General features: G+C 42.2%; 49 protein-coding genes, 6 long non-coding RNA genes and 1 other non-coding gene across 144 annotated transcripts; 27 read left to right on the forward strand and 29 right to left on the reverse strand.

Annotated features, from left to right (window-relative positions):
* Positions 1-534: 534 nt before the first annotated feature.
* Positions 535-9,910, forward strand: LOC117153663 (uncharacterized). Of its 2 annotated transcripts, none has more exons than XM_033327929.2 (5): positions 535-725; positions 7,821-7,893; positions 8,014-8,175; positions 8,322-8,475; positions 8,704-9,910. In XM_033327929.2, exons 2-5 carry the CDS (start codon positions 7,822-7,824, stop codon positions 8,817-8,819), a joined length of 504 nt encoding a protein of 167 aa, XP_033183820.2. In that variant the 5' UTR covers positions 535-725; position 7,821; the 3' UTR covers positions 8,820-9,910. The 2 variants fall into 2 exon arrangements, with proteins under 2 accessions (XP_033183820.2, XP_076476512.1); XM_076620397.1 differs by lacking the exon at positions 535-725 and adding an exon at positions 2,652-2,655.
* On the reverse strand, positions 9,778-11,726 carry LOC117153662 (UPF0764 protein C16orf89 homolog). 3 transcript variants are annotated; one of them, XM_033327928.2, is made up of 6 exons: positions 11,474-11,703; positions 11,178-11,276; positions 10,953-11,102; positions 10,578-10,873; positions 10,379-10,508; positions 9,778-10,296 (listed from the first exon to the last, which is right to left on the reverse strand). In XM_033327928.2, the coding sequence occupies exons 1-6, from the start codon at positions 11,568-11,570 to the stop codon at positions 10,049-10,051; spliced, it is 1,020 nt and encodes a 339-aa protein (XP_033183819.1). In that variant the 5' UTR covers positions 11,571-11,703; the 3' UTR covers positions 9,778-10,048. The 3 variants fall into 3 exon arrangements, with proteins under 3 accessions (XP_033183819.1, XP_076476497.1, XP_033183817.1); XM_076620382.1 differs by having other exon boundaries at positions 11,178-11,301; positions 11,474-11,582; XM_033327926.2 differs by having other exon boundaries at positions 10,953-11,276; positions 11,474-11,726.
* An 844-nt stretch (positions 11,727-12,570) lies between these two features.
* LOC143302986 (uncharacterized) lies at positions 12,571-14,899 on the reverse strand. The gene is made up of 2 exons (XR_013058907.1): positions 14,278-14,899; positions 12,571-14,155 (listed from the first exon to the last, which is right to left on the reverse strand). It is a non-coding gene; the product is annotated as an uncharacterized LOC143302986 (long non-coding RNA).
* Positions 14,900-14,977: 78 nt separating this feature from the next.
* On the forward strand, positions 14,978-16,888 carry LOC117153659 (L-xylulose reductase). The gene is made up of 4 exons (XM_033327920.2): positions 14,978-15,135; positions 15,755-16,184; positions 16,509-16,657; positions 16,727-16,888. The coding sequence occupies exons 1-4, from the start codon at positions 15,000-15,002 to the stop codon at positions 16,828-16,830; spliced, it is 819 nt and encodes a 272-aa protein (XP_033183811.1). The 5' UTR covers positions 14,978-14,999; the 3' UTR covers positions 16,831-16,888.
* A 245-nt stretch (positions 16,889-17,133) lies between these two features.
* LOC117153652 (casein kinase I) lies at positions 17,134-41,284 on the reverse strand. Of its 6 annotated transcripts, none has more exons than XM_076620444.1 (9): positions 40,332-41,284; positions 40,008-40,118; positions 38,387-38,535; positions 37,219-37,415; positions 36,929-37,131; positions 36,576-36,837; positions 36,011-36,162; positions 30,098-30,185; positions 17,134-24,170 (listed from the first exon to the last, which is right to left on the reverse strand). In XM_076620444.1, exons 1-9 carry the CDS (start codon positions 40,405-40,407, stop codon positions 24,002-24,004), a joined length of 1,407 nt encoding a protein of 468 aa, XP_076476559.1. In that variant the 5' UTR covers positions 40,408-41,284; the 3' UTR covers positions 17,134-24,001. The 6 variants fall into 6 exon arrangements, with proteins under 6 accessions (XP_076476559.1, XP_033183792.1, XP_076476557.1 ...); XM_033327901.2 differs by having other exon boundaries at positions 17,134-19,023; positions 40,332-41,282; XM_076620442.1 differs by having other exon boundaries at positions 17,134-19,023; positions 30,050-30,185; positions 40,332-41,282.
* LOC117153651 (uncharacterized) lies at positions 34,313-36,004 on the reverse strand. The gene has a single exon (XM_033327897.2). The coding sequence runs from the start codon at positions 35,952-35,954 to the stop codon at positions 34,545-34,547; it is 1,410 nt and encodes a 469-aa protein (XP_033183788.1). The 5' UTR covers positions 35,955-36,004; the 3' UTR covers positions 34,313-34,544.
* Positions 41,285-41,809: 525 nt separating the features above from the next.
* On the reverse strand, positions 41,810-62,864 carry l(2)gl (LLGL domain-containing protein l(2)gl). 11 transcript variants are annotated; one of them, XM_033327873.2, is made up of 16 exons: positions 62,690-62,864; positions 55,642-55,739; positions 53,405-53,495; positions 50,036-50,277; positions 49,460-49,598; positions 48,616-48,803; positions 48,246-48,531; positions 47,404-48,160; positions 47,155-47,311; positions 46,933-47,078; positions 46,344-46,860; positions 45,981-46,261; positions 45,541-45,676; positions 45,099-45,298; positions 44,685-44,767; positions 41,810-43,954 (listed from the first exon to the last, which is right to left on the reverse strand). In XM_033327873.2, the coding sequence occupies exons 1-16, from the start codon at positions 62,771-62,773 to the stop codon at positions 43,853-43,855; spliced, it is 3,507 nt and encodes a 1,168-aa protein (XP_033183764.1). In that variant the 5' UTR covers positions 62,774-62,864; the 3' UTR covers positions 41,810-43,852. The 11 variants fall into 11 exon arrangements, with proteins under 11 accessions (XP_033183764.1, XP_033183761.1, XP_033183758.1 ...); XM_033327870.2 differs by having other exon boundaries at positions 45,099-45,316; XM_033327867.2 differs by having other exon boundaries at positions 45,099-45,316; positions 48,616-48,830.
* A 507-nt stretch (positions 62,865-63,371) lies between these two features.
* Positions 63,372-65,700, reverse strand: LOC117153654 (glutaminyl-peptide cyclotransferase). The gene is made up of 6 exons (XM_033327909.2): positions 65,512-65,700; positions 65,208-65,351; positions 64,738-65,007; positions 64,506-64,667; positions 64,220-64,445; positions 63,372-64,147 (listed from the first exon to the last, which is right to left on the reverse strand). The coding sequence occupies exons 1-6, from the start codon at positions 65,683-65,685 to the stop codon at positions 63,996-63,998; spliced, it is 1,128 nt and encodes a 375-aa protein (XP_033183800.2). The 5' UTR covers positions 65,686-65,700; the 3' UTR covers positions 63,372-63,995.
* Positions 65,701-66,318: 618 nt separating this feature from the next.
* Positions 66,319-89,955, reverse strand: LOC117153657 (uncharacterized). Of its 4 annotated transcripts, none has more exons than XM_033327915.2 (7): positions 89,407-89,954; positions 76,990-77,113; positions 72,006-72,116; positions 71,776-71,913; positions 71,459-71,556; positions 70,352-70,517; positions 66,319-67,759 (listed from the first exon to the last, which is right to left on the reverse strand). In XM_033327915.2, the coding sequence occupies exons 1-7, from the start codon at positions 89,530-89,532 to the stop codon at positions 67,656-67,658; spliced, it is 867 nt and encodes a 288-aa protein (XP_033183806.1). In that variant the 5' UTR covers positions 89,533-89,954; the 3' UTR covers positions 66,319-67,655. The 4 variants fall into 4 exon arrangements, with proteins under 4 accessions (XP_033183806.1, XP_033183807.1, XP_033183805.2 ...); XM_033327916.2 differs by lacking the exon at positions 70,352-70,517 and adding an exon at positions 70,586-70,751; XM_033327914.2 differs by lacking the exons at positions 66,319-67,759; positions 70,352-70,517 and adding an exon at positions 70,758-71,056 and having other exon boundaries at positions 89,407-89,649; positions 89,729-89,955.
* Positions 89,956-91,083: 1,128 nt separating this feature from the next.
* Positions 91,084-92,910, reverse strand: LOC117153655 (nudC domain-containing protein 3). Of its 2 annotated transcripts, none has more exons than XM_076620594.1 (4): positions 92,503-92,910; positions 91,841-92,421; positions 91,365-91,553; positions 91,084-91,279 (listed from the first exon to the last, which is right to left on the reverse strand). In XM_076620594.1, exons 1-4 carry the CDS (start codon positions 92,528-92,530, stop codon positions 91,187-91,189), a joined length of 891 nt encoding a protein of 296 aa, XP_076476709.1. In that variant the 5' UTR covers positions 92,531-92,910; the 3' UTR covers positions 91,084-91,186. The 2 variants fall into 2 exon arrangements, with proteins under 2 accessions (XP_076476709.1, XP_033183801.1); XM_033327910.2 differs by having other exon boundaries at positions 91,841-92,426.
* Positions 92,911-92,999: 89 nt separating this feature from the next.
* LOC117153661 (protein C10) lies at positions 93,000-93,997 on the forward strand. The gene is made up of 3 exons (XM_033327922.2): positions 93,000-93,270; positions 93,348-93,524; positions 93,616-93,997. The coding sequence occupies exons 1-3, from the start codon at positions 93,231-93,233 to the stop codon at positions 93,747-93,749; spliced, it is 351 nt and encodes a 116-aa protein (XP_033183813.1). The 5' UTR covers positions 93,000-93,230; the 3' UTR covers positions 93,750-93,997.
* On the reverse strand, positions 93,991-104,443 carry lqf (epsin homolog lqf). Of its 9 annotated transcripts, XM_076620583.1 has the most exons (17): positions 104,352-104,443; positions 104,108-104,232; positions 103,777-103,871; positions 102,982-103,033; positions 101,768-101,884; positions 100,522-100,614; positions 100,187-100,445; positions 99,898-100,097; positions 99,751-99,805; positions 99,488-99,650; positions 99,271-99,400; positions 98,952-99,039; positions 98,733-98,866; positions 97,302-97,596; positions 97,049-97,225; positions 96,792-96,812; positions 96,300-96,438 (listed from the first exon to the last, which is right to left on the reverse strand). In XM_076620583.1, the coding sequence occupies exons 5-16, from the start codon at positions 101,789-101,791 to the stop codon at positions 96,796-96,798; spliced, it is 1,635 nt and encodes a 544-aa protein (XP_076476698.1). In that variant the 5' UTR covers positions 101,792-101,884; positions 102,982-103,033; positions 103,777-103,871; positions 104,108-104,232; positions 104,352-104,443; the 3' UTR covers positions 96,300-96,438; positions 96,792-96,795. The 9 variants fall into 9 exon arrangements, with proteins under 9 accessions (XP_076476670.1, XP_076476682.1, XP_076476663.1 ...); XM_076620555.1 differs by lacking the exon at positions 96,792-96,812 and having other exon boundaries at positions 93,991-96,438; positions 101,768-101,857; XM_076620567.1 differs by lacking the exon at positions 96,792-96,812 and having other exon boundaries at positions 93,991-96,438; positions 99,757-99,805.
* Positions 104,440-110,474, forward strand: Neos (nuclear receptor coactivator protein neosin). Of its 7 annotated transcripts, none has more exons than XM_076620514.1 (8): positions 104,440-105,140; positions 105,293-106,088; positions 106,163-106,246; positions 106,316-106,515; positions 106,586-107,011; positions 107,835-109,523; positions 109,671-110,267; positions 110,356-110,474. In XM_076620514.1, exons 1-6 carry the CDS (start codon positions 104,906-104,908, stop codon positions 108,035-108,037), a joined length of 1,944 nt encoding a protein of 647 aa, XP_076476629.1. In that variant the 5' UTR covers positions 104,440-104,905; the 3' UTR covers positions 108,038-109,523; positions 109,671-110,267; positions 110,356-110,474. The 7 variants fall into 7 exon arrangements, with proteins under 7 accessions (XP_076476629.1, XP_076476633.1, XP_076476638.1 ...); XM_076620518.1 differs by having other exon boundaries at positions 107,835-109,322; positions 109,405-110,267; XM_076620523.1 differs by having other exon boundaries at positions 107,835-109,322.
* Positions 108,963-111,971, reverse strand: LOC117153648 (protein-lysine N-methyltransferase SMYD4). 2 transcript variants are annotated; one of them, XM_033327878.2, is made up of 7 exons: positions 111,809-111,971; positions 111,457-111,659; positions 110,726-111,383; positions 110,383-110,669; positions 109,944-110,227; positions 109,386-109,863; positions 108,963-109,085 (listed from the first exon to the last, which is right to left on the reverse strand). In XM_033327878.2, exons 2-7 carry the CDS (start codon positions 111,641-111,643, stop codon positions 109,078-109,080), a joined length of 1,902 nt encoding a protein of 633 aa, XP_033183769.2. In that variant the 5' UTR covers positions 111,644-111,659; positions 111,809-111,971; the 3' UTR covers positions 108,963-109,077. The 2 variants fall into 2 exon arrangements, with proteins under 2 accessions (XP_033183769.2, XP_033183767.2); XM_033327876.2 differs by lacking the exon at positions 108,963-109,085 and having other exon boundaries at positions 109,372-109,863.
* Positions 111,972-112,628: 657 nt separating this feature from the next.
* Positions 112,629-113,628, reverse strand: Pfdn4 (prefoldin subunit 4). The gene is made up of 4 exons (XM_033327921.2): positions 113,458-113,628; positions 113,291-113,395; positions 113,080-113,196; positions 112,629-112,970 (listed from the first exon to the last, which is right to left on the reverse strand). The coding sequence occupies exons 1-4, from the start codon at positions 113,494-113,496 to the stop codon at positions 112,818-112,820; spliced, it is 414 nt and encodes a 137-aa protein (XP_033183812.1). The 5' UTR covers positions 113,497-113,628; the 3' UTR covers positions 112,629-112,817.
* Positions 113,629-114,007: 379 nt separating this feature from the next.
* On the reverse strand, positions 114,008-114,079 carry TRNAQ-CUG (transfer RNA glutamine (anticodon CUG)). The gene has a single exon. It is a non-coding gene; the product is annotated as a tRNA-Gln (tRNA).
* Positions 114,080-114,227: 148 nt separating this feature from the next.
* On the reverse strand, positions 114,228-116,004 carry LOC117153656 (THUMP domain-containing protein 1). The gene is made up of 5 exons (XM_033327912.2): positions 115,847-116,004; positions 115,439-115,698; positions 115,206-115,367; positions 114,900-115,144; positions 114,228-114,823 (listed from the first exon to the last, which is right to left on the reverse strand). Exons 2-5 carry the CDS (start codon positions 115,634-115,636, stop codon positions 114,469-114,471), a joined length of 960 nt encoding a protein of 319 aa, XP_033183803.1. The 5' UTR covers positions 115,637-115,698; positions 115,847-116,004; the 3' UTR covers positions 114,228-114,468.
* Positions 116,005-119,470: 3,466 nt separating this feature from the next.
* Positions 119,471-121,777, forward strand: LOC117153339 (uncharacterized). 2 transcript variants are annotated; one of them, XM_033327305.2, is made up of 4 exons: positions 119,471-119,599; positions 119,740-120,016; positions 120,718-121,077; positions 121,274-121,777. In XM_033327305.2, exons 3-4 carry the CDS (start codon positions 120,845-120,847, stop codon positions 121,530-121,532), a joined length of 492 nt encoding a protein of 163 aa, XP_033183196.1. In that variant the 5' UTR covers positions 119,471-119,599; positions 119,740-120,016; positions 120,718-120,844; the 3' UTR covers positions 121,533-121,777. The 2 variants fall into 2 exon arrangements, with proteins under 2 accessions (XP_033183196.1, XP_076476737.1); XM_076620622.1 differs by lacking the exon at positions 119,740-120,016 and having other exon boundaries at positions 119,498-119,694.
* Positions 121,778-121,907: 130 nt separating this feature from the next.
* On the forward strand, positions 121,908-123,039 carry LOC117153342 (uncharacterized). The gene is made up of 5 exons (XM_076620620.1): positions 121,908-122,122; positions 122,181-122,277; positions 122,354-122,438; positions 122,504-122,656; positions 122,737-123,039. Exons 1-5 carry the CDS (start codon positions 121,909-121,911, stop codon positions 122,908-122,910), a joined length of 723 nt encoding a protein of 240 aa, XP_076476735.1. The 5' UTR covers position 121,908; the 3' UTR covers positions 122,911-123,039.
* Positions 123,040-123,242: 203 nt separating this feature from the next.
* On the forward strand, positions 123,243-126,135 carry LOC117153336 (uncharacterized). Of its 3 annotated transcripts, none has more exons than XR_013058974.1 (6): positions 123,243-123,288; positions 123,363-124,599; positions 124,669-124,855; positions 124,935-125,165; positions 125,234-125,332; positions 125,445-125,581. XR_013058974.1 is itself a non-coding variant. In XM_076620691.1 (6 exons), the coding sequence occupies exons 2-6, from the start codon at positions 123,473-123,475 to the stop codon at positions 126,069-126,071; spliced, it is 1,938 nt and encodes a 645-aa protein (XP_076476806.1). In that variant the 5' UTR covers positions 123,243-123,288; positions 123,363-123,472; the 3' UTR covers positions 126,072-126,135. The 3 variants fall into 3 exon arrangements, 2 of the variants coding, with proteins under 2 accessions (XP_076476806.1, XP_033183192.2); XM_076620691.1 differs by adding an exon at positions 126,058-126,135 and having other exon boundaries at positions 124,935-125,332; positions 125,445-125,656; XM_033327301.2 differs by adding an exon at positions 125,716-125,957 and having other exon boundaries at positions 124,935-125,332; positions 125,445-125,656.
* Positions 126,136-126,233: 98 nt separating this feature from the next.
* On the reverse strand, positions 126,234-126,995 carry LOC143303018 (uncharacterized). Of its 2 annotated transcripts, XM_076620728.1 has the most exons (3): positions 126,907-126,995; positions 126,575-126,827; positions 126,234-126,492 (listed from the first exon to the last, which is right to left on the reverse strand). In XM_076620728.1, the coding sequence occupies exons 1-3, from the start codon at positions 126,989-126,991 to the stop codon at positions 126,234-126,236; spliced, it is 597 nt and encodes a 198-aa protein (XP_076476843.1). In that variant the 5' UTR covers positions 126,992-126,995. The 2 variants fall into 2 exon arrangements, with proteins under 2 accessions (XP_076476843.1, XP_076476839.1); XM_076620724.1 differs by having other exon boundaries at positions 126,575-126,942.
* Positions 126,996-127,227: 232 nt separating this feature from the next.
* Positions 127,228-128,504, reverse strand: LOC117153341 (uncharacterized). Its single transcript, XM_076620737.1, has 3 exons — positions 128,203-128,504; positions 127,582-128,074; positions 127,228-127,417 (listed from the first exon to the last, which is right to left on the reverse strand). Exons 2-3 carry the CDS (start codon positions 128,044-128,046, stop codon positions 127,229-127,231), a joined length of 654 nt encoding a protein of 217 aa, XP_076476852.1. The 5' UTR covers positions 128,047-128,074; positions 128,203-128,504; the 3' UTR covers position 127,228.
* Positions 128,505-128,644: 140 nt separating this feature from the next.
* Positions 128,645-131,814, reverse strand: PMP34 (Peroxisomal Membrane Protein 34). 3 transcript variants are annotated; one of them, XM_076620699.1, is made up of 9 exons: positions 131,633-131,814; positions 131,392-131,476; positions 130,773-130,952; positions 130,629-130,689; positions 130,066-130,132; positions 129,667-129,983; positions 129,201-129,445; positions 129,057-129,124; positions 128,645-128,992 (listed from the first exon to the last, which is right to left on the reverse strand). In XM_076620699.1, the coding sequence occupies exons 3-9, from the start codon at positions 130,842-130,844 to the stop codon at positions 128,848-128,850; spliced, it is 975 nt and encodes a 324-aa protein (XP_076476814.1). In that variant the 5' UTR covers positions 130,845-130,952; positions 131,392-131,476; positions 131,633-131,814; the 3' UTR covers positions 128,645-128,847. The 3 variants fall into 3 exon arrangements, with proteins under 3 accessions (XP_076476814.1, XP_033183195.1, XP_076476822.1); XM_033327304.2 differs by lacking the exon at positions 131,633-131,814 and having other exon boundaries at positions 129,667-129,777; positions 129,835-129,983; positions 131,392-131,550; XM_076620707.1 differs by lacking the exon at positions 131,392-131,476.
* A 3,552-nt stretch (positions 131,815-135,366) lies between these two features.
* On the reverse strand, positions 135,367-180,221 carry LOC117153457 (dexamethasone-induced Ras-related protein 1). Its single transcript, XM_033327528.2, has 6 exons — positions 179,678-180,221; positions 150,725-151,011; positions 148,205-148,362; positions 138,015-138,204; positions 137,419-137,629; positions 135,367-136,894 (listed from the first exon to the last, which is right to left on the reverse strand). Exons 2-6 carry the CDS (start codon positions 150,766-150,768, stop codon positions 136,682-136,684), a joined length of 816 nt encoding a protein of 271 aa, XP_033183419.1. The 5' UTR covers positions 150,769-151,011; positions 179,678-180,221; the 3' UTR covers positions 135,367-136,681.
* A 1,971-nt stretch (positions 180,222-182,192) lies between these two features.
* On the reverse strand, positions 182,193-183,054 carry LOC117153392 (uncharacterized). Its single transcript, XM_033327395.2, has 3 exons — positions 182,901-183,054; positions 182,681-182,842; positions 182,193-182,509 (listed from the first exon to the last, which is right to left on the reverse strand). Exons 1-3 carry the CDS (start codon positions 182,965-182,967, stop codon positions 182,403-182,405), a joined length of 336 nt encoding a protein of 111 aa, XP_033183286.1. The 5' UTR covers positions 182,968-183,054; the 3' UTR covers positions 182,193-182,402.
* Positions 183,055-183,449: 395 nt separating this feature from the next.
* Positions 183,450-431,095, forward strand: LOC117153237 (uncharacterized). 9 transcript variants are annotated; one of them, XM_033327080.2, is made up of 17 exons: positions 183,450-183,588; positions 191,655-191,749; positions 323,018-323,128; positions 353,999-354,099; positions 354,197-354,414; positions 356,082-356,269; positions 417,596-417,661; positions 421,704-422,000; positions 422,166-422,539; positions 422,809-423,093; positions 424,638-424,778; positions 425,095-425,281; positions 425,426-425,725; positions 425,865-426,475; positions 426,598-426,858; positions 426,946-427,113; positions 427,193-431,095. In XM_033327080.2, the coding sequence occupies exons 3-17, from the start codon at positions 323,071-323,073 to the stop codon at positions 427,544-427,546; spliced, it is 3,609 nt and encodes a 1,202-aa protein (XP_033182971.1). In that variant the 5' UTR covers positions 183,450-183,588; positions 191,655-191,749; positions 323,018-323,070; the 3' UTR covers positions 427,547-431,095. The 9 variants fall into 9 exon arrangements, with proteins under 9 accessions (XP_033182971.1, XP_076476793.1, XP_033182970.1 ...); XM_076620678.1 differs by lacking the exons at positions 183,450-183,588; positions 323,018-323,128 and having other exon boundaries at positions 426,598-427,113; XM_033327079.2 differs by lacking the exons at positions 183,450-183,588; positions 191,655-191,749; positions 323,018-323,128 and adding an exon at positions 213,256-215,044 and having other exon boundaries at positions 426,598-427,113.
* A 151-nt stretch (positions 431,096-431,246) lies between these two features.
* Positions 431,247-432,796, forward strand: Aptx (aprataxin). 2 transcript variants are annotated; one of them, XM_033327860.2, is made up of 5 exons: positions 431,247-431,561; positions 431,629-431,699; positions 431,778-432,048; positions 432,126-432,259; positions 432,318-432,796. In XM_033327860.2, exons 2-5 carry the CDS (start codon positions 431,654-431,656, stop codon positions 432,476-432,478), a joined length of 612 nt encoding a protein of 203 aa, XP_033183751.1. In that variant the 5' UTR covers positions 431,247-431,561; positions 431,629-431,653; the 3' UTR covers positions 432,479-432,796. The 2 variants fall into 2 exon arrangements, with proteins under 2 accessions (XP_033183751.1, XP_076476943.1); XM_076620828.1 differs by lacking the exon at positions 431,629-431,699 and having other exon boundaries at positions 431,248-431,561; positions 431,720-432,048.
* A 92-nt stretch (positions 432,797-432,888) lies between these two features.
* Pdk1 (Phosphoinositide-dependent kinase 1) lies at positions 432,889-840,583 on the reverse strand. 6 transcript variants are annotated; one of them, XM_033327851.2, is made up of 7 exons: positions 840,461-840,583; positions 774,740-774,766; positions 692,152-692,190; positions 567,047-567,094; positions 438,653-438,898; positions 436,946-438,328; positions 432,889-436,854 (listed from the first exon to the last, which is right to left on the reverse strand). In XM_033327851.2, the coding sequence occupies exons 1-7, from the start codon at positions 840,482-840,484 to the stop codon at positions 436,744-436,746; spliced, it is 1,878 nt and encodes a 625-aa protein (XP_033183742.1). In that variant the 5' UTR covers positions 840,485-840,583; the 3' UTR covers positions 432,889-436,743. The 6 variants fall into 6 exon arrangements, with proteins under 6 accessions (XP_033183742.1, XP_033183747.1, XP_033183746.1 ...); XM_033327856.2 differs by lacking the exons at positions 567,047-567,094; positions 692,152-692,190; positions 774,740-774,766; positions 840,461-840,583 and adding an exon at positions 465,553-465,860; XM_033327855.2 differs by lacking the exons at positions 567,047-567,094; positions 692,152-692,190; positions 774,740-774,766; positions 840,461-840,583 and adding an exon at positions 451,801-451,939.
* On the forward strand, positions 445,854-448,583 carry LOC143303054 (uncharacterized). Its single transcript, XR_013059035.1, has 3 exons — positions 445,854-446,722; positions 447,890-448,062; positions 448,380-448,583. It is a non-coding gene; the product is annotated as an uncharacterized LOC143303054 (long non-coding RNA).
* On the forward strand, positions 478,570-483,499 carry LOC143303025 (uncharacterized). Its single transcript, XR_013058986.1, has 2 exons — positions 478,570-482,074; positions 483,241-483,499. It is a non-coding gene; the product is annotated as an uncharacterized LOC143303025 (long non-coding RNA).
* On the forward strand, positions 533,431-609,520 carry LOC117153639 (uncharacterized). Its single transcript, XR_013059034.1, has 4 exons — positions 533,431-534,599; positions 534,703-535,511; positions 596,280-596,461; positions 608,063-609,520. It is a non-coding gene; the product is annotated as an uncharacterized LOC117153639 (long non-coding RNA).
* LOC143302592 (uncharacterized) lies at positions 632,473-634,770 on the forward strand. The gene is made up of 2 exons (XR_013058210.1): positions 632,473-632,767; positions 632,856-634,770. It is a non-coding gene; the product is annotated as an uncharacterized LOC143302592 (long non-coding RNA).
* On the forward strand, positions 823,255-825,013 carry LOC117153637 (uncharacterized). 3 transcript variants are annotated; one of them, XR_013058346.1, is made up of 5 exons: positions 823,255-823,400; positions 823,495-823,693; positions 823,761-823,853; positions 824,014-824,306; positions 824,379-824,653. XR_013058346.1 is itself a non-coding variant. In XM_033327859.2 (4 exons), exons 1-4 carry the CDS (start codon positions 823,255-823,257, stop codon positions 824,857-824,859), a joined length of 756 nt encoding a protein of 251 aa, XP_033183750.2. In that variant the 3' UTR covers positions 824,860-825,013. The 3 variants fall into 3 exon arrangements, 1 of the variants encoding a protein (XP_033183750.2); XR_004463643.2 differs by having other exon boundaries at positions 824,542-824,650; XM_033327859.2 differs by lacking the exon at positions 824,014-824,306 and having other exon boundaries at positions 824,542-825,013.
* Positions 840,165-842,107, forward strand: LOC143303055 (uncharacterized). Its single transcript, XR_013059036.1, has 3 exons — positions 840,165-840,389; positions 840,512-840,740; positions 840,839-842,107. It is a non-coding gene; the product is annotated as an uncharacterized LOC143303055 (long non-coding RNA).
* An 857-nt stretch (positions 842,108-842,964) lies between these two features.
* Positions 842,965-845,754, forward strand: LOC117153284 (U3 small nucleolar RNA-associated protein 6 homolog). The gene is made up of 9 exons (XM_033327184.2): positions 842,965-843,262; positions 843,338-843,464; positions 843,563-843,703; positions 843,779-843,969; positions 844,048-844,272; positions 844,340-844,688; positions 844,849-845,019; positions 845,093-845,267; positions 845,330-845,754. Exons 1-9 carry the CDS (start codon positions 843,171-843,173, stop codon positions 845,668-845,670), a joined length of 1,812 nt encoding a protein of 603 aa, XP_033183075.1. The 5' UTR covers positions 842,965-843,170; the 3' UTR covers positions 845,671-845,754.
* On the reverse strand, positions 845,611-849,481 carry LOC117153286 (tektin-2). 2 transcript variants are annotated; one of them, XM_033327185.2, is made up of 7 exons: positions 849,412-849,481; positions 847,260-847,422; positions 846,904-847,164; positions 846,666-846,836; positions 846,383-846,605; positions 846,089-846,312; positions 845,611-845,999 (listed from the first exon to the last, which is right to left on the reverse strand). In XM_033327185.2, exons 1-7 carry the CDS (start codon positions 849,464-849,466, stop codon positions 845,798-845,800), a joined length of 1,299 nt encoding a protein of 432 aa, XP_033183076.1. In that variant the 5' UTR covers positions 849,467-849,481; the 3' UTR covers positions 845,611-845,797. The 2 variants fall into 2 exon arrangements, with proteins under 2 accessions (XP_033183076.1, XP_033183077.1); XM_033327186.2 differs by lacking the exon at positions 849,412-849,481 and adding an exon at positions 847,655-847,839.
* LOC117153287 (uncharacterized) lies at positions 848,640-852,446 on the forward strand. The gene is made up of 4 exons (XM_033327189.2): positions 848,640-849,159; positions 849,771-850,047; positions 850,130-850,463; positions 850,538-852,446. The coding sequence occupies exons 1-4, from the start codon at positions 848,797-848,799 to the stop codon at positions 850,563-850,565; spliced, it is 1,002 nt and encodes a 333-aa protein (XP_033183080.1). The 5' UTR covers positions 848,640-848,796; the 3' UTR covers positions 850,566-852,446.
* Positions 852,447-853,303: 857 nt separating this feature from the next.
* Positions 853,304-853,873, forward strand: LOC143303061 (uncharacterized). Its single transcript, XM_076620895.1, has 2 exons — positions 853,304-853,426; positions 853,496-853,873. The coding sequence occupies exons 1-2, from the start codon at positions 853,304-853,306 to the stop codon at positions 853,871-853,873; spliced, it is 501 nt and encodes a 166-aa protein (XP_076477010.1).
* Positions 853,874-853,955: 82 nt separating this feature from the next.
* LOC117153288 (uncharacterized) lies at positions 853,956-854,821 on the forward strand. The gene has a single exon (XM_033327190.2). It carries the CDS (start codon positions 853,956-853,958, stop codon positions 854,676-854,678), a length of 723 nt encoding a protein of 240 aa, XP_033183081.1. The 3' UTR covers positions 854,679-854,821.
* RpL38 (ribosomal protein L38) lies at positions 854,810-855,701 on the reverse strand. 2 transcript variants are annotated; one of them, XM_033327192.2, is made up of 5 exons: positions 855,646-855,701; positions 855,440-855,467; positions 855,163-855,223; positions 854,954-855,076; positions 854,810-854,880 (listed from the first exon to the last, which is right to left on the reverse strand). In XM_033327192.2, the coding sequence occupies exons 2-5, from the start codon at positions 855,440-855,442 to the stop codon at positions 854,840-854,842; spliced, it is 228 nt and encodes a 75-aa protein (XP_033183083.1). In that variant the 5' UTR covers positions 855,443-855,467; positions 855,646-855,701; the 3' UTR covers positions 854,810-854,839. The 2 variants fall into 2 exon arrangements, with proteins under 2 accessions (XP_033183083.1, XP_076477020.1); XM_076620905.1 differs by lacking the exon at positions 855,646-855,701 and adding an exon at positions 855,556-855,580.
* Positions 855,702-856,401: 700 nt separating this feature from the next.
* Positions 856,402-861,471, forward strand: LOC117153289 (BAG family molecular chaperone regulator 2). The gene is made up of 3 exons (XM_033327191.2): positions 856,402-856,771; positions 857,012-857,124; positions 857,211-861,471. The coding sequence occupies exons 1-3, from the start codon at positions 856,561-856,563 to the stop codon at positions 857,442-857,444; spliced, it is 558 nt and encodes a 185-aa protein (XP_033183082.1). The 5' UTR covers positions 856,402-856,560; the 3' UTR covers positions 857,445-861,471.
* Positions 861,078-872,687, reverse strand: Rab23 (RAS oncogene family member Rab23). Of its 2 annotated transcripts, none has more exons than XM_033327346.2 (6): positions 872,366-872,687; positions 867,860-867,981; positions 864,907-865,069; positions 863,501-863,580; positions 863,236-863,429; positions 861,078-861,218 (listed from the first exon to the last, which is right to left on the reverse strand). In XM_033327346.2, the coding sequence occupies exons 1-6, from the start codon at positions 872,396-872,398 to the stop codon at positions 861,088-861,090; spliced, it is 723 nt and encodes a 240-aa protein (XP_033183237.1). In that variant the 5' UTR covers positions 872,399-872,687; the 3' UTR covers positions 861,078-861,087. The 2 variants fall into 2 exon arrangements, with proteins under 2 accessions (XP_033183237.1, XP_076477000.1); XM_076620885.1 differs by lacking the exon at positions 872,366-872,687 and adding an exon at positions 869,475-869,648.
* A 520-nt stretch (positions 872,688-873,207) lies between these two features.
* On the reverse strand, positions 873,208-883,891 carry Src42A (Tyrosine-protein kinase Src42A). Of its 5 annotated transcripts, none has more exons than XM_033327341.2 (7): positions 883,483-883,891; positions 880,517-880,855; positions 879,720-879,841; positions 879,409-879,572; positions 876,471-876,798; positions 876,036-876,371; positions 873,208-875,947 (listed from the first exon to the last, which is right to left on the reverse strand). In XM_033327341.2, exons 1-7 carry the CDS (start codon positions 883,539-883,541, stop codon positions 875,739-875,741), a joined length of 1,557 nt encoding a protein of 518 aa, XP_033183232.1. In that variant the 5' UTR covers positions 883,542-883,891; the 3' UTR covers positions 873,208-875,738. The 5 variants fall into 5 exon arrangements, with proteins under 5 accessions (XP_033183232.1, XP_033183235.1, XP_076477035.1 ...); XM_033327344.2 differs by lacking the exon at positions 883,483-883,891 and adding an exon at positions 882,433-882,568 and having other exon boundaries at positions 880,517-881,232; XM_076620920.1 differs by lacking the exon at positions 883,483-883,891 and adding an exon at positions 882,433-882,560.
* A 450-nt stretch (positions 883,892-884,341) lies between these two features.
* On the reverse strand, positions 884,342-886,851 carry Usp14 (ubiquitin specific protease 14). Of its 2 annotated transcripts, none has more exons than XM_033327515.2 (6): positions 886,677-886,851; positions 886,390-886,568; positions 885,828-886,292; positions 885,442-885,711; positions 885,073-885,361; positions 884,342-884,993 (listed from the first exon to the last, which is right to left on the reverse strand). In XM_033327515.2, exons 1-6 carry the CDS (start codon positions 886,690-886,692, stop codon positions 884,719-884,721), a joined length of 1,494 nt encoding a protein of 497 aa, XP_033183406.1. In that variant the 5' UTR covers positions 886,693-886,851; the 3' UTR covers positions 884,342-884,718. The 2 variants fall into 2 exon arrangements, with proteins under 2 accessions (XP_033183406.1, XP_033183407.1); XM_033327516.2 differs by having other exon boundaries at positions 886,390-886,581; positions 886,677-886,850.
* Positions 886,852-887,025: 174 nt separating this feature from the next.
* Gbeta5 (guanine nucleotide-binding protein subunit beta-5) lies at positions 887,026-889,398 on the reverse strand. Its single transcript, XM_033327517.2, has 6 exons — positions 888,970-889,398; positions 888,692-888,902; positions 888,461-888,597; positions 888,272-888,390; positions 887,834-888,191; positions 887,026-887,729 (listed from the first exon to the last, which is right to left on the reverse strand). The coding sequence occupies exons 2-6, from the start codon at positions 888,795-888,797 to the stop codon at positions 887,400-887,402; spliced, it is 1,050 nt and encodes a 349-aa protein (XP_033183408.1). The 5' UTR covers positions 888,798-888,902; positions 888,970-889,398; the 3' UTR covers positions 887,026-887,399.
* A 546-nt stretch (positions 889,399-889,944) lies between these two features.
* Positions 889,945-892,862, forward strand: blw (ATP synthase subunit alpha blw, mitochondrial). Its single transcript, XM_033327367.2, has 8 exons — positions 889,945-890,132; positions 890,454-890,564; positions 890,657-891,006; positions 891,125-891,481; positions 891,557-891,938; positions 892,023-892,167; positions 892,258-892,375; positions 892,452-892,862. Exons 1-8 carry the CDS (start codon positions 890,067-890,069, stop codon positions 892,564-892,566), a joined length of 1,644 nt encoding a protein of 547 aa, XP_033183258.2. The 5' UTR covers positions 889,945-890,066; the 3' UTR covers positions 892,567-892,862.
* Positions 892,863-893,556: 694 nt separating this feature from the next.
* On the forward strand, positions 893,557-897,315 carry CDC50 (cell cycle control protein 50A). 4 transcript variants are annotated; one of them, XR_004463591.2, is made up of 6 exons: positions 893,557-893,748; positions 894,146-894,964; positions 895,033-895,198; positions 895,778-895,834; positions 896,561-896,665; positions 896,804-897,315. XR_004463591.2 is itself a non-coding variant. In XM_033327370.2 (5 exons), exons 1-4 carry the CDS (start codon positions 893,697-893,699, stop codon positions 895,788-895,790), a joined length of 1,050 nt encoding a protein of 349 aa, XP_033183261.1. In that variant the 5' UTR covers positions 893,557-893,696; the 3' UTR covers positions 895,791-895,834; positions 896,561-897,315. The 4 variants fall into 4 exon arrangements, 2 of the variants coding, with proteins under 2 accessions (XP_033183261.1, XP_033183260.1); XR_004463590.2 differs by lacking the exon at positions 895,778-895,834; XM_033327370.2 differs by having other exon boundaries at positions 896,561-897,315.
* Positions 897,316-897,694: 379 nt separating this feature from the next.
* Rad23 (UV excision repair protein Rad23) lies at positions 897,695-900,910 on the forward strand. Its single transcript, XM_033327773.2, has 6 exons — positions 897,695-897,917; positions 897,990-898,062; positions 898,290-898,452; positions 898,699-898,875; positions 898,975-899,306; positions 899,386-900,910. The coding sequence occupies exons 1-6, from the start codon at positions 897,852-897,854 to the stop codon at positions 899,670-899,672; spliced, it is 1,098 nt and encodes a 365-aa protein (XP_033183664.2). The 5' UTR covers positions 897,695-897,851; the 3' UTR covers positions 899,673-900,910.
* Dpm3 (Dolichyl-phosphate mannosyltransferase subunit 3) lies at positions 900,513-902,503 on the reverse strand. Its single transcript, XM_033327779.2, has 3 exons — positions 902,189-902,503; positions 901,696-901,923; positions 900,513-901,612 (listed from the first exon to the last, which is right to left on the reverse strand). Exons 2-3 carry the CDS (start codon positions 901,921-901,923, stop codon positions 901,553-901,555), a joined length of 288 nt encoding a protein of 95 aa, XP_033183670.1. The 5' UTR covers positions 902,189-902,503; the 3' UTR covers positions 900,513-901,552.
* Positions 902,504-902,665: 162 nt separating this feature from the next.
* On the forward strand, positions 902,666-905,521 carry GatB (glutamyl-tRNA(Gln) amidotransferase subunit B, mitochondrial). 6 transcript variants are annotated; one of them, XM_076620968.1, is made up of 11 exons: positions 902,666-902,898; positions 903,137-903,237; positions 903,314-903,458; positions 903,522-903,635; positions 903,781-903,953; positions 904,043-904,191; positions 904,263-904,516; positions 904,604-904,786; positions 904,865-905,001; positions 905,054-905,177; positions 905,249-905,521. In XM_076620968.1, the coding sequence occupies exons 2-11, from the start codon at positions 903,146-903,148 to the stop codon at positions 905,462-905,464; spliced, it is 1,587 nt and encodes a 528-aa protein (XP_076477083.1). In that variant the 5' UTR covers positions 902,666-902,898; positions 903,137-903,145; the 3' UTR covers positions 905,465-905,521. The 6 variants fall into 6 exon arrangements, with proteins under 6 accessions (XP_076477083.1, XP_076477088.1, XP_076477102.1 ...); XM_076620973.1 differs by having other exon boundaries at positions 902,667-902,898; positions 903,144-903,237; XM_033327764.2 differs by having other exon boundaries at positions 902,684-902,898; positions 904,281-904,516.
* A 196-nt stretch (positions 905,522-905,717) lies between these two features.
* Mbs (Myosin binding subunit) lies at positions 905,718-921,115 on the reverse strand. Of its 10 annotated transcripts, none has more exons than XM_033327760.2 (22): positions 920,493-921,115; positions 918,345-918,475; positions 918,100-918,218; positions 917,851-918,010; positions 917,593-917,737; positions 917,388-917,521; positions 917,170-917,315; positions 916,527-916,667; positions 916,205-916,287; positions 916,018-916,135; positions 915,822-915,930; positions 915,397-915,531; positions 914,770-914,952; positions 914,382-914,495; positions 913,442-913,625; positions 913,050-913,199; positions 912,738-912,936; positions 912,548-912,657; positions 912,358-912,430; positions 910,329-910,819; positions 909,889-910,212; positions 905,718-907,516 (listed from the first exon to the last, which is right to left on the reverse strand). In XM_033327760.2, the coding sequence occupies exons 1-22, from the start codon at positions 920,739-920,741 to the stop codon at positions 907,430-907,432; spliced, it is 3,585 nt and encodes a 1,194-aa protein (XP_033183651.2). In that variant the 5' UTR covers positions 920,742-921,115; the 3' UTR covers positions 905,718-907,429. The 10 variants fall into 10 exon arrangements, with proteins under 10 accessions (XP_033183651.2, XP_033183645.2, XP_033183643.2 ...); XM_033327754.2 differs by lacking the exon at positions 910,329-910,819 and adding an exon at positions 909,190-909,285 and having other exon boundaries at positions 912,359-912,430; positions 920,493-921,113; XM_033327752.2 differs by lacking the exon at positions 910,329-910,819 and adding an exon at positions 909,190-909,285 and having other exon boundaries at positions 912,359-912,430; positions 916,527-916,703; positions 920,493-921,113.
* A 462-nt stretch (positions 921,116-921,577) lies between these two features.
* LOC117153586 (ubiquitin carboxyl-terminal hydrolase 38) lies at positions 921,578-926,076 on the forward strand. Its single transcript, XM_033327762.2, has 3 exons — positions 921,578-923,175; positions 923,365-923,582; positions 923,654-926,076. The coding sequence occupies exons 1-3, from the start codon at positions 921,698-921,700 to the stop codon at positions 924,595-924,597; spliced, it is 2,640 nt and encodes an 879-aa protein (XP_033183653.1). The 5' UTR covers positions 921,578-921,697; the 3' UTR covers positions 924,598-926,076.
* A 187-nt stretch (positions 926,077-926,263) lies between these two features.
* Positions 926,264-931,045, forward strand: LOC117153589 (uncharacterized). Its single transcript, XM_033327770.2, has 7 exons — positions 926,264-926,396; positions 926,532-926,794; positions 927,105-927,529; positions 927,733-928,354; positions 928,721-929,044; positions 929,155-929,687; positions 929,839-931,045. The coding sequence occupies exons 1-7, from the start codon at positions 926,366-926,368 to the stop codon at positions 930,398-930,400; spliced, it is 2,760 nt and encodes a 919-aa protein (XP_033183661.2). The 5' UTR covers positions 926,264-926,365; the 3' UTR covers positions 930,401-931,045.
* LOC117153588 (facilitated trehalose transporter Tret1-like) lies at positions 929,915-933,793 on the forward strand. The gene is made up of 5 exons (XM_033327769.2): positions 929,915-930,016; positions 931,612-931,710; positions 931,806-932,068; positions 932,195-932,618; positions 932,746-933,793. Exons 2-5 carry the CDS (start codon positions 931,674-931,676, stop codon positions 933,387-933,389), a joined length of 1,368 nt encoding a protein of 455 aa, XP_033183660.1. The 5' UTR covers positions 929,915-930,016; positions 931,612-931,673; the 3' UTR covers positions 933,390-933,793.
* Positions 933,497-955,959, reverse strand: LOC117153592 (uncharacterized). Of its 4 annotated transcripts, none has more exons than XM_033327776.2 (8): positions 955,671-955,959; positions 947,899-948,022; positions 947,624-947,709; positions 942,109-942,201; positions 937,639-937,701; positions 937,221-937,304; positions 935,508-935,739; positions 933,497-934,840 (listed from the first exon to the last, which is right to left on the reverse strand). In XM_033327776.2, exons 1-8 carry the CDS (start codon positions 955,743-955,745, stop codon positions 934,701-934,703), a joined length of 897 nt encoding a protein of 298 aa, XP_033183667.1. In that variant the 5' UTR covers positions 955,746-955,959; the 3' UTR covers positions 933,497-934,700. The 4 variants fall into 4 exon arrangements, with proteins under 4 accessions (XP_033183667.1, XP_033183666.1, XP_033183668.1 ...); XM_033327775.2 differs by having other exon boundaries at positions 937,167-937,304; XM_033327777.2 differs by lacking the exon at positions 942,109-942,201 and having other exon boundaries at positions 937,167-937,304.
* A 5,584-nt stretch (positions 955,960-961,543) lies between these two features.
* Galk (N-acetylgalactosamine kinase) lies at positions 961,544-974,197 on the reverse strand. 2 transcript variants are annotated; one of them, XM_033327339.2, is made up of 10 exons: positions 974,108-974,197; positions 971,698-971,860; positions 971,332-971,499; positions 968,676-968,883; positions 965,744-965,852; positions 965,480-965,637; positions 964,778-964,918; positions 964,430-964,544; positions 963,064-963,268; positions 961,544-962,037 (listed from the first exon to the last, which is right to left on the reverse strand). In XM_033327339.2, the coding sequence occupies exons 2-10, from the start codon at positions 971,856-971,858 to the stop codon at positions 961,872-961,874; spliced, it is 1,431 nt and encodes a 476-aa protein (XP_033183230.1). In that variant the 5' UTR covers positions 971,859-971,860; positions 974,108-974,197; the 3' UTR covers positions 961,544-961,871. The 2 variants fall into 2 exon arrangements, with proteins under 2 accessions (XP_033183230.1, XP_033183229.1); XM_033327338.2 differs by lacking the exon at positions 974,108-974,197 and adding an exon at positions 972,955-973,095.
* Between the last annotated feature and the right edge of the window lie 179,236 nt (positions 974,198-1,153,433).

Below are 1,153,433 nucleotides of genomic sequence, written 5' to 3' on the forward strand. Positions count from 1 at the left end.
ACTTAATTAAATACAGTTCCTGTTTGCCCCTGACATCTCTTTACTGACCGCTTAATCGTTCAATTAAGCGTCACCGATTTTCCATTTCTCTGCACCCTTAGATAAATCGTTATACCTTCCTATAACATTCCAACTTTCAAATTTAGTAATCTTCAAACTTTCAAATCCCCCAACCTCCTCCACGAACTTCCAACCATTCTGCTAAAACGTTTTTTCCCTCGCGCGATTCTCTCCTCTTCGCTGTTCCTGTACCCACCGATCGACCACCCTTATCAACTTATCCAAATGTTGCACGATCGCAGCTTCGATTCGCGATTCTTCGCTCGCTACGTTTTACCCACGTTTGTCATTTCCGTGGAAAGAAAAGAAAAAAAGAAAACTGCACGTGACGGCGATCGGTTGGCACGGGGTGAAGCGAAGAGGAGAGAAACCGATCGGCGATCGGCCGCGGCGCGATGTTGTGTTGGTTAGCCACCGGTGTAGATGTAGGTATATGCGTCGTAGGTGTACAACTTCGCGGTCTGCCGCGGCGGCGCGCGTACTGTTCTTGGCACAGTTTCTGACCATCTCCTATTGCGAGCGGACCGCGCTGGACCTAAGCGTAATTTCGTTGCGCCTCGCGGCACCCGACTTTCTTCCTCATTCGCCCCGACGTACCTTTCTTCCGGTCTTCCTTTCGGAACTCGCGCGTTCGATCCTCTCGAGAGAACAGCGATCTTTCAAAAGTGAGTAAATCGAACGAACGTTTCGTTCTTTCTTTTCTTAATTTTTAAACGAGACAGTCAGTGAAAATTCGTTTGTCATCGGCGTTTTTTATGACGTCGAGATGGTTGCACGTTGACGACGTGTAAAAAGCAGGAAGAAGGGGAATTCAAATGTATAGAGAGGAAGAAGACACGTAACGAGAGACGAGCGAGAAGTGAAGGTGAAAAGTTTGGGTTGATTTCGTCGATCTTTTTGGTGAACGGAAGTTGAAGTTCGAAGAGATGATTCCGGATAAAAGTGATCACGCACGAAGCTCTCTTTAGCGTCGTAGATTTGAGTTAGGTTCTTCTCGTTCTGTAAGTGAGTAATACGAGAAGATTTGTAAATGTGTGAAAGGGTTTGAAAGCGGCAGTTGCGGGGGAAGAAAGTAGGAAGCTGAGGATCGTAGGTGGCGGAAAGTGACGTACCGAACGCGAGCAGTTTTTAGTCGATGTTTGATAACCTCGAGTGGTAATTAAAAGCGCTTGAAGCGGTGTAATACTTTTAACAAACGTAACTCGATCCTGAGCTACCGCCGGGTTATTTAAATCCTTGGAAAACAATTTATTATAATAATCGTTTCGTTACTTATTTCTCCTTTCTGCTCGATAATTTCTTTCCTTCTTAATATATTACTGAAAAGTTTAGATTTCTTAAAGAACAAGTTCTTTTTCCTTTGGCGTAAACAAATAAGTGAACAAATGACAACAGACGATTATAAAATCAAAAGAAATACAACGTTCAAGTTTCAAGGTTGCAACGTTTTACGATGCACACTCGATAATTTTTGCTATCGTCGTAGAAACGTGTTTTTAAATTTCGTAAAAATTATTTACAAAGGAACAATTCGTTAGCTCGTAAAAGTTCCACCAAAAACTCGAACGAAGGACAGACAAGCTCGTACGATAAGCGAAAACTACCCATCACCGTGGTAATTGACGATAATCGTGGCGAATTGTATAATCGGCCAAGTGAGCGATTTCTTCAATTTGCTCGTACGATGAAAATGTATGGCGAATACGCGAGCTGCCGCGACAAAAATTGTTACGGGCCTGTGTTTAGCATAGACCGCGAAACATGTGCAAATAACGCACAAAATTCTTCTCGCCTTAGGAAAAGGCACGACTCTTCGTCGAGATAGCAAATCTCCACGGTAAACACACCCGGTAAACTTTCGAATTTTTTCATTTTCATATCACCTGTGTTTTCAACTGTAAGATACATTGTAATCTTGTGATTCACTGAAAACAGACGTTAAGACAGCGTTGAACAATTGAACGAGTTTTCTTTTCCTTCCGTAATGTACGAGCAGATCACAAAGATTAATTTTCGAACGCATTGACAATTTCCAAAATATCCACAACATAGAGACGTCGCCCCAAAACGTATTAATATAGAAGCAAAGAGAAATCAGTGTTTTTTTCTTCTTTTTTTTTTTTTTTAAATATCGTTGTAATCTCGTCTTGATCTAAGTTTCATCGTCAGCAAGCAAACGTTTTAATTCTACCGAACAAAACGAAAGGTCTGCAAAAGACAAGTAACGCTCGGATTACTGAAATCGAGACGAACATCCTGGATGCAGCATCGTCCGGTTCAAACGTATCTCTGTTCTCTCTATTCTCGGGAAAAGCTTGTTTTTATAAAACCATTTACCGTATTGTCGTACGAGTTCCTTCGCGTTATCGCCGTCCAGACAGACATAGTCTGTATAGTTTATCTACATCGGGTTATAGTCGCCACTGGCAGCTGCTGAGATCTCTGAAAATTTTCCTCATTATCGACCAACTCGTCTAATTATCGAAGAATAAGTTGCAAAAAATCACGTGAACTTTGATAACTGAAATAATCCAAACTACGCGAATGTCACGTCGTTGTTTTCGATACTCCCGCGTATTTAACATTCTTTCAAAACAGAAACGTTTCATAACGCGATTCGCTCGCGGCCTCCTTTTCTGTCGTGTTTTATATTCCTCGTTTATCCAATTTGTATTTTCTTTTTCTTTTCGTTAATTCGAGAGTATATTAAACTGTATGCTTTCCAAATAATATTAACGTTAGCGCTATCAATTTATAGTAATGTTTCGATAAATACATGTTGCATACGTCTTATACTGCAGTTACTGCTAAATAGCTATAACTGAAATGGTGTAATGAAAATAAATAAGTATGTATAATTACGTTTTCCATCTCGATAAAAGCATTTCAACAATGCAGAACAAAATATTCAAAATCCATTCAGTGGATTTAACGAATCTACTGCTGATATTATTTTATTAAATCCTATGTTAACGATACTGAAGCTCGATTTTATCGATGTACGTAGTTCGTCACTCGACGAGTCAATTGATAGTGAAGAATAAGCTAAAAACAATAGCGTAGCGCCTCGAGCCTCGCTACACTTACAACCCTTCTATCCATCTGCATTTCTATTTTCTTATCTACTCTGATCGTCCGAGACTATCAACGAAAATAAAGACCAAAGCAAAGGAAGAAAAAGGAACTCGGTTGTGAGTCAGAGAAGCTTGAAGAAATAAACATATTGGTGAAACACGAGGGAAAAAATAGAGTGGCTTAACGGAGGTCTGAAACAAACGGAGGAGTGATTCGCGAATGGACCACGAAAATCGTAGTCAAGAAGCAGGACGATGGTGGCGGCGGCGAGAGAAAAGTAAAAGGAGGCCAATAGTAGCGTTCGCGACTGTGAACCATGAAAACACGTATGCAAAGTGCGCAGCAACTTGTCCAACTATACAGACGTGCATTATGAATATGCGAATAGTACAGATCTTCGTCAACTACTTTGTGAAGCTCTTAACCTGTTGATCGACGAAGACCGAGCCAACTTGTTCGAATTGCCAATTTCTCAAAAGAATGAATTTCGTTACTTAGGAATCGGGTCGTTGACATTTCTCCTGTGGCCTTTATTCGCATTTATTACCACTAAAAATGACGTAACTGAAATCGATGTGTTTTTTATCGATCGCGTTCATTCTTGGTCGAAGGATCCGGTTAAGCATCGAAAGATTCGGTTCGATCGAAATCGAGTAACGAAGAATTTAGTAACGACGCGTGAGAAGGAAACGTTTCCGTTCTTCTCGTGACTAAAGAAATTAGAACGCAACATCGAGCATGAAAGGCGATCATTTTTCTTGCTTCCTTGGCGAACGCGGAAGACGATTGCGAAGGTATCGACACGCGACACACGATATCGGTATTCCGCGAACGACGTTGCACCTGACTTGGAGGCCGCGGTGGATGCTGTACACATAAAGCACCTTTGATAAACATCTGAATGTTAAATTCTAACGACGACATTCAAATGCGAATCGCCGTCGTTACGTCCATTGTGTAACGTTCCAATGCGTAAACGCCCACATAATAAACTTTTTATCGTTGTATTTCTATGTATCGCGATTTTTCTATCGCGAAGAAGCCGCGAATAAAAAGCTGGCGCGATATCGATCCTCTGATATCCGTTTCACGGAGGGACAGCGCCCTGATCGAAGAAAAGGAAGCTCCGCTAAGTAACTGGTGCGCCCTTTCCACGCTTTCGATTAATGTATCTGGGTCAAGAATAATTGAGTAGGCGCCGCGTAAACACGCGTATCAAGTGGTTTTCTATTTCTTTTCGGTCGATTAGCACGCGTGCTCTGCCTAAATTTAACGGGGACCCCACTCGTTCCACACCACCGCAATTTTGTCTTCTGTTCGTTCAACGTGATCAGCATTAGGCACGCTTTGGTAGATAACTGAAGACAATTTCTTCTATATGACACTCTTTTATACTTTCGAAATTACGAAGTTAATCGAGGTAACCTCTGAGAACGGCTGAATTGCGAAAAGCGATTCCAAGAATTTGCTTAATATTGTTCTCGTTGTTATCTCTATTTATAAACTGTATCTTTTTCACCTACGACCCCCTTTCGTGTCTCCGATTTATAAAGTAAACTTCCGTAACGTGTCCATTGTTTTAATACACTTTCTGTATTTTGGCAAAATTTCTGACGCCACTCTTACACGCTTCGAATTCAGAGCAATGCGGTGTCGCCGCTTGACTCAGCAAACCTCGACTTAACACGGCGATCATTAAAACATTCTTTCTTAATTAAATATCAAAGACACCGGATACCGGTGAGCCACATTTCCTAAATCGTACTTGAAAGGAAACGTTGTAACCCGCCTTCGTATCCACGAGCGAACGCCTTCTCGTTGAAAACAGCCTCTCGAGGCCGAGCATGATCTCTCTCACTCGATGATGCAACCGTGTTTTTTTGCAAGGAATACGAAGAACAGACCGACAAAGTCACTCAATGCAAGCGTCAGAATTCGCGATTTAATCTTCCGTAATCGTTTCCTTCTGCATTTCCTTCGCCAAACGGACTCGTAATGGCACGAATGTAATTAAAAGCGATAAACGAGGTCGAGGTATCGCGTCGCGATGAGGTAATAAGTAATGAGCATAATGGCGATTTTACCACAGTTTTGCTTTTTTCGCAGAATGCTCGGTTCACCTCACGCGACCTTATTTCGTGTGTCATCGCTGTTTATAGACTGTGAGCATAGTTGCGTGCAAATGTTATTATTCCGCTAACGAATTTACGCGTTGGCGTTTCTTCCGATCGTTCTCTCTTTTTATTCTTTACGATCTACGTACGCGATAAAACGGAAAATTACGACACGTTTCGATCGAATCTTTATCGGTGATTTGCACTTTTAGCTTGGCGAGAGAATTAAGAAAACAGCTTCTTCGTCAAAAGTTTCGTCCAAGCTACGTCGGATAACGCATAATCGCCGTTTTAATCGTTCAACTTATTCGAACAAACTTATCCAGCGATAGAATAAACGTAACGAGTCAATTCGATGCTGCTGTCAACGCGTGACCGCAGTCACGTTACACGTGGAGGTGTTAAAATTTCATTTGAAATTTGTCACTTCTTTATACCATAGTAAAATGTACAATTGCTAAGTTAAAACAAACAGAATGAAACGAATTGAAAGAAGCGTGAAATTATGTTATTACGCGTTATAAAAGGCCTAAGACTTTGAACAGCACGCCAAGTTCCATTCAGGTCGAGGTCTTCTTTAATCGGGTCTTCGCGTACTAACGTTATGAAATTAGCAAAAAATGGAATCGATCGAAATAGCGCCTGAAAGACTCGTATAATTCATTTATTTATCTATTCTGCTGATAACGTTCCTTCTATCGAGCCGTCCTTATAGCTATTTTCCAGATCGAATTAACTCGTCCATCTCGTTCTCTGTTCCATTGTTCCTGGGACGCGTCCTAGGAATCGTCGATGAAGGAATCGATCGCAGAGACGGCCAGGTCGTGTTCCGTGTCGTTTAATGGTCGAATAAATCACGGATTCGTGCGTTCTGAAACCGAGACAGAAGCGGAGCGAGCGAGGAATCGAACGGTGGCCAATGTCAACCGACTGGTTCTTCATAGACGACGCGTTTCCTTTTTGCACGAGGTGAACCAGAGGAAATACGGGAACAAGGGATCGAGAAGCGTTTCCTTATGGGGCCCGACAGACCTCGACGATGCTTCGTGTTCGCCACGGCCGCTCGTATGACTCGTATCGACCGATCTCACGGCGATCTCCTTTTCCTGTCTCTCCGACTTCTTTTCTTGCTCTTTTAAACGATACCGAGCGTCGTTTGTTAATTACGATTCATCAGTGTCGCATCTTCTTAGTTAAAAAACAAACGTAACGATAAACCGGGTGGTTCTGTCGATGCTAATACGAATTTAACGAACGAAATTTTCCCAATATTTTCCACACTGACGGTTGATCTTTTCCTCTCAGAGAAAAAATTAATTTCATTTCCAAGGAAACGTTAATCGGGCTAAAGAAATACGAAAGAACAGAATTCACAGATATTGGTAATTTATTTGATCGGGGTAGTTCTGAAGAAGCTTCCTATGGTCTGGCGGCCGGATACGACAGCCTGGTGGAATAACAAACGCGGAAAGAAAGGTCAGCACCGGATAGGCCGAAGAGACGAACCGGCGAACAAGCGAAAATAGATCTGGCCACCTATGCCAATGACCCATATTCCCTCTATTCTCGGCGTGCCACGAATTAAACTTCGTCGTTTTAATGCCACATGTTAGAGATCGTGACCATCGTCGTTGGTGTTCTTCGTTTTCCTCTCATTTCTGTCGTTCTCCTTCCATTAAGTTCCGCCGCATAATCCTCTTGCTCACTTCGCTTCTCTCTCACGTTGGCATCTCTTCGGTAAAGTACGGAATAAAGAAAAAGCATCAAAGCTGAATTGTATCGAACGCTAGATACACTCGAAACAAGAATCAGCTACGACTCTACGTTTATTTATAATTCGCGATACATTTCGTACAACAATTCGCGTACGCTATACATCGGCGTTTTGATAAAAATCGTCGTCCCGCGTTTTGACAATGCGACCAACTATCGAGTGTGCCCATTCACACGGACGCAATATTTAGAAATTTCTACGTGACGCTCAGACTGAAATAAAAATGACTAAGGTGAAGTATAATACGGCGTCAAGTTCGACGTAATATCACGGATGTTAATGCGTTGGTCACGCCACGTGGATATGCAAACGTTATAATTGATGCCGAACGGCGCGACTGTTCGCAGAATGGAAAATGAAACGTTCTGTGACATTTAATTCGATAAAAGCAGCTTGTTGGAGGAACTTGAATCCTTGAGTCGTGATCCTCCAAATTTGTTACGTGACTCGATGCCGCGTGACTCAACGGCGGTTGATTGGAGAAAAACTTCGAAATTCCCACCTTTTACCGTTCAAATCCATAATTTTTCTTCCGTTCCACGACTTTCGAATAAAATCTCTTAATATTCAGCTACGCGAAAAAAGCACCGAGACAACAAGAACGAGAAATTGGTTCATCAATCGGCTTTAAAAATACGCGAGCACCAGTCAGATTCTAATTCTACTCGTGATCTAAATTCTATCAGAGTGGTTGCTCGACATTTGCGGCAAACAACAAATCGATAGAATAATAATTAAGAACGCTCTGTGTCCTTTTGCTTTGCAAATATAGTTTAAATTGTTCTGTTCCTTTTCAGAATGCAACTCACGTCGTGTTGCGGATGTTACTCGCTAAAAGCGGGAACATTGTTCACCGGAATATTGGGCATCGTAAGTACTTATCGGAACGAAATACCTAAAATTAGTAATTTCGTAATTCTATTTTGTAATTTTAATTGAACGAAAAAATCGTTTCTATAGGGTTAAATTATTCGTTTCGTTGCTTGTTAGATTCTATCGATCATCTCGTTGATTATGATCTTTACTCTGAACGTCGAATGGAAGACGATACTGATCGACGTGCTGGACCAGAGCATCGTTAAAATCATCTTCGCGATAAACTTGTGCATGACAATTTTGATCTCGATGCTGCTCATAGTTGGCGCTATCAAGGTAAAATCGTTTCTCCATCGATTCTACAAAAATCGTAAATCGTATTCAATTTTTCTGATGTCATTCGTTCGATGCTGTTTCGTCCGATATAATTAATTGTATAAATCGAAAGCGAAGGGAAAAGTGAGAGAATTGTTTTTTTATAGAAAAACACGTTTATGATGCTACCATGGGTAATTCTGGGCTTGATGTTAGCAGTCGGTCTGTTAGTGAGTGTCCTATACACATCCATAATGTTCTTCGTGAATCACGCGGCAATAAATGGAATTCTGTGGCTCGTCATTGGCCTTATAGCTGTCGGTGAGTAGCTAATGAATTATAAATACCTTTGCATTCTACAATCTTGACATTTATAATTCTTTTCAATTTTCTTTGGCATATTCAACAGTTACGAGGATATTTACGAAATGTTAAAAAACTCGTTATGTTAACGCCTCGAGCATTCTTTAAAAAACGTTGTACTGACAACTTTTAAATTCCAGCTGCCCATTTATTTGAAATTGTAATGAATATTTAATATTTTTTCAGTAATCTATGCCTACTTGTGGTTGGTAGTGTACAGTTACTTCCAGTATCTGAGATACGATAAATTGAACAGCAGAATGGGGCCGTACGGAAGGCCGTACAATTATCGGCGACCTTGAAGCGAATCGGTGATTTTACGAAAAAAAAAAAAAGAAAAAAGCAGCGAGAAGTCTCCTTTTCGCGAAAAAATTGTACCGTTCTTTCTTTCAGACGAGAAATTGATTTCGATCGCAAGAAAGAACGGTCTAATTGCTTCGGAAGGAGTTACTTAAAGTTCAATTAGCGTAATCGCACCAAAGCACGAGGCACCGCCTTTTTGTCGATAGAGAATTTATCGAGAACCACGCAATCGTGTTTATAAACCAAAACTAATCGTCGACAGTAGATTAGGACATATTTATGACACCGGGATGTTCCCTCGAACGATAATAATCTTCTGCGTAGGAAATTGGAAGTTCTCAAGATGGTTCGCTGTATTTACGGGCTATATGCTTTACCTATATTGTTCGCCTCTTTATTTTTCTTTCCTTTAAATAAAAGCAAAAAAGCAATAAAAAAGGAGATTTGCTTAGGAAGTACTCCGAGATTTTACTTTTTATAAAATAAAATTATTTTTACGTAAAATATTAAAATTCTCGGTGCATCGTATATTTATAATGGCACGTGAAAGTAATTTGATACTTACCACAGAAAATTATATCACGTGTGTTATATGAAAGTTTTTGAAGTTTCGTCGGAACTTCGGTGTTTTAAAATCTAATAAAAAATTCGCTTCAATGACCTATATAGCCCATGAAAAATCGACTAATACGATCGAATATATCGGATATTGAAGAGAAAAGCGGACGTCGTTCGAGGGTGCAAGCTCCCGGGTTTCGAGAGAAATCACGAGGGAGAGACACGTTTTCTGCTAGGAAACCGACACTGCCGGCTTGCCAGAACGCGATATCAAAAAGGCGAGACTGATGCCCGCCGTGGACGAGAATAGATTCCATTTTCAAGGATGAAGAAAATGTTAAGCATATGCAAAAATATACGTGTTACCACACCGCGAGAACCAGTCTCTCCTACGCAAGGTTAACGACTGACTATTTATTTCCCCTGCTCCCACTTTTACTCTATTCTACTCGTCTTTCCATCGTATGTAGAGATTCTATCATTTGTAACTATTGTTACGGACTATGAGAAATAAATTATTTTTTGTTTGTAACTTGTTCTTCCTCTTCCTTATCTCGTTATCTTCCTTCCCGTCGTTTCCAGATTCTTCTCCCGTTCGTTACGCCTTTATCGATGCGCCGTATCCGCGTACGTGTTATGCAGGCGATCATTCGTCGGGCGGTTCGAGCGTTTACCAGCGAGCGTTTTCCAGATTCTCGCGAATAAATAAAGAAAGCGTGGCAGCGGCTAAACCAGTAGCGTGGCTATCGCAACCAAAGTCCGTTTGCTTCGAGGTTCTTCGCGACACGCGTATCTCGTTATTGGCAAATTTATATCCAAACGAACTGAAACAACCGCTGGGACGAGACCAACGCAGTACTAATCGTTCATAGTGCTTGCCAGTGAATTCCAAGAATCCTTCCATGCCGCATAGAACAACTTCCAAAATAAAGGAGGACGCGTTACTAAAAGAGTAGGACTAGACGAGAAAACAAATTTATATATATGTATTCCGTTTTACCTTGTTCCATCGTTAAATCTGGCGTTTGATAAGGAAATCCAGCTGTTTCGATATCGATCAGATCTTCGAGGATCGCGGAACAGTAAGATAGTATTAATTCCGAAGATGGAAGACCTCGATCGCATTTCAACTAAAAAGAAACGAAATTCGATTAAAGATGAAAGACACATGAAAGAAAAGATATGGTAATGACACTGACTATCTTAGCAATTTGAACAATCAACAATCTATGTGTAAGAGGGTATCCTCTGCTAGATTCTCGATTTGCCAATATCTCCGCGCACAAATCAGGAATTCTATTGCTGGAATTCAATTTGTTCCGAACAATTTCGGCGAGACATCGATCGCTTTCTTCCTCCTTGGGCGGTCCTTGCATTATCAGTTCTCGTATGTCCCGATAATTTAATTTAAAATTGGTCTTCCCCTTTTTTAGAGCGCCACGGCGCCATGATATTTTTTTCAGCCACAAAATTGGATAATTTATGCTTTCGTGCACTACAATTAAAAGACTTCAATTTTGTACATAATAAAAAAGGTTTTCACGGTATCTTCTTTTTTAATGTGATATTCTTACATAACTGGACGTCCTCGTTCTCTGGAATGACTTTATCTAACAAATCTCGTCGAGTAGAATCGCATAATCTTAAAATCGTCAGAAGAATGTTTCGATGTTTCTCCATAAGATGTCGCGCATTTTCATGCAAAAAGATAGCAGCCGCGTTAGCTGTACGAAAGAATAACGGAGGTATTTTGTTTAAGGTTTCAGTACTCGTTAAACTCGTAGATTTCAAATTTTTACCTTCGACGATCGTTAGAGATAACGTAACATCGGCATTCATTTGACGAGGCCTTTGGCGAATGTAATTGACTATCTTAGACAGAACGTCCAATTTTTCTCCTGCAATAACTGCCACTTTAATTCTCTATAACCAGATATATCTCTACTTATGAAGAAAAAGATTACAATTGATTACAATTTCTAATTTCTACAGAAGATACAGAAACTACTAACTATCACAAATAGATTCTTTGATAACGATACAATAATATTGTTAAAAATAAAAAGATAGTCTTAGATCTTTCGTCTAGTCTCACCAAAATCTTTAGAAGGAAAGTTTCCATAGCTGCAAAACGGGACGCCGCAGAAAAACAGAACCGCCCAAATACTAGCGAACCTTCCAAGTGTTTCCATGTAGCTTACAATACTGAAGAAGCTGTATCTCGATTTTCCCAGGATTTTATAGCGGCAGTCCCACCATGCACCCTATACGTCCACGCGACTTTACAGGAATTAAGATTAAACCAGTCCTCTTCGTCACGTTCAGCGGAAATCCGGCCACTTTTCTTCATAAAGATCGAAGCGTCGAATCTCGAAAGGCGAACTTCTGAATGAAATCGACTTCGAGAACGACTCGTGGGTGTTTAATTGATATTCGATAGAATGGAAGGAAATAAGAACGAATAGTGGATTGTAGATCTTGTTTGGTACAAAGAAGAAGTTACTTATTTTGTTGGTAAAGATATTATAATATAAGGTAGCGATTTTCTACATCTTCACGTTTTGTGTGAGAATTCAGAAGCAGTCAGGGCGGAAGCTCCGAACACTTCCCTGCCTTCTTCTTGGTCTGTAATTCAAGTAATAATATATTTCCATTATTGTACCGTTTGCAAAAGCATTAAAATTAATGATGGTAACTTACGACTTGATATTGTATTTGACAAATTCTACCATCCGGATCATCTTGTATTAATTTAATCTGAATTTTGATGCAAACAACAGAACTGAGAAACTGATGATAAAAATTGTTATGTAAAAATAGGGAAGAGATACGGAAAATAAATAGGGTAATATTTTACTAAAGTGGCATAACCTGTACCTAGAAGTTCTTTTCCTTTGAGAAAGGGTTTCGACTCTTGAACTACTGCTGGAAGAGTTGCAATTCTTCTCAGAACATATACAATATTATCATATACCATCATTTCTAATCTACTAAAGGAATAAAAGAACAGTTTGAAACAATAAAAATAAAAATTTGTAGTTAGCGATAAAAACTTGTCAATAACACGACCGTAAAATTTACATTTAAAAATTTTAATTCATTCAAGTTCATAAATTTAAAGCTTGTAAGAAATCCTTCGTATTTATTTATACGCCTTAACAGTCATTTCCTGACAAAGAAATAAAAAAATGGTTTGGAAAAATAATCGCTGATCTATTTATTTGTTTAGCTGTGTTCAGTACAATTGCTTATATTCAGTAAAAAATCTACAAATACTGTGAATGTTTGCAAATCATTCACAATATGAATTTTAACCAAAAAATTGCATGATGTAACGTAATACAATATGCATATTCACAGAGGATTTATTTATAAGTATTTATTATAAATAAATAAATACTTAATCAGTTGCTAATCCTCATTCTTTATCGTGAAAGTATATACATTAACACGTAAAAAAAAAACTATATATATCGAGAGAGAATTAAAATCATGTTAATGCATATATTCACCAGCCTTTTACAATCATTTAAATTTTCCGAATAAACTACTAACATATTTTCAAATATTTCTTACAATGATTTCTTAGAGATTACAATCTCTGAGAGAATTAAAATCATGTTAATGCATATATTCACCAGCCTTTTACAATCATTTAAATTTTCCGAATAAACTACTAACATATTTTCAAATATTTCTTACAATGATTTCTTAGAGATTACAATCTCTGAGAGAATTAAAATCACGTTAATGCATATATTCACCAGCCTTTTACAATTATTTAAATTTTCCGAATAAACTACTAACATATTTTCAAATATTTCTTACAATTCAGTAATTAATAGCAAAAATATACATATATTTTCCCAATAATTTATATAGATGGTCTTAATAATTATATATATAATAGCTAAAATCCTAAAGAATTTGATTATTTACTATACTATCTGAAGCTATTTTATCACATTTACCTTAATCATACCTTAATAAAGAATATTCGTTTAAACGTCAATCTCAGACATATCACTTAATAAAAAACATGTAACAAAATTAAAAGTTACGAGTCTTAACAATATAAACAGACGAATATATAATAATTATGTGTAAAAATTATGTGACAATATAGATCTTATAACAGTAATTATTAATTTAAATATATAATTTACATTCCAATGAATGATTGTGTAAAACCTATATATTACTCTCTTTACAATATGATACATAAATACTTGAAAATATTAACATCAGTAAAAAATTTCCTTAGCCTATATAATTCCAACGCAGTGTCATTCTATACTAATCTGAAACTACAACAGAAATAAATAAAAATATCAACAATATATACCCTTTCATCCTTGAATCTCTTGAAAAATACTTCTCTTATTACCTCCTATGAGCATTTAAAACTTTGTTTAACAATATAATCTAGAAGTGATCTATAAATAACTTAAATCCTTAATCACAAATGATTATGTAGTTCAGGATTAATATCAAATTCAAGTGCTAATTGAAGTCTGTAATCTATTGCAATCAATATAATAATTATAAGCATCGGTAAACGATATCTTGACTGCCAAGTAAATCTCAGCATGAACATTATGGCACCATGAAGTATTCCACCAGTTCCAAAAAAAGTCTCTGATACCATTGTTTCTGTAATAGTAGGGATCATACAAAAACCAATATTTTTTGTTATCAATGTTCCTTTCCAATTATTTGTTGCGAATGAAGTTAAAAATTATAATCTCAAAATGCTGTTTCCATATTCCAATCCAACCTGTACAAAATCATATACGATTAAAATTATTTCGAATTTTAATAATATCTATGTAATTACTAAATAAGATTTATTAAAAACAAATTAACAATTGTCACAAAAAATGTATTTTAAAATATTACCTCTTACGAAGGAAGTTAACCTCCAAAACAGGATAATGATTTACGTTACAGTAATAATTAACAACTTTAGTTTAATTTCTAGCAAATTATATGGAATTCACTATTTTCGAAAATTTTCTCCAGGAATTATTTACGTTTCGTAGAGGTTAAAAACTTATGATGCACTAGTGTTCAACGGGCAACACATTTAAAACTTTCATTGATTATTGATATACTTGTTGAAACTTTGTACTTCATTTATCTGCATTCTTTAAAAGATAAAATAACACACTAGTTGCACAATTTTTGCAAAAATACAGGTTTGGCAGATATGTATTTATAGCGTGAATTACGATTCATTTACAACATCGATACGCAATCGATAATCCAAAACGACTCTTCAACTTTGAAATTTTTAAATATAAGGCGGGAAGTTTTGTTTGAAATATTTTCTACACGAACAGTTAATACCTTTTTTCATATTCTATCATTATTGTATACTAACAAGAAAGGATTGAATTTATGTCTCCCATGTTCCTTGTTTAAATTATACTTAAGAAGTCTTTAGCGATTGGTTGAAATAATGATTATATTGATGACTTGATTATGGAAATAATAGATTATATTGGAGACATACATAATTGTTATAGATTACATTTCGAAAGTGAAGGTTAATAAAATTTAAATTCATTTGAATAAGCGCCGAATGTTCACCCTGCCCTCTGTAGTGCCGATATAAGTGCATGCAGCCGTCATTGGTGGGGGCAGGAAGAATAAATACATTTAACAAGGGACATCTTACGATAGTTGGTACCACATTTGTAGTCATGAACATCAACTTCGAGGGAAAGCGTATTCTTGTAACCGGAGCGGGGCAAGGTATGTTACGTACTTGACATAACATATATAATTTGGTAAATACTTAATCTCTTCGTCTGTTTAATTCTAAATCGTATACTGGAACAATATTAAAGAATTTTAAGTTCCTTCTTGAATTTAGTTCTGACCCATCTTTAATAAAAAATCACTTATTGACAGAGAATTTGAATCGAACCAATCAGGGAAAGCTGTAAATTTTTTATTTGATATTTGTGCATGATGACAATGCTTATCTCAGAATAGAAAAGCTTCCATTGTGAATACCCCATGGTGAATGTAAACAGAAATTTTCGTTAAATTCCTGAAAATATTATAATTGCAATCGTATTGTATATTTCAAAGATTCACACTACAAAGTCCAGTATAAAGATCCAATTATATTTACTCATTTCCCAATGTCTTTCTTGCAAACGTCATTATTATATAATTAAAAGATAGAACAAGTAGAAATATTGGAATGGTTGAAATTGATAAAACAGAAACATTTCGATTACATCATGACGGCTCCCTAAACGTTCATTCACAATTATGTGCGACATAACTACACGCATGATTGCTACTTCACGTGATTCTCCACATAGAGAAAATTATTCGTTTAACAGGTTATATTACATCGTAGGCATCGGCAAGAAGTTGGCTCTTCGTCTATCCAACTATGGAGGTCAAGTAATAGCGCTATCAAAAACAAAACAAAACCTGGACCAGTTATGCGCAGAAGATCCTCGTATTCAGATCGTCTGCGTCGATCTTAACGACTGGAACGCAACCAGGAAGGCGGTCGAAAATGCCTTACCTATTGATCTTCTGGTGAACAATGCCGGTGTTGCGCGTCTTAATCCTTTTTTTAATGCGACGGAAAAAGACTTTGACTTGACTTTCTCTGTAAACGTAAAATCGATGCTAAATGTCTCTCAAGTGGTCGCGAAAAATTTGATCGATAGGAAAGTTGGCGGCAGCATTGTTAATGTTTCTTCGCAAGCGAGCCAGGCAGCGTTACTAGATCATACCGTCTATTGCTCTTCCAAAGCAGCAGTAGATATGTTATCTAAGTAAGAGGCAGAGTTAACTTTTATTTATTTCAAGATTTGTAGTTATATAGATATTTACAATATCCCTTTATAAAAGAAATAGAAAGGAAACTAATCATTGTTATATCCTGCATTTAGTTAGCTGTAAATTAGCAGCCAGGAATTTCTAAAAAGATATATATTTAAAAACTTGGATTATAATTATCAACCGAGTCGCACTCTATGTATCCATTCATAATCTGTTTTACCTACCTTGCTTTAACAACTTCCAATTCATTAAGAAACATTTGAAATCACTTCCGGCAGCAAATAGGAATTCAATCCATTCGTTGGTATTTCTTACAGAACGATGGCTCTCGAACTTGGTCCGCACAATATAAGAGTAAACACCGTAAATCCTACAGTGATCATGACAGAAATGGGTAAACTAGGCTGGAGCGATCCGAAGAAAGCACAAACTATGATAAGCAAAATACCATTAGGTCGATTTGGTGGTGAGTTATAGTTTCATTATGTAAATTAAACTTCCGCTATATTTTACTATTCTATTGTTATATTTGCAGAGGTATCTGAAGTAATCGATGCGATAGTATACCTGTTGAGCGATCGTAGCTCAATGATCAACGGAGTCGCCCTGCCAGTGGATGGTGGATTTTTAGCGATGTAAATTGCAAAAGGATATCTTGAATTTCCTTTATAATAAACTACTAATACTATTATTATAATTTTCAATTCTAAATACAATATTATACGCCATAGACATATGTCAAATAAAAAACTTTTATTAAATAAGAAATATTCTGATCGAGATTGAATTCTCGCTGAAAACGATTAGTTTGAGAACTGTTGTATGCTTCGAGCGTCATCGCTGTTTCATCGAGAAAGAATAGAAATAAAGGGATAATAAAAGGAGGTGTGGATATTCGAAGATAGATTCGGGATAAAGTAAAAGAAAGAAAATCGAACATAGTTATTCGTTTATCTCGTTTAATTTAAAAAACGCTTCGTTTCTTCCTTTTTTATTATTTAACTAGAATTCGGCGAGCAGACGGCAGGGAACGCCGTGAAACGACGAGCGCCTATCACGAAAGAAAACTCGTTTATTTGTCGAAAATATTTGAAACGAGATACGGTATCGTTTCATCGGAGTTCCCCGCCGCTACCATCTCCGGTCTAAAACAAACTTTTCGTTTTTTTCGGCTTTCTCTAATCGGTAATTATTTGAATCCCTACATTGAACATAAAGTGGTGGAGAAAAACGCGAAATCAGACTGCCTGCACGGAAGGAGACGTTCGAAACTGATTAAACACGTTGCATTTTGACTTGACCACGCCTCCTTTCGTAATCAACGTTACGAGCGAAGCATTTCCGCTTAAATTAACCCTTTATGCCAGTAATTCTTAGTTGTTTCGAAACCATTCGATGAAACGAAAAAAAGTGGTGTAAATAAAAAGTAGAGTAAAAAAGAAGGAAAAAGTGAAAATGACAAATAAAACGGACGATCTCGCTTAATTTCTCTTTCTTGCGCTTTCCCTAACCGTTATACCTCTTCTCGGTATTATATAAAAAATTAATTACAGACCACTTCCGTAAACTTCAAAAAATACAAGATTACACGTTGTGGGTTAAGAACCACTATTCTACTATTTGACAAATTACAAGTATTAAAATCGGTTAACACGTAGAAACATTCCGTTTCCACGATAAACCTGCGTTCGTGTTACTCGGGAATCTCCACAATGTTCGGCGGTTATACTAAGTAGCTGCCTATTTTGATTATTATTCTTATCGTTTGAAAAATCACGTGTCCTTATTGTTGACTCGCCGTTTGCGCGGCCGTATTACCATCATACATAAAGGATTAACTTCAAGTCAACATGCGTCCGAATATCAAAAGAAAAAAAGAAAGAAGAAGCAAAAGATGAAAAATGAAAAAAAAGGAGACAAAACTGTACGAAGCAACGGAAAAAGCTCGAACATCTCACGCATTCGTCACATTGTCGTCGACACGTAGTACACGAATTGACGAACAAACAAACGGACAACGACGGTCATCATTTTTTTCTTGTTTTTTTCCTTTTTTTTTTTACAATTGCACTTCAGTTTAGGAGTTAACGGACTCACATCAAGAATGTCGAGTAATGCAAGCATAATTTCCTTAATTCCCGATCGACCCATCAAAACGTCTAGTCTCTGTTCGTTCCAACGGAAGCAGTAAGTAACCGATAGTATCAAGAAAATCGACGCTTTCCCGAGTATAATGATCGCAATTTTCAGGGAAAAGAACAAAGACTAAAACGCTCTAGTGGGTCAAGGTTCTAGCCGCGAGCAATAGATTAAATATCCGCAAATTTATACGTTTTTCTTTTCCTTTCTCGTCGCACTTATACAATAATAATATCGCGCCGATAAATTATTCCTGCTTTTCTTCTGCATTATATTCAAACGCCCAGATTCGATCGATCAATCGATACTCAAAGCGCAGGTCTAAATCTTCTCTGATTCCCATTTTCCTTCTTTTTTCCTTTCTTCCGACCTGTACGCTCTTGCCATCCTCGAAGATTGTACACGCACAATATACAAACACACGACGAGAAACTAAGAAAGAAACGTGTGGCGAAAGCGTCGGTGTTATATTCGGCTTTTTTTCTACAGTGAGAACTCGGTTCCAAGGAGAAAATGGAGAAGATCCTTAGAAATGTAATTGAATGAGACACTTTGACTCTCGTTTACGCTCGCCGTTCCGGCTAAGCGTTTTTCCCCTCAAACTCTCGTCAACGGATTAAACTCGACGACTAAATCCGTGTGGATAGCCTAGACGTTTAGTCGATCAGTTAGCCGCTCGTGCTTTTCATCAACCTACAAAGAAAGAAAACGTGAATGCAAGCAAAGGCCGAGTCTCAAAGATGGCAAGAGTCTTTGTTGTTGTTGTTGTTGTTGTCGTATGCGATGAAGAAAAACGAAAAGACTCGTACTAGAATGCAACGAAAGCCACGAATATCGTGTTTCCCTCCGCGGTTCCTCTCGGCACACGCAAAAGTCACGCATATACACACAAACGAATTATGCGTAAAACTATTTCTTTCTCTCGACTTTTCTCAAGCACACGTTCTTTCTATTCTACCGATCCGTAATCCTGCTCTTACGCCTCTTTTTCTTTTGCAGAAACAAGAGTTGCAACACGCAAGTAAACACAATGATAAGATGGTGAAACAGAATAAGAAGAAGAAGGAAAGCAAGGCTAAAGCAGCTCAACTCTTGACGGCTAGAAACGCTTCACTTTGTTTCTCCTTGCACATATAGTACACAAAGGCAGTTTTATAATACTCTTTGTCGGTGTTGCTTTGTTTCTTCGGACATTTCACCTAATTGTATTCTCCCACTCTTTCTTTCTTATATCGTCCACGCATACTTGTTGCACGCATTATGTAGTACAGTTCGAATAAGTTTCTCGCAATTCATACACGAAGAGAACTTCACCGATCATTCGCAAACATATACTATACACGCATACATACATCGTTCACGATTTATAGTTATTTTCCCTTGAATAGATCATGATAATTGTATATATGTACATATACAAACCATTCGCAATCCATACAATTTCGATTAGTATATTTAAAATACGATTGATCGCGAATTATACCTCAATGCCGTGATCGTCGTGACGCCTCGTCGATGAAGGTCTTCGTAGACGCTTCCCTACTCGTGCCGCAGACCAGTCTACACATGTTCTTTAGTTTGCTCTTGCTTTTCTTTTCCTCTCTTTCCCTTCCTTTCTTTTTCTTTCCGCGGTTCTTCTCCATTTTAAGGAGTCTCGTGTGAATCCAATAGACTCCTTACGCTCGAGAAGAAGAAGAAGAAGAAGAAGGAGAAGAAGTAGAAGAGGAAGGAAAAGAAGGAGAAGAAGGCAAAAAAGAAGAAAAAGAAGAAACTCCGCTAGGCCGAGCGAAATCAAACGCGCACGATTTTTTCTCTTTATCATTTCCTTTCTATTCTACGCTTTTTCTTTCTCATTTCACTTCGATTCAAAGCATCAACGAATTTATTAGCCAGCACGTCGCTTTTAATCGGCTCAATTTGCACCAACGACTATCTTCAGATTCTTTTCATTTCGAGTAAATTGAAATTAAAAATCGTGCTGGAACTTTCTGTTCAATTCGGATACACAGAGAACTGAAAAAACAACGTTTAAACTGCATTTCGTGCGGCGTAAAGGTAATTCATTGTACAATAAAGAGAGGGGGGAGGGGGGAAGGAAATACCGGGCGCTGGCGCTTCTCCTCTCGTTTCTGTTTCTTCTTTTCTGTTTATTTCTTTGCAAAGACTTCGCGTTAATATCGCGACCACGCAATGGTCAAGGAGGAAACGACGAATCGTGACAAGATTAATTCCGTGCGTATCGTTTAGTCATGAGATAGAACTCAAGAATTTCCGCTCGCGCTGGCAGTGTTTGTTCCTTCTGCATTAAAATTCCGAAACGATCCTCGATTCGATGGCCATCATCGGAAATCATCTAAGCCTAACGATCACAAAATTACCTCTAGTTTCGACGCTTTAACTCAATATTTTCTCGCTCGTGAATTTTAACGCTTGATGATTGCACAATTTACAATCTATTTTTAATCATATTCCGAATTCAAGGTCATCGGCCACCTAGTACCAACTAACGCAACATGGATACGATCGAATTATAAACATTTTCTGAGAAACAGAAAGATTACGCGTGTTAATTAAAAAGAAGGAAAAAGAAAAAAAAAAGAAAAAAGATTAAGCAAGACGACGATTGAAGACATCGAAGCGTCAATATCGAACAACAATCGTAAAGATAACGATACAACAAATACACGATGACGACACAACAAATACCACTTCATAAAATTAACAATGCTTTAGAACAGTGTCGCCATACGATATTTCCCGTTAGTGATTATTAATCAGGTTCGTAATAATATCGATGGAAACGTAATTCGATTAAAGCCTGTTCAAGCTTCAACGCCTTCTATCGCTTCCATCACGCAAAATAATAATGGTTTATCCTCTGCGCGCGTGTAAAACGATAACTACGATTAAACATCTAGATAATTGTGTAACAGTCGAGAATTTTACAAACCAAATAAAGATAAATTCCGATATAGAACTAAGATAGTAACAAGATTATACCCATCACATGAGTAGTAATCGTAAAACGTAACAAAATGTAAAACGCAATCATAGCACGATTTAGCGTTGCATAAAGCTATTTTACCTCCCCTTTTACCCCGCTAATAGATAAACGGATCGTAGCTGAATAAACTTGGCTGAAATGTTTAACAAACAAACAAACAAAAATATTCTCGTCCTTCTTCTTATACTACAATTTAACCAGGCGGAACACGAGCGCGGAGGATGCGCGAGATCGAAAGGAACGAAAGGAAACGGTAAAGAAAAGATCGCGATACGCAGAGATCCGTGCGATGGATTCGTCGTTTCCATTTTGAATCGTCGAATGAAGATGCCTTTGCAATTTCATTTCGTTCCCGTCTCGAGAGGATCGTTGCAGAATAAGTCGTCCTTTTTATACAAGTTACAACATAGTAAATTTTGTGTGTGTGTGTGTGTGTGTGTGTGTGTGTGTGTGTGTGTGTGTGTGTGTGTGTGTGTGTGTAAGTGTAATTAGCGATAGCAGCAGCGGTAGTAATGGTAGTACTAGTTGGTAGTAGTTTAATTAGTTAATAGTTAATTAGTAATAGTAATAATAATAGCAGTAGTAGTACCCTATGAAAAAAATACATAGAAAAACACGTGTCGGTATAATATATATTTATATATAACCTTCTTTTTATATCACGTTTTTTTGTTTTTCATCTTTTTTGTATGTAATGCGCCCACGATACTTTATACAAGACAAGGTCGGTCAAGGGAGGAGGAGGGCGGCAACAGGAAGTGACAGAGGCTGATGGAAGGGTAAAAATGGTGAAGTGAGGTTGAAAAGTGGAAGGATAAAAGGGGAGACACGGGCGATTTCACGGAAGGAGTTTCGCTTCGATCTTTACTTCCGTTGACTAAACCGGCTTACCTACAAAAACGAATAAACGGCCGCTAGATCTTTGATTTGATTCAAATTTCGTTAACAATTAACGTATGCTTCTATAATTTTCATCTAGAGTTTAATACCTTCTTATACGATATACAAATAGTCAAGTTTTCATTGAGAATTGGTAGAATAGATTCACCCTAGACTACCATTCTTTAGATTTGAGGCCCTCGCGATGCGATCAATTATTTCTCTTCGGCTTGTTAAATTTAAATTAATCTTTGTCGTGTTCGCATCTGACGAATGTACAGTTATATTACAAAATCGAAGTTATAACGAACGAACGTAATGATATGTATATATGATATAATGAAATCTAACGTAATAAAAAGGAAACGAGTCTATATTCTGATGATTCGATGATGATCGAATTTCAAGCGGATAATCAACGCTGTAGTTTTAAGGGAGTTTCTACATTTCAAATTCGAAATTAGCGTCATAAATAAAAGCTATCCAATACATACATAAAGATGATAGTACCTATCCTTACTTAATACGCATTCTACATGTACATATTGATACATGTATGCGTGTACAAAATTTGAATCAAATCGATTAATCAGCCGTCATACACCTCACAGTAAATAAAACGGTCTCGACGACTTTCGATTTTTTATATCCCAAACAAAAAATGTATTTCTCGCGCGAGAACAATCGGTTATTAAGGATTCTGCATTCTCGCGTTTTTCTCTCGGACACTTTCTCGCGCTTGTCCCTTATCCTCTCTCCCTCTTACTCTAATTCGCTAAAGTCGCACGTTCAACGAAATTTCATCAATCAAGGCAATTATTCGCGCTAAAGAGAAACTCGATTTCCGGTGAATTTCTCAAGGTACCATTTATGGTCATCGAACCTAGCTGTTTGCTTCTCGCTGCGTGTTTCCAACCTCTGACCGTTTTGATTTTCATAAAAAAAATCAATCTTTCAGGATCATTTGCAATTACAAAACGGAGCACAGACGTTGTCACGTTGCGAGAAGAACGATTCAAGAACCATCGTATCCACGAGAAATATACTCATATGCCAACGATCGTTTCTCTCAACGGAAGTTCGAGATCGATCCTTTTTCCCCTCCTCTGTCCGGGTCTCTCCAATTCGAGCACACGCATACACGTAGGTCGAAATGCAACAACATTGCACACTATCGCGAACACAAAAAAAGAAACACGCATACAGGACACACGACTTGCACAACTAAGTTTGATATCGTTTCGTTATCAACAGAATCTTTGATCCATCTTTCGCCATTCTTGGCAGCTCTCTACTATCACGCGAACCTTTCTCTCTTTCTTAATTAATCGTTGGTGTACAAACGATATCAAACTCGTAAAACACATTCGTCTCTCGCAACCAGAAAATCGGCAGAATTGTACAAAAAGGAAAAGAGCGAGAGACTGGACAGGGAGAGGAGAGGTACTCGTCAACGAAAAGCTTAATCGTGTATCTTCGATCGCTCGTTTCTACGGTCGTCTTTTCTGTCCGAACCGATGGATTCGACAATTACGCGTAGGAAAAAGAAAAAAAAAATACAAAAAAAAGAAAGGATCGAAATTCGTACACGAATCGACACGAATTGTACAGTACGCTCGATCGATATATATTGGCGCGTCTTAATCGTTCCTCGATCACCCCCTTAACTGAAACAACCGACTTATTGGATTTACCTTACAGCCACGCTTTAGTCATCCGCTTTTTTCTCTGTATTTCGGCAAACAGTCACGCTATATACAGGTTCTGTGTCACCGGTACAGATCGCGCCTAGCGCAACGGGTCTTGACTTCGAGTTGGTTTCCTCAAGTTCGGCTCAAAGGAAATTGGATTGTGCGACCGGTGTGACTTGACTTTCGCGGGTCTGTCCGGTTGATTGCGCGAGTGCGTGACTTTCGCCGCCCGAGAACCGTCGTCCAGCCGTCGATGCCGATTTTGTCTATGTACAAATCGTGTTTTAATGTTAATGGGATAGGGGAATAATCTACACGTTTATACAATAATGCTCGACCGCCGGTTCTCGCCGTTAGATTGCGGATATTAATGTGATTTACTGACAATTGTAATTATGCAAAGAAATGTACAGAGTGTACTTAATGTGTAAAAATATAGAAAACATTCAGCATAAAATATCTGTATAACGAGCTTGTGATATATAAAGAGCGAAATAGATCTCTATCTACGTTCCGTCCTCTTGGCTGCGTACGTAAGAACGTAAATGTACATAAACATCCGCATTCTACTCGTAATCCTCTTTGATCGATCGTCGAAACGATCACTGCGAATCTGAAAGCTGAAAACTCGAGCCCAATATCGAGGGAATGTTGTTAGGCAGAAAAGATAGTACGGAGATTCTCCCTTTTTGACGGCTTTTTAACACGGACACGCGCATAGTTTCCTATTGGATTTTGAAAAATCACATTCTAAGGATCGTCGATTACGAAGAATTTCATATTCGCCGGACAATTGCAGCTAAGACGAAGATTACAAGTATCATCATCGAAGTCGCGTACTGTACACTCGCCATCTATCCTAAGAATCACGGACCGCGCTCCCACGAAGCGTCCTTAATCGATACAACGCAGAGCTATGTCGTCCCTCTATTTCTAAAAACCAGCAATCCTTCGTGGAAGGATCGTTTCGATATAACGAGTAGTTTCGAGTTCGTTCGCTAAACACAGTGTAATCGTCGCTGTATAAACGCATGTCCACGTACATTTAGGAGCAGTCTAGCTCGCTGACTCGTTTCAATTACGAGTCGAAACACGATTCCATTTCTCGTTGGATGGCCCGCTTTGGCAAAGTTGCGTTTGGACACTTGCATCTTCCTTCGTTTGCACGAGAGAACGTTCGATTTCTTCCATTGTTGCGATCCTAGGAGACACACGATGTACCGTAGATCGTCGATCGCGAAACTCCTGCGACTCGTCCTCGAGAAACTCTTTCTCGCCAGTGAACACGTTCGCGTGTCAGATCGTCAACGATCATCGACGAACCGTACTGGTTCATCGATACGACGAAGATTCGCACACGTTTCGTAGATCGTCTAGGAATACCATTTTTGAATATACAAAGAGTAGACGACATCTTCGACCGATGTCTTCCTTCGATTTTCGAGAAACTCTATCCGTCGTGTCTGTCGTATCGGAAGGTCGAAACTCGTGATTACCGATGACGCTGTTGTTCACGATGACGACGATACTGTCGACTAGATCACTGAGGAAGAGGACGATAACGACGAGGACGAGGACGAGGACGAAGACGAAGATGAAGATGAAGAGAAGTCAGCTATTGCCGTTGTTGTTGATTCACTTGTGTTGAACGCTTGCCAGCCTGCCCAACAGGATGGGTGGGGCCATTGCATTGGCGCTTCCAAAATAAAAGACACACAAAACACGGACATTAGCGCGCTACCGTTCTCGAAGCGTTAAAAAACGACCGAAAAACTTTGCCCTCTCTTTCTCTGCCTCTCCTTCTCTCTAGTTTGTCAGCCCATTTTCATCTCTTTTTCCATCGCTTTGTCGCGTTCGTTCTTTGCACCGCTTAAGGAAATTTTGATTACTCCACGAGCATCGCTTCGTGTTGCTTTTCTATCGTTCTTTTATCGTCCTTTCCTGTCTCAGCGTCAGCGTGCTTTCTTTATACATACATACATCCGCTCCGTTTAATTGTCGCGCGATTGCAACTCACTTTCGCGAGTTTCTTTTTTCTTTCTTTTTTTCTTTCTTTCTTTTCCGTATTTCGTACGAGAGATCGTCGTTAGATTCGTTTCGTTGTTTATCGATTTAAGAGGAAGCCGCGAGTCTCTTTCGACGATCGAAAGGAAATACGTATCCTGTCTTCGAGAGATACTCGTGCACAATCTGGACGACGAAAGGAGCGTACAAGTCGATCGTTTAGAAACAAACGATCGTGGGATCGAGTGTACCAGATCGACCTAAACGTTTCTACGTGACTTCTTTTCTCTCTTTTTTCTTTCTTTTTTTTTTTTTTTTTTGGCTAGAGAGCTTTCTTTTCGAGAAAAGACATGAAAGAAACACGCATTACATGTGTGTATGTGCGAAATGCAGCGACGTGGCAGGATCAAAGGCTTGAAAGCAAGAGACTCGAGAAGCGAGACTTTCGTTTTGACTCGCGACAGGGCTACGAGAGGTCAGAGAGAAGGATCGCAAGGCGAACACGCTGTTTTGTTATCTTTTTTTTTTTTCTTTCTCTTTTCGGTTTCATTTTTAAATGTTCTTAATCCACTATTTCAGTTTTTTCGCCGGTGTCCGCTACCGTGGCACAGGAGATTACTTTCGCCCTCTCTTTGCCTACTTTTGCGATTTAGAATTAGTGTCTTAGCTTTCGGTTACCTGAAAAAAATTCAACGAAAGAACATAAAGCGGAATCCTAGTAAATCGCGATGCCAAATTTCGTATTTGATTTGTCTGTTTTCTTGTCTTTATCTTTCTTTTAAGATTTGTTTCTTTCTACCACATTAAATTATCAAGTATCGTTTTTGTCTCGCGACAAAATATTTAGAGAGAGAGAGAGAGAAGAGAGAGAGAGAGAGAGAATGAAAGAAAAGAGAAAATGAAAGAAACGAATAAGAAAAAAGAAATAAACGTGCGTGCGTGCATGCGCAATCCTCGAACGCCCAGCCAGTGCGTCGGTCTGCCCAATGCGAGGAATTTTGTGATCATCGAACGTGTTTTTCAGCTCTCGCGAAGATATGTTTACGGCGTTAGAAATATGCTGTTATTAAACTGTTTACGGAAACAGTTCTAATCTCTATCAACCTCTATTAGTCTCTATTAATCTCTATCAACTTTCCACGATTTACCTTGAACTTTGTGTATTTACCTTCTTCCGATAAAGTCTCGTACAATTCCGATGAAACATTAATCGCTTTCCAAAGTGTACAACGTTCGAGACGATAATATTAATTAGGTGTATCATTGCTCATGATACTATTCAAGCGTTCGTAATAAAACCAAACAAAAAATCAGCAATGGAATACGTAACTGGAACCATTTAGTCAACTGTAAACACCGAGTTTCATAAAACAGTTTTAAGATTGAACGTTTAAACAAGTCCGATCAACGAACTTTATACTTGTAATCTTCAGACGGTATATACATAACTATTTTCTTTTAATGAAAGACAATTACATAATCTTCTATCTATCGTTATCATGCAGCTATCTATTGAGCAGAGTGCGAAAAGCATTAACGAAAGTTCGACGCGTTTGTTGGTTGAATTGTTTCGACAAGATTACACACAGAGATTCGAATATCTTATCATCGTCGCGAAAGAATAACAATCACCAGTCGAGTTGCAATTTTTCTGTCACTATGATATTCTCAGAATGCTATTGTTCGGAACATATTCTGTTCTCAAAGTTATCGGTCACAGACCTAAGAAATGAAATTTTCGCCTCTGACTTGCGAAAGCCGCGGATACAAAGTGAAATCAGTTTTGGTTACATGTCACCATCTCTCCGTACAAGATCGAATACAACTTGCCTTATCACATCGCTTAATTTACTCTATTATTTATACTATTTGCGATTCTTTCAAATGGCTAAAGGTCGATAGAGAGCAGTGTAGAAAATTGGAAAAATATTTTTTTACTTATTTCTAACGCAGACTATATCTTGCTCGATACGCTTCTAGAGTTTAAACTATGTTTATAATAGATAGCGTTACGCTCAGAAGAGCATTCTGCGTCGAACGATAAAGTGGAGTAAGCAGTTGCCAAGCAGAATTTCATAATCGTTCAGTCGGCGCAGCGATTCGGCTTCCCTCACTTTTCCGTTATGCTTCTATTCGCGACACATGCCGCTGAATAACTTGGAAACTGAGCGCAAAAGTAGACACTTTCGCAATACACGATTCGTGTTTTTCATCACCTTTTCCTGGTCGACATTAGGCATCCCGATCGGCGTGAACGATGCACACGATTCGTGAATTTCTTAACGTATTAGAGAACAAAATTGTATCATACAAGAATTTCTATTACAATACAAGAATTCATCGAAGAAATTGCTCGACTATCGGTGACATCGTTCACGTTGCATCCGAAATTCACGCTATCGGTATATGGTAGAAGAAAGTGAAGGCGAAATTATAAAATGTACAGCGATTCGCGAGCGTGGAGGACAGAAGTTGTCGCGTGGCTGTACGCCGCGTTCGTTTCCGCCTTTTTAGTATGCAAAGTAATGTACACGGGCGTATTTTGAAATGTCACGCAAGGAAAAACCATCCCAGTGCACCCGATGTAGCAGGCAAGTAGATTTCAACGTTGCATTTGGAAAGAATCTTTTTTCTTCGAGGGCAAAAAAAAAAGAAACAAAAGAAAGAAACGATAAGAAAGGAAATCTTGTGATTTTTAATCGAAGAAGTAACATCGTAGCTGCAAATTTACAAGACGATTCTTTCCAAATAACGAAAAGTGCACTCCCTCTCCTCTCTCAACATCTCTCCAGATCTCCATCGATCGAGGAAGAACCATGCCACGGTATCAAGACACCAATCTACCAAAAAGGTGACCTGCCAAATTAGAGCTCAATGCAACTAACACTGACATCCATCGTCGAGATCTAGTTCGCAAGCAAAATAATCTCTTTATTGCGAATAATCACAGTTCGATGAAAAAAAAAACGAGTTGCGCAACTTTTCCCCGAGTTTATATCGATTACGAAATATACTCGGCGCAATCCGTTCTGTTTTTTCTTTTCTTTTTTTTTTTTATCGTTCTTTACAAAACTCTTCCATGGCAAGAAACCGATTTTTATTCTATCCGTAATTTTGTTGTATTTTCATCGTACATCCAGAATCGGACGATATAAACGAAAACGTAAACGAAAGAAGGTAACGTGACGACGCGCGCACGAGCTAGATGATACGAGAGACAAGTGGAGACACTCTAGACGCGATGAGAATTACGTACAACTTCTGGAAATCGTCGCACCCGTTTAAACAACGATTTACGAATGGTGAATCAAAGTGACGAACCGTGACGTGATAGAAGAAACTTGCAGCTTCTATTAAGAGATCTTGTGAAACTTCACTTGCGATGCGATGTTTGCCCGTACTTTGTGCAACGTTCCATGCAATCTCTAATGGCAGCACCAAGTGTAACAAGCTCGATTAATCTTTACAAGTGTACCGAAACCAAATAATATAGAACGCATACAATTATTATTATTATTATACGCGATCGTTTTTGCACGGTGCGATCATTGCGACGGACAAATCTGAACGTTTAATCGTTCACACTTGACCGATGTTTCGCATTAAACCTTTCGAGAGCAATAGGATCATAAGATAACTTTTTAGAAAGATTACTGGGTTGTAATTGTAATTTCTCTAACATCATCGAGACCAATCGAGAAGTTGTCGTTTTTAATTTTGCCAGCAATTATTTTACCAATTAAAGACTCTGTCCCTGGTAGCCACATTTTGTCTCCGAGCTTCTCGATTAGAAACGGATTTCAGAAACGGAGAGATAAATCTGTCTCGAAAGGATTAAGCTACTCTATCGTTCGTTTGCAGAGAGAATAAAGGGTGTTTCATAAAATTGCAAACGAACGATATTAAAATTCGACGAGTTTGAAACGGTGGGATATATCGAATTAAGTGCAAATGGTTAAACGTTCGCTGTGGTATTGACTCGAAAACGGGATGTTAATCGTATAGAGAAGCTCCGCGGACGAAACACCAGAACATCAAGATCGAGTTCGCACACGATCGGTACAATTACGACACGACCGGTTACGAGATAGACTACGACAGTTAAAGACCACTCCCTAAATACTAGTAGAGCGAGTTATACTTAGGTGCTTTATCCGCGGCGACGTTTTGACGTGATATAGCAACTCACTTGGTCTTCGGTTGCATCTCTCCTGCAGCCGCGTCCCTACGGTGCAACCTCATGCTGACTCTTCGTTCCTGGCCACCTGCGCCCGACGCTGTAATACATCAGCAAAAAGCAAACAATGCATGAATATCGGCATTTTTTCCATTTTTCCATTTCTATGGTGCGTCCTTTGCTAGACAAACTTATCGCATACGTATAAACATCCTTTTCTCGTTCTACTTCTACATGTATATAACGATTAAATTTACGTAAATCGTATCCAAGTCCAATGTCTAGGCCATCAGGCTGAAATAAATAAATACATTTAACGTGCATGTAACGCGTTAATTAACTCGTTATCTTATCGCGTCGAATAGCACGATTCATCGATAGAATATTTCACATTTCGGCGTAATACGAAATATTTCAAGAGTCGAGTAAACTGATTCCTGGTACATGCAGTCCCTGGACATTTCATTTTCGAATGGCTTCATTTCTTTCTATTTTTACTTTCTTCTGTTCGCCAGTTTTAAATACAAAAGGAGCTGCCACGGATAAAAGTATAAACCGTTGCATTCTCACAAAGACGAATTTTTAGTCGATTTTTAGTACCGTAAATCCTAAGAAAAAAATCATTCTGACTGAACCATGTAATTCTATAGCAGAATTCCAAGGAAAAAGAATATCGAACTTTGATTTTGACGATTTAATCGGCTTTAAATCTTCGTATACATTATGGTCGTGCAACGTGAAACCAAAGTAAGAAGCAACGAAATAGAAACAACACTGGCGTTGCAAAACTAAACGTGTCTTAAATGACTATAATACGCATGTTATACCTACCATAAGCGAACGTTGCGTCACATACGAGACAAGTTTTGAGACGATATGTCGCTCGTTCGAGGATCCTGACGACTACCGAGCACAGTTCAAGGGAACACTAAGATCTATTCAAACTACTCTATTAACCTATGCAGTAAAAACACGGTAAATTATTTATAGGAAGTTGAATCTGCAAGTTCGGGATAAAAAGCTTGGATATATTTATATCGCGACGCTTCCTTGAACTCTATCGATCACTTCACCAGGTATCGAATTCAGATTGGAAACAATAATAACATGCTCCTTTCTTGGCTAGTTGACGCAGACTAAAGAAAAATCGATCCCCGGGGTATTCAGACATGGTATTGTATAGCCTTTGTCGTGTTTCTTCGGCGAAACATAATTGTAGGAATAACGATCACCGTGAAGATCGAAATTTTCGTAGAAAACCGCCTACTCTATTGTTGGTGAAAGTTTATATTCTCGTAGAAAAAACGCGATGAATTTCTGGATTTTTCTTACAAGATCGATCGTAGAAAGGATCGACCACATGATACAGGGACGACGAACGATATTTCACGCTTGGCAATTGAAATGGAAAAAGTTGTATATTGACAAAAATACGTAATAACGTGAAGACAGATGATGCGATTAGGATTGAAAAAATAAAAAAAAAAAATGAAAAAAAAAGAATGGACATTATCCGCGATCGTGATCGAGTGGAAATGATATTTCTCTCGAGGAACACAGCAAGTTGGTTTTTCCATTCAAGCCAAGTGAGAAGAAAATTTTGACGAGGATTATCGACAATGTCGTGTGGTGAAATAAATAAAGAGACCAGTCCTTGAATGGAAAAACATTTATTTACTACTTTCTCTCCATCATCATCATCATCATCACCATCGTCACTATCAATTAAAAAACAGAATGATTACAAACAGATGCGCAATTGCCGGAGGCTCCTTGGATGAGAAAGAAATACACAGAAGGAAGATAGATGATAGAAGAAAAATAAGGTGAACAAGAAAAATATATGCATAATCAAGGAAAAAACTTAACGACGATGCTCAGGATCCAGCGGTTAGGAAGAAGTCACCGAATCATCGGAGTTTCAGAGGACCTGTCGAACGAAAGAAGCCCTCGAGACTGCGATTCGCGCGGCTAGAAGAAGTAGAAAACTATGCTTTAGCGTCTCTATCTAAGCTTTGGTAACCTTTCTGGGATCTCGAGGGGCTTCTTTTCGTCGGTTCGAGATTGGTCACTGCGAGCAAACGAGTAACGATTCACTGTGAACAGAGGATATATGAAAGGTTTAGATGCGATGGTGAATACTGACTATGCTCTTCAAAAGAAAAAAAAAAGGAAAAAAACAGATAATGCAATTTTTTGTAGAATTCATCAAATGCATAAAAAAGGGGTTACTGCAAAAAAAAACTAATAATCGGGTTTCTAACGAGATGAAATGTTATACGAAATATTGAATGAAACACACACTGATAATAAAGAGAGCAATTTCCTTTTTGCAACAACCCCATAATAAATGATTCGACAAGAATGGAATTTTAGCAAATCTTTTGGCAATTAATCCTCTCGTGTCAAACGATCCTTGCTTCTTCCGTCACGCCGGATTCCCAAAAACGACACGTAACACGTCCGCAGCTACGAAAAGACGAGAATTTGTAATTGTTCAACTTATGAAATCACTAAAGAATCAGAGAAAGAATCTCTCGTCTCCCTCTTTTCCTTCTTAAAAGGAGGGCAACCATTGAATGCGTGAAGAACAGAAGGTGCTGTGGACGATTACAATGTTAGGCGTATCACGACAAAACAATCGGAAAACTGCCAATATAAACGAACGTGACAATATCTGGTAAAGCTATCTTGTTAATTATGATGCGAGTTCGGTGCGAGCAAAATTTTCAGCCTCACAGTTCACATTCAATACCTTCGCTTTTCGCTTCGAATACGTAATTTAGATATACGTAATTCCATACGTTCCTCTCTTCTTCTCTTTCTTATTGGCTCGAACAAAATTTCTCAAGCTTCTGGCGCTAGTAATCGATATTACGATAATTGAAACCGCTAATTTAAGTATTAACACGAACTCTGAGGCTCTGATAATAGTCGGCTCGATGATAAACGATTATTGTGCGTTTCGAGCTTCTCTAACTAGCGACATTAATGCGTAATGAGTAATGATTTAAGAAAAAGAAAAAAAGATACGACGCCTTACAAAACTAACTTTCGACGATATAAAAGTTACGTAGAAATTACTTGTTTACGAGTATCTGCTCGAATTTCTTTTTTGGACAAAAGCGTTTGGATGCGGCGCAAGCTCCATTTATCGTGCGAACTTCCGACGCCCTCGAGCCGCGCTACGAGTCGAAATGCAACGTTCGATAAGCGTGCTTTTCGTTTCTCGCAAATTCCACTTCGAAAGACGAAGCGTCTAAGTTCGCATAAATGCAAACATTTCGCACACGATAGCATAAAACATCAGGCGTATTCAATACGTGAACGTATCAATAGGAGGCGATAGTAAATGTCATGTCATCCGAGTAGATACCGTTGGAACGTTTTAGCCGCAAGTTTACTCGCTATATAAAGATACGTACACCGTGACACGCGAGTAGTATTTGGTAATATTGCGTAACACGATTATATGAAAATATATAAACATGCTGAATGCGTGTCTCGTTAGCTAACAGAGTTATCCTCCTCTTTTCGCCAACTATGATTACACATCGCTCGATCGACCATGTATGTATGCGGTACGTTGTTATGCCATTCGATGGATTATTTGTTTTAGCTCTCTGTACATCCGATGAGGATCGTTCGTCGCTTACATTTAGTCAGTCGTTAGTTTAAAGGCGGTTTTTCTCTTTTTTTTTATAAAGGCATTTATCAGTCAGAATATGTAGGACGGGTCCGCGTATTATTCTTGCCACTCGACGTTTCATAATTCTGAGAATAGAATTTTTTATAGCGAATCAGCAAAAGGACTCGTTGGTAACGGTGGGATGTTTCGTGGCTGGCGGACGAAGAAAATAGAGATATCAAAAAATATCGAGTTTCTTAAGAAGATTCAAAAATGGCAGTGGTATAATAAAAATATATTATCTTAAAGAGTTGTAGAGATGGAAAAATTCACCAGTAAATAGTAGAGAATAACAAATCTAACAAGTACACTTTTTGCGTTCCTGAAAGGTATCCTAATTTGTAAAAAAATATTTGTCGAGTACAATATTGAAAGCTCATATAATTTAGTAGTAGAATACCTTGAAACAGGTTCTACGACACAACCTGACGAGTATAGATATACGAATCGCAATGTCGATGTTTTCAGGTCATGAGAAAAGATGGAGTTGATCCTAATCCTAAACAATAGAAGTGGTATTGGTGCAATAGTAGATTCAGTAATATTTACCCATTGTGATATTTCGTATCATAATTCTCACTTGTTCTAAGTGAAACTAGAAACGTAGAGATTCAATCTTACCGGCCCTGACACGGTAAGGGAAGTGTATAGAAAATTCTTGGCATAACAACATACGAAAAATACCAGTATGAATATTAATATCAATAACAAAGATTGCTTCGTGCGTGATGCAGATTTTTCATAAATATAAAGTGCGTTCAGAACATAAACTTAGATGCATACACAGAGAAATATATCAAAAAGAATTCCCTTTAATATACCAAGTGTACCGTGCAGTATATCATAGCCCACAGTTTCGTTCGAACGGGTAGCATGACTCAAAGCATCTAAATTCGCTATAGTGACTACCCAATCCACGATATGCTCTTTCTTTTCAGACCCAACAACTTCTTGCAACTTTCGTGAAATATCGTTTTCGGTGACCAATGGGGGTTTCTCTGTGTCTTTATCTTCCGGTGGCTTGTTATTGGTATTTTCATCGGGCAATTCGTTTTGCTCATTTATTACACGAACCGTACCTCCATCCTCTAATAAAACTGTAACCTCTTTCTCATCTTTCTGATCGTTCGAAATCAGCTCGACTTTGTTCGTACCGTCTTGCTTAGGCGAAATATCGAGATTCAATTCAGTTTGTAGGCGGTCGAGCAGCAGATTTGAAGTACTCTCGAGAATCTCGTTCTTATATTGTTGGCACAAAAAATACTCGCACTTTTCTCGACCGCTCAGTGGTCGTTCGTATTTATTTCGTTGTTTGATTCTGCGCTGCATGAGTAAAAAATGCCAGCTTCTTCGAACACGTTGAAAGAAATTCGGCCGCTTTCGTGCTTTGTTGGCGGACGAATCCATGGACTTTTTTGACTTCTGGGAAGAATCGAGACTTCTTTGTTTCCCGTGAAAAAATGCTTTCGAACGTTCCTCGAACAACAGATCCAAACTTTTCGAATCTTTCGCCGACAAATCTATGCTCCTTTCCAACGACTCTAAGCTTCTGTGCGTTTTTTCTTTGTTACTGAAAGAAAAATTTCGTTTCTTCTTGGCGGATGCTTCTTGCAACAACTCGCTGCTGCTTATCTTGAATATCTCGCCTTCCTTCTCCAGAAATTCTACGTTTCCGGAATCTCGACGAGCATCGTGAGCCGAGACATGATGTCGGCCACCAAGTGTGGAACCCTTTTGCTTCCTATCATCGTGATCAGTGCCGCCTTTGTCTTTATCTACGCCACCGAAACAGTTCAACGAGCCCCCGGATGCTGCTACATCACCCCCGTGGTCAATCTTTTTCTCGTCGAGCGTAAGACGATCGAACATCATCACTTCGAAATTTATGTCTTTTTCAGCTTTATATGATTGAAAAAAATAAGTCTGTTTGTCTGGTTGACGAAATGATACGCTCGGACTACTATCGGGTAATCTGTTCGCTATATAGTCACGGGACGTGCTACAATTTAAATCGACACGATTCGGGGTTGGTTCGCGGATTCCTAAACTAAGACCCGCAATGTCCAGGGATGCTTCCGGCGCTGTTCTAACCGGCGACGATTTAAACGTACTGAACTGACATGGATTCGCGCGTGGTGTTTCGTTGCCAGTGAGCTGCGGATGTTCGACTACGAGCCGCATTTTTTGCTGAGTTATAACCGGCTTAGGACATAATTTTGGGTAGAACTGTGGTTTACCTTGAAGATCGCTCTCCTGATTGTCCTGATCACGAAGAGCGTCTATCGCCTCGCGTTTTTGCCGCATGCTTCTCAAATTCGTGGTTGTTCCACCCACAGTCGGGCCCACCGTTCCCACTGATATGTTTGCCAAACACTGCCGTGTATAGGGCCTGTAAAGAAAAATATCATCTTAATAATAAACAATTTACACATTCTACCAATTCATTCTGGGGTCCTTTATTTAAATAACTAGCAATTCTTAACATCAAAAAATTGCTTCAGAATGTAATATAAAAGAAAGTACGGAGAAAATACAGAAAAAAACACGATATATTAGAGAGAGAAAAAAAGTGTCGAATCTATTTGATTATTCGTGTTGTTAAACACGACTGTTTCCCGATTCATTGACCCACCCGCTAAAAATAGAACGCACTGGGTAATGAAATGACCATGCTATTTATACGCATGGAAAGACGGCGTGGTAGACAGATGCGATTGCTAGCATTTTCACGTCTAATTTCATATGCAAATGGTTTGCGGTTCGCGAATATACAGCCCGTTCTGTCATGTCCGAAACACCAACCTAGATCGATGTTCCTGATCGTTATTGGTCCCAGAAGGCAGCGCCACGTTCGTGTGTTGTGACTGCATAGGTGTTTGTTGCGTCGAAGATAATGTTTGTTGCCTCACGTTACCAAATTTCAGCATATTCCAATCGAAGACGTAATCGTATGTGAAGCCCTGACCGTGGAACAGCGTCCGGAAGAGTTGTCGAAGATACGAGTAGTCAGGCCTTTCTTCAAATCGTAGTCCTCGACAATACCTTAGGTATGACGCAAACTCTACTACAATAACAAAAAGCGATAACATCCATTCTGATCATGTTTTCATGAATATGATGCAGAATATAATAGTTTATGGGAAAAGAAAATTTACCAGGATAACCCTTGCATAATTCTTCGACAGGCGTAGACATTTTCTTTTCAGAAATACGTTCATACTTTTGTCTTTTAGTCGCCGCTTTCAAACCTTGCCAGGGCAAGCTACCCCTATTGAAGTACATAAGAACATACCCTAAGGATTCAAGGTCGTCTCGTCGTGATTGTTCAATTCCCAGATGTGTATTAATACTCGCATATCTATTAATACGTAAATGAATTTCTTCGTATTAATTAAGGAACGCTACAACGTTAAAACAAATTAAGCTATGTATTATATAAACAAACCTGGCTGTTCCTGTTAAATTCTTGTTTTCTCGATAGGGTATGTGTTTGTGAGTACGGCCATCGCGGTATTTTTTAGCCAATCCGAAATCTATAATATACACGAGATTTCCCTTCTTTCCCAAGCCCATCAAAAAATTATCTGGTTTGATGTCCCGGTGGATAAAATTGCGACTATGAATGTAATCCGTTCTACATATCTGTTGGAATTAGAATACAGAGAAACATTGTGTGGTTTAACGCATTGTTGTCAACGTTTTGATTACATGTAAAAAGAAACATGTACATTCGGAAAGATATCGTAAAAATTAAGTAAAGAATCAATACGCAATAAAGAAAAGAAAGGAAGGAAGTTATATTGCATTCAGTTACGCTTTATGGCCATAGTCGTTATCTCCGATAATAATTATTGCACGTGAATATAATTAATATATAATACAGAACAAACATGCGATTAACCAGGCCATGGAAGTGTTTTACTAAAAATCCCCAATTAATGAGCAATAATGGTTCAACACGAAGAAAAAACTATAGGGGTACACTTGCTTTTCTCTAAATCTGCTCTATCCTTAGACAGATTCCCAATACAATTCTTTCTTAAAAGCATTTTACTTCCAAGTAAAACTTTATAGGCTAGCCTTAGTGCCTCATTAAATAACGTTTTTGTTGAGATCAGAAAAAGCTTTGTTATCACCCGACACAATTGTTGACTGATAAGAAAGTAATTTATATTGTAATTTATTTCAGTAACAGAAAACAGAATGACAAATACTTGCATATAATCACAACGTGAACTTTGAACGTTACTAACATATGTCTTGTAATTACAATGATATTACAGAAACAGATATAAAAGTCCTTGTTTGAACAAAGAAAGATAAAACTACATATATAATTATTTATTTTTTATCAAGTCATGAAACAAATTCACATATTCAAAATGTGTAATACAAAATTATAGGAATAATTGCATATCTGAATAGAAATAGTTTAAAACACAACATAACTTTCTATGAGAAACAAATAGCATAGAAATAACTTGAAAAAGATCACGTAAGTATAGTTAAACTTAACATAGAAATTCTGTACAGACCAAAGCAATAAAAGGGATACACGTTTCTTAAGAAAAATTATGAAATATTTTAGTTTCAACAAAAAAGCTACTATTTACCAATTGATCGGCGAGAAGCAAGACCGTTTTCAAAGAAAAACTTCTTGAACAAAAATTAAAGAGATCCTCCAGTGATGGACCAAGTAGCTCCATTACCATTACATTGTAGTCACCTTCTGAGCCACACCATTTTATAGTTGGTATACCAACTGAAATGTTATAACAAATATGTTTTGACAATGATATAAGTATAATTTAAGTTGTATTAAAGTTTACAAAAGTAGAAAATTCGTTTGGTTATGAATACAAATTTTATTCTTGCATCAAACATGACTGCACGTTAATATTTAATTTTTTTTAAGGAATTAATGTTTAAAGAGTATCGAAAAATACTGAACAAATTAAAAAAAAAAGACAGAATTGAAGTATTTATATGATTAACTTACAAAACAAGATATATATATATATATGTTTTATTAATAGAAACATCGAATGTTATTAACTGTTAAAAAAACAAACAGAGATTGACATTGACGTATGAAAATCAACTTGGACATTAGGTTTTAAACTACGCGATGAAAGCATGATGTATAAAGATTACGTTACAAAAATTATAAATATTATTTTACATTAACGGCTCTCTTTATTTAGAATACGAAATATTTTCATGCACTCGAGGGCTTATTATTCATGCGCATTGCGTGGTATTTTTTAAGACACCTAATGCATGCTTGTTTTAACCAAACACATATCGCAATAATCGCGAATAATATTTTCTACCTTTGTGGAACATATTTTCTATCAGAACTCGCAAAACAATGTTTATTTTTACCGTCGTTATTGTGACTATATCTAATTTAAAATTCTTTCCGCCATTCTAGGAATAGTTCACTAATAATTTTGCGTTCGCCGTAAAAATCACCACGAACACAAAACGAAACAATGGCTTCTTATAATTTGGCTTCCTTAAAATATTTTATATAATCGATAAAAATTAATTGTACACCTTTCTTTCTAACCCCAAAACTAAGAATTTGTCTATTTGTTGAAAATGGCGATTAGGCAGAAGTACGTCATGGAAGGATCAATATTAAGTATTTATAAGAATTACTGTTAATAATAGATAAGATTCGTCCAACGAAAACATCGAAGTCTCCTCAAAACAAAAAACCTCACATAAACGTCACACCAAAAGCAAGCATCGAAGCGTTTACACTTTTGTGCAAAAATTTTAAAATATTGACGGTTTTAGAATATGGTTATTTACCGATAGCTGTTAGCAAAGGATTAATAAACGCATTAGCGACATTTTATTTATATACGTCTCATCATAAAATAGAATAACATAAACAGCTCGTGTATACAAATATCGTATATCGGAATAATTTAGTTTATGAAATTCAAACATAAATATGTAAACGTTGGAACGGTAAAGTTTCTTATTGTCACAAAGAACAGAGAATAAAAGAGAGGAAGAAAGGAGTAATACAAGGGGAAAAGAGAGGGGAGAGGAAAAGAGAGAGAGAGAGAAAGAAAGAGAGTAGGTTCAGTGGCCAGACCAACCAGCTGTCCAACAAACACAAAATTCTGACAGTTCTCGGGTGACGGTGTAAGTTTCAGAACGTTCGATGACACATGAAACCAAGTCAGAGCATTTAATAACGAACAAAAATTTACTTACCACCACCTTGCATCATTCTGTAGAACTTGGATTCTATGTGTAACTGCGGATGCCGCGTTTTTATACATTCTAGCTTGATGGCGACTTCCTCGCCGGTGGAAATATTGGTACCTAAGAACGAGAAAAAGGCCAAAGGCCCGGTCACGCAGTAATAAGAAAAAAGGGAGAAAAAGGTGAAAGAAACGTGTATAGGTGCACGGGGGAGTTGGCGCGTTGATGCGTGTCGTAGGGCAAATATGTAACTGTCGTGTGGGTAGACGGGTGGATAGTGGGGAGGTGGGGGAGATGTAAGTAAAAGGTAAATGTCGAAAGTAAAAGAGTTACCTAGATAAATGTCGCCGAAGGAGCCGCTCCCGATTTTCCGTCCGAGCCGGTACTTATTTCCAACGCGTAGCTCCATCCTCTAGCCTCGCGGGGCTCACGAAGAAAAGTAGCACGGGGCAAAACGCGACTTTAGGCAGCCGACTCGAGGAGCGCTCTCCGTGGCTCCGTTGGTGCGCTTTAAACGAGACTTGGCTGCCGTGTTACAAACTGGACGGGGCCTCCATCTTTGCTCGCGTCACCGATCGCGAACCTACAGGCATTTCTTCTTTCTCTCCTCGAAGGAATACTGTTTCTTCTTGCTGCGATGGCGGTCGCGCTGATGATGGCGCTACTGTCGTCGTTGTCGTTGTCGTCGTGTTGTTGACGGCGCTGCTATTGCTAATGTTGCTGCTAGACCACAGAAATCACACTCACCATTCACCACTACCGAACTGGTGACTCGTACGGCCAAAAGACTTGTCGTCTCCGAGAGGAGGTGGTGGCTGACCGCTCGTCCTTATAGTTTGCGAATTTACCCAATTTGAATATACACTGCGAATAACACTACCGGATCTTGCCAAGTATGTCGATCCGGATAGATCAGTGCGTACCCACCAATGGGAGCACGAACCGCGTAAGGGCATCTGCCCTTTCGCTGCGCGGATCTGCACTGGAGACCGAATGGCGCACAATTATGGCCGTCTAAGATTCACCAATCACGATCCACTTCTTCCAACACCTTTGTCGTGAACGAACCTTTTTATCCAACTTTCAATTACAAGATTCGACTGTCCACTCGGTACTATTTTATCATGACACTCTATCACTTTCGCTCACTTTCTACAACGCGTTACTCAATAAGTTCTATTCTACTGTTGCACGCTCGCTATCTCCCAACCGTGACTATACCACAACGACGAAACACGATGAAGACATACGGACGCAAGCGCGACCAGCATTTCGACACGCCTGAAAAACGTCTGCGCCATCTAGCTAACACTGGTTAAATCATGATCGATAGTATTTCCTGTCTACTCTCCACGATTAATCGATATGTTCTTTTACGGTTTCAATCCTATCAGTGCCTTTCAATTTTTATGTTTCAAATTTCAATCCCCCCCTCTTGTTTCAAAAAAAGACAACTTTTAAAGGGAAATTTGATGGGAAATTTAAAATTAACGATAGTAAACTACGATTAGATAAAAAAAAAAAGACATGTCGAAAAAGCTTATTTATAAGTAATCGAAATACATATATTTTCCTCAATTTTTCCAGAAGCAATTTTTTGTATATGTTTCGCTTCTGAAATGCCAGAAAACCTATAAAACTTATTTACCTGTGGAATTTAAATATATGCTAAATTTACATATATATATATATAATATATAAATATATATATATATTTCAACATCGACTGTTAATGTCATTTGTTGACTTTACATATTTTATAAAGGAAAAAAGTATGAAATGTTTGGGAGCAGTTTTAACAATTCACCATATGCAATACGTAATATTTTATCAAGGTAAAAAACAAATAATTTTACAATAGCAGAAGCACGTCCGTTTTCATACATTTTGTATCTTACTTAGCTCATTAACTTTACCTTGTTAATGTAGTTTACAATTGTAATAAAATTAACGGTACAAGGTGCACCAACAGCACAGAATACTATAGTAGATCTTGAATAATAAAATTCAAGTGGATTCGATAAACAACAAATTTATTCTAATTAATATCCTATTTAAATGTTTAGATCTATGGTTATGGATTAAGGATTTCATTTTCAATAAAAAAAAACTGTGCATAGTCGATGTTTGGAACACCTTGTATAACATTTATTTGTAATAACCGCGTACAAGAAACATACATTTCGCAAAGCGGTTGAATAAAAGAAATAAAAAAGGTCGTAAGAGAAATTATGACATTAGAGGAAGATTAAAATCTATCTACAAAGGCCTCGCATTAATTGCATCAACGAACAGTAAATTGTTATCATTTTTAACACACATGTAGTCTAGAGGAACGATAAAGGATGAAAAACTTTTTATTCGAAATCACGTGAATAGTCGATCGATTAAATAGTTAATGGTTGATTAATTAAATGTAAAAGAAGAAACGAATATGTATCTTTTATGCATCAGTCTGTCACATTCGGTAAAAATATATTAAAATTTTTAGTAGTTTTCATTTTTGTAAAAAATCGTTAGTTATGGTATTATAAAAGATAAATATGAAATTGCCCCGGGAAACGGAGTTGTGTTTGTTTCGAAATTTTATTGAGATCCAAAATCGTGGTATCTTAAATACGATCCGTACTGTCGCAAACACAAATCAAGCTACGTAGTACATCACTATATAACGATAATAATAGTACATTTGTAGCATTTTACGATGTATTCGCGTAAAAAGTAATATGTAGCAATTGTCCTCCACCAAAAATAATTAACAAATAGCTTGTTTATCTAGAAAGATGGGACATACATACGTGTAATGTTAAAACACAATTACATCTGTTTTGTTCGTATAATATCGGAATTGAATTCAGCGAGTTTCAATGCTGCTCGATAGAAATAGTTCGATTGTACCATGATCGTTTCCATCAAAGAAAAAGGAAACTTAACGATTAACAAGTATCAATAAAAAATATATTCGTAACGGCTCTCCTCTTTTACGTCATGGCCATTGATAGTGTCCCTCACTTAATCTCTGTAACTTTTCTTATAACGTAATTCTACTTAAGTAGCTATTTCTTTATTTTGTTAGGCGCATCAATTCAACATACTTACATATTTTTCTTTTTTTGATCCTTTGTCACAAGACGCCTATATAATATTCGAAATACTATATAGATGATTTAAGTCGCCTTTTCACTTTTTACTTTTATTATTTAGAAATATGACGTGACGCAACATATTCGTTGCGTTACAATATGGCTGCCATGTTCACAATTTGTGATGTATCTTGCTTCTTTGTACAAGCTATAATTTTTTAATTATGTTCAGCTACACACCATGAAACGGATCGTATAAATTTTCCTCAATTTTTTTCTTAATGCTGCATTAGAAAATTTTTTAAAATTATATTTTAATAGATTGATCTACAGATGAAACAACATGAAACATTTTAATTTTTCTTTGAGGATTTGTTACGCTTGTATGTAAATAAAATGCATTTTATTAAAATTACCTAGGCCTAGTTCTACTAAACCATCGAAAATTTTGCTCAATCACGAAATTGACTATTAAAAGAAATGCAATGAGAATGTTCAGTTAAAATGTAAAATATATCGACAATCTTGGCAGTTAATATATCTCGATTGGTTCGTCGCTACAATACTCGAAGTTCACTTGTTTATCATTTATAGCTAATGCTAATGCCGCATATAAATCTAGATTTTTTAAAAAATCTACGATATATAAATTCTACCTATCGCCGCTGTGTACACGTGAGTCCATTAAGTAACAAAAAATCTAATTATTGTGTGGCTCTGTGTACAGAGCATAAAATCAGGGAGTAGAGTACAGGACAATTTGGAATATTCCTAAGAACCGACTTCTTCAGGCCTTGCCAATGGAGCTTTTGACTTTTCGGTAGTCACTGTAGTTGTTGTTATCTCCAAGTTTGCCAAGTCAGCTGCACTAATCTGCAATATTAAAAATAATGATGTTACGCATTTATCTAAATGATATTCTGCAAAAACTATCATGTATCCAGTTAAACAAAGCAACTGGACAAAGCAACTTATAACTACGCAAAAAAGATTGTTAATACATCAATAAATTAAGCAGCGATATGTTATAAAATATACCCACAATTTGAAGATTGATAAATCGATTATCCAATTCTTAAACAAACTGAGCTACGTAAATCGTGTTAGTAGATTAGGAGCGGGCGATATGCTAAGCGTTAATTATATAATTTCATGGCAAAATAATTGCATATTCCTAATAAAGATATAAAATATCTCTTCCTTATTAATATAAAATGAGTGGTTACTTCAGACGAATCAAACTGGGAAGAATATTGTAATCACAATCTAGAGCAATTCTAGGATTTCCAGAGAAGGAACGAATGGTTATATATTACTGAAAAAATGAGCATGCCTTATCATCTGACACACCTAATGTTTATGAAAACTGAATTAAAATTCCTAAGAAAATAGTAATATCATTAGCGAGTATTATCTTTTCTTTATATTAGTAAGGACAATATATCTTCTATGCGGACGTTTATAGAATTCTTATATATTGCACTACTTTTGAGAAACTCCAAAAATTTAATGGCATTCTATCATTTTGTCACAAAATATAGGCTTAATATCGAGGTAAGGACCGACACCAATTATCGCAATACATTCAGTGCCGTTTGCTGACCTCGACGTTTGGAGGTAGAGTGATGGTAGCGTGTGTCGTTGTAGTCTCAGTACCGCTGCGTATCTCTCTTTCTACCGTAGTGCCTGCGCAAGAACAAATAGCACAAAACGAAACAATAACAAAAGAATACAAAAAATATCAGAAGAATAAAAAATAAAAAATTACAAAGCGATAAAAGACAAACACAAAATGTTAAGCGATCGATGAATTACGTAGTATATGAAATTATTAAGAATATGATTGTATACAGTCTTCAAATACTATAACATGGGGTGACCTAAAAAATATTCGTTTAAAAAATGTATTTAAGAAGAATTCGATGAATTGTTAAAAATCAGTTTAATATAATGTATTATTGGTCACTTGAATAATTTATAATTCACACTAATTTGAATCAGCAATGATTTCACTCACTATTCATTTGTTGTGTTTCATTTGTCTGACTTGTTTCGATCTCTCCATTAGCAGTAGTATTGTTGGTTGTTTGCGAAACAACGGTTGTTGTTTTCACAACTAGGGATTGATTTTGAGTGGAAATTTCTGAAGTTCGTGAAGTCACTTCCATTTTAAGTCCTGCAAGACGACTATGAAGTTCTTCGGAAGACGTTGCATTTCTGAAAAGTGAACTGTTACTGCCAAACAAGTGGCAAGTGTAAGAGACACAACGATTAGCACAGCAAAATAAACATATTATTAAAGTCAGCTTGTCAAATTAAGATCATCTTTCCTTGAAATTTTTGCTCTTGTCCTTTATCATTTTTATTATCATAAAATTAATTGTAAACAGGTAAGCAAAAGAAGCATGTGAAATAAAACAATAAAAAGCTAGGCATAACATACAAACACGTCCACTTACAGCAAATGGTCTTTCACGCTATCGATCGTTATATCTCCAATAGAACTTAAGTCTTGACGATCGTCCTCTCCGTTCACATCATTGGTACTTGCTGCGGGTTGCAAAGACGATTCTTTCGGAGATTCTTCACCACCGGCTAAAATAGATGTATTCAAGAATGGGTACTAAAGGGTTAGGAGACAGCGTTCCTTGATGATGTTAATCAGCATAAAGTACAATTTAGCAGCTAGCTCGTTTAATAAATCACAAGTAATTATAGCAAAGCAACATTTAGATAAATACACGAGTTACTTGAGATATGCCAAGCGATTACGCATATTTAGTAGTAGCACGTTTAAACATCCTATGACAACATGTAACTTAATGATTACCCGATATATGTTAAATACAAATTAAATACAAATTAAAAAAACTTATGTAGGTGTTCGTGGTATACTCACTAGAACCCACCACACCATTCTCCATAATCATTCTTTGTACCGCATCTGGTTGACTTCCTTGCGTTGTATCACCTTCCGTTTCTGCTGTACCTTCGACCACACCTTGTTCTTGGGTTTCTTCGTTGTTAGTTTCCGGAAATGATCTAGCATTTGGTGGTAAATTTAATGCACAGTGCGCTTTTGTCACTTTACTAGCAGACAATGAAATTCGCTGCAGTTCCGAACTTGAATATAAATATAGGGCTTCGCCAGCTTTTGTGAACGTCAACGAAGAAATTCCACTAGAAAAACAAAGCAATATTCTCACAGATACACTCATATGATATACACAGATAGACACAGATGCAAAAGAGATATACTTACTTAATGTCTTCCTTCTTAATAACAGCGGCATTAAGCTGTCTTCTTAATTCGGGAACACTGAGCACTAAACAATCACCAAGATTACTCAAACACAATAAACAGGTTTCTTCGTGAGTTCCTGCAGGTTCGATTGGGCATGTGAATTTTGCAAAACCCGTTTTTCTAACTCGTGAACCCTCGTTTGCAGTAAGTTTGTATTTACAATATGGTTTCAAGGATGGAAGATTGAAGATTTTGAATTGTTCTTCGCTAGCAATTACAACTCTGTGTGGAGAAGCCATATCAGGACCAGGACTTACGCCTTTCTCAGCTTCGAATGGTTCTGGCAACGGTACGCTAGACCCATCAAGAATTGTAATTGCAATTACAGGTGCTCTGTGCTTTAACTGAATCTCTTTGCCTAATGTACAATTTACATCCTCTTCTGTTCTTCTAACACCAGCAGGAATTGCTAACGTGAAAACATAAACTGTACCGTTATTGGTACCCGCCCAAAGCGTAGGCGTCGTGTTTTGCACTATAATAAAAAAAAAATGTTAATAGAATATTCATAATTTATACTCGATAAAAATGTATTAGGAACACTTACTGCTTATAATGTAACTTCTAGCAAAATATAAACATCGAACCATTGACCCCAGTGCATCATCTACAGGCCTTGCTTCCACTTGTCTCTCCACGGGCTTCAATTCTACCGGCGAAAGGTCACCACTCGGAGAAGAAGCAACACTGGACCTTCGAAAATTAAAAACCAATCATTGTTTAACATATTAACATTAGTTACAGTTTAACAAGCTTAAAAAATACTCACGTTTCTTTCTTCTTTTCTGATGTTGTATTCCTAGTTGGACTAGTGGCATTTGTTCGACGCTGTGATCTTCCTTTTCGTAATCTCCTAAAAGATTCCCTCAATGATTTCTTAAACGACTTTCTTCTAGAAATTGGTGTATCACCTGCTCCAGAAAGATCTAGAATGACATAACAAATCGAAAACTAATTTACTGTCTTTACAAATATACGATTTACAGACATTCGACTAATAAAAAATATGTAAAAATACCATTTGGATTAAGTGTACACTTCACGTTGACAGCTTTCGCTCTTGTATAATCGAAAACAGCTAAACCATGAGCCGTGCCTGCAGCAAGTAATCCCCACTCGCTATGCATAGCCAATGCTGTAACCGCAGCTGGCGGGTATAATTGAAGAAGACTTTGTGGTTGAAAACCGACTGCGAAAGATATACTAGTTGTCCTCGCCGGAAGACGATCATGGCCTTTCCAAACAAATCCATCGCGATCGTTTACGATGTTCATCGTGATGGCTTTGATTTCCTTGTTTACAGGTTCGGATGATATGGTGGTTGTAATTATGTGGCCAGCCGTGCCGGCAACCACTAATGTCGATGACAGCGGACAAAGCAAAACTTTTTTCACAGCAAGTCTGGGATCATCGGAGTACGGATCAAAGGTTCCAACTTTTCTAAATGGTGGCCACTCGTCCTCGTCATCCTCCGGTGGTTGTTCAAGAACATCCAGATGTTCGCCAGTAAACAGAATGGATGAATTGTACTTGTAGAGAGGTGTTAAAGCAACGTCAGACGCATTCCAAAATCTCACGGTTCCATCCTCGTGGCCGGTAAGTAATAATTCTCTGCTTTTTAATTTATCATTTTCCGATTTCTGACAGAGAATAATTCCACCATCTATAGGCCATGGTTTATCCGAGTATAGATGTTCCGTTTGCGCTTTCCCAGCTGCGATAATGTTCTCCCATAATTCCTCAGGAACATTCGGAACGTGTTGCGAACAAGTGACCTGCAAATAAGGACATCACAGACATAACGAGAAGGAACGTATACTTATAAAATGTTATATTACAAATTCCGGGAATGATACCTACCGCACTTGCATGGAGAGATACTAAATACGGTAATGCCATCATCTTCCATTCAGGATTATTCAAATCAATGGCTACTATCTCTTCTTCGGCCAATACTATAAGCGCTTCTGGACTATCAGATGCATCTTTCCCATCCTCTTGTTTAGGAAACACAGTGAAGAAGTCGATCACCTTTGACGTGAAGTCAAAAACAACATGTTTCCCCTTCGCCATAACGGTAATGGTGTGACGATCGCCGTAACTTGCACGTTGCATTCCACCCGAAAATAAAACGAGTTCTCCGAGTCTGCGAAATGTTTTACAAAGACTCATTATCAATCCAATTACAAAAAAGATAATTATCGATGTTGTGGGAAAATCCTGTACTCACTCTGCGGTTGGATAGACGAGAATTTTAGTGACAGCTTTACAGGGAAATGGTCCATAGGGTGTACTCGATTCCAACATGCTGTCGCTGCCTGGACTCCAAAATGCATAGGATCCATCGTTGTGGGAGGAAACAAAACGGGTCTCGGAGACCCAGTGGACAGATTCCAGCTGTTGCGTGGAGACGAATGTCTGCGCACGCGAAAACAAACCCATCAGCTGCACGTACACGTTCGCCAAAACCACCAAAGACACAAACAACAATCAGAACGAGCGGTACCATCTCACAATACGCGCTTAACCCATCGGTGCATATTATTTCATTTTAAACTGAAACGTTTCACGAATCGTTATTCTACATAGAGTTTCTTTCAATTACTTAGATATGCGATTCATTAACACTTTTTAATCCTGTTGCTTTCGGTTCGGTCATTTTCAATCCAATTGTACATTTTAACGTTGCAAAATACTCAAGTTTAAACGAAATATGCAAAAATTCTTGTCGGTATGCATTTCTTTCGTTTTAATCTCATGTCACATATTCTGAAACGTTAGAAATACATTTTGTTTGTGAAAATGAGAGCAAGATTGAAATATAAAAATTCGACGATCGCAACAGGAATGAAGCATTTATTAAATGAGACAATTGATTAAAATTATTCTCTTTTGCGTGGTACTTGAGCTGAATGCACCTCTATGTACCGATGGATTAAGCATTGCCCCACAAATGTAATAAGCGAGTGTGTTGGAACTGTTTTATAAGCGTGTCATTACATCTGCCACACTATAGTCTTGTATACATAGCATGTGTATAAAGAAAGATATGGAATAATAATACGAAGGCTCACCTGTTGGGCTCCCGGAGTCGCTTTGTTCCACAAAACCATTAAACCACGATTGTAACCTATCAGAATATTGTCTGGGTGACCTGGTTGTTCCGCTATCGCCTCGACCGCTCCTGGATTCTTCTTGTAATCGTCTGGCACGCTGTCATAACATCGATACGTTACGGGTACATGAATCTAGCCATTTCAATGCCAACTGCCTCGCAATCGACAATCAAACGCTCCGTTCCATAATGAAAGTTAATTGAAAAAAAAAAAAATACAAAAAGAAAATCGAGGTTCGCATGATTTTGCGCTAAAACTCATTGTTTCGCAAATTCTGGCTCAACTTGTTAGGATCGCTCGTATCTCACGAATTTACGACTAGTCGTTAACGATAATATTTCAAATCGTACGTTTCGCGTAATTTATGTTCATACTGAAACTACCAACGACTGAAGTATAAGATTTGTACCAAAAAGAACAAAATAAAAGATACATCGAAAAATGCATAACGCTAAAGAAGAATCAAGTCAGTTGCTACAGGCATCCAGCATGCGAGTTTCAAAATGCATATAAACACGCAAGAATTACTCTTACTTTTGCATCACGACATCCTGGTAAATGATATTGTCAGGCATTACGAATGTTTTCAAGTTGAGAAGATAGATGTTCCCGCCCTCCGTTCCAAGAAGAAGATGTTCGCCGCTTGATTCGAGACACATCGCCGAAATTTTCTTCAATTTGCCCTCCAACGATAACGACTTGGTCTCCACGACCGAACTTTCGTTGATCTCCCATAAATGAAGAGAGTTGTCGTCGCAGAGAGAAACCACGCGGCCCTGTTACATTTGTAGTAATCAATCATTTTTATCGCGCACTTATTCTTCAACTAATCGTAAAGATTAATACTACACATAATTCTATCTATTTTAATGAATGAAAACGAATACTAATTCGCAATTGTATTGGTGTCTCGTATTTGCTTTGTCATCTCCATACTCGAATGTAAAACTCGTGACTTCGTAATAGCTTCGTATCATAATACAGATAAATAAAATAACGTATTGTAGATAGTTTTCATGACCTCATCGTTTCTCACGGAACAGATCCCGTGTCCTTTTTTTTCCCCCTGGTCACAAAGACGATGCCTTCTTTGTAATAGGCGAAGTGAAAACTCGAGGAAAACGCAAGGTTAAGAAGGTTTACCTCGCGCCTCGCACTTTCACGCGTGTCTACGGTACTTCCAACGTGTTTTTCTCGAGCAGAACGTCGCTCTTTCCGCGTGTTATTAACGTGTGCAGTTGAATAATTGAGATCCCGTACTCGATCATTATACCAGCAAAAGCACGACGTGGGTTATACCTTGCATTTGCTGAAATCGCGTCTTTTCGCGTTTCGTGAACTTTTCAATTTCAAATTGACCCATAATTCGAATTTGATGAATTCCGATTATTGATTCGTGATAATCTGATCGTTTCGATCAACAGAACGATTTAAAGCAACAAAATACGAGAGGAGAAAAAAGAGAAGCCCAAGATCCCATCCGATATCTAGCTACGACGAAGCAATCGTACAGGCGCTATCTTATCGGTTTTAGGATTCGCTTGAAAAATGATCGCGATAACGAGATTTTATGACTCGTAACGAGCAATGTAAGCAACTTGGTGCTCGATCATGCCACGCCTATTCTGTGCATTGCTTCGTATCATATGTTTTATACACAACTTATTACAAAACAATTTACCGGCAAAGGCAAATGAACGTGAATCGACTCATCGTTATTCATGTATATACAGGGTGGTTGGTAACTGGCGGTACAAGCGGAAAGGGGGTGATTCTACGCGAAAAAAGAAGTCAAAAATATAGAATAAAAATTTTTTTTTAATTTCTTTTTTTTTTTAAATTTTTCCATCGAGACAACGATCTACAGCGAGATCCGTTATAACGAGACGCGATAAAGTGCACGCGTACAGGGCGAAAATTCAAAGTCGATTTTCTCGAAAACAAAGCCTCAAACGAAAAATTTGTATTCTATATTTTCGACTTCTTTTTCCGCGTAGAATCACCCCCTTTCCGCTTGTACCACCAGTTACCAACCACCCTGTATATGCTGATTTTCCATATTAGTCTGCTCGTTTTTTCCTCGTATAGGCAATTAATTACATACCTACTGAGTTCTATTCGTTCATGTGTACATGTATCGTATGTTTTTGTCGTCGCCCTTCGACGCTGCTCGCTGTCAGAATTTTTACTTCAATTTTCACAAATACACATATTACTGTGTATTCTAACGTATCATACTATATCCGAAGAAATATAATTATTCTTCCTTCTATAAGCTAATGACGAAGATGACTCGAAGGACGTAGCAGAATAAATGAAAAAGAAAAGGAAAATTGATAATTATTATCGTGTTGGAAATTTTACGATTGCATCATCGGTTGAATTGCAGATGAATTTCATAACGAAATTTTCCCGGCGACGAGGTTTGTATTTAAAAGAAAGGAAACAGGAAAAACATCGTGTACGTACGGTAATACGTTCCCGACCTTTATGGAACGGGCGACAATGGTGTTCGTATATTATTTATTCGAACACGCGTGCAAAAGCGCGTTGCGCGTGTCGCACACAGTTATGCAACTCGGTAACGATGGCCGTATAAGCCGAACACGGTGTCGCGTTACCGGTGCAACGCGTGTGACTTTTAAAACAACCATAACTTCACACCTCCGTCTGGTCCCTTTGATTACAATGTACGCAGAAGATATTACTATCGCGCGCAGTCCTGACACGAAGCACCGTTTCCTTGGCGTTCTCTCTTTTTTTCTTCTTTTTCCTTTTATCGAACTTCTAACAAACATTTAGCTTATAAAAATAGCAACGTCAATATTCAAGCGATTCAAAGTGCGATAAAGTACGCTCTTCTTATCGTCAAGATTTCTATACTCCGTTCTACATATACTTAGATCTCTCGTATTACGCTATGTAATGGTCAGAGGGAACATTAGAAATGGAGACGCTATAAGGGTAATTGGAAAACACAAATTCCAAGAGTGATTTGAAGAGACAAAAATTTCTGGAATTTCTCGTTAGGAGATAACGTAACTCCTTTGGAAGGTTTAAGAACTATTAGCGTGGTCATTAAGAAATCCGAACTAGGATGGTACGTCAGCTGGCATTCGTTTCAAAGTATACGCTATTGCATATTTTAATCCAGTGAAGTTTACACGAACTGAGCTTCCACAGTGTTTCCTTCGTTTCTATTTAATTCAATTGATCGTTTAGCGTTTAATATATGCCCTAATCTCGTCAATTGAAAACTATAGAAATAAATCTAGAAATCGATTCCCACGCAAACGTTAACGTAGCTAAACCACAAAGTTTACAAGATCATAAACCACCAACAATTTAACACACTGTTGAATGGCCACGAGTACATTTGTGTTTACACGTGCGTCAATTCACGCAATTGTTCAGCTATAAAATTGTGTGAATTGTTCATTATAGAATCGTGTTTATCGTGTTTGACGGTACTCGTTAACGTTAAAGCTATCAAACTACAATCAGAATAAAAAAGTTCTTCCAATAAAACGGAAACATAAAACTATTTATTTCCATCTTATCATCGTGGCTATTAGACAGCGGATATTTATGCAAATTCATGTCCTTACAAACATAGTTGAGAGAAACGGTAGTTTCGCTCACTGCATGCTACGGTGAGATTCATATTTTGAACGTTTTGTATATTTTTGTATATTATACGCGTTTTCAAATTTCCCGTGAATGCATAAAAACCGTCAATGTACAGTATATTTAGACGCGTAGGTACCAGCATCAAATTATATACAAGTAAAGTCATTAAAAATTATTCAAGTTTTCCTTGACTTCTGAAAATAGTATTGCATAAGATATCCGTGCAACGATACGTTGATAACACGTTAGTAATGAATAAATAGCGGTGCTTACCTCGTTGGGCAGAGCAACAATCTTTGTGACAGCATTCTCTCCACTTTCGATGGTGTGTTGTCCATAGAATTCCACACCTGGCCTACCGAATCTGTAATCGCACGTCAGTCAAGGGAAACAGAGAAAATTAGATAGCCCTGTTTAACAGTAACAGTAGACCACCTCCGTTCCTACCAAGAAACAGAAGGTGGTTTTGTTTCGAAAATATCAGATTTAACGTTCGCTGACAGGAACGATTGTGCTCGATCCACGAATTGTATACAGGCCTTTTATATCGTCGTCGAATTCTACTTCAATCGCCGACACAGATTCTGCTACAGTTTCGCCTAAAGCCAGCCATCTCTTACGTCGTTGATCAGACACGCCCGTTATCGAAGGTACATATAAGCAATTCCAAAATAAATAGCACAGACAGAGATTCGAGATTTCTAAAGATTTTACAAGCGACTAGCAGCAACTCGTACCTCTCTAATATCAATTGCAAATAGAATTTCCGTCGAGACGGTAAAGACGTCTATCATACGTCTTGCGAAATGATAATGATCATCTACCGATTACGTAGCCATTCGAACATCTGACATCGAGACGCGAATAAAGTAACCGGTATGCAGTCGTACGGTACGCAGCGACGCATTGGGAATCAATCCTTTTGTGCGCTTGTAATTAGCATTTTTCAGACGGTACTCGACGCGTGTACCAAGCGATTGACGAAAGAACAATTATACAAAAATAATGTTTTAATTAACTCTTCGAATGGATCGACTTCGACATCCTTCCGTCTCGAAACGACTTCTCATTGATATTATAATTGCTCCTAATTGTCGAACAATTAATCTAATTATATAAAATAATGAAACGTAAGACAAAGCACAATAAATTTTTACAGATGGATACAGAAAAGATAATATTATTTTGACAAACATCGTAAAAAATATCGGGCATATCTAGACTAGCTTCGACAGATTATAGTCCTTTTGGATCGATGATTGACCTAACACGAAGTGGGTAATCGGGTAACAAAAGCAGGTCTACAATGACTAATTTCTAAACGTTCGTTCGATAATGAGTTTCTTAACGATCTCGAAAGATAGATGCGTAATTTCATGTTAACATAGTACGTGTTCCGGGAATGATTTAATGCCTTTGCGGTACACATCAACCAGACATCAAGAGGAACAAGTGGTTACACTGTCGAGATTTACGCGCTGCTGCAACGACGGCGAAGATCCGACGGAGCAACGGAAGATTTGTGATTCCTGGAAATGATACGAACGAATCTCTACTTAACTGATCAAACTTTCAAACGTACACCATCATCGATTTTGTTCTTTCCGCTGAGACTTTAACATACAATACGACGTAAATTCTTTTCGCTTATTTCCAATGATCTCACATTCTCGACCGCACTATTTCTCCATCTCTACCGAAACATACATACATACGCATAATTATTTTTAATTTTTTCATTGCCATCGGTACATCTTCGATGCATATTCCTGCGTATAAATCACACACTTATTTCGTCTAAATTTATCTAAATTTCGCGATCGATTCGTAACGTACCTAATACAAAACGTAGTACCATGCTCGACGCTTGCACGCTCTTTAATCTTTCGCCAGACGTAACCAAAGTCAGAACACCTCCGCTATTTCATATTCATATGCGCGACTCTGCGATACTTCGATACTTTCACATCCTACGTTCCCAGTCTCACGGGAAACATGACTCCAAATTCAGTTCCGTCGCGTCCAACAAGGAGACCCTCCGGAGAACCTTGCATCGGGGAAAGCAATCTATCGCTCGACAAATGCAATTTTCTCGCGGAAACGACAACGCTGAAACATAAGAATCGTCGCACGATTCGATATAGCTGTCTAAAGAGAAAAAGCAGAGCGTTTTCTGAATGAAATCCGTGACCGTAAAAGCCGGGGCGTGAATCGAGAAACAGCTTTGACGTGATGGCAAAATATCGAGTATCGTTGTATCTAAAATTAGTATTCATGGTGGGGGGAGAAAGAGATGAGAAGAAACCGGCGTCAATCACGTTCCCGTTTCCCTTAGGCCAGTGGCTCTCGAAGTGGCTTTCGACGATTTATCGCTAGATAGGAACGTTATCGAGCATCGAGACGGTGCCTTGTGGTCGGATTATAAATATCGAGAGGAAAAAGCAAAAGAAGAAAACAAAAATAAATGAACTGGTCGAAAGCGAAGGAGCGACGAAATCGAAAAAGGATACACCTTGATGGCGCCGGATGCCGTGCCAATGATCATCAGCCGCAAACTCGGATCCCATGCGAGGGCTGTGGGTTTGTTTGGGAACCCATGCTGCACCGTCTGCAAAGAACAGGAAAAGATTTTTATTAGTCTTAGTTATTACAACTATTAACGGGAATGAGACGACAAATGTAAGGTTATTGTACGGTGCTCGAGTACCTCGAGTGGATTAGGTTTCTTTCAACGAACATTTCCGAATTTAATGATATTTTGCTTTAATGATAGTCGTTCGAGTAGAATCCCGCTAGTTATTAACCGGCGCGATTCATCGTTCTTTATATAATAAGTTAGATAGTGAATGGGTAACACTTCGCGTAATTTATACTGTTTACATTCTCCTTAATTACCTGCATATACTTGATGAATAATTCTCGCAGTTATGTGTTGGAACAGTTTTGTCGAAGTAACAGAGCAAGTGTATAACCATTATGAATTTATGAAATCGAACTACTTTGTTTCAAACTACATAAATGTTTGTCTTAATATTAAATTTTGCTTCACATCGTCGTATTTTTCAGAATTTTTCATGAAAGACTTATAAATCTCCTTTTGTCTCTATTTATAAGATGAAACGATAAATTGAAACCAGACGAGAATAAAAATACGAATCTCCGAACAGCTTCTCCAAAACCTTTCCATTTTCTCACATAACGGAGTAACTCACGTTTTCACTCAATTCGATTCATAAATTGGCATGGTCATTTCGCCTGACCATTCCTTATGATAATTGTACACTGTCAGCAGTAATCGGTACACTATTTATACGAGAAAGTCGCTAAAAATAGTGTACGCTATCTGCACTGTCGCTGATATGCGCACGCTCCATGGCAAAAGTTTGATTCTCGATAAGTATCAATTTATTCGTAGCTTGCATGTAAGACGTAGAATGAATTAACCTGTCAATTACCTGCAGAAAACGTATCGACGATTGTATAAAATTGTCTATGTTTACTGCAAATTAGGACTATAATATAAAACGTTCCTCTATGAACAGAGTAGACGAAGTAGCAGTTCAAGATTCAACTTCCAATACCTGTTTTATCCCATGATTTAGTTATTAATTTCTCAAGGACTAGGTTTTAACTAGAGTTATTAACCTTCCATTTTCAGTTCGGCTGTCTTCTAGCCGCATTAGCCGCTTTTATTACTTTTAAAGTCAATAGAACCGCGCGTGTACAAAAGTAATAGCAAAAGAAGAGAAGAATAAAATTGAAAAGTGTTGACGATGTATAAGCTATACACACAGGTTTCTGTATTTCGTATAATGTATCAAACAAGAAAGAAAAGAAAAGAAATCGTCATAGCCGTGATAACTGGCAAAAATCTTACCAGCCACTTCTCCAGCAACGCGAGTAGCTCACGGATCGGTCCATTTGTGACGCTCGAGCGGTTAAAATGGAAAATAAAAAAAGAAGAAACGCGGACTCTGGCGTAGCAATTAAACAGAATACGAGACAAAGTGAATTAAAGGAAACAACGGTGCTCGGGTTAACGATCGTGTCCTCCCCATTCCGCGACTCGTTTTCAATGCGACTAACGCTAATTATGCTCGACGCTTGTTTCCGACTTTCACGACATAACTCGTAGCCGGTGGAATCAGTTTTTGGTCGAGAGGCGCACCGATTACTCATCGATGAGTCAGATATCGTCAAATCCCCGTTAATCGTGTGATTTTATCGCTCGTGCGTGCGTACTTACCTCCCGCTCCGCGCGCTCAATCACAAAGAATCTCTTTTACAACCAGCAATTAAAACACATTTCTGTAATACACATTGTAACAATGTACATCCTGTCGCGGAGGGCGAATCACTCGAAAACAATCTCTTAAACTGTCTTTGTTATTCTCGATAAGGGAATCTTATCGGACGAGATTTCAGTAATTTTTCGTTACTTCCGAAGAACAAACACGGTAAGATGAGAATTATGTTCCTTCTTATCGATACACGTGGTTTTCAACTAAAAATACAATTTTAGTTGATGATTAATAATATCGAATCTTGGATTAACGTAACAGCGTTAATAGCGGGAGACCTTGGAATCGGTGATTCTTCGATGCTTCTGTTTTGTAATTATAAATCTAACGTAATCAAGCTGTCGATCTTTAGAAATTGTAATCAAGATATACATTATTTCACTTTACGCTCCCTCGATGAAAAAATACGGCCGCTAAATTGAACATAAAATAAATTTACATATTATATTACAACGTTGCAAGACAATTGACAAGTTCCTAAAAATTTAAATAGCTCGGCGAGTTTTAGCATCATACGGCTACGGTACAACCCTCGAGATTTAGGGCTACCCTCGATATCGATTTGAGGCACGTTTCAACGGCACGATTCGAAACAAGGGTGTCCGTCGGTATAACAGAGAGGGAGCGAGACCTTGACCTAGGTAATTTCCATGAGAAAGGGTGTCGCCGTTTTTCAGTTTCGGGAGAGCGTACCGAAAGAATTAAAGTAAGAAGATGGGTAAGAACGAACCGGCACAAGCACAACAGAGGATTCCCTCGTAAGGTTTAATCTGGCCTAATCTCAATGAGCCCAACCTCGATAGAAATTACGTTAACTAAACATGGATGAAACGATGCTCTTGCTTATGTACACAGAGAAGAACAAATTTACAACATCAAAAATTGCTTGTTTTTATCGACACGTATAAAGATAAAAGATCGACTGCTGATAAAGCTTTGAGAGATTTACTGCTCTTGTCGATTTTTGTTAATATGTATGCACTGCCTAGGTTAATGTTAGATCTATAATTAGAAAATTTACAATTCTTCTTGAGAAAAGGAAACATTCGATCAGTTATAGTGTTATAGCGATCTAATCTTATTCTTGGAAACATTAAAAGTTATTGTTCGATCGATAACACGATGTGACATTTCTTCAACAGAAATAGTTCACGTTAGTATAGTTAAGCATTTTTCTAGAATGTTCGGAACATTACAGAATTCGTGGTATATTTCATACTTAACAAACAAATGAACATATTTTGAAAGGAAAATTATTCACATTTTTACGTAATGTATCATTTAAATAATTTACCAGGAACATTTATTAAATATTGCCGAAGAACAACAAATATTTCTCTATTTGTTATACATTATACATTTATGATAAACGTTGGCGAATTTAAATTTTAGATGATAATAATACCACATCTATATTCATTTAATCACTCATCAGTTAGTTCTAATCTACATTAAAAAATTCTCGAAATAATCCACGGATATCAGTTTGTACCTAACCTAGTCAGGTCAGACTAACGGCACATTCGTCTGCGTATATTAAAGTAAACGTAAAAAGGGCTAGGCACCTTATCACGTATTTGTTTGCACAGAAAACCGATAATATCCTTTCCTCGTATCTCTTCTCTACAACGAATACGTGGTATTATTGATAGAATCGATATTAAAAACCAAACGTTGATTGTTTGTCCCTCGAAGTAACTCCTCGATGAGATTAGTAAAATCAATCCACTTCCAAATATATATTAAAAGATCTAAGACAAAATTGACGAAAAATCTATTGCTTCTTCCTTTCTTCAAGATCGTTTGCCAAGTTTTAAAGATTCCAAGGTGATTCCATTTTGTTATCTTGTCGTTCCACGCCTTTTTCCGATTAAGCGATAAAATGGCATCATTCGGTGATGTAATATAATCAGATGTTATTCGAGTTTCGATCGGACCAAACTGCTCCGTAAACGCTGGGTTTGCGTAAATGCGACTGCTTTAATTAAGGCAACAGGCACCCTCCACGCCGCGAGGGCTTTCTACTTTTTTTCCAACTCGTACATCTTACCGCGCAGAGCGCGCTACTTCTACCTGTAATTGCTTAACCGACAGATTAACCTACATTTCCTATTTCATTTCCTGACCGAACGAAAGTAAGCTACACGTAGTAAATACACGCGTTTAGAATGGACGGAACGTTCCTATTGTCTAATTCGAATTCGTACCGTACCCTGCGTCATATAAAAAGCGGAATGAAAGAAACAAGGACTATGTGCAATTTCGATTCTAACCATGGATACGATGGACAAATTGTGTCTAATTTTTATTGGAAATTTTCTGTTATGTATGTTTATTATCTGTCAAAAAAGAGTGACAATTGATACTTAGAACAATGAATTAAGATAAGCGACGAGAACAACAGGGTTAAATGGTGTTTGATACAGCGCGTAATCCATTGTGATTTTTCAAGTTTTTTGGTATTTACACAAAATTATTAATTGACAAAAATTAACAAAACTATTCAAAGGATCATATTGGAGACTAGTACTATTCCCTTTAACTTTTTGTTTCGTCCTGTTAAAGATCTGTTAAATTATAACGAACAAGAAATAATATAACTGACTGGCTGTAAACTTGTTCCTAAAGGTGACCAATCCTGAGTTATCGTTAACCTGAGTTAAGTTGGGTTTTCGAAGAACCTGACCAATGGTGGATGGAAGTTTGACAACACAATGGAAAATTCTGCCAGGTCGAAGAATTGGCATTCTGGATTACTGAGTACCACTAGCGTAGTTCGGTGTTGAGAATGTGAATTCGAAAAAGACTTTCTGGAATATAACTTTATGATACTTTGCTAAAATTAATGGTAAGGAACAATAACCTTACCTATAATAAATGGGATTTTTTTAAATGTGTGTGTTAGCCACAGGCCGACCTGCTAAAAAATTCTTAAATGACGAACAAGTTAATAATTAACGACATTTGACCGTAACATAAAGTCGTTTTATTGTCTTTCCTAACAAATGGTAAACGATACGAGTAACAATTTTCGATAGCGAATAAAATATCGCATAAAAATCATCTTGCATGAAGCATCGATCGGAACCGGTACGAACTGATTGTATTCGTGCGACTATTATCGCCAAACTTCGAATCCAGCAGGCCGAGAATTAAACAGCGATAAGGTTTCGCGACAGTGCACCCGATGGCCAGTGATGATGACAGTCAGTCGAGACAACCGCTAAAGAAACGCATCACACCGCACACATGACCACAATAATCCTGACTCTAGACATCGTATCTCGGCCACCCGTCGTCTTCTAGACTTTCGGTATCGATTACGTTCAGATATCGACCTGTTGATTCTGTACCGTTCATTCTTAAATCACGCTGTATCATATTCTTGGACGAAGACAATTTTAAAATCTTAATATTCCTCCATGAAACCAGCCTTTCAAAGGTGGTAGCCTTCGAATGGTGGTGTGTTGCTGATCAAACGCGTTTCGCAATGCTTCTTTCAAATCAATACAGAGCGACAAGCGCTCTTTATTTCAACAAAATCGATTCAATAATTACATACTTAGAGGGAAGAACGAAGAAGAAAGAAACGAAATTAGTCGAATTTTAAAGTTAATTGCTTCCTTTATGACGTGTCACGATTATAACGCTCGATTCGAAATAACAAACAAACTGTTTATTTAATAATATGGAAGCTGTGTTTTGTTACATATAGCAGCCCTAACCGCCAGTAATAAATAAGAAACGATAAATCTTGGAATGTGATTTATACAATATGATTTGAATATGATATGGATACAAAATCTATTTAGTAACTTTTGAGGTAAATTATAATGCTTGCTCTGAAATATCGTACTTATAAGTTGTTCGTTTAATACATAGGGTGGTATTGGTAGTTGATTGTGTAGCAATCACTCGTAACCGTCAATAACCTATGAGAAACGACAAATCCTGGCGCGCTTTATCGCGTGTTAAACGCGTGCGCTCGATAAACCGAAATTAAAGTCGAATTCATTTGATTCCTCTTTATCGGGTATAAATTCGGAACAAGGTTTTTCTTCCGATTATATACGATTTATATCATGGCACATATATTTATCAATCTTCTCGAGTCGTAATATTCAGCATCTTTTTACCTTTTCTTTTTTCCTTTTTTCTTCAAGACAAGATTTATCTTTAAAACGATTAAGTAGTTTACGCGTAAAAGGAACTTGTGTTCTGAAAAACGCATAACGTATCAATATCGTGCTATCAAGAAACTGGAGATTACTATCTGACATGGTAACAGAATAAACTTTCAATTGCAAACCTGTTGACTTATAAATAATGAATGTGTAAATAAGATGTGAAAAAGATCGGTTTGTTTTAAGAAGATAGATGACTGATAAAATTAACCTTCCTGACGTCGTATATCAAATTCAATTCGTCAACTCATTATTTTCTCTCGATTAAAACCTTAAAAAGCGTATTGAAAAAAAAAGAAAAACGCTTAAACGATTCGCAATGTCTTTTCAAAGTTTTGAAATTAAGCGAATGAAAAGAAGCAATGTAAAAACCATACTCTTTAAATGTAAATGAAAACGAGTTTGACCTAATGTTCACTCATTCACTCTCACTTCTCTCCACTATGAATAAAAAAACGGTGCAAAACACCTTTTCCTCGATGCATCAAAATTCTCTGCTTTCCATTGAAAACGCCAACACGTCGATATGATCGAACCTGAATACCCTATACATAGTAACATTGTTTTGTCGCAAAGGTGAATCTAATGTATTTCAATAATCTCTTTCAGTAACGGATAAAAGTAAGGCCTAAGAAAGTAAGAAAGTGTCGGCGCATTTCGCCGGGTCGGATGTGGGCGAAACTTTGGATCGGGACTCACCTTTCGAAACGCAAAAAGATCCTTTTGCAGTTTCTTTCTCTTGCAGTTTCTGTCGGTAGGTTGTTGGCCTTTGATAAACTTCAACATCTGTCGGCGTTTGTTCCTCGAACGGTGCGCGACACGTCCGTTAAAAACCGTTAATCCTCACGTGTAATGTCACGACGTTTCACTACCGTCGCGAAAGGCTCGGTTAAGACCGCGAGGACCTCCACGTAATTAAAACATTTGTGGCGTCTGGTCACCGCCTTCACCACCGTGCGTTCCGCAGCTCATCGTCTCCGCGCCACTAATATGTACCAACGCCGCCGTCGTTCGATCGATGTATTAAGGAAAATACCGCGAAGTTTAAAAAATGAGGTTTAGAAAAGACTCACCTTTTGAAAAGCAAAAAGATCCTTTTGCAGTTTCTGTCGTTCGACTGTTGTTTGTTGGCTCTTCCCTCTGATGAACTTCAACATTTGTCAGCGTTATTCGTTGTAAACCTCTACGTAATCAAAACATTCTCGAATGAACGGTAAGACGATAACTGAATCCAGTCTCTCTGGTCGATGTGTCAGCCGCTACTCGTTTTTTCGGGTCTATCGTCGTAATGTCGGCTTTCCACCAATCACATATTTCGGTTACGTTCGACCATACTCGGTTAAAATCGGCTGCGTTCGACCGGATTCGGAACGAAAGTCTTCGTCGGGCGCGCCTGCACGAACAATGACCTCGATCAGGCTTGCCAAACCTCATCATGGAATACCTACTTTCACTTTATTCAATTGTTGACCGTTACGCTCGTGAAAATATTTTACAATGCTAATCTACTTCTCAAAATTTTAACTACGATAATGCAGTATTTAACAAGGTAACTTATAATTTGATATTCATTACGCAGATAGTTATAAAATAAAAAATGTAAAGTTAAATCTTAGAACCAGTTACATTTTTCAAAGGAAAGATGAACTAATATTTTCATATATGTTAATGCGAAATGATAATATTTAAAGATATATTACAAACTATACAAATTTTAACAAATCATGCAATATTCGTAACATTAAAAGTTTCAGAAACGATTGAGAATAAAGTTTTATTTTAGCAGTGACATGTTTGAATTCTTATTCCTAACATGTATCCGGAAGTCACGTGTAGAAACACTTCCTCGGCGAGTATATATATATGGATATATATGTATACATGTATATGTATGTATTTGTTGTTTCCATTTTATCGCACTCACATTTAAAATGACATTTGCAATTGTAATTCTATCTATGTCGTACTTGCATTTGTATTAAAATCATTTCACTTATCCAATTTGAACATATTTTATTTAAGATAAAATAATTTATATTCTTCTTTCTGTTCCATAATTTACACGTGTATATGTAATATATACGTTTTGTACATAAGTAGACGCATTAAGTACCATCAAATTACATTGATTCGTTAAGAATAATTTATCCTACAAAAGTCGCGTATAGTACAAAATTCATTTATAGTACAAATTATTAAATCTATGAAAACTAACTCTAAAACAATTTCATTCATTTGTTCCTGTTTAAAATTTATTATAAAATATTGTTATTTTCGTATATGTTAACTAACATTTTATATTATATTTATATAACGTTATTTAATATCGTCATAATAAAAATAAAATTTTCTCTAGCGATATAAATATTTTTCAATTCGTTACATATTAATGTGTAAATATGAAGCTACAAAAACTCTTAGAATTTTATTGATATTTTCTGTTGTTTTTAAATCAATGTTATTCCGATTATCACTTTGTTTATGCCAAACCTTTGGGAAAGGATATGGTATTAGATGAAGAATAGGAGTATCTGAAATACACATGTTATAGAAATTATCTGCAACATATAACATGTATATATGTACATGTAAAAATTATTTACCTCGACGTAAGAAAGGAATATGATCATCCTCTATATAAGCTTCCACAGAATATGGTTGAAAGTATGTTTGTGTAGGTTGTCCATAAGAATAAGATTCAAACTTCTTTAAGGAAGCTAATTTACTTTCAGTCCTCATTAATAAAGAATACCATTTCTCTGTGTTACTAAAGTAATTGTAAAATGTTGGATCTGGTGCTCCTATTAAATCTAACAAAACCAGTAAATCCTACAGGAAAAATAAGTAATGAGTATTTATATAAAGATGTATGCATTTACTAATACTCACAATTTTATCTAATTCAGAGACATTTTCTCCTTGGGTATAATTAATATGATTGTTGTGCCAAACATCAGCTAAATGCCTTGCACCATAAATAGAATCTTTTGGACCCCACTCTTTAAAAGCCTCTTCACCATCAAAAAATATAAGCATTAAACTAATATCATTCTGAAAACACAAAAAAGATCTTAAAAAGTCAAATAAAAATTATGTGTACTTACATCCAATGTATACTTACGTCTTTTATAGATTTTAAATAATCCTTCATAACTTTAGCTAAGTTAATCATTTGAGCACATGGTACTGCACTGTCTGTAGCACCTTCAAAGTTCCTTTCTCTAGTATACTTTGAGTCATAATGGCAAGCTAATGCCAAATACCTCTTTGCATTGGGATTTAATTTTGCAACTATATTTTCAAACTGTAAAGGTCCAAAAGTTGGGGTCTGATCTTCAAAGCTGTCAGATTGAACAGTCCAATTAAGATCATTCATTGATTTCTTGATGTACTATAAGAAAGAAGATACATCCTGTTATCAATAAGAGTAATTTCCTATTAAAAATTGCATCATATATACTATTTATGTATATATGTACTTCTTATTCATGCTTTTTCATTCTCTTGTTCCATTATTTCAATTATTTCTTAATATTATAATTAGTAACTTTGTTTTTACAAGCCTGTGTTACTAATACTATTTCAACTTACATCTTTTACTCTCGTGTGCTCAGGTGTTCCGACGATTCTCACAACGCATATGTTATCTAAAACTTCGTTCATATGATCGACATTTGACAGATCTGACAATGTGATTATTTGATTTCTTGATAGGCTACTTGGCGTGTGATAATACTGGAATCATTTCATGACTGTAACTGATGTATGTTAACGATAGTCAATGACGTGTATTACGAAAGATGATTTTTGCCAATGAATACGCAGAAGATAAAGTGAAAGCATTTGATAAAAATGAACGAGTGTTAAAAATATTCAAGTTCTGTGTATTATATACCTTTTCATTTCGAAAACTTGTTTGTGTTATAATATTTGAGTCGGTGATTAAAACACCCATGGAAATTAAAAAAAAACACAAACCAAGGTAGATCATCGTCGTACTCTGTAGCAAACTTCCAATGAACTGAATGCCGCAAAGCAGCCATTGTGGCAATTTAATTCGTGTCGCCATTTTGAAACCTAGTTCGCGTCACACGTGACTAACGGATGTCTCGATTGCTATTGGTTAACTGTGTCAAGTAGAATGCATATGTATACATATCGGCTAAATCTCTTTCCGTATTTTTTGAATTTTTATAAATACACGATGTAAAACGTCATAAATGTTAAACTAAATGTTATCTATTGAGTATTTTTTTGTACGTTGTGTATTACAGTAAATTAGACTTGTGGTGAAATTTATTTACGGTTTTAGTTTTACAGTTTGAATTTTTAGAATATGCATGCCTTAAAGATATAATGTGTTTTCAAACCGGTTTGATTCTATGGATAACGTCTCGTTTTTAATAAAAAGAGGAACAGAAAAATTAAGCCGGAATTTCATGGGTAAGTAAAAAAAATTATTCATACGTGTTTATAACGTATCAAATATATTAAATAACTTTTAATGATACGTTGCACCTTTTATAATACATAAAGGGTTAGGATTTTTAATAATATTTATTTCTGAGTACAATAAAATGTCCGATTTTGAATGTACATAAACAAACAGTTATGTATACTTACATAATTTAATTTCTTTCTACATTCGTCTAGCTTTTATAATATAATTGCAACAATTGAAAGAAGTTATAATTGGTATAAATCTGATTTAATTTATTTATTCAAAAAAATATGTATGTATAAAGTAATTGAAATATTTTTTACTTCTTAATACCTTACGTAACGATACCGCAACAAGAAATCTTATATGTCGTTATAAAAAAGAGGGAATCTACACATTAAAAGGTCTAGTGAGTTGATGAGGCAAATCATTATTATGAAATGTGATATCTATGAATGATACGATGCACCCATTTTACGCTTTCTGCCATTTATATCGATTTGACTAACGGATATTTCTCTCGCACCATGTTGTCGAATTTTTCTTTCGCCGACATAAATAAACAAAAATTTTGCACAATATTTGTTTGACGTATTCGCCTCTCCACTCGATTTGCTAACTCTAAAGCCGAGTTTACACTGTTTCACTTTAAAGGAACAATGTAGTTTCGGCTTCACTTAACTATATATCGTCGAATATCCTTCCTACAATTAATAAATTTCTCGCCTGAACTGGAACAAAGGTAACGAAGCGTTCGACGATACTGTCGGTGATGATAATGTTCCATACTGTCGGTTTACAGTAAGAATGAAAGGTAATTGAAAGTAAGGCACTATAAGGATTGACGGTTAACCTCATCAGTCGTACGGTACTTTTAGAAATTCGACGTCACGATATTGCGAGATAAATGTTGAACGATATGCCGTTCCTCATTCACCTGAGAAAGATCATGTAGCCAATCAAACTTGTAATCAATGACCAACACTTATGTTACGTATGTCTCTCCCACGCTCATATCTCTTCTCATTATTGTTACTATTACCATTACTATTATTATTGTCCTAGCACGATCAGCACGTACGAAGAGTAATGCAGTAAAGAATGTTAGATTCGAGAAAGAAAAAAGAAGTATTATTGCATATAGGGTCATCCCAGTTCTAAGTAAGTACGCGGATTGTTTTTGAGCAACTGTCTCTCTCGCGAGTCAAACTGATTCCCGTGCGAGCGATCATGTTCCAAACGGACACCTGCCGAAAGAGAAAACGGAGATCGGAGATCGTGGGACCCGCAGGTGTGCACCAGAACGTCCGTAACGTATCGTTTAAAACAAATGATAAATTATACCTAGGGCGGGACCCAAGGTCGTCCTTCTTTGCTTTTTATTTTTCTCCTCGCGCAGGCTCGGTTTGGGATTTACGATCGACCTCTCGGAGTCTTCGTTTTTTGTCTCGTTCGTTTCGTTTTTCTTTTTTTTTTTTATCATTCCCTTTGGGAATCATCGCTTGCCAGGTTACATTTAGGTTCACTACGAGCACGTTTCACGCTCCGCGCTCTAGACTCTTTCTTTCCCCTGTTGATAGAGATGACACGGAATTTCTTCAGTAGTTGTACGGTCCATACTGCGATCCATGATAGTAAGGTCCTGGATATGCTGCCGGTGCTGGGTAGCCTGCATAAGCGTACTGTTGCTTCTGAGGATATACTAAAACCATGAAAAAAATGAAATATTAGTTTCGTTTCTCGTACAGGAAGTGGTTCTTAGCTGCGGATAATCATTCTTCCATCAAGAATATATCGTCATTGAAAACCGCAAATCTATAATTTAAAGAGATAAACATACAAGGTGTCTCATTTTAGGATCAGTTTTGAGCTATCGATAGATGAAAGTGTTAAGATCCTTCAATTTTAATGGATCCTTCTGATGCATATGAAGTTATAAACGCGAATAAAACGTAGTCTTTCCTGATTGCATGCAAAAGACACTGTTACCGAAAGATTTGAATCGCTTAACAGAGAAAGATAGCAACATGCTAAGAACCACGCTTCAATGTTTCAATCGGTATTATATTGGCAGTTTTCGTTTATTATGAGAGGGTAAAACGGGGCTGGACGATGCCATTTCCGATTGATTTAAGAACTCGATTCCTTAACAGACGAATTTGCACTTTAAATTCGCTCGATAATTACAATCCCGTTCTGCTAATAACTTCTTCTGATACGAATATTATTATCGATTATTCGACTTGACAACAAGATGAGATAAAATAGATACGATTTGTATTTCGTGAATGTTGGAGACGATCGATCGAGAAATGACGTTGATTCTGTTTCGTGAGACGAGGCGTACTTTTGATTATTCGTTTTCGCGATAGTGGACGTGAATTAAATTACATTCCGAGGTGACTGTCCACGCCGATGAATACGCAAACGCGGAAATCTTCGAACAGCAGCAGGCGTCAGAGGATCGAGCGTAAAATTAGGCAAGTGTGTCGCTTTCCAAGGGGCTACTTAAAACACACTTATGGATAGCTCGTAGCTTTACGTAGCTTTTCTTCCGGTTTTTAGGATTTTTATCAAGAAAATTACAAGGTTAACGCAAATATCCTGGTCGTAAACAGAACTAGGATTAACAACCGGTTCAACGAAATGTCTTTTTAATATGCAGTTTATGAATAGCTTCTAAGCGATGACTCTCAGTGATATTGCTTTTTATAGTGGAAAGAAAACTTGAAACGATTCGAAGAATGAAACACAAAGTATCGCTTAAATCGGTGATCGATGGAGATCGTTTCATCTAGAAAGTTTTCTTCAGGATCAGAGCATGACAAAATTGCTTTAATCCGCGGTGGAAACAGACCGTGAGCCGAACGAGTAAGAGTTTCACGAAGACGAATATCGAGTATTCTTGTTCTTTCAATGCATGAATGCTTAACAATTGATGGTATCCAAGGATAAACGGGTTTATATTTTAATCAGCAACTTTACCTTGTGTCGATCAGTATTTTATGTACAATATATCATTTTCGTACAGGGGTCAATTTATTTGATTAAAATGTTAAATAAGCGGGCAACGATTTGTCTCATTCTCTGTCAGTACTTTGATTTCCTGAGTATGATTAGTTAGGGATCCATTTGTTAAATCTATAATCACTTGACATTTATACATTATGTTTGTACTTGCAATCATTTGCTCATTCTTATTTCTCCGTGATACGTTCCAAGATGGGATTTATGACCATTTTATTGTAATCATCTTAGAGTTGAAAATATATTGCTGTATTTGTTGATATAGAAGCAATTGATAATTAAACATTTAGACATATTTGAAAGTTTGATGCAGTCTTGTTTTTCTAACGAGATTTTCACGTTTCATTCCAATTAACTTTGTTCCACTCTCTGACGATTTTGATACCACGTAGTATGTTATTTATAGTTTTATCGACAAAATTGAAGAAGTGTCGGTCACACCAACCGTAAATGTCTCTGCTAATTTATATCGCGACCAAACTAAATATAAGTATTCTGTCTACCGTATATCGATTCTTTTTATTCAAGTACATGTTAAGAAATAACTCTTCTTCGTATAACACATCAAATTTTAGTATCTATTCGTACACGTAATAGATAATTAATTTAACACGGCAGTCTCTTGTTTTGTTCTGTTGCGTTCGAGCGCCATAATTCCCTTACATCATGGTCTGGCGATTTCTACTTTACGTAAAATCTTGATTTATTGCTTCTACATCAACTATTTTTTCCGTTAAACTTCTAGTATCATCTGAATCGATTCGAGTTAGTAGAACGACTGTCGTTACTTTCAAACCAAGCAACGTCATTTTCGGGGTCAACCCAGTAATCATGAATCAAAGTTAGTGGTACACGATGCACGCGCAGACTCCTTTCTTATAACTATAAATATTTCAAGACATCTGTCACCACATTCGATTACAACAAAAAAAGAAAAAGAAGGAAAAAGAAAGAAAGAACGTGATACGAAAAGAAAACTGCAAGTCAACGTGATTGTCATAGTCACGTCGCATATTCCCACTCCCACTTTGTAGTGCATTTACATTTTTTCCAATCTAAAACACGCATCATATTCAAGCTAAAAAGCTATTCCATTAATTAATTCCTCGGCTTCCTTTAGTAAACGTTTCAAAGAAAAAATAATTTTCCAACCGAATCGCCACATGTGCGAAGCAACCGCGAATCACGCGAGGGTTCCTCGACCTTAACAGGAGTCCGTGCGAGCTCGTCGTATTCGTGGCAAAAGCAAAAGGTGTTAAATATGTACCAGGCATGAGGTACTGCATGTTCATCGCCTCCTCGCGCATTCTCTCGCCCCTCAAGCAAATCGCCGCAGCGCTAAACAAGATCGCGCTGACCAACGACCAACCGACGCCGACCCAAGCGACCACGTACGACCAGTCGTACGAGATTAGTGAGTTGTCCTTCAGGACCTAGAACCGCATTCCAGAAAAAAAAGATGGGGGAAGTTAGTACGGTCGTTTCAGTGTTTTCGTGTCACCTGGCATGATGTATTGAACGTTCTGTGCCTGCTCGCGGGCATGCTCCCGCCGGAGGCAGGATGCCGCTATGAGGAATAGCGTCATCGTGCCTAAACACGTAGCCACCCCCAGCCAGGCAAGGTAAAACGACCAGCCGTACCACTGCACTGCGTTGTCCCTTAAAACCTGCGGGCAAATTATTTTGTAAACAGTCGTGTTCCTTCTTCGAAAACCCTTCTCCTTTTTCTGGTGCCACTCTTTCTGATCCTTGGTGCCTTCTGGCCGTTTGGGTCGATGCTTCGAATAGTGAAGTATGGCTGTAAGGAATTTTTTATTTGGAACCAGCAAAGTGAACCAATATCTAGTTGTTCGTGAATCTTTTTATCGAATCCTTTTATCGATCTTTTTATCAGCTGGTTGGTTTGGATTTGCGTTTGCAATTCGGTAAAGTTGGATATGAATTGGTTCAACTTACTTGTATGATATAATTGCTGGAAATAGAATAATATGTAAATCGTAGAGATTGTTTTTAACCGCAAAGTTGCATCAGGATTGTTTAAATCTCGTCGAAACGAACATAGAAATATTTTCGTTTGGTAAATATTGAAAGCAACAAGGTACTTTCTATATTACACAAGTCCATTGCGGTAGCGAGTGTTTATCGTATCTTGATGCACACATTAATGGACACGAGACCGACTCCGGAAATCCACGAGCAATTACGTAATTAATTTTCATAGACGATAGTTTGAAAAATGATAGTTCGTACCGAGTGAAAATGTCAATAAATGTTAACAAACTTTGAACATGTGTACACGCGCGATAGCTGTCGTGTTAACCGGTGTCGGACTATACGAAAGTATATATTCATGGGTAGCAAAAACGTTACTTACGTTACTCCATTGTTGATAGTACTCTTCTCCGACGATTTTCTCTTTCTCATAATATTCCACTCCGTGCCAGAGCCCCATGGCGCTAGCACTTAATAGGCCTGTGTCGTCAAACAGTTACCATTTAATATACATAATACTATTCTTTAAATATAATGCTAGCGATCGTCTTTCTTAAGACTTTTGATTTAACTTAACGATAATTTAACGATTAGAAAATATTGTGACATTTTAATAATTGAAAAACATCTACACGTAGGTCTGCCATTAATCATAGAGTGAACGGTTAGAATATGCATTGAATTTACGAAGCCACTAACATGCTAGCAACATCAAGATTGCGGTGGCTGTGATATTTCCTGGTGACCTCTTCCAGCAGCCTACCACTCCCGTCCAGAATGCCGTAAAGATTGCGACGAATCCCACTATAAACAGAGCTATCACAGATCTGCCCATGTCTGAAAACCAATAAAGTACAGCGATGAAAATGTAAATTTAAGGTAATATCATTGAAGCCGTATCGATATTTTATTTAATTCGTTCTACGTACGAAGTCGAGTCATTGCATCGTCCGAGAAGCCCCTTGTTAGGTTTTCTTCGTCAGGGATGAAGTAATTGATGTTCATACAGTGTGTCTCCACAGGACTTAAGTAGGTTTGAACTGCAACAATTAGCCACGACAGAGAAACCATGTTAATCCGACGTTTAATTGACACGTGCACGGATGAATTTACGAAATCCGCGGGAAATTGCGAAAAATCGATGCAGCCTGTTTAAGGAAGTTTCACGGTTGTTGCCGATTAATTCGACGGCCATGGAAATCTGCCTCGGAGACGTTCTAATTACGCACGTGTCTAATGGCTAGTTGCAAAATGAACAGGATCCAAATTCTTCTACTCCTAATATGAATACCAGTTAGCAAACTATTACCTTTCAAACTGAAATTTATCTCTAGTTGAAACGCCATGAAACGAGATTATATTATATTCACGTGCTGATAATCGGTTATCTAGAAGGTAACAGCGAATAAATGTTGCTGTTGTAAGAAACAAAGTGATTTTTAATCACTTGGAGCAACTATGTAACTCGATAGGTGATTCGAATGCTTGTTCGAATCAATCCGAATCGATCGTAGGAATTCTTGAGCTAGAAGGTGTCGAGTTTTTTTGTTACAGCCCTGGCATATCGTGTACACGCGTATCGAAAAGCACGTGACCCAGAATGCAATGCGCTATCACCGGCTGTAAAGAATGTATGTACATGGCATGTGTATACACACATGCTCAAGTTGGTTGGCTCGAGTATACCTCTATCTTGTCTTTCATGGGCAACGGTACTCTTTGGTCATTCCAAATCTACGAAATACTACTTTCGAAAGGCATTTCACGTAGTGAAAAGAAAGAGTCGCGCTCGTATCGCGATGCTTTCACGGTTTCCTGTCTTTCCTAGGAACGTCAAAGAAAAGTGTAATGACATTAATTGCGAATCACCGATCTTTTCGATCCTTTACCTGCTCTTCCTTCTTTCTTATATAGAAGGTGTGTAGAGATCTGTGAAATTTTCTATTCTTTCGAATTTAATTACGTTGAAAAATTATTCACAGATTTTTTAGACTTCCTTTTTCAGAAAGTTATTCTCAAAAAAAAAAAAAAAAAAAAAAAATTAGAAGATAGAAATGTAGAAATAATGTGTACGCGTAATTCGAGGGCTCAATTAAGAGGCGTGAGGGATGCATCGCGCAAACGTGCATACCGTTTGAAATATTTGAAATTCAGCCGGTGACGACCGTTTCCTCGACCTTCTTCGAATCTAGTTTCGCCTAAACGAGGCGCCATGCCAAGATCGTTGACTCTTGGTTAACTGTATACGCGTTAATATAACAGCTCGTCATTCAGAAATATTCGATCGTCGTAGCATCCATTCTGCCCCCCTTCTTTTGTCCGTTCTTACTACGATTTGTCACCTCGAGCAAGACAAAAAATATTCAAATAAAAGAAAAATCTTGGCCGAAACCGGACGATGACCGGCTTCTTCAAACTTTTCACGCGTGTATCGACGATGGTCGCCACGTATGCACCTGACCCCCATTTTGTAGGACGATTCCTGTCCGTGGAAATATCGATAAATATCTTTTTACGGCATTAAACACTGTCAATTTAATTCTGCACCTAACTCATTATAACTACAACACGTATTTCTGACACATTTTCATTATAATTACTTCTTCCAATGAATGCTTTTTTCTTGTTCGCCGAGGTCTACGCACTTACAATGATCACGTACGCTAAGTGAATCAAATACGAGACCGGAAATGGAACGCCGGAAACAAACGGAACGTCTGAACCGATAAGGAACGTACGGTCGAAGAACGGTATAAGACAGTACACGTGATGTATCGATCGTTTGAATTGTTTTCCGCTCAAACGACGAGAACAACATCCATCGTTGTTCTCATTCCTCGAGAATTTCTCAGTACTTTCTATTCACTGGCGTTTCGTTTCTCGGCGCGTTCGCGGTTATAATAAAACTCGATATCGCCTCGAACAGCGATCAAAAATAGCAGTTTGTATGGTAGCTCTACCGAAAGTCCTTTGATTCTCCACGACCGGTAGCGCTCTTCCTCCAAAGGATACAGGTTCTTCATGAAACTCGAGACTTCCGGACAAACTGGAATTACTCCGTTACACTGCGGCAAAGTTTAGAAAATGCCTGCGTTTCTCATCGTGAGAAAATGTGAACCTTTCTCGAATAATGAACTCATAGAATATTCAGGCTTCAACCGGAGGAATGAGTGGACGTACTAAGTGTTGATAGGCGTCGCGAATTAACAGTAGCTAGTTACAATGCTGTATTATAACGCTACCTTACGTTCCTTTACTATAGCAATCTGATTTATGTATTGTTCTCGATACCTTTTTTGGTTATCTCATCAACAAGGCCTAGAATGCTGTCTTGTTTTCTTTCTTTGAGATTTTTGAATTAAAATGCTTAATTTTCTATCGTCATTTATAGAGCCAGCAGCTTAAGGTGTGCGTGTAATATGGGAGAATATAAAATTCCGGCATTCGCTTATCGGCACTCATGCGAATCAGACGGCGTTCCACCTAGTCCCATTACCGTTTTAATATTTTTGCTTTCCGTTATTTTGTTCCTTTTATCTTTATTACTCTATTAAGAAAAACATTGGAGGTTCTTCAGAGGCATAAAAATAAAGAAACGAATTATGTAGAAAGTACGGGATATGAAATTTCGAACGTCACTCGTATAATTTCAGATCTCCGAGTTTGATTATGATAGATATGAGTGCACAACTATGAATAGCAAAGTGTAAGCCGGTGGCAAGTGCCAGGTGCGGCAGGTTAATTCAGTCATAAGATGTTACGTGGCTCGCATAATCCTGTTTGTCATTGTCTCAACGCTCTTAAATCACCATGAATTTTTGTGTATGCTTCCTCTATCGAAGCTACATGGGATCTTGAGTAGCAATCGATCCATGTTGCTACTGTTAATCGCGAAGGCTGCTGTAATCGTCACGAAACTCCTCTCATTGAAAAAGTCGCAGAGAAAGACTTCGCCCTTTCGCGTTTGCTGTTTGCATATGAACAACGATAATCCTAATTGCATGCGCTGTGAAGACTGGGAAATGCGGCTCTTTGTTACGAAGCTGCTGCTCTTGGCTCCCTTTCACGGGCCTGGCTTCTTTTATTATGCAAACGAACTTTCCATTTGTCGAACTCGTGCGATTGGCCATTGTACGAGAATTTCACGCCGAATGGAAAGAAAATTGTTCAATGTGAATTTGAAATTTTGGAAAATTTATTTTCCAAGTGTTGCTTCCTAACTAGGTGAATAAATGTCCACCTGTATATTGTTACCCTTCTGTATTACAATCGAAGGTGAGACATATTTACTATCGATACTTAGTACCTTACTGAATGCAGGTAGATTCGATTTTAACACGCATCATTACCATAGAAAGTTGAAAGGAAGAAAAGGTAGTGCAGTAATTCACGGATATTATGTATCGCGTGAAATTAAGCAGGTATCTTTCACGACAGATTTTGATCATTTGCATTTGCATTTGATATTTACCAGGCGACTGTGAAATTGTTCTCCGTGTGAAATTTTCATTTCACACTGAGCTGAACAATTTCACACCAGTTCCAACTAACTAACGCTTTACTTTATTTTGTATTTGTAAATACACGTTTTCTAAACACGATATAGTAAATACGAAACTATCTTAATCACGAAAATTTTAGTAAAATCATTTGCTAATGAGACTGCAGATTGATATTTCTAAATAGTTTATTACAACGAACGAATCAATATGTAAAAGAATCGAGTGAAAATAACTGCTGGGTATGAAATTATGGTCGCAACAGTCCAGTTATGGATCTAATTCTAACGATCACGAAGATGCGTTGGTTTCGCTGTAGAAAGACATCCAGAAGTACGTTCACAGAAGTACGTACAGAAGAAGTTCACACGAAGCAAACGATCTCGTTGTGAATGAAATAATCTAAAATTTTCATGGTCTAACGATCGTTGGGTCCGAACCAGATCCTAATATCATATTTAAAGTCAGTTAGATACTCGTAAAAAAATTAAATTACCCATGATTACTTTGCAATATAAAAATTCCTGTCATTCGCAAAAACCTAATGCGGTTACCCTACTTTCCATTCATTGCTATGCAAGAAGCGAAAGAACAAAGCTTCGCATATTTTTACAGAATTTGACTAATCAACTTCTTATTGTGCATGTGACTGAGAACTATGTACAGTATCGATAGTATTTCCGTGAAACGCATTCTCCATGCGATAGAAACAGACAGGATAGAAACCAGCCGAGTCAATATTGACCAAGCGACCTCGTAGAAGCTCGAAAGGGACGTCTTTGGACCATCACGTACACATCAGCAATTTCACGAGAGCCGTTTCCTTTCTCCTCGAACTGCGTGCAACCGAATCGGCAGATTATAAACTCTTAACCTATTACGTGGGATCGAATAACCTGCGACATTACGGTATCGTAACGTAGAAAGTCTCTGAAAGGCCGACATCTTTTATAGGAACCAGAACTCGCGAGAGTGAAAAGTCACTTTCGAGCTTTAGTCGCGCTAGGTTTTTCCAAAATTCTCGAATATTTTCTTATTCCCGGAATTTGCCGTTACTATTACAATGTATTCAAGAGATACGAGACCTTGCCAAACAATAGCCAATTTCTGAAAGCGAAATTCCAATGAAAGACAAATTGTACCGGGACTTTCATCAACGTGAAACGTTTGCAGGTGCAGTGGCAATGAAATTCGCGTATAGTATGTTTCACAAATATTTCACATTAGTTTTGATGATTCTTTAACAAATTGATCTTGAGTCGCGATAGATACAGACGTTGCAATAGATACGAGGCTTTCACTTGAAACTATGTACGTGCCAATTTACAACCGGCCAAACTATCACTTAGATAACGCGTTTGCACACATTTTGATAGCGATATATTCGGGAAAGTGCGATTACAATTATGCTTACCAGTCGGTGGCCTTTCTTTGGGATAGCATATCCTGAAGAGACCCTGCGTCCTCGTGTAATAATAGTACTTTGTATTCATTTTCACCACCAAGTGGCTCTGCTCGGCATGCTTGGCTGCATATTGCTGCAACAAAACAATTTGTCCGAATGATTCACGCTATCCAACGATTCCTTCCCTTTGTATTCACACAGGCGTCATTCTATTAGTTAATCACACCGAACAAACGAATCGTAAATGAGTGTAATCGACGAAAATGATCGGGCAGCCGGTGAAAACGATAGCGAGGGAACAAGGAAACATTGCTGCAACGGAAAGTGAACGGTCGTTGGTTTCCGAATGCAGATTAGACGTGGCTGTAGTCGCTTTATGGAAATGTTATGATCGCTAGAAAGTAAGAAAGCAAGAATCGCGATTCCCCGTGAATTCGAAGAGGCCAAACGTCTTTCGATACAATTGGAAAAAGTCCGGTCGAATAAATTACCAGAAATTATTCATGAAACGTCCTCGGTCGATTCTCGTGAAACCACCGTTTCACAACTTGGAAGGAATTTATCGCTGGTAAACGACCTATTCATCGACTGGTGCCTAAGTAAACCGATGATCGGAAGTGGGACATTATCTAATTAGAAAATTACCTAGAATTACTAAAAACGTAGTCGATTCAAAAAGCGAGACCTTTCATTTCAAGAAATTTTAGTTACAATCGCGTTGGTACGCGTTTCGGAAAGGGAAACTTAAGCTTTAGAAAATTGCCTGATCCAGGTACTCATAGCCCGGGAGTCACGCAGACTATCGCGTGGAATGAATTTTCGTCGGAAGTTACGTGTACCAGGTGAGGCTGAACCGGGTCCCGTGGAGGAAATTGCGGAAGGAAAGGAAATCACAGGCGTGTTACAAATTTTCAGTTCCAACGACAGGCACAGGTATCTATTCGTTCACTTCCTGAAGAAACGAAGCCGTGCGTTATCCTAGAAGGAGGCTTAGAGAGCGCGTTTACTCAACCATGTCGGCTCGAGTTCCGGACTTTCTTGCGATCGAGGATGCGCGCCATGCATACCGCCCTCGAAATTAAATGTAATTTTAGATCTTATGACAGCCCGGTGCAGAACCGTTCTTCTGCATCGTCGACCAAGTATGAGAATCCTTTTACAGCTATTCCTCAACATGGAAACGAGTTTCTAGTTTTCCTTTCTTACCACCGTTTCCATTTGCCTTCGTATATTCGCGTACATATTGTTCAAATTGTGTGAGAAAAAGAACGGTACTTTTATTTCTGGTTGCTTGATGGTTCAGTGGTTGTAATTAGGTAGTGTGCAAGTAAATTTAGCTTCCAGTTTCTTTTAAATCTAATTAAGAGAACGTGTTTGGGGAAGAATCGAGGAGAGAGTGAAATACGTGACGGAGAGTTCAGGAAAATGAGCATCGCAGGCAAATTGTATATTTCTTCTACGATATTAAGTATATTTTTCGTGTCAAAGTTATCATTATACAACGAACTTTGATTATTCGTTTTATCCATCGATCCTTAAGCAACGTGCTAATTATTCGCGATTGTTATTTGGAAGATTACTGGATGTAGCGGAACCAGGACAATGACGCTATTTAAATCTATCGTGAATAACTAGTACCCACATCGCTACGAGTGTGCTACATTTTTTAAAGACCTGTTTAAAGACCCATCAGTACGAGCGCCCCAGTAATTTCTACACTTGTGTGTGCAAAAAAAAAAAAAAAAATAACGATAACATCGCGTTCACGTAATATACAATTAAAGAATAATATAATATATATTATCATTGCAGAATCAAACACTATGACCGAATCCTTCGAAACTTTGACACACGAGAAATTACGGGCGAACATTGCTACGTCCTCAACCATAAAAAGGATTTAAATCACTCTTGTTTTACACGAATTCCTTGCAAGGAGATCGATAGGGGCCCCGTCACGGTAATTTCCAGGACATCTCTATCGGGCTCATTTTAGAAAGTACGCTGGCAATTTTCTGATACAGCATCACGTAGAAAGTGTAATAAGGCATGCGGGGTCGCGCGGGAAATCTTTCGAGCGGTGTGAATCGCACGAAACCAGAAAACACTTGTTTTCATAAAGCGTTTAAGATCCGTGTACTTATTCCGCGATATAATGATGGCTCGCTACGCGTGATTCTCATGCGTGTCTCGAGCAATCCTAATTTCCTGGCAAACTACCATCAACATGTTTTCACCATTTCACGGACATCAAAACCTTTTTTCCTCAAGGTTTCATCAGGTATACTAATATACCTATTAAGAACATCGTAGGACGTTGATTATACAAATACTATATATATATATATATATATTGTCTCAAACTTTTGATTGGTCGATCGTTAATTTCTTAATTTCACCATCGCTTTTATTTCTCTGTCGCTTAATTTGTATCGAAACCCATGCAAATGCAACCTTAAGCTAAGAATATCATATATTACAAGTAGATTCGTGCATTTTGTTAGCCTATAATTATCATGTGAAGTAATGTTGGTGTAGTTTAACTCTATCAGACTTTGCTTCGGACATGTGCAAAACGCAGGAAAGAACAACATTCCTGTTTTTTCCCCTATTGGCTTATTTCAAAGCGTATGTACTTCCTCGTGAGCGTAATTCAGAAACGGGTTTCCTCTGAAAATGACGCTTCCCGTTCGTGTTCCGACGTGATTACGCGAGATCATGACTATCGGGACTATCGACTACTGTAATCGTTTGCACAGAAGCTGCAAGGGAGCCTGTGTTTCTAGAGGAAACTTGAGAAATTTCGCATCCCACGTTCATGCTTGAGCATAAGGCGCGGTAATCGGATTCCGAATACTCGCAAGTTGTGAAATCTTCTTAACCTTGAGGAACATCCACGCCTCATGCAACATTTTTCTATGAGAGTGCACGATCGGCGCGATAAGCATTGTTGACGATATATCGCTTTAATTTCGCAACTTTTTCATTCTTCTTACATTCGGTTGTCTTCGTGAACCGATTCTCATAAATCTGATTATGAATGATCGATTGGAAATGCATAATATATTGTAATGATATGGAAATAGTGCTTGTAAAAATAGCAAAATCGCACAACCTGTTTCCCGACGATGAATCACGCGACTTCCTTTCTTTTTCTGCCCACTTTTATGCTCGCTACCAAATAGATTGCATTAGATCCTCACGTAAACTTGGTACTACTGCATTTACTTTCCCGTGTCTATCGCAGACTGCAGATACGAGATTATCAAACTCGGTTTACTGTTTTACAAATCATCCTATTACTACGATATTAGAGAAACACTGGAAGAAAAAGAAAGTCAGTCACGGATAGGGTCGATAATTTCTGAAGATAAACGATTCATCATAGACGCTACAATAGATTTTAGTGTAATATAGTATCCGCTTTCTCAAGAATCTAAGAATCGTCAGCGTCGAAAACGACTTTGAACGCCAGGCAACGATTCGACTTTCCGCAATAATTAGTGAACAGGTGAACACGCACGAGTTGCAACCGATAGTCGGTGGTAAGAGAGGAAGAACGAAGGTATCCCGAGCGCTTGCAAGGTACACGTGAATCAACGGCACGTATAACGGACTCACGGTCCTTAATCGTTTGTCACGTGCGTGAAAAAGAAAAGAAAGAGTCGTAGAGGCCCATCGAGGCTTGTCCAGGTCGTTCCAATCTGCTTTCACATCGTTGTTTCGCCACCGCCACGCCGTGCTGTTTGCCTCGAGCGCGGGAACATCGTCGAGCCTCGGCGATTTCTTTGACATAGAAAGGAAAACGCAGACCCGACGCGCGCCGCTCAATGGGGATCGTTAGACGTTAGAGTTAGACGAGAATCTTCGGCTCGCCACGAGCCAATTGTCGCGATGGCAAACCGTCCAAGACTCGGTTTGAACGCGATTCAACTATCCCGCGGCAATTAAACTGTCTTTTTTGCGGAGAAACTTAATATCGCGATGAAAGTGCGTTAATTAGTCGAGATTTTACTTTTCTTTCGTTTTGGGAGGTTCAACGAGTCGAGAATGCCTCGCGACAATAGAGATCGTTCAAGTAGAGAGAGGATCCGCAAGCATGATTGATCATGGGGATTTGACGTTGCGTTGTCTCAGGTAATTAGCTTTTGTGCGTAGGAAACGAAGCAAAGACCGGGGTCTAGGGTACTGCGTGAATCTCTTGGCCAATCTTCTACGTTGCGTCAACTCTCTATATTCACTCGTATCGAAAGTATATTTCTTTATAAAAATTCCCTGGTGAAAACCTGACGGAACAAATAGGTGAAAACCTAGGAATACAAGATTTCATAAATAAACGAAAAATAGAGATATCGTTGAGTAATAAAAATTGAACTACGCTTATTCGGTTCGATGCAGCGGTTTTCAATTGTATAACACGTCGACAAGCGGAAATGCAACGTGTTAAGTTCAACCGTAGAATCGTGAGCTAACTTATGCACCGGTATCACAGTTAAAGGGACAAGTATGCGCCACATTCGCCAACGTTACGGCAACCTTGCGAATGATAAAGTGCGAAGTATGCCCGTGTGGGCGACAACGCGTAACCTCTGCACGTCAGCGCGTGGGATGATAATAGTTGGCGGGAATTTTCTGAAAAAATTTACCCTAGATACGATCTTGACATAAATCGGAAAACGTCCTGTTTCTAGCGACAGGAGAAAATGTACCAGGTTCCCTTTGTTCCGTCTAGATCGATAAAAAACGCGAATGATATATGGTAATTGTACGATTATATCGAGTGCATTATTAGCTTGTTACATGGTTCATTTATGCGATGTCTTGTTAACCAACCCTATTACCATGCAGGAACTTTCACGGCGGTACGGTCGACATTTTATTTTTTGTCTCAAAGACGCCTTTCCAGAATCAACAAAGTTGCTAGAAAAAATGTTCTAGATTTTATCATCTTTTAACCGGAAGAGGAAATATTACAATAAAAAAGCGTTTGTTTCTACACGTTATGGAAAAACATTCTCCTCGTCAAAGTATAAATTATTCGTTGTTATTGCAAGCAAATCTATCTCGGTAAAAAATCGCGTTTGCTTCTCCTTTTTCAGCAACCAGTAGCGCAAGATATACATGTCCAAAGCAAAAAGGGGATATTGCGAGTTCAATGTCCTTGCGGGTTCGACGCATTAATTAAATGCCCCTTATCGCGGCCCGGATTAGAAAAAAAGAACATCGCGGCTCTGCTCACTGTGAAAACTCGTTCTTCAATAACATTTCGATTTTGCAAATGGAGCAACTTTCATTTCGATTTTTCAACACTGTTACGCGGTGAACCAGCCATCGAGTTTCCACCGATACACGGATAAATTCTCTTCGCTTTGATAACATTAATTTTCTACTGTCGAACGACACCTTCGTCTCTTTATTCGAGCTACGTTACATTTTATCCACCTATAGACATCCCTAGAATTTGATACGTTTCGATCCAGACGATCGAAACTTTATCGTCGTAAAAACTAAATTTACTAAAAACTAAAATTGAGTGCCTTCGAAGAAACGAATAGGAAACGTGATTTTACAGGGAACGCTAGTTTACGATGGATTTTTCGTTTATATTTCTCGGTTACTTCAAGTTTGCGTAATTCGTTTCCCTCGTGCTTCGAGCAATTCATCCAACCAACTATTCGAGACATAAAACGAAGGGTTCCGTTATTTCAGGGAATATAATTCCGTGCACCCAGCAGGGGAACGCGAGGGATGTAATTTCTCAGCTGTTTCTAGCATTCCACTCGTGTAATCACCTGTTATGCGCATTGGAGAATCACGTGGCCGGAAATGTGTGTAATTTCCTAATTTTCCTAGAAAATTTTAATTTCTTCTTATAATCTCTTGCAGCTTCTAATCTCATGCAGCTCGCTCTCAGTTTATTTTTACGATTACTTTTCCTAACAGTAATTAAACGATTAAATCGTTAATGTTTCGCGAGGCGTTCCTGACGAATTTATCTCGAGGGATTATAGCGAGGAGGGAAATATGGCGAGGAAGGAAGAAGAAGGTCGAAGAATCGACTTTGCATTGTAATATAATGCGTCGTATACGTTCGAAGGCAAGGACGTGTCGTTCTTACTACCTGTTCCTTTGTAACTCGTGCCCTGAATCGATGTTCCGATTATGTCACGATTTCTTCAATGGAACCGCAATTATACCTTGCGACCACAGTTCTACCGGTCGCTCATCGACGTAATAAACACATGCGTTCGTACGAATTATGCGAGTCGCAATCATACTTGCGCAACGCCGGGGGATCCTCCTGTCATTAGCCTATTTCTCGATTCGGCGAGTACGATCATTATTACCCCCGAGGGCGATAGACATTGACAGTCGACTTTGTCGTTGAATTTGCGAAAGCCTAGCTACACCAACGTGTAATTTGCCTGCGAAAATATTTCTCAACGTTACTATGATCTCTACTATTCGGCATCGCCTTCTAATGCCACTGGTACGTACTGGTTGCTTGATCGTTGGATTCGCTTTCGGACATTAAAAAAGCGATGAATACGTAAATCATCGAAATATCGATCGTCGTCGTTAAGAATAAAGCAGGGATTTTCCGGCGTAAGCATTCGCCATAAAATGTGAATTCAGCGAACGATTATGAAACTCTTGTTGCTGCTCGCGATTTTCGATTACCCAATGAAGCTCGACGGTAACGTAACGTTGCCCGGGTTCTCACGTTATGCCGTTCGTAGACCGGAATCGTGGCGTACCACCTTCGAACAATGATGCATTGACTTTGCGAACATTGGCCCACGCACCAGATTATTTCCTGACGAGAAATAGGTGATGAATGGACGCAGAGATCGTTCGAGAGACTACCGGCTAATAGACTGTGTCTTATCCCCTACAGCCGGCAGAGACAGGCAGTTTGCGCAACAACGAAAGTACGTCGCAGAGAGGTAAAGGTTTATTGTTGAAAACGACATTCCGATCGTTCCCGCAATAGCTCTGGTATCCTTGCAATGCTCAGTTGATTATTATTGAATGGCCGCTGTTCATTTCAAAATGCAGACGTACAGGTGCGGCTTGCGGTCTTTGAATTGTCCATCTGATAGTTTGATTTTTGATATTCGATTTAAGAAAAGTGACTCTGATTAACATCGATCAGAATATCGTCGATAACAAATTCCAACAGCGATCTTCATCGCGCAATTGAAACGCCGCGCTGATGACATAAGAATCGAACAACACGTTTTTTCCCGAGGTCTTATAGTTTCGTAACAGCGAAATTTGTGTTACAGCGAGCTATAGATATATCAACACGCAACGTGGCAATTCCTGTTTCATGTATCGATTAATGATACTTAAACTGTTAAGTAATGAGGAACAAAAGCGACGATGAACTAATCGCGAGTCGATGTTCTCCGATAAACGGTTCGGGCAACTTCTTGAAAAAAAAAAAAAAGAGAAGAAGAAGAGAAACAAGGAAGAAAAGAAATTGAGTTCTATAAACCGGTGCAAGGACTAGCATCTTGATCGATCAAGTTGGAGTTACCCTAGCGGTCCAGTCACGCTACGATCACGACTTGGTCGCAGAAGCTTCAAACATTATTCGACGCTCTGGAACGTGACAAGCACATGAATGTTGACGAGCACTGGACCATCGAAAAGCAAGGTTTATTCTCAGGATTCAAGGTTTTTAAACGTAGACGTGCGAATTCTGTACGATTCCTTTGTTTCATCCGGTTACAATGCGTGACTTCGTTCGTGCTTCCCGGCAATTCTGATATCTTAGAATCTTGAATATTTCCTTCAAATTGACCTTATTTTATTTATAACAAAACCTGCTTCTGTATTATTTTATCAATTTTTTTCTCGCACTGCGCTTCATTATACGAGCCGTTTAATGCAGAAGCGGCGTAAATCAATTTTTTGCCTTTAACAACGCATCTCGAAAGCGTAACCTTCATCCCGTTTCGTGGAAAAGTGGTGTGAGTATATCTTCGTTATTTTCTCGGTAGATAGATCTCGGAATAAGCGAGAATCGTCAACTCGATCTTTCGCAGAATTTTTACTTTACCCCACATTATCCAATAATCAACATTTTTATTTACACCGCTTTTTGCGTTAAACGGCTCATGCAATTCGAACAATAGCTCGGCATAAAAGTTTCGACATTGACTTGTTTAGTTCGTGTCGTTTGGAAGGTGTGATTAAATTTTATTATAGCACGTGGTTCAATGTGAATCGACCGATACAAAGTCACGTTCGTAGTCGGTTTTGTCTGATCCCAGAAACGAAAACAGTTTGCGAGTAAGCTCTGCTTTGTGTGCAACACGTGCATTGCCAGCTGGTTTCCTGTTAAAACAAGTAGAAACCAATACGAAGAGGAAACAAGATATTACCAGATATTGGCCTTCGAACTCGGTTACTTCATGTTTGCGATAATTGCTCATACTCATTACGAGCCAGTCTTCATTAAGGAAATCCCGTAAAAGTTATTTTTAGCAAATGATACTGTACGTCATTTAAAAACATATCTGGGGCAAATTGGCAATTCGAGTGGCAATTCAACAGGTTAGAGAATATAATCATATCCATCGATATTCACTTTCCTACGGTCAGCGCAACATCGATTAATCTTCTTATTCCACGACGCCAAAAGCAGAACAGAAGTCTCTACGTCTTTCTCGTGTTAACGCTAGAAGATGACTGTCTGAGGCCACGCTAAATTGATCTCGACCAAAGATCTGCCGAATGAGAGAGGCGAAAAGCATGGAACATCGCGAAAGGGAAACGAGCACAAAGGTCGACGGGATTCCTCGGCCAAATAAGTTCTCGAGAAAAGAGGCTCTCCATAGCGCATGGCAGCGTAATTTGCCGATGTTGGAAATTAATGGCAGTCGACGTTGCACGATCGGAAGGCCGTAATCATTTGCACCATTCAGGGGGAGATGGTACAAATAGCATAACTGTATATACCGATCTACCTGGTAGACGGTGACGGGGGAACAAACCAACATTTTTATTCTAATGCGTGCTCATCGACTGCGATAGCCAAGGTAAACGCGCTTAAAACGCTGGCAAAAATAACAGAGCTTGGTACGTCATGCCGCCTCTCTATCGATCACGATCGACCGTTCCGTGAGGAAACTGCAATGATACCCCGACGATCGTTCGCCTAGAACCGACTTTGTGATTAAATTACGGAACGAATTTAGTACCAGAATTAGCAGAATGATCAAGACGATTGACTACAACGGGACACTTAGCGAAAGTTACGAAAGATCTAGTTAAAATGAATTATTAAACATCCTGCCATTTGTGACACTTCGCCAGTGTTTTCTTGAAATATTTTTCGTCTTTTCTGGCAATGAATTACACTTTACTTCCTTGTTGTCTTGTTGATAGTTCTAACATTAACATACATTTTCGAAAAGTATGGATAACATTCAATGCGCTGCATATCTTTTTGGAGATCTAACATTGCTTCCCTGCAGATAGGTATATCTTGATCATTGACAAATGTCGCGAGGAAATGGCAAATAAAATCGTAGATTAGATGAAATTATGAATCGCAACGCCGTGAGTACGAAGCCTGAATTAAGAACAGCGGGATTGCGAATGAATGGACTATTTGAGAAATCCCTCGTGTCATAATGATAAATCGCGACAAGTTTTTCTTCTTGGACGTTGTCCAAGAATGAGTATGCGTTTCCTCTGTCTCTCTGTGCTAAATTACGAGGATATTTGTGTCGATTGATGTCTTTTGACCGTGAGTCTCTTCTTCACGGCTCGGTAAACTGATTCTTATAAAGCAACGATTCGCGACTGGCTCGATTTCTTTTTTCTTTTGATGGACCAGTCTCTGTTCAGGATTGAAGTCTATAATTAATGCAAACCGATGAAAGGAAGTTGGCACAAAGACAACTCTCTGTGTTCCAACGAGTCAATCTTATTCCAATTCCAACAAGTAAATAAAGGATAGATATATAGACAAACTTTAAGAAAGTTCTAATCCTATCGAAGACACTGACCTCCCATCAATCGTATTCGTTAACGCTTTTCCCTTTAATATGCTGTCACTCTGAACATTTTTATGGTGGCAGTGCCAGTGGAGTTCAAACTCAAACAAGACTCGGTCTCGTGGCATTTCTCGGTAGAATTTATCATTAATAACACATCATCCACCGAGTAACTCTCGATGCTCGCTGAATCAGCAAGAAAGCTTCTGAAGAAAATTTACAAAGTCGATTAATTCATTTTTTCTTTGAACGCTAGCTACCAAATAAAGTGTCGAAAGAAAGCTGCGCGTGAACGAAATCGCGGCGTACGTTTAAGAGAAAAATGCCCGTGTCTCGGCATGATCCGCGGCCGATTCCCATAAAGGAGAGTGCATACGATTGCGCCGCTCCGCTGCGTGCTTTCCGATACGGCTAAACGCAAAACTTGTCGAGCCAACGACGACAAGCGCTGAAAATGGGCGCGGTCCGGAATGTCGATCGTTCGAAACACGCTGCGAACTAGAAACACGAGTGGCCAAAATCGAATTGCTCGAGCGATCGCAATCGATCCAACCGTGACATGAAAACCTCATAATTTTTCCATTCTGAACAAGACTGTTCCAACACTATGGGAACAATTCTGGTTTAATAACTAACTGGTTTCTGCTAGAAGGTTACTCTAAAGAGCGTTTCCGTTTACGACGAACGCGGTTGGTACTTTTTAGATTTTACAAAGTTTATCGTAGAGTTTGTCATTTACAGAGTTTTATCATAGTCAATTTGGGTATACGGTGGCTACAAAAACTACTTGCACGCCATTGTACTTAGTATAACATTTACATTCTAACTAATTAGATTCGAGTATATTAAATTTCGTACCATATGGTAGTACATTGATTTCGCAACGAAAATTCTATACCATGACAATGAAATGTAGAACATGATAATAAACGTTTCATCAGAGAATAGGGGTGCATGCACGGATACTTTCTGCCACTACTGTAGTAAGTATATACAACACGCGATGCGAAACTATGTTCCTTTGACGTATCTTCTATTAACACCGTCTAACATTCTATTAATACCGTCAGTTGGAATTCCGTGACACTGAAATCGCTATATGTCGCGGAAGATTGAAAGTTAAGCAATCATAGAATCCATAGAATCGTTTGCTTGGACGTTAACGTGTAACGTGACAAATGAAGAAAACGATTCTTGAAATCTTTTTGTTACTTCGCGCGTAGATGATTGAAGCTAAAGAAAGAGGAAACAGAATTCCTCGTATTATTCATCATCGAACCGTTCGTTAACCGACTGTTGAACTGGAAATACATATAAAAAGTAACACTTTCCAGGATCTTGAGGGGATCGTGACTTTAATGGAGTTCACGTCGAAGCGAGTTGCATGGAAGAACGGTATCGTTCGCTATAAATGTAATACTGCTTCCCGTGGAATATTTCACGAAAGCTTCGTGAGAATTTCTTCCACTCGACAACCACTCAACGCCCTCCAGGATGAACTTGACCTTCCACCCGAACATTCACCTGTGACAAGGACGACGGAAACCGAGGAGATTCCACTTCCGGTCTTGCTTCACGAACAACGAAATCATTTCTTCGTATTTTCGTGATCATAGTATTGCCATCGTGAACAAGTTTGTCAAATATTTTGGAAGAGGAATTAAACGTTTATAAAATCTCATCGAGTCGGAAGCGGTAATCTGTGTTTTTTCTTTTTCTGAGGAACCAGAGGAATTACAAAATATGCGAACAACGGAACACTAACCATGCAATGAACGAACTTTCAAACACGTTTACCGTAATTCTTCTATGTAACGTATTATAAATTAGATCGCGTTTCAAGAACTATGTTTCTTTATTACTGAGAATCAACAGTGCATTTCTAACATCTCTTCCGATGCTAAAAATTCGAGAGTATAAGATGTCATCGATGATTCTCCAGGAGGACGTTCCACGTTGGAATTTATGAAAATTCGCTACGGGCAATGTTGACTGCATCCGGGATGATACAATGAACGATACAAGGAAACCAGTATTTCTGCTATGAAAATATCGTGAAGCATTCCCAGAATGTAACGCTGTTCTCACGTTCGCCGTTCGAGAATCGTATCCTACATACGGGACCGCAAAAATCATCTGCGAAAGAGCGAGATATCGAAACAGTCACGTCGGAATGGATCAAGCAACGAACATTTTCGCACAAATTACTGTTAGTAAAAAGAAAAAGAGGGAACGAAGATGTATCAACTACAAATGATGTCCGATTACGATATTCGGTTATAGGGAAGAAACAGGGTTATCCATAGAACATGTAAGATAGAAATGAGCACGACGTGGCATCCTAAATTTTTTGTTCATAAAAGAACTCGCGACTGCGTCATAGAAAAAATACTTAGAAAGAACGAATTCGAACCTGGATTTGGGCACGCTTGACCTCGGTGTAGAGCCAGTTATCCGTAGAAAAGGCGATCGCCAGAAGACCAGTGGCAATGATACCGGTTATGGTCGCGAGGGACAGCGTCACCGCGGAACAGGGCATCTTGGTATCCTCTTCTTCTTCTTCTTTTTCTTCTCTATTTTCCGTCGATTTTCCTACTAGATTCCACTCTGGTTAGTGTTATGTTCACCTCACACGGCACCACAGCGAGCTAAAATACTGAGCAACAGGTAATCGTCGTCGTCCTCGAGACTGTCGAGCATCCGTGAAAAAGTGAATCACGAAACAGGTCACGAACCGTTCAGAACGAATTGGTCCAGGAGGTGAGATAGCTTTTGATTCGATGGCCGAATTCGATTGTAAGGAATGCCTGATGTAATACACGAAGAGGATACGAGGAAGAAGAAGAGGATCAGTACTCGGCGATCAACGATGACGACGTCCTTCAGGTTGCACGATACTCCGCGATACACATTACTACCATTCTCTCCTACGACAACGACACTAACGGCTCGACTCAGCTTGGAGAAAAGCTGAGAGCCGACCAAGGAGAGAGAACCGGACCGGGTGGGGATGGATGTAGCCCCAGGCAGGTATATTACCTGTGTTTTACCTTCAGCGGTGCTCAACGCGCAGCGTTCTTCCACGATATCTTCGCTTCGCCTTCGAACCGTTTTCCTTCGGACTCAAGGGACTTGTCTTCCGCTACCTTTTCGGGATAATAAAACAGCAGTGGGTGGATACCTGCAAGTAAATTTTTTTTATCGTCAAGTACATTCTAACGATTCGACGCGTTTTCTAGCTTTATTGCATCGACCAAGAGGAACGTGTTTCTCTCTCGGAGTTTTCATGGAGATTTCGATGCCTGCAAACACCAATTTCTTTGTGCTCTATAATGCTACCAAATGATTAACATCATAAAATATTCTGTCGAATACTAGACGAAATTAGTGACTAATTAAAAGTGTCGACATTGAGTTTATTGTGACACTTAAAAATTGATATTTATAATAAAGTATGTTTATATTAAATATGATATTTCAACAAGCAGCGAGATCGATGAATGCTGCAGCTACGAATGCACGAGAGTCGAAAGAATTCAAGAAAATGAGAACAGTTTCGCTGTAGCTATCTGTCTGCTTTCATAAAGCATTCCTTTCTTGTTCCTTTACTAAACAATCTCACCACGGTGAGATAAAGTCGATGCAAACGTCAGGGAAAAGCGTGGAATTCCTTGCATTCTATGAAGAAATCGCGAATCCCTTGTCTCTTGTCATTTTAATTGGCAACCTTGATAACGCAATATTCATTTTTTATCATATTGATTAATTTTGGTTTCCGATTAATGTATAATGGATATCCGTAGATATCCGTGAAGAGGTAGTAAAAATAAATGTGAGAGACATCTGCGTATTTGCGAGTTCATAAAAGCATAGATGTAGACATATCAGAAACTACTTCGCGGATAATAACATGTCACTCCCAATGGCTTTTCTGAATTTTAAAAACATGGACAAATATATTTATTTCTTTATTGTAGAATACATGTTTTTTTTCGTGTACCAGTTCAAATATATCGAACGTATTTTAGCAAACAATTGTTAATAATCAAATTTTTATCCATAATGTGAGGTGTTTGATATACAACTATAATTGAATAAAAACGATCGTATATTTACAGAATTCCTTATCTTAATGTACAATTTTATTTATTATTTTATAACAATTAATAAAATAAAAAAGTACACTACGAGCATCAATTGAAGTTCATTAATGAAGGATCATATGGGGAACCCTCGAAGGGAGATCCTTCTGCATCCCACGCTTTTCTCAATACCCTTTCCATTTTCTACAAACAAAAATTTGTATACTAAAAAAATTGTTATTACTTAATCGTAATGATAAATTAATATTAACTTTTTATATATGCTTACAATCTGTTCAGAAGTTGGTTTACCCATAAGCTTTTGTTGATGATTCCACATCAACTCTTGAACTTTCATCTGTTCTTCTGATCCCATTTCATCTAAATTTCTTGAACAATCTATTTTACTCAAATCAATTTTTGGTTCACCGATTATCAATGCTTCCCACCATCGCTCAGAAGCTTTTTCAAAATGAATCTAAGTGAAACAAAAATTATAACGTGCAACTTATATACATATGTACACATATTTAAGATACAGTAGAACTCCATTTATCTAAACTTGTTGGAGAGCAAACAGTATAATAATTGTAGTTCATATAATAGGAGCTCGCTAACTACCTGTTATTTTTCTCTCACATAACAAGAATTCACATACAGATTCAAAGTTCAACAAGTAAAAATTCAGTTAATCAGACATTAAATAAGGTTTCGTTCAGATAAATGAAGTTCTATTATGCTATTTATTAAGATATATTGACTAACACTAATATATTGTCCAGGTACTATACTCCACATTGATTCATCTTTTCGAATTTTAAAGCGCAATTCTCCTTTGAAAATTGTAGACCATATAAAATAACGACATTCCTCTATTTCTTGATTCTGTTCGACTCTTGATGTTCTTGCTTCTATTTTGATTTCTTTTGAATCAAGCTGAACCCTTAAATCTTTTGCTGTTCTTATGCAACTAGGAAGTTTTACGAGCACATCTATATCACTGATAGTTTGTGACCAAGTGTAATTTTCCCTTACTGCACCATTGTAGCTGTCACATGACCTATCTCTCTCAATTAAATGACCAAGTTGATTCATACTTTCTTTGCATGTTTCAATTTCTACTTCGTGATCAACTTGTGGAATAAGGGAATCTTCTTCAATTGTCATTGTTTCGTCTTGGTCTTTATCATTATTTTGGATAATAATGTCCTGTGTGTCTGGAGGATCTGATCCACTGGAAAATTTATAGATGTTCTTCCATTTTTGAAAACTATGTAAGACAAGCTTTTCTATTGTACCAGTTGGGAATCCAAGTTTTTGATCTGGTCCCGATTCGACATAAAAATCTGTACTATAATTAAATTACATGTGAGATGATAGACTATGTATTATAAAAATAATGCATATTTTTACTACAGTTTACTTACCATCTATACAAAAATCCAAAAAATGCATCTAGAAAATTTGTAATGTCTCTCTCTTCTTGTAAAATTTGTAAAAATGCTTGATCATGAACAGAACACATTGTGGAGTTCTTTTTAAAATTATTGTAATAGAACGTTCTTTAAGCGATATTTTTAATTTCAATAATAGTTTTATTTGTTAATACCTTGTATGTATTATCAATTTACTTCCGTAAGTAGGTTATATCAAGTATTCTATAAGAAAAATCGTATGGAAATTTCGTTTATCGCATACGTCACTAATCTTGGAATTTTTATTTGGCTGTATCTTGTCTTTATCGGATAAATTTCCGTTGTATAGCAACTAAAAGAACTATTGACATTTTCCTTTATAATTTTAGATTCTCCGTTTTTTTGTGTAGGTATGTTATTGAATTGTATGACAAGTGGCATGAATTTATCATAAGCGCCCTCTTTGTTCGATTGAATCAGTATGTTGTTTATCTATTTTGACATGTTCGAAAAATAGTGGTGAACAAAAGTATATATGACATATAGTTTAAATATGAAGAGAAAATCACTATAACAGGATAAATAAACATATATTTACGTTCATAAAATAGAACAATTTCTTAAACTGTACAATTTTAGAGAGCAAACATTTTACAATTTTTAACCTATTCTTTCAAATAAATCAATTTACTCTGAATTTACTTCGGTGTTTATTTAAATTATACAAAATTGTTTCTACGATGACTGATTTACCTGTTTTTACTTCGGAAGTTGCAAAAGGTATTCAAAATTCATAAGATTTATAATTTTAGTATATACTTTTAAAGATTTACAGTAGATAAAATAATGATTTTCAGCTGTTTTAACTGACGTTCTAACAGCATTAAATACTCCAGAAAATACTAAAAAACTTGCAGAAGCTAAGGAAAATTCTGGAAATGAAATGCTGAAAATGATGCAGTTTGTTTTTCCAATTGTAGTACAAATTCAAATGGATGTTATTAAGAACTATGGTTTCTCAGAAGGTCGGGAAGGTATAGGATTTAAGTGTACTTCCATTTCAGTGATAAAAATTAATTACAATGCAGTTTTCATTATAATTTATTCCTTTTCTTTTATCTGTAGGTACAGTTCAATTTGTGCAATTACTCAGAGCTCTAGAAAGGGAAGATCCTGAGATAGCACAATTACATAGTCAAGTTCGATCATATTTTCTTCCGCCTGTTACTATAAGTTCTTCAACTGAAGCATCTCTTTAAGATAAAATAATTTTTATGTGCAAGCACATTATTATTTTACTTTGTACTTTCTTTTTCCCTACATATAAAACATACATAGAGATCTTTTATTGGTATCTAACTTACAATAGCTTTAATTTTATAAATGCATTGAAGTTTAAACAAAGTTTTACAATTACACTCTGATATATTATTAATTAGAATTTACTATACAAAATGATATGTACAAGGGATCTTCAAATTAAATATTTAATCAGAAAAATTAAAAATTTTTACATTTATTTGTATAATAATAATAATATTAATAATAATATAATCTACTAAAATATATAATTTCATTCATAAATGTTCATTAAATTTTCTCTGCACTTACACCAATTCTAAAAACTAAACAGTGTTCCATTGTTCGCGTAAAAATGAAGCTGGTGCATTATACCATATACATATAGAAAAATAAAATATTTTTGTTATTATCTTAAAAAAGATGTGTCTTACTCATTGAAAACACTAAGGTATTACATCCATTAAACATGACAATCAGTGCTTTTTCTATAAAAGCAGTGAATATAGATCATTTAGTCAATCTTTTCTTTTTTGATTTTGAATTAAGTGAGTTTAAATGCTATTATATAATTCTAACTTCATCGTTTCGCGAACATCCGGATAAATATGTATTAAATATACAATTTCAATCATATAAGCAAGTACATTGAAAATGCATAATGAAAGAAAATTAATTTATCAAAGAATAATACAATGGAATTATTTAAGCAATAATTACTTAACAAAATTTTAACCTTGCAGCTCATTTCTAATTTACTTAGGACAAGCAGACAAATATAGTTCCCCTTTGCCAATCATTAAATGTACGAAACTGTTTCTTTGTATAAAATTGTAAAATGCATGGATATCTTTAAAAAGGAAATGCTGAGTTGACATTAAGACTATCAGCAAGGTTGCTCTTTTAAAAGTTATTAATAAATATGTATTGATTATTAATTATTTTCTTAGCAAAGTAATTCGTATTTTTCATGGGGTCACAGTGATAGTCATAAAACATGTGAAAAACATTCACATTATATAAAATGACAAACTCAGCAACAATTTCCTCAAAGATTAAAAAGTAACAGATGTAAAAAAGCAGTTTTAGATTTTGTTTAGAATATCCTACACGTTGAAGGGAAAGACTTGACAATTGGGGAACGATATGCTATAACATATTTACAATCTTTTTCTTTATATAAATCAAGGTACAATTGTAAATTGTTTTGCGTACAAAGAAAGTTAATGCACTTCTTCATTATCAGACCATGTTGCTTCATTAAATTCGACAGTCGAATGAATAAAGACACCGCGTAAGACAATTTCTTTCAAAAATTTCTAAAATACCTATAGAAACCAACATAAGTTTACACGTTCGTAATACATCCCCGTAAAACATTAAAATGCACCGATTTATCATTAATAGGAAATGCATTTTTTTAGCTACGCTCTCTTTTTTAGTTGTGGTTAGCTTTCTGCAGTGCACATAAAGCCTATGAAAATATCTTCGGTAATCGCTCAAACCAAATGCGTAAAATTTCATAACTAAATTGTACATACGTATCTATTTTAACGATATTAGATGATATAATTAATTTTGCAACCATAAAACTGCACAATCATCTCACCTGAAAATAACCCAAGATGTTATCAAACCAAGTAATCAATTAGCAAAAGATTTGTTTACTAGCACACACTCTCTTTTTGCAAGATGAGTATTAGTCAGAAAAGGCATGCTATGACACCAATATTTTTACGAATCACAATCAATGCACGTCACATTAAGCGTATAACACAAATTGAAAAACCCTGTTCGATATAATATACTTCTGTAAATCACGATACAGTCTCACGATCTCGTTAGCTGTAGAAAAGCATGTATATAAATACAAAATAAAGGAAATGATCGTGATATCAATGTTACTTTATAGTCTACAGCGCAATAAAAATCTTGTTCAATGATTTCCTATGACCAATTTGAATTGCACTTAAAAAAATATACTACAAATGGAAAAAGTTCTTATAAAATTTCTTGTACCTTGGGAGCGCTTAAACGTCCGAAATTGAAGTATAATCTGTCTTGTAACTTTTATTTCATTTATTATATGTTACCTTCTGGTTATAGATAGTTCCTCCGTCGTTAGTATGCAATAAAATACAAATAATAGAATTATAGCAGATACGAACATTTTTGTACGGTAAAGAAAAATATGTAGAGAAATGTTTTATAGATTTTTCATTAATCATACGGAAATAAATATTAATGTTAGTTGTGTCTTTAAAGACATAGTTATCTATTGCATTATTTATTATCGGTCCAAATAGATTAACCAGATTATATCAGCGCACCTTTTTCAATCCTTTTCTTGTTACCGATTCGACACTTTGTTATCCCTTTGTTATTTGTATCTTGGAATAAAGCTACTTCATGACGTGCCGAGATACTTATACCGTACAGGGTTAGCGCTAAAAATGTCGAATACTTTTTAGACCACAGTGCTCTTGATTTTCGACTGACACCTTCAACAATAGTCACCAAGCTACGAAAGGAACGGATTCGCTGTAGTAGTTGTATTCGCTGCCCAAGGATCTTGTCGAATCTGATTAATTGTAGGACGGGGTGGTGGTGTTGCCGTCGCAAACGGATTTGCTGAGTATGACATCGTTGCTGTAAATATTTATTAATATTAATTTAAAACGCCAAATTGCAATAACTATAATAAATACAGATACAAACAAATCAGGAATATAAACAAATAATTTTTGTTTCTAGCATATCTATAATACACACGATTTGAATAAAATATGATAGAAATATGAAAATGACGCGGCACGCAAAGTGTTAAACTGTAATCAGAAAATTTCGGTTTTACAATATATACAATGTTATAATTTTCTTAAAATACCATCATTTTTTGCTGAAAATAAAATCCATCCCAATATAACTTTAATACCATACTCGAACACAATATTTGAATCATGCATTCATGCAATATTATTCACCACCTTGAAAGTACTCACGAATTTACTTCCAATGAAACGCTATTTTGCGAACAAAATATATTACAAATAACGTAACCCATTATTTGTTTCAATAAGGCTCGAATTAAAGTCACAGTAATGTAGTCTAATCGAATAATTCTTTTTTTTTTCTTCTTTATTAAACTATTATATATACATACAATAAATTCTATAGGTTTCACCATTTGTATTTTAAAATTAAATCTCTAAATCTTTTGTATGGTATATGAAAGATTATATTCGAAATAAGGCGTTACCTGCAGGAGTAGGCGTTGCTGATTTGATCGCGGAGGTACTGACAAGATTATCAAGATTAACGAGAGCAGAGTTCTCTCCGAGAAATGATTGTGGTGTTTTTTTAACAGCTCCTGTACTAGTGGGAAGAGTTTCTGCTATGCTCCCCAAATCAAACGGATCTGGTGATAGCGTACTTACTGCAATCAATTGAAAAATCAATAAATAAATTATACATATGGTTAATAATAATAAACAAAATTCATTAATAAATACCGTTATTCGCAGTTTGCAGACTAGATCCAGGTTTATTCCTGTTAGTAATTACATCAAATTCATCTAAATCGCTCAGTGGACTGGCTGCAGAACTGGTCTGATTTCCGATGGAAAAGTTGTTAAGACTAGGGCCAGTACCGTTAAAGTCGTTATTAGTTGTATTGAATGTAGCTGTTGAAGTTGTAGGCAGATTAAAGCCCAAGTTTTGTGGCGATTGTGCCGCAAAACCAATGTTTTGCGTTAAGGTAGGATTGTTAAAAGATGGAGATGCAGATGTCATACCTTCTCGAGTAGCCTAAATAATTTGACACAAAAATATTGATATATTATATACATGTATATACGTATATATATGTCGGGTTTACATTAGAATTAGAGTTAGCGACGTGAAACGAATCTCTACTTGGATTACACATTGTCGTTATGCAATAGAGAAGACATTGACTAGTGCAAATGCGATTATCATAGAACTGGACAAGTAACCGTGGTAATTAGATACTCGAGAAACTAATAGCAATGATCCTAGGTTTAATAACGAATTCGCGGTCGACGGGATGATAGATGAACGTGCTCACAAAATCTAAGTCGGACGCGTAATATTCGCTGATCGTAAGGTGTTACTCTATTCGTCGATGGGGTCGCAAGAAGGAATGAGTTTCCATCCCGATGATGCCACAGAGGAAAACTATATGGGGTGTGTCTAAAGACACGAGATCATCGGATTCGTCGAGGATAGCCTTCGTTCAGAAAGTAAGGGAAATTGGCGTTGCTGCTAATTGGTCAATCTCCATATCGGTGGTTAGAAAAAGATGCTAGCCGCCCTCGAGGGGAAGTTGCTAGTGGGAGACGTCGTTCGTTGAAAAATAGGTCTCCTCTATCTTCTCGTAGTGGAAACAAAGACTGTTTGTTTGAAGGACTGTAGTTAGCTAAATCTTAAGATTTATAACGTGCCCTCAGGCTAGCTGAACATGTACTGCGGAGACGCATCAACATCTGGCAATCATCTTACTCGAAAAATAGGATCTGCGTGTGACGAGCTACAGGACAGAGATCGTTGGAATGTTTACTGTCGAGTGTTATAACTATTTCCTTTTTAAGGAGAACTATAGAATTACTCCATGCCTTTGTTAGACAAAGCGTTCATCCCGTGACCGCGGCTACGTTCGACGACTGGCTGTCGCCTCGAGCCCAAGCTCATTATCACAAATCTCAAACAAATACAATCGGATCGAAGGACGACAATTGTTTAATTACGCCTATGATAGAATCTAGATTACGGTGTTAAGGGATTTTCCCGAAGTTCCAAAGGGAAGGCTCCAATGTCCTTTCATCTCCGACATATATATATATATATGTAAATAAATTGATAGAGGTAGTATAGAAATTTAGAGGACTTAGAAGACATGGAAGTTAAAAGAATAAATGTCTTACCGGCTTTTTATTTGTATCCGCTTCAGTAGCAGTAGTAGTAGCAGAAGGTATTGGTGACCAAGGATCTGTACTAGGCGAAGTTGTAACTGTTACAGGTGATGATGGAGGTGCCCGCCAGGAATCAACTGTAGCAGCTAAAATCAAATTAATTATAAAATGATCATAAATTACATTCATACGATTTAGTAAACATTAAAATCCTTTTTCAATAAACTATACTTGGTTTTTGCGATGGAATGGGAGCCCATGGATCTATCGCAGGTGATGTACTGCTTGTCGTAGGAACGCTCCACGGATCGTTTTGTGGCTATATAAAAAAAAGAACACGTAAATTTTTTATGTAACTTTCAATAAACTTTCAATACGATTATGCTATGATTTATCAATACAATGTTTGTTGTGTTAGTCGAACATACCTTATATGGATAGAATTGAGATATATCCAAAGACTGTTGTGTAACATGCAAAAGGTATGCAATGTCGTGTTTATCATGCAATAAGCAAATGTATAAACTTAACTAAATATAGAATAACATACTTGAGGTCTTGGCGGAGGTGGTGTAATTGGTATACCCCAAGGGTCGGTTTTTACATTGTATCCACATGCTTCTTCTAAGTTTACATCCAACAAATCTAGCATATGACTTTGTTTCTCAGTTTGCGGCGCTCTGAAATTAATGTATTTCTTTAGGCAAAACCAAAATGGACTCTGTAATAACTGAAAAAAAGTTAAATCTAATTTAATGTTTACTAACTTAAAATCTTGCTGACTTTGACTAAGAGCTAATTGCAATCTGACGTCATCACTACGTCTTCTTTGTTCTTCTTGCTCTGCTTCCTCTCTCGACATTGCCAAAGCTAATTGTAACTGTAATTCTTCTTCACCTACCGTTTGTGGTCTTGCAGCTTCTAATTCAGCTAAAAAGTGCGCAAATTATAATTAATTATATTATTAAGTTACATATCTGTAAAAATACATATTAGCAGAAAAGATTATAAGCATATAATAAATATTTACTCTTACGTCTAGTTGTAGTTTCAGATCCCAGGCGACATGGCTCCCAATCCTGAAACTGAACATGAAAAAAGAAAAAGAAGGAAATGTTTATTTAAAGAATTTTTGGCATTATTAAACTTTTCTATCTTCATATCAATGTATACTTACATCGCTGCTTACAGGTGACATAGTATCTAAACCATCACTACCAAATCCACTAACTGATTGTGCAAATCTTTCTTTTGCTTTCAATGCTCTAGCTCTTTCATTTCTTAATCTTTCATCATCTTTTAATAAGGCCACTAGTTGTTTTGCTTTTTCTCTTACATTCACTCCTTGATCCTTAGATCCTTCCATGTATTGGAAATCTGAATAAAGACAACTTAACTTTACGGACTATCAATTTGTATTAGTATTTTATATTAGATTTTATATTATAAAGCACAAAATTATATACCTTTCAATGTTTGGATGGCAAAAATATTTTCTTTACATTGCTGTGCAACTTTTTCTGTGCCTGTTTTAATAAGATATTCTAAAAGAACTAAAGCTTTGTACACATGTCGCCAATTTTTACCATGATCATTTAATCTTTTCCATAACATTTGCATAATCTCAGTAAAAGCCACAACATTATACGTTAAATCTGCAATTTCTGCCATAAGAGTACTACTTGGACCCCAAGGATCGTTACTGGTGGCTTTACGTACAGCTTTCTGCATACATAAAAAAATTTTGTTCTTTGATATGTAAAATAGTGTGTTTGTAATATGTAAAATGTTATTTATTTACCTGAGCATTGCTATAGTTATGGGCAAGATTAACAATATCTCGCCTGATACCTGCCAAATTCACCTGCATGACGTCTTGACCTTGTCTTCTCATCTAAAAGATTACCACTTTATATTATAAGCAGGTAGTAATATTCCTATATCTTCTAGAAGCCCATACTTATCATCATATATATACACATTTATGTCAGTTACATTTAATATATGCTAATAATTCCCAATGCAACTGAAATATAAGTTTAGTCATATTTATTTAAAAAAATTATTTTAGACAAAAACTGGTAATAAATATGGGCGATCACTTAATATCAAAGCCATGCGACTAAATATGCATTAGTAAGAAAATAGGAAACTTATTGTAAAGTTCTTACATTACTCTACTTTTACCAAATCAACATTTCTACTTTCTATTTGGTTAGTAGTAAGATGGATGAAAGTAACTAAAGTAAAAGTGTGATTAATACAAAAGTAAAGAAATCCTCTTCAGTGTTGTTCTTTTATCTTAGATATGGCATTACTGTGTAATTTAAAAATTATATACCAAACAAAATGCTATAAGATAATGCAACACAACAAACTGTTAGTCTTATATATATAAAGCTCTAAAGTAAATTAATTTCATTTGAGATGTGCCTATATAAATGTGTACTCAAGATAAACAATTTTTAACTAAATCAGTACATTTTATATTGTATATTTGTGTACATTAATTGTAATTTGTATTATCATAATAATTCTTTTTAAAAGAAAAGTTTTACCACAGCCAGTCAAGCTTCCTTATAAGAAACATTTAAAAATTATTTTCATAATAAACATAACATTAATGATTTTTTTTAAATAATTTGATGCAATACTGACTTGCATAATGTGCAGAACTTATCATCATTACATAATTTTGAAAAAAATAAAACATGAATGATTTCAAGTATGTGCTGTAATTGTATTACTAAATACTATAATCCTTGTATATTTTTACATATACAGGATGTTATATCTTATTACAATTATTTCAAAAATTTCTACATCATAGAAACATGTTAAAGGGTTTTTTAAATAATCAGATTGTAAGTCCTAAAATGTTCATCATTTTTAAATTTTTATCAACACCCTGTATATCACTTATTAATGTAGTTTGCAAAACATTGATCTACTTTATTTGTTCTTTAAACATTTTCTAACAATATAATTGATTAGTAAAGTATTAACAGTTGTTATTTTGTTAACTGTGGCCAGTTAATAAAATTTACCTTCTGCATAGCCATTGTTGGCATATGAAATATGGCTGGGGTCGTTGATGAAGCTAGTTCTTGTCCACAAATATAGAAAACTCCCAAACACTTTTCGAATCACAATAAAATCCTAGACTATTAGATAGTTTAATAAATAAATAAGAAACATTTGTTACATTTACCTGTCAATGATGAATAAATTCTTATTTAATATGACACATAATTAAATGATAATACAATTAACTGAGAGCATTTTGAGTGGGACTTTAATAACATTACTAATTATTATGCAAATAAATATTGCACAGAATACTGCATTCTTTATTTTTCTAATGCAATATATATTATAAGTATATGAAGCTAAATAAAATACATGTATAGTTGTTTGATACACAATACTATTAACTATAAGTTATACTATAAATTTTGTACTGTACATAAAAGAATAGCATATGTAAGAACTGCTTATGAACTAAATAGGCACAACTCATGTTGATCAGTATATAAAATTCATCTTCTTTTAGCTGTAAATGTTTTTTAAGTACTATACAGGGCATATAGCTGAAGTGTTATAGAAATATTTAATTAAAAATAATAACATTTTAGCCTATACGTATTTAACATTGCTATCACTATAATAATGTAAAAATGGAACAATATAATAATAAGATAGACTTAAAGAAAATTTTGATTAGTTAAAGAAGAAAATATCACTATTTATAAAATACTATACCATATATTAACAAATTTAATTTCATATAAAACAGTTTTGTAAAAAAAAAAAAAATACAAGATTAAAAACTTATAGACTTACGTAATTCTTTTACAGACAAATGCAGTTATGAAAAAAACTGAATTAAAAAATTAAATAAAACTTACAAATCTGCATAGTCTGTAGTTTATATTTAGGACTGTCACAGGCTTTTGAATATAAGCCATGCCCTTTTAATAAAGCATTCTGACAATAGATCAGAGTTGCAGTTTTTGTGCAATATTGATATTAAATTATTTTGAAAATATAAAATATTTGATTACATATACATATAATGATTCAAACTACTTTCTTTTTTTTTAATAGTAATACCTCTTGCAAGCATTTTATTAAAGGAAATCAAAATAGAAATCAAAGAAGAAGAATTTCTTATATTGGAAGAAAAAAGAACTTGACCCAAACTACTGTTTTGAAAAATAATAGGCTACATGCAACAGTGAAGAAGAATAAAATTACTTACGTTGATATAGTGGAGGATTCAAATTCTCCTTTAAAAAAGCCGTGTTATTAAACTGAAAAATGAGAAAATATCTTTATCTTTCTATTATGCATCTTATCTTATCACTACATACATAGAATAAATTTTCTACAAAGGAGATGATAATACATTTATTTAACAAATTCTGTATGATTACATCAGACATAGAATTAATTTTGTTCAATACAGGTATTTAAAAAAGACAAATGATTAATAAAATGATATACATGAATAAAGCTATATACTGTGTGTACCTAAGATTATCATCGTATGGTTTCTTTAAGACAGTTAAAACATATTATATCTATTAATGACCATGAAACTATTGATTTCTATTTTCTTTATATCATAATTTCTAATTTTCAACAAATTTAGATAAATAATAATATATATTTTCGTAAAAACTAAAATACGAAAATAAAGATAATATAATAATATTATATTTAAAATATTATTGATATTTGCAATGACTATACTTTTACAAATATTAACTTTAGATATTTAGTACGATAGCTCGATACTTCGTTTTGCCTATTGAAGTCTGAATAAATTATTTCTTTGTCTCACAAAAAAGCTCATTACTGCATTCTTCCTTATATGATTTGAAAGCTTAAATCGACCGAGACATCGACACACATATGTACATTAAAATGACAATCATACGCTACACAAATATCAGGTAATGATTTCTTTGGATAGATTTAAAAGAACAATGTCGTGAAACGTGTATACTATGGGCTATCTTTCAGATATAACTAACACAATAGATATACGTACACTGGCTTAGGTGCAAGACTAATCCATGAAAATGCGTGATATGTCAATTTCGAAACTATCTATGCTTTCTCATGCTCGGGCGTGACTTTGTAATACTGCACTTTTTCCGATCCGTTTCATATACAGGTTAACATAGAATGAAATAGAGGGAACGAATTAACGAAAGAAAACACATTACGATTAGAAGATATCTAAGAACACTATTATGCTGTCGAAATGGAATCAAACTTATACTCTTTTATTCTACGGGCTATACCACTTGTACTAACACATTAATGACAATATGTTTCTGTAAATTTATTTGCAACTCTCTATAGAACTTTGTACTCACCGTAATATATACTGGAAATTTAATGCACTAATTTCAACGGAAATAAGAAACAAAATAACATAAAACTCTTATGACAAGTCCATTCACAGGCACTGACGAATTAGAAGTTACGAGGCAAGATGGCGCTGAAAAATATTTCCTTCTTTACAGTTTCGCACTCTGTGGTAATTTTAGAGAAGATTTAACATTCGATTTGTTTCATGAAACTAAATGTATTTCGATTTGTTTGTCAATAAGTGCATACCTGTATTACAAGAAATGTAATAACAATCCACGTACTACGTGATTTTTATTGAAATAAGAAATTTGTCAATGAAGAGTTGTCTCTCTTTATATAACTCTAAGGACAATTTTCATAACGCGATTTTCTATGCATAGCTATATCAAATGAAAACGTAGCCAGTGTTTAACAATTGAAAACGTTGGAGAAGGTGTAGTAAGTACGAAAACAGAACGTACTTAATGAATAAATCTATGATGTATGCGCATACCATCATATGCGATCCCTTCAAGTTTCAATTGTTGATTGAAATTTCTGTTTTCAAACTGACAATATTTCGTCGATATTACTGTCCTATAACAATTAGGGACAAAACAAGAAGTGAATAAAATCTTGTTACTCTTACGTGATTTTGTTATCGTCACGTTGATTAAAATATATCTAAATGAAGTATATGAAGAAGTAAACGTCAGCATTCGAACATAACCTTAGTCTTTGTTATTTAAGTGGAATTGGTATTACTATTCTAATAATTATTTTCTTTTGAGAATTATTTGTTATAAGTACACCATTCCAAAATGAATATACGATTATTAAAAGATCCTGCTACTGTAAGTAGTCGTATATTTGTGGGTCATCTACAAACTGATGATATGACTAAAATTGAGTTGGAAGAACATTTTTCAAAATATGGGACAGTTGTTGGTTCTTCGATAAACCGAGGTTTTGGCTTTGTTCAATTTGAAGAAGAACAATCTGCTCAAAAAGCTATTCAAAATGAAGATGGAGCAATGTTCAAAGGCAGAAGAATAGGTATTTTCACGAATGATTCCTATTTTGTTTGTTTCCTATTATTCCTATTATTTTATTTTTGTATTTAATAATGCAATTGTCCACTTATTTTTTTGTTGCTATTCTTATAATAATATATATTAACATATTTTATTAAATATTTCTTTAAATAGATGTTAGACCAGCGAAAAAGGATAATCAATCCGGTGGAGGTGGTGGAGGTGGAGGAAAACAATTAGGAGGACCTAATAATCAATTTAATTCTGCCAGTAATCATTTTAATGCTGGAAATGATCCTTTTAATAGTGGAAATCAGAATTATGGAGGAAATTCAAATTTCAATGCTAACCAAAATTTTGGTTGTGATTCACAATTAAGCGATAATCAGAAAGTAAATAATATGCAAATTCGAAGTGGTGGAAATGATCCATTTGGGGATGGAAATCAGAATAGAGATAATATAAATGACCAATTTGGAAATCAAAATAGAAACAATGGAAGTGATCAATTTAACAATATAATGCAAAATAAAGGGAACAGTAATTTTAATCCAAATAATCAGAACAGAAGTGGTAATGATCAATTTAATCAAAACAGAGGTAGTAATCAATTTGGGTTAGGTGGAAACCAAAATAGGCCTGGTGGAAACCAAAACCGAAATGCAAATAATCAGAATCAAAGTGGTGGTGCAGGTGGCATGAATAGCGGTGGGAGTGGTCGACCAAGAGGTAGTAGAGGTGGAAAAAATCGAAATAAAAATAGAGATAATTCAGGCGGAAATAACTTTAGAGATCGCAGTCCTATTAATAGAGGTAATCGTTTAGATGATAAAGGTGGTAGAGATTGGGAACATAAACAAGGAGATAGATTAAGAGGGAACAATTTTGGCAGAGATTCATTCAATGATAGTAATAACCGTTATGAAGATTTTAAAAATTCAGCTCCTAGAGATATGAATATAAGTTTTAAGTAAGTTAAGAATATTTTTATGTTTCCTTCTTGTACAATAATTGTTTATTAATATCAATAGTTTTGTTTAACAGTAGTACAAGTACATCAAATGAATACTCAAATGCAACAACTGAGAAAAATGACTGTGAAATTATTGTTGTTAACAAAGCATTAACGTAAGTATAAAAATAATTTAGTTTGCTTTATAATTGTTGAATGATTTTGTAATTACTTTTTATAAATAGGGAATATGCAGAAAGTATCGAAATGAGGTTGAAAAAAATTGGCTTAACAGTTGATTTGTTATTTCCAAATGAGGATGTACTTCTAAGCAGAGTTTTAGGAAATATTGCCAGTCGGGGATGTTTATATGCAGTCGTAGTTACACCAATAAATCAAGAACATCATTCCCTAACTTTAAACATTCTTCATGGTTTACCCCAGGGTAGGTTTCTTAATAATTTTATTAAAATGTCTAACTCATTGTGTTAATAAAATCTTATTTTTCTGTACAGAACATAGAAATATGCTTGTTGAAGATGCTATTAATCTAATATCACGAGATTTTGTTAATTACAAAGCTGGTGGACGATCGGTTCCATTGAATACACCTTTTGCAAACGAACGGCATCCTGATGCTATTCAGGTTCTTTTAAACATGCTGGCTGATAATCATCAGTTAACAGTATTGCAGTATGATCGTGTTATAAAATATCTCGAAATTAAACGTGAAGAACAAGTACAAGTTGAATTGGGAGATGTAAAAGATTTACCAGCTACGACGACGATAACAGTCAGTGACCCGAAACAAGCAGAATTACAATCTAGGATACTTAATATCCTAAACAGTAATAAAACAACTTCATCTGCACCAACACCTAGTCCAGTACCAGCGCCTACCACAACACCAGTGCCCGTTCCGCCAGCTACTTGGGGAACAGGTAAAATTTTTATAATTTTACTATTTAAGCTTAAACAAAATGTAAATACTATCTTATTATTTTATATCAAATTTCTATTATTATAACATTACTCATTAGCAGAACATACATTTTAAAAGTATAATGGATTTTAAGTTTATAAAGTTAGTTATCAATTTTCATTCCAGTGATTTTCTGAAGTAATTAATTTATTAACAAAAATTCCTTTGGTAAGGTATTGAAAAGATACGCATACTATAAGTGCAATAATATTGTGTTTTACTGCAATATGTACTTCTATTTGTTACAAAAATACTGCTACCGATTTATTCGTTACATAAAAACAGCAGTATTATAAATAGAAACCATATCGCGTTTTTAACCTGAAGAAACAGACCTATTGCAACTTTTTGCATTTTTAAAAAGGTCGTTATGGGTGTATCTTACGGATTTTAGATCACCTATTTCTTATTTTCTTTTCTGGATTTGTTTGTGTATCTTTCATGAACATATCCAAAGAAAACGTTTAAAATTTAAATCGTGTATATAAATTCTTAATAATGGCGTTTGAAAACTATTCAATGTTGACAAAGAAACGTAAAGTTTGTCTAAGAAATTTTTAGACAAATAATTTCAGGTAAAATTTTAATATAAATATTGAGCACGAGTGATCAAAAAACACAAACGAACTTCGTACGCTTTGGGTTTCTGATCAAGTTCTTCGTGCGTGTAGTGCTACTGTGCCGCTTACCATACAATCCAGTGATCAAAGCGAACGAACTTCGAATATATATATTGCTGGTATTACAACTGCTAACTTCATGAGTACATCATATTATGCCAGCAGCATCAACTGCGTCAACAGCATCCACAACTACTACTACTACTACGGGAGTCTCACCGTCACCTCTGCTAAACGATCCGACAGTTCAAAAGGCACTTGACAGTCTGTTGCAAGGCAATTTACTCAAAAGCATTGGCGATCAGCAACCAGCTACAACTTCAACACCTCTGTTTGCTGCTTTTTCGAATATCGGCCGATTTTAATTTATTTCAATTTTATTTATCATATAATAAATAATTGGGGGTTTGGATCTCCTTTATTTTTCTGACATTCATACTCTTTCTGATGAATAGTCACACTTGTTTTAATAACACGGAAGTTTTATGACAGCATTTGATAAAAAATTAGAATACTAACAGGATTACATTCAGGATAATTGTGATATTTGCCTCTGAAAAAATGTTAGCATGCTTTTATATGTATTAAAAAAAGTATATTTTAAATATAGAATTCATAATGCTTTGTAAATTCTATAGATGTTATCTGCATAGTTTACAAATACTTGTTTGTATAATGGTTCAGTCTTTCTACTTTTAGAAAAAAAATATTTTAGTTTACCATACTTCACATGGAGTAAATGACGGAGAAACTAAATATTAAAGAAATTTAATTTTATTTTCTCTCGTAGTAATTATCTTTTCTATTACTATACAACTAGGCTTTGAATACACTTTGAATATATTAACAGGTTTAAGATATAATCAAATATTATATTTTATTGATAATTAAATAGTTTCTTATGATATAGACTATTTCAATATGTAATGTACTGAAGTAGTAATCAACAATTTAACTAGACAATTTATTATCCTTAACTTAATATATAGAATTTATTACATTGTAATTTTAATGAATTGCCATGATTATTTCTATTACTTCTACAGTTTTTAATAATGTAAAGTATTCTTTATATGTGAACATAAAGCATTTGATTTTTATAATGGATTATGTAAGATACACAATATATCAATTTTTCTATTGCGTTATTAGAAATACAGATATTGTGATGAAGATTGTTTAATTTTTACTCATTCATCAATTTCATTATCTCTGTTATATTTTTTCCTTCATATTTATGTTATTACACACATTTCTATTAGTTTGAATATTTAGACAAATGTATTGTGTATAAGAAGCACATTTTCTTAGGAACTAGATAAATATCATGTATAACTTCAATAAAATGTTTTTAGGAATATTTCATGTCTTTCATTAATAATGTAGTATGCTGTTGATGCCTCTCTTATGGGTCTAAAAACAAGAAAATATATTTATGAAATTGAGTTCCAGTTTTAAGTGTCTAATACATTACATTTTTACATACCCTTGCAGCACCAAGCAATTAATAAGTAATTATTATAAAGCAGTTTAAGCCATGGATTTACAAGCAGCCTTATTAGATATATAAGCAAGAAATGAGTGTACAAAGTGAAGTATTTAAATAAAGGTGGTTCGCAGGATATAAAGCATGGAGTTAAGAACTCACAAGTAAGTGAAGCTACAAATATAAACCAGTATAAGCAAGTTCACTGTCTATTTACTTAAATTTACCTAAGTAATAACTCTTCAGGTATTGTTCCGCGTGTACGATTTCTTCACACGGCTGGGATACGTTCTTATATAATATATCAAGGACTGACTTTACTGCATCAATATCATACATATTTTTTACCAATCTTTGCTTATAAGGTTTTAATCTTTCTACAAGCTCTTTATTTTTTTTAATAGAACCAATGTGTTTTTGCAAAATTTCATCGTACATTGGCCAGTCAAATGCACACGCGATACAATCGCATTCAAAGAAATAGTCTTGTATTATTTTTTTTCTTCTTTCAGATTTTGTCATATATGCATATGCAGCACCATAATTTGTGAATATTTGATCTCCAGGATATATTGGTCTTAGAGCGCGAGTAATCATTGTTAGCTCTTCAAAATGACGAAATGTATTTGGTGCGCAAGAATGGTTGTATAAACTATGTGTTACATATAATCCTGAACCTGTTTTAATTCCTGGTTCTTGTTGCACCTAAAAATAAATTAATTATAATATAAAAGTGCTTTAAAATAATTTCCATATATATATATATTATCTTCTAAATAAATTACTGAAAAACAATTTGAAGACATTATAACACAAGCGCGAAACATAAGGCTTCCAGAGAATATGATCTTTGGATAATTGCTAATATCTTTTAATTGGTTCACTTCATATTTATTGCAGAAGAAATTAGTCTGAGTGGCTAGGAGGATAGCTGCAAGAGCTGAGATGCAAGCAAAAGCACTGATTCCAATAAGTGGTCGCGTTGTCATATTGGTAGCGAGACTCAAAGCAGATCGTGCGCTGGTACTGTCTAATATGCCTTCATCTGTAAATCCTGCAGATCTGTTATCTACAAAAGAAAAATATTTCATAAAATCTAGAAATGAACAGTATGTTATGGTTGAATTCTTGTTTTCTCTCTTACAATTATTTTATTGTCTTATAACTGAAGTTTTGTCTCACATTATTTTATTTTAGCTATAAAATATGAATGTTCTTCTTTACCTGGATTAGATTCAGCTAGTTCCATGTCCACTCGCAGTTCATCAAATTTCTTGCCCTTTGATGTTATTACAATGAGAAATCTAATAATTTTGGTAAGCATTCGTATCTTATCTTTATCAACATTAAGTAAGTTTCCTACTAATGCCATAATTGGACATTCTATTTGATGAGCCATTTCCCAAGCTAATTTTCTACACTTTTCTGAACAGTATTGAGCCACAGGGCAGTGTGAGCAAGGAATTAAATTATAGCTTCTTGATAAACAGTGATGACAATGTGTATAATACCTGTAACTTATATAAGTTATATATTATAGTAGATATATTAATATAAATAGATTTACCTTTGTGTATAAATAACATAAGCATATGGATTTTCAATAGTAACTACATCTCCTGGCTTAAATTCTTTTGTAGCTACTAAGTGACGTCCATATTTTTCAGAAAAAGAAATGCTGATACCATCACTAGCAGCAGGAGCCTCTTTACTTGGACCATAAACTAACTTTAAAGGACCTTCATCAGCTAAGTATCTTAGCTGTTTTTCCTTATCATTATCTTTGGATATTCCATTAGAATCATTGATTAAATCTTTCTTTTCATTGATGCTAAAATTTTTACTCATATCTTCTGAAAGTTTAACCTTTCCATTTCTATATCTTACACCTCCAGGTTCCTCATTTATTTTTTCTGATAAACACATATTCTTAAGTGTTTCTATATCAATATGATCATCCTTTGTAAGTTGTAATCTTTTCTTAATTTCTTCGATAGCCTTGGCTCCCCTTTCTTTCAGATTTTTTCTTTTTTCTTCTGGATATCCAAGACTTAAAGCAGCATCAATATCTATCAAACATTCTTTGAACATTTGTTTTCTATATAAAGCAGCAGACCGATTGGCATAAGCATATGACATAAGTTTATTATCATTTGCATATGCTAAACTCATTGTATAATATTTTATAGCTTCATTATCATCACCCATTACAAAATGTTGGTTTCCTAAGATTTTTCAAGTATAATAACTAAACAAATTACTTATATTTATTTATAATACATTGATAATATTTACTACCTTCTTCTCTATAGTGGATAGAATCTTCCTCATTTTTTACTTCAGGAATTAATTCTGGAAATTGAGACTTTACCATGTTTTGTAAAATATGACCAATAAGAGATTCACATTCTTTTTGTAAACCATACCCTGCATGTGATACATTAGTTTGTTTCAAATTTAATACTAATTCCTTTGCTATATCCATATTGCTCTGGAAAAATCTTGTTACATAAAAAATATATATTATAACACATATAAGTATTTTACAAATTAATTAAAATTATACATAGATAAAAAATAAATTTATTATATAAATTTTTTATGTAAATGTATATCATATGTTTCATAAAAAAGAAGAATAAAGAGAAACCTGATTGTTCATATATTACTTGTACACTAGATAAAAAGGTACTGAATGGACTGTAGTGTTAACTATGTACTGGTTGAAGCAAAACTGAGAGGTGAAACTAAAATTACCTCAAGTGAGTTGATAGAGGGAAGCAGAAACTGCATGACTATGTAACCAAGTTTTAAATCATTTGTTAAATTAGACAGATTAGAGATTACTTATATAAAAGTTATAAAGATGCCTAAACCTTTATATTTCATACATAGAATATTTAAATATTCTCTTCATTTTTATCTGTAAAAGGAATTTAAAAATTTGAAACAACTGAATTTTTTAAGTAAGCTAATATGTTATATATTTTGTAATATACATTTCAATTTTTTTATTTCATCATCCTTGGCTGGTATCTTTTAAGTTAATGTCGTTACATTTACATTTATTAAGTACAATTTGCAAAAATAGTTACGTTTAACATAATTAAAATATTACATATTAGCAAGAAAAAACGCAAAAAATCTAAAGTTTACAGTTATTTAAACAATATAGGTGTTAGAAATCGTTTTTTTTTCAGTCATATTGCATGAGCATTTTATAATGAGAACAATTTGGCATCAATCCAGATATGAAGCTGCTAGAGCGTTGAAGTTTAAATACAGTCTTTAATTAGATATACATATATATATATATATACATGAGATATACATGATTATAGTTTATTTATATAAACTAATATTTATATAAACAATAGTTAATGTTTAATATATCTAATAAAATATAATATTTGGACACTATGGCAATGAATTTAATATCATCAGAAAGGTAAAAACAACTTTAAGAAATATTACATGAAAGAATTATGATTAATTTATTAGGAGCTTATCACATAACAACAATTAATCAACATGTATGACATGAAAAATGCATAAATTTATAACATAATATATATTATATTCATTAGAAGACATGAGACCATAATAGTATAAAAAGTTTATTTCACATTATAAAAAAATTATATGGATATTTGACTAGATTAATCCTCCTCTGCTTCTAAATTTATACGGCTACCAAATTTTGCATATAGTTGTGTTTTTAACTCGGTTATAATATTCTTCAAATCGACACATTTACTTTCCAAATTAAAGATTTCCTTTTTCTTCTTTTCTTTAATCTCATCTAAGTAATTCTAAAATCATGAACAACAGGAAGAATATTAAATATTTTATCATTTTGTATGAAAATAATAGCAATACTTGTCTTCAAGAACACTAAGTGCGCTATTGAGAATTATGTACCTGTGTTTTTTCTAAGTCTTCATAAATAAAAACTTCACCAATGTAATATGGAATTTTTGCATCTTCATCCAAAAGAACTATTTCATCACAAGCATCTTCTAAGTTCTTTAATTCATTCTATAAAAGACAGTACAGTATATATAAAATTATACATGTCCAAATAAGGTTACAAGAGGTATGAGGTAAGGACTAGCACTAGATTAGTTAATACCTGTTTAACTTTTAATTCTTCCTTTAAGTCATCCATTTTAGCATTCTGCCTTGCAAATTTATTAATTTTTTGTTGATCTTCGTACGTAATATAAACATCAGAGTCCTATAACGCAAAATAGGTTAGATTTATGTTTGTAAAATAAAATGTAAGTGATTCTTAGGTACCGGTTGGAATCCAGCTTGAACGTTTTTTCGTGCTGACATATTTGTTACTCGTATGCTATAACTGTTTAATTCGCCGTCTAATGGCAATCTAAATAACAATTTTGAAACAAGAATGTCTAGTAGTCACGACTCACAACATTATTTTATGAAGCTAATATCTTCAAAAGCGACTAATGGTTGTTGGAAATGCATCAATAAGTGCATTATTCCTAAAGGCGCCTGTGCAATTTATCTAGCTAAGTAACATAGATACATACATCTTTTAACAAATTAAACTATTTTTTCTTAACTGCATACAAAATTAACTATTAAGATTACAGAAATCAATAATAATAAATATGACTAATTTAATTACATGCATTATTTTGTTAATAAATCTTCAAATGTTCTTTTGCATTAAATCTAATTTGCCATTTTTATATTTTCTGTTATTAATTTTATGTAACATACAATTTATTAATGAATGAAAAAGGTAAGTAGGATGAGTACATTATTGTTTAATGTATAAGAATATGTAAATATACATTCATGACAAAAAAAGGAAATACAAAGGTCCCACCGAGATTTGAACTCGGATCGCTGGATTCAGAGTCCAGAGTGCTAACCATTACACCATGGGACCTTATAAAATTTCTTTTGTTATAAACTATTCATATAGTTATGTAGAATAATTTTTTAACTTAAATTTAAAAATGTTTTTTTCTTTATAGTAATTTTCGCTGTGCACATTTGCATATGTACATGTACATTTAATCATGAAAAATGAAAACTTACTATTCAATGCATTTATTTATATCGATATTACATATTACATATATGTATTTATAAATATATATTATGTATTATTTTTTGATTTATATAAGACATAAACTTATAACTTTTACAAAAAATTACTTACATTTTACAAACAATATAAAATATCACTAATACATACAATGTAGCACTTCCTTTTTATTAGTAGGAATAAGATAATAATAGATTTATAAAGTAATATTAACATTATTTACGTATTTAATTTTTTGATTCTGCGTTGTCATGAATTATTTCTGTTGTTAAATGTTTGTCTTCTGTTATATTTCTTTTATCAGGGTTTGTCATTTTCTTTTCCTCGATGGAAGCATTTTCTTCCTTCTGTTTTATGGTATTTGTGGGTTCTTTGGTGTTACATATTTCTAGTAAATTATATTTTTTAAATTTATAGTAATTTGGAGCAATAGACATAAGACAAAAACCACGTATCATTTCAACAATTATAGCAAGTTCTGGGTTTTTCAAATCTGTTTTATTTCCAGGATTCTTTTTGTTTATTATTTCTGCTAAGTCTTTGACTACTTCATCTCTGTGTATATTATTGTTACTATGGCGTCTATAATAAAATTAGATTGATATTTATATTAAAAGTTCAATAAAATTATAAACAATTTGTAGATTAAAAGACCTACTTGAATACAATACTAAATGTTTTTGGTTCCTGTGCAAAATATTTTTCAAGCATTACATCTGCTTTAGATTTAATGTCATTCATATTTGCTTTACAGATAACTTCAATTGGAAGTAATCTTAATAAAAATCTTGTGCGTTGCTGTTTTGTGTTATCCAATTCACTAATAATTTTAGTAACTAATTCTAATGGATTTGTCAAAGTACTTTTTATAAAAATTACATTCTTCACACCAGTATCAACTACCTAATAAAAAAATTATAAATATCTAAAGTCTTTCGAAGACAAATATATCTGATAAATTCACCTGGAATCTTCTGGCATTTATTGTCTTTGAATATTCTGCTTTTAATTCATTAATTTGTTTGTTTAATGCAACTGAAATATCATCTTCGTTATCAATATTCTTTGTCTCATTCACAGAATCATCTTTCTCGGATTTTTCTTTGGAATTATCATTATCGAAGTCCTTGAATTTAAAAAAGTTTGACACTCTTATATTACTACATGTGTTTATATTATTGCTGAATTTCACTGTACCTTTGTGGTAACTGGTCCATAAATTTCATCAGCAAATTCATTAAGTAATTTATAAGCATCGCGTACACATTCTTTTTCAAAAAAATTGCATGTGCATAAGAAACCTTTTATACCTGGTTCCAAATTAAATTGTTTACGTCTTTTTTGGTTATAATTATGATTATGAAAGTTACTCTCTTTTCGCTTTTGGACGTACATCTTTGTTAGAAACTCCTGTATTATGGATTTTATTTTATTTATTTAGAAGATGAAAAGATTTCCTGAAAAATATATTTTTATTTTGTATAATAGATAATAAAAACAAGCATGTGGTACTATTTACTAATATTTATTGTGGAGAGCTGTGCAAATCTAATAAATTAAATGTAATATTTTTAGTATTAGATTCTATGTATATTAAATACTTACGCTTTTATGTAATAAAATATTTTTACATTAATTATTCAAAATATGAAACTAATTATACTTTTTAAATGATTTAGTTTATTCGTATGTTTGTAATTACATATAAACATAACCAACTTATTCGTATATCATTCGATCTAAGAGCCCTCTTACTGTACCTATATGTCATTTTCAATCATTTTCCAACACTAATTTCTATGTAATTTATATATAGTATGTATAAATATAATGGTAAAATAAATTTACAATAGCATCAGTTATATATTACAATTTTTTATTTTTCTATATAGGTATTAATAATATGTACAATTGTAGAAATAAGTAAAAATATATAAAAAGTATATAAAAAAAACATAAAAATATGTATTATGCTAAAATGTGTGAAATATATTACTATATAGTTACTTAGGTGAGTTATAAATTTCGGCACCTTAACACCAAAATTATATAACAATAATATAACAATAACATAACAACAATAATAGAATATATTACAATTTAAAGGTGTTTCATTTTAACATTTCGGCGAACTGTATTACAAAAATCTTCTTTGGGTTTATATCATAAACAATTTTTTGTTAAAAAGTTAAAAAAAAATGAATTGATCGATTCTTTATTTGATGTGAATTAATTGAGTCTTTATGATCTTTTGTGTTTATATTGATTGTAATAATTCTTTCAAAGAAATTCTTATATCTCTATAATTTTCATTGTTTTTATAATATTTATATTAAAGAAGAATTAAATAATATAAAAGAAAGTTATTACTGTTTCTTTTATTTACATTTGCAGATTTTTGGATTGTTCTGTAACATTAGCTTTGCTAACTGCATCATTGCATGTTTCGACAATAAGATTTAATGTTATTGAATTGGTTGTAACATTATGATTTGTAATATTTTTATTTTTATTTTGAATAGATCTTGTTGACATTTTATGGTATTTTATTAAGGTTTTATAAATAAGGTTTTATAAACTTTTACTATTTACTTCCTGAAAAGCTTTTTCTCCCATAAACTTTCTATTTCTGAATGTAAAATTTAATTTTTTTTTGTTATTAACATAATTTCGATCAAATACTATTTTATCCCAAAATTTTATTCCAATATAAGTATCTATTTAAACTTTCATCTGAAAGTAGCTCTATGTAAGATATAGATCTATGTTTATCAACTTCGTTCATTATTTCTAGCAAATTTTGTAATAAAAAGGCAGGGAGTTTCACAATTGGCACACATTCCATATTATCTACAAAAAGATTTGAAAATCTTATATTACACATTACTTATACATTATTCATATCCTTAAAGTTATCGTAGTATATGTTGAAACAAGAGATAATATGTGTTTTTAAGTCACTTATAATTTTACCACTTTCAGTCTTAGTTTAAGTTGGCTATGTAGTATTGACAATAAACTGAATGTGTATTTGTTTTTATTTTATTCTGTTCATTATTTTTTACTTTCATATAAATACATTGTGCATCATGTGGTCTAATCAGAGCTATAAGATCCCAAGAGTAAACTCTCAATGATATTGAGTCTCTGCTGCTAAATAAAATTATGAAGCAAATAATATGTATCTTTTACTACCTTTAAGTATAAAATTTAGCATATTTTCTTTTAACATCTACTATCATGATGATTTCATCAGATTTATTTCATTGTGGTTTCTTATCTTTTGGTTCTTGGGTATCAGCTATAATTTAAATATAATAATTTATCATACATATGAATGTTTTAATCTACATGAAAATACATATTTAATTCAGTACAATTCCTTTTTTTTGTAATATCTGTATCAAAATTGTCATTGCATTCAATATTTTTCCTAGCAGTGTTATTGGGAATATACATATAATTCATTGTATTTATAGATGTGGAAGTATTTAATTCTTTATATATATATATAATGTCCAAGTATTTTATTTATCTTTTTCTTTCTGTTTTTCTTGTAAATTCTCAGTTTATTGAGACTTTACTTTTTTATTCTTTTCAAGTTCTAAAAGTAATCTAAACTCGTAATCACATTCATTTATTAATTTTATGATTTTAAATAACTTCTTCTGATTACATTAATAAACAAAAATATTACATAACAAGATAGTATTTCATTTATTAATACATTCAACTACTAAACAAAATTTTTTATTTTTGGTAAATAAATTGTTGAATCATTTATATAAATATACGAGTTCATCGCAACGAGGTTATAATTCATATTGCCTCCAATTTCTTTTAAAACTTTTATATACTTGTTCGTGAACTAAATTAAATTCTTCATCAGGATCAGGAAATTCATCAATTCAGGAAATTTACAATTACAAGTATATAATAATTAGCAATATTGTAATTATTATATATTGATATTTTTTAATTTAATCTTTGCTATACATTCCTGTGCTGTGGAATCTGTTGTATTTTCCCGCGTATTTTTCCGCGGCAATTTTGAATTGTAACACATAAGCAAATAAACAATTACGATTTCACAGTACATAAAGATAAGTGATACCAATACATATTTAACCATATTATTATTATTTTATCATTATATGTTATTATCATTATTATTTTTTGACTCTATGGCTTTCCCTTCATACTTTTTTGCTCTTCTTAATGCTTTTTCTTTGATTTCTGTTAGCTTGCATTCTTCTATCAATATATAATTCGGTGTTGTCATATCTAAACCTAAGATCCATTTCACATATCATCTTTGTATTCTATCCAGCCTTTCTTCCATGTTTCATCCCCATACCTCTGCTCCAAACATTTTCATTCTCCTCTTGTAGTCTTGTTTGAAAATTCTTTCTCCCACGCTCCATGTTTTCTCCATTACTATTGTTGCTCTCTTTTTCCTGTTTTGTATGTGTTTCTCATCACTGCCGTTTTTCTGTACTATGTATCCTAGGTATCTTATGTCGTCCACTTCTTCTAATTCTCGCTCTCCCCATTTCCATTTTCTTTGTCTCCTCTTGTTCTCTCTTTTTTCAAAAACTATTATTTTAGTCTTTTCCGTGCTCTGTTCCAATTCGGTTTCTTTTAAAAAATTTTCGAATCTCTTTAGCATTTCCTTTAGCTCCTCCTCTCTATCCGCCTGTAGCATAATATCGTCTGCGTATGGCAATGACCATACCTTCCTTTCTCCTACCACTATGCCCCTCTTTTTCATATAAAAAGATATAGATTAATTTAAACACTATAATAAAAAATTATTTCAACTCAATTTTTACGTAACGCATTTCAAGTATTTGCTGCCGAGTAATGTCGTCAAGTATATGTGTTCTGCATTCAGAATAACGAGTTGTTTCAGAGACAGTGCTTTGAATAACAAAGACCATATCTGGTATGTAGAACGAATTTAGTTAGACATCAGAGCAACGTCGGAACCTTTTATAAATTGTAATATACTTTAATTATATTGACATACATTAGAAAAGTGTAGCACTTACATTTAGATATAAAAGTAATTTTATTTTAATATTAAATATTACTTTTCTTAAAAAAATATATATATATATAAATATAGGAAATATCTGATAAAAATTTTTGCGAGATTTGTGATTAGAAATAACATTATTACTATGTAATATCTTTAATACATTGTATGTATATTTTTACTGTTAGCAGATATATTTAACTTTGACAAGTGTATTTTCGGCATCAGGCAAATCACACGTCAGTCTGTGGCGTGGCGTCACGAGAATAGCATCGTGGGGTAAATTCTCGTCTCGTTCAGAAATAATATCTACCTACGTAGTACGTACTGTTAATGTTACGAATCTGTATATAATTACAAATATTTATTCGCAAATATTTTGAGTGTTCCAACATTCAGACCTCAATTAACTTAGGTAATGTAGTTTTGTTAATAACTATGTGTTAATTCTACTTTTAAGGGAGAAGTATTAATATTGTTATAAGTTTTGGAGTAAACTTGTGTAAACAAATAAGTGAATGAATAAGTGTTACGACAAAGAATTGAGCAATTTGGTTATGAAAGGTTATGAACATCAACTGTAACGTTGTTTCATTCCTTGGAAGCAACCCTTGCGATTAAGACAATCAGCCACTGTGAATCCGGTTTCTTTAAAATTGCGATCAATACTGTTCTGTTTGAGTTCTCCTAAGCGAAGCGAGAGAGCAATACCGCTCTTCGATTATGTTTGTGTACATGTATGTATAACTGAAATGTCATGTGCTTCTTTGTAAATCGAGAATTGAACTGATAATTAATAGTAATACAGACGATAAATATTCATAGTAAATTGACAAATGTTCAAAAATTTGTAGTTTAATGGTAAATTAATAGCGTAGAAATTTTTGAAGCAACTTTATTTATGAATCACAAAATGACATGCTCAAATTTCACGATTAAATATTTACCAATTATTTTGCTACATTAGCCGATTATTTTTAAAGATATTAATTCAACTATTGTACTTCGTCATAGTTAGCGTATTATTTGCTTTCATAAATCCAGCTTTATAAAATACTAAGTTATAGGTATAGTCTATTGTTTATCGTTTTCTTTCCCGTCACTGGGAACTTTTTATTAATCTGCGATAGTTTTGTGTGACGTCGGTTTGTCGGTTTAGATAACAACACACATACTCACGTTTGTTACTGTAATAATGTCCTCGGTGATTTTGTAATTTCTTATTTCTGTGTTATTGTGAAAACGTTTACCCGACACATTCATTAAGCAAAATCTTTTCTTTTGTTACATTTCGTTAAGTCTTATATCTCTCTTTGTTAATTTATTCTTTTCAGATAGTATCTTTCGTAATAAATCTCTGTCTTTTGAATGTTAAGATTATACTCTGAATTTAATTATTTATAAGATTTATAACATAGATTTTTCTCTATACCATTAGGTACGACCTATCGCATATGAGTTAGATAACATGAGTTTGAATTACGTAGAATCACATATAGATGAGTTATATCGAGTTTAGTCACTTGTAACGAAAAGCAAGTGTACATTCACTGGAGGAATGAAGTATGCAGACCTCTTTACCAAGACAAACCATCGGCTGCATCGGAAAATGTACTTCTGGACTAAGTATCGATGAATTAGATCAGATTACAGATAATATACATAAAACTCTGACTCATCCACGTGGAAGGGAGATTTTTAAAAAATTTTTGGAACAACGTGGTCTCAGGGACAACCTTGAGTGTTTGGCATTGTACGAAACATGTATGCAGATTATCACAGAAGAGACAAACTTTTCGTAAGTTTTCTTCCCAAAAATAATAGTAATTGAGTTTTAAGAAATACATATTACTTTTGAAGACTGTCTTTTAAACCATTTTCTTGAGAAAATTATCTTTTAAGCGGTAGCCATTTTTGAAATGTTAGGTTTGGAAGAGAAACGCTTTTACCAGTCGGTAAAACAGTTAACTGACAAGTAAATAATGAATTTCCAGATACTCGAAAAAGGGAACAACACTGGAGTCGTTAATCAAGAGGGTTATGCAAGTGAAAGAAATGGCTGAAGATTTGGACGGTGTACCGCAGATAGACATGGCACTTCTAGAACGTTTCAATGAAACGTTAAATAGCGATTCGAGGACTTCTTTACTCAGCATATTAGCAGATACCAGAGATCGGTGTCGCGATCATTTGAGAAACGTTCATGAAAGTTTCAAACAATATGCATCGGAACCGTGTCCGATAATTAAATAATTAATAAACATATCTTTTTTTTTTTTGTATCTTTGTGCCTTTAAAACTTCATTCGTATAGATGCAGGAAGTTATTCTCCATTTTCTTTAAATGTGTAAAAGTTAGCACGTGAAACATGTTTCACGTAACAATCTCTATATGTGATGACGAATGTCGTATATTTTCTGTATACTTTTACTCATTGAATGTTATACTGTGATTATTTAAATTATGTAATTTAATAAAAAAAAAAGCAAAAATGAAAACTCGATGATTTATATTTTTGATAGTTTAAATGTTATCCCGAATATAACAGCAAGTGTAGCAACATTCAAATGCTTCTTCATTCATGTCGGTATTCAATTAATTGATAGTTGTTAGATATGTTAATTATGAAATGTATCAAGAACATAAGGAAGATTCTCGTGTGCAAACAATGATTGTAAAAATAAATAATATACGCAGTACCATAAAATCTTTGGAGGAAAGTCTCATGATTACCCGGAGCTTAGAAGCGGAGCGATGGCTACGATACTCAAATTTAAAAGCAAAAAGCAAAATAATGATGGACGATCTCAGAAAAGCAAATAAACGCAATAAAAATATGCTCAGTATGTGGGAATGTTTAAGCCGTGAGGAACAATAACGTTATTGACATTATGTTTGTAGATTTATTTCGACAGAGTGTTACTGACATTCGTCTTGGAAGCGATATTACGTTGCCAGATTCTTTGAAAAAGGAAGTACAAAGATCTTGGCATCAGAAGTAACGTTATTTATTATTTACATTATAACACAAATTAATAAACGTTTAAAAAAATTGATGTTAAAATATTTACAAGGTACGATGCTTTATTAACGCGCAACGAGCAATTAAAACGAGAACTTAATTCCCGAAATTTGCTTCTTAAAGAAAAAACGCAGGAGGTACATAGTTTTGTACGTTTTAACATATTTATGTTAATTTTATCGTTAAAATTGATCGATTCTAGATCAGTAGTCTTCAACAAAAATTATTAACACTTGGCGATAGACTCGTTGAACGGAACGAATCCGTGGAAAGTATTTGTAAAAAATACTTGACTTTAAAAAGACGAAAAGATGAACAAGAAATTTTGTTACGTGGTTCTATCGAAACGTTACAGGTTGAAATATTTGAAGAAGCGAACATTAGATAGAAAATATTCAATAAACAGTTTGAGAACTGAAAATAATTATGTATTAGGATACATTGAGGAAATCAAACGACGGGGCTTTTAAAAAAGATTCTGAAATATCCTCGATAGTCAGTAAAGATGCGTTATCAGCTCGAGAAATTCGACGTAGCGATGGGCTAGTTTACGAAAATTCTTTTTTTAAGAGTTCTTCTGCAGAAAGCGAAACGCAGTTACAAAACTAGCGGAAATAGCAGCGCTATTCCTTTTGATTAAACCGTTTAGTCGATTTTCCCGAAATTGTAAGCTCTGTTAATATTTTTCACGAGAGATTTTACGTGCAAACTTTTCAAAGATAAGATCCGTAAAACCATACAGTTGCAGAGTTCGAGCGGGTTAAGAAGAAGATCGTAGGTGGGAACATGAGGGTCACTGTTTAAGAACATCGGAATTATGCAACTCTAAAGGTAATAACCGGATGAAAGAGACACATTAAATTAAGTTAGCGGCGATCGATGACAAGTGCTTCACTATAAAAGCAACAACTTTGTTCAGACTAGTCTTACTTGGTGCTGATCAGCACTGAGAGAACTCAGGGTTATCTGATTGTTATTAGACTTCGTGTAAGTTGATCTTTTTTAAGCGATTAATAAATCTTCGATACTTTAATTTGTTGACCTCTAAATCGTTTTTACAGGTGTAACCGATCAGTGCGATAAAAAATATAACGACAAAACATAGAATCTGGACAAGATTTCGCATTTTCGAAGCAGAAGGATTCAACAAGTGCAAAGTTGATAAAACATCATGACGAAAATATACGAAGCATTCTTCATGCTCTATACCTTTCTTTTCTCTCCGTTAATTATTTTACTATTAATATGCTCGTACTTTTATCGTCGAATCGTAGAGATCGTTCTAAGGATACAATTGAAGGATAAATTCGCTGGTCTTCTTGATGGGACGGATTGCGTTTGGGCTATAGAACAATCATCGGCACTTTCTGTGAACAACATCCTTATGATCTTAGAAAAAGATGCTCGACATTCGAACGCCAACTTCTTGGAGAGTTTTCGAGATTTGGCAAAAAATCGTATAGTGTGCTCGTATTTCGAGAAGTTATTGTATAAGAGAAAGAGAAAGTTCGGCTACTATTTCTGGGAGAGGAGCGAGGAGATCGATCTGAAAGGACGGATCAGATGGTTGGAATATGAGCGTGGGAACTGCGACGGATCCTGTGACAATATTTATAACGGTCACTTGAAAAGGGTTTTGTCGAATGTTTGCAATCAGCCTCTACCGGAGAATCATACAGCATCCTGGGAGATTTTAATTGGGAAATGTTGCCCCAGGTCGAGTCATCATTATCTTCGACGAATGGAGGAACGTTTGACGAGCAAAATCAAGGTTCCTATTTTGTTTCGCGTCCATCATTCCTTAGGCGATGGTATGGCTCTCCTCAAATTCTTTAGGGACATTATTATCGACAAAGAACCGGTCCCAGAAACGTTCTTGCAGTTGGAGCATACGAGTTTTAGAATGAAGAGCGAGAAAACGAAGAAGTCAAATGCGACAGTACCTGTGACGAATCCTGTGAATCCTTGCTTGAACATCGACAACAGCTTAAACAGCACTACAGTTCAAAAGGATGTTATGTCGGCTACCATGCCGTTCATCTATTTAGTGGTGTTTCCACATGTCGTTAAATTATTAAAGAAAAGGTTCAACGAGGGACTAGAGTACCTGCGAAACGTTACTTTGGAAGAATTGAGACAGGAAACGAGACTATTTCTAATGGGAGAACGAGATAAATTAAATACTTTTTTCTCGGAAATTGTTTGGAAGAAGGTACAGAATTATTTAAAAATGACGAAGATTATCATAGATGCTCCTGGTTGCTTGATTCAACAAGCTTTTCGTAGCATGGACAAAAGGTTTGTTTATCCGTTCACTAACTTTTCTTTCCAAACACGTTAAAAATATTGTAAAATGTTTTATCGTAGCGCACTCCATGGAGCAGAATTATCAGGTGAAAAATTGATCTCTTATTGGCTCGAGGATGATTTCAAGAATGCCTGCAATCAGAGGCTCTTTACAAAGATTCAGAACATAAGAAGCATCACAGGCGCAAGATTTGGAGACGTACTATTAGCTGCTCTGTCCGTTAGTTTACACAAGTACTTTCTTCGGGTAAGTGGTTAGGTATTCTTTACCTGTATTTGAATTTTCTTCGCGAATAGTTACTTCTACGAGAATTTAAATTTTACAGATGAACGAACCGGTTCCAACGAAATTAAGCGTCGTCCTACCGATGAAAATCGAGGAATGGAGCGAGAACCTTCCGTTGCAAAATAATTTCTCAGTTGGCATATTGCCGCTTTGTATTTCGCAGATAAACGGCAAACAGCTTGCGGATCCACGTGAAAATTCTCAACTTTTAGAACGCCTTGATGCTATTAAGAGAGCAAATGATTCGCTCAGAAAGAGTCCCGATTACAAAGTGAATTTTTTGGTGATGAAGTATCTCACAGCTGTGTTGCCTGATAAATTTTTACGACCGATTTTTAGGAGTTACAGCACGATGGTGTTTAGCAATTTAGTTGGTCCTCAGGAAGTAAAATTAATGGGCCATCCTTTGAAAAATATCGTTTTTTGGATACCAAACAGGTTACAAGTTTTTTTATGCCATATACTTCCTGTCCTCTTATATGATGTTTTAGTAAAAAAACCATATCTCAAAGATTGGAAGTACCACAGCTTTCAGAGTTATCGTTTTCAGGAGTTACACGGGAATTGGATGTTCGTTGTTAACTTATCGGGGTTACCTGCACTTATCTTTGATCGCTGATAAAGCTTTGGTGCAAAATGAAAAGGCTCTTACAAGAATCTTGGAGAACACTGTAAATGAAATTGATAATCTTTACGACAGGCTAACTTTATCATTTTTTTCGAAAAAACTTCATAGGAGTATATCAACACCCACAAAGAAAGGTAGGTCAATCGAGAAGTACTTAATAAGAAAGTATTGACATAATTTTTTATACTTTCAGCAATCGGTGTGTTGTAAAATCGTGGAAGACATTTGTATCTCTTATTTTTTTGTATTCATTATTCACATTTTTTCATAAAATTTTATTTTATAATACACCGGCAATGTTTTACCATTGTATTTTATCATATAAAATCGTTGTAAATAATTGACTTTTATGCTGATTGTGAGACTCGATGAATTATGCGTATTCTGATTTGTATTTTTATTATACATAATAAAAAATATATTTTCTTAAACATATACGTAAGTGCTCTATTTTAAATGTTTTCTGAAATATTTTGTAAACACTATATGTAGAGTGAAATATATTATTAATTAATAAGATCATACAATTTTTTAGGTCGTAAAAAATAATGCGTATACAATACATAAAATAAATGGTAACTTCGAAGTTTCATATCTATATCTCTACAAAGATATTTAAAGAAATCATGAAACTTTTCAATTATCGATCTATTGTTCATACCATTTCTTCTTAAATATTATCTTCCCAAAAACGAAGAAGAAAGTCAGCTCTCATCGATTCGTTTTCAAAAATAAATAAGGCCAGAAAACAATGTCAAAAAGGGTATTAAAAAAGGAGAAACTAGTTCGTCGACGATTCGTAATTTTTGGTGGTGCGTGTACTATTGAGCTTGTTTTGATACGATGAGTCAAAATATACTTCGCTTTGTGTTGACCTCTCTTTTCTTTTTTACTGTATTCGCTATTGCAATCAGACGAAATATCCACATCCTCTGAGGTCGTCTCGATGTATTTTCGATATTTCAATGACCTGTTGATAATCACATGTAATTATCGTGACAATCATTATACTCTGAGCTTCAAGTAGATAATTTTAAATATATCATTTTAACCATTTTTTCTTTCTAATTTCTTCCGGGGACGAACTCTTTAAATCGCTGTTATCTTCCTGTTGATTTGTGGAAACTGGATTGTGTTCGCTGCACGATTTGCAAGGGCAGTTCAGTTTCAAACTTCGTAGAATTGTTAAAACGCGAGGGTCATCGATACTACTAATAATAGCCGGGGATTCGTCGGCCGATGTTAATCCACGATCCTCCGCTTCTTCATCTGCCTCTAACGTCGAAGTTTCCTCTTTGTTCCAAACTGTTCTAGATAAAATGAATGTTTTTGAGTCAATTAATATTTTCCCTTTGATATAGATTTTAAAAATTATCGCGTGTACTTGTATCCTTTTGTAATTCGTTGAAACGAACCACATCTTGTTTATGAATACTTTGTTCTTCTTTACTGGATGATCTTTTTTTCATACTTTTTTCCGAGATATCGATGCTTTAAATTCATGTTTAATTATTATAATAAATGTTCATTGATAATAGAATGTAATTATCTTTTATCTTATTTTTTAACTAACTTGTCAGTAGGAGAGTTTGTCGTGGAATATTTCAAGTGAGGAGATTCTTTCGTTTTTACTTTTTTCGTCTATCATACAAGTAATTCATTACTGTTTAATCTCTAGCCAAATTTGATTTTTATCTTTACGTGTATTACATTACCGAATGTAGTTCATAAAACGTATGAACTGGAAAAACAGCTATCTTCGCACGAGGAATTTTACTGCCCTTGACTTGAACTGCTGATTTCTTTTTAGCAATTTCATAATCTTCTGACGTCTCGTTTTTCATCTGTTGTGTCATTTGATTATTGTTATCGTTCTCAATCGCCTCTTTCGTATCCTTGTACGAAATGTTTTTAGCGTCCACTACTAAATTTTTCTAAATATAACGAATTTACATGTCACCTTAATGAAGTAAAGTGATTTTCTTAATCAAAATAAGTTTTAAAATTAAGTTCAAGAACAAAATTCTGAACGACCGAGGGAGGAAAGAGATGTACAAACCCTCAACGAGTTCGACAAATGTTCAACGTTATTGGTATCATTGTTGGTAATATTCTCTTTTTCGCCGATATAATTTTCTTTCTCAAAGATACTGGAAGAGGCCATCGTTTTTTGATTAATCCTACTGGGTGATCGTGTATGTGTTTTGATGGGTGAGGCGTTCTTTTGGATCAGCGACTTCGTCTTGATTTCCTGAGATCTTTTCTGAAAATTCTTTCTTGATATAATTCGTCCTTTTAAGCGAGTCTTTAGAGCTTTCTTTCTAAGTGGAACTCCACTAACCATCACACCACGACCGATATTCTTATAATCTAGTAAATTCGGTACATCCGGTTGACTGATAGCAGCATCGTAATCGTATGTTATCTGTGGTTTTGCTGTTCGGTTTCTCACGGTGATCCGCGGGCTTCGAAATCGTTTGGTCGTTGGCGTGTCGTGGGTCCCACGTTGCGATCTAGCGCTCATTGTTTCTTCAACATGACTATAATTCCGTCTGAAGTAAATTAACATTTCTTATTATTTATATCATATTATAGGTTGCTAAAAATGCGGAGGTCAAATTTGCATTTACAAATTATTCAAAAAGTGAGTTTTATTTGATATTTTAACATAGAAACTTACACGGAAGCTAATGATTCATTTGTAATAGGTTCTACTTTCTTTCTCGCGTTTTTGCGATGCTTGAGTTTATTCCAGAATCTTAGAATGGCCTTTGTGGATTTGCGTTCGACTTTTTTCAACGACAAACTCTTCTGATCAACAAGATTTACACATTCAGCCTGTTTATCGCTCCATTTCGACTCTATTTCTCGCGTCTGCGATACAAGCGAGGTGGAGTGATTGGATCGACGACGAAAATGTGACTGAAACCGGAAATGTGTTTTCTTGAGATTCGCCAGTATTCTCGATGGTTGAGTTCACATTTTCCGGATATACGTAGAAGTGTGATGGATATTTTTCTGTTATGTGGTTTGGCGTTTGTGGTTAAACAAAAGAGTTTTGCATAACATTTCAATGCTAACTCGTTGATCGCTAAGGTATATGATAAAATTTCGCAATAAAGTAAATTTTAAAAGTACCTTAAATACTTCTTTCTCTTTTATTTCTAATTGCTATGAAAATTATATTAAATAAGAAAGCATTTTCAATATTTTTTTACAATATAAGTTACATATATGTATTTTATACTATTATTCTATTACAATAAAAGAGGACTTTACATGGAGAACAATATTAAGATTGCTGACTAATATTACTCCAAATTTGTTATCTTAACGTCGGTCTATGTAAAAGAATGCGAAAAACGAGTCTTGAAATCTTTTCGTAAGATAAAAACATTAACGCCGCTGTGAGAATGGTTTGCAATAATTTCGCTTCCATTCCTTTGTATAGTCCTCCTATTCCTTGTTTCCTGAAAATAAGAAGTCGCATTGAATACAATTATACTTGTGTCATTTTATAAAAACATTACTTACTTTAATATATAAAATAGGATTTCTAAGCTCCCAGCGTTTGGTGGCAGGTTTGGATACTTATGACCATGCTAAAAGTTAAAATCATGCTGTATGTACAGTCTTTATGAAAGCTATGAAAATAATTAAAATAATGTAAATACGTACTCTCAGTTTGGTTTGAACTAATTGCAATGGATAAGTTAGTATGGTTGCAACCGCTTTGGCTATAGCACCAATAACAAAGAATGTCCATGCAGGTGGTACACCATGTAGAGATGCGAGAACTTTCCTTTTAATAGTTTCATAAGTCATAAACTGAATGGCTGGATTCATAACTAGCATCAAGCTCGGCACAGTCCCAGCCCAAAGCTTTTTTAAACCTTCGTATTTCCATATATATATAAGACCATCTAAACAGGTAATGTGCCATAGAAATGTATTAATTTAACAACAATTCATTTCTAGTATTTGCAGTCATTTTCTAGATGCATCATTAAGCGTACTATTTACATAGATATAGACTATATCTTTATAAAAAGTAAACAGTATTTATTGTGCACGTGTCAGAAATTGAACTTCATTCAACATTTATTGATACCAATTTATTAATTCTGGTGTCGCAAAAACGTACCATATAAGGTATTGTAAAGGTTATTTCTTTCCTGAGTGTTGTTGATGCCTCTCATTTTCAGTCTAGTATTTACTACCCACAGTGGTGTCGTTGTTAAAACATTAATTACACCTAGAACAACGATTTTTAAGCAAAAACTCTTCAAGTGATTTTTGTTAAATACCATACCTGCAATTGATGCAACTAGTAGATCATTTCCAGCTGATTGATTCTTGCTTGCTCTGAGCATTTTCAAGCCGTGGAATGTGTAGAAATAAACGAAGTTGCTAACACACAGACTTTGAAGAACTGGTACCATTCCCCTGTACAAGGTGGCTCTAGGATGTTACCATAAATGAGACGAAATTTTTATTTCAATAATTATGACTCACTAAACGTATTACAAAACAAAAAACTTACGGTCCTTCCTTTGCGGCGAGATCACGGATTGTAGCAAGTGTACTTTTCGATTCTCGGTCTTCTTCCACTGCAAGAAAAATAAACTTTGATAATAATATGTAAATATATGTATGTAAATATCTATTTTATTTCTAGGTTTACGTTCAGCCTGATCGACGTACCGCGTTTCTCACACGATACTGTATATTAGAAGATTAACTACAAGATTATTCATGACAGTTTGAGATTAATTGTGTAAGTGTTATATTAATCTATCAATTAATTTGAATTCTTTCATGAAGACTTAATGCATTCATTTATGTTACTTCATTTTACTTAATGCATTTTTTGCGCAATATACACAGTCAGTGGTGCGAAAATTAATCTAATTTTTTATGTCACAAACACTTATATCTATTCTAAATCTGTCGTTTTCAAATTTATCGATTGTTTGAAATACATTTAGCCAATGTACACAAACGTACTACTATGACCTTTACAAAGTATGTGATTTTTATCTATTTATGTGATTTATTAACGATTATTATAAGTAGGTCAAATATATAATTTTTTAATATACCTACATTGTAATCTGCTTCGTACTGTATCTAAAGGAAAGAATATTGTCATTGCAACAACGCCGCCCTGTAAAGTATCATAGCCAAAAAGTTAATTTACATACCACTAAAGATTTAACAACTTTTCAAAATTCATTGATGTATACTCACAGCAGCGCCGGATATCGCGTGAACCAACGTTTCATAACTGAAAATGCTTCTGTTGCGTTCTCCGCCACCCATCTTTACAAATCATTCGCTTTCGTAAATTTATTTATTAGAATGAAATTTATCGAGTTACATTAAGTATTCCTTACTGAATCGTGTTATGTTATAACATCAATGATTACTCTGTAAACATATACATATTTGTAAATTTCAATTTCAAAATCAACTAAAATAAAAATATAATTATCATTTTTATACGAAAGACATCGCGATAAGCAGCTCGATTTTAGATTTGAATTATTCATGATATTTATAAATCGAATGATCAATCGAGTCAATCGAAACAATCGATTAAATGATATAATCGATTAATCTACGTATTTCTACGTATCGATATAAGTTATGAATTTGCTTCATAATTCTAACTCGGTTTGAAATAATGTTGTAATGTTTGTAATATATATAATAATTTGTTGAAACTTCGTACAGCGCAATTATCACGGTCGCGTCGGTAAGTAGAATTTAAATCGTGAATTAATCACAAATTCAATTACTACAAAAACAATAATCGAGGAATATTTAAATAATACAATAATTTCATATAATTTCGTATAATCAACACCTTTTACGTTCATAGAGTTGAATAATTTTCACGAGTGGTGGTTGTCGAGAAACTACGTCTTTGTTCTCCGAGCGACATGTTGGCACTGGTGAGAAAACATTCCGGATAAATGATCATTACTATAAGTAACTATGTAAATGAAAGATGCACGTGCCGATTCTGTAAAATCGCTACTCTGAAATGACCACCGTATACTATACATGTATGTATGATATGTCAGTAAGTAAGTACGTGTGCTTGCCTTTCTATATGTGTTCCCTTTACCATGGACGATTCAACATCCCAATCATGAACACGACGAACGTCGCGACACGATCCGATCTGCGGCTTAAAAGCTAAGTTCGATGTAAGATCTCTAGTCGTTTCATCGTCAACTAGATGTTCCCGATAAAATTACTTTGGCCATGATGGACTGTTCCCCTGTGGATAATACGCTTGCGCTTTAGGTTACATCGATGGTTCGAGAGGTCGATTATGTATCGTACGTTGTAAGCATGCGCGGTTATGAATTTCATATCTGAATATTTTTTGGTTCAAATTTACGGTTATTAACTTCATTCAGATTTTATAGGTTATGTACAGGTACATTTCGATTACAATGTATAATATATTTTTTTTTAATTTAATTCGGATATTGAAAACGTAAATGTAAATTATGCATTTAAGGATAAATATTTTTGTCTTCAATCAATAGACATTGTTTATAAAAAATAATCTAATCTTATTAACCTATATATGTAATTGGTACGAAAAAATGAAAGATAAATGACATTGTAAATATCTCGAATTTTTTATTGACATTGCAAGGCACTTAGTAGCCGCAATAAATTTTAATTATGATGCTTTGCTATCTAATATAATTATTTTAATATGCATCGGAATGATATTAAAACGCGTTTTAATACATACCGAGAATACCGAATAAAATACATACCGAGAAGTAGTGAAATGCATGTCATAAGATCTTATGAATATGTTATGAATAAACAAAAGCTGAATTTATGACAAAAAAAAAAAATTTATGACAAAAAAAGTACACGTTTGCAAGAAAAATGAAAAATAGGGGTACAAAAAGGAGACAATTGACGATTATAAATAGCCAACAAGAATTTTTCGTCTTCTTCAACTAATGTAGCAAGAGAAAGATAATTCATTCGAATCCTTGACGCATTATTGTTGCGGAGGAACAGGGAATTTCAGATGGCGGTCATTCGTCGTGCGAAATTTCGCAGCTTGCTCGTGGTTATCGCTGGCGCACCTCAGGATATCTCCTATTTATTTCTCCACCGGGAGTTCCCATGCTGGCTGTTCGTTAGAGCCACCGACTGTTCTCGAATTTTCTTTCCTGTTAGAATGAAATCCTTCTTTTCTGTTTCACCACTGAACGCATTGCACAATTCCCATGAGCGTTCGCCCTGCGATCGCATGAAAAGTGATTTCTATCTCGTTCCTTTCCGTTGCGTTTCTCCAGCGAATAGGAAATACTTCGCAGATTGCTTACACTCCACACAAACATCGCAAAAGACAACTTGAGATAGTCGTTGTTCACGTTCCTTCAAGGAGAAGAAATACACATGTAATATGTATAAAACGAAGAGACGTATGAATACATTGTCTTTGAGGGAAAAGGAATATTTTTCGCTTGGTCTTTATTTATTTAAAATCTTTCTATATAGGGACGATGTTTTGAAATTTGAAATTTAGAATTTGAATTTCTAAATCTGTGGGATTATTAGAAATAATTGGCTTATTTTTTGATCGAAGATCACTTGATCATCTATTAAGATAAGTTTAAATATCCTGCAACCTTCGTTGCTGGACTAGTTGTACGTGAACTAGTTGTACGTCTAATGATATGAATCAAATGGAATTGATCATAGTTGGTAATAATATTACTCTCCGCATACGACTCTTGGATAATACAGTTTCATTTGTCGATCCCGTTAATTTCTTAGCATTTTGTGGATGATAAATCGTCCGTGTTTAATGAAAAACGGCATCGACATCGAACAACTGGACGCCACAAGTGTGTGGAGTTTAACGAGGATGCAGATACAACAGGTTATAAATATGAACACGCATCTTTTCACCGAAGTGGTAGATCTTTAATTAAAACTGCTGGAAAAGCTGTTGTACCTATAGTAGTACAGTCGATATTACTTTTCTGACGATAAAGGAGACACATCGCATGATGCACGAGCTTTGTGATGCCTCGTCCGAAATTCTCTGAGTTCTTGACAGAGTTTAATTAAACATTCCGCGCGTCTGGAATTTTGTGGTCACCACGTTCTCTCTGTAGTGAAACTCCTTTTAATGGGTTCTGCCGCTTGAATCTCGATACGTAAGCCGACCTCGTGTCGTGTCGACATGACTCTCCTTCGATTTCTTTATGCTTGACCATCCAATATCCAATTAAATTGTAACGAACAAAATTGTTGGCTTTAGACAAGTAGCGATACTTGAAGATAAGACACCGCTTATTAAGAAGAAATTTGTTGCTTGAATTCTAGGAATGTAGTTTCGTAACAACACTTTTGTTAGTTTGTTTTTCTTCTCTAGGAACTTTCAAATCAGAACGATATTAATAAATGTAACTTTCTTCGTTGATAATTGCGATAAAATTTCGATGAACCTCTCGAAGAACGCATAGATATTACATGGATTGAATCAATCGGACTGCAACTTGGCCTCGCATATTTTTCCATACATCTTTACTTTGAATGCACCATTGAAATGGAATTACCAGAAAAAAATTCATTTGATGTCATCAGGTGAGCTCTCATAAATGTGTAACGTAGGGAAGGTTAATTAGTAAGCAGTACTTTGAATGCATTAAGCCGGTAAGAGAAGAGGTCTCCGTTTCGAACGAAGTGCAGCTTTCATTGCCGTAAGTCAGGCTCCAACACCGATTAAGTCGGTTAAATCAGGTCCGTTAAAGTGGATTAAAATGTTGTCCTTGGAGAGTGACGCTTACGAGTAATAATTCCTTTATTCGACTGTAATTGCGAACCAGAGATTTAATTTATACTCGAAGGTTGCGTTACGTGTAATTTGGAATGGTCTGGCTGTTCGACGATCATTAAAAATAATCTTTCATTGGGAAAAAAAAAGATAAAAGAAGTGTGACTGAAGACTCGATTTGAATAAATTTCAGTCGTGACATTTTGCCCGTCTGAAATATCACGATAAAAACGACGGATGAATAACCGTTGAATTTAAATCAACTAGCGATCGACGAGTTGAAACGACGAATGATGTAAGTGTCGCAACAAATAGTCTACTTTTTCGAACGAAAAGTTGTGTTCGTATTAGTTTTGGAATTTATATAAATTCGAAGTAAAACTTTGAAGAAGTAGAAAATTCTCCTCTAGGAAATAATATATCTTCGCAGCATTTAATAAGAAATAATGTCGTAACTTGCGAGTGAACCATCTGTAATTCGAAGTTCGTACTGTAAAAACGACCAGAATGGAAGCACTGCGGTCGGAAAATTAATTAACGTATTAATCGAGTAATTGGCCTGAGTCTAGGGTTCGCGGTAGATCTACGGAAAGCTTTCTTTTATAGGGTTAATTAATTCGCCAAGAGCTTCGAACAAAATGTCTTTCCATTGGATTGTCGGGGCGTTGTTTCAAAAATGATGGTCGTGCGACCGCGTAAATGGAAAAACCGACGAGTCTTCTCGAGAGAGGCCGCGTGGCTTCTCGAATACATACTTGCAAGGTTGACAACTCGGAACTGGCACTGGTAATTATGTATGTTTTTTCCTGCTTTCGCTGTCGAACTCCTCCATTCGAGGAATTCTTGTTCTTTAATTCCTAGTTGGTTAAGTTAACTCTTTAACGAACTGAATACCGCCAGGTATTTGTTTCTTTTGATTGCAAAGATGGGATGCGATTAATTATTTAATTAACTGGGACGAAGAAGCACGAGCGTAAAAGGATGTGAGATTTAAGAAAGAAAAGAACGTGTCGATATTGTTTACGTGTTTATTACAAGAGAACGAAACGTTTTTTTGGTCCGAAAATTAGGGGTGAGTTTTACGAAAAGATGCGTCTCTCTTACATATTTTGTTTCTATGCGCTTTGATTATTACGGTTACAATCTTTCAATGTCGAGCAATCACGCGTGTGCGCCGTGTTGCTGTGTCGTCGAATGTTAAACAGCTTCGGAAGCGTATCGAATTTTAATCATTTCCTTCGCTCTTTCTTTCCTCCGTTAAGAAAATTTTGCTTTAGTTTTACTACTGAAAACTTCTAAATTGAATCTCGGCTCAATGTAACTGGACGAAGATAAATGTCGGCAATTGTTCAAATTCGAACGATATTCAAAATGATTCGAAAGTTTGCTATGATTGATCAACGCATCCGATGCTCGTATATGTTCGGTACAATAGTGTGCCATCTCGTTTCATACGAATAAATTAACTATATACACGTATACGGTATTTGGTTCGTGTCGGCTTAACAATCATGCTTAAATAGAATCCAAGTGTCACGATCAGTCGACCATTTCAACAAACTACGAAGGATACATCGATCTTGGGTTTGAAATTCTCGCTATACGATCTTTCATTGGCGATCGTTCGTTTCGATCTACCAACCAAGAATTGCTTAATTCGTTAAGTTCGTCGGTGCGAAGGCTCGATAGGTAAAAGAAGATTTAATTGCTTTGATTAGGAATGTAAATGGTCGACTGTTCCGATAGCGCACCAAAAGATCCAGAGTTATCACGGGAAGGGTCTCCCTTTCGTTTCATCCGCGATTACGCCGAACTCTTTCGTTTCCTGATCGACGCCGGTCGATCGATCCAACGATCGGTCCTCAGCGATCGTATCTTATTTTAGTAATATACGTTATTCCCGGAACGCTATGCTAGAGCTATTTCTTTAATTAATTAAGGCGAGCAGCGTGGTCGGTTTAAACGTTTTCTTCGTTTCGACGATTCTCGCTTACGACTCTTCGTCCATGCCAACTTTGTTACGCGCGATACACCACGGCAGACGCAATAAAAACGCAATGTTTGCTCGCGTTTTCTGGCCGTTCTTTCGAAGGAACGTTAATTTGCCATCGTATAATTTTCCTTGTCCCCCATTCTCCATGGAATCAACAAACATCGTTTAAACGTTTCTTTGTCAAACGAGTGTTAAAAGTGGAACGAACAATTCCTTCTACTCGATATATTATAACGACCGCGTCGTTCGAGAGAATCGTATTCGTTGGCGAGGATCGTCCTTCGAATTCCAGACCCATCGTTTCGAATTCAGTTTCGGGAGGATCTCCGAGAGATATCACTGAATGGAACACGTCTTTCTGGCGTCGGAGGTACGCAGGGTTATCCTCGATCCCGGCGCGTTGTTCTCATTCCCGGCTGCAAGGGAGCACGTTTTCGTTCTCATGATCATTAGATCCGTTCTGATGCTTGGCCGACGCACATTGGGCGCCACGACGCCGCAGGCGTCGCTCAGCCGTCGCTTTATACTCAGGGTGGCTTTATGCCTTGGCTGAAAACAAATTGTCGCTCTTTCAAAAGCTTTTGAAGAAGGTCCACTCGACGACACGCTCTTCGCAGAGGAAACGTAATCGTTTTGACAATTTAACGCGTTTGCCCCGAGTTATAACTCGCCCTGATGCGAGTTTTCACCCTCCCTTTTCCGCGACTTTGCCAATTGTTCAGTTACTACGTTCGAATTCCAGCATTATTTACGATTCCCTGAATACCGCGTCGTCTATCGTTCTCTATCGTTTTATACAATTCCCGCCGCGGAAATTTTCTAAGCGTTTCCCCTCTTCGATGTTTTGAATCGTCGAGTCGATCACCGTGAAACGAGCAAATTTTAGCTTCGTCGTTATTCAACCTTTGGCGCTCGGTTAAATTTCCATCGTTGAAGAGTGTCTGTGAGAATTATTCCACGACACTTTGAGCGTCGAGCTCGCGCACTCGTTTATCGTTTTGACCGATAGCGAGAAATATCGAATGGAAATTTCGAGAGAGCACAAGGTCGCAGAATAATTAGCAAATGTTTACCTGTGACGGTGGTAACATGGTAGGAGAACCGAAAGTGAGTGGGACCTTTCTGTGATGATTCGGTGCCATTTCCAGCGGCAAGCCGGCCACTATGAACAGTTGATAGAAAAGCTCCTCCACGTGGTAGTTTCTCTTTGCGGATGCCTCCACGAAAACACAGCAATCGTCTTGACTGTTGCAGTACTCCTCGGCCTCTTCAATCGTAACTGTTCTGTGGAACGGGCGCAACGCGTTTTTAATTTCGTTTCCACGGTTAGTTAAATATTTGAAACTGTCTTGATTGTGAATACATAAACAAGGGTACTCGAAACGGAAAAAAACATGTAAAATATTGCTGGAGAAAATCGTCGAGTAGCGGGTGATACTTTAAATTAAAAGCGTGGAAACAGGTCAGAATATTTTAACGCGTGATCTATAGATTCGAAGTGGTAGACGCTTTAATGTTTTCTGTTAATGAAACTCTAGTCTACAAAACTAACAATGACGAATGCCCTCAAAAGCCGTGTTCGACAAAGAGTATAATTTTATTTACGTAGCAAATGGTAGTTTCACGTGATCGTTAATTGTACTTTAATTAACGCGTGCGTTGCACGTACTTTGTTTCCTTATCACATTTATTTCCGACGATGACCATAGGAACCTTCAAATTGAAGTGACTTTTGCTCCTGCTCTTGGTCGCGCTTTGGGTCGCGCTCACTTTAGTTTCCAGGATCGATTCACGCAGTCTGATGGCCTCCTCGAAGGATTCTCGACAGTCCAAACTGAACACCACCACGAACAGGTCTCCTGCGTTAGAAACGTGTTCGATGAGCATAAGAATCTACACGTTAGCCGAAGAAAACGTTGAAAAGAATCGTCGACGATTAGCGATAAGAAAGAAAAAAGATTTATCGTTTAAACAGAGTCACAGGAATAACTGTACGCTATCGGTGATTGCATAAATCTTGCTAACGACCATATTTAGGTTCTCGTGTGGAAAATCATCGTTACCTCTGCGACGAAGCTGAGGAGTGAACAAAAATTAGAATTTTAAAGCGGCGCGATTCCGAGGAAAGCGGCACAAAATTTTTGTCAAGTATCGTTTATCTGTTCATGCTCTTCGTTCGCATGCAAATTATTCAGAGTCTTGTTAAAGCTGCAGCCTAGGTTCAGTTCCTACATCGCTGCCTCGAGTGCTGTACGTTGCCCTATCGGGGTGGATGCTATAAATTTTACAGGGTAAGACGATGAGTTAACTTTTTGTCAAACTTTTTACTCAAGTTCTTCGACAAAGCGAAACTGACCGTATCAGACAATGTTCAATTGTTAATGCTACGTACGTCGAGAAAAGAAGGGAGATTTAAATGATCGCGCGAATGTGCGTAATTGATTTCATGTAAATGTTTGCACATTCATTGTGCATAACTATAAACAATAGTTAACATGTTCGAGATTTATGAATATTTATTTCAGCCTGTTTATTTTTATCATACCGAACACAGCTCGCGTACATACACGCATATATTCGTATGGTCTCTCGTTTCGCGATCGAGTTTTAACGAGTTTCCCTTCCGCTTAAAACCCTTGTGGAACAAAAGAACCGGCGCGATGCGGCATCGCGTTGGCAAATCGATCGACTCGTTTGTCAATGGGCCAGGAAAGAGTTTCTGATTCCAGGTTTTTTCGAGTCCGTTGATCGAAAGTTTCCAAGAAGGTTTCTGCAGGTTTTTCGAGGTTGTGACCTCGGCAACAGTGGCATTAAAATGACAAAAACACCCCAGACCTCGCTCTACTTTTTTGCATCACGATGCAACTACTTTCCCCAGCGTTTTTCCAAGCGAACATGCCATCGCGTCTCTTCCAGTGATTTAAACGTACAACGTCCGTCCAGGCGAAAATTTGTAAACTCGTTATTTCGTGTTTCGCAAAAAGAGGTGGTAAAAGCGTGAGTTTGAACAGTGTGTATATCGAAGCACCAGTAGGATAATATCGAACCAGGCGAATACGTAATACTGAACATTCTGTTTCTCCTGACTTTCATTCGTAGAAAATTCGAGGGTCGAAGTTTCCACTAGTGACGGATAACTTTCTGTTTTATTAGGCGATCTGAAAAGTTCGTGTCGCTTCTAACGCGCTGAGTCAATTACGTTTTTCTTCGAACTTTGCCTCGTATGTTTCGCACGTTTCTTTCATGCAAGTTGATAAAAATGTCACAGCACGAGAACGACCACAATTTTCGAATCGAAGGAGAATCGAGAGATTCTATAAAAAATTTGTTCGTATCTCTGTAACGTTCGCTGTGAAGGAAAATCTTGCAGTACGCGGAAACCATTCAGAGACATGGCGATGAATTTTTTTAATAAGAAGAATACAAAAGTTTACAAAAGCGATATGAAAGGACGAGAAGAGTTTGTAAATGGAGGTGGATATTGTGTTCCGCTGTAAGAAAAGATACGGACTTGACGTTATAAAGTATCTAATATTTTATGAACTCTTTAGCAACGTACCGCCTTGTTTATGTTACGATGGAGCAGATGGCCATTTTCCTGCGTTATCTTACGGAAGTTTCTATTATTCGCGGCTAAACACAGCCAGTACGCAACGTTGATTATCGACCACAAATAACGGTAAAAATGAGCCGCGGAAGTGACGTTTAGAAGCTTTTATTTCAGTAGAACTCTCGGCCAGAAATTTGTTGGCCATGAAATCCTGGAATATCCTTCGGCTTTCAAGTACATTTCTCTCTTACGCGTTTTCACGACCACGCAATAGCCAAAGAACGGGCGAAGCCTCGCCCCTGAATTTCATTTCACGTTCCGGATGTTCTTTCCTCGGATGTCAGCTGCCTTGTTCAGCTCTCCTCTTTCGGAAGCGTGGCCCACGGAAAAAATTAACACGTCTAGACGAAAAAGAGGTAGTTACGAACGCGACCCGAATACGTAACGTAGGATTTCCTGGATAAATCTGTTATTCCGTCTCGTCTGAAGCAGACGTTGCTACAGCTACTTTTTGCTTCTGTTTTCTTAGAATCCTACTAATCGGTTTTCTTCAGCAAAAAAATGTTGGTCTTTTTTAACGACCACACGACGCGGTAATGATGGACAGACTATTCTGGGAAATATGATTTAAAAGACGGGATCTGTAATTTTATTACAACGCAAAGAGAGATCCTATTCTATCTTTTTATCTGCAACAAGTGTCCCCTTTTATATCTCTGTCGTGGAGAGGTGTTTGTAGATAGATATTCAATCGATTCGAGCGTCCGTAGTTATAATTTCTTTAAAAAGCACGAGCATCTGCGTATCGTAAATTGATTGACGAAGTATCTGAATAAAATGAACCTAATCTTCTACTCTATATCTTCATCCTTTCTTCGTTCCTTCAATGATTTACCATTTTACTCGTCAACGTACGACAGAACGAACTTATTCTTATTCCTCCATTTCAAAGAGACAATTTTCCATCGAAACTACTAGACGTGGATTACTCCTGAAGTAATACGACACGATACAATAATAACAAATACAATACGACAAAATAATACAATAATCCGGTAACTTGGTCTTCGAGTAACATCGCATCTAGTCAACGATTCATCTTGGTCACCGGTGTTGCAACATTAACTACAGGGACCAAACAACCGCGTCACCGGCGTTGCAACATTAACTACAGGGACCAAACAACCGCGACAGCAAGTTACATCCGTTCTGTACGTGACCGTATTTTCGTCTAAAATAACGTTACCGACGGCCGGATTCGCTAACTTTATGAAAGCTGGATACGAACAGAGGATGAACGTATTTAGCGAATCTTCCTTTGCGAGCCTGGCGCAAATTAATTTTGAAATAATTACGGGAACTATTGCCGCTCTGCATTTGCAATCCTTGTCTTCTTCCATTTTCCTTTCACTCGTAGCTATCGTATTCGCGGATAGGCGAAAGCGAATCTCTTATTTTTATGGTAACACCTATCGAGCTTTTCAACTTTCGTCAAACGTGTACACCATTGCTGGAGCAGGCTGGTCGAGCGAAATCGACGTTAAGCCAATGTTGCGCCCGAATTTACTCGGCGTAGCGATGGTCGTCAATTGAATATCGACGTGGTAGCGTGACGAACGCGAATGGTCGCGAAAGTGATTGCGTCGATATACGATTTCAATGGACCACCGGTTGCGCCGAGAAGGAAATCGTTATCGTTGTCGAATATGACCTCTCCTGTAGGTTGCTCGAAAGTTGGTCGTGGTGTCGCGCCCCTGTGTGATGCTGTGTACAGATTCCTGGCGAACGATAAGCGCCCTCGAGAACTCTTCGAGCTGGCCGTTACAGACGTCTTCTTCTCTTATCTCTTTGCAAATAGCTGCGGAGCTGGCCGGGATGATTTACTGCTCGATACTTTCGCTCGAGTTTCCAATTTCGTGTCGATAGATTCTTTCTAAGGACTAAAAAAAGAACAAAGAGGAAAGAAAAGAAAAAGAAAGAATCACAGAGAGAGAGAGAGAGAGAGAGAGAGAGAACTCTCTCAGGATGAAATAAGAACTCGATTGGAGGAGAAAAGAGTAAAGGGCGAGATGTTGTTTGTCTGACGTCAACAATTTCTTTCGCCAAATTTCACACGGCGATCGACTCTCGACAGACTGAGTGTATCTGGCACCAACGATTCGTAGTGTAATTTATTTACGACATAAAGGCAGTCGAACGACAGAGGGTGGGGTCGAAAGAAATCCGTTTAACGAAACGTCGCGCTCTCCGGTTAATTAAAATGAAATTTTATCGCGATTAATTACAACAAAGACGGACAATTATGATCGACTAAGGACAGGATGGAGCCTGAAGTAGCCTGACAGTACCAAGTGAAACAGTTAACCGTGACAAACAATGATTCTCATCGAGGGATTTCGTTACACCTGAAGTCTACCCTATTCTTTTCTCTTCACCCTGGTCGTTCGCCTCGTCGACGAAAACGGATTCCTTTACTCGTTTTCGCCGTATCGAACTTTCTCCACGTCGGAACGCTCGGTTTGCTCGTGCGAGTAGCACTGTCGCCATTGTTTTCTTCCAGTGAAATATATGTCAGCCATTATGTCGGAAAGACCGCGTCCCGAATCAAAAGGAATTTTCCCCTTTGCTCGTGTCCTGCTGATGTTTAGTTCTTCATCGCTCTTGAATTCGGGTCTCAGTGCCCGCCTTAGAGCCCGTTTCGTGCTTGCAACTGCGTTAGACGCGTTCCATTTTATACGAGCAATTTCTTGCTCGTGACACCTCTTGTTCCATTGAATTTCTTCAAATTCTTGAATTTACGAGCATTTGTTCTTTGACAATGGAGGACCGTTATTATTCCCTGTCGTTTCGATTGTCCAACTATTTTAACTTTAGATTTATTTATCGAACTTTCGACTTCCAAGGAATTTAGCTGGATCAGTGGTGTGTTTAATTTATGGTAAGGTACTACATCGATGAATCAAAGGACTCTGGCTTTAGATACTTGGCTGGGAACACGGTAGAACGTTCGAGGGCTTCCGGCTGAAGCTTATCGAATAAGGTAGGACTGAGTCGAGGATTTCCAGTGTTAGATTATTGAAACACGTAGCGCTATGTTAAGAGCTCTCGATTTCACTTTATACTGGAATGCAACGCTACGTCAAAGACCTGGCTCTATTTCGCTCAAAGATGCAGTACTACGCTATTCTCGGTTTTCTCTGATTCTAACGTAAGTCTGGGATAGTTAAAAATTTTTGCACGCAATACATATGTACGAAAATGAATCATCCCTAAAATATAAATAACGTAATTTACATGCGTATTGTTATAAATCACGGAACGTTAGATCCGTGATCTGATATTGACCGTCTACGGTTTCCAATCGTAGGTTCAAAGCCGACTTTAACAACGGCTTTCGTGCAGCGTAATCTTGATGCCGGCCTGTGTAAGGGACTCGACCAACTTAATAACTACCTCCTTTTTTCTCCTATTTTGCATAGCCAGCGCGCTCGTGCGTCGCTCCGCAAATATTCGCATCGCGGCCATCTCTTGTACGAAAGCCTGCGAGGCACGTAGCGCTCGTATAACTGGTGGAGATCAAATTTTTCAGTGGAAAACTGGAAGCTCCGATACAAAGCATTCGCTCGTTCGTTCAGACAGAATATTTGACAACAGTACACCAATTGCTTTTATCCTGGAATTTACTTCCGTATTTCAAGTTGCCTTTTCTTTTATTTTTTTAAGTTGTTTTTCCTCTTTATCGCAAAAAGGTCTTCAAGACAAGGTCCACAGGTTTTATTTACTTGCACGACGTGCGTTTTGTTTTATCACCTTTGACACGTCGACGCGGCGTGGCGAAGAAATTTGGTTTACAGCGCCTCTCTTCCTGTTTTCCGGTTTGTTGGTTTTCGTTCAGCTAGTTCATAACTCGATATCTTTCCCCTCATCCGATAAAACCGCTGCTCTTCTCCCTCGTCATCCTCAGAGTCGCTATATTTTTACGTTTCTTTTCATTTAGTATTTTCTCTTATCCTCTGCCTTCCAGAATCAGCATTTCCATCTTTACACCACCAGCTCGATTCCTCCGCATCGCATCCTGCCTTATCGTTCATTCCCCCTATACTTTTTGCACTTGTGGCAAAATGTCCCGTACGGTTTACGAAAGAGCCAAATTTTCCGCACGACTTTCGCCGCGATTCTATCTATGAAACCTTCTACTGAAATTGACTTCCTCACGTTATTACCATGCTAGTTCCATGGTCGACGACATTCCCTTATCGTATTGCTCCTTTATGTAAAGTATTGGTCACGTATATAATGCGTTACCCATGGCCTCGATAAAAGTTCATAAGTAATTCCATAAATACCATGGTATAATTTATTTAGAAATAAATAATACCAAACAGATAATAGGAAAAAATGGTACTTGCTGGTAGTCGTGAATTATTATAATACCATCCTATGTAAGAAATATAAAAACATCAGCTATCTAACTTCATTTTCTTTCAATCTTCAGGTAATATTCGGTTCGAGAACGTAAGAGACTATTTTATGTGCAGAAAGGATATTCTCAATAGTAGTAAACAGATTCTAAATCGAAGTCTATAGAATATATAGAGTCACTTGATCGATGCTGTTGTGCTATAGTATAAGTCCTGTAGTACAGGTATTTGGCACGACACATTTTTGTGTTATACATACGACGATATTTTTACGAAATTCTATAAGCACTAATACACGACGTATACTTTATAACAAATCCTAAATGCATGTGCATAAATGACTGCACTTTTAATGTATATAAAATTCCATAAACATTTATGGGCCACATCTTTTCATTCCAATTGTTTCAGAAATGTTCGGAAATGGACTGCAAATGTGGAATTCATGGCCGTTATAATCTGCTACGCGGTCGTTAAAATTTATGTATCGTGCCATTTTCCGTTCATAATAGTTCTTTATGTATTGTCGTCGCCTTAGTTGTAAATGCACGTCGAATTTATTAAACGAAATTAGCTCATAATTTATTAATTGATCGATTCTATCGTGTAGCCTTCAGGAGATCCATTAAATATGATTTAATCCTTCGACAAAGTCTTTTTTACCCAACATCTTTATTTCTGTAAAATATTCGAGCAATTAAACATGTTGAATTCCGCTTGCTAAGGATTATAAGGAACCCTATTTATGTATATTGTCATTCGCAGTCCCCGTTGCTTGATAAACTCTATTGTCACGAAAAATTGCGTGACTGCTAACTAAATATTGGTTTTCCGGAATATTTTGGGTAACTTAGTTTTCTCGAATTTTAATTTTCCGACTTTCTTTCGCGGGAAAATGGATTACGATGCATTAATGCGATATCCATGGAAAAATAGTGGAGCTCAGGGACTCGCTTCGAAATTCAAATCCCAATCTACTTGGCCGTACGGAAAGCGTTACAGTTCAACCTGTTAGCAAGATTTTCGCCAAGACCTTCCGATTTTTGTGGATATTTTCCGTGCGCGGAAACCTTCGGCGAATTTTTCAAAGAAGAAAACGATTTGCAGACGAGAAATAAGTTTTATTCGTACGAGGATCGGATGGCGAATCATGTATATAATCATCGGTGAGACTGTTGCAACGTTATTTGTTGCATGTCCACACACGCTGTACTTTGTAATTAGTTGCGTGCATGATAATTACGCTGGAGTAAATTATTCGGTGCCTTGGGCGATATTTTACGAAGAGATAAACAGGTTACCGTTACGTTTTCATTAATCATATCAAACGAGTGTGGTTAAAAGGGTAAATATCGCGGAATTCGTCGATTTAGAAGCGTAGAATTTAGCCACGAGATCGTGGCAGGTACTCGACCCTATTTTATAATTGTATTTCTCTTTATCTTGTTTTATTTGCATAAAAATCTAAGTTCCTGAAATTAAATTCAAATTTTTCCCTAGAATAGGCGGAAGTCTGTCATAAAGATGTTATAGGAATAAGGTCACGTAGGTTATTTGAGGTCATGTTAAAAATATTTTGTCGGATGTCATTTAAAGCTATATCGAAGTCCGAAAGATCACTTTAGGTCGTATCAAAGCCTGAGAAAGGTCATTTAAGGCCCAATCAAAGTGAGGAAGGTCCTTTCAGGTTGCATCAAAGTTTTAGAAAGGTCATTTTATACCATGTCGACTTTGTTGGAGCTCTGACAAAATTGTGCCGTGATCTGACAAGCATCATCGCCGATCCTACGAACATAGTTCGAACCGTATTTCTTTCGATCGTAAAGGAAATCCACGAACAAATCGAAATACATCGTTCGGTTGATTTAGCGAGCGAAAGTAGCGAGTATTTTGCAGGCTTACCGGAATGGCTTACGTAAATTCGATAATTTCTAGAGCGGATGTTATCGGACGTTCACATGGTGGCCGTACGATGCAAACACGTGACGCGTGCGTGCGGTTTAAAACCGAATGTGATCAATACGCGTACGCACATCTCTAGGTCCGTGTGTACGCTCGTCACGTGCATCATACGTGATGCAGATACATTTTTTTTTGCGAGATCGTAATTGCAGATTTATCGAATCATTCGTATGGGTGCCGCGACCATTTTACACACACAGGATTTCTCGATAACTACGGGTCTGGTTGGTTTCCTCCGACTTGCAGCGAAATTCCGTCAAACCTCGTGCGTGCGTGTCTATTCGGGTCAGAAGTCGCGTGCACGAGGGAACGTCGGATAGCAACGCGAATAGCATGCTAATTAAAAATTAATTAGAACAGGGAAAGAAGGAACGAAGGGAGTGTGCACAGAGCGTTATTAGTTTCTCCTCTGCGATATTTCATGGCAATCGTGACACAATGTATATCACTCTTGTCAGTCCACGTTTCCCTTTTCGTTCTAGTATGGCATATTTCTCGCAAGGCCGCAGCCCCGTGTAAATATCGATTCGGCCAGTTTTACAAAATTGTGGAGGACATCGGTAGAAGCATAGCGCGCATCAACGATCTCGCGTGTGTACTCGAAAACGTCAAGCGGATGTTGCCATGGGGTTTTCGCGCTAGAATAAGCCGAAATCTGTTCGGGTTATATGCGATGATGTGCCGTTCTTTGCGGCTGGCTGTTTATAAGCTACCGATATTTCGGGATTCGATCAAGCGTACATTGAAACTTTGCCGGAACTTCACGTAGTTGCGAACCTGTGCTGGAAGAAACGATACTCAACAAGTTGTCGAGATAACTGCTCCCAGGAAGCGGCTGTATCTAAGATCTACACCTACGGCGATACACATACAAGATTCACGACTATCCTTCAATATTGATTCGCTTGAAGATCAACGAAACATGATCGACCAGCTACGAATAGATGGAAGTTTTATCAGAATTTTCACCGGCTATTTTTCAATTAATATAACGTTGTTGCTACTTGTTCGTTAGCGTTTAAACACGCTGCGCGAATATCATAATTGATATCGCGGTACGATGAATTATTATCATATCTCACATTGTCAGATATATAACTCGATTTATAACGGTTCCTACCATTAAATCTTCCTTATTTACAACGTAACACAGATAGATCCTTATTATTCTACCAAGATAAAGGAAGTAAGACGTGCGTGTATAATTCAATTTCAAAATGAACGGGCTTGAGTTAGAATTATGTTTCAATCTTATGAAAAGATAATACAGTCATCTCAAAACGCTACGTTAAAATTTCGGCCGTTGCAAAAATATAGAAAATGTTGCGTAGTGAAATGAAAAACGAAGCGTAGTTACGTAGCGTGGCTAACGTAGATTAATTTTCCAGGTTTCGCTTGGCAACTTCTCGTCATTCTTCCTCGTTATCTGTCACTCATTTTCCCTAAAATCACCCCTCGCCCTTTCTTTAGTCCCTCGAGAATTGGTCTGCTCTGTCAAGCTGTTCGTAAGCTTGTCGCTGATAAATCGAACGCAATCTTGCAAGTGAAGACCATACGCCACTAACGGTCATCCTTCGGTTCGATCGTAAACCTCACCCTCTCTGGCGGTGAAAGCCGTTTGCTTGCATTTGACGGTTATTGTCACGCGGTTATCATCGCTGTTTCGCATTAATCTGTCTCTATAGACGACAGTGTAACTGCAGGCATTTCAACGGCATGTTTGGAAACGTTCGTCGTCGACTGGTAAAATATTTACTTTTCCTCTTATACCTGGTTACACGCGTCGCCACGATTAAAGTCCGACCGTACGTGTACTCTCAAAGTTCTATCTATTTAATTAGGCAAATGTGAATATATGTATTCCTGGAAAATGATCGAGTCGTCTTTTCTTCGTTCACTTTCGTGGTCGTAGGTTGATCGACTCACCTGTTAGGAAGGATAATCGACGCATCGCGGGAAACGGATGGTTGCCGCTCGTGTCCAGAAGATCGAGCTGATGAACCTCGCCTTTAATCCTGTACAGCTTTCGATGGAAATCCTCGATCGTCGGTGTGTAACTCTCTTCGAACTTGTTGGACAAAAATCTGCAATGAAAATCACTCCGTATTATGCTTTGCTTACCGTGGATTCTGACCAACCGTCATTTTGACGAATATGTTTATTTTGCAGTCAAATATATGTATATTGATTTTCACGAGTGTATGTGTTTTAGTCTTCAAATATTTCATTTGTCAGAACGACGGTTTGTCAAAACATACATCCGCTGTAATCATTGCGTTACGCGAGGTTTTACATAACAACTTTTCTAATGACCCATAAAGTCGGTAAATGTATAAAAATCTATTTACATATTTCTAACAAATTTCATTTCCAATTGAATATTTTCTCTCGGACGCTGTTACATCGCTTTTCACAGCAGCGACAGCAACATGGATTATATTCGAACGGAATTAAATCGTTTGTCCTATTAGCGGCGAGAGCGAGCGCAAAGCGGAGGCTGGCTTTGCTGTTCGATCACGCGGAACATTTCGAATTCGTTTTCACGATTTTCCCTCATCAAGTCTTGTATCGTAGTACGATGTTTTCCGCGTCGTTTATCGTAAAAATTGCACTCTGATGCAATAATGATTTCATCGGAAGAATTATAAAACGTAATAATTGCAATATTAATTCCGTTATGCACGATGCTCGATTTAAAATTAATAATCAGCGGTGTAACTCGAATGCCTTGAATGTTAAACGCGTTACGAAAATATCAGACGACGAACGGTTGATGGAATGATTAGAAATTGGGCGCGAAACTGCAGCTGCGAGGCCATTAAACAACTAGCGTGGAAACGCGTGGAAACTAGAGACAATACGTGCCGCATTATTATCCATTAAGGTTATTCTTGTCGGATTGGGAACTCGATTCGAGTTGAATATGGAGGCATATGGAGCATATAGAAGTCGTTGTTTAGAAACGAATTTCGCTATTATCTGTGAAAGACGTTAACGAGCACATTACAACGCCGCGGTTCAACGTGCGTTGAAAGTACCATGGAATATTTCCGATTTAAACCGAAGAAATTCTAGACGAAATTCAATCGCATGGAAGCTGTCACGGTCTAGTAAATCAGTGACACGTTTTCTGTCAGTGTCCACTTTCTCGCCGCGGGTTAAAAATATCGCCCTGTTAAAAGCTTTCTGGTTTTGGGGCGAAAGCGAGCCGATACGCTTAGATTTCGCTCATGGCAGCCTTGTATCGTCGTCCAACCGATCGGTGCTGTTGCGGTAAAGTGTCAAATATTGTACTTTTTGTGGTGAATATCGATCGTAGATGTTTGTTTCTGCAGTTTTGAAACAGCTTTGTAGATTTATGGCCGTAAGTAAATTACTCGACAGTCTGCTGTAGCCACATTTTCATTTCTAGTAGGACATTTTCAACGAAGGAGTGGTTCCCAACGGTACCTCGTAGAGTGACCATCGTGTTTTAATTTATTTGATGTTAAAATATTTGCCACAGGCTCCAAGCATTTTAATATTTTAAAGCCATAAGACAAACTGTGCGATACTCTCATAAACCTAAAAGAACCTCTAATATGAATTAAATTTTTAATTCTTCATCGTACAACGCTTGAGTCTAGAAACGCGACCGATAAATTAAGACGAGACTTGACAGAACCGGGCATCGGATTTATGTATATTCTCGTTCTCCATGTCGAGTTTCCATCCAGGTGATACTTTTTAACCTGAAAGCGATACACGTTTGCTGTCGCTGATGAAAGATACAAGGCCGTGGTATTCAACGATGGAATTGGCCATCTTTGGATCGCGACACGGAAACTTTGCGTTGTAAAAGATCATTTCCAGCGTCGTATAAATCGTCTTCCCATTACAGAAGTAAAAACGGAAAATATTTGTATTTTTCGCCACGTTGTCTGCGAAATAAAACCTCCTATTCGTACGACAGCCAATTTTAACAATTCTCCGACCCAGTTTTAGCAATTCTTGAAAAAGAGATTCGCGGTAAGACGAACGCTTCTACTAACGTATTTATGCTTTTGCTTAGCAATTTAACGCAAAGAGAATAAGGCTGTAAAAATTCAAATTCCTCATGAAAAAATATTCTTGTAGTAGACGACTGACTTCCAGTTCTCCCTACCACTCCGTTCTCAAGCATCGCATTTTCTACCAAGGGGAAACATTTTCATACATTCATAAGCAACAAAGCTGCTTCCATTTGAATGCTTCACTCCCACGTGGTTACATTGTCTCTGAAGGGTTAATATAAGTCAGCATGGAACAGCATCTCTCTCCATGTTCAAGAGAGAGAGGGAGAGAGAGAGAGAGAGAGAGAGAACTAGAATCGTTTCTGCTTTGTAGTGGGTGAAAAGAAATAAAAGAACCGACCACTTTATCCGGAATCTATGATTATAGTGGCGAAAAGGAAAGGGTAAGAGTTACCGTGCTACAATGGCAGTTTTGCCAACCCTCGCGCTACCGAGCATAACCAAACGGTAGCAATTGCGCGGGGGTGGTTTGCAGGCATCCTCCTGCGAGGACGTAGACGCTGGACTAGGGCTGACTGGGATCGGAAGGATGCCATCCTCCGAGCCTGAGGGCCCCTCCAATTCGGGGCCCGCCTGTGCTCCCCTTCGACCTCGATTGATTCGTTGCTCAGCCTCCTCTGGTGCACTTCCGCTTCTGCACAGCCTCTGCGCGCAGCACACGAATCGGCCGCACGCCTCCAGCTGAAATAAAATGTTCTAAGTGAGTAAATATGTTGGAAGACCCTGTAACGTATAGCGTGAAAGGACGAGGAATATAATAGCGCGTGGTAGAATATTCGAAGAGATTCTGTTGAAGGTGATTCTTCGAATCTCCGCCCATCGAATTAGGATCACGTATGATTTTTAATATCTGTTAGAATTTTTATTGAACGTTTACGTGTTGAATATTCCAATTGAACCGAGATGGTTTTATAAAGAAAAATGGATTACCATAGCGGCGTTATTTTTATTGCGATCAGCGATGTTTCGAGAATGGCATTCCGCGCCTTGCTTTTTATCGTTTGCACAACATTCCACGGGGTTTGCCTTGCGTGCCACGGCAAAGGCCATTCAACAGGGAGGAGTACTGAAAAAGCGATTTTCAAACAGAAAATGAAGTAAAGCATGAAACTGTATAGTCGGCGCGTTTGATCTCGCCTCGCTAACCGAAAAATCCAAATTCGTTTATCGAGCGGTCATGCAATGCGGAACTCGATTTGTTTTTACCTTGTATTGTCTAAACATTTATGTAGATGTATTTAAATTCACAATATTTGTTTAACTTATTTTTAGCAGGTTGTATATAGAGAGAAGAAGGATCGATATTTGCATTAAATTCGAGCGAATACTCTTCTTGCGTTAAAACACACGTGTCGAGAAGTAAACACGTTTTAGTAGGTTCGCAAACATTCCACCGTTAAATCAATGATTTTTCAAATACCACATTCAAATATCACACCCCCTCCCTTATGTGAAATTTCTCCACGCACGGTAAAAATATCGCTGGATATGAATATTTAATTCGAACGTTCATTATTTCTACGTAAAATTCAATGGAAAATTGAGAATATGAAGATAATATGAGACGAAGTTTTATTCAATAATCAGTTCTTTTATCGTCATTGTACAAACGTGACGTGCGTAAAATTTGTTCAAATTGATACAACTAATCAGTTATTTCTTCCTTGTTTTATCAAAACGAAAACAAAAATTTATAAAATTTTTTCTTGCCTACGGGTATAACATTTCAAGAAAATTACGAGTACCGTAAAGATTGAGTTACAAAACGGTTATCACAAAAAAATGAAATAAAATTTTTTTTATCAAAATATATTTTGTCTAATCAGTAGGTTTTGCAGAAATATCGACAAGATCGTATTTCGCGTGTACCGGAAGTGTCGAATTCTCATAGAAGACGTCAACACCAATGGGCAAATGTTAATACGAAACGTGATACGGTTTCTTTTAGTGAACATGATACGATGGAATCGGGTATCCGGAATGTCGAGGTAAATTCGTGTCGTGTATTCTCTTTAGATTTGATGTGACAGATTTTTATGTGTTACCTGCACGCAATTGAGCATGCGTAACCGAAGTTGTGTTTCGCTACTATGTACCGGAAAGTTTGTTAAATTTCACACAACGCTATTTGTGTCCCCAGTTGAATAAAATGACACACATTTATTTTCTGGGATTTAATCGAGATTTTTTTCCCTTATTGATAACTTTTCAAAAGCATTTCACATATATTACGCAAATCCCTTTATTTAAATTTAATTAAAAAATTGCTCAAAATAAATTTAAAAAATTTTCTGTTCGCTCGTTCTTAGATTATTTTAACAAACACGAGTAAAAGAAAAATATTGAAAACAAAAGAGAAGTTTTTCAAAAAAATTGTTTTGAACTCTTTTTCAGTCATTTCATACAACGTAATTTAAAAGAAACTCAGGACTCGAATGGCCTCGCTACTTACTGCAACGTGCATCAATTTCCAAATGTATAACAAGTAATGTTGACATACCGCGAGTACGATATTTGCTCACAGTTTTAATTGTTCTTTTAGATTCTGTGGCATTCATCAACGAATGGCAATCGTTCAACGTAACACTGTTCTCCGATTCACGTTAACGAAGACCATCGCGATCATCGATGTAGTTGTTTAATTGGAAAAGGTTTCACTTACTGTGTATTATCGATTGGAAATGTATGTTTGTTGAAAATGACGTAGGTGAATGTTTTCACGAGTGGTTGTATCGCAAGCATAGCAAGAAATCAACGAAAATGAGAATTTTCAAAAAAAAAAAAAGAAAAAAAAAAATGACCGATAAAAACGCCGAAAATGACATTTTAGAAATATTTCCACTTAGAATGATTATATGAAAAATTATAGAAATATCGGTTTCCGTATAGACGATAATTTGATCATCGTGCCCCGCGTTCCATTGAAACGACGAATAGTTCAACGAAACGATGAATTAGTTCATAACAGAAATAGAAGAATTCTATGACGAATAATGGTTATCGATATTTTATTCGCGTGTAATTAGAGGAATACAGATTTTTATATTATCGAAATTTTTCTTGCAGTGATTTCTTTTTTAACATTTTGTTGAATCGAATTTGTTAGATTCTTTATACATTCACAAAGAAATATTTGGTTCGTCCCACTTTCATGATTTCCATTTGAATTTGCGGCGTTATCGTGCAATATTCTCTAGTAATTCCATTTGATGTATATGTCTATTACTTATTTAGATGGAACGATTAATTCGCATCGATTGCAAAATTGCTATAATTTCGTTTTACTAGCTATCCGATAATCTCGAGACACGATTATCGACGAAGCGACCAAACATCGTTTCCGTTAATTTCAATAATTAACCAAGCCACGATGCCTGACGTAAACCGAATCAAATAATTTGCGACATGACCTATCCTAACACGGTCAACCTGGTCCACTGCTCATCGTTTCAGACGAGCGTCATTCTTACGGTTTCTGAGTACCCCATTTCCTTTGTTAACTGTCAGAATTTTGTAAAATTCGCTGACTTCTACAATGGAATTAAACGAAGAAATAAAGATGAAACGAAAACGACAGGATAAACTTGCACGTGATAGTTCGAGAAAAAAAGGAGAAGGTCGATTCTTCATTTTTGGAAACTTTCCTCCGTTAGGGCCTTTGTCTTTCGTCTCTAAACAGTTGTTCTAATAACCGTAGTGCCGTGGAAAACGTAATTCTGTTGACAGCGTCTCGAAATTCGTTCCAAAAAAGGAAACAGCATCTCTCGAGGCTGGAAACGTTGTATCATCACGGTTAAATGGAATACCAAACATTTTTTTCTACACGGACAAGGAAAAACGAAGAAAAAGTTAGAAGGGCACGAGGGTGTTATTAATCATTTGGCTAAATATCGTAGCCCGTGCTATCGAGCATCTCTGAGAGGAAGTTTTTAAAGGTTTTCCCATCTTGCTTCACAAACATAGAGATCAAGGGAAAAAAGGTCTCCCTTCGATTTTCTTTTCCGCCCTTCCGTGCTATGCCTGGCGTCCGCGTAAAAAATTATAAGTCTTCATCGTCTTTCTCGACACGCCATGTCGCTTTACGTAACGGATTTTCCTGGATCAACTTTCTCTGGCTTTCCTTTTTCCCCTTTCCCGATCGGGTCAAAGTTGAGAAGCTATTCGTCTTTTTAAAAATCGCGCTCGTAGGAACGTGGAATAAATGCAACTCGATATTTCCCAATACGAAACATCCGGTTTAATTCGTCGTGACAGAAACAGGGAAACCACGTTCCGGAATTGCGAGGAGATCCCGTCGAGTGCTCGTTTTGCAAAATTTCGAAAACATTTTTCTTCTTATTTACAGAATCCGTAGAGACCCGTTTTTCGTAACTGTTTTACTAAATTCGATGAATTCGAACGAGAATGTCGGAGGAACGCGGTGCGTCGGGCAGAAAGTTTCGTGAAATGTGGTCGTAACTTCGTGGACGGATACCGTATACGGACATAGTTAAAAGAAAACGGCGTCTATAAATACTTTTCCCTTGCAACCTCTGTTCCTATGTTGTAATCGCGGTTCTACCGGCGAATCAATTAAAATATCGCCTTCGTTGTTTGGAATTTCACGATTAAACGGGACTTCCACTTCCAAGTTTTACTTTCGAGTTCATATTTATCGACAAAACTAACTATACAACTTGTACAATGTTTTCGAAACTTGCAACCACTTTCATAACGGAATGTAGGCAATTTATACCTATTGACCTATGCTCCACAAAATCCAGTATCCATCTCCGTGTCCCTCCATTTCTGGAAACTCTATCATCGCCAATTGCTTCGTTTCTTCCCTTCGTTCATCGATAGGCTTTCGTCGAACTGCATAAGGCGAGAATTTAAAAAAAAAAAGGCGTCATCTGTACTCTGCAACGCAGAAACCCGGCGTTGCAACGCGTTGGTAGATCCGTCCCAGTTTGCTTTAACGAGCGCGATAAAATTGTACACACAGGCTCGTGTAATATGCAAATAACAAAGTGCGGAAATAAAAAGAACGAAAGCGAAAGAAGTTAGGACGAAAAAGAGAGAAGCACCCCAGCGCGATTTTTTATTCGGTCGTAACTCCATTAATTAACGACAAGACGGGCCGAGTTGCGGGGCAAATGGATGGTCCGCAGGCACGAAGAAATTTGATTATGTTCGATTGGCACGGTCTCCAATTACCGCGCGCAAAAAGATCTGTTCGAATAAAGTGTATAATTAAACGTTACGAGCAAAAAAGAATTGGACGAATATTTCCTTCAAGGGAGAAGGTTCCGAGGAGCGAATATTTTCACGTATCGACGCCAGTCCTATTCGACTAAAAGCTTTTACCTGACGTCCATACTTGCGGCAACGAACGAATCGCATCCGTAAATAATTCAAATCGCGCGTGACCCGCTTGGTAAACGTGAAAAAGTAACGAACAATAGCGAAAAGTCACGACTGGTTTACTAAACTTTATTCACGCGCTATTTTGTTTCTCATACTAACCATATTTTTTTGGAATATTTTTCTCTCAGGTATAGCAGAGAGGAGAATAAAGTTCGGAGGGTCGCGGCTGGATATCGATTTATAAGTTTTTTAGAGAAATTTGGTGGTACAGGTTTCAGCTAAGGTGGAAGTTTACGGAACGAAATTTACATATCTAAAAATGTTTAATATTTCTGCTTTAAATGGTGTTGGGAACATCATTCTTTCTTTTATTGTTCCTTTTATTATCAATTACGTTAATGTACTAGCATCCGTAATGACTTTCCAAGTACTTTCGTTCTTTGTTTAACATCGAGACGGCAAACGTTCCACGCAACGTCTCACTTCGGGCGCTGTGTCCCGATAAGTGGTTCGAGATCCTTCGTACAAATGGGTTTCTTCATTTGTATTGTATACACTGTGAGTCGGTTAAGTCGTCACGCAAACGCGAACGCACACTTTATTTTGATTTATACGGTCATTTCGAGCGCGATGCGATCAGGATTGCACGAAACCCTCTTCGAGTATTATTCGATGGACGTCGACGTACATTAACCTATTTTATAAGCGTGTTGAATAATGTCCACGGGAATGACGATTGCGCAAAATCGCGATAAAAAAGATCCTAAATCGTATGAAATCGTAAAATATCCAAGAAACATGTTAAAAGCTGCAATTTAGTTGTTTTTTAGTATCAGAGAGAATTCGGTTATTTCTATCAGTGAACCGAGTGATTCGAGTGGATTAGGTTGGAGCGCAGCAAGGTAGATGTTTGTAAATGTATCCAAGTAGCATAAATGTACACACGGGTTAGGAAAGCTGCAGATTTCGAATGTACATACGTACTGCGGAACCACGGTTAGACGTTCTGATAGAATAGTTAAAAGCGTAATTGAATTAAAACTCGCAGACCCTTTCGTTGGTTAACAACTTCTTTTATTGTAAAATTCACAAAGAAGTCGACTAACTTTTATCTTTTTCTTGTCTTTCTCGAAGCTAAGAGAAAAGAACCGATACAGAAATAAATATATTCACAGTTTCACGCATTCGAAAGAGATATCAGCATAAGCGTACTTCCCTTAGAGTTGTATAATCCCATTGTCTCATTGCGGTTGCAATTATCGCGTGCACAAGATTTTATTTCGAATTCAAACCAGCTCGTTCGACTGGGCGCACAATTGAAGGATTCATTTCCAGGAGAAAAGACACGAACAAAAGCATTATGACGGCCACAATTGCATTTCTTTTGTCCGAATTGTTATTTCAAACGCAGCGGAGCCGCGGGTGCTTGCACGCGCGCTCGCCTACTGCCCCTATTGCAGAGGCGAGAGTTATTACGTAAAACTCGATCGCGTAAATGGTTACCGACACGCGTTTCGTTCAGTTAATTACCTTTTTGTCGTTCGAACATCGCGTACATCGTGGCTTTCATGGCGAAAGAACGTTTATTAATAAACTCGTGGAGCTTTTAATTTGATCGCTCTCGTGCGTCACTGTGAACTGTCTTTTTCGAAAGCTGAACTTCGCTTTAACGCCGTGTGAAATATTCTGAAATAGGAGGGGACATCGACGCGATTTCGAATATCGCATTATATTTTGCCAGTTTGCCAGCTTTTATACGTTGATTACTTTTTATTCGTGACGCAACTTCCTAGATAATAAGGCGAGTTTGTCGAATAAATTAAATTTATTATTCTTTACGTAAGCGTATATCGCCTATTAAATTTTTACGCGCGTTGAATATACGCTACACATATTTATTTTGCTGTTTGAAAGAGAAGGCATTCGTTTATTAAGGTACACGTTGTGAGATTGTCATAAAATATAAAGGACGTTCTTTCACAATTGATCTCATAAATCAGGCCGACGAGCAAAGCATCACACACAAGTGCGTTGAAAAAAACTACAACTCTACCCTCCAAACTTTTGATATCTGATACTTCCTCGAGTAAGTCACGGGCTTCAAGTATTTTACAACGCGTGTATGATCGTTACGAGGGTCGTTCATGAAAGTGCTGCTTGTCGTGCCTTTTATCTATCTCTTTGTCGACTCTGTGCTTTCCGTTCCGTTCAACCAAACACAAACGAGCCTGTGCTCTCTATGTTGTGACCGAGTCGGCACAGTATCGGTCAGGATCGGAATAAATTTCTCCACGATCGTACTTGTAATCGAAGGAAGGAATCTATGAGAAACTCTTGTCAATGCTGCTGTCGAAGTATGGTGCGCGTACGCGCAAAATCGAAGCTTCATCTGGGAAATTTTGCATCATGAAGCGGCAGGAAATTAAGATAATTAGGTAACGATATAAACGAGGCAACTTGGACCGTATTAATTTCCGTTGAACGGGCCAGATTCGTGTAATCGCGTGCAATGATAGAACGATCGGGATCGATCGGTTTGATGAATTGCGCATTCAGCGACAGTTCGTTTCAGTTGCCTTGTTCCCATGTGTAAATGTCGTTGTAACTGGCATTTTCTTTATTTCATTTAACGTACAAAGGATCGTATCTAGCTATCTGATTAGAGTTGATCGGCTAATGGAATTAACAGTTGTTGAATAGCAATTGTACGAGCACGATGATGGAACGAAGTTACGCTACAAGCTTAAGGTGGAACTTATAGCAGTTACTATATTCTGCAAAGTTCACTTCAGGGTCAGATATTCGCGTACATGACCCAGTTGCGTAGATAATAAAACCATTGAAAATTTTCCTTAGTTTCCAATTTCATCGTATCGAATACACGGCTGAAACAATGTCGGACAGGCTTCTCGCCAGATCCAGCCGCGTTCCAGGACTGGAATAATAGCAACTTTAAATTTACGCTGCCGCACCGCGCTGTCTCCACGACTTCCCTTCGCGTTTGGTTCTTCGTATTGTTACCGGGACACAAATCGGCACGGCTTTACCGGAAACAATGGCGAAGTTATTCCTGTTTCGTCCTATACGCTGACGTTATTCCCACGTCCAAAATCAGGTGAATCTTCGAGATCTCTATTTTCATTGCAAGTTGCATCTTAGCTCGGGAGAATTTCTACTTTTTGATCTTGAAACTCTCGTCAGAGTAAGAATAACAAAGTATCGTTTATTTATCATTGGACTGATTTACAATTTCACCAACTTAAATAGATGAATTTAAACCTTCAGGCTTTACTTCTGTTTAGTTCTTTCTTGTATATTCTTTAACTGAACTTACGTAAAGTACAAAGAACGTCGTTCCGTAACTGATTGTTTGCGCAAAAACGAAAATTTCATCGCTGAGAATAGCTAAAGGAAAATACCCAAGGAATAAAAGGGCAATTTTTTCAGCACACTCTTTCCACTCGTTTCTACAACGATCTCTGATTAAATCGATAATCACGTTGCAAGGAGAATCGCAGACCAAAGTTTACGATGTTCTCCGCTCAACGTAAACGAGATTCGTATGCAATCTTACTATACGTAATATCGAAACGAAGAACGCCTGACACAATACGGGAAATGAAAAACTATATTCTGACGTTTTTCTCATCAACGAATTGAACGAAAAAATATACTTCGAGCGATGTTGAATTAAAAATTTACACAAAAATTTAAACAAAACCAAGACTATGCAGTAACTTTTATTGGCTGCGCAGAGAAGTACGAAAACATTCTTCAATCGTCTCTTATGGATAAACCCAGCGGATGTTTCAGAAACTTTCGTCGAGCCGTTTGCATTCGAAACCAACGCGTCACGAAACTCCACCAAGGAAGTTCTTCTTCGTGAAAAACTTCCCCTCTATGGTAAGAAATCTGTTAAATCGTTAATGCGACCAACGCAAGATCGACGCAATAAATTTCGTAGCGCGTGAATAATGAAATGAAACATCTGATGCTGGTCGAGACAATTATTAGAAGTTCCATTAAATCGCTAGGTTACAGCATTTGTTCGAAACAGTCTTTCGTTCCTTCGTATTTTTCTTCTTTCTTTTCTCTCCCCCGTTCTCATTCTCTTCGTCGAAATCGATATTGTAAATGGAACTTAAGTCGCCTCAATCGTCAAATGGAGGTAAATGATACTCTCGCGATCTACATATTTTCTCGCTAAGAAGAATCTCGAACGGCTCGTTGCAAGCGGATAAAAGTTGGTAAATTTATTACCGTTTCGAATGTAATCGGCGGTTATCACGATTTCCAACCGATCGGTGTTTATCTCGGCAATTTCGTTCGTGCAAATTTACGACGCGGTTCAGAGTCGCGGAACGACCCTCAGACGTCCGCCAAATGGGTCTTCGAATTATGTATTTAGAAGCGAAACTTTCCGCAACGTCTCGTATTTTGCGTTTGGCCTTCGCCCGCGATGATAAATCGGCAAACATCGGCCTGATGTTCGAAAGAAATAGTTATTAATGTCAAAGGACAAGAGTAGAATTTCTGCTCTTTGATTGCTAAAGTTTTGCTTACATTTTGCCCTCCATGAAGAAATAGGTAGATAAGAGAAAAGGACTTTCTTTGAGGAAGTAAAACAGACTACGAAAAGTATTGCAGGAATATGTAATTATTTTGAAAGTTCTGGAACGAAGCGGATGATTTTCTTTATGCTTGAAAGTTACGGTTCTTCTATCTTCTTGGGGCGTGTGTTTCATTTTATTCTGCTACATGTACATGTTATTTGAATATTATTACTTGAATTCCTAAGGATATTTTTTTAATTGCCACGGATATCAGTAGCGTATATACCTTGATAGTTCGATAAATTTGAATATTTCAGAATATAAATGTTTGAAAATGTGAATATTTGAAAACATATGATTTGAAGCAATGACGTTTATTTAAAATCCAGACGAACAGAAACAGCGCAGATTATTCGTAGGGAATCACCGGTGTTCCTGATGTCGTTACATAATACATTCAATAAAGGGGAAGGAAAATATATGAAATATTTTCGCGGCAATTTAAGGAAGAATGCCGTTCGGAGAAGGGTCTTCGGCTACCGATGTCAGAGCCAAGTTTCTCTTTCTCTCTCTGTCATTGGATCAACTTTTTCTTCGAAATTTAATCTGAAAGGGTCGTCGACTTAGAGGAGATCCAGGCTTGTTGCCGCGCGTGCTAAGAAAAGACATCCCTTGGAACAGACGGTGACCAAGGAAGACACGTTTGCTTAAAGAGAGCAGAATGAAAGTTTATCGGAGCAGACCGTGCGTCGGGGTTTCCTAAATAAATTTGTTCTTATCTTTCGTCGAGTCTTACGGATCGTTTTTGGCCTTCTACCCCCCCTCCTAGTCCTTCATTTTTCTTCTTTTCTTTGCCACGACCTTTCTTCCGCGGGTTACGTCTGTCTCCTTCGTAAATCCTCCTTGTGACAAGTTGTAATTATTTCGTTCGGGGCTTCTACTTTTTGTTGAGGAAAAAGATAATAAATAGACCGTCGATATAATCTGCTTTGATATAATAAATCACAGTAAATCGCTTTACGACCTTTCTACACGCGCTATCATTGCGAATTTATCAGTATCAATCGCGTTTAATAAAAATCGAATGAAAAGGTATAAAAGTTTCCGGAATTTCACTTTCGTTTCTCTACCTTCATCCACGATATTCGTGCAGATATCACGAGAGAAATCGTACGATAATCGGAGGATAGACGTTCAGGCGAAAGCTAATGGAAAATTTATACTAGAAAATTCGTGAAAATTAGGGGAAAAGTTTATCCAAACAGATCTTTTTCCTAATGTGAAGCGCGTCTATTACGATCGCGTGATATCCGTACCGACGTAAAGCTGTTTGTAACGCGATTCCAGTCAACATTCGCGACGCAACTCGCTTTAATAGCACCTCTACGTGCACTTTATACGACGAAAGTTCAGTACATACAGCACGCGCAGCACGTTCTCTCATCGGGCGTTACGTGCAAGGGATCATCGATGATTAATCGCGTTCGGCTATCCTCGTAGTCTTATCCATTTCAAATTGGCTATATAAATGGCGATCATATAAAGTTTCTTCTTTCGAAGTTAGATACTCGATAATCACAAGTAATCGTCCTCCGCGAACTATTGTTTCATTTTGGAAAATTCGAACGACCCTCGTTTTGCTTCGGCCTCGTAAAACACGCGAGCTACATGCAGTTGTATTTCTGTTGTTTGTACTTTTATTGCCACCCTCCGCTCCCTTTACACCAGCCAACTCGACCAATAAGAGCGAAAGCAGCTTGCTTTCCTCGCTATTCTTGCTGTTGTCCTCGAAATGGTTTTATTCGTTTGGACAAACACGGCACACGTATAGAAAAAGAGAAGAACGCTAATCCAAAAAATTTGATGGAGTCCTTCGCGTTGTACTTAGAAGCTGTTTCGAAGTTTCCGTTTTTTTTCCGAGCTTCATCGCTGGTGCCAAGTGTCCCGTTTCCTGACTGTTATAAAATTCAAAAGTGGAAGAGCGTACAGATTTCTTTGAAGCTGAAAGTAAACTCGTTGGACGCGCGTCTTATCTTCACGACATAGTGAAACTGCTAACGGAATCTTCTATGAACAAGTCAGTGTGGTTTTTCTGGAAGTTTTAACGTAACATGGAGAATGTAAATGCAGTACTTTCTTATGTACAAAGAGCAGTAACATTTTCAATTTCATCCATTATATGGAACAACCGTTTCAATTAACGCGCGAAAAACACGATTACAGCCCGACCACTCGGTTGTAACGATGGCTTTATGTAAGTACTAGACATACGTATCTACGTTACCAGTAGCCACTATGTTACACTATACCGTGTAATCTTACGTTGGAAATGTGAACAGCGAAGCGACGCGTTCAAGGAGCTCGTGTACTCCCCAGCGGCGTGTTCTGTACGGATTTCGTCGAGCCAGTCTGCTTTTCGGATGTTCTTTGTGTAAGAAAAGTCTTTGTATGGAAATTGAATGTCGGCCAATGCAGTTTTGAAGGAGGTGATATCGACTAAGTGTGAAGCAAACAAGTAGCTGAAATGCCTTTCGAAACCGATGATGCTCGACCTTGGATCATAGGGTTGGGGTTATCGCGTAGTGTAACCTTCGAGTACATTTAACGAAAGTACCAAAAGAAAGAACCGAAGGGATTGAAAAGTTCCATCGGGTTACCGCCGTTTTCTAATCGAATGTAATATTTCTGTTGCGTAAAATTTACCAGCATTACCCCATTTAGAATCTTCTTAATACTTTGGAAGATAATACCAAGAAGGTTCCCGTAAATGCGATCATTCCGTGTTGCGAAATTGTAACAATAACCGCCAACTGTACCGCAAATTTTCGTAAATTAACAAGCACAATTGCTCGTTTACACGGCATTTTCCTTCACCTTCTTCCAGCGCATTTTGCAACCGACGAGACGATACGATGATCTTCGTTCCCTGTATCGTCTACGACTAAACTGTAATTAACTCTGATTTATGAAAGAAGAAAGATACTTTGCAAACAATGTCGTCCGGCGTCTATCGTTTCTGCGCGTAGTGATTTTCATGGTTCATCGGTAGAATTTTTCTTTCTCTTCATCCTGCAATCCTTTTGACGTTACCGCAAGATAGAAATCACGAACGCAATTCTCCTAGGATCTTCACCTTTGTGCCTAAATTTCTATTATCGTCGCTGCTTCCTCGGATAAAACAACTGCTCCAGAGTTTCTTTACTTTTTCTCTCAAACAGCAGGCCAAACATCGCCGCTATTTACACGTTTATTTTCGTCTGCAAATTTCCCAACGACGTCGTCGAGAGCCGGTGGAAACGCGTTATCACGCTTCTGTCCGGGACAAAGAAAACTTTCGCTCTGTTCGTCCGAGTCGCATCGTCCCGCGTTTGAAAAGGAGCAATCAGACGAGCAAATCGCGCGAGGAATCTTGTCTCGGTCGTTAAGTCGTTCGCAATGGCAGTGCAAATCCTCGGGGCCGCGATTATCCGTTCACAGAACGTGACCGAGATAAGAGATAACGAACGGTCTGTCGGCTGTTCCAAGGACGAGCACACGTTCCTTTAGTGCAGTTGCCATTTGCCGCTCGTCATTTGCATAGTCGCCACTCAGTCTACGGATCGCCTACCAGCACGCTGCCAAAGGCTGCCCATAATTATCCTTCGCATTCACGAGCGAACCCCCGGAGGTCAAACGTTAAATCATTGTGCATCAGCGATGATGACGAGTTCGTATCTCGTCCGTTACCCTTAAAACCTAAGCTTTGAATTCCCGAGGGTACATTGCCGAACCGATAATTATACAAACATGTATTAGGTTGTCCGAAAAGTTTCCTTTGTTTCATGAGAAAATAATAGACGCACGATGTTTTTTGTTTTATATTATTTTGTCGAATTACGTACGATCCATACTGTTCTGTTGAGATAAACACCGCGACATTTCACAGACTTGGCTTCACGTTTGTATAAAGGCGCACTGTTGTAAAGAACACGTTTGCGAAAGAAAGACACTTTTCGGACAACCTAATGTTACGCACACTGTCGGTTATAAGTGTTGTATTAAAATTTCTGTCGTTATTTAGTACAAATTCAGTGTTTCTCGCTGCTTTTATTTTTTAGTTATTTCATTTACATCATATACGCTTTATAACGTGAAACACTAAATGAGATAAAATTTGATAAAAATTTTCAATAAATTTGATGAGTAGATGTTGCAATACTTATGATTGACAGTGTACGTGTCATTATAGATTGTCGAACGCGTTTGAAAAGGCTGTGTACTGCATGGAGTGGTACGATAAGCACGATCATGATAAATATATTTTGCTCCACTGAACACACTCCACGTAATCTCTAATTGCTCGATTCATACCATAATACGATACTTGATGATGTTTATACAATTTCGTCATTTCATAACCGTGCAACTTTACAAAACAAATAGTAAATAAATATCGCACTACGTTCTACCTAAATACCTTTATACGTAGAAAGACTTGGCCCAACCTTTTTTATTACTTTTGTACCTACTTCGAATGCATCTCTGCTGTACTTTGCACAGAAAACGGGACATCCTACGTAAAAGACGACGTTTCAGTTTCTAGTCCGATTTCTTCGAGAAATTACTTTATCAAGCGGGTCACGGATGCTTCTTGATTTAATTGTCACATCGATTCTCAGATTAACCGGATCACGGCGGACGATCTAGTTAAAAATGTCCACCGAAGAACCGTTCGATTCCCGGCTAATTCGAGATGGTTCGTTTAAAGCGGGACATTCCATCGAATTTTTAACGAGTGTCGTCCAGAGAAATGGAATCGTCCGTTTCGTGTTTTCACGAGTATTTGTCAGTAACCATTTCCCTCCCTACTTGTCGAAAATTTCGGAACATTCGTCGCCTATTCCGAGAGAATTTTGCCGCATCGAGCGATACTTTAATTAATTCGAACGACGATTTTTCGTTCGGGAGACGCGCGGTACTCTTGGGACGATAAAATATAGGACATATCGCAGCATGGATTGAAACGAGAGGCGGGAGTAGACGCGCAATAATACCGACGAGAGCTGTTCTTTCGCTTTTTACCTACCTCTTTTCTATTTTCAAGCTTTAAACCCGTCATTAATATTCTATAAATAACTGGACGAAAAATTGTTCTTTTTTCAACTGGAGCAACATTTGCAGCTTTGCGTATCGTACAAATTAACGTATTTATATGTCTTTTAAATATCCTTTGTCGTTCCTCTGCAAAGTATAAAATGTTTGCCTGTTAATTATCTGCCAATATTATTGGAGTTTACGATAAGTTATCAGTGAAAATAATCCATGGCGGTCTACGAAACGTATGTTTATGATTTGTCCTGAAATGTCCCAGACTTACCGCTTTTAATTAGCAAACGTTTCTTGTTACTTTTTAACGTTTCCAGAGTGTTGAGTCCAGCTATAGTTCGAAAGGAGCGCGTGTCCGAGCTTTGGATCTTCTGGATGCGATATCGTGACGATATTGCGAAATAATTTGCGCTTAGCGGACGCCGTTGACGGTAATTTAAAACTGGCAAAGCGTAGCCTCTCGAAACTGCACAGCTCGCCGTGAAATTGACTTCGCAACTTTCGCCCGGTGACTTATAACTTTGTTAACGGCCGGAAGTTTTCTCCCGTTACTTCGACGCAACTTCGTCGCCCCAACGTAATCCCCTATAAATCCTCGGCCCCGTTGTTCCAATAACTTAAACACATCCTTTGATTCTGTTAACCATGGTTAATTCTCGCCGCAACGTGATCTCGTCACGAACAGCTTTATACATCTTTGATAAACTTCGAGCTTCGAGCAGAAAAGAACAAAAAGAGAAAAATTCGGATTTAGGGATTCAACGCGGATGCAAGTCACATGGGTGATTATTCTTAAATGGGAATATTATGCGAGTCGCGTATTTCATGTCTGTTCCAAGTTACAACGATCTCCGACGAGTTTCTTACTAATTTTCCCTGAAACGAGTTTGACGTCCTTAACTCATCGCCTAAGCTAATCCCGAATTTCTTCGCTCCTCGCAAATCTTTCGGTAAAGGATCCAATTTCAACTTTCCTTACGTTTTACGCATTTCAAATATTCCACGTTCCATTCATACGTGAAATACAACTCGAAATCTTATCTGTGTAAAATTTCTGTGATAAATGGTTATACACGGGAAATGCCATCCAGCAACAACGGTTATTCCAAGTTTGGAAATAACCTTTGATCGAATCTCCGGACAAAACGAACGAAACGATAGCTCGTCGTAATATATCGATAAACCAAAATCAGAGATACGTGAATGCTTGTCGAATCATCGTTAACAACGTGAACGAACGGTTTCTTCGTCGAAATATTTTCTGCATGACGAATTTACGTAGCATTTTCACGAAACACGCTTAAGATCCACTAACAAGTATTAATTATCACTGTAATTTCGCTATATAACTGTACGAGTGGCAATCGTCTCGACTAGGAAGTTTGTTAATTTTCCAAGGAACAGACAGCACGGTATAATCCTTTCGACGGTAATAGCGCTGGATTTTGATTTAACGCCCTATAAATATGTATTTTGCCATATCGTTGCTGCATGTTCAAATAAATTTTGCTCGTTTCAACGTTGCATAAATTTCCACAGCGAAATTCGTTCAATTGGTTTAAACGAAACTTAAATTCGTTGCTCATCTGAATTTACGAATTTACATGATAACGAACGGCGACAAAGATTATTGCTATTGTATGACATGATTGCTATTGCAACAAGCTGTTTTTAGCTTTCACCATTTGGTCGGAAAGTTATTTACTAATCCTGTTATGCTTTCTCCGTAAATGATCATTATGTCATATATCATGAGTTATTTAAATTGCACAAAGTTTTTTAAGATTTATATTCATAGCTGTACGTATAATACGCGAAAAGTAATGACGAGAACGAGAGTAATAGTAGCAAAAAGAAGAAAGCATTCCTTCTTCGACATCTACTTTTAGAAGTCCTATGAAGAGTAAGGAAGCTACATATATAGAGCGTTGCTTTCAAAATTACAACGCGCTTGTGAACCTTGTACCATCGTAATATGTTCTTCCTTGGTGCAGAATTTCTCGGAAACTTCGTAATATTTCCGCCATTCTTGATACTTTCTTTTTACGATGTTTTTCTGGCACAATTATACCGGAGCGTCTGCGAAGATTGAGATTTCACCGTGTAGTTATTAGTTCAACCTTGCGCGAAAGACTCCGAAATTCGTCCCGAAAATAACTGACGTTCCCTAGATTAAAAGAAATAAGATGACCTTCGAATATCCTGAACTCCACCACTTATTGATTTTCCCTTCCATCCAAGTTCCTCTTCGACCTTTCTCAACGCGTTCGGTTTACCCTCGTCGGTGTATTTTTCAAAACACGCTCTCGATCTTGACGTATCATCAGCCCAACCCTTCGTTTCGCAATAAACGAGAAACCAGCAAACGTATATTGCCGCGAAAATAGAATTTTTGTTCTATTTACCGAAGTAAAATTATTTACCAAGAAACCACCTTTAAGAACGTTTCAACGAGAGACAGAGGACTATCAATAATTAATCGACATGGCACGTGTACATGTTTGAAAGAGACCGGAAACGTAGACCGGCTACACGGAAACCAGAGAGGAAGGAAAAACGACAGAATCGCAGTTCCATCGATTGCTGGTCGGTGGGCTATGTTACAACGCGACACACGGCCAAAACCGAATAATAAATAAGAGGTGTTCAGGTTATCGATCTGTAGCGATGACACGGGCGAACGATACGCGGGTTGTCGACACGGTGGTACATCGGAAAAATTATTCTTGTTTTAACATCGTGTACACAGAAAGTGGCGAACCGATACGCAGCGAGACGCGATAGAAATGATAGTGAGAGAGCCTTCCTATGTGTACAACATTGACAATCGGATTATAAGGGCATCAGCGATTGTGCATTCGGTTGCTTCCACGTACAATGCCGGGTTAACCGGCCGAGATTTTTCGTTTTGTTAATTGGATATCGTTATCCCCATTAGTCCTTTGAACTGATTTTGATTCCACTGTTGTCACGTATACGCGTACATACGTAGCATACAAAAATTGTATCGAGCAGTTGTGTCGTAGCTCTCGATCAACAAGGCAAAGGGATCACCGACTTTTCTAGTAGTAGATATATCTTCTTCGATATCTAATCATATAACGATACAAGGTTCCAATTCATGGCCAGTTACGAAAGCATTAGCGTACTTATCCGATACCACTCCACCAGGAGGAGATCTTCGTTGTTCCGGCAGTAGCGCTTGATTCCGTATTCGATCGTCCTGGTGGAAGCCTGTCTAATCTCCGACAGTTCTGTTGAATTCAGTCGAACTCGCAACTTTTGCGGTTCTTTCGGGAAAGGTTGTTGCGGCTCACTGCGCTCCAAGCTATGCGAATCAGACCAATGTAGTTTCCGGTGTTCCGGCGTTCGACGTTTCCGTGGTGTTGATATATTGGAAGGGGAATTTCAGGCTGTATTTGTGTTAGAATTATTTTGAAGAAAGTGGTTGGACGTAGATTAGAAGTTTATCGAATCGATGATCGCACGGATATATTTGTCAACTCATTTAGAATTGCTGTTTGCAAAGAATCGACGATCGTTCGTGGCATTTTTTCCTTTTGCAGCTTTCGATCTCTTTCGAGTTTCAATATTGGTTTTTTGCGCCAGTTCCACGAATGTTCGTCATAAAGCAATATTCCCGAGAAGAAATTTCTGTGATAAACTTTCGCGACGATTCTTTTGAAATGTTTACACTTGGTCATATGAAATAGTAAACACGAATTCCAGCGACTATGATCGAAAAATTAATGTGTCATGTCGACGTCATCTATTTACCGGAAATTCTTGCAATATAGTCAACTATTATTCTCTCAATGTTCACACCGCAATTCCCCTAAGCGGATTCCTTGATTACCGCTTACTAAATGCAGATTGCCGAATGATGATTCGTTTCTCCTGTCCGCTAGCGTTCCCATTATTCTGTTTGTGTTTCGCGTTTAAACTTCGGTTTACTCGAAATCGGCCGATTCTCAAGAACCTTGTTCCTTCACGATATCGATATTAATCTCATTACGATTTCACCGCGTAATTCTATTATTTTCACACACCATCGGCATAACGAATCATCGCATGTAAGTTCCAATTTTTCATCTCCAAGTAACTATCTCAAACTTCCGAATCACTCTGAATAAAGTGTCTTTATCTCAGGAATTTATCCAAAGCAAAACACCGATTCATTCCGACCGAGATATTTCAATTGACCTCGTATCAGTAATTGACTTATCGCGTGAAACAGGGGCAATTCATGGTCAGCTAAGACGAAGTCGAACCACCGGACTAGTTTTTCAGGATTTACTTGCTAAAGGGGCAGGCAGACACGTTTTATCGTAGGCGGCATTAGATTCTGCTATCGCGCTCGAGTACCGTGACTATATAATTACGTCGTTGACGATTACTTTGCCTTGTTTAATCCTAGACCGAACCCTTTTGCCTCGAGCCATTCGTTCTAATATCGTTGTAGGTAGACCGACGGCCAACGCTATCCGGTATTATCCCTCGGGATCGAGGATCCAGCTGCTCGTTTCTTCCGACGAACTTCAGCATCTCAACTGGATGAAACGCCTGCGAGGATTCAGAGTGTACTCGTTGTATATCGTTCACCACGGGGGTTTATCGATTTTCGAAGCGTTATGGGGTAATTTATTCGAACTTTTAACCCTGTAAATATGGCTTCCGTTTCGTCAATAATCGACGAAAATTTCACGGAACACCGATGATATTTGTGAAAACGTATTCGTATTTAAAAGGCTGATCATCGATTACGGAATCGGCGCTTTAAGATGGGAGCATATCGACGAACGACGTTTTAAGATGAAAGATCGTAAGGCTAGAGAATAATAAAAATTCTTTTTATATTTATTTAGTTGTTTGTTTTCGTTGCAAAAGAAGGAACGCATAGTGTAAGATAGGAAGAAGCGTAAATTGCCATGCCACGTAAAATATTTACATCCGGAATGGTTCAAGGAAATTGAAGGAAATAAGGATTTGTTTCGTTTAAGTGGCAGTAATCAACTAATGATGTCAAAGAGTAGAAAGAACGTCATGTTGTTTGTATAAAAAATGATCCCGGTGAAGTTTGAATAATGCATCAGAAGAGGACGAGCTCATCCAAGAATTATCGATCAATCTTGTTAGCCGGAGGTATATTCGTGAAACTTGTATTCATCCGTTACGAAGCGTAGACTAAGTACGCGCATATATTAAAGTTAACGCAGACATTTTTCTTCATACTTTGCAAGTAAATTGTATGAATATCGATGCGCGTTTATCATAAATAGAAGGAAGAATATGCTGTTCGGAGATAATCGTTGGTTGCACGCTTAAAGATCAAAGTCCGATCTTTCCTTCAAATATCGATGTTTAAAAAGAATCAAAAGAACACGATACTCGCGAGGTACAAAATGGAAGAAAATCCGGTAGATTTCCACGAACGCAACGAGTGAAAGCTGCCAGTAAAAAGTTTCAGTACAGTTCGCAGAAACGTCTAATATCTCGAGCGTAGACGAACAAGTAGAAAGAATTATAAACGACATTTTCTCTTGGTTTTTACCCCGTTGAAAATGCCGTCCATCGAAAATTCTCGTATTTCTACACGCTTTACAGGTTGTCAAACGGTCGTTCGATAACTCGTGCTTTCTCGTTTACACGTTTCACGGTCCGCCGGATGCTGGGTTAGCTAATGTCCAAGTCTTTTACTGTTTAATAGCCGGTTGACTACACCGGGCTCTTTATCACTCGTGTTACACACTACTTTATCAGTTAGCTGGTGAACTTTAGCCGACACCTTATTAAGACGCTAGACTGGGCACGGCCGGGACCGGTTGCTCGTTTTGTAATTAGCAGTACCTTAAGAGAACACGATAATTCCCTGTTGACGAGCAGAGGGTTTTCTTTTGCGCTCCCTTTTCCGGGTAACCATGGATGTGAAGCTTTTAGTCGTGCCTGATAGATCGTTGCATGTTGCATATAAACTGCGACGGAATATGCAACTTTAATGTTCCAGCATTCCGTCCGATAAATATTTCGAGAATTATTCAAACCGAGCAGATATTAGTTACTTTAAATTATATACATATAGCTGGCAACAATAAGCTGGCGAATCTGCGATCTTTCGCTCGTGATGAAACTTTCGACAATCATCGATGGAACTTTGCTAAGGTATGTTCGGAAGTAAAGCTGTTGTTCGCCGTTGAAACGGACGATCCGATACATTCCTCGCAAATTGCACCAAGCTGCGATCGAATTTCCTTTCCATATTTTCAAGATTATTGACCGGATAATAACGGCGAGTTCCTTGAACACCAGTTGCATGACATAAAACTTTTCCTATAAATAAAACCGTATGATCGACCGGTGTGTATATTTAACGCGGTTTAATGGCCTGGAAAGCTAGGGGATGTCGTTAACTTTAACGCTAATTAACCGGGTTTTTTTACGTTTTGCACGAATTGTGTTTAACCGAAGTGAAGAAACGATCGAAATGTCCGATCCTCGCACCTCGTCGAATTTCGATCAGACCGCACAGGTGCGCGCATTGCCTACCAGAAATTAACTTGACCGTCAAACTTATCCACCTGGTTTTCCCCGGAATGGACGAGGGCATAGATTCGCTCTGGGAATTAACGATTTAACGGTTCTGCATCTCGAACACGAGACGAATTACGCCTTGCCGGTGCACTTAGGCGAAACAGAACGCGAGTTTTCTTCCCGATGACCGATGAATCCCGCCGGAGACGTGTGCTCCGAGATACGGGCTTGTCGCGGAAAACAAATTACACCGGGGTCTCGGTAGATAACTCGAGTTTCCTACGGTTTGTACTACGATCGAATCGATTCTAGCTCGTTAGATTCGGAAGCAGGTGGATTTCTTGGCAAATGAAATTTAGAAAATAATTTGTAGCAGGTTCTTTATTCTTACGTCTTTATTCCGAACGAGCTTAAATTGAACGCGAAGTTGAAACAGATTGTAATCCTTCGAGGATAAAAGCTGCCAAATGTGAAATCTCCTCCGACGCTACGAAACAACGCTAAATTACTTTTTTCATTATGGTATGATGGCTTGAAACTAAAGGCATTCGTGATATTCGAGTCGAGATAGTTTCTCTTGAGTAACATGAAACGTCAACGTAGCAGCAACGAATCTCTTGGTCACGAGAAAGTAACTCGTTCCTTGATATGTAAACTGTTGAAGATCAATATTATTAATCTGTTGAGTCGCTGATAGACAACGGTAGCAATTTTAAAGGCTGCGCGCTGCTTAGACCGCTCTTCTCGCTGCAATCGTCGTTAAGTGGTTTTTCTTGCCGAAGGGAAACGGCTAACCCGATTACCTTGGTGGCAGCGTCGTTCTTCTGTGCTCGCGAGTCACCTTTCTTCGGTTCTTCTCCGTTGCCCTTTGATTTAAGTAACAATCCCCGAAGCCGGTCGATTTATTAGAGCCCGTCGAAGAGACGAAGAGACGAGCGAACACCGGTGGATAAATTGAATAGACTGGAGAAGGGTGAACGAGAGAAAAGGATTTCGCCGTTTCCGGCAGCTGAATGTTGCGCGTCGCGCCGGATGGTCGGCGATTTTACGCGATTCATTCTACCATGCTGTGTCGTGCTTCGACTCCAGCTGAATTTGTTATCTTCATTTCCGTTTAAAACTCTGGACTAATTAATAGAATGACGGGTTCTTGTTAAACAACCCATGGGAAAAAATATTTGACGTGGTTAATTCGACGAGTGGGTCGAGCTTAATTAAAAGCTCTCCTCTCGAGGTCGAATGTTCACCGAGCTCCTGTTTTCGTTTGCGCTGGCTCAAAGAACGTTCATTCTCAATGTAGTCCGCTCGAATTGTTTCCCCTTTCTGTCTCTCTCTCTCTCTCTTCTCTCTCTGTCCTTTTCTCCTTCGCTCTATATTTTGTCGCGTGCATGTAAGTCTAGAAAAGAGCGCGTTTCGTGTTTCCTCGTCGACGCGAATTCGAAGGTTCCGGACATAGTCTTTCCGACACTTGGCCGTCCGAATCACGGCTCTATCGATCTCGTCGCGCCATTAACGTGACGAAAAGGGAACGTGATTTTAAGGAAAAGACCATAGGGGAGAAAAGGGGACAAGAGACTCCTTTGTGCTCTGTGAGACGCGTGGCCTCAGGGAAAAACGACATGTGGCGGGTTGTTTCTCGCAGCGTGATTTGTAGCGTGGGAGAATTATTGCGATCGAATGACGGGAATTCTCGAGGAGAACGCGTTCTTTGTAAGTCATAACGCTGTAATTGAATATAACTTATCACGGGTCAGTTAACGCATTGGCTGTTACTGACTCGTATGTAGCGTTAATACCATTGTTTTAATAAATAACTTCGACAAATAAATAGACTGCAAGTAAAACAGCGACTGACGTGTTAAAATAAAAATCATTGTTACTTAAAATAAAGATCTTTCTGATGAGAAAGATACGAACGAGTAGCGACGGCAGTACGACTTTCGTTCCATCGAAATCGAAATTATCCGCGTTAGAAACAGGAACCAGCTTCGACGCTGACATAGTTGTCGAGCAACAGGAAAATTCGAGTGCCGAAACGCGTCCGCAATGCATCTCGATCGACGCTGACAATACCAAAACACGAAGGCAGCGGAATTGTGATTCACTCGCGAGAATTCATTTATGTCCTGGCAGAATTCAGTTACAGTTTCGATCTTGATGCAAATTCACGACTCAAAGGTGTTCAACGCCTGGAAACGTGGGTGCCGATCCATTCCAAGATTGAACTCCGGTTGAACGTTAGAAGCGAATCAAACTCAAAATCTGCGGAAACTGTATCCACGCGAACCGTTCTTACCTTCCAGAAGAGATAAAGGAGCTGTATCACTGGCGAGAAACTTTAACTGGATATACGTCTTGCGAGAGGATCTTATTAAATTTCTCCCGAGATCGTACGATTTTCACCGACACACGCTCGTCTCTTTTTTTTCATTCCTACTGCATTGCGGACAGGACTCCTGCGAGAAATTCAACGGTATCGCGAAACGTTTAGACAATTTCTTCAAAGTCTCGCTTGCGCAAAGTAGCTCTCTTCATGCGGAAAATTATATTTGATACATTTTTCCAAGCGACAAGTTCCTCTGGGGGTAGCCATCCACATGTTATTCAGCAATTAAGTTAGAAAAATTTACCAAATGTCCAGCTGGACAAATTGTAAAGTATAAATTAAATAATAAAGGAAAAGAAAAATAAAGTTCTTCGATACTTATAATACGGAAGTGCCATTTTCAGCATAAATATTCGACTAGCAACGGCGATATTTTTACACTTTTTTGGGCAGTAAACAAATCAATTTCAATTTCGCTGTGTCTTAGATCGATTTATTTAAATATCAAAGCAACTCGTCGTAGTTCGTCAAGCGACGAACGCTCTCGTAACAACAGACGCGAACGTTTTGAAGAACCGATCAACGAAAGGACCGTCTGACACCCAATAGGTTTCGGCAATTAAACAGATGATTGTTCCCACTGATTGGCAATTGCAATTAAGCAACCACATCCATCACGTGTTGCGCCGTGTCTGCATTCCCTCGAGCGTGTATGAAAGAGGTCGAATCGCGAAAAAGCGTGTTACGAATTATCGAGAAATGTCGCGAAATTTCCGACCGCTGTCAGATCGGTCGGACGATCAACCCTATTTTTTTCGTTCCTCGTATGTCATTCGCATCGATCGTGGAATACGTAGTTGGTTTCGAACAATTTCATTCGCACGAACGAGCCCGTTTTTACCATTTTTATCATTTTTGGATTTTCTTGGTCGAATAGATACTCTCGCTGGAGACAATAAGACCGAGGGGATGAACAGGATCTGATAATTAGTGGTTGAAAATCGTGCAGGTGTGCGAAGATCGGTTGGACGATCGACTCTAATGACGATGAAACGTTGTGTCGCGAACGGCCAATTCGATCCCTATAATTAAACTCGATTTAACGAGATACGACTTTTTAATACGAGCTCGCACCCGTCCAGGGCAAACTTTGATGACAACGCGGAACATAATGGGCTGCGTTTGATGAGAGCTAATTACCAGTGAACAGAGAAACGGATGCATCGGTATATGTAGCAGGAGAATACTCGTAGTTTCAAAGCTCATAGTTGTTAATTGGAATGTTGTAATACGGCCTTGTGACAACACTAGGACCAACGAGGAACGAATTTTTCGATTTTTAAACCGTTTATAAAGGAAAGTAGGGAGCAGCAAAAAAAAAAAAAAACACGTCTTCTAACTTTTTAATTGCTTCTAACGTTATTACTACATTTAAAATTTATCACAAAAAATCTACAAAAGAAATTGAGAATTTCATTAACAAAAAATTTTGTCGTGATCTTCCAAAGGCGCAACGTCGTTAAAACTTTTTCGCTAAAGAAAGAAGAAACAACGGAAGCACGATGGCGAACAAAAAAGCTGGTCGGGAAGTTCTCGCACCCCGGTTCACAGGGACGAACAGGGAAAAGTCGAGTAACGAGTAACGAGTGACAGAAGTTTAAAGGAGACAGGTATTCGGCGTCTCCTCGAAGGAATAAATGTCGCGACTCATTGAATCTTCGTCATCCGAGCCGCGAACTTATTCTGCGCGAACGCGTTGTCGCGCGATCGAAGTAGTGGCGCATAAAGGCGTTGACCCGCGCCGATGTTCGACGTACCGCGAGAAATTCGATGCCACGATCTATTGATACGGAAATCCGCGCTCCTTCGTGCATCGCGCGCAAATTTCTTTCGAAAGTCCATCTGCAAGGAAACGTCCGAATCAATTTACGTCGAGTGCCAACGACCAGCCGACACGAAACGAATAGGAATGCTGGTTAGTCGGGAAGTACTTCTATAAAAGTACTATGAAAAAATATAAATTGCTTATCTTCGCTACTTTTGCAGCTCTAGCGTTAAATGACAGACACGCGTATTTATTAAATTTTCAACACGCTTGTAACTAATTAAATCTACCAAGTTTATCTTTCCAATTTTTATTAGGGACTCGGATAAAAAATTCAATTATATATTTATATATGAATATTTTTCAATATTTTCGTACACGTCATCAAGTAAACTAATGCTTTTGACTCCTCAAAAGGATTCAAGTCGCTTGGTCCAATTTTAAAGAAGTTATTCTCTTTTAAATAGCGTGCCAATACTTATGTTCCTAGCTGTATGTTCGATTGAATTCGAGAATTGGATACGGAATTGGCAATGGAACTTATGATGTTTCGCGTCTTTTGAGCGTTTCAGCGATTTCCTCGGATTGCGAAGAATCGGGAGAACGAATATAGCTTGACTTGGTTTAGGGGATATCGGTGTATGTGTGCGAAGCTTTTGTCGAAGTGGAACTGAAAACTACCACTCTGTGCTTGGAAAATTTATACCCTTGCGTGTGTACGGCTGGTGGTTTCCCCTCTGAAATCGTTTCAGGCGATAATTTATGGGCTGTTGAATGTTGAAGAATCTGGGACCTAGGGTGTTTCGTTTAAATTCTTTTCTACACATGGATATAGCATTGGTTGATGGCTTATTTCTGCGCCACAGCAGTTTTATTGTCTATTTAAATTCAACATACAATTATTCAGACCATTAGATTATAATTATTTTACTGATTCTTTTTCTACCGATATATTTTGATCTTCAATAGAATTTCTGATTGTCCAACGCGTCTTTCAACGATAAATAATCATTGAAATACGATGAAGTCTGATATCTGGGATATCGTTCGCTCGTTACTCTTGTTACGTTAGGGTCGGTTTCGTTCGGATTATAGCAAGATATCGATATTAAATGTCTTATTAGAAGAAAGCACGCTGGTCCCTGTGTTTATCCTCACTGATGGGAGACCAGCCAATCGTCCTTTTCGTCCGCCACCTAATCAATGAAGAAATAGGAACAGGGAACTTGATAGGTTCGTATTATAGTCTTTATTCTATTAATGTTCTCCGAATGTTTCGCAATTTCGATCGTTCAGCGATATTTCTTTCAAAGTAAATTCATTCAGGATTTATCGTTTCTCGTTTACGAAAGGAGAAAATTCTGCGAAACATCTTTTATAATAGTCGTCTTCTTTTTTTTTTTTTCTAAAATCGATCGACAAAATTTAGAAAGCTTTCGTATAGAACCGCAATCAATTTCAGAGTGCAACATCATTTTTCAAGCATCACATTTTCGACTACAGATTTAAAAAGTTTTTGTAAACCACGAGAAGTAATCGTGTAAACCTGTAAGCTCGAAACATGTATTCTCCGCGTTGATCTGTCAAATTTCTGAAAAATCACGTACAATCGTGAACGAAAAATAAAAAGAACGTTTGTAAAATCATATTTGTCGAATGCTGGAATTACGTACGTTATCAACATAGTAATTCGTATCGTATCGCGCGCGTGCAGGGGCGTGCGTTTACATCGATATTCAAAGCGAGAACAACGAGTAGCGTTCACGATACTTCCGACCCTATCCACCTTGACGAACAATTGTAAATCCAGCCGTTCCTGCTACAGCGCACAAACGCGTTCACATACGCGTCCCGGAAATGCAGATATCTTGCGAATAAACCAAACGCACGAGAACGTATTTTTGATTTTCAATCAGCGCTGCCACGACCTAGAATCAGTTTCGGTTTAAACCTTCGTCGGAAGATTATAAACCTAATCGAGCGAGGAACGAACGAACGAAATATGCACCGGTAGCATCGGAGAAAAACGTCGATTGGATCATTACGACGCTCCAATATCGCTAAGAAGGAGAAAAACTGTTTCCAATAGGTAGTCGAGATTCTATCTTGCAACAAACAGCAAAAAGTCTTGCCAAGATAAATGTAATGAAATCTTCCCGGGATAATCACTCGCAATCTACCATAGAACCCCAGATAAATGGAATATTATACCTAAATCGTTTGATCCATTATTGGCGTAATCTTCTTTTATCGTTTACTTTCCATTAAGCATTTGAAATACAGTGGAGATTTATTTCAGCTATACCTGAATACTTTGACATTTGGTTAATAATTTAAACCGAGGCTTCTCGTCATATTCTAAGAGAACGTGACAGTTGCAAGATAACAGGTACACAAGCGTTTTTTAACCGCGTAGATAATTACCGACAACCGACTTTCCGCAAATATGACAACGGAGAAAATAAAAGATAAATAGACAGGAGAGCTGGGATTACGGGGACCGCACGCGGCGAAGATACGCTGCATCTTGGTGAATAACAAAGAATCGGTGCAACGCAGCGTGCAGAGTGTAGAGCAATAGATTGGAGCGTGGCTGGGTTTGTTCGACGGTGCAACAAGTCGGATTAACAGCTGTTTCTGTTGGCGTGCACGGTTCTGTGTTCATGGTGACCCGACTTGGCCTCGGTCCAACTTCGTTTTTCGAGTGCTTTACCGAACTTGGTCATTGCGCCCGCGAATGCCTGATAAGAAATATCACGCGAGAATAACTGCCGACTGTTTAGATCGGTGCCAAAACACAATTCGTTGACGTTACAAGAGAGTAGTAACACAAAGACGAGAAGACTGTTAAGATCGTCAAAGAATCATTGTTTTCTTCAAAGGATTACTTTTTGCCATGTTAAATTCTTTTCTAAAATCATTTGAAAGAAAGAACGTCGATAGAGATTTGTGGAAGTTAACATTTACGTATGCATTAACGTTTCGTAATGCGGATTACCGATTGTATCATGATTCCGCGAATGGATATGTACGCGATCGGGTTACAGATTGACCCGGGTCTATAATGATCGGTCGATGATCAGATTGCAACGGAACGCGCGATCGATGAATGCTTGTGAAGTCAAGTTATTACTATCGCGAACACGACTGCAGGAGAAATGGTGTATTAAAAATTCGTTCCAGTGAGTATGATTGAGCCGGCGAAGAAATACGTGACTCGCAGGAAATTTTTCCACGAGTAATTAATATGAGCGGTTTATTGGTTCGAGATACCCAATTTACGAAGCAATCGGCAAAAAATGCTCGGATTGACGAAACCTATAGTTTATCCTCTGCCAGGTCGAATAACCTCCGTAATTCAGTCCAGTCACATCTCGTTTAGCACGATTGAATCAAAATGTACCTTGTAGGTGTCGCGTAGATGAACTGACAGAATTTCTATATCTTTTAAATCATTTCTCGCGCGATTGCCCAACGTGGTTCTTCGAATGTGCGAAAATTTGTCTTCGTGCAGCGCCACAACTCGGGAAAAGAATAGTAAAAATGCGGCGAAATAAGTCATTGAAACGCGAACATTCGTGAAAATCCGAGTACCGGTTAGAACATCGGAGGTGTTGTCGAAACCGGGAACGAGAATCGACGAATCGAGATGACACGAAGACGCGAAGAGCGTGCGATGCTTACCTCAGGGACGTAGGCAGAGCTTTGTAAGTTGAAAAACTTGAGAGTGAGGTTTGAGACATGCACAGCGATTGCTGTTTAGGACCCTGTTCAGGTCCTCGTTGCGTTCGCTGTTCTTTTTCTTCGAATCCTGTGTCTTTGGCCCTTCTTCCTTCGCCCGATAACGCGTACGCGAATCACTTGATCAAACACACGCGAGGCGAAGCGGCATCGACGAACAAGCGGCAATTCTTTGTTTGCCCCCAAGTTCAACCGGAAGAGGCTATATCACTTCGTTTTGAATGATGCTGTCGACCCTCCGACTCGGTCGCACCTGCGGCGTTCTCTTTGCTGTCGTTCCTTTTGCGAAGCACACGTCGTTCTCTCATTGATCTTGCGACATCAGCCACGCGATTATCCGCACGAGGCTGTGGCCGAGACGAATCACCGAGCAGCAGAGAAGCGACGCCGGTGCGAAGCGCTGACTGAACCACTGGCAAACCACCGAGGGGTGGTCCGTATCATGCGGAGGTCCCTCTACTCTCTCTGCCGCTCTCCTTCCTCTCTCTCCTCTCCCCTCTCCTGCTCGCAATCTCTCTCCCACTCATCCTCGCCCCTTCCACTCTATTTCCCTCAGTATTTCTGTTTTACTCGTTCATCCCTTTTCCTTCTCACTCCCTTTCGTTTTCTATTCTTCCACTTCCTACGGTCCTCGTTTTTCGTCTACTTCAACCCCGATACATAGCCTTATTCCTTCCGCTCTCTTTCGACTCTAGCCACATCTTACTTCAGTTTGCTCATCCTTTATACAGAGTCTCTCACTAGCTCTTTCCTTCTCTCTGTCTAACTCTTCCTCCAGCTAGCTCTCCTCCTTCCTGTTGCTCCTACACTCCCTTTTGCCCCCTGTCCATCCTTCCATTCCGCTAACTAACCCTCTCCGTTACTCCTGGCTGTTTCATCTCCCTCGACTTCCACTCCTCTTGCTTCTCTACCCTCGTTGCCACTTTCATCCACGTTACACCGTCGGCGTAACGGCGTATATACACGTTACAGAAAGAGGCACAGGTCGTCGTGATCCTACGATCCTGCGCTCTACCATCAGGTGCACCACCAGCTCTCCTGCTACCGACCAGGCTCAGACTACTGCTGCATACTTGATGCGGGCAAATACGTTACCGTTCCATGCTTCTCCGCGTTTTTCGCTCGAACATATGCGTCCCTGTTCGAATTTTGTTATATAAATATGAAACAACATAGAGTTCGGTTTGATAGAACTAAATAATTAGAAACGAAGGATTCTATATTATCTCTTTTTTAATTTCCATTGTTAACGTCAATGAATCACGTGATTATTAATGCACGATGTGTTCTGCAACAACACAGCTCAATTATGAATATATCAAACAATGGAATTCTATTGGAATTTAACACAACATTTAAGTATTGGCAGAAGAAATCTACCTTTTAACAACAAATGTTCCGTTCGATCAATCATTGTTCATCGCATTTCCTTTTTTTATTTTCAGTCGATATAGTAAAAATTATTCGTGCTAATCACGATTCTTTACATTACCCTGTCTTCCTAAAACGTTTTAATAAATACAGTCTTGACATTTGCATGATCAGTATCGGGAACAAATGTCATTGTAAATAACACGTGATGTGACAAATGATTAGTATCCGATCGATAACGGTTACCTTTTCTTAAATTATACATATTTCTCTAGTCGTAACGACATGCATCTTTCTTTAAAGTGTCTTGCATTTCTTAAGTAGAGAATTTTAAATCATATCTAATCCATAAAGTTTTAATTACAATATACATATGTATATATCAATTCCCGATTTCTCCCTTTAATGTAATTTTTTTCCTTTTTTTTTTTTTTGCTGAAATAATGTTTATGTGACGTGATTTTCCTAGCTCTCTTTAACATTTTGATATATACAGGCCTTGTGATTGTAACGTAACGCATATATGCATAAGTAGTCTATTGAAACGCTGTCCCGTGCATTTGACGTAAATAAACGAGGTAAATATAAACCTTTAATATAGTTAATTTTCAGTAACATCTACGTTGCAGCTTTCAATTATTTACACAACATTGGTTCATTGAAATTCACGTGGTTATGCTTCACTTGATCTTGAAGCTTAAGAGCATCTGGCAAAGTAAACATTCTCTGTTTCTATTCTCTACGACTGTTTTTCTGTTCTAAATGGCAGCAATGTGTAATTATTCGAGTAAATATAGTGTAGGAATGAGAGTGATAAATTAATATTTTAAAACTTAAACAAATAAATAGCATAATAGATATTCAATTTTTAACAATAAATTGAAGTGCAGTATGTTTATTCTTTATCGCTTAGAATATATTTAGAATAGTCTCTGAGTATTGGTGTGAGAGAAAGAGAGAAACTTCTTTATAATTCTGACAACTTGTTTCATAATTCATATTATTAAATTTAATTTTTAATGTGATGCAATAATTCGTTTTAATATCTTGCTTGGATTTTAGGAATGTAAAATAACATTCGTAATAATATTAATAAATCTTATTTATTTATACCATTAGATGGATTACATAATAGATACAGTGTTACACGTTGATTAAAGTTATTTAATCTAATCGTGTATTTTAGTTTTCCTGTTTCTCAATAAGATGATTTACGATTGTACAGCAATGTGTGTAGTCTTTATTTGGTAACTACTATAAATATTTATTTACTATATTCCTTCTGTCTGATATAAAATTAGATGGTACCAGGCATATGTATACTGTCAAATATAGTAGATATGGAATATTTTAAAGAATAATCCTTTCTAATATGTGCAACATGTGGATCGTCGGGTCTATAAACTGAAATGTAATAATTCTTAGAGTAAAATATTCTTTTCTAATCATCTAAAAAGTTAGAATAACATGGATTTAAATTTTATTGGTCGATGTTACTAAATATGCTAGGACAATTTTATTTGGATGCTTACATAATAATATAATTTATATAGTTAAAAAAATTTTAGTACTTACTGTTAATATGGTCGTAATATTTTGCAACAGGATTTGCATGAAGTTTCCCATACGAAACTATTATTATTAAAGGTATGCATATTATTGCAGTTAGAGGTGCATATGCTGCCACTGCTTGGTTAGATTCTCGAAACTCAAACCACAAGTGCTTCATTCGTTGCCCTGTAACATTAATTAAATTTGTACTACATATTCATTGTGTATTTATTATATGACGTACAAAAAGGTTTATGATATGCGCCTTTCAAGGCGTCTATAAATGCCAGTTTTCTTACTATTTTCACCATTGTTCTCGATTTATATAACTTGTCCACAGAACCGTAGTAAAACGTAAAACGACCTCTACACTATAGGAGTGTAACGCGGGTAATTCGAACTAATTTGTTCTCACAGGATTGTAGAAAGTAGTGAATTGAAACGATACTAATCCTTAATCTAAAGTTATTAACTTCATTTTCATTTATTCATTACTTTTTCCATGTTTCTAATTCTATTATTTAAAATCACAAACTTATTACATTTCATCAATTTATTCAGAAAAAGATGTTAATACATACTTCATATCTTATTTCATATTTTAAAAATATACATCCATATTGTTTCCTGTTACATTTTTCATACAACTTCTTGTGGAGTACAATCTTATTTGACTGAAAAAGAAAATAATTGCAGAGTCAATGAAAATATAATTTTAGTTGAAAACTCATGAGTATATTTTAGTTGCATCGTTCTGCCATCTTACGACCGGCGTGACAAGTAGAAGCTAAATGGCAGTTATGGCTGCCATCGCGAGGCCTTTAATTAGTGACAAGTGATTCGGAAGGGTGTTTTTCATTTTCAGTGTTAAAGGGATCGAGTATAATTTGTTAAAATTCATAATATAGGCCCTTATGGGCCACGATATTCAGGTAAGCGTGCGAATCTTTTTAAATTAAAACTATTATATCCAAATATTTAACGCTTTACGTGGTTATTGCACACCCTTGTTCCCACGCACGACTTTTTACATTTTTCTTTTGAAAAAATTTCGTTGTTTTTGCAAATGTCATTCGTACATCTGTATTTGTCTGAGTCGATATTCACGGGTATGGCTGGTCATAAGTTCGCTAATTGTAAATAGTCGTATCGAAACTATCCGGAACAAGTATGTAATCGTTTCAATTATGTCATTGGGATTTTCTTCCAACGAGGAGGCTAAAATTTCTTACTCGTATATCGCTTATGTTGCTTTTCATGGAAATTGAACAAGAGTATGGCTAATAAGGTTTTTATTGCAACTTTTAATAAATGTTTACTCTATTTTGGGGTTAAGTTGGGCCTCCCACATTGACGAACGTTACTTCGAGGCATCGATAAGACTCGATACTCTTGTGGTTACTACAGACGCAGACAGATGCCTCTACGTGTAGTAATTTGAAAAAACGTTCCTGTTTTTTTTTTATATATGGTGGTATCCTGCTAAAAAAATCACGAAGCTTTTTCGTTAGATTTTGTAAGTTATTATTATTAATTATTATAGTCTTATCAGAAATTCTATACGAATTTACATGTTTTCAAAAATCAAGAGATATAAGCCGTACTGTATATAGACACTTGTAGAGATATGATTATAGATACGTACTTGTAGATTTGGAAATTAATAACAAAATCTTCTGGACATTTCACACGATCTTTCGTCATGTATCGTTTACCGTACTTATTTCGTTTCTGGAAAAAAGTACTGCTACTACTTCTCCACCAAGCTATCAATTACCAGGAAAAAATTGGACCACTGACAGATCGAACTGGTCGACTCCATTTTCCGTAAATTTCTTAATTTTACTATTACAATACGTTATTCGTGTTTAATTTTTCAAAAACCGAACAATTAATCTCGAACAGTTATCTCTGTGATTTAAACGAAACGAAAAGAAGGGGAAGAAAGGGAAAGTTCATAATCGATAGCGTAAAACATCTAAGCAAGAAGGAGAAGAAAAAGGAAAGAAAATTAAAGAAGGGGAGAAAAGAAGAGGGCCGTATAGCCCGATAAATTGTCTATCGCTTAATTGGCTAGTTTTTTCTCTGCGTTCGATGCGAATAGTTCGACGAAAGAAAGAAGCAAGAATTGACAGTGATCGATTCGGTGGATTCGAGTGGATCGCGGTGGGTGGAGTGGAGAGGGAGGTTCGCGATAATTACAAGCGCGTTTCTTGCTCGGTGCTCGCGCTCGTCGAATTCTGACTCGCGATTCGGCCAACGTGGCTCGCTTTCCGAGTTAGCCAGCGCTGCGGAATTTCGGCGTTCCCCGGGAAAAAGCAAGTAGAGGCTTCTCCGATCGTCCACAAAAACTTACGCTTCCGAACCTGGCGACACGTGCTCCGACAGGACCACACACGTGGCTCCCTAGTTTCCACCCTTTCCCCCTTTATGTCTTCCTTATTTCGTTCAATTTTTGCACGCTTCCGATCGCGCCTCCCTCTTCGAGGAATCGAAAGGGGATCGGCATCGTTGCCCTACTCGTCTTCGATGCAGTTCGAACCAGACGCTTATCGAAAATAAGAAATTCAACCTGTTCCATCATCATTTAATCGAGAAATTCATTTGATCGGCAACTAAGTAAATTCTATTCCGATAAATAGAGTTCTATCGTATTGACATAACTCGATATGTTACCGCGTAGGGACCTGTTGCTTCTTGGTTGGACATTTATGAACGATTTCGTCGCGTCGAAATTATGAAGCTCGCGAATTAGATGGCTAATTCAAGAGTCGTATTTCCGATAACAACACGCATTATCGCCCTGTGTATCGTATTTTATCAACCTGTTACCTATTATCGCGTAGATTTGCCTGATGCAATAACGCCATTCGTTGCATGCTTTATCTTATATGGAAACTATGTTTATTTCAAAGATTAGTAAGCCGTTTTAACGACGCACCACGTTATCCGCTATTTTTAAGCTTAAAGTTTTATCGATCGTCCCTATCTACCACCTCAAAGAGCAAAAGTTGCCTCGAAGATTCTCCATCTGATACGTCCATGGGCTAGTACACGGTACACAGATTTGCGTGTCGAGTCGCACCGATATTTATTCATGGCACTGGTCATGCAGTCGCGTTCGCACCTGCACCGACACCTCCCTGATAAAATCTACTCCTGTTGCTGGACATTCGATTTCCCGATTCACCTTATCTCTTTTTGCTTGACGTCGTTACCGGTTTTTCAAAATTCCCGTGTACCGCTACTAGGGAATTTCCTATACGTATACGGTACACTTCGGGTATTCGTGAGAATAAGTCAAAAGAAAAGCATAATGAAACTCTTTCGATTAATATCTTGCTTTTGATGTACGAGAAACAAGTAACCATTGCATCGTTATTTCGAAATTGTGTTCGCGAGCAATACAATGTAATCGAGTGAGTGGCATGTGCAGCTTGTAAGCTCGCTGCCAAACTTATTGTTTTAATTAATCCGGATTTACGGTGCAAAAAGACGAGTCTAAGGCGGACAAATGGTCGTGGTCTTCGGTGGGTTGGCAAGAGGCGCGGACACATCGGCGGGAAAACGGCGCTGACCTGCGAATGCTGTTGAATTGTTTCTAAAACAGCGACGCGGATAGTTGCTAATGAGTTCCCAGTAATATTTAGGTTGGACTGATTGATGACTCGCGAGGAAATTTGTTTTCTCGTTTTATTTAACCGCTATGGTGACAAGTATCGTCCTTTCGACTATCGGTGCGATCATCGTTTATTATTTTCCACCTTGTAATTACGATTCGCGCCTTTCTAATTGTCCCAGAGAAATACGTTTAATCGAATCTTGGAGAAAATATTTTTTTCTTTCAATGACACAATGTTCTTTGGAGTAACTTTTCATCTTCCGTTTGATTTGTCGATCTTCTCAAGATCCCGCGTGTTTCTATTAAGAAATTCTCGTTTGGTGATTCTGGTATTAAGGGTGACCTGTTACATGGTCAGTCGAATATTCTTATCGAACCAAGTGCATTAACTGTGTCTCTCAGCGAACCGAAGCGTTCTGGAACTCAACCAACCTGCTTATTCTACTCCTAATGCACATACATATATTCGTGACAACTTAAGAACATAATGTAATCAAAGAGGTATTCACCTGTTGAAATTGGATAGAGTCCATTGACGTCGTCACACTTGCTTGCATTTCATTACCAAGTAAGATATGACTCTACTGCTAATCATAGTTCTGCCATCAGTTAGCTTTCCCTCTACGTTAAATTTCCTTTCGGGTCTTCCACTATGTATTATTCCAATTTTATCTATAAATTCTAAATACAATCACACGACAAACAATTGCTATAAACTACAATTTTTTTCGTCCTATTCTTTCAATTTCTTTCCTCTTTTTTTCTTTGTTTTTTTTTTTGCTTGTTATACACATTGTCAATTTCGCGATAGAGCGCAAAACCCTTTTCCTCGTCGCGCGATATTTTGAATCTGGCAGTGGGCAAAGCTGGCACAGATTACGCTTTGGCGTATTATTATGCGAAAGGCGTACAAGACGCGTAGGTCGGCACAGCGACGAGTATTATTGTCGTTTTGGCAGCTCGCGCGATTTTCGTGATTTAATGCACCGGATACCCTCGAGCGGTCGCGTTCGCCAATGCACTCGTCCACTCATTGAATTGTAATTCGCCTTTTTCGCGGTGTCCTACGAACAGTCTCTTTAGAGCTGCTGCGATCAGACTGCGATGCAATGTGGTGCATTAACGAAGGCATGAGGTATGCTCGTTGGTATGAGGAACTAGAGGATTTAAATGAACCTTTCTTGAATCTAATTCTTTGAATGGTAGTTTATTTTTATTCCTTCTACATGATTATATCTACATTCGCTGTTTGACCGTCAACAATGTCATACTAAGTTGCCATATCTGATACCAAGTAACTGTTCGAGCATATTTTACAACATCAAACGAATATTTCCATGGCACTCTTATATTTTATCAGATGATGGACGACAGTGGAATTATTATACACTTATTTGATGTTTAAAGGTTTCTGTGACAGAAATTTAAATGCTGAGCGCTCGTTAATAAAGTCAAGGACACGATATTCATCCTTATGGCCTGGTCGAATATAAATCATATTTTTATCGAAACGTACAGAATGAGCGTCCGGCGGTAATCCAACTTTCTCTCTCGTGAAGTAACCACAACGAGATCGATATCCTCCCGCTGGTAAACAGATCATAATTTCTGTCGTCGAACACGCTCATCGTCTTGTTTTACGATGGCCGTACGTGGCCTGCCATTTCGTTCGAAATGAATTTCCAGCAGGGCTCCGAGTTTATCGGCAAGAGTGTTCGATCGGTAATTTGTATTTGTCGTAAAGGATTTTTATTCAGCCGACTGTCTCTTAGTCGATGATTCAACGGTTGGCCCCCTTGTCACCGCTTTGCCGTGATACCGAGCTCCTCTTTTTATCATAAACAGCTTCTTTTACAACTTACAACATCGAGTCAGGATCGAGCGTCGATGTTATCCATCAACCGTTAAATCGAAGAAAGAATTTTTTCTTCAAGGTAGAATAAGAGAGGCGTGTCGTAAACTCGTCTCGTGTGGCGCCTCTGACCACCAAGTAAAAACCCTTGTCGCGTGTAATAAGCTATCGTCGCTACCGATCTCGAAAATGAAGTTGTACTTCGTGCCAAGTTTCGTCGACTGCCAAATTGAAGCGGCCGTAATAACGCGACCGAAGATTTTGCACTCGTCGCTTTCACATTGCGTCTCTTCTGCATCCATCGTTTCATTTTTCATTATGTCATACGTCCACGAGAATTGTATCGATATCAACGAGCCTGATGACGATCGTCGGTTTCCACGTCAGGTGCGTGCTTTGGCATCGGTTCAACCGATTAAAAAATGTCCGCTGACGGAAGATTATTTTTAAAGCGTCGACCGCGCTACGTGGAAAGTTTCGTTCGCTGTTCGTGCATGGCAGCTGTCTTTGGGATATTAGAGTTGGGAAAGAAGAACAATCCGAGAAACTTGGCTTGACAGTAGAACGAGGAATGTCACGTTCAGACCGTCCGTATAGTTTATAGTCAGACAATCGAACATTTCTTCCGTATTCTATCTCAATCAAACCTGAGACGTTCAGTTAAAAAGCGGAACGTGTTCATGTAATTTTCCATTAAATATTCATGTTGTATTCGTTTCATCGTCTGCTTGAAACTAACTAAACATCGTCTACGTAATTCAGAATGCAGAGATTCGACGAATACGTCTTCTTAAAGAGAGAGAGAGAATTAGCACCGAATGTAGATTTCGTAAACTTGTTTTCTAGCAACAGGATTTATTATCAAAGTGGACACGCAACAGCGTTGTTTAGATATTTAAACAACAGGTGCGACACGGTGTATATCATGTTCATTAGAGCGACGTTGTGTGCGAGTTGTTCGCGATGCAACACACGAGAAACGTTGTAGTGTTTCGGTGAAAAGCTGTTTGGCTGATGACTAGATAGCAGGTAACAAAACGTCGTTATAACGCGTACGAGTGGGCGCAGTTGAGTGCGCTGGTCCGTGTCCCGTTCCTCTTCCACTTTCATGCTTTTGACGCAGGTAATAGCAACCGCGACGTTCACTTTGTACCGTTTCGATCGCGATTTCTTCCCGGATGCGCTAATTTAACCCTTTCGAGTTATTACGCTGGCGAACAAGTTTCGGTCGATGCAAAGCGTGAAATTTCATTCGGCACCTAAGTAAACGCGTTCCATCTAACGACGTTACGGAAGGTGCCTCGAAATTGGATCTTTCATCGTCGCCGTCTATTTAGAATCTAATATTGCGCACATGCACGCTTTTGTGATTCCTTTCAATGGTTTACTAAGCAGGAAAGCTAAATATCGCTTGGCAGGTATGTATTTTTGAGCAGGTATTAATTCATCACAGCTGGTTTTACTTACCGCATCCAGTTAACCATTTTCAACGACGCTTGTATTCATACATTTTGGCATTTTACCATTTATTTGCGATTTTTATGGGGGCAGACTGAAAAGCTTGAACGATTCGAACACGAATCCTTCGCAGCTGATGTTATTCGGCGCATTTTTTTTTCAACCATTTCCAAGGATACCTCGTGCATTTCTTAGCTTTTAGCGTTTTGTAACGTAGGTATTCGAGATTTTAGAAGGACGATTTGAAAAGTTTGAAAGGCGAGCGAATATTTGAGAAACCCTCTCGTCGTGCAAAACGAGAAAACTTTTTCGTACGTCGAATAATAAACAAGGACAATTTCTCCGGATCACCTACACGACGATTTACGCAGGCGTGACGGCTAATAGCCGATAAGATCAACGATCGCGATTACTCTTATCGGTTTCGATCGATGCGGACGGTGGTCACGCGCTGTGAGTAGAATTTTCGTAGCGCGGAATCGGTTCGTTGGCGGAGGAACGAGGCGTGTAGCAATCAGTTGGAATCGAAAGCATCGATAAGCGATAATTCGAAATCATTGATCGTACTGTGGTAGAGTCAAAGCTACCTGCGACGGTAATTTATCGAGATTGTTAATTATTTAATCGGCAGGCTGGCGATCAGTAAATTGTACGTTCGCATGGTGGGCAAATTTATGGGGCGAAACGGTTTACAGCGAATTGCGGTTTTGTTCGTGTTTGGATGTCGGTTTGGGCGTTCGTTTCTAATTCAAGCTTAGTCGGACATCGCGGACTTCGCACCTGTCATCCGCTGCCAAATGTCTCGAATCATTAAAACAGAAAACGTAAACGTTTATGTTAAAAGTATCTGTTGAAGACATAAGACCGCCACTTGGCAGTGATGCTTTTGCCAAATACTTGTGCACCCGTCGGTCTTTCGGTTTACAGTCGCGTTCGCTTAATGACTCGTCAAATCGGCCGGCGCTGCTCCGCTCTGCTACTTGAAAATTGCTCGCCGCAAAAAATAGCCCTCTTTCTGATTACCTGTTTGCTTGTTCCTTGAAACGCACAGCTCCAGGCAGGATTCTACAGACATTTAACACGCAGGGCAATTTTGATATTCGGTTAAGGGAATTTTAACGTAATTGCCAACGTCGTTAATCATACAGAAAATACAATTATTCTATGATTCTATCGCAATAATCGAATTTGTAGTTTCGTCATGGATATTCCAATGAAATTGTGTTACACGAATGAACGCGGTAACGTTTAAAGCGTGATACGTCGAGGAATGCGGCAATTTAGCCGGCTGACATTAGACGAAGGTGCGAGGAATTTTGGTTGTTACGTATTCTGGGTATGGCGTAATCGGATGTTTCATACGTCCGGTCCGGTATGAATTATTTCAGCGTGCTCGAGTTATCACATTCTCGAAATAAAGATCGTCTCGGTCACGAAGCGGGGAATCTCGGGGCGCGGGAACGCATTTCCAAAAATTGAAGAGACCGTTGCCGGGCAACAGCACCTGTCCGACGTCGTCAGGCACAGCTCTGGATTATTAACTTCCGACTGGCTGAGCTCGCGATTTACACCCTGTATGTGGATTTATTGGTTGGTCGGCTGGAATTTGCCCTTTCCGAATCCGTGGCGTTGCCCGATTCGCGTTCCTGTTTTTGTTATACAGCTGAGTTAGCTGCTTTGTCGCGTGACACGCAACAATGTACGCGGAACGGTTTGCTAAGACCGTATCTGTTTCCTATTTCCATGAAATATTATTTCAGAAAGTTATATTTTCGAATATAAATATTAGCATTTCTTCGAAGGTCATCTTTAAAAATAATACAAATCATTTCTCTCTATTAAACGTGTTCCGAAACTGTAAAATTGGTGTCATTAGCGAGAATTAGGCGACCTTCTACATAATGACTGTCGGAGTTAGAGGTCACGTTTGTAGGTTGTATTTTTTAAACAGCTATATTTATCTCCGTTTAAACGATATTGATGCAACGACTGAGTTTTTTTGTATATTCAAGCGACAGTTTTAAATAAAATTTTCAGATAGTTACACGGCATCCTTTTGGTTACAGTTGGAGGAACGTGCGCAAACTTGAAACCGATGTACGAGCTCGATCGTCGGCAAAACCCTCGAGGGACTTTCCGATAGCATTTGTCTGGACAGTTGGTAAGCAAAGGAATTCCTTGTGTTTCGTCGCGGATCGTGTAAAAATCGGTCACGAGATCGTCGTAAACAGGCATCGTCGACACTAGAACCCGAAATAGTTAAGCCGAATTCTCAGACCAGCGTCGGCTTAGACGTTCACCGTTGCCATTTGACAACGCCTACGCGTCAGCCGCGTCTGGATTAGAATTCACTGACAGATTTAGGGCCGGTTTCGTAATACCGATTAAAGTCAGCGTAAAGCCTTAAAACAAATCGCGCGGGTACATCCTTCGAGAAGGATCTACAACGGAAATCTATTTATCCAAACCCATCGGAGAAATCGTGTAACAATCGTTCCCTGATTCTATCACCTATCTATGATTCTTCGTAAAATCGGCCGCGTAAAATATTCGTCCATCGATTTTTTTCAACATATTACGACATCTCGTTCGCTTCGTTGCAATAAATAGAGTTCGGTTAAATAAATTTCATCGTACCGCCAGTGGGAAAAATCAGCGATAAATTCGCTCGAACCATTAAATCGACTCTGCTCGCGAGCCTGTCTTTCGGTTGACATTCTTGTCTATTCGTTGGACAAATAGACGTTGACGATCGTTAACGGGACGATTTACGTTCGCGACTAACCGAGACGGGACGTCGCGTCGGTCAAAACGCGACGAAAGCTCGTTAATTGAACGTTTAATTGAACGGCCGGAGGGAGATAACGTTCAAGGGGGGAGGGGGGAAGATGGAGACAACCGGTAGCGAGAAGTCGTTTGAAAGTCACGAGGTTCGAATAATTCAAGCGACTCGAAAACGATCGAGAGGAGTAAGGAAGGATCGACACGCGGGTAAACCGGATCGGGGCTGGCGATCGAGTTTCCGATTCCTCGAGCCGCGACTCGATCTTTCCCGTTTACGATCGCGGCCACGCTGCCAGAGGGATCGTCGTGTAAACGCATCACGCGGATCGATCCTAATGATTTCCCTTTAGGAAGCGAAACGCCTGGACGCCGATTCACCGAGACCAGTTTGTCTCCTCGGACAATAACGACGATGCTGGTGGCGGCGATCCGCCGCAATGAATTCTAATTACCGCCGCGGTACTCCTCCATGCTATTTATGACGGCCAACTTTATATCTCGCTTTGCCACGGATGCGACTCCTTCCTTTTTGCGCGAACCGACATAGGTAGAATTGGGAGCTCTTAGGCGAGATTGCTTCGATTTCCTTTCCTTCGATTCCTTCGCGTTCCTTTATTTATTTAATCCCGATACTTTGAATGTTACGTATTTAGGCTGTTTGATTTTTTTATTTACGTGCTGCTTATGTCTATACGTATTTTCTATCATACGATGAATGATCTCTGTCCCTGCGCAAAACGTTCTTTCTTTATTTCTGATGGCGAATGAGTCAGAGAATAAAGCATACAGAGTAATAGACACGCGTAACATGAAAACCATAAAGATCATCTAAAGTAGAAGGTTGGAACATACGGAACCGTCAACTTAATTCCTCGCAAAGATAAGTCACCGAACAACCTGCCTAATGTAACGTAAGCACACTTATCTCGTGCGACCGACTATGATCTACGATACTAAAAGGGTGATAAACGTGTTTCTCCTTCAGCAGCATCTTAAATCAGACTCGTGTTCCATCGATCAAACGGAAGGTAAATCCCACCCCAAATGGTTAACAGGGTCCCCAACACTTTAACCCACGGCTTATTCTTGGCGAGGCGGATGAAGCTATACCATGGCAGTCGTAGCCGCAATTAAAAATAACTATGGCAGGGAACTATGTCGCATCTCCGATGCAACGACTCGTTAATGTTGACGAACCGTGGTCGTGATAATTCCTTAGGTAGGATCAAACCAGCTCCTCTTTAAGTCTCTAGGAATCCTTGGTATAGGTAGCTATCCACGGGTGTCCTCGAAGTCGCGGTAACATGGAACGATTGCTTAAAACAGGATTACGAGGCGAACGCACCACGATGACGAGTCGAGTAGTTGGATAATCCGTCCATTCACCGAAAATCATTCTACGCGAGAACGAGTGAATGGAAAGCTGGATCGAGCTTCGGCCTAATCCTCCGATGTCCGTTCATGTTGACGTAAGTGTCACGTGGCGTAAAGGTCTCATCTCTTTTTCCTCTTCTCTTTTCTCCTAGACGTTGGTCTATCGATCGTCTCTCTCGTTCCCCTTTCTTCTTGTATTCGTACACGGATTCGTTGGTAGCTCGAGGTGTTTCTTTTTTTATCCTTGTCTTCGGCCAGTCACAGCTTTGTCTCTCTTTCTCTTGTTCTGACGTTCGTTCTCTTTGCGTAGACTTGGCTCTCCCTTGTCCATCTCTTCGCGGCTTGCCTCGCACCAGGAGGCAAACCAATTACATTATTTATAACTTTGAACTAATTTGATTATACGACGGCGCCACGCGTCGCCTGCCCCATCAACGATGCCGTCGTTCCTTTCGGTTTAAAACGTTTATCGAGATCCACGGCGATACGATTTCGTTTTCTTGCTATTATTCGCGATCACGTTCCTTCCTTTCCATCTTCCTGGGTTCTATTTGGTTTTAGTCGATGCCTCAGGTGTCGTTCGTCCTGCCTAGGATCAGACATTCTTTGGTTAGCTGGAGGTTAGAGGCGATTCGTCGCAGAGGATATAATTGGAATTCGCTTTTACAATTTAATCCATTTCTATTAGAAGAGTTCCGAAATCGTTGCCTACGTCGTATAGTGCGATTAAGTTTTTCGAAGACAGCCTCGCTTCGAACTTTCAAATGGTTTAGCGAATTATTTATTCTCGAGCTAACTAATCCTCTGATGGAAACGCAAAACCTGCGACACGAAACGCTTGTAATCGGAAGACCCGGATAGACAAAAATAATAATCCGACGAGCAGTCGGCGGGCTGCGATTATTAGAAACGACTAGGAACGTCAGAATCCCGTCAAGCACAAAAATAAAAACGGTGGTCCCATCGCGTAAGAAGCACGAAAGAGGAGGAAAGGAGGAAAAAAAGAAGAAATTATCCGAGTTGGCTGTTTGTCCGCGCGATGACGTCAGTGAATCCGTGACTAGATCAAGGTGCCCAGGAGAATCGTAATTGACCGCTGGACCTTCTTTCGTTTTGACCAGATCACGCGTCATACCGAGAGTCGGTTCGTTCTAGCATAGGGGGCAATCGCTTCGCAATGAAATCCAAAGCGGTTACATCAGTCATCGTGTTGTCTTTAAGCGATATTTGTATCCGAAATTCAGTGGAACATCCTCTTCGTTCGCGTTTTCGATAAACAACTACTGTTCAATTTTGTTCGTTCAACTGATTGGTTCGATAATGGGAGTTACATACACCACGTACATCGTTCCGATAAATACACAGATTCATTAAACAGTTAGCTGTTGCGATCTTTTTGAAAACTTTGAAAAGTGTGTACCTAAAATGTGTCGTAAGAAGCAAGAGACGACGAGTATACTCGTGAAACACAGAGTATGTGTGACTGTTATAATACAGAATTAAATTGCAATGAAATGACTGTTTTATTTTTTAATTTTATTACCGACGAGTCTCGTCATAGTACAAAATATTGTCATTTCTTCGTGACGAGTGTGCTCGTCAAAAACAGCCAACGCGTTAACGGAGAAAGAACGAAAACTGAGTAGAAAAACCGTGTTTTGTGTTTTTGTGCTGTCTACCTTGAGTCTGCTACGATCCTTGAATTTTGTTCTAGTTTCAGCAAACTATTTTTATGAGAACTGTATGACGTTATTGAGAGGCAAATCACGCGCGACAACTATCATCCTTTCGTTTCCCTCGAACTTGGGAAATTCTTCGACGACAGAAAAACACATCTGGGTCACAAATGACGAAAGGGCGCAGCTCGAGATAATGCGATTAAAATTTCTTATGAAAAGAATCGATTAACAGAGCACGTACGGCGAAAGAATGGAAAAAAAAAGCGTGGAATCGATCGGAATTCGTTGGAAGCGTACCGTTACGGTGGATTCCCACGAAACAACGAGCGGGAATTCGTAGCTGGACGGGTTGGCTGTGCGCAAATGAAAGTTGGTCCCGGGGAAGCGTGTCGATCCATACATAATTCTGTCCCGTCTTTCTTGTTCGACGGGAGTCCCTTTTCACCCCGTGGTTTCGGCGCACGCTGTAAACATATAAATCCGCCGCGTATAAATGCATCTCCGGGTTTTACGATCGCCGGCTGTAAATTTCCGCCGGCGTTGAAACGGCCATATAAACACGTACTGGCTCGCGGCGTTGTTCCACGCCGGCATCGGGGGTAGCTGCTACTTCCGTGGAACCTCGTTTCGCGGATACTGATCAAACCGGCACCGTAATACGTCCGTTTCATTTCCTACGTGGGGATATCGAAAGACAAATGAAATACGTAGATAGCATAAAAATTATTTATAAAATATCGGCGTTTGTGCGAGCGTCGGTAGCCGATCCTTCGGAGTCACATTCCCAAATGTTCGTTCGATTAGCCTGAGTATTAGCGAGTAGAGACAGTTTCCTTTACTCGGTATCACTTCCATCGCTATTCACGCATTTCGTTTTTTCGAGGTCGTGCTCGCGACTGCGGCAAGGTCTGCACTATTTCGGTTGCCTCAAGGCGAATGAAACATTCTTAGAGAGAATAGACTTGGTGCAAGCTCCGTGGAACAACCAGAATAAAGGAAAGGTTATTTTTTTTTTCGGTAGAACTTTCAGCGGAAGACGAAAACCAGTTTCGTGTGGCTCAAAGCACCCGGAGATTGCGAACGCGTCTTATACGTGTAAAATTAGCTTATATACGATCAATTTTCTTAAATTTAACTAAAATCACTTAAACGCATCTCGACCATCGATAAGCGTTTTATATTCCATCTGTTTTGCAAATACGAATTATTATTCGAAATTTTGTTCGAGTATTTTGCGAATATACGGCACGACGATGCGCTGTTAGTAAATAACGAAAAGAGTCGTTTTCTCGATGACGACATTAGCGGAAATATGGTCGCGTAACTGACGAGAATTCTTGCATTAATCGAACAGTGAACGAGGTCGCGTTACGTTCGATGGGTAACGCGTGGGTGGCAATGTATGAAATCTCGTGTGTGTGCCCACGTTACGCCGCATTATACGATACAAATGTATCGTAACAGACAAACGAGCAATTCGCAGCCAAACGGTCTATGGCGATACAGGTGGATCACCAACCGTTTGCGAATCTTTCGTTTCAATACTGTGCCTAATAATCTCCCTTATCAATCAGACGCGTCGCGAATATCCGCGTACGTTAATGAAACCATTGCTCGCGATCGAGATATTAACGCGAGCCGAAGATCGCTCGTGAAACGATCGTAAAGTGACGTAAGGATTTCGACTCGATACCGCGTGTCTACAATTTCGCAATATGGAAATGGAACGACCAGTCCATGTAACGCGATTCCGCGTGGATAGTTACGCTAATCAGAGAAACTTCCGTTAGAACTACGTTATATATAACAATATACATAATATAATACACGTTGATACTTTAATCTTTATATCTTCGAGATTCTTCGGCGGTTTCACAAAACGAATCTTCGCGAAAATTTCTTTGGGTATACATCGATTTGTCGAGCTCGACGTTATTAGCGTACGAAAACGAATCACACTTTGCTCGTGTTTCTTACTCGCCGTTGGTTAAAAGTGTACAACCCGAACAATTACCTGGTACACGCAAGGCGCTTGAAATACGTTCGCAAGATCGCAAAACCCGCTTCATAATGGGGTCGGCTATTCAAGGTGCACCGGGGAGAAAGCGAAAAGCTGGCGACTAACATTTTTCTTTCACGCAAATTCTCTACGACCCTAACGACCGGTGTAATTGGATTTCATAAAGTTGCTTGAAGCATCGTTGGTGGGTACACGAGATGTGGACACGTGATAACGATAAAGTCGTGTCGCGTTTTAGAGCAGCGATTATTTCTGGATGACGCGATCGTCAGCTTTAATTTCGTAGACATTTTCTCGCCAGCTGAAAACGGATCCTACGAAACGCGCCGACCAATCGGGCAAAAATTAATTTGTACAATTTAACGAGCTTTTAATCGCAGCGAAATTTTTTTCGTGTCGCTTTCTTAACCAGGCGAATGAAATTTAGTTGAAGTTGTTAAGTGAGCCGTCACGCGACCGCAAACGCGTACATTCGTATTACCCGTTTGATTTATCTGGCCGCGTATTAAGTGTATCGCGTTTAATCTCTCCTGGATCGTATTAAAAAGCTGCACGCTGCGCGGAGACTTTCTTGAATTTACAATTACGAAACGACCCGTCGTAAATTTGTCCTCTTATATCTCTCGCGAATGAGCCATGGAAAACGGGCAGTTTTGCATAATTACGTCGCGCGCGCCGTCGCTAAAACACAAACGCGGTTTCGATAGGTGTGGGCACGTAAGAGAAAGCGAACAGTTTAGCGCTGTCAAAGTATCGAATGTCGACGATCGTTTAAATAGTAATTTCAATTATTCTCGCGCTTCGTACGCGATTTTCCATTCTTAGATCGGTTACGTTCGATATTAAATATAGCTATTCGGCGTGCCATTTGCTCGGAATCATAACGACATGGTTGTCCTGCATCCCCGACTGAATGTAAGATATTTTAAACCAGGACGAAGCTTTGAAAAAGACAAACAATATATCCGCGATTCGAGCGGTCGCAATCACAGGGATTTTTTTCACCGCCAAAGCGCCGCTTCAAATATAATTCACGCGATAATGCGAAAGGAAGTAACACGGGCGCAATTTGTCCTCGTCGCGGTGGCGGCGTCGAGCACGTCGCGAAGGGATCAACGTCGTAAATCAGGACTTTATTTTCGAGGGAGAGGGAAAAAAAGAGGCAAATGATATGTACGCGAGTTACCAAGCACAGATTATATTCGCAAGAAACAGATGTTCGGCCCGAGTGCCTTAATTAAGAGGTAATTACTTATTCCGTGGCCAGAGAGAGCCCGAATGACTTTCTTTAATGCGCCCAGCAATTAATGTGCCTGGGCCGATGCGCATCGCGTAACCGGAAGCGCACCCTGGTAATCGCGTTTCTTCGCGATGCAACCTCGCGTGTGTTCACGCGAGAAACAGCTTAGGAGATCCGCGGTTACGTGGGAATTAATTACCGCGCAACCGATTCTCAACGATCGAAATTTTGGACGGTCGGAAATTCAACACTACTACAGCTTGTTCATTCGGCAAATACAAATCATACGCTTTGCTTGTCGAGTACCGCGCATTCGTATTCCTTTTCACGGTTGCCGCCATTATGGTTTGCACCATCTTCTACCCATTTTTCTTTCGGCTTGACAGATTTTGCCCGCGACATTCCGACGTTCGGTAACGAAAACTCCGGAGGCGCCTTGTCGCCATCGTACTTTTATTTCTGACTTGCACGTTGCCGCGTGGTTCGCAATTAATCATTACGAAATCTTCGGCCAAAACAGTCTGTTTATTTAATTACTCGAAAAAATGGGTGCCGAACCGATACGACCTGCGTGCTTTCCATCGTTTCATCTTTCTTCGATACGATTCGCTGTTCGTTTCCTATTGTATATTTACAACTACTTGAATATTCTACTTAGAAATACAAGGGATGTGGCGTGACCACATCGAAGGCGGAGTCGTATAGAGGACATAATACCGCTTGTTATTAATTCAAAGACCGATTATCCCTCGTATTTTGAGCTATGATTCACCGTGCGCCACACCGTAGATTAGCCAACCGCACCGAGGTGCTAATTTAGCGGCGGAATTGTCGCGTGCACCGTAATAAGGTGTCCCTGCGTGGACTATTGTGCTCGAGCCCCCGTGTCTCGAATCGACGCGAAGAATTTGTTTCCGTTTTCTCAGCATTAGCGCACGCGCGAGAAAGAGACGCGGTACAATGGCTGAGAGAGATTAGGAACGACAACGTTTGTGAATTAATGCGCGTCCCAGGTTGATGGGGAGTAACGGGGTTGAACGGCGCGACCTTACCGGTAATTGAACGTCGCAGGTTGCCACTTAACGGTGACTCATCGCACGCTCGCGCGAATTATCTCGCGCAATCTGCTCTCGATGAGACACGCGGTACCGACGATAAATCGCCGCGAAGAAATTGCGGCCCTGGTGGAAATATAGCGTTTCATGGGGTTTAGCCATCGATTAGGTTGGCGCGCGGCCGGTAGCCGTGCAACTTTCGCGAGCCGCTGCTGCGCTATCGCGTAAATTATTTAAATGATACACGCGGATCGAGGAGCTCCGGTTAATGGGTAACATCGTCACGATTTCCCTGTGTTTCGGAGTCGAATAAGGATTATAAATAACCGTGGCGTTCTCTCGAGTACCGGTATCGCGAGTCGTTCGTGACGGGGATGTGGAGTACAAGTTGGGCATACAGGATGAACCGGGAGAGTCGAGCATTCGATAGCTCGCAGCTTTTTGCATCGATTAATTTGAACATAATTGCTACTGGTATTGCAAACTTTTTTACGTCGACAGACTTCGATGTTATCGATAGTCCGTGCAACCATGTTAATGTTGTGTCCCGTGTTTAATTACACGGCATAATATACTTATTATTTATTAGGTGTCTCCGACTTTCAGACACTCGGATTTTCCATACATGCGCTCGCAAATTGCAAACAGTATATTTTTTACCAATCGCCAAACGTAAAGATAAGAAGAAGACGAAGGAGAAATTATTTTTACGTTTTCGTTATCTACATCGATACTCCTTTTTACGCAAATTGTTCGAAGAACTTGCAATTTCGGTAACACGTTTCAACCGAGAACGGGTCCCATTTACCGTCCTTATAATTTGTTACCGAATGGACGATGCGAAAAGATCAGATGCGCATGATCTACTATGCCAGGATTACGTTCACGCGCGTTACGTAATTCGTCACCAGCGGTAGCGGCCTCTAAGCTGTCTCGCATTATCGCGCTGCCGTAAAAATATTAAATACGATCCGTAGTTAACAGCCGCTAGTATTTCGCTCGGTTATTTGCAACCGGGTTATAAACGTTGCACAACGGGATGCCTAAATTTACGATGGTACGAGCTTTTCCAAATCTTTGGTTTCGCCCTGCCGTAACTCGTATTTCGTCCGCGATCTCTCCTCCCTTTGTTTCGTGGCTGTCGGTTTCTCAACCGACGACCAGCGGAGAGGATCGTTTATTCTCGAGCGAGATCGCCGTCGCGAAAATCGATGACGACACGGTCGTGAACCGCGAAAAAACGCGGTGCGAATTGGAGACGCATCGGTGACGTTCGCGTTTGTTGTGCACGCGGGGAAGGTGAACGTGTATTTCTGAAGCGGCTGACTCAGCTGCCACCCACGCTTGTTTCGCGTACGCTCGTCACCAGCACTAACACGCCGAGACGACGACCAAGTTGCGCTCGTGAGCGCGAGAATTCGCGCACGCGGCTCACCTTGCCGCGTCTATACGCCACGAATACGCGTGCGATCCTCTGCACGTGACCTTTTTTCTTTTTTCGAAGGCTGGTTGCGCAACCGGCTCGCGAGCATTATGCCAATATTCGCCGTTCGCGCGGAAAGAAAGTGTTTTACGATCGTGGCCCGAAAGTTGCTCGACATCCTCGCGGACTGCCCGCACGGCTTATCGTAACGAGCCTTCGAGCCGCTCGTCGGCGTGTAGACGGCGCACAATTTTTTCGGGCTCTTCACCTTGATTATGTTGTTCACTTTGTTACCGCGGTAAAAACTCGAGACGATACCGTCCTTCGGTTTTGGTTCGACGAGGCTTGTCCGTGCGGCACATTGTTGCTTTGGACATTGATCATGCCGAGAAATTACAGCATGTCAGCCGTAATTTGTAACGCGGAGCCTGTCTTAAAATAGGTAGAACGCTGTGGGAGGTACGTCCTCGATCGAGGATGTTCGTTAAATTATCGTGACTCGATTGTTTTCTTTGATGTTTCACTCGAAAATAGTTTGATTCGGGACGAAGACACAATGGACCACCTATAACGCGTATCGGTAATATCGCGGTGAAAGGATTACGGACAGAGTTCGTAGGATTCGACCAACACCTTTGTACAACGCCTCAAATAAATTAAATAGAATTTTCAACTTTCTTTTGCGAATGCGATTCTTATTTCTTTGTACACGCTGGCTACTTTTTGTATCCATTGTATAAACTGCACGGGAGAAACTACCGGCTATAAAAGACGTAGAAATTTATCTCTTACGGTCGTAATTCGCGTAAAAACGTGGATTGCATAATAATACACTGTATTCGTTATTCGTAAACAAATGTATTACGCATGACATAGTCTGATATTTTGAATAACGCGCGTGTCAACGTGTTTGTAGCCTAGCTCTATTCCCGACCGCATAATTCCTGAAACGCGCTCGCTCGAGAAGCCCGATCATCGATTGGAAACTAGTTGCGAACGTTCGGTGTCATAACCGGCGACAGGCCGCTATAAATAAACGTTTACGATACATCGATCAACTGGCCAACAGGCGTTAAACGAACTGCACAGCGCGATACCAATTAAAGACGAAAATAAGCGGCGGTGGCGAGCACGGGAGACTCGTTCCTTCGGGAATGTGTTAAAACGTTGCATTTGCATGATACATTTTAATGATCCTGCGTTTTCGTCACTGTACCGTATCTGACGTTTCTCAGGACATTTCGAAATTATTCTGTCCTTCGGTATTAATATTCTGGTTATCAGCACATTGAGCTGTCCAGTGTGTCGCAATATTTTGGATGCAAATATTACGCATTATACATCGAAGAAGGATCACCGTACGTTGCGATATTAGCGCGTTTATATGCGCGAAGATTAATCCAGTTAAACATTAAAGCTAAACCTGCTATCAGCTTGACAGGTTTCAGATTTTTCGTTATCGCAATTACATGCAAATGCATTTGCCAAAATTAATCTTGACAAACTGAATCATTTATGCATAATATGCTCAAATATACAGCCCAGATCGATAAAGATAAATCAATTTGTTAGCTTCGTTTTAGTCCTGGCAAACGTAAATACGATATAATTTTATCTTCGATAAAAATGAAACAACACGCGAAGAACAGGCGATGGCTATGTAAGATTGGCAAACGAACCACGAGTTAATTCGTCTTCTCTGTTTAACAGATTCGACTTCTCCATATCCAGATACGTATACGCCAATTTTTAAACAAATATCTTAGCTGGTCTCGCATCGTTACACCGTTAACCAACACTTTGCGCGGCCGTCTCAGCGATAATTTCGGGTCTCCGTGGACGTTATCAAACGACGGTTTCACGACGCGACATCGTTATTATTTCGGTTTTCGATCGCAGCATTCTCGGCGGGTTCGTCGAACTCGCTGTCGTTTCGCATTTGCGCGGCAGCCGGGTCGTACGGTGCGCTAACTCGACGCACTTAGCGCCGCTAGATTCCCCAGTCAGATATTAAAAACAGCTGGATCCCGGGAGCACGGTCGCGCGCATCGTACGTGTCGTTTACAAGCGACGAATTTATCGCCCCTGCCGCGACTTTAAGTACCACCCCAAGTGGCTTACAGCGAGTCGAACGCCTCGTTGCTTTCGATACGTCGGCCGTCTCGACCCGCGGCACACTCGTTGAAAAATTTCGCCAGATAAGCGTGGAGAAAGGAATGGAACCCGCTGGATCCTGCTACTGGCGTCGCCCGGAAGCTACGTTCGCCGAATATTTATCGCCACTGTTACCCAGTCTCGCGTTATCTCGCAGTTTCTCGCTTATTGTTTCTTAAATTCCGTATAATTGAAATTTATTACGCATTCGCGTGTAATTTGTTTGTGCACGTCCTTACTCGATTTTAGGTTAATTGGTCCGCGACAGGAGAAAGCCATCCGACTTTGCGACATTGTAACGTGTCTACATCTCGAGTTTCAATGACGCGCTCAAGGAAAATATCGCTCGGTCAGTTCGGGAAATTGTTCGATGTCGCTAGGCGAAAAGTTCGCAACTTGGCATTAATTCTGTCATAGGAGCAGCGGCGAGATAGAGCGCGTTCTTTCATCCATGTTGTTTCTATCGTATCGGTGTAGAAGTCGATGCAGGTAGATAGCCCGTGGCCGCCAGTAAATTTGAAGTGAAAGAAGTTTTTGTGTTGGAGATCGAGGACAATGCGGTAGCCGACACGCGCGAATGCGATTCAATTCGTTAATTATCCGAAACAGTTTAAAGCACGGTCCAAGAAAACACGGCGGCGGATATCTGGGTCGATCCAGAAATAACCTGAATGCATCCACCCGCTCCTGGTTCTTCCTCTGTCTCACTCTCAAATCTCACGCAAACACACACTCACGCCCTCTTCGTCTTCTTCATCTTCTGGGATTCGTCGACTCTCAATGAAACATCCTCATCCACTGGTAGGCAGATCGTTCGTTCGTCTCTTTCTCTGCACGGCACCTCTTTCGTGGATCGGTCCACGCGATCTTCTTCTTCGATCGCCGCTCTCCTCCTCGCTCTTTGCTCCCCTTGCCACCACTGTTCAGCCTCGGTCGATTAATTTGCGAGCGGGTTCGCCACGATAGCTTTTAAATTCGCGCGATCGCGACATAAACGTTGCTTCTGGTAATGCACAAGCTGGCTCGACCATTTGTAATGACGCAACTCGCGATTATCTTTTACGAGGGAACCGATTATTTACGAATCGATGGCCGGTTACGTGAATTATGCTGCGCGTTCACGCGAAGATTACTTAATTTCTCGATGCTTCGACGAGAGTTGCACGCGGACTCGACGTTTCATCCAGCTTTTGATTGCAGCCTCGGCTGAAAAAATCTACGATAGAATACTTAAAAGATGAAAGATATTTTGAAAGTTTTAAACGACGACAGATAGGCTGAATTAATTGTTCCTTCTTCTTAAATAAAACCATCCTTTTGTTTTTCTTGCTAAAACTAGATACAACGCTATGTTTACTTAATTTTTGAACCATGAACCGGCCTGACCTAAAACATTTATTTTTACCCAAGTTCCACGAAATTAAATGGATCGTATAACACGTTAAACGTCAAATGAAATACGATAAAAGCGATATCGTGAAAAATAATTACCTATAATAATCGTGGAATAAATTATCGGGTCGTAGTTTCACGCGACCAAGTTTCTTTTCGATGCCAGCTACATCGTTTAAGCAGAGACGGTTATTACGAAAGACAGACGGTTGCTCTGGTGGACAAAGTGGTGCCATATTTTAGGAAGGATTCATGACTAACCACGGTGTGTCAACAGCGCGACTTTTGCCCGCCGGTATACAAGGAGCTTGCACTTTTGTAATGGCTCGACATTTGTTCGCGCACTGACGCTTAATTGACCAATTTTTAATGTCGCGCGTCGCGGTATTTGAGCGACGAATCTTTCGGATTTGTAGCGGGACCGCAAAGTACGAGTACATTAGCGGTTAATACGCTGGAAACGAACATTGAACGGCATGTTTGCTTCTTGAACGTGCGCGACATCGCGTCCCACGATGCGTCATCCCCTCGAAGGTCGGAATGAAAAATGGAACGAAGTTACGATGTGGTCGGTGTTGCAATAAGGAAATCGTTATATTTGTACCGTTTGAAAATGAACGAGATACTTTGTACCACATGCATGTCGAACACGAGATATCATCGATTCGAAACTGTCATTTTTCAGTCGATCGTTTTTTCGTCTTGGAGCAAGGTTGAATTGCAGCCAAATTTTACTCGTTAAGTATTGACTAATAACTGCGCTTAATAATATAATAGAATTTCGTTTATGCGAACTCAAATTATATATCGTACATTATTTGCCTCTCCGCCCCTTTCACTCGATATGTAAAATGAAAAATACAGCGATAACTTACTTTATTTTGGCTCTTTGAACTCCGAGTCTCACTCTCAATTCTCTTCTCGATCAAAATGCGCTCTTAATACATCTTACACGCGCTACAAGTAATCTAAAATAAATAGTCACTCGATCCTCGATCTTTCGTGTCACACGAATTTCCACTCTAGTACTATCGTCAGGATTAATGAGAACAGTTACAGAGGATAGCGACTTTTTATCATCGATACTATTCTTTTCTCTAACACGCGTTCGGATAAATGGATCTTCACTGTATACAGATTCCACTCATCCGTCCTTCTTGCCACTGGCATCGCCTGCGGGCCGAAAGTTCCGCCCCAGACAGTTACGTCCGCTCCATTGCACACGTACGGCCCCCTTTTTTTATTATTACCGGTTTCATTTTTAATTCGCTTGGCGGGCGCAGTTGGCCGCCCGCGGACGGATCGTTTTGCCGTAATTAGTTTGTGGCCCGCGTGCCTCTAAATCGGGCGACGATCGTAAATTCGCGGCGACACTGTGTCCCGCGAACGATCCGCCGCGGAAAATTGGAGCGTATCGCGCGACCGGCTGCCGCTGTACCGGGTGGTCGCGGAAACCAACCCTTTGCCAGTTGTCCTTTTGCTCGTGATCGCCGCGCGAATTTTATTCTGGGAAGACTAATTCCGTGGTCGTCTCGATCATACCGATTCGGTTCCCGGTTCTTTCGCTGCCTCTTTTTGTTTCGCTTCAAATTGTCCGGATTTCTGTCTTGTCTCTCCCGTCCAGACGATGCGTTCTATTAATACGGAGATTTTTATTTATCGTCCATGCTCTCGCTGTTTTGTAGCGTTTCGTTTTGTTTGCATCGAGAATGGTATACGTACGACTCTTTCTCGAAGAGATTGAAAAATTCTGGTAAAAGAATCAATTTCACTGTATAATTATTCGATGAATTAAACGTCTAAAAGTTAAAAACCACGGAAATAAAAATACTTCTGGATGAAGTTCAAGAGTAAAAGTTTACTTCGACCGTCGATAACTCAGTTTGTCTACGGAGGATTAAAAAGTTGATAAAGCGTTCTGCGTCGGATGATGCTCGCAGAACCGAGGCTATCTTTCCTCGCTTATCACGTTTAAAATCGACGTGTAGTAATTGTACGCCGGCCTTCCTGACAGGGTTGCTTCCGAGAAATTAATCTCGGCATTATTACCAGGGTAACTTCTCCGTGTCGCTTTATTTTCGACGTACCGGCCGACCCGCTCGTTACAAGTAAATCCTGCGGTGGCTGTTAACACCTTCCAGCCTCGAGTGTAATCGCCGATCTAACCGTTGCGGAACTCGTGTTATCGACGCAACGTCCTCGAGAGAACCCCCGTTAAATCCTTCGTTCTGACTGATTTACGCGATCGTGATGCTCGTCCGACGAGAGTGGGCCGATTCAATTAGCGGCCATCTCGTTGAGAGCCACTTCGAACCTCGAATTTCCTCGTGTGATTGCCTGTGAGCTTGTTCAATTAAAAAACGCTGATTTATCGCGTCGTACCGCTGACTTTTATGAAGAGTTTAGGAGATTTAGAAGTTTAAATCTTAGAGTTAAACGACGGGGAGGAGACTGTATCGGGTGTTACGAGTTTTAGTGGATATTAACGAAGAATTAGAAGTTTTCACGAGTTAATGAATTCGTGCGTAGCACTCTGTAAATAACATAAAATCCACCCACGTTTCTTTTTATATGTATCTCTCAATTTTGTATCTCTCAATCGCAAGTTGATAGTATTTAACCTTAAGAAAATAATGCAACGTCAAATCGAAGTTTATCAGCAGTAAATACGGCTGAAAGTACGTACAAAGGGAGCAGATTTGTTTGTATTTCTAGATACGTTTCACCGTGCACGCCTGCGCGCCATCTTACCCGAGGCGTGATATTCATTTTCTTCGATACGTTTGACGCTTATGGCCGTCCGATCGACAGCTATTGAGATGTTATCAATGGACGAATAAGCGTTTCACGCCGATTGACTGACGTCCCTCCTAATTACCTAGAAGATGCCCGTCGCTTTGCCAAATGGAATTATTTTCTAGTTGTCAATAGGACATTACGATACTGCGTTGCTTTTTTTCACACGCTCCTTTCTCACGCCCTTTTCTCGCACTTTCAAAATCTCCATATTACAACTTATTTCTGGACATCTCTCTACGCATCGTTCGCAATAGGAATTTTAACGTTACTAGAAATTTTCTTTCCGTTTTCGATATTCTATACTCGTTTGATGTTCTTGCAAGTACTTTCGCTAAACATGGAACGGATGCCTGCAGTTTGCAGAATCTCTCGTAGCAATCATCCAGATATCATCTCGACTCTTTCTTCGCCTCTGTACGATCTTACGGCGAAAGCTGAGAGACGTTTTCTCGCGAGTGCGAGCGCTGTCATGGCAAAAACGAGGAAAAACTGTTAACGAGACAGCGTCAAGATCGTGCCGGAATCTCGCCGCCAGTGGCGACGCTACAAATGCGATAATTTATTAGGTAAGAGCCGCTCTCTTTCGAATAACCGCGGCATGGCAGCGCGGAAGGGATGAGATGAAGTCGTTAGAAAAACATCCCCCGAAACGGCTGTCTCTTTGATTCACCGTTTCCTGCGCTCTCCGCGACCGATTTCGTTGTATTTTCGTCCGCTTCCACAGTTTCGTTCGCCCTACCCTCATAGCGCTTTCCCTCTCGAGCAGCGCAATATCCACCGGGCTGTCTTACTTTCTTATGGCTCTCCCTCGTTTCTGTTTCTTTTTCATAGCCCGACTTGCAACGCACTCCGAGCCTCGTCCACGCGCCCAAGAAAAACATTTCGGTCGTCGCGGCGCGCAAAGGCGGGCGTGCAGTCGAACGCGCGTGCGCTCACGCGGCACGGGCGTGTATTTCACCGTACTTCTTCATGTCCGATGTACCTCCCAGGAGTAGCTCGTGGACCATTCGTAATCCCTACGAAAAATGGTTATAGTTGTTTGGTTTAACATTTTTTCTTGCTGGATGGTGAACAAACAGGAGGATGAGGACGAAACATTTTAAAGTTATAAATTATATCTTAAGATTGTAGTTGATTGGACTAAACAGTTTAACTTTTGTCTGATAACATGTTTGTCATGTTGTCTGATAACATATATTAGGAAGGAAATCCAATTGAATAGAAATAATAAAATAGATAGCGAAGTGTTAAAATTATAATCGACGAACAATTAGGCTACAGTCTCGTTCGTACGAATGTCGAGACGCGACTCTTGGAATTCGATATACTATTTCTCCTGTGCTTAATCTCTCTCGAAGCAGGTATAGCTTAGACTCTTGTCCTCTCTTTCTCCAAGTAGGTATAGTCAGGAACGATCCTAACGATTATAAGCTGAATTTACGCGTTGTCAAACATGTCCGGATACAATAATTCCACGAACCATCGTAATAGCATGCGCGCTAAAAATTACACGGTCCGGACCATATCCAACAAACGAGCACGATAGCTCGGAGAAGTTGCAAATTCACTGTCCATTCTAGATCACGCACGCCTATTTGCGTCGACGACGGCTGCGTGCACGCCCAGGTGCGTACCCGCCCTAAGGTGCACGTGCATTTCTACCCGTAGATTTATGCAGCGAACAGAGGCGAAGGTACGTAGGCTTAACGAGAGCTACTATGACCTACTTACACTGGCCGTGTGTATTAATCAAACTTCCAATGGAAGTTCGACGTTAGAAAATAAAATAACGTTAACACGGAAGAACGTATTACGGGGAACTAATAATCGTAATACCATAAGTCAGCCCGCTGACATTTATCGCGAAACAGAATTTCACGTTTATTACCGTAAAGAATCTTTCCTTTATATCCTTGTTTTGTATCTTTGCTTTACTAGATGCACGATACTTTTTAAGGGTTGAAAGCACGCGATTTACATCGTTATGATTTTTCGCACGCCACGTAGGAAGAAACAGGCGAGAAGTTGGAAAAAGTGAACGAATTTGGCGGGAAGAAGAAGAGAGATCAAGATATTCGGTGGAACGTGAATTTCAGGGAATTTAATTGGGATTCCCTTCCGCGCGACCTGAAAACTGGACCTTGCTCGTTTTAAGCGGTTCTCTGTCGCATACCGCGGGGACACGCGTTACCACGGATCGTCCGGACGTGAAAAAAGAGAAGAGGCGAGGTGACCGACGAGACGAAAAATAAATCCCCGCGGAGAGAGAACAGAGTGGCTCTCCTCGCGCTTTTATCTCTCGTCATCACTTTCTCCTCGCCGCGTGATTTACGCTACTCTTGTCTTCCTTAATTAGGTTAAGGCTCTCTCGTCCCGCTGTTTTGCATCCGGAGACAGGGAGAAAAGGAGTCCCCGCTTCCGATACGACCGCGAAATCCACTCCGACACCCTTGTTAAACATTAATCGAGGCGCTGTTCGCATTGTACCACGCCGGAACGATTTATGCCCCGAACCGTCGAGCTCTTTCAGCCAAACAGCTTTTCAGAGAAATTTATTACATATTTACATCGGTCCTTCCTCGCAATGCCGTTGTAACGACGTTGTTCTTTCTTCACGGCGAATCGTGTTTTTTTACGCGATGACGCTCCAAGAATGGTACCGCTCGAGTTTGAGCAATACACCGCGTGGCGACACGTAGCGAAACATTTCGATCACCTTGGATTCGTAAACAGATCTTTTATCTCTAGAAATTCGACAGAGTTTAGAACGTCGGTCGTTCTAAACACCCACGAACCAGTAATAATAGAAGTCCTATAAATTTTATGCTTTCAGTGGTAGAAGGATTTGGAAATTTTCGATGTGCTCGTTGTTCGATAGCGTAACTAACTTCACCTTCGAAATTTCTATGAATCTTTGTAATATTCGCGTTGTCGCCAAAGCTCGTAAATCTTTCCCCGTCCAGGTGTTTTCTCACAGTATCCACGATGGCCAATAAAAAATATAGCAGGGGGACTGGCATCGTTTTAAGTAGTATACGCCTTCTACGTCGCGGTTGGTCGGCCATTGCGTAGTTGCAGTCGCCGAAGGCCGTTCTAGGTCGTTCGGTAGCTGCCACTAGGCAATGCTTCTCAAGCTGCTTACCTTACGCAGCCGATTCGACGTGACTTTTGTCCTTGCCAGGATTGAGAACGCGATTTGATTCGATCGAATCATGACATGATCGTTTTATCCATTGTACGTAAGCGACGTACGATCGCGTATCACGTGGAAATCGTTTCGTTTCATCGATGATATTAACGCGTTGCTTATTGATACGTTACCGATTAGAATTTTAAAAATAATTCAAATTTCAATCAACTTTTTATTACTATTATTATTATTCTTATTATTATTACTTATTCGTTAATATGGACGAGATAAACCTTCCGTTACAGTAAGCGTACAATTACACGACTGTAACGTGAAATAAAATGTATTGGAACGATATTCATCCTTTTAATCGCGCGATGAACGTTTCATACTTTTAGCGAAAGGTTAAACTCTACATTCTGGGCGTTGGTGTTTGGTTTTCAACGGGAAGAAATATTTCGAACGTAACGCGAAATCGACGTCGTGTGTTTCAGGAGAAACCTCCTCGTGATTACGAAACCGCAAGGCAAGCGGATTGTTTCGGATGCTGCTGACAACGAGGCACACATCCCGGTACGGTCACGAGGAAAACCTCGAAATTTATTAACTTGTAAGGTACGTTCTTGCATGTGCAACGCAGCCACCCAGGACTCGATAAAACGTGCTTTCGTTACTTTCTCGTCGGTCCCCCTTTTTCCTTCCTCTTCATGCAGAGTTACACGCCGCTTGTGCTCGCTCGTTTATTCGTTGGTCGCGCGATAAAACTCGTCCGGGTTAAGGCGGTACGCCTCCCATCGATTCTCGCGAGGAGGCACCCTTTTCATTTAAACTGGCTGCCGCTCGTAAGAAATGACGTTGAAAAAAAATCCGCCCGCAGATACACTTCCCTTTTAACGATCGCACTTAACCGCGACTTTTCTCGCTGACGCTCGCTGTCTGCGAAATTTGCGATCGCGGCCGCGATGCTACGAGTATAAATACGAAACCTTTAACAGCGATGTTTGATCTCTTTCTTTCTTTCTTCGCTTTTCTTTTTTTATAAAACTTTGAAGTTTCTTTGAGCACCGTTATAAATTTCCCGTTATTACGCGTACAGTTTTTTCGTTTTGCTTTCGTTATTTTCATCAATTAGGAAATTGGGCGGTCCTATGTTTTTACGTACTACTCTTCCGAATTCTCGTTTCTTCGGTCGAAAGAGATCCTACGCTTGTTAATCCACGCGAAATTTATTTTCGACTATAGATCCGATCCGATCTAGAATTTTGCTGATGTTGTTTACAAGTCGCATGGCAAAACAATTCCAATATTTCCCGAGAAGTATGTCCAAACTTTTGGCCAACGTTCATAAATCATTCCTGTTATTCGACAGTGACGTTACCGTTTTCACCACGTCACGCGTACGCTGTTCCAAAAATGATCGTTTCGGAGCAGTTGCGTAATTCCATTTAGATCGTAACCAGTCAACGATACATCATTGTGGTATAGCGCGCTCGAATACTTGACCGGTCAGTCCACGACAGAAGCATCTAGCAATGACGTCTATTTTCCGCGATTCCGCGGACATGCGAGCCCCGACACTGTCTATGGTCAACTATAAAGGCCATCTGTTCGCTTTTAGAGTCCCCTTTATACCAGCGGTGACGTCATTACGCGCACAGATAAACAGAGACGAACACCCACTCAGCATCGCTATCGTTGCTCGTTGCTCACCTTTTCCACTTTGGTCACACGTTCCTCTTGGTTCAGACACGTTCGCCAACTGTTTCTCTATCCAAGATCTCCATCATCGAATTTTGTTTTAACCGTAACCGGTCACCGTCGCTTCGTGGCTGTGCTATTATACGACCGGCATTTAACGACTGTTCGTCTAATTTTCGCGAACCGCCTTTCCGAGGAATCTTTCGCGCAGCTGGAGGTGCTTTTTGGCACGGATAACGCGGCTGGATTTATTGTCATTCGTAAATCAATGGTTACGCCAGTTTCCTGCGGCTTTACGAAGCGTTCCCGCGCTCCGCCATGCGTTCACCGACACCGATTCTCTCGCGCTTCCACTAATTGTGTCACTTCTAATGACCTTTCTCTTTTAACTACACGACGTTTAACGTTGCTTTCTTAATTTATGCCGGATAATTGGATCGAATGATCAATTAACGCGATCTTCGAGTATTCCCTTCTTCTGCTTTATCTACGCTTATGTTTCTTGTACAGTATCTTGTACAGAGGATTATTACATTTTGAGAATTTTCCTTGAAAAACGAGGTAGAAATGCTTTCTACCTCGACCGTAACATTTTAATATGAAAATGCAGCGATGTACATGAGCGATATATATCAAAATATTAGACCCTGCATTCTCGGAATTGCTGAGAGTGAAATAAAGCTTTTTAAAAATTCGAAGAAATTCAACTGAAATTTAGCGTAAAAGAAAAACAGCGCAGGGGATCGTGGAGGCACGGAGCTCTAGTCGAAAGCTAGAAAATTAGCGAGCGTGACGCGAACGCCCCTCGGTGGCGTTCCAACGAGTTATCCCGTTTTCACATTGGCCCGTAGCCAGGCGTCCCGACGCTTGCCGAGAGGGTGGACCGAGTCCGGCCGAAGACGGCGTCCCGGCGTCGAGCGTCCGTCAGTGCGTGTGTGACATGGCTGCGAGGCGCTACGGCGACCTAGACGCCCTCCACATCGCGATGTGAACATACCCGCAGCGTCCTCGAACGATCGCTGAACGATCCTTCCACGTTCCTTCTCTGTTGACGATCTTCTCTATTCTGTCGCGTTGTCCTGCTTCGCGACGTTTTTCACGCGATAACACAACACGGTATATCGTGATCGGATCGCGACGACCTACGACCTCGTTCGAAGAAATACTCGAAGAACGTCCTACTGCGAACTTCGAGCGTGAAAGTTGGTCGCAACTTGGTCGACGAACCTGTAAGAAATTTCGAGAACGAACTAGGATACAGCGTCGCTAGGAGCTGGTATTATCGAACACGATCACGTGAATTCTGTTTACGTTTCGAGGACAGTGCGCCTCGGAGTTGTGGGTGGAAACGCAGGTTGCGCAGAGTGACGAGAAACCTCGCGTGGTGTGAGTGAGAAGCGGGTCGAGGAATTGAGGATATTGCATAACTGGTGCGATAGTTGAGAACGCCTGAAATTTCGTCAGGGAAGTTAAAAGAGGGGCTTGGAGAGTTGGAAAGTGAACGTAAGTTAGAAGTGATGTGTAATTGGGGTTGGTGAGATCGTTGCGGTTTCATTGACATGTTGGGGACAGAAAGAACGGTACATCAGACGAAGTGGAGAGTCGAGTGGTTGGTTTTCATTATCGAACCTTAGAATCTTGTGTGGTTGTGTCTCGCGGAAACGAAGCCGAACGTATCATTCCTGCAGCGAGACGATGTTGCATTCCCTGTTGTAAAGAAATCGTCGAGGAGTGAGCTTTTCCTCGACGTTGTACACAAATGCTCACAGATCGTGGACCACAAAGTATACTTCTATTTAATGGACCTTCATAGGTTAAGAACTGTTAATAAACTACTATTATTAAATTACGATCGTTAAGCGAGAACGTTTGCTTCGTGCAAACTTTCGACAGAAAGTGTAAATTAGTGAATCTCAGAAGAAACATTTCTCTCTCTTTCTCTCTCTCTCTCTGAACCAATTTTCGTATTTATATTTTCATTTAAAAAAAGGCGATCCGTGTGGTATCAGTTTTGGAACGGTAGAACCCCGTGGGTCGTCCAATTTCCCTTTCAAATAACTGTGATTCTGATGACTATATAGACGAGGAGGGTGTGATATATCGACGAATCGGGTGACACATACGCGGTGAGATAAACATGTCATTGATGTATTCCGCGGTATTAGCGGTGTTTGAGGATGACCGACGTTATCCAGGATTTTCAGTAATACCGGGCCGTGCGAATGATCGGACCGGCCAGTGCGTGTAATCCGCTGGGGGCGCTTGTCAAGATCGTTTCGGCTGTCGTGGCTTGACAACCGCCTGGACAAGTTATGTCGGGCCAGTGACGCGAGCAAAAGTTTGGAGAGAGGCCGATGCGTCTGTCGACGAAACGGTGGCTTCTACTCCGCTCGAGTGAACAAGAGGAAGACAACGACGAAGAAGCAGAGGAAGAAGAAAAGGAAGAAGACGAAGAAGAAGAAGAAGAAGAAGAAGAGGAAGAAGAGGAAGAAGAAGACGAAGAAGAAGGGGGGCGTGCTTGAGAGGAGCGCGTGCAGCTCGTTCGACCTGCTCTCTCGTCGTTTGCACGCGTGCAGCTCCCTGTGGTGTGCACGTGCGTGGCTGCGTGCGTGTGTATAGTGCAGGAACCGACGATGGAATATCGGTGAGGTCACGAGGTCACCGCAGAATGCCTGAGCCGAGGGCGAAGCGCTGTAAACACTGTGACGGTACGGCACCACTTGGCCTCGACGGGTGTGCGGCTTTCTCCACTGCGCACGGGGAACACTTGCTCCGTTTCTAACTCGAACGTCCAACCCTTCTGACTAATCACATATTAATAAAGTGTCTTTTTTTAATACCAATGTCAGCTTCTTTTAATCTTACGCTCTAACTTTTATTAATCCCTCACCCAGGTTTGTTCGTCAGCTGCTGTATGAAGATGTTTGGCATTGCTCGTTGATGTTTGTCTCGTGTGTTATTGTAACGATGTTGTTATTGATATTTTAACGATGGGTTGGTTTGGTAACGACGCAGTGACACTGTTTATGCATGAAGGTTTCTTCTGTTTGTTTTTTGTTTTTTTTTTCTTTTTAGGAATTACGGCTTTAAAGAGAGATTTGTTTGACACCGAGGATGTTTGAATATACCTTAGAAAGGTCGGGATATTAGGACCTTTGGGAGTTGTAACACGAATGATACCTTCGTTCTTTTATTTACAAAGATAATTTCTTTCGTTAAAGAAACAACGTTTGTTTATGATGCAATCATATCGATTATTACAAACCATACAGATACTTACGTTATATTATAAACAGTCAGAATTTTGTATTTGTTATTATCGCCAACAACACGTACTCTATCGAATAAAACGTATCTCGCCAAAGCTGATGTTAGTGTTCGAAAAAGAGCATCACGAATGTATCGTTAAATTGCTTGTTTCTCGGATTCTATCCTAGGCTGTTGAGAAAAGCCAGATGGCGGGATCGTAAAGCGGACGAAAAGTCGTATTTCCGGCGAAAAATCTGTGTTAATTAGGGACACAGAAGAGACCATTTTATCTGTTCATTTATTCCGCGGCTGTGGCCGGACACTTGGACCAGGCTTGAGGCAGACCAAGGCGAACGCACATAGCGCATTCCGATCGGATGGCAACTACGTCCAACTACATTCCCCTCCGCTTCACCCTCGTCTTTTGCCTTTCCTCTTCTTTCGTCTCTCGCGCTCCGTACCGCCAGTATTTTTATCCTCGGTTATTCACCCTCTTATCTGCGAATAGAGGCGCCCCTTATCCACCTGGATTCATGCCTTCTTTCCGCATGTGTCACTTCTTATCCCTTCTGTTCCCTTCCAATTTCGTATTTTACCAGTAAAATCACCTCCTCGAACCTCCTCAACGATCACTTCGTTTTTCCTTTTTAATTCCTTTCATATTTGATCAAAGACGATGACGCAAGAAGCGTAGATTCGCTGTTTATATTTTCAAAGCAGAATGTAGCAAAGTCGTGGTATTTTCTTGCAGGAAAATGGGAGTTTCGGGGGAAATATTTGCGGAATCGGGCTCGGAGTGTCAAGAGATGTTAGTGGCGGGGCGGTTTATTTGAATTTCTTTCTCGATCGATCGTCTATGCAAACAGCGAAGCGGCCGGGAATGGTAACGATCACTTCGGGTATTGGCCTACATTTTTTCCCAGCGATTTCGCTTCGCCGGTCGTTTCGCTGCCCCGTATCTCTTTTTGTTTTTCGAAACGTCAAAGCGCCGTTCGGCCAGATGGCCGCGATTAAAAAAAGGATCCCGCTCTCTCTCGCGCGCGTCTTACGTTTCCGCTAACCGGACTCGGCACCGTCTGCATCCAGAATTCTTAAACAAAATTTATAAATACGCGATGTCGGCTCTACGTTCTTTTCCGTGCGATGTGCGCTAGGTCTACATCTTGTAAACACATTTTCACGGACGCTTGCAAGCTCTCGTTTCGCGCTTTGCTACACCGATAGCGAAACGAAGGGATGTTATGAGATTCGAATTTTACGTTCCAAATGCCAAGGTCCTGGGTAGGAATTTATTGCACGAAGAACAGATAGATAGTCTCGGCGAGCGTTCTGCAAAAAACGATTTTTCATTCTCCCGCGATCCCGAGCATCATCTAAGCTTCGATCGTCCAGTCATTTCAAACAGATTCTACCTTCTACTTTTTTCTTTCGTTATTCTTATGAGTTACGTACTCGGTGACAGTTGCGTTTTATCTTCTGTTCTTCGTAGGCCTACTATGTTTATTCCTTTACAAATTGCACCATTAACGAAAAACATTCTTTTAAATCGACGATATCTCGCTGTAATTATACCAAAAATCATACGTTTACCACTATAATCATGCCAAGAGGGAGCCTATATTTGCGAGCTACGAGTGTTTAAGTTGGTCAAAGCGTTTTTATTTTTATACAGTCCTTCGTAAGACTAATTACACGTATATATATCTAGTGGCTGCGAAGTGGAGTCGATAATGGGGTCTAACTCGAAAAGACCCAGAATACACGGGACGGATTGTAAAGCGACAGCCAGACGGTGATGTATGGTACAGGGACGAGTCGATGATTACGAGGAATCCATGCCTTCATCTTTTGAGGGCCGCATCGTTAACGAACGTCCGCCCCTTTTAATTACTTTCTTCATTAATCAGCAAGGTGGCCCCGGTGTTATAGGTCGGTGACCTTTCAGGAGGAGCAAACGCCCTGTCACGAGTTAATCGACCATCCCAAGAAACCTTTTCGACGAAAAGAAATCTAGTCAACTGTTTCACTCTATTCTTATCGGTTAGTTCATTTTCAGTTCGATTTCACGTATCTTGTCTTCTTCCACCTTTTTCTCTTTTTTTTTTTATGTATGGACTTTGACGATGATTAGTCTAGTCGGCTTATATATTTCTGAAAGACTTGCGAACGATTTTACAAACGATTCCAGGATATTGAAAGTTACGATTCGCTCGATCGACATTTATTACCAATATTACCATCGATCGGAGCAGGACCGTTGAAACAACGGGCATTAAAAGCACGATACGCGAATTCCACGTCGATGCATCAACGTTTAATAATACGCAATTGGGAATCGTAACGAACTACCGTTGTTAGATCATTGCTTTGATTCGATTTAACGTGGCATTATATTACGAAAATTGAAAAACACAGTAAACGGCAGTTACTTTCGTCCAGAGCCATTGAAAAATGTCATCGCCAGATGTTTTGAACCTTTGGATCGCGTCGAATGCTCGAGAATGATCGTCTATTCCGAGTCTTCTTCTTTCTCTTTCTTTTCTCTTTCTTTACGAGATCGTGCTCGTTCTTCAGGGAGGAAAGTTTACCGAGGGACAGTGAAATATCGTATGTTCTGGGCCGTACACTGTCTTTATTTCCGCGCCTTTTTATTACCCGTTACGTAAGCCCGGAATTATTTCGATCTTTATTTTCTTCTTTCTCGGTTTCTCTTACTTTTCGTTGCTTTTGTGATATTTCTCAAGGCCACGGAATCGTTATAAAATCGCGTGGGCGAGCTGGACAAATGTTCGATCATGCGACACAGGAATGCGTTGAACGTCTATAAATTTCCATCTAAAAATGTCCAGCTTGTTCAGGCGCACATCATGTCTTTCAAACTTTTTGTCTTACCCCTCACTCTTTGCCTCTTCACGCTAATTAAAACTTGCCACGAGGATACTTTGAGTCTAGCGATTAGAACGATCGAGACGATCTGATTCGTTGCGCTGATTTTTCAGTAGAACCAAAGGGAAAACCGGCCTGGCTGGTGTTTGATTTATAGGGACAACTTTCCAGCGCGAATGGCACTTACTTTGCGACAATTTAATAGACTCTTAGATATCGAACATGGTCGAAACGTATATCTAGATCTGTGAAATTTGCTTTATTCTTTGTGAAATGTTTTTTACGCGTCGGAATTAGCCATCATGCAAGAACATATGTGAAACCGAATTAAGCGTATTTTTGCTCCTGAAAGGGTTCAATTAAAGCGTTGTCGACTTGTCGGATGGAGTGGCACTAAACGCGTGTCGTAGGTTCACGAATAACGTCCGTAAATTCAGAGTCCAACAGCTGTCGATGGAAAACTAAATCTAAATTTAATCCTGACCAGTCCGATGAGATTCATTCTGGACAATAGACTTCCAACCTTTCAACGTCTCCGAAATGCCAACGGTTAGAACAATCCATGGTGCGCGTACGCTTCTCCGGAGTTCTTTCAATAAAGTTATAATAAGAAAAGTTATAGCAAGGAAGAAAACGTAGATTCTGTATTTTAAGCTTCCGATCGGGTTTATAACATTTCGCCTTCTATTAAAAAAAAAAAAAAGAAAAAATGAAATGAAAGAAGAGAAAAGAAAAGAAAAGAAAAGAAAGACAATTTTCCCCAAAGTTGACGCTTAGTACCAACTCCAAAAGAAAATCGTCTCTTAGCCAGACTCCTCCAAATTCTCTCAACCTTCGATAATTTATCTCTCTCTCTCTCTCTCTCTCTCTCTCTCTGTAATTGTCATACCGCGAATGGGTCGATTGTTGCTTCCAAGTATTTTCAACCCCAAATCTACCTTTTATCGAGTTCCTCGAATTTGACAAGGATCGTACCTGCGACATGACCTTCGCAGGATTGTCTGGAAGCGAATTTGGCAGGCCGATGGTCTAAGGACGCCTAGTTCGATTATTTATCGGGACGGTATGTACGATGCGTGGGCAGCGGTCGCTCGTGTTCTCGCTGCTTTTCATTCGCTGGCCACTTTCCAAACGGCGACACCCTCACACCTTTTGCTCGAACACATATTCGCGTTTGTGGACGCCGGTCTGTTCGTGTGGCGCATCACTGACACGCGTCTCGTACGCGCACCTCGTGTTACAGTTACGTCGTAGCGATTACGTACGAGCTCGCACGCGCGCTACTCTACCTTTTCCACGTTTTCCCCTCCCCCTTCCGTCTTTCTCTCTTTCTCGCTTGGCTCCATCCCTCTATGCTCGTTTGTCGTCATTCTTATTCTTTCACGAGTTATTATCATTGAAGGTGTGACACTATGTTCGACGAGTTAGAGACGATCTCTAAATTCATGGACGATGGCATTGAGGAGATCATCCACGGATATTGATCGTCTTTCTGGAATTTGGGATATTTTTGAAATTCTGTAACTTTATTCTATAAGAAACTCAGTGAAATCGATGTTTGAACGAATTGTGTGACTCTGGTTTCGAGAGATGCTGTAAGTATTATAAAATCTTTGCCATGTTCACGGAAGTTTTAAATAGAGGAAGGACGTAAAAAAGATGAAATGTTAGTTTTATTTCTTTATCGTTGAACGTTGAAGGAAACAATGTTGAGAATTAAACTGGACTCGGATATTTTAAACTAGAAACTCGTTACTTTTGTTTTACGACAGGTAAATCCTTGACGACAGACACCGGAATATTCTTGGATTCGAATATCATATTCCGGAAGTATAGTCGTCCAATAAGAAAATGCACAATGTATTAATAGATTTCCTTTAAAAATAGTTTCGCTATGCGCCAGACGCGCTGAAACAAATTGTAAAGCTGCTGGCCTTTTCTAGGATTTATCTCGTCAGTCTCTCAATTACTCCACGGGAACGCGGAATCTTCTTTTTCTTCTTTCTCTTTTTCCTGTCTTTCCTTCTTGCTCGCCCGTTTCCATAACAACGAGGAGACGGTACGTCGGTGTTTCTTATCACAGAAGATCGGTCGAGGAAAGAAGAATCAGTCTGCACGACAGAAAAAGAAACTTTCTATTCCTGACCACATGATTAGGCTTATTTATGGCGATGTAGAAAGAGAACCTAGTACGAAGATACGACGATGAATGTTTCCGTTTCCAGAAATCACGAAGTTATTTGACAAGAGCGACGCTACTTGCTACTTTCATCCCTCGTTTACTCTGAGAAACATATCTTGAAATTCTATTATTTCTTCGAACTTCCTCCGAATTATTTTTCACGAACACCAAGTCAAGATCAAGGACAACCGTTACGTCAGACCTTCCTGCTAGCAATTTGCCTGAGAAGTTAGATCTTCGTTTACAATTTATCTACTCTCGGAGAATTTCTTCCGGCTCATTCGAGAGAGACGCATTGCCGGAAAAATAACTAACGAAAAATAAAGTAAATGTGTATCGACGTCGCGTCGCGTTCAGTGGCGCAGAAGCGGATCAGCGATCGTTTTCAAACAATCCGCCCATAAATTGATCCGCCTCTTCGATCAAGCTATCGTGGCGGAAGACAGGGCTCAGAGCAGCGAGAGAGGCTGGAGGAAAAGAGAGTCGTTGACGATGGAGACAGGTGGTGCGGTAGTGCGAGGCGGACGCGACGATGGCCGCCTTTATCGAACGAGATCGAAGATAATCTCGCCATCTTTTCCCTTCCCGTTTCTCGCCTCCTTTCTTTCAATTGCTTTCTTTCCTCTTTGTGTAACCATCCCCCACCCTGTATGTCGCGGCCACAGGCGACCGATCTCCTGTTGCTCTTGGCAGCCATACGCGTGGTTTACGTGGTAACAGCTGTGCTCGCACGCACTTTACTCGCGCAAAACATCGCTAATGGACCGACAACCTCAACCGAGTTAGCCTCGCTTACGCGTAAATATAGTGAAGCGACCAGGTCTCTCTTTCTCCCGTTCTTTCATCGCACCTCCGCTCCCATCTCTTTCTTCTCCTTACCGCCCATCGGATCGCCGTTGTCACCGTCGATGAAATTTATGGCAGCGGGAAAGTTTCTTCGTACACGTTCGGGCGCCTCGTCGTTGGCTCTCTCGGTCTTCGTTAAATTTTCCAATCACAAGTTGTACGATTGTCGTATCGATGGACGCGAAACAACGATGTTGGTGTACAGATCTGGGTAGTAATCAGTTAAGAAATGCTCGATACGAGTGGGAGCACCGTTTATTTGATCGGAATTCTGCTCTACGCATTATTTGGGTCAGTAGATTTCTGCTGGGATTTACTGCTCTTTTGGTGTTTGGAGTTTCCGAGCAGAATGAATGGAACCATAATAAAAGGAAGCGTAGGCACGTCTTTTGATTAAACAGCTAGATTATTCGCAGCTGTAAGTCTTCGATCGAGAGGGTCGTGCTAATACGTATCGATACGTATATATACGATAATACGTATCGATCAACGTGAGAACTTGGAACCCTGAGCCAAACTCGAGTTACTTGAAAACGAAACTCGCGTGACAAGAAATTTGTAACAAGACGATATATACCATTTCCCAAAAAGTATCAATCAAATTGTATTATCTCACGAACAAACTTACGTCCTTTGAACAAAGACAGCAACCCTTTGAACGCCCTTTGAACAAAGACCCATCTGCTATCGTAAAGGATCCTACCTTATACGATTATAGTCGTTACGATGATAAACGATATTAATTTCGTTTGATACAAATGACCTTGCACTTTCGATTGTCATCATATCATAAAGTTTGAGGTGATCGTGGATAATCGTGCGAAGCAAGCAGATTGGTTGGGTGTTCGCGCGCGCACGCCTGCATACGGGCGCGAGATGTGTGCCGAAGCTAAACATTCCGCGGAGCGTTCACCCTGGCATTGCTGTAAAAATAAACGGATTGCCAACGGTGTATATCCACCTCGTCCCCGAAGTCTCCGTTTCATTTACGATACCACTGAACCGAACCCAGCGTTGCTTCTCTTCCTGCAGCCACCTCCTTGGTCGGAGACCTTGCACCTGGTCCTTCCCACAGATAAAAGCGAATCGAGTTCCGGAGAATCGGTACGTTCTACCGAGTTTATCAACGTGACATTGAAATTCTTGTTTTTCTTCTCTCTCTCCTCTTTTTCTTCTTTCTTTCTTTCTTTCTTCCTTTCCTTCGTTTTGTATCATAGTCGAGGAAATCGTAAATCAAACGAAATAATCTACGAGACAGCGATAACTTGGAAATACGAGGATTCTTCGATTGTTGAAAAGTATTTGATCGAGAGATTTTGCTAAACAGTTCTCTTTTTCTTCGCGTTTTTATGGCTGTCTGACCTTGAAACCAGATGAAATAGACGAACGTAGAAATGTGCTATAGAACGAGTCTTACTGTCAGTCGTAAAAGTGATTTAAAAGTGCAGCATAAAAGATTTCGAATAGCGAAAGATAGATGTATATGTGACCTACTAGTTTAGCGCCAGACGATCGCGTCCGAGATTCTAAACTCTAAACTCGCCCGACCGAAGAATAAACATTACCGATTATAACTCCACCTAACTAGCGTTGATTCATTCCTCGGAAAGAAGAATTCCGCGAATAAAGAGGGAATTCGAAGCGGAGATTTCTTCGTGGCGAAATAAACGTGTTAATCGTTTTGACGAGTGATCCGAATCGTCTGACCTTCCTTCGTGTCTCGAGATCAGGCATCTTCCGTGAAAACGACAGCGCGGACGAAAGAATATGCAGGCCGAGACGTGCCAAGTGAGTCAGTGAGTTGGATAGTTCACGAAATTAGATCGCGCGGATTATACAGCGGCCGGCTGTTCGCGTTGCTGCATCGCTGTAACCGGCATTGATTCATCGGCCCATCGTGTGCGCGCAGATGTTGCCGCTGTACAATGAACTGTAGGCAGTTAGTGTGGCGCATAAATCAAAGTTCCCTAAGAATTCTCTGGCAGATTAAAGATTTACAAGTTTTGTCTGTAATTTAGAGGACGCGAATCTTATTGATTTCATTCTGAAAATAGTGACATCTGTATGATACAATTGTTCGATCTGACGAATTTTAAAATAATAAATTCTAGATTTATTAAAAAGTTATCAGTTCTATTGGTTCGTAGACGCCACGCGTAACATTCTCGATAGGGTTCGATAACATTTCGCGAATCGATATACAGTTAGAAAATACTCGATTCGCTACGCGATACCGCGTTTCACGTAGACGTAGACCAAGGGACTATAGTAATTCAGTCGGAGAACGTAAGATCGGATGACACAACACGCGCTTAATAACACAGATTAGAGAACGCGGCTGGAACAAGGGAACAGCAAATGAAAAACGACGATCGGTCAAGATATGACGACGTCTGGCACAGACTTGGCTTCGTGTCTAGGAAGCGACTCCTCTTTGCCGTTGTAGCCCTTAATGAGCCCAACACGAGAGTAGTCCAGCCTCTTTAATTCTGTTCCTTCTGTCAACCGCTTCTCTCTGCTTCTCGCTGTCTTCTACCTCTTCTTCCTCGTCTTCGTCTTGGTCATCTTCTTGGTCTTCTTCTTCCTCTTCTCTGCCTCTCCACCCTCATCTGCATCGCCGGCTCGGAGCATGACCTGGATGGTACCCAAACGAAATACCATTCTCGTCGCTTCCTTTTTCGCACGCCATTTTGGAGAATCGATCGTCGCGTTGCTCCAGTTCGCTCGAATGCCACCACCGTGCTTGTTCGGGTAAACAGCTTTGTGCCTGTCACCGGGAATTAATGAACCACGATCGTCCATGATTCCTAAATTCGTTGGATTTCGAATTTCCTATTTCTTCTCATTTTTCCTTTTTTTCTCTCTTTTGTGCGTTCGTTTATTCGACCGATTGTCAATTCTTCAATTTCACTAGATAAACACATATGGAATTAATATTCGAATTTCAATAAATAAATGACTTATTTCCGTAAGTTAATTTATCATAAGAGGATGATGCCACGTTTATTTTCGATTTATGGAACAGCTCGTTTTAATTTTTGTGTTCTGCAAATATCGGATTACACGTTGTACCGGTTGAACACGTTACGTTGATTTGAATTGTTTTTCTTGGATATCTTTAATTCTCATTAAAGCGAAGAACAAGTTCAATAATCCGGGATCATCGATTAGAAATTATAAGGAACTTGTTGACTCTGGCCGTTAATTTGCGAGTTTTCGTCGCGGTACTGTATCCCATCGGAGACAACAGGCAATTGGACATCAGTCGCGTCGAACGGTCGATAATGGCAGTCGTCGATCAGGAAATGTCACAATGTCACAATGTTAGAGCAACGTTGCGAAATAATCGTCGAATTTCGGAGCTTACGAGATCGCATGAACACCCTGCACATCTTTCGCAACTTGCCAAAAGCATTTCCATTGTACATTTCCTGTTACACTTTCGTGCACGAGCGTCAATGCTGATAGATAAAATTGGCTGCCTTTCGGACGCGTTGTCGATCGTTTCGCCTCTTCGAGAAACACTTTTGGCCAATTTGATCGTTAAACGCGCGTTTATTTATATTTAAACGGGCAACGTCGAAGCGTGTCGCCACTCTCGAAATTATTTGTCAGGGATATCGTATCGATGAATCGAAGAAACTTCTGCCGGCTATTTAGATCGAATTGCAGAACATACAACTTTAGAAAGGTAGATCGAAAGAAGTTGTAGTACCAATATAGCACTGTACAAGAGTATAAGCACTACGAACCGAAGATACTAACTGTGTCATAGGCGATAGCTAGAACGACAGCTCGATATTGCGTGGAAATGGGCGAGTTTATCGAGCCATAACGTCTCAGTATCTCAGTCTCTGAGAAAATTGGAAGCTACTCGCACACTCGGATATTATTGCCGCGATGACAGCCGTCTTTGCGATTCGTACCAGTCGAGGTACTCGCTTTAATGGCTCTATAACTTCTTTATGTATCAAATTGAACTGCGATTACGCTTAGAGTACCTTCATCCATTGAATCGTAGCACTTGCAACGTTTTACTATTATCTCGACTCTTTTTATCTGTCATCGATTTGCCATACTTCAAGAAAAAGGTTCCAACGACTAAAATTATATCCTTTTGTAGGTTATTTTTTAATTACCAAAGGAAAGGGAAAATAGGATTTAACGTAGAATGTTTAGATGTGCGTGTAAAGGATTTGAGAGCATCTTGGAGAACTGGATCTCATTGATCGAGGAATCTCAATGACTAAAAGCCCACGATGAACTGGAACGAATCGGAATCGGCTATTTCTGCCCATCAGAAGAGCGTAAATTGTCGCGTCGCAGAACGACCCGTTTCAACGCTGATATTTACGTTTGCTCTGCTAACTGGTTCGCCGGATTTATCCGCAACCTTGGGAATAACGGGCGCGATTTGTCCCGCTGGTAATATGTATTTGAACCCATTAAAAGCCTGCATGTGCCGGGAGGGGAGCCGGAGTTGGCTGCCGACGACTCTGTTGCCGCAAATCCCGCGATTTCGAAAACTCTTCTAATGGACGGGCGCTACTACCGACGATACGTAGCGAACTCTTTAATTATTATACATCCACTTCTATCCCAATTGAAACGCACGATGCACTTAAATCGAAATAAAAGCACTTTTCAGGTTTAATAAGCCAATCTCCGTGGCGGTTCTTTCGTTCTGATTCAACATTTTTTTACCACGTTCTGTCTTTGGACAAATCGAAGTAAATTTATTTGACAGAAAATCTTTGACACGATAAAAACAAATAAAAATGATAAAGTGTCCGAGTTTCTGTATTGCCAATCTTGTTCTCGTTTAAGTTTGTAATAATAGCTATTTACAATTGGATAGGGACCCAAGAATCGTAGAGAAGTTAAAGCAAAGGAACGTAGACGGAATCAGGTGAGGATCGTCGAATTGATAACCCGTTGTCTCGTCTGGCAGTGTGGACAGAAATAAACCGGTGGCATACGTGTTAGCGGACGAAAATACGAGAATTTGGTATCATTTATTACGCGAGCGTAACGCGTTCGCTAGACATAATTATGAACCAGAGGGCCACGAATGATCGCGATTTTGCGTGCAATTTATAGTATAGATGCGCCTGTAAATGTCAGCAAACGCGTCTCGACGACCGTTCCGCGAAACACGAACCGCGCTCCTCTACAGTGAGTTGCGATTGTTGCTGGCGCTGTAATTCTCTTCGTCACTGTCATCCCATTTTTACGACACATTCGCGTGTCTCTCACCCTTCCTTTGCTAGACTTCTACAAGCCAGATAAATATGCGGATATTCGAAGATTCTAATTGGTTCTTTAAATATTACAAACGCAGAAATTTCTCGGTTATCTGGCAGTTTTCATCGATATTAGAAGAGAAGAAAATAATTAGTGTCGCAATTGAACGTGTTTTTTTTTATCAGAATGTTCAGATTGGTCCACCTATGAGCATTCGTTTCGCTCGAGATCTCGCGAAAAACGGTAAATTGTTTCGGAACCAGTGGTAATTCAATCGTAGACGCGTGATTAATGCGTAGCCGCTTATTCAATTTCACGCACAGACGGCGTATTATTAATCAGTCAGAAAATGTAAACTGTGCACTGCTCTTCAATGTTACGAGTCTCTCGGCTCTAGTCTTTGCAATCGGCGAGATTCGGCGCACGCTGACACCGAGACATCGTTCGCTACTAAAATTACGAACGGTGACAGCTTAATGTTCCGAATTTGTCAGAATCACGGCGTATAACGGCGTTTAATCGGATGGAATACGAGCGTATTGCACGTCCAATGGATAACAGTTTTCCTTGGCCCATCTCCCTTATTCTTCGTCATTGTGCGAGGATCGACCGACGATCCTTCTTGAATCGTAATATTCGTGCGATTTTACAACACACACCAAGTTAACAGACGTTGCTTTCATTGATACTTTGATGTTTGTTATATGAAGCTTTCGGTTTTCTTAATGAATTTCGATATCGTGTTGTTAGACATCGAAATTTCTTCATCCTTTAGTTCGTAGTATTATATTTAGAACTTGGCGTGTAGTCATTTTCTAACGAATAAATTGGTTGGAAATGATGGATTGCTAGAATCATCACAGGTGAACGGTACGACACCGTAGTGTCAGGTTTGCAAAAGATATACGACACTCATAAATCAATACTTTTTTAAAAATAGTCCCCGTTTATTTATCTTCCGGTCCAAGATAACGATAAACGAATATTTTAGTTCTCGTCGCAACGCATATGTTCAAGTCTTCCTTAATTAACCCTGCGGAGCTCGCGATTGATCTGACAGACACACGTACAATCTAATTCTAAACATCTTTAAGTTTGTTTTTTATATCTCAATTGGTAATTACTTAATATATACTTTATATATACTTATTATGTAGTATCTAAATAGTCTAGGGTAAGGACAAGAAAGGATGTTCTATTTGAAGCGAAGTTTAGTTTTATTTTAACAAGCAATACCCAATGCAAAAACTGATTGCAATATCTTCGTACGTCTTATTCTAACACTCGGCTCACAACTTCTGTCTTTTCAGGTCAAAAAATGCTGACCCTCAACCCTCGCACCCTTCTCCCACTCCTTTACTCATTTAACTTTGACGTCACCAAGGCATACACTCTTACTTACACACTCTCTCTCTTTCTCTCTTCTCTAGCACTCTTACGATTCTCAGTTTATACTTTAAATTTACAACTTATACTATCCCTAGAAAACTGGAACTTAAATATATGGTAGACCAAGCGTATACCTCCCCTTTTTTTTGATATTACAATTATAAAATATTTTATATATTTACTGTAAATATGTCCATATATTATATTTTGTATTAATTTTAGTAAAATTAATTTTCACATATTTATACAGTCTTTCCGCAAAAATAAACACCGTAGCGTGAATCTTAAATTACCGTGTCTTTTAGATACCTGTGAAGGAATTTCTACGATCGCCACCTCCGCAGGTGTTAACATCAGCAAACTATTAAAATCTGTTTTTGTCTAAAGGATCGAAGCGTTCGAACTTCCGAATATTCAGAGAGACTTTATTTTTATACTTGTTCGTATGTTTAACAATTTCCTTTTGAATCGCTATTATTATTTGTAAATCATTTCTTAGCCCACGATAATTCTATTCTTAGTTATAGTTTTCGTGGTACGATAATAAAGCGAGCGAAATAAGTCAAAGTGGAGGACGCGTTTCAACCAACGCTATCCTAGGAAGTATTTCAAGCTGCCTTCTTTCCTTACACTCGGCCTTGCAACGGCATCCAACATTCTCAAGCGGTTACGCGTATTGCAGTGCACCAATAAACGACGTTCTCTGTCCTAGAATAGAATTAATTCATCGTTTCTGCCATGACATATAGTAGCGTGCTATGAGTTGGCAAAGTCGGTAAACAGACTCGATGCATTTGCAGCGTGGTCGGACGTCACGGGGTTTCGGTAATCGTGAGGAAGGAAACGCGACCGTTCGACATTTCACCCACGCGATGCCGCGTGTGATGCAGTAAAGTCGGTTTTCTCGGCAAAATACCGTGCACGCGACGACGATACCGTGATCGACTGACTGTCGAGATATTTCCGACACCATGTCCTCGCCTACGATTATTCGAAATTCGTTGGATAACGATCCGCTCAAGTTCAAGAGCGACGTTGGATACGAGAGAAAAAACGCGTTTAAATTTACCCGCCGGTACGTTCTTGAGGTAAATTTTAGTTCTCTACTTTCTTGGGGATAAATGCAGAAAATTTGAAGAACGAAGCACGGTAAGTAATTGAATCATGAATTTGAACGTGTAGGTTTGTACGTGAAAGGTCGAGAGTTTCATTGATGTAGAGTTTTCTATAAATACCTTCTATTCGTTCCATCTTCTATTTTTCAGTTCTCTATCTCGTTGAGTATTTAAGAAAAGCTTCAACATAATAAATATCAAAGAGTAAAGCTTCTTACGTCGATTCAATTTCCAAGTATCAAGCGCATCCAAACAATAATACGCTCGATCTTACATCTTCGCTCTCCTCTTAGGATTTCTGAAATCATTCTCTGGTTAAAGATCTATCGCAGAAGCACGCACGAAATAAACTCTCTTGCGCTCTGAAGATTCAACCTCGCGAGAAACACGAGTTTCAACTTGCACGAAACACGTGCGCAGATTTATTCGCAGCTTTGCGAGGATAATCGCGAGTCGTTGCTCCAAGCTTGGCTGAAATCTGCATTAGGCTATCGGTCGGACCCAGGAGCCCTCGAAAATCTGCGGCTCGACTAGCGAGGCCTGTCCTTGCATTACGGATATTTCCGTCCATAGTATTAGACGGTATAAAGGCAGAACGGTTCCCCTCTGCCATTCCCGGCATGGCCAGACGTTGGCAAACGCTATGTAAAGCGCTCCAACGAACCTTTCTGCCCCTTTTTTGCCTTTAAACGTCGCCTGGTACCGCCTCTCTTTCGTCACCCGACGCATATGCCTTCTGCTCGCGCTCTAAATCACGCTCTCCAATTCCTCTGACGTTCATTTTCTTTTCTTCTGTTCGTTTTCTTTCTTTTAACTATTTATTCGATCGTACTATGCTAGAGATGACTCTAGAAGATATCAAGCAACCAACTTTAACGGGTCTTCGTTCGAACTACAGGAACGATTCGCTCGAACGTTTACGATCAGCGATACCTGTTTGATCTTCCTCTTTGAGAAATTAACTGGCGTCACGTTCCGGTTCCGATCGTTCACTGTGCAACATACACCGTAAACCGGATGGGAAGTAAAGGAGGACCAGAGGTTTGAAAGATCCACGTCGTACATCAAGGAGACTCATCTGCACGCGAAACATCGAGTCTATATTAAGTCTATGTATCTCGTGCGCGAATAGTTGTTTACGTGGCTCGTCAAACGGTATAATTTTCAGCGCCAGACCTGTCAAGTATATTCAGGTACGGGTTACGCTGATTATCCAGCACCGCCTTACGAATTAATAAACTATTAAATCGACTGGAAGTATTTCTTCCCATTGCTTTCTGTCGCAGAGATAAAGTGTAGCGAATTGAGAGGGTCTCGTTATCCAAGGTGGTGTTATCGTTTCTGCTTTTTCGACGATATTTCGTTAGCGGTATCGGTGTCGATATTCGATAACAATCAATTTACTGAACCGTGAGTGACGCACTTGCCACGGCCGATCGGTCGCTGTTATCAAGGCGGGCATTATTTACGATAACTGTTTCTCTGCGAAAGAATTCCGTTAAGCGTTCGATATCGGTCGATGGTCGACAGTGTCGTTAGTGGCCTATTGCGTGGTTATATAGCGATCATTTCGGTCGGATTTTTTCTTGGAAGGTGCAAACTCGAACGGCCCGCGTTCGCCCCCTAAACCTGTTCCAGGCCGCGCAGTTAAGACGTTGAAGATTCGTTTCTTGCCACGAAGATATTCGATCGGCGTGTATGGACGTGCGAGAACCTATAATATCCACGTATATTCGCGTGGCCGTATGCACAACACGGTCAACAGCCAGCTTCTAACGAGCTCGTCGAATGATCGATGCCTCTTTGTCCTTTCTGTTTTTACTCGTCGCTCCTTTTATTAATCGCTTCATCAAGTATATATCGCATGAAGGAAACCTAGTCGATTCTCATAATCCTTAGTCGTTGCAAATACGCGATAAGATATTTGTTTAAAAGTAATTCGAGCATTCGACGATGAACGATACAAATCCCGAAGAACGACGACTGATCAATCCGCAACAGGCAGTGGCAGTGTCCATCGAGAATTCAGCACGCTTTCGTTCCGGGGCCACGGCGGCCATAAAGTTAACGATCGCGATCATCGATGCAGCTGACGTTTACAATTGCGTTTTTTCCAATGGATCGACCGGTGCGACTCGGTCTGCCGGCGATAAAGCGCATTATCGAGCGTTACCGCGACGCTGGAGCGCGGGAACCAGCTCGGATACTAACTGCGTGAAAGCGTGTACGACTCCGGCTACAAGGGAAGAAGAACTGTTAGGTAGTACCGAGACGACGCCGTAATCGTTTCTTTCAACGTTTCTTCTTGCCTGCCAGTCATTTTCTCCGAGGACGTGTAATCTTGCCTGTGAATTTTAACGAATCCATGCACTCGACCGTTTATCTGCAATCACTGGCACAGCGTCTCCAGAAACGGCTCTCCGGGAAATTAATATTTGCCTCTTCTCGGCTAACTCGACCGTCTGCGTTTTTATCGATCACTGGCTATCCACTGCTGTTGGCAATCGCGGTTATTGCTTTAAGCTCGCTTCACATTGTCAAATTACCGAGCAATGGTCGAACGTATCGTGTTTGATTCGTTCGATCAGGGTACAGCGATCGTTCGACGATGAAAATTTAATCGTACTTTACGCTCTAGACATTCTTGAACGATATTAGACTCTGTTCTTCTATTTTTACGTAAGAACTACGAGTACATATTTACATGAACATAGAGCTCCAACGATGTTCCTCCATCTTTAACGAGCTATTTTTGCGCGCAAAGTAAAAGAACGCGAATGAAATCCATCTTCGACAATCGTTAACCAACTTAGGCGCCATTCCTGGTGTTTCTTCCCTTCTTTCGAAGGGCATATTGTGAAGCCAGCTTCATCCGCGTGCGTTTTATCGGATGAGGCGAGGCGGGAAAAAAGAGAGAGGCGATCGGTCTTCCCGTATGTAAATGTTGCGTTTATAGAAAGAGGTGGTGCCCCGTAATCACTGTGGGCCCTCCAGACAGACGGCTTTTTGGTGGAAGGTGTAAACGACTTTACTGGCTACTTAAACTCGTTTCAGATCGATGTGCAAACGACTCGGGCAGTGGCCAGTTAAGACATTATCTTGACGGGACTTTGCAAAAAAATTCGCCGTTACGAAACAGCGCCACGCTGCTCGTCCCTCGTTTTATCGATCACCACAGCCGCTCCCCTTATCGCTGGCCCTTGGCGAATTCAATTTTGCGCTCGTAATTCAGCCTTGCACTCGGTGAAAACAGAAATCGACGCTCGTTTCGAGACAAGAAAGCTTCTGCTCTCTGTAATGCGATTTCAGCGTCCCGTCAAATTGATTTTATTGTACCGTTCGACGTTTGACAAATAGAGCGATAGTGATAGAAGAAGTAAATATCTGCGTGGTAGATCCAGATTGCTTTTCTTCATGCGAGTGATATATTTCACCGCGATATTTTAATCGGTGGTATGTGCAATCTAGATTTACGAGCAGCTGCATAGAGATTCAGGATCTGGTAAATAGTAGTGGTGAATGGGAATCGTATATGTAGTCAAGGCAATCTAGCCACCTTGTCACCCTTTGCCGCGTATCTAATCTGTCTTCGGCGTTGCACCCAAGACAACAACAAGAGTCCATTCGTATACTTTCAACGTTCTAACAAAACTCTCTAATAAAGGAACAACGCGTTCGCGATAAAGAGAAAAAGGAAAATGTCAAGGAAGAGGAAAACAGAGAGAGAGAGAGAGAGAGAGAGAGAGAGAACAAAAGAGGTAATAAGATACACAGAAGAGATATTTCCACCGCGTAAGAAAGGCTTTTGAAATAGATCGACCAAATCGTACGCCGTCCGCTATATATACGCGTGCCGACATAAATTCGTGACTTTATGTTTTCCAACGTGACGCTCGCCGCATCCTGCGTTTCCCGCCATTCTCGAGCGCAAGTAAAAACAAGGCGGATAGCTTTACGAACATACCGTGGTTTACGTAAGAAGAAACTGCGAAGCGTTTCTGTCGAGGACTCGTAGTCGCTCGTTTCCGGGGAACGTGCCTGCTACGCCGTGCAAGAAGAACTTCGCCTAACTGGGCGACGATCACGAAATGTCACTGAATCGCACGTATTCGATGACGTGGACGCGTGAAATTGACAAAAACAGCAAAGAGAAAGTCGACGAAAACACGAACGAATATAAAAAGATCGTCTCTTGCAATTTCAAACTGTTGTAAACGTTTAATTTATTTTTTTCAATGTTTTCTTCCGCTGTGTTTTATCGCGAGAACGCTGAGAAAGTGTCGCGTCACGGTCTCCCGTTTAAAATAAGAAGCGCTAAGTTTCAGCAAGCGGTTAAAATCGTCGGGATATTAATTCTATTTGCGCGGAAAAATATTTTAGACGTTATTTTCGATGCGTGGCGATGGAGATTAATTTTGACGAATCGGTTAAGCGTGGTCTCATTGTAGGCAGAGATTGATCGCTAAATATAAGCGAACGACGAACCAAGGAGTAAACGTCAGTGAAACGCGGAATAGATATTAAAACTAGAAACCAGAGCCGAATGATGTATTACTACGAGGGTCGAAGTGCCAACCGACCTCATCCGCCCTCTTGTCGGCTGGCAGCACTCCACATTTTCTAGAATGACTCACGATAAGCGGGTCGTGCGTTCGGCCAGTCTGTCCTACTGTCTATCGATGTTGGTACCACGCGATCCGGCTACTTTTCCCGCCCGGGAAATTCGCGGCAGTTACAGAACCGGAGAATACGTCTCGCCACGATTTCCGCCGCTTATCGAGCGAAATGACGCGATCGCCTAAGTTTACTTTGGATCAGCGTATTCCAATAAAAGTTCGATCGCAGATCAACTCGATAATTTCAGCTACTTATTCGTTGCATATGTTTCTTCTCTGCATCCAAGTCCGAATATAATCGGGACAGGAAAGCGTTAAAAAGCAGTTTCTCGGAAGAGGCAACGATAGTCCCTCCCTCGAACTGGTTATACTTGGTTGCACTAATTCCAAACGGCCGTAGCATCGATCATATAATAAAAACGTCGTCTTCGATGCTTGGGTTCATTAAGCGCCCCTCCAACGACTCTGCGAATCCTCAGTTTTTTTTTTTTTTCGTGAAAACGATTCGAGCAGATTCCAGGGGATGTTCCCTCGCAGCCGTAACTTTTCAGCGACGCGTATATCGGCGAATAAAGAAATCGTCGAATCGGGAGTGTTCCGTTTCTTTCGCGGCACCTGCCTTCCATAATTCGTCGGGGTGAGCCGCCCTGTGACGCTTCCTATTAATCACTAGCCCCTTGCTCCGCGGCAATTTCGCGTAATCACCGACGGTCGGATCCAGTAAAGAACGCTAACGAGAAAGTTGGCCCGGTAGCCCGAACGGAACACCCAGTCGAAAATTATCGCCACGAATAACGCGGTTTGCGTGGGTGTGAAATTCTCCTGTCACGGGAAACGACGCGTTTCGACTCGCTTGCCACTCTATTACGTTGTTTTCCCGTATAAAAAATCCGTAATCGCGACCGACGATGGAAAACGAGCCACGGGTGAGGACGAGTTGCGCTGGAAAAAGGAATACAACGACATAGACTGCCGGGAAACATATCGTGGCAAAATGTCCTGGATGAAAGCGAACACCTCGGGTAAATCGGGTAAATCGGTGTTTATATGCGCATGTGCCAACGAGACTTCATCTCGCGTGTTTCCTCGCTTCAAGTTTTAATTGTTGCTATATAGCTTCGCGTTTGTCCTATACATGATAAGAAGAAACAACCAGGAACGACAGATATACTTCTATGGTATAAAAATAGAGGAAGGTTATATAAGAATAAAGGTAGATAGTACTGTCATTCGACCAATGACAAAATCGTCTAATTTGTGTATCGAAAGATATGACAAACGTTAATTGAGACAGCGGTATTTCTATAAACGCAATTGTATGAACTTTAGAATACTCGTTAAGAGGCGAGATTAGGGTTATTCACGAATTTGTTCGCGATCTGATCGCCACGTGAAAGGGAAATGCTGGTGTCAACGAGTCGACGTGGTTGGCTGCGGCGATATAAAAATATATTAAAGTGCAGATGCAAAGATCGCGAGTAACCTAGTGGTCTCTTCGTCTACACATCCCCGCGAGACTGCGAAATGTTTGCGCGAGCATCTTTTTTCCCATCTTCCCTGATTTTCCTTTTGCATGGAAACAGGCTTACGCGCTAACGTACTCCTCCAACGAATTCCACGAGTTCGCTTGCGAAGATGAGATCACGTTTCAGGATTACCAGCGATTCGAATACCTTCGCGAACATTAGCTCGAGGGTACGCAGTAGCGATGCTGTAGGAGATGAGGCCAATTGACTTCAAAATCTACGAGAGATCACAGAAACTAGAGATTTCGAAGCTGACTTAGGTATGTTAATCAGCGGGGTAAGCGTCTTAGAAGATTTGTTGCGTGGGCGAATGAGTTAGAAGATAATGTACACTATCGTTCGTAGTATTTGGGTATGCGGTGTAATTTGGTCGAAAGATCGGTATTTTGGTTATATTTTCAAAGTTACGGCAGAAGAACGTTTCTTTGTTGTTAATTCCTCGCTTGCCATAATCGAGATTAAATTTAAGGGAGCAACGCGAGAAAAGTTTCGTTGAATCAATAATTTTCCTCGCTCCCCCTGTCGACTTTCTCTCGTTCGAGGGTCTGTAGAAAAAACTCGGCAACCTCTTGTGGCGCTGATTTCATAAAGCTGTCGTCGACCGACCAGATCCACCATAACAGACGCCACGAACTTGCAGTTGCCCGTCTTGCTTCTTCCCCTTGGCTGCCCGGCGGAAGAGCAAATATTGAATTAAGGAAAGCACCAGAGGAAAGCCTGCTTTCACGCCCTCGTTTGCTGATTCGTCGGCTACTCGTTCCCTTCTTCTACTATTCCGCCGATCCATCTTTTTCACTGATTCCTGATTTCCGAGGTCCAGGAATTCGGGACAGGTGTCGTTATTGCCAAGTTTTTGTTGTTTTAATTCCACTGCGACGATACTCGAATCCGTGACGTTGACCTGAAGTTCCTAAAAATATGCGAAGAGATTCGACGAATCAACGTGTGCTTTATAAACACGCTTAAGATTTTTGTCTCGTAGCTTAACAACGTCCAGAAAGCAGAGAAGAAGATCGTCACGCAAACTAACATCCGGACATTTTACAGCGCTGTACGATCGTAGAACCGAGCTATTCTACGCTAGATCTCGCCAAATCTGCTCAACAAATTCACTGTACCCTGTAACTCGGCTACAAGATAAGTAAACGCGTCTGCTATAACAGGAAACGCGCGATCCACCTATGGTTCACTCGAAAACGAGTTGCCACGTTCCGCGTACTGATCGTTCCCCGACTGGCGTCATCTTCCAGCGTCTTTCCTAAAAGCAAAAGACCAACGATCGCCTCGTTTTATCGATCCGAGTGAAACGTCGAGCGACGACGACGGTTAGAACGCTGGAGAAGCTAGAAACAGGCACGGACGAACGTTAAAGGGTGTCGGGAGGATTCGCAGAGGGAAAGAGGATGAAAGGTACGGTCGAACGAAGAAGTAGACGGTTGGTAAGCATGTGCTTGCTCCAACCCTCCCCTTTCTCTCCTCCTTTCTCAATCCGCCTCTGGCAAGCCCGTTAGGCTAACTTGGGAGTTCTATTTGCGTCTTGACTTCTTACGTCTTGCCCCCTCCATCTTCCTAGCCGGTCCGTTTCCCTCTTCAGCATCCCCCCCGAGGAGAGGTTCGCCGTCTATCTAGCAACGGCCGGTCAGCAACGCGGTCAGACCTAATCCGAATTACCGATGCCACCGTGTGGAAAGCTTGGAAGGATTCCCGAACTTTCTGTCTCTCTGTTTTCCGGTTCGGGATGCGATAACTGATGATACTATCGCTAACTGTTTGCGTAGCTAGAGTCGGGATGGCCAGAGTTGATACGTGAATTTACCAGCTCTCTGCATGGTGACGTCTTGCGGTGGAAATTGGTACAGGCTTACTTTCTAAACAGGGACACGCTTGATAGATCCATCTCGGAGGAAAATGTAGTTTGCAGAACGGCAAAGCAGTGAATAGCCCAGGTGACCTAATCGAGCTCGAGTATAGGGTGATTTAGTTCGGATTTAGTTGCTGATTTCTTCTTTCTCTGTGCCAGATGGAATCGTACAGGTGTTTCTAAAATACATAGACACGTAAATGTTCTTAACACGCGGCCACATTTTACTCGGTTCGAAAAACGAGACGAATTGCATAAGCGGTACATGTTCGCGCCAATGCGAGATGCAAGGATCGTCCATGAAAGAAATTGTTGGAATTCTTTCGAGAACCGTCGAAAATGTTTCAAAATTCCTGTCGCTACTTTGTGAACATGCCAGGTACTCTTGCCACGCTTTACTCGTTTCTCAAAACTTACTTTCATTTTCGAGATGCGGTGCACGAAGCAACAAAGTTTATTTATGAAGCAGATCTTCGGTATATGTTGCCACATCGCCCGACTATATCAGATAGATTACACGTTTAACGCGATACCGATCGTGTCGACACCTCCTTTCCAAGACTACATCGACCATCCGATCGTCCTATTGCTGTAACGTTAAATTCAATCGCCGGCAATTAACGTCGATAACCCGATTTTCCAGCACGGTAAGCGTGAAATAAGAAGTTCCACAAACAGGTGTCTAACATATAATAATATATCAATAAACAGGGAGGCGTGCGATTAAGATGCAGCCCAGGCTGTCGATAAAAATGTCGGTAACGAGTAGACGGTCGCGCGCGCACAAGCGCGATTTTATCTGGAAACCACTTATCGCGAGTATTTCTTGCTGTCTAATAGTGGCGATTATCAGTAGCGCTGCGTGCCAGCCCCGATAATTGCGAGACGAGCCGGCGTACAGCGCCGGTAATGATCTCCGTAACGGCGACCACGCTCCAAGATTTGACGTTCGATTACGGCGACTGGTTTCGATGCTTCGTAGTTTGCTCGAACCGAATTACGCCGAGAAGTATTAACGGATTCAGGTGGGCAGGTTTCAGCTGATTGGGTTGTAGGTCAGGTGTGCGCGATCATTTTATATCGACGAACGAAGATGAGATATTTATCGGCAAGAGATTTAACGTTTGAATTCAAATTCCGTTAGCTTTACAGGAATCGACTTAATGGTAATAAAGTGATCTCAGATTGGCGATATTGACGTGTTTCGTAGGAGGATGATTCGATGTTTGAAATAAAAGAAGGTGTGAATAGAAGGAAGACGGAGTGATTAATACGGCGTAAGCGAATTATTACGAAGCTTGAAGAGTTTCGAATTCCTGGGTACACACAGCCAAATTTTATTGGCTAATGGATGAGTAGAAAATGAGAAAGGAGTACAATCTTGTTCTCATAATTTCGGTTGTACGTTGAAACATTGTCCCGGCTTGCTAAATCCCGCAGTCACGTGAACCGGAATCTGCCGGGTAATTGCGAAACGACCGATCCGAAAGTAGCCTAGGTAGCATAACTTATGCGAAGCAAAGTGAAATGAGAATAGATTCGTTATATAGCGCGTCCAAACGGCCGCGAAACACGGTTGCTGGCTGCCGTTGCTGATGCTTCTACTTCCGCGAAATTGTTACGAGCCTCCAGCTCGGATAACAGAGGTTCTTCGACATTCGAATACAGCGTCCAAGATCATTTTACGCGGTTGTCGTTACGCGATAAATTCTAGACTTGGAAACTTTCTTTAAATAATTTCATTAAGTATATCGACGCTGAATAATCGAACGCGTTTATTTAATCTCGTTGTTTGTCCATCTTTGACTCGAGCACGACATTTCACCGATAAAAAAAAACAATTTTTCTTTTCTACTCTGATATTGGTATCGTCGATAATTACTTGACACTCGCAAAGATCTAACCATTTATCTTCTGAATTTTTCGAGCGGTATCTACAGTTCGAGACCGATATTATTAACAACGTTTCCAAGGCGAGACAAATCCAAGGGTCAATAAATCGCGCGTTCGCCAGCGTTAAACGTTGGTACAAGCAATATAATCGGAGTAACAAGTCGATTTTCGTCAGCCAGTCCCGTTCTTGGGGACATTGGCAGGCATCGCGTTATTATTTTAACGTGAACATTCTGGCGATCCTCACCAAGATAAATAACAATGCTTATGCAATGTCCGCGTAATATCCGTGCTTCAAGGATACCGCGCTCGCGCCCCTCTGCTCGAAATTCCGTAGCCGTGAGTTTTATGCCCTCTTTCCTGTACGATCGCGATCCCATTTCAAACTGATTGGCCCATATACTTAACTACTTTTTCTTCTTTTTGTTTCAGGTAAGCGAACTTCGTACGCTTAAGTTGCGATCGATAGACCGTAAGCAGCGATAAATTGGTCGATTAATCAGAACATGGTATGAAAATGAGCAATAATAGCTAATAAGATGAGAGGACTTTAAAGTAAATGGATAATCGCGGTATTAAATGATTTTCGAGAATATGACTTCCTTTATTTAACCTGTTAACCGGCAGAGACGAGTCATCTCGTCGCTCTGATTTCACATCTCTCGAGCATAATAATTTCCTTATTTATAAGACCTCATTTAGATATCCTGTTTTTACAAGGACTAATATTACCTTAAATACAATTAACTTGTGTTTATTACCTTTTAATTCTAGAGTTATAGGAGCTTTTGATTAAGAAGTGTCACGGTTAAGAGGTTGAGACTGAGGCGCTCGAATTAACCGTAGTTAAAGTTTCAAAATATTTTTGTTCTATCACGAAGTTTCGTTTCTCGTATTCCGAATCGTTCGAAGAGCGTGAAAACTAACCGAGCCAATGGCGAATTATTCGAAAGGCTTATCCTTGGATGCGGTTGGCATACCGGGCGCATCAGAAAACCGCAAGCCGTCCGAGGGAGGAATTTCTTGAAAATTGACGCGATCTTGCCGAAGATCCTTGAGCGTAGAATAGAGAAAAACCGCGACCCTATAATCGTTACGCTAGGAATGTTAATTCCATCGCGTTCTCCCGAACGGAGAAAGAAAATAATCAGGGTCGATTGAGAAATGTCGCCGCGTCGCTTCGATGTTTCTAATCACCGTTCTTATTCTTCGTTTAAGCGTCAGCTGGATCGTTATTTCTCTCGCGTTCTATTTTAGATGCACTGACTTTTCGCAACAAGCAGTGAACTTTTAAACTCACGATCTTAAAAAGTAACGAAGAAAAATACAGGAAATGGGGAGAAATTCTTGTTCCCGCTTTTTCAATTCCGCTCTATTACTGCTGTTCCCCGTGACATTCGATTATATTTTAACGTTGCTTTAAGCCAGAACCGAAGAGAGCATGACGAAAGTTTCAATGGCACGCGAGAGAATAGTTTTCGCAGCGTCGTCACGCTGCCGTAAATACGGTGGAACTCCGTTTAGGCGATCTCCATTTATTTGAACGAAGTTTTAAGTAGGGTCCGATTAAATAAACTTTTGCGATCGAAACTTCTATTGTAGGAACGAAAAGTCATAATTGTTCTCCGACAAGTTCATATAAACGGAGTTATATCGTAGCGCAAAATCAGTATATCGCCAGCCTACCCTTCGTGCATCCAACTTTGTGTCTCTTAGCAAACGTGTTTCCTTTAAGAATAATTTTCCCTGTCGTTGCTCGTGACCGACAGGACGGTGGTGAATGGCAGTCGATAAAACGTACCACATTTCCCTCTTAACGTCAATAGAGAATCGTGTTAAGAGTTGTATTCTAGAGACCTGCTTGACTTATTTTTCATCTTTATTTTCGTGTTACGAGAAGAAAGTTTACACGTGAATACTATCCAGCAGCTATTAACCGGTAACTAGCGGTCCTAAATCCGAGCGACACTTTCTATTTCGGTGCGCGTTACGAGCACAGAGCTCGCTGACAACCGCACGAACGTCATCTCGTTTGAAAGTGGCCACGTGGACGGAAGGGCTTCCGTGTCTAACCTTAAGAACAAGGACCAGTGAACAAGGGTATACGAGGAAACGAGTTTTCTGGCGCATCGATTTCCTGGGTACGTGCTTCTAGGAGAATCCGTCGACCCAATTCTCCACGATGTCAACAACGACGGTTATTTTCGAGCGGCTCTATTCTCCATTAAAAAAAAAAAAAAAAAAAGAGAAAGAGACGATTTATTTTCGAGTCTATTTGTTCTTGATCAAACGTTCGCGTTTTGTCAGGTGATGTGAATTTCGTGTTTTCGTAGTTTGTGTTTTTTTTCATGACAATGATGGAAACTGAGAATAACATTTGCGAAATTAGGAAGAACTATCTCTGTAAGCGCGAAAGATTTCTTTTTCACATCGGGAAGATGTTACTTCTTCTAAATAATGATTTCCTCTTCGTAACTCTGTAAACACGAGAAATTTGCTTTTCATCTTACTGTGAGTATTACTTCTACTAAAGAAAAAAAAAAAAAGAAAAAAAATAGCTTCGTAGGAACGTAGATGCTAGATTCTGTTTGCCACGAATGAGTCACTTCGCCGGAGCGATTCGCATGCGTGAGTTCCGCGCAACGATCCAAGGAAAGCGAAATTGTTGACGCGACGCGTCTAGTGCTGGCACAAATCTTCTCTCTTCCTTTCTATTCGAGTTTCCGTCGAGCGTTATGCAACCAATCCCCAAACGGGGTTTGCACTACCAAACATCCGTGGCATGTTGTCGCTGGTACATTCCTAACACCCGGTATGGCGTACAGCTTTTAAGCTTTGCTCGTCGCAAAGCCCGCGAACGCGCTTCGCCAAAATTCGGGCGGAATACCTCCTCGCGACCGTTCTAATTGTCCATCTAAAATCGTTTGCCCGTTTGCTATAATTAACTTTGCGCCTCGATGAGGAACTCGTGAAAAAGTCGGCTGCCTTGTCTGTCTCGCTGTCTGTCCGTCTTCTATGTCGTAGCCAAGTCGGTTGAAATTAAGAAGAATTATGACAGAGTGTGGTCGATGAGCGTGAAGCTGTTTTCGAACGATGTGCACTTTACTTATCAGTTCCGCGCGGTCGTCTTCGTGAAAGACGTATAAATACGTCGAGATCGTTCCAGGACAGCGTTCGTTTAATCACTAGCGGACGGTTGTTGGCAGAACTTGAGCTTATTAAGCTCTGGCCACGCCTGAACGTTACGGATCAAACTGGCGAACACGGTTTAATAAGGACGGTATTAATACACAGCCTATTTTCTGGCGCGAAATATCATTCTAATGCTTCGTCCCAAGCCTTTTGCAATGACGACTGTATCACGACAACCAACAGAACCAGTTTGCTCGGTGAATCTGGTTCCTAAATAAAGTTGGATCCGCCGACTCCAGGTGTTTTTGAACTGACTAACCCGTTATCTTCTTATTTTTATCGCTATCGTTTCGTCCGTGCCGCTCGAAGATAGAGCACTTGTTCCTGTTATACGGAATATTTCGATAAGTATTGCCGGGCCGAGATTAAAAGCCTGCTCGATCGATTCAAGACCTCGACGAAATCGCCTCGAGCGCAAGATGATAGCAGGATCTCGGTTCTAATTTCGCCTTTTAAGCTTTCGACGCGTTTACGCCTGCGTAATCAACTCTCGCTGCTCATCGAACGAATAAAACCAAAGAAGCTGTTTTGATCTGAAACACGACGGCGGAACAAAGAGCAACCAAAAGTGGGGGAAATGAGAAGCGAAAAGGGGGAAGCGAATGGCAAGAGAGGAAGAAAGAGAGAGAGAGAGAGAGTGAGGATGGAGGATCACCGTTTAATTCTTCAGCGGAGAAAGAGGAGCGGCGGTGTATTACGAGGCTTGCTTGAAATAATGAGCAGCGAGGAGTCAGCGAATTTTCGAGAGAGCTCAATCAACCGGCATAATATCGCTACATGCGCGCCATTAGCCCACCGCTGGAATATTAATTACTTGTTCGGCTAGCGTACCCTTATCTCCTCCCTTTCGCCGGTCATTATCTTCTTACCTTTTTCTCGTTTTCTCTTCCGTTAGACACGATTGACATAATTATTAAACGAACCCGACGAGCCTGACCCGTTCATTCAAGTCCAGCAACTACTTACTCTTCCTTCCAAGTAATTGAATATCCAACCGATCGCGTATCTCGATGACAGTCTTGGTTCTGTGTCTTCCAAAATCTTCCGGGGACTGACGAGCTTCTTTCGAATTACGTATGCGTCACGTGATCCGTGTTTGGACGCGAAAAATGAAAAGATGGAAAAGTTTGATCTGCAGTGTGAAAAAAGCTCGTAGATGACGAATGAATTACTTAAAACAATCAATTAAGAAGAAAGAGAGAATGATTGAAACAGTCGATATCGGGAATAATACTTGCCAGCTTAGTACGATAGCAACTTTACAAGTAGCCTATAACAATTAAAGCGTAACAACGTTCTTTGTACGTAGCAATATTGTAAATCAACATGGCGGTAACGCAGCCAACATAAGTAGAAATTCCAGTGAAAATCGAAGCAGGAATTCTCCGACGTTCTGACGTGTTTAGGAAAAATGCGGTTCCATTGGATACCGGTTCTCGCAGGATTCTGGGTGGTTCATAACGCGCAGTTTTGCTCGATTTTCACTGGTGTCCGCGTTCCTCGCGGAGACAAAGAAACTGTACTCGATAGGACGTATTGTCGCGACAATTATAACGGGAGGTCGTTTATTTCTGTTATTTGCTTTGGGCGTAGCGGACCGCTTGTCGTTACCTCCCACGATTTTGTTTACGCCACGAGGCCATTGTTGGGATTATACGCGCGTGACAAACGAGCCAGCCAGCTCTACGTGTACGTCTCGCGTCCCTGTTCGCCGAGTCAAACCGCCCAGGTTAAAATTACTGCACACCTTCGGAAAATTCTCGTACGGTCTTGCTGGCGATTAGGAGATACAAGGTACTTGGTGTTGCTATTAGGAGAAACAAGTTCAGGATACGCGCGGCAAGAAATTTCCTTATCGATCTTTAAGCGACAATAAATATGCCGTAAATTTAAATGTCGCGGTACTGGCTTTCGGATTTAAATCGTATTTACAAGGTTTTACTTGAATTTGTAATCTAATTGGACTAGTTGCTGGTTCTTTGACAAGTTGGAAAACTTTGACCACGTAAAGGAATTTTCTTTCGTTGTAAGTAAGAATGTTCGATAGCTTCGAATAGAAATCGCATGTCGGAGTTAATGGGATATTAAATTGGAATTTGTAGAAGTTTCGATAAGTCACAGATAATGAAAATAGATTTACCGGAAACGGTATATATTTTAAGATATATTTGCGGTAATTAGCACCGAAACGCTTGGCTTATCCACTTCGTAGATCGCGATACGACCGCGCTAATCGTTTCTTTTTCTTTATCCAGTTCGCTAGGTGGAAATAAATTTCCTCGAACGATTGGCTACGGATAAATGTCGATTCATCGATTGCACTCGCGAACCTACGAATTCATTGACTAATTGGGTCGCGTGAATCAGCGAATTGTTCTTGTTACAATTCTATCTGGTAATTCGCTAATAATACCTCTATCGAAGCTATTAAAAAGCCAGTCACTCATCTCGATCTTTATTTTCGACCAAAGTATTTCCGACCTGATACTTTTGGCTTAATGGAATCTTTTGAAACGAATTAAAAGTACGCTTTTCCCCACAAAGGCATTCTCGTACCAAAGCCAAATTCCATTCCAATCCCAATATCCTCCACAATACCCTTAAAATCTAGCCACAATCGTGGCCTTCCACCTCACAATAAGCCCCTCTATATGTAGCCAAACCGAGCTGTCCGAAAAATGATCAAAAGCGTGATCGAGGCAACACGTTGAAAATTTCCGCAGGTCCTTTCATCGTGTCGGGACGAGCGTGGATAAATAAACGCTCGGTTGTCCGCGGCTTCCTTTCGAGCGATCCGCGTGGGGCGAGACCGGTCAAAGGAGGTGATCGTTCGCGTGGACGGAAAAGAGGAGACGGCGATCCGGCCACAAGATGAACGGAGTTTGCCTGCGATGCAACAATACGCTTAATGAACCCCGCCCGGCTTATTACCGGCATATCTCATGCTCCGTTCCTCGTTTCCCTCTTCTCGCTTCTCATTGTTCGATCCACGAGGAGGATCCAGGGAAGTTCGTCACGGTGAATCAGCCGTGGCTGGTAATAATCGCGCTAACGAGTGGCTTTCGCGAATTCGTCGGCAAATCTTGCGTGGCTTTCGTCGGCCAAAACTATCCTTCCCTTCAGTTACGTCATAGCGTGTATCGATCGTACGATCGTTCTCGCGATTTTCGTTGAGCTTTTAAAATTGCGATACCGCGAATCGCTTTATAACGGCTAGAAAGCGACGATTGATCGAGTAGGAGCGAGTGACGAGAAGCTAGGCGCGAATGGGGATACGAGTGGGTCTGTGAATGGGAAGTAGAGTGGCTGAGAGTGCTTGTGAATTTTTCACGAGGCAAGTGCAGATCGGTAGATCGTTGAAAAGAGGTCCGCTTGGAAAATATCTCGTACGAACATGACAGACCTGCGAGGAAAACGTGATAAGTATATATTCGCTGATTTTCTGATTTTAATATATTCTCGATTCTTCGCACAACCTAATACTTGTAATTATCATCGGGAGTAGGAAGCGCACGTAGTAATTCAAACGCAGTTAAGGTTATTTTCTTTCTTTCGCATGTTGCAAAGTAAATCTTAACGATGCCCGAGAATTTTATGTCGATTACAAGCTTCGCGCGAACGGCTTAGCACGAACGCAAATGAAACGAGAAGATTTTTATTTGCCGCATTGCGAAAGATCGCGCGAGTCGGTTTGGAGGAACTCGTTCCGCGCAACCCATGTGAGTTAATGCTTAATTAAGAGGTTCTTACCATTGCGAGCCCCGCGCGGGTACATCGATTACAAAGCGGTCCAGACAACCGGCAAAAAAATTAATTCTTTAATTATAATTTAATTATTGCTCCCGGTCTGGTGTGTGCGCACTGTACGCAATTACCAGCGGGCACCCTAATTCAAATTCGGAGCGGTTTATAACCCATTGCCCCGTTTGACGTATCAATCTTCGTAATTTAATTTTCTCCGCTGCTTTCGCTTAATTTACAGGAGCATCAATTACACTGCTCCTTGAATGATTATTCATGCTTGCCGTGATTTCTGTTTTATTTCTGCTCCATGGGACGAACGTCCCCTGGTTCGTCAAGTTTTATTTTTTACTTCGATGTAAAAATGACATTTCAAGATGTTCTTACGAATCTTGATGTTCAAACACGTCAACGTATAAAAATATCCCTGTTCAAACAATTCTTTGTCATATTTATTATTTATTAATTAACCGAGAAAAATCTGTACCCTTTGATATCGAAAACTTGCTCCTAAATTACCTCTTTCAAATATTGGTATCCCGAAACATAGCATCCTTTTGTAACGAATAATTCTGATGGGATAGGAAGCCGCAAACGAGCCACATTGGTAAAGGAAAATGGCAAAAAGAAAAAGCACAAGGTGCTTAAAGAACGAGAGGGGAGGCGACGCGAAACTGTGTCAAGCAAGCGAGGAGACTTTCGCCGGGTGAGGATGAGCAGGCGCGTTTTATTTCGTCACGGATGAAGAACGATTCGGGGGCCGTGGTCGCGGCCTAGTGCCAAGACCGAGCGGGATCGTTATTCCGCTTATGCGAACGCAGCCCTCTCGCTCTGTCGTTCGCTCGATAGAATTCCGAGTTCGGCTCGTCGACAGACGCGAGACGGTGTCTGTCTGCTGCTTCCCTTCGATCAGCATTTTAACAGCCAAATTATTGAAATAAACTGCGTTGTACATATATCGCGTCTATTTGTAACAGGAAGCCCAATCAGCTGGTTTCGAATATCCCGTCGCGCCTGTCGACCGCGTTTCTCCTCTCGGCCAGCACCAATCTGTCTGGACGGAGCGTATACAAAAGTTTCCGGACAAATAGATCGTTCCGCCTTACGTAATATTTTTCTGCTCGATTATTTTCGTACAGCACGCCTACGAAATTTCACTGTTAAATCCTAGATCGTTCCCTGTACGAGTTAAAACAAAACCTACAAAACAATTGGCAAAGCTAGATGAAATCTCTCGGCTCGTCTTTGACTCATGCCGTGTACACGCGGAAATCGCAGAGAAGCTAATCTGAATCAGTTAGGAGGATGCGCGATGAAGTTATGGCTCGCCTAGGGGAATAATCGTAAAACGCTTGGTGTGTGCAGGGACGGGCGTCCGTTTCATGCCCGAGAAGATGCAGATGTGCGTGTGTCAGGGCCGGTGTATCCGACTCGACGGGAAATATAACTTTAAACTATCAAAACGTCGGCCCTTAGGTATTTTCCAAGACAGTCGAGTGAATTGAAAACACTATTCTGTTATTTAATACATTTTATCGCGGCACTTGCAGAATCTTGTATTATTCATCGACCATAATGTTCCAGCGAGACAATTTTCGAACACACCATTTTATTACTGTCAATGTCCATAAAAGATAACGTTACTCGTTTGGGTCTCGTTATGTGCTTAAGGTGCTTACTCGTGCTATATAATTTCTTACCAGATATACGTATCTGCTAATCGCGATAGCCGTGTCCCATTACAGCGTTAATCAAGTTTCAAAGTGTTTTATATAGCGCACATAATACACATATAAAAATTTTCTATGGCAGATATTCAAATATTTTCGTGAGTCACCGTAGGTACGTAACTTTCAAATCACACAGCATCGTATGATAGAGGGTGTTAAACTCAGAAACGAGTCGTTGCACCAACAATAAAGACCAGTAACGGAAAAAATATAGACGAAAGTAGACAAACACGAAGGGAAGATAAAGCTGGTCGAGGCGGCCCTGACGCCGGTCCGCTGCACCCGACCGCATTACGCATGCAACCTGCGCGTTATTATGCATGAAACGAGCTAATAAAATTTTTTCGCGTTTGCTCTGGTGCGGCGGGTAGTAGACAGGTTAGCGTTGTTTCCATAGGCCCGTTTTCCGACTTCTTTATTTCCACGTGCAGGCTCGTTTCAACGAGTTTCCGTCGCCGATTTTTCGCCCGCGTCTCGGCTCGGCTCGGCTCGGCTCGCGTGGGCTCGTTTATTCCCCATTATCTTCTTGCAATGCTCTCGCGCGCGTTTTTCGTCGAATCTTGGCGAGCACTTTTGAAACGAGTTTCTCCTGGATCCGGTACTCGACCGCTCATGTAAGAAAAATACCAGCTGGAACACTGCGCGTGTCGTTAACGTTATTTCAGCGAGGGTGACGATCGATGATTGCACCTATCCGGTTCACTGTTTGCATATTTTGAACATAGGGTGGCAGAGTTTATTGGTACAGACGAGGGCGTATCGAGTGATTCGATATCGAGTCGGATACAGGTTGTTGTGAATGAAACTTCGTGCAAATGTAAAGCGATGTACTCGTTTTCTTATTTCCTTCGCTGTTTTTACTCTTTGTAAGTCGTATTAACTTGGAAAGTTTTCGAAAGTTCTAGAGCTAGCTGTGGAGTTTGAAATTCTACGCGAGCAAGTAGAAATGTTCCGTACTTGATCAGACATAGATCGATAGCTTGGTCTGCGAAGTTTCGTGGCGTTCGCGCCAAGATTATCTTATATACAATTTCCACGCGATCTGTATAACATTCGCAAGAAACTTACATGTGTTTTCAACGCCAGTATGTAGTTAAAATCCCAAAAATAAAAGTTCTGCAATCTTCGGTGAACATCTCCCCAGCGACGATCGAAGAAAGTTCGTCGGTAACGAGTTGTTGTTCGGCCAGTTGTTTTTCCAACTTCTCCTTGACTTTTAAGTCTATTTTATCATTGTACCGAAAATTCTTGTATTTTTCTTTTCTTTTTTTTTTTCTTCTTGTTCATCTTCTTCGAAATTTCTTCGAACTGTTCTCAGCCAAACAAAACGTTCGTTCCTTCGGGAAGGACATCTAACGCAAACAGAAGCGGCGAATTCTTTGGTAAACTCGCGATCAACGCGTTTACGATTACGATTGCCGCTCTTCTCGCGATTCCAGCCGAGGATTGGTTGCGTCATCGGGTTCCGTTTAGACCGTAAAGACGTTTTATGCGAAAAGTCCGGAGCACAATGGCGTGGTCGACTGGTTTTAAAGGCTCTTGGCTTTCTCTCCCACCTTTTCTGTCTTTGATAGGGGTATACGTTCGTTTTACTCGTGGCAGCTTCGCGGTCCTGGACACAATGGAGCAATTATAACGAGCAGACGAATACCGGGTAAACGAGGCGTAGTAATGAATTCGGTGTAGCTGCAATAAAAGCGTTTGGTGGCCTGTTCGCAAAACGCTCGCCCTGGCCACGCTCTACTGCTTGCATAAATCTGCGCTGTGCCGACGTAAATGTTAAATAATTCCGCGCTAACGCGGATATCTCTCTTTTTCTCTCGTCTGACCTGCGATCAGTCGCTGGTGAATCGATGTAATTCGTTTAGTGGTTTAATGATTTTCCAATAGTCGAGCGCATATAAGAGCGAGGAAATAAATAGAAGCAACTCTTGATTCCAATCATGGAAACGTCTTCAGCATGATTCCACGTTATCTGTATATTATTATTTATTCGAACAATTTTCTGTGGCGCCTGGTTGGCCGAGCTTTAGCTGCCAGTGCCAAATTTCGTCCTATCATTTGTTCCACTCTTCGTTTCTCTGTTGACGGTGTGGAAACTGTGACTGATGTACTGTTACACTTGCGAGAAACAAGTCGCGTTGTCCGTACGACTGTTCTCAGGAAAATTCCCCAGCTCTTCCACTTTTTTTTTTTACCGTGGTTCGCCTTAGGCAGTTACGAAGAAGTTGGGTCGTCTAAGCCCCATTTATAATTTTATAAGAGAGAAGTGAGTCGGTGAACACAGCGCGTAACGAGCGCGTATGGAAACACGTCAAAAACATTTATTATGCATGTTGGCAAATGAATCGAGCGAAGGGAAAAAAGAAAAGACACGCGTGCAAGAGGAGGTTCTTTCCTTTTCTTTCTTTTTCTTCTTTTGAAACGCGCTTTCTCGTTACAAATGGGGTAATTTAGAGCGCAAACAAGCGCGCATTCTTCCCGCCGTATCTCATCGTTTCATTATGGCCGTTTAAGAGGAGAGGGTAGTCAAACGGTCCTGGATACACAGCGCTGCTCGCACTTCATTCCGCTGCGGTTAATTTATGCGAGAATCGTTCACGTGATCGCTGAAAGGCGTTTCCTTCCTGGCTGTTTATCCGCCGACGAACGGAAGCTTGGTAACTTTCTAAGCGGTTGCAAAGACAATGGTGTCTGCTGAAGCGAAAGCGTGGCTGTGACGAGACGAGAATTCGCGATTAGCTACGTCTTAAAGCTTGCTACTTGGAAACGAAAATTAGTCGAAAGTATAGAGAATTTTAGTGTCTACTTAATAAATCCTCTGTTGTATGTTTTGTTTCCGTCAAAACAGATAGAACGAATTACAATTCAGATACTAGCTTTCGCTGGTATCACAGTTAGAAATTTCAACGTGAAATTTGCTATTTTACCGCATAACGTTGTTCTTGAACTACTCCATTGAGCCAGTCGGAATTGTGCATATTAATACACTACTATTCAGACACGGTTGCTCAATGGGTTCTGTGTACCAGATGTGGCCAGCTTCAAAGTGCGAGCTCGCAATCTATCATAACGGCGTGAAGTGATTCAGCTTCATTAATTTCAAACGGACAGTGGTCACTGTGATGAACGTCGAGCCGTTCGGTCAAACTCTTCGCTGTCTCCGATGATGAGAAACGACTGTGTGAACTTTCATATACATAACGTTCCAGTTTGACAAAATGACATCACCAGCATTTATTTTTTCTTTGTCTTTCGCTATTTTTAATTCGTTTTCTACTCGAAATTAACATCTATCTCTGTAGGTCTCCACTCGATCCTGTCACGAACTTTCACTAGAAACGATCTTCCACCAATGTATTCGTAAACGTAATATTCACGTAAAGCTCTGCTCAATTCCACGTTATTCAACAACTTCCAGACAATACTACTCGGCTTTCTCTCGGTTCGAACCATCAAACCGCGATAGCAGCGCGGAGATAGTATCGAGAGTCGCGCGATATCTTCATAGAAGAGAGAGCGAGGTACGTAGCGTCGGCGTTATGATTCACGGCAGCCGTAAATCAGTAGCCGAGATCTGCGATCGCCTTGCGCGGATAACGCGCGCAGTTGGATGCGATTTCACGCGCAATGTCGGGCCACGTTGCGTGGAATCTCGCGCGGAATGTAGCTTTTCTTTTTGTCAGCGCGATAGCCTCGCCCAGAAAACGTCGTCTCGCGCGTCGTCTATTTCGCGATCGCCGATTGTATCGTCGACTAGATGCAACCCCATCTTTCTATTTTACGCGATTTCGCGCAACCGATGAAAGAATCGCCGATAATCGTATCGTATACTTTACGTATTTACAGCCGACTAAATTTCTATCGACCTTCAGCTTGCTCCAATAGCTCTCGATTCACAGAGGCCGTAAGCAAGCTGAATATTTCAGATTGGTGGAAACGCGAGCAGTAAAGAGAATACGCACGTGGAACGTGGCACGAGATATCCCTGGTCGCGCCCTCGAAGGATTCCTTGGATGGTTCGATGAGCGTGCACGTGCACGGTTGGGTCGCGTGGGCGTAGTGCCGTAATAGCGGCCTGCACGTGACGGAGTTAGATAAACAGGAGGTCGAAGGCTCGCGGTAACCGATGGAAACGGTATTAACTGCTGAGGTCGTTTCCCATGGCCCCGTCGGCGGCTACGTGTGCCGTACAGTGGTTCGTTCGTAGCGCAATTACCACTCGCACCACGAGGAAATCCGGAGCATGCCGGCTAAACCCACGGAGCTACTGGCTACGTGATTCTTCCCACATGGAAATCGTGCACGCTTCGTTCGTTTCTAAGTACCGTGTTTAATGGGATGTAGCATTTCGTTGGATGTTACGGATATAACGAATGATTTTGCGTTTGGAAGATGGCTTGGATTTTGCATAGTTTTACGTGAAATTTTAAATATCACACGGTAAGCTTTAGAGATTGTGTAAATAAAGAAAGAGGTTTTAGTCATAAAACAGCGCTTTTAGAGATATTACTTCAGCTATTATTCCCGTTTCTTGCGTATTTATTTAAGCTGTTATTTTCTTCTTTTTTTTTTGTGCATTTGTGACTCGCTTCCGAGGCATTAAATTACGGGACTCGATTCACGTCCATGACCCGCTTTAATCGACCGGTAAGTAAATTAATTGAAAGTAAGTGGTCGCGTATCCTCGTAACATCAAAGTCCGTGACAGGCTACATGCGACGCAACGACAAATTTTCTCCACGCGCGAAGTCCGTTGTACAATATTGCAATGAAATAAAAAGTTGCAGGTTCACGGCACGCGAATTTACATAATTTAAAAGTCGAATTTTTGAGCCGCTCGTGAATTCGATATTGCGAGCCGATCGTGTTTCTTTCACGAAGTGGAGGAACAGGCCGGACTCTCGATTAATTTCACGAGAACGCAATGGTGCTTGCCATCGATACAATTTACACAATTTTGTCGGGTTTGTGAGTTTCGCTCGAATCGTCGCGAGTCACGCTCACGCGAAAAACAGAGGAAGGGAATTTTAAGAAAGAAAAAGAAAAATAGTGGTGCAACGTTTCGTGTGTTAGTTCAGGTCTGACTACGCATTGGATATTTCCACTGTGCATTTGCTCCACGATATTACCTCTAAACACGTATAGACGTAATTTCTGAAAGTTTCAAGCGACGATACCTCATCGGAATAGAGCAACTGATAGAAACAAAATTTTGGAGTTAAATAATTCGCAACTTTTACAATTTTTAATCCTCGAATAGGCTCGAACTCTTGTCGAAGCATAGTCGCGATGTGATTGCGTCGCTAACGTAAATCACGACTAGCTCGTTTTCGATGGATGTTCTTTTTTTTCTGTGAGGTTTCTGCATGGTTGATGTACCTTAATTAATTCGATTTTACGATGCTAGTTCGTTCGTAATGCGTATCGTTATGCAAATGAGAGGCAAAGCGGATGATGATGCGCGCACAGGCCGCAAATGCCCCAAAGGAAGAGACAAGCCCGCGGCTATACACGGCGTGCATTCCATGTAAATCGAAGCAGCGAAAAACACATAAAATTACGTAATTGGTAATCATTACGTTGATGTTTATAAATGCAGGCATTCGTGAAATTATACGGGTCGCGTTAAAGGTTCCGGGCGTAGCGTTTAAACTTGCCAATCACTTTAATTAGATGTCACGCGCACGTAAAACGCGCGCTCGCGTAATTACGGCCCTCCAACCGATTCTTATCGACGCGGGCATTTTTCATCAACCATTCTCTCTTGCGCTTTTCCTTCCTTGTTAATTTGTCACTACCTCGCGATCGATATTCGATAACGTGTTCTTACCGACACGATATCAATATGTATTATTGAATATTCGAAACGCGATGCTTTATTCTGTCAACCAAAGTGTAATCTTCGATCGGGAATAATAAATTAACAGCGTGTTACGTGTACGTGTTCGAAAGAACAAATTTCCCGACCATTTGTCTAATCGTTACCCGAATTTTCTCAAAACTTGGAAACGTTAATTGGCAGAAGATTACTTGCCGATTGAAAATCAGAGCGTGGTTTGGATCTCGACTAACCGAGTCTCGTAATCGCGGAAACATAAAACCGTACTCCTGATACGAAGGGAACGCGATCGACGCGCCCATTAAGACTTCGAATGCCTGTGATTTCCTCGAACTTAAGCGACTCGTCGAATCGGCGAGACGTAGACTCCACGAGCGAACAGATAACTCGTGTTTCCTTTAGAAAAACGTGTATCTAACAAATCAAGGAGAGCTCGGCGTGTTTCGAAAAGCGTTAAGGACAGATAAGAGGCTCGTATCGAAATCTCAAGCGTGGAAAAACGATGCGCGAGCTATTCGCCTCGTAAATAACGCGGTTCGCGGGGCTCGTTCATCAATTCGACAGCCACCTAACAAATCCGTGAAAAGGAGAGAACCTGAAAAACCAGAACGCTCGAGTCGAGCACGAATATTCCGGCCCCATTAATTGAACGTTCCACCCATTCCCGGAATGGCGCTCGTTAATTTGCGCGAGATAAACACCTGGAGATCCACGGAAGCATGTGCACCGCCGGCGTGGACGTGTTCGCCAAGCCACGTCCGGGAAGAATGGGGTGTGTTAATGATAGCTGCATGCGCTCCATGTTGCAAGTTAGACGCACTGTTTTACTGCCTCGTAGTTCGATCGTTTTTCAATCTGCTTTCCCAGATGTGATTTAGTAGAGAAGAATATTTAAAACGTTTTGAATACTTGAAAAATATCAACAATACTAGTTACGTACAGATTATTTTAATCTCACCAGATAACATCAACGTGAGAAAATCGAGAAATATGGATTTATTATATTTTTCTTGTGCGATCTTCGGACATAAAAATACCTGCTGCAACAATAATGGTCACTACAGGGTGTGTAACGATCGAGTCGACGCACGTGCGTCGAGTCGTGTTTACTTTGTAAACTCGTTGTCTCGAGAAGCATCCCGTGTTTCGCGCTGTCGGCCGTATCGATCGCTCGATCCGTTCCGTGGAATCGATTGTTCGCGAGTTTTCTTGCCGGTTACGAGGAAAGGCCAGGATAGCCAGAGGTATCCATGGCACGACCGTTTCTTTCCAATCGCTTTCCAAGTGGCCTGGCTCGTTCGAGGAAATTATCGAGCATCGTTCGGACGCGACACCGACCGGAAATGGGTCAGAGGATCGACGTAATTTCACGGCTATGCGATTCACTTCGTTCCCGATGTCGCTCATTATTGTTTTTTTATCACGGTCTTTTTAACGATGGAAGCGCGCTTTTTGCCGGGGAATCTCGACTAAGCAGACGAGACTGATCAACTCGAGATACTGTTACGTAGGATAAATCGATCGTCGAGAATCCATCTTCTATACGATAATTCGCCGAAAGCGAACTTTGCCAGATGGCAGATCCCATATTTATTTTCATAGTAAAGTATTAGGTCGTCCAAAAAGTTTCTTTCGTTTTATAAGGAAATAATGGATGACATTTTCTGTTTTGTATTATTTTATCGAATTATGTATGGTCCATTTTGTTCTATCAAAATAAAGATCACAATGTTCGACAGATTAGGTTTCATGTTTGTATAAAGACGCATCGTTCTAAAAGACGTGTCTGTAAAAGAAAGACACTTTCCAGACAACCTAATACATACATGGCCAGCATCCTTCCATCGTATGACAGATTCATCGAAACTGACAGTGTGAATTATTGAGATATGTATAATTTTGTGTACTAGACTAGATTAGCCGCGTAGTAGTGACACGCGTATGTGAGTATGAGTGTATGCAAGTATGTGTGTGCACAGCGTCTCGAAAAACAGATGAATGTAACGTTCCGTTGGCAGTGTGGTGTAGAAGATGGTGAGACAAAGAGAGTGCTGAGACGCGTGCAACTGTAAATCGACGAAGATCCTGGAAATTATTTATTAAAGCGAGTGTTTCGTCCAAGATCTGCTAGTATGGACTCTTCAGTAAGGCTCACCTAACAGACCTATATCTTAGACACAACGAGAGAAGAGAGAAAGTGAGTGTTTCGTCCAAGATCCATTTATTAAATAAATCTAAAACTATTTTAATATGAATTCTGAGTGTAACCGTAGTGTTCCTTTACTCTTATTTCGGCAATTAGGATCCACAATTTTCAACATGAATAAATATCCGTATAAATATAAACAGACCGTAATAATAATTCTAATTTAAAAACTAAACAAACGATGATTCCCAGGATGCAGTTTCCTCAGATACGCTAAAGCACGACGATCGCAAAGAATGACCGAATTGCAACATCGTTCCCGTAATTTGTTGCTGGCGTTATCGTGCCTATCGCAATCACGGCATAATCGACATAGTTCAGGATCCAGTCGCGGGAGAGCAACAATCACGTGAAAGCGCAAACATTACTTTTTATTGTGATACGCGTTAAACGGCATTGCATAGTCGGTCAGGTATTGTACGCGGCTAAGACGGAACGAGCGCCATTAAAATACCAGGTTAATATCGCGAGGACCGGTATACCGGCAGCAATCTGCGTACACGCGCAAGGTGTGTCGCGATATTACTCGACTGCATCGTGAAATCGTCGTACGAATAGTAGACTCGTAATCGGTTGAATGACTACCGTTACGTAACCGCCCTGTCGAATACAGGGTGTCTGGAAATTGAAATTGCACGATGCACGAGTAGATTACATTGAGACGCGGGATTGGTTTGAGCGGATAAGAGGAATAGAAGCATTGTGCATTCAGAAAGAGCGACGCGGAGCTTTGGAAGGTAAATAAGAGACAAATAAGAACGCTTCTTTCGTTATTCACGCATGACAAACTTGGACCGTGTTTTCTCAGAAAATGAAACGTTTTATCTTTAGCAAATATCAAATGGTTTCTATTATCATCGCGTTAATTATCATATACTTCGATCTTGGAAAGTTAACAACGCGTATTGTACGGTTCGACGTCTTTTCCGTTCCACTAATTCTCTTCCATCGTTAATCCAACTCGAAATCCAACGTAAACCCGATCTGGAAAACTCACAGATCGACATTCTGACCATCAAGGACATTCTGGAGAACGGTGGGAAAATTCGTAATTTTACGGTGTTCTCGCGTCTCATTCTGTCGCGATGGCAACCGATCATCGAGTTATTTCGTGGAAAACGGGGATCATCCTCTTCACGAGGATTACTTTTATCGTCTGTTACGTCAGCTCTCGGTATTCAGAATTTGCAGGATCTTCGACATTGAAGTTACTGCCTGTTGTAAATGGTCGTAAATCGTAATTTGCGTCCAATTTGCGCACGTATCTTTCAAACACGGTCTTTTTTATCTGAAAATTCGCGCATTTGTATATTATATTCCTTATATTCCTCGAAATCGAAGGTTGCGGTGACAAATAACGCGACGAATCGATGATACTGCAGTCTGTATTCAGTGTTCATTGGTTTCCAATGACAGTTATCCACGCTTTTATACTTGGCACATATTTTTTAATTCGATAAAATTAATTAGAAGCATCAAATGCAGGAAAAGAAGCATTTTATGAGCCTCAATGTCAAAGCATAATTGAAAAAACGATTCTTCGACAATCTGTTTCTCGATGGTAAAAAATAAAATTTCGATCTGTAGATCTATCCCCGCCAGTCAGTCAAAAGCACTTGGCAGACACCGAAACTGTTTCACGAAACAGCAACGTTGGATCGCTATCAGTTGTTATATAATCACGTAAACAGGATAACTTTCCGGGTAGACATAGTGAGAGGCGAGCATTGACAGGGATCCGATAATATTTGGAGAGATCTCGTAATCGACGAAATTACACGGTCATCGTGCGTGGGCGCCGGCCAGTGGTCTCCAAACAAACCGTACACGCCACCTATGGCGAATCCTCGGGATTATTTTTTCAAACGAATCACGATCGAGCGAAGGAACGCGGCTCCAACGCCTGGCAAATGTTACCGTGCTCCGCCCGATTACATCATTCCCTTGTCTTTCGCGATTGCGTCGATTGTTTTTGCAACGAACCAGCCACCTTGCCCTCGGTCGTTGTTTATGCCAGTTTATGGTTAGCCGGCATCAATTCCAGATCTATTTCCTATCTTTTAAATGCTTCCACCTATTTTGCGCGCGCGGAATAGACATTTCGATCGTTCTCGAGAGAAAGCACGTTTCGTGAACGACAAAATCCTGCTTTTCGAATCTCATCCGGTCTACTCTCGGATATTTCTGAAAATCGAGGCATCGGACTTCGCGTGCTTGCCATAAAAACAAATATACAAGTCGGAATGTGGATTGAGGTACGCGTACAAGTACGGTGACTCGATCGAAATGCGTTAGGAGTTGAGTAGAAGATCGCGAACAAAAATAGAGAAATCGTGGTACAGGTGGTGGAGAGCAATGGGGTAGAAGTAGGAAAAATGAAGTCAAATGAAGTTGTTGATGCTCGTGGAGAAACGCGGTGTTGGCTTATTAACGAGCACCGCGCGACTTGTACCGACAACGCCTTTAACGAGCTTGTACGAACAGCTAAAATCGCCGATATTTAACACCTCGTCCGATCGAACACGCTAACGCGTGGAAACGATGTTATCGGTTTGCCGATGCGAACGGCGATTCCGCGATTTCTGGTTCGTTGATTAAAGCGACATCGGAATTAATGTAGTCTCGTTGCCGTGCAACGCGAGGACGACGCGTTCTCGGGCTCGCGGACACGCGCAGATCGTAGATAAACGCGGCGATCTTTAAAGCACGTTGCGCGTATCCTTCGTGCTTGTTTCGTTCGCGTTTCTGCGACACGATCGACGAGCATTTCCACTTAACACGGATCGAGAATCGTATACCGTAGGAGATCAGCGAGGCGCGTAATTTCGACCAAGTATGGATGGAGGTTTTCGTTATAAAAGCTCGCATGGAACAGCCAAAAATGCGTAATTTCGCGGAGTACATAAATCGAAGGACGGAGGGTCCGAGCGATGCCGGTCGGTGGGCTGCAACAAAAATCGTCTGAGGCGGCTTTGTAATAACGCGCGAAGGTTATATTTTAATCTTTGACGCCTCCTTTTAAATTATTATCCGGCAATTAAAAATCCTCCGTGCGACCTGTCGCGCGAACGCACACGGCAACGCGGACACGAGGCCGCTGGCCTCCCCACGAGTTAAAACGCAATCGCCACGTCTTTATGCATATTCAAATTCCAGGCCGTGGATCCTCCGTGGCACGGCGAGAAGAGACGATTCGGGACTCGGGGATGGGAGACTCTTTTAATTTTCCGCCACACCTTCGTGGACGATCCGGATCTGCCCGTGGCGAGCTTACGAAATCGAAAATCACTGTCGGTGCCTGTCGCCTGGCCGTTCGATCGAACCTCTCTTTGTAGCAGTCCTGAGAGGAAAGGGGCAGGATACCTCCTCTCTTTTAATAACTATACTTTGCGATTCGTTAAGCTGCTTCGTTACAGTGCGCGTTTAAAAGAGCGATCGCGCGGAGCCGACGGGAAGACGAAGACGACGTTAGCGTGGCTTTAGGGAGATCGACGAGGACGACGAGGAGAGAAAAAGATCGGTTTAACGGCGCGGAAGCTAGTTATCTCTCGAGACGAAATATTCCCGTGGCCCTGTGGGAAGCGACCGCATCGATCGGCCACGCTCTCCCGCGATTCATCGTTCGAACGAAGGAACGGAGAGAGGATCGATCGATCGCCGGATCGGCAATTTCGAACGTCCCAGTCATCCGGAGGATCCGGCGACCGACTTTGTCGAAGAGGTTTCTCTGTCTCTCGGCTGCTGTCGTGCCGTTACGAGCGACAAAGGCGATTTACGATCATATTCCCAGTTAATTATAGCGATTGCCGATTCGTTACGACGGCGACCACCGCGGTAGCGCGATGTCGCGACTCGCTACTCGCCTCTCTTACCACTCGCGCCGATCAAAGTGGCCTATTTTATGACCGACCCTCCTTCCTTTCAGTCTACCACTATATTCAATGCGACGTAGGAATTACTTCGCGCATGATGTGGTCAACGAATTGGTCCAAGTATCAAGGCCGTGCAAGGTCAATTTCAAGAACCTTCGCGTCACAGCTGTACCGCGATAGAACATAATTCTTCTTGCCAAATACTTGTGAATTTTAGAAACGTCGCGAGCCTGTTCTATTAAATCTCAGATGTTAAATGCGAAGTGGCGGAGGAAGCGTAGGAGAAGAACCCGGTTCGATCTGGAAGCGAGCGACACGAAATTGACTATAAATGATATCGTCTGGTCGCTGGTGGAATGGCCTCTCCTGCTCTCTCTCCTCCCTAAATTAACGATCACGTCTGAATCGCGGGGAGGTTCTCCGAGCATCGTACGTATATATTTATTCCCGTGTAGGGCGATCGTCGCTCATTGGCTCGGGCCCCTCTCGCGAGAGATATCGGCATCGGCGTGCCGGTTTCCACGGGTGTCCAGTATACTTCTTTCTCGCGCACAATAAGATATTTATCGTCCGCGTGGATGGAAGTCCGAGGCCATGGCCCGAGTCCCCCGAAGTCACCATTGTATCTACCGGGAGTGATGTATGGCCGTGGAATTGGTAGGAATTGAAACTTGTTACCGCCGCGAAGAGGAGATACCGACGAGATTTAAGTCCTGTCCTTGTGCCGCCGCCGTCCAGATAACAGCCCCCTTTTGCGAGCCCGCAATTGCTGCCCGCCAGGAGCACCGGCTGCTGAGCCGATTCCGAGTTCTCCGCCTTCGCCGAGCCGCGTCGATTTTGCCCCCGCCTGGATCGAAAAGTCTACCACACGATAGGGGTGATGTGCAAAAGGTTCAGTCCAGTCCGAGAAATCATCGAGAGTAGTACAGGGTATCTATGAAGTGTATAGCAACGTTACTTTTTTTGTTTTGTTTATCAATGGTTCTATCGTGTGGATACTAAGTACGAGTATACAGCTTTATAGAAAATTCGCTCATCGGTAAACTTTCCTCTATCGTGAAATAGTTTGCATATTTTCGCGCTATTCTATTTACTGGTAGCTACGGCGGAGAACCACGCGGGTTTCGTGTTCGCCATTAAATCGGAAGGGCAGAGATAGTCGATAGCTTGTTATCTGGCAAAGTTTAGACGTCGAACGGACCCCTAGGTTGGACATCGTATCCTACTGCCATGCCGGTATGCACGGTGCAAAAACGCACAGCCGGAAGTGGTGAGATTATCGTGGAATCGATAGAGCCGCGGGAGTGGAGGCGGGTAACGATATCGACTCGGCGGTTCGGGATAGATCGGACTCGGCAAAAGTCGCGCGATAAGCGAAACGTGACCGGTTGACAGAGATAATTGCTACGTAAGCCGGTTGATTCCTATCCAAAATCGTTTCTCTCTTCGCGGCGGAAATAAAATCCGATTGTACACCGCGGAACGGAATAGAGGGTGGAAAGGGGATCCTGACAATTTATTAAGACGATCAGCGCCGATAAGCGGGCCCATTCAATGGACCTGCAGATCCTGCTCGATTTTCTTTTTCGTCCGCTTCGATTCCAAGGATTCGATAACGATCCCTATGCCCCTTCTCTTCTTCTTTCCTCCTTTTCTCTCGTTCACTCTAGGTCCTCGATGCTTCTCGAGTGGCTCGCGGCATTAAGGTCGAACCGAAGGAAATTTGTACGACCGGTCGCCGTTATAGACTCGAAACGAGATCCTTCCTCCCCTCTACTCACCCTTCTCGCTCGCTTTTTCCCCCTTTTTTCGATCTTCGACGACCGTGGCTCCGGCTCACGGATAAAGATGGTCATCCCGTTATCGAGCATCTGGATCACGATGGGAAATTAACATCGTAATTCGTGGCGCGTTTTGTAGGGATAATGGGTTAATCCGCGTGACAGCCCGTCCAGGTTGTCAGGGAGCCAATGTTTCCATCTTTATTCGCGTGTTGTTTTTATGCGCGTAAAAATTCTCCAGTACCTGTCTAGAAACAAACAGAGTTTCTGCTCTGTATCTTCTAGCAATAACCAGAAAAATATTTTTTCTCTTTTTTCTTCTTCTTTGATTTAGTGTTCTTTTTAATATCATCGAGTTTAGAATGTTAGAGGCATTCTTTGAAATGGCACCAGTCCAATTCAAGCAGTCGAGTAAAAAATTTAATTTCGTTTCGAAACTAACGAAATAAATATCAAACGGAGTCATTCGACGAATGTGGCTCTTTCTCTTCTCGCGCTGGAGAAAAACATAATTGGTCGCTGGTTCGTTCGTTACACCATCGTCGTTCCTTTATCTACGGTACAATCGTTGTTCCACAATTCGTACAAAAAAAAAAAAAAAAAAAAGGATTCTACCATGCTGTATTCCTTTCAGTTCGTTATGAAAGTCGAACACCCATACGTTACTAATTTAAATAATAATTTATACGAATCAACCTCGGCCAGAGACATCACCGGTGGGCGTGACGAGATTGTAATAAACAGCCTCGTAAAAATCTCCGTCTCTAATCCGATTACCGGAACGCTTCGCCGCATTTCAAGAATAATCGAAATACATGTAATAGGAGACAAAACCGATCGACGATATAACATTTTATAGCGTAAATTTTCCAAGGGGAAGTATGCCACTTCGCAGCTGCGTGACACAACCAGTTACATGTATCTTTGATTTTTAATCGAGAAATCTTAAACGACGATAGCGAATATGCGAATAGTAATTAAACAAGTGCCTGTTTTATATCCAAATATTTATATCTTTCCCCTTTAATCGAAACCAATTCTACATATTAGTATGTTGGAATTTATATATTTTTTCCCAATATGGCAAAGGTGAAAAGTCACGTACACTTCGCCTGTGTCGTGACTGAAAAGTAATACGAAAAAGTTGTTGCGCAAGAAGATTACAAAAATTCGTTTAAAAAAATCTCTCTCTTCTTTCTTTCGTGCCCAGTAATTTTCGTTTTGAAAGAAACGCGGGGGTAGTATTACACGTTGGTAAGCTACAGAAACCTCTGACCTATAAAAATAAAAACTTTTCGCTACCACAGTGACAGAGAAATTCAGAAATTCACTCGGACAAAACGTTAATCACCCTCGATGCTGTTCCATTTCTCCCAACAAACGATTACGCTCTTGTATGTCCTCACACCCGTGTCCTTATTAATTGCGAACAGTAACGTCGACCTAGTATCTATTTTATTTGTTTACCGGTTGAATAATTAGCGTGGTCGTTGTCCGGTTATGGCAGCAGGGCCTCTGGGTCGCCTTAAAGGCAACAGCAGCAGCAGCAGCGGCTGAAAGGACGGGTAATGTAATCGCGCGTAGGCAGGAGGCGTGGGTTCATCCGCGTGGCGAGTTCTGGCGCCGCGCCGGAACAACCCCCGAGGTGGCAGGTCCGCGATTTACCCACAGTCTCCGTGGCGGTCCGCTTAATTAGTAATAATTAGTAATTATCCGGCATCGGTCGGCCGGTGATCGGTGAGGGCAATTATCGCCGCTAGCCTACCGAACTAATCGGCCGTGCTCCCACCGCAGAGCTGCTACAGTCTCTGCCACCACTGTGTTGCTGCTGCTGCTACCGTCTCTCGATCCTGCTACCGCACACTCTGTCTTAGCCACTGACTAATTAATTAGAAGCCTCCCTCCTTTCGCCGGCAATTAGCGGGCTGCGATTAGTCATCGCGCCGATCAATTTGTCACGGATCGAGCGTGGCCTCCGAGGGCGTTTTTAACTGCCCTTGCCGCCGCTTCTGCCGCCATTGCTGTCCGTGTTCGCGCAATTTGGACAGCCAGTTCGGTAGTTGCTCTTAACGAGGTATGCTGTTCGCTTTTGGCGAGGTTTTATTTCTGTCGAATTCTGGAGCAGAGGTTTCCAGCCAACGTATCTGAGATTATTTTTAGAAACGCGCTTCAAATTATTATCATAGCAAAGAGGCGGCGATAGGTGAAATCTTATTATTCTTCCTTCTACAGCGCTTGCTTATTATTTTTATGCAAACTTCCAGATGCCACGCTGGTCTACCATTAACCAAACTGAGCAATAAACTTCCAGAAACAGACTCTAGCATCACTCGCTCTTTCCAAGTAAGACATCAGCGTCCGAATCGAGTCTCTGGATCGTACACTGTAGTAGAATGTCATAAAGATACAACGGAGGACCTATTAGTCGAATCCAAATAGCTATTCGTTACTGCGGTCGCTTTTTCTACGTGGGTTATTCGTGTATCGCGCATAAATTTATCGAGAAAGCGAACGCGAAAGAAGAGGAAAAGATGAAAAAGAAAAAGAAGAAAAGGGAGGTGGAGGAGGAAGGAAAAAAAAAGAAACGTTTCGCTTATCGAATTCTCGCCCCCGCTTGCGGTGGCATTTTTCCCTGGGCGCGTGTCTCTCCGCAACGGAACGAGCCGAAATTTATGTCTCATCGGGCCCGATTGTAAATAGGAGGAATTTATTCGCGTCCCGAAATTGCCGGGAATATAATATAGACACGGTCAGATATCTTCGGCGTGGGTGGTGACGTTTGTCACGGTTTAAGTGTGCGCCGCCGAGATAGGGGCGTACTGTCGATCTCGAGCCACGGGTACGGGCAACTTTTAAGGTGTCGTAAAATCACGATAAAAACACGTCACGGCGATATTTTACTATTTTACTAGACGCCCTTGCCGGACAGAACCCCCACGTGGAGAGGAAAGGTCGAGCGCGAGAGCATGGCATCGCGTTATCGTGCAAGTTCATCAAACAGTTCTCGGCACTTACGCTCGGACCTGTCTTTTACCACTATTCGTTGGCTATTCGGTTTTTAATCTTGGCAGAGAGCGGCGAAGATCGTGACGCGAGCTGTCGTTCTAGGTTTTCGCTGCCAGGTTGTGTCACAATACATATTACTTGTACTCCGATGCTTCGCTGTATCGCGATACTTTAATGCTATTTTGCTTCGACGCGATGCGACGATTTATCATCGCTTTGAATTTTACATTCTTTGTACTCAGCGCTCTTTCGGAATTGCGCAATAATTTCTCACAGACTTTTAAATTGTCGAATAAGAGACTCAGCCAGTATTTACAAGCAGTTCGTGCATATGTATCGATGATAAGCAGAAGCTTCCTGAGGCCAAAATCAGTGGTCTACAGTGATCTTAAAGCCGATAAAGCCCCTAAGCTAAAGTCGATGTACTTAAAAATAACTTTCACGCTCTTCTTCATCGTTCCAAGCAACGTCGTAAATATTCCGTTGAAGCGGGTCCCACTTCAAGAAAAACTCTACATCTTTTTTCAAATTTAGTTTTCTTAGCCCTGGAAGCCATTGAGTATTGTTTAGCACTAAATCAATTTAAAGGGCCTCTTAGCCTCATAGGTTTCTAGGCACGTGCCTTGCACAGATGATGCAACCGGGTACAGACAGGCCAGTTTTCCGTAATTGTGTAAATATCCATAGACCCATGGCTTCGAAGCTCTCTCCTAAAGTAACGCTGCCAGCGAGCGGATCTGGACTAGCATACACATTGTATTTATACTTAAACTTGCTTAAGTATATTTTTCTATTATATTAGGTTATCCGAAAAGTTTCTTTCGTTTTATAAAGGAATAATAGACGCACAATGTTTTTTGTTTTATATTAGTTTACTGAATTATGCACGAACATAATAATAAAAATATAACGAAATGGATCATTCAATAAAATAATATAAAACGGAAATTGTTGTTCATCTATTATCAACTTATGAAACGAAAGAAACTTTTCGGATAACCTAATACGTTCATCTACGCATTTCCTCTCTCTCTCTCTCTCTCTCTCTCTCTCTCTCCCCCTATTAGGAGATAAAATCTTAATATATTGTCTATGGGAATTTAATCGTGTCTCGTTACGATGCTAGTGACATGAAAATCAAAGAATCGACAAAAATATAATTATCGTGTTTTTCTTCCGCGGTCTTCAAATAAATTCATCGGAATTTGGCTCGCGCTTCAAACTACGCGCCTACCGCGCGAATAACGTAGAATTAAATTTCGAGGAAACCTCGTAAACCGAGTAGAGCAAGAATCTCGGTTGTTCTTGGGACGCGTCACAATGAAGGTGTTCCGTTTACGAAAACTTGTCCAGATAGGATCTGCCGATTCACGAGGGCCGCCACGCCGCGCCAGCACCGCTGTCCTTTTTTCGAGAGAGGCAGGCTGCCTCTCGTTCGACGGATCGGGAGGCGGAGGCGCGGCGTTCGAATCCGGCACACGTTTTACTCGATTCACGAGGGCTTTCTCTCTTTTCGAATCGACCGCGTCGTCCACTTCGCTCGACAGCGTTAATAACTCGCGAACTTTTCGTGCTACCGACAGAACAAATTGGCGGCCGATCGGCGAACGGTTGATCTCAATTAATCAAAACTCGATCGCTGGGACGAGATCACCGTTCATTATTGCAGTTAATTCGCTGTCACGAGCGAATGCATTGAAACCGACCCTGGGCGCACGGAGATCGACTCGAGTCCCGTTCGGTGCCAACTTGATTTCGTTCCATCGACACGTAGACCCGGCTTCTTTACTTCCTTACATTCCTAGGGAATTACGTACATTTTATCTTGTCGCTCTTGCGGAATGTGCATTGGTTGGTTTCGTTACTTTTGAAGGTTGTTCCCGTATTGGTTTACTCTTTTAAATCGTGTTAAAAAGTTTGTTTTTTATTTGGTTCGAAAGCTGGTGCTGTGGACGCACTGTTGCGTAAAGAAACGATTTTTCTATGCTACGTTAAATAATACGTTGAAATTTGTCGAGGATCGAAGCTCTGGCGCCTGGCTAATATCAAAGTGAAACGAAACGTACCCTCAACACCTTTATACCTGCAATTGACCTCTTTCGATGGAGGGTGACGTGAATCGATTATATGCACCTCCGTTAAACTTTACTGGCCTTACCTATTTACGAATTGCATAACGCTCACCTTTGCCGTTTCGAGACACGATTATGGCTGCCAATTTCACAGAGAGGCGGCCGGAAAAGTCAAATGGATTTTTCAAAGTTTCTCGACGTTCGAACTCTCGTCTTCGATCTCGTGGCCCATCTCTAACTCGCGTCTTAATAAAGATTCTATTTTATGCTGTTTAAACGTCAACGATACGTTAAACATCCAGAAATTCAAGCGGCGATTCTTCCAGGTATATCTCTCTGGCGGATAGGAGAATTATCTTCGCGTTTCGCTCGTAAACGAAGGATCGTTTTTCCACCTTCGTGGATCGAGATCCATCGCTGTCCGACCGGCATCTCTTCCACCCACGAGATCTTTCTTTATCTCTTTTTCCACTCGTTGCTCTTGTCCTTCACCGAACCACCGTTCTCGCTCTTTCTTTCTCTCAGTCACGGCGCGTTCATAGTTACTCGAGATCTGATAGCGCAAGAACAAATGTGTTAATAGGCTCGGTTAGGTACCGCGTTATTACCGGCGTGTCTCTATGGATCCATAAAGTAGCTAGAACGGCAGATAGCATCGCAGCGTACGCTTCTGGTGCATCGATGTACGAGCCATAGTAGATTAAATCGCGCGCCGTTGTTACGCTTGGCCGTTCCACGCTTCTGCAACAACAGTTTCTTCGGCTTGTAATTGTAAACTCTGGACACTGTTCCTGTTTCTTGCCAGCGCGGTTTATTATTTTCCGTCTTTGGACTCGAGCCCTGGAGCCGCGGTGGTCTTTCGCTGCATTTGGCAATCGTTTACAATTTTTTAACGGCTATATCGTTTATCGCGTGGGTGTAATAGACAGAGCAAATATTAACATTGCTCTTTCCTGGAAGAAGAATTATTGAAAATTCCTCGAGCATTGCGCGTATCGGCACAATATTCTTGTTGCAAAAACGAAGTTTTAGACGAACAGATTCTGTTACTAAAACATATTTTGTTACAAAATAACCTCGGTGACCTATTACAAGACGATTATCGTGTCTTTTGCGTGGTTGTAATCTCAACGATTACCTGATGCATTGAGCTAGGTGATCGTCCTTTCATTCTAAGGGAATAACAGAATATGGCAAACCGTCTTTTTGAAAGTTTGAGTCATCGTGTCGAAGGTTCGTCATGAGCTCGGACGACGACTATGTATTCGCGACAAGAATCTTACTACGTATAATATAATATTACAATCCCACTTATCCCACTCTGCCCGCCATTAACCGCTCCATTTCGTGAACCCCACTAAATTTTCCAATAAATATTCAACAGCTTGCCGCAAGTGGAACGTCTCACTGGCACATACGTCACGTCAGCGTGGCTGGTTAATTGAACGTGCCGGTCGAAACAATTACCAAGCAGATCTCATCTGGTGGCCGGAACGCGTCTCTTCGGCCGGCGCTAGGCGCGTAAACGCGTCTCGCGAGCGAACGCCCGCCTCCTGGGACGATTACGTTTATTTACAGGCTGCGGTCCCCGGCTTATCGCCGAGATCTTCCACAGGCCTAAACAACTTCTCGCGGGTCTCGCCTGTAAACGTCGTTACCTGCAACTCAATTATCCACCGGCAGAAGACCCTCTCTCTCGCTTTCGGTCTTACGCTCTTACCTCCGGCTGGTTTTTGCGTTATACGCATTGTCTTACGCGCGACCGTCGCCATGGAGTAATTTCGCTCCAAGATACTGACTGATTTACGCAGACACGGTTGTTGGAGAAAATAATTGAGTGCGGCGAACATTGATCGTGCCAGTTCCTTCGTTTGCAGTGTTCAAGTTTTTTATACGGTGGGAGATAGGGTGGCTCGTTGGAACTTTTGACGTTGTCATTCGAAGAAGTTTTGACTTAAACGGGGTTGATATATTTACGATTCGATGCTGATTTCGTATATTTTCTGTATTTTCTCGTGATCCATTTAGAAAAATCTCGGCTGCTACGTGCCCCGCCTGAAAGAAACAATGTCGGACGTATCGAAATTCAAACCGCGCGAGTTTAAAATGATCGGCTGCTTCAGAAACATCGAATAAAATCAGATTGAACGTGTAAACGATCGAAAATTCAGATCGAGAAACGCGATAGCTCGGTACGCAAATTAAGAAACTGCTTTCAACGAATCGTTGTCCAGCCTCGATCTCCTTAATCTCTCATCTATACGCGTGGTGTAGTGTACGCGGGTTGGACCGTTTCAGCGTTTTTTCCACGCCGTGTAAACGGCAATCGCTCAAGTACGAAGCGAAGCCGAAATCCGGCGGTCTTTTGTCGGCACGCTTTCATTTTCGCGCCATTTTTGGCGAGGCCGCTTTCGCCGGTTATTAGTTTAATTCGAGATATAAAGCTGATGTAACTTGCTTGCAATTAGCTACCGGCTTTATCGATTGCTGTTTACGAGTCGCGCGAAGGCCAGCCGCGCGGGACTTTCGAAAACTGATACCACCGCATTCGTCGACGCACTGTCGCGAGGTCGGGGTTAATTGCGCCCGCGACTTCGTAATGAACCTGACAAATTGGATCGCGCAACGGATTATCGGTTTTCTCGCAGTTTTTCTTTTCTTCTCTTTCTCCGCTTCGTAGTCTCGAGTTCCAGCCTCGAAGATTATGGCGGTAAGATACGATAAAACACCACTTACTTTGGACGTAGCTGAAGAGAAAAATATTACAAGTGCGGCATTCCTAGTTCCTTTCGCTGGGATAGTAGGAGCCCAAAAGTCTGTTTAAATCTTTGAAACGGTCGTGGAATATAAACTAACGACGCTTTTAATGAGTTATGTTTCTTTAATAAACTTAGTTCGGAATACGTCTTTAACACATTATAAAACGTGCTGGTACTTCGTTCGGTGGTATTAAGCGACGTAATGACTACCTGTTTCCTTCACTTTTCCATAGCCGCGTATTAACGATATTAGCAACGAGCCGCGCAGCTTGATTTACGAGGTGCTTTCGCAAGGGACCCGAGTGTCGCTGTTCGCTCGCCCAACCAAACGATTTTCGTTGCCTCTGGAAAGCACGTATAACTTGTTTCCACTGGTGCGCGGTTGCAACAAAACGGTTACTTTAATTACGACCAACCACGGACACGGTTCATTAGGAGAATTTAACTCGCCTCGAGTGCCACTGCCGATACGCTCAATGGTCCCGATAGTCCATTAGCATCGACAGTCGCTTTTCAAACATTACTACAGCCGGATCCTTGTTTGTCGATTGAGTATCTCAAAATTCTATCAATTTTTCCTCTCCGGTTACATTTATAGAACTGTAAAATTGGTTCAGCATCGTATCTTATGAGTCAAGCGAAGCTGAAATTCAAAATTCGAACGCCCTCGTCGCTGATCATGATAACTCGATTAAACGTGGCGTACTGAACCTAAACTAACTTTTTTTTTCTAAATGTTCTATGAACGGCCAAGGAAGCGAAGGAATTCCAGAATGTCGGATGATTTGATTTTCACGTGTCTTTCGAAAATTTTTAAATACGAGCTAAGGGCGTACGATCGGTGTCCGATGACGCCAGGGGATGTACGTGTATGTATAACGAGAAAACTCCGTAAAAGACAGAGTGGAACGGAATGGCGTGAAATTGAACGGGCGAGTTATCCGGCGCGAATCGTTATTCACGCGATGTTTATCTACGTCAAAGGAGACGTTTATTTCCATGAGAGCGCGAAGCAGCGTCGCGCGCGATTTCCTAGCGTTTAACGGCTATTCGCCGGTTGCATAACGCGCACCAGCGTAGCCTAATGTGAGGTAACCGTTGGAAGATCGTTATCGAATCCTGTCCGATCCGTTTCGACGACCTGCGTGGCAATTATGCCTGAATCGTAATCGTACATCTACCTCGCTGATGTTTGATTTGTCGCGCTTCGAATTACACGAGACGCGCCGTGCTTTCAACGTTCCCTTCCTTCATTTTCCCCTCTTTTTTTATTAGGTGTAACATGAGAGATGTTGCAAGAAAAATGACGTATAATGACGATGGGAAGGATAAAGAGAAACACGAGAGACTCGAGAAAGTTCTTGGGCCGGTGCGGTGGATCGTAACGAGGCGAACTTTCCGATGGGAAATTTTTTCGTCGGTAACGCTTCGACTGGTAAAGCTGTTATGATTTAAAAAAAAAAAAAAAAAAAGAAAAAGAAAAAAAGAAAAGAAACAAAGACGAAGTTTGACGAAAGACGTAAGTAAGTGTATCGATTCGATGTATGCGCGAACTCCATTTTTCAGCGAGACACCACACACCGAATTATTCATGCTTGTGCAAGACAAAGTCCGCGTACACGTTGACGCAGTCTTTAAAGGTATTAAGGCGAACTGTAAAAAGGTGGGTAAAAAGCGAAACAAGACAGAGTTTGGCCGTTGCAACGATCGGGAACAAAGTGCGAAACGGCGAGCTCGTTCAGCGACAAATTTCGCTCTCTAATTTGCATACGCGCAATTTGCAAACCGTCGTGTTACATCCGCGCCAGCGAACAGCAGAGGAGACCAGGCCTTTTTGCGTTGTTATCGGTTTACTCGCATTAATCTGGCTGCCGTGGCGGAAGCGGAGCTGCGATTATCTGCACGACCGTTATTAAGAGGCGGTTATTAATGAAATGCCCGATTCGCATCGCAACAGCTGATGTAATGGCGGTATTTTCAAGATAATCGCAGCCACTCTAAGCTTCGCGTCTGGAAACCGAGAGCGGGGGACCGAGGGGGCTGTGTAAAGGTGTCGCCGCTGGAATGCAGTATTACCATATCCAAACCTGACGTAACTTTCGTTGGCCAGTGACCTAGAGACGATCCTTTCGCGTGCAATCGTGTCTCGTTTACGACGATCATCGTTGTCTCTCTTTCTCTTTCTTCCACTCTTTCTTACCATCTTCTCTGGTGCTGTCGTTTGCACCTTGCACGACGATCCGTGAACTGGATCGTTTGCACTCGGTAGTTGCTTTTTTAAGGTATAAAAAGAGTGTTCTCTTATATGTAGAAATGGAATAGTAAAAGAAAGAAATACTAGTATGTACTTTTAGAGCAATGTTACGTAGTCTGTTGTACATAGGAACGAGAATGAGCTACTATCTCTTGGGTCAGCCGCTTTCATATCTAGCAAAACGTTACTTTGGTAACTCCCTCCATTTTATATCGACAATTCCAACCAACTTGAGATTTTTCTTTTTTTTTCTTCTTGGCTTCCTTCTTCCTTTTATCTTTAACGTAACGATTTTAACGAAAAAAAAGAAAAAAAAAATATGAAGATCGTAATATGACCAACCGCTATTATTCGATCATCCGAGTAATCTGTTACGTCGTGATTTCGATCTGCAAGATTCTAGTTGATCGATAATGTAGAATTTTATGCGTTCGTTACGCGGTTCGTTTATTATGCAGATACATCCCGCAAAGCATATATCTAACGAAAGCATATATTTAATAATCCGTGTCGTTGACTACACCGCACCAGCGTAAATCCTTGTCTCATCGTATTGCAGACCTTGTTGTCACTAATAATATCAGCGTGCAGCCTATCGTGGATATTGCTTTTTATCCAGCTCGCTAACGAAACAGCTGGTTAGGTGACGTCACCTCACTCCTACGTAAACATCGACATAGCGATGGATTTGATCGCGCTCGTGAGCCTGAAACATTTATCGAACCTCTGTCAAATCGACTTGTCGTTTCTTCTATAAACTTTCCTTTTTGCATCTCGAAGAATTTTGCTTTCAATTATTTTCGTTTGTTTCAATTCAATTTCTAATCGAGAAACACACGATCCTCGCAATATACTTTGCATTTCGAGTGCAATAATCTTCTCTTAAGACTACGCAGTATCTTAGAAAAAATGTATTATTTGAATTTCACTTACAAACAGCTGATTGTAAAAAATAAAGATTCCGAAAACTTGGGCGTTGACGAATCGGTTACAGAATCGAATCGAGGATCTTGCCCGTCACTACCCCCTTCGGCCATCCATATAGGAATTAACATTCGTTTGTTGTTAGAGAACGAGTGTTTGTCAGGCATCTTGGCAGCGAACCGAGTGTTTGCGAAACGTCGAGTGCGCTGGTTAATGCACATGCAGCTCGCAGCTTCGAGTAATTTTCTCGGTGCCTCTCTCGCGAGGCCTCTACCCTTCTTCCATTTTCCTTCGTTCTCCCTTGTTCGTAGAATTAAACGTTGCAACGCGAGGACGCTGATTTATGGGGAAATCGGGCGTGCTCCGTGTTACGCGCTCGCGATCGTTAAGCTCTCCCCGCTCTTGAACTTCCGCGAGCTACACGCGCTCTGAATTTATGATGACTCTTCTGAATGAATCCGTATGCAGCGAGTCTAGAGAGAAAAATAATTCTTCCCTTATCCGTCAATAATCTTTCAACAAGTATGCCGCAACTCGGAGTCAGCGTCTCATCTCACGATGTAATTAAAAAAAGCCAACTAAAACTGAGAAAGATTTGTCAGATAAAGTTTCGGGCTTGGGATAGAAGAAAGAGCAGAACAGAAGCTGGAAATAGATTTTGGAGTCATCACGACCTTTCCTCGATAGATGTAATTCTTTGTCTTTCGATAATCTTTAAATAAAGATGCTGGCATTCAAAACTAACGTTCTTCCATCTCATAAAATGTCCGGGAAGAAAGCCGTAAAAATTGCAAACGATTTGTTAAATAAACTTTCGCTTTAGCCAGCGTGCCCGTAAACACTCGATCGTAATATCGATTCTAGTGGTGGTGTATCGACGCGCGTGCACGTGCCAATTCTTCCTGCGTCCCTTTTCTTCGCTCAAATAATAATTCGCGAGATCCTAATCGCGCGAATCGCTGCCCACTCGACGCGCCAGCGCCTCGGGCTTCCTCTTCGTCTTCTTTATCATCTCATTGTTGTGGCCTTATCCGTGGCCATCTTGGGCGCACGGAGGGCTCCGTAAGTGAAGACGGTCGAAAATATTGGCGCGAGATAAATCGTCGATTGACTCTCGAATTATAAAACAAGCGTAATCTCACGAAGGGGATCGCGACCGTACGTCGATAGAGATCTCGATCGCGCGGCGATCGCTATCGCGCAAGGTCTCCTTGTAAAAGCAAACGCTTCTTTGTCGCCACGTTTTTCGCGTCAGAACGTCGGAAGCAAAGACGAATACGCGATTGATTTACTTTATGACTTCGTCTTGCCGACGTCCCATCGCGTATCTGCCCTTTTTTTATGTTAAATCGTAACTCGAAACTGTCGATATCAATAGAATGAAACTGAGTAGAATCGGAAGATGTACTGGAAAAGACTTTGACTATGAACATCTTAATTTTCTGGATCGAATTGACAAAGAAGGATCAATCTATTTCCTCGACCATCAAAGTTTATTAAACTCGGTATCTTGTCCAATAAAAAAAGAAAAAAAGTTACTCAAGGAATTTCAAGTCATTCTTATTCCCTGGAGTTGATGACGTTCGCGCTACCAAATGCCATGGGTCAGCCCGTTAAACCAATAACGCTCACCGTTAATCCCGATCGAGTACTTGGTCCGTCCGAGTGGTTCCACGAAGCGTGCGTTATCGTGGCCGTTGATCGGTTAGGTCGAAAGGAGGAGGTGGAGGATCGCGTCGATCCCGAAAGACGTTCGCGGATGCTGGCAGGACGCGAGCGTTCGAGCTCTGCTCCCAGTGGTGGGCAATAGTGGGGGCAAAAAGGAACTCGAAGAAACTTCCTCTCTTTCGCGCGTTCCGCTCGCAAAGGCATCAGCCGAGCGATCAGATAGAGCGCCTCGGTCCCGCGGCCGGACTACAAAGTGATATCCGACGTAGATATTGTGTGTGCACACGCTGCTTGGCCGATTACGTAACCCCGCGGCAAGCCGGCGCTGATTCACCGCACGACCCAACGGCGCCTCTCCTTCTGCTCGTAGTCGTCCACTTTTTACCCCGCATGATCGCCCACTGTGTCATTCGTTTCCACCGATCCTCTGCGAGGGGAAAATCCCTTCGCAAACGAAGGTGCTTTCGTGGGCTGATCGTTTTGAACACATAGGCTGTGGTGCACGAGGTACGCTGGGCGTAACTCGCTTTTTAACACAACTTACGCTTTCTTATTATTAAACTATGAAACGCGACATCTATGGTTTTTGTAGTCAAGATTCGCTTCCTTCTTGGATTTGATCAAGCTTTTCGAAGGTGCTGAACATAATCGTCCAAGCTCTTTGCGTTACCGCAATAAAAATCTCTCCTCGAAGCGTACGTTCATTTATAAGAAAATCGTCGAAGGAGGATGGTCAATTTGGGAGACGCCACTTGCGCGTGGCGAGGGTTATTTTTGCAGCTGTATCGCGCGCAAAGAACCCGTCATCTTTCATCGAGAAGGTGAGGCAGCGCCACAGTGAACAACGTCGTAAGTCAACATTTCGCATCGAGAACATTTGAATAATAACTTCTGTACGACATACTCCCAGCGGCTAACAGCGATATTTTATCGAGATCGTAAATCGATACCGCGAAGTCGCAGTAGCCTCGCGACACGTGGGCATCTTGTAGGTTGTAACGAACCCCGTGTCGTCTGTCATCTTTCCTGGCCATGCTGCTGCCGTTTCTTCCAGCCGTGTGTGCAACTCCGCGACCAGATTGTTGCGCCTCGTCCTCGCTTCGCCTGCTGGCGAATTATGTTTTCATGCGGGTTATTCGATCAGATGACCGCGGTGCCTGTGGTCGTTGACCGTTTAATTTGCCACTCTTCATGAATGAAGTTTGCCCTCCGGTTTTCTGTAGATCCTCGAGATATACAGGTGTTTAATAGCGCGTATTTGTTACGCATAACGTAGCACATTATTCAGTGACACCAACCGTAGAATGGAAGAAGTTAAATTTTTTGCTACTGGTTCAATTACGATAACGCTATCGTTCTTCTCTTGGCTCGAGATGATCGACATTGGGATGAAAACGGATCTAAATAATTAGTATGCAAATGTCATAACAAATACAATGATATTCAAATACTTTGTGTAGTCGTTGTAACAGAAATATCGAACTTGCTACCAAGTTTTAACAAAGCGTACATATTCCTTTTTTTTTGCATATTCACGTCAATCATCGAGAGCCAACGATATTCGTTAATAAAATTACACATTCGGGAATATTTCCCGAACCGTCTCATAGATGCACTAGCGAAGGAATCCGAGGACGAGGCATATTTTCGTGCACAAGATCCTTCCGAGTGGCTGCACCCGACGCAGCCCTCCGACCACGAAGCTCGAGCTGGCGAACGGTGATCTTATCTCTAACATATACATGTATATGTATATACGAGTCTGGGTACACGCGATATCTCGATTGTAGCCTCATCTGCATGCCGCGGTAATAATTCGGCTCCGACGCATTATACCGGTCCGCGCGGTCGCTCGGACAGAAACCAGGCCAGAGGATCGATGCTTCTCTCTTTGTCTCTCTAGTTTCCCCTTCGTTCCGATCGTTCTCCTTTCTTCGTTTCAACAGCCACGAACAGATCGCCAGGAATTCAATTACACGGACAAAATCGGCAGGATGCCGCGGGGTAGCGCTTTTACTCGTTTTAATTCGTATCAACGATCTGACGCGTGAATAACGGAAAGTCGAAAGATTGACAGCAAAGGAAATTAGTTCCGTCCGAAATAGGTGTCTTGGTTGGTGGACGATCGGTGACAACGCTTCCCACGCGCGCTTCCATGGATCGCGTTACGTTCGATCTTTTTATCTTCGCTCGAATCTTCGTTTCAAGGATACTTCGTTCGATCGTTCCTCGTTCTGTTCGATGGGGTGTTGGTTCGATCTTGATCCTTTTTTGCATAAGATCTTAACGTTGGATTTCCTCGATCCATCGACGTTGCAAAGGTGTATCCTCGTATGAAATATTCTCCCTTGTGAAAGATGCCATCGAATGGCGCGTCGAAACCGTTCGGAAGCAACGAAAAGTTTGGCCACGCAAAAACTCGTTGCAAAACGAGTAAAACCGACCGGGGGTAGAAAGAACAGAGAGCGTCGTAATGAACAACCAAGGGCCAAAAAATATCCGCGGCGGATGCGCGGCCCAAACGCTTGGTCATCCATCAAACGCCATGGTTTCTTTTAATACCCCGGCGTTAATGATCCTCGTATATTTGAAGGGGGGGAAAGAAAGAGGCTCTCAGAAACGTAACTGTCCAAGATGGTACCGATGTGGCGCCTACTTGTCAACGGTCGTGCAAAAGGTCACGGCCGTCACTACCTTCGGCGTAGCGGTTTGCAGAGGCGGGATTGCAGAATTAATTATGCGCCGGGACATTGGCCTCGCCACGGGAATATGTGTCCGTAATATCGTTTAAGGCGTAGCCAGCCGCGCGTTTACGAGCTTTCTTATGCTTTTAGCTATCGCTTGTCCTTTAATGTCCATTCTCGAGGATTGGATTCGACGGACCTTGTTACGATAATCACGCGCGCCTTGTTTTCGATCGTAGTGACACGCCTGGAGTATTTATGGAGCACCGTATAGAACTAGCGGAAGGTGAATTGCGATTCCAAGCGTTTCCGTGGGTAGGAAAAGAAGTAGAAATTACTTTTGACGTAGTATCGGATGGCAGCCGATTTGTCCCTATCGTTAAATACCTCGGAATCTTTCGCACAAAGTTAAACAAAATTTTGTGTTATATCTCATATCACGTCGCAGTGGAGTAATTTTCTTCGAACAAACGCATCAACGTTTCCGAAAGTAGCCGCATTTTTCTATACGTAAATACATCGTCTCCCTTTTGAGACCAGACGTTTTAACGTTTCAAGGCGTAGGCAGCGGTTCCCAAAACTTTCAACGTATCCACATGGCACGCAACGAGCACTTAACACGTGAACGGTGTTGCGAAATAAAAATCGGTAGTCGAAGTATCAAAGAGAAACAAATTATTCGATCCAACGATCTATCCGCCGTCTCTCCCCGCATCTCGACTCTCACGAGTTAACAAGCTATCCGTTACATCTCCCATTTCCTCGGTTTCTCTCTGCTCGCGGCGGTTTCCACGCGTGGGCGCGGCGGAAGAGGCTTTCCCAGTCGTCGTTTCTCCGTTTCGCTTTACGATCGTCCGCTGCCGAGAGACTCGTAATTGCCAGTCGATTGCCTCTTCGCCGCTCGCCGCCTCGAATGGACTTTGTAAATGAGCCGCAAGAGGGATACTCGTTAGAAGAAGGCGGCGGGGACGGAAAGCGTCGTGGAACAGAGACGGACGGAGAACGTGAGTTATCGATCCTGTGCACGTGGGCGCGTTCATTGATAATCCGATGGCTGACGGCGAGAGCGCGTAACTAAAACGCAGCCTCGCGTAACTGCCTACCGGACTCGACGATGGATTCGACGCGGATCACAGTTGGCCGCCTCGGGCTTTGCGAGCCTCTGTCTCGTCCCGAACACGCTAATGAATTACTTTTTCTTTCCTTTTGCCGAGCTCCCCTGCTTCTTTGTGGGAATGAAAGTTACGTGGAGAAGTAGAATGCGCTGCTTTAGTAGAAACGTACGTAAATGGTCTTGCGAAATAAGAATCTCGAAAGCGGATTATTTATGCGTAATACGAACATAGAAATTCCTAGGTACATGTTGTATGACTTAAATAGCTAGGTAATAACTGGTCTTTAACCGAAGTTTTAACGTAAGTTTTTACAAAAAGACGAAGTTATTGCCTGTCGGTCCTGTCACATATTCTTATCGAGGAGATGACGATGCATCGAATCTCGGATCCGTATGCCGTACTCCATTCACTTTCGCCTTAGCTGCGGTGGCCGCGGTGGTGGCAGTGCCGGTGATGGCGGTGGCGGTGCGGCGATTTGCATTCGTGAAATCTATTTTCTGGAGGCGTGCAGGAATTAAACGACCTTGCGCTGCCGGTCGAGAGGGAAAGGGGGAGAGGCTGTCGATCTCGAGCAGTCGCGCGTGGGCGCATTCATTGATAGGCCGGTAGCCGATGCGTAACTGAGCGCAGCCAAGCGGCACACGACCCTGCCGCTTGTCGAAAGCCGCTTGAATTCCTCCTCGTTCGTACACTGGGTCGCCTTGATTCCATACACCCAATCCGTGTCGCGATTAATTTCCACCCAGAAATCCTTATCGTTATCTGGTCTTTCGTCCTAAGTGTCGTTACACGGCCAATAGCTTTTTACCGATTTCTCGTTTGTTAGGACAGATTTTGTTAGCTTAGATTTTTAGAAGAGGTCGGATGCGTAGGTGTACGGTAAGGTATCGGAGAAAATTTCCATATCGAGGGATTTTGTAAATAGTGAAATTTCTACCAGAAACTAGGAGACGAATATCGCCACGATGATATAAGATACAAGCACATTTATTTTCCATGTAAATCGATTCGCGATTATTCGCGACCTATAAACTGCACAACACAGCACTCTGGAGGGAATATTTTCTCGTGACGTTTACGCAGAACACGCGTACGGGACAGCCCGTCGGATTTTGTACTTTAAACGGTTTTAAACAGGTAGATAAGCGAAACTGGTTCGTAAATCGTGGACGAGCTTCGAGCCGAGATAATGCTTATTAATCTACATTAGCGCGGGCTGGAGTGGACACGCGGTGCACGGCATACTGACATTGCCGGGCACGCTGACATTTTACGCGTTCCCGAGCACGATGGCAAGGGGTTAAGTGGTCAGATAAGAGGAATGCCATCGCGACCGGGCCAGCCGAAGATAATGCTTGTAAATTAAGTCTTAATTACGACGGCGAGCATCGAGGCTCGGCTAAATAGCGCGTTAAATATTGCCGCGTTATCCATTAGCGGAAATGAGGGGAAAGGTGTTGTGGAGCTGGAATAAATATCCTGACGCTTTTGTGCCCGACCTCGAAACTTTCTTCCCTGCTTTCCTTTCCCCTTTATCTTTCGCGTGGTTCTCGTTATTTATTATCTTCGCCGACGTTCTTTCCCTTTTTTTCTTTTTCATGAAAGTCGAGCTGTTTGATATGCCGTGATTATTAAAGCAGTATATAGAGGTATTATTGTGTAAAATATGGTGGAAGTTTTGCAAAGTTTCATCGGTCATGGCTATATATTACAAAGGGACACGACTCGTCCATCTTCAGCGACTCGATTTGCTCAGGATACCAAGAGTGTATTATACAAAGAAAGGAAACAAAGAAGCATCGTTTCGTGATCCAGAAAAATCCAACGCCACGATAAAAACGTAACGCTCTGTGCTTGATCGTACTGTAGTCACGCGCACATTTTACGCATGATTTTACGTAAGAAAGGTTGGATGATGTTGCAACTAAATATTACAAAATAAAAGCCGTACGAGTCGAGGAAAAAAAAGGAAGTGATTCGATTCCCTTTATCGTGCACGCAACATCCTCTTTGTAACAAGATGAAGAAAACGATTATGGAAATAGGAAACGGGGAAAAGAAGCGCGTTGGGAAGAAGAACGAACGTGCAGCAGGAAGAGATATGAAACAGAGAAGCGGCGGATGAAATTGAGAAAGGCAGAGACGGAAAGCAGCCGTGGACAGGTGGTTTGCATACGCGTGCACCGCACGACGTGTACGGACGCGCGCGGGTTGAATGCTAATTTTCACTCAGCCGACGTGATTAAGGGGCGCGTCGCGTTTTATGCGAGATCGTTCCGTTTCCGTGCGTGCTCTACCCTGTTCGGGGATCGAGGATATACGTGGAATCGCGTGCACGCGTAATAAACCGCGGAACGAGGCCCGTTATAAGCACGCGACTTTGCCACGGTTCTCCTCGAGGAATACCAAAAAACCGGAAAGGTCGCCTCCCGGGCCACGTCTTCTTTCGCGTACACGCTCCTTCCGAGACGGTATCACGCGATGGATTTTTACGGCGCGAGTTTCGAACACTATTTCGTACTTTTCAATAATGTTGGTGTCTCTCATTTCAAATCGATCGTGATTTTGGCTAGATATATATAAGAAACGATAGACTCACATAAGGAACGATGATGCGAATAAACGATGGATTAAATCGAAAAATAAGTAGTATAGGTCCACGTATATTCGTGTATATAAGTGATCAACCAGTTACGTAAGCAACACACGAATCAATTAAATGGTATTTACCCACGGTTCGAAGTTTCCCAAAGCTACGTCAATGGATGGTAGCGCAAGGGAAAGGAGCTTGTTGTTTTTCCCCGAAAAAAGATTCGATCGATCTGGACAGACGAGCTACAGATCGGACATCTTAATTGCGCCAGTAAAATTAATTTCCTCCCGCTCGGTCTTCCGAGATATTGCTGTCAGATTAATCTGCGTGCGTCTCCCCCGGGGCCAAAAGAGATTTCGTAATTATTTCTTCTCGATCCTCCCCTTAATCCTGTGGTTGTGACGCGTTGAACAGCCATTTCGCTTCCCCCTTGATCCTTTCTCCTTGACGGACAGCGGCGATCAACGGCGATCAACGATCACGCTGTACTCGGAGGCACTCTCTCAGCAACGATCGAGCAACGCGTGAACAAGCACCCCCTCCGTCTCGAGATAATCGATTTGTATGAAACGAAACGGGTCGAGTGCGGCGGCGCGGATTTTAATGCTGTGCAACAGCGCGGAAGAAATATGTCGAGTGAATTATCGCGGCGCATTTCGAAACGGACGCGTTACTCCTTTACTATTTATAGTATAGCCGACCGAGCTCCGGCCTCTGCACGTATGTACGTACAGCCTCCTCGTACGAGCATCCAGATTTTATGCTTTTGCAGAGGCACTTCGATCTTCCTTTCTTTTTTTTTTTTTTGTTTTTTTTCTTTTCTTTTATAACGTTTGGAAGAAACGACCGTCACTCGGTTCTTTAGGAACTTTCCATCGTAAAATGTAATTTTACGTTTAATACCAGAAGCATCGAGAAGAACGTTTATTTTAGGAAGATAAGGTGCATTGTTCGACAACGAATCGAAGCAACGGCATCTCTGACATCAAAGATAGAAGAAGCACGGTATTACTCGCTCGATCGAACATAACGGGTCGAATCAATCCCTCTGACCTCGAAACCGGAAGCTACCGCACCGAACAGTTTAAATCTCGTTACTACCAGGTCTGTCTAACCTGGGTGTCATTAAACCGCTCCCGCCAAAGCCACCTAATAGTCCCATATTTCAGTCACGGTGACGTTAAGTGTCTTCAATTTTAAGTTTCAGCAATCCATGATAGAATAATGGTGTCGTGAAAGATGGGAATTCATTGAGAATAAAGAAGGACGACGACGACAGCTTTCAAGACGAATTGAACGTACACCATCTCTCGTAACGTTTACTCGTATCTTCGTCCTCCGAAACTAATAAAAGCCTAGCCTCGTTCCCAGCGCAAAAACAACGATTTCTCGTTACATCGAACTATAAGCAGTCTCGAGCAGACTCTTAGAAACGAGCGATCGTTGCGACGATGAAGAAGGCGACCCGATACGCGAATGTCGAAACGCGTGCATCTCTACGCGAGAGGAAGCTCTCGATCCTCGGACGTGTCGGCCTTTCCCAGCTTCTTCTTCTCTTTCGTTCTTTTTCCCCTCTTTTCCTTGCTCTCTTGCTCGCGTATGCGAACGCCTCGTAAAAAGCAACGTCGATCGCCGCCTTTCGAATTATAATTAGCCAGCGGCGTGCATGAATGAAACGGCCGGCTTGCGTAACGCCGGTCTCTACGAATGATTTACCGGCGAGATTGCAAGCGGATCGCCGACAGATTATCGTCCCGCTCTACGGCTGTTTAACGATCGTGAACAGGCGCTGCGATTTTTCGCAGTGATTACAACGATTACTGGCTACTCGTGGGTGACGTCGCTCCCAGAGAAAAACAAGTGTATGCAGTTCTGTTTGCGAAGTAGCCATTCAAATTATTCGCCTTTCTTTTCTTTTTCTCCTTTTACTTTTCCTTTTTTTTTTTCGAAGAATCGATCGCTATTTGCATTTCTGTGTACGAGTTATATAACTTCCTTTCGTAAACCTTTACATTCTTGAATCTTTAAGGTTACATAAAGATTCGCGAAAGATTGGCTACATGCGACAGATCGATTCTCTGTGTATCTTTTATGAAACAATTCCATTGCATTCTCCATACGGAATACTAACTTTTCTGTACAGCTTTTTATCCGCCTATCAATTCGGTACGTAAACACGTTCCGATTCCGGTGACACAGAGTGAGTCGTAAAATCTGACTAAATTAACAAACACCCGCAAAAACGGTGAAATGACCCAATAGAGAATAACTGCGCAATCGAGGGCTATTAATACCAATCACAGGCAAAGTTATCATTAGCCGGCGGTTTCCGCTCGCAAATCGTCAAGGTGGAGCAACAAAAATCGAAGAGAAACGTCAGCTTCGCGTTCCAGTTAGGCACACGCGACTGGTACTAGTCAGGTTCGCTCGATTTGTCGCGTGCCTACCATTATCCGGCGCGTTACGCTCGCGTAAGCCGCGCTATGAATTATGTCTATTCGCAAACAGCCACGCAATGGTCGTTCATTGACACCGCGAACGGACCTCCTCTGTTGATTATCGGCCCTCATCGTGTAGATAATAACGCCATTGTTCTGCCTGATAAATGATCCGTGAGAAGCCTCTCGTTGCCTGGTATCGTTCTTCACCTCTCTGCCTCATCGTGTTCCTCGATTCGATCGATTTGTTGCTGTTTGCATTACCTTATTATCGCGAATGTACCATTGATCTCGCGACGATTAGAGAAAGACTAAAAGAAATCTATAATAGTCACAAAAAGATAGTTCCTACGGCGTGTTCTTGACATTCGTATTTTATTTTAATCGTACTTTGCTATTGTCGTGGGTCATCTGTAACCTTTATAGCTGTACACGATTCGCAGATGTAAGCTGTCAGAACGATTCAACGCTCGGTCATATATGTACGAGCGTCATTCTCGAAACGAGGATCGGCGATAATTTGCAGCGACTGTAGCCGCCATTTTCGATATTTTTCTCAGCGTTCAAAGCGTTTTGGCTGTGGCTGGGCTCGCACCACTGGCTCGACTGTGCCAAATCACCGCGAATACCTCTTTGTACGCATAGAATTTATACGAAGTACAGACGATTGCCAAACAGTGTATTGTTCGCGGACTCGCGAAGATGAATGGCGAGTTGCGTGTCAGCGTTTAAAGCGTGTTTCGTTCACCGACATTGTCCAGGGTCGCGTTTTTAAATAGGAGACAGCTCGGTAAAGAGGTGGCGACCAATCTGGCGAATCGTTGCCCGAAATGTCTGTCATTGGCCAAGTTATCGCATTCCAACGACCGCCTGTTTCGTCTACCGCGAATTTCGATTTTGCAATCGTGTTTTGTCACAGCAAAATATATCTGTGTACCCTTTATGAACCATATGAAAAAACCTGTACGATCACATCATCGATCGAATGACATTCGCCGTTAGTATTATCCTGTCACGATCCTAATTTAAGTGTCAACAGAAATAAAACTGAAGATTTCCCTACACTAAGGACTCGAACAGCTATAAGCTTTACGTAAATATCTCATATAATCTCCTGTAATATAATTAATCGATTCTTCCGATCTATCTTCATACCGTATTTACATATTCCCCCACTATCGCTGACACTTTCTACTTAATAACCCTTACGTTAAAGCCTCGGCTGTTCGTACCAAAAGAGACACTTCTCCGACGAGATTGTCAGCTTCAATCAACGTGTCACGAGTACGAAAAATCATCGTGTTTCACCGTTGTTCGTTGGCCACGCGAGTAGCACGGAGAGCGTGTCTAAAGATCGCGGAACGCGCACACGAAAGTCAGCTGGACATTGGCTAAACGGTGCCCTTTCAATCCGACGCGGCGACACTTGGAGTTCCTACTTAGGATTTGTCGGGTGGATTGACAAATCGAGGCCAACAACGTTGCTTGCTCGCCGCGAGAGAGCCTTTGCTCTCCAGAGGCGGACACGCGTGCTGCCGAGGAAAAAGAAGAAGGAAAGAGAGGCAGGAGAAAGAAGGAGAGAAGTTCGAGGGGAACGAGGGAGATGGATGATAGAGACGCGAGAAAAAGAGGCGTTGAAAACGGCAGTCGTTAGTGGAACGACGCGTAATTAATTCGAACTAACGAATGCTGGGACGGCCGCTTTCGAATTTTTCCGACCCTCTTACGGCGCCTTTTGCGTGCCAGTATTTTAGGAAATTAACGGGAAATTGCGCATAATTTATTTGCTCGTTTGTCCGTGTCCCTTTTTCTCTTTCCTTTCTTTTTCGTTGAAATGACTGAAAGAATAGAGTGAGATAGATGGAACGTGGTGAAACGTTTCCTTATTTCTTAAGTCACGATTAAGTATCGATCTTTGACACCAATTTGAAAGTATATATATAGAAGTCTTTTTTAGGTAGAATATTTCTCTTCTTTTTCTCTGTAGGTCTGTCGTTTAAACAACACAATACGTTTCGTACTTCTATCTACGACAACGGTTGAACAGTGTACCGATTCCGAGAGACAAGAATGGAGCAACTTAAGAGAAATAGAGAAATCGCACAAGTTAAAAAAACGGTTGTGGGTGTATACAACACGCGCTGATAATTATCGACCGTTTGTCTCGTTAATAACCACTACGGGAAACTATCGCAACGTCGTTCCAGTTCTACCGTCGCCTCTGCGAAACGAGCGTCGCGCGTGCGAATTAATTTGCAAGAGGTCTCGTGGCAGAACGACATAAATTTCCCACTCGGTAATTGTTGCTCGTCCCGCCTTCGTGTTACGCGATTATTTACGCGCTCGTCCGAATCCACGGTATACATACTCGTAAGTATAATACTCACATTCGCAGTCACTCGTCTTCATCTCAAACAGTACTGTCGCAATCTTGTCGTCCAGTGTCATCGCCTATTGTTTTATTTTCCTAATGTTACTATTATCGTAAATCTTGGCATATTCTTTGCATTCCTTCACGATGATGATGTATAAAACAGAGAACGTGTAAAGTTCTGTACGGTAAATTTGTACGTATATGTCAAGATGGAAATATTTACACGAATGTTACTTGTCCAAATCATACGATATCTCTCGGGAGTGAAATCGAAGAGTCGGACATCTAGTCGAACTGTCGAACACCTTCGATTGACGGATCGATCGCCGCGATAGTGTAGATGTTTTGGCATTACCTGTCTCATTAGCATCTGTGTGTCGAATTCGTTTACTACTAATCCGTGTACAAAATATCCACGCTACTATCCATTACATATCTGACGCGTTCGACTCGAAGGAGCAAATATCGAAATAACTTTCAACAAACCATCGATCTGTTGAAATAGACATCGTCTTAACGTAATCGTCCGGATAACAAACATACTATAACGATTCTTCGTCAACCTGCGATCCGCAAAATCGAAACGATGGGGGAAAAAAAAAAGAAACGATGGAGAAACGAACGAAACGAGTTTGTTCGCGCGACAGCAGCAAGCCGGTCGTCCCGTCGGTTTCTCGCGCGAACGCGCCGAGGAAAAAGAAGATCAATTGCTCGAAGGTGAGCCCGAAGGTTACGCCTTTCGTTTTTCGCCATAGAGGGACAGATCGTCTTGTCTATTTAAGGTGGAAAATTCACTCGGATCGTTACTATCGGCACCGTGCGCGCCATGTGCGTCGACGCTCGATCCTAGATCGAGAATCGAGGTGTACACCATAGTTGCGCAATCGCACGCGTCTCTCTTTGCCTCCGAGATTGTAACAGTTACATTAACGACGCACGAGCAACGGCATACTCGTTATCTCGATCCGCCGACCGAACCAGCCCCGGTCCACCGTTGATTAATTATTATCATCGTTTTACACGCGTTACGCATAGGTGCGTCGTCGTGTCGCATGTAATTTTTTCCGATGGATTTCACGCGACTCTCTAACGAACTGTGCCACGTCACAGATTAACGTTTTTATCTTTATTTCGAGTACGTGCCTTTGGTATTTTAATTAAACACGAATTTTGATTGGTCTCTTGGGAATTAACACGAGTTCCAGATACCTTGACGTGTCTCGGTGTTTTGATAAATAGATTTATAAAAATAACAGATACAGAAATTGTTGTATCTCGGAGATCGGCAATTCCAGTGACGAGCTTACTCGTCCTTTTCGATTAATAAGTCGAAGAAACTCGCAGTGCAGAACGAAATTGTATCAGGCATTTTCACTAAATCGCAATCTGATATAAGCGTTCTGTCTGATAATTTTTTACGCTGAAAGATAGAAAAGAATAACGTAGACTAGGTGAAAACGGTATCGAAAAGAGGCAACGTGCGACGAAACGTTCTAAACGTCGCGTCCCACGTTCGGTGTCACGTAGATCACACGAAGTGCGTGTCAGCGACACGTGAAACCGTGTGTGGTGTCCGCAAAAAGAAGGGAGTCCGTCTTGCCGGGCAGACATCGTAAATTACCGGGAAGTTTGTACATGCATTAAACGCGCGTTTTGTAGCGGAGCTCTCGAGGAACCGCTTCGACGCCTGCCACGCTATTTCTCGGCACCGGAACGCTGGCGAGCAGGTGAATCCCAGCTGGAAATAGTACGAGCTGCATTAGTGACATACGTTCCGCTGTCGTTGCGCGGCTGTTTAATTTCACATGCCCCGTACGCTGTCTAATAAATATAATTACGCTCTGGTTGCGTAAGCCGGCCGCGGATCGCCAGGTATTCCGCCTCCTATTTTCTTGCCCGACTCGCCCTAAGGCTGCGCTTATGGCCTAATCCACGCCTGTTTGCCACCTAACGGGAGATGACGACGCGTTCCTGTTGCCTTCAGAGACCAGCGCGACCTCGTCCTTCGGACTAACCCGTGAGAAACGTTGCTTTTCACGCGTCAAGGATGTACCACCGAGATAAGTGGTTCATTAGTTGGCGAACTCTGCCGGCAGGTTTGTTTTTGTCCGGTTCTTGTGCGCGGAACATAATGCAAATGTCGGACGTCGCACAGTCTGCGAGCTATTATAAAGGTATATACTGGTAATTGTTTCGTTAGCGAATACTTTTTAAGCGTACAATACTCTGTCTTTACGTACAACTTTATGTCCCTTTTTTCTCAATACTTCCAGTTGAATTTCCACGGATATTCATGGTGTTCACAGAATTGGTATGAAAGATACGAACTTTTTTGTGAAACAAGAAGCAAGCAAATCCATTATTGCTCTATTACGTTATTAGTTCATAGATTTCTTGTTTCAACCACGACGATCCAAAGGAAACAGTTAACTCCGTTTTCCGTGTGTTTCGTCGAAGTTCGTCTGGGATAGCGGTGGATCGTTGGTAATCTGGTCGATCGAGATAACAGCGACTTAAAACGGTAGACGAAGAAAGAAAGAAAGATACCTTCGGTGGTTGTCCGCACAAAGCAGTACGGGGCCGTCCGCGCGCCGCCGCCATTTCGTTTGTGACGGCCGGATCAGCCTGTTTTTCTAACGTAATTGAATTTCGCCCCGCGAGCCGCCATTCTCCTTGTAATTGACCCCCGTCTCCATGGCCGTTCCGTGACGTAGGCAGGCTTACGTGCAGGAATCGACCAGGTGATGAAAAACTTGTTTGCCAAACTTTCCTCCAAAACTTTGCTTTTCAGCGTACTCCACTGCGAGCAAAAAGCGTCACTTGTTGTGACGCTTGCTGGGAGGTCTAACTCGTTCCGAAAAAAGAGGAAACGAAGCAGAAAGACCGCGATCGAATTCACTCTGGTAATCAAGGATACTTTAGAATACTTCAGGATATTCAATTTCCTTCCTTTTTTCCTTTTTTTTTCTCTTTTTATTTGAGTTGTATATGTCGTTGCACCTTTGGGTCAGATTTTTTAATCGTTTATTAGTTGGACAATCGGAAACAGAACAGAACAAAGGTGCCAGTAAATAGAATCGTATAAAAGATTCGTAGCTTGCAAAGTCCTGAAACACGTTCCAACAACACGAAAACATCGCACGTTCGTCGGACAATCTCGCTACTGTATCTACTCCAGATTCCTCTTTTCGCTTTATATACATTCCACTTTACAATTCTTCCGCCCGCTGTATCGAACGTTTCTCGAACGTCGCAAAGAACTTGCTAAAATTCAAATATCCACGTTCCTCGAGTGGCGGACGACGCGCACGGATTAATGGGAACGTGGTGGCGCGCAGAAGAAGCCGGGAACTTTCCCGAGCGCGTAGCAGCAGTGGCCCGAGGCTGCTTTGATGTTAACGCGGCCGTATCATAAAATGATTCGCATTCTGCAAGTGCGAGATCAGATAAGACCGCTGCGATGCGGCAGGGGAGGCCGCGGCCGGCCACGACTACGTTTTTTCCATCGGGATCGGCATCGCCAACCCTGTAATCTCCGGCACCGGATGATGAAGGTTAGCTCCGTGTACTCGCCACTCGCCTGCCATCTTAACTCTTCGCTAGGCGAGTCCGCTAGCCGCTCGAGATGATTGTTTGCGGAAAGAATATACGCGTCTTAAGTAGGTGCTACGTTACGTTCCTGGCGCAAAAGTTCATGTAACAGTCGTGTCGAATCAGACTTATGGGCGTTCGAAATATTGCCAATTTTTTACGCCTATCTCTCACGATAATTCGTTAGTCGAGTAGAGTTCGTTTTTCTATCTTTAATACTATGTTCGGTGATACTATGTTCTGGTCTTCTCTGCTGCTAATAATCACGAAAGTAAATAAGATTGGAATCGATTCTCGTTTCGATCAAACTCTTGTTACCCCTGATTCGACCTAACCCCGATATTACATCGAGTTTTACAAATAACAACGTAGCAGTCGGGGTATTCCTGAAGTAACTGAATTACGCGCGTGTATCTTGTATCAGCTGTTTGTTTTCTTTACTTAGGAGACGAAATTCGATTCGCCGAGATCGAATCTCGGGATATATGGATCGATATAGGAACGTAAATAGATTCCGCGCGATTCGAATTCGTTTGACGAAATTGCTGTGTATCATTCGGCTTCGTTTTTTTCCAAATATCTATGTACATTTTCTTACTAGTCATCGACCAATTTTTAATACCAAGAAGTCGAAAGTCCAAGATCGACATCTTACTTTATCTTGAATAAATTGCAATTACTTTTATTTACTTTAAATTTCTTAAATAATTTCTCGAGCGTAGTAAATTAGAATTCCAGTACTTGTTCGTCGCCCAGCGTAATTCGGCTAAGTTTCCTGCCCAAATCCGACCGCCGGTACGCAGAACGTAAATAGAGCGACAAGCGGTAATTCATTGTTTATCGCCTTCGATTCATTGTTTATTGCCTTCGATTCATTGTTTATTGCCTTCGATTCATTGTAAAGAAAAGATTATTTAGTTCTGAAATGGAGAAAGCGATAAGCTTTCCAGCTAGAGTATTCCGAGGGATCTCATGGCAGATATCTGAGATCTTTCATTTAGTCGAGAAGCATACTTGTGAGACGTACATCAGTGATTCTTTCATCCTCAAAATGTTCAGTAAACAGTGTGAAAATATACAGGGTGGTTGGTAACTGGTGGTACAAGCGGAAAGGGGGTAATTCTACGCGAAAAAGGAAGTCGAAAATATAGAATAACAATTTTTCGTTTGTGGCTTTGTTTTCGAGAAAATCGACTTTGAATTTTCGCTCGGTACGCGTGCGGTACGTTGTAACGGATCTCACTGTAGATCGTTGTCTCGATGGAAAAATTAAAAAAAAAATTTAAATTAAAAAAAAATTAAAAAAAAATTTTTTTTTTAATTTTTATCCTATCTTTTCGACTTCTCTTTTCGCGTAGAATCACCACCTTTCCACTTGTACCAGCAGTTACCAACCACCCTGTATTTGAAAGTGAGGAAAGTAGTGATGACGGAGTCTACAACTATTGGTCGAAATGCCCAAAATCACCCCAAATGTGTTTGGAATGTTTTAACAAATATCATGCGATATAGAATAATATAATATATTATCCAGAATATAAATTAATAAAAAGTATGGTATAATGTATTTTTAATATTTTTATGTTGTATATCCTATATATAATAACATATATTTAATTAACTCGAACAAGAAGAGCGTCACCATACGTTGGTGACGGGGCCTCCACGGAAGTATACCCGTCGCACCGTTATGTGCGACGTGGTGACGTACGTGTTAAAGCAATCAATTGGTTGCAAGCTTCTCTACTAATCATACTTTTCATTTTTTTCTTTTTTTTTTTTCTCGCAATCGAACGTCCAGATATTTCGAAGCAACAACTGTGATACAACGAACCGACGAGTTTAATCGCTGGTTTCTTTCTGTTGCAGGTAAGCATCGAACTTTCATCTGCATCCACTTGTTGCCAGTTCCCGGGAAACCGTAAGTGATTCACTGGATTCCTATGTACGCGTCCTCTCGCGCGTGTTTAGTTTTCGAGAAATCGCTTGGCGCCCTTGTTCCTATCGAGAGAACCTTGGTCGGACTCGTTCGCGACCAGCTGGCCTCTCGATGACGCAATTCCTACCACCTCCTGGTAATTATTACGAGTGGTTCTTCGCCGAGTTCAGCCAGCGATATCTCGAACGGGCGGCTACTTCGATTCGAGATTAGGAAAACGCACTATGCGTCTATTCTTTGTTAAAAAGGTTTCTTGCAACCTTGAGGAATCGTTTAAAGATTCCTTCCGTAACTTCGGAAAGTAGCAACTACAATTCCTTTTTGAACGACAAGAACGTTCTTCTTCGAATTGTATCGATTATAAAAATCTAAAAGATTACTCTGCTCCGTGTCTCGCGACATAATTTGTTAATATCGGCGAGAAAACAATCGCCGAATAGTCGGATGAATTTCCACGCGAGCTCTAAAGAAGAGAACTCGAGAGAACCTGGTAGGTATAATTCACGGACATTCGGGTCGAACCGCTGCTTAAAATACCGGCACTTAATTACGCGGTTTAAAGGGCCCGGCCATTTTTTAACGCCCCCCATAAACCTGTCCCCCGGACCCGTCATCTCTGCGGTTGCATAATGTCCCGTTTCTCCGCGTTCGTTCTCACTCATCTTTCCGGTCGTGGCTGGCTCGGTAGCAGGCAGCCGCTGATTGCGATTTATAATGTCAACCGGTCGCCCTGCTAGCCCATTGTCAGTCCGATCGGTTTCGGTTTCGTCGCAATAAAACATACGCTTCGTCGTATCTTCGATTTCTTTGCTTTCTCCGTTTCATCTGGATCGCTTTCGAAGGAATTAATTTTTACCGATTTCCCGCATCGAAGTTCCAATTTAAATCCGTGGTGCTTAAGAGCGCACGGCATTCAATAATTTATAACCAATTATAAATTGTCAGAGTTGCGAATCGCAGAAATAATCAAAGACGCAAACGAGTTGCGGATTAAGGAGAATCGCGTGGAAAACGTATCTCGGCAGAGGTGGGGCTTCACGGAACGCAGTGAAAGAAGCGCAAAGAGCCAGGATGAAAAATGAAGACCGAACAAGAGCGTAACGACGACGAGAGGAAGGAGAACGAGGGTAAGGGGAGAGCGAGAAGCAGAAGGACACGAAGTACATAGAGAATCGAGGATGAAGAGAAGCGTAACAAGGGGGAAGGAAAAGAGAACGTCGAAGAAAGAGAGAGGTTGCAACAACGGCCGAAGAGGGGCAGGGGAATAAATTAAAGAACGGGTTCTCCCTCACCGCAGGACCTCATTACGTCCAACTTCATTTGTTTCCATTTTAATCGGGCCCCGTCCAGCGGCGGCGGACCAGAATCCAGTACCAGAAACCAGAACCGCAACGGATACCTGGCACCATCGAACGCTCCAGCCGGATTCTCTTGGTGGACAAGCCACGAGGATGTCTCTGGATGCCACCGCGTACAACCATTTCCTTATGAGATCGTTTAGGGGATCGGTGATTTGTGAAATGAAACCCTCTCGTTTCTTTGCCACCGTCTCGTTCGGTGGTCACGGGTGTAAACTAGCTTGGCTGGTATTTCTACGTCTCTCTGTATATCTCTTTTTTTTTACATTTGCAAAAGTTTTACGCGTCGAGCGTTGAGGGGCTTCCAGTTATCCGACCTATTGGTTCTACGACAAGTTCGGAAGAATAAAGTTCTATCGTGAAGTTAGGACGAATACCCCGACAAATGTCGATCATCCCTCGATAGAATGTCCCGGTTCTCCCGCAGGGTTCTCGGAGGCTGGTTTAAAGAACCACGAGCAAGGGCAGACGCATTAAATCGGCGAATGCCACTTTTACGGCCGGTGGGTCGATTCGGTGATCGTTTTACGAACAGGGCCGACTGAACACGCTCTGAAATGACCCTTAACAGTGTCGGTAAACTTTCCCCGCGTGGCACGGGACACAGGATGAACCGCGGGTTCAGAGCGAGAGGGAAACGAACCAGAACGATGGGATAACGAGTCGTGGAGTAACGAAAGAGGGGCGGCAGGACAAGGAAAAAAGTCAGTGCGACTTGAAAAAGAGGAAGAGCAGAGAGAGACAATGAGGCAGAGGCAAAAGTGGAAGCCGCCTTTATTACAGAGTACGGCCGCGTTGGACAGTCAAACGGACACCTTGTGCCTCTCTTTTATCGGTCCGTTTCGTTTTATTACCGTGGCGAAATCGCGGGCCAAATTAAAGCGAACTTCGCGAATTTTCGACCACGGCGAATAGCGGGCGCGCTTAATTAGGGCAACCACACAGTCTGCCGACACTTTCGTAACGCGCTTGAAAGTCGAACTTGGATCCGCTTTCGCAAACTCTGTTTCCCGGTTCAGGAAGCTAGGGGAATTCTCAGCGAACGATTCGTTCGATAACACACAATGGCATTTTCACAGTTGCAAGTGTTTACGTTCGGTGAACTGTACTACGAAACGAAGCGAAGTTTTACGATTAAAGAAACGACTGGCAAGAAATATTATTTGTTGTGAAAGAAAGCAAATTTCGTCGTCGAATCACACAATAGGAAGAAAAGTACTCGTCTCTTTCTCAAAAGTTTCCATGGTTTGGTTCTCGGGAAGGAAAGTAATAATATTTGAAGATGGAGGACAAGCTGCTTAAACTTTGGGTCAATCGATTTATTGAAATTGCAATGTTCAGAAACCTCCGTCCTAAGTTTCATTTCCTTAATCCGTAACTGATATCGCAATCATTTTGTCACATAACATACTGGGACCCACAGAAATATTCGGAGTACGTATAATTAAACGACTCGAAAGAGATAATATCGCAAGTTATGCTGATTGCTTTATTTAAAAACTGGTCCAATTACATCGGTTAATACGCAAAAACATGTACTGTGTATATTTTCCAAATTATTATAATCGTAAAAAAGGCACCCCACCAGTTACGAGATAATCCGCGTATCTTGTTACGAAATGAAATACGAACAAACAACAAATACAATTGGAATCTAAACCATCGGCGAAACGCCCACGAACGTCTTCCGTGCACCAGTGAAACAGATATTCCCAGAATTCAAGAAGAAGCAATATTTCTATCATTTTGGAGCGACAGCCGCGTGTCGGAGCGCAAAAATTTGTCGCGTTGGGAATTGTCGAATACAAAAGCGAAGATTGGACGATAAGGTGGATGAGAGGGACACGGCAGTTCCCCTTGGTTCCACGATCGATCAACAAGATAAATTCGATCCCGTTTTTCTTTGCCGGCTCGTACGTCTTCGCGTGTCCCAAAGCCGTCCACCGTTCCGAAGAGGAGATGCCTCTTACTCACAGCTGAATCACCCGGCGATTGACCTTGCCTACCTTAATCAGCGATTAATTCCGTGCAACGAAAGTGCAGCTCCGTGCACCAATCGGTTGCGCGACGCGCTCCTACCTGGAAATCGCCGTTCGAGAGTCGATCTTATACGTGCGGCGAATTAATCGACCTGTTGCTCGATGAAATCCCGACGAACCTTGGAGCGCGTAGAGTCGAAGAGTATTAGATGGAGAAAAAACGCGTCGAGGAATAATTCGAATCCTTTGTTGGAACGAACACTCGATCTATGAGTTTCTATGGAGCTTGACTTTACGTGAATCATTTGAGATTTGAAATTTACATTTTTCTTTTTACATTACGATCTTCGTGATTAAAAAATCTTTTTCCTGCAAACAAGAACAAATAAATAGACGACAGGTAAATAATTAAAAACTAAAGAAACATAAGAGCTTGCGACCGAGAAAGGAGCTCGTAAAAAGTAAATTCAACATGGGAACAGCTGTCAGTATCTATTATCAGTCTGTTGACTTATCAGTCCTTTCTCAGCAAGTACTATCGTCGAGTCGTGAAATCCCTAACGACGTCTATAGCGATGTAAAAGACAAATAGGCAATTCTCAACGGTCCTCCGGGCTTCCAGTCACGAACAACTACTTTCCGGTAATTTTCCAGCATCGACGATCGAACTTCCCGCAGGGAGACGCGTCTCACCGATTCGAGGCACGTTCCCTTCGCTAAAGCGACATAGTCGATCGAGTCGGCCAGTTTTTCCGTCGTTTAATCGACGTATCAAACATCGTCACGTCATAAGTCGACCTTGTTACGGTCCCATCGGGCATTGTTTGCAACAACGACGATCGTCGCGGGAAAAAGGTCTCTGTTGTTCGAGATCGAATCGATCTGTCGCCTTTTAGCCTTCGTACGAGGCGACAGGTGTACCAAGCCAAACCGTGAAAGCGGCTTCTAAGAAAGTTTTGTCATCGAGCACGAGCCTTTTCGTTTTTCCAGCTAATTTCCCAACATCTACACCTACCAGTATCCCTGGTATGAACGCGGTTCGTAGCCGTGAGATTTGCCAGAGTTTCCTTAATCGCGACTTTCATTGCGCAACGCGGCGCGTTCTGGGAATATTTCCGTCCGATTGTGTTCCTCCAGTCGTTGTTGCTCAATGAATGTTCCTAAAGGAGATTCGTAGGTCTCTTTCGGAGTTCCACCGATTTAATCGTCTTAAAAAATTGCCTGAATAGGAATAGCAGCGTAACGTAAGAATACAAATGAGAAGGTTCGCTAAAAACACGGGTAACTGAGAAAGATGGCTTTTGAACAATATCTACCAACGCAACGACACGGCATTTCAGTCCTTAACCTGCATTTCCAATAAATAAACACGTTCATTCGCGAACCGGCGCAACGATCTCCTTGACACCGGTGCTGGAGTATCTCTTCGACATCGAAACGGAACCCTGACCCGAAACGCCCCGTCCCAATGTGGCATAGCCGCCGATAAATCGCAGCCTCGTAAACAAAGCCTGCCGACCAGGAGTAGTCTGCGGAAGACGTTTCGGAGTGGCAACGAGACGCTCGTAAATATCGCGAAATTTTATTACGCTTGGTAGCTGCCGAGAGAGGAGCGACGAAGAAGAAGTCGAAAAGCGGCGTGCTGGCGTGTCACGCGTGTCTCGAGATACGGATCCAATAAAAGGAAGGAAAAAGAGGGGACCGAGAGATTCGTGGTGGCGCGTACGCGGGTTCTTCGGTTCCTCCGCGAGAGACACGTTACTTTATCGAAGGAGGCCGGCGTTGCTCGCGACAGGCAGTAAAATCAAGTGCTCCAGTTTTATGGTGTCGGATACACCGGCAGGAACACGTGTTTACACTCGCCGCGGTCCACGGTCCGCTGGCCACGTGACCGTACCGTGATAAATCTCGCGAGGCCTCGGCCCTTTTGACTTTTCGCCTGATAACGCGGCGCGAGCCCTCTCGCTAGATACGCGTCGGCAAATTTACCGATACGTACGCAAATTTACAGTCCATGAAACGAACGAGGAAGCATCCGAAATTCGCAGTTGAAAAAGGTCCACACGCTCCACTTACCGTTATCCGGATCGGATCTTAATTCGGAAATAAATCATCGGCGGCTTGTCGAGGGGGGAATTAATACGAGAACGGGATACGAACGGTACGCGATCGGTTTGGCTCGGTGTCGTCGTGGTCGTCGTCGTCGTGGCTCGCGATCCGTGAGAGAGTTGCTCAGGGTAAGGCCATTTTTCACCGGGCCGAAGATACGGATGAGATACGAGGAAGCTCGCTCGAACTCGCCGGGCGTACCACGTGTTTTCTGCCTCCTCTCGATCCGATCGTTAAGTGAAACGCCGCGTCGGCCGAGTAGACCGATCCTAACGTAATCCTCGACGTGGCTTCTTCGCCGTTTCGTCGTTCGGAATGGATCGAGATAATCGCCGGAGATCTCGTAGGGATAGGAAAGCTCAAGATTGCTTCGTCTTCTTCGAAGCGATTCGCGTGGCTGCTGGCATGTAGCGCGCTGAATTATTTCGCAACGAAGGTATTTTCAGATAGGAGAGAGTAAAGCTTCGTGCGAGAATAAATAAAAAAGTTGTGGTTTAAAAAATCGAGAAGGATACGTATCGCCGAATGCTAGTTGTCTTACAAACCTATCCTAGAAAGCCACAGAAAAGATACTAATCGATACAAATTTCACGAATAACCGTCGTTCCCTCTGTTTCTTTTCTCGCTGACACGTTGTATAATCTCTTCGAAGTTCAGCTTTCTATTTGTACAACGACTAATCGAAGCTACGCGTGCTGTACAAAGGAAAAGCGATGGACCCGCATCTATCGTTGATCGTCGATTCGAAATCGAAGGAGTCTTTGGTATACCACGTCATCAACTAGTTTTACACGAGCGGCTCGATTTTTTCCACGGCGCCTTTCCTCCTCCGCGGATCTCGATCCGCTCGCCCACGGCCCGCTAATCGCCGCTTCTAGAGGCTGTCCGATCCTATCCGATCCGGTGGACTACGTCATACAGGTGAATGCGTCGGCGTGCACGAGCTCTCTCGCAGTCAACAACGTGGCCGCGGTTTGCCGCCTTATAGACAGGTATCCTTGCGTCGAGCCACCGCGGCGAAATATTGCTATCTACCGGGTGACGCTCCAATAACGATCGAACTCGTTATTGAAAGATTCGTAGAACGATTACAAGGCATACGAAATAATCGAATTGACGTAGAAAAACGTGTTTGTTGCTCGCTTACGTTAGTGATCGAACGACGTAAGTGATTCTTTTGTTCGATAATTGACGTATGCAGATGGAAGGTAATTTATATAATTGGAGCTCCTATAATAGGAGTTTGTATAATAGGAGTCCGTAGATTCTCTACGTTAACCATGCGTTTTTGTTCATGTAATAGTTCGCGTAATATAATTCAATAATTGACACAAGTGGATTTAATGGACACAGACTAAAATTTCGTTCAAATAAATGGAACTCCATGGTAATCTTCGATCATTCTCGAAACAGGTCCGAAGATTATTCATCTTTCAACGTTCGAATCTATTAAAATCTTCTTTCGCTCGTGTTCTCGATCGCAAATTACATACGTCCTTGACTTTCAAACGACCTTGACTGTTCCAACCACACTCGATCCGATCGCACACCTACCAAGCTTTCTTCCGATGCAAGCTGCAACTTCGATATTTTCCAACGCGTCCGATCGTTTGTCTGAATTCTCGAGTCATTCGATACTCTTGCGTTTCGTTGGATAGGCAAAGCGATCGCGGACATCCGTTAGAAGCGGATTGCGGAGGCAGCGCGCGAAGGCAGCGAGCCGTGGCGTGGGTCGCGGCTAGAGGTTGTCCGCGCCCTTCCCAACATCGAAAGAATCGAGAGTCGCGATCCCTCTCGAGAGGTGCCACGCGATCGACAGTTCCCAACCGTCGATTCCTCTGTCTGTCAGAGTGAGAAAGAGACCAGCGACGAGAACGCGATCGCGTTGCGTTGCTCGCGCGATTCTCTAGCGTCGTCACGGCGCGACGGTTCTTCTCGATCGTTCGTTCGATCGATCGGCCGATCCGTGAAAATCACCGTGAAATCAGAGCAGCCGTGTTTCGCCGTTACACATACGGAGGGAAGAAAAAGAAGAAGAAGAGAGAGAGGGAAGAGAGCACAGTCGATGGTTTACGAAGGATCATCCAATCGAAGGATCGACCAACGCGATCGGTGGAGGGGATCGTTGGCTACCTACACTCAACCTACTGGCGATAGCTTCAAGGTGACAAGGTACCCTTCTCGCTAGCCACCGTCCTCTGTAAACGCACCTTTCGATCTTCGACTCGACCCAATGTTTTTCCTTCGGCTTGCCGCTTTTTTTTATCGGTGGTCGCGCGCGTTGGCGGTTCCGTCCCGGTCGCTTGATCTATCGCCGCGATTCTCGACCTCTTTCGTCCGGCTGTCGGCGTGGAAGTTCGTTAACGAGCACGATCGAACGACGCTCGAGTTTTTCGACAAGATAGATGAAGTTGGTTTAATTGGCTGGCATCGACTAGGGGAGTTGTGGAGGTGAGAGGGAGAGCGAGTCGTGGGTCGATGCTGAATCTCGTGATCGCGAATTAGATCGATCGGATAGATTAAATTCGCGTGATACCATTGGAAAGAATTTGGAAGGCAACTTTTTGATTTCCTGCTACGAATGATTCACGCGACTGGATGGAACACCTGCCCACTAGTTGTCTCAAGGTCTTGAAATCTTTTCTTCGTATAGATACGCTGCTATGTCGCTTCGATCGATCTTAGAATTATTTTGCGTACCGTATGTAAACAGATTTGTGGACGGTTTGGCGTTAGTTTGGCTTTTATGCAATCGTACAATTTTAAATCGAGAAAAGAGATCGTATTCCAATTTAAGTTCCTCGCGCGGTAAGCTTCGTACGCGAGAACACGTTAGAGGATAGGACATCGACAAAAATCAATCAAGATGTTGCCGTGCCTCGTTAAGGAAGATTCCGCGAAAGATAGAGGGTTCGTGGCGGGTTACATCTCAATTCCCGAATCTCCTGTCGGAATCCACGCCCATCGCGTGCCACCGGCTCGTTAAATCATTAGCAACTACGACAGCGTGGCCCACAATCTGAAACTCATTCCGTTAGGTGCGTTAATTTCGCTCTGCTCTAAACATTTTCGTTCCTTGTTCTTCTTCTTTAGCGTAAAGTCCTTAATATAAAAAACGAGAAAAAAGAAATGATTCTAATATCTTACACTGGCGAATATACTTTTGTATATCGCATACTGATTTTGAAAATTGAAATTGTTCGTATAACGGAAGACAAATTTCGTTTGCTATTCGATTGAAGCAAAATCGGCAGAAAGAAGACCGGGAGTATCGGAAATTTAACAATACGGGGACCTCCTGAAGCGTAAATCGAACGGTACAGCAAACCGCGAACGACTACAAACATCTCTCGCGACAATAAAATCCAGCAGGACGGGCTCTCTATTCTGGGCGCGGGAAAAATAAAATCTCTGACAGCTAAAAGGTCGCGCGTAAATAGAAAGAAGAAGCTCGGTTAGCTGCGCGGCGCGGAAAGGTGCAAAAGGGAACGGGGTCCGTGCGCGCGGCACAAAGAGCACTTTGTGTGCAAATTTATTGCACGGCCCACGGCGACGCTTTTATGCGGGAATTATTTAGACACCCGTTAGACGTTCCTCGATTAGGCAACCTGTTCGTGATTTCGAACGAATTGCGACAGGTTATGGTGGCGTCGTCAGGAAAATTTGTTCCCTATGAATTTATCGAGTGACTTCGGCCAGCGTGTGCACTCGAACAAGAGCGATTACATTCGCTGAAATATTATTAGTCAATTGTACTTTAGTCAGGAACGAAGATCATTTCGTTAGATAAGTCGTAATGAAAATTCATGTAATTTGACTAATTTCGAAGAAATGTTGAGATCATAGCCGACAAATGCAAACACAGAGCAGGAATTTAAATATCCCGGTGTTTGTAGCAAACGAATCAGGCTTCTGGCGCGTTAGCAAAGCTCGAACGCGACACGGAATCGGATTTTCGCGATCCAACGCGCGATGCTAATCGATATCGATTCTTCGAATACCTGCCGGCACGTAGAAGGGAACGCAGTCGATAAAATTAGACGGAAGCAGCCGGTTCGGAAAGTGGAATTCCGTTTAGCTCCTAAACTATATGCCGATAAATCGCCGATATAAAATTCTTGTACGCGGCTTGGCTCTCGAATTCTAATCGACTCGTTAAGCGAAATTCCCTCGATTTCCCAGTGAACGCTGCTGCCCCTTAAAGGATACTTTACGCTGGGCAGATTAAAATCCCAAGACGAAACGCGACGCTCGCGTTCGTTCTCGCGATAAAGCCGATAGTTGCGGCACTGATTTCTCGAAAAATCGGCCAAAAAACGAAGCACCGATTGTTATCGATTGCCGATCGTTTCATTCTATTCGCTGTATGAATATTGATACGGGCGCGATTGAACGTAACGAATGGCACCGTAAATCTCACGACGAAATTAATTAAGGGACGGCACTCGGACGAAACGCGGCCTCGAAATCACGCGTGCACGTGATCAAGAGCTCGTACATTTGCACGGGTAATTCCGCAAATCGTAATTGAATTCCAACTGCCCCTCTTCCTGCGTTTCTCCTGGTTGCACGCTCGAAATCATTCGTCAAAGAAATGAATGGACCGAGAAACGGTTTTTGTCCCGTGAGAAATGATTTTCATACGCGGAGAAAGGAGAATTCGTACGGTTAAGTGGGGAAAAAAAGAAAGTTTCGGAAATGATGATTCGATGTTTGTTATGGGATTGGCCGGATTCGTAATAAAGTTCGCGGTAATTCTCGTGTTTGGAAATGTTATTCGAACGAAGATTGGGACACCGTGAAAGCTGCGATAATAATCAACGATTCTACGGAAAGGTTAATTTTATGGTCTATTGTTTTGGGTTCCATTGGCGTTGCGTGTTCATTAAGCAAGCGCCAATGAAGTACCATTATCCGCACCCTACGATCGCGTTTATGGTGAAAATTGCTAGGTGTCTGCGTTCTAAATGCGCGTGAAACTAAATAACGATTTACCAGAATTTAAGGTCGAGCCTCGAAAAAGATATTAAAGGTATTAACCAACGACGTAAACGTATTAATCCACACTATGTATCTACGTGGGAAGTCTCGTGAAATTCGACAAAAATTCATCGCAAGAAAAAAAAAAAAAAGATTGTAATTTTCAATTGTTCACTCTAAACACGAAACTTTGATTTTCCAAAGTTCTATTTATCACGTCCTGCGTACATCTCGTACATCCATGAATCAAGATCTCTATACAAAAAAAAAAGAGGGAGAAGGAAACGAATGTATGGAATTCCTCGACCGTTAATCTCACGCGCAATATCTTACCCTAAAATCTCGAATAGTCGTTCCCTTCTCATTCGACTATCGTTCGCACAATACCACCCGAAGAAATCTCGCGAAGCATCAGCGTCGATTTACCGTCGATCCGTGACGGACTGTCCGCGAATTCGACGAGTAATAAATTCGCGGACGGGCCATTAATTCCATCCGGTGGACGAATTATGCGGCTGCGAAGTTCCGCCGGTCCGCTGTCACTCGAGCGGAGCGGCGCATAAAGCGAAGCCGGGAGCACGGACGAACAGTCGTTGTCAGGCGTCGGTGGCGGGGTCCGAAAAACTTTCATTTGCATCGCTTGAAATTTTAATGGGGCCCGACATATTGTACCCTCGTTGGTAATTCCTGTCGGATTTAAAACGGGAGAAGAGGCCCGTCGCAGGACGATGGGTCCCATTGGCCGGAACATCGGTCTGCCACGAGATAAAGTCAATCTTTCTGGCACCGTTGCCGGTGTTCGCGTCGCTGCCGACCGATACGTTCGCGATTTCATCTCGAAATAAGACGAAATCGACTCCATCCTTTCCTCTTGCACCCTGCACCGCTTTTAAATTACTCGCCTCGTGTGCACTCGTCGTGGATTATTTTTTCCTTCGATGCTGCCTTCTTCCTGTTGTGCCTCGAGGACGATGGAATCGTCGGTCGAGGAATGCATACAACATGGTACCGAGTCGTTCGATACTTTATGTTATTCACGACTGGGTGGTTGACTCGGTTAAAGTGATGCAGGCAAAGTTGCGATTAAGAAGTAACGAGGAAGAATGAGTTGTTGGGTTAGACGCGCTTTCTCGCCGTTTTGTAAATGTTGAAACGCGGTATAGCGTCTAATTCTTTGCTTTGACTTGGCATAGAATTTTCTATTACTCGCGAAGGAGCCTTAAACAACCTGTGCCGTGGGTTCTAAGGAGGAGGAGACGCAGAAGAAGAACGGAGGAGGTTGGTAGACGCGTAGTAGATTCGTTGGCAAAGACTTGGTAGATTCCGCGACATCGACCATACGAAGGTTTGAAAAATCGTTTCGTTCGCGAAAATACAGAAACGGACGTGTTCCACGACCAACGAGAGATCTATTAATCATCGTTAGCCAATGGCTATGGCAATGGTTCGAAGCGACAGATCTTTGCCATAATTTCGCGCGTTTATCCCAGGCTGAGGATTCAAGTACGAGATTCGACGAGAGCCGCGGGTCTCTCGCAGAGCGATATATCTGATGCGCCGTAAATTCAACGGAGTAACGAGGCGACTGTCGAAAGTGACTCGAAATAAAACGACAGCATCGGCTTTTCTCTTTCTGTCGTACGCACGGCCACGTACAGTGTCGCGTTCCTCTCCATTTCCTCCGGAGTCAGCCTTTTCATGCCGTTGCCTCGAAGGTCGGATCGTAAATCAAAAACCGCGAGGCTCTCCCGAAAACTCGCGGCGAAAACGAGAAGAAAAAAGAGTAAGTCACGGGGATAAGAGAGAAAGAGTGGGGGACTGGCGGGCGAGTCGCAGACGGAAGTGACGCTGCCGCGGGATAAATCATGGACGGTGTAAATTAAAGTGACTGCCCGCCTTCGCAACCCTCCACCTACCCCTGTTCCTCGTCGCTGCTTCTCGTCCTGCTTCTTTTCAGCAGACTTATCGAGCAGCCAGGCCTGGCTTCTCGGAAGCGTCCACGGTATGATAAATAAAACGGGCCTCTGGACAAATTGTATCAGGCAATAAAGCAAGGAGTCGTTCGCCAGGAGTTCGCTGTGGCGATGCCGCCCCGTGCGGACACGAGATTACCGCGGGAAATAACGAGGCGACTTAATTCAATTACCGCGCCGAGATAAGGATAAGAGCGGACGATGCGTGGTCCAACTACGGCTCGGTAATCCTATCGCGTTCGTTTCGAATTAACATGATGCCTTTCTTCGGCAAATTTTATTAATTGTCCAACTTCTATTTGCAATCGTTTAAAAAGTTCAGTCGGCAACGGAAACGAACACGCTATTGATTAACAAGTATTGGCTTGTGCGGCTGAGTACTAAGAAACTATAAGATCCACGTGGACAAGCTGATACGTTTTCTACAGTCTACTCTCACGACAGTTTATGCTAAGTTGTCACTTCGCGCGTCGCGATTCCTATTTGGTTTCGCAGATCGACACCTCCGAACTCGTTTCGTAACAGATAATCGTATTGAGACGGGGGAATTTCGATAAAATAGAATAAACCTATCCATGATTCGTCGTGGTCGATGGAGAATGAGAGCGCGATCTTCCCACGCGGCCAGATGTGTCCCTGCGTGGCGTGTTGTACCGCGATCAACACAAACAAAGATCCGCGCACCGTGTACGCCGTGACGCGAGCCTCCGTGTTCGTTGCCTCTGTTCTTTCTTCTTCTACCTGGCTGTCCGTCTCCTTTCTCTGTGTCGTCGATCGCCTACCGGCTAGCTGTCCTCGTTGTCCTCTACTCGCGTCGCTTTTTGTTTGGTCCGCCGGTTCGCGGAGCGTCATCCAGCGAATGGGGGTTCATAGGTGAGATTTTCTTGCCTCTACTCTCTACGTTCAACCGTAGTTAGGATACCGATGTTGAAACTTAAAGGCGCCGAGATATTAAAGAAATATCACCGCCTATCTAACACGATCAATTTGAACAAACAGCCGGATCGATATTCGGTAGCAATGCTTTCTCTCATATTTCACCTATCGTGTCTATCGACAACATGCAAGATAGAAGCTAGACATTCGAATAAGAACGAACAAGAGGCATAAAACTCGCGTCTTTCCCCATTCATCGAATCCAGTTCCTGCTTCAGCGAAGAAATCTTGGTAGATTCCTGAATCGTCCGCGAAACACAGGTGTGTCCGTGAAACAACGCGCGCTTTCGCGGCCAGGATCTCGTCGGAAGACTCTTGGAAACACCAGCGAGTTCGCCTATTAATCAGCATCGCGTTTTTTTCAAAACGTCCACCGGTACAAATGCCAGCTGGTATATATACCTGTCGATACAAAGGACAGCGGCACGAGACCGCGTAAGAATAAAGATCAAAGCGGGAGTCGCGCATCTGCATTCCGCCGGGATATAAGGTTGGTTGTGTTGGACGCGGGAGCACGAACACGCAGGTGTCTCTAATTGGTTATTTATAAGCGATCCTTAACCCGTCTGCTGATTTACTGCGTTTTAGAGACGAGCGCACGCGATAGGTTTTGCACGAGCCAATTACAATCGGCCGATGCCGTGTAATCTTAGTCATCGGTCAGCTGGACGGGACCGCGGCCGATCGACGGGGATCGAGAGGCACCGATCGGGCACAACGCGATCGGAGAAACGCGGCGTCCTCGCCGGCAAGGTCGTGCCGCGATTTTGAAACACACCTCGCGCGGACCCTGCTCTCTGCTCCTTTTAAACCCTCCTTCATCGCTTCTGTCGGCGGAGCGAACTTTCTGGTTTAGGGAGATAGAGAGCTCCGATCCAAAATTGGCATTTCTAGGTTGGATATTTTGCGTGACGGCTAATTTGATTTAATTGATTAACTGGCGAAGGCTTGCCGATTAAAGGAAGAACGCAGCTATCGCGTTTCGTATACGATTGATCCAATTATTTGATCGCCATTCACGATGACATCTAATTTGCATTCGAATATCGCGGCAAGGGAAATTTCGCGGAGATTGTTTATGACGACTGACTAAATTTCGAATGCTACGCGTGATCCGAGAATGGCACAGCAAGATTCCTACGATACCTTATCGCGTCTTGTAACATCGTCTAGTCTTCTTCCCAAGAATAATTTCGTAACACGGACATACTCGACCGTCGTTACACCTTCTACTAAATCAACATCGAAAATCATCGGCGCTCGAGCGCGTCGAACGGGCACCGTACCGTATACAACACGGTATATACCTGTCTTCGAGAAAAATATTCATAAATCAAGCTCGCGACGCCTTCCGTGTCACCGTTCACCGCGTTGGCCAGGCCAGACGCGGAAGATCGATGATCGAAGCGGCGAGCGAACCCCGAAGAAGCATCCTAGAAAGTCCACGACATCCTGACCGAGAATCGTTACCGTGCTTTATGTTCGATTTCGAGGCGCGTTCGACGTCTCGTCTGTGACCGGCAAGAAATCGACCGATTTAATGGAAACGCATTCCCACGCACAACCAACAGCGATGCTCTCTTCGTCCCTTTTCTTCCTCGATGCGCTTGTACAATGTGGAAGTTTTTTGTCTCTGTGTGATATCTGTGCTCTTATGTTGGTTCACGGTGAGATAATTATCGTACGTCTGAGAAAACGCATTCTTCTCAGCGTAAACGTTTTCAAACCCGGCGCTTATTCAAATCGCGCGGTTCGCTGGTGAACGGAACGTATATGGCGATACTGAGTTCGTTTCTAGTGTAAACAGTCTCTAAATGGTAATAGGTGTGCACCGTCGCTCGAACGAGCCTTTATTTGATTGCCCGTTTGCCGAAAGTCTTATCGCGAACACAATCGATTCTTTTATTCGGGAAAGTAGCCATTAGGTGTTTCGAAGACCGTGAAAGAGACTGCAGAATCCGATGCACCGATAGGATGATGCACGTTAGAGCGAATCCTTGACTGGATCGTTGGTTGAGACTCAATTGCGTTCTCACGATTGTCTCATCTACGTTCGGCAGTCGGAACGAGGCCTAATAACGGCGCTTCACCGGCTGTAAACGATAATCGTTGCGTTTCGTCTGCTCAGGAAATCGTAAATCGTTCGTAAAGGGTTTCCTTCGATCGTGGTTCCACCGCGAGTTCATCGTCTTCTTCGTGAATCCCTCGAATTCTATCGATCGTCTTGGTTTCGATGCACGAAGGAATTCTTGAAGAATAAAATCGAAAGTACGAGGAATATTCGCGCAAACGAGCATCTTTTTAACGCTTTAAAGCTTCGTTCGCCAGAAGACCCACGTCGAAGTTGATGATTTCTCGGACGGTAATCGAGCTAGTAAACGATGCAGAACTACGTCGTGGATAACGAACGAGCGAGCCGAGTCTACTTATTACCACCTGTGCGACCTACGACTTTCAACCGTGAAGCAGGTATAAGTTACGCGTCGATAGTTCGTGCGATTGTCAACGATGACAATCTCTTACCTGCGGCTTTGTCGGGGCTTGTACAATCTGGTTATCGATGGTCGAATCATTCATTAAAGTTACGCGCATTACAGTGAAATTCAACGACCTGAAAATTATACGAAATACCACAAAGAGTCTATCGAGTTATTTTCGAGTACCGAAGGCACCTGATCATCTCGATTCTATTGAAAATCTTCAGCCACGTCGATCGAATCGAAGAGTCCCTAGTCACTGTGATTCCCCCTGGAACCCAAACCTTCGGTCGCTTAATTCTACTCTATACCTCGAATACCGTTAAAAATTTCCAGTCACGTTGAATCTACCGAAAATCTCGAGTCACGTCGATTCGACACGAGTCGGAAATTCTCGTTTTTGCATAGCTGAAATCCGCTGGATCGGAGATGCGTTGGAAAATCTCGAGCAGCGTGGGATCGTGAACGGAAACAGAAGCGTTGTAACGGCGGTGCTTGAAATAAATTGTGAACAGCTTTAAAGGGGCAAGCTTGTGCGCAGTCCCTTTCGAATTGCTCGGCCCAAGGATCTGTTGCGCGGTTTCCAGAGCCGTCGGCCACGCTCGGCACAAGAGAGCCGCTGATCAATAGCTATTGGTCGGCGGGGAGCCGTCGTGTCGCCGGCGCGGTGGCGATGTCGTCAATTTTTTTATTACGAACCCGGACACGCACGCAGCCGAGAGCGCACACGCACGCGCGTACTCCGGCGAGCGGACACCGTGAAGAAGAGGCCAGAAAGAGAAGAGAACCGGTGGCTGTGCGGTTCGATCGCATTAGATTTCACGGGTCGCGGGATGTCCTCGCTCGCCGAGAGCTCTCCGCCTTTAATTGGTCCAGGCCATGTCGCCGCCGAAGTAATTGCCACTGTATTTTAGCCTTCGATGTTCTTCTTGCCTGTAGTGCGCATAGGTTTCAGAAATTCCGCGCCGCGCTGATTTCACGCGAATGGCAGTCACCGATCACCGGATACCGTCGGTTCGATGGAAACCTTGTCGGCTGACGTTTAAGGTCGCTTCTTTCCATCTGATCTATCTGAAAGACTATCACATACGTTTAGACACGGTACGTTTGATATGGAACAAACGTGGTATAGTACGAAGAGGAAAATACGATAAGTACACTTGCGTGGATTCTTTGGTTCTCGTGTCGCTCTCGATGAATACAGCGGTGTCTGATCGCGTGTCTAAGAAAAATCTATCCATCGTTAGATAATTGAAATCCGAGTCGTTCGATAGAAACAACCGTTAATCGTCGTAACGTTGATCCATAGGCTCGCCCGTTGACCTCTAAATTGTCATCGTTCCTCCGTAAATACTTGCGCTACCCGTGTGCAATCAGCTATCAAGGAGAGTGCAATGGCGCGATATCCGGGCAAACTGAAACGAACCGAGACCGAGCGCGTTCCTCATCACCGGCATCTCTCTGTTCCGGCAAAGTCACCTTTTAACGAGCGGGTGTATACCTCTGGAGAGATACTCGCGGCCCCCTGCTCGTCCTCGCCTCTTTCTTCGGGGAACAATAGGCCCCGGCAGGGGAGTTAATCTACATACGCAAATTCCAACGATAGATCTTGAGCGGCGAGAGAGAAGGCGGCTGCGTATTGCCGGACGTACACGCGTATGTCTTCAACAATGGGCTACCCCTCGGCTGGCCCTGGCCGGGGCATCCCTGAAGGAAGGACAATAAGCTCCGCTTGATAGTTATTGTGGTGCCTAGTCCAGCTCGCGTCTCTCCCACCGCGAAAGAAGGAAGAGGCCTTCTCTTCCCGGTGAATAAAAGTCACCGTCCAGCGTGGACGCCCCGAGAGTCGAAGGCATGCGTTACTGTTTTGCTAAATGATCGCTCCGATGTGCATGTAATTTAAGCGGATTTAGCTCGTAAGCCCTCTCTCATGGCCGCGACCGCGCCGGGGAAATAATTCCTTTAAAAGTCCGGCACGATATTTATTACCACGGCGAAGCCGGTTAACGCCTCTGAAAGCGCAAAACGACGAAACGGAAGCCAGTCGCCAGAGTCGACCGGGAACGCGTTATTGCGTTATCGACGAAGTAACTCCTTTCAGGCGTCTACTATTTCAGCAAACGTATCTGCGCCCTGTCAGGGTGAAACGGCATCCACTTTGTGGCTAGTTGACGCAGCAACCGGGATGTGGAAAGCCACTCTCGGGCTTCGTCTCGTTAGTAGTCGCGTCGCGATCTTCGAACGCCGGAAGTTGCACCGATGATCGATCGCCGGAAGTTGCGTCGATGTTCTAGATTCTCGACGAAGAATCGCGAATAAGGATAGTCAGGAAATTATCTAAGATTATTAACTAACGGTAGAACCGTATCCACACACGTCCTCTACGACGGTTCTTGTCCCGTTATCCAAAAAGTGGCGACGTTTAGCAAAGCTTGGTCGAGCGTGGCGTTCCCAGAGCACGGCAGGTGTTGGTACACGTGGCGGAAGGGTTACCTTTTTGCGGTACGGGTCCGGCGCGAGCGCAACGGAAGCGGAGGATCGGGCTGCTTTTCCGTCTGGCAGGGATGGCACGACGACCTTTGAGGTCGATGCACCTCGGCCGACTCGGCGTCAAAACAAGACCGGCCGATAGGACGTGTCGGGTTGCCTTCATTCGCCGGGAAAGGTTCCCACCGTCTAGTCACCCTACGGCTTCTCCGATCCCCTCTTCGTCCCGTTCGTCACAGCTCGCGCTTTTCTCCACACCGCGAGGCAAGCGTCTCCTTTCTTCCCGCGCGCACCAATTCCTGGAAGCTCGCGAAGGCGCAGCGCTGTCTGGCCGAGCCGGGACTGCTCGTCTGCACCGAGGCACAAATACCTACAAAGCCGCTGGCGCAACGCGTGGAATGAGAACCAGCGCGAGATCGCTGAGGCCAGTAGCAGCAGCAGCAGCAGCAGCAGCAGCAGCATAGGAGGAGGAGAAGGAGGAGGAAGAAGAAGAAGCACAGCAGCAGCAAAAGCAGAAGCGGTAGAAGGAGGTGGAATAAAGATCGGGCAGGGTAAGAGGGAGAAAGATGCCGGGAGGAGGATGCGGTAGCTGAAGCAGCAGGGACCGAACGAGTAAAACCAGGCTGGCTCACCCGACTACCTTGCCCAGTAGAGATGCCTACGGTATAAAAGCCACGGAGAGAGAAGAGCCGCTTCTAAGTAGCTACGTGATCAGCGATAATAACGCGACTTGGAAACGTGGAAGATCGTTCCTCTTCGCCTCCCCCTTTTTCTATCGGCGACGCGTACAGGCTATATTGTCGGTCGTTTGGGTTACTGCCGCGCGCGCACACTGATCCTGCCGCGCGGCTTTCCAGCAGTTTAGGTACTATTCTAGCCTACCTGGACACATGGACAACCGTTTACCTCGCTCTCTCCTCTCTCTCTCCCTCTCGGTTCCCGGAAACGGGGAGGTAACGGCCGCTGCGAGCTACTACCGTCCACCTGTTCTTCTTCTTCGACGTCGATCATCTAGCTCGTACGACGATTCGTTTACAATATGGTACCCAGCTAGGTGGATGCGTTCGACGCTTGCTTGGACGACGGGCCTGTTCCGTTCTTGCGCCACTCTCCCTCGGGAATCGTGGCCTGCCGTACCGCGAGATTCTACGTGTCTCCTCGTGGGACGTCGATTATTAACCTATAGCCTATTTCTATCGTCGTCAAGAAATAGCAATCGCGCGGGCTTCTTTGCAACTTGTTAGAAAGCCATTCTCGATCGAAGAGGTAGCAATAAATATCCTAAAATCGAAGAGCAGCGTGTTTGCAAGCAGTCACGCTCGACTATTAAACCGTCTGCATTTCTCTTCCGATGTCTTCTCGCAATTACACCAGCCTTCGTACAACCTCTCTGATTAACCTCGAGCAATAGAATCCTAAAACTCGACCAGCCTGACAACGCTGGATGCGCTCGAAAGAGCATCCTCGTGGCAGATCGATAGGCAGCGAGGTCAGGGGTTGCGAGCCGGGTTCACCGGGCTGAAACGACAATAATGGCGCACGATCTGAAAGGCACTCCTTTGCAATCGTTCGTTCTCTTCCTCGCTTTGAATTATTTACGAATAGATTTATTCGCGTCATTCGTTTTCGTCGCCGACGTTTAATAGGCGCGCACCTGCACCCTCCCATAAGCCGCGCGCGCCCCGTTTTCAAGTACTGACAGATGAATTATTCCCAGATCGGGCTAGGCGATTTTTCTTGGCTACCGCTTTAGCGTTAACGACGCGCGCGCGGCCCCAAGCTTTTAATATCGCCGCGTAGACGGGATGAGAGATACCAACGCTCGCATATTAATTCGGACGAATCCGTCGGGGCTGAAGCGGCGCTTTTAGACGAATCATCCGTTGGCCACGTCGCCGTTTCCTTAATGGGGCAACTTGGAAGCTTCACTAATCTCGCCACGGGATACTACTCGCGTTTTCGATCCGCGCTGTTCGCGTGCACGGTGCACAACCACCGATGGATCTTCCTTCTCTTCTTACCTACTAAGCTGTACCTTTAACGCGTCGTTTCTCTTCCTCCTCCTCTTCCTCTGTACCGATGAGATCGCAAGCTTTTTATCTCGAGGGATTTACGGCCTTGAGCGCGATTTGTGTGGTTTCATTAGACGAAGAATTTCAAGTTGTGTTGCGTTCCGTGATCCTGTGTAATCGAAGATACAGTCAAAACATCAATTTGAAACGAGGCTATCGAATAGTATCGCTTTTGCTTAACGTAAACGCAGAAGATTGCAACACAGTTGGCAAGTTCACCGTCCGATGCAAATCCCAAGTTATGGCGAACATTCCGAAGATCAGAAACAGATCTGTTCAATGTCATAATCCATCAGACGCCACAAAACACTGAAATCCGTGCGCGAGTACCATTAAAGCATCGAGTGAGCGTTGGTTTTAGCTAAGCAAAAGCCGCGGATGATTTACTCGGCAGGAAAACGAACTTTGTCTCGACCGCGTCGCCGCTAATGATATAGTGCTTAATTGGCCTCATTCCTCATTCTGTTACATCGCGGCGGAACGAAAGCGCGAAAATAGAAGTCACGGCGCGCGGCTTTTCACGCCACTTCCTCAAAGCGCGGAATAATTGGACCGAACGGGACGCTAATTTGTTTCCTCGAAACTGCTCCTCTTTTGCGTAAGCTCGTAACAAATGTATGATTCGTTTCCAGAACGGTCCTGTGACCAGCCACTCGGATCTTAATTAGACTCGGTGCTCGTCTGAATTTACTCCTCGGTAAATCACTCGCGGCAGCGACCTGTGTCGCTTCGTGCCCTCCTCAGAACCCTCAATAGGAGGATTTTATCACAGGGCCTATTCCGGTTTGAATTATCGATGAAAAGATATCTTGCGTCACAGGCTGGGTGGAGTTGTCGATGTTACGAAACAAAGATTCCACCGTGATGCTATTAAACGAAATTGGATTAGGCTAACTATCCTAATTTCTATATCTTGAACGTATTAATATCGCTTATCATGGATATGGGTGTTTCGTACATCCATGAGAGCAATATTCTGTTACAGTTCAATTTCACAAATTCTACAAAGAAATTCTTCTCGATGACTTCAAAATTTATGAATTTCGCGTGTATCTAATATTCTTCGTAAACGAATTAGACATCGTGTAGCTTTGATACGGTTCTCCAAATACCGACGAAAGTTCGCGCTTGGCGTGTTTGCGCTCGCGAGACGAGCACCAGTGTCAGCATTCTCTGAGGAGGAACCAGTCTTGACAGGAATCCAGGTCCTGATGGATCGAGCGGCGATATCGGTTCGCTGGCCGGTATTTCCAGCTCTATCGAAACGGACCGTGACTGGCTTAGGTGTACAGTGTCCGATACACACAATAGGGGCGGCGATCGTTTGTATCGGGGTCTGACCGGTCCGGGGAATATCTAACCGCGCGTGTTGCCGATTTAAACCGCGATTTTGCTCGTTGCGTGCTCGCGTCCGAGCGGAGTCCCGGGATTCCAGGAGCATCCATCAGGCCTCGTCAAACCAGCCGACGACGCATCAGTGGATCGGCATTCATTGGCCACGGTCGAGGGAAAAAGAGAGAAGGCGAACGAAGAAAAGAGATGAAACTGAGAGAAGAACACTGGGGTCCTCGTTCGTCCTCCTGCGCAAAACCTCCGGTCTACCTTCGGTTGGTCGCCTCGCGTTTTACCCATACATACGTATACGTGTGTCGCCGTGGCGCAACCGGCGCGCGGTATCCCCCCGGCACAAGAAGTGCTCCGGTAAAAATTCGTTGGCGCAATCAGCTGACGGATCTGTCGACGCGGGAAATGTTTTACGACGTTCAGGACGCGCCGCGGCGTCAAGATTAGATATTTTTCTGCCGGTTCCAGCTTTTTCCTCGTCGGCTCGTTAATCGTTTTGCTGCGTGAAATAAGCGTTCGATAAAATACAACATTCAGTCGTAAATAATAGCCGTAGATGGGGTGGCGCGTAACGGTAACGTTCTGTTTTCGGAGGAAAGAGATTCGTTCGTGCTTTGTATCGATCTTTTGCGATCCACTGTTCGAGTAGATTATTCTATTTCTTCCGTTTCTTTCCAGTTTTATTGTATAAAATACATTCTCTCCTGTGCTCTTTTAATTTAATATAAATATATCGGTGTTAATAGTTGTTTACCGAGAATAAACTAATCGGGATGAAAATTCGAATGCAATGGGTTAATAGATGCAGCATTTGCATACGTTACGTCATTTCTCATAGGTCAAGAGATCTCGATCTCTCGTTGGGTATCGTGACATTTTGCTGAAAAAGCGTGTATTCTAGTTGTTAAAAGCGTTTCGTAAGGTCGGACAAGCGAGTTTCACGAAGGAATCGAGCCTGTGCGATCGGTGTAGAGCGGATACACGGCATTAGGGCGCCTTGATGCGATGATAATGGGGCTGCGTCGCTGGGAGCGGTTGGGATCTACGATGACAGGTGGATCCGCTAATCGTTTGATGGGCTGCGCGCGACGAGCACCATTACGACCGGTCGTCCGTCACCCTCGTTTGCTCGAGCGTCGCTGACGAAACCGACTATGATAGCCGTAATCGTTCCTAACTGCTTGATGGCCGGTAAATGGATGATAATTGTGCTAGAGCGCCGAGTGCCTCGTCGAGGACAAGCATTACAGGTGCTTCGTCATTCGCTATGCCTTCTACCTCCACTTGCCCCTCGAACAGAGATCGGTCGAGGAAACGGAAGACTCGATCACTGTTCGCACGACGTTGGCGCCTCGGTCCCTTTTCAAGTTCTACCAAGTACGTCTCTAGAAGGAGCATGACCTTTTGGCTTTCGACGAACGAGGTCTTCGTCGAGCGAAAGGTGAGCTAGGCTGCTACTCGGAGATCGTATCTTATATTTTTCCGACAAACTCAGAAAGATGCAGGCGAAACCTGCCGAACGCACATGCGGTAACTCATAAATAAACACTATTTTCGCACATCGCGCGAGCATAACTAAAGCGGCGACCGTACGAGGACGTTCTCCGATATGCGACAGGGTCGAGCGATGCAACCGTGATTTGCTATCTGCACGTGCAACGGAGAATCATCTTTTTCTGACAGCACGCAGTTGCCTGCCAGTCTGCTGCGAGCAAGGCGACGCGTACGAGACGGAAGAAAACGGAGGAACGAAGCCAGGACACCGAGAGAGCGAGTCAACGAGGAGGAGGAGGAAGAGGAGGAGGAGGAGGAGAAGATACAAAGCGTCATATCGAGGAGGAGCTGGTCCAGACGGCATAGCACTGCCGGTTAGTTGTCTCTCGAGGCACGTCTTAGCCGGCCCTACCAGGAATCGGCCGGACTACCTCGATGACTCGTTCCTCGTCCTCATACCGATACACGAGGTGGCTCCTGGCCTCGGTTGCCCTCGCCGCCACCGGGTCTCCAGGGAGCCCGACCAATGTCGTGCTCTTTTGATGTGCTCTTTCTCTCTTCCTCCCTCTCCCTTTCCGTTTTCCTCCCTTCTTCTCTCGTTACTCCTCCCTCGCTGTTCCCGCGAGATCACCACCGTGTTTCCTCCTGCCCGTTTCGCTTTCTCTCTCTCTTTCTCTCTCTCTCTCTCTTCTTTTCTCCTCTGCTCTCGTTGCAGATAGCCCGTCAAGCAGCTACCAGTAGGGTGGACGCGGCGAAAAGTCGCCGGAGGATTCCGCGCGGTCTTCTTGCGCAACGCGTTATACAATCGAACGTTCCACGACGGACATGATCGGCGTGGGGTTAGCGCGCGTAACGCCACGATCGCGAGATAAATTGCAGCGTCATCGATTAAGAGGATCTGTGAATCTCGTTGCGGTGGCTCGCCATGTCGTTGCACTTTTCGTCTTGCCGTCACGGAACCCGTATCTTATCCCGTCGGCTGGCCTTTATTAATTTGCCGTGATGCCTTTTTGCCGGCGCTCCAGCCGCAACACTCTCTTTCTCCCGATAAGCAAATTAGACCGTGCGACAACCTGCCTGATATCGGACTGATGCGAAATTCAGGCAACCGTTGCGCGACTATCCTGTGCGACCGTCCCTTTGATATCGACGCGTAGCGTGGTGGTATTATTAAGAAAATCGTAAATACGATTACTGTGATAATTGGCGATTTGCGTATTAGGAGTTTGTATAGTTTGCTAATGGACTACTGTACAGAACGACTGTAGTAGCATTTTATCGTGTACACAGTGAGCGATACGATCGACCTTACGTCGTCTTAAGCACCGCTCGATTTAAGGAACCAACTCGGCCTGGAACTCCACCCTTCGTGTCTTTAAATCTGAGAGAACGTCGTCTCGCAGATCTTTCCACGAACCACCGCGTATCTCGTGATCCCTCTCGCAAACCGACTGGTTGCGTCAGTTCGTAAGTCAGTTTCGCGGACGACACCCGTTAGATAGGATCTGGACGTGTATCGGTCGTCGATCCTCGCTGTCTGCCGGCTCGTAAATTCCGAGAGGCTACGACCAAGGGGGCGCCGCGCGGACATCGAGCGAACAGGAGCGCAGACCTTTTTCTTTTGGCTGCGCATAACGACGACCTGCAGCAGTTCTCTTCTATCGAGTTTCCCTTGCAAATCGATGTCTAAACTGCCGTATCCCGGTACTGTACTCTTCTCTCGTGGTCGTCCTTGCGGGGCTCGCGACTCGCGTCCGCCCGATCCCTCGGCATGGCGCATCGCGTTTCGAGCGAGCGGTCATGTTTTACCGGACATTCGTTATGCCACTGCCTGCGGCTGTTCGCGTCGCGGGATCCACGGACGACGTTTCCACTCGATGCTTTACTGCTCTCTAAAGCCTCGGCCTGATACGAGTTCCTGCCTTCGTGCGCCCTGCGGACGCTTTTTTTCGTGCAACACTGGCGTTTTCGTTCGTTCGGTCGACGATGCTTGCTGTGGGAGTTCGCTCGATGGGATAGGAATGCTTCTGCATCGACGACGATTGATTTGTTTTCTAGTCGTCTGTGTGAGTTCCGGTGTACGCAGGATTCCAAAGCTGCGTCCTCGCGCAACCAACAACGAGAAACTTTTTGTCGAGGTTGCATGTTTCCTGAAAAAGCTACCGCTTGTTGCCCAATGTTTCTCTACGTCTTTGTGCTTTTTCGTTGTCGTGAACAAATATCGCTGCTTGCTGCCTGGTAAAAATAACGAGTACGCGGTTACGCGATGCAACAGAAACGAATGTTCCTGCGAAATGTACAGGTTGTCGGTCGTTATGCTATGAATTTGTTGGTAAGAAGAAATATCGCTTTAAAAACGAAACGAAATTCAAGTGCCCCTCTGATTACGTTGCTTCAATGTAGACAAGCTGTTTCTACAAGTTGATATCCGTTGGATACTTTTCAGACCATGCGACAACAACTTTCTCGTTGTTGCTTCAGCGAAGCTTGGAGTAACAGCTGTTGCTACGAGGAAGGGAGAATCTTATTATTAAATACATAGGTTTGTTAAGGAACACGAGATAGATCATTGTCGCTGGTACCAGTCACGTATCTCGAAAAAGAAAGAAAATCTCAGTCAGGCATAAACAAACGGGACACGTTCATCATTCGCGCAGTTAAAGCCAATGACAATTCTTTTAATGTCATCTAGTTTCTATTCAACGATCGTTAACACGTTCGAAATTATTTTCACTGGAAAGCTTTCTGCGGCGTCGACTCGTTTTATCTGCAGATATATCTTATCACCGGGATTTATACCGACAGTTTGTGGTTCTTCTAATTTAACCGTTTCGTTTAATACGCTTCCCGCTAAAAGCCGATGCATAGATATCAACTCGGTAACAAGGTTGCTGAGTTATTGTCGAAAATACCAGAAACGCTATCGTCTAATGGATCTCGCGGACCGGACTTTCCATTAGATACCCAACACCCGTACTCTTTATCTAATTGATAGACCCGGCCTCGATGAAATTATGAAAATGCACGAAGCTCGGCAAGAGACCTCGAACAAGGCGATAAACTGTTGTTAAAAGTATCGCGAACGCTATGAGTTTTCTTTATCGAACTATCGAGGAAAGCTTTTTACGTGGCGCCTGCACTTAGGAAATAAATTTAAAACGCGAGAAGAGTACAATTTCGGAACGCAAATTTATAGAAATTGCGAGATGCAACGCTATTGGAACGCAATGAAAATGGTAAAGAAAAATCGGGCGTGTTCTGTCGAGAGTTTCCGAAACATTCTTTCCTATCGCGAACAAAGTTATTCGACGGTTCGATGAATTTCGCGGCAATTTTTCAGAGAACGCGTTTCTCCTCCCCGTAGGAGATTAATCTTTGTAATCTTGACGTATCTTCGTACATAGTGGTTCGCGATGCGACGTGTACGCCTCGCCGACAGTTTTTCTGATCGAACGCTTTCGTTCGGTATACGCCTTCGCGCGACGAGGAGGGACGGAAGACATGAGCCGAGCGGTCGATTTACTGCCCGCTCGTTCGACAGCAGCAACAGGAACCCGTCAAGGGGAGAAAACTCCCGGAGGTTATTGTACCGCCGATTCATTTTGTCGGCAACTGTCGTTTACTCCTACTAGACAGCTGTAAAAAAAATCTCCAAATTTTCATTCGGAATGGACCATCTTTGAGAGAAAATATTTTTAATGCGTTGCAAGCAAATAAATAACCTTGAATGTCCCATTAAGATACGACCCTGTAAGAAACAAGTGCTACCAATCACGACCAGTAGTCCAGCATTCCACGAAACTTAACGGCGATTGGGAAAAGAAAGGAGTACCGTGAGAGCGGCAGTCGATGGAGGTCCGAATATCGATCGTGACGGTGTTTTGTCGCGCGCGGCGCGTGACGGACGAGCAACGGGCAACGGGCAACGAGGCTGGCACACATTCCGGGACAGCACGGTGGTGGCAGATCGTTATCGAGGCCGTGAAGCGTCGCGTCGCCGTGGTCGGAGAGAAGCCCGGAAGAAGAAGATTCTCGCCGGGGAAGGTCGAGCAGCGATGAAACGAGTTTCTATATCGACGTTGGCCCGGGGAAGAGGAGCCCGTATTTTCGAGGCATTCTGGCCGCCGGCGACTACGGGAATCGCTTACGAATCGTCGTTGGTCGTTCGAGTTCGCATGTAGAAGGTGGAAGACAGAGGTAGCCACCAGGGGAAACTCGTTTGTTGGTTTTTGCTGGGGCTACCCGAGAGCACGAACAGCACGGACCCGCTCGGCGTGCTCGCTCCTCGCCAATCATCGATTTTTGTAATTTTCCGTGTCGGTTCCTCGGCCTCTTGCATCGTTTCAGATTCAGAGTCGAGTTGGTTACTTCCTCGGCGACGCACGATCTGACAATCAGTCACACCGTGTGAGCCGCCTCTTATACGCTAATTAAAGGGGACGTTGTCCCTCGCCAAGATTCATCGAGCGCCGCCGATTCCACGCGTACGCGAGTCTCCCCCTCGATCGAGCGTCGATCACCTTTCCACCGGTGAGCGTGCTGCTGCGCTTCCCTTCATCATCGCTGACCTTTGGTAGTCACGTTTCTGTCACGACGAGGTGTCGCTTTCGACGCTGCATACCACACTGCCGTGTCGCGACGCTAGTAATCACGGCCTGTGGTTAGGAATCCGCGATTTTCCTCTCGGCTTGCTTCTCGAGATCCATCGATCTATCGGCTGCTACGAAATGTTTCTATATTATACGATTTTCAGAAACGTTTTATAAATTGTGATTTTTCGTTTGCTTTGATTAAATATTTCGATCTCCCTGATGATTTCATGCTCGTTTAAATTTGTCGCTAAAAAGTTTGGACATCGAAGAATGCGTCTTACGAAATTCTCCGTGACAAATTTAAGTTTACTCCTGAAGCGAACCATTACTTGCTCAACACCGGTGACATCGTCGAGATATCTCACCAAGTTATTGGTAGAGATTACCAAAGAATGCAGAAACCACGAGGAATTTTTCGACGAACGAGAAGATCTACGTTCAGCCTCAAGGTAGCCTCTCGAAGATAGCGAAATAACCACGGGAGCGCCGCGATATTGGCAATTCGGCTATCGGACTCGTTACACGATCATTCAAACGTGCGATTCCACGTTTTTACTTTCGTCCATGAAACGTACCCTGTGAAACGACCTGTACGCATTCATCGACGGGGACACTGGAATCGAAAGACGACGACGACGTCAGCTCGTTACGTTAATTCGTGGCCCGATGTAATTTCGATAGTGGCGTGTCAGCGCTGTAGGAACGCGCGTCCTCGTTGAACGTCGCATTACGCAGATTTTACGTCCGATAAATTATGCAAATCGCCCCCGGAGAAATTGGAAATTCGACCGTGCAAATTCGATTTGCGACGGAAATTCGCCGCGGCCTTTGCACGGGCTGCGGCTCCCGTGAGTCCTTGCGAGTCCTCTAATTACATACCGAGAGTCTGCGACCGGTCGCGTATAACGGGTCGTCGTCGGCGTGCGCGCGCGCACGAATTTCATCGTTTTTTATTCCCGTGGCTCGGTCGATCCTCGATCTTCCGGCTGTCCCTCGAAGGGAAACAGCAAGGGGGATCCCTCGTGAGTTGGAAGGAAGGTCTTCTCCACTCGGGGCGACGGTTAATTACAATTGGCAAGCGTGGTACTCGGTCACTCTGGCAATTAGTCATGCTCGACAATGGTATTACGCCGCGGTGGAGAATGATCGATAGCGGTGCCATCGGTAGATGCGCGCGGGACCACTAGTAGATTGCACCTCTGCCGTAATAATCCTTCCTTCCGCGAGAAGAAACCGTGATTAATATTATCGCGTTCATATTACTGTGCTCGCGCGCCAGCCTCTTCCTCGTGAACCGAAGCGTTATTTGCCAGCCGCGATATCTTTGCCTTCCTTCGATAACGAGCGAGATTTCTTGGTCGAAAGACACGGTATTCTACGCGCCATACAATTCGTTTGGATCATACCGATCGCTGTTGTTCCTCACGAGATTGCAAAAAAACCTTTCATAGATTAACGCGCGGAATACAAGGTCGAACTATGGAAAAGCAACTTGTACGCGAGGGAGCAGCAGCAGCTTCGTTAAAATAAAAGCGAGTAACCCGAACGAAGCGAGCATTCGGCGATCATTTAGGTCAGACTGCTCGTGAGATGCCGCGTGAGGCCGAGAAAGAAAGTAGTCGGTCGACGAGATCGCGAACCCGGTGGACCGGCTCTCTCGACTGCGAGCTGTTTTGCCAGAGCTCGCTCAGCCTTGTAACCCGCAGTTTTATATCCTGGCCCGGCGCAATAAAGACCCCGTCGTCGTTTCGGCTCCCGTGCCGCCGGATCTTCTCCACGAGATCGTCTCCGCCGCCCTTTTATTAGTTCTGGTCATCTCCCTCGCCATCTCGATTACGCAACCTCTAGGAATTTCACCCAACCGCTCGCCTTTCTCCGTAACTTTGAAAGTTTCGCGATCGTTGCAGCGTAGGTGGATTTTGTACTCGCCACTTGGATCGTTATTTCGAAGACGAGCCGGCAATTTGAATTTCTGGTGGAGTTTGAACCAGGTGCGGTTTGAATTTGTGGGAACCACGAGGATCGAAACGTGGTTCGAAGAAAAAGTAGTACATGGCTTCGTTCTCAAACCTAGTGTCACTTGTTTCAGCGATTTTTCTTCCTTTTTAAAGCGTACAATCGATATTAGGTTGAATAAATATCTTTGACTGTATGAGATCCTTTGCTAAATACTTAACCTTAAAATCCAATGACTACGTGTAGCCATGGAGACACAAATAGAAACTAAAGAATAATTATCTTCTTTTGGTCCTAATAAATTCGCCTTTGAAGAGCTGAAGATTTCTTAACGAGTGCTCTTGCTTTCAAGCTATAGAAATTACGCTCCATAAGTGTCATATAGTCATCGCTGAAGCATCATCGAAGTGGCAGCAAAGTGTTCTTCATCCTCGGGGGTCAAGAATCGCAGTTGGCGTCAAGGTCGACCGAGCTTTCCCCAGAAAACTCAAACTGGTACTGTCTCTCTCTTTCTCTCTCTCTCTCTCTCTCTCTCTCTCTCTCTCTCTCTCTCTCTCTCTCTCTGAAGTCCTTCCAGAGGCGGTCGGCTCGTAAGAGGCAGCGATAAGAATGGGCCGCCGCAAAACGGAATAAAAAATAGGTCAGCCGGCGCGTATCGTCCTGACGAACAAGTCACTCTCACGAACTGTCTCCGAGGCACCTTGGACGGGTCCTCGGTTGCGCGATAGGTGGGTCAGCCTCGGCCAGTGTTCTTCGTCTCGGTGAGTCATTGCTGGGCCCCGCGGCGCTGCGGCCTGGCGCCAGCGTTACGCAACACAACCAGCGGCACCCTCGCGCCGCACCGCACCGAAGACGATGTTCGCGATTACAAGTTCGCCAAGACGTGGACCTAGCCTATTCTGTGGTTTCCGATTTTCGACTTCCAACAATTTTTCTACGAGTGTTTGTTCTGTGATTCGTGCGGTTCTTGGGTGAAAGCAAGTTGACGAAGCGGCAAGTCGATTCGATGACTGGACATCATTTTCAATTGGACGTCTCTTTCGGTGTTTGGAGAATGGGAAGATAAAAATTTCTTGAGCTACTGGTCTATGAGATTTCTAATTTCAGAATGGCAGTTATAGAGTTATAAAGACGAATGAAATGACAGAATATTATTAATATATATATATATGTTCGTGTATTTCGTGTAGTTAAAAGGACAAAATATACTTTCAATTTATACAGCCTATATGTAGTTTCTTTCTTATTAATTACGTATGTACATATTGAAAATAGAACAATGCAAGCGGCTAGGGCATTAACGCGAATTTCAACAAGATCATAAGTCACTTTGAATATTCGCCATTCAAAACGTAAATTCCCTGGCTGACGAGAATAGCTGGAGGCGGCGTATCGCCATGAAGCGGCAGATTTTGCACGCTTTCCTTCTCCGACAGAAGAGTTACCACGTGCGGGGATCGCTTTCATAGGCGCTGTTCCTCGCGATTATGCCGCAAATACGCTGGTTTCACGCGTAAAGGATCACCGTGTTCGCACAGCTGGGAAAGATAGTGATTTGCAGACCTTCGAGAACGCTGCCCTCGTAATAGAGGCTAAGATTACGAACGAGCTGTTTGCCTTCTTCGCAAGATCGATAGCCATCGACGCATAATTTCGCGATCAAACGTGCTATTGCGCCTGATGATCATCGCTATCGAATCGCGAGTCTCGCTCGTAAAAGATCTTCGTTTTTTCTGTCGCCTTACGTACAGCTGTAAATTTCCGAGTCTCTTCGCGATCTTCGTTCAAGGTTCTTTCTCTTCATCGTGTCCATGTCAATGTTTCTGTTTGGCACCGATGTTAATTATTCGTGCGCCGTAATTGCGCTCGAATACCGGCGACGTTAAGAGAGATATTACACGTTGGGTCATGTATTCGAGTCAGCGATATCGAGAAAGATAGAAAGAACAACGCTTGGGGTTTTCACGAGGTCAGATAAAGGAGAGTTCAATGAGAAACGCCTTAATCGGTTCAAGGAACTGTCCCGGGTCTCGAAGGAGACTCGGGATCGATTCGAAGGCTGGCGCGTTACGATCCAGCGTTTTACGATCGAACTCCCCCAACGTCCTGATAATATTCCAGGGGATAAATCTTGATGGCGAGGTTTTAAGGCGTGCTGCACACATGCACGCGCATTTACACGAGGCGATGTTACGGTCAGCGGGAGTTTCAGCTCTCACGCCTCCGCTTTGGCCTCGTGAGATTTCGAGAGCCACGCGAACGCGTCGATGAGCGTGAAGAAACGCGCGTAAATGATACGCAAGCCTCCTGAAGTTTTCTATACCTTTCTGTTCCAGGTAAGACAGTTTTCCCTTTACGTCGTTTCTCTGGACACGTGGTCCGATCGCCGATGAATAGGACAATCGAACCGCTCGGAAACCACGTTGATCAATTTCGTAAATTAAAAGGTACAGAAAAGCGATGTTAGAAATGAAACGAAAGCGATGTCCAGTTTAGCTTCTGAGAGGCTTAATTAATTATCAAGTATCTAAAAGTATCTTAGATTTTATCCAACTTGTCAAAATGCAAATTTGACACGAGTAAATTTTGCACGCGAACCTTGCACGCAAGGTAGATGGAAATCAACGATTTCCGGAAGAAAAATAACTACGTGAAACACATCGAACAGAGGTTCTCGATGATCTCTAGGCTCGTTCTCAATCGTTTATCAGAATTTCGAACGGCGCACTCGGTCACGACCACCCAAGGGCTCGAAACTTCCTGGTGGTAATCGACCGGCTAAATACGTACCTCGCATTTCCTGAAGCATCGTCGCGTAAATACGGACGTTTCGGTGGAACTGGTTGTTTCGAAACAGACCCGCGAGCGTTCGTTTCGTATGTCCGTACGGAAAAATAACCGCGAATTTCGAAGATACCCGCTTGCAATTCACGGTATCGTTAAATAATACTTATTGAAGATCGTATGTCTGTCATGTGCTCCAGAAATCGATCGAATACACGTTAACTATAGGTGCTCGATGGCAATAACTTTTCGATAAGTAGCAGACCAAGAAGAGGATATCTCGCTTCACTTAAGGAGCATTCGATTTTTATTTTAATCGATCTTAAATACTCTTTTTGTTTAATTGTATAATATTCTGTTCTGAAGCTGAAATACATTGCGAACTGTCAATAGCTCCATTTGCCTTCTCAGATCACTCCAGGTGTCTCGTAATTTCTCCTGGGGGATTACTTTTCCACAAATCTCGACGAAAAGTATAATTTACCGGTGTTGATCACAGTGATCCACAGCGATCAGTTGATAAAGATCCCTACTGATCATTGGGCAGAGCGCACGGGTCCACCTGTACCGTAATTTGAATAAAACATATTCCCCCGTCCCGTTTACGATGTCGTAGCCCGCGGCCCCACTCCGACGGCTGATTAATTCGCAGTTCATTCGCTACACGCCAGTTTATCGGTAAACGCGTCAATTTACAACGTCGTTGCGCGCACGGCTTACTCCGCTGGTGGAGAATAGCGATGGCCACCCAAGCAAACGTAACTCAGCTCCCAGAATCCCAGACTATCCTCTCGATATTTGTGATTCGTGTACGTATCGACTCGGAAATCGTTATTATCCTCGTAAATAAGAACGAAGCAGTCGCGTGTTGTCTCATTCGCGCGAATAAGTAGACGCGGCAATGCAGAACTTTTGAGTATGTTTCGAATGCTTATCGATGTGGATGAATTATCTTCTAGGTTTGCCTAGAATAGGAGATTCTTAGAGAGTAATAGTGATGAGAAATTGCGAGAACACACAATTGAGGAGCATCGAAGAGCAACAGGGATCTAACAAAGGATACAAAATTTAGGTAACCAGAAAGAATATATAGAATCATATAGTAACAAGACACATCTGTAATCTAAGCGTTCTAATCTTCCAACCTTCTTAATGTTACTTACGTTTCGATACCAACGATAGGAATGAAGACCGAGTCTCTGTCGTATCTAAGTAGATCGCATAGAGAACAGAAAGTCGACGATCCCCATAAGTTAACTCGGAACAAAGGAGAACTATCCTTAGTTTCCCCAGAGACTATCGGGCTCGTGGTCGCTAACGAGCGAGAGGAGACCGAACCGCCGCGATGGCGCGGCTTTTTCGTTCCTGATAAAGTAGAACGTGTCGAGGCTATCGCAAAACGAAGCTAGGCGTCCCGAAGAATAATCGGTATAGGCTCGGCGGCTGATACGCCCTCGCCCGTGAGAATCGTGTGAGATAAACTAATGACGAATCCGTGCAACGGCACGTAAAAGTACACGAGAATCAGACTTTCCTGAGCACCCGGCTCCCGGTGATACGATAAACGGATGATGCATCGCGCGCGTTGCCTACCGGAGTTTCGATCGTAAGACGATCGCCGCTTGTGCGTTTCTTCGATGCTCGCTCGTGGGTGGACCGGTAGACGTGGATTGATGGCTCGCGTTGCCGCCACGTTGCCCGCTGTTATAGAAATTTCAGAGCGAGTCCGCTTTCTGGTGTTCGTCGTTCGATGAGAGATTCGGCGATAAGCGGTGGTTGCTCCTTTTATGGAAAATTGTTCGAACGATCTTCAAACGGAATTATAGAAAATGAAATAGAAACGATTATCGTTGGATCAGAGATGCTTCTAAAGAATTTCACTTTGTCGATGAAACAAATCAGAACCCGTTTTCGACCAAGAAATCGAATCTCGTTGGTACTCGCGCGTGATTCGAGCGCGGTGTGTGGAGAAGAGGGCCGGTTCGGCCGCGAGCGGCAAAAGAACAACAGAAACAAGGCCCCAGGGTGGCGATCAGGGACTATAGGTGCCCGCAGATGCTCATAAATCTTGTCCTAACGCTCGGTTTATTACTTGTAATCAAGCAACCATGAATTCTGCTGAAATCTCCTACGTTATAGTCAGCCGAGCTGCCTTCTACTTATCCTCCTTTTGCGCTTGCATCAACCCCCGCCTGATACTTTGCTACCGCCTGCAACTACCCCTGTACTTTTCCACCTTTGAAATTTCTATTTCGTTGCAAGGAAAAAATAAGAAATTATTCCTGACGTATTTCTTCGAATCGTATCCTGGTTAAAGTCGACGTACGTCTTCGCTGCTATATTTCTCCAAGTCTTGGCTCTAGAAACTACTTGTATAACTGTGGTATTCAATATTCTCCGTTTGATAAGTAACGGTCGTTAACTAATGATCTTCAAACGGACCGATCTGTTTTTCACCTAATATCCGCTCGAACGTCCGTTGTATGACCGTCGGTGCCTTGCTTGGCCATTATCGACGCTTTACCAGCGTAATGACTTCGAAATGACTCTCGAACCGGTGAGACGGGAAACCGATTCTACCCATTCATTAGTAGCAGTGATTTTTAATGAAACGTAGACCAGAGGGAGATTTCTCTTTGAACGAGACCGTGTTCCTTTCCAATGAACTTGTATCCGTCGTAATTATACGGGGTGTTGAGTAGAGGCGAGAAAAAAGCGTTATGTAAACACCGTTTGAGAAACGACGAGATATTTTCTTAAACAGCGTGCATAGGAGTCTAGTTCTGTAGAAAGACGAGTAACTCGAGTTTATTATTTTTTCTTCGGTACGTACGTCAGATACCATGAACTATTCTATCGATAATTAAACAACGATAGAGTTTTCATTTCTACCATTGTTTCTCATTTTTCATTTTGGATTAAATATTTTGAAGTTAATATTTTAGCGATTCGAAGGTATCCTATCAGCAAGCTACTAGAATAACAATCGACATTTGCAATTTAAAATTCTTTGAAATAACTAGCCTCGAGGGTATTCTAATTTGAAATGCAACTATTCATCGCGTCTATCTTTTTATTACGGCCCTGTTAAACGATAATCGGTCGTCCAAGCCTATTAAATACGATACGACAAACTGTCCCATCCCTCTGTGAAAGAATTCTCTGGAGCTACGATGGAGCTGACGTTGCTAACGGGGATATAAACAATGCTCCTTCCAGGCGGTTTTTATCGTCGAATGGCTGGTCCCGGGTAAAATAAAACCAAGTAACGGGAGCACCTCCCGCGGAGTTTTGGAAATCGCACCAGAGTCGGGCCAAGTTTTTTCCTCTTGGTCCAGGGCCTGGCGTGCTTCCACGGTCATTACCTTTACGATCAATCACACCGCTCATTATCTTTAAGAGCACGGTGTTACACGGCGGTCGTTACACGTTACGACGTATTGGTTGCGCGACCGCGAAAACGCCGCTCCATTATACGCAAACGGCGCGACTCCTTTATTTTGTTATTTCCCGTGCATTACCGGTACTCCTTTCTTTCATCGACATCCTGTCGATCAACGATGAAAATTTCATAACGTCGCGGAGTTCAAATGACGTAGAAATTCGAAAGCTTTCGAACAAGGTTTTCGGCATTATCCTGGTATCGAGTTAGTTAATTGCAGATACGCATAGGTTGGTGACAACTAAGAACAAATTCGAGTCAGCAACGATGGAACGAATACCTCTACCTTTATAATCCCAGGCTCCTCAAGCTCTCACTTTTAGGAGAACGCCATCGAGCGTATTCACGCAACCATTTTCACGTTCCTGTTTCCCATTCCTGTTTCTTATCGGCGATAGTATCTATGACTACTAAGCGTTCGAACATCGCCAACGATGGCTATCTCATCGGAGAAACGTTTCACCTGTCACCCGCAATCAAGCGTAGGAACGAAATCGAGGAAGGAAGGTGAAGGATGAGAGAGCGTGCGCTCGTGGCCGACGTAACGACAAAGCGGTCAGACTACGAAGCGCCAGACGAATTTTCGGCGGCGTTCGTGAAACCGCGGTTACTCGTAAATCACCGAAAACGCGCGTGCTCGGATCGCTTTCAGCCACGATAGAGTCACAATTAGCGGCTGTCCGTGATCAATTAATAACACCTCTGAGCACACACGCTTCTCTTAGCACTCGACGAGCTGTCGCTCATCGGATGCGCTAATTAATCCACGCGTATCCCCCCGACGATTAATCACACCGTCGTCGTTTTGAACGTTCTCTTGAAAATTCGTTTATACGTCGATCGACGGTGCCGTAGCTCGATGCTGCGGCGCCAACAGGATTTATGGGCTGATGAGTCTCGATTTTTGTAATCTGTGAATTGTGGAACCTTTCAAAGCGAATACTTACAGAACCAGAGGAACTAAGTATTCCCTTTTCTTTATATCGATTTCTTTATTACTATTTGGCCAACAATAAGAACCAATTTTATCTTTACACGTTCTATTATACATATACTATGTATCTTTCTTTCTCTCCCAATAAATACAATTTACATATTGGAGCTGGCATCTTATCGTTGCAAACTTTTCACATATCGAAGAACGTTTGAGTCAAGTATTACCTTCGGCCGATCGAAGGAATGTAAGTAACGCAGAAAATAGCTACGAGCCGTTGAATGGTTGGCGTCAGGGTTCCTCCCGATCGAAACCGAACGACCACGATAATTACGGTGTTTCTCACTTCCCATGGCGCGCGCGCCTCTTCCGTCTTTACGTTTAGAAGACCGTGCGCTTGGAAATAATCGTAGGTTGTCACGAGGCTCACCTCGGCTGACCTCCTCCGTCGTATATTTCACTCGATGATAATTGTTGGCGATAATTCATTTCACCTGGCTCACGAATGGCAACGCGCGGATTTTCCTGAAACGTATCAATTAGAATCGTTCGCGAGAAATTTCTGCAGATCCCTTGGACACACCCTCCGAGCAAGTACCAATTTCATGCAAATACGACGGCCAATTAAATTCGACTTAGTCTCCGTGCCGTTTGATTAGATCTTTGAAATCTGTTCGTAACGCGTAGCTCGTACGATGTTTATTCTATTTTGCAAGGCGGCTGTTGCGTAGTCGAAATTATTTACGACGTATTGAACATTATGCGAGAGCCGTCGTTTCTGCGCGCGATCAAAATCAATTTGTATCGTGGAAGAATTCTAATTGACTCTAACCAGCTCCAGCCACTAATTCAATTGCGAGCACGCGCGCCACTTGCGGATGGACACTCACTCACACGTACGCGTTTACAAAGCCACGTTTACGCAGAACCTTGAATCTCTCTCACGTATAAGCCTCTTCGAAGCCAAACTGTTCAACTGCACTTTTTTTTTTTTTATTCGTTCCCTCGTTTACTTCGAAATAATTGGAAAACTAATTAGAATCACTTTATGGTGAACGACTAAATTCATCTTTAATACCAAAAAATCTCCTTTACTTTTCAACCCTTATCAAACTTGATGGATAAGCCGCTGACGCTTGAGAACGCGTTCCTGGCGAGGTCGAGGCGCGATCGAAAGCGTCGCCCGCTGGCTGAATGTTGGTAATGAGAAGGCGAAAGGGAAATAATGGTGGACGGAGCTCGAGGCACGGTACCGTGGCACGTGACGTCCGAGGAGTCACGAGCAGGCATTTCCGCAGCGGTTCCGCAGACGTGACGCGTTCTCCTCCAGCTTGTTTTACGTGGGTTCACAGGCTATCTTTCCCTGTCGCGCGCACGCGACTGTTTTTCTTCCGCTCTCGTCGCACCGCCGCCGCCGTCGCCGCCTCTGCCACCTCCCGACTCCTCGTCGCGAGGTCGGACCACGTGATATTCGGCATTGGAAATGCGCGTCGCGAAACGCTCTCTGCAGGCGACTCACGCTCCATCGGCGACGATTTATAGACGTTAATGGGTTAATATCGCCGGTTCCTGGCGGATCGGAGCCACGGAACGTCCGATCACGTAGACCCCGCCTCGTCGTTCCCCCCGCACAACCCGGGGAAAAAGGTGCAGATTGATGAGCGCAAACGAATAATCTATGGCTTCATATTCATCCCGAGGATCGGGCGTCGACTCTCCGTCTAGTCGTTTTACCATCCACGATCGCTTCGTTACAAGCGCAAAACATGAATTCTTCACCGACCCGACCCGATGTATAAAAGATCACCGGGCATCGATGCGATACGGTGGGAGAGATTTAGGTGGCTTTAATTAGGCTACATCGCGAATTAATGCCCAATCGGTGGTTTCCTTTCGCAGAGTGTGTGTCCCGAACGAAGAACCTCGATATTAGTATTATTTATACCTTTTCTGTAACGTCGTCGATGATACGTGTCTTATTTCGGAATGAGCATACAGCCGAGAAATTAGGTTGCACGATGAAAGAAAAAGGGCTTGACATCTGTAAATAAATACTTCGTCACGGCTCGTGATATTCCTTAACGATCCTCCGGGGAATCTTGACGGTATTCTACCGGCAATTTCCACGTCACGGTCTCTCTATCCATTCGCAATAAGTCTCGCAATTTCCCGGAATCCTCCAGGATGGTTTCTCGGAAACAACAATATTCAATCGCTATCGTAGATGCTCGATCGAGATAGTGGAAGCGCGAGAGTCATCAGGGAGAGTGGACGTCGCTGGCTGTGGAAAAAGGTCGACCGTGAAAAACCCGTGGGAAAGTATCCTCGGGTAATCCGGATGAGCGGGTGCTCGCACTCGCGTTTGTCCGCGACAACCAGGGGAATCGCGTCCGGTGGTCGGGAGACAGGAATCCCGGTACTTTGCTCGAGCTGGCGCGTACCTACGCGCCTCGACAAGCGGATCGATAGGATCGATCGACTGACTCGCGGATTGATGGATCTGCTCGCGTCCATTTCGATGGCGATTTCGTGGCCGAGTCTCGGACTGCCGCGGTGCAACCGTTCGATAGCGGGATTTCATTTGTGAACGTTGCGATGTCGACAAAATCCGACACGCTCGGTCTATGAATTTCGAAGACTGACAGACATTTGGCGGGAAATGTGTTTCTTTTATGTATCACATAGAAAAAGGAGATAATTACACAGTATAATTACAAGCATTTAATTACACAGGATATTTTTCATTCTACGAGGAGAAGTATTTCAGACGACTGAGAAATTCTCGTAATTGTCTTAGGTGATATTTCAAAGGTTGTATCGTCCAAGAAAAAGACAGAGTAGTCGACGTGCAATAAACGATCGCGAGTCGGTTACCAAAAAACGACGAACTATTTAATCTCTTATCGATCGTAGGCATAGCACGAAGATTAATTCTAGCCGTAGCAGCATTATAGATTGTTATAAACTGCGTAACGCAGAGAAAAATTACCGTTCGAGCCCTTGGAGGCCGACAGAACGTGGCAGAGAGAAAAACCGTGGTACGTGACCGGTCGAATTTTATGGCTGTCATATTTATGGCATGCGAGCGCCTTGTCCAAGAAAAACACAGCACCGGGAATTAATAACTGGCGGTGATGAAATTCGTTTTGTCGCGAGTCTCCAGGGACTCTGATTCATTTTAGTACCCCTCGGTTTTGTTGGTTGATTAGCCTCTCTGGAACCTCAGGCATTTAGTATACAAAAGTACATTTGTACTTTCTCGATTTTTCAATTTGCTTTAATCCCTACAATTATTTACAACGTCTGAACGGTTGCAATTGTTCACAAAGGGAACATCTAGGAAAGCAAATAGCGAACGTGATTTGCCACGAGGTATCGCGTGGAGAAGAGCGAAGGAGAAAGGGGACAGCCGTGTTGAACGTTCGGCATAGCGAAGCGAGCGTGCACGCAGGATCGACAGATCGGAGATAAACGCTCGATCCGACAGGAACATCTCCTCGTTTGCGCCGATCACGTCGAACAAACGCGACCGAGGGAGCGTAAGACGCAACTGCATCGGTTACGTGTGATCCATTCAATAGGATGCTTTAACGACGACATTAGCGGTGCACTGGGTGTCATCAACGTATTGACTAAAACGTTTAATTATAAGAGCAAGAGTCGTACCGGCAGACTATTTTTTTAAATTTGAAATTTTTGAAATTTCGATCGACGAGATACGTGGTGAAGGTGGGAAAAAAAATTCCGTTAAACGTATATACGTTGAATCTTTTGCTTATTATCGCGATCGAATTTCCAATAATCGCAGATCATAGAACGTTGGAAGGATGAGTCGGGTCGAAAGGAGTGTACGTGATCTGATCGATGGCCTCGTGTAGTTACAACACGCGACTACACAGGCCCGATCCTTAACTTGTTAGCCGCGATTGCCGACCTGTGATTAAGGTAACGGTAGTCATCAATTCGGCCACGTGATCGTTAGCCTGTCAGTTGACGACCGACATTTAAGAGGTGGCCGCCGTGAAATCGGTCGACGTAATTTGCCACCGTGTGACGGCGGTCTCGATGCGAGAACGACCTTTAAGCTTACCCCGAAATTTCTGCGTTACCTGGCTTTCGTCGATCCACCACAAACGATTACCGCCAACCTTGTATACAGTGTAATACGTATATCGAATCGATGTTCTTCCAGTTTCACACGGTATCGTTGCAAAGCTTGTATCGACTGAAAGTGACTCACTGGTTCGCTACGGTTTATCCGTTCTCTTATCCAATTTTCTTCAGCGAGAACTGCGTTATCGTTTCGCTAACGAGCCGCTAACGAGTCTCGATTTTGCCTATTTTTTGTTCCGCTTCGATCGGCCCCTTTCTGTCTGCAATTTGTTAGGTGTTAATGGGAATTTTTTGCCACCGGTTATCTCCTCCTCGCTCGAGGCGGGGTCGCTGATGTTTCGTGACAAATTGCCGAACGTCGCCACGAAAATTTCACCCGGAGAATCTTAGGTGTCGCGACAAAGTATCCAATTCGGCGATTTTCATTCGGCGCTCGCGACCTTAAAAATCGTTTCTCAACGTCGTCAAAGGAACAAGTTGCTCTCAAAACCTAATTACAGTGAGCAACACTGGTGTCGTTAATATTCAATTAATCATCGACTGGGCGTTACGCGTTTTCTCGATAATTATCGGTCGTCCGCGAACCAACACTCGACGCATCGTCTCGCCCCGTTTCGTCGATTTCTCGTCCGCGATTGGCCGATCCCCACGTCGTCGTCTCTGCGATTCCTATCGTGCCCGCTCGCTTCCGTCGATACACCGTAGAATCTTGTCCCAAGCGCGTACGCGTAATCGAGAAATTTGTCCGTTCGATTTTCATCGGCCGACCGATCTTCCGTGCTTCTCTTGCATCCTTTTTTATTTGCCTCTTTCCTCCGCAGTAAGTAATTATTTTTCTTAACAAATCGTTTCATTACACGGATCGGTATACATGTTGGCTAAATTAGAAAGCAGTTTTGTAATTCCATTTTTCACATAAAATGTCTTTAAAATAGCTACGACACTTTTTCATGTTGTTTTATTAACAACGACCGGTGACAAAATACTCGAGATCCATTTACCGAGTCACGCGTGATCTAATCGAATGGAATTGCAGCGAAAAAGTTTCGTAGAACGACGAGAAAGGATTCGTCGGATGTCGATATCGACGCTGTACTTAATCTTTTAATTTCCATTTTCCACTGTTTCTTGCTCTTTGATACTTCGATTCTCGCGATCTGCAGGAACGTACTGCAGAAACATGAGTAACGCGATCGTTTGCGAACGTCGCTTTTTATAATCGGTTTATAGAGCGAAACGAACGCGCTCCAGTCGATTATTCATCGACCGATCGACAAGGAATATCGGGTTCGCGACTTGTCGTCATTAATCATCGACTGCGATTAATAGCAATTTGCGGAAGTACGAACAATATCTGGAAGTACAATGATGTCACGGGAATGATTAAGATAGCGACGTACCCTTCAACTTCGACGAAGATTTAAATTGAGTCTTCCCAGCGATGCCTTCGAATCCCCTGAAACATACTTCATCACTATCCGTCATGATCGGTAGAAGCGTATTTCACATTAAATGTGAAATTTATATAGGGTGCTATAGAAAAAAACATCTAAGACTTAATGAGTTTACGGTGTTCGCTCAATGATATCTACTAAGAGTATCTGAAAGTTAAACGTGCCCATTGCATAACTAAAAACTTAAGAAAGATCTCGCGGCATTTAACTCGATGACTAAGAGTCAACAAGACGTATTATTTTCAATGTCTCCTAATTGCGTATTAAATGTAAATTTATTATGAATAGCGATCGGCACGTAACAGTAGTGTAACAAGCGATTAACGCGTATGATCCTGATCTCCTGAAAATCTGATCTCATGCAAGAGATTATGATCGGATAAACACACGGTAATCTAGAACGAACAAAACGACCAGCAACGTATAATTTGCCGTGGTTGTAAAGTGGCAAGAAACGAAGGAAGAAACAATTACCCGACAGAGTCGTCAGTCGTTATTTCAGCGTGTCACCGACGCACGGCAAGCTTTCGTTCGTTCGTCACGCGAGGCCCCGGAGCGGTGATAAATCCTCGACCTCGCTTCCATCGTTCCATGGGAAACGACGTTTTTCAGAGTCGAACGCGAGATTCGATCAGCTTGGTTTCAGCGGGGGGCGTGTTCTTCAAGAGCCGCCTTCTTAAATTAACATCCGGCTGCGAGAACGATCGCGTGATCCTCCACGTTGGCCTACGGTAGACGCGTTTAGATGTCACCGCATAATGAGCGCGTTTGCAACCAGCCCGGAGGAATTCGCTTGCAACATTGACTCCTCCATCGTCCATTTAGGCCTCGTTCACAACCGCCCTCTCATTCATATGCTGCCGCGATCAAACGATAATTTTGACGGATGATCGACGAGTAGGACTTGTGATTTTCCAACACTTTGATCTCCTGTTGCAAATTTTAATGGAGAATTGCGCAAAAATTTGAAGTGCCTTAGTGAAGTTCAAAGTGTTGCATGTAATCTTCGAGTCTGCAACCTTTCTATTCGGTAAGATGCTTTTCACTCACATAATATTTCAATCATGCGAATTAAAATTTTCCTTTCGTTAATTATGCACACAAAAAGATAAATTTTCGTGAAAGTTTGCAGTCCGATAACGATCTTCGCTGTCACCTGTTGCTTCGTTAGTTTCAGTTCACGAGCAGATAATTTCCATTGTAACTCATAGGATCGGATATCAATGGATCCAGGTGCCACGTACAAGCATCTTAGTATCTAATTAATCGACATTAACTTCTCGTTATGACGAGCTAATTAGTCAAAGACACGAGCGTAGGAGTCGACTTATCGCGGTACAAGGCATCCTCGCGATTCGAGTAGGTGTGAACCACGCCTAAGTAAAGACGTCGCAACGTCTCGCCACGATTTGTCCCGGGACATCGCCGGCGCGATCATAGATTATAACAGAAGAGAACGGTTATGTCTTATGACAAATGTAATCTTCGCTGTGACAGCTCAATCTATCGCGAGCTCGTCCTCGAGCGAGAACAAACATTGATACTTGGGTTTCTTCGGCCTGTCCGATTCCTTTGATTGACTCCTATCTAAGTGGGTTATCCACCTCTTGGTTCCTGGCCAGTGTTTCCTTTCAATTTGTCACTTCTACCGCGGACCCTGATTTTTCTGTCCGATCTTGCGTGCATCTTTCTTTGACCACCGTTATCCTCGTTAATTATAATGTAACTCTGTTCTCATTGCTGGATCCAAGTTAAGGATCTTTTAAGTTCTTTACTATTTGACTGATTTCTCAAAATAATATTCATTCGTGGCGTTAAATATCGGTAGAGCTTTGAACAATCTATTATCGACGTTCACGTATCGAATATGAATAACGGGTAATAAGAGGTGTGTCTATCGGTGGTTAAGATCGAAGCGGCGAGAAATCTGACGTTGCTTGTCACACGAGATAGGTTCATCGATGAAGATAGGAAAGGTTAAGCCTGTAAGCGACGTCTGGCCGTACCGTGTGAACCAATTTAAGTCAGACAGTTCGCTACTTACGCTTGGTAGCGAAAGTTCGCCGGCTCGATCTGTTCATTCATGTCGCTTCTTCGTTCTCTCCGCGTGTTACAGATGTTTCGTTTACCGTCATCTGTCCATATCATCATCTAATTAAAGTTTATTGCCTCTTTTACCCCAAGATCGTGAATTTCTTCGATTACAGATAAGGTTATAGAAATCGACATGTCGAAGATACGATGTCACCGTTAGATGCAGCATTTCGTTTAACCTTTTTCTGTTCTGTTGCCGACACGTTGCCGACAGAATATCACGCTAGATCGTAGATGTTTTAGTCTCGGAACTGTTTCCGATTTCGAGCGTCGATTATATTTCGCATTTGCGTTATATATTCCCTTTCTAAATATATCTGCTTTTATTGATAAACGGATCAATTTCCGTTATTACATTTGTCGATAGTTTCGGTTTCGACTTTATAGGCAGATTAACTTCGAATGATTGATACGATCGGAAGCGTTCATTAATGAACAATTTATCATCGGTGCCGGGTGAAATTTATCCATTTTCCCGGTATACTGACGCATAATATCCTATTAAATAGTAATAAGTAGTTGAAACTGCGCGGTATCCAGCCCGCGAGAATGATGTTTCATTTAACGAACCTGTAATTTACTCCGCAATATACGAAGCTCGCTGCCAAATTACGCGTTGTATCGCGAACACTGCATCATCAACGAAACCGGAGATGCGCCGTTTCCACCTGTTACGACGCGCATTATCCGTATTTTTCTCCATGCGCCAGCGAAATCGCCCATTTGTAACCACCGCGATAACTATAGCTACCGTTCCTCTCTTTCTTTTTCGTTCGAACGTTATTTTCCCGATGATCTTTGATTTTAGACATTAACATTTCTCATAAGGGAGTAACCAAGCATCTCTGAGAATTGAATACGAAACAATGGAATTCGTCGCTATGGGGGTTGCTCAAAGAGAAACAGAGGAATCAACGGGAAGATGAGAAACAATCGTAGAGAATGGAAGAAAAAAGTGTAAAAACGAAGGGCGCAACAAACACACGAATTTCCGCTACGTTTTAACCTTCGAGCGGATCGTCCCTCGTTTCCTTCAGCCACCTGAACGACATCGTTCGCATCGCTCATCAACAATGCATTAACACGCAGGCCGAACGTGATACTGCAATCGCGGCGAGTCGGCCAATCGTCGGGGTACCGTTAAACCAGGTGCAAACGGAACGAGAGAGAACAAGCGAATGAATTGTCGCGGGCAGCCTTGCGATCCGCATTAACCCTCTTCCTCGACGGCCACGCCCGACTCGTTCGTCGCGAAATGATTTATTCGCGATTGCGTCGACGCGCTGTTTCTCTGCTCGCGCGATGCCGACCTTAATTATCGGGTCACCCCATAAATAACGCGTATCTCCTCTTCTTTTTTACGCCCTTGGCGCGAGTGAAAATACTAGCTGCTGAACATGCATCAGCTTACGATAGGCCAGATGCTCGATTTGTACAAAAGATTTTATAATTGGCGAGAGTTCTCAAATCATATTGGTTTGTTAATACATTTGCTTGCTATATCGCGAGAGAAAGTCGATGGAAAGATCGTTGATCGAGTACGTAGAATGTATTTTCAATTATTAATCAATCAATCGTAGATCGTACGTGTTCTATCGCGAGTCTAACAACCTCTCGATCTGCCTTCAACGAGAACGAAGTATTTTTTCGCGCTCGCTACGCTGCTCGAGGAACGCGTCCCCCGTTACCAAGGAGAAGAAGGATGAAACTGTCGGCAAAGGGCGCAGCGAGCTAATTATGCGTCGTATACGAAGGAAGATTTATCGCGTTTGCATTTTCCACGGTGCGTGCGGTTCACCTACGTGAATACGCGTACCGATGTTTCCCCTGCCGTCCCCTTTCTCCCGGAGGGCGTAGGTGTACCCTGACGACTTAATATTACCACTGAAAAAGATACACGCTTTCGTGGAAGTTTGAACGCTATACCGTGTCGAGGTATTAATATTATCTTGGCGAAAGAAATACGCTTCTAGGCAAAGTTACAAGGGTTGAAATACCTCTCGATCTTTATTCTATTGGGTTGGAAAATTAAAATGAATTATAGGGCATTTTAAATGTTTAATTTGACGTTTAAAATTGTAGGAAATTTTAAATGAATTATTAAGTTGACAATTAAATGATTGCGGATTTTGTCAATACTTACAATCACTTAGTTGTCAATCTAATAATTCATTTTAAATTTCCTACACTCAGGAAATAAATGTCTTCGCCATAGAAAACGCGACGAAAGAGAATCAACGATCTCTGTGTTTCCTAGAGACGAGACTATCGTACACCTTGGCGAGATTTGGGAATATCGTGATGAGATAAACAATCTCTCCCACGGTCACGCCGAGATCACCGATCGACGTTAACGATGGTCCTGGTTTCTCCGAGAATACACATCTTATCTTACAACACGTACTTTTTCCTCTTTTCTCACCGGTGTATCAACGTCTTCTAATTCGATTTTCTCGAAAATCCAACGCAATTTAGCATGTCTTTGACTTCATTCGCACATTACGAATGTATGGTCACGATGTACATGATAACTCGAGCGTTTAAGAGCCAGGCGATATTAATATGCTCAGTGGGACGAAAACTTTTTCGTAGTTGGATAGTCGTTTTAAAACGAGGTTGGCGCGTGCTCATTCTGCGGAGGATTTGCAAATTGAACGGCGCCGTATTAGTCACTTTGAAACTAATCGATGAGCCGCGCGACAATCGATCCTCGAACAAGCCAGCGCAACTAGTCAGGCGCGACCGTGAGAAATCGTTCTCGCTTCCCCGACGTGCATTCTGCGGATATTTCGCCTCGGGATTCTCCGTTCTCCAGCGCGATATTTTTCCCGGCGCCCCGGCATCTACGCAATTCCGCGTAACGCGCGCAGATATTACCTTCTTGTCGAGAACAGACTAGCGTCCAATGAGCCAGGCGGCTGAACGAGCCGTTTTGTTTGGCATTCGGTTTGTCTTGTTAATCGGCTGGCTCATTCTGATATTGGTTTTTTAATACGACCAATTTGTTTGTTGCCGTGCTTAAACACGCCGTAGAAATCTGTCGCTGGTCGTCTTCCAGCATTCGTCAGGGCGAGAGATGCAATTAAGAAAGATCGGATAAATAACAGAGAAATTAAGTTTGGCCTTAGCACACGTAGATACGTAGATAATCGCAAGTAGCGTGATATTTTCTAGTAGGTCAAAATAGAAAAATCTCTTACGATATATTTAGAAGAGGATATGAATTTGCATAGATGACCAGAGTCTAGCGACAGGAGAGAAAAGAAATCCTATATTGGAATTCTTCGAAACTGCCGAAAAGTAAGCGACGAGGCTGGTAGAGAACGCGCGGCACCGCATTTCCCATGTACATTTTAATATAATTTGTGTCGGGGGCCGGCGAGGGAATAATCGGGACAGGATAAGACGCATGCTTCTTCATTGTACTGTACCATAGGAATCTGGCATGAGCTGGGTCGGGCCGCGGCGAGGCGAAGAAGGGAAGGAGAAGGGCTCCTTTGTGAAAGCAGCCTCAGGAAATCAGGATTGATATAGGGCTGCGGTAGGTTCGCTCGTAACTTTGTCCCGCGGTACCCGAGACGCGGCCTCGATCCATTAATCACCCTCGTACGAGGCCTGAACCCTGGGTGATTAGCAGGCGTGAACACCGACTCACCAGGGATATATATGCGATTGCTCGCCATTGTCGACCACCGTGGACGTTCCGCGCCGCCGATTGAGACGTCCGTCTTCTTCGACGATTCGAAAATCCCGAACACGGAATCGCCAGCCGCAGCCGCCGCCGCCGCTTCCGCCTTCTCTTTTGCTCCTGCTTCGGTTCGCGCCGCTATTCTGACTCTCTTTCGTTCGATTTCCCCGTTGCGAAACCGATCCTGCAGAAGTAGACAATGTTAGAGAACAGAAACCTTTCGTCGCGTGGAGTATCGGGCGTTTGATGTCGCCGTTGCTACTTTCCATTTTCATGACGCGAAAGTACAGTGAGCTACAAAAGATATTGGCACTCCATTGTACTTTCTGCAGCATTTACATAGTTGTTTCGACCACTCGCGGAGAGACGCGATCGCGAGAAAGCACGTCAACGGGAGTCGTAAATTCCCGTTACGATTAGATAATCGACGCCACGAAATGATCCATCCCCTATTTCCGTTAGGATAATAGGGGTGGTTCAATTGAGGTTACACTGAATTAACAGGTATAACTTAATGTTTGTTCCAACAACTTTGTAAAGAAGATAATTACATTGATGCGTCTGTACAAGTTAAGTAGGTGATTGATTCAAGTATAGAAGCCCGATAATGACATGTTGACTATTTTAACGACGAAGAATAAGTGAGGTAAAGTGGCGATGCTGTGTCGGAGGAAAGCTAATCGTGGGTGGGTCTAATCTGCAAAAAAAGAGCTGATCCGTCAAGGGCAAGGTTTTATTGGGAGAATGAGGGAAAGACTTCGCTGTCAATTGGTTCATTTTCTAGGTTGGTTGGTGAGGAAGGGTGCTAACCGCTCCGGAGAGAGAGAGTTGCTAGTGGGAAGCATCATACGTGAGAAAACTAACTTTCCCGTAGTAACAATAAGCTTTAGAAATCAGAGCTCAGTAAAGAGATGTTTATTCGGTCTGAAGGACCTTAGCTAGCAAATTCCTGAGATTTATGATGGGTCCTTGAGACTATTGAGGGTACGCAGTAAGGATGAGCGGACATCTGGTTCCCATCTTGTCCGCGGTATGTGACCTGGTCTAGGTAGAGTGTCGCCCGACGTAACAATAGTAATTACCTAGATCGAAGCAAGGATTACAAACGACTAATCGTTTAGTCGAATCAAACCACCCTGTATCGTGACCTGTACTCTTAAAAGTTAATACTTTAAACACTAGGATTTAGCCGTTGAATCGTAACGAGCCACAGAAATTTCTCTGTTTTGTGGGTGTGACTTACGAGGTAATCAACGTAGCTGTAAATTAGCCAGACGGTGGAGAAGACTGGCGCGTCTCCAGGCTTTTCGATGCGCCCCCAAGACTCGGAAGGATTTTCTGCTCGACCGCGTCGCTCTTCTCTGGCACCTTTACGCGCAATAAATAATTAAGTCACGGTACGCGAACGGAGGCACGAAAAGTAAAGCAACGTCTGGCCGTTGGCGCGAATCTTTATGCGTAATAAATAACGGGCACCCTCTATAATACCGCGCGATACGTTCTTTACGATGGCCCAGCTCCCTTTGTTCTCCGCTGTTGTAAATTTGACTACCTTTCTCTTGCTCGGGCTTTTGTCGATTCTCGCATCCTGAGTCTGCGATGACTGCTTGCTTTGAAGAGTCGAGTCACCAAAGGTAATTAAACGCTTTGTGCATTCCGGAAGATGTCAGCTTGCAATGAAAGGACAATTCTATTGGCGCGAGCGACGGACGCCATGTGATTACGATTTCGCAGTGACGATGCTGTATACCATTCGGCACGATTTATCTATTTATAACGACGCTATACACACGAACGTGCAATTATTATTCTTTTCGCTTTTAAATCATCGTAGAATCATGAAGCGTTTCACGGAAAACAGAACAGCTCGGAATAGCTTGTAAAGTAGCAAAATCAATGGCAATCCGGCCTCCATAGTTGAGAACAACTAGGTCGAGCAATGGGGGAATTCGGGTAGTTAGAGCACAGCGCCGGTAGCTTTCAGCTGGCAACGCGTTCATTTTCCCATTGGCTGGCGTGCGGCGCGCTGCTTCGATTGCACGTTGGGAATGATAAATGGCGGGATAGCCGGCGAAGTAGTAAAAGCGGAGGCACCGGTATGCGTGGCAGTATCCAGGAATAATTTGCTACCGGCTCCCGGCTCGCGTTGCCACGTCCTTTTCATTAAACTTCCGAAACGCCGCTAATATTCACAATTATTATCTTGTATTCCTGCGGGATAATTGAGCGGCTCGGTCGACTTCGAGAAATGGACCAGCCGCGAGAACCAGCCGCGAGGGGACGCGAGAAGGGGGAGAAAAACGGGCGAAGGAGGCGAAGCAGCTGCGAGGATACGATGGAAAACGGAGAGAGAAACTCGCGAGAGGAACGCACGAGCGGCGCCGTGGCGCGCGATGATGAACAGTCCTACGACGATTCGCTAATAACCTGCTATCAGTGTTGTAAAGTACTTTTTGCTCTTCTCGTGGTTGCCGATACATCGAGGGTATTCGCACGATTTCCGCGCATTCCAGCCGGGACTATCGCGGCAATTACATGGAAACACGTTGCATCGTCGCGGCAGCAAAACGTTGATCGAGTTTCGCGTAATCAGGGAACATCGCGAAAAAGAACGCACTGTCGATCCTCTAATGATCCGCGACGGGGTGAGCAACCCTGTTCTCACGGCATAAGAATTCTTTCACACGGTGATTCTCGCTGGGACGAAACACGGAGACAAATCGTAGCATTCGCACGACAACTGTAGTATCGTTCGCTTCGCTCATCGCGGTGTCGCGTCGCACAATTTAGAGCTCGAGGAAGATCAAAGAATTTACCGAGATGGCCACGAACTTCTTCAAACGGTGTACGAAAAGATCTGTGTGAAAGAGCCGTCTCATCCACGAGAAATGGTAGAAGGGGTAGATATGATGGAGGAGCTGTAAATTTTCTTCGTCACGTTTTTCGCATGCGTACTTTTACGAGTAGGATGTGTCCTCCTGTTATGTACACGTACTCGGACACTGAATATCGAACTATGACTTTTACGCGCTGCTGTTTATTATTCATAATGAGAAGGAAGTGAATACGTCGAAAGACGTATACAACGTTGGTAATTGGGAGTCGTGCCCTCGTGATATTTACGATTTTAATTTGTCAGCGAGGCTTAGTTATCCAACTAACGATTCGTGTTTCAGCGTGACAGCTCGCGAGGTATTGATTTAGTGGCCTTCGTCATGGCTGGGAGCGAAGAAAATTCATAGCTCAGTGAACGCGAATTTTAAACGTTCGATAAACTTAATAGCCGATTTCGACGGTATTTCCAACTTACGTGCGGGATAATGCAGGTATATTGGACGCGTTCTGGTAAAATTACATCTCTTGATAAAGGTAGTAAGCTGACTGTCTAGATAATCATGAAACACTGTGTCTAGCTGACAGACGAGATGAAGATACCTTCGCTGCCCATATGCGCCTCGACCTCGTTGATTTCAGTCGAATAAACAAGACGTTATGGGACACAAATGCGATACGTTATCAGGGAAACGACCCCATTGGTTTTCGTAATTGTCTCCGAGGGAAATTAGGTCCAACGGAGATCTGCGTCGTTATCGAAGGGCTGATAGCTTCTCAAGGAGAACCGACTTGTATGTAATTGGAATCATTGATATCTGGATAGCTTGCATCGGGAGTTATTTAAATTAAAATGTAAATTAGATCGCATCGAGCGCTACCAGTTATTACATACTTCCAGTATTCCCAACATCCTCTGTAACTCCGTTCACTGGTTACATCGATAGTTACATTCACGGAAGTCTCCTTTGAATATGTATTAAAGTTTACAAGAGATATGGAATCTGATTAATGGCTCAAAAATTGGATCAAACTTTCGATTAAGTTTCCTTGGGACATTCGCTGTGCTTGCTTTTTAATTTAAAAATATTTGTTTCTTCTTCTTCTTAAGAGTGAGAAGTCGCAAACCTTCGGCATGAATGAATACGAAACATTCCTTTTCGTAACAGGTGTCATTATAAATACGGAACTCCGAAAGACACGCAACCGCTTATTTATACCAAAAAAAAAAAAAAAAAAAAAAAGAAAAGAAGAAAGCGTGCATCTCCCTTCGGATATTTATTCCTGGCACGTTCACGACGCGAGATACGGGTGTCCCAGATTTTTGAAGAAACACCCGTTAGATGCGCGTCAAGTCGTTGCACGATGGGCCCTACGGGGGTGGCGTGTATGCTGTTGACCCGGTGTGGACCGGTTCGGGTCACTCCTTTTTTCCCTGGCTGATCGAGGCCTTTTTTCTGACCCCCGCTCCCGCCTCCTCTGGAAGCAACATCGATATAGCCAAGTGTGACGTCACGCGAGGAGGCGTGATAGGTTATACTCTCGTGCGTGTGTGGGCTCACGCGTGGTCCAGGTGTGTACCCGCGAGGCTCATCAGCCACGTTAACAGTTTCCCTCGATTTCGATCTCTCCGCCTGCTTGCGACCAGGGGATTAGGGTACGATTAACGGTTTGGTCGAACGACGCTCAAGCATGCCGCTACTTTATGATCACGAATTGTAAGATCGACCTAACGCGATTGCTATGAACGAAGAATTCCTGGTTATCGTTGAATTTAGTGTTTGTACGTTAACTACCTTGTTGATACCTTCTGTTCCTCGAACGTTAGATTATACGACTATTTCGTTAACAACGTAAATATTACAGTTGCAAAAGTATTATTGGCGTAAATCCGATTCTACGATTAAATATTCTCTATAAATGATATCTCTACGTTCGCTTTTACGAATACACGCTTGCTCGTTCCATCGTAGCTTCTTTGATTTCTTCTGGAAGATGAGCAAGGTATGCGATTCGAACGGAGGTAGCCTGGTTTCCACTGCTCGGACTAATTAAAACGGGCCGCGGAGGGGAGCTAAATAGAAGCGGGCAAAACCTTGGCTCCGCGGACGATATGAAAGCGTCCGGTGGACTGCGAAGAAGTTCGTTAAATAATCGATATCGATGCGAATCCTGGAAGCGCGAGGAATGAAATTGCTAATGTTATATCCCCGAGGATCGGCAACCCTGTAAGAACTGGCTGATTAATAATTCCAGCGTATCCGTCGGTTTCGTCGTTAAAATTGAACGTGACGGTTCTTTCTGCCAGCGCCGTTTCCACGAATCGCTGACCCCGGTTCTAGATCCACCAAAACGTCCATCCGGACACGCTCAAAGAAAGGAAATCGCTCTCTATTCGGACGATCCCTCGAGGATAGAAGAAAGTTAGGAATGCGCAGCGAATGGGCGTTTCAGTTTCGCGGAAACGTGAATTCGTACTCGGTCCTCTGCTCACCGTAGTCCTCCATCGAGATCTTCTCGTGTTTCTGCTCAAAATATACCTAGTTTCATCGCCTTTGCCACCCTTGAACGATTTTAGCCACAGCTGGCGTTTACTTTGAGTCGCAGCTCTTACGACACATACCGATCGAACATTGTTCCATCTCGCAACTATCGGAAGCGAAGAGCAGGATAAATGACCGAATGGTCTTGTAATAAATTCATTTTCAGTTCGGTGAAATACTGGTCGTTAGTAGCCACAGAACAGAGAGAACAGCTTCGCATCGGTTTTCGAAGACCGTCTTAAAAATGCAAGATATCTATTCCGATACGAACGATAGGCGTATCGTTGCAAAGTCCGAAGTTAAAGCAGAGAACGTGCAAGGATACGCGCGCCGGTAGCGAACCATTAGCGAATCGCGGCAAGGTTGTTCGTCATCTCACGCTTGGCTAGCCGTGGCCAGGCATAAGCTTGCTTTGCCGACACGCGACCCACACGCGGCCTGCACTCCCTCTCTCTTTCTCTCTCTCTCTCTCTCTCTGCCCCTTTCGTTGCCTTTTCTCGGCGATCTAACGCTTACTATCTCGTCGTGTTTTTCTCAAATCGTGTCCGTCCGTCCCGCTACCGAATCGACATAACCGAGAGAGAATCATGACACCGAACCAACATGACTGGAAAAGAAAAACGAATTTCATCTCGTGAGATAGTATTGGTGGTTTTTCTCGGTCGTATCGCTTCGGCGAACTGTCCCGCCTGCGCTTCATTTTCTACTACTCTCGGTGCTCGCCACTCTCCAGACCAGGCCAAGACACACAGTGCAGGGGAACAAGACGGAAATAAGATACGACACAGCTGATACGCCTTCGTCCGTCGATTACGCGCTAGGTGTATGCCGGAGATTGCCGGTGATGTCATTTCCAAGTATAAACCGCCGCCAAGTGCAACGCGACTGCCTGCCACTTATGTGTCCGCGACACCATTTTATTGGGGATACCGTAGGATGATAAAGCTCGCCGATAATCGTTTTTCGGCTACTTTTTCGCTGGTCGACACGAACACCGTGGATCGTCAAGCCTATTTTTTTCTCTCTCAGCTCGTATTTTTCTCCGCGATCTTTATGCACGACCCATGCTCGTCCCGATCTACGTGCCAATTATTTATTTTCACATCCCGATAAGCCTCTATTATGGCTTGAACCACGGGTATTCTTTCATGAACACCTCGGTGAATTCGTGGTTTTAAACCGGTACGTCGATATCACGGAACGTTTCGTGCATAATTGACTTTTATCCCTGCTCACCGAACGCGTCGTGTATCAGGCATTGTAGCGTGTCAAGATGCATTGCCAAGCAGTTTATCGGGCTACTTCGAATGGCGACGAACGCGGATAGTTTCGCTAGCTTGGATTCCGATAACGCGAGCGTTAGAGAAATACCGAGGAACATATGTTCGCGATCGGTGTCGAACGAGCTGCGTATTGTAATCTGCATGTTGTAACGTATCTCGTGTATGAATTAGATTCTGATAGAGAAGGCTTAATTCTGGAGCTTCGATCTTGCAGCAAATATCATGAGCTATTAAATATAAAGGAAAATAGGATAATTTACCAAGAATTTATGTATTTTTTCGTCTTAAGATGTCCAAAATTCGTCGAATATTCATCATTTCTGTCGCATTATTTTCTTTTCCGTAGAAAATTCCTCTCGAAATTTGGATTCCTTTAAAGACTATATTTTATTTAAGCGTCTTTTTGTACCGAAATAATTCACGATGCATTTGAACGGTTTCTCATCCTTGTTTCGGATATCGTGCAGGTATTCGATCGGTGGTCGCGCGCGGCTGCTCGTCGATTTTTCCGGCAGCCGATTATTAATATCCCGGAGGCGGCCGCGGATCAGCATTCCCAACGACATTTCTCACGAACCGATTCGCGAGTCAAAAATGCCCGCTATCGACCGCTAGAAATTTATACCACGAGGGGCTCTTGCCCGATAAAACAAGGAATTCGAAGTCAGCGATGAAGTGAAGGGAGGTTTGTCCGGCCTGAGCGAGCTGCGCCCGCGACATCAATCATCCTGGCGGGCAAGACTTTCACCGGCTGTTACGACGACGACGTCCACGTAGCTGCACGAAAGACTCCTGGCAGTCCTGGCTCGAGTGCGTTGCGCTGCGTTGCGTCTCGTTGCATATCGGCTCTTGGACTTCCGTGCCAAGCGCGTCTCAAACTATTTTCCACCATCGAAACGAACATTCCCCTTTAGCTCCTCTTACGATCTTAGCATCGTAGGATTTCGCGTATTGGCATTGTTCATCGGCAAAATTGTACAAACGAAACGACTACGACGAGGGAGAACAATTAGGTGGATTTAAATCTAGATATCGTTTTATTTTTCTCAAACACTTGAGAATATTCTATTTATATCGTAACCACGTTTCACGTTAAACTGTAGCACAGATGACTGCCGCTTGCTCGCTTCATATACCGTTTGAAAGCTCGAAACCGCGAAGAGGAAAGAAAGTCAACGCGAAGGAAGAGTTTTCGAAATCGTCGCCAATATTCCGGTCGTCGAAACGAGAGCAATTGCGTTATGACTTCTCGCCAAAATATCTTGATACGTAGCGATCCGCACGATTTGCAACCCGATTCCTTCTCAATGCCCAGAGTTGCACAGGCACGATTTATGAGCTGGAATCTTTCGACACGGTGAAATCGGTGCTTCGTCTTCCGAAGTTCGACGCTTCCTCTCTGTTTACCAACTTCGTGTGCGAGAAATTGAATCGCGCGCAGGCTAAAGAGAACGAATCGAGTCCGATTTCGACGCATTCAATTACCTTACACTCATAAAATGGCTGTGATTGGCCGATAACTCAGCGTCTCCTTGCGAATTCGAAAAGCAGGACCAAGAGGATACGAGTTTCGTTGGAAGGACCGACCGATTCGGGCCAGTAGCTTCGAAGACGGCCGAGGATGATTCAATCGAGGCGATTCGCGTTCTTTCGGCAACGTCCCGCCCACGGATGATCGTGATCCACCTGGAACGAACGAGACGAACAAAACGAGAGGCAAAGATCCAAGCGCGCTGGTAGGATCGACTGTTCGACGATGATTCAGGCAAATCGATCTGCCGTGCGGTCTCTCTTTCGTCAGCTACATAATGTTCCGCCCACAGAGCATCGTGCTGTAGACCGGAAAAAAATAGAAGTCGTACGATGAAGGGACGCGCCCTGACATCGCATCGGTAGCATCGATCGTCGGTACATGATTTTGTTTCATAACGATGCCCCCACGAACCGACTTTCCCTGGAGCTTCTTCGAGGAACGTTGATCGCACTCGGCGATTCTTCGCCGAAACGAGTATCGATTTGAATTCATCGTCTTATTCCGTTCGAGCTGTCCACCGTAATCCAGGCTGCTTTATTATATGCTCGAGAAATTAGCATTCATTGCGGCCTCTGTGCCTCAAGATTAATGCACGCAAGCATCTTTATACGAGAAATATCGAATATCTACTCGCCGATCACTGATGAAATGAACATCGTGAAGTCTAAGTGAAAACGTCATAGATTTAACTTTATGATCAAAGCACAAGCCGAGTCGAGTGGAAACTCCTCCGCGATTCGATAAAAATCTAGCTATTGCGACCACCGTTGAACAAACCTGGCCACGTGTCAATTACCACTTGGAGAAATTTCAAGCGACTTTAAGAAAATAGGCCTTCGTGTTAAGACGGAGAAGAGATGGTCGGACACCCAGCGCGTCCCACCCACGAGAGACGCGAAGGATGATCCACGAAGAGAGTCAGAACTGTGCGCGGTAAGGAACTAGAGAGACCCGGTGAAAAGTACCATTGATCCAGCGCCATATTTCTCCGGTCGGAGTTTATTGAGGAAGCTCGGTGATGGGGGAGGGTATGGGGTGGAAGTATTGAATTCATCGGTGTACGCATTGTCGACAAGATATACGAAGCTGGAGGTTACGGGTTAAGTGGAGCCTGTACCTCCGGTAAATAAGTCTCCCCGCTCGCTCGGGCTGTTACCCGTGTACGTGTGCGTTGTCTTGGCGGGCGTTACGCGTGTGGAAAGTGCACGCTGCCGGCCGCACATAGGCCAGGCCACGCTTTCACGGGGCAATTTATAATCGTACCGGGTTCAATGGAACCCGGCCGTGTGGGACGGCCGAGAACAAAGGAACACCCCGTGGAAGCTAGGTGGTTGCGCTCCGCGACGACCACCACCTCCGTGTCCGACGCTCGCTTAATCGATGATTAGTTGCTTGGGAGCCCTTTTGATTCCCGAAGCTGATGTATCTTCGCGTTGGCCCAACGTTTCTTTGAATCGTGGATGGATAACGTAGCTAAGCGAATCTGAAACGAAAAGTATCTGCGAGTAGGCGGCGTCGACAGGTGGAGGTAAACTCTTCTTTGCCGGAGTTCTTTTTTTTTTTCTTTTTATCGAGTTTGACCGGTCGAACTGTACACGCTAGATACCGATTGAAAGAAGTATGAAAATTTTAATCAACTTTTTCCTCCTATAATGAACACAGTTTTCGTTCGTTGCACATTGAAAAGATATCTGGCGGAGAATGTGAGAATCGAGAGCCGTAGGAAGATGGAAATACGCCGAATCACTGTAAATTACGCGCAGCTGAGATCCCGGAAACGAATACATATATCGTGGTGCGTCGATCCTCTTGGATACTTTGCTCTCGATTTGGCCACTCGACTACGCCCACAGCGGGGTCAGCCGCTCGACAAAAAAAGCTCCTTCATTAACGCCGCTGACTTTTGGACAAAGGATCGAACACGGTCGGGCTACGTTGGTTCTCGCGTACAGGCAGAAAAGGGGATCCTCCGTGCGTGGACATTGTTTGTACGTGAGTTACAGGAACGAGGGGCACAAAGCGCCGGTTCCAGCCGACCTATGACCCCGTCTCTAATGAGCGGCAAAGCACGGCTATTGTGAGCGAGCCTCCTCCTCCGCGCCTACTGCCTCATTCGTTCTTCTCTTCCTCGCTCGGCAGCCTAACCCTCCGCACTCCACTCCATCCACCAGCACGATTATTTCGAAAGAACACGCCACTCGCGCATCGTATTTTGAATCGCAATAGCGATTAAAAGTTATTGCTGCTGGAAATCTCCTTTGAATCCAGCTGATTTATGCTTATTGAGATTTGGAGGCGATCGTTGTGCATTTCGGCAGATAAAATAAAACAGCCAAATAAAAGCGACGGCTACCGTGTTGCCAGGTAGAACTACGACTACTTCACTGGGAAATTCGTGCATAGAACAGGAGGTGCTGTTGCACAGATTTATTCAGCGAAAAGGCAGTCGTTATAATTAGCCGGGCTGTGCGTCGAACCAATCGAAACAATCGGCAGCGTTTCGACGCGAAACATTGTTTCAACCGAGGGAATAGGCGTGAAAATAACAACACGTATGATCGATGCTCGGTGCAGGCGTAATATGCGCATGCATCGTGGATGCAAGAGCAAGCAGGACGGAGCGAGGTAAGAGGAGAGAGCGGGAAAGAGACGAGGAACGCTGGTCGTTCTCAACTGGGTCGATCTCGATGCTCTATAATCCAGCAATGCCGCCGACAAATGGAGTGCTAAATAATCTCTCGACGAGAGTGGAAAAACGAGCAATAGGCCGCACGAGTCCCGAAGCAGACCGTCGCTCGGGTAATAAGTCATCGAAGAGTATCGAAGAGGATCCTCGGGACACGTATCTCCGGCGAGATCCGGTTCGCAGAGGCAATTTTGGAAATTGCCACGATTAATTCCCAAAATTACGAGCATTTTCTCTTCGAATGGTTCGGTGAATGTCGGTGGACAGCATTTTTCAAGGTTTCTGTCGCGTGATCGCACCCATTCGAATCCAATAACCAATCATCCATAATCGATGTAAAAAGGCTGTAGCTCGAGCAGTCGCTTAATAAACGATAAAAAGCAATGGCACGGAAGAAGGATTTTTCCGCGAAGAAGGAAAGTTTCCGTGGTACAACGATCAGCGAACGAGCTCGACGATAGTAGGAAGAGCCCTGGACTCGCGGCGGTTCTTCGAAAGGGCCGCGAGCTGGGGAAAAAAGGATAGAAGAAAGGGGGAAGCGAAATCCCGAGGCAAACCGTCGCCGTTCTTGTCGGCCAGGCAGACGGCAGCAAAGGGGAACACCCTGTACATGCCAACGACATTCCCGAAGTGCAGCGTGCAGTTTTTCGCGGCTACCAGCGCAGGCCCTGACGAGAGAGTGACTCACGGGCTCTGCAGTCGAATGCAAGGGCGAACACGCACGTGCTCTCTCTTCTACACGCACGTCAGTGAGCACGCACACGTGGCCTGCGGCCTACCTGTGCACGTGTACAATCCGTCTGTACAGGGTGTTTATCGCGAATCGGTTTTGCTTGCAGCGTAGCTTCGATAATCGTCCCCGCGTCACCTAATTTAAAGGCCAAGGGATGATTCAAGGAAAGTTTTAAACGTCCGTCGGGAATAGAAAATTTGAGTATTTGTAAGGAACTAAATTTGAAAGTTTCGAACAAAGATAACGGCACTTGTATCGAAGTATCAGGTTTGCAAGCTGCAAATCCCCGCCAGAGTTAACGTACTACTCCACTTGTGAATATCGAAGTACTGTACCTGATTCGATCGACCTGTAAAATGTACCACGTCTGTGTATAAAGAATCTTACGTTAAACGTCAAGTAAATACCTTTACAGGGCCGAGGTTGTTAAAACCTAATGTACAAAGAATCGATCGAGGTTCGTCCGGTTACACCGTGATAGTTCCACGATCGAAAGCACGTCACCCAGTATAAAACGCGCTAGAATTCGTGTGGACGCGTACACGTGTACGTATACTTGCGAGCATGTTCCTCTGGACGGGTTCGTCAGTGTGCAAGTGGATCAAAGATCGAAGGATCACGAGCGAGAAGGAGGAGAAGAAGAAGACAACGACGACGACTAAGACGACTACGAGGACGGGTGGAACGACGCGAACCAGAGAAGTCCTCTGTAGAAGAGAGGGAGGAACAAAGAAGAGGAGAGAAGCGCGAGATTTATTTGCCCGAATTTCGACTGGCGGCCGATGCCGTAGCCGCTTCCAAGGAATGCATTTCGCATTCGGGGTCTTCCACGGAATATGTTCTGCGACGGGGTTGAGGTTTCTGCTTCGATCGGCTAAACCAGTCACCGAGGTTTGTTATTGTTTTCGGGGGCCACGGACCGTTCTTGCGATACGCTGTCTCTGCCTGCTCTCGTACCTTCTGCGGCCGACTAGTGGATCGTGTCGGCCATGGGTCCAAAGACCGAGCTTCCAGGATCCCGCGGTTCTCCATTTTTTTCTTCTGTCACGAGGAACTAGTCGATCGTTCTTCTTACGGTCTGCGTGAAACCAGTAGTGACAGCTTATTCGGATGATGTATGGGCAACGATGCGCGACGTAATTAGTATTCTATCTGGAAGAGGATCCTGGTAGAGTATCTCCATATTATCGTAATTATGTTGGAAGAGGAGTTGGAAGTATTCTCAGCAGGAACCAGTTGGTTATAAGTAGCTAGAACGGTGTTACATAGTAGCTGGCGCTAACTCAAGCGCCTTTTGCTTTCGTGTCGACCGTCATTTTGCGTCTCCGTATTAATCGAATCGATAAAATCCAGCAGTTCGTGTATAAACGTCGATCAGACACGAAACGAGAAATTCTAAAGGCTCGATCGACACCGTGTACACCGTGGAAAGGTAAGAATCGGTTTCGTTGGATCGCGTGGTGTGCACGATCGAACGTCGAACGAGAGACGATCGGTAGGCTCGCGGATGCAGCATAGCCGTGAAAGGTGTCGTTAACCGAAAGGAACAGTCGAACCGACGAGGCTATTGCGGTGTTATCCGATCGAGGGATCGGCGATCGAACGGTGATGTATCGTTTCCGATGGGGCTCCCCTCGAATCGGCGCTATTAGGCCGTTGGCATCGGTTTTTACGCTCGAACCGAGAGATTCCGAGGCACGGGCGGGCCTCGCGATGCGTGTCCCGTAAACGACGGCATGCACAGCGTTTAACTAATGTGTCCGGGACCGGTCGGGATCGCATTGATCACCGTTCCGAGACTAGATTTATGTCGACGAATGATTCACGGCGTGATTTACAGCGGATTGTCCGGTACGCGCATACTGATTGACCATTTATTCCGCTCTCCCGGCGTACCGGCCCACTAATCACTTATTGGGTTAAGGTGAAATCTTCTCGACGTCTGATCGTCGAAACTGACCTGTTTCGATCCTCACCGACAGCTCGATTCGAGATACCGTGTCGGAGAACTTCCTGGTTCGGTCGAGACGCGAGACGAATCTTTTCGTTGCAGCAAGACGAAAGTATAGGATCCATCTGACCGAAGTCATCTTCCTAGCGACCTCGCGTTTATTCGCTTCAAAGAAACGAAACGATCATCTCTACGAGCTATCAGCTTGAAATAGACCTATGTTCCAGATTCTAGACCCATCTTACACCAATCGAGGATCTCTTCGTTTAACGAAAGTCGGTGCAGAAAACCGCGTTTTTCCCGTAGGTTACTTACGAGTCGGGAACATGGACTGTCTCGAATCCGTGTTTTCTGTCGGCGAGCAGTCCGAAAGTCCCGCAGGACCACTCTTCCTCCTTTTTCCGATCTCTGTCTGCCCGATTCGTGGCTCGATCACGAAGGCAGGGCACGCGTCTCGCCCGTAGAATGTCGTCGTAACGAGGTGTTCCACCCCCCTGTCCCCTCGAGCGTCTCCCCACCTCGTCGGCCAACGAAACCCGGTGCACAGCGACAGATTTCTCGTCCTTCGTCTGGTTCGTGTCCAGAGGTGATCCCTTCCAGCGGCAACCGGCAGGGACGAACGTTTAAATTAGGCAGGGAATCCCGTGGAATCCACGAAAGAAACGGAGCGGCCGGCATTCCGTGAGGTTTTGATACGCCTTCGGGCTATTGGTCGTCGGGGTACCATTAGCCCTTATGCGGTGGGAATGACTCCTTAGAGCTCAACCGGTCAACCTTCGCGCGGTGGGTCGTAACCGCTTGCACGCTCTAAATCCTACATTTAATCGGTCGCGAATTCGATCGGTGATCGATGAGGTCGCCGATTCGCGACTAACCGCGTCCGATAGAATTGCCAGAAAAAGTCGGCTTCGAACGTTCTCGTTGCCCCACGGTGTTTTATCGCTGCGGCCACGATAGCGAAGGATGCGTCGATCGACGTCGTATCGGCGCCGATCGGATTTATATCGTCCACTTTACTCGGAATTGATGTTCTCTCGGATGATTTAATGCCACGAAGTTACAAGAAGTATTTTCTCGGAACGCGTCTCATCGTTCTATTTTACCGGATCATTTTGAAAACTTCGAACTGTTCAGCTGTTTTTATAAAATCGATATCTTTCCCGATATATTCTTTTTTCTCGTAATCGGTAGGAATTATTCTCACGCGAAGAAGGTTTGTAACAGCGTTCGCGTTTATTCGTTGCAGAGTCTGGCCACAGGTTGGACAGCGGCTCCCCATTCTGGAGGATTCAGCTCGATCAGGATCTTCTAGACACCATCAGCGCTATATACCCGGAGTGGTTTAAGGTAAGCTGCTTGTCCTTTCCTGTCCCCCCTGTCGCCATCGGTGGCCCTCGAGCGTCCTTGAACGAATCCCGGATAACGAGGTGCGCTCCTCGTGCAGGACTATACTAACACCCGAGCCTCGACTTCCTCTTCGTCGAGTACTTCCGGTGGTCAGTTGAACACCGAGGGCATCGTGGCCGCCGACACCAGTGCCGTCCTTGATCACAAGGTCGCCAAAGGTGATTCCAAGTCGAAGTCTAAGGCGAAGAAGGTGGACAGTCTGAAGGACAAGGAAAGAGACAGGAAGGAAGCCAGACGCGAATCCAAAGACGAAAGGTGATTACCCTGCAAATGAATTCACTCGGCAATAACCGTCTTTCCAGACTACGATTCCTCGAGTGACTGACCCCGCTATTTTTATATCTTTCGCGATACGAATACTTTTCGTACATCACGTCACACGTTTGTTATACCTAAGACTATGGTTACGATCTGCCTATCTTTTTCGCGCTAGCAGCAGAACGCAATCCCAGTGCGCTCTCTTTTCGACAGTTTATTATTTCTACCAAGTACTTACTCGCGGCCGCGGGAAATTGGTCGCGATAACCGTGTAACTGTTGCGAAGACGGAGTTCCTTTCGACGATTCACGACCGATCTAACTTGTACGATTTAACGTTCCCACGTAATCGTTACGCGAGAACATAAACGTTCTAACCACCTTGCTATCGAGCAGGCTGACGAGCGATCTTCGATCCCGAGGACTTTCTCTTTCGAGTACCTTAAAATATTCCATCGGGCAGCCGCAATTTTAACCCAAGTTTTTTTTTATCCGCGGTTCGGTCCGCTCTTATCTCTTCGCCGGCGTTTTATTCGCGTTCTCGCCTCGAATGACCCGGTTTTATGGGCTCGAACTCTTCGAGATACCGTCCGCGAACGAGCGCGCGTACATCGCGGATCGAGCTGCGTTCCACGCTTTTCCTGGCGCTGAAACGCCGCAAGATAAAGCGTATCGATGTTATATCGCGGTTTATCACGCGCTCTAAATCATCTTGCGGAACACGAGGATACGGCCTCCGAGATTCGCGAGGCTGTACCGCGCGGAGGCAGTAACGTAAATAACGCTTAATAAAGCGGAAGATAACGCGGTGCCGCGGAGATCGTAACAAAGTTGCTCAGACTGTTGAAACTGCCTCCGCGTACGTGCTTTCGGATAAAGTTTAATTGGCTACTTTTGTTACATCGTGTTTCGTGGAAAAATCGATGTTGCAATAGCAAAATTAGATACAGAGTCGATGGTTGTTCGCGGATTGTTTCGTGGTGTTTCGTGGTGTTTCGTGGTGTTTCGAGGTGCCTTACGGATAAGCGAAGAACAACGTGCTAATAAGTGAAATAAATACGAAGCGATCCGAGTGATTTAAATAACCGAAGCAAAGTACCGACAGCTTCGAGTCACAGTGTTGTTAACGCGGTAAACTCTTATTCTCGACTGAAATAGAACGAGCGTTATTCCGGCAAAATACAAAAACGTCCATATTCAAGCTTTTGCGCAAAAACGAGCAGAATCTATTAGAAACTCGAAGAGAACGGAACCGCTCGATACAATAATATCCTGAAAGGGTTTCTTGCTCGGAGCCAAGGGGTCAGTCACTCGCGGTGGATGCGGTGGAAGAGGAGAGGAGAGAGAGAGAGAGAGCGGTTTTCGTCGCTTTCTGATGAAAACGTTCCATTCGGTTGAACCGAGTGTCGATTGATCCGTCATTCCTTCATCATCGGCAAAAACACGACCAAAGGATGGACTCGGAGCCGATTGACACTCGTTTTGCCGGCGAGTTCTCCTCTTCGATCGTTCGTCTCCTCCTTCCCCTCCTGTTCCTGGACACGAAGCGACGGCAACCACGAATCGATGGGTCGATCCGTTGGTCGGTTCGACGTATCGACGTATGAAAGATTAATTCACAAAACGGCACGTTTTGCTCGTTTCGGTCCGCGCTCGGACCCGCAGGGACGCTGGAAACGGTAAGAAAGGCACGAAGCCCTCGCCGCAGCAGGATAAAGCGGCGGACGTGGCAGGAAGGAAGACCGCGGGTGTTCCAGGATCGGGCGCAGAGATGGCCGAGGGTAATCAGTCGCCGCCGAAGGCGGAGGTCGACGACTCGTCGCTTCAACACGCCATGGATCGCAACAAGGAATGTGAGTACATTTACATTTTATTGCTACCTTTTTGTACGACTGCCCCTGTCGTCGCGCTTTATGACCCTTAAACGAGAACGCCGTGCCGGCGTAACCTCCAGTTCTTGTTCAGCAACCGATTCGTGTTTCGTCAACGATCCTTCTCGTCGCGAGTCTCTCGCGATTTTCTGGGCGATCCACCGCCGCCGACCCGATCCGATTCGTCGCCTCTGCAATCGTCTCGGGCACACCGCTATTCACCGGATGTTTTTATCGGGTCGTACGGCCACCGATCTCGGCCTCGTAACCGTGAAAAGGATACATCGTCACCGTATACCGTCGATCGCCACGACGTTGCTCCCCGTTCAGAACGGAGCTACCGATCGTAACGGAAGATCGACGCTCGCGTACCACGAATTTTATCGATCGCGGAATGCCGGTTTATATCCTTTCTGCGAATTAAACTTTTTCTCCAGCCACCGTAACGAGAGGAATCAGGTATCGTTCTTCCTTTCTATTTTAATGAAACGACGATTTTAAACGATACTCTTTCTTCATTTTTTTGCAGCGTGTACTGTTGCTTTACTGTAATTGCGATTTTGTAAGATAAATAGTAGTACTATGTAAAATATTGAAAAAAGATATTCCGCCATTTAAGAAACTTTTATTTCGATCGGTTTATTTATATCTGGAGAACGAATCTCGTTGACAACCGGTAACAATAGAACAACCGGACAAAGCTTCCCGTTGCATCAAGGCACGTCCACGCCCTCGATAACCGTCGATCGATCTTGGCTTCCAGCGCGCGCGGAGGAGGAAGTGTCGTTCTTGACGTCCGGAATAATCGATGAAAACGACTAACGGTTCGCCGTGCGGCGACGTTCGCTTCCGATCGGTTGCCGGTCGCATTGGTCTCGGTTATTATGCGAGACGGCCTGTAATCGCGCAACTGTGTTCCGTGCAACTCCACGTTGCAGTTATCCTGGCTGTTAGCATCCGCGAGCCATGAACGCCTGTAATCCGCGGCCGAAGCTCACCCTCTTTAACGAGGCCCCCGCTATTATGCTCCTGGTGGCAGTGTAATCAGTCGCTCGTTATAACCGACCGATCACCGACTTGGAATCCATAGATATTTCTACGAGTCGCTCTCCTTAGCACTGTGCAACCCATACCTCTGATCCTACTCGTAGCATTTCCGTTGCCGATTGCACGATTCGCGATAACAACATTTCTACCGAGAGCCACTGAATCTGATAATTTTTACTTTTTACGTTATAAAATTTTAATAGGTCACTACGAAAAGTATCAACGCGCTACTGTGGCTGTTATAATATTTACAGGCGGATTAATGAGATGCGAGTATGTACATTAAACTTCGTAGCGTTTAGTGGTACTTTCATACGTCGACAAAGATTTAACGCTATGGAAATACAACGTAGATTTACGTACACTCCGTCAACTCAACAAATTCGCTCTCGTCGTAAGTTCCGTCGGAAGAAAGAGGTTAATATCGAACGACCGGTCGTGGTCGCAAGAAAGTTATACCGACCACCGGCGCGAGTTGGACGTAACATCGTCCCGACATCGGTTCGAGCAACACCGTCGAACAACAATACAGCGAGTGGCCAACGATAACTCATCGCGGCCGGGTTTGCGGCGCTGGACGCCGAGCCACGACGCACGCAACGATCCTGCGGACTGCCGTCATGGCGGCGGAGGCTACGAGACGAGCAGAAGACGCGGCAAAATGTTGCCGGCCGAAAATTGATTTCACCTTCGGCAAACGAGCCGCGGTTGCTTTTTGCCGCGTTCGCATACGTTATCCCCCGCAGCACGTGAGCGAGGCGAGTAGGATCGATCGACGTATAAATACGTCGAGGCGGAGACGCACGGACGACCCCCGCGGTGCGTTTGTTCCGCGTCGGATCCACGTCCTCTCTCTGCCTTGTCTTTCGATCGCTGAACGAATCGTAGCGCGTATGCTCAGGTAGGTCGAGCGGAGAGCCTCATTAAAGCCGCGGACCACCGGCTGCAGTCTTTAGAACGTCATTTTGTCGCGTTTATCGGCCGCCTTTTTCTGCAATTACTTTTTGCCAGTGGACGAACCGAGCCGCGTTCTCCTCACGCACACGCCGAGCTCCGAAACGCGTACGCGCCGCTTGTGAACCGCGTACCTGTCGACAGTGGCGTCGACCTTATTTTTTTCAAGGTATATCGAAATACGGTAGGCTAAGTTTAACTGACCTGTATTAAGAGAAGGACGAAACGGAACCAAGTATTTAACTGACAGCGTTGGGAACTTTCCGATCGCAGCGTTGCTTTACTTCGTTCGCACGTAGCTACCGGTTTCGTCGTTTCAGCGAGCAATCGTTTGCATCACGACGAAGTATTTGGTAAGACGTTCGTTTCCTCGTCCTTCCATTGTCCTCGTATCTCGTCCACGAGAAAGCAACCGGAGTCTCGCCTCCTCAATCTAGAATCGGAGTCGCTATGTGGAATATCCAGAACGCGACGTTCCCGCGAGAAGGTTTTCCCGCGTGAAAATGCCGGTGGGCCGCTGCCCCCGTAATTCCGACGTCACTGTTCGGAGACAAGTTGCGCGCACCTCGACGAGAACGCACCTGTGTACGTGTGCTATGCACGCGCGCGGCATTGCGCTGTCCAGAGAGTAATACCCATGAAAGAAAAAGGAGGGGAAAGAGAAAGAAAGATCGTGCGCGCGAATATTCGTGCGGACAGGTAGGTGTACAGCGTCGCGCGACTGTGTGCAAGTATAAATATACAGGAGACAGGAGGCGTGCCTATTTATAACGGTGATATCATCGACGATTACCTACGCTTTCGCGTGGACAATCGTAAATTCTGCTGGCAGAAGGGTGCGGGCCGATTTGAGACTTTACCGAGTATCCCTCGATCTCTTTCTCGCTCCTGTATCCGTAGAATCGTCGCGTTTCGCTTTGGTCAACCGTTCCAACCGTCTTTCTTCGTGTCTCTAAGTTATCTCTCTTTCTTCGCGCGGCGACGCCATTATCCGTGCGCCTGGACGGCAGGCCGGGTGTGACTCAAAAGTTCGAGACGACTTCGGCTCGGGAATCGCGAGTAATTTAAGGTCGATTCGAACCTCGATACGCCTCGTGTGGGCACGGAATCCTTCGATAAAATTTACTCGGGCATTCTCCGCGTCGGATCTCCTCGGCGAACCTTCTACCATTCGCCGGGGTGTCTCCGTCTTCGTGAATTCGTCGAACGTTGCACGACTACGAGGAGGATGCGATAATATCACGAGGCGTTTTGACTCTAACAAATCAGGTCTCCATAGTAACGTTTTACGTTATTCCGTAGATTGATTTTAATTCGTGTTTAATGCTGTAGTTGAGGTTAGGTTGATGGGGGATGTGTTTAATGTTATACGTCGTTACGAAATATTTGTCTTCTGCCCTCTCGTAATTACGATAAACGTATAAATACCTACGCGGTACTGTACAGTCTCTTGACAGAAGTACGCGGATTGTTTGCCACGTTTGCCAGACATTGTGTCCATGCGGTGCAATAATTTCGGCATTCCTCGCAGTGGAAAACACGTTCCAGCGGTGGGTCGATTAATAAAAAAAACAGGATTTCATCGAGTTCTGCAGGCCGCGGCTGGCGCGACGCTTGGATTCCACAATGCGTCTTGTACACGGAATCGGGCGAGCGTTAGCAGCTATTCGACTATTCTAAAATTCCCTTAAATAGGTTGACCAGCTGAAATCCAGACGTATCGGCCATGGCACCGCACGATTCTTGTGACGCGAATACTGGAATCTTTGTTAATTAATCGATGAACACGATCGCGAGGGTAATCGTACGACACGGATACAAACAGGTCAACGACACCCTAAAAGTACTTTAATGTCACGTAGTGTGCCGCTGGCCGATGCACGATCGTTTCGTAACGAAAAATTATGTCAGAATTATGCTCGGTATGGCTGAGTAGAGGCCTCGTTTCCAGCCAGCAGTTCAAGCCGATAACCTCGGTTTGCCGCGGTCGAACGCTTAATGAGACATCTTCATTAATGAAACGTCCCACGCGACGGGCTGGTTTTCCATTATAACAGCGACGGTGCCGGCGGTGTGCTTGTTTTTGTCTCCGGTCTGTTGCAGCTGGCAGGGGAAACTCGACGAGCAAAGCGGACACATTTTCACCATCTCGCTCCTCTCCTTGACCAAACGAATTTCGTAATGGCCGGCTAATTGGCCGGACCGTCGATTAAAGCGATACCTTCTGGTTTCCTAACGAAAGACGGTCCACCTTCCACGAACCTCTTTCTCGAAAGTTTCATTCCTTTTAGTCTGTGTAAACAGCAACTGCTTGAAGAATCGATCTGTTGTTTCGAGAAATTGTTTCCTGGCTGTAGCGACGATTTGGTGAAAATTTGCCAAAGGGAATTTTACCGACGAAATACTTTTCGAAATATCTTCCGTACACATTCGGTTTGCAAACGAGGTTAACGACAAGTCAACCACCTGTTTGCGGCTCACGTGGACACGTTAAACGATCCGAGCCTCTAGTATGCAAATCAGCGAACTGTCGCAATCGCGCGTGCAGTCGAGTTGGCTCCAATAACAAAAAGTCAGCGAAGATCGTGCGCAGCGCGTCGAGGCGGTTCTGCGTCGATCGCTTGTTCCATCCTCGGTCGGTTTTGTCGGATTCACGGGCCTTTAGACGCGGGCGGCTCCGATTCCAGAGGAATCGACGCGTTCCGTGCATTCGCGCTTTTTCCTCTAAGCGCTAAAAGTCGCCCGGTATACCTTTACCGGACTTAATTATACGGCCGAGTTTGTATACGCTTTGAAAAATCCATTCGACGTCCAATTACCGGGGCGGCGACACGAAAAACACCGTTTTTCTATGCGAGACCGCGGTTGCGTTACACGTACGCCCGACCTTTCGAGGGCGCTTACGGTGAAATTAATTAAATGAAAAGCAGGATCGTAACTTTCGGTTCTACTGGCCGTAAAAGCCGACGTTGGACGCTTTTACGGCCTCGGGCTCGCGCCATCGTCGTACCGTACGAACGCTCGTCTTCTGTCGGAGGACGTCCGCAAGACGGCCATGAGTAGAACACGGCTCCTTCCACCGAGGTTAACCCACTTCGTTCGCCCGAGCTAGCCCTTCGCGCGAATCATTTTGCGAATCATCGGCAGAGCACGTGAAAAACCACGTAGGACGTGGTGGAGCGCGCCAATCGTTTCTTTCCACGCGTCGAAGTCTCCGGACTGCGATAGGCGACAGGCTCTTCGACCATTTCACTCGAACCTTTCTTCGCGAAAGACGTCTCGAAATCTGCGCGTTAGTTTCAATGATTTATAGCATCTATCGCGAGACTTCAAGTACGCTGTTTTCGATCGAATACGGAGTATGATGGATTTTAATGAATCTCTTAACTTATCGCCTTCCATTTCGAGAACGGTCGATACACCACGGCCAGCACCGTAGCGACTCGTGTAAAAATCAATTTTTCCACGACACGAATTCAATCGTACGAACGGAAAGACGATGTCAGCTCGAAAAATCAACGGCACGGCCCGCGGAGATAAGCTTACCAGCGCGAGATAGACGGAGACGAGAGACACCGCTCATAATCCCACACGTGTCGAGCATAAATTACGCGGCGATCGATTTCGCGGATCGAGAATAGTTCCGACAATCTCGTTTACGTTCTATCTAATTTATCGCGTGTCGCGCGCGTGTACTCTCGAATTAACTCGGAACGCAGCGCGGCGCGGACAGAACGTAACGGCGCGCGCTCGCTCGCTTACTCGCCGAGTCGGCCGCTCGCGAGATAACCAATCGCCGAGACTGGTCCACAATTCATACGATAGTGTGTAACCGTGACAAAAATGCGGCGCGAAGGAAAAATCGAAGGCGGACACACGACGCCAGCGTTCCCCGCGCTGTACAGGGTGAACCACTTCGAAGAACTCTTTTATTATTCGTTGCGTTCAAGAGTGATCCAGTTATGTGGAAAAGTTCGAGCGCTCGATGCGGGAACTTGTCGCGCGAGATAGATTTTATTCCAGCGGTCGGTACCGACTTTTTCTCATTTATAAATAGCTTCCTTGTATTATTTACATAAAGTATCGTGCTTCAGAAATGCGAAAAATGGTTGAATGTTTAATTGCCTCTGTCGTGTAACATTACTGTTCGTATGTTTCTTAAATTTTTTCCCTTCCTGATTCATACGGATTAATGTTAGAGATATATTCTTGATGCAGTGAGATATTAAATCTATATATCATTTCATTAGACCATATTAATTCAGAAAGGGTAAAAGCATATCTTTATCTCGATGTTCCAAAGAATCGCTCTCTCGGTACCCTCGTTTTTACGATATTCGTGTAACTCGATTTTCCTGCCTTACAGACCACGCGATAGAACAATGCCCGCCACGGATGATAAGGTTAATCGGATCACCGTATATATTTGCGTTTACGGCGCGTGCTACGGCGCGTTCTCGCGTCAAGCCTGGACGCGCGCAATTTCGAGATAGCGAGGCGCTTTCCATCGGGCGTTTCGTAACATCGCGTTTTGATAATATTATGTCGATTTTTCACGCCTGCCTCCTCGAGGGATCGATCTCCGCGTCATACTTATAAATAAATCGCGCGCGTTATCATTGCATATTCATACACATCGACATGCTCCGGGTTTCCGTGGGCGAACCGGATCGAGATATGTCGAATCGGAGCCGCGGCTGAAAGTATCGCATTGAAATCGCCGCGTATATACACAGGCTGCCGCGTCGTCACCGTAAAAATCCTTGCGCCGCCGTGGCTGTGCGTGCATTCGTGGCGTGCTCGCGCGAAAAAAGGGACGCGCACACCTAGCGATGCTTACATGCCCGGCCCACGCACGTAACACGGTGTTTTATAATGGCCCGGCGACGAGCCACGTGCCAATCCACCGACAATCGCGCCGACTATTTTCTCTTGCAAGTCACCGGCTCCGAGCCCCGTCCCTAGCTCGTTTTCGAACGAACGGCGACGCTTCTGTCGTGGACACGAACGATTTCCTTTGATTTACGACTCGAGGCATCTTCTTTCGCTCCGAGCTGCTCCGAACCTTCGATCGTAATTGATAGTATTTCAAAGTACTTTATGCGTGTACGATGCACGGATCTCTGGTTTGCTGGATTATGCGGGTAGTTGAACGTTTCGAAAAACTTTATCGGTGAACGATATTGACTGGATTCTCGATTTTCTGAAACTTCGATGTTGTCGCGAGTATTTGGTTTACGTATCTACTTTACTGCTCGTTGGTACCCAGATTTGTAATAACAGTATATTTTGTAAATAACGATCGATTTTAGGAACAGCCTCTATTCGAATTGGTCATCTTGGATGTATCCTTTTTCATTGAATACTATATAGAAATAAAAATGACGACTTTCATGTCGCGGTAGGCCGAAGTAGATTAGAATCTGACAAGCGGCAGGAATTCGTACATCGAAACGAGGCGTTGAATTGAAATTCAGTAGCCGGTGCGACGGAAAACATTGACGGGAGGAAGGAAGTGACGATCGTTGGTATTCAAGGCTGTTCGATCGGTCGGCGTATCGCGCGAGGCGGGAAAGGGGCGTCGGAGAGGGATCTCTGAGCCAAAGAACTCCGGTGACCGAGTGCTCACGCCGGCCGACGCTTAGAGTCGTTTCTTAGCCAACACCCACGCGCGACGAATTAAACGGGACATCGTTTCTTCCTTCCGCGAGTGTTCGTGCCCGGAGACGCCTAATTCCAAGCGAAGCCGAGACGACACTTTTACCTTCGCCTGTCCTATGTTGTTTCCTTTCGTTCCATTCCACACCCTCTCGTTTGTCTCGTATCTAGGTTAATTGGATTTTGTCCCAGAAGACAATATCTCGAACACGTTTCAAACGTAAATTTACAGCACCTATTATCATTTTTATATGCCTGGACCGCGCGATATTTCAATTTCCAGACTCTATGTTAAATCACATCGTAAGAAACAATTGCCACGGACATTTATCCACGAATACGCTTCTTCTAGGAGATTTTCCGAGAAACTTTTTCTCGGAATTTTAAATCTCCGCTACTCGTCGTAAGAGTAAGAACCAGTAACGCTTTCTTTACTTCGATCCACCTTCCAACGCAACACCTGGTCAACGAAAATAATCATAAATCACTAAGTACTCCCGCGCAGGATGTTAGAAACAGAGAGATAGGGTCGGGATTGGTTCGATGCGATGCAATTTCTCGCAGAAGTCTCTCACGGGTCGTTTCGCCATCGCGACGATAGACGAGAAGGCAAAAAGGCCGGACGCAGGACAATTCCACGGCCCACGCGTCATTGTGGTCGCGGCAAATCGGTCGGCCACCTGGTCCGATACAACGTGTCACGCCGCGAGCCGCACGCTGGCCTTCTCCTTCCTCCTTTTCCTCTGGTTATCTCTGTCCCGCCGGTCCGTCGCCTTCCATCGTCGCTGTTATTAGACATTATCGTAACTCCGAACACCTGACGAGCTGGCCGCACGGCTACCTGGAAATATTGTCATTCCCAACGCGCGCCCGTAACGAGCCGCCTATCCTTCTAACCAGCGCGGATTCATCTCTCGCAAGGATCTCTTTTATTCGATTTTATCGTGATTTAGTGACTTGGAATGCTGCTTCGTGAGTTTCCCTCGATACCGATGCGATTTTGATGCTGGGAGGTCTGTATCGATTAGAATCTCGCGTCGTACCACGCGATTACTATTAATTCGTAATTGTGTCTTTTCCGATCGTCCTTATCCTACTGCTCCTCAAATAGGTATACTTCCTCGACAGAGTTTCAAGAGCAAGCTATACGAAGCTCAACGTTCAAGGCCACCGACAACCAACAAGCATCGGAACGTCATCGAATCGTGGAACTTTGTAATTGGCCGTTTATACTCGACTTCCCTTAGTGGGCCAGCTAGTCCAAGGACATAATCCTTCGAACGTATCGTCGCGTTGATCCATAATCGTGGATTCGCTATTTCCGGACGATAAACACGCGGAAGTGCGCTGGACCACGATTATGGTCACTGAACAGAGGGAAACAAAAGCCATTGATCCTGCGTACTCCGCTTTAATTCTTCGAAGTCGTTCCGCTCGTCGAGCCTCGCTTTAAACCGTCCATTGTAGATCTTCCAGATAAAATCGGCGTAATGGCTTCGACGTAGAAATTGACTGGTTCGCGGTTCTACGAGCAACCGAGCCGCGTGCCATCGAAGGCTTTCACTGGCTCGCAGCGAAGATCGAAATTTCGCCAGATCGATCCTGACTGGTCGTTCCACGCGTTCAGGTTACCGCGCCGGGGAGACAGTCGCCGATGGATCCCTGTCGTTTTGTCGTTCGTGTTCCACGAGAATACCGAGTTCTTCAAGTTCGATCGGTAATTCCTCGCGACGCCTTCTCGCGTCACCTTCTCGCATCCTCGCGCGTTTCTCTCGAGCCGCCGCGCCGTCCGTTTCAGCAAAGGTCGCCGGTTGACAAGCCTTCGATGGATTCCTGTTGCGAAAGGACGAATGCTCGCATCCCCGAGCCGAGTAGACCGTCGAAGATGATCGAGTATATTCGTTTTCCTCCGTGATTCTGTTTCTTGTGTAGATAGCGTGGAACAAGCTGCTGCGTGGTATGCGGTAAATTGAGATTGCGACAATTGCTACAGCTGCTGTGGGTGATTCCAACGTTATTACGCTGGCTAAGCGTTAAAACGAGAATTGCTATTCGAGCTTCTGTTCCTTCGTTTGCGAAGAAGAAGGAACAGAGATGAGAGAAGGAAAAATTTCGTATCGCTTGATGTTAAATTCTAAAATTAAAATGAACGATGATCGATGATCTGTGGAAATGGAGTACAAAATTGATGAGATGTTCCCTATCGGTGCAACGATGTTTACTGACGTATTTGATTATGTAGATACAATATTTTTGTTGGCATGCGAGAATACCACAGCATTCTTGGCAGAGAACAGCGCTAGCAAACAGTACTCGCAGTGATTCAATTCCGCGTGACATTATTGACGGTAAACAAATCGAAGGACACAATTGGCTATGTCACGATAATGAACAAGCTGAGTAACGTCTGTTTACCGTGAAATTTAGCTTGTATATTAACAAACGCGAATCGAAACGTTCGTATTATTCGTAGTAACGGCATTGGCGAACATTGTTGAGATTGGCCCCTTATCAACCGCATATACACACAGGTCCTTTTGATATTCGAGTAACTTTATTTCATATTATTATCAAAGATAATCTTATCTCGCTCTGTTTCTCTTCCACGATATAAAAAAATGTGACCTCAAAAGCATCTCATACGGCATATATGTATAAATGTAAAAGAGAAATGTTCGTCAAACATGAAACAAACGTAATCTACCAGTGTTGCCAATGATGCGAATAAGGCATGGCAAGGTAGTGCAAAGGCATCGTCTCGCATTCCTTTCGCCAGAAATCGTGGCGAAGATTTAGCGGCGAGACCAGGGCCCGCCTTGCGTGTCCCTTCCCCGTTCGAGCACAATTTCCCACATTAGCGGCGTAATGATGGCCGCCCGAGGCTCGTCCCCGAATCGCAACGTTGTTATTACCATTTCATTACCTCGCGGCGAAAAGGCGGCGAACGACGCGTAAATTACGCCGCGTGACATAAAGTATAGCCAATTTGGCCGGGATGTCGCTGCGGAACGTACACGGCCAGCTGAACGAGTGCGCGTGCGATTTTTCTCGATGGTCGCGCGATTAAACTGGAAAGCGTATATTCGACAGGGCCTCGTCGAACGACGAACTACGTCTCGTCGACGCCAGCGGCTGTTCCATCGCGAGAACAGGCACCGAAAGTAATTACCGTCCTTCCCTCTTGCCTGGCTGTCGTAATTGCTCCGAAAGGATCCGGGTGTTCGTTGCTTTTAACCTAACTCTCTGCCATTTTCTTCCTCTTCCTCTGCTCCTCTCGCTTTTTCCTCTTCGTTCCTCTCTCGCGTTTCGTTCGCCATCTCGAGTTCCGCGCTTGGTTTCAGGAAAGCGAACGAAGGCGAGAAAGGCAGGCTTTTCTCGCGCGGTCTCGCGAATGGGTTCGTGGGTCATTGCGCAACGAAGGGGAAGGGCTTTGATCGAGTCGAGATACAAATTGCTAATTACCTAATTAGACCCAGTGACCCAGTATGCCGACCACCCAGCACGTGGTTGCCTGCTCCGAGCGCAATCCGCCTCTTTCACCTTCCTCCTCGGTAAACATCGTGTAATTTTCGTCAGCTAATATTCTCATTTGGCACAGACCAACGGGATGAAAGAGACTTTATCGCGCTCCATTTCTTTCGACTGAATCAAAAGCAAACGCGTTCCGTTCTCATTCGATTCACAGTTCGAAATTGGTCAGGAAACAAGTTTCCCAGCGTGAAACGCGCGATACATTGCACCTGCGTCCGCGTTGCATCGAAGATCGCGTAAACATCTTCCCAATATTGAATCGCATTCGTTAAGGTCGATTTACCCGTAATATCGGCCTTTAATCTCAGCCTTAACCCGATCGTGAATTACCATTAATCGCGGTCGTTTAATTTCACGGTATGGAGGTTGCACAAGCGGTACCTGGTCTGTCGAGCATCTTCCTTTACACGGCCACGGCTTGAAAGTCGCGTTAATTATACCAACGATTATAATCGTGCTCGCGCGCGACTTTGCGCACCTACGTACCCGAAACATCACCGTGGAATTATCGTTTTGCGCCCATTTCCGGTTTATTAAAATCACTCGCAAGCGTGATTTTTACCAAGAAAACCGGAGGAATGGTCTCTTCGGACGTTGCTCGGTCGAGTTGCTGTTATAGTTTATGGGTAATTGCTTGATCGCGTGTCCCAACACCACGAACCTTTGCAAAAAGAATTCAAGATCTGGACGATGATCTTCATTTTATTAATGCGTTTTTTCTTTCATTGAAATAAGATCTAACAGTGCTTACCAAACGCGACGCATCATTTCGTCTAGAACGTAAAACTGATTAAAAATCGGATGTTTCACGTGGATATTTCTAAAGGAACATTATTTCGATCGTCGCGTCAACGAGACGAATTTGTAGCTCGATGAAAAAGATACAGTCGCTGTTGAGACGCAACGAAGCGCTTTCTCGACGTCGCGAGCGAATTTCACCGAGTAACGACAGATACAGCGAAGGTATGGCGTCATAAACAAGCGATTATCTTAATTAACCGAGGATTGTTTTAGCCCACGCTGCGCGCTGCACCGGAGACTGCCTCGCCAGCCCACGTGCCAAGGCCTCTTAAGCATCCATTTTGAACGCACGATCATACGGGGGAAATTTTCGACGGCTATTTTTCTTCATGCACTCATTCGTCTCGATTATCTCGGCCCGTAGATTTCAATTGAGTAACACGATTTAGCGTCTCGGTGTCACGCACCTATTAGCTGCTCCGGAATTGTAATTGCTTTGACGAGAGTGAAAGGTGGAACGACAGGGTTTTATTGTGGCAGCGATTCGGAAAGGCGGCCGAACTTCCAAACGAACGAACGACAGAGCGTATCACGTTGCGAAATTCTTTCTAAGGACTCGTCAGCCCGAACCTCGGATTCCATAAAAATACATAGGCGCGAAAAATCATCGCCTGACTTTGATTTTAAAATTCGAGAGACTTTGGCGCGAAAGAAAGCGTTTTCGCGTGGGAGCGTTTCCCAGAAACCGGAAAGTTGGCGTAGCCCAGAGGATTCGACCTTTGGTGGATCGAGAAGAAGAGACTGGGGGAAGTACCGTTTTCTCGGCGGATTCGTTTTGCGGCCGGTGTTTTCGCGTCGAAGAGAAACGGGAACGAGCGGAGGAGGACGTTGTTTACCGGGAGGAAAGGTTTACGGTTTGTCAGCGTAGTCTCGAGCGCGCGTGTCCACGCGTTTAGCTGGTATAATGATGGGGCTGTGGCGGCCTTGAAGAGGTGAGCCACACGTAGGTGTACGGGACGCGGAAGATGGAAAAGCCGCTCTCCGATGTCGCGTGGGCGAAATGTATCAAGGCTGAGTTAGGTAGAGTCGTTCTGTCGACACTTGTCGCCGATGCTGACGTTTAAATAGGTGAACCCGACTGACAAACGACCGACGCGAATGAACTCCTTCCAAAGCATCGAGGCTCGGCCTCGTATCTTTCGAGGTTGTCGCGACCCCTGCCATAGAAAGCCAACATGTACGTTTCTAATCGTACGCGCGTGAAGAAGAACGGTCAGGTATTCTCGTCGAGTGATTACGCTTTTTTCCGTAAATACTTCTCCAGGTAAATTACTTCGTATTGCTGTAGAAAAAAGATTGAAACTTCATACATAGTTGGCATGGTTTACGAACACCCTAGCGCTAAAGAAAAAAGGGAACGCGAGGAAGTACGATACAGGAAACGATATGAGCAAAATGGCCAGTAGTGGTGAATCTCATTGCACCCGGAAAAGGTAGTAATCGCCGATAGAAACGATAACGCGGCGTCATCTCCCATCGCCGCGCAGCGCCGCTTCCGACGCGCTCGACAAATTGTCCGAATGAGTAATGCGCTCGGTCCCTTCTTCCTTCGCCGCTTGCCTCGCGTTCCTTTCTAACAGATTGCGATCTGGCTGTGCCACGGATTACAATTATAGCTTCACGATTATACACACGTGTCGTTGACCCACTTATTTTTACGGAAACAAGAAAATCTGAAACACGAGCGTGTCGTCGAATCGTCGTTTCTTTTCCATAGATTCCCCGTAATCCACCGATGCTGCTTTACAGCAGATAGACTTATCTCGAGAGATCTCTTCGACGAAGGTTTTAATTACTCGACAGACAACCGTGACCCGTTTCGAATCTGAATCTACCTGTCTCCTCCGTAGAATTCTTCGAACGAGTATCACCTCGCCAGATCGTCGTTAACACTCTCCTCGTAGACATAAAAAGGTGGTTGAAACACGTTGTCGACACGTGCCGTAATTAATCCGAAATTTCTGCGGCTTGAAATGGTGCAGTAGCGCAGTCTGCGTGTTCAGCCGCGCTGTTCGTTCGCGTTACGATGATCCGTCTTTCGAAATACGAACCTATCTCGCGTCGTAATTGAGATTAATGAAAATCGTGCATAATTATACGAAATCAGTCGCACGTCGTAAACAATCACTGGAGGCATGGAACGAGATGGCCGATGATCCGAGACCTCTTTAAGGAAACACAAGTGGCAAGTTGAGCTCATCAGCTTGTAAACCGTGAACCGGCCAACTGTTTCCCTACTAATGAACATCATTGGACAGAATGTCCCTTAAACGGCGAATACGCCGTAACTCGCATCCAGCGACGTTAAAGACTAATAATTTACGTCGGCGGATCGATTTTGGCCTTTAAGAATGATGGCTCGTGCCCGGTGCTACGGCCAGCCAACCAGAATTGCAAAATTGCATTCTTTCATACTCTTTTCACGCTTTCTCTCTTGTTCTCTCTTCTCGGTTTCTGTTGCTCTTGGTTTCTGTTTGATCGCTGCCGAGAAGCAGCAACGGAACGGAAGGAGTACGAAGCAGGGAACGGTGGCAAGGGGGGTCCAACGTAATGACTGGACGGCGCAAAAATTCGCAATTAACTTGGGCCAGCCATGGTGCCGATGTCGCGTCGGCGTAATTGGTTTTGCAGAAAACTTTTACGTGTTTTCACGGCATTTGCATAATGTGCGAGGTGAACACGGTCGATCGATCGGTTAATTTAAATACCGAACGCGCCGCCGCGGTTGCGCGGTGGCCGCGTGTGCGCATGCGCCTGAGCAATCGAGCATGCGCCGTGAACACGGCCAACGGCCATGCAACCAGCGTCGTTTCCTTGTAATTGCCGTTACTTATTGCCGCTGCTCGACGCAACGCGGCGGCGACCTCGTAAACAACGTTCACGCCGCAGATCCTCCTAATTCGGCGCGTCGATCGACTCTCGTGAATCATCCGACCGACTTTTCGCCGGTTTTTCTTCCATCGGTGCACCTGTCAGCGAACAACAGAGCACCGGCCGATTGGGAAACGCGAATCGTTAGATCGATGATGTTTATGGATAAAACTCGTTGCGCTGTTACTCAACGAATTTCTACTTTTCTCTGTATCAAAGAATATCGCGTTTAAATTCAGACACGGCGATCGAGAAAAAGAGTATGCGATTTCTTGCGACTGAGCTCGATATGTAGCGAGTACTAAAATCGCCCGAAAAAAAACCAAGAAAGACAGAGACGAAATGGTAGTTCGTGGCCCAGAACGGTGAATATCGTGTTTCACGTCCGAGGTTCAAGCACACAGCGTTCTTCGTACACACACAGTTGAGTTTCGTGAGAGGGCCTCAGGGGTACGGTACCGTGTCGGCATGTTTCGCAGTTTGGGACCAGGACCCAAAGGTCCGACTCGACAGGCACCGGCACAAAAACAGCGGGGGTCAGAGGGGTCAGCAGCGGAGCCCTGTGTTCCCGGGGCCTCTCTTGTCATGCGATATGTTGCTCGTACGTTATGATAGTGGCGTCAGTATACCAGCTTTCTGTTCTGTCAGTGACAATGCTCGCAATGCCTTTGTAGCCACTCCGCGAGACCTTCTTTTCTTTCTCTTCTTCTCCTTCTCTTTCTTTCTTCTCTCATCTACTCGTCTCTAACAAGTGGATATCGTTCGACGTCGATGACGTTTCGCGAGGAGAATAGCCATGGGGAATAGGATCGCGCGATAGAATCGATTAACGCGAGTCGTATTCGTAATCGATCCGTTTGTGACTTTCGACTGTCACATAGGATGACGGTGAACCTTCCTTTGGCACGAAGACGAGTCTTAGTTCGTTTTGCTATCCCGCTGTGACATACGTGGGATGATTAGAAAAGGTGTAAAATAAAGGGTCGAATGACTAGGTAAAAGTTGCGCACGAACTAATTATAAGGACATTGTATCGAAAGCTTTCTTTGAACATCGAATCTTGGTCCGCCTTCTCTTCGCTTCTATTTTATCGGAAGTAGGTTAGCATGGTTTGTCGATTAATAAAAAAAAGAAGAAAAAAAGAGAAAAAACTTCCCCTGAAAGCCATTCTCTCACGTACCGCTATAAATAACCGAGCTGGAAGAGGCAATTCGTCGTCGTACAAGAATCAAGCTGTTCTACTAAATCGGTCGAGCTGTTGCCCATCTAACGCAATATCCCATGGACATTTTTATGGATAAGTAAACGCAGCACAGCACGCGTGATCACGCGCGAGAAAAGAGCAGAGATGTCCATGTGGTAACCGAGAGAACACTGGGCGGGGATCGCACTGGTACAAATTTATCTTTGTTCCGAACTTTCACGCACTGACAGCGCCGGCTCTCGGTGTCCACTGAGTTGGTTGGACGTGACACACCGGCGATATCCAGACGATATTTTTCTTACTTTCTTTCTTTCTCCGGCTTTGCCTCCTTTATTGCCTCCCGCGCGTCATATTTTGTTCCCCGCGTGCGAGATATATCCTAGTCTCGTGAGAAGGTCGCCCAGGTGAATCATAAGCGTGCTGCCTCTCAAAGTTCCTTCGTCCTCCTTTTCTATTTTCTCTGTTCCTGTGCGTACGCGTTCTTAAGTCGTCTCGCTTTTGGGCGCGAACCCGCGTGAAAAATGAAGCTGCTACCTTAAGAATCAGCTGGAATAATCGACGACGCGGCAGCGTATCACTCGGGGTCACCAGTGAGTTGACCTTCGATTTATAATCCCTGTCCCCCCTGGTGCTTGGTTCAATTTCTTTTCCTTTACACTTGACGCATGGCGAGCGTGTTGCATGCGAAACGCGATGTTGCGAATTCATTATCGCGGTATTTAACCAGCTTTACAAAGCGGGTTGGCGACCGTGAAATAATAAAGTTAATAAAATACGCAGATATAGTAACGTTGGGAAACTCAGAAACAAAGTGAACGGAACAGCGGAAGATAGTAATGCTAGGGTACAAATTAGAAGAAAGTAACGTTTGAAAGATGTGACATGGAAAGAGGAGGAATAGGAGCAATGGAAAAGAGCGCTAGCGGTAGGCACGAATAATTCCAACAACTTGAGAAAAAAAGGGAGAAGAACGAAACGGCGTTGCAAATGCAGCACTATGCGAGAAGCTTGTTCATACACCTTTGGTAGCCATATAAAGACTGTATACGATATTAACGACACCCTGTAGCAGCAAATAGAGGACGATTCGACGACGTGGCGGAACAATGGACGAACAGACAAAAAGATTCCAGCGAACATTGTCGTAGCTACGACTTTATGAGGCGAGGTATGTACACAGTTACACAGGCACGCCAGTTTGCCCGCGCGATTATGTATCGTTTCTCGTATAATGCGATTTGACGCAGGTGGTCCCTTCCTCGTAAGTCGTGGCCATTTTGAGCACAAGCGCGTGCGCGTTATATATTGGTTCTGGTGGGACCCAACAGCGTAGGCGGAAAAGGACTCGCTTAGGTTCCCTCCTTCCGGCCTCCTCTTCTCTGCATCTTCGTTTCGTCAACTTTCTCGTCCGTTTATACGACACCGACAATTTCGAATATTCCGTGTCTTCTCAATCGATCGTACATCGTGCCCGTTGATGACGAATCGAGCAATTTTCGAAATTACAGAAGATCCAATCTACGTATCGCCGAACGATGGAAGGTGAACGTCGACTCTGCTGCAGAAGCATCGTTGCCTCTTTGCAGGAGATGCAAACGGTATGGCATCGAGATACTCTAGCAGTCGCGGAGCAAAAGGACAGCGAGAAGAGGAGGAAAAGTAATAGCGCTGGTGGAAGAAGAAAAAGGGTTGGAACGGGGTGAAAGGAGGAGTAGAGGGAGAAAGAGAGAGAGAGAAAGAAAAGCAGAAGCGAAGATTCAAGGAACAGTAGGAAAGGACGAGGAAGAGAAGGAGCAAGGAGCACGGTAGAGGGGTTCGTGGGGGCAGGAGGGAGAGGAAAGGGCAGAGAGCGGACAGAGGGATAATAATAAAACGAGATATCTCGTACGTGGGCGGTCGTATTGTTAGCGCAACAAGGCATGCGCGGCGCTTCTGTGTCCCCGCGGTGCGCGCTCGTGCGCTGCGCCCTTAATAAAGGGGACGCGTGTGCGTGAGACGCGCGCGCACGCTTAATAAGAGAGGCCACCGAGTGCCAGTGTGAGTGGAGGAGAGCACGGCCTTATGTAAATCGGACGGGCCCATCTGCGAGGGAACCTCTCTCCGCGCCGACCGGCAACCACGAGAAGCGCAATGCGGAGTGCAGCCGCATCGCGTCGCGTCCTGGAGAAAGAGAAAGAGAGGAAGAAGAAGCAGCACGAGCTGGCTGCCGGCTTCAAAAGCAGTGCCGCCACCGCCACTGCCGCGATAAACACGCATTTATTCCAGAGAGCGCTGTGTGTGCCGGACCGTAGGCGTGGGCGCATGCGCTAAAGCGGTAGCCCCAAGCAATAGCGCATGCGCGCGTGCTCTATGCTCCTGGGGTTCTTCCTTCGTGCTCGCTGATTTCGTTTTCACGCGGCAACCATTATCGTTTTTTCTCCGTACCTTTTTTCCTAAATACGATTTTCGTGTTAGAATCGCTCCTCGGTGGTTTCTAACAATATCGAGAGATCGATAGCGAAATACAAATGGTATCGCGGTCGATTTCACGAGATCTATCTCGAGGGCCGCATCCACGCTTAACATGCACGGTCCGCAGCCACGTTAAGAAACACAAGACACTAGGACCACGTAACACGAGCGCTATCGCGACATTACATTGTGTTTGCACGCATCCTAACCGCTGTAGAAACGCATGCCGATGATTCTTCCACAGTCGGCAGATAAACAGATAGGCAGATGGGTGTACACGTTGGTGCTCTCAGATAAGCGTCTACCGCGAGGCAAGATGAAAGTTGACGTAGGTATATACCTCGCCACAAACCACCGACTCCAGTTCGCTGTCTCCATTTTCATCAAGTAACAATGAATTTCGACGAAGCAACGATATCACCTTCTTACTATTCTATAAAATAGAACGTATAATTCGTCGTTTTCAGTGATCGTTTGCTTCACAGGATAAGTTTGCTAAATAATATTCATTGTCTGAAACGAAACACCGATGCAGGAAGCATCATCCCTTGTGAAATAACGCAACGACTAGCGCGCAAAGTTTAGTCACACGGTAAGATCGCAAACGTGACGAGTGTCGCTTACACAACGACCGCGAGAGCCAGATAACGCGTTATGATATCGCGTTTCAGGCGCAACTTTCCGTCGGGTGTAATCACGTAAAAATGTCCCTACCGACAGCGCGTGCATAATAGCGGAGACGTGCCGTTTAATGGAAATTTATTGTTGCCGCGCGTGGATCAACGCGATTACGCGCGGCCAGGTTCTCTCTCTCTCTCTCTCTTTTCTTTCACAGCTGCGATGCAAATCGAGGACAGACCGGCTGCACTCGACGTTCCGCGAAAGATGAATAGGTCAGTTTCCTTGAGTCGAAGTGTGACTAACGAAAAGCCCGCGGTAACTTCCTTTGATAGTAGGCGCGCGCAAGCCCTTGACCCACATCTCTGGAGCCGCGGGAATTTCGCGAGAGTGTGATAGCTACTGTGGTAATCGTTTTTTAGTACGCGCATGAAATATTCGCGTACTGCGAGATAATTTGGGTGGCGTAATTATCGATTGGAAATGCAGACTTTCAGGTGTCTTCGATATCTGTTCAATGACAATAAGATTTTTCCCGTGCCAAAACGCCAAAGTATTATCGTCAAACTGTTCTGTTCTTCAGAGACGAACGTGAATTATTACAAAGTCGGTGAAAGACCAAGTTGTTGGAACGTTTCCGCATGCTGTAGCAGGCGGTTTTGACACTTCCTGTCGAGAGGATGTTGCGGTCGAAATTAACTTAAAATCAAAAAAGAATCGCGTAATTGACCAGTTTATCTTGTAGCGTATGCAAGGACAGTGCTCGTATATGGAAATTAAAAACAAAGATATCATCTCGGTGTTACGACTCGGTGAAAGTGCGCAGTTTTGCCGGAGTTTTTCCAATATCATTTCGACAGTGCGTGATAAATCTTCGACTCAGGTAACCGCCGCTGTTGTAATTAAGTTTCGCGAGTGTCGATCATCTTCTTCTCTCGCGTTCCTTCTTCTTCATCATTTTTGTAACACTTTACCAATTAAATGTCAAGGGTTGTAAAAAATGGAAATTCTCGAGGAGGATGGTTTAATTTTTCGTAATAAATAACGCAGGCGGTTGGACAGCCCGTTGGTATTGCAGCTATAAATACGACAAAAGCAGGGAAAACGCATAAAACACGTAAGGCGCATTAAGAGCGGCATTAATTTAAATTGGTTACCGCGCGTTTCGTTATTCGCGTCGAAGACGAGTCTGCGTTACCAAGAAAATAATCTTCCTTAATGCATAGTGATTGTTTTCCTGTCTTTGTCGTTCAGGCTCGTGGAATCAATAAATTCTAACATGAGCATCCTTTTCTTTAAAAAACGACGATTCATTTTCGTGTAATTTCTTAGACGATATCAGTGATTAAATCCGGCGTATTTCTGTTTAGAAACATAGATCATGTGACACGGAATCATAATTTTTGGATGTTACACGTTGAGTAAAATACTCGGCTAATCTCTGATCGAAGAAAATATTCGTAATTCAAGCGATCCTGGGATCACGTTACTCCGGATCGTTAAATTCATCTTGATGTCATTCGAGGCATCGTCTTCCACGATTGAAATTTATTCTAAGAAAGTAATTTTCTTGTTCGACCTTACCGATTTTCTTTTTGGCAGCCGTTCCCTTTTAGGGGACTTCCCCCATATAGTCCCAGAATCGCCCGCAATTACGAGAGAAACCAGCGATAAAATTTGTTTATGGCGCCGCACCGCTTCCATAACGATTTCCCCGTACGACACTTTGCAGATAAAAATTTATATCTGAAACTCGTCACGTTGCCGCGTCCCATATTTCTTTATTCATCCTTGCGCCTGAGTCTCTTAGTAACTTCACCTTGGCTTACGGGTCAGCACGATCGAAAATTTGGATTATAATTCTGATGCAAAATCTATGCGAACACCTCCGCTTAATATCTCCAACTTTTTATAAAGTTTCGTAACTTTCTCTAAAATTCTACGAAATTGCTTAGCCGATTCTTCGCTCGGTCGACAAAATTCAAAGCCTTGCGTCTTACGATTACGACAAAGGGGACGATCGACGTTTGGCGGACTGAACCTAAGCAGCCTCGAGAAGTTCGACAGCTTATCGGAGGCATTCGACGATTGGCAGCTAGCCAACTGTTCCGATATCAGGTGCACGTTTCAGAAAGTTATCGCGATAGCCGAAGAATTAATGTTATAGCCACGAAGCAGCTAAATAACCTCCTTGTTAACGTTCGTCCACTACCGAGATGAACACGTTTCTTCTTCCTCGTCGCCTTCCCTCTCCTGTTTTTATTCTATTTGTTCGTTTCCACGCGTCTGCCGTAAAATCGAAAAATTCGAGGTATCCAAGGATCAATTAGATCCACTGGTCGATCCGACCGTGCGTTTCATTGGATCTACCGGACCGACAACGCGACGCTTATCGAAAATAATTGCCGAATAACGAAGTGACCAACACGCGTATGCTGCACACGGCCGCTGATTCGCGATAAAGGGTAATTAACGAGCAATTAACGCGCACTGCTGTGCCGCCGGTGAATAATCTCTTCGTGCGACGTGGCAAGATTTAATGCTCGCTTCTTCTCGCTCGAGCTTCGTCAGAGGGGATTTTGTCGCGGGATGTTTGGCGTTTTGGCGAAGAACGACCGTGAAATCGTAAAGTCTTCTTAAGTAATTGATAAGTATTTCCGTGAGGAGAATCTGAAGAAACTTGAAAGAATTTGTCTCTTAGCATGAAACGCGTAACAAGCAACTGGCGACCTTGACTTTGTACTTGCAGATTTAGGAATAAATGCGCGATGGTTGAATTCGAATTGGAAATGTGTATTTAATTGGAAATAAGGTCTAATACGAGGATCGAATTAGAAAGCTTTCGTTCGTTAAAGGAAAAAGTTATTCGAGTAATATTCATAAAGGAGATGCCGGGTTATTAATCTTTCTTTTCGACTTAGAAAGTGTTTAAACGCGAGAGGAAGTACACACTACTTTACGAGTGGCTTGCGATTGAAATATGTGCAACGCGAATGATTTATTTCGCTGTAAGAACGAAATACGTACTGCGGGATATCATGCAAAGGATATTATTTTAACGCAGCTATTTAGTAATTTGCCTCGCCTTAATTCACTTAACGCATTACACGCTCAATTATTACATTGACTACGATTTATGATTCTTCAATTACGAGGTAACTTTGCAATTACTCCTATTATCTGTATCTTGCTGATTTCAGATAAAACTTCCCTCCATTATCGGGGAAAGCTATTTCAATGGCGGAAAATCATGTACCATACAAGTATCCATTAGATCTTACACAGGCGGCTATTTAATGAAACTTCATATCCCACGTGATTATCTCGCGTAGTAACTCGCGGAATGTGGATCGAGTCTCTATTTAATCTTCATCGAGATATCGACCACGGTAATGGAATTCTCTATGTGAAGATGAAGAGATTCCGCCTTCCCGTTCTCACCGAAAAAAATCCGCGAAATTAATGAGCGTAACTGCATAATGTGTTTCGGAAGTTGAGGAAAGCTTTGAGTGACGCTGCCGCGTCATTTGCATCGGATACTGGGCAGGACTGGATCGTTTATCCAACAGTTCCTAGTCATTTACTCTCCATACACAACCACGCTTTCAGCGGTAACAGATCGATGTTATGATAATTGATATAAAGGAACTGATAGTCGTTTCACATCCGTAATATACCTAAAACAATATGAAAGGAATTATAAAGTAAATAGCCCTTCGATAATTTGACAGAAAACAGACCATCACGCGAAAGTAATGTTTTAAAAATTCTCGAATCTCCCCTTTGGTAAATCTCCGCGTAAGCGGATCACGCGGTTCGTTGGCAAGCGGATCACGCAGGCAAAAATCATCGAAGCACAAACCATCGAACGTCGCGTGTCGATTGCCTCGGTGGCGGGTGTCGAGAGAGCGAGTTTGCACGGTGCTCTATCACGAGGCAGTGTGCCCAGCGCAGCTGTTAGCCTCGTTGCTGGGGACGGACGTCGGCGAAAAGAGGAGCGTGGCGTGCATTAATAAGACGGCAACGCGGCTCGACTTAGAATAGTTCTCGGAATAGTTGTTCGTCCGCAGTAGGCCGATCCAACGGGGCCATTTCGTCGACGGGGCGTCGCTCAACCCAGAATTCGGGGTTGATTTAGACGACCGCGGAATTATCGACCGTATTGTGCACGCGCTTTCATTTTCCGCGGATCGTTACACGCGCTCCTTCCGCGATATTGCCTGTCGTAATTTAACGTTATATGTGCAAGGTATAAGCGCGGATGCAGGCAGTCCGCACGGCGTACTCCCGTAACTTGTCGCGAGGAACGCGCGCGTAGAGCCATGGGAACGCACAGGCGGAAATTATCGCGCGATTCTTGTCGTGACGATACGTTTTCGGCCGCCTTGCCGCACTGAAATGTGTGACATCCCGCGCGGAATTCCCGGTATTCTTCGGACCCGTCCCGAGTCCCCATGCGATAGAGAGATTAAGGGACAATTATGAAACGCTTCTCGTTGCGCAGTTGTTCCGTCTTCAGTATGAAGCGCTTTGATGACCACGGTTTTGCTTCGAGTTCTACAAATTCCTTTATAGATCGTTCGAACGGAGATCTTGTCGAGAGCACTTCTCGTCGTGTGGGAATGTTTCTCTTCGACATTTCTTTTTTTATGTCGCAATTCACCGGACTGACCTATTTCTACGGAGTTTTTTGTTTTCTTGTATTCTTCTTTGAAACTCTACTGTTACGTACAGAATAAACTGTTATCGTCGCCTCTAGGATGTTGCTTGTTTTCTAATAACATTTCTGGTTCCCGTTCTCTCGAAGAGTTTACTCGTCTTCTATTAGCATCGAGCAGCATTGGAAAATTCCGGCTGACAAAAAGTGCAGTGCCACGTGGATCGAGGCTGTGGTTTTTTCTTTTGATGGGGAATCCGGGGCGTCTCGTTCGGTTCATTAAATTCGAAAAAATCGGCCTTTCAGCGCGCGGCCCAATTCGATGGTTGGCCCTGCCGCGCGAGAAAAAGGCGTAATCGAAGTCTAAAGGGACTGCTGCTGGTGAAGAAAGCGACTCAGCTTTCGCCACATATAGTCGGTACCTTTGACGCCTACTAATGAGAGGCCAGTGATTAAGGGACCGCACGGAGAATCGATGCACCGAGCAAAACGGTAAAAAGTGCAAGAGAATACGGTTGCGTCGTAATACTTCGGCAATACTTGTCCATTGCCTGGTCTCCATAGAAGTTTTACTTTTTATTTATAAAAATGCAGAATTTCTTGGAATTCTTTAAAAAAAGCGGTCTCCAATTTTCTTTTTATTTATATCTTGTTTGTCTCGTTTACGTTTTAAATTTATTTCCAATCGTCATTCTTTATTTCATTATTCATTACGGTACAAATTCCGCTTATATGAAATCACCGGCAGACAAGTTGTATACAACTGGAGTTCGTATAGTAGCAGTCTACTCATTTTTCTATTTAATTTCTATATTTCATCTTGATAATTTTTATAACAAACAACTTTTCGTTGTTTCGCCTAACTACCTTAATCTTTACGTCATCATTGAACTGTACACGAGCTTTGACCAACTGTATTCTATCGTACTTTCTTCGATCTCTGTTGCCTTCCTCTCAGAATTAAAATTCAAATGCAACATCCTACGACGAGTATCACCCTTGCTCGAACCATCTGCCGAGCAACGTACTAACAAGAAAGCGCGATAGATCTTCTCCCGAGAGCCACTTGTATTAGCGTCGCCGGAACAAGCCGCGCAAACAGCGGACGGGCGCAGTGCGATCAATCGCGACAATACGTATTCACGATTCACGATATCTCGGGCGACGGTGTCCCGAAGCGGGTACCGGGCATGTGAGCGCGCGATCACCGGAATGCAGGTAAGTACATAGTCGTGTTCGATCGTCGGCGTTACTCGACCAGACGCATTTCTCCCGATAGAGACGAGAAAGAAGAAAACGAACGGAGATTGGAATCGGCACGATTTCAACGCGGATCAATTCACTCGTCGCTGCCGATCCTTTTAATTATAATCTCGATGCGTTAAATCGGTTTCGTTGGTCGAGGTAAACCAGCGCGTGGAAGTTCTTGCGCTAGTAACAACATGCTGAAGAAAATGATGTTTCGATTTCGACCATTCACGTCCCGGCGTTAGTTTTCTATTTTATACTTGGGAATAATTCTTGCGATAAATTTGTAACGAAGAAGTAGACGGAAAGGGAGGAGGAGAATATACTGGAAAGAGAGAAATAGCAATTTAAATTTTACAAACTGGTGGTTCTCGAACCGTGTCTTCTTGTGCCGATCGTCAACGATCGCGATAGATAAAAACGCTTTAAAAGTGCTGCAAACGTGGTATCGTTTCCGGATAGTTGGTTCTCGTTGCATGTATCGGACGTGACATGGCGAAGAACGCCGCGACGACTGGAAACATTACGACCACGACTAATTTATGCAAATCGCGTCATTTCCATCGAAACATGGCGTTCGAAAGTTTTCCAGAACCGCGGTGTATATATATTTCCATCGTGTTCGATGTTCCTCGTTATAGACTTATAAAATAAACCGTTCTAAATGCTTCTTCGTTAACCAGCTTTCGCTTCGAAAACGACATCCTTATAAATGACTTGACAAATTCTGAAACGTTGAAAAGCCGTCCGATCGCACGGTCGATCGGTAACTCGTTCCTCGTTTGAATTTATAACGAAGGAAATCCACGTTGTAGCTCGCTTTTCTCTCTGTATAATTGCCGATCGAACATCCAGCGAACGACGTCGGCGTCGATAATTACGAATATCCGCGGGACGGAAATGGAATCGAACGAGATCGCGGAGAAAAGAGAGATCGGAGGGAACGAGCGCGAGATCCGATCGAGGCCCGCGCACGAAAAAGAAGAAAGAAGAAGAACGAAGAGAGAAGCAGTATCGGCTTTTGTAGCGGTGCGCAAACAAATCCGACGTGGAAGCAAGCTACGGGAGAAAGAGGATTCGCACCGGAAAGAAAGAAGGGAAGAGCGAAGGGAAGGGTGAAGGGAAAGGGGGAGAGAAAAGGAGCGAGAGGAAGCGGAGACAAGAGGGTAGCCGGTAACAAACGACTCGCAAATCCTTCCTGTCAATTTAATCTCGCCTCGAATCCCGGAGAAATGTTAATAAGGGCCTCACTACCATTCCTTCCCTCTTCCTCCCTTCCGACCTCTCTCTGCCCGCTCGTTTCGTTTCTCTTTCCCGTTTCGCGGACTATGCGTCGCGCATGCGCGAGCGCGAGCGCGCGAGCCGGCAACGACACTTTATTTTCGCGCAAAGATACCGCCGCCGCGCCGCCGCGACGACCACGTGGAAATTGTGTGCAAAGCGAGCTGCACCCGTCGTTTTTCTTTCTCCACCGTGTTCTTCCTTTATCCACGTTCTCTCTTCTGCTCGACGACCCCCTTACGTTTTGCGCTGCCCCACCAGCGATCCCTTTCGGCCTTCCACCCTCGTAATTTATCGCGGTTATGCCGTACTCGCGGTGGAATCTGTACCAACGGATAAAGGAACCGGAGGAAAAATACTCCCACTCGAGCCAGCGAACACTCGCAATGCTATCGTCCCGATTCGATCATTCGCTCTCGGTGCCGCGCCGCGTGTTCCGCTGCACCGGTTGCTACTGCCTCTTGCTACTGTTGCTTCTGTTCCCGCTGCTTGGCTACCGATTCCTCTGTCGTCGGACCACGCAGAATACGCGGACAACCGCGCAGCTGATCCGATGAAGAGATCGAACCGCGAGATGCAAAGGCAGTGTACCGCTTGCAACTCTCGCCAACTCGGCCACGTCGATTTTTGGTCGTACCTGTGACGGTCCATGGATATTTTTATTTCGGAGATAAAAAAAATTATGTATTCCTTGGTATCCATGAAGTACAGCCTTTTTAGTTTTAATCGATACAACTCGAGGCTATCAAGATTAAAAAAAGAAAAAGAGTTCTCATTCTAGAACGATGCAACGAATATTAAAGAGACGTTCGCTATTAATAGAAATTTCTCGCGTACCGGATGCATTAAGTCGTTTAACATATATCGTATACTTGGAGTTTCTATTAATAACATGTCTTTTTTCATCATGTGAAACGCAACAGTATCGCATGTGAATTCTCAATCTGAAATGCAAATATCGTGGCACGTGGCGACGTTAGTTCTTCCGAAGAAATTCCTCTGTCCTTTTTTTCACCGCCACTTCCGTATGAAACGCGACTGAACACGGGGTTATAATTCATTCTAAGCTCGTTTGGAAGCAGCAGGCATACCTGGAAATTACACGTTGCCGTGATCCTCCATCTCCTTTCCTAGCCGCTTTGATGGACGTGACGTTTTAATAATCTCATTTTAATTGGCGTTGGATGATGTAATGCTAACGCCGGCCGTCAGGCTTAACGACGTGTAAAGTGTACGGGCCCGTCGAGCAGGTATTAATTTCTTATTTGCTCTTAGAAACGCGTAACAAATTCGGTGTCCTAATGATCCTCTATCCGTTACGCGACCGATAATAATTAACCGTGCCTTCTCTCATTTTTTCTTCCTTCGTTCCCCTGGCGAATTGAAATGTTTTCCTCGTTTAACTATGCTCGAAGGCGAAAAAGGAAAGTGACCCGGCTGTCGATAAATCTCACGGTTCCGTAAGGTTCACGCAAATTCTGCTTCCTTGAAAATCGAAGTAGTTTGGCATTCCGTATAAAGGAAAACGCAGCTCGGTGCCAATTATCGACATCGTTGAAAGCTGTTTTGTTATGACGGGTACCAAATCGCAATGCGAAAAGCAACGCGCCTTCGTAAGAGATACCGTATTTTAGTATTAATTCATCGGCATTTTCCTCAAACAGTCGCATCGTAAACAAACGAATACACTAATAATCTGTGTCAGTTATATTCCACGTAAACAACTTCCCACTCGAATCATCCAGATCTCAGTGATGCCGATGGTTGCCAGCAGTCTGCAAAGAGTTCGCGAATCCATCGTTTCCTGTTATTGTCACGTTCCGCCTCAGTTTCGACCCGATTTATTTTGCACATTTATCTTCGGCCAGAACAAATAAACCTTGAAGATCGTCGTCGCGTAATTGCCTCTAACCAACAGTCTGGTGAATACAGTCCGCTGCGAGCGGCATCGATTCACATATCGAGGAGGCAATTTTATTCAGAGCGCGTGGCATTTCAGCTCGACGACCACGCAACCGGCCTTTATCGGCCGCTGAACGAATTTTTGGCACGCCACCGTGCGCAATATGAATGGACGATCTGTTAGCTAGTATACGAGCGCTGGCTCGTGCGTTTCCGCATGCTTGTCGAGATTTCCTTCGACGTTCGTTCGTTGTTCTCTGGGATTACGATCAATCGGGAGAAAGCTACACGGTGGTACCTTTTGACTTCGTTTTCTCGTAGTTCCCCTGAAGAGGGAAACTCGTTGACCGGCCTACGAACGAATTATTTGGAAGTTAGATCAGTAGTCACGTATATAGTACGCTGTAAATTAAATGACCGTGTCGCATAATGACATAACTTACACAAATTCGCTCACGGGCAATTTACTTTATTAGCTCGTCGCGTCGCTTGCCAAACGGATACAGTCGTCTTTTTCATCGCACCAGCGAATTTTCGTCCAACTCGAACGTGAACTCGCGCGCTTCTTTGCTAAATAAATCTAATCGTTGTTTCTATATAGATCTAAGCAACTATTTCGCCATGCGCCCGAAAAACAAGAGGATTACGGTGCCGTTTGATCTTTAAGACGCTTCCGCGGGTTACATTTGTATGAGTAGTTGGTTCTAATTGTTTCGGCTTTTTTCTATAAATCTCTCAAGAGCGAATAAGATCGGTTCTCTTGCCGGTTTAAATGCAGGCATTGTAAAGTTCTTTCTTCCGTCTTGGTCGACAACTGGGTCACAGTGTTCCTTTGATAGCCCAGTGTGAACAAGGCTTGAAGTGAGCTATGCGAGGCTGAAGCGCGTAAACGCAGCGTCGAGGAGATCTATTGTTAGCCTAGCCAAAATGTAAAGCCAAACATTCTTTCATACCGTATGTGGGTCGCCATCTACGCGATCTGTGCGTGATTTTCTTCCTCTAAACCCGCCTTCGTCCAGTCGTGCAACCCAAACTTTCCACTTTGTTTCGCCTTTTCTTCTCCCCCTTTCCTCTCTGCTCGAGATACCGCGCCCTTGGCTAGTTTTTCTCTCGCGCCCTCGCCAATGTCGCCACGCGAACGAAACACCGTGAGACAAATATCGTTCACCGGCGAAAGGTTATCGCGAAATAAACGGCACTGGCGCCGGCCAGCAGTCCGTGAAATTTATTTCGTCACGAATTAAATTAGTCCCGCGACGGTGGCGGCCGCAATTTGTATAAATTTCTCTCGGTACATACGATAAATCAAGGTTCGTGTCTTTCAGTGTGTCGCGCGTTACTCGCCTCTGTCCATCCCCCGATTTGCCTGCCTACGATCGTCCAATGAAATTTTAATTCAGCAACGACGCGTAATTTTCTTCGACGAAGAGCGTAATTAGTTGGAAACCGATGCTTCGATAATAACGCGGTGGCGCATTTTAAATGCCCTTAGGCAGCTCGAGGTGGTGCGAGTGGATCTCTGTTTAAGCCGACGAATTTATGAACTGCCGATCGGCCTCGGGCGATCTCAAAGACCCAAGACCGAGCATTGTCGCGGAAAGTATTCTCTTTCGATAATAAAGAACTTCATAATGCGCGCCAGTGGACCGCGTGGGCGTAATTGGCCTGCGTAACGCAGCGCGCGCGCCGCTTTATGTCGTAACAACTCTTTGAAATGTGTTGGTCGGCGCACGGCCGCGGAAAGTGTTATAATGTCACGCGACGAGCACGCAACCCGGCAAAACTCTAATTGCCCAATAAACAGAAGAAGCTACGAGGAGACGAGCAGAAGGCCGGAGAGGCAGGGTGAGAAGAAAGGAAAGTCGGATCGACGCGACGGGCTTTATTGAAGACGCATCGGTTTTATGCGACAGCTTTTATTGCACACTACTGTTGCTCTCTCTGCGAACGCGCGAGCGTTCGTCCACCGCATTGAACGCCGAAATATATTGCCGATAAATACAATTTTATCATCGAGGAATTTTAAGTGGTGCCGCTGTACGCTCGCTGCGTTCTCCGATCGGTCCAGCCGAAGCTGCTTGTCTCGTTTCTTCTCGTTCGAGTCTCTTCTTTCCGACCGAACGATATTGGCTGTGATTTCGCGTCGGTTGCGCAACCAATCTCCGATCCTCCGCGTCTTCCCTCCACCGAAGCCCGTCGCCCGAAAATTATTTTACGATCCTTTCGCGCCGCTCTTAATTTCACCGTGGAGAAACGGGAAACTCTAAACGGGAGTGTTTAACGTCCTGCCTCGAGAGCACAAGAAAACATAAATTAACGCGCCAGGACCGAGTAAATCTTCCAACTTCGAGAACTTCGTCTCGGCCAAATTTTCACTCCTTGTCTGTTCCAAGACAACTTGCCTCTTCCACGCAACTCCCGTTGACTCAACGACATTGACTCATGCACGCGAGTTTTCGAGATAAAACTCGTTTGTTTTTTCGAACCTAGTTAACCACTGACAAATTGCTTCGGGACGCTTTCCATCTTTCCCATGTGTAGATAGAATCTCTTGAACGCGTGAAACACCGGGTACCGTTGAAGAACCACCATGAATATTGAAATACGGTAGCTCGATGCTTTTTCAGTTAAATCTCTCGAACCGGGCCTCTTCGCATTCTTGCCGCGTATCCGTGCAGCACCCACGATCAACTAGTTCAGGTGGGTCTGTTTACAGGCCACTTCAGACGATCTACGCGAGACCGCTGCCGCCTGATGCTTATCGCAATACGGAAACCTACCTCTGAAAAATCGGTCAAGTGCTCGTTGAGAAAATTTTCGGCCGTATCCCGTGAGAAATTTTTACTCGAACCTTCGCGTCCTCGAAACACGCTTTTTTCTTAGTGACTTATTCATCAAATAACGACGATTTGGATATTAACAGTTCTTAAACTGGGTCGTTTATATTTTTTACCGTACCACGTTTTCGAAAGATTTAAAAAAATGTTAAGATATTTATGAATATCCTTGTCTCGTTGCACAATGGTTCACGGAGTCGAATGTTCGAAACTTCCATCGACAAAAACGAAAATTCGAAGGAAAGAAATTGAATTTCGCAATCTGTCTAAAGAAGGTTAATTCCACGTTTCCTGCTTATATAATAAATTCGCTTAAATTGCGTTTTAGTTGGTGTAATAAGTTACGTATATCGTGGTAGTTGATTTAAAAATGGGGCTCAGGCGAAAAGAAAAATATCCACTGCGCGGTAACGCGCTCACCGTGCAAACGCTTTTTCCGCTGCCTTTCAAATGGTTGTTGAATTATTGGCTGAAATCGTCGGAAATATTCCAGACGTTCACCTTTGCGGTCGCGGCGAATTTCTTGAAAATCCGGAGCGAGCGAATTAAACGCAATTAATCGTCCCGTCACCGCGTTATTGTCGCTGCCAGTACCATTATGACGTGCAGGCGCGTTAAAGATATCAACAAACTACGCGAATGGTAATACAAATTGCAGATAATTGCAGGTACTGTGCAACACGCTCTGATCGAATTCGGTCTGGTTTTAACAGTTGTTTATGTCGTTGCCGATCGAAGATAAGCATCTAGTGGCTATAGACAACGATTGTTTGGTTACAAGTTCCAGGCGAGGAATTTACGAAAGCGTAGGAAATCTGTGCAAAGTCCTCTGCTTTTACACAGCCTCTTCAATTTCACTCGTCGTTCGTAAACGCGATTATTTACAAAATCTCGCAGCAGCTAAATTTATCTTCGAGTATCTATTACCCGCGTATAAGATTTCAATTCATCATTAAAAATCACGGATAATTGGCGGAGCGTTATCGACGATTACCCGAGTTCGCCAACCGGGAAATATCCCGAAGGAGAAAAAGTAGCGGCATCGATAAAGGCCAATTAAGCCTTTGGAAAATCTTCTCCGTGCTCATTGAAATCGCTCATAAAGCGCAGCCGGACGTGGATCTCGATCGTTGATCCGACATCCCCGTTAGGCCGGTGGAAACGAGCGGCGAAAATTGCGACCAGTCACAGGGCAAAACCTCGTGCGAAACATTCGTTAACATTCCCAACACGCGGTAATGATCGTGGAGTAAGAAGCGACGCGGCGGCATTCGCCGCGATCTCTCGGTCTCTGGCAGTGCGTTAGAAAATTAATAGAACGACCTCGAGCGGACGCGGCGATCGTGCAAAAACCGATCGCCACTCCTCCTCCATCTCGTTGCTGACGGGAACCCGAGCATCACGCCAGTGCATGCGATTATTATTCATAAATTAGGTGGAAGGTCGTCGACTGTCGGTCGAACGCAGCCCGAAGCAGCTAATTAACGTCAACAAGTGATTTTAGATCGGTGCTGGCAAGTGGGAGGAGCCGACTTTAGAGATAATTTCTCGGTTCTCTCGCGAAGTTGGTGTTAGGCGTTCGTTAATAGTTAATTACTTTCGGTACAGTTTAACATGATGCGTATCATGCAAAGTGAAATACTTTCGGAGACGAATTGGCTATATACGTTAAACATGTGGAAGCGGTTGTGGTTTTCGCGGGAACTGTTGCGTTCCAGCAGTTTCGTAACTTCTACTACATTGTTTTAATTAGCGGTCTAACCAACTTCTTTGGTTACATGTTTTCTCGGTAATTACAATTGTTTAGATTTCTTTGCTTTTTCTTTGATTTTCTTTTCTTTGTTTTCGTGGAAGTCACGAGCATCGATGCTAAATCTGGTGTATGTTAAGGCGGAATGATATATTTATTGACCCCCGATAGATTTAGTTAAACCCAACGTGACTTCGACACCGACGAAGGGTCTCTGGAGCTCGAGTCGCGCCACAATTCTCCAAGTGTCATCGTATTTTCAACAGGTCGGGCTTAATATTCGATCCGTGGCCGGATTATCGGGCAGCAAAACAAGAACGTGGATGGCACAGCGGCTCGTTAGACACTAACCGTGTCGTTGCATCGGCCAGTCCCACGGTCTGGGCCTGTGTAATAAGCGGATAAGAAGGGCGACGTTGCAATCGGAATGATTTGTCAAGGAGAATGCTCGTCTGTCGCTGCCTAAGTCCTGTTTTCATAATCCACCGCGACGAAAAACCGACTGTCAATAACGTCCACTCGTCGACTTACCATTCCGCGAGGCTTCTTTCGATTTCACGCCTGTTCCCACTCGGCAGTGCGAAACTCGCAGTCCCTTGACACGTTTTATACACCTTCTTTGTCTCTTTAACGATTTTGTTTTTATCCGTTTCTGGTACGTCGTAGTCGTGTGACTTGTTACTCGAAACTTTCACATTTATTTACGTAAATATTTAACAAATTCTACGCGAAGAGAAATTATCCGTCGCGTCATATGTCGTCAGTCGATTAATCATCCTGCTCTCAAATACCACGAATGTTTGCGAACACTCGTTGCAGATCAAAACAATATTCGGAGTTAGCTTTCGAAGCGCGTTATGAGATCAGGATTCAGAAGTCCGGATGACGCCCTTCTGGCCGTTGAGCCTCAAACGTAGGCGAAGCCGGACGTTGTTTCGGTAACCGCCGAAAATGCTGGCCACGTAGGCGGTAGCGAGCAATTCCGAAATCGACTTTTCGATTTACAAAACACACAGCGGTGGGCGAGCTGAACCCGATCGGCGACGAGCACGCCACGCTTGTTCGCCAACACGCGTATCTGGGGTCCCCACCCCGGCGCCAACTTATCATGGGTGAATCGGTCGCGTGGGCGATCACTTCCGGTCAGACGATCCTGTTCGATCCGGACCCCGATATTCCGAACATACATCGTATCACGCCGGATGATTATCTTTGCAATTTCTCTTACAAAGTTTAGACGATCTTTTAAATAAAACCTCGTTACTTCCCTGCTGCGTTGATCACGCCGATGATCACGCGATAGTGTTTAGAATAACTACATGTAAAGGGTATTTAAAAATATGAAGGAGGCGGCTTTCAACGTCACAGACCATGTGACAAGTCTGAAAGATGCAAACGGGACAGATGATCGCTTAAGATTCCATCGGCGTTTCGCGGAAGTCCGTACTTCCTCGAGGGCTTTTCGGGGCCCCTCCCCAGTTCATCGGGTAATCCTATCACGCGCCGTGTTCTCTTCGCTTTCGTGTACTTTTTACAGCTCGTGTTCACCGGCGGATAATCGTTTCTGCGCGACACTCGCCCCGACCGCGGCACATTGAACAAGGCCTGGATTTATGATCCTCCTTTACGAACCGCTTTTAAAGCGGCCCCGAGGAGTTTTCCTTCCGGTTAAAAAGTTGAGACTGCGCGTGATGCACTATTTATATGACCATTAGCTTACGATCTTCTTCAGTCTTCTATAAATACCGGTCGCGATGCAGTCCTCGTTCCGTCATCTTCCTCGAGCCGACACTCGTCTCGACGTTGTCTCGTCGTTCTATAGAGGAAAATTCGTGATATGGCGATGACGGAATCTAATGTCTCTATGACGACCATCGTTGTGAGCGCGATACGTAAGATTTCGTCGCGCATCGTGCGTTTGCATCAAGCGGAAAATAGACTGGCTTGGCAATATGAATAGACCGTTACTATGAAATCGATTCGTTTCGCGCGCGATGTCTCGTTTGCTGTCGTTTGCTGCAGACAAGAAAACCGTGTACCAACTACTCGAAAAGCGTAAACAATTTGGATCGTGCGCCGCCGTTCTGGCAAAAATAACCAACAAGTCGGTCGGCCGAGCGATCGACGCTGCAACGGATACTCGTCGTCTAAATCTTGATAATTTACGATCCATTCGGGCTGACCTCGTGCAAAACGGCGGCTCTGGTTTTTACGTAAGCGACCGAGAGGCCCGAGTCGGTCAAGGTTCGAGAGCACGGCGCTACCGGGGCCCGAATCGCTGCCGCTGGCCGAACCGAGCGAACGAGCAAACGAGCGCCGCGCAGAAATGAGTTAGGGGTCGTTCGGCGGCCAGCCGAAAAATTCGCAGCAGTAAACCACTGCGGTACGCCACGGCTCGTTATCAATCGTGCGCGGTAGAGCATACGAGCTGACTCGGGGCACGCGCCTGGCGGGGTCGTAGGCCGCCCCACCCCTATTCTTTGCGATCCCCCCGTCCGACAGCGGAGAAAGAGGCCCTGATCAAGAGAGAGAGGGACAGACACGGCACCCCCACTCCGTTGGAACGTGGAACGGGGCCTGCGGGCCCAGTCCTCCCACTCGATGCTGCCCCCTCCTCCCACCAGACCCATGCAACCCCACCACCGTATCGCGGAGCAGTTCTCAACGATTCCCCTCGACCCGCCTCTGCATCGTTTTGCACTCGCTGCACGGGATGCCACGACAGTGGCTCTCTCTTCTTCTCCCTCTTTTCCGTCGTACGAAATCTTGCCCTTTCGTTCGATTTCTCTTTGAAGCTTCTTTCTTGGCGTTTCGAGTGCGTAACCATCGAATGCGGATATGCGAGATTTTCACGACGTCGCTCGTTGCCGCATCGGATGGCGAGAAAAAGGCAGTCGATCCATCCGCGATCACGAAGCATCATCGTGGTGCCGGTTTTGTACGCTTTGGCGGTTCGTTCGGGTCTCGAATCAGAGGAATACGCGTGAATCGCGGCGAAGGTTTCGCGTTTCCACGAGCGCGGAGCGAGAGCAGGGCCTCTCCCTCCGCCGTGGGCTCGGTGTCACGGGCCAGCGGTCGTAATGCGGCCCACACGCGCGCTCCACACTGGCGCGCAAATCGCATAAACACGCGCGCCGACGCATATACGCACGGTGGGGTAGAGACGCTAAGCGACGAAGCGGTCCTACCTCCTGCAGGGGACCGTGTCACGTGGCCCCCAGGCCGTGTAGCAGCACGCAGCGCACGGGCTGTGCTCTCTCGTGAGCGGCGCACACAACACCAGTCAGAGACGAGCCGAGAGACCGGGCGCAGATCGCACTCTCTCCCAGGAAGCGCGTGCTTTCTCCCTCCCTCTCTCCGCCTCTCTCTCTCCTTTTTGTCCCTCTCTGTCCGTCCGTTTGCCACCCGTCTTTCTCTCGCTCTCCCTTTTTCCCCATTTCTATCGCGTGTCGTGCCGCGACACGTCGCGCTCTACCGCGCGACACCAGCCACCGCATCGAGCCACCGATCGATCGACGGATCGCCGATCGATCTCGCCGCATAGCCCACCCCCGCGGCCATCCTCCTCCGGAAGATACTCTTCCTCTTTGCTTGGACAACCGCGAGTGTTTCACCCGCGTCAAGCTGTAGAAGCTGTGTGTCGCGAGTGCGAGTTTCTTCGCCACGTGCGCGCTCGATCGCGCGTTCTAGCGACCCTCGGTGTGTGTATTTATAGTGCGCGAACAGGGTCACCCCGGCGACCGCGCGTGTCACCGTGCCGCGATACCCCGTAGGGTTTCACCGACGAGGAGAGGAAGATTTTTCGTGGGTGACCGAGTAAAACAGAAGAGAGTTTGTTGCACCGGCTGACCGGATTCCCGCGGATCACCAGTGTTTCTGGTTCTTTTGTGAATCCAGCTATATAGAACATCGACCGACGTTCATGTCTCGGAAAGAGACTTCTTCTCGAGAGTGGAGTTGTGTCTTGTGCGTCGATGGTGTGTGTCAACGTGTCGATCCAGTCGCCTGTCTTGTCACCGCCGCACCCGCACCTCGATCAACGAGGCTTCGCCTAACATGCTCGACCGCCGACGCTCCGGCTGCTCTTCGCGGACGAAACTGAATGGTGCGCATCCTGTCGTTATCTCGTCGATAGTCTGCTCTTCTGCGTCGTCTGTGCCTCTGCAGGAGTTGCATCGTGCTAGTGTGTTCGACTCACCTAATCGCAGTGATTTCTCAAACGAGAGAAGAAGTACTTTGCACGCTTTTACGCAAAAGCGAAGGAGTAAAATCATTTGATAATACGATAGCCGCGTACGTTTCGAACGGAGATATCTCAGTGACATACGTCAGCTGATGGCCAAGGCGTCGATGGAAAAATCGTGTCGCGTTCCAGTCGTTTCTTTCCCAAATCGTGTTCTCCCGTTAATCGCGCAACAAATCACCGAGACTCGAAACACCGATAAACCTTTATTAAGACCGTGAAACGTCACGATAAAATCGGACGCGAGACAACGAGCATCGAGTGTCCGTACAGCTGGTCGAACATTTTTACGACGTCGCCTTTCGCAGTAAAAAGACACGTATTAAAGACCACGAGGCTCGTGTAAACTGGTTAAAAGCTCGCGTACGATCGACGTAAGAGCGTGGCAGCCGAGCTGTCACGTCCCGTCGAAATCGCAGATGATTCTTCCCTAACGACAGACTAATGACCCTCGGATAACGAAAGGGTTCGCGCAGGACTCGCTGCTGATCGTTACTACTTCCGTATCTCGGTGCGAATCCACCTCCAATGTGTGTTTGTTGCCGTCTCGGGCTGTTCCACCTTCGTGTTCACACCTCCGTTCCTATCACCGCCTTTTATTGCTATCTATCGCGTGACGTGTTTCAATGAAACAGAGGCTCGTCCATACCTTCTGTTTGATTAAGTGGATTTTGCGCGACGGCAGTCGAGTGGAGTTCCATCGAATCGTCGAAACCGACAGACGATGTTTACAACGATATTTCGGTCTGATTCGCTAGCATCACGCTGAACAACTGCCACTGGAAGGCGTCTGTAGTTCTGTTTGGTTCGAACGCGATTTCGAAACGGAACGGTGCCGTTGTTGGTTCGGGCTATTTTCGAGCGTCAAACCGGACGTCTGAAAACGTGTCCGTGGGCATCATCTCGGGAATAAATCGGTCCCGCTAACGAGTGGCCGGACAGAAATTTATGGCACGGCGAATCCCGATGCGGCGGAAGGCAGTTCGATAAATAACCTCGCGAGGGACGCACCGATGACGAGGGGAGGGCCGCGAGGACGAAGATCGAACACGTGGCTTATGCATCTTCTCCGGGCGGTTCTTTCCCCGCGGATCGCTGGCCTTAATGAAGCGATTCCTATCGGTCAGTCAGAATCTGATAATTAAATCAACCAGCGGTCCGCCGCATCGCGTCGGATATTAATTGAATCGTGATCGGATTCGATCTACCTCGTTTCGCAAACACGTCCGTCCTTATGACTCGGCCGTGCCACCACCAGTTTTAACTTTCTGATCGTCCTTCCGATTTCCTCGTCCACCGGCAGGGGGCTTTTAATCCTTTGCCGCCCGGCTTTCGGGAGTTACGCGTTCGCGGCAGCTCGTTTAATTGGCTGGACATCGTTAACGATGTCTCTCGATGGGACTAAGTTTTTGTCACGATTTGCCTTCCACTCGACTTCTCCAACGTTTAACGATGTCGAGCCTCAGCTGTCCCGGTAGTGTTTGCTAGAATGTATCGGTACCCAGCTTATAAAGTAACTCTTTTCTCTTTGGAGACGTACTCGAAGTAGCGAGACCTGTCAGTGTTTCAACGACTGGAATATTCGCTCGATGAGCTGGATCCGGTTTCGTTGAAAACTCGTGTTGGTTGCCGAACACAGTGAGCATTTTGGTTTAGCCGATTCGCTTTCACCGGTCGCGATGATTTTCTCGGGCAGGTGGATCAACCGCGATCGATCTTCAAACGACGTTCTTCAGTTTGATTTCCTATGAATCGCTGTTCCGAAAATTCGTCGTACTTCGCGGAGTTCTGGACGCGACTTTATTGAGTCGTTGTTAGCAGCGCGTTTCACTCGGCCACTTTCGTGAAATCGTGAATCCTTGATTGTCAGTTGTCGGCCGATAAGATCGAAACGCACGTCGCATAGGAATCGAGCGATAGCGTCCGATCGGAGAGGTATCGAGAACGGTCGTTGGAAGCGTTTCGTATCCAGCACCGGTCCAACAACGTTTCGAGGAGCCGCGAGAATAAATTCGTACGCGAGAGCCGTAGTGAAAGATCATGAGAAGATCGGCACGATCAGATAAGAATCGACGGTACTCGGGGGCTGATGGGTCCGTGACGATGAAAAGAGTCTTTGGAAATGCGTGTCGAGGCCGAGGCAGCCGCCAGGGAACCTCGTGGGAGGGGCCAAGCGATTCCTCTCCGACATCAGGAGGGTCCGCCGTCCGATTTCTCTTTCGCAACCCCCTTTACTTTTTCTCGAGAAATTCGGCTGACGAGCCGCTTTTATCAGGATCGAGCGCGATCTGCCTCGATAATGTCGATTTCTAAGCGAACGTCGTTATCGCTTACGTCATTTTATATGAAACCCTTGTTTCTATAATTTCCAATGTTTATCCAATTTTATATCACAACGTTATAACGGATTAAACAAGAATTTGTTATTTATACTTGAAAGATCCGCGTCACGCTCGCATAATTCTGAACATACAGATTCTTAAAATCATGCAACCTGCCTTAATTTTCCTTGGTCGTACGAATATCGGAAAGGGGAGGAGTCGATAGACAAGATTCTTTGCGCGAGAATCTACCTCAGCCCACGGGATGATTATAACGCTAATAGTGTGCAGTGTGTTAATGTCGTAACTCGATAAGTCATTAAAGTAACAAATTGCGTTATTAACCCGGCTACGGTTAATTAAACGAGGCGAGGTAAACGGCAGAAAAGCGTCGCGGATTAATGGATCGGATTGCCGAGCCGCCGGTTAATAACGATGTCCGGTTGAATATCGTGATAAGTAGGTTGAAAATCGAGACGAAACGATTCGCCGTGTCGCGATCGTGCGTTAACGAACGAACGTATACGCCAGTGTCCCGTTCTCGATCCTCCATCCCGGGGTTATAACAGTGATTACGGTAATCACGTGGCGCACGCTCGATCCACGGCACCAGTAATCTGGTAGAAGTGATTGGCATTGCGTAATCGACCGCGATAACGCGATAATGTTGGTTAATAGCGCGCTGGCCGCGGTAATACGCGCAAACTGATACTTAAGGGAACGTTAACGCGACCGTAGAGCTGCGGCTGCGAATTGGGAGAAACGTGGAATCGGATCGTGCTAAGTATACGTTGGGAAATTGTTGCGATAATAGGCTGAGTCTGGAGGAAACAAGGCATCAAGAAGCTGATATTACGTATCAATTAGTGTAGGAAGCGAATACATCGTCGTTTTCGGTGCTGTAGAACAAGAAATCGATGAAATAAACCAGAGATTATCGAAAACTTTCGAAACTATTGACATACAAATGGCATAAAGTATACGAGCGCCTTGTGGGTGCACGCGACAACAAACTCCAAATCAAAATTCGTCGAAACAGGTAAACATGAAACGTCGACAGATCTTGCAAAAAGTTACGAAACCTTTGATGTAGAATTCGCATAAAGACGACGAACGATCGAACGTAAACGCGAAAATATGCGACTCTGGTGGGCGACGACGAAGCTCTCGGATAATTAAAAATGTACATAATATTCGGGGAGAGGGGAAGAAAATCGCGTGATTACGTGGGCGCTTATTTAGTGCGCGTGACCGCTCGTATCTCCGCGTGATCGCGCTCAGGCTTCAATAATTTCGGTGTTAATTAAACGTCGGTGCGTGGGTGCGCAGCGAACGCACGTCGAGAACGTTCCAGTGTGTTTTGTCAACTTTCACTGTCGCTTTCAGCCTTCTCGTGCGCGCCGCGTTTTAATACTCTCCCGATGATGGTTATTAAGCCCTGTCGACGAAAAGCAACGTCCGGTGGCGAAACTTTTGTCACGTCTTCGCCGTCGCCGCCACTACTGCCGCACGCATACTGCGATTGCGCGCCGCGTGGCGCATCGCTTTGCGGGCATCGATGTCTCCGGACACCGCGTCGGGTGTTAATCGACCAGGAAAGAGTGCATTAACTTTCCTTCTTTTTATTCGCAATTTACTTTTATAGTTGGAATTATGTTCGCATAGATGTCGTAGGGACATTGAATACGTTTCGAGAAATATAAGGTGTTAATTATGTGCGAGACTGATAAATCGATTCGTTGGTAATAGCGCGTAATGTCTTACACGAGCATCTACGAGGTAGGGACTGTTTACGTTTTCCATATAGGATAATTGATTGTCGTCGAGCTCTGACTATAAACGCGGTACTTCAAGGTGGCAAGTTCTAGTCGTATTTTATCTTAATGGTACCGTTTATCGTTCTCGTAAATTACCGATTTAATTATACGATAGCTTCTTCGATATAACGTTTTCAAGATCGATCGATTTTCGACCAAAATTTCGCGTAAACATGGTGAAATCAGCGATTCGCGAGGAAAGCACCGCGAGGATTTTCCATGCGAGCGCCGACATTTTTTACCTTGCTTTCACTCCCCATGATTTTTCTGAATAGGCAGCCGCCGGGCAAGCGTATCTCTCACGTTTTCGAAAGTTCCACGAAGCGCCTCCAACCAGCCGTTTCCCGGCCCGTCGATAATTCACCGTAATTTCGCGGTGTGCAGCGGCGAAACGCCGCCCACGCGTCCAACTGACCCGAGCCAGAAACCAGATGGAAAAAGAAAGATGAAAAAACGAGAAGACAAGCGAACAAGAGCGGAGGCAAAAAGAAAAAGAAGAAACGGAGCTGCCACCCTGAACTCTATTAATTTGAGACGATTAGGCCAGCTGATTCTTGCCCGCCGCTAATTGCTCGCGCGCAGACCAAGGGCCAGAGATCGGGGATTAATTAAATTGAATTAAGCTTAATTAGCCGTGACCACTTGGACCGTGGTAGCGAGGTCGAGAATGCGAGCCAAGGACGCTTCACGGGATGGATGAGACGGAAAGATTTCGATGGACCGAAACGCTACCACGCCTGTCTCTCCTAATCGTCTCTCGGGTATTTCGCTCTTTCATCCTCCTCGTTTTTCTTTGCTCGTTCGTAGTTGACTGTGACAAGCCATGTCGGGGTATGTCATCGACTGGGAAAACGATTTTTCAATCGTTTCTGTCCCCAGTCGATTAACTTTGATTCCGTAGCTGTCACATATCAAATTATAGGTAGTAATTTCTGTTTAATGGGCGGAGCCTACTCGATCCACCGCAATTTTATTGTTCGCGCGGTGAGCGAGCTTACGCGACGCGATTCGTCATCACCGCGTCGATTAGGCGTAGTTATTAGCGAACCGCTTAGTCGAGAGGATCGCGCGAAACGCGACAGTCGCGCGCGGATAACCAGAGATACAGAGGTGAAATCAATTCTCGTGTACGTGCGCGCAACGGGCGAAGAGAAAACGCGCGTGAAATTCAAACCGAACGCCACGTCGCGCTGCAATTAAGAGGAAGCCGGGAGAAAGTGTTATATCACAACGACCGATTGTTTAAATGTTGACGATTAATTAAGCGACCGGCGTTTAAAAATGTAACCGCGTGCACACGCACTTCGTAAAAGTATCGAGGAACAAGCATTCCAGTAGAGGCAACGACGAAGACGAAGAAAAGAGCAGATTACGAGTCCGCCGAGTACTGCGAATTTAAAATCCCCGAAGAAAATTATTTGCAAGTTTAATCCGTGTAACATTTTTATACCCAGTGTTTGAGGATTTCGAAATAACAGCAGTACTCGGACAAAAAGTGTCGATCGTCGACGAGACTCGTCTCGTCGGGGGAATCGATTTTCAAAGTCGATGCTTACAGGAACCGCCAACTATTGGAGCGTCAAGTATAGTGAAGAGAAGCCATGTGAATTTCCGTCAGCGACATCGTTACCGAGACAAAAGGATTCTATCTAGTCAGTGTCCGTGGATAATCAGATCAGTTGTGATAATATGTGAAACTTAGTGCTTGAGTGTTGGAATTATTGGTACGAAGATTCCGGTCTGTGACAGTGCTAAGTCGAAGGAAACACAAACCAACGATCGCGCCTCGATGACCAGAAGACTTATCAGTGAAATTTCGAACGCATAGTAATATAAACATACACACGCGCGCGCGCGCGTGCGCGTAGTATATATTCGTACGTATAGGACAGAAAGAAGAAAGAGTTTATTTATTAAAAAATATCCATCAATCATGGTTACCTTGGACACGGAGCAGAAGCTCGAGAGGCAACATTGCGTGCGTCGCATGTGTGCCATTTGCAGACGCATCAAGCGCGACAAAGGTAACGTTTCACTAGATTTTTTCTTTAAAATAGAAAGAAAGAAATAGGTATTACGTTTATTACGTTATTCTCATATGATCGTAAAAGTTTCCACTTTTAAAACCCAACGCGAAAACAGACGTCGAATCTTAACATTCCACGAGAAATTTCATACGGGGTAGCGAAAGAATTAAACTGTTGACTGACAGAACGTTTCGCACAACTCCCGCAACGAAGGAAACGCTCGCCACTTTTTTTCTACCCGACCGTTGTCTTTCCGCGTTGCAATCCCATCCACCTGTCGGTGGTTGCGATAATTGGTGGCGATAGATGCGTTCCTCGGAACGCGTTGCTCCACATGAGTCCCGGTACGTTCGCGGGAAACCGGGGAAAATCAGTACAACGTCCTGGCAAAAAAAAGCTACAATTCACGGTGAATAGAGAACGTCACGGAAATAAGTCATGAATTAGTAGCATAAACGTTCCGCTGCAGATTAACTCTGAGAAACTACTCATAAACGTTCTTAGATCATCGACGCGGAATTGTTATCTACGTATCTCTTCGTATTAACGTTACATACTATACAATTTAATGGTAACTTCTACCGTTCCTGGAACATTGAATTCGTTTCGCATAGATTTGCTCCGAGTGCTGCGTGCAATTTTGCTGCATCGCGTCAAAGTTCCTGGTTAAACCGGACAAGATGGTATCGAGCGCATGGTGACCGGTGTAATTACGAGATGCCAACGGACGTAGCCGAAGTGAGTTGGTAATGAAACGTCTCGAGACAGAGAAGTAACGTGGCCGTTTCAAACCATAATTAGAGTATTTTCGTTCGAGAATGAGGAACGAGAAACAAAGAAGGATTTCGCGCGAGATCGAGCCTGTCGGATTACGCGCGTTTAAAGAGTTACGAATGTATTCCAGACCGATCCGAAACTGGTTCGCTCCGGTTCCCTGTGGCCGGGCGTCCTCGTTGTTTTATGCAAATCGCTCGTTAGTCGAAACACCTGAAATTCCTGTGTAGGATGCGTACATTGTCCCGAAGCGTGCCCCATGGATTATTCATTTTCCTCGCGTTCAGCCGTCATCTCCAAGTTCCTCGACGAAGAAAATCCGCGGAATAGGATCTGTTGTTGATAATTAAAAATCTTCTTTCCACGGTCCTCCTTCCAGTTTGTAGTTTCGACTCTTCTTCCGCGAAAATCTGACACGTTAGATCGAAGAGCAGGTTCGTTTGCGAACGCATACTCGAAGAGGAGGGTGATTTCGCGACGTATCGCAAGCGATTATCTCGTCGGCGCAATTGAAAGATGGCGGCCCGACCTTCGACGTAAAATTAGACTCGTCCGTACGTAAATCACCGAACACCTACGTGAATATTCAAATGTCGTGCTTTTATGCAGTTTCGGATCGATCGAGTGTGATGCAATTTTGTTGCTCTCTGCATCTTCCACTCTGAATATTCGCTGATTCGATCGTGCCGTATGACACAGTTAAGAGACACCGGAGGACACGGACAACGTTTCGATCTAACGATTTTTAACCAGTTGTTCGTGAAATGTCATTGAGAAACACGACGTTCCGGTTTGTAAAAGGGTCATTCATTGTAGTATCTCGTGCGAGAATTATGAATAGTCGACGACTTGACGTGGATGACACGATTCCGAAGAAAACTGCGTCGCAATAGCCGGATCGGTAGCGCCGATTTCATCAACGAAGCGCATCGTAGGTTGTCACGGCCCACGCGTGCCCTTCGTTCATTCACCAGCGCTTCCTCGCGTCTATCGCAATTACGTTTGCTGTGAAACGAGTCGAAGAAGAGCACGAGCCACGTCTCTGGAGTGGGAGAACTCGACAGAAACGTCCAAACTCCAAACTAACGTGAAGCGTATCAGACGACGACACGCGTCGCGTTGCTCGACCCTCGATCACGAAGCTACACTTCGAACTTTGGAATAAATTAGAATACCAAAGACCAGAGGCGCGCTCCACCGAGAAAGGGTGATTTCGCAATCGCATAACCCGGTGAATGGGTCGCGATTTCATTCATCCATCGCATCGGCTGGAAGCGTTAGGAGCATGCGAGCACTTCACCAGCAACCTTGCTCTATGCCTAGGCAGTTATGGCAGGCGTGACTAGGCCGGAGGTTCCGATTATGATAAAGCGCGTGGGCTCGCCCACGCTCGCCCTTCGCTCGTTCATTCATAAATTCAGCTCTCACCGCGTGCCGCGAGCGCGAGCGAACCGGAGAGAAAGCTGAACGGTAGAAAGAGAGAAGCCGAGTCGCCGTCTACACGACACGCGCGCGTCTTTCGTTGCCTCTCGCGTTCCACCTTCTTGCCTCGCGACGAAGCCGCTTGTCCGCGGATCGTCCGCTCCTTTCGACAACCTCCCCGGCGTTTCTTTCCTCGACCACGTTATACCGTCGACCTTGTAACGTCGTGTCTGACTAAAAGGGTGAGATTCTATAAGTTCGAATCGTACAAGTTGTCTCGTTCGATGTTCGAACTTATTTCTTGAGTGGATAGTTGTTGATCTTCGTATGGACGCGTACATGTATCCAACGATAACAGGATCGAATATATCCGTATCCGTCGACGAAGAAGCTGCACGTCGGTAGCCGACGTTGATGAGAAAAACGAATGGAAAGTAATCGCTCGGACCTCACGCGGCGTGTTTGTACTAGCGACTCCTCTTCCATCTCGCATCCCGCACAATGAAGACGCCATAATTATTACCATTATTATACTCATTCGACAGCGTGTCGGCACGTCGTTTCAACTTACCTCTCGTTCAAACATCAACGCCGCAAGAGAACGAGTACAAATAAACCTCAAGAAAAAGGGATACTTCCCTTGGAGGTGGAAGAGTCGTCACGTTCGTGAATCCTACCGTCGATCCGCTCGATTTCTCGGCTAATAAGAGATCATTATCTCAATGGTCGGCTAATAAACGTCAGCTGGGTGTCGCGTAGACCGCAACGCGTGATATAACGAGCTCGCGTCCCAGCATCACCGGTGTTACGCGGTCTTATCTCGCGAATTCCCTCGCGTAGTCGACAACCGCGTTCGAGTTGGCGCTCGCGTGTGCGCTGGTCTACACATCGACGAGGCCGCGGCGTGTGGTATCACCTCGAGAGCTCGCAAAGCCGCCGGCAGGTTTCCAAAGCGGTCTCGGAATCGGCGGATGATTATGCGGACCGGTCTATTTCTAGAAGCACCGAGTCGACGGACATACTAATTATTTTTTACCGGCTCGTTACCACTCGTCTTTGGCAACCGAGCAATGGCACCGGCCCCGACTCGCGAGGGAGAGAGGATAATAGAAGGGGTAAAGGACGTCGAGCGAGCGGCAAGGAACACCGGATTCGCGATATCCACCGCCAACCGGGTCTCCGACAAAAGAGAGAAACTAAGAGATTCGAGGGACATGGAGAATGTTCGCGATGGCTTTGTGTCGAAGTATAGCAATCGAGGCGTTCCAGGCGAGAGGAACGACGAGTTAAATACAAATAATCGAAGATCGCGTTCGGCAGAATTAGTAGAAATTATCAATTCGGAAAAAAACCGTACGATAAGCGTTACGTATGATCAGCCGTAAGATAATTATTCCCAACGTTCTACGATAACAATTTCGCCAGAAATGCAAGACGAAAGAAGCATCGACGTGAATTTGATATCAGAGTGAGAAGGCAACAACTCCCATTCCCATGACTGTTACGCGGACAGACCTCGCGTCCTTCGAGCCTGCTGAATCCGACAAACTCGCTAACACCGCTCCGTTTTTCACCATTTTCGCCGTTCACTCCCAAACCGTCTCAGCCTTCCTACGATGTCCGATCAGTTGGAAAAGAGAGACGGCGGTGATCGAGAGACACCCGTCACCGCGAACGGGAGTTCTCTACGAGAGAAACAGAGAGCCGGATCGCGCGAAAAACAGACGGGAAAGAAGCGAAGAAAATAAGCAACGGGGGGCGTCGAACAGCTGGGAGGGAGGGGGAGAGAAAGAGAGAGGGCAGAGAGGAACAATTGACATTCTACGCGCACGTTCGATCGAGTCGACTCGCGACGACGGGGTCGAGGAGAAGAGGAAAAGGGTCCACGAAGAAGGGGTGCCTGTTGTGGATGGCTGTGGCCGACGGCGGTGGTGGTGACGGTGGTGAAGGGAGTGGGACCCAGAGGGGGGTAGATGCACGGTGGCATGCACCTGTGCATTGCCGCCATATACGACTCGAAGTTATGGCGTTTTTCTCAACGCTACCGGCGAGGATGTGTGCTCGTACGTATACGATCGTATCTTAACCGGCGAAACCAACTCCATTTCTGGACGGCCGGCCGCAAACTACGCCTGTAAGCTCGCGAGACTCCGGGCTACGCCGTGAGGTAAATTAATTGTCCGCGAAGGTGTGCTCGACGCGGTGGCACGATGGACGAGAGACGAGGTGCGGCCACCGGGGCGGAGACAGTCGAAACTGCCGGTCGAAGAAAACACTAGAGAGAGAAAGAGAGAGAGTGAGAGAGTGAAAAAGAGACGGAGAGGGGCGAAGGAAAAAAAAGGAAACGCGGGTAACGACGGAGTCTGCCTCCTTTATGTTTATTAGACACGCCAGCTTGCCCACGCGGCTCACTGCCAACGCCGTTTTTCTATCCCGGTCGCGCAACACTGACCGGCCGGGTGTCGTTTTCGTGCCGACGCCTTGCTTTTACATTGTCTCGATTCACCGTGGAAATCGGGTTCTTATCGTCTGTCGAATTTCAGACATCACTGCAAAAATCGATTATCAATTTATACAATTATTTGATTTTTTCCGAGAAAAATTTCTCAAAGAGGCGAAGATCGTTGTAGAAACGGTTTTATCGTTGCAAAGATATACAAAGCGTTACAAAGTCGAGCGGAACGTCGACGAGACGCTACGTTTGCTACGACATTACGCGTAGTACGCGAGCAGCAGCGTTCAGTGAAAAAAGACGACGAACGTCAAACTGAACACCGAACCATTCCGGAAAAAACTCCTGTCATTCGATAGAAATCGACGGTTCAGAATACCTAGTACCCCTTCGAAAGGTATCGATATATCGACTCCTTGAGACTTGTTCTCCACACCTATTTTATTAGAATAGAAGTTGACTTATCGTTACAGAGACCAAGAAAGAGAAGATAGAAAGAAAAATCCTATAAATCAACGACTGCCTATAAAGCTCAAACTTGTTAAAACGATGTCGCGGTGGGGCTGGATGCCACGTGTCCGCGGCAAGGGAAGATCGGCCGTGTCAGCGACGACGCGGCGAACGCGCCTACCTGGCGTGTGCCTCTTCCCGATGCGGCGCGACCTGCGCGCTTGTGGGTGTAACCAGTTTCCGTGGGCTTAGCTGTCAAACCCACGTGGGCCGCCCACGCTGGCCAGATATATTACCGCGCTGCAAGAGAAAGAAGACGAGGAGATGCGAGGACGCGGGGCAGAGGGATCGTGGAACGGAGAGAAGGACGAGAAGGAGGGAACAGCCGACAGGGAAGAGGCGAGAGAAATCGTTTCTTCGCGTGTGTCGCAAGGGAAAACGGCCTGGACGCGATAAAGCTGCGTAATTAACGTCCAACTGTGGGATTTTGGCTTGGCGAAATGCTTGTGATGTTGCGTTGCACCCGGATTTCTGACGAAAAGCTAAGAGGAAAGGAGAAGGGAAAACGAAGGCAAAATAGAAATTGCGCGATAACAGAAGAAGGCAAGAAGTGAAAGAGGCGGAAAGTACGACGATTCATTGGAAAATACAATATGCGTAAGTTGTGTATTCTTGGTGGAGACGCCGAAGAGGCTGACGAGAGTCAACAGAGATAACAGAAAGAAGACAAAATGAAAGAAGAAGAAAGAAAAACGATGCGGCGGGAACGTGAGGAGAGACGCTTCTGAAGCGAGAGACGCGGCTTGCGACACAGGAAACAGTTTCACCTGGAGGGATGGCAGCCAGCATCCACGTTGTTGCTGTACGAGCTACGGAGAGGAGGAGAAGAGAGCGAGGTTAAGTAGGCACGTGGGTGTACGGGATGCATACAAAGGCGCTTTTATGAAGCGTGTTTTCCTCAGCTTCGATGGAAGCCTTTCTGTACAATTAAAGGAACCACTCGACTGCGTTTCGCGTTACCGCAAGTTGCATAAACCGAAAACTTCTTTGGGTTTTTTTTCACAACGATGATTCAGAGACGATACGCAACGAGAAGAATCACGCGCAATGGCAATCGTCTTAATGCCAAAATCCCGATCGAAGTAAACAGCATCATTCCCATTTTCACAGAGATGATTCACTCGTGTAGGGTGAAGGATAAAAACGTAAACTTGGTTTTCGTCGCCTCTGATCGCGCGTATATTTTAGCGTCCGTATTGTGTTTCCCCTATAATATACCTGTCGTTTTTACGGTGTTTTTCCAACTCGATGTTCGCTCTAAGAATAAAACGCCTCATTAAGCGGTGCGCGCGGTCGTGTTCGAGAATCAGACGCAACCGAGACACTCCGAACCTCGGGGGTTATTTTCGATGCCCGGACACGCTTGGAAAACATCGGCCATTCTGGAATATTCGTACTTCGTTCGCTATACACGAATGTGACAGTTGCTGGCATTGACGGCGCGCATCAATGGAATCTTTCGTTCCCCTGGTGGAAACTGCAAACTACCTAGGTGGAACGCAACGATTTAACGGTTACGAAAAAGCAGCAGGCGGAAGAGGTCTTGCGGTATTCGAGAAAGATAATCGGCTAATTACCAAAGTGAAAACGTCTGGCTGGCTCGCAAGCCAGCATTTGTTCGCGTCCCGCGTAACATATAGCTACACGAGACGCTTTCCGTCGATTCGTTTCGCGTGACTCGTCGATTAATATGCGTTCAGGCCAACTTTCGCCCGTGAACAGCCCCGTATGCATGAACACACGAACACGTCGGCACGTTAATGGCAGGTGCGTGCTGCGTAAAAACGTTGATTTACCGGCACGATAGTAAACTAACGACAATACGTTTGAAACAATGCCAATGAGCCGAACACCGGCGTCGACCGGTTTACACATGTAGTAATTACCATAACACAGGTAACCAGAGTTTGCTCTGTCTACCAGAGATTATTCGGACTCTCTTAGACGATCCTCCACGAACATCCCACGAAGCGGATCGTTATTTCGATTTAATGGGGCATTAAGATCGGTCGTTCATAAGCCATGGGTTGCGAGCGTCGAACGAATTCTTCGTGGGTGACGATGTTAGCAATTTGGTTGACATCGCGATAGAATTAGAACGTGTTTATCGTCCCATTTTTTACATCGACGAGCGGAAAAGAATTCGAGGAACCAGATACACGGACATTGAACCGTAGCTTTCCGCAACGAGTATCTAATAAAAGACAGCGACAGCTTGCGAGGAAATTACGTTTTAACCTGGTTCGACCGAAATTTTACGTTACAACGTCGCTCACGCGCGACGCATTAAACTCTCGGAAAGCAGTGGCTACAAAGCGACCAATTACCGGCGATCATTTGTAAACGGACGCATAAACGTCAGCCGGCCATCGTCTGCGTGCGTGCGTACTTCTGGAAAAAGTGCGACGTCTTAATCCGTTGTTCCACCACGGGGCAATTAAGGGTGTCGGATCAAGAGCACCCAATGATCCCACCAGTGGCGCGCCATTTTCGAGAATCCATGCTCGTCGTACGAGTCATCGCCGCGGCGTCTGCCGCTCGTAAATTCTCCCCGAAATTCTGAAATATCACGATCCCTCGGTATATCCTTTCTTTTTCTTCCTTCGCTCTTCGTTTTTTCTTTCTCCGATGCATCGACTTTCTCTGTCTCTCTACTCCAGAACCTTTTTCCTTGGTTGCACGCACTCTCGCGCAGCCTCCTCCAGTATTTTTAATCCCTCGCCTCGGTTTCTTTCCGCTCCTCCGACGACCCACAGGACGTTGCACCACACGCGTGCGTGCACGCACGTATGTATATCGGACGCGACGCATGCCGAACGCGGCTGCACGCCACCACACGAGACAGAGTAACACACGAGTTCGTGTGTCCGATGGCTGATCCTCGGCTGTGCCTATCCTCTTCCCACTGGAAACGGGGTTAACAACACCGAAATCTATTTATTTACCGGGATAAATCACCGGGAGCTTTACGAGTGAGCGTATATTACGCAAATCGTAGCGTTATATCAATCGGCGGGTGTCCTCCTCCTCCTCTCCCTTTGCCCCGTTCCTGCCACGCACCTATTGCCAGACTACTCGTTGCTTTCCACTCGACCGCTGTCGTTGCCACTTCTTCTTCTTCGTCGTCGTCGTCTTCTTCTTCTTCTTACGCTTCATTCCTGCTTCTTTCGCGCACGGTTTCGACCAGTGCGTTTTTTGCCTCTTTTCTTCGCAGGAAGTCGCGATGTTTTGCGATCGTCCAACTTCACGCCTCCTTCCCTGCCCCCCTCCTTCCTTACTTCTTTCGAAGTAAGAGACACACGCGTCCGCGACGCGCAATGCCACGTTTAATTAACCCTTCATCGTTGTGACAATTTCGTTCAGGGTGACGCATTTATGGCACGAGAATTGATACTTTTCCGACAGCCACTCGTTCGACGAAATCTTGTTTTTCCTAGTCCAGCGCGGTAAGAGTGTCTCGGTTTTTGCGTGGGTCGCTCGTAACATTCGTAACCAGCGAACAGAGAACGAACGAGTCTCGCAATATTCCAAGTTGCAGTCCGTTTCCTAGGTTAAAGAGAGATGCTTCGTACGAAAAGGCTCGATTAACGTGTATCTACCGAAACGAAGGAAACACAGTTGTGTAACATTCAACGTTATAAAACGCAGAGAAATATTTACATATCTCTGTGCGTTTTTTCAATAATTCGCGGTACATGCACACATGCTAACGAAGTTTTTCGATTAAAATCTACAGAACCGAGTAATGCAACTTAAGACCTGAATCGCTATAAACTCGGTTTGTCAAGTTCTGCGTACTGAAAAACGAGAAAGAAGGTATATATACATATAATCGCCGAATCTACCCTCCGGTACGGAATCACCAGAGTCGAAGCATTTCCTCGGGCCGTTCGCGTAAGGCATAAACGCTTCCCATTTAGCTCACGGGCCCGGGCCACCAGGGTGGAACGCGACGACAAAAAAACCGTGGATGGTGAAACGGTATGAGAGTTTCCCTGGTGCACCGGGGAAAGAAACGCGAAGGAATTCGCCAAGCTGGCGAGACCAGGCAGAAGGAGAAGCGTTACGAAAGACAAGTGCGTACATCGATTAGAAGGCGTATCCAGTAGGCGGAGCGTGCTAACGCCGTGTTAAAGCTCGCGTACCGCTAATGTACACAAGGTTATATCGTTGTGTGCAGCTCGCCTATAAAAGCGATTCACGCTCTCGCGATCGTGCACACTGCTATCTCGCGAGGAATTGGCGACGATCGATAGTTGCGCGATTCACTTTGTTTATCAGAGTCGTCCTGATTAATCTACGATTACGATGAACGTCTGTCCTAAATTATGAATGCACGTATTTCGGTCTTCAGATGTTTCATTCCTCGGAACACACATCCCCTGTAATCGTAACGTTGTATCGACGAATGACGATAAGATCGATCGCCACTCAAAGCGCAATCGCGTTATCGCACGAAGGGAAAAGGAACGTCGAAAGGGTCGTACATTGTTGTAAAACACGCGTCGAGGAACGTTTATCCCTGAAGAATTTGATTGGTGGCTGGGTGTCCTCGCGAGGACTCGTTTCAGATAAGAAGATTCCCCTCTGAAAGATGATTTACCGTCGCTACAGCTTGTTTTTGACCTGGGAATGTGTTTTCCCGAGATTACCGCGAATTACGGTTTCGCCGTATGGTTTGCGATTGTTTGCTATTGTTTCCTTCAGAGTTGTAGTAGAGTCATGGTTATTGAGGATTCGCAGGAAGAACGATCTATTATAGGAGAGGTACGGGGAAGTCGAGCAACTCGGTGTCTTCGAAGCATCATCAATTCTCGTGCCATCGATTCAGATAGCCGACGGTGAAACGGTTGAGCATAACCGGCCGCGGTACCGTGTTATTTATTATCGTTCGTAAGGGAGACGTCTCTTCCTTGATACCGTTCAACGGATGAAGGTTGTACGCGATAGTGAAATGAAAAGCGGTGAATAAACGCTGAGACGTTTTGGAATATCGAGACGTGTCTGCGATGGTTTCCTGGAGTTTGATTTTCAACCTGAAGAGATAAATTATCGATATTCGAAGATATCAGGACTGCCTTTCGAATTTAACTGAATTTTCGACTCGAACTTTTTATTGCGCACAGAAACCAACAACTCGGTTGACGCAAGCACGTGCGCGCGTTCTCCGGCCAGCTGTGCGTCCAACCGGCCGCAGACAATGGCGGGAAATGCGTCGCTGAAAAATTCAGCCGGCCACCGATAAATTCGCGACGCGTCGCCTCGAATTTTAATTAGTCTACTCGTGACGCTAAACCGTTCTCGATACGACGATTCGTGGAACTTTCTCCAAACGAAGTATTTATCGTTTTATCAGGCAGCGTATTTTTGCAATTTCGAAACACGTGAAAGTATTCGAAATCACCGTGTACAACGACGTTCGTTACGTCGTGCGTTGATACTTGCCTTGTTCGTTGGCTTGTACCTTTGATACGTTACGGTGGTGTAGCTGTCTGGTGTCGGCTCGATTAATCGTGGCTTAGAAAAACAAGGGATATGCGTAATTGGCTTCAAAAGCGTTCACCTGTTCCGATGCGCGTGCGCGGGATACCATTCGACGAGGCGATTATTTTCTAAACAAACGTCTCTGTTTTTATTCTCGTCCCTCATTGCCGCATAAATCATATTCCGTCCGTGGGTTAGAGGAGAGCAGGCTCGAGCAGTCAATTTCTTCGGAGGCGTCTCATTTTTTCTCGCTACGCTTGTGACTTCATCGGGAAACTTCCTCGGGCGTGTACGCGCGTGCTTGAAAATTATTTCTTATTTCTCTCTTTGCTTTTTTTAGATCTTAAAGTTATTCGATTATAGCCATCCTTCTTTTTACGCGGCTGCTGGTTGTCTAAGAAAACAGGGCGTCCGTTACCGGCGGCGAATAAATCAAAACTCGCTCGAACGATTCTCCTGCATTCTGCCGAAGAATTATTTTTGTTTTGCGACGCATCGAGATATGGCCGATTTAACGAACGGCTTAGGAGGAAACGAGGCTTTTAAAAAAACATCTAGTCAAATTCATTCCGACGCTCTTTGGATTTGGAAATAGATCGTTTTCGCGTGGTTTATTCGCGACTTGTAGTGTGAGAAAAAAGATCCACTTCGCCATTGAGACGACCGTGAGACAAAACACTCAGAGCTTTGTCGTTCGAACGATTAATTGGTCGCTTTATGGTCCTTTGGTAAACTCTGGACGTTTATTTTTTTTTTCTTTTTTTATATTTCGAAAACAGACGGAATAAGACGAATAACGTTGAAATTTTTATTTTAGAAAAGGACAAGTTTAAGAAGAAAGACGTTAAGAAATATAATTGTTTAAGATCTGTTCGATGAATAGCGCGTAGAGGATTGGGACATTTCCTGTTTCGAATAATCTCTGGAGACGAAACTAAGTCGGCTTTCTAAATCGTCTTCTGTCGAGGCGCACTGGTAAACGAGCATGGTCTATTTTACGGCTAGGAATAGTCGAAACGCGACAACGAGTGGAGACAGATGAGGAAGAACTGTGAAATGCGAAAGGACGAGAAACGGTGGATAGAAGAAACTATGTCGAGAGAAGGGACAAGAGTTCTGTGCCGTGATCTCCGGGCCTAGTGGCTTTATTTATACCCAAAGCTGCCGTATTATTGGATCACCCCCGCGATTCTGGCCAACTTATGCGTATCTTATGCCGCTCACGTGCTCCTCTTTTCGAATCCTCGATGGCCGCCCGACTTCCGTCATGCTGTCTCGAGACGCGTAACCTCCTTCGATATGTCGCATAATAATTTCCAATTTTACTATTCTCCTGTGTAACTCTACTGATTGAAAAGTCAAGCTTTAAAATTAGAAATTTCACACCACTAAATTCATCTGTCGTCTCATCCGCCTTTTCTTCGACGATTTTTTTCTTCGCGTCGACCTCTTAATGGCTTCGACGTAAACGCAAAATAACACGTTATGAAATCGTGATTAATGCACATCTTTTAAATTACACACCAGAGAATAATTCGCCGTGTGGCAATCGACCATCGAATAAATCTGTAAGCAACGCGCTACAATGTGGCCCAAGAGCCTTTAAAATCCGTCACTTGTCACACAAGCGATTTATCGAACCACTAAATCTGCTGCGCGCCAGCTTTCCCAACGCGCAAAGTATTTTTTCCCTACGAGTTCCTGCGAGTGTTCGCGTTCCTCCTCCATCAGGGCTGGCCCCTCCGATGACCCGTAAAACTGTCGCTGGTCATGCAGTCAATTCCCTTTTCACGGTTCCGGCGTGAAGCCGCGAGAAGCGTGGCGGCAATTTGTAAGATTAATCGTTGGAGGACTACCGGCGAAAATCGGGGTCAAAGTGGCGCAAAACCACGATATTTATGGGATCGTCGGGAGAAATCTCGCCTCTTCTGGAACTCCTTAACACTTTAACGCCGTGCTTAGGATTCCTGCCGGTTTGATTTATCTCGTGCTGTATCCCGTCGTAAAACGGGCATACGATGGGAGATCGTAAACCTGGCGACAACGCAGTCTTCAGAAATTACACCTCTGAATGGTTTCAAAAAGTGAGTCGTTCTTCCGGTACACAAATGAAATCTGATGATCCGTCTTACAATTTATAACGTATCTACTTACGACGACACTTTAGTTTGTATAAGCTTTTAGAAGCTCTCAAGATGATTTATCGCATTCGATCCATAGGATATAAAAAAAAATTTGATACTCGAGGAAACTATATCCTCGAATGATATCTTCGTTCGAGGTATTAAAAGGTTATCTGTTACAGATCGACGAAAAAACAGCTAGAAAATACGATACTCGGCGAGAATTAACGAACAAGTATCGAGGAATCAAGTTGTAAATATAAAAGCTCATTTGCCAGTAATCTTTCAAACGTATTGCACTCGGGCAAGGTGGACCCGAGGCGATCGAAAGGCGCCCCTTTCACGAACGAACGTACGAGCCTCGTGGGCATTGAATTTCAACGGGTGCAATACAGTTTATGCGACAGCACGAATTAATTCCCCTGGCAGAAGGTTTAATTCCGATCGACAGCTGTGTCAGCGATCTGCCGGCTCTCTCGCGCGTAATTACTCTTAACCACTCTAATTTACGTCTGGTAATGACGCGGTTAATGATCGTAATCTTTCTCCCTCGTTCGAGGCGACTTATTTGGACGTACCGCTTGAGGCTGCAACAACTTTCATGGACGTTGTTGCAGTTTTCAATTTCAAAAACACCACCATTCTCACTCGAGATTAACCAATCGCATCGCGATGATTGATATCATCAAATAGCAAAAGATGAATTTGCCAGTTAGGCAAACCCAATTCTCATACGTTTTGAAATTCACGTATATTCACCATTTTGCTGGCCGTTGTTTTGTTTCTTTACGTTACTTCACGAATGAACTATATTTAAACCAAAACTTAAGAAAAGCAGGTTTAAACTAAAACTAAACTTAGCGTAGATCATTTTAAGTAGAATGTTCTAATCGAAGCGGACAAACTTGAACGATGAGAATATTTCGCTTGTACAGTTGTAACAGTTACGTACAATTTTCTCTTCCCTTTCTTTTTTCCTACCATCCATCTCCTTTTTACGCTAGGATTCTAGCCATCGATGTAAAAATGAATACCAGTAGTGTCCACCGGAACGGTCACCTCCGTCGAAGGGGAGTAAGGCGTAAGCAACGCGATCGGTAGATTCACTTGGCAGGAATGCAGCAAGCGAATTTGCATTCTATGCATTGCGTAAATGCTTATAGAGTGTAGCTCCCGTAACTTGCAGCTACCTCAAACCCCCTTAAACCGTGCAATTAACGCGACGAACCAACACGGCGACCCCAAGCATCCTTGCAATTCTTGGCACGAAATTCTGGAAAAATGAGCGACTCCCTTTGTTTCCCGATGCGCATTTACAACGAAACGATAATTAAAAGCCGATAGATTAAACCAAAAGCATTGAACGAAACGTATGTACCAGAATGCTCAAGATGAAAAATGAACCGTTATGTCACAAGTAGACGCTAGAAGTGTAAGTATAAGTGTTTCCATTCCTGTTAACGTATTATAATCAGGCGTCAAGTGTTTGTTTCATAATAGAAAAAGTGATTTATGCGATGATTAAATCGTACAATATGTTAACTCGAGATACCACACGAATTATATTGGCATTCAGCCAAAACATCGACGGGCATTTTGCGAGAAATTTTTCTTCCGGAAAGTGGCGCGTGGAGACGAGTACCAATGCTCGATTACGTTTAGTACCGTTGTTCGTGGCGATTCTTCGTCGCAAGGAACAACGATGAAATCTCCGAGAAATGCGAAACATCGCTGGAATCCGCGTGCCACCCTGACAGCCGAAGCCACGAGCCGCTGAGTCGCGAGCTGTCGGTCCACCGGGTACATGGGACAACTATGCACGTGCACCGCGACACCGAGGGAGAGCTGTCCCGTTCCGTTTCGTTCAGGGTATCGTTCGCCAGCCTGTCCACCTCCGCCTCGTCCATCCGCTCGTTAACGTCCATCTTCGCGGTAGAGTCGCATACGCACCGCGTTCTGACTTCCGATGACCTCCCGCGATATTTCATCGACTATACCTCGAGGGCGTGGTTTCTCGAGAACACAAAATCGATTATCCTGTTTCACGATATTTCCTCCCTGATATTTATATTTCTACTCGTAATTTTTCTTCGTCGCTCGAACTTCAAATTCACCGCTAAATAATTGGAGAATCGTCGAAAGGAAGAGGTTGCTTGGTTTCACTTCGTGATAATGTTGGACAAGTTCGTTTATTTCGAAGCACCGCGTGCCATCGACGGGTCGTAACTCTTACCTTTGTTACGATTCTCGACGGCAGCGCGCGACTTAATTAAGAGAAGCATATATGCGGTTCTGGCTTTCTCATAGAGCACCTACCGGGCGAAGATGAAACGCGATACCGAATTAGAAACAACTGTGCCCATATAACGATACAAGAAACGTTGGCTCAGTATTTGGCGCTGTGTATTTTGGCACTTGCATCTAGTAGCCGTTTTGGTCGTTACCATTTGTCTTCTGTGGACCATGATACTTTCAGGACCGTCCCAGTTCCCCGTTTTCTGTATATCTTTTTCCATTTCGTTGATCCATCGCCTATCCACTCGATTATTTATAGCGAACCTCGTCCAATTTTACGCAAACAATTACGACGTACAAACGATTTTATAACGTCTATAAACAGTTAAATACTGGTCGATACACAATCTTTTACATTAAAATCAAACGCTATAGAACGTTTTCTTGATACAAGTTAGAATATATCAGAAATGTTTCGTAATTCAGTGCACGAAGCTTACGGGAGAAGCTAAAATTCGTACGTCTCCAGCATCACGTGACATGGAATTCCAAGCACCGAGATAATTTTTTGGCCGAATTTCCTAGTCGAAAGGCAGACGTCGAAGAATGCGTTGGCTCGCGTGTACAATGACCGATCCGCGAATTTCTCGGCCACCAGAAGAAATATGCAATCGCGCGCATAGTTACGCGCGTTCCACGCATGATTGTCAGGATCGATAGCGAGGATACGATCAGGAATGCTCATTAGGCGATAGGATTATCGCAAATTTTTTTCTGACCAACATCTTACGCCTTAATTGCTATCCTTCCGCGACCATAAATTTCAGTCGTTGTTGATCGGTTAATAAGTGAGAACTTGTTCGCTTAAGGATTCACGCGTAGCGAGATAAACGTAAGAAGTCATTACGTAAAGCTAATGATGATTTTGTAATGGGACTACCAAAACCAGTCGGTCTTCATCCTTAACGTTTCGTCCATCACAATATACCATTCACGCGTACAGCTCGTGCGACCAGATTTGTGATAACGTTATCGAGAAAAATTCCGCGCTACTTTTTCCCAAACCATGCACCGGCGTCTTTAATCATTTTTCGATCGTTACCGTGCACATTTCATTTCGTTCGCGCTCCATTTTAGTTCAACCAAAATGATATTGAAATGAAAGGATTCATGCAGCAAGAAGTCTTCGCTCTTTGAACAGAAACTGCTGAAGAGTACCCAATAGCTTGAGCGCAGCGTTGAAACGCGGCATGAGCAAAGAGTGGACATTATAAACGGTGGATTATTCGCAGTCGGATACGTCGAAGTCAGATATTTGCGGTGGATCGACGAAAAAACTGACCGCGAAGGATCCCCCTGGTGCGGCTATGTCTCGCGACCAATAAACCGAATGGGGTAGACATTTTTCTCCGGGATACAGACTGCTTTGAATTCAGATTGCGCGGCCATGCGGCCCGCGGTTTTGTTCCTCTTACGCCGGCAATTTATGCAATCTGACCCGCGCGTCCTCCGCGTATTTATAACCAGGGGCCCTTTGTGTGTTAATTTGTAGCCGGGCCCGCGATCCACGCCACGCTCGCTCGCTCTCTTCGTGCTCCTCGTCGACCTTTGATCTGCGAACCCAAGCGGCGAACGACCGTCGGCTCCGGATTCCCGAATCACGATCCACCGTGATCGCCCCTTAATTAGCCGACCGCCAAATCGCCGCCGAATCGCAGCCGGACGCTGAACCCATTCGAAACTCGTGTACGTCTCATGGATGACGTCGCGATCCATGATCTGTTCTCGTGACACGTGACTAGTAATAACTGGCGCGAATGGATTTGTTTTTCGTCGAAAATTGTTACATAGGAATATTTGGATGCTGGAAATTGCTTGTTTCCTTAGGTGGAAAAGAGGTGAGGGATACTCTATGTTTAGAACGTGAATTGGTCTTTGCAGGATTATTGGTTAAAGCAAGATATACAAGTAGTTATTCACCTATATTTAAGCGAAGCAAGAACCGTAAAACGAAGTGACTACATGGAATGTTTATGTTAGGGCGATAAGGAAAACCATTGATTCGGTTAGATGTATACTTGTGTCGTAGCCAAATAAACTCCACGAAAGATTCAGCCCAAAACCTCTCGACTTTACGATCGCCATTATGTCTTTTAACTTATCACGCTCAACATGCCATTCTAAACGAAAGAAACTCAAACTGACACTTGTCTTGCCCGTAGCATTCGAGAATCGCCAGTTTCCAGCGAACTTTCCATGTAGCCGTACTTGAAACACAGGTAGCTGCCGACATGAAAAACGCCGCTGCGCCGACAATACGGTACGCAAATCCCGTTACGCCTGGTATCCGGCTGGCGTGTCCGGGCCAGGAGCCACGTATCTCGAATATTCGTGTATCGAGCAGGATGATAACAAAATGAAAGTTCGAGTAATTTATGTAAGCACGCGTGGCGTGGCGCTCTTTAATTATCGAGCCCAAAATTAGCGTCGCGCGGAAGCACGTGAAAAATACACGCGTGCGGTGGTCCAATTAACCACTGGAAAGAAGGGATCCCTCTTTTCCATCTCTCCCCTGTGCTCACTTCTTTTCCTTTTCTTTTTTTTTCCTCCGACCCCACCGAGTCACGCCATATGGAACAGCTTAAATGGCATGCGGAAAGAAAATATTGGCTACCGAGAAATGGCCACGCGGCCATCACCGATCGACTTTGATCATACGATTTTTATAGAACGAGCTGTTGCTTGCCAGTGAAATTCCGCGGCTGTTCCACGGAAATCCTCGCGATCTGAGGTAATCTCGACTGATTTCCGTAAGAGTGCAACGATTCGATCAGATTAAAATGTGCTTGTGTTTTCGAGATAAAATACTATCCGAATAACTCGTTGAAATTGATATAAGCGTTTATGTTGTGACGAAGATTGGTTATTCGTAAGATGGAACGGGTTAATCGGATGTAGGAATCGATAGTTGAATGGTCGAGATAAGCATCGAATTAAGGGAATCGAGCGAACGTACAAGATCGTGGAACAGATAACGTCGTCGAGAGAAGAAACGAATTGTTGAAAGACGCGTTGTTTTCTCTGTTACAGCGCTGAAGGTGAAGCTTACGCTGAGGCGACCCATCAATCAGCTGGTTGCGCAAGGCATCATGCCATGTAAGTAACTCCACCGTAATAAAAATTTTCGCCAACTTTTTGTCGAATCCACGAGGACTCGGCCTTACACCAAATTTACAAGTTTCCCATCGAATTGAATTTTACGAATAATTTCCAACGTCCGTAATTGAAAATTTGTACGCCGATGTTTTTCTGCTCTTCGAATAAAGCAACGAGGCCATAAAGATTTCAAGACCGTAGACGAGTGTTCTCGTCGAATGACTCTCAAAGCAAAATCAATTAGGAGTTTAGAGAGCACGATAAAACTGGACAAAAACGGTAAAGTCAGAGAGTTCGTTGCTGATGGTATTTAGTGGCCAGTAAAAGCAAAGGAAAACGATTCCGTCCGGTCGAACAAATTTATTTGCCCTACTCGAGAGAGGGCTTCGAGTTAGATTTAACAAGTTCGTCACCGTGTCGCGTTTTTTCCCGCGATAACGGCCGATTAATCCACTTACAACTTAATTACCACGCGATTGCCCGTGATGGCTCGGCCAACCGCGTAAAAGGAAGTAACTGGGGCACCAACGACTTCCTAAAGTACCTTAAATTGACGTGCTCACATACAGTGATCAATTGCGCGCTAATATCGCGTGTGATCTTTCCTTTGGTTCGCTAGTAGTTGCCCCCTTCTTGCAAACCATCGCTCTCTACGAGATAATTACTACCAGTTTCAAATTCAAAACAAAAAGTTGAAAATCATTGGCATTAGGTAATTCAAAGCAAATTCGCGATTGAAATTGTTTTATTGGTTATCCGCGATCGCGTTATATCCTGCCATTATCACATCGAATAATCTACTTTATCAATTGCACGATACAGTTCGAGTATTCGATAACGTATAATCTAACGACAGAGCGAACCTACAATCGCGAAATAATCTAATAATCCGACAATCTAGTGGAATCTGTTCATCGACGGAATTTAGCGACTACGGCCTAGATAATCCGACGAGGCAGTACGGTGCTTCGTATATTAAATTTACGTATAATTTGCTCGCACAAACCAAACTACCACTACACAGCAAAGTTCATGCATCGAAATGCAGCCTGTTTATCGCAGGCTGGTAGAAATACGACGTTCGATACCCTCCGTTTCGTCTGGCGTTCGCGCGAACCATCGTGTGCAATTTCGTTCCACGGGATGTAGTCATTTACAGCTTGCAAGAGTCGAAGATATCGCGCATGGCAACGGGATAATGGTTTTTTCGGAGAAGCGACTTGCAATTACGTTGTAGATCCGTTTACGTGACACGATTAATTTCACGTTGCAAAAGCAGCTAATTTTACCGGATAAAGGATTCTAATTTTAACGCGCGAAAAAGAATGCTCGAACCAGTTAAGATGAATCAAAGTTTCACGATCAACGAAGTAGGCTATCAAATCATTCATAGATTTCCTTACTTCGACTTCAATGGCGTTGCAAAAATATTTACACTGCACCAGCACCTACATTTACAATTTAGAAGAAGTATCTTTACATCCGAGTGAAACACGCACGAACGTCGAACAATGACGGACTGAACGGTCCATGCAGCTGCTCGTATCATCGTGTATTCACACGGAAGCGGTTGCATAATCGGCGAAATTTTCCGGACGCGCTCGCTTATTATATTATACAATGCGCCCACGCGCGATCCTCGCCAATGAACCAGCCGCTAAGAAACAACACAAAGCTGCGACTCGCTGCGAGAATCACGGAATCTAAATCGAGCGTTTCGCAAGCCACGCACTCGAGATCGTGTAAATGGCAGCGAATAATTTCCTGTATTCTCGTCGGCCGACGTAAACCGCAAAAATTGAATTCTACCCCGGCGAATCAAGACATTTAATAGATCGTACTAACAACGTTCTTGAGACTATCGTTGCAGCGCGATTAGGACTGATTGCGATTGCAAGTCGCAATTATTTCGATCGCGAGTCGTAAATCCAAAATCTCGATTGCTCATTCCCCTCGTAACAACGACTGGCGCCTGTTGCGTGCAATCGTAAATGATTTAGGGTTGCCGATTGCTTTTGCGCTTCTCCTCGTTTGCGTGATGAGACTCTATCGGTGCACGTGAACTATTTGAACGAAACGATGATTCTAGTAAAATACGATTTTTCTTTACGTTGCGTTAGACATCGAATAGCTAACTTTGAATTACAGCGGTTCTATAAAGAAGAATCTTTGGTATTGAAACGAACTTACGAAAGTGCAACTTTCGTCGATACAAAAAAGAAATAGAAGAAGGCCGTGACGCGTTGTGCACTGTGTGCGCGCTTTCACCCAAACGAAGCGATTACATTTGCATGAAAATTGAGACACTTTCGAGGCCATTCACGAATCTCGACGTAATTGCCTCGGATTTCGCGTAAATATCAGTGGGCCGATCGCGAACACGAGAAACTCGAATATGAGGACGCATCTTAGGCTCACGGATCTCGCGTTCGATACGAATGTAATAAAGTCGCGCGACAACGAGAATTTATCGTACAAAATTAAATTCTCGACGTAGGTATCGTTTATTTTTATGGTCGTTCCCTCGACAGGGTAAAACCTCGAGTCCCATGCACGTCCATCGGCTCGTGATTTACTCGCATCTCGATAGAAACTAGACAATTAGGTCACAGCTGGCTTGTGCGAATATATACGCGTGTATAGCCGATAGTACACCCGCGGCGGGTTTCGCTAACAAACACGCGTGGGTGAGACAAAAGCCGCGAGCCATTGCTCGGGGATGTTGGAAAGGCCTAATTGATTCGAATCGTTCGGTTAATTTTAGCATTTCCTACGCAGTCTCGGCTACGTTCGCCGCTCCCTGTCTTTGCACGCGCTTTCAGATTCGCGGCTCGCCAATTTTCCCGCAGCTAACGAGCTTCTCTTGTGCGTTACGCGGCCAATTCGTACACATAGCTAGAGCAACGATCGAACAAACGATCTCGGCGCCATTGAGTAGCCACGATTTTCACGGATGATTTACGAACGCTATAAAATCTTGCGTCCATCGATGGACAAACGTAACGAACGATTCGTGAAATTATCGCCAACGAAATTATAAACATAGTTGAAAGTGAGGTAAGCCGGAATTTATCGGGCACGAACGAATCCGTTGGTAAGACAGTGGAGCAACGTGTTTCCATATTTTCATTGCCACATCGTCGCACCGTAGGTGGCATGTACCTTTTATTCCACGTAATGATGCGACAGTCGTGTGCGCGTCGCTCGTCCGGAAATAGTGGAGCGATGCTCACGTAGAGTGTAGAGAAAACGGTCCGGGGATCATTTATCCGGGAACTTAATGGCGTGCAGGAATGCGACGAGGCGTTTGACGTTGACACCAAAATGGCGCCACGAGGCCAGTCCTTTGAGGGCCATCGTGCCGGAAATTGATGCGTGCAGCATGCGTCGGAGGACACCCTAAAAGCTTCGAAAGTGCTTTTTCATTCGGCCGGTTCTTTTATTAGATCGCGCCCTTCGTTGCGGAGCACTGCTTCGCTTCTTTCGCTCCTCTCCGCTATCGACGCGCTCGAAGAAAACTCGATGAAAGTATAGTCGCATTCCACCGAGCGTGATTTAAATGTCCCCAGCGGAAGATAAAATCTTCCGAGCGTATGTCGCGGCCGAGATTTCAGTTCTACCACGAGGGAATGACAGTCGAGTTTTTTAACCAGCTGGAAATAGTGACTTCCTCCGTGAGGCAAGGTTACTTGTCTAAAATTACGCTTCGATCGAAACGCTGCTTCCGATAAAACGTAGTTCGTTGTTTAAAATACTCAAACGATAGAATGGTAAACAAATACGTGGAGAACGCGAGATTTCTAAATATGTATTTTCATCCGAGGAACATTGATTTCGGCGTCGAAACGCGCACTATTTTCAACACGTCGGAAACGGTACCTGCGAAGATAAACTCTCGAGATCGCGTACCTTTATCGAGATCCTCATACCGGCACGTCTAGGATATATTTAGTCGGTGTTATCGTGGAACAAATTCGACACGCGTGGTAAACTCTGAGTAGATTTCTCGAAAACTAACGATTATCGATCGGTATTCGCACAGCTCTGAAGACACCGCCGGCGTTTCACGAACAACGGAAGCAATTGGAACGGGCGAAAACCGGTGACCTGCTGAAGGCGAAGATCCAGCAGAGACCAGGTCGGGAGGAGCTGGTTAGACAGCATATCCTCGAAGATGTAGGTCACGTGGATCCGAGCCTGGCCGAAAGGCAACGGATGCTGAAGAAGGCCAGGTTAGCCGACCAGCTGAACGACCAACTCAGTCATCGACCTGGACCGCTCGAGCTCATCCAGAAGAACATTCTCCACACGGAGGAACCTATTGAGAGGGCGGTTAAAGGTGAGCGCATGCATCAACTCGATCTGTCTTCCGCGATCTTGATCGATAACCTTCGGACGTTTGTAAAAAGAGCATCGTTAACGCGTCTTTTGTGTCACGTAAACGCAGCTTGTTTCCTTATATTTTGCTTAAATTTATCCTTTCCTTGTTATCGTTTTCCACCAGAGGGTCACATTTCCTTCAAGGCCACCTGCGAAGGCCAGGTAACCAAGCCTCAGCATCCAGACCATTACATCACCTTCGAGGATGACTCTCAGAGTTCGGAAGGTGCACCGTCGCCCCAACTGGAATCTCGGTCGGACGTTCTGGAAACAGCGGCTGCCTCGGCTGGTATAGTGACCGTTTCCCTTAGTATTCCAACGACTGGCGGTGCCGTGGTAGTCTCGTCCACGTCGCCGGTGTTCCAACAAGCGTCGAACGAGTCGACGATACAAACGTTCGCAGAACTGTGCAATACGGTGGTGGGTTCGCAGCAGCAACAGCAGCAACAGCAATCCCAGCAGCAGGCGCAGCACAATCAACAGCATGCTTCTACGCAGGTGAGCGGCTCGAGAATCGCGTAAATCCCGATCTCCGACGGAAGGTTGATTTATCGGTCGATGTAGATGGACGATAACGGCGTCCCGAAAGAAAGACATTTCGAGACAATAAGCGGGGAACGTCGATAGCGATGGAAAAAGCATCGAAACACGCCGCAAAAATAGATTTACGTCGGACGTTAAGAGCTGCTCATAAATTGGCAGCGTACCGATGTAAGCTGATTAATCGAGGATTCCATAGTGAAAAAAGCAACGATCTCTGTTAACAGGCGAGTCAGACAAACGGTCCATCGACGACCCTCCTTCCACTGGCGCCGGCGCCGAGTCCGATGTCCTTGGGCTCGACCACGTCCAGCCTGAGTCCCCTTTCCAATATCTCGATAGCGTCGCCACCGGCACCACCGCCGGCCGCCATCACCCCCAGGCCGCAACCAAGCCCCATAGCCGCTTCCACGTGTCAGAGGAGCGACGCGCCCGGCAAGGATAAGAACAGGAAGAAGTCGAAGACCAAAAGCCAACCGAAGACTCGTACCATCAAGTTCCATGAGTACAAAGTGAGTCGCTTTGATTACTTCTATTGTCTCTTTGAATGCCCCTATGTTGTCTTTTACTCGCGGTACCGATCCACTCAAGCTTTTCATTGTGTTTCGCTAGATATATGTACACGACTGAGATAGTTCTTGGCAATTATCGATCTTCCCATTGAGTATTATGCGTGTATTATAAATCGATGATACGCGAGCGATGTAACGGTAGAACGTACATAAAAGAAAAGAACAGGAATCGATGTAGCGTTTACTACTTTCACTCTTGATTCTGTTTATATTTCTCGGTGGTGGGCGTGAACGCACGGCTCTCATGCCAGCAAGGTGCAAATATATTACTTAAACGTTAAACCTGGCCGTACGAAAGTAAAAACTCGCGTAACGTTTTATGACTCGCCTCGTACAAAGCGTGGTGTTACGTTGCCGCTAAAATTTGCGAACATTTTCGATTCTCCGTGGCCCCGTAAATGTAAAGCGAAATCGTCCTGTATCGGCTACCGATATTTGGGAAGATAAGAGAAAGAAGAAAAAAGAGGACGAAGTAAAAAAAACTGCGCGAAATAGAAAAAAGATTCGAGGAAGAGACGAAACAGAGATAGGAGACAAGAAGGCAGAGACAAAGAGGAAACAAAAGAAACAAGAAGCTCGAAAAGGAAAAAAAACGACAAACGGGAGAAAAGAAAGCAGACGAGAATGGCGAATGGCCGAAGAAAAAAAAAGTAAGAGCGAGCAGAAGAGAAGGGGTAAAAGCAAAGTAAAAAGGGATACGGACGGCCGGTAAATCTCGGCTCCCGTAGCCCGCGAAGGAGCAATCTCTTTCTCTCTCTTTCCCTCTCTCTCTTTCTATTTGGGCAAAGAGAAAAGAACGAAACGCAGAAGGAGATCGTATCGGGTGATTAACTCTCGCGATCTCTTGAAGGGCCTGGGGCCCGAGGCCCACCTCGTTAGCTCTGAGTAATTCGAGCGCTAATTGCACCTAAGAGCGAGGAAGCCAGGGAGCGGTGAAGAAGCGGTTCCAAGGGGGTCCAGGCAGTTTGGAGCTGGGAGAGAGAGAAAGAGGGATCCAGGGTCCAGCCGAGTTCGCGATAGGTGCCAAAGGCCCAGGCCACGCTCCTGAAACATTCGGGATATGGCGTGGTCGGTGTGAAAGCGAACCGGGAATGGGCGTGCAAATGAGGGCGCAGAAAACATCTTGATGTATCATTTATCACTCGCGCCTTGGCTTCTCCCACGTTGCTGATCCTCCTTGGACCGCTAACTTGATTTTTGCGTTAGCCTTTTCGTTCACGCGTTCCCGCGACGAATACTATGTAAGAATTTTCGACGAAGACTTTTAAAGACAAAGACGATTAAGACGTGGAAAAAGAATCGCGACTGGCAACTTCTGTTATCTGTTTTGTGCCATGAAGAGGAGTATACGGATGTTTGTAGAGTGGAACGATGATTTTGCGATTAAGCAATTAGAGATGATCTAGGAGTGGAGGATACCGAGCCCCTTTTAATTCGTCGGTGGTCATTAATATCGACTGACATTGAACGGTGATTGTTCCCAGGGCCCGCCAAACGCTCAAAAGACCTCAGTGTCGTCTACAACTTCCGGCCTCGGGTCGGCACCGCCTGGCGAGACCAGCTACGAGCTACTCCTTCAGCAGCAACAGCTATTTCTCCAGTGGCAGCTCGAATGGCAGCATAAGGTACGCTTACCTCGACGAAAGCGATCACCGACCAAATAGAAATATTATAAAGCGTCCACTTTCTTCGTCTGTTAGCAACAGGCGAGCGAACGGGCGAATCCAGCCGGATATGTCTCGTTAACGCCGTACTTTCACCCCGACAATTTGCATGGCAATTACATTATTACGTCTAAATTTATAATCGAAAATTGGGCTCAAGTTACGAGACGGCGGGGTTACTCAATTCGAACGTTCGTTTTATGTAATTATCGTGTACCCGGATCCGAAGCTCGCGGTTCACTCGGACGTTACATAATTCGGTTGTTCTGTTGTTTAGTACCCTCAGATCATTCTACCGGCAGCGCAAAAGCCGCCACTGTCTTTGAACAGCAGCGGTGCCAGCGACGCTGGAAGCATCAGCGGAAGCAGCGTGAACGCGCCGAGTCCTGCACCTTCGAATTCCTCGAACAACCCCTCGGAACAACCGCCCTTAAGGCCTTTGGGCAAGCTGGAGGACATGAAAGGTAAGTGTCCTAAGCTCGGTTCGGGACGGATAGCAAAAGAAACTGGTTAATTATATCGCTGAGAATAAACTGTACTCATGAAAAAATAAATAACAAAGCACAGTGTCAGTGATTGGTTGACCGAAATAAATGTAACCCTTTCAGTAAGTGATCTCAAAGTAGAGTTGAAACGTCGAAACTTGCCGGTATCTGGCTCGAAGCCACAGCTGATCGAGAGATTAAAGCCGTTCACGGAATCATCTAGCGGCAACTCGACGTCTAGCTCAAATGGACCGCACGTGACGCACATGGGCCACATATTGATGGATACCCCGGGGCCAGTCACATCCGACGAGTCGAGCTCCCATGCCAAAAGTCCTGGCTCAGCTGTCAAGGACGAACCTAACAGTCCTCGCACGGATTCGCCGCATGGTAGCGAACACGACGATCCGTCGAGTCCCCCAGGTATTTCAGCGCGTTCCTTATTACGTATATTTCCTCCAGATATAAAGTAGAAAATACGATGTACGCTTAAATGAATGATAAAACTTTCGAAAAATGAATTTTTCGGAACGCAACACACGTCCGTGTTTTCACGATGTAGCCCGTGTTTCAGGAGACGACATAATCAAAGAGCAAAGGAAACGGATAGAAGAGTTGCAACGTGAATTATATAAGTCTCAACAGCAACTTCAGCAGATCCGTCAAACTCAACCGTCTACGGTTCACGCTGAGAAGCTGGTGTTGCAGCAACACATCCAGAACAAGATGCAGCAACAGCAACTGGCGTTACATTTGCAGCAGTTGCAGCACCTACAGCAGCAACAGCAGCAACAGCAACAGCAACAACAACAGCAGAATCAACAACAGTCTCAGCAGCAGACGCAACAGCAACACGCTACGTTCCAGCAATTGAACGCAAAAGCCAGCCTCGCTGCGTTCTTGCAGGCGCAGCCAAATAATACTGCTGCCATTCTGGACTCTTCGACTCTGACTGCGATTAATAATAAAAAGAATCAGACCAAGAACAGTGCCACTGTGCAAATACCCGCAGCGATAGTTTTCAACCTGCCCAAGCCTACGAAACTAAATGGCTCGCTGCTGAGCGCTTTGATGGCGCAGGCGCAGGCTCAGCAACAGCAACAACAAACTGTTACTGCCGAAGATGGAAAACCACCGCCTCCTCAGTACGACGAAGCCGCAAAACTTTTAAAGGTAAAGACGTCTGCTTGCTTTGATATATTTGATTTGTAGTAGAAAGAAAAGGAAGAGAAAAGACTATATTCGTGTTCAAATAGAACTTCATCGACTCTATTTCACAATTCTATTCCACTCAGGTTAAAATTGAACCGGTTCAAAAGAGTCACATCAAGAGTCAAGTCGTGGACGATGTGTTGGAGATCCTGATCAAAAATGGCGAATTACCACCGAGCGCCGCGCAGGACCCAGCCACACCAACGACACCGAACAGACAGCTCCAACAAAATTTGGTGTTCACGGCACCAGCGGATAGTCAGACTCATTCGTTGGTTTTCACCGCTGCTAGTCCAATCAGTCCGATCAGTCCGATTGCCATGGAGGTTTCCCAGAGTGATTGCGTGAGTTCACCGGCGCCGGCGCCACCGCCACCGCCTCCTTTGCCTTTGGCAACCTTCTCTATCCAGCTGCCAACCGCGTTACAACAGTTACAGCAGCAGGAAGAGATCTCGTCGTTCAACACAGACCTGCTAACCTCGGAGGGTGACCTGGACGCCGCTATGCTGCTCAGCCCGCAGTCCACCCAGCAAGCATCGCCTGATCCTCAGCCTCCTCAAGAAGTAACTTCTTCGGATAACGCAAATTTAGACCTCAAGGTATATTCGATTACAAAGCGAGGCTTTTCTTCGTTTTCGAAGTCAATGGAAAATATATCGTACCGATTTTTCGTTTCAGGAACTCGAGTTGGACCTCGAAACTCTAGACACGATGGATTTCAGTCAATTGGATTGCGACTTAGGAGTAAAAATGGAAGCACCCCAAGAGTTGATGGACATCGGCGACATGCCCATGGACATGGACGATCCAGACTGGCTGGATTCTCTGATGCCTCAGTCTCCTCCGACTGCTTCCACGGTGTCGAATCATCAGCCAGCCCCACCGACAAGTTTGTCGAGTGGTACAGACATTTACGACCCGTTGCTAGCTAGTAGTCAAGACCCGTTTGATCTCTTCAACATGGAGGACTCCGACTTCAAGATGTCTTCCGATCTGTCACTAACTTGGGACAAAGTCGACTTCGCAACCTAGCCCGAGATTTTTCCTCGGAGCTCGGCCTTGTGTACTTAATCCACGTATCAACGGGAAAACGAAAAGATCCAGCGAGGCACAGAAACAACTTAACAACCTGGCAAAGCCAAGTGCTACACTTGTTGTGATTAATCTGTGACTACTTTTGGTGCATTTTTATGAATCGTTTTGCAGTTGCTTGCCTCTGATACTGTTTTCTAGCGAGTTCGGCGCTGTGCAACTTCCCGTGGACATTCAAACTATTGTACTTACGCGTACAATTTACGCTTCTCGATATCGAGCGAAAAACTTTCTTACGAAAACTGAACTAGGAATAACTAGCTATATAATTTTCATGAAACCGCAATTCTAGGTGAGTAATTTAAACACGTGAAAAAAAGAAAGGTGCATAATTGCGAGAGGATCGTAGCGTGAAAACGCAAGGGTGAGAACAAGACCGCGAAGCAATCGTTTCTAAGGGGTTTTATAATAGAAGATAATTGTCATCAGTGCACGAATACTTTGGTCTTCCTCGGTCAGTATAAGAACCAATGCATAGTACCGTCGTTCTTTCGTTTCGTCGGATCGGTCGCGCATTATCGCGTGGATTTTTTTCTGTAATCATTTGAGATTCGAATGATCGTCCGAGCAGGACGAATGTAGAAAGCGAAGATGAGTTCGTAATGGCGAATGCATCCTGCGATCGGAGATAAGACGACAACGACGATATCTTCAAAATTCTCCAAAGAATCTCCTTACGAACGTTTTAGCTAGTTTTTACTATCCAGTCTACAGTCGTGTGTTGCTTGAGTTTTAATAACTGCGAATAGCATGTGTGTTAAACAGGAAAACGGGAAAGCGGCGTATATGTTTTTCTCGTATGCTTCTCCCTTCCAACCTCATTTCCTTCGAACTACATCCCTCCGAAACAGAACCTTATTCAATTTTAATGGTATAATCGAAATACTTATTTATGAAAATAAGTATATTGTAACGGTTGTAAAACAATTGTATGTATGTATATATGTATATACGCATAGATATACATATATATATGCATATATGTAAAATATAGTGTACGCTGAGTTCGAAAACACAGGTACGTTCGGTAAGACAAAAAGGAAAATGTAATTTAAAAAAAAAAAAAAAAATGAAAGAAGAAGAAAAGGAAAACCAGAAGAAGCAAGATCGACGGCTTTCCCGCACAGCTATATATAATTTTTCTAAGGCAGAGCATGTGATGTTAGAGATTACACATACATATTATAATCAATAATCGCATAGAAATTTTCAGAATGGGTGCAAACAAAAGGTATACCGATGTAAGGGTATCGTGCGGTTCTCCTGTTTCTTCGTTTCCCTTTACGAATCTTTTTTGTTGTTTTTGTGACATTCCATGTTTCCAAATGAGCAAGAGATCGAAGCTACGCGTACCACGAGCCACGCTTTTGTTCATAAATTTGTGCAAGAGTTAAGAAGGATTCGTCTCAGAATTTTGATTGGCCAATCGAAGCTTCTAACCTAACTTTATACGTCGCATTGTACCCAATTCGAAACGATAAATGCAGCTATGTTTATTTAAATTGGACTGTGCCAAGATATTGCTGTATAGGTTATGTTTGTATCGTATGTGTTTCATGTTGTATTCTACTAAACGTACGCAAAATAGAAAGTACCAGGGAAGAAGCCACGCGCCTTCCATTTCTCTGAGACGTTCTTTGCAGAACCAAGTGGCTTCGTACGCCGATGTAACGATAAAGGATCGCACTGCCTAAATCGGTAATAAGGAGCGAAAGTGTTGAATGCGTACAGTGTTACCTAGCGTGATTAATACGTGAAAATGTATGTGAGTGCGTCGAGACGGTATCAGCGTATGAGATCAGCGATGGTGCTAATTGAAACCCCACTTAAAGCTATCAGTTGTCCTCGAGTGGCCGCGATTGAATCACAAAGCAATCTTTTACAGTACGGTGCAATAAAATTTCTGTAATTCAGGATACTTTTGTTAAAGTAAAACAATCTTAATTTTTTTACGATGTGTGAATTCAAATACTAAAGACGAAGAGTGCTTTGTTGATTCGATTAGGCGTAGTCCCTTATTTTCACGATAGAAAGTGGCACTTTGGCAAGCAAATACATACCATCATCGTTCACCCCATATCGCACAAAGAAGCAGCAAAAAGCAACATTCCAAACGTTCTTCACATGCAATAGAGAAACATCGTATCAGCCCCGAGACACCATGCTCCTCGTAGAAACAATGAAGCAATCAGTCGCGATGCACCCTCATTTTACGGTAGTTCCTTTGCAAAGCACTAATTCTCACTTAACGTGTTTCTCAATCAATATAAACGACCCGGATCGTAAATACTTAAATGTCTTAACGAAATTGACGATCGAATGTAATTACAAATACAAGCGGGTGAATAAAACAAGTATATTCGGAGTAAAACTCGAGCGCAACACCTTTCGCGCGCCATAACTCATTCAATTTACAGTGCCCTCTCGTGTTTACGGTCATAATCAATTCAGAATCCGTGCATTTAAATCAAACCTGGTCCCATTTATTCGATTGAATATTAAAAATCGCTTTGTAACTACACTACTAATTTTGCATTTAAGCTCCATAGCGCGGAAAAATATGGAAAAAGAGGAATGTTTCCACGAAAATACAGAAGAGAACATGGTGCGTGATCGGGGTAGAAAATCGTGCCAAAAATCCCCTTGCCACCGCGTATCGCTTCGTCATTACAATTGTACCACCCGTTGCCATGACAATAAAAGTTTGTATCGTGTTGTAAAATATTGTATCATACGTAAATTAGAGTCATGAGTATGCTGACTTGTCATCTATGAAACGGGCTTGCTTGTACAAATATGTTTAGGATAAAACAATTGCGATATTTAATCGCACTTAAGTGATCACAAGCAAGCGGACGACCAGCGCCATCGACCAACATATAGCGTACGATCCCTCATCGTTTTTGTTTCTTTTTTTTAACGTATTGCAGCAAATATCGTTGCTTAGCATTGTAATCCTGTAATTATTTCATTTTCTTCGAATCATGAATCATGAAATCTATCGATGATTGATTGATTGATTTGTCAGGCTGTGCGAATCTGATAGTCTGTCGTGAAACGCGTGAAAGTGTCTTTGTTTGTATAATCGAGCGTATGAGAATATTGTCGGATGAATATATGAACAACAACAAAAAAATAAGCGATTAGATGAAATTCTACGGGACGAGACTCGTCTGTATATAGAGTTTTTGTGAAATATACTTATAACATGCTACGTGCGGTTGTACTGAAAGTAACAAAAGATAATGTAATACGAACATGAGCATGCGTACGCGCGGACACACACCTACATACAATCACACGAACATATTTTGTATGAGCATGCGAAAAAGAAAAAGGTATAAGTTTTGTTAAGTATCTATGAATTTATTGTAATGTACGTTTAAGTAACGATCACGTAATTATTGCTAGAGAGAGTGTTATTTATTTTTATTTGTTGCAAATTTATCGATTGCCTTCCATTTGAGTAAATAAATAAATTTAAAGTTATTATAGGCTGTTTATTCTTTTCCCGTCTCTATTTACTTAGGAAATTCTTTTACTTTTAAAAATGCACACATTTAAATCTTTTTAGAAATTCAAAATTCAAAGCCGCTAAGAACTTGAACGCTTGCGCATGCGTATTATATGATTCGGAATAACGGAGCGTAGATAAATGTCAAATTCAGTTGACGCTGTTCCGTATTCAGAAAGATCGGAAGTGGACAAGATTAATTAAATACAAAGGAAATGAGAATTGATAAACATGCTTAGTGCTAATTACGTACACACTACGTATTTCCAAACAGAATGCAAGCAATCTCTCTATAATTATCTACTTTTCGTACCTTATAACACATATCACATCACAAACATAACCTCTGAGATATTTATACGCTAATTTGTTTTAGTATAAAATTCATAGAAATTGAAGTACTATTTACCAGCAGTTAATCTTATTCGTTGCATTACCCCGGTAAGTATAAAATTACGATATGATTAAAATAATATTAAATTAATTTGGAATTCTTTCTTATTTTTAGTACTTTATTACTATATTATTGCATTATGCTATTTATAACATGGACAAAGTGCCGAAAATTTGTTTCACTGTGTGAGTATATGTTTTGGTAGAAATTACGGTCTGCAAAAGGTGAAAATCAAGAAATAATAATGAAACGAACCTTAAAAGTTACATCGACCGATGTAATAGCTCCAAAGAGGCGTGATTGGGCAACAGGTTTGCTTGTTTCTATGGAAGATCCTCAGTATAAAGTAAAGGAAAATGATAAAGTTGTTGTCATCAAAGATAAATATCCAAAAGCCCAATATCACTATTTAGTTATACCAAAAGCAGACATTCCATCTCTGTGGCACATAAAAAAAGAAAATGAAGATTTATTGTTCCACATGCATAGCGTTGCTGAAGATTTAACTCAAGAACATAAAGAGTCTGAGTTCCTGTATGTATAGATATTGTTTTTATCCCACACCAAAATTAAGTCGCTCTAATATCACGTAAACATATTATTTGATGCAGTATTGGATACCATGCTGTACCAAGCATGCACAGATTACATTTACACGTAATAAGTACAGATTTTAATAGTCCTTGTCTAAAGACCAAGTATCATTGGAATTCGTTTACAACTCCCTTCTTCTTACATTCAGCAGGTAAATATATCTGTGTCTGTTTAATAAAAGAACAGACCTCATTTTTTATAAATTGCAGACATTTGCCACCAGTTACGCGAGAAAGGTGAACTGAAAAAATTGAAATCGGAGGAGAGCGCGCAACACTTGAATACTCCGCTAAAGTGTCACAAATGCCCAACCATTTCAAAGAATATGCCGGATTTAAAAAAGCATTTGTTGGCGCATTTGTCAAATTAATCAGAAAAATCTCTTCCTATACCTGTTTTTACGCAAATAACCATCGCTACTGTAGCACGCAAAATACTTCGAAGAAAATAATCAATTATTCAAATGACTAGATGTGCTTTTTATATGGTAATTCCTTAAGTTACAGGAAAATTCATTAATAAATGTATTCTTATGCAATATGGATTAATGTTAATGGAATTAAGTACTTACGTTCCAATGTCATCAAGACATTTTTAGAGTGCCATATGATGTTAAGTATCTTGTAATTAGTTTATAATGTACAATAATTGTAGTGTAAATATACATTCTGTATATACTTACCAAGAATTTATTGATTCCTTTTAACTTAATATATAGGAATAAAACGGTAATTTTCAAACAGGATAGGAAAGGTTATTGGTAATTAAATAACACATAGATATGCGATATTTCGGAAAATTTACTATAAATAAATTTGATGTTAATATTAATAGGTTGTATCACCTATAATATCAATTACATACTAACTATTTACAGAGTCTTCTTATCCAATGTGAAGTATTTAATGTGTATAAGTAAACCGATGTGTAGGTGTACGCGTGTAAGTGTACTTTAGTCTGCATACATTTAATAATACTGCAATTAATAGTTGAACCGTCCTTGTTACGCCGAAACGGTAGGCATTTGAATAATCGCAAGGCCTTGTTGTTATTGCTTGCGTAGTTTACATTAGTGCATTCGAATGTTTTCTTTTCTTACATACACATATTCTTGCTTGATCTTTTTAAGTATTCGTTCTTCCCTCTCGCGAGCGTATAAATTAAATTAGCTAGATCTTTTGCGTCGAATGACACTCAACAAATACACTAGAAATTTTCTTTAAGTTCAGTTAGAGCAAGTGAACTATAATAAAAAAGGAGGTAAGCGTCGCCCTTTGGGGTTAGGAATCTCAAGACCAGTCTCCAAAACCGACGGAAAACTATTTAATAAGCGACCATCCTTCCCCTCGACAGGAGCCAGCGCTTAGGAAAAATTTACGCATTTCCATCAGAAAGTTTGCAACGTCTACATAAAACGTAGAACCTACAAAGTTTACAACAATGGAAACGCCGGTGTCGCACTCCGTATCAACGACCCATGATTAAAACGATTCTCCGGGTTGATGACAGGGTAGTGAACGCATTCTTTCTTCGGAAAGGAAGCAGCTGGTCGAGGCAACGAGGAACTATAATATCGGACTCGGCCGTGAAACAGCGTCGCCGCGTCGTCTTTGTTAAAGCAACATTTCGCATGCTTTTTAAATTTTGAGAATGTCCTCGACACGTGCTTCGTTTTGACAGAAAGACTGCGTGTGTTGGTGCTTCATTTTACCTAACGCTACCGAAACGCTATTCTGCGGAGTACGAAGAGTATAAGGATTAGGACGGGGATGGGGCGGGGGTGTCAGCGGCAACAATTATCGAATACCTCCTCCTCGCGATCGATTCTCACTAGTTGAAGAGAAAGAAACGACGAGGGTGGACGATCGTCGAGCCTATGCGCCCCGTTTTAGCCCGCAAGCACCGTACGTGGCAAGCCAAAAGCGGTCATTTTGAAAAGCCACTGGGCACGAGGACAATGTTGATCCATAAACGAATCACCATTTTTTCGAGCGTACTCACGCGGCGTCGCAGGCACGACGACCGAACCACCCTCCATCGAATACTTCTCCGAATACCCTGTTTAAGTCTCCCTAAATATCGCGAGGAGAACGTGGGGATTATCATGCGTTTATAGTACAACGTGTAATGAAACGGCGCAATCAAGTCGTGGCAAAGGTAACGTCAACAAAGTATTAAACCTAAGCGCGTATTCGGCCTAAAATCTACAAACGAACGTTTATACACGATTTTCCTAACTACTATTCACAATTCATAAATATTTTATATAATTTTACGCGTCTATGTGTGTATATATATATACCTTTTTATATATATAATTATATATGTATATATAGAATATTTATGTATAGATAATATACAGCTGTATCGTACACAGTCCGGCCATGACTCGATAGCGCCACAAAGTCGAGGAATAGCGTTTCGGCAAGTCGACGCGATAAACGTGGCAGTATTATTTACAAAATACCTAAAATTACGCCTAAAGAGGATAGAGAGTAATAATATAAGTTACAGAACGTATTATAAGCACGTGCATGCGTATATACACGCGACGAGCACGCATTCGTATGCGTGTATCTACGTATGCAACAACGACGCTATGATAGGGATAGTAATAGGTATAGTAATAGTAATAGTAGTAATAGCACTAATAATAATAGTCGCAGTGGTAGTAGCGGTACTAGTACTAAGTCTGTATGTGAACGCCTACACGTAAACGAAGCGTGTGATCCTTACTAACGCGGAAACGTAAACTATAAAAAATAAATAAACGTAGGACAATTACGGCGAATAATAAATTAAGAAAAGATCGCGCGTGAGAAAAAAAAATGAAAAAACAAAATCGTTCAATTAAATACGTCGACAGTTACGAGGGGAGAAAAATACTTATACGTTGGTAATACGATGAAATAATTAATTAATATTGTTAACTATGTTACTAAATATTAGAAACTTAGAATAGTAGTAAGAACGACAACGACGATAGCTTGAACGCAACGAGTGTAGTAGTGTATGTGTTTGTGTGTGTGATTCTCGCAAATCTAAACGGGATACTACTTCTCTTAAAGCTACCCTTTTTAAAGGATTCTATTTCCTAACTACTTAATTTATAATGTTCAAGTGCCAAGTCTTTCACGGGAAAAGAACAAAAAGAACACTCTTCCCATCTCCACCGCTTCTCTTTGTACAACAAACGCTAATCTTCTTCTCTTCTTGCATCTTTTTCTTTTAAACTACTAAACATTACTTCCAATTAAGACCTAAACGATGTTTTTCTAGTTCCCGGCTATACACATTGTTCGATCGCGTCCGCGAGGGCCAGATCGGAGACGAAGAAAATCGGACTAAGAAACGAACGTAAAAACGCCGTGGTTGGACAACGATTTTTGTACTTACAAATATATAGAACTATGTATAGAATTAGTATATGCTTTACGAAGCCTGCTCTTCGTGACATCGCGCTAATATTTACAACGTACCGAGGAGGAAATGGGGTAACGAACAACGAGAAGAATACTGTAATATGAAGAGAGCAAGGGATCCAACGGAATAACGCGCAACATTCCGCAAATCCCTTTCAGGCAACGTAAACTATTTATTAAAGCTGCAAAGCGGCAATGTTGTCCCCCACTGCATTTTTTTATCTTTTTTTGGTTAACTTCGACTATATAAATTGATGTCCTAGATTCGTAAAATCGACAGCGAATACAAAACTATCATACGAATCACACATTGTCACTCCGCCGTCGTTTTAACTTCTAAAAGAACTCGTCTGTATTTTTCTATGTAATTTTGGCTATATTTGGAACAAAATTGCTACATACTGCCACTGCTTTAAACGCGAATAATCGACATACGCCTGGCTTCCGTTTACGTTAGTCTAACGTTAGTTAGTATAACTCTTTTTGTTCCTTTCTTCGTCAACCAGGTACTACCGTTTCTCGTTTCTTCTCCCAAAGAGTTACGAAGCGTCGATTTAACACGATAAAATTTTGATTGTGATGTCCCGATTACGTGTCACGAATTATAAATAACAAAATTCGCGCGGATGAACGACTTTATTTTCCTTTCCCCGTAATGAAAGTAGTGGGCAGCCAGGCGACCTCGATCACGAACGTTATGTCACAGGCAGCGCTTAACATTGTGAATACACACAGCTAAAACCTTGGCTAAAAATTTCGCTATTCCTTGTGTGTTCACGTGCGAGGAACGTCGTGCAGCTTTTTCAAGGTTCCGCGAGTTCGATAATAAATAACAAAACGTAACTAGTGAAAAAACCGGCAATCGCACGATTTCGATAACACTTTTTGTGCCTTTTGTATATCTCTTCATTCCTCTGTATTTCAACAGAAGTCTACTATTATCTAAACATTTTGTATTTTTATCTAGAAAATTTTCCTAATCTGTACACAGTGCTTTGAACGCGTTAGAAAAACGCTAACCTATTCTAGAATGTACCTCTCCTAATGCCAAGTTACACGCTAACAAACGATCTAAATAAACGCCCCCTCTGGCCATAAACAAATTAATAATACATCGATGATCGCACCTCGCGGACATTGTTATTACCGTAATCGGTGAAACGTTCATTTGCTCTGTTCCATCCGAAACGATCTATGTTCATCAGTCTTTTGTTTAAGCGGTGGACTCCTGCAGGCCGTAGTAATGGACTCGCATATTCTCGATCGCTCTACACCACTCCAATGCGAATCCTTCGGGATCTTCGAGATAGTACGTTCTGTTTGGCTGTAACAGGTAACGACAGCAAATTATAGAAACGTCGTAACGAAAATGTCAGTTACAAAGAGAGAAGCGCGACCACGAGAGAGAAACCTACCGTGTGGACGAAGAAGATCTTGAAGCTCTTCGGCTCGACCCTAAGTTCCGGACTCCAGGGTATCTCGCCCTTCAGCACCATGTTTACAGAATCGACGTAATATAGGTGTGGTCCGGTAGTGAGCAGGAGCATCCTTCGTCTAGCAAAGAGACCTTTCCTCTTGTTGACGAAGCCCTGCTTCAGTATCAGGTTGCCCTCGACGAAGCAGTCCCACTGGTTCGAGGCACGTTGCTTCTCTAGCCGGTTTCTGATCTCCTCCGGCGTTAGATCGGCGATGTTACTACCGTCAGCAGTGGTCCTCGTTCTTCTCGGTTTCTCGACGACCGTACTGGGTTGCGCGGGTTTCTCGCGCTCAGTGGTGGTATCTTCATCGTCGTCGTCGTCATCGTCTTCGCCAATGCCCAGACCAAGAAGCCTCGTGAGCTGTTTGTCGTCGAGGCCGGGTTCCAGATGATCGGGAACCCTGTACTGCGACCTAAGCTCCTCGTTCTCAGAGGTACCGGGTAGGTAGGGATAGATCGGCGGTGGTGTCTGCTCGTGGAGGGTTTCAAAGTCGACACCCTCGAAGAACGGATGCGCCCTGATGCTGGGATATCCGGCACCATGTTCGTCCTGGGCACCCAATCTCTGCGATGGCTCGAGCACCAACAGCTGACTGACGAGGGATCTCGCCAGCTCGCAGAATCCGTCAGGGATTTCGTACTCGAGTTTCAGGATCTTTTGGAATATCATGTACTCGCTCCTGGAGCGGAACGGTGGCAGACCAGCGACCATCTGGTAGATTATACAGCCGAGGGCCCAGAGATCGGAGGCTCTGCTCGTCTTGTCGGTTAAGAGCTCCGGAGATACGTATTGGGCGGTACCAACGAACGAACCCCTGCGTTCTCTTCGGTATGGCTGTTGCTGCTGCTGCTGTTGCTGCTGCTGCGAATCGTCCGTTGCGGGGTGCGTTACCACTGTCTCCGGGTCCTTGAGAATCTTCGCGCTACCAAAGTCGGTGATGAGCACGTGCATCTTCTCGTCCAACAATATATTCTCCGGCTTGAGATCGCGATGGATGATGCCGAGCCCGTGAAGGTACTCGAGAGCGCGAAGGATCTCCGCCGAGTAGAACTTGGTACACTCGATGTCGAACGAGCCCACCTTGTTGATATACGGCAGGAGCTCACCGTTTTTCGCGTACGATAGAACGAAATAGAGTCTTTCGACGTCTTGGAAGGTGCAAAACAGGCGCACGAACGAGTGTTTCGCGCCCGCGAGCATGTTTAGCACCTCCTTCTCCCGCTTCACGTACTCCGTTTTCTTCTCCTTGATGATGTGACGCTTATCACACACTTTTATCGCGTACTCCTTCCCAGTATGGATATCTTTGGCGAGGTAAACCTACGGAACAATCGAAACAACGTACTGATTAGATCGATATTCGTAGCGTACGCGACTAAACATAATGGGGAGTAAAAATGGGGAGTAAAAATAGGGAGAGGAGTTGTTGGGTTGCGAAACAGAAAAACTTTCAGGGACAACTGCTACTACTGACGCGCCATACGAGAGAAACTTTCTTCGTAACAAGGGGAAAGTTTGAGAGGAATCACATCGAGAGGGTCCGAGACCGGCGACACTTTTTTCTTGCCCCCTTTTCTGCTCTCTTCTCAGTGTAATTCGGAGCTTTTTAATGATTTAATCGAGTTAACGAGATAATACACTTACGGTGGAGAAGCTTCCTTCGCCGATCGCCTTGCCAAAGATGAAGTCCTTGGGAGTCCGCTTGTGCGTTGGCGGGTTGATGGTGGTAAGGGCCGGGTTCGTGGTCGGCGAAACCCGGGGCGCCAAGGTGTTGGGTGGCGCTACCACGCCATTGGTCACGTCGTTCGTTGGTGGAGACATTTTGGACACCGGCCCCTCCACCGTTACTGCCGGCTGTGGCGAAACGGTAAGCGCCTGGTTCGCCACACGCTGCAACAAAAACGTCAACGACTTGATTACTTAGAGTTCGCTTTTTGGCATCCTACGATTTAGTGATATGTCCAACGTTTGAAACAGATAGTGGCAGCAACTTTGTCCTCAAAAAGTGTCTTATGTACGTCAAATATTTGCAATTACATGGGTTTTTTGACAGGTGTGTAACGTGATCAGTAACCAATCGAGGTAACACTTTCCGTAAAAATACGAAAAGAATTCGATGATAGAGTGATAGTAAGACGTAGAGGCACGAACTCTTGTCCGAACACTTAATTCTGCTCTCATAGGCCAATGGATCAGCCGGTACCAGGAAATCAGGTGCCGGAACTGACATCAGCATTACGGACACGTGGCTATGTCGCGCAGGTCAGGCTTACGGGCTCGTTTAAAAGTCCTACCACCTGACGATCCCGTGCCAAACGAAAGCGTCCAAAATGTCACGCATTGTAGTTCGTATCCGAGGCACGTTGAAAGATCAAGGCTACGTGTGACTCGAGTGATTCGAGCAAAGATTGTGCAATGGCAGACGACTTTCTAACGAATCTACGGCATAATCGGCTTACGGACACGACTGTAACATATTTCCCTTTATTTACGAGCGTGTAACAAGTCAAAGTATCGTCGAACGCGATTTAAACGGCTCTTGCAGTGGGAAAATTGAACAAGACTAGAAAAAGATGGGACAACGAGAAAGAGAAAAAAAGATTCTGCTGCTCACGCACACGAACGTGATTTTTAAGCGGTGATCGCTTCATTTCCGGTCCGAAAGACGATCGCGCCCCTTTCGCTTGCCGCTTCCTTCCTCCCATCACCATTGTGTACTTCCGTCCAAAGACGGATCTCGCGTTATACCGTAGCCGCCACAAAAGAAAGGAACTAGTTCTCATCCTCGAACAAGAGAATCCGGATGATCCTCCGTCGAAATGCTCTCTTTTCTTCTCTGACCTTCCCCCCTCTCTTTCTGCGTCTTCCCGCTCCAGCAGAACGGTCTTTGACCGTTTCCCAAATCTGCACGCCCGTTGACTCCCCAAACAAGCTTTCCGCCAAGCAGAAGACACAGGAAATCCGCGTTGCGAGAAACCTTTTGCTAACGGTGCGGGTAAATATCGACGTCTTAACGAGATGCCATTGCCAAAAATGAGCGATCGAAGATGCAGAGGGAGAGAAGATGGTGCCAACAAAGCGAAGTCGTGACACAATGCATCGCAGATACGATAAATTCCCGTTCTCATTTTTCAGAGATCTTCGTCGATCATTTCGCACGAATAAGGAGGCAACTACATAACGGAAGACCCGCGACGTACCACGTTCGATGCGCGTAAACTCGAAGAACCAACCGACTATTAAATTCCTCGTAAGTTTCGCTACGGATGGTAAACAATCTCCGAGCGCGGTTCTCGGATTACGGTGTTGTTAATAAACCTAACCATGAAAGGTTTCGACGAATTAATCAAGGAATTTGCAGCGGCCGTAGCGTGGACGGCTCCGGGAAGGGAGGGTGAACCAGAGGAAGAGATCGTAAACGAGAGAAGGAGGAATTTATATTTAGACGATGAAAACGCAAGTCGGCAAGGCCCTTTCTTTCATCCTCTTTATCTACCTTTCCTCGTTCTTCTTTCCAGGCCGGTTACGAGGCGGGCCCCATGGCGTCAACCATCCGTGTCAGGACGTCGACCTCGTCGAGCATTTGCCCGAGAGCCACCCAGCGGCCCTACTCCCTCTGCTTGGCTGGCTTTCGCTTCGCCCCGCTAGTTTATTTATTTGCTTATCTATTCCTTGGTCCCCTGACTCTCGTCTACTTCTCATACTCTCTCTTTCTGCCTTCTACTCTCTCTCTGTACACCGAGCAAAGGGGATAACCACCGACCGATACCGCAGGATAGAGAGCAGCGTCGATCGCTAGATATCAAGGAGAGAAGTCTCGAGCAGAGGGGATTCGGATAATCGATATACCGACTAACTTCCACTAGACGACCTCGCAATTTGCTTAGATCATATAGATATATACCGTTTGAGAATATCAGAGAGAGCGCGCCTCGTTTAAAATAAACCGCTCTCGCGTAAGATAAATGTATGTGCGAGCGCACGCTCAATCTCGTTGGACCTTTTTCGCGACGGCGTGATATTTCGATTCGTCGATGACCCTGCGACACTTTTGCGTCACGTCCCTGCCTTGTCTGAAACGGACCTCGAGGACGCGGTCTGTTTCCGTTTGAAAAGAGAATGCAGAGAACGCGTCACACAGCTCGAGATGTATGACCTCGTCGTGATAGAAAACGAAAAAAGGAATCGACGGAGCTACATCGCGGGGAAATTTGCCGGAAAATGAAAGCCAAACCGATTGTAATTCGTAATCGATCTTCTAAAAACGAATAAGTTGGCGCGAGCGTCCGTTAAACTCTTCACCCTCTCGTTCTTTCGCGCGTGTGCTCCTCTCTATCCTCCCGCGATTGCTGAATCACCCTGTACACACAACCCAGCAGCATTCCAACGGACATTCTAATTTTAGCCTTGCTCGTCTCGTCTCCTTCTCTCGCGGACAAGCGCATTCTCTGTCCGCGCGCCTTATAACGTTCCACACCGTTCTCCGCCTCTCTCGCTCTAGGTTCACGAGGTTATGTTTTTCATGCAGCCTGCCGAGTGCTGCCCTCTGCCGATGGTACGCGACACTTTCCTCTCTTTTCTCCTTTCCTTTGGTGTACAGAGACTAGACGAAGCCAGAAAGACGAGCACAAGGGGTGGCAGAAAGAGATGGAGAGCAATGATCGGTGTAACCCCACCCTGTCGCATCGGGCTTTTTGCCGGCTACCAGAAGGGACTACGCCTATTGGCGCAGGCGGCCAGCACTTTTGCCCGTGAATGAGATGTTTTGCATTCGCAGACGCTGAGAAACGTGTCGCGCACGGGCTGTGCGACTAAATTGGAACACGCTACGGCCCGAGCTGCCTCTTCGAGAGAGACTAATAAAAGGGTCCCGCGAGAAACGGCGTCGACTCTCCAGCAAACTCGATTTCTCAACCAAGAAAATTAATGCCCTATAAGAGAGTGTCCTTTGTATCGACTCCCTGTGCACCTGATCTTCGTTTACTCGCACGAGTTCACTCGATCTTAAAGCGCTAATACAGCTACACAGAATACTGCTCTTAAAGCTTCAAGATGCGTTTGTGCTCGAAGCACTTGTCTCGATAGAGAAGGAAATCAACATCGAACAAAAAAGCAACAGTCGTTCTCGAACATTGTATTCCGACTTTGTTGCAAGGCAGAGGATGTAACAATAACGTTTCTAATCTTTGTATTACCGTTATTGTCATCTTGCTTTAAAACATCTGCCTATAAAGGAAAAGCACATTCACAAAAGCAATGCCGTTAGCGTGCAACAAGGTGCAAGCGAATCTTTTATCGTAAAAGAAAACGATTTGCCTTTATAAAATTCATTTAGCGGAAGAGCATGATATACTATTCTGGGATTGTTTACGAGTGTCACGCGAAAAAAATGTTACTACATATTGCACAAGCTTACGAAGGGATATCGTGAAATCGTAAACACCGTCTGTCGAATTGCTCCGGAGCTAGGACAACGTACAGCTAATCGAAATTACGACACGGATGCTACCGAGGGAAATCAATCTTGCGCGCGAATATTTACACGTATCGACGTCTACGGACGTTACATCGTAGCGATTCGAAGAGCATTCGACATAACGTATATTTGAAAAGCATCCTGCGTATCATTAACGCGCGATCGTTCCAGCTTTTTATTTCTTCTGTTCGAATACCGTAGAGAGATAAGCGCGTACCATCGACAAAGATCGAGCTACGTCGTGACCAACACTGCCACAAAATTGTTTGCTTTCACATCCTATCGTATAAACACGCGGTCGATCCAAACATGTTTTTTCGGTCGCGAACCCCGATCAACACTACGAATGATCCCTCTCTCGCTCTCTTCGTCCGCGCTCGAGTGTAGTGGAATTTTGCGATCACACCGAGTTCACGTGTACCAAGCTATAACGGCTCGATCTCGAGACCGATTCTCACCACTTCGATGCTTTCCAGCATTCCCAACGATTTATTCCCATTGCCGAAATACGACGGATACGCGTTATTATCTGCGCGATGCAGTATTTTGACGCACGCCAAAATACATACAATGGAACCGATATAAGTTTCTCCTTGTTTTTCGTTTGTTTTCACATTCCAATTGTTTTTTTTTTCTTATATACGAATATAAATCGCGAATCAAAATTTTTTTTTTAACGTCAAGGTAATTCCAGACTTATATTTCCGCCGATATAACGAGTATTCGTATGGACCGCTCGTTTGCGTTCTTAGCCACAAAAGCAATTGTTTCCGTGTTCGCGACTGTTTGGAACGGCGATATACATATTTTGTAGCTGGTAAATAGACGTGTCACTGAATTCTTTCACTGGATCGCGACCAAGTATCAAAAGTGGGAATCTATCTAAAGCGGGAATATTATTCCTTGGCTGACACGGACAGAGAGAGCACTATTTCTATAGAGAATTCGTATAAAGTTGCGTTCGACAGTGAACGTAAACAACTTTCGAACCGCGTCGTGATTACATCGCCTGTTTTGGAACCGAGAGCTTCGGGCAAATTTATTTAAAATTCGAGCGAACGTAAATTATTCATGCTTCGAGGCAGTGTGTTAACCTCCTCTTTCTATCGCCTCTTTTTCGACACACCAAATCTGCATACACTGTTCTTTTCCGTTTCAGAGGTGACCAAAATCTTATCGAAAAATCTCCGCTTCGATCATCATTTTTCAGTTCGAGGAATTTTAAGAAATTCCGACGACGCGTCGTCTTCTTTCGAAATCGCGCGAGAGAGAGAATTCTAGCGACCTACGGGACGCTTTGACATTTTGACGCGAGATTAACTCCGTGAATTTTCCCGCCAAGGAAAAAAATCAAGGATCGAACAACCGTGATCAGCCGAGTCGAGCATGAAAGAAAGATGAAAATTATCCGATTGCAGCAACGAAATAATTACCGGTCACTGAGAAGACGCGCCTTTTGAGTACAAAGTTACCACACTCTCCTTGTCGGGAATAGTATCGCGATCCGTGGGAACGTTGCTTCGGACGATTCTCAGATATTTGACTGAACGGAAGAATAGAATGATTCTAGGCTTGCTTTGTTCGCGGAGCAGGTCGAACATTTCGGCGGATTTCCACGAACGATAAACAATCGAGTTTCGTTGAGACGCGATTGGCTGAAACGCGCTAGCCCATTGTCACGACGAATAATTCCCTAAGCGACACTTCGCGAGGATCTGATCAAACGATTTGTAAACAGGAACAAACGTTCCTAGAGTTTCCCTCTGTTTCCGCAAGAACAGGCACTTGGACGGGAGTTGCCGCGCGGCGTCACACTCGATCACACCTTTCGCGGACTGGTTCGTTATTTTTCTTCCTTATCTAGCGCGCGCGCTCTCGGTTTACGGGATTGTCGTAGGGGTGTGTTTTCTTCTTACCTTGAATAATTTTTTAAGCCTCCGGTAGCCGCGATGTAATCGCGACACGTACTGCTTGTTGGAATCCAGTTTGAATTGTTAAAGCCACAGTTGCGGAAATAAAATTGAAGAATGGAAAATTGAAGAAACCAAAGAACTGTTTTTGCTAGTGAACTCTCGTAAAACCGGGTATGTGTCGCGACTGTTCGTTACAGTTATGATGCGAATTTTAGACAGCGTCTCGATTATGTTTCTTTCGAATCAGTCTCGGGTACATATATACATACATATATATGCATGCGCGGGAACCGAAGAACGAAAAACACGTTCGTGGCCGTTGAGAGCCGTTCGCTTACTGAATTCTACGCCTGGCGTGTCCCGGCTGCTAACCCGCGCTTTCCCCCCACCATTGACCACTCGTTGGCGGCAAGCCTCCCCCCAACTCGATCAAGCCCCACCATGCGTTTTTCCACCACCCGAACACCAAACCCGCATCCGGGAATGATGGAGGGGAGATCGAGGGGTAGCGATCCGTCCACCTCCAGCATTGATGGTAATCTTACCGCGGATCGTAAAGCACGCTTACCCCTGCGGTCAAGTGCGAAAATTGCAATGAAAGCATCGAGACACCTTCAGTCTTTCTCTTCTTTTCTTGTCCCACTGGTATGATCGTTTTTTTCTTTTTTTTCACAACACCGTGGAACGAAAAACAGAAGACAGCGGACGCAGGGATAATATCATTTTCTTCTGTCGTGGTTCCGTTAAATACCTTCGGGGAGATATTTTCGAAATCTCAAAGATTCGTCTACCTGCTCGAGAGGACTAGTCCTTTGGAGAAGCGAGTTTGTCGATAGTGGCACGACGCAAAGGGAATATTTGAAAAGAATTTCTGTCGCGTGGCATTTCGAATCGAAACGACAAATGCTACGTGAAATTGGAGACAAACGTTTCGATACCGCTGCGATATCGCTGCGACGATTTATGAGCGTATGCTTGAACGAATAGAATCGGTGCAGGGAACGTTAGAATGTTAAGTATTTGACAACACAAAGCATTGCGTCGAAGAAAGCAGCTCTAGACAGAGTCATTACGCATTCCTGGCATACGATTACCCCGAGGCGTCTATTTTCTTTTGCATTAAAAAGATAATGGGACCATGCAACGAACGAGTTTCTCGATAACGGATAAATTCGATTCTTCTCTAAGATTAGTGCACTATCGACAGTAAACACTGCGGATAGTTTGTCATCATAGTCAAACGTTCACAACGACTTTACGTGCGAATTTGACCACCGCCTAAGGAGAAGAGAAAAAGAGGCGCCGTGGTGGGGACTCGGATAGATGACCGGTAGTAGGGGACGGCTGGGGAATCCCGTGGAGTGCGCATGCGCGACGATATTGGTGGGGTTACTCAACCGACGGCGCCAGTATTCTCATCCCCCTCCCAACCCCGTCGAACTTCTGGCTCGTCGCGTCGGTGCTGTTGCCTTGGAAGGGAGGGCATGGATCACACGCGCACAGTGCCCTGTCTCTCTCTCTTGGTGTGTTTGTTTGTTTATAGTCGCGTTCTGGGAAATACCCGATGCGAGTAACGGACTCTTGTGCGCGCGGAGGCTTGCACTCCCATTCTGGCGTTGCATCCGGTCGGTTCTCCGCGAGTATCCCGACGAATGCTTTCCTTAGTTCTTAGTATTCTTCTTTACCCTGCCACTTAGCATTCCCTCTTCCATAGCTGCTTAAACGCTTATCCTTTTAAAGCCTCCTTTACGTTTATTCATTTCGTCTCGAATGTGAAAGAATGAGTTACGCGTTTTTCGCTAACTCGACCATTCTCTAACCATTAGTATCCGTTCGACGTCAATTTCGAGTTACCTGTCGAGTTTTCTACATCTTCGTCTCTTTCTCCCATTTTTCTTCGATTACCTGTACGTGTAAAGGTGGTCATGTGGTCGAACACATTCCGAAGATATTGATACAGTTTACTCTGTGAAGAAACAAGCTTTCGGTATTTTCCCTATCACGTTTGTTGATTATTGGTCTATCGTTTGTTGGCAGTTTTGAAAACACCGCGTGATAACCTAATCACGGCACGCTCGATACAATCGGGCACGCAACAGACCGATAAAAATTTTATCGCAACACATTCTCTCGAAAAGTAGTTCACGCGTAATCTCAAGAATGCAGTACATCAACCACGTTATTTTTCGTTGTGTGCGGCCCTACCTATACGTATACGTGTATCTACAAATCGCATAACAAATATTGTACGTACAATGGAATTGTGTAATGGTTGCTCCGCGGCGCCGCACGACGGAAAATCGTGACGCCTCTCGAACGATAAAGGTAGTTATCAAATTGACAGTGTCATTTTATAGGAAATCAGAACTGCAACTATATTTATCGAGGTTTTAAGAAACAGTTGCACTTCTATTTTCATGTTTGCTGTTATGTCAGATGACAACATACGAGAAAAAGAAAAACATGCAAGAGAGGACACGAGATTATCAATTTAAGCATAGAGTTATCAGCGTTGGCGAGGTTAAACATTTTCGTGCTTCGTTCAACGCCACTTGTTTAATTCGAAGCCATGACGAATGGTTCCGCGCACCGATGACAATGGTCGTTCATTTTGCAAATCTCGGTTCATTTGTTCGTGCAGTCGAACTACGGAATCGTCCCTGTTGCTCGTAAATGCCTGGTCGAGCGATATTTGACGACAGGCTGTCTCTGCTATACCGATTAATATTACTGTCTAGTCCATTTAATAATAAACATATATTGTTGCCCGACGTTCAACCGCTAATATCTTGTTTACTTGCCCCGCGGCGAATCTTCTTGCACACAAAATGGAATGCAACGCAACGACAAAGTCCAGCATACCAGGAATGGTTTCGCAGTTGTTGACTCTTCCGCGAATCAGCGGACATTATCGTTTCTTTAAATGAATAATTGCCTGTTGTTATATCGTCGCAGCAAGAGTCAGCGTCTAGTCATCCGCGGCTAGATGTATATACATATTTTGATCAGCCGGATTTCGGACCGATTTACTCCTCTTCCATTTTGAGTCATCCACCTGCCTACCTTGAATATTGATTTCAAAGGAATCGCGATCAGTTTGCCTTGAATCACGGATCGCGACGTACGTTATCCGCTCTCTTTCGAAAATTTCACTTCGAAGCGTTTCGTAATCGCGCCAACTTGTTCGAAGTAAATATGTACATATGTATAACGGCGTGCGTTAGACACCGATCAAAGTCTTGCGATGCAAGGCGTGGAAAGATTTGATCGGCCGATCTTGGAATACGGAAGAGTCATCGAGACCGAACATGACTTAAGTAAACAAGGAAAACGCGGATGGAAAGCGCAAGCGTGATCGCGCGTCTCGTGCACTCGATCATCTCGCGAAATGACTGGAAAAAGAAAAATTTTTTATCCGGATAGGAGGTTTCCGCTTAATATGTCATGCAGTCATCGAACTTGGAACGCTATTATCGTGATCGTTTGTTCCAGTGCCTCGTCGCAGTGCAAATAATCATCCGCCGCCGACCAACTGGCGGCACACAGAAGGCAAAATACAACATGGCGGAGAGAGAGACGGCAGAGAAGCCTCGTGACGTGTTACCGTTGCTACATAATTAGCGCGCGAAAATAGATTTTTGCGAAACGAGCCGAGCTCCGCTCTGGTATGTCAATGAAAACAAATCCTTGTTCCCCTTTTTTCCCCTCTCCTGCTCCCTTTCTCTTTGTCGAGGCCTGGTAGCTCAGGCGAAGGCCGCCGAATACTGAAATATACACGCCGTTCGGAATAGTCGAATCATTGTTTGCTCGATCGAGTCCTCGGTATCGTTTTGCTTCTCGCCAAACCGACCTAGCTTCCGAAATAACAGGCACGGCTTCCCCGCATCTATCTATATCCTGGTCCTCGAAACCTACGCTCCATCGAAAGAAATTCATTGCAGAAATTGAACAGAAACTTGACAAGCGGTTGTCATTGTTTTAGATACCACCACTAGCGTAGAATTGAAGAAAAATCGTAAGACAGTGATTAGTGGAATTTAACTCTCGAGGATTGCACTGCGAATCGCGGCAATCAAAGCACAACAAGGTTGTATAATATTTTAACAGTTAATATAAATGCTTATATGTACTTATCATCGCTCCCCTACGTGCAGGCGGTGCGTATAAAGCAATAAAGAGACACAATTGTGCAAACATATAAATGTAATTGGAACAGTTGCGACACGTGCGGCCTTGTCTATATAATGCAGAAAATTTGCATCGATATCCGGCAAAGAAAATTTATCCTTTGATCGTTCTAATTTCCCGTTGAACGCCGTCATTTCCATGGGAATATTAAAAAAGCGTTTCTGTGCTCTTTGAAGCAAATATGAAACCGAGGTACGACATTACCTTTGTATCGTTATTACAACAACACTCTTCAGCAAAGCACGGAAAACAAATTTTTTTTTTTCGATCTTACCGTGTTTTGAAATCTAACAACTGAACTGTAACGATTATGTAATGCGTCATTTTTTTCACATGTTCGGTGATAGTCGATAATGGTAGATAATAGTTGCAAGATAGAAATTGCAGGTAAAGTTTAGTGTTCCTGGTAGAATGTCGGTGCGCTTCGATGTGAAAGCCTGTATGGACATGGTGCATCATCTAGTACAATTTTGCGCGACCGATGCTAATATCGGTGGCAGAAAATTGCTGGAAAATCAGCCACGAACCCGCGAGTGACTGACTAATCGTCGAAGAATGGACGTTGTTCCTTGTCCTATCTGTTTCTAGCGAGAGAAACTTTATATGTACTAGCCTCGTAGAAAGATTGATTCGCTATCTCGTGTTCTGAACATGGGGCTGAAATCCAATGCGCTTTTTCAAACTGAAAGGTTATTTTTCATTCTACCTGAATGTAACAGGTTTCATACGCCAAGCTGATATTAATTGGAGACTTCTATTTTACGCGATCATTTTAAAGGTGGTTACATTGAATCGTATTTTGTGTACATACTCGACGATAGAGTTCAAAGAATAGTAAACGCGCTTCTTTGTCTTAGACAAACAGAATAGATTAGACACTCGTGCATGCTATGTAACGCGTGGGTGATTAATGGTTTATCATACAGGCGATCGTTATGCGAATCACTTGCGAACCAATCGCTAAGAAATGATCGCGGCACGACGCTGCGCGGCTTTCTTAAAACGTAATATTGAGATCGGTCGGAGGACGAGTAAGGTGCACGGTGTCGCGTCATTCGACGCGCGTGTCATAATAATAAGCGGTGAAATGATAGCGAGCTTGCCCACCTCGCCTTTGTTGGATCGAACGCAGGACGACGCGGGCAAGAAAAACAGTCAGGTTCGGCAAAATAAATGGTCGACTAATTAATGAATGCACGAGCCTTACGGACGTGGCGCAAATAAAGGAGCGCCACCGGCGTCGCCAATAAAACAATGATTTCAATCGTTGTGGGCTGCAACAGGAAAGCATCGAGATAATCGGTCCGTCCTTTGGCTAAGGCTAAGCCGGCAACATTTCGAGACTAAAAGGTGACTTTTTGGAGAAATCTATAAAGATTCCGTTGAGAAACACCGTCGGTTATTTATCGTTGGTAAAAGAAAGGAAGAAGGAAGGTGCGGTGTAAAAAGATGCAACGAGGCATTAACTGGATAAAAAAAGAGGGATGAAGGGAAGAAGGCGAAACAAAGTTGCTCGCGATCCGCCGAGCAATTATAATTGATAGCGGGTGGGATACGAAGTACTAGTTGCCGGTAGAAAAATTTCATCGTTCCGATGAAGAGCTCGCACCAACGTGAGAAAGAAAGAGAGAGGTGACATTAAATAGCTATTATTAACAGCCGTCCAGACGGTCGTTACGATAGCCAGGACGCTTGAAATTACTCTAATTTCCACGAATCTGCTGTGGAATGAGATGCAAATTCCCCTATTTATTTTGCTGGCGATCTCACTCTTAATAAGGCCACACAATGTTGCCTCGCGCCAGTTCCGGCCGTGTGTAGTGAAGCCTTGTAATTTCCCCTGCTAATATGGAGCCTCGAGTTCTGACAAGGTATACACGCGAGAATGGCCGGTTAGCGAAATTTCAATTTCATAGGTTCGGCCGTTCGTTCGGTTGTCGACGAACGCCTGAACGGGCGCGCGGCGTGAACCTCGATTAATCGGTTTCTCGCCTGGCGCGTTTTCAGCCACGCACAACCGAACGGTATTCGTCTCGTTGTTATCAGCGAACGATCGCGTGGCGAGCAGAGAACAGACCCTGGTCCGACACGGATCGACGTTCGTGGCGCGTGAGCGCAATCGCGTCAGATCTGATCGGTGAATTCCAACCCGATCGCCGATTGCAGGATCTAGCGCTTACGTGACTAATTAGTTGGGAATTCGAGCGAAATCGCCAGCCTGCACTCGATAGTGCGTTACGAAGGTATATCGATAAAGTCCACCGAATGACGTTTTATCGATTACATCGTACGCGAACGGTTTCAGGAGGAGGGGGTGGAGGTGCAGGTAGCGGAAGAAAAAGAACGGAAAAAACGATGCCGGCGGTCCAGAGAAGAAAGAGAGCGAGAGTACGCGACCAGATTAGAGCTAACAACGCCTTCGTGCGCGCTCTGTCTTTTGAACGCGTGCTACTCGCGCGACCGGATAGGTCGTGCTTACACCGGTGACATTAATTTAGAAATCGGACCAACCACCTCTCCAAACGCGTTCCACATTCTTTCAGTCAAAAATCGCATTTATCAATTTTCGTGCTCAGTATTTATCGAATTGGATTACTTAACTCTTCGATAAGACGCGACAACATGCAATAACGATTTTGGGGTCGAAGCTGCGCCGATATACGATATACGAGTATGTACTGCCGCAACGATAGAATTCTTTCGCGTCGAAAAGTAGTACATAGTTCGGCTGCAAAATAATAACTGAGATGCAACGATCCACGAAAGCAATGCATAGCAGAACGATCCTCTTGCCCGTAAAGGGCCTCCGCTCGTAAATGGTCGTCGCAAACGCAGGAACAAAAGTCAATAGACGGGTGCACGCGTGCTGCACGGTAATTTTCCTACTGGAGGCGAGATCGAGACAACGTCTCGTCGCGATCGCATGAATGGAAAAAACAAGGGTGGGGATTAATCGAGGAGAAACCGGATAGTGGACGTGCGGAAGAAATGCAATTAGAAAAAGAGAGCAGCGGGGAAATATGGCAGAGAACAATGCGAATAAAGCGAATCGACCACGAGCGAAGTGCCGCGGCAGCCAGAGAGGAAGAGAGAGAGAGAGAGAAAGAGAGAGCAATGTATCGCGGTGACCGATAATGCGAGGCATGGCCGTCTGGCAATAAATAAAAAAGTATTTGTACCGTTTATCGGCTGTTTACGACGGCCTGTTCACTTACAGCAATATAGTAAATCGCGTAGGCTGCGTGAATCATTGGTGGCTGGGAGTCGGTCGATCTTCGAACCTCATTCATCAGGCAATGTTTCGCTCGACCTGTCGACGAGGGCGCCGATTATAGTTATGGAATTTCAGAAATCACGATTCTTAATTAATCCCCGAAGCGGAGAGCTCGCACTTGGGCCACGCGATCCACCGATATGGTGCACGTAAACGAGCAGGGAACAACCACGCCAGAAATATACGTATAACGTCTGCAAATCGTCTGACCGTATTTCGATTCCCGAAGCGAGACCGTCTTTATCTGGGCCGGCGGAGAACGAGGTTACCTCCAACAGTACACGGCAAATACATACTTGGTTTGTTGCAACCGATTCGCTTCTTTACATTCGGGATAACAGTAGAACGATCGACGACGTTTAACCGCGACACGAGTTGCAAGCGCCCGGTACTTGGTATCCCGGTAAGAGCATCGTTAGACCGCTGAAATTATAACATTCCACCGCGTGTTATCTCGCTTATCGTCGCTGTTGGATGCGAAAAGAAAGAACCAATACCGATACTCGACCACGAACATCCGTTAATATCACTTTTAGACGAAAATATATCGTTTATCGAACGCCTAATCGTCCTGCGTGTATCGTACGTTCCTTTATATACATACATATAAATCCGCAAGCAAGGAAAGATAGTGCTCGCGTAACAATCTGTTATGTCGTTCTTAATCGGGAAACAAACAACAATCCGTTTGTGCGGTTGTTGCCACGTTCGAGTAAACAGCCGAGGCCAGGAAAAAAATGTACACGTGCGCAAAGTCCATTTATAACATAGAGCACCGTATCTACGGCTCGCGGTCGATACTACGATTGCGGTAAATAAGTTTACGACCCACCACCAACTCCCCTTACACCGTTCTATCGTTCCCGAACGCGTTTGCGAACAATATACAGAACTTGGTTCGCAAATTAATCAGTCAGTCAACGACGAGCGAATTCTCCTTCTCGCGAGTCACCGTCGACGAGCATGTTCGTGATCATTTACGGTATCGTCGCGATCTCTTACCGAACAAAACTATCCACTGTCACCTGATACTAATAATAGCGTAATAACGGGGTCCTTTTATTTATGACACTATTACACAACGAGATCAGCTTGAGCGGCCTACGACCGAGGCGCCATCGCATCTGGCTACTTTTGAAATTTGTGTGGTCGTCTTGTTTCGCAAATTAATGTCACGGTCACTCGTGACGAAACACATATTGCGATAGATACGTTTCTTGGTGCACACTTTGACAACTGTCGGAAAATTCCGTTTACGTGTAGCAGCATCCTATTTACGAGAAAATCACCGAGCACAGGAGAGACTCGAAGTCACGATGTTGCAAGTGATGGAAATCAAGAACGTTCGACCGATAAGTTCAAACGACAAATTATCATCGTGGTAAAGTCGGTCAAGCCAAATCCTTGTAATCTGCTTAAGTTCATCTCACGGTCCAGAGTCGTTCATCGTTCGTCGTACACTTTTATCGAATCACTCGATTCGTTCGTTCTGTCTTTACGGCCGATCGTAGTTTTTAAAAACCGCGGAGCTCTCGCACGAACGAAGGGATAGACGACGCGGAATGATCGCGCTTGCGACTGTCGGGTCGTTTCGATGCGTTCGCATAACATGGTCGTCTCAATGGCACGTGTTTACTGTCGCGATGCCAAGCGAATTTTGGCCGCGGCATAGTGGGCCGAAGGCTCGTTTGTCGTCGAAGCTTTCTACCTGACAGCTAATGGCCGCGTGGATGATTAACGTGATCGGATTAAGGGTAATTAGAAAATGAAGCTTGTATCCGTTCAGCTGCAGCCTCGCCGCTTTTCCTTTTCAAGTTCTAGCGGACAGGTTACGAATAATATCTTAGTTTCCTTTCACGGACCGTGTATCTCTTTCCCGAGGGAGCGGTGAATGATTATGATTAGCGAATGTGTCTCTATTATTTGAGAGACAGTAATTATGAGAAAATGTAAATGGCTTTCTAATCAGACGATTCTAGAACTAATTTCGAATCACGTGCCTAATGATCGATGGTCATTGGAACACGAGTGTCTTGACCTTCTTGTCGATGATTAATGAAAAACTGGTTTTATATATGCTTATGCACGTAGCAGTCGAATAGTTACACTTGCCGCATACCTTGTTTACACGATCAAACCAGGAAACGAGACGTCCCATTTCTTTGCTCGACACGTTTCCCTCGAAAGCATTTGCAAACTTCGAGAAAGAAAAATTCTTGCCTCTCCGAATGTAACCAAATTTATCACGTGTAAAATCAAACTTTCGGTATTGCTAACTTTTAAAACAAAAAAGGAGCGATAAAAATGTACTTGTTCGAAGCAATATTCAAGGCCGCATTTCCGAAGGCGCAGAGGTTAACGCAGCGTGTCAACACGGTAACTTATTGGTACAACGGTGGAATCTTTGATCGATCGTAGGTGGCCGTCTATTCTTTGGGCCGACTTCCGTCCCGGCGCCCCGTCCTACGGTCCGTGGACAGAAACGGACAGGTACACAGGGAGGGGAGGTCGTGTGGGTGTGCCACCGCGCAGGGGATGACCTGATTTGTATTCGCCGACAGAACGTCGTTTGCTAACTCGATGAAAACCCACATTTTCCGAGTTTCGTCGATTCCGTGTAGCTCACGCTTTGAATGCGCAAGAGAGCGAATTGTTTTAACGCGAACAAAGGAACGTGTAATTTTCCCCCAAGTTGCCCGTCGTCGCACGAAACGTCACGATCGAGCTGTGAACTCTGTGCGCGAATTGGGAAGCAAAAGTAAGAAAACAGTTACTCCTACGAACCATTTGGATGTACCAAGGATCCAAAGCAATCGATCCGTGTCACTGGAAAGACTGTCTCGCTCGATAGTCAAAATCGTCGGAGATCGAGTTGGAGTTCGAATTACCTTCTGACAAAAGCACATCTGCAACCATGTTATTCGGACGGTTCCACAGGATCCAATCGGAAATATTTGCTTCACCATGACTTTGTTCGTCAGCAACACTTTCTCCAGACAAATTCCTGTTCGTGATCCAAGTTTTCCCAAACAAACCTCGAACGTAGTATTGCGGCACTGACTAATCTTCCACGATAAAACGATACGTCGTGTATGTTTGTTTGGTCCGATAATGACAACGCGTCCACGGTATTCGAGAGGTTTAAATTCGCGCGTACTCGATGTGCAACGTCGTAGCCGCGAAATGAAAATATTTTTTCTTTTCGAACAATATTCCACTCGAGGACTTGCAGTCGAATCAACGTTACTGCACGTGCAGCGACGTGCGTCATCGCGAGCGCGCTTCGTCGATAATAATGAGCCGCCAAATCGGCAGAACGCGACACAATAGCGCTCGGCTACGTCACGCGGATTAATACGGGATCGAACCACCTGCGAAGCGCGACTGATTAACGATCGAAGCACGATCCGTTACACGTCTGAGGCAAGCCGTAGCCCGTTATCACCCTGCCGCTTGTCGTAATCGTCTTTTTTTCCCTCTCGTAAACAGTCAAACTCGGAAGCTAAGCAACGCTTTGGAAAAGTTTGAGAGAATCAGTGTCAAAGGGTATCGAAGATCGACTGATCGCGAACCTCGCCGATTGTCGCCTCTCGTGCGAGTCCGATTAACGAGCGTAGAAGATGAAACTGTAACGATCTCGAGTTCGGAGAATTCTTAATCCGGCGTTCGATCCTCTAACTCTTTGGATATAATTTGACCTACTTTCCTCGAGTAGCGTTCAATGACTTTGCAAGTTTCGCTAGGAAGTTACTGATCGAATTTGATGGCTACATGTGTGTAGAATGTACAAAAAAGAGAAAAGAGTCCGACGATTTAATCCAACAAGTTTGCGACGCGTCCAACACGGTGCAATCTTTCACCGATCGATTCGCAAAAGAAGAAGAGAAATTACAGGACGATTTTCGTACGGGACGTAGAGGCACGAATTTGGGCGGATGGATGTGCGTTACGCTGGCGAGGGTGTTGCTCGTAAAGGAGGCCATAAAAGACGGTTATAAATGAAGTCGCTTGGCACACAAATATTAATAGCGTAGATTAGTTAAAGGAAAAATAGGAACACGTGTTTACATTCGCAGATCGCATTTACGACGTGCGTTCGCGTTCGCGGATTCCTATGACGTAACTGACGTGAGCGTATGCACGACCAGCTGAAAAATATTTGCTCTCTCAACGAGACGGTCGATCTTTTTCGTCAATCATCCTGAGATAGAGGCACGCCCGTGTATACTCGCTCGTGTTGCTCGAATTCAACGTCACGAGCGAGGAAAATTTGCGAACGAAACGCCCCAAGGTAACTACGATAAGTGGATGACCAAACGACGGATCGGCATTTGCCCATGTCATCGATGACCTCGGGTAATCGATGCAAGAAGAAGTATCTCCCTTGTCGGAAAAGGCCATTCTCGAAATTTGTCTCGATAACGGTCGGTAGACTTATCTTGAACGAGCTTAAACGAAACAACGATTAAGAGAGTTACAGGAAGAACGAAAACTGTACGAACGGGGAAGCGACGACGAAGAGGGCGAAGAACACGGGGTTCGTTCGTTTTAACGAGGTTGATTCGTTTTATTACCGGCTGATTGCGCGGAGCGGCGAATCGCGAGTTTCGGCTCCGGCCCGGCGCGATGGATTTGTAAACAAGGCCACGCGATGAGAAAAAAAATGTATTTTTAACGAGGCTGATTGAGAAAGGTGCGTGAAACGAGCGTGCGGTTTTTATTCGCGCCGCGACGATGCGTCGCCGCGAGAAACATCGGTATCCAAGCAAAATCGGCGGATCGGCACGACCTCTGAAAAATACGATTCTACGTAACAACACCGACAATAAGGACATTGGCTTTGCCGCACTGTCTGCTCAAGGTGGTTCGCGCATAATAACGCGCGATTCGTCGAGAGGTGCGTGGGCCTTACGAATACCATATTCCTTTTTAATTATAAAGAGAAGCGGCGTGTTTTTAAAAGCTTTGCTTTTAACACCAAGTTGTTTGCACGAGCCGTAATCGTTTTTACTGTGGGTCATTCATTTATTGCGCAGCATACGTTTCTATCGTAAGCAAAAAATCACGGTGGCCTTGTTATAATAGCATTGCACTTTTTTCCTTCTAATTATTTCGCAAACATCGAAAGTGCTTGAAACCAGATAAAACCAAGGTAGCCGAAAGAACCGTAGAATCAAATAGAATTCAGCAGAAGCCTCGAACCTCGAACGTAGCCACGAGTTGTTCGAAGTAATCGCGGCGTGATCGCGCGAAAATTGGCCCATTAATTGCCGCGATTCAGCCAGCTGCTAATTAAAAGTACACAGCGGCATTTCGCAAACGTTTCTCGGGGAGATTCTCTTTTTCGAAGGACAGTTCTGTGACCGGTTTTCTTCTCGTATCAACGAGGCACTGGTGCGCAACTGGTAAACAGCGCTCGTCAACACAATGCACCAAGTACCTAAACGGCCCTCCGCTCGAATCCCGATGAAATTTCTTGGCGCTTCCTTCTTCGCTTCACCGAGACTACATCGATGGCAGTTCTTCGAAGGCCGTCGATCGACGAGAAATATATTGAAATTTATTTTTGTCAGGTATCGCGCGTCGGAGAAGCCGAGATCGTTCGTGCAACGAAACCAAGTGGCCAGTATGCGAGCAAAGGATAACGACCGTTGTACGAAAAATATGGTAAAAATCTTTGCGGCGGTGTAAATATTTTTTTACGTTGGCGAAATAAATGCCTCGATTAAGGAGAAATCGAAGGCAAGTTCGCCTCGTTCGTTTCTTCTAGCTTCTTATCTCTCGGTTAACGAGCGAATCGACGATGCGTTGTCGATGCTGAACCGAGTTTCGGCTCAAGAAGTTTCGCCACGAACGAAAACAAGATTACGCAGCGACACTGTTTCGTCGAATTGCGCGAATGAAAATATTACGTGTTCGATGGCCGGCCAGCGGAGATTGCAGGTGAGATTGCCGGTAAATAAACGATCGCTAAATGAAAACAATCCTTGACTGACCATGCTAGGGTATCTCTGGTGACGCACTTCCAGCGTCGATGCATCTTATCTGTGATCTCGTTCACACGTTTCCACCCAAGATCACGCACGTATCTTAAAATCGAAGGTGAATCGCGACATTTTCCTTACGCGTGGCACACTTCGGCAGTTGCAAAGTTCGAGCAACACTTCGATTAATTCGTTAAGTAGCCATCGAGGTGTGTATCGCATTGCACGTTGGTGTGGAGTAACAAGTACTTTGCCTCGCAGTTGACGATCCAATGATTCTTTTGCACACGACGTTTCTCAAAAATAACAAGACGCACACCAAGCGAGTCGATTTCCTCGCTCGTTTCGCAATATTTGTTCATCTGCTTTTCGTATTTATCAGTTCATCTGCAGTTATTTTTGCCCACGCGAAGTTTAAATAACAATCGGTATTGATATCCATGCTCGGCAGTTGCTCGCTTGTTTTCACATCGATTTGCTTGTACAACAGAATCGCGGGTAATGGTCGAAATAACACACGGGCAAACATATGAAAAAAAGGAAAGCTGTCCGCGCCATTCTCGCAACAACGGCAGATGCTTCGCATACCAGTAGAAATTCAACTCGCTTCTAACGTTATATTATGCCATAAAGTGCGGTCTGTATTATGCACACGCACAGGACGTGCATGCGAGCCGGTACGGGCGAGAAAGGCGAATAACGACAATCGTAAACAATGCCCCCGGAAAGTCCGTAAGCGAAACAGTGATCGAGTCCGAAGAAATGGCGTTCCTCTTGTGTTTCCGTAACGACGAGATGCGATCGACGGAATTCGTCCTACGCGAGAATGACTTCGAAGAGTTTCATTAACTTGATGCAAATGCCTCTGTAACGTCACGGAAAAAAGCTGCTATTGGAGGTGTACGTTTGCACATACATTTAATCGAAGCACATTTTCACTTCGATCTTCCTCGCAACGAGCGAGAGTGGAGAACGTCGAAGACAATAATAAATTTAAATATCAAATGACGCAACTCTCGATTTGTTTGTTTAATTCGTTATCGACGGTGTCACGAGGCAGTCACTTGTACCGTATGTACAATTCGTGGGCCGATTTGTCCACGATCACGCGAATGCCAACATAGCCGTTTATCGCCAGCCTCTAACGTAAAAAAGCTACAATGTGTCTTCGCGGCGTCTAAAGACAGGCTCGCTTTTGGTTCGCTGCCGACCGATTAAGTCCGACCAAATTTAAATACTCGCACGATCGTGAGCGTTTTTTTTCGGAACGATAAAACCACGTGCCGTTTTATCGGCAATCGTTATCAGTTTCGTTAACATTCTCCACAAATAGCGGGACTATGCGTTCACCGTCGGTCAACGTTGCTCGCCAACGTTGCGGAAAACGTCCGCACGGTTCGCGATAATTTCCCGCTACTGATTTTCCCTTTGGAACGTTCTCAGAAATCAGCGGACACTTCGAAACGCGATACTCGTGACATCCGGAAGGAAATATTTATGCCGGCGACGTCGCTACGGATTGATAAGGATGCCGTGCTACTCCGAAACGAAATTCGCCGTTGCTCGATAACGTCGCTTACTTTTTCACGATCATAGAGATTCGCGTCGCGCCGTACCTTGTCGCTTGAGTCTCGTATATGCATACGCGGACACACTCACACGGACGCGCAATTGCCACGCTTACACGCGCGAATGGACGATATCGCCAAATGTTTCTGTTCGTAATCCACGGCAACCACGCTGGAAGCCTGTCAAAACGTAATATCGGATTTCCACGTAACATTTTCCATTAGTCTGGCCAGTGTGCGACGTCAAGTCGGCAAACCTACTCATCAGGATTGGAGAGGTTATCGGGTAAAACCGCCTGGTACCTGGCAAAATCTCTGTAATTTCGACGACACCGTTAGACACCGTCCGACAACGAGTCTGACCTTTGAACTATGACGTTGCGCGCGTCTTTCGCTTTGTTCGCGTAAACTTCCATTCGGCGGCTGGCCGTCGAAGCGTCGAATAGCCGGAAATCGCGATATACTCGGGTTTCTAATCGAGCGTTTAATTTCCTTCGAGGGAATCCTGATTGCCAATAAATTGATACACTTTAAAATTAATATCCGCGTGCGTGGCGTTCTTCGATGCTCGCGAAATTACGCGATGTATCGATTAATGGCACGCGAATTATCGCATTGAAACCATCACGGAGATTGCGATTTCTCATTAGAGACCTTGGATCGTTTGATATAAGGAGTGCGAGTTCGTTCCTTTCGATGCGAAAACTGGCTTTGTGTCGAGAGAAACCTGTTATTCGGTCGAATATTAGCTATGTGCATCCAGTGACGTCGGAAAAAGTAACGAGCGTGGAAAACGGGAAGAGCGGCGAATCGTCTGAAAGTACGTGAGGAATTTAGCTTCTCCGGCAACGTTCGTCTCGTTGAAACGCCTCGTCACCGATGGAACAAAGATCGTTCACACCTCTGTTTCCCCTGTAAGCGGCCGCCGACGATTGTTCGTTGCTTTGTGTAACGACCGTTATTGGATTCCGGAAGAAAGTCGCAAGGAATAATCCGTTGGCACTCGTTTGTGTTTCGCGGTTAATACATTCACCATGGCAAGCATCCATCATTTCTAGCTTTCTACTACTTTTCAAAGTAATTAATCACACGGCCATTGTGCTCGCCCTTCTATCTTTTGCTCTTTCTCCCTTTGTCTTTCCCGCTCGCCCTTCTGCACTCACCAAGCTGATAACGCGTTATCGTAATCCAAGGGTGAGTCCACGTCGAACGCGCCCACGTATAAATACACGTCGATAGTATCACGGAAGTTCACTTGCCACGATCGATCGACCTTTCGTTCCTGGAAGTTGTTCGCTCTCTCTAGCGTACGCCCCCTATAAATTTATTTCGATGCGAAACGCGCGGGCCTCCTATTGCCAGCCGACTAAATGGCCGTCGGATAACGGACACTCGAGGAGCGCGTGTATCGCGAGCCTTTGCCATGGCCCGAGATACCAAAGCTTTTTCGCCGTCGATCGCATAGTACGCTCCAACGATTCGAGCCGCGGAATTCTCTCGCAAACGTCGATAGAAGGGATTGGTCAGTATTTAGGAGCAACGTGATATACGACAGGTCGAGACAATGGTCGCCTCGAGACTACCTTGTCTCGCCTCGTGAACCGTGCCTATGCAAAATACTAATACGATCGAATCTTTCTCTGCAGGTCTGCAAAGTGGTCTGCGTGAAATTTCACGATAGGGGTTCGTTTCTGACTTTATTATTCCAAGCCTGGTAAACTTATTGACGCGGCACAGCCATTATTGTATAGATATATCTAACGTTCCACGTAACGGACGAGCCATTCTGATTTCTCGAGCAAGACGATTTAACATTTGCCGCTTATCCTCGATTCGTGTCCCATTTAAAAACGCCACGAGGAAAACACCGAGCGTATCGACAGTTTCGGTTAAATTTAGACGAGTGGACAAGTCACTTGGCAGCGTGGAATTGTTCCTTAATTATCCTACGACGAGAAGATGGTCGCGGAAGACGGACGAAACACAGGGCCTCTATTAAAAGCGGCAACAACGATGTAAATTAATCCAGATGCACGAAAAACGGTGGCGCGCTGACTATATTTAGTTCGTCAAATGGAAGCCATTGGAAATAGAACAAAAGCGGACCGCTTTGTTATTCTCGAGTGTCCGTGATCGTGTGTAACCACGTGGACGTCCCGTATAATAAAGTCGAATCGCTGAAAAATAGACAAACAGCGCGTGCAACCTTTTCAAACACCCCTAACGCCCCGTCTCTTTTCCTCTGTCCTGGAATTTACACAGTCTCGACCGGTTCACCGTGGATTATTTTTGGAACCGATTTTCCTCTTCGAGCGACGAGTCGCGATCGTGTCTTTTCTCGGCGCTCCTGCACGTCCTGTCTCGTTACGTTCGCGATGAAAATAGACCGTGTCGTTTCTACTTCTGTTTCTGCCTTTCTCGTGTCAGTCACACGAGTCGATCGTGAAAATAAAGACGTGCTCGTTGTGATGCCCTTTGCCGATCCGATGACACGGTATAATAACAGCCATACAACGATAAATACAACGAGCGTTATCTATCATTTTACAACAGTTTGTAATTAGGAATTAACCGACGAACAGTTATCAAGAAGCTTTCGCTAAGCTAGTTGGTGTGCGACACGTAACGAACGCAACACGGAAGTGGAAATTCATGGGCGAGCTAGTTCGATAATTCAGGAAACAAATGTTCGTTCTTTCGCTTGTTTTCCGATATCGTATGGGAACGGCTCGTGTTCTCCGCTTTACGGCAATATCTAGCATAAATTACGCGCACCATGCACGCGTATCGTACGCTTAATGCTCGCAAGTAGGAGCGGACACACGTGCAGTGGACGCGCGGGGGTAGATGTTTGAACGTCGAGGGGATGGAGAAAGCTTTCCGGCGCCTATTCACGACGTTTGCTTGGCGCAAACGTTTGGTAACCTCGAGTAAACTTACGAATCGTCTTTATACCGCCTACGCATACTCTTACTATGAATTTAGCGGGCCACATCGCGATCCTGGATGAATTATGCATCCTTTTCACGAGGAGAGGTGAGCGGAAAATGTGGAACGACGTTACGACTGATATTTGCTATTATTTCACGATAGATTCGAAAATTTTGTCCTCGTGTACGAAACAGGGAGGCACAGAAAATTTCCAACCAATTGAATTTTAACGATCTCGCAACACGTTATTCTGTAGCAAAAATTTGTGCTAATGGACGACACAAAATTTCTCAAAGTATATTCGATCTAGCTTGACCTAATTTCTAAAAAGATCTGCAAACCAGGCGGTAGGTACCTAATTCAAGAACCGCGAATGCGTATCTGTTCACGTTTCGTACAATTACAGTTACATAATTTTCGAGCTGCGTATATCCTTCATGCGCCGTGAATGATCGTTCGTAATATACTCGATGTATAATTACGATAGTAATCGCGTGTCCGAGTACGTTCTACATGATTTGCAAAACAAGCTCGAATTCTTTGCTTCGAGATCGATGCTATCAGGGTATAGATTTAAGAAAATAAGTCTAATCGCCAAGCAATTCGCGAATGATAAAACGTTCTTGCGCGTTGGTGTTACGAGTGGCTAGCAAATCCACCTGAAAACACAGCTGCGCGCATTCACACCTGCGAGACGTCGCGACTTTTTGTTAATTTCCAAATGAACGCGCACACGTGTAGCCTCGACCGTGGACGTAATCGGACCGAATGAAAGTGAAACAATTCCGAGCGTTCCATCAACGACGTAACCCGCTGGAAACTGTGTACTTACTTTGAATGACGTCTGGTAAATAATTGTCTACGATGTTTACGTAAATGACGAGTTGAATAATGCCATTCAACACAATGAACCTACGTAAAACCTACTACTATATGGTATCTCTGTTTGAATTTGTTTGTAGCATACTGTCGTAACGTTCGTTGGACACTTAAATTAAAAACTTAAATTTCGAGCGATTTAAATAACCGACCTGCATCGACCGAATTCTACGAATAATTTTATTCGTCAAGAGTGTCAGATTTGTATCAATCATGCGATAGACGCAACCAAGACGTACCGAGGTTTTTTCGCGTGCCGTTACATAATCTAACATCTTAATTTCGCGATTAAGAGTCTTCCTTGTGTAACATTGCTGTTAGTGTTTTTCTCGATCGCTGGGACGATTAACGGCGTATTGCTGTGTTCGGCGTAATCGTCGATCGATCAACGATATCGCGCGAGCCGTAGTTTACGTTGACGACGCAACGATGAGTCGAATGACCACTCTTCAAAGACGCAATAATTCATCGAACGACTCCCTTCTCGCAAAACTACATTATTATTATTACTTTTCTTTACTGGGCGGCGCCATTCTTTGATATCAGAAAAAAGAGTTCGGACGAAGATCTCGACTACGATCTCGTATAATTATACGTATTTTCTTAAAGCACTTACGTATTCAAAATGCCTAATAAACATCGGTAATTATATTGTTCGCACAGATAGACGACGATTTCCAGCAATTAGAAGCGCTGTCAACGCATATTCTTAATAACCGTCATCTCGTTGGCCTTGAAAGACCAAGATCGTCGTAATTGTCAGCCGGATAGCTGTACGATCGGCGATTATCATGGGAAATTAAGCGGCGCCTAATAAAATCCGCGGCTGGTGGTCATCGTTGAGATGATCATCGCTTGTGTCGCGTTCCCTTCGATCGGAAAAACAACGCGTCCGCGGAAGGTTAAATGGAGGGAATACGTGAAATGGCAGGGTAATCGTAAAAGCTGCGAATCGATCAACGTAACGTCTGGCTCGTGTAACGTCGCGTCGCTGCGTCACGGGACCGAAATTCGAGAATGGATCTGGTGTGTCTATATTTGCGAGACTTGCTGCCGATTACCATTGCTCGTCAGAATATACTTGCCTACGTTAGCCGTGACGTCACGTGGCAGCTCGTCACGTGAAGAAACGACACGCGGCTGATTTATTCGGCTACGTTGTATATCACGCATCGGGCCGTGTGCCAATGACAAAAGAGGAAGAGATCGTCCGTGTGTTACCGGTTTCGGAGTTGCTCACAAACGACTTTGGGCGCCACGTATATCCTCGAGAATCGATTAAGCGTTAAATCCACCGGAGCCACACGACGATTCCACGAATAACTAACAGCGATTATCAACGATATTTGTTTGCTGATAATGCGTTGGTTAAATAGATAAAGGTTACCGGAATAAAGTAAGTAAGTAGTAAAGATAGTAAGACACTTAGATTTTGTGACCGATAGCAAACAACGTGGGTTTGACTTAACCGTAATTCTAGAGTACAGCAGGGCAATAGGCAAAATATATACATTTCATGTGTTTCCGTTACCCTGTTGTTTTATCGAACTTTCAAGAAATATCGTATCTCCGAGATTAACGGCAGTGATGTTTTGCTTGTCGTGTTTTATTGTTTATCATCGTATCGACGCTTTAGATTTCAGTACAATCACGTGCTACGCACGATCGAATTAACTTCATTTGCACCAGTTGAAGGTTAATCCGATGGCTCGTGATAAAATAAACCGGCTAATTCAGTTCGGCGTCCCTTCGTATCAACATTGCTGCACTAACGCAAAACCTATCTTCTAATCTACTAACTATCGTCGCAGTAGAAAAGTTGAACTATGAATTTCACGATGTTACCTTCAAGATATTGAACGGGCTTTCTATTGCTGTGAAGAAACAGTTAAACAGAGCGGATTAAATACAAAGTTGCAGGCGGATTGTTTAGACTGCACAGCCTGAATCTTTCTCATTGTTTCGCATGTTAGGATTATATGCGAGTGTTGCGTCATTGGCGCAGCATCACGCGAAGAAAAGACACGCGTCATTCGTTTGCCGATGTACATTAGTAACTCGGCCAATTGCCAACGGTCGAGAAAGAGGATACATATATGGACGTATGTATATCTGCGTTCCTTCGCTATGTCATGCCAAGGAACGCGAACAAACAGAGGAAATGTTCGAAGAGGGCAATAAAAATGAATCAATTGTCCGTTTCGAAGTTGGGTCGTTGGATAAATCGGTTGAGGTGCCGCCGAAAATTCTAGAAAGGATCTCCGGATTTTATACAGGAAGCTTCTTAAAATTTCTTTCTCTCGCATAGAATTTTGAAAAATGCTCGCTTACCGAGATCAGTCTTCTGGTTATCCTTAAGAAATGCGAAGTTACGCTATGTTGTTTTCTGCAGGACATCGTTTCAGGGTCGTGGATACCGTGAGTCCTTTTGACGTTGATCGTTGATCTTTCTTCGAGGACGACACCTCGATTCTCGTCACATCGTACACTTTGTCCTACACTATGTAAATTGCCATGAACGACACGAGTCACCGTAAATTCGCTTGTTCGCAAAGACTAAACGCGAAGAGAGAAAGAGCTCGTTGCTCCGCTCGACGTTTTGTCGCGAAAGTGGTTCAAAACTCTGTAATTACGATACACCGGGAGAAGAGTTGGCGACTACCCAGTGTCCGATTTACAAAGTATAGAGAAGTTTCCAACACTGCGACAAATTACCGCGACACAGGCAAGAGTCTTTGTCTTAACCGGCAGCCGGATTTGCCAAAAATTGTTTCCGCGATCGTAGCGGGAGGAAAAAGACTGACTTCGTAGTACATCCTCGGAATTAAATATACACGCGACATTTCAACTGGAAGCCTACGTCACAATGAACGGCGTCATTATCGCGGTGGTCATAAACGACTTTATTCTTTCCCTTTTATTCGACTCATAATTCTCAGGTGATTCGATACGCGTCAAGGAATTATTTCTCCCCCCCGGGCGGAGGAGTGACTGTCGAAGGTCTCGCGACGTAACGACAAATGGGAACAGAAATTAAGTTCACCGCGAACGAGCGAATGATAACGGCGATCGGTCTTCGCCCCCGTGAACGTTCAACGTGCGCTCACAAAGTAGCCGTTTTGCGCGACAATGAGAGCGTCCAGCGTAGAAAATAAACGGAGAATCGAAGGAGAAGGAGAAGAGAAACCAACCAGCTCTATAAATGTTTACGAGCGTGTGATACGACCACTCGTAGGCGAACGAACTGCAGCTATGCCGGTGGCCGCGATCGCGTATATGCGTTTCGTTTCACACGCACACCATCTCGTCTCATTTATGTCGCGATCGTTGCGACGTATTTTGTGACGACACCGATCGTCACGGATGCAAATACGTCAACGCATTACGTTCGGCTTCAGATCCGCCCGTGAAAATTATTATCGGCGACGGCTACCATACTTTGATGCACGTCAGATTTTACTGTGGGCGGATGCTTCCGATTACACAGCCGCGCGTCGTCCATTGACGATACTATTGACGTATCTTTCTGCGAATTACGACATTCGCCCGCAATGATCACGAAAATTCCACGTGAAATTATACTCGTACACGCGTCGAGCGAAATTTCGAGTAGATTGCGCTCGATCGTTCTTGGATTGTTGGTTGGTGCCTGGCACAGACAAGTACTAGATTGTTTATTGGCCTACGAGCAGCGTTGATTCGTTTTACGCGGCTATATGTCGACTTATCGGAGGGAACGCGGGGAGCGTACGAAGAGATGCAAATTTTTGGTAGCTGCCAAGGTTGTTGCGCGGCTCGTGAAGTCGCAAGGTACGAACGCGACGAGCAACTAACGGTTCAAGGGGAACAGCAAGCTGCATGAACATTCTTATCGCTAGGTAACATCCCGGTCACTACAGCGATATGATTTCCGTGATAATGAAACGCAAAAAATATCCGGATGGTAAGCCCTTCGATAAATATTGAATGCGCCCATCACATTTGTTCAACGTCACGATTCAACGTGTATCGATAAAAATACGTCAAATTCGAGGTAACGCGCGTCGACTAAGCGCCTTATTACCGCGGCATTACGAGCTGCGTTCTTTTTGGCACGCTGGACGTTCTTGTCCCAAGCAACGTCTAACTTTATCTTTCGATCGTGGCGTTCAGCCTTAGCAAAAATGTTTTCGCGCAAGATTGACAGAAGGTAGTCCAAAACTGAAAGCAGAGAAACGATTTAAAACGCATAATCACACGGTATGATATCGACCAAACGCCACTTTGACCGTGTTATCGCGTGGATCAACGCTGACAGACAGCGTCTGGTTGCTTTTTCAGCTTTGTAGCACACGTTTCGTTTCGATCAAAAACTTTTAATCATCGAAGAATTCGATCGCCGTACCGAGACGGAAGTCGGAGGGAAACCTTGTGGGCTGAAAGTATTATCGCCAAGAGTTACGCGCTTTAGTAGGCGAACCAACGTGGCCAGGGTGGGTGTCGTAGCTTGTCGCGAAAGCAGTGAGACAGCAACTCGGTTTAATCAACATTCTGCATCATTCACACACAAGGCACGTTTAATGCGGCCTGAAATTGCTGCGTTACACAGCAAAATCGATTCTTTCTGGATGCAACAAAGTCGACGGGATTAATTAGCAATTTCGCGCCATTCGGAGAGTGGACCGCTAAAAAATGGCCACGGCGTCACGGTGCATCGTATCGAATCTGTGGTAGCCTCGACGTGTCCTACGGGTGGTCGTGAATTATACACAGTTTCCTCCTTATCTCCTTTTCTCTTCTTATTTGGTATTTTTCCTTTTCTCTATCGGCTTTAATGTTTTTACGCCAGCGCTCGATTTCAATATTGTTTCGATCGATCTGTGTGTTCGAATCGAGGCGGCTCGGGACAGAATGCACAGGCTGCGAGCGCGCGAAAAATAGCCACAGCGTGAGCAAGCTCGCGTTCTCCGCCACGAGAAAGGGCCGCGATTCCGCGCGGCCGGAATGCGCTGAGAAATTCTGTGTCACCGTGCAGGAATGCAGCTGCGCTCAGACGGTGGATAAAGAGATAAGAGAGGCTGGAGAGAGAGACTGTTTCAAGCTCGCAACTGCTCGCGCGTTAAATCAGACGGCGATTAATGTTTCTTAATTAAACGAGATAAAAGGGAGATCCAGCGATTTTCGTAGATACAGATCGTGTCTGTAGATTTAATCTCATAATCCAAAAATAGAAATTCCACGCCGTTCGACTCGTATCGACTCGATTAGCCGTTTTCATTGTCTTTCCACGTACGTACGTACGTACGTATATTGTACGTATTATCAACGTGGACAAATAACGAGAACAAATATAATGTCTTGACAGTTGCTATCGTATCAGCTACCGAACCTTTTAAAAATTTGCAATGTTGCAGGCCATTTTACGTAAGATGTACGAATAAGGTACAAAGATATCGAAGCTATAATAAATCTGTTAAATGGTCCCACCTATCCAGGATCCAGAATTCCCCTTCACCCTGGCCAATGCTGTCGTCCTTTCGCGTAGCCTGGCATCGACTGCCGAACGGCGTGAGTGTACCGAGAGCGGCCGCTATATTTATCTTCGGAAAAGTCACTCTGTCAAGTCGAGTAAGGTGTCACGAGTATAGTAGCCGGTGCACCGAGAGCGCCGGATAAATCCGGTTCGACGCCAGAAGACGACATGGCATAAACATAGACGAGACAAACGTCGAAAAGCGTTGCTCACACCGGCCCCAATGACCGACATCCAGAAGCAGCCCAGCTGGCCGATACCGCCTCTCAAGGGGTGACAGATGGCCAACTGCTCGAGTGACTCGACTATTAGCTTTAACTATGCTTTTGATATTAGGCTCGCTAGCCAAACCCTCGTTGTAAATAGGAAAAGTAGAGAAAAGATAGGCGCTGGCTACTAAGTTGCATACTTGGGTGAAAGTTAAATCTCATCGTAGCAATACTTTCTGCATTTATTCGCGCTCGAGAGTAGATTCTCTTCTCAACAGAGATTGATATGCCAATATTGCGAGAGTATTTATAGAAAAGGACGATTATTTTGTAACCAGTGGAGTCTATAATTATTTTCCTTCTGTCTTGTTTGCTACTTGTCGAGCGTTTTTTAACGACCATCGCAAAATGAACGAGTAAATCCTGTTCTAATCGGAGACTCCAGCTGAGAACGGTTTTCCTCGAGCGGCCAAGCCAGTTGGAGCAATTCGCAGCCGCGACAGTGATTTTTTCCTTACCCGTGGGTTCGTGTGAATGGGACTTAACAGTGTTCGTCGACTCGTCAACCAGTGGGGGAAAAAGAGTAAAGATAGTATCACGGGTACATCTCTCGAGTTAGTTTCGCGGTGCTAAGAGAGTTAGGTCGGTTATTTCCGTCATCTCTCGCGGGGTTCACGACCTGCGGCCTGAACGTCGTGCCCTGACGTAACAGATCTCGTCGCGCCTGCCAGGTGAGCGCACGAGCTGGAAAAAGTCACGCAGTCGCGTGATTCTGTTATCTTCGTTGAGAAACCAAGTTTCCAATAGATTAATGGACTTTAAACTCCGATGCACAAGTAGCTCTACGTTTAGATTTTAACGAAAGATAGGTCGTTTGATTTTTTTTCTTTTTATTTAAATGCCAATTGTGCATTCTGTCGTCAAAGTTAAAAAACTTGGGCGAAACTCCGAGAAGGCATAATCAATTTTGACAGGTATTTCTACGAATCCGGCAACTACAGAAAGGAGCTCGAGCAGGCGCCTGGTCGAACGATAATTAATACATCGTACGCTCGGCGGAGTGACGTACAATCTTCGGAGATAATCCTTATTATCCGGGAATTTCTTTGAAGGGAACATCAGTGGCGCTGGAATCCCGGCGTAAGCAGCATAACAATCGCGATACGTAACGCTGGTACAAGCGGCTCCGAAGAACGCAACGACGCAGCAGGCATCCGAACATTTCCTGCTAGCCTGCCGGAGTAAACATACCTCGAGGGTTCTCCTCGCTGGAATTTATCTGGATACCTGTTGAACACGTAAGATGAATCGTTATGCGCTTTCCCGACTTTCGCCCGGTTTCTCAGTTAATTATCGGCCGTCAACGTACCGTCCTCATTGTTAGCCGATCCTGTGACTCCGGTCGCTCTCGAAACCGAACGGTATTCGCGATTAGCGCGTGTCTCGCCTCGACCCATCCATCGATCCGCCACTCTCTTTCGCGCGGTTACGTATCGTCTTGCCTCGTCTTGAAACGAGGACGCGCGGAGCCTCGTCCTTCCATTCGTATTATCGGTGTGGTATCTCGGATACGAAGGTTCGTTGAAGATGGTTCTGACGAGGCCTGATCTGGACTTTGAAGATGTACACGCGCGTTATTTGGAGCACGCTCGTTAATCTTTTGGGGGCCAGGTTTTAACTCGTACGATTAAATCTCTGAACTAGATTCTCGTTGGCTCAACTAAGGGCAAGTTATACGAAAGGAGAGATAGACACCGGTTTGAATCTAGTTATGACAGTATGCTCGGTAGGAAAATTGGATAGCTACGAGCACGAAAGCGAGTTTCTTTACGAGGGAAGCGACAAGGGTAGTGAAAAATTTTCATTAGTGAAAATGTAGAAGATATGGTACGTACCTATGTACGCGCACCATACCGGAACGTTTCAAGACACCTCCGATAATATATATACGTTCGATCTGAACGCTTCGCTGGAAATACCTTCGAAGGAATTTTCATTCACAATTTCGATAACCACAGAGCATCGATGGGGCTGCCAGCCACGTTGCATCCTCGACATCGCGATTCCATAAACACGCACGATATTGCCGCGGGAAACCCGTGCGGCGACGTTTCCCCTCGTTTCTAAGCATCGATGGAGAAACGACTTACCAGTGGTCGCCTCTGGGCCGCGAATTTCCCGCATTCCAGCGTTCGTTCTGGGCCGTTGTCGAAGCCGTTGTCTTCGACAGGAATTCCGGCGGGGGATCGACTCTACCTGCGGCGCAACTGGCAGCTAAGTGGTTAAATTAAATCCACCGACTTGTCGTTGAGCCGGAAAGTGGATAACTTCGCCAGGGTTTTTCTCCCGTCAAATCGGATCTGTTTTATCGCAGGGAAAGTTTCTAGCGTCGAAGTGATATTTTTGCGATTGTTTAGACAGCGTATTGGTTCCGCGTGATTAGTTAGATCGTTAGATCAGTTCAACGAATTTATTATAGTTCATGCAGTCTCTTGTTTCCTAAAATAGATCTAATACTATTTTCCAGTATCACAATACCGATACTCGATGCATCATGGACGTTGACATGGATTTTTTACGAGAACCGATAACTCTTGGTAACCACGAACCGCATACACGTTCGTTGTTCTCCGTTATTCAGTTAAAATATTTTTTCCTATTTGTTACGCGTGATTGTGGATACGTTTATGGTATTTTTTACTCACCGCGTGGATCGTAACGATCGTTCGATTTAGCCTTTCAATTATGGACGGTGTCGTTTTATGGCATTCCTGTGTCGCGCAATTACTTGGATTCAGAGTTAATCAACACGCTGCGTAAACCCAACCTCCAGTCTAGCTTTGGACCATTACGCTATCGAAAAAATTCGATCATACCGTTATCGTTGCAGTTACCACTCTGTCACTGTTTTTTACGATACGACGTTGTTATTGTTTCGGCCAGGGGTTAGTCAACGAAATCGACACCGCCGAGGATGATTAAGCACTCGATTACTCGAACGTATTTTGATAAATACTCGAGTATATTACGCGGTTTTCCTTATCTCTGATGTTTTATACAAGTGAACGCCAGAACTCGACGAGGAGATCGCTTGACGAGAAAACGCCGGCTAAGAAATGCCGTTTCTCCTCTAGCCACTATCTATTACGTCTAATTGCGCTTCGATTTTACGATATCCGTGAGCATGCGAATCTACGAAACACGAATTAGTGACGCAAATATAAAGATAGGAATAGCTGTGCATACGTTCGCGTTAGATGAGACACGGCCACAGCGTACGCTGTTGTCACATAAATCAGTTCTTCGGATAGCGTCGCTCACATCCTATAACCCAGAAGTTTGAGTTTTTTTTTTTTCAGACTTCCGAGTTAAATGCGAAACCTATAGCTAAGGTGTTTTTGAGAGCGGAGCTTTCAGCGTGTATACCTCGTGCAGATGTTCCCAACGTTTTACGGTTCTTAAAACGCGTCGACTCGAGCAGAAGGTTTCTACCGTCGATGAATTACATACACGACTTGTCGCTGGAAAAAGCAAACACCGTTTATCTGCTGCTCGCGATCCGTAACCGGAAAACGGAGTACCTAAAGACTGAGATATATAGAAGCTCGCGTTGGGAGAGATCGTATACGTTTTCGGTAGTATGTTACGTCCAGAATTTCCTAAACTCGTGGAATTCGTCCACGACGAAAAACTAGTCGCGTGATGGTACATTTGTCCGGGCTAAGGCGCGACAGGTGCCCGCGTTATGCTCATTTACGATAATTTATCGGTGTTGCAAGAAGATCGTCGTGTTTCATAACGCGACAAAACCCACGGAGCTTCACGCTCGTGAGCGATTGCATGCGCGCGTTATAAACACGTCTGACCGTTTTTCTACGGAATTCGAAGTTAGCGGACCCCATACGCGTCAATGTCCACACAATTGTACGCGATATGACACCTTGGTGCTTCAGCGATCGTTTGCAAACCGAAGGATTTCAATTTTTCCAAGAGAGCTTTTTCGGCTGCCTTCCGTCCCTCTTCCTTTCTCCATTTCGCTATTCTCTTTATTTCTTTCAGCCTTGTTCTTCCCTTTTCCTTTTCCATATACCTGTATTATCTATACAAAAAGTGCACGACCATCGCTGTCCTTTGGTTCTGCTGAGAAGTAACAAAAAGGGACTTGGTGTAAGTCTGGCTCTCAGGTACAGCGTCGACCTCAGCAAAACACATCCGCTTTATCAGTTCATCGATTTTCCGCGCAAGAACTTTCGACTCGGATTTTTGCGGATATCGTCGAAGTGGAATCGCGTTGCGTATGGTTAATATTTGGACGAGGGTGGTTACATAGCGTCGGCAAAAAATTGTCGGAGATAGACAAGGAAGTTCGACATCGGTGCGTTGCTCGCAGCTCGTCGTACAGCTATTCGAGCGTTCAGCTAACTAGCTCGTTCCAAAACGGCCAACTGTCGTATCCTTGATTGTATAACGTCATCTCCTGATGTCTTGCTACAGCCTCTAGGATATCTATTCTTCTTATGGTCACATGTCGTCAACTCGTTAATTGCGTCGACAGCCTCGTGCCGACATAATACCGGCAACGGTGTACCAATTACTACTACACCGATCATATGGTCTACCGAATCTTTCGTTCCTTCAGCAGCCGATCTAGTTTCCCTTCTGTTCGCGGATTTCTTCTCTGCTTCAAGGCTCTATCAATACAGTGGATGCGTGTTCTGAATGTGAATCGAATGTGTCAATGCAGACAGATATGTATGTAGACCTTTATGAGTATGTATCTTAGTTTTCAGATGTTTCATTGATCAGTACACGTATCCACTGTAACCATAGTCTAACTCTAACAAGCGAACACCTATCGCTAGCGAGAAATCACTTCCATAGAAGAAGGACATGTTTTCTCGCCACGAACGTTCGCGGATTCGCATCGATGGTGTTCGCGAAACTGGTACAGGGCTACAGTCGCGAACCATGTTGCCTCTGCAAGCCGCATCCGGTACAGGAGAGCGTTTCTGTCGCAGGCTCGTTCCAGATAAGTAACACCAACAACCACGGTGGTTTCTCATACGTAGATAAATCAGTCTGGACGCTGGCGAGACGCTCTTACTGAAATCTAACACGCGGACGAACGTCACTCTCGCACGAGCTCGTCAGCTTTTGCTGCTTTTTCCTATTCTATGACGAGACCGAAGTACGTTAAACCCGACGTTACACTGGACAGTATGAAATGCTACCATTTTACGTCCCCTACCGTCTAACCGTTTTTTACGAGGTATTCTGTTTTGCTCGGTTACTTTGCAAGCCCGACTCTCGGTCACACAGCGGTCGTTGTACAGTTAGGGCGCGTGACGTCGCTGCTTTTACCTAGCTCGTCGTACAACATTCTAATTTTACACAGGGCTGATTGTATCATCGTACTGTCGGCTTATTCTAACCTTTGGTTAACCTTTGTCAATCAGATGGCTTAATAATCGACTTCAAGTTGAAAAGATTTCCTTTTTCCTGCTACCAGTTTATGGTTAAGGTTTCCCTGGTTTATGGTTTTCACAGATTGTTACTCGTATAGATGGTTCGAGTTTCGGGATTTCTGGTCGCTGAGTGGATTATTAACAGTTTTAGATTTCTGCTTGATTACACTTTTGTCTGAACTCTGCTGAGTATCGACGTACTTACGCGAATACGGTAAACACGTAAGGTAAACAGGTTTCATTGAACATAGCTGTCCAGAATATTTTAGCGAACAATGATTGAGTGGCCTATTTTCATGTTTTTATCCCATTCGCACAGAAACATAACTGGTTACACGATGAAACTACACTTTTACTTAAATGATATTTTATGACCTGATAATTTGTATTTAGTCGACCGTAGGTCAATTTTGTTATCCAGAATTCTCAAACTTTTCAGTTTCTCCTTTTGATTATATACTATAAAAAATTTCCACCATCTCGTAAAAAAAGTCCAGGCCAGATTATTGTATACAACGTCTAATTAGTTATAACGTAATATATCTTTGCATACAATTACGTATATCCGCTTCACTTTGCGTCTTACTCGTGACACGACTTTCGGAACTTTTGTAATTTCTATATCTATTTCTCTCCATTGTATTATGGAGCTAATACCCGTTAGATAATTAACGATAATAATAAAAAATCAAATGAAATGTACACTCAAAGAAACGAGAAGATGAACTTTCTATATTTTTACGAAGTTTCACAGTTTGCCAAGTAAGGACATCCGGTGAAACGGTGATAGCGCAGAATCGAGGGAATTTAGAGCAAAAATTTAAAAAATGAATACTCAGGAAATGATTACCAAAGAAAAGAAAAGCAAATCGCACTCCGTCAGATCGCAAGCCGTGTTCCGCGAAGAATTTCAGGGGAACGTAATACGATATCGATCAAGCAGTTCGAAAATCGTCTTTTTCTTTATCGCAGTTGCGCAAATAGCGGCCATGGTTGGAGTATTCAAGGTGGAATCGAAGATTTGCTGGGCAATACCATTCGTTGCGTTTTCCTCGAGCTGTTCCTATTTTGCGTTGCGGTCGCGGTCGGGTTATACAGCCGGCTCTCGATACGCCGTGTATTACGAAGATATATAGGACTTTTATCGACTATTACCGATGCCGGCAGCAGGAATACGCGGCGGTTCTGCATTTTAATACCGGCGTATTTCCGACGACGCGATGCGACGCGTGAATGCTCGTTGCAAGGAAACTGGTTTTCCAGCGACGAATGCTCGAGAAAGGAGCCGTGAAAGCCGACAAATTTTCGAACGGTTTTGAACAATCTACAACCAAAGTCGTGCAGATTAAGAGAAAGTTTCCCTTGTTTTTGCTTGCCATTTACGTACGAATTACTTTTGTCGGGAATAATTAAGCGTACAGGTACTTTGAAAGTTCAGCGAGAAAGCTTCGTAAGAAATTGAAGAGACACGCGGTCGCGTGTTTTGTATCGACATTTATCAATTATATTTATAGATTCTGGAGCATGTTATCGTGTGAAAAGAGAGTAAAGGGTATACCATCGAGGTGGCATCAAATACGCTCGTGGAAATCGGGCCGGAGGAGGGTAAGGGGAAACTCCTGGTGGAAACGCGACGTCCACGGACCCGTTCCTTGGCTGCTCGATCGTTGGCCTCGAATAACTGTCAGGGAATGCCGCAAAAGGCCCGCGGGCATTCCGTGCGAGCACCACGGCAGAACAGATGTAGGCCCGGTAATTATTTGCATCGATTTCGGATGAAAGAGCCATTAGACTTCTTCCACTCGTTCATTTTTCCATTAACTTCGATGTTAATTACGCTCGGTCGTTGTTTGGTACACGGTATCGTTTCCCAACGATTTAGCCTCGGCCAAGAGCATAATGCAAAAACAATCTAAAGTGTTTTTCCAATGCATTCGCTACAGTAGACGTTTTTTTACTCGGTCGTACACTTCACTTAGTTTGTCGATTTTGGCGAAGTGCGAAACACTCAACCTGCCAAAACTCGCATCCATTCATTCGCCAACTTGCTATCGACAAGCTATCAAGCGTTTCTATTACTTAGTAGAACTATAATAGTAGAAATATAATAAAATAGTAGTGAAACGTAGGAGGAGGAGCGGATTTTTTTGGAATTCGACGCGAACGAAAGACTCACAGTGATAAGGAGACAAAGCTATCGAAAAAGGTGCAAAAGTTTATCCCTACGTACATTACTAACATGATTTTGAGTTTATTTGAAAAAGATAGGCGTATACCGTATTCCACTCGCGCTAGTCTGTCGGAACACGCTTCTAACTACGAAATAAATGGTTTGGTTTGGTGGAGCATTTTCACGAGTGGCAACTTGATGCGCGGGGCCAGTAAGGTTAGACCAATTGGAGTTCGATTAGGGCTCTGGCCAGGAAGGCGAGCGGACGCGCGTGTAGCCGGCGAGAAGCGTATCGCTTCCGCGTTCCAGCAATTAAAATATTGCATGGCACGGTGGCAGGATCAGCAGAAAAGAAGAAACCGACGCCTGCGGATCTTGTTACCGGAGCCGCGTGTGAGCACGCTCTCGGCATTTGCGTTTCTCGAGCCACGCGTCGCGATCCATCGCGACGACCTCGATTCCTCGAAAAACGTTGACCGACGATGTTACGTCAGGGCGAGCGTCGTTTGCACCGTGCAATTAGTGCGGGGCTGGAGCGTGAAAAACCGCGCGCACGAACACGCTGGTACGCGTGCACCTGGTCGCCTGCTAATTGACACGAATAGCACGGATTGTTCATCGAGGACGACGTTCCTCCTTCGAGTAGCAACCGGCCGGATTATCCGCTTGTAAACACCGTTTAGGTAAACGATGAATAGCTAGGGACGTCGGATTTATTGCGCATCGAAACCCGGATTGAAACACAGACTTCGCGGTCCTGTGGCATTTGCCTCGTATTTACATAGAGCGCTGTATTGACCTGGCCTAATGTTTCATTATTGATCTCTGTTGTTCCTTGGAATACCGATGGAATATTCTTCTGGTTTAATACCCTCGTCAAATACCTGTGTTCTAATTCCAAAATTTGCTTATACAATAGAATCCTTGTAACGTTTGCACTGTAAACAGGAACAAACTGTTCCTCATAATGAACCACCCAATTAAGCTCTTACGTAGCTAAGCTTCAATAAAATTGTTCATAATAATCTAAGTATCAAAGGGCAGAAAATCATTGGAAAGATAGAAGGCGCCACAAATCAAGAAATATTTCGTAGCTATTGTAAAAGATTATATAGGGATTATAAAGAGATTTCGCCAAGTATATAGTATTGTAAAAGGGATGGTTCCGATAGAACGTATGCTGCACGCGCAGCAATCCTCTGCTGAAGCAGCGATGTTTCATCAGGAGGGTGGTATGGCTCGTTACACGGCCGATATTATTTTTCTGGTTCGGTTGCGTGCTTCTTTTCCTCTTACGTGTCGTTCGTGGAATATATACCTTTGCATTTTGATACTTCCTTCTTCCCTGCCAACGATCCAAATCGACTTTGTTATAAGTAAGTTTACCTTGAGTTAAAGCGATAACGACGACTATTAATATCGTTGGAGGTGTGGACTGTCGTCATTCGCCGCGGGGCGTTTATTTCGTCGCTCGATAATAACGCACCGAGTAACAGTTGGTTATTGAGAATTTGCCGATTTCGACGATAATGTATCGAGGCCAGTACGGTAACTAGCTCGAATAATGGCCAGATGTCTCGTCCGTGGAACGAGATTTGTAGCAGCTTGCTCCTTGTGCTCCGTGTCGAAGCGAGTAATGCCGCGAGCCTCGCGGCTACTGCCCGCCATCTCATTCGTTATGCGCATTTTACGCGCATATTTTACTACGATGTGTAATTACCTTAATTATAACTAATTCTTACTTGTGCTGTTTACCTATCGATGTTTCGGTATATTCGGGCAAATTACCATTTTTCGCATTTTAAAATTTATGAAGAAGCTTCGTCTGCCCCATTCACCTTTCATTCTAACTAATTCAAAACGAACCAAATGTTATAAATAATTGAAGGGATTGCAGTAATAAAGAGGTAGTTCAAGATAGTCTCCACTTTTCGATAGTTTAAGCGCCTAAATCAATAGAAACGCACTGAAACCCGTGTTGTACGTTTATACTCGACTAACACTCGTGGAAATAAATTTTCGCACTTTTGGATGTGAAAGCTATGCTTTCTTTCTGTTCCGACAGATACCATTAAAATACTCGTTCGCGATTCCTTATTCATTCGATTCCCCGATCGCAACGGGGTCGTGCAGGCGCAGAAATTCCAAGGCTGATTCGCAAATGACGTTACACTCAACCAAGCATTTAAACTGGCGCACTGGAGGCTGAGTCTCGTCTTCATCTCACGCGTATCCAAGTAAGCGCGCGATCGGCACCTCGAGCGGATCGGCATTCGTCCGCGAGGCGTCACGCGGCCTCCGGATCGAAGCGTTCAAGAAAGGTTTTGCCTTCCACGTCGTAGGCTCGCCCTCGAATTCCCGGCCCGTTTTCGCTGGATCGCGGCAGTCTGAAAGTCACTCGATACCGCGCGCGTGGCGGACATTCGATCGAGCGGATAGGATTCGCGCCGTTTCCTCCGCTCGCTCCACCTATTGCGTAGATAGAACACGTTCTACTTACACGGGAGGATTGAAATATCCTCGCGTGTAAGGTCTGTGAAGGAAGATCACGACGATTCCGGTATGCTGCTGGGATGATGGTTTCCTTCGCTGGAATAACGGAATCGCGGTTGAATTTGGATCGAAATTTTCTAGCCTCTATAGATTCCGTGGTTTTGTCCGCTTCCTACCAGCTACTCGCTACTCATTCCGGTGAATTGGGAAAGGATTCTAAGATCGAGAAGCAAGCAGCGTTCGCGTAGAATTACGTTGTTCGTTCGAGGGACTTTCGATCGCCACAGATGTTTCAGTTTTAATACGATTTACATTGTAAAGGGAGTAACGCGTTCGTTTCGTCGAAGGTAAAAGAACGATTGGCGTGGAGAAGTGCGGTTTGGAAAAATAGCGAAGGGAGGAGGAGAAACGCTTGGCTCGAAAGGGAGTCCGACAAGATACTACGTCGGTGCATATCTCGCGTGCACTTTCGTCATCGACGTGCCCCCACACGCGAGAACCACGGTTTCGCTGGAAGCAAAAGCGAAGAAAACGCCTGGTATCCGGAGAATGCCGGCTAGGTAGGAGCGGCCGTTGCCTGCCAGGACACGCGAGGATCCTCTTAGCCGAGGAGCCATTCCTCCAGCGAACAAGGACGGACCATCTGCCTCGCAGAAATGAATTCGACGCCTCGTTCTTCGAGTGGCTCACTTCGAACATCAACAATCTTCGCGCGCTGAAGATCGCCGACCAACCATCTTCGATGAAGATCGAGCACACTGGAGAATGTTTGCTTCGCGAATATGCGTTCGTTGGACTTTGAGCTTGTGGAATTTTCCTAAGTTATCGTCGATAGTTGAGTTTACATCGCGAAGTCCGACCAAGTCGAGTATCCCGTACTTCTAGATGGAACGTAAAGTAGACATTTAAAAGATTCCTGCTGGCTCTCTCCGTAGGAAACGTCTACTTTCGCCGAACGTCGAGCAGGAACTTTGCTCAAACGCCACGTTCTCGACCCGTCATTACGTATCGTGTCTAACGTCGATTATATCGCGAGGGGGGGAGGAGCGGCCCGCTAAATTGGCCCGGTATCATCTCGCGAAAGAGTCGCGTTTCGCTTTGCGCGAGATCGTCTCTATTTAATAACCGTCGAAGCCCGCAAGCGCGGATCGCCAACGTTATTACTATCATTACCGATGAATGACTCAATTGGCGAAAAGTATGCGTTTACTATGTTGGGAGAGAAAGAAAGAGAGAGAGAGAGAGAGTTTTATCCTTTGAAGATTTCGCGCTTCGATCGTACGTGATTGCCGATTAACAAGCGGAATCTTTTGAACGGCGTACATTTTCCTTTGATACGTTAATATACGGTTTAGGAGGAAGATTGATTTTTGTAGCTGCGAGATAATTCCTTGTAATTTCAGTAAAAGCTTGTACTCGAAACTCCGATGAAGCACTCAATCGTACTACGCGTTTCTTATTAAACCGTTAAACTACAAAGTTTACAACATGTAAGCGGAGATAGCAAAGTTCGTATCGTTGTATTCGTTTCGCAATTCTTAGATACCGAATTCATTTGTACACTATGTAACAGTTATCGGATGTGATATCGACGACGATACCGATTTGTTAGCGCAACCTCGAGCAATCGGAAAACGTAACGGTCGATTTCTCCGTGGAACGGGCAAACTGGCGTGATACAGACCAGGCTATAGGACACCCTTTCGGCGTTCACCAAGGAGAAAGCACTTTGAATCCGCGGAGAGAAACTCGCGCGTGCACGTTTCAAGTTCAGACGTTCTCGAAGAAAATCCACCGATCGTCGACAATTATTCGATAATGAATAGTTTCCGCCGACTTGTACGTCAATCATTGGCAATAACCGTCACGTTGAACGCGTCGATGCGTCGTAAATGGCAAACGTACTCGAAACGGACTCCAAACGGAGCCGAACGACCGGGTAACACGCGAAACTCCGCCGAGGACTCGATGACACGATTTGCCATGGGAAAATCACAGTGATCATGGAACGATTCGCTCGGAATTCCGCTTGTAAAATACCTTTCACAAAGTAAAGATCGCATACCAGTTACGATATTTCCCGAGAAATTTCAGTTCGAGTCGAACGATCGAACTTCGATCGAAGCGAACAAAACACGGTGAAACTCGATCGTGATTCGAAATTCTGTTAACGCGTTTGTAGTTTCTAGTCTAGATCGCGTCTGCAGTATTTTCAAGCATCCGAAGGATGATGGAAAAACAACGACGTCATCGGTCATAATTGTGCACGCTTACGCAACGATAGGAGACGCGGCGGATAGAATCACCTTTTATCTGACAGATAGGGGGAACGCGATATTTTCCAAGCGATAATTCGATCGATGACGCTAGACCAGTATACCGCCACTACCCTAGTAATAATCGACGGCAATAAGAATAGAAATATAAAACGTCGCCTGGTCGTTGTCAAATTTATGCTCCTGCGAATGATACGTCATCGTCTCACCGATAGCTTGAAATAAAGGCGCGTTAATGATATCGTTGATGCCAATTTTCCCATCGTATTCCTTCTCTCGATCGTACTTCCTTCGCACTATCCAAGGATTCGTCGTAAATTTCACGACTGACAGTTCGAGCGTTTCCCGTAGGAAACCGAATCTTCTTGGGTTTACAGATGTCGGAAGATCTGTAGCTTCACGATTGAGCATAGAGCAGAGCAAAACGTTACACGGATTTGGCGGACACAAGTATACGATGATCGGGTGGAATCGCTCGGGTCACGATAAAATTGAGAATGTAACGTCATCGAGGAGGCCGAGATACCGTCCTAAGGTGACTTATTTCAGTGGCGTGCGGCATTTATCGATCGATACATTGATTCTGATGGATCACGGCAATAACAAAGCTATCGCTATTTAATGAATTTCACGGCCGACCAGTAACCTTCGATGGAAGAAACTCGCCTGAAACTCTAACAACCGCCGGGTTATCTGTGCATTGGCTATCGGTGGAAGCACTGAAAACGGTAAGATTGATCGATAACGATAGCAATAAGAATGCCGCGTCACCGTAGTTAATCGTGCACGGTTTACGTCGTGCGCGCGTTCATGTCGCTGTTTTCGTTGCGAATCTCAGTAACCCTGGCCGTGAAGGTTACGCCGGGTATATTTCTTCTTCGTTTACCATTTCTTTCGATCTTCGGCAGGTCGTCGATCGAAATCGAAGGGAAAGGACTGCGATTGATATATTGCCTCGTAACGCCGACGATAAAATCGTTGGAATTATTTCCGATAAATCGGCGAAGCGAATCTGCCGTGGAAAGAATCGGTGACACGAGATAGGCACGTCGGGAATTAAATTCAACCTTGCTCTCGCGGCGTGTCGTGTGCGCGATGTGCACGCGCCGATCGATAATGATGGTAATAAAGTTTCTAAGTGAACGGTCACCGAGAAAAGTGGCGCGAGAAAGAACCGCGAGGTGTTTACACGAAACGCGGCATAAATCGTTGGAGATCATCGGAGAATTGTAATGTTTCGAGGATTTCATCGAAAATTTGGATACAGTTGTATCTCCGAATATTATCGATCGTAGAATGCGGACACCGATCGTTGTTTCAATACTAATTTATCGTTTCAAGAACGAGCATACGATCGACTATACAGGGTGGTTGGTAACTGGTGGTACAAGCGGAAAGGGGGTGATTCTACGCGAAAAAACAAGTCGAAAATATAGAATAAAAATTTTTCGTTCGAGGCTTTGCTTTCGAGAAAATCGACTTTGAATTTTCGCTCGGTACGCGTGCACTTATCGCGTCTCGTTATAACGGATCTCACTGTAGATCGTTGTCTCGATGAAAAAATTAAAAAAAAAAAAAAATTGAACTTACTTCTTTTTTCTCGTAGAATCACCCTCTTTCCGCTTGTACCATCAGTTACCAACCACCCTGTATAACTGCTCGCTGATTTTATTACGTTGACATGTGCACTCGTGCACATGTACGTTATCTCGAATATCAGTGTCGCCTTCAGGGTGGTCCCTTCCATTATAAAAATATACCGGTCCGAAATGCAAACTATTTTCACGCTTGTAATATACTTTAATTAACCTCTAATTATGGTACATCGCAAACATGCTAGGTAGTTTTATTGAAATCCACTGGAAAATTTTAATTTAATGTCAATATCTTTCAGCGCGATATGTGATAAGCGTGGGTCAGATCGTGCCATAGTCTGTGTGGCAGAGTGAGCGACCTTATGGATGCGGTATGCATGACGACTGCTTGAGCTCCGAATGAAGAAGATCGGATGTTGGGTGTCAGTTGCGAGCGAGAAGCGATTCCGAGAATGCACGTGGAAGTCTGGACGCACCGTGCCACGAGAAAATTCGGTGGAACGTGGCAAAAGTTTGTTTCTCGTGTATGAAATAACAATAAAAGTATATCATCAGCAAGCATCGAGCGTTTATTTAAAACTGCATATATTACTCGCTCTTCGATCGCTCGTTCCACATAAATTTCGATTTAACGCGTGAAAGAGAATGTTAAATTTTTTCATCGAAGCCGTAAAATATAGGGAAAATGTCCGATATTCTTGTAACCTCCTTCGCTCGATAGACAAGGAATAATCGCGGAACGCAGAAGGCATAAAAGGCAGCGCGTGGCGCGTGGTACACGGCGAATCTGGAATTTCGCTCACGTTATCGGCAAACGTGGATACGTTTCTTGAAAGCGGTGGTAGCGGATAAAAATGCATCCGCGTTGCAATCACCTTTCACACTGGTTCACCTTGTACGTCCAACGTAACGGAATATTATTAAACGTTCGTTCCTGGAATGCTTGGCGGCGAGCCGCCGCTAATCTTTGCCGATAAGACCGCGTTAATTCTAATTACGCGCGCATTTCATTACGTTCGCTCACTTTTACTTTCCACCTTTTTCGCTCTTGCATGCCGATTCACGCATTGTTGCTTGCTGGCCTTGTTTCCCTCGTACCCGATCTCGAGGATCGTTTCACCGACCACGCGGTAAATTTCTTCCCTTTTTTCCACATTCACCGACAGGCTTTCATTCCGCTCTAAGAAACCACTCTTTTTCGTCGCGTAGACCGTCTCCGTTCCAATCTCGATCCGCGAAATACTAGATGCCGGTTCGTTTTACGTTCGTATCATCGTCAAGAAGCCGAATCACGAATGCACGCGCATTTGTCGAATATACATTTGATTTATATCTACTATGAGCAGTCTCGCTCGCCACTTCCTTCATCCTCCGATTCAGCTTATTCAGTTTTATTCAAAATTCCGGTTTCGCGTTCTCGAAATCCTCCGATACTTCGGATTTGTCGTGGTACCGTCCTACGAAAGAAAGCAGGGGGGAAAGGGAGGAAGACGGAAAAAGCCATCTCGACGTAGCGTACTCGGACTCGAAATACTAGAAAGAAGCATATCCAGGCTGGAGGAACGAGGTGGAGCGTGGAGGAGAGGAAAAAGGACACTCGGCGAGAGGAAGAGAAACTGATCGCAATTGGCTGTTCGAACAGTCTAGCCGATGGAAAGAGGATCCGCGGGATGAAGCTTTCCGTGTTTCCATCGTTTGCGGCCAATGGGCTCGATGCCTTTCATCGTCAACGAGGTAAGAAATGTCTAGCCGAAGAGAGTAGGCGACGCGGAGGAGAGGAGAGGAAAGGAGAGGAGAGGAGATCGAGATTGAAGCGAGTACGGGAACGAGAGAAAAAAGCCGAAGAGAGTGGCGAGCATTCGCTCGACGCGGCCTTAGAAGGTCGCTAGCTCGAGCTAGCCTTCTTTAGCATCCTGCATCCACGTTTCCTCCGTCTTCGTTTATTCGGCTGGTCGTCTCGTTTCTCCTCTCGTTTTCTCAGCTCTGTTTTTCTCTTTCTCGCGATGTAGCCTCGATCTCGCGACGCCTATGTATCTGTATCGCAAGCTAGCCAGGTGAACTGGCCGCGATGAGCGCGTACCAACGAAACGACCTCGGTCTTCGCTCCGTGAGCTCGACTCCTGTCTCGTCTTCGTTATCCTCTTCTTCTGCCGCTTCTTTCCCGCTCGTTCGCGGCCACCAACCAGAAGATGCACCTGCGTCCACAGGAATTCTGTAACGCGTGCTTCACCGTCGGTTGCCCGGTACTTGCCAGTTGCAGCGTCGAGGACGAGTACAGAAGTCGAGCATCGTGTCGCGCATTTTGAAAGGAACAGCGTATCGACATTAGGAAACAGATGGTTCCCGGAATTTGGGAAACTAAAGGCAGAGATCTTACGACCATTGGCAACTCGTATCTCGCGTGTAATCGATTGGCACATACTTCGAAAGACAAGTTCGAAAGTATGAATTCCGCGGATAGAAATAAGATCGAGATTATCAATCCATCTCGCCAATACAACACCCCTATAACGTACGCTTCCGATGCCTGCGCTCGACACATAAATTGCCTCGTGCTTCGATTCGTCTGAGAAATTCTATAGATCCTATGGGGACACCGAAAGATTGCGATCTTCCGTGAAAGCGTCTTCCGACTGCAGACTAGTCCCAGCAAAGAAGAGGAGGAATCGCGATACACCCATCATATCCGGAGGGGGTTGGTTATTTCATGTTTCATCGGACGAAGATACAATGCGTGTTTACGCCCTCCCACGCAGCCACACGCGATCCCACGAAATTCGCCTACACGCGGCAAGAAGCTCACTGCACACGGAGCAGACGCGGATTGACGCGTCAGCATGTCGATGGAACAGCCTGGAACCTCCTTCTTGATTCAAAGGAAAAAATATCTCGTCTCGTGTTTCTCTCTTCGAGACGCTATTCATGGTTTTGTCTATTGTCCGATACGTTCTCGGGACATCTTCTCTCTTTTTTCTCTCGATAAAGGACTAGGGTCAACCTTTGTTACGTCCGGTAACTCTTTACATAAACCAGAATCCATCCCTCGGTCAAGACGGCCACTAGCTGTGCGAATATAATTAGTCGGACCGCAATAATCCTAAGCAACTGTCAGAAAACTAAGCAGTTTTATTCTACCGTCGAGGTCCTTAATTGTTGTAGAATATCTTCAAGTCCAGATGTTCCTTATGGTTATTGTTCAATCAAGTAAGAAATTGGTGTTTCCCATGCTCAGCGGTTACTTAACTCGCAAGAGACCGGTGGTGGGGGCGACCAACCCCCAGCAATAGATTTCCTCTGCGACAGCATCGTCATCGAACTTCACTAGTTTATCAGCCTTAGATCAGCCAATGTCTTGACTGATTTTTCGTTCATTGATCAGTCGTCAGCTGTAACTTACTATTTGCACATGTCTGAGAAGTCTATACGCACGACGCGTAACTATTTATATCTACAAAGTTGTTGGAATAAAGTGTATATTTTAATTTGTTAACCAAGCGTTATCGCCAGTTCAACCTATTATCCTAATAGAAATAGGGGATCGACTGATTCGTAGCGTCGATTATCAAATCGTAACGAGAATTTACGACTCTCGTTGGCGCGTCTCTCCGCGAACGATCGAACAACCTTCAAGAATTCTTTCGCAACTTCGACAAAGTTATTTTATTACGAAGAACTAGTTCTATTTGAAGGAAAGAGATCTGGAGAAAGGCATGGTATTAACAGTGGCAAGATCACTCTCAAATTTCTGATAGCGCCAGATTGGTAGAAAAACTGGTCACGCTACACCAACGATTCCAACATTCACGCCAAAACGAGGCATTAGAATTACTTCCTCCCTTTCCATCTTCCAATTTCACGCGAAGCTTTTTCGTTTTTCCCGCCTTTTCGTCGGCAACTTTTTCTTTCCTTTCACCCCCGGCTTTCCTTTCACCCTGTTTCTTTTTTGTCAGCTCTTTATCCCGTTGCCAGCTTCTTTCAGCGCGGGTTAACGCGTCCATTTGCGATCGTGGACAATAACGGGAGAATGGAGGGTTGAAAATCCGCAGATAGTGGCTGTTCAGGATTTGGAATGGCCGTCTGTTTATGACTCGTACAATACATCTTTTTTTGGGAAAATACGAATTTCCTAAACTCTACGATGCGGACCTCGTCAAGAGGCTAATTAACACCCTAAGGGCTCGATGTGTCCGCTCTATAGTAAACATCTGGTATCAGTCAGCAACGTCAGACGATATGCGCTCACGAGGGTACTCAGTTACAAGACTGGAAGGAATGGATTCCCATCCCATAAAAATCAGTTGCAAGAAGGAAAATCCGGGAGACAGGGAGTTAGTATTAGCTTGTCCGGAAAATGTCTTTCTTTCGCAAATGTATTTTTTAAAACAGTGCACCTTCATACAAACGTGAAACCAAGTCTGTGAAATGTCACGGTGTTTATCTCAACAAAATAAAATGGATCGCACGTAATTCGATAAAATAATATAAAACAAAAGACATTGTACGTTTATTATTTCCTCATAAAACGAAAGAAACTTTTCATATAACCTAATATATAAGGATCAGGCGAAGCTTCTTCAAGAAGACTTAAAACAGTCTTCATCAGGTCAGACTCTTCGTGTTACACTAAACAGTGCAAATAGATCAATTATACATAACATTACTCGACGTTTTTAATCTACCTCCACCTTGAGCGTTAATAGCGTTCACGGTTGGCGATGTCAACCGATCAGTTGCAACCTGACTGATCGTCACCTAGTCAAGAAGTCGCAACAGCAGCGAGCATTCGCGTTTCCACGCGACGTGCAACTCATTCGTACGAAGTTTCGAATCGCGGCCGCTATTGTTCGATTTCGGTGATCCTTCGAGAGTTTCAGAAAAATTTGCGTTTATAAATTTCAAAGTTCTTTGACTATAAAGATTTAAAAGATAGGAAATAAGATGAAACTTTCTCGTTAATGAATCAAAACGATAGTTCTCTCTCTATACACGAATCGACTAAGAAGCAATATTGACGGATAAAATCGCTGCTAACTCTTCTCGTTGAAAGTTCATACGTGCGTCGAAGGGATGAACCCGTGAATCACGTTGCGTATCGGCGAAAGAACCTATGCGTCACTGGTTATTAAGCAAGGAGCGGCACGGGATGACTTCTAGAAACGATTCTTCTGGCTGTTTCGAAGAGGATTTTCTCGGATCCAATTCGAGCGAATTAAGTCGACGGGGGTTGACGACGTGCTTGACTCAGCTTCTTCGTTTTTGGGAACGCGTGCGGTGAGTCAGACTATGTTTGCTCTGCACACCGTAATTAAAAGGGGTCGACTTCCATCAAGATTTATCGGTGTTTCCCGTGTTATTCCAGCTAAGAATTTATTTTCTCGTTCTCGCGAACAAATCAAATTCTAGGGAAGACGTTTGACCGATCGTTATTAATTCAACACGTTCAAAATGTACAATTTCTTCCTGTTGATTCTTAAAGATATACTGCATATCGTAGAAAGAAAAATGCCAGAATATTCTACTTCTTTAGAATAATCTCAAGTGTCGATGGTCTTGCAATTCTCGATGAAGCGTTGCAGCGATGAAAAGGTGCACGTCTCGCGATTTGTCTCGCAATCGAGCAACAATCACAGGCTCACGAGTGGTCAGTTGGCAGAAATTGATCGTCGACTGGAAATTCCTTCACTTTCCCTGGTGGGTATCCGCAACAGTCTAATTATCGACCGATCAATGGCAATCTACGATCCGTATCGATCCATTAAGATCGTCCCCTCGCTGTCTCCTCTCGGTGTATTCGCGAAGGTTCGACCAGTAACGGTCGTCCTTTGTTTCCTCGCGTCTCGATACACATCCGATCCAGTTTCGTGGATCGTGCGAACCTTTCGCGATCGAGTTTCGCACAAATCACGGGCTAATTTCGTGCTCGATCACCGAGGGAACTAGCGACACTCTCTTCTCCTCTGTTTCGTTCACCGCTATGTCATCGCGAACTTTCGCGGTTTTATTCACTCTCTGAGAATTGATTGTAAACTACTTCCGAATAAAAAAAAAATTAACTCTTGTAGAGGATACAATTTGAGAGTATCTAGAATATCTACATCTTCCTGCAAAGGAACTTGATTAAGAGGATGGAATTGCAAAGTTCGTTGCAAACAGAGTCAGATCGGCTGAGCCTTGTGCATCGACAAGTTATTCGTTATCGAACTACCGATGTTTACGCAAATGAACACGATCGAAGGAGCTATGTGCATTCTGTGCATTTATACATTTTTAAGCGACGTGGATGTCACGTAAACTTAAGCGTTGCTTGATGAAATAAAATAGCTGAGTCGTAACACAACTATTAATTTTGTTTTAATTAAACTTTATTATGAATGCAGCAATCACAATGTAACACACACTGAATTAACATAAATCACAATTCACTCCAACCACGTTATGTAAGACAGTTACACTGATACGTTAAGTACGCGACTGTTATAAAGGTAGAGTAAAGTGTGTGGCCTGGTCTCTGATGTGAATTGACGTTACATGGACAACGTGACGATAGCGGTGCATTTACAAATTCGCAGAGTTTGATGTGCTTTTGTTAATGTTAAGGTTTTATCTCGTAGTAGAGAGACAGAGAGAGAGAGAGAGAGAGAGAGAGAGAGGAGATGCGTGGATGAATGTATAATAGAAAAATATATATGTCGGAGATGAAAGAACATCGGGATTTCCCGTCCGGAATGTTGGGAAAAGTCCCAATAGCCTAGTTTAGATTTTTACTATAGCTACACTTAAATAATAAAAATAAGAAATAGTTCTAATGTTCCAATCTGGCTTTATAACGATGGGTTCGGGTTCAAGGTGACATAGCTGATCATTAGACGTAGCCACGGTCACGGGAGGGACGCGTACCTGAAAACAAAAATTGACCCGAGAAGCGGGGATAGGAATATATAAGGGCAGTTTCATTTGGATTACGAGTTAGTTAGTTAGTTAGTCGTTGGTTGAATTGCCGATTGAATTATCGAGTAAGTTACCCGAATCGTGTATTACGTTTGCACTCGTCATCCCGTGGACCGTGGATTCGTTATCGAACCTGAACTCGTTGTCATCATCATCTCGACCATCCTATCACCGCTATTACTCATAGCATCTTGTAGTGTCCACATTTGTACCGATAAATATTAGCTACATCCGCGACGGTAAAGTAAGTAAAGGTTCATCGAACGCCCCAAAATTCCAACCTGACTCCGACATATATATAAGTATATAAATAAATATATAAATAAATACATATATAAGTTTAAGTATACGTAGTTATACTTATCTATAATAAGTATATAACTTATTATAAATAATCAGCCATGTCACTGCGCCACGCCAGAAAAATTACTGAAAATTCTCAACGCGAGAATTGATTGTAATTTTAGTAAATAAAAAAAAAAAAAAAAAAAGTATACGTAGCGTTACTGTACGAGAAAGTTTCGAAAGTCATGGGTCTATGGGTATTCATACAATTGTGGAAAACTGACCTGCCTGTACCCCGTTGTATCATCTGTGCAAGGCATGTTCCGAGAAAACTATGAGGCTAAGAGGCCCTTCGAATTGATTTAGTGCTAAACAATACTCAACGGCTTCCAGGGCTAAGAAAACTAAACTTTAGAAAAGATTCTTTTTTTTTTTATTTATTTGTTGAAATTACAATCAATTCTCGCGTTGAGAATCTTTAGAAAAGATGTGGAGTTTTCCTTGAAGCGGGACCCACTTCAACAGTTAATTATTATCTCTTTTATGTTCGCAGAGCAGATGGCACATGGTTTCAAAAGAAATGGTAATTGTACTTCGAGAACTAATCCACGACAAGGTAGACGTGGATACGATGCGAAAGGACCTTGCCAGCAATTCTTTCCGGCAAGCAGGACCCGTCAAAGGGATCAACTTTCTCCGTGACCAAACTTTTGTTCAAACTTTTCTTCCAGCTGTTTGAGAACATTCCATCAGAACCGGGAACAAATACACCGAACGATTTATCCAGTGTGCTTTTCGGTTCAACGTATCTCACCCAGGAACAGGATGCTACACGAAAACGTAATCTTCACGGGTGGAATAAAAGCAGGAAGTTCTCGAATGGCACGTAGGCTGAGAGATCGTGTCGAGCCTCGGGTCTTCCTTTCACCGACGGGATTCGTTCCCGCGATCTTCTTGATCGAATCCGAAAACAGTCAGCGCACCCTCTCTCGATCTTCCAGCGGATGGAACCCGATCGCGAGGGCGTAAACGCTAATCGAGAAGGAATCGTCCGGTAACGGAACGTAAATAGCAACAAAACGTTGCTCTTCATACGACGCGTACGATCGACGACGAAGAAGCGGAGGTTGGCGGGTGACTTTCTCGAAGCTTTCTCGGTACCGATTCGTCGGTTGCCCGTGGCAGGAAAAAGACTGCCATGGAAAGTAGCGACGAGATGCGAGGTCACTAAGAAGGATGAACAGGCACGGCCGTGTAACTTTGAAATCTTTTCGTCCCTAGTGAACGGCCACTTTCACGAAGCTCTCTCGCGCGACGAAAGCTCCTTCGTTGGGCTCGCGAGAACCATTCTCTGGACTAGCCATCGTTATTTCCGTTGCTGTTTCAGAAACACGAGATGCGACGATTTCGTCACGACGGTTTCCTCGCGACGATGGAGCGTTTCGTATAGCGATCCACCGTAAACAGCGTGGCCACGATACAGCTCTGTTAAAATCCAGCTCGTAAAGTTATCGCTGGTAGTTACCGTTGCGACACGCTAAAGACGTTAGTCCGATAATTGAGCACGATGTTAAGTGGACACGTTTATTGTCTGCGCTGCGTCTTCGAGCCTGTCAGCGCCTCTCGGAGCATACCGTAAAATGAAAATTTACAACTGCGGCTTGCCTATCTCTAACCGCAACTACGACTTTTCTAGTGGAAACGAGATAACGAGGCAACGGACGAGCCAGGGAACAGGATAAGAGGAAAGAGCTACGCGGAAAAATGTCTTCGACCGCGTAGGTCGCTCCTCCGACTCGGAGAAAGACGTCTCCTTCCACTTCCTCTCGCTAGAAGATTCGCAAATTCACGGTACGAGATCTCGAATACGCGCACAAAGTGGAATGATACGAGTTTTGCCCCGCGGTGGGACGATAATAAATACACGTATAATAAATTTACAGGTGATAATCTGTAAATATAGTTCCATGGAGGATGGAGGCTGCATTATGGGCGGTGGCGTTGCAGCGATCGAGGGGTTGGTCGGTAAAAATCCGGTCGGATTCCTCCGATCGGCCGATACCGATCGGCCGAGCCTCGTTGAGGAACAAATGCGCGTGGCAATGGCGGCGGTCGCGAGGATCAGTGCGATCGGGAAAGAACAAAAGGCCCGGCACTCTCGACAGCAGAATCGCTTAAGAGGACGTAGAAAGGATGCGATCGACGATGTCCGGAATGGCCGACTTTCCCAAAACGTTCGCCGATTGGGTTTTAACGCTTTGCCAGTGCTAAGTGCACCGTCCACGCCGTGTATCAGCGAATCAGCCTTTCGTTTATCTGCCGCGTTGATCGCCGATTTCTGGTATCGCTGGCTGTCGCGTCGATAAAGAGCCAGAGAGAAAGGGGCAGAAACAGAGAGGCCGAGAGATCGAGCGAACCAAGAGAGAGGAGAGAGAAGCCAGACACGTTCGCGCGCACTGCCAACCGGATAGAGGGACAGGCAGTGCGTAGGATCTCGAATCGTGATCGTATCTACTCGGTATTTAGATCAACCAGCCTCCAGACTCAGTCTGCCGCTCCACCGGAGTCAAAGACCTCCTCTTCCTCTTCCTCCATTGGAATCCGATCAGAAAATCAGCGGAGGCGTTCGTGCGCTCATTCAACCGCCTCCTTCCACCCTTGCTCTGCCGCCTTTCTGCCTGTTTGCCTGCTGGCTCGCCACCGTCTACTCTTCGTCCACTTTGTTTCTTCGGGCTCTGCGTGCCTCGCGGTATACCCTAACGTTCCGCGTGACTTACAGTCTAGTCTGGATTCGAACGTGACAATAAACCGCCCACTTTCGACGCGTTAAATGTCTTCGATTCTGGTAGTCGAACGTGAAAGTTACGGTGTACGATAGCGTAGTAGCGCGATCTGCGAGTTCTCGAACGTGAGAAGGGGTCGCGCGATTACCGTTTTCACCAGAGCAGGACGCCGATTCAATTTTCACTTCAGCGTAAACTGAAACCTAAATGTCGCGGACTGAATGCGCGATAACGACAAGAGGGAACGTCACGGGTGACGTACGGAGTTTCGCGGTGATAAATAAATCGACCACTTTCCGGTTATCAACTAACACCGATAGTATAGCGACGAAGTTACGACCGGTTCCAAATCCTGTTTACTCTTGATGGTCAGAAAATTCTACGGCCGTGGCTCGTCGTTCTCATCTTCCGTTACGAGCGCTAGATCGCCGAGTTCCTTTTGTCTGCGTGCATTACCGAACGCTTCGCCGTCAACGTTCAAAACGCTTCCCTGGTCGTTCGATTATATTTATCGCGTAATTACGGAGAGAACTTGGACCGGTGTTCCACCACGATCTAAATTGTTATACTCTTTGAATGGAAGTATCGTAATTCCATTTCTTTAATCGTTTTGGATATCCTAGGCATCGACTTGCCTGAAGGAGGAAATTACAGAACGGAAGATTACGATACCTATGACGAATTTACAGATGGATAATAAACTTGAAAAGTACTTCGACTTTAGTTAAAAGAGCGAAATAGAACGAATTTAGCGGAATTCGAGGGAACTGTTTACCCCCTCTGTAGCTTCGTGCGATTCCTTTTGTTTCGCCCGATCCAAAGGAACAAGATATTACTAAAACTGGTCGACCTGGTTCGCGAGTCAGTCAGTTAACTGCAATGGGCTACGCGGCCATTGACCGTGCCGGTATTATTTAACTAATGAATCGGACTACGGACTGCGACAGCCGCCCCTGCAGCCAGCTGACATTGCTTAATGCTTTCACGATCGACGAGAAATTACGCTCCTTCTGTCTTGCCCTCCGTTCGCCGCCATCGCCACCGAGTACATTCCAGATTATCTGTTATATCTCAGTGACTCTCCCTTTACCCTTACGCTCCCCGATTCGTCGACGTTCCGCCATCCTAGCCTTGTTTCCGGGTCGTAAATCGCGCGTCGTCGTCTAGCCGTGTCGAAGAACGAGCTGTGATTTCGCGGAGACGCGGCCATCGGGAAACTCTCAAGGTCCGCTAACTGTTCCTCCGCGCGGGAACGCGGTCTTCAGAGGGTCCCTTGATCTCGGTGCGGACCGATCGAGTCGCTAGAACGAGATACCGGTCGATAGAGCATCGATCCCCGATGTTCAGGCTTCGATAACTGTTTCTCGGCAGGCGGCGCGATTGTTGTTTTTCGTGGGCATTCCGATGGAAATACCGCGGCACAAGTAATTAATGAGATCGCGCGGAGAAACGATCGGGTTAACGCGATCGAGCGCGGCGAACGATCGGAAGCCACGGAGGAGAGGACGATCGGTCGCGAAAGGCGAAGAGGTTTCGTCGAAAGTCGCCAAATCGTGACAACAATGTTGATTTACGACTGCAACCGCGAACCTGTCCCCTCTCGACGCTCGGGCCTCGGAACATCGAAATGGAATTTTAATGAACATCAACGCGGCATCGTTAAATCTGTGCATACTCGTGGCTATTCGCCCTTCTCCGGTTCGTGTGCAGCCAGGGTCCTTTCCGTGCGTCGGCGTAGCAACAGCAGCGTAACCTGATACTTGCAAATTTCTCGATGACTCTACGCTTCTCGTCAACGATCCTTCGTTTGGGGTCACTTTGCGGGGGATCTGTCGCGACGCGTTGAGCTTTCCTTCGCGCTATTCCAAGACAGAACGAGGGTAGAGTTTGTCGTCGACGATTCTATCTTCTATTTGGAGAGAGCGGATCCTAAACCACCACCGAAACTAAAGAAGTACTTTAACTAAAAGGAGACGAGAAACAGCAACGATGGACAAGCGGCGTTCCAGCGATCGAGTCGACACTTTTCTCGTTTTCGAGTTTCTGGAACGCGGAGAGAAAGAGAGACTAGGGTACGTGGAGGGCAGCTTCGACGATCTATCGTGCACGTGCAGGGTCGCGCGCTCGCTCGTTTGCCATCACGCACACACAACGGCGAGTGGAAACGACGCTGCTCCAGACTCCAAAGAGGATGCCCGTGGTAGAAGAGGAACGAGCGAAGAGGGGCCCACGGAGGCGAGACAGGCCTTATACGAGCTCGGTGGCCGTCGGGGTTCCCTCTAATGTTTGATAGTTGTGTGTGGGCTGGCTACGGCCGGCGCAGCGTGAGAGAGGAATGCGAGGTTGCATAGTCGACTCGTGTTGCTGTTCTTTGGTGCAGCGCGCGACGTCCACTTCGGACAATCGACGTCGTTCGAACGCTGTTCCAGAACCAGACAGTCTCACAGCTCTGAAACAGACGCATGAATCATTCTGTCCATTGACCCCGCGACCATCGACAAGAGTCTTCTTCTCGGCGAACGTTAGTTTCGGTGCTTGCGTCGTTTCGAGACGCTTTTCGCGGTTTGATTAGCAGAGGGTGACTTGTTTCAGCCATCGACCTTGCGCTCGATATCTTCAGGAATGTCGCCGGACGATAGGAGAGGGTCTTGCTACGTTGGGTAATCGAAAGTACGAAGAAGGCGATAAAATTCCGAAACCGATAGCTTGGCTTTCCGAGATAGAGTTGCCCGCACACTGATATGTTTTCTTGAAACAGTACAAACAGAATGTCTTTCCTCCCAAAGTCCATTAAGCATCGGTCAGAATCTTGTTACTCGTTGATAAACTTAAATGAATGACGAATGTCAATTCGTAGCCTATCTCCTCGAAGCAACGAGGATCTCATTAATCATCTGGAACGTTTTCTAAACACGGCTACGATTCGTGCGTCAGAACCGTGTAACAGGACTTTGAATATTTTCGACTCTGTTGAATATTTTTCTCTGTTTCATCACGAGATCATGCAAGTTCGTCGTTAACATATTCGAACGACGATATTCCGAAATTTCGAAAGATGTTTATTCGTTTTATACGGTGAAGAATCGGATCTCCGAAACGAAGGAGAATCGAAGCAGGAAACGGACAATGTTCGGCTAATACGCGATCACGTGGTGGCGCTCGACAAATCGACAAGAAAGCATCGTTTCCGGCGACTGCTGTCAGCTTGATAATAATCGAACGAGCTCGATAGAGGAGAGAATATGGCCGGGGTTTTCGGTTGTTGGCCGACATTTCCAAAGGGTGCGCCCGGCCATCGATCCGCTATTTCAGAGCAGTGAAGCAGCCAAGGGGGATGATTACTTCCTTACGATGTCGTTGCTTGTTGCCCGATCACCGGTTAGCTTCCTTCCTCCTTCGAAACGACCGATAAGATTGCGATCGTTGCGAATCGAATATCATTGCAATCCGTTGCACACGGACTCGGCTAAATTGGGCGCAAAATGGTCACACGGGGAAACTGCTAGGAAACAAATTGCGTGTTGACCCTGCCCGACTGTTTCTGATTAGGGGCGCGTTTATTTATTTATGTAGCTGGAATAGAATCGAATGAACAAAACGGCAAGTTCCTGTATTTAACAAGCAAATACTAGATACGAAGGATTCGACGCAGCAAATAAAAGTAAAATTCGCGAAGAATCTTCTTCCAACGAATTTCTGGCAAACGATTCGATCTGAAATTAGGTAGATGGAACCATTGGAGAAGACGGTAGTTTTGTTATTTTTCGAGATTGTAGCTCGCGTTCGGCTAACCTGTCGCTGCTTGATGGTCGAAAGAAAAGAATTTTTAATCTACTTGTCCAGTCGCGAAATATCTTCGGCTGAAATCGGCTTAGTTCAAGGCGGATCCAAGAAGATACTCGAAACGAGAGCCCAAACGAGAAATATCCGATAGCCCCGCTGCCAAGCGGCTTCGTCTCTTCCTCCTTGTCTTTTTCCTATGTAGGTTGTATTATTTCGCCTAGGAAGACTGTTAGAGAGACAGAGCAGGACTAGCCCGATGCGTCTGCCACTTAAAATCGCCGTTTCACACTGGCAAGCTTTCTTATCTATGTCCACCTTTTTATTCCGCCGAAATGAAACCTTTGTGCGATCGTCCAAAGACCGTAAATTCTTTCCCGCTCGCTTTCCCATTTCCTTCCGCTTCCGTTCTGTAATTGGCCGTGTGGTTGTTGCCAATTCTATTATTACTAAATGTGTATACGTTTGTACATATTCTATTAGAGCGCCCGTTCGTCGCCGATCCGTTCGACTTCCTTCATGGTAGCCATTTTGAACGGTCCGCTGGCCAAGCGAGCTATGGTCGAGATGGAAATCGTTCAACCACTGTCCGTGCGTCTCGACGACGACACGCTGGAACGATCGCCGTTCGAACACCAGCGATATTCCTTTTTCTCGATGAAACAGTCTAGTTATCGGGTGCTTGGGGGAAAAAAACACGCGAGACACCTAAGCGAATCGTCGAACGTGGTTAAATTTACACGCATATCGGCGAATGGTGCGCAAAAGCACGTCCTTGACGACAATCGTTTCACGAATGTCTGTCTCACGAGTAGAGCAGTCGAAAGATCCGGCTTCGAATCCTCGTTCAGCTACTCGATCGATCGACTGTTTTTTTCCCCAAGACCGAAATACACCCGATCCGTCAGGTTTCCGTGGACGACAGGGACAAGCGTTTCTCGCCAGACGGTTGAATTAATACATTAGCTTCCCAATAAGACGTCGTAAATTAAGCCGGACGCAATAGCTGCGATGGCCTCGTGCGCGTTTGCACCGCGATTAATCACGTCATGCAACGGAGATGGCAAAATCCATATGTGTTGTACGAATGGCTCCCCTAGAATCGGTTTCGGTCGACAGACGGTCAACCAGTGTTGGCGTGTCCACTCGATGGTTGATTATTTAAAGAAGTCTCGTGATACTTTCTCACGCAGGTGCTACCTGGCAACAGCTGATTATGTACTCATTAACCTTGTCGCGACGGCGATCTGGCCTAATAGCTCGTTGGGCTATTAACAGCGTTATCGAAGCGGCAGCGCGATCATCAAAGCGCTCGCTCATTTACACCGAATCTCAATCGATACGCGATCCTCCGCGCGATTAACCATCGAACTGCATACAAATCAGCCGAGTCACCTTCCTTCTCATTCCCGGAAGCTTTGTTTCCTCGTTGTTCGACGAACTTGGTTTTTCCTATAATTCCGAAGGTGACCGTATGCGTCCTAGACGATATTCGAATTGATATGTACTTAATATACATTGGGTTGGCAACTAAGTGATTGTGAATGTTGTCATTATCACCTAATGACAGAATTTGTCATTACCATCTAATCACTCAGTTGTCAATCCAATATGTATCGACGTATCCAGTTCTTTAATATTAAAATACAATAAAAAAAAATCTTCTCATCGGAAGAATTTGAAGGCGGCAGGGGCAAGCTAATTCGATAAGAGTACGAATTTCTAAATGGTGAATTTTGATAAGCTTTTACCCAACTATTAACACCGTTTCGCGAATCGACCGCTTTCGAAATTTCTACTTCCTCTTGGTAGATAAACACACCGTCTGGAATGTGCGGTCGGTTTGATCGTGTGTCGCAGACGATTCGCTTTAACGGCTATTAATATTAACGTAATCTTTCGTACTATAATTCTGGCCCCGCGAGCTATAAATACCCAGCGAATGACCATAAAATTTCAACCACGCAAGTCCCCTAGAATCGCCGCTAAGATCTCAAGGGTAATAAATCGCGAATTCTAGAGAGCCTTCGGTGAATTCAACGGATCCGAGTGTTACCGGCGCAACAACTGGTCGAATACGTAATCCTGCTCCGTATAAATGATCACCGAGTATAGAACGGTAAATAAATCGTAGCGTCCTAGTGGCGATTACGAGCACGATTTGTGCTACAACGAGCGTCTTTTTTCGTGCGATCGTCACGCATGTTCCTTACGTTTTCTTGCCGCGTAAAGTTACCTGGAATTTTCCAGATTACAAAAAGAAAAAAACCATTAAACGCTACAACGCGCCTCTAATATCTCGACAAACAACAATCTCACTGCAGACGATTAGTATTTCGAGGATTCGCGGCTGCGCTGTTTATCCGTTGCAAGAAACGTATTTACACATCGTTGGTTACGTTCTTCTCTGTTGTTACGACGATTATATTCCTCCATTTCTACCAGTTACGTAGAATCGCGGCAAGTTCCACGACATTCAACCGTCCGACCACCGACTGACTCCACGTATGTACCTCAAGAATAATTCCGCGCTAAAAAGGTCAGTATCTTCATTCCTGGAGATCGTCACTCGGCCATCCACACCGGCCGAAATTAAAATTCCGTGCCACCCGTCGAACGTCCGAAGAATAGTCTGGCGCACGAAATCCGAAAAGTCATAGCACGGCGCGCCGTGACGGTCAGGTACTCATGGCAACAGCTGATTCCATCGACCTTCGTCGTACCAGGCAAAAAAAAAAAAAAAAAATAAAAAAAAAGAAAAAAAGAAGAGAAGGAAAGAAATCGTGTACGATCTAGCAATATCGATAAATTTTCAGTGATAGTTTAAATATCGTTTGTAATCATTAGCGCGGCTAACGAAGAACCATTCCTGAAGATCAAGGCTATCGACTATGGCGAGATTGAAGATGCGGGCCTCGCGAATTGTACATTCGCGTGTATCGGGACACGTGGAACAGACATTAATGAAGTTTCTTAGTTGACGCTCGTGACTCTATAATATACGACGCTGACAAATTTTATCGAGGAGCATGCGCGAGATTGCCTCTTTTAATAGCACGAAGAAACACCTTGAAGGTTTGGCGCGTGGCCTGGTCGAAGTAGAGATTCGTTACCGCGTCGAGGAGGGCACTAAATGCACGTCGATTACCATTTGAACGAAGATTTATGCGAACTGTGGGCGACGGGGAGCGAACGCGGCTGTGCGACAGTTTAGAAAATTGTTTGCGTTGCTAGTATTCGAATGAAAATTTATGCGAATTACGTCGACCGCTAACGCGGAAGTGACCGCACGCGCGAGAAACTCACCAAGGTCAAACTGTTTGCCACGCCGCGCTGCGCCGCGCCGGACGAAAACTTCGCGCTCGATCTCGTACCGAGTTGATAGCTGTTCCGCGCTGTCAATGACTCTACTACACTCTACGTTCCATTTGCATTCTTTTTTATCGTTGCAACCTTTTCCCGTCTTGTTGATTATTAGCTAATTTCCAGGGGGAAAGGTCGTGTCTTTGTCAAAGCGTTTGAAATAACTCCACGTGTATTCTTACAATTGATCGAACGATTGATCCGTTCGCGTCATCGCTGACGTTCTGCATTCAAGATTCAATCACTTCAACAACTACATTATTATTTATTTATTCCACCTGTTTACGTAGTGCATTTGCTTCATCTTGTGTTTATTTTTTCGTTTAGGAACAATCGGACAGCCGAGGAGATGTACCAGAGGGGACAAAATATCAATCGATGTGACGAAACACCGAAGCATGTCTTTTTACGTAATCCTTATCCATATTTTATCGGCGACTTTCAACGTAAACAGGCGGGTTTACTCGGCGACTGTTCTTTACCGACTTTCCAACACATTTTTATCGTTGCTGGTCGCACGAATTTTCCGCGCGTTGCTTCCATCTCGTCCAACTTTCCTCTCCGTTAAAAAGCATCAGACGACTCCGAAGAATCGCGACTACCTTTCCTCTTTACTTGTCTGTACGAACGATCGAGTAACCTATCCGCGTAAAATTGGCGATACTTTCTCCGACAAGTGAAACTAAACGAAAACGTTCCTGAAAGGTCGAACACCTAATGAACGATCGGGGATTCCCTAATTTCATCGCGTAAGAATGCGAATCAGAGACGACGGACGCAACGAAAACTTTATCAAGGACGAGTACGAAATTTCAACGAATCAATGTGTTCATCGAAAGAATATCAAGTTGGTCCAAAATCATAACGCGGAATGTTGATGAAACGCGACCGTATTTGGAATGCTAACGCGATTTGCCCACACTGTAGTGTGCCCGCTCGTTAGTTTGGCCAAGAATGAGAGAAACAGACGGGACGATGTGATCGCTTTCGCGTGTCGAATCGGTCGGTTAATTGCAGCATGAACCCGTTCGTTCCAATGCCGTTTTCCACCATTCTCCACCATGACGAGATCTTTAGTCGCGTCAATTTCGTCGTTTTAGCGGGGAACACGAGCGGCAGACCAGAAACGTTCTACGCTAATTATCGGACGAGATTAACCGTTTGACACGCATAGACTTGGCGGTTTAAAAATAACCGCTCAGTCACGAAACCGTCGTAAACGTGGACTTCCATAAAGATAATCGCGATGGTGTCCGCGCTTTGAAAAATTCTGCCAACATTCAGATTCGCTTGGATTAGGCTTCCGTGTCTCGTTGCAAATGAAATGAAATATGTGTTCTAATGAAATATGAAAATGTTTTACATATACAACCCCCGTATGTACAAGTTGCGTATCGACTAACTCTAAAATATTCGTTGTAGCCTTCCGTGACAAGCTTCGAATATGTTTCCGCTTTTCATACGAGCTTCGTAACGTGACCGCGAACGTTTCTAAACACTGGTTCGTAAGCCTCTTCTATTGTGATTTTTCTATTACGTCTTTCATTACAACTTCTATCGACTTCGATCGTCCTTCGACGTAATACACGTTGTCATTATGAACCGAGTGACACAAAGATTACCATAGTGTTCGAAGTAGTCTTAAAGGTAGTCCGCTCGACACGATGCCTACGATCTTTCCAGAAAGACGATGCATCATTGCACATTTAATGTCATTCTCTCCTTTGAATGGCTGGGTCTATCTTTTATTTCATGCTGTTGCAATGTTTTGAATTCTGTCGAACGAAATATAGTAGCAGATATTCTACCATTATCGAATATCGATCTTCACCCACGTTTCCAGAACGAAGGTTCGACAAGGTTCCCAGCTTTCCTGACGACTATCGGCCGTAAGCCAGACGGTTCGTCAGTCTAGCTTGTCTTTATCGCGACGGGTTCGCGGTGCTGACACCAGCGATCGCCGAATACACGTGGAGATACTTACACGACGTGGTACGATTCGCGACGCTAGTAACAATATACAGGCACGATAACGTTGCCCTCGACTCGTACATACACACGAGGCGAATAAAGCGTGCGCGCGCCTCGTGACACGTGTCGGTTACGATAAATCCACGATCCTCCGCTCGGGAACGACGCGACGGCTCAACGGATCAGCCGGGAAATTCGGTGCCAGGCGATTCCATGGGCGTCGATCGTCCAACGTCCAACCGATTAGGCGATTAAGATTAGCAATGGAACGCGTGAGAATGGCCGAGTATGCTTATGCGGCTCGATTGTGCGCGTAATTGCCGTCAGTGCGACAGTATTATTGCTCTGGTTAATGGATGACGACGAAGATTCGCGATGTAAGCTCGTTAGAGGGTAGAAATTATTGTGTCGAGAATGGAAGTCGTGTATTTGCAAAAGGAGATGGATTAGGACGGTTACAGTTGGTGGAAAGTTAACTGACGAGGTCGCGCGAGAAGGAAGCCGTACGTGTCGCGTGCCTTGCAACTTTGCTGTTTTTATATCGTGTATGCTTTGCTTTACTGGTTCTTTCGAAGCTGCAATGCCCCAATCGGATTATGAACGACCAGGTTATACGCGACGTTCTATGGAGTTGGGAAAGCAATCTGGAGAGGTTGGCTAATTTTCAAAGGATCTTGGATAAGCAGGTCGGGCACTCGAACGAAATTAAACCGTACTCCATTTCGACGGTTCATCCGTTACTTAAGATCGAGCCAACTAATTAAATAGCCGAAACTATGCGTAACGTTTGTACTCGACCGGATACCGATGGAATCTTCCAGCTTGCGATACCCAGGATTCCGATTTAACATTTTAAAACGTGTCTGCATGCCAAATAATATCATTACAAACCAAATGGTCAATATTGCGCAATTAAACGTAGGTAAACGAAGTTTACGACCGAGTCTGACATTTCACGTGTTAATTCTTATGTAATTTGCCAGCCAAAAATCCGGCTGTGTTCATGATTATTTGTATACGATAGTTGGTTCGAGTTGTTGCTATTCTCAATTATCGTTCGCCCTGAGGACCTTCCGCACAATAGAGCGGCAGATCGGCATTTCGATGGTCGGGTTCGAACGTTATTTTCGCATTAGCATTACACGGTGTATATTTAGAATCTACGACGCCTGGGACGTTAACTCCGACACGCTTGCCGCGTTCGCATATTTCAGATTTTTCCGATCGCGAGGAACGCCGGAGCGGAGAAATACCTGCAAAGGTCAGCCCTAAGGAGAGAAAGAGAGAGACTCCGGTCGCGCTCCCATCTGCGAAGAGTATAGAGCGCGGCAAAATGCAGGACGGACGGATCGCGGATATAGCGACGAGTAGATATCGCTACTTCATGAAATATTTATCGTCGATATTTTTCGCGTTGCTTATTCAAAATCAGACGCGCGCGTTCTCGGCTCGTTCATCTGCTTTTCGAATTCTCGAAGGCGGGAGAGTCGATCGGGAAGAAACAGGATCGCAAAGGAAGAAATAACGAGAGATGGATGACCACGACTCCGCGTTACTTTTGATAGGCAAAACTTTCACGTTTGCTCTCGTCGATATTTCGTGCTCTTATCGACGCTCTCACCCGTCTATATCGAGAGATCCACTTTTGTAAAACTGTTCGCCGAACCGACTCTCTGATAAAAACGATACTTTTGACTCAGCGCGACTATCGACACCTTGACAGATTAATTCGTCGAGCGATCGTATTCGAATTATTGTAAACGCAGCGGAAAGTAGGCAAAGCGATTCGGTAAGGTGTCGTTAGAGCAGCGATAGCTTGGTCCAGAAGTTCAGGGGGCCAAAAGATCGATGGTCAAAGATCGGCGTGCTCTAGGTGGAAGATGCTGCGCGTTCCAAGGAGGAACGACGAGAGTACGCGTGGAAAAAGAGGATAGAAGAAAGAGAAGAGCGAAGAGAAGCGGAGGCTGGTGGAACAGAAAGCAGTGGAAAAGAAGAGGAGGAGAAGGAGGTAGGAGAGAAGATGATGGCGGAGGCTCGAAGGATGCTTGGAGTGGGCAAGACAGGAGAACGAACGGAGGACATCGAACTGAAATGGCCTCTGGGAGCGCATTCCAGTATTCCACTCTCGCTACCTTAGGCCATCCTCTCCTTCTCCTCTCTCTCTCTAGTTGCTTCCTTCTCTTTCCGTCTGTCTGTCCATTCTCTTTCCCGCTCTTTTGAGTCCTCTTCTCCTTCTTCGACGTCGTTGTCGTTGTCGTCGTCGTCGTCGTCGTCGTCGTCGTCGTCGCCGCCGCCGCCGCCGCCGCTGCCGTAGTCGTTGTCCCTTTCTCTCCTTCCCTCTGGTCCTTCGCGCTCCTCGACTCTTTCCGTCGGTTTGTCCTGCTTCACCTCGCGGTCTCATCCCCCTCGCCGATGCTCAGCATCCTCCTTTGGACTCGGAGTCCTTTTATTTCGCTCTCCGCATTCTTGAGTTTCCGCTTGCCGCCAGCGCGACGGACTTTTCTCCGCGCGGTCGCCACCAATGAGTCTATTTCGCCAACTTCGATCATACGTCTCGTTGTTTTACGGTTGATCTAACCGATCCGGAATCCATTTGATCGCTTAAAAATCTTCCGATTTTCCTCGACGAACACCAGCGCTGTATCCGTTCGACGTTCGATCAAACTTGTTCGAAGTAGGTACGATCGCGCTCTGTTCGAGCTCCTTTCGAAAGGAATCTCCTCGGTGGATAAGTTTTTTACCGATATTAGCACGTTCCTGCCAATGCGGCCGCCGCTTGCGTAAGGATTCTCGAATTCCTTCCGTTTATTAGTATGTCTATGTTTATTTTATCACGAGCCGCGATAGGCAGTGCTGGCGGCGCACGCTTTCGCACGTAGAATCCTGGCACCTGTCCTCGCTACCGGGCCTCTTTTATTTCGTTCCCTGCATTCTTCCGTTTCCGTTCGCCGCGGCACGTCGTGCCAACTCGGATTTCCTTTGTCCCACGACCCTCTCACACGAATTTCTTTTGCATACCTCGTTTAACGCGATCCACCGAGACTCGCGGCTCTCACGACCTTCAATTTTTGTGTGCAGTCGAACGTCTCCGAACGTACGTACGCCCGTGAAATTTTAACATCTTCAGCGATGCAAATGGAATGCGATTCTGTAATGCGAATGTGTAACGAAAATAAAATGTATCGAAACGTATTGTTCGATTCGCGATGTCAATGCTCGAGAGAATTGAAATTTAAACGCTTAAAATGCTCGATTTGGAACAGCGTCGTAAAAATTTCTAGACGATCTTTGCGTCTTCATAAATTTACGAGGACGTACATTTTCCACTATACGGCATTAAAACGTACAACTTCGTCGTCAAATGGAGGAGGGAGCCGATGGTCTCTCTTGCCCGCGATTTCCTTAAATCACGCGCCATTGTCGCCGTTAGGTCTTTTCTTGTCTCCTCCGTCCTCCGCTGGCTCAGTGGCCCAGGGAATGCGACGCTCTTACGAAAAACGCCCGGAAGCGAACGCGTTCTGCTCCGTGGTCCGGAAGATGCGCGTAATTTTTTTTTTTTTATTGCGTTGCCATTACCCGCTGAATTACGGACAGCCTTGGCACGCGAGCCAATGGCCACTACGGGGCATAAGCTCTCGAACAATACTTCTGTCCCATAGAAGAGAACTCAATGACCCTGAAAAGTCGGCTTAGCTGTCCGGCAAAGAGTTTCATCGGGAAGGTTCCAAAAATTTCAGATCTCCTCGAACGCTTCTCTCGACAATTCCTAAGCTGATTTTCAATTCGTCCTTCGATCGATCGTGACCATTGAGATTTTCGTACACTCGCATTCTACGAAATCCTTTCCTCGGAGTGAGACACAAGTTGCACACGTTGATAAGTGTTTTATCGTGTCTCGACTAGAAGCTATTTCTAACAGATTGCCATTCTACGAAGAATCGTGAAAGAACCGAATCAAAAATCATACAGCAACGATATTAAAATTCTAGAACACAAATTTCAGACGATAAGTGACAGAAGAATAATGTTGGATATGACGTTCGTAACTAAAGTAGACAAAAGTACTATATACAGTTGTCATTGAATTATTCTATTTAAAGCATCAAAATCCCTTCAATTCACGATCTCTCTACTTTCTATCAAACTTCGGTGAATCGCTCGACTGATGTACGAGGGAAAACCGAGAAAAAGCGAAATCTACGAAGAATAATTCCCATCGATCGACGGCGTGCCGCAGTTTCGACCGGTTTCCTACAGGGCGGAAAGTTGAGAGATCTCGAACGGAGTTTTGGTAACTGGGGGATGGGATTTCGCGGCGTTAGAATTTAATGGCGGTGTCAAAAGTTGGCCGTTAACGAGATGGAGCGAGCCGAAAGATAAATCGAAGCCGGCGCTTTTGTTCTCCATCCAGTCCGAGCCGAATCTAAGTTCGAGCCTGCAGCGTGAGCCGCACGGTGATTCGGGGATAATCGTGATCGACGTTGTCGGGGTTGATTCGCCCTCTGCTTACCTCGACCCGACGTTTACATCGATACCGTCGCATTTCATTTTTAATGTTCGACACGTAACCGAAGCGTATCGCCGAATTAATCCGAATAATGGATGCGAAACGTCGAATCTCGGCTATGTGCGCAGCCTCGGTTTCACCGATCGCCGTTTCGTGAACGTGCAAAGATTTGACTTTTCTCTACGAACTGCCCGACTTCTCTGCTTAAGGGTAACTACATATAACGAAGTTGATATCGCGATTCCAAGGGGAAAGGATATACGTTCTGCCCGTTTGGTTATGATCCCGACGGTGTTCGACGATTTGTAGCACGAAATTTTGACAAAGTTGTCGATGTGTTTGCTCGAATGGAAGTCGCGAAGTTTAAGCGTTACGAGTTCGATTGCTGTTGCGATTTAGATGCTGCCAAGTGTTCCGTTCGAATGTTATTGAGAAACTGACGCAGACAGAAATGGTAACCTAATTTGAATGTCGAGTCGCCCTGCTCGTGCATAACTGAATTGAAAAATACCAAATACGCACGGCAGCATATGAATTTTGGTTCTGAAAAACAGCGGGGAAGTCACGTCTGCGCCATAAATTTAGTCTACGAACTAATCGTCGACCGAGAGTTTGGGCCTGTTGTTTCCATATTTATGTCATTTTTATTGCTTTCTGACGTTGCGTTCAAATTTATGTGGAACCTAGAATCTTCCAAGTATGCATAAAAAGAAAAAAAGGACAAACGAAACGTTTGTTAGATCGAATATATTTGGCTAATCGTCTATCGACGGACGATTCGCGCGTACAAAGTGGCGCTTAAAAAATCTCTGCTCTTTGATCTTCTTTCTTTCCTTCGGTTCTTCGATGGAGATAACCGCGATAGGAAAAAGAAGAAGTACGCAAAATTGAAAAAGGTGCAATCAGCAATGTTCGGAGCTGGTCTCGAACTGGGAATTGCGGCGGAAAGTAAACGGCGAGCCCTTTAATCCGTTGGCTCGTTAACGTTGCCCTGATCGAAACTCTAATTTGCGAGCGGCGCAAAGAAAACAGAACGCGGCCACGGTCAGATAAGGCGGCGGGAAGGGATCGCAGATAAGCGCGAGCCAAACGAGCCAACTTCTAAAGAACTTAATAGGGAAAACGGAAACATATTCGAGCGAACGAAGGTGGGTTCGATAATCGCGGCCGAGACGGCTAGGGACGCTTTCCCGTGGTTGAAAAGGGCAGCCGCGCTCATTTTATAGAACGTTGGTTCTCTCATGGCGTTACACCTTGAAAGTAGCGGGCCGCATTTCCAGGAATTCCACCGTTAGTTCGGCCATTACCATTCGCTACATGTCGAGGGTCACATTTTAGCGTGTTTACGGCACTTTTCGAGGAAACTGTTACTTCGAGCACCGTCTTAGCGAAGCGACGCGTCGCGACTCAGACAAATATGCTCAAGTAGCCGCGACACGCTTTCATTATCTCGACCGCTTTCGCGACATCGCGAAGAACCTCGCGAATTCAAGGTTCTTTTCCGAGTCGACGATGCCGTAGAAGAGAGAAACTGTTTAAATTGAGCGCGCGTTTGCGACCACGCTGCTGAGGACGATGGGAAAGGTACTTACGAAGAACAGTTCGAGGTTGTTAACCCCTCCGCTGATGGAACGTCAAAGGACCACTCGTGTCGTATGACTCTGGAGAGACGCCGACGTCTTTCAGCCGTGCAGTTTTTTTACGGTTTAAATCGAAGGTTAAACGAGAGGTGTAAACTATTCGTGAACGAATAAGTGGCCAATTACGAGAGGCTATTACACCTGCGTTAAAGGATCAAGGAGCCATTTCGTAAACGTAAGCTGGCATTGCTCGAGAGGCGTGAGTCGCGATGAAATGCCAACGAGAGGACGTTGCTCGGTTCAATATTTATACGCTCCAAATTCCAGGGCTTAGAATATTGACACCCGAAATATTTCCCTCGGAGCAAGGTCTCTTTGAAGCTGTCTTTGAACTCGTCTGTCTACTCGTTCTAAGCAAATTATACAAACCGAAATTTCTTGGTATTTGGAAAATAGGGAGAAACGAATGGAAGAAGCGATAAGAAACGGCATCGATAACGTCCTTGTACTTGAAACGTTGAAATAATTCCAACGAAAATCACTTGCACAGTGCTAATTAATTGATAATGGCCAGGGAATTACCATCGGCGATTAATCGATACTAAACGTCGAAATATCCCCGCCAATTAGTCGATTTAGAATGTCGTACTACCGTCGGCTATAAAACGGACGATATTTATACCTACTATATGTCACTATGGCGACGACTGGTATTTTGCCACGTGTACTTATGGCCATGATTTGTAAATTCCAGTTTCCCTGAACGAATGGAATAGCGAGTTTCTCTTTTTTATTTAACGATGAAGCGGTTTACGTGCCACAGCCTGCTCCGAACAGGTGCTACATGCTGATTTTACACGGAATTTGGATATCGATACAATCGTGAAACCTGATTTCAAAATCGTATCTTTTCAGATTCTTAAATATAAGCCCGCTTATTGTAGCGAAGGAACGAGTTCCCCTTTTTACGACACGCTCTCACTGGAATTCCCTTATATAACGTATGTAGTTTACATAATTGGCAACACGCAATGTTGTTATTGCTGGGTAGAAATTCGGTTCAACATTCTGCCGGAAAGACACCGAAAGATTCCGAATTCATTTCAATCGATAAATAAACTCTAGTTGTAAATCGATCGCTTCCTGGTCTCTATAGAAATAAGAGTCTTACGAGACTCGTATTTTTTACACACCGATCATCTACGATACCGACTAGCTGTTTCCATTTAGAAAATCTTCACAATTGGCTAAATTTGCAAGACGATATATCAGGTTTTACGTCAAGATGTAGATAGCCATATTCTTGTTTCTATTTCGATTCCATAGGAAGAAGATAAAGAGCAGCCATAAGGATGAGACGCGGTTGAGAAGTTTTAACGAGCTCTGATTGTTGCCGCTCGTCATCAGCATGTTTACGGACAGCCGAAATAAAGTGGAGCGGCAACGTTCCTTCTCGCTCGAGAGCACCTGGCCGCCTCGACTTCGTGTTGTTCGATGTCACGACACCGAGATCATCTACCGATCAAGTAGAATGTGGCTTCGCATTCCGTCGTTCGTCTCCTTCGTGTTATATCTAAGGCGTATTTCGCGGTGATCGCCGTTTACAACTCTTCTTACTAACAACAAGTTACAGTGCAATCTCGTACCCGAGATATGATTAGAGACATCATCTTCGGCGATACGTAAATACGTTTTTTCACTAATGTTCTTATATAAATCGAACGTACCTACGAGTACTTATACACTACGATGATTTCGACATAGAACAGAACGGAACGCAGCAAAACAAATTACGTCAGAAGCGATGCTACTCAAGAACCGTGGAAAGATTGGAAACACGCGAAAGCGGATTTTCCTTCCGGCGTGGAGGCATCCCGAAGCGAGGTTGCGTCGCAATGGCATCGGTACGGCATCGAACTCGGTTGCGGAGTGGAGGCGGTTTCGCGAAAAAGGCCCTGAACTGGCGGTGGGAGCGAGAGAGCGCGCGAAATGATTGCGCGCAATAAGGCTCCGCGTTTCGTGGCAGACACCGTGGCTAACGGATGTGCCGTTACGGGGCCGCATTCCACGGAGCCACGCATGCGCGACGCGACACATTCCATTGTCTTTTACATTCTTCCCGGCCGTTTCTCTCCTCCTTGGTATTCTTAGCACGCTCACCCGCCAACAACCGCCCCTGGCGCAACGGCGTAGGGCACCGAGGGCCTTATCCCGCCACGTTCTTCGCCCTTTTCCCCACCTCCGTTCTACCTTTCCCCACCATGCTGCCGTTCTTTCTCGTCCTCCTGCCGGTTTTAGCGTTCCCTTTCTTCTCTTTGCATTCCGTGCTTCTTCCTTTGCTCTTTGTATTTTTTCGTCGTTATACCCGACTTTGCGCTTCTTCTTGTTCTTCGCTCTTCTCGTTCTTCGCTCTTCTCGTTCAAAGGCCTTTATACCTGCGATCTTCGCGGAGTCACTACCATCCAATTGGCTCTCTTCGCGGCCTTTGTTCTCCTCCATCTAGATCCAACGTCTCTTCATCTTCCTTTTCCCGCTGTGCTATTTTCTACTTCGACTCGTGGCTTGTTTTGATTCCCGTCTAGTTCGAGCGTGTATCTCGACGCGTTCCTCGACTTCTTCCTGTGAAATGTTTTCCTCGCCGACCTTCGCGGTTCTGCTTTATTTCTCTTTTTTCTCGGTCCACGCGTTCCTCTTGATCCTTCTCGCTCTGCCAGCTGTCTTCTTCCGTTTCCTTGTGTCCACGCGTTCAGCATCTCTCTTCAGCCTCCGCTCGATTCTCACGCTTCTTTAACGTAGTCGCGTTATCTCCTTCTTGTTTCGCCGTTCGTTCGCGGTCGCCAATCTCGATGCCTCCCGCCTCGACCCCCGATGAGAAGAAACGAGTCTGGAACCCCGCTGGAATTGTTAATGCTCCCTGGTTCTCTCGCGAGCCTCGTGTTCTCCTGTTAACCGCCTAATATCGCCGGCAAAATGAATGGTTCAATTAATACGTCGTTTCGAGGGACCACCGTGGATGCCGCCCAATTTCGCGGCTCCACTTCGTTCCTTCGTTGATAAGTCGAACGAGTTGATTAAGCTGCTTTCACGACGTTACACGCATCGCTTATTGCGTCTCCTTTCTTTTATTTTCAATCGCAGGAATTAATCGAAAGTCTTTCGAACAGAGTCGCCGTTTGACATTTACGTTCACCCAGATATAAGCGATTAAAATTCAAGTCATTTTTTTGGCCACTTTTGCGTATAAAATTCTCCTTGCGCGATGGTGGAAAAAGAGAGAAAAAAGAAAGAGGAAAAGAAAAAACGAGAAATACGTGGTCCGTGGAACGGAATAGTCGAAGCGTTCCGCAATTTCAGAGGCGGAATTCCGTTCGGCTTGGTCTACGAACTGCGCAACGGGCCGTGCGCTCATCGTGCTCCTCTTCGCGATTACACCACACGGCTACATGACGAGATAAATACTTGCACGCGCGTTAGCGCTCGCGCATGCGTGGATGCACACCAGTATTCGCGAGTAATGTTCCAGGAAATTACTAGCAACGCGATATTCTATTCATTCAAACGTCTTTACACGCCTCTTTCCTCTTGCCGCCACGATCACCAAGAAAAAGTTCATCCGCTTCTTTTGGACGGCTTATCGCAATACATTTCGATGTCGTTCTCTCCAGAAACAACAAAGTAACGTTTTTTTTTTTCTAGAAAATGTAACTCGACGAAGTATTCGACGAAGTATTTGACTTAATGTAAAAATATGGTAGAAACAGAAATAACGATAAGTGTTTACGGCAGAATTCTTTCTGAAGCGCGTTAGGCAAAGAGCCTAATTCCCGCTTTGAAATAAGGTATCGTAATTGGTAGGTAGCAGGTTGCTAGCTGTAAGGATTAACGCTCGTCGATCCTTCGCTAACTGTATTCCTTTGGAGAACGTTATTCGCCTGAATCATACGCGCGCGAGCGTTCGCGTGCGCCTTCAGCGCAACAACGTACACAATGCATAATTCTTACATAATAGGGAGGTCGATGGTTGGCCGAGTCGTTCAGAGGCAGGATGCGTTAATGACCGAACATCGGTTCGTGCGAATCGACCGCCGTTTCCGGGATCCTTACGAAAATTGGCCGCATTACCTTCCAAATAATCTGCAATTTTACCGGCCGCCTTCCGCTTCTCGTTTCTGCTCCGATCCTACGAAAATCTTTCCTTTTTTTTCTTTTTTTTTTCTAGGTAAGAACAGTGACCAGGAGTTTGCGTCTTTTGAACTGATGCGAAACGCGCTATGATTGCAGTCACGTCTGCGATCGCGAGGATGGAGAAAAAGTACGGCAAAGCGGGGGGTACCGAGCAGTCGACTCGCACCGATCGAAGTCGGAAATCGAACGAAAACGCGCAACACCACAATCGTGATCGGTGACAAGAGACAAGCTGTTCCCGGTATTACCGCCATAAGAAGCGGTTTTGCTCGTCATAAGAATATTTCAGCCGTTGTTGTCCGAGGAGTCACACGGGTTTCGGCAGTTTCGTGACCTTTTATGGTCATCGAGCGGTGTACGGTCGCCTGGATCGCCGCGCAAGGATTTGCTGACCCGAAACGCACAAGTACAATCACAATCCTACGTCGCTTCGTTAAATCGTCGCCGCTTCTGACTCATCGGTAGTCTGCGTTCCTCGATTAGGGAAGGACGGTTCATTCGCGCATTGATAGAATCGCGAGACCCGCTAGTCGGCCTAATCGAGAGCAGCCGACAACGAATTGGAAATCGATTCCCGCGCGAACCGATAGTCGCGAGCCTCTATTGCTCGCTTCTATCTCCGTTCCCTTCATCGAAATCGTGTTCGAAATTTTCTTGTAAAAGTCTCGCTATGATCTCGGCACAGAGACCTCGTCGAACAATACACCGTGCTCGCGCTGATTGCGATTCACGCGTCCCGGGGATAGAGCATCTGGTAACCGACGTCATCGAGAACCTTCCACGCGATCGCATTGACCCGTTTTCGATTCCGTTTCCCATGGAACGTTCGCGCTGTCGAACGACATCGAACTGCTCTTGACAACCTCACGAAACTCCTCGATATCTCCTCCTGCGTCCGTTGCAACGTCGTTCTCGTTCGATCGACGTACGAAGGGAGGAGGGAGATTGTTAAGAAGGTAAGAACAATTTTGACAGGTAGGCCGCAACCTTTTACGGTGCTCCTGTCCGCGAGTTTGACAGGCAAAGATTCTCTGACCCGGCATCGGCGTCGACGTGTATATACACGCGAATGGCCTAAACCCACTTCATTAGGTGGTTGGAAAGGCTGTGCCACTGTGGCCTGTCCGTGAGTCAGTCTGATCTTGATTAGGCGAGCGACTGCGTCACGTCGCGCTTTTGCTTCGGACAGTCCAGCACCGGGGGCACGGTGTGTGATTCACGTTGGAATCTTGGAGTGGCACAATGGCCTTTACGCGCACATACGAACAGTACGTGCAACGATACGGTACGCCTTGCCTAACCTGTCTTGAAAACTAATATAATTCATGGGCGTATTTACGCGTACTAGCCTAGACTGGCCGTGAGCGAGCTAGATCCCACGATATATCGAGATCCTAAATTAAAGAATCAAGAACAGGCCCTGATTGCAGGCTAGGAACCGAGATCGATAAAGATCTCGTGCCATCGTACGTATTTATGGGCCTTATTTAGAAATTGTCGATTCGAGTGTGAAGTGGGAAGACGATGGGACACTTGTCGGAAACTAGATTGAAATTAGGTTGATTCCGCCTATTTTCTAAATTCCCCACAGGCGGACGATGATTCTGAGGACAAGCGGAAATACTTGCGAATGTACCAAGCGATGGCGAGCCGATCGCTTTCGAACTTGCTTCTGTGGAATCGTTGCGCGAGCCAACGCGTGCGCGCGCCAGGCCGATCGAAATTCGCGGGAAAAACAAACATAGTGGCAAGGCGGGAGAGGGGCGGATGGTTTTTATTGGATTTGAAGTGCGCGCGAGAGCGAGCGAACGGCGTGCTCCTTTCTAGAGAAACGACTGGCCCGAATTCCAGCGTTAAGACGGCCTTGCGGGACTCGCGGCTATTGCTCGGCAAGGCTTCGCGGATTTCCGCAAACGTGGCCGTCGATGGTTCTCCCTGTAAATTTCAAAGTCGACGTTCACTGGCGAACGCTCGCTGTACGTAACCTAAGCTCTATATGCTGTCACCTTTCATTCTTTGTTAATCGGCAATTTATTATTCGAAAAGATTTAGTTTCATTATATCATCTACGACACTTAGTTGGAAGGTATTCGATAATATGAAAAACTTTAAACTATACTTGGTCCTACGAACTATCTTCGTATTTCAAATTCGCCATATTTTATGTGCACGTAGCAGCCAGCGCTGCATCCTTGAGTCATTAATTTAATCGCATAAACGAGTGCCAAAATGCTCGGTGGTATGTTGCGCCGATAAGTCTGACTAAGTTATGCCCCCGCACTAGCTAAGATCGAGAGCAACTGCGATGATTCTGTCGTTATTTCTTCCGAAATCTCTCCTTGAAATTTTTGGAGAGCCAGAGTTTGAGCCGAGAGAAGCCCGAAGATTTATAGGCGCGCGAAACAAAAGGACGAACAATTGATCGAAATGCGCTTCGTTTTTATCGACTGGAAGTTTGGTTGGTAGACAGACTCGGACGAATGCCAAGTATGTTGCCAATAACGCATTATTTTCTTTTTCCATTTAAGGACGGCGTCGGAATGCTGTCTCTAAAAGATTTACCCAATATCGAATCGGTGTTAGGTCGTAATATACAGAGTTCGTGGTATAACCGACGTATTATTCAAGAAGCTCTCTATATGCGAATTCGTTGTTTGTTTAAAAAAAAAAAAAAAAAGAAAAAAAGGAAAGTGAGACGCGTAAGGCGTAAGCGATAGATCAACTCTTGAATAGTTCCTCTCGAAACCTATAATCCATGACGTTCCGAGAGAAATGCCGGTATCATCGAGCAGCGTGCTCTTTATCGGACCGGGTCGAATGTTCGGAGAACAAATAACGCGCGAGTGTCGATCGAATTCCCATATATTTTATAGCGACGAGGAAAATTCCCGGGTCCTCGACGCTAATCTTCGTCCTTCTCCTATCAAAATAAACAAAAAGGAAAAATATAGGTAAATAAAATGGGAGGAAAACAGCACACGACAGATCTTTCGATAAATCATCGAGTCGGGAGAGAGAGAACGGGATCGTCGATTTTCATGGAAATCCTTGTCGACTGGTTATGGAGCCGAACTAGGCACGCTCGTTTCTGCTTGAGTTTCGAGTTCGTTACCGATCGAGCGTTGGCAAATAGTCGCGAGTTTTAAAGAGAACACCGGCGTCTCACAGACACACGCAAGATATTTATCTTGCCTGGGAGAAAGTGTACCACATACAGGCCACCGCGTGGCGGCGAATAGATTCTTGCAGTTTCATAACTTAGTGACCGACATTCCGTGGAATTGCACCACTAATAATGACTATGACATCATTGGTCTGCAATTGACTCCGTCGATTGGAAACATCGGAGTTTCCCCGATGGGTAGCTATGCCACGAATTTCACGCTTCTGGTTCGTTATCGCTGCCTCTGCTCAAAAACCAGGCCGAACAACTTCCAACTCTTCTTGTTTTTCCTCTTTTATCGATGGTGTAGCTTCGAGAAAAACGAATTTCGAAGGGAGAAATCGAGAAGCAAAGTATCGAATAACTACGACAAATCTGTCTGTACCTCTCCCTTCTTCGATAAGTTCTGTTGCGTAACTTGCTAACCGTACTTGCTAACCAAGTATGGTTACAGTTTCGGAGAACTCGGTGTATAGACGATGCAAGGAAGAGGATACTCGAGGCGAGCTTGGTTTCGCGGTAAACACGGCGAAATGATACGCAACAGTCTGTCAGAACCGCGATTCCGTTTCGAACGAAGTAGCTATTTTACCGGTCCGACTTCAGACCCGTCAAAAATATCATTTGCCCCGTATCGACGTTCCGATCGGTGGGAGGAGAAATCCCTGGTGGATTTACGGGATCGTTCGACAAATGTCGGTGTGCGTCCACGGCCCCTGCGAGAAGAGGTAGACATCAATCGAATCGGTGCCATTAATCGAAGCGGTTCTCCTTCCGCGATCGTTCGTTCTTTTGTAATGTCTTCATACGATCGTGGACCAGCGCTAACGAACCGGATACCGTTAGATTTTCAAGAGTAACGAGTGGTTCCTGCGAGATACGGATCTCGGCAGGAAAGGTCGATCCGTCTATAGCGTATACTATTAGCGGCAGCTTAATAGCCTTCCTAATACCTGTGGACGTTGCACGAGAGACAAGAGAACGACGAAAGGAAAGATCTCGGGGGAAAAAAAAGCAATAATTTCGATGACGTTTTAATGGCCGATGAATAATTCCTTTTGGACAATGGGCCTCGCTGAAACGGACGCACGTGCGTGAAACGCACGGTGTTCTGCTATTTTGAAAGTCGAACCGCCGACGGAATTCACTTTCGCTGCGTCGGTTCGCACGCTCGCAGCCCTCTTTTTGTCAATCGTTTCTCGATCTCGATCGGCGCGACCCTCGTGAACGTTGCTCGCGGGGAAAGCGTCGTCTAAATGTGATACGCGTTCATTTGGAAATTCGCGAGATATCAGTGACTTTATAACGCTTGCAACGCCTGTCGCAAGATAGTTGTTCCGTCCTCGACGATTAATTTGTTTACGTGCCGTTGCAACGTAGCGTCCACGAAGGAAAACGAAACGTATCCTTTGGTTTGGCAGATATCGTTGGGTAATCTTAGCGCGTTAAACGAGGCGGATAGACAGCAACGTCGATCTGCATATGGGAACGAAACGGTGATACGCGGATGTCTCCAAGGAATCAGCAGATTCCGCAAAGAACTTGACTCTGACAGATTTCTTGGCCGAGGTAGCTCGATCGAACGGGCCAAAAATTTCCTTCGATCTATTGGCTGGCCTAGCAAGATTCGTGGACGATGTAATTAGTTTCACTGACAGTTATATTGAAAGATAAATATCGATCGTTGAGTGATGCACGTTTGACCTTAGTATTTCCAAAATTAGGTGAACCGACGCGGCGCCATAGAACGAGGACGCCCGAAATCTGAAAATAATGCGCGAGAAGACGACGAGACACGAAATGGTAACGTTTATCGGCGCCTCGCGTGGATGGTTGTTTATCGTGGTTTTATTCGCGGTAGAATCGTAGTTGGTCTTCCCACGATTCTCACAACCGCATCGTCTCGTCTTCGTAATAACTGGCTATTGGCCAATTAAGCAAATCGAAACTTAATTTGCGGCCACAAAAGGATGAGCCATCGATTCGTCTCTCTTCCCGATTTAATCGCTTACCGATAATCATTTTAATTACACCGATACGTTCGGCTGATTGCATTTAATGAACTGTACGAATAGGACCCAGTGGGCTTCGTTAATATTTTTGCGTCCACGACTGGGAATAGAAAGCGAGTGTAATTGATCGGTCCGAGCCACGTTTCTGTCTCGATATCGTATGCAACGATCGCGAATCGATTTTACATAAGTCGATTCGGTTGTCGCGAACTGTCGATCGATGACCTTAAGAATCTCGTTCCCTTTAATCGCGATTTCATATATTTCTACGTATGAATAATAATCTTACTCGATAACGTAGAACGATTATCGTCGAACTGAGCAAGAATGCATCGACGATTTGCAACAGCGCGTAATTACGAAAAGGTAGAGAAGAAAATGACGAAAATAAATCCGCATGTTATAAAAAGGCATGTTTACTTGTTGTTACCTTTTTTTCTTTGCAATGCGCGATAAAAACGGACAGCACGAACGAGCCGCGGACGATAAAAGATTATTAGCCAATATCGACGGAACAGGTCTTCGATTCCCCCGGCAAATTGTAGTCGTTGCTACAACACGGGGCTCGATTCGGATCGGGAAGCAAAATACGTGGCATAAATTGCGCTTCGGGATACGGCGCTGAAACTCCGGTGACCGAAGATCCGCGGCTTTTCAACACCAACGTACGCGACAATGGATTTCGACAGAATCCGAAATCCGAAAGTAAATTCGATCGGAAGCTTCCATGGAAAAAATCGACGTTCTGTCTCCTCTGCTGTACCGCGTTTGCTCTTCATCCTCTGGTCATCTATACCGACAGCTTTACTGGTAGATCTGGCGTTAACGAATCCGATGGAATTGAGAAAAGAGAGAAAATGTCGGAGAAAACATAATCGAAGAGCGCCGCACATAAGAGATCCGAAAGGGGAGAGCTCGTAGGAAATTTCATTATTATTTACGAGCTGGCTCAAAAGTATTAAACAACGCGATCGTCTCTTTCGAGGCGGCAACGTTTATGGCGTATCCTCTTAGCGCGTAAACCGTATCCTCGCGATCGAATAATATTTAGGGGCGGACACGAGCGTTTATTTCGTTCGATAACGACCAATTTATTACTCTGCTTTATTAAATGTGCGCTACTATTCTGAGCCTATACTTTCTATAAGAGGAGTTATGAAAGAAACGTTGGAGATCTTCTTTCTTTTGGCAAATATGAAAAATCGTTGGAGAATTGACGCGTCGACGCGAGCAACGTTTCGGTTGAAAGTTAGAAAGACCGCCTATAAACGTTCCTCGTAGTTTCCGATTAACGAAGCCTGGTTATGTTTGAAAAGATTGTCCTGGAAAGGATCGAGGGGTCATGGTTCAAAGTCAAAAAGGGACATAGTTCGAGAGCTTTGCATAAGACTGCGTTTCAGTTTAAAAAGATCGCCGTTCGAAAGCTCGGCCCACTGTCTCGTAGACTACACTTTGAAAGCTTAATGAAGACTTTCGCTCGGAAAGGTCGAACTTCAGCGCAGCATTTTATTGTCGGTGACTACCTTTCCAGAGGAACCTGGATCTGCGCTTTACCCGACGAGGTTGCAGCGAAAAAGCTCTGTTTAGCACGAACTTTCAGCAAAGTCTAAAAAGGACATTCTTCGATAACAAGTGCAGTCAGATGCTGCTTAATCTCAAAAGAGTCGTATTTCAAGAGCTTCGTTCGATTGTACCCTTCGGACGATGTATTCGTACAAATCCTTTCGATGTTGCGTTCCAAATTCGTAAGTCTTTCAAAAAGAAAGAAAAGAAAGAAAAAGAAGCAGGAAAGAAAAGAAGAAATATATCATTTAAGATTCTCTGTTCATAGACTGGTTCAGCAACGCGTGTCATTACTATGTCTCATGAATATATATGAATATTCCAGTTGACAGATAAACAGGAAATCTCGAGAAATAGACTGTCAGGTGTAGAAAATTGACAACTAATCGTGGAAAATAGTTAATTACGTTTACAGATAATCGCAAATCATGGAACTGTGTAGCGAAGGAAGAGATTGGACGGAAAAAGGAATTTACGATTCCATCGTGGAGCACGAAAGCAGCTTGCGAGCTGGCCTATTGAAACGGTCGCAGAGCCGTGCGCGCGGTGCATGACACAGTTTCGCTGCCCCAGTTTTCAGCCATTCTGCAAGCTCACGGATCATTCATGAAAAAAATAAGGGAGAAGAGCGGTGGGGAAAAAGAGGGACGAAAATAGCACACCGCGGAACAACCCAGATAGATAAACAGCCGGAGCACAATGGGATTAAGCGACGCGCAAGCTTCTTTGGAAATTTTAATAACGTCGTCCACGTGACCCACGTGACCCACGTTTTCCTTCCTGCGCATTACGTCCCGTACACGTTCGATCGTTTCGTTGCAGATGAACTGGTCTATCGAGCGTTCCTGGCTGATTTTTTCCTCTTCTTCTGACATCCAATCGAACGAACGACTGACTAAAACAATGAGAAATAGCGTAGCAAATAGAAGATTCGAAGCTGGATTTAAGTTTATCGAGTTCTTTATACGTAATGTATCGAGATACTTCGATTCGGAATTGGTGTTATATCGGGATTGGATGGGTACATCGGAAGAAACGAAGGTGGCTGCAAGATCAGCGTATGGAGATTGACGATTTAAACAATTGCATGATTAATTTCACAATTACATGACGCAGCTTTGGCTGTTTCTGCGGCGTATTTCTACGGATGTTTACGCAGACGCGACGGTATACGAAGCGCATCAGATAAAAGAAGAAAAGTCTGAAGAAACGAGAGATCTTTCTGATACGTTCTCGGCGTGGAATATTTTACGATAGATTTCATTTGAATCGCAGATCTCCGCGTAACATGGCTGCGTCATGAAATCAGTTTCGCGATTAAACTGTTGCATAATAACTACAAGTCGCTAGATAAACATCTATTTTATCTTATCGTTATCATTGACGTTGCTTGTGTATTCGCCGGTATAGTCAAACGATTCTCCGAAGACGTAAATGACAACAACCGTACGAATATCGTACGGTGCTCGAGAAAAAGTCGCCGCGCAATTCCAAGCAAGCACTTAAGTTTTTATACCTGATATAATGAAATAATTTAATCGACAAATTTTCTCGTTATTCGGTTTTATACGACACGTAAACATCGGGCAATAACAATCTTACTCATAACTCATCGAGTATTTCATCACTTTACTCCTGGAATGTCCCAAATACCTTCGACAAAATCAACAGCTGCCAGACGCTAACCAGGAAAAAAACATGGGTATTAAGACGAGAACAACATATTTTCCTCGGATATCTTTTACACACCAACTATCCACGATGAGCTCATCGATAAATCTTTCGGTCTATTGCTTCACCCCCAGATGTCAAGCGTTCGAACCCGATCTTCGATCAAATCAATTCGTTCCCGAAATTAGTAACAAGGATAACAGCGTCGGGAATCATCCACTCGATCGTTTCCAGTTATATCCGCCACGGGGATGGCACGTGCCGTGACTCGTCAGCTTCCAAAAACGGTGAGACGGTCGCGACACACGAGTATCCCGAGACTCGCGTGTAAAAGCATCCCCCTTGGAGTCCTAGACCGCGTAAACAAGCAGCTGGCAGTCAATAAGCAGGGCTTAGACGTCTCTCTAAATTTACGCGCGAGTGTTTATAACGCCGTTTCTAATTCCGTCTTCGACTCGCTCGACCCGCAGACGGTTTTATTTGAGCCGGAAGCGGGCCCCCTTGGGCCTCCACTTTCCGGGATCAACGAGTTCTCTTGACCCCGCTGCCGCTGCGGGACTTATGTTAACGATCACGTTTTCAAAATAGTACCACTTCTCCGGAGGATTTTTCCATGTTAGAGGATAGCGCTTCTTATTTACGGCGACATTTGTCGTTGAGAACGAGTCCGTTTATTCTGGAAAGGAGGAAAGTTGGAATGGAAGTGGTGACGAGCGACGGACTATGTGCGTTTGGAGTATTTGAGGATCATAAGGCAGCAGCGTTCTTTTTGTTCGTTTGAAAATGTTAACATACGGCAGTTGACCGAGCCCACATATTAATCCGGCTAATTTGGATGGCTCGAGCGAGTCAGACGGTCGACAAATTCGATCGGGCAACTTGAAAAGATTGGGACAATTTATCGAACGCCCTGTCGTTGCGGACTAACGTCGACAAAATATCGCAACGACGGCAGACGAAGTCGCGACAATTCGTAGCTGTAATTGCCAATAATTCTGATTGATCGATCCCCCGGAAATACAGTTTTTCTTTTTTGTGGTCGTATTTTAAACCAGCTTTCATTGTTCGTGAATAAATGGCTGAAAAAACTCGGTAATCCCCTCGCCTTTGGTTACCTCGCGGAGAGAAAACTGTTTAACAATAGACGTTGGCGAAAGGGCCTCGAAAGTGTCCTCGAGTGTCGAGAGTTAATTGCTGGGCTTTTAGCTCGTTTATGGCTAAGAATTCCCAAATGGTAACCTAAGGTTCCAAAACAATTGAACAGCTCTACAGACTTCTTATGGTAATTGTTTCAAAGCACATCGTTTCCATTATGTTACGAAGCAGACGCGACGTTTCTTACTTCTCGGTTATTTTAATCAACAGAGCATATTAATTTCCTAGATGAATATTTAACAGCCACAATCATACAGATTAGAATAATTTTATATATCCAGTTATATACAGAGATCAATTTTCTACTAAATCTGTATAAAACGTGATCGCATCTGTAATCTAATGCAATCTAAAAGCCTTCGATGTCGTTTTAATTGAATACCGTGATTGCTCCTAACACCCTAATTCGTCGCATGGGAAAGATTCTTCCTCTGGACGCGTTTCCGTTTCCTCTTCAAGCGTATGATTTTACACGAAGAATTGACTCAGTCAATTCAGAAGGAACGCTCGTTTTCCAGGAGGTTAAGAAGGGTTGCGTGTGAGGTTCGCGGCTGCGTTATCAACCAGTAAGATTAATGATCGACCGCGGCGTGCTTTGCGTTCAGGACGTACGCTTCTGGACGAACGATCGCTCGGCCTTGCATCTCGCGGATCTGCCTCCGCTAATTGACTACGACCTCTCTCGCTGGATGCCCGCCGGTTCGTAGCTCGAGCGTGACGCGTGAAACCACAAAAATCAGACGAGCACGCCATCGACCAGGGAAAATTCGATTTCGCGGCTGTCTTTACTCTCGCTGTCCTATCCATCCGCGTGCTTTTTACTATGGTTTACGTTCCGTATTACCTTGAAAAGATTTGGATAACTTTCGAGTTTTATCTACAAAATAGTTGCGGACTGTGGTTCTCGTTATCGTTGCCCGATTGATGTTTTAGCGTCGTAAAGTGAAATGCATACTGATAGCGAGGGCATGGCGCCAATAATACACACACGCTGACAGAAATTCTAGCGCAAGATATCCAAGATTTAGTCAGCGAGAGTTATTTATGATAATAACTTAACCTCTTACCTTAAAACATCGAGTGACACTCGTGCCGTGCATTAAGCATAAAATAAGATATAACGCTTCAATGTTTCATTTCGCAGGTAGTGTCGAATAGTAAATTACTAAAGTTCGCGTATGTGCCTCGGGAAAAAGTTACAAGGACAGGTGTTAAATCAGGCACAAAAACGTGTTTGATTGTCGAATAAAGTGCAATAGCAATTTCCTGTCTTACGCTTAAAATATATCTCCATTTACTAGATAACAAGGCATAAATCAACACGTAAAATTTCATTAATGAAACGAAAACTACCATGCCGTCGGTCTTCCTGATCTCCTCGTTCGTAAATCGTTGGAATCTCTATGAGCCAGACGCGGCCAGCTATCAAAACGACAGGAATACCAGTAATAAAGCTATCAAACGAATTCTCTACGATCCGAGCGAAGCATCAGGACGGTCGGCGGCACTTTGCGGGGTGTGGTGGAAGGAGATCCAGCTGGCCAGGCAGCCAGACACAATCGGCCGCGGTTCGTACGCCAAGCAAAAGAAAAGAAAAGCTGCGAGTATGCGGCGTTCTATTTATATAACGCGCCTATACGCCGATCTACATAAATAGCCAGTGGTATTATGCAACCGGCGAGAGAGCACGGCGGCCTCTTGTGTAAGCGGCATCCCTAACGATCTCGCGCGAAAACGCGCCGCGAGATCTCTAGCCGCAACACGAAGGTACATCGTGATCAGATGGTTGCCGTGAATCCGCGGGAATGACGATCCGAGTGATTTGTTGCCGCCGCGTCGTGGAATGCCGCTTGAATTCAGGGGAGCCGGTTTTCTGAAAGCGGACAACCTCCGCGTTTGTCCGCGCCACGGTCTCTCGGAGCGCGCGCGCTACCGCCGCGCCGCAACCGCTGTATATTTTCTGGGGGGTTCCAGCGGAATCCTCCAATCTGCTCAACGCGCGTGAATATCGTTTGTCGGTTGACGATTGTTTGTTTGAACATAGAATATAATGTTCGAAATTTTGTCAGTATCGTGGCTAACTGCGTTAGAGATCGAACGCTGCATTTGAAAATTTAAATATTTGAAAATTTGAGCATCGAAATATGTATATTTAAATTTCTAAGAATAAAAGAGAGTGAGAGAGAGAGAGAGAGAGAGTTAGAAAAGGTGCGTGCTTATATATGTGAATAGAAAGATGAGCCTGAACGAAAGGCGACACGTGTAATTCCGAAATCGCTCTTAATAAAAGAAATTTTACCACCCAGTCTTTTCCACGAATTGATGAATTGAAAATCGATTCTAAAAATTCTTCAGAGAGAGAGAGAGAGAGAGAGAGAGAGAGAGAGAGTTATAAAATATTCATCCATAAAACATGTCTAAATCTCTAATGGGATATTGAAATTTTTATGAGAGATTGTATTTGATACGTGCCAGATAAATGTCGGTAACACGTATGGTTCACTCCCAGCGAACCGTCACGCGATTAAATCATCGAGAAGTCATTATATGATTCACGCGAATGCATTATTTATTGTTTACATCGTGCGACAACAACTTCCTTCGAAATTAAAGAAATAATTTCATGAATCAGTGATCGACTAATTACATCGATTCAATTAAACTATTTCCTCGGTATTACAAGACATCGATAATAATTCGAGGTGACACCGGTGAACCGGCTGGTCGCACCTTCCGCATTCCTCGAGAGCGTTCGCTCGTCTCGAACCTCGCGCTTCTATGCAAGGACGTTATCAGAAATAATTCTATTCGTAAGAAATTCCGAATCGCGACGAGCAAGGATCTTAATTAACATATCGACAGCCACGTCATTCTGACTAACTCTCGATTCATTTAGAACGTTACGTTAACCAAAGATGAATGAGTAACGCAAAGATATAATTTTATCTAATGACGGAGGGCATGATTGGTTGAAAACGAATCATAGAAAAATTGTGGGAACGGCGAATCATCAAATTGCAATGCATAAAAATTATGAAACATAAGCGACTTAAACGAAGGATCGAAGTGAAATTTTAGGAGAACAAGTGGCTCTTTCATTATGGATATACCTAAAGGATATAAAGTGATAATGGATATAAAGTATAGCCGAGTCTGTCCAGGTCTGTTGGATCCGGTTTACTTTTCGGATCCAGGAAATCGACGGAGATACGCTTCGAAAAATTTCGACGGCTGCCGAAGCGTTCGAGAAATATTTGCTGAACACACCATTCGTTCGATACCAGTGGCGTACGGTGACCGATGCTGTAACGTTGACATCGACGTTAGATAAATCTTGCGTCTAACTAGTCTCTCGATGCACTTGATTTTCGATTTTCTCTTTTACATTTTCTTATCAATAATTATTATTTGTAGCTTTCCGATCAATTAAAAAAAAAAAAAAACAGAGTTCTATGATAAAAATCACCAATAAAATTGCAGCAAGAATGTGCGACCTGTGCCTCATTAACGAAATGCAATGCACAATATTTTGAACTTCGACATATTTTTCGTAGTACCGAAAATTCAAACCAAATCGAACGAGACACAGGAGTTATATAGTTCGGCGCCAATGCGAAAGAGCGCAGCTAAGCACACAAGAGGAAAGCAGCGTGCATATCCGATCGTGGTGACGCGAGCTTCCGTGTGTTACCTGCGTGCACGGCGGTTATCGCGTCTGCGATATTGGTCTTCCGTTGGAAATAAAAACGTTGATCCCACGGCTACGTCGTGTCGGCGACGATGGCGGTGGCGTTTCCATGAATGAAACGCGACAAGCGTGCAGTTTACACGATCGCGAACCTTTTATCAGCCGTAACGAACTCAACGAACTCGACCAACGTTCAGCTACGACAACGACGCCTCGTCTCCACACGATAACGCCGACGCGGTTATCGCGTTCCGCCTCGAAAGCCAGCTGGCACTCTTTTACAATTTCCGCTTTGCTCCCTCGACATATTTCAATGGAGGAAGAATTTCGAAAGGAACCAATGGAAAAGATGCGACATCGAGATCTTTCCGTTTATGGGCAGCCGAATAATTACGATCGAACGATTCGTGGATAAAGCGAAGGGTAATGGAGAGCGGCCGAGATTTTATTGAATAGGTTCGAAGAGGGAAATAAGAACGAAGAAACGCATTGACCGAAGCCCGCCGTTCTTTCTGGTTTGGTTTGTGTTTCCTTCGAAGCCGACGATTAACATTCCTCGCCGGGTGCTTCCTTTATCGCCACTGCTTACTCCAGTCTGAATAGCTGATTTAAGAAGAAGCGGATAGTTACCACGCTGTAAGTAATTGATGAGATACCTTTGGCAAAAACAAGTAACGATCTAAAATCAGTGGAAATGTTATCACAATGGAGGCAAATGAACCCTTAAGCGCTATTCTTAGCAATCGTTCCTCATTTTCTACTTCTTACTACTTGTAATAACGAACCTATCCAAGTAACAAAAGTCGTGCGTTTAATATTGATCAAAAGTGTTTATCTACTACTAAACGATCGAACGTAAAGACCTTAGACCGATTGTCAGGGGACATTCGTGTCGATTCGGAAACGTTTAATCCGATGGGGAGCTGACTAACTCGGCTAGCGAGTATTTGATTCAGCGCGGAAGTGTTCCGCTCGATGACGGAGGGACAGTGGTCCGCTGCGGAAGTAGTCAGTTTAACAAGGAGGAAACTGGTGCAACACAGAAGCGTTCTATTTAATAATAATCATTTTATTCTCGAACTATCGAGTAGTCGAACGATTGCGCAACGTTCCTCGGAACATTTCAATGACTCGACTCGACTGTCGAGAAGAACGGCGGATTCATATTTATTTTTTCCGCGGCATTCGTCATTCGTTGTGGTGGGCGTCGAGGAACGAACGATTCACGCGTGGCGACATCGTCGGACCTAGATACGATCATCTCTAATAAATACGCCTCGTATTTTTCGAATTACGTTACGACGCGTACACGCGTTGCCGCGTCGCGTTCTTGACCTAGACGCAAACGGGAACGCGAAAACACGCAACAGTTATGTTCATCGGTGTGAACGGTCGTATACGATCGCGCGGCTAGGCGCGCGAACGTCATGCTGGCCTAGCTTCTTCGTTTTCATTCCGAACACATCGTCTCACCGGCGGTTATGTTAATGTTCCAGCGTTTGATGCATTGGTTAGAGTGTCAGTGTGTCGCTAGACGTCTGACGAAGCATTAGGACATTCGAAAAAAAAAGTACGAGTCAAATATGAGAAATGGGAACGTTCGTGGGATACATTTTTCATAGCCACATTTGATAAACAAAAGAAACTGAACGATCACGATTGAAAATGTAAATTCAAGGTAGTCGCGATTGTTCTTCTCGGAAGGATAAATTTCATGTTATTCTAAAAGCGACGGTAATTCTAACTAACTCGCTTTTCCTCTGAAAACAATTCATTCAAATGAATTCCTAGACACATCGACGACCACGTAAAAGTGAATTTCTGGTTCTCGTCTTGGAAACGTAAATTCCACCCAGCCAATCGTACTCCGCATCGACCTACATATAGAAAACGAAGCAGAATTCGTAGAAGGCGATAAACGATGATCGATTTTGAGTCGGTAAACATGGTTACGGTTTGCAGTCGCGTTGTTAAAGAGATGATGCGATTCCTCGTCGTTTGAGACGCAGAAGAATCTTACCGAGGCGCAGAAAAATCAGCTCGCATTCCGATCAATATTTATCGCGGTGGAATTTCGTCGAGGTGAATTCGTGGCGTGCATCTTTTTGACGCACGCTCACGGAAGGCACTCTGACATTTCACGTTCAGCTGATACGTTATTGCGCAAACAGTCACTGGGCACCGTACCAAGTGGCATGACTAAACCGCCCCGAGTCAATGGATCGGCCAAAAATATAGATCCCTCCAGACGAGCCGCTCTTTAATAGGAAAACGCAAACGCAAGGAGTACGCGCCAGAATTACAGCCTTCGCGCTGTTTTCCGATCGAGCGGTGAACTTCACGTGGCAAGTTCTCGTTCAGAGATACCTTTATCGTGTATTTATTTTTAATTAATAATAGACGATCGAAAGAATTATAACTAACCAATTTATCTATACTAAACGTTCTTATGTAAAGTTTGTACAGATTTAGTTTCCTTTCGAGATTCAAAGGTGAAGAGCTGGATAATCGTACTTTGCGACACGCGCAGTTCGTGGCAGACCGATTACCTGGAATTCTCTGCCAAGTCGGGAAGAACCGTACGCGCAAAAGGTGCAAACTCGTTTCGTACGTTACGCACGTTCGCGCGGCCACCAATCGCCGCTAGGCAGATAAGCTTCCGGGAATAAGGAGAGGACATCGATGGTTCGCCTATTTACCCTCGCGTTCGTCAATCTATACCGGTTTTTTCCTGTTTTTCCCTCGCCCTGTTGATCGTCAATGTCGGTCTTTATCTACGCGCGCGTCGAGAACTTTTACGGGAAATCAGTGTTTCTCGTTATTACTCGGCGTACGAAGAAACAAAATGACTATACGCGTATCAAGAACTGACAAATCTATATCAGATCCGATAATTCTCTTGCGTTGAACGATTAATCTATTTTTCATTATTCTTCGTTTTGCGACAGTTTACTTTCTCGTAAAATGCTCGAAAATTCATACGCGCGTCTATTGGATTCTACAAACATCTTTAATCATTAAGCGATATTCGCGTGATTATTCACACATTGTTTGCTAATATTTGTAAGCGCTTAACCATGTTTTCGCCTGTTTGACGGCTTCGTAATACCTAGAAACATCTGAGCAAATACCGAATGTTCCCGGTAGAAACGTGACATTCCCGGGTGGGAATGTTCCCGCGCAGCTCCTCCCTCGTAAACATTCTTTCGCGCGCCGATTCCCGGTAGCGTTGGCTTGCGAGCTCTTGCGTTCGACGGTTCGCGTTCTGGACTCTGACCGACGATGTTCTTCGTTCTGTTACGCCCTGATGCCAACGGTTAAGACAATTAAGTGGTTAAAGCGTGCTTATTGTCACGCTCTGTACCACGTGACAAGATGATCTCGAGACACGAAGCGTCCGCCTTGGAACACGTGGACAACGAGTGCACGAATATAGCACACGTAAATGGACAAAAAGTGATAAACTATGGAATTACATATCGAGATATGTTTGTTTGGGAATTAATCGTCACGAAGTTACTACTAGACTGGATCGATTATCGTAGCTGGAATTGTTCCAGGCTTCCGGGTGTGCTCTCTTAGAAGTGTGTTCCAGTGTTTGGTCAGCATTGCAACCTCATTGGAGTTCCAAGAATGTATTGTGTTCATTCGGAGGCAGCTATTTGTTTAAGTAATTCGTGGTCGTGACATGGATGAATCAATGGCTCTAGACGAGAATAGGAATTGCAGAGACGCGTAACGAGCGTGGGAGGCAGCGTCACGGGGCACTTATAGATCGGAACGAATTCCGTGCCTAAACATCGCTTAGCTAGAAATATTTTAAACAGTTCGATTCTTCGAAAGGAGTGTTGCGATCGAGACTCGAATTCGAAATAATTATATCACTCGCGGCGATTCTAAAACATTATTTCGCCTTTCACTTCCTCGTCTACTTGTATAACTTTTAAACGCATTTGCTTTTTACTATATTTTTCGAAGGTCGACAAACGAACAGGCCAAATACGATACATTACGATGCTGTTTAAGATACCAATTTCCGTTACCATTTCTGCAGACGTGTTCTCCTAGAGGTTAAACATTCCCTCATTTGAAGTCTACCTGATTTTTATGGATAGAAAGTACGTATTTGCATCGCGTGTCGGCCGAGGATACGTCGAATTCGTTGTTTTCACTTTCTAATTGCCGATAAAGCTACTACTTAGGTACTCGCGAAACAATCGACGTAGATCGATCGATTTATCGATGGTTTCCTCGACTGGACATGCCTCGAGTTGAAAATCTTATCGATTAAAGATACGTCGGAATTCGAACGGCTAATTTTTCACGGTAATACACTAAACTATGTTCAAATATTGAAGAATTATCATACGTTTTCCTATACGTTGTTAATCGCATTTTCTCAGATTTCCGCATCGACGAGAATGTTTCCTCGGAAATAACTCGAGCGAGGTTGTAAAGCACACCGAGCGACGTTTAGCTGTTCGCAGCAAAAAAACAGTCGCCTTCATCGCGGAAGTTTTATAGCGAACCAGCGTATAAACAGTCAAACCGCGAAATTTTCGTTTTCCTCGCCGATTTTACGACGGCTTTTCATGGTTGGGAGTTCTTTTTTTCGCGCGACCCCGAGAGAGCTATGCTCATAACAAATTCTCGCGCGGGTTATCTTTCTTTGTCGCGGCGTTCTTCGCACGATTTATGTGCTTTTTTAAACCAACTTATAACTGTCATCGTGTCGATTTCGTCGCGAATAAAATTTCTTCCTCCGGCGGAATTGCCGTGAAAAAGCGACCACTGTTCTTGGAAAGTTTGTTCTAGCTAAGGGGTAACTGGAATAACGGTTGTTCAAAAATAAATAATATCCTATGATATATTACAGAGGATTATTGCGATATTGACACAAGCAATCTTCTCGATATAATTTTCCTCCGAACTGATGATTAGCGTGTGTTTACCTTCGTTCTACACGAATTAAATACATATATCGATGAATAATATGCATGTTATGCCGATCAGTATCTCTGTAGCAGATTCGTCTTGATCGAAGCACAAAGGAGGAATTTGCGAGCAAGCGAGTCGGTGGTATCAGCGCGAAAGATTTCGACACATTTTCGCGGATACGTCACGTTGGCACGTATCGTGCATGACAGATAGTTGCCCGAAGCGTATGTGTCATTAGTTCGCGAGAAGAAGCGTGAGAAATCGCTGGTATTTTCTCTAAAACGTACCGCGTTTCTCATCACTCCTAATATGTACGCATAGACGTAATCAGGGAGGTATCGAAGTTTACTGCTTGAAATCTCTTTTCGCTTTCACTCGAGCTTGCACAATACGCGTGCAAAAGATAAGATTTCAAACGGCAGCCTAAAAGTATCGATTAGTTCTACTTCAACTACACTTGTTGACCATTTTTACGAAGAATTTCCTTTAAAAATATCCAAGTACTCGAAAACGTGAAAACTGTCAAGGTGCGTTAACGATAGACGATGTTTAATCAGCATCGATGACAGCCGTTCGCGGAACACGGGATAAAGCGTGCGAGATTCCGCGAACCGGTCGTAGGAAAATCAAATATTGGCCGTCGATAATCGGCGTCGATTCTATTCCCGCGCTTCGCGGAAAGTAATTCCGCAGTTATTCGTCCGACTTTTGCCCATCGCCGGAAACCAGGCCGTCGGGGAATCCGGACTTTCGACCGATCGCGTCACACCAGCAACTTGCCCTCGTTGTTGTTGTTGCCATTGTTATTCCCATCGGTCGTGACACTTCAGCCTGTCTGCACATCGACGATAGCGTGCACGCGGCGTGATCGTGACTCCTTCTGCATGCAACGACGCATTGCTTCGTTTTTTTTTACTTCTCCTTATACGTGTTTTCGTTAGATTGCGCTTCGAGGACGCTTCTTTATATTTTTCAATGTTTGGTAAAAAAAAAAAAAAGTGGAGTCGATCGAGAAAAGAGACGATAAAAAGTTGCGTGAACGTGGTGTGAGTTTCTTTGCCCTAGAGGTAAGAGGAAGTAGTGGCAAGAAGATAGATAAAACTCGAAACCTGCGATGTCTCCATCGGCGAGATATCAGTTTTCCAAACGACGAACAGGTGTAGATTCACGTGCACCTAGTGTACACATTCTCGACGCACGCGCTCCTAGATTAGGCGTTTTTCCGGCCAGGTATTAGATATCGCGCGATTTACTGCCGAGTAACGCGTATCATGTGCTAACAATGACATGCATTTATATTCGCGCAATTATGGTTTATCTTACGGCGATGGCGCGTGCTCATCCCTATGGCCGTATTGCGCGTCTACGCATCGGCTGCGATAATAAAAGCGTCATGTGTCGCTCCGTTCTGTCGTCCCTTTTTTCACTGGCCGACGCTCGTGTTACGACGCCACTGACTTTTATGTAATCGATGCTTGGAAAGCCTTACGATTCAGCCGAGTTTTTCTCACAAGAGTTTATTAAACGATTCTTAGCACGAGGAAAGCTGTTGGAGACGAGATTTCGAAAGAATAATTTTGGAGGCGGTGGAAAACAGACAGCGATGGAGACGCCCACGCCGCTGTTGCGGCATCTCTAATCTTTTTTCACGCGTAGATAAACGCTCTTTGCCCGTGGACCTCATTGAAAAAAAGCAACGTTCTTTGGCAAATTATCGACCGAAGAGAAACAAACACTCGTAAAATTGTAGTTTATGCGAGGGATATTTTGTAGGGGAACGGCGAAAGTAGGGATAGGCTTGCCTGTTGTCAGAAGCAATAGCTGGCTAGGAAAAAGCTCGGGTAATGATGCGGTAACGATATCGATCGTAGGATCTCGAACAACAGCGTTCGGTTATCGCCGTTTGAAACGTATCCAGTGCTTCTATTTTTGCATGCAAACAATTCTTATGTAAGTTGTTTGTAAATAAACGATATTTCAAAGTTTATTGGATCATTAGCACAAGGTAAACGCGTAGAAAGGACCGCGCACGAAGGACGCTCACGCGATCTATGGTTAAACTCGTTCTTCTACTATTTACGACGTTACAGCGATGAAGAACTAGTGGTTTCGCTGAGGAAATAATTCGTGACCTTGACACAACCTCGAAGAAAAATATGTTTTCTTTTAGCGGTAAAAAAAGGTTCTCTTTTTTGCCAGCAAGATGGTTGTAAAAACAACTACGTGCGTATCGCAGAAAAAAAGTTTGGCAAACAAGAAGGCAGTGAAAACGAGGTAAAAAAAACATGCATTTGCTTATTTCCTAAAATACGATGACTTCACTTTTGTACTGCGCGCAATACAAATTTCCCGCACTTGAACGATTTCGCATCAATTTATTTATGTACACCGATACCTATTAAAGTAAAACTACCCTTAAAGAAATCGATCAAAATATTTTGCACAAGCTATATTCGCAAACATCTTGCAAAAATCTTGCAAACATTCCGTTCGTACACAAGCTCTCGAATCGAAGGTCGAGATAGATTCTCGCGCTTCCTCTCGACGGAAGGTCGATGGGCGGCTTGAGCGAGCAAGATATCGCGCGATAAAGAAACGTTGCTCCGACCTATCCTTCCGACCGTCACTCATAATAAACGTGGACGGTGCCACGAGAGGAATGCGAATAAGTGTTCCCATCCTGCGTTATTTGCGACCTCGGGAAGCAATGTACAGCCGTGGGCAGGTGCTCGCGACTTTCGCGAATCGACGCCTGTAAGCTCACCCGTGTCACGAGTTAAAGCGCAACATCGTTAATAATTAGAATTTTTTGCTCAAACTCCATTCAAATGTGCGTGACTGTCTCACGCTGTTTTTACGGAGATTAAGCCTCGGGCGTTTGATCGATCGATCAACAATATGTATTTACGACTTACGTTTATTCTGATTTTTTGTTAAATCAACACGTACCGTCTATAACGGCTCTCGCCTTTCCTCGAACGAAGACGCGTAACAGTAACAACAGCGCGATTAGATTTCATCGTATCGCGTAGAATAAGATAAAGCGAGGAACGGAAATAGTTGTCGCTCGTATGTAATTGCAATTGAATAGCCGTGCATGCGCGGCGTGTGTCCTTATAAAGTCTGACCTTCGACGCGGTACAAAAATTACCGTATAAAGACGATAAATGTTGGAGGGAGAAAAAATTGAAGTGTCGGTAAGACGAACGTGAGAACGGATGAAAATATGGTAGATGGATCGATTCAATTGGACAGAAGATAAAACGCGAGTGGAACGTGACACGTTCCGGCAATCTGACCGCTTTTGGCGCACGCGACGCGTCGTTTACGCAATTTATCGTAACGTTATAAACGCGGGGTTTAACTCCGCGTTCTTTGGTATCGCGTGCACGACCAACGACGCAGTAAATTCTCCGATCCTTCGTTTTAATCGTTCTTCGAAAACACGGCTGCCCCTGGGAACGGCATACAAACGACTTTCCACCCTCTGGCTTCGTACGCCGCGACGCCGACGCGTTTACTCTCGTGTTCGTCCCCGCGGCCAGATTCGGTATTCGTTGCATTAATTTGCAGGACCGAACGCAACTTTATCGCTACAGTTTCATAAAATCTGGTGTACTCACAGTGCTCGTTAGCCGATAACCTAGAGGCTGGCCTCGCGCGCCCGGAATGTGAATCAGCCGCACGCGCGGCTCCCACGGCCGCTGTTGTTTACAACGGCACGGCGGCGCGTGTGCATGCACCTTTAAGTCGGGATGCGCGGCCAGGTATGCGGCGTTCACACCTGTGCGCGACACCATCGAGCTAAATATAGAGAGTCACTCGGTATACTAGCGACGTTCTCGATGCTCGCCGATAGAGACGACTATTAATAGCGTGCGACAATCGGACGCGCTCGCCATCGAACTAAAGAGGGAATCGCGTGTGTGGTCCGGACAATTAGTGGCCACTGATTTGCGCCCGATACTTCAGCGACAATTTTTCTGGACGATGTTGTATAGCAAATGTATCGCAGAATGCAATATCTGGGTCGTGTTACGTCGTATTTCAGAAAGAGAATTGCACGGTAAAATTGTTCGATATGGATGATCTTTATCGCTAAATATAAATAACTATGATACATGCGTATTATTTCGCATACACAAGTTTACCGTTTGTGCTTTCTTTAGCTGCAGCCAACGAACCTTGCAAGCAAGTCGAACGAAAGCGAGTCAAAGCGGCCGCAGAAGCCGCCTGTTCCCGAACCAGCAGGAAAGTTAACCAATGGTCGCCCCCGGGACGTAAACAATAAACAAAAGTCCCGATGAATCAGCGCTAAGGCACGTTGAAACGAGCCAGCTCTAAAGATGCTCTATTATTAGCCGTGTGAGGCAATTACGGGCACGCCGGTAACGATTAACCAGCCGCTTTTAAATCGGCCAGTTATTCCTGCCGATGTGTCATGGTGAAGCGGCTGTTCCAGTGGAATCGGCGACATTGACGACGTGTGGCCATTCGCGTGTCTATTCGCGCGCCAACGCGGCCACGAAGAAATAGGATCGTGAAAATAAGCTTCTATGTTCGTCGATGATTTATAAATAAAATAACGAGATTGTTAAGCGGCGCCAACAGAGAATAAATATGCGCGCGACGTACTGTTCTCCGGGCCCCAACGAACTTTTCCAGCGTATTTTCCCGTTTCCCCGTTTCTTCGAACGAACGTGAATGAAGGTAGACTCGGGACAAGCCTTTGTCGCCAGACGATTCACACACGTTCGCCGAGATGCGCGACCAGCATGCGAATAGCGGCACGTTCGCGATTAGAACACCCGCTACAGCCTACGTTCCCGTTGGTAGGCTGGTGTAAACAGGAAGCTCGCTATCGCCTTCACGCTGAATCTTCCATTGTCTCTGCGACAACGGGCGAAATCGCTCGGCGATTCTCCGTACCCGAAGACTGGCAGTTGGACAAAAGATTTCTTCTTTCGGAAATACATATGTAAGTACTTTTATCTCTTTCGTTTCCACGAATTCCTTCTTGACAATTAGATTTCTGGATGGACTAGTTTCTCGTCGAACGCTAATCGGTTGCTCAAAGAGCGCATCCATCGCAAGTTTTTGCATATGATCTGTTTTAGCAAGAGAAACCATCTCCGCATGAGAAACACGAGGCGCCGCCGTCTCGCTGCCTACTTTTCAGAATATTCGAGATTTCTACTCTCACGGACGATTTTCTACCGTCCCGGAACTACGCGGCTCTGATGCATTATGTCCGCGCCACGTTGACGCGTTCCCTGGCGAAAGACTTTTGTTCTTTCCCACTCTATGGATTATTCATGTATACTCGGTGTTTAAAGTGACAATATAATTACATCTCTGGCTCGGCCTGTCATGGAAGTCCCTGCTGACTTCATCCTTCCTTTTTCAACACGCGAACATCAAAAACTCCAGGGGCTTCTCTTCCGTCTTTCGGGAACTCGGTTTTCCTTCGATTATCGCGCTCAGTCGGTACACAATAACATCGTCACTTTCTAAAAAGCGTGTCGTTCACATTGCCAAGCGTATATCCCGTCGGCGAACGTGTGAACGCGCTCAGAGGCCTAATCACACGCGCGCGGTGTCGTTCGGCCGCGATCCAGAAACGATGTCGAACAAAGAAGATCACGGTGAAGTTTGCGTGGAGAACGCGTTCGATGGTTGCACTCGACCTAGGTCAAGGTGAACGAGCGACCATCGTTCGTAGGGTCGTCGTTGCGAGGGAATAGCGTTCGACAAGCGAACGGCAGACAACGCAGGACTTCCGAGACGCGTCGTGAGAAGTATCGAAGAACCGAGGTCGTAGGACCGGCTGGCCACGTGACTTCCCAGGAACGTGGCTTCCGTTCCATACCTCGTTGATTGCGTTGTATAACGCGTGCGGGCCGGAAGGCGGATTACGAGCAACGCTCGGAAATTGTCTTCATCCTCCGTGATCGCGTTTGTTTTCACTACCATCGACTCAACGTGTTCGAATCCGGCGCGCGGTGGAATTCGCGTATAAACAAAGCGATTAAATCATTGTTGTTTAAGTCTTTATCGCTCGTAGGATGTGCCAGTTCCCTTTGGTTCTCTTAGTCACATCCTTATCTCTTCTATTTAGAATCTTCCGTTCTAGATATTCCAAATATTTGATCGTTCGTTGTTTCGATGATCGCTTGCCTTTAGCCAAACGATTCTAATTTCGCGGCCAGCCAAATTCGAATTTCGATATTTGTATCGCACGTGGTATTTAACATTCGTAACTACCGTTAGTAATCAGTTACGCGGAGTATGACATTTGGCGGATCTACTTTCATTCCTGACGCAACACGTACTAAGTTTCACGTCAGGTTCCGCCGGTCAGATATTCTACGGCATTGTGTTATGTAAATACAGTTGCGCATTTTCTAATTTTTCGATACATAGAAATTTCCATGGAATACCGTGTATTATTCTTACATTAGCCGCAAAACTCGCGAATAATTAACAGCGGTCGTAACTGGGTAACAACGAGGAACCATCTGGTCCGAAACTTCAGACGTCGAAGACGCTATTCGATCCAGTCCTTTCAACCTGGCGAAGCTTACGCAACGTCGAAAGACAAAACTATCGCATCGCGTTCGACGTTGCCCGCCAGCTTCACAAGCCAGTCGTGGCACGCACTGATGTTTATTTGTTTTATCCGGTGGCGAATTGCACGCGATCGGTTTTCGGCCGCGTGATTCGAGGAGGACCGAGTGCGCGCCACATAAGGGCAGTAGGTCACTCCCGAAATGATCAGACCGACGCCGTTCGTGTCTGTCGGCCGCGACTACTATTCCTGGCAAATTATTCCGGCCTCTCGCGAATAAATTGGCCCGGACCGACGCCGACCGCGACCATTATCGTACGTGTTCGAGACTGCGTTATTAATTTAACGAACCTGCTGTCGTCTCCGCCATTACGATCCGTTTTATCGACTCGGAGCGTGATATTCCAACGAATAATAATAAATTTGTCGCCGATAGAGTGTACGGTATTTTTGTTTGAGTCGTTTCTTCGTTTGATGAGGCATCAAACTCGAATTATGTATATTTAGATATAATCAAGAGCGGGAAACGTTTTCGTAACGATTCGATCTTTCGTATCTTGGCAAACAAAGAGTCGGAGGAAATGTGCTCGTAAACAGTGACGTTCACGAAGGAAAAGAATTCACAGTGCAAGAATTACGAGGTTATTTGGACGGCGTTTCGCCGGCCGTGGAGGACGATTTTCCGAAACGAATCATCCCTCCACGCGTCCCGAAACTTTGTTCGCCATATATAAGTACGAATTTGGCAATGCGTCGTGTCTATTTTTGCGGATTTACTAGCCGAAATGGGTCGCTCGTGGCTACTTATGGTACAGAAGCGAATATACCGAGTTCCTATCTCTCCAAAGTTTGTGTTGCATGGTAGCGTTGTAATTTCGTTTTGTCTGTTAAAGAGAAGTAATCTTCTTCCATGCTTAGACGAAATACTCTTTATGTGCTACATTCAGGTAGAGATCATATGTAACAAAACTTAAGAAATTTTATCGAGAGAGAATTGGGAAATATTTTCGGCCGACGCATTTCTCAACGACGCGCAACTTGGAAAGAAAGACGCGGACGTAATTCGTCGAGGGCGGTAATTACTATTCGACTATTTTCGTTCCGCGTTGGTGTCGCGGTATCGTCTATAATCCACCGGCACTGGTTTGGCAACGATCTCCGTCTATTTATGGATTACAAACATCGAGACCGGACACGACTCGTTCCGGTCTCTCTCGAGTGGGTCGAGCACAGAGCGAAGTCGCTCGTGGCGACCCGTTTCCAACCAGCTACGCTCGCTGATGGATGAATCGAGTCGCTTGAAAATTTGCGAATCCGTCGCGACGTCGCCACGGAGGCGTCCAGGTGCTCCAATTAAATGGAAACGTCTGCACGACGGCATTAGTGGATGGAAATTAATTGGTCGGCCAAGAGCGGAATCAATCTCGGTTAACTCGCTCGCTTCTGATCGGTAATTTGCGTTTGGAAACGATTGGCTGACTTGTTACAAGGCAACGATCGGCACGCGAGCAAGTAGGTTCAGAACCAAAGTAGCGGTAAACTGTGCGCTCGTCTTTTCTCGACCAGTAACAAACAAAGCAGGAGGAATCTCGAAGATACTCTCGAATACTACTATTATTATTAACATCTCTTAAGAGACAAAATTTTAAGCGAATTAAATCGATTACAATTTGAATCCGTTTTTGTTAAGAGTCGAGGGATTTTTGTCGTTGATAAAGATGCAACGTGTTTTCAACGTTGCTCCCTTCGACCAACGATATCAACGTAAACGTCTTTAGAAGAATCGAATGCCTGGAAGGACTAAAATATTTTCATCGTGGGTGCTGGATTCACGGGTCGTTTATTTAAGGATTCGTGGCAGATGGACCGGACGTGGCTCGTTCGGATCTCGAGTGGGTCGAGTGCAGCGGTCGAGCGTAGCGACCCGAATTGCACTTGGTGCGCTCCGATGGAATGGATCAAATAGGTCACGCTCGAACGTGTTCTCTAATTTTTCCAGTTGGTTTGCAAACCTGCATCCTCGAAAGAGTCAGGCATCTCGGCCGAACAGCGGGGATTCCGCGTAAATTTAATCGCGATAAAATTGTCTATCAACCGCGTGGCCGTGTTTTGCGTTGGAAGGCTTCCGTCGATGCTACAATCCCATCCTAGATTCTGATACCGGGAACGTGTGATTGCGATAGAGGAAAGTGCGGTTATTTGTCCAGAAAGTTTCTCTTTTTGTAACCGGCTCACGTCGATCAGCTGCTTTTGAAAGGGCATCTAAAGACAGATCTGGACGTCGCTTTCCGAAAAACTGAAAAGATGTTGGTCACGGACGTGCGTTTACCGCCGGAGAGACTCGACGTAGCAAATATTGATATTATACTCGACAAATATTCGTCTAATATTCGGCTAATGACATCAAATATCCAATGACTCGATCCGTTAGACGAACCATCGAATTTTCTCTTTGGAGTGTTCGCAGCAATGGAACGTATCCGTGTATATTGGAGAAACGGCGGCGCTCAAGGTAGCCGCGAAACGTCTCGGGGACAAGCGTTTGTCGATATGTGGTAATTTGCCGAAATTGCGGTCTATGAAACGCGACCGAATGGAGAGCTAGAGAGGATAGAGGAGAGGAGAAAGGCACGGTCGTGTTCGTTGGTTGGCTCGCGATCGTTGGACACGACCCTCGTGTTCCGGTCTGCGTGGAACGGGTCGAGTGCATTGCAGCGATGGTCGCGAGAGCCGATCCCCGATCTCCGATCCCCTTGGCTCGATCCGCGAGGCCACGCTTAGGGACAGTGGGTCAAGTAGGTCGGTCCCGCAACGCTCAGACAGCCGACAGGCGCGCGCTCAGGTTACGTAACCCTCGGAGGGAGAAAGTCTCCCCTCCTGCCCCGTGCCGGCGTCCTTCCAGCGTTCCCCCTGCGTTCAAACGTTCCCACCTCCACATCCGTGCGCGCGATCTGCAACTCGACTTGCCACGGACTGTTTACAAACAAATCCTCCCACCTTTCGAAGCGGCAGACCCTGCCTGCCACCCGGCGCGGACGTACATCGTCCGGCGACGACAGCGCCGTCTGGATCCCCCTGAATCGACCTGAGTCGACCTGGTCCGGTCTCCGACGAGAGCTAACCACGTACCGAGCCGTACCGAGAGTGCGGCGGCTGCTGTGTGCGCCGTGAATCCCACCAGACTGCATTGCGCAAAATTGCACCACCACCGACCGAAGAAAGCAGCTTGTGGAGAAATTGCCTTCCACTCGTTACAGTCAACCTCTACCCCTCTCTTCCTTTCTTTCTCTCTTTTGCCCTTCCTTCTTTTCCCAACCGATTGCCCCCTTCCAATCTTCATTTTACCCTGTTCGGTTTTCCTACTTCCTGTGTCCTTCTTCGAGTCACGCAGGCTCTCTTCATCTTCCGCGTCGAAGCGCCTTCTTTCGCACGATTTTTCCTCGATTTCTCCTTCTCTTGTTTCGCGAGCTACGTCTCGCTACTAGATCCGAGTCGTTCGAGATCATCGCCGTCACGAACGACACCGTTGTAAACTGGAATCGACTGCGGAACTCCATCGCATTGTGGCGAGGCAGAGGGAACGAGTGAAAGGAAGAGGGAGCGAAAGAGAGGAGAATCGGGAAAGGAGACGACGGCGACGGCGACGACGAGCACGGGACCGGCCGTGGAGAGAGAAACGCCGTTTACTTTGCTTTTTACAGTCGCGTTCCAGATTCCCTGGAATCCGGCGCACTCGTAACTGTAGTTAATTGTTGTTTAGATCGAGCGATGGCCGTCGCGCCACCGCATCGTACGTTACACGGTGTCCTCCACCGGACGCGAACAAAGGAAGACCACGCGATTGGAACGTGCTCGTCTTCCGGTACCCGGTCGACCTCTCGGGAATTCGGTCGCCGCTAGAAACTTCACAATTTTCAAACGCCTCGATCGAAACGACTGCCTCCAGTTACACACCACGTAATCGTTTCCAACGAGGCTATCGCATTTTTCAGGTGTACTGGGTCAGCGGGTTTCCGTGCGACCAGATCGTTTAGCCAGACGGTTAATCGTTCGATTTTTCAACGACGAATGCGCGAAGCTTCTAACTCTCGAGCTATTGTTTCGTAAAGTCGTAAATTACGAACGAATGCATTCCGGAATATTTAGGGGTAATTTACTTTCGAAGCGGCGATTGCCACGACGAATACTGCCGGGTCGAGATCTTCTCACGAAGTTGCGCCTTGCGAAGCTGTCCGTTTAGACGCCGTTCTCCTATCGCGCTTATTTTTCTCCCCGTCGATTTGTTCGACTGTGAACATCCGCTTCGCCCGATATCTGTCGAAGGTTCGCAGTTCGGCGCGCTAATTTCTCGCTCGAGGAAATACACGACTACGTATGTCCAGCTAGACGAGCACCATCGAACTTCGTCCAGACTAGTTCGCTGTTCCTAACCAACTTCTATGACGATTTCGGAAGGCACCTATCGATCCGTTTCAATTTGCTGCCTTCCCAAATTAATCCTGACTACTTGGTTAGATAGAAACTTGGTCGCCTTTCTCACAAACGTCGAATAATTCATTTCATAACCATAAAGCGAACAGTTAAACAAAGAAGAATTTTTCTACTGATATGAAAAGACACAAAATTGAAATTAGACAGGTAAGATAATAAAATTGAAAATTTAGAAATATTAGATATCTGTATGAATCAGAATTCGAATATCGAGGATCGATCGAACGATGCTGTTCGTTTAAAATCAAGCATCTTCGTGAATGTCGATACTCGCGAAGTAAGAGAAGCGTGTCAGGCATGTTTCTAAACACGCAGGACTCGAAGAGGATGCTCGCGATTATTTCGCGAGACGCATCCGCCTCGTCGAGGATCGACGATCGCCTGGAATCTAGCAGGAAAGTGTACGTGCGGCTAGCGAGCGAGCGAGCGATTCCGCATCGCGCGGCAGACGCGAATTTCGTACAAAACATAAGCCGTACATAGAAACGCAGATACAGTGGCCTAGACAAGTAGGTCGCGGCGCAGTTCTCGCGGCGCGAGCTCGCGTGCGCGAGACCGCGACGCTCGTGTCCGTGTGCGCAGCTAGGCGAGCAGACGCGGAGCGAAGCGTGTCGGTGCGCGTGTGACCGCGCTCGCACACCGTCGCACGTGGACAGGTATATCTACAATATTACATAAACTGGGTGCTTAGCTCTCTGCACCATACGTTATACCGGTTGTTTCACAAGAAGCATATCCGGCATTTTTGGGGAGTAGAGATTTTCGACTCTTTGAAATAAGAAAGACACATACTAAGAAAGATACGTTTGACAGGCATTTAGTGGTTTCTTTCATTTCATGGAGTTGCTTAAGAGGAACGTAACGAGGTTGCGTGATTTTGTGAAATACATATTCTACGTTGCGCTCGTTTCATCGATTAATTATATAAAAGAGACGAGATGTACTTGGAAAAAATAAACGTGGCAATTAACTACATAGATAATAGATTCTATAAAAATTATGTATTTAGAAGGATAAGAGATTGAATCTTTCAAGTTAGCAAAACGGTAATCATATATGTACTTTCATTTAGTAACTTATCAGTAACTTAGCCGAGAAACCAATTACGCCATAGAACAAAGTTATCCAATTACTAAGTATTCGTAACTTTACGATATACGATCGTTAAAGGCTTCTTAGTTACTCGAGCAGAGCGATACTCCGTTTCACTGAAACGGCCTGTACAGCCATTAATGGCAATCAAGGAGTTGAAAACACGCTGCAATCGCTTTTCAGACGGTTCCTTTGAACGTTTGCTCCTTTGTTCCGTTCTTTCGGGGATCAGGCGTGCTTTGCATACTTCCACGATCCGCCCAAGCGCCATTCCAGGCTCCTTCCTTCTGGAAGGATTTATAGAATCCTTATGGCAGTTGGCAAAACGTCGCTCCAGGACGTCCGACCGTTTCTGCGAATTCCCGAGGAGAATACAAAACGAATCGCGTCACCGATGTTGCGCAGAAAATCGTCGGGTTTCCACACCGGAAATTAGCGCCAGCATCTCGACGCCGCGCTGCGAATTCGTCAGATCGTTTCGTCGTGACGTTCGAACGCGACCCGTTGTTTACACGTGTCAATTACCTTCTGTGGCTTCCCGTTTGCCCCATTAGCAGGGCAATCAGATTGCAAGTTACGTAGACGTTAGTGCGCAGTAAGGGCGACTGCTCGCCTAGATCCGTTCGTGATCGATAAGCCACATTTTAATCGTATTTCATTCGAATTTCTTTAATACTCTGTCTCATCCGTACGATCTTTATCCTCGTTTATTCGTCCAATTTATTTATCTTCAAAATCGTTCCCTTTTAATTGTACGCATAGGCGTGATCGACGTACATGTCATGCAATATGTCGTAAGAAAGTTCGTTAAGCGATTCGATGGAACGAAACTTTGAATGATTTTCGTCGCGATTCCCAGTTAATTGTCCGCAATTTCGTGTAACTCGCGCGTTGCGTAATCTCCGGATAAGTCAAACGTTTTTCCACGAACCTCCTCCCTCTCGCTCTCTTCTCCACGTGCGTCCCGACAAATTTTGCGCTCTTGTTCGCAACTCTGACGCCAGTTCGAATAAATTATGCGCATTTTCCGCGGTTACGAGCATCTAGAAATTGAAAATGAGAGCTTATGACGTTCGTGTTCCTCGCGTGACAATTCTAAGAATAGATTCTATGTGCGCATTGAATATTTTTTAAATGCAAACTCGGAGTCTTCTAAGCCTTAAGAGATAATCAAACTTTACACGTGTAATGCTTAAGTATGTAAGGTGACTGATAAAAAAAAAAGAACCATGAATTAATCAAACGAAACGAAACAAAGGAAAAAATTCCACTCAACAGCGTGGGAACAGACTGTTCAAATGATCTGTTATCACGCGACACGCGAAGGATTGCGGTTCACGTTCGAGTCTCGCGTTCGATTTTCCTCGAACCGTTCCCGTTAAAGCGGTGAGAAAAATTTATGGATCCGTCGTTGCGGGCAGCGTTCTTGCGCGGTCAGAGAATAAATTAACGAAGAGCGTCTTGGCATGGTTCGGCTCCTTTTGATATGCGGCCACGCTGAAATCTCGTGGCGCCAACGGCGATGATCAATTAAATTTAATTAACATCAACGAGCTCGGATTTCGCGACGACAAAGGACCACGGAAATTTCGATGTACCGCCGGGATTAATTGGCCGTTCGCTTGTGCAACAAGTTCCAATTCCTCTCGCCGTGTGGAATTCAAACGTTCCAACGGGATTATCGGTAAAACGTTCGAAGCGGCGATATCGTTGTTCGCGGAGAACGATCAAAGACGCGTAACGGGGACCGAAAGTTTGCCCCGTGATCGCGTATAATCGGCTAGTCGATCCCGTTTAATTTCCCTCCCACGCACGCGAGGCAAAGAAACGCGCGCCAAAAATTCCCGTCGACTTTCTCTTGCCCAGCCGAGCGTGCACGTTCACAATGGAACGCTCGGTCGTTCTTAACCCTCGGAATATTAAAATGATTGCTCGCGGAGCGTTGAATCCGAGGATCGAGCCGAGCAAAATTCGCGGTATCCGTTAGCTGGATCTCGTCGGCTTTCTCGTCACTTCGAACGCTACGCAAATTTTGACAAGATCCGTTTCAAGAATACAACGTATCATGGTACCAAACGCACGAAACAAAATCGCGCAATGTTTCACTGTTTACCAGCTACGACGAGTCCCGGAGGCCTAGAAAAACACTTCCACTCTCTCGACTTTCTATTAATTCTTACAACACTCGGAGGCAGCCTATTACCATCACCACCTTCTGAGGACGTTATTCGTACTTGAAACCGACACCGAACCGTCGCAACTTCTCCCGACTGGCCGGTAAACGGTAGATCCGTTGTGGAGGGAAAGACAATCTCGCGATGGCCGGTGGTGAAAGGGGTTGGGCGCGGAGGAGAGCGGGGCACCGCGCAGCCAACACAAAGCCGGAGAACGCAAGAAGGAACGGCGGCGAATCGTGGCTGCATGTCGAAAGTTTACGGTGAATTATTGCGTCGCAGTATCTAGACGGGGCCTGGTTCGCTGACTATCTGGCCTACTTGCATGTTTTTGCCCGGTGATTCGGAGCAACCGCGTCGTCGCGTCTACCTGGAGGTCGCCTGGTGGCTCCGCGACGCGTCGCATCGTGCCAACGACTCCGCGTACCTACGCGTAAATAATCGTTGACTAGAAACCGAGGTGGAACACGGGGAAACGGTTACATGGATCGAAAACACGCGTAACGCCATTGCGAGGCGAGTATTTTCTTGGCTTCGGCTCGACGATGCCCGATGTATGCTGTCGATAGCTAAAAATAGACACGAGAAAGCCGTTTCTCTTATCGACGCGCGCCTTTATCTACGGTTTATCGGATAGGATAGGCTCGATGTTCGAAGCGGAGGCCCTTCGTGCCTCTCGACACGGGGTTGACCGTGTAGGATGTCGGAATGCGGACACGCGGTATCGGATTGCCGGCGATTGAGGGCGATCGGTTACGTGGGTGGAAGCGATTTAGCGAAATTCTGAGGTTGTTTGCGGATTCGATGCGGAGGCTGGATGATGTTATACCAGGAACGGTAAACTGTCAGGGAATGGGACCGATGATGATGTAATAGCTGACATCGATCGATCGGCATATATCGAAATCGAAAGGCTAAGACGTTCGTCGAGACAAGGTTAAAATCGATCATGTTTCGTAAGTATTTATCTAGGTACAGCAAAGTCTCGTTTAATCGGTTCTCGTGAGACCGAGCCTCAGATTGATTAGTTAAAAAATGTATATCAATTATTGTTTACCGGCTGTTGATGACACGCATCTGTGATTTAAGATTCTAATTGGAATTATATATGAACTATAACGATCTATCATTGTTATATATAAAATATAATACATTTATGCCTGTAATAAATAGGATCGCGATACTTCTGGTGGCGTCGTCGATTTCCAGTCTACGAAACGAACTCGTGAAACTGATATTTCGATCGAGCCCAAGGAACACCATAAAATGGCAAGTACTCGATAGAGAAATATCAGCAAGGCCGATGTACACGCCTCGAGCTAGGTGAAAATAAACGAGGTCCACGTTATCGTTGGATGGAAGTAGAACGACGAGGGGTCGCGGGTCGCGTACCGATAGATCATTCGATGGACGTTCACCGTTTTTCCACCTGAATGCGAAATCAATGTGCATAGAGTGGCCGCGCCGTTTAAGGAACGTCTGAAAAACGGAACGCGGTGACATAACATGGCGTAAGCGTAGCCCCGTGAATGTCGTTGTCGCAGCGACCTATTGATTCGACGATCGCGGATCAATTACGCCATCGTGACCCTTGTCGGGAATGACCAGATGAACATCGCTACACGCTGTCACAATTTTCTTATCGAATCGTTTGCTTGGTTTGTTCGACTTATTAAAAAAACGAATCAATAATGTTTTTTGAATAAAGGCGAAAAATAAAGTCGAAGGTTTTGTTGTAACGCGAACGATTGATAAAATATCAGGGGAATCAACCCTTGTCGCATCAGCTTGTCGCGTCACCACGACGAAAATACTGCGCGTGAGCCAGAATGTCTCGTTTAAGATTGGGATGCGCCACGAGCGAGTACGGTTACGCGACATTGTGTAATATTGGTCGAAACGCTATCGTTCCAACGGTGATTGCCAGCCATTGCGTCGAACGGGTGGGTCCGTTGATATACACGAGGCGAAAGCCCATCGGTGATCTCGATATCACCTTTTTAACCGAGCATTAATACCGGTAATAGCTGGTTGTCTCGTTGCATCCGGAAATCTTATCTGCGGATCCGTGCAGCGATTATTACGAGCAGCCGGCAATCAACAGCAATAACCAGCCAACGTTCTTACGAACTACGATTATATTTATCTAGCCGTTCGACCGCTGGCTTGTCTGTCGATACGAGACAAGAGATCAAAATCGTTAGTTAATTGTCATGACGCAAGAGGTTTCGACGAGGTACCGCGTTCAAGGACCACCGTAGTCGATGAAAATGTTTATTCCGTCTTACACAGACAGGAGCCGATATCTTACTTCGGTAAATCGATTTTCGTGATGTAACCACGTGTATAGATATGCAAAACAGTCGTCTGCGATCATATGTTTCCCGAGACAGAAAAAAACGATCGATTAGACTCACAAATCAGTGGGGTACGGATTCTGGCATCCGATACCGACAATTTCCGCAAGGAATGCGTGATTTCTGGTCACGCAACTTTATAATCGTTCCGCACATCCTGGTACAACTACACCGATTTTCGCCGGCTAACGAGTTATCGATATCGGCTGTGACGCCGTTTGCCGCGCATGGATTATCACGCGTACAGCCTCGCGATTCTCGATTACACAATCACTGCGCAGCTCGTTGTAGTCGCGAGTCATTGTTGTCGAAACTCAGCGAAGTCGGGGCATTGCGCGTGAATGTCAACAGACAAGGCAAGTCTCGTTCCACACCGAGAAAAAGCGGACGCCTGACGTGGTTGAAGTTCAGGCGGCCATCAATCCGGTTATAGTCTAGTTCTGACCGATACGTGGCAAATGGAACGGCTACGACGTTCAGAGAGCGGATACGCGGCCCGATTCTTCGGTTCACGAGGTTGGTTCATGAACTGCGAACCGAAGTTGGCGGAGAAAATAGGAATCGGTGATGGAGCGAACTCTGGCGTGACGAAGGCTATCGAGGCTATCGGGGTCCTTCTTTTGTCATTTTTCCATATGCTTCTAACACTTTGCGACCATTCTCTTTACGACTATATTTAGTGAGAAGAAAATGTTAGAGAGATATCGCTTTTAATTATAAGATCGAGTCTTATAATACACAAGATCAGGTCTTATGTTATACTTACTGTTAGATACTTAACGGTAAATCGCCTAAGATTTTATCGTCTTTCGATTTATTTGTACCTTTGTCCATCCCAAGACGTTATTTTCTTTTCTTCCGCCGTTATACCGGATCATTAAATAATAATAGTAATAAAACATTAATATATTCCATGCTTCGGAATAATGTTCCATAGGTCGAGGATATGAGACTACTTTCGTTCAGATATATTTTCCAGCTCCACCTGTCAATAAGTAGGAACAAGCAAGTCGCTCATCAGACTCGTGGTTCGAAAGTCGAAGCCGCCGCCAGTATAAACAGCTTGGTACAGATCCCGCGGCGGAATGTTACGCAAGATCGTGTAACGGCGAACGATATCGTCGGTGTTATCAGCGGGGTTCTCAAAGCGAGCACGATAGTCGGCCTGTCGTGTCTGTCACCGTGAATAGTCACGGCACACCTATCGGCGGTGGACGTGAAATATGGGCGAAAGTATTTTCTTCCAGGTGGGATCGCGTAATATCACTGGCGCAACGTTGCGCCCCGTTGTTCCTCGGGAACGAGAGCGGAAGATAATTGGAGTACCGGCCGTCGGAGCTCAGTGATTCTGCGATTGTTTCGCCGGTCGTAAACATTTACGTAACGCTACACTCTCGTGAGTATATCGTTTAAGAATGAATTTTGGTTAAAGATGTCTTGAAGAAATAATGACATAGATATAGAAAAACGCAGATACAGTAGATCACTAAAGTATCCATACACTTAGGAAAACCTTTCATGAATATATTATGCTTCTGGTCTCCGAGGAAAAAATTAATTCGGTGGTTTCAAAATTTCAAGCAACTATGCAACTACTACTACCCTCTACTACTTCCCTCTAAGATTCTCCTATCAGATACAACGCGTCTCGTAAGAAACCACGAGTCAATCACGACCAACTTAGACATTTATGTGGAGCAGATCGGTGAATCTCAAACGAGGCACCGGAGCCTCGATTCCGCTCAGCAGAATCAAACGGCTTATTACGAAGGCTCGATAGCAGCTTGTTGGAATCGAGTTTGCGACTGTTGAGCCGTCAGGAATTTCGTCGATGATCGCGTGTATCCGGCGAAATGCGTCGCCTGGTATCTGCGCTGGAAATCAGAACGGCAGCTGACGTTGTTGCGCGGAGAGTCCGGTACCGGTAAGCCCGACGTGTCAGCCGCGGAGAATTACTCGCAGGGGATAAATGCGAATAGAGTGGCTCTCGCTCGAAACATTGTGAAACGCGTTACGCTACGATTGCGAGCATTAACGCTGGCCGGCTTAAGCCCCGTTGGCAATGAATTCCCAGCTGTTGATTGCCGCTTATGTCACGGTGAAAGCTAAACGGGTCAAAAAGCGTAATTAACGTAAACGTAACGTTGTTTACGGGAGGAGATAGATCGGCATCGTTCCGTGCGAAATTTTGCCGTTTTAACGCGATTCCTAAGAACAAACGAGCCGACCGCGCACGCTCCGTTCCGTTTCTCTCAGTTCCCCATTGTCTTATCCTGTTTCGACCAAGCGAATAGGAAATTGCTTCGTTCTCAAGCGAGACATCGTGTGTACGTACATACACTTTCAAATTTGACGAAAATAATCGCCGTAGTCGAGTCTCGTAACAATACAAATAAAATCGTTAAATATTCGATGCTATACACGTTCGTATATTTATAAGAGGTGTCCAGAAATGTTCGAATATTTTCGCGAGCCTGTGTGTAACGCATCACTGAACGTAAATGCGCTTAAATGCAACGCCGCTGTATTTTGAAATAGCAACTTTAGACATCTATCGGTTCTATACAAAGGAATCTGTTGAATCTTATCTAGAAAGGAAACGCGGCCAATTGAATTTCTCGGTTTAACCAGGATGGCAAGGCCGTGCTCGTGGTCGATGACCGATAACCCGAGTCGGTCTCCGATAGAAGATCACGGCGACAGGTGAATACAAGAAGAGACGACGCGCCGCCTGTGCGTCGAACAATGCTCGATTCCTCTCCGCAGACTGTATGCGAATTACTATGCCAGCGCATAAATATACAACAAGGTAACGGAAGCGAGCAGGAGGCTTGAACGTCGCCTTAAGTATTCCCTGTTTAATTGCTACGCGTTACACCGTCGTGCGCCGTGGCGCGCGATTTCGACTTTCGTTTAATTGGCGTCCATTCCGCCGTGTTTTCCTCTAATCTCATCGCAGCGATGCGGACATGGAATCACGGTTTTACGAGCACAACGCTAAATTCGCGGTTGTGCATCCGGTTCTTACGTCGCGCTATGAAAACGCACCGGTGAAGAGAGTTCAGTTCGAAGAACGCCTTCGATCTGATATTGCCGATTTGCTGTAGAAAAATTATTTCTCATCTCGATTTTGTCTTACATGTAACTTCCATTGTCGCGCGTCACGACATCGTATTTCAATGACGGATTTTTCGCAACCGCGTGCTCTAGAACGAAAGCAACGTGGTTGAAAAGTTAGAAAAACTTGAGAACTTAGCGAAGCGTAAATTTTTCCAGATAACAAAAAATCGACCTTCGCGACGATTATACGTAGACGTTCACCGATATTGGATGTTACGTAAAGCGAATTACCATCGATCGGAGGCAGTCGACAGAGCAAACGAAATGCCAGAGACCGGAAATGCCAGCATGCTATCATGTAACGTATTCTTCGAGAGTCTGGACGACGTTCTAATCGTTGTGAGTATCCTCGCCGCAATTGAATAGAGACGCGACCCGGTGGTAATTCCACTAATAATAAAGCGTTGACGCGTTCGTTGCTTGACGTTGTTAGTGTATTATGGCGCTAAGACTTCTCGGAAGAAAGGCGCTCGTATCTGATTGGCGGCGATGTAAATAACACGTGGTGACGCACAAGAAATTCCATAGGAGTCGCTATTTATAGAAGAGTGATATTGCAGATATCCTGGACGCAGGTACGACTCCAATCCAGGTGGCATAGTCGAAGGTCGGAATAGAAATCTCTTTGACTTCTCTGTGAAGTTATCTTCATTTCATCGCTTTGCATCTTAAAATGTTCTTTATATTCTTTTTTAAAATCCTATTGTTATACCACAAGAATCTTCACAGTGGCTGGAATTGAAATGGCTGATGATCGTAAAAAGTGGAAGAACCCTCTTAACGTTGCGATAAATTTAAGTCGGCTTTCTCCTTAGTTATATCCCTAGAAAATGCCAAGTATATTGAAAAAAAAGAGCATTCTACGTCATTCGAGTTAGTCTTGGTCATAGGTTGTAATAACGACGATAATCTCTTGCATGCTGTTCCGTGTTTACGCGAACAATAACAATGTTACTGGCAAATCCTAATTACATAACTGTGTCACGTAACTGTTTCGCCTTGCTCGCCGGCCAGTGAATACTTTCGACGAGACGTCGAAGGCTTTCTTTCTACGCTGCAACGTCATGTGGAAAGAGGAACGCCGACTGTTCGACGACCGCTGGCCGTTAGGAAACCAATACGATTCGAACGATAAAATCGATAAGACCGGAAACGGTCGAACGTCATAGTCGAGACGCGACATTTGGTCTCGCTAATCAGCCCGATGCTTGGTCGCTTTTGTATTTCGAAGTTGTCGGTCAGGTTGATTGTTAGAGCACACTGAGTGTCCCCTATACCATGTATAATGACGATATTATTAAATGATTATGTAAAATTTGAATTTTCCGCCGGCGCCAACTCGGTGCATTAGGTAAGCGCCATAATTATAGACAAACCTCGACAAGAATGCGTCGTTTGCTACGGGCACATAGTTATTACGATAAATTGCATTCGAGGAAACGCCAACAGAGTCCTAGAAATCGTGTCGAGTCGTATTTTATTGTCGATCGTCGAGAAATTCTTCGTCAGACGATCGAAGAAGCGTATCTATCAAATTCTGAATTCCAAAGTTATTAGCGACGTTTCAAAGTTTGACAATAGCAGACTGAGCGACTCAATTAGAAGGGAGAATTTCAAAACAATGCGCGAGTTTCGAAACGTTATACGAACGATAATAATTACCTTCAGAGTGACAGTGAGGAATGACAATTTCAAGGTGATCTTTGTCTTAACACGAGAAGCTTTATGTCCTCCGTTCCATGGAATGACGCTTGTCCGTAAGTTTAACGACCTATAACGCAAGGTCATTCAAGGTCACGAACATCGAATTTAAAAGAACCGTAAAAAAGACGATAAAACGTCTTCAGGGTCATTCCTCTCTCTTTACAAAGCAAAAAGCACACCATTCTCTTGAACGAACGGAATTTGACCTTGAGATCTGTTAGATACAAATGAAAAACAGTTGTTCAAAGTTAGACGTCGGTCGCATCGATCGATCGGAAAGAAGAATCGTCCTACGTGTGTATTTTTTCGCCGTTCATCAGTCGCATGCAGGAAGGAGGAGCTATATATAGGAGCGTAACGTCACGCGGGAAACCGAAAAAAGGTCGTCGACTCTTTTAACGGCAGCCGGTGTTCATTCATATTTATAGCGATGAATGAAAACTCCGTGCCGAGTAGTTTTGATCGATTCGGAGGCGCGCCGATTCGCGTTCGTTGTTCCAACGATGTAGAAAATCCATCGTTACCCTCTTCGACAAATTGTTCAGAACTAGAAAAAAGAAGATTTTGCAATTCATGCAAACGTGTGTCGAAAATACATTCGTCATTATGAATCAAATATTCGAAGATGGTATCCCACTGGGGGTAGCCATCCACATGTTATATTATTATACCACTAAGCTATAATATTTTACCAAATGTCCTACTGGACAAATTGTAAAATGTAAATAAATAAATAAATAAAAAAAAAATGAATCAAACAGGGTAGACGTAGAGAGATACAAGTTTCCAGAATTTGGTTAATTACGAGCTGGCTTCGAGTTTTCGGAACTCGTGTCCCAAACGATACAATTACACGGACGCTGTTTTCTTTCGCTTCTTTTTTTTTTTTTTTTTTTTGTCCATCACACGTATGTTTCTCTACAGCATTTGTCAGCGTAAAGACGATTTACACTCGCATCACGAATAAGACGGTTGTAAAATCGGAAGATTGAACTTCACAGGATGACAGGAAGGCTTCCAGGAAGACTATCCCGAAACACGAACTATCATTTAGTTCTATTTGACTCAGCAACGACGCTCTTTCCACAGATGGGTGTTTCCAATTGGCATTTTTCCGGCTGGTCCGTCGATTACCACGGCGTTTTTTCGCGTACGCCGCAACGACGAAATAAGATTACCGGTGAACGACGATCAACGCGGTCCGATACGTGACTGGCCAACGATGGTGCAACGTGTTTTCGATTTTGCCTGTCCTGTCACCGGCTAATGTCTACGCCGTACGTGCTACGAGCTTCGTTAAAGCGACGCCAGACTTCTCGCCCCCGTGGAAACCTCGTTAACAGAGCAAATAAGTAATCGCCGTGGCTCTAGCACGACTCGATTCGCTCCAGGTATTTCTCGTACATGCTACTGATCAGTATTCCGTTCGTGGAAAACACTTTCTTCTTGTTCGAGGAATTTTTTTTCATTCTTACTTCCGTTTTCTTCGTCCGGTATTTGTAGTTTACATGGGAATTTATTTTCGAAATTCAGAGGAAATAGACGTGGTAGAAATTCGTATTTATTCTACTTTGCACTGAGTAGAAATTATATTTCACGATAATAATTTTAATTTCGGTCGAATAAATAGCCGGCCGTCGATCGATACGAATGAAAACTCGATAGCGTAGGAACGTCGCGATAATAATGGAAAAAGTGGTCGACGTTTGACGGGGTTGGCACGAAAATAAGAAATAATCCTGGTGAAAAGCGTCCGGGGTTCGACGATATCGTTATCTAACCCTTCCAGTTCACAAATTTGTGGAAAAGCAGTGGCGTATGGCTCACTTCCTGGAGATAATGCACGCACCGCGAGTGAAATAAGGTCGATTATTTACACGCGACACCGTATGGGAACCGTATGCGCGTCGATTCTAGTAACGCACGTCGCATTTCAAGTCGTCTTTGTCAAACCTCGTGGCTGGTGAGTGGTAACACTAGCTTATCTGATCGTTTTCCTCGCATGAGAAACTCTGAAATGTTTAAGCCTTATTTGTAACGCGATATTTTCTGTCACTTCAAATTTTTTATTACACGCGCAAGAATTATTCCATCGTGTTTAAATGCGTAAAAGATTACACGCAACTAATCCTATCCTTTTGATCTGTAATGAAAAGAAATATTTATGTAACTATCTGTTACTTTCTTATTTGGATTTCCTTCTTCTTCTTTAGATCTTTGTCTAGATTTCCCTTTAAAATTTATTCTCATTTAAAAGCATCCCTTTCCTACTAGAGTATCTATTATAGTGACTTTTCCCCTCGATACTTTTATCGTTCAATGCAAACACCCCTCGGTCTCATCAAGAAACCGCAGCTATCGTTAAGTTTCATTTGTACGAACGATGTATTCAAGAAAATATTTTGTTTAAGAAGTTTAACCCTCGCTGAGACCATCCTGAACGAAAGGAGGCAAAAACCAGGAAAATGGAAGAAGATCGGATATAAAACAGGTCTCACGAACTTTGAGAAACACGGTCGCGTAGTTCGCTTCCTGAACATAATGTACACACGACGGGTGAAACGGGGTCAATTGTTTGCGCATAACGCCTAATAGAAACGAGTACACACGGTGGACTGAATGACACGCGCTGCGTGTCAAGGTTCTTTCGCGTCATTTATTGCACGCCACGCGCCTCGAGTTTAATTAAACCTCGTCTTAATGATATGTAATATGTACATATAATCAAACGTACGTGGAGAGAATTGCCTCATGCTTCGCCGATTTATTACATGCGCCCAACTAATAAATTTGCTCGATTAGATAATTTCAAATCGTACACGAGGCACGAGCATTTCTCTTCTTCTTCATAGCGTCACCCTGTGCTTCTCTTTGCTTCTCTGCGTTCTCCTTTTCAACGAATTCGTAGTTTAATGCTTATAATACATTAATCTTGAGATTTCCTCGGGAATTACATGCGCTCTTAATGATAGAACTATTCTTAGATTTATCCTGTTAAAGGTTTAGTAATATTAAAACTATCAGAGTTGGCAAAACAACTGCAGCAGATATTCGTCTTTCTGGATTTCTTACGAGTTTGCTTGTTTATTTTTCCGGATAGATTCAATTTTACTTACTGTTCGGTAGAAGTTTCTATAAGTATTTCGGTAGTTTGTTAACGACACGTTGCTCGGTCGGTTCGTATAGGTGCAATTATCGAGTAAGCAGCGCGGTTTCGTTATATCCTTCTGTTTGTAAATGAAACGTCACCGCTGCTTAAATTCCCATCGTGCCGCAGGGTTAATATTAACAGCGACGCTAATGCACACGTATCCATTAGCGGCGTCGTGGAAGGCGCACGTAAATGAATCCTTGCTCTACTGTGGCATTACGTGCTCTATGCTATTATTTTATCGTTCAGGAAACATTATCTAATTTGCTCGTTACTTTGCATAGATCGTGCTATCCTATCTGATCGAATGAACGGGTATGATTTTTTCGAAATGGATCGATTATTACGTTACGACGACGAAGAAAATCGGACAACGCGCTCGGGAGAAACGAAAGTCCGCGTGAAAATCTGGAAGAACGAGGAAATGTAATTCGCGGCTTCCGTTTGCGTAAACGGATATCCGGAAATCGAGAATCGAGAGAATTCGAACAACCTAGCCGACGAAACGATCGGTAATGAGCATCGATCGGATCGCTCGTCGAAATAGCTGGCAAGGACAGCCTCTGAAGCGGAAATTCTCTTACGAAACAGAATTTCTTGTGGAACGCAAGAATTCTGTTACGCGATTCGTATACACGATGCTGCGTAGTACGTTTCGAATCGGAAACAATAATTTCCGCGCTGATGTAATCGTTTCGGTGAACGTATAACATTCGCAATGAAACAGACAGCAGTATCGTCTGCGTATTTCTGACTGGTCATCCTGTCGGAACGTTCAACAGGCGCCTTGTTTTTATTCGCTCCCTTTTTTCTTCCATCGTGCTCGATGAAACTAATGACGCGATGACGCGAAGAACGCACACAATTGATAGTCAAGAGTCGATCATTGACGTTTCTAGCTTTTAAAATAGCCCACGCTACTCCTCACCGAACGTTTGCATAGCTCTTCGAATTTCCTATTGGCTAATTGGGACGAACACAAATTTCAAGATACCAAACAGTGGAGCAACAAACAGTCGGCTGACCAAAAGGAATCGCCCGCGGGAAATCACAAAAAACATTCTTCTTCCTTTATCTGTTCTCTCCAACCACGCCAACCTAGATGTCTCGTTATCAGCAGGAGAAGTGGCACGATTTTCTCCGTCGATTTACGTTCGAAAGTTTTTTGCCCTGCTACCGGCTCGGTTGTTCGCTAAACGCGGCCCCATAAATTATTCCCTGAAGAAAAACAAGCAGCGCGATCCGAAACGAGGAGTTTCCCTTTCATCTGGCCAGGGGGATTTAGTTAGGACCGGTGCTAGACGGGATTCGAAGGACGAGAGAGAATCGAGTCCCTCTCGTCGATAGGCCTGCCCTCTTGTCACGATGTCCCTCGGGAATCCGGGCCTCTCGTCCATCCAGTCCGGTAATTACACCGACGCCACTCTCCTTTTTGAAGTTGGCACGCCCGCGGAATAAGTTTACCGGCTCGAAAGTCAACTCGCCGAGGCTCCTTGGCCTTCGTCGCTGATTAACCCTCCTGAGATTAGCTTCCTGATGGAGCTGGAATTATTTTATCCCAGGTTATCGACGCCACGAGCCCGTTTCCCTTCGACGCTTCCATTATCCTTTGGTGTCCGTGCGTTCACGTGGATCGGCTTAAGAAAGAAGAAAGTTCTGTATACGTACTGAAGAGACACGCTTTCCATCTTATATCCTCTGTGATATCGTAAGCTCTGCAATTTATGAAGGTGTACGAAGAAAAATCATCGGATGCAAACTATTTCCGAGTAAATGTGAAATATAATGTATGAATAATATTACGAAAGATTTGTTATACCGAAGTGACAGCTTTATCGCTTTAACCGGACATCGTAAACACCTCGAGTCAACCAATAATATAAACTACATACATATAATCTACCTATTATTGGTCCAAAAAAAAGTATAATCGTACTGTACTCGCGGTAAACAACATGACATTTCACTTTTTTAGTGTCACTAACGTAAGAACCTTCGTGTCGATATTGAAATTTTAGCCCACGTGCCGTTTCGAGCAGCCAGCCAAGGACGAAGAAGAAACACTTAGAGTAGCTAACGAAGGACAACAGAATCGCAGTTACACCGATCTGTTTGCGTCTCCTTAGCATCCGCCAAATTATAAATTTTTCACCGATAAGATCCATCGGGGCGAGCTAATATTGGCACACCGAGTGATTTTAATTTTACACTTAAGGGAATCGATGTTATCGAGTTTGCTCAAGGGGTGCGGGATTTCAACGTCTAATCTCACCTCATTTTCTTCGACACCCCATTCGCCTCTTTTCTCCTTTGCTTTTCCTCCCTCGTTTTACCTTCGCGCGAAAAGTCATCGAGCGTCCGAGTAATCAATTTTGTTTCGCTGAAATCTTCCACGGAAGAAGAAACACATGATCGATTCTCCTTGAAGTTGTCAGCGATCGATTGTATCGCCGCGATTAACCGCTACTCTCTATGTTTCTCTCTCGGTTTCTTTCCTGGGAAATCGACGCCAGCCATAACAAATTGATGTGAGATCGCGTTGACAAGCCTTCGCGTTCATCTTCCTGCGATTAAATCACGATGACTGTTTTGATAGAGAAGGTAACGACAGTATGACGACTAAAACAAGATAATCGTTTTCATCTTTGCAGTTTTCTGAGCTTGAAAACCACTCATTAGTCGTACTTCACCTTCTGAAGATTAAGTTATTTATAATTTGTTGCAACCGATAATTTTCTTTATTTTAATTTATCATTGATAATTTATTGTTCGTTGATCGAGATAGAAATAAAGGCGAGAAAAATTTAACGAAATCAAACTGGAATTTCGATCGATCGTGGGGAGACGCGATCGCGAGGAAGCGCGTCAACGGGAGTCGTAAATTCCCGTTACGATTCTAAGAATCGACATCGCGAATCGATCGATCCCCTGATTTCCGTTAAGACAATAGGGGTGGTTGTTGTGGTATAACGCTGCGATTAACAATGTTATAAAATATACAGGGTGGTTGGTAACTGGTGGTACAAGCGGAAAGGGGGTGATTCTACGCGAAAAAACAAGTCGAAAATATAGAATAAAAATTTTTTGTTTGAGGCTTTGTTTTCGAGAAAATCGACTTTGAATTTTCGCTCGGTACGCGCACACTTTATCACGTCTTCTTATAACGGATCTCACTGTAGATCGTCGTCTCGATGGAAAAATTTAAAAAGAAAACAAAAATTTAAAAAAAAATTTTATTCTATATTTTTGACTTCTTTTTTCGCGTAGAATCATCCCCTTTCCGCTTGTACCACCAGTTACCAGCCACCCTGTATATTTCCAACAACTTTGCACAATAACACAAGTTCGTAATTCCGCTGCTTACGATATAGGTGACGAAGAAATGGATTGCTCTGATATTAGAGAATCCGGGTAGAGATGTAGTCTGATCTGAATCACGCGACGTAACACAAAGCGTTTCCTCGTTGAAAGAACGTTGAAGAGCTCAATTGAAGAACTCTGAAAATATGAAACAAAAACTAATGAACTGAAAAAGAAAATGAAATCGCGTCAAGGAGAGTCGAAAATTCTCGTTACGATTAGATATTCGATGCCACGAATTGGTTAATCTCCTATTTCGATTAGGATAATAGAGGTGGTTGACTGATTATAATACTGAAGTAACAGGTTATAATATACACTTTAATCCAACGGTTTCGTAGATATAAATAGTCACGCGTCGTGCGTATAAACGTATTCTCAGAGACGTGTAAATAGTAAGTTACAACTGATGACTAATCAACGAACGAAAAACCAATGAAGATATTGACTGGTCTAAGGCTAATAAACTAGCGAAGTTCGGTGACGATGTTGTCACAGAGGAAAACTATTGCTGGGGGTTGGTCGCCCCACCACCGGTCAATTGCGGGTTAAGTAACCGCTGAGCATGGGAAACACCAATTTTTTACTTGATTGAACAATAACTATAAGGAACATCTGGACTTGAAGATATTCTACAACAAGTAAGGGCCTCGACGGTATAGAATAAAACTGCTTAGTTTTGAGACAATTGCTTAGGATTATTGCGGCCCGACTAATTATATTTGCACAGCTAGTGGCCGTCTTGACCGAGGGATGGATTCTGGTTTATGTAAAGAATTATCGGATTTATTAATCATAATAAAACTGTCATTTGACAATTTCAATATAAAATCCGCTTTTGAAAATATTTGCAGACAGAAATTTTGAAAAAGTTCACAGACATTTATTCTACCCAGTGACATAGAATATCCCCAATTTTCTTCACAATTTTTCATTAAACACAACAAGAGGAATGGAGCTTAAACTGTAAATTGTGTTTGTAATTGCCTTCCTACCTTTGTAGGTAGAGGTAGTGGCATGATACTTTACTGAATGGGGTTTTCTTTGAGAGATCTGTCGAACGATATACGATCAGATCAAATTGGTTTGGCAGCACTTTTAACATGCTTATTCGGCTATACCCCTTAACGAGGACGTAACGAAACTGAAATTACTTTGTTGGGAAGATGCGATACCGTAAAAGTTTACGACATTCGATGGTACGATAAGCGTCATGCACTTGCATAGCTTAACAGGCCTCGTAAAATTCGACCATACCGGATGTCACCGCGATTTCCGAGAGAATCGTTATGTTTCTCAATTTCCTGCGATGTCAGTTGATAAAACCTACTCCGTTACTCGTGGCATATTTCGCGATAGTAAACACCGTTCTGTTGGCTTTTAACTATTTCGAGGGTGTATTTAACGAGAATACAGAAAGACGAGTTGATAGTTTCTTTACTTTTGAAAAATCCTTAACGACGATACGTTGAGAAAATAATTAAGAATAAAGAACGAGTTACTTCCATTTTGTTTTCTAAAGATTTTAACGTTAGGAGATAGTTCTATTTTGTTGGATAGTTCGCGTGTCTAGAATTATGCGTAGTCGTGATTGTTACGTTCTACGAGGTGACAAAGTGCGGTCACTCGAGTTGCTTGCATTACCATCCGAGATTCTGCGATTGTCTGCGCATCGTTTCCGATCAAGATTATGCGGAGAACGAGAAGAGACCTTAGCAACACAAAAACGGGAAGAGCGCTTCCTGTTGCTCCTCTGTCCCACGACCGTGACTCAATGACATTGTTCGTTATGAGTACGAATGTTCGAAAGAGCAGAATAACGAGTGCGCAAGAAACTACAACTCGTCGTTTCTTTTTTACGCGCTCTCGACTCGTGTACGATTCGTTCGATAAAATTCGATCGAGAGTCGTTTGGCTGGAAACCGACGCGACAGACTGTCTGTCCGGTAAAAGTCCAAATTGATCGTATACGACGGGGATAGCACATTAGCATAATCCAATGACTGGAGAATATATTCTCGGTTTCCTCTTATAAGCTTCAATCACGGAAATGGTTGACATACTTGCACGAGCTACGATGAATAATGAAAGATACAATATTGACAGCGCGCACGACAAACCATTTAATTATTCAAACTTAGCCTTTGCAGCAGATCTTCGCTTCGTTATTTAACAAACGCCGTCAAGGATATACCGAAACAATCACGAAGTCTCGTTAGAAAAAATTATTGTATCATTCATGAACTAGGAAACCTGGTGATTCTCAATGGTACAATTTACCTTGTCGAACGAAAATCAACGTTCAAATTCATTCAGGCTGATACTTTGATTCTTTTACGGTATGCGGGATTTTCATTAGATTTTTCTATTGTCATTTCCCTTCTAATATTTAATCTGTTAGTTCTATTTTTTACTTTAACCACGATTTTTATCTGAATCGTACGTATGGAGGAGAAAACGGTGGAGATCTATTATTCTTAGCAGAATCGGACATCTTCCGCGTTTATACGGAATTGCACAACCGTTTCCCGGTATCCTAGAGCTATTCGCGCCGTCTACGTCGTATTTTTATTCCTTTTTTCTTTTTTTTTTCGCCGTGTTGGGGTTCTTCGGTTGGCGGAACGATACGTTTTTCTTAGAAATCTACGAAGATGGACGCGACAAGGTCGTCCCTTTTCTTGTGCATCCATCTTCGCGCATTTAGGCCTATTTATAGCAGTACTAGGTAGAAATCTTTATGTAACGCCGCTAACGGAACTTTCTGCACGAAGCTTGATCCACTTTTCTTTCCACACTGCCTCGACTAGAGCCGATTTCGGTTAATTAGCCGGCTGGCTCGCGCATTCGGTTATTATCTACGAGAAATTCCACGCGTGCCTCTTCTTATGTCGTATTAGGAGCTTGAACTTGTTGCGATCTAGCAATGGGAACACGATTGTTTGAACAAACAATATTACGCGATACTCGTTTCTTATTCTGTTTCTATTGAGTGAGAATCAGTATTTGACTGCTCTCTGTTCGTTGCCAGTAAATTTAAACGATTAACAATTTTTCATACAGAATCATACCCAAACATCTACCAACAAATAAGATAATAAAGTTTGCAGAACCACTATAGCAGAAAATGTGATATATCTATCGTTATTTAAAAAGTTCATCTTCGAAATATTTTGGATAGAAGAAGAGGAGCAACAAGTCAGACATTCTAGCCACTTGCATAAAAAGATGGTATCCCACTGGGGGTAGCCATCCACATGCTATATTGCTATATCACTAAGCTATAATATTTTACCAAATGTCCTACTGGACAAATTGTAAAATGTAAATAAATAAATAATAAAAAAAAACTTGTATAAAATATTCTACCAAATATCCAAATCGGACAAATTGTGGATATAAACAACTAAATAAAAAAAGAAAACTTGCATAAAGTAACCATATTACATTCACACCGCGAAAACAGATACCACCAAACGGTTCTTTCTGAACGGCACGCACATAATACAAACAAGACAAGTCAAATACCTAGGACTCCACATATATACAAACTCACATGGAAACAGCGTATCAAATCAATAACAGACAAAATGCAGACAGCAAGGAGACAAATGCATTGGCTAACAAGTCGAAAATCCAAACTAAGTATAGAAAATAAATTACAAATATACAAAGCGATCATAAAACCAATCTGGACGTACGAAATACCGCTATGGGGAACGGCAATAATGAGCCATATAACCAAAATACAGGCAATGCAAGCTAAAATTCTTAGAACAATAGTAAACGACCCATGGTACGTTAGAAACGAGGACATTCGGAAAGACCTGGGAATACCAACGGTCAAGGAGGAGATTAGCAAATGTGTAATAAGGTACAGAGAGAAAGAATAGCAACGCACACGAACCGGCTGGTACCGGAAACAATCAACACATCAAGCATAGAAAGAAGATTAAGAAGGAAATACCCAACAGATCTCACAAAGGACATAATCTGACATACAAACACTCACCACACTAAAGAAATAAATCAATCAAATAATAAGAAGGGTAACCATCCACATGTTATACCACTAAGCTATAGATCTATTGTGTCTGTATATTGTTAATACTGTAATAAAACGTTGCGAGGACAAGAAAAGTGTGAAGCAAGACAAATGAAAAGAATCATTTAGTTTAAATGGTGAACAAATACCCCCTACCTAATATCTACCAGTACTACCCCTATATAAGGGCAGTCCGAGTTCCTGTCAGGTCCAAAGCCTTGTCTTCCCTTAGAAGTGACTAGACGATCGAGTACAGTTGAACACCGACAATTGAAATTTTTCGAAATCTCGAAACGAATCTGGTGAAACATGAACATTCTACACTTGACGCACAAGAAGTTCCGAGATGGGGTTCGTGTTAAAGTGGCACGAGTCGAGACGGCTACTACGATGTGGGTACGGATAGAAGGCAGATGTAAGATAAACGAAGAACTCACTTCGACGTTGAACGCGCATCCCAGGGCGTACTGGCCGTTCAGGATGCATTTGGTACCAGGAGCACTCGCTGCAGTGCAATTAAGTTTTCAAGGTGCTGCAATGTGGGTGAGAGCTGTCTTACTTCAAGAAACCGAGACGGGCTTCAATATTCTGTTAATCGACTTCGGAACAGAAATCCACCGACACGTCACAATGATTAGATTGTTGCCGCGGAAGTTCCAGAAGATGGCACCATGGGCCAGGAAGATCCGCCTGTTAGGTGTACGTGAACAAGCGAACCAAAGGACGATACATCATGTGATCCAAATCACTATGAAAGGACGGTCAGGAATCTTGACGAGCATCGACTCTTCGCCAGGAGAAGTAATGCCTGCGAAGTTGCTGTTGAATTTGAACTGGACAGAACCCCCGAAAGACATGGCAATACACTGGTTGAATTTGGGATACGTCGATCCGGAATAATTAGTATCTCTTGCGAGACTTTTATGTACATATTTGTATTTTGGTATATATATTAGTATTGTAACTGTATAAATATGAATAAAAGCTTAAAAATTGTAAACGCTCTTTTATCTTTCCTTGTCATTCATACGACAAGTCTTACGATATTAAATTTAAGATATCTCTTAAACTATTCATTTTTCAAATCAAGTAACTGTATACTCTTCTGTAGAGAATTAAAAACTGCATCGAATAGCGTCTAAAAATGTATCCTACTATTTAGAAAAACAAAGACCACACTCAAGTCTCGGAAATGCGACCACCTAGATATGATCTGCGACCGTCGTCAGATGTTCCTCACGAAATAAGACAAGTTCTATCTGAAACACCTCCTCCGAATAATGTATAGTTTGTATTTTACGAGATTATTTATTGTAATTTCATGTTATTTTTATACCATATTATTTTATATTTAGATATTCGGTAAAAATTCGGTAAAATTTAAATTGTGAAATATAAAGCTATTAAGATCTGGACTTTGATTAATGAAAAACTTCTTTTAGATTGTTATCGAGTAGTTAATTGTTTGTGACAAGAACATTTAAACAGATTCATGAAGGTCTCCAACGAAGATTCACATAACTTATTGCTTGCTGATGAATATGTCAATTTTTATCATTTGAACAGGTATGTAGCCACTGTCGTAAAACGGTATTTGTTCGGAAAGGTTTCTGGGTAAATTAATGTATTACCTGCGTTAATCGGATTTAACGGAGACGTCTAATGGAACTTGTTGTAGCAGGTAGAAAATGAAGTAAGGTAATGGAAGGTCATTAGAAATGCGATGTATGCATTTGAAACTCGTGAGAAATTGAGCATCATTGTTCAAAGAAATAAAGATGCGAAAAATAGGTTATAGAAAGAAACATAATGAGTTTACAGAAAAAAAATTTCGATTGATTGTGCTTTAATAAAAATTATAAAATTCTGGTATAAGAAGGACGTAGATACAGCTGCGGAGTGGGGGTAATGACCGCATGTGGTGACGCCTTACGAACAGGTCAAAAATTGAAATTACGTCTTAAAACTGCTAGCACCTACACTATCTCAGCAGTAGTTTTTTAAATTAATGCAGTACGATGATTTTTTGTTAAATCTAAGGTATCTTGACGAGACATTAACAAATATCATAATCAATTCTGTAAAAAATAATATTCAAGCCCAAAATTTTCAATTTCTTAATTTTATATTTTGTATATTATAGTGATCCGAGCCTGTTCCTGAATTGTAGCAAATTGCTCTTCGTTTTCTATCTTGTAGCGACATTTTCAGGTTGAAGATTCTAAAAAATTATAAGGATACGGATCGGTATGTTAAAAAGAGCATCTAATAACGGAAAGCAACAATTGATATTTGACACTGGTGTATCAAAAACAAAGACTATATATTCTACCTGTATATCGTCAACACTGTTATAAAACATTGCGAGGACAAAAAAAGTGTGAAGTAAAACAAATGAAAAAAATCATTTAGTTTAAACGATGAGCGAACAAGTCAGTGGAGTGAGCCACTATAGTGGCGCGTCGTAATATAAGATGACATTTGCATCGTACCTAAGAGGTTAAGGAACAATTTTCTACTTAATTTCCCGCCCTTGAGTCGACGCTTCGAAATCTATGTAGCTGTATTATATGTCTCTGGCGTGGAAATGGGACAAGGAGGGGAGGAGCGCGAGAGCAGGGGGTTGAAATACGAGAAACGTATCGCGTCTTCGTATCCCGTCGACGTGGTTCCACGTGGCTGAAAGAGAAGTTGCGAGCGCGAGGGCTGTGCACGGAGCGTAAAGGGAGCCGGTCCCGGTGCAACAAGTACGCAATTCAGGAAAGTTGCGCCGCGTCGATAAGGCAATTATTCGGTTGCGCCGCCTCGCAAGAACAATGCCTTTTGTCGGATGAGGCAACAACGGGTTTATGGAAGACGGGCAACGGGGAGAAGACCGTCTTTATGCGAAACGTAGCTAGATACCGGTATATCGAGAGGCGGAGGAGCTTTCTTCAGCCGGTGGCCGCCATTTGTCGACGCTACACCAGCCGAGTTTGGCGCAACATTTTTGTCGCAGTCGCATGCAATTCAATTTACCTCCCTTTCTCTTGAATAACTTTGAATAGCACACTGATATTATATAACGTGAATTTTGGTAATTCTGTGAGGCAATTCTGTCGATCGAGAAGCTCGTTAAGCATCGTACATTTTCGTTGACTTTCCCATTTTAATGTCATTTTATAATTAGACGCGAGGACTTCAATATGACGTAATTGGAAAGACTCAAGGGTCCTTTAAATATAACTAATTAAAAGGACTAAGTGTTTATTTTGAGAGAAATTGTGCGAGGTTTCTAGAAAGCTTTGTTCGAACGAATTGATAAAATGCTTAAAACGAGGTCATGAATGTAAGAAGTTAACTTATGGGTGGCACCTATTTTTAAGGAGAACGATAATTCGTGGTAATTTATTAGGAACTGTTGGTATTTCTTTCACAAATTGTTGTTCAATTTCGTGTCAACGCTATAAAGTTATAATTTGGAATTCTCTGTAGATGATGTATTCCTCTTGTTCGAAGAACTCCCCTCCCCTCCATCCTGTTGTTTCTGTTTGATGTTGGATTTATCATTCATGAATCAGTCGATACACGATTATTATCGGTGTCACGGTGTTGTTTAACAGGAAACGGAAATTTAACTTTCGACTCTCGTCGACTCGTGTCCAGATTAAATTTGTTTACAAAATAAGCCGTGATAAACATTAGAGTTTCGCGAACACGGTTTATCGAGTTCAATTATTCGTTCGCTATAATTAGGGAAAACAGTGGAATAATATTTACTCGGTAATAACAGGAACGTTTTAAAATAACTACCGCTGATGTGATGTTGGAGAATTACGATTACAACGCTAGTCTTCCGTCAGACTAAACTTTAGTCACTAAACGAGAAAAAACAAACGATCTTCAGACTTTTATGTTTCTAACTGTAGCAGTTGAACTTCAAATATGTAGGTTATCGAGAGGCCTGCTCTTTGTCGCGTGCTCGCCAACAAAATCACTGATGCGTGATAAATACATTAAAAAATAATTTATGTGATAGAAATTCCCGAATTCTTTCTCTATAAGGTGCTATTAATTTTTTTAATAATTTTATGTTCGTATAAAAAAACACCTTATCGCCGTCGCCTTATTCGTGCAATAAGCTCGTAGACTTTGTAGAATTTGCAAAAATCACTTAGTAAAATCTTGGAGGACGAGGTAAAGAATAAACGCGATACCTTGGAATTTGTCCTCTTGGCGACACGTGCGTTCATTTTGCGGCTTTCGAGAAGCCACGTTTTTCAATATCGACGCACACGATTGTACAATAAAGGTAAATAAGTAATCCCTATACAGTCTGCTCGAGCAAACGTGACTAGTTTTCTCGCGTTCGCTCTTTTGTCTAGCACGTTTGCCCGAACCGATCCTCGGGAAAACGTTCGACATTTACCTCGGAAGGGACAACGCGGAAATGAAGTAGCCTGGGCTCTACTTACGATCACGGAATTACATGCAACGCTAGAATCGCTGTCCGCGTCGGAATCCTGAAAGGAAGAACAGAAGAACGTGATAAATTAGATATTACTGTGTTAGGAAAGAAAGGAAAGGAAATTGAAAGAAAATCGAACAGAGATTCTGATTGAGAAGCGTGAACGAATTCTGTTTATTTGGGGTTAGTCGATGAACTTACGCTGTGGTTTATGATTGTGGTTTAAGTGGGAGATGGTGAAACTTACCTTTCGTTTAAGAAAATTCATTATAGCTTCGAAGAGACCATAGCGGTAAATTTAAGTGTGAATGGTAGAACGGGTATATTTTAACTAGGATCTTCAGTACCAAATAACTTAACAAATACAGTAGGCTAAAATCAAGGGACTTAATCTAAGTCCATCACTTCTAAAGATTCCTATCTTATCATGCGTAAACGTAGTAGAAGTCTTATTAAATAAAGTTATCATAGAAATTGAAGTAGTGGGCTTTGTGACGCGCTACTGTTTCAAGACAATAAAAAGTGATGAAAATTTGCTTTTGCCCTGACCATAGTAGTCTACACTGTAAATACCTATCCTTTCAGCAAAGCGTTTAGTCGTATTCCATCGAGTCGCAACTAGACACCCGCGGAGGATCCGTGAGTGCGTGCAAATAAGGATCGCGGCGGACGCAAGCGCGGCGCAATTCGACGCAACTGAACGCGATTCAAAGTGGTAAGGAATGGCCTGGAATGTATTTTCGGTGCGGCTGTGTGGGCAGATAATAAGGCGAGGCAACGCGCAATAAACGGATTTACGGTGGTTCGCGGAACGCTAAGATTTCGGGAACCGATTTCGCGGACCGGTTCGCGGATCTCAAACAGGAACGGCTTGGACAAATCGGCTCGAAATCGTTTCCAGCTTCGTTGAAATGATCTGAAACTTCTTGAATAACGTGTCAATGACTCAATGGTGTAAGCATCGAGGAAGAAAATAAGGCGTTGGAGCCATTTAGAAAACGTTTTTCTGTTAGAGATCGGTATTTATTTCTTCTGTTTTTCTGGATACAATTTTCAAAAGATTTCATTTTATCCGTAGCTACAATTCCACGGAAAAGACAAGATTTTTTCAAGGAATAACTGCCGCTTTTGCGACGCGGTAAAATGTGGCCGCGTCTAAAAATTGATTTGCATCGGCAAACGATGTGGCCGCGCGCGTTTAACCGCCCGCCGTGTGGCTTTCGTAAATCACCGCGCGAATGACTTCCCGGAAAAAATTGGCCGCTCGTTTGTCGGACGCGAGATTGCGTAAATTGAGTGGCTCTCGATGAACGCCACTCTAAAGTCTTGACCTCGTTGTAAAAGATCGCACCGCTTTCGGGGAACACGAATTCGCGGAAAGAAAACACAACTGTGCGCGTTTTCCTCTGATTTTAGACACCTTCCCGACCTCGGTTCGATGTATATCCGAAACTTCCTCGTTTGCTTACTCTCCACGTCTGTGTTTTCACTGCTTGACCCTCTTTACATTCCAAACATATAACTTTTAAGGCTACGAGCTGATGACGTAATTCTTAGAAATCTAATTACAGTGTTATCACGGTACATTAAACGACAGAGATGAATTTACTTATTCCGTAGGCGAAAGCTCGAGAAACTTTCGTATTCAAAAAAGAAAAATTTCTCGTTAGTTCTTTGTCTCAGATCACGCGTTACTTTCTTTTTTTTTTTTTTTTTTTATTTGGAAGAATTTTACAATCAATTCTCATTGAGAATTATAAGTAAATCATTCTGGCGTGATACTATAACTTGAATAATAAGTGTTTATCGTACGTTTGATTCTACGCGTTACTGTTTCAAATTTTTTCGAATCTGAAGAACGATAGGTGAATCGCTCATCCCTATTTACGAGACTATGTTTACGAGACTCTATTCGTCAGCCATTGTCGTGAAAAAAGTTTGAAACGAGACCTGGCGTGTTCCTCGAATGCGACACGGACACCGATTCCTAGATGTACCCTTGCGCGTTATCTTTCGCAACTGGTTTCACTTATGCAAATAATTCTACGGTAGAGAAGCGGGTTGCGAACGTGTCGAGGATCCGATTGCAAGAAAATTAATTATCGCTGCCGGCTTTATCCGATGATCGGCTCCGTCGATAGATTTATTCGTCCTCGAGCGGAGAAAATAGGTGTTTATTTTACGAGTTGCAAACACGGGCGCCACGGCGGCGAATTTTTCGACGGTTGCAATTTACCGGATGACAAACGACTCGTGGAAGACTCGTTCATTCCTTTGCATTTTTAATGATTCTGCAGAAGCATTGTTACTTTAATGTTACAACGAAAAACGTCTAGTGTACATCGGTGGAAGAAGAAGTTGCAGCCATTTCTTCGAAAACTATCAATCTTCTCGAGCGAAAGCTGAAACAATGGCAAGAATCGCGGACGATAAATCAATCTTATCGAAAACAAATTCTACTAGAAACGAAAGCTGCTACACGTTATTGAAGTCGACTTCGGTTCTACGGATAAAACAATTTTGCAACTCATCAACGGCACTTCGAGCCGCGGTATTGGCCAGCGGTAGAACAGAACTTCGGTAACGACGTTGCACCAGAAAATATCAGGCCACGATAAAAATGCAGAAAACGCGCAAAAGAATCGACCTCGTTAAAACTACTCGCTATCCAAAGCAACCGGAGAAAGAAAGATGGATACCTTAATTACCATACGGTTCATTAAAATTCGCAACAAACACAAAACATTCTACAAGCGTCGCGATAATAAATCAATCTTGATACACATCAAATACTAGAAAAAATTAAACACGAGCTTAACGACGAACCAGAGTTCGATGAATTCTCCACTAATCTTGGCTGCTAATGAAACCATCCTACGAAGGAACCCGATGATCTATGCGGTAGATTCTGGAGAACCTTAGCGAATACACGTAAACGCCTCTGGAGGGAGCTAACAACGCACGTGCGCGCGCGGTGGAGAAAGCGGACACGGTCGAAATAAAGATCGAGGCCCGCGGATCCGGATAATCGGATGAAGCCGTCTGGCCGTGCTCGGAGGCCGGCGCGGCGGTGGAGACGTGATGGATGAAAGGTGTTCCACTTATGTGGATTCCGTTGCGCGGGATGATGAATGAACCGCGGCAGCCGGAGGCACTCGAATTTCAGCATCGGACCACGAGCAAAGAGCAAAGAGAGCGTGGATCTACGAGACAACGACCGCCGTGATTTCCAGCGAAGACCAGAACGGAGAACAGCTTTCTGCGTGTTGGTCAGGATCAACTTCTAACTGAACAGACACGTTTTGATAGGTAAAGGGGAGAAAAAGCGATGGACTATTTTTACCCAGACATTTAGAAATTTGGCAAAATTAATTTCCGATCTGCTAATGGAAATTCCGCGGTTCAATAATTTGTCGTTTCAATGGATGATGTGTTAGTTTGAATGTTAGTCAATTTTGAAAGAACCTATGCAGATAAATATAAATAGTTTCGACAGAGAGGTTTGTGAAAGGTTCTGACGAAAGTGACGAATTGTTAGTACACCAAGTACGAGATCGAAATTAATCAACTCACGCAATTTCATTTCCAAGATTCGATGTACCAACGTTCCTCGGAGGGCCAACTTTGTTGTCACGAGTCGCACTTCAACTGAAAGCTGTCGCAAAAAGTATTTGATTATATGTTATCGTTATACAAAGACAACAAAGTCGCGAAACAACGATAGAAGAACGATGCTCATTCATTTACAATCGCTACGCTTTACGAAAACTCGCGTCTAATCTTTGAGTAAATGCAATTACGCAACCAACCCCTATTCCTCGCTAGAATCCCACCCCGAATAATCAACGAAAAATCGCAACAGACTACGTTCAGCCTACGTATCCATCATCGCCATAGTGACTAGTTTGTGTGCAGTAAATTATTTTCCGCAATCGTCGAATCTATTTCGACGAAAACTACCCTCGCGTGAGGTTTCGCTGCGCGAAAACGATCCGTCAAATTATTCGCCATAACGAACGGATCGCTACGGTGTCTAACAGTATCCCTCCTTTGATGGCGAAGGAACTACGAGCAAGGCTTCCCCATTATTGCCGGAAATTCAGCATTGGCTTGACAGATTGGTTGTTCACGCAACTTAGCATAGCTGAGGTGTACTACAGGCTGCGGAACATGTCGTCGCGACCCGCTAAGGTTTCAGTATTATTGGCTAACCGATAGGTTACCGTGTCAATCTGTCTAGACTGACGCGTGTCGCGTGATCGATAACCAACTGCTCGCACTAGTCCGCCTTGGATCAACTTCATGACGAGGAAAAAAAATCTTGGGGCCGAAGATTCTGCGGATTATGTTTAGCATTCTCGATTCTTAAATCGAAATAAAAATGTCTACCTACTGTTTGAAGTAAATTGTGGAGCAACGTTTAGAATCGAAGGACTGAGGTTGATCGAGTACTCCTGATCATTGTCTTATTATGTTTTTGGATAGGTAGAATTCAAAAGTACATTGATTTATTTTATGCTAATGGCAGTTTTTGCCAGCATTAATACTTCAAGACGGACAAAGTTTATTTTCGACTGGTTCTTTGTAAAACGCCAGAACAATGAAGGCCAAACATGTTGTTTTCCATCCTCTGTTTGCTGCAATGACGCACGTCGGTAAAGACACTTCGGAGAAACGCGAGATGAAACGCGTTTGGAACTTTGGAACACTAAGATCAAACGAGTCGCAGCGACAATGTTGCTTTCACCTTGGCGAATGAAACAAACGTCGATTCTTAGCGCGACGAAAAGTCTTTAACGATACAAAAGGAGAAACCGATGGAAATACTTAACAGAGAAGATATTATTTGAAACTTATGATTCAGTTAGAGCTTTTAGGGATGATTTACGAGCGAGGCATTTAAATTACGCCGTCCATTTCCGACAGTAAACGAAAAAGGGGCGGATATATTTCAGGCGATAAGGCAAAAAATTTTATCATAGTTGGCCAGATTATCGGCCAGTCATACGCAGGGCGAAGATTGAAAAACATTTAACTGGCCGAACGAGACGGAGATAAGTTTAAATACCGACGAGCATGCTATTCAAACAGAAGGCAATGTCGGCAGGCGCAAATGCCTCGTTAAACATTTTTGACAAGCCAGCTATCGGTCCGCTTAAAGTATACCCAAATATTTTAGACACACTTAAGCGCGTCAAAATATCAAGAAATGAACGCGTCACAACGTACTCGATATTCAAGAATATTCCGTAAACGAGCAGACGAGGTGAAAACACGACAGAAGGGGTCGTGGATGGTGTGCCAAAAATAGAAAGCCGAGATTTTTGCTCGATTCGTGGCCCGGTCGCGAAAACAAACATCCGTGTACGAGCACGTTAAAAAGAGACGAAAAGGAACCGTTAGAGCAGATGTAAAAAAGAAAAAGAAATATAGAAAACAAGGAAAAGCGAATGTGGAAAAATACAAAGAAATCGAGAGATTTAAGTTCAGAGAACTGGAGGAACGTTAAGAGGCGACGCGTCGTGTTTTTTTTCTACCAGTTTTTCCGGATAGAACGTGGTCCTTGACGGGATCGTTGACTGAGAGTCATTGGAACGATACATCACATGGTTGGAAAGCCACCGATGACGTAATTCATAAATATTCCCCGATAATTGGCATCCTCCATTGGGATCCGCTTTCTCCCCTCTGACCGCGTCCGGCGTCCGGGAAGCGCTTAAGAGATTAAACCGGACGGTTCAAAGTTCTTGTCTCCGTGTAAACACTTTAATGGAGGCCAGAAGCGGGTGTGCACCTGTTGCGTCGACCGCCGTGACCGAAAAATATTTCAAGCCCATCGGCCGTCCTACCGCCTCGCACGGAGTCTTGCTTTTTACCGTGGCTGGCTATCTGTTCGGTCTGTCGGTAAAATTTTCTCGAAATCGCATGTTCGCTTCGGTTGCAGCACACCCTTCGAATATCTTTTTACGGGGTTGCACCGAAAGATACAGAAATTCGTGGTGATCGCGGATAAAGAGGTGGAAAATAAAGTCACAAAGGAAGCTATAAATTCACGTGTTTCCCACATTCGTCGTAGTACGGGGAATTCGGTAATCCAGAGATATCGATTTCTCGAATCACAGCTAATTCCTAGATAGATTCGTAGATAGAGATATCAAATGTCTCTTATTTTCAGCACGATTGCGGTAATCGACGTTTCGAGTCGTAAATAATTCATGTGACATCGATTACTTTCGAGGAAGCGTCCAAGGAGCAGAATTTCTGGCGATTCTCATCGACGATGTTCGATCGCGCCGTAAATTTCCTCGTTATTAGCTTTCATTATCTACTGCGCGAGATCTCCGATGTTTATTCGCCAGGATATTTGAAGAGCGAGGAAAAAGGAGGGAACGCAGATGTCCGATCCGTGTGTACATATATCCGATCGCGCGACAAAATTGTAAACGCAGAAATTATGCAAACGGAGAGGCAGATAATTCTTGTATATTTATAGACGTAATTACACGAAGTGCTTTTTCCCCTCTGGCGGAATAATTTACGATGATTCTTGTGAAACCGCGATCCGCGGTCAAACGTAAATCACGCTCTTTTCGATCCGTCCTTTGTTCGTTGCGGCCGCCGTTATGTATATTTCTTCTACGGTAACAATGCGAATGATGCAGCAATAACTGTAGATATATTATTTATCACTAGCATCTTGCTTATGAATAATTACGTAATTAATTAGCCGTAATACGAACGAGGTACATAATTTCAATGGTCAAAGCGGAAAACGCGTGCGTAATTCGCCATCTTCCGGAACCAGCAAAACCGTTCTCCTTCGAGAAATGAATTGCACCTTCGAGAAATGGTAAAGTAGAAACGAAACGGTGAGAGAAAATAAAAAAAAATGCGGGGGGGGGAGGGGAATCGCAAAGGATGAAAAAAGCGATTCGCGTTGTCACGTGAAGAACAACAACGCGAGAGTTTGGCGATGATGTAACCGCGAGCATTTCTCGATTCTCGAGCTAATCGCTTTTTCGACATTCGTCGTTCTAGTAATTGGAGGCATTAGCCCGGCTGATAAATCGATCAGTCACCGTGCAAAAACAAAAACAACCGAGACTTTCAGATTAGAAGCGAATATTTGAAAGGAGAATCATGATCTAAATTTGTTGCGACGATCGAGTTGTTTTCGGACTAAGAAATGTTATGCCAGTGGGCTTACCAACGTCACGGTCGAGGATTGATCTTCGATCCAACAAGAAAACTGTCAGAGATGTATGAAGACATAGGAAGAAGAGAAGTGAAAATTAAGAGGGATCCAACGATTATTTCGAAATGATAAATCATCCAACAACGAAACCGGTTCCAGTCGATTTATTGACGATTACAATACGGTATTTCCAATCAATGAATTTCAGAGTACGGTGAATCGTAATCTCGTAGACAAATCATCTGCGTTGCATGCCCAACTCCTGATTTTGATACTTCATGGAACGCGTTGCACGTTCCTCGTGTGCATGTCGTATCGTGTGCTTGTTGATACCTAAGTGTTAATCGCAGATTGTGGTTACTAGCGTTTAGTAGGATGACTCTGGAACTTTTGACAAGTCCCTGAAAAATTATCCACAGTCAAGTATTTTTATTTGTAGCTCATAGACTAGAGAAATTTATATACTGTTGCACAATGATGACTAAGATTTGATCCAGAGCATTGGTTTATCGCGTTCCAAGGTAATTTCTTTGAAAGCGTATGACAATAATCTGAATCTGGAATCTCACGACGATTTCAATCTCCTTTCCTGCCAGTCATCGTAATTTAACGTAGTAATTTCGTCGCTATGCGTATAGATAAGACGAACATAGTGGTCTTGCTGGTTACGACTTTGCTGATATTCCGCTACAGCTATCGATAGAGAGCGAACGTCATGGCAAACGTTGATGACAAACGCTCATCGTCGAGCGGCAATTATCGTGCAAAATCGCTCGGGAAATTAATTTCGTTGAAGCCGTTCGTGCTCGTGCCTCTCGATAATACATCAACTAATAGACCAACAAAGCCGCTATCGCCGCGAGATATCGCTGGCCATGATCGTCATGAAAAGTGACGTGTCGGGATCAACGCGATAAGATCTTTATTGTTCGACGACCACCGGTGCACTTTGCCCGATACCAGCCAGTTAGAAAGCACCGTATAAAATGCGAGATTAAAGTGTTTTGATCGCGACGCGTGCTACGCAAATATTCGCGCAAATATTTTGACCACTGAGTCAACTACTGAGACCCTTCTTCTTTCTTCTGTCTCTCAGCTTTGACCCTATATTTCATAAATATGATGTTTCGCGTGGATTCCGTATTTTTTCACCTGATCTCTATTGACTCGATTTATCATACCGATATAATTCATGTCGCGATACGATCGATCTTATCCACTCTATTTATATCGATAAGATGCGTTTGTTTTGCGCGTAAAAGTACCTAAAGTCGTATATTTTTGTTTCGATTAGCAGGTCTAGAGACGCAGTAGGATTCTTTGTTTCAGAACCCGGCGATATTTCCGATATCATTATTAAAATATGCCTGAAAATATTCAAGACGTTCGTAGCCTGATTTGCAATTCACGCGTCATCGAAATAATATCCGAGGATTCGTGACGCGATCAACGACGAACGTCAACGGAACTTAATTACTTATGATTCCTTTCGATTAACATCTGGATTACGGAATTTTCCAATAGGACGTCAAGCCGATGATCCCAGAATGATATTCCTCCATTGGTAGCAGTTGTCGTCGGGTGTGCAGGATTAGTACAACCAACGAACGAACCACCATAGGTAACAATCGATGGAATATGACGCAAACCTTTGTACGGCTTTCAGTTGGAAAATCTTCCGGAAGTTCTGTTATAAACGATCGAGCGACATTTCGAGACTTCGGCTAGAAAGAAATCTATTATGTATGAACGATTTCAAAGAATTAATTAGTAACGAATTCCACGATAATTTATGCAAACGTATTCCGGGACCGAAGTTGGCCATGCTTCTGCTATGCAACATTCCTGCATAATGATATCCAGAAAAGCAGAACCGATTGACGCTTATTACATAACGTTCAACTGGAATTCCGGATCGCAACAAGTAGCGTGATAGCGCGACTGTTAAATCGGCAAATTAACTTGAAACGCACGCGCGATTTCTGTAATCGAACATCGCGTTCTTCGACTTTAAATATTCACAGAAATTACAGAATTCCATTACTCGAATATCCAAATGTTATTAAATTTCCTTTCTTCTTTTACCAATTAATCGGGACCTCGATCTTAGCAGCAAAACAACAACATCGAAGACTCGAAAAGCGGGAAACGCGCGTACGCGTAAAAGTTACTAGCCGTAAATTTCCGCAATTGTTTTTACAGAGCAGCGTTTGCGGGTTGCCGAGGATCGACAGACAGGTCGATCGTTCGCGCTATTGGCTCGTTTCAGTCGGCCATTCGGGGATTCGACTCGTTTAATTTCAGGACTGAGTTCGCGGCTCGTTAGCACGCCCGGAAAATCTGCAAACAACCACGCTGGAACTTTTCAGCCGCGATTAATTCTCTGGAACCCGACTCTTCCACTTTCTTGCTCTCCTTTTACGATGTATCGATCGCTGACACCGCGAGAAACGTCTGCCACTGAAACTCTTCTTGGTGGACCTTCCGAGTCATTTTATTCGACCAACTTCTCTTCCTTCTATAAAACTCTGCTAAACGAATAGATCGGACGTATACGATTGGATATCGATGCGTTAATGAGATCGATCGTTGATTTTAAATGATAACTCCGACATAGCTAACTGCTGACGCTCTGTTGATATATAAACGAAGTTTCATTATTTCACCGTGGAACCGATAAGGATGGAATCGGTGGTAGATTACAGAACTGGATAAATGTTTACCGATGTTTGTCTACACGACACTGTTAAGAAACAATTTTATTGACAAATTACTGACATTCCTCTGTACAAATAAGATTCGGTAAACAAGTAACAAATAACAAAGGAATTTAATATGAATGTAAATATTTTCTGTTTCAATTTTCAACCCATCTCACTATTCCCATTCAGCCAAAGTTTAAAGTAGAAGTAGACGAACAATTTCCACTCCGTTTTCTCCTTGATTCTCGACCACCGTTCTACTCCAGGGGACGACGAGTAAACATCTACACCGGTGCGCTAACAAACGTTAAATTCTCCACGGAAAACGGTAATTTGGAATCGACTGGCGCATAGGAACCAACGAGGCGAAAAATTAGATCGAAGGCTAAAGAGTGGGTAATTTTCATAGATTTTCACGGTGAATCCTCCGGTGCTATTTTGCCTCTCGCAAACATGTCTTGCAGCATGAGTAGCGTTCACGGCGACATCCATTATAAAATAATCTAGCCAACCGGTCGCCGTGTAATGCCTGCCCTAAACGCCATGAAAAATGAGTTACGACAAGAGAATTGTGTAAGCTTGCAATTATGTAAATAGACTAACGAGGACAGAGATATGCGCGCCCTCTTCCACTCTTTTATCGGACCTCCCGCGTTTTTCTCGCTTTCTTCCTCGTCCTTTCTGATCCCCTGATGCATTTTTACGCGTGGTGCGTATCGTCGTTAAAATAGTAGAGAAAGAGTGAGATTTATGGGGGCGTATAAGCAACAACCGGGAGCCGTAGGTGACGTAGACCGTAGAAGGTTGAAAGAGCATTGAGAGACAATAAGGTTGGCTGCGAGTAGGTGGCCAAGCGAGAAGACGTAGGCGACTACTAAAGCAAGGACGTTTCTAACTATTGCGGTTTCGTTGCTAGATTGTCGTATGTACGTACGTATGTTCTACGCGTTAGGTGTATAATATAGGATAGTGTAGAATACTCGGTTTTATCGTCGAAGAATAGATTTGTTCAGTGACGCAAAGCACGATACTTGGAAACAATCGTTTCAAATTCCTGTCTTTGTCCTATCGTAGAAATCAGAGACTCTATTTTAAACTTTTCGTGAAATTGTCTATCGAAAGTATGTTAATATCCAGCATTGGATAATTTCTATCATTCCTATTCTCGTTGACGTTCTCGGTCAAACTTCATCAGCAACGTTCTAACATCTACAATTCTACGTGTCTTTCAATAGCATTTGGATAATCATTTACGTAATCGTTCTCGGCCACAAGTCTTTCATAGCTTAACTTCATCGAGAAACGACGAGTTTCGAAGTGAGTTGACCGCCACTTGTCGAACATTCGTCGAGTACGTGAATCGAGCATCGGTGAACTGTGAGTCGAAGTTCGGAGACCGGAATCACGAAAATCCAACGGAGTTTGGATGACGGTAAGTCGAATATCGGTGAGGCTGACATCCGGTGCCAAGTTCGTTCGACGATCGGATCGAAGAGAATCCGATCGGGCGTCGCTGTCAGAATCCGATCGCATTTGCATACAATCGACCGTTATCCGGCTGCTGGCAGGCCAACTAATTTGCATGGTACGTCGCGCTATCGTCACCGTGGCGTGTTGATGACCGATGGAATGCGCGCTCTTGGAAAACGTTGTTCTCTGGAAAAACGGCGCCCACGCTCGATCTCCACGCATCGTGCTGTGTGACTCGATCAGCCACTGTTTTTCTGGTAGTTTTTCGAGCTCGTTGCATATTCAAAATCAATTGGCAATTCAAGGTCGACCACGAATGAAGCCAAAACAGTGTTTTGCATTCTTCGTCCTTAAAACAAAATCATATGGCGAAGTAAAGATAAGGGGCAAGGTGACAGAGTGTGCAGTTAAATGATATTGCAGAATTTTCCCCTCCATGGGCTCGAGTGGTCGATTGGTTTTACACGCACGTTTGTTCGTGGAAACATGGATGCAACGAGAATAGAAGTTTTATTTTCGACGATAACGGTGCGTTTATTTCTGTCCGGGAATAATAATGATTAACGAGCGGAATTACTCGGCCAATTTTCTGAATTAATAGCTCGTAATTTATTTTATTTTTAAATTCATAATAAACAACGTCGCGTATAAGCTCGCCTCGTTTCGTTCTGGATCCATGTAACTTGCAACTTTCTTCCACACTCGAAAGAGCAACCGGTTTATCCAGTCCGTCGAAAAAGGTTGAAAGGAATATTTAGCTTCAACGAGAACTTCGCATTCCACGAGATTCAAAAGTATTGGATATTTCTGACTACGAGTCGTGTATATCGGGCGTCGTGTTCGCAGTGCCTTTCACGAAACGTGAACCATCGAACGGGAAACGATATTATTGTTCGGTAATTAAGAATAGAAACCGGTGAAATTCGTTCGAGATGCCGTTTAATCGACGTCGGATCGACGATTAACCGCGGTTTCGTTTCGGTCGCGAACGATTGGAAACCAAGTGGAGAAATTCGCGACGAAACTGGAGTAACGCTTGCTCGTGCTCGCTCTTGTGTTCGCGCGCGCGCGCCTGTAAATACGTAGAGAAGTGAAAGTAGAAATGCGCGGGTCTATAGAAAGTGACATTATGCAGTTATGCGGGAACGAATACAAATCATAAAAGTAAACGAAGCCCGCAATCGCGTTTCGCGTGGTTTCCCATTCTATAAACAAAACACGAAACGACTGCTTAGCTTTGGGTTAATCTTATCAGCCGGAACGTCTCAGTACCGTGCGTACGCGTTGATAACGTATCATACGCTCGTTTATATGCACTTGGGTTGACAAAAATGAGTGAGAACGCGTTCGCTATTCAGCTGGATCATCCTGGAAAACCTGGTTGTTGTTGTTTGCGTTCGTTCGAGACACTAGACAACAAAGAAGAAAAAGAAAAGCCAGAAAATGAATTCGCGAGATAAACGAATCAGAATGGCTGTGACATCGATAGCGTGATAATTTCAAACGATCTCGACAATAATTCCGTATCGAGCATCTCTAATACCATTTACCTCGACCATCGACTATGGAGGAGAACTTTAGAAGAAAGTTTCGCGAGCGCAAGTTTCCCTATTTTCATTCCATTCATCCTCTTTCCCTGCCATTTCTCTGTCCCTCGCCATCCATTTTTCTTTCTCTGCTGAAATTATTCGGTCATTCGTCCCATCTTTTCGCAATGCCCGTGTTTTCCCACTTTCGTGAATGCACCTCACGCGATTCTCTAATTTTTCCTCGATCATCCCTGCCATTTTCTCGTCGTACGATCGCTACGAGAATCCACCGCTCCTTTTTAGTGGATCTTGTGTCCAATTGGAAATCATTTCTCCGGAGAAGCATGTCGAGGAAGGTCGATCGTAGAAAGTAGAAGATTTACAGAATGCGTAAAGGAATTTGATTTCTAGGAAGGGACGATCGATGGTCGAAAATTTGATCGGGAGTCGAAGAAACGAAGTTAGACCTTCCTGAAAAGGTCTAGATTCGTTTTGGAGTCGGTGAACCAAACTGAGTCTTCCGCCCTTGCAATCAAGTTTGCACGACGTTACAGGATATGCATGAGATTTTCCAATATTTTATTTCGTTTATCGGTCCCGTGGGCGCAAAGATTGCGTTTGTTGCATTGCTTGAACGTGGCCCCTTCGCCTGAACGATGTAAACGAAATTATCAAGAATTCTATGGAATCAAGGACTTTGCGCAAGCAATACGCGAACGTTTACCGATACGTTACGATTGAAATATACCAGAACACGCGAATAGGAAAACCATCGTGAGTGAAATATCTCTTTACGAAGACTAATTGTCGATGCCAGTTTTTGTAATGCCTGGTCGATATCTATAACAATGAATAAAGCTATCGAGCCGAGAGATCGCCTCGAGCGATAAAACGGTAAAAACCCGCGCTCATTTTAATTTTCAACGACGCGGCGTACCAATAATTCATTAATATCGATACTAATTGCAAATGTGGAAACCGCGAAGCTTATCGACGGTGGGTAATAAATTTGCATCGTGATTATACCATGACCCCGTAAATATTTCATTAATAATGCTCTCTTATTGCAGAGGAGCTTCCCGAACGTACAATACGGTTGACATTAGATAACTTAATTTCTTTTTTTCGAGGTAACACATCGTCAACGACGTATCTACCTATTCAGCTGGACGATTCGTATCTCTCAAAAGTGTTATTTATCGTATTTTCTGTATTCTATAAACATATTCCAAGAAAATAGCTCACGTAGAAAAAACAAGGAAAATATCATCGAGCGATAATTAGCTAATATAACAACTAAAATAAGGAAACTGACGCACCACGATAAAACATTCGAAGAAAATCATTAATGTATTAAGCGGTTGTTTACGTCTGGTCGAAATTAGCAGTTCGCTGCAGCGGAGAAGAAATCGGGAGGAAAACGACGAACCACGGCGGGAAGGGGAAGAGGTCTGGACTTGAATTCAAATCGTGGAACATTCCGTTGGAACGGATCCTCGCCGAGACAACGAGATTGGTGGCTTTTTCTTGTAAATTTCAACGACGTTACGTCACAGTCTGGATTTAGCTTCTGGATAATTTGTCCTAATGGAGCCATCGTTCCTTTCTCTCATACAGTTTCAACTCGCGGATGGATCGGGTGTCACTGTCAGCCGTTGAAATTAATTTTAGTTTTTATATAAATACCTTTTCCTGTTACGGAAATTGCTCGATCATAGAGAAGCAGAATGTTGAAAATTTCTTCTTAATTTCCATATTTTGTTATCGCAGTACCACACCTTTAACTATAAAAGTTTGAAGATGTTAATGTCGACAATGTCTTTGTTCGCCGTACTACAGGAAACTTTGAATATGAACTTTGTTCAGACACTAGATGTGAAGGAGCAGAATTTGATAAATTGAACCGTAAAGTTTAGTTTTAAACGAGATATGTCTCTCCGTAGGCTCAAAACTTGCATACAAACTTCCAACACGATATCTTGACATAGTTCACGAATATGAAAGAACGTTAAACAGAAAAACATCCGACAAAATTTACATTTTTAAATTACATATTTCTCAACAACGCTAAGGTTACGCGAAACCTTGAAAACACTCGATTCGCCAAAATTAAACGGACCGTTGATTTTTCCAAGATGTCGACCAGACGGGTCGCGTTGATGGAACTTACGGTTGGTTTTCTTCGACGATCTTCCAACGACAAACTGGTTCGCGAGGCGATTACGTAGCTTCCGAAAGCCCTTTTCGTTCGTGATGACAATTACCGGACGAGCTTATCGCGAGGCACGGAGAGAAACGGCGAGTGAGATTCTCTTCCCCGGGGCGGCGACTCTTCAAAGGGATACGCAAAAGGGGTGAAAAAAAAGGAGAAATAAGAAACAGACGTTTTCTTTGTTTACCAAGGAACGTTTTGTTCCTGCCCTCGGGCCAACGCAACGGAGGGAGGTGTTGTTTAATTTTTCGCACGCGAACCCGCTGCAGTCATCCGTACCACGTTCGAAATTGTCGTGACAATGGTGTTTGCTCGGGTTTACGGCGAGCATTGCGAGCTACTCCTGATCGATTTGCTTCATTCATTTCAGAAAACAAACGAGCGTAGGGGTTAATTATCGCGGTGAAAGAATAGCGTTCTGTTGTGGTCGGAATGAGAAATGTATTGGTTTAACTCGATAATATATCTGTCACCCATTATTGAAATAAAAGAATGATCGGGTGAATAGAATAAAGTGGGTGATTGAAAGTAGTAACAACATTTTTTAAGAGTTGCTTGAAAGTTGAGTATCTCTCGATCAGATAATTATTCGCATTGCAACAGCGTAACGCGTGTTTCTTTATCATTACACGAATCCTTCATTAATCCAACCATCATCCGTGAAGGAAATGTAGATACAAATCATCGAAAAATCAATAATCTCGCTGTCAAAGAGAAGTTACAGAAACAAGCAATGTACGATGTAATTGCATCGCGATGAAAACTCTTCGGTGCATCCCCGATGTTGATTATCTTTGTACAACAGAATCAAAGCTCGAATGCTGTATCAATGATTAATCCTTCAGGGGCTAAGCCACGTTTCCGTTGGCACATATTTCTTTCCTCGTACTTTTCTCCATAACTTTTTAGACAAGAATAAGAAAGACATTCATTAACGATCTTTGACAATAATCGGTACGAGATAACTCGAATCTCTGTAGAGATATGAAAGGTCATAATGGATTCCTTTGTAGCACGTTTCTCTATGTAACATGTCAGATACACCCTGAAAAGCTAGAAAAGTGGAAGTCTACGAGCTTGACTTCTGTTATCTTTATCAGCCCTTTTGTAAGCAACAGAATTCTCATTATCAGTATTGTTTCTTTGATTTCATTTGAAATGACTGTTTCTTTCAAAACCTCGCAACCAGGACTATTATCAAATACAATCAACACAAAGACCGTACGCTCGTATCTAGTCTTACGCTTGGGTCATGCTTATCAGTGCATGTTCGAATGAATATGTCATCCATCGAGAAAGATAAAAAGGTATCTATCTATTCCGATATTCTTTCGATTAGCTACATTGTATCGAGACTTTTAGCTCCTCGATCGTTTCACAGTTCATAGCCATCTGTCTCTCTCGTCTTATGTCTCTCCTTGGTTCACATCAACCGTGGAAAGAAAGTAAAATTTCCCCGAGGAATATTTAACGTATTTCACTGGAGGCAGTCAGTCCTGGGCGAAATCCTTCGTATCGTGGTCCGATTGCTTTCGATTTCGCGACGATTTCGAGGGTGGAGCCGGCGGCGAACAGCAGCCACGAGTACCGTCCAGGCATTTCGGGAATTTTGCCAATTAAAATCGACGAACGAGAGTGTAGGGGGGTTGGCCGATCGGTGGCCCGAGGCCCTCTCGATGTAAACGGTACTCGGAGGAATGTCCTTGGGTACGGCAGTTTCGCTAATTGAAATCGATTACCGGGCCCGGGGGCATCGTTTTTCCGTGGCACGCTCCCTGTTCCCCCAAGGAGGAAGCCGGCTCACAATTACCGGGCCACTCGCTCCGTTGCTTCCCGGGTATTCCCATTTTCCGCGGAAAGTGCTCTCGCGCGCGTTACGTCCGATCCACGCGGTCGAATTAACTCGTGTTTTTCCACCTTCGAGTCAGCCCCGCGAGACATCTGTCGCCACCACCTTCTCGCTGCCGGCTTTTTTTCTTTTTCCAAGACTCGTCGCCTTTCGATTAACCTCGAAACTCGTTCGAGAGGAAAAGTCGTCTGGTGTGCTAGAAGGAATAAATATTATCTCGAAGAAGTTATTCGACGATGGATGGATAACGTGATCGGCAATAAATTGAGCGTAACTTCGATTGTAATAAACGAAAGTGTGTTTACTAATTAAATCGTAAATTGGGTCCATCTAACTTTAATAACGATCGATAGCGTGACTTCGTAAGATTTCGTGCAAAGATCATCGATTCATTTCAAAATGAATACCTTCTGTCTTAGTGTACGAGTAATACTAATATTGCTCGTGGTATCTAATACAAAGATCGTTTTACGGCGCGCAAGCCAAGTATGCCACAGTACACGAAGAGCGTTTCGTGGCAAGCGACCATAGTCGTTCGCAATAGCGAAAGGGTTAATAAGTCTAAACCGTCCATTAAAGGTTTCCTTTACGAGAAGTGGTTCCCTAATTAGGTGGCGTTAGGACCAGCATCAATTAGAAATGGTCTTTAACGAGAATTTAAATGTCCACTCGTCTCATCGTTTTCCTACAATGTTCAACGATATGTGGGCAAACGGTGTAATTTAGGCATCGACACAAAATCAATAACCCTCCTCCACTACTGAACAAATAATCGTACTTAAGAATTGGCTTAAAAATATTCCGTGTGTAGCCGAATCTCTCTTCGAGCCAATGACGAAACAATTGAACGTAGAAACGAAGATTCGCGGTATTCGAAATTCGAAAAGACGAGAGTATCGAGCGCGAAGGCGAGGTTAAGCGAGGCAATTATGCGGAGAGGTCGGTGGCATCCTTGAACGCTTTTGCTTTATCCCGCGATCTTAGCTAGAGCGCGGGGCTTTGCCGGCGTTGACGATGTGCTTCGAGCAACTGGTGTCCAATGACGGGGCGCAAAGGCAAGGACCTCTTGAATGTACTTACATTTTGAACCTTACATATGCTCACCTTCTCGAGCAACCCATCGTCGCGGTAAGCTCCCTGCCTGCCGCTTCCTGTACACCGATAGCTCGGCTCGCATTCGTGTGCCTGACAAATAGGCGAACCTGAATGTGTGCGTGCTCCTGCTCCGTGTCTACGTAAACCGTATCGCTGGAAAGAGAGGCGAGCTACAGAGATGAAGAAAAAGAGGGAGAGAGAGAGAGAGAGAGAGGCAGAGGAGCTGGTTAATCCGCACATGTGTGATGACAATCGTGAACCACCTGTTGAACGGCACCGATACCCAAGGCACCTCTTTACCTGGCCTCCGTTACAAAAGGAAGCCTCGAATTTCGATCGGACACGATCGAGTACTTTACTTTGCCCGACTTCTCTCGATTCGCATCGGTTCGATGACTCGCCCATTTCCTTCTCCAATCAATTAATCTCTGGCTCTCCTCGACAAATCGGATTCAATCTGGATCGATTCGACAAAACTCTTTGATCATCCGCTTTGTACCTGCTTGAAGGAACTGATTTGTATCGATCGTTATCTTTCGTTCGTTTATCGAAATTGAGATATTTTAAGGAAATAATTATAATTCCGAGAGTTTTCTTCGATTAGCACAGCTGAATGCTTAAGTGGAGGAAACTACCATTTCCATTCAGAGGACGAACTTTAATTACAGTTTCCAAGCTTGTTACGTACTGTTCTACGTAAAACGCAAACACTCGGCACGAAACATTTACGAAAATTAATACACATTGTGCTACTCGATTTCCGTCTAAATAGAACGAGTCCACAGACTCGTGACAATTTTGAATATTAGCCGTTGTACGGGTCAAACGTTGTAACTTTGGTCAAATTCGACGTTACTGAGTGTTGCAACCTTCGATATATTCTTAAAGGTCCTCCGACTACTTAAAATAGATCGTATCGTATACAAAACGAAAATAGATTGTTAAATGGAAAGTAGTGGAAGTCCTAAACATTACAAGGCTAAGCAGCAAACTTATTAGCTTCAATTTCTCGTTCGCGAATGATGCGTGATTAATGAGCGATTCAGCGATGAAGGCACACGCCATCGAGGAATTGAAAATGGACGTTATCTAAATTCAAGGTATAAATCCGCGAAGATTTACGATCCGATGGAAGTCGACGCAAGATATCACAGCAATTTCGGTGCGACTCACGTACAGATTGAGGAAACGTATTAAACGAGCGAGATATAAATCTAACCAGGTATTCCCTGTCTGCGATCGTTTGAATCTCATTAACACGGTGAATGTGAAGGTCGAACCGAAGGTTCAGCAATCTCCGCGAAGTTCTGCGACGATGACGTTATGTAATTGACAGCGAGGGTAACTGGGTGATTAATGGGTGAATTTGTTCTAAGATCGATTGCACGTGTGTCGAACAAAATGTCAACCGAATCAGCGAAAGTCGCAGATTTCTTCATGTTAGTTTCGTAATGGAACATTGCGTGTGAGTTCTAGATCCGACGTTCGTTCGATTACCGATTATTATGACCTCACACGCTGGAAAATTTTATTCTTTACGATTCATTTGGCCTTGTGAAATAATAGTCTCCTTAGCAAACAGCGCGATCGATTTAAAAGCATGTTAACGACTCGTACGTTTCATATAATTTTCAACGGAGAAAATACATGAGACCGGTTGTGATATTTTGAACGTTAGAAGACGTATCCTAGTGGCGATTATGAATCCGTTCTTCGAACGCGATTTTCAGACAGCCGCGAAATCGCGATTAAAATGCAGAATTCGCCGTGCATGCATATACATGAGACACATAACAGGTCGGTGGAATTACACGAAGAATTGACGCACGTTCGCGGTTAAACAAACGACACAATGGGCGAGAAGAGCGTAGAACACGAGGATTGTGGAAATTTTCGAGAGGCTTTGGTAGAGCGGCCGAAATACGCGCGCATTGCCTCGTTTACAGGACAACAGATGAAATCTTGCGTGTTCAATGTATCTTGCTTGATGTTGGCATTTACGCGCGACTAAAAATGAACTGCTCTGTTTTTCAAGTAAATGTTGGTTAAAAACTTTACATCCAGATATCAAGTTTAAACTTAATTTACGGTTAAAAATTCAAATTCTAACCAATCTCCAGCCGACCAGAGATTACGCAAGCTTCGATCACAAGGGACATGGACGATGACAGAAACCGCGCTTATTGTCGATATAATGACGTAAAGCGTTGTAATGTCTCGATTAGGTGGACGAGGACAAAAAGCAGTGCGTTTTGTTGGGCATTCGCGTATCATCGGCCGCATATCAGTAGGCATACGCTCGTATGTACGCAGAGGTGCATCACTAAACACGCGCAACGGCGCGTTGCTATTATCACCGTTTTCTCACGACGCGTACGCGCGTATTCCGTTATCGAATGCGCACCGTGGCCTAAAGCCTTTTATGTCAAATGAGAATGAACCGACACATTTTAGCGTGTCGTGTCACGACGTCCACCTCGACGACAGCTGACGAAGCACGCGAATACCGTTGCTGTTATCGTCGACCATGCCATTATGTGTTGAACTTTTCACGCCAACAATTTCAACTTTCGATTCTTAGTTGCTTCTTGTGTTGTAAAGTATATCCTTATATACTTATATTAAGTTTTGCTAATGTCACAGGTAAATTTACTAGACGTTGTAGATTCGAATCTGTTATGTGTTTTCAAAGATAATGATGGCTTATAAGAATTTACAGGCTTTCAATCACACTGCATTTAATAGTTTATATCTTAAAGAACGACTAAAAAATGTAAGACCAGTTAGATGCTGTGTACTTCATTGCTACTAAAGGTTGAAAACAGGACACAATTTAGAAATTAGAAAAAATTGTAATATAAGCATTTGAATGAAGTAGGGCGCTGATGGTATAATAGAAGCGAAATAACAGAAATAAAGAGTATAACGGCGTGTGTGAGGGTGGTAGGTCGCTGAAAGTTACAGACACGCGATCCGGAAGTTTCGCTCCGAGTAAATTACAGGCTGCCGTTCGTTACATGTTACCATGTAAGCGAGATTTTTGTCGAAAATATTTGTAATCTCAACATAGGAGGGAACATGGCACTGAGGAATCGACATATTCTCAGAACTCGATTGCTAATGACGCAAATCGCGTTTTTTAGTCCTTGAGAGAAAACAAATACGAAAAAGAAAATAAAAGTAGAAGAAAATGAAACTTCATGCGATGACGCAAAAGGAAAGAAAAACAACGATAATCTAGAGATAAAGCGAGTACCTGTACGATATCAATCGCAACAATCGCGCTGGAATTTAATAAATCGTCTTGCCCGCTATCGGTTCTGCGAAGATTAAACGCAACGGTGCCCCGGCATCGAAACGAAACGACGCAGTATTGTATCGCAGTATCGAGATGGCTTTCAAGATTTCTTACGTCCAGCACAGAGTTTGTAAATGCACGAAGATTTCTGTAAACTCCCATTACCGAAAGGAGGAAACGAATCGCATTCCAGAAACCACTTGCCCGATTGATCACTTTGTATCGTGCTACGACGTCAAACAGCCCGCACGGGTTCTTTTACTAAAATATACGCCGCTACGATCGCGGTAATGGTGCAAAATTACTGTATCGCGTTGTAAATTGCGCTTACCGGCGAAATCTGGCAATTTCGGATCGATCGGCAAGCCACCAGCCTCGTCCGTTCGCTATACTTGGAAACGAGGCTGTTTACCTCGAAATTGAAAACTTTGGAAATACTTATGCTGGTTTTTTTCATCGGTCGAACGGTCCACGGTGATAAAAAGCAACAATGTGACCAATGGTGATAAATTCATTTTAAACATTTACAACAAGCATAATTTAACTCTGTCAGGAATTTTATCTTACTTTCGTTAAAACATTGTCGAGTTTACAGAAAATATAAAAGGTCATTGTTGATATGTAAGATATCTCGTTTGAAGTTTGATGTTTTTCTTAAAACAAGTTAAAAGTCTGTTTTGTATGTTCAAACTGGAGCGACATTTAGGTATAAATATTCGACGGGAATTCCAACGAAAGGTAAACGTCTCACAGAATTCGAAGCTAACATTTTTTTGGAAACCCATTAGGTACCTGCTTCTCAAACTTCGAAACACCAAACGCACGCAAAGGGGCCAAAGTGGTGAAAAGCCGTGGAATTAAAGATATATCGGAGCGCGACACGGGCTCCGTGAAAATTCCTAAGTGGCATGTGTGTGCATGTGCGCGAGTGTCGTAATCAGTCCCTTAAAGGGGCCCAAACACAGCGAGTCAATATTGGTGCAGCCTCGTTTTCCAGCTCCACTCTCTATCGCGTTGCTGCCGCTCGACCTGTTTAATCAGACCAAACGAGCGCGCACCTTAATCGTCGCAGGAATGCGCGACCGCGCTCGTTTCTTCCGTTTGTTTTTCATTTAGCCAGGCCACACGCGAACACCACCCTTACTTCACGCGCGTTCTTCTCTTTGGAAACCGCCCTGCCGATTTTTCAGAATGTTTTAAGGAGTTAAGACGATCTTGGAGTTATTCGATCGTGGCGAATGAGTGGAGCAAAACTCAAAGAAAGGATATTTATCTACTTAAGGAAGAATAAAGTTGGAAAAGTTTGATTGGAATATGAATTCGATAATTTGGTAATGCTCGGTATGCTGCAGGAACAGCTGATATTTATCAAAGCAGGGGCGACGAGGCGTATTATACCGCGCACGCGAAGAGGAAAATAAAGCAAAAATTCGCGATAACGAATGCGTCGCAACGCGACGCACGCCCGGTAAATCTTTAGCGCGAGCAGATTATTCAAACTTTCCTTAATGGCCTCTTACAAAATGCCACGACCTTAATCACCGCCGTATAATTGCGCGACCTCCGTGTTCAACGCAAACACCTTGCCATCTGTGAGCTGGGTTTCAAAAAGTATTTGCATCCTTGTTCCCTTTCCTCGCTTTCTCCTTTTCTTCGCACTTTTTTCTCTCCTCTTTGACTTTTCTTCTGCCTTGAACTAACGCGATATTCTCTTCAACTTTCCTCGTTGATTTAATTTGTTCGTGGTGGAACGATTCGAAGCGGTACGACGCGTGGAACGTTCGGAACGAAGCAAAGCGAGTCGAAGCCGGTTGAAATGAGACGACGCGAGTCAATCATCGGTTTGGCGTCACTCCCCGATCGCAAGACAATCGTAATTACAGATAGCGTTTCGCAGAAGATGGCTTGATTAGATTTTAAATAGCAAACATCATCGCTTCCTGCTTCTTTGCTTTACGTATCGCGCGCTAACGACGCTTTAATAACACGATAATGGCGTATCGGTACGCTTGCTATCCCTGCTTCGTGACAGTTCTGACAATCCTCGTGTTTCTCTTATTTCTTCCTTTCGCTTCCCTTCGTTTCTCTTTCTCTGAGTAAATGGCTCGATTACTCATCGATAGAATGTCATTCTTATCGGCTATTCTTCCAGATTTCTCGTTTTCTCTCTGCAGATATCTTCCACTTTCGAACTGAATGATTATTTCTATCTTTGCATATTCCTAAAGTTATCTTGATGGTGCGCTTATTTTCTTTTTAAGAAATCTTCTTTTTACTCCATCTTTATTTAAATAAACGGATGAAATATTTTCTGTCCATATTTCTTCTGCATTCTTCCTGTCCCATTTTTCACTCTCGAAGGGAGCCGCGCGTTTTCCACCATTCTACCCCTTTGCGAGCAAGTTGACACGAATTCAAGGCACGATTAGCGTGACTTCGGACGTCAGAGAACTGTTATTGGATTACCGCACGACGTAATTAAGGACACCGATGGAAATAAATCTTTTGTCTTAGCCAGTTGGTAATTTGCGACAGATGCACGAGGATAATCCGTAGGTAACATCGTTGATTCCGTTTATTACGGACTGCCGTGTCGTGATATTTATTTTCGGATTCGTTTAGGTTATATTTCTCTGTCTATTTAGCTCGATGGTTGACGGCGATTTTAATAGGTTAGGGAAACATTTGCTCGGAATTTAATTTTTCTCTTTTATGAGATTTAATTTATTTTACTGAAACTCTAACAAAGTGTTCGAACGCTTTCGCGCGCCTCTGTACAAAACCAAATACCTCGATTTATCCTTGCAAGCAGACGATGAAAAGTTCTCAAAGCCCGTCTCGGGCTTACTACCAGAGATTTACTCGCAAACGAACCACAAACTTCGTTCAACCCCGTTTTCAAGAGTCACGAGGCAAAACAGAGCGGCAGTTGGCGTAAATTGGGGAAATATTTACAATAATCCGGACGAATTGCGAGTTCTACCTGGTCATTTCGTCTCAGAGGAGTACGTGTTGCCGGATCTGGTGGTTTATGGAATTTCCAACGGGACGAGAAATCCGGCCAGTGCATTCTCTTCTTTATCGCTCGCACTTATCGCGTCGCCGCAGAACGTGGCCCCGGCTCATTTTGAAAGGAACAGAAGGCCACACGAAACGCAGTTCCATTCAGAAATTCCGGTCACGCTCGCAAAACCGCGCGTTTTTCAAAACCACAGCCGGTAGACCGTGAACGCCCGATGCAAGGATTAACTCAATGTCTGACTTATTCTCTTCGATACGAGCTTCCAGCTTATTATTTCTGTTAATTAGGACCTGTCGGCTGTGTATATGAAATGTTTACAATCGATTCTACGCAAACCGTGAAAGTAGGCTTCTTGAGAAATTCGTATGTAGTGGCTCAAGGATCTACAGTTAATCAAATACGCTTTGTAGCGAAAATTCCATGTGTACCTTCGACTTTTCACTCGAAGGTAACCAGGAAAAGTAATCAGAAAATTCCGATGGTTATCTCGCAGAAACATACAAAAATTTAGAGAAAAGGAACACAGCGTCGATAAAAGAAATCGTTTACCCGTTCGGTAGGCATAGTGTATCGAACGCAAACTAGTTGAAACGGTGAATAAAAAAGAAAATAGAAAAGAGGCTGTCAGTTAGAGAGACGCTGTTTCCTGTCTGGCCGCGTATATCGAGGAATCCGCGTTCGCGGGGACCTTGAAAGGCACGCGCGGAATCCGGCTTCGCTCCGTGGCGTGCTCGCTGTTCGCGCGCGTTCTCCGCGGCCGAGCGGTTTCCTGCTCTCGCGAAACGATACGTACCGGCTGGCCCGCTCGTGATTAGCTGCCGTTTCGAATTAACCGGCCGCCTATCCGCTCGTTAAAGTCTCGCCACTCGAAATAGCTGCAGGAGATTCCTTCACGCCCGCGGTTACGCAATCGCTGTCCCATCTCGAGGGAAACGAAGAAATTCCCGCGTTATCGCACCGGGAACATCTCTTGGATTCTCGTTCTATTAAGCTGTTCTTTCCAACGGGACAGAATTAGGCGTAGTCTCTTAAGGTATTTCTATGCTCCTTCTTGCTTGTCGTGAAACGAAGCTTTCGAAAGCTTGGAGCAGGTTTCGTTGGTAGGTAAACGGCTGACTTTTAAAACGATCGTGAGGCGTGGAACAAGTGATCAAACAAGTCTTTACGATTTCGATCGATCACTTTGCGGAAGTATTTACGTGCAAATTTCAAAAATACGCGTTGCATCGAAGGAATTTCTTCATCCTTATACTGTGCTGAAACATATCGTGCCTTTCAAAATACCCGCATAAAACGAGCTATCGATACGCATTACGTTTACGCTCTTACGTAGAGAACATCGAAGTTGCGTTTGTATGACGTTTTCGCTTGCGAAGATAAAAAAATAAATAACGCTTTCCGCCGTGTGACAATTATTATTTATGGAGCCTCATTGTCAGCGTGTCTTTATCATATAGGTAATAAAGAAACGAGGAAAGTTTTTTCAGGTTAGGTAGATGTGTATAAATAAACGACACGGTACGTTGTAAAAGCTGTGTCTGAACGTATATAAATTTACACGAGATGCTTTCATACTGATCTCTGGAAACCGAAATAATTAGCATTAGCGAAAGATTTTCCAAGAAACATCATCACAGGGGATATTTGCGGAATCGTAATTGGCCAGAACGATCTCGTGGAAACCGCGTTTCCTTCGCGGAAGTCTTTCTTATCTCGGGCATATTATTAGTTTTGAGGAAAGTACATCTTTTTCCTCCTTCACGGTCTAATCTTTAGACGTTCTGTATCGCGAAACTAGTTACGGACTTTCCTCGTAACATATCTTCCTTCCTCCTAACACGATTTCTGAACGATCTACATACAAATCTTTTAAAGACTTTTAGATTTTGCCCGTTCTTCGTACCATTTGTAAACTTGGAATATCGTGTAATGTTAAACCACTTTTCTAGGATAAAAGTTTGGAATTTTAAAAAGTTTCAAGGATCAAAAATTAGCGCTTCGTAGATGATATTCGACGAAAACGCTGCCTGTCAAAAAAGACATTCGTCCTTCATAAAACAACGAATTTCATGTAACGTCCGACTGACGAACGGTTTTCTCGCCGGTCGTAAACCTTGACAAATTGCGAAATCACTTGCCACGAGTATAATCTATGAAAACAACGTAACATACTTGAGTAAAAGAGGCAAGATCCGATAGGTACGTTTTCGATAACGACGAAGGATGCGATAAACGCGAACCATTTTCGTTAATTACCTTTCTGGGAACTTTGTTTGAAGCGCGCGTATCTATTCGACAAACAAGATGCATATTTATAAGCGCGTTTTGCGCGCTATTCGTATACAAATTTTTGTCACGGTGGAAAGGAAGGTTGCTTCGTTCACACAAACAGAAACTCATTTTTCTCTTGGATTGTTCAATGCCGGCATTGGTGATCCTGAGGAATGATATTTAACCTGTTTGCTTTGTCGGCTCTTCAATGACTTTACCGGATTAATGACTTTATTCTAACAGGTGTTCGTCATCGCGCTTTCTATTTCAAAGTCCAAACTCTCACAAAAGACTAAATTCAAAGAGGATTAACTTGTGTTACAAGTTTATCGAGCACTTCGTCCTTCTTTGAGAAATCCTTTATACCTTGTGATCAGATAATAAAACTGCTAGTAGATAAATATTCAAATATTCCGACATCTGTCAATTACTCTTGCGATTCGCGGAAAGCGGCCGTACAAGGTGCCAGTGTTCTCGAGCCAAGTTGCTCGATCGTGTTCGTAGAAATTCGCGAAGGCAAATTAGCTACCTGCGAATCAACGATTTCTCCCTGTTGTTCTCGTCCGATCTCGACGATTTTGTAACAGTGACAAATACGTAAATCCCAGAATCCACCGAATGACGCCGCCAGCTCATCGTGCTTTCTCGAGGTTGAAGCTGAACTCACGCGTTCCTGGTCACGTTATGAAACGATCGATACCATCGTTTGAAAATGCCAAACTTCCTCGATCATTGGTTCTTCGAAGGAACGTCCATTATAATTTCAGATGTAAATCTAAAGTGAGCTCGTGCTTGCGAGTATTTCGCGACTTTTTCCTCGTTCGATTGCGTCACTCCGCTACGTCAAAACGTGCGCTACCAGTTTCGTTATTGTCGCCAAGCTACTGGTTGGTATTATCGTGGCTACTAACGACAATACGCTTTAGAGTTTTCGGTCGGCCAGCGAAAATCTCTACGTCTATTTACGATCACTGTAATACGCAAATATCGCGGAAGCCAACTTTTACCTCCGTCGATTTACGCAACTACAGGTTTCACCTGCGTTTTTGCGCGTTAATAGTGACAGAATAAATTTATAAGGTTAGAGGCTCTAGATTACGAAACTACGGTTTCTGAAGGTTCGTCAGTGTCAGTGACTCCATACAGAACGTCCTTTCACAATGATCAGTAGATCAAAATGATCGACTATTTCGTGGCCACGATACGAAAAATCTGTTTTCTAAAATAGTCGCGTAACTGGTACATTTTATAGAATCGTAGATGGAGACGAACATCCAGAAAATTTAACGATGATAAAAAACGTTAAGATGAATGATCAAAGCGTGAAGCTGAAGCGTAAAAATCTGATTAGGACGAAGAAACTAAAAGGATCGCTTCGGAAATTATTTTTAGCTCTTACGGTACTGTTGCTTTTTTTAAGGAAAGAAATCATTACTTGGGTTATCCGATTAGTGGAAGTACCGTTATCGGCCGCGAATTATCGCCAGGCTCGGGAATTAACCGGTTAATTGTTATCGCGAGCACGATAAGTGTTGACGTCGAAGTCTCTTCGTTTTCGTTTCCTTCGTTCGGTGAGCCGATATCAGGAAACCGATGCGACGCCGCGCTGGGCTGTGGCAATTAAAGCTGTCAGCGAGCGCGGCGTACAACTGCGAATGCAGATAGCGCGTTTTGCCAAGTGAATTCACAGGAAACGAATTATCATGGTTCGTCGAGATACTTAATATTGTAGCATCTAATTTTTTACCATAGCGTTGCTCGTCAGTCAAGAGATGAATAATTAATTGGAAAGTCAAGCGGCACTGTCGAACCATTGATCCTGTCGATTTTAAACCATGGATGTTCATCTAGCTTTTAATAGAATCTTCTTATCCGTTATCACTATTTTAACGCTTGTACAAGGAAGTTATCTTTCAACTAAGGTTTTGACATTAGACCCAGCAATCTTTAACACGGACTTTTAGATATTTTATAGGAAGATCACAGGAGAAAATGAACTTGAGTATTAATTAGAACGAAAGCGATACTGCAACACTTGCATGTTAATTGCAAAAATAAAAAAGTCTAGCCTGTGTTGGAACAAAAGGATATTTTTTTTTATTCTTATTTAATTTATACTTTGCAATTTGTTCAGCTGGACATTTGGTAAATTTTTCTAACTTAATTGCTAAATAACATATGGATGACTACCCCCAGCCGGATACCATCTTCGAGTTTGACTATTTTATTTCTTTAGTCAGGTCAGTGGGGTGTTTTCTTTTTAGTCTTCAAAAGGTTAAATGGTTAAGAATTTTTAATAAGGAACGTAAGAACGCTTAATAGTGGCAATGAAGATAAATTCGCAGTGTTATTCATTAGATTGTATCAGTGGGTGAAGTACGCGAGGCAATTGGTCGCGTTCGCAGCGCGCGTTCACCTTTTTGCGCGTGCTATTTCGAGCGCGGTGTTGACAAGAAGCGACGCGATACGCGAGCCTCGGCATTTAGCTGGCCGTTTTCTTCTCGAGCTGACCAACAAAACAGGAAAACGACTGTGTCCAACAGGTGTCGTTAAGCCGGTTCCCTCTACCCGTAATGAACATTCTCTTTTATTTACAGTTCAGCCGGCTTCGCGCGCTCCGCCCGATGACGTGCCTATTAACATCCGCGGTTGCGTGTATACATTGGACACAGACCTTTCTTATCCGGCCAACACGGATCTCTCTATTTTTATTTGGCCCTCTAACGTTTGCTGTTTTGAAACGCCACACGCTCAACGGTGCAATGCTGATACGATATATGTAAGTCCATTTATCCGAACCCTTGGGGAGCGAACACTTCATATAACCGAAGTTCATGTAGTCGGTGTTTACTGATTCTCCTTGTTGTCCACGATTTCTCGCTGCCATAACAGAAATTCACGTTTAGAAGTTTAGATAAGCGGCCGCTAATTAACATTTTGTTCGCATTAATGCCTCGAGTAAATATAGTCCTATCTACAATTTAAATTACTGCATACTTTTCGCTTGGCAGAAACGTTAGCTATTTTGTAAAGAAAAATCTGAGTAAAAATATAGAACAATGACTCTATCGAAGTATAATAGCAACTCAAAGCCATTAAGAAAAAAGCCTAAGTCACGGAGGAATTGGATTTAAAACGGGTTTCGAAGATTCTCTAGTCTTGAACCTGGAGTGTATATTAAATGTAATATTCATCGATGATCATTATCAAACTTTTCAAGGATCTTCCACTTCGTATCAATGTTATTTAGATAATTATCGTTTTAAAGCGTCAGACGGCTTCCAACATCTAACATTTGTAACGATGCTAATTATTGTGAATCTTTTTTCACGATCGTTCTAACATTAACGAGGAACTCTTAAAGGTCGTTCTTCTTATCGGCTGCACGATAAAAACTACGACTGGAATCAGGCGTAGCTGTCCATAACACGCCTGTAATCGGCTAAATGACGACGCAAAATGCAATTTACACTTCGGTGCAGTATGATCTAACTTTTTGCTAATCTACGCGATGGCGCCATGAAAAGTCCTTCGACTTTTGTTTTCTTTATTGTCGTAGTTTTCCTTGTTAGTGTCGAGGATATCTATAATAAATACAACAACGAGGAACATAAGAACTATTTTCGTCGGCGTTTCACGTATCACTCTGGTCATTGGTGATCTACGATACTACCAAAAATAACTCACATTTTACGGGGCAGTAAAATAAAGTAGATAGATGAAAGTATAATTTAGTTTCTGTAAATGCCACTTACATTTCATTGCTACGCTGCTGATTTATTACTAATGGGAATTCCGTTCAAGATGCTAAAAGAAAACAATAACAATACTATCTATCTACTAGCGAATAAGATATTAAATCGAAGATAGGTATAATTGACGAGCTAAAAATCAGGTGCCTCGTCTCTTAATTTCATTCTCTGTCGCGGTAGCTTCTTAGAGTTTGAAAGAACAAAATGAATTTTTTGCAATAGTAAACGCAGAACACTACCGCACGAAACACAGCAATGATTTGTTTCATATTACTATGATTTTTATCCCTGCAATTTCAAGAATCCGTGGTCAAAACTTAGCACCTTATCAAATCCAATTCACGTTTCAAATTGGAAAATTCCTGAAAAAGAAGCTCTCCAACCGGATTGGAAGAACGAACAACTCGTGGGTTGCGGCATCGTTTAATCTGGCGGATCCGTTTTTAAGAATCATCGTCTAACGTTGTATCTTCGCGCGCGTTTCCCGGGCGATTTTCCGAGCTTAAGGACAACGATGGTTTCGGAAAACGAGATGGAAAAACGCTTTGTTGCTGGAATAATCCTGTGACGAGAGGGCGGGATACGGTGTGAGAATAGATAGCAAAAGGACAAGCCAAAAGGGACAAAGCAGACTTTGGGGAAAAAATGCAGGCAAATACGGAGGCGGCGTTCTTTTCTAATCTATTGACATAAAAGACTAATGACAGAACCTTCCTAGAAGTACAAGCTACCACTTTGGAAATTTGAAAGAGGAATTTACGTTATTGGACCTCCGTGAGACACACGGTTGTACATTATTGGCAGAAAACGGAGTGTTGTTTTAGGTTCGAATTTTTGCTAGACCAAGACTTTCTATTCGAGATAAGAAGTCCTTGTTACGGTCGTCGAAGCTACTCCCTGATTTCTTTTGTGAAGGCAGAAAGGATCGTGAATTGAATCCTAATGGACAAATTGTGAATGTAAACAACTAAATAAAATAAAAAAAAAGCAAAAAAAAATTGAATCCTGTAGCGACATGAATTGTTCCTTGAAGCGCTGCAGGCAGAGATCCTACGCCTCTGGAACAACAGTTCGAAGAATTCTTCGAACAATAAGTTCGTTCGTCGCTTTAAAAGCATACGGACTTGAAAACACCGGTCGAAAGCATCATAATCAAGAATCTGATCCTAATTTCATAAGATACTGCGCAATATTCGAAAACAACAGAACTCTCTCATAATATCTGAACGCGCGTTCTCCCATCAACAGGTTTCTCCCATCGCGGCGAGTTCACGAGCATCATCGCTGGAACCTCGAATCCCCTTCGATCCCGGTGCAACATCTGCTCGATCATGAGTACATAAAGGCAAGAAACCGTGAGAAAAGACCGAATCGCGCGCGAACACGGGACTGCTACGCGGCAATTAAGAGATCGGCGATCGATCGGGGAATCCACCGTTTCCCGGAAACGGCGCACGGAGGAAAACGCCGGCTGGGAATGGAGGTTTGAGGCCGATCCACGAGGAACGCGTTCCTCCGGTCGGCCACGGTCGACGGAGGAAACGAGCCTCTGCCCGGAATACACGTTTCACCACTTAATTATCGTTCATCGCTTAATTATTTTCCTCTCATTGTCGGCCTGGCACCGCGCCGGGCATGATAATCAGCCGCGATTCCGACGCGGAAATTGCGGAAAGAAGCAGGAAGCTACGTCGTCTTCTTTCCTCTGTTTTTTTCCTCTCCTTCTTTTTCTTTCTTTTTCTTCTCTTCCCTCTCTCTCTCTCTCTCTCTCCCTCTCTGTCTCTTTCTCTTTCTCTCTGCCTTTCGCTTCTGCAACGGCGTACGTGTAATACCGTTAGCCGTTGACAAGCCGATGCATCCTGGCCGCGAATCACCTGAGGAAAGGAAGAAAACAGAAGAGAAGAAGCGACCGGACGAACGCACAGGAGAAACAAAGAAGGGAATACGGAGGTAACTGGTAATATCGCCGCGAATAATAGCATTCTCGTTACGTCACATCCTGTAAACAACGTTTACGATTTGACGATTCGGTGGAAACGCCGGGAATAATCGTAATTTGCGGTGGCCACTGGTAACGCTTCAGCGATTCACATTTTCCTACATCCTGTTGCTCCGACGTCCCGTTTCGAACTAAGGGACGCAGGGAATGAAGGAACGAGGTGTTATGGAAAATCTGGTTGCACGTGTTGGACGTATTATACTTATCTATAATAAGTATTAACTTATTATAAATAATTAGCCATGTTACTGCGCCACGCCAGAAAAATTAATGAAAATTATCAACGCGAGAATTGATTGCAATTTTATTAAATATTAAAAAAAAAAAACGTGTTGGACGAAATACTCGAAACGTCTTGGTGAACTTCCGTCTACTCGTTTGAAAAAATTTCTGTGGCTGGCTAAACATCAAATTTTTAAAGTTAGCGCAGTTATTTTGTACTTATGTCCTACTGGACAAATTGTAAAATGTAAATAAATAAATAAAAAAAAAAAAATTTGTACTTTAATCGTTCCACCATGATATTTTATGCATCTTGGTTAATAACGTGTACAACAAACTTGGAAAGTTCTTCTTTTCTACAGCGTCGATTAATTTTCAACGTATAACGTTGCTTTTGTTTCCCTAAAAAAATCATGTTTGTATTCAATTCCTCTTAAAGAACAACCAACTAAAATTTCGTGGCAGCTTTTTCGTTAAAAGTTTCTTGCAACGGCTATCCGTCTCGACCGGCCAAAAGTTGTTCGATCTTTCCACAATTTCCAACCCAGAGAAAAAGGGAAAAGAATTCGCACCGTGCATGATTTATGCTGGCTCGATAGTCCTCGAGTTCAATCTCGAGATCTGACAGCAAGGCAAACAAAATTTTTGCAGGGAGGAGAATTCGACGTGATGGTCGTGCGCTCTGGGGCGGGCAAGTTAAATAAAATAGTTGTTTGCATCGTTGAACTAAGCTAAGCTACGATGTGACAGATTATGCACGTCGGAGCTGATCAGAAACCGCAATATTTTTTTTTTTTATTATTATTTAATTTGTACTTTACAATTTGTCCAATTGGACATTTGGTAGAATCTTCGAGTTTGGCTATTTTATTTCTTCAGTCAGGTCAGTAGGGTGTTTTCTTTTTAGTCTTCTTTCTATGAGAATTTTACTCGCTTCAGCAACCAGCTGGTTTGCATGTATTGCCGTTCTTTCCTTGTATTTTTCTGCGTACCTGCCGATTTCTTCTTTGACCGTTGGTATTTTTAAATCTGCGTATATCCTCGTTTCTGACATACCATGGATCGTTGGCTATTGTTCTCAGTATCTTCGATTGTGGTAACTTTAGTTTATTTATGTGGCTCATGGCTGCTGTCCCCCATAGCGGTATTCTGTACGTCCAAATTGGTTTTATTATCGTTTTGTTTTTAGTTTATTTTCTATGCTGAGTTTAGAGTTTCGACTGGTTAGCCAGTACCAAACCGTAACATGGAACGTCCTTTTTTGAAAGACTATTTGGAAAAGTGTTTGATATTTCTTTGGAGCAACGTAGCTTTGTTGTTACTAGGTAACGAACTAATAAAATCGTAGAATCCTGACATTCTTTAGCTTACGGTAGATACATCGAGGGAGCTGTTTATAAGAAACTGTACGAAGAAACATTTGTATATTTGCGTATCAACGAGCGTATAAGTTGGTTGAGATTGTTCAATGTGAGTATTCCATCCATCAGTTAATATCATAAATATCGACTGTAACCAATTTCAATGTACGATTCATAATTGTTGTCTCTTATGCAATATTTAATACCACAAGATGGTTAACAGAGCTCGTCGAAGGAAATACAGCGTTCTTAATTGACAACTGTCTCGGAAACATTCTGTACTTCTACTTGTAAGTCATTAATTCTTAGCAGGACCTCGCATGTACAACAACCGACATCTTGAGAGTCGAGCGTGTCAGTAATAGGCGATATCGGAACGTGTCTACTTATACATTTGTTCTGTCATCGCTTCAATAGATTTTTCATAGCAAATAACTCCCGTTGTTAGATTTATACTTGCGAACTCGAATATTCTCGTTAATAATCATTAACTTCTAACTGTTTGTTGACGATGTCTTCATTTATTCCTCAATGACTTATGTTAGACCACAATTTACATTCTGTTTATTTTCCTGCTACTTTCGATTATTCCCATTCTCTTTGAAAATATTTCTCTCCTATAGCTTGCACAGATATCGAGGCTATCGAAGGATGGAATGATCTCAGCATACGTTCGTGAGAAATGATCGGTTCATGCACCATCGAGTGAAACGTTCGTTCTTTTCGACGACTGCCCTTTCGACGAGACAACTTTTAGCCTACTGGAAATTCGACTTACTCGCGCCACTTCTTTCTCAGCAGCCAAATAGCAGCCACTTCCACATAGCAAAGATTCGGGATGACGAAACGGGCCACAGAGACTCGCGAGTCATTTTTCAAGCTTATCGACTTCCGCGACGCTCGTGTCACTGCTACAGGAAACAATATTTTCTGAATCGGCCGTATAAACCCGCCATACATTTTCCTCCACCGTCTAGAAACTTTCCAAATACCAGTAGCCTACTGTTGGGTTCCTTAAATACCGCCAGAGACATTTCAACGACTCTTAAATCATAACCATAATTGTAAACAATGTCTAATAGATTCTTCCCATTCTTCGACCCTTGGAAGAGAAAAATATTTTCTCCATATTAACCACTGACAACAACATTTGTATTTTCGACTAATCGCGGGAGAGACGTCAACGGGAGTCGTAAATTCCCGTTACGATTATAATAATCGACACCACGAGTTGATCGATCCCCTGATTTCCGTTAAGATAATAGGGGTGATTAAGTTGATATAACACTGTGATTTACAGGGTTATAAGGTTTTTATTTCCAACACTTATGAGGTACACTGTTGAGTAGGTATAAATCGTAGATGACAATTTGTCGCACGAAGATAAGATAGATATGAACAATAGAACAAGGCTCTTATAGTTGAATTTAGTACGTTAGTGGACGTAGCACTAGAGGATACTTAATAGAGGAAGTGAATGTTCGATAATCCCGAGAGCCGACTTAGATAGATGATGTGAGTTAGACTTTGTAGAATAAGTAAAGTTGACTTTTCTGGCGGTGTAGAAGAAGTAAAGTATAGTGATCCTGTGTCGGAGGAAAGCTAGCGATGGGTGTGTTTAGCGCACGGGACCATCGGATTTGTCCATGACATTTTTGGTCAGGAAAGTAAGGGCAGTATACATTGCTTCTGATTGGATAACGAAGATTGGTGAACTAGGAAAGATCTTAGTCGCCCTCGATAGAAAGTTGCTAGTGGGAAGCATCGTACGTGAGAAAAACTAACTTTCCCGTGTCAAGACGTAGTAGACAATCGTCTTTAGAAAATAATTTGGGAAAACGATATTTGTTCGATCTGAAGGACCTTAGCTAGCAAATTACTGGGATTCATGATGGGTCTTTAAGACTATCGAGGGTACGCAGTAAGGATGAGCGGACATCTGGTTCCCGTCTGGCCCGCGGTGTCTGGCCTGGTCTAGGTAGAGGGTCGCCCGACATAACAACAATAATGGCGACGAGCATAGTAAATAGGAGGTATCGATAAACGTAAAATAAAAAAAAATTTGCATTTAATTTTTAATTTTCAAGCAGCTGAATAAGAAGATTCGTATAAGATTCGTCGTTGGTGGCAAAGTATACCGAAGGAAGAAAAAAGGTATCGACCGGGAAATGTTTGACAATGAACAACGCTACTCGAAGGAGTAACGGTTCTTAAGGGGTGAAAGAGGCATGAGAAGACCCGGTAATTTGAAGTTTCGCTTCAAAGTCGGTGTACGTGGTAGCAATTATCTGGAATTAAACGTCCAGAATTCTACTCAACGAGTATCCTCGGTTGATGCTGTTTCCAGCCGCGTCGGCGAAGAAATTTTAATAAGACCCCTCGAGCTCGTTTAATAAGATCGCGAGTTCACGGAAGATCGTTAAAATACCTCGATGGAAACTTTTCACTACTGACTGGCCACCCCGTGATATTGATTAACATCGTTGCATTGCGAATGATCTCGGTCCGACGATTGCCAATTATCGGAAATAAAACGTCTTCCGGTCTTTTGAATCGCGAACCTCGTACCTGCCGAGACGCGGATGAATAGTCATACGCTATGCCCGGGAAAAATACGTGTAACGGTTGTATTATTCTGCGCTTTCCAGCTGTTCAAAGTTTCTCTCGATATCTAGAAATCATTATAATAAACGGAACATCGACGCGAGGAAAGATAAAATTCTAGAACGAACGATTTTCCTCGGGCGCATCGACACGCAGGAGTTTCGATTCGGTCGATTCCTCCAACGGCGTCCTCTTTAACGAAAAATCTACGTGTTCTCTAAACAAATTGGAAAGGGATGCCCGCCTCTCGACGAAAATCCATCGTCTCGAGCGAACGAGAGTCGGAGAGAGTTTCGATTTCAACCCTGACGGAAATACACGGCCGGCACTGGCGACGGATTTCTCAACGGGACACGGAGAGTTTTCTGTTTTTCAAGGGTTCAACAAGTGGCAGGTGCCTCTTACACAGATCGAACAATGACGTGGAATAGTCCGGGGGTGAAGTCGGGATGCAGCGGTAAGCGCGATTGAACCCGAAGATAAATCGTCGTCGATTACCATTTAGTTAGGTCCGCGTGCAACGCGCCGGTGTGTATGTAGCAGCTTTTCGTGCCGGTCCATAATTCACGATCTTGAAAAGAACACGCCGGTTGACGCTGGAAAATGGAGATTAGGTCGCTGCTCCATCGGGTAACATGGTTTGAAAAGAGAGCAAAGAAAGAAGAAAGAGAGAACAGAAGGGAAGATGGAATGAACAAGAGAGTACGGGCAGCCGATTGCCAAACAGTTCCTTACTATGTCGGAGCGAGGAAAAACTGGTGTCTTTCCTTTTGGGTCGATTTGCATTTTTTTTCAACAGTGCTCGGCGATGCGTTTCAACGGTAGTCCCGCGCAAACAAACGGCCACGATGCGACGCGACGTTCCTTTCTAGCCCGTGAAACGCTTGTTTTTCCAGGATAGGGGCTCGACGTGAAATGCAAACGACTTCTCTTGCACGTGCACCGGACATCTCGACGGATTATGCGATCACTGGCGCATAATTTCTGTGAAAACGGGGCAAGCGAGACACGCCGTGGAAATTCGACGCTCATTAATTTCCTTTCGAACAAGCGTCCGCGACATCGAACTGGAAACAGGAGAGGATGGTGGTGGTAACTGGAAACGATGGAAAAGTCTCTTTAATCTCAGCCCCATTTGCCGGAAACTTCGCGTCGTTCGCTAGTCCAATTTGCCATCGACTCTCTCTCTCTCTTTCGTTTTTCTCGAGATTCGCGTTTCCTTCCGTTTTTTCTCGGAGGGAAAATTAATTTCTGTTTCGTGGCAGGGAGCAAATGGATGAAATACGCGACAGTGGCAAGCAGGAAACGGAAACACGAGTAATGTTTGAGGTTCGAATGAATTTCGCAAGGGACAAACGGACACGAAAGAAAGAAAACACGGGTCAGAAATCGGAAATTCCAGAGAAAATTTAAAAATAACCGAACACAAATCACCGGCGATACAATAACAGCGGTCGAGAAACGTTTACGCCGGACAGATTTACGAGAAACTGCGACGACCACCAACAGGTGTCTTCTATAATCTTCACCAGGCTCCGTTCACACGTTTCCACTGATTCGCAACCCACGCAGCCTCTTTGACGAGCCTCCGGTCTCGCCGTTCGTCGGCTGTACCATCAAATACCAAGAAGTCTGATGGGAAACAGGCTTAAGAAAGGGAACGAGCCAAAGGAATTTCGGCTTGACCGATCCCCGTTGTTGTACAAGTGTAGAATGTCGATGGACCGATCGTTTATCTCGAAAAGCTCGATCCCTTGTGCAAGAGATTGTTCGTTATTTTGGAGTTCGAAGCTGATACGAAGTACGACGACTTAATTCGTTATCATAGATACTGATAGCTTAGTTTGAAAATAAGATAACTGCCTACGATGTTTACTTTAGGATAGGCGAAATCGGTAAATGGGGAAACTATTTCATTCAGTGATATTCCATTAACAGTTACACGATTCATAAAATGGAAGGCGCGTTAAGCCGAGCTCGAAAGAGCATCGGGTGCCGGTTCGTGTTCACACGTTCTACCCACGCAGGCGTTTCTCCCTCGCAGGCCCATCTTCGCTTTCGATCACCTTTACAACGAAATTCCACGAACAACGAGTGGCTGAGAAATGCCGCGCGGGAAGAGACGACCGACGAAGCGGAGAGATGGGTCGAGCAGACAGAGAAAGCACCAAAAAGACGAGGAAAGAGACCGAGAAAGAAAGAAAGAAAGAAGGAAAGAAACAAAAGAAGAAAAAGAAGGAAAAGAGAATTCCAGGTTGAAATCGGAGTGCAGACCAAAAGCACCGCCGTGTCGAGCGACGAAGCAAGAGGAAGGGGCAGGTAGATTCATTCACAAGACCCCCACGGTTTCGTTCCCTTCCCCGAGTCGGAGTGGCTCGAATGGGAACCGTTCGGGCCCGCTGCCTCCCTCCACCTGACCCGTTTGAGACTCCCACCTTTCTCTCCATCGCGGCAAACGGACCCACGATTCCCGCATACCATTCGTCTCTTCGTGAGGGACCACCAACCGACAGCAGAGTCGAGAAACTCTGTCGGCCTGCTAGCACGTCGTTTCTTATCCGTCTGTTGCAACGGAGCGTAGACCAAACAAAGGAATCCGAGAGCCAAGCCGACGACTTCAGAATTTCTCTCTTCCTTTCTCTCTTTCCCACGATAATACGCTTCAGCTTTCTGCTTTCTACTTCTTTCATCCCTCTTCTCGTTTTTCCAGGAATCTTCGAATTTTCCTTCGATTCCTATTTTCCATATTTTTGTTGACGAGTTCTATTTACAAGCGTAAGTCTTCTTTATAATTTGAGGATCTTTGTTTTCAATAAAAGAAACATATAATAACTATTAATTATGTTACAAAAAATGTGTCTGATATAGTAGCTTAACGAAATGTCTACAAATTTTCGAGATAAATTCTACCAAATGTCCAAACTGGACAAATTGTGAACGTAAAGAATTAAATGAAAAAAAATTTTCGAGACTACCGTTTCAAGGTAAATACCAATATTTGCAGTCGATGAACAAAGAAAGCCACAGGAAACTACATCCGTTAAAGTTAAAAGCCCGTTATGACATGCGAAACGCTTCTCTCGCTTTGCATCCCGAAATGTACCAGCCAATTTAAAAGAACTATGATAAATCGTTCGAAATCTTTTACAAGTTTTTCCACGAACGAACTAGAAAAACAGAGTACAATGACGGGTTCCGAAAGGCCTTCGGACCGTCATTGAGCTTCCAGGCCAGTCGATTGAAGAAACGCTTCTCTCGGAAGATCGTGCGATAACGATATCCCATAGTGGGATATCGGCTGATTTAGGACCCTGTTTACCCGTGTCCCGAGCTGCTCCATTCTCTCATAGGTCCTGTTTGCCATCCGAGAGAGTAGCCACTAGGAGCTGGCGGGCCTCATTAAGATACCAAAGCGAACCGACAGTATCTCACAAGTACGCAGCCCCTATTCACCTTTTTTTTTTTTTACGCCTCTAGCCTCTCTTCTATCCTTCTATTTAATTTACCATCCGATAAAACCTCGTAGCTTGCACAAACGCACAAACGATGTCGTACAAATAGGCTGGAAGAATTTTAGCCTCTAGTAGGAATATCTTTGACCACCTTTGTAAGATTATGATCACGATGGATGCTGACGAACTGCCGATCTGACGGACGAAACAACCGCAGACCGGAATGCACACAGTCGTAAGGATCTATACGAAGATCAGAGTTTTATCACCATGACAAGTAATATTTTTTAAACAGACAATATTTGAAAATTGAACGTAATGAATTTTAAAATTGCTGTCCAGTAAAAAATCAAAAGTATAACTTGTCGTGTTGTTTCCTGCAGTCTTCGCATATATACGTATTCGTGTTTGTCAGAACATCCACTGTAACCATAACTTAACAAGTAAGATTCTTGCAAGATGTTTTATGGAAGAAGTGCTCCAAAAGGAACTTGCTGGAAAAAAGTACGGAACAAATCCAACGATAGTTTTTATCGAACATACTCGAGCGACTAGCCAACCACCTTTCGAAGATTCATCTGCGACATCAAACCGAGACGCGTTTTTCCCGCGGCGCGCAAAATTGCGTTCGACCACAGCTCCGGATCGTCCGCGAAGCGTTACACCGCGTTCACGCGGAACGTGATCGAGGACACGCGTATTCACGAGACTCTGATCAAGAAGCAACATCAGGATACGTGACTTGAGCCATAGACTCAATGAAAAAAGGGGCCGTCGTCGATGAATTTTCATGGTGTTGTACGTGCGTGGCCCAACATGGTTGGACAGGTTGTTCACGCGTAGTATTGTAGCATCCTGCTCCGAAGTGGCCCAAGCGCCATTTAGAAGGGAACCCTTTCAGAAATTTAGGCGCCGACATCGTGATTCATCGGCTTCGAGTTACGAGCTAGACACTCAGCCTCTCCTGACCAGTCATTCTGCTTTTTTCAGAATGAAGTCCCGCGTTTGATCTCTGAACCGCCGTGCTCCAGGGTTGCTTGATTTGTTGAACGAAACGGCGGACCTGGTCCTTGTGTTTCGACTTTGTTCCTGGAAATTGGGATCGAGGTAGCTCTACGAGTGTCTGTGGATATTGTTAGGGAAAACAACGGTTTCTTGGCTGGGACGAAGGTTATTGGGACTCGTCGGAATTTCTTAAAACAGAGCGCGACACACGATGGTTAAACGAGAGTATTATTATACCACTAAGCTATAATATTTTACCAAATGTCCTACTGGACAAATTGTAAAATGTAAATAAATAAATAAAAAAAAAAACGAGAATAAACGTTATTGATTCGTAAAAATCGTATTATAAAGTGTAGTACAAAGTGTGGAAAATTAACGACCAATCGTCGAAGGATAGAGATATGTATGATAAATAGGAGATTGGCATGGAAACACGTCAACAAATAAAACAAGTTCCACGTAAATCCACCGTAACAACAGACATTCACCGAAAAATTACTGTCAATCGCTACCTATGACGAAACTAATTTCTCTTCTGCTCGAAACATTAAAACTCTTTAAATTTCTCGTTAACACGAATTACGTATAATTATCTACCGTTTGGAATTTCTTCTTCGTTCCGAAGAAGGCAACGCCTTTGAACATCCTCTGCATCTACTGTATCCGGACAGTTAGATATTTATCGTGCATCTCCCAAAATGTTAGTGACGAGGAAACAGCGACGAATGTCGCAACGTACAAGACACGCCGTGAGAGGAACGAAGTCGGCCCTCTCGTGTTACAGGGTGGTAGTGATGCCGGACAGACGTCGATGTCATCCGAAGCCGAAGCGAGATACGGAGAAAAACGGGGCTTGGAGGCGTGGAACGAAGGACAGAGGCGAATATAACTTCAAGCATGACTATAAACTTCTCGCAATCTCGTCTAGACGACACACGTGGTGTCTACGGCTGTTCTTACTCTTTTCCGCTCGTTGCTGAATTCTATCTTACCCCGTCAAGGGCACGCCAAGTCGAAAGACTCACAATCAGCTAAAAATCTTTCGTTTTCATTTCTGATATGTGCTGCGGGAGATTAGCTGGTTGATAACTGTGCAAAGGAAGAACGAGGCTTGCACAGTGCATAGTTCCACCACGTGTCTCCGATTCGCAGGAATTCAGTGTTCTACGTGCTTGTTTCACGGTTTGCCGATGGTACGTTATGGAAATTTGAGCATTTGCGTGGAATCGTTCAAATACATCGACGCAGTACCGTTAAAGGAGAGCGTTAAAATACAGTAGAATTTCGTTTATCCAAACCGGTGTCATCGCAATTCCCGATTTACCGAATATATTCCTGAATTTTTATTATCCGGCAGTTGTACGAAAATTAATTCCGATTGTACAAATGATAAACAACGAAGGAAAGAAAAGCTAGTGGGTTGCTGCTATCCGATCGATCCAATTTTCCCACACGTCTTGTATCCCATTCGTATCGAATAAATAAAATTTTACTGTACAAAGTGTTGGCAAATCTTGACCTTGTTACATTACCTCCGACTCAAAGGAATCTTATGGAAGAAGGGACGGAAGAACACAGTTGGATTGCAATTACACGTCATCTATTAGAAATTTGTTTTTCGTTTTTACATGTGTAAAGTTCACTTCATTTGGTGTGTGATTACGACAACTTAATACTTGATCACGTTCTGTAATAAAATCTACGGAGTCTTCCGCAACGGTCGACAAATAACAACAACAATTTGGAAAACAGTCATGAGAACATTTGTTTCGAGATTCGGGTAGATTGGTAGATTGGTTCCCGTTAAAACGACGCAGTAAACAAGTTACGTGCGCGAGTCATGCGAGCAGGTAAAATCGGGACTAGCTGTTCGACGAGAAACTTACGCACTTCACGTAAACAAGCAGAAATTACGACTTTTTGTGAGCAACGTGTTATTGTTATAGAGTCGCATACTAAGTAGTGAGAAATGGTCTACATGAAATTTTGCACCAGAGTTCTCTACCAAAGCTTGTTGACAGAGGAACGTCCGGGAAAAGAAACGACGATGAAGTTTTGTGATTTTGTTATCGATGAACCCGGAAAGTATCGACAAAGTCGTAATCAGCTGCGTTAATGAGCGATATTTCATAGCTTGATAAATGAATACGTAATAAAGTCACGATTACCGGGAAATTGAGTATTTTTCCAGAAATCGATCGATACAATGGTCGTTCTTTTTATAGACGATGAATTTCACTTTCGACGAGAGTCAGTGAACCGTACGCACTACGACAGAGATACAATAGCGAAGTATAATGCCTCGAATTACGATTTCGATCGTGGTGAATAGATTCGAGAAACATCGTTGGAATCGTAATTAGTCACGTGACGAATTAATTAAAACGATTATCGAATGGAACACAGAATAGAATCGTCGGTGAATACGTAATAGAAGCTATTATGCATATAGCTAGTGATCGTCTGGGAGTTTTCGGAAGATTTATCCATAAATCACATTTTACTTTCGATTAAGCTGAATAAATCGCGATCGTAGAGGCTCCCATTTTAAGCTTAAAAACTCCGTTAGACGCCAAAACTTTTCGTTACACACGCTGTCCAAACTGGACAAATTGTGAATGTAAAGAATTAAAAAAAAAAGAAAAAAAAAAGGTTTGCGAAACAAGGTTAGATTTCTTCGTAAATCGAAACACAGGTAACTGATTAACAAAATTTGCTAATTTCTACCTGTTAATGTATAGAAATCTATTTCTTTAGTTTTGTTTTATCTTAGCCGGATAAGTCGCGATCGAAATCGGTTTGGTCTCGGTCGAAACACTGCGTGGTTTTTAATTTAAAGTCACGCGAGATAAACATTTGTATCGAAGACTTCGATCGATCAATGCCGGTCGATGGCGTTTTTTTTTTACCAACAAACTTTCGAAACTATCCGCGTGAATCGCGTCGGATATCGCGTTTACTCCGACATAAAATTGAATTTTACGCCACGCTATTAGAAAAGCCTGGCTCTCCTTACCCTTCCTCGGCCTCTGGTATTAGTATATCGTAATTGGAAGCTGCGGAAAGTTTTACTGTCCGCCGTTATAACCGACCTCGCACCGTTACGACGACGTTGCCGTCGTCATAATTAAATTTTTCCGGCCAGACGGACAGCAATTACAACGAAGGTGATTTCGTGCGCGCCTCTCCGTCTCATGGATGAAGAATCGACGCGAAATTTCAGCCGAAGAACCCAATCGAAATTTACTGTTTCTCTGCAAGATTTCCTTCCGAGTGTTTAGCTCTAATGCAAGAATAATGTTTATTATATTAGGTTGCCCGAAAAGTGTCTTTCTTTTACAGACACGTCTTTTACAACAACGCATCTTTATACAAACATGAAACCTAATCTGTCGAACGTTGTGATCTTTATTTGGATAGAACAAAATGGATCATACGTAATTCGATAGAATAATAATTTTTTTTTTTTCATTTGGTAGAATTTTTACAATCAATTCACATTGAGAATTACAAGTAAATTATTTTGGCGTGGTACTGTAACTTGGATTGTTTATAGTATGTTTGATTCTAGGTGGCGGTTAAGTAGTAGTAAATTCGTGTAGCCCAAATTTCTTAGTTTCCTCTTTTCTTCAAAAGTGGCATATCTTTTTTAAATTAAACATCTCAAGATGATTATAGATGAAACGGTAAGCAAACTTCCAACGCAGGGTTTCCGGTTCAATTAAAAGTGATGGATCATCGATGAGGTGCTTAAAGGCTGCAAAGAAGAAAGAAAAAGAAAACGTGTCACCAGGACGAAGACGATAGAAGAAGCGGCGCGTCGATAGCGGTTCTAATGCGGGGCTCATTAATCTTGCTCTCTACAGGAGGCCAACAATAACTGCGTGCATTACGATTACAATCAACCGTGCCGGTAAAAGCGACTCCTCGTAAGGGCGATCGTGGTGTTAATAAATCACGATTAAATCTGTCGCGAGGCGGCCTCTCGAAGGCCGCGTTACGCCGCGAAATTTATCCTGTAGTTAATTAATTTTACGGCGTGAAAACGAGCGACGATTACGCGTGCTGGCTGCTAGAAATTAAATTCATTAGCGAAACACGTGTCGACATAATGGATGCATGCTCTTCGACCCTTTTATGGATCGGTGTGTTCTTGATCACGATACCGCTGGCTTAAGGTCTATAAAGTGGTTCGTGAAACCTTCCACCTGATTCACATAAGCTTTGAATTAATATCCTGACGCTTAGGATTTACCACTTGATTTCGTGTAACGGTTATCTTATGGCTACCCTTACAACGCACATTTCACGAAATTATTAGTATCTGAATAACAATTCTTCGAATAATATATCGACAATCGAATGGAATGGTGTAATAAACGGGCAGCTCTATTTTCTTATAAAATCTGTGATATTTTTTTAGAGTTGATGGCGTATCGCAGAAAGAAACGAAAACCGGACGAGACGACTATATGACGGTGGAAGGAAGGTCGAGAAAGGGCAAGCGGTGGCGCGAATTAATTAAAGGTAGAATTTATCAGAAACGGTATACAGAGGCGAGCGTGACCCAAGGCGCAATTATCGTTAACGTTCAGTTGCTTTACGAGCCGCTAGCTCGTAAGTTACGAGTCGTAAATGTAAATGCGAGATTTGTAAAACGGTACACCAGCCACCCCTTGTCTTGGTGTTATTAGTACACTTCGAGGGGGGGGGGGAGACAGAGTAGCGTGGATGTAATTAGAGAGCCGCGTAAATTATTATTCGCGAATTACATATGAATCAGCCAAGCGATTTGTATCGGCAACGTATGTACTTTCTCGTGCAAAGCGTTTTGCCACCTTGTCATTTGCCTCGCTTTTAATAATCGAGATCGATCCCTCCAGACTTTGCAATCATTTTTTGCACAGAATACGGTGTAAGTAACGAAAAGTGAAATATTACAACGGTACGACTATACGATCTTATAATAAACTGATAAACAGAGAAACTAGAAGAGAAGGTAGGACAAGCGACAAGTATGATATCGCGAAAATGGCATTGAACATTCAAGATTAAATATTTGCTAGAAACTTTTCTTGAGGTCTACATCCTTCGTTATGAATGAAAACACGTATCGATAACATCTCATTGAAGTTCCTTGCTACAGATAATACCTAGAGAAACTTGTAGGTCGTTCTGACCGCAGACATGAAACTATTTATTGTTCCGGTCGAAGTATTCGGAATTAGAGATCGATCAGCTCCCGGTGACGCAAGAATTTTCGTTCTGAATGAAAACTACCTTTAATCAGCCGTCGTCCTTGCTATCTACACGATCGCTAGTGAGCCGATTGTCCGTCAGCCGCAGGAATGTCAACTCGATCCGATTAAAAACTGACAGCAAAGTAGCGGCGACGGGTACGATGTGTGAACGTGCGACGCGACACGGAATGCGACGCGTGACGCTTGTCCCGAGGAATTCTAAACGCCCTGACGCGGCTTGCTTTCATTTGAACAGGTGTGAATCGCATAATATTTCTCTATTCGGACTTAACATTCCTACTTGGAACCGCTGCCTCAGGTTACTGCCACGCGATCGTTCGTCGCGTATTGTTTAACGTATGAAGAAATAGATTGTAGTAATTGGAATTATTGTTTCATAAACACCGCGTTCAATAGCTCCACATCTTTTTCGTTTCCATATTATCCGCCGTTACACATGTTCTTTTCTAGTATCTCTGTTAGCTTTTCGATATTTTCCTTGTTTATCCAACGATCAATTTTAACATTTTTCTATGCCGCATGACCGCCCTAATCAAATGCGGGTAAGACAAAAGTATATATTTTATACAAAAGTATATGTTTTACTCATAAAATACTATCTACCATACTTTTGTCTCGCTTAAATCACTATCGTAGACTTTAATTACGAGGTAATTGCTTAACGAGACGTAATTTCGACTTGAAGCTGTTAATCCTATCTAAGGATTTCTCAAGTCTCTGGAAACGGTCGATTTCATTGATAATTAGAAGATACGATGTCGAAATGGTCGTTCAGAAACGGAAGATCGAGCGCTAATCCAAAGAGCCGATTACGATGCATCAGATTCTTACGTCAATGTTCCCGACGAGCCGTGGCTGACGCGGAGCACGAAGGAATGCGAGCCGATTGTAAACGTAGCACGATCGGAATTTTCCTGGAAGGTAGACGCACTGACCGAATCTATTATTCGAATAGAAAGCCCACGCGTCGCTCCGGACCGAGGAATTTGTTATTAAAATACGCCCTCTTATTCGCCACTGGAATTGACTGGAATTCGCGATTAGACACCGAGCACGACGAGAAGTTTGTTTTATGGACATGTTTATAGGCAAAGTATAGACTGAACGTCAAGGTCTTGGAGTTATCGAGTCGATTCTATTCTTTCGTTTCTCTTTTAACCACAAGTCAAGGTGGAAGGACTAAAAATAGAAGAAGATGAAGTATTTCTGGAAATAGAAAAGAAGCCCAGAGAGGTTCGGTTCAAGAGGTTCGAGTTAAGTATCAGAAGATCTGCCATTCGATCCTTCGAAGAATTTGAAATTTAAATAACAAAGTGAGTAACTTTAGAATAACATTCCAAAGGGACGTGCCTTATACCTAAGACCTTCGATCCCCATTGTGCTGAAAAACTTGTATAAATACCGTTCATTGAAACGATTTGGGACTTAAGTTGGAGCAAAGTCGAGAATGTATATATATAACACAAAGAAAGCTCCGCGTCTAATCGTGGATGTTTGCATACACGCGTCTAACGATGATCATCATTTGGAATTTTGTCGCGATGTCGGACAAGTGTACACAAAGCAGCGCTAAAATCTAATGAAACGGTATAGCGGAGAATGGCAAGATTAATGGCCTCTTTGTCCCAGTTAGCGCATTTCTATCCCATCGCAGTTACCACGGAAAGCACCGGGGGGAAAACAGAGAAAGAAAGGTGAAATCCTTCGGCTAAGTCCGGATAACGGTTTTCGCGGTGCTAAACCGTCGTCGAATTACAAAGTAACCAACACTCGTTATCCGTATTAGCATTAATTAACAGGAACGGACGCACCTGTGCGCGGTTGGTTCGCTTTTGCCGACACCTTGCTCGTGAAACGCAAAAATACGCGTGCAACTAGCATCGTATCCGGCAAAATGTCGCGAAGAATTTCAAGATACGGAGTTTCGGGAGGGAATGGAGTCGTTAAGGAAACTCTCTTGTATCCATTTTCTCGGCCCGTTGTACCAAGTTCAAATTGTTGAAATATGCAGGGATTACCGCATCACGGAAACACGCCTCGAGGAACTTTTACGCGTTTTAGGGCGTGCAACTCGCCTCTGGATTAATTTATTTAATGGCGGATGGATGTTTAAGCGAGCTCCACCGACTGTTATGAGCTTCATTTCGGAGAGGCAAATGGAGGTCGTTAAGGAAATCAGATGGGAACCTCGGCTCTATCAAAGACAATGAAACGCCTGTGCGTCCTTTCTTGCACCTTTTTTACATTTCTCAGTTTCATTAACCAGGTGCATTTCTCAATTTCACGATCCAGCTGCATAATTAGTTCTCAGTTTCTTACAAAGCGAGAGATGTCATAAATAATTGTAAATTCCAACATAGAATTTAGAACTGTAATATCTCGCTTTCCTCAATTTATAAAATCGATCGCAGTAACTTTTGAGCAGTTCATTTCAAAATCTAATTCGAGATAGTAACGTTAGACGCTAATACGTATCATTACGTGTATCTCAGAGTGAGACATGGATACGCGTGTTTAGGCTAAAAAAGTGTACTCGATTCGCGGTGTCATTAGGTCCGGCATCCAATTCAGGCATGCAGCGTGAGAAAGCAATTGCGGACCGACGACGGTTTAGATTGAACGGGTGGGCAATGAGCAACCGGACAATTTCGGTACACACGAATCTCGTCGGGTCGCGTCGATTAACCCTTTAACAGTCGCGCTCGTTCGTCGACTATGACTTTGCTGTGCTCATTTTCAGCAACGCGCTATCGAGTGCGTCGCGTTGGATTAAGAGTCAAACGGTCAAACGTTTGAGCTCGTTATTCCAAAGACCTTTGTTCCATTCGTTTCGCGTAATATTTGTATGGAAACGTTCAATGCCTTAAAAGTAACTCGATATGAATTAGCAGAAGGAAATTGGAATCCAACGATCGTGAATGTTGTTCGGCGAGTCAAACAGAAAGCGACCATTGCCACTTACTCAGCGTGGGAAACTCTGTTTCTTGTCAACATTCTACGTTCTACAGTTTGTTTGAGAAACATACGACGAGTATCTGCTGCGAAACTCGCACGACTCGCGTACTTTATTCTTTTCTACCAATCTTCATTATCAAACATAAGAAATTTAATGCAAACGTAGTAGCTATGTTCTTCGCTATGTTGATAAACGAGCGATGCTCTACGATCCGGCATACTCAGTCAATAAAGAAACTTCGTCTGCTTTATCTTTACGATTGTGTAAGAGAATTATATCCTTTCCACTATTAGACACCATCGAGTGACATAATAGTAAATTTACATAAGAATATCAACATCGATCATTACGATCTCAGATTATCACAAAGAAAAAAAAAACAGAAAAATATGAAAAGAAGTTTCCCAAACTTCTTTCAATAAAGAGACCCTTAAACAAACCTGCAGCCACAAAAAGTGTCCCAATCGATCAGGTTACATTACAACTCCGAGTTACCATATGCTCAAATCCAGAATACACGCAACGACATCGTATATGTACGTATATGTACATAAGCCACCAAACCGATGAAGTCACCTTTCGCGTGGACTCTGTTGGTAAACATATCCGTCACTTTCGAACCGCCTTACAAGGAATTACGTGGAACCGATAGTCGGTCTCGTAATCGGGTCGAGAGGCGCGCGGTGTCACCATCGAAAGCACGGGATTTCCATCGAAAAGCGTGAACCACGATGGCACGCGACGCCTCGAGGTTGCATCGCGTCGCTCACTTGGGAACCGGGCCAAGAGCGTCGGACAGTCTAGTCAGCCCGTGACATCAATCTCTATCATTGTGTTTGTGGCGTGCATCGCGCTCATACAACGCCGCGGGCCCGCGAATTGCGCAGCGTACGCTCGAAGAAAAGAAAGCCGATAATTTTCGCCGCGATTTTCGCAACCATCGCGCGCGAAACGCGATCGTCCCTCTAATCCCGTTACCTCTTTCTCGAAGAGAGCCCACTAGAAACCGTGTCAAGGCGAAATTTTAATACGCCGCTATCACTGCCACCTCTCCTTTTTTGTTTTTCTTCTTCTTACACGTAACGTAACGCTGTATTGGTTGTGCGAAGAATAAGAGACGTAGAATGATATTTTGAGCGACGTTCGGATATTCGAAGAATATCCTGAAAAAGAAAGTTCGAGAATTCGCAAGAGTCCCTGACTTATAGACGGGTATGTACATCGAAAATGTAATTTTCGAAAGTATTCGTCTGATGACCTTTTCTCGGCGTCTATAGTAAGCGATTCATCGAACGTTCTCTTCCTTCCCACAATCATCAAATGTATTAAAAAAATGGACGGGCCTGAAGAAAAGGGTAATTATTTAGAAAGCTGCCAATATCTTAGGTTTTGATGATTTTCGTTCGATTTCAGTTCCCGACATATTTGCAAAAAAAAAAACTGTCGACACTACTACAGTGAATTCTGCCTATAATTATATGTCCGCGACAGTGTACGATGGCCTCACAGCAGTCTGATATTTTTCGTTATATTATTATTATTTTTCGTTTATAGTTTATATAAATATGGATTAGGCGTGATTTTATCCAGAGTGGGGCAACCGACCAATACTAACGCATACGCGGTAACGGACGTACAATTATAGACAGAATTCACTGTAGTGGTACCGACAGTATTTTGCAAATACCTCGAAAACTAAAAGAATCCGGCAGTGATATGCAAAGGAAAAAGTTGTTCAAAGCGTTGACTTTTACGACATAAGAAGGTAATGGGAATTCATGAAAGCGGCAGCTTTCTAAATAATTACTTCTAATAATTAAAACAAAAAGAAAAGGATTGTGTGAAGAAAAAGAAACGTGTAATAAATATATCATTTGTTAAAGAGCTTCGGAAAGCAGAGGAGAAATAGAAAAATTCGACCCCCTCGATGATCTTCGGTGGGGTGGTCTGAACATATGGTGGCGGAGGATCGAACATTTTGGAAAATAACTTAGAAAGCCGAAAGTCAGTTGAGAGGGTGGACCGATAATCTGGTACCGATAAGATCGATGCTCGGTGAACTTCGGCTCCATTCGATCAACAGAACAATTTTTCATGGCTCTTAAGCAGTAATCGGAGCCGATGGGGCGGAAGAATCGTTAAAGTGTACCTAGTCGGCCCTCTTCGCGTGCATTTCTAGGAGCACGATGTTCTTATCTCTTGTCCGATAACTTCGACGATAGGTCCACGAACACCCTGATAAGAGGAATTATTGGGAGAAAATTCGTCGAATGTTCCGTCCATACACAGCTGCGTTCCTGAACCTCGAAAACACCACAGCCCACAGCTGCGTAGATTTTTCCTCTTCTCTATGAATATACAGGGTGTCACTCAAATAAGTTTATTTTAGTCCCTTATTTTGATCTATGTGTAAACGAAGACGAAGAAATGCTTTTCCTTTTTATACAGAGATAGGTACGTTTTTGTGTAGAAAAATGCGAAACTCGGAACGCTTGGAACGGTTGGCTGATTTTCGTTAACCCGAATTCTAGGAAGAGGAATTGAAAATATACGAGCGTTTCATAAATTAAGCCCCCTCCCCTACTGCGTCGTGAATACTTTTTTTTTATTATTTAATTTGTACTTTACAATTTGTCCAGCTGGACATTCGGTAAATTTTTCTAGCTTAATTGCTAAATAACATGTGGATGGCTAACCCCAGCGGGATACCATCTTCGAGTTTGTCTATTTTATTTCTTTAGTGAGGTCAGTGGGGTGTTTTCTCTTTAGTAAACACTTTGTGAATTCGTTAGCATGGACAAACATTCAAGGAGTACCTTACGCATACATTTTTCTTAACCAGATCTTGATGATTCTTGATTCGTGCGGACTCTAGACTTTGTTTCTTTCGTTTTTACTTGTATCTGTTTACAACGTTCACGTTATAACACCAGAAAAACATCTTACATAGAATAACAAGCATTATTCTCACTTTTTATCTGCGTATATTCAGAGTAACACGTAATAGTAGTTTACCCATAGCTGAGCAAGTCATCGTGACACTGAAATTACTATGTCGTGGAAAACATTCTCTATCCAAGCGTCTGATAGTTAAGATAGCATTGTCAGAATGACATATACTGATTTCGAGTGGACAGATATTTGCTTCGTTTACGGACGAGCGAATTGAAATTGCATCGATTTGAAAAGAAATCATTTTCAATAACTTTCTTCGCTAATTGTAAATTTCAAGTACTCTACAAATATCTGGCCATAAATAAATCAAAATTTCCAAATCCACAATTGTACGTCTTCTGTTCGTCTTGTATTGTATTAAAATCCAGCATTCAGGCTCAATTTCTATTTCGCTTGTTCGCGTTCCGGTAAAAGAGGGCAAACCCTTTGATCCTCGAACGAAGTTAAACGAAATCAAAAGATGAACGTAGCTAGATTTCTCCGTGAAAATTGCAGGACATTCTATCACGTGGTCCGCTTGTCGAAAGTTCATGATAGCGTGACGAAACGGCGCTGCGCAACACTTTCGATGCAATCGTAAAATTTAATGGAAATTAAATTGCGACGTTTCGCGGCACGCCGCCCCTTGGTCGAGCGAACGGCGTAGAAGAAGAGCAAGAAGACACCGGTAAAGCGAACGGGGAACCAACAGAGGGGCTTACGAAACGCGAAGAAACAATTATTGCCGCGCCATAACTTGCCGTAGGCATGCCCATTATGAGGCGCCAGTCGTTGCGATTGTACCTAGTTTTTACGCTCCTGCCGCAGCCTTGCATAACTGGGCTTCAATAGCTTCCGTAATTCTTTGCTTAATCGTGCTTCTCTATCTCTCTTTCGCTTTCCTCTATTTTCCTTTTTGCTTTTTCTCCTTACTCTCACTGCTTCCATCGAGTTCTCTGTACCGTTTCTTTTAACGCCAGTCAATATTTTATAATCGTAGCAAGGCAAAAAGAGACAATAACTCGTAGAAGTCAGAAGCAATTAACCAAGCACGCGGCCGTCCTCGTAATCGTGGCAAGAACTCGCCAGCTACTTGCGAGAATCGTCAACGAATCGTTCAGCTTGTGGAACGTCGCGTAAGAACGTAATTAAATCGGCGAAACGACCGAACGTACGATTACCGTGGAAGGCAGAAGTTGTTCTGGAACGTTGTTATTGGATGGAAGAATTCGTTTCATCTTATTACGGAAAGAATTATAGGATACGACAAGAAGGTGACCGAGGAACTTTTATGCTCGACACATTCGATGAGCTTGTAATTTCTCATTGACCGTTGCAGACAGTGGATCGTGTACGGTTAGTGAATACGAACGAGTTGGTGGTATCCAATCCGTGATTGGATACGTTGCAAAAAAATTAATAAAGAAGTTATATCCTTCTAGATATCTAAAATGAGAAGGATATTGATGTCACTTGTGATGGCGCTAAACCGTCGAGCTATAATCTATAATTTATAAATACCAGGCGAGCTACTTTAATCCGACAAGATAGCTCGGCGGACAAAATCTTTCTCCGCGGAACCCTAGCGAGAGCGTGAATCTTATTTTTACCACGCGTAGCAGAACGGTGCCGTAAAAATAGAAGAGAAAAGCTTTTCTCCCCGGCCTACTCGTGCGGGATTAATGATTCCTTCCCTTTTTATGTTTTTTTATAAATATAATCCTTGGATGGCGCAGGGGATAGGCGGGCGATCCCGCATAAAAAGCTCGCGCCACCCTCCGGTAGACCCTCGCCTCGGCTCGATTAATCACGCTCGCGCGTTTATCCGCGCGCGCCTTCACCGTCCCGGTTTCGAAAGATTCTCTGCCCCCGTGGAAACGAGACGCGACCGTTTTTAATTGCATCGTTGTGACGGCGAGGCGGCGTCCTTGAAAAACGAGAAAAAAATCGAATGTACCGCGCGCGAACGCTTGCGTAACCCAAATGTCCCTCCATCCGTTCGATCGGTTTATTACGTTCGCCCCAGCGAGCCGTGCGATAAACAAAGCCATCGTGATCACGGTGACGAGCACCGTAGCCCGAAGCGTTCTTCGGCCTGCACACGTGATTGCTAATCAGCTTCACACGTGTTCCATGCTGTCGTTGTTTTCTCTGTTGACAGGGTACGTCGTCAGGAAATACAGGCTGCGATTAAAAAAGGAAAAGTGTCTCACGATAAAGCGAGAACACGATTGCTTCGTGCGAAGTACATAATCGCGATAAGAAAGTTTTCTATCACTCGTGTGTTTGATAAAATGATTTTCAAAACGTTGATTGGTTCATAACGGCTTCTACACACTTTTATAACCAATGACGTATTTAAGTACTTATGTTTTTATCTTCTTTTAAGTTACAATTTCAAAGTAGTCAACCTTGAAGCAGTTTCTTTTCAACTTTAGTTAAAAATCAGAGAAAATCAAACGTGTATTGAAATTGAGAAAAATCGAAGCTCGGATTGTACGCTTTAGAAAATATCCTGTCTTTGGAAAGTTTTAAATATTTTTTGGAAATTAAACTTTTTTAATCAGATGAAAAGTCTCTCTGGAGCATCGAATCGAAGCACAAATAAAGTTGGAAATAAGTTTTCGGTTACAGATAGAAGCTCTGCTGCTTGCAGAAACGCCACGTTATCCTTTGTTCGCGCGGAAATTGTAAGCTCAGCGTCCGGAGGACCCGGCCAACCCAGGTTGAATTCTGTAGATCCGAGGAGAGAAGAGATGGAATCCTTTTTCACGCAGCGGCAGCTGCCGAATCCACGTTTGCACCTGCTCAGCCAGCCACGTTCACCTCAGATACGCAAGGATATCCGACAACGTTCATTGTTTATTGAACGCGTTCGAGTGGCAGCCAGATGCGAACAGTTCCGAATGATCCAGATGACTCGAACGATTTTCTCGAGCAGAAAAGATATTGATTTTTCAAAAGATGAAAAAATATGAAATGAATATTCTTTATACGAAGCATCGCCCTAAACCACTCGACAAATTCACCCCTTCTGTATTCTTGAGAGCCAGCCTCTTATTCATTTCGTTCTGCAAGCTAACGAAATGCAGCCACTACGAATAAAAAGCGGACTTTCCAAACGACTTTCCAAAAGAGCGACCTTTATGCGAACATGGCTTAACGGAAGAATCGACCATTTCGTTCCGTATACGGCGATTTGAATATATTTTGCGTCGAATTAAGAGCAGCTCGAATGCACAATTAAGAGATAGGCAGGTGGCAAATACAAAGCGTCCTGTGTCGCTGTCGGCGTACTTTTGGCGGAGTTAAGAAGCTTTTAAAAGAAAAATCCTACAACATGGGCGATGCATTATCGTTCTGTGAAATCCTCCACGAACCGGATAAAGACCTTTTATGGAAAACCTTCTATCGAAATGGTCATACGACGTCAAATAATATTATGTTATCTTTTAAATATACGCTAATTTATACAAGAAATGACGCAGGACGTTTCAGAAAATTAGATTAATCCGGAAAAGCTTCTTCGCACAATACAGTCTCTTATGCTGTTACAGGCTCATAGTTAAAAACGTCTTAAAACTCCGAAATGAAGAGTTTATTCTCCCATAAAAGTCCAATCTACTGTTGAAAATACAGTGTTCTAGGAATTTTACATGATTCTTTCTTGTAAAACACTTCTGCACACTAGTATCCGATCAAAAGAAACTACATCGACCTGTCAATTAGGAAGTGAGTAGCAAAGCGAAACAGCTGTTCGAAGCGCCTCCTAGCCGGTCATAATCCATGCATCTCCTATTCATCAGTCTAAGGATCGAGTGTCGAGAAACAAGGTAGACAGGTGCGTGAGCGATCGATCTTCGATCGTTGATGTTAATGAACGACATAATGGGAGATTCAATCTATATCAGCGGGCAGGGGCCAGCTGCGGCGATAATAGCCAAAGACTAAATATCTCCGAGTGGAGATCTCTAATTGGCCGTAATCGACGCCGATAATTGCACGCGTCGAGTCCTTCTATACGGCACCGAGGCGACTCCGCGAGATAATTCCCGCGGCACGATGACACAAACGTTGAGCTATCTCAATCTGCGATGCGGCAGGTGTGCGTTTTACGCCGCACCGCACGATCATCATGCTCAAGAGGCGCTACTTACAGCGACAACGAAGGAGAATGAAGTGCACTCTCCAAAAATTGAATTTGGAGTTTCTGATATCATTTTCTAGAAAGGTATTATCTTTATCTGGAGACTTCTAACGGCTTGAACCGTGGAAATATCGACAGGACATAAAAGTTTCAAGTGCCTCCTTTTTCTCTCGTTCTTTTATTACTCTGATAATCTTTCTGATTTAGCGTAATATCGTTTAGAAACGATGGCGTATCGCGATCATACGGCATATAATATTCCTCCAGTTCATAACGTACGAACTAATTACGCGCAGGCTTATACTTTTCAAGATTTCAAGCAATTTAACCGAATTGTCGATTTAACCGATACATGTCGGAGATGAAAGGACACCGGAGCCTTCCCTCTGGAACTTCGGGAAAATCCGTAAAATTGTAATTAAAGTTTAGCATCATTGGGACGAAAGTTCTTTCTTTCTTGAGATCCCACCGACGAAGGGAGCAGCGCCTGACGATCAGTGAGTTTGAGTTAGAGCAAGTATATCTTTCATCCCGTTGACCGTGGATTCGTCATCGAACCTAAGACCAACGTCACTAACATCGTAAGTGCCCAACCACCGCTGTTGATTGTCGAATCGGTAGTGTCCACACTCGTAGCATCAGTCCGTATCTTCGTTATCACACAACGATGACCAACTCCAAGGGAGGTCTATCAAACGCCCACAACCCTGTTCCTGACTCTTCTTCGACATACATATACATATTAATCGTTTCGTCGATATCAAAATGCAGATACGAGCCCCTTCGATGATCGTATACGACAATGAATCACAAACGGGGGTCTGTTTCCAGCAGAGGGTACAAACACAAAGGTTCGGAAGTTTTCTAGGAATCAAAAAGGCCAGGTGCAAAGGACAGCACGAGACTGGGCCGGATCATCGCCATTAGAAAAATGTCGACAGCACGATCGCAGTAGGGGAGAAAGCTAGACAGGTGCAAGGTGTCGGTTTCGTTCGATTGGCCAGGGCAAAAAATGCCCACGACTCGAAGCGTGTTCCTTGAACGGCCAATGAGTTGCAATGTTTTTCTGTCGGTGTCAAAGAACCCCAAAAATCGAGCTGGAACACACCTGTTCCATGGCACGACCCTCGCAATTAGGTAGGAAAGAAAACGAATCCGAACGATCTGCACGGCTGTTCGTCCGCGGAGAAGCGTAAACACCGAAGCATTTTAATCTGGCACGCCAGCTGCTTGTCCCTGGCACGAGGCAAAGCTCGATTATCGACGCTAAAAAGTGTATCAGCCGGCTGATCGCGGCCTCGAACGCGAACAGGTGCACGCCACCACGAACACCATCGTTAACCGGCGACTCGTGGCGCTGATCCGTGTCTCGTTTGAAAGTTAAACACACTTGAGGTCAGAGGGAACAAGGGAAGGGAACATTGGCGAAGGAGAGCCGTAAAGTTTCCTCCGAGGAAGAGGCTCCGTGGTTCGAGGCATTAAAAAGCAAGGGCGATCCGAGGCGAAAAGGTAGCCCGAACAGCCACTAAACCTTCGTTCGCGTGAATTTGTAGGTCGAGCCGGGGTAAATGCTCTTCTATAGTCTATGTCTATAACATCGCGCTCTCATTTGGCCACCGCTGGTGTTCCAGCAGCGTAGCGATGGGAACGAGGATAACTCGAACTTTGAGAAAATCCTTGGATGTTCTTGAGAATGGTTAAAAAACGACACGAACTTTCTTACTAACAATTGCCAGCTAATCTTTGAGTTAAGGAAATCTATAGTATACGAAATATGATTAGACAAATTATGAGCGTGAGAGTCAAGTTACAACGTAATTTTCTTTACGTCCAAAATTTCTATGGGACTATAATAACACTACACAACATCTGAAAGTACGAACCGAATCAACGAACGAATATGGAAAACTGGTGATCGATGGACGATACCAAGGCTGCATCAGATGCATCGAGTGGGCATCCGTGACTGCTAACGAAGGGGGCTTGATCCGAAAGAAGGACGAAAGGAGAAAGGAGAAAGGAAGGTGTAGTTTTACCGACTGCCTGCTGGCTTCCTGCGGCCGAACCAGCGCACCGGGCCGCTTTCGGCAGGTGGCACTTTGCAACCTTTGTGCATCCCGGCGCGCTGCATTTACCTGCATGTGCTGCACTCACCCAAGGCGACTGCTCAGGATCGTGCCACGAACAGGTGCGCCAGAGCTGATTTTCAGGGTTCCTTGACTCGATTCTTCGGAAAAACAGTGACTTGCAAACTGACCAATATTTTTGTCCACGAGATTTTGATTATCCGAAATGTCGTCTTTTTATAGCTTTATACAACTCTGTTTGTTTATGTCACCTTCCACTCTAAGCAAATTTCTTATAGCTATATGCTACAGGCTTTCTGTAAACATTGAAGACGTTCTTATTTGTTGAATGTATATGTCAGCGAGATTCAAACGTAAACAAGTTCGATGATCGACTAACTTAAGTGTATATATTTTATAGCAATATTAATATTTTGAATTATCTGCGAGTTGATAGCGGTTAAATAGTTATTTTAGTTATCGGTGATGTTTTAATTACAGTCGCAAAAACAAGTGTTGTTATCGAATGTTCGTAGAATCTCATGACATAGCATTTTTAGGTGTCAACAAGAATAACCGGAACCATTAAGGATTCCCCGACAAACTCAATATTTTCCCCGTCTATTTAATGAACACATTAGTAATGCTAGCTAAAGTTCTTCAGCTATATGTCGCCACATCCTTTCTTTAATTGTAGATCGTTTGCTAAACACGAGTCAACAATCAGACAATGTTGTTTGTCACGCTTACGAAACCTTGTACATGCTATTCGTTACTTCGTACGTTTTCAACGTCGCTCGAGTCGAGAAATCAATTTCCGTATAGAACGAACTTTTATAAATCACAGATCTTTTTGCTGCCATGAAATTTTAACTGATAACAAGCTCTTCACGCAGATAAAATCGATCATGTTCCCGTTACGTGACGTTTTGATGCAATAACTTCATTGCGAAATCATCACCAGATATACATACTTTCTTTTCATCATTCCTAAATGTTGTTTATCTTGTATTACGCGAATAGCTTTGACATTCGAGGTCACGTTTCAAGCAATAAAATTGATTTATTAAAGATAATTGCATGGCCGTGACACTGTGAGATAAGTACAAACACTTGAAACATCACGGTCACGAGGACGCGTTTCGATCAAAAAGCTTGAAATAACGTCATACTTCGTCTTGTTGATTTCGCGAATGATACGAGAGTCATAGAATCAATCGGGCAAGGGATTACGCTTAGAAGAAAAAATTATAATTCATGCGGAGACAAATGATTCATTGCGTTACAGGTTGTGCGTAAAACGTGACAGAGCGTTACTGGTATAACTGGGCCAAGTGATTCTGGATGCTCAAGGATTCTCGAGAATTACTTTGAGACGTAGAGCAGAAGAATAACAAGACCGAGGGCAAGTCGGTCGAGTTACAAAGGAAGATTGATTATGGAACGGAAGATTATAAATCTGCCGGCTTTGTCGTCGACCAATCAATTTTTACGTGTACGTTGTTCGAACAGAAAGCGAATAAAAGATGTGAAAAAAGATGAAAGAGAAAAGCGTAAACTTTGTGTGAAAAGATCGATAAAGTATTTGTAATATCTCGGCAGTAAAATTAATACAGAATCTTTAAAACTTTTCAGTCCCATAAAAGGCATGTTAAACGATCCTCGTGAAATCTCGTAAAAAGACCTGTTATTGAACTGAACGTCCACTTTCTCTGTACTCAGTTGTTAAAAAGTTAATGAGACGCGGAAAGAATTAAACAAACATCGGTTACAGAATGGCGAGAACGATAGATGGGCTATGGAGAATTCTATACGACTATACGAGTGCAGAACCAGCTTGACCACCTCGAGTTTACCGTTGATCGCTTGATAAACTTCCGCAAACGAGAAATTAACGTCCCATTCGACTTTAACGGCGGATCTTCCGCCGCGCCGTGTCGAACTTCAGGGATCGGCGCTTCCTGATAAATTGTCGTCGATGATAGCATTTAGGAGATTCCTAGTCGTTTTCAATCCATGTAATTGGTGACTGGCAATTTGTTTCTTTATTCTCTACAATCGAGAAGTTTTTGTTTGAATCTTTTAAGATTTAGCTCCCCGCAGAAGTACGAGAAAATTAAGGACAAAAACTTAAATTTTCTGCTACGCTAATCCTTCTGCAAAAATCACAGGAGATGATCCTCAGCATCGGCGATACGCGCAAGAATTCAGCGCGCGATCGAGCTGCGCCAGCGGCACCATCCCACCAAATACATATAATCTCCGGCAAAGATATAATGTCCATTAATAAAAGAGCATGCACTGGCGGTCGGATCGGCTCGTATCTAACCTACGCACGGGAGACTTCTCGATGATCCTTTGCAGGGTCTAATCGGACCCGATTGGCCATAATCGTACGCGTGTGCACGCCACCGGCCGATCTTCGCTGCAAAGATCTTCGGTGCAACGCGTTCGCGCGGTAATAATCAATGGTAGAGGGTAGAGGGAGAGTTCGGTAATAAACGAGGCAAAGTGGTTAATGCCAGGCTGGCGGTTAACCCGAGGTGCAATATGCAAGTTAGCGTCTCTCTCAGCCGGTGATATTAGAGCCTGGCTGCGCCGTGGCTTGGTCCTGTTTTCGGATATTAAGCCAAGCTTTGCTGGCCTTCGTGCGTCCTGTAATAATTGTCTTCATTCGACAGCCGGCGCACTTTGTGCGCCAAAGTAAATTCACGGTCGCAGTCGGGTGCACGGAATTAACGCGGCAGCGATGTTGCTTTTTGGACCGACACGTTGGACCGTTCACTTTCGAATATTACGTGAATGAGCTCTCAGTGCTGGCTACGAACCGGTGCCCTTTCGTTAACAATCCAATTTCCTTGTCAATCGTGGTTGACATTGGTATTGGTATTGTTATTGTCGAAACACGTAAAGGACAAAATATCAGAGGGAAATCTTGCAAATATTTAAGCAAGCTTTGTTGTTGGTTTTCGAGATCGAAGATTTAGTACGGTTTTCACTTTTCTCGGGACTATGCAAAATAGGAGACAAATTTTTCTTTGAGTGAATATAAGAAGAAATAATTATTATTCGTTTCAGTTTTTCGTTCTAGAGAAGGGAATGTCTTGATGTACGATCAAACATCGATTCATTCGATTTGCTCGAAATTCGTGGGGATTATAGCGGCAAAAACAGCGGGAGGAGCGTGCGCGCGCGGAGGATCTCGGTCACGAGACGGTGTTCCTGAAGGGTAGGGGCGGAGAGACGAAAGCGTTGGGCAGCTAGGCCCTACGAGGCCTTTTATCTTGGGATCTCGGGGTTAAGAACCAGCCGACAGGAGGATCGTTGTGGCAGCAGCAAGGAGCAAGGAGCAAGGAGCAAGGAACAGCGGCAGCAGCCGGCGTTGAGGCGGCTGCACTCGAACGAGTCACGTGCATTGCGTGCGCGCCAACTGGGCTAGGTCGATGCACGCGGATGCACAAAGGGCTCAAGCCACGGAGCATGTCCGAGACGAGCCACCTGCCGACAGATGTTGAGTCTAGCAGCCAAGATCCGAGCTTGCATTATTCTCCAGCCGGCCTTTGCTGCGTCTCTCCTCACCTTCCCGTACCTTCCTCTTCTCCTCTTCGTTGATGGAGCACGATTCGGAACCAACGACGTGGACCTTTGTTCGTTTTCTTACGAAAGTCGCAACGCAATACCCTGCGCACGCTGGTTTCCGCACCTGCCCGCCACGACCACCTCCGGATCACCTCGAATTTATTGACCCTGCTGCTCCTCGACTCGTCTGCCGAATAATAGCCCCTGCCAACGCGTTGCTCGTTGCTTTAGCATTCACCCCGATATTAATAACAGCGATCTTAGCAACGATACCAGTGACACTAGCTATTATTTCGATAATTTTACGTCTTTTCTTTCGAAGATCTCCTTTCACCCTCGATCGTCATGATATTTAAACTCGATAACGTCGGGTTACGAGTCCCGCATGCGACGCGATTTCTACCGGTATGCTAATAACGTTTCGTTACAGCGTTGTATTTTCATTGAAGAAGCCCCGGCACGACGACACGAGCACCGGAAACAGCTGAATTCATTGTCACCGTCGAAGAAGAATACCAGGAAAAAGGAGAATCATCGACGCGGCGAGGAGAACTACGGGGAATGGCCCGAGTCACGCGACCGGCTCGCGCACATCCTGATGCTCCTTCTGTCCCTTTAACCGAGGGAGTCGTTTGCAAGATGTCATTCCGCGATCTTATCTTCGGCTGGTTGTCGTGTACTTGGATCTCTGGTTCACCGGCCCCGAACGCGTAGGTTGTTGCGAACAATGAGTTCTTCTTTACGACTGATAACGATCGTCCGAAAGCGGCGATCAAATTCTGTACTTTCGTCACGGTTACGTTTTCCGATCTTTTAACGCATTTTATCGTTTCGCCGTGGCCTTTTGTCCTATTTTTCTTGCAGGAGGATCGACGCTAGCCTCGAGCCTGACGTAACGATCCATCGTAAGAAAAACACGCGATGCGACTGCTAACGCGACACAACGGAAAAGACGATTTTTTTCATTGAGCATAAACAGACCACCTGTGGAAATAAGTGTTACGAAAAAACACGTTTTAAGCGAGTAGCGAGGGCGAACAAAGGAAACAGGAAGAGAGACATACGCGGTCGCGTGACTCGAACTACTTTGGACGTGATCCATCGATGCTGACGATTATTGTTTGTTGCGCCATGTGACGTGCAATTTAGAATTGAAAAAGAATCGACCGTTCCCGCGACACGTTGAAGGTTGCATCGCATTGGATGGTATTTTGTAAGTGTTTACTTAATTTCATTTTCTGTTATTGTCGCGAGAGAAGTTATACAATTACCAGGAACAAAGGATCTTTTCTGATGTATCAAAGATATCAAAGGGTCTTGTATTTATGTACGCATTTATGCTGAATAACCTTGTTTTAAAATACAATAGCATCTTTTATTATGTTTCGCTAATTCTCATTGCGAATCGAGCTAGTGTACTTATGTAATGTAAACTAATTTCACAAGTTGTTAACCATTAAAACTCATATTGTATCGTGCCTTAGTGTTTAACATACAATCTCTAAAAATTTTCATAACGATCCACGAATATTTATAACATTGACGTGTTAACGAGCTAACAGAACATTAAAACAATGTCACGTTGTAAATAACGTATTCCATAAAAATTCATAAATTTCGGATCGACAAGTTAGTTATGGCAAGGTTGTAGAAAATGATGACGTCGACCGAGATCTGATCTGTTTATGTGACACAGAGAATATCGGTGAGGTTGTATAATACGCAGCTAATTTCGGCACGGTGTGATTTTGTTGCGGTTCGATGTATATTATTTATGCAACTCCAAGGTCCACACAAGGCGAGGGAAATAAAGCTGTCGGACATAGAAGCGTGTTGGAAAATGAGTCAGGTCATGTAATAACGCGTTTGTCCAGCGTTTCCCGGCCACCGAGTACCGCGAGTCGTTTGCAAGATGTCGCAATTTCCGCCCTGTGACAGCTGTCCCTCGAGTTGTCATCGATAGAAGAAGACTGAGGTCGCACCTCCGTATCTCGGGTTTCTTTCCACAAGAATCGCCAATTTGACCGCCGACTCATCCATGCTAATTCAATTAGAAGACTTTCAGTCTTACATTTGGTTAACAAATGACTTGGTCAACAGACGTGTAAACATCGAGTTGTATTTTCTGATAGTCTCCAGGTACAAAATAATGATTAACGAGATTGTTTACAAGGAAGGGCACCAGTCACTGAGACGTCCGTAATAAAATCGTCATCAAGGAAAGCAACGACCGACCCGCATCTATAATTGTTCTTTTATTTACCGTTCTCTTACCGGGACTTTCGCTGGCATTCTGGCTCAAACACAAGCTCATCGTGGAGCGCGACGCGTTACTCGAGCCACAGGAATAAACGAGTGCTCTGGTGGTCCGCTTTCACGATGGCCGTCGCGGCCACGAAGAATCCTCGATCTCAATTCGATCGCCTCTCACCGTGGCGTATTTCGAGCGCGAGCTCGAATCGTTCGCGAAACGCCGTCTCGTCTTCCTGGTGGGAGCGAGAACGTCTGGAGGACACGGGGAACAAGATCTTTTCCTCACCGTTACACTTTCACTTTCACTTCTGGCAGCCTCCTTCGCCGTGTTTTCTATTCTCCGTCTCTTTTCCTTCGTCTATTGCCCCACTCTGTCTCTCTTTCTCTTCGCGTCTGCCTACGCTCTCCTCGATCCCCCACGCCTCTCGTACCTGCGAGATTCACCGTGGTGGGTTTCCGTGCGACGCAGTCTCTCCGGCGTCTAGCCTCGAACCCAGGTATTATCTAGACTTTCACCGGCCGGAAATGCCCTCCTTCTCTTCGCCGTTATTTGTTGTTCGTCCGTCTTCGTTCCTCTCGACGCGACGAGTCTCGCCACGCGCGCTACCCGTCCCGGCATTTCTGTTCCACGAGAAACGGAGCTCTATCGTAACAGTCGCTGGATGCGTAGATTCTTCTTGAATTGCCACTGTATTAACGAAAGACGAGCGATCGGCTTCTTCAAATTTCAGCTAATTTCCAGCTGCATCTTAGAAAGTTAAAGCTAGAATCTGTGTTCCTTAATCAACGATGCTTGTTTTCAATTTTCGCTTCTATCGATTGTTCGGTTGTGCCATGCATCCTGCCACACCCAATATTCGCACTGTGTATTTCAAACTCGATAAATACAAACGTATATATACAAAGCTTTCTCTGTGACTTGAGATATTAAACACGTAAGATCTTCATTATTCTTTTCGTTTCACCGGTATTCCAGCTATCTGCGTTATTTTGATCGGGATATTAACGTAAAAGAAATATGACAGACGGCAAGGACGTCGCGCTGCTGGCACGTCCGCGTCCCATTAGCGATTCACATGCGCGACCAGAAAATATTTCGAGATCGCGGAAGCACTTTCTAATCTGCAGCCGAGTAAGGCCGTTCGCTCGGGATTAATAGAGCGTGGTAGAAGGAAAGGATCTTCGAGGATCGATAGTCTTCGTCTGGTGAGGCCAGACAATGCGAGTGTGGTCGCGGCGGTTAGAAAACCGGCTGATCCCCTGCCAGCCAGGCGGCTAGGCAATTTTATGCTCTCCTCGACATTTCCATTTACGACGAATTATTCCATCGCCCGAATTTCTCTTCTCGATTCTCTAATTAAACATCGAACGGAATTTTCTCCTTCTAGCGTTTAATTCTGCTATCTCAATCATCTGTATCTGGGCAGAAAAGAATTATTTCTGTGCGATATACGTAAGTGACGAAACTGCAGATCTAAAGATAGATCGAAGGTTAGTATTCTTAGTAATTTTTATATTTGTCAAAAATTTTCGTACTTTCTTTACCTATGCATCATTTACGTTTGTATGTCCATCACAGAACCATCTACAACAATTCTTACAAACAGAGCGTCGAAGCAGGACTTGTACAACGTAACTGGCACAGCGTGAACGACGCGACGAGGAGTCGCGCGAGGTTACGCGAAACAAAAGATTGTTTGTCAGTCGATTCGAAGAAGATAAGGGAACGTCGATGATCTGTAACGTCGCTAATTGGCCGTTTCGATGATGGGGGACCAAGTGAAAGGCATCGACGCAACGGAGGAATCGTTAAAATCTCGGCCGAGACGCAACCATGCAAAAAAACATTGGAAGCAGGAAAAAGTAGCGGTGGTCTCCGCTCAAGACACAGAGGAGTAAGTAAGCCGTAAGGAGAGTGTGGACGCAAGTAAAAGGGAAGTTCTTTAAGGGGCGCGCACACGAACGATCGGGCCACGTGCCAGGCAGGTGCAACCATACCGAAGAAGCTTTCTCGAACAACGCCGTTTATCTTCTCCTTCTTTTGCTTCTCTCTAAACCGCCCCTCGGCACGAGGGCCTTCTACTATGCCCCATCGTTCGAGTTCATCGTGCGGGAAAAAGCTAGACAAATAACGGCGGCTTCTCTTTCTCGCTGAAAGAAAATTAACGAGCCGGATTGGTGTGTCTGTCAAAGGCCTGGATCCTTTTATGGATCCTTTTTCGAGGATGGAGCCTGCTAACGAACGAGGGTCGACCGTTCCTTTCTAATTTCTTACGCGACCGCCTCCCGCCTCCCATTCTATACCGAACGAGTCGATGATCTCGAGGTCGTACGAGAACTACGCGTCTCTTGAAATTCTTATTCCTTGTGGCGTTTTCCACCCGAGTACGTTCTAAGGTTGTCGCGTATCTAACAGCACAACGACCGAACGACATCATAATCGCCTAAGAACTCACAATAGAAGAACCACCACGTTGGAGAAGAAACTGTCTGACACCGCAAATCCTCGCGGTTTCGATCCAATAGATTCAGATTCAGAATGTAGCCTCGAGGTCGTAAATTTGTCCGTGATAATGCAGTGGCAAATATAGAGGAAGTTGTGCGCAGTTCTATCATGATCTAAAGAGGGATTGGTCCCTGGTCGAGCGGTTTGGCCGGCACGACAAAGCCGCGAGGAATAACCAGGCGTAGATTTACGAGAAAAGAGGCAGGTTTCGGTGGCGGCCCCCCGACGCTGACGCATTATCTTCGTAATGGCCATAAAAGCGTTACAGGACGCGTGCTCCGCTCGATCGTACGGCCATTGTCGCATTCAACGACGGAAGTTACAAGGCGAATCGTTCGAACGTATAAGAAGCTGCATTAAGAGGGGCCCGTCTTTATGGGCAATTCATACATATGTTTAGCCTGTATCTGGCACGAATGCTTGTATGGCTGGTCGTCATAAAAATTCCATTATTGTCGTTCAAACAGAAATATGCCCGCGGATAGCTATTGACATATTTACGTAAATGTAACGGCTTCGCATAAACGAGCAATAATATAATTCTTACGACGTAGTGAAAATCTCGATCGACCGTTTCTAAACCTACACACTGGCAACGGGTTAACAACCATGCCCAATAACCATCGGCAAACTTCGGCTTTCCTTTTGGAAAACATTCTGACCACGATGAGCAATGGATCTTTTACGGCACTTTCCAAGACTCTCGATTGCGTGATAGAAGAAAAAAACTAGTGGCTGAAGAACCAGCGGAAAAATCGAGCGACGAGCTTCCTTTTGTACGCGTTTCGTACTTGCGAGGAAGTTCGAGCCGGTTACAAGAATTCTAGAAGTAATCGGACCTCTTCTCCGGGCAAGTTAACGGAGAAGAGAAAAACGAGACGCCACAGAGTATAAAAGACTGTGGAAATGGTTTATGTTTACTTGTTTCACATAGTAGCTATATACCTATACCTACGTACCTTTGCAAAATAAATATTCTTCGTACGTATTCTTCGCTAGGATAAAATATTAACTAAATAATAACAAGATTTACCAGTTATACGTTGGTCAACCTCATTCAGATTGCTTTCTTCGGTATATCGACATTAAGATTAAGAAATCTGCATTGAAATTGATTGCCTGTTTTCGGCTCGTATCATCCGTCTACCGAAACCTGTATTCAGACCAGCTATTCCAAGATCCCGCTGCATCGAGCCATCCAGGTGACACGAGCCTCGGAAACTCGACCCCGTCCCACCGCCGTGACTCTCAAAACACACATTCTCGAACGAAGACGCGCATCGTGCCTCGATCATCATATTTACGTTAAAAAAACTAAAAAAAAAGAAAAAGATGTCGACAACCGGCGTGTAAATGTTACCGTCTTGATAGGGCTGTCATGGAAGCAACGAATCGATGGGATGACACGAAGCATTGGGAATTTCTCGGTCGATTCCGGGAGAACTGTTGTTCGAGGGCGATGAGGAAGGGATTGCGCGAAGAAAGAGGGAACGACGCACCGGGTGGCTGGTCTCGAGAGGAAGAGGAGCGAGACTTAAAGGAAGAAGAAGAACGCGAGAAAGAAGGTTAGGATGGCGGGACAACATCTGCCGGGTGCAACAATCTCGAACACCTGCCGTCTGGTAGTCGCGTGCTCTCGCACCCCGGGAAACACGGTGGAAGAATAAGACGGTCGGTCGGTGCCCTCGTAACTTACGGGAACGACTAAAGCTCTCGCGTGTATGTAACAATAGATCGAAATCAGGACCGATTTTTCCAAGGCTAAAAACGGGCGTTCCATGGCGAACTATGAAAAGCGCAGATTCTCGTGCCATTTCTTTGAGCGAAAGTCGTTTCACGTATTGACCACGACGATCCTTCTTTAAATGCTTTAGGTCGTGGGGCCGGGACAAATTGTAAGATGTTCAGGCAGATGTTTATAATGCGTTCGGACTGGACCCTGCACGAGAGGATGGCGATGTTTCATCTTCGTATTGTGGGATAGATATTTTGTTCGTGATCAATAAATTGATTTATGTAGCACAAGGAAACAGTACAAATAATTTCAAGGTAGAGGTTTTAAAAAAGCTCGTGACATCGCTGCTTTCCTTGTCGTTTCAATTTATGGGATAGGTCAGTATGGATTTCGAACCATTGCAGTAACAATATTTGCGTAATATAAAGTGAAGTAAACAAAATTTACAATGTCGATTTGTCGCATTATGTTGACAGAATTTGCATGACACTTTATCTAGACCTCTAACCAATACGACTGCACCTTTCGATCAGCTCAGCTGATGTGTTCAATCATCATATGCCTAATCACCAATCATATTCTATTTACACAGACGACTTTTCTCGTTTATAAAACTACTGATGATCAACATTCATGGTAAATTTTTATCGAACGATCTTCATTCACGCCACGATATCTATCGTTCGATGCAAATTATTTATAGAATCGAGTATTAACTCGATCGAATCATTAATTATCGCTAAAAAAATATTTTCTTCGATGCGCAACAAGTTACCAAGTAGTGGCATCATGGACATTTTTTTCGTGACCCCGTATCCAAAGTTCAGGAAACAGAAACTTTCCGTGGATATTAGTTGGCCGTTCACCGTAATCTGACCACACGGGAGAAAGAATCAACGGTGTAGCGAATAATCGGTAGCGCTGACATTCTCGCGGCGTGCTTTCTTGTCCTAATAACGCTCGAAAGCGGCCTGATCTCTGACCTCGAAATGCACGAAACGTCTTACGATTGCGTGCATTTAGCACCGACAGTTTCTTGCGAATCGGGAGAAAGCGCGATGAGATCAGTCGACTTTGGATAAGGAAATCGTGCCGTGAAATTGATAGGCGAATTTCATGATCTTGAGATGCTTTAGATCCTGTGAACATCTAAAGATACTTATCTAACTAAAATACTTTCCTACACTCAGGCTCACGATCGTAACTGCATTTATTGGCACGAGAAGATCGTTCTTTTAAAAAGTCTACCAGATCCTGTCAATCCAGGAGTGCGATGCTTGGAGAACACAAAGTTTTAGATCAGCTTAACTCGATTCGCAACTATGGTGAAACTGGAGCAAGCGAAGAATCGATCGTTCCACTTTTCTGATAGCGGTGAACTGCGTAATAACCTGCGAGCGCGTTTAGATAAAGTTCGTAGCCATGACGAAGGTTATTAGTTTATTAACAAGCGTCTTAGGAGACGCGACTTGTTGCCGATCGTTTCAAGGTCAGCTCAAGGCCTTTCATTAGTCGGTTAATCGGGCAGCGTATCGGAAGGTCATTGGGTGGCCCGAACCTAACGAGAGACCCCTAACATTTTGACCTGGAAAACGTTTGAATCTAATTGCATTGAGTCGACTTTGCCATCGGATGTACCATTCTCACTGCATATTACGTTGCTTTTTCTCAACGAATCGAACGTTCGAGACTAAGTGAAAAGCAAATCCGATGAGGATCGCTTCTTGTTTTAGAGCAATTAAATGGTGATCCAGAGAAAAGCGAGCGGAGAAACGTTCTGGCGATTTAGCATGGATCATCATGATGGAATTACTCGAATGCATAAATAATTCATACTCTCGTTTCTCGCGTATTGTTACTTAATCGATTAATCGATATTTTCGTATAATGAAGGACGGAACAGGTATTCTTGACTGAGGATTGTTTGTCCAAGAATCGGAAGGAGCAATTGCCTCGATTGAATTCGAGATACATTTAGGAATTTCATCTAGCCGTGAAACCTGTTGGCGAAAGTACTTATTAATTTCGTTGGGACGAAGGATACACGAAGGATGGTCAGGGTTTTGCAGTGAGAGGACTTCCACCAACAGTTTCAACGTTTAATCGTTTCTCGATACGCCGGTTCATAGAGAAAGAAACCGGTTGAAAACGGCGTAAGAGCATGCGATATTGATTTCCCCGTTTGCCATTGTACCATCAGGAAGGACAAGTCTATATTAGCGGCCTTCCTTGCAGCCATAGTAGCTGTTAACACGGCGCGGTTTAATTTTAAAACAAACGTTTTTTACACTAGAGTATAATTGATCTACTATTCGACTAATCGACATCTGTATTATACCACTTTCAAAATAAATAAGGCGAAAGAATCTATAATGATTTCAAATCATCGTATCGAATGTGTCAAACGCGAAAAATATCGTCTACGATTTCTCGATACAAGCAAAATTGGCGCGTTGTCACGATTATCAAAGCGTCACAATTCGTCAATGTTTTACGTGGCTTCTAAAATTTCCTACACGACGTCCATAGTTCAAACCAGACTGCAAACGATTCAACGTTCCACTAACAGAGACAGCAGGAAATTCATCGAGGTGTTTCCCAAGCGAGACTTCCCGAAATGCCATTAAATTCCGAAGCGACGTTGGAGAAACGTTGGCCGCGGGTCAGACGAGAAGGCGCGCGTTCGTCAACGACGAACAAAACGGTCGACACCGACGGTATGCGTCCACCGACGAGCAGTTCGGGCTTCCTGCTCGTCCCGAAGCCGGGTTCACGTATTTTTAGAGGCATTATTCGGGCCAGGTAGCACCGATTTAGCAGGCGGCCATGTATTATTGATGGGCGCCGTCGACGAGCCTGCATGCGGCCCGCGTTAACTCATCGCTCGACGACGTTCTAATTTCTCGGGTCCGCATTATTCATCGCTCCGTTTCCGTGCGAAATGTTCTCGCCGGAATTGCGGTAAAAAGCACGCGAGCAAAAGAGCTTGGCAAATTTTTATTTCGTGACGATTCTTCGAGTATGATTAAGGTAATCTTCATTTTTTACTTTTTTGAAAAAGGAAACTAGATTATTTTGCAGCAGTTTAAGTAATCCGACAGAACTACTCGATCAAAATCCATGAATTGGCGAGAAGAGTAGCATAAGATTGAGGTTTAGCGAGATTGAGAAAAGCGATTAGCGAGATTGTGTACAGTTACGAGTACATTATAGTATACGTTATAAACAGCTTAACAATTTGGTGTCTTAGATTAGACTCGTACTATATATATATATATTCACGTATTATAGTTCTACAAATATTTCTATGGTACTGGCATAATTAGAACTCTAAATATATTCGCCAGTAACTCAGCCCACCCAGTCGAGTACATTTGTCATCACTCCTCAATCGTATCTTCCACCTCAGGCTTTACTTCTTGTCGTATTAAAGTTCGTAAGAAAGACAGCGATACAATCTCAGAACATAATATTAAACATAGCAGCAGTACTTCGATAACTCTTAACTATCATTACGTCGATAATGCTACAATTATGTACGATAAACCATAAACTCTAGCGTCACATACAAATCACTTAGTGACTAACGGCCCTATAAACTTTACCTCTCAATATAAAACATTCTGACACGGTAGCCGTGAATTTTCTGAAATAGGAAAAGCATTCGTTGAGAAAGCGCGATCCGATCGATTTCTACGTGCTCGGAGCTCCCTGTTTACGTATGTTTGCCGCGCGTGCGGTATGTGTGTCGTATCCTTGCACCACTCGCGGCGGAAAACTAGTTCAGTGAAACCTCGAGCACCGTGGCCGCCGTAAATATCGTCGGAATCAAAGGCTGCGTTCGTTGCCTAACGCCGCGAATACCTCTTTCGGGTTAAGTGCTTTCGCACCGGCCTTCTCTGACCGTTTCGTAACGGCGTCGCGCGGATTTTTCCTCGTGCGAGTGCAGCACCTGTCGGCACGACTCGCCTTCCCCACCAGGAAGCAGGAAAAAATAGCCAGAATATTCTCTTCATTTTTTTCCTCCTCCCTTGTTCCATTTTTATTCCGTATGAAGCTGTGAATTTACATTCATGGCTTTTCTCAAATTTATTCATATTTTTCGGCTTAGCGTAGAAACCTAGTCCAATTTAGAATATTTTAACTCGGTTCCGAATAAATCCGGGTAAGAAACTTGTTTATGCGCAAGTTCACGAATATGTGTATATTTCTGCGTTTACTGCACACAGTCTCGTATAGAGGTGAAATAAACCTCCATCGAGGCTTCGAATGCTCGATAAAAAAGAAAGTTACAGCACTGCCATCGACATCGCAGGGAAATAAAAGTCGGAAAAATGGCAATGAACGCGACATTAAAAATCCGTCAGCACGTTGACGAGTGGTAGCGTCGGATTAGGCGGATCAACAGGTCGAACCGAGGTGGGCAAACAAACGCGATGTTACGATTTTAACGAGAGCCATACCGGTTCAACCTCGTTCATTTTTCCTCGTTCTTTCGCTGGATTAAACATCGACGGCTACAAATTCGCGACTATAGCAGCACGCGACCAGGATCGAGTACAGAAAAACAGAAAAAGGAACTCGTTCGATCGACGAAGACGATATACACAGAGTTACTAGCTTCTACCGGAGGAACCGGAACAAAGTGGATAGAGAGAAAGAAGAGGGCGCAGCGAAACGTTCCGTTCGTTTTCCCAAAGGAAAAGTCGAAGCGGGGTTACTTGTCGCAGGACTGGCTGGATCCTCGAGAACACGCTCGAGAGTCCTCTGGCCGCTCGTTTTCACAAGCGCCTTCGAACCGCAGACAACGTCCGAAAATTAAGTTCTCGACCACCCGCAGGACAACTAATGTAACCCCAGCGCCAACGCCCTCGTAAAAATAACAGTCGCACCGTGGAAATCCGAATTGAAAAATGATTCTTTCATCGTGTCTCTGGAAATTCGGGAATTAAAGACGATCGAAATCCAGTCGCTCGTGCTATGAAGTATTTACCAAAATATACAGGGTGGTTGGTAACTGGTGGTACAAGCGGAAAGGGGGTGATTCTACGCGAAAAAAGAAGTCGAAAATATAGAATAAAAATTTTTTTTAATTTTTTTTTTTAATTTTTCCATCGAGACAACGATCTACAGTGAGATTTCGTTATAACGAGTTAGACCTAAACACTAGATTTAATTAGATATTTTTATTAAGTAATATTTACTTATTTACAACATTTACTTATTAAATTATACTTATCTATAATAAGTATTAATTTATTATAAATATTTAGCCATGTCACTGTGCCACGCCAGAAAAATTACTGAAAATTCTCAATGCGAGAATTGATTGTAGATATTAATAAATAAAAAAAAAGGTCCTTCAGACCGAACAAATAACTTTTTACTTAAATTGTTTTCTAAATTCATTGTCTATTCCAGGAAGATATGGAAAATCTGGGTTTTCTCACGTATGATGCTTCCTACTAGCAACTTTCTCTCGGGGGCGGTTAGCACCCTTCCATACCCACCAACCTGGTAAATTATCCAATTGACAGCGAAACCTATTTCCCTCACTCTCCTAACGAAAACTTGTCCTTAACGAATCAGCTTATCTCGTGCTCTTAGACCCATCCATCACAGCAGCATCACCTTCACTGAAAGTTCAGTTGTTCTACATTTTTTGACCCATCACCATCTAAACCTATGTTACGTGTTGTCTATCAATCGAGATCTTAATTATTTTCACTAACTTCTATCTATCTGGTCTACAAGTTGTTGGAATAAACTGTAATTTATAACCTGTTAACTCAGTGTATACTCAATTCGACCACCTCTATTATCCTAACCGAAATAGGGGACCGATCATTTCGTGGCGTCGATTGTCTAATCGTAAAGAGAATTTACGACCCCGGTTGACGTGCTTCCTCGAGATCGCGTCTCTTCGCGAACGATCGGAACACCTCTTTTGAGAAGGTAAATAAATTTCTACGCGGGTTTCATTTTTTTTAGTTGCAAATATTTGTAAAAATAGGAACTCGCATGAGCGACCTTAGTCCTTACTCTAATTACTATTAAATATAATAATAGACCGATTTACGAGCTTCTGTTTGCTTAGATTTATTTACAAAATTTCGTCGTAGAGCGTGCAATGAGCATACCTGCGTAAAACCTACAACACCGATACGCTACTGACAATTACACCTTGTATAGGAAATGGCGCCCAATGGATTCCAACGTCCCGACAATTCCCATTGATAAACTCCACTCTGAATGACGGTGACGTTCAATGAAATCCCTACACAATGTATGTAAATATCACGATACAACCGTCGTATCTGCTTCCAACCAAGTGTAGGTCGATCACTCCAGCGGTCCATGTCGACGCTATTGAAGGACCAGCGGAAGTTACGACATCTCCAATAGCGTTTGATCGTCTCGCCTGCATGAGAACGTCGAAACGAGATTTTTCAGTGGGCGAAACAGTCTCGCGGCCTTGGTGGCCAGTCATTAGACAAACGGTGCCGCTTCGTTCGGCCACGAGAATTCCCTCGTCGAGGTCCCCTCTTCGGGTCGTTCTGTTTAACGAACGTTTATTGTCGTCCAGCCGCTTCTATAAATACGTCGCCGTGGATGAGACGCGTGTCGCGATCGTCGAGGAAACGAGCGTGCAGGAAGTCCCAAAAGAGAAACCGCGGAGAACGGGACGAATGTGAAATTACGCTCGGACGTGACGTTAGATACGAGATAATTAGCCGGAGCTTCACGGCGACTGGACAAATTGCGCGCCTGTATCCCGGTTTTACCCTACAGCCGACGAAAATCTAGATGGTTATACACGTGGGACGTTCGTTCGAGCGAAACTTGTTTCTCCGACAATGGTATATAATACGAATGGTTGCTATATTCAAACGCAGTTGCAGTTGAATATAGTTGAAGTGGAATATCGTACATTCTAGCTGCGAAAGATTCGAAAACTTCGCCCGATTAAACATTTTTCCTACGGACCGTATTAACGCATTCTCGAGGGAGAACGAGAAATTTTCTTTCCAAGCACGCTTGCAAATTTTTCTTCGTAATTGCGGATTTTAATTCAGAAAAGTACTCGTAAACATAAAATATTTGAGTTTTCTGAGACATAGCCATATAATATTAAATTACTGGAAAACGTCGATACAGCCGGTTACGTACATAGTTTTTGTGAAATTACCAGTCGACGATATATTATAATAGCGCATTGTCCAAGAGTTACGAGGTTAATCGCGACGTCCAAACTATTAAAATCCATACTATGTAATGTGGCTTCGTTGGAAATCAAAATTTTCAGCGATTCTCCGCCAATTAATCGAATCAGCGGCAGAGTTAAACTGGTGTAAAATGACTGAATCAATAAGAGAGCAGGGATCGTTGGAAAGGCAGTGGAATTGGAATGTCGGAAAGTAGAGATCGCGAAGGGGGTAGAAATTGGTTCGACCCGAGGCAGAGAAACGAGTTCCGCGAATCGCGTTACTCCCATTATGTTATCCGTACGAAACGACCGATAAGAGCCGAGACCAGTCGTCAGTTGCCACGTCTATCACACGCTTCCATCCAGAAGTTCCCGTTCAAAAATTAACATAGTGCCGGCTGATAGGCTAGCCGCGATACATAATTCATAGGGGAGGCAGCATGCATCCCACAGGCGCAATAATCGTCGTTCCTTTTTCATGTTGAGTACCCATATGCGGAAATCAGCCGGTTTCGAATGAATGCGCATGGGTGATGGCCCGTAATAACGCGTCGTTAATTATTCTTAATTGGAGACGTTTCGAAAGCGGTCTGTGTACGCGTCGATCACACGCGTTTTCACGCGCCGTCACCCATGAAATCTTCAGGAAACCTACTGCCGGGATAATACTCGCGGGAAATTAAACGTTCTCGCGTTTTTCCACGCCCTCGAGAAACACACGTGTTCAAAAGCTTTAGTTTAAAGTGGAGCTACTGTATTGCGATTTAAGCTATGCCGCCGTGGTATGGCGTGGCTCGCTCGAAGCAAAATTTTTGGTTCTTCAAAAACACTTTTCCCCATTACGAAATGTTGCGGAAACACCACTCAGTGTTACGAGTTTCTTCGGGTTATATGTACAAATATCATTAATTGCTAGTTTTGATTCTTATACAGAGATTTACTAGGTCAATGGTTTTTAAAGAAATTGATCGAATTTGCGAGGAAAAGACCGATTTATCGTTGCTCCATGACGCAATCGAAAACTCGACAAGTCTGTGGATCGCGACTTGATCTCTTTTCACCGCGTACAGCGGCTGAGCTAGAAAGGTATTTGCGACGTTTACACGAACGGTTGAGTCATGCCCCCATCGTCGCGGATAAACCACTTTCTAAATGCATCGCCGACGAGACCGTAAACGGCTTACAATGGCTCTATCTGCGCCGCAGCGAGAATCGAGACGCCATTTCGAGCGTGACACTTTAATTTCACCATTCTGTTTGCTCTCAAATTCACCAAATTATACGGAACTTACGACACCAAACGTTAAAATAGAAGACGAAGAGTAGAAGAAAAGAAACAAAAGGCATATCTGGAATACCAACAAAGATATAATTTTCAACGTTCCTTGATTTAATTACGGAGCAGAAGTATACCCCAATTAAATTCGTGGTGACGAACGAAGGATGGTTCAATGGCAGTTTCGATGGTTTCTGGAGCAACGACGACAAGGAAAACGTGGGTTTGCGTAAGAGGAAACTCAATTAAGCGGGTCCGGTACGAGCTGGCCGTGGTGGACGTTAAAGGGAAACGGCTGGCGGCGAGCGTGTGCCGCGTGAAACTCCACTTATCAGTCCACTCGTAAATAACCGTTGCGTTTTTTGCTCGTACGAGCGAATTTTTGTTTCGCGCTCACGATAATATTTTACGCGCGTCGCTCACGTAAGGCGGCCGAGGAAATACGCGCTGCGTTTTATGCCGAAATTACCGCCAGTTATAGCTCGCGAACGCTGTAAACTTCACCGATGCTCACGCGACTTTACGCGGTTCTTTTTTTAGCGAGTCTGCACCGGTGCGTGCAGCGTCTTATTTCAATTGTTAATCAAGTAAAACCGAGTTTATACCTCGCAACGAAAAATATTACGAAGCACTCGTAAAAGTTTCTTCTAAAGCTAATTCGAATTAATCTCCCATAAGTAAACTGCTTTATATTTTTTTTATAAATTTAGGGAAAATTCAGTCGTTTATGACAGACGGTTAAAACTGTATAAAATTTTTCTATGGTAAGTGTTCAAATACTTTTGGGAGCTAGCGTATATTAACGTTTAAGGTGTATCGTAAACCCAACTCGTTCGTCGCCGCCTCGCAAGGAACCAAAACGCAGTAAAACTCGCGTGATCCACGAAAATGGTGCCTAAGGGTGGAGTTTAGTCGGATGGTGTAAATAACGCGTAAGCAAGGCGACGCAGGCGCGGCGACGGACGAAAAATGGGCGCGCGAGCGCGTGAATCGCACACGTGGCCAGGCAACGTACGCACGCGGCCACGCACACACGCGGCCGGTCCGCGTGAGTCACTCATTCATGCCTGGCCGGCCGCGGGCGTCGCACGATTACGTAACGCACGTGTGTTACGTATGATGGACAAAGAGACGGAATGTCGAGCGAGAATGGGCGAAACAGAGAGAAAGAGAGAGAGAACTTAAATAACCGAGCGAGAACGTCGATTTCTGAATACACCGACGAGCGAAACGGAATGAAAAATAATTGGTCTTTCGGTATGGATGGAAAGCGTTTACTGGAACGTATCCGCGAGACACGGTGATCTCGATAATTGAGAGGTTTAGCGGCTGACCTGCAGGCTCATCGACCGTTTTGCAACTCATTCATGTTGACATTTCGTGGAACGAGTTTGTAGGCCATGATTTGAATCGCTTTATGGTTCGATCAATGTGGTTCGGATTTTGATGGAAGTATACGGACGCTTTAAGATTTATGAGTACAGTAAACCAGAATTACTTGAACCTGTCTCATTGGAACGAGCAAGTATTATATAAAAATACCATAATTTATATTTGTATTGAAAAGAATTGTCCGACTAGTAATATCGAAGTTTAATGCAAATAACACACCAGCTTGTCGTGAAATTCTATCGAAGCGAATTATTTTCCATGTCATTCACACGTTCGTGACATCGTTTCCCTGACGGATCAATGGAACAAAGATGACGAGGTGCAAAGAAGCAGGGACTAGTAAAGAACCTCGCACGAAAAGCCTTCGGATGGATTAAGGCGTCACGTCAGCCTGGCTGGTATGCTTTCATTTCAGGCAATTTTATGCGGCCACGAATAGGTATCAAGAACCAGTAACGGGCAATCATGTCGTGATTATGGCAGTAAAACCGGCCACACACCGAGCGACCAACATGCCACGATGTCGAGTGTTCTTCGAATCGATGGAACGACATTTATACGAGATCGATCGTTTTGCAGCGGTCTCTGATACAGATGTTATTCGGGAAAGTTGTATCGGGACGATAAATCGCTCGGTAACGGTCCAATGCAGTTTCGTACACGATGAGTAATTGCTACGACGATTAGTCTTCAGCTTGTTCTTTGCTTTGTGCTGGACATGGCTAAGATAACTCGGCTGATTCATGTATTAAGCTGTTCGTCGTACTCCGATATTCTCAACTTTTTGTCTATATTATTTATTGCTGTTATGACATTTATCTAAGTCACAGCCACAAAACATCTGTATTTAATTTGAAGATAGAAACAGACTAATTTTTGGTGAAGTAATTAAGACTAAAAATAATAACGAAATTCGAGGCAGCCTTTAATGATCTTTCTTTGATTTATGTCCTCTTAAAACGCGATATTACTCTGGCAAAATCATTACGCTCGAGGGAAATTACACCTGAGCAAATACATTAATTCTAGTTTCCAGACACGGTACTGCACCGATTTACCCTCCGAAACAAATAGGTATACTCGGTGTCTCCATTCAACGCCCCTTCAATCCCGGTTTAAGACAAAGGAGGGGACGCGTCGAAAGAACGACGGATGCAACCAGCTTGAAACGCGCGATGTTTCTGCTCTAATGAGATTCACGCGTCCGCGAATGCGTCGCGCGAATTTTCGTCGCGGGATTCATACACGAAGGGATGTGTACAGGCGCGCTCATCAGGTTGCGGATCGCTCATCTGTGAGAAAACACCGCTAGTCCAGGTTGCTGCGATTCCCATAAATGGGAAGAACATGTACAAGAGAACAAACCAGAAATGTAAGGAACGAACTGCTCGCAAATATACAGGAACACAAGAATCGAAATAAATATTATACTAAAAAGAAACAAAAAAGAATTCGAATTAGAATTAAACTACATGTACGTACTTGTCTTATTGCAAATCAATCTTTATTTTCAGTAATTGATGTACTTGAAAGGGAAATTCTGTAAAGCGAATTGGATTCGTTCTTATTATTCTTCCATTATTAGCGTAAAGGTAGATTCGTCGCGACACCTAAAGGCCTTTATTATCGCAAACAACGGAGAACAAGTTTCACAAGAGCGCGAAATGTAGTCGAAAGCGTAGAGAGTCGCGTTGCCTGTAGTCATACTAGCCAGCTATAGCGCCGACAGAAGTCACTATGTGTATTTTCCGTGTCCATTATCATACGATTATTGTGTACATTTGCTAGAACGTGCACGTATACGTATGAAACAAAGTTCTCTGGAGACAGTCTCTACTCCCACGCGTTTCCGCAAAACCCTTCCCAGTCTCAGCGGCTTATTATTGTATAAATGTTTCATAAGTCTGATAATCTGAGCATGTCGTAACCGTTGTTGGTACGCAACGATCAAATTATCTTCCATTCTATTCTCGTTAAAAGCGTGTATACGAAGAAAAAAAGAATATGATTTAAAACGATCGTTTATTTGCGTTATACCGGAATATATTGTTACATATTTATGACTGGTTTGCGAATAACCAATTTGTTATCGCGTTGAAATAGCGCCGAGCGATACGCTTGCGATCGAATCTAGCGATTTTTTCCGCGAATGATACCATCACGAACACATTAGAAATTGCAATTAGATAAATTGTCAAGGACAACGATGACATTATGGCCTGTGCTATATGTTTTTACCAGATAACACAGTGTTCGTTACTCGATTATTTTCTTTCGTTATCGGTCGACCACTAGCTGAGCGGTTATCAATCGCAAATTTCCTCGAAAAACGCGTCAAGTTCATGGGACAAATCTTCCTCGATACTGTCCGCGAAAAATGTAGGAAAATTAGATACGATAATAAAGTCTGATCTAACAGTGCTTACACGGAACGGGAAACGGAGAAAAAGTTGTTCGAACTTCCGACACGAACCCTATGTTTCGCAATTTCGCCGAACACGGAAATTCGTAGACGGAGAAGAGGAAGCTATCGCTATAATTCCCAACTAGGAGAAGTTTAATCAAACTTTCGAGAATTTGACTTCTCCGACCCAAAACCATAAATCCACGTATCTTTGCGAAAGTGGCAGCTGACTGATTAAGGAAGCTGCGCGGCGAATTCTAAATCCGAAGTTTACCCGATTATTCCCGACTTCGCCAGCGAGTTACAATTTTCCGACTTCCGGTCCCGAAATATTTCTTACCGCGGATAAAACGAGACTTTCTCGAATTCTTCGTCAAATCGAGTCTAACGTTGTTCGGCAACGCGAGCTGAGTTATATTTCGATCCGCGACGGACGAATCCATCGCCAAGTAGCGAAGCACGCGTTATTTTCGTGAGCTGCACCGACACCGCAAAGGAATCCGCCTAGTCGGCGAGGAGGACGCGTGCGAGAACAGCGGTCGAAAAGTCAGCCGGACTTAAACGAAACAATCGGTCGTGCGCGCCAGTTCGTCCCGGTTATTTTTGGACCGCGCCAGGCTGAGAATAAATCCAATGGAATCCAGCTGGTAAATTAAGAGCAATTAAAGCGGCCGAGGGGCTGGCTCGGACTTGTACGCCGTTCACGGCTTTTGTCCCCAAGATTCCTACTCGTTTTCAATGAGAAACGGGACGAGTCTCGGTGACTGGTTGCGTCGCGTTACCTAATAAACGCGGGAAACGCGAGCGTGCGGGGTCAGAGGCGGCTCGTTACGACGTCCTCCTCCTCTGCTGAGCTGCGTTGCTGTTGCGTTGCTGTTCCACGCTCTCGTTCCATATTTCAGCCGCGTTTTACACCGTCATCGTTTATTTTCGCGCGATGCTCATCGACTCGAGAGAACTCGTGCCACTTACGCAGGAGTACCGGCAGGGAGGAAAATGAACGCAAGGATCCAGCCGCGTTTCGATTATCCCGGCTATTCTATAAGCTTCATTTTCCTTCATTTTCTTCCCAGGAAGCAGAAATTACCATCGAAATGTAAATAATTATATAACGAAATTTTCTGTAATTTGCTACGTTGCCTTTTGTCTCCCTTAGAAAAATCATTCCCGCTCATAACTTTTCTCTAAACCATAGAGTCTTGGTCTTTTTCCTATCTTGCGTAGCAGATTTGAATTTTGTACATGGAACTCTGAAGAACAAACTGTGCAAGCTGTAAAACACAGTATTGATGAATTGCGCGTTGCATAGACGAATCAGTTGTCTAAACTAATCGGTACAGCGTCGATCTTCCAGTAAACTATCTTCCTATTTACATATTAGGAAAGATTAGAAAATGTTCGACTGATATTCAACGAAACGCCTTCACAGCTATACGAGCAAACAGACTATCCTCAGAGGGCCGTCCATCTTGTTCTCTAGCACGCAACGAAGCGCCGACAGTTATGTTCACCGTGTTCAGCGTCGTTCGAGCGTCGGAAGACGGTCCGGTCCGTTGCGATAAATTACCTCATCCGTCTGCGCTTCTTTTCCCCGCACATAGTCGACTTGTCGGCTGTCGTTGGCTGCACGGCTAAGCGGTCGCGCGTGCGATACCTAATCGAGCTGTCGTCCGCTTTCCCGCTGTCGTAAACATTAATCAGGCTCGCGTCGGTGCATGAAATTTCGCCAGATGCCATGACGTGCTTTCGTCCGTCCGAGACAGTTCGAATTCTGTCGCGTCCCAACAAACGACGAGCATAAAGACGAAAGAATTATTTCTATTTTCTGACCGCGGCCCCTCAGACCCGAGTCAACGATCGTGACAGAACTTACATTAATATATCGCTAATTACGCTGCATTTCTCTACAAACATCTACCGTAACTCCACATCGTTTAATATTTAATCAATCACATTTGTCTTTAAAGTTCGTGGCTACCTATATGTGGTGTCTTGGACAATAGAATAGATCTTGTGAAAATAATACTTTTAACGCGTTAACACTCGTATCTCTGACATGCGAGTCTGCTAAAAGCCAGCATAATCAACTCCACGTTTTGTCAATTTCACAGTGATATTTTATTACGATTTCATATTGTTCAATTCTGAGAAAACATATGACTTCTACAAGTTAATTTACTGCAAGATCGCACGAACAATAGCGCAGTTATAACGTTATTTATCCGGTCTACGTGTTGGGTACAGCGTATTCGCAAGCCCTCGACGTTGACCCACCCGATTAATACACTTCCGCGGGAAGAAAAACCGCGGTCGATGGGTTACTCTATTCCGGCCTCGATTCGACGTTTATCGAACGTCAACGTTCGAACATCTGTTGCCGTCACCTACTCCCCACATCCTGTATCCACGTTCCCCTTGATCGTGCTGCTACGTCGAGGGGCAGACAGGTGCCCGTGGCCGGTCTCCTCACCCTTCCAAGTTCCAGATCGAAGCACCTAAATTTTCCTTCTATTGCCTAACGAGCCGAGCCCACGTTCGGATTAGGGGCACGAAGTCGACCGAATTATCGAGGGGTACCGTGAAAAATCATCCCCAATTTCTTCGCCAGTTGCGCGTACGTCCATGAAGTTGCCCTTCTTTCGAGGGTTGGACCTCCTTTCAGCGAAGCAAGGGCATGTCGATCGATTTTATTGCTTTTCGATATTAGCACTGTTCAATCGCTCGGTCGTTTGGCCAGAGAACTTGCGGTTGTTGTTGGTAATCCAGGGGAGAAAATCGGTGATAGATGCGGCTCTTTTAGTTAGGACGATTTTGGGGATATGGCGCGTTAATGTTTGGAGAAATTGGTGGCGAGGTGGACAGACACGGGGACGATCCAGATGCTGGAGGTAGTCTTGAAGGTTTAATCGTCGTGAAATCGAAAGCATTTATCGAGGTATACATTGTTGATTGATTTATACGATAGGCTTGAAATATAATGTAATTTCACACAAGCTACTTTTATAAGCCAAAACTTTCTTAATTTCAGTACCAGTAGCAGAATAATATTTTTACGTTAAATTCAAAGAATCTCCAAGTAACAAGAATGTCTGATCTGTTTTTCTTTCTCGTACAAAATACTTCATCGAAACGAAAGCTTCTCGAATACAAGGAGCTTACGAGAAGTATGAGAAGCTGAGCTCGCGCGAGGATAAAACTAGAGAACCGAAATCCAATGAAACAGCGAGACCAGTGTTTCGATTCCGCCGTGGCTGAAGGGAAACATTCGGTTGGCCAGAGCTTACGTTATTTTTGATTTTTCTCCGCGTGGCGTCGCTCGTCAAATGGATTCTCGGTAACGAGTTTTCTCGAGTGGCTTATCGATCGTCATAAAGAATTTTATGTTGGTTAATACCGTTTGATTTAATTCAGCACACGCCGTGAATGGCGGGGACTCCGTGATGAAACAGGGAGACCAGTTTCCCGATCATTCCGTATAGCTTGCTTTTATTCCAAAACAAACAAACGACTGAAAGTTTCAGGGAAACGCGAACCGGGCTTTATGAACCTTTCGCTTGGTCGTTCGGAAACTTCGAATCAGTCGGATCTCGACACGGACCTCTGCTTTTATTATTAAACGAAAGCGCGAACGATGCCATCGAACAACGACAAATACACAAGCAAATATTTTCATATCGTAAAATATTTCACGGCATTGTAATATTACGCTCTTTTTTCTTCGCTAAAACACAGCCAGATAGACGAATTATCGATTTAAAGAGAGAAAAACTTTTCGTATTCATTTGAAGTAGACTGTAGATTTTTACGTAATCTTATCGCGGCAAGCTATTACTAGTGTCGGGAAAGAGGAAGCAAACCAGGCTATTAATCGCGCGCGATAAATGCAATAAGGAAATTCAATCATACGGACATTCAGGAACCGAGTAGCTGGCTGCGTTTGTCAGGAACGAATAAATAGCAACAAACTTGATAATTAATCGTGACGTGCATTAATCATGACGTTGTTTAGCTACTGGTAAATCGGGCGCACGCGCGAAAATGTTCAACCGCGAACTTTGATAAATCCGGCTGTGAAACTTTGATAAAACTAAAAGCGTAATTAATCGTTTCTAAACCGCTATCTCGCTTCTGCGCTTTTCGTGCAATGATTTGTTTAACAGTCAACTCCTGATCAACAATTCGTGGCCTTGATCAAATGTGAAAGCTAATTGCCTTGCGGTCATGAAAATTGATTTACGAATGCGCACAATTGAAAATGATATTTTTTACCTTGAAAGCACACTTAGAATATTTTACTTAGGAAGGTCCTTACTCTGACATCTCTGAAAGTTAAAATTCCCAAAAATAAAACCAGTTTGAAGCCGATTGCGAGCGTACGCCGAGCGTTCCATATTTTGTCACGGCTGAGCGTATTTTTCTCGACGATATCTGGAAGGACTAAAGCGAGTAAAAACAATCGAATTGGGTCAAAGAAAGCCGTGTGGCGAGGCTGAATGAAGTTGTAGCGTGCGTAGAATCGTGGCGCGAAACGATGCAACCACCGAAGAATGAATATTCACGTGCGCGCGCGAGGAAGGACAAAGGCGGCTCTCTGCGGAGCGAAGCGCAGAAACTAGACGCGTCTGCCACGGCTGCAGAGGAAGTTGCACCGATGAAGAAGGACTACGAGTAAATGAAGGTGTTCCACGACACAAAGGCGTCGCGTGTACGCACGCGTGCACCAAGGAGTTGAATAATGGGAAGCACAGGCATTCACTGTCTCCTCGCGGTCCATTGTGAGCTCGCTGGAAACGAAAAATGCGGCTTTGTGCAACCATAGATATTTCGAGAATGGTATATTCCAACTTGTACTCGCTGGTTTCTGTTAAAATAGCCTGTATTTTAGCAATGAACGAGGCATTTCGAATATTAGAATTTTAATACGAATGTATATTTTGTGCGAGGTGTTTTAGAAGAATCGTATTAAGAATGCATGCGAGGGGAAAGCGGTAGAATCGTATTAAGAACAAAAGTAAGGGGAAACGTAGAACAGTATAAGCTGTATAATTCGAGATACGATGCTGGCTACGAAACCCAGGATTTCACGGAGCAACCGAATTCATTAACGAGACTCATTCTTGGCGCCTTCTGTCGGAAATATCCTTGTCTTACCCTCTTCAACCTGCTGTCCGTTTGTGTATACGCAACCGGCGCGGATTAAAACATCGCAATTTTCATCCCTTCAAATAAAATTTCTGCCGCATGTGTTTCGCCACATCTCCACGCCAGTCGAAATGTTATATCCCTGGGTCCCTCTCAGCTTTCTCTGTCCACGGCAGTTCATACATTTTCATTTCTCCGATTGTTCGCGCATACGACTGGTTTCCTACCTTAAGAAATTACATTTCTTTAGCTCAAGGGTCAATGACCTGTTTGAAATTGTACGCCTCTTATTCTCTTTTCTTTCATTAAAGATTGTATCGTGCGTTTGGAATATTTATGTATTCGAAAAGAAATTCACGATTTCGCAAGGTTCTGGAAACGTAAAGCGTAATAAAAAGAGGAAGTTTACACGGCTGCAAACAATTTCGCGTTCAGCTTTAGTAGCAACGCGTAAAACAGGGCATAACCCGAGCAGAGAACAAGTCGGAAGCGCGTGGGCAATATCCGCGTGGGCAGACTCGAGGAAAGTTGTCCACTACTTTACTTACTTCAGTTACCGTCTCACGGAACGCTTTAACTTCATGACTATGCAGCGAGAATATTAAATTAAGCAGTTTATAATGGAGTTTCGACTATGGCGAAAAGTCGTTCGTTTCCTTTCGCCGTCGTTTTGTTGACAATCTGGCATTTCGCGCGTTCATTCTTTTTTCTCAGCAAAAGGTCACAAAAAATTCCTCTAAGAGAACAGGAAATAGAGTGGTTTTGGCTTAAAGGTCTGATACAGCAACTGAAACTATTATTCGATTGAAAGTTAAAGAAGAACCAATAAGTTCCAAGTCATAACCATTTAGATCATGGTATGGCTGTGACTAGAGTGGATGCGTGTTTTCATGGCTTATCGTCCTGACGAATACGTCGAAGCAAACAAATATGAAAACTACAGAGGAAGAACATGATAAGTAATATTTCCTATTTTTTTTTTTTTTTTTTTTTTTTTTTACAAGAAAATGTAACATGTAATACCATTATATTTATATGACGTATGATCCAATGATCTATGACATATACGATATGCAATACGACACGTGACATACAACGCATGATCTATGTAAAGTAAATATCTAACATTTGAGAATGTGTATTTCGATCTTTAAACGTTTCATTCTCCAAAACACACAAAACGCATTCGCCGGAACGCGTATCTACCATAAACTCGGCGCCATTCGAACGAAGCTTCTTTACCTACGCTAATCAACGACCAGAAGCCTCTCTGTTTTCATCCAATATAACACAATATAACAGACGGCGAAGTTTAAGGCGCCGTTCACCGCCCACTTTGGCAGCTCCTACCTTCGTGAATCATCGAACTCACGCCTCCTCGATTTTCCCGCTTTCAGACGTTCCGGTACCGCCAAGACTGCAGGCACCCTTTGCCTCGCCACCTACCGATACCACCTACCCACCGTGTTCCAGGCAAGGCCGCTCGGTTTCACCGGAGATTCCGGAGCCCGCGTGTGCAGTTCGGCCGGAAATGCGAAAAACCACTTCGGCTCGGTACAAATAAGGCTACGCGGACACCTACACGCACGCGGCTCCCACACGGATGCCACGCGATCACACACACGTGCGTCCGTTTCCTCTCACGATCCGCGGATCCATGAATGGTTCGTGGGCTATCAATGGGCTTACGCTTGTCTACCCACACGCGTGCACCCGCTCGACTCGGTCACGTGCACGAGCCGCGGCGCGACTCTCTCTCACGCGATAGCCGCTCGTCGCGTCGTCGAAATCGCCGCGAGAGTTCATGTTCTTCTTTTTCTCACGACGAAGGTCGCGGCGCTCCCTCGATGTCTCGACCCTTTTCCACGCGAGCCACGGATGGGAAAAATTGCCGAGGCTTGGAAAAATGCGCGCGCTTGGGAATACGCTTGTGGAATTGTTACGACGGGGGATTTTAATGGCCAGGATACGGGGAACTTGAAGTCGGTAATTGGTCGTTAGTCGTAAGGCCAATGAGTGTTTAAACGAAGTACCTACCGTTTGATAGATTCGGGCGAGAGATTGTGCGGCGATGCTAATTGAGTATTTGTGAGAAACAACAGAAGGGTTAAATATGTAGTTTGACATAGGCTGTTTTCACTGTATTGTTAAATAGGTGCGGTTTCTTATAAGCGTCAGAGGTACGCGTGTGAACGCATACATCCATCACACACGGGGATTTTCTACCAATGCTAGATGCCTGTATTGCAATCTCGCGTATTAAGGAAGTATGTTTCTAAATGATTCTCAACTGTCACGCTCGATTATAGAAAATCTTATCTCGAGCTAAACTGGTCAATGAAGTTTATTCCTCGAGAGATAAATATCACTGTACAATTTATTATTCGCGTTACATACTTTATCATTCGCTGAGACAATAATACGGCATAAAAACCTTAATCTCTATCGTAGAAACTTGCACAGATCGATACATTTTGACTATTTGTTGCAGTTATAACATAGTAAGTTATTGATTGAATTTATGCAGAGAAGATAGGAATATCGAATGGTAATCGAGTTTCCGTTCCGTAAGCGTGATTTTATTCACGTTCGTTAATTCGCTATAGCGATCGTAGGAATGAAAAATGATCGACACGGCAATCGCTATAGTGTCATTAAGCCGTTCGATATAATTGAATAAAGACACGAAATCGAATGTAGATTTCATTCGTCGTCTTAAACGGTGATATATGAGACGGTCGAAGTTGTGGAAAACGGTTAATTAAACTCGTTCCTTATCGCGGCTAGCGCAAACCGGTTGATTATTAATGACATTTGCCTGTATCGGGTGTATCTAAATGTGCTATTAGAAACTCGCGACGTACACCTTCCTCGCGTCATACCCGCCGCCAGAAAAACCAGTCGGCAAAATCATTTCGTTGGTTACGCAGGTAGGTGTGGAACTTGCCATTATGAACGAAGCCTGTTTACTATTCTGCCTCGTTCGTAATTAAACGTGTTACCTTGTGAAATATCGCGTTGAATACCAATGATTTGTAAAATCGATCAACGACGAAACTCTGGACAAGATTGAAATTCCAGCTTAAAGATATTCGAGTTTGTGATATAATTATTCAAAAATCTATTTAAAATAGTCGACTATAATAATTCGTCGATTATAAGTGCACTGTTAAATACGCATATGCAAATTAACCAGATCGGTTAGTCAATGGCTATTTTCATAAATTCCAATCGGCGGAAACTCGGCGGCGAGTTTTCTCCAGGGAATCCGCCGCGAATTGAAGCATAGCCAGGCTGGCGTAGCAGTGAGAAGTAGCTGCTCCCGAGGGAATTTATGGTTTCGACGTTTCTCACAGCAGTCACCGCAGACGCGGTCTCGCACCTGCGCGCGCGCGTTCCTCGCTCGCGAGATGCGTGCACGCAAACTCGTCCGATGAAACTGGTAAGAACAAGATATTCCATAGACCCGCAAAGACATTTTCTGCGTCTCTTCTCAAATCTTTTCCCAGTAATTTATCAACTTGCAAATATCTAACGAAAGGATCTGAATAATTCTTTTACCATAACTAATGTTCCGTTAAAACTGACCGCTCCAAATAATAGAAAATTCGTTATGCTAACGAAGTCAAATGTTAGTCTCATTGTAGTCGGGAATATTGTCGGATAGAGATTCGTGTCATGACAAGCAAGTACGTAATTCTACTTTGCAGAAAAGTTCAAGGGTCTCGTTCAATAGTCTTATTACCGGCAAACCGATTTTCAAGGCGTCAAAGTATTCGTGACCATCGTGACTGATCTATCTAACGAATCTCGGCCGTGACATTTCCACGACGATCATCGGCCAAACGCTATCGCCGTGTCGAGGACGACGATCGTTAAAGGCGACGCCGCCGTCGCGAATTCAAACAAACTGCGGAATAGCGAAACGTTTTGGGGACATTGTGTGGCTCAGTTCGAATGCAGGCTGTCGCCAAGTAAACCAACTGAAAAACGTACGAACGACTTTTTGTCGCGCGGCGTTACGAATGGTATTTTCTGCGTCTCGACGAGGACACGCTGCCTCTATTTGTCTATTCGCTATAACGATTCTGGTTGGAGTGTTGCGGCGTTTTGGGGATCCTTGGGTCATTGGCGAAATTCGGAAGTGGTAATTCACAGAAAGTATCTCGTCATTTGACTTTGTATCCCGAAAACCTGCGATTTTTCGTTGCAAAAAGTTAACGCGATGTTAAATAAGAAGCGAGGAAAGAAAAGGAAAAGATGGGAATTTCGAAACATGGTATCTTCTACTTTTAGAAACGTTCGGGACAATAGGAAAAAGAGCGCAGTGTTTGAAATCATTACCGCGTTTAACGCCTCTGAAAACAGCCGGCTCCGCAATAATTCAACAATGGCCGCACGAGGCTCGTGCGTTTTAATGGAATCGTCAGCGAGCCGTTTAGCCGTATTTCGTGTCTTTCACGATTAACCGTACGCGTGTCGTCGCCTCGTGAAATGGCAATTACTCAAACGGTCGTACAGGTGTGCACGCACGTAAGTGAACGCAGAAGTCTCCAAGGGGTAATTAACCCATTTGCATCCACGAACGTTCTAGCGCGCGCATTAAACTGTCCATTATCACTCGCGGTCGTGCATTCCGCGATAAATGGAACGAAACGTTACCTCATCGAATCGATCTCGCAGTGAAACACGTTTTCATAACTTTCGTCGTCAAAATTCCCATTCAAGCTTTAAACCAAACTTTGCGTAGGACAAAAAGTCTAACAGGAACGAAATGTGACTGTCTCGTGTACAAGAAGCGGAACAAAGTAAATAACGAATAAAGCCATTGTATGCGATAGTAAAATGGAAAAATGACGTTGGTTGGCACGCACGGTTCACCACGATGGATGCGTGCGTTACTTCAAAAAATCGACCAGTCCATTTATCATGCTATGACGTAGCTGAGGCGTCGCGTCACGCCGTGCCACGGATCCCCATAAAAGCATGTGGTATACGGAGACGTGGACGTCTAGGACCCATACCATAGAAGATCGTAAAACCGCGAAACAAACGCGCAACGCGGGAACCAGATGGATCGTACAAAGCCGACCGCAGACGTCTTGAATGTCTACTGCGAGTGGATCTAGTTTATTCGCTTAATAAAAATGAAAGTTCTTCTATATTTAGGAGCATGGCAGTATAAAGCCGGGTAATATCCGCTGATGGAATACCGCCACGAACTCTGATCTTCCTGTTGCGCTTTATATTTGATCGTTTGTGCTTTATTGATCTCTCCTCGATCGTAAATTATCGTGTTCATGCTCATCTGCTTATTTCAACTGTTCTTTGCGATACGATCGATAATATTAAAAAGCGTAGATCGCGAATTAAAACGAAAATGAGGGATGATAGGTGGGTACAAAAGGTTTCGAAAACAGACGGTAGTATTGAAATGTGTATTATCCGATGCGTAAGACGCATCTTAGGCGCCAGCAGTCGAGAATGCCGCATTCTAGAAATTGCGTTGTATTACGAACAATCTTCTCGATAGTTGCAATCACGTCGTATAAAGAATAAATGACGTGAGCCGGTATTTGATTGAAAATCGATACTCCAAAATTGATTCTCATTTCTCTCAATATGGAGGGTGTCAGAGCGAGGTTCGTTGTTGCCGCAGGATTTCCCGGGGAAATAAACACGCGCAAATCTGTTTGCACTCGGTCTACTAAAATTTACACTGATATAAATTTGCATATTTTATCGATGAAGCCACGAAACGAATAAATCAATTTCACGCCACATATTGTTCGGCTTACTTCGCGTTCACCGGCGGAAACAACGCATCCATAAAACAATACAACGCGATTAAAGAAAATTCTTGCGCGATGAAACTTTCTATTTTCTGATGCGCGGATCAACGAGTCGCTACAATGCTTATTACTTAATAAAATCGCGCGTGTCACTAGAGAGGACGGAGTACGGGTTAATTTCGATCGGAGCCGGACAGAATAGAGCTGGAAATTCTCGTTAACGCGGCGTAACAATAAAATAATGCCAATCATTCGACGCGCCTATTAATTTGCTTTGAAACGAAACGAACCGTGAGCTTTTCTTGGACACAGTTCTGCCACTGCTTTCTATGTGTATAAATCTCGTTTTAAAACACAATACGAGGACCGAAAGTGGGAATGACCTTTGACGATTGCTTTTCAAAGCGTACATTTGAAATACCAGAGGTCTATCCCGAGCTTGTTTTTAAGTCGAATTAAAGTGGATCGAATAAATACGTACATACTTAAGCAAGTACGGAAATAGCCGCGAAACCTTGTGCAGTTAAACTTATCGACTTTGACGAGACTTATTCTGGGACATCATTGATCATGACTGAAATAGAAACGCTACGCGACAATTTCTATTTCCGTATCTTATCGATATCGATGTAAGAATAGTGGAAATGCGTGGAACAATAGCATTTTCGTACTATGTAGAAGTAGACAACGAGCGAACGCTCGAATTTAGTTGCATGGAATGTCGGTGAAAATATTTTGCAAGCGCATTTAGCAAAATTTGTAAAATATGTACCAGGGAATTTACGAATAAAAAGGTTTGCTCGAAATTAATTTCTCTCGTTGTTAGTAAAACACAACGAAACCGGAATATTTAATCCACGGAAAGAACCAGCCGTATCGAATAGAAATGACGAAAGAACTATCGGCGACGAGTCATCCCCGGGGGAAAGATGGAAGGCCAAATCGAGGCGACCGGGCTGCAAGATTCGATCGTAAATTATCGACAAGCATCGCGCCGATACAATCGTTCTATTCCCATATGGCGCGACGGTGGCACAGCAAGGGGTCAGGCCTGCACTAACTTTCCAATTTTCATGAAGTTCGCCTTGACGTTTCTGCTATCCCACGATCTATCCCACACTGCGAAACGCGTTTCGTTCTGTGTCGTAGAGTTTTCGCCCCTTCGTGCGCGTAAACGCCGATTCCCCTTTCCGAATATTCGTCATCGGGTCAAAGGAGAGGAATAGAAGGAAAAAGAAAGAACCGCGCCGGATAAGAGTAAAAAAGGGAAAAGTGTAGTGGAAAAAGAAGGTTACGACAGAGATATCGATGGCAGCTGTCGAACAACGAGTCCTGGACGTCAGTCGGGCGCCTTGACACGAGTGGAAACCTCGATCGGCTTCGATGTTCCAGCAATTTTATGGAATATGATGGTTCGTCGTGTCGGATCCTGCATAGGAAACATAATAGCGCTCAGACTTGATGGATAAAATAGGCATGACTGCGTGAGGACGAAGCGAAGTTTCGTGTTCTATAAAAGGCTGGCGAAAACGGCACGTTCCATTCCGCGTGAATCATCGCCGACCGAAAGCGGATGCTCGAAAGTTTCGCTACTGAAATCATCCTCGCGCGAGTATTCGCGAGATCGAATCGTCTACGATACGCAACATGAACCGAACTGTAGCGTGTCGAGAGGAGACACAATAAATTCAACAATTAAGCTTGTAGATAATCTGCAACAGGCGGATCCAGGATCGAATCCTCGCGTATTTTATCCGATTGCGACCCATTAAAGACAGGGAGATTCGTCGATTTACAATACGACGGAGAAAATTCCTCTGAAAGCTTCCGAAAAAAGTCAACGATGGATCATCGAAGGTTTCATAGAAGCAGCGACGCAGCCCCACGCAAAATCGACATGCAACCTCGGATTTAGCGAAGGAATCGTACACGAGGAACCAGAGAGAGAAGCCCTTGCTGACGAAAGGTGTACCGATGTGGGGGAACGATAAATCGGCCGGTTGAATGCCAGCTACGGGGGCGGCACGACTGCCATTATTATCGTTTCTCGTTGCGGTGTCGGTGAATATGGTGGTAGGCCTGTGGCGGCTGGCTGTCCGCCGGCCACGAATGTACCCGGGGGCCGGTGCACAATGCATCGCCGAGGACAAGATGCCGACTTCGAGATAGGCAAATGTAAGGTGCCGGTGCAACGAACCAAGGGACGCCGGTCCAATCGATTTTTGCGATAGAAGCGAGACCGCGTGGAGAGAAATCGCGGAGAAATCGCGCGCGCCCGTGTCTATACGCGATCGCAGAGAGAACGAGAGTACGAACGCTGTGATCGCTCTACCAACCAGCAATTAACGGAACCAATTTCCGAACGTTTCTCCAAAACAATCGGTACACGCTTTATACGCGTATTCGAGGGCGAGCATTTCGGATATACGTAACAAAAGAAAGGATGTCGTTATCGAGGTATAAAATGTGACTCGTAAGTTGCTCAATTATCCCACTTCACCTTAAATTTCCTCCAAAACGATATTCATCTCAAAATATTAGAGAGTTGGTGAAAAATAAGTACGTACGACTGAGACGTAGGCAGGGTAGATTAACTGGCCTAAAATGGCCAAAGACTCGGTAAGGCGTAGCCGAGTGTGGGTAGGAATAAACGCGGTCGCTGGTGTTTACAACGCGACGAAACGCATTCGAAACGATCCCATCGAACGTGTGGGAGAAACATCCTGTGGCTTTGTACAGTCGATACGTACTTGACTCCAGGCAGCTTGAAACGGTAGTTTTTCGATGCGGTTTCGCGCGAAAAAGTCGCAGCAAGTTACGTGCCAAGCGTCGAGTGGGAGGTATAGAAAGAGAGAAACGGATCGTCGCGACAATGCCACCGGAAATTGACGTTTCCATTGCATAATGGCGGACTTCCGCTTCCTCGCGAGGAATGACTCCGTCCGGCTTGTCACTTTTATAATGGCCTTTAAAAACATGAATGGAGTCCGGAGCCGCGCGAGTACGCGCGCGTTTGGGCGGACGTGGTCACTAACACACCGCGTGTCCCCTTAACGTTTCAACGTTACCGACACGTTTCTGTCAGCGATCAGAAGGAGGAACGTTGATCACACACGGTGGGCGATCGACTTCTACGTCGATCGTTACAGGACACGACACGTAGAATCTGGATTTTTCGTTTCGAAAGCCATGATGCAACCGACTTGCGTGTGTACAATGGCTAATCACGGCACGTGTCTAACTTTAGACGTGATGCTTTTAGAGTTGTGAATGGCATACAGGCGGACGAAATGTCATTCGAGACAAATCAAGTGTTTCGTTTAATATGCTGTAAATGAAGATGTTACGTAGCCAGGTAGAGACACGATTCAAACATGGATACGATTCGATGTAACGTAATGAACGAGGCAAAACGAATTGTATTAACTTTACATATCTTTCTTATCTGTCATAATTCGCAAACAATCGATAAGCTAACCTTAACATTCGTATCTGTAAAGAATCGTACAGAATCTTAACATTAATCACGATCGTCCTTTCATCTTCTTTGAAAAACTATTAGGATTCGCTTAAAACGACATTCTAGTTGGCTGCTAATAAAAATGTTGAAAGTTTTACGTATCTTATCCATTATGTTCACTATTCTATAGCATTCTATGGCATTCTTACTGCATCAGAATACCGGTACGTACATATACTTCACTGTATCTAGCGGTCGACCCGAACCGTCCATCGGACCGAGACGCTTCGACGAGAACTTCCGCGTAGGCGATTGAGTGGAGCGCGTGGGAAACGCAGTATGCTTTTCGAGGAAAGTCGAGGTCGAGCCCCTTGGGGAAAAGTCGACTCGATTCTAGGTCAATCGCAGCCTGCATGTGTATACTGGTCGACCTGACGACACGATGCTCTTTGTGTAGTCTCTCGTACCACTTATATCGTATATGATCGTTCTATAAAATAGGGAAACAAAGAGTACGGTGTAATACAGCATATTGTATAAAACGAGATATTTCCTCTATTTTATATCGTTTCTCATAGGACGCAAGGATCTATCGATTGAAAATATTCGTAAATAGGATTTCTTTTCAAGAGAATGTTTCGAATAGAAGATCATGCAGGAAGCTATCGTATCAATGTAACGAGATATTTGTCAGAGGAATTTCCGTTCTAACGTAGAAACGCGAAAAGTATATCTTGCTCGTGAGAAGTCGCCATCTGTTTTTTTCCCTGAACCGTTTCGGCGAACTTTGATACGAACCGTGTGAATGTTAGTAAAATGGCTTCTCTCCTATCGCACGATCTAATAGATCCACTTCGGTAACATGCGGGCGAGGAGTCGTACAAACAACAGTGATCCTTCGTGTATTCTCTTCACTGTGTACTCTTGTAAAGGGCGTCTATGGCGGCAATTATTTTTCGTTCAAATCGCTCCATCTTCCACTAGGACAACCTTTCAAAAAGAACTCGGTTGTGTCGAATCCATATACAAACTGTCGGACAATGGATGAATCGTACGAAGAGTACGCAATACACAGGAAATAATATCTGACGTTTATAATTTAGGATGTTTTCAAAGAGAAACGAATATCTACCCCTGCTATTTTCATTTGGAATACGATTCTTTATGTAATCGTATTTTTCCATCATTCCATCATTGAAAAATTTCGTAAGTTTAAAGAAACTACACGTAAGAAATTGCTGTTTTTGAAAGTTCAGTGTCTCGATTTGTTTCCGGAGGTTCGCCAAAGATCTCAATGCAAGCGCTACACGACGATGAGAACCGTATTAAGTACGAGGAGTGGCACGACGCAACGCAAGGGCTAAACGAGAGCAGTTTAGGCGATTGGTTTGTGCTCGAAGCGGGATAAATTGAGAGCAGGGCATCAGGAGACCGGGAGATTTCTTCTAGACTGGGTGGCGTGATGGTTTCCAGGGTGTCACCGAGCCATTCATAGGCCGTCGTGCCGCCTCAAGTGATATACAAAAGCAACCGCCGCGACTCTCCACTACTGGCCACTCATAATAAGGAAGTACTAACAATGCTAGGAACTTTTTTCGTCACCGCGTCGCCGTGCCGATTCTCAAGCTGTTGCGCGATACTTCGTGCCTGTATCTTTCTCTCTTTCTCCTCTCAGTCTCTTCGCACGACTGTTTAAACCGACGCGCACGCCTGGCTACGATCGCAGAGAAATTGCCGGAGAAAGCGGCTGATGCTTTTTTGCGGATCGCGCGTGATCCCGCTCTGCGTAGGATGACGGAACTATCGATCGATGAATGAAACGGCTTCGAGGAACAATTAAATCGTCGATGATAGCTAGGAACGTTCGATTCTTTTCTTTTTTTTTTTTAGAGTAACGCGAGAACTCTATGGGGACAAAGTCGAAGATGACAGATACGTAGAACCCGGAAAGTCACTATCGTGGAAGCAAAAAGTTACTAGATGGTTGAAATATAAATTGTTGAGGATCCATAGCGATACAACGGTCGAATATGATGATTAATCACGGGATGTGTATCTACAGTGTGTTACGCGGAAAATTGGTTCTACTTCTGACAATATGTAAAAAGAAATGCCGTCTACGGTCCGACTTTCCTCGCTAACAAAATACAAGAAAACGATCCAATCTTCAACAAGCATAGAAGAGCCATTGCACTGGATGTCTGGTTCTTCAAAACGAACGAGTCGATCCGGAGTCCAGTGAACTTAGTCCGAATATAAGAGTTGATCATGCGAGGCAAATGGTAAACGAGTTTCCTCGAAATTGATTGGGAGGATAGGCGCGATGTGTGCTTGGAATTCGGTTTGGTTTGATGGTGGAAAAACAACGTGGAATGCTGCTACGCGAGACGACGCGACGTAGGCGTCGCTGTTCGGCGCCCACTTCTGCCTAACCCCCTTGACGGCACGTTGCTGATATTAGAGCGTGAAAACCGATACCGGTTCAGCCAGTCGCGAATTTACAATCCAAAGATTGTGTGCTCGCGTGCGCACGCAACACGATCCACCGTATTTTCCCGCCAATCATGGGGAAACTGTTCATGTGGCGGTTTCAGTGTTGCGATAGTGAAACATTCTGTATTCTATAGCGTCAGAATTAGTCTTCCTTTTCGTAGAATAAGAATCTGACTCATAAACTGGCCAGGTTTATAAACGTAAATTGCAATTTGAATTTGAATCTTGAATTTGGCTTTTAGTGGTAGAAAATTTATTTCTAGATGTTTAAACGTATTTTTAAATGTTGTTCGCCAAGATCAATTTAACTGCCGATGAAAGAATTGCACAAACATTTTGATGCTGATGCCCTCGAATTTCCAACGAATACAGTTACGTTCCATAATGAAACGTAGGTATTTATTTCAGTCAAAAAAGTCAATCGAAAATAAACACTTTTGATGTAAAAACACGTCCATTTAGTAAAAGTAAGATATAATCGTTCAAGAAACATCAACGAATCAATCCAGCTTCCGCAAATACACGTATCGCAACAGACGGTTTCATGCAAGACGAAGACCGTAGTTTATTTCCATGTTGCAGAAATTAAAGATCGTTAGAACAGTAGTTCGCCACGAGCAAATTTCCTGCGTGAGATGTACGCGTGATTATTTGATTAAAGCCAGTGCACCTAAACGAGCCAAAACACGAAGATAGTCGATAGTCTAACATCGTGAAAACGAACTTTGGAATTTCAACTGTAATTACAGTTAAGTTCAGACGAAAGAACTACGCGCTCTCGTATCCTCCCTTAGGAAAGACTGGTTGTGAATGAAGCTTTATGAGAAGCCGGAGGAGAGCGCTGTGTGTGGTGCGACGCATTCCTGGCCGCATTCTCCATCTTCTCTCTCTCTTTCGTTCTTTTTCGCCGTTTTTCTCCCTTCGACTCAGACCCACCAACGACCCAATCCTTTTCCCCCGACAGAAACGCGCGACAGCGTAGAAGAGAAAGAGGAAGAAGGAGATGGAGAAGCGCGTCGCGGCGAGGCGAGGGCCTGTCCGAAGGCAGCAATTTCTTTTTTTCACCGGCAAGGATTCCTGGAACAGGCTGCTTCGCGCTGGACCCCACCGGGTTTCGGCAATGTTTCAATTAGGGATTCCACTGGTCGCTGGACAGGGATGCCAAAGGAAAGGAGAGACGGAGATAGAGAGGGAGCGGGCTCGTTCTGTGAACAGGCCCTCGCCTCGATCCTCTCTCCGCCTTTAACCGTTCACCGAAGACGGTTAACCGACGCGAGTTCAAATTTAAAACTGATTCCGCCGAGATTCCGGACCCGGCACCGTCGTTATGCTCTAGAGAGCGCCTCCATCCGAGCCTCCCGGGTATCTCTGGAATCCGTCTCGCACCTTCGGACCTGCTTGCGCGCGCCTATCTTCGAGTACGTTGCATCGTATTCGTATATTTCGACCCAGAAATTTCCCTCAGCTGTTCAGTTTTAATCGTTTATTTTAACGAATAAGAATCTGTCGGTTTCACGGCAAAAGTTGTCACGACGACACAAGCTGCAACAAATTATCAAATAAACGTCAACCTACAAGTAGGTGCCGATTACGTTCAAATTGATATTTCTACTATACGATGCAGTATACGTATCTTTTTGTAACAAAACTAAACATTGAAACGAGAAAGAAGTTCGTGATATTCACTATATTTGATGAAAATAAGAGAAAAATATTCGTTAACATTCAAATATTCCAATATCAAATCCTCTCTGTGTTTAATTCTAAATTCCAAAAAATTGTTCCGGAGGTGTTTTTCCGGCGGAAACAAGGGCTTTGTCGTGCCGATCCGCAACAAGGCTCGCCTTGTTCCGCGGCTGTCAAGGTTTTTCGTGTCCAAACAGCGATCGTGTAAACAGGCTTCTTGGCTTGGTTCGGGTTTAGCGCGGCCGGTCTGTTCGCGGTGCAAGCCTGTTTGCACGTTCGCCGGGCCCGAGGGCAGCCGGTGCGCCGGTACACAAAGGTGTCGAGCAACCGATAGGGCCACCGCGAGATCAAAGCTCGTTACGACGGAGCCGGAGCAACACGCAGGGAAGAGGAGGGTTCGATACAAGCGGCCTCGCCGGCAGATTGTATTCCAGCCGGCGGCGGCGGGGAAACGCCGCGTATCTGGCTTGTCCAGTCCGGTGGCGGGCTCACGAAAGGCCCCGACAAGCGCAATCTTCCATCGTGCATTCACGCCTCCGAGGCTGGTCGTCCGCCTCTCCGTCGGGACCTCTGCGCATTGTTTCCGGTCCCGCGCGGCCACGAGAGATCATTTCGCCAAGGAGAATAATGCCGGGGAATAACCTAGGCAACGGGGCTGAAACCAAGTACGTATGTACGTGGAGTCGAACCTGCGATGGTACTCCGTTGTTAGATAGAGAGAACTTTCAACGAGATTCACGAGAAAGGTGTAATTATTGGAAGTAACTGACCAATGGAATGATTGTTAACGAATGCTTTAATAATAAGCTACGCTATAACGGGGTGATATCGGTGACCCATTTCGAGATTGCCGTGTAATTCAACTGATATCGTAAACAACATTAGGCCAACCATTGTTTTCTAATAATAGAACCGAGCAAACAACAAGCTGCACAAGATCTAATCAACCTAACGATTCCTCCTCTGCACTACTCGTTCCAATGCACTTCGCATTCATTTCCACGAAGCTACCGCGTAGGATCGCAATCTTTGATCTAGAAACAGCTGTAAGTAAGTTCAGTTTCTCTTTATACCTATAATCGAACGAAGTTCGACTCACGTCGAGATGGATACTCTGTAGTTTTCGTCGGATTACCAGCACGGTACGAATGGTTTCCATTAGCGCACGAATCCCACGATGCACGCTGCTCCAGATTGGACACGTTGCTCGAAACTGGCGAAAAATCGAGGGGGAAGGGGCGAGAAAATGAAAACGGGCAAACGATTACGTTGGAACAACCGGTGGCCGCGTCGAATAGCCGATTCGATTCGGATCAAAATCGTGGAACGTCGATGCAAGAGCGTCAGTGGCGTCTGTATCGGCTCGAATGGACCATTATTTTGGAAATCGAGGGATCTTTCGGGTTTAGAACCAGATAAACGTCGATGCCATGGTGATCCGGGCCGAGGCTGCGGCTACGTTTACGTTCGCGATAAGGATCGGGAATCCGGGCCAAGAGTCCAGCTTCTCACCGCGTTTCACCGAGCTTGATGTGCTCTTGGAGTACTCGTCGTTGATCCACCCTAGGTCTTCCGTTTCGGGGATTATAATCGGGGTGGAACGAAATGACTCGGAAGCTGAATCTCGGCGTCATTGTAACCGAAGTAAGATAGTCGATTTTTGCAGAGAAAAATTATTTTCTTATCGGCTAACATTTTAGAATGCCACTTTATTCGTTCTAATCGCCTCAGCTTAGCTACGTCGATTTCGTGAAATTGAAAAATTATTCTCTTAGCTTCATCATCGAAACCGAAGAATTACGACTATAGCCAAAATTCGAAAAACACGCTGCTTCTTAATTATACTGGAAACTATATACTATCTGTTAAACTAATTTATAGCAGATTCATATACAGAGGCTATGAAAAGTGTTAGCTCTATCTCCTCCAGAATCTGCCCGATATTTAATTAAACAAACGGCATTTGCGGATCATGCTTTGTCAATGTTATCACGAAACTCCTGCCGTGTAGTTCGTAAATCTCGAAGGACCGGTTCCGCTGATGCGATTCTTCAAAGCGGTCGAATGTCCCCGGTCGTGGGTGTAGAGGGCGAGGGTCGCATCGATAACATCCGGGCAATTCTAAAAGTCACTTTGTATGTAGCGACTCGGAGAAAATCCAGACCGAGTCGCACACAATTTCCTCGATACACGAAAACGAAAAGAGGGATGCTTCGGCCGTGTATATCGCGTGTTTCACTGAATAGAGAGATGAATCCTCTGATGCAGTCGACCGTTTCAAAAGCTTCGGTACCGTCGCCGGACGAAGATGGACAGCGATAAGAGACGGAGCTCACAAAGAAATCCCAATTCGGAATAGCGATATCTCGGTCGATCGGCGACCAGCCACGTTTCGTCCTGCCGAAGACAGAGACCGAAGTCCATCCGGCCCGACGCCTGCCAAAAAATTCGTCGAAATAACGGGAACGCTTCCTTTCTTCCTTCATCCCGCCAATAGAAAACGGATTATCGGCCAGCTTATCGAGTCTTCGAGGTAATCTGCATCGTGGCTGACTTTCTTTCAGACGTTCGATACAATGGACGTTTTGTTGACTTGAGGGTTGTTTCGAGAACCGCTTAACGTAATAATAGGAATGTAAATTCTCCGGTCTATGCGCAAAATCGAATTTTTGAGCATTGTCGCTTAATCCACCCCTATCTCGCGTACTTATTTCTGACGTTATTGGGTGCTGTATTGTAAAGCGGAATGCCAAATATAGCCATATACATATAGATGGCAGGAAACAAGTAACGATATAGCATATTACTGCAAATAACAACAAGCTTTATCGTTCACTGATAATAAACATATTGTTGATTTTATAGGAGAATACTGTAACTATGAATAGTAGGTTTTCTAAGAAAACCAGTTTGGAATAGAAAGTTTGAAAAATGATTAATTATCCATTTACAATATTATTAATAACGTTTGTATCTTGAAGCTCTCTGTACGGTAAAAAGTATTATTTACTCGACTTATTTACTAATTCTCCTTTGGAAAATTTATTCTAAGCGATTAGCAACAGCTCTGTTGCAATCTTATAGTTCTCGATAACCTCGATTGCCTGTACACACTTCGAAGCTCGTAAATAAGTGATAAACCACCACGTAAATACAAATATTTGCCATAGAAGCGGGAGTTTCCGGTCAGTGGAATTAGATAACGTCGTCGGTTTCACCGATGAGATGCATCGGAATCTACGGGACTTTCGCAAGATTTGTACATTCGTATCGAAACAACGTAATGGAAAGAAGAATTGCAAAAGAACGATGCAACGCGTTGATCCAGCAATGACGAATGAAAATATGAATTTTACGAACAAAAACAAAATTATGCTATGTAATTTGTATATCGAGTAAAATTTTTGCAGTGGCAATGTGAGTTTGTTATCGTTTACAGCTTATCGCGACACAGTTCTTACATACTGTTCCTCTCTATTCACCAGTCCGATGGAAAGCCAGTGAAAGACAGACTTCAGTTTTCACGGAACAGACTTATCGCAACGTCCACGGTGTTATCAACCTCTCGCCTGACCTATTCCGCACTCGCTAATATTTTGCATCAATAATGTTTCGTTGACGACGGCTACGAGCGACGCGAATCGTCCCATGGTTTTCTGAAAAGTTACGATATAAGAAAATGCTCGTATTTTACAGTTACGAGACATTGCATGATAAGTTTAATTGTTATTAGCGTGTGACGAGCACAACGTTCTAGTTATGTCGAAGCAACGATAAGAACGAGCCAATTAAAGCTACGAATTGCGGCACGTTTGAAACGATATCTGGCAACATTAATGCAACTTTGTGACCGCATAGCGCATAGATAGTTTTCCTCGGGGAAAACGTGCATGCTCCTATTATTTTCAGCTTATCGTGGAGTGCAATTTCGTTACGACCTAATGTGTCGTTTGACGTTCTACGTAAATATTATCTTCTCGCATCCCAAGAAACCTAATCTCGAAACAGGACTTCCTTCGAATACAGGATTGTCTCAATGCTATCTTCCAGATTTTCAGGATGTCATTCCTGGTGTCGGGAGAGAGAAAGAGCAGGAGAACGAGCGAAAGGTTTAGCTCGTGTACAGTTGGTGTTTCTGCTTAAGTGAAAGGTTCTAAGTTTAATGAGAATAACTTTCAAGAAGTATGAAGTTTACATTTGACTGAAAGCTGATGGGGAGGAAAGCGAATACGATTTTTCCCTTGATAGTCACTTTCTGTAAAATTATTAAGACAGACCAATATGTGTAATGCTTCTTTCGTCAAATTTAAAGTAATATTTCTTGAGGACTTGAACATCGTTCGACATTTTTATTTCTCCGAAAATCCTGCAAGAACGTCCAACTGACGTATGGTTGAATTTTTTAAACTAACTAAATTCTGGTACGAACGATCCTGGCATGATTTTCTCGGTAGAAACGGTTGACAAATGGAGTCCTATCCGTGAAGCGACAGGACATCGACGGGGACAGAGTATGCACCAATTATCGGAAAGATATGGTCTCCCGTTTCACAAAGCGAGACCGTAAAATCGATTCTGCAAATCGTCAAATGTATTTCTGCGTGTGATTTTTCCTCGTAATTGATAGCGAGCCAACATCGGCTACTTGGACTTTCACGCATCACAGACTGACTGGCACAAAGAGATCGTCTCCTTCTCAACCGATTATGCAACGTTTGTTTATGCTGCACGGAATCACCAACTTATCGCGTGCAATCCAATTGCGCCGAGGAGAAAGAGGCGGATACCATTCGAACATCGAAGACTCGTGATTTCTTGCAATTTTTCTTCGATGACACGCGATCGACTTTGGTGTTATTCTTGGAAAATTGCCTTCTCCTTTATCACACGTTCTATTCTCAGGAGTTCACGTTGTTTCTATCGAAGCAAGTTGCGTTCACGAGCATTGCCTTTCGGCGACGTGTAACGAAGAGAACGAGCGAGAAGTTTGTCAAACAAGTCTTGCGTTAATTTTGATATTTAATATTTATTGAAATATAGATGAGATCAACACTTTACCGACCAATAGCCGATTAATCGGTTTTTTGTCGCCGACGCTTACCGACCGATAGCCTATTCATCGGCTTTTTGTCGCCGACAATCTTTCTCATTATTTGAGCAGTAATTTGTTATTTAGTACTAAGATACCTTGCTCGGTTGCGTCAGTTGTGTTGCTTTGTAAGCTCCCACAGTTTTATACCAATTTGAAAAATGTACCGTTCGCGATGAACGAAAAGAATGGTATTGGTGAGTCTATACCGAAACGGAGCCGGTCTGCGCCTGAGCTGCCGGTCAGACGTGCGTACGCTGTTGAACCGTTAGCGGTTGGTAAAGTGTTAAATGAAAACTACAGCGTTGACGCAGAAGCGACACCGTGGTCGAAAAAAAGAAGACACAAATGACGATTTTCAGGTAGTGTGCGTCGCATTTCTTGACTGGCTTTTAATCCACTGCGCTGCCACCAGATTTCTTCGTACGCAATAATAACGATCGAACGCGTCGCGAGCTCGTTATGCCATAGCATAGGAGATTAAGCTAAATCTCGGTTCCTCGTTGCTGCAGAAGGCAAAATATCGCAAGGCAAACTTGCTCGCGTAGCTAACATTCTTCCCTCTCATTCTCGAGAATTCACGCTGTATACCGCCCTCTCGTTCTCGTAGCCATCGCGTTGCTCGTTACCTAAGCACTAACAAATGATTCTTCCTTCCTTTCAGCCTAAGGCTGTTCCAGGTCGACAGCCATGTTTACATTGTGCGAAACGGCAATGCGTGCACGTACTTCGTTTTCGTCGCGTATATCTTCTTCGGGGACAATGATCGCTGAGAAGTACCGTGGTCACCCTGGAGTGAGCACATTCTTTTGAAGCACATCTCGAGGATGTTGTATAACGTTTGCCTTACACGCGGTACGAGCAGGAATATAAACCTTCAGTTTAAGATAATTGTGATAAAACGAAACAATTAATTATCGAAGCAAGTACACGTGTATTTGTAACAAATGTAAACGTATGCACTAGAACTTGTTACGTATCAGTATATTCGTCTTTGCGTTTAGAAACGCTGATTAATCGCATTCACTATTTCGCTATCTCTGCCAAGTCACTGCGATGTAAAGGTAAAACAACCGAGAGCATTAGTAGCCTTAACGATATGGCGAGGTTCAGCATTAAACACGATTGATGTAGTGACATCCAGGGCCGCATGCAGTATTCTTGGTTAATAATAAAACAAGATTAAGATATACTTCATGCAACCTTAATTGAAGTTTCGAAGCTCTCAGTTTCGTGAGTTTTTCCTTCTTGAAGAAATTCGAGCATAACATTTTTAACGCCAGGCCGATTTATAAATTATTCATTACTAATTATATTCTTAATATTAGATAAACCAAGTGGTCAGCGACATATGCAATGATTAGTGCGCCGTGTACGTAGATATCAGGATTCGGAATCACCAAGAACTTCACTACCACATGCTAATGTACGTTGTTGAAAAATAGTCGACTCCAACGCGAGTCTCCAATACATACTACACACGTTGAACGAAAGCAGGTGAAAAATTAGCCTGCAGAGCAGCTTTGCTGGACGGCGAATCAGTCACCGGCGAGCAAGCAATTCACGAGTCCCCGGCTTAATACTTCCTCCGTAGTGCCACGTGCAAGCATACGCGTTGCTTACCGTCGTCGACTTCCATCGAACTACTGCATCATGCAAATTGAGTAATTCCGTCCATGCTTTATACGCCGATTATTCGCCGTAAACTTTCGTCGACGCTCCGTAACGGCCGCCGGGTAGGCTATGGCGTCGCGCGTCGAAGGAAAAGATGGTTTCCGTTCAAAAACACTATAACGCACACTGCCAACGACCTCTCGTTCGAGTGTGATCGTTCTGGACGATAAAAAATGAGACACGATCGTCAAATTGTTTCTTGTACCTCGTTTCGTTTCATTTTCTTTTCCTTTCTCCTTCTATGAGACGAATAGAATTAATCTGATAGAATTTGCATTTTGCACCGTTCTTGGCGAATGAAGCTGATAAAAGTAGAGAACGAAACGACGTTCAATTAAGGAAAGATTAGAAGGGCATATGGGAGGCTGTAATACATCGAGGTCGAATTGATTTATTTCTATACGGTTCTTTATAGATACCATCCCGTATCTAATGGGGTGGACAAATTGAGTGAACAGAGCAAATGGGACGCGCTAAATATTCCAAACAGAAGATGTGCGTTAATGTGCATACTACAAATCTGGTCGTGCGTTACGATAGACGTTGCTCCGTCGTTCCGTGGGGAAAAATACAATGAAAGCATAACGAATTGTAGCATTTCCCCCATGGCAGTTTCTAAGAGCGTTTCCTGTTTCCTCCCCTCCCTCCCTCACCGATTTATGACGCTGTATTATTTTCCGGTGTGATTTGCGATGATAATCTCCTGGATCAATAAGCGTAAATTGTTCCTGCGAAACCGAGCATAGATTTCGATTATCAAACAACGAAACAACGCTACAGTCTGTTTGTTACTGGAATAAAAAGCTGGAGATATTAGGCTGGCTGTGGTTTTCGGCCATATTTTTTCTCGTTATCCTTAGGAGCTCGTAATATTTGTAGCAGCGTGTACACGGTCGACTAACAAAAAGTGTACACGACGCAAAATAAGCCGCGCGTATTACCGTGGCCAGCAATTCGTTACCTCTCTCAACATAAATACGGCATGAAGTATCGTGGCCGTAGTTTAGTTGCAAAAAAGCACAAAGGAAAGAAAAAAACGGCCAGTTTAGTTCCTTTTATCAAGGTAGAAAACGTTTTCGTGCACGAATACCGTGATTCTGGGGAATTTTTATAAGGGACAATAATCTCGTTTCGCACGCGTCTTTCCAGTCTAATTAATTCTTGTTTGCACTGAGATTCAGAAAGATTACGATTAACCATAAACTCTAGCACGTATAAACTAAAGCTGGCATGTTCAATTATCACGTTTATCAGTCTCCATCTAAAATACTTCATTTGGAGGAGGATCGAGAAATGGAATTTACGTTCTCTTCATCGCATCGCGTGGAGGAAGCTGGCATGGCGAACCGAGCACGGGAAAGATGTCGAGTATGACGAGCAGCGAAGGAGGTGCACGGTACTGGACTGACTAACGAGCCGGAAACCGGAAGTACTGCGTAGGAATCGCGTAGGAATCGCGTTTAACGGACGGTCCCGAACTTGTCCAAGCGGTTCAACTTCCGTTTGCAACGCGAGACGCTACGTCTTTTCCCCCTCTTTCTGTCTCGTGATTCTCCGACGCCTTCTTCAGGTTGCCTCCTCGCCGCCGGAAACCGGAAGCCCGTGTATACGCATTCGCGATTACCGGCTTCGCGTACGCTCGGTTAAATTAATACTTGCGCGCTCTCGTGCTCCACCTCGAGATCGAGCAAGTTAACCATCTTTTTATTTTTTCTTTTTTTTTTTACTCTTCTCCTTTTTCCTTAACGTGCTCCGCTTAACGACCAAGCGTTCCTCTTAATTCCGAGTCTCGCTCGGATAATTAATCCAGTTCCGCGATGAATCGACCGCCGTTGCGTGTTTCAATTATCGGCCACACCGAACGTGCCAAACTTTGAGGTTATGTAAAGACGAAAACAAAATGGCGAGTACGAGTGGAATGGATTATTGATGTAGAGATATCGTTGGATAGAGGAACAGCATGGTCACGATATGCTGTTATATGCTATATACGTGATATATAGAACATGATACACTATATCATGGAAGAGAGAGCGACCTTGGTTCAAGAGTTTGCTCGTGTTAAGCTATTTGTTATAATTTGGTTACGACCGATTCTTCATTGTACTCGGTTCATCGTGTTTCAAGAAAAACGCGTCACGCTGAAGACAGAAAACACAATTTTTACATCCGATAACATCGTCGAAATGTTGTTCTCCAATGTTCCACATACATTCCGATACTGCACGTATATTGCTGACCCGGTAACCTTTTAAAGCAGTGAGCAACACACAACGTGGTTCTATTTAACCGTATCGGCTTGTTCCCAATAAGACTGAATATTTCTCAAAACACTTTGCATCAAGGGAAATATTCGCAAAGTGAATTGCAAATTATCGTGACGGGATCAATTTAATACGTTCTCTGCTATGAAAAAGGGAAATAACTTTCAGATGGAAGAAGGGACGATATTTCTGCCATAAACTCAACCAGCCAGCGCATTGCGATTCGGTGTCGGTAATTAGACGTTTCAGCAGTCGTGCAATCAAACTGAAAGCAATTCCATGCTTCTATCAATTTTACTGTGAACTTTATATCCTGCAGCTTCAAAGAATTCGTGGCCACAGAGATGGCCGTTCAATTACGGAAATTCGATGTTTACGCGGAACGAGCGAGTGTGATAAATTCGAGCTCAGAAGAACCGCCATTTTGATCGTAAATATCGCCCGCCTCTATATTAAGATCATGAATCTTCGTGGAGTTCGCGAACGCAATAATTGCGTCGACCTCTGCGAAGATTCGCGACCTACATCGTGCGATTCGTTTTCGCTCTTCGTGCAAACGATCGTTCGCGTACGTGGCGTGGTCCTCGTTCGAAAGATAAAGAAAGAACGATGAATGGAAAGAATGATTTATTGGCCTGAGACAGAGTCGATGGTAATTGAAGAGGACTACGAAGCAATAGGTTAATAATGTGGATAGGAAATGCTTAATTGGTAATAATTACACTTGCCCGAGGGTGATGCACATCGTTCTGAAGAACAATAAACACGTGGGGTCTTATAGACGTAGAAATTGAGATTTAACTTTCATTTATCTTCTGAGAAAGAATTATTAAAGTCAATGAGGAATTAAATCGAATATGTTACGTTATCGAAGACTTTAAATTCTAACGATACGAAAAGATTTGACGGATTCAGCATCGGATTAAGTTAGCACGACGAAACACACTTTATTAGCAAAAGTCATGATACGATAAAACGAAATCTGTCGAGTCTCGTCGCGTGAGGGGATCGTTCGTGATTCGACTGATCGACGAGACACGTTCGAACGAAGGAAAAGAACAAATAGGAAGGAGGAAAACGGACGAACGCTTGATGCGTTCGAATTCAATACGTACTTACGAATCCAAATCGATTCGACGACCGCGTATCATATCGCTGAAATGAGTAGGGCTGGCAAATATTGCCAGTTGATGCGCTGCCAGTGGTTGGAAAAATGAGGCTGATATCGAAATTCAGGGGGTTTCTGGTCACGTACCGGCTTCGCAAACACGAGCATTTTGAAAGCAAACTGACCCTGTCCGGACAATGCCAGCAAAGAGATAATAATCTGAACGAGCAGGTTGTACTGTTCAATCTGTGCGTTCCTACTCCTAAGTAGCATCCTTGTTTCTCTGGATATGCGCAAGAAGCTTTCAAATATGCACTCTGATAAGATAAAGATACAATATCGTGAAAGTCAGTGGTCCTGACTAAACGTCATCTTGAATTCTCAGCCTGAATTGGTATCAGTCAGCCAGAAGCAGGAAAATTCTCTTTCCTTCACATTTCCTAGGCATCGTAGGGATTTACTAAGTACAACCAGCTAAACAATGTTATTATTCCGCTTAGTTTCTTATCCAGTGGGCCATCATCGTGCTTCCCCTCTACGTAGACGAGTTTATTCCATTCATGTCACTCTCCATTGTACTCCGTGCCTCTCTCTTTTCCGGACTTGACTTGCTCCCCCGTTGCACCCCGACATTACACACCGAGAATTTCAACGCTGTGCCTATTTCAATTTCCATTGAATCGAATTTCTTTCACAAGGACGTAGTGAACGTCGTAGTACAACGACGATGTTGACGTGGCTCTATCGACGAATGGGTGAACGCGGCAAGTTGCTAGCGATCGTTTGCTAGTGATTGCGCGGTTTCGTCGCTTTGGACCAATGGCTAGTAGCTGCCCTTATCTCGGCCGACAACGCCCAGTCTCTGCCAATCTGTATACGTTCGACGATGCACACAGGGTAAACTTGTTTGCTGTCGCAAGGTGCGCCTCTTGTTTCGCTGGTTGGACGCGGGCCAGCCTCACGTACGTCTCTCTGACCATGATTAACTTGATGCAATGGTAAACAGAGCACTTGACGATTGCTGTCGAACGCAGATTTCGGATGATGAAACACTGCTGGCTTGTTTTCCTGTTTTCCTGCCTTGATAGTTGGTAGGTCGTACGACAAAGAGAAAGAGGGAAGCGAAGAGGATTTGGCATGGTCCTTAATTCGTGCTTAATCAAATACGTATTACGTTCGTTTTCATTGTACTAGATGAGAATAGAAGATGTTGAATCGAAGTATCGAATCGATGGAATGCGAATTACGAATCTGTTAATCGCAACGATAAAGCTTTCGAGATTTTAGTTGGACGTGAAACACAGTTGTCGTTGGGGCCGAAAAATGCTAATGAAGAAGCTAGACCTCGATGGAAACTCGATTCTGGTGTAGTTTGTCGACCGCAGGGGGTTAAATGAAACGTCGACTGCGCGTAGACGACCGGTAACGAGATTCGACCAAGTTTCCACGAGATTCGTTCGTATCCCGAATTGTAACTTACAATTGCAAATTTACGGAAATAGCATCCGCTGGCCACGAACACGATTAAGCGTATTTCCTTGTGTTTCGATAGGAAACTTTTTGCTAGCCGTTGCACGGCTGAGTGGATTTTGTTTCGTCGAACGTAGAGTGTTTGAGTTGCGCAACAGATTTCTTCTCTTCTATTTTAAAGCATCTTCAAAGTTCTTGCGATTGTGAACTGTTCGTTTCAAGGAAGAATGTAATTACACCGAGACTGAACTTTCTAATTCGAAGATCGTTAAAGGTAATTTTAGGGTTATTTTAAGGTTATGTATAGATTATAAAAGGTTAGATCATAGAAGGTCAAGGATCATACAAGTCGTGTTTAAGATCAAGGTTTCTTGGTTGTATAGCTCTGTTACTTATCGCACACTTCTATTAATATGCAATCGTACGAAGAAAGACATTCCAAAAGTTACAGGAATGCAATACACTCACTGCGGGATATGAAAAATACGATTCTTCTCATAAAGTAATAAAAGAACGCAAGAAACTCCACGAAAATATCCAGTGCAATAATAACGAAATGCAAATCTTCTCCGTAGGGAATTCCAATCGCACATCCCATCGCTCCAGATGGACGATAACTTTGGTCAGACGGGTGCATACTACTGAATCCTACCGTCCTATGCATCGGCGAGAGTCGTTTCGTCGTAGCGCGAAATTCTCGGAATCCAAGCGGATACTCCCTCGATCGCGCCTATCGATCGGCATATTTGACAACGTGCCGCGTTGACATTTCGTAGCATCGTAAACAACGCGCATGACATCGTATGTTAGCAACTACGCGCATGCACGGACTTCTCTGGCGAATGGTGTTCCAACGTGAAGATCGAACTTTCTACATTTACTTTCGGATACCGAATACATAAAATCAATAATAATTCCATACAAAACAAAACACATCATTTTTAAACAGTTTGAAATCTCCTTTGAAAGGATCTTTTAAAGTCACAGCCGTCTTAAAGATGCTAGTTGTTATTACCAGCGAATCGTACGCGATTCACAAGCAAAAGTCTGGTATAGGTTCTCGCTTATAGTAACTTTACCATGTAGTCAAAGAGCCAAAAGGAAGAAAAATTAATTTCTGGATCGAACGAGCAGTCTGGGGGATAGCGTCTGACAAACACTATGTCATTCCACTTTCGGTCGATCAACGGCGCAGTGGCGCGCAGTTGCATGCGTGGCGCACGTCACGAAACATCCGTATTATTTAACGAGGCCGAGCGGGACAAGAATTAGGACACAACACACGGCCGTCGCGTTTTAATACACAGCGAAGATCAATTGTTTCCCCTGCGGACACTGGCACGCGTTTCGAGGACCGTGTCCATCGGTGGCAGGTCTTCCCTTTCCCTTCTTCCTCGCCTTTCCACCACCTCCGCCATCGCTGTATCAGCCACCGCCACGTGGTACCATTTTCACGGATGGTTCCCCTGAATTTGCATTTATCGCGTGTCGCCAGAGTCACGCACCGTTAATGCGTACGCACTTGTCGCTATTTCCTCTCTCCCTCACAGCCCTCCCTGTCTCTTCCTCTTTGTCGCTTCCTGTTTCACCGAGGGTCCTCTCTCCTTCCTTGCAATAAAAGCTCGGCATATTTATTAGAGGAGAGGCAACGGGGCCCGGTGTCGACATAAATCTAGCGACACGCGGGAAAAGGAGACAACCGCCGCTCGAGTGACGAGGAAACGAAGATACGCGACTCCTCGACCGGGAAAGGAACCGTACCTATCTCCTGTGGTACACGCGAGCTCGTTAATTTTTCGCGACCATGTACCCTGGGTGGAATGAACGTCCGGAATCCGAACAAACCGATCACGTTGCGGGCAACCAGACAAGAAAGTGAAAATTCTCGAAGACGTTGTCTTACTCTCTGCCAACTATATCGGGCCTTCCGGGAATTAGGTTGTGCAAAGAGCGACTCCTGTATCTCGCAGATTTCCTCGTTAAACAGATGTGTCTTCGCTGTTTTCCTTATTTCTCGAATGGCAAATATTATTTTGTTTTAAAGGAAAATGTCTTCATATGGTAGTAAGGCCAAATACGGTAGATTAACATCTGTCTTACGATCGAATAACCATGTGCACGTATTTAACGTAACGTGTGTTATAGGATACGCAATTAAGGTGTAAGAATAATCTCACATATTAATTATAATTGTACACGTACAACACCGTACCTAATTAATACGCGGTGTCGATCCATCTGCTTCTTCGATGCACATGCTCCCATTAATCGTGTCTTCTTTAACCGCTTCGACCTAACCGTGGGAACCGTTTTTGCTCGCAATCGTTCAGCATCTGTCTTGGAAGTCGAGCTACGATCGAAAGATTCACGAGGCGAGAGAGGCAGCGATGATGACGATACACGAGTTCAACGAGATTGCTTGACCCGAGCTGGAGAGGAGACGATCACATGCTCGTGAATCAGTCTATGGAACTGACCGATCGACGATCGAAATTAATTCCATTTGCAGGGGGTATGACGGCGCCAGGAAACAGATAGAAGGCAGAGAAGCATAACTTTAGTGCCAGAACGTGCTAGGCAGAGCGACACGACGCTTCTCTGTCTGCGTTTTCGCCGGTGCCACGGTGCGGCGTTCGCTCTCTCGACGCTGACCTCGCTTCTGCTTACTCTCTTTCCCTCTTTCCCTCCATGGTTCGACGTTAGTCGGTCGCGATGCGTCCAGTCAAACCGAGTCGCGACACGAGCTAATGAATTGAGTGCTTGAGTGGCGTCCTAATGATGAAATCACGAGAAACATAACAACATCCTCCGTGGGCCTCCGCCTCGACCCTAAGTGACAATGATTTGCCTCGTGACTCGTTGGTTCTTCGTCTTCCTCCGTGGCGAGCTACGCGGCCACGTGATCTATGTTTCTATCGGACAAATTGTTTCTCGAGGACGCCTGAATTTTCTGCTTACCCCACCTCCATACGATTCGCAGCGATTCGCGCCGATAAATTCGATCGTTTTGTCTTTTCTTTCGAGGGAACGGGCATTAAGAGATTACACGGTACTAAAGAGAGGACGATGGTAATTAGGAAAATGTGCGCTATGTTTGCTATTTCATCGGCTATCCGGGGAATAAAGATGAAACGAATATGATAGCGAGGGAACCGACGAACAAGAGACCGTGAAGTTCGTCGCGTCGTTTCCGTATTCCGGGGAGAGAGTTGTCTCGCAGTCAAAGTATACCGACGGTTTTGGCCGGCTTTGGACCGCGACTCGTTCAAAGAAATTCAAATCGAGTTAAAATTAGCAAGGCAAAGTCACTTCGATGGGATGGTCCCTTCTGATCTTCAATATTCCGCTCATAACATCGGTTTCTATTCACCGATCGTCTAGCTGATCGTTCTTGCCAACGAAATTCATGCCGAAATCGGCGTATCTGCATGTGTATCCGATGACTGGCTAGGTGAGATCAGCGAAATACTTTTTATGCTTTTATGCCAGCCTCGAACAGCAAAAAAATTAATCGACCAGACGATACAGACTGTTACGAATCGTTACATCATCGTTTTTTCCTGCTTCTCAATTTATGCAGCTGACCAGTGTATCTATCTCTTAAGTAGCTCAATTATCGAATGGAGATTATTCAGAGATAGGGGATCAGTTCGTAATGCAGAGCGAACTAAATGGTGTGACAGTAATACGTTTCGTCTCGCGACACAGAGTAATCAGTTCATTCGTTTTCCGCTCAGCTGTTCGTAAACGAAAGCCAGCCTCGACCAGTGCGGATTAATTGGCTTGCATGTTTACAGATTAATTGGCAATTTCATTGGAATCGTGTTTACACGCAAGACGTTTCGCAGTGCTATCTTTCGATTGTGATCGCTACTTTTTCTACGCATCGTTTCGAGTAACGAACTCTGTTAACGCGCCATTTTCCCTGGCACGAGGAAACTCGCCAGCGCGTAATGTTACTGTTAGGCTATTTCATATTTCCGGCTGTTTTCATCGCCGCAATGCCGTCAGATACCACCGCGATACCACTCCGTTTGGACGCGAGGATCGTGCTCGCGTGCACCTGCAATCGAGAACCGTATCTCGTCCGTTTACTTTCTGCGGTAATTGTAATTAATTTAGCAAGTTTCGTATAGTAAATTGGACGAATTAAAAAAGCACAGGAGCGTGACGATCGAGAATTAGAAGATATTTATCGCGCAAAATTTTGCAACTCGACATTTTTGCGCAACAAAAACGCACGGGTCACGATCGATATATGTAGTAATTTCATTAATCAAATTCCATCAAGTTTCGAGCGATATTCGAGCGATATTCAAATCGACCAACAGAGAGCGCGGAAATCAAGGGGTTACGAGTAGCGCGGCAAGAGCTCCTCCCTCTCTGTGTTGCTCGCCGCAGAGAAACGTTTGTAACCAGTGGCGCGCATTAAAATTGATCAGAGACAGTCGAGAGAGGTTTTCGAGTGGTCAATGCGGGTGGAGTTCGAAATCAATTTTAATCATGTAACCATGTGCACTATTGTCAGGGTAAAGTCGGAGCTCGATGCGCAATCGTCGATACTACTGCAAACAAATCGAAGAATAATAATTAAATCGTGCGCCACGGTAGGTTCGCGTGGCCCACGAAAAATGACCAGGCATCAAAGTCGACCGTTAACTTTCCCAGCCAGAGCATAGCATTATGTAATTAACGGATCGACTATTATACGAAAATTCATCAACAAATTGGCCGTGATCGAGGCTATCATTGAACGCCGGCCGCTGCTCAAGTACTAAGAGCAAATTGCGGTTACTCTCGCTAATTGAAGTCCCGTTCGTACACCCATGTACGCTCGCTATAAATAGGTCCGTTTCGCCGCCAGTTTCGCGCGCAATGCGTGCAGACACGCGTGTTTTCTTGCCTCTCTGAATTACGTATGACGTTGTTCTGTATCACGTATACATGCCGCGACAGAGTGTTAACTATATGGGCAGGAAGTCTGACGTCACTGGTAGCGAATTTGGGTAGCTTCAATCGGAGCCAGTCGATGCTAATGGACTCTGTCAAAGGGATCGGTAATTCGGTTTCTATCGCGTACACGGCCGATTTTCCGCGTCGCTTTGTCGTTGTCTGGCTGGCCATTGACAGATATGAACGCGCGCCCCGTTCACGGATGAGGATTTGATCACGCGAAATTGTCTTTCGCGATCGCTCGCTCGCTTCGATCAACTTACCCGGAGATAAATGGTACTCCGTTGTTGACGATGTTACACGATATTAGAAGGGAGCTTTTGAGATAGGATAGTGGAGTAGCTTGTGCGATTAACAGCGAACTTTTAACTCGGTAATCGAATGAAATCACGAAAGGACATTTTGTCATGGTGGGACCGCGACGAGCGTTCGTAAAATCGCCGCTTCGCTACGAAAGTAATAATTTTATACGCCATTTACTGGTGTTCCGTCAGGATAGTGTCGTAAAATGCGATTCTTAGTTATGTTCAGGGACACTTTCGGAACGCAGAAAGTCATTCGAAATTTTTATTCAATTGCCTATACGTCTGAGCAACATGGCAACAAAATTTTCCACGCTTGCCATTGCCAATCTGCGAGCAACGTGCGTACATTTTACACGATTCAATCTTATGAAAAAAAAGAGAAAAGACGGGATAAAACACTGGCGGTGCCGAGTGTTTCCATAAAAATTCAAAGTCCAATCTCGGAGACGAGTTCGTGAAAAAAGCAACAGGGGTGAACAGAGAGGTAGAGGGAGGAATTAGACAGGGCCAATCGACGCGGGAACGAAAGGTGAATATTTCAGAAAGAGTCGCCGTGACGATCTACGGGAACGAATATACGCGCCGCTGGCGTGTGGCTCGCGTGCGCCTCACGGGGATGGCGGATCGATTGTCCTTGCCTCTCAAGGATGCTCTCGGGGTTGGTTTGAAATAGAATTTATAGCACGCGCTTCTAGCATATTAATAGACCGAGCAACGCGCGATGCTGGAGTTGCCGATCCAATTGTCGCGTTGCATCGCGAGCGTGCTACAGGATTTGTCTCGCGACACGAAACTTTAGCTTTCCAAGTAAAAGGCTGAATTCTTGAGCTGATATGACAGCTTCGTATTGATTTTCCTTTGAGATATTACCTTTGTCCGCCTCATACACGTCCTACAACAGTGATACAGCTTAAAAAAGTTTTCCAAAAAGGCGAGAAGCTACTTGGAGGCTTACAAATTATTATCTTGCCAAAGAACGATAGTTGAATATTATTTTTGTAATTTGTCAGTTTTAGCCTTTGAAATCTTCTCTGATGGTGTTGATGCTTTTCTAATAAAAGACTAAATTATTTTAAGTAGTAACTTAGCTTTGAGAAGAAACGATACGCGTGCTAATATATTTCACAATATCGAATAAAAATATTACACAAATTAATCGGAGATTATTTTATGAATTTATTTTATGAAAAATTTCTACGTAACGGCAATAAAGAATTACAATTTTATGGGCCATTTCTTGATAAACAGACTGAACTATGTTGCTGAAAATACAATGCTGTTTGCTGACCATTGAAATTCGAATCCCATGAGACAGACTAGCATTTACGTCAGAACGGTGTCCTCGCGAGTCTCCGCGCGAAATTAGGCCAAAAAAGAAGATTAAACAGGGGTACAGTGACGCCAGTTACCAACTTAACGTTTCCCATGGGAAAGTCAACGTGTGTCTACAATAATACTAAAACACACCGCAGCGCTCTTCGCGAAGCGTATTGGTTAACAAGCATTGCGTGAAACATGTAGAGGAGAAATATCTAGATCTCTATGCGTTTCTTTAATACTGTACCACATAGATCTCTACAGTATGATCGTTCCTCCATAGGAATTTCTATTCTTCTCAAATTTCGAGAATGGTGGACAGTGGATGCCGATTCACGGTATTACCCTCCCGTCCAGCCACGGAATTAATTCTATGTGTTAATAAAATCGTAAATATATACACTGTAGTATTCATTGTACGAGGAGTTCTAAACATGCTGTGCATTGTTTTGTTAATGTTGAATTTGTTGGTGTTAAAAGTTGCAGTAGCTAGCACTGAAATTCAACTTGTACACTAATGCAAGTATCTGTGTTTTAGTTGTGACACTGTTGGCGTCTTATATACATTAGGATTTATCCAAGCAAAATATATTCTAATCAACAACAAGCTTCACAATTGTATAGTGTTCTGTTAAGGTCAAGTTAGTGTTAACATCAAAAAGGAGGCGGATTATACTGTGCCATCGAGTTTCGTACAGTAACAAGGAACATGGTGCGCACAAGTTTTCACACGTGTCTGTATCGTTCTACACGTGGCAGGTTATTTTTTCTTCTGCGACACTGTGCCCCTATTGATGTTTGCAATGCATTTTCTCGCTCACGTGGACACCGCGCGTCTCGAGTAACAGACTCGGTTGCATTTACGCGTGGACTTCGCTCGCAGCAATATCGAATCGAAATTCATTCTCGCTACTCCTCGATCTTCCCTGCTATCCTCGTTGATATCCGATCTTGATGGTCATCTCGTTTTTCAATCGCATTCGCGACTCTAGAAAGCGTCGCGAGCTCAACGTCGTACACAACAAATGATCACTCGATTTCTTTTGTGTCGTTCTAAATACAGATCGTTCGTGTAATCACGACACAGAACGAGAACGTAAACCGCAATTTCGACTCGATTTATCGTTGCAATCTGTCGAGATAATCGAGTAAACTCGTTTCCGCAAACTACGGTGTTCCTGCAATTTTCCGCGTGATAAGCGTTCGCGAATCGCTCGACAACGTATTTGCGCATCAATACGAAATTATGCTGCTTCGAGTTAGAAATCTCCGTCACGCCGTTTGATCGTTCAATATTCCACTTTCGAGCAATGTTTGACCACCGTGATATCGCAATATAAACATTTGGTCTGTATCTGGCGGACGCCTAAATTATTCTAAGCTATTTGTCGTCGTAACCAGGGGAGAACAGCACGATAGGTATATATATATACGTATATTCTCCCTCTGTCTTTTCCTTGTCGTTCTGCTTCCTCGCTGTGATCTGAACGACCCTAATAACTATACTTTACGCTAAGTTTCCGTGTATTAGCATATTTAACGAGCAACGACGCCGCGTTATTTCGCGAAACGGCAAAGCATTAATGGCCGCTTGACTATGCGCCGTTCGTTCCATTGTGTCGGGATCGTCTTTACATTCCGCATAAAAATTATTCTATCTATTCGATATGATTCCCAGTGAAATAAGATTATCACACGATCTTCGATACTAATGAAACTATCGGATGAAAATTCAGTTCGATATTGAAAATATCAGACTAAATAATTCAAATCGCTCAAAAGTCAAATTGATTAACTCTATTTTTGTAAATTTTGCTGCTACAAAATACGTGATTAGTTTCTTCTGTAATTAACATTTTAGAAGCCAAACAGCCATGTAGATATGTATGCTTACAGATAGCATCTTTCGTAGACACGAACCTTTTCCGCCAAAAACCGATAACACTAACGATTGTACGATCGAGTTTCAACAATTACACGTAGGAAGTTTCAGGAGCGTGTTCCATACGGTTCTAATAATGGCCATTAAAGCGACGTATCGCGCGAACCTTCTCGCGGGGTAGGAGAGAATGGCAGAGGGTGGGCAATAATTGCGCGAGCAAGCCGCGAAATTAGATTACGCCGTGCCAGCAGGAAATCACGGCGCATTTAATGGCGGCGATGAAATAAAGAAAGCCACTCGCGGCAGGACCATTTTCATGCATTACGCTACGCTGGCTACGATGCATTATTATACATTATGACGCATTACGACGCGTTACGCCGCGGTTATGTCAACCAACTTCGCCGCAAGTCTTTCCATGAATTATGTATGCGAGGACTCTCTTTCTCTAACTCTCTCTTGGCGTGGCCCCGATCGAAAAAAAAAAAAACTCCGACCAAACTAGAAAAAAGCATATCGTGGTATCATTTTATTTTAGAGCGTGGAAGATGATTACGGAAGTTTATTCGTAGTTTGGAGACGTTTGGATTGAAAGAAGAAAGTTCTTTTCTACTTGGTTACAGCTCATTTAGATCGAGCATCTTTCCAGTTTTATGCGACTGTTCCACGTAATGGAGGTAGATCCACGACATCTTGCCACTGCATTCCCAGCAATTCCATTCGTACTGAAGATCTGTCAAGTCTGTTTATGCAAAGGCAAACTTCATTCTATGGGTCTACGTCGCAAACATCCATTATCGAGTCGAAGCTTGAATCACGCTATGCACTTAATCCCTGACAGAGAATCAGCCAGTGAAAAGTTAAACAAATGCATCTACGTCACACCTGAACGTACTGCACGTCACAAACAGCGACTATTGGAAAAAGAAGTTGGACTAGTAGACCTCGGCTATTTATAAAACAGCTCGTTTCAATGATCCATCAAACGCGGTAATGGAAATGGGAAATATGGTAATAGTAGAAGAAGTTTCCTGATGTTCGAATTCTGACAGTCTGATCTACCACGTAAAAAACGAATAACAATCTACATTTTGGCCAACAAGTTTAGTCGATTACGAGAAAAGTCACAGCTTGTACGTTTACGATAAGTTCATTAAAAATTCTCATCTATAATAGTCAGCGTCGACTAAAACTAATATTGAAAATTTTCAAAGGAAATTCTATATGCACGTCGAAGAAGTTGAAATCCTATTACTCGAGCTAGCAAGAAGAGCTGGAGAGGACTTTGTTATCGGAACTGGTCGCACTTATCCGAACTGCCTGATCCTCCGATCTGTTCGGATAAACGAGGTTCCAATGTTCGAAGGTTCGTTCAGAAGCTAAAGGGCCGGAGAAAGAACGCAGGCTGGGACTTAGCCACGCGTGTATACAGGAAAAGGGGGACAAGATCGAGCATACGAGGTGCAGAAGAAGGGAAGTCGGTGGCTTCCCTCCGGAAACGACGTCTGAAGGCTAACGTTAGCTCCGCACAGTTTACGTGCCTAACCTGGAGGAAGTATCTCGAGCTGGGCTCACCGGTCGTTTTCAGTTCCACTTCTTCCCCCTTGCGGAATAGATCTCGGCGTCCTCCCTTCCTTTCCCTCGTCCTTGCTAGACCACTGCGAATCGTGTTATAGCGTCTGATGTTATTTACAAGCTCGGCCGACCGCGCCCCAACGCAATTAAACCGGCTATTCTTTCGTCTCGAAGAAATTACTCGCGCCGCTAACCTCGCCGTCGCACCGCCGCTAAATTGAACGACGTTCTGGATCAGAGATTCGCCGGTGATGCTTTTTTTCCAGATGCGGCTCTTTATGACCAGAACGAACGTGTCCCGACTCTTATTTGCTCGAAACGTTGCTGAAAATGCGGTGGAACAGCGGGAGACAAAGTCACGAGGCGACTCCTGCTGTTAGATTACCGGGTCTTCCAGTCGAGGTCGGAATTTTAATCTTTTTTTCGCTGCTTCAAGAGGAACAGGTGGAAGACAAAATTTAACGAAAGTACCCGACAACCGCGGTTAGGTCTTTGACACAGTTTATAGAGTCGATTCTCTTGGAACGATCCAAGTTAGCGGATGTTTATGTTTCTTTCGCGAGTTCGTTCTACACAGTTTAACGAACGTTAAATTCTTGAAGAAGAACGTCGAACGAATTCTGAGAGTTATTGATCTGCGTTAAGTTCAATGACAGAAAAGTGGTACAAATCGTGCCTTTAGACTAACAGATTATTATCGTTATTAATAATAATATTGAAACTCGTAATTCTGTTAGAATATCGGATAATAACACGTACGAGCTTCACAGCTGTGGCAGGTACAGCGACGATGATGACGCGTCGAAATTTCAGTAATGAGCTATCGTCAATTATGGATGTTACATTATTAGCTTGCTTTCGTAGTAAATGATACACGGGTCCCAGCAATTTCTATAACAATATAATCACGTAGACTCTTCACGGTTAAAAGTTTCAACGACGATCACGCGAGAGCCAAAAGACAATCGTTTCGGCCGCCGTAATTCGAATTTAGAGCTCCACACGCGTGCCCTCGTGTACACATTTGTGGCTACGAAATTTCCACTCCGTGAATCTCTGAACAGAAAGCGTTCGATTTGCCTGTCAAAAGCTACAGCGATCGCGGGAACTGCTGATAACGCGAAGAATCGAGTGGGCAGCGCGCTAATTACAGCCAATTAGCCGAGCCGATTCAGCGATGACGAAGAAGCGTGTTAGTCGAGTCGTGAACCATGCCGTTTTAAGGGACGATCCTTCAATTAATCATTAATTACCTAGACGGATAACTTTAACCAACGAACATGCCTCGTCGTTAATTGACATCGATAGCTCACGCGCGATTCTTCGAATGGCTGGATTTTTAGAACAAAGAGTATCGTGAAGACGAAGCGTGGGATGACTTCAAGGGAAAAGCATACGCGATCCATCATGGAACTTTAGTAAGTAATTACCATAATTTTGAGGATTAGTAGATTTTAACTTGGCAAAATTCAAATCTAGTTGACTCAAAGTTAAGATTCGTGCGGGCCAGTGCCTTACGAATTAACAACCGCGTCGAACACGGGAGAAATCGTCTCTGGAAACGGGCGTAGATATTGATGCCAGAGAGGATGGGAAGAGTAACGTGTTATACGGCGGACGGCACTGCAATTAATTAATAATTTAGAGGTAATTGCGACAATTGTCGGGCATTAATGGAAACGTAGGTAGGCGCGTCCCGCGAAGGTAATGTCGTCACGCGGTGTGGTCACCGTGTCACGTCACGGGACTCCGGCGCGGCGCGGCGTGGTCCGTCACGGTCCGCGGGAGGATCGTTATATTAATTTAGGGCTAGCGCTCATTAAAACTTAACGATAGCGCTCGTTATCCTCGCCCGATAACGACGCACGTACCGATTATTATTCAGCGATTATATCGTGCAGCGTTTTGTTTCGCCTTCGTTACCGTAGTCCAAAGCAGAGCAATTATTACGGGGCTCCGCTCTTTTCCCGGCCACGGTGTCGTCCCCTTTAATTCGCCTTCGTACTCTTGTCGAACCTCGTATCTACAGTTGCGTGTACCACATCCTAGTCCTTCAACAACGGTTGAGAACGGGAATATTAAACATACAGACTATATTCAGGGTAACTGTCTTATAACTCCGAAATCAATGATATTTTGTAGAACAAGGAGAACTTTCTCGCTTGTTTCGACGAAAGGATTCTGAAGTTTGCCATCAACATTCTGAAACACCTTGTATATGTCGTATAACGCCATGCGTTATTATTTGGAAGGAAGGTGAGAAACAATTCCAACAGCTAAACATTACCAAAAGGGAAAGTGACGAATTCACACATTAGCTTTGGTCATCTCAATTTGAATAACGACAGAATCATCAGGCGCAACGATCCACGTGGGCTCGTTCGCCACATTTCCTTCTATACCACGGTTTGACGCAAAGGATAACGATAAGGAAGGATAACGAAAAATCTAGAACGACAATCAACGATTAGTCGTCAGACTGAACGAAACTAACGGGCGGCTCCATTATTCGAAAGTAGAGTGGAAGAAGAGGTGAAGAACTCTGGCGGAAAGTTCGCCAGGACTTTGCCAGAGAACGACTCGCTTCGGAGATTATCACGTCCTCTCTGAGCTGTTCCCTCGGTTCTCCATCGCCCTTGCTCTCCTTTAATCCCCGTCCCTTAGCGTGCAGCTCATCTTGCATTCTACGAGGATTAAGGCTGACGGCATTCCCGGGTTTAATAAGTGTCGCCCGAATGACGTGAATTAGTCCAATATGTCTGAAGCTGCTGGTAGCAACAATTCAGGCCTGCTGCATCGCGTAATTAAAATTACTCCGCGCGTCATACTTTACGTCAGGCCCGCGCTACCTGTCGCGAAGAGGCAAGGAGAGGGTGTCGCGTCGTCCCTGCAGTAATTGAAGGCCCACGATAGGGTGGTGAGAACGTCTTACCGAGACTTCCTTACGACGGAGGATGCACGCGCCAAAAATCGCCCCAGATACCAGACGTTTATGGTTCGTAACCCATTTCGATAAATGTGAAACCTACGTGATTCAGAAAATCCATAGCATTCGTTTATTATACTCTGACAATAGACAACTTGAGCTTGATCCATCGTATTTTCTTCTCACTGAACTTAAACAGCAAGCTTTAAATATTGTTCTGTAATCATTGTTTAATTGCAAATTCTAACATCGACGCAAAGTCCCTCTTATTCCAATTTTTATATCTATAAAGAAGAGAAAGAGAAATACACCAGTTATTATATCAATTCATTCGTCGTATCAAAAGGCATGGTTTAATCTGTTCTTCGTTGAAAAGTGCAACGCTATTCATCCCCTAGTTAGGTCCAACCGATTGGCAAGCCTGCACCCTCGCAGGGAGAATGGCACTCTTAGGGGCTGGCCTAGTTTCGGCATCGATGCGCTGGTAATTGCATTCGCCGCTCGGTGCCGAACGTGCGCGAGTCCTCGTCGAGATCGAGCACAGTCGGATATTTAATATAAATCGGGCGAACGGCGATATTGCGGAAGAGGAAAGGACGGGAGCAATGGCGTATTCCTGCGCTGCGGATGCAATCTCGACGCATCAACGGGCAAAAGTGGGTCGTCGTGGAAGATATTTTTATGCGGCCAATTTTTAACCACTTCTCGGAACTGAAACTGATAGCCGATCGATGGAAGTCGACTCTCCAGCCAACAAATCGATTACGATTGTTAACGATTATCATTTCAATTTAAAGGAAGTGATTTTTCTCTTTCAGCTGCCATAATAATCACTTCTCTCGAATATCAAGTGAATCGTTCGAGGCACAAACCATGGCTTGTTCATTTTTCATCTGTTAATATCGAATAATAATATAAATTGCATCTTTCTGATCTGATTCTTCTAAATACGAGAACGTTACTTTTCAAGTGAAAAGCATATTCTGGAATGAAATTTCATCCACGATACCGTTAATACGATCCCCTTTATAAAACGACAGCTTTTTTAAATGTTAAGAATTCAGCACTTAAATGTTCGAATACCGAGACAATTAACAATACTCGATCATTGAACTTCAGATTGCACGATATAATAAACTGAGCATCATTCGTACCTGTGAACCCGAACGTCATAAAAAAAGAGATACTCGTAACGGAAGATTGTTCATTTTGTACTTACCTTGACCGGCGAATCGTCCGGCGTCTCGCATTCCTCCAACTGAAACGAAAAAAATGGAGAAAGACACGAGTTAATTGGTGTTGCTTAACGGTGGAGGGCGCGTTAAATTTAGCGGCACGCATCGCGTTCAGATCCGGTTACGAAAACTTTCCGACGCGTCCGCCCGGTTTTTTTCGTGGTCATCGTTTTTATTTTCAACCGTCGAGAAGGACGCTGCGTCAAACGTTGAACAGGCGATCGACCTTTTGGAAACGAGAGCGGCACGTTCTCGGGGAACGACTCGACGATCGCATGACGATCGATTGAATGTCGAAAACGGTCGAGCACATGCTTTACTACGCAGTATTCTGGCGAAACACGAAGTCGATATCGCGTATTCACGTTGTTGCTGATACACATCACCGAGAATCCTGTGATATACGCACATACAATGATAAAGAGAAAAAACATGATAACCGATAGTTCACCATCTCCAAGAATTTAATATAACAGAAATTTAATATCAAGGATATTATTAGTTGAGATTCTGATTATAATATCGCGTGACATTGAACAAAGGTTTGTCAGTTTTTCATTTCGACGTTGTTATCGCTCTATCGTCTTTTTTTACTAAGGAACATGTATACAGCAATTTCTCGTGATTCTCAATAAATTACCCGGCTAAGTATATCAGGCTACGACTCATCGAGTTGATTCATCGCACGAACGACTCTGAAAAGTAGAGAACTCCTACCTTGCTAAGATCTTTTTCCATAGGGAAAACAAAATCGACCGAATTTTCGATTCAACAACCGTCGCTCTGCTCGAGGTGGACGAAAAGCGAGAAAAGGATGGGGGAAAAAAAGAGATCGGAACACGACGTAATATTTGCCGGCGGTGAAAGAATTTGATGAGCATGAATTCTCCCGTCGCGGCGCAACAGTCACGTGCAAACGTCGGAAAGAATTCTTTCTTACACGTCCCTTGATCCCGCGTCTCTTTCATCGTTTACGACGCGGCGCGGCGTGACGCGCCAACTCGCGCCTTCGGCGCCAGCGTGCAACGGCCCTGGCCATTGGCGCGTGGCGGTGCTAATGAACTTCGAGCTCACGTTTTGCGCAAAACACGTGGCATCCTCACGATGCATCGGACACGCGCACACTGTTTTCGCCGTATCGCCAACTTCGCAATATTCGAAGAATTTCGAACGACTCCTAAGAAGAAACTCGCAGAATTTTGTCGACGCGATGACAAGAGAAACGAGATGTCTTGAACCGGAGCTTCATCTGTAAATCTAGTCGATTTCGATTTTGTTCGTGAAACGCTAACTGCGGTTGCGACGATTACTTCGATCTCAAAAACTACCATCAAAAGGAAACAACGTTGATACTATCACGGGTGAAATTTTACACTGATAAGGATAAGAGAATGAAGAAATTAAAGAACACGATAAGAGAACTATTTGCTCGAATAATACTCGTGTGCTTGGAAGATGATCGACAGTGGCATTTAGGGAACGCGATTTTCGATTAAAAGGTTTCGTTGATTCATCGAATTTTTCGTGCCACGCAAAGGATTTGGAAACAAATCTCCACCTTTTCTGTATGTCCAGTCGTTGCTGGACAATTGTCAAATTAACATCGAATCGCATGATGTTGCATTTCTCCCCTTTCATGGGAGAAGTACGTAGTTAGGTACAAGCTCGCTCGTTCCTGACGGGATTGGATAAATCCTCCGAGAAAATTTCACGTTGAATAGCCTTGGAAGTCGACAGCTGAATATGGCGGTGACAAATGCCCACAAAGAGAACCTGTATACATTCTTCGCGTAATTTCCAGACTCTCTGGAAAAATGAACTCGATCTTTTTCATTCCAGGCATTCTCCCGTTCAGGTGACTTAAAGTTAGCCATTCGTAGGACCATAATCCAGCATGTATCACGCTTAATGCAGAAGATTTCTGAATATTATGCCGACCGAGCCGAACGTATTACTGTTACAGAAAGTCACAGATATTTATTAACACTTTAGGTCATTCCAAGATTACGAGAGGGTCATCGAAGTTGCGTCGCTGATGGTCAAGGTTGTTTGTTATTACCACAGTCGTGTTATTGGTAATGATGAATCATAATAATTCGAATAAAATCTCATGTTTATCTCGCCCTGCCCCCAAAAATGGAACGATTTCGAATATCCACCCGAGTTTATAAAAAGCAAGTTAAGAAAGACAGGAAGAAAAAACGAAAAAAAAGGGTTTCATTCGATGGATTTGCATATTCTGATGGTCAGATCGCAGACGATCTTGTTTAATTTTACACGAAGGAGGTTTAAAAGAGGGTAATCGAAATGGGTCGACGGATTTCCGCTTCCCTGCCATGTTCTCCTCCCTTTTTTTTCTTTTTTTTTTTAATTAGTGAAACCACTTTTTACGATTCAAACGATCGGCGGTCGAAACAGGAGCGTTTGCTTTAATTCTGATCGCTATCTTCGCGTAATATTTTTATTACAATTTAGACGCAGGTACTCGGGTGAAAAGGGCTTGATCGCATGCGAAATCTTTAATTTGGTCGTTGGTTCTGCGTTCATTTCGTTTCGTTGATCGTTCCAGTGGTTACTTTATTGACTCGGCGAAATCCAGCGTAGAAATTCGAAATTTTCGAGGTAAGGACAACCGTGACAAGACGATAATGCAAATTAAATTGACGCGAGTCCTTGACGAGAGCCAACCCGATGACGGCCTGGCTGTCGTTAAACAGTAAATTACCTGTAAACGCGTAATCGACGTAGCGCGACGGGGGAACGTCACGGGACTCCCGTTGAACGTGAAATCGCTCCAAATTGTCGGGAAATCGAGGCAAAAGCAACTTTGTAACCTTTTTCCGTATTCTTCGTGATTATCCTCTGATCACCGGATGTGACCACGCCGGTGAAAAAGAAGCAAACGATGTAAAAAGTGTTCTGATGTATCTACGGTAGCTTGCTTTTGAAAAAAAAAGAACCGTCCCTTCGGCTACACGGTGCTACTTTCTGATTTAAAAACACGATTTGCGCGGTAAATACTTTTATAATAATAACGAGTTGAGCATATCAATTCAATTCAGACCGCTCAAAAAATAATACGTCGTGCAATTTGAGCTATAAATCTTTAGCAAATGTGTTTATTGGTCTGTGTTTTGTGCTCGTTTCTGAAGAAAACAATCGGAGTAGCCAAAATGACGCATAGGCGAGCATCAACAAAATGCGGACATAACAACATCGAAATTATGTCGCATCATACGTTCTCCTGTCGGCGCTTTGAACAACGACGTAGTTTCTCCATGCGGCGCGTGGCGGGATGCTAATGAACCCGTCGTGAGTCACGTTCGAAAACACAAAAGAATGGATCCACACGAGCGTTGAATTCTGACTCGAAACAGCGATTTGCAAATTGTCGCGGCATTCGCTATGACTGTTCTTTCGAACGCGAGCACGTGCGCCGTTTTTCGCTTTTTCAGCCTCTCTCCACACGGTTCCACTTCTTCCACGTCTGGTTTACTTGATATCGTCGTTGGCTGATACGTTCGCGTGGCTCATCGATCACCGCTCGATCGTTTCGCGATCTTGCGAAATCAGTTCATCGAATTGATGAAATAAACCGAACGCAAATTGTCAAATAGATGCAAGGGATATGTTACCGTTCGCATAATAATTTTCTCATGGTAATCGTGCATTTATCTATCGTTTTATTTAACGAAATTCTATAATCAAGTTGAAATCAAAGCTAAAAGGATACTTAGAGCGTAGCTTCAAATTTTTCCGCTACGTCCTTCTCAACTTGGTTTCTACCTTGTTTAAATTTTAAAACACGAAGTCGCAAGTATAAATATCACTCATTTACCATGCGGAAATTGCTACGTGAAGACACGACATAGCGAACTGTCTGGCAGCTGACTCTGTACTAACCGACTCATTCCCCTTATACAGCTATCGGACGACTACGTACACGGATATTCCTTAATTTATCGAAACTTAGCCTTGCCGCGTTTCTTTTAATTTGAATTACAAACATTATGATTTCGATCTGGTTCTTGAATATCCAACCGCAAATTATCGTATTATCCCTTGGTTTTTTTCTTCCGCCATTAGCAGGAAGAGGGATGAAGAAACAAAAGGACAAGAACGTAGGATAGGAGGGGACACACGTGTGGCAGGTAGGTAAAATAATCACTCGATCGAGTCGAATTAAAGAGAATAGCTGGAGCGGGCATCGATCTCGGTTCGGTTAGCAGCCGTGGCCAGCCGGTGGTAATTAATCAGCGCGCGCGCGGTGCACGCCGGTAATTAGAGGTACCGATCGACGGGGCAATTAATACGCCTCTTAACCGCGATCGGCGATCGATCATCGAAATGTTATTCGCCGCCGCGTGCGCCGCAAGGGAAGAATGCCGCATACCGAACGTAACGGTATCGGATTAGTGCGAATTAAGCGGAACGACGCGTTGGTGTCTCTTTCTCGAAGAGGCCATCAGGTGGTTTTCTCGTTAGTGATTTATCGGTCGCGTACGCACCACCAGCAATAATTTCGCGGTAATATCACGGTGATCCATGGCCGGGACGTGAGCCTCGCGAGCATACTCCGATCGCCCGAGATTTCTCCTGCTCGTCTCTGCTTGCCTTCGAACGTGTAAGAAGGAAATTGAATATCTAACCAACGAATGTGCCAAGTGTTTATGGCTGTTTGGATGGATGAATAATTTCCTGGTTGGAATTCGCTTTTTCGGATTAAAGGTAATAGTTTGACGATGGTAATTGGAAATTTATAGCTGCGTAAATTAAACGTTCGAACTTCTTCTCCCTACAAAAGGACATACTGCAGCAACTTTTACTTTATTGCCTGTGGTAGAGCGAAGATTACGAGTGTAAAAGGGTATAAGATAGTTTCCATACGAAAGATTCAGTAGATTATAAATCTACAGAGATATTCTCAGGACATATTGAGTTACTTCCACCTAAAATGACACTGCACTCTTCCTTCATCTCCTAATTTCGAACACTCGACCCTTTCACGCAACTCTAGTACTCGAAATTCAATTACCCGCGATAATCAATCGTGCGAAATTCCAAATTCGAAAGTCCTGACAACGTGTTCGTATCGCCAAATATATCTGTCATTCAAACCGAAACCTCGGAATTATTTTGTACATTATGTACATAGGATTCATGTAAATTATGTACATAGGACTCATTCGACTTAGCACTATCTTTCTGGTTCTGATTTAGCATGGAGAGCTCTGAAATTAACCCAGAGCGTCTCCTGAAGCGACGGAACGGCCGATTAAACGATCTAAAATTCCATCGCGTTAATCGCCGTCGAAATACTAGCAGGTGGCCCGAAACGAGTCGAGGGAGCCGGAGAAACGGTGATTTGGGCGGAGGAGAAGGTTACATCTAGATGGCGTTAACGCGACAATTTTCGGGCAAAACGAGTAACACGATCGACGCGAAACTCCATGGACGGTGCGTCAAAAACGTCGGGTCGCTTTTGATAATCGCATTCACCGGAGACGAAATCGTCGTGTCATCGTGGCACCTGGCGTTTTCCAGGCATCTCCTCGTCACGTCGTTCCACCACGTTCCACAGAAATAATTAATTTCAATCTTGGAATGCCTGGTCGGAACGGACAAAAGCTCTTAGCTTGTCGCGAACTTTAGTCGCAGCCACTTCCGACGAATGACCAGACCAGCCGTGAAAGAGAGAAGAAGAAACTCCTTGCATCGCCCAACGTCGTCTCTTCTTTTTTCTTCCATTCTTCGCTTCGTTTTGTTTTAATCTTTCTTATACTTTCTTTTGCCGTTGGTTGCATCCGGTGAAAATTCAACGGATACACCGTTTAACCAGTTTAGGATCGACGTTGCGTTGACGCAACATTTCATTTGCGATCTATTTTCGATCTACGTTGTCGAATTGTGTTTTTTAACACCGCAGCTAAACGAATACTCGACGATTATTAATTCAGGCAAACTTATTCTTCGACTACCGAGACAAATTCCGAGGACGAGTTTACGAAGACCAACGAACTCCACTTCATCCTCTCACGATCCAGTTCTTCTTTTTCAATGACGTCATTGACAAGCCCACGCGATGTCAAGCCCAAGGCATAACGAACACGTTCATTCAGCAACAAAAGTCAGCCGTTTCTTTACGAACCACGAAGTAAAAAGTGCGCGGTATTCAAAGGTCAAAACATTCCACCGATTCTGAAAGCGATCGAACGATAAATTTCGCGAATCCTTCCACGTCAGCCACAAAAGGCTATTGTCCTGTGGCATTTATCCTTGGTTGGTGTATTCGCGACTGGAAAGCCGAGGGGATAGCGGGCCCCGGTTGTTTTCTAAAAAAATAACGGAAACTACCGGAGGAATGTGCGAAAGGAAACGCCGAAACGTCTTTATCGCGCCTTTCTCTTATTCCGTCTTATCTGTCTCTTTCCCTCCTTGTCCTCCCGATCTTCTTATTTCTCGTTCCTGCCACGTTCCTTCACCGGCTTCCTCTCCATCTTCCTCTCTTTCTCTCTCTCTCTCTCTCGACGCGTCTGGTTTGCTCGCGCATAACGCGCGCGCGAGATTCTTTTGGTCGCGAGTTCAAAAACCTCGGCGCGCGTGCGGCTTCCTCCGGAATGGCCGCGTGAACCACCAATTACCAGCAACAGAGAGAGAAGGGACGTGGATGACGCGTTGCAGCTGCACCACCGTGGCTCTCGTTACGGCAATTTCGCGCGATAAGTTCACGGCAACGAGAACGCACGAAAACGCACGAAAATACTCGTGACTCGCGATTTACCGTACATCGGTTGCCCGGCCGCCAGGAATTCGAACGGCACGCGGTCATTTAATAGCCTCGATCCACTGGCTTCCTGCTATTTCCTGTCGGTGCCAATTGTAACTTTGCTCTTTGTTTTGAATTAATATAATAGCTACGCGCCGCAACGCTTTGCCGATCCGGTCGTATAATAGTTTTGAAAGCTACACCTCAATTATCCTTCCACCACTTTCTTCTTTTATAACCTAAACATTCTCCAAACTGCGCAGAATTCAGTACTTTCTGCACTTTCATTTGGAAGTCATCGTCATCGCCCGATCAAGCCTTAATAATCGACAGTGATTTACAAAATCGTATCGTACGAACGATCTCTAATTGGAGATTGAGAAATAAAAGTAGATGCACTATAGCGTAGTTTTCAATTGTAAGTGAGAAAAAGGAATCAGGGGCATCGGAGTTTTAAATTAATTCATCTCGAAATTGCAGGAAATCAGCGTGGAATAAATGGCGAGAAGCGCTAGCTGACACTGATTCCGCGTAACACGATTCTCTAATTTACTCACTAGAGAAAAGAGAGAGAAAAGAGAGAGAGGGAGAGAGCGGTTCTCGCAGGGACCGATGAGAAATTACGCCGCCATTCGGTGAACTCTCTCGATTCGAGCGAGATATTAAAGGAAATTCGTTTGTAGCCAGGCGGGTCTGTTCATCCGGATTTATCAATCACGTCTAAATCCGCAGTAAGATATTCCAGGGCTCGGAATATAAAACGAACCACCTGATTTCACGGCGATCCGTTATCTCGGTGTTATTCGCGCACCACGACGTCACGTGCGCCCGCGCGATATTTCTATCCGACCTAAATGTCAATCGGTATATTTCGTTGAAAAGGACGCGAGATCGAGCGCGTCGCAGCTACGTATGTCAATCAATGGCACCGAAATAAAACCGTAACACGTACCACCGGCCACTCTCTGACGTTGAAGAGCCGATTGATAGATACGCTGAATTATTTATCGGCGCGGAGTTATCGCTACTCTGACTCGTTGAATTATGAAGCCGCTCGGACGTGTGTTGTAAAGGATCGGCACAGAGTAAATTTCTAATTTGATCCATTTGCGATACCGTCAGGATCGTCGTGGTTATTCTTAAAGAGATCATACGCAGAGAGAAGCATCATCGATCGTCCGATTGACAAAGCTAAATGGATACGAAGTCGAAAAATATTTGATTCGCGATAGCGATTCATTGTACGTACGTAAATATATACGATGCCTACGCGTTAGAAACTCGAATCAACGATAGAAATTGAAATCGAAGTAAAACGTTCGACTACAAGTTCCATCGAGACCGCTAGATCGTCTGACAATGGCAGTCATAATTTACCGTGCTACGAGTCGCGCAGCACCGACGTTTGACGTCTGTAGAAAGATCACGATTTATCAACGTCGATGCGTACCGATTCGTAAAACTTCCAAGTAATTTCCATTGTCACTACACAATACTACGGCCAGTTAACAAGGGAAATAGAAACGACACAAACGCGTTGAACTCGTGTAACCGAGTATACAGGACGAACTGAAGTTGTGGAATACAGGAAACGCGTCGATCTCGGTATAAATAAAATAAATACTGGAAACAACAGAAGCAAGCGAATTCATAGCTTGGTGTGTGGGAAAGAGCGATGTTTGACGGAGCGACAGGAAGATTTATTAGATCATTACGACGGCGCTAGGTGTTAAGCGTGTAGCCGCGTCAGTGGAGTTTCGCGATTCTCGTAGAAACGTACAATTAGCGCAAGATTGCTAGCCGTTTTGTCAGAGATTTATGAATCACTACCGATCGGTTCTCGCGACTCGTGCCACGAGGTAACGATCCCTATACCATCACGCGGCTCGTAAATAATTGTTTCTCGAACGCCACCGTATGCATTTTAACGCGGTAATTAACTGGAAAGAGTTAATTGGTCAGGCCTGTAGTTTATCGTCGCGTTTCTCCTCGCCAATGAAACATCGACGAATTCTTAGACGACCGAGGGGAGATTGGACGGAGGGAAAAAAGAAGAGGAAAAGCGGAAAAATAGAGGGGAACGTTGTTGAAAGCGCGTATACGTATCGCGAGGGAAACGTCGTTCTATTGGAAACATGTCTCCAGACGTCGTGAGCGTATCTCAAGACGCGCCGATAAGAAACCGACTGCCGAGAGGAGAAAATAGGTGTATTTAATTGGAAACTGAGGGACGAGAAACGGGGACGATGATCCACGGTTGGGAGATCGTGAAAGGGAGGGTATTTATCGAGGTTCTGCAACCGACTTGTTTTAAAAAGACGTTTGCAGATCTTCGACGATATTTTTTGTTAATAATATTATACAAGCAATGAAACTATGAAACTTACAAAAAAAAAAAAAAAAAAAAGAAAAAAGAGGAGGTAGTTGATCGCCTCTCGACTTTTGAAAGGCTCATATATCAGAACTTTTTCGCAGTTCTTTGAAACGTTTCAACGAACAATGCGAACAAAGTAGACGAGCCTAATGCCTGGTATCTCAAGGAAATCCGTGGAAAAGGATCAGAAAGCTCGCAGATCCCAGCAAGGAGCATAAAACCCTCCTCGACTGTAAGATTCAGAATCGGGAGAAAAAAATGCGAAGCAGGAAGGTAGGGTATTTTAAATGGGGAGGCAAAACGCGTAAGACGATAAGCGACGTTTAAAAGTCGAGGACGGAGATTTATTCGCGGCATCGACGTCGGGAACGCGGAAAAGAAAATCCACTTTTGCCGGTGCACGCGAAATCCCCCGTATCGTAGGGAATCAGCCCGACGAATATCGCTGAAGTCCATGTACGGACGCCGGCGGAAACAAGGATCAGACATACGAAGGAAATAAAGGAAAAATGCAGGGGAAGGGTGAAGAAGAAGAAGAAGAAGAGGGCCGATGAATACACGTATCCTTCGAGCGTGGATACGTGTTTGATAGCAATCCCCGAACGTTCCTCCATAGACGTCTCAAGAGCTCGACAAAGGAATAAGCTGCTCGTCGAAGGAACGGACTCGCGATTAATAACGGACAAATAAAAAGGAATAGAAGTATCCTCGTAGCTCCAAGCTACATGCTGACGTATTGGATCAGTCTGGTCGATCTTAATATTTTAGTATGGTCTTCTTCTTATCCGTTTTCGATATTATTAGAGAAAAGTATGTTCCGTCGTCGAAGAACGTAGATGAATACACTAACACCGCGCCGATACTCTTATCGGCTATAAGTGATAAATATAAAATTAGTCGATTAACGTTAAATTAATTTAACCATCTGCCCTAATCCAAAATTTGTATCTCTATGCAAGTTGATACATTCAGTGTTACGCTGTCATTTCCTCCAGTTTTTTATTCGATGAATCTCAGAGTCCAGCTTGCAAACACACGGATACCGACGTAGACACGAATTAGACGCGAGCTGGGAACGAAGGAAATAAAAGAAAAGGATAGACGGGGGTGAGAAAGAAAAGGCTGCGGTGAGGAGAGGCAGAAGGAAAGCAGGAAACGTGCAGCCACACAGTAAGGTCGATCTATTCGAAAGGCAGTCCGCGAATGTGTTTCCAAGCTTGGTGGACGTATCTCGAGGAGTTGGCTGAGAGGGTGGCCACGACAGCAGAGAAGAAGTAGAAGAAGGGAAAGACGAGGAGGAAGAGGTGAAGGAGAAAGAAGTAGAAGAAAGGGGTGGTCGTCGAGATGAGGGTCGAGGAGGGGATGATAGACTCGGTTCTCGAAGCAGTTACCGATACGATGGTCGATGCGGCAGGAAGGGGGACAGTTTTTTTCATTTTTATCGGAAGAAAAGAGTGGTTCTAGGCTGTAATGGAGTCCAGGCACGTATTCGTCGCGCACACGCCAGCAGAGCCCGCGGCATTTCCAGCCAACCACCACCGCCACCCTCTAACCTCGACCCACCCCTTCTCTTTCCTTGGTCTTTCCAACTCTTCGCCGCGTTGCAGCTTGACAGACCGACGTTAGATCCCCTTAGCTTCGAACACAGGCGATGCCAACGCTCGTCCGTGTTACTCGATTTGCCTATCTGGGTATGCCAGGAAAAAACATTTGTCCCTCGATTTGACGTTTGTGTTTTTAAATTTGACGTTCATCGAGGTACAATATTTAAATGTTGATTGTTGAAGAGAAATATGACGATTTAGCTAGGAAGATCGAATTTTGACAATAGTTTGGAGATTAATAAGAAGGAAAATGGAAGAAGCTAATTCTTGTTGATGAAATTGTTCTTCAGCACAGTTGACAAGGAGCGTTTAATTTGTTTAATTCGGTCGTGAGACCGGCGAAGATTTTGCCTAGCGCAAGAATCGTATAACAGTTGGCCGCTAATTAATGCATTCTGATTACTTTTGTTTTGATGAATTATGTACTTAATGCCGCGCCGAAAACTTTGGATTATTACCCAGACGCGAACTTCGTTTTAGAGAGCGCGGTAGGTATACGCTTCTGTTGGTTAACTACTTAAAATTTCGTTTACACCGGGCAAATTATAATGTAACAACGTCACTGCTTGGAGAGTCGATGCGATTACGCAAAGCTGTTGCAACTCGACGAGGAGAAGTCTTGTAATATTTAAACAAAATTACAGTAGCTTTCAATCTTCCGAACAATTGCATGTTCTTTTTCGTCAGTTAGAAAAAATTTATTTTTGGAAAAGCGTGGAATTTCGTAAAACATCATTGCCAAGAAAAAGTCATGAAACGCATGAAAATGTCAAGAGTTATTGTGGAGGAAAGCGTGAACGAAAAATTCATTGATCAGTCGATAAATCGTAGAAAAGGACGAGACAAAAGAGTGGAGACAAAATAGGAACCGAAACAGTGGAAGATAGAAAAAGGAAAAAGCGGAGTCGAGAGGTTATCGTGCACCGGGTCATGTTTGAAAACATGAATGGAAATGCATGAGAGATTTACAGAGGCATCTACCAGCTTGAATAGCAGAAGAAAGCGCCGCTATCTCCGTACTGGCCTCTGTATCGCGTGACAAAAATATTCGTGTTTCACGAGGACCGTACTTTTTTAATTAAGCTCTCTTTGAATTGGATGTTTTCCCGGACTTTCACGGCCTCGTGGTCGTGACACATTGTGACTGATATGTTAATCACGCATCCATCGTAGAATATCCAGATTAAAAGCTTTTCATTTAAACGAGTATGTATATATAAGTAAACCAAAGAAGAATGACAAAGGATAACATCGGTTTCATCGCACAAGTACATGATTAGTGTTCAATCTTAAAAAAAAAAAAAAAAGAGAGAACTGATTTTTTCTATAAGTGAATGAGTTAATAACAGCTAAAACGCTATGTTCCATTCGTGAAATTATAAAGAAGGAGTGGAAGAACGCGAATAAAAGCGACGAGTGGAAAGGTGAATGGTGGCGCAAAGGTGAATAAAGCGAGAAAAATAGCGTGTTACGGATGAATATTAAGCGCATACTGGCGAACGTACGTCCGACGAGGCTTATCCGTGGACTGTATCGTGGCTACACTCGCCATAATAAGTGTCAAACGCACAGTGATTACGTGATGTACGACCGGCAGCCAGGTTATCGTTGCACTGCTGCTCACCGTCTAATTACCGGATCGGTAGCTCGAAGAAACAATGCGAAGGAATTTAATCTTGCACCGATTAATTGCCGGCGATACGGGAAAAGTGACACGGCTACGGTTACATGGCTAGGATGGAATCGAAATCGCGGTATAGTAGATCTGATTGTTTAAAATTTGCTATTGTTTCAACAACTTTAACGCTTAATAATTAAAGTAACTAAAGCTTAAACCAAATAGCGAATTAATCATATATATTTTTCTCGTTCGATTTTAACGATGGCAAATGTTTCAATAAAGGCGTTTAATCTGTACAAAATACGATATTGGCACGTACATTGTTACTATTATGTTAGATACTCTGTATAAAAAATGTTTTCGCGCAAATTGTAGCTACAAATTTACCGTACACGGCACATGCCTCGCGGTGAAACGGTGAAAGGGTTAAATCTGCGCGGTTTACGAGCTCGTCGTTCATAAGAAACACACGGGATCTTCGTGTACGGTGTACGAGGAACGTGACCCGTTAGATGGCTCCCTACTAATCTCAACCGAACAACGCAGATCCTTTAGATTCTAAGTAATGCGCATATTAAAAGATACGATAGGGTATATAGCGAGATACGATCAGTCGGTACAACTGGAGCGCGAGGGGCACAGCAAGGGGAAACGGATCGTGCATTGTCAGACGTAGTTTGCAAGCAATGGGAACCGCTTCTTTGTGACTTTTCGTGCGTGTACCGCTTCGATAACTGTTTCAAGTAAAAGTTGTATAAATTGATGGGAACTTTTCTTGGATCTTAAAGCGTAGCACCGTTCACGATGACTAAAGCGTTCTTTTCTACACTAAATACAATACTATAGATTACATTTTGATCGATATCAACGTTTAGTGACTTTAGGATATCTGATATTTCTAAACGTGTAATGTAATATTGGAAGTTTCGACGTGGACAGGATATTTTTCAAATACTTCGATGACAGTACTCTTGTTTTATTGGACCATACATTCGTTGAAGTCAATTTTCAAGAGGAACGTCGATTCAATCGCATAATCTGTCCATTAATTGTCGATGATTTTCAAAGATCATACTCGATGTGAATAATGGCGAAAACTCATCCGTGTCAAGCTGAATTATTTATCTTTTACTTCTTTATCTTTTATCTGTACACCATAAAATAATCGTGCGATATTAAAGACAAAATCAGAGAATATCGAACGAAGAACCGGCCTGAATCGCTTTTAAATATTCAAAATACTCCCGTCAATCTTTTACATTTTTTTTCGTAAGACGATTCAGCAAAGTGAAACGTTTAAATATTTACTACGTAATTTATTTCTAGCTTTCCACGCATAGAACGTAGAAGAACACGCAGTAATATCGTGGATAGCAAACAATTTGCTGCTTTAATCGTTATTGCCCGCACGCCCGATGTGTACGCGTTAGAAGCGTAGAAATCAGTAGGTCGTTGATCCAACTAAGAAAACGTGTCAATGAACGTTGAGTGAATTACAAGATGCGAGAGCGCACAGATCGCAAAGTTCATTCTACCGAACATTTATTCTCGACACTGTTGCAACATTTCCAACGATAGAAATACTCTTCTTGCTTCTTTTTAAATTACAGCAAGAATAAAATTGACCAGCTTGTATCTTGAAACTTAAAAGTTCTTACTGTATCTCCTTCGGAATGTTAAAATAAAACGCTTAAAGTAAAATCTCATTCCGATGTAGAACGTGAATCTGTAGGGCCATTATCGATAATATTAACTTTACAAATTGGTCACCGCAAGCCATAAAGTATCATTTACATCGATCACTTTTGCGGCAGTAGATGAACGAAACCCCCAAGATGAATACTAACAGAGGAACTACGACCAATTAATTCATTCTTCCTACCATAATCCTTGTGGCTATCCGAGGCCATTATCAACATTACTCTTGTACCAATCATTTTCCTTTCAAACGCACGATCGTACAACTGGAATCAGCGTATAGCCCAGCAGTAGGTCGATTTTATTCAGCCGCGAGGGCGGTTCGTAGATCGTTAAAAAGGCAATCCCGGCGTTCTGGCGCGGCACGTTGCGCCGACATTAAGTTCGAGGAGCTGTAAGGAGTACATAATGTTGCGTTAACTCAACACCAAGGGGAGATGGATGGTCGGTACGCGTTGCATCTTTAATTTTTTCCTCGTCGACAGCTCTCCTGTCCTTCTGCTCACCTGCATGCCTCTTCCTTTCTCCTTTTTCTTTGGTGTCTCGTCCTCGTTCGTTCGTACAAGGGTAGTAGTCGTGGACGGTTCGCGAGAAGAGGAAAAAACGGGGAAAAAAGACGAGTAACCTGTAAGTTTTTAAAACGCACGGTCGAAGGTGGTGTCAAAGAGCGAGAGGAGACGAGCCCGAGACAAACGGTCGAGAAGGAAAGAAGGAAGACGGTACGTCGACGAAGAAGGGTGGGACGATACGTGCGCGACATCGTGAAGCTCGTTATAATGCTCTTCGAGACTCGCTTCATTTCTTATTGCCGGGAACGGCGCGGGACTGCGGATTTTGACGAACAAGGTTGCAGAGCAAGCAGCGGTACCTAATGGTCGTCCGCGAAAATTGGACGACAATGGCTGTTCTTGGTCGGGATACTCGTCGGCTGAGAGGAGAAAACGGACGAGGGCCGTGCCTCCAAGACGATTCGGTGATTAAAGTAACGAAGAAGCGATAGCCTGACCCTCGATCACGATGCCGGCCGCGTCGCGACATCGGTCAACGAAAATAACAGTGTTCTACGGTGCTACCGCTTCCATGTGATTCCAAATCGTTCAGTTATCTCGAACGAATGTAATTTGACAGCTTCGAGAGGGTGAATTTTCGAAGAAGATAGATCAAATTGGATTTTGCTTTATTGGAATTCGAGAGACGATCGCTTTTTACGCGTTGAAGTTTCAAATTCTCGGAAAAGTTAGAATCGACCAAAGTGTCTTTGGTGGCAGTTTCACGTGAAAAGAGACGAGCCGAAAAAGAAGCGGGATAATTCCGGAACGTAGCTGAAAGCCTTATGCCGCGCCTAATTAAAATTCTTCGACGGACCAAATGATTTGGCATAACGCAATGCGTGGAAAGGAGACGAAGAAGGAACGAAACAAGGGTCGAAGGATAAAAAGAGAGGAAAAAGGTAGAGCTTAAAAAGAGGAGCACGCGAGGCCGTTAGTCGGAGCATTCCGCAGATTTATAGGTAAAGGGGCACGCTCGCGGTTGGCCTTGAAACGAAAGGGAACGCGGTAGATCTTCTCGTTTAGCTGGTGAATGAAACGACCCTTTGACTAAACACCGCCATCGATATTAGGGATCTTCCGTCTGTAACCTCTCCTGTTAACCCTTTGTGTCCTTCTTCTGTTTCGTGTCCGCTCTGCTCGCTCGCTTCAAGACCGGGTTTTGTTCCCGCCACACCGCGTCGTTCGCACGCACACGATCCTCCTTTTTTAGCGTTCATTCGTTCGTTTGTTCGACCGACCGACAACGAGGGTTTCTCACAGGTCGTGCATGCGTACTCGAAATACGAGCCAGGCTCATTCAAAAAGAAGCAGCGTACGCGCGCGCACGGGCGCCGCAGATGTGTTCCTCATCAACGCGGTGTTCCTCATCGACGTACAGACATAGACGTCGGGGTCGTCGTACTTGATGAATCACACAGTCGATCGCTTTAATTACTTCGATATTAAATTACGTAGCCGCCACACTTGACAGTAGAATGGAAATTTTTAATTTACCGGCTCGGCACGCCACGATCTCTTGTTTACATGATAACAAGCGTCGTTAATTAAAGCGTAGCTTAATGAAGATCTTACGATTCCAGACGACGTCTCGACACGTCGTCGATTGTTTTCATTCAGAACGTAAAGCAGTGCGTGCTGATCATTGCTATGCGATGAGATTTCGCGCGCGCGCACGCGCTCCGATCGGACAACTTGTCGGGATACAATTCCTAAGTAAGTAGCAATATTCTTGGAATATTTGCAAGCAGATAATTACGACAATTTCTTAAGCGTTAAATGACAAAGGTAGATACACAGTGATTCACAAAAAGCGCGCGGTAGAAGCACCGACATTTCACTAAGGATCGATCGAACTAACAACACCCTAATTTCATCTATCCGTCATCCTCGATTTTCGTCCCTTCGAGCCAAAAAATCTACATTCACCAACCTTGTCCCCCATGTCGATTAATCATTGTCAATCGGTTGATCTCATCGCCGAAAATCTTCCATGGTTCCCCGAAAGTCTTTGTAAACACCACAATTGGATAGTTTGTTCTGTTCTGAATCATATTTACGCACTTAAGTGGTACAAAAGTCGTTTCTCGACAAAATAAATTACCTAATTAAAATGTCAATCAAACTGCTGATGCGTCTGAAACAGGATAAAAAAGAGGAAAGAAAAAGAAAATGAATTAAGAAGGGAATGATCAAAGTTATCGAAGAAGCCGCTGTAAACAGACGAGACGCAGAATCCCCCGGATTCTCGCGTTGATCCACGCCTACGTCCAGCGAACTCCACCTGCGGCTGTCTGCGTGCGGCCAAGGGATACGCACACGCGATCGGGTCCAAGGTCCCCGAAGAAATCCCTACGCGCAGTCGGAAGTTTGTTGCCCCATTTGCCAGTGGTGGGGAAGGCCCATGAGGGGAGGTAGCGTGCCTGTGACGAGAGAGATGGCCAAATGGAGGGGTGATGGCAGTTTAAACCATGGTGGGGAATATTCTGCGCGCGCATTGTGGCGGGAAACAATGAGGGCCAACAACCGACGAGAAGAATTCGCTTGGCGGGAACCTGGAAGGTGATGGTACTCAACCTCCCTGCGTTTCACAGGCAGCAGCCTGAATATATTAAAGCGAAGCCTGGCCATCGATTACCATCGATAAAAAATTAAACGTAAATATCGGAGCTTGATGGAATTTCCGGAGGAGTAGCAGGCGGAGATAAGGCAATCACCTTTTGAAGTGATCGAGGTTCAGGTGCACCGATTAGATTGCTAGGAAAATTAACGCTTGGACGGATTTTCTTTCTTCTTTTTTCTTTTCTTTTCCTGCATGTTTAAGTCGTTTCTCAGGACTAAGGCTGTAGCTACGGTAAATGGATATATGGTTAGAGCAGACGCGTATGAAATATATTAACGTATAGATTCTTCTGAGTGCATGTATTTCGGTCTTCAAACGTTCGTACGTGAACAACGGCATCCAATGTATACCACATAACCTAAGTTGTCTCGTCAACGACCACGAAAGTTAGGGAAAGAAAATGGAATAGAAGCACGTGAAACGATACCGATCAACAAAACGACGGTTTCGTAATAATTCGATATTCGTCGCGTGAGAACTTGGTTCTTTGTCTTGGAAGCAATTAACGAGCGTGGGCGAAATTTCAGGTAAAAATATTCATTCAGGGAAAAAAATTTGGGGGTGGTATCGCGTATTCGACGGCACGACAAAAAACGGCATTCCGTGGGGAGCGATAAAACGGCGGGCAGCAGGCCGGGAGCGTTGGTAAACCAGCAAGAATGTAGTTGCCATTCACTGACGTTCTGTAGTTGGCACGGAACAGAGCAAACGGTCCCGGCAGTTCGACGGATCAGGATAAACCCCCGAACGGTTGTGCACACCGCGAACTTCGCGTCTAGACGCGTTTTTTTGCCAGCCGGTTCTGGGGTCGAGAGCAAACAAAGACTTGGAACCGTTCGATCGTTCCACTTCACTTTCGAGCTAATCCGACGCAACGTTCTTTAGAAACTCGCGTAGCGATTTCGTCAAATCCTCTCCTTTCTTTCCTTCTGTCGAACGATCACAATCGAAGATGGTTTCTTATCTCAAATTCGTTTTTTAAAGGAAATACGGAAATTGTCATTAACACTGTTAAAATGATTTGGAATACAGGTTGAGGCTCATATGAAAGCATTATCAAATCACACAAAATTTAATGTATTATGTACTTCGATCTAATTAATCAGCATATAAATGATACAATATGTACAATGTACAAATATTTCGTGCAGCCATTGTACATACCAAACAGCTTTGTAGATAGTAGAGTATGGTAGAATTGAATGAATATCGCGAATAGTAAATTAATTTAATTAAATTTTTTTTAATTAAATTAATTAAAACCTAAAAACTGGTATGAAAACGCACAACAAACTGCAACCACCAAGCTAAAAGATTCAGATCTCTGACGTTGAACCTGCGTCATCGACACACGTGAATTATCGGCGAAAAAATCGGTAGAGAAGAAGAAACAAAAAAGGAACGTAGGGGCCGGGTACGCGAAATTATGAATCGCGGGTACAACGGGCAAACGAAAACGACCTTTGGCATCGGTCGTGGCGTTGGCACGAGGTCATCCGGGCCGGTAGTTTTCCAGGTTAGCCCATAGGAATCCAGGAGCGGCGCGGCCCCTCGGAGGTATTTGAACCCGGCGAGCGTCGTCCCTCCGTCCGCCGTCTGTAGTGGCTCCCCTGCCTCCCCTGTTCCCCTTCCTCGACCCTACACGCAGACAGAAACCGCTCGGAAGGGGCGGCCGGTGGGGAACCGAGGGCTCCGATGTGTATCGCGAACTTCGTCCCCACCGGTGGACTTTCGACGTAGATGAAGTTCGTTCAGATACAAAACCCGCAGACCCGTCCATGCTTCTTTCCCTCTCTCCTGGTTTTCAATATGCCTGTGAAAAATGGACAACGATATTTCCCTAGCCTATTGGCTCTTGAGATTGTCGCAGTACAGCAGAATAGCGTCGATGCCGTGATCGAACGACTATTTAATAATTCGAAGATAGAACGCGAAATGGCGTTACTAGAGGTTAGTTACTTAGGTTGTTTGTTTGTTTATAGGAGTAGCCTGAATTGAAGAGGTATGCAACGAGAATTTGCTAGGAACGATTCGAAAGAGGGAACGTATATTTTCGCGGTAGGAGAGTCCTGATCCGTGTGTCCTCCGGAAGGTGGGGCAACGTCGACGGAATTTTTAGCACGGAACGAAGCTCTCCCCACATTCTTGGTTCCTCGGAAAGAAAAAAGCAAAAAAAAAAAAAAAGAAGAAAAGGGAAAGAGGGAAAGGGAAAAGCGATCCTAAAAACTCTTTGAAGCGTAAGCTTCGCAGACATTCGCGAACCCATGAAAAAAGCTACGGGAGTAATTTTCCCCGGTTGTGATTTTGAAGAATCAGCCAACTATACGATATACTCACTACAGAAGCGTCCTATTATGGATAAGAGGGAGCGAGCGAGCCCGGAGAGGCAACGTTCGTTCATTGCAGACGGAGAAAGAAACAGCAGTCACACTCTCTCTCTCTCTCTCTCTTTCTCTCTCTCTCTCTCTCTCTCGATAGACGGCGAACTCGTTTTGAATCCGACGGCACACGGCACACGGGCATCTCTGTCCCTTCTGCCCGGTCGTTCCTCGGCGACGCGGCAGACAAGGAGACTCGAGTACGTTGTACCAGGTCGGAGGGAACGGAAGAAGGGAACTAAGGGAAGTCACGCGGTCAGGCACGCCGGTTAGATGCTCACCTCTCTCCTCTTCACCCTATCCATTTAGTACTCTCATTCCCTCTCCGATCTGCTCCTTCTCCATCGCTCCCTTATGTCTCATTCTTCCTCTTCCACCTATTCCCCGTTTCTCTTCCCCTCTCGTGCCTTTGACCCTCGTTCCCTCGTTCCTCGATCCTCTTCCTGCCTGTCATCCATCTTTATCTTTTCCACGTCGCGACTCTACCCTCTTCTACCCTCTTTCAACCTCGTTCTTTCTCTACCCTCCTCCACAGCCCGTTCACCCTTTTCCTCGATCATCCTCCTTCGTTTCTCCATGAAGGTGTACTCTTTCCAGCCAGTACCGCGTCTCACGTTTCCCTGCCCCGCCGTGGGCGGCCGTACTCGCCCGCCGACTTGGCGGGAAATCAGACACGTGGTTCTCATGGCGTCCATTCTCGAACAAAGAACTGCCTGAGTTCCTGAACCACCGTGCCGTAGCGTAGTAATACTAGTAATAGTAATACTACTACGTGTCCCACGCTGTTGTGTCGGCAGCGCGCTCCAGCTCCCGCGCGCGACCGCGACGCTCCAAACGCACAGATAACGGCCACCACTAGAGAGCGGACCAGCAAAGCTTGTTCAGATTGTTATCTCGCGTTGTTCGTGGTTATCGATTTGGCCGGACGAGCCGCTGGTAATGGCTTCCCTATGAATCAAGCATAAGCCCACCGTTGTATCGCGAATCGCGACGTAGCGTAAGCACTGGCAAATCGTGGGATCGGCCGTGGATCTTGCAGCTTGTTTCCATAGAGAGCCGAATGCTACGCGTTCAGTCGATGATTCTTCTAATTTTCTAGACAGTAGAATCAAAGCACGTATATTTGTATATTTTTGCGATTTTTGCGAAATTTGCAACTAAAGCCACGTGTACCATGTCTTACATAGATATATTCAATATCAATGATTCGATAATTTTAATTAACGATCATAAAATTTTCATCGTGATCAAGAAAGTAATTGAATATGATACAACCGATGCATCCTTTTCGTTCGCACAGCTCCAAGAAAGAACACTTTCAGGAGAGATCCATCAGGGTGTCGAATCGAAGAAGCGGAGTGTTTTGGCGGGTAACGCGTCCGTTCTGTTGCCGGTTAACGTCGGCGTGGTGCTTTCAACGGAAATTCAATTAAGGTATAAATAGCCTGGGAGCCCCATTAAAATGGCCGGCGCTCCGGCAATAAGAAGGCATATCTGGCGCTTTGTCTGGCCTCGGTCGTCGTGTTCCTCTCGCACGTCCGTTCGTCGCCGCGTAGCATGGGGCTGGCCGGCTGGTTGGCTCCGTGCGAGCCGTGCAAACTCGCCACGGAGTGTTGCATTACGTTCCCGGGTTCCAGACCTACCGCAATCCCGAACCTTTGGTCTGGACTCGTCCACCGAGCGGCGGTCACACGTCGGTCATTCACACGTGTGCGACTCGTCGCCGCGCCGCGCCGTTCGGCTGTTACGATGCGACGACAGCCTGCGCGCCGCGGATCATGCCCGATCGCCGGATTACCAGGCTTTTAGTCCTATCGATTACCTCGATTCTCGACGCTCGATGCCACTCCGTTATCGATGCGCCACCACCGTTTCCACTTCCGTGCATCAGAATTCGCGAAACGGGAAGCGGATTGGTTTTGCTTGTTTGTTTCGTAAGCAAGTAAAATGCCTATCCTGTTTTTTTCTTTTCTCTCGTTTCTCCTCTCGAGTTTGATTAATCTTTGAAGGATATAACGATCGTTGTTAGGATACTTTGTCGAAATTATATCGCAATAATTCGAAACGAGTACAACTAGTTTGTTTCGTAAGCGAGTAAATTGTTAATCCCTTTTTCTATTTTTTGATCGAGGATAACGTTGGTACGAAACGCTGGACCTAAAGTTTCGTTGATGTTTGCAGGATATATAACGATCGTGGATAGAACGTTTTGCAGAAAATTGTATTGTAATAAATTGAAGTGGGCGCAGCGTAATATGGGATAGGGAAAAAGTTGCTGACCGTCAAAGCCGATATAACTGCCGATTATATTACGCGTTGTTAATGGAAGTCCTTAATTTATCCTGGAATTCCATGAATTTTAATATCGAACACCGTAGCCGCGTAAAATCCTGAAAAATCTGCTCTAAATCCAATTAAGCTCGAATGAACTATAATGCGGGCCGCCCGTTGGAACGCGTACAACTTTTTCAGCTGGGTAATTTTCGAAAAATGAGCCGCAGGGAGTTTCTGCGATATTAGAGGGTTCGCGTCGATCCCGAAGCATCCGGTTTCCTTGTTCCTCGAACAAATCCTGGACAGGACGACGATCAAACGAGAGACGAATGCCTTGTACACCGGATTAGACATCTAATTCCGTCCTTGAATTTCTTGGGATCATCGTGCACTTATAATGCGGCCAGCAGATACACCAAGTATCGATTCTCAGAAAGCCTGTCGAAAACGCGTCGTCTCGATGGTGGGCGTGTCGTGGCTGCGTCTCGAAGGTCGAAGCCTTTACGTGGAAGAGGAGCCCTCGAACCATTGTTGACCCTGACCGCCAGACTGGGTCAAGTGAGATCATTTTCCGCGAAAATGATGAGAGGGAACGACCACGCCTTGCCTGTAGTTTGTGTTTTATTGTAATACCTCGCGCAAAATGGAATTCCGATATCATTCGTTTAATTAAGAATTCATATCATTTATATCAAGCAAATTTATACTAAAACCGTTGTACCGGAACCATTATAGAAAGATTATGATAACGTTAGTTAATGAATTTTCAGATCTTCAAAAATTCATAGATATTCTTAAAACCTTGGGCCGAGTTCTCGGTAACGTCGACTCACACCAAGCACAGCGTTTGTTCCCACCGTCTGGCACAGGGTGTCGAGATGAAAGAAAGACGCGGGGTCGGAGTCGAGCGAATTCGTGCAAACCGGACGAAAAGGAAGTCTTAGAAGCCGATACACCGTGGAAGCTTGATCGTGATCGTGGCTAGGCGGGGAGGGACACGAGCCAGGTTCCTCTCTCGGGCCGAGAGGCGCAACCGGTTCTGGTTTCACGATCCTCGTCACCTGCGACCTTCTGTCACCGACGGGCCAACGACACTGCACCGGTTCAAAGGAAGTCTGGTGCCATTTTAGCGACCTGCGGCTTTTACCAAGAAGGCTCAGGGTCAGAGGCCAGACGGGCCACCAACACGCATGCGACCATGCCGTGGTGGCGTGCACAGGACGAGGACACGCACACGGCAGTTCTCTATAGATGTGCGTGCTTCCATACAGGTCCGCGCTTCACCGAACAAAAACGCTACACACGTTCGTCGTTGTCGTCGTCGTCGTCGTCGTCGCCGCCGCTGTTGTTGTTCGGCTACTGCGTCTCGATTTTCATCGCAGCTACCCACGCGAGAATCGCGCGAATCATCGTGTATTTCGAACGAACGTGTTAAAGAAAGGAAGCTCGGCTATTTTCTTTTTCCGCCATCTGGCCGTGAATGGTCCACCATTTTCTTTCTCTCTCTCTCTCTCTCTCTCCGGTTCACACGTTTTATGAATTAATCGTGTCGCCATGAATATTAAGCGATGCTCCGCAGTATTTAAGTCGGCTAATAAAGTATGCGGGAATTATTTACTCCCCTTTTTGTCTCTCTCCTTTTTCCCTTGTTCGCCTTCAATGTCTATATTTCTTCTCTTTCTTTCGCTTTCGTCCTCACTTTTTTCGCGTACGCTGATCGACGGCGCTCGCGTTCGTCTGAAATTTTAATTCGCCGTTGATAACCCGCCGTTCCGTCGACGATTATTTTCATGGTACCGTTGCGTTACCGCTAGATCCTCCGTTTAATCAGGCTAGAACAACTTCTATCTCCTTTTTATCTAATCTTTTTCTTCTTTCTTTTACTAGGAAATGAATTTCATTTTCAACAGCTTATCAACGTACTCATTCGTTTCTCGCATGTATGCGTCGAGTGGAAACGGACCGCTGCAGCGAAGAAAAAATGTGGAGGGTGTTAGCACGAGCCCCGTGATGAAAATAAAAGGAACCAACGAATGGCCTAGTTACGGCCCTGGCCACGCAACTACGAATACGAATGAGTTATCCCTGGTCGGCCGTTGGCCTGTCGGCTACGCACACTCGTTCGCCCATGGGAAAGATTTTTGGCGCATAAAAGGGGCTCCGACGTGTCTTCCACCGGCCTACGGGGGTTTTATTAGGATTTGGGGTGCGTGGCAATTCGACCGGCCATAATGGATCCGCGAACCACTGTCTGACCTTGCTGACGAATTCAACGAAACAAACGGGGCCAACCAGGAAAACGTTATATTTTAGAATTTTCTGCTGAACTGGTTCTCGTTCGCATTTGCAAACAAACGGCTTCGATATCCAGGAATGAAAAGTGGATCTTCGGCGACGAAAGCGTTCCTCGAAGAAATTAGTCTATATCTGGTTAGGGAAGAAATGAATTTATTGCAACTGGAATATTTCAGTATCTTATCGATAGAACCTTCTTACTTTGAGCAGAGACATGTACTTTTACAAAATCACAAAGAAACGTTTGATCAGTTTTTTCAAATTGCGGTTCAGTTCAAATTAATCGAAATGTTATATCAATATCATGTAATAATTCTTATACCTGTAAGATAAAGTAAATTATGCGTTATCCGTTGTCAGTAATTTTGAATAATCTTCAATTATAGGTAGCTTTATTACAAGAAGCTGTACTGGTAAAAAGAATGAAAATATATAGATGAATTCTATCGCACATACAAGTGGAAAATATGTAAACGGTATGCTTCAAGGTTACAACAATGGAATCTGATTCTCAAAGAAACAACACCTTCAAGCAACACACGCTTCTAAACTATGTAACATTCACCCGAACCAATTTTCCTCAAAACCAATATTTGCAAAATTACCGAAGCTGCTCTGTCGTGTGTATCTTGCTACGTACAATCTCGCCTCGTGTTACGTATCGTGCAAAAACAGCTACAGCCTCGAGCACCTAACCTCCGTCACTTAACCCGAACGTAAACGCGTCGCCTCTCGTGCAAATAACCTTAACATGCCTACTCCTCGCACCTGTACGCCGCGTTACTGTTCTCCCGAAAAATCATTGAAAACACCGATCCGATTATCACGAGCGATGGGTACGTAGCTATAGACAGCGTACAGCAATATCAGCGTGCGATCGCGTGGAAGCACGATCGTTTTAAAACCGTCTAGCCAGGGGGCGGCGGGGGGGGGCTCTAGATCGGACGTTGTGACGCTGCGGTAGCTTTATATTTTCAATATAATCGCACAATCGTGTGCATTTTACCGTTAAAAGTATAGCAGCTATATAGCGCAAATGAGCGTCATATTATGAGCGTTTTTCAAGCAATGACGTCATATTATTTGGAAGATTTAAATCGAATACAGACAAGCGGCGCAACGTCATTAGGATTTCGTATCGCTTTGCAATTCGACCGATCTGTATCTTACGTAGATCCATTACACGCTTGAACGTATCGCGTCATTAAAAATACAGACCTACGATATACAAGTAGAGCGTCATAGCCGCAAGATGGCAACGATGTCCGCAACAGGTTTTACACCGTCGCGACTGCTACGCAGCTCTGTATAATAATAGAGCGAAATCGAAGGTTTCGACTCGTCGTAGACATCGACGCGGAATTTATTTCGTCGTCGGCGGCTACGAACCGAGTCACCGGGGCAGAGACCTTCGCGCGTCTGTTCTCCACCGTCCTTCTCCGTGTCGCAACGGTGAAACAGCAAGCTGTTCTCGCTGCTAGAAATAGATAGCCTAGTTAGGTAGTATACGTTCCCGCTCTATTCTCGGTGCAGACTAACTTTTTCCCCCCCGTTAGCTCGCTTACCTGGCCATACGAGAGTTTGCGCGCGCGAGTGCGAATATCCAGCCTCTCTTTCCTTGTATAAGCGCGCCTAGGTCTTTCTAGCGCGTAACTGCGCCGCGATTGCTTCACCCGCGAGTGCTGCCTCGTTCCATTATATGTGCACGTGCGACGTTACGCCGTTCCAATTTCCTCTTTTGATCCCGGTGAACAGAAACGCCCATGGTAGTTGAATGACAAACGAAGAACTCTAAAGAAGGGGAAATTTAACGGTGTGATTTTGACGCCAGGTATTCCAGGATCGTCATTCGAATTGGGAGTGTCCTTCAATTCGTTGTTTTTTCTTGCGCATGGTAAGCTGAGAATCGAAGGGCGAAGGTGCCTACGTCGTTTTCCAATTTAATCCTTTACATTTAGAAAGTTATTTTAAATTTAAAATTCTGCTACGAAACAAATCTGCTTGTAAACTATGACACTATCCACAAATAAGAAAGGAATTAAGAAAAGCGACGACACTCATCGTCTAATGGTACTCCTTGTAACGTTATAATCAAAATATCACTCACGTATCGACACCAAAATTAAAGTCCCGGTTCTTTTTCGTCGCTTCTCTATCATCGAACGGAAATGTCAACAATAACGACAGAGAGTTACAAAGAGTCCATGGAAAAATTCTGCTCATTAATTCACTGGTCACACGTGCCCAGACGCTGGATGACCTCTGTTCTACGACGCATTTTCCCCGCATTTCGTTCGACGAGGTTCAACGATCTGTTGCTCCATGCTACGAGCATTGTAACGTTCGAAAAACAAAACGTCGTTTTAAACGACATGGAAGCACGTGGCCATCGACTCTCGTTTTCGCATTGGAGCGGGCCAGCCGTGGCCATGAGGTGTCCTCTTTTTTTTCGTCGCGGCATCGAAGGAACGCACGCTGGGCCCGCAGATTACGCTCTTTGTCCCGGCCCGGATTCCGAGAATATACTTCACATCGTCCGAAATTAAGGATATTTATTGGTCTGACGCTACTAGTGGAATCCGAGAGAGGTCCACGGAACCAGAAGAAAAAAGTCTAGCCACGGAATGTCCCTTTCTCCTTCGGTAGTACACGTTGCTCTGGCTGTGAGTCCCCGCTCTATGGAAATGAAGAAGACCGTTCGTTTGGCGAGCCATGGGAAGCTGAATCCTCGGTGAAATTAAGGTCGGCGAAGCTTTCTGAAAAAGTGAGTCCCGGTTTCCACGCAATTACCACGGTCACGTAGAGAGTGTTATTTAAGCGCGTGTCCCCTCGGACTTGTCTCCTACGGAGAAGCGGATTTTTTTCGAATCGCAACTATGGAAAATTGAACCAGGAAAATTGGAAATCGATCCGAGAAACAAAAAAGGAGGAAGGTGGCGAACGAATTGGATCGTGAAGTGGTCTAGCAACGAATTGGTCTAGGAAAGTCGATTCGAGGATGATAGGGGTCTTCGAAAGGCAGAGCTACGCTACGTATTTACCGACAGAGAAATTGGTAGTGGACTCGCAGAGGTCTTGGAGGGCAGAAGCAAATTGATTTAATCACTCAAGTTCTTCGTTGGGTCCTTCTCGCGGGTCAGACACCTTTGAGGTGTGACGCGTCTGATGGCGTTCCGCCAAAGAGACTCTCAGCGGCGTCGGGAGCGTTTTCTAAAAGGTGTCTAATATACCTAAGGAGCAAGTCCATGTCAAAGGGCAAGGAATATTACGCGACAACGCGGGGACATCGTTAGCGAGGAAGAGGAGGAATCAAAGCGCGAGAAATAAGAGAGAGAGGGAGAGAGAGAGAGAGAGAACGGAGCCATCTAGACTAAGTGGCGGGCCATGGATATCGGAGTCGCGTCGGGACGGTTCATTTGACGTGCGGACAAAGAAGACCAAGAAGAGCGTTCCTATTATTGACGGCCATTGTACTTGAAAACGCATCTTGATCTTTCTCACCCTTCCCATTTTTCTCCCGCCGGTCGATGCACAGATGAAATAACGTCGTTCGCAGAATGTCGATTCGCGTCGATTCGATATGGCGAACAACGTGTACGTCTAGAAATCGCGTTCGTCTTCGATACGAGGAAGTGGTCGAACCTTGAGGGAAACGTACCACGCCCTTCGTAACGTCTACGACTTGCACGCGAGTTACCAAGTTTCAGGATAATGCTTCGTAATTCGACGAATTCTCTCTCTTCTTCTATTCTAGGGGAGCAACCTTTCTTCCAAGCAAAGGTTATTTGGTGAATCGACGATGCCCACATCGAATCTTCACTAGACTCCGGGCCGACTAAGCCGGTAATGATCGGTATCGAGACGAAGTCAGCCCGAAGATTGCAATTTTTGCGTCTTAACTGCGGTGTACTTGGAACGCTTGGAGGATCCTGTGGGAAGCCGACGGTGAAGCGAGAAAAGAAAAGTGGAAGAAAAAATAAGAAGAGAAAGAAAGGGGAAGGAGGAGGGAACAGGTAGGGGGAATATGCACGAACTTCGTAGTCTTCCATGTAACAGAGGGGACCGAACGATGGTGAGGAAAGAAAAGCAGGGGTTCCATCCCTTGGTAGTCAGACGCAGGCGTCTGCCGCTCCGAAGGCCTGATGCGTAGCGATGGGAACGATCCCTCGCAAGAGAAACGCGCACTTCAGGATAATATTTGTTCTTCGAATTAAGTACCACGGAGTATGTACAAGTACCGTGTTTCGTAATTAAAATATATAGAAAGTTCGAAGTTGATGCTTAATTGACCATGTTGAAAAGATGTTTAATTAAGGAACATTCGATTTTGAATTTTGTATGAAATAATATTGATTAGTATCCCGTAACGTATCAGCTAGAATGACAGTAATATAATAAAAAAAAAAAAAGAAAAAATTCGATCGTTTGATCAAATCGAATTATTGAGTCGTTTCTTCAGTATACATATGTTTCACCTTTTCCACTTGTCCAACGATAGACATTTTATTTTCCATCTTTCTTAAAGGTCAAGATATGTGTTTACGAATAAACACAATTTTTCGTTAATTAAAATAATTATTTGTTACAACTGTTTACATTATTAGTTGGCACGATAGTTTTATTAAAGAAACAAATTAAAGCGTTCGAACCAATAACAGAAGAAAAGTTCAAACATTTGTACCTTATATCGTCCCTTCTTTTCAAACGATTACACTTTCTTTACTTTCCTCTTAATACTTTTAAGCGCCGATGGAATTAGTCCCATCGCTACTGATGTGCTTGTATTTCCGTTCAACCCCCATCCGCACCCCCTATTCGTACATCTGTCTGTCTGTCTGGCCCCATACCGAACATCTTAACCCTGTGGACCTTCCTCCCTTGCCTTCTTCCTACCTCTCTTCTCGTCCCTTTTGTATCTTCCGACCTGTCTTACGTACTACCGCGACAATTGGCGCGCGCGTCCGTTGAATTTTGAACTTAGTTCCCCATCCTGAAATCCCAACCCCTCGCTCCACTAACGAAGATAAAGAAACAGGAAGACAAAAGGATGCTTCGACTTCAGGACCGAGGAGCGCGAATTTTTTCTCAGAGGGGAGAGGGTGAGGTGGCCAGAGAAAGTTTTCTTTCCAAGCAGCAGAATGATTTCCATTTCGTTTAACAGTCTCTCGGTTCTTTCAATCGTCCTGATTCTTCGTCCCGTTGCGATTCCTCAAACAACGAACGGCCTGCTTTCACCTCATTGTTTATTTACTGTTAAATCTGCGATGAAAACTAAGGGTCTGTCCTTTTGAGGAGAATAATCTACGACCTGCTCGCCTTATGCTCTTTCTAAAGTTAGTTTGAAAGTTAAGCATACGCCAGGCTATCGGAAAGAAACTGTATCAGTTACTTGGTAGTGGTAATAGAGTCTTATGGCTTTGTGGATCACTTCTCTAGATTCCCGTGAAGTCAGTCAGCCAAGAAAACTTTTGGTAATCGCAGTGGATGGCATTGCTGGAAAGATAGCCGTGCTTATCGGGAGGCAACATGTAAATCATGACGTTAAGGATCACGGAAGACCGACTAAGGGGCAGGAGAATAGGATCGTGTAATAGAGAGCTAAACCGATTTGTACGAGGTCAGGGGTCGAAGCGTGAAAAGGTCCTAAATCAGAGTTTATACAGGCTCCAAGGTTTTCTGAATTTATGGTCGCGAGAGAGAAAGAGAGAAAGAGAGAAGGCTGAGTGGTCACAGGGGATCGTGGGCAACAGGTATAATCTAGCATGTTTATCTCGGCTCTAAGTTTCCTCGTTCTTTCGCCGATATCGCGCGGCAAGCTACGTGGCTAAATTAATCTCTCGGAACGAACGGCCAACGAAACGGCGGAGCTAGTGGTCTACTTAGCGCATGTTCAACTACCTGTGCTCGTCAATTGCCTCGTTTCTTCGACGATATCGCGCATGAAGACGTTGGAGCGTAGCTGCTTTCTTCTACGTCCCTTCGACGAAATTTCAAAGTAGCAAATTTTTGAAGTTCGAACTTTCGCAAGAAGGAAACGCCGCGAACAAGATAAAAATTGTTGCCACGTATCGCTCGAAGGATATTTGAGTCGAGTCAAATAATTTATATTGCAATTCGTCAAATTCGATTACGAACGATCTTTGAGCGGTCTTCGTTTAAAAACAAACTATTTAACTCGTCACGAGCGTAGGAGTTTCTCTCGGGTGGCAATTTCTAATATTTAAAAGACCTGGTATATTCAGGTAACTTTTTAATGAAGCGGCCACAAGAAATGGCATAACTCTAGAATTTCTACGTATTTTTTTCCTTTCTTGTCTGAATCGCGATATCGCCGAGAACCCTTTGCGTGGGAGTAACGAAGTTCGAAAATAAACGGTTCGTTTTACGCGGCATCGTCGCGAAACTTTCGACGATAAATCGACTTCCGTGCGATTCAACAACGTCTCTCGACCCCTTCTGTCTGCTCTTTCGTCGCGTAATCTTCGGAACATAATACTCGCGAAACGCAGGATCTATCCCTGATCGAATGGTGCACACTGCATAGGAATCGTTATTCTCTGCTTTCACGCAGTAACAAGACACTCCTGATCCTCGATTCGCTGAGTTAATCACCTGAACTCTGTCACCAATGGCATTAGTGGCTGGTACCGTCGAACTCTAAACTGTAATTCCTGTCTGCGTCTGGAGAAAAGCGGCTTTAGTGGAGCGCCATAGGAAGCAGCGCTCGTATCTGTTTATACGCAATCGAGCGAAGATGAATTTCTGCGCAGAGCGCACCACAATAATCGTGCTATCTAATTACCGTTCTCCCATCCCCTATTTCTCTCTCTCCCTCTCTCTCTCTCTCTCTCTCTTTGTCCCTTTCTAGTCTCGCGGCCGTGTCTGTTTGTACCGGAAAAGTATACATTTAATCATATTCAAATCTCACGAATGTAGACTTGAAATCGTGTACTTAGACTTACAGTTCTCAATTAGATTGTGGATAAAATAATGTGGATATATGTGGAAAATAAAGTGGATAAAAATATGGTTGCAGTACCAACGCTTTTTGTGTAAAATCGAAGAGTTCTCTAAAACTATAAAAGCTTCCTATTATTTTCTATTAAAATCCGTTTCTCTAAAAAAAGGAAATCCTTCGGAACCTATCGAACCACTAGCTCGCAGTATTAACTCCTATAAACCATATCCGATCGATTTATCGGAAAGGGTGGGACGAGAATCGATCCAAGGGCTGGGGAGCAATATTAATTTGCCTGAAATATTCATACGGGGGATGATCGGATCGAGGTGCAGCTCGTTTCGGCACCGAGGAAATATTTGTCTACACGCCTGTTAGAACGTAGGGGGTGCGAAGACGCAGGGTCAGTTATTAATTTTACATTTGCCGCGTGGTTGGCCGTATGCGCACCATCGTACGCCGGTTTGCCAGTTCCCGGAAAACGAACCGATGTCAGTTATTCTTATTCGTGGTGAAATTTTCGCAAGAAACGCAGGAGTGGATATTTCCCACGGCACCGCTAATTATGGCGAGCCCCTAATTACATTGCTAATTACCGTGCGACGTAGCAATATTTGCATCACGCGACGCCGCGCCCAAGCTTCCAGCGTTATTCAAGGTCGAGTACTCTTCTCCTTATCCTATCAGCTTTTACAATTTTACGATAAACATTCATTTGTCCTGGCTTATGGACACCTATTCGTCGAACGAACAATTGCTGCTACGACAACATTACTCGTAAATTCGAGATATTATGCTTTGTATGATAAAATACGTACATGATCTTTTACAAAGAGCGAGAAATTAGTTGAATCTGAATCTAAGTATGTTGGAACATTTGCGCGTTTCAAAAATCAAATTGACTAATTTCAGTTTACATGTAACATATCGTAACGAAAGTGCCTCTAATAGGTTACACGGACACGCGTCCCGACACGCCACTTAATTACTCAATTGACGAAGACGATAAAGGAAGAAAGCGGTCGTTCACGCTCGGTTGGGGTTGTCACCCTCTGCGGGCTGGCTGGCTTCGCGGCTTGGAATAATCGTCGTTACCCCGAAAAAAGTTGCCAGTTTTTTCCGTCGGTTCCACCCTCCCACACCTTCTCCGCTGGCCGTCTGGTTCGTTGGTTTCTCGCCGCGTAAACTACCCTAGTAGCAGAAGTGTCGCGAGCTGCGTGGGTGGTTGGCTGGTCCCGTGGGGGTTGGCGACGCTTGAAACCGCGGCGGGGAGCGGCACAAATGCCGTAGGCTTTGTTTTAATTGCGACGTTTGTTCGCTCGCGCTTTATAAATGCCTCTCGACGAGGGCCCGCCCCAGGTCCCGCGACCTTTTCCTTCTTCCGCTCCCCTTTTCCCGAAAACCGCCACCTTCTGCCACCCGGGGCCTACTTCAAGCCATTCCCTTCTCTACGAGTTACACTGCTGCTACAGATAAGGGAGCTGGGAATGAAAGGAACAGAGAGAAGAGCTCGTTCAAGCAAGCGCAAGGGCTAATCTTCCTTTCGTTTGCGGAAATTTCGCGGGCTTTCGTATCTCCTTCTCTCGCTGCCCTTCACGGAAAATTGAATCCGATGGAGAGGCTTCTTTGAACAGGAATAACTGTGATTGGTTTAAGATTGTTTTTTAACTGCGATATTTTTTCAATTTCGTAGTGAACAAATGAAAGTTGAAATTGATGCTTGCGTACGTGAGTATTAATATCGTTTATCATTGTACGTATATGCTGCTGCACATACGTATCTTTCAATTTAGGTATTATTTAAAAAAAATGTTATCGTTAAGATAGAAGCGTAAAAAAGAGTTTACTTTGGAAATCTATATGGATTATTGTGAAATGTAATTTTTACAAACAACAGTGGATCAAATTATCACACGCGAGCCGAGAATCGGAAGACATCGGGGCTGGGACAATATACGAACGAAAGGTTCTCGCACCTTTCACAAAGCCTCTTTCACCGGCTTGGCTGCGCATTAAAAATCGAAACACAGGCGGCGCCGGCTATTCGAAAATTTTCCCGGTCTCGCCCCTCTTTTCCTACAATTCAGACGCAACGAATGAAAGGATTACCTCGACAAAGAGTCGTCGGGTGTGAAGCAAAGCGCTCTGCGAACGCCACCGGGAAAAATAGCATTTATTACCGTTCGTTAACCACGGACAATAGCTCAGCCGCAAAACGTCTTTCGGCGAGCGTTAATCGGTAACTCGGAATACTATGTTGCCTCTAGTTACAATCGAATTTAGGATGACTTACTGTCTCTCTCTCTCTCTCTCTCTCTCTCTCTCTCTCTCTCCCCGCGGTTGTTATTAATCACTCGACGCGATCCTCGGTCCGCATTATGACTCTCGGCCATCAATTAAAACGCTCGTCGGCTAACAACCAGGCAACGTTGTATCTCCATAAATGCAGGGGTGGAAAGACGGAAGCTCTATACGGTGTCTCGTAAAAATTGAGTTACCGCGTACCAAGAGGATATCTTTGCTTCCTGTCGCGTTATGTTCCTGTGCTATCAATTAAAATGCTCTCCGCATCGACTATTAACGCAGTAACTTTGCATCCTTGTAAACTGAGAGTGGGAGGAAAGACGGAAGCTCTACTACACAGGGTCTCGTAAAAATTGACTCATCGTGTAACGAATCCTGCGAAGGGGTCGAGTAAAACGTGGGGTAAAGGAAAAAAAAAAGAGAACGGTCGCGCCACGTCGACTCCTGGCCCCGCTCTTAGTCATCTACCGGTGAAATGACAACCGTTGTGATTAATTACCTTCCACGAAACGAGCAACGTGGCCGGTCGCGATTTAGAGCCACGATACCGTGTGCCGGAGACAACGACAAACATTATACGTCGAGTATATCGGCACAATCAGCGTAATGAAATTATTATGTCAACCATGAACGCGAGTCGACTGAGGGGTCGAGTATGAACCACCGAACGCTTTGTAATAACGTTACCACCAGCACGCTTCATTTCGCGCGAAACCACCCTCTACGTTTGTTCATCCAGAAAAGGAAGAAACGTGTGTTTTCGATGAAACTCGTGTGACGATTCCGCGACCACGCAAATTAGCGAACAGTAGTCGAGATAAATCCACGATTGCATTTATCCCGCTTTATATCGTATCGTATTTCGTCGCCACTAATTTATCGTTCGTGACTCGTTCTAGTTTTGATGAACTTTCAAATGGACAAACAGGATCATTTTAATCATCGTAAATTCTCCATTTACTATTATACGACTCGCTACGAAACGCTTGCTGTGAGTCCCGGTTGACTGAAAATACGAATTTGTTTTTGCGATATAGCGCTGCTTGGTGATTCATAAAACGAACAGAGAAATCGAATTTCAGATTGGCCACGTATCGTGTACCCCTAATTCGTAATCGAAACGAGTCGATCAATCAGGGTACACTAAACGTAGACTACACGTTGTGCGTCGACTTGCTTTCTCGACTCGCAGGCGTCTTGACGGAACACGATAGAGGTTCCATCGAGTTAACTCAGTGAAATTAGCTTCGGGGTAAATCACCTCTGTGCCGAATAGAGCAGCTGCTCCTCGACATCTTCTCCGTGCGATTCGATCGTCGGAACCACCCTCGTGGATGCACGTGCGTAGGATTGCTCGCATATTCCATCGCAGCGTATACTGCATTATTGAGCCAAGGGGTGATTCGATCGTAGCGGGTCAAATTAAAGAAAGCATTGGAACTTGATGAATATATCAGGAACGAATAACCCCTAGAGAGGGTTGGCTGACCATCGCTATCCTCGCCCAGTTCTTGAAATTAATTTTATGTTACAGAAGAAGAACGCGATAAATAGTTGCGTAATTAAATCAAACTATTAACAGAATGTGAAAGTGGACAGTTTGCTCTCTCACAGCTTATATATAAATATATTTCCTTCGATAAATGATCGGACAAAGTTTCACCACCATTGTGGCGTACTCTTGCCATCCCTTAAACCAACTCCTGTAACGTCGAAATCGAAGTCGCCAGGGGGTCGATGAACGGATCGTTCGACCCGATACACCTGAGAAACTGGCCTCTGCCCCGACTTAACGCCGCGTGGCCGTTGCAAAGCAGGATTTATGAACAGCGGTACACGATTTACGTACACCTCCGCGTTTAGAATAGGGGTAAATTATAGCTGGGCCAAAGTTGCCACAGCAAAGACGAGGAGGCCCCGTGGCCTTCGTGTTCCACGTCTAGCTGGGGGTGGCGAATGGAACCGTGCGGGGAGCGTTAATCCAGTTGCTTTATTGCCAAGAGAATCCCTTCGGAGAGAGGCGCCATCTTAGTTCGTTCGTTCGCGCAGTTGTTTCTCTCCCCTTTGCGAAAACGCATCTCACACGCGAACCCGTGTGTTTCGTGTGGCTCAGAGGGTTAAGTTCGTTTTCACATAGTTCGACGACCGAGTCGTCGGAGACTGGTCGACTCCCTCCGGAGCCAGCAGCCCTCTCTTCGTGCCATGGTCCGTCGTGCGCGTACACGTCCGACCCTCCAGCTTGGCCGACCGGCTTATTACGGCGCTGGCATTATTACCGTTCCACAGCACATTTCTCGAATGGAAATTCCGCAAATCGTCGGGGACGCGACGACAGGAGACGTCGACACGGACGTCCATCGGTGCTGCCGGATTGCACCGCAATGCCGTGTGCACGCCGCACGTTGGGACCTCGATGCGGACTCGTCGGAACGCGTACCGTTAACCCCGACGCAATCTTTAATCGATGCCTTCGATCTTCCAGCGTTCTTGGTGGTGTACGAGGATGTCGATCGTACGAGTTTCTCTGTAATTCTTGATGTTCCGTCGGTTTCAGACGAAGAAGTTTTGTACGAAGGGTTCCCCCTTCGATATAGTTCGTGATGGTTTAAGATGATTGATGCAAAGCATTGCGTATTTAGGTTACAGTTTCTTATGAGATTAATACATCATCGTAACATGACATTTTATCGTCAAAGTGGATAAAATATTTACCGACGAATGATTATATTTTATTGGATAATTAATTCTTACAGAAAAATATCTGATTACGAACTTCCAACAACCTTTAATCGTCGAATGAAACACACGTGTCATTGGATTTCCGAAAAGCTAATTGCCAGCGTACCGCGTGAGCACCGTGTCGACGTGCAATTTTTTCAAGAAACCCGTCACTGGCGGAACGCTCCCAGTCCACTTGACACGTACAACGTTAACCGGCGCAAAACTTGAGAGCTCGATTGTTAATTTTGAGCGTGTAACAAGCGCCGACACTAACGAATTTTAATAAAGCAAGTTACTCGTAACTTTTTGATTGAGAGCGTAGGGAGCGGTAATGAACCGAGCGCTTTTACCACCAACTACCCTTCCCCTAGCCACCTTCCCCTCCCCCCTATACCCTTCAGTCCTAGTGGTCATCGCGAAATTCGGACCGATGTGAATGTCGTGCGATGGAAAGCAGGATAACGAGAGTTATTTGGAAACTCGTTACATTTTGCTTACGGCTCGTTACGGTTCAGTACATTCTCGTGTTGTTCCACTAGATAGAGCCGCTTGCTCTCCGGTTCCTCGGAATTCTCTCTCCTCCTCTCTTTCTCTCTTCCTCCCTCACGATTCGGTCCACCCCTCTAAGCACCATCTGTCGTTGTCCTAATTAGGCAGCTTATCATGCCCCAGCAAATTACGGGTCGCGTATACCGTGCGTTTGGCCGCAGACTTGAAAAATAGGAACGACTAGATGTCGTGACTGAAATCATTTGAGTCAGAAAATTCGATAATGCTGGCCCGTAGGCTTCGCATGTGTCAGATTAAACTTCGTTCCCGAATGTTGGATATTTCACGAAATACGGCTGTACTTCAATTTATTCTGCTTATTATTCGATGATTATCTGCGGCAACATTAAGGGAAGAACTTGTGCCTGGAAATGCAGATTCGCATTCGTCACCGTGGGTGGCTATTTAGCCGAATGAAACGACCAATTTCTGACCAACGTTCCGACGTTAACTTTTCATTGCAGCTCTGGGTCCACTTCAAAGACATTCCGCTTGTGAATATCTTTGCCCGGTTTTGCTCAAACCCAACGGTTCTCATTGGGGATTTATTAAAAGCCCTGAACATATTATTTCGTTATTCTATTATGATATACACAGAATACAGTTTAAAAGTTTATCCGCGTAAGCACAAGAATCAGACGTGTGCAGACTATGAATATACTTTATCTTCCTGTAACGTTTCCAGACGTTGTGAATGCGTATCGTATCTTTGGGGAGCCAAGCACGAACCTGGTAACTTTTTCTCATTCCGTAATTAGGAAACGATGCCTGCCTACGCCCTCGTCGTTCCGCGCGATGCGTATAAATCGCGCGAGGGTTGAACGAACAGAAGAGGAAAAAAAGGGAGCAAGAGAGAAGGAGGGAGGATGAACGACGAGATAAATACGGATAAGATGATTTTCGGAGATAATTCGTGAAGGGAATCGTCCGAAGGTTTAGTCGTCGCGAGAATGAAAATTTCATGGGGACGATGAAGGCGGAATTTTGTTCAGAGGAGTGGAAGAATACGCGAAACCCCAAGCTGCTCTTGTAATAGACATTATTGGATCTCGAGCGAGTATAGCGTCGATTTTATGTCGATTTTATGCTTATTTTATATCAATTTTATTCCGCAAACATTATGGCATGCTTCGTTCAGGCACCAGCCATTGGTGCCAGGTCCTTTCACAGAATACAACTTCTTTTTTATTAAATAAAATGTCCTCTAACTAAGACCCGAGAATTTTTAACGTTATATTATTCTCCTCTTCCTGCACGAAGTTTCAATCAATAGCGATTCATTCTCCATTCTTTCGAAATATTAACTCTGCTTCCTTCATCGAAAAATAATCCTGAATGGCTGTTGGAATGCGGTACTACCGCGAAAGCGCGAGGAAAACCGTACGAGTAAATAACCGGAGTCTCGCGAGTCGATCGTAAAAGTACCGTAATAAAATATCGGGCCATAGGACCGTCGCTTTCTTGTACTCGTTTCAATGTACTTGGCCATACGATTATTTGTATTTTGTTACGATCCACCGCCGCCGCCAACGCGTGGGAGGAGGCACGAGGACACGAACGCGCGTCTCAACGACACACGTTCCATCGGGACTTTCTTGCTCGCGAGAACTTTCGTCCTGAATCCCGCTACCGCCGAACAGGACGTTTAAAACGTTGATTTACGGTCGTAGGGAGAACTTTCGACAAAAATGTCCACGCTCGTCCACGCGACCTGCCTACCATCGTTCGATGCTCGTTTTACGAGCGCGCGCTTTTCGCCATTGCTGCGTAACAATAATCGCTTTTCTGTATGCCGACCCGGGATACCGTTCGATTTTGTGAATGGTCGATGATATGGAACCTGTCTATTTTCTACAATCAGCGAAGATACTTGTTTTGCAGTTCACTGAGTTTATGGAGTTTAAGAAACAAGCAACGTGCTGTCATAGTTCGTATGTCATTTCTTGCATATTACTGACGGCAATCCAATTTTTTATTATAATTAACACCGCTGCGATCTTTGAAATTCTATGCTATTTATGCATTCAATCGTGAATAGAGAAAAAGCGAATAAATACGAAAGATGATTAATGGAACAGGGATTTTGATAGAGTTGAAGGGAGTTCGATCGAGTTGAGCAGGCTGCCAAGAAACAAAGGGAAACGAAGCGGTCGCAACGATTCCCTTTGTCGTCCTGTTAATTCGCGGGGCTATTTAACTTGGCTCGTCAATAATGAATAAAACAGCAGCAGGCGCGAGTTGCATTCTCTGTCGAAAAGCAACAAGAAGCGATCTCGTGTCTTTCATTAAGGCTTCGTGGTGATTCCCTTCGGCCTATCAATGCGCGATACTCTTTCACTTTGCTCGAAATCAATCAAAAAGATAAAAGTCCCTTAAAACGAACTCTCCATTTATCGTTGAGGAAATTGTCGTGATATAGATGACAAAGAGCGTTATTCGACTCGAAGCTACAGATCTTTTCTTCTGCGAATAGAACGAGGGACGAAAAATCTAACTTAACCTACTAATTTTTCTAAGCAGAAATTTTAAAAGTCACTTCAAGTAGAACAGAGCCACACCTCTCACGAGGTGATTTCGTGTCGCATAAATGGCGATAAATTTCGTTCTTCCGGACGACTCGGGTGGCCCGAAACATTCAAACAGTCGAAGAGCAAAGATCGTTGCTGTTAATCTTCGAGTAAGCTGCGGAAGGTGGGATCCGGAAACTGGCCTGAGACGAGACAAAAGAATTCGTAGCTCGGTAACGCGTTCGAGTGCGCCGGAAGAGGCAGTTAAGAGAGAACGAAACGGGGAAAAATGTACACGAAGAGGAGGGGATACCACTCGCGTTTCGAGTGTATACTCCGTTACAATGAGCCGCAAGGAAACAAGATGAAGAAGGAGGAACGACGACGAGAGGATGAGGGACAGGGAAAACAAGAAAACGGTTTAATGTTCGCTCTTGCCGGCAGCTATGGTAATCCACTTACGCGAACGTATAAAATATAATTACAGTTTTCACAGGCGCATACGCGCAGCTCGTTAACCTCACGGTTGACCCGCAACGTTTCGAAAAAACAAGCCAGCCGGGTTGGGAAACAAATTGTGAAACGATGGTATCGTGGGCTTCACGTTTGAAAGTATCGTTTCGTCGGTCGAAACGATAAAGGTGGTCGTAATATGTTAATGAAACCGGCGGAGCTCTAGAAAGCAGGCAGTTGACTACATTCGATAGAACTCTCCAAGGAACAAAGTCTACGCGATTAACACTTCAACTTTTTCACGTTCCGCTCCTCGATGGCGAAGGGTGTATACAAGACGCCCCTTTCGTTCGTGTCTGCATATAGTAGAAACGAATTCGAAGAATCAGCCAGTGTTCCCCAACGTCGACGCCCATTACGAACTTTTCTTCGCCTCGTTTCTAATACCCGTGCACTTGCGCCTGCGAACCGCTTTCCAGGCCTGCAGGTGAGGGTCGCAAGTGGCAACAAGACTCTGAGAGGAGCCAAAGCGCGCGTAAGCTCCGCTGGAAATCAACGAGCTTCGCTTTAACTCGACTCGGCGCTGCACATCTTCGATGTTTATGGAAAGGTTCTATCTTCCGTGAGGGTTGCTGCGAGAGGGAAGAGAAGGACGAGTTTCCAATAGTGGAAATAGGAAATTGTTATTTCTGTTCTACAATTTCGAACGTTTTTATTATTTGTTTACTACGCGCCACGTTACTGTGCTCCACATTTTTCACACGCCGCGACGCATTAAATTGTAACTATTTTTTGGAATTTTGAACGAATATTTATATTACAGATAAAATAAAACGGACATCGATAAACGGTGCTTCCATCGACTGGTGTTCATGAAAAATTCGCCAACGACAACGGAGATAGAAATTGAAGGTTTGAAAATCGATGTCCCCTGGTATGCGTTCTAGGTGGCGAACGATCGACGATCGGCGGCATACAGAAGTCACGGGGGTGCGCGTGAGTCATTGTTGCGCCAGACAGGGTGGTTACGGGGTGGTCCCCACACTCGTTAGGGGATATTTTAATGGGCCGCCGCTTTGGATTTGCCGGTGTTTAATTACAGGGGTTCTCAACTCCGTTCGTGTATCTCTGTCGCCGGCGCGCCAAATCTCACGGAGAATCCGCTGACTCGATGAAACGTTACGGCAAAGTTTCGTTGGTGCTTTCATTTGGGATGGGATCCGGATTATGCGAGGACCTATGTGAAACAAAAAATATATAGCGAAAGCTCTGAATCTTATTAAGTCAGGATAACAAAGAGAGGGAAGAAATTTGGGATATTTATCTAAAATATTTCTATTCGCGTGAGCGAAATGAAACGTCGCAATTGCAATGGAATTTTCAATCAAATTTCCCCGCGCAATCCACTATCCATCCAACGCTTCGAAGAAGAAAGTATTTTACTCGGCGTCCAGACACTGTGTTCGTGGGAAAGGTTTCTATGGTTAGGTACGGCAGATCAGAAGGAATGACTGGCATAGATAGGGGGCGAAGGAGAAGAGTATCGGCAGAGTGGGAGATAGACAAAAAGAGGCTCCGCCGTTATAAAGACGAAGAAGAAAAAAAGCGGCGAAGACAGAGAACGAGGCACGCTTTTGTGCGTGTGCCACGCAACGAAACGAAATAACACACGGCGCAACGTAAACGCACGTACTCCACCCTCCTGGCGTTCGATGGAAGGGATGAAGAGGGGCGAACCGCGCGGGAGGAGAAGCAGGGCCGAAGAAGGAGAAGGGACAGAGAGCGAGAGCAAGGAGAGAGGGGCACTTTACCACCCCATAAAAAGGGGGGTGTGAGTGTTGTGTCTGGAGCTGGACCCACCCTTGGGTGAACGCCCTGGAACCCTTGCGCGCAGACGATTTTTCATCTCTTTCCCTCTCCCCCTCTCTCTCTCTCTCTTTCTCTCTCTCTTCTTCATCCCTCGCCCGCACGCTTTTCTCCGTTCGTCCTCGTTCGTCCTCTCCATTTCTCTACACCGGCTCTCGTCCCCTTTCTCGTTTTCTCGCCACATCTCTGTCGAACCACCGCAAGCGTGTTCACGACTTTCGTCCCTCTGTTTCTGCAGCTCCACAGCACCAGACTCCACAAGGTGTCTACGCTCCTGGACATAAATGGAACGCCGCCACGCCGGCCTGTAGGCCCGTTCTACGGGGATTTTCTATTCCCACAGGCACGTCTGCGATGTGGCTTAGGGCCGTTGCCTTCCTTTACCACCTGTCCCTCTTCCTTCTTCCCCTTCCTCCACGCTCGGTTTGTCCTTGTTCTTTGTTTCTCCGCTAACGCAATATGTTTAGATTTACTAGCTCGTTCTTTCTCCTTCGCCCTTCGTCGTGCCAATGGCCCTTTCAGGGACGCCGCGTTTCCAGCGAACTCGCGATTAAGGGCGCGGATACAGTAAACGGACAGGGAAAGAGCTACGAAAAACGTGTAAAAAATCACCGAATTTTGGGGGATGTAAAATGGGGAGTAATCTAGTTTCCTATCTGTATTCATGCGCTCTTGGTCCCTTTTTTTCTTTTTTTTTTTTTTTTTTTTTTTTGACGCGTTCGCTCCTAGGCCTTGAGAATTATACCGATTTCCTCGTAAATTCTAGAGGGTGAGTGTAATCGAAAAAGATATGGTACTTTTTTATTCTCGCTTTTTATGGTACGAGAATGAAAGCGTGAGGTGAAATTTCTATCGGACTACATTAAAAATTTGTCCGATGATCCTTATATTCATGGATTTAACGTGGAACAACCGCAGGGGTAGTAACTTGTTTCGCGGTCGATAGTTTTTATTCGCACAGATACGTTCGGCCAAAGCCAACCCCTTTGTAGACCTGCTCGCCCACTTTATTCGGCTTCGAATTTATACGTTTGAATTTATTCGCGTTTTCGAGTCAATGGCACCTCTTCGGGCCACGCTGTTCCCGCCACCGGTGCGATTAAGGGCACGCGCTCAGACGAATTTCCTATAAGGAACTGTTTCAACGCTGAAACTTCGTGTGGATATTTCGTGTTTCGCGAACTTCGAATACGTGTTGCATAAATATATTACCGACAACGGCAACGGCTTATGAACGTGACTACGTTCGTAATTGAAGAATTTCAATTATTCTAGAAATACCTAACGTTTTAATAAAGCGAGGATTACGGGTGGAAAATACGATAAGTCGCGTTTCTTATTTTTTTCAAAGGAATAACTTGAAAATTCTTTATGAAACTTTCTTCGTATTTAATCGAAGAATATTGAATAAGACTGTTCGACTAACCATTTATTATTAGGTTGTCCGGAAAGTGTCTTTCTTTTACAGACACGTATTTTACAACAACGCATCTTTATACAAACATGAAACCTAATCTGTCGAACGTTATGATCTTTATTTTGATAATCATACGTAATTCGATAAAATAATATAAAACGGAAGATGTTGCGTATCCATTATTTCCTTATAAAACGAAAGAAACTTTTCGGACGACCTAATACGATAATAAAATTTGGTCACATCGTGTCGCAAATAATTACGAAAAGTACCGCAAAAGATCGATGTTCCCGACGTTCACTGCCAGCTTGAGATCGCGGCCTGAAAGAAACTTGTCCCTCCCCCCTCCGGATGTAACCGCTTCGTCGACCCTTCGTTGTCCCGTTAAATTCCGTGGAGCGAGCTTCGAGCGCAAAAGTCCCTTCGCTGGAAATTCCTCGCACGATGCAGATAATCTGTAAGAATCGCATGGCGCGAACGGGAAACCGACTCGAATCGGAGGACGGTGCGCTCGACGGAGAAGCGAAAAGAGGAAGAGGGACGTGAGGAGGGAGAGAGAGAAAAGTTTCAAACACGGCGGAGTGTTCTTCCGTGTTACAGAAACCAGATCCCGGAAGAAAGAGTTTCCACGTAGCTCGGCGAGAAAAGAAGCGGAGTAGCAACGGCTGCAATGTAAGAGCGTGTAATCGTGATCCTAGGGAAAAGTCGCCAGGAACTGCTAATTAACGGCGCGTACGAGCCGGAGCAAGAACAGAGGAAAATCCAGAGGCGAAAAGTTTCGCCCGTGCCGCGATTTATGAAAACTGCTCCTAATAACGTGAACGCGAGAGGCCACTACGAGACGGTGAAGTTTCGTCGGCGCTCGTAAGCCGAATGAATAACCCCCATAAATATCGCGGAATTCCAGCCGGGTCGCGGCCTGAAAGCTTCGATTTATCGTTCCACGCGTGTCGTCGACTCACTTTCCCCGCGTTTTTAATCGTTGTCCTTTAGCGAATCGATATATCACCGGAGACCGGGCGTGGCGGAAATGCCGACGCACCTTGTAGCTGGCCGCGATTCCACCCTTGTTTCTCTTTCGAATTTCGCTTCAGGTAAAACCTGTAGTAAAGATATCTTTTTATATAGCGCACGATACTTTTCGTGGCATAGATAATTAGGAAAAATTTGGAAATCGTAGAAAATTTAATTTCGGAACCAAAGTTCGGAGTGAGATTTTGAAAGAAGTTTTTTTTAATAAAATACGCTGTAATACATAGGAAGTTTAACAAAATTGTAAAACCGTAGGAAATCGAATTTCTAAATGAAATTTCGTGAGTGAAATTTTCAATAAAAAATGTGTAATTTTAAAGGAACGTCCAACTGAGAAGTGCTTCAAAATTTGATTATATTCCGTGAGTGGTTACATCAAGATTACGTGCGTAGCAACGGCATTATTAAGATTTATCAGGATTCTATTTTTTTTTAATAGCGTTAAAACGATAGAGGGGAGCGCACGGTGCAGCTTCACGAGAGGTCAGGAATCGGGTACACTGAGGACGCAATATATAGAACATAAAAGGGCAGACAGATAGATGGTCCAGGAGGGTTGACAGAAAGGGTCTAGGGACAATCACCCCTGTTTGCAACGACGTGTGTAAACGAAAAACGGCCGCATACTTGCACAAAGGACGGCTTCTAGTATCGATTGCGCGGTAATAAAATAAAGAACAAATTAAGTTGTAGAAAATACGATACTAACCCACTGATATCTCGAATCCAATAGAACTATTAATTAGATTTCAACGGTTCAGCTTCATCGAAAAAAGCTATCAAATGTGATTAAACAGAAGCAGATTTCCAATCGTATTTGTTCTACCTGTCACTTAGCGGCGAATAAAGAGATGCCTCTTGAAATTTCTATCTTCGAATAATCAGATTTTTTTTAATAAAATCTAAAATCTCGTCGTCTCTTCAACGTTGATCTATCGCACGTCAAGAGGCAGATGATTTCTCACGAAGTAAAATACGCCGACTTTAGTCAGACTCGGATATTGCAGTTTCGAAGGATAAGTAATACGAGCGCGTAACTCTCGGCAAATTAAAATTCAATATTGCAAACGGCATCAGTTTGGCTCTTAATCTCGTTGAATAAGCGTCAAACGTGAGAAAAAATGTGCGTCTGAGAAAGAGTGTCCGCTTTCTATTTTCCCATGCTATCTTGCCTCGTTCATTCTCCATCGGTTATAGGTAACTTGAGGCACAGGTGCATCGTAGCCATCGGTAACAAATCGGTAGATTAGCCTGCCAGGCGAGACTGGTTTTCTGTGTACATCTAAGCCGAACGCGCGGCAAGGCCATAAGTCGATTTAATAATTCAAACGTGCTGTTAAGAGGGTGCATAAGAGAAGCTGTATTAGCGCGGGAGGTCAACGATACTTTGCGGACACGCGGCGTAAACCATCGATTTTACGGTGAATTACTTTTCGACGCCAGCCCGGAAGCTTGTCGCATAAAAATCATGCTTTACGCAAATTGCTATCCTCCCTATCGAATCGAAGACGAGGTGCACCGATGCGCGTAATAATACCCAATATACGCGAACAAACGCGAGCACAACGCAAACCGCAAAGCGTCGTGCGAACAAAATCAAATTAACGTACTGCTGTATAAATATTTTAAATATTATAGAATAATCTATGTGCGAGGAGACAAAGAACGATCGTTCATCCGTTTAACCCGGATTTTTAATGGATCGAATCCCATGCTGGCATCGATTCGCACTGATGGCACCGTACATTTTGGCAGCTTTATATTCCTCACAGCAGGATCTCACACTCGTGTGCATTACATCATTAGAAGTATAAGCTGTCAAATCACGTAGCATTACCGATGCAAAATTCCTAATGACGCGACGTTTCAAAGCGTTCAATCTTGCTATTAGGAATATGAATTTGAAAAATTGTACAGTGTCATCGCTACGGAATCGCAACCGCGTCGTATCATTCATCTCTATCAAGCTCAGAATGCATCGATGTACGTTTTGAGGGAAACAGCAGATTTACAGGGGGCGAGAGTTTAAATTTGGCGCCCTGAACGCTGCGGGTAGCCCGTGCAAAGGGTTTTAATGTGGCGCGTCGGCGAAGAACGGGACAATAAACGATACATACGACTGTGCGTAGGCCGTAGAACCCGGCGGGCTTTTACACTCCCCTCGGTTCTCCCTTTCCGGTGCCCCTCACCCAGCTCTTTACTGTTTGTAAACACAGCCGTGCTACTTTCCAATGCGCCTCCATTTCAGTGCGCACAAACTGCGTACACGACGCGTATAACTCGGCTACGATGCGTGCATGCACGGATGCCGCCTTTGCGCGTTGTAGCGCTGTGAGACGCGCATAGTGCAGCGGCTAGATGCAACGATCAACACCACGTGAATGTTAATTCTATGCAAAAATTCGAATATACGAAATTTATCGCGTCACTTGCAAATTGTTTCATTAGAAATGAAACGTACAAATATTCAGAATAGAGATTAATTTTTTGTTAACAAATAAGAGAATTGTTAGAAGAGATATGGAAATGAGTGGTTATATGTTATATGGAAATGTTATAGTCAATAATACTTAACGTTTAGGTTAGTTTATTACGATGACGTTATCTTTATTTGCTCGCTCTTTAAATGAATAATTCGTCGAGTCCAAGTTCGTAGTTTTCACGTGATCGACGCGTGCTTCGTTCGTCCGCGGTTTCATCGAATTACGGCAACAACGCGTGGAAAAAAGCCAATTAAAAAGTTTCAGCACCGCGAATAACCGGTGACTTAAATCGGCAAGTTTACTTTGATAAGTCTACTGTTTCGAGACGCAGTAACCGCGCCAAGAGTTGTGTAATTTATACCTTCCTTAATGGAGACAAGTCATCGCAATTCGCGGTAAAAACTTCGACGTCTTTCCGCTTCTCCTGTCGTTCTTATTGCCCAGTCTCGAGGCACGGCTACACCTCATTGAAAAAGCACTAAGGCAATTAAGCACAGCTTCGTCCCGGCAAATAATTCAACGAAACGCTCGTAATCTCGCGCTGGTAAATAGAATGCTTGCTACGTTCAATGCGAGCATACTGGAATATTTTCGACGTGGGGTCATGCGTGGCGTCATCGAAACACCGTCATCATTCGTGTTAATAAATTTGCACGTTTTGTTCCGTGTTGACAGTAAATTACAAACGACGAGCCGAAAGAAATTGCGATATAAGTGGCATATGAGTACAGTTAAACGTTAATAGATAGAAATACGCTCCCCTCTAGACTCCCAAACATCCAAATCGTTGATATTTTTATAATTTTTCTCCTAGTATTAATATTACTAAATAACATTTAAATATATCTACGTATATGAAAAATCGGTAATTCTAGCGTTAGATCGTTACCTGTACTTATTTCGTTTTCGCGAAAAGAACGCACTTGTACTTGTTTTCCATTCGGCACACCAACTACGACATAACTCGAGAGCTATTTCGCAACGCGTAACAACTCGAACAATACAATGACGCAAAGACTACAGTTAAGGTCGCAACGCAGAAAGAAACATCGTCGACATAAGGAGTTGGTATACAAAATTCCCGAGGCCGTGACCAATTCTCTGGCCAATATTTCCTTCATGTTCCGTCACCACGATTCACGCTGAATAATAAATTCATTGGCCTGGCACCGTTTCTTAGCTTCAATACCTATCGTGTTAGCACTCGCCAACGATGCACCGGACTCTGGAGTTGAACGTATTCGCGCCACAACTCGCCTTGAACTTTACGTCGAGTCGTGCCACGAACCCCGCCACCGAGAGAATCAAAAGGTTCCGAGACGCGACCGATCGAAGGTCGAGAGACGCGTTGCCATACCGTGATCGATTCGAAAATTTCCACGGTGCTATCGGTTGGAAAAGTCGGCAGCCACGACTCGGTTACCGCGAATCAGCTAATCTCGTCTCTGGTTCGTTTGCCAGCCGCGAGCATTAACACGCGGCGTTCTATCTCCCGCGGCAACGGACGAAACGAGGAAAAGTTCAAGACGTGTATCGACCGTTCGTTTGCGTTCAAGAAAATCGCGGCACGCTCGAGCTGCTCGCGAGCAAATAACTACGAATCGATGCGCAAAAGGATTCCCTTTGAATATAAACGAAATGTATGTTTTAAACAACGATCGCGAACAACCGGCGCGGCGGATTTTTATTTGAAATATCTGTCAACTGTCTCGACCCTGGCGTATTGAGAATACGCGTTAACTTTGAAGTAACAAAGGCTTTCAGAGATCCGTGTGCCAAATAAAATGGCATTCTTTATCTAAACCGAGAAATCTGATTCGTTGTCGTGCAATGAAAATTCTATAACTTGGAGGGATGCGACGATAATTACTTTGTTTTATTCGAAAAGCTGGGTAATACAAAGAAAACGCTATCGAAAGTAGAATTTGGATGGGCCCGTAAAACTTCGATTAAAATCGAATCCCGGTAGATCGACGGGTAAAGAAAACGCGTTAAAGAGCAGGGAGAAGGGGCATCGGTAAACCCAGGTTAAAAATCCCCTGGTATTCCATCGCATCCCCGCTTCAACGGGCAAATCTCTCGCAAATAAGTTCGAACAGTCAGCGCGACGTTCCTCGTCGGGCGTTATCAACTTGGATTACAAAACACTCTCAGGATATCTAGAGACTCGTAGTCTCTCCGTAGCACAGCCCTTCGAGAAAGAGAAACTCGGGTGTGTTTGCGCACTCGCGCACGGCTGTGCTCGTTCTTCCGTTCAACCATCACGACGACCGCTTTTCCTTTCTTTCCATTTCCTGGGCGTGCCTTTGATCTCTATTTCGTGGGATTTTCATCGGATCGAAGGACGGGATCCGCGAAAGTTCGCCGAATTCGGCTGACTCGGCGCGGCGTGATTCGAGCTTAAGGCATCGGCCTCTATCGAACGGCGCTCGAGGGGGCGGCGAGGGCTGGCGACCGCTACACGGCCGTCAGAGAAGACGAACGTCGGTCGCGGTGTGGAACGGTGCGACCGGGACGGAAAAACGGAGAAACGAAACGGAAAGAGGACGCGAACGAGAACGAGTCGGAGGGAGGAAGAGCGTGCGCCGCCGCGCCGCCGCGTCGCGCCCATACGAACGGAAACGGAGCCGTTGGTGAACGGGGCAGAGCGCGGTGCCGAGAGGAACGGAGAGACGCGCCGGCGAACAGGGACGGAGAGAGAATTACGCGTAAATGGAGGAAGCGAGAAGGGCTGAGAGAATGGGACGCGAAGCAAGACAGGAACGAAGCCTCGGGGAGGTGTAGAGAAATATGAAGCGAACAAGGGAAAGAAAGAAAGGCCTGGCATAAATGCCAGGGACAAGGAGCAAGTCGATGTACGCAAGAGAGAGGAACGTATCGATAGAGACAGGAACGAAGGGTCCGTTAAAACGAGGGAAAGAGATTGAGGCTCGAAGCGAAAGAGAAAAACGCGCGAAGAGAAAGAGAGGGAGAAGGACACGGGAGACGTACGTACGCGAAGCAAAGGGAGAAAGCTAGAGAGCAAGAGGTAACGAGAGAGGGGAACGAGACGGAACGAGACGGGGGAACGAGAGAGAAGGTTTAACGCGAGCGACGAAGAGAGTCCGGGGGATCAATGGACGCAACCCCGCGGGGCGCTACACTCTCTCGGATACTACGTAGTATCTCGCCGCTGCGTAGTAATACTATGCCCGCGCTACGTACTACGCCCGCCACTATTCCACTCGCCACGTTTCCCCTCCGCGCTACATCGACGCTTCCCCACGCCGCTACTCTACGTACGACACGACTCATCGTCGCTCGCTCCCTCCCTTCTCCTACTTCCCCTACGACGCTTCCCCTTCGTCGCACAACCACGACGCTACTTCCCCTTCGATCCCCCGTGCCCAACCCGCCGCGCGCCCTCGCAAACCCCACCGACTGGCCCTGCCGCCCCTCCACAACCACGAGGGCTAACGGCCTCCCGCGCTAACTTCGATCCGCCAATCGCGCCGCGACGTCGGTTGCCGCGCGCGGGAAAACTCATCCACGCATACACGCAGCGAAACTTCTCGTAAGATAGGACGCGAACCCGGCGTATACAGGGTGTGTCCGATGCACCGGGGATCGCGTGGGAAACCGGGAGGATGCTACTGACACGGGCTTTTTCGAGAATCGGCAGCGGTCGCGGGATTTTATTTAATTTTTCTTTCTTTTCCTCTTTTTCTTTTTTAGTATCCCCTTCTACCTTGCATTTTTCTTTTTGTCGTTTTGGTTTATTTCTCGCTCGGTTTTTGCTTCTCGTCGTGTCGGATTCGACGCGCCGAGCAAGGATAGAGTTATATGACCGGAGGATGGGGTTTACGCGGTGGTTTGAATATCTATTCTTGTTTTTTCCCTTCTTTTCCTGATACGCGAGGAAATGAGTGTAGATGCGAGATCGAGAGGCGACCGTTGTTTTGCTCGCGCACAGAGAAGCGTCTCGAGTTCTCGTTGACTTATCTATCTGATTTTTATCGATGAGTATTTGCCATCGAGAAAATTTTTTCTTCTTTCTTTTTCTTAATTATAGAACGTAGTATTGTGGCTCGTGATAAAAAGTCGACGACTTCATAAAAGTTCCCGTTCGTAGCGCACGATGAATCGGATAGACGTTCGCGTACATCCCTCCAGCGGGGAAATTTGTGCACGAAGATTATTGCGTAATGACGTTTGAAACCTAATTGTTCGCCGGAAGGCTACGTTTGTTTAGAGATTAATTTATCACGGAGTAAATGGTGGCGGAGGAAAGTGGTCGAGAATCGCACCGGCTGGTTCCGCGGGAATAGCTAAAGCAGGGCGTGGTTCGCATAATTCTCCAACGAATTTGCGATCGGTTTACGTTCTTGCTCTTACCTATTTTTCATAATCCTCTCTCTCTCTCTCTCTCTCCCTTTTTCTTTTATCTTTCTTATTACTGTTTAAACGTCGACAACCGAATACAACTTTCGAGTATATTTCGTAAATTTTGCAGCCTAGAAAAACATATTATCGGTGCATTCGTCGAATTTTCTAAATTCGCTTATCGATTTTTCTAAAAGCGGAATGGAAATGTTTCTATTTCGCTCGTTCACGTTCAAAAAAGCTTTGACGAATAAAAAATAGGGGACAGCTTATATTAATCGTACAAAGTTGTTGACACTTGCGGCAAAATGCATCGCAGCGGTCTGTGTACAGAGGCAAATCGACTAGAGCAACAAAAGCTATTCCGAAAATGGAAATTCGTATCTTAAATATGCTTGCCTAGCGGTGGCGTTTAATCGAATTGCTCGATTATCGAGTAACGTGAACTTTTTCATGAAATTTCACCTTTCCGATTGACTGGAATTTCATTTCACACGGAAAACTTTTTCTTCTACCCTTCTTCCTATATCCTATGACATTCTACACCATTTTTACACCGTTAATCTCGCAGAGCCGTTCCCGTTACTCGAACGACAATTATAAATTGAAAAATATTACGTATCGTATTCTAGTTCCGTAAATTCGAGATAGAGTCAATGCCGCCAATTACCACAGACAATTTACCATCTTCCTCCGTCAGACGGTAATGTATGAATTTCGTGCAAGCTTTGCAACCATCTCGATTACTGGTAAGTACTTCAGGAGCATTATGGGCGATGTATATAGGCTGGCATAGATACATAACGATGCACATTGGTAGTTCCAAGCTCAAGACAAACGATACGTTCCGCAAGTGCACTCGTGTAACAGGTCGTTAATCGGATTATCGTATTACCTTGGCTAGCATTCTTCTCGCGAAATGTAATTTCATCGATGCGGACAACACCGCGTTAACAATAACTTCTGTTCTATAGGAAAAATGTTATTATAGGAAATATAATCGTTAATATAGGAAAAAAATTATTTCGGGACGAGGATTTTAATTTCAAAATGTAATTTAATCGTGGATTTTAATACGAAGAGAAAAAAAAACACGCACGATCCACGCGCAGAAATTTCGATCGAAAATGAATGACATCAAAGATCGAGCGCGTTTGCGGCGTTGCGTTTGCATCGCCCGATTATTCGCTACTCTTCCTTTCGAGAGGAGGCTCGAAACGACGATCTGCCGCACGACTTTTCCTCCGTACGGCACACACAGCGTGCACTGTACGCTGTACACGCACTCGTCTCGACGATGCGTGCGAGTCGAGTGCACGCGCCGCGGCACTTCGCATCGAAAACGCGCGTATTCTTCTTAAAAATATATATATATATATATATACACGAAGCAAGACGGGGGTAGGGCAGATGCCGTATAATGACATTTTCAGTGCGGTTCGTGCTTTTGTCGGCGCGTATACTCGCACGCAGACTGCTAGCGCATAGGACAGAGAAAGGGAAAAGGAATCGAGATAGGGTGAGAGCGAGCGAGTCGAGTGCTCCGGGTTTTATGTCCTTCGGCCCTTAATTCTGTAAAGCGACACGACCCCCTCCTTCTTCCTCCTCTGGCATCCTTTACCTCCGCTGACTTTCCGCTACTCCTTCGCCCTCCTCCTTTCTATGCTCTTTTCTACCCCTTTCTCCGCCTTCCCTCTGCCCTTCTCTTCTCCCATCTCTTTCGCTCCATCGTGTTTTTCTTTTTTCTTTTTTCAAGTTTTCTTCTTTTTTTTCACGTATATCCAAGCGTACGGCTTGGTTAAATGTACAGAAATTTCCGCCAGCGGCGTAACTCTCGATAAGAAGACGCAATTAGGCGGACATATACCTGCGTTTCTCGTTACGCAGAAGGAAGTAAGAGGAACGAGCAGCCCCCATCCTCCACGGCCGGAAGCTTTTCCTGCTTCTTTCAAGGAGCAACCAACCCTTTTGTACATACACGGCGAATCTGCGAAGACTTCGACCGTTCCCATGGGAGTTGATTAAACTCACGTGACCCCTCCTTTCATCTTCTTCCTTGTTTGCGCTTTTCCTGCTCGCGTGCTGCCGAGTCACGCATTTTCCGCGCGTAATCTCTGACACGTAGCTTCCGTCTTTCGAGACGGCTGGGGGATACGAGATAGGGACGGAACTGGATAATTCGTATCTCTCCTGATTCTGCTTCTATTTTCTTCGAATCGAACAAGAAAATGCTGCAACTTTCTCTACGTTCTAACGGTAACGCGATCTCTTTTTTCCTTCCTATGTTTGTACTATACAGATATTTTTACTAGTGCAGCAACATCCGCGTACATATTTGTTCGTTTATATACAAACGTAACATATTTTACTTTCCAAATAGTATCTTTTTATAAGAAGCGAGATTCGCTTCGTGTTACGTTTGATAGTAGAAGTGGAAGAAGGAAAAAGAATACGATCGATAGGCGGTATGCATCTCGTAAAGTGGGTTCTTTCGCCGCAAACGAATGTTTATTACTTATAACCTGGTGGATCGCATTTACGCTTCTCAACCACTAATTCCGGAAAACGTGACCATCCACTTCCTGCTGGCTCTGGTTCTCGCTCGTCTCCGGTTGGTCTGTGGTTTTTTTTTCACGCAGTTTTTGCGGGTTAGTTTCTCGTCATGGCGCGGTCACGGGGCTGTCCCGGCGAAGCTACGACCTCGGCACAGAAATTAACGAAGCGGCGATAATTAAGAAAAGAAAGTTTATGCCTGCCGTGCGCGCACGGCCACGACATTTTATTACGCGGACGGAACGGAGCGAGCAGAACGAATAAAGTCGGACGTTTCCCCCTCTGGCTACGTTTTTCCATTCGTTTTCGGCTCGAGACTTGGCACCGAGCGTAACACGCTCCGAATCGTCGTTAAAAGCGAACGAAAGAAGGGACGGGGAATCGTCGCGAAATAAAACGTTTGTCTTTCGTTCTCAGAAACTTACGATCCTTCCCACGTTTCCAACGTTCTCGATCCCTCCCTGTATTCCTTCTAGTTAAGCGAGGGGTTGTAAACGAGCGACAGAAAGCAAAACGTTCCGAAGGCAAAAGGAAAGCGAGATTGCGTTCGCGCGGAATATGCAGCACGGAAATAAACGATTCTCGATGGTACAAAGGCGTCACCCTCTATCGCGTTCATAATCGTGGAAAACGCTCGCAGGTCCGACTAAATTGTGGCCAATCGCGATCAAAATCCGGCAAACGAGCCCCGTCCCGAATCGCCTTGCGAATCGGGAAGCTTTAACCCAACGTCGATTTCCTGCGAAAAGGCAATCAGGAACAAATCCTCTTCCCTTCGTAGACTTCCAACTCTCCTCACCCTTCCCTCACCCTCGTTCGCCCACCTGCCCCTTGTCGGATCTCCTCCGTCGGCATTTACCCTCTCAACAACCACTTATCGAAACCAAACGCGAGCCACTTCCGGCCGAGCGACTGTGTCTCGAGCATCGATGAAATTTCTTTGACGTTCTCCTCGGATATCTAGGGGATTCCTCGACCGATCTTCCATTCAGCGTGGAAGCTTTATCAGCCTGCTGATGGTCAGCGAAGGACGAGAAAGGGCAAAGATATATCAATTCTAGTAACTACCCGTCCGTTTTAATTAATTTTGTTACAGGCCGAGGGTCGAATTTCGATCGTCCGAACGCTGACGCGATAAAAGCTGACTCACACGAAGGGCAACGCTCTGAGAGTCGGCTTTGATAATCGAGATTCAATTGCGGAATCCTTCGTGGTGATCACGGGAACGCCAGATCGCTCCGATATACTCGAACGAACTACCCCGGGGGATATTTTTCTCTGTTTTTCTTTTAAAGAGTTTTATCCTTTGAACTTGCTATCTTCTTTTCCGGTCTAATCGAATCTCTTCTAAATACTGCTGTATCGGCCTCGTCGCTATAAATTGGCCGTAGTTTCATCGCTACTGTACATCACGAGACAATCGACAAACGTAATATCGTAATTCTAACGGCCTTAAAAACGCTCTAAGCTGAAAGTTTCGCCGTAGACGAACAAATGGAAAGCCGAAGACTCGACGCGCGTACGGTTCATTTCCATAGCGTTAAAATTCTTAGATAAAAGTGGCAGATCGAATGCGCGATCGGTGTTATGATAATGAGTAGCTTCCCCGGCGAAGTAGTGCCTTCGCCGTTCGCCGAGGTACGCGCTACTTCGAGAAGTAGCATCGGTTCTCAACCGGCTACCCCGGTGAATCTTTCGTGTTGGAACGTAAATCGCCCGAGACATCGCCAACGACGTACGATTTTGCTGCAAGACGACGAACAGTATCTTCCTGGAAACCGTGAAACGACGCGAATGTCAAGGAGGGGTTGGCGGGAATTCAAGGGACTTTCATTATCATAAATTCCCTGGAACATCGGTTATTCCGGCGCATCGATTAAACGAGAGACACGGTCAGGCACGATTCAACGGCGGCCTCTCTCCGGCAGATCGTGAGAAAATGGTCTTCGAAGATGCAGTGGAACCACGAAGAGAGAAGTGGAACGACGATGAGCGGGGAAGAAAGGGCGCAAATTGTCTAGAGATAGGAGTCAGGTCGACCTCTTAGAAAATAAGCGAGAGGAACAGCGTTAGACAATAAGAGATAGGTGAAAATATGGGTAGGGGTGTGCAGAAGGAGGAAGAGCGAGAGAGACTGGGGGGTTAGGCGAGACCTCGACTTCCTCTATTACCAATTCATGCCCCTCCACGAGCTGCCGATATATTCAAACCTCGCCGAGAAAAGGCCAGTCATTGTGTCGGCCTCTTTGTCGTCCTGCTGCCTTTCCTACTCCTCTCGTTATCCTCCTCCTCTCTAGTTCCACCCCCGTTACCATCGCTGTGTCTCCTCCTTTACACCTCCTTGCCTCCTTGGTCTCGTTTCTCTTCCGTGGAAAAGAGGGAGGGCCGCATACCTTTGTCAATAGGGGACCGAGGAGTCAGGAGCAGGCAAGGAAGAAGAAGACGAAGTGGAAGAAGAAGGACGACTGGCCAGGTTGGATAAGAAAAAGGTGGAAAAAGAGGAGAAGGTGGAGAGAAGGAGGCGGTGACGAGGGGTTGGGTGACGAGGGAGCGAAAGACAGAATGAGCGAAGAGTCTGTTATGAGGTCTTTGAATACCAACGCAGCACGACCAACGGGGTTGGGGGTGGTGGCTTGAGAAAGAAGATCGAGCGAAGAGAGGCAACGAAGATAAGTGAGACGAAAAAGAACAGAAGTGAAAAGACGACGAAGGAGCCCGAGAGGTGGAGAGAAGTTCAATGGATCGGAGAAGGTAAGAGGCTGCAAGGAGTTCTCGACTCGGAAGGAATTAGCGATCGGACCGTCCCATCGACGATTCGTTTCCTGCCACGCGAGAATCTTGAATTTCCATCCCCATCCAGCCAAACTCGCGAACAGGTCATTAGCTGAGCGCGAGGGAAATACGTTGACCCGCTTGTTTATTTCTTAAAGAATCCTCTTTTCTTTTGTCCTTTTTTCTTTTCTATCTTCTTCGTTCCTGATGGAATATTTTCGGACCTATTTCACGACGGATGCTTCTTTTGCAAGCAACAAAATGAAAATAACGATTCTTTTAATGTTTATTTTTTATACTATAATTGCTTGCAAAGAATCGAGATTCGACGTATTCGATAAAGCCTCGAACTTCGATTCCAAAATGCCACAAAACATCGATCTAGCTAAACCAAAGCAGACATCGCCTTTTGAGGATCGACGGCGGTCGCGACATTGTGGAACATTTGGAACGTCTCCTGGTGAATTCGCCGTGCAAAGGCCGGGTCTGAACAGCAACAAAGGATTATTCCCGTCGCTTTGACGGGTCCTATTCGAACTTATTAACTGGCGCGTCAGTCGCAGGAAATTTATCTAGGACAGGAAACAACAATTGGAATCCCGTAATTACACGTGTCCCCATCGAATGGAAACGCAGAAGACGCGGCGACGGCTGGCTTGGTTGCGCCTCCGTCGCGAATTTCGTCGACAATATTCTCCCGTCGTCGACTGACAGCCGACAAAGAGAGACAGACAGAAACAGAAATAGAGGGTGGGGGATCCAACGTGTGAAATCATCGTCTGGCCTCTCGAAACGCATGGCACGGCTGACAAAAGGAAACATAGGGATAAGACTGCGAGTGAATCAGTGGCAGTAGACGCGCCAGGTCATGAACTCGATGCAATTCAGCCGAGCCCTGTTTCAGAAATCGTTTCTTCTTCGACGACAGGAGCGGATACTCGGCTGTTCTGCTGCTGCTACTAAGAACGACACTGTGGAAAGAGGCACGGGACGTGGTGACGAGAGAGACGTCCACGAAACATTCCGTTCGCTAGATTCTTGGTCTTTGGGTAATTCGAGTTTCCGCCTCGACCCTTGTCCCACTTTGCGCTATAAATATTTTCCAGCCATTCCGTTTACCGTCTTATCTTTCTGTTTATACGCAAGAACGTTGAAACGGCGTATTACACGCGGCGCCAAGAGATCGATCACGGATGAGCGTTTAATCCTTTTTCTGGAGGCCGTTACGAGGCCATCAGCCACGAATTTTAGCAAGAGCACGCAAACGTAGCTATGTGTTGCCGTGGATGTATCTGTGTGTTTTACGCGTCGTCTTCCCGACCGGAGGGTTAATGGAACGATAAAGTCTGTCGTTGAGAGCGTATTTAAAAACTGCCAGCCGTGGACGCCACCCTCTTTTACTTCTGCTTACTTTCTACCCTAACTCCCTTAATCTTCGAAATTGTGGAATAAAAGCATCCAAAAGTACTAAGTAAAACGTAAACACCCAGACCTCCAGTCGACACTTGCGATTGTGCCAATTAAATCTGTCGTTGGCCGCTTGCTACTATTCTCCCCAAGAGGGTAGTCGAGAAAGCGACGCGAAAACGCGCATGAGTGTCTGACAGGCGCGAGTTTCAAGCCGAAGAAGCTGAAAACGAAGGGCAACAGGACCGAGACTCGGCGAGGGGAGTTATCGCGAAAGAATTCGAAATCATAATACGAAACTTGGTTCGCGCGAGCTGGAGGTCGCGGAGGAAGAACGCTCGGCGTCTAAAGTTAGATGCTGGCCGGTCTCGCTGCGGTGGCATCTCCCGCGACGAGCCAACAATCCTCTCTAGTTTCCTCTCTTTCCGTTTATAGGCTAGGAAGCTCGTTTCTTTGACGAGGGTATGCGGACGACCCGCAATAACAAACCCGACCGGCAGGTTTTAATCGTGGTAATTCATCTCGCAGGATCGACTAATTAAGTGGAATATGCAGCCACAACGTAACCAAACGTTGCCGCTACAACCGATCGTCGGTTTGATCGATCGCCTCTAATGCGCCGCATTCCAACTGCATAGACAGAAGAAATTCGTCACTGATAGGATTTGATGAAGGTAACGATAAATTCGAAAAGTATCAAGAACATGCTTGAAATAATAGAACGGCGCGAACATTCGAAGCTATAGTAAATTTCGTTTTGGTTTCTGTAACTATGGAAATTTAAAAAAAAATCTTACAGGAAAACTTTTCTATTTCTCTGTAATTGAAATTTGAAGTTAGTCTGAAAATATATATAGAAATTAAAAGATAGATAGATATGCGGACGAATATTTATACGGCCAACTATACTTTCTATTCGAACAACGTTTTTATAAGCGTACGATCGAACCATAGGATCTTTCACGGAATCGGAACGAATCTTTCCCGGTTTAATTCCACGCACTTCCAGGTATCATCGCAATAAACGTCGTCCTTACAAATGGCAACGGCTGACGGTACGTTCGGCGAACTGCAGACGGCGCTATAATAATTTTTCGTTGCTCGCCGGCACGAAAGCACACAATCACTACCCCAAGTATACGTACAGCGAACTAAAACGAACGAAGGCAAGCGATTCCCGGAAATCGCGTAGCGGCTTGATGCACGATGACAATTAACAACCATTTTCCTCGTTATCTGTGCTTCTTTTTCCTGACTACGTGACAATTTCAGGCGATTATTCGTCAGGGACCTACCACTGATGCGACCTCACGATTGCAGTCATTCCAGCTTGATATCAATCTCGAGTTCCCGCGGTCACGATGACTACGCACGGGCCTTGATGAACACCCTTCTCCTTCCTATCCTTTTCCAACGCTTGTAAACATCTGGCTACGGGGGCATTAGAGACTCGTGAAAAATTTAGAAGATCCCTCGCGTCGTTGGCGTCGGCTGGCGCCCCGACGACGCGAGCCCGTCGTCGATCGCTCGTCGTATGCATACACCACGTACAAATTTTTACTGTGACGATACGACGCTTTAAATTTCAGAATCGTAAATTTTCCACGAGAATTCGGTATTTTCAACGCTGCGCTCTTTTTCGATTCCTCTACCGATGTACGACATCACTTTTCGATGAAAACACTTTGCAAAACGCAACTTTCAGCCGATGCTCTTTTCCCGTTTCTTTGCTCTTCATTCGCACAAAATAGTTGCCTATTTGGAACACACAAAACGTCATTGTGAGATCGACGTTAATCCAAAGTAAACGATCGATTACAGGAGAATGAAATTTTACCAAGACTACAACAAGACGCAGGTGATTATGCACCTAACGGCGTGATAATTAAAAAATTACGAATTCTACCCCAATGAAGTATTCTGTTCAATCACCTCGATATGAGAAACATACAGAAATCCTGTAATATGAAAAAAGAGACAAACACTGGAACAGAATGTATGTTCTCGATGTATGTGCTCTTCCTCGAACGACAATCTCACGGTCGCTGAAAAAAATGACCGACATCTTAGAACTACGTGGACACTTGCTAAAACAAGATCGTAAAGACAACCATGCCAGCCAGCCATTTGCCGAGGTTAACAGCGAAGAAGGACGAGATCGAGGTGCGATATTGCGCGAAAACGAGTGAATAAAACGACGCGACGCGACGATTCAAACGAAGCACTGCACTTGATATTCGTCAAGGAGGGTGCAGGCGAGGCGGTGCTGCAAGAAGCGGTCAGTTGGCTATTCGCGGAGACTCTGATGCCCGCCGAATCGCAATACTCGTGAAATAATATCCTTCTTTGTTCCTTCCGTGTCACGACAGCCAGGCATAAAGAGTAGCCCGCATAAAGGCGACGCGGAACAGTAAAACGTGACGCTCGCTCAAAGATTTTATTCCGCGTGCACCTACATGTATATCTTAATATCAAGAAAGCTCAACTCGACAAAGCCGCGACATCTCGCTCGTCGATGACATTTTGTATGTCTGTTTTTCCCCCTGGTTCACCTCGTGTTTCGTGTTTTTATTCTTTACGCATTTAGCAGGTTGGTAATGCATCCGGCGGGATCATCGTATGCACAATTCGAATGCTGATGGATGAAAAATTTTGTGGAGCGAATATCGTCGAAAGACACGGTGTCTGAGTGGTCGCGCAATAGTCGCATAAAGTCCCCTGATCGCGTTTCTCACCTGTGATCTTCGTTCGTTTCGGGGGCAAAAGGCGAATTTATTTCTGGAACTTCTGCCAATTTCAGGATTCAGGTCCTCGCTCAAAGTTCAATCGAGGTTATAGCCCCGGATTTCGGCTGCACAGAGTGAGCTATATTAAGAATTGATTAATACGAGAAACGTTGAGTCAAATTGAATGACGTAAAACGACGTGAACTACAAAGCCAAAGTGTCATGTACGAAAATACGTTTGTAAATCGATCGTTTCGGTTCTGGATTTTACGAGGAAATCCGAAAGAGGTTCCATCCATTATCTCGTACGAGTCTGTAAATAAATGAAACAAGTCGAGCGCTTCCAAATCGAGTCACCTAGTCCGAGAATACCAGTGTCGGAGAAACATCTGTCAATCCTCGTAAAATGGCCCGTGGAAGCTGGAAATGCGCTACTCGGGAGAACATGTCGGATGTCTGTTATATCGATTCGTCGTTTGACACGAAACGAAAGTGTTTGAATGACACTTCCTCTGTTTTGTACTCTCTCGACCTATTTCCTATTATTACGCTAACTTCCCCTCATATTTTTTAATAGCACTGCTTTCTTTGCTACATCGACGTCCGTGTAATTCGAGAATACTCTACTGAATCTTATCGACCGTATCTGCGTAATTTCTCAGCCCAGTTTCAACGTGATTTTGGATGAGAAATGAATATTAGCTATTAAACATAGATAACGATAAAACGTCTATTTCACGATATATTAAATTAACCTGGACAGACTGGACTTCATTTTCAATGTTCTCTTCTCAAAAGAGAATATATATATAAATTCGATATGATGGAATATCATAAATTTGTCGTTTATCTTATTACGATATTTGTCGTTGAACCGGCGAAATCCACGACAACTGGAGCACGCGACCGAGGAAGAAGAAACAGGAAGAAGACGAGCCGTGGGAATTTGTATCGAGTTCTGTCTTGCTCCGAAGGAAAATTAGATTCAGACAGTGGCGACCGAGCGCGACCAGGCCCATAATTAAAAGGCTCCGACCGTGTTAATTCGTTCGTTCTTATTCAACCCTTTAAATCTCGCTTACAGCTAAGAAAACCGTCGCGTCCCTCGTGTTACCGTGAATTAAAGGAGCAAATCCATTATTTGGCCCAAGTGAGTTATCACTGGCATCTGCTGGCTGAATTTCACCAGCTTGCCTTGGAAAGTCGCGGCGTGGGATTCGTCACATGCTATTACAAAGGAACCGGCGATTCCCTGGCTCGAACGATTCTTCTACTGTCGCGTGTTATTTCGTTCTCACAGATTTTGTTTCGTTTAAAGCGGATTTCGATACAATGGAATAGCGTTGTTGACATAAGTGTAACGATTCGAAGAAGATTCGTCGAATTAGATTCGTCGTTGCCTGATTTAAAGGATATTTGTATTCCACCGTGTATCCTTTTAACCCAATTCCATTCTTCCCTGGATTATCGTTGGCAAATACAAGAAATAGATTAGAACGGAGGATACTTTTGCTACCCGTTTCTGGCTTCTCCTTCAACCTTTTTCTTACCATCAAACTTCGAACACTCTATTACCTTCGATTATCTATATTTCTACCAACATCTGTTCCTCGACTTCGCATCAATCTCAACGTTGACAAACTCAGCAGAGAAAATAAGGCGCAACCAATGAAGTTATAAAAATATATTCAAGAAAGGTTCGGTTAAATCATAACGGACGATGTTCGCAGATTAATCAAATAAGACGATCACGTCGCGCATAACAAATCTCCCGTCTGATCTTCGAAGGGGAAGCTGATTTGTCATTTATATCAAGACGTCTAACTCAATGCGCGTACGGTCGATCCGAATCTTCTTACGCGTAATCCTATTTCCGGCAGAAGCAATCGAATCTGGAACGCACACGTCGCGCGAATTCGCCTCGAGTCTCGAAGCGCATTAATCGCGACGACAACGTGCACGACTTCCAACGACGAATTCTTCATGCATATTTTATGCGCGCGTCGAAGATTCGCCGCCGCGAGTGGATCGGGATCGAGCGATTTTTCCATAAGTCTGCATCGTAAATGGAGCAACGTGGCGGATCCGAAGATGCATGTCCGCGGCGAACGAGTGATTTACAGCGGGTGTCAGTTTCGCTAGACGAGGCGGAACCCTTGGTAAAAATTGCGCCGCAACAGGTTGCCCGTATGTACCTGCCCTGCTATGAAACCACTCACACAACCGAGCCAAGAATCTAGAGCATTCGCTGCGGAATATGTGGACGCGGGCCGTAATGCTCGCTTAACTGTGTGGATAAGCACGGAAACGATATTGACGCGATTTAATTCCGTGCCGGCGATAGAATACTTGTGAATGACGAATGGATCGAGGACAAAGCAAATGTTTATGCTAGTTTCATAGCGAGCGAACAGATTTACAGAGTGCATGTGGATATTTGGATGTACGCTCTCGTACACAAGTAGGATAACAAGTTTGATTACTTCGTGCAAAGTTCAAGATTGCATTTCAATTTTCATTATCTTATTTAGCATGTGACGAGCGAAAACCTATGCGCAATTCAACAGATTCCTTTGCGATTTTCATCGATAATTATGCGGCTTGATAGGACGCCGCGATGGTAAGAATTTACCACATAGGCGAATTATTACGTCAAGGTATTAAAATCACTTAGGTAAATTATATGCAACGTGTTTAAATCTTTTTTTTACTATACATCAAGCTATCGTGGATGAACTGGTCGTAAAAAAATACGCTAAGGACGAATTGCGGCAAGTCATCGCTGCTTACGCTGAATCATTAATCTGTTTTTATCATGCTCGACGCCGGTTTACGCAATCTTTGTGAATCAAAGGCCGTTTCCGTGAAATTTCGAAAATGTGCGACACGTGTTATTTCTGCAAAAACAGTCGCATTACGCAGTCCGTTTTTATCAACGTTCTGCTGCGCGATAGGAACGTTATTTCTAGAAACGACCGCCTATATTTGTCATACTCTGTGACGCTCTTGCTAAAGACATCGTAGGTGTAACTCTGAACGAACATTCCATCGTTAATTCTACCCATTTTGTTTCGCCATCTTACGAAGAACATATTCCTATGTTGATTTTACTGAAAAACTCTGCCGAGAGAATAGGAAAATTCTCAGATGTACCAGAGAACAAACGATGACAGGCTACCATTCTTTGGAAAGAAAGAAACGCACAAAGGAAACAAAGTTATAAGCCACGAAGCAACAATAAACATTGCGATTTTCGATCGAACAACACCCGTCTGAGTCAACGATAGCCGTCATTTCTGCGCGATCGTATCAGCAGACCGGATGAAAATACGATGCCTTTTTTATCTTCGCGTTCAAACTGGCGGGTACGTAATCCCACCGGCGAGAAACTGCGTACTTGGTCGTTCTTCGGTGGCCGGTGATATCACGCCGCAAACGTGTCACGTGCCAGGGGACGTTCGCCGTGTCGAACGGAAGCTCGAGGAACGGCTATTCACGTGCAGCGTAATAACTCTGGCTGCCGTTCATTCACGGCGAACGTGCATTCATTCAGAAATGAATGACACACATAGCAACTGCCACGGCCGGATATCAACTTCCTCGTAAAATCATTATCGGAGCCGGGAGATAAAATTAATCGCGAATTCAACGTACACGCACACGAATCCAAAAAGTTGTTCGGCGCCACGTGATATCTCGAGCGCACAGAAATCGCGCGATTACGTGTCTTCCGGTTCATCCAGTCACGCGCCGCGATGCTAATCTAATCGATGCTGCAGTACAGCGAAGATGCGTTTTAGAAATTAATCGTGAATTAAACTTTCTTGGAAAACCATTTGGGATCGTTTCGCGCGAAGCCACGCGTCGTTTCAGCGTAACAGCTCAATTTTCTCAAATGGTTCATTTTACTTCTTGGAATATTTTTCTAATCTTTCCTCATTTTTCTAAATCCAATCTGACCCCTTCCTCTTTGGACAAGTTATCGTCTTCGAACGATATTACCGATTTCGTTCGTTCTTCTTCGTACTATCTATCTTCTATCTGGTATTTTATTGGAAACAATTTCTAACGCGATAGTGTCGCGGAAGGCGAGCTTCGATAAAACTTCATTCGTCAAAAACATGCGTCGTAAACGATAAAGTGTGATTTCAAAACGCTCGTAATCTAATTCGTACAAAGTTACGAAGACGTTAAACAGAGCTTCGCGATTAGAAATGTCAAGCAATCGACTCATGATCCATAACACTACAATTAGTCGATCAAATCGCTTTTCTGCAACGACCTTAAGCTAGATTTTAGCCGATCGATTTCACGTACGACCGATATTAACTGGGTGTTTACCAGCCGCGTGGAAACTCGGAGGTTAAATTGCTACGTCCGCAGGAAGCGGTCATTTTATCGAGAGAGAGAGAGAGAGAGAGAGAGAGAGAGATTCCGAAGTCTGATCGGATAGCGAGCTGGCAAGCGTGTTATGAGATCAGACGGCTGAAATAAAGCGCGTCACCGTGCGATTCGCAGAAATGTAGCTCGAGTTGATTCCGTATTAGTCGGTCGTGATTGCGGTCGTAAAAGATTCATTATCGTGTGGAAAAGAAGACTTTTAAAAAGGCTGATTAATAATAAACAAGTCTCTTGATTCAACATATTCAGAAATAGTCAGTGTGTAAAATGTTGCACAATACCTCGACTGACTCATCAAACGCGTTGATTCGATTCACAAAGAATTCCGTGAATCTTCTTACGGTAACGAGAATAATCGTTTCTTTGACTACTCTGGGGACGTATGATCGTTGATCAGCGTGGTACAGATTGGAGAATTGCTCTATATCTTTTAATTGAAGGATATTGAAGTAATGATTATGAAATACAGCATAATAAAAAGAAACAGTTTGTCAAGAAGGAACAAGCGTAAAGCAAATTTTAGTACAAAGAAGATAGTGCAAACTACTAGAATTTCGATAACTAAAGCTGAGACGTATAGTTTCATAAATGTTTTTATACGAAAGAGACTTTTCAATTTCTAAGGTACACTAGAACAGTCTAAGAGCCATGAACCTCTGACGATATACGCGAACTACGCATCAGCTGTATGTGACTGTCAATATATACAAATTCTCCGCAGCCCTTTTCAGTCTTTCAGACGAGTGTACAACTCGGAAAAAGAACAAGGATCAACGTAAACGTGTGGCGCAGAAATGCGTAAGTCCCGTCGAAGTTTCCGGCGAGAAAAAACCCAGCAGAGATCCATGGGGACGCGAGAAAGGAACGAGACAAAACGGGAGTGTACGGTTTTCTCCTTGCTTCCTTTTTTTTTTTTTTCTTTCTTATCAGACATGCGATTCACGTTCCTAGCCTCCAGCACCCCCGATTCAATCTAGGCGAGGTCGAAGGGTGGATTCTGGAAGGACCCGGGTTGCTTTGTGTTCGTGTGTCGAACAGTAAGAACGTGTCCAGAGTCGTGGAGGAGACAAGCTGTAGGGGAGGATTGAGCGAAAATTGGAGTGAGGGGTGCTCCTCTTGGAAAGAGAAAGTGCGAAAAAAAAAGAATAAAAGGACAGGGCGAGCTGAAAGTTTTCGAGCAAGGAACGCTTTATGAGCGAAATTGATGGCGAGATGCACGGACGGGCGAGTAAAACGTTCGCCACGTGACATCGCTGCCCTCTTCGAACCGCTCGTATCCGGTCGTGGTTCCTCTCGAAGCGTCAGCTGCGGTCCAGAAATCTCGCTCTCGTAATCTCATTCACGGCCGCCCTTGCGGTGATCGAGTCGTAACCTCTGATCTAAATTCGACACGACCGATCGAGTTGATCGAGCCGGACAAGAGAACGACCGATTTACCAGATCTCCAGTTCCGCGCGTGGTATCGCTATCTTCCACCCCTTTTCACCTATCTTTTTCTGCGAAAGTATCGTGGATCGGATTAGGTTAGAAGGAAACGGAACTTACCTACTTCTTCCGATGCCACAATTTATGAGACCTCGAGAATTAAGTTCGATCTACTTTTCTATATGCAGTTAGCCCTCTTTTTACAACCATCGTGAATTTTTCAACATTATTTCCGATATGTATAGATACCACGCTATCGTATGTGGAACGACAGAAATACAAAATGCTCTTTTTGGATCGCGACTGACCGAGTTCCCTGTGGAAACTAAGTACGATCTTTCACTTATCAGTTTGCTCTCCTATTCCGATTCCTATTATTCGCTATGCATTTAGAGGTAGATTGGGAGAGGGGAAGGAGGAGAAGGTTTAGGTTATTATGTCGAGTGTAGTACGCTGTTCGACCCATGCGATGGTACCGTATTACCATCCTGGAACGCTCAATTCGGAATGGAAATTACAATCGATTTCGTTCGTCGTCGCAGTCGCTCGAAACAGAATTGGCACGGCTTCTCGTGTTTTTCTATTTCGATCGCGTATATCGAACGAGCCAAATCGCTCCACTTAAAGTAATTAAGTACGTATGTATATGAAAAATTGATGTTACCTTCTCGCTACTAGAAGATTCTAGCAATCGAGCGGAAAACACAGCGGAGGTTAACGATGAATCGATTCAACAAAGTGGACATTCCCACGATCGTGATCGAGCGTTTGCAATGCAAATTTGCTCACTATGTTGCTATCAATTATTTCCTCGTAATCTCGTCCGTGGACAATATCGAAGACGAGTTTCCGTTAAAAAAACTATCGAAGTACAATCGAAGTTGTAGATTTGAATGGCAAGCTCTGGCGGAATGTAAGAAGTCGTGGAAAATCTTTAACGGTTTTAAAACGCGACTAGGACGCTTTCGAAGATACGACAGCGAAGCTTCGAGATAAACGCGGCAGGGAAAAAAGTAGCAGGCATCTGGTCGCGAATTCTTTTTCATTAAGACCAGATGCAGAGCAGTCGCGAGTTCATTCACAAGTAGACGTTTACGAGCGGTTCTTTCCCTCCGGGCCGCTCTGGAACTTCGACAAAGTCAAGTTCACGCTTCAGCAGCGGTAAAAACCGAGTCCCTCCGTAGACCGCCGGATGTCCTGTGCAATAAATTCCGTGGCGTGGCGGCGGCGAAAAGAAGATTGGATTCAACGAGCTTGAACTTTTTAATTCGCGTAACGCGAATTAAAGTAGAAGATTCGTGTGTCTTCTCGCGTCTTTACACGGTGGAACGATAATGATTCCTGTAACGAGAGCTAATTGCAAGCGAAGGCTTTTTCACTACGGTTGGAAGTAGAAAAAGTAGACGCTGTAAGCTACGCGAACTTTACTCCAGCCAATAACTCGCTGTCTCAAAGTTTGCCGCACCGTTCCTTCGCTTTACAAAATGGTACTAATTTTTTCCGCGAGTTTGAGTAAACTTTCGAGAAGTTCTTTAAAAGGAAGACAAACTTAGTATTTTTACGAAAATATACAAAATCGATTCCATGAAACGAAGTGGTTGTTACTCGTGGTCGTTAGGATAAAATAGAATAAAATCCCTCAGGAACGTACGCTATCGACTGTAAATATTTAAACATCCGGGATGTAGTTCGATCAAAGGATTAATATTTTTCTTATATTTTCTGAGTTATGATTGAACAATGTTCCACGATTGTTAATTCTCTACCCGAGCTGTAATTGGAATCAAACGCGGACGTAAAAGTTCTCCACGGTAAGTGAGTTAACGTATATTAGCAATAATTAGGAGATGTCCAAATACATACTTACGGATGATAGTATAAACGGCGCCAATGGTTGTCATGCGTTTTGTGTTTGCTCGCAAGAAACACACCGTAGACGGATGCCATATACGTATGAATAGCAACAGGCCGCAACACGTGTGCAACACCAACGCGTTTCCGGCGATTTTAAAAAGACGGAGATACTGTTTCGCGCGCCGTTTCATAAATTAGGATCCGGAGGATTTACCAGATGAATTACAGCTGGCTCGATAACGCGTCAGCCGACTGCTCTCTTTTCCCGTTTCGCGGCGGAAAGCTCGTGCTGCCGGTTCATAAATTCCTTTGCGTGTTTTTATTCGTTCGAACGCCTAAACAGAAAACGCCGTTTGCATGATAAAGCCGGCGACGTTCAGCGTCGCCTACAATCTGAAATTCATGTTTGCCTCGATCGATACGGATAACATCGCAAAATTGAAAATTATACTTCACTTTACTACCCCCGCTCACAGTGGTAGGTTAGTTCGCTTTTCTTTTTTACCGCGCGTCAAACGAGATCGTTGAAAAAACGAAAGAAATGATTCCGTGAGTATCGGCACGCCATCTCGGCGCGTTAATAATTATCACTGACGATTAATGCGTTGGGGACTAGTTTATTCCACAAAACTAATTGTACGAGGTATATTGTGTGGCTCTGATTGATGAACGTGTAATTATCACGAAATTATCCGATCTCTGTGCTGCGCATTTTGCGACGACGTGACGCCTAATGTCACTCACTTATGTTAATTAACGGTGTTCTGGAAAACCTAATCGAGAGTCAATTCCGCATCTACACGTTTTGCGCAGGAAATATTTTTTCTAACTTGAATCTTTTAAATTTCTTTTTGACTATATAGAAGCTACATTTCCTTGCAATTAGTAAGTGATACTTTACGAATATTATTTCTACAGTCCTGGAATCATCGCGCGAAAGAACAAATTGGCAAACACGCGTTCAAATTCGATGGAACGGGACGGGCGCCATGGAAAACGGCGAAATTGTGAGCGCAAAAACGGCGCACGACGTCGATTAACGCAAGATCCACGCGTACATTGTTTTCGCTTGTATTTCACCTAAATGATCACGGGCACACCGGTCGCGAGGACACCCTTTGACAATCGCAGCGGAATCAATCGCAAATTGTTTTGTCCCGGCTGTCCGCTCGCCGAGGAAATATGTACTTGACGCGACAGAAATTAATTTTGCAAAAACCCTGGCGCCCCGACGACTGTCCCGTAAATAAGCTCTCGCAGTTTTCGTTTCCCCTTTTCCTTTTTTGAATACTAAAGGTAATCTTTTTAATTTATGTCAGAGTGTGCTTAAATTTATGATGAGACCGGAATTGAACTTTTTTTTAGGAAGGCTAACTTACGTTATACAGTGGTTCAGTGGAAAGTATTCGGACAGTTATCGTAAAAAACTTTCATGCGTTAAAATTTTAATAGTAGAATAGCATCACCTATTTACACGCATATAATATAAAGCTCGAACGACACAAAACAACAACATCTTCTCCGTTTGCTGTAAGACGTCAGGACCTTTTAGCGAATAGGAGAATTCAGCCTTCTTATAAACAGTATTTTCAGGCAACGAGCGAATTTATCCAACAAAATACTTTGTTCCGCAAGAGTTACGGACAGTATGGATTCAAGGATTACCAGAGACCCTTCGATGCTCTTCTCGAAGAGTTGCACCATTTATGAAAAGGAAAAGCCGTGATACAGTCGTAGCTAAAAGCTTCATTGAAATAAACGCAAGTGCGGTGTCGCGCAGCAGTCAGTTTCAAAGGACTCCCGTTGCCCTTCTGTAGAAGTGATTCTCCTTCTTCATCCCTAACTCGGTCCTGCCACTTATGCATATATGTATGTATATTATGTGTCATGCATATATGCATGATTCGCGTACATACACGGAAGCATGCACGGCCACATAGCACGTGCGTATATCCTCGATCCCCGTGGACGACGCTGGCTTACAAATTGCCAAACTTCTTAGCAAACCGGGAGGAGGAAAGCATGACTGACGGTAAGGAGAGAGCCGGGTTCAAAGGAATCGGGAAAGGACGCGTTGACAAGACGAGGAGAACAGGAAAAAGGAAGAGGCACTTGTTGTGCCGATCGAACATCCTACGAGTATGTCGAAACACGTCCAGCGAATTTCCCTTCTAAAATGCAGGATGTGTCGTGGCACGTGGCTATCGAAGGGCTGTTGAACTGGCGACTCGGAAAACAATAAAAAATGGTCCCTGCATACTTGAGACTTCCATTTGGCGCGCACGATAATTCAGATAACGTATCTTTTAGAAGATCTACAGTGTAACGATCACAGAAGAAAAACGCGACAGGTACATTTTTAATGTACATTCTCCGATTATAATTCTGATGAATCTAAACGATCGTAATCATTCTATGATTAAGCAGAAGAATTTTAATATAGTAGCCACTGTACAAAGTCGAGTTATTATATACCTAACTACTTGTTTCTATCCCTAGATTATTACATATAGAAAACGTACTCGCGATCTTGATTTTCGTGATAATGCAAAGTTAATGAAAGCACTGAAAGTGGAGGACAGCGTAAACGCTGTTTGTATCAATTTTACAGATTATTTATCTTGCGCAGGCAGAGTCTATAAACGAAGCAACGGGGACACGTTACGAGAACGTGGACAAAGGACGGTACACAATAGGCCCGCGATTAATTTCGCCGATCGTCGTTGGATGACCGTATCGCAGTTATTTTATTAATATCCAATCGTATTTCGAAAACGTACAACTCGAAATCGAAGGGCTGCAATAACCATCCATCCAATTTGCACGTGATCGCAGAAATGGACGCAAGGTGGCTCTTTATTAAATCAATTCCAATGGTAGCACAGGATGGACGAGGGCGAGGAAGGGGGCCGATGCGTGACTGGGAGAGGGCTAATTACGAAAATATTTGATCTCTGTGAAAGATCGTATGTCGGTGCACGCGTTCGCTCACGTATTACGTTTTACGTTGGTTTCGCTACAAATCATCCTTTCGTTCCTGACTGTCCGAAATTCCTTGTTTCTCCGAGTTATACGCCATTGTTTTGAGAAAAATTTGGCCCATGTTCTCTATTGAGATATGTATAATTTTGTGTGCTAGACTAGATTAGCCGCGTAGTAGTGACACACGTATGTGAATATGAATGTATGGAAGTATGTGTGTGCACAGCGTCTGGAAAAACAGATGAATGTAACTGTTCCGTCGGCAGTGTGATATAAAAGATGGTGAGACAAAGAGAATGCCGAGACGCGTGCAAATGTATATCGACGAAGATCCTGGAAATCGTTTATTAAATAAATCTAAAACTATTTTAATATGAATTCTAAGTGAAACCTTAGTGTTCCTTTACTTTTATTTCGGCAATTAAGATCCACAATTCTCAACATTCTCGTCAATGCTTTTAAGCCGAACTAACTGGATATTCGTACGGAGAGACAATAGATAGGAACTGCATCTAATTCACGAAATATCGATTATATAAATTCAAAACTTAACAGTTAACCTTAGCTAAATTTTCTTGGCACTTCGTGCACGAGACGAAAAAATCACGAGAGAAGATCAAATATTCGCTTGTACGTCGCTTATCACGACTAACTAATAGCAGGTTGTCATTAAACTCGTCGATCAACTTTTTCGTTCAAATCTCGCGAAACTGCAGAACATCGAAGGAAACCTTTGGCTTTCATAGCGGCAAAGAGAAGTAAGTTGAGTGTAATCGTAATGAGTGAAGTACGGAAGAGAGGGAAGAGAATGGCGGGAAAACAAATTCATCGAACCACTCGAAAGGCACGATTTCCCAAAGAACGTCTCCCGACGCTCGTAACCGCCGACCTCGTTCTTGCTTTCAACGCGAGCTTTCGTTTTCCTTCTGCCTCGTTGAGCGAACATGGCTCTCTACCACCTCTTAACCCGCAACGAAAATGTCGAAGCCGTTTCGTCCTGCATAATCGTGTCGCGACGCGGGGGAGAAGATAAATCGTTCTTCCGTTGTCCTCTTACGTCATTCTTGGCAATTAACCGTTGATGAAAAATAGTTGTTTCTTTTTGCACGAGACGGTTGCGAGTGCGTGAGTAATTGATGAGTGAGGAAACCATTAAAGCTCCGAAGGAACGCTTTAAACTTTTCAGCATCGATTTTATACAAAGAATGAAATATATTTTTGGTAGATGGATCAATGTCGAGTTCGTGACAGAAAATAATTTGTAAATTTTTAGTTCTCCAACCAGTGGTCGCGAGATTTTTATTATTAGTTATCAAACCTGCTTCGATATTGAAATCTCGATAAATTTGATCGCTACAATTTCCCACTGAATTTAATCTGTGTGCGCTCCAAGCTAAAAGAACGAAAATGAAAAAAAGCACTTGGACCAGCATATAATTAGATTCAGCGAATCCGACAGGGAGAATGATCTGGATAATAACGAAAGTGGTCGCGCATTTCAGCGAACGGTCCCGATTACAGAAGTAAAAATTCCCATTGAAGGACTCCCATGGGGAGAGACAGAATGCGCGTCCGCGTGCTGCCAGAAATATAATTAAAAAGTGGTAGTTCGATATCGTGTCGCGGACTGAATAAAACCGCGTAATGGATTTTTTCCATTTACTTGGTCCCCTCGAACTTTCTCCGAGCGTCATGAATCTTCACAACGTCTCGGCAACACCCTAACGTGTGCGCATACGTGAAATGGCGGTCTCCTGTATGGTATACAGGATCGTGTGTTCCCAACGACACGGAGACCCGACGGGAAAACGACTTCGGGTCGTTTCCACACCTCCGACCAAGGGTAGGCGCGCGACGATCCTACGTTATAGACTCGCTTCTCCTGCTTCCAGGTCTTTTACCCTCGTCCTGCTTTACGACTTCATCCGATGCCCGTGCATTCCGCCTTCTTTACGGATGTCCTCGCACACGTTGCTGATTTTATGCCCTTGAAATCTCTATACACGATGTAGTTTGTACCGCAAGTTTAACGAAGCACCGGTACTGTTTCTTCTAGTTTCTACCAAAGGTTAATTACTCGAGTAAGATCTGCAGAAGGATTGGAGAAAATTGTATTTCTAATTCGTGATTCTACAAAGAACGGACAACGTCTGGATTATCTAAATTCGATCCTCATTCAGCTTCATCTACGATTACGATTCGTTCAGTAATCCAAGACCGAAGCAATAGCGCACGTACCCGGAAGAAGAATTACGAAAATGGCGTTAAGTTTGTCCAAGTCGTTACCTTAACGGCCGTGTAACACGTAACGCGATAATGTGGCGAGCAAGACAGAAGAAGGCATCCCTTACGAACATCCTTTATACTCGTATCCCACGATACATCCAGTCAGCCAGCCAACCAGCCAAGCAACCAGTCAGCCATGGAGTTAATGGAAATGCTGGGAGCATGGGAGCGCATACTAAACGGCCTGACCTCTCCCCCCTGTGCAACCGATGACTTTTCGACTTTTCCTCGCGTTTCTGCCGCTTCCTAGGGACACGCAGCGACGATCCTCCTTCTCATAACTTCGTTCGTCCGCGAACCCATAAATTTACCGCGACAACGCATAAATCAGACGTGCGTGCCCGAACGTACGCAGGTCAGATAGACGACTCGAGGAGAAGCGATCAGCATTCCAACCGCGGAGAGACCTTCGATATATACCGACGGCGCAGAGTAAACACGATCAGCGTACAACGGGAACGATCTTTCCTCCTTCTCGGATCGACAACGTTGGAAGAAGCGCGCGATACCTTGTTACGATGTTCGAAGCTGGTCGATGTAACCTCCAGTCTATTTATCACGACCGCGGCGGAATTACGCGCGCGTTCTGCTACATCCACGGGCGACCGCGTCGAAACTCACATATACGTGGTTATCGTATGTTTTTTTTCGTCCTTCTCCTTTTTTTTTCATTTATACGCCTATCTCTGAAAAGGGTAGCTACCTACAGAAGAAGAAAAGCGATAGAGCACGAGAATTTGCATCGCTCTTCACATTTCGCGGCGTTTCGATTAATTTACGTGAAAGCGCTCTTTCACTGGCAAAAAAGAAAAAGTCACCGCCTCGACGATTCGAAACGCCTGCACGAACGAACGATCCATTTGCGGATCCCTTGGCTTTTTTCTCCGAAACTTTCGTCGATGAGCAAGAAACAAAAAACGGAGGAAAGAAAGAGAAAAAATACAAAAACAAGGAGATCGACCAGACATGCATCGTTGCGACTACATACCGTCCCAAATCGGTGGCCTCGAATGGGTGGTACTCAGAGAAGAAGTTCGAAATGATCGATGACCGGCCGATATTGGTAGCGACATATGGAGTAGCGTATCCGCCAGCTTGCTCCTATAATGGGCGCCGCCACAACCTTTTTCCACGCGCTGGAGATGTCACGCCTCTGATGCCACTCGAGAGCAAATTTCTACTTAACGACTCACGGATATATACGAAGAATGTATATACGACTGCTCGCGAACGTTTACTTCTCACGCAGCGGCCTTTTTACGGGGACTTTCGACGCATCAATCAGGGCCTCGTGACGCGAGAGACGTCCAGAAAAGAAAATAGAGAGGCGGACGTACTAGTGAAACGGATAAACGAGCGAAACAGGAGAGGTGCTCCATTCGGTTTCACGGTTCCTACGTTGTTTCAAACGTCAGTGAAATCGTGCTACTCTTCTTTCGTCTGGGTCGTTATGGGCGGAATGGCATTCGTGCAAAGGGTACTTTTAATCTTTTCTATATTTATATCATACACCGTATTCCGTGCGCGATACGAAAAACGCAAACCTTTTTGCATAAAATACAAATGTAAAATTTATTTTGTAGAAAAACAAATTGAATTATCATCAACAGTTTGTATATATTAATACGCTTGGCTCTAATCATTGATAGCGTACACGCTATAATTTCGTAGCCACTCTAAGTTGATATATATGAATACGTATAAGAGTATCATCCTTGACGGAATAACGACTCTTCATCTTGGTCTTCAAAGATTTCCAAGAATTCTAGGACAAATCCAGGAACATTTACAAGAATTTTACGTTCGATGTCACTCGACTGATCCTTCTAATATTAATTAATCATAGAATCAGCGAGTGTTTCTCCGCGTAGAACTTTCCAAGTTTACTCTAGCACTCTCGTCGTAATGAAAATTTCGCGACTCATAAACGAGTCCATAGATAATGAGAAGAGGGTAACGTCAAGAAGAAAAGGGAGAAGGAAAGAGGTCGCTATCGAGCGTCGAAGAAAAAATAACGAAGGTAGCCTGGTTCCCTATCCGTGCCCTCGCATCTCTTAATCAATTATTGTTAGACTCGTCCACACCTCCCCCGCCACTGCCAGGCGATTTCTCTTGAAAAATTGATCGGGGCCTGTCTTTTGCCGACCCTTCTATTCCTTGGCGAGCATACGCCGGAGATGAGAGAAATGTAGGTCGAGGGAAAAAAGTCGAAAGTTGGCTAAAACGGCGCAACGATGTTTAATTCGAACGCGTAAAATCAGGAGTCGCAATCTTCGTCGAATTAAGATCAAAAATCCACAGGGTCGATCGGCTTCATTAGGCGGCCGAGATCAAACGAATAGCGCGTGAGCGTCGAAATGAAAAATGTTGGAATTATCTCGCTCCCTCCGCGCCGAGTCTTGCGACTTCTCGCGCCTAGGGGTGGCTGCTCCCGGAGTCCTTCCTGATGCTGAGTCCCTAGGAAAACTCATTACTCTGTCAGGGATATTCATCAAGCTTTGATTATTTGCATGTCACACATTGAAGCTCGTCTAGATCTCGCGTCTTAAAAGCTCCCGACGCGACGCTTCCTTGTTTATACGTTGTTTCGCTACGATTGCGATTTTGGCTTTGGTATTATTGTGCGTCAGAGATAACGATAGGAATAGATGGAAGATTCTTAGGGTAGATTGGTACAGTGACGAATGGTTCGAATATTGGGTTATCGTGACAATGTTTAAGTTGAGGATCGGGGCTTGACACAGTTGATATAAGACCTTCGAAACATTTTCTTCTCCGGGAAAAAGAAACTTCCTATATTTGGTAGTTCTCTCGACTTCGTATATCCAATTCGTACCACGACTCCCCCAAACTACAATTCTCCCAAACATGAAAATAATTCTATATACGCAAATCGTCCTTATCGCTTCTAATCTGTCCGTGTCCTGGAAAGAAGCTCGTGACGCGGAGAATTCAAATATTTAGGAACACGTTCGATCGAGTCGAGCTAAATATTTACCTAAGACAAAATGAAAAGAACGAGAGAAGCTTGGACGGAACCGATTCGGGGGATGAAATGAGCGTCCAGTCGGGAAACATATTCGAGGATCTCGACTCGGTGGTCTTCGACTCCGTCGATTCGAAACTCACCCTTCCGCCTATCAATTCCCAATAGGTTGGCGCTCCGCTCGAGAGCGTACTCGACTGTCCGACAGGAGAACAGGAAGAGAGACGGAGAAAGAGGGAGGAACGTAAGGGCCCCGTGTCTCGCGGCGGCGGCGGCACGTCGAATTCTTCAGTCGTTAGGCGCGCAGGCTGTAATTGACGTGGTCGAATAATGGAGTGCTGCCAATGGGCACAAAGGGCGAATGCTGGATGCGGTGGTGCCGCATGAAAAGCCCGAAGGGTGGCAGAGGGAGAGGGTGGCGAACGGTCAGAGCAAAGTTCCTTGCGATCCAAAAGGAGACAGAACGTTTTTATCCCGTTTCCGACCCCTATCTGATCAGGAATGCCTCTCACGACTCGAGTGATTTATTCCCTCCATTTCTGGGGATTATTTTATATATAGATCCGGGCCAGAGCCACTCTGGACGCCGTGCCGCGCTGCGTCGCGTCGCGTCGCATCAGCATCACGTCTCCTCTCTTCTTCCTTGGTCGAAACTCAGGGCAAAGACTTCCAGGATCACCCACCCAACGTCTCTGTTCCGCGTTTCCGGCGTCGCCACCAGCCTTTTCGAAAGTACCAGTCCTTTCGAATTCCTGACTCGGCAGCTCCCTCTGCGCGTACCCACAAAGGGAGTTATTTCTTGAATTCTTTCGCCACGCGAATTCCCGCCGGCTAGGGTGTCACGGTTATAAATCGCTCCACCCCCGATCAAGATCCCCGATTTTTATTCGGGAGACCGAGTTGCGATTCGACACACCATGTACCGGATCAATTTTCAAATTCTGTTAACAACTGTATCTATGTTATACATATCTATACGTACATCGCGTCTGCTTTTTGAATTACCGAATGACACGATATCATAAGAGGATGGAGGGAAGAAAAGCAACATCCAACCCTCTTTTCTCACGTCGAAGAAGCGCCAGGACTTCGAAAATATCATTCCGTGTAATGGACGAATGGAAAGGGGAGAATCGTTGGAACGAACTGAGCAGACAGACGGTACCGCCAAAACTTTTTTCCAGCCGACGAATCTCTTGGAACACAGGCGCGGCGAGAATCCGGTGTCGACTTTTCGCGAAATGCTGCGAACACCACGGCAGCGCCATAACTTTCGAGATTTGAGAGATATCAGTCGGGCTCCGGTAAATCACCGGCAATCATTCACAAGATTTCACGGGATAAGAAACGTGAAACGTATTCCCTCTGCCAACTTCTTTGTTTCTCTGTCCCTCTTCCCCTCTACCGTAGCCCAGCACTTTCGACCTCCTTTTTCCACGACCACGTTAGCTGCTCGACACTTGGCGAACCACGTAGGGCCACGTCCTACGAGAATTCCATTAACGAACAGAGAATAGCTTGTAGCTAGAAGAGGATTCTTCGCTGGATTAACACCAATGTATCGCGTTTTACGGATTGGCTCGATCGATTAGTCGACTTTTATTTGGTCGACACTCGTCCAAATCGGATTCGATCATACGTAGTATCGGTATCGAGCTACGTTACGCGCCTTCAAGGGGCAATCTCGTTAACATCTTCAACGTGTCCTTCGACAGGGGTGATTCGGTAGTCTTTCGCGTTGATGTTTGCTCGTTTAGGTACTTTGAAAAATCCCTCCAAATCCCTTGGTTTTCGCTTATCCTTTTATTATCGCGTGTTGGAATATACCGATGTGTCGTCAGAGTTTAATTAAAGAAAATCCAACATCGTTGCTTTACGAACGATGCTTTTTATTCGAATGGACAGCATGTAGACAGTTAAAGAAACGTTTCTCGGTTTCCTCGATGGCCGTTTAGTGCAGGGACGCGTAAAAGTTTATCTCAACGTCGATAAAGTGTGGAACGAATTCGTACAAAAATGCGTTGTGAACGTACGTGAAAATATTTAATTCATGGACGCATTTCATATGATTTATAACAGCGATACGGCAGTCGATGCCCGCCTATATGCTTTTATAGTATTGCTCCGTGTCTCCTCTTCCGAGGGAACGTAACTTTCTTGTATCTTCAATAACGGGGGGGGAAATAACTGCTGGCGAATATGCGGGAAGTACCCGACGCTAATTTTGATAAAAGTTTGTGGGTTTATAAAAGGAATACAACTTTGTTTTCCAGTAATAGCAATAAAAGTCCATTTGCTACGAACAGTTTCCTTCTTACAGATAACATCTAAGAGGTTATATAGACGAATATTCAAGAGATATATCGTGCTTCTACCGAACGTTGTGGAAAATTCTCGTTATCCTTCACCCAGTTTCGCAGTTCCCTACGGTTAATCGATTATAAATCTTCCAACACGAAAGAATTTCGTTAAGGAATGGCGGAAAAGGCGACGAAAGCGTGACGACGATTCTGAAAAACTACGCAGCGGTATAGCCGAACATTTTCAAAATAGCCGCGCGCTGGTAAAATACTGCGCCGTGTAAATCAATCGGCTGAGCGATCGCGAGACGCGACGCTCTTAAATTTCCCTCGAACTGACGGCCGCCAACGAAGGTGCGCGAAGTGCTGGACTGTCGGTTATAGGATGTCCAGACTCGTCAACTCGCCCTATTGGCCGTTACGTCCGCGCTCGCCGTAACGTTTGTTTGATGGAACGCGCGTTACGTTTAAGGTGAAACTCTCGAAGTGATTGACGAAGGCTATTAGGGATAGTTCGATCTCGATGGCAATGTGCAGATTTTCGAAGAGGTGATTCTGGAGTAACTTTGAATTAGGATAGACGACGACGATATGGAACCTTGGAACCTTACGCTGTTTTTACCCGATAATTTATTCGCGCATTTGTTATTTTTCAACATTCGAAATTTCGAATCTTATCGTCGATATCGAAATTCATCCGGCCGCGCGATAGTAACTAAAAAAAATGCACACATAAAAATGTCTGCAAAAGCCAGTCTCCTAAATAAAAATAAGTCTGCTAAAAAAAGAGCCGCGTGAAAAACGCGGACGGTTCCCTGAAATATCGAAATTCGCAGTTTCATATCGAGCAACCGAAAGTTTAAGTACCTGCCATTTCTGCGTAAAAATCACACGCTTTTCTCGTTCTGGTTTAGACATTGCCCACGACTATTCCCTTTCGACTGGCAGACACGCAACAACCAGCGTTTATATATTATTCCGCTGGAAATAATAATATTGCAAGTGAGGAGGGGTGGCAGATCGACGGCATTGCGTGGCGGCGCCATTACCGTGCCTAAAGCACCGAAATTATCGGTGTATCGCGTGGCGAACGGGGGTGGCCGGTTCTCTTGCGAGTGTCCCGGCGAAAAAGAGAGCGAATCGCAACAAATCACTCGATATCTCGGAAGCCACGCGCCGAGAAAGCCGGCGAACAGCCCCGAGGAGGAGACAGAACCGAAGGAAAGAGAGAGACGAAGAGGAAAGGGAGACCGGAACAACCACAGAGACGCAAGAACTTTTCTTATTTACGAGCGAGCTTATTTCCTCGGGCTACTGCATATGGATATCAGAGCGAAGCGATGGCACGCGGCGCGGCGAGCCGAGGTGGATGCGAGAATCGGCCGAGCACACCGCCTGGAACTTTAATGCTACCTTCCAAGCCCTCCTTCCGCCTCGCTGGTCAATTCTCTTCTTTCTCCACTTCAGGGACTGCTCGTGTCAACCGCCCACTCCACACACCTTGACACACGCTCGAATCAGCTCGCTTTCTCGCGCGGAAAGCCGAAGAAACTTCAAGCTAAAGGATTAGAAAAGGCGCGGTTGGCTTCCCAGCAAGAGAATCTCGATGCAAATGAATGGAATAAGTCGTAGAGTTAATGTAATCTAGTTAATCGTAATGACGGCTAATGGAATACCAGACGTTTTAGAAAATTGTTTTCAAGAGAATTTTAATGAAACAAACAGGGTTCGTGGTGAGATCGGTGGGGAGATTCTATTTGAAGTAATTTGAACTCGTTCCGCCGTTCGCACGAGAAGATTTAATGGGATACCTATACCCTAATGTATCGCGTTATCTGGTAAATAACATTAATCGGATTAATCGTTAAAATGAACTTCTGTCGATATTTGTTGACTCGAGCCGCCATGTCGGTGAATATTTAGGCAGAACTCGGTGTTCACTTTGCAGCGATCTGTGCGTATCGATTTACTCGGGTTTATTTACCTGATCATTTCGACTAACCGTTGATTCGTGATATACAATAAACGGTTCAAATATGTAAAATAATCGACTCGATTGAAATAACATTTTACAGGAGTTAAACTTTGAAATTTGTTTGCTCCTACGAAAAATAAAAAGAGAAAACATAGTCGGAATCCGTTCTCAGGTATAAACTTTATAATCGACCATTTCGCATGTAGCGAAGCGGAGAAGACGATAGAAACGCGATTCTATTTTCCAGAGAGTTCGTCGCGCACACGACATAGTATACGGAATTCAAAAGAATTTGTGCGTTAGTCGCTGTTTAAGACACCGTTAAACCAGCTCACAGTACACTTATTTTTACGACTAGAAGACTTACTTTGTAGTTATGAAAAGTTTACCCGTCCAAAAGTCGTTCAGTAAAGTGAACCTTCGTACTTTAAGGCTGTTGCCACGTGCATGTTCGCAGCGTCGACAGAAATTATGTTAAGGAAATTACCCCGCCCCAAAACTACCACGAAACATTAGTCTTCGAGGACCACATTCTTTGCAACACTGTAACTGCTTTCACTTCGACAAAAACTCCCGACGCCTCACGTTGCAACATTGCTCGACAAAAAGAAGAAAACTTGCGGCAGAGAGAACCGACAAGTATTTACAGGTTGATCAAGATACCTGAAGTTTAACCGGGCTGGTTTGACTTTGTGTAAGTCCGATTTCCAGGATATGGAAGTCACCGGTTTCTTCGTGTCCTTAATTACACTGGTTTGCCGTAAAAGGCTCGCTTGGATCCGGAAAAGAATTTGGATCTGAAAGGATCTTCTCGTTGAAGTAGCCGAATTATCGGACCCACGTATCGACTCCTTTTCGAGTATGCCGGTTACGTCGTGCGATTCAGCACGTAAGAAGATTAAGAATACAGAGAACAAGCAGGCAGCAGCGGCAAAAATGTTGTCGGAAACGTTGCAAAAATGTCAAGGAAACGAAAAAATACGTTTATCGATTTTATTGTAGTTTCGAAGAACAAGTGATACGTGAAATATTAAGAGATACCGTTGTTGCCGACGAAGGAAATAGCACAACATCGCATCAAAAATTGATGGTGGAACGACAATGCGGAAATAGTAGTAGAATAATTTTTCAGAAATCAGCAGAAAGTTCGATTTCTCCGCCGTTATCATTCTTTCTCGAGAAAACATTAGGACTATCAGCGATAAAGGTAAGAAAGCGACTGGATTTCGCTCACGTCCGAAGAAAAAGTGAATCTGTCGTCCGAGAGGGAATCACGTCGCCGGAAACGTACTACCTACTCTGTCACAGTAGCACGTCACTGACTGTTTCTTGATTCGAGCACAGAGATCGACGACGGAGCCCTGATCTCCCGACAGGGTCCAGAAATTCGTTTCGTACGGTTAGTGATGGACAAGATTTGTTTGAATTCTGTCACGACCTCCCCGATCGTTCTCCGTAAGGCAAAAGGGACAGGTCGTGGTCCCTGGTTTACAGAAATTGGATGCAGGATTTATTCGTGAAATCGGAACGTATTATCGAAGCAACGTGACCATTCAAAACCAAACGAAATATATGAAAATCATACTAAAGGAAACCAGACAGTAGCAATCTGTATAATAAACGATCCTTGTCTTAAAATATCTTGACCACTAGAAAATTTTGCGTGACACATTTGTCGCGTAATGAATCAGTAAGCGGAACAATTACACGCAGATGTTTGTACTTGTTAGATAATTTGAGTTAATTCGTCAGAATAGAACAGAGGTAAAGGAAAAGTGAGAATTCCTAAGTGCCTTGAATATCGGTATTTAGATGACGCGAGATAACTCTACCTATTCTGCACACGAACCGCATGCAGAAACGGGTTCAACTACATACCTCCGCGTGTTTGCGCCGGAATTCTCCGAAGGAGAATTTCCTTACCTTCAATTACGTGTTAAGGTTCAGTGTATAATTTTCACCGCGTATAATTTAAAACAACCATAATTATGTTATTTAGCCTTTCGATCGTCTTGGTATTACGCAGTATTTTTCGGTTTTCCAATAGAATACTAGAGTAATTTTGTATTTACCTTCTCCTTCTGCGGATCATCCTCGATCTGAAATAAGACAAAACGCAGCAATTACCATTTAATTCTCTATTATGAGACCAGAACTTATTTACAAATGAAACGAAATCACTTCCTAGGTCGTCATTGAAAAATTGTGTCGAAATGTTTCAAAATTGTCAAAAATTATCCGAAATACGAAAAAAAAAAGAAAGGCGCGGCGAATATCGGATATTTGTTTCGGATATTTGCTTTCGAATCCCTGAATACGCAACGGAAACATTATCGATATCCGTACGCTATTTCTGTGGCTACAATTTATATTTAACCATTATCTCGAGCAGGATCCGCGTTTGTAAACATCCTCGAAATGGACCATCGATAGATAAAAAGCGGTCACTGGTCGGGCGATTAAACGGCGTCAGGATAAGAGTTCATTGCAATCCAATTACCTCCGCCACTCGACAGGGGGTAATTAATCGTACGGACGATGGCTCGCGAGTATCGACCTAGTAATTGTTAAGCCAAGACACGGATTACCGATATCTCCGAGTTGAATTTCGCGATGTTTTGCACGAAGGTTATCGAGTCGATTCCGACGTCACATGAAACAGAAATGAGAAGTATGAAATTTTTGCCGATTTCATACTTTGGATCGTTTAAAGAAAAAATCATGGAAATTATTGGAAATTGCGAAGAGTGACGAATACAAATGAACTGAATAGAAAAACTTGTACTAAGAATATATTTATTAAATGATCTTTATGTTACATGGTACGGTTAATCTTTAAAATTATGGGACAGTTTACCGAACGATAAAGCCTTCGTTATAATTACAATAAATACTTGAGTTTAAAGTTGCAACAACTACGATATCGATCTCGTGCACGCAATTTATCGTCTGATAAATTTCATACATTTTATTCCACAGACGGTAGACACCTATATTTCGATCACGATTACAAGCTCGATCGTCTATTTCCTCGACGCATGAGTTACGCGCAATAACGTCGAGTGACCTGTGGAAAATGCAAAGGGAAAATTAAAAAAAAAAAGGATGTGAAGGGGATACCAGAAGGAAAACGATAATAAATAACTATGGAGACGCGCGTGACTTCACGTTCGAGATGTCGCAACAAATCATTGATCTTCACGGAAATTAAATCCGTGCACCGTGAAATAAAAATAAAACTTGTACGCAACATAAGTCGAAGATGTAAATAAACAACGTACAAAAATAGTCATACCAAAACGTAAACGACTAAATATACAATGTAGGTAGATAAATCCGAAATGTAAACAAATAATCTAAAAATATACGTAAATTGAAGGAAGATGTAAACAAGCAAACAGAAGGTGTACAATAGGTAAACAAAGTCACAACGTAAATAATCAGATTGAAAGTATAAATAGATAAGTAAAACATACGAATAAACCAAATTCTCTTGGTGAATGAATTTAACGTTCGAATTTATAGCAATTCAGTTTTTTCAACAGTTTAATTTCACTGGTACAAACCGCGAAAATTATATACAAAAGTTCCCACCCCATTCTGCTGCGCAATTTTCTATTCCAATAACGAATATTTATGGAAAATTGTGTCTCATAGGTTCAATATAGATAAATCATTGCGAGCTCGTTAAAAGAGACACGACAAGAAAAATTCTTTATTATCTCGACCGCGAGATGTTGTTGGTTCATGCGATCGGAGGGAAGGGAAGAAAATATAAATGCACGGGCCGGTGTTTATGGCAGCTCGTTACCACCGATGGTTTTTAATTTCAACCGCACCGGTTTTTTTCCTTCTTTCCTTCCATTCAAACCCTTAAGTATGTTTACATGCACTACTTAACCCATTGTATCCGAAAGGGGTACGAGAGGGAAAGAAAATGGTTGGGCAACGGGGCCCGTGCTTCTCCGGCATCCACGAGGGGTGATATGAATATTAATAATAATACTCCTGCGTCTTCTGAAAAGCAAATTTTAGAATAACAATAGCTTGGTCCGCCTTTCCTCTTTGTTCCAACGTCTTCGTATCGCGACATTGAACGCGTACGACTACGCGGTATTAGCGTCGACGGGACGCAATTTCATAAATCTTCACGGGAATTACATTCAGGTATTGCAATCGTGTCCTGACTGCGACATTAACAAACCAACATGGCGACAATACCGATCATTTATCATCGTTAATCGACACGTTGGACAACGAGGAAAACAATATCTCGAGCCGGAGGATCGGCGAGTGAAAAACAAAAAAGAATGTAAGATATCGATGACGATGAATCGTTTAAAAGTTTTCTCTATATCTCGCGTGAGTATCGTACAATGCGTGGCTAGGTTAAATGGCTAATAAAGACGCAATTTACCGGCCGACGATACAAATCGCGCAACGCGTAACCGATACAGAAACAAATGCTTTTTAATCCAGTGAACGCTATGTTCTATCTGTATCAGCGACGCTTAAGTACGTTTACATGGTCTGGCTAACCCCATTACCATCCGCCAACGTGTCCAGGGGGATGCAAAAGGAATAAAGAGGAGAAAGAGAGAGAGAAAAAAAGGGGAGGAAAAAAGGAGGCGTGTTGGAGGTGGCGAGGAAGAAGGCTGTTAGAGAGGAGAAGCGAAAACAAGAGAGCAGCAGAGGAAGATAGAAATAGAGGACATAAGGGAGCAAGAAGGAAGTTGGTGCGGTGTAAAAGCGGCTTCCTCGACGTGTAAGGTACGAGTGTAAGGCTCTTAAATGGTTATTGGATTGAGACCCTGCTCGAACGAGCGGGAACTTACTTGGCGATATCCTATCGTGGTAGCGGTGTTCATGGTCGAGGGAATGTTCGGGGAAGGGAGAAGAGTAGACAGGGGTGGAAAGGAGGAGAGAAGGAAGATGGCGTGGAAAGGCGAGAAACGGGGCGAAGAGGAGAAGCAGAAGAGGAGAAGCAGAAGAGGAGCTGGAACGTGTAAAAGAACGGGTTGCATCGTAGGCCACACACGTATCGTGTAAATAGAGATAGCGGAAGAAAAGGTGGTGGTAAGGTGAGAAGGGAAGAGAAAGAGAGAAAGGGCGAAGAGGACACACAAACAGGCCGAGTTGATGTGGATATTCGTATGCTCAAGGTGTGCCGACCACCGTGGTAGTCTCTCTGTTGTGTCCCGTCAGCCGGCCAAGTTTTCTTAACACTTTATTGCGGCCTATTGTAGCGTTACCTCGGTGAAACGGTACAAGTGCCATATGAAACATTTAGTCGTAAGGGAAACACTTAATTTAACCGAGGCCAGGCCGCCTCGTTCTTTCAATATTCTTTCGCCGCTTCAACGCAGCCCTCTCTCGTTAGATACGCGGCACACGTGACCGTCGTAACTATTGCTACCAAGCTGCGCTTCGTTAATGGCACCGCTGTTAATTATACGCGATTACGTTGCACCGCCGAACGTCTTACCGGACCGTCTGTATAACGTTTCCTCTAACGAACTTAAGGTACTGCACGGGAGAATCATCCGCATGGTAAATCGAGCGAAACGCGTAATCGATTTCAATGAAACTATCTGGATGCAGACGAGGAATCTGTGATACGTTTGAGTAGGCATTTCGTTCTAACACGGCGCACAACGACGACACGATTCTTCCAATTGAAGATAGTAACGCGGTCCCCTTATTTTGTTTTTTTCCCCGAGCGTGCAATTTAAAACGTAGCGTGGTATGTCGCAACTCGCAAATGAACGTCGCTTTATTTACCATTCTATCGCAAGATTAACAGCTGTCACGATGATAGAAGGAAAACGAAGAAAAGCAACTACTTCGCCGTATACGCAGAGGAAGATTTAGAGTTCACGGGTCAATGAAAGCTTCGTGAGATGCGTAATGAAAACAAATTGCGAGACATCTGGTGAGACTCGAACGATAAGGCGAATTAAATGTACGTCCGTGTATACACTTGTATCCCCTTTACGCGCTCTTCAAATCGTAAATTAGTGGAACCAATTTAAGATCGCGTGGATGTTAAAAATTCCAGGATAATTTCACCGTTATCCCTGGTAAACGCGAGGGAACCACGTACCTTCCTGGCTGGGACCGGAAGTCGGAACGAACGAACCGCCGCGCCGCACAAAGAAGAGTTTTACGCTGATCGTTAGCCTCGTCCCTACTCCGCCTTCTTCCCAACAACTTCCGCTCGTGTATGCAATAGCAGCGTCGCAAACAGCAACAAGCTCCTGTGGCAAACTGTTACCGATATTACCCTGCCACTTAGTTACCAATTTACTTGGCTAGTTGAGGGGCGATGGCGGGTTGGCTGTGAGGTAGTTTCCGCGATTCACGCACGTTTACATGTAAATCCAGATATAAACCGAGGTCCTAGTTATTGCCCCGGTATTACGAGGCCGCGCCACAATGTCGTCATTGGAAGAACGTTTTTAAGGGTTCTACCGTTTTCACGTTTAGCACACGCCAGATAACGATGGAAATTGACCTGACCGAGGGGAGCTTGCTTCACCGTCGATATCGTTGAACCTCGTCGATTGAATTCGTATCGCGCTTGTTCTACCCGGTCACGACTTAATGACGTGATTTAACGAATATTTAAGTAAAATTTAAACAGACAAAAATAGACGACGCGTTCGATCGAATAATCGTCAGGAACGTTATTAATATCTTTGAAAGCGTGAGACAATCGAAAGTAATCGTATAGAATGTCCCCTCTTATTCATCGATGTCCCAGATGGTCCCAGATGGAACGAACGAATTCGCGTACTTAACTTGCCGGATTAAATATGTCCTCGTTTAACTTCCCAACGACTGATCGAAGTAGAAGCGTAAACACGGTTAACGAGGTTAAATCTCGCTTCTACAGATTCGTTACCGAGATCGAGTCAAGGTTTCACACGGCCACACAGACTGCACGAAGTTTTCACGGGAAGGGAAGAAATCCGTCTATTAACTCTCCGAACTTCCTCCTCGACTTCTTTTCAACGGATCTGTCGATTCAAACTTCCTGAAAGAATTTCTGCGCCGTTTTTAATTAGCGAACGTTTCACGCGTACCACGCGACATCAGTGCAATGCGCCGATTGAAATCGCACGTTCGTCGACTTTGGATCTTATCAAACGTAACTTGTTCGCGTGTCGACCGTCATTCAAACTGACGAGCGACGAAGAAAAGCGACAACTTTGAAAAAATCTTCGAAACGAAACCCACCGAAAACCGTCTCGCCGAGTTCTCAATGCTCGTTGCACGCGTGAATCGCGCTATTTAGGTTCCGACCGAGTATGGGAGGAATAGAGGTTCGCGAACGCACGCTGTCTGCCGCGTTTTACACGCGAAGATACTCTTCCCCAGCGTTGAAATTGAAACACGAACTCGCTTCATCAAATCCGACTAGCAGCCACTCTAGATTCTCTTTCTGTAAATAAGCAGAAGCCGAAGAAACAAAAGAAGACGAACAAAAAGAAAAAGATTGGATTGAAAATCGCAAACAGGTACGCTTACGCGGGAACTTTCGCCGCAAGGACTCGCAAGCTCGCCAATTAATTCGAGTGGCGTGGCGCAATTAATTTGTTTCGGGCTGCGGATGCCGCTCGTAAAACGTGCGGATGAAATTAATGAAACGGGGATAGAAGGAGATCTGAGTCGGCGCTGCGGTCGCTGAAGGGAAGCCAAAGCGCGGAGAAACGAGCGAAGAACTAGAAAGAGTCGGTGGAACGAAGATAGAGGGAATTATAACGACGAAAAAGGGGATGGAAGGCGGCGCGATGCAACGACAGAAGCCAGGAGGAAACCCAACGACCGAGAATTATATCAGAAATAATATTCCATGGCTGCTTCGATGAGATAAACCGTTCTGAAGGACGCGGAGGGTAAGTAGAGAGGCAAAGGATAGAGAACGGAATGTTTTTTAGGAACGACGATTTAACCACGATCTCGCTCTCTGGCCCGCTTTGTGCTCGTTTCGAGACACTTTGTCAACGATAACGTTTTCAAAGATGAACCTGGAAAATATGAGAACGAAGCTACACGGATATTTGTCGCTTTAGTTGCGAGCAATTTTCTGATGCAGCCTGGTGGGACTCTCCCGAATTCTGAAGTTTCGCGAACTCGTTTTCGCCAAGAAAAAAATATTTTACTGTTCTGGGAATTTTATTTCTACCGGGATTGAGAGCATCTGGGAACAGTGTCGTTTCTTCTAAGATCGTTATCGATCAGGGACAAAGAATAAAAATTCGTCGTTGAAGTGATTTAAAGATCCGCGTACGAAATGAACGCATCAAGGGAACCGGTTAATTGCGACGCACACTCGACAGAGACAATTAATTCGTTTTACGCGGCACACTGTAAGCCGATAAAAGCGTGTCCTAGGCCGTCAAAGGCAGAGCGGGGCCGAGACTACGTACGGAAACCGAAGGAAAACGTCGAGCCGCCCTCGAACGGGACGAGTATACACTCGATTCCAATTGTTTTATCGTTGTACGCGAAATGATAAAATCGCTACGATTGCGGGCACCAGGCTCGTCTCGGTGAAAGTAAAGGGTGCACGAGTGTCCTTGTACGCTGGTAGCGAGTTTAAGAGAGAGGAACCAACCGCGTGCTCGAGGGAAGTCGATGGAATCTCTTTTGTTTTTCGATGACAACCGGCACAAGGGTGAACGAGAAGGAAGAAAAGTAAAAGAAAAAGAAGAGGGCAGGGTTAGGCCGAGGTGCTTCGAGGGTAAGCTAGGGATGGTGGTGGTGGCGTTTATTCCGATACCGTGCCGCGCGAGACCACCGTCTGTAAACGATCCAATTAAATTTCGCGCTATTGTAATTCGAATGGACCAAGTTGTATTGCATAAATAAATTTATAACGTTATATCTGCGCCTTTCCGCGGATCTCATTTCCTTTGTCCCCTGCACAATTCCCTCTCGGCGTTTCTCTCTTTGTCTCTTGCCTCTTTTCTCCCCCTCTCTCTTCCTCTTTATTGCGCTCGTTGGTGTAATTTATTTATCTCTCGGCGTGTTCTTCTCTCGCAGTCCTGCGATGGAAAGGCCACTTCGAATTTCTTCGGCCCTTCGAACGAAGGGTTGCCAGTTGCCACCGCGAAGGAGGACCGTTTCGCGGGAGCACGGACCGAAATATATGTTGCATCGATGACGACGCGAAAAATATCAAAAGCCAAGTGATTTATGAATAAAGAATTTATGCGAGCTGTCGGAGCTCGGTAATGGTGGAACAGGAGACCAGTATCGCTCGAGGGATCGAGGAAAGGGAGGGAAAATTAGTATGGACGAATCTTCGAGTAAGATACGATGAAAGAAAAGGATACTCTGTGGAAACGAGGAAACGCGTGGTTTTAATCAATATATTTAATCGATACACCGCAAAACTAAATACGCGAAGGATGGAAAGTGTGGTTATTTAGAAGAAATACTGTGACAAATATTTTACATTATTAATTCGTAATTTCATACAAGCAACATCTAAAAATTAATGAGTCAACAGATGTCTCGGAAAGGATCGAAAGGAAAAGAATGGAACGTCTTATTAGAATTCATCGCGACTTTTTATGTTCCCTCCGTGAATTGTATTTCATCGGGGAGGAAGGACACTATTATTCGAGGTTTCGAATATTTCCAAACCCCTATCCGAGTCGACCTACCCGCTGGATACGCCTTAACCCAAGTAGTTCAATAAAATGTTTTACAACTATGACGTGCCGTGCACCATCGTGGAGACGGAAAATTAAATTCAAGAAAACCAGTGAATAGATATACCGTGCGACTTAGAGCCATCGTTCGATTTTCCTTCGATCCAATTTTCCCCGAAATATTTAGCCAGGCATCGAGCGTCGGGCGTCGACTGTAATCGCGTTAGATCGCCCGAGCGGCCATTAATGAGCTACGCGATACCATTATTTCCATTCGCATTTACACGTGTTACGAATTTACGAGCGTTTACTAATGGCGCACACATTCGATCTGTAAACGTATTAGCGCGGTCAGCCCTTCGTAAAATTCGCGCCAGCGCGTATGATACTATCAAAGGGTTTACTAAAATACAACCGACTTAGCGCTATGCGTGTACACGATTTGATAGGCAAATTAGTAAGCAATACATATACAGGTAGAATTTTCCGTTTGGCGTATAATTCGTTCTATAGAACGCGTTAAAGATTCTGTTCGTAAATAATTCCCGCTACCAGAATATACAAAAATTCTACGCTTACATCTGTGACGAAAATGAAACGTGAGAAAATTATGTCTGTTGCGTGGAAACAATGTGTCAACGATCACGTTTATTACGAGGCACAGATGCCGCACGAACGCATGGTGTCCTTTTTTCTAAGGGAATATGAAAAAATATCTTGAAACAGAGAATCTCGAAAACGACGTTTACCCTTTCCTCCATCGAGCAGAGTAGTAATCACCACCGCGATGCATGCCAACGTATCGACAACTCTTTTCAATTTAATCTTCCTTTGATTCTTTAAAACATTTACCTTTAACGGCCGCGCTGAAGCATCGGTGTTTTTATATTACTACTATCGAAATAAATGTAATTGGAAAGGAAATGGAAATATCGAAAGGGGTAGGTTATAGATAAACGTAGATAAAAGAAACGTAAACGTACGAGGGTAAAAACAAACACAGTCGTCGCTTTCATTTCTATCCAATTTGCCCGAAGTGGCGAATTTTGGAGGAAGGAACGCGAAAACCTATCTGCGGGCAAAATAATGCGCATCAACGTGTATTCGTGCGCGGATGCTCATTCGAGTGATAAACGAGCGAGTCGAAATTGAAACCGCTAATGAATATTAATGAAATCGATGGTACCCGTTTTTTTTTCAACCCGGTCCGTTGATCGGCCACGTATACTGCGAATAAATCTCGATCAACGCATAAAACTGTCTATGAACTTCGTTGGAATTACACGTTGCGGGTTCAATTAAACGTCGAGGGTGCGTGGAAACGAGCATCGAGGATTCGAAATCAAAAATAGTCTCCTTTAAGGAGGATTAACTACAGATGTTTCATAGAATTATCGAGATGTGACTATCGACGTATTTCTTATGTTAGTTTAAACCTAAAATTGCAGTGAATCATTAAAATTTTACAGTAGAAGATCGGTCAAGTACCACGTTTGATGAAAACCTTCATTTTATATCTTATAATTTTTCAAGCGAAAAATCCGAGCAATAACTTTCTCCTCGATTATCCCATCGAATATATCTTTTCCATACCTACACCCTCTCTCTCTCTCTCTCTCTCTCTCTCTCTCTCCTACGCTTCTCAATCACGCTCCTCGATCAAAAACGAAGAAAAAGAAAATAAAGACGGGTGGAACAGAAACAGGTTGTCCTGAAGCGCTTTTCCTCGAGAATGAAAGTTTCCGTGTCGGCTAGACAGGGCCATTTTAAGAACCACCTGATCCGTTAGGAACGCCTAGAGAAAATTGAATCGGCTCCCCGGACAGTTATTTATGCAAAACAGCCGCTCTTTAGGCGATATACCGCAGGCAACGGACCGTATCTCACAGAATGCTCGTTACTGACTGCGGAACAGAAAAATATGTGTGTGTGCACCGCTAAACGGCCGGCGGCTGTTATTTTTATTTTCTTGTTGAATCTCCGAGTAAAACTCAGACTTGCGTTCGTCATGCAAATTCCATTTGAACACCTCAAGTGCCTGCGCTCTGCCGTCCCCGTGAAAGACGATCCAGACGACATTGCCGACCATTTCTGAACTCGAAAAAGTTAGAACCGCGGGACAAACCGTTTCCGCTAAAATTACGTTAAATAATTTCATTAAACAAATGAAACATTCTTACTTTTACGCTATTGTAGTTATCTGTAGGTTTAGTTTTATGTTCATAAATTATGTAAAACCAAGTTCAGCTTGCAGGCAATCAGGCTGAAACAGATACAATACAATACAATTTCGTTGCTTCTCTCTCTTCTCTTTCGTTAGCGTCGGTCCTCGCATTATCGTCCGACTTCTCACGCAAGGGGCGCAACTCCGGAAATTTGAGAAAACTGCAGGAGCCAGAAAAATGGGATAATTTTCCCGACACACAAGCAATGTCTGTTGTGCGATATATGTTATTTGAAATATTATTGTTATAGTGGTATTCCAACATACGGAGTTCCATACTACCATTTTCTTCTCTACTAGCGATTTTGTTACTTTCAATGGAAGTTGCGCAATTTGTATGAATTTAGCGTAGAGAAATCAACGTAGAGAATGGAAGGTTTGAAAATTGAAGTTTAAAGAGGAAACGCCTAATACGAAAATGATGAAATCCCTAATAACGCGCTTGATAATTCCTGTAGGTATATCGGTCTAGAAATTTTGTACGAGTAATTTAATTACGTAGCCTGACGTGTAGAAATATCGTTTCTCTTCATTCCCTGTTAGAAATTTATTAAATTTTACACTGTGTACGAACTTGTTAATTCCCACGACAAAGAACCAGAAAATGTGTATTTCACCAACGATAACAACATCTGTAACCACTATCGTGTTACACCAGATTAAGTTACTCCTTCGTTATAAAACTTTTATGGTAATTATTGCATCACTAATTGCGGCCATTATAATAAGAGACGTTCATCTACGTAACGAACCGCCCTTGACCTTAAGTCAGAGATTACGTGGCCCAACACGCTCTTCTTTGATTTACAGATGCGTACGAGCACACGATCAAAAGTATAGATAGCCCTGATACAGAAAAATAAATTTATTCGTGTCATAAAGTCAGATTACATCTACATGTAGTCAAACGATGTCCGCTAGGTTGAGTAAAAAAGGGGTAGCGTGCTCGATTTGCATAGCAGTTGTTTCTAAGCATACGGATACCTTACCCAGAATTACCTTACGCAGAATTTCACCGCGGGAAGGTTCTAAAACCAACTCAAAATATTTTTATAATCCCTCATGTTCGTACGCTCTTGCCTCCTTCTTCGGCCGACGCGTTTTCATCTGACTCGAAACATTTTTTCACGAATTATCCGAACGATATATTTACTCTTTATATCTTTCGGAAACATTCTCTCTCTCTCTCTCTCTCTCTCTCTTAAATTCTACATTTTTCCTCGGCATTACCGTACTTATGAAATTCTTTTAGAAAACAGAGAGAAAAGAAAGATAAACGTTTTCTCCAATTGCAGATGTGCAACGCGATAGGGAACGAACGCATGTAAGAATCCTCGTACGAAGGGCACGTTTTACGAAAGAGAGCCCTTCGAAACGTTTTCAACGTAACCGTGCATATACGCGGACGCTTGCTCGCGCCCGTGTGTGGGTCGACGATTCAAACCGAGCCTATCCCACTAACGTGGGTTGGTAGGTGGATCCTGGTGGATCAATAGCCTCTGTCTGGCCTCACCCTCTGCCGCCAGCCTCAGTGCCCTCATTCGCCGACAACTCAACTCCAAACTCACCCATCCTTCTTCCCTCCCTTTCCTCTCTGTTTCTTTCTCGCTTTCTCCCTCCCTCTGCTCTAGCTTTTCTCTCCTCCGCTGACTGGCTGGCTGACACGATCCCTCTCTCGCTCTTTCGACTCTCCCTACGTCCCTTTCTCTCTCGCTCACCCTCGTAGCAATCCGATTCACCGTCTCCGTTTCACTCGTGAGCACTCGAAGCAGCCACCCCCGTACGCAATCCCCCGGTAGGTGAGCGCACACACGCGCACCGGGTCGCGCGTCAAGCACAAGCGGACGTATGTTCAAATGTTGCGCGCGCGAGTGTGCGAGCTGATCTTGCGCGTGGGCAAGAGAGTAAGCCGTGGGGCAAGGGTGAGCGCGCGGCAAGGCGGGCTGACCCATTTTTTAGCGTTTCACCTGTTTTATCTTCCCACCCCTTTTTACGCCAGAGCCCTACTTTGTTAATGCCTCGAGCGGCCCGCTAGACGACGCCAGACGGCTTCCTCCGATCCGAGAGTAATGGCCGTCGCGCGTTTTTCAGACGCGTACGTGTTACGGGAGACCGTACAACGACGGCATGTGCGTGTCGCGCGGCCACCGCCTCCAAACCGCTCACAGTCCCCACAGCTCGCGACTAGATGAAAGTAGATACGCTACGCCGCGTGTGCGTCCCGGCGAGTTTCATTAATATTCTGTATCATCGAGTCACTTCCGGATGCGACGTTTGTCGAACACGGAACGCGAGAGGGAGGGCAGAAGTGGGTGGCTGCCTCCTCCGCTTCGATTTTTCCCATCCTCCCGACCTTTTTTCTTCTCGCTCAAGATCACAAACGATAACGTTCTAGGTTGGAATTGTACGAATGACGACTGTCGAAAGAGGGGCTTTCGTCTCGCTTTTCGAGCAACGAAAGTCTCTTTGCGCTTGCGATTACACGCGCTGCCACCTCATTATCATCCGTGGAAATTAATTCGGATGAACCGAGAGGAATGGAGTTGAGATTGTAAGGGATATAACGACAGTAGTAAGGAGTACGATTAACGATACGCGTTACTCGTCGATGGAAATCATCGACGGGGATGCTTTGTGCCATGGAAATTTGAAATTAACCATATCCGCTTCCTCGTACTAGGTTGTTTTATATGCAAATTCGCTCAGGTAATGAAGCACACTATGAAAATGGCGTACTAGTAACAGTAAAACGTAAAAATAGTGCCTCTTGACCGCATAACTGCACGAACGTTTTGCAGTCGGCGATCGTAATTGCTTCTTTCATGTTTCGAGCTCGTCGACATAAAACTGCGCCGTTTTAAACTTTTATTTCTTAATTTCATGTCGCGAGAATCGAAACGACGAAAGTGATCGATGTATCCTCACAAATTTCCCATAATTTTCAAACTTTCCGTTTAGGCATGAAATAAAGATTTATATTCTTCGTGTCGTATTTGTTTTCAACAATTACTCATATTATTGCACAACGTTCTACCATCGAATCCGGACTAGTTTCTACCAAAAAGTCAGCCGAGCAGAAAAATAGGGGATCTAGCTGAAATACCGTGGACATAGCGTTGCGTTTGCATCCGTTTTACATCCGAAACTTCGGGATTGGTCGACAATAAGGCGTGCGGTATAATTAACCACAAAACACGTCGAGCTCCGGGACGAGAGCCGAGTCTAACTGCTTGATTATAACCTTATCCGAGGGTTGGCGCGTCACGCTGCGATCACGTACCGCTACGTGAGCAATTTTTGCAGCTAAATACGTGGCCGACGAGCAGACAGCGCAGCGCGTCTCCTAACTCGCTCGATCAGCGTGCACGCCGTTGCAATACGGTACCTCGGGAAGAGAGATACCGAACCGTAAACTTTTTACTGTACGCGTCCTCCGAACTTTTGCCTCGAAATCAAGGCGAGACTGGGTGCTTCAAGTACAAAACGCAAAAGTAGAGAGGAAGGGGAAGATACGAACGTTTATTTAGATCCTGCGCGCCGATGAACTTGTCGTTGTAGTCACTGTCGTCGACGGTTCACCAGAGTAACTGACGGATAACGAAGTCGGGGAAAGAATACTCTTTGTATAGGTAGTATTATCTTGTCGCTGTCAATAATTTTTATTATTTTATTTTTTTATTATTTTTTTATTATTTTATTTTAATTTTTTTTGTCACTAATTTTGTTTTTCGAAGGATTTCGAAAATTAGACTAACGTTGCCTAATAATTGTTCTTTAACTCGATAGCCGGAATAGTTCATAAGATGGAAACACAGTTCTCGTTCGAAAAAACAATCAAAAAGGCGATGGAAGAATAACGGAAGGGAAATGGAAGAAGACAGAAACCGGTGGGAGATGGAACGACTTCCACTTTGGAAGCTCTAGCAACGGGATCGCGGTAACTTGCTGCACAGATTGCAACGGCCAACAGTGACGATCAAATCGTAAAGTTCAGTGTTGCGGTAATATTATATGGTAATAACTGGGCGCAATAACACGTAGCTATCCCAGGTCGAACGTACGATATGCCGAACAAAGCAAAGGAAGGAAATGTAGACGCGGTGAACGTAAAACTGCCAGAAACGTCTCCTCCACTTCCCCGTTTTTACCTTTTCTTCGGTTACATTCTCACGTCGCTGCGTTCGCAACGACTGGTCTCATCGACGCCACTGGAAGAACCACGCGCATAACAAACGACGATCTTAATCAAGATACTCCATGACCTCGTCCGATGCACCTGCATTGAGATTAAAAAGCACTTTGCGTCGCCTCCTGAGAAAAAAGACTACCGGCGAACAAATTATTAAACCAATCCCTTGGACAATTTCCGTCAACTTCGTTCTTCGTGATCTTCCCTAATTCTTTCAAAGTGTATAAAAAAGGAAATTATGCACGATTATTTTGAAGACGAAATGACGCACAACGCGTCGCGTCTATATACTTTCTACCCAGGAAGAACACTCGAAGGAAGGACACGAATAATTAGAACAGCAGTCGGATTTCTTCTTTTTCCATTCCGGTGTCGGAAATTCGGGGCGTGCCACGACAGCGCGAAGATTCTTCGTGTCCCCAGTGACAACGCAATTCGCTTTCGCGAGTAAGACCCGATTTAAAACCCGCGTCGCGCCAAACCCTGCCGCACCGATACCACGAAAATAAGGTGTTTCGTACGTATACGAAACGCAAGGGACAAAGGTACTAAAGTACGAGAAGAAACAAGACACCTCGTTAATCTCAATTCTCCTGCGAAGATATAAATCAAGAGGAACGGACCGGGCGCGATTCGTTGCGTGTTCCTCGCTCTCGTTTTTCTTTTTTTTTTCTACTCCCCCTTTCCCCTGGCCGATGTTCTCCCTTTGGCATCGCCGCAGCGGTCGCCGCCGCTCTACAGTGTTTTCAGAACTCTACGGACGACTATCGAGGTTACGAGGCGAGACGACAAAAAACGCGGGAGAAGTAATGAATGACTTGAAACGCGCGGCTAATATTCGGTTTCACCTGGACTCGCGCCGGAAATGGGCAGTACGTGTAACCGGCTGCCCGGTTTAACCGCCGCCCGGATTCATTGTTGCAAATTTTAATTTAGTGCTTTTTAAAGCCCATGACGGGTTACGGCGCTCGACTTTGCTCCTCTTATATATTCTGCTCATCTGTCTCATCGACTTCGTCGAACCGTTGTCCGTGTTCCATGTTCGACGGTATGTATAAACGCGTATTATGCAAATTACAAGTTACGCGATTTCGTGCGTACGCGAACTTTATATGGGAACGTGGACTCGTGTGATTTTTTTCGTATGGCCACGAGTTACGTGGTTACGAGCCGCGTCCTCTGCTCTGTGAACATGATTTACGCCTCCGACAAACCGGACACTCTCGAACGACACCAAACTTTAATATATTGCTTGGTAATCACAATGAGACTCGCGGCTTCGTCGTTGACTTCTATACAATCGAAATGCGACTGAGTTTCCCCGTGGAACACCGATTAACAGCTGTCAACTATAATGCGAATGATAAATGGAGTTGTATCGACGATGCAGATAACCGCCGACTGGAGAACTTCGTGTCACTTCGTCTTCAATTTAGCGTCTGCCGACTCTCGTTTTGCTACATGACCGACCTATCGAGCAAGATTAATGCTCGAAAGATGCAATCTCGTGAAAGCGTAAGAATTTCTATAATGCATGAAATCGAGAATGTAAAATCTCCCATATAACCAATTTCGTTTGCGATCGAAGAGATTGAAAAAGAAACATTCGAAAGAAAAGACAACACCGACATATGTTTCGAAACGATCCGTTAATCTTAGCAAATCTAATTCTCCCGTAAATTCGGAACGAGCCTCAAGAAGGATTGGTTAACCCAAATGTGCCAACTACTTGGCGACTTTTTGGGCAGCTTCCAGAGGATGACATATCGCAATAAATTCTCCAGACTGGACACAATAAACGTCCCTATTGGACGCGTAGCGCGTTTCTCAAACTGTCCTCGCATCCGTCACGCGATTTCGACCCCGAACGCCGTATTCACAACCGAGCAATCCGAACCGTGTTAGAGCCTATTCCCTCGGGATCTCCTTTTTTACACACCTTCATCGACCGTTCAGGTGGAATCTCGAAACTCTATCCATCGATCACTCTCGTCTTCGTCTTTTTTGCACAGATTTCCTCCCTTTCCCAAATTTTTTGTGGAAAGTGCGATATTAGAAAGTTTCGCCCCTTAATAAATAATTATTGCTATCGAACAATTGTTCTGTTAAATTTTTTCTTTCCTCTCCGAGTAAAAAAAGGATAGTAGGATTCGCGAAAGAATGCATGGAACGAACTGCAATGACTCGAAAGCGCATGCACGTGGAAATAAAATTCAAACAAGCATGACGCTGCACGCTGGTTTATCACGAAGAACGCCAGAACGAATGCGGCAACGTGAATAAGCAACAATTCAAACTTTCTTTATGCGATCACGGTGCAACAACTTCATAAATCTCATAACAGAATAATGGTCTAAACGATGATGTTGTATCTTTTCTAACGCGTGTGTATAGGCACGTGTGCTGGCTAACGTTACGAATTAGATTCGTTCGTGCTTTGATGTTCCAGAACGGTGACCTGGAACGAGACGTTCCGGTCCTTTACCGCGTTTCTGTAGCACGCAAATTCCTGAAAATTCGAACGCGTCCTCTAACCGTGCTCCTGTTGTAATTCGAATCTCGAATCTGGAAACGGATCCCTGTCCCGCAGCGACAGAAGGAAAACAACATTTCCTTTAATTATACCTAACAACTACGTATTTCTCAAACTAAAATTTCGCCGAGTTAAGGTCAAATAAAAAAAAAAAGGAATTTCCGAAGGTGACACGCAAACTACCTTGGTTTTAATTATATTCACGGGGACTCCCTATTTTGTGAGCGGGGGATCGGAGTCGCAACGTCATGCAGAAATAAGAGTTCACGGCGTGATACTGCAAATTGCGTTTAGACCCAGTCAGAAATTAGGCAGTTCCGGGTGGGGATCAAGGAAGGGGAACGCAGAGATGAAGTCTCGATTACGTTAGTTGAGCACCAACCCACCGCGTATTACGTATTATGTACATAGATACACCCGGTATGTGTATGTCTGGTATGCATTGGAAAACCAATGCGCAACGATCATGCTGTAGCGAGACGAACGAAAACAGAGAAAAGCGCGTACACAAGGGGTAAGGTAGAGAAGGACAAAAACGGGTTGAGGTTGGCGGTAACGGGTCAGAATGAGGATAGAAGGGTTGGCAAAACCAAGAGAGAAACGATCGGCTGGATTCCAATCAACATTTTACTGCCTGTAAAACTGCCCCATTTCGTAATATTGCTTCGTCGCTACCAACGCCCTTAAACTCCGCGTAAGTTCTAGTCTATTACCGTGCTAGCCCGGATTACGTGTTCCAGTCTCGACCCTTCTTTCTTCGGCCTTTTTTCCTTCGAATCGGCGAGGAGGAGCACGACGACGAACCTGCAGGAAATAGAGTATGCGCCGGATGATTTTTCAAAGAGAGCCGCGCGACAGTCTCGCTTAAAGCGAATACGGTGCCCAGAAGTCTGGCCACGTAAGATGCTCCCCCTTCGTCTAATCGATTCTAACGAACCGCTCGTTTCACCGATGTTGGCCTCCGAACGAGTCCAAGAAACGTTCCTTGAAAGGAAATCCCGGTCCCCTCGCTTGTTTCGCGTGGGTAATTGGACCCTGGTAGACGTGTATCATCGGTTCCACATAGGGAACCGTATCGTGGCTCTAATACACGATGCTTTCGAAGAAGCCTCGAATTGCGGCTAACACGGAAATCGTTAGAAGGTTACAACCAGGTGGACCGTTAAAAAAAAAATTGGAATTTGAACGATTCCAGCGAACGTAGTTGAAATCGTTGATGGTAATGACTTGCGTCAAAGTCTTGGACAGATGTTCTGATTACCAATGTCCGGCGCTAACTTCAAAGCCCGGCCAGAAGGCAGTATCTTTTCGAAGGAGGGCGAATATTCTCGTGGGACTCGTAGCTCGGTGGATCCCATGGAACGCTGTTCGTTTCGTGCGATGCAGTACTACGCGATAGCCGTGAACTCTCTCTCTCTTTCTCTCTCTAATGCGCATTGTTCCCGTTACTCGCCATTATCTGTAGGGCGTTTTCATATACCTATGGACGAAGAACAGCATCGGTCGGGGTAAAAATGTCTTTCAACCCTCGACCAGCGCGAATCGGCCAGACTCGTTTAGATCCCTTCAGCCGTATAAATTCTTGATCCCGTAAGTGGAAAAAGAAATAGCTTGTATGGAGCCTAGCCGACTTCCGCTACTTTAATAAACATGAGTGATTCCTTTATTCCATCAGCTATGGTATCGACATACATGCCTTGTATAAATCAATTTGCATTTCGACTCTCCTGATGATCACCGAGAATTAAGGATTTGCGAATTCTTATTGAAATCGAGAGGGGTACGTAACGATGGAATAGCGAATTCTCGTTCTTCCATTCTTTATACGTACCATCTTTCGGAATCTCGGATTAAATCCATCGCCTTCTTTACCAATTCCATCTTTCAACCGCTTCGACTTCTACTTCTCTGCAACGTCAAACATTCCCTTATTTACCATAATTTCACGCTTAAAGTAGTAGATAAGAAGTGTTACAGGTGGCAGGTAATAAACTAACACGTGTCCACGAAAAATGGCAGGATCGATTTCGAGGCAAGGTTGAGTCATTCGGATAGCGGTTCGTTGAACACTCGAGAATTAGTAGTTGCCGTGAGAGAGTCTATAAGGTTCACGGCCCTTGTTACGGCCCCCTTTATGGGCCGTACGTGCTCGTCGGCCCTCCACGTAGAACCAATACGATCGCTGGCGCACGGACACATCGGTCCTGTTTATTATTTCAAACACACGGTATAAAAGGGCTGTAGGTGGCTGTCGCCCTAGCTAGAGGTAAGTCATTCCGCGTGGGGTAATATATTTTTTTATTGTTAATCTACGGTGATTTATGTCGGACGCGTCTCCATAACATGCCTTTACTGCACTTCTCTTTTCTCTTTTTTCGTGCACTCTGTTGACCCCGAACTATGAAAGAAGCCACTCCGCGCGACCACCCTGTAGGCAACCTATAAACATCTCGCGGATTAAGGGCAGCCCAGAAGGGATTTTCCCGTTTCGCCACGGATAAACGCGGCTGGCCGTACGTTACAGGAAATATCCTTAACTCGGATTGGATGAAAAGAATAAGCGAGAAGCTGCGACGTGCTATTCCATCTCTAAAAAGTCTTTAATCCTTAATAACATAAGTGATCTTCCATTTGTTTCAATAATATTCGATGATAACTTTTTAAGAGTTGTTACGTATATAATTATTTCTCGCATATTTCTCTCGGGTTAAATGACTTACTATTTTATTTAATTCAATTGATCCCTTACCTCGAACAACTAGAATATATACACAGCACACGGTATATCTGTCAATTAAATTTTTCTTGTAAATTCAGCAACGATCCTCCGTTCCATCCTCGTCTATCTTTTATTTCGCGCGATCATAAATCTCGCCGTCTACTAAAGGCATTAAAACCCGGCTTGTATTTCTCACCCGGAGATTTACTTATCGTCACGTGTCGCTTACTTCATCGCTGACTCCCTTTCATTTTTTCGAAATCGTTACCCTCGAGACGCTTCTCGAGCCCTATTTTTCCGCGGTCAGTCCTCCAGGAAAATCCAGAAAATCCAATCAGCAACAGCGGGGCTTCGTTTTACTCGTCGTCGTCGTCGAGTGCGAAAGGGATGGAACTGAGAGGGGTTGGCGGGGGTTGCTTGTTTTAGAGGTAGAAGAAAAAAAACAGTAGGCAGGTTTACGAGTAGTCGGCAGTCATGAGCGTAACTCAAAGCATTTTCTACGTTTCTTACGTCTGGTGTAAAGTCCGTCGGCCGCCAACGCTTGGAAGTACGACTTTAATCCACTAACAGCAATGGCGCAGTTCGTTTGCGTTTTCTTGATTTAAAAGAGCAAGCTTGCGCGCATCTATGTATACCACGCGGGTACGACTGTATCGCACGCACACGTTTCCGTGTATGTATACGCGTAGTAACGCGGAGGGAAGAAAAAGCACCGTGGAAGGAACGTGGTCACATCGGCGAAGAAACAACGTAAAAGGAAAGAAAGAGCCATGGTCCGACGTCACTGAATGGGATTTAGATTTCGATATTTAAGCGCAGGATGCATGTCGACTGGCTGGAAGATTGAAACCGAGTCACCACAACGAGAAATAAATAGAGGGAATACAAAATGCTATTTCTTTGGCTACCGTTACTGTTTCTTGCATCCTGACATTCGTAATTTATTCGTCGCTTTATTTTTTGTCTTTTTTTATTTACATTTATTCTCGTTTCCTAACTTCTTTTCACGTAGACGTATATCTCTTTCTCGATCTATATCGAACGTCGGAATTACGAGACAGGACACTGCTCGCATAGTTTCATATTTTTGGAGATACCGAAAGAAGTTTAATTCGATCGATCGATGTTCGTTTCGTTTACGAACAATTTACGTTTGGAAGCGTTTAACCGTGAAACTTTACCGTCAGAATTCTCTGCGGAATCGGCAATAGCACTCGTCAGAACGTCGGTACACGGGAGGGTCAGCGGGCAACCAGCTTGCCGGAAGTTACATGGATATTAAATAAGGATCCATCAACTATTCGTCCCTCGTAGAATCATCCCGATGCCATTTATACACCTCGAGAGCTATGTTTCAGCTGGAAACGGATGAAACAGACAGATAGGCCGCATAATCCGATCGCTAATTTCGAATTATTACCCATATTTTGTATAGTCACGACTACTTAATTCTACATATTATTATTGGTAAGAGTTAATAATTTTACGATAAACTTCACCGTTACACCTTCTGGAAATGAAGCACGTTTAACCATCGACCAAACTCGATCGCTAAGTACTTTTTAAGCGTACGAGTTGCAAAGAAAGTTGGAAAGAAATGGAATAAAAAAAGATACGGTTTCGAACATTGTTCATACACGTGCGTGGAAAAAAGCTAGATCGTCGAAACAAGTGAAAACTCCCGACGAATCTCGCGCGAAACTTTCCCAACTTTTATCTCCTCGATAGTTCCGCAGCGGAAGGAATGAGACGGCGATCGATGGACCATCGTGCGTGGAGATTTCCTAAGATCCCCAACCAAGGGGGATGAGGACAATAGTAAAGGAGCTAAAACGGGTGCTAAATTTGATCGGGCAAGAAAACGACGGGCGAGTTGAAACAGCCTCGAGGGTGAATCAAAACGGAAGCCTCGGCATGCCAACTATCTGCTTGCAAGCTTTCTTATCGCTGATAGTTTGCCAATACGATTCATCCCGTAGCTCCCTTTCTTTCCCCGCTTTTTCACCCGCACCACTTATTATTCCGTCGATATACGAGGCCGTTTTTCCGCACGGCACACTGCTGCGTCACCCCCTTACGATAGAGCGAGCAAATCGTCGTCGATGCAACGCTTTTAGAACCGACGGCCCCGATGAAAGCAATTAACGCCAACCGAGTATCGTTCGGAAAGAACTGGATTAATCCAGACGACGTTCAAACGACACCGTGCCCCGATAATAAGCCTGCTCCAACCTGGTAATTCGGTCAATTAATCGACACGATGAAACACGAAGTCAAGATAACAAAAGTGTACCGAATTATATATCTTCGTATCAAATTATCATCGAATTAATATATCTTTGCGCATTTCAGCTTGTAGGAAGAACATGTGTGTGCTCGAGCTAATGCTAGTAACCGCAATTGGTTTCCCAGCAATTCGTAAACCCACATCGCGTTACCCTTCTTCACGATGAACATGCAAACAGCTCGTGAACTTTCCGCGAACAATTCTGGTCAACGTGAAAATACGTCACTGAGGAACGATCTCGTTTCTGAAAACCGATTCGCCTACTCGGTCTATCTGTGAATGACATCACGCCTAAAATCTCGCCTTTAAAGGTCACGGAGAGTTAAATACGTACCATGGAAAGCGGCTTTAGACGAGTTGCAACATCGACCGTGTAATGTTCTGTAGAAGAAATGGCCTGACCCAAGCTACAGAGAAGATTGAAATTCCATTGACATAGGTTTTCCTCGTAATCAGCTACCCTCTTTGTCTGAAAGGGTGTAATGGTGTCATGCGTAGGCGACACGTGGAAGAGACGGACACGACCTTCTGGCGCAGCTGCGTAGGCATTTAAGCGAACCATTTGAAGGCACGTCCGACGCAAAACGCATCGCGTGGGTGGTAGGTAAAATTTTCCACTGCTTATCGAGGATCGAGGCTGCTTTCTATCTATGATATTCAACGGGCAAACGCGTTAAATTGGAGAACTTTCGACGCTACATCCAGACATTTTAATTGGAAATTGTTTTCGCGCTTTTCGCTAATAATTATGGTCTGCAAGGTGGCATGAATCCCATGCCCGGCTGCCATCTTTCAGCGAACCTTCGCACATTAGCCGTGAGAATACCTCGTAACAGCTTGTAATTATTTTCCGACGCTGCACCGAGAATGTTTCAAAAGAATTTTCCCAAATTTTCATCAAAATGGGGGGGGGCGGAAGTGAAGCCGTGTGCTATTTCGTACGTAGAAACGTATTTTACAAGACTTTGCAAAAGCATCGATCAAAAATGTTTCGATCTGTGCACGTTTGTAAATCTTCGAAACTCTGGTATCTAAGGATGATTACCAATAATTCTGTATATCATAGAAAACAAGTAAAACAGAAGAGGGAGGAAGAGAAAGAGAGAGAGAGAGAGAGAGACTTGTCGCAAAAGTTTACGAGCCGAGCGAATCCTTGGAGTAATATAGAAGCAGTTTCGGCTTTGAAACCCCATAGCTGTAATTTTCCGTGGCTTACTGCCACTTTGATGTAACTAAAGCACCACCGACCGCCCACAGTGAGATTAAGGTTCGTATTCAGGACTAGAGCTGGCAGGCGCACACATTCGCAGTCTAAACACGCGGTGCAAACGCGGCCAAAGCTGGCAGAATCCAGAATTTTGTATACAGACTACGTAATCGTTCCTCAGACGATATAAATTCTTGGCACGCAACGGGATATACGGCCGCGGATAACGTTGATAATAAAGGATAATTGAATAATAAAAGGGTACACCGTGGTATCCTGCATGGCACGTGTAAACACTGGTACGCTGCAACATCGGTGCCGAAAAAGCGAAAGAAGAGTGTTGAAAGCGAAACTTTTCGTCCGAGTACGAACTCGAACATCATCATCTTTCGAATAAAATCCAAACAAATTTTCACGTGCGAAACTTTGCTTATTCCACCGTCGAATCGCGAGTAGTCGATCGAAGCATTCTCGACTGTTAAGTTTAACGATCACCGAACGGGTTAGGCGAGACAACGAAATTTGTTCGAGGTACCCCGTGGAACGTGAGGCTTCGTTCGATCCGCACATAATGTGACGGAACTAAATATTCCTCAAGTTTTATTATTCGATTCTCTGGACAGACGTACGGTTTTCAATGCTACTACCTTCGAAGCGTATCGATATGGATCGTAAAACGCGATCCAGATTCTGGTACTCTCTTTTCTTTCTTTCATTCCTTTTCTATTTTCCTATTTTTCTCCCTCTCTCTTTCCCTTTCCCTCTGGTCTGGATACATTTGCGAAAGTATCCGCACTCAACGATACTCTAAAATTCGAAGCACATCCTGCACCGTGTCCGACAACTTCGTCGGCACAGTGAACTTTGAACTTCCGCCCTGTTACACGACGAATCGTTCCCGATGACCCGTGAACTTTTGGGTTCGCCGTTTTCCAACCCCCGTCCCGTTCGATTCCCTTGCACGAATCATCCTTCCCAGCTGTGTTTTCAATTATCGGAGAAATTCGTTTCAGATCTCTCCACCCTTCCCATCGTCGCTGTTCATCCTCGTTGATCGTTAAACGTAAAAAGAACGAATAACCTTCGCCATTGTCCACATCTGTAATTTACACACCACCGTCGTTCTTCCATCGAGTAATTCCCGTTCTGATCCTGAATTCTCTAGTATTATTTTTTTAGAAGCATGATAAATCAGATAATCGAGCACCATTTGTCAACCATGAGTTATTCCCTCCTGTAACTGATCTCGTGCAACGAAATACGATACGATTCGTCAGGAATAAATTGTTACGGAATGAGATTGATAAACGAACTGGTTTTCCCCCACAGAAAACAGATGTAGCTGTTATATGCTGCTACGTATGTTTTAATGTTTAAACTAAAGCATTAATCGTGACATCTTACAGTACTTTTACAGCCACTAATTTATATCAAATTACTACCAGGTGGATAATTTTTTTCCTCCAGGTAATAATGGTGCAACGCGATATATTTCATTATACGTTTCAGGGAATCAATAAAAACGCGGTTAAAACAAGAAAGTTATCATTACGTGAATTAGTAGTGACATATCTGGAGAACGATTAAACCGAGCGCGAATTACTATAACGTAGATCGTAGATAGGCGAGTGGTACGCTACGTGTGCGTATCGATTAAAATGCAACGGACATTGCCATCTTGGGCTACGTATTTTTTTTTTTTTTTCGTGATTTCAAGGTCGGTACACGTCGTTTCAAACGTAATTGCAAATTGTAATTACGAACAGCGCGATTGAAACAATCCCACGTGTCTTTATCTACGTAGGAATCAGCTCCTGACATTTCTATGTCGTCTCTTGAATCAAACATGTAAATTGTACGTGTTCCAAAGGAAATCAGGTCGGTTGATTTAATATTTCAACGTGCTAATCCTAAGCATTAAAGCGTATTAATCGATCTGTTCGTGGAACTACCCTAAGCACGCGTTAATAGACATATTCGAAGTATAGTACAAACGAATATACTCGAAAAGAATTCAAGAGAAAAGAGAATAATTTGTAAAACTACCTGTGTTAAGGTAAAGAATCAAAAAATTATAACAAAAACACATCAAATTTATTCAGAAAACCAACGTTTCAAATTACGTCGATCTTAAGGCGACTAAATTAATAATAACGAATAAATAAAATTCCTTTTATATATATCGTTCAATTGTATATCTGAAAAATGTCGCGTCCCCATGAGCCGAAAGCGCAAAGATTTGCAATTTCGGGATACCCGCGAGCTATGACGCAAGGTTTTCTCTGCAAGGTGTCGAATCGCCCGCATCTAATCCGATACGATAATAATGCGCCGTATTATTTCCATGTCGCGACGTAGAACCTGCAACGAAGAGAGAATGAGAGATCGCTAAGGGCAGGGGAGACAGAGGGGGGCTGTAGAAAGCACGCGATGACCCAGACAGGATGGCGACTCAGCGAACCCCTTTTATACCCTGCCAAGTCGACCTGTACAGAACCCCTACGAGATGCACACAACCGCATGCATACATCCGTACATCTATATACACGTCACACTTATGCACCTCTTGTTCCTGGAATCGTAATAACCGGAAGCGCACGTAATCTTTCCTGTTGGCGCAGAAAATCGTTACGAATCGCCGCGCGACGAGTCGTCGCCTGCATTGTCGCTTCGAAATATTTATAATCATTCCATGACATTCCATTGAAGCTTGTAATCGAAAGAATACCATCGCTCTACTACAGAAACAGCCCAATGAGAATACGATAAAAGTAAACAACGAGTAATTTTCTGTTGAAGGTAGAAAAGAAGGTAGAAAAGAAGAAGGTAGAAAAAGTGAATACGAAAATGACACGTTTAGATACAGAACGTAAAGGCTGAAGCTGTTTTATATAGCAAGCTTTAAGGTATCGGCAAAGCTAAGACATCTTTTCCGATACTTGTAAAACGTATCGGTTATAGAGCCAACGGATACCAAAGAATGTACTGCATCGTTAATATCCGTGGAATCACTAGATTTCCTAGTGAAAGTATCGTCGCGTCTGTCGTCGATGGGTCTACGATGGGGTCGAAGGAAAATGACTTTACACGTATAACTTGTCACGTAACTCGTTACAAACTTTCCTAATAAACCGCTATAAAGCATACCGAGAGGACGTGTACGAACACACGCGCGATATCTTTCGGCCCCTTTAGTAGATCTATAGATATTCTAGAGTTAGATTAAAACTCTAATTCTTTTGTAAAACTGCGTTATATATCATCTTACTGTTTCTTTAGTTTTAAAATATTTACACACACACACCCTTATTTTCCAATGAAGCGTTCTTCGTTAGGTTCCAATTCATGCAAACGTTACAATACTTTTTGTAGTCACTGTATTCGCGTTACGGTTAAAAATATGCTTCTATAGAAGATAAGTAAATAGCAGAAACGATGGTCACATTAGTCATTCCATCGACCGACATATGTATATCGACGTATCATTTTCTTATAACCCTAGCACACCGTATGCCTACGAGATTCGTAATCTGGAAATCATAGCAGTCCGATTTCCTTCTCGTTGCCTGTCCTGTCGACCTGCCGCTGTGGTATATTATTTTCACGTGAATTTATAATGCGATTACTAGTTCGTTTCGCGTGAACGTGACCGCTGACTGTTATCGAGAATTGCTCCTGCGTGTCATGCTAATGCATCTCGCAATTTAGTCGTTGCTCTCGATACCAGCCTATTCCTTGCGTATATTCGTTATACGTTTTTCAATTAACCCCGTCACCGCTCCAGGTACGATAAACTACGTGAAAGATATAAAATACGTGGGTTCGATCACGAACCAGGAGCCATCTTACGGAACGCCACGACCATCGACGTGTACATTCTCCGGTATTATCTTCGCAATTAATCGAGACAGAAAATTGGCGAACGATACTGGAAAGGGTGGTTCCAGGAAGGAACCCCGAAGAATCGTATCGTTGATTTGCTCATCCCCGCTTTCAAACGCAGCCTCTCTCCCACTCCCTCGCGAGTTCTTCGACGACTTCGAAGATTCGTATCTACCGCGACGCCGGATACGATGGAAATTCACCTAACTTGGACCATTAACAGGCCATAGGATGAATCGTTATGGTGAGTTCTCGAAGGAACCACAACGCGTTATCCGCAAACGGAAGTCCATGCCGTTACTGCGCGTCCTCGACTCTTTCTGTCTCTTCCTCTGCTCTTGTCTAAGTTTCTACAATTTCTGTCATGGAACCGACCCAGTGACATCGATGGAAAGCCAGTCTTGGCACGTGTACCGCTTAAAACTATCTTGGCAATAGCCCTTCAATTTTAATTTTCTCTTCCCCTTTCCAACCGCACCCTCTTCATTTTGTTGTCTTCTACTTTGTCTTTTTTCACTGCTTTATCGTGGTCCGATCGAGTTAGCGGTTACAGGGGTAACCGAAAACTTGGTGCTTTCTTTTATTACATCCTGCTACAGGAAATTTCGCGGGGACAGGGATTTACGACGGAGGAACCTTCCGCTTCCACTTCACTTTGCAGTTTTTCGTCGATACGTGTTTTTTTAATTCTGATCTCGGATAAATTTGACTAGTTGTTAACCAAACGCGATTACTTTTACGCAGTAAACAATATTAAACAGTAACATTCTAAGCACCCTTGCAACATAACCGAACCGAAGTTAAGATATACGTGTAATTGAAGTTTCAGACTCTTATCTTCTCAAGTTTCTGGGAACCTACTCGTCGTGTTATGTTATAATATTAATAAGAATTCTGCTCGGAGCTGTTCTATATTACCACATAATCTATCCTTTAGACAACTATTTACCACGGCGTTCATCCAAAATCGTCCTTACATCACTTGTGACCATTTGTGGAGGATTCTTCTACGATTCCAACTGGCTTCGTGGATAGAGTCCATCCCCGATCTCTAGAGGAAAATAATCTATCACCGAGTGGATTCTTCTTCCCTTTGCAATGCCATTCCAGGACATACACTCTATCTTGATGAAATTGAGACTTAGAAAAATGCCCACATTCGGATAAGTAATTTTATCGCGAAAGAATGCCAAGAAGAATTCTAGTAACGAGAGAAACCATTTTCTTCGGAGAAAAGAGAATTACAACAATAAGAAAACCTATCCAAGGAAATAAAGAATTCTTGCAATAAAAAGTGCAGCAAAGGGAAAGGTCATTTTTACAATGAACGGGACAGCAACAGAATGTAAAAAATTAAACAACAAAAAAAACGACATAAAGATATGAAAGAAGCTACGACCGATAGAAGTAACAAGCAACACCCGTCTAAAGCAGAGGAAATAATATCACGATGTCCAAAAGGTTGAAACCTTCATAAATGAAAATGTGAACACGAATTCCAAACTGATCTGCTTCTTAAGATGCCTAAAGTTTCTAACTGTAAATCAGTACAGTATGAGTATCAAGTTATTATGTAAAAATATAACACGATGTCAATTTTGCAAACTCCTTTTCCTTTGCAAAACTCTATACTTCTATCCAATCTTCCGCGAAAAACTTAGATGTACGATTGCACGAATAACGTCCCTTTTAAAAAAGAATATTGCGACATAATTAAACCAGACATACCGTACACAGTGCCGTTACACCAAACGACTAAAGCTATCGATCTGTCCGAGGAAAATTGTACAGTTTCATTGGTAAATTGGAGAGAGAAGCTATAATTTCTATGGTAGAGAAGTGGTTGTTGTTAGCGGTATTATCGAGAATCTCATCCTAGTCGCGAAATCATATTCCCCGCGATACTCTTGAAATTCAAATGAGCCGTTCTGCCGTGCATTCTATCTATGGTGCTGATTACCGTAAATCAAAAGTTGTTCAGAAAATTGCACCGGGGTACGAAAATATGTCGACGAAAGACCGGCACTGGGCGTGATGTCACGTCATTTCTCTACAGAAGGGGGCGAACAAGGGAGAGAGAGACCCGTGCCGTGACCCGCTTACGGTGCGGTACGACGCTCGTAATTGGACACCGATTCCCATTTGGCTTCTAGGAGAGACGGGGCTCGATTTAATACGATTCAACCCGGCCAGTGGTTGCCCTAATTTCGCCGCGTTCATGCAAATCCGACGTACGCCAGGGACCGTGTTTCTTAATCCCGTTGCGTCACCGTCTTCCGCACCCTCTCACTCCGATTCTGTTGGATGTTTTCAAATCAAAAGAGAGCCGGGATTACGAGATTATCGCTATCCAGATCTTTTATCCTTCATTTCGGAATACGAAACGATAAAATAGGCAGAATGTAAATACATTTTCTTCCGATCGTTATTACTCGAAACTCTCAGGAACCAAACGTATCAACTATATTTTTTATTAATTTTGTTTTACAATAATATCTTTATTGGATAATAAAGATGATTTCGATATCTTGTCCAGATCGAGTTTGTAAATTTCGCTTATAAAATTTTAATAATAATATCAATGTAATTATAGAAGAGAAGCCAAGGTTTCATTGAGAAGACGTTCGCTAGTCACCGATCGGTATCACGTTGGTCAACGTATTAATATTTCCTCCGCGAGTAAATACCTACTTGCCTTTAACGATCAAGATCAAAGGATCGAAACCTCAACTCTTTTTCTGGAATTACAACGAAATCACGATAGAAGGGGCAAATCGCGATAACGGGAGACAATTGAAATTTCAGAGGTGGATTTGTTTCGGACAGCCGCGCCACGCACAGGCTAATTTCGCATTGGTTATATGAAAGTCAGCGGGAAACCACGGGCATCCGCATTCCCACAGGCCCGTAACGCATGACAGAGATGTCACGCAGTCCGCACGCACATACGCGTGTACCGTGAACGCGGTTCGAGGTCGACGGTATGTCGTGTCCACGTTAGTGCGTTCGCTAACAGTAACGGCACGGGGACGAAACGCCAAGCAACAAAAGAGAGAGAAAGAGAGACACCGAAAAAAAGAAGCAAAATGTGTAGAGAGAATAAGCGAGCTTTTACAGTCCGATCCGCGTCACCGGCGACCTCCAGGCACGATACCTATCGTAATTGCCGGTAATGTCAGCTCGAAACGCCACAGATAAGGGATCGAACGATTACCATTTAACACGGTTTATATTGCCGGATAATTAGCCGGAATAACGCGACCGAGACTCGATCGACCGCGACAAGCGTTCCGCGAGCCTAGCCTCGCTAATGGAAAGAAAAAAGATAGCAATGATCGTTTTAGTGGAAACGGAACGACCCGATTCAACCATTCAATGGCCGAATTTCTCTCCTAATATTTCCCCGTATTTGCGATTTCTCTGGAATAATTCGGGGAATAATTTAACAAAAGTGTTCTATGGATTAAAAGCTCACCGATCGATTGGAATCTCGGATATTTCTATCTTTAAATAAATTAATTTCGCAAAAATATTTGTAATATGGGGTTTCTTTCGAACGTTATAGAATATATGGGACGTTAATCGCTGGAACGCGATATCTCCTAAATCGCGTCGAAATCCAGAAAACCAATTGCGGCAATAATGTGATCATAACCAAACGCGAAAGCACGACCATACTCAAAGGTAGCGAGCGATAAAACACCGTTTGCCCAGGACCTCGGAAATGAAACTGGCAGAGCATCGACATTTTTCCACGTGGTGTTTCTGATCGTGCAGGAAAGGATCGCCGGGCCACCGAAAACGGAACATTCCCGACATGGTCGTGTGTCAATTTACTGGGTAGTTTCGACTCGTAAACACGAATCTCCGTCTCGTAACTATATACCATCGTCGGCGGTTACCCGCGTGTCACGTTGCAATAAAATTCTAACAATATCGCCGCATCGATTTCTCGGTTCCTAGTTTCTACCAATCTACCCAGTTTCTACAAATTTGTATCCCTCGAAAATGAGAATTGCAACACCGCCGCCACTTTTATGATTGAAATTTCGCGCATCCGTGTGTACGAACCGGCGACGGTATTTCTCGCGAACGCGTGATGTTTGCCAATGGTGTAACGCAGCTCGCACATCGCTTGGCACAAAGAAAATAAAGCGAACACCGCGACGAGATGCGACGATGGAAATTTACACGCGACCGGTACACATATTATTCCCTTTTCTGGCGAAGGCCCCTTCTGTCGGCTCCCAAAGGGGAATGTCCCGGAAAATCTTGTCTTCCGGAGCAGCAACTGTTTTCAAGAAGATGACGACTTCCACCCCCCGAGAGAGACCCGCCGAATAAGTAGACAAGAACCAGGTCAAACGCGACGACGCCGCTTTAATATCTCCGTTTCCTTTCTCTCTTTCTGTTCTACCAACGATATAAAAGGTTCCTCTTTGTCGCCCTCTGCCTCCCTCGAAAATATTCCCATCCCGCAACGAGGATTTCTCGAATCCATGGCTCGATTACACTGTGCGATGGTTTTCACACGATCAGGAGTAACGAACCGTGGACTGTTTACTGGCGAATTCTTATGTTCCAGCTAGAGTAAGGTTGTCATTACGTACGTAGACATGCACGAGAATAACCGCGAATAAAACATTATTATATTTTATTACTATATTTTAATTCACTCTATTCTACTCATTCCATAATTATCTGTAATACAATCGTGTTTCCCTATCAGACAAATCCGAGATTAAAAGACAAAAATTCGAGGGTCGTGGCGAGGTTAATGTCCTATGAAAGCTACACCTGTCGCAAAAAAGCAACACGACTGCACCGTGGCAAGTCAGGTGACATTTTTTATCGAATTAGAAAAAGCACGATGATCCTTGTCCAGCTAGTTAATTGCTACGTCCAGCACGAGGTTTACGATACAACGAACATTTCTCCGGAACGTTTACAGAAGTGTCGGTCAGGACATGAGTGAGAGGCTAATCCTTCAGCGGAAGATCCGAGGAAGGGCCATGTGTTTTTGGGATGGACGCCAGGTGCGGGAACGGGCGAAGAGGGTAAGAACCACAACGGTTCTAGGTTCGTAAGATGGTTGCAAGGGCAGCAGCCAGCAGAGGGGCGTTACAGGGTGTGCAAGCCTCTGTTTGACGTGAAATTGCGTGACTGGCCCATTCGTCTCCGGCTTATCCTCTGCCACGTGCCCCCTTTTGCTTTTCTTATCTGGCCTTGCACGCACTTTATCCGATATCGTGGGGAGCCTCAAATCCGTCACTTTCCAGCGAACGCGGTCGTCCCTGCGTGCCAGTGGAACCTTTGCGGGGAAAAAAGGGTCCGTGGAAAAAAAGAGCTGCCCCGGTCGCTCGGCGAATATACTCCAGAGGAGAAGCAAGGAAATTGGAAAACATGAAATATGACCCTTCGGACAGTTTCGACCGCTAATGCGTCTCTGTACCCCGTCTCCCAGGAAAATATTTATAATATCAGCGTTACGACGCGTCCACCTTCTCGCAGTCCGAGAGGAAGGGAGCGAAATATCTCGACGAAATTATAACGATGCGTCTCTGTTTATTAGAAATGCTCTCGACGTACTATTATCGACTCGCTCTCGCGATGACTTTGAAGCTTCGTCGAGGCCACTGTTCTATTATTACCACGTGCTATCGACGAAGGAAAGAATAACGACAAGGTCACGAGTTAGAACACGAAGATGGAATGTGGAGAGAGGGAGAGAGCTAACGATGAAATTGGGACGACGAACGAGAAAATGAGACGTGAAAGGGGGACGTCGAAAACATTAGGAATGTACCATGGCTCGGAAGGAAATCAAATTTGGTTATGAATGGCAGTGATTAGGACTAATGCCCGCTGATTGTCGTGCCTCGCCCGTACAGGCAATTACGATCGAACGACCGAACGACCCTCGATCGAATGGTGACACTACTGAAAAAACGTTGATGAAAAAAAGTTGATCGATTGGAACGATAATGCGCGTAGTAAAGTACCATTAATCGTTGACGAAGATAGATTCACGTCTTACGTATGTCGTGTGTACTCACAATAGGTGATTATTGGTTGCGCTAATCATCACATAATGAGTATTCATCGACTAATAGCAAGATTCGAATTAGATAGTATGATCTTAATGAACTTGAAACTGTGGCAAATTATAAGCTATCGGGATAAAAACGTAACTGGAGTTTAAATGTAGATGAAGGTAACTGCGTGCGCTACAAGACTTGTATACATATATAATTACGGAAGCTCGTTATGAAAACACAGACTCGGATCTGTCCACGTGCGAGATAAATCTACCCAAATATCCTTTGCAGGATTATATCGAAACGAGATCGAATCAAGACGCGGTTAAAGAGGAACCATTCGAATTCATCGAAGGCTACATCGGTTCGTCAACCGCTCTTTTTCTCATCATCGAAGGACAACCGTTCGCTACGTGATTTATTTGAATAGGCAAATCTGCGTTCAATGAAAGATTACGGGCTAGATTAAGCCAAAATTATCATTCCCAATAGGTGAATATAGGGTCGAGCCTTTGAAGGAAGCGTAAGATACAAATAGCAAATAAAATATGCAAGCACGCGTGCCACGTGTTTCCGAGACTGCAACCCCAGTTGCTTCGATCCGCGCAGGATAAATTTTATTTACCCACTATCCTGCCTGACCAACGAGTTACGTGTAATTTACATACATTTCCAAGTCGAGGCAAAGACTGCGATACAACTGTTTGAAAATTCGCCCACGCAATAAATCCACCGCGAATGATACAATTAAAAAACGACCACTTGGTTCGATTCCTCGCAAACGAAATCGATATACGTCGTTAAGCGTACTCAAATTTTTACTTTCATTGTCAGTCTCGCCGATATTTTCCATCTATTATCTATCGTTTCTCTGATAAATTAACACGCTCGGCGTTTATCCAGGCTCGAATAAATCCATAACGTTCGGATGAACTCAAAGAGTAATCAACTAATCAGTCCTAGAGTACAATAGATGCTTTTAACCCCCTCTTATTTGTCCCAGCCCCATGGCTGCATCCCGCATTTAATTTCCCTTTCTTCCAGCACGAATTATTATCATTATCGAGCCAGTATCATTTTTCGCCGCCCACGATATCATTGCCCTCCACTTTCTCTACCCTCCTATCTAAATCGTCCCTCCGCCCAATTCCAGACGCGCGCGAGAGTCGGGATAGAATCCCAGACTGCAATAACCGAGTTGACTCGGCGACAATACGATAATTTGTACGAATACTTATACGTTACTCAATCCGAACTGGCAATAATATACTCTTGAACCCTATCGAATTTATCAACGCTAGATTTCTTCTCGACCACCCGTAATAACTTTGCTAATATTCTCCCTTTTCTCGATTTCGTATCCGGCCCGTTTCTCCTGCGCGCCAACGATCCGAAATTTATCGAAGAGGCAACCGAAACAAGGGGAGAAGGGAACTCGTTGTTCGAGAAAAGCATTAAACAGGTCGCTGCTCCTTAGACGAGCGGATGACACCTCCGAACGACGGAAGCTGCGAGCGATGATAGCGAAATCTCAGTGGGTAATCTATCTTCGCGAGTCGACGCACGGCCTCGAAAAACCGCGTCACTAAGGGTCTAACGAGCTTCCATCAGGAGCAAAAAATTCCCACAATTATTTCCAACCGATCTATCTATTCCAACTACTCTAATGAGAATCATTTACACGATCTTATACAATGTAACTCTCTAATCTATTCTTTGACTCGAATTAGAAGCAACCTTAACGGATAACAAAGCCCGCTACGGAGTCGTTCCGATTTTTATTCCCATCGATCGTCGCGCCGATTCGTACCGCGTGTCGAATTTTATTGTCCCTCGGAAGATAGTAAGATTGTAAAAGGGAGTCGTGTAAAATGTAACTCGAAGAAAATTGGGGATTGTCTTCCTCGTACGCATATTTATACGATCGTTTCTATTTCTTTCGCCGTTTCGACGGTCAAAATCGTTACACGCTTCATAACCGAGCTTACAAGGCTTCGCGATTCAGCCACCTATTTCCGAAGGAGGGGAGATCGTTAAATCGTTATTCTTGATTACCGCATCGTTAAATTATCAGACACCGAAGTAACGAAATGCTCCCTCTGGAAGACAAGCGAGTCCGAGTGAAAAGAGAAAACGGAGCACGGGACATCGCGCTAGGTAAAACCTCGTTAAAACTGTCCTCTAACCTTAGACCTTTCACACTCTCGAAGAAACCAACACAGGCCAGACGAAAAGAAAAATTAGAGCGTTCGGCGAGATGAAATTAGAAGTAGAAGTTCGCCTCTACGAGATCTGGGAACGGCTCGATTAATTGACGTTTTATCGCTACGTGACGGCCGAAGCCGGCAATAACGTTCGGTCAATCATGAAAAACAGATTTTACGTCTTATCGGTAGAAGGTTCGGTGACGTAGTGCGTCAGACTGAATCGCAGTAAACACGAGATCGATGTTGAGCATATTCGTTGATCGTCTAGTGGATCCTAAAAATTCCGATGCGAATTTTACAAACTTCCAATGAATTTGTAGATTGCTGACTAGCGCCACGATCGCCGAGCTTTTCGCCGAAATTCGAGGGGATGAAACGTAGCCGCAACAACATCGTAGTGGAAAGTTACGATCGCTCTCTTTCGCATTTCCAAGTTACTAGATCGATAAGGACGAAGGATCTTACCAAGCACGTGTTTATATGCTTTTTTTATACCGCTGGTAATACCAATGAAATTGCTCGAAGCAGTAAAAAGAAAAAAGAAAGATGAAATCTCTCTAGCAGCGTTCGCGCGCGTTACTCAAGTTTTATAGTTTATTTAAAGGCGAAAATTGCGATCTCATTAATGTAATCGGAGAGCCGGTTCTCGAGCAAAGCGGACAATGAAAATCGTGTCTCGAAGAACTCTGAGCGATATCAACCTTAAATCTATGCCCTACGAGCGAGTTAACTGGGTTACAGACCTTGGTTACGATTACTAGAACTAATTTCATCCGCTCCCCTCTACGGGAGTACGAAACCGTACAATTCCCAGCAATTTTCGGTCCTACGAACTACGTAAAAACGTTTCCTTCTTGTTTCCTCCGCCAACCGTGTCCCTCGTCCCTACCCTTCCGTGACACTCGAGCTGTAATAACGAAGTCTACCTTCCCCGTGAAAATTGCGGAATGCAAGTAGCTGGGGCCATTCACGGACTCGTATTGCGGCAGAATAGGCGGCGAACACCTCGAAACCACCCACGCTGCCGAAGCGAAAACCAGCTACCCTCCTACCGGCCCGTCGACGAGGCTAGAAAGGGGTGGCGTAGTACTCGAGGAGGAGAACCGTGTGTATCGACCACTGACGTCATCCATCCCCACTAAACTACGTCACGTATACGTTTCACCGTAGAAGAGAAGGGTGTCGCAGTGCCGTAGTGATTTTGTGGCGCATCAACGGGCTCCTGAAACCACCGCTTCCTTCCCCTATCGTCCTTCTATCGCCAGACAAATCTTCCACTGGCTTGACCAGCACATGATCCCAGCAACGATTTTATTACCCTGCTTTACCACAGCTATCTTGTAAATTCGATTATCCGTGTGATTCGTAGACTATCAATTTTTGCGGAAGTTTTACGAGCGGAAGAGCATCGGAGCTGGAAAAGCCAGCTTTCTCGTACCATTCAAGCTTTCGACGACCGGGTCAGTCTACGTTAAACCTTTCCAACAGCTGCATGGTCATATAAGCAGGATATTTGCACGTGCATACATATGTACATTCCGTGCAAACGTTTCGAAAACTTTATTACGGTCGAACAATTTCGTTCCGTTGCCGCGAATTTTTATGGGACTACGTGTCGGTTCTAAAACATCGAGAACTATACCGCGCACCGCGCCGCTTTCGATCATGTTTCCCTGAGCTTTTTCGAGGCTCGTGAATCCGCCGCGAAACGTGCGTGCACCCTCGTGGCGGGAAATCTTGTTTATATACAACGGCATGCTACCTCTATTACGATCGTTCGATTGTAGATTTTTTGGAAATTTACAAACAGAATACGCGAACGTATTGAAGGTTTAATGTATCGTTGTACTTTATCGTTGTAAATAATGATATTTTCGGTACGTCTTTAAATATGCAAACGCTCTTCATGTTCGATTGGGCAATTTTGTAATTCGCAGTTGCATTGCGACGTTAATAATGAAACGCGTTATATAACAGCGAAAATATTAACGCGATTCATCGTGCGTCGGTGTGTTTATTTCAACGCGATCGCGTTATCGTCGCGTCGCCACGTTAAGAACTTTTCGAGGTATTACAAGTTTCATCGGGCACAAGCGTATACCGGGAAACATTAAATTTCATCAGCGGAGTTCTGCTCTTAATAAGCAATTATCTTCTTGAATCCAAGTTTACCGCGGCGCGCGTAAACTTGCTCGCACGAGTAGGCGGCTTTCCAACGATCGCACGCTAAACATCGTTCACGCGAACGATAATAACGCGTGCGGAAAAACATAAGCATACTCGCGTTAACTCGCGTATGATCGTGAAAACAACGAAATTACCAAAACTAAAAAGCTAATCTGGTTGACTGTTCGTTTAACGTTTCAAGGATGATAAAGAGTCGCATGGAAAAGCATGTTTAAAGGCGTTGGTGTAAATCGAAAAGGCGGGAGTATGCGGGGCCTGTCCGCGCCAAAATTTCACAGCCCTGAACCCGTGGGAGCCTGAGTACAAAAGTATTGATTCGTTTCATCCCCACCTGATACTCTACGCTACCCCTACTATTCCGTCGTCGCCGTCGTCGTCGTCGTCGCCGTAGTCGTCGTCGTCGTCGTCGTGCTACCTTCTCGTAGTCTCCCTCCTCTCTCGCTCACCCTTCGTTGCCCTTTCCCGCCCTTTCTGGAGCGTTGAGAAGGATAGAGACACGAAGGGCGGACGAAGACACGACTAAAGAGGGTACGAAGTGTAAAGAAAGAGAGGCACGAAGGCGGAAAAAAGACGGGACGAGGAGTCAAAGGAAGAGAGAGCGCGGGAAAATTCGCCCTCCATTTTTCTCGCGAGACAGTAACGCCATCGGGGACCCTCCTTCGGCTGTTAGATGCTGGTGCGAGAGAAAAAAGCTTGGTCTCTCTCTTTGTTTTTCCTTGGCCCGTTTGTTTTGCTCATTATCCATCGCTACAGGTCGTCGATATTCCATTACGGAGCACGTTCACCGAAAGAAAACAATTAAGACACGGCCTCTCGGTGTATGCATCTTCCCGCCTTCCACTCTGTAAATTGTTAAACGCCAGCCGCGCCACTGTGTTTTTCGCCCTCGAACAGCCAACCCTGTTCTCGCTCTCCGGTTGCCTGCCGCTTTGAAGCTTGCGGACGAAGACAGCGCGTACGGCCAATATACCGGCCAAAGCTGAGTAAATTAATCCGTAGTTCGCAATAACGCGGCGACCTCGTTCGCGGAAAGAATCGCAAAACGCCGCTGACCCGACGACATTGTAAATTTTCGCTCGATTGTCCGTTAGCACAGAGAATGGAAGGGTGCGCCAGCTTTCTTTTCCTTTTCCTTTTTTTCCTTTTTTCTTCTCATTCTCCTTCGAACGCGTCGCCACTCCTTTCCAAGGAGACGCGCCCTCGAGTCGATTAAAGAAAGCCAACGAGGATACGGTGTACCGGCTAATTGTGGCTGCACGACAATTACTAATTACTTTCAAAAGTCCAAACTTCCCTCGAACTTTAAGTCAACTACCAAATATTAATCCCTCTTCTCCACCGCGACGACATCGAGTTTCTTCCTTTTCTTCTCTCGAGGACGCGCTGGCAGTAACATTACCGTACAAAGTGGTTTTAAACTAAGCAAACGTACCTCGATTATTTCCAAATTACATACGTATGGAACGAAACAATGTTTGTCGCGAGTAAAAACGTTCTAACGACGAATTAATTTCTCGAAGGAATTACGTCGGTCGTAAAAATGTTAAACACCTATAGGATATAACGCACGCGAACGGAAGAAAGGCAGTCTAAAAAATTTCCTTCCGTCTGAAACTCATTAGAAAGGGCAGAAAGCACGATACGATGGCGATAGGGCATTGTTTTGCGAACTTACTTCCTTCGAGACACGTGGTCTTAGTGACACGTGTCGTGATGCCGTGACGCTGTGTTTCCGGTTGATTTCCCTCGTTTCTGGCCTATCCTTTTTTCCTCCTCCCTAATTACCGCGATTTAAGCGTTCTCGAGTCACGCGACAGCCTGCGTGCATCTAACCTGTGTGTATGCACGCCGCCAATGCAGCTGCACGTTCGTTTCCTATCCTCGGGTCAGACGCACGCCACGAATCACGAAGGGGAAAGCGAGATTTTCATTCACGCGAGCTTATTAGGTTACCCGTACGTGTCACTTCTAATTATCGATTGCGTCCGTTCTAGCTGAAACTCGCATCCTTAATGTTTCCTGTGCTAATATTTCCTATTTTCTTAGGCAAATCTATTCGTTTTCCGTTTCGTAGTATTTTTTAATCTCTCCAATCGATATGTTACTGGATACAACGAGTGCAGACTTACGGAGTTCTCCGTTGACATAAAAATAATTAATATGCCCGAATATTTATTGCGGTGTTACATACAGGTACCGAGAGTATATATCCAACGATAGACGTAAAAAAATGTAAATTTATGAGCAAGCGAACACGGCATTATCCGTAATGATACGCTGCAACGTATAGCGTCATAAGGAACAGAAATGGAATAACTGGCCCTCATAGCGTATTTTTATGAAGACGAATCCTTTCATCAAGCGCCGTACGTTACGCTCTTAATCAAGGAGTCGCGAAAGAAATCACAAGGTTCGCAAATGTCACGTTACGCCAGAAACTCTAATGCGTTGCGACGCGATAATTGCGTCTCGTTATCTAGCCATTTTCCATTACTAATTTCTTCTGTTTGCTTGGAACTGCAAACACGTAACCATTTCTCATCACGTCGATTACAAGCGTCGACTTCCATTACCGTCTAACTTACGAGGGTGGAAAGGAATCGAAGAATGTCCTAGCTAAATCAGCTACTCGATCGCGTGTCCTTTCCGGGGATCCAGCTTGGACGATACTCGTAACGCATGTTGAAACCACGTTTTACACGAAAATTTATCCCTTCCTCTAGAAACGGAAATGACAGTTTTTTAGAGATTTGTATCTTTCTACTTGCGAATACCACGTTTACAGCGAAAGCGGCAGATGTTCCAACTGCGCAACAATGTCGCGGTATTCACCGTGACATTGCAACCACGTTATTCAAAAGTGCTGGTTGCATAAAGCACGGATATTCGACGCTGGCAGCTTTCGTACACCATATGCACTTATGTTACATTTTACAAGACATCGCCTTATTATTTATTGCGTTACATTATATTACATTATATCATGTTACATCCTCAGTTCATTATTAATCTTCAAGAATGTCACGTTGCATTCTCTGAAAATAAAGACACAGTCAGAACACGAGGAGAAAGGAGGACAAAGAGGGAAAACGTGAAGAATCGCAAAACTGTCCAGCAATTTTTCAAGTTAAGGGCTGTTTGTGCTTTAATATCTGGAAAATGGAAAGGACAAGAGAGAGAGAGAGAGAGAGAAAGACAGACAGACAGACAGAGGGGGAAGCGTCGAAGAACACGAGCGGGAGCACGCGAGGCGATTTTGTGTAAAATTTACTTTGCTGCGAACAATCGCTGCCACCTTACCGCGTCTGAAGCAATTATTTGTCCCTTCGCTGGGACCTCGCGGAGCACTTGCTTCGGTAAACGCGATTATTTCGACGCGAGCGAATTAACAGCGTTTTCGTCGACATAAATTGCGTCGCATCTCGAGGTCGAGAGGGTGCACGACACTCGACGCGATCTGCTCCGACTGATCGAGCGAGTGGCGAAGCGAGCGTGCTGACAGAGAGGCAGCGATAACAAGAGGGTCAATAGATGAGGCAACGAAATGCATTTTTTCTTTCCTGCACCTCCAACTCCCAGGCTCGAACATCCGAAATTTACCGAAGGTGTTCGAGGAAAAAAGAAAACGAAGGGACGAAGCTGGGCGATGAGCTTGATGAGACTCTAAGTGCATAAAGAGGGTAAACACGATCTTCGTGCACCCTCGAAATCAAATGACGAAACTCGAGAAAGACAGAGAGGAAGAGGGTAAAGTCGAAACGAGAGGGGAGAGGGCGTAGTACGGTCGCACGCCTGTCGCCATCCCTCTGACAAAATATTCTCGATGACTCGTGCGAAAGTGGCGGCTCGAAGCAAAATGGCACTTCATTCTCGCTGGATGGATCTCCGAAAACATAACAGTAACCATAACAATGGAACCTGAGGGGCAACGGGACCGCGATTTCAGGTATCGTACTTCCACGAGCTTCTCGCAGGATCGATGGAAGAAAACCGACACATGTTTTCTGTTCAAAAGTGCCTCCGAGTGAATCATCGACAGATGGCATTTCGACAAGCTGTATCGTTTTCCAAAGGTTCCAGGAATCTGAATAAATTTTTGAAGAATCACGGATTAGAAAAATAAATTTATTATGCCTTTCATTTCCTTTTTGTGGACGAGACTCAACGAGAAATGAACGAAAAAACGAATTTAAAAAATTACCAAAGATTTTCGGACACAATTTGTGAAAGAAATACACGTACGTACGCGTTAAAGCAAAATTTCAACGGGTTTTGCAATTCGCGATAAAGTTGGGTACCTACTACTGATCACTTCAGATTTCGGTCGAAACGTTTCACGGTAGACACAATCATCATGGACATTCTGCACACTGCTGAACAGGTTTAATTTCGTTAAGAGCACTCGAGAGGCGACCACGATAAATTCCTGTGGCAGCCTGTGAACTTTTAAAGCGAATTTTTGGGGTCTGACCCCGCCGTGAATCGGCGACCGCTGATGTACAGAACGTCGCGTAAACTCGTTTTTACATCATTCGCTTTACGCTGCTTTTCGAAAATAAAAGAAAAAATAGGCGTTTCACGATGAGTGAAACTGTAAGTAGAACGACACAAAAAGAGAAATTGGGATAAACGAGATTATACTGTAATTATTTCTTAAAATAAAAAACTGAATCTTCCGTGAAATCAGAACTAAAAAACCGGTGTGTCTTAGGGAACGGGCAACTAGATGACCTAAAATATTTGGAACGACGTTTGACGAACAACCGTTCGTAGAGATCGGTACCCAGTTCGCTATTTCACGGCGCCACTATTCTATTCACGTGCGGGGCTACAAACCAATCAAATCAAAATGCGAAACGTATACAACGGAGTAAAGTGCAAGCGAAAATGAGGAGGCAGAGGCGTCGGTGGCAGGGACTATGGCGAAGCGCCACACCAGGGGTATATGCCATCGTCGATTCGATGGGATCGTTAAAATTAACGAGCGTATTCCACCTCCTCGAAAATGTCGCGAGCTTCTATTTTTCTCGCGCGTCGACCGACGATTTGCAGTGGCGGGGACGCGTTTTTCTGAAACCATGCGTCATCCCGAGCACGACGCGGCCGAGTGCCGTGTGCGAAAGTGGCGACCGCACTCGTATTGCCACATTATCAAAGTCGAGAGAGAGAAATCGGTTAAAAATATTCGGTAGACGTTCCGAGAATTTTACTCTCTTAACTTTCGCGGGATTCGGTTTCGTAATGGCTATTAATGCCGAACCACACCCCGTTCACCATTTTAGTTTATTGTTCGCCATCCGTTATTTATTATGTATCAGATTGGTAATATTATTCTGCGGGGTAGCAAACGTAATAATGACAAATTTCGCCGAACCTGTTTGTAATTACGGTTACAAATTAATAATGAAGTTGGTCAAAATTTACATTCGGCAAATACGTGATTTATATTTCTTGAATTTTTATCATGCAAATGCTTTACAGCTTAAATAATTTAGCTTCACAGCTTTCGTTAATGAGTTACCACCTTTCTCCTAACATAATCCAGTTACGTAAAAGCTAGGCTTCCTACGATATTCTAAATAAATTCGCATTCGTATCTAGCGCAATAACAACTACGCGAATTGTTCACGCGACAAAGCAACAATGATTGTCCGAACCGTGGACACACGACACGAAAAAAGAGCATTCCGGTTCAGCGGCTAGGAACATTTACGTCATCGTGCTCGTCGGTGCACGATGAGGAGGAGCACGAAATGCTCAGGGTGCACGATTTACAGGCGGCAATAATCGTTAAAAGATGTTTACAATGTGTAGAGGTAGGCTGTTACGCGAGTGAATTCAGCGCGACAACGAGCCACACGGAATCTAGACACGCGAGACGAGTGATATCAATGAAAGTATCTGTCGGGGATAACGATAATGCGACGGGGTTATTACACCCTCGAGGCCGATCCCTAGACGCCCTTTCGCGTGGCCAACTGATTTTTATCAACGCGCGCGTTACGCCACCAATTTCTTATAATACTCATCGACGGTAAGAGACTGGAACGGTAAAGAGAGCATACTCTCGAAAACCTAACGACCCGTGGAGAACACAGCAGAGAATCGTGTGCTATCTCGGCGATGCACGGATTAGGGGTAGAAAATGATATCCACATATGTGAGTCCGGATGTCTGTCGGACCACGGTGACGAATGCGCTCGCAATGGGAAAAGGGCAGCTCCGCTAAGAGACCACACGTCTTTCGTCCCAAATGGCGCTCTGATGTTTCACTACCTCTGAGTCTTTCGGGATTCCTTCCTGCTTCCTCCTACCATAGCGAGCGATACCCATTAAATGGTTTAGCTTTTGACGAATTTATTATCAACAATTTCTATATATCACGTACGCTTTATTTTTGTTTACATTCGCTTTAATAATCCTACGTACTGTTAAAAGTACTCGGATGATACTGTTTCCTATAACCTGTTATGACTACCGAATTTAATGATACTAGATATAAGAAAACAAAAAATAAAGCGAACACACAGAAAAAAATATCCTTTTCATCGTAGACTTAAAGTGAACCGTTTGACGATGATATTCACCGGGAGAGCTAAAAGCATTCCTCGACGCGTGTATGTAGGTTAAAATCTGTTGATATACAGCACGCACGTGGACTTCCTTTCGACCGGGCCACGTAAGCTTGGCTTCCTGTTCTTTTTTGACGACGACCCCTCGGCTTCGCGTCTGAAACGATAAGAACCGAATGGTGGTGGGGTTAATGTGCGTACACACCACGGGATGTCTACCAATTTCCGGGTTCACCTAATGCACTTATCAACCGGCTAGAAAGGATCGGAGAGAAAGGCTGCGAGATGGGAAAATAATTGAGACGCGGAGACCGCGTTGGGGAGGATCGACGGAAGTCGGCAAAGCCTCGTGTAAACCGGAACGAATCATAAAAGCGTGGAGAAATTAATGAGAACGAGGCGATTTCAAAAGAGAAACGAATCGGGCGAAAAATTATCTTGACCCCGAAATACGTCGCGAGGAATACAACACGAAATCATCATGTGAAATGAACAACGATAAAAATGTTACGTCATTGATTATTCGAACAAACGTGTTTTTAGCTTAACTGACTCCTTTTCATCTAACGACTGATCGAACAATTCCTACCTACGGTAAATAGTAATAGCGAACGTATCGTTGTTTCGTTTTCGTCGATTTAGACTCGCGCAATTATGCATGAATTCCATCGTAACGCTAATCGCCTTCAAACTCACCGTGTAACATTAGAAACAACGCTGAAATATTCAGGCCGATTCATTAAGCTGAAGACAAAGTTAGCCGTGTTTAATAATTCCCCGTCATATTTAAATAACAGCCGTTCAGAACTTGCGAGCTTTCGACGTTACACGCTTTAACCTCAAGCGAGAGATAGATAGAGGGACAAATTGCGTCGATACGCATCTCCAGTCTCAAAAATTGAATTTATTCGACATCGCTTCACTCTCAATTATGCACCAGGTAATTTCGACGCGACGCGTCTATCACGGTTCTCGATACTAACTTCGTAACACGAGGCTAACTTCCTCCGGCTTTTCTTTGGCAATTAAGAATCTTAATTTGAAATACGCGTGGTCTACGCTCTGTCGTAGGCCGCTCGCTGCGACCCCTAATCCAATAAGGAGCACCAAAGCACGAATTACCTACGAATCAACGAACCTACGAAATCTTGTCGCCGTAATTGGAAAGTATCCAGTGGCGATGACACCCCTAAACACGGGTCTACGAATCTTCTTGCGTTCCGGTGAAAGGATCTCGGAGATGAGCGCACCACCGAGTTTCTGACAACACTGATTTTATTTCTAACATCGTGAAAGATACCGTGGCCCTTACGTTCTGTTTGTAAGGCAAAGGTTTAACTGTTTCACCGGGATATCTCTCGAAGACTATAGTTGTTTAGTAAGGTATAGGAAAAGATTCAAACTGCAAAAGATATAAGATAAACTGATACGAATACACTTATTACTTTATAGACCCACGTATTTTAAATTAGCCGATATACTTTCTTTCGTTTCTTTGAATTCATAGAATGCTAGCGGTCCTAACCGTAGTAAATTAGACGAGAGAAATTTGTCAACGAGAGGAACACGTTTACACTTAAATTACTGAGCGCAAAGTTGCCAGTCAATGTGTTAACGCGTAACGAAATATAAATGCACATAGTTTATCTTTACATAGAGTCGGTTACAAACGATTCTCGGCATTGGAATTACAAGTACAGTTCAGCGTGCGATTAAATTATTCCGACTCGGTGAACGTTTCCACGATCCGGGGGATGGAAACGCTTATTTATTCGGTAAATCCGGGAACGAGCGACGGCGAGAATAAACGTCGCTGACAAAAACAGCGTGCCAGAGCGCGTGTACGCTTCGTGAAATTAAGTTACCACTGCCTCGTTATTCTCGTGAGACTCGAAATAAAGTGGTGGGGACATCCGCAAGGATTGAGTTACCGTCCACTTAATTGACCGCCCGCAGAAACGAGAAGAGGACACTGATTGACAGTGAGATGCAGCTGTCATCGAGGTCCGACCTCGAAGAAGGGTGTCCGCAAACGATTTAATTGGTCTTTAACAGCGAAATCCTAAAGCTCCATGATTCGGTTAGGAAAGAAGTAGGATAGAAAAAATAGAAAGAGAATGCAACTATCGGCTCGCGTTGCCACGTGTCAACTTCTTTAGGATATCGTAACTGGATACTAACTGAACTGAAATCAATTTATCAGTAAAAGTTCTTTACAGAGGAAGATGCGATGAAAATCATGCAGAAACGACACTACGTAGAGATACATTTGACAATCATTCAGGCAATTCCAGGCAATATGGAAATCTACTTTAGGCATCATAAATGCAACGTGATACCATGATCCTCGTACTTGTACGAGGCAACCAATAACTCGGTCGATTCAGCGGCAACGTCATCATTCGCCGTCGTCGAATTTCTCGGATTACATAAACCCAAATAATCCCATGAGTCATTCTAATTCTGGTTCCATCGGGATTGCACCGTTTCCTTCCCCCAGTTTTCTGTGTCGCATCCGATCGTTCTTTTGCCTTCATTCGTGCATGTCCTAAACGTCGCCTCTTTCCTACTCGACCGTCTACCGTATAAATAGCCATGGCACGTGTATCGTCTCGGACGCACACGGTGGCCCACTTTTCCCCTTAGCCTCACTCGAAATTAGAGAACTTTGACGATCGCGCTTTTTCATTTTCCACCACACGGATAACCATCTCTCGTTCGCGCGGTTTTACACCCTCGATTTCTTGGTTTTATCGTTTCCAACGATTCTAGGACGTCTACAATAAGGAAAATGGCACTTTTCCTCGAAAATAAACAAGAATTACGTCATCAAGAGGCATGTTCGTTACAGAATATCTTAGAACCGACGATAGACGTGACGACAGTCGTTTTGTTCACATATAAAAGCACGGTTTAAAAATAAATATAGGGTCGGCATATAGGATACGGTAGTTTGCTACAGATAAGATCACAAAAAATTATACGGCCCAGGTGTAACATATTTATTGCTCTAATTGCAACGTAGTAGTAAGGTAACATTTTAACTTGGATACTCAACAAGGGAGCCAGTTCAGGAAGGACTGTAACGCGTTTCATAACGACAGCTGCACTCCCAGGGATATAAATAATGCAAATGGTTGAAAAGATCGTGGTAATCAAATGCGCAATTATAAACGTACCACGGGATGATTTTGTTTTAACACGTTGACTGCCACGCGTGTTTTCAAGGAAATCTCCGTCAGGCCACGCGTACAGCAGTACCAAGCGTTCTCTGCTAGGTGCTCCCATCGATATTTTAGTAATGCGAATCACTCAAGTGGTGGTCTCAAGAATGATCTTTCGTTTCATTTGTTCGCAACATTAAAACCAGTAGCTGTTGTTGAATATAATGAAGGAAAGTGTGGTATAGATTACTCCGACCAAATGGTTTCTTATGCCACCACGATTAGAAAAGGAATCAAATGGTACAGAAAACTTGGTATTCAATTCTTTCTGGGAATTTTTGTTGTAAACGCTTTGACGGTTTACAAAATTGCAACAAGAAAAAAGATAAATATTAGAATATTTAGACAATTATTAGTTGCAAAATTATTAGGGTTGTCTGAAAATACAAAAAAGAATCAAGGATCAAGCGAAACATTAATTTTCGTCTTCTCGAATATCATTTAAAACAGCCTGCATATTTTTCATCATAAAAGAATCTCATTTACCCAAAAGAAAATAAAATTTTCAAAGTTTGATGCCAAATAAAAATTCCAACGCCGAAAAATAAATAAACTGGTTGATATCTCGACACGGCACGTCACGTGAAAAGCATTCCATAGAGGTCCAATAGTTCTCCACGTTGAATACAACTGCGTTTCCAACCCGACACGAAGTTCCCTCATATCGCCACGTAATAATGGTGTCAGACAGATCTGATCTGACGGATCACATCCGCGAAACCGGCCGATTTCGCTGGTACCGCGATCGAGCTGTCGCTCGTCACCGACTTCCACCGTCCCAGATCTCTCGTTCACGATTCATTTTTACAGGACAACGACATCCAACGGCATGGTCGTCGACGTGCTTGTACACGGTCACAGAGGTAATGAGAATTGTTGCACTTCCACCGCGCGATTGTCATCCAGGACGGCACAAAGTTGAGGTGCCGCGAGATACGAAATACATTCTGTCGTTGGAAATTGAAAGGAGGACGAACATTTCGGAAAAATAATTCAATTTAAGCCGTGGTATGTTTTTAGTAATTTTCTAGACGTTATTCCTTTGAATCATTCTCGGCTTAATCGTGTGTTTGTATCGTTGAACAATTTCTTAAGTTCCTTCTCGTCTCGTCTCTTTTATGCTAAAATTTTTCTTAAAACATTGAAATATTTTTTATTTATTGAAACAAGAACAAGATTACGGCATAAAAAGATGGAAACATAGTAAGATTAAAACGTGTCTGAAAATAGAAGCATAAGAAGTAATTCTGTTAGTTAGCCTGCTTGCAGTAGATTGTACCGTTTATGGTCAGACAAGAATATTTTACTGGCTATAACCAGACGTGTTTTTTACTACTGATTCTTGCATTTCTATCGTATTTTTGATCACGTAATTGATCTGTAGAAGCAAATATTATTACGCGAACTTTGATACAAAGCAAAATTTACTATTACGTACTTAGATAGAAAATCTTCTACTTAAATGATTACAATTTGTAATAACATTAAAATTACTGTAGCCACAAAACAATACAAACATCATAGAACATCGAAACAATATTTTCTCTAAAAATAGAGATCCTGAGGCTCTTTTACCGGAAGTTATACGTTCCTGGGTTCTCTTATCAGATCCATCTATGGGTATAAAGCAGCTAGTACGAACGTATACCCATTCAAATGACCAACGAGTATCGCGCAACGATGGTGAAACTACGTGTATCTCCTGTATTAATATTGTTCGCAATTTGCGGTGTCAACTTGGTGGAACCATTAGTAAAGGAAAGCTTGTCCACATTTTTAGGGTCCTTGGCGGGCGTTAAACAGTACCTTTCTCCTTAATTGATTTATTTACGTCGATTCATTTGAATATCGCTAGTAAATAGGCATATATATGTATATTTATAATTATTGTCGCAGAGTGAGGATTCCGGAATTGTTAAACCAATTGTGCAATGAATCGCAAGGCTCAGATACAGTTCGTCGAGATGCGTGTTACGGATGCTTCTTCCGGGCCTCTAGTCAAACCGTTGGATATCCTTTATTGGTGGCAATGTCTAATTGTGCTTATATTTATCTCAATAATACCGATTATGGTCACTGTCAACAGTACTTGAGCGTAAGTTTTTGAACGTAGCTTTATTTAGAGCGTAAAATTGATTAAACTTCTTGTACCTTTGTAATAGAACGCTACTGGTACAGCAAATTCAAGAACGAATCCTACGACGATATACTGCACGTTCCTCGAGTGCGTTCGACAAGTGAACAAGGATAATTTAGTGAGTAGATCGTTCAATTTCACCCTTGAGATGCTTTAGAATTTCTTTGCATGCTTTTGTACAGTAAACAATAAGACAACTGCACCTGGCTACTTCGGTTCGATAATTTATAAATTCTATTACTGCACATAAAAATATAAAAAGAAGCAATTGTAAACAGGAAGCACGAATCAAACTGAGAACGTCACCAAGCTTCAAGATGATTTCCAGACGAGTGCCATTATTTTATTTACAATTATACAAGAAATTATCGAAAGCTGTTTGCGTCATCCGAGAACAGAATTCAGATTCGAACACCGTGAGGCCTGGAGCGGAACCTATCGATCCGAGACAGCAAAAAATTAAATCACAAAAATTTATTATTTCAGAGCAATCAAATTGTACATAGAAACCTATAGTGAAAATTTTGTACATATCATCCGACTTTTCAAAACGTCTACACAACGAAATCTAGTAAGTAGACGTATCCAATTCTGTACATATGCGTATTACAATTTCATAATACGTGCTTCCGCTTTATACAAGGATTGCATTCGGCTTTAAAGACCACTGCTGTAAATATAGCAACGCTTCAATTTCAATCCATGAAGAAGTCAAATTTTTCGCCAAAAAATTTGCAAAGAGACTTCGTTATCGCGAGAAATTGATCTCTAACAGATAATCGTTCAACCACAAACGTTCTGCACAGCTCAGAGAATGCGTCGGCGAAGCCATACGAATGTTCCCCAATTTCAACCTCACAGATGTCAAACTAGCTCAATTATACGTGAATACCACTGCGTGTGTGCTGGCGAAAACTCGTTGCTCTCAAATGAACCCAATAACAGGGGAATTTCAAGAAGACGATCTCGCTAATAAGCTGCATATACCTACGGTCAATGCGTTGCTGGTCAACACGGATTACAACATGAACATCGTGCAGCTGCCATTTCATTCCACTTCTATCGACCTTTGCGCGAAATATAGGAACTACGAACAAGCCAGCTGGTCAAACGTCGTGTGCTGATCGAAAATTGTTCACCTAGCATGCTCCAGAAACTTGGTGCTACCGTGACCAATTTTAATTTACGATTAAAGAAATTTACCACGAACATTGTAATCCAATTCGATTGATAGAAACGAATAAAACGATAAAATAAATTTATATAGAAATAAAGAAATCATTCTGTTAGTATGTAAATCGCAGCTAACTATTTTCATAATTTATTAGCATGAACTTAGAGCGAGCAAAGTATGTATGTGACTGGCTAAAAGAGCCTTCTTGTGACGTTCGATCCAAGAATAGCTGCAAAAGAAAGGCTTCCTTGTTAAGAGTTTTATGGCTGACTTGGTCAAGTCTATAATTAGCATTTTCTGGAAGCCGGTCGTTTAATTTTTGCCTTTAAGTAATCATCCTTGAAACCAGTTCACTGTCAGAATTAATCACGCCTATGACGAAACCGACACAGCTCGCCATACATCTCGACCAACGTCTCGTGTCAAGGAATTTTTCTGACGACTTTAACGATTTCTACTTAGGCTTGTCGATAAACTGGATCGAAGCTAGATTTAAGTATCGGTTACCACGGTGCCATACACAACGGACACAGAACGGTCCGATGCAATTTCCATTTTATGAGTTAAGTTAATAACAGTTACACAGCGAGCCGCGATGACACGGAAAGATAGAGTATAATAGAGATTGAAAATGACACGAGTCATCTAAGTGCAAATCGTGGCAAACCGTGGCGGTTGTGAATCATCGCTTAAAACAACCGTCTAACAGGAATGCATAAATCTATCATCAACGATCTTGTATCCCCGTAAATTCCTTTCCTCTTTTTCTGCCGTAAGAAAAGCTCGACGGTGATTCTTGATGATTTCTGTCGCAAAGCCATTTCCATTAGCTTTCATCATCGATTATTATAGAACACCGATGAAACATACAAGGAACCGTGTCAATCGTAGAAAATTGTCTGCACAAATACACTTGACAAATATTATAGACAATTTTTGCGAATTAGAAATATTTTGAATTTTATTTCAAATTTTACCAATATAATCATTACAGTCGAGTCTCGTAACAGTGATAATAAAATTTCAAAACGTTTCGTATAACACACATAATACATTCATAAAAGGTACCTACAAGTGTTTGAATACTTTTGTGAATCTGTGTAGCTTCGTCCGTCGTTACGATTTCAGTCAACGGTCGTGCAAATTCGCAAACACGCCGGAGCAACGTTTCTCCAGGTTGTCGTCGAGTCTTTATTTACCTTTTCGCCAAAAGTGGCGGACCAGACGAAAGAGAGGTGCACTAGGCGAGCAAAAAATTCGAAAAAAGATTTTTCTCTTCGTTCGAATGAGCACCGACGAAGTTGTGGGTGTAGAGATTTAAAGCAAGCAGGAGCAACCGAATCGTCGCAACGAAAAATAGACACTTTCGAACAAATGTCGCTATCTTTCTGGTATCATGGCTAATGTAATCTCGAGAGAGTCGTAATAGCAACGAAAGAATGTACGAATAGCGGCGTAAATGGGCAAACGTATCCCAGCCGATTCATCGGCGCCGAGTACCAGATACGAACGCTAAAAGAACGTTTACGATATTACTTATCCCGTAAAGTGATCGTAACGAAGCGGCCAATAAACAACCTTACGACAAATTATATAGTAAAAGAACGAGAAACGACTATGTAAACTCGGATATATCCGCTAGACTTGCACGAGCCAAGTTATCGCGGTTAAAGTTTTTTAAAGGTTTCCTACAATAGGTTCGATTTTTGCCAGAAGCATTCGTCAGAATTTGCATCCATTATCATCGTAGTATAACACGCAAAAAGAATATTCCTGCGTTATAAAATTCTCCTAAAAAAACAATCCTAATAATATTTCAATAGATTTGGACAGAGTAATCGACTGAATGAAACCGATATTTTGCAAACAGCGTCATTCACCGACAACGTTTAGCTCGTAGCGATATTTACATTTCCGTGCGCGACAGCCGCGTTATACTCGCCAACAAATATCCGGATATTCGACGGTAATCGGATATTAAAGAATCCGGGTATCATCGTCGGCTCAAAGGAAAGGGCTTAAAAGGAACAGCGCACGGACGTTTCCCTATCGCTTCTGTTTGCCAAGGTGAAACTCTCTGGTTAATTCTTTCGAGACAGGGAGAACACAGGGAGGACACAGTCGGAGAAATCGAGGGATCGATTCCGCGACATCGGTGTGCACTCATGTACTTATAAAAAGGGACGAGCAAAACGACGCCAAAAGAACGAGCAATGTGGAGAAGGAGGTGTGGTGGATGGAGAACGAAGAAAAGAAGCGACGAAGATGAAGGGAAGATCGGTCCATTGCACAGAAGCGACGCTCCACTTAGCATCTTCCTCGAAATAATTTGAAATATGCAAATACCATGGGTGCACACGCGCTCGCGTGTCGGCACACGGGTCTAGCCGTGTGCGTGCGCTGTACCGCGGCCGTATTTGTGCACTCTGTGTGTATCACGAAAGAGAAGAGACCAAGATGCGAGGGAGAAGACAACGTATATTCCAGTGGCTTACGGTTCAGTTCTCTCGAAGCCAATCTAACTTAACATGCAGATGCAGTACGTGGAATCGTAGAGGCGACAGAGAGAGATTTCTGCTGAAGAGTTGTTGTCTGTCTCTCTATGAGTCATTCGTGGCGATAGTACCTTTTCCGTATGATCATTCACCGTTACTGCCTTTAATGTCTTCGCGATTCGAAGGGTTCTTTTAAGACAGGACGTGATTTTAATGAATAAACCATTCGACCGCCGACACGGACACGGATCGATAAAAATTACACGAACGAATCCTCGAGCCAGATCGTCGACTCGTGTTACTAGAGAAAGTAAAACGACCGGATCTTATTACGGAAAAATAAAAGAAAAATAAAGAAAAAGAAAAAGGAAGAAGCTGGCCGCTTTCCTCCCTGGAAAGGAACAAGACATATCATCCGATATTTCGCGAAATTCCTGAGCAGCAGCAATCGATCCCGACACGAGGCGAACTCGCGGAAGTGCATCGTTGATTAAATTTACAAGACCGTGAGGTTCTACAGCCATAAGTAATATAATCTGATCTTGTAAAGAGGTCGGGGCTGACTACCCTCGCTGGATTCAGAAACACACTTGATACGTGCTGGCTTGATAAAGCGTGTACCTTCGAAATTAAAGAATCCTTTCTCATCCATCTTGCGCTTACCATGAAATTTCAAACCAGCTCTGATACGGAAACTTTAACATTCAACAAAAATCTTGTTATTTCTCAAATGTTGGATCAGTGGAATTATATTAAAAGCTTCGTTTCTTGCGTTTCTGCCTTTTAAAATTTGTATTTTCTTTACGATCGGAGAGATGAAACGCGTTACGAAGCAAGAAAGATCCCATAAGTTTCCGTACGGATACTGTAGCAATCTTTTCGGTATATTCTGGCTAAACCATTTTACAGACTGTTGCTGTACACACGCGGACAAGGAAACGTGACTCTCGTTTACGAGCGCAGTTCCAGCAGATTATAAATTTATATTGAGTCGTAAACTCTTTCGCGCAAGCTTTAACAAAGTGTCTATTTAATAAACAGGGGTTACTTTCCACGGTTGACCGGTAGAAATTCCATGCGCCGCATCCGCCGCCACGTAGAATATTCATTTTGGAAAGGTACACCAATAAACTGTACAAATAGCAATTCCATTACACGAACAAAGCTCTAACATCATCAGCTAAAACCTCGCCGCGTAAGTACATTTCTCATCAGTCACACAAGATTAAGTTTGCGTGCGACGCGGAGGTTGCTGCACCTACGCACCAGGAAGCCCGAGCATCGTTTCTTCCGCTGTTTCTGAAGATTATCTCAGACGATAGCATAACGGATGACCGTTCTATGAAATATCAACACCAAAAGAAACAATCATACGCGTTAAGATCTCTAAACTCAGGGATCTCCAAAAGAACTGTTTATATCAAAATGGCAATTATCTCGTATCAATTAATATCTTTCGAGGCAATCGTAGGACTAATTGAATGGCTAAACTACGTTTATCCTAAATTCTACATAACATCAAATCCTACCTATAAAGGTGTCATTACCATCCTTTGTTATAATATGTAATCCTTTGTTTCTCAAACATGCAACTGCTACGAACGTAACAATTTCGTTTATTATTTAAGATAACAAAGATACTTCGAGCGAACAAAGTTGACAAGACACCGTATATAATAAAATTTTTGCTCCAAAAAAGGAACGAAGGTTCCAAGCTCAAAGAAATTGTCACGATCTTGCAATTTTCTCATTGCGCGTTAAAAGTCCCATTGCAAGAGTAGTAGCGCCACCGCCACCCATTGCTATTTACTTTAAACTTCCGAATGCTGGAGCTTCCGGGCTACTCGAAACCAAGTACACGCGTGGTAAACAAACTGGATCGGTTTACAGGGCAAAGCGAGGAAGAGCGTGAAGCAAGAAGAGGGCAGCGCGCCGCGTCGCGTCGTTTGCGCGTGAATCATGCGGGTTGCGATCGGCGTATGTTGCGCAAGCAACGAGAGCTTCATCGCGGGCTGCGGAGGCGTTGCATAAAGCGTGCCGCGGCGCTGAGCCGCGCGACGGCCGGCGGAAAACAAAAACAAGGAGACGAGTCAGCGCGTGGACACGTCATCGAGGCGCGGCACACGCGAAACCAGGACACGCTGCGTGCCTCTCTCGCCGTGATTCCATCTGGCCCGGTTTCTTACACCATCCTGGACATTCTCTCATCCTTAACGAGAACGCCATTGCCGTCAACCGTTCATGAAACGGGAAACGATGCCTGCAAAGTTGCATTTAAGCTTCAGCACGTGGTGGTAGTCGTTCTTGATTTTTGTATTACAATCGTAAGATCCAAAAGGTTGTAACGTATTTCGATAGATCATGATATGAAAGATACTGGATGAATGAAGGTACAGAATACGAACAAGCCAATGCTCAGATGTACGAAATCGTAGCTGAGCCTTCGATATCCGAACTATTATGGAGCATACTAAGAGCCTCTCAGAAGGCGAATTGATCAACTTTGCTTTCGATGTTTAGCTTGGATTATGGCTAAATTATTTACGTAATAAACGATGGTCTTTATCGTGTGAAACATAGAATTCAGAATGAAACCAAACGCCTTAGAGTTATGTAATTACGGTAACTGCAACTCCTAACATCGAGTACTACCTATAATCTAATGATACCAGTAGAGAATTAATTAATCGACCACGAGTCTAGTGCTCCTTTCTTGGGATCAAGAGAAGACAAAATTAAGGAGTGTGTCAAGGATACGAAAAACAGTATAAGCTTGATACGGTAATATTCTTGTTGCAAATATCCAACGTATCGAGTAATTCCAAGGCATTCGGAGTCAGTGAAATCGAAGATTTCATCTCTTGTCCCTACGTTTAAGTTGTCGTGTCACTGAATGTACATGCGTTGCAAAGAAGAAAACGGAGTATTTATTACAGAAACAGCGGTAAAATCAATTATTAACACGAAACAGAAGGAACGGTACCGTGTGGCATGCATAAGCTGATGGAAACGCTGGTTTCCAACGCTGCGGTTCAACCTCTTTAGTCATGCCCCATGTGTTGCATGTAATACTGTTACATATCAGCATGGTGTCTAAAGAACAGTTGTACGTCGCTGCATGACACACCGTGTCACAAAAACTGTCCCGCGGCGAACGCGTTTGCATTAAAACAGCATGCAACATTTTCGAAATTCCACGCTTACGCCATGCGTGTACGTAACGCGTAGTCCTTAAACTTTCTCTCAATGAATTTCTTCGATTAACACAACAACCCACGTGCGAATCTTTCCTTCGCAACCGGTTCAAGTTGTTATTGACCAAGATTTCGGATCAAAGGTCGAAATAGAGACAGTCGACTTGGAGCCACCCAGATTGCGAACAGCGTTTTGTTCTGTTTGGTTTGGCTATCGAAGAATTTTATTCCGATCATATACAGTGGCGAGCCAATGCAGTCGAGCGACTTTACGGTGCTGCGTTCTTGCTGCGTCACGCGTTTTCCTTTGTTGTTTTCACAATTAAAAACGACGAAGCGAGAACGCAGTGTGAAAAAGTCGCTCGTCTACACGGGGCCGAAAAAAGCTTAAAAGTATCACTCGATATTTGTATATTAGTAATTCTTGTAATAATCGTGTTTTACCACGTTAGCAACAGTCATGTGCCGAGACACGCAAACCACATTAGAGAACAAAGTGATCAACTTTATCGAGATTAGTGGTTCGATTTCTGAAAAAATTAAATACCGATACGAAAATCAAGAAATTTTCAGAAAACTCAATCGATCAAGTTGATTTCAACACGACTTACATCTGTCTGTTGTTCTTGCTAAATACGTTGAAAGACATCTCTTTACGAAACCTCTTATCTACGGAATTGAACGATTTTTTGTCCTCCGTTAGAAAAATTTTAATAAATTTAGCTCGATTCGACGAGTAACATTTGTTTGCTCGCGTATCGTATATTCGGAGAATAAACAAGTGTAAACCCAACGATATTTTGTCACGAGCCAAGGATTGACGCGTATTTAGGAACTGTTCGAAATACATAGCAACGAGTAGCATGCGAACGCGAGCGTACGGCTATTGTGACGTTTGGGAAACATGCAACGTGACTACAAAGTACTACACAATGCGCCATCCGGCAAAAACGATATAACGACACGGCATACTGTGTACGCATATTTCCACGTGATTCACGCGACGTTTTTGCTGTATTTTATTTGAACCGTACCGCGGGGTCTTGTCGAGCGCTCTCTCTCTCTCTCTCTTCTTCCTCTCCCTTTCACTCTTTTTGTATTCCATTCCGTTTGTCCACATTCCGTTTCACGTTTTGTTTAATCCACCATTTAATTAATACGCCCGCTTCACCCCCCCCCCCGCCGATCGATCGTGTTTATCGTCCTAGAAGGAATCAATTTCTTCTGAACAGTCTCCACTGTTTTACGCTCGATTGTTACGAACGAGTATTACGCAGAGAACCGAGTGAATAATTCCAGGAAAAATGAGACTTGAAGGACCGAACTCGAGGATACTTAATTGGAAGTACTTAACGACGTACTCGCTTGTACTGTGCGAATCGTTAAGAAATCTTTGTTGTTGAATTAGCAGTATCGCCTAGAAACCCTACGAGCCTATTTTTTAATGATAAAACCCTATTTTTCTCTAATAATTATAACGAAACGCACTTAAAATTTGAAATCTTTAATTTCCAACCTTCTGTTTGAAATTTGAAAACCGACCTGTATCTGAACCTTTGAATTTCAATCTCGATACGAATCTCCCGACATCCCTACATTTTTACGATACGATCAATCGTCGATTCAAATATACTTTACGGTAAAACTTTTGCAAGCCGAGACTTTTGTTTCGAAAAGAAAATGGTTACGAATGTTTGTAAATTTATTCATACATTGGCCTCCTTCTCTTTTCCACCTTTCGTCAATAGTGGATATAACGGTTTATCGTACGAGGATTCGTATAATTTCGAACTATCGATTTTGACGACAGCAATCACGAGGAAAGCAGCTCTGTCTATCGAAATGATGTCACGCTGGAAGCTGGCGTTTCCTCACTGACTCTGCTATTCCGAGCACGATGATACTTACGAAATACCGACTAGTGTACGTAATAACGCGCGGTAAGAAGAGGATCACGCTTGTCACACGCATTTATATCGGTTGAATTCGCGGTCAAACGATGATCCCCAAGGATCACACGTGCCGCACGCAACTCGCCAACTCGTTAACCTTTACCTTTACCTTCCCTTCGTGCCTTCAACACGCGCCAGCGATTAACACATTTGTATTGCACTTTTAATGCAGTTCGTCTCATTGATAAATAATCGTACTTGTGTTTTTTTACCCTGAATAATAATAATAAATAACACTTTAAGAAAGATATCTTGCTCCCAGTAGCTAACTTCGACTAATTTTAATGGCAAAATCAGGTGTATTCCCTGAAATCAAAATATCTTGCTTCCAGTAGCTAACTTCGACTAATTTTAATGGTAAAATCAGGTGTATTCCCTGAAATCAAAATATCTTGCTTCCAGTAGCTAACTTCGACTAATTTTAATCGTAAAATCAGGTGTATTCCCTGAAATCAAAATATCTTGCTTCCAGTAGCTAACTTCGACTAATTTTAATGGTAAAATCAGGTGTATTCCCTGAAATCAAAATATCTTGCTTCCAGTAGCTAACTTCGACTAATTTTAACGGTAAAATCAGGTGTATTCCCTGAAATCAAAATATCTTGCTTCCAGTAGCTAACTTCGACTAATTTTAATGGTAAAATCAGGTGTATTCCCTGAAATCAAAATATCTTGCTTCCAGTAGCTAACTTCGACTAATTTTAATGGTAAAATCAGGTGTATTCCCTGAAATCAAAATATCTTGCTTCCAGTAGCTAACTTCGACTAATTTTAATCGTAAAATCAGGTGTATTCCCTGAAATCAAAATATCTTGCTTCCAGTAGCTAACTTCGACTAATTTTAATGGTAAAATCAGGTGTATTCCCTGAAATCAAAATATCTTGCTTCCAGTAGCTAACTTCGACTAATTTTAATGGTAAAATCAGGTGTATTCCCTGAAATCAAAATATCTTGCTTCCAGTAGCTAACTTCGACTAATTTTAATCGTAAAATCAGGTGTATTCCCTGAAATCAAAATATCTTGCTTCCAGTAGCTAACTTCGACTAATTTTAATGGTAAAATCAGGTGTATTCCCTGAAATCAAAATATCTTGCTTCCAGTAGCTAACTTCGACTAATTTTAATCGTAAAATCAGGTACATTCCTTGAAATCAAGAGTAACCGATACCAAACTAAGAACTACACGCTATATATAAGATTCGCGCAATTGAACGTCAATTTTTTGTATCATTATTGTGTTGGAGATACACTGATCAAAGCTATAAATCAAGACGGATCTCATTTTTATTATATGGCAAACGTGAGCACGTAGGAGAGTAAACGCGGTATTATTCAGCGAAATAGCGAACGAAAAGTCGGCCACGGACAAATAGAGAGACAGACGTCTCGGGTAATGATTTCATTGGACTTTGTGCCGCGCCGATGTAAATATTATCCAGCAGACACTGGTTACAGACCAGCACGCTAAATGAGGAAAATATTTGTACACTCGATAGGAGAGTTTAATCGAAACGTCACGGCTAAATAGCGGATAATATCGATTTTACGATTGCGGAACATCGATGAAATTGGCCTTTTGTCAACCGGTTAAAATAGCTCTATCTTTCGGCGTAAAACCTCCGTTAATGAAATTAAATTTTCCGATACTTGCTATCGCCTCTACGAATATGCGATACGTGACTCTACAAATTCCTTGTTACTAAATCCCAGATTAACGAAGAAAGAGGCACGAATGAAGAATGATTATTTTATCGTATTATACATAATCGATCGTGACAACTCGAAGCTTCGATCTGTTTTTAAAGCCCATTGGTCAACACGTAGCGAGTTTCGGACAATCACAGTTAAGAATTTTCGTACAATATTTAAGCTTATAAATCGAAAAGTTTCGAAAACAAATCTCGTAATTGTTTATTTCGGTATTTGGCAATATACATGAATTGAAATTTTTACGATGAAACATAAGAAAAAATAAACGCTATGATAATAATTTCCAAAATAAATAACAGACGAGAGTATCGTGTTATTTGTTTATTGTCACGAAACAAGAAAATTCGGTCATTGTGCTGCCACCTGGCGGCAAGTAGAGGAACCCGAAGACGCGAACTCTGCTGAAAAATACAGTAAAACCGCGAGATCGAAACTGGTTCGAAACAGGTTCTTCGAACGGAAGTCTTGGCCGCGATCGCTCAGGGACATTCGTCTAATCCAGTCGTGCAATTTGTCTCTCGACGACGACGCGGAACCACCCGGTATCTTTCACCGAAGGAAAACTAAGTGCAGTTTCTAATTCAGCCACGAAACGATGCTTCAGATAGTAAGAGAATCTACCAGCGTAAAAGACGCTGCTTCTTTTCGTTACCCTCGAGTGGACACCGTGGCAAACCGAACGATCTATGCGCTCGTTTCTCGGAAGTTCCTTTAATTGCGCACGGTATCGTTTTGTCACGACCGTTATCTAACGTAGAGCGCGCGAAAATACGAGCCACGTCCATACGGATAATGCGACCGGTTATGCAAATGAAATTGTAACGCGGCTTCGCTTAAATTAAATAATACAAATCGTTGCGAAAATCGTGTACAGGATCATATACATAGGAGGAGCGATTCGAAACGTAAGTGCACGTATCTACGAGATTCTATCGTGATCGAGAATCTTGTTAAGAAAGATGACGAAGCGGATAATCGAAGAGGTGGATTACGATTTAACAATGAGTCGAGAATTTTAAGATGAAGGAGGATTTAGCGTGTTGGTAGATCGTTTTTCTCTGAGATTAGCATTAGTTTCTTGGTACATTGGGCATTGGACCATGAAAGGGAAACGAGTGATCGAAGGAGTGAGTGAGTATCCGATGATGAACTGAGAATTTTAACCTTGATGGGATTGAGTTTAATTGGAAATTTTGTTGATAAATTCTTGTTTGGATTAGCGTGAGTATACATGTGATTTTATAGGAAAATTAAGGAATTCGTAAGCTTGTAACAAAAAACGTACTGCAACTATAGAGATTCGAAAGAAATTTTATTGATCTGCAGCCAAAGACATTAAAAATTTCGTAGTACCGATATAAAATTTCGAAATGAACATTAGCAGAAGTAGCGACATTTCGTAAGTAATGATATCATTGCGGAATTATTCGTCGCTAATAAGTGTCTGTCAACGACATTAATAAAACAAACGCAGAATGTTTCTTTAGCCTGATCTTTGATAAATACACACGATATACTCGTCGCTTAAGAATATTTTAGATCGTGACGAGGAAATTTCTGCACCCACTCAGTTAAAAAAGCTACAATATCGAGCGGATAAAAATATTTTATAAATAAAGAAAGGACACGAATACTTTGCAAATATATCTACGACTCGGTCATCGAAATCCTCGGACAGAAAACGAGGAGAAAAATTCTGCAGTTGAATTATTTTTTGCTACCGATCTTTCCATGGTTCCTGCGTGGGCGCAAGATGGAAATACTTTTAAAAATGCAACCGACCCGTAATTCAATGGACCGGGACAACAAATTTCACGCAGCTGTCTTTACTCATCGGACAATCGGAGAACCGATAAATAAGTTCTCGAAGGAAAACACAATTTCTTGGTCAGTTGCTAACCGAGAGAGACCGTTCGAACTTTGCAGCCTATAATATTTACACGGCGATAGATTCAAATCCCACGCCTGTCCAAAAATTATAACATCATAAATAATTGTAACTTGCTAGAAACTCGATATTCGTAACATGATTCGGCAGTTCCATATATTTCGGGATCTGTTAAAAAAGAAATAACGTTGCTAAGGATCCTCCGCGCAACGCATAGCATAACCAATTGCATCAAGAATTTTCCTGATACTTTGATAGATTTACGATCGTTTACATTATCGTTTCTTCCTCGAAAGCATGCGACGCTTTTATTTTAAACAAAGCATTTCGACCCTTCACCCTTTTGTCAGCCAATTGCGTTCTCAATTATTCCAACCATATTTTTCTAATTCTGATCAAATCAATGAAACTATTTTTACAAAGTATAAATTTTCATACTTTCCTTACAGTTTGACAATTTTTCAAAGCAAAAAGAACGCAATTGGATAACAAATTCCTACATATTCCTTATCAACGTTGTTTACTGCGATTTCTATTTCTATGCGTCATTCTATACCATACATCTATCGCAACTTAATTCATCGGTACATCATTTCTAAGACTGTATCTCACTACGACAACTGTATATTTTCATAACTAATCCCTTCATCGTCCTCCTGATTACATTCAGTTTAGGAAGCATCATCCCGCGCGTGAGGTCTATAAAAAGTTGCTTAATTTTTTTCCAGGCTGATAGCAGTCCGATAATGGTGGTTCCTAATTATTCGTATGGCAAGCGATTGGTCGTTACTCTCAAATTAATTAGTGGGCCAATTGATCTGAATTAAGGCGCCGCCCAGTAGATTCAAATTAAGATCAATATCTCGGCATGTGAATCGGAATATGGCTGCGAGCGTAGCTCGTAATCATAAATTTCTGGTGTCCAAACAATGGGAAGTCGCCCGTAATTTTGCCAAAACACGCTGCTCAGCCACCATCGATGATGAAACGCGTTGCTCCTTGCTCGACAAACCCCCTACTTGCTGCTAAAAACCCCTTCGGACGAACCAATAACCACGGGGGTCAATATGGTTAGCTACTCCCTGAAAAATTTCTCTGCCGCTTCGAGAAAGAAATCTGTATTCAGTCTCGAGTCTCTTCTCATCTCGGAACGAACGTGTTGCTGGATTCTCAGAAAAATTTATTTCACGTTCTCAGAATATTCGGTTCGTGCGAATATTTATAAAAGTTCGAAGAATTAGAACTGCGTAGGTAGGGAACGCCCATGACGTTTAAGCCAGTGTATTCTGTTTCCGAAATAGTTACATACTATGCCACTGTACATACTTAGTATCTAATAGTAGTATCTTAGTATCTAGAGTCTGAACATTATTACTAGAAGAGTTCGAGAAAATGGGAGATTAACGTCAGTCTTTCAAGAAAAGTGGCGACAAAAAGGAAAAACTTATTCTACTCTAATAACACCTTATTATAATCCATTTAAGCTGTCCATCGTTCAATTAAATATATCTCCGAGGACATTAGAGAATTACATGGAGAAACGCACATATTTATAATACCTAACTAATAGCAGTCTGTAAAGAGGAGTAAAACGAGGGAAAAAAAAAAGGAAACTGAAGGGAGGTCGTGGAACAATCGTAATAGAGGGAAATCACGAATGTCGTGGGACGAGTGAACGCGGGTGAACGACGATATACGAGGTGTCTCGTTAACATTATTGGTATACATGTACCTACACCAATAATCGTTACTGAACTGCAGCTGCACAATTGCAGCCATTCAATGCGACGCACGCCGCTACATGATCCTATCTCGCCACGGGATTGAAACGGCTTCTCCTCGTGCAGGGATAAAACAGATATTAGATCACATTGGCTGTTTCTGCTAAGGCAAACACCGTAAACAAATAAACTAATAATTACATCGATTTCGTCTTGCCTTCGTGGTCCACGTTTTGTTCCTCGTTACCATTACGAAATCGTGTCAAGAAAACTACACGCGTCAATTCTGCCCCGTGTATTTTTTAACAGTTTGTTAACTTTGTCAAAAGAATTTGTTAATATGTTCTACGCGAGCAACTGCATCGGCTCGGATTTATATGAAAAGACTCAATTTTTTTTTTTTAAATATCCAACTTCTGCATCTTTAAATATATTTATAAAACTATGAATTTACATAAAAGTCTGCAGTCTAATCATAAGCCACGTGTCAAAAATGGATTCGGAATGAATAAGTTACTTCGATCGCGAACTATTCGATTATAAACAATCGAGAAAGATATTACGTATGCTTGCTATACTTTGGAACTGGCTAGCCAACGCATAGTTTGAAAGCTTATCGCGCTGATGGATAACAGGGGAGGAGAAAGACGAAACATTCAAAATTAAAGCCACGATCTAGACTCTAGTGCCAGTGGAATATGTGTTGCTATACTTTTCGAGCTAGCCTGATGCGCGCGATGGAGTAGAATAAATAGCGCGAACTGTATACAAAATTAAATACTCCGCTGAAACGGTGTTTGCACTTCCGGCTTTTCCTGGCCATTTAATTCGACGATAAAAGCATTCTAACCTGGTAACATCGCTGTCGGTCTTACCAAACCCATTTCCGCTTTTATTTCTAACTACACCACCGCACGCTGTGAATAAACCTTTTAGAAATGTATACCATTTATATAAAAAGTTTTCCAATGAAAAGGCAATAACTGTAATTGATATTCTAATTGAAATATTTATTGAAAATGATGAATACGTTCACTACCAATATTCTAAATATTTCAAATAGATATATACGATGCAAATTAAGCGTTAAATTGGACGAACGTTAATGATTATCAGATTATAATAGTTTTCTCAAATGTTTATTCTAAGACGACTGAATTTGTCTCCTTTCCTTTTCATCGGTGATAAATTTCTTCATTTTCTTTGATTCGACCAATTACATTGGAAAGGGTCTTATAGCGAGAATAAAATTTATTTTGCTTTTTATAATGCTGATTTAACGATTTAAAGAAGTCAAACGAAGGGGAGAATCTTGGAAATTCGCATCGAAACATTTCTCGATTTGAAGCATTGATTGAAAAACAAATATGGAGGCGAAGTGCGGCTAGCCCAATTTCGTGCGGACTTGGAACAAATGACAAGGGAAAAGGCTGCCTCTAAAATGCCACTTTGCGTGACTTGTTTATTCGTTTGTTTCCTCGTGTCGACTGGCATCGAGCGCTATGGCCATTACTCGAAAATCAGCAACTATGTTTAGATAGACTTGGAGACACTGACGTAAACGGATTTCAGAGGGAATAATCGTTTCCCTGTAACAAGATGTTAGATCATAGTCATCTTAGGTCGTCTTTTCAAACGCAAATTCTATTAAATGCAACTGAAATTGCTTTTAAGAATGTACTACGTTCTTATCATATACATGAGCGTCATAAATACGAATGGGGTTTGATTCACTGGACTGTAATTCGAGATATTTGTCTTTCGTTTTCATTTCGCAATTTCTTTAGTTTAGTCTTGAAGTATTACGTAATCATAAAGTACCTCGAGAAACTTGGCAGCGGTACAATTAGATAATTTGAGAAAATTATTCAGAAAATAATTTAATAATATATACGTAAATTTATTAGAGATAGAAAACTGAAACAAATGAATAAACGTAGATAACAATGATAATAACAGATGTTCATAACTGTGGTACAATAAGTGCCTCATAAACACAATTTACAGCAGGTGTCTAAGCGCGAAATCAATATGGAGGACTAACATAATATCGTGAAACGTGGTAGTATCGTCACGAACGTCTATTGGAACGATGTCAGTGGAGCAGTAGTAAAATTAGAATAAATATAGGCGTCAAAGTATTATTTATGCGTTGGAGTAAGTTATCTAACGTATCTTATCATACGTTAGGGTAAACAAAGCCGCTATCGATTTTTACGGTTACGTCACAACTACTGGTGACGTCACTGCCGTCAGAAACAGGTGACAACCACTATTAGCTGGTGACGTCAAACGAGAACGGACAACGAACCTCTGTCCTGCGTTTGCGCGTTACAACATATCGGACGTGTACTGCACCGACTACACGTCCCCATCGTGATCAGTTCTTTCAGATGCTCCTACCTACTGTTCGAGTTAAGAAAGAGGTGAAATAGCAGCAAGCAACGAATTCGATCATTGCTCGATCACCGATGCATAAACGCGAACGAAGCCCTAGATGTGCGCATGTTCTTCGATGGGTAACCTAACGGACATCGAGGGTCCCAAATACTTCACTCTAGAAAATTTAATAGACAGTGACAACACTTACGAGTGCCGCTGGACTGTCTGTCATTCTTTCCGGAATCCTTTTGTCTTGCAGATGAGCCTCACTAGCGATTAAACGTGCGATAAAGAGAACACGTACTCACGACACCGTGCTCGAAATCTCGGAAACTGTCTCAGCCATCATGGATGGCACAACCGTGTCGATCGCCGACTCGTTTGCGCCGCAGCCATAGCTGCCGCCATCTTACATTCAATGTCGAAACTCTTCGATAATTAAGGGTAGCGTAATCGCAGTGCACTGAATCCTGAAATAAAGTATATATGTATGTATCATTTTTTCTCTTTTATTATAGATAAAAGTAACTTTAAAGATCTGTTAAATGAGATATTTCAATAATTGCATATGCTATTTTAAATTTAGAGAGAGAAAAGCAGAGGAAAATTCTTATAGCTATGACACTTATTATGGACATTTACCGTTTACAAAAACTGAGATATATGTTATTGAGTTTATAAATATAAACGTACGTGTACATGTATTTTAGTATGTAATATTAAAATTTAAATTTAGAGGGAGAAAAAGAGAGAGGACTTCTTATAAGTATGACACTTATTATAGATATTTACCATTTACTGTAAAACTGAGATATTTATTGTTAAGTATATAAATGTAGACGTATGTGTATTTTAATATGCAGTACTAATTCACACAGTACTTAACTATTTCAGCTAACTTAATTTTACATGCAATGTTATGTTTCGTCAATAATAAATTGCATACCACGTACCGGAATTTTTTGATAACTTACTACTTGTGCATTGATATATTTCATTACGATGGGAAATTATTACACCCACTAACGTATTTAAATATCTATTTATATGCACAAACTTTAATAAAACTAATTGATTCACTTTGTCAAAACTCCTGTTACTATGTAATAAACATCTCAGCAAGATATATTCAGTAATTTTAAATTACGTTTACAGAACGACTGAAGAAAACGCGCCAAACCACAGCAAGATATAGGATAGACCTAACACCCCCATGCATTTCTTGTCTCTCATCTCAGGATTACTAGAGACACTTTAAGTGGTACCACGGTACCAATGTCTATACTTTATCTGTACTATTATTTCCAAAATTACCGATTCAGCAAAGAATAAGATTACAATCACCGACGAAGTATAGAGCGCGGTACAGAACTCTTGTATTGTGATGATACTGTAATCTTATTTTACACTGAATCGGTAACGGATGACCACAGTCGAGAATGACACCACAGACGAGATACAGGAATAGACGTGACATTACAGACAAGGTTCAAGAATAAACGCGATATTCAATGCTCTTTCGAGTTCTACGTTTTACGGGTTACCTAACCATTTTCATGTCGCATGCGACGTTATCGATTCAGTACAGTACTTGTTTGAATTAAAACAAATGTCTTACATGAAATTATAAATAAAATATAGAACAGGATATCCTATAATCGCAACAAAGTGTATAGAATTCTATCCCGCTGAAATACTGCGAAAATCATTACACATTATTAAAATAATAAATGAATATACAACAATAGTTAAATAATTCTTTTAATTAATTTCAAATAAAATTCTAGTTTCATATATCTGAAACATAAAAATGTGTATTCTTTAATTTTTTCTATTATGATGTTTGTATTTTCAAATCAATTATTAATTATATATTATCAAATATAGGTAGTCCGATTCAAAATTGGAAACTCGCAACACAATTTATCGATAACTCAAGCAGACAAATTACGCTCAATAGAAAAAGCAAAAAACTGACGAAAAGAGCAAAAGATCACCAAAATTTTACTTCTATGGATAGATACATATATTAATGATCAAACGGTCCATCTTCACAAATATACTGAAATTAAGGATTAAAACAAACGATGCAACTTAAAATTAAAACTTGACTGTAGTATTTAAAACTAACGAAACAACTTAAAATTAAGATTTAAAAGTAAGACATAACAATAACAACGCAATTAAAAACTGAAAATAAGTAACTTAAAAGTAAAACATAAAACTAAGATTTGAGAAAAATAACTATACTATAATAGACAAACAGTTGACTAGTAGTCAGACTATTGCCCATTTCAAAAGGAGAAGAATTCATATAATATTTCAATTTATAATAATTATAGATTTTTGGAAATTTTTTTACAAAATTTTTAATTTTTACAGCTCATCAACCCATATCTTATAGCAAGCTCTACGTTTTCTTAACTTAATTCTCAGCATATACTATTGTTTAACGATTAATTATTAAATATATAAATCTAGTATAGTAGCACACACAAAACGCTATTTTACTTTCTAGTATAAGCTTAAAGTACTGTTTTAATTCGATTACAATATCAATTTAATTACGCTATTTTATTTTATAATGTCTGTAGTTACTAATGTCTTGGATTAATAACATCTCCAACAACGTTAAAAACTCTGTGATTTTTCGAGGTCGGTATTTCAGAACATGAGTAAACCGCAGAGGGCGTAAGACGGACCACTTCGTTCGATATTTCAGGACACGAAACACAAAGTATCATAAGAAGTCATATCTACTTTGTATCCTTGTCTGTGGTTCACTGTGGAATACGTATTGCTGGATGGTGTGGTTTTAGTTATTAGTACGCATTGGAGGATTGTGGTTATTAGTGTACATGTGCTAAGGATCTTTCTATTATATTACATTATATTTCGTCAATTAAAAAGAAGTAACAATGGCAGAATTTGTAGAAAAAAGATGCGAGGATATGATTCCTCAATTAGAACAGATGGAAAGCATTAAACTTTTCGACAAAAACGAAATTCGGTGAGTGAAATAGGTTATATTTTGTAACACATTCTTTACTTTAACCAACTATTTATGTTGCTATAAATTATATAGAGGAATTGCAAAGAAACTTAAAGAATACGAATATAAAATTCAACGCCACACAAAAACTAAAGAAGACTATTTGAGATACATACAGTATGAAACGGACCTGCTTAAATTAATTAAACAACGTAGAAGTGTATGTTATTACTTATTAATAAATAGTTGATTATATAGTAATAACTATAAATGCACATTAATTATATATATATATACGTGTATTACTTTATTCAACAGAAATTTGGTATTATTCAAAAAACATCAGATATTGACCATGCTGTTACAAATAAAATTAATCATTTATATAAAGAAGCAATATTTAAATTTCAAGATGATATTCGTTTTTGGATTGCTTACATAAAATTTTGTAAACATGTTGTGAGTATTTGAATTATATTTTTTATTAAAGCTACTAACTTTTCATCTTTTAAATATTAATATAAAATGTGACAGCATTTTCACAACAATGTTAGTCATATGTTAGGTAAAATGTTGCAAGTTCATCAAGATAAACCCAAATGTTGGCATATTGCTGCAATTTGGGAACTAGAAGAAAATAAAAATAAAGACACTGCTCGTCAGTTTCTTCTTCGTGGTTTACATATACATCCAACTTCTCAGTTATTATTTATTGATGCTTTCAAGTAAGTCACATATTATAAATTTTTCATATATTATTAATGTTTTCATTTATATTTTTAATCATTAATTATATGATACAGATTAGAATTAGATGATGCATCAGCTAATGATCAGAAAAGTGAAAATAATGGTGACAATGCAGTACCAACAGAAACTGATGATGACATGTCTATTGGAATAAAAAGGGCATATATCATATATCAACAAGCATCAAAACGCATTAGAGATATCAAATTCGTAATAGAATTGTTAAATATTACAAAGGATCATAATAACACAGAAAAATTACAAAATAAAATTGTTAGGTAAAAGTAATAAAAATATGTTAAAATTATTGATTATCTTTAGTTTGAATATTTAAATTATTTTTAGTAATATGATAGAAGAGTATACTCATGAACCCCTGATGTGGGATACGATGGCACGACGAGAATTAGAAGGACTTATTCAACCTTCTTTTAGTGATACAGCGATGCAGGTTGATAATTCAGAACAAACTTCATTAAGAGATCGTATAACATCTTGTAATAAAGTTTATCAAACAGCAGTCAAAAAAATTAAGACTGAAGAAATGTGGTCTTTGTATATAGACTGTTTAATAGAAATAAATCAACAAGCCAGATCTTTAGCTTTACCAAATTTTAAAAGAAAATTATTAAAAACTGCATTATCTCAGGCACATCAAGCAAAAAAGTTAAAAGAAAAATATTATTTACATTGGGTTAGTAATGTACCTGATAAGTATTCATTACATGCATAAAGTAAGAATTAAAAACTTTAATATTAATAATTTCACTATAGATCAACATGTACCTGATAAGTATTCATTACATGTATAAAGTAGGGAATTAAAGACTTTAATATTAATAATTTCACTGTAGATCAACATGTTAAATGCTGAAAAAAAAGATAAAACTACAGAAAAAAAATTTGAAGAAATTCTGAGCATTGCGACTGAAACTATACCAAGTAGCATAAGTCTTTGGCATGCTAGGTTACGATATTTGTTTGCCTCAGGAGAGGAAAAAGAAGCTGAAGCTGTATTTTTAAAGGTACAAAAATACTAGTAATTATTTTTAATTATATCAATGATATTACATACATATAAGCATGATCATTTTTTAGGCAACACAAATTCTTGCAGAAAAGTCATTACCTTTATGGAAGATGAAAATATTACATGTGCAAGCAAAGTGTCCTGAGAAAACTGAACAAGTTTTCCAAACAGCTTTACAAGCACATCCAAATATTGCTCAACACATAAAAATTATTTACATTGAATGGCTAGTTTTGACAAAAAGTATGTAGTCGTAAATTGTAAAATTGTATTTGGTAGTATGTCACGACTGTTGTTTATTTTAGGTATACAAGCGGCAAGGAAAGTTTATGATAATCTCTGTTTACAACCTCCTCTCGTTCTTGAATTACACAAAAAGATGATAGAGTTAGAACTTATGCAACCTGAAATATCATTAAAACATGTAAGAAAGTATAATGAAATGTCAACTTTACAGTTTGGCAAAAATGATATAAGTATTTGGATAGATTATATTACGTTTGAAATGAAATATGGCGATCCCAAAAAAGTTGGAGAATTACATGGAAGAGCAGTAAAAACTTTAGAACCAAAATTGACAGACTCGTTTATTTCAGAATACAGTTTAATTAAAGCCAAACCAGATATTATTAATACTGGCACATAAGCATATGCAAATAATAAGTTTATTGTGTATAATGAAAACTACTACTGAAAAGTACTACAATAAATAGACATTTTATATATTGAATGAATGTTTTTTCTAATGGATTTGTGTAAATATTACAATTCATTCATGATTCAAGCGGTATCTCTTTTTCCATACGTGTAAGAACAATATTACGATCTGTTTCGTTTGGCAATCGTGTTCTATCTCCTGTTTTTAATGTTGCCCTCATATCTAAACACATCACATCTGTTGCCAAAGAATGTTGTTTATCATCTAAATTTCTATCAACTTCCAAAAGTAAGCTTTCCAAATTATTATATGCCCCTCTAGAAAATAATACATACATTAAATAAAATAATTACATTTCACGATGATAGAATATATCATTATGTAAATTATGCATTATTGTACATACTTTGAATTTTTCAATACACTTTTTAAGTCTTTTTCAGTTTGTCGCAAATGTAAAATTTCGTCTTTCAAACCTAATTCAGCTTCATCACGACAGAGTTCAAAACCAGGACGATAAGTACGATTTTCTAATCTTGTCTCTGCACATTTTATTGAATCAATTTTATGCATTAATGCGTCTTCTAGTCTAACTATTTCTTTTTGTAAAATTTCCATTTCCTTTTGGATCTGAAAATATTATGTTTAAAGCTAACATGTATTAAATATTAATGATCATTTTACTTTCAAATGTTGTTACTTTAAGCTTTTGCCATTCTAATTCATTCCTAGCTTTTTGTGTCTGATAAATTCTTTTCCGTAAACTAAAATCTGTTACGTCTTGCTGAGCTTTAATATCATTTCTGGCACGTTCACGCATTATATTTATAGCTTCTCGTAAATTATATACATCGCTTAATTCATTATCAGCTAACATTTTAATATAACGGCAATGTTCCAACCAAGCTTCATAAGGTATTGAACTGCAATAAAATAGATTTATGTATTTATTTCATACATTGCATGCAGATATTTATTCTTACCCTTTTGGAGTTCTTAATGCATTTGGTTTATAGCTAATATTTGCACATGTTCGATCTAAATTAAGATTTTCTTTCTCTATTTTAATAGTTTCATCTTTATCTTCCACTTCTAATTGGATTTGAAATCTAACTTCTTCTAAACGATTTAATTTTTCCCACGCAGCTTGCACCCTACACAAAATGTATCATCAAAAACATATATTTAAATAGGCACAGATTTTTTGTATTCATGTTATACCTATCAGTTAATGATTTCTTAATATTTTCAATGACACAAAGTTCTTTTTTCAATTCTGTATCAGCTTCATCATAAGTAAGTTCTGTTCCTCTACGGCAATCCCTCATGGAAATACATTCTGCTGTTAATTGTAGTGGATAATTTAAAGTTTCTAATTCTTTCTCTGTATCGACTTTCTCATCTTGTAAGAACTTTAACTCTGCAATTAATTTATCTAGCAAATTCTGTAGTAACTCTCTCCAACGTGATAATTCTGTTACTCTACAAATATATATGATATAAAATTTTAGATTTTTATTAGATGTGATTTAAATTATTCATCTACATTTCATCATTATACTGTTCGTCATTATTACCTATCTGCAAGGCGAGTATTATTCATATATGTATCCCATATTGTTTTTACCATTGTCTCTGAACGAACAATTTTTCCTGTATTTCTTAATTCAAATGCCTCTGCACTTCTGAAAGCTGCATTTTCCTGGAGTTTCCATTGTTTAGCATACCAATCTGCTAAATCTATTATAAAGAGATTGTATGTCATGCATATAAATAATTAAAAATTATAATTTATTCCTACCTAAAATATAACATTTTAATGCAATATATATATAATTATATATATGCAATATATATTTATTCCTATCTAAAATATAACATTTTAATGCAATATATAAATAAAGAAGAACATATTGTGAACAAAATTAAATATCAATATTTGTGACATGACAAAATTCTAAATTACACTTACTTATGTGTGGTAAAGGTTTTTCATATGTAGTTACAGACTTAGCCATAATTTAAACAATTAACAGAGATGTTAATGTTTATATATCAAAGTTACACAAAAAATATTAGCTTAATATTATCAGAAATAAGAAACTGATGTTTGGTCACCAAAGTAACAAAATATTGATTTAATAATATTTTATCCTACGCAATTATTCTATAATTATAAATCATTTTTTAAATAGTTATTGGGGAAAATAGGGAAAAATTAATCCAGTATATAAAAAGTTGAATAGATCTACATTATTAAACTATAATTTTTAATGAACGTACAATGTTTCTATTTCATAATTAAAAGTATAAACGATAATTTTGTAAAAGCGTAGTTTGCATCTTTTTGTCAATCTAGTAGAAATCTCTCAATATCCGTTATCTATCCGAAGTATTACTATAATGTTTTCGAATTCTCATTTATAAATAACTTTTATTTTTGCGAAAAGGGCCAATAATTTTTAAAATCATCTTGCTTTTTATTAAATGTGAAAGTATACAAAGTACAATACATTATAAGTAGAACACAATTAATCGATTCATATTTATAAATCATAAAAATGCATTTTAAATTTAAATATAATTTTTTATCTGCTAAAACTATGAAAAATAAACAAAAATAATAAACTGATACCTATATCTTAAATTAAAGACTTTCCGTTACAAAATCTTATTTCTGGTAAACGAGGTTTGTCGTTTTAAAAAATGGACTAATGAACTATACAATAAAAGTTACAAGGGGTTAAAATGAGATTGCTTCTTTAAAATAAAATTCTACCATTACATGGTATTTTTATTAAAAGATTTGATTATTCGAAGATTCAAACTTCGATAGCTTCATATGCATGAAAACTTAATTGATACTTCTTTAAATAAATTAAAAAATGCATATAGTTATATTCGAACAATTCGTTAAATCAAAATCTTTGCTTCGATATGGTGCTTAAGAACTTCCTGTGTAGCGCGCCAAACTATTTCTGAGTTGTTTGTGGCAACTCGATATAAAATCATCCGGTTCTGATAGATAAGAGCATTCATATAATGCGCGACTTATAAGTTTTGAACAAACATTATCGAAAATATAAAAATTTTATTGTCTACTGTGAAAATAGTATGCGTAGATTGAGTATGAAAACCAAGCGTAGCAAATCTGAAACTAGTGATAGCAGTATCGAGGAAAATGGCGTCCGACGTTTAAGCATATCCGACAACAACGACGAAATGAAAAAGGGAAAGGAGAATAAGAATACAGAATCGTCACGCAGAAGTACAGCGAAAAAACGTTCATCTCGCAGTCGTCATAGTCAAAAAGAAACAACTGAGGATTCTGCTGTGAAGCCTGAAGTAGAAGATACTCAAGCTGTAGATACAGAAGAAGAAAATAAGAATGTCGGGAAGGCTGGACCTAGTAAGAGACTTAAAAAAGAGGGATCTTCCTTAACAAAACAGGAAGGAAACAATGAAAAAGAGTATGAGGTAAGTCAGACATCATATTTAGTGTGTTTATTGTACATGTTACAACTATGTTTACACGGCAACAAGAACGCGCCTCCTAGGTATGCAATGTTGACTAGCAGCTATTCAACTGAATGACAAAATTTCTGCTATAAAAAACAATAAAACAAGAATGATCTTCAGTATAGAAGATGAATGCTAAATAATCCATCTTGTAAAGAAAATTGTTTCTACGAAACTTTAAAATTTACTTAATATTTTACGTGTACTCACGATATATCGCCGCATTAGTAATCGTGCAACGCCATTTATGATACAGTTTAGTCATAGGTAACTTGATTTATTATCATACTTCGCATAATACGTAAAAAATGTGAAATAAAATGTCATATATAAAATCATAATATTTGTACTTCTTATGATAAAATTGAGTATTAGAAAAGTTTTTAATTAATATTGCTAAACTATCTTACTTCTTTCTTTCATAACATAATTTTTCTGCATTTCATCTTTTATTTAAACAGTTGAAAAAGCATATGTAAAAAAGGAGTTTTTATATAAAATTTAATTTAGCATACAATATGTAGTAAATGCATTGTTTGAATATAATAGTTAATATTTCAATTACCTAGGTAGAAAAAATTGTGGGTCAACGTACAATCAAAGGTCGGCGTCAATTTTTAGTCAGATGGAAGGGATATAATGCAGATTCTGATACATGGGAACAAGAAAAAGATCTAAACTGTTTAGAATTAATAGAAGAGTTTTTAGCTGAAAATGCTGAAAATGAAGAAGACCCTAAATCTAAGCAATTAGATAATTCTACAAAGTCACCTAAAGTTAAAGCTGTAAAAGTGGACAAAAAATCTAAAAAACTTAAAAATAATGTTAAAAAACAAACAGAAAATGGTATTATTTTGCAAATGTTACCCATAAATTTATAAAAATTATTTCATATTGTGCAGACACTTAATTTCTTAATTAAATATAGGTAAACAAATAGTAACCTCAGATGAAGAAAAAAGTGGGAAAGATGATCAAAAAGAATTTGAGGTGGAAAAGATTATAGAAGTACATTTTAAAAAGAATAAAACAAGGGAATTTTTAATTCGTTGGAAAGGATTTACATCAGCAGATGATACATGGGAACCAGAAGAAAACTTAAATTGTCCAGAACTAATTACTAAGTTTATGCAAAAAGTAGAAAAAGCCAAAACTACAGAAGCACGTGAACTTAGAGCAAATCGTCCTCATACAAAAAGATATACACTGACTACACATGAGCCTGGAAGAAGACTATCTCGACGAAATATGGACAAACAAAGGTTTTTGCATTTATAATTTCAAAAGTATTTAAAGTTCTCCTATATTAAACTTAATAACATTCTTTCTTCTCCAGAGCTACTTATCACGAGTGTGATGAATAAATGATTGCAGAACAGCATGATTACATACATATATGTGATTTGCTTTTTCAAGAAATATCAAGATAATATAACAATTAACAGTATAATGACATGATGAGGAATAATTAAAAAATATATATCTTTTGCTTTCTCAGTTTTCGATTCGCGATAATAAATAAGAGTAAATTGTCCGTTCATTTATTATGTTGTATTATTATGTCTGTTTCATTTATTTTACATACAATAAATTGTAATAACGACGTGCGTCGCTCATGTGCTAACGCAATTTAATATTTGGCAGTTTTTCTGCAATCTTGTTTATTTTATGCTTTGAGAGGATTAAAAACTACTAATGTATGCATTAGATTTGCATTAGGAGTGTACAATGCTGTCCGCGAAAGTATATATTGCTCTATCAGCCTTGGATAGAGGGCTCACGGAGTACTGTCGATATTGGGTTATTATCGATGGTTATACAGGTATTGAATAAAATAATGGAAGGACCTCTTACATGTTGTATGCATATATGGAATATATGACATATAAGAGGTGTTTCCATTATTTTGTGTAACCTTTTTAGTTATCTATACTCGTATTGAGTCTCTGTATTTCACCCACTTTCGTTGTATTTTTTTCGCTCGCTTGAATGCTTGTCTGGACATCTATCTGTCCCGATAAGTGTCTAGATAGAATTCTGAAATATAAATATACTGACGGATGGTATTATACTATGTAAATGTATTATGTATTATATGAAGATTATGTTATCAGAAAGCAAAAGATTTTTTCAGTCTCTAAAAAGTTAACAGAACCTAAAACACGTATGACAAACATGTATGTTATATGAATTTAATATCAAACATCATTAATGCCACAATTGTTTTGTATTTCGCTCAATACATTATATATATATTAATAAATTCATTAATATTCTTTGTTACGTACATAAGAATAAAATATTTTAAGATTATGACGAAATTAAGAAAAATATATTAGTAATGAATGATATTTTATCCATTTTGTATGAAATTCATTATTTTGTTTTATTATGTATACAATATAATTATGAATCAAGATATATAGATATAAAGTTCATCCATAATTTGTAGTTTAGAATAGGTATAGTGTATGGGCCAAGATTAGCTAGGTCGAAAATTAATCCATCCATTAATCCAATCCAAGATCTTTGACTATTTAAGGTCGTACGCAATAAGTAGTAAGTACATGCTTACATTATGCAGTATTGTCTCGTTAATATCTTGATGCATTTCTTGCTTTCCGATAGTAGACACAGAGCCCCACTCTTCCATCATTTCCTAAAACTTTGTTATCGCTTATTCTCCATCAGCGATATTTTAGCGAACAATGAGTTATCAAAATTAAAGAAATAGAATTTTTGTATCTTTTTCTTTGCAATTAGTATTTCCCATATTAGTGCGCGACATGATTCCGAATATACATGTGCTAACGAGCCAATACTGCATTCTGTTTTATGTATGTTCCCCATAATAAAAAAATTTGTATTCAGTGGAATCAAGAACGAAATTACATTTACAAATCTAAGATTTGTATTTCAATATTGTACAAAAAGAACATTAACTTTGCATTAAAAGTTTTCTAGTACGACCTTGCTCGAATGTATTTCTATTAATTCATTTGTCTCAACATCCGCGTTTCAATAATTTCATTCATAATTGATATTTAATGACCTCGCTATCGTGTTCCTCCTATACCAAAAAATCATTATGATTTATGAACTGTAATTATAAAAAGTATTAATCCTACTATTGTAGATATTGTATTTGATAAATTTTATTATTTTTAGATGTTTTCATAACATACTCGTAGCCCATGCCACATCTGTAAACAAAACAGAAAGTAAACTCATGTAATAGATTCAAATGTTTTATTTTGCATTTTCGATATTCTTGTCAATAAATAACAAATGAACCTTTTTTAATACATGTATGAATTTTACTTTTAAAAATACAGTGACTTTGTACTATAACCAATTCATTTCATAATCTTCTAGTTTCTGTCGTAATTATCATAACAGAAAGCATGCAAGTTAAAAAAATGTTGAGAATAACTGATACCGAGAAAAGGTATTATAATAGTATTGATCAAACCGAAACAGGTTCCAACAATTTTTGGAAAATATTTCTCATCTTATTTACCATTTTGGTTCTAACAATTTTATTTATAACGTGCTATCGTTATATACACAGACGAGTCATTTCCATTTTAAAAAGGTTCATTATATTTTTGCTCTTATAATGTAATATGTGTAATAATATATATAGTATGTGTGTAGCATACGCATATAATGTTTAGTTGTTGATAATGTATCAATATTTCGTTCATAAAGCTTAATTCGACAAGATGAAGATAACGGTGATGACAGATTTTCTATAATAAAAGAAAGGGAAAGCGATTCTTATGCAAAACGACGATTTTTAGGGTCTAATATATGTAATTTTTCAAAATTTCATGTAAAATATAACGGCCACAGAAACAAACAATATGAAAAAAAATGTAAATTAAAGACCCTTTTACAGGTATTAAAAGTAAAATATTATATTAAAAATGATCATATTCAAATAATCATGATAGTTTAGTTTTTATAACTTATGTATGTCTATGTGTAGATATATATGTATGCAAAAATTTATGATTAGGAAAAGAAAAAGCTGCTTGCTCCATGTGCAAGTAAAATAGAGACCTCTACTAACAATCTAACAAAGCAATTGCCCTTGAAAATGTTTTTCCCATCTTTTTCATCAGCTCATACTAAGTACAAAAATATATCTAAAACAATATCAAATGAATGGAACATTAAAGATCTCGAAGATTATGAAAATATTTGTAAAAACTCACATCAGGTACCAACCAATTAATATCAAATTTCACAATAAACATAACTTTTTAATTGTATGTTCTTTTCTTTTTAGAATAACAAAAACATTTGTTTCTCAGATACAGATCTCAAATTTTTAGTAATACCATTATCTCCAACAAAATCTGATATACAGAATGACGAACTGTTATTGTGCAAATGGAATTCAGGAAATATTAACAATTCTAAAAAACAAAATAATGTCAGTTCTAAATTGATAGACCTTAAATTTGAAAACACTGATTCATTTAGTGATAGTACACAAAAATACAAAATTTCCACTTCTAAGTCAAGTTATTCACCTTATCATTTATTCACAAAAAATTTAACTGATTCAAAATATTTCTCAGATTCTGCAGCTGATATGTCGAATATTTTATCAAATGCATTTAACAAATTAAAAAGGTTTTCAATAATTAACAGATGTTATTAAACTTTATTTGATTTAATACACTAATCATTGTAAACATTTGTATAGGTCAACTAATTCTTACACTAGTTCTACACTATCTGATATGTCTAATGCAATTAAAATAGAAATTGATCAAATATTACAAGTTAACTCAAAAATAAAAAATAGTTCTATATGTAATTCAGATAAGATTAATACAGTTAATAGAGATAACTTAAAAGAATTGAAATCACAAATAAACTTAAATGAACATAATGTATATCTTAAAGAAATGCAGAAAAGAATGAAGTCATCCGTAGATATACTAAGATATGAAATAAAAGAAGCTAGAGAAAAAATATTGAAAACAGATAAGAATTTCATTGGTATATCATTGATGAAAAATAATTGTAAAAATTCAATTATAGAACAAACTGTACCAGAACGATTAATTAGTAATAATCATATTTGTATTTCATCAGATAATACATCAGAAATATCTGAAACCTATGATGAATTGGGAATATTGTTCTCACAATATATCAAACTTCAAACTCAGCTATGTCAAAGAAAGTATTGTCCTTTAAAGAGATATTTGAGACACAAAGTACAACACACTACAAGAAAATGTCAAACAAAATTTAATTATTCTCGCATATATCCTTATGACCAGAGACCAACATGCAATAATGGAAATATATGTATAGACACATATGATGAACTAAAGTTGATGTGTACTACTCCAACAAAAAGAAAGGATATTTACCGATGCATGTTTAAAAGGCGGAAATACATTTTAAATCAACCATGCATCATATCTAATCAAAATTTTGCAACAGTTGAATAAAGTTACAACCAAAATTGATTCAAAATAAATTTAGAACGTGAAATTTTAATTTAAACAATTACTTTCTTTTAGATTATTATTTTAACCCCTATTAAACATACTTTTATGTAATGGCAGAAAAATAAACAACATATGTTTAAAAATTCAGTTTATTCTATCAATTACATACGTTCACTTCTTTTTACTTCCTTTACTTGAAGACCTAAAATATGTAATAATACAATTATATATTTTTGTAATTCTTTATTAATATTTTTGTTTAAGCAAATAAATACCTGGAGGTAAAGATTGCTTCAATTTTTCTGCCTTTTCTTTGTCTGTAATGACAAGAGTGTACAGAAATCTTGAACAGCGAACTTTGAACTTAACATTGTCAGCATTCTTCTTAATTTTCACAGCTGTATCGTTGTGATAAAAAAGATAAATTAATATATGTATGTTACATTATATCACAATAATAATGGAAAAAATCGTAAATACTCACATTTTGCATCTTTCCTTCTGGCTTTTAAGAGAAAATCTTTGATTTCTTTGATTTCTCGGGGCTAAAAAAGTATTATATGTTATTCATTGCACCAATCACGTTTATGTTACATTGAGGTTATGTAAATCTAATTTAACACATTTCTAATACATCTAATGAGATATGTAATGTACTACATTACATATAATACATTATTATACACATAATACAAGAAATTAGATTAATTGCAACTAAAATTATACTACATCTATGTTAACAATAAATATTTAATACTTACCATTGTAGACAGAAACTGTTAGAACCACCTGGAACAAATTAGAAAGACGTTTATTCTATTAATTTCTAGAAATTCCTCCACTTAAAATATGAGATACATAGAACATTTATATTTACATCATACACAAATAATATAGAATTAAAGAAAAAGGAGATTTATAATGAAAAATTAGATTTTAAACAATCATACAGAAAAATACTACGAACCTTGTTAAGTTATAACCGGAAGAAGAGGATATTTTAGCATGAAACTATGTCAAATCAGCAACAAAAATATAAAGTTGTGTACAATTGAAACTAGAAATATAATAAATATCAATAATCAAAATAATTAATTAATTTTATGTTATGCATAATTTTTAATATGCATTATAATATTTTATAACCGCATATTAGAAATTATGAATATCGTTATGACACGCATTTAATTTAAAAATATATTTACGTAAAAAATTTAACAATTATTTCTTAAAAAGAAATCTGGTCCCTTAAATGAAATTGTCATTTTATTAAATTAATAATTTTATTAAATTAAATGTTAAATTTGATTATTTAATAATACAAAATTTCTTTTTATAATATAGATATATACCTATATAAATATTAATATCGATCATAGTTTCAATAAGTTTCTACTTAAATGCATAGATACGAACATAGCAACTAACAATATTAAATAAATAGGATAAATTAAAACAAAAATTAATTAGTTAAAATTAATAAAAAGATTAAAACAAAAATTGATAAAACATTAATTATTAATTTCGAAAAGAAACAGATACATAATTTATCACTCTTTACTAGAACATATTGATGAATTTGCTTTATTTTATATTATCGTTTATTACAAACTATTACAATTGTCTAAACTACCACGAGAAAAGTACTTTTTATATTTAGCGCCTTTCGATTGATAATTTAGTTGTCAAATGTTCGTGTGTGTTCGTAAGTAAGTACATGTTCCGTTAGTCATCTTTTCGCACCACGATACAAACACATCTGTAAATTTGTCCGCGAGCCGGACGTTTGTGTTGTACCTCGCGCTTAAATGTAATTACTAGTTTTGTTATTACGCGAAGACCAAGCCGTCAGAGAGCAATTTTGAAAATTTTTGAGAAAAGAATGGATAATCCATTACCACATATTATGGAAAGCGTGGATTGTGATGGTTCAACAAAGCCGAAAGACAGGTTAGTCAGCCTTCTTGATCAGATCGAAGTGCATGTAGAACAACTGAGGAAAGATGCTTGGAGACTCGAAGAAGAAAGAGATACACTCCTGACTACCTTAGACACACTTAGAAACAATGAAATTTTAAGTGGATTAAATGAAAGTAAGTATTTGTCTTACTAATCTTGAAAATGCAAGGTCAATACTTTATGTATCTAGAAACATCTAAAAAAGATTTTCGAAATTTTTATCTAAAATTCATATCGCTATAATATTACGTAACTGTATTTATTGTATTTGTATGGTAGCAATGGTTTTATATGATACTGCTTTTGTTTTATTGAACATAACCTACAAAGGATTATACACAATAATTATTATTAAATATTATTTTTGAAAATAGCTGACAAGGACGATGTGCTGAGGTATGCTGAAAGATTGTCTATGCGATGTTTAACAGTTGATGTGTTGGTTAAAATTCAGCGTGATCAAATTCAAGAAGAAGCACTACATCAGGTTCATACATCATATTATATATTTTATATTAATTTATTACTACTTTTTTAAATGAAATCCTTAATAATACAAATTGGTTCATTCAGGTAAATGGTTTGATAGATAGTTTAGTTGTTGGCCTCCGTGATGATCCAGCTGGAACTCGGCAGCGTTGTGCATCTTTTATGAATGCTTGTACTTCACAAAGTGTTGGCCATTCTGATAAAACCTTTGAAACAGCAATTCTTGGGTGTACTATGGATGATCAGAAACGAATAAAAAAGAGACTGCAGGGACTATTAGATTATATTGACAAAATGCACACAATTAAATTACTGTGAAGCTTTATTTGGAATAACTGATTTTTAAAGAAGTCAGATAAGTAACTCTTTAAATCAGTAATTAATACGACCTAGTTATCTGAAAAGAGATTTGAGAAAAACTGATTATAGCAGGGTGCTTGATAATTCAATAATGTTTATGGTAAATGTACAAAAAGTATCATATATTGTGAGTTTTTTCTCTACATGTACTATTTCTACGCCTTGCTATCTGGGCAAATAAGCTTTTATGCATATTACACTTGTATATGCGTGTTAATTATGATAGGAGATTATTATAAAATTACTATAACAAATAATACATATTTCCGTACTTAAAAGATTCTGAGAATTAAAATTGTTTATTTTCGAAATAAATGATTATAACATACAGAAAGTCCTGTGTAATGCGACTCGCTATTTCTTTGCCATTTGCAGCCATGTAACAAAAAATGTTTTGAACCATACTTTGATGGTGTCGAGCGTACTACAAATGATAGAAAGAATCCCGAAAATACTTCGTTTTCATAACGAAACTAGTGTCACCTTAGTTAACACAAATAGAATTATATGTTGCTTCTTCCATGAAATTGTGGAGGATTTTATAAGAAATTTTATAGTGGAAGTAATATTTCACTTGCTGATACATTTCAGAATTATTTACATTTCATAAGGAAGGAATTACTACATCATGTAGAGTTGTACATCCAGCCACTCTAATAACAAAATAATAACTTTCTACAAAAGAGCAAAATGTCATATTGCAGAAGTCATTATGCTATTTGAATAAGTGATAAAATAAAGTGTGCTGTAGGTCGGTTGTAGGTGCAGTAAATGACATCCAAATTCTTCATGGAGTTTATCGAAAATTTACTGTTCAAAACGATTGGTAGACAATGTTACTTCGCAAACATCGCATCTTACATTCCTTATAACAGAGGAAAAAAGAAAAAATTATTTATTTTAAAAAAAATAAGAAATAAGAAATTAAATCATATTATTTCTCGTGGAATTCTTAAAAATGGCCAATACAATAAACTGATATAGGCGAGATGCTGACAAACGGGACAAACGTGATCTCTCACATCTGAAGAATACTTAGCGACTGAAATAAAAAGAAGTCGCAGCGCGCGTAATAATCCGCGCTTGGTGATAGAAGACAGTCGCAGCGCGTGGATTAATCCGCGCTTGGATGCAAATGGGTTAAAGAACGGTTCAAAACAGTTTTTGTTACATGGCCGCAAATGGCAAAAAAATAATGAGTAGCGTTACGCGGGGCCCCCTGTATATGATATTGAAGCATAATATGTTGAGCGTAATAACTTCACTAGAATCTATATTTGAAAAGAAGTAAAACGAATAATATATATATATGCAAAGCTTGATATTTTGATTGTGGATAAATAAAAACAAGAAGTCATTAAAATTAAAAACATTTTGTTATGTACAGGGTGTACAAAGAAGTTGGGGGAAAACTTTAGGGCATATAGTATTCATTAAAATAAGAAAAAGAATCTTAATAAACATCTATCTAAAAATCATTAGTTTCCGAGTTACGAGATGTTTAGTGTATGAAAATATAGTGTATAGTAAACCAGTTGCTTTGTTAAATGAATTGATATAACAAATCGATAACTGCTGCCAAGAAATAAGGGAAGGGCATCTTTCATTGTGTGCGTGATTCTATCAAAAGAACGAAACTATCGATTCTATCAAAGAACCAAAATATGTGTTAAAATGAATAATGAACGGGAATCATATTAAATATATGCTGCAGAGTAAATATGTTATTGACAAAAACATTTAGTAATTCAAAAACTAACTATTTTTAGGCTCAAGTTTATTTACTTACCTTTTTTTTTACTTTACTTACTTCTTACGTTTTTGTACACCTTGTATATGCGATAGAACAGAATGTATATATATACACATTATTAAAATTTTGTGCGATTTAATCTTTGTGTGGATATTATATGTATATATGTGATTGCTTTTAGTCATTATAATATGTCTATCCTACAATAACTTATTATATTGACCACTTAAAAATAATAGTGCTTCCTACTATAAAAAAAACTACTATGAAATGTTAGTAAAAATTACATATAAATTTTAATTATATTAGAAATGTGAGTTTAAATTTTCGTATTTTAAATATTTTAATTTTACTATTGTAGACAGAATTATCGCATTTACTACAAAATTTATGCAATTTCTTTCATATTCGTTATAATATAAATAAGAAATTTATATACAGTTTGGTATTTTTAAAAGTTGTTCAATTTAGCTGAGAATTAATTATTTTTTTATTTTATATTATTTACGTAATTATCTTACCATTAAAAATATCACTAATATTTATAATATGCTAGCATACTGCCAGGCTATTTTAATCGCGTATGATTATTATTTACTTTTTTTTTTATAGGTTTAATTAAATTATGCTTTAAACCTAGTGCATTTTAGTTTTAATATGAACTTGAAATTCTGAAGCATTGTACAGTTTATAATAAAAACATTCGGATAGGAATTCAATTTTTGCTAATATCTATTTTTTTACACAATGAAATTACTTACAATAGTATAATACATATAATTTAAATAGAGCAAAATAGATTAAAATTTAAATAGTACACTTTTTGTACGCTTTCTGATATTTATTTTCCTTTTTAAATTTATCACAATTTTTTTAGGGTATTAATTAAAATAGATTCCTTAAAAATTATTTTTATGATATTTAATAATTATAATTCACAAAAAGGTATTGTTTATCAACATAATATTTTCTTCCTTATAAACTAAAATATTTGGTTAACATTATTTGTTTACATATAAATTAATGTCACTAATATTTTCTAAGAATTTGTGTGGAGTGATTTAATTCTTTTAATTATAGACTTATAGTTTAGTAATTTACTATATGACTCATAAAAAAACACTATGTTCATCTCCAGCGTTCATACGAATAATATATTTACAGAAACATAAAAGATATTCCATGTTCTTAACACAAATATAAAAAGTACTTAATACAGGAAACATTTAAAACAATAAAGTGCTTAAAAATTGACGTATTTACACATGATCGTAATAGTATCGAAGATAATAGAAAAATTGATAATATTCAATAATAAAAAGTGAATCTATAAAAAAATATATTGTCCTTTCGGTATAAAAAATTATTCAATTACATTCGGTTATTACTTTAAACAAATTATACTCTTCTTTTTATCTCGTACTTTATATACCTTCTATATTTTTCACATTTTATTTAATAAAAGTATCTAACTAAGCAGTATTTAGTTAAACTGATATTTTTTTCATTCATAATTAACAAACACTGCGTAATAATAATGCATAATTGAAATAAGTTAAAGCGAACTATGAAGTGGCAGCTCTTCTATAATCGTTTGTCGAAGGAAATGTGTATCACAAATTAATACACGCAATACTGTTCAAAATTAATCGCATTCAATTTTTCTCGTTATATCTTTGATACTCTGCGTAAAATACTGTGCGTATTTCATAACAATCCTAAAACCAATTTTATAGGCGTCGAAACAATCGTACAAAAGCTATTTATATCTTCATAAATATGAATATATCAGTCTGTACATGGTTGAAGTATTCGTTACAATTTATCGCGTATTTATCCACGCAAAGACTAAAGTAGCCTACAAGCGTTTTTTACAAAATTTTTTTTCTTATGATTCTTTGCCTTGGTTCCTGGTCGCAAAACTATGGTACCATTCCCTGTACTCCGACCACACGTGGACCCATTCGGACTAAATGCACCTATAACAAATACATACATATATTTTCATAAATTGTGAAATTTGTAACTTAGAAGTAGCTAATAATAATTGCATTTATAGTACAATTTCTTACACTCCGTTTCGTAATTTTACACGTTAACATGTTATATTAAATACATGTAACGTGCATGTTAATTTTATAAACTTTAATTAATATATTCTGTAAATAATCTATATGCTGTAAACAGTTACTTGTACAATTTATGTTAACAAATAAACTAATTAATATCGTATTGTTTTCTTTCATTTCTGTTCAGTGATTACGCTCAAAGAAAACTCATTCGCGTAAAATAATTATTAGGAAAGATTAAAGACCGATTCGGTGTTGTAAGTGAGATTCACGCTCCGTTCCCACACTTTTACCGTGTATACTCGCGAAACAGTTTGAAAATTATGCTCTAAACATTTTCGTGGCCGAAGTGTGATTGTTTCTTTCGTCCCATGTGAAACTAGATCATTCTAATTGTTATACTTTCTTATATTGCACATACAATTAAATCGTCACACAAGAGTTTCGCCTCTAATTTGAACATATATAATTCTTTCTTAAATTTCAATCATTTCAATCTCTATTTCATTAAAGTTAATTCATTTCAAAAAGTTCCCCTAAAGCTATCGATACGAGAGGAGAAAAAGTTTAAACAATGTCTAACAGCACGTGAAAAATATGCGGGCCTATGTGTACGTATAAGTACATTATGTACGTACACTTGCGTGTTATTCAAGAATCAAGATCGATGCTTACAGTCACGCGATCTGAAGATGTATTTACATTCTACAGGAACTCGCTTAAAGTTCTCGACACTAACAATAAGTCAGCATCAATGAATATTTATTTTTCATAGTATCCATATGTAACAAAACTCTTCCTGATTATATTACTTCAAATAATCACGATAAAACATTACACGTTGAATATGATCTCTCCTTTTTGTCTTTTCTTTCAGAACAAAAAGAAATTTTAATTAATTAAAAAACTTGATATTATATTTTTTATTTAGATGATCATCTCGATTTCATTTAGTTATCAAGAAAGCTACATCGAGCTTATTAATCTGTATTGTACTTTACCGAAAGACGTTATTACATGCGTCCTTGAAAAATTTCGACTGATATACATACATATGCATATATAGTCAAATCTGTTGACCATATACAGATCACAGTAGGCCACCTACTAAATCTGTACAAACATTCAATCTATCCTTCGTCTTAATACTTCGAAATACTTCGAATGCTTCGAGCCAAGAAAATAATAAGGAGAAAAGACGAGGCAAAAGAATGGCAAAAATCTATTTCGAATCTGGCTTGATACATCTGTCTCCTCACGAGCCACGAACGTGATGACGATATACTTAAAGAGGCAGAATCAACTCGACCCGTAAATACAAGCGTGCGTATCCGGTACAGTTAATACATTATGCATCTTCTCGAGGAGTTTCCAAGAAAGCGCACTGTTCTTTTCACACAGCTATTACCGGCTAAAACAACTGGACAGCGTCTATATCAAATCGGCCACGTGTGAATCGACGATACTCCATTGTTCTCTTTCGTACAAATTTGTGCGTTTAATAGCTGATAGGAGCCGCGATCAATGATACCATTCATTACCAATTTTCCACGTTCTTTGCGCCTGAAACGAACGAATCCTTGGTATACATGAAGTTATGAGATCGATTTGAAACACTTTCTAACTTTAATTTACAGAATTCGGGGTAAAAGTAGATATATTAAAGTTAAGAACGATTAAGAACAGTTGTAGATTTTATAATGAGAAACTTATATAAACGGAGCCGTTAACTCTATCATCTGTGTTTTTGAAGTATTACGGATGCGTAATCTTACTCTACAGTATCTACTAGATTCCTTCAAATGAAACATAAATATATTTTCCATTTATCAATGGTTGTATAATATTAACGATACTTGATAATTCCTATTATGAAATAATTCACTCTGTCGGCGAAGAGAAAACAGAGGCAAAAGAATTAACTCACTTATTACGGAAGGAGATCTAGGTCCGGCCGAGTATAATCTCAGGTCGTCCTGATAATCGTCGTCACAGCGACGCATCTCATGGAGACATCTTGATGCCAAGTGCCGGAAGACGCTCATGACTCCGACGTCCTCTTTCACGGATGTTCTTAAAAGCTTACAGCCGAGGGCACGACCAAGTCTCTCAGCTTCGTCCCTGAAACAATGCTATGCTCGAGATTACTCGAAATTGCGCCGCTAATTAAGCAAACTAGGCGTTACGCTTACGGATCAATGACGCACTGATCAACGAGGTCCATTTTGTTTTGTACAAGAACCGTGGGAATTTCGCCGCACTCGTTCTCCACCTGCAAAGCAAAATAGATCACCGCTTTTATCAGTCTGTGAACTACAATTCAAAGCCTTTTTTTTTTCTAATTAACGCTAACAGAGTAGCTACTGTTTGCGAAAATGTCGAATAATCAGGAAATGATTTTATAAGTTAGAAGTCGGGCTTTAAACAAATTCTAATCGAGTCCCCATTTAAACCTCGTACGAACAGCTTCGTTTAATTTGCTAACTTAGCAAGAAAATAGATATAAAATACGGTAGAAGTGCTTTATCGAAACAAAATATGATTCACAGTGATAACTATTCGCGCCGATTTGTATCTGTTCGAGACTCAGTTACACCTTTCTCGACTGTGTTTCTCCGCAACGAAAGAAAAAAGCGAACGTACAAGTTTCTACGAAAGGAATTCGAGAGCGTATCCGATGATCTCGAACGATGTTCGGAGTCGTTTGCCACTAACATGCTTTTTGTCAATATTAGCCATGGCTTACTGATGAACATGTTTATATCATCATTATTAATCTTGTATATAAACTTATATTACTCTGCTGTAATATTTTGTAGCAGTCTTCGTCGAAATAATTAAAGATCTTCGTCGCTGTTCTTTATACAATTCTATAACACTGATTAACTTCCAATTATACGTGTTGTTGAAATACCATATTGTTCCGTTGACTGTGTGCGAAAAAAGGACCATTGAGGAACACTGTATAAAACTACGATTCTCTAAGTGAATACCTTTAAGGTATTATCTCCGGTACGTATCGCAAGAATCGCATGCATTCTTTACTTAAACTCGTTTTACATGGAGGGAAGTCAAAAAGTGTATCGATGAGAGATTCAGTTTTTCTCCGTTCGCTTAACTTGTTTCGAAGATTCTGCATACTCATTACAAATTGCATCAGATAAAATATTAAAGAGAACTAGAAATTTTCTAAATCATTCAAGATCATACGGTTTCTAATTTCATTGAGATAATATTACGTTTTAGAAAATTATTTGCACAATATTTACATACAGCTTAGTAGAATAACTAAAGTTTACACTATAACGATTTCAATGAAAAAATAACATTAGATTATTATCTTTTACGCTAATAAGAGGACTCAAACATCAGTCAATACTTATATATGACCGTATAACGGATTCCCTTAGAGCGAGCATGATTCTATGAAATGCATCTTGGCAAAACTATCTAAGATCGATGTGCTGCTATCTATGGAAACATTCAGCCGTAGAGCGACTTAAAATCAGCCCCCTGCATTAATGGCACCTTCACTTTCACATTCCACCATCCGTCGTGACTACCTACGGAAACGTGCTCGTGTGCACAAGAGTCGTACCTTCAATTTCCACGAAGGAATGGCGTCGAAGGAATCTCTGTCCGTGGCTGAATAAGCGAGGACGCAGGCATGGGCGCCGCGATAATAAGCCGCAGTGATTGCGTCGAATTCCTCCTGACCGGCAGTATCCCACAGCATCAGTCTTACGTCCTCGCCATCCACCCTGTGCAACAATAAGGCAAACTTCTTAGAAAACTTGGAATGCTTTTACAAAATAATGGTTTACTTAAGAAAGTAGAGTAAATGAGTGCCTAGTGAAAAATTCATTCAATTGTTTCACTCTGGGCTTCCCGCTGTTCAGAGGACGTTCTAGTTCTCTATTTTCTCGCCATTTCGTGAACAGGAAACGAGTAAAATGATTTACGACACGTTCGATCTTTAGCAAATGTAGTGGATGTAATTTTGCTTCGTAAATCAATACGAACGATGGAATGATTTATACGCGTTATGGCTTTTCAGATAACGTTCTTGTCGTATCGTAGCTTACTGGTGAGTTTCTGTTGGCTAGGTTCGATTCGATCGCCGACCATCGCTGTCCTGGAATGTATTTCGATTCTTGTGCTACATAGTTTTGTACAATATCGTTGACAACGATTAAGATATCTCGGATAATTAGATGCTCGACTGGTTTCGTTTGGTTTCGTTTCGGCATAGTAAAAACTTTATTCCTATCGGTAATAAGTTACCATATTAGATAAAAATGTATCTAAAAAAAAAAACGTTAGATTAAACTTTTCAGATAAGGTCTGGTTTACACAAGTAATAAGAAAACGACAAAAGGACGTGGATTTTCTTCTTTTGTGATATTACCAACTCGACAGGTCCGGCGCAAAATACTGTAAAATCACGCGATCGAGGACGTGCACGGAACTTTCGGCCGTAAAATATTTCTCGACCAACGTATGTAGATATACGCACGTGCAAATTAAATAAAGTCGGATGAAAGGCTGTCGTGACGAAGGTCACCGGTAGCGGGACATTGTACTTAAAACACCGATGCATATGCATGAACCTGCAATGCTCCTTTTCTCCTTTTTCTTAAAAAAAAGAGACTGTTAAGACGTATCGATGGAAAGCTTTCTTGAGCCACGTTGATATTTACAACGAAATGCCGTAAAACACCGATTTGTCTTAAATTCCTCGATCTACTTAAGGCGCGTGAAAAGGGAAAAGAGAAAACTCGACCGCGTTTCTTCCAAACAAATCCATAAATTTGCACGAGATCGAGCATCGTAGAACATTCCGTTATTCGATTTAACGAAGTCTCCATTCATTACTCGAAAGGTGTACAGTTATCGGTGTCTTCATTGACTTGAGCCAAGATCAATGATTTAAAATTACTATTCGTTCAAGCCTGCCGACTATAAAATGTTCGCTTATTAAATCGTGCTACGCTTCGTTGTAGCTGGTCTCTTAGGCAATTTACCGATTTTTTACAGGCTACGTCTTTTGTTTTGTTGCAACGCGTTGGAAGAAAGGAGGCGTAAAAAGGACTTCCCTTCTTAAAAAGGCGACTACGATTATCGCGGGGCAAATGTGCATCAGGAAGTATCCCACGATAGCTCGTGTCGAGACGTATAACACGCGCATTTCTCAGGGACCTAGAAACGCACACTTGCTTCTAGAAAAACGTCTTGACGAACATCTGTATAACCGTACGCGAAATATTTGGCGCTTAAAAGGCAACGAACGCTGTTTCGTTGCTTAAGCGTGCAAAAATTTACGAAGATTTCATCCAGATATGTATATTCATCCTATCGATGAATCTATAGACTATAGACCGACGATTCGTAATCAAATCATTTTAAGGAAACGAGTTAAAGAGTGTAGAGCGTACATTTTTGTATTATGTAATCGTACAAGAAGAAAAAACGTCGTATAAAGTACTATAAAGAAGATACGTGAAAGCAACAGCCAGTTTCTTTTTAATTAGCAATCGAATGGACTAACGAACGCATACTATGAACGTTATTAAACAGATTTAATAACGAAGATTTAATTTGATACTGTGTTTTAAAATCGAAATCGAATTTAAAGAGCAATTGGATATTGTTTGGTCGGCCTTCCAGAAAATAATGAAACGATGACTAACAATAAGAGTAGAACGTTCTCCCGTAGAACGTAATTAACTTGGAGAATGTATCTGTTCGGGTCAGAATACAGTCTATTATACATCCTTTTTTAACATAGTCTTTAATTATCGACCGACGGCTTACAACTTCTTCCTCATCTTCCTATATTTTTAGCAGTATGAAAACAAATTTTTACCTCCCCTCCCGGATATTAATATTCCCACCGTTCGTGAGATATTCTTTTCCAATCTTGACGGCAACACGAAATTCTGCCGCCTTAGAAACCACAATCGGAACCCTCTTTATGATTTTTCGCCCCGATATCGCGTGTTCCTATGTAGTGTAATTATTTCGATTATACTCGCAGGTACACGTTTTCTGAAACAACAATCGCTTCAAGGTCTTCGATAAGCTGCACGAGCAAATAAATGAAATCGAGTTTCTCGGTTGATCGAAGGGACTTCGAGAGGGTTTCATTATGCGCTTCACGTACCAACAATGTTTTATGCGCAAAAGGACCCCATCGAAGTGTAGAGAAATAACACGATGAATTTTCTCGTCGAGGCTAGCAAGATTGGGTGAAACGATCCTTTTTTTATCAGTCGAACAGCTCCGCTCCATCGTAATCGACCAGATCGAAGCTTATTCAAACGGATTTTTCTCGGTTGACCAATAAAGATTTCGTGATAATCCGATTATGGTAAGAAAAAAGACTTTTTGTACATCGTAGGCTACTTTTAAGGTATTAAATGGCATCGTCATCGATCGTTATTTCGTTTGTAGTATTAAAGTCTCATCGGGGAAAATAATAATAAAGAACGTTTTACTACGAACTACTTTTATCCTTTTCCTTTAATCTCCATTTTTTCACCTTTACTTACTCTATCTCCCGTTCCAGAAAATCGACACCGATGGTCTTCTTATAGTCTCTCGTGTAAGTGCCCTTGCAAAACCTTTGGATCATCGACGATTTCCCCACAGCACCATTACCGACTATCACCACCTGTAAATAAAGATTTCTATATGCACTCGATGATCTGATCAATGGAAACTCGTATCACCGACTTCGTCGAATTGTTTCGTTGCGAACGTTGCATCGATATTATCTGTCATTAGGGACAATTTCAAATTGTCCAGAGATAGCGTACGTACATACATGTAGGATTATCTGGAAGGTAGACTTTCTAAAACCTGTAGGTCGAGACGAGCAAAAAACAGCATAGATCCTGTAGCTAATTTCTCGCGCAACTTTCTTGCCAGCAAATTATGAGGCGATTGAATAAAATCGGTCGCCTCTTTATTCGATAACGCGAATATCAAACCGTGTCGGTTTCATTTTGCAGAGTAAGGTGCAACATTTTAAAATTTATTTTTTAATTCTTAGAAATATTTAATATAATTAGAATAATAGAATTTATGTACGTATAAACACAACGATACTAGTTGGTGCAATTAACACATTAGCAACGATCCTAATAATTGAAATATGTATATTGCGACTAACGCATACCTAACACACCTGTGACAATTCTTATTCAGAAGGGTACGAGAATGATTCACTTGCTTCGAAATTGCATTTCGTCGATCAATAATGACCAAACATATTCGATCGCAGAAATAAGAACGTTTGAACATGGAAGAAGCAATCGATAAGAGCGTCATAAAGAGGTGTTGCTTTTCAATCTGAGCGTGTACAACTTATATTCGCGATATCGTCGAATATTCTAGTCCATTACACAGCACATACGTACAACTGTTTCGCTTTTCACAGCGATGTGGTCGATCACTTTAAACATAGACTGGCATTTAACTATTAATACCGAAAACCAATCGAATAGTTATGATAAATGACGATAATACTGGTAAGAATCGACACTATCATATAGCTGCAATTTATTTTCATGATTGATACCCCTTTTGTGGACGCGTTTTAAAGTATTGGAACCATGGGGGCAAAGACTTGTTCACCTATTAACGCGAGTATAATGTACAATGGAATGATCGATAGGGCAAGGATCGTTTGGCCTTCGAGTCCGGAAATATAAAAGCATGAAATAACAAGGAAGGAAATCTAGTTAAGTTGTATGTGAATACTTTTATAATTTCAGGTTGATTAACAGTTTTTCATGTACAGTTACTACGCTACATAATTTGAAGTAAAGAAAAAGAGGAAGTGCTTAATTATGAAGTGCATTCTCACCGATATCAAAGGTGTGCCATCATTTTTCGTCGATGATGCAAGGTACCACTGTCGTCGCTAAATCAGACAGCTTTGTATGTTTTCGCAATGTCTGTATGAATGATTTTAATGAGCAAAATAACATTTAAAATGTAAATTCCGACGTATTCTTCTCAGCAATTTTATAGAACCGATGAAACATAAATATTTCGAACATAACGATTCATCTTGCTTAGATCTAATATATTTTATAGCGTGTTGAAATATATTTAAAATCCCGAGAAATGTCCCGAACCGTGTCCACTGGGACATCGTACCTTAAATAATTCTGCCAAAATCGAGATAACGGTTCGTCCAAAGGAAGAAGTAGGTTAAATCGATAAGGGCCCGAGTCCACGTGAACCGGTCTTCGAGATCGAGCTTCTGTTGAAACTTATGTATATGTATGAGGAGTCCGATATATCCTAATAAACGTACAGGGTACCCCTAAAATTAGGTACTAGTCACTGAAAGTCAATTATCAAATATAAAAAATATATTTAAAATATTGACAACAACATTAAGACTATTTATCAAATAATTTAGGGGACTTCAGAAATATTTATAGAACCTAAACATTGAAAACAAATAACGTAATTTATATTGATAATGTTAAATATCTGATTTTTCAAACACCTTGTAGACATCTAGATATCTCACGTTAATCTACGAATGGTCATTAGAATATTACGAAGAAAACAACATGGCGAGGGGCTACCAAAGCACATTCCAAGGTCGTTCGTTTTTTAACGAAACATTATAACTTATCTCAGTCTATTAACAATTAACTTCTGTATTTGAATTATTATATATTCGTAACTCAAGTAATTTAAGAAATATAATATGTAAGCCCAGCAAAACAGATTCCTGCGAAGAAAAATAAAAAATGAAATGATCGTCCATACGACATGATTAATAACGTATCACTTTACCCTTCAAGAAATAATACTAGATATTTACAAAATATATTTCTTACCTATTACAAGTATCGCGTAAAAATGAAACATACACATACATTGAAAATTATAAAATATGTATTAAATTAATAAATAAAATTAATTATAAATTAATAAATTTTACGTGTAATCAATTCATCGATATTATCGGGCTGTAAACTATACGACTGGATTTTATATTGTACTATTATGTAAATATTTTTAGAACTTTTTATAAACTCGTGAACTATGAGCTTTCACAGAAAATATTCCGATGGAGAATACTGTTTTTCATATTAACGTTGTGTAAATAAATAGAATTCGCGATTATTAATCGAGATGTGCATCGATTTTCTCCCTGTTTTTTGGTATTCTTTATAAATAATCCGACTGATTTAGTATATTATCTCATTGAAGTAACGTTAGAATCAAACAGTATACTAATTAAAGCCGTGTATATTAATCCTGCGAATTTCTCGAGGAACCTAATCCTCACTTTCTAATTTTATAGTTTTATCTTTCGAAATTAAAGAAATGTTAAAGTAAACTTAAGTATTATCAGCAAAGTGTGTAATATAAAAATTGAATTAGAAATATTAAATTATCATTAGTCGTAAAAGGAGATATATAAAGGTAGACAGCAGATAAATTGCTTAATCATATAATCGTTAATCCTTTTCGAAGTATGAACAATTTTTCTAATGCAAAAATTATTCATTTTATAACTGCTTTAAGCATTCCATTAAAAGACTAGAACAAGTTAGTCGAACATTAAGATAGATCTTCAAATGATCAAATCACCGTTAAAATTTCTCTTCTACTTAAATAAGAAATATCACTATAAAGCGTCGCATTCCAAGCAAATGAATACTACGGTTGAATACTTAACGGAAGCGGAAAACTAAGTGAATACATATCTATGTATGCTTACGAAATGATTACTTGTAATAACCATAGAAGAAACATTAACATTCATATTCACGTCAATCTTATCATTAGTAAATACTAATGAAAACAACCGGTTATGAATGGCACTGAATTATAATCTGTAATATAATGTTTGAAAACATTTCTAAACGATTAATTTCAAGTAGGAATTATTTAATAAACGAAATGCAGTCATTATATGTAGTTAACTCTAAAGGCAGTGTTAATGAAAAATAATCCGAAAGACGCGGGAACGCTCTATTCAGAAAGGGATTAGTTTTGTTACATATTTCTATACGGCGAAATAAGATGTAATGACGCACGCATGCACGCACTGGTTGTTCCAAGTAAGTACAGACAATAAGAATAGTAAAAGTAATACATGGTCTTATATAGAAGCATATGCCTATGAAAATGTCAGTATGTACCGTTATAACAATCGAAAGATAAACCGTATTCGTTGAAGCAGGACCACAAATGATGTATAAATTTTTGCATATATCACATATGTACATATTTTTTTCGCAATTGCTATGAGACAAGAATATTTTAAGAAAATAAGAATATTTTTTATTCTGTCTTATTCACATATACATTAATATATATGTATATATATATAATATATATTATATATATATATTATAGGGATCTTATTTAATTTAGATTATTAAACTTATTTAAAAATAATCTTAATCTTGAAGTACCACAAACTTTAAAAAAATTATAGGTGAAAATGCTTACGCTTTTGAAAAAACATATCATATACAATAATTATATTATTTCTCTATCTCGACATTTATAATTGTTTCTCTTATCCATTCTCTTTTGTTTGAAAAAATAGTTGAAACGGAAAGATCATTCCTAACCTATAGTATATTAAGCCGGTTCACTTGTGTGTGTATTATGTATATACATATATATATGTATATATATGTATATATATATATGTTCACATGATACTGCAGATTTGTCACTGCGCATACGCATTTCGAAAAGTTGATTTCAAATTCAATATAAACTTCAATGAAACAATATCGCTTAAATACTAATTGGCATTCGAGACTTTTAAATATAATTACCTTGCTGTCATTTTAAATATTGGTATAAAAAATATAGATATAAATAAAAGTGGTTACGCTTGGTGTAAACAAGTAATCTGCTTTTTCTGTATAGAGAATATATTAATGTGTTCTAACACATTTAAAAGCGCGCCAATTAAAATTATGTTTTTGGAAAGTATAAAATGATAATATGTATTATCGGTAGAAAAGTATAAAAAAGGAAAATAAAATTAAATTTTTGATTACCTTGAGTGATATCTCAAGTTCTTCCTCCCGCATTCTGACCGTAATGTGATTAGCATAATATCCAACTGCAATATAACCCGCGATGTCGGCCGCCAATCTTTCGTGTGAAAATTTTACTCTTAGCAATAATCACCTTTCACGATATTTCGAATCTATCACTTCACACCATGGTCGAGACATTTTTATGGATTTGAAATAAAAATTTCACGCACTTTTTTTTATATATTTATTCAACATCGGTAAAATACTTTATCGTGCCGAGAGAATAGCGTATATACCGGACACGCGAATACGCGCCACTAGCCGACTGAACACCTGTACAAGACACCTGCTGAGACTTACCGGTTAGTAACTTTCCCTAGTAATATTTCTATTTTGTATCAAGATCAATTGCCAACTACTGAAAGAAAGTAAAAACTGAAATAAAATGAAATTATGTGTGTTTGACAAAGTTAATAAGTTGTAATGCATTGAAATCTAAGTTTTATGCTACATAAATTAAGTAAAATGTAAATGATTTATTTTTAAAGTTATTATACAACCACAGATCAAGTTACAACTAATTTTAATTCAATTTTAATGTATATATAGTAAATATATTTTATATGAAATATTTACAACAAATCATCTACAGTAGAGTATTATTATCAAGTAATACATATATGTATTTAGATAGCATTCGAAATAACTCATAACACTGAAATAGTATATTTGAGACAATTTAATTAATAACATATGATTAAAAAGTAAATTAGTTTATAGAAAGAGACATATCTATGTATATTACAGATGCTCGAGAAGTAGGAAAAGGTGGTAAGGAACAAAAGAAATTATGAAACAAGTTAAAATTGCTTTTGTAATATTTTTTAACATGCGATGTATGTACTATATGTATACATATATACACATTTATATATATACATACATGTATGTACACACAAACACACACTCACGCGCACGATATGAATATGTATGTACTATACGCAATTATATAATATTTATGTATACTGTATATATCTATGCATACATACAAAATTATAAAGTCGTATATAATATAATAATTATGACATAATACAATTATATATGAACAATTTTATTAACGATAATACTATTTCGTTAACGATGTCATAGGTGTTATGTTTATTTTTAAAAATTATATGCATCATTATATTTCACACAATTAATACTTATATACCACTGTATTCTTCGCTCCTTTAATTAAAAGATCAGTGAAAAAATTATTGAGCTTACTGTATAAAAATCATGCAGACATTTTACGCTTTAATGAAATTTTCATATATATATAAAAAGCATTTCATTATATTCAAATAAAACTGTACAAAATATAAATATATATGCTTATATAAAAATTTACTTTTGTACAAAGTGCCTGATATCCTACATAAATGATTTTTTAAATTCTTACTATCATCAGTTTTAATACTATTTAATACCAGCAATATAATTTCTTAAAATAATAGTACACAAAAATGCTTTAAATTAATTATCAGATGACCACAGAAACATAATTAAACATTCTTTTACTTAAGTTTAAGTAATGTTCTGTTTTTATTTTAATTCTTAGTATAATATTGTGTCATTATACAGTTTCATTTCCTTTTTCGTTTTATAACAATAGCATGATAGCTGTTTCTTTATATTTATTTGGCAGTATGTCTTATGTTCATGAAAAGAATGGTGTAAACGTATTTAACACCATAAATGTTCACAATAGAATAGTGGTCTCTGACTAGACAAATTTTGTTTATTTTTGATCATTATTTTGTATATCCATCTATATAAAAGGCATAAAATGAAACATATTACAAATTCTGTGTGTTCACACATATCTAACATCTTAATGTCTTTTTATAAACGAAATAAACTTGTTTTCATACAATTTTGAGAAGTATACATTATGTAGAAATAATGGAAATTTTTCCAAAAAGAAAGTAAATATTAATAAATACGGCATCAAATGCAAATATAGATAATCTAAGACATGTATAATATGTTTACTCTATTTACTCTAAAGACTCTTAATAAAGCCAAAATGAAACAAACAGTTCTAATATATTCCCAAAAATTGTATTGCTTCATTTAGAGATTATAATTTTCAGAAGTATTGATAAAAGATGACATCTATCAACCTAAGAAATTAAAAACATAAGTTATAGTGTACAAATATGTAAAAATGAAAAATTTGAGTTTGGAAGTTAGAAATAGCGATAATAAACTGAAGTAATACGAAAAAATAATCAACTGAATAATTAATAGCAACGAATACTAATTTGAAATTCTAAGATTATAACCTATTTTATACTATTAAATAAAAAATTCAAATATAATAGTTTACATGCTTCTCTAGTAATGTTAATACCCTTGTATACTTTCTTATGTTATCTTACACACGTATTATATTTTTTATGAACAGTTAGGAATAATTTTTAGATTAAATACATTGCTTTTAGTTAATATGTGTTTTTTCAAGAATAACTGAGAGTTAACATATGCAAAAAAAAAAGAGAAAAGAAAACAGTGAAAAGTAATAATAAATATTCATAAAATTTATCTTACATGTATGTTGGCTTAACAGGCCACTTATGAGTTTTCAACAGATTATATCTGATAAATTTTGAACACAAAATGCGTCATACTTGCGAATTCTTAATAATAAATTAACAATTATAATAATAATAAAAGTATGTGAGTATATATATAAATAAATAAGAAGGAATGATAAATCAAGACAGACAATAATCCTTCTTACTGCTACATAATAGATGCTTGAAATTGTAATGTAAACAATCTTCCAAAAACATTGGCTTAAATTGGCTGTGCAGTATCTAAATATTTTGTTACATCAAATTTGTAATACATCTGACAATCGTATTATCTCGTCAAGGTTAATAAACAACAAATTTTTAATTAAAAATTGTTAACTCCCATAAATACTGTCCAACAGATGCTATTAATACCGACGTTTACACGTTCAGAATATAATTTTCCAAAATAAAATCTAAACTATGTCATTGCTTTTAAAAGCCACTAATTAACAATTCAATGTTCGTTCGTGTGTAATCATTCATGAATTGACAAAATTGTTCTATAATTTTATGGCAGCCAGAATATATAACAAAAGCAATTGGCGTGATCATATTGCTAAAAAAATAAACCGTATTTATAGTTTATAGAAAGAAGACTATTCTTCAGTATAAAGTATACTCTCTCAAATATCACAAACATCCGTATTCTGAATTTAACTGTTAATTATAATAATCTGCATTTATCGTTCATACAGAATATCTATTATATCTTGCTGATAGAAATCATAACGAAATATGTTATAAGAACTATAAACTGTTTTAATATTTTAATATGCAGATGCTTCCTTATACTCAGAACCTTCCATGGTGAAGAAATCTTCCAGTTTCCATTGTAATGTTTCGAAAGTTGGCCTCTTCATTGGATCTTTGTTCCAACACTCTAACATGATATCATACAATGCAGTTGGACAACCAGGTGGACATGGCATTCTGTATCCATGTTCTACTTGATGAAGAACTTCAGCATTTGTCATACCTATAAAATTAAAAATAATTAGATACTCTTTTTTTAAATCTTTATTACTAAAAATCACTACAAAATTTAAATTTGAAGATATATTTACCAGGATATGGTATTCTACCATAAGTAACCAATTCAGTCAGAAGAATACCAAATGACCACACATCAGATTTAATACTGAATTTGCTATAATTTGCAGCCTCAGGTGCAGTCCATTTAATGGGGAAGCGTGCACCTATTCGGGCTTCATACTCATCTTCTTTAATAAGCCTAGCTAAACCAAAGTCTGCAATCTTCACAACATTTAATTCTGCTACTAATACATTTCGAGCAGCTAAATCTCGATGGATATAATTTTGTGACTCAAGATACGCCATACCTGCTGCAATTTGTGCAGCCATATCAATTAATCGTTGTAAATTTAATGTTTTTCCTTTCCCTGTTGGAAAAGTTATAACATGTGTAAAAATGAACAAACAGATAAATAAATATTGAATAGATTACAGATTGAAATAATTAAAAAGTACAATTTTGTTACCTTGCAAATATTCTAACAAACTACCATTCCTCATTAATTCTGTGATGATGTAAATAGGTTCCTCCAAAGTACAAACAGCATATAATTGAATTAACTTTGCATGACGAAGTTTCTTCATAATTTGTGCTTCTGCTAAGAAATCTTTAGGATCCATAGTTCCTGGTTTTAGTGTCTTTATTGCTACTGCAGTTGTATTATTCCAAGATCCTTCCCACACTTCTCCAAATTGACCCTGGCCTAATTTTCTCACAAATTTGAGAGATGAACGGTCAATCTCCCATTGATCTCTTGTACGATGACTAAGACCCTCAGTTACAGGTTTCTCAACCTATCAACAAAATTAAGTATATGCCAGTCAATGACTGTTAAACTTTTTAGTTGTTTTAAATGAATATATTTCTATGGCATTAATAGCAAATATTCCTTTGCAAGTTGTACACTAATAAATAAGATAGAGAAACTTAAATCATATATTAACTGAAGTTCTAAAATTCCTTGAAGAAATTCGGAGAATTGTTCTTACTTTCTATTAATACAAACCTAAATAGAAGCCCTTTAAGGATGTTGCTTAGGCTGCATAACTGCTTATTAAGTTTTTAATGATTTTATTATAAGATGTAACAAATAACAAGTGTTGCTTAAATTAAAATATCTAATCTAATGGTAATACCATAAAAAATAAAAGAAATAGTGGCTATTATGCAAGATGCAAGTGATTAAAAGCAAATTTCAAATTATTTAATTTCATGCCTTTTGACATTTGAGTGATTTTATAAAGAAGATTATTTTAGATCTCAATAAATATAGTAGCTAAGGTATGTGAAATATAATTTTAAAATAATGTTTTGTTGTAGATGAATATTTATTCTTGACATATAATGTTTCTCAAAAGTCATTAATACTTATTTTTATAGATAAGAATATAAAGTCGTCAAATATAATTTCAGGAACTTAGTAATTGAACACTTATGCACGGTCCAAGACATAAATGTATACACTATAGTTTATTTATTGTAAAGTATGTACATTATCAACAAGAATATAGCACCATATTTGAACTGTTTTAACACAAAATGCCCTCAATGCCTCAAAGTTGAGTTAAAAGAAAGTATAAAAAAATATAGAAGATAATTTCAATCACTGAGAGCATTAAACCATATAATTTAATAAGACAAAAGCGTCTTTTTAATTATTTTATGAACTTTTCTTGCTTCATTTCATTAAAAATTGTTCAGAAAATATATAAGGTTCATTAGATAGGAAGGAAATCTGTTTTAAAATTCTTTGATGTGTATATAAACACAAAAGAGAATTTTAAAATTTAAATTTTAAAAACTGATCTATGAATTTAAATTCCACATACAGGATATCTCGAACACCAGTAAAAAATATATTACTTATTTTTCCTTTAATATATTATTTATATAATATTATTTAATATAATACAGTACAATATAATACAGCATAATAACAGTCTTTCTTCATTTGTATAATCAATACTAAATGATGTGGATAATTTAGTAGGAAAGTTAAGAATTTATTTGAGATATCCTGTATATTAGATAGATTTAAGCACACAAATATTGATACTAGAATATGATCATCTGTTGTAGATTGCATAAAAAAATTTGTGTTGAATATTGTCATAATTAACAATACATCAAAGTAGCACATACAGACACATAGACGCAAATTTATCTTATTTTTTAATGTGTGCTTTCAATCCTATTGTTTCTAAGAAAGAGCTATAGAATTTAGCAATGTTATGCCAGATTATGAAAGAAAGTGAATTTTCTAGATGAAGAATGATCTAATGTCTTTGAAACATGATTCCATATAGGACGGGCTTGTGCTGTATGTACAGGCCAAAGATATAGTGGAAAGCATTTATGTTACAAAGAAAATTAACATGTTATGTCATATTGGGACATTCAATTTACCAAGAAAATCCAGCGGGAGGTAAGGTAAGCAATAACAGAGAAACAAACATAGTCTATTCAGAGATCAAACTTTGCAAGATTATTTATCAAACTAAAAGCTGTTTTCAAACCATAACTTTTTTTTAAATAAATAGCGGAAATATATATGATACAATATACAAATGTATATATATATATATGATTTTCCATTAAAAGTAACAATGTATGTTCTTAAAGATTAATTAAAAGTTAAAGAAAACAATTGTTTTACACATACTTATAAATACAAAAATTCCTTATTACATCTTGATTAACATTCAAATTAGTGCTCCTTTTTATTAATATATTTAAATACATTTCCTAACAATGTTGTAAATAAAAAATATAAAATAAGAATTTAGTAAAGTATATATAAAACTTCATTCTGTATCTTGAACTGTGATTTTTGTGCAATATATTATTTTCGAATATTTTTCCAATAACATTTATTAAAAAATATATATGCAATTATTATTATAGCTACTAAATATATAATTTTATAGAGCAAAGTCTAACTGGAGTTTAGACAGTGCTATTAATATGTAATAAATATAATATGTAAATGTAATTTGAATAGTTGTTAAAATGATTGAATCTAATTTATTTATACCATTTTATTTATTCTCTGTACAAACTTAATCACATTGTAGATTCGTGTACAATAAAGGTCAAAAATCATGCATTTGTGTTTTTACTTTAAGTCTCATATTATATATGGGTTATATTTAACATCAAGGGATTTCTGCAAAGTTAATAAATATTAGAACAGAAACTTTAAAACAAATTTTTGTTAAATCACTGAAGAAATCCCTTGATAAATATTGAAAAAAATTTAATAATTAAGCAATACATTATATTCTTTAGTAAAATGGTGGTATATCATTAAAAACCAATTTTATACATGCAGCAAGCTGTCTAAACTCCATTTATGTGACATAGGATTGCAAGAAATATTGATTTAACTAAGAATTTCATCTTACCTGTACACAGGGCTTGCAGAGATTTACACACAGCCCATCAGCATCTTTACTATAATGTTCGACAAGATCTTGAAGGTTCCTGAATGTAGTTCTTCTAGCAATGAAGAAACCACCTTCATCCAGTTGTCTAATGCGGTAGTGTTTAACTGTATCACCATCGCGTACTACAAAAAATTTTTATCATATTATTATTCTTAAAAGTACATCTGCAATATATTGAAAATATAGTAAATATTTATTGTGAGCATGTGCTTCACTGTAGTGATTAAATTTTATATTTTTGATACGTATTCAAATATGTATTAACTTACCCGAAAGAGAATAATCATTGTGTCGACTTTCAGAATCTCTAATTAAGAATGCACCATGATCATTTTCAGGAAGCAATAACTTCTTCTCTGCCTCAATTCGTTTAATTTTTCTGAAGTACCATCTACAAAAAGTAAAAGTAATTAAAATATTAAATAAAATAAGAAATATTTTAACATATATAAAAATAATAATTTAATATTTGATTGGTCAATATAAAAAAAAGGATAAAACTATTTTTTTCTTTAATATTTTTACATTCATATAGAAATAAAAAGAAGGGAAATACTGCTTATTTAAACTGATTGATAATCAGAACTGTCCACCCATATTAATAAAACCTAAGAGGCAATACATGTACTGTTAGTGAAAGCAAGGTCGCATTGACTAGTTGACTATATAGAGAGAAATTTATTAGGTGAAAATATAATAAAGGAAAGTCAACAAACTAAGGTTTAGTACATGTTTCCAATCATTATCATGTCTGCAGTATATTCCATGTATATATTTCTTATATATAATAAATTTGAAATATTTTTTAAATGAATGCATAACTGTAAAGTTTCATGTGATATGCATTCCAAATACAAGCATGTTAATCCTATATCATCATTCATCAAGATATAGCTATTAATCTATATTTATTGCAATAAAAATATATATTTTTTTAAGTTATTATTATAGAATTACACAAAACAAATATTTTTACTGTACACGTAAATTTTTTAGTATGTACATATATCAAACAAAAAATATTTAGAAAAAAATTAATGTAGATGTCGGTAAAAATATAACTTACGGTTCTGCTTCTATAGATTTTAACTTTGCAACATAATTGCTGGGAATATATCCTTCTTGTCGAGTTCTTTTACTTCTAGCTAACCACCAATCTCCTTGAGTATCATTTAAGATTTCTAAATGTTCACCTTTTCTGAAGCTTAAATCTTCATCTGTACGTGCATCATAATCATAAAGTGCAACAAAAATTTTTGCAGTTGGCACATCCGCATCTGGGATTTGTGGCATAGGCCTAATAGGATCTGGAGGTGGTGTTGGCACTGGACTAGCTTGAGATGCAACTGCCTCTATATTAGGGTTGCCTATTCTATCAGGCTTTTCTTTTTCTGTATCTGTTGGACTGCTGAAACAATTACCCATTTTTTGTATGTAGTTTCAACTTGTCCACTATTTGAATTCACTGCCACTGAGTCATGAAATATAAAAATTTTTTTTGCAAATGTTCTTGCAATGTTCTTATGTTTGATTCTTTTGCATGAATATTGAGCTATGATTATGTGAATATAAAATTTTCATAATACACATTTCGTGATGCAAATGTGCAAAGTAAACACTAAAATACACTTTGGTTTTTAAAACGTTTGGATAAAGCCCACTAAGAAACACGGAAAAATGCATATGAGTTTTCAAAATCAGACATAATTTGTAAAATCGGCAACTTTTTTCTCGAAGCTTCTCTTCTTCTTCTCAAGAAACTTGCAATTCTTTCGTCGATATCTATTGTGATAAACATTGAACACTTGTAATTATTTAAAGGTTTTAATAAAGGCTACATATAATAAATACGAATGTTTATTCGAATAGTCACTGATAACGATGACACTTCATCGCGTCACTATATAACCGTAACACAAACCAGAGATATGCTCTATTAGTATACGCATTTTCGTCGAGTTCGCGCTGATCCAAGCTTGACGTCATAATATGGCACTTTTGCGATTTAGGTTAGGATGCAAATCACCAATTTCTTTGCTATTTATTATTATTATTATTTAATGCCATTTCTAACAAATAAATATGAATGTTTTAATTTTATTAATGCCAATAATATATTTCCGCTGAATGTTTATTCATTGTCAAAATCATTTTATCGAACTGATCTTTTTAAATAAAAAAGTAATAAAAGCAACAAAATATTAAAAAATAATAAAGCGTGCTATAAATTTTCTCGTTTTATAATATTAGAATATAGTATTTTGTGTATTTTACCAAATAGAAAATAACAAACAAATTAATTCAGAAACTTGAACCAAGATAATATGAAAAATATTAATATAAGCATTTCATTACACTTACATCAGTTTTGCTCTTTATTTACGCAAATATATAAAAATATTTCGTTGTTCCGAAAAAAAATAAATAATGTAAAAACATCATTTTAAAAAATCTGATGAATATAGAATTAAAAAAGGTATATGATTTAAGGGTATAAAGACTAACAGATACATCCAATTTTCGATTTCCCAAATTCATACTCCTAACATTTCTCTTTTGATAACAACTAATAGTCAGTAATACTATTTGAAAAAAATATATAAAAATTTTGATGAAATTCAACGAAAATCAAAGGAGAAAAGATTTCTATACGGATAACAGAGCCCGCTCGATTTGAACTTGTTCCACCGGTTCATTACAATATCCAGGAACGATGTAAATTCTCTTACACCGGAAGAAGATCATTCTTTTCCTATCGTTGATTTTTTAGCACTGGCATTGCATAGTTGCAAGAATTTTCAGAAGCATGGCGATAACCAATGGTTAGAAGAAACGTGGACAACATAATGGAAAGTAACGTCGCCATTGCATTAAATCAGATCCGTCAAAATCCTAATTTTCACATGTGCGATACCGAAAACAGCGAAGAATAAAACACACATCAAATTTATCGTAAAAAATACAATTATGAAATGAACGTACTTCGTGTAGTACTTTAAGACACATCTAAGATTATTTATCTCGAGAACAAACGCGACAAGCGAACAAACTTTTCATGAGAAACCGACGGAGAGGTGAAAACACCCATGGTGAAGGTAGCCAACGACATATAGATTTCGGATGAGTTCGGCTATGAATCCGAAGTTAACCGAACCTTTACCATCCCCCAATCAAAGATGCAAGTGGATTGCTACATAATCTTGTATTTAATACATAGAAGATATTATGGGATGCTTATTACATTCTTATAATTAAAAAAATAAGTTTAAATATTTTAATAATTGTTAAAACTGAATAATAAAGAAAATTTTGGGAAAGATATCATTGATCGATTTAGCAGAAATAAAAGGACAATCAAATATCCTTTTAACGAAAAAAAATAGTGTTACATGCTCAATTACTTCATACGTAATTATAAAAGATACTAAAGCGATATCTTCGAATATTTTTTATATTCCATGATCCTAAGATAGTAACGAGAAAAATTGTATTTTTGAATATTTTTTGAAAACTGAATTTATGCATTTATTACATAATCATATATTTTTTAATTTTAATTATTAATATTAAAATTTAGAAAAATAACTATTAATATACCTGATGGTAATAACATTATTATAGTTCCCATTATAAATAATTAATAAAAATTATTGAAATAAAAGACGATTGTGAACGAAACTATAAATCAGTTATTTATATACATATACATATGTTCTACGTGAATGACCTATTTATTTCTTTCACATTATTAATTAATTATATTTATGCATTTCACTATCAGATGAGAAGAAATAGATACCTTAAATACTTTCCAAAATTATTAAATGCTCAAATATAGTGAAATATTTAATAGAATTGATATTTAATATATTTAATATACAAGAATGACATTAAATTCAAGATATATTAATTATTATAATATTATAGTATAATATAATTATTTTATATTATACATTAATAATCAAATAAATATAATAAACATAAACAATGCACATTATCATCACTTAATTCATATACATAAAATGTAATTACCTGAAAAATCTACTGAAGAAATGTTCAAATGTTTTATTACGAAATGTTTTAGAATGCATTTTTGCGAACAATTTGGTTTATACATCCACGTAATCGTAATTTTCTAATTGTACTACGCGATATTTTTTGGTAAATTATGCGATAAAAGTAAAACTGAGAACCGCAACGAATGATATCTGTAACAGCACTGCTTAGTTATTTCAAACTATCTATCTTATTTTTTTCATATATACATACACATGTACGTATATACAAGAATATATCGTATCGTGCTTTTATACATACATACATATGTGTGTGTATTAGATCCATTTATTACATTATCAGATTGTATCGTTTTATCCAGTTACGTCTTGGTAGATATAGATAAATCAATAGTTATACTAAATATATCTCATCAAATTTGATATTATTTTACTATTGGAATTTAATCCAAATATATATTGAAATACCCCAATAGTTTAAAGTAATTATTTATAATATACTGTAGAAAATATTTTAAAAAGTCAATAATATTTTTTGGAAATGCTTTCATAAAAACATATCCGAGGAAGGTGATAAAAGTAATAAAAAAGTAGAAATTCCAATTTTCAATAAATCTGAACTAAGTCAAATAGAATAAAATTTAGTCTTACTCATATAATAACTTTTTAAAAATGTTGTCTTAAATATTTAAATTTTCAACTTCTTTCATTTTTTGCAGTAGTGAATAATACAAAATTATAATGGTAGTTAAAAATATAAATATCTCTTGAATATATGATAGTTCATTTATATTTACATTGTATATCATAAGGATACTATACATGTTCATATATTTTCAATATATTTTCTAAAGTTAAATTAAATATGGATGAAATTAATTTTAATTGCAATTTTATTGTAATGTTATAAAAGAACACTTTAATGGTTTACAATTATCTATTTTTATGTAATTCAAAGATTCGTTATCACCACGTTTTTTTAAGCGTATAAAATCAATGAATGTACATAGATCTTGCGTATTCACATTATGCAAAAATTATATACGTAATGCATCGTTATTAGATTTCTATAATTCAGTAGAAAATAACTGCCATTGATTTTACGAATGGTATTCTATAGACCTTAATATTGAAATTATATTGATGACCGTTTGTATAAAAAAAAATGCATTTTTATCGAATAGATGCAAGTTGGAACTGTGTTCCATTTGTCTTAATCTTTATGGAAATTTGTTGGTTATATATATAAGAATTATTTAGTAAGTGAATCCTCATTGTCATCTGAATCAGGTACTTCTAAAATTTTTGGACCATATAAAAGAACATATGCGCAATGCCAATCGCCACCACCGCTAAGTTTTAGTACTTCTTCACTAGTTACAGCGGTAACGTTCTCATCGTCACATTTTAACCATGTATCACTTTTCTGTCTAACCCAAGCTACATAATGGCCACTACTACTTGATCGTCCCCTGTGTGTTAGGACTGCTTGTAATGTATAATAACCGCTGTTATTTGATCCTATATCTGTAATTATAACAATATATATAACAATACAAACATATTAGTTTACTATTGATTTCTAATCTCTGTATAACTTTATTACCATCTGGAAACCAAAACGGTTCTTGTTTAACTTTCTTTTTACTTTCTGTTTTATCTTTCCTATTGATTATGTTACGCGATTCTTCCACTAAACGATCTTCGTATTCTTTAAATTTTTCTCGCATTGGTGTAAGTTTAGTTTGAAGTTCACTGCTACACAATTCAAAAACATCGAATTCAAGAGGAAATTTAACATCTTTGAGAATTTTTGCATTAATTGCTTCTTTCTCTTTATAATAAAAGCGTACAAATTGGATTGTTAAATATGCTGGCAATCTGCTAATTTTTGACTGTAAAATATATTATCTTCATTAAATGGAAATATTAATGGATTAAAACATGAAAGTTTGTATTGTATAATATTTTTTACCGTTTTCGTATACACTGCATCTCTGCCAAGAGTTGGTGACATTTTTGTAATTTGCTCCTGCATTTTATTTCTAAGTCCAGAATGCATGTATTTAACCTCTGTAGAAATAAAACAACTCAATTGTAAAAATTCTTCTTTTCCCTTAGTAGGAGGTTCATCCTCAGATTCTATACATTTTAACTCTGTATTAAATGTTCCTCCAAAATACTGTTCAATTAATGAACGTGGCTTGTAACTTTGTCCATTATTTTCTAAGGCAACAGGATTTTCCTACGATTAATTACCACATATGAATAAAATTTTTCTATATAGGTATAATATTTAAAATATATTATTAGTTATATATATAGTTTAAAACGTAATGTTGGGTCACTTAGTTGGGTCACCTTCGCTGGTAATTTTTGTTGCAACATTCTAATAAGTTCAGTCCAACATTCATTAGCATCCTGTTGCTGAAATCCACCATGCTCAGATTTTTCAGCAAATCTTGGAAATGCTAGATGCATCATTTGGACAAGGACAACAGGTGGCAACGATGATCCTTTGTCCATACTATCATACAAATCTCTTAACGCAGCCGTTATACTTTGTGCAGGTACAAGCGATGAACTACCAGCAGCTGCAAGCCCTCCTGAAAAATTCTTTAGAGCATCTCTCAACTCTGGAACAGTTTTTAGGCACTGTACAGTTGCATTAAGATAACAAGTATTTCCTAAGTTTGTCAAGCCAGCTGGTAAATCTAAAGCAGTAGCTAATGCAGATTCATTCATATCTTCTAAAAATAATGGTTTTTCAGTTGGCTCTGCTGGTACATCTTCTTCCTTAGAGCCCATCATTAAAACAGTAATACCCTATAAAAAAATTAAAATGATAAAAGATTTATTCTTTGATTTTAAGTCGTAAAATATATTTATTATTCATAGAAACATTAGTCCTATTATTCCTTACATCTTTCAACTTGATATTGCCCCAATCATCATCCTTTAATGTCATTCCTTTTAACATAACTTTTTGCCTTTCAGGCTGTACTCCTGTCAGTGCAAAAAGTTGTGCTTTAAACAACATTGGTTCTTCATCTGTATTAACTTCTACATTAGGAAAGTGTTCTTTTCCCCATTTTACTTTAACTAAAACAGAATACTTTACATATCAAATACTGAAAACCGTTCGATATAAAATTAAATAAAAAAATTTAAGGTTAGTCTTTCAATATCTCGAATTTTTCCAATACATACTCGAATATTGAGGCATTTCTTCTCTTTTATTTAAGTATGTTTGGTTTTTCTTTAATTTATACCACTTAATTTACAAAATATTTTTTACTGGTGATTATTAACATGCATAAACTGCACCGTCAGGCATTCACGTACTATACATACGTATGTACATCTACACTCCCATTCACATATACATATGTATGCAAGATACAAGCATTCATATATAGTATATGGATCTAAGAGCGCAGAACTTGTACTTGGTAGCTGGCCAGCTGATTGAAAAATTAAGAAATTTATATCATATCTCATATAATTGTATTTTTTATGTAATTTAAATTGAATAATGCATGAAAAAAGTGGCAAATAATATTAAATATGCATGAATTAAATTTTTATTAAGTTTCATACAAGATAATACTGTATTTGATTAAATAGATATTCTATTTGCAGAATTTCCTATAAATTAGGACCAGCCTAAAAATTATTAATTTTAAGCTATCACATTGTTATGATCGTGATAATCACGATTTTTAATTTCACTTATTTTCTACAATGTATGTATAATAATTATAACAATATTTTTTATGTTACAATATTGATGTATCTTATCAGTTTAAAACACTTTAATTAAAAACAAAATGTAACGTCATCATACAATTTCTAAAATTTATATCTTGCACAGAAAAAATTATAACTTTTATTTAACAATATGGCAAGATAATAGATGTGATTTTATTAAAATTAAGCCCAAACTCGTAGAGTTGAATCCCAGCTTCCAGTTGAAAGAGCAGTTCCATCTGGAGAAACTCGTAAACAAGATACTCGATTTTCATGTCCATATAAAAACGCAACTCGTTGACATTTTAGAGTATCCCATATATTTACAGTATAATCATTATAACCAGCAAACAGTAAACGTCCACTAACGCTTAGATCGACTGCATTTGCTCCAAATATTATACTTTCTTTTGCATAAACTGCTATTTCTCTATCTGCACGTAGATCAAAAAGACGGCAAGTTGCATCATCAGAACCTGTTGCCACTGCATCACCACCTGGATGAAATTTTACCTAAACTCAACATAACATGATGCAAATCATTTTCTTATAATAGCATTAGCTTAATCTTGTAACATTATCTATTTCACAAGTAATAAAGATAAATTTTTACATACAGAATTAACATCAGATTGATGTCCTTCAAAACTTTGAACACATTGACCAGTCCGCATATCCCATATCAAAACCATTTTATCACAACTACCAGAAACAAATGTATTACCAATTTCACTTGGTGCTAAATCAATAGACATAACATCACTTGAGTGACCAAGAAAATTTTGTAACAGTTGTCCACTTTCTACATCCCATAAAGAACAAGTACTATCTCCACAACCCGTTAGAATTTGTTGATCACTATTAGGAAATACACAACAAGACATATAAGATGTATGTGTAGCAACAGTTTTTTTACGAGTTGATACATCATCTTCTTGACTCAAAGGATATACAGTTACTTTATTATCTAACCCCCTACAAAAAAAATGAATATAACATTTAACATGTTACTAAAAAATTATTGTTATTTCATAAATCTTAAATACATTTAATACCCGCAAGCAACAAGAGTACCACTTGGAGCATAAGCACAAGCCATAACCCAGATAGTTGGCATAGTAAGAGCATGTTCTTTATTTGTTGTAAAAGCATCCCATATTATCATTTTGCCATCCTGAAGCCATTTTTATATTAAGAAATATTTTAAAAGTTTAAATAAAAAATAATTTTAGGTATATCCTGACCTGTGAGGAAGATACGATATGACGTTTATCTGGTGACCAATCAGAGCAAAGAACTTTTGCTTGATGACCTTTTAATACACGACGTGGTTTTACATTAATGCAACTAATTATTTCAAGTCTATCTGCTACACTAGCAACTGAAATATAATATTAATTATTATATTTTACTATAATTGATTTTCCTATAAATTTTTATTACATCATGATGCAAAGATTAAAAGTTAATATTACGGGTAATATCGTTCAATTTCTGTCGTTCATCTTCTAAACGTATTTTTAGGCTTTCAGCTTCTTTTATTAATTTCTCTATATGTTCTGACTCAGTAACAGAATCCATATTTCTGTTTATAGAATACTAAATATTTCTTAACAGAAAGTATACTATTCCACTAAACAAGGTAACATTTTTGTATAAATGCTGCTACAAAAAATTTTCCTTTATCTAAAATGTGACTTTTAATTAAAACAATTTCTATATTGTTAAGTATAAAGTATAAACAATGAATTACCTGTCCTGTCACCTATAGACCTCGGAAAATAACTGCAGTGCAAATGTAGTTATTAATAAAGCAATAGATATTTTTCCACATGAATATACTTTCTCTGTTCTTCTCACTTCTTTTTGTATAATTTTCTCATTTGCTATTGCATAAAAAATTTGTTAACATATACTCCATAGGCAGTTGCGTCCAATAATCAATACGATACAACAATAACAAACTTTAGCGCCGGTGCAATGACGCTTTCATATTTAATCAACTTAACCTGAACATGACATTTCATAAAAGTAATAAAATTGCTTAATTTTTATACAAACTGAAAGCTACACGCCTAAATTTTGCATCCTAATTTCTTCTAATAAAATTTATTATTAGAAAAAATATTTTATTATTACAATATTATGCTGGTCTTACACTACCGAATGTAAGGAATATCAAGCGATATATACATATACTACCTATTGCATTTTAGGTAGTAAATTATTTACTTCTTAATTTATAGACAATTATAAAATTTTCAACATGTTGAAAATCTAAATACGATATTAAATATATATATATATTTTTTTATGACAAAATGTATCACAGTTATAGATAAAAGTAGCATTTCGTATTATGTTATTTGTTTATATCTATATCATAAATATTAATTATATATTTATATATGTGAAAATAGACGCTCTAATGTAACGTTATTTTCATAATAAACATGAAATTATTGCATGATATCTATTTTAAATCTAAAATTTGGCGCCAATTGTTTTTAGTAGCATCGTGTAATTGCAGGTAACCTCGTACCCAAAATCTATTGTATTCAAATTTATACACGATGAAGTTAATTAATTATATATATGCTTTAAAAAATTTTTTTGAAATATAGCTTATGTAATATACTTTTCATGCATTATAAAACACGAAAACATTAGATTTATGAATTAGTATATGTATCTGAATACGAGGTTACGCGCAGGTCGATGGATATCGACTTCCTGTCGGTAGGAATATTGGAGTGGGGCTGCATGAGACGTTTCTTCGGCTCGGTCTTGTCTTGTTCACTTTTCTTTTTGAAACCCGTAGTCCGGTAAACGGGCTTGTAATATACCAAAATGGCTCTTCAATCCTTACGTTTGGCTCCTTCGATCGCAAGACAATTGTCGAATACTACGGTTCAGGTAATATAAGATACATAATTTCTTTTTTCTAATTTGTCTATGAAAGAATATTTAAATGGATCATGCCGACATTTTTCACTTTGCAATAACCACATGCACCCGTACGTTTCTTATATTAACTTTCATTTTTAAGGAAATGAAACATCTTTCATTAATTACAACTACTTTTATCGAAATTTTGTGACAGTTGAAATATACGTCACAAATTTTGCTCTTTGCGACAGATTACATAAACAGAATAGTATCAAGTTATGTAATAAGTATATGAGTAATATATTTTTATAGTATGTAATAACAATATGTTTTAATTTTACATTGTAGGTCAAATGGCGCCTTGCTATACCCTCTTCCAAATTCCATGTATCTAGCAGTCGGCGCTCTGCTGAAATTTCTTCCATTTTGGAAGAACGTATTCTTGGCGCAACCGCTAAGGTAAAGTAATAAAGCTTATTAATATTTATAGTGCAATAACTTACGTATATATAAATAACACAAATTTCAATCAAATGTTACATAATCTATAGGCTAATCTTGAAGAAACTGGAAGAGTGCTTAGCATTGGTGATGGTATTGCCCGTGTTTATGGTTTAAAAAATATTCAAGCAGATGAGATGGTGGAATTTAGTTCAGGATTAAAAGGCATGGCTTTGAACTTGGAGCCTGATAATGTTGGTGTTGTCGTTTTTGGCAATGATAGACACATTAAGGAAGGTGACATTGTCAAACGTACTGGAGCTATTGTTGATGTTCCGGTTGGAGAGGAATTGCTGGGACGTGTTGTAGATGCGTTAGGTAATCCTATAGATGGTAAAGGACCACTTAATAGTAAATTGAGATTCCGTATTGGTACGAAAGCACCTGGCATCATTCCTAGGTATTTATGTATCTCTTTATATAGATGCTATTACCTCTGCATTGTGCTTCCAATAACTTTCTATTATACATACTTTATATATATATATATACACATATATGTACATATATTTTATCAGGGTGTCTGTAAGAGAACCTATGCAGACTGGAATCAAAGCTGTAGATTCCCTAGTACCTATTGGTCGTGGTCAACGTGAATTAATCATTGGAGACAGACAAACTGGAAAAACTGCTCTTGCTATTGATACAATTATTAATCAAAAACGATTTAATGATGCTGGAGATGAGAAGAAAAAGTTGTACTGTATTTATGTTGCTATTGGCCAAAAAAGATCCACTGTTGCACAAATAGTAAAACGTTTGACAGACAGTGGTGCTATTAATTATACTATCATTGTTTCTGCAACTGCTTCTGATGCAGCACCTCTTCAGTATTTGGCTCCATACTCTGGATGTGCAATGGGAGAATTTTTCAGGTATATTTATATAAAATAATTTTTTTCTTTTATATAAACATGATACTGGAACAATTTATAATGATTTCCTTACAGAGATAATGGAAAGCATGCTTTAATTATTTATGACGATTTGTCGAAACAAGCTGTTGCTTATCGACAAATGTCTTTACTGTTGAGACGACCACCAGGTCGGGAAGCCTATCCTGGTGATGTATTCTATCTCCACTCTCGTCTTCTTGAGCGAGCGGCTAAAATGAATGAAAGTTTGGGAGGTGGTTCATTAACAGCTTTGCCTGTTATCGAGACACAAGCTGGTGATGTGTCTGCTTATATTCCCACAAATGTTATTTCTATTACCGACGGACAAATTTTCTTAGAAACGGAATTGTTCTATAAGGGTATTCGTCCTGCAATTAATGTAGGTTTATCAGTATCTCGTGTCGGCTCTGCTGCTCAGACTAAGGCTATGAAACAAGTATTGTACATCTCGTATAAATTTATAAATGCATACACATTTAGTAAAGAACATTTTAAATAACTTTTATATTTTATTTAATAGGTCGCTGGATCCATGAAATTGGAGTTGGCTCAATATCGTGAAGTAGCAGCTTTTGCACAATTTGGTTCTGATTTGGATGCTGCAACTCAGCAATTGCTGAATCGTGGTGTTAGATTGACAGAACTTCTAAAACAGGGACAATATGGTACAAATTGATAATATATACAATGAATTTAAATTACAAAAGACTAACAAAATTTTGAATAAAATGGAAAATATTTATTAATGCTTTCAGTACCCATGGCTATTGAAGAACAAGTAGCTGTTATCTATTGTGGTGTCCGCGGGTATCTTGATAAGATGGAACCTTCTAAAATCACAGCTTTTGAAAAAGAATTCCTCGCCCATATTAGGTATTTAATTTACATACGCATTTTGTTTAAATATATTTTACTATATTTGTATTTACTTAATCTTATATTCTTTCAGAACCACTCAACGAGATCTTTTAAACACTATTGCTAAAGACAACACAATTAGTGAAGCTTCTGATGCTAAATTAAAGCAAGTTGTTACTGACTTCCTTGCTTCCTTCTCAGGCTAAAGTGTCAATATGAAATAACTAATAATTCTCTGCTATGCAAGAGCTATGTGCAAATAATATTCATTATCATAAGCATTTTTAGTGTATGCTATTTGCACATTATAAATATCATTACAAAGAATTCCATATTTAAACATTATATCACAATAGTTACACACACATTACATGTTGACTGTTGACAAAATTGAGAATATGATTTTGGTAATTAAACAGATACTTCTCCTGAAAAATGTTTTAAACATAGCAGATATGGGGAAGTTAACAAATGAGTAATAAAGTTCTAGAATTTTTTCAAATCTGTGTCGTTTATTTCTCTTGTGTAATTATAATGTATGATTACATTTTATTTTTACAATAAATTATATTTTTAGCCAACATTTGAGAACATTTTTCCTACGATATTTTACTTTAATGTGTATCATAATTATGTCATTTTAAACATTGTGTCCCTAGTTAATAAATACATGGATAAAAGAAACATATTTTTAAGAAATAGAAAAGTACTTATTTATTTCAAATTTTGATCCACCTCCGATTAAAGTAAGTAATGTCATGATCTCTAAAAATTAATTTAATAGTATATATATATTTAAAACTAAAAGTTACTAGCGTATATTAATAAGTAGGGACGAGTAGGACACATTATTAAAGATATATGTTTTTATATATTATAAAAATTTTCATCATAGAAATATTTAACTAGCTTTAACAGGATGAGCACAACTAAAAAAAGTCCCTTGATAAGCAAGGATCAACATCAAGTAACAATTATCTAAGTCAATAAATGTTACGAATCTATAATGAGTAAATATATAAAAACTTTGAAACTGAAGTAACTACTAATTATTTAAGGAACATTTTCTGCAGATAATAAAATTAACACGATTGAAAAAAAACGTTTAATTCAAAAAGTGTGTGTTTAATTTTTAACGTGTTATCTGTGTTGACTATGTTCATTATTGTTCTATGCTCTGTCGTCATATAGGAGTCATGTCATGTTATATATGTAATTAATGTAAGTAGGAGTAGGAGTTTCACAAATAATTGATATTCTCTCAGTTTTACAAATGTTCGTATTCAATTGTTGAAACTCTTGATAAAAAAATAGATTATTTCTTTAACAAATAAGTATGACTTCTATTAACGAAGTTAGTTCGTTACCTAAAACAAAGAAACCTTCTGGTAAGTTTGTTATACGAAAATTTCAGTTTCTTGTTAGGTTATATTTGATATCTATATATGAAGATTTTATAAAAAACTTAATGTAGTAGTAGAAATAACAAGTGTTTCATTATCTATATTAAAATATAAAATTCTTATTGTAAAATCAAATATTTATTGTACATCTCCCATACATGTATTATTTAAATGCCCACTCAATTTCTCTCTATTCATTTTCTGTTACGATATAAGTAGTGTCTGTATAGTATGTAAGTTTAATATATTAGGTTGTAACATTAAGTAAGTTAAAGTTAAACTCAATATTTTTCTTTATCTGACTAAACTTATTTATATTACAATCCAATATATATTTATATTAAATTAATGTTTTAAATAAAGATATGTTTTATTTATACAGACAGTGCATTTAAGCAGCAACGTTTACCTGCTTGGCAACCAATACTTACAGCTGGGACTGTTTTACCAACATTTTTTGTGATTGGGATTGCTTTTATACCAGTTGGAGTTGGATTGCTTTATTTTTCTGATCAAGTTAAAGAATACATTTTAGATTATACAGATTGTAATTCTACAAATATCTTTCGTGCAAAAGGAATGCCTGTTAAATGTGCGGATATTATAGCAGAAGGTCATAGTCAACCTTGTTATTGTAAAATAAATTTTACTTTGCCTTCTGACTTCAATGGAAAAATTTATATGTATTATGGTTTGACTAATTTTTATCAGAATCACAGACGATATGTAAAATCAAGAGATGATAATCAACTGTTAGGAAAATTGAGTCCTGATGTCTCTGGGGATTGTGAACCATTTGCTTATGTTGGAGAAACACCTATTGTACCATGTGGTGCTATTGCTAACTCATTATTTAGTGATGATTTAACATTATTTTCTTTAAAACACAAAGCTCCTGTACCATTATTAAAGACTGGTATAGCTTGGCCCTCAGATAAAAATATTAAATTTAGAAATCCAGAGGGTAACTTAAGAGAAGTATTTAAGAATTTTACAAAACCAAAAAATTGGGATAAATATATTTATGAGTTAGATAATGAAAATGAAAGCAATAATGGTTTTCAAAATGAAGACTTGATTGTTTGGATGAGAACTGCTGCTTTGCCTACTTTTAGAAAACTTTACCGCAGAGTAAATCATACAGTAGATGGCTTCACTGAAGGTCTAGTAGCAGGGAATTATACACTTACTGTTAATTATAGTAAGTAAAAGTTATCAATATATATTACTTATTGAAAATGACTTTATAAATGAATATTTTTTTTGTAGCATATCCTGTGTCTGCCTTTGATGGCAGAAAAAGAATGATTTTAAGCACTACTTCTCTTCTTGGTGGAAAGAATCCTTTTCTTGGCATTGCTTATATAGTTGTAGGATGTATTTGTTTGTTGTTAGGCATTACATTATTAATAATACACATCAAATGTTCTAAAAGGTAAACATTAATATATATATTACATTATATTTTCTCTTCTTCACTTTTTACTAAATGGTGTTGTGCTTAAAAGGGGCTTCAATTAAAAAAAATTAAAAAATGCAGTTGCTCTATAAATGAATTCTTTTTTTAACAAAAGTATTATAATATAAATAGAAAAGAGATATACTTTTTCATCTACATTCATCATATTGTATTTACTATCAAGCTATCTTAAAAAGTTAGTAAAACATTTGTCTAAGTGTTAGTAAGCAACAAATTTATTTGACTGTACATTAAACTTAAATTCATCATATGTACTTTTTTGAGAAAATAGTTGGTAATTAATCGGTAAGCTTGATAGTTATTGCATACATTAATCACTATAATATAGTAAGGTTTTACCAATTTTGAAAATACTATAAATTTATATTATGTGTTATTTTAAACAATGAATTGGAAGAGGTTGAGAATATTTAAATAAAAATGGAAAATACTCTTGTTCTAATTAATTTTTGTATTAATGTTGATATTCTTATATATTTTAAATTTAAATTTGATAATAAACTTATATAACGTTATATAATGTATGTTATACAGCAAACTAATGTAAAGATGACTGCAACAAAGTATGCTTAGGGCACCGTAATTGTTCTTGTAAGTGTTTGTGATATTGTGTTATGTCTATCCTGCAAGAATGTTAATTAATGTTTTATACATAACATGGCTTGAAGTATATCTTTTAAATACTAAATTTAGACAATTTTTCATGAGTACTCTTGTATTTAATTGTATTTAATTATTTTATGAGTTAAGCCCAATTATGTGCATGTAGTTATGTATTTATTATACCTGTTGTCCTTTATTTTTGGCTTTTCAGAATTTCTGTATAACTATGACTGACTATATTGATATGACTGATATCTTTTTATTAATAATTCATATTATTCATTGTATATTATTCATTTTTATACATTGCACAATATATATTTGTTAATGTCATATCATTTTAAAGTAATGTAGAAAAAAAATTAATTAATATAGCATCATTCTACATATGTATTTTATCATACATTGTTATATTTAAGTAAATTACTTCAAATAAATCTATATTTTTGTATTTAAATATATAATATATAAAAATAGTTAGAAATATAGCATGTAATTGTTTAGAAGGTAAGGCATAGAACATTTATCACGTTGTATGAGATATTTTGTTAAGAATTAATCAAAATGTTTTGTTTGTATTGAATTATTAAATTTTTTTGCCTCTTTTTATAGAATTAAGCTTGCAATTTAATGAATAATTTAATAGTTCGATATTAATATTTCATCCTTAATTTCATGTCATTTCATTATATAATTTTGATATATATTTTTTAGTGTAACAGAGATGATAAATGTGACTCCAAATACACCATATCAAGAATAATTATACATAGTTGTTATAAAAATTGAAGAACATTCTGGATATCCTGCATTTAATTTGTAAGTGTCAATATAAAATAATTCAGTTTAACTATAAGATGTATATTTAATAAAAATTGTTTATTAATTCATGTATTTTTTTAGTAGATATCTCAATCTATTTTTTCTGTTATACTTATATTAATTGTTATTTTATAGAAGGAACATTATAATTCTCTGTTGTTATGAAGAATATAAAAAATCAATATGTAATGTCAACATAGTATTTATGTATGATAAAATATATATTATAACATAAGATTATAACATTTATTAGAACATAGAACGTAAGATTGTAAGTATTTATATATATTTTATGTACATGTATTGAGATACTCAAAGTATAAATCACTTTAGAATGATGTAAAAACATCAAAAAAGGTAACATACAAATTTTCTATATTTTTGAAACTCTAACAAATTAAATAATTTCACTGAAAAATCAACCTGGTTAGAAACAAATAAAAGTTATAAATATGATTTACCACAATATTAGAATAGAAACAATATGATTTTTGTGTATCTTAATACATTTTAAATTTTTATGTGTAATACATTATTATATAGTACATTTTCAAGTTATAACTTATTGTGAACTATTTTTAGTTTTATTCTAGTCATTCGCAAATGTATAAATATATGTATAAATAAAAGAATCATAATAACTTTCATTCATGTACTTACACATTTATTTCTAAAATTAAATTACTTGTGGATATATATATATATATATATATATATACACATACACATATGTATTAATTTGTAAATATGTTAGTTACTATATTTTGCTTTTATATTTTTGTTGTTTCAGTAATTTTATCATCGAAATCAATTAAATATAATAATGTTAAAAACTAAACTTTAGACTTTTGGTTAGTAATAAATATAACTATTTGTATATATATGTGTTTAATATTTATTGATACAAATTAGATTAATCAAATTATTTTGAATTGATGCAGCCTTATTTTAGTACATACCTTACGTATTCAACTGTCTTCAGTAATGGAAATACAGCTTTATGTCATCATATGTTTTCAGCTGCATACTAGTCTGAGTTAAGCATTTTGTAAGTTGCTTTAAGCAGTGCCGACTCATCGCTGAAAAGATCTTTACCAAAACATCTTTACACCCTTACTACTCCAGATACTTCAAAGTTTCCTTTATTAATCAACGACGTATCAGTAATTCTTCATTTAACAATATGATTATAACACTAAAAAACTTGCAGCAGCAGACGTTTACAGTAGAAATTGATCCATCGCAAACAGTACGTGAATATAGTAAATTTATTTATATAGTGAATTTCAAGTACAATAGATTTTAATTATGTCTTTTTTAGGTAAAAGATTTGAAACAAAAGATTGAGACTCAAAAAGGTTTTCCTGCTAAATATCAAAAGTTAATATATGCTGGTGAGGGATATGACTTACATAACCTTATTTTCACACAATTGCAAATTTATTAATATATTTACGTATCTATAAACCAATTCATTTTTGGATTAAATTTATTCTGATATCCATTATTTATACAAACTTAAATAAAAAAATTATAAGACATTGGAATCATTTTCATTTTTATTAACGTTATTGTTATCGTACAATGATAGCTATACATTAATGTAACATTATTTTTATAGGAAAAATATTAACAGATGATCACCCATTAGCAGAATATAATATAGACGAAAAGAAGTTTATAGTTGTTATGGTGACAAAACTAAAAACTGGTAATGGACATACAACGACTGAAGAGGAACATACTACAAATACAGATAATAAAGAAGAAAGTAGTACAACCAGGTATTAATTTAAAGTATTATGACAGAAATACATTTAAAGAATATTTTCCAGCTTTAATAATAAAAATTTAAATGTTATTTGAATATGTTACACTAAAAAAATTAAAAATATGTCATAATAATATTCTTCATTGATTATGAAGATTTATCTTTTGTATAATTCAATTCCTTAGATTAATTTATCAGAAAAAGTCTGTTTAGTCATGCTATATAGAGTTATTCTTAATATGTATGTTTTTTGTCATAGCTCAGTAGCACAACCTAGTTCAAACCCTACTGTTCAGGGAGCATCAAATCCTACTAATACTGTACAAGAGCAATCTGAAGCAAGTACTACTGCTGGATGTGTTGGAGGTCAAGCTGAAAGTGCCTTGTTAATGGGTGAAGATTATAATACTATGGTGAACAATATTGTGGATATGGGGTAGATATATGTTCAATAAAAAAAGAAGTTATAATCATTTAATTACTATATTTTTCTTAAGTTACAGTTTATTTATTTAATGCAATTTATATATATTAGATACGAACGTGAACAAGTTGAACAAGCATTGAGAGCAAGTTTCAACAATCCTGATAGGGCTGTTGAATACCTTTTAACAGGAATACCAGCTCAGCTTTTTGAAGATTTACCAGAAGATCAACTTGAAGCACAAGAACAACTTCAAGATCATGGTCAGCATCCACTAGCGTTTTTGCGAATGCAACCTCAATTTCAACAAATGCGTCAAGTCATTCAACAAAATCCTCAGTTATTAAATGCTGTTCTACAACAAATTGGACAAACTAACCCTGCACTGTTACAACTTATTTCACAAAATCAAGAAGCATTTGTGCGTATGCTTAATGAGCCTGGTGAGTTTCTGCTAAAATCAAAATATTTTCATTTACTTGTTTATGAATATTCTTATGTTATATACCTCTTTTGGAGTAGTAGAAACTACTGGTGGTACAGGAGGGAGAACTACACCTGTATCCGCAGCTAATGTTACACCACCAACTGCTCCTGGTGGTATAAGTGGAGGTCTTGGCGCTGGTATAGGAGCAGGATCGGATGTAGAAGCTTCTGTAATTCAGGTAACACCTCAGGATAAAGAAGCTATTGAGAGGCTGAAGGCACTAGGATTTCCGGAGCATTTAGTTGTACAAGCCTATTTTGCGTGTGAAAAAAATGAAAATCTGGCTGCTAACTTTTTGCTGTCACAAAGTCTTGATGACTGAAGTAACGTACTTTATTGATTTCATAATAAGGAGTTAAAGGACTGATATAGGGTGGGTAATTACACAGGCGTCTTTTTATTTTGGACTGGTCATCTTTACTTTGTATATAAGTGTGCACATATATTTATGTTACATTAATCCTTTAGCTAGGTGCTAATCTTACATTGGCATATTTGATAAATCATACAAGTTTACTGAGACTATATACCAAAATACTTTATGCGTTAAATTCTTGATAGTTTTAAATTATCAATTTCAAAATATATAATTTTACACTTTTTTAAATATTTTGAGATTGAAATTTGATATTTTGCACAAGTGTCATAATCCATCCTTGCAGTCTGAAAATTACTCTTTGGCGAAACTTTTTGTTTTATGAATATATGAAACAGTGTAATTACATTTTTATATAAGAAAGCCTGCTTGTTTAAAGAATTGATATACAAAAATATAAATACTTTGTAGTATTTATATGATGGAGCTATTGTACAATTACACATACATATAAATCTGCATAAATGAACAAGGATATATGTGTATTTAAAACATATGTATGTACATGACAAGCACATTTTGTACATTTGATAGGCTTTCTAATATAAAAATTATGTAAGTGCATCCGTATATGTATGATTGCATATGTATATATGTGTGTACTTGCGTATAACTTGCGCCTATGTATGTATGTATAAAAAAAGTCTCGTATTTTTTAAACAAAAATGGTGAAGATAGTTATTCATTAATAACACATTATAAGTCATTTCATTTGTCACCAAATAACGAAATGTAAGAAATTCTCAAGTGAAAAGAAAGAAAATTTAAATAACATATACACATATATTGTTTTAAATTTGCTTTGACCTCGATATCTCAATCCATTCTTCATCTGAAAAAAGCTCGATTAACTTATGACTAGTTAGTTAATAAGAAATAATCATATATGAAATATCTTAAATAGATAAATACAAGTTGACATACAAGAACTATGAATCTAAAAAAAAATTTACAATTAACTTTCTATAAAAGTGAAGGCAATGAGATTATTAATATTATGAAACTGCATTCAATAGGTTGTAGCCTTAACATAGTAATATGTAACTTATTAGGAATCGTTCGAATTTTTAAGATACTAGTACTGATATTAAAATTTTATTAGAAATATAGCACAATGTAAAACAAATACTATTGCAAAATTGCATATTTAATAAATAAAAATGATGAGTCTAGGCACAAATGAATATATTAGTTTCCCTTTTTGGTATATACATATAAGCAGATATAAGTATAATTAAGGCAAGTTAAATTTTGAAGATTAGAATATAGTTTCATTTTATTATACATACATATGTATGTAAAAAAATACAAATCTACATAAATAAACTATACGTTTCAATGTTTTGTCGTAAGATTGAATGTTTATTATTATGCAATAACAATTGATAATTGCCTTAAAGATTCTTCTGTTATAAAGAGTAAAACTATATAAATCTTATGTCATAAAAATATCTTAATTTAGTTTTCCTTATGTCAAATACCAAAAATAATAAAGCATTATAAATAAAAATATTATTGAACAAGATCAGATTATTTGTTATTATGCTTGTAATAAATAAGTACATTAGAATTTACGTAGAAGTTAAAAAATAGCTATTCATATTAATATCCATTATTTCTTATCTAATAAGCACAATGAGCTTATTAATGTACATAAATTACATGCAAGAAACACTTGTTTGTGTTATAATTCTTAAATTTCTATAATTTAACAATTTTATTATTATAAAAAATATATATAAATATGACATCCATAAATAGAATAATCATATATTAATTACTTAATATGCATTACTGGATTACATATTATATAAAAATAAGTTAATTCACTTGCACTTTAAGACCACACCTTTATTCTGAAGATCTTTCTTAGCTTCCTCTATTTGCTAAAAAAATTTATGAAATGGTTGTTTCTAAATTTTTATGTAATGATACTAATAAAATGGATTATATCCATTTTTAAACTTACTTCCTGCAATTCAATAGCTGCATGTTCACAGTTGTTAAATGTAAGAACTCTATATAAAATAATAGTAGCTGCATATAGACTGCATACAAATAAAGCAATGGGTGGAAGAAGGAGGACAAATTGTTTCCATTCTTTGATAAATGATAAATTAACACTTTCAGTAATTGCAGCAATCCATATACTAAAAAATAAAACAGCAAATAAAAGCCACTCCATTAGTTTTGTCATCTGCAATTTAAAGTATATTTATATAAATTTATTAGTTCATCAATACTCATTAAAAATCAATAAATAATTAAAATTGTATAGTTTTGTGATATAGTTTTTATAGTTATTTATTATTTTTTAAAGGTCGTAAAAAATATGTATGTTGAGATTAATGAGGTTAAATTTTTGAGAACATTCATCAAATTGAGGATGAATTATTTAATATCTTAAAATCAATAGAAAGAGTAATAAAATGTGAGGAATAAGATTACTTTAAATTACATACCTTAATTTTCAAATTTTGTAATAGCAAATGGGTAATGCTGTATATATTTCTTATATATGTTAATCACGCTTTGATTTAATTTCAAGACTAATTGCTCACTATTTTTTAAACATTATTTCAACAAAAACACCGTGTAAATATGTATCATTATGTGATGAACCAAACATGTGACGTGTATTGAGTAATCTATCTGATTTCAAACTTCCTACCTTACCATATGATAGCGCCACAATAGCACTGTTGTTGTATCTTAATTCAACGGCTTTTGTTTTTATAATATCTATTATAATTTCAATCTATAGAATAATACAAATTGTATGAATTTATAGTTAAAGGTATACTTTAAAATAGTAGCACAAAAAATGAATTTGCAAAATTATATATTGTCAAGTTTCACTAATTTATTGGAGGTTTACATTCTATATTTTATTTACTTTCCATTTCATTTATTTATAATTTAAGCAATAAATAAATTTGTAATAAAGAATAAAGATTTGAAAATACAATCTATTTCTTGAAAATATAAAATTTGTATATTATACTACTCATATACAATTTGAAATTTCGATGTTTCGATAATTTAATACCCAAGTAGAATAATAGATACACGTATGTTTGATAACAGATGTTTATTGCGATTAAAATTACGTAAGATTTGAATGAACATGTATGTATAATAATAGACAAAAACTACTATCTTCATTTTAAAGGTGAGTTATGTATATAAACTTTGTTATTCAGTAAGTTAACATTCATATCTATGTAGTAAACATAGTATTGTGTTGGCAACTAAGTGATTGCGGATTTTGTCAATACCACTTAGTGACAAAATCCGCAATCACTTAGTTGCCAACACAATATTATATAAATCCATTTTGTTTAATTACTTATTACAGTCATATTTTTAAGTGTAAAAAACATATTCTATTTTTGTATTTATAAAATAAGTTTTCAGAAATGTTAATATATAGAAGAATTAGTAATTTCATAAAAAAGTATTATAAAAATACATACAGGAAATTTTGTGTACGATTTATTTCTACAAATCTGTAAGTATGTTAAAAAATTACTTGAAAAATACATCACATTACATATGGAAACAATAAAATGTTTTTTATATGCTAGAGAATGGAAACCTTCAGTTGGTTTGGAAATACATGCACAAATTTCAACAGAATCAAAATTATTTTCTGGGAGTCCCACAAGTTTTAATCATTCAGTTAATTCCTGTGTATCATTGTTTGATTGTGCAGTACCTGGGACGATGCCAGTAAAGTATAGTAAATATTTTTGAAAAGTAATTCAGTAATTTCTCATTGTATTGTTTTTATAGGTATTAAATAAAAAATGTGTAGAAGCTGGAGTGTTAACTGCTTTGGCTCTTTCTTGTGAAGTAAATGCTGTTTCAATGTTTGAAAGAAAGCATTATTTTTATTCTGATTTGCCTGTAAATATATCTAAATATACTTTATAATAACTTCATTATTTAAAACATAATTATTGAAAGTAAATTAAAGTAATATAAAATATATACACATCTATTTAGTGTTCATTTTATTTTACATATATTTTATTAATAATGTTTTGTATAGGCTGGCTTTCAAATCACACAACAAAGGAAGCCCTTAGCTGTTAATGGAGAAATTAAATTTAATGTATTCAAATCTGGATTGCACAAGAAATCTTATTCAAAGTCATCAAAAATCAAACAAATACAATTGGAACAAGATAGTGGGAGAAGTCTTCATAATGAAGTTTTTGGAAGGCATTATTAAGTTTTTTGTTATAATAATTAAAATATATTTTGTAAAATAATACGATAAATTATATGTTGCTTTGTTTCATTTGTGACAGAAGTTTAATTGATCTTAATCGAGCTGGAATACCTTTGATGGAATTTGTGTTTGAGCCAGATTTAACAAATGGAGAAGAAGCAGCAGCTCTTGTACAGGAACTGTGTCTCATTTTACAATTGTTAGGCACATGTTCTTGCAAAATGCAAGGTTTGGTAAACTGGATTTTATTCTCACATGCAATGTTTATCTATGAATAATTATTAATTAGAAATAAATAGATTGTTTTGCATTTATAGAAGGGGCTTTAAGGGTTGATGCAAATGTTTCTGTAAGTAAACCTAATGCACCTTTAGGCGTTCGAACAGAATTGAAAAACATTGGAAGTATAAGTGCTCTCAACCATGCTGTAGAATATGAGATAAAAAGACAAATTTCAATTCTACAAAAAGGAGGACAAGTTATTAATGAGACTCGTGCATGGAATCCAATAAACAAAAATACAATTCTCATGCGTGAAAAAGAAGATAAACATGTAATCACAAACTAAAATAGTTTATATTTACTTAATTTTTGTAATAATTTTTAACATAAGGAACATTATATATTTATTACCTTTTAGGATTATCGTTTTATGCCTGAACCTAATTTACCTCCCTTATATTTACACATTAAGAGAAATGTACAAAATAAGTATAATTTAATTGATGTACCATCTTTAAAAGAGCAATTACCAGAGTTGCCAGAACAAATACGTAAAAATTTACTCCAGGGTCTTACACCAGACACGCTTGTAGCAGTAACAGTATGTTTAATATCTGAACTGTTAAATTAAATTATAATTAAGCATACATTATGTGTATTAAATAACTTTTACTTTTAGAGTAATTTTGATTTGTTTCTACTGTTTTGCGACATCTTAAAGAATGGTAAACATCGTGATCCTCAGTTGGTGGCTAAACTTTTTATTTCTGACGTCTTATCATTTATGGATGACTATAATTTGAATCTTACATTTTGGTAAGTTTATTGTAATAAATTAAAAAGATGTATTAATACATAGAATTTTTAGTGTTAATAATCAGGAGTATATAGAGGAATTGATGGACTTAATACAAGCTGAAGTAATAAATAGACGGACATTAAGAAAGTTATTAAATGAATTAGTCAACAAACCAAATAAAATGCCAAAACAGGTGAAAAGAACTTAAATTACTTTATATTTTTTACATATTAATGAATTCTAATAATGTTTTATCATATATAGATTGTTGAAGAAAATAAATGGTTTATAATATCGGATGAAAAGGAATTGGAACTGATATGTTCAGAAATACTTAAAGCAAACCCTGAATTGGTAAAAAAGTACAAAGCAGGAAAGAGAAAGATATATAAGAAGTTTCTACACAAGGCAGCTATACTTACTGAGGATCGTGCAGATATGGCCAAAGTGTCAAAAATCATGACAAGATTATTGAGTTAATTTCAAATGTTATTTTTATAATAGAAGCATTTTAATAATAACTTATAAATAATTAAATGTGCCTATTTTTTAACATATTTACATATCACCGCATTAAGACTGTTATACGAAATATATAAGCAATCGTTCTAGCAATCTTTCTAAAAAAATTTATTTTTTATAAATTGTAAATCACAAATATAAAACCAAATATGAAATAAATATTTCAGATTTAACAAACTGGAGATTGTTAGGCTCCTATGTAACTTCAAAATTTAATTTGAACCAGCACAAAATTTTATTTTTAACAGTGTTAATTATATTATAAAATATTTCACAAAAACGTCAGACCACATTCACTGACTTTCATCTACGTGATACCTGAGGGTAGGACATGTTTATTATAATCGTGCAAGATATCATAGCAGAATCAATCTTTATCAAATGAATGAATTTGCAAAGATTCAATCATTTTGTGTTGTTTATGTGAAATATTGAATGTGGTTTTATAAATGTTATGAAGATACATTGATATAAAATGAATGACAAGAACGCAAACAAAAATTTACAAATAATTATTAGGATCATTTGAATAATATTGTATACATATACAGTACAATCATATATATGTATAGCTATAGATAATTATATTTACAAAAAATACATAATATGAAACATCTCAATCAAGCCGAAAAATATTTGATAAAGATTGAACTACTTATCACAAATTGTACAAATGGACTTTTGTTTATATTTATACAATAATGAGCATTGTATACTGTGATGCTAGTTTCATTCAAACAATTTTCAAGTACAATAAGCACGTAGCTATATAATATAATGGAAGTACGTGTATATACTAAACAGTTACGCAGAATTGTTATTTAATAACAAACATCATTATGAAATAACTATTTCAACTTATCTTTGTACAATTTTTTACAATAACATTGTTAAAAAACATGTCACCCATACATTGTCATTTTTCCTTTTCTCATTACTTATAAATTTATAATTTTTATCAAAATTAAAATTTCATTACAAATATTTCTATTTAAAAAGTAAAGTCCTTTCTTTCAATCGAATACATTAAATTAGTTGTTAAATGTAACAACACAATTTGTTTGTTGATACCAATTAACTACATTATCTTTAACCTTTTTTATGTATTAAAAAATTTTAGTTGTTTGAATTATATTTCAATAACAACGAATTGTAAAATAATATTAAAACATACATTATTTACTGCATGAATTTTCTGCATTCTGTAAAATATGGCAATGATGGAAGGATTATAAATTGCAGTCTTCCAGGAAAGGCCACTTGAATAGCATGAAAATCATTATCTTAATTCACTTTTTTTTTTATTGTTCTACTTAATCTTGTAATACGCTACGAATGTATTCGCCTGCATTACAATTATGGAAACAAGTTTATACAATAAATTTGATATATATTTCTTACGTGTTTTTTGAAAGTAAAAAATTTTCTTATTTAATTCTAAAATGCCACGTTATTATTACCTATTACATATTTACAAAATATCCTTATAAAGAGTCAACATTAATAACGTGAATTCTTTAAAAAAAATTGTCATAAAGAACGTTTGTTTTTTATCAATTCGAACGAAGTACATTTTGCTTTACAAGCGCCGGCTCTAAAATGAACCATGAAATTTATCTTCGACAGGAAGAGTTACATGTGAGAAAGTAAAAATTCTAAGTCCTTTATAGTCGACTATTCACAATTCTAAGAATAGGAGCAATGTCTCTCTTCGCTCTTGGCACAGCCACGCGAGTGATTTGTTTGATAATAAATTAAATTACTAGCATTAAGAATAAATTCATCAATAATGTGATGATGTAATATACATTGTAAGAATACTAGCAATAATGATCATGATGCTTTATAGCTAAAACAATTCATTCAATCAATTGTAATGCAACATAAGAAACGCTAGACAGCCCTTTTTTAAGACCATTGGAGTTATTTGGATAATTTGCTGATTACTCTTATCAAGGCACCGTTTTCATCTTTTAGCCTCTGGTTTTCACATTTCAATTGGTCCATCACCTAGAAAAGAAGAAGGTAAAACTATTTTGTGTCATATTTAATTGTATTCCTTACTAAAAAGAAATTTTTAAAAAATAAAGAATGAAATACAAAGGCAATGCCATTATAGAGTGGGTCAAATAAATGCTCACAAAATAAGAAAAACAACTCAAACAAAACATGGGACACAAGCAAGTACCATTGCAACTGGAAATTTAGAAATGAAAACAATAAAACAATTAAGTGCATTAAAATCAAAGGAGTAGTATATATAAAATATAACAAGCGGATATAATTTTAATGCTATGTAAAAATTTTACACACATATAAGGAATAACATAATTAAATTAAAATATTGAATTATATTTTATCAATATCTTTTGAACCTTTTTAGAATTTATGTATTTATAATTTTAATAAACTGTTATATTTTAAGATCATGTGCAGAAATAAAAAGTAAAAGCGAAAGTAATTATTGCATGTAAAGCAATTTCTAATATATACCCCAATATCTTGGCTTGTTTAATACATATTTTTTATCTCCTGTTTCTAAGTTAATGCTCTTCCAATTGGATTTCTGGTTCTTATTGCATTCATAAATAACATTTATACCATTTTATTATGATTTTTAAAATAAATTATATCTTTAAAATAATGTAGAAAATATAAATATAGATTGTTTTTTATTGTTTGATGCAATCTTATATTTTAATTATTCAATTTTTTTCATGCATCTTACAAAATCTATTATTACAAATTTACTAGTAGACAATATATGAAGAGTGATATGTATAATATAAATCGGGCAATGAAATGTGAGTATCAAACAATACATAGTGCAATAAAATGTAACTTTACTCTGAACATGCTTTCTTAGGAAAAATGATACAGTTATGTATATAAATTTTTAAATATTCTTAAATGTTTATATTTCCACAAAGTTCAAAAATAGTACTCAAAAGTTACAAAAATATAGCCGAAATAAAAGTATTTGTAAGTTTTTTTTTTAAATTAAACTGAAATTTTAAAACAGTCCATGTTCTATGGATTAGAACTATAAGAATTTCATATTTCTTAAAAGTTTTACTATTTTAAAACATCTTAAATTATATAATTAAAAAATTTTGAAATTAGATTGCTTATAAGAGCTGTTTTTAGAACTAAAATAAAGGACAGGCTGCGTTCTTTAATTTTGGGAAATAATCTGATTATGTATTTGATATTTTAATTTCTATTGATGTAACATTTGTATTGGTACAAATGATTTAACAATAATAAGATATCTGTAAATTTTATTAAACGTTATTTTTGTAAGAATTTAGAAATATAAAAAAAATATATATATATGGAAATCAATAAAGATGCACATACTGTAAGTATCATTAGTAAAATAGAGAAAAACGTAGTCTTATATAATTATAGCATAATATCTATTAAAAAGATTTATACAAGCTTTAAATTTTTGTACCATAAGCTGTTATAGATTCTTAAAATGAAACTATTTTAATGATCACAATTACGCGTAGTATATTTTGCGAAGCTGTATTGTAAGATAAGTCAGTGAGCGACATCGTTTCAACATTTTAATATTGCGATCAGAACGTAAAAATCGTAAGTAATCAATTAATTAATTAATATTGTACATGGAATACGATGTACACTGTTAACGCAGATGCTGTCATTATGTCCTTTACCTATTTAGTAGTATTGGTGAGTTTGGATACGACGCGGGTAAGTGCCCGATTTTCGGCTTTCAATCTCTCATTTTCAGCTTTGAGCTTTTGTAATTGCTGTAAACAGTGAAACAATTAGCCTAAAATTCGCTTGTCTTATAAAAGCCCCACCAGACAATACTATGTACTCTACCATCATTTATACATTAATAATATCATTTTCAATTATTAGCCAAATGTATAGATAATGTAAACCACACAGACTATAAATAAAAAAATAAAGTAAGAAAAAAATACAAAGTGCCAATTAAAATCATTATATTGCGTAAATAATAAGCGTGATTATTTGATAAGAAGTACTAAAAATAGAAGCACCAAGAAATGGCAAATAAAGAAAAGCAATGCATTAAAAGCTGCTTATACTTCTTCAATTTCTCTCAAATTAACCACTCCAGAAATGCTGGCACCTTCCTCTGTATTTAGTTATAACAATCAAAACGTAATTGTCAAAAAATTGTAACGTGCATTTTAACTAAGATCATGTATGTAATCGAAAAATGTATAGAAATATAATGATACATAATAATTAATGTTAAAATGTTTCAAATAATTGTTTAATTAAAATAATTTCTTGATATATAATAATATCTGAAGATTATTTTTAGAGAACAATGTACAAAACAGTAATTAAAATGTAAAATAAAAGTCTTTAATTCTTACCTTCAATTCTTCTTCCATTTCTGACAATTTCCTTTCCATTGCTCTCCTTTCCCTTTTCTCAGTTTCAGATAGAACTGTTTTATTTTGAGCACTTTGTGCTTTGTCCAATAAATTTCTGGCTTCCTTTAATTGTTCATCTGACCGCCTAAGCTTTTCTTTAAGTCTTTCATTTTCTGCTTGAGATTCTTCATACAATTTTTTATAATCTAATTCACCATTTTCAGAAGTTGTAGACTTTAGTCTTACTGACATAGAAGGTGCTTCTGATGATAGTGATGATATAGATCCTAGCCTGTTAGATCTCCCAGTACGGTCATTTCCACTCTGTAAAATAAATCCAAACAAAGGAGATGTATATAATTAAGTTAAAATAACTTTTACAAATTTCATAAAAAAATATAATACATTTCTTTTTATAATATTTTAATATATTTTCTTACAATGTATCCTTCAGAACTGGCTAAGCTTTGCAAACTAGAACTTCTAGATCCAATATGAAGATCTAGTTTTGTTTTTGTTTTATTAAAGCTTTTTGTTCTCTGTGCTTGTAAATGATTATTTGGATTAAGATTTAAATAATTATAACTCGTAGAAGGTGGTAAACGCAAAGAGTTAATATTTATTGGAAGAGTTATACTTCCATATCCTGATGATGTTCCACCATATGTGGTGTATGGATTTTGATAATTCAAATTACTTGTAGAATTTGAATAAGGAGTTTTTCTAAATGATTCATTACTTTTTGTAGTTTTATTAAAAAAATTTGGTAATCCAATAGGATTTTCGTTAATACCTAGCAGACCTGAATAACTATTTTGATTTAAAGGAAATAATCCACTAATACTTCGTGATCTGTTTCCAAAAATTGAGTTTCCATTTGCTGATGCTTGAGCTCTTAATCCTGCAGCTGTTGTTGGTTTTCCTTGAGATCTTTTTCTATAGGATGACATTGTTTATAAAACTGATAAAATAGCTTTAAAAATCGTATTACTTTAAACTATTTTTATTCTTTAATTAAATATAACTTCTTTACATAGTATTTTTTAAAGAAAGATTGAAATTTTTTAATAATTTTATAATTTAATGTTAGATCACTTTGTCACAATATATTCAGATATAAAACGATCTAGTTCTAATGACAGCAAGTATTTGACTGACGTAGACTGGGTGGAGGAACTTAAGACATCAGCCAGTTTACTCTAAAGCATCAGTTTGGTATGCTATTTATAGGTCACAGGCATAAACCTACACTGTTATAAAGATTGTGTTTTTTAGAATAAATATATTTCACGTTTTACTTTTGAGATATTTTATAAATAATTAAATATTGTGAAATATGTATATAATTACTTTATAATTCCTATAGCTTTAATTATAATACATCAAATTATATTAGAAAAAATAATTTATCTATGCAATAATTTGTAAATATATACAAATTTTGCAAATATACTTTTGATGTTATTCATATCATAAATATAATGCAAACTATGTAATTAAAATAATTATATTTTTGTGTTAAAAAATTTCGTATGTTATACAATATATATTACCATAAAATTAAACAAATTTGTTTCCTTTTATAAACAAATGTGTCCAGGACCATGCAAACAATAAATACATTCTTTCTCATCTATTCTAAATGTCAAAGTGCCATACTGTTGCAAATGTCAATAGAATATTTTTAGGTACTCTCAGGCTATGTTCATGATCAATTTTTTTACTTCTGTTTCTTATTTCGTTACTTCAAACAAAAAGACTGCTTATTTATATATTATGAAATATGTTGAAACATTTATATAAACAAATACTTAATTTATTGCTATCTGTGTGCATTTAATATACGTCATGAATTATATAAATTATTATATACTATGTATACTACTGTAATAATTTCAATAAATTTTGATATATTTTAAAGATTATCTATTTATAAGAGGCATAGTGTGCAATGGAATAAATGATGCAAAATTATACAAAATAGTACGAAAATAATATATGATTATAAACATGATTTTAAATATAAAATTGAGAAATCAATAAAGTTAGAGTACTTCTATATGTGCAATTGATCTTAATGCACAGTCTGACGAGATATAGGAGGATAAGAAATGGGAAACTATTTTTAACGAAGCATGCACGAATAGAGGTTAATCTTCCCAGAGACTAATCCCAAAATAACTCAAAACGTCTGTGCTTCATGAAATTGCGTTCATATTATAATAGTTATATATAATGCTTACTAATTCAAACATAGAAACAATGTTAAAGTAAAAATATCTTATTACATATAAGAATTCGTTTATTCTAATGATGAAGTAATAAAAATAGATAATTAAATGTTTTTTCATTCTTTTTGGTTAATATAAATAATTTTTAATTCAGATTTATAAAAGTAGAAAACTTGTCAAAATTTTTAAATGTTATTTATAATTCTAAAAAAATAATAAGGTAAAATTAATTTATTTACCTCATTGTGGTTAATTTTGGACTCATCATAATCTCCTCCAGCAGTTAAGTCTTGTTTCTCTGGATCGATTTCCTATAAAATATTCAGTTACTTGATTAACCTGCTTTATGTTAAACACATAATTTAAAAATATATAAAAAATGATAAACTCAAATAATTGAAATTAATGAAATAATAATTAATACTAACGTCCATATCAACATGGACAACGCCAGTAGATCTCCTTTTAGGTCTTCGTCTCCTTTGTATAACAGCTTGTGTAGCTTGTGCATTTCTACTATCATTTTCCTTATCTTGTTCTAAAACATATCAGCAGAAGTAGTATAAAAATTTTTATTTATATACTTAAACCTATATATGTAAGTATCAACGTGCATACCTTTATCTTCAGGTTGTTTTAACGATCGTCTAAGTGGTAATGTCACTGTTGTTTCTGCACTACTCGTTGCGATAGTTTCAACCGGAGCTGATGATGGTCTAGGTACACTTGTACCCGCTGAAGGTCTTCTCATATATGCTGTAGTAGTATCTGTATTAGATAGCGTAGTAGCTCTGTTATTAGCATCTTCTAGCTGGAACTAAGTAATACATTTTTTTCAATAATATAAAACTATATTACTACGGTATAAGTGTAATATGGATTATATCAAAATGTGAAAAAATTATTCATTAAATGATATAAACCACAAACCTTGCTTCCATTATCCACTTTCAATCTCCAGGAAGGTCGTCTTTCAGGTAAATTAAGTTCTTCAGAAGGTTTATTTGAAATTACAGTAGTAGGAGTTGCTGTTGTTATTGTAGCTGTAATCGAGGCTGTATTGCTGGTAGTGGTTGCAGGCTGAGTTATTTAAAAAAATATGAGTAAACAATTATAAAGCTTCCATTATTATTAAGAAATTTAGTATTTCATAAGTATTGCAGGTGTGCAAAATAAAACGTACACAATTATACATATGTTTATAAATTTACATAATAGTTACATATGGGATTAAAAAATTCTAGCACAATATGTACATCTTATAATAATTTAGTAGGATTTAGACATATTTCAAAGCCAAGGTAATGTATAAAGAGATTTACCTGTGTAGAAGATATTGTGGAAGGAATTTCATTGTTTTGTTGTTTCTTTTTTACTAATTGTTCTGCACTTTTGATTTCGTCCAATGTCACTCCTTGAGTCGAACGTCGAGTTTCTCTTACTCTTTTCGCGTGTGCTTTTCTTTGTGTTTCACTTTCCTCATCACGAACAGGAGGAACAAATGATCTAGACAGAAATTTACATTATATTGATAATTTACATTTTAATTATCTATACAATGTTTTCAAGTTTTACTTTAAATATAACAAAAATTTAAAAAGCATTAAATATTACAATAAACATAATTTACAAGCAACACTTACAAATATCACATAAAACAATTATGCCTTTATTTTAACTTAAAACAACTATTTTGTTATTAATTATATCAATCACAACCATCTGTAAATATTACAGTCCTAAATATAATAGTTAGAAAATAATATTGTTTAATTGTACTTATGTTACGTGGATAAAATATATTTTGAAATATTCAACATGCCAAAATTTTATGTTTTTGTAAAATTAAGAAACAGTATGTCAATGAGGCACATGTTTCTTTTTTCTTTTTATGTCATACATGGTACTTTCGTGCACTTGAAGCTATGATCTTGTGTCACATCGGTAAATTTGCTGAGAAATAGATTTTATACAAAAAGAATGTACATTGAAAAATGTGATGCTACTTAAATGGCTGAGAAAATTAACTCTTATGTCTCAGTGGCAGTGTTTTTGAGTTTGAAATATTATCTTCACCAACAAAGACAAGGCAGTGGTTATTGGGACAAGTAATATTTTAGGATAAATATATGCAACTCAAATAAATAATTACACTGTAAAGCAAATTTTCATGCCACTGCCAATAATTTAATAATATATTATAAAATATGCAAAATCACACATTTCAAGAGAATCTTCTCAGGTCAAACATTAAGTACCCACTTGAAGAAATTCTTGAAGATATTTCCTGGACTTAGTTTGCTCCCTCCTGGTGTAGTGGGAGTTCCAGGAACTGCTACTGAATTGTTTGTAGCTGTAGCTTCCACTGGTTGAACACTACTCAGCCATATTAACAATGCACGTTGCAAATATGAATATATAAACTACGGTTTTAAATGTATTTTGAACATATTCTAGATCTCCAATAAGTGTTTGCAGTAATTAAGCTTTTAAAAACCTATCTTAGTTCTCTTGCATTTAGCAGATTCATTTACTGAGTTTCTAAATCTATTACTTTAGCTTAGAAATTATAGAAAAATACTTTATAAATGGCAGTTGCTTCCCTACATGAATTTGTTTAGAATAAATTTTTACTTTGTTTAATATTTACCTGCGTATTTGATTAGTTGGAATAGGACTTGTAGTAGTTGTTATTGTTGTGGCAGTCGTAGCTGTAGCTGTAGTAGTTGGCAGTGTACTTGACACTATTGTTTTGGATGTAGTTGTTGGTGAAAGTGTATTGCTTCCCTGTGGCAGTCTTGAGAGTTCCAAGTTTAATTTTGCTTCTTTTCTTCTAAAGTCAAAACAGTATAGTTGTTATATAATAGAAAAATACAATCTCATCTCAGTTATGTGAATTTTATAAAATCAGAATAAAGTTTAATATTACACTGTTTAAAAATTGTATACTGTGAAATACATAATACTGTGAGGTATACAATAAGATGGTTAATTGACGTTTAAGCCGTGCAAAAGCAGAGAATGCAAAAAGCTTACTTCGTACATTAATGATTGTAATATAATATGTTTATTATATGTTTATTATAATATTATAATATATTATTATAATATATACTGTTTATATATACTGTTAATATATTAATATAATATATACTGTTATAATATGTTTATTATAACAGTATATGGTACAACAAATACACAGAAATTTTGATGCAATCTTATGAAAAATTATACATATCGAAAGCATTAATATATATGATGTACGAAATATGCGCACCTGTGGGTTTCGCGTAGAGATGCAGAACGGGTCGTAGTATTCGTGTGAGTAGGAGTAGCTGCGTTGCAGCAATGGAGAGTAGGGCAAGAAAACGCCTTGATTCGAGCTCGTAATGCCAAGTACTGCTCATAAAACCTGCATAACATGCATCATGCCATGCACACAACTACTCTAATTTTCTATATGCATAAAGCTCAGAAGCTACTATATTTAATTTCTGACGTGAATAATTTGTTAAATGCTTGCAGATTCTGATATACAAAATAATAAACATAAATATAAATATGCAGAATTATAAATGATTATAATATGAATAATGTATATATGATAAAAAATGTATGTATATGTTAACGAAATTTGAATAATACAAGAAATTCCAAAATTGTAATATCACAAACAATGTATGTTAAATTCATCTAACTTACTTTTCATCCGTTTCAAAGCTATGCGTTCTTGTCAATACGACATCAGGTTCCGTATTAAGTTTGTTTGACATGGTTGGCGATTTAATAGTTTTATCCTTATCTTCAAGCCCTACGTATACATAAAATAGAAGATAGTAATAGTATATTATAATGATGTAAAACAATATAAAGTATTTTTATAATATTCATAACTTACTCGAAGACAAAGTTGCTTCTGTATTTTGTACCCTATTTCTGAAAGAGCCTGATCGCCGCCAAGATGGTATAACTCCTTCTTCATTATCAGTCTGTTGTTTTGGAGGCATTATTGGAGCCTAAAAGAATCAAATTGTAAAAATTGATAACCAAAAAAATATATTGTTCAATTCGTATATAAATATTACCTGATTAGGAACTTTATTAGCATCAATAGGAGGCGAAATATTACGCGGGGCTGTTTCTTCTCTATTTGCTCTATTTTTCTTTTCTGTAAAGTTAAATTAAAATGAATATAATGTAAATCAAATTAATTTTACATTATCTCTTTAAGAAGGAAGGACATCAATGGAATGTGCATCCATTTATTTCAATGGAATAGTATTTGTAATAATCAAATCTTAAAGTATTATTTTCATTATGAAAAGGAACAAGAGAGATCTTATAATATGTACATGCAACAGAATGTAATTTTAAGAGTATAAAAACAGTCTTACAGACAAAACTCACCATCATCTGTAAGACATGGAGAGTGGTTTGATTCGTTAGACTTATCAGATTGATTGGAGTAAGTGGAAGAATGTGAGTCTGAGCTAGTCTCAGATTCACCTTCACCATCACTCTCTTCCATATCTGTTTCACGTGTCGCTTCTGTCCATGCAGCATTGTTACAAGAAATACAAATTGCTGTTAAGGTAAGTAAAATAGACTTGCAAAACTGAATAGTGCGTAATATATTCTTCATAAGAAACTATTCCTACCTACATCAGCACTTCTCAATCATTTGTAAATAAATTTAAATAAATCTCTGAATTTCTCAAAAAAGAAAATGTCTAAAAATTTAATAAAATTCTTATTTTATCAAAACATCTGTATATACAAAATGATTGAGAAATACTAGGTTTATTTGCTTTAATTCACAGAGTGCTCTGGTAGTATTACTCTGCCACACATTTTTAAATGAAATTGTAAGTAACAAATTACAAAACATCTTTTTAAATACATCTTTTCTACACAATAATATCCATAGAATATCTAAGTTTAGAAAATCATCACCATTTAGTAACAAAATCAAATAATTTGCCAAAATGTTTAAATATAGACATGCAAATTAGCAAACCCATATAAGTAATATAAAGGGAACAAAACATACCAACATCACTATTTGTTCCAGTACTAGAATCTTCTTTATCAGACTGAATTTCTAATTCGACCTTTTTAACTTTATTTGGCGTCTCTTCTTCAAATGTTTCTACCGATTCTTGCATAGTTATAGTATTTTCGTTATTTGTTGATACACTGCAATATAATAATTCATACAATAAATGAATTTTTTTTTGTACATGATTATTAATTGTTTATAGTACAAACCGTTTCTTTGGTATAGTTGGCTGTTTCTTATTAATAATTTGTGGATGGTCTTTCATTAATAACTGTTGTTTTGCTTTTAATTTCTCCAGGGCTGATAATATAGATGAATCAGCAATGTCAAATGCAGTTTGATCCTATCAATGTAATGTTATGAAAGAGACAATTTTGGTTATTTAAAATATAAAACAATTTTAATATATCTTACAGCATAATTCTTAATGTCCATATTACAAAAATTTTCCACTAGAAGTTCACAGGCTTCTAATTGTCCCCAATGTGCTGCAGCATGCAAAGGTGTCCAACCATCAAAATCTTGAGCATTAACATCACACCTAGCTTGCAGTAATATTCTGAAATATCAGTGCTAAATTCAGTATATAACAAATAATAACTTTATCTAACATTTTTCTTTAAATATTTTTTTCTCTAATAGTTTATTCTAATAGAATCTGGAGACTCTTACTCCATAACGTCAATGTAGCCTTTAGCAGCAGCAACATGAAGAGCAGTGGCTCCTGATTTAGGATGGATTGAATCCTTGCCAGCTGCTCCTGATTGCCATGCTCTAGCATCATTTAACATTGATCTTTCTTCTTCACTTCTGGCTTGATCACAGTCTATGCCTATAAACCAAATTACAAAATATATAATTTTATAATAGTACTTGAATGATTACTATGTTTTTTTATAGAAGGTAATTATAAATACAAACCAGCTTTACTTATATGTTGTTGCAGCATATCTTCCATTTCAACACTTTCAGCAATATCAAGAGCTAGTTGACCATCATAGTTAACTGCTGCTAAATTACATCCTTTCTCTATTAAATATCTGTAAAATTATATTCTTTTATTTAAACAAATTTCTGAAATTTATTACTATATTATAATTATTAAAATGTTTAAATCATTAATAAATCATTAGTATTTTCAATATCAAAGTAAAAGCAATACTAACTTAGCAATAGATATAAATCCACAAGATGCAGTTGCATGCAATGGTGTCCAGCCTTCATTATCTCCACAATTGATATCAGCTCCTTTTTCTACTAAAAATTCGACCATATCCAGATCATCATTGATACATGCCTATAATTAAAATATTGTGACTTCTTTTAGTTAAATAAATTATAATTATAGAAATGGTAAAATATCTTAAAGTATAATATTTAACACTAACAACAGGATATGTAAAAAGTTACATAAATATTAATAAATACAGCTTCCAATAATATATTTACAAATACTTTTAAAGGTTAAACAGAAAAAGCAGGGAAAAAGGAAAGACAAAAATTTATTATTAATTTAGCCATAAGTTTTATAATATTTAAGTATTTCATATAATTGAATTCTGTGTTACATCTAATAGTTATAAATAATAAATTGTCTAATTGAAATTTAATGAAAATTAGAGGATGATGTCATATGTAGATTAAAAAGGACATTATGTATCATAACATTTTAAGACAGAGGACATAGAATACAGATGCTGCAGCCTCTGACTTCTAACAGAGAACTATAAATAGCATTTGATGCCTGATGTATTTTCACATTCTATTTTCGCAAATCCATGAAATGCCTAAACTTCCTCTTACTATCAGACTTAAATAATAGTAATAAATGTGATATATTTCATCTAAAATAATTTATTATATATGTATGTATATATATGTACTTTTTAAGGTTAAATCATGTTTGTTATAAGTATATATAAATGCTTTATGAATGATTCTGGCTGAGTTTAGTAATTACATAACTTTGATACAATTCATTCAGTGAAACTTATAAACTGAATTTAATTCAGCAATAATATGAACAATAATCAAAGAACTTCTAAATAGTTATAATAATTTTGTTATAATATAAGTACTATTTGTCTAATAGAAATTTTATTTCTTATTGACATTATATTTAAGTGACAGAATACATTCTCACTCAGAAATATGATATTAATCATTTTTTCAGTACGTGATATTTATCTATTTAAATCATTAGAAAAAGATTTGAATTTCATACATACCTTTATTATAATTCGAGATTTTAAGTTTGTAATAAGATTTTAATAAATTAACTTTTTCTCTATTTTTTACACTGTGTATACATAATAAAAATTCACACACATATATATATAAAACATTACTTTTTTATAATATTAATATTAAACATTTTTGTTCATTGTAGGAATATATTTATTTTATTTTCCACAAAGTTATTTTTAACTTTATCTTAATTTCAATATATTTTAGCAATCTTGATAGTTTATAGTTGCACCTTGATATATTATTAATAACTTATAAACTAATATGTTCAAGTTACTTGATTAACAAAATAAATTAGATATGAACAGCACAATATTTACATTATTAATCAATATTTTTAAAAGAAACATTCCCAATTTGTGATTTATAAAATATCTAAGATTAAATTTTAGCATGCATTCTTCTTTGTGGTTTTAAATTTTATTTACATAGAACTAATTTTTTATTTGGTATTTGTGATATTAGATTAACTGTTACGTGTATAATTGTTATAAATTAAAAATGAAGATTAAATATAACAGAAATAATTTTATATATATTATATACATTCGTTAAAGATAAGATAAGATATTTTTCAGTTGTATTTACTTTCTTAACTAACTTTTTACTTAATTAACTTTTATCAATGAAATATTTAGATAAATCCAAGCGCAATAATTTTGTTGATTTTTAAATTCATTTTCTATATACATAAACAATAGTCGTATAAGGGTGGGGATGAACAGTTTTGTCGAGTGTTATCAGAGGGAGTAGTTGTATGGCTTGAATTGCAAGAGATAGCGGAAGCACATACTTTGTGGTAGAACTACATCTGCATTTTTATCCTATTATTAAATGTGACATTGTAGGTATGAAAGAAAATTTGATCGATTACGCTTAAATTAGACAGCTGGAACATGTAGTAGCCATCTTGCATTAAGAATTAAGATTGAGGGGGGAAAACATGAGGAGAAAGCAAAACTGGGAGAACTCATTGTCAGTCGAGTTTGTTGTTGTGGACGTAATCGTATCGGAATGAAATCGTGCCATATAAACAAAAGTGTAAAAGAGTAATCGAAGAATTTTACTTGATGTAATGCTGTGAGACCATCAACATTTCCGGTGTTGATATCCGCCCCCTTTTGGAGTAAACGTACGACCTCTTCCTTGTCGCCTGCCGCGCATGCTGCCAAGAACACACAATCCGCTGAGAATTTAATTTTTCGTGCGACCTGACGTGGTTGAGTCGGTTCACGATTTGTTTCGGACTGTTCCCAGCGTTTGAGCTGTTCAGCCCTTTTAAATAGGGCTGAGCTCGAACGACTTTCGAGAGACATTGCCCGAAAACACGCACGACTGCACTCAAGAATCTTATAACCACTTCGCACACAGTCTTTTCTTCTCTTTCTTTCTCTTCTTCTCACTCTCTCCTTCTCTACTGCTTTTAGATCTCCACTTCGCCGAGGCCACTTCACTTCAGTTCACTTTGCGTGATTCGACACGCTGAAATGATCGTTTTCCACTTCTTACCTCCATATACAACTTAATCGCGGATCGCGTGTTTTTCCACTAAGAAAAATATACGTTCAAATTCGTTCTGACGGACTACGAAGGGAGCGGTCGGTCGCCTTCACCAGACTCAGTTACAGGACGGCTAGATTCGCGTGCTCTTTGCTATTCTTGGCCGTCCCGTACCGTGCGAGCTGTGTCGAAACCAGCGAAACAACCTGTAGTGTAGCCAACATTTTACGCTCTCATGTTTCTAGCGTTTCTTTTATTCTTCTATTACATGTAATTTATCATTAATATTTTCAATAATAATAGTATACTAAGAACAGCACTGTAAAATGTATTTCTACATGTAAATGGAACTATATACAATTACAAAATTGTAAACATAATGGTACTATGTATAAAATGTTTTCATATATTTTATTGATTGTTTAGTCTTTAATATTAAAATCTATCTTAATAGAACAAAACAAACAAAAGAATATTTAAATTTATAAATCTATAGCATCATATAGATAAATAATCGTTTAAATAAATCATGCAAATAAATAGTTTTAAAATAAAAAGTAAACATTAATCAGGTACGTTGCTTTGATTTTGTGTCGTAGGCATAGTTACTTTTCCTGTTTTGAAGTTGACATTTGCTTTTTTATCTTTCTAGGGCCATGAAATCATTTAGATTTTCGTGAAAGTCATTCTTGGTTGAGGTTAATAATAGTTCTTGCTAAAAATTATAAGCGAAACAGCTTAAAGTGGTGTTAAAATAAATAATTTGTGAACAATGAATACCGAACAAATCCTCGAATACGACATTAAACAATGTTTAAAATTGATAACAGTTGGTAAAGATATAGACGTTACTGAAGGATGGACCAGACTTAAAAAATTAGAAAGTGAGCCCATATATGAACAGTTAAATAATTATGAGACTATTTTACGAGAGATACTCAACGATGAGATAAGAAATGTACAAGAAATTCCAAAGATCATGATTTGGTTTTCAAAATATTTAATGGAAAAACCATTTTCTATTCATCCAATATCAAATGATGTTGCAACAATGTTAAGGAATACAGATATCAGTGATATGTCTCATCTGACAACGATACTTCAAGTATTATTAGAGCACAGTATCTATTTACCAGACTCTGTGAGTCATTCGAAACTCTGTGAAACAGTTGTTATTAGTTTATCTACTTTTGTAATGCCATGTGATCCAAAAAAAATTTCTGAATTCAATGACAATGCTACTAAAGTACAAAACTTCCTAAAAGTAGTAAGGTCAAAGTCTAAGAATATTGAAAATGATAACTTAATTTTCATATGTTTGCAAACATTGTATAGAATAATATCTGATACAAAACAAAAACAAGATCCTGGGCCTGGTTTGGCTGCTGTATTACAAGTGGTAGAACCTTCTATTATACCACAAGCTGTTAATTGGATTCTTTCAGAATCTCAGTCTGATGCCCAACTAGCTCAAGCTTTAAAAGTTTTATGTAGTTGGCTTCCAAAATGGATAGGTGATCGACTTAGTATTTGGATTATGGAGTTTATACTTGGCTTAGAAAAACGGCACAAATATTCCATACTTATTGAAGTCACAAAAGCAAAACTTGATGTAATGTTTCGTGCTTTATCAGTACCTGTATTTCGTCAAAATGCTTCCATAATTATATTTTATATATTAAAAAGACAAGGATCTCCATCCTTGTTTCAAAATATAGTAAGAAACACACAAATGGTGATATCTTTTTTTCTAATGAAAGAAGATTCTGAATCAAGTAAAGAATGCATACAAAATTTGGTTGATATCATGAAGATACTTACATTAAGATTTTCAAATCAGCGTGTCTGTAATAATTTGGAAAGTAGTTTTCCAGTACAGCCACGAATGCATATTGTTAAAGAAGTATGGAATGAACATGTTTGGGTAGATGAGATGGAAGAGATTGAACCAATAATTGAATCACCAAAAACACATTTGGGGAAAGTTGGACTTTCTAATCTTGGAAATACATGTTATATGAATAGTGTATTACAAGCATTGTTAATGACTAAACAATTTTGTTACGAAGTATTAATGTATAAACCTATGAGCAAAGCTGATGATCAAGTTGTACTTAAAAAGTTGCAAAATTTATTTGCTTTGTTACTATATTCAAAGAGGATTTCCTTGGCACCAACTGAAATTTTATTGGCTTCACGTCCTGCTTATTTTCTACCAGGCCAACAACAAGATAGTTCAGAATTTCTCTGGTTAATATGTTGCTACTAATTTAATGTTTATTTTTTATATTAAAATAATATTTTATAATTATTATTTTGATAATATATATTACTAGCAAATTATTCCAATTATAATGTTATAAGCAAATTTTTCATATTAAATAATATATTTATGATGAAATATGTTTAATTAAAATACTATATTGTGTTTTTTAACAGTCATCTTTTAGATCTTTTACATGAGCAAGAAAAGTCAACTACCATAAATGTTGAAGCTAATAATTCTAATCTTAAATACAAGGATGATAGAGAGATAAATGATATTTCATCAATAAGCGAAGAAGGAGCTAGTATTAAGCGCTGGACAACTGAAGAAGATTTAAGTGGAAGTATTGTATTAGAAAGAAAAACACAATCATTAGCAGATTTTACTCAAGGTAATCTTTTTTAAAGTAACGATATTATTCTAAGATTTAGTATTAACTTTATATTTTTGTTTTTATTGCAGGAGAAGATTTGGCACAAGTACAACAACTTAGTGATTCACATTCAGATTCCACAGATAGTGGAATACAATCTGTAGGTGGGGAAGATACAAATACACAAGTAGCTCTTGTACATAGAGTATTAGGTGGAAAATGTAAAATCACGTATCAGTGTGCTCAGTGTGATACTAGTTCTCATAATACAGATAAATTTCGTGATTTACAATTGTGCTTCCCAGAAGAGATTCAAGAGAATCAGGAAGTTTCTGTACAAGATCTCATCAATTATTATCTTACACCAGAGAAATTGACTGGTGAAAATAAATATCGTTGCGATAAATGTATGAAATTATGCGATGCACAAAGAATCATAAAAATTTTACATGCACCAACATATTTAATTTTAATATTAAAACATTTTCGTTATGATTTCGATACCAGATTAAGAACGAAATTACGCCATAAAGTGATGTATAATGAAACTATACAAATGCCAGTATCTACACCACTGTGCACATCTACAGAAAGTTATCAGTTGTATGCCGCTGTTGTTCATTCAGGTTATAGTATGGACTATGGCCATTATTTTACTTATGCTCGCGATTCTAAACAAAACTGGTATAAATTTAATGATAGTTATGTTTCACAAACGACGTTTAATGATTTTAAAGATCTGAAACCACCAGACACACCGTATATATTATTTTATGAAAAAAGTGTGCCGTTTGAAGGACTTTATGACGAAGATAAACCTGAATTATCGACATTAAGTAAACATTTACAAGAATTGGTGGCAAACGATACTACAGCTTATATCGAAGAATTGAGGCATCAAGCCGAAAAACCTCAACGCGGACGACATAATTCAATGTTATTTCGGAAGAACGAGAATTCCGATGATGAAAACCCTCCACCTAGTAACTGTCGGGGTGCAATTGATATGCCTGCGAGTCGTTTCCTTTATTAAGTTATTTTAACATTTAAATATTATATTCTTTTATAAAATTAATTGAATATTCCAGGTAAATTTGTAATACATTTTCCTTATGTTAGTAAGAAAAACAGAGTTCCTTTATAAGTACAGTGCTATTATACCAATTGGTGTAAACTCATTCAAGAACGGTATTGTATTGAGAAAATTTCTACATATTTGTTTGCTGTCGTTCAAACTTTCTCAACAAACTTTCTGATATACGTTGTTGCTGTATATGTCTATATGTTTAGGACAAATTTGTATATGATTGTATATTTCGCAATTGTTTTTAATATTTAAATAATATATCGAAAAAAATTGTTAACATTAATATTGCAATATTAAAACATTGTAAAGTATATATAATGAGTATTCGCGAATAGTACTTAGCACTTGTTTCTTACAAGTTTGAAACAGTCTTTTTAAAAAAACAAAATGTCAATGAATCAGTTCATAAAATTACGAAAAGAAGAATTATTACATTGTTATTATTGGAAAGTGTATTATAAAATTGTGATGGAAAGAGAATACAAACTCAGTATTTTATAAGAAGTTTAATGTAATTGGCTGTGTTTTTACATAGTGTATGCATACAGGAAACAGTATTTACGTAATATTCGAAATACTATCAATTTTATAATCATACTTTTGTCACGTTTTCGCACACAATGATTTGATATCAACTTGAACAAATGCCTTTTGTCATGTAAAAAACACACGTGTTATGTGTTAAACAATTTTATATTAACATTCATTCTGGCTTCTAACATTCATTATTCGTAAATTGCTAAATATATTGTACATACATTTATAACAGACTTGACAAATGGTAGTTGTATTTACATAATTGTTATAAAATTAGTCAATGGGTTTGAATTTCTGTTAGTTGTGGTTAGAATTGTAAAATTAAAAGAAAAGTATAAGAATAATAGCAGCTATATCATTGTAAATATATATATTTTAATTGTAATTATCTTAAAGAGAAAAACTCCAAGCATTACAAATCTGTGATAAATTTATACTGTCAAATTGATATATTAATTTCTTAGCTCAGTATTCAACAGATAAAAAATACACTATCTATCTTAATTTATAATTGACATACTGTAGTGTACAATATCTACTAGGTTTTATGTATTTATAAATTTCTTTAGACTGGGCATGAATAAATTATTCAAAAATATCCTTTTGTTGTAGACTTAATAAGTTGTATTTATTGCTCATTTAATATCTGTTGTTCTAGAAAACAACGTAAAGAGAATACATGAATATTATGTCTACTTACAGGGTAAAAAATAAACATTCGATTAACATTTTATCGCATAATTATATTGTAATTATTAATGAGATTATTTGCGTGTGGTGCAGCCATTTTCTGTTCATTAGTTTAATAATATAGTAATGTAAATTACGTGTGAAAGACTCACTAAACTATAGTTAGAAATAATAAAACGATAACCTACGATCAACTGAGGCACATGATTTTTTATTATCCTACTACGTATTTTTATTTTACTGATATTAGAAAACGCATAAATTGTCAATATTTAATTTACCGTAATATTGGCATTGCAATGATTTTATCTCGACGCGCCGCGTCATAATTGAAGATATATCCTGCTTGATAACAACGTACTCATTCAGTGATTAAGAATACATTACACGGATTTCACAAGAAACCATCATCTGCAACATTCTAATTGTTCAACCGATCTTTTAATGCTGAATTATCCATTTGTTTTGTGAATATCTAATTGAAACCATGAAGAAAGTGTACTTAGCTGTCTTTGCTAGTAAGTTGTGTCAAATATGTATATTATTATATTGTTTTTTTATCTTTATTCAGTGAGATTAACTTGTTAAAACATTAGAGAAAAAGTAAAAATATAGAATTTCATACAGAAATATTTCTAATCGATGATTACTAGGTAATCTAGGCATGATATCGTTTGGTCTATTCTTTGGCTGGTCATCACCTTCATTGTCTCTTCTATTGCAAGACGACAGTCCTATACCATTGACCGTGCAGCAGGCTGCATGGGTATCATCTATTTACACTCTGGCTTCAGCTGTGGGATCGGTGCTTTGTAGTTACGTTGTAAATGTAATTGGCAGGAAGACGACTCTAGCTTTCGCTGCGATACCAGGGGTGATAGGATGGATGATGATAGCTCTCGCGACATCGGCATGGGTAACTTATTAATATATTTCTACTACACACAGAAGCAACAGTGAAAAAGAAAATAAGGGATACGATTTTCAATGTTACGTTCAATGTAATCTTTTAATTGATATAACTCCACAATTATTTTGCGAATTCACTGTTTGATTTCTGTCAGATATGGCTAATGCTTTAAGCCATGCAAACAGATATGTGTCGACTACCGGTTTCAATCTGCAACACTAGAACCGATATAGGCTCGATACCTTTCTTATCAAATATTTTAAAGTACGTATATAAAACTGTCATTATTGACAAAGAACTCATTTTTATTCTCCAGGAATTGATTGCAGGCAGATTCGTTTGCGGGTTAAGTAACGGATTTGGATATATATGCGCTACTATGTATATAGGTGAAATTTCACCAGCTAATATAAGGGGAACATTAACGTCCACGTTAACTGTAGCTGCGAAATTTGGTCTGTTCGTTGAGTGGGCAATAGGCCCGTTTCTCTCTATAAGAAATCTTGCACTCGCATCATCATTGATACCGATCCTTTTCTTTGTCTCTTTGATATCGTTACCAGAATCTCCGTATCACTTGATGCGTCGTGGGAGAAATCAGGAAGCAGTAACGTGTCTTATGCAATTAAGAGGAGCCACGGATGTTTCTAAAGAAATGGAGATGATCGAGAAATCCATTAAATACGACCTATCTAATAACACCGGATTATGGGAATTGGTCAGCGTCTCGGGAAATCGGAAGTGCGTTTTTATTTCATAATTGGCAAAGTTGTAACAAATTTTCAGGGAAAAATAATTATTGAACCTTTGTGAGATCTGGTAGTATACGTAATAAGAAAATAAATCTTTAAGATATTGAATCATTTTGAAAGTTTCTGTAGAAACAATTAGGATATAGCTCGATGAGCTAAAACTAAATGGCTCAAATTTCTCTTGTTTTGTAGAGCGTTGATAGTTGTGTTGGGTCTTTTTGTAATTCAACAGTGGAGCGGAAGCTTGGCAATACTTTCGTACGCCGAATTAATTTTTAACGCGACGAAAAACCAGCTTCAAGGTAAATACTTGACCATGATATTGGGTGGCGTACAAGTGATGTGCGCTGTGATGAGCGCGTCTATAGTGGATCGGTACAGCAGAAGGACTTTGCTTCTAATTTCTACATCCGGCGTTACCATCTCCACCTATCTCATTGGTTTATTTTTTTGCCTTCAATACATCGAAATGGATATTAGTGAGATCACCTGGTTGCCAGCTGCTGGATCGATACTTTATATCGTCACGTATGCTTTCGGCCTGGCCGCACTTCCGTTCACTATGATGAGCGAAGTTTTCCCTACGAACGTTAAAGCGCTGGGCAGTACGATTGGAATGCTGTGCTGCAATTGTTGCGCTTTTGCCGTAACCTTATCTTATCAAAGTATCGTGGAACAAAACGGCATATACGTCGCGTTTTGGCTTTTTTCTTCGATCACTGCTTTAGGCACCATTTTTATATATTATTGCGTCCCGGAGACGAAGAGGAAAACATTGCAGGAGATACAAGAGCAGTTGCATGGATATAAATTGTAATAAAAGTTGTAAACATTTTTTTTATTGTACATTGAAATTATCATGGAAATATAAATGCAATTAGGATAAAAAAATCATGCATACAAATTTTTTAATCCATACACAAGATTCTTGTAACTCGAAATAATGAAGAAGATACATTAATGCTATATTATAAAAATTTAGTTATATGACAAAATGTCAGTGAGGATTAGAACAATTATGATTCAGTGAGGTAGTTAGGAACATTTTGTTATCTCTTGAAAAACAGTAATTATTTTTTTTTTCTTTATTTGTTCGATTCACGTTAGGGAATCCGCAGTTTATATTTCAGAAAACATGGCGAGCGGAACATATATTCGATCGATAATAGTAGGTACGTAGTTCTATTCTATATTTGACGTATCATACATGTGGTTCGATATATCCAATCATTTTCTTGCAGTGAATATACTTACGCTTAATCTGGGCATTCATCTTGGATGGACGCCCTGGTTGATAGAAAATTTGGAGAATGCAAATTCGTCACTGAATGTAACGATCGACCAAATAACCTGGATCGCCTCAATCCCACAAATTGGGGATTTAATTGGTGGATTCATAGTATTTCTTGTGGGAAACCACATAGGCAGGAGATCCATGCTATTCTGCTCTCTAATACTGCTTCTCTTTAGTTGGATGATGCTTCTTCTGTATGACACAGTTTTGGTATAACTATCGAACAAGACACTTTTTCATTGAACGTATAATAATTATTTCTTCAAGATAAATTTTTTTTTCATATTTTATCGATAAATTTAAATAATCATTATTTTCAGGCAATTTATACAATACGAGCAGTCATGGGTATTAGTGCAGGAATGTGTTTCCCATTAATATTGATATATTTTTCCGAGATAGCGCTAGTGAATCATCGTGGTATGGTTACTTCCAGTCAGGCTTTTTCAATGAAACTTGGAGTTTTATTAATGTACATACACAGTGCTTTCGTGCCGTCAAAAAACACATTTATTTTTCCAACCACGCTAGTTGTTCTTTCGGGACTACTTTTGCTGACTGTGCCAGAAACGCCATATTATTTGGTGCTCCATAAAAATTACAAAGAAGCAAAGAAATCTTTGACGCGACTTCGGCAAACTTTTGAAGAGAAGGAAATACAAATGATCGTAAACGATACGGAGAACTGCGTGGCGAAATGCAAATGGAAGGACTTATTTCTCGTGTCAAACAATCGAAAAGTGCTTCTCGTTGTTACTTCCATCGTCGTCACGTCTCAATTTTCTGGCAATGCTATAATCTTGGCTTATATTAACGACATCTTCATTGCGTTCGGAAAAAAATCAAGCATGAAGTACGTATACTTTTAAGTTTAATCATCTGACGTGTCTTTGTCGAATATGCGATTTAAATATTATTTTATAATCATGGAGAATGTATAAATATATTCCCGTTAATAATTAGAGTCCATGATCTAAGAATTATGTTTTATTTATGTTGTACAGACTCTTAACTAGCTGTACAGGAACAATCGGATGTGTGAGTACCGTGTGCACCATGTTGCTAGTAGATCGTATGGGTCGCAAAACTATCTTTCTTGTATCGGTTATTGGAGGTGGGATATCTAGCTTCATCATAGGGACATGTAGTTTTCTTTTGGAGAAAAATTATCACGTGGACGTTGTAAGTAGTATCGCAGTAATCGGTATTTTTCTCTTCGCATTCATGACATCTTTGGGTCAACCGTCCATCATGTATGTTCTTACTTCCGAACTTTTCGCCCCGAATGTGAAAATGTTTGGTGCTGCGTATCAATCATGCTTGAGTACTATTTGTCTGTTCATAGTCAGTAAAATGTTTGGCATTGTAATGAAGGAGATCGGTATGTACGTGATGTTCTTTGTATTTGTGGGTTTTACCATTATAAATGTTTTGATTATCGCGTTTCTACTACCTGAAACGAAGCGAAAGACTTTCAGGGAGATTCAAGACATTTTAGGGAATAAAAAGTCTGCCTCTGTGTATGTAATTCAATTTCGTAATAATACTTCGTTAAGTACAGAATAATGTCTTATTCGGCGCTTACAATTTCATCTTTAAAAATATTTTTCAAGATCCCAGGTTGTAACATAATAAAGGGAAGGTGTTCTAAGGGAAGGCTTGTTTCACAGAGTAGTGCAACGTTACATGCCTGAAACATGTTTTGCATACACGGCTAGCACAAGCCACTTTGTTACCGTGTTCCCTTGCAATTAAATTTCATCATATAAGCAACTTCCGCTTCTCTTTAGTTTCTAACCTTAATAAAGTCTATTAAAAGTTTCGCGAACATCGTTCACTGAACATAATGGATTGAAGATTACGTACAGTTCATTAAAAAGAAATATTTCCAATATTCATACTTGATCTTTATTTGATAATTAAACGAATTGAATAATTGATACACAAATATAATTTAATGCCTGACTTTATCACGTACATCTTGCAACCTAGCTAGGTTATTAGATTGCATAAATTGCAGTCTGATCCATACAGCTTGTTACTACTGAGGCTTAGCGTATATAAACCATTACTACTGATAGTGATCTCGGACAATGGTCAGACGTAATACGTATCTCACGTGTAATTATGTAATCTACAACCAACTGTTACACCGTGATTTCATGAAAATATTTGATTATTTATAAATAAATTACTTTATATATTGATAAACATCGTAGTTATTATACATGCATGGAAGTAATTTTCTGCTTGATAACAAATGTTTATTTTGACAGAGTTTTCTGTTTATTCACAAAAAGAGGAACACCAAGTAATGCAGGAAGATACATACGTTGTTTCATAAAACTCCATGAAAAAATTAACAATAAACTAAATAAATGTAATGAGATTAATGTTCAACGTTTGGTTACCCGTGCCGCACATTAATTAACATTCAAGTAGTTAATTTCGTTATCTGTGTTGTAGATTGCGAATACATACCGGTACATATGATGGTTATTGCTTGTGCATGTACAAGATGATTGTACTATAGATATGAAATGGAAACTGTTTAGAATTTCCGCACGGATGTTATTTACGTATCTAATATATCTCGTAAAATAAGCATCACTTATTTTATGCACACACTTCCATCTATTGTAGTTGCTTTCGAAGCACGCTTACGTGGAATCATGATAATTAAAACACCTTGCTGGAACAATCGTTATCGCGGCTTGTTCACCTTCGAAATAGTTACGAAGGAAAGACTAATAGAAAACTCTTATCGATGTAATTAGGTATATCCGTCGTGAAACCTAAATTTTCCTAGCGAACAGTGTATCACGTAGCAGTTGCGAACATGTCGAATGCAAGAATTTATTTGATAACTTTCGTAGGTAAGGGAAATTCTATAAATAGTATTATCTATTTTGTATGTAAGTGAATTATTAATTTACAAATTATGATATCGATAATTGTTGCATTAAGACAGTGTGTTTGGCCCAATTAAATGCGGACCTGTTTTTGGAATGGACGTCACCGATGATAACAAAATCCTCAGTCAACGACTTTCCTTTCGAAATCGCTATCGACGAAGCCTCCTGGATAGTATCTTCATTAAAACTTGGAACAGCGTTCGGTTGCTTTCTTTCGATATTCATAGTTGACTTTCTAGGCAGAAAAATTTCGATATTGCTTACTGTTATTCCAACTTGCTTAAGTTGGTTATTAAGAATATGGAATCCATCGATTCTGGTAAATATGAAATCTGAACTTTCAGAATGTTTATTTATCAAATAATCACTATCGAATTTTTGTAACACATTTTAAAAGCATAATGAACTTGTGATATTTTTCAAACGTGATTTTTCCTATTTTTAGAATCTGTACGTGGCCAGTTTCATAGGCGGGATTGTGAGTGGCATAATTTTCACGAGTGGCTCAATGTTCGTGACAGAGACCTCTCCTGCGCACATTCGCGGTGCCTTGTGCAGTTGCTTCGTATTAATGCATTATTGCAGTAATCTTTTGGGCTGTGTAGTCGGCTCATTTAGCACCGTGTACCAATATTCTTACGTGGCAATATCATTGGCAATGCTGCAATTCCTGATATTCATTTGGTGCCCTGAAACTCCTTATTATTTGCTGCGCCGAAAAAAATTCGCAGCTGCCATGGATTCTTTGATATTCTTGCGCGGTTCGGGTGACGTTGCCGAGGAAATGGATTCTATTATTAGAGCGGTCGAATCCAATCCTCGATGCAATGGGATATTGTCTTCTATCTTACACTTAATTTCTGAGTCAGGTAAATAAAATCTTCGAAAAAATCCTTGTCAAATTCAAAAATTTATAAATTTCCGTAGTATCGAACATAAAACGAACCTTGTCGCCAATTTCATAGCTTACAACGTATTAAGTATTCAACTTTTTAGGAGGAAAAGCTGCGATCTTAATCGGCGCAGGTGTAATGACGGTGCAAGCGTTCTCAAGTTCGATTATTCTTATCAGTTACGCCCAAACGATCTTCGAGAAGATCCACGACGTTCAACTGCAGGGGGTCTACACCAGCATCGTCTTAGCAACGGTGTATCTGATCTCGTATCTTATGTGCATTAGCTTGGTGGATCGTTTAGGAAGACGACCTCTAATGGTTATATCCACCATAGGCGTTTCTAGTTGCAGTTTCCTTTTGGCTGTCTACTTCTGCATGCAAGAGAACGCCGTAGATACCACGAATCTTCGGCTGTTGTCCTTCGTAGCAGTATTATTTTACACGATAAGCTGCTCTTTAGGATTGGCCAGTGTACCTTTCGTTGTTGTAAACGAAATATTTCCAATCTACGCGAAAGCAACGTGTATCAGCTTCTGTTTTTGCATAAATTTCGTATGGTCGTTTATCGCGTTGCGTGTCTGGAGTGAGATCATGTTCGAACACAACGCATATTCCCTTATCTTTTGGTTTATTTCCGGTCTGAACACGTTCAGTATCTTCTTTCTAGTGTTTTACTTTCCGGAAACGAAAAGAGAATCGTTATTGCAAATTAGGAAGAATTTTATCGAGGGAATGAAAAAGTGATTAATCAGGCCATTATTTTGGTTGAAAGGTGTAATGAGTCAAGAAGCTTGAAATTTCACGATTAATTATGAGAAGATGTCGTTGTCGAAAAATAAAAATAGCATCTATTAAAAAACCACATAAATTATTTATTGAAAATGTTAGAACAACCTCTTAAAAGTCCATTTTGGAACCTATGTAAACAGGTACTGCGACACATATTGTAATTTACAGTAATATGTACATTTAAGGATACGAACAGTCTGGAAATCGCCGAGTTCATATCGAAATTTGGAATCGTACATACTTTACTTCGCAGCGGGTGAATTTCGAGCAGCGTAATCCGTAATAGAAACTAGGGAACAAGCATTGTAACTCGACAATGGTGTAGTCGAATCGATACGAAATAAATAATTTTCCAAAAATTGCATTGTAAACGAGAAAGAATGTTCTCTTTCCGCCCGAAAATACAAATTTGTCTAAAAATGTATAATACAAAAATACGATTGGTCAGCTTGATTGCACAATTTTACTCGCGTTTAATGTACATTCTGTTAAAGACAGGGATGTTCGTTCATTTCGAAACAGTATCGGACATTGGATTAAGCTGATCGATTTCTGAAGTAGTTGGAGTATTGTTTGAAGCGCTAATCTTCAATTGGAAGATCAAAGTTCGTTATCGTGACAACAGAATCGTCACAGAATGACGTCAATATTGATCGACAGTTGCGCAAACGTTTGTCCTTACATTCAACTCTATCGCCTCTGATTCTGCACCTGTACACTTTACGGCTTCCGCGATAACCCAAAGAACCTAGCGCGTATGGCATACCTAGCGCAATAAATGAAATTAAGACATTAATTTTGCGCGAACGTTTTAAATTTCTTCGAATGACAGTGGAGTATATTTCGCGAGATGACGCTTCTCTTGTGACAATTTTAATTGACTTCTAACGATAATATAGCACGAAATGTAATACTATCGCAAATTTAGTAAATATATCGCAAGAAAACCAAAGAGTCCGATATGCGGGTACTATCAGTTGAAAATAACCGACAGAGCAGAGGTGGCAATCGATCAAAATGCTGATATAAAGAATAGACAATCGCGTTGAGTGAACTAGCATAGCGATGGTGTTCAACCGTCGGTTTCTTGTCTCACAGCTTAGCTTGTACTCGAGGATGTCTTTTACGAGGATAAATTATTCATTGGTGGTGTGAAACCATTCGTAAGCCGCATGAATTTCTCAGAGAGCTAAGAGAACCGGCAGTAAATGGCAAGAAAATTTTGTTGTTAGCTTTCACGTCGATGGTACAAGCAGAGTCTAAACTTCAGGTGTGTTGACTATAGCTATTTTTCTGAGACAGAAGAACCTGATCGATCGTGGCTTCCTCGAGCTTCAACGAGGTCGACGATGTCGCGTGTTCGTTCTCTGCTTCCATTTGAAGTACCAACATCGTGATTGGAACTTCTGGAACATATATACGTAGACATACATGCATAGTGAGAATGTGATGTTTCGAAATTGTCGTTGATTCGTTTAGCATGGCGACAGGAAAGCACAGATCAAGGTAAGTGATAGTTGCGACATAAAGAGAAAGTATAGAAGCACGTGTTACATACAGACGAATCTAATTAATGAAAAAGATCAAAAACATATTTTCCTAGAATCTTGTTTGAATAAGCGACAAAGTGAATTCCATCAATGTTAACTCGCACGTACAAGTGATCCCTATAATTTATTCACCACTACTCTTCACCACTACACTTCGTAAGTAACAACTCAAACTCTGTGTGTCCTAGCCTTCAACTGAAACAACCGCTCTTCTCTACGATCAATTTAAGATGGAGCAAAGCTATAAACTAGGTCGACGATATAATTATCCGTTTGAACGTTTGATAATACAATAAATTGGAAATTTCATATTGCTTGCTTCTGAAGTTAATTTGTCTCATCTATCAGGCTTGTAAATGTCACTGAAATCTTATTCTAGCATTCTAGTTTGAGTTGTTAAATTTTACATGATTTAATTTCAGAAAAAATGAAGTTAAGTTAATCTGTTTCTTTGAATACAGAATAGAAATGCAGAATGGAATGGAGGTGTGCATATGCATGTAGAAAGCGGGCGTGCACTTACCGGATTTTCCATTCTGACTGTCGGGAGCCGTGTCAGGGAACTGGACGTGTTTCCTGGATGGTCGTGCCGTGACAGGACTTTTTTCCAAGGAGAGAGTGTTCTGGCCGGTCGTAGGACTCTGCGTCGGTGTTGCAGTCGCTTTGGTTTCATTGTTGGTCGGCGCCCTTCGAGAACTCAAACAAGACGTTGCAGTCGTAGTCGGCGGCTGAATGGCATACCTCACTGCTGGAACCTTCAAAGGTCACTTCATAAGACCCATTTTATAATTGAATTTCGATGCAATCGACTTCTTTTCGAAAGATAACGAGTAAACGGAGTTTTTTCAGTTTTTCTTTGAAACTGCAGCGTGAGTGCAAGATAACTGAGTTTCGTGTACGAGAGCTGGCGCGAGAGGAGTTTAATCGAAATTGAAGATCGTCCGAGATAATCTGGTTCGTGCTAGTACGAAGGTTGCGAACGAACTTTTTGTTTTATGGTGTTTGAATTAATCTTGATTGTCGCGATTCGTATTGGGATATTTTTAAGGAAACGTTTTATTACATAGTATTTTATCGAGTGGACGAACGTATATCAGAGACGAGATTGGTGCTACCCTGAATTTTCCGGATGTCAGTCATTCTGAATGACGCTTATTCGAGCAACCTTCGCTACGAGGGATGTCGCGACGTCAAACACTGTTCGAAGAGAGCTAATAATACGAGCTCGATCTGTATACCGACGTGCATGTATAACGTCATCAATAACACAATCTACATTAATCAATGTCGGAAGATACCATCAGGTTAGCCTCTTTGCTTCGGTGTGTGATCTATTGCATATAAGTACCCCTTCATATTATCGTGATAAATAATTTTAATTCGAAGAAGCCAATATGCCATACTGCTCACAGTCTTCAATTATTTAATATCAAGCGCAATTGTTTATGATTGCTTCGGATTGTTGCGTACTATTATCGTTCTTCTATGGAGTAATAAAATATTGATCGTGCGACTTATCTGTGTTAATAACACGTCATGCGATAAAATATTTCGCAATAATCTTCTTTTTTTTGCATTATACATTATGGTTCTTTATTGTTATTTTTACCGTGTACGACTTTATTGTGAATTAGTGGAATGCGTAAGCATTTGAAGAAACCATGTGAATAGCATGAAAAAGGAAACGACGATGATGGATAAGAATTCAGATTAAGCAACAAGAAAGTTTCTATTTGGATAATAAGATTGCCCGATATCGATGCTTTCGAGACCTTTTCACAGCCTTGGAGTACTAATTTTTTTAGAATAGCAGAATTTCCGGAATGGTGAGACATAATTGGATTTCCTTCGAAGAAGTTCTTGCTTGTTGTTCTTTATAACTTTCACTATAAACATAATGGGAACAATAATTTTGTGGACAGACACTCGTTATTTAAATGTCGTTCTGAAATATATTTATCACCGCAATTTAATAATATAGTTTAATAATAGTACCCGATTTCTCGGGACAAGAAAAAATTGTCTTGGGGTTCGTATATGAAATTCATATATCATATGTTGACTAAATAATAAACTTCAATGTTTTATCAGACGTTACTCTCGAACCTATCCATAATTTTCACGATTAGTTTCGTCGACAACAATACGCTAACTATTCGACAATACAGTTAGTACACTTAACTTTTCGTCCCTTATTCCGTTCCTCTTTCCGTTGAGAGACTCTCAGAATACTGACCCTGTATTCGTAGTCATCCGCGATGGTGCCTCGACCGGCCATATATTCTTGATACTGGGAGATCACGCACAACACGGAATATATCTGAAGTAAAGGATACGTGGGATATAGCCCATAAGCCGGCGCCTGGTCATCTGATAACGTAACACATTCTTTCTACCTATGTTTTATAATTGAAAATAAAAATCAAGGTCAGGAACGAAAAACAAAAGTCGATGCAAGTGAGGCGTATCGATGGTACATTATGCTGTTGTGCTTCAATAAAGTTGCATTATATGGAAGGAAGCGTATTTTAGAAATTAATTAAAAGCATACATGTTTTATAGATGAATGATTTTAATTAAAGAAAAAATTGGAATATCTCTGGAATGTGATTATTTTTTATACAAATTGATTCCTGAAATGTATATATACTCACGTTCAGGCAGAGAAGGAAGAAGTTCAATGTGTATAACATCACTTTCGTCGGGTCAAAAGTGGACTGAAACAAGATCGGGATAAAATTAAATTACTCGATTCGACGAACATCTTGTGAATGTAATATAATTAATGTAATATAACACTTCACAGTATATTATTTTTTCTTCTACAATTCTTCCTAACCATCATCGTAGTTCCTGTTTATGTTTATAGTTACCCTAAAGAATGCACTGTAATAACACAGATTTTGTCGAACAATTGAGGAATCGTTGCAATTCCTGAAATCGATTACAGGGAGGCAGTAAAAGGTTGATGTTTGCTATTATTCGCATCGAGTTTATGTATTGAGCGTAGACCGGCTGTAAAATGCTATTCGATTCCCTGCGGCGAGTACGTGGTGGTTAATACAAAAGCCTTTCATGAGGAGTAAATTTACATTGAACGTTGTTTGCATGCTGTGCTGTCTGACTTTTTAACAAGGAATCATATTATGTAGAAAAGACATATTTTAAAATTCTGACGTTGTAGGTACTATAAAACAAATAAGACTCTTGATTTTTCTTCATTATGAATAGGATAACAGCACCGCTGAATATAATAACATTGATCAATTTCGGTTCGAATTGTTTATTGGAACAATCGGGGAATTCGCTCACAGATTCCGCAAATCGGTCATGATGCGAAGAAAATCGGAAATATCTCTGTCGATCCTTGATAGTTCACTGGAAATTTTATTGCGCTCGGATAAATCGGTGCAAAAGCAATACAATAAGAAAGAAATAAAATCGGCACGTGTTTTCGGTCGAAGATAGAATGAAAACGTTTTGCGTTAGACAACGCTACTCAGTTACGACTTTTTAAACGCTAATGTCCGAATATTTGAGTTTCTGGTATGGCTATTTGTTTAATTAGATAATTACTGTTTAATTAGTGATAATCCGATTGTAATTATATTAAACTCGTAATATTGTTCGATTACATGTTAGATTATTTATAATTAACCGATTCCGCATATCAAGAAAATAAAAAATGTATACATTTTAACAGAAAAATGTACACGTTCTAATTGACAAACTTTGACCACCAAAGAAACTTCGCGAACAGATTTCGCTTTGTTTTATGTAGCTGCATCGTAACAGAGCCACGAAATGTATCGTTAACTTAGAGGACGAGTGCATCAGTTCATAGTAGTTCGTGTAATTACGAGCGATATCTTGCATCGATGTTACCGGTTCTCGTTAACGTTTCCGATAGGGAAAAGGCCATTAAAACGGGGAACGCGTTTACGAGTAAAAAAATGCCCGACTTCTTGACTTAATAATGATATGATAATTTGATATTCGTACATGAAAGGAAGAAAGAGGAAAAGAATGAAGAATACTTTGTCGCCGTTGTTTTTGCTTTACGAGAAAAAAGCTCGACGCGCAAACAGTAAGAACGTTAATGAAGATTGCGCGTACCGGCGCAGCGTGCAATACCGTTAGATGCGCTGTTATTTCAGAATGAACTTTTGCATCTGGCCGCCTGGTGCACGGAATACACTTGGCATGCGACTCCAGTCACGTGCATTTTCCCCTGTGTATTATCGTTTACATGACTATACTCTTATATTCTCGTTTATATCGTTGCATATTTATCCGTTTCGCACATTTTCATGCATTTGTAATTCGTGTGCTTTTAGGATATATTTTGCTTCACTGTTCTACCACTCTTGTATTTCTCCTTCCAAACAGAGCGACATATGAGAACCATTTCACTGAAAAATTGAGATCTCCCCGCAATAACAGTAGGTACTTTTTAACTTGTTCTTAGAATTTTGTTTATCTTGGTATTTGTCATTATTTCGACGTCAACTTCTGTGTCTATTAACTTGGTCACGAAAGGAATTATACCTATTATTCGGCTGTTGCTTATTGATCCGATTTGAATAGGTCAATGATGTTATCACATTCCATTGTATACACGAAGTGATATAATACGATTTAACCAAGAATTGATCTTCATCACACACAGGTGGCTACAGAAATCTCAATTAAGTAGATAAGATAAGATACCGTGGTTAACGCAATTACAATACCACAGTATGCCTGATATTAACTTCGTGGAAATTCAATTATGATCGAAATTCTGTTTGTGAACGTTTTTCTATCCTAAACGGTAAAATTCGATTCGCTAAATTAATTACTTTCAACTAACGTAATTTGCGAAGGGTCGGCTTCAGTTTCCAAAGATCACGATAAACAGTCATCTCGATTGACATTTTAATCAGCATTTGGCACTTTTAGAACTTGTCAGCTCAAACTCGTGAAGCGTCGTTTTCGTTCAACAAAATTCCAGTCCCGATGATTAAATCAACAAAACTTTTCGACGCACTAATTGCGCGGTCGAAGTACTTCGAAATCTCTCGTATCCCCATGTCGAAAGTGTTTCATATATAGTTTATTAGTAGTTTCATGCTAGTGTTTCAGTGCATATCTTAGATAATCACCATGATATTTCGACTGGGCCAATTTATTTCAAATGTTTGCGCTTTCAAAATAAAAAAGAAAAAAATAATTGGTGAATTAAAATTATCAAATTACCAGAACTATATGTAAAAAGATTCACCTGTGCAAAGAAGGCACATCCGATTCATTAAAAACGTCCAAATGTTTTGATTTCATGAATCTAGATCAGTATTACTGTGGAGTGGATATATAAATGCAAAACACGTTGGCTATTTACGTGTAAGTATCAAAACATCATGACAGCACGACTGTTGAATAGATAGACTCTTTAACGACGTCAAAACATTTTGCATTCGTGAATTTAAAATAAATTCGTTCGAGTTCTTTAACACACTACAAACATACAGAATAATTAGTTTCGCTACTAACGTTGAAATACCACGACTAAACAAGTTTTAAATAGTCTTGTTCGTTTAAATGTGTTGTAACCTTTCAAACTCGTTGATCCAGAACATCTGCATTTCCCGAGGAAGTATTTTGAAAGCTTTCAAACGTACGAATGCATAGGTAAGTTATTTGTCGTACGTTACAGCGTTACGAACCAGAAGACGCAAAGTAGGTTTTCTCTTTAAAGACATCAAAATGGGGCAGATGCGCGAATGCGCAATAAGTTGGTGCCTGAAATACATGAAAATCACGAGACAAAAGCACTCGACGCTCTCGAATCACACGGTTGAACGACAGTCTAACCCCTTTAGCACCGACTGCGGAGAAAAACGTCGCAGCTGTGGGAAACGTGCCCATGAAACGACGAAAGAGCGACAGAGGAAGAGTAAAGGAGAAAAGTCTGAAAGAGAGTTTGGATTGCTGCCCGGTAAACAGTTCATGTTCCTTTCTTATGTCATACTACGAATTCTTCGAGACAAAAAGCGCCGGACAACGGTAATTGCGTGGCTGTGTGCCGTATGAGGAAGTGCTCGATATAATCCACGAATGGCATTAAATGTCTTCACTTGTGTGCCCGTTCGAAACTCGCTGTATAAAAGTTGTAAGCTGTCGAGGGATACAATTTTAAAAATAGGCGAAAGTTTCTTATGGGCGAGTAAAGAACTTTGAGTAAAAAACGAACAAAGTTTCCCAGAGACGTACGGACCATGATTTTATCGATCGATTCGGATATCGGGCTTGTTGGGGACAGATTAGAGAGTAGTTGAACCGATTCTTCGAAAGTTCAACTTGGTTGTTAAAAAACATGCCAGAGTCGAGATTCTATGATGTAATGCGAGTTCGCTTGGGCTCGGTCCAAAATTTCTTGTTCCAATGAAGCGACTGGATAGAACGAACCTTTTTTCTCCGAATGAAAGAGCGCTTTTTTCATATTCAACGTTCCAATGTTTGAAGAAGGTCTCATTACCCAGAGGTCGTAACTTAAAAGCGTGAACCTAAAAATGAAGCTTCCGAAACTGGGTCGAAGAATTCGTAATCGAAAGCTTCTGCGAAGAATCGCATCGGCAAATTGCGGGTTAGCGAAGCGCGAGAATGCTTACCCGTGCCTTCGAAATATGATCTCTTTTGAAATTACATTTTTAGTTTTTATTCCCAATCGTGCTGCCTCCCGTGAGAGACCTCCCGTGGTTTGTGTTTTGTTCGGCGAAAGAAACATCGACGTATCATTCTTTTGGATAGATGTTCTCACCGACTGACGCAAGCCCGCAATTATCACAGGCGTATTCTCTTTCCACGAAAACCAGAAATCATATGGTTTGTTCTCACGAAAAGAGGAAAAAATATCGTAGATGGACCAAACGAAAATATTATAGAAATTTCGTCATGACTTTCACTGCTAGATCCATTTCTTTTATATGAAACACGTAATGAGTTTTTTCAGGCTATTTATTTTGTAAATGTACGTAATATATCGAGTATTTTTAGAAATTCCGATATTTTTTATACATATTTTATTCTAATATAAAACCATCTAAAGTTATTTTCTTAGTATATCTAAAGAAAATTGTACTTACCGCAGCGATGAACAGGTACAGGGAATGCCCCACATCGATAAAACAAATCGTGACGATGACGATGATCCAGGGTATGAGAAAGACACGTTGATCCTAAAAGACGTCGATCAAAAGTGAACACAGATGAATGGAAAAGAAGAAGGCTGGTTTCGAGGGAGTAGTTTCATAGTCCCTCTTTAACTTTAATATCTTTTTTCCCCCTTGTTTATCTGGCGTCCTCTGGAAACATTCGATCCGACTCGTTGCATCTCGCCAAGGTAAAACGAGGAACACTGTCGAAGTAAAGTCTACTCAGAGGGTTAAGAGTTTAGACGAGCTCTCGACGGAAAAGGGTGGAAAGTTTCTCTTCCATGGAGTAGGAAGACAATTGTGTCGTCTTTTCTTAGAGTCGCGAGTTGTTACGTTAGACTAAAGAAACGGTGCAATTATGCACAAGGCCGTAATAATTTACCGCTGTTACGCTTATGGACTTAACTCCATTGCAAAGCCTTGAAACGACTATTATCTAAGTCATTTCTTCTCATTTTACAAAATAATCGATGTATATTTTAGGACGAAGCTTTCTGAAATTAAGTAAATTTTCTTATGCTTCGTTATTAATCCTTTGACGCATACTTACATCATGCTATAAAAATTCATAATATTAGATCTTTTGGTTAATTTTTAGCGGAAAGTGAAAATTCATTCTATTCCTCAATTTATTATGCTGCAATGCTGTCGTCTGATTTGTCATTAAATGTAATTTGATATTTCGTACGAAGACAAAGGAGATCTTAAATGTTGATAAGTACTAGACGAAACAATGACTTGCAAAGAAGGTTCGAGTATTGAGAAACATTGAGTATCGTTTTAGAAGCCAAACGAGCTACTTTTGTGGCTCCTTTTATAAACTCCCGTAAAAATGCAGCACGTGAGACAGCACTATGCTTACGTAAACTCACAGAGAAACAATTTTCCGTCTTCAACTGTATTCCCGAAACCAGGCTGCTTTGAAATGCGATTCAAACAGACTAAACCTCGTTTGAAGTTTCGTTACGTTTGCCAGCATATTTAAGCCTGCGAATATCTTGTGCGAAAAAAACTGATTTGCATATCAATATACAACATATATTTTGAGTACGGTGGTTTATAATTGAAACTGTGTATTCTCATGTGAGTTTTTGTTATAGAACACACGTCAGCTCGTATCATTTTTTCCGTAGCATGCGTACACACAGGAACGAACAAACGTACTATAATTTGTTTCAGAGTATTCTATATCTAAAAACTGCGTTACCCATTGCGAGGATGTTAAAATATAAAAAATTCTAAAAGTGTGTTGTTTCGATAGACCTCGCAAAAAAAAAAACAAAAATATTAATGTTTTCGTAGAATATGTGTTTTTAGAGAACACAATAGATTGTGGGTATCTCATACGTGTACACACTTGTTTTTGGAAATTCCAACTAAAATATCGTGATACGCAACGTGTTAAAAATGATGGATGCCGGATGACAAATAGCCGAGCGAAGAGGGTGAAACCGTGAAACCCTGAATTCGAGATCTTGGCGAAATGTGGCCATGGTTATTCATCGCCGGTTACTATCACGAAATAAACGCGGTAGTTTTGCCACAGAATGATTAATGGACGTGTAGATCGATACGAAGAAGAAATGTCAAGTCGACTCTGTGAATTTAGTGTCGGAAATCGCGAATTTGGATCTATCAATAATTTTTCTCGATATCGATAAGGCAAACAACAGCTTCTTTTTAATAAATATCTCAATTACAGCCAAGTAATTAGAAAATTAAGCGACGGATAGGAACCATATAAGGTATCTGTTAAATTCATTTACTTCTTTTTTCGTATACAAAGACAATATTGAATCTTGTTTAGCAATATAAATATAATTTATTTTCTCTAAATTCAACTTCTAAATAGGTAGAATTAAAAAAGCATGTTTCAAATTTCCAGATGTTATTTTCAACTTTCATGCATTTAACTTAATGACTGCAGAGAATTGTTTGTAAGACGTATTGAACTTCAAAAATATTACAGGATCTTTAAACTACCAAGTAAGATAAGTTGAATTTATTACATAGAAAGAGAGAGAGAGAAAGGAAGAGAAAATAAAAGATAAGAAATGTTTTAACAAGATATAGATTTCATTTATATTTTATAAGTTCGCTGTAATTCAAATAAAGCGAGTTTCTATTTATGATAGAGAAGAACAATAAATATTTCTTGTAAAAGGAAATACTACCAAGGAGACGAATCTTTTTCCTCTCTTTATCGTTGTCCTCGATGGACGTGTAGACACGAACGAAGGGGCACTTCAAACCAATCACGTTGTGCTTGTGTTTTACGTAAGAGAACTGTTCGCAACGTGAGTGATAGTCGTGTCGATTGCATGCGAAAAGTGTCGATAAATCAGCGTCGTGACGAAAATTGATATTTCTACTCGGGTTTACGGACGTTTTTCCATGCTCAAAGGAGCATTCACTTGGTGAACGTGTACGATTCTGACGACTGATGGATGCGCCATCGAGGCAACATCGAGATTAACTCGCCGAGCTTAATTGCGTTAACGTATCACGGATTCGACGGAATCCACTTTGAAAAGTTAGTCTCTCTCCGGGGTTAACAGAAGCGTTTCATCGCTGCTCTGTAAATCCCTTGCTAATGTTCACCACGGATTGGTTTCTAAGTTTCATGCGCGCTGATGTGGCAACAAAGTAACCGAGCTGCGTGAAATCCTTCGAAAGTACAAGTAAAGTAACCTGCTTTTTCTCTACTTATATTTTCTTCGACAGAATCCCCGAGGTATAGATCGTTCACAAGCTTGGTAAAAGTTTTTCAAAGACCGCAAAGTTTGTGAGGCGTTAATGACGTCCATTTTTCAGCATGAAAGTGTAATTAAATATGGTCTCTTACTTTGTGTAAAAAAAAGATTTAAGAAAGCTTTAAAAGTATAAGTAATTTGATCTTGTTTCTGCGATAATCTATGAAGAGGTCATTACGTGCAAAATGAGCTTGTTGAATTGTACTTATTACCTATGATACGACGTTTCTTATCTAATCAATTATTAAGGTATTAGTTCAAGAGGTACATAACGAGCTATTTGTCCGTTGTGAACGATCAGTGAAAGATGTTAAGGATGTTTCATCGAATTATTTCTATGAATATTTAACGAAGAAACGTTCGATTTTGTATGACGTCTTGTTTTGAAAGATAGGTAACGAAAATTCAATTGCGGGGCAAAACTGCGGAAGGAATTTCGCGGTTGGTTGATGCCAGCCCGGGGATGTTGTCTTATCTCGCTCGTAAATTTTCTGTACCCTCGTTGACTAGATACTACGTCAAGTATCTCTCCTCTGTCCTTCCCCTTCCTTCCTGATTTCAAAGGTTGTTATAACGAATGTTTTGAAATAACTATACACTTTAATTATCCTTGTCCTTTGTATTTCTTTCTCATAAATGACACGTTTCTATCATTTTGTAGGCGACAATGCGTAAATTATAACCATAATCTTAAAAATATGTTGTTCTTATTATTGCTTTTCGTATTTGTCGCTTCCTAAATTAAATACGAGTACCAAAAAACAAACCGTGTACGAATGTGTGTAAAATGCAGGAACGAAATAGAAAAGGATTTCGGCATCGAGAGATATTTCTGAAAACGATATTTTTCTCGATTCGACAAGCTGGAACTTCATTTCCGATTTGCCTTGATCCTTTCGTATCAGGAGATTCGTGCTTCTACTTTCTCCAAGATGATGATAAAAATTGCATCGCTCTGCCTTGAAGGTCGGGTTTGTCTGTCATTTGAGATGAACTAATAGCAAGATCGATACGAGGGCGATAAGACGATTGAAGGACAAAATCCCAGCTACACACTGAGTGCACTGATACTTGCATTTTCTTAAAAAGTAAAAAAAGAAAATGGAAGATTATGTAGAAACGAATTCCTTGGTTAATAAACTCATTTGTGTAATTTATAGTGTGAAATTAATTTGAAATTAATTCGAACGTTAGTTTCCGAAGTTGTTGTAATTTAAAAATCAAAATGCGTCACCTTATAGTGGGTGACAGAAGTAAAGCGTCCGTGCCGAAAGTAATTTCAATTTATCGAAAATTATTCAGATTTATTTCCACAGGTGCTGCTTTAAATTCAATCCCCGGCTCCCCCTTTCTTTCTTATAATCGATTTTAGGAAAAACAATTTCCAACTACCCGCGTTTCTCCATCTGCGACTAAATCTGATACAAGAGGATCGGAAATCCCGCACTTTTCCCTTAGTCGCGTTTTTATTTCCGTGATTTCTTTCCACTTACGTTATCGCGGTATCCTCTTTTGATGTTAGACATAACGATCGAGGGATCGCGCGCAATTCTACATTTTTGAATGCGGAGTTAATCTTATCCCTGCTAACAACTTCCATTTCGCGCAAGAATCACGTGCCACGGGAATGAATACTACGGTTTAATACTGGTGTGCGTGCAAAATACATCTTTCTAGTGTAAAATTAGGCGAATGAAATACTGGAGAAACACGAAACTGGTAGATTCTAGAAATTTAATTAAACAGAGCCATTTGTATCTAAGAATAATCGATTTTGTAAGAATGATATAAACGAAAAAAAAAGTATTTACTTATTGTTTGGTAATCTTTTCTGAATAACTTACTAATTAATTATATATTTAAGAGATTATAATAAATTGATATTATATTCCATTTCAAGTCTAAGTTTGGGACGATGGAATTTTCAAATTATACGAAACAGTATTCATCGAGCTTCTTTGATAAAGCAGGGTTCTCTATTGGTACCAAACATGTACGTGCGTACATATGTTCGAAATGTTGTACGACTATATGGCCTATACACCACTGTCGCTAGCGATGCTAATTTGCTTCGACCAGTGACCACCCAAGAAACTCGTCGATATTTCAATATGAATTTCCTCCATTTGAAGTAAAATGCTACATTGAGGTTTAGTATTAATATGTAAGTTTGTTATTAAATATGTTCTAAATCGAATATCCAGAAATATATTTTTATTTTCTATTTTCTTATAAAAGTTAATTAAAACGAATGTACGATCTCTTTTACGGTTCATATGTTACTTTGAAATAAATTTTTCACTCTTAATCTTCCTGTTTGAAATGTGCTTTGCAAATGACATTATCCGGGGCTTTAATCCGAACTTCTACTTAAGCTTTACCGCGAATTTAAACCGACAAGGAACTTTGAACTTCTCTGATTCAAAAGAACGCGATGTGCATCGGGAAATTTCAGACAATATCTGTCGTAAAGAAATCTAAACGACGAGGGCTTTACAACTGTCGTTCTAAATTCATCTGTCTACAATTTAACTGCAAATCTTTCAACGAACGAGAGCTCGACAAAAGTTTTCATTCAAAGTGAAAATGCATATTTACGTTACAATATGTTACAGTACGTACAACACATACAATACGTTGTGGCACAAAACGCGATGGGATTGTGTTAAAGCGTTATGTTTGGAGCATCTTACCTTACAGAGGCCATAGAGCAGCAGGATACTGCAAATCACACCGCAGCACGAGCATATAAGTAGCGTCACGTTAAACCGCACTGTCGCTGAAGGAATAGAATCATGTTAAACGTGAGATTTCGTTGCTTTCAATTTGCAACTCGAGAATAATTTCAGGCAATTACGCGTGATGAATTCGGTTGTACCACTTAGTGACTTATATTACGGGAATAGAATTGGAGAATTCTCTCCCGGTGCATCTACCGTGAGCATTGTTGTTACAGCCAAATACTCACTAGGAGATATGGTGTCTGGTTCTAGGAAGCTGGTGGATTCGGGTAACGAACGATTCCCCCGCAGATATTGACTCTCCCCCTGGAGCACTTTACCCGTGGTTAGCGCCAATACGGTAAAGTAAATCTGAAACAGAACAAATAACGGCCGAACCATTCGTCATGAATTATTCTGATTACGAGTTTACCGAGAAAGGTACATTGGTTGAAACAACTTGGGGATCGAGCTCCTCAGGAATACCGAAGCGCTAATTGAATATCGGAAATGAAACAGATATTGTGTACTTAATGTAGTAATATCGGTATCGAGTATTTAATCTTCTTTTTATCCAGCGTTAAGTAATTATACGATGTCATTTTAACTTCCACTCGCTTCGTGCTTGAAACTGTTACTATTTTACTATCGAGAATCAGTTCGTTTGAGTTCCTACTCGTTCAAAGTAAAAGTTCGGTATCGTGTTCTGTCTCTGGCCAAATATCAAATCGTGGTTTATCTTTGACTTCATTAATTAATTAGCCTAAATCCGTTGAAATTTCTGTGTAACGTGTAAAGGTACGTAAAACGTCATTTAGCGCGTTCAATTGGCATTAACTTTTCAAAAATTATCTATCTCTAATTACGTTTTGATCGAAAATTGAATTTGAAATTTTTTCCACGAAAAGGGGTAAGTTTTGTTCGAGGATTGCCTTTCTTTCTGCTCCATCCACTTCAGTCGGATTGCAATCGGATCCTTGTCGATTGATCCACTTTTGTTCCTTTACTTTTTATGCTCGAACCTCCTCCATGGAAACAGGGTATTGTTTTGAAATTGGAATCTTCAACTCTTCAGATTGCATCCCTCACGAGTATCCACTTCATAATACAGAACAAAATATTTATAACTTTATGATCCCAAGATCTTACGTCCCCATATTGTGCCTGATTTATCTCACATATTTCGTATATTTCGTACATTAATAACACGAACATAAGTTACATAACACGGCTCTAAGTCCCTTTTACATTTTGTAGTTTAATCATCTCAGACCTCGAAACTCATTTTCAGCCTTAATTAGTCCATTTCATAAATCCGTGCTCATAAGCACGCAACTTGCACGTTCTTTGATAGAACTTACGTAATTCTCTTAGAAAGTAAGAATACAAACATTACTTCACCTCGTTAAATCGATGTGTTCGCTATAGTTGTATTAAAACAACAGGTAAACAAAGTTTCGCCGCAATCCAACGTCTTTAGGGCACGATAAAAAATGTAGCCATCGATCAACATTCCCAATGACTTTTGTTCGATATCTACGCTCTCGAGGGAAGAAAAGTCGCTTTCATTTAAAAAGCACGACTTTACTAAATGTACTTCGGTATTTCGCGCATTTGTCAACATTTATCATTCGTTGGTCGATTTGACGCGCGTTATGAATCTTGCGTTGGTACGCGTATATACGCGTGGTACACAGGCACGAACCAGCTGAAAAGGATGAGTAAGTGGTAAAAGGCGTGCTTCTTGAAGGGTGCGTCGCGTCACTCTTCTCTGTTCTCCGGACGAACGATCGATCCAACGTGACAGAGGTTATTGAAATTGCTTTCCCCCTCTCATTGTCTCTTGTTGGGTAGTTTCGCCGTCCTTGGACCAATTTTGTCATTTTTTACGCTTCTAACGTGTTGTCAAGTTTGCGAACGTCTAAAAACGTGCAAAGAAAGCGTTCGGTCGCGTTTCTTTGATCTTGTACAGTTGCGTGCTTCACACTTCGACAACCTAACTGTACGTAGGTTCTGTCCTAATTTAGAAATAATAATTTCTAGAAATTATACCTTACATACGTGGTTTACTTTTGTTAAAAATATGCCAGCTGTATTGCATGTAAAATTACATAAGAATATTACGATATATTTTAAGCGCCTCGTAGAATTCCATGTTTAATGAAAACACGTGTTACGAGCTTACGTAAAACTTGGCGTAGTTCGTGACATAAAGGATCGCTTTCAATGACACGGACAGAGTCGCTTATTCTGGTACGTTCAAAACACGTTCGGCTTAATTCAACTATAAGCGGATGATAATATAAAATGGCAACTAAACATCATCAACTAACGGGCGAACTCTATGGTCCAGAATTAATGAAGGTTAAACCAACGAAGTCTAGTAAGACCTTCTGCCCCCTTTCTGTATGTAATAGCAAATGGAAGGGAGATTATCATTCATGGTACTAAAGATAAAAGCACCCTTTCAGTATTTCACCATTAAAGCTAAGCATATGAAACGTCATTTATTCGTACCCTGATGCAGAGATGAATTATCGCATTCGTATTTCCATCCTCGTATCCCGTATGACGGTATTTGCATTTTTCAGGTTTCGATCGATACAAATCGGGCATACAAAAAATTTTCATGTCAAAATGAAACAAGAAATATAAAACGGTACTGACGTTTTGGTAGCGTAACGAATAATCGATTGGGGCAAGAATGCGTAGAATATTTGTTCTATTGTATCCGATGTTATATCCTGCGAAAAACATAGAACTTCATATATAAATGTTTTCGACAATTCATCAAAGATATTTTTATTTCTATTTTACTCCGTGTTATTAAAAATACAACTGGAAACGCTGTTCTACGATATTTCCTTGTATCGCGAAATAAACTGTAATCAAAGCAATATCCATGGAACCGCGCTCCTTCCATCGAATTCAATAAGCCATCGAAACTGGAGCTATACCCGTCATTCGAGAGGAAATAGGGAGCGAAGCTGGTGTAAAAAAGACGATCTACGAGGAGCTGATAGCCCATTTGAAAGGACGAGAGGTGAATTGTTGGCTTTTCTACTAGGACCGACCGATATGACTTTTTAGCTAGAGGAACTTGATAGAGAATTTCTATAACGATACAAGTATAACGATATTGGATGTCGAATATAAGTGGTATCCGTGAGAGTTCGAATTTTTTATTCCCTCTATTTTCTATACACATGCAATAACTTGCTTCTAAAATTCGGAACTTAAGAACATCGTGTTGTTTTTCTGGAAATATTAGTTTGCTTTTTTATCCTACTCTATTTTCTCCTAACATTTTTGTTTCCTTTTCGTTAAATGCTATCGAGAGATAGGGAAATAGAGATTTTGCGCTATGACGCAAATGCAGGAACAGCTTCTCTCGAAGATAGGTGGAATTCTTTTCTTTCCGCAGTTGATATTTCTTCTAAGAAAATTGTCTTCGCTATTTTTGATAGAAATATTATTATTAGAAATGATACAATTCAAATTTATCACAATAATCTATCTATGAATAGAAAATTAATTTGTACCAGTAAAAGGATGTTTTTTTGATAATGCTTCGTGTAATCAAAATACCTGATCGTCCAAATTTCGTATTTCTCGCCTCCGATTCTATTAAATTCCGATCTTAATTAATTTAACATAACTTTAATCATTCTACAAATGCAACAATATTAAATTACCAATCAGGGAAAGTGTCAGATCTCGCGGTTGTTGTACGAATTAAAACGACCATGCGATTTGCTGTGTTTCAATTAAATCGTGCCGTTTATACGTTGAAGCGTCTGATTACTCGATACTTTAATCCCTTTTGCACGTTACTTTGGATGATACTTTAATCCCCAGGCTCGATACAATTTATAATTAAACAGACATTAAACTCTCTATATGCCTTTTAAAATATCCATAAGTATCACGAATGCAAAAGCCTTTTGTTGTTCGTTAACAATCGAACACCACAGAGAAATTTGCGAATTTTTTTGTTCAAGATTATGCTTAAAATCCCTTTTACTCCTAGTCGGATCACGCTTCGTGCAGTATGAAATTCTCTAGAATAATAATAGAAAATCTCTCGAATAGTATTTGAGGTGGGTATTAACGCTTGTATAACGCGTGATTCTTGTTGTTCCAGAAACGTTTCATAGAAATGGATTAGTACATGTAAAAATATCAGAGTAGATAAATTTGCATCTTTGTGAAGACATTTTCGACAATGATACGTAGAAACGTCTGGGGTGGATCAAAGTTATAATGGAATGTTACCCGTAGTTATTCTGTATCAAGTTAGATAACTTTCTAGACACGGTACATGTTTCATTAAAAGTGAAGCTCTTCGGTTTGAGTTAATTATTCTATTACGAACTCTTGCAAAAACTCTTAATTCAAGAAATTTTCATTCTTGACCAGCAGAGTGAAAGGAAGCTCGAAAGCAAATTTTAATTTACTTAGGTAGGTACATTTATTGCCTGGCGTTTATGATTTATGGAGAAGTTCCCTCTTCCCTTAAAAATATTTCATCTTTCTTTTCATAAGTTTATACGAATTGGTCAAGAAAATAACAAATATTATGCGTAGTGTCACGTCATAATTACTTAATGTATTCGAAGTTAGTGTATCTCACAAGTTTGACTTAACTGAAATAAATTGCACTTTGCAACCTGATCCACGCAACGTCGGACATCGGGTTCCTTCATCAAAACTTTTTTAATTCTTATCTCCCTTTTTCTCTCCCCCTCCTTCCCATTCGAAACTTCAACCCCGTAACAAAAAAATGTCAAGTAATAAAGGTTCAAAGGAGCTTCTTTTTCCTGGTATTCCGCTGCAATCCAGTCGATTTGGTCACGTCTTTATGAGGCATCAAATATTGCCGATACAGCTGTTCCACCCTCTTCCCGTAATTCCAGTCTAAATTAAATTTCGTTACTCGATATCTTCCATTTCATTTTAAAATCGACGAGGTCGTCGCGTGAGTTTAATTCGTTCGTTATTCCGGGAATTATCGTACGTTTAGATAAAACTACTAATTCTCATTTAAAATCTTTTAATTTTTTTTTTATATTTTATCATATCTTTTCTTCAGGGAATGTGTTGCTAATTGGGTGTTTTTAAAACTTTGTACAATCACACGAAAAGCCATAATATTTTTCTATTGTAGTCGTGTGTATTCAGCATTTATCTTTCGTTTACTTTTCCACGTAGATTCTATCGAAATTTGATCAGCGAACTAGGGCAACTGAATTTTCGTCCTCTTCCAGAGGAACGAAAAATTTGCAATTAAACTTATTCGCCACATGTCTTAATTTAAATCGATTCGGTATGCGACCTCGCTACTTGATGTCGTGATTAAGAATACATCGACCTCTATATTTCCTATCACGACACAATAGAAAATAAATAGTAGCTGGTATGGTCCTTCTATGTTGCACGGGTCAATGTAAATGTAGCCCGGGAAATATAAATTTATTATATTCATTTTTATCAGATATAGGTACGTATACACATATATTTTTTTTATCGGAAAGTTTGACGATAAATGTACATATTTGAAGCTATCTGACGTAGAAGGCAATATCGTAAATATATGATGTCGAAGGTGTTAAAACTAGCCCGACAGGGACATATGGGTTCGAAATTTCAAGAAGTTAATTCTATTTCAAGCCACTCGAAGCAATTAATTCTGTTGCCGAGTTACGCCTGTCGTATGTGTGAGAAACTTCCCGATATAGGATACCTTTAATTTAATCCGATCGATGGAAACTATATTTATATCCATTCGAAGCTATAATTAGGTATACCGAAACACCGAGTTCGGTGTTCGTGTGTTGTTTGTAAAAAATAAAATTTATAAAGTTATCTTCTTTGAAATAAAGTTGCGAATTCTGAAAGGATGTATTGTTATTGAAATTTCGGTGATATTTATGAGTTTAATAAAGGGAAATCATGGAGGTATGTTCCTCGATGCATTGTCTATCTAAATGAAGTTAGTAAAATCTGAATGCATGTCAAAGTTTTTTATCGTGAACTCTACGTCGAACAGAGCCTTGCAAGCTTAGAGGAGTCAGTGTAGCAGAATGGTGAACTATTAATTTTGTACACAGTGTGATATATAAGTTTACCTGTTATAAATTGTGTACTCATTGTCAGCGTTAAACTGATAATGTTTCAGATAGGCATTAAAAGTAATGTATACTGCTACGAAACGTTTGCAAATTAATTTCGAATAAATAATTATTATAATTTTTTATTACGCAAAATTAATTAAATTTTTCACTATTTGCACAGAGATTGAAAATTCATATTCAATCGAGAAAATTCAACGAATAATTTACCTAGTTTTCCAAAATCCAATCTTTCGAATCACGCTTCGCGCCCGTAAACTACAGTGAATGAATTTCCAAAATTTTGGTTCAAGTCAAATTCGCGTTGAACGTTATTGATTTTCTGTCATGTTTTGCAGACTGTGAAAGAACCTTTAATCTTTTAATTATTTCCACAGAATTGAAACATTTCAATTGTAAATTTTACGAACCTAATTAAAGAATTTCAATGCGATTGGCAATTAACTGGCCACTGTTTTAAATGTATTTCGTAAGAATGAAAAATGTTCGGTAGTGTTTCTATGTTTGATTCTTTCGAGGATGATTCGTGACTAGAGCATGTAACGTTTAGGCAATAATAGAAATAGGCGTCTGTCTACTTTTTACGATCTTCTGCGTAAGTGCTTACAAGCATGCAATACACTTTATTACGGTACACTTGTTTACAATTATTTACGATTCGTCCAAGCAATAAAATACATTAATTCTAACGAATGCATATATTTTTCTGTTATTAGGTACTATATTTATGACAGTAAAAATAAAACGAATCAGAAATGTCCTGGTTATTAACATTTTTCTTTCTCTTCTTTAATTTTTTGTTGATAAAAATATATGTATATTATTAGAGCGGAAAACGCTAGGAAAGAAACAAATCTTGCTCGTTTTACCATTGCGCATTTATACATTTTCTTTCAATTAATGCAGCAGCTTGATACGGTTTAATAAATTTCTTGTTACTACTATATAGCGCAAAGCTTTTACATTTTAGCCTAAATACATTAGAAACATAACTACAATAATTCCTCGTTTAATTATATTTAATTTTCCCCTTGCATACGGTAGAAAACTTTGGACATTTACCTATTTATTTCCTTTGAAAGGAAGCTGGGTTCCTTTCCTGAGATTGTAATTGAATGTTTTTCCGCTACCACTGCATATTTTTAATGAAATGATGCTTGATGGGTACGAATTTTTGAAAACGTATATCCTTGTTATACACTACTTTGACTACTTAAGGAAAATTGCGTTTAAATGAGAAAATATGAGGAAACAAACAAATAAGTAATTAAAAATTGCTACTTATATTTAATGTAATGCTTTCATTTAAGAATTTCATTTCAAGCAATTAATACTTTTTCGTAGTCCCCATCGTTCAAATTTGAAAGATAGACGAGTTTCAATTGTATATTACACCAACAGACAACAACAACAGATAAATTGTATCAATTGTGTGTGTTAATGCAACCGTAAATGTATCATTTGTCGTAATGAGTCCTTATTATGAAGGAAAAAATATTTTATTGCCGCGATAAGAGTATAAATCCTCGAAATACGTTTATTCTTTTCACTGTGCACGCCAATATATCGTACTTACTTGTTTACATTTTTTTAATACCGTGTATTACATACTGGCAATAAAACACGTACTTTTATCGCGTGTACGTACCAGCGTTTATCATGCTACTGTTTCACGATCAAATATTTACATTTCGATTGCTCTCTCAGTTGACAACGTAGTTACGTTTTCAACGAAAATATGTCACGTTTATGGTATTGTATATTTTGCCTCTAAATACATATTGCTTGAGAAACATTATCTTGAAAAAATGTAGACAACTTGTCAATAAGAAAGATATCTAGGGAATGTTTCGGGTAGGATAAGATAGAAATAATAATACGATACTTACTCCGGAATAAATAGCACAGGCGAAGCTACCCCTCCTGACTGAACGCCAGCAGCAACAGGATTGCATGATAGCCATGCTTTAAACGCGTGAGTGATCGCACATTACACATACATCCAATAGAAAAATTATTTCGTGACACGTAAACTGGCGTCTGCTACATGATCATATATATAACTCATGCTGTACGGAAATAGCAAGACGCAAAAGAGGTGAGCAACGACACCAAAACATTGTTGTTCGATCGTAAGGACCGGCACGTGTGGTAGTTCGACTCTCACTGCCGGCCTTTACGATGTTCGCGGCGCGAAAACTCCAGCAGGCGCATGCGCACTCGCCGTCGTCGGTCAGTTTGTACTTTTTCAGCTGAATAACGTGCTTCGTATTAGTTGACACCAGCTGAATAACATGCTTCGTATTAGTTGACACACATAGAATTACGCATAGCAGGCACAGCGTTGTACTCACGTAGAAAGCACGTAGATGAGATCATACTCTCATGGGACATGCATAGAAATTTATATGTATAGAAATTCTGAATGCTAATGGAAAAAGTTAACCCCTGAGATACGAATTTCAACAGCATTCGAATTCGTCGAATCACTTGCTAGAGTAAACAGAGATTGATTTTAAATCAGGGACTCCAGTGTATGAGGTGTAATGGATGGAAACTGTCGTATGGTTAAAAAGATAGTTGTTCGGACAAGATGTAATATTTTAAGGGAACTCGAAAATAAAACGTACATTTTGTGTAACTTGTTATAAAAAGTTTTTAGTGAAAAACGACATTTTTATGATATATGGACTTTGATTTCTTTTTAAGACAAATGTAAATTTGCTTCGATAATCATAAACTTTCACGAATGATCTTACCGTTTCGCTAGTGCGGAGATAAAGTTGTGATTTCCTTTTCTTGTTGCATGACAAGAAATTTTTCGCGAATTTGCCCTCTAAAAAATGGGTTTCCGTGACAAGGTCGGCATTTCGCTCAAGCGGACGAAGGAAACGATCGACCGTTTCGCGAGCCTCCTTACATTTTATGCCAAGCTCAACTGCATTCCGCCTTATGCATATTTAATCAACTCGGTTTCCAGCATTTTGTGTATTTTAACATTCGGCATTTCTAACCGGTAGTTTGGACAAATTAAAAAATGAATTACTCTGTCTGAACGTATCCTGAACTACTTTTACCTCCCACACTTTCTTTCCGTTTCAGAATTCACGATTCCCCGCGTTTCGTGGCAAATTATACATTTTATTGGCCGACGAGCATCAAAGCTTTATGCACAAGTCGTAACATTTTCATGCTTACTAGTGATGTTTAGATTATAACGTCCATACCTACTGGTGATCCCTTTTAAAGTCACTAACAGCGGTTAATGATATTCTGGAACATCCAACATTTATAGGACAACGCTCATAACGTTTCGAGTTTCGCTCCCGTACCTTCCACAATTACAATGGATGAAGAAGGTTCCGAGGTTTTCGCTGCTCTGTATAAATCAGGACACCTGTAGACAACAGAACCTATTTTGTAGAATTTATATCGCGAACATTGACGTAGAGGAGAATTCGTTTTCACGAAGAAAGGTTATCTCACCGTAGACAATAGTGTTCTCCATCGCATAGACATGTGAACGCGGTATAAATTGCGGTACTGGTAGCAGTGCGAGCGAAAAGTGGCGACATGGATACGACGAGAATAAAAGTAGAATGCTTAATTTTACATTTAATGCGTTTTATCTTATTAAACACCATTTCCTTCTTCCCATTTAACTTTATGATTAATTAAAATGCGCATTAATAAATGCAATTTTCGCCCATTATTCAAACTTCGCATTAACTGTAAATTTTTCATCGGAATAATTGTACCAGTAATTGTTCCATGAATTTTACGAATGAGAATGTACGAAGCGCGTGCAGGACAAATTAGTATGGAGTTTGCGCTTTTGCTTCCCGAATGTTTCGGAGCGAGCCCGCTTTTCTACCTGCATTTCAGAGAATTTGGCAACACATAAAATAAGAATTTTCCTGCTACGCTATAAATCTCGTTCTCGTTTTAGGTTTACGTAAAATTCGTTTCCATTTTTTAAAGGAGAGAAAATGCTTTTTATATGCGCCTTTCTAATAACCTATCATGTTAAGCGTTTTTTGTTAAACATAAAGTCAAAGCGAAACGTTCGTTTACTAAAATTGAATTCTCAGTACTATTTAATTATAAATATCATATTTTTGATTGCAGATTTAAATCGAATTATTCCCCAATGGGAGAGTCATAATTTATGTTCTGCCCAATGCAGAATAATAAATAGGTAAGTGGAATAATAATTGCAAACAGTTTAGCATTTTCAAAAATAAAAGTCTTTTTGCGTTCATTTTGGCTGACATTTGTGTGCATGCAATGGGATGAAGGTATCCTGTGTTTTTACCATACGTGTACCAATATGAGAGGATCTGAATAAATTCCAGACTCACTCCCTCTTGACCTGCCATAGGGTCTACCCCAATAACATCTTATCACGTCATTTGTGTGGAATAAATAAACGAAGGCTCCCGTCGGGTTTGTGGAATAAGTGCGATATTTATAACCTGAGCTATTTGTTATCGTTTAAATACCAATTACAGAAGTTAAAACAACAATGAAAACATTTCACATTTCGCGGGTTTATAATATAAATCTTTTCCATCGTTTAAAGGAAAAAACTAGACTTCGGCTTTAATGTAAAAATATGAAAGACATGTTACTTTGAAATCGTGCCAAAGCTTGAGTAGCATTCACTTAAAGCTTATTTGTTACATCCTCAGGGAAATAAAGACTAATAAAACGCATAAAGAAACGTGACATCTTTTCTTCTTGATACCTACAGAGTTTTGCTTTTCTGTAACTTTTTAATTTTTTCCTTTTCCAGTAACGCGCTTTGCTTTTAAGCGAAATGGGAAAAGGAATGGAAATTCACGTCGAGAAACATTTAGTGAGCCACAATGCCCTTCCATTTTGTTTAGTACACATTTTACCTAGAAACACATTTAGCCTTGAGGACAGCGAAATTTATATACTACGTCGCATAATTAATGATTCTCAAGAGCTTTTGAATAACATAGTATAGAGAGCTCTAATAATTATTAAAAAAAAAAACATGAAGTAAATTTAGTTTTTATAAGCGACGTGTACGTAAAGTAGGTTGCAGCAAAATTGTTACACAATTCAAGATAGAAGTTTTCCTCATAGAATACTTCCCATACAGTTAGTTATAATATTTTTTGCAATATACATTGTACATATCTGTCGATGTCATAAACTTATTCAAGAGATAGCCACGTTGAATTGGTGTATATCTTGGCATATTTTTACATCGGTAACTTCAATTAGTTCAATTTCACTTAAAACAACAATTCTGAGATATTCGATATACATTCTTTAATTTAAAAATTCTAAATCGCTCGAGAGAATCTTGGAATCTGTCCGTCGTATGTTCATCTATAGAAACTTTACGTGTTTTATATTTTGGTATTGTTCCCTCTTTGTTGATATCTCGTGCTACTTTTTATTGTTGGACTTCTTTCTTTGAAATCGTTTCGCTACATTATTTTACTACTAGAATTTTTCTTCAGCTGTTACTATGATTTCGTCCTTACATTGATTTTCATTGTTAGAATTTCTTTTTCTTGGAAAGCTAGCTTTTGTCCTCGTGGTGTTATTGTTTTCCTGAATGTGGAAATTTTTCAAACTTTCAATTCCATCACAGTAGGGTGCACCCTAGGAACATACTATCAAGGGGATCGTATGGTGACAGATCTCTTTCCATCATCGATCTGGGATGGACATTGTTGGGAAAAGTACTTGAAATCAGAAACGTCCATAATAGACAGTTAATCAGCAAGAACAATTTTAGAGAAATTACTACTGAATAAACATAGGATAGACGTCAAAATGTATATTAACTTGATATGATAAGGGTTGAAAACTTTAGCTGGGATTACATGGATAGTTTTAGATTAGATAGTTTAGATTAGATTTACATATACCGTGGATTTAGTTTAGTAGTATCAAAATGAAGAATGCTGAATATAGTTTTAAATATTTATTGATCGATACAACGATGAGTACGAAGGTGTCGGAGTCGTTGTCCACACAACCGCAGCGTAAATAAATTTCGAGGATTCTAATAAGGCTCTCGGTTTCACGTATTTTCTCGGTTTGTCGGTCTTTTCTACTCTGTTAATATATACTGATTTGTTTTACACGGTTCACTGCTGTTTACAGAACCGGAGGAATTTCCACGTCTATTTCCATGTCTATTTCCATGTCTATTTTCACGATTATTTCCATGACACTGATGGCTGTCCAACAGAAGTTCTGCATCTCAACAAATTGTGCACCGTCATTGCATTGTATTTTCAGTTTCACAAAGAACAATCGATATCATGAATAGGTACGAAATAAATTAAACGTAGCTAAGGACAGAGACTAAAACAATCGCGAGGTAAGTTCGTTGTCGAGACTGGTACTGAGATGAAGAAGAATGTGATAATAATAAGTCAGCTTGTAGCAGAAAAAGATGCCATGTAATAAGACAATATTCAGATTCTTCGCAATTTTTTGAATCTGCATTTGTATGTTTTCGTAAGATTATTCTTGCGTGTATGTATCGCAATATTGTATAGTTTTAGACTTATTATCTGAGATATTTTACGATTATTGTTGTTCCATGCGAAATTCATGAGCTATTTCACGCTTGGTTGCGAAAATAACCTGTCTAGTTTACGACTGGCAAAGAAGATTCGATAAACTGAATATTGAATGTAATTTAAAGTTTCGGAGTAATAAATTTTAAACTATACTACACTAGAGATATTTAAATCAAAAGTAAAACGTACTGTTAGAAGTTTACGATAAAAGAAACTACAGTACAAGTTGAATTCAATCTTTTTTTCATTATGCTAGAAAACTAAATCGACAGGACGTAGCAGCTGATCCCAACGATAAAGCTAGTTTTCGGTGACTGGTACGTTTTTCTCTTATCGAGAAATTTATTAGCATTGACTGACGGTAGAAAATCAATATCAATGTCCACTTAAGCTATCAAGCGACATATCCCACGAAGAAAAGTACTTTCACGTGTGAATTCTCGATTTGCAATTTTGTCCTTCTTATTTTCTTAAATATTTTCTACGGAACAATCTAGAAAGAAAGGAAAAGGAAGTATAAATATAAAGAAGGTATAAATATTTTCTGGAAAATTTAAGTATCTTTCAATGAAGACCATCCCTCGATGGGCTTCGTGGCACTTCAAATTTAATACCGTTTCTCGCACTAACACAATGAACCATGTACCACGGAGAAACTTGAACAAATTCGCAATCAGTTACACCTGACTTCCTTGTACACCCGCTGTCCTTCTCTAATTTCCATGTCTGTGATAGAATTCCCAAGACCGAAGTACATAAGAACGTCTTTAGGCGAAAATCTGGGTCGAATGGAAATTTTCTCTTGACAAATTCCATTTATTCACCGCTTTATCCTTTCGAATTCAACTTTGATAAAGTTTTAGAATGGCTGACGCAGACGATCCATTTGCTACGTAGTTCCGGTGTTGATCGTTAATGACTATCAGATCTCCCGACCAACGAGACTAGTCCTAGAAAATAGAGAAGCTTCTGCGGAAAGCCTACCAAATCCTTAATTTTCTGCTTCATCCCTTTCATCTTACCGGTCGTAAATCAGTTTGGGATGACACGAAATATTCCGTCGCTGCTAATGCATTTAATCATGAGGAATTGAGGGAAAGGCTTCAGGATTACGGACAAATTGCATCTTGTTGCATATATATTGGCACTGCTTTTTAAGGGGAAGCTTTTTTAAAGACACATTTAAATATTTGTATAATCTTCCGTTTGTATATTTCATATTATTTCTTATAAACTTATAAAATATTAAAATTTCATATATCTGTCATATAAATTTCGTTAACTATAGGTGTACCATTAGCCGCGAGAAGGCATCATGGATCATAATCGACAGATAGTAAGCACTGTTCATATACGATACACAGGATACAGATTATCCTGACACTGAATTTATCCATTCCTTGTTCATGTACTATTACATGATCGCAGAGATAATTAGGAGAACGTTTGGTAAATAGATAGTCAACGACTTATGGAATGTAAGAAGAATGTGGAAAAAAAAATAGGAAAAGACAACTAGGTTGTATAAATTGCAGCACCCTGATTCGGTTCCGTTGGAAAGACCAGATCGCCCAGCTTGAACTCGTCTTTTATCTCATATCGGCCGATCTCCTTTTTCAGCTTATCCACAAATTGAGAAACCTTGTTTTTCGTTGTGATGGCCACTATGCAACCACCCCACCTATGTAAAATCAAATTACACGATCGTGTCATTTTATTAATCTCACCATGTATTTTACAATATGTGCGATGAAATTGATGTAAAATGAAATTGCAACGTGAAACTCGTTCTCAATAATCAACGAATTTGTACGTCAAAATATTGTCAATAACATTGGATGTTCCATAATTTGCGCTCGGGTTGCGTGCCATCGCGTTGTTAAAGTAATTTCTTTGAAACACACTACATTGGCAAACACACCCATGAATCGATTTTTTTTATCGAGGTGTATATTCGACACCGTAAGTTTATGTCATTTCATCAAAAGTTAATGTCATCAAGACCTTATATCCTTTTTTTCTTAAAAAAGAATTTAAAAAAAATATTAGGAAAAGAAGTTTGATGTAGATAAAATGCACGCGAAAGAGAATTTGCTTTTATTCTGCACAAAAATGTAATAGTCTTTTAAAGTCATTTAAGTGCTCTCCGATATAGAGAAATTCATTAGATTTTCATTGCAAAACGATTAACCCATTCTTCCGAGTCGGTTTCTGGACTCATTTTCTTTTATTTGGTTGCGTTCCCATTTCAATTGGCAAAAGTGTGGTTATCGTGGATGGAACTCGTGGGTTATAATGAAGTTCAGAACTGATAGAGTTTTAAGGTGTGCCACGAACTTTTAATGGTCATCACTCAGTTGAAAAATCGAGCAAGCAGGAACGGAGAATATTAAATAAAAGAACCCCAAAATTGGTACTAAAATTATGAAGTTTCAATGAAAATTCAATATCTATTTATAGATCCACAATCTCTTCAATTTAAAGTCATGAAAAATAATTCTCGACTCCTATCTGATGTTATCCGAGCTCATAAATTCGACATGTAACTTTGAACTGTCTTCTTGGTTTCATTTTCTTTGATCATCCAATTTAACCGCCATGAATAGTACATATAAGACGTATCGTATCTACCATTCTATATGCTAAAATTTCATTTACAACTGGTACACATGACGCGACTGTTATCCGAGTTCAAAGTTCCTCTTACCCAGCTCCCGTGAGTCTTGCTCCGAATGCATCGCATGCCATAGCTTTGTCGACGAGCGAATCAACGTTGGGATGGCTGCACTCGTATAGTTTGCGCAGGCTGGCGTGGCTGTTGGACATTAGGTTGCCTAACTGTCGTAGCTTCTCGTCTTCTGTAATGGCACTTTCCTCACTGATACGCTGGAATTTGACCACTCTGGCTGCCTCTAAAATGCGTACGAAATCATATGGTGGTTCAATTGATTGAAATTTAATAATCGTGCCAATAATGAATACAAATGGATGATAGTCCAGATGATAGATAGGCTATGCATGTGTATTCGTAGTCGAGAATACACGTTACTAGAGCGTGTTATATTGTGTGCTTCGTGAGCACAAGTTGTTTAGGGAAACATAATGAGACTGGTGTGTCGTATCGGCATTGCTTCCATTATTATATTCGCGGTGAACGTATGAAATTCAATCGTTCGAAATATCACGATAAAGAGCAACGCCATTATTCATCCGAGAGTAACGAGCGACGTAACGAGTCTAATTCCAGTGGAAATACCCTGGAATTTTCATGAAAATTTTCTACTGGAAGCAAGACGACTTAATTTTTGACTTAATTTTAGTCATTCAATTTAGTACGGTACGATGTTTCGTGATATTTGGTTTTGTTTTTGATCGTGCTTTCTATCTGTTTGTTTGTTGGCATTCAAAAAGAAATTTGCCCCTCAGCTAGCGGCAGCTAACGTTGATCGTTGGATGAACGAAATCTGTGGGCAAAAAATCTGGACGGATACTGCGAAAGGTTTTCCGCGTGGTTTTCGTTGGGTTTCCAGGCCAATAAATTCTATGGCTTGAGCCGAATACGGTTGGTTGCAAATAAATGGCGGTCACAATCGATAAACTGTCGTTGTGAAAATTTATCGCTTCAGCAAGAAATGCATACGAGTGATACTGTTTCTCCCAGCTGGACTAAAAATTTTTTGATCCCTTGGTAAGCGCAAGCAGTGTAATCTCACTGTTTGCTGTTTGTTTGTTTTCACTAACTTCGCAAAAACTAAAGGCTGACAGAGTTTTCTAGATTTGAGCGAGATCTAATATTTGAAACTCTTTCATCATTTATGAGCAATGTTAAATTATTTCCTCGATAAATAAGCGGAATTTGCATGTATGAATTATTCCGCTGAAAATGCAGTTGAAATTGAGCGAGAATTTTCCTAAGAAATATTATGGTATAAATAAGGCGTTGTTTGCCAAGAGAAAGTTCTTTTGGAATCTTTTCAAATTAATAAATATGAGTTTCATCAGGAAGCGGAAAGGAAAAATATTCTATATATTTTCTAACCAGCACGCAACAATTTTATCATAGACTTTGTCACCTTGATACACATGGAGGGCACGCTGCTTCAGTTTAAAAGGTTGCGCATCGCCAAAGGATTGCACCAACGATATTTCTCGGAGCCTCTCGTTTGTCGTGTCGAGGTTCTTGCTGATCTAGAAAAGCAACGTATATGGCTATCAATACTGAACTAAAAAATCGCTGATTTGGAAAATATTTGTCTTAACCGTCATAAAAAGTTTAATGAATTTTAAAAGAATAAGAAGCAATCGATATGATATCTTATGTCTACTATATTTTTTTTTAGCGCCGGTAAAGTTGTTCTAATGGCATAACGTTTAAACATCGATTCGATATTATCATTATCTCTGTTATGTCAATTGCATACCTCGTTCAAAGTATATGGCTCTTCGTGGAGGTCGGTTGTTACAACAGAGACCATTTCATCTTCACTCATACCAAGACTTTCTTGAACATCGATTAATCTTTGTACACGTTCCCAAGGTTTGTTCCGTTTCTTTGCTATCATCTATAAAACGTATGTGATAGCTTTGCTTAGAAGAAAGTCAGATCTCTCAAAATTTTTTAAGTAGAAATATCAGAAACTTTTTCACAAACTGAGAGAGAGAGAAAGAGAGAGAGAGAGATACATAAAGGATTAATATAAAAATATAAAAACAATTTAGACTGTTCTTGTAATTTTGATATTATCACTGACGAAAAGACAAGTCACGCGTAGCACATCGCTTGAAGTTGCTTAACAATTATAAATCTTGATTGAGACGAAATCTTATTAATTCCTTTGAAACTATGTTCGAACGGATCTTCGAGTGTTTATTGTCATCCGAAATCAATAAATATATCAACCGAATGCATTTTCAAATGCCTCTGTATTCCCTCTATAATCATTCATTATTACCACTGTATTAATTACTTTATTTTTAACATCAAAATATTGATTATTTCTATAGCATTCAATTCGTGGCAATTTAATCGGTTTCGTCATTAATTAATAACATGTAAATCTGTCTGTTTCAACAAAGCGATAATTAATCATTATTCAAATCCACAACTGTAGATGGCACGTTACCTGCGCTGCCAATCGACATTCCGCAACTCTTAGATTATAATCCGTTGTGGAGGCTTTGTTGTGACAAGCCTGACTGTGCGCTATTACGAACACTGCGGTTTTCGGTAACGTGACGTCGGTACCACGCAAGGGGTTGAACTCGATTAGCATTGCAGAACCTTCGTGGGTATTAATAGGTATTAGTATAAATATATTCATAGCTGTAAATTACACAATAACAATCAAGCTATCAACGATTTCCTCTGGAAATGAAGAAACAATTACCTGCCTTTCCGAGGAACGCGATCGCTTGATCCATTCCGCCACCCTGAGTGCCGATATATCTCTCAGCGCTGGCGCTGATGGTAGCCAACTCGCGCTTCGGCAATTGGTACTGTAATAGAAACGATTTTGTTGTTTGAAAGTCGTTATGTTGTTTTTAATTCGCACCCATTGCACGAAGAACACGAAAGTAAATATCTCTGAACTTTGAAAATATTTCCTAAACCAGTGCTACTTAATCATTGTCCGTACGGGTAGGTATTAGGCTTAGGTATTGGGTTTTTAATAACAACCGTGTATCTTAAAAAGGAGAATTGTGTTTCGGAAGGAAACGGTTAACAACAATCGCTAAACGACTAGCCTATAGCCCTACCGCAAGTGTCTATCTCCTACTCTGCTTTAATGTATGTGACATCGTTAGATTGCCGAGATTGCCCTCAGCTCTGCCCGCGGGCATCGGCGGGTGCCCGCGTGAAAGCCTGTTGAACTGCACTGCGGCCTAAATACACCTTGTAATTGCGGAAATGACAGAGAAATCCAGGACTGTTTCGACTGAAAGAGCAAACTTGTCCTATTCTTGCCGGTTGAAATTTGCACGGCGGATCGCTAATTAAGTTTGCTTTCACCTTTAAGATAAGATCCACGAGTATTCAGGAAAATAAAAAAGAATAATATCATGGAAATATCAAGATAAATAATAATACAGAGATTTTCGTGTTTGATTCTACTTTTTTACGAGTTTCTATCGTCTGGGTAATCGACGCTGAAACAGAGAACGAATCGAATCTGTAGTTGTCAGTGGCACTTTCAATTTCCAACCATTCAAAGGAGAACCTTTTTTCAGTGATGAAAGAACGAAACGAAATTCCTTTCATTGAACGAACTTTTCAACACCGTGAAATTTTTTTTTTGCGGACTTTTTTATAGTCGCTGTTACAGTCATCATATATGGTGAAACACGTACGGGAGAAATCAAAGGAATTCCGTATAAAAACTACTCAATTTTCTAAATCCTCTTTGACGGAAATCAAAGCCTATTCCATTTATTGGCAACGCAGAGCCCTAGCAATTCAGTTTGCTCACATTCGCAATATCCACCGGCGGTATCGGCAATATCGTTCAAATATGATGGTATGTATTAGGGAATCGATTTCGTAGCGCAGAGTTCTAGTAGTCATATGTAAAACAATCCGTAAATACGACATGCGTTTGTGGCAACGGAAGCGCGGGTAATGGGCCAGAAGATACCAGACATTCTTGAGACATTCCTTTCGGAGACACTGCACGCATAATCTTGGAGGTCAGTGAGCGCCTCGCGCTCATGACTTCGTTGAAAGAGACATTAGGGTCCAGAGAAGTTTTCTCATCGATCTTGCAAGTCTGGAGACATAGAGGAAGGAAGAGCAAGTAGGAAAGAGAAAGACTAAGGGAAAAGAATGATGTTCCTCTTGGCAACGAGGGAGTAGAACAATGAGATTTTACTTATCTCTTGTACAAAGGCGGACCGAAATGTCCTCTTTTTCCACCATGTCTATAAGCAAAACCATTGCAGCGACAACGCGTCGGGATAACTTTGCGCGCATGTATACGTGATTTAATCATAACGAACCGGCTGCATCCGGAACGTAACACTGATACCCCGTGCAGCCTGTTAATCACGTAGCTTTACAAATTGCGATTCTCGGCTTCGAAGCACTCAGGCTCAACGTTCTTTACTTTTTCGCTAAACATCCCTCGCTCTGAAGGCTTTTCCTTTTGTCATATTTATATTTCATGGATATTTTTTCCTGTACTATATAAATATTTATTATTTGTTTCGCCTCTTACTTACTTTTGATGCATTCCAGAATTAAAGGATTTGTTAATATAAATCTTTTCTATAAATCATCTATTATCTGCATTTTGCATTTTCGGATGTGAAACATCGATTATAATTGTTCCTCTTCTCTGCGTAAATTTCATACACGAGCTATCCCTAGAGACGTGTAATTATCGTCTGTTTCATATCAACGTTTGAATTGTTCTAACAAGAATGCAGATTAGATATTTATGTATAACAAACATGGTTTATATTCTCGTTATGTCCACACAATTTCGTGTTAGCTAACAAGTGTTTATTAATTCTGAATGCAGACTATAAAACGTTAAGTAAATCATCTCCTACATTTATCGTGTTGTTTACTTTTGGATCGGATAAAAATTTTACACGGATATTTCCGATATAAAGCGAAACAGATTGTCTACCTCTATAAATCTTTCATAAAGGATATTTTGGATGCATGATATTGAACGCAACTTAGGTCATCCTAAAAGTGGATTACTCCACTGTGAGATGTGAGAAATATTTTTAGCATTTTCTAAATTGATATCAACGTCAGGATTAAATTTAGAGGAACAAAATTATTCGAAGAATTATTATTATGGACGAAGATGAAAATGTTGATAGCACTATTCTTTAGTTAAGGTTATTACGTAATTAACCAGAGTCTTGAATTATTTGTACAGATAAATGAGAATTTTAGTAGTGACGTATGCTATAGTTAGTAGAAAAAAATATACAAAACTTTCGAAATATATTCTCCAGTATTGGAATAAAATTGTTATGAAAGCAATAATACGTTTTGTCTATTATTGCGCTAAGTATTATTGGAAAGAATCGACAGGATAAGCTTGAGATATAACTTTTTCCTACAAATTCCGCCAAAATCTTTTCCAGCCATTTCATTTCGAAACTTACTTAGAATATACTCTTCTTTACAAAGTTTCAACGATGTTCGTTCCAATTTATACAAGTTAAACGTACTTTCATTGTACCTATATTACAAATATATTTTTAACTTTTTAGTGGTTCTCGTTCGAATGAAATAAAAGAACGTAATTTGTAAATATATAGAAATATCACACAAAAATTGGAATAGCTGAAAAGAGCACTCACCTGGCTTATATGCACAGTCACAAGAACAGCGGCAGAAACTAGCGCGCTAGAGCTCGAGAGCCCTGAATTAGGAGGAATGTTACCCCAAACTGCAGCCAAGATTCCCGAAGGTGCACATTCCTCTGGGATCACTTCAAGAGCTCCTTTCACACCGCAGAGGAAATATTTGTACCAGTCTGGACCACTGCCGGCGTCCTTGATGCAAACACTACGCAGAAAATGTGAATTTATTTCTCTTCTCACAGTTATCTTATAGCTTCACCCATTTCTAAGGTATTTTCTTCTTTGGATAAATTAGATAAAAAATGCTGCAGTATAAAAAACATGGAAAGTTTTTTTTACAAAATCAATATTAAAAAATTTATATCGGAAACCTTACAGATAACAAATGAAATATATTTAAAACATTGTTGTTTAATAATATTTCGTGCTAGATTTTTTAATGCTAATTTTACTGTAATAATTCTCTACTGCAGGATGAAATACGTTTAGATATTTTCCCGGTGCTTTTTACTGCTACTTTTGCACTGCCAAATTTTACATTTATTTTTTTCGCGAGGATTAGTTCCTTTTACAGCAATGTTTGCAAATCTCACGGATTTCTGCATACATATTTCCATGACATATTCATAAGGGTTGAAAAAGATAATAAAGGATAACAAAATCTGCACCATAAAAATGAGAGAATTTCTCAGCTTCATGTTATTATCCTCTTTTTGTTTACATTACGACGAACTTCATCTTTTTCCTTTGGCTCGGAAAACCGTGGTTATTATATGCGAAAGGTGCTTTTCCTGGATGCTTAACGGTGACACAAAGATTAATCAAAGACTACAACAAGTTGCGGTCGGTTGCTTCCTTTTTCTAAATCTCATTACATACATTCAAATTTCATGTCATCACAGTGAAATATACGACGTTGCGTTAACAGAAAAGATATTTTCTCCTGTTACGAACCGCAGAAACAATTTCCACGAATGATTTATGTTCTTTAATTCGCGTAGAAGTATGTTTTTATGTCAACACAATTTTGTAACCATTCTTAAGTTATAATAATATAATAATAAAACTAATAAAACTAATATTTTATTTTATAATGATCGTAAAACAAATTGTGCTCTTATGCGACTTAGAAGACCTAAAATTTAAAATATCGGCCCCATCGTTGATGAGTTACAAGGACTTCAATTTGCTCAAACAATTGTATTTTCACGGGTAATACAGAGAAACAACTACAGATAACCGGCAACAATTCCTACATATGTAATACATAACAGCCTTGAACCCTTTCGACCGTTTTATGGAACTCGTCATATTTCACAAATATTTCCCTCTTGATATTTACGGATGCAAACATATATATCGCTCACCGCTTTTTAGAAATAAATTGCTAAGAGAAATAAAATGCTAAGAGATGTTTCTCACAATTTTTACTTTTTAACCTTGTGTATAAAATGTTTGGTTTCATTTACCAAGCACTTTCATTATTGTAAATACAAAAATAAAGATACGACCTTAATATTCTACAAAGTCATGATTTTCGTTCAAGAGAGCCGAATAAAACTGGAAATTTTATTCGGGTATCGCTTTACGATTCATCCATTTGTGCATTTCTGGTCTTTCACCGTTCGTTCCAATAGCACCTTGGCGGTCCACCGAATCTATTCGGATCGTATTCCGTTTAATAATTTCGCTGATCGATCAGCGATCGAAGACATGTCCTGCGAGCTTGTCTAACCGTCGCGATTATCCGGAAACATCTTCGAGGGCAGCGGAGATTTTCAATTGACGGTCGCTAAACACGATGCAGCTAATGAAATTACGTGGTCGGCTTTATCGTCCTACCTTTCATTTTATTGCGGCCTCTTTAATCCAACGTAGCCACGTTCTCTACCTTTCCGGCAAATTAGTTTCACGTCCGACCGAATGCCATTTATTTTTGTCCTCGCGAGAAATACCCCGCGGAAATTTCTTACGATGAAATTCCATTCTGAAGCTGTGTACGGAATTTTGTATTACACCGTGGCAAGTATTCATTCGGCAATTCGCAAAGCAATAGCGGAATGAGAGTGCGTAATTGATATTTCGATCTGTGCTTAGAATAATTTGAAATTTTTTTTTGTTACCCCGGTAATGTTTCTAGCTCTTAGTTTATAAAATCGTGATACCAGACACAGTAATCGATTTGAGTGAACATTTTGTCAGAAGTCGGTGTTTCTTTTATGTATATCCCCACTTAAAGTATTCTTTACGTGTTCACATTAAGTAGGAAACTCAGGGGGAAAGCCGGTAAATTTGCAACTCGACCCTAAATCGTGTTTCCGGAAGCGGAATATATAGCAAAACACTTCAATTACTTACAGCCTTGAAAGCTTGCGATATAATAAGTTTGTCTTTCGTAGTAGAGAATCGCGATATTTCTTGCTAATGGATCCATGTGTATACAAATTGCACTTTGAGATTACACGTTGCGATATATCAGGTTGTTCACTTGCAGTAAAAATAGAAAATACAGGGAAACTCAAGAAACTTGCGTCACTTATTACAATATTCTAAGTAAAATAAGATAGACCTTCAAAACTTTTATGGTACATAATATTTTTTTAGACTTTCAATTGAAATTTCTTTTGATGGATACATCACGATTTTTACTCACCTAACGTCTTTGAAATTGCACTGGAAATATTTGTATTTCGGGTCTATATTTGTAAGACGAATGTCATTGCCCTTCGAGAGTGCTACAGCAACGAGTATATCTTGTTCAATGGCCATCGGGCAAACAGCATATCCACAGTAATCGATGTGTTCGCCAATTAAATTAACTCTACGGCAGATGATCAAAATAACCGCAATTACTTGGAGAAATGGAAGTTCGATATCTCTGCAATTATCTATTGAAACGACAGAGAAAATAACTTTGCTTCGCCGTTAATAAATTGCTTACAACGTATATTTTACAATTTGCAGATAACTTCATCTTAATTAACATATAAACTATTGATTGTAAAATTACAAAATTTACCTTCCCGGAACTCTGACGAAAAACGAAGGTTTGACATTGTACGTCGACTGAAAATGATCAGTCAAAATATTCAGTCTGTTCGATAGTTTCTCATCTGGTTGCAAAATGGGAACTCGTTCTTCCGATTCCACGCTGCATTCCCTACTCGTATTGTGCGACATGTCTGGAACAAATTCATAGAATGATTTCACAATATGAACTATATATGGAACGACGCACACGTGTTTGCTAAAAAGTGTTTCGTTTCCGGTGAAGTTTCATTGCTTTGTTGCCGAGAGACGCTGGAGGAAAACTGGGAATAGGAGTTTTATGATCGCAGCAAAAAAGTCGATTTGTCGACTACTCGATCGAGCATCGGTCGTATGAACAAATCCGAAATTTCATGTGAAAATTTCTACCGAAACGGATTGCATCCTGAACAATATCATCACGGATGAAAATGGTGAACGAGGTCACTCCGCCATTAATGTAATTACGCTGTCGCAGAAGATGGCGAGCTCGTTGCGCTACTCTATCTGTCCTCCTAAGCAGTGAAAACATGACACCAAAAGCCATCATAATCCGTTGGCGAAGGTTTATTTTATCGAGGTTAAATTATGTAAACATTTGGAAAATTCAACGTGATCTATCAGTTTCAAACATAAAGTGGATATTTGGATCCTTCATACATATTCATAATTTTCCGTACATTATGTCGAAATATTGAAGAAACGTGTAAATTTGTTAAAAATGATGTTCATAATTTCTTTCTATTGCCAACTACAAGCTATGGAGGAGAACAATTTATTTATAATTTAATCATCCACGTACTCGGTTAACAATAACTACGTTCCCAACTTACTAGAGCAAAGTAATCGTTACTGCAGAAGCATTTTAGAAGCATAAACGTATGCAAATATCTCCGTGTCTCTTCTTTATCGAACAGAAATTACAAAATGCGTTCAATTTTTGAACCACTCTGTTCTGTCAATCTATTTAATGAATCGACTTTAAAATTTATATAGCTTATTTTTAATATCCACTTTCCGTATGAGTTATCCGATTTGATAACATTGAAACTCAGTATACGATGTTCTACGTCAATTGAATGACTAACTGCTAATGCTTACAGTTTTTGCACAAAACATTTGTTGGAATATTTTTGTGATTCTATTTCGGTACATCATTGTAATCAATGTTTCATAATTTCTACAAACATTATCCGATTTACTTAAAATTTTATACATATCCATGAAAAAATTGATAAAATTAAATTACCTAAATTATCGTGTCCTGCATAGCAAGCTTCAATGTTTTTCTAATTGCATATGGCGTGGCACCAGATATCGAAGGAAGTCTAAAAGATCGAGTCACGAGAGTTCGATATATTTAACCTGTTCGAACATCAAGGGATCTGATCGACGCAAGCACAGTACTACGTCAAAAGTTAAATGATAAATTTAAAGCGAGCGATCGACAGGATTCGGCTTGCTTCGTGTGTTTTCGTGTAGCGTAAGATCAGCGTTATTGCATGTGTGACGTTATTCAGTTATCTACGTTTCAAATCTATGAATAGTACAGTAAAAGATTGTATGTACGATATTTTACGAAGTAGCTGATATGTGTGGCGATCTAGCGATAAATTAATTAATTGATACTTCAACGCGTAATGTAAGTAGTGCACTTTTCTCTGAGAGGTTTACAGAAATTTGCCTTATATTTTAATGTACGCCATCTCCACCACTTTTTTGAAGTGCTTGGTGAAACAGAGTTTCCGCGCTACGTATTTATCATAACCAATTTCGTTGGTATATCAATGTTTATTCACAGCAGTAAAATATTCCTGATTCAAGCCATCTTTTATATTTAATCCGCAGCCAATATGCAAGAGATTTATTATTAATTCTCAGTAAATGTTGTTATTAATTAATATGATGCTACTAAAATTTCTGTGATATTTATGTTCGACGATAAAATTGTTGAATATGAATCTAATGAATCTATAATTGATCTTCATTATCGGTTTAACTTTGATTAACCGTAGGACGTTGATAGTAGTTTTCGCTTATTCTACGAAAGGCACCACTATCCAGTATCTAGTGCGTTGACCGAAACACATAGCATTATAAAATAATTCATTATTCCGCGTAGATGTAATATGTAACGTTGGCAAAATAATTATTATATGCTGATTTAAAAATCACCCGATGTATTTTTTTCAGTGTTTGCATTAAGAAAGCATTAAGAAGAGCGTATGTATGTATCTGTAGATATCATACATATGCTTCTACGTATTTGTAAATGATATAGTGCCGGTCGCTGCTGCATCAGCTTTTCGTAGAATGATGTAAGCAGAATGGTACAATATGTTCTTATAACAGAATTCCAAATGAAAATACCGATATGAATGGGAATAATAAAACACACGTACCTGTTATTATACCCACTGTTTTAGTTTCCAAAACGGCAATTTGTCATGTATCGTAGTGGCTTAATCGTTGGTTGATTAAGGTACAAAGTGTTGCCGTAAGTGTCGCTACTAGCATGTGACCACAGGCACTACCATGATCATGTGACCACAAATAACTGTACGTGGTGCATGGTGTCATGGCGGGTAATTCAAATCTGTTTTTAAATCGAATACTGTAATACTATGGTATACTATTAGTACTATTAGATTTTCGAAACAAAAGCTGTTCATCAACATAATTGTTAGAGTTATAGATTAATAGTAGTTCACTGGTTTATGTAACATTAAAAGTTAACGGTATAATAAATACATACAAGTACATTTTTGTAAGATGAAAATAAATATGGATGAATCGTAGCATAAAATTAAGGTTCTACATTTTTCTCAGTTTTACATCATTTTTGACGTTACCGACTTGGCATAGAATTACATCACAACGCTACTAACGGATGGAATTAAAACTAGATGAATAGAAAGTTACTGCATGGTAATGAGTATGAGATAGTATATAAGATGGTAATAAGTATCAACCGAGTTAAAATCGGTAAACTTATCGGTATGGTAGGAATAGAATATGTAGTAGGAATGGCCTGGTACAATAGGAATGGTCTTTACCATACTTCCATTTAGATATTTCTTCCACCTTTTTATAGATGTCCGGTTTTATTTTTCAAATTCTGTATCACGTATCATTCGTCACATCGTACTTAGAAAACAAAAAATATTGTTTCCTTTATCGCATCTGTTTACAGATATCTCCTAGTACCTTACGATATCGCACTAAATAATTATTTTTCCGTTACAAATTTTTGATGAAATTCTATGGTAATTATAACACGAGAAAATGTAACCTTCTCATTCTGCAGTTTTATTCTATAAAATTTTTCTCGCTATGTACTCTTCTTTCTCGAGGCTACTTACACCATCGTTTTTCAATCTCGTGAGTTTTTCCCAACGTTTATCTCGCGCACACATACTCAGAAAAGGGTACAGGAACAAACGTCAGTTTAATTCGTATTACTTTCCTCATAAATCTGTCGGGATTCGCGAGCATAGAAGGGGAAGGGGAGCAGAGAGTCCACAGGGGTAAACGATATAGTGTCGCATATACCGCGAAAGGTCTAGCTATATACGTCTATGTACACGGTTAGCTTCGTTCCACCGGTGGCAAGGGGATTGAAGATAGAAGCAGAAAACGAGAGAGGTCTCTTTTCTTTCTCCGGTCCGTTTCATTCTCTGCCCCCTTTCCTCGGTTCTCCTTGAGCCGTGGCTGTACCGATTCCAGGCAGTTTTTGCTGAAACATCGCGCCGTTGATCCGGCATTTTCCAGGCCGCTTGGTTTATCGCTCGGCCTGATCCCTCTGTTCGTACCGCGGTGTTACAAGCCCCTGCAATCGATGTTTTCATCCCATCTTCCTTACTCGACTTCGTCTCCCCGTGTCCTACCCTCTTACTTATCCACCTTCTTCCAACTCCCCCCCCCCCCCCGCAGCCGGCACCCGTTTTCCAGCAGCGATTCCACAGTCTCTCCTCTCTCCGTATTTCTCTTTATCTTTCCCTTTTCTCCCGCCGCTCCGTCGGCCCTTCCAAGATAACCGCCGCCATTTGTCTCTCGGTGGCGGCCTGTACCGAAGCTACACGCGGCGATGTAAAGCTACCTACGATCTCCTGACCGTACACCAGAGACCTGGATCCGTTACTGGTTCTGGAAAAGGGGTCGATTCTTCGTCGCAATCGTGACTCCATCCCGGATAAAAATAACGAGTTTGGGATATCTATGTCGCGTTAGGAGAATTTCATTGAGGAGAATTGGATTGGTATGTTGGTCGATCAGACGAATTTATGTCTTTTTGGTGTGAGATTCTCTTTTCCGCTAGATTTTCGTTATTCGTACGAAACCAGCGATTACGTGGTCAATAGTAAACGTTACTATTCTCTAGGGAGATCCAACTTTCTATATCGTCGTCTCTACTTTTCTCCTCTCTTCTATTTCTTCCAAAATTACCCGTGTGTGGATATATCATTCAATCTTTTGCTGTTACGCAACATCGATAAACTTTCTAGCTTATAGTAACGTCCCTACGTTACCTTTTTCTATATCGATCAAGAGTAGCGGCCGTGTTTTTGATTTCTATTTTATCGCATTATATGTTGGGTCGGTAACTAAGTGATTGGAGATTTTGTCATTAGATGGCATTGGCAAAATCCGCAATCACTTAGTTGCCAACCCAATGCATACGCGCGTATGTTGTGCGTTCATTGATTTACTTATACGTATGTTTGTATGACTATACGAAGCGTACCACTTCGAGGCTCGAAAAAGGCTTACAGCTGAAACTGCGAGATAAGTTCTACGATCTTCGCTCGCACAGAAAGTTGCAGTTTTATCGTACTAATACGTGTAACGACTACACTCGATCTAAGCAACCGTTTCGATCGTTTACATGCTGGTCCTAAGAACTGAATCTATAAAGGAAAGTAAAATAGTCCTGTCATAGAAACACAACGAGACACGATGAAAAAGGGTGCTGCTTCATGCTCGAAGGAGGGTACCGAAAAACAAGCGTCGACTTTGTACATCTATTTTCAATCACGTTCAGAGACGATAAAAGACTTTGGCGCGCGCAATCGTGTACTATCTTTCGGGCACAGGATTTTGTTTCCTGTGCCGCGCGCGGGTTCACCGCTGCGCGAATAAACACGCCGGGGACACGCGATCTGATATTCAATATCCTCGGCTTTCCCCTCGGGAGAGTTTGCCGGGATCTCGAACTAGCATACGTCGTATCCAGTTTCCGCGTGTCTCCAGCCCGTCGGATATAATAGGTACATTTTTCGATCTCTCAATATCGTCTGCTTGAGAAATCCATGGCCGCGATTCAATCTATCCGATTGTTAGAAGAGAAGTTCCACTTCGCGTGTATGTCTTATTCGACCTTGTACCTTTCGTTCTTTGCGAATCACAGGAATTAGTAAACGTAATTAGTAGAATAATTAGTAGAACGTAAATAGTCCAAGTACGTCGATTCAAACGAAAGATTTTAACATTTACCGACCGAAGCTTGGAATTGCGAATCGCGGTGTGGCGAGATTTTTTACGCTCGAAAAACACCTACGTATTTCCCGCTCTAACAAAGTTCTGAAAAGATCCAATCCCTGGTTGCCGTCCGAAAAAAAGGTTCACGTCAATGTTCGGATGACTTTCTTTCATACGGTGCGCAAACGAGGTGTCCATCATCGTTGTTCTCCGCGACGTATGCCGGCAATTCCTTCGGGAACAACGGGTGCAGATAGAAAGTGGTCGATCCGGTGGATCCCAGTTGTCCATTAACTCGCCGCCCTTTAATGCATCGTCCAGACTGGCGGTAAGCTCCACGGTGTTTTGACACTCGTCGACGCGTGACGCTGCCCGTTGTACGTTGCCTGATCCATTTTGCAGCGCGATTTATTTGCGTCACCCCTCTTCTACCTCCCTTCCTCCTTCCCCCCGCCCCCCTCTATATGTTCACTGTGGCGTAGAATCGTGGTGCGATAGAGAGACGTGCTCGTATTTCATCGAAGATACTGGAAAAGAACAGCAGAGGAGGAAAGACGATTCCGGAAACGGACGAAGTGCTGCCATCCCGCAAGATGTGTGGCTAGAACCGGAAACGCGCGTCCAGAGGGTATAAATTGAATCGGGGCTGCGCATCCGACGCGTAAATGCGACTTCGCACCCGCCCTTTAAATTCCCGATGCTGCACGCTCCTTTCCGTCGTTCAACGCGGCGATCTGGACAACCATTACGGACCGGAAAATGCCAATAATTTCGACCGACAATCGAGAATCATCGAGTTCCCTGCCCTTCGGTCACTCTGTTATTTCTGCTCTCTAAATCAAATAACTTCGATCGTCGAGGTCAGGGTTTGATCTTTGCGAACAAGCAGTTATCAGTAATAATTACGTAGAGCATTTCGACTTAACTTGGATCGAGGGATTCGTGTCTCGTTCCATCGGTGCAAACGTGTATTTCATTAATATCTGAACATTTTCGATCAAATATCTGTGGCGGCACGGGCCACGGAACTTTTCAACGGCTCCGGATACAAAGCGCGACGCCGCCAAAGCGCAACACCGACGTGCCCAATGTATCATCGATATCTTCACACTCTTTCCGCCGAATTCTCGGAAGAGCATACACGTGCCAGCACAGGCGGCACATCTAATGAATGCACGCTAGTGGGGATATCGATGGGCTACGAAGGGAAGGATCTGCGCGATCCAAAACAAAAGCAGAGTGAGTCTGCTTGCGCCATTAAAAGTGTAACTCCTCGGTCCTTTTTGATAGCAACGCGTCGAACGACATCTCGGTGTCTATCGTTATTTGTTAGTTGTTACCTGTTGTCCGTTAAGTGTTATTGTTGATCGTTAATTGTTAACTCTGATTGTCGATTAGTTCTAATAAACTGTTATTCGTTAAAAACACCAAGATTAGTTCCTTACGCACCTATCACCATACCACCTCATATCTTTTAATCGGAATAACGTTCAATGCTGAGTTTCGCATCTCGTACATTTCCCGCCGGGATACCCAATATCGAATACAGACCAAGAACACGGCTATTGGAATTTCCTCAGCAAGTCCCTGATACAGACATCGGAGGACAATGCGGAAAAGCACGAAGAGCAAGGATCGTTCGGACGTTTATCGGACACGGTGGTCCACGGGATCAGGCCTCAAATATTCTCGTCCGGGTTGCGGTAACCTGTGGCTAGCTCTCGGCTTAGATACACGGAGCTTAGATCCGCCTTGGCTTTGGTTCGGGACCCTCGCGAAGGCGATACGTCAACGTCATAATGGGGGTCATAAATCCGGCTCGCACGCGCCCAAACCTTGCATACGGAGACCGCACGAGGACCACGGCCGCAACCGTCCATAATCCGTCCGCGTGTCCCCGCTGCCTCTGTATGCGCCTCCAACTTAGTTTGCACGCTGACTTTGTTAGATACCGTTGTGTTCATCCATCACCGACGTCACCGATCGCCTATGGATATTCAGGAAACCTGACGCGTAACGTGGGAATGTTTCGAATCCTACGTATATCTGTGTAGTTTCCACGTTTATGCTTGCTTATGACTATCCTGCTTTCCGTTGGCAACATTAGTTATGTGGTAAAATGTACGTGTAGCTTTTCCTCTTCACTTCGCAGAAGTTCAGCTAACATTCGACACAAATGTGGAAAGTACTAGTTGATTGGATCGATCTAAAATTAAACGATTAAATAGTAACCATCGGAAGAAATTGAGAATTAATTTAAACTTTAATAAAGATCTCCGTCAACTTTGCATTATCGTAAACGTCGAGATAGTATACGGAAAAATTAGGAAAGTACAATGTATGGTATATCCCCTGTATTTTCACCCTATTTTTCTTCGTAAAAGGCTACAGATCTTGATCTCGATCGCGATACACTTTACGTGACATTAACGGATCCTATCCTTTACGATTCAAATCACTTAATAACTAACTTTAGTCCCTTAATTATTAAATCCGCGACCCTTTACGACCCCTTATCGTTTCCTCTAGTCGCTCGATACAAAAAAGGAAAACCGCTCTGCACGCCTCGATCTTGTCAAAGGGAAAAATTCTTTGAAAGTGCTCGTAACATCGCGTCGAATAATCTCGAGTTCGAGCACGCACGAGCGTCGTATATTTCGCGGTCGTATCGCGATTCATTACACCGTGTTTAGATAATTAATAAAGCGCGGTCTACGTAAATAACGTGGCGGGTATCGCGAAGATCGGTCGAGTCGGCAAAAGTAATTTCGTCTGGTGCGGCACGGCGTGGCGCGGCGTTTCCTTGGCCGTTTTATCGTCCGGCGTGGCGACGGGGTTGCGAGCGTGTTCCGTGTTTCATTCGCAATCAGCAACGGTAGCCAGCGGGCCGAACGGTGTGTCGTTGATGGCGGAGCGTAAGCGGTGGCAGTAACCTGAAAGTTATCGCGCGGCCAACAGGGTCGTAACGAGCACACCGCGTAGAATGCAGCTTACCGGTCGAAGGGACGACATTCTGCCGCGCTGTTATGGCCACTAAGGCTTGTTTACACTGACGTTGTCCATCGTGATAATGCCAGCGCTGCGATCGCGCCCAGATACTCACCCTGCCTCCAACTCGCCGCGATTTCCTCCCGTTTCTTCCTTTTTTCGTAGTTCCGCTTTCATTTGCTGATAATCGTCGACTAACAGGTATAAATTACTCCATTAAGCACCGTGTTTCAGAAAGAGCTAATCTAAAATGCTCGCAATTTTTAGAGACGTTTATTGATTATACAAGTTGACTATAAGAAAAGAATTTCAGGTACATTAAATATCAAAGATCATACGTTAAAGTTAAATATTACAATATTTAGATGGTAGCAACGGAGCGTAACGTCAATTTCTCCTTCGGGAAATTTGTTTTCTTCAACGATCGTAAGTAAATTTGTTGCATTACTTCCATGGTTCTGTCGGTTCTTCCTCGTTGATTTCAGCCCTTCTACCCTGGGAAACAATATATCTATTTAATATCGTTTGGAATCTCTCGTATAATTTCTAACTACCAACAAGAGGAATTTTGTTCTCATTATTTAAAAACTTTTTCGTCGAAGTAATTATGGTAGGAAACAAAGATATCGAAGAGTGGAGAATGAAGAAGCGTATTTTAAAACGCTGTGCAACCACTGATACGTCAGCTTGGTACGATCAGGGATGCCGTACGCGTCGCTCGTAATCGTGTGAATATTATTTTTGTCCCGGGAGTTTTAAACCTTTTTAGTATGCAAACAGACGGTTCTCGAGGCAATATAACAGTGACGTTGAGGGTTGAAAGTCGCGGAGAATGTAGATGCCGACCGACCGCGTACACAGTAACACGGGGCGTCGCTTTTTACACGCGGCCGTTTAAATAAAATCGTATTAGTTACGACGCTCACAATTTTCACCTGTTCACACGATCATTTTTCCCGTTTTCTTTTTACTTCCCTGATACAAGTCGTTTAATTATTCACGTTAGATACGAAAGATTTGTTGGTTTGATCGGTCTTCGATCATTGCCACGTAACCGAACGAAGAGAAGCCTTTCCTAGTACGAAGAAAATTAAACGTAACTTCTGTAGCTTTATCGGATCTGTTGAGTTCGTATGAGATGTTATTTAATGCATCGATGTTCGATATTCCAATAACGGAATAAATCCACGATTGTTACTTATTTCCCCTAGTTTATAATTTAAACATAGCCAGGTAGGTATAGCCTTAATTTCATTATAGCGAAATTGAATCTAACGAATACGGTCGTACATTTATACCATTATAAACCGTTTCTAGTGTCGTATAAAAATCACAAGCCGTTGCACGTTATATTTATTCTTTTCAAAAATGAATAACCACCTTCGAAAGATTAGCATGTCTGGTTCGTCGCAACATATACCTATTTCTCAAATTAAAAAGTGAATAAAGTTAAACAAGTGGAATTAAATGTTCCATTGTTACTCGTGACTAGATAAGGAGCAAAACATTATTATTTGCAGTGATTAAAAGTAACAGAACTAATACAGGATGGTAGTATCGAAACAAAATTCGGATAGAGTAAAACTCCAGTTATTGTAGCATCTAAGGGATAAAATTAAAAAGGCACGTCAATTTTCTTTATTTTATAGTCGATCAACTTGACATCCATTTCAGTCACTGGCAAAAGAGATACAGATATGCGATATATCGAAAAAGCTGGAAAAATTGCGATTCCGCAGATTTGTCATTTCGTTACCATTAGCACCGTGTCGGCGACGTGGAGCGTCGCAGCGTCGGCGCTGACAGATGCATGGAATTTTTCTGGAGTCCTTCCGCGTCTCCAGGATGCGAGTAACGGACGTCATGATTTCCCAGGGGTCGCGGGCTTCCCGTACATTTTCATACGAATGCGTGGCGGTTCGCCCATCCCGCTGTCGAGAACGGTGTAACTAGGCGACTGACCGCGGAATTTAAATGCCATTATGAATATTTTTCGCCAGGGCTGACTGGTGTCTTGCGAACGAGAACGGAAGATACGCCAGTTGTTCTCGATTTTCATACGAATTCGCGCCTTTATGCGCCGGAACATCGTTCGCGTGGTCGTGAAATATGCATTCGATGCAAAGGGGACGTGTAACCGGCTGCTATTTTTTCAACAAATATACACGGGTTCGTGAAAAATACAGTTTCTCGTTTTGTTACAATTTAAAAGAATTCTATTTGATCGCCGAATTAAAATTGTTCGAAAGTCGCAACGTTTATGAAAAATGAAAAAGTTTCCTCTGTAACGATTCCCGGATAACCCAATTACTTCAATTACTCCGAAATCGACGCGAATAAATAGTCGATCGCGGTGGTCGAAATCAATCAGAAGACACGGCGAGTAAGGGGGATAGCGAGTAGGGTGATGCGAAGGACGTGAGAGGAGCGTGCAGGGGAGTGTCGTCTCCTCAAAGACGACGACAACGTCGACGACGAGGACGACACTTGCTGGTCGCCAAGAGCAACGTAGCAACAACCCCGTTTAGTACTCTCGGCGTGTCTGCGCCGTAGAGAGTACAGAAACGCCGAGATGGTAACGACGACGACGACGACGACGACGACGACGACGACGATGTTAGTAGTAGTGGTGGTGGGACAAGGAAACATCGACGACGACGATGGTGATGGTGGTGGTGGTGGTGGTGGTCGCGATGGTGGTGGACGAGATCCAAGCGTGAGGCGCGCGAGAGAGGGTGGAAGAAGGGTGGCTAAAAGGTGAAGAGTGGGGTGGCAGGATGCGGGACGGCTGGTTACGGTGGTGTTGCGGGGTGTCGAGGGGGTGGTCGAAACGGAGGGGCGCAGGAGGCAGACTCGAAGGACGGGAGGGAGGGCAAGGAGGTGGAGGAGGGTTGTCTGGGTGGTTGGTTGGTGATGCATTGCGCGAACTCCCCGCGGCGAGGTCACGTGACTCGTACCCCCGGCCTATCATTGATCGCTCCCCGGAGAAACGTCGGACACACTGTGCCCACCAAGCATTGTACCTTGCACCTTACCAGCTTTCCTACCGGCACATCTTCGGCGGCGGGGATGCGGCGGAGGGATTCCAGCCGTTCCATCAGGAGCTCCCTCCGGCTATCTAGCTGCTCTCCGTGATCTTACGCTTTGTCCTTCCTTCGTTCCCCGTGGCCTCGGTAATGCTGCTGCTTTTTCGTCGAGTCCGTTACGGACACTGGCCAACCTATCGCTGCAAAAAGGGGATGATTCGCCTTTTCTATGGAGTGCTCGTTCGACAACCTTCTAGAGCAGTTGGTGGAAAGAGGAAACTTTAAGTCGGGAGGTTTGTTGAATGGGGATACAGGCAGATTCGGAGATATTTTGCCAACAAAAATTGAAATTGTACTTTTATTTGTTGTAGATCAGGAGGCATGTATTTGACGTACGTTAAGATGCAAATGTAATATAATCTGCTGTTCGCTCCACTATGCCTGCAACTGTTTTACAACCTCCTTGTTAGAAGATCAAGTCATAATGCGTCATGATGAATTACGAGCCGTATTATAACCGGAACATTTAGATATACGGGCATTGCAGAGTGTCACTGACGCATTACCCACTAATATCTACGTACCCTTACTTAATCGAAGATTTTCAAATTTCTTTTCGCGATAAAATATCTTAGAACCATTGACACGGCGATCTGATATTTTTAAAAACTTTTCAAAAAACCTAAGGAATCTTCGGATCGAAGTCTCGAGACAACGAGAAAGGAATTACTTGGTCGATAGTTCGCGGTACAATTACCAAGATCTCTCGTAACGAAACAGGTGCTACACGCAGCAAGAAATGCACCATATTAATTCCTCCGGTAGAGCAGCCTGTCTTTACACTGGAGTCCCGTGTTCGATCGTGTTCAGCGGTAGGAAAAAGTGGTACACGTGCGAACGGTTCGCAAAACCGTCGATCCGTCAGTTCGTACGCGCGTTCCTTTTAATTGAACCGCGGATTCGAGGAAACGCGAGACGCCGGCACGTCACGGCATTACTCGTGTAACCCTTTTCAAGGAAGACGATGGAGCCAGTTGCGACTAGGATGGGAATTTCTCGATGTTGGTAACTCGACAAGAAGACTCGTTGCTGGAAGGAGTAATCTCGTGTCTCTTCTTGCCGGCGACTAGCATCTCGCTTTCATATTTTCGCCGTTGGGAACGTTGCCCGCGATCGTTTCCGGCACTTTCTTACTTGAATGCGATAAAAACGTAAAAGACGAGCAATAAAAATTATATGAAATGCCGCAAGAAAATTGCAACGTTCGCTTCGAATTGCTTCGTGTCACGACACACGTCGTTTCCTTCTAATTAGCAACTCTGTCGAAATACTTCTGAAAAAAGGATAAGGTGATTTAGAAGAGATGCAATTAAAAACAGGTACAATCGAAGGTAATCCGGTAGGCTGTTTGCTATTAAAACGTAATAACACGAGTACAAGGGATAATATTCTCGTAACACTCTCGTGTAACAACCTCGAGGCTTTGATCGTCGTGCGAGTAGTTGAAAGTAGTCGACGCGACTCAATCTTCCAGACTAATTAGTAAACGATATTTAACGGGTCGTAATAACGATCTCGCGTGTCTAGTGGCCGACGTGTACCGCGTTTTCGCGTTTGTTCAACGTGTAATTATGAAAATTGCGTTTGCTTTACGGCTGCCGGTGGTCGTTACACGTGTGAACGCCGCGGTCAGATTCCAGCCGTGATTGCGCGCGCTTTATCGACGTAAACGCTACGATAACGGTGCTGGCCGTTGTTAAATAACGCGTCGGTTCGTCTGTTTCTCGAACACGAAGAAAAAGAAGCGAAGCGGCTGGAGAAAGCATGGAGAATAAGCGGCTGTGTGAGAACGAGGAGGAAGAAGAAGGAGGAGGACGAACAATATGCTCGACTACTGGCAATTTTTTCGCAACATACGCGTTTACTCTCGCGTTTCCGCGTTCGATTCATCGTCTTGGCTAAGGAAAACGTTTTATATGCGAGGGCAGCTAATTCACAGACTCGAGTTCGACCGTAGAAAACGAAGTCACGTGATCCTCTTCGAGTTACGGCCGAGCGAGATAATTAAATCTGTCAGATAATTAATAGTTTCTTCTCGTCCCGCCCCTGGCTGAAATACACCTTCGAGTTATACGCGAAGCGAGAAATGAAAATTTATAAGAGTGTTATTTCATCGAGATTCCCGATGATGTTCCGCTGCTACGGCCAGCGAAATACTTTCTGAAAAGGTGTACAGTTCGTTGCCCAGACATCGTCCGATTCTCAACGTATCAATTAGAGATTGAAGAAATTGCACGGATTGCGTTCCAGTGGGAAATTATTGCTACCGTCTCGGCTGGCAACGCGATTACAAAGTTTATAGTTGATGAAACGATATCAAGCAAAGCGTATCACTCATTTTATTTCCATATATAACTAGAGAAATATCATGACCGAAGTATTTTCCCTTGGAAATGCTTCTTTGTCCTACATAGAAATTTATATTCTCCCGTAAAAAATTAAGAACATAAATGTTTTAACAATCAAGCAAAACTACAAAGATCAAGTAACTTCTGGAAATTACTAAAAAAAAAAAAAAACAAATTACAAGAACGTTATCTGATAAAAAAAAGAAGAAAATGGAGAAAAAACCGAGGTGTTCTCGATGGTTCTGCGATGTCGGTTGACGAGAATCGGAATTTCCTGCGGTTCCTTTGTGATGCAAAGGCGAGGGAGAGAAAGAGGCGGCGAGGAAAATCCTCGGCGACGAGGCGAGTAAGGCGTCGTCGTGGTGTCCTTTGAAATTAAGTAGTTACGCCGCCCTCAAAGGGTGGTTCTGCTCGGACCCGTCGCTCGCAGCTTGCTTCTTTCCCGCGAAAACTCTTTAAATCGTGCCGGCTTCACCGCCTCCGGCGGCAGTTTATTAAAAGGGTGAAATTCGTAGGACGGACACCCCAGAGGCGGACCTTGCTTTTAATATATTTTGATTGATAGGATTAGCAGCCACTTAACGCGGCACCCTTGGAAACTCGTGTCCGAAGACGAAAAGAAAGAAATCAGATTGGAAGTTTTGGGAGGGCTGTTTGATATAGGCTGTCTAATTAAATTATTAATTCCTTGTCGATGAAATTGCATACTGTGACTCGAAAAAATTTACTTTTAGTTTTATAATTGAACAGCACTCGCATTACGTAAAAAAAGCTTTACAGGTGAATTCTACGCGTACTGAAAGATCCGTCAACGAGACTATAACGATTTAAAAAAATTGATTATAGTTTTATTATCGCGTTCTAGTACATTCCCATCTCGTCCTAGAATCTTCCGAATCCCACAGACCGATTCAATTAATCCGATCTCCCTACGAAGCGTCATCCGCGTCGAGTTTCTCCAGATACCGCGTTTCCGTGTGTACATATATACACGTCGCATTTATATACGTTTTTCAGGGATGCAAATGAATTCCGCCTTGCCTTTCGTAATTCCATAAATTCGTTGTTCGTCTGAACTGGCTGACAGACGGAAAGACGGGTAAAGTGGGGCGGTAGAGGAGAAAGGGGTGGAGGAGGGTAGAAACGGGGGTGGCGGAAGAGCGAACCGTCTGGTGGCGACGCGGCGAGTGAGACGAAGAGATGGAAGAACTCGCGAGGGGAACGGTGGGGATGCAAGAATAATTGAAGACGAGTTTCCTTCGGTTCGCGGGGTGGCGTCAGGGGTGGGTTGTTGATGGAGGCAGCACCAGATGTTATCTTCCTCCTTGGGGTGACGCCATCAACTTTTAGACAATGCGAGGACTTTTCGGCGAAATATCAAACTTCGGTCTCGTCTTGTCGTTGCCAACCCCCCATCCAACCCTCTTTCACCGCCTCCCCAGCTCGCCACCTTCCATCGTACTCGACACAGCGCGGTGAATTCGCCACGGCGAGCGATTGTTATTAAAATGTAAATTTTCACGGAAAATTTGCTCCCATCCGCGAAATGGGGCACGATATTAGTATCGACGTCGAAGGTATCGTGTTTCTATTAGAATTGACTTCTGCTGTCTTCTTTTTTCGCCTCTTTCACCTTTTAGGCTAACGATCGCGATTTTTTACATTGAACTTCTTAATCGAAGTTTACTCTTTACACCGTATCTTCGACGAGTCTGATCGCCGCGCCGCACCGACCTGACATCGACGCGAACGTAACAAGCTCTCCTAGTGGTCGTTCAGGCGCGAGTTAAAAGAGCCATCCGATTCATCGTGCCAAGAGGGAGAGATTGGAGGCGCGGAGATAGGAGCGGCGACCCTCTTTTTCTCCTCGAAGTGAAGGTAGTACGGGCCGGCGATTATGGCCGTTCGAGTCGTGGAAAGGAATCGAATGATTTGATCTCGGCGCGATAAAAGGCCGAAGGTAAGCCTGCACGAGAACTGGAAGAGGAAAGAACGAGGCGAACTAGGGGAAGGCCGGTGAAACACGACCACCTTCAAGAGGAAGTTGGATCCAGGTAGTTCTCGACTGTTGGGAAAAGGAGACGCGGACATTTCCGATGCAGAGGCAAAACAGTTGGAATCATGGTGGAAAGAAAGAGCACGAGAAAGGGGTGGATTTCACGTAGAGGGGTCAGGAGGTCTGGTACCTTTATCGACGCCCATTCTTACTCGTAAATTGAATCAAAAGGAGCGAAATGAGCAACCGGCCCCCAAAGAGAGGAGGAGGGGGTGGTGAAGAAGTTGACTGGGAGACAGAGCAACGAGCAACGACGATGGCTACCACGGCGGGGGTATTTTAGCCGGAGTTAAAATGGCCCTTTAATCAATGTCCCTTCTTAACTACAAGCCATGAGATAAACGACCGGAAATGACGGCCCGATAAGAAAATTGCTTACCCGACGTCTCCCGAGAATTGCCTCGATTTTCCAGCATCCAACGACGCGTACGTTCGCCCTGACTTCGTAAATCGTTATCAAAATGGATGTCCCCCTCCCCTCAGTGTCCTGTCGCCACTTCGTTTCACGATTTCCAGTTCCCCAGAATTCACGCCTGTCTCGTGTGCCGTTCGTCGCACGCAAACGAGATTTCCTGAAGAGTACGATAGTCTTATCGCGTAACCGTCGTTAAATCTCGACTGGCCGATTTTCGACGAACAGGAAGAAATCGTCGCTTGTTTTTCCATCTCTCGTGCCTTTCACCCTCCGTTCTCCAAGGGAAAGCACGAACCGCGAATATATCCCGTGACACGTAAAAGCGTGCTCCTTGGGTCGGGAATAGCTTGTTAACCGTGCAGCAGGTTACACCCTCGTTTAACCGCGGCGACTTATTGCAGATATCAATCTCTGGTATGCGAACGGACCTCGCATTTGCATGCACGCTGGTCCGTTTCAGTTGCCGCGACAGGTGCAGCCACCGCTAAGATAACTCGGCATTTTTGCGCCAATTATTGGCATTTCGCAAAGTTTCGCCGGGTTGGATAAAGCGGTGGCCTTAACGAGCATCGTGGCATAATGCGTTCTCTTTGTTCGAGCGCGTCCTCCACTTTTGCGGGCGCAGCTGCCGCGCTAAAGGTTCTCCGGAAGACACGTAGCGAACGTCGAATTCGACACGGTGGGCGATAATTCACGGGTGAAGGGTCAACTCCTGTACTCATTTAACTTATTTCGTGGCGAAACCACTTTATAACGCACGAACGGCCTTCTCTCGTAAATCAAACGTAGACAATGCGTGTTCCTATATCTCGAACACGTTGTTCCCTTTACTTGGACTATCGTCGAAGTAAACCATCGACCTCGAAATTGAAACGACAAGGGGTCTGGTGGCGCTCGGCGTATAGCCGTGTATCGTCATTGATATTCATCCGGTTCGTGCAGCCGCCTATCGACACACGCATCGAAACCGCTAACCGTGAGAAGAGCGCGCGTGCGGTCGCCGCAGCAAACGAACGAACGGGCGAGCGCGTTCCGCCATGGGACGGCCGCGCCTATCTAATCTGTTACAAGTGGTAGAAACGTTGTTTGTTGCGTATCTGGAGCAGCGTGGCGGGCGATCCAAGCTAGACCGCACTGCAATTATCATGCAAATAGCCGGCCGTTTCGCAGCCACGAAATCGTGAGGAATTGAAATTCGTTGCTGCGAGCTGTGGAACGCTCGAACGCCGGAACGACCGCGAGGGTTGTCGGCATTTTAATGCACATTCAAACGGAGAAAGAGAAAGAGAAAGAGGGAGGCGCGCGGGTAGCTGGGACGCTCCGTGGTCGAGAAAAGGGTAGAACCGGAGGACGAAGAAAGAAAGAGGAAAGAAGCGAAGCAGAGGAAGTGGAAGAGGACGGAGTTGAAAGGAAACGATGGAGGTTGGAATGGAGGAGCGTGGAAGGAGAAAGAGGACACGGTGCAGCGAGAACGAGCGGCTCGACACGCTGTTAAGTATGGGTTTACGGCAGATACATATCGCGACGTATATATCGCGTCTCAGCCGAGGAACTATGCGCCGCTGTCGAGGAGGTGTTGGCAGCCGACCGGGTACCGCGCCGAAAGATGCCTTCGGTCGCTTGCACGCCGATGATTTATATAATTACTAGCCAAGAAGTATCGATATCTCTCGGCTAGGCAGTGACGGGCGAGTTACAACGATTGTTTGTTTCAAGACTTTTACTTTGTCAATAAGGGAATGATACGTATTTCGTCTTCTAGCTCGTGTTATCGGATTTAGCAGTTGTTCAGCCGAGTCGTTCATTTTCTTTTAAAATTCTGACATATTATTGGCGTTGGCAAACCCTTATCCTTGGAGCAAATGTAAAGAATAAAAACCGGACAACGGACTGGCTCATAATACTAAAAACATTTTCGCTCAACAAATAAAACACATCACTCATTCACCGCTCGATTGACAATTTCTCCAAAAATTTAAAATATCGAAAATGTTCCTAAGCGAGTTGTATCAGTTTGCTACAGGTACCAAAGAGATCACTGGCAAGAGTCAGGTCTGTCGCGCAGGTAAACCACTCGTTGCATTCCCTCGAGATTTATACTCCGAAGAATGCCGTGGAGAGCAGCTCGGGAGAGGCCTGCACCGTGGATCGAGAGGAACCATGGCACGAGGAAGGGAGATCGGGGTAAGGAGAGGATAAGGGTGAAGGGTTGCGTCTCCGTATATATACAGCGAGCATGCGGCAGGAACAGCGACAAATATATCGAGGTATTTCAGAGGAATTGAGCCGCGCAGCTCGCGCTGCTGCGCTTTTACCGCGGGGTCACGCGAAATATGCTCGTTCCTTCTTCGACAATTTGATCCCACCGCAGAGATAGCATTGTGGTCCTGGTGGACGCGCGCGAGCGCACGCTACTTCGATGCCTGTGAATCTCGCTACGACGATGTAGAGACGGTGACCAACGCGATCCTTCTATCTCTTTTGTTGCCTGCCTTCGGTTCTATTTGTTTCTCCGTTCTTTGCGGATATATTTATATACCACGACCGAGACCCATCGATAGTACCGTGTGCTTTTCGAAGTCCGTACTTAGTCGTCGGCATTCGAGCTTCCATGTTTCTATGTAGTACCATTGCTGTACGCTTCGCCCGTCTCTTTCTTCTTTCTTTCTTTTCTCTTCAAAACTTGTATATTTATTTCATTTGAGAAGGGCAGGCCAGTTCAAATTATTCGGTTCAAGTAAGCATTAAATACTAGACAAATATTATAAATTATTTAATTTAACCTAGTTAAATTTTTGATCCGATTATAAAAGGAATTATTTCCAAATCCAAATATTCCGTTAAATATCGTCCTTAAAAACGCCGTTAAAACGCGTCATTAGAGTAGCCGTTACACGAGTTGACCGGAACGTTACCTCAGCCTTTCGGATCTTCGCTTGATTCCTTGGGTTTCGAAACGACTTTCGGCGTTCACCGTGGTGCTCGATTTGCCGTGCAATCTACGTGACGTTCGCGCATGTTTTAACACGTGTTTCACGCAAAAATTCACACCGCGATCCGGCGATAAGCGAGACCGATCTTGCGGCTCAGGGGGCACGCGGTGCCATTATACTCCCGTCGCGATTTTTCGATCCTCTTCGCTGTAAATATTCCCCTGGCACGGCCGTGCCACGATCCTGCTGGCCGGGAGATTCCAATAGTTTCCTTCCCTTTCGCCGCGCCGTTTCGGGAATGTCGTTTTCAGATCGCTATCGCACACCTCACTTCTGCGTGAACCAAGCCTTTGGCTCCGTGGTTTCGCCAGTCTGCCGTTTCTGATTCCACGATCACGGTAAAATTAGCTTTTCACGAGCCCCATAATTACTGGTCATCGCAATATCGGTAATTGGGTTTTGACGAACGTTTCGAGGTGTAAACGGTTGAATTTCTCGGATTCTTGTATCTTTCTGTTTAATGTTTGGGTGGCTGCAAGTTTGAAATATCAAGTCGTGGACGAGTGTATACTTAAATTTTTGTATCTTTGCATTTGTTCGGAAGCGACTACATTTCAAAAGTTCTTAATCTTCGAACTCGCGAATGTTCGAATCCTCAAATATTTAGATCCTCAGATTTTGTAATAGAAAATTCTCAACTTGAGACATTTTTACCATTCAACGCCTCGAGTCGCTTAAAGTAAAAATGCTTAAACGCATAAAAAACAGAATTATCGGAATCCTTACCTTACATGGTTCGCAATTTTGGGGATTTTTAAACGGAATCGTTCCCGCCGTTCTTCTATGTGCCACTGAGATTTTTGCTGCTAACGTAGCGAGCGACGGAATTCGCGTTACCGTAATTCAAACGGCGACAATCCCGATCTCTGGCACGACGCTTTATCATAGGCGCGTTACGCCATTTATTTCGTGGCAGGGCTTTTTTTAAATTCCGTTTCGTGTTTCTGCGGTTATTTTTGCGAGCCACGAGCATATTCAGTGCTCGCTGCTAGAGACACGTCATAAAATACACGCGTGTCGCCGTTTCAAGTGAACTCGAGCGTACAGAATCCATAAAAGTGACGAAGACACAGATTGCCAGACGGATACGTATTACCTGGCGTGGTGTAACGCGTCGCGCCCTCTTTTCCCCGTGATTTTCATGCTTTTTTCCCCCCCGGTCGATTCATTCGCTGTAAACACCGTCAAGTTTCAACATCAATTACGCAACCGTTCCGGCCAAACTTTTTTTCACTTGACCGCTCACTCGTCGCCTGTTAGCCGCCAGAAAATTTCCATGAATTTATCCAATTCATCTTCGCTTTTATACCCGATATGCGACCAACTGCTAAAACACGAATTTTGCGTTATAGGGCGTTACGAACGAAAGTAGGTGGTGTGCATTTTTTAGTACCAGGTTTAAAATTACCGTTTGATCGGCAGTTTAATGTATTCTATACGAAGAACACACGAGAAGGTTATTTATCATATTTATTATTTGTATCATTATCATTGAAAAACCAGACCTAAAATTTTCGACCCTTGAATTAAGAATTTCCCCACTTTTACGATCTTTTCGCGTCTCTCTTGTCTACTCGATTATTTTCTTCGTCCGAGACTCCAATAATCGTCATAACGAAATCTTTCCAATTCCATGAACTTCTATTAAGAGCTTCATTAACAATTTCAACATTCGTCCGTGGATTCTCCTCCAAATATACTCAGCAAGCACGTGGATTGCGGACTGGGACATAAACAGCGCCGCGTGGGCGCGTCTGCGTGATATAATGTTACGTAGGGACGCTACCGACCGGGATAATACAGCTACACGAAGGCATTATACGTAGGCAAGCGTACGATCGCGCCTCGATGAGAAGTGGGTTGTTAGGTGCATACAGGCTACCCGCCATAATTCACGACGACCCGCGAATTATGGAGTGGTTTGCACCGGCGTTGCAAGCTGAACGGCTCGCACCTGGAAAACGGCGACCTGCTCGTTCAGATTCGAGATTCAGCCTCGATCATTTCTCATCGTGGTACTTAGCTCGTCCAAGAAATATCGTCTGTCTCTTAGACTACTTTATTAGCTATCCTCGACGATACGACGAGCGAGCGTCGTTGAAAACGTTCGCGAAACGTGTTCTTGTTTGATCTTACAGATTCTCAAGAATATCGTTCAGATATTGTAAACGATGCGATTAAACTTGTTGATTCTACAATTCTGTGTGACATTCCGTGTAATTCAACTACAGACCGTTATTTCGTACACGGTAAAAGTTTCATGCTCGTACTTTAATTTTATGTACCGCATTTTATGGGCAGATGTCGAAGAATGTTTCATGAAATTAGTATTCACGGTGTTCTCTATATGCTCCCGTATCGTTCTCGTATCTTCATCCCTACTCGACCAGTCCTTCGATAAGTATCGGGTATTAGTACACGCCAGGCCATTTGCCTGACAAGTTCTCACATAAACCAGTAATAAACGAAGAGTATAGGAAAGTAATTCGATGTTTTTGATCGATCGACGTCTGTAACTGCAGCTATAATTCAACCTGATTTCTATATCTTATCGAATTTTCGATATATTTATGACGTAAATATCTTTTGTCAGTTGATATTGATCAAAGTATCATTCGATATTTCTAACAACCACATAGCCATATTCGCCACACTCGTTTCGCCTTCTTTCCTAGATCAATGATCAACAATCGTGGAACGTCTCCGTCTTCCTATCGCACACGTACGCTCGCGCGTGGTCACGCGTACGCTAATTGAAAACGGACGATCCTGGCGAAGTCGCGCATACGCACGTGGGCGTGCGCAGGATCTCGAGTCGACTCGCAGCTGCAAGAAGTTCGCGCCGTAATTCACGCCTCGTGGTGCCGCGACGTTCGTGCACGGCGACCGCATTCGCTCACGTCGACGGAGCCGCGTAGCTTTCGCCTTTTTCGACGCGGCCTCTGCCTTGATCGGCTGGCTAATAGTCTAATTAGTCGCGGCGGTCATTGCCTTATACAGTCGACCGCTTCAAGGTGGCCTGTTGCGAAACTTTGCCGATCATGCGTTGCGCGGCGATGCGACGTGCGCGTATTCCCTGTACTCGCTCCCCCTCACGAATTTTCTCTCCTCCTTCGCGAGTGTCCGTCAATGTCGCTAATTGGGCCTTGGAGTTCGCTGCATTCGAAGTTCTTTATCGAAATTCATTCGTACTGATCGCTGATTGAGGCTTCGTTATTTTCGGAAGAATCGTTGTCAGAATACAATTTTACGCTATTTTCGATATTTTCTCAATGTGAACGTGGGTTTCGATATGCAACTTTTAACTCATTTTTTTTTCTATCGCTCTTGTAGACAACTTTTGCAAATCATTTCACGTATTTTAAATCCTTATCTCGAGCGAATACTTTTAACCGCTTAATCCTTCCTTCGATAATTTAGGTTCATAATTACACGAGATCAGCAAGTATCCTAATATCCATAAGCGGAGGTGTATATCTTCTGTAGCGTCTCGTCGATGAACGAAGAGGTGGAGATTCCAATCGTTAATATTCATAATAAGTATTTCGCGCGCTTCTTTGTCCGAATATCTAGCAGGGAGATGGGTTCAGCGAGAGAAGCAAGTCATTTGATTAAATTGAATTTATACTCGACTAGACGCGCAACCTGATTTATCGATATTATTTTGTGCCGCGTCACTTACGATGTATTTCGCCGTCATTCCAGACAGCTTCGATGATCGAATCAACAAACATACAAGATACATGCTGCTTTTAAAGCAGCAACCACGAAACAGCCTCTGTTTTTGTCGCTTACCAAGCAGCCTGCTTCTGGGACACTGATTCTTGGACGAATTAGAGGAACACAGTACTAACGAATAAACGAATTTCTTCAGGATTTCGGGGGGGGACGTACACCGGTCTCATGCTCGTCGCGCACAGTGCCTTCCTCTCGAATCACTTTTCGGCAAAAAAGGCCGATCAATTTCAAATTGATGGTCCGGTTACGTTAATTAGTAAGTGGAGGCCCGCCACGGCGAGAAAAAAAGACGCGGCCTGGCCCGACGTTGTTGGTGAATTCACGAGGCGGCAAGTTGCCGGTTTTATATTCGAGGGAACCGAGGTTCGGACGGTAATAGGTGTAGTTACGATGCTTTGAAGTTTTTACATCGCCGGAATCGAACGCTTAAGCGAGACGTTCGCGTTTAACCAGAGGGTTCGTTCCTCTTGAGTTTACATCGTATATAGAGTGTATCTTCGAAACTCGAGATGTTGGATAAATCCCATTCATACAGGGGACCTGTTTTAAAAATGCGAGATTTTTGGTTTTACGAAATTCGACAATTGCAAATTATTAGAAACATGTAAAATAAATTAGTGAAAAAAATTGTAAATCGATTTTTCGTCCCTGGTCTTATCTCGATAATAAAGTTAATTTATACCAGGTGCCCAAATATTTATGCATGATAGGGGATACATACTGTATAGAATGTGTGAATAGAGCGTAGATAAGAATATACGATGCACGGGTTTCCTAACGTCCGTACGAACAACTTGTTGACCGTGGTAATTATGTATTAGCGCGTATATATGCCCTGTAACAATGTAATAATTGTTCCGGCCTACCCTCCGGTTTAGTTATTTTCTAGTATGCTTGTATCATAATTTGATACTATTCGCCTCTATACAATGTTGCAGATAGATACTATAATTGGTTGTTGGGAGTAAATCGAGATTGAATACTCCGCGAGCTGGGCTACACGGCTCTTGATCGATGCACCACTCTTGTAACGCGTTACAGATAGGAAATTAACGGTTCAGAACTTCATTACTCATTACTTATGTACTATAATATATATTAATTTATCAGAGACGGAAATCAACATCCTTGGAATCGTAGTATAACTACGTGAAAAGATAATAAAACTGAAGGTCTGAGTCTCACCTTCCACATTTTCCAATGAGCAATTTCGTATAAAAAGTCTGTCAGCGAAGCGTGAAAAAGGTTAGTTAAATTATAGGAAAATATTCCTCAGCTTATTACTTTAAATCCTCCTATATGCTCTAATTAGTAATAATACAAATTAGATTGGGAAATTACTCACAGTACTTTCTAAATAATTACGAAATCACGTAAGTAGATTACCAAGGAATCATATAGATAAGGGAAATATTTTCTCTGCTCTCGAATATTATTAGCAGAGCTAGTATATCTCGTGCAGTCAGCAGATAACGTATTCAGTTTTTCTTCTTCTTTCCCGTCGTTTGCTGATAAAATCACCATGTATCGCACAAATTTTTTAATTATGAAATACCGTATATCTAAACTTTCAACTCCATAACCGTAATTATCTTCAAACTCTTATCATGGTGTCTTATCGTGGTTGCAGCAGTCTGATCTTAATCTTAAGGTATTTAATTGTAATTTGTATTCTATGTTTTACGCGTTGTTGTTGATACTTCATCATATGTGTGAATACAGAACATAAATAATAAAATAAATACAGTAGAATTTTATTTATCCGAACGAAATTTTTATTAACATTCAATTTTCCAACGAAAAAGGTTTTCTCCTGAAGTTTTCTTGAGTAAGTGGAATCATATTGCACTTTAAAATTATTTCATTTATCTATAACTCTCATGGATCACTATCCAACTGAAGACGCGTATCCAAACCTATTTCTTGTACGTTCCGTTGTTGGAAAAGCTAGGACGGGCGTCGCACGCGCTACTACGGTCCAATAAAACCATAAACGGAGCTACGCTGCTGTGAAATAAGACAAAGGCCCGGTGCTACGTGCTCGGTGAACCGTTATTTCCTCAGTGGCTGGGTACATCGTACGCTGATACAGATAGAAGGAATTTCGAGGCGAGAGCAACTTAGTTAGCGACACTTCCCCTAGTATACCCTGATGTCGCCGGACAGGTGTGTGGCGTGTGTGCACGCGCGTTCTACACGCGACCGCGTGAAACAGACGTGTTAACACGCGCGCGAATCCGCTGCTCGCAGCGGGGTGTGGTATCTCCTCGTGATTCCATCCTTCGTCTACTCTCTTCCGAGTTTATAATGGAACCGCCTTACCAGCGAACGTGTCTTGTTTCTCCAGTTGCTTAGGTTAGAGTTAATTTTATGGTCGTTGCTCTTATCCGAGGCAGATTTCAATTTTTTCAAGCAATTTAATGTGTCGACTATAATTTTCTTGATATCGTAATTATCTGAGACTATAGCTATGATTAGTCTTAGGCTGAGACAGTTACAACGAGGACGACTACTCCGGAACAATTAAGTATATGCATAGATTCTTATGAACATGCGTTCACTGTAACCATAATCCAAAAGATGTTAATTTTATTTAGGGTTCTGTTGATTGAAAGTGGTCTCGGTTTTGGGAAACTGCGTGTAGTTTTACAAGAACGCGGGTAATTGTGTTCTTGGGAGAAATGGTTGTGGCGCTATCCGTTCGAGAAAAAAGGTCAGTTTAAAGTTCAGTTGCGTCGTCAGTTGCATCGTGTAAAAAGAAGTTGAGGAATGTGATCTGCACGTAGTAGTGGAGCGAGCTAAGGTGGAAATTGACGTTTTATGCAACAGTTTCATTCGCCTACTACCGTCGATAAATTATGAAATGTATATTTTACCGTGATTTCATTACGAGCATACGTGCGAGGTAACGGGAGAAATCCGATAACGTGTTATTACAAAACCTGATCTTTCAATTTCGATACATATATAATCGTCGAAATAAATCTTTAGTGAAAAAACGGAGCACCGTGTATAACGTTTCTCTAATAAATACTAAAAATTAATACACCTTTCGAGGAATATCGTTACCTAAATTCAAGAAAATTACCATAATAAACGTTGCTTGTGAAACATCTAGAATCTAGACGCATGTACGGGCTGTCGATGGTATCGTTCGACGGTCAGGTATCAGGCAGACTTCCTGCCGACGGAGAGCACCAAGCGAAACGACGGCCTGCTCGAAACATCGCGTCCTCGATGGCGGCTTCGTATCTCACCCTCGTTTCAAGGGACGAGCACGTGTGTGCGTGTCCTCGTTTCCTCCGTCTCCGCCCCCGCGGACGCCATCCTTCGAAATGCGCCCCGTGCGTCGGGACACCTGTGCACACCGCACCTTAAGCCTTATCCTCTGTCTCGATAGCGTATCATTTTAGGATCGAATTCTGGAAAACGCGTAAGTCGATCGTATGTGAAAATCTGGATAACGCGTCCTGTGTTTCTTGTTGTTAGCTTGAGATTTTGGACAAAGTAGATTTTTTGATGATATCTATCGACATGATCTACGTCTTTTCGATCAAGGAGGGTAATACTGTGAAAAGAAAGGTTTAAATAAAGTATAGAATTCTATTTTGCAAATACATCTCGTACATCATTCCTCGTATCTTGCTCTAAAAAATATTTTTTCTCAAATGCCATTAGGTTACCGGATCGCGTTAGGTTCACGATCCTTTTACGTTCTTTTGTTTCTCAGCTGAAAGTATACTCCACATCGACACGACATATACAATTTCGGACCCCCCCTGGCGAATCCTTTGGATCAATTCGTCACAGTGATAAATTCCTCGTGACGTTAGACAAGCAAAACGACTAACGAGCGAAAGCGCGAGACATCGTTGAATCTCGCGCGAGGATCTCATCGGACCACCGCTGTCCAGGACAGAGTCGTTCTCGCGGTGGACAAATTTCCAGTCGCGAGCAACAGCCCCGTAATCTGTTGGTCGCGAAGATCGGGTGAAAACTGGCGTGGCTGAAGGACGACAGTGCCTTTCGTCTCACCCTGTTGGGCCACAGGGGACATAATCCCCAAAAGTTGCACAGCCTGCAGCCACGGGATCGCGCCGTTCACGAACATGTGTCTGACATTTTTAATCGTCGGATTAAAATAACTGATGCCAAGGTGTAGCCCTGGAATCCATTATCCGGCGGATGAGCGAACGGCCACCCAAAGTGTCGCGTGTCCCCCGAGACCTGCCAACCAAAGTGGACCCAGCTCTAAGCCCCAGTGTGTCTCTTTTTGATTTTGTCTGGGGGTAGCCCGGCCAGAAACGCTCTTCCTCTCTCCTCGTTTCTCGGAAACAAAAGAATCGAGAGAACAGCCGGAGAGGTAAGCTGCTTCCTCGAATATTAAGTGGTATAATCGATGATATACAGCCCCGATAGCTGGACTAAAGCTCCTCTCGCGTTTTTTTTAGTCTTTTTCCTCTTTCTATTTGTTTTGGCGATGCTGAGATTTCGCAGTCTTGGTGTCTCGTTAATTTCTCACGAAGATCATTCATAACGAAGATCATGGAATGGAAATCTCCGTTTCGCCCCTCGTAAAATTTATACTAATTAAATTAATAAAACTTTCCCGATATAGATCCTTGAATTCAAACGCTGTGATTTCAAAGTGGAGCGTGTACAAGGTCTATTACGTTATGATAGACAAAGGATGTTAGCAGTAGCAAGAACCTTTTCTTTTTTTGCGCGTGTGTAGGTCGGAAACGAGGAACTCGCCCACGGCAACACTGCGGTCGAGAGATTTCTTTACTGCGGAGATAATAATGATCAGACCCTCGGCCGACTTAAGAGTTGCCGGAGGCCTCAGTTTACTGGCAAATTACTCGGCATCCTGCACCCACCGGTGTAACAGTCATAAAACTATTTTAAATAACCACCGGCCGCCTTGTTAGCTCGTGATCCAACCATACTTCCCTTGCCTAAAACTCATGTAAAACGTGAAATTTCTTCTTTCCTTGCTGAATAATTCTATCGGCGGTTTCTCAACAAAAAGCCAGTGCTTTTAAATAAGTCATTTCCACGGACATCTTATTTAACAGATACAACCATAAAGCTGATGGTATGCCGTATTTAAAAAACAGTGTAAGTACTATAATCCCAGTTCGTAAACGTGCAAAATTGCAATCGTTATCGTTCCATCGATCGTTATTGATGAAATCAAAATAATGTCTGTTCATCAGCGATAACATCAAGAATTCTATACGTAATTGTTTAGAGCTACGTTTTACACTCCGAAAATTAGCATCGTCCTTTCTCAAGACACTGATACAACACGTTACTTCCTCTGTATCTTGAAAAATAATGTGAGCGAGGAGATCGTGAGAAAATCAGATGTCCCTTGCGAGCGACAACATCGAGCGAGAATCTACAGTGTAGAGCGTGTTGATTCTACATGTTCACCGAAAAGAAGATCATTATCCAGAAGATGGGCACGGCTCGCCGACTCGATCTTTCCCGGCCTATTAGTAACTAAACGTTGATCTTTTAACTGGTAGCCACAGCCACGGAGTTTAATTACGACGGTGAAACGCGGTTGGCACCTTGGGAATTGTAGCTGATATTCATTACTCTAGCAAAGCACGGTCACGCAAGAGCATTTGTCATTGATAGATGTGTACACACGACCGCGTGTGTTCGCTTTTGCAAAACGAGAGAGTGAACGAGTCGTTGACGAAGTCGGATAAAGGGAGCCAAAAGGGAAGGGAAGAGAGGGTGAGACAGGGCCGTACTTCCGGAGGGCGGTACCTCAACGAGGCACCTCACAGAGGCAGTCCGCACGACCAATTGACCGTGTGTGTACGTGCGTGGCTTACCTGCATGCACAAGTGTTCCAAGTAAACCCTATCGTCGGCGGCCATGTTTCTTGCACTTTTGTCGCACTTTCTGCAACTTGCACGTATTCACTGTCGCTGCCGCTGTTTGGCCGTCGGAAGAAGGATCCGGAAGGTCGAATGAAGTCTTTAAAGTACCGCGTTGATCTTTTTTAGTTTTTTATAATTTCAATGGTTCTCTATGGATTGAAATTTATGAATTGAAATTTTGATAAGGTGTTGACAGCATGTTTTTCCTTGCTCCTTTTTCTAATTGAGTGGAATGTCGAGATAATAGATATTATTACAATAGGAAGGTCGAACGAAGACTCTCGAGTATCTCGTTGATCTTTTAGTCTGTTATGATGTTTGTGGATCGTTTATGGATTGAAATTTATGAATTAGAATTTTGACATGCCCGATGTTTTTCTTCGTTATTTCCTTTGATCGAGAAGAATGTTGAAATAATAGATGTTATTACGAGAAGCGAAGCGTTAAAATAAATATTCGCCATAACCGGCAAGTCGATTTGAACGCGGCGACATGTTGGAACTTTCGTCACGGGAAAATAAGTACAAATAGAGAGTAAAGGTAAACGGCGGCTAGTGTCGACGAATGCCTATTTTGCAAGCTGGTAGCCGTGTTCTTCCTTCCAAGAAACCACTTGGATGTTTACCATGAGCACACTTTTGCCCTGTAGGGTACTCGGAGGCATGGTTCTTGCCAAAGAGAAGGAACGGGTGCGCGCCAAAGCCGGCGCGCCGACTGTGTAAGTGCGTCGAAAATTAGCCCGGGAAATTCTGCGAAGGTCGCTTCGTCGTCGCACCTTAGATTTTCTTTGCTAATATATTACGGTACTTCACTCACCACGATTTAAAAAATTTAGTTTCGATTCATACAATTTTCTACAATTTGTGAAATTGATTTCTTTGTTAATTCTTAATTCCATGTTTGTAGAAGTTTTTTTCGAAGAAAGGTTACGATTAACAGATTAAACTTCCATCAGAACAAATCGCAGATCGGTGATTGAGAAAGAAATGAACATTACACTTTGCAGGGAACAATTCCATACTTAGCGATATAATAGCAATCACCAGCGATTATCTCTCCCCGGGGAGCAGCGCGTGAGCGCTAAAGTGCTAACAGTATTTCACAATCCATAAGTTCTTGGGCAATTATCGCGTTCGATTACAAAGCCGCGATACCACGTAATTGCGAAAATGCGAGCGTAACTGGTTGACGGTACGCTTTCCCGGTTACGCTGGAAAATTTGCTCTCGGTCGGATCGGTTTGGCTATCGTTTTAAAATAAACCGTGGGAGGCCGTGCTCTGTATTCCCATAAATATGGTTTCATCGTCGGCGTCGTCTGGTGAATTCGGCAAACAGCGAGGCGGCGCCTCGCGTCGCGCTTTTTGTCGGTTAATCAAAATTAAAATTCAGTTGGAAACGCGAGAGTACGCGCGCGCGCGCGCGCGGGTACGGGACGCGGACGCGGAGCGACCGCTCTGCGGCCGGGCGTATCCAATTAAAAAAATGAAGTGCTTTTTCATATTCATCTCTACCGTTCCGTCTCTCTTCGCTCCACCCATTTGTTCGTAAATAATAATTAAAAATACTCGTCTACGGTTCTGCGGCCGCTCGCTCGCTCTCGCCATCGTGCTAATATTAGTCTAAAGAGAGCGTAGAGTAAGAAAGAAAGAGAGTAACCGGTGCTCGAATATCCACATTTCCATCGCTTTTCCATCCCTTAGCCCCGCGGCCAGCCAACCAAATCCCTTCAACTTCCGCCAAACGTACCTATCCTCGTCATTCTCCTCTTTTGCATTCGGGACAGCTCGCGCTCGCGACGAATTTGCAAGCTTTTAATATAAACGCGACGCATATACCGTCGAATCCGAGTGTTGTTGCCTGTCGCTGCTTCTCTTCTCTCCCTCTATCCGTCTTCTTCCCTGTCTCTGCCTATCTCTGTCTACCCGCCAGTTTATCCCAGTCGGGGGCTTTCTCGTCAGAGTCCCTTTATGAATAAATCCGGCGCGAGTCGTTCTCACCTGCAATCGCCGCGGTAACGCGATATCCTGTCTCGCGACTGGATGATATCTTTCGAGCTCGGAGCGAGAACGACGTCCGATGTCATATAGGAAACTCACCTTCCCTGTACGTATACGGAGCATTTAATATTATATGGCCGGAAACGTTGAGGCGTTAGGCTCACGATGTGTGCTCGTGTTCGTCCTTGCAAGAGGGACAAGCTGACGCGTCTCGTCCACTGAAATATTCGCTCCCTTTCACGCTCTCGCATTCCGCGTGTCCGTAAGGGCGTAATTGAACGAACGCGTTTCGACAGAGATACCGCTTTAACGTCTGGTCCGCAAATTCATTTGTTCTGACTGTTTGATCTCGATGCTATCGCGATAAAGTGAAAATAATTAACTATTCATAGACGGTAGCGGGTAGAACTGATTATTAAATTATAGTTTGTTAATTTCAGGACTTCTTCGTGTTACCAATATCTCCTTTTTTATTGTTTTGTCAAATTCTGAGAAATCCGCATCTGAATGCAGCGAAGCTGCAAGCTTTTACGAGGAGGATATTAAGCCAACCATGTACATACTGTCTCGACTTGTCAAATCTTTAAACGTAGTTGGTTACTGTGTGTACTGAACTTTGAAATACAAGCAATCAAATACGAATACTACGTAATCATAGTCTTCCACGTTACGGTAGAGATATAGTTGCAGTAATCTTCTCCTCGCTTCGATATTTCATGCACCGCGCCATGTACTTGAAACGTAGCTTTATATTAACATCCAGCTTCTTTTAGCTATACGTGAAAAATACGTGGAAGGGACGGAGTAGAAGGGAGTGAAGATTGATTATTTCAGGACATGTGTACGCGGCTTCGACGAGCCGGAAATGCGAGCATATTTTGCCCACGGGCCGTCCTAATGAACGGAACGACGAACGAAACGAGCAATTGGGGCGCGTGTACGCGGATTCGATGGCTCTTAAACTGGATGGGCGGATGGGGCCACGTGCCGAAAGAAAACTCGACAATGGGTCGAACACCGTGCTCCGTTGACCCACGTGGCCAGCCACTTTTCGGTTTCTCTTCCTCCACGTCGACGTGATTGATATGCGGGGCCGCTGGATCCGCCGGAGAAAAGCAACATCGTGTAACCCCAGTTTTAAACCGCTTGGAAAATATTGAACTTTTAGTTTCAATTGATACGCAACTGTGTACAATCGTTGAAACATTACTGCGAATCGTTGATTTATAAAATTTTTCTTTCGAAGAAAGTTTATCCTTTTGATATTAGAATATACGTAATTAATACATTTGAATAATTTTCCCAAGTATGTACATATATCGAACCGGAGCCTTCAATTACGCCTTTTATTAATGTTTCAAAAGAATATTTCAACGCGGTAACACATTCGGTCTCTCGAGAACAACCCTCATCTCGTCAACACGATTTCTCTTCGGATTCCATTGGGCTTAAAAAAGTGGAAACCAGCTAAAATCGGAGGTATACGAGGTAGTCGGGTCGGAAAGGGTCAGAACAATCGTCTGTTTCTCGCTATTCGGGGGAAGACTCTGGCTAGAATCCGGGCAAAGTCTAGGGTCGAGGGTTTAGTGTGCGCCTCTCCTCGTTGGCACACGACATCTTTGCTCCGACTGCTCGTAAGCACCCTAAACAAAGGGATATTGAGAGACTCTCGAGAGAGATAGGACTAAGAGGAGGATAAGACGGGGCCGAAGAGGTGGCGCCGCGACGCGGGGGAATAAAAGGGTAGGGAAGACGAGCTACCACCTTAGGATCGGGCTGACTCCGCCACAATGGTGCGTCGTCGGGAATCCAAGGGGTTTATTAAAGCCGCGGTTGGCGATACAGCTCACGTTCCCTGCTCTTCCACCGAGGCACCCTTGCCGTCCTCTTTCGTCGTTCACCTTCTCCGCTTCTTACTCCTACTCTTGCCTCGCCTGGATCTCATCTTTCCCTTCCAAGCTCGACCGTGGATACGCTCTTAAGCGAGGGTGTCCGAAGTCGGGTCACCTACGTCCTACATCTACTCGGAGTTTAGAGAAGACCGCTTTAAGCTTGATCCTCCCAGCTCTTTCTACGAGAACTGTTCGAAACTAAATTTGAATTCACACGACTACCTCTGCGATTGCTGGCTGCATAATGTAACTCATGTTGTTTCTTTTTTTTTTGTGTTTAAATATTTGATAACCATCTTGATTTGCCATATACTCATTAGGTTAGTGTTACGGTGCACAGTTGCTCTGACGACCCATAGCCTTATTATTCAGTTTCCTCGTAACGATACAATGTTGTTAATCAAAAGGTTCGTATGAAAAAGTTCGAAGCAGCGAACGCGGGGTCGTATTCATATTTCACCGTTGCATAAATCAGAAACAGCGTCGTGGTGACATCCGGGGGCTTTTATCGACGTGGGGACATTACGCTAGCAGAGCGACGTACGCGTGTAAGAAGGCGACGCTGGGTAATCGGCACCCTAGAAACACGTGTCTCGCGTCCCCCAACCCGGACCAACGAGAAGCGTAGCCCGTTGAAGGAGAAGGTCTCGCTCGTCGATGAACGCTTCCTTTTCCGTCGCAATACCAGCCACCCCGGCGACACGGAACGCGCATTAGGCGCGACTGCATCCTCACGCCCCGCAGCTACTTCCATGGAGCCGAGGACACGGACCCTGAGACGTTTGCCATTGGTGAAGTACGCGTTATGACGGCTCTGATGTACACGAACGATTCCGTCGCCTCGACATTTGTCTTTTGCTTGTACGAACTAGGCGATTCGAGAGGATACAGCTGGCTGGCTTTACGATGGATTTGTCAGAGAATCGCTTTGCGGTTTCCGGACGTGGATCGTTTCTCTTTGCGAGACTTTTATATTAATGACATACAGATTGTTCTGAGTGGAAGGCGAATAACTTTATCAGTATGTTTGGTAGATCATTATCGAATTTAACTTTGACTTACTTTTTTGAGGGATACATGAAATAAAAGATGTATAGCAATGTGTCTTTAGTATATACGACTAATAACGAAAGAATATTTAGAAAAAAAGGGGGAAATTAATTGCCAAAGCTACGAATATTTTAAATAAGCAAAATCTCGATATTCGCTTGGTATTTTCAAGATCTTTGCTTCAAAAATTCATCGCAATCACTTCAAATCCTGGACCAGCAGCGAAAGGAGCTAACCTGGGTGTACTTTTCCGATCCAAGAGGACATCCGTGCCTTTCTTACGACGAGTACTTCTTCAGGTTCGTAAGATCGAGTGGTCGGTTCCTTTGAAATAAGAACACCCCACCTCCGGGATCCTCGTTCTCGAGGATGGTGTCTTTATTAAAGGATCCCGAACAGCCTATTTCGTCGTCCACGTTCTCCTAACTCCAGTGTCGGCCAGTTATGGCGCAGCAACCGCTGCAACAGCAGCCAGCCAGGTCGTTCGAACTTTTTATCGACGCTTCATTGGTTCAGCACCGGCATAATTAACGATATTCGTCGGAGCTATCGAGAGTGGCAAGGACGTTGGCTTTATGTTGCTCATCCTGGCCAACTACTCAAGAATGAAACTTTCCTAGAAAGAAGTTTGTCCCACGAACTCGCGTTCTGGATATTCGTGTGGCTTTCACCTTGAATTTATTCTCACATGATTTCGCAAACCGCTTTTTTCTCTCGGAAACTCTATTACGTTAGATAATTCGTTGTTTATTTATTTGCATTTTTAAATTATTCTATCGTCCGAATTTCAATTTGTAATTGAACTTTCGTACTTCGCCCGCGTTCGTAATTTGTCTAACGAAATTCGTGGAGAATTACGGCGTCGAACACGAAAATTAGAAAATTCAGCTTCTCTTATCCGACTACAATGACCGACATTACAAGGAATTTATTCCGCTCGTCAGTACGACGCGATTCACCTCGTGCGAGAAAGCTACGGATCGCAATTGAGCAGGCTGGAAGTAATTGCGGAAGCGAGTCGTTTGAATATCGTTACTGCGATTTATATTAAGCCGGCGGAGTCCATTGTGTTCCAGCCGCGAGGCTGTCTCGCTCGGTCCTATTCCACTTTCGCGATCTTTGTCCTCTTCTATCTATCCGGAGATATCTACGTAGGGTGGAATTAGACGAGTACGTCTATACGCCGTCACTCGTGGCACATAAACAATAAAACCAGAGAATTATCTTTACCTGAAATCATTACAATATTGTCATTACTGGTTTTTTAATTGCTTTCGTTTTGCGAATTTCTCTTCCGCAATAAGATCTTTCTTCTTTGAATCTCTGCATATAGTTTCCACTATTCGACCTTACAATTTTTTGAAAATCATTTAGAAAATTTTATAATATTCGATAGTAGGTACGTAAAAATAAAAGATCGTTTCTAAGATGTACGTATGTGAATGTGAAGGCATAATTTTCAGTAGATTGTATAGGAACAGGCTGTAAAACTATTCCTAATACATGCTGTATATCCCCGCCCCGTTTCCTCGAGGTTCGCCGGAAGTTGCATTAGCGTCTCGTGGCTGAAACCAACGGGGTGGGGAAGCGGTGGTGCTATGCTTCCTGGACAAAGTAACCGCGCCATTGTCGCAACAAGCCAACCGCTATCGCCCTCGCCTCCTTTTCAACCAGGACCAGGGTATGCGTCCATTGTACTCGCATCGTGTTAACTTATTTGCACGATATACGACGCGATGCCGGTTGGAAACGCGCCCAGCATTCCTTCGTTAGAATCGGTTACGTGCCACAAACAGTTACCATCCTGAGGACAAGATCCATGAGGAGACTTGTATCTTTCTTCGTGGTACACGATACATCTCGCAGTTGCTAACATTTTTTTTACAATTTTTGATCGAAAATTTCCTTAAGATCGTATTAAAATTTTTCTTCAAGTATCGAATCTGTTTGTTTTTCAGGGCGAGAGTGACATCAAGGTTAAATTCATAGGTATCTGATTTAAAATACTTCATTTATATCGATATCCGGTATCTTTAGATTTTTCTCTAGAATTAATACGTCTTCTTGAAAATTATTTCTTGTCCGATCCGCGAATTTTTCAACCGCAGAAGTCAGATTTGCCAGGTGAATAAATGATTAACGTCGAAGTCTGCTCGATAATATGAAGAACTTGAGATGACAGTTGTGTTATTTTGGGAAAGCATTGAAGCGCAGTGGTTCCGCGAGTGAGAATATAGCGACAACGATACGTCGAACGAAGTAAAAATAAAACAAAGAACAAAAAAACAGCAAAAACACGAAATTACTCTCGCGGTATAAATTTGGATGTTAAAAGGTGCAACGCACCTGGCCGCGTCACGATCGTTCGATTCTGGCGTTGCCCGCGGGACGGAGGGATATATTTATTGCTTAATTCGCGCTTCTTTGTTTCATAAAAGTGAGAAACAGCTTTAATAACTGGCTACGATGGGAATATAATGAGGGGTTGCTCGAACATCGGAGATGCTACACCACGCGAAAGAAAGCGCCATCTTATAACCCGTTTCGGTTTCACGAAATTGCCGGAGCAGCGGTTCTTTATCAAGAATACTTAAGTGCCCCGATTATAATTCAATAGCGCCGCATTTCTGCAATGGAATACTAATTCCATCCAGGTAGAAATCCGTTCCGCTACGGTGTACGTCGAATCTTGATTAATTATCTTCGTACATCTGCAAGTCCGACAGAGAAGAAGAAACACTATCGATATCCTGTCCTCGAGAAGGATTTCAATCTTGTTGCGATTAAAATTTATTAAAATTTCGCAAGGTTGTTCTATCGAAAGAAATCGCTGTCCCTTGAAGCTTTCCGCTACGTCGCGGCTGGTTCCGTACGCGATTCGGTAGTTGTAATTTCGATGGATACTTTGAAAAACGCGACGATAGCTCGTTTTCAGGCGACGTTCGCCGCTCGTCGACGGAACGACGCGGTGAGGAACGGTTTGGGACGGGTGGCGAAGGAAGAGGGTGAGAAAGAAGAGGAAGCGGCAGCGAGGCGATTGTTCGAGGCGTGGAAGCGCGCCTTAGATGCGACAATTGAGGTTCCAGACTGTGAACCTGCAATCAATGCTTCGTCGCCGTGGAAAGAGAGCCGCGGCGGAAAGGGAGAATACGGGGGTGCAGGGGTAGACGAAGGAGAGAGGACGAGAGAGGAGCGGTTCGAAAGAAGGAGCAAGACATAGATGGGGGTGGCGATGGTAAGGAACAGAGAGGGAGAACGCGGAGGGTGTGAAGACCGGCGGAAAGGGCTGGCTTTGTCTGGCTGTGAAAGCTCCCGGAGGGTGCGCGAGAGGGAGGGTTCCTCGAGGAATACGCCTCGAAGGAAGCCGGCTAGCATATCGAGCTCTCGCATCGCGCATCCTTATTTTACGAACGGAGCCTGGGGAGGATCGGCTAGCCACAAATCTGCCGATGTTCGAGGAAAAAAAGCGGCACGAGGGCAACGAGAAAGGAACGGGAGAGTAGCGTAGCTCGGAGTGCCGCGTTTCCACCCTCCTACCGTGTTTTGCTCCCACCCGGAAGAGATATAGCGTGTGTTGCCAATGAAAGTTATGGTAAATAATGCGGCGACCGAGTGTTACTGACGACGGAGTGTATCGTTGAAACCATTGGTTTTCTCCGCTTCTTAACTTGAGAATTTTTACATGCTCGCGACTACGTATCGATGTACGCCTCCGCTAAATTTCGGTTTCGTTGATCTCGAAGAGCGATCGTTTTCGTGATCCCAACGTAAATACAGGAGAAGGGAAAGAAAGAAAAGTGGCTGTTGTTCGAAGAAGTCTTTGAACCCGCGTATACTGGAACGTCGGTAGAGACTCATCTTTTGCCGTAACCTTCGCCAATAATAGCCGATAATAATCTACCGATCGATTCTTCCGCGTTATTGTAACTCTTAGTTGCGCGTGCAAGTGGATTCAGGCCAACCGATCCTCTTGATTATATGGAGCACCGCGTAATTACCGTTTCTTGTACACGCGAAAGCGAGTACAAACGATTATCCGATCGCACCCATGTCGAAAGAGTATCTCGACCAATTATATGTATGCAACAGCAACAATCTCGAGAAGCACCTGCCCCACCGATCCGATGGAGGATTCGATGCAGGATTTGGACGAATATATTACGCATACATTTTATTGCGTAAATATTATTTACTACGAAATGATAATACTGTTTAATAACCTGTACGTTGGAATTTGTCCGATAATCGATGAAAATACTCGTATTATAGTTATTAATATCCAATTACATTCGTTTCGGTTTTATGACCGATTTACTGTTATTAAGCGACAAATTTGTCCAAAGGTAATTGTATAATACGATTGCTGCGATCTAACCATATAACCATCGTCAGTCGTAGAAGAATCAAATCTCACAACTTTAAAGTGTCAAATTCATTTACTATCGGGCCGCGCTTCAACTTTCACGATTCGTATCGACATATTCCAACAATTACTAACTAATTCAGCTTCTACTATGCGATACAACGACGTCCACACATTGAACAATTTCGACATAAAAGAGACGGTGTGTGTGTGTGAGTGAGAGAGAGAGAGAGAGAGAGAGGAACGGTGATCACGCGGTGGGATTACCTGTGCACCACGAGCCATTAGCCAGGCGTGTGTGCAGTGTACTCGAGCGGACTTGTAGTCGCTTCTGGGTGGGAGGAAACGCGATTGTGTGTGCACGCGGGTCGGATAAACGCAGAAACACGCCGGGGAGGATCCTCTGCCGAAAGGCTTTCCCTTCGATAGCCGATCGCCGGCCAAACAGCCGCGAGTTACACGAGCTCGAAGACGCTGAAACCGCCTGTACGTTTATGCACGTACGCGCCATATTAAGCGTAAATGAAGCGGCCGCGTATACCAGTCGCATTAAGCGGCTTGCAGCCTAATGGAGGTAGCGCTGCCGATGTTGGCCGAGCAATTAAGCCAGTCAGCGGTCGAACAGAGAATAAATAACGGATATACAGGTGGTTGCGTCGAGGAGACGCGAGGAGCAGGCGATTGTTGTTCCTCCGTTCAGCCGCTTCGTCCGTTATTCTAGTATCAGGATGTAGACTTATCTGGACGAAGATCGAGGAGAAGTTTTGGTCTCTTTCTGTTGGATTTTGCATATTTATGTAAAGCAATTGGAGTGGTAAAAGAATTTTTTTTCAAGAGCTCCTGGATAGTAAATAATTCTTGGAATGATGGAACACGATAGAAACTGCACAGTTCATTATCATTGCAAATTGTTATGGAAACTATTAGCGTTCTTACATTGAATTTTATTCGGTATCTTCACGGTTATTGTTACGGTTATGTTGTTGCTTGTCAAGATCATAAAATATCGCACAAATTTTGGTGCATATATTATCTGTATAAGCAAAGACGTTAATACACCGATTTCCTCCATTCAAAAGCGATTACCTGGCGTTAAGCTAGTCTCGTGTAAGTTCATAGAAACCCGAGGAGAAGGAAAATCGAGGCGGATTTTCCTCGGCGATTTAACGTCTCATCGGAGCGCCGCGAGTAAACAGATAGTAGAGAACCGTCGTGTTAACGGTAGCAGGGTCAATCGTCGGGAGAGCCGGACCTTCCGCGAGTTTACGACGCTTCAAGGCCCCGCTCGTTTCATAATCGATGTTCTGAGTCGAATACACCACTCGATGACCGGCCGAAAATGTGCATCTCTCCCTCCGCCTTCGACACGGCTCGTCGACAATTTCCGATTTGATCCACGTGCCTCGCTTTTATGGCATCGAAAGTGTACTTTCCTTTACGACTATCCACCAGCAATTTTGAGGCTTGTTGCTCACGAGCTGTACGACTAAGCGCGTACTCTACCGTGATCAACGTCTTCATCGTCTCTAATACGAAGCAATGTTTCAATATCACGACGAGCAATATTTCGAAAAGCTTGAACGCATGGCAGCATCATCGTCAATTAACCACATCACAATTTTGACGTTTTAAAAAGATTATTAATCAAAGATGACATAGACAACAGCATAGAGCGTTACATTCTAGCGAAATACGTTTAATTTCCTCTATAGTGGTAACAAATCGTCCAGACAAAGATCATTCGTCATCAGGAAACGACAGTGGAACCCCAACGATAGCGACGATCTAGCGCCACGCGTCGCTAACAACCACCCGTCGCTAACTTCTCATCAATCGAACTTCTTCAATTTCCAGTTCCGTTCGAGGCGATTGAAAAACGCGACACGCACGAAACGACGCGAGAGCGGAGAGAAAAACGACTCGACTGGAGGGGTTGGGGGTTCGATTCCAGTAGACGAGGAGCAAGTATATAAAAAGGTGGGGAGGGGAAGAAGCGGAGAGACGCGTGGGCCCGAGGCCGGCATTAATGACGGTAGGTTCACGGCACTCGTTCGCCTCGTTACCGTCGCCCTGGGGCAGCCTGACTGTGCCTCCCTCATCCTCTTCTACCACCCTCTCTCCCGTCGGTTCTCCATCGGCTCGTTCGCGTAATGCGGCCAGGATATTATTTGTTTCCACTTGTTTGTGCGCGCACCAGAAGCTCCCGACAAACAAACAATCTGCCTTTCCAGCGCGGAGCATCGCCACCGTCGACGTCGACCGACTGGCTCGCGCTTCCCTCTTCTTTTCTCTCTGTTCTTCCTTTTCGTCTTTCGGCCTTTCTTCCATGGCTCGCGATGAGACGTCCTTTGTATCGTAAATAGATCATGGAGAAAAAGAGAGAGGAGAAGGCGGAGAGAAAAGGAACAAGAGCCAAGCTCCAACGACACACGAGGCTGGATGTGTAGCCGGCAATGAGGCATTCGCCAGTCAGCCAGCCAGCCAGCCAACGCCCTTTTGTGTCAATGCTACGATAATTATTTCTGTAGACCGGCCCGTAATGGCTCATTCAGACGGTGTCGCCAGCTTTTTTTAATGGTAAATCGCGCCATTAAGCGGCCATAATGAACGCCATCGCCAGCAGCGCGCCGCCGATCATATTTGTCTCTCGCCACCGTAAAGAACTCCGGTCACCACACCTATCTGCTGTTTCTCTCTGCCGCGCGAATGCCAGCCGAAAGAAGGGCTGTCGACCCCTTCCGAACGCTTTCCCAGACGATGCCAAAGCAGCTTTGATACCGATCTCGTGAAAGGTGCGATCACAGCGAATCAAAGGATTTCGTTAAAGGCTCGTGTTTTGGGTGAATGAAAATTAAAGACACTTTGTGACTATCGTTAGGCTCTCTGTTAACGACCGAATTTTGTGAATTTGAGAATACGCGAGTCGTTACTAAATTTGACAAAATACATTTGATAAATAAGAAATATTTAAAATCACGGTGTCTACGTTGGGAGTATTAAATTCTGGTAGAACGAAGAGCGGTTGCTTTGAACTCGGCGTCATAAAGCAGCTAGAGCACGTAGCGTCTTGCAAATGGGCGATAACCGTGCGGCGGACGAGCTTCGAACAAACTACCCGATGCTCGCCGTTTCCGTTCCGTGATAATTGTATAAATCCATTCTAAGCGTGATAGAACATATTTTACGGTGGTTAGTCGTCGTTGCGACGGCTTGTAAAATTATCGTACGCATGTTACACGCGTGTGGCTAGAATGAAAAAAGGGAACACCAAGCAACAAAAGACGAAGAGCAGAAAAAGAAGGCCGAAGTGGAACAGGATTACACCGTGATCCTCGTCTTTATACCTGCGTGATATCTAATGAAAGCGGCGAGATTTAACTGCGACAAAGCAACAATTTAATAAACACGGTAGCTTAAACTGCATCGTTTTTACGATTCGATAGGGACATGCGATAAAACGACCGCATTCATTCTTTGGAGTTGTTTTGAACAACGAAAGATATTCAACAACGACAGCCGAGTTTCTGTATTACTTATCTTGCGAATCCCCTGTTAATTAACTCGTTTTGTTTAGCACGTCATAGACCGTATCATCGACACGGAACATGGGACGTGATCTCTTTTTCGATTCCGAAGGAAACACGAAACAAAAAAGAAAAAAATGAGAGGGAAAATCGGAGGGAAAAATCGGTGGTAGAACGTAGCAGGTACACACGTATACACGTTGCACCGCACCAGTTGCAACGTTTAAAATTCCGCCTACTCGTTACTCAAGGTTGCTAATTAGAAATCGCGGTAAGCATCGCGGTTTATTGTTACAATCGGACGAGGAGAGGATAGAGTGGCGGTTGCTGCTGTGTTCTCTGTTAGGAAATCTAACCGCGGGATCTGAGCGCGATCTAAAGCGCGCGGTTATTACAAAGAGAATGAATCGAAACTTCAATTTTCTTGTCGTGCGTGCGGCGTGCCACGCCAACAGAGAGATTTCTTTTCGATAACGACGTCGATACTAAAAATCTAATTAGCGTGGTTGAGCAAGGTAAACGGGTAATAGAACGAAAGGAGGAGGGAGAAGGGGTTGAGTGAAAACAGAGAAGCACGTAAAGTAGGAGAAATAAATTTCCATCTCTTTTCGACCCTGCCGTATTAATTTACGAAATGGGTGAATCTCGAGAGTCAGCTTCGTGGAACGCGAGCTAGCCTTTACGTCCGGACATTTTACAAGTTAATTTTATCGTACAGGTTTGACGACTAAGCCTCGAGGCCTGTTTAAACTCAAAGGAAACTACGCGCCGGATGGGAAAAGTACCTTTAATATCGTTCAAAGTAATCTTGAGAAATTGCAGCCTGTCTGCGTTTACCACCTTGTCGCATTGCGCTTTAATATCTTCTGTTCATTATCTCATATCCTTCTTACGCGCTTCCCGCGTGTTTTATTTCAAGTACGCAACGTCGATTGAAAACAAATAGATTGTAACATAGTACTTAGGATACCCAAATTTCAACGCTATTAATTTATTCTTAATCCTAGGAAGATTAATCTGAAAATCGTGATCTGGCGCGGAAGATAGTCCTAGGAAATTCTAAGCAATTGGTATAAAAGTAGGATCTTTCAATATTATCAATTCATAACTTAATGAGCTGAAATGGAAATCTAAGTTTTGTCTCATTTTCAGAATCTCCAAACGTAATATGTATTTCTAAAAACTGTCGATATTACGATGATCCAGGCAAACCACAAATCTTCATAAACGCTGATACATTTCCGTTACAACTTCTGGTGTTAACGATTCGACGTTCGATGACACCGTCAGAATTCGTCGATTTCTTGGAACGAAAAAGCCTGCGGCAAGAAGGTGGCGAGATTCAGCACGGTGGAATTATAGGATTGACGTTTTCGCCTCTCGATCCGATTAGTCGTCGGAGCAAAGTCACGCCGCTTATTCGAAACTGCCAAGGCGGCTGCGAGTAGCCCGATAAGGGGACGACGACAGGGCGTCGTATCGCTGGAGAACGTGACGTTCAGCCGCCGAATCTGAGACGACATCCGGAACAATGGTGTCTCCGGTGTCTCTCACCCGGAATCGAGATGTTACGTTGGCCATGGCGCTGACAAAGGGCCAGCATCATCTCTGACTATGAGCCTACTGATTATCATCGTACCTGTCTGTTTCATGCTTTAATTTACTTTCAGGTAACCGTATTGTATCTTGACGCGATATAGTCCGTCTATATCGTCCATGTCGTTACAGATAATAGCTGTTATTTTGTATAGTATATCTAACAATGGTGCTCGAGTATGTTCGTAAAAATTGTTCGATGATATCTAAACTACCTGTGAATCGCGAGTTCATTATGACAAAGGCGAACAACAATGAAAGAGCAATAAGGCGCGGGAACGACAGTTAGAGCGTCGTTATACGTACGATTGTGATTCTAATTTTTCAATTTTTTTACATTTATTAATTCGAAATATTTTCCCGGGATAGTAACACGTTAACGCTTTCCCCTTATCGTCTAATCATTTCGAACTATTACAACATCGCCATTCACATCGAAGAAGATTCGATAAGGCGTCAGGTGTTTGCTGATTGCTCGTTGCTTGTAAAGGAAAAGGTCGGAATTTCAAGCATTCGTGAAACAAGCCCACACAATGCGTATCGTTCGAACGGGACGCGAACTCACGTATCATTGCCGAGTGATCGATGATTGGGCACACGAAGGATTCGAGGAGAAATCGTACGATCGATCAGCCATGGAGTCGAGGTTCGAATTCCTGGCTGTCATATTAAGGGAACGAGTTTTCGGTATGGATTGGGAGCCGTGGTTCCACGAGGAAACACTCGAGAGGGCTGCTGATTGGGCGGTCGGCCGTATCGAATCGCACGGTTGCTTAACGTCCGTTAATTAGTCCAATTAGAGTGACGGCGATTGCCCGCTAATTAATTCAGCTATACGTAAGAACGGGTTGATCGCGTATGTATCTACCGGCTGATCAGCCGGCCGGATGTCAGCGGATGTCACACGTACGGAGGCGCACACGCGCGTCCTCTTGTTGTACGCCACTTGCCGCTTTGTATGTCGCGGGGAATACTCCAGTCACCGAATTGTTCCGCTGCTATGCGATCGAGTCGGTCCTCTGGGAAACGCTAGTGTACGCGTTCGACGTATACACGGTGTATCGAAAAACTATAGCGTACAGTATCAAGTTAAAGTAGGATTATTTGAATCAGGAGGATACTTGGATTAATCTTAAATACGCAATTCCATCGATAAAATTCTCTTACTCGTTTGATTTAACTGCCTGTAGTTTTAACAGTATGTACACATATATGAATGTTAACAAACCGAGACTAACATGGCGTTTCCACGATAACGCAACAAACTATGGGGAGGCGTAGCGTTAAGGAGTAGGCAGACGGTAAATTACAGTGCCGAGGTTCAATAACGATCTCACGGGCAAGATCGACGAGGTGGCTAGTGGCGCGAGACAATAAAGCTTCGCGACCGTAAAGCTGTCGGTCGGACACGTTTTCGCGCAGGTGTATCGCGATATAATTAATTTGCGTGATTCACGACACACCCTATAGACCCGTATAATTTTATACACGTAGATATCGGCCCGTACAGTACCCTTTTTTAAAAGAGTGTCCCGTAGCTCGTGCGGCGAAATGGCGAAGGAACAGGGCGTGATACACCTGTGGCCAGTCCAGTCCAGTTCAGAACGCGACACACGAACTAACGAGCGCCATGGTTTCCGGAAATAACGAGCTTTTACAATCGCCAGCTGCCCATTACGTTTCCACTTGACGATTCCGCCCGGCGCGGCGCTGCGTCTTCGCATATAGAAAACCGTATTCGTTACCAGAATGCACTTCTAATCATCAACAAATCTCGTTATCGAGACGATCAGAAGAATTGTTCCTCATTACACTTTATTGCCATGTTGTAAAATGCGACGAGGTAAAGAAGATCCCGTACGTCCGTTTCGAAACCGTAACTTCTTCTTCGCTACGCGATCACGCTGGATAGTTTGATAAAAATTACCGGCAATTAGCGCGCTAACTCGGGAGCCATGCAAAAATTTACGATAAACCAAGCCTGATACGATCCGACGCGATACCGATACACGCCTACCGTTTCGCCGACAATTTGTTTGGTTCGCTGATGAGAGATTCCAAAGTCGCTTCTGGTTCCAGGATTTATGGACTGAAACTTGAGTTCGGATTTTGCCTTTTCCTAAGCAGCTAACCAATTAATGAAATTTGTACACGACTGCGAACATACCTGGCTTTTAACATGTATAATTGGATTGCTTAAACATTATGAATGCATGGAATCTGCGAGCGAGGAATAACAAGCGTTTGGGGTAAGTATTTTCTAAGAATCATCAGGTCTGAGACACGATCGCTTAAGGTCGTTCGATTAAAAATCTCCCAGCCAGTTAATGCAGGCTTATTGTCATAAAATATATCCGAACATGTCACTCGTGTAACATCAATTTCAAAGGTCACCATCGAGAAAATATCTCATTTTCACGCCTAGGGGTTGCTGTATCTATGTCGCCCGTGATCTACGTCGATGTTTCAGCTTGTTCTGCAACTTAATCGTACGAACGAAATAACCTTTCGAGATTGTATCGACGAGGATATGACCGACAACTAATTACCACCTCGTTATCTAAACTCGTAAATTTCTGCCAGCGACTGAACGGCTACCTTCCTATCGCCGTGCGCGAACACAATACCCAAGAGCGTGCATCTTGCATCTTGCAGAAAACAGTTTCTGCATAGTGTTTTAACGTTTCACGCTGTTTTATATAAACCATATGGTTCGTTGTCAAGGAACTAGCCTCTACGCTGACTGAGCGGAAGTTGAGGCACATATCTGGCATTCATGAACTATACATTGTTGGCTATCGGTGTAAATGGATGTATGAGAATCAGACAGATACAAGACGATTTTAAATGATTTCCTTTGAGACCAACATACAACACCGGTTTTAATAGTGTTTAAGGATGTTATGGAGACTAATTTTATGTTCCATTTCCGCCATAAAGAATAACAACTTTTCTACGTACGATCTCGTATTACATTCTCCTGGTTTCCCTGCTCGTTTTCCCTAACCGAGTTGATAATTGACTCGAATGTGATATTCATGAAATGCGTTTAACAATCATCAGCGTTTAGATTCGCGGAGAAGATAATGGCAGGTTTATTAAACTCTGGGACGATGGATAAATAGAGTGTACAATGTACATGATTAAATACTATATGATGTATTAACATAGATATTTTCAACGATGAGTTGACCGATCACCGCCTCGTTTATATGACCTACTTGGTATCAATCGTGGCGAATAATTCTTCTCTGTCAGCCTTGAGAACTCATCCTTTCTCTTTCGTTCACAATTCGCGTGCGATTTGCCCCAATAGCCACTTACGGTTAACACGTTATTATATAGTACCATAAGTTCATTCGTTTCTAGAGCCAACGATACCTACCAACGATAAATTCCAGCAATCTACCATTCATCATACAGGATGTTTCAGTAAAGACTCTTATACTGTTACAGGTCTCCGAACGAAAACGTCTTATATCCCAGAAACTAATGTAATTCGGTCACACGTTCGTTCAGAGCCTTTTACTTGTTTGACAAGAACTACATGCCGCTGAAGTTTGACATCCAACGAATCTGGAAACATCCTTAATTTATACGTTATTAATAACCCATGCTCGTGTTTACGCTTCAGCAATGCCATCAACCCGCATTCAGCAATCCTATCTTTACATCGCTATTAATTCACGAACAAATTTAGATACAAGCAGCATCCATACGAAAAACGACCGAACAAATTGTGGCACCGCGTACCAAGAAATACGACGTATCGCGCGAAGAATCTCGAGCGAACGCCAATTACAGCATATTAAAGTCTTATCGAGCGAGCGCGGTTTTTCTTGCTGTCCCGCGGCGGCATTAAATTCAGGAATCTAGTCGCGGAATGTCGTCACTCGATTCTACCAGAGGGGAGCGGTTACGCGAGAGATCGGCATAAGTAGACGATACTATTCATGGCAGGACATGCGCGACATTCTTCTGCCCGTTAAGATCGGGCGTTCTCGTTGCCGATCGAACCAGAGGATCGATCGCGATTCCGCGATCGGTCTGGCAAACGTTTCGTTGATTCCATGTTGCTCGACGATGCGAAGGAATGGTCCCTCCCCCCTGCCCCCTTAGCGTTTATGGGGGATGAGGACGCCACCAGATTAAGGCGCTCCTTTATACGGTGAAGTTATTTGTTAAGAGGTTCGCGGTGGCTGGATGCCAGCTGCGTGTGAACTCTTATCTGGAACTCATAATGCACCTCTTTGGAACTCGATGCGGTCGCAAAACACGCCAGCATAGCGACGCCATTACGCTGTCGTCGTCTACCTCAGCTCGAGGGGAAAAAAGGTACCGTGAATTCTGTTTGTAACCGGGTAAGTTACGCAGTCTGGGAAAGAGTATTTAGCTCTGTTCCGTGTCTTTACGATCCGGGTTTATGCGACTCGGAAGAGGGAGGAACAAGGAAAACTTGCTAACTTAATGTCTGTTCGTAATATAGAGACAGAGTTGAAGTCTCTATGGAGAGGAAAGATGGGGCTCTCCTGGAGAGCTGGATTGCTGGTAAACGGAGATCGAAGAACTGCTCGATCGACAGATACCTTTGAAATATCAGAATTCCTTAAAAATGTTATAGACAGGAAAAATTGGTATACTGAAAAATAAATTGAAGTCTCTTAGATACGAAGGATTCAGTAGTCAGCCGGTGTAAATATTCACTTACCATATTCGGTATAAAAGTACAAATGGAAGGCTGACTTATTGGCTTTTGAGTTCTCTATATATCGAAACTTCCTCATGATCAGGCTACAGTTACTAGGTACGTGTTCCGACGAATGAAACTTCTAAAGACCAAAACACGTATATCCATTCGAGAGTCTATATTATATACGTGTATTTCATTGCCTTGACTTCTCGAGTTCGTCAGTACCCGCATCCACTTTAGCCATATCCTTGTGGAACATATTCCATTTTACATCACGTGAACTTTCCAAATTTCTGCACGAACTTTTTCAAACCACTTACACGTTCCATCCTGACCGGTCACGATTCCTCTCGCAGATAATTGGATTATTACGCGTTCACCTTACGGTGGCCGGCCTATAGAAATTAACCACTTCATTCGTATCGTTACCATCGACCGTCTACATACATTACTCGTTTTCCGATAAACGCGTGTATACAGAAATTATCGTTGAACTCCGACGAGCTGAGTGGCGGCTTCTCGATCGGCGGAATCGGCACTGGCGCGACCAGCCGAAAAAGTAGAATGCTGTGATGCACGGGCCAGAGCTCGGCCACATATTACCCGCTCGTACATTACGTTTAATGGCCCGCTCGTAATGGCGAGCTCTTCTCCTACGTCCGAGCAATTTTACGCGATACTCGCTCGCGTAATCGCCACGATCGCCGCGGTTGTACGCGGATCAATCGCGGAGGCCGCTACTGCGTAACGGGAAACCGAAATTGCCTCGGTACGCAAACTCAAGGACCGGATATCGTCGGAGGAGTCGACAGTATGGTCGATGGTTAACGATAATTCGCGAAGATACGCTACATCGATTTCCGTTCGTATTAGGTTGTCCTAAAAGTTTCTTTCGTCTTAGAAGAAAATAATAGATGCGCAACATTTCTTGTTTTCAGCTAGAAGACAACGGCAAGAAGACGATCGAAGATAAAAACCACAACATTTGACAGATTAAGTTTCATGTTTGTATCAACGTAGCCAGATAAAGTAGCTACATACAGATAGCGAAAGACATTTTTAGAACAACGTAATAATTAAATTAGTGAGTTGTTCGTGGACGGTGGAAAGAGAAATACTTGTGCGAAATAAGCGTGAACCATATGAAATATTATACAACATTTCCGGATTGCGAAAAGTTGGAAATTTAAATATTTTTTATTATTTATTTATTTTTATATTTATATAAGGTAGTATGTAGCGACGAGAAGATATGCAGTGTTACTTTTGTGATGATAAAAATAGCGAATATTAATACTCTGGAGAATGTACCTGAACATAATTTTAAAGATACAGTATTTAGATATTGGTTTTATCTGTATTCTCTGGTATGGGTATGGGTAAACGATCGTCTTGTACGAGTATCGATTGCCTTATAAAAAGAACTTTCTTATAAACCGATCAATTTTCGAGACCGTGCAGCTGTACCGTCATATTGACTTCATGTCTGTATTTCAGAAACGCGGACGCCTCTTTTATTCCCAATGTTTGATACATTCTATTGAATTATTCTCGAAGTGTCAAATATCTTAATTGTTGTCTTAATTGTAAAAATGTCTTAACTGTTTTCACCGCTGTATTTTTATATGTATACATATTTCAAATATAATGTTTTATTTTAAAGTCCCCTCATTTAAATTCCTCCACATACCATAGGCTTTTCGATTATTCATCTTTCGTCAGAGCTTCTATTAGCGCTCATTATCGTCTATCAGATTTGACTTTAAAGGAAACTGAATCGAACTTCAAATAAACTATGAACGCGTGTATATCCCGAAAAATTTGGAAACCGGTTTCGTATATTACTTACAGATACGTATATTTATGTATGTATTTTTATATCGTCGATATCACCCCTTCTCACGTCCAATTTTCGTTTATTCGTGGACGCATGGCTCCGTGAAAGGGTCCATTACCCTTTGCCATTACGTATTAATTTTTATTTTTGGGAGGAGCGTGGCCGAATCGCCCCAATTAACCGGTCGTTCCGATGCTCGACGAAATGCATTTAACGCGGTAATTTCTGCCGTTGCTTTTTCATTATTTTTACGAATGATCCAGTCCGTGTCGTCGACAATATTAAACACGAAAAATGGAAAAATGCCGCGATCACCGGTTAAACGGTTCTCATAGATAATGATCCGCGATCGTGCTTCTACAATTATTGATTGTATCGGTTGATCAATTTTTATTCACCCATTATTACCATAATTTGCATATGTAATTATAATGCACCAATCGCGGAACGACGTATCGAAAATTGCCCCCAGCTCGTAAAAGCGAAATCGCGCGCGGTCGCAACACAATCACTGTCGTCGTGTATCAATGATAATGAACTAAATGTGCAAAACGTAAGCGGCCTGCCCTGCTACCTCGTTCACTCGATGAAGAAATAATTGCCGTATCAAGCGGACGGAGAGTGTACACACATCGTGTATACACGATACAACTCTTTAGAAGCTAATTAGACCCATCAATTTCTCGACGGACGATCAACACGCGACATAACGCGACCGTGTACGATACTTTACATTCTAATAAAGTCATTCTTTAGTGAATTTGCTTGGGACATCATACGTCAAAGCGTTACTGTCTACGTCACTTCCTTTCCATAGAAGATACATACAGTAAATTTAATATTATTAACCGTTAGATATGAAATCGTCCGTAATAAGTGCCTACGATATCGGATGCGGATGAATTTACGACTTTGCGCACTTCGCACGTCAGCAATAACGATAACAGTCTCGTGCACGATATATGGTGTGCATGTTATTTCTCTAATTCCCCTAACCTTCATTTTAAAATCCCCGCGTTTATAAAAAATGATGCGAATCTTCGAATAAAAAATTGAGTAAACAATCCTGCGAATGAGTAGAGAAGTGACCTGTAGGTAGAATCAGCCGATCTTTATAAAACGGGGGATCTTTTTCGCGGGCTAATCAGCTCAGTGTCGTTTAATGGAAGCAAATGGAACGTAGGAGCGGCAATTAAGTCGCGAAAACGTTGAACGTTGGACGCATCCTGAAAAGGATCGATCCTCGGGTCGGGTTGGAACTAGTTCTGTCTAGGTATGGCCGCGCTATCCCTCGTCATCGAACGATGGCGTCGGCAGTTTGATAATCGATCCGGGCCAGACGCGTTAATTATTTATCAGGTGGCACGCGCGATTGCCGATCGTCCAATTAAATTAAAGCAGGAAGCCGGATCGGAGGATATCGGCACTTGAGCGACCCTCTGTGTCCGCGCGTTTCGCCGCCACTATCTGATTGACGCGACCTGCCAAAGCGCCACTCCGCCACGCCACCATTCGGACCGAGTCCATTAAAACTCGTTAGTGTCCGAGCACGTACCCCCTCTAATTGGATGTCGCCAGGCTCTGACGTTTTCCTTCCGCCCTGGCTTGACTAATCTCCTTTACAGCCGTTGGCAATTTTCGACTATTTCCTTTGTCCATGGGTCACTCCGATCGACCGATTCCGATTTCCATCTGATTTTATGTACAGGTACCGATGGAGACATCAAGAATTTTCACTCAAAGTGGTTTATTATCTTTTCCGAAATTATTATAAATATTCAATGTACTGGTCGATGTCAAGTATAAAAAATACAGGTGATGTATGCGAAAATGAAATTCATTGATACAGACTTTGATATTCGGTGTATTAACGTTCTTTAATAATTATAGAATATGTGACAAGGAAAACGAGACTGAAAGACTGGGCTTGACTCGTAAACTCACTGGTAATGACTGCTAACGTACCCATAACAAAATCGAGATAACGAAGATGACTATGACTATATTTCAATGGTTCACGCAGCGAAGCAATTCTGGACCGAAGATTATCTTCGACGTTGAATATACCTCCTTTCTTCTCACAATGAGGATCATTAAGTGGTATCGCAATTATAAGATAAGAAGAACGACATGTTCGGCAAACCAGTCATAGACTTAAAAATACAGATCTGTTCCAAAGAGGAGAGTAAAAATCAAGTAAGAGGATGTGTTTACACAAAAAGGGTTATTACAAGAAAACTTGTTAGTGGAAGTGCCAACATAAAAGTGGTGATTACCGAGAGATAAACGTGAACAAATTCGTGGCACTACAAAGTCAAGATAATTAAACGGTTAATTTCTACGACAGCTATAAAATCCAAAACAAATTCACTTGTTCCACTCGTAAATCTCGTTGGTAGTAATTAACATGGTCGATCGCGAACGAAGAACGGTTCGAAAAGCAATGAACCAGCCAGCGGGTTGGTAGCCAATGTAGCCGGGAGGCAATCGTAAATTCTTGTACGACAGAACGAAGTCAGGCTTCCAGCAGTTTTCGTCTGGCCTCACGACACGGTCTTCCGGTGGAGAACGATCGTCGCGTCGGTGTGTGCTCGCGTGCACCAATTCCAAACGCGAATCGAAGAAAGTGGGCCCTTTCGTGTCGTTCGTCGTTTCTCGCAAACTTTACCCGAACGAAAGAAACGCGCTTCGGGGAACGCAGGACGCGATGCATATTAAGTATTCCGTCTCCTCTTTTTGCTGGCCAGCGCGGAGCAGCGAGCGGGTTTTTCGATCCGGTTGATCCACCTCCGGACGAACCGCTTCGCGCTTTTTACGGAAATTTTTCGCTTCTTTCTCTCTTGTTGCGGTGAGATTGAATCTAGATTGGCAGCTGGATGGAGGCACGAACAGGACCGGCCCGGTCTAATCTTTTAAATTGTTCGTGTTATTGATGTGGATGGATTAGTAGATTAACATTGGATGGGTCTCGAGTAGGTTGGTAATGAAGTGGCAGTCTCCAATAATATAGAGTCATATGTATGCAAATGGTCGTAGATATTCGCATAATGTCAACGATACCTGGAGAAACTCCTTAAAAAGACTCGTCCTGTTACCGATTGAATTTGTTGTCCGTTTTTTGGCTAGAAATATCCTTGCACGAGGAGATACTTTTAATATCCAGACGCTCGTCCCGGTGTAGTCGTTTATCGGCAACCTTTCCCTAGCGATATTTTCGACGTATCGCTTACGACACCTGACGGAGAAGTCGGCGCGTGCTACGCGTCCGAAATTAAAACTTTGCTCGCGACATCGCGTCGACCGGTGCCCCGATATTAAACCTCGCGTTGCTCCATGATTCTTCGATAACCTAATCGAAACCATCCAACGCTCGAATCGTACAAAATTTCTCGATGTCGTGTCGCTATGAAACTAATGACTTTTAATCCATCAATTAAATACAATGATACGAGAAATTGAACGTTAAAAGCTGTGAGGAGAAAAAAACGACTGCATAGAAACGAATGTAGAACGCGAATTCGTGCGATTTCAGGTGAACTCTCTGAGGAGGAGACGCGTGGTGCTGGAAGAAGAGGTCGATGGAAGTCCCCGCTGCAACACGAAGCGTTCTACACCCCCGCAAACATACGGGCCCCATTGTGTACCCTTAGGGGCTGGCACCCCGTGGCGGTTTCACCGGAGCCGTGGAGATACGAGCCGAGATACGGCAGCGTTTATAGAACGTACACCATGTTTCTTCAGTGAAAAGCTGCGTATACGAGGTAGCCTGAAAACCGTTGGCTTGCTTGCAAGCTGTCGGGGAAAAGCGAGATGGAAAAGGGGTGGAGAGAGTGAAAGCGGCCGGTATGTATGCGGTGTATGTGATTCGACAAGGAAGGTCGAATGTCGCGAGTTCCGCGAATACGCGCCGACTGAATAGATTTGCACAAATGAAGTCGGAGCTCTAACAGTCAGCCGACGATTCAGCAAGCTTACGCCCTCTCGTTATTTTTTACACTTATTTCCCTCCCCTTCGCTCGTGTTGCACGATCCATGCGTTCTGTCTCTCGTTTCAAGCTCCTCTCATTCACCTTTGAACGCGACCGCGTTAGAGATAGTACAACGATGTTTGCTTTATTACGAGCATTGGGATAATCAAGCCTTCAAACAGGCTTGTGCGAATCTCTCTTTTTCGTTGAAAGATACTCCGCTTGTTCCACGGTGGATATATTACTGCGAGAATGAAAATTTCCATATGAAATTTTTCTTCCTTCTACCCAATTACATTACGAAAAGAATGGCAATTGAAGACAACTCAGCCGCTCAGCAATTCGAGTAAGCGAACAAAAGACAACTCTTGCAATTTCTATATGCGCGTATTTCGTAACAGTGCTAATAAAATTTCAAAATCTAAGAGAAAGATATCTCAATTAATCGAAATCGCTGTAGTTAGTTTAGCTATAGCAGAGCAACGAAACATCACCGCAAGCTCGATCTTTAACAACGAATCGATAAGGTTGTAGAACAACTCGGTGGAGTCACCGCGGAGTCCAGTTTGAGCAGTGCGGATATAAAAAGAGAGGAAGTCAACGATGACTATCGTTCATCGCTCTCGTCCCCGGGGAGAGAAAGATATATCCCGGGGGCTGGAGAGCCGTGGTAACGTGGGGTAAAGACCGTCGAGGGAAGAGAAGTCAGGCTACCACCGCCGTTCCACCTTATCACCTACCAAATAATAGAGGCATATTGAATAGATAGGCGAGGCCAACCGATGTGTATCCGATCCACGACGTCTCCGGGGGATATTAAGGAATCGGCCCTTTTCCACGCCCCTCGAGTATCGCGTGGAACGCTATCGCGAAGTAGAGAAGAAGTGTTTTCGAATAAATCCGCAGTCCTCTCACGTTCGACGTGCCACCCTCGTGGCGAGGAAAAGGTTTCCTTTCCCGGCCTCTCTTTCTTCGGATACAAACAAATTCCGTGTTGCCGTGAAATCGATCCGTGACACGGATTGATTTCCATGCGGAGAATGCCGCTTCCTCCGCTCTGGACAGACGCGGTGACGCGAAACACGAGCACCTTCGTGTTACCCGTTTTGCCACTGGCATTGAGATTTCTGAAGGTGGCATGGTATTTTTCGGATAATATTTTTACGGTTTATTTGCAAAATGACAAAAGTAAATCTTAATCTATTCAAATTCATTAACGATCGTTTATAAGTCGAATCTAGCAAGTCTCAGGAATCGAAATTAATTCCTACTCTCTTAACATTCAGATTCTTCAATTTTATATTCTTCACTGTTACCACTCCTGTTTCCACCGACCATTGCTTACAGCATACTGTACATTTTCCGCGGGGTACTCTTTAAATCCGACAACGAACCACGCGATTCTCTTGTGCAAGGGTTGCATACGAGCAACATACGTTCGCAAAACAACACAGGAGCACGATCTCGTGCGTACCCCACGCGTAAACTGTTCGTACAATTCCCGGAAAGTGAAAGAAAATCAGGCAGAGAAAAGAGGAAAGGCGATCAAGTTGAACGAGAGAATAAGGGAGAAACGAAATCCGTGTGTTCGGTGGCTGGCAGCGTATTGGATTTGTTGGCGGTGTGTTGAACAAATGATTGCGCAGCTACCGCCATGGAAAAACTTGGCTGGAAACGGCTCCATTCGACTATTCCTACGGTTTCTCTTGGTTTCCTTCGCCTCGAGACCGACCGAGGGTTGTCGAACCAAGAAAGTTTACGGGCTACAAAGCGCTGCTGGAGAAAGAGCCACGAGAGAAAGACGGAGAGACTACAATCGTCTCTCGAACCTTGCCCAACCCCTCTTTTCCTTCGACCGCCCTCTTTTCCACTCGATCCACGCGCGTACGCGTACGTTCTACGTGACTGGGCTATGGTAGTGGTGGCTGAAAATTCACAGTCTCGCGTTCGATCGAGAGTCGGCTGGCTGTTAGCATTTTCCACGACAAGTTGGTTACCGTGTCGCGTGTAAAGGAAAACCAGACGAACCTAGAACCCGAATTGTTCCTTCGTTTTCGCGTTGCTTCTATTCCATCTTTAAACTGGATGGAAGCAAAACAACGTACAAAAAGAATTTATTAGGAAATTCGACTATAGAATTAAGAAGAAGCACGACCCTCCTGTACAACAATTTGCCAATTAACGATATCTGTGTATTGACAAGTTACAAGTTATAACTTATAGACTTTGTTTTTATGATTCTACAATTTTTCGTCAAATCGGATTTCTGTTAAAAGTATTAGCTTAATTGCGTGCAAGAAGAATCAGATCGATGGTAGGAAAGTACCAGTCTGTCTGATGAAAAACGAGACGCGGGACCAAGCTACTTGCGAGCACGAGAACGAGGAACCGCGCGGAGCGACGCGATGTTCGGCGTAAACGCAAACGACGACAACCGGGGGCTCCTCTTTTACGCAACGAACGGGGCCGAAATATGATGTTTCGGCAAACAGACGAAAGTAGAATACAAATATGTAAAGTCTGCACTCGAAAAGCCGGGCCTTTGCCAACCGTAGGCCGGCACCCCTCCCGCTCAGACGGACATGCCGGATTTGTCCTTCTGCCTCTTGACGTGTTGACGTTTTCAATCTCTTGCCCCGGCCGCGGCACACGTAAATCTAGACATCTCTTTCTCCCGGTGAACCGTGTAAATTGCGCAAAAGAGGATCCGTCTCGACTTTACTTCGTTGCAAAATTTTCTCAGGGACCCTTGTGTACTTCTCTCCCGCCGAGACAGACGTTGTTTCTGATCTCGGGGAAGTTTCGCTGATCTTGCGCTCCTATGTATCAAACTGTATTACGTGTTATGGAAGAAATTATTCAACGTATAGGATCATTTTTCTGGGCGTTCTAAGCGTAAGAAGATTTCTAAACTTATGGATATTGATCTGTCGGTCGAAATTAAAGTGGGTGACAAAGGATATTCGCTACTTTAAAAGCATTTCCTACTAGAAACAATATTCGTAACTACAAACCCGAAAATCGGACAAACATGACAATTCTTATCGAATATAACACGAAAAATTCCACGAAAGCAAAGACAGAGGGAAAAAGAAGCCATAGACCTGCGAGGAGCCTATTAAAACGTTGGCTGGCGAACGAAACGAGTCGAGTTTACCAGGTAGCCGTAACGTTAGCAAAAATTTATCGTTCCTCTCGTCGACGCGGTTCATTCATAACGCGTGCGAACGCGAGATCGTAATGAAGAGATACGTGATCGTGTCGCGGATGTTCTCCGAGTTGAATCAACCCGAAAATTCCGCGATAATCGCTTCTTGATAATTGCCTGCAGCCAGTTATTTAATGAGAGTCGTTGTCGGTCTGAACTGCAAGAGCGAACTTTTATAAGCTGATGCACCACACGTTCGGTGCGTGCCGGAATCGACGATAAAAAGAAACAGACGAAGCGGAACAACAGCGTTCGACAATTTTAATTGATCACAGAGGCGGAGAGAGAGGGAGAATCTGGAGAGAGAGGGAGAATCTGGAGAGACAGCGATGCAACTCGCGGCAGCCATGCGATTTTATGACGCGAGTGACTTTACGAACGCTTGGAAGCCTCGAGAATCGGCCACCCGCCACGCCAAGTAATTAAGCCTCGGCGGTTTGTTTCGCTAATGAGGAGTTTATCTTACGTGGTCGGTTACGCCGTTGCCTCTGGTTAGCGTCTATTACGGATGCTCGTAGCTACCATTTTACGCGTAAAAAAGAGCCAGAGAAGAACGCCAGCCACCCTGATCCTTTTGTATAATAAACAAAGATGTGTGTGATTATTAAGAACGTGGGGTAATGTTACTTGCAGGTAATTTTCGAGAAGGCTTGTTCGAAAATGCAGGAAGCTTGGTGTAAATTACACCTTTGAATATTAGCGTCTAATTGTAATTGAAAATCTGAGCAACAATTTGAGAGTTAATTAAAAGATGAAAACACGTGAAACTGCAAATATCTTAACATATTTTGGAAGATGGGAAGATGTTAGATAGGATTGAATTATATTTAGATCGAACGCATTAGATTTTAGCAAGGAGAGCAATGTAGATATCCGATAAACGATACCGCAACAGAAAACCTAACGATAACGAAAACCTAACAAACACTGAACACGAAATTCGTCTATTCTACTCAACTCGTAACCGCATCACAGTGCCTTTATTCGCCAATCGTACTCTCAGAGTGTAATCAGCTTGGACGGCAATTCGAGCGTCGCAAAATGGAAGGAAAGCGTCTGCACGGAAAATCGGGCGATCAAGATGCGACACGGGATCTCGGCGAGGTATTTCGAAGGACGACGAGGCAATCGGATTGCTCGCACGGCACGCATACCCGATGAACTCAGTGGTGCCGTCGGGGGATGGTCTGGCGTCGTTTATATTAATTTGCGGCGTCGTAGGCGTCGCGGTGCCCGGCGTAGTCGATGCCCGATATTCCGCACGTGCCCCCGCTTTTTGCCAAGTCGCGTTATTAAGTTTGATCCACTCGCATTCCGCTCGCGGTACACCGATCGAATAATACGGCCAGATTTTATTCGTCGTGGCCCAGACCAGCGGGAATCTTGTCTGCGATCTCTCTATAGAGGCTGCTCGCCCGTGCACGCGAGCGTGTATCGCTCGTGCGCGCGTGTTTCGTTCAAGTTTGTTGGTGTGCGTGGGCAGCTGGACCGAGTAAAACAACGGCCGCCCGCTGAATATCGAATCGCGACGCCGATCCACCTCGAGTCGTCTCGCGAATCGAGCTGAGTGTTCGTTGGTTTAGGGATGTATGGCGAAAATAAGTGGGGACTACAAGAGAAAAATATGATGAGTTGATTCTGGTTGATTTTCTCGTTTTAATGTCACCTTATGACTAAAGAATGGTATGTTATTACGCCATAGTTGCAAATGAAAACAATCTGTTCGTTTCGAAGAAGTAGGCTTCTTAAAAATAGCCTTTAAATCGACGAAATTTCGTAAGAACCAGGCGAAACTTTGCAGGAAATCTATACGGACCTTCCAGCGAGAATTCTCGCCAGTCTTCTTTAACAGGTTGAGGAATTTGGGGAAGAAGGGTCTGAGGGCAGGTGTAGATGAAATTTAGTTTGTCGTGATTTAATTTGGAATTTTTTCGGAATTTTTGCTTCTCTTCGCACGATGTCTTTAGATAATATATGGATGGGTACGTCGAAGTCTAACATAACGGGGTTTTAAATTAGAATTCTGTGAATTTAACGAAGACGGTGAAAGGTAAAAATAGAATGTAAGAAATGAGAAACGAGATATCGAAAGGACTGATGCCAATTCGCAGGTCTGTGGCAAACGGTTGGTCCGACAATCGATTTCAATTATACATGACATAGCTACAACGTGTTCTACAGCGAGCGTAATATGGACTGCCGTACAGTGGCGCCATCGTTCCAACAAGAACACACTTTCACCCTCGGTTTCAAAAAGGAAAAACGACATTTACTCGTACAGTGAGTTTACGAGCGACATTCTACCACTACTTGATTTACTAGTTCACTTAAACGAAAACAGCCATAAGTTATTAAAATATACCACAATAAACCTTCTTGAATCTCTTCTGCCTGTCGATTCATCTATTTCTCATTGTCACTCAAATTAGCGTTCATTCATGAAATTCGTTCAATCTGAAAAACATCTCAACATCCTTGATTCCTCAATACACATATAGTGGCTCCAAGAAGTATTTGGAGGTTCTATATTGTGTTATCAAGTTTTTAATCATATGACAGGACTCCTGAATGATACGAAATCTAATATATTAGAAACGAATCGTTGACATTTGATTGGGACGTTTTACCTTATCCTCCGTACTCTTCGGATATTGCCTCGTGTGATTATTATCTGTTCCATTCGGTAAAAATTTCTCTTCGCGGTAAAAGATCCAGTCGAATAAATGACATAAAAATGCGCCTATGCAGAACAATATCTTGTTAGCAAACCAGAACCCAGAAATTTAGGAAAAATAGCGTTGCTCCCAGAGAGACAGGGGAAGATAATAGACCAGAACGGATCGTACATAACTCAATAATACGACATAAAACATAAAATATCGGACATTTGTCGTTTATTAATAAAGCGGAAGAAACTTCTAGGACAACGTAATACTCGATTAGCATGTAAATACAATAATAAATACGATGATGAGCGAATACTTTTTGTAGCCACTGTACCTTCGTTTTCAACTGCAAATAAATCCATTCTAGTCGGACGATCTTTTACACTCACCTCCTGATCATCTCGTGACTCGTCTAAACACCTCTTGGCAGTTTCCGCTCCAAGTTCCCATCTTATCAGGCGAAAAATCTCAACGTGGAAAAAGATCGCGAAGGAGGAACAGGCGCGAGATCGTGTCGACAGAAATTCGGGGACGGATGCGAGTGAGTAGCACGCGTGTTGGTTGCGGCAGGTAGCATCTGGGCACTGAAACCGCGGCGGATCGGGCGCTCGAAGGTAGAACAAGTTGCGAGAACGGGTAGAGGAAAGAAGGCGAGCAGGAAGGAAGGCGAGCGAGAGAGAGTCCTTTATGGTGGATGCACGGGGCTGGCCAGGTTCTTCGGCTTCTCCTCCGCTTCTTCTTCTTCTTTCGGCCGCGATATACACGCCGGAATGTTAATGAGTCGTCGCATCGGCACAACGACCGAGCGATCGAATTATTCGCTTCTGACTGGATCCGATCAGATAAATCTTTCATAGAGAAAGAGAGAGAAAGAACGGAAAGATGGTTTTTCTGGTGAAATTTGAACACCGGCCACCGTGAAACGCATATTTCGTCCGCGGTATCATCCGTAGACAGATCACGCGAATTATGTCGAACGATCGAGAGTATGATAGAGAGGATCGTTAACGGAATTCGTCGATGCCAGGGAAATCGTTATTCGCTTCGACAGCCGTCTTTTTGGCGCTCTGTCGGCGCTGATTTCACGTCCCGATAGTACGCGGCCCCAAGGTTTCTTTCGACTTGAAGACAAGTCCGAAATTAAAGATTTCCACTCGATATTACAACATGCTGTCCCGAAGCATTCGCCTCGAAGGAGTCGTTTGGTATTCCGAACTCCTTGCTCCAACGTTTTTCCTTCCCTTCCAATGGACTAGCGATGAATTTTAAATGATCCCGATTGACGAACGAAGATCGTCCAGCGTAACATATTTTCTTGCAGTATGCCGAAGTAAAATATGTCTCTTTCGAGAGCTATTACATCATTGAAGATACACGAAGACCACACGGATAAAACAAGATAAGACTATTTTTGTATGTTATATCACTAACCCATATTTTATATCACTAACCCATTAAGGAGCAAGCAATGATGTAACGTGTAGAAACTGCGCAAACGCAGTGTTGTCAAACGTGATATACGAAATCGATGTTTCCAGTGCTCACGTAATCGTCAGAATGCGAATATACGTAAATAAACATATCTGTCATGCGACGTTTCCCATCGATTCTCCCTGTGTCTGTGCGTGCTCGAAATTGAGTAACGTTCGGTAAGCACGTTCGGCCGCTCTTAACAACCCGGCAGAAACCTGTTCTCGGCGTTAAGCGTTCCCGATAAAACGGTACAGGAAATTCGAGCCAAAATCGACAGAAACGTCGCGTGGAACGCCTTTAATCCTGACAACGTTCCCCTTTTCCGACTCTGATCCTCGGACTCGTGCTCGTGATTCCAGGCTGGAACAGGGAGGCGTTACCAATTTCTCTTTCACGTATTTGCTCGCAAATACCTGATAAGTGACGACGTTCACAACAGGCATTAATATCAAAGTGGTCAACTGTAAATCGAGTAACCCGATGTCTCGTGGGTAGGGCCATTTACATACTAGCCTGGAGCAAGCGGCAACGAGTCGGTTCTCACGTGAGGACACGCGTTTCGGTTCGCTTGCTCGTCTTCAGGATGACGGACGTATGCGATCGAGCGGCTTTTCTTCCTCTGCCTCGTTCCAGCTTGCATTAATTATCCGTTAGCGGGACGACAGGATCAAGGAACGAGTAACAGCGAGAGAAAAGAAACGAAGAATATTTAAATAGAGGATTGGGAAGAAGCAAGGAATATCTTTGTGTTTCAAACGGATATTTCGGTATGATAAAATATTCGCGATAGTTCGGTAATCGGATTTGCTTGTACAAAACTTATAGGATTAAAAGTAATATGTACGTCGATGTGTTCGTAGTAAATATTATTTAATGATAATTCGAAGGATATATTTATTTATATAGCGTGTTATAGGGTGATCAGTGGGTGAACGAGTATTCATAGGACAACGGTGCGTACTATCGAACTCTAATGGGGGAAATCCGTGGTGAAATAGTACGATATTACCGTCGCGACTAATTACGGATATCATAGATACCCGCATTATTGACATTACCTGCGGTTGTAGACGGGGTCGTTACATCTATCTTGTTCGCCTGCGATTAGTTTAACTCGTAGCTGGCAGTTGGTATCCACCGGGTACGCGTGTTTGCGTTACAGCGGCGTTAAGTACACGCGTTACTCCGCTTTCGCTAATGGAACAAATCGAGTCGATCTGCCGCGGGACGCAGGGAAATTAGAAAGTCGCGGTCAGACTAATCGTGTAATCGCGCGCTTGTACTTGCTTGTTCCAACTATAACTCGCGTATACATGCGATCTCGCGACTGAAGAAAAATCATAAAAATAATGACAGCTGATTTATAAGCGTGTGTGGTATACTTTCCAAACCTAATTTAACCTATTACATGCTATCGGAAGAACACGTTACAAAAGATCATCTCGTCCCTTCAAAACAGAACAAACTGAAAATACACTTGGAAACATACTACCGAGCGTTCAACGATCAATCACGATAAGTACCATCAAGCTCGGGCGATACGTTCCATAATGGCCCGAAGAACGATCGGAAAGACGAGCAGAAAGATCGGTTCCTCGAGTCGAACGAGGCGCACGTACGCAGGCGGGAACACGTGTAACGCATGATCGCGAACGAGGAACGAGAGAATGCGAAAGATGCCGAGGTGCGGTCGGTTTTGCAGCGACGATTCGCCGACGTCGCGGCCGTGCTTGTCGTCGCTGGCATCGTCGCGAGCGGGACACGCGGCCACGGGGAATGTTATCGCGCCTGTATCGTCCGCCGGTTTTCATTACCATTCGTGCTTCGGACCGGCCGTTGCTCTGAAAAACACTATTTGATTTATTGCCAGCCGCATAGCCGACGTCTCGCGACGTTGCCTGCCCATTCTCTGCGTTTCCAACGCAAAATACACCACCACCAGATTTAGGATGCAATTCGCCGACCACCGCTGCTACCTCTAGAATTTTGCCCGATGCGATCGCCAGGGACCTGACGATGTACAATCGCGTTTCTTGCCGCTCACGTGTATGTATGGAATATAAGAATATGTATTTGCTAGTAGAATTCTGTAATGAAGAGTGTGATGAGATGTCGGTGGAAAAGGTTGGAAAAAAGGGACGATGTTCGAAGGCGCTAGGGGAATTAATTTACTTGAACATGGTTAATTATTACTCCAAAAATCCTTAAGTATTACAAGCAAGAAAACGGCTAATATAAAATTTGCAAAATCATAATTTATCAATGCAAACAATCGAATCACTTTCGCAATACCAATAAACGCCTCAGACGTACCAAACCGCCTTGCGGTTCCGTTTGCCTATTATTACACGAAATCTCTGATCGAAGGTCTACGAGGGATACTCGATAAAAGTAGACCAGGTGGCCGCTGGCCAGCTGATTGATGGCCGGTGAGGGAAGTTTAACGCGTCCGAAGTGCCGATAATTCTAGCTCAGATCCTGCTCTCGTTATTTAAGAGAACGATCTGATACGGTTCCCGTTTGGAACGGGCCGTATCAACGGATTTATCGATTCACCATGAAACAAGGGGGCTCAGGTCGAACGAAATTTTTGCGGAATCCAAGAATTTCAGAATAGCTCCGTTACCTCGACGAACCTATTTCTTTGTGAAGCAGGTTGCAACTGCCTCCCTCTCCATATATAATTCCCTCGCGTCTATCTACCCCGATATCTTACATAAGAATATAAATATAGACTCATGCCGGATCGTTCGAAACGCTGCGAGCAGTTAAACGATCAATTTCCTGGCGAACGTGAATGGCATCGAGCAAGCCTCTTTTGGATGGTCCCAACGGAAGAAGTTTTCTCTTCGGTAGAAGGAAACAGGTTGGATCATTAACGATCGCTTGATTTTAAGTGATTTTATGGATAACAAAAGTATAGCTAAAATAAAAGACTCGCGGATTGATCGGTGTGTCGATATTTAGAATTAGTCATTAAAGAGATTGATAGAATTAAAGATTTTCATTTGGTTACAATTTAAGATTTTATTGGTTCATTAATTTCCTCTCGTTTCATTTCTTATTTCAGAGTATATCTATTCAGTGGCTGAAAATTAGTATCATCTTCTTCGTAATACAAATCTCATTCTAAAGAGAAAACTAAACTAATGGTTTATCATACTGACCAATTATATGGAGAAAGGTAGTAACTACAAAAAGTGTAAAACAAGTTTTTCTTGTCCCTTTGAGTAGTTGTGAATATTTTGCGCCTTGATTCAGTGCGAAATTTCAGTAAAAGGTGATGTAACTATTGCTTTTATAAATTCACACTTTAACTCCTTCATCTAGACACTGAACACAATTTCACACTGAAATATTTAATTTCGACAAACGACCCATCTCTCGCAATTAAAAATGCACGAGGCCAAAGAGCGGTAGCCCCGGATGCTCGATTAAGTCCTTCGTTCGATACCTTTTTTCAAGCGGGAAACAGGCTGCTGCTGGGCAAGGGGTGGCGACCCTGGCATCGCTAACTCTTACATTTGTCACTTTGTTAATCCCTATTAGATCAGGCCGGATTTGAAACCCAGCCTACCCCCCGGCTACGTGCTCTTGCGTGGCGAAGAGTAAGCTCGTTTGAAAAGTGAGCACGCCCCGCGGTGTCGTGTCGAACATTCGCCGGAAGAGAGAAGGAGCAACACGGACGATCGCGGGACGAGCGAAAGAGAATCGACACCCTCGGGCCCCGCTTTGCATCGAAAACTACTGGAGATCCATCGAGCTTTTCTGCCGCCTCGCCCTGTTCTGGCTGATGTGTGCGACGAGTCGTGTGATCGCTTGAAAAAGCTCGTCGAGAGACGATCAAGTGGATGCGCAAGTGGAGATTAATCTTATAAACAATCTACGCTAAACCGATTATACGAAGAGGAGAATGCTATTAGGATCGTTTCCTTCAAAATTTTGGAAATTCAAGTTCCTTAATATTTAAATTCTCAAATTTTCATATGTTCAGATTTTTAAATATTCTTATCGCGTGTCTTTTCGTACGGAGATTTTCCCAATTCTCGAACCATGTTAGAGCGAAATTGTATCGTACGGGGGTTTTACTAATTCTCGAGGCGAGTTGAAAAGCTACCGCGTTATACGAGAAATGATCGTACGTTTAACTACAAAATCGAAGAAAAGGCGTTTTCAATTGATCTTTCATTAAAAGTATCATATTATGTATATATTATTCGAAGTGTTTTTACTCGTTGAAGCAAAAGGTTAAATATAAGCTTCTCGTTCTTCATAAAATACGGATGAAAAACCAAGTATACACGCGAAACGCGATATTATCTGATGACTGCGACTCACGCGTATTTGCGACAAATTATTCGAAGATGCAGGGCCACCAACCTCGTCGGCCGGATCGGAGAATACACAGCATCGAGAAGAGCGTATCCATCGACGTGGCCGGGATCGTGTCCTTCGGCTTGTCCGTGCGAAACGGACAAGCTGCAGGCGGACCAGCGACACGTCCTAATACCCATCGTGAGTTACTAATCCTTTAAACGGATTACCAATTAAACGTGTCGCCCTGTTTCGTAGGCTGAGAGACGCGCAACAGGGGGAGGAAGCAAAGAGAAATCGAGGGTTCGAGGTAAGTTTCGCCTTTGGGATGGGGAGGGGAGATGGGGGTTGATAGTTTTTGGCGGGAGAGGAGAAACGAAGTTGCCGGCGCCAGAGCGAAATCTCTCGTTCCCCATGTAACGGGTCTAACGTTTCAAATCTCAACAGAGCTTAACACGCTTAGACGCACTCATGTACGAGACGTTTGCCAAGTGGCGAGCGTGTCACATCGCGAAACTCGACACGACTCATCCTATTTTCCTCTTCGTCTAGTGGATGGAGTAGTTCCTTGAGTGATTTTTCGTTATTTTGAAACTCGCGTTTTGCGTTAACGAGATTCGTTCGTGCTCGTGACAGTTCTTCCGCTTGCGATTCAAGGGGAGATGTAAATGGACGCGTCGGTGGATTTAGAGCGACGTTGGTCCATCTGCCGTTACGTTGATCACCATGTGACGCGTATGCAACATGGCACGAAGTGTGTCCTCCGCTTTTAGAGGATACCGGAGATTGGATTTTGACAAGTAACTTAATTGGAATATTGTGCAATCAACGACAGATTGGGTACTTAAAGACGATTCGGGAGATTGGTTTACAGATCAATCGTTTTTAATATAACAAAAATTCGTTGAAAATTACATCTGAAACCTAGAAAAATCTTCTCGATCATACTTCCAATGAGGTCTCCAAAGAAAATCGTTCCAAAGTTTCAACAAAATTCTACGATACCGGGAATCTATTGAAAAACATTTTTGGCTGCATTTGTATATAAAAGCTTCTACACCGCTCGTGGCAGATTCCTAGCGGCGAATCGTAAAATGCCGTTGCGTGGATCGGGTCGATCTCGGTGAGATCGTCGGATTACGTGGAACGCGAGAGGGTGGCCCCTGGCAAATTGGTCGAGGATGAAACTCGGCAACGTTTCTTTCCAAACGAAATAGCAGGGAGAAGGAAAGAGACTGGCCACGGTAAGAGCTTTATACGAATATCCGATCTGGTCGGTCTTTGCGATGCTCCCGAGAGTCGGGATGAATTCACCGCGGAAAATATGTCAATCACTTGGTGCGACCCTAACGCGTGCATGCTCTGATTGACATCGTTTCGCATCTGTTGCCGAATGTGTACGGCCTGGCTTTGTTAACGAGATACAGCTCAACGCTTTCTCTCGATTCCCCTCTCTTTCTCGTTCTGTCGCATTAGCCGTTTCTCCCCGTCTTCGTCGACCCGTCGTTGCATCGCATCGCATATAATGCCGTTGACACGATTATTCGAGTTGCTACTAGAACCGCAACAGAGCAGTTCGGTTATTGTCGAGCTTGTCTCGTGAAGCTGCTCGACTCGACACTACCGAAATGGAGACGGCTTTCAGAGACGAGAGTCCGTGGTTTACTGCCGCGTACGACGCCCGCAGTGAATGCAAAGCGATCGTAAAAGACTGCACGAGGTGAATCGACACGCGACGCTGGAAAATTAACTACGTGAAAAAGAGTACGTTTGTGCAGCGACGGTCTTTCAGCGAAGTAATATTACTTCGAGAATATACACAGGCTCGCGCAAATATTCGAATACTTATGGACACGTTTTACGAATATGTTATGCTTGTTATACGAAACACTTTAAAAACTCATTTGTCTCGTTATCGATATTAAAAACTAACGATATCACTCAACAGGTTTGATCATCCAGTGCAAAGTTTAAAATTGAATTTTAAGGTGTTGATATTCGAATAATCCTGCCTCGTTGCAAGGAATATTTCATACGAATAAACGCGATACAAGATGCTGAAACGTTTCGACCAACTGTACAAACTCCAGCGAAAGAATCTTATCATCCCGTTACCTGAACATCGCTTCTTCCAAGGTACGAACAGTTGTGCGAACGTACTCGTGGCTTGTTCGGTCGATGTAGACGTCAGGCGATGGAGGATGAAGGAGGCAAACGAGCGACGCGTGGACCACGCTGGAAAGTCACGTTGAATGACGAGCAATACGCTCCTTATCGTCTTGGTGCGGGCTTTTTCTCTGTGAACAATGCGCCACGGTAATCGCGATGAGTCATTGCGTGTCAGCGATCAATCACCTAACGCTGATCGGTCCTGCGTTCGCCGCTACAAAACCGCACACGTGTACGACGCGCGCGGCTCCGTGTTTTGTATATCGGCATTTATTCCGTGAATTTATCGCGCCGCTCGTTCGTCCCGAGAACCGACGTGACTCGCAACATACTGAACCTGACCATACCGTTCGACCCGACCGGTTAGCTTTGGCCCCTTCTCCTCTTCTTTCGCGTACTATAAGCGAAACGCGTCGAATTTCATGGATATTTCCTTCATTATGCTCGTAGTAGATATTTTAATTCCACGGTGATTCGCGAATGGCTTTGGTCATTTTAATTTTATGTTGTAGGATGAAGAAAGTAGGGAAAAAGAAGGTGTATATTATTGACAAGAATTTAGAAGAATGCGTTAAAAGAAAGACTTGATCCAACAATTTTCAATCAGTTTCACAATCTTGGATACCAAAGAAAATTGACCCAAGTAAGCACATTTTTATCCTCATCGCCACACCTACGGTTACCCGGTTAAAGCCACGATTCAAGCGAGTTCCATCGAGAATCGAGAATCCTAAGACCCGAAACAAAAAAGAAACCTAGCTCACGTACAGTGTCAAAATTTCTCACCCTGCTTAGCATTTCAACAATAAGAGTTTCGATGAAAACAGTAGCTTCGTCACGGTGCATTCTCGTCGCGTTAACTCCTATACGAGTTTCTACTTCCATAAAAGAAGATAGTCAGACGAAGACGTATATCTCTACCTACTCTGGCGTACGTTCACGCCAGTGGATGTCCACAGGGAATCACGGGATGATAGATGGTTGGTTCACCGATATTATCTCAGGTGACGAAGTCACGCATGCACGGGCTCACGCAGTCACGCGTGCCGATGTCGTAACGAGGTGGACTCTCGGGGTAGAGGGCCGAGTGTAGGTGGGCCGTACAACGAGGAGGTTAGTTATCTCGAGGCTCGCACCTCTCTCCTGCTCGATCGGGTGGAGGTGAGACGCGAGAGAGAGCAGCTCTGAAAGAAGCGCTTAACGAACTGACGACGACATTATTGTTGTTGCTCGGTCCCGGACGCATTCGGTCGACTACCCGTTCCTTTTATCGGATGAGACCAGGAGGTACCCAGACCCTGTCCGATGTCCCGGCGATTTTCTCTCTGTCCCTTCGTTCGCCTGGACGAAAGGGGAAGAAAGGGTGTGCAAGAGAAGCGAACGGGGCGAAGAATACCGAAGGGGTGGGGCGAGGGCCAGAGTACAGGGGGTCAGAGCCACGATTTCGCTCTAATGCCGACGAGAGTGTTTTAATTAACTCGCGCTCCTATCTACCCTTGCTTTCATCCTGGTATTTACGTGTGTCAGCGGCTTTCGTTCTCGCCACCTTGCCGACTCTCGCAGAAGCGAGGAAAAAGAGTCAAAGTTTCTGAGGCATTCGGACGAGGGACTGATCCTGCTGACGAATCACGGTTTGACGTTTGGATCTCTCGTGATCCAAGACGATTACCAGAGGTAGTAATTAACGGCTCCCGATCTTAACTTCGAGTAATTTTTCCTGGGGATCGACAGCAGCTCTACGGTTCGTGTGCTTGGCGAGTTCTCTTCGAGTATCTCGAAGAAATCTGAAGAAAAACGAGTTAATACGAAGGTGCAGATAACAGATCAAATCTTTTGTCTGCAGTGAGCATTGCGCAACTTGCCAGACGCTTGTGCCTCGTTTCCACCTGTTTACCTATTCTCATGAATATCTAGGATAGTCATCGCCCATGAGTTATCGACAGTCTCGAGTATTTTGAGATTCAACGATTGGAACCCGTATAATTGATGGAAATTCGTTGCGTTATGATACGCGAGTATACGTATCGTCTGGGGCTTTTCATTGCCTTTAACATTCTAAATATTCTTTAAAACGTTTGTATTCCGTATCAAATATCTGAAGACAGATTCGGTAGCAAATTTTAACAGACCGAAAAGCCAATCTAATGGGTATTAAATCGTGACACGAAAGGCGAAAGAGCATGAAGGAAGCCGTGAAATTATTTATTAAACCGTTGCATTATAAAGAGGTTGTCAAAACGCCCGTGTATATCGATAAGTATGTATCGAGTATAAGCGGATAGAGGATATCGGCATGAGGCACGCAGAAGGAGTGCTATCGCGGTTGTGCCGGGACCCATCTTCCTCTCGGATTCATTAAAGACTTTTATCGGGAGAACACAGCGCCGCCTATGTACCAATTCACTTAACGTAACCAATCTAAAAATGCTCATCAGCAATTTAAAGCGTCGAGGGCTCCTCGAAGGACAGCCGCGAGGGCTCTCTCCCTCGAGTTGAAACGACGAACGAGTGGCTTCCACGCGGATACGAGGGAAACAGACAATGACAGAAGGATCGACTAAGAGGTTGGCAAAAAGATACGACACGGCGGAGTAGAAGTACAGGAACGCCAAAGAGGAAGAAAGACGTACAAATGGAAAGAGAAGCGATAAGAATGCAGAGGAGAGTATAGAAAAAAAAGGAAGAGAGCGAGAGTAAAAGGAGAGACATCGGTGGTGAACCGCTTCTACCGCGACGCGGACAGGAAAAAAAGAAGAGAAAAAAGGCACGAGACGAGAGAAAGAGAGAGAGGCGAAGGAAGAAGTGGAAAGCTGGAAGGAGGGGGAAACAGAGACAGATCCATTTGCGAAATGCTCATCGACCGTCTTTGGCCCTTTACTCGATGCTATAACCCGCCCTTCGCCCTTCTCGGTGACTCCGATAGAGGAACAGAGAGGCAGTTTTTCGAGAACGCGTCGAGGAGAATTACTCTGATTCGTTTTGGCTTGCAGATTTCGCCTTTCTCGACCGCCTCTTTCGCGTCGCTACATCCTCGCCCTATGATACGCACATAGGGAAAATGAAAGCAACGACTGAACGAACAGAAGAACAATACGAGGAGGAAAATTTGCAATAACCGTCGCCCGAAATCACACGCGTTCGATAGAATAGCATTCCTAGAATTTCATAATTATTATAGAACAGTAAAAGATTGAATGAAATATCATCGCGTGCTGAAACAGTTGACAGCGATAGGTGGACGAATACCTATGCAACTGACTGTACGTATGTCCTGATCGGTTTGATTGGAGTAAACTACCTGATTCCAAGATAACAAGTTCGAATTATAATATTAAGATTGAATATTTCGTCCATATAATCATTTGTATTACTTATCGATATTTAGATACTCGGTTATCGTGAATTTCCCATCACAAAGATTCCATATGAACAACATCCGATAACCAGTCTAAATGAAATTGCCCTCCATCTGGTCGGTTCGATCGCGATCGTATCGTGGGTACGACTTTATCCAGTGATCGCTGGGGGATGAAGCCGTAAAGAGGATCTCTCTTTCCCTCTACATCCCGAATCAAGACGTAATGCGATTCGTCACGACGAAGCTGAGAGATAAAACCGTTGTCGTGGCTACGGTTATCGGGTCTTCGTCAAGCAAAGACTGGCCTGTAATGCATCCGCGTGTCCGTAAATCATGGTGTTTGCATAAAATATTAATAAGTGACACGAGTCAATCCGGGATTAAGCAAAGGCGAACGAGGGGTAGTTGAAGCCAGTGGTGGCCACCCCTCGAAGCGAACGATCGAAGCGCCACTTTATCTATCTCTATTTTATTTTGTTTGTGTTGGCTTTTCCCACGAAGGGTCGCGCTGTCCCTTTCTCCGTCGTCGACGATGCGACGACGCTCTTCGACAAATAGTAATAATGCGAATTGACACGTGACGCCGTTGTCGCAACAACGGCAAACACTCGGACAAGGGGGACAACGCGCGAAAGGGGGCAATACGCTTCGAGAGAACCTCGTTTACAAACCAAATGCTCGACCAACTACGCGTTTTCTCGTCGCACGTCATTTCTTCGCCGATCTGACCGCCTCGGTGATCCTCGACAAACAATCGATTAGAGCGGGAACGCTGCTATTTCCATTTTGCTCGGATACTTACAGTGAGAAAGTTACTCTCTTATTCGATATAATTTATATCCAATTTGAAATTGTCAATTGAAAAATCCAAAGCAATTTTATAGTTTGAAACAGCTACCAGAATCTTTGCTCGACAAGCTCGCTATTAATAAAAGATCTACTTAGGTCGTTAATTTATGCATAAAGTATATATACAAAGGATCTGGTCCTTCGTTTAAATCGATGCAACTCTTTCTGTTTGCTCAATATCGATGTCGTAGAGGTGTCTGTCGTGCAACGATGACCGGGTAACGTGTACAACCTTGGACGATGGTAATTAAGGAACCACCTAATTCTGATCGTGGTAGAACTGGCGAAGGTTATCGTCCCGATTGTTGTGTGTAGGATAATTGCGAACGGCTGTATCAGTGACCCGCAGCCCATTCGACACGTGTCGACTCGTGCGCGTTCCTCTTATCTCGCAACTGCTTTACGTCGAACTCGTTGTTTCCATTATCCATAATAATATATTCTTCTTATAAGTTTGGCCCGCCCTTGGTCGCCTGCAGGCTATGAAGGAGGAAAGGAGAAACAGGGAGAGAAACAAAAAGGGGTCCGGAAGAGGGAAAGAGACGGATTGAGTGGTGGCCACGCAAGAGGGGAGACAAAGTGGCTGCTGCACACGCGTTTGTCAATGTTTGCCGGTGTCGACACCCACCTACTTATGCAAATCATTTAATTTAACCCCTCCATATCGTTGATCCCGAGAGAGATCGTATCTCGAAACCTATTCGTATTCATTGCCCGGGCGATGGGGAGAGCAGCGCCGCCCGATCCGCAGAGCAGCCATACGATCGCGTTTCCCTTGTCCCGATGCTACTACCAACCACTTTTATATTCGCGTAAACCTCATAGCTCTAGCCCACGCTTTCATTTTTTTTTCTAACAACTGACCGTTGAAGTTGCTCCGGAGAATTCGTCTATTCATCATCTGATGATTACTCGATGCTACATTGAGAACACGTTGCGCGATATCTCGTAACCGTTAGCTTTGGAAAATATTCTACCACGCGAACACAGTCTTTCGAAAATTTCGGTATATAGGAATCGTGTGATTAGTGCTTAAAGCTGTTCGAAAGATTACTAAGAGTGATGCCTGAATATTGTTGGATTCGCTGGCATGTGCTATAAGATTCTTTGCATTTGATTTGCAACGATAGGTATATTTAGCAGAATAGCGTTCGCTTAAGTGAAGGGAAGACGCGAGATTTCAAAAGAATTATGTATTTTCACAGTGAGTGATTCAAATACAATCTTCCGAATATCTGATCAGAATGTAATTTTTTCTTGCCGAGTCTACCACTGGAAAATATTGCCCCTACGGGAACATGCAGTATAACACACGAAGCGCGAAATTTAATTGAAAAGAGAACACACTGAAATGTTTATTTCATCGAGTGCCGGGCATAATAAACGTTTCACTCAGTTTTTGCATAAACGGTCGATCGCACGAGGTGGGATAACGAAAAACTGTACGATCCACTAATGGAATTTATTACGCGCGTCAGGCTGCGTTAATGCATAGCGGCGCAGACACAATGATTGCCAGCGCGGGACAATGCGATTTCCAGCCACTGGACAGGGAAACGGGATCGAGCATTTAGATTTTGATGCTCGATGTCGACACCCACTGACGGTCGTGAAACGACGCGTTTTAACGGTTTTCACAGCAAGTGGGCAACCAGTGTCGAAACCGATTTCCATGATCGATCAAGATTGATGTACCATATGATACACGCAGAATTTATAAAAGCGTATTTCAATGCGTCGCATCAGATGAACGACTCGATGATTCGCTGTTCAATGGTATTTCAAATGAAAAATCACTTTAGGTGCTCCACTTCTCTCTCTCTCTCTCTCTCTTTCTCTCGAGTATTTTAATTATTGTCTCTATGATATCTCGACACAGAAATTCTAGTCCTATTGCACTCTAAATTTGCACTCTAAAACTATAGTAATCACGTCGTTCTGAAATTTCACAAACCCCGACAATTACCCAAAACCGACCAAAAAAGAATAACAAAAGCCTACTCGTTACGAACAACAAGGAAAGAATCATACGCATCAAGAGCCGTCATTGAAAATATAGAGCAGCGGCGAAATCCGAAGCAACGGATCAAGCCGAAACACGGAGCATATCAAATAGACGCGTTGATCGGGGGAACAAGGCCGATCGACCGGCCGCCGGGGATTGCAGTTTCATTACGGCGTGGAAATCGGGAGTCAGCGATTACGATTTAGTCGGTGGTGATCGTGTCGGCAGCCCGTTTTCGATGCACGGCGGTCGTGAACATCGCGGAATGACGTATCGGTCGTGTGGTCGTTTTAACCGTTTTAACGGCCAGCGGAAAACGAGTGTCGGCAGCCACGCCGAAAGCCGTGTACACACAGGGAGAGCCGCCGGAGAGAGAGCTCGCGAGATCGCTGTTCGTCGCTGCAGCGTTACGATATCGATTCCAATTCACGCCCTGCGAATCGTCAGGGAGCACAGAGTGAAACAGAGAGAGTCAACGTGTGCAAAGTAAAGAAAGAGAGAGAGAGAGAGAAAGAGTGGGTATGTGTGTGAAGCGGGGATACGGTATACTGAATTAGTAGCATTGTTAATGTAGTAATCGAGTGTTTCATCGTTCGATGATTCGCGCGGGGTTGAGCGCAGCTCGATGGCGAGAGAGGAACAGCGAAAGAGAGAGAATAGGAGATAGGAGTAGCGAGGCTGGTAAAACCCACCGGATGACGAGAGGGCGCAGGTGTGTGTATTCAGCATGTGATACAACGTGTTGTCATTCGGCCAAACGTGTATATTGATGCCGCGCAACGAAATTTTTGTCGTCGCTCTTCGAGTGTAATTGGCCCGCCGATGGAAATTTCGCGCGCGCGTTATTGCGTGTGAACGCAAATACGCATACGCGTGCGGGCCGATCACTAGCAAGCGGAGAAACGGTGCATTGCGCGGAACGATGTAAAATGTTAATGTCCCGGTGTTATTATTTAGCCCGGGCACCAGCGAGGCGGAATTTCGCGAAGGGTAATCGTAATATAAATCCAACGCGGAAGGCGAGAAACGCGGATATTAAAATTTCATAGCACGCCGCTTTAAAGCCAGTAAAAAATGAACGCACTCCGCTCGCAGCTGGAGCGGATCCGCCATGCGGCCTCTGCTGGAATTATCTGTCGCAGAACGATGATTTGTTTAAACGCTCGCGTGGACCACTTTCCTGCGAGAAACGGAAACAACCTACTAAAATGTTTAACTGCCCGCGTACTCGACGTAATCATTCGTCGTCTCGAATGGAATTGACTTGCCCTTTTTCTTTTTCTTTTTTTCTTTTCTGATCTGGATCGAACAAACTATTCACCGTTCCCTTTTGAACGCTTTTCCTAATAGTACCAGAGTATAACAGGTGGACGTAACACGCTGACCGATGTGGGAGAATGATTTGTACGAAAAATATTCGATTCAAAGGAGGACGCCATATGGTGAAAACGATTGATATTTCACGAGAAGACGTTAGGGTGATATCGAAATCTACTTGGTTGGATTTAAGAATAGGGATACTCGTAACAAAAATTCAAGAACGCTAAATTATGGTTATAGTAGATACATACGTGTTCTGACGAACTATGGAACGATAGACAAGCTGGAAGAACCTCGTTCTTCCGATATCTACAATATCTACATATCTATGAATCGATAAAGTCTCGACAGATTCCTCGATTGGCCCGTGTTTTTGCTGGCCGACGTATCGCTTGGCATCTCCAGGCAATGAATTATTTTGGTCATTCCGCGCGAATAAAACGCACAAACGACTGGTCTCGCGTATTCGTGTAGCCGACGTGTACTCGCCGTTTGTCGACGGGAGCGACGTTCATTCGTTTTTCCGAGGCAAATGAAAAAGCCTGGCGATGCATGGCGGCGCGCGGCCTGCACCACCCCGCCCGTCTCCACCCCCGTTTGTCAAAACTCTTTATTGCCGTTCCACGGACGCTGTATTCAAAGCGAGGACTCGAATATACACCGCGGCCAGAAAAGTGCGCCGCTTCAGTTTTATATATAACGCGGCTGGTTTCGGTTTTATTATTACGCCGCCCCGTCCCGCGTCCCGACGCTGGAAAAATATGCGACGATGCGCCACTACCGCGCGCTGCCTCGACCCTCTCCTCGAATCGGTCGAGCTTGTTCCCTTCTGATAAAGCGCGATGAAAGCCGACGCAAGCACCACCCAATGCCGAGGAACGCCAAGCTATGGATAGTTCGGATGACAAAGGCAATTTTACCACCTTTTATCACGTAATAAACGTATCCTAAAGTGATTTTAATTAACGCTTGTTCCTTACTTTTACATAGTAGAGATCAATTTTCTGCGTTAACTTTTTTGAAATTAAATAGCGTCCTGCATTTTGAAAATTTCATTATCTACTTGAAGAGTATTGTTCACTTCTTCGTAAGTTATCTATTTCTTTCCACTGAGACAATATTGCAGCGATCAAAAGACGAGTCAATAGAAGTCAGATAGTTTCAGATCGGAAACCGAATTCGATAAATTTTGAGGGATGCTCTATAATTTGTCTCTTTCCTAAAATTTAGATCAAAATTACTTCTATATCAATATGAAACAACACAGGGGAATGAGATATAACGAAAACTATGCGGCTGACCTAATATAATAATAGATTATTATAACAATAGGAGGCAATAATTTAGAGAATTCGATCGGATGAAAAGTATAATTCAGAGTAAATCTCATCGAATAATACGATATGAACTGTTACTTGATGTATATCGAGCAGATTCATCCACGATACAGCTGAATCATCGAATCATGATAATCGAACAACATCCAAGTTCTTATCCTTGCTATTCATTAACGCCAATGGTGTTCTATGGCTGGCAGAATGCAGTATGCAGCAACGTGTACCTATACGTGGGTAGCAGCAGCGCCTCGGGTGCTCATGAATAAAAGCGCGAGTAGACGGACAGAGCACGAGGCATTAGCGGAATAAAACGGCCGTAATACCGACTATGTTGAACACGCTCACCGGTTGTGCGGAATTTCGTTTCTACAGCGGTCAGTTAGGGGCCGTGGTAAATTTTCATTTTTCTCTCTCTCTCTCTCTCTCTCTCTCTCCGCCCCTACAACTGCCACCCTTCTCGCCCTACCCTGTACCTTGCAGCGCTTTTTCGCTGCAAATAACGCGCGTTCGTAACCCCGTGACAGCCAAGTGCTTTAAATAATTCGCGATATCCGTCGAAGAATAGCCACTAAGTACAGGTGAAGACCGATTAGAGGATTCTTTTCCTTTCTCGTAATTCCAGTGTGCAGAGCTAAACGCGTTTCGTCGACTTATCACTGGAAATCTCTTCGTTAGGTACGTAAAGAATATTTCTTTCCTATATTCGTAAAATTCCACGGTCTTTAGTTGGTAATTCGAAATCATAACTATCGTATATCGCGGATGTTTATGTAAATTTTTATGAACACTAAAGAAATTGAACTTATGCGAAGACCTGTCTTACCCACTAAGTATCATAACGATCGTTATGCGCAATTTTGTACCTTCAAATTTCCCATAAATGCATAAACGTCCGTGTTGTAACATAATAACCAAGAGTTAATTAAAGTTATATCCGTTTTTCATGCCTCGAAAAAGGATGGTATAATCTGACGACAAAGGGACAGAGGGAATCTCATCTACGGTAAAACGTCACGCACGAAACCACAGTGTTTCCGCTGACACGCGCTTCCGTGCGTGGGAGGCTGACAGCTAAGATGGGGAGAACCGTTAAGTGCAGCACGACATAAATTAGCAGGCCGATAGTACGGTCGAGACACAAGAAAATATTATTGCAGCGTGTCAACCGAGGAGTTTCGCGCAAGCTCGAGCCGGGGATAGTGGCACTCGATAATAAAATGGTCCCTTTGTCCTCGCCACTCGGACGGTCGTATAACTTCTGTGACGGACCGCTTCGTCCTCTCCAACCCCCTCGTTTTTCATCCCCCATTTCGCTTCTTCCTTTTGCGAGCTACGTGTGCGTACGCGTGTACATATCGAAAGGATTTGGACAAGAAGCCTTACTACGTTCGCGAAAGGAAAGGGGAATCGACGAAAGGAAAAGGAATGGAACTGGACCGACGACGACAAAATCACCAGCCGTGACGTGCCCCTGAATACGGATGTGTGTCGCGTCCACGACGATTCCAGTTCGAGTGTCAATATTGTTCGATCCGTCGTTCTCGAGACCCTTTCGTAAAAAATGACAGAGAAATTGGTACTCCATTTAGGGTACTATATCTCCTGAGACAGTTCGAGCAGTATGAATTTATTTGACTGAACGTGTGTGTTAGTGTGTTGAAATACGGCGGAAAGAATGCTTGAGAACTTTTGTTAGATTATATAGAATTATTGATAGAAAGAGTAGAATTTTAAAGACATTGTATGTAAAAATATATATGTTTAAATTCGCCTAAACTTCTTCAAGCATTACTCGGTATCTGTACGCTCCGATCGAACTTCCTCCGTAACTCGACGCTAATTATCTCCATTAATCTTCATCCGAAACGATTACAACAATTATCCCATCCTGACGATGAAATCGGAAGAAATTAGCATCTCATGCAACAAATCGCAATAGACTGGCAAACGGTACTAGGGAAAGTGATATAAAGCGATGGAACAACGCGGCGTAACGTCCCTGGAAGTGCAGAGAACCGAGGCAGAAACTGCGCTCGCGATCCTCCGGCATTGGGGTCGGTGCACACAATGGGCATGAAATCCGAAAAAGGGGGAGACTGCAGATAATTGGCCGGTGCGTTTGCACAGCGTCAAATCGCGAGGTCAATCCGCTCGCACGGCAATCTCACCCTGCTGCTTGCCGTCGTTTCCCTCCTGCTCCCTTCGAATTCACAGGGATGAAAATCGAGGTCGAATACCGGGAATGGACGACTGCGCTCGCGAGCCAGCTCCTCTTCGTCCCTCTGCACGAGCATACACGTGCTTTTGTGTGTAGCCAGATCGACGAAAAACCATTTTTTTATTTCCGCTTTGTTTCCTTAGTTCGTTTGCCATTGTTATCTTTTATTGAAAAGCATACTGAAATTTTCCTCCGTTCGAAACTCGGTATTTCGAATCATTTTTGTTTTTGTTAGTATATCCCTTTCTTCTTAATATTCGATAATAAAATTACCTATATTAAAAATTAGGTTGTTCGCGTGAGATTTAAAAAAGTGTTTGCGCGTATTTTTAGCCGCTTACAAGTTTTTAATTCTCTGAAATGCAATTTTCAAATTTCATGTCCGTGTGGCGAATGATATCGGCGCGAGCGAGGCGGAGTTAAAGCAGGTAAACGAATGTCTGGTTTTCATAGGTGGCGGACGAAAGCGGATCGCACGTAGTCCACGCATTATTTATGAGATTAGCGGAGATTATGGGAAACGTGATTCTGATGCCGAGTGGCTCGCTCCCAAGAGCGATTACTATGCCGCACATAATAATGCACGCGCGTACACGTCGTATTAATGGTCGAACGCTGTTACGTTCGACTTTGTAGAATGGAAATCAAATCAGTTAGCTGAATAACATTACCTCGAGTATCACGAGACTCTGTTTATTAATTATTCAACGAACAGATATCAGCTTTCAATTACACGTTAAATCGTTCTTCGAAGTTGGAGATTCTTCCCAAAGACGTTTCTCGAAAATAGGCGATAAATCTATAAAATTTTGTAAACAGTCAAACAAAAAATCATTTCTGGAATGTTTAGTAGCACGCAAAAATACCAATTTAATACCACAGCCAACTAAAAGAACTGATTTTAGTAACACAAAATTGATTAATGAATTTTAACATTGCGCATCATATATTTTGCCTCTGTAATTCATAACGAGACTCGCCCGCCAGCAAACGAATAAAACAAACTAATAAACGGCGCCGATCAACGTCGCGAAAAATTCATTTCCCTTTTCGAATGTGGTGAAATAATACTCGTATAGCACTGGCGGGCTATATACTAACCGTATACATACCAACAACCGAAAGTATACGTGTCAAGCTTGTATAAGCAAATATTAACAGAAACGTACCCTCGACGATATGTCGACGTGGTTGCACATTCGTCACTTCTTCGGCATTACAGCGAGAGCGGGCCGCTCGCAATTCTCCTCTACGTGACACACGCGGAGTCGTTCTCTCGTCTATCACGCGTGTCTATTATGCGCCTATAGAGCCGCGAGAAAGATACACACAGGGGCTCCGCTAATCTGGCATGCTCTTAGGGTGGATTCGTCGTGGTATTGCCACTCCGATAAATAAATCAACTCGTAAGCAGCCACCATTAGGGTCCTGCGGTGTGTACGCAACTCACGCCCTACGCACTCTTCTTCCATTCCCTTTTTCTCTTACTCTTTTCCTTTTCTCGACTCCGCTGTTTTCTCCGTCCACGGAATCTATGCTCTCGCTTTCGATTCGCACGAGCCTCGTCTCTCTGTGGTTTAACGACGTCGGTTTATGCACGCGTAAAAATCACCAAGGGGAAACGTATTCGCGTCTTTACTTACTCGGTGCCGCTCGATGCGTTTACGGCTATAGACTGCTAGCCGGGAAATAGACGGTGGCGTGTCGAGGGAAGTAAAACGTTAAGTGGCGCTAACGAGTGGCGAACTCGATACGTTTACGTTGACATTTAAAAGAACCTCTTGAAGGAAAAATGTCCAACCGTTAGAATCTTTGCGAGCTAATTACGAAGAAATCTTTCAAGATACAGAAAGAATTTATCGCAAAATCGTTTGGTATGCCCTAAACTCGATGGATAGCAGACGTTCTTTAGACGAAGAAGCTAGTTTTAAAACTTATCTGTAAGTAACTGGAATTACTCGGATAGAATCGAAGAAGAAGCATAAAGGTAAAAGGCGAGGAGAAAGAGCGAGGAAGAGATTCGTAAGCAGAAGATTTGTTACACGGAGAAAAGGAAGATTTCAAGACGGTTCAAGCAGAATAATCCCCGTCACCGTGCCGTCTAGCATCGTCGACAAGGGTGGAAAAAGTGGATAACCCTGCTAGAAGCTGCTCGGCTAAGATGATGAATCTAGCGCGGAAGCACTTATGACGTACGACTCGGAAAAGCTTGGTAGGGTGACTCGTCGCACCCCGCAGCTTTGTTTTCCGCATCAGTGGCGCCGCCCCTGCCCGGATTACCCGGGGTGATCAGCTATGAAATTAACTCGCTCGCCGTTTCTCCCTTTATCTTGCTATCTTGATCTTCCCCTTCCGCTATCTCTCGCCGAATTTTACATTCTTTGTCCCGATTAATCGGATCGGCCTGCTTGTGAATTAAGATCGCGCGATCGTACGAGCCAGCCACTGAATTTCGCACACGTCTAGAGAAAATTTACCATTTAGAAAAGAAAAATGTATTACTCCCCGTGAAAAGATTGCAATAGAATTGCGTTAGACTTGCAATGCTTGGTAATAATTTGACGCGATAGTTTTATTTGCAAAATTAGCAGCTGCAACTCTACAAAACCGTGGGAACCGAAAATTATGAAAATCTCAAGGGTCGCAGATATGAATAAAGACTGTACAAAGATCTATATCGAACGATTGCTGCCGAGGAAAGCATCGATGAAAGGTGAAGGAACGAAGATTCGCAAAGAAAGGCACAACAATCGGTTGGACGGTATCCACGCGGATTCTGTGTTCCATTATCGATGGTCGTGTAGCAATCGCGTCCGTCAGGATTCTTCTTCGCGGCGCCTCGTTACGCCGCGTTCGATCGATTCATCCGTCGAGTAGCGGCCGAGTATTGTGCGCGTTTAAGCAAATAAGCCAGGAAACATTCTCGACGTCGAATTCCGTTGAATGGCCGCTTAATTTATCGGGCAGCGCGTTCATGCTCTTCACGAGGGTGGAAAGAGAGATCAGAAACGAGGATGTGGACGAAGGAACGAAATAACGCGGTTAGAACGAAACGAAACGAAACGAAATAGAAGGGGGACGAGAGAGAAGAACGAATATATCCGGCCGGTCCTTCGGGGATAGAAAAAGGTCCCGTCATTCTCGAGAAGAGGGCCTCCTCGATCATCCCGTACGTCGGCTGTATAAATATCTCTTTCCTGCCTATAAAAGATACCCGTAATTACGGCGCCTTCGGCCAGAAACACGTCCGACACTTCTGCCGAGTCGATACGTCCCACTGGACATGGCCGTTGCCCGGACGAACGGGGTGTCGAGGGGTGTGCATCCTTCGACTGGCAACACCAGGGGGATGTTTCACCGCCAATCTCGTTCGAACGGTTCGAAAGCCACTGCTGCGGTTGCGTCACGCGGTAAGATCCGCAGATCAGAGTCCGCGGCACGTTCACGACGCAAAAACCCACGAGAGAACGATGGAATAATGATCCATCGACGAACGATTTGAAAAGGAACGTGACGTGGTCGGAAGCGACACGTTAGACAAGTAACGCTTCACGTTACACGAGTCTGAGGGATTCGTTGTTAATTCGGCACGGTGGGATTAACTGCGTGACGATGTTCATCGCGAGAATCGCGCCTCGAGCGAGAATTCCGTATTTATGGCTACCATTTCTGGCAAATGACCTGGCATTATCGACGAGGAGGCTGCTGTTACGAGGGGAAGTCGTTTCACTGAAATCGCCCGATTCCATAAATATTGATTTCGCTATAAATTGTTGCGTCCGGAAGTTGCAGTGTTCGTAGAGGGCTGTGAGATTTGTGAGGTGTTTAAACGGTTTCCTTGAGCTTTGTATTTCGTCTTAAATAGCTTTTTGCTTCGAATAATAACACGTTGTATTTTTATCATACGTTGTAAGATATTTCGACAATATTCATGCGACAGTATGTCAGTATCGTGCATGGGCGAGCTAATTGAGCGGCAAAACGGCACAATGGATGGTGGTTTGTGTTCCGTCACGTTTTTGTGTGGGGCGGTAGGACCTGTATTTATTCAGATCGTTCCGCAAAATCGGTAGATTCATGCAGCTGGCCGACCCTGTCTTAGGGACGTGGTGTATTATACGAACGCCATCTGCATCTTTTCCGTACGGATATACATTTGTGTGTGAAAGCGGAATTGAAGTCGTAGGTATATACCTATACGACACCGGTATCAAAAGTTTCACGATGGCATCTCAGGTGCGGAACACGCGAAGAGAGTGTCGTTTTCCTCGAGATCGTCGCGCAATTTGGAGAACTTCTTTAAAATCTCTTCTTCACCCTCGCCTGACCCGCCCGCCACGAGAGGCAATCGAGCCAACTTTCAAGCTGAATCCCTTGAAAAGCCAATTTTGCGGTTCCGCCAACCTGAAAAACTTTCCGATCTGCCATTTTTTGAGGATTTCACAGGATCTTGGAAATTGATCCACGCTATCCAAGGAGTAACAAAGGAGAGACGATGCTCGCGTTTCAACAAACTCTAAAATATACTTTATCCCTGCTCGAATTTTTTAAAATATTCAACAGCGAGTTTGACTCGACTACGAAATACAGTGTAGAAGTAGTATCTGATAAAAAACGTTTCATTGGAAAATAAGTGCCTGCGTCAATACTTTTTGTAGCCACCGCATATATTAGGAGATAAATAATAATGAATAAATTGAAAATGTAAAGTGGAAAACTAATAATGCAAAAAAATAGGTTATGAATAAATATAAACACGCTGAAGTCTTAAACCGGTTGAAAATCGCTCGAGAATGTTATAGAATGTGCTAATTGCTAACATTGGTCGAGTAGGTCTAGCATAGATGCGCGAGCAAACTTTTTGCGCCTTCTTGACGCTCGCAAGTCTACGACTGGCCGTTAAATCGGGAGAGACGTTACTTACGACGCAGGTAAGTAGCGATGTAAGTGGTTGTAGACAACCGGGACCCGGTGTCATAAGCAGCAGCCGCTGCCTAATGAAACTACAAATCTCTCCGCCCTTTAGGCACCACCTGTTCTTAGCGCAGCCAACACATTCGCTGCCGCAACAACACGCTTGCATGTGACACGTTGCTTATGAGCACCGGAGATTATTTCTCGGCCCGTTTCGCGCACTGACGCGACGGCACGGCGTCTTCAAGAACGGCTTTCTTCCCTTGTCCAATCTTGTGATCACGAGCTGATCGAGAACTTATTTGCCAAATTTGAGCTGAAAATTTGTAATGAAATTTCGGCAAGTACCAGCGCGTTATGAAAATGATACATGTTTTTAAATCAGAAAAGTTCTTAATCGTGAAGTTTCTCGAAGCTCGAGTTCGTGAGAAACGAAAACGAATTCAAAACGGTGAAAGAGGTTGCAAGCGTTAAAAGGTCGATAACGAAGAACAGTAAACCACCTGCAAAACCGCATACACGAGAATTCCAGCAACGTCCGCAATTTAACCCTGCATACAGAGAGAGAGAGAGAGAAGCAAAGAAACAAAAAGCTGGCCATAAATCCTGTATGAAAACCGAAGACAACAATCGGCGAGAATACGTACACACGAGGGAGCATCTGTTGTTGGTTCCCGGGGTGCATCGGAACCGCGTTTCCCAGCGACCTTTCGATTCTCACGCAATCGTTCCGCGTCGCTGCAACGCGTAGCCCAGTGCATATCTCGTAAACAACCGGTTCAATGCGTCGGACAATAATAATTATTCGCGAATGATCGCATTCCCTCCACCTACGCCTCCACCTCCGCCATATCACCCGTTCTTTCTCTCAAACCATCCACCTCTTTCTTCTCTCTCTTTCTCTCTCTCTCTCTCTCTCTTACCCCGCATCCCTCTCTTTTTGCTATTCATTGGAAAAGGCTGTGTAGGCGTGCACACACGCAGCTGGTCGCTGTTCGAGAGCGGTTTTACGTAGCCGCATACCTCTCTATCGGCAACGACGCCGTTGTAAAACAATTATACGGTGTCGTCGGGCCACGCAATCGATATATCATCAATTCCATTGTCATTGCCGGCCAATCCGACGTGTCATGATTATTGTTTGCAGTCCGCGTGTACAATGAAAGCGCCCTACGCGCCCCATCCCGTTTTCACTACCCCCTTCCCCCTACCATCAATGGTAACGGCGTTCTCCGCGGAAAATTGTGGGTGGATTTTACTCTGGATAGATCAGAGACCAGCGAGGGGGTAAGGGGTTGATAAACTGCACCCATTATCAACCGACGATTTCGTACTTTTCACGAACACGCTCGTTTCGCGTTTGTTCTATTCCCCTATCCCTCCGCTTCGTTCTATTTGTCTCTGTCCGGTTGTTTTCCTCGTTGTCTGATCTCTGTCTCGATTGCTCGATGTATATGATTCTTTGTTAAAAAGAACCCCTTCGTCGATACGTACACACATTCGTACAAACGCGGCGATGTTACCCTGGACGTTTCTGTTCTCCGTGAATAAACGCGACGAAGTGAATAACCGCGTATCCTCGCATTAATATGCATTTACATCAAGCAAGCTATAAACGGATCATTGCCAGTCACGAACGCGTTTCGCCCTTTCACCGTTGATTCCTCGTCGAAGAACGTTAATACAGGCTGCTCGTAATCTTCGCTAGCTATCACGGATGTCCACTGCAAATTCCAAATCGGCACTTGTTCGGTTCCTATTCTTTCGTAAACTTGGTGATGGAATTCTGTGTCGAGTAAGTGGTCGGACAACGCGGCGCGAATATAAATCAATAGCTGCGAGAGCAGAATGGAGCAAGCTTGTTTTCATACTTCATTCTCGGAAAGACGGTGGAGGAACGAGGAGAATGAATGCGACTGGTGGGCGTGGCAGGGCCGAGAAAAACCCGATGGATCGTAAAATGATTAATTGGATGAGTTCCGAAACGAGTGAGACGCACCGCGCGAGTTCTGTTTGCCGGAGGGTAGTAAAAGTCTGTTAGCACCATTCCGAAATGAACGTCGGGAATGATCCCGTGGCTACGTCAATGGACTGGATCTTTGCTTTTAAGACGCTTAATTCGATCGTTCACCACGATTCTGGTCTGTATCCTGAGAACCAGGGATGAATTCCAGCCCTGAACACACACGTCGTAAAAATCGTCGCTCGCGCGACTGCTATCGACAGTCCCCCGCAAATGACTCATAACGCGGAATCGTGGTACGAAAATGTCGCTTCGAAAATTATGTTTCATCCATCGTCAAAAGATATTTAATTTCTAAAATCGTATGTAACTTTCATGTATGAAAAACGAAGCTAAATTGACAAGACGAAGGAAATTGAAAAAATTGCAACTTCGAAGCATCGAATATCATAGAACGTGAACGCGTTTGCGTTATATAATTGGGTTTCGTACCCATGGTTCTACGCTACTTTATAAATAAATCCAATTTCATGAAATCTCGATTCCAGCCGCAAGCTCGAGAAGCTCGAACGTCAGTCGCGCTTAAATTCTTGAATAATACCATCGAGAGGAACACGATAACGAATAATGTAGACGAAAGGTAGCAAGGGCGACGCGAATCCTACATCCGCAGACGCGATTTCTCCTTGAGAGCAGCTGATGAGACTTCCGCGTGCACGACGTTGAAAGCCATGGGCTCTCTTTATCTCGTCGTCGTCTATGTAGCCGGTAGCTGCGACGACGAGACGCGGGACATCAAATATTCAAGATTTCGCCGATGGCGTCAGCCACGCCTGTCACACCTCGCGTTACACAGGTTTCCAACCCTCTGGCTGCCAGCCATTTAGCTGATTTAGCGACTGCGAGAGTGGAACACCCTCCACTTTTCCGGCTCTCAGCGTGTTCCGCGTACCGTGACACGCGAATCGAATTTGTCAAAGATGCCGTCTCTGCCTACTTATACCGTTCTTCTCTTTCTTCTCCGACTTGCGTCTTTCTTTCGTGCTCTTTCGATCGTTCGTCTCGATGTTTTCTCTCTTCTGCTACTTCTTTATCTCTCTCTCTCTCTCTCTCTCTCTCTCTCTTGCTAGTACTATCCGAGCGCTTTCATCCAACTTCTCGATGGAATCCGAGGAATAAAGCAGCTGTCGACGTCGTACACTCGTCGAGACGGTGAACCATCGAGTTTCACGGGATTCTGTTCGTGGTGCTGCCGAGCAACGACGAATAGCACGCGGGAGAAATAGAGAGGGAAGTTCATTAGCATCGGACACGTAAAGACTCTTCCGAAAGAAAGAAGACACGCGTGTCTGGCTACCAGACTAAAGTTGATAACCGTAGTTCAACTCGACGTTTAACCTTATACCATTCTCACACAGTCATGTTCCACTTCGAATGCTATATACCTACGAGAAAGGTAGAACGTTAGGTAGAGTCGAACGTTAAACTCTTCTGTGAATTTTCCTAATTGACATATTATTTTTCTCGTTCGATACGAAGTCGAGGAGTAACGAACGATATAAACAGCAATCCGATAGAATATCCTGCTGAAACGACGATGGCTATATTTGTCGCGTATTATTGTAAAATCAAGATGGAACGGATATATGAGTATCAATTTATAACGATACCAGAAAAATAAAATTTTCTCGTCTATAATTGGACCAGCCATTTAACTAATGATGAAGACAGGAATACGTAACGAAAGAGACGGTGCCCGAATTAGAAACGGTTAAATTGTTTCTTCCGTAATACGCGTGGATCGATCGAGAATAGCAGCATGTCGAGAAATTTGCATTCACCGCGTCGACGATGATTCCTACTAGCGGGCATATTGTACGGATAAAATCGTCCAGTCACGATCCTTAACTGGAATAATTGGATGAATGTAATCCGTGATAGGCGTAAAATCGAGAATACCGTCTGTGACCATTATATTTTGAGAGGCTACACACGTAAGATCGGTCTCGAGTCGACGACACTAGCCGACCTTCTGGATCCTGCTGCCTGTTCGGCGCGACTAAATACCCTTAATCGCGATCTTCGCTCTGAAATATGCGTCGTCGAGCGTTAGCTGGGTTCTATCTCTCCATGTACCCGCGATCGGCTTTTCTTCCTTGGAGCCTGTCCATGGAACGACTCGACAGATGAGATTAACGTTCGAAGGATTTCTCGATCGGTGCACGATATAATCGGATCACCTAGCCAGTGACAAGTGATCTTGCCAATATTAGCAATGAATTAAAAACAACCATGAATACGAGCAACGTATAGTTAATAATTTTAGAACAAAATCGTCAACATTTTAATATCATAACGATCAGTACTTCTACAATTTTGAGGAGCACGAAAGAACACAATGAATATTTGAACTATTTTACTTAGCGTGTTTTTTCTTCTCCTATAGTTCCATTCTTTATATATTCTATAAAGCTATATAACGATAGAACTCAAATAACGTCTATTCGAATAATCGTCGAGTCTATCGATCCAAACAAGATGTCGTGGTCCACTTAAAAATCGACTCGACGCTAATTCATCTCCCTCGACGCGTCACGAAACACGCGCACCCTAGACCCGTCTTTTCTAGCCGATCAGCCCAATGATATTTGTATGCACTTGCGCTCACGGGTGAAAACGAGTTCTAAACGATGGGTAATTTGAGAAGAGACTGATCCTGCGAGGCAACGCCACCCTCATACGCGCTGCCTTATAGCAGAAAGGAGTATTATACGCGGGACTCTCTGCGTACATAAAAGGGGGCGAGAGGGCGGGCTACGTAAGTAATATAGGGTGGCCGCGACCCTTCCGCACAGGGGTTGTATTCTAAGAGGGCATGAATTTGGTCGAGTCTAGATTCCCCCTTCCCTAGCCGCTGATCCCCACGTCACGTCGCCTCTCTTCTTCCACCGGGCCGTTTTGCGTTGCATAAGTAACGCCATGAACCCCTCGTCTCTCCACTATAAACCGTGTGCTTATTTGCCCCGGCATAGCAGAGCGAAAGAGCTCGGCCTGAAAATAGGCGGTCGACCATTTGTCGGGCGTACGTCACTTGCTCCGCTGGTAACTCGCGTTGAAAAATGCCCGGAACCACGGGCTAATTGTCGATGTACGGGCATTTCCGAGAAGCATAGAGAAAATATAAAAAAACAGCGAGTGCTAGGTAATGTTAGCGAGTTCGGAGGTAACGGGAAGCTATAAATCGAGACATTGCGTTACCCAGGAATCTTAATCGCAACGAAACCGGAGGTCGATAAGTGAACAGTCTTTTTTTTTTTCATTTTTCCCTAGGAAGACCGTTAAAAGAAGAACGCCGTTAATTAGTATACACCTGTTAAGGCGAGCACTTAAGGCGGCGAGCATTTTAAACTCCGCGCCAAAGTCACAGGGAGGATTGATACATGAAGAAAAGAGGAAAGCACGAATGCGAAACTGGTTCGGGATCGTGGAACGGGGAAAATATCGTCGGCCAGTTAATAACGACCTGAGGAGATTTAAACGATGATTCGATCCCAAGCCGATCGATTCCTGGTAATTAGACGTTTTTTGAGCGGTTAATGAGAAACGATCGGATATACCGTTGTGCCTCGGCCCACCATTGCGAGCCGGATCGTGGATGAAACTGAACGCGACAAGATAAACTACAGGATGCATTACTTCAAGACGATTACGACAACGAATAAACGACGAAAATTTAATCATGTCTGGGGATGTTTACGAGTTATGTGATAATTCAACGCGACGAAATACAAAACTAATCATTCGACAAGAAAATCAAATGGACTGCCTGGCAATTCCGGCACACAGTTACGATCCATCGAACTAACATGCCCGACGTCTCCCGATATTAAATAATTCGTATTCGTATAAATAATTGCAATAATTCGTGCATACCATTTTAAGACTTTTCGAAATCATACACAACGAGAACGAGCTTCGAGGAAGCAAGGATGAATCGAATGAGCGAAACACAGAGAAATCGACATTCCTTCGTAATTCGACATCCAATTACGGCTGCAGAAGCAGCAGCCGTATTACGAGTCTAATTACCTTACTTTTCAATCGCCTATTATGTATATTCGCAGCTATCGATGAAAGCGAACAAACAAGCAGGTAGGGAGGAAAGGTTAATTCCGAGATTCGGATGCTCGTTTGAAAGAGCAAATAGTCAACGAGCTTGCCAGTCCAATTTCGTTGGTCACGAACTATGCTATAGGCTTTATAGTATAGAGTGTAGAGCGTAGGGGAACGAAATCGTGAAACACGGGTGTCGAGAAAAAAAGAATGAAAGAAAAAGAAAGTATCGGCGAGATCGTAGAGGCGGGAGGTGATGCGAGACGAAAGGTAGAGACGAGGTGAAAAGCGAGGTGGTAGCGTGTAAACATGTTTTTAACAGATCGATCCACGGGGCCCAACCCAACGTAGCGTATACCTCTGACAGTCAGACAGTCTCTCAGGTTTCTGAGTGACAGTCCGCCTTCTCCTTGACAAGCTAATACCAACCTACGTCCGTACGCACAATAAAAGAGAAAGAGAAGGGAGGAGTAGAGAGGGGGATTGCCTTTTGCGTTTCGCGAGCCGGTCTGCCTCCTCGTCTTTCTGGCAGGGACGTGTTAATCAAAATGTTAGACAAGCCACTTACACGGGCACCGTGACGTTCCCATTTAGTCCGCAGGATATGCCTGGCTCCTCCGTAAACGTGCACGGGAATTCCGTGAGTGACGGAAAGATAACGTCACGAACGCCTGCTAATTAATAGTTATTACAATAGCGGCGCGCGATTCTCCTCTATTTTCCTGTCCGAGAGGAATAAGCTCGTGCACGATCAACACTCCGGCGCGGCGAGGAACGTTCAACCCTTCTATTTTTAACGCGAACTCGTGCTCGCCACGATCCGGATATCGTATCGCGCGTAATTGATCTACACCTGTGTACCGCTCCTTAAATTTTAATTTTCGTGGCTGGAAACTGGTTTCCTTGGGTCTCGTTGCTCTTACGATGTAAATTTAATCGCGAGTCCTTGACCGAAGATTGTCGATGCATATTCTGTTTCGTCGCTTCTTATTAGCACGGAATATATACCTTCATTTCGTTGACACTGAGAAATTATAACTCATTTAACCTTTTATACGTATATTCCCTTATCTTACTCGCATTTTAATTGTATTAACAAAATTTACAATTTGACAGGTAGGTACTCGATGACTCGTAACGTAAAGCATCTTCATCATAAGCGACTAGAATGAAAAGCAATGAATATCACGATACGAATCGATGCACGCACGACGTAACCTTATCGAAAGACATCCCTCTCTATTCGGCAAACAACAGGAAGCGTGGCCTGGTAGCGAATAAATAGAATCCAACGCGCGACCAAGGGGAAATATAACGCACAGGTGAACGATAAACAGTGGTTGGACGACGCTGCGAGAGCTGAGTAGGGTGAAGATCGGGCAATAACTACATCAGAGCCACACGGGGCAGCCGAGAAAAAGAATGGACGACACAAAGCGCGTAAAGAGAGGAAACTGGCATGGCATGGGGGAAAGGGGTTGGAAAAAGAGCGAAGCTCGGTAAAGAGGTCGACGAGGCGAACGAACGCCCCAAGGTATGCAACCCAACGAACTTCGGTGCACGGATAGTAGCAAAACAAGCATCCCCGAGTCCATCTCTTTTCCTCTTTTTCTCCGGGCGTCTCGGTTTCGCTGTTGTTTGCCGAAGCGACAGAGTTGTTTCGGCCGAGGCAGACGGCAGAACGAGCCCGACCGGGACAACGAGTGTTTGTCAAATGTTTGAACAAAATGTTTGTCGTTTCCTGTGGACGCCGCCAGGGCCAAATTAAATGCGATGCCCCCGATTGCCAATATTCGGAATGTGTATGCAACCGGCGCCGTTATTTGCAACGCCGGAGACAAAGTCCGGGAGTGCTTGTGACAGCAACCGGCCCGGATATAAATGCGACGTCATAATCATGCTCGAGTATCGCGCCAAACGCGTACCACCGCATTTCAAATACCGCGAGTCCCCTTTTTGCGACTTACGTAGAATTACACCGCCTTATTTAACTTCCATTAACATCGGGATAGTTTCGAGGATACAAAATATTCTTTTCTTTCTTCGTCGATGAAGTTTTGCAAATTGTACAAAGTTGCATCGTCATCCTTAACGAGACCTCTTTCACGGATATAAATATCCCAAAGAATTTTCTATATACTGTAGAACGAAGTCCCTAATCAGCATCGAAAGGAGCGTCACCGTACCCCCAAACGAACGAAAAAAAATATTTTCCATAGATTGTAAACTCCGTCGAAATTAGCAAGTCATCCTGAAGTTGGAGTCACCGTGACAACGTCGAAATCAACCTATCATTGGTATCCGTTCCAGCTCACTGTATATCGTCCGCGAGTCGATCCTATTCCCGGGCCAAATTCACGGGCCTGAGGCTCTCTGTTCGAGAGGTCGAGACTGAACCAGCGCTGTCAGACGATAATGAAGACGTTTCGACGAGACGAAACGTCGGTCGTGTATAGGTTTGGCCCTATAACCCTCGCGCCACTATCGCTCCCTATTCTTCGTAATCAGGTGTATGCATGTATGTATACCGTTATTACTCGTGGCAGCCAGCCACTGAAACGTTCAATTATCTACGCTGGCTGCGTCACGGCCCTTGGTCGGCTTATTCTGCCGTTGAAAAGAGGCTGCCTCGGAAGGTTAGCCTGAATGAACGTCAAACGTCGCTGCTCCGAGATCAAGACCGAGAACGAGCACCGTCTCCTCCTACCTGTCCGCCTGCGAAAGCCTCCTCGCCCTGTCCCGTCCCTTTCCACCTTTCAGGAGCTTCAAAACGATCGAACGGCTTCGAAACGATCCACGCGTCGCTAATCAGATCCTTCAGAAGCCCTCTCCACTGTCCTTTTGTAAACTTTCTATCCCGACCCGAGTGTATTTTGACGCGATCGAAGAATGACGGACCAATTACGTGGCGCCGCGGTGCGCCGTGACCATGCCTGAGTGCGCGCATTCCTTTTACAATCATTATGCTCGCTTCGAAGAGAGAACGAGAAAGTCCTCGGTTAGATTCTGGACACTTAAACAGCTATAAATCGCAAGAACCGGAAGCTTCCTCGGCGTACAAGCTCGCCGCGCGTGTCGTCCTTCCATCGTGTGCACGATGAAACGCGGTTACGTAGACCGGACGTGCCCGCGATCGAGATCTCGTCGATCGCGAATGCCATACACGCGCACTCGTTGCGGTAATGCGTCTTCGATGGACGTGAGATCGGTAATTGGCCGTAATTGAAGAAGACCTGTCATCTGCCGACTCGATGCCGAGATTGAAAACGCCGCTTCCGGGTACTCGATACTCCTCTCACGAGTGAACAGACAGAATACACGAGCGAAATTGAAACTAACAGAGATTGGAATCTATACTCGAAAGACACGTAGGATATATAAAAAGGTATAGAATGGCAAGCTCTTTATAACTGCAGGCTACAACGAAGCTATTTATGAGAAACGTTATTTATCAATGACGTAATTGTACATATGGCAGATATACTATCCTCATTTCCGTGAATACGTTATGGATTCTCATATACAAAGTTTAATCAAATATCACGTACGATCCAGATCTTTTTCAACTGCGTACTTGTGACCCCGAACGACCACGCGAGCACCGTTTGACAAGGCAAAAGCGCAGCAAGTACGGTCGGTGGAAATATTGCGCAGTTCAAGGGCTAATATCTACTCGCACCGACGGCGAACACACTTTTAAGATGGCAATAAACGCAACATGCGCGTATAACCACGCCAGATTCTTCGTCTCCAGTGTTCCTAGCCGCGATATGCTCTCGCCAGAGTCCGCTCCTTCTCCTTTAGATAGACCGCGGACGCCCGGCAAAGTTACGTGAATGAAAAAAGTTGGTGGGAGCCCTCAAGGGAGCTCGCCGAGTAGTTAGCAGACTTCGGAATAATCTTCATTGAAAAAGTTTGTCTAAACCTTAGAACGTTCTGGCCTGTGTGCTTGGCCGGATATGAAGGGGCCAGGCAACCGAGGGGATCTTTCCGGTGGAACGCGACAACCTAACTTCCGAAACATCTCGACCACGAAACCGTTTACCTCGAAAAATTTCTATGAAATCGAAGGAAGAGCGAAAACGAGCAGAGATTACCTACTCTCGATGGAATTTCATGATCAACACAGCTGCGCCATTTGCATTTCGCCTAATCTCTAAATCCATTGTATGAAACACAATCTTAGGGCAGCGTTCCAGGCTTAATATCCTGGCCAAGTTTGGAGAGGCTTGTTTTTCAAGGGGTGATTTTTCGGTTAAGTTCCTTCGTGTCGCTTTCCTTCAGGTAGAAAATACTCTTCGCTACGGAGAGCTTTCCTTCCCTTCGGCGAGAACAAAGAGAAATTCCGCTCCACTTATAGACACGTTTCACCAGTACCTTCGTAAACAAATACACGAGCGTCCGCTGAAAACCGTGCCGCGGAATACGGAGTTAGGGCATCTGGATTCTCTACCTTCGACTGCAGGTGCGAGAACATTCATCTCACAAAATAATATTGACAAAATCCATGTATTTTTCGCCAAGTGTACATTTTAAAATTCAAATTTCTAAACTAACCGTCGATATTGAAAATTGCAAAATTAAAAGATTCAGTTTACTAATATCAGTTATTCGTATTAGTTTAGTTATTCGAATAGCTTTATTGCTCTAATAAAATATTTATTTAATTGCCAATAATTGAATCGTTCGGTCGTTCCGAAATTTTTCAATCAACCAGGCAGCGATCTTCGCGTTGAATATTGAAAATCAGAATGACTGAATGATCGATGCCTTTAAAATCCGTGCATAATCGTTCACGGTTCTGTCTCGTTAGGACGGCGATTGTCTGAGACAAATAACTGCTGGATGATTGACAGGCATTATATGAAATTTCGAGTGGCTGACTAATAGCTAAAACACGATATACGAGGCTACATGCGTCGTTGGCCGCGTGCATTCACATCTGCTTCTACATTAATGAGAGAGCGGTTAAGTGTTTGATCCGACCCCGTTAAAGTCAAGGTCGTAGAACGTAAGTACAAGCAACCACGTAGTCAAGAATAACGCCAAGGATGTATACACTTTCGCGTAACTGCTGCTTTTTTCCGACTACGCTACAAGAAATGGACGTTTATAATTGGCGCAAAGAAACTGACATTTAATTAAAATTAATCGTTAAAAACAAGCATCGTCGTTTTCCAAGATCGCAAAAGTAAAGGGGTTGCTGAAACTCGATAAGTTCGCCAAAGAAGCGGGAAGAATTTAACAACAATCCCTGCCTCGAAGTGGGGCGCGCAACTTACGACATTTAATAATTTGGTTGACGCCACGAACATCTGCCGCTCTCCCGACAACCCTTTGCGAGTCCCTGAACCTTCAACCATCGTCTCCCACACTTCACCACCACCCCCTCTCACGGTATTGTTTAATTAATCATGTTGTATTAATAAAAGCTCGCCTAATTGAATTCGCTGATTTCACACCGTTAATACGAGTTTCATTTAAATTGAATGAAGTATCGTTTCACCCCGCCCTGCGTCTCCTACTACCCCTATTTTGTCCACCCTTCCCCATCGCCACCCACCGACCCTGCCATCGTCGCCTTGAAACCGGAGCCACCCTCAAATCGTTCTTTTTCTCTCGCTGTTTTATTGATCTTCATTCCCTCCGGCTACAGTACTATAAAACGGTTTACTAAAAGGTAACCTATTTTTCATTAGAGCTACGACCGGCATACTGAACGTTCCCATCGTCCGAACGGTCGTTCACGATCTACGAAGCTGAATCTCAATTCCGGTCGGATATCGATACACCTTGTACTATACCGCTTCGTTTCACCGTGAGCCGAATTCTGTCTCCTTTTTTTTTTTTTTACTATTTCTTTCCCATTATAGCTTCGAACAAATATAACCAACACAGCCGTATCTTTATAGAATAACGACGTGATAAAATTTCTAGATACTCTCCATTAAAAAAAGTATTTAATTACTTTTTTACTAAAGAAAAGAAAAATGTTATAACGGCTGCGTAATGGTCGAGTAACACATGTAAGTTGATTCAGTGGCGCTGAACGCAATCCACCGAGAATCAAGAGGGAGCGCTGGGTAAGATTAATAATAGGCTAAGATGGCGAAGTCCTTAATTAGCGTGATTAAGTTGCAGGTGGTAGTCGGCATCTATCATGGTCGAAGCGCCTAACTGTTTATAAGTGGAAAATGTAAGACATTGGGAACGGGTCTGGTTACCGGAACGGTAGAAAATCAATGCAAGCAATTGTACGTAATAAATGACCGGGACTATATATTATAATTCGCGTTGTATTCGTTACAAACCGAGTAATTACATTCTCATAAAAACGACGTTGATGTAAACAGGGTCGGGAAAAAAAGGCATACATGTACACATGAATCTCGTGTTTCACGGTACGATACGTGTATCAACAATGCGCAATTTCAAGCATATTAATTCGTTTAATTTGGAACAATGCTTTTTATCGTTTGTCACTGTCGTTTGCCAATTAAGCAACGTTTTTATATGGGACCCTTCGACGCGAAAAAATGTAATAAATAAAACATTGGAAAAAGATAAATACCAGCAATGGGACAGTTGGTACGATAGGAATTTGAGAATGTTGACGATACTTGCAATGTTTCTACATTTAAATGTGTATTTACATTTTTCGCACTGCTACGTCTATTGAGACATAATATTCGTATGGAATATTTACGGAACTTGTAACACTTTGTAGTAACTTCCCAATAATTTATCTTTTCCAAAAAGCTACTTTTTCAATAGGAATTAAAAGCATATATTATATAGGCATATAAATATTTTCGCAGCTGCTTCGACAGCAGCGCCACCGAATCTCTTACGTCATATTATTTTGCAACGTAAATAACATTATCGAATACTATACCTCCAGGCATAACCTCCGAAAACTGCCGGGACATCGTGAAGCATACCTCAAACATTCGATGGCAACAGCATCATGGAACCTCCAGCATCTTCCTAATAAAATCCTTAACGATGAATCAATAAGCGAAAACCGTGAACACTCCGTTCACTCATAGGTTAGCCGTGAAAAAAGAAATCGAGAACGAATCGGTACTGAACGACGACAGGTCCGCGGCTCTCGGCTCTTGCTAGTGGAATACTTGCCGGTTCGTTTGCAGAGCTCGTCGCCAGGGCGCGCTACGGTCTCCCGTCGTCGTCGTGCAAGCTTCTGAGATCCATAGGCACCGTTCGACTGTACCGTGGGTAGCTTTCGAGCTCATGGGAGGAGCATGCGAGGAGAAGCCGCACCTCGAACTCCGCCTCTATCGAATTTTCCTTGTGCTCCAGGCGGCGCTACGATCGCGACAACCGCCGATATCGCGTTCCACTCAACGCCGACCTTCCGCCACGGTGTCCTCTCGTACGAATCTTCTTACGATTGCCTTTTTACGACATCCGATTTGATTGACTCCTTCTTCGACTCGACTATGGGGACAAATTGTACGAGTGTGTAAATGAAAGAATCGACGGCGTTTCAATTTTATCGAATAACGAGTATGACGAAAGTAAGGTTAACTGAATTTTTACGCGCCTAAAAGAGAAGAAAATTATGATCGCGATAGACGTTACGTTAAAACACTGAAAACGATGAATATGTTGGACGTTTGAAAAGCTATTTCGTTTTGTTGCCGTTTGGGGTAGAAAGAGGTATAACATTGCGTTATTACGTCAAATCCAATACGAATATCGTAGCTAGTATATCGTGTATCGACGGTTGTCGCTTCGCTAGTACTCCACGTAGTTACTCTTACAATCTATTCATAACGATATTTCCTGTCTACGGTCTGTGACAACGGTTTACTGTGCAATTTTTTACCCGTAATCCCGGCCTTCCGTATACGTACTTAGTTCGGTGAGTTTGGTTCTGATCTATCGGAATATGGTACGCCGCCTTCGAAAATACTTTTCTCCTATAACCTAAAAACTTCACGGATAACAGGTAGGGCAGGGGGGGGGGGGAGAAGGCTCTTAAAAAGTAGAGAAAACGGCGCAAGGCTTGCCTGTCTTGTAAAAGGCGGAAAGTATCGAACGTTAATACGAGATATCAAGAGAACTTTACTTTCGACCGTGGAACAAACAGCCTCGACTCTGGTTTTCATCGCGTCGAACGGACGTGGCCGCAACGGTGGGGTAATGTTAGCCGAGGTGGAGGAATGGTGGCGCAAAAGAGCTCATGAAGTATCAGACTGGCCGCGGCTCGTCTCTCCGTTCCCTTTCATTTCCGGGCCGACCGAGGCTTTTCACTCCGGCTTGTCCGGTTTTTCCAAGTTCTCGGAGGGTCGGCCGCCAAGTTTATTCAGTCCGCCAAACTTTGTAGTACAGCGTGTCGACCGCCAGAGGGCAGTACGCCGACGGACAAGAGGTGGGAACCGGAACTGAACGGCTGGCTCCGGACATAACCACCTCCACCAACCTTCTCCTTGCACACCGGCTTCTCCGCCGGTGGTGAGCGCGCTCGCGCGCACACATACACGAGTCGCGCTTTGTCCGGTCTCTCGGACGCAATTAGGGTGGGTCTCGGCCTTCAACCCCCTTGGGGGTGTCCGTTCGCTAAGTAGAAAAGCGTGTATCCACCTCCGACCTCGAAAGGCGGTGGGGTTTGTGTCTGGCTGTAACGGACTGCGGACCACGACCGACCAAGCCAGAACAGACGGACGGACGGACGGACGGATGGACTGGACTGACAGCAGCTGACTACCACCTCGACCAACCTACTATTCTCCCCACCCACCCTACCACCTACCACATCCGGTTTGCTCTCCTCTGTCGTCCAGTCCCACTTCCTGGACTTAGCCGCGTTCTCCTACATCGGTTCCAAGACAAACATCCTCCTAGAGAACTCTTTGAGTCTACCTTCTCTCTCTCTCCTCCTCTTTCTCTCTGGACGATTTACGTCGGTCTTTCTCGGGTCTTTCAGTATCGTTACATTCGACCGTTGTAACGTTTTCACGGTACGCTTGGGGAATGTGTACCGGTAGTTGGAGATGCTTGGTTGAGCTGAGAAGTTAAGTATGTTAATCGGTTGACCCGACCCTGTCCTCGTATTAGCGGCTCAGGGGTAATTGAAAAATTTCGATGGACAATTGAGAAATTTAATTTATTACAAAGACGTTTGCGACGTGGTATTTTTCAATGTACGTAGACCGAGAAAAGATTCTTGCGTTTTACGGAGCAATGATTATACGTAATGGCAGGAAAATATTCGAATATATAGGATGGTAGACTCGTTGAAGGGGGTCTTACCGCGCGCCGTTGCAGTCTCGTAGTCGAATTGAACGTGTAATGGAGGTAACTCTCGCTCGTCATTTCCTCCGCCGACCTAACGGCATAGAAACTGCAAGCGCTGCGTAATATTACGAAATACCTACATACCATTACACGTTCCGGGTTATATAAAGTGGCGAGCTCGAAGAACCAGAGGTGTTCCCTTCCCGTTCGCGGCCGTAACCCGTTTATAGGTACAAAAGAATGAAATTGAAGCTTAATGAATATATTGTATGATTTAACCTGATTATTTTTTATTTCAATTATTGATTAAATAAACTAGTAACACGACTGAGGGAGAAAGAGAAAAACACATTACTTGGCCAGTTATATAAGAAACATTATCGACGAGACGTAACGAGTTACCGTATTATAAAATATTATATATAGTTGGACGAACGTACTTTATTCTATTCCTGTCATTTCTATCTCTGAATATTTCTTTTAATAACCGCGTAAACGAGACGTACGCGATTTTCAGCCCTTGTTCAACAACCGTGTTAGATCAACCCCAAAATTGAACGAATAATGGAAGTAACACTCGCTAATCATTCCCCCGCGCGAATAACCGGGCTGACAAACTGCGAGGGAGCTCTAATATTACGCGAGTACGTACATACTATTACACATCCTGCAGGCAATGGCCAGGCAGCGACGATACGCTCGGTTGGTAGGATATCCTTTGGAACACCCCGCAAGGGGCTCGTTTGTCTAACTAGACCCCCTCCCTGCTCTCGACTGCCAGCGTATCCACGAGCACGCGGTTATGCCCACTTCGTCATCGGCCACGGAAGGCACGAATGAAAGAGAAAGAGGGGTTGTAGTCCGTGCTACCAGGCCACAAGCCACCCCTACGAGTTACCACCACCGGGCGGCAACGCTATCTTCTCGGTGGCCCATTCCGTCCCTAAATTGTGAGTAATGCTGATTATGTAAAAAGACTTTACGAGACGTTATTACCGTCGTTGCGATTACGATGTTATACGAGCCGCAGAGCGCGCTTAGCCCCGTGGTGCTCGTAACTCCGCCACCCCCTAACGTTGGCTACCTTTGCGTTTACCTTTGCGCTTCGTGTCTCTTCTCTACGTGTGCGTTTCACCTTCGAGCCAGACTTCGCGAACGCGCTACCTTAGATTCGATCGAACATATTCGCGTTTCTCCGCCAATCGTTTGTTATCGAGCACCCGCTCGAAGTATTCACGCACAGAGGAATTTTGTTCCAAGGTTATTTAAACACGCGAGAATAGACGAGTGTGTTGATATTATGATTCGAGCATAATGGATATCGTATTCACTTTATCGAGGTATTAATTTTGATAAAAGAAAGGAATGGCTCGACGAGAGATCTAAAATTGAATTTACCGCCAAGTAACGTCACTAAAGTCCTCGAAGTGACGATAAGCTATCGATCGACGCAGCGGACAGTGGTCAATCTTGTCCGCACAAATATACATCGATGGTGAAAGCCAGTCTACTAGGATACCGTTCTACCGTCAATCCGGACTTCGGCCGACACAACGAGGACGACCACGACGACTCGTCGGCAATTACATTCTGCGCGCGATAGATAGAGGCCGAACGAAAATGTCCAATTACACGCAACCTTACCACCTACCGCGGCGATCGCCACCGGTGAAGTTTCGTTATCGATCCTGGGGCCCGACATAGTCGCGCGTTAATGAGGAAATCTGTGTGCGCGCGCGCTGAGATCGTGGGAGTAAAGCGTTGTTGACGGTTCGACGCGTTTCTACAGATGAAACAGAGAGAAAGGAGGGACAACGCGGAGGGCGGATTGGCCGAAAAGAGAAGGAACCTTCGAAACAGGAAGAAGAGAGGATCGAGGCGGTGGTCGAATCGTTCGGTCGGAGGGGAAGACTCGACCGGTACACACATACTCTCTCTCTCTCTCTCTTTCCCTCCCTTTCTCACTCTCTCTTCTTCCTTCCCTCTCTCCCTCTCTCTCTTGCTCCTGGTACAGCACTGGCTGGAGTTGTGGACGATGATGCGCCAGCGAGATAGGGTAGATTGCAGGCCTGCCGCGCGTCCTGTTGGTATCCGTTGGTATCCATGCGCCTGGCCAGAGCTGATACGGTCAGCCCCAGGATAAAGTAGATATTAACACGAGATGATCCGTTAATGAAGCGTATGTTCTACGCCGCGCACACGCCTAGTTCTCTCTCTCCTCGTTCGCTCTTCCGTTCTCTTCTCGCGCTCTCTATTCCACGTCGCGAACCAACGATCCCTCTTTCCACCGTGCACCTCGTTTTCCCGCCAAACCGTAGCGTCGATATACGCGTAACTCCCTCTCTTTCTGCCTCGCATCGCTAGTCGACTACCTACCACCTATTACCAACAGCCTTTCCTGTTATCTTATCCGAACACCGGCGACCCGGCCGCGAATTATTATTAACCCGCGGCCGCGTCACACGCCCTGTCTCTATCGCTGGCCTCGTCGACGCTTTCGTTCCCATGTACCTGCCTATTTCTCGGTCGTGTTCCCGCCACGAACGATCCAAGGTGAACCCTTGTCACGCGATCGTCGATACCGGACGAGCAACAGCCAGCATTTCTGTAAATTTTGGAAGAGCTTTTGGGAGATCGCTAAAGTTTCCATACGATCGTAAATTCTAATCGAGAAATATTGCTCGTTTATCATTATGATATTACCAACCAGCTGTTCCCGGAAATTAGGATTGCACTGGCAAGACGAGCGTATCAACTCGTTCTACCGATACTCGGTAACCCTGTTACCTTAATAGACTATTAATACGAATCGTCGTTTACAGGCTTGACTGGTTTCAACACGATCTTGGATGCTGCTCAACCATCACCTGCCAACTATTTGAAAGGTAACAGTTCCCTCCGTCCTTACTTATATCATCGTACACCACCGTCCGACATCGTGACAACACTTATTCAACGAAATTGGGTCGAAACCGAGGCAAACACGATTGCAGCGAAATCTTACCTAATAACTGGAATTCGCGAGTAAGGGAATCGTTTGGAAAAATCAGCACCGGTATCCGGGTAGAGCTATTAATAATTGGATCGGTGAGAGTCACGTCGGTAACATCAAAACGAGCGTCTAACGAGCTGCTAGAGAAGCGAAACCTTTCGCGGCAAGAACATCGCGAGCTGATTAGACGAGAACTCACGAACAAGCGTATCTACACGACTCGAGGAACGTTAGTTGGATGATAAATCGGGACCGCCTTTTGCGAAACGTTTGGCTAAGTTCCTTAGCATGATTCAAGATTTGGCATCGAACCTCGCTATCCAATTTTATTTCGAATGGTAATTTGTTGGATCGCGATGTCGGGCAACGTGTACACGTAAAAAAAAAGGGGAAAAAAAGGAAAAAGGTAAAAAGAGCGTGACGGGAAAAATATCAACGAGAGATTCGAAACGTTTTTGCGCCCGGTTTACACTGGTCAGTAGTGAGTAAACGTTTCGAACGACAACGCAGCCATTTGTGTAAAACTGTTTGCCGATGTTGAAATAATTTTTTAAGCGTGCCGGCAAACAGCGAATAAATTTGCATCGAACATGTTACGATATCGAACATGTTTTTTATCTGGCGTAATGATCGCGTGTTTGATGGCCGAACGGTGTATCGTGTCAGTGCAATCAAAACGATTGAAGAATCAATAATTTACCTTGGACGCGTAATTTTGTTAAATGACAGGTTTGCGTCGTAAATTCCTCCGCATGAGCCGAATTTCATCGATACGCGCGCACCCCCTCCCCCTTTCCCGCGTATATAGTTGATCGTCGATTTTTATCCGGTGCGGTAAAAATTGAAAACCGTTGTGTTCGACATTATCGATTGATTTTCCCTGTATTTCGGTCGCTTTATGCCTCGATCTTACACGCGACCGTTTTATTTGCCCCTAATCGGTTTTCTTATCGGCGGCGTTTATCACTTGCCGCACGTTCTGCTCGAATTCATAAATGGCCGGAACAATAAATGGTTTTTGCCAGAGCATCGAAGCTCGGGTCATTCGGATATTCCCGTGTAAGCTGATAACGACCTACATAAACGAGTCATCGAACACTGGACTCATTCACACAACTGTCCTCCGCTGTTGACCACCCACGACATCGATCATTCAACCGTTCTCGAACTAGCCGCGGCTGAACAGACTGAATGGAGATTTCGAAACTCATTGAACAAATATAGAACAAATAGGTGCCGTGTACAGTCCATCGATTTAGCTTCGATACAGTCGGATACGCTGCCAACGATACAAATATCCGACTGATTCGTTCACTACGCGTCAAATGTAAAACCATCCCTTTTTCGATTTACTGTTTGACATGCTTAGCTTCGTTATCTTTCAACTCTTCTGGATACAAGTACTTTTTTCCTTCGTTATCGTTCTTATACTCGATTAGGCAGAAGATCGGTGGACGAGAAGATGCTCGAGTCGATCGATCGAACGTAAAACTCGATTTCTCTCGGAGTAAAAAGTCAGTAAGAGCAGAAGGAGAGGAAAAAAGGAGAAGGACGAAGGTGAGAGAGCGGCCACGGGCCGACTGGAACTTTTCAGACGCGATATCAAAGCGGACATCTCGAACGGCGCCAAGGCCATAGTTAACGAGGTCCTCGTCTGGCCATTCAGCAGCAGGGTTCCCTTGTTGTCGTCGTCGTTGTCGTCGTCGTCGTCGTTGTCGATTCGGTACGTACCTGTACGGTTACCTGGGGTCCGTTCATTGCATCCTGGCCTGGCCAAAAACGACATACGGTGTAAATCGGCGGGTCTCGTCGGAACAAAACCGCCCACTCGACGACCACCGTGCTACGCTTTCTCGTTCTTTCTCGTTCGACCACGCTCCAGACGTGTAACACGCCCGAGGGAAAAAACGAACAGGCTACGCGTCGTGTCGCGTCAATGTTCTCTGCCGTTCGAGCACCTCGACGACTTTGAACCGGCCGTTCATTCTTTCTTCGATGACCATTCGAATAATCTCCAAGATCGCGTAATACAACAGAATTTATCGAAAAAAAAAGATCCAACTTTCGATGTGTTCGGAGGAACGCAACGTATGAGAAAGAACAAAGTTCTCACTGAGTATACAAAAACCAAGTAGAACCGGAGGAAGACGGTCTCGAGGGAACTCGAAAAGAACGAAGGTAGCAGGGAGACAACGATCACAGCGAAGAAATCGGAGAGCGTGAGGAAGAAGGAGAGAGAAAAGAGGCAGAAAGAGAGTCACTAAACCTACCATTCACACGAGGCCGCAGGCCCTCGGAGTACCTGGAAACGGTGCTAATGATATGCCCGGGCCCAGCCTGGTGAATGGAACCTTTCGGGAATTCTTGGACGGTTTCGTAGAATTAGGAATTCCGAGGTCGGGTCCTCGCCGCGCGGCGTTTTCTCCCTCGATCCTCTCGGCTCGCCCTTTCTTTCTGATTCCCGCGTCTCGCGGATCAGAGCTGACTCCATAAAGAGATGGTTTGCAGCGGCGAAGAGGCGGGTGGAGCGCTTTGTGGGAATCGCTTCTCCCTTTCCTCTCACGCGCGTCTTCTTTCTCACCTACCCCGTTCTCCCTCTGTGTCACCTCTCTTTCTCTCTCTCCTCTCTTTCTCTCTCTCTCTCTCTCTCTCTCTCTTCCGTACGTACGTCTCTTCTTCCTCCACGACGTCACCGCTCCGGGCTGAGATTTATAAGCGCGAACGAGCCTTTCAGGGACGAACCACCGGCTCATCCTCGAATGGGAACAATTTAGAGAATAAGGACGCGCCAGCGCGGAAGCCACGAGGGAAGCGAAAAGAGGAGCCGTCAAACCGTCGCAAAAATTGCTCGACGCGATTGTGTTTGCCCCCGGCCGACTGAATCACCGGAGAAATCGCAACGAGCTGGCTGAGTTTATGAGATCCGACTCCTCCGAGAGACGACTCCTTTGTAACGACACGTATCTCCCGGCTGCCATTGCGGTTACCTTTATCCCCCTTATTTCGCCCAATAAGCATCGTATTTTCCATTCCTCGTGATCCACCACCGAGTCCCTTTGGTTGGATTTATTTTATTAATTTCCACGGAGAACATAGAGTTCCTCGGTGTCTTTGTACAGAAAGCATTGAGATCGGAAACGAAGTTTCGTGAAGGAGGTCCTTTCATTCAGTTCTTGGAGTAGCTTGGTAGAAGAAGGATTTCGATGGTGGCTGGCGGAGTAGAAAACAGGTTTATCGAGTAACTCCTTGATTCCCCGCGCGCGTCAATTGTTTTATAGGATGTTCCCTCTTTCCACATCCCTCTCCGGATCGTGTCTCCTTGCCAGGCCCACCGACACTCTCGATTTCGTCGCTTTTTACACGGTTGTTCGCTGCTACCGCCGCCAAGGTGGCGCCACGCTGTACCATCGCCTCAACCAACAACAACCAAAAGAAAACTTTCCCCTGCCGGTTGATCATTTTACGTACCACTGTTGGACCGCTTTTGCGGCGGCGGCGGTCCAATCAAAACCGAAGAAAGAACCTTGCTGCTTCGTTCCCATTCCTGCGAGATTTAAGAGTTCCGATCTTGATTTGTACTCGAATCGAATCTGGAGCTAGAGGAACTTGGGTGCTCTTGGTCTAAAGAAACTGTGCTTCTGGCTATATCCAGATTTCATTAGCTGCGCAGTCGGCAGGGTATCTAAAATCGTTAGCGTTCACGGCATTTTCATCTAATGAGAGTAATCGCTATCAAAATGTCGGCCCAAAATAAAACCACGAATAACTTCTCGATACTATGGCGATTACCTGCGATAGTTGCCGAAAGCTATCTGTCACGCATAGCACGTGCTCAGAATACAACGTTGGTCTGGCTTCCTCGAACGGAAGTGGCCGGTAAACGTGCGGTTTCGTTTGATCGGCGACATTCTGCAAGGGAATCAGAGACGCGGTTCACGGAAAGGGAAAAAGAGCAGCGTCGGTTCTAGGAGATCTCGCAGCTTTTCGCTGGTTCTTTCATTTCCTTTCCTCCGACTAACGAACCTATAAATATACATCGCTTTGAAGCGGCGTGTGACTGGCGCGCACGCGATTAAATAACCGGAAAGGCCTTGCGAACCGGTCCGCTTCTGTACTCTGAGCGATGTACCGATAATTATAGAGGTGCGGAGGGCCGGTAATGAGCACGCTTGTTCCATGGACATTAATTGAATGGGCCACGCCTCACAAAAGTAAAGTCTTAACACGAACCTTTTTATTGTACGCTCTTAACGAGATCGAAATGAAGACACTTTCTCGTGAACTTTTTATATCCAACCATTTCGTATCCTGGCTTTCTTTATAATTTTTATATGAAGCGGTTTAAACGCGCAATATGCGCTTTGGAAGATATTCATCTAGAACTTGAGCGAGCCAGGAACGATGTTAACGAAACGTCAGTTTCATTTTCAGTTTAATGATATACCCGCGAGTATTCCGAGTTACTTCATACATGACGTTTACATGGATTCCACTTGACAGTGAACAACAGCAATTGCAATTGGAAGATAGCGGCCTCGTTAGCAAGCCCATTCTCCCGGAAAGTAGCGGTCCCTATTCTTTGTACAACCTTTTTCGCCTATCTATCGGTTGAATCAAATTAGTCTTTCCTGTTATACAAGGGAACGTCTTCAAGCCAGCATGGAATTAAATCTAGCATTTCATAAATTTCACTTATATATTGTATATTTCTATTTCAACAAACTTCTACCTGTTCCACTACGCTATGACTTTGTCAAAAGCCATATCTACCGTAATCACATTGTAATGCGATTAGTCAAATCTTGCTGAAATTGAAATATACGATAAGTGATAAACGACTGTATAGAGTTAATCACGCAATCATCTTCTTCAGTCGTCCTCTTGCTCTCGTCGAAACTTCTACGTCAGCGACGATTATACGAGCGAAGAAAGAGTGTTCCAATTTCAGGCAAATTTTCCAACATTCGATATTTGGGGAAAAAGGCTCGGTGATGCAAAACCCTCTTCGTAACGCGATGGCGCGTGTTTACCACCCTTGTTCTCCGCTCGTTGGCGCCCAGCTAAAGGAGAGAGGCGCAGGGTCCGTTTTATTTTATCAGAAGCGATGGGAACAGCGTGAGAATTCGTTTACCTTTTTCCCATTAAGGAGCGACGGTGTCGAGGCAGGGTCGGGCTTTGCGGAACCGGGCTTGCCGTGTCATCAACGTTTTATTTCCACCACCGCCCCCTCTCAACCTCTTGGCCGTCGGTCCCGGGAACGAACGCAAAAGTTTAATTAATTTCGAGCCGCGGCATTAAGTGGCGGTATCGGTTACTCCCCGCGCGTTCCTTTCCTCTTGCCAGCTTCCAAAGAAGAACGTCTCTCCTCGAGAACTTTCTCTCTCTTCCTCTCGGCCGCGGTCTTGCTCGATTAAAAATTAGCCCATTCGCTGGCCGTACGACTGTGATAAACTCGGATCGTTCGTCATAGTCCGTGACGAAGCTACACGCAAGCTACACGCCGTGGAATACTATAAATACGATAGACGTGCTTGGATCTGGAGATTCAGAGGGAAATAGGTATATCGAGAGCTCTTGTTTCGCGATGTTTATACCTACAATCGTGGTAGAAAATGGAAATAAAATTCCTCTCCAGCTTCTTCCTCTTCTACTCGATCTCTTCCCTGTGTAGAAGTAATAATATCGGCATGAATATCTTCCAAATGTTTACCATTACCCTCGAAACGAAAACGTGTTTCCGTATCGTATTCGTCAAAGCTTCGACACATCGTTTGCGATCCCCGCCACCTTCGCCCCACGGTCAAGCCTACTCGGTAAGTTTGTTTACTCTGGAGCCGGATCGGAGGGTGGCACCAGTGACTGATCACCTCCGAAACCGAGAAGGGTTTTCGCGGCAAATCCTCGAGGACAGGGGTCGTCGCGGTCGTGGCTTACGTGGCATCGTGGTCAAATACCACCCTTATAGGTCGACGACAGGCCCTCTTAGGCGTCAACCAAACTCGCGTTAGCTTCGAAGAAGCTACCAAATATAAATCTGTATCCATGTCGTTCTATTACGCAACGTCGACACATTGTATATATAGCTGAGCAATATCTTCTGCATTTCGTCTGCCTTATCCTTTTCTCCGATAACTATTTCCAACGACAAAAGGTCCAACTTTTCGACTTCAACTTGCTAGCTATTCGAACATCAAAGAATGCTTCGTGAAACAGTGTATACGTTCGTGAAAGCTCGCGACGAAAATGCGCGCCGCGCCCAAAGAGAATCGTCATTCGTAAAATGCAAGTACTAGGAGCTTGGAACACGTGTCCGAATCGTGACGCTTTTTCAACGAGTGTCTGCGAAACACGAATGGCACGGGAAAACGACGAGGGCCGTCCCCGAGAGTTTCACCTTCGTCGAAGAGGCTAGCCGCGTGCTTTTCGCCCGTAGATCGAGCGTACGACGCGCTCACGCCTCCGTGACACGCCTCGATAACAAATCATCGACGATCTGTCGCGGAGGCGCGTGTTTGAGTGCTGCGACGTTTCGAAAAGCGTGAGGTTCGGGCTGACGGGTAAGACGGTGGAAAAGATTCATGGGACCAACGGACGGGAATAGTTTCGTTGACGTGGCGGCTTCGACGACCATGACTGCGAGAACCGCCTCTCGGTCTCTTCGGAAGACGCGGAATGCGCGCGTCCCGACTTGTGAATTTCCAACTAGCGATGGGCTTGATGCCGGGATTCAATCACCAAGTTATGATATACTCTTCGGTTAAGCTACGTAATTTGATGAATAATGAGACTGATGTGGATTTTTAATGACCGTGATTTCGAACGAATGGATAGATTATCGTTTGTCTCTTGAAAGTCGAATATTAATCACGTTCTTACATATGAAATTGAGAAATTGATAAAAAATAGAGTCGATCAGTTTTGCTTCAGGAAAACTGGTATCATCGATTAAAATATTGAGAGAAGATTTTCAACTCGGCGAACGACGAACATCCTTTAATCATGCTTGATGTCATCACTACCAAGCACTTTTCTTTCGACACTCGAGCGCGTAAACTAGCACCGCTACGCTCGAGTGAGCTCTCCTCTCAGCCGACGCGAACGCGCGTATATTTTACGCGACGTCGCGTCGGTCCATCCATCAAGCCGCCGGGCTTTGGCTTGCACGGCAGAGGTTAGAAGTCAGGTAAAGGAACGAGCACGGGAACGAGGCGTCGACGAATTGCCGTCTCCACAGACTAGGATTAGGATACTCGAAGATCAAACGGCGTTGCTTGAAAAACCCATGAAATTTGTCTAACTTCCGACTCTTGCGACCTGATAAAGACTAATCGCGGGATTTAATCGCGCTTTATCGAAGCTATAAATGAGCGAACTTAAAACCTTGGATGTTCCTTTTTGCGGATAAACGTCGATGGAATGCGAAGAGATAATCGTGTTTTCTAGGCATTTCATTGACCAAATCGGCAGTGACTTAAAGTTTCTTATTGACGAAGGCGACCTCCGCGCGGGCGATTTTTCACTATCATCCATCGAAGATTGTAACTAATAGCGTGTATCGATAAAACGAATCCTTCCATCACGCAGATAGTAAAGTGTTAATCCAATACTTTGCTTCCTGCTTACATCACGATCATTAATCTTCGACTATCTTTACGGTGTGGCAAAAAAGATTCCTGCATGTAACAAAGACGAGTCTTCTATCGTATGTTATACATACCTCGTGGTCCCGTGAGCAGGTCGACGAACACGAAAGCAGCGCCACGCAAAGATGCCCCCTATCGTTATTAGTCCGCCAGAAGCGAGCATCGTTCGCAACGATCCCCTACAAGCGGCCGGTACATTTCCTGCAGCGTGTCCGGTCCATTAAACGGCCCAGAAATATCTGGATGACTGATGAAAAGAATCTTTGTTACAAGTTGCGCGCAGAAACAAGCTCTGGCACGCCGGACGACGCTAATCCGAGTACATTTCGCGGTCGTTCATTAATCATCCCGTGTTGGGACCTGGACGCGCCTCTCACGGTGATGGCTCGTTGTAAGGGCAGAGGTCTCGATGAGTTATCGGTGCTCGCCGGTGTGTAGCGGGCACGCGGGGCCCTTCCTAGGAGAACAGGCCGCGCGTTCTGCGATCACTTTGAAGCGGCGACGAGATCACGGCGTCGCTTGCAACGCCGCTGACAACTTCGTTCGCCGCGAGTGCTCGCGATCCATTAGGCCGAGAATACCAAACGAACCGTGTACAGCAGCGCACGCCGCGATACAAATGAATTTCCAGATCCTTTGTGAGCTAGATCGAAGCCCCTCAACCAACATCTTTGGATGTGTTTAGTTAGTGGACGATTTAGAGAGTTATCTTTGACGATGATGGAATTTAATGCACGTCGAGAATATAGGTCTGTTTGTGAGAATTTCCTAGAAGGATTCTATATGTACACGGAATGATTCTTTCGCTAGTGGAAGCTTAACATGTTTAATAAGTCGCAGCCCAAAATAATTCAGTCTTGCGTTGGAAGGACATCGAACGTTCGTCTTGTTTTCTTAAAACGTCATCTAGACGATATATCTCCATTTATAAGATCGTCGAAAGAAGAAACCGCAGCAAACGGATGGTAACGTCGTCGTCGCGAATTTTCCTTTGCGAATTTTAACTGTTCGCGGTGGCGAATACACGGAAATCATACCAAAGGCTTCGAGGAGAGGGCAAAGACGATCGGCGTCGAACGCGGAAGAGGACCCCTTTCGCGCCGTGTTGCCACGACGGGAATTATTTAAATGGATTACCGCGGCAACTCCGTAGCGAAGTTTTCCAGGGGATTCGCTGATCCGCTCTTAAAATTTAGATGGATTATAAGGTGGGTGGAGGGGGTGGGAAAGAGGGGACCAACCTGTGAAAAGACGAGGGGGAGGAGAAGAGCCGGGTAGGCGGCAGACTTCGTACTTATTATACTTAACGGAGGACGGCGTCTTTTTAAAGGAGCTAACAATGAGGGATGGTGGCCGCAACCCCCTCCCGCCCCATGACCCACCTCCTGCCACCCGTCCACCCGTCTTCAAGAAAATGTTTAATGCCGCGGAAAGTAAGACGCGGTAATTAATATCCATTATCTCCTACGCTGGCGACCTCCATCCAATTAGCTTCACGAATTCTCCGACGCGGAAACCGAGACGCATTAGCTACGGGTTACACGGGGATGAGGAGATCACTGAGACGATCGACGTGATTTTTTATGTCTTATGGGTGACGTCACTAATCCCTAGAGTGATCCTCTCGCTAGTTAATCCTACGTTCATTCGATTATTTTTGATCTACGAATTGTATATTTCTCGCATTAAAAAATATGTTAAATTTGAAAGAAAAGTTCTTATTGGTACAGGACATGATTTCCTGTTCCAGGGGACATAAATATTTATAAATATCTTAAAACATCTATTTTCGTTTCTCTACCACGGTGTGTTACCAGCGCAGTGACATTTTCTTTTACTCAACGAAAGAATAATTCTGTCATTTTCATATTAAAATTTACGGACATCGAATCGATCCGCCTGGATGTCAATAAAGTTTCAAACACGTGTCGTGTTCAAACGTTGAAACTATGTATTATATATTCTTGACATAGAACGCCGAGAATTAATCTATACAAGGAAGACGCGTTCGCGACAAAATCCCGCAACAATACGACAGAACCGACGATCAGCAGTTTCCTCCGGTGTGCTGGCAGACAGCGTGTGTTCGCGGTTAAACGCAGTTGTAATCTTAGAAATTGCCGTGACAGGGATCCATCGTTGCGTCGTGTAAAACACGCTTGTATGCCTGTTTAAATGATATACCCACGCATTCCTGCGGGAGGACCTGTATTCATAGATATAACATTGCGGTTTCGCGTAAAAATTCGTTGTTCTAAAACCTAAGTGTCTTCAAAATTACATCATACACCACGACTCGCGTGAGGAAAAATTAGATATTAAATTTGAACGACGTACGGAGATCGAAGAGCTCGATCGTATCATTGCCACTAATTAACGCTACTTCCTTGCTGGTGCACGACCCATTCATCGCCGTATTGCTATTGCCTATCTGTTCCTTACGAGTTCGAAGGAAAGTATGTAACGATTTCCAAACGGGAACGAGGGAAGATTAAAGCAGTTACCTCGATCGGAAAACAGAAACGGGTCGATGTTATAATTAGTGTAACAAGCTGGATGTTTGCGGTATTTAAAGGAGTCCGGCAAGAGCCAAGTTGGCACGCGGTGGTCAGTAAACGATTTTCATGCTCGCGTCCCGTCGCGTGATTTGTACGCGTGCCCACCGCTATACTTTCCTCGCTTTGATGTGCATCATACGTTAAAACGACGAAATGACACGAATGAAAGTCGACTGCGTTCTGCTGTCATAAACGAGGGCGTTACGCGTAATAAGTTTGACACATTCGCCTATTAGAGTCGACGCTGAATAATTACAAGCTCGTGAACCAAGTTGGCTCGCCATTTTTCTGGCAGCCGATACCGGCGGCCCAGCCCTATATTTCTCTCTCTTTTTTATGCGAATATTTTCAATGCTTTGGCTGTATTCAAAACTATAACGTGTACTCCCTAATAAGGTTAACGAGAGTTCTACGAGGCAACGTTTCGCCGGAAACCGAAAACAATACGTTAATTCCGAGCCGGTACCGAACGGCGGCTATCGAAGCTCGGTCACGCGCAAACGATTCGAAAGATAATTTAGCACGCGACACAGCTCGGCTCTGGTACACGGGCCATAATTAAGAGTAGCGACAATTAAACCGTAAACACGGTCTCGTCGAATTAACGTAGGAAGGCGGCGTGGCACGAGTCGCCGATATAACAATAACGCGAACGACACGAGGAAATGCGACGATAAAGAGGGTGGTCTGGTCTGATGGTGCCCGGGACGCGGAAGGGTACAGGTAGAGCGCGCTATGATAATAACACCGATTATCGCGGTATTCGGGAAATTACTGGTAAGCGGCGGGCCCGGTACATAATTGAACACTGGCCAGATACTACTCCGTGGGCGAAGTGCGTGTGAGCGCATAACGAGAGACAGCAACAGCGTTTTGGTTCGCGCTCGCGTGCACCGTTCGCGCGGGCGTAGAAACGTTTCTGCTTGTATTCGTATGGCTCTATGCGTTTTAGACGTGTATGTGTATGGACCGACACGCGGAAACAGCGGGCCGCGCACACACGAACGTGGGAATACACTAGTCGGTCTGCGTAGCTCACTTCTACATCGGTACGGAGGAAACACGGCTATCTATCCGGCGGAGGTTTATACGCGTGTTGCCGCTGTAAACTCGCGCCCGGGTACCGGCTACGTAATCGTACGAGATCCCATTGCATGAATATAATTTGCATACAAGTTGGTTATATGGCAGGGGCCGGCATCAGCTGGCTCGCCCGTATAAACGATTATATGGAGCCAACAGATGTAGGCGGACCCGCGACCCCGCGTACTCCGCGATTGGCGTTGTACCTTTTACGCCCTCCCACCCCCTTCACGCTTGCGTTATCACTAAATGCCCTGCTAATGGCAACGGCCTACAATTTATGGCGCCCCCTTTCGCACGCCACCCTAGTACCCCCGCTTCCTGCGTTGCCATCATCACATCGTTACCACTGCTCTTCGCGATTCTTTTCTGTAGGTCGTAAGGCCAGATATATTCCGTTGCATAGATGGTTTATCGCGTTTGCTTCGTTCGCCTCAACCATGTCACTTTGCAAGTGTATATTCTTACGTGCAATGCTTATAAGTATGTACGTTCAAATCTTAATCGACAGAACTGGAAATTAATCGTGGATTGATCGCGAAAAGGACGATCGACGCAGCTTTCGTGGGGATGGTAGATATACGCGGATCGCTAGCGCGGCACATCATTAAGCGAGAGTAGTGCCGTCGAGGAGGTCGGCTCGTCCTTTTTTTCCACGACCGCTTGTCGATGGTTTCGCGTTCGTGTCGAGTTAGGCGAGCCTCTTTTTCGTGCGCCGCGGCATCTCACATCGAGCGTCTAATCTAATGGGAGAGCCTCGCCGGACAGAGGTGTGGGCATTTTAGGAGAAAATACCATGGCGCGGCGACCCGATTGTCACCCGTTCGTACGGGCAACGGAGATAGAAGTAGAGGAGAGAGACAGAGTGCACGAAGCAGAGGCGAAAGAGCAAGGTGGAAAGATCCTTTGAAGGTGCCGCCACCACTTGTTGGTCGATCAGCGGCCCCCTTTAAATCCGATCGCCACTCACCCGCCCCTCCCCTGGCACGTTGCTGCTGCTTCTTCTTCTCCATCGACAGGATAGGCGCCCTTTTAGGGGAGGACACTGAGTTCCCGTGCACGCCTCGCCGACCACGACGGGCGTTACAGATTTTCGTTTACATTTAGAAGGCCGAAACGCGCCGGACGCGCCAATAAATTCCACGGCGCCCCGCGTCGGCCCTTTAGCGCCGTGCAGCGCCACGCACCACACCGAAGATATCCTCTCTCTTGTCTTCCGACCGCCGTTCAAAGGAAACGGACCGCCCGTGTGCTCGTCCAACGGAATGCATTCTCTCGTCCAAACCAAATCGACGAACGATGGTTAATTGTTCTTGCCGATCACGGTGCTAGCCTGTGAGAATCTTTTATAATTTATAACGTACAATCCGTAGGTTTCTAAGTTGCGTTGGGTTACTTTTGTCCGGTGTATCGATTGCTGATTCCTCGTTACGCTGGTCAGTCAGAACCGAGGTACAATCTCGAAAGACGGTAACAGCTTGACTTCAAACTTCAAACATAAAAGTAGCAACTCGTGTATTCTCACCAAAATCTCATTACTTTCCTGAAAAATACAAAAGAGCAGATTACGTGATTTGTAAGATGTCTGATCCCAGAGAAACGATTCTTGCGCATTGATCGGCGGAGCTGAAGTCTGATCGAATGGCGCGAAGCGATATGAAGACACGGGTGGAGTTGTATCAGGATCATAAAGCACAAGACTGTCTGTCGTTTCTGGCACGCTTGTGTATAACTGGCCTGCCGCCTAGTATTCTTCGCAAGCGACCGTGTGTCCTTGCTTGTATGAAGCAATTTACATGAGGATCCACGCGTGCCCAACCCACGTGGATCCTGGAGCCACGCTCGGGCGTGAGCCAGAAGTTGTCGCCGCGCCAGAGGACATTTGCCTTTGAAAAGAAAGGATCTGGAATTGGGAAATGCCGCTGTACTACAAATACGTTTAATTCGACCGCATACTGCGGCTATTCGCCGAATGAATTTGAAAAATTATTGCCCGCTTCACAGTGATGTAACGGTACCCCTGGCGATTTTTTTGAAAGAAAGACTGACAGAGATATTTGTTATCAGAAATTTTACTTGAAAGAATACTATAGTTTATTTAACTGGAGCTGATATACATTGCCTGTTAAGTAATTTTTACCGCTTGAATGTTAATAGCAACATTAGACGCAGAGTATCTATCATTCACGAAACGAAATTGTTAACTTCTAGCTATACATATCTAATTGAGAATTACGGTACGCCAGATGATAGCGATGATAAATTCATTCTGCGACGTCGTAGGCGAAAGCGATAATTTCCTTTCTCAATTACGTTGAATGGGGAGGCGTACAAGCAACCCCTGTAGTAATCTCGACTGATCGGCGAGTTTCGCGTCGACGAAACGTTCCCGACTGGAATTCCCTTCTCTGTCTCTCTCTCTCCTACTCTCTCTTTCTGCTTACTCTTTCCTTCTCTTTATTAGCGAATAAAATCGCATGCCAACATTCCTAGATGTTGTACGCCGTGGCCATTAAGTGGAAACCGAGGCTAAGATTACAGGCACCCTAATCTCTTCCACGTCCGCGTTCTGCAAGCCGATACAGATATCGTGACCCACTTATAAATGTCTAGATGTCGTGTTTCTCAACCTTTAAACCTATCATGTAATCAGTACAACGTTCACACGCGACTGGCCGCCGCCTGATAATTCGTATCAGGTAACTAAGCCACCCGATATTCGCCCAGTGCAAAAATATCGCGGGGAACGACGTGAGTATCAATAACGACACGAATGGAATATTTTCCCGCGGCGGCGGTCTGGAATGGCGACGAGACAAATGGCGACCGCGGTACCCACGTCGACTTAACCACCCTATGTCCGCAAACTTATGAACTTTTCAAGATCTCGATCTCGTAGTCCCTTTTATGTTCGGTTTAAGAAGATCGTTACTAAATTCCGAGTAGTAGATTCTCAATTCTCTCCGAGTAGTCAATTACAAAGTAGACGGCAGTTATTTTAGTACTTTTTTTATATCCGAAGAAAGATGATATCCGAAGAGATAGGAATTTGAAGAAGAAACGAAGAGAGTGGTAAAGTTAATTCGTAAATTTTCTATTTCTCAATCGTTCGAAGCGATAAGGTAAAATCTTTCAACGCCATCGGACGTCGTGGTCTACCCACGAAGGATCTCTGAACAACGATGACGATCGCGGAAGCCGTATCGTAAGGAGAAGCTATCTATAAGCGACGTGTACTCGATAATGTCGGGACAAAGTGTTGTCGGCTTGGGCCGATTACACGAATGTTCGAAAAGAGCGGCGCGGTGCAAGAAGAAGCGGCGCGACGAAAGGACGAACGAGAGGCAGGAAGCGGGTAAAAGGAGCGACAACGGTGGCTAGAAGGTCGGCGAAAGGGTGAGGGAAGTCAGCCATATTGAAAGAGGGTGGACATAGAGAGAGAGGAAGAGGAGAGGAAAAGGAGAGAGGCGCCGGTCGGTCGCGTCCTCGAAGGAAAGAGAGACCACGAAGGAGACCTTGCTCCCCGTGAGCACGCCGCACGGTGTCGAGAGTGAGCACCATCTTGTTAACAGTCGAGTTCTTTTTCCATCGGCGTCGACTCCGATAGGCCTACGAGGCTATGGTGGGCGTTCTTCCTCGTCTTCCTATTTTGTCCACTCGTTCATGCTCCGCCTCGTGTGGTAGCCTCGGTTCTCCTGCACGTGATCGGTTGCTATATACGCCGAGCATCGGTTCCCTTATACGCTCTGCTGACCGATCCGCGAGGATACCGAATCGCCGACCAGTCACCTCGTAACGACTTTGACCACGTCCTTGCGCGCTCGAACCGACCGACACGAGTCCCCGCTGCTACCACCTGTCCGGCCAGTAACGAGCTTTGTTAATTCCTCGATCGCATACCCAAGTAGAAGAAATTCTGTTGTTCGAAACGGTTCGATAGAAATTGTACTAGCGCAATAAGCCGCGGTAAGCTTCGAGTAGAATAAACCGCGGTACGTTGTAAGTAGAATAAGCCCCGATACGTTGTAAGTAGAAGAAGCAACGAACTGTCGTTAGAGGAGAATGAGATATTTTGTATCGTAACAAAAGCTCGAATTTTCAAAGAGTATCGAGGAGGACTCTGGGAGTCGAGTATCGAGAACGATCGGACACGGCGCCTAAACCGATTCCACGTCGGATTAACTCGATTTCCATAATTTCATTACGCCCCGAGTGGTCACTGGGGCCCAATTTTAGAGCCTTAATCGCTCGATCCCGACACATTAAAGTATCGTATATCAAAAACTCGTCATCCCCGGCGCCAGGTACTAAGGATGACATCCCAATTATATATGGAAAGAAACGGGCGAACATTCGGAGCCTGTCACGCGATCGTCAGAAACGTCCAACATCGTGCAACGATCCGCGTCGACCATGCACGATCCTGTTTCGGGCTTTTTATCGAAAAACCAGGCTTTCGAGGGACAGGTGCGACTAACCTTGAGATAAGGCGCCCGACCAGCTGCGTTCGCCGCGAACGAGTCGTCCTTAACGCGAGAACGAGCGCGGCGAATAGAAAGCAGGCGGCGACAAAACCAGAGGAATAGGGGAAGATACACATCCATTACCATCAGCATGCAAATTAGATCGAGGATTACCGCAAATCCTTTCGTAACAATCCTCCTGCGGAGCGGCTACTACGGAAAGAGTGGGCGCGAGGGAGAAAACAGGGAGGAAGAGAAAGCAGGAGGGGGTGGTGGGATGCTGTCGAGAGATAAAGATTCGAAAGAGAGAGGAACTCGCCGCAAGCTCCTCGCCGGAACTTAATTATCGTCTGGCATCGCTGTTGGGGATGCTTTACGAGCGGTGTACCACTCTGGAGGCTAGCGACCGGCTAGCGTCTCTTTTAAAATCACCGGAATAAATATTCGACTTCGAAACGGACGCGTTCGTAATTGGCGCGAACGAAGTCCCCATCGAGTCGGGAATTTTCCATCGATTAGAACGATTAGATTAACGCACTCGATTTTTCCACGATTTTTTATTTGCTTTTATTTGGAAACGTTTTATCTGGTCACGTGGCCGTCACGGATGAACAAGCTTCCTCGATTATGTGCGATCGAACGCAAAATGCTGCTGAATAATCCACGCAACGTCGCCTGGAAAAACTTTCGTTGCGACGATCCATTGATCGTCACAATAAACGCATTGTTCTCGTTTCCCAACCAATTCTTTTCAACCACCGCGGAATCGACATTGACATAATTTCCTTGGCCATGTTACCGACACAAGCTTTCTCTGTTCTTCGAAGAGCTCTAATCAATGACCGATCGGCAGGATCGAGGAAGTAGCGACATAAATTTCGGAGTTTAGCCATGTTCCCAGGAACAACGACGAGCATTCATTTACTGGTACCACTGATAGTCTCTAAACCGATCGAATCGAAAGCAGCGTTTCGTGGAAAAGACTTCCATTCATTCGGTGATTTAATTTATTCCTCGGTACTTCATTCAATGATGCGGTTCATTCGTTGTGATTTCTGAACAGTCTTTGAAACTTCCTCTTTCGTTTCTCAGTCTTGCAACGTCTTTATATCTTCGCTTGATTATCGACAAGCTTTATGATTATTGTCTCCCCGTTGATGTACACGGTTGTCGAACAGCATTAACAGCAGCAGCAAAGGAACGAGTATACGTTTGGGAAGTCGACCGCTTTAATGGGCCTGTTCAATTTGCATTGACTAAAGATACACGGAAAACCGGAATCACGCGTGCATCATCGGACGAGGTAATACTTTGCGAAGTTGGCGGACAGGTATCGGGGATTTTGATATTGATATGTGACCTGATACGTGGACGAGAAACTAAATGGATATGATACTACGCATGTGAACAATTTTTTATATGGGAAGAATGTATCCATTTTGTCATATAGATTAAGAAAGCAAATTGCTCAATCTTCAAACATCTTTGGATTACCCAGTTTTGGAATAGTTTCCGATACAAGTGTCAAAACGCATCAGACGATTTCAATTTCATTGAACTTAAATCTCAGAGTCTACGTCCGAAGACAAGAACTCATAGCCGGTGTATCGAAGTCGAAAACGTCGAAGAGATTAACCTACAAACGAAACTAGAAGTATCAGCGAGCTCGCATTAGCTTCGATTTCAATTTGTTGGCGAGTTCTTCGCGTTGGAAATAGCAAATTTTTTCCAAGACTCTTGCATCCAGACAAATGGCATAATTAACAGCTACTCTTCGATATGATGCTTTAAGCATAAGCGTGGTGGATACGTATCCAGAAACGGGGAAGTAGAAAATACCGTGTATTCAGACTGGCCAAGATGCCGAACAAATCGCGTAATTAGCGACGGCGACGGTTAAACCGAGCGGAACTAAGAAATCGTATCTCGTTACGCGAGCAATAAACGATAACGTGCGACTCCTGTCATTTTCCCGCGGATAGACCGCGCTAGTAACGATGAGAAACTTTCAGTCAGAATAATTTGCGGAGATAATACTATTAGGGTTTATCACTTTCTTCGGACATTTCCCACGATATAACTGCTTGAATGAAAGAACGTCTTGTAACGTAGATTAAGTTTCGCTACCAATAAAGTTCTTGTGTTGAGCAAGGAAGAATAGTATCTGATAACCAAAGTCGATAGGAATTTTAATATCCGACATGGCAGAAGTCACTTAATATGAAAGTTACAAACATTCATCGAACACGTAACGTGACACGTGAAACAGGCGGACGTACAAATTGATAGTCGATGAAGTTTATTTTCGTACGCACAAGGCGAGATGCGATGGAGCGATGGTTGACGAAGAAACTATGATAAGGTTGATAAAACGCGTCAATTTAAAAAAACTTTCGTTATACAGAGTGCTTGATGAGAACGAAAAAAGGGTGAATAAAATCGAATTTTGCGTAAATAATGGACGTTTGAGCGATCGCCGTTGCGTATCGATGGGAACGACGTGAAGGAGCCGCGAGGAAAGTATAACGCAGTTCGGAGGGTGAGCTTTCATTAGGAACAGCCTTGTCAACGACACACCCTCGGTGAAGGGAAGAAACAGAGTGCGGTAAGGGTTGTGGCTCGTGCGCGATAAATAACCCAGCCTGTGACTTAATGCCTTCGCCGAACTTCTTTCTCGATTCTTACCGACAGACGTACCCCTTGCTTCGCCACGAACTTCGCTTTGATTCGCCTAAACGCCACTTTGCAGGGCGTCGTGAAATATGGCTTTCCAATGAGGCCTAATCTTTTTCTATAGTCTTTCCTATACTCCAGCCAAGAAAGGAGAAGTGTCCCTATGATCGTTCAAAAGTAGAAAATGAGAGACGTATGAACGAAAAGGCGAGGATGCGAGCGGAAGTTAATGATTCTCGAGGATTTTCGTTTGTCAAAGGGTTAGAAAAGGGTGCTAGAAAACACGAACGAGTGGAGCGGACGTTGGACCAAGTCCAAACGATTCTGCGAGCTATAAAGTACCGCGGAGGTCCTTGAGGTGTATCCATTAAGCCGCGGGCAAACAAACTCGAAGTGAGCGTCAACGACCGCCACTTTGCCCGTAATATATTACCACGTGACTAACGCACGAGACTAAATCGCGGCCGCTCGACTTTGCTATATCCGCACTCGTCAGATTGTATTTTATAAGTAAACAGATCGGCAAGATTTATTCGCGCGCCGGTACGTCTTATCCTCGATATCGTAAATTCATCGGGCTTAATTTATCGAGTTAACGTAGGGTTCTTTCCGCTGGCTTTCTAACGGTGCACATCGTTGCTTAGGTGTTTGGATAGTATTCCGCTTCGGATATAAAATTTTGTACGATCAATACGGCTTATTGAAATAAATTAATGTCATAGACTTGCATTTAGAAAAAGATGTAACTTCATCTATTTTTGCTCTCACTGACTTAACCCATTGTTTCCGATGTTTATTCATCTAAGGTTTGCCTAAAATATCTAAGTTCGAATTGTACGGCTAACAGTAAGAACCACACTTGTTCGTTTCTTTATCGTTACGCGTGTTCTTAATTTATGTTAAAAAATAATCCGACTTGCCACGCTTGAAACATCGTTGCAGATGTTAAGGAGCAAAAATCAGCTGATGATGAAACAATGTTTCCAATTTCCGTTATCGTGTAATTATACGGCATTTTTAATAACATTAAGCAAGACGCTCCTCGTTTTACTTGTAAAAAAGAATACATTTTAATATTGCTTCTACGTCATCGTGGGAAAACGATGACATACGAGACGCGAACAATATTTAATGACGGTCGGTGCCTATTATTTGATAGGTTGCAACATGTTACGAACAAGGGTTAATCTAAAGAACGATGAAATATTCATCGTGGGAAATGTATCGGTCAAAGATCAATTTTTGAATCAATTTTTCTTATTTTCATTTGCCTTGCTTATTCATGGATATGACGATTGCAAAAATGTACTCTCGTTTTTAATGCGGACTATTTTCAAAATAATGTAACGATTGCAACTAGGAGTACATCAAATGAAACTTCCCGCCAGATTTATGTTCTTTCAATGAAGCTACTGAATATTTTAATACAAAGTACGTATCGTTTTACATTTCAATGCAACAATGATAATAACCTCGTCGAATGATCAACGTTTCTACATTGCAAACTGCTACTTTTCAATAATTGATAACCTTTGTACTTTGAATATATATCTTCGCAAGGCGGACGTTTTTACGATGTCACCTCAATCATAATCGAGAGAAATCTTGAGAAAAGTTTTTCTCTTTTCATTTACGCAAACTTTATACATCACCTTAAAATCTCAAACCGTTTTTTTACATCTGTAAACTTTAGCTGTATCGTAATTACTGTTCGACGAGAACATCAACGCAACATCACGTTTCATCGCGTCGAGAAAGCAAATCGTGCACTATATCCGTTAAACTACTATCCTACGCTGAGATCGTGTAACGTATGCTAATTTGACAAATTGTGAAGAGTACGCGTGTGCGCGAGTACGAGTATGACGTAGTCAATGATAAACGCGCGTTATCGATCGTCTTCCTCGATCGTGCGTCGCGGTCACAGCCAGAAGAATCCAAGACGCACGCGCTGCTGGAAGCTGCTTCGGACATGTACGTGACACCGGCCATCTCTCATCCGGTCGTCGAATATATCTGTACGCTTGATATCGATCGTTGTGCACGCACGCAATCAGATATCGCACCCACGCGTTTGTTCGCCGCGTGTGACACGCAGCTCGCGAGCGTTCCTCGAACTAGGCGCGATCCCAGGGAATTACGACTTCTCGTTGATGGAAATTCCAGAAAAGATCCAAGCTATCCCTGTGGAATAGATCGTCGATATTTATTCTTGAGACGCGTGGATGTTTAACTGTCATTTAATTTTAAGATTGAAAAATAAATCGTTATCGATGCATCATACACATCTATTGTGCTAACTCCAAGTGGATATGCGTTTTTCGTTTATTTATTTAGATTTTTTCAACTTGTGTTAGACTAAACTAAATGTATAAAAGAGCGAGTACAATAATCTATCCGTGACATCGCATCGTCGATTAGTAGTCAATTACTAACTACTGGAGAGCTGTGTTCATTCGTTAGCGAGGGACACGCTTCTTGAGGGCCTGCTGCAAATTTTTACGATGTACCTATACGACGTTGAGGTCGCGGGATCCGCTGCACATGATCGCTTTTAGTGCCGCGATAAACGAATTGAGATTCTTCCAGAGACAAAGCAAATTTCTCTTACTTATACATACTTGTTTATTTATACTATTAATTTAACATTTACAATTCGTTCATTGTATTTCTGACTTAATACTTGTGAAGCTATATTGGAGAAGTTATAAGTGTAGTAGATTACACATGCTTAGATTTTGTAGCTTTGCAAGTAGTCTTCTAACATAGGTTTAATCTGGTATGTGTCAAGTGGTTCGACCACAATAACATCGCTATTCACGATCACGAACCTCCTAAGTGCCTGTCCGTAATGCGCGCGACATAAACACTATATGTACATCCTAAGTGCTTACACGTTTACAACGGCTCTGGAAGTTGGATTTGAAGTTAGTCTAAATATACTCAACAATCTCAACATAGAATAGTCGTAAAATTAATCATTCTCCGATTCTTGAAAAAAAAAAAAATACATAGAAATTCAGAAGAGTCGTTAAAAAAGGTAAGATTCGAGAAGTTGGTCTGAAAAACGTGGAGAACGAGGGAGAGAAGAGAGACAAATTCTTCGAGCGAAACTGTCTTCTTCAGTGTTCTGGTTTTCGCGTCTGGTTAGTGTCGTCGGAACTCTCGTGGTCGACTTATCGGTGTTTATGTTAAACCGACGCATTTAACAGCCGGAACGGTTTATCTGGTCGATAAATAACACTGAAAGGAGAGCCTGAGAAGAGAAGAGAAGAGAGAGAGAGAGAGAGAGAGAAAGCTTGTGTTCACCACTCCGAATGGGAGGCCGCGCTTCTCGCATCGTTATTGTTTCTACGGCCGATCCTGAAGGACTTTTCTTCGCTGGAAAGTCCGTTCCTCCACGGTATCTCGATGGACCGTATCGATGAGAAATACTTCCTTTTAATCTGTACTCTGACCCAACATTCTACCCTTTGACCTTTCAGCCTTTGTTCCGCTATCTCGTCCAATGATTTTCAGCTTCCTAGAGACAGCCGATCGTTGCTTCGTTCGATTTCTCTGAAATCGTATATTATTTCACGCCTCCTCATTGACCCTTTCCCCGTTTCAAGTGTCTCCAGCGAGGTCGTAAATTCGATAGCGGAAGGGTTAGGGGGTTAAACGTCGGATGCTAATCGTCCATGAACATGACGCCTTCGAGCTTGTACATTTACATATCGTACCGTCTTTCCTACTTCTCTATCTTGGATACCTACTAGCGCCACTTTGTTTAGTCGATATTTCGATATAGAAATATCTTCAGGTTTCAATATAATTTCCAATTTAGCGCTGATCGATAAATCTTAGAGAATAGGAACTTCGAACTTTCCATTCGCGCTAATTACCGAAACTGTCTTTAGAAAATAACCGCTATTGTACGGTATGCGTAAAATAACGTTGGAAATTAACGTTGAAAACGAGTCAAGCATACGAGGAATTTATAAATAATACCGACGATCATTGGGAAACGGGTCGAAAAAGAAAGGGTAGTTTAGAATAATGTCGGATGCGGAGTTCCCAGACACGGCGTCGAGATGCAATTTCCTTGTAAATCGTGACAAACCGACCGGGAGAACGACAAGGAGATAACATTAGATGTCCACGTGTACACGTGTATCGGTATACACGCTGGCACGTCTCCCCCGACGCGAGTATTTTCAGACGCGCGAGCGAGAAACGTGCGAGCTATTCGTTTGACGGCGGAACATAAATTCGGAACGTGGCATGATTTTCTCGCCTTGTCACCTTTGTCATTTGCTGCTTAGAAATACCGAGAGGTTCATTCCCATCTCCAGACTGATATCTTTTTTTCAAACAAAATTGCGGACGAATCCACGAGCTAGAGTTGTAACTTAACGCTTCAGAATCATCTCTCTGAGTATTTTTTTCTTTCTTTTTTTTTTTTTTATTAATAAGTGGTATAGTATCAAGCTGATGAAGAATCAGAGCTAATTAATCGTAGCAAATGGTTAACGAAATTGAGGTATATGCGAGAATTTCCACGATAGGATGCTTGATGCTACATTGTAATTCTTGCGAATTCTCCCCGGCTCTATAAACGTCAAGGTGATAAACTTAGATGGCGAAGTTGTATTTAAACTCGTTAGATATACGTTTGTTTGACGTTTCTTAACACACTAGACTGCTCTAACATATTTGTTGGCACTTTGTAAAAATGGGACATCATATGACATTCCTTTCTCATACATATCGTATAGAAACACCTCACCGACCTCGCTAAAGAAATAAAATAGTCAAACTCGAAGACGGTATTTCGCTGGGGGTAGCCATCCAGTTGTTATTTAGCAATTAAACTAGAAAAATTTTCCGAATGTCCAGCTGGACAAATTGTAAAGTACTAATTAAATAATAATAAAAAAGAAATATCGTGTAGGAACCAACATCCCTTGAATTTATCGTCAGAAATTGCAGGAGCTCTTCGAACAAGCTCTTGAAAGTGAAACCATCAGCCATGCACGAATGCTATAAGAATTGTATTCGAAACCTCGACAAGCTCTGCCCTAAACAAGAGAACGACATTCGTTACAAAAGAAAACAAATCGTCACGAGAGGAACCGTAGGAAACACGGTTCCCAAATTCGAAGAAGCATAAAGGGAAACCATCGTTCGTAAAATCAGACCATTTCACGGCTCAACGAAAACATAGTTCTTTCAGAAAACGTCGTTTCGCGTTTTATCGCTTATTTAGCGAAGAAACCATGGACACGACACAATTCGGTCGCGGTGAAATCAGCCGCGAGAGGACCAGCGAGCGCTGACAGACACGGAACATGCGCTCACGAGAGTTGCCGCTTTTTGTCACTTTTTACGGCCCACAGACCCCAAAAATATGGCCATTAGCTCCGCGAAGAAAAACACGCTTGTCGGAAAAGACCCGTAAACACGACACGAGAGACCCGGTCAGGGGCCACGGATTCGTATTACACGAGTTTCTTGCGACGAACCATCGTCAGGCGGACCTTCTTCGTCTTATTCTCTCGATACTTGGACACGCGCTATGAGTAGACGGAACAGCACTCGCTAGCACTTCCGTTAACTATTCATTAGTGGAAGTTAGTGCTTAAGTAGCGAAATAATTACGCTAATCTTCTCCAACAGTCAAGAACTTCAAATTAAAAGTCAGCAGCGAAGATATTAATCGCTTCTCTAGCTGAGTTTTCGCTTACGATCGTGAACTATGTATTTCAGTTATTACGATGACAGAGCATAACAAAGGTTCTCAGGGGTCATTTAACTGTGATGCATTGAATCGAAGGAAGAGAATACATACAATGTAACAAACGTGTTAATGAGTTTGAACTGGTTGAAGTCGCGGTGGAAGTTCTACTTGGTCCCGGGTCATCTGAATGTTCCGTTGTTTCTGTGAATTTCCCAGCGTTACGCAACACACAAATAATTCGTTTGCTGGTAATTGCAAAGCAGCCATTTATATTTGACTATTTCATATAAATTAGCAGGTTTTTATAGATTCATCAAATATTTAATAAATAATGACCTAATTACGTACCAAATTCTGAGCAATACAATTCCATTTAGAGATCGATTTCCTCGCAAGAACTTTGCGATTTTCCGATGTTTATTCCATCGCCACGAGATCGTTTTGTCTACATACGGAGCGCGTAGGTTGAGAGAGAAGTTGTTGTAGCTCGAGTAGGGTCTAAGGGCGAAACAACACACTCGGCCAGGTCTCGTACGGTTTACACGTTACGCGCGATGTTTCCAGCTTTTATCAGCCGGTACACTTGACTCGAGTTTAAATCTGCCGGTCCTCGCTCGAACAGCAGATGAGCCCTGTCACGGCTCGCAAATAAGCCTTCTTGCCGATGCGGCAGAGACAACACACCGTGGATTTTTCCGGTTGCTTTTCGTCCCGAATATACGTGTGACCGGCTGTTTGTCCAAGGATCAAGATATTTACGTGTCAACTTCGTCAACCTTCTTTCGAGCTTGTGTGTCTCGCGGACAGAACAAACATTCGAACTTCTTCAGCTTTTTCGGGAAAGTCACGCTGAAAAATTCTGAGAATTTCGCTTGGCCTGGAAAAATCTGTATTTCATAAAATTAATGGCAATTTTCGTGTCCATACCATCGCGCGTTTCGTTATTGAATGTGTTCCCTCTAGCAGAAGGATTTTGTTGGAATTGCATTCGCAAAATTCAACGCAATATTTTGTAGCTGTAGAATAAAATACTGCATTTTCCACGTAATTTATTGTCAATTTCAAAGAAAACAGAGCACGTTCGATAAACGGAGAACGCGACGTTTTCAAATCGACGTCGCGTCAACGAGAGTGTCCATCTTCGACGAATGGATCGCGATTATCAGTGGCTCATCGGAATCAATTATCGAGAAGAGGTCCATGGTGGCATGATTCCGTAGCAAATGCAGGCTGGATGCGGCTCGTGCAATACGTGAAATATCAGACAGAATCTACTGTCACGCTGCGCGGTAAATCAAGCCGGGGTTACCAGGCGACCGCGACCGGCGATACAGAAATACAAAGCACGCGCATTCTGATTCAGACCGCCCGTAATCGTCGAGAACAAAACTTACAGCCAGATGGAGGAACGTATAGCGAGACTAGGTACAGGACGATTCAGGGAAATCGATATGCTTGAGGGAAAAATGATCTCCAGCTTCTCCTAAAGGGGAAAATGTTCGAAACTTTGTTATGTTTAAGGGAGAGAAAAATTATCTAGTAATACGAAGTAGCAGAGATTTGGTAAAAAAATGAAAATGGATAATGTGGTGACATATATATGTATACAGGATGATTGGAAGCAAACACCGCGTCGTGTCGAAAGGCAAGTTTATATTTGGAAGTTTGAAATTTGTTACTAATGGCTAACTTTATATAGGACGATTTAAAATTAATGATTGAAAAGTTTTCGAAAAATTGGTCAAACGAATGTTTCTGAAACAATAATTATACGATATTGTTGCAAAATTCACACTATCGTAATTTGCGTAAATCTTGGCGGAGCTACTTTTGACGAGGCCTGTAGATACGCATGAATTTCACGGTGGAACGAGTCAGGAGGGAGACTGTCTCCAGTTTGCGAATATCTGGCGACTATCTCCTGGCTATCGGAGGGTCATCGGCTAGGTTGCCCATATAGGTATACATCAACGTATATATCGAAGAGGAACAAGCAGACGAAGGAAAGGATCGAGATGACCATAGAAGAAAACGAGACGATCGGACGGAGCAGTAAGAAAAGACGGGTCAACAGATTGCGTGGAAGGGAAAGGAAAGGAAAAGTCGTGGCGTGGATAGGAGAGAGGAGCAAGGAACGCGAAGGAACAACGGTGTACATGGACTAGGGTAAAAGGAAGGGAGGTTAGGATAGCGGAGAAGGTGGGAGGCAGAGGCGAAGAAGCCGGTGCAAGAAGGGTAGAAAGAGAGAAGGTAGAGGATGAGAGGCCAGACCGGGCTACAAGCTGTCGGGCGACGATAGCATCGCCTATCGACCCCTAGGATCGCCCGAAGAGGTTTTCCATGTTCTTCTTCGTTATACGATCTTGTACGAGGAACGTTGGTACGAGGGTGTGCAGGTAACAAACACCCCCAATTATGTCAGCCTGAATTAGTAGTGGTCCAACTATTTCGAACCTAACGAGTTGCCTCTGTCCGTACACCAGCGGCATCCTACGAGAATATCCCGGTGTATCCGGCTAGACGTCCCCCGATGCGACGCCATTCACCCTGGCCTCGTCAAACGATTTTTCATTTGTTCGAGAGGCGCCACCGGTAGCCGTGCCACGGCCAAATAAATTTTTACCCTCGACAACGAACGTCGCTTACGAGCTGACACAGGATTGGCCACGATTACGCCAGACACGAGACCTCGCTTGTTTCTTTAAGTAGCTGTTGCAATGACTAACGATCTCTCTTAGAAGTCGTTCCAGTCTTTGCGAGGAATCGTTTGAGTTTTTCGTGACGATGGTACGATCTGATTGGGAGTTGGACGTATCGATGAATTTAATTTTATAGACACTGGAAGAAAAAAAAAAGGTAATAGATAAGAGTTTATCTCTTGAGAAGACAAGCGGTCGTTTGTGAAGAATCTTCTATATATTCTACATTATATTCTAGCTATATATTTTACGATAATTAAATGTCTTTGATAACTATTCCAAGTAAGGTCGAAAGGAAACACGATTCACGGTGAAAAGTTTCCGAAGAATGTAGACGTTGCGGGTACGGAGAATTGGAGGCGACAGCTCTTTAGGCACGGTACGCCGGGAGAACACGACTTTTCCTTTTCAGGAGGACGATACTATTTTACTCCGTACTGCGAGCGACTACGGTGTAAACCCAGAAAAGTCTGCTCGCCAATTTGTTGGCCGCCAGCGGTGGACACTTTTTGAAGGCCACGACCCCATTCCTCTGCATATCTTTACTTTGCCAGCACGCCGAGTGACAAGCACATCCCGTATTCTCGTGTGTCGAAGAAAGGACTAAAAGGTTTTGCCTGCGGGAGGTGATCCCGAAGCAAAGTAGGCGGTTGGTTCTGCTTTCATTGTGCAATCGGGACACCGACCCGTTGTATCGGCCTCTGTTCGGGCTCGTTCACGGACAGTCTCTTTCCGCTTTACACGCGTCCATTATCTGTTGCCATTGTCGTCGTGTTCAACCTTCGCAGCTTTCTTAGTTGAAAAGTTGGGAAAGCACCGTAAAACACGGGTCTTTCTGTGTTTGATGAGCTCGAGTCTGATCCTCGTAGAAACTTTTTGTTGCGATGATAGAAACTTTTATCCCGTGTTGCGCTGTTTGCTAGTTAAACGTTACATATTCGGAGATATCAGACTCTAACGTGACCACCATACAAATTCTTCTTAACACATCTGTATTAATTTCTACTAGCGTACGAACAAAGCTAACTACATATGTAAATTTGACAAATCTCTCAAACATTTGTATCTCGATTACGTTCGTCAAAAAACAGAGAAACTCAGAATTTCTTAGAGATGTACCACCCGCGGTAATTGACTAAATAAAGTTACCTAGTTAATTACCTAAAGTTACCTATGTTAAGTTAGTTAAGTTACGCTAAGTTAGTTAATTTATGCTCAGTTAGTTAAAGTTACCTAAAGTTATCTATGGCCAGTTAGAAAAGTATCGTACCGAGTTACGCTTCGATCTAACTGAAAAGTCATCGAGTCCAAGAAACACGCACGATCCCTTGCAACTTCGAGGCAGGGCCCGACGAAACGGTCGTCCCGCCAAAAACAGGCTCCTCGAGCGGTGCTGCCATCGGAATGACCGACGGTCACCTGTGTAACGACCGTCCGGTCCGCCCACGCGAACCTGTTCGCTAGCCGAGATCCCCGTGCATCTTGCACGAGACAATGCGACGCGCGCGCTCGACGAACGCGATCGTAGTGGTGCGCGCATCGTAAGTCGAAGGGGGGCAATCTTAAGTGCGCTGCTTTACAAGATAAGGAATTAAGTACGAATACCCAGTCGGTGACCGGCAACCAGCACGTCGGATAAGATAAGCTTCGCGCGTACGTAGCGCCGCGCATACCAGAATCGGCTCCGACCGGTACCGAGGTGAAATCGCACGTGGAAACGCGCTCTTGCTTTCTCCATCTTTCAGCCATCCTCGTGGCTGGTCTTTTATATCGATTTTAATTCGATTTCGCGCGTGACACGCTTCGCTCTTTATCGTTCGCCTCGAGCGTTTCGATAAAATGATCGGTGCCAAGTATCGGATAAAAATGGCGGGGGTGAGCACCTTGTTTTTGGATAAGACCGATGTAAATTATGAGACGGTTTAACGACAGACGATTCTTGATGAATGTATATTGGTTATTCGTGTACTCTTGGCTTGTTCTCGAGATTTTTTGATAAGGAGACGGGTCGTTTTAGTTGGGTTGCGTGATCGCAGGTATTACTCGCATTCTGAAAATTAGTTGATTAGGTAAAATGTAGGGCTCTCGTGGCTTGGAAAGGGTAGTATTATGGCTAAGAGACATTCGGCGTGGTTTAAGCAAATGTCAAAGGACCTAGAGATAGTATCGATAAAGTAAATTAGATTCGTGGAAATTTATGGTTCATATGTGGCGGCACGGGCCACGGAACTTTTCAACGGCTCCGGATACAAAGCGCGACGCCGCCAAAGCGCAACACTGACGTGCCCAACGTACCATCGATATCTTCACACTCTTTCCGCCGAATTCTCGGAAGAGCATACACGTGCCAGCACAGGCGGCACATCTAATGAATGCACGCTAGTGGGGATATCGATGGGCTACGAAGGGAAGAATCTGCGCGATCCGAAACAAAAGCAGAGTGAGTCTGTCTTGCGCCATTAAATGTGTAACTCCTTGGTACTATTTGATAGCAACGCGTCGAACGACATCTCGGTGTCTATCGTTATTTGTTAGTTGTTACCTGTTGTCTGTTAAGTGTAATTGTTGATTATTAATTGTTAACTCTGATTGTTGATTAGTTCTAATAAACTGTTGTTCGTAAAAACACCAAGAGTAGTTCCTTACGCACCTATCACCATACCACCTCACATAGTATCCTTACATCGATTAAGTACATCGATAATTACTCACATGTATCTTATCTTTCCACGGTTCGTCAGAAAACTAACTTTACATTCCGCACTCGCTCGTATCGTACACGATCGTTGTAAGACCGCGAAATGGAGAAACGCGATCGGTTCCCAACAAGCTGATCGCAAAGTAAGTAAATCGCTCGCAGAAACGCAGTCGTTGAAACGCGTAATGGTCTCGCGGATAGCGGAGCAGCTGTAAACAAATCGTAAAAAGAGCGGAAAGCTGCGACCCGTTTCGCTCCGCATCTCGCTATTCAGCCCTGGTAATAGTCTCGAACGCTGTTGGAGACCCTTATAAAGTCGCTCTTCGTTTCGGTGACTACTCCTTTTTAACGCGACCCGCGATCGTTACAGCCGTAAAAGTCGAGTCGTTTCGGGAATAAGAATTCCTGTTCGGAGCCGACGCCCTTGCCACTCGCTTAGGATAGCAATGGACAACCATCGGTAAAACGTTGGTTTTGCTCGAAATTGAAGCGAGATGGGTATTCCCGGTTATTCGATAGATCTGACGATTTTACTCGGGCAAATGTGTTACTTTATACAATGCGAATGAAATAACAGATTTACGACGAAGTGATTAGAAAATGAAAACAATGGTATCAAATATCAGCAAGCTTATGATATCGTGCTTCGTCGTCCGTGACCTCGATCGAACCGAAATTAATTCTCAGTGACCACGTTAAGAGAATACATTTTCGCACGTATATCGCCCGGCGTAATCGTCGACCAAGAATTTCCGTCTCCTCGAAGGAGAAATGAAAACCGACGCACGCGTGACTGAAATATCTGATCCGCGGCTCTTTCTAAGCCAATATCAACAGAGCTCCGCTTTCGTAGTAATAATGAAAGTTAAATATCGTCTCGTCAGTCGATCGCGAGCGAGCCGAGTGGTCGAATCAATGTTTCACGGATGTTCGTGCCACGAAGCGTCCTCCTAGGATTAATTAAGCATCGTTCTCACGAACAGAGGCATGCTGGTAAACACCTGTCGTGTATTTTAAGCACGAATCGCAAATAACTGACTCTCGCGTTTCAATACGATGTCGATTTAAGGGACAAATTACGTTGTAATTCGAAAATAATCAACTAGATCGTCGTTTCGTGTATCATCGAGCGCAAATGAAATAGAAGAGGTCCTAAATTGTCACCGCACCACCAAACATAATTCTATACGTAAGTTATAAGCCTAGTCTATCGAGGTACGATACAAAAGGCTATTCAACGAATGGAACTAGCACGATCATCGATATCCAACTATTGTCCACTCTAAGCACAATATCTGCGAAACTCGAACGGAACGAAACAGATGCTCGGATGGCTTTCAGACTGTCCACGTATAATTGATATCCCTTTTCTTACATGGCGATTAATCATTTTCCGAGTGTCGCTAACACCATGAGCTAGGGGTAAACGACGCCCATAAACAGCCACAACGTTGACAAACGCTGTATCAAAATATTTGTACACATTGGTTCCTCTGTAAAAGCAGTACAGGATCGCGTTAAGCGAGTGTTGTGTTGGCCTCTTAAATCTGCAGCGAAAGAAAACCGAAAGAGAAGAGGTCCAAGCCTTTTGGGGCTCGATTATCTCGTAAAATACGTCTGACAGCCGGAGTCCTTAGTTATTGCCGGAAGCAGAGGACGATCGTCGAGAAACAGGCCAGCTTATAGTGGCTCACAGAGGTGGCTATAGAGGGCCGCGTGTATGCAGAGGAAAAGCCAGTGCGTGGGTAAACACGCGTTAGTTACGTGACCGGTCTTTATCTAGAGGCTGGAGCCCTGTAAAGACGCGACGCGGAGGCCAGGAGCTGATTCGAAATAAATCGAGGAGGCCGGGTTCCTTTCCGGTCATCCGTTAAGCCTATTACGTTCTCTCCCCTGGTTTTCATCCCTCCGACTAGTCCCGGGAACTGAGGACGGTCATTCAGTAACACTGGCGCGAGTCGCGAGCATCCGTAATCCTCGAGCGTGTGTATTTACAAGTTACGAAAAGGTTGGCGCATAATACCAGCTACGATGCTCTTCTCGGCCCACCGCAGCCGTGGAAGATGGCTTTTCTCTTTTCTCGCGAGGCTGTCGTGATTTTTTTCCCCTCTCCTTCGTTCTTCTATCAGACGAAGACAGAGAGCAACAAGAACGAAGAAGGAGGATGAAAAAGAAGATACGAGAGAAAGAGAGCGAAGCAGGTCCAAGTTCCGGGAATGGAAGGACTCCTTCTTCATTCAGGATATCCAGGACGTGGCTCCTGCAGACTGGCCGAGCTCCGCTACCTGTTCCTTAGACCGAACTTCCCTTCTTTTCTCTTGCTGCCCGGAGAAGATGGCCTTGCCGTGGTCATCAGTCATCCCGGATCGCTTTTCTCGTACATCATGCTGCGTTGAATCCTGGAACGAACCGTCCAGGAGGGCCCCATTATTCGTCATTACACGGTCACTCGTGAAAACACATTTCGAATGACTCCCCACCCCTGTCACGCTGGGAATATAGCCCCTTTCTCCGTCACTCTTATTCGGTCCAGGACTCGTAGAGGTAACTGCGCTCGTGTTTCACATTCACACGCTGTATTCACGGCCTCGTCTTTCGAGGAAGTTTCGACTAGATTGCGGTGGGCCCAAGCGTCAATATTTGGAATCCGCTTGTCTGCGAGATGATCGAACGAAGATCCTTCTCTGCATCGTCGTTCGTGGGATCTTGAAACGGGAGACGAATACGGATCGATCAACGATGAGAATGTTTGATGCTAATTGTAGAGTAGTCGCAATCGATAATACACGACATTTGACGTGTTTTACGGGTTAATGGAAGAAGCAGATCGTTATAAGGATCTCGACTGAAAATATTGAATCGAGATTCTTAACAATGAAGCAACGAGATTCGATTCTTTATTGGATGCATAAATTAGTACGTTGTTGCTCCGATCAACTATAGCGCTATTCTAGAGTAATTCTAAGACAGAGTAACTTAGTTACGACTTAATGCCAGGAATAACGTTGACGTCGATTCGACTTTCAAACCACTCTCCACTTCTACCCTCTTTCATAATTCACCATCCTTCTCAAACCAATTCCTTTTATCGTATTCATTAACTCTTCATCGCGTCTATCAAGATCTAAATTAATATCCCGGTTAAGCCAATCGAGTATACGACCTCGTCGTTTAGGCGATGATGTCGCGACATTATACCTAGCAATGTGCGTCCAAAGGATCTCCAGGCGTAATTGAAGCGTGGCAAGGTCCGGCCAAGTTTCAGAATCGTCGGCAGTCAATGCCCAGTCTAATCACAAGTTGCCACAGAGGGCACGCGTCGAGCTGATGGGTTCATTAGGCGTCGGGACGCCGGTCGCATCCAGATCTCACTTTTCTACGGGTAACGGTACCTCATTCGTCGCTATCCTCGCGGGATTGCTTCGACTTGTACGCGACCGGATTGCTTATCGCCTCCGCACCACCGATCGAATCAGAGGAAGAGGAAACGTTCCCGCAACATGATCGAGCCTGATTGGCGTAGAGTATAATTCTTTGATACTGCAGCTGTGGGAGTGTACCTTTCGATGTGCGATGGGATCGGTATTTTTATAACTTTTGGGTGTGACAGAAAGAATGTTATAATTTAACGAATCAAGGTTTGACGATTTACTCTCATAAAGGTATTATTTTACAAGGAAATGGTAGTGACATTTCTTTTTTATATTTCACGGACTGCGAAGCTTTCTCTTCGATTGCATAGCGTTTCAACTATTTGATTAGAAAATACTCTCAGAATTTACATTCTTACAATTATTCGTTCCTGCGTTAGGTAATATCGACTTTGTATCGTGCGATATATTTGCGACGTCGCCTAAAATATTCTCCATAGCAAAAAGTAAGAGATCTCACGTCGATCGCAGATCCGGCTAACGCTTAGATGCCAGTCAGCGGCGAAATTGTCGTAATTCGATCGGACAACGAGCAGGTAGCGGACGTTTAAAAAGGGTGAACGGCTAAACGGGTTACTTTCCGAGGGTAGATTCGTCCGATAATGGGTTATCTTCCCTTAATCGCTTCCCATCGATAGCAGACAACGTTTCCACTATGGGTTTTTTCGACTCGCCTCCGGTAGAGAGTGACCGCCGCACGGTCGCGAGATTGGCAAGCCAATAATTGCGCTATTTTTCGCACTAATTTATTTCATTACGGCTAGAACAGGTTTGGCACTCGCCATTCGTCGACTTCGTCCCGTAATTGAGAAAACCATTAAGGGTTTCTCTCTTTCTTTCTTTCTCCGAACGTTTTCTCCCCGCCCTTTAAACTCCTTAATGAATTGAGCCTAACTGCGATTATACCATCTCGCTGGTAACGCCTCTCTCCTTTGAAGGGACGCGAACCCCTCCGAGATTCGACATTTAATTTTCTCGCGCCTCGTCCTCGTTGTCTTCTTCTTTTCACGGCCGTAAAAGTGCCCTCTTCGGTGGCCTATCGACGATTTACTGCCATCCATGAAAATATGTATATTCGTCGAAACAGTTTTTCTACGATTCTGTCTATTCTTATTATTTCTACGGCGATCGTTCGCCACTTAGCTGCCGAAGTCGGCGAATGGAACGCATATCGGCTGTTTATGCGACAGAGGAAGAAGAATGTTCGAAATAAAAATAAGACCGGCCAAATGAAACCAACAAAAAGAAAAAAAAAGCAGAGATCGAAAAAGAAAAGAGGGAAAAGCCGCCTGGAACAGAAAAGAAAAAGGGAAAAAAATAGCGGAAAAAGAGCGGTACGAGGGAAGAGTGGTCGGAAAAAAGAGGGGAAAAAGGGCAGAAAACAAAGGTGTATGTACGGTCGGCCGTGCCGAAAATCGGTCGGACGATCGGGTCTGGTAGCCGTCGGAGCGGCAAGCGACGCCCCGGCGGAATAAATAATTCGCTGGTATGCACGTATGGGCCGTACGGTATAGACGAAGAGAAAAAGAGAAAAGGAGAGAGAACTAGTCGGTTGCCTCGTTCGAACCCCGAGCCTCTGCTCTCCTCTCATCTGTGTACACATAGACACGTATAATACGGTAGGTGAACGAACGTAGAGAACGTATAGCGATTTCATTGCCGGCATGGAGTGGCGTTTGACCGACGTGTGATATGCAGCGACGAGCCGTGATGGAGGCGGCGGTTCCAGGCGAGGCACAGGTGGTGCGAGCGGGGGTGACGGGGTTGGTTGGCTCTGGAAGCGTGTGTGACGCCAGCCAGCGTTACACCCTAACCCCCTGGCCCATGTGCGTTCTCTCTTTTTCGTTCTATGCTTGGTCCCGGTTGCACCGAGCCACCCGATTCCCTCATACCATTCTCCTCCGCCTCCTCCTCCTCCTACAGCTCCACCTCCTCGTTCCCTCTACTCCGCGGCCGTTCTCTCTCACCGTTGCAGCAGCCCTTTCAAACGGCCGATGCAATATTCAGCGGCTCTTGGCAGTCACCCGTGGGGGAGGCTCGTTGGGGTGGTTGCTGCTGGCCGGTTCTCGTTGCCTCCCCCCGAAAAAAAAGAGCCCCACGTGGCCGGAGCCTCGGACCGTCAAATTGGCGCCGCTGTCCATCAACCGGTGCGCGAGCAATCGCCTCTCTTTCGCTCTTCTCACTTGTTCCTCCTTCCTTCCGTCTCCGTCCTCCGACGCGAGCTTGTCTCTTTCCTTTTTGCACCCTTTTCCGCGGCGGCCATTCGACCACCGAGCTTTCATGCGAACCTCCGCCGACTAGCTGCTAACTTCGCTTCCCACATAGGAGATTCACGTTTTTTTTTGCATTCTCTGCGGCATCGTGCGGCGGTAGAGAGTATACGGATTGCAGGAATTAGTGAAGATGATAGATATTTGATGGTTGGTGATACCACTTAATTCGCGCAACTAGGGATTTTAATATTATTTTCTAACGTTTCGCGAAATATACCCCGGCAATGTAAGATCCTGTCTTTCGAATCGATGTATCTACACGACAAATTGTATTTCGCAGCTGGTGGCATAACTTGGCCAAATTTTGGAAACAATATTGTACCCTGGTCGGAGATGATTACACGAATGAAACAATGTCGCGGCTGGCCGGTTGCCAATCGTTCTGTCTGCTCCGAATTCTCCAAGCGAGCAAAGTCAATTTTGTAACAACGACGTCGAAGAGTCGACGACAAGGGAAGCATGACGGGCCCCGGGCCGCGAGCAAGTATCTACGGTCTCGAACGACACCAAGGAACGACGAAATAAGAAGAGATCGCGGTCGTACGGGCGAGAACCCGTGGACTCCTGTCTACCGACAAAGCCGAGTAAGAGCGCGCCTCGTGTATATTACCACCTCGAGGAGAGCGCGAGTAAGGCGACGAAAGAGGAAACCGTGAAGAAAGAAAAAGAGAAAGAGGGTTCGGGGTGGCGGAGGGAGCATAAAAGACTCGACACTCCGTTATAATAAAGTCCACCCTTGGAAGCCTTCCGCTCGCCCTGCGCCGTTCGCCCTCCTCCGCTTGGCAGCAGCAGCATTACGCCATTCAACTTACTTTGTTCCTCAACTTTATTAATTTTTCCCTCGGTCTTGGGGGACCTAGAACGTCTCCTACCCCCGTTCTCTACCCCTCAACCAAGCAGGTCGGTTATATCGAGAACCTAGCCGCTGGTGTTGGGGACTGAACGGGGAAAGGAAGGAACGGAGTTGAGCGCAAGGGAAAAAGAAGGAAGGAGGAAAGGGTGAAAGAAGGGAAGAGGCTTTGCCGGGCTTTCTTGTGACGGGAAATTTAAAAATCTGTCTACGCGTTGTCGAACCACCCGAGGAAACTTTATTATTAGCGCCCACCCTGCGCACCCCCGCTTCCTCTTTCTCTTCGATCTTCTACCCGTTCGCTCGAGGAGGGAAGGGAACAACGACGAAGACGACGACAACGACGACGACGACGACGACGACGAGGAGGATGGCGCGGTTCGACGAACTACACCACGAACGAAGATATTGCTTTTATAAACTCATTTGCAGCCGCGACCCGGGATGGAACGGAGAAGTTTTGACCCCAGCGAAGCAGCGCGACCTCCACTTTCCCGGACAGGATTTGCACCGTCCGTTGACAAGCTTCTGGTGATTGATGCGTCCCATGGACTAAAGACTCTCGCTGATGCCGAATAATTAGGGGGTGATTCTTCGACACTTCGCCGGAGGTGTTAGCTTTTTTTACTCCGCCTCCTGCCCTTTTACCACCCACCCCGTTCGCCAGTCTCGGCAGACTTTAGAAGGGCAAGGCGCGTGAATGTCGTGAAAACGACGCTACACAATGGCGATTAAGTTGCGATTTCTCGGCGGTCCGAAGTGAACTCGGTTGAATAGGGCAAAAATACGTTTACTAAGTTCCGGAAGAAACCTGGCCGCCATTCTTTTTGCGTATACGTTTAAAAAAAGAAACATTCACCGAAAATGTCTCTACGAACTCTGTTGATTGGTAAGTAGCGAGCGATTTTCGAACATTCTCAAGAAGAACACGGAAGATTCGGCAGGAAATCTAGATCGGCATTTTCCTCGAGAGGGCTCGATCGAAACGAAAGGTCGGCAAAGGAAAGGATCCAATTGTAACGACATCCGTGAACCGATTAGCGGTGGACGCGCTTCCATGCGGCTCTCTGGCTGCAACATAAATATTTACGACTCATTCACGAAGCTAATATAAATGCGATTTAGGCGTTTGCTCTTTTTAGTGCACGCTCTAATCCGATTAGGCCCAGACTGGTACAATGCGTCGTGGCTGCTCGCGCATTGTGCGAGCCCACCTTACCCCCTCTGCGAAAGAAAAGCTTCTACCCTTCGAGCGTTCAGGACTATACGCTTCCCCTTTCCTCGTCTCCCTTGCTATTTTTGACCAGTGACGCGGATTTAGTCGCTTTACGACTGCTCTATACACACCGAAACATAAGTTGACGTGCGTTGCTTCTGCGTCCGCCACCGATGCTCTTTTCGTGAGACGCGGTCCGAGTCTGTCGCTTTAGGGACGTCCATTGTTAACCCCCTTACGCTTAAACACCCTGTTCCCGCTGCACGCGTTTCAACTGTTCACGCTGTGGAGCCTGTGTCGTGCTTTTTTGTGTCGCTGATGATGATTGATTCGCGTCGAGGCTTTGAATTGGATGTAGCGTTCGTGACACGGGAACGTGATTTGTTTGGACGGTTAATGCGGTTGTTAAACAATTGCCCATAGTTATTTTCCGATATCCTTACATCGTCCGTGTTCTCTACTACACGACGATCAATTCCGTGTTACTAAACTTCTTCTTTCAATTGGTCGTGGAATTGGCTGTATTTTGTATTCGGTCGTTTCTTAGCGAGGGACAGGTACGGTGCGTTTCAAACTGCAATGGAATGTGTACGTCGTTTAAATAAATATCAAGATAGCGCCGATCACGACAACCTGCGGTATAATTTTCTTTCGCAACCGAGTCCGTAGTTAGAAGCTGGCGCAACTTGCTCGTTTCGACAGTCCTCTGAAAGTCGAGACACGGTGTTGTCGTTGGTCCGCGAAAAAGAGAAAACAACACGATGCCTGCGATAGCGTTTTCATAAACGAGCGCAACGAGTCCGTTAATTCTAGCTCTCGAGTCCAGTTGTTGGTTGCTGCTTTTCGCGGAGCGACGAGCGAGTAGAGTAGCGAGGAGAAGCAGCGGAACACGGGCATTCTCATTACACGAGTGTGCGCGCGTTCTTCAGATGAAGAGATGGAGGAAAACGCGAGGGACGAGGCCGGTGTAAGCGACTCTCCACCCCATTGTCAGCCAGAGCCTTTTCAGAGACGCATTTGTTATCCTTTGAATGAGGAGCAAGCTATTATTTATTCCATTCTTATTTTTTGTCAGCCGCCCGTTGTGTAGTAAATGGATATAAGTCAGCGCGGGCGAGCAGTGGCTCTGTCATTTTTATCGCCTCTCCCTGAATTAAGAAGGTGGAGCCCGCGACTTCCTCCTCCTCGTCCCTGTCTCTTTCGTTTCTAGTTCCTCCGCTCCGCTCCCTTTCCTCCCTATCTCGCCACTCACCCGCCGTCGACTTCTCGCTCTTTCCATGCTTTTCTCTTCCTCTTTCGCCCTCTTCCTATCTCTCGACTAACCGACGAGCTGAATCGAGCAGGAGGACCGCCATATTTCTGCCTTGCCGGTAGGGTACACTCTCCGTGTCATTGTTCCGATTGTGACCAGGCCGAAACGAGCTGGGCGTTACTACTTGCTGAACGCACGATTTATAGGATCGAGTTAGCTCGAGAGCCGGGAAGAGTTGCAAAACTGCTGGCTTGTCCGCTATTGGCTCTGGTCCGCTACCGTTTTTCTTTGACATCGAAGAGACGGCCGGGAAACGGTCGAGCTGCGTCGCAACCCGATCACCGTGCCATCCGCTCGTTTCCATTGCTTCCTTTCCAAGCGCTACCTAACCTCGTATTTCTCCCAGAGATTTATCTACGAATCTATCCATCGTCCTTCTTCGTCAACGATAAAATATGATATGTAAAACTCGAACTCGATAGGAATCGTTCGCACGAATACCGTACATACGGTGGACGGAGGATCTGAGACAGGTTTACGACAAGACTCTCCAATTTCCTATGAAATTTGCATGGGACTGGCTCTCGAGCGGACGTCTTCCCATCGCAGAAAGTTGGCCAAGGGTCCGAGGAAACGGCTGACCAAAGACTTACAGCGATCTCCACTCCGTATTGTCAATAATAGATCGCGCTTCTCATATCGCAGTCCACGTAGAAAGTGGCTACGCTTTGGAACGGTGTCCGAGATATCGTTGGCCGTCGCTAAGCCTCCTTTTTCCTCCGGAACACACCCCTATGGTTCCGGATCCCGTGTCCAGACGCGACGCTCGCTTTTGCTAGAGCTTCGATATCACATCGCTCGATCCTATAACATATTTGACGGCCGATGGAGGGTCGGTGAAATCGGATTGACCAGTGTCCATATTGGCTTTTCTCTTCCTGGACCGCTACTTCCTTTCACCCTCCACGTGGATAAGGATTACCGCGGCGGACAGACGTGGCACGATCGTCGCGAGAAATATGGCATCGATACGGCATCGAAGCGTTGAAATTTATTGCAGCTACGGCTATTTCTCGTTCCAATTCGATACCCGTTGTCTTCCTGTAAACTCCCAACAAGATCCGCTCGAGCAAACCCAATTTATTCGTACGCGTTCGAAACCAACCCCTGAGAGTCTCGCGAAATGAGCCTGGTAAAGCGACCGCGCTTTAAGTGGCAACTTGATCGTCTGGTTGAACGACGAAAAGATATTCTCCTCCGGTTAACTACACTGGAAGCTCGGCGAAAGGCGAGAGCAGCGAAAGAAAAGGGATAGCAGGGAGAGAAAGGAGGGAAGAGAGAGAATCGAGCGAACGAGCTCGGGATTAGCCGGTGGTAATAACCGTCTCCGCGGTTTCGAAAGCTCGCCAACCAGCAGCCACAAGCACTCGTCTGTTTCAGAGGGCCGAGGGAAAGAGAAACGCTTGCGGGAGAAAGTGGCGAAAGCGTACCAAGGGTGGATCGAAGGGAAAAGCGCGCGCGGAGGGTAGAGGTTCACGGGGATGATTTTACGTGGCGAGGCACAACGTGGGCCTACACGGTAGTCGGTGGCCGTGTCGGTAGGCGGTCTGAGGCAATCCTGTTGATTAAAAGGTGGGGCATCGACCCAAATAAACTCACCATTAAACCAGATGAGTCTCCGCGCGATCGCGCTTCAACCACGTTCTACGTTTCCACAAATGTTTCTGTGTATGTACGCGACTACCAATGTATACGAGCTTCTACCGTATTTGTATATGTACCTGTGTGTGTACGTGCGCGTGTACGTGTGTATGTCCACCACTCTGTTTCGACCTACCCTCTTTTTCCCTTCCACCGTGGCGCTCGACGAGCCATGGGAGCAAAGGAGAACCAAAGAGGGGTGGTGCCGACCGCGGGGAGGGGAGAATAAATTGATTTCGTTGACTCAACCAGCCGTAACGCCCCCTCAGCATGATATCAACCCTAAGCCTCGGTTATCTTTATTTAAGCTTTACGAGAGTCTATGCCGGCGAATCGGGGCAACTTCTGGGTGGCTTCTTCTTCTTCCCCTTGCTTCTTCCTACCTCTCGCTGCTGCCGTTCGTGGGTTATAAGCAGACGTATACCGGAGAGAGGAAAAAATCGCTTGAATTCCTTTGCGGTTCTCCTCCGAGCAACGCTGGCGAAGATCCTACGAACGACTCTTTCGAAGTAACGCGTTCGACGAAGGATAACGAGCACAGGATATTATCAACGTAATGACTCTCGTTATACTCCCTTGTAATCGTAGAATTTTGAAATCGAACATAGCAGCAATAAATTCCATTTCCATTTTTTTCAGGCAAATTTCTTTGATTAATGTTACCGATCTTCTTTCGATCAAAATCGATTCTAACCAGCACGGCACCTACAACTCAATGCTTCAACTGTTCCTTCTCCGTTTTCTAAATCCAACATCGCCTAGAAAAATAGACAAAGCACCACACCAAGCGTCAATTAATTCGCGTTTCAAATTTTGTTGCATCGTATCGTTGCTTAAACGACTCTCTTCCGTTTCACGCCGAAAACGTTCTCCTCTCGAGCCCTTCTAAACAAGAATCGTTAAACGCGAGGCGGATTCACCATCTACGGTAACACATTCGATGCGGTCTCCCGTCAACGGGTCCTGGAATGGATTCTGGAACACGGGAATTCACGTGGCGGATGTTTGCTAATGAACGCGATACGCGAAACGTCGTGTGTACACACCTGGTCGATGTAACGCGTGGGTACCGATGACACCTCGCGGTGTAAGTATGCCGATGGGTATCACGCGGCCGACGTACACGCCCGCTACGAGTGTATTCAGGTATTACATCTAGTAGACGAGTGTTCGCCGCTGGCTTATACGATCTCTCTCCCTCGCGCCCGGCAAATCCCGCTGACTAGCGTCCCTTTCGCCCTATCCGGCTCTCGCGCGCGATCTCTCGCTCGCAGTCGGCCCGACACGCTTCGAACACAGCTTTAATTAATCGTGACCCCGTACGCCCGCCACCGTTTACCGTAATCTGCTGCTTACTTATCGACGTCTCTGTCTCGACTCTCGTTCTGTTATTGAATCATGGGATTTGTCTTAGCTTTGCTAACGATTATAGAAGCTTCGTTGATTAAGAAGAAAATGCAATTAAAATGAATGACAAAGTGTTGTGAAATTATTTATATATGTATATAAAAGTCAAAATATATACGTATGTTAAAAGGTTCTATACCGTTCAACGTAAAACTCCGGAGAAAGGAATTCTGGAATATATTTTCCGAATGACGCAATTTTCGACTTGTACAATTTCCAAATGTCGGAAATTTCGATATAATTGTCAAATCGTGGCAACTTGAACTCATATTAATTTCAAATTGTGAAAAATTCTGTGCATTGGTTTCTAGAACGAACCATTTAAGACCCATATCGATTCGCTTCGTCCAAAGAACATCACGCAAATTACCCAACTGACACGTCCACATACGCTTCGGAACGAACATTGGTAATAAAACCATATATTCTCGTATGGATATTACGCAACAACGAGACGAGTCATTTCTCAGAGTGTCAACTGCATTGAATCGAAGGATAGTCGGTCGTGTCCAGGGAAGAGCGATGCCGCGTCTAACATTCCCGAGGGTGTCGTGAGGCCCTGTTGGGGGATGCCGCGTAGCTTCATCAACGGATATTAAAGGATTTGCATGAAGTATTATTATCGTTATTGCGAACGTATCCAATAGAACGGAAGGGGCTAGCGACTACGTGTGGGGTGAGACGAAACGATAATTTTATTCGACACTCGATCCTCTTGTCGGCTTTCCACCAGCCGAGAGTGCGATTCCGTGTTAGCCGCTGCTAATTTTCACAATATTTAATTGTCCTGGCATTATGATTGATTCGACGATATATTTTCGACCGATCGCGTTTTCCTGTCCACGATCGTTTTACTGTAAGAACAGGTCGGACATCGCGAGATACACACTGTTCGCAACGAAACGAACGAGGTTGATTAAATGATATATCGACGCGTTTATGAACAAGAAGTGACGAAATTCCGCATAATTTTTTTTTAATTCCTCTTTACGCTACCACATTATAGCAACGGCAATTTTTGTTACACGATATTTTATCGTGATAAGAACCTGATGTAAGAACGCTTCATTGGAAAATAAGGATATCTTATACCAATAACTTTCGCAGCCGTTCTATGTATCCCACCATAAATGATACACCAGTTTCCCTTAACCAAACTTTCTCCCTAGTACCGAGGAATTAATTAAATTAGAAACCCGCAATCGCTCGACTGGATTTCCTTCAGTATATGGGCGGCATTTTTACCGGATTTTAATACAAGCAGCGCATTATAGGCGATCCGGATGGATGACATTAAATTATATAGGGGTGATGTATACAGTAAGGAAACGCGAGGGGGGTCGCGAATAGCAATTCGCATCTGTGGCCCCGCAGAGGGTGTAACTGTTATAAGGAACGAGGGCGCCGACTCGCCACCTCTTCATCCCTCTATACCCCCTGTTCCCTTTGCCCTCTCTTCGCACTACTTGGCGCTGACTTTATTGCGCGGCAATTTGCTTATTAACTCGCAGTTAGTCTCGGCTGCGCGTCGATTAATTAATACGCGCCGAGTCGCCAGATGGAGGCACGCCCAGAACTCACCCCTCGATACCGAGTCGGCGAGATTGTGCGTGTTACCCTTAAAGATTTGCCAGCCAACTCGCCGGCATTATCGGCCCGGCAGATTGTTATTCAAACAGTTTCTTTGTGTCGGCTGGTCGGGCGGAACGACTGTACCGAAGAGTTTTGCTAAAGCGTTTTATGCGTCGATGTTAACAGGGGTGGAAATGGATCGCGATCTCAGCAAGAAACGTTGATTGCTCATGCAGGTTTTGTGGATCCCATGTATTCCGAGTGTCGAGATTAAGAGTAATTTAGGATTCATTATGTATATACGAAAATGATTCATCTCACCGATAGTTTCTGTTTGTTAAAAAGGAAAGCAGATTAAAATAGAAAAATTTGTGGATTTGCATCAAAATTAAGATATCTATAATAAAATGAAAAAGAACAAGGTTATATTTCTACTCGTTTATTCGCAAGAATTCGTCATACGTTACATGTGTGAAACCGGAAAAAAGTATCAACAATTTGAAAAGGAATCGAGCGATCGAGTCTCGCTACCACTTCCCATTCGATCGTCAATATTTGCTCGGTGAAAAGGTCAGCCGCCACCGTACGCGTCTTCCATCAATACTCTCCCCATAAAGAGCGAATGTGTAAGCTCGTCCATCCGACACACCGTCGCCCTTGTCTTCACCTGTGCTCGGCCGATTTATGTATACGCGGCCTCCCGGTTAATATTGAGCCGCGTAAACGCGTCGGGAGCAAACATTTGTCCAGGTTTCTTGGTCGACAAACTCGAACGGAGAATTCGCTCAACAGTCAGGCGACGAGCACACAAACGAAGGGTGCTTTGTCGTTACCGATCGCGACAGGATCGATCACGCTGGTAATTTCATGTCTAAGACACGATTGTTCCACTTCGTAAGATTACTCGCTTGTAGTTTCATTTGTATAATCAGTTGCTATCGTTATCAAAATTTGGAAACAAGTTCGATTTTACATTTACTTCACAGTTCGAAAAACAATAATATTTCATCTTCAGGCGATTTCGGTGCACGCGTATCGCGGAGACGGGATTTCATTTCATTTCGAGATGGACAGCGCGCGTATCTGCACCGAGATGCAGAATGGAGCACACGAACGATCGGCGGAGAGGAGAAAAATCATATTGACCTCGAGCCATACACGCCTCGACGTCGACGGCTACGAATCAATAAAGATCTGCCATCGCTAGCTTTCAGTCGAATGCGAGAATATTTCAAACATCCAGCGTCCCTCCGTTTCTTGCCACCTCCCTCTCACACCGCTGCTTATTCGCACTTTTATTATCTCGGCGCGAGAAACATTTTTTATCGACTGCCCCGCGCCACCTTCCTCGGACACAGCCTGTAAACTTTCCTCCCTTTTACCCTACAACCTCTCTCAACCTTTTTCCACCTCCAACCACCCTCTGCTGCTTTTCCTTCGTCGTTCGTTTTTCCCTTCCCGACACGTTGCACGCGTATGAATACATAAGGGAAAGGTTTATACTCGCGAGTGGCGATCGAGAATTCGACTGGCGAAGTTGAAATGCTAGGGGTTGAAAGTTTCAAGAACTACCAGATTTTAGGACTTGTTTTAATAGACTCTTCAATACGTATCGTTTTTCTTTCTTGTTGCACTAATTTAGTACACGATATGTTTTATCATTTACGAAACGAGCATCGATGAATCGCAAACAATCCACTTAACTTAAATAACTCTACTTCAGAGCCTGAAATTTAGACGTCTATATCCAAGAACCAGAAACACATCGTCGTTGCAACAATATTGGCAGAGAGCGTGCGCGTACGATTTCTACGAAGCATATCGTAGGCTGGAGGGCGAGGGACGCGTAGAACGAGATCGCGAACAATTGTTCTCGCACGATACACGTCTTCGATATTGTCTCTCGGGCTGGCAATTCGCTCGACGTCGATATTTTCGCCAGTAGCCTTCCTATTTATGGTTTAGCGCGGCAAATTGGCATACGTTCGAGCGCCGCGTAATTGAATCGCGCCGTGCTTTCCGCGCTCGCCACGAATAAAAATTAATCGATTGACGTTTATTTCCACGAGCCCTCTCGAACGATAATAACACGAAAATATCACAGCGCTGTTGCAGAATAGAATTACGTCGCCCAAAACTGGAGGCGTCGTTGCCCGGACGGAAAATCGATGGAATCTCGTATTTTGTCCGGATAATGGAATCATTTAGGCAGCTAACCGAGAAACAGCCACCAGGTACGTTAGCACCGATGTTAACGAGCCACAGGATGTGCCACATTCGAATATCGTTGCTACTCTAATCGATTCGCCTTTTCGTAGCGAAAGCACGATTCTTTTTTGGAAGAGCAAAAAATCGTTTGGGTTATATAGAGAAATATAGGACTAAACTTGGATTTTTAACATGCTGTGGCGTCAAGGAATGCATTTTTGGCAACTCGTTACCCTTCTCGTCGCTCTAAAAATACAAAATTGTTAAAATAACTGCAATTATTTTGTTCTCATACTTATTTTGAGAGAAGTTTAAGTTATAATTGTCCTCCTCGTTGATTTACTCAATATAGATATTATACTTGTTTCTAGTGCCCTTATTTCCTTCTAGACGATACGAAATTAGAAGCGAAATAAAATCATTGAATAATTACGAATTGAAACATACCTCGTCCCTCGATCAAACAGAGCATTCAAGCGAAGTAACGCAACAAAGTTATCTTTCAAAGATTTCTACACTCCAATTCAGCAACTACAACGATCCCTTCGATTCACGCGAATTAAATCATCGATATATATATTTGTCCTCTTACTTTCCAATTCATGAGACCTTTCATGAAACTTCCATACGTTCCTATCAACCCACCATGCAATATTACAAATACATTTGCATGCCGACATCCGACTCTCGAAACTTGGTTGCTCTTAAATACGTAATCGAAACACAAGCACGATATACTCGTTCGGAAATAATTGAACGATCTCGACGCGTGGTGCAAGGGTAACTGGCTCGAGTGGGATTAGGTTGGCTCGTTCCCGTGTCACGGGTCCAGGGAAGAGCGACTCGGTGGCGCGAGTTAAGGGATGAGGGCGGCCCTCGAGGAGGATGCCCAGGGGATGCACGAGACATTTGTCAACGAGACGAGCGGTGAGTGGACCGGACCTCCGGCGTACCACGGTGGATCGTACGTGTATCCCGCCGAGACCACGAACGGGAGAGCTGACCTTTCCCTCTCGGGTCAGGTAATATTAAACCGCATACGTCTTCGGCGTCTGATCAAAGGACCGACCTCTCTCGTCGACGTTTCCCTTTCTCTCTCTTTCACTCTGTTTGTGTCCGGCGTTTTGTCTCCGTACGTACGTTTCGGTTCGCTCGAGGAGGACGACTCCCACGTAGCCAGGGCAAAGGTAATCCAAAGAGAAGCACGATAACGTGGACTCACGTTCTCCAAGATTGATCCCCGCTGCTGATGGAAACGTATTGTCCTCGCCTCGTTCGCGCGGATGCATTTTTTATCGTTTGCCCGATGTGACGCTGATGGATTCCCGCGCTACGCGATCGTCGCACGTTGGACGACTACTATTGCCGCGACGAATGATTCGAATTATGCTAGTTTCTTACGGTAGATGAAATGGAATATGATTAGCATTAGGATTAGGAAGTTGCTTTGAAATTTAATGCGATATTTAAAGATTCGAAATTCGGATATTCGAAAATTTAAAATATTTCAGAGCTTGAAAATTAAAAATTGAAAAGTTGGAATATTCAATTCGTCCAAAAATAGTTCAGTAGCAATCTGTTATACCAGTCATGGGATGAAATCTCGCGATGCGATTCCACGAATCTATGGTAGGGTGCGAGCCATCGTGGCCGTTTCCCCATTGCCGTTATTGTAGATTAACAACGTTACAAGTCGCACATTAATTAACCGGCTCGGACGGCGTGTTTGCGTTTGTAAACTCGGCCGAGTGAGACGCCGGGACGCGGGCCAATATTATTACGAAGACAAACGTACCGACGCTATCTACCATCAAGGGCTTCCTGCCTCTGCCCCCTGACACCCGGCCTTCGGGGAATATTCATCAGGATGAGAACGGAGGAGCATTGTGAACTTCTGCGAACCTCATTGGGGGATGTACGAGGCCGATGACTTTATTTTTCGTACGTCCTAAATCCTACACTTACGTCACTGTTTGCTGTATTGTAGTAAATCTAATTTTAAAACCTGTGTTTTAACTTTAAAACTGCGCAACGAAAATTTAAAGAAAATGGTGCATCGAGGATACGTTTATACATTAAATTTTCCAAATATTTTCTTATTTTACTACTTGTTATTTTGTTAAAAAATTATTATTTGAGAGAACGTGTTAACTCGACTTACTCGGTTAACAGGATAAATTCTTTGAACGATGAGTTCGGCTAATTAAAATTAATCTTCTCTTCTCCAAAATGGAATCGAAGCCAGTTTGATCGCATGCTTAATTTTCGAGCTACGATTTACGTTGCCAGGCGGGAAGAATAATATGTTCGATCGGAGCATAACAGACGCAATTTCTTCTATCAGTGGACGACACACGGTTTAACAAGAGAAATTCGCAGGTTGTTCGTGACAGAGGGTTGGCAGGTTTTCTTGCACGCTCGATAACCGAGCGTTCTCTCTCTCTCTCTCTCTCTCTCTCTCTCTATTTCTCTCTCTCCCTTCGGCTAGGCTGTTCCAACGGCGGAGCCATATAGCGCGGATCGGTGGAACGGAAAGAAGAAACCGCGCGGCAGAATCGTGTATACGAATGCCCTGTAATCAAATAAAGGGGAACAATGTTGGCGAACGATGCGAGTCAGCCAGCTCAGCAGCGCGATTCCGAACCCGCCCGTTCCTTGTCCTGGACACACCCCCACCGTAACTGAGCGAACGCTGTTATCCGCGTATCCTGCGACTCACCCCATGCACCCTTTTTACCCCGTCAGCCCCTGTTCCGTTCGCCTCGAGACTCGATCCATACGTTCTCCGATTTGGCCGTAGTTCATAGCCGACATCGATGTGAAAACGGAAGAAACGACGAAAAGAAGGGGTTGCTAGGGATGGTTTGTTGGAATAGAGGGTGTGTGGCATCGTCCATAAATCAGTTTGCAATGCTACGTTTATTCTGTAGTAATTAACATCAATGGTACTCTGGATCGTTATTGTTAAACTACACTTATCTGCTTGTGGAAGGTGTAATTGCTCTTAGGAGGCATTTAAACCACTTCTTTCTAAGTAGAAACTAAAGTTCAAACTTGAGAAGTTTTCGCTTAATACTTGTGTGGCTAGACACAACCGACTCAATTGCACATTCTCGCTACAACTTTGTTTCGGTTAGTTTGATACGTCTCGTTTAATTTTGCAATTCGTAACATTCTTTTAGCTTCTCCTAACCTGCTTCTCTAGGTTCGATAAGATAACCAGATGCCTTCCAAGAGATGTTTTTCAATTTCCAACATATAATACCATCGATCGTGAACTATTTTCCACCGAAAGACGAATCGCGATGCCGCGCAAAAATACGTCCATCGGAGCCACAACGTTTGGCTACCATTTCCCCGCGAAATACCCGGCATCCTGTTCGCCGTGTAAGCACGGTCGACGGAATATCCTTTCGCTTTATATAAATGGAGCGTTGTAAGCATGCCCCATAGGAGCAGGCTGGATTCGCACGGCTAACAGATGAGGCATTAGGCACCGTAATGGCTCCATTTCCCTGGAGGAAGCAGAACGAGACAGCGACGGAGAAAGCGAACGAACGAACAGCAGATCGGGACAGAGATCGAGCGTTAACCAGAAGCGGTGAGGTAGCAGGGAGCAGAAACCAGGACCAAAATATTTCTACAAATCATTACTTTTAATTTGCTCGTCCCTTTTATCAAGACAAATGCGTCCGTCCGATGCGAGCCCGACAATCGAACGCTCACCGTTGTACGTGACTGCGTGCGTGTACGTACTTGGACCTTCTGCACTCGTTTCCGCCTCCCCTTTCCATCGTGTGTTCGATATATTCGCCTATGCTACTCGAGGCTGCTTTAAATTCGCGCGAAACACGCACACACGAAGCGAAGCACGTAACGTGCACACGAGAAAGACGCGTGTGCGACGACAATGGGGAACGTCGTGGAGAAGCGCAATGGTTCCAGCTGGCTTCTCCGCGGGGCGCCGCCACCACCACTAGCGCCAGCAGCATGAGCATCGACATCGCCAGCATCGGTACCAGCAACAGTATTATTCGTATAGGTATACTACATCGCGTGGTCCGAAGAGAGAGGATCGTAGATCGGGGACATCGGCAGGGTCGCGACCAACCTACCAACAGAGAAGGGGAAAGACGAATGGAAAAAAGAGAAGGAGAGACAGAAAGGAACACGGTGGTAGGTCGACACCGTGAGAGGAGAGCTTCTCTGGCCGGAGCTCCCGAACGCAAGGCAACAACAATAATTTTTCATAGGCAGAAAAGAAAAGGGAGGACGCCATTCATTAGCCCCGGCTCGGTTGGTTCGCACGTTGTTGGTGCTGCTGGCTGTGACACCTCAATAACCGACCGACCAGCCTGCACGGTTGCGTCGTGTGTTATACGTTCCTACGTTCGGCTACACGACACCGTACATGTGGATAGGTGGCATCGTACCTCGTATATAACAGATATATCTGCGCCGGCCATTGTACTCCTCTACTGATATTTCTGTTATTGCTGGATTAAATGCGCGCCGTGCACCCCGTCGTGCATTATTCCGCGACCTATACCGACTGCGCGCCCTCTCCTTCCTTCCGCCGCTTTTTCGACCCTCCCCACTACTACGTCCCGTTTTATTCTACCTCGACTAATGCTACGTGTTCCCGTTGATCGGCCATGCTCGATCCCCGTGTACTCGATCGACGATCTTGATTCTTACTTGGACATTCCTCGCGGGGAGCGCCGTGTTTCCGCTAACAACAATTTTAACGGTTCTTCGTTGAATTATTATCGAGATTCTTCGCTTTAGATACGATACTCGCGCTTTCTCGCGATCAATCGGAATATTGGTAGCTTCGTCGTTGGAAGAGCAAAGAAATTCAAAGTCCGTTCAAAGTCGAAATTTCAAACCCTTAAACTCAGCACAAATTACCCCTTACGGTAACGTCAATTATCGCCAAAAATTCGACTATCCCCCGAACCGATTTCCGAATCATTGCACGCGCGACGGGAAGCAACTAGGGGGGGATAATTACGAAAACGAGAAAGGTCTTAGCGTCTATTATCGTCGCCCCCGGGGCCGATGGGGTTTCTCGGTCGGTCGAGCGTGCGGATACAAACGTTTGTTTCGCAAAACATCTTGGTCGCGGGAGCGACGGTGCGGCACGAACCGCGGACCCAAACGTTCGCCGGACTACGGGTGAGAGAATGAGCGAGAGGAACGACGTGTAAAACGAAGAAAGAGGGAGGACGAGGTGGGGCTGAGAACCAGGGTAACCAAACAGGGTATAAGTCACGGACACCCCGTGGTGTACCATCCGGTAACTCGACACCGTCGTTTGTACTCCAGTGTGGTATAGGAGTGCCTGGCAGCGGCAGCACGGACGCACAAAAACACACGTATGAATACGTACGACAATAGCAAGTCCTACAGAGAACTGTTGGATGGGAGCATCGTCTGGCCCTGCCAGTATACCCCAACTCGGATAGATCTGTCCGTGCCTGGTGTGACATTAGATACCATTTAAGGATTAATATAGCCATAAATAAGGCTGACTCTTTGGCTTGGCAGCGTCTCTTTCTGATTGTTGCCAGACGACCGGACACAATGCCGCGACCAGCAGCCACCAACGAATCCCTTTCTTTCGACTACTTCTCTCTTCTTTTTCGTACCGCTCCCTCTTTTCTTTTTGTTCAAGCTGTTAGCTTCTCGCGACTCGAACTTTCGGTAGACGGAATGTTCTATGCTGGTTTTGCAGCCAGTCATTTTCAAGGTAGATTTGTAGGTCCTTTGTTGAAATCACTTAACGCTTCTTTGCCTTTGTTACGAACGGTGGTTAGGAATCGATCCGTGCGTGACTCTCGAATCTTTCATTCTTTACATTGTCCTATGCACGCTTTCTATCGGCCAGTGGAACCTTGTTTATCCGAATAGTTTGGGAGACGAGGTAGAGGTTCACCAGCTATTCCTTCCACCCCTTCTCATTCGTTTCGATAATACAAGTTGATGTTGAAAATTAAAGCCCACATTAAGCTTGTACAAAGCGTATTAATCTAATGTTCAAATACGTCTTGGTAGCGATAGAAATAAGACAAGCTGTTCCGTGCTACGAAGAGCCCTCGAAATTTCCAAAAGCGTAGAAAAGCTGCATTCGTGTTCGTATACACGCACTGATATCGATATCGTCGTAAAAGAAGCATTAACGAGAGTAGGAAGAGGAGAACCGTTGTAGAAAAAGAGTATGGTGTCGCGAGGTGCTTCCTCCATGATGCAAAACGGGTGTTGTCGTCGTCTTCGAACACGCGTCCGCGCGATTCCGTAAAAACGGTCGACTCGTCGGCTGGCGCATAAACGGGCTGCGCCGCGTCGAATATAATATTCACAGTTTGTCGGAACAGGAAGGTGCCGGCGTTTAACACGCCGATATAATATATAATATAAGAAAAGGCGAGAGAGTCGCGACTCTAGGAGCGCATAAAACACAGCTGCCGCCATGCAATCAACAGCCGTATAACCGAGGCTCGCGAGGAGAGGCCTCTCTTTCCCTTTCCGCTCGCCTTCTTCGCCTCGTTCGCCCGGTTATATATTCCTAGAAGCGAATAATTTCATTCATACAAACGGCCTGTATGCTCCGGCTGGCACGACTGCTATTGTTACTACCGAATAACCAGCGACCGTACACCCTTCTCGCGCCGTCACGTCGCTCGCTATATTTACCCGCTTCTCTGTTACGTCCGCGACACGGCTGCAACGAAATCGTTCGAGTGCACCGACCGATTCGAGTTTCGTGATCGCAATTATTAGCTGTTGGACATGGTACGATGCGAAATCGTTGGACGTTTTGTGCGATCGAAGATACATATGCTCGCGAAATTATTCGGACACTTATAGACACAATTTACGAATAGGTACGTTTGACTGCCAGTGCACGAAATTGCTCGATGCATGTTAATGAAGTCGATCGTAAGAATTCAACGTCTCAAATTGTCAGAAATTAATTTGCAAAGTCCGTGTAACCAAACGCGAATGCACGTTAAAATCAACGAAGAAGCATGGCTGCCTAACGCTGCTCGATGCTAGGCGTTGGGAATTCAGTTCACCGTTCTAACGAAGTTGTTTTTAAGCAAGCGCTCCGGCAACTTTTTAGAACGACACGGATCCGGACAAGTATGGAGTTTGTCGGAGACAGCGCAATATCGGCGGCGTACAATTTCCTCCGTGCTAAAGAATCTCCTTAGCAGTAGATCCGCGGGGACGACGCTCACGCGTCAACCTAGATTCTGTGAGCTGCGTCGTTTTGTTTCAAAGTTTCGAGCAGACAGCCGCTTGACATCGTCCCGGCGAGCTGAGCTCCACACCCGCCGGGGATAACGTCCCAGGCTTTCCTTATTCTCTTAATTTTCTTCCGTCCCCGAGGAACCACCCTTTCCAACCACCCCCTTTCCTTACTCCACCCTTTTCGCCCAGGGTTCTCCTTACTTTCCCTGTGTTTCTTGCCGCGGATTTAGATACACCCCTGGTTGGCTGGTCGTTTTACGCCGGCTGGGCGGCGGCCATAAGCAAAACACTTGTCGCCGGGAGTCACGACTGCGCGAGTTCTAATTTCATTGCGGAAAGTTGTCGCTTGAATAATTAAAACACGTTGAAAACACGCGAGTTTTTCCGCCTGATTTGCATAAGAAGCGGCGACGAGACGTCGCTACGCTCTCGCGCGTACTTCCCTCTGCTTTTGTATATACGTATATACCATGGATATTTACATCTATGTACGATGCTTGTGTATTTTGATGTTCTTCTTGGATGGAAAGAGGGGAGAAGGGAGAAAAGGTAGAAAGAGAGAGATAGAGAGAGAGAGAGCACGGCGTGAAATTAACTGGTTCTCCACCCACGCGCCATTCAAATTGCACGAATCAGCCTGCCTTCGTCCCAGCTGCGGGCTCTGATCCTGCTGCAATGCTGTTGCAACGCGGTTTAAACAACTCCGATCGCGTTTCTGCGGATGATACATCCTCGTCTCTGTGCTCGGTCCAATGAAATCTCTTAACATCTTTATATTCAGTAGTGAGTGACTGCCACGTAATTGACTGCTGCGTATACGTATATCAATATCCAGATATCCTGCCAATCTTTAGAAACCAAATAATTATAAGAAGGGAAATATGCTTCCCTCTCGACTTTCCTATCTTACCCACATCTTCCCTCGAAGAAATCAATCAACAGTTCCTGCAACTCACCCTCGTGACGTCTCTAATCCAACATCCATCCCTTGTCAATTTTCGGTAGCAAACACGCCGGGCAATTCTCACCTCGCGGCTGGAAATTCTAATCGCGTGGCGGGTTCCCGCTTCACCACTCTGCGCCCGACTTTCCGGCACAATGGAAACGATTAGGATCAGAGAAGGCTGGATGCAGGCCCACCGGAGGAGCAATCGCCGGTCAGTAGCCAGTCTATCAGCCATCTCGGGGCATAAATATGTAGCGCACGAACGCATTAGCCGGCCGGATATCGTGCGTGCGAGAACCAGGCAGCAACAGCAGCAGCGGCAGCACGTAGGACGTGGTGTGCCGGTGCAACGCGCACGTGTGATGGTAATGCATTGGCCTGGTGTACCGTGCAGGATCTCGCCTGTAGGTGTGCAGTGGGCCGGCCAGGAGATAGCCGAAATAATCCCGCGTGATGGATTACCCTGCCTAAGCGCTAAGTGGAATGAATAGAAAATTAAATTGTGTTTATTGTCGGGGGTAATTGGCCATCTGTGACTCTACTCGTCCCTTCAGATTTTTCTCGCCTCGTCCTCCGTCTCTGGGATCTGGCTACTGGTCTCTCGTTTGTGCCTCTGCTGGAACGTGGGTGTAGCACGCGTGAACGATGTTACCCTTACAGTGATGGATCGGATTTTCAGTGTTTAGGGGTTGGAACGCTAAAGATGGGAAAGTAATGCAAGATGGTATTTTTTCCTTTAACAAATTCGTGTTTTCTATCGTATTACTTTATTGTTTCATTAAGGCTATGGATCTATGATCGAAAGAATCGATGAAAAACAGATCTCTCTGTTATGTATCGAAAAAAAAATTCGATAGAGAAGGTTGCGACCTTGAAATCGAGGTAGCTGTAAACTACCGAATAATCGCTAATTTCAATAAACTCCGCAAACTCGAGGCTGGCTTATCTCGATCAGAGCGTAGACCGAGCCATGGAAAGCCCCTTCGATTCAATTCCCGGTCACCGGGCTTATGGCGAGGGTCCGTGCCGCAAGCGAATTCTTATCGCGTTTAATTATGTCCCCGCGGAAAGTGCACGCTATGATCCCCACCAGTTAGATGAGTCAATGAGCGTTAAATGTGCGCAGCATACCTCTGACTATGGCGTTGCAACGACCAAGCTAGGCCAATAGAAGTGCCTCTGGGTCGTTATAAATGGCACAGTTGGCCGATGTGGCCATTAGATAATCAACGAAGATTATTGAAAACACGGTCGACTATAATGCATCGATAGATCTGGTACTTATCTGCACAAACAGCTGGAGAGCTTGCACCTCAGTCTGGTTTTCGAAACTTTCCCATGTCTTCTTAATTAATTACTTCGACTAATCGTTCGTGCGATCACGAACTTGGCAATTAATTTTCTATTTGCAGCTAATTCGAATTAGTAGACTATCGATGTTTATGCAAATTCCTATGTCTATAAACACAATTAAAAAGCAGATGTTAACTAAAAATTTGCTTCATCTAGTAAATATTATAACGGATATTCTACTTTGGATATCTCGTATATTCTTGCATTTTTGCATCTTTAAGTATCCCATAGATGCAGGCAAATTCCTCAGTTTATTAATTAGCATCGCAGTGAATGTTTGGTTTCTTGCAAAGCAAATAGTAATTAAATTCTCGACAAAGTACGTTTGGTCAGCTTGAAAGAGAGAGAATGAAGCTAGATTCGTTTCCGTTATATTATCTTTAGCATGGCAGAGTGAAAGCCAGTTTCTGCGCAAAACTCCATGCAACGTATCAAGACCGTTGTTTAATTACATTTAGCTCATTGTTCCACGAATGGATAAGCGAACACGTGGTAAAAGTAGCTGCTTGTACGTCAACCGTTCGACATTCGACCTACGTTAATCAATGACGTCGAGTCCGCGGTACAAACTACCTGAATACTTATGTAAATATATAAGTGTTCGCTACCGATTGCAACTGCTGCAGGGATTTTGCGAAATCTTTCTCGTGACTGCTTTTTCTTCGTTTTTCTAAACCACCCACGCAAGGAATAAGCTAGCGTGGATGTGGCTGATAATAACGCTTCTACACTGATTTCAACGAGTACATGGGGTAATAACCGTAAATCTTCTCTTACGTGCTCTTGGAAGGTTATAATGGTGATCGCAAAGTGAAAGAGCAGCGGAACAAGAAATTGATCTTGACGAGATATAAATGTTTCAAAGAATTTTTAAGTACGCGTAATATCACAGAACGCTATTCGCTCGAACGACTCACTTTCTCCAATTTAATCTCCATCTTCGAATAGATCCAAACTAACTCTCAACTTTTCTCAATCTCGCTTCGCAAACGAATCGTTGAGTGCATTGAATAATTATGCAGGAGGCTTGTTAACACGGACCAGAAGAGCAACGCACGATTATTCGTTTCGTTGGCTGGCGAATGGCTGGTCGAGGAATATATAATTACGCAGTATCTGACGCGCGTCATTCGCGCTGTTCCCTAGTGAGGATATTTCGATCTTGTAGGCCGGTGTGTTACGAGCCCAGTGTTATCCGGACGGACAGGGCAGTTTGCTACGAAACCGTCGCTAACAGCTTTTTAAGTAAGTAATAATCTGTTGCTCGGTCCCGAACAGAGGTGAACACACTCGGCTGAGCGATAGGAGGACGGTTAAGCGGCGACCCGCCATAGCCGCCAATCAACCTCATTAAAGCCACGAAACGCATTAGCTTATCGCCGTGCGGTGGCCTGGGTACCTACTTTACCAGTAGCCACCTAATATACACCTAAAGTCCGCCACCCTCCTTTCCCAGAGACGTGGACAGACCAGCTTTCTCAGTTCTTCGTCTACGATCGTCTCCTCGTACAGTTTTCATTTCGATCTCCTCGTTGCTAAATTTTTCACTCTTCTGCGCGTCGTCGTTATCTTGTCAGGTTGTAAAATTTTGAATATGTTGCGAGTAGACCGCGGACTACTTTTATAGTTTATACATTTATAGGAAATTTAAGGACGCAAGAATGCACAAATTACGAGCCATGTACTTAAAAGATGTATACACAGGCACGCTGGAATGTTTCGACACTTATAGATACCTTTTATGAATATATTATGTGTATCGGTGTATATAAAATATCAAAATATCGTGAGTATTTATACAGGGTGGTTGGTAACTGATGGTACAAGCGAAAAGGGGGTGATCCTACGCGAAAAAAGAAGCCGAAAATATAGAATAAAAATTTGTCGTTTGAGGCTTTGTTTTCGAGAAAATCGACTTCGAATTTTCACTCGGTACGCGTGCACTTTATCACGTCTCGTTATAACGGATCTCATCGTTCGTAGATCTTTGTCTGGATGGATATTGTCGCAGTTTAAGCTTGTTTTTGCCGTAACGGAAAATTAGGAATACATAATGAAATAATATGAAGTAATCATAATGTTTATTATTACAAAAATTGCTGAAAATGTTGCCCATTTTGCCGAACACATACTTCTGCTCTTCTAATTAAATTTCTATGGACACTTTCTAACGTATTCGATTGTTTTAAAGTATGAAAGCCTACAATAATCTTTTCTTCCAATTGCTCGCAACTTGCGATTTCTTCAGAATAGACAATTGATTTAATATGGCTCCATAAATAAAAGTCAAGCGAAGTTAAGTCAGGAGAGTGTGGTGGCCAAGCTATTGTTCCGACACGATCAATCCAGCCTTGGTAATGTTGGTTTAAAAAATCTCTCACATGACGACTAAAATGTGACGATGCACCGTCGTGTTGAAAAATTAAACTTCTAGTTCTAGTTCTCAGCGGTACATCTAATAATTCCGACAGTTTGTTTTACAAGAAATCGAAATATGCTGCTGACGTTACATTTCCTTCGAAAAAATATAGCCCAATAATTAGATGTCCGATTATGCCAGTCCAGACGTTTACGTTCCATCTTACTTGAAAATGTGTTTCAAGAATATAAAGATCCGCAAACTGTAGCAGTTATGAGAATGTAATAAAATGGAGGAAATGTTAGTTGAAATAGATTAGCATAAGTGGGTGAATATTTCCAAGAACTATTAATTTTATTATCGGCCGTGCGAGTCTAGTTCTAAATTTAACTCAGTATCAGGGGCTATAAATAAGAGAAAGGCATTTTGTAAGCAAAATAGTCCAAGTTACAGATAAGTAGCGGAGTTTTTCAATTTTTTTGATAGTTGTTTCCAGGTTTGCCGGGCAAAACGCGATAAATTGTAGGAAAACCAGATAAATACGAGACGCTGTTGCACCACGGGTGACCCTAATACGATCGCTAACGGGATTGCCGACAGCTTTCGTCCTCGCTTTTCCGCGAGTCGTTCGATTGGTTTCTGTGCCGGTCTAATTAGAGTGTATGAAGCCGACGCTTTCGTAATTGCCCGATGTGTCCTCTATCGATGGCTAATTCCGGGCCTCGGGGGATGAGCCGTAAGCCGCGTCGCTCGAAATCCGATGACATGTTCGACCGGCTTACGAAACCGTCGGTTTTCGAGCAAATTAATAGACCGACCAAGGAAAATATCGTCGATTTACCTTCTGCTCGTTGCAACTATAGAAACGATCGGAATACAAACAATTGACGAATCACCCAGTATGTCTTCAATCTCGATGATAGACATCGTTGTATCAAAAAGTTTGAAAACGATTCTTCAATACTTGCGTCTTACTATTCTTCTTGGAATTTAAATGACATCGCGTTAGGTACGAAACATTTCGATCAACACTCGACGAGGCTCATCTTATACGTCATTCAAACTAATGAAAACACTCGGGAACAACCGGTACTTTCATCGTGCACGATCTACCAAAACTAACAGTCGAGGCTAGCATCCACGTCAGGCGGTCAATTTAACTTCCTTTTTAACGTATCCCGCGATATAACAAAACACTTGCTTAAAAGTAATTACCAAGGAAAATTCAAACATCTCGGCTCGTACAATTGCCCGCAGGCAATCGTTCAAAGGTGTTTACGGAGGGCGGAGATACCGAGTTCGCGATTAAACGTTCGTCGCTTTCGGAGCGGTGGTAACGAGCCAGCGGACTCGTATAATCAGCCAGGCATGTCCAGCCTGATGAGTCCATCCACGATGGTTTGGAGCCGGCCCATGCACGTATCACGCGCGTACCGCAACAGGCTGCGCGCGAGCGCACCAACGCTAGCCCACAACCCATTAATATCCATTTTCCATTCGAATGGAAAAGGAGCAAAAGGCTAAAAGCAAGCCATCATTTATCTCGACTTTATAGCTCCTCCCGCATTAATACCAATTGTGTTTCACACGCCGTTCCTCCGTAGCTTTGGTCCGCGTTCACGCTCTCACGCGATTCGCCGCACCCCATCTGAAGAACGAGTTTGCCTCGACCATGCGTTCCGCAATTTTGTCATTTTTTTTTTTTTTTTTTTGTAGAGTAGACCACGAGATAACGTGTACGTTTAATTGCTCACTTTTCTGCAGCAATCGAGTCAAGGTGACTCGTTGTACGAGACGACGAAGTATTTTGCAAATCTTGAATATTCGAGTCATAAAAGAACCGAAGTCTAAGTAACAGAAAAATGTCCTCGATAAATTACTCGCGATCACTGTCAGATTACGACTCACAGGCAATGTCACGACAGCATCCTTCATATTCCGTACCCGCTGCACGAGGACATTTTTCATCGTTCGACAGGCTCCATGAGCTTTTTCTTTTCATCGGTGTTGATATAGCCAGAGTTCGGTAGTAACGAGTAAACATAAACGTAGCGGCAACCAGAAGATAATAGGCGCTGGCCGGCCTCCCGGGTGCCGTTAATCATCGGGGGTGAGGCCTGATACACGCGGATACGTCACGACGCGAGACCACAGGGATACGACGCTGCCATCACGTGGGATGGGTGAGAGAGCCGGGAGGTTATGGCGTTAGATGGTCAGTTCCAAGGGAAACGGAAGTGACCGCACGCCAGCCCAATAGGCATCCCGCGGGGCTTGCTGATGGACGTTGGCTACCGGTCGTTTCTTCCTCCGTCTTGCCTTCGCCTCTGAGCTTCCACAGCTTAATTAATCACTACAAATCGCGTTCGAGTTGAACGCGCGTGTCTATTCATGCGGTTGTTTCGCCCTCTTGATTTAATTATCGAGGCCTTGGTTGATTATCTCGTTGACCGCTTCATCGGGAGCGGACTTTAGACCGGGACTGTTTATGGTCGAACCCGTTCCAGACCGCCTTCTGCGCTTTTGTGCGTTCCTGAGCAAACAGAGAAGCCTATGGTAATGTCGGTTTATCCCATTACAAAGTCTGGTAATAACTTTGCGTTTCACTTAAGAACTCTGTCAAAATAATTCGGATTAGAGGAAGTTTCAAGCAGTTCTAATAAAAGTGCGCTTTCAGAATAAAATTTTACTCGTAATGGCTTAAATTAATCATATCTTAAATCAATTATTTACGATCTTAGAAACGATGTTGAAACAGTTCTCTTTACTTTTCATATTCTTGGTATATTCTTGTCAATACTGGTCTTGACCGTATGATTTTGAAATGGCTCAAGTAACGTTCTATAATCTTGAAATTATAATTCCAACGGTTTCTAGAGAACAAGCAGGGTTCGAACAGGACAGATGTTACCTCTTACTCGAACGTACCGATGACGAACGGTACACCGGTTGTTTATCTTCACGAATACGCAATTATTTTCGTATTTCGGTAGTGGGATACTTCCGTGAGCGCATGCTGTGAGAATAACTTCAGGCACACGCGGCCCGATGACAGTTCAACATGTGACGGGAGCATGGAAAACCCATCGATTCCATTCGATCCACAGATAAGAATACCCCTGGAAAAACAATGTGGTTCCACAGAACCGAACCGTTACCATTTTTCCGGTAATTACAGCCAACTGTATTACGACTAAGTGGAGAATCATTGGAAATACGATCGCTCGATTTTTCCCAGAAATCGCAAGAAGTTTCTGTTGAAGTTGCAGTAAGAAGTTCCGGAAAACGCGTTAGTCGTTGCATTCTGTCGCGCGAAAGTTTTTCCGCAGAATGGTCAGCAGCTGCGTCGCAAAGTGCTCGCAGGTCATGCAGGGACAAGGTAAAAGGGCGTGAAATTAAATATCAGATGTTGACAAATTGCGAGGAGGCGTCGCGGCAACGGATATTAATGACGCGCAGTAGAAAAACCGCGTAAACCCGCTCCGCCCTCTCTTTCTTCGGCTTACAGCTGCGGATGAAGAGAAACGATGCGGTCGTCAACCACCTCCCCATGGCCGGCGGACTTCTTCCATCTCGTCCACGGGTTTACATCGTCAGGGGAAAGAGGTAGGGATGGCTCGCGTTATCAACCGCCTCGCAGCTGGATATCCGCGCTAACTCGATGTAAAGATCGTGCCTCGTAGCTCGCCCGTCCCGCGAAAAGATGCTGCTCCTCGTCACGGTGCACCATGTAAATTATCGGTTACGTTCTGTTTCCAGCCAACTTGAACACGCGCTAGTGAATCAGATCCCCTGTGACGACTCTATTATCTCAGATCGCTTCTTCGTGATTGTTAATTCGTTGTGTAAATCAGAACGGTGGTTACTGCGAAGGAACGTTATTAGCAAGAAAATTGAATTACTTGTCAATGTAACGTGTTTCACCGATCGTCTAGAATGTTTCGTCATAATCTTTTTCTTAAATATCGTCGGCCGAAGATCAGCCAGATTCATGGTTCGTTTCACGGTCGAAATAGACGGCACAAAAGGACCCTACTAACCTCCAAACCTTTCTCAAACACTCTCCTCCAAAAATACCAGCTCGAAGAGAACATCGACCGAGCGAAAGAATTTCGTCGATTCGGGGTGAGTTTCGATTTTTCGGATCCCTCGGTTAACACGCTTGGTAAAGTACTTAGACGATACATGCGACGCGCTTGTCGAAGAGGAGGCCAGAAGAACGAAGGAGAAGCCTGGTAAAGGATAAAGGGGAGAAAAAGACACGGAGGATGGAGGGGTGAACGCGAGGACGGAGGTGGAGGTCGAAAGAAGTCTCCATCAATAACGTACGTCCGCGCCTTGAGACGTGGAAGACCGCAAGATTAATCACCCTTCTTCTCTCGCTTTCTTGCCTACGTTTATACCCGTACGCACGACAATCGGGAGGAGCTCTCGACCACCTCTTCGAACAAACGTGGCCGCGGCTCGTTCGAAACTTATCCTCCTTTTCTCGCTTTTTATCGGGGAGCCCCGTTTCTCTTCTTCCCTCGGTTTTCTTCGCATTCCTTGGCTCGCTCGGCCGCGACTTCGCGTTCGTCGGCAACGAATAAGGAGCGTTTTCAAGCACGGCCACCGACACCCGCTACGCTTTTTGCGCATACGCTCCGACGGATCGGGACCTTATACGATGCTTAATTGCGAAAATATAAATGACCCTGTGAATAATCGTTCGCCGACGTGCAATTATCGACGACTTCGATCGGAGCTCTTTGTCTCAGCGATTTCTACGCGATCGTGGTTGAATAAACGATGATACGCTCGGTCGACGAAGTTCAACGTTGAATTTTTAGCTTAGCTGCCTTTTTGATACAAGGTGTAAAGACCAGAACGAGGGGAAGATCTTTTCAAATATATCGGACAAACGGTTCAAATTTGTATGCTACGTTATTTTTAAGGCTCGGCCCTCTTCGTCGTAACCGAATCAGAAAACCAAGGAATACGTCAGCGCACGATTGGACCGTTCTCGCAAAACGACGCTGGTCGATCAAATGAAATCATCGGGGTGGTTTAGCGCAGAGGGAAATTTATAGCCCGGCCTGTGCACGAATCGCGACCAGGTTCGAAGAAAACTGTTCGTCTGGCTTTGGTATTCGGTTGGCCCGCGCGCAAAAATACGTCCCTCTCGGTACACGGTTGGTTGCGATACACCGACGCGGCGGCGTCGGAGTAAATTTATCGACGAGCCGCAACTGATAGAGACGCTCATGAATAGATCTGCGCTTTTCGGGGGTGGGTTATACGGAGGAACGACGCGCGGTATATCCGGCTCAGCCGAAGCTTGATGGTCCACGGAGGAAAAAGGGACGTGGAGGAGGCGCGGGAAAAGAGAGAAAATCGAGGAAAAGGAAAAAAGGAAAGAGAGAGAGGGAGAGAGAGAAGCAAGCTCTGGCTTGCGGTGGTCGACAGAAACGAGGGAGAAGGGGAGGGGGATGGGCGAGAGGTAGAAGGACGGTTTGGCACGGCCATGAATATTTCGCTGGCGCACTTATTTATGCAATACTTTGCGCTGGCAGGTTTACGGCGGCTCCCTCTTTCGGCCGGCAGCGTGGCATCGTCGTCGCTACCCCCGCGTCGTTGCTCGCTCAGATAAATACGCCGCTGCTCCGTATACGTCCGATAATATATTACGTTTGAGCGTTTTCGAGCTGTTTAGAGGAAATCCACGGCGCGGCGAAGGACGCTGCTCGAGGCGCGACTGGGACGAAAGAGGTGGAAGCATTTAGCTGCGAGCACACCGGATACCCTCTACCCTCTCGTTTCTCTCTTTCCCTTTCACCCCCCTCTGCTATCACCTTCTCTCTCTTCTGCCTCTTCCTCCTCTTCCACCTCCTCCTCCTCCACCTCCACCTTCTCTCCATCCAGCTGTTTCTCTTCCCTCCCCCGCGGACTATATAGCACCGTTTCGTAACCCCTGCCCCCCTAAACTTGCCTATCCACCTATTCCTACGCCACCTACACCTACCGCCCCCTCGTGCAATAGTTTCCGAATAAATCCCCGATTCTCGAACGCGCCGGGCTGCTTTCCTGTTCGGATTTACCCGCCCCCATATCTACGTACAAACCTGCAGCCGCGCGGAATGTTCTACCGTAGAGGGTAGATCGAGTGCTTCGTTCTCGTTCTCTCCTCCGCCTCCTCCGCCTCCGCCTCGTCCTCCTCTACCTCCTCTTTCGCCTCTTTTGCTCTCTCGTCCTCCGCCTCTTTCTCCCGATGTCCCTCTCGCTCTGTCGGTCTAGGTGAGCTCGAGGGAACACCGGGGGGAGGAGGTGGGGACGGACTCGAAGCTCGAACGAAGGGACAAGGGAGGGTTACCTCGGCGGCCATTACTCCGGCTACAAACAACCCCTCCGCGAGCCAGCAGCGCCTTTGTTGCGGCAATTGGCTAAACGGTCCGCAGAAACAAACGATCCTGCCCGCGACGTGTATGTATACACGCGCACACCTCTAACATCTCTTCCGGTTGCTTCGTTCCCAAACGTGCACGCCGTTCGTAAACGCGACGATCGGACTCCTTCTTCGTAGAATTTATACGAAGAGCGAGAACGACCCGTGTAACAGTGGCGAACGGTATGTCCTCCGATAAGTTTCAGCTTCGTTTCGACACTCGTGATAACGAATCGTTCCATGTACGTATCTCACCGATGCCATATAAACTTCGATCGACGTCCACGTTCGTAAAAGCGTCTCGATTAATCGAAAACGGTCGTTGTTTCTTTGGAAAGAGCGGTTCTTCATCGAGCATTCGGCGATACGTTTTATTGGGCACGCTTCGATCGCCTAGCCGGCGCTCTTCATCAATCGGTGCGCGGAATTCATCGGAATTCAAATAAATCGCATCGAATCGCAGCCGGCTCGCTTGCTCAGAAGGGAACAGAAGTATCCAATCGGCGAAATTGTCGCACCGCCGTTTCGCTTCTCCGCTCGTTTCCTCCGCAACGCACCGGAAGGGTTTCGAGGCACGGGGAAGGGGGGGGGAGGTCGAGCGTCACGCGGTTTGAATTCTCATGGGAAGGGGGGGGCAGAGGAAAAGGGGAGTAAATGGGGGGAGGTGGAGATGGCAAGAGAGAAAATTCGAGGACGCGCGGCAGACGAGACGCGCGGCCGTTGTGATTGACAGCAGGCAATATGGCTGTGCGAAGTCTCCCTTTTGCTCTTTGTCGGCCGCGTTACGCAAGCTGTTGCACCCGCATCTGCGCATTCATGCAAAGTCAAACCGTCCGTCCGTCCACTCTCGTCCATCCGTCCGCACGTCCGTACGTCTCTCGTCTCCGATAATCGCTCGGCAGCGCTGCACTGCTGGACCGCTGCATTTTTTCGTTCGCCACCGCCGACCAACCCCCCTGGCCCACCCTCCACACCGTATCGATTCCCCGGCTACAACTTCTCGTTCCAGAGGTGCATCTGCTCTCGAGATGCAGCCACGTTCGATTCTAGATGGACGAAACGTTCGATTCCGGTCCGAGGAAGGCTAATTTGATATTAAGAATTACTTCGCAAGAAGCCGGAAGTTAAAGAAGATCGATGAAAAATATTAGGTCGCAGAGCAGGTAATTTGGCGCCAATCGCTAATAACTCGACATCTATATCAATCAATGACTCGTCATTGTCGTCCGCCACGCTTCGACATTTACGATTTCGTTTGCGTTTACCGCGCGAATGACTTTCAAGAAGCAAGTCGTACGTCACGAGGATCGATAGTGGTATTGGCGAGGCTCGAGGAAGGGATTTATCTTTCCACGGTCGATCGGTTTCATCCTCCTTCGTTCTCCAGCGATTAGATCATGTTGACCAGATTCGCGGTGCTTGCTATTCTCGGCAACGGCGCGATCTCGCAGATGTGCGATACGCTCTCCCTCTTCCCCTTTCCGATTGCATTCACGCAGATGCAGACGTTCCCATTTTCCGATTTGCGGATTTCGCGACAGGCTCGACGAGTGATTCCGCTAGTATAAAAGAGACAGAACGGGGAAGGTAAGAAAGCAAAAGGAAGAGTCGAAGAAGGACGAAAAAGGAGAGACGAGGTTGGATCGATTGACGAAGGGACGGACTTTAGAATTATTCGTGAAAGGAAGGCAACGCCGACTGATTGACGTCTCTATGGAGCTACCATAAAGGTATACGAAAGTGGAGTAGGCAGAAGAGGGTCGCTCGTAACTCGCGCATAAATGCGATTTGAGCAGCGCCAAGAAGAGAGACGTAGCTAACGTTGGAAAGAAACGAGGAAGAAAAAGAAAGAGATCCTCTATTCACCGGATCGTCTACGATTCGAACGAGCAAGAAGCGAAAAACTCGCAGCGAGAAAATGCCACCCACACCGCACCGCTCTAGGATCTTTTCGACGGCTGAATGGAAACGTCTCCTTCTCGCGTACAATGCCACCGTTCGTCGGAAGCGCCGCGTATACCAACGTTTAATTCCGAGTGCGACGTCTCTATCGTGCTTGTCGCCAACTAACTGCAGGTTAACCTCGATCTCTGTCGAAATTCGATTTAGACGAAGATACACTTCACGCGGAGGCGTGAAGATAAAACGCGAATCTCCTTTATGTTCGTCGTATTTTTTATCTATTCGTGGATCGCATTCGTGCATCTCCAAGCGGAAACATATAAAACACGTTTTACGACATCGCCTACAGAACGATGTATAAAGTAGAAACAAAATGAAGGTATTTAAACGTAATGATCATCCCGATCAGTTTTGATCTATCTCAAAATAGATATTTAAACGTCTAACGGCGATTGCAAAAAGCTGTCGGTACATCGCGCTGGACATTCGTCATTAGCGGCATCATAAAATACAAACGCGCGAGTAACCGACATCATCGCTTCGGTTCAATCACACGCTATACCGATCAATCTCCCCCACTTCGAACCATCAATCAAAACACTTAATCAAGAGGCCTCAATCGTTTCGCCTTTTACTGTCCTATCGCTTGCAGGGGCCCGAGCCGTGCCACAGCCGATCAACGACTCGTTAACCAAGCAGCGGGATGGTAGGATTAATTAATTGGCGACGGCGGGCCCCGTGAACAGTAGGTGGTAATGAATGAAGGCGTTACAGGTATCCCAGGAACAGGCTTGCAATCGTTAAACGGTAATCGCCGCGGGCTGTTCCTCCGACGGAATAAGACGTCACAAGCAGGTGGTCCTCCATACACGGTCTCCTACGCGTTGTTTGCGAGTGAGCAAGGAAGGGGCGACCATAGAGGACGTTGCTTCGCATAGTGACGTTTCACTTTTCCCACTCGTTCGACCTATTATTACGTGCACCCACCGTGTCTTCTTCTTGCCTTTCTTCTCCCTCCGTCCTTTTCTCTTTTACCTTTTCTTTCCTCTTCTTGCCCGTTCCACGTTTCGTCTTCCACAAATGAAAATGTTTGGCCAGATCTCCGGCCGCGCACAATCCCAGCCCCGGCACAAATATTTTCTGTGAGCGGTGAATCGCGCGCTATTACGACGACCGGTCATAAATCATGGCGCACCAGGGTGGTCAAGCTCCGCGTAGCCATGCCCGTTCAGGGATCTCCGAGGCGCGCCTTTTAAAAAACCGTACGCGTCCACCCCGTCCCCCGTAATTGTCCTGCCGGTCCACCACGAAAAATGACCGTCTAATGTGTCTACACGCGTCGAGGCTTGAATGCTACTCGCCACGGCGACACTCGGTCGTTTTGTTCTCGTTGGAGAACGGTTTTGTTCACCGTTCTTAGAAAAAGTTTCGTCGTTGCTGTTTTGAAGAGAGAAATTCTCTTGCTGGAATTGAAAGTTTAAAACCAGTGTTCCTCGAACGACGGTATCATGGATCATTGTCCGTGCGTTTTTATCACAAGATAAAGTACTTTATGTAAGGATGATATAGATACTCGTAAAAAGATGTAATTGCCAAGTTCCATGCGCTACTTTTTACGTAAGCCATAACGTCAAATACATAAAGAATAATACTTTTAATTTAGAGAATCTAGGTAAAAAAGTCTTTATGCTTCCAAACATTAAAGCATCTTTATTGTGTAACTTGTAAAGTTTAGGGGGTCGTAAAATTATCCTTAATTAAAGAGTAATTAAAAGTAAGTAAATTAGTAGAAGTATGCGATGCCAAATATCCGAAATGGTGTACCCTCGGTCTCTTCCCTTACACTACGTACAGCACCTCCAAGTCCTTTAGCAAACCGACACAGTCGACTGGAAAGCGTTAGCTCGTAACGATATACAATAATAATTTTAGCCCCAAAATCGGCGGACTCTCGGTTCGAAATAACGGGGTAGCCGCATCGAGACGCAGTTTGCATAAGAGCTTAAACGTGGGCGCTGATATTTGATCGCCAACCCGCGGGGAGTAGCCGTTTCCGTCGGAATGGCCGCGCGAACGATTGAACTTTATGAGAATTACGCCGTCCGAATTACACTGTGAACACCTTGCGGAACCGCTTGGCGCCGTGTGCTTTCCGATAGAGAGCTCGGTGTGCCGCAAACAGCTTACGATTTAATATCGAGTCGCAACGAGACAGTGAAACTGTCGCTGCCGTGTACTCATTTCACTAACCAACGATTCTCCGTTTTTGTTAGCTTGAAAATTGAATCACCTCGATTAACGATGCACCAGATGCGTGAAACGTTGTGCAATGTTCGCGATAAAGCAACATCAGTTATGAAAGCTACGAAAAGACATCGTTAAACCATAACCTAAATCGAAAGGCAAAAGTTTTCGAATCGATTACGCAATAAATGGAGCCCATCTTTGGGGAATTGAGACGTCGTATTCTGATGGGGAACGGCGACAAAAGAGAATCGTATTCCTTTTTCCCGGATGGTGGTAGGTAGACTACGAAAGAGGAAAGAAGCGTTCGTGGGAGCTGTTCGCGGCAAAAGGAGTCATCAGCGTGCTGACCTCCCGCACGGAAGCGTTTCCACAGCATCCTGTTCACCGGCAAAAGGTCTCATTGTGGCGACGCTACGGTCACAACAGATCGTCTCCCGCTGCCACGTTGCATTCAACCTCGTCACGAAGTTAGCGGGGAAACGTGGCTTTTACTGCCAATTATTTCATCCTCCGCTGTTAGTGGCCTTAACACGAATCATCCTACGAGCGAGCAGCGAACTGAGAATCGGTAACGCGATCAATGCGCTCGTGCTGAGCGACCTGGTACCGTTTACCTGCCATAGATCTATGCGTTTAGCGACATTCCGGACAATCAGATTTTGTAAACACTCGTTCCTTTGTGGGTGATAAAACTATTCTTGTTCGATGAGATGTTTACTCGGAGAGATGTTCCATCTTTTCTGAACAACATTTAGGTAACCTCCGGCGTTGCTGCTTTCTGTGGTTAAAGTTACTATGGAATTCTAACGACAATCGATCGAATCTCGATCTTTCTCACTGCTGGAATTTCCAGGTTTTTATTGTAGCACGAAGCGAGTGGTAGTTCAACGACTAAAAGAAACGGAGGTAAAATTTATTTGTGCAAATAGCAAATGTTTGGACAATCATTTACGATCGAAACTTCATGGCTACGTGAAAACATTAAAAGAATCATAAAACCACTATTCACAAGCGTAGTTTATTATTCGACAATATTAAACAATAAATGCTATTTACGATACAAAATCACTGAATCATCCACACACAAAGGAAGGGCCATGCGTATCAACAGAAGAAGGTAGCAAATTGTCTAATCCGAAAGTGACTACGTATTTTGTTATTATGTTAGGGATGGCAATGATCCGACCTGAAAAAAGTACACGCATTCATCGGTCCCGGGGTTTTTTTTCCTTAATCCTGCCATAAATGAATTAGAAGCATCCGTTTCATGCGAAGAGCAAACGGTTCCCAACAGCTATACGGCCCAAGCCAGGTCTGATTATCGTTTCTGGCGTTTCTAACGCAGAACGGAAGGCCGGAGAACCGTTTGCTGGCAGCACCAACCATCTGTCAAAAAGTCAAAATATACGAAGGGTCTGTCATTGTCCCGCGGCTCCTGCGGGATTGCTACTTAGCGTGCTCGTATAAACCCGGTGTCGCCTATTATGAGCGGTGCCGTGGCTCGGCTGTTTTGTAGAACATCTGTATCCCGCGATGTCCTACCGATTCTCGTGTTCCAGCAGCCATTCACTGGATCCAGAGAACCAGGGTAGATCCCTCCTGACCACGCAGCGAAATGCGTTCACCGTTTCTATCGAACGTGTCTCCCGGTGTGTTTCTAACGCCTCGATACAATAGAGAAGTCGCGACTCCGAGTATAGGTGGTCCCTTTGTGCCTCGACAAATCGGAGTCGAGCGAAGAAGCACCTCGTTTCACGGATTTGCTGCTTAATCGCGTTTGTTAAAGTCGACGAGGATGTGGAAGCCATTGCTAGAGTGCATTAGTAGGAGGAAGGCCAAAAGACACTCCTGAAGAAGGTAACGTATATCCTGCTTAATGACGAAGAAGTTGAAAAACAATGGTAGCGATAGTATTGAGGAAAATACCACCAGCATTCCAGTATTTAACCAACGGCGTAATGTCCATCGAGAGCAATAGCGAGGATGGTCGATGTGACCAGAAGAGGTTCTACACTGAAGAAATCCTATCCAGCTGGCGGAGATCAAAGGTCCAAAGAGGAGGAGACGGTTCGTGTGGATGTTTTTAAACGTAGCCGATCTTCGATGCCGGGGGTAAGAGGGGGGGGAGGGAGGGGGAAGGGGGCGGAGGGTTCGTGTTCGGTCGTCGGCTATAACCTAATTTTATATCCCTCTGGTTTCCGCGACGGGCGACCCGACCCGATCCCACGTGGGGGTGGGGATAATTACCGATTAAAGAGATTAAATCCCGCGGCGTATCGATTGCTCGGGCCTATATAATCGAGCCAAAGAGGCCTTCGGAGTCGGATGGGGCGAGATGGCGGAGAAAGAAGAGACGAGAGCTCCGCTCGGATCGGCGAACGTTTCGTCGGCGTGGGAGGGCGAAGAGCCACGGGGGAGGCCGCCTTTGTTTCTGATTTGAGGGGCATCCTTACGAACGGGTTAGCCGCACCAGTGATCACCAACGCTAATTACAGCGGATCAGTCCGGACGAGTTTAAAACTCATTCCCCCCGTTTTAAGCGGCGCGAAAGGGGCTTCCCGGCTGGCTGCTGATTGGCCGACCGGGATGACACGAAAGTGCCCCAACATGGCGTCTTATCTGATTTCACCGTTGGCCATGGGGAGGTTGCCGTTGTCGTGGAACGCGCGGAACGTTATTACGACTTCCGTAACGGTTTATTCGATTAATCCGAATTCGAGGAATCTTCCGTTCGTTGGCTGCTGGTTGCTCGCGGTAGTTCGCTAATCTTCTTCTCTTTCGAGCCCTTCGTTTCCCTGGCTGCTTCGTATTATCGGAGCCGAGCCGCTATACTGCGATATAGGGTGCTTTGATATCTTTTCCTCGTTAATCCATAGAGAGAATTCTCGGAATCCTTCGCGTGTATCTCGTGAATCGGAGGAAGGTTAAAATTCCAGCGAACCCGTAGTACGCTTTAGACTAGACTTGCGGAGATCCAGGGAGGAATTTAGCGTCGAACGCGACGATCGGCGTAAAAAGCAACGACGTGGAGGAAGGAGAGGGCTACGGGGTTAGAGAACGTTCAAGGGGGAAACGTATAAGTTGGCAAAGGTGCTAAATCAACATTTTTATAAACTGCTTAGTATTCATAGGCTCGGAAGTGGTGGCACGTATACGCGAGAACGAGAGGGTTCGATCTTCGCGTGGAGGTGGAGGAAGCGGTGGTGAGCAACTCTCCGTAAGAGACGATGACGGCCATAATTTTACAACGACTATATTATCGGTCGGTTCTAACGTGGAAAGCGGTCGGCGTGCACGACGGCGTAGAACGAGAGGCGATCGATAACGTTTATCACCGAATCCGTGTTATCGTTTCGCGGATATATACTTTGGAATATAACCGGCTCGTATCGCGTGGTCCCGGGGAATTACCCTTTCGTACTTATACCTATAGACAGAGAGAGAGAGGAATAGAGAGAGAGAGAGAAAGAAAGAGAGAGAGAAAATCTCGTAAACGATACATTTCCTCCGCGTCAAAGGAAAAAGATTGAAAAATAAAAACCAGCCAGCCGGTCTCTGTCCGCGATTATCTCTCAAAGCCAAAAAGCAATTTCGTTCGGTTTCGACCGGTCGGTCGTCGCGTCGTACAAATTCCCTTCGAAAGTTCAATATACCGAGCCGTGACGCGGGTCGAAAGCGTGTTCGTTCCATCGACGCGATAAAAATATCGTGAAAATTACCCCGGGACGTGGGCACGAAATTAGCCCTGGCGCGGAAATCACGGGAGCGCCGCGCAAAAAACTGTCAACAACAGCGGGGAATATCGTTAACGAGCTGGCTCTGACTCGTTTCATCTCCGTGTGCGCGTACACGTAGCACCGCGGCCCGACGCGACGCGTCCATTGATATTCAACATTAAATTTGCATTGGGCGCACGCACAGTTAGAGTTTTCGCGAGGCCGGCAACGATCGGCTGCCTACTCAGATTCGAGGGCGAAGCGCGCGAGGAGGGGTAGCGATCGGGAGGCGGCGAGGGAGGCGGACGAGGTGGCAGCAGCGGCGGTGGGTTAGGGTAAAACAATCACGCAGGCCTCATGCATGTTAATGCGTTGTTAGGGGCGCGTGAGAGAATCGGGGTTGGCTAGGATTGAATGCCCAATATCAGCGAACCGCCCTCCAAGCCCATACCGTTTTCCTCGACTCGCTCAGGAACCAATATCAATCTCGTCGCCGCTCTGCTGCATGCGATCACGCAAAAGCACCCAACGAATCTCTGCCCCGCGACCGATTCCTCGTTCACCCTCGTCACGGCCGAGTTTCGATACCTTTTTTGTAGCGTTTTTTCGCACACCAGTATCTCCCATGGGTGGAGATTAATGGATCTTAAGTTTTACAGGGGTGGAAAGACGATTTCGCTCTCGAAACTTTGGTACCGCTGAGATTTAGAGAATCGTATCTCGATTCGAATTCGTAGTCGATAAGACAGGGTTAAAACGATGTGGAGCAATCCAGGGGCTCAAAGTGGTAACAGCGTCGATAGTCGAGTAAATACAAAGGCTCAAAGTATCAATCTTCGATGAGAGAAGCCGCAAGGGCGAACAGCGGTTCCATGTGGCACGGTACGGCGCGTGGAAACTCCGAGTGGAAAACAGGTTCGTTTACTAGAGGCTTCCTTCCGATGCTTCAAAGTCCCAAATGGAACGTTATTACACCGACGACCAGTTAGGATACAAGGGCCCCGTCTGTAAGGATCGTGGAGTTAAGGAAACTACCTAGCGCCGAAAGGCAGTTGATGCGAAACTAGTTTCGCGGCCTAGGATACACGTCGGACGGACAGGGCAGAACAGAGGAAGAGAAAGAGAGAGACAGAGAGAGAGAGAGAGAGAGAGAGAGAGAGAGCGACCGAGTGGCAGAGAACGGAAACGTGGAACGGGGACGATGGAGACGGAAGGGGGCGGGTCGACTGTTTGCCCTTCGAATGGAAGTTCTGGGGGTTGAGGGTGGCCGTTCCCCGGGCTCGAGTGGTACTTACCAAATCGACACGGGCCAACTCAATACATCAAAGACCTTCTCTAGCGAACAGGGCAGCGGTTATATGGAGCGGCAGTCCGCGCCACCTCCGATGTCCATACATAATCATGGCCCCGTCTTTGTCCCTCGAAATTGATTTATTATTCAAAGTGACGCGTGTTTCACAATGTGTATTTACCACGATACGGTTTCGGGCGTGAAACACGTCCGGGGACCCCGGTGGCCACCTTTGTACCGTATACACGTAACTCACATACATATACGATGAAGAGTGCGCGCTCGCGTGCACAAGCAGTACGAAGAAATTTACCTTTACCTTAGATAGAACTCGTCGAGGACCCGTTGCGCTTTCGATGTCGATCGATGCGTCTGGAATACGTTTCGGGGCATTGGTTTTTTGCAACTGCTCGCGATGTGGTTTGGTTACGAATGAATCGTTTCGAATGGAAAGGAAAATGTCGAGGTTGTTGAAGGTAATTGGTTCTGTCGCGACATCTTTATTACGTGTTATGAATATAAGAAAGTAGCTTATTTGTACTAAGCGAATCTTTTTAGTCTTTGTCGCGATCACGCGATTCGATTATTTTTAAAAGACGCGCTGAGTTATACTTATTTGTCAAACGCCATATTATCGGTATAATAAGGTCGTGTATCGCAGAGAGAATCGTTTCGTTGCAGAAAACAGCTTGTAGCGTCGATTCAAAGCCGCGTTGCTAAGAGGTACGTCATATATAAAAAGGAATTTGCCGAAAACTAGCTAACGAGTAGGAAGATCGATCCCGAAGGCGCGTGTGGACGCTGTGGTAAGGAGGAGGTTGCAAACCGCGACCTCGGCAGCAAGCGAAAATATTGACAGAAAACAACCGTCCGAAGTTAATTAAACTCGGTGAGCTGTGTTTCCCGGTGCCTTCGCTGCCCTCCACTGGCATACACTTCGAGTAGTAATTTCCTGATGGTGTGTACGTGGATCCTGACCGACCGAACGAAGTGGACAAACAGCAAGTTTCCCCAGCGGTACGTGTTCCTGATCCGAAATTGTGTTCATATATATAGATATATAGAAATCCCCTTTCTGCGACTTTGTACGACTTCCTCGAGGGCCCGCCATCGCTACACAATAGTATCCTTTAACCTTTAAATGTAACTAGACCGCACTAATAATTATTACAGACAGACGAGATTTACTAATCTACGGAAGTTTTCGCAACCTGATATCGCACGATTATATCGTTATTAAAATATAATTAATTAATTTTTAGAAAATCTAAGGTAATTAATTAAATATTCCTAGAAACTGTAGCTTCGGTAACAAAAGATAAAACCTTGACACTTGTTTCGTTTACGAACGTAAAGTTTACGAAGGCATCGATAGACGTCGTTAAATCTCTTCCTTAGAAAACCTTTCAGAACTTCCAAGCAGTGGCAAGCAACGATCGCGACGTCCTGGAAAGCTCGGTTATCGAGCGAACACGGACGCCATAGTCGGCATTCCCGTCGACGCCATCCGGACGAATTCTTCGGCCCTTATTACACATGCTCGCGTTGCACGCTGAAAGCCACCCCCTGTTTCACCCGCGTAGCTTCTGTTGGGTCCGTGTGTCGCCGGATTTAAGGTATATCGTCATTCGGTACGAGACTCGGAAGAAGCCAGAAAAGCCACGTCACGCTTGCTCTTTCTTGTCTCTCGAAGTCACGCCGGAATGGACCATTCTTCGAGATGCGTTCCTCCTTCTTTTTAACCCCGTTCATCCGACTACCACCGTCTCTTTTCACCCATCGTGTCTCGTTCTATTCCCTCAGGAATACGGGCTGTCTCTCAGCCAGCCTTATAATCCTGAGATATGAGCGCGTATTACGTGGAATAGTAAGTTGCCACGGACTACTGGGGGGTCCACGAGGAGCTGATGCTGCGAACCGAACGTGTATAACCCCCGTGGAACTCGTACGTTCGTGCCAAGGGTGAAACGGCGGCCGGCCAGATTACCAGAGAAATCTAAATCAGGATCAGAGTTGCTGGACTTCCGGCCGAGTGAGCAACAAACGGGCCCCCAGATGTTGTCGAAGCTTTCCTGTTCGACTGGCCGCGTCGCAGTCGAATTTCGACGTTATTTTCGAAAGTGTCAGCTTGCGGATATGAAATCAATTTCCTCCTACCGTAATCTCTAACAGCGATTAGCATGCGCTTAGCCGATGAAGATATTCCAGGGTCTCGAGTCGAGTCAATTGCGAAGCAACGAAGAGGCTCGGATAGTGTGTACGCGTGTGTGAATCCTCGGTTAGCAAAATCACGGGTAATAAGAGACTCCTGTTAAGCGGAGATTCCGCGATACGACGAGCCGCGCGTTCCGCGTAAGCGACATGCCATTAAGAGGAACGCAGTGGAATCAATCGCCGGTAATGATCTCGGATCCTGGGATCCCCGTGGCTCGTATATCTGTTGGATATCTCGCGACGCGACTAGCCGGCTGTTAGAAGCGCGCTACGCGGTGGCCCTAGCCACTGGTGGCCACCTCCCCTTTCTCTCTTCTTCGCGTCGCTCATCTTACCTCCCCCGACGAGAGAGGCAACATCCGGCCGGTTTGAAAACGAGGAAGACGGGGTTAGCGATAGAGTCAAGTCGGTAGGCAGATGACGCGTCAGATAAGGCGTCCTTAGGCTTAGTTCTGAAGCTGCGCAACGGCCAAGCCAGCTACCGTGCTGCGTTCGCGCTCAACTACCTCGCGCGGATCGAGGACCACCCGAACGAACGCTCCTGGCGAAGAATGGAATCCGCTCGCGATGCCTCTAGGATTTCAGCTCCGGGGTATCGCGTGCAACTGGAATTATCGTCTGGCACAATAGGCCAAAACTCGTCTGCTTCGTTTCTTTCTCCCTGTCACTCCCTCCCTCTACCTCTGCTCCCTCTCTCTTTCTCTCTTCTTTCTCTCTTCCTTTCTTTCTTGGCCCGGTCGGATTCCTGCACACCTCTTCATCAACCGTGGCAATCTCCGCACCGATTCAGTGGCAGGCGAGAAGAAACGATGGTAGTAGCGGGAATCTGTAGAGATCCGACCCGTTTGTTGGCGCTGTGTCGGGTCGTTGTTCGTTGTTGAAGAGGTAGCCAACCCAGCGACACAATGAGACCGGTGGTATCGCGTGGATCAAGGGCCACGCGTAAGAGAGACAAACGGGAGGAGAGGGTGAAATGGGCGCGGGGTGATCCGTCCGGCTCATAACTCATCAGCCGAGGAACCCCACCCTCTCTAAATCTTCGCGAAACATACTGGCTTTGACGTTTCGCCCAGGCGAAGAACCGTTGTTACATTATGCAGCAGCAGCAGCAGCAGCAGCAGCGCCTCTCGCTTCAAGGTGGGACAAAGTACAGTAGGAGAGAATGGGCTGGAAAGAGAGAAGGTGGAGAGAAGAAGGAAGAGACGAGATGCCCGAACGGATAAATCCTTTTTCGTCGGACGGACAATAACGCGGCGGCTACGCGGCCCACAAAAAGGGATCCGCTGCTCTCTCTGATGCCTCACTGTGCTGCTCGCCGTTACAGCCCGAACTGGATCGTCGTATCCGTGGTTCCATTCATGGTGTGGTCTCCGTGCTGGCCACGCGCGAATACGATATCGTTCGCTGCAGGTGCTCCCCGCCGCACCGTATCTCGGTTTCTGCTCCTTCGCGCGTCACAGACCAGGATTACTTTGACGTAGAATATTTTGATGTTGACGAGCTTTAGATTGTTTCGTAGTTCGATCATCTTGGTCATTTTTGGACCACGATTAACTGGCTTTTTATCAGTCGTTCTTTAACAATTTCGTGTCCCAACCCTAAGACACACCGGCCATCGAGCAAAGACCCTATCATCCGCTTCACGTTTCTTTCGTTAACAAAAGTACGTATGTTACCAAAAGATGTTATATAGATATGGAATTCTTGCTCCGATTAAAAAGTCGCAAACTAAACCAGTACTCTAACCAACAACGACCAAATATGTACTTACTTCGTCGTGCGATTGGTCCAAAATTGTCGAGCCCGAGGATCAAGCCTCTCTTCGAAGCTCGAAACACGGAACTCGTGACGATCGCGTTCGAAGAAGGTCCACGAGGAGATGGAGGAAGAAGGAAGGCAGAGTAGGCGGCTCGATTACAACGGAACAGAGAGCAGCAGCCGGCCTTCTAGAAAAGTATCCTCCGGCATAATGTCCCGGCCGGTCCCTGTCTTCTCCTCCGGCGTTTGCTGTCTTCTGCCGGCTTGACCCGCGGGCCCGCCGGGTTAGATTCCTACGCGGAGCCCTTCGAGTACACAATGCAAGTTATTGCGGCATCCGCGGGCCCGGAGGAACGGCAGCGTCCGCCGCTGGCGCCAGCGCCGACTCCAACTCCGGCCCGCATAAATCCTGCACAGGGGCCCGCCACACTCTCTCCCCCTGTTGCTCTCTTCACGAATTCCTCCTCCGTTAAGCCTCTCTCTTTCGGGCCACTTTTCAGCCCCATCGACACCACCGCTTCAGTTTGCTTCGCGTAATGACAGCGATCTTGCATCGACGTTTGACGTGGCAAAAAAGTTAAAAAGATCGCAAATACAATTAAAAAGATAGGTCGTTCGCGATACGTTGTTCTGCTCTGTAGACTTCATACACGATCGAACGAGAATTTTCTGATTCCAAGAACGACAGGAACAATGTACGGAGTTTCAAGATCCGAAAGTCGAATGGTATGTATCATGGCATCGGCTTTCTCGACCGTCGCGTCGGTTCGGCCAAGTGACTGGCCTTAACATATGGCCGGAAATATTATCCGCTCGCCGACATCGTATTGTTTTCATTTAAGGGTATTAAACTGGCTTATATCTGGTTGGACACCGGTGCTTCGTTAGCAGCAAGAACCCCGCCTTTAAATGACTGTCGCTACGTGGATACACGCGAACGTTGCAACCGTGGAATGCAATTATCCTTGTCGGTGTCAGCCTTCCGCGAAATGAAAGAAAGGTGTACGCCTAAAAGGAGACGAAAGTAACAGGATTTTCTCCCGATTGTCGATAAATAAGCGACTATCTCGTCGTAAATAAAATTTAACACCGTGTAAGAGGATTTCTTCAAACATTTATCCCAATTAAATCTATCAATTGCCTGAAACCACGAGTCAAATGCGGCGAAGATCTAACTTGAATTGCAAAAAACAGACGATAGATGGATGTACGGTTTAATAGGATTCATTAACCGTACCCAATGAACAGTTCCTGATTAGAGTTATTTATATGGGGAGAGAAGGCAAGAAGATCGTTCGATCTATCCTGTTAATTTTCTTCGAACATCTCCCTGAGAACGAAAACCAGAAAGCTACAGCGCTGGTGGCCCAATGACGAAGCAAAGATTATCCACAAGCAGAACTATCCTCCGAACCATCTTTATTCAATGAAAATTCATGAATTTATTATTTGAAAAGTAGAAAAGCCAGATCGATCCCATCAAGAAACCGTCAACGTCCACCGAAACCAGCGAGCAACATTTACTTTAACTCGACGATCTAATAAAACCACCGATAGCCAATTTCCTAGGTCTCTTTGAACTCTGGCAAATCGACTTTCATCGTTCCTCCGCCTCTCGAATAATAGCCTCTCCCTCAAAGAAATAACTCTCTGGAAGATCGTCGCGAGCAAAGTCGCGCGACTCATCCCCCTCGAAAGAAACCGTCCTATCCTCGCCGGAAATCACGTTCGAGTGATTCTCTGGAGTAGGAGAACTCGCGAGCACGGTGGCGCGCGGTCGGGGGTTGGTCGCAGCCAAAGTCGGCCAAGACGATAGCGGGATGAGAAGAAAAAGGAGACGGAGAAGGAAACAAAGTCTAGGAATAAGGAGGAAGGAGGAACGAGGTGGAGAAAGAGGTCTCGCCGGATAATATACTTCGCGAAGTACGCTCGTCAAACACAAGCGCGAGCAAGCGGGGCTTGCCGGATATATTAGGGGATGCATCTCCATAAAAGTTGGAGCCGAGCAGCGAGTCAACATCCCTTCGTTTCGCGTAAGAAGGAGCAAGAGCCGGACCGAGCGGGGTGAACGAGAAGGTGAGCGTTTCAGAGCGAGCCAGGGAGACGGAGGAACGCGATAGGAAGCGGAATCGGGCTCCTTTTTCCGCTCGAAGCGTTCTCCGCGAAGGCAAAGAAGCGTCTTTCGGCAGCAATCACCGATATTGAGGGTTTCATTTCGTCCCTACGCTGGTAAGAGCCTTCACCGGAGGGGCAAGGGATGGTGGAAAGTGGCGAACCAGGACGAGAAGCCGGATTCGACGGGGGTGGAGAAGAGGGAAGTGCTGCGCTCCGCTCGAATCGAGGGGTCTCAGGTCGGACGAGAAGAGTTGCCGGATGCACGAGCCACCTCCGCGCTTTTATTCCTCTTTACTATCCACCACGCCGACTTCTCGTTCACGATGTTGCGGATTCTTGATAAAGGAAAATAAGATCGAGTCAGAAAGATATTTGTTGCGAGACTACGTAAAATGTGCTGTGATTCGTCAAATTTATCGTTTTATTTTACACGTTTTAGCAAATCAGTTTTTAAAAAGTATTTTCCCGGCGTGGACGTCAAAGGGACCAAAATTCCAAACAGATTTCGAATGTTTACGGAAGACTTATCGATAGCACGTTGAGAAGTTAATCCGACGTTGTCAAACGTCGTGGATTGTTCACCGAATCCGAGAATTACTCGGGGGTTCAGAGGATTATCCGCA

The sequence above is a fragment of the Bombus vancouverensis genome, chromosome 1 (genome assembly GCF_051014615.1).
Source record: "Bombus vancouverensis nearcticus chromosome 1, iyBomVanc1_principal, whole genome shotgun sequence".
Taxonomy (NCBI): domain Eukaryota; kingdom Metazoa; phylum Arthropoda; class Insecta; order Hymenoptera; family Apidae; genus Bombus; species Bombus vancouverensis.

Coding starts and splice junctions, on each gene's coding strand:
- Aptx (XM_033327860.2), top strand. CDS start 431,654: ATGCTATTTATAACATGGACAAAGTGCCGAAAATTTGTTTCACTGT. Junction 432,049..432,125: donor CATAAAGAGTCTGAGTTCCT/GTATGTATAGAT, acceptor TATTTGATGCAG/TATTGGATACCATGCTGTAC. Junction 432,260..432,317: donor CTTCTTCTTACATTCAGCAG/GTAAATATATCT, acceptor TATAAATTGCAG/ACATTTGCCACCAGTTACGC.
- Rad23 (XM_033327773.2), top strand. CDS start 897,852: ATGATTATAACACTAAAAAACTTGCAGCAGCAGACGTTTACAGTAGAA. Junction 897,918..897,989: donor AAATTGATCCATCGCAAACA/GTACGTGAATAT, acceptor TGTCTTTTTTAG/GTAAAAGATTTGAAACAAAA. Junction 898,876..898,974: donor AACAATATTGTGGATATGGG/GTAGATATATGT, acceptor TATATATATTAG/ATACGAACGTGAACAAGTTG.
- lqf (XM_076620559.1), bottom strand. CDS start 101,791: ATGCCAACAATGGCTATGCAGAAG. Junction 100,446..100,521: donor ATAACTATAGCAATGCTCAG/GTAAATAAATAA, acceptor TTATGTATGCAG/AAAGCTGTACGTAAAGCCAC. Junction 97,597..98,732: donor CGGATACAAATAAAAAGCCG/GTAAGACATTTA, acceptor CAAATTATTTAG/GCTACTCGAGAAGGTATGAC.
- blw (XM_033327367.2), top strand. CDS start 890,067: ATGGCTCTTCAATCCTTACGTTTGGCTCCTTCGATCGCAAGACAATTG. Junction 891,007..891,124: donor GCACCTGGCATCATTCCTAG/GTATTTATGTAT, acceptor ATATTTTATCAG/GGTGTCTGTAAGAGAACCTA. Junction 892,168..892,257: donor TCTAAAACAGGGACAATATG/GTACAAATTGAT, acceptor TAATGCTTTCAG/TACCCATGGCTATTGAAGAA.
- LOC117153662 (XM_033327926.2), bottom strand. CDS start 11,570: ATGGAAACACTTGGAAGGTTCGCTAGTATTTGGGCGGTTCTGTTTTTC. Junction 11,277..11,473: donor CTTTCCTTCTAAAGATTTTG/GTGAGACTAGAC, acceptor CAGTTATTGCAG/GAGAAAAATTGGACGTTCTG. Junction 10,509..10,577: donor TTGTTCAAATTGCTAAGATA/GTCAGTGTCATT, acceptor GTTTCTTTTTAG/TTGAAATGCGATCGAGGTCT.
- LOC117153637 (XM_033327859.2), top strand. CDS start 823,255: ATGACCAACGAGTATCGCGCAACGATGGTGAAACTACGTGTATCTCCT. Junction 823,694..823,760: donor ACTGTCAACAGTACTTGAGC/GTAAGTTTTTGA, acceptor CCTTTGTAATAG/AACGCTACTGGTACAGCAAA. Junction 823,854..824,541: donor AAGTGAACAAGGATAATTTA/GTGAGTAGATCG, acceptor CGTTCTGCACAG/CTCAGAGAATGCGTCGGCGA.
- LOC143303061 (XM_076620895.1), top strand. CDS start 853,304: ATGTTTTTCCCATCTTTTTCATCAGCTCATACTAAGTACAAAAATATA. Junction 853,427..853,495: donor TTTGTAAAAACTCACATCAG/GTACCAACCAAT, acceptor TTTTCTTTTTAG/AATAACAAAAACATTTGTTT.
- Gbeta5 (XM_033327517.2), bottom strand. CDS start 888,797: ATGGATTCTGTTACTGAGTCAGAACATATAGAGAAATTAATAAAAGAA. Junction 888,598..888,691: donor GAAATTGAACGATATTACCC/GTAATATTAACT, acceptor ATTATATTTCAG/TTGCTAGTGTAGCAGATAGA. Junction 888,192..888,271: donor GGTACTCTTGTTGCTTGCGG/GTATTAAATGTA, acceptor TTTTTTTTGTAG/GGGGTTAGATAATAAAGTAA.
- LOC143303018 (XM_076620724.1), bottom strand. CDS start 126,942: ATGTGGTTCGTTTCAACGAATTACAAAAGGATACAAGTACACGCGATA. Junction 126,493..126,574: donor GAAATTAGAAAGAAAAAATG/GTTAAAATGATA, acceptor GATTATCAACAG/GTCATTGAAATATCGAAAAT.
- Galk (XM_033327339.2), bottom strand. CDS start 971,858: ATGTCGCACAATACGAGTAGGGAATGCAGCGTGGAATCGGAAGAACGA. Junction 971,500..971,697: donor TTCGTCAGAGTTCCGGGAAG/GTAAATTTTGTA, acceptor CATCTGCCGTAG/AGTTAATTTAATTGGCGAAC. Junction 963,269..964,429: donor TGCCCTCCATGTGTATCAAG/GTGACAAAGTCT, acceptor TACGCATTTTAG/AGGCAGCCAGAGTGGTCAAA.
- Pfdn4 (XM_033327921.2), bottom strand. CDS start 113,496: ATGTCAGCACGAAAAAACGTTCAAGCTGGATTCCAACCG. Junction 113,197..113,290: donor AAGAATTAAAAGTTAAACAG/GTATTAACTAAT, acceptor TGTCTTTTATAG/AATGAATTAAAGAACTTAGA. Junction 112,971..113,079: donor AAGACTTAGAAAAAACACAG/GTACATAATTCT, acceptor TCATGATTTTAG/AATTACTTAGATGAGATTAA.
- Rab23 (XM_033327346.2), bottom strand. CDS start 872,398: ATGCGGGAGGAAGAACTTGAGATATCACTCAAG. Junction 863,430..863,500: donor GATCAGTGCGTCATTGATCC/GTAAGCGTAACG, acceptor GCATTGTTTCAG/GGACGAAGCTGAGAGACTTG. Junction 861,219..863,235: donor TAGATCTCCTTCCGTAATAA/GTGAGTTAATTC, acceptor TATTTGTTATAG/GTGCATTTAGTCCGAATGGG.
- LOC117153392 (XM_033327395.2), bottom strand. CDS start 182,967: ATGGTGAAAATAGTAAGAAAACTGGCATTTATAGACGCCTTGAAAGGC. Junction 182,843..182,900: donor CGCATATCATAAACCTTTTT/GTACGTCATATA, acceptor TTAATGTTACAG/GGCAACGAATGAAGCACTTG. Junction 182,510..182,680: donor ATATTACGACCATATTAACA/GTAAGTACTAAA, acceptor ATTACATTTCAG/TTTATAGACCCGACGATCCA.
- LOC117153341 (XM_076620737.1), bottom strand. CDS start 128,046: ATGAGCGCTAGATCGCAACGTGGGACCCACGACACGCCAACGACCAAA. Junction 127,418..127,581: donor ATTTGTCGAACTCGTTGAGG/GTTTGTACATCT, acceptor ATTTCGTACAAG/GATACGAAAGAGGCGATTGA.
- LOC117153661 (XM_033327922.2), top strand. CDS start 93,231: ATGACTGATTTACCTGTTTTTACTTCGGAAGTTGCAAAAG. Junction 93,271..93,347: donor TACTTCGGAAGTTGCAAAAG/GTATTCAAAATT, acceptor AATGATTTTCAG/CTGTTTTAACTGACGTTCTA. Junction 93,525..93,615: donor TTTCTCAGAAGGTCGGGAAG/GTATAGGATTTA, acceptor TTTTATCTGTAG/GTACAGTTCAATTTGTGCAA.
- LOC117153586 (XM_033327762.2), top strand. CDS start 921,698: ATGAATACCGAACAAATCCTCGAATACGACATTAAACAATGTTTAAAA. Junction 923,176..923,364: donor GATAGTTCAGAATTTCTCTG/GTTAATATGTTG, acceptor GTTTTTTAACAG/TCATCTTTTAGATCTTTTAC. Junction 923,583..923,653: donor ATTAGCAGATTTTACTCAAG/GTAATCTTTTTT, acceptor TTTTTATTGCAG/GAGAAGATTTGGCACAAGTA.
- LOC117153657 (XM_033327914.2), bottom strand. CDS start 89,532: ATGCCCTGTTCCGCGGTGACGCTGTCCCTCGCGACCATAACCGGTATC. Junction 77,114..89,406: donor TCAAGCGTGCCCAAATCCAG/GTTCGAATTCGT, acceptor GTTTTGTTGCAG/CAATATGCAGCCAAGCATGC. Junction 71,914..72,005: donor CGATGCAATGACTCGACTTC/GTACGTAGAACG, acceptor ATTGGTTTTCAG/ACATGGGCAGATCTGTGATA.
- LOC117153284 (XM_033327184.2), top strand. CDS start 843,171: ATGGCAGAATTTGTAGAAAAAAGATGCGAGGATATGATTCCTCAATTA. Junction 843,704..843,778: donor TAAAATTTTGTAAACATGTT/GTGAGTATTTGA, acceptor AAAATGTGACAG/CATTTTCACAACAATGTTAG. Junction 844,689..844,848: donor AAAAATATTATTTACATTGG/GTTAGTAATGTA, acceptor ATTTCACTGTAG/ATCAACATGTTAAATGCTGA.
- LOC117153286 (XM_033327185.2), bottom strand. CDS start 849,466: ATGACTAAACTGTATCATAAATGGCGTTGCACGATTACTAATGCGGCG. Junction 847,165..847,259: donor AATACTCGCCTTGCAGATAG/GTAATAATGACG, acceptor ATATATTTGTAG/AGTAACAGAATTATCACGTT. Junction 846,837..846,903: donor AAGAAATCATTAACTGATAG/GTATAACATGAA, acceptor CATTTTGTGTAG/GGTGCAAGCTGCGTGGGAAA.
- CDC50 (XM_033327369.2), top strand. CDS start 893,697: ATGACTTCTATTAACGAAGTTAGTTCGTTACCTAAAACAAAGAAACCT. Junction 893,749..894,145: donor TAAAACAAAGAAACCTTCTG/GTAAGTTTGTTA, acceptor TTATTTATACAG/ACAGTGCATTTAAGCAGCAA. Junction 894,965..895,032: donor TACACTTACTGTTAATTATA/GTAAGTAAAAGT, acceptor TTTTTTTTGTAG/CATATCCTGTGTCTGCCTTT.
- LOC117153589 (XM_033327770.2), top strand. CDS start 926,366: ATGAAGAAAGTGTACTTAGCTGTCTTTGCTA. Junction 928,355..928,720: donor AGTTGCATGGATATAAATTG/TAATAAAAGTTG, acceptor GTAGGTACGTAG/TTCTATTCTATATTTGACGT. Junction 929,688..929,838: donor GGAAAAAAATCAAGCATGAA/GTACGTATACTT, acceptor TATGTTGTACAG/ACTCTTAACTAGCTGTACAG.
- Mbs (XM_033327760.2), bottom strand. CDS start 920,741: ATGTCTCTCGAAAGTCGTTCGAGCTCAGCCCTATTTAAAAGGGCTGAA. Junction 918,476..920,492: donor GTCTCACAGCATTACATCAA/GTAAAATTCTTC, acceptor TTTTAATTATAG/GCATGTATCAATGATGATCT. Junction 918,011..918,099: donor ACAACATATAAGTAAAGCTG/GTTTGTATTTAT, acceptor TTTGGTTTATAG/GCATAGACTGTGATCAAGCC.
- LOC117153656 (XM_033327912.2), bottom strand. CDS start 115,636: ATGTACGTCCAAAAGCGAAAAGAGAGTAACTTTCATAATCATAATTAT. Junction 115,368..115,438: donor ATGGACCAGTTACCACAAAG/GTACAGTGAAAT, acceptor TTTAAATTCAAG/GACTTCGATAATGATAATTC. Junction 114,824..114,899: donor ACATTTAGTATTGTATTCAA/GTAGGTCTTTTA, acceptor ATTTTATTATAG/ACGCCATAGTAACAATAATA.
- LOC117153342 (XM_076620620.1), top strand. CDS start 121,909: ATGTATCAAGAACATAAGGAAGATTCTCGTGTGCAAACAATGATTGTA. Junction 122,278..122,353: donor CAAAGATCTTGGCATCAGAA/GTAACGTTATTT, acceptor AATATTTACAAG/GTACGATGCTTTATTAACGC. Junction 122,657..122,736: donor GTTCTATCGAAACGTTACAG/GTTGAAATATTT, acceptor ATTATGTATTAG/GATACATTGAGGAAATCAAA.
- LOC117153659 (XM_033327920.2), top strand. CDS start 15,000: ATGCAGCCGTCATTGGTGGGGGCAGGAAGAATAAATACATTTAACAAG. Junction 15,136..15,754: donor TGTAACCGGAGCGGGGCAAG/GTATGTTACGTA, acceptor ATTACATCGTAG/GCATCGGCAAGAAGTTGGCT. Junction 16,185..16,508: donor GCAGTAGATATGTTATCTAA/GTAAGAGGCAGA, acceptor TATTTCTTACAG/AACGATGGCTCTCGAACTTG.
- LOC117153663 (XM_033327929.2), top strand. CDS start 7,822: ATGCAACTCACGTCGTGTTGCGGATGTTACTCGCTAAAAGCGGGAACA. Junction 8,176..8,321: donor TCATAGTTGGCGCTATCAAG/GTAAAATCGTTT, acceptor GTTTTTTTATAG/AAAAACACGTTTATGATGCT. Junction 8,476..8,703: donor CATTGGCCTTATAGCTGTCG/GTGAGTAGCTAA, acceptor ATATTTTTTCAG/TAATCTATGCCTACTTGTGG.
- LOC117153336 (XM_033327301.2), top strand. CDS start 123,473: ATGACGAAAATATACGAAGCATTCTTCATGCTCTATACCTTTCTTTTC. Junction 124,856..124,934: donor TACACAAGTACTTTCTTCGG/GTAAGTGGTTAG, acceptor TAAATTTTACAG/ATGAACGAACCGGTTCCAAC. Junction 125,333..125,444: donor GTTTTTTGGATACCAAACAG/GTTACAAGTTTT, acceptor TATCGTTTTCAG/GAGTTACACGGGAATTGGAT.
- Neos (XM_033327874.2), top strand. CDS start 104,906: ATGAATATACGATTATTAAAAGATCCTGCTACTGTAAGTAGTCGTATA. Junction 106,089..106,162: donor GATATGAATATAAGTTTTAA/GTAAGTTAAGAA, acceptor TTTGTTTAACAG/TAGTACAAGTACATCAAATG. Junction 106,247..106,315: donor GTTGTTAACAAAGCATTAAC/GTAAGTATAAAA, acceptor TTTTATAAATAG/GGAATATGCAGAAAGTATCG.
- LOC117153654 (XM_033327909.2), bottom strand. CDS start 65,685: ATGGCGACACGAATTAAATTGCCACAATGGCTGCTTTGCGGCATTCAG. Junction 65,008..65,207: donor AGCACACGAGAGTAAAAGAT/GTAAGTTGAAAT, acceptor TCTTTCTTATAG/TACATCAAGAAATCAATGAA. Junction 64,148..64,219: donor TATTCCTTTCTTACGTCGAG/GTAAATAATTTT, acceptor TGTGTATTTCAG/ATACTCCTATTCTTCATCTA.
- LOC117153288 (XM_033327190.2), top strand. CDS start 853,956: ATGTCTAATGCAATTAAAATAGAAATTGATCAAATATTACAAGTTAAC.
- Dpm3 (XM_033327779.2), bottom strand. CDS start 901,923: ATGACAAAACTAATGGAGTGGCTTTTATTTGCTGTTTTATTTTTTAGT. Junction 901,613..901,695: donor CAGCTATTGAATTGCAGGAA/GTAAGTTTAAAA, acceptor AAATTTTTTTAG/CAAATAGAGGAAGCTAAGAA.
- LOC117153588 (XM_033327769.2), top strand. CDS start 931,674: ATGTCGAATGCAAGAATTTATTTGATAACTTTCGTAG. Junction 931,711..931,805: donor TTATTTGATAACTTTCGTAG/GTAAGGGAAATT, acceptor GCATTAAGACAG/TGTGTTTGGCCCAATTAAAT. Junction 932,619..932,745: donor ACACTTAATTTCTGAGTCAG/GTAAATAAAATC, acceptor TCAACTTTTTAG/GAGGAAAAGCTGCGATCTTA.
- LOC117153289 (XM_033327191.2), top strand. CDS start 856,561: ATGGATAATCCATTACCACATATTATGGAAAGCGTGGATTGTGATGGT. Junction 856,772..857,011: donor TTTAAGTGGATTAAATGAAA/GTAAGTATTTGT, acceptor TTTTGAAAATAG/CTGACAAGGACGATGTGCTG. Junction 857,125..857,210: donor AAGAAGAAGCACTACATCAG/GTTCATACATCA, acceptor TGGTTCATTCAG/GTAAATGGTTTGATAGATAG.
- RpL38 (XM_033327192.2), bottom strand. Junction 855,077..855,162: donor CAGAAGGAAAGATGCAAAAT/GTGAGTATTTAC, acceptor ACAACGATACAG/CTGTGAAAATTAAGAAGAAT. Junction 854,881..854,953: donor GAAGCAATCTTTACCTCCAG/GTATTTATTTGC, acceptor TACATATTTTAG/GTCTTCAAGTAAAGGAAGTA.
- LOC117153287 (XM_033327189.2), top strand. CDS start 848,797: ATGCGTAGATTGAGTATGAAAACCAAGCGTAGCAAATCTGAAACTAGT. Junction 849,160..849,770: donor ACAATGAAAAAGAGTATGAG/GTAAGTCAGACA, acceptor TCAATTACCTAG/GTAGAAAAAATTGTGGGTCA. Junction 850,048..850,129: donor TAAAAAACAAACAGAAAATG/GTATTATTTTGC, acceptor AATTAAATATAG/GTAAACAAATAGTAACCTCA.
- LOC117153648 (XM_033327876.2), bottom strand. CDS start 111,643: ATGGATATAGCAAAGGAATTAGTATTAAATTTGAAACAAACTAATGTA. Junction 111,384..111,456: donor TATCCACTATAGAGAAGAAG/GTAGTAAATATT, acceptor GAAAAATCTTAG/GAAACCAACATTTTGTAATG. Junction 110,228..110,382: donor ACTAGCTGAATCTAATCCAG/GTAAAGAAGAAC, acceptor TTTCTTTTGTAG/ATAACAGATCTGCAGGATTT.
- LOC117153237 (XM_033327077.2), top strand. CDS start 323,071: ATGAATAGGACAATCGAACCGCTCGGAAACCACGTTGATCAATTTCGT. Junction 354,100..354,196: donor TATACCCGGAGTGGTTTAAG/GTAAGCTGCTTG, acceptor CTCCTCGTGCAG/GACTATACTAACACCCGAGC. Junction 424,779..425,094: donor AGCTCGAATGGCAGCATAAG/GTACGCTTACCT, acceptor TCTGTTGTTTAG/TACCCTCAGATCATTCTACC.
- LOC117153655 (XM_033327910.2), bottom strand. CDS start 92,600: ATGTGTTCTGTTCATGATCAAGCATTTTTACAAATTTTACAAGAAGAG. Junction 91,554..91,840: donor TACCTGGACAATATATTAGT/GTTAGTCAATAT, acceptor TGTTTCACTTAG/ATTCATTTTGAAAAAGCTTC. Junction 91,280..91,364: donor AACCAACTTCTGAACAGATT/GTAAGCATATAT, acceptor TTTTGTTTGTAG/AAAATGGAAAGGGTATTGAG.
- PMP34 (XM_076620707.1), bottom strand. CDS start 130,844: ATGGGTGGCGGAGAACGCAACAGAAGCATTTTCAGTTATGAAACGTTG. Junction 129,984..130,065: donor CTCGCCGCAAAGGAAGGACC/GTAAGTTTTTTG, acceptor GTAACATCCTAG/AGCCACCTTGTACAGGGGAA. Junction 129,125..129,200: donor TAGTTCAAACCAAACTGAGA/GTACGTATTTAC, acceptor TTTAACTTTTAG/CATGGTCATAAGTATCCAAA.
- LOC117153457 (XM_033327528.2), bottom strand. CDS start 150,768: ATGCTCGGTAGCGCGAGGGTTGGCAAAACTGCCATTGTAGCACG. Junction 148,363..150,724: donor AAAACTGCCATTGTAGCACG/GTAACTCTTACC, acceptor TTTTCATTGCAG/ATTTTTGTCCAACAAGTTCG. Junction 137,630..138,014: donor AAATGTGATAAGGAAACAAA/GTACGTGCAACG, acceptor CCCGTTCCACAG/AACAGTTACGATTGAAGAGG.
- GatB (XM_076620968.1), top strand. CDS start 903,146: ATGTTAATATATAGAAGAATTAGTAATTTCATAAAAAAGTATTATAAA. Junction 903,459..903,521: donor CAGTACCTGGGACGATGCCA/GTAAAGTATAGT, acceptor TTGTTTTTATAG/GTATTAAATAAAAAATGTGT. Junction 904,192..904,262: donor ATGTTCTTGCAAAATGCAAG/GTTTGGTAAACT, acceptor AGAAATAAATAG/ATTGTTTTGCATTTATAGAA.
- LOC117153652 (XM_076620444.1), bottom strand. CDS start 40,407: ATGGAGCTACGCGTTGGAAATAAGTACCGGCTCGGACGGAAAATCGGG. Junction 40,119..40,331: donor CTTCGGCGACATTTATCTAG/GTAACTCTTTTA, acceptor TCTCGTTCTTAG/GTACCAATATTTCCACCGGC. Junction 37,132..37,218: donor AATTTAACAGGAACAGCCAG/GTTTGTTTATAT, acceptor ACGTATTAATAG/ATATGCGAGTATTAATACAC.
- LOC117153339 (XM_033327305.2), top strand. CDS start 120,845: ATGCAGACCTCTTTACCAAGACAAACCATCGGCTGCATCGGAAAATGT. Junction 121,078..121,273: donor ACAGAAGAGACAAACTTTTC/GTAAGTTTTCTT, acceptor ATGAATTTCCAG/ATACTCGAAAAAGGGAACAA.
- Usp14 (XM_033327515.2), bottom strand. Junction 886,293..886,389: donor GCAATATCAAGTTGAAAGAT/GTAAGGAATAAT, acceptor ATTTTTTTATAG/GGTATTACTGTTTTAATGAT. Junction 885,712..885,827: donor AACAAAAATTACCAGCGAAG/GTGACCCAACTA, acceptor AATTAATCGTAG/GAAAATCCTGTTGCCTTAGA.
- LOC117153651 (XM_033327897.2), bottom strand. CDS start 35,954: ATGCGGCTCGTAGTCGAACATCCGCAGCTCACTGGCAACGAAACACCA.
- Src42A (XM_033327341.2), bottom strand. CDS start 883,541: ATGCATTCTAAAACATTTCGTAATAAAACATTTGAACATTTCTTCAGT. Junction 879,842..880,516: donor AAATCTATAGAAGCAGAACC/GTAAGTTATATT, acceptor TACTTTTTGTAG/ATGGTACTTCAGAAAAATTA. Junction 875,948..876,035: donor TGGTAGAATACCATATCCTG/GTAAATATATCT, acceptor TTAATTTTATAG/GTATGACAAATGCTGAAGTT.
- LOC117153592 (XM_033327775.2), bottom strand. CDS start 955,745: ATGGCTATCATGCAATCCTGTTGCTGCTGGCGTTCAGTCAGGAGGGGT. Junction 947,710..947,898: donor ACCAGACACCATATCTCCTA/GTGAGTATTTGG, acceptor CTATTCCTTCAG/CGACAGTGCGGTTTAACGTG. Junction 937,305..937,638: donor TCTTCCTTCTCTGCCTGAAC/GTGAGTATATAT, acceptor CCTTTACTTCAG/ATATATTCCGTGTTGTGCGT.
- Pdk1 (XM_076620803.1), bottom strand. CDS start 439,244: ATGCTGATGTCAGTTCCGGCACCTGATTTCCTGGTACCGGCTGATCCA. Junction 438,899..438,974: donor TGCCACTATCTGTTTCAAAC/GTTGGACATATC, acceptor TTTTTGTTGCAG/CGTGTGGCGAACCAGGCGCT. Junction 436,855..436,945: donor AGATCTTCTTCGTCCACACG/GTAGGTTTCTCT, acceptor TACCTGTTACAG/CCAAACAGAACGTACTATCT.